This window comes from Lissotriton vulgaris, chromosome 4_1, assembly GCF_964263255.1.
Source record: "Lissotriton vulgaris chromosome 4_1, aLisVul1.2, whole genome shotgun sequence".
NCBI classification, from domain to species: Eukaryota; Metazoa; Chordata; class Amphibia; order Caudata; family Salamandridae; genus Lissotriton; species Lissotriton vulgaris.
In genome coordinates, this window is record NC_141691.1 from 548,168,370 (window position 1) to 549,321,802 (window position 1,153,433).

The 1,153,433-nt window shown below is 44.4% G+C and overlaps 2 protein-coding genes across 3 annotated transcripts; one reads left to right on the forward strand and one right to left on the reverse strand.

The window, feature by feature from the left end:
• Positions 1 to 361,374: 361,374 nt before the first annotated feature.
• Positions 361,375 to 889,848, forward strand: SUSD5 (sushi domain containing 5). 2 transcript variants are annotated; one of them, XR_015309865.1, is made up of 6 exons: positions 361,375 to 361,661; positions 483,142 to 483,319; positions 633,412 to 633,530; positions 800,154 to 800,342; positions 886,834 to 888,528; positions 888,627 to 889,848. XR_015309865.1 is itself a non-coding variant. In XM_086964685.1 (5 exons), exons 1-5 carry the CDS (start codon positions 361,583 to 361,585, stop codon positions 888,078 to 888,080), a joined length of 1,812 nt encoding a protein of 603 aa, XP_086820811.1. In that variant the 5' UTR covers positions 361,444 to 361,582; the 3' UTR covers positions 888,081 to 888,970. The 2 variants fall into 2 exon arrangements, 1 of the variants encoding a protein (XP_086820811.1); XM_086964685.1 differs by having other exon boundaries at positions 361,444 to 361,661; positions 886,834 to 888,970.
• A 93,370-nt stretch (positions 889,849 to 983,218) lies between these two features.
• CRTAP (cartilage associated protein) lies at positions 983,219 to 1,149,693 on the reverse strand. Its single transcript, XM_086964686.1, has 7 exons — positions 1,148,966 to 1,149,693; positions 1,091,648 to 1,091,797; positions 1,076,188 to 1,076,359; positions 1,045,042 to 1,045,170; positions 1,020,764 to 1,020,909; positions 1,020,325 to 1,020,408; positions 983,219 to 984,290 (listed from the first exon to the last, which is right to left on the reverse strand). Exons 1-7 carry the CDS (start codon positions 1,149,623 to 1,149,625, stop codon positions 984,237 to 984,239), a joined length of 1,395 nt encoding a protein of 464 aa, XP_086820812.1. The 5' UTR covers positions 1,149,626 to 1,149,693; the 3' UTR covers positions 983,219 to 984,236.
• Between the last annotated feature and the right edge of the window lie 3,740 nt (positions 1,149,694 to 1,153,433).

Here is a 1,153,433-nt window from a genome sequence, read left to right on the forward strand (position 1 = left end):
TTTAAAATGTATGCTGAGGAACTTAGGAACTCCAACATGGTTCCTCACTCTGAGCTGTGCCGAGTATGGCTGGGAAGACTTACTTGAATTTCTACAAGAGGCAAATGGAAATATTGAAAACATTGAATTCAAGACACCTGGAGAACTGTGTTCTTTGGATCCAGTGAATGTATGCAGGTACTTCAATCATAGATTTGAAGCTATGATGTCTTTCATCACAAATAAAAAGAATCCACCTCTTGGAGAGGTGTTGGATTTCTTCTGGAGAAAGGAGTACCAAGCAAGAGGTGCCCCTCATATACATATGTTGTTGTGGATCAAGGATGCACCTAAATTTGGAACAGATCCGGATGACTTAGTGATGAATTTCATCGAACAGTATTCTACGTGTGCTGTTCCAAACGCAACGGAGAAGAAAAGTCTAAGAGAACAAGTTCTACGTTTCCAAAGCCATCGTTGTGGAAAGTACTGTCGTCGTAAATTCAGAAACAAGGACAAGTTCTACACCAAATGTCGTTTCAACTTTCCACGACCGGTGATTTCTAAAGGAAGAGTGAACAGTTTGATGTCTTCGCTGCGACATAATGTGACGAGGAAATCACCCAAGAATACATACAATTTGAAAAGGAACGAAGAGTGCAAGTACATCAATGACTACAACCCAGTGATTTTGTCCATGTGGAATGCTAACATGGATATACAGTTTGTGGCTGACAACTGTATGGCTGTGGCTCGGTATGTGACATCTTACATCACCAAAAAAGAAAAGACCGAACTGAAGGATATGTGGGAGGATATTTCTCATGAAAAGAGCCTCAGCAAGAAGTTGTACAGTTTCAGTCTGAAGATGTTGTTGCATCGAGAAATCGGAGCTTACGAATGTTCTGACCGGTTGTCTTCAGCAAGTCTCTATGCCAAATCCAGGAGTCTAGTTTGGGCGAGTCTTGGTCTTGCTGCAACGCGAAATCGAGTTCTAAAACCTGTCCGGGAAATTGAGTATTTGGCAGAAAAGGAACCAAACAGTACCGACATTTTGAAGACCAACATGTTGGATACATATTATCCAAATCGAAGCAGTCACCTTGAGAATGTTTGTCTATATGAGGTTCTCCAAAATTATATATTCAAGAGGAACATCAAAGAAGATATTGAGAAAGGAGTGTATGCTGTAATTGGAAGTGAGGGATGCCTGGTCAAGCAAAGAAAATGCCAATTAGTAAACCATCGAAAATTGAGTGGTGAATCTCCAGAAAAAAAGGAGTTTTTTTATTTAGCACTTTTGCAACTTTTCAAGCCTTGGCGTGCAGAAGAGGAACTGCTTGGAGATTTCCTCTGTTACGAAGACTCTTTCAATGCAGCCAAGGAGTCCATAGAATGTCCTGCTTTTTCTAAATATCAAGAAATGCTAACTTTGGAAATTGAGCAGGAAGCAACGATTGCAGCCGAGATTGCCAGAGACAGTTCTCAGGACAGTCAGAGTTCTGTTTCATTGAGTCAAGATCCACTTGGAGGACCTTTTATCGAAAATGAAGCTGCCACTGCTATGAATGAAGTGGAAAGAGCCATGGCACATGCTCAGGAGGATTCAGTTAACTTAGAAGACTTGGAAAAACAACTCAACGTTGAGCAGAGGAAAATATATGATGAAGTTACCACGGAAATTGAGCACGGATTAAGTCATGAGAAGAACAAGTGCTCATGTACATCGTTGAAGCCTGTCCGACTGTACGTGAGTGGAGAAGCGGGAACTGGAAAAAGTTTCCTCATTAAAGCAATCTCTTGTTATTTGAAGGAAAGGACTGAGTCATCGCTGTCTTGTGTTGTCACCGCTCCTACTGGACTGGCAGCACATAACATTAAAGGTATTACTTTGCATCGTCTACTGATGCTGCCGGTGGAGCATGACAACAAATTACAATACAACAAGTTATCTGGAGATGCTTGCTGTGAAGTTTCAAGAGTCTTGAGGAAAATGAAACTACTTATCATTGACGAAGTAAGCATGGTTTCCAATGTCATGCTTGCCTTTGTGCATTTGAGAATGCAAGAACTACTTAAAACTGAATATGATGTGTTATTTGGTGGGAAACACATCATTGTTTTCGGAGATCTTCTGCAGCTGACACCAGTAAAAGGTCAACCTGTGTTCAAAATACTCACGCATGAAGATACCAGGAAGTGCCTAGGGAGCATTGGCAACGTCAATATATGGTTAAACTTCAATTATGCAGAACTGCATCAAAATATGCGTCAGGCAAAGGATGAAGATTACAAGAATATTCTACAAGATATTAGAATTGGAAAAGTGACTGAGCATGGGAAAGAAGCTTTAAATGCACGATTACTGTCAAATTTATATCCCAAACAAGAGATTGTGCCTGAGAATATTTTTCAGAAAATTACTGAGAAGAAATCCGGGATATGTCTCATGCCAACTCTTGCAGAATGTGCCATCTTCAACAACAAAATGTTGAATTTAGAAAAGCAAGAGATTGTGAAACTTGAAGCTATCGACAAATTAGAGCATATGGGATCAACAATTATTTTGTCAGACAATTTGAAATCAAAATTGGATTCATTAGAGAAGACTATATCTAAAACAGCGGGTTTTGAAAAGACTTTGAATGTGTGTTTAAATTGCCGAATTATTTTGAGAAGGAATTTACATGTAGAAAGAGGTCTGGTAAATGGATCAATGGGTAATGTTGTTGATTTTGAGAAATACAGAAATAGAGATGGAATAGAATTTTTAAGAATTAAATTTGATGGCATTGAGGAAGTACAGCAAATTGGTCGTTGTTCTGCTAGGTTTTTGCTTGTTAAAGATTTATATGTTCGCCGTAAACAGTTTCCTGTTTGCTTGGCATATGCGGTGACAATCCATAAATCGCAAGGTTTAAGTGTAGACTGTGCATTGGTGAATATTGGCAGTTCTGTGTTCAAGGAGGGTATGGCATATGTGGCATTGTCACGAGTTAGAACTTTATCGGGATTGTACTTGATTGACTGTGATGTCACAAACATTTGTGCGGATCTAGATTGTGTTAAGGAATACAATAGGTTAAGAAGAGAGTATGCGCCACATTTGCCTCAATATCCTTTGTTTGAGAAACGTGTGGTAGGCCGCAAACGTAGAAATAGCAGTAATAGTAGGGAGGTTGTTGCAAAAAGACTAAAAGTCAATGAACCGAAAATTGTTAGCAGAAAGAAAGTGGATTCTGTTGAAGATGTTGTCGGTTTTCAATTTGAAAACAGTTCTGGTGTCAACTGCTATGCAAATGTAGTGGTTAATGTTCTCTTTTCACTAGAGAGTTTAAAAGAACAGATTCTGTTGAATTCTGAACAAATTTTATGCTGTTTGTTGAATTCTGTTTTCGAGAAATGTAGCACTGATCGAACAAAAGTAGAAAGTGTGTCTGAAGTTCGTTATCTGTTAGATGAATGTTCAGGTCAAACAGACTTCTCTGAAAATAATCAGCAAGATTGTCAGGAGTTTTTAATGTATATGCTTGATATATTGCAAGTTGAGGGTGTAGATGTAGATCACCTGTTTGGGCTTTCTTATCAATGGCAGCATGACTGCGAGAATTGTATGGTATCAAGTACTACTAGTGTAGACTCAGAAAGATTTATATATTTAACTTTGCCAGACAGTAAATCAGTCTCCTTTAATAAGCTAGTAAATGCAGCGGATCACAACATGGAGTGTAGCCAATGTAAATCTGAAATGATGTCAACATTACTTATACGTAGTTTTGGACAGTATGTCATTTTAATGATCCAACGATGTAGGCCTGATGGATCAAAATTGTCAACTTTAATAAAAAATGTTGTGGCTTCTCAGCTTTCAATATCAGGAAGGACTTTTGTAACTGTAGCAATTATCTATCACGATGGTCCTTCAACAACATCAGGACATTATACAGCTTATTTAAAGTCTCGAAACGGCTGGTCATTCTGCAATGATTCTGTTGTAAGTTTCAAAAAAAAATTGCCGTTTGACCTTAAAAATTCTTACCTGGTGTTTTTAAAACCAAAATTTTAAAGAAAGAATCTCGAGATTTCCTGTGAAGAATTGGAAAAGGTTCATCAAGTTGAGGGAATGTAAGTCTGCAATGCTGTCTAGATTATTGGTCCAAAACTTTTAATTATAATGTTATTTTGTAAAATCCGACTATATAAACCTGATGCAAGTAAGTCTGCTTCATAGTAAGCAGTATCAGTGTCATAGGAAAAGGAGAACATGAGTGACAAAGAAGAGTAAGATATTAGTAGTCCAGGATTGTGAAAATAATCTCAAATGTTTTCTTTTTGCAAGTTGCGAAAATAGAAAATGTCGGGATTTGATTGGAAGAATTACAAGACTTGCGAATCGCGGCAACATGATTTGGCCTAGTGGAAACATGTGATAGAATGAGAGAAGTCTTTTTTTCTATGTAACATATTTTTCGTATCGATGGAGGTTTTCTTTCAGAAAGTGGCGGGCTGAAAATATTAATAGCACAACAGAGTGGATGCTGTTCATAGGAGATCCTTTGACGTCATTGAAAGTAAGTTAATTTTAAGGAGTTTTGAAATCAGATTTCTTAGGTTGTATGGGTTTTTTAAACACAGTCATTTTGATTGTGTTTTTTTTTCCCCGCTGTTACATGATGAATATCTTCAAGTCACTGATTTAAGTGAAATTTGATACATTCTGAGAACAGCAAAAATAAACCATTTAACATGTATAATTAATGTTCTTCTGTTTGTACTTATGATATACATTTAGAAATGTGAGGTAGATATGGAAAAACTGATTCTTTTGTAAGTGTCAATTTTAATGCTTATAGTGCTGTATTTCCGGGTACTGTTTTTTTTAAAAGGAATAGGCCTCACCTCAAAGAAAGCTCTTCAAAGCAGACATCTTATTTGCATCCTAAAACTATCATTTAAAATATTAGAGACAATTTTATGATGGCTTTACATCTTCAACATCAAGATACAGTTTTTTGTAAAATATATATATTTAGGATTGTGTAGGGGACGTAGAGAAGCAGAGACTTCTGTAAATGTCAAAGTTGTTGATAAACTGTTTGTTCTTGAACCTTTTCCCTTGTCTTTTCTAATTTTTAAGTACATGTTTTAATATTTTTGGAAATGTTTGTTCTCTGTTTTACAGATTGAAAGTATGAAAAAATATTTTAAAAAGGTAACAAGAATTATAAGGTAAATGTTTTCTACTCTTTTTACCCGCAATGCACTGCTGATGATGTCACTGACACTATCTCTCATTTACTCTCTATAGCTGTCTTTCTTTTTACATTATTCTCTGTTTACTTCCCTTATACTAACTCTTCTTTTTTTTTAAAAAATATTTTTTTTAGTTCGCTTAAAGTTCGCGAACCGGTCAGCGAACTTGAAGCGAACCAAAAGAAATAGAGTTTGCCAGAGTGATAAACATTCTAGCAATTTTATTTGAAAGGGGAGGTAGTTCTGAAAAGAACTTTTTTTTTTTGTTTTTGTTGTTTTATATATTTTTTTTTTCTGAACATTTTTTGATTTTTTTGTATTTTTAGAACAGTTTTATGTTTTTTTTGTGTTTTTTATGGAGGGGAAACAACAAAAAAACAGGCATTGAAAACGGCTCAACAGGAGCAAAAAAAAAATTACTTCTTGGGTGCATTAGGGCACTTATGGTTTTCGAACACCATATTAATCAAATTGATGCTCATGTTCCCATACGACAACATTGCACCGCAATATATACAAGTCAACCTCATATGTTGGAAATTTGGTTGAATATTTGGCACAGTTTCCTGTGTCTGTCTTCCTGACAAAGACATTGATGAGGTAGATCTGGCCACAGGAGTTGTCGGGGGATTGTCTTGTAGGTCCCTTAACTCAGCCCGGCTGTAGTTCAAGGGATGCCACCTGGTCATATGTCGATGCATATTATAGTTGCCCATACTATATTTCTTCTCTGTGCCTCTTGACAATCTGTAATCACAGATGAGGCAGGTGACATATTTCGCATTCACCTTCTTCTCCCCTGGAGGGATGGAAAAAAACTGCCAGATGAAACTAGTTTTTCTCTTTGAAACACGGGGCAACTCTGGGATAAATTGTTGTTGATGTGGATCCTCTTCTTCTTCTTCCTCCTCTTCCTGCTCTCTGTTGGAGGTAAATTGACTTGGTGGTCCTGTCTTCTTATGAGGAGGTGGAGGTGGTGGTGGGGGTGTACCAGCTGCAGCAAGAATGGAAGCCATTGTTGAACTTCACGTAAATGGTCTTTCTCTCACCAAGATGAAAGTCAGAGTGAGGAAAGAAGGAGGGGTTTACATGATTTGGGAAAAGCAAAAGTTCTGAACCAATGAAAAGTGTTATTTTTAGGTCACATGACCTAGTATTACATCATTAGGAAACCAAAAGTGAAATGAACTAATGAAAAGTGTTATTATCGAGTCACATGACCTGCTGTCTTTACGTTTCGCGCTTTGCGCCACTATCCAATCCGCTTCCGGGTCCCCTAACTTGGCGCGTCGGATAACGTATTACGCGACAACGCAAAACGTCATGATAACGTAACAGTTACGCTTAAGGAACGATTACCGGCTCGCGCACCAAGTCGCGGCTTTGAATTCAGCTAACGGGAAGCTGACCAGTTCGCGGACTAGGAGCGGAACACATTTTTTTTTTTTTAAAATGTATAAAAAACATGTACAATATATTTTATGATTTAAAGAAGAATACATTTTACAGATACAAATATTAGCTTTCAAAAAACCATTGAAATTCAATGAAAAAACCATAGGTTATAGTCCATATATAGTTAGGAATTAGCATTTACAAAACCTTATTTTACTCGCATAAAACCATTGAAATTCCATATATAGTTAGATACGCTAACTATATATCGCGCACCCGCAATCCACTGCTGATGATGTCACATATTACATCATTCATGACATGGTCAGTGACATCACTGATGACATCACTGATCACAACATCCAGTGACTGTATGTTTCTGTAAAGTTAAAATATGTCTTACATATTGAAGAATGAGTGGATGTATAAATGTCTGGATGAAGGATTTAGTAGGTGCATGACTGATTGTATGAGGGAGTGATTAAATGTGTTTCACTGAGTGCATGGGTTAGTGAATAAACTATATTAGTTTGTACATCATTATATCTGTTGTTCTGTAAACTGCTGCATGTGTTGATCAGTAGCTATATGAATAACTTTATGGGTTATTGATTGGTTGCTCAAGTATTTGTATGGGAGACTGAGTATATGTGTGAGTGGCTGGGAGGTGTGTGACTCTGTGCATAGATGTGTGAGCAGTTGATTCACTAGATGTATGGTTTCAAAAGTGCATGTGGAAACAGCTGTATGGGCGGTTGACTGTGTGCATGAGTGTATTGGTGAGTGAATGGATATCTCAGTGCTACATGTCAAAGTAAGTACATATGTAAAACACTGTACATGTGAGAGTTAACATATATAAATAACTGTGCATTAGAGCCAGTGAATGTGTGAATGGCTGTATGGATCATTGTGAACTTTTATTAGGGATTATATAAGAGAGTAAATATGTGTTAGAATATGCTTCAATAAGTAAGGTGTGTATAACTGTATAGTTGAGGAATTGGAGGTGTGATTGATTCTTTGCATGACTGTCTAGGTGTATGAGTAACTCCATGGATGAGTGACAATTTGTGAGTGTCTGTTTTCACTGAGTGTATCTAAGGATATATCAGAGTCTGTAGAGGTTCATCTTATTAACACATGAATGATGTCATCTGTGATGTTGTCAGTGATGTCATTTGAGTTGTCATCAGTGATGTCATCAGTGATGTCATTTGAGATGTCATCAGTGATGTCATTTGAGTTATCATCAGTGATGTCATCAGTGATGTCATTTGAGATGTCATCAGTGATGTCATTTGAGTTGTCATCAGTGATGTCATCAGTGATGTCACTGACCATGTCATGAATGATGTAATATGTGACATCATCAGCAGTGGATTGCGGGTGCGCGATATATAGTTAGCGCATCTAACTATATATGGAATTTCAATGGTTTTATGCGAGTAAAATAAGGTTTTGTAAATGCTAATTCCTAACTATATATGGACTATAACCTATGGTTTTTTCATTGAATATATATATATACATATATATACATATACATATATATATATATATATATATATATATATATATGTATATATATACATATATATATATATCCAACATTGAAAAAGAAAAAAAACTATATATATATATATATATATATATATATATATATATATATATATATATATATATATATATATATATATATATATTACAAAACGCAAAATCCCAAACTGTGGGTTTTAGGAAATGAGAGCACTCGAAGCCAATACGGCGTAGGTTCGCCAAGTCTTTTATTATTCAAAGACCTCCTCAGCAGTCAGTTTGCAAACGCGTTTCGGCGTTGCCGCCTTCGTCAGTGTAAACTGACATTATTTACACATTACATTTAAATCAAAGACCGTGATCATCATCAGTCACATGGTCTACCGTCATGAAAGTAAACATAGAAAACGGTACATAAGGCAATTCATTCATTGTTATTGCGGCGGCCATCTTTTAACGGATAGTTTACTATCTTACATATATACAATTGTGAGAGAAATAAGATAACTAATTCATTGTTAAGAAAAATCAAAACATGAAATCACATTTTATACAATATTGGTTCTCACTTGTTGACCATAGGTCTAGATGGTATTTATGCCGCAAGTACCTAAGTCTGCGATTTCCACTTATGATTTTTAGTGAAAATCACATCAGTTCACATAATTACAAGTTACCAAACTGGTGTTGCAGTTGAATTATTAGCAATTTAGCCCTGAATGGGCAATGGCATTGTTAACAGTCTAGCCCTGGATGGGCGTTTCTGTTCATGAGTAGCTAATATGTTTTACCCAATTCTTTACTGCACTGCATCAAAATTTACCAAATTAATTAAATAATACAAAAAACATTTGTGGTAACAGGTCACACTACTCTGTCTATGGAAGAAACTATGTACATGTCTATATTCCTGATTCTGTAGAAAGGAGGTAAGGAAAGAACAGGAGGAATGTTCAGATGTGAGTCCACATCTCTTCTTCATTATTCATCCCTCCCGGGGTCTTGGTCTGCAGCTGGATAATGAATCTTGATTCTAATGTTCTCAGTTTCCTTATCCAGTTGCCCCCTCTTTCTGTTCTGACTAGTTGGTCCAGAATTAAATAGGTCAATAGATTGCTATTGCTGTCATGCCTCTGCTCAAAATGGCGGGCTACTGGGTAGTTTGGATCCTTTGACGAGATGGCCCTCATATGTTCTAGGACCCTGAGTTTAGTTTGTTTCACTGTACTCCCTATATACCTCTTCCCACAGGGGCATGTTAGACAATAGACTGTGTAGTCAGAATTACAGTTCACCAGTTTAGTTATTCTGCCTTTCCTCTTTCTACCAGGAATATAGTATTCCTTGACTTTCTGAGAATTCTTACAGGCCTTGCACTTCATACAAGGAAAGAAGCCTGAAACAGTAACTTTTCTCTTTTTTCTTTTTTCATAGTGGCTATTTACAAGATGGTCTTTGAAAGACTTCCCCTTTCTGTAGGTAATCAGTGGATAGTCAGACAATGACTTCCCGATTATAGAATCAGATTTAAGAATCTTCCAGTTCTTGCGCATTATATTGAAGATTTCTGGAGATTTCTCAGAGAAGTCAGTGATTAGTCTAATCTTGTTATCTAAGGGCCTGACTTTGTCAGTCAATAGGTCTTTTCTTTCCACCAAATTGCTTCTCACTTCAGCTTGTTTGAGAATCCCCTTTCCATAGCCTCTTTGAGAGAATCTGGTTTTGGACTGTTCCCTGGAATTTACAAACTCTTTTGCGGTCGAGCAGTTGCGTTTAATTCGCAAAAACTCTCCCAAAGGGATATTGTTGACAACGCTACGGGGATGGTAACTTCCTGAGTGTAATATAGTATTACCCGCCGTAGGTTTTCTGTAAACAGCGGTTTGTATTTTATTGTCTTCCACAAAGACCAGAAGGTCTAGGTAGAAAACCTCACTCTGACTCATGTTGCTGGTAAAGCTGAGATTTAAGTTGTTCCTGTTCAAATCTGAGATGTATTTCTCAGCCTCGTTCTGTGAGCCCCGCCACACCAAAAACAAGTCATCGATGTAGCGGGTCCACAGGACAATGTTGTCCATCCACCTTTCGTTGTCCCCCGCCCAGGCCACGTGCTTCTCCCACCAGCCCACGAAAAGGTTCGCGTAGCTGGGGGCGAAGCACGTGCCCATCGCGGTCCCTTGCAGTTGTAAATACAGTTTACCTGCAAATAGGAAAATGTTATTTCTGAGAAAGAAGTCTGTGAGTTCCAATAACATCATGTTATGGCTACGATACTTGATAGGTCTTAATTCAAGGAAGTTTTTCATTGCCATGAGGCCATCTTCGTGTTTGATGGATGTGTATAAGCTGGCAATGTCCAAAGTTATAAGGATCATATCCTCTTCCCATACCACATCCAGTATAATTCTCAAGAAGTCCTTCGTATCCTTGAGATACGAGCTGAGATCCTTCACGAAAGGGGCAATGAAGCTATCGATGTAGCTTGATGTTTTTTCCAATAAGCTGTCTTTAGCAGACACGATAGGTCTGCCTGGAGGCCAAATTTTACTCTTGTGCACCTTTGGCAGGTGATAGAATGTCGCAATCTGTGGGAAATCGCACTTCAAATTTTTCCAGTCTTTGAAATCAAGGATACCTTTGTCCTTCCAATTGTCAATTAGGTCATTAAATGCTTTGATACTTTCAGTATATTTTGTTCGTTTTATCTCCACATAGTGTTCCTTATTGTTTAGTTGGGATAGGGCCTCGTCCTCATATTGTCCTCGTTTCAAAATGACAATATTACCCCCTTTATCACTGGGTTTTATAATTATGTTGTCCTCCTCTTTAAGGTTCTGAATCACCGCCCATTCCTCTTTGCTCAGATTTTTCTTGCTGGAGTTAAAACTTTCCATTTGGAGATACTTTAATTCCTCAATGACAATTTCCTGGAAAGTGTCTATTCCATCATGCGGTGTTCTTGGATTCGTCTTTGATTTGATAGTCATTCCACTTTTGCAACCGTGTTGAATGATACCACAGTCCTCCAAAGCCTGTGTAGGTTGAGTCTCCAATCTTGGGAATGACTTGTTCCAATCAGTGTTTGTGCTACCGCAATGGCCTCAAGATCTTTGCCTGTTATTATTGTTAAGGGATCTCTCCCTTCAATGTTAGTTCCATCAGCTGCTTTCGGGTTGAGAGTATGTAGTTTCTGCAGTTTTAATTTTCTGATAAATCTAAAAAGATCTATCCTTGTCTGCGTGTAATTGAATGCAGGAGTCGGACAAAAAGTGAGTCCAAGTTTCAACAGCGCTTCCTCTTTCGAGGTTAGTATTCGGTCCGTAAGATTAATTATTGTGTTTTCTGTCAGATTCATCATGGTCCTTTCCAGGTCCTCCCTCGGGTACTCCTTGTTACTACCGGAGTGGATCTTCCTTGGGCGCCCCCGCCTCCCCCTCCTCGTTTTCCTTTTGGTGTTTTTGGAGGGTGTGTAGTTGCTGCGCGTCGCTCTCTGAGTCCTCTGATGACTTCGTACTCCTCGAAAAAAGGATCGTCTTCAGTTAGGTCTTCTCTTGCTTCACCGCCCTCTGCACCTCTAGATTCCACAGTGCTTCTCGCCCTGACTGACTCGTCTTCTGAGATTTCAGACTCTTCAGTACTGACTGGGGTTCTATTCTTGAGCTTATCTTGTTGTAATTTCCTTCTGGGGGCGTCGTATTTTCGTGCAAATGTCAGTATTCTCCCATTTGCATATTCCATCTCCCTGTTCCAAAAATCAATTTAATATATGGTCCCCAGATAGAGGACGTATCAGATATAAAAAAAAAAAATATATATATATATATATATATATATATATATATATATATATATATATATATATATATATATATATATATATATATATATATATATATATATATATATATATATATATATATATATATATATATATATATATATATATATATATATATATATATATTACCTACTGGCGGTCGCCAGTAGGTATATATAGTTAGGATTTTTTCCCTATGGGATTTCTGAAAATTCTATGTCTAATAACTTTGGCGTATGTGGATGGAATTGGCTGAAATTGTCTGGAAAATGGCACATTTTGTTTCTGAGCAGCTCCTGGAAATTTGGGGGGTGTTCGGCAAGGGGGGGCTCAGATAAAAGGGGGGTCCCAAAACGCGTTTTTCCCATGTTAATTTCCATAGGGCGGTTGGCCTCACTTTTAGCCCGAACGGCTGAATGGATTTCCACCAAACTTGGCAAAATTGTAGGGACTGTTAGCCTGATGTGCCTTTGCTAGGTCTCAATATATGTGCTTCGGTGGATTTTGAGAAATTAACGTTTAAAACAAGATATATATCTGTAACAGCGCTCCGGGCTGCGATCCGGTTAGCGAACTTTTCGCGTATCGGAACTTTGCGAAGCGAAGCTGATTGGCTCTCCGGTGTCTGTCAACATTCTAAACAGTCTGGAGCGGCTGCCATCTTGTCTCTCGGTAGGATCGAGAGACAAGAGGAGGCCAAAACAAAGGGGGAAATTACCATAAGGGGGCATAGTAGATCCCCGTTGACCCCCTAGGTTTTATGTGGAGGTTTTAAAAGGGCCCAGGAGGGTAAAAAAAAAAATTTTTTTTTTTTGCGTGGTAAGCGCCAAGTTCGCGAACCGGAAAGCGTTCTGGGCAGCGTACTATAAGGATAAAAGAATGATAGACTTTTCTAATACTGTATGTTAATTATTTGTTGTTTTTCTTGGTTTTTTTTGTTTTCTTTATTTTATATATTTTTTTTATTTTGATTGTGTGTCATAATTCATTACACTTTTAACATTCAATAAACATATAAAAATAAATAATGTGTCAAACAATTTTTGAATTAAGAAATTAAAATGTATTTTTCATTTTGTTTTTCAAAATTTAAAAGAAAATCTAAAAAATCGTGATCATTTTTTTCTTCATTTTTTAGTAGAAAATCTACTGCATCTACGCATTGGACAAGTTCATTATTTATTGTGTCGTCGTAGAAATCCATGTCATCTTGTGTCTGAATTTTTTCTTCTGTTTCAGTTTTCATGTTGTTTTGTTGTTCTTCCATTTTCAATTCTGAAAAATGAATTTTTAAAAAATATATCAGTACAGAAAGGGCATTGTTGGGTTTCAGTACAGATTGGCAGTTTGGTTATTTATATAGTGTTTTTTTCACAAAGAAAGGTGTCGCCTGCAATTAAGGTCTATTGCAGGGGGCCCCCTCCTTGGGCCCCCATGGATGGTGTCAGGAGGTATAGGGGAGGGAGAAGGAGACGCTCCCTCAATTGCAAGGAGACCATTCACAGGCACTGAGGGGGCCCATTGTCCAGCATTTTTGCGCACCCACAGTTTTAACTTTTAGACCACAATCAATTCTCACACCTATGAAGGTGTGAGATATGCGTGTGGATTTAAAGTTAAAACTGTGGGGGCGTCAAAATGCTGGACAATGGGGCCCCCTCAGTGCCTGTGAATGGTCTCCTTGCAAGGGGCCACTTATGTAAATTGGAGGGGGCTTCGCACACGTTCCTTTTTAGCCTATGGTCTTGCAAATTCTTGGAATGGCTCTGCCATAACTAAAACAGAGTAGTCTATTTTTTTCTATAAGTATTACAGAGTGATAGAATATAATTCTCAGAAAATGTTTTTCTAATTAGGTTTCAGTACAGAACATACTTAAGTTTTATAAATAATATCTTACCTTTCAAATATAAGTTGAAGTTATCAGTTGATTTTTTGTTGTGCACTTCACGAAGTAGCAGTCAAAATGGCTGTGTTTCCTTCTCTTCCTTTATATATATTCAGGTATATAACCAATCAAATGTCAGGTAATAAAAGTAGAAAATGAAAGTAACATTTTCATTGGTTGTCAATTCCAACACTTCAGATGTGTTTTGTGAAGTAATTTACCTCATGGTACTTAGAGAGGTCTACAGGCTAAATGGCTAAATGAAATTTCAATCAAATTTGTGAAAATGAAAGGGATTGTTATGTAGTATGAGCTAATCTATATTTGGTGAGAGTGTCTCTAGTCGTTTTTCTGTAAATTACTTTCCCACCTTTTTTTAGGACCGCTTCCCGGAAAGCGGCTCGGTTAGCGAACCTTAAGCGTCACGGGAGTCCACCATTTTGTGTTTCGGTCGCATTAAGATACAAGATGGAGGGCAAATAATGTTTAGAATGGGTAGAAGGGGTCATGGTAGACTTATCTTGACCCCCTAGGTTTTCTGAGGGTGGCTGAGGAGGCTTATATGTGCGGAAAAAAAACATTTTTAAAAAAAATTCCGCGAGGTTAGCTTTCGGTTAGCGAACCGGATAGCGCCCCGGGGAGCGTATTTTGTGGAAAATTAGTGAAAAAATTAAAAAAAATAATAATTGTGAGTGATCAGATGAAGGGTAGCTCTGAGAAGAGCTTTTGGGTTTATGGTACATTTTGGTACTTATAAGTAGGTACCAATGCACAGTCTTAAATTCAGAATGAAAATTCTGTTGCCCTCATCTGAGAAGTGAACTCCATCTCCTCTGTAGATATCTTGCATGTAGTAACGCAAGTTATTGTTGTACAAGGAGCCCATTCCATGGTTTCTCATGAAAGCTGAAACAGATTTGTTTACATGCTTCCTCGCTTTCTCAATTTGTGGACAAAATTGGTTGGACCACCTCCATTTCTGTCTTTGGCATATATTGGAATATACCAAGGCAGTTTGAGGGAAAAGTGCCATTAATTGCTCAAAGGTGTCCTTTAAAAGCATTTCCAGACCTACCCCAGTCAAAGTGCCCAAATCATTACCTCCACAGTGCACAATTAACAGGTCAGGTTTTGGCAAATGCATAAAGGTTTTCACCAATGGTATCAATTGGTGACATTTTAATCCTCTTTGGCCCAACCACTTAATTTCCACATCTTGTAAATTGAGATTAGGTAAATTTCTGTTCTCAGCATACCTTTGAGCCCAGTGGATGTAACTATGTCCAACAATCCAGACATTAAACATGGTGGGAGAAGGTTGTGCTGCAGTCAGATGAAGTGTGGTAATGAAAGGGCAGTTGAAACAGTAGGAGTTTGTAAAGAAAAAAAACTGTGGATTTCCAATGCTAATGATTCCTTAGCAGTGATTGGTGCATTTCCATTTCTGAAAACAGAAAGTTAGGGTGCATGGATGTGTTCTTTGAAAGATGTAATTTGAATGGTCAAGGAAGAAACATTTAATGAAAGATTGCACTGGATACGCAGGTGCACTGAGAGTTCAGAGTTCAATTGAAACATTGTTGTGTGAATTTGCAAACATGAGAGGTCTTCCAGGAGGTGGTTGCTATGGAAAAAAGGCAGAGAGGGCAGAGGGGGGAAGTGTTTTGATTTGAAAAAAGTGAGGGAAGAGTTATGATTGGCTAATATGAGAGATATGTGAAATGAATATCTGTATTTCTGTGCTTTCAATAGCTGCAGCCTCTGGAGTGCATCCTTTTTCTTCTGCTGAAGACAATTTGGTGTATTTCTGAGACTGTTTTCAAAACTCAAAAAGTATTTGCTAAGGTGAGAAAAGATTTATTTAATTTAGATAGAGAATAGTATGATTTAAGGAGAAAATGATGAAGAAAGCTGTGTTTTTAAAATGTGGCTTTGTCTCTAGTGATATACAAATAGATTTTGTTTCTTTGAGAAATTGTAATTGCATATTCGGTGTAGCATTCTGGCATGCAGTAACACAAGTTATTGTTGTACATGGAGCCCATTCCATGGTCTCCTATGTAAGCTGAAACAGATATGTTGTTTTTAAAAACGATTTTTGAAATCAATTACATTTCTGGATATGTACTGCTAGAGCTTCATAGGTTGTTTTGGGTCATATTTATTAAGGCATTTGAGTGTCTTTGATGTTATTTTTTCCTTTTTAAATGGAAAGCATTCCTCATGGGGCAAGTGTCATGTAAATACGCTCCCACCTGCGCTTGGCAAATTTAGATTTTGATTATGGGAGTTACATAGCCATGTTAATAATGTCCAAAAAATGGTGATAGGGCATTCCAGAAAACGCTTTCATGTGTCTCAAGGACATTTTCAGTCATTTCCTCTTGAATGCAGGTATACAATTGATTTATATGCTGTGTTTAAAAACGATTTTTTGAAATCAATTACATTTCTGGATATGTACTGCTAGAGCTTCATAGGTTGTTTTGGGTCATATTTATAAGGCATATGAGTGTCTATGATGTTATTTTTCCTTTTTAAATGGAAAGCGTTCTTCATGGTGCAAGTTTCTTGTAAATACGCTCCCACCTGTGCTTGGCAAATTTAGATTTTGATTATGGGAGTTACATAGCCATGTTAATAATGTCCAAAAAATGGTGCTAGGGCATTCCAGAAAACGCTTTCAAGTGTCTCAAGGACATTTTCAGTCATTTCCTCTTGAATGCAGGTATACGATTGATTTATATGCTGTGTTTAAAAACGATTTTTTGAAATCAATTACATTTCTGGATATGTACTGTTAGAGCTTCATAGGTTGTTTTGGGTCATATTTATAAGGCATATGAGTGTCTATGATGTTATTTTTCCTTTTTAAATGGAAAGCGTTCTTCATGGTGCAAGTTTCTTGTAAATACGCTCCCACTTGCGCTTGGCAAATTTAGATTTTGATTATGGGAGTTACATAGGCATGTTAATAATGTCCCAAAAATGGTGTACGGGCATAATCAAAATTATCAATAAACATCTAAAATATATTTTGGGATTTAAAGAAGAATACATTTTACAGCTACAGATGTTAGCTTTTAAAAAACCAATTAAATTCACAGTAAAAACCATAGGTTATAGACCATATATTGTTAGGAATTTGCATTTACAAAACCTTGAAAATTCACTGAAAAAACCATAGGTTATAGACCATATATAGTTAGGGATTAGCATTTACAAAACCTTATTTTACTCGCATAAAACCATTGAAATTTCATATATAGTTAGTTGCGCTAACTATATATCGCGCACCCGCAATCCACTGCTGATGATGTCACATATTACATCATTCATGACATGGTCAGTGACATCACTGATGACAACACCCAGTGACTGTATGTTTCTGTAAAGTTAAAATATGTCTTACATATTGAAGAATGAGTGGATGTATAAGTGTCTGGATGAAGGATTTAGTAGGTGCATGACTGACTGTATGAGTGAGTGATTTAATGTGTCTCACTGAGTGCATGGGTTAGTGACTAAACTGTCTTAATTTGTGCATCATTATGTCTGTTGTTCTGTAAACTGCTGCATGTGTTGATCAGTAGCTATATGAGTAACTATATGGGTTATTGATTGGTTGCCCAAGTATTTGTATGGGAGACTGAGTGTGTGTGTGGGTGGCTGGGAGGTGTGTGACTCTGTGCATAGATGTGTGAGCAGTTGATTCACTAGATGCATGGGTTCAAAAGTGCATGTGGAAACAGCTGTATGGGTGGTTGACTGTCTGCATGAGTGTATTGGTGAGTGAATGGATATCTCAGTGCTAAATGTCAAAGTAAGTACATATGTAAAACACAGTACATGTGAGAGTTGACATCTATAAATAACTGTGCATAAGAGCCAGTGAATGTGTAAGTGGCTGTATGGATCATTGTGAACATGTATCAGGGATTGTATAAGAGAGTAAAGTAAATATGTGTTAGTATATGTTTGAATAAGTAAGGTGTGTATAACTGTATAGTTGAGAAAATGGAGGTGTGATTGATTTTTGGCATAACTGACTAGGTGTGTGAGTAACTCCATGGATGAGTGACAGTCTGTGACTGTCTGTTTACACTGATTGTATCTAAGGTTATATTAGAGTCTGAAGAGGTTCATGGTATTATCACATGAATGATATCATCAGTGATGTGATCAGTCATGTCAAATGAGATGTTATCAGTGATTTTATCAGTGATGTCATTTGAGATGTCATCAGTGATGTCATCAGTGATGTCACTAACCATGTCATGAATGATGTAATATGTGACATCATCAGCAGTGGATTGCGGGTGCGCGATATATAGTTAGCGCATCTAACTATATATGGAATTTCAATGGTTTTATGCGAGTAAAATAAGGTTTTGTAAATGCAAATCCCTAACTATATATGGCCTAAAACCAATGTTTTTTTCATTGAATTTTCAAGGTTTTGTAAATGCAAATTCCTAACTATATATCGACTATAACCTATGGTTTTTTCAGTGAATTTCAATAGTTTTTTAATAGCAAATATGAAAAGCTTTAAAATGTCAAGTACGTGATAGATAAAAACATTTTCGTATTTATGCACGCTGATGTGCTTTGAACGCTGCACCCCCCCTCCCCTCTTTTCTCTTAGTAGTACTCTCTCTTTGCAGATAGTGAACGGTAGTTAACGCAGACCTTTGCCCCCGTTGTAATCCGTCGTGCCTGCTTGTCTCTCCATTTGATTGATTGTTATCCAAGCATTTACTGTTTTAGAATTGGTTCTCTTTGGATCATTCTCTATTTACAAACAAGCACAAAGTCGCAATACTCTGTTTAGTCTTTGCAGATAGTGAAAAATCGTGTAAAAAAATAAAAGTAATCGAGCAAAATCAGTAGGCCACTAATTGGATCTCTTTTTGACCTCGCTAAAATAGAAATATTAGGAACAATCCTTCATGAGAAATATGAAAATAGTGAGATTAACTAAGCTCCACACCATGAGGGCTGCAAGACAGCTCGACTCCGTCACCCACCCCGCCCAAAATAACGACAAACCCTATGCAAATATTAAAAATATAGACAACACACCAGCAAAGAAACAGGGTAAAACATTTTATTAAATAACTATTTACATAACTATTTTATACTTTTTATTGCCCGATCCGGCTAGCTCAATCGATCTAGCATGAAACTCATGCACTCTGATAGCAAGCGTTGCTACTGATGCTATGCAGACCAAAACTGGTTTTCAGTTTGTACATTTTTCTAGATTTTTCCATCCAAGGTTGGTTGACTTTGTAGAACGATGGCTTCAGATTTTCAACATACGGTGTGGTGGCGCGGACTGGGAGGGGGCGCTTCGCTCCTGCCCCCTCCCCAAGTAAGATTTTCATACGGGAAAGTACGTTAATGGTTTTGGTCCCTGAGTTGCTTCAATGTCACTGCCATTCTCAAATGGCATAAGTTCTGGATGTTGGGTGCCATAGTTCAGAGTTCTGAGCAGCGCTTGTAACACTGTCTGAAGCTTATTTCCACCTACTGCAGCTTCACTATTCTCAAAGTAAGTGAGTGTCGTTTGTGGACCTGACTGCATTTGAAAACAATGTGATATGGTACCTCCCTAAACCGCTTGACGGAGGCCCCCGAGGGGCGGTGTGATGGCACGGACTCGGAGAAGACGCTTGGCTCCGACCCCCTCCCCAAGTCTTATAGCACTGGTGTAGCCTGAGATCGCCCCCGACATAGGCGGCCGGCTCCCGGGGTCCGGCGGAACTTTTTGCCTTTTGATGACTCTTCTATTCTGGACCTTGTCCCACAATCCGTTTGACCTGAAGACACGCTGTAGTGGGGCGCCCCTTTACCGTTTTAGTTGCCATTCCGCTCGCTTTTGCTACACTGTGCCTCTTCCGCCATTCAGCTGTTTACCGCCCGCTCTTGCGACTACAGCGTCTCGCTCACCATGTAGTTGAGTTGCTCCCGCTCTTGCGATGCAACGATAAGCTACTGCCACAGGACTCTCAAAATGGCGGCCGGCTCTTCAGATTTGGGCGTGGTCCACTAAAATGGCCCTGGGACACCTTGGAACTCGGACGCTTCCCTGATAGGGCTTGGGTCCCATTCTCGAAAGCGTTCCCTCAGCCGTGAAGATTCTACAAAAGTCTTGGGGGCCCCCGACTCCCGCAGGCTTCTGGTGGGGAGCGGCTGCCATGTTTGCTCGTGGAATGGCCACGACGGACCTACGAGATGGTAGTGCTCTCATGCTGACGCCAGCTTTAGTCTGAAACATCCAGAAACACTGTAGACTACCAATTCGATCAGTTCCGGTAGCGCCCCAACATGACCCGGTAGAGAAGAACTTGCCCTCCCCTCTTTGACTGATGGTTCTTGTTGCCTGTCCCCTCTGTTGTCATTTTACAGAACTTTTTTGACTGCTGAAAGGGGTTGTGTTCCGAACGCTGGTTGGTGGAGACATTTTGACTATATTCTTGACCTACGTTGTCGTGTAATGCATTATATGACACGCCGCGTTAGCGCACCCGGAAGTAATCCGGGGCGCGGCGCGCAGCGCGCAACGTAAGCATAACAGGTCATATGACTTGTTAATAAAAAATTTTATTGGTTCATTTTACTTTTGTTATTTTAATAATGAAAACCTTGGTCATATGACCTAAAAAATACGCTTTTTATTGATTTCGAACTTTTTTTTAAAAACATATATGTTATAATATTCCAGGCTAATGTACTTTCCCGGAAAATTTACAACTGTCCTGCAAGTAAAATATATTCCTTTTTCGAGAAAAAGGGCGTTTCTTCGTTCCATGACGGAGCCGTTGAGTAAAAGAGACTCGGCCTGCTGTCTTAGTCGCCGATACGCCTGATTATCAGATTCTTATCAATCACTTTATGTTGCAGAAGTGGAAAACACAACTGCCCTTGACCATTTATCTTTACTGCGTTCCTACATATTATACCTTTTATCCATCATGTAATTGGACTAGTTTATTTCACTTGCCTTTTACTGATTCGAAAACAGTGACTAAAAGTAAAAACTTTACCAATGTAAATACTACTACCATGTTTTGTTTTAAAAACCTTTATTGTGAAAATGTCAGTATACAAATACGGGCCTATAACCACGTGGGCCGGCCACGGAGCAAACTGGAATCGTATATGATGAGGAGACATTTACATTATAGAGGAACGTAACGAACGAGCCATTAGGTTGCAAGAACTAAGGTGTCTAACAGTTGCGGAATCGGTGGACGTACATTTTGTAATTAAAATACGACAGGGCCACTTACAAAAAAGTTATCTAGATATACATTTGCGTGCAAGTACCATGGGTGACGTTAATTCGAACTTTCAATAGTACAGTAATCAATAACACATCAGAACTTAATATCAATAAGGATGTCGAAATATTCAATCAATTCTCGTCCCCGCCCGCCATGAGCATCAAAACTGCATTCATATCTTGTGATATCAAGGTTGTTCAACTAGTACACAACAATGAGTTACGAGTCCCATTTATACCGGCGCCATTTTGGGCGAGGCCGGGCAGGTCCAAGATATAGTCAAAATGTCTCCACCAACCATCGGCCAGACCAGAACCCCTTTCGGCCCTTTATGCTACAAGATGGTGTCTTCCATTCTGAAAATATTGTTGGCAGCATTTTGAAAGGAAACATAAACAGCCGTTCTCCTAGTGAGTCTCACATTGTTACATTTAGGAAGAATGTTGAAGAGTAGTATGTGGAAAATCTGAAGCCATTTTTCTACAAACTCTCAATCAGCCTTGGATGGAAAAAAAAATCCTGAAGAATGTACAAACTGAAAACCAATTTTTGTCTGCATAGCATCAACAGCAACTCTTGAGTCAGCTTTGTGTCAAGCCGCCATTTTCATTCAATCAATAGCGTCCCCCTGCACACATTCAGGGACCTGGTCGTGTCTTCAGATGAAACGGATTGTAGGACAAGAAGCAGAAAGGAAAAGGAAAAAAGTTCCGCCGGACCTCGGGAGCCGGCCGCCTATGTCATGTGCGACCTTTGGCCACACCAGGGCAATAGTGAAGCTGCAGCAGGTGCAAATAAGCTTCAGACAGTCTTACAAGCACTGCTCAGAACTCTCAACTATGGCACTCAACATCCAGGACTTGCCATTCGGATCTTGGCGCCTTGTGCTGGTTCCGACCTATTTACACATCGGTCCACTACTGACATCACCTCATAAGCCAACGGGGCACCCCACGCCGACTTTCGGCGCAGCATTGTAGGATGGCCACACCAGTGCGGCAACTTGCTGGACACCACCTCGGTGCCATCCGGATCTCGGCGCGTTCGAGTCACTGTGCCGGAAGAGTGACCGGAACTCAGCTGGACACGCCGTCTTTCGGCGCAGCATTGTAGGATGGCCACACCAGTGCGGCAACTTGCTGGACACCACCTCGGTGCCATCCGGATCTCGGCGCGTTCGAGTCACTGTACCGCAAGAGTGACCGCAACTCAGCTGGACACGCCGTCTTTCGGCGCAGCATTGTAGGATGGCCACACCAGTGCGGCAATTTGCTGGACACCACCTCGGTGCCATCCGGATCTCGGCGCGTTGTGCTGCCTTCGGCCTACTGTAGCCGCAAGTGCGGACGCAACTCAGTTGGACGGCGAGTGAAACGCTAAGGGGCGCCGCACTGCAGCCGAGGAGCCTCCATCTTGGGGGAGACGCACAGCCCCCACTGACTGACGCGACCTCACAGGCCAACGGGGCGCCCCACGCTGACTTTCGACGCAGCATTGTAGGATAGCCACACCAGTGCAGCAACTTGCTGGACACTAACTCGGTGCCATCCGGATCTCGGCGCGTTGTGCTGCCTTCGGCCTATTCGCACATCGGTCCGCTACTGACGCCGCCTCACGTGCCAACGGATTTTCTACACTTTTTGTAGCCCTATGCCGCATAACAGGTCATGTGACTTGTTTATAAAACTTTTCATTGGTTCATTTTACTTTTGGTTTCCTAAAGATAGAAGGCTTGGTCATATGACCTAAGAATAACACTTTTCATTGGTTTAGAACATTTTTTTTTCCCAAACGATGAAAGCCCCACCTTGTTTCTGGATGATTCAGACTGAAGCTGGCGTCAGCATGAGAGCACCACCATCTCGTGGCTCCGTCGTGGTCATTCCGCGAGCAATCATGGCAGCCGCTCCCCACCGGAAGCCTGCAGGAGTCGAGGGCCCCCAAGACTTTTGTAGAATCTTCACGGCTGAGGGGACGCTTTTCGAGAATGGAGCCCAAGTCCTAACAGGCAAGCGTCCGAGTTCCAAGGTGTCCCAGGGCCATTTTAGTGGACCAGGCCCAAAACCGAAGAGCCGGCCGCCATTTTAAGAGTCATGTGGCAGCCGCCTATCGCTGCACTGCAAGAGTGGGAGCAACTCAACAACATGGTGAGCGAGACGCTGTAGCCGCAAGAGCGGGCGCAACTCAGCTGGATGGCCGCCACCTGGGGAGGCCCGTTCACGCCGCCTCCCCCACGCCCCCCCCCCCCCCCGGGCCGCCCCACGCCAATTTTCGGAGCAGCATTGTAGGATACCAAAACCAGTGCGGCAGTTTACTGGACATCACCTGGGTGCCATCAACATCTCAGCGCGTTCTGCTGCCTTGGGACTATTCGCACAACAGACCGCTACTGACGAGGCCTCCCTCCGCACCACCCTGGACGCCCCACGCTGTTTTTCTTTGCTGCATTGTAGGATCCCAAAAACCAGTGCGGCACCCAGGTGACATCACCTGGGTGCCGTCCAGAACTCAGCACGTTGTGCTGCCTTGGGACTATTCGCACAGCTTCTGACCATTGTTGCTTTTTTTTGTGAAAAATGTTTAAATGTTTTTACAGTTTTTGTTCCGTTCGTTATATTTAAAAGTTAATAAAGTTTTATAATCCTACTTTGTTGGAGTGTTTTTTTAAAAAAAAAAACGGGTGAATGGGGCCTTGAATCGGGTTATCATGTGTGGGCTTTGCAAGTGTACTGCTACAGGATCGAACATTTCAAACTCAAATGCACGTTCTTTTTCTTACCTTTCCGAAGCATGGAGCGCAATAGCAGGCAGAGAAAGGGTGATGCAAGTGTTGAACACTGCCTGGAAGTTGCTGGCAGTGCCCCCCCCCCGCCCGCTCCTGAAGGAGGACACACACACCGCCGCCCCGAGTACTTCACAGATCTTTAAAAGACCATGCGCTTGTTCATGAGGCTTAAATGGTTTATCACCCCTTCTAGAACCCCTGCATCGACCCTATGACGTTTCCTGGGAGAATTACCACGTAACACAATACCAAGCCCTGTCAGCTGAAACCCCCGAGGAATCATGGGGCATATTATCAAGGGGGTTTATCTCCGCTTTTTTGGCTTTAAAAGCCAAGAAAGCGGAGATAAAATTATCTCCCTATTACCAAGCTGTCGCTAACACCAGTTTGTGATAGCTAAAAGGAGATAGCGACCATCTTGGGCCCCGCTTTGCATGTCAGTGATACTTATCACTAATGACATGCAAAGTGGGTGTGCCAAGATGTTAGCGACTGGAAACAGTCCCTAACATCGCTATCTCCTATTACCAACTTTTGGAGATATTCGCGCTAAGCGCGAATATCTCCAAAAGCTAACACCTGACCTGAGCAGTTCTTAGCCATGTTATCCAATGGGAGGTGGATAACATGGCTAAGAGCATTTGCTCGATAATACATGAATATCGCTGACTTTTCTGCGATATTCATGCATTGCGGCCGTTTTTTATCGCATTTGCGATAAACCTTGCTAATAGCAAGATTTATCTGCGATAAAAATCGCCGATGTGCGGCGATAATTTTTGTCTCTAAACAAGTTAGAGACAAAAATTAACGCTAGTTGTTGGTAATATGCCCCCGGGTTTTTGCTTGCAGAAATCGGGAGGCGGGAGACTAGCACTGAAATCAGTAGTCTCACGCCTGAATCGGGAGGGTTGGCATGTCTGGATTCTCTACAGCTGGGGCCATAAACTACATCCGCAGGGGTAGGTGATAGCCTGGGACCAGCCTGGCATCTAAAATGGCTGCCGGGCACGACAAAATTGTGGCATTGGAAAAAAGGAAAGATGGCGCAGACAATGTTTATCAATAAGGATTCATTTATAACAAAATATTTTATCGCAGTGACAAATTGGCGGTCAACACTTCCTGATTTCCATCGAATCGAACGTTAACAGACGTCACGCAGCAAAAAAAAAAAAAAGCTCACGCACAGCCGCTGGAAGAGATTTATCAACATATATGAGCCTCCTCAGCCACCCTCAGGAAACATAGGGGATTAGGATACGTCTCCTGCACCCCCTTATACCTAGTAATTTAATTAAAACGAAGCACAAAATGGTGAATTCCCGTTTCGCTACCAGTTTGCGGCCCAGTTCGCGGCCCGTGAAGCGCTTCTACCGTGAAAAATCATTTTTTTTTTATTTTCCCCACGGGACCCTTTAATAACCCCAACAACATTCCTAGGGGGTCAAGAGGAGTATACCTTGCCCCCTTTCATTAAATTTCCCCTTCATTTTTCACCTCTTCTTCTCTCTCGATCCTACCGAGAGATAAGATGGCGGCCGCTCCGGACTGTTTAGAATGTTGACAGACACCGGAGAGCCAATCAGCTTTCTGCGCGCAAAGTTCCGTTTCGCGAAAAGTAAGCGAACCGGACCGCAGCCCGGAGCGCTGTTACAGATATATATCTTGTTTGAACGTTAATTTCTCAAAAACTACTGGAGCACATATATTGAGACCTAGCAAAGGCACATCGGGCTAACAGTCCCTACAATTTTGCCAAGTTTCGTGCAAATCCATTCAGCCGTTCGAGCTAAAAGTGAGTCCAACCGCCCTATGGAAATTAACATGGGAAAAACGCGTTTTGGGACCCCCCTTTTTTCTCAGCCCCCCCTTGACAAAACCCCCCAAATTTTCAAGGGCTGCTCAGAAACAAAATGTGCCATTTTCCTGAAAATTTCAGCCGATTCCGTCCACAAACGCCAAAGTTATTAGACAGAGAATTTTCAAAAATCCCATAGGGAAAAAATCCTAACTATATATACCTACTGGCGATAGCCAGTAGGTAATATATATATATATATATATATATGGGTCAATCTCTGCTTCACAGGCTGCAACCACAGAAAAATACGGACCACCACATGGCTTCTGAGTGTTTACAGCGAAGGTTTATTATCCATTGGCAGTTAAGGTAGGCATGACGCGTTTCGGGCAGAAACTGCCCTTGATCACATATATATCCACCATCGAAAAAGTATGCTTGCACTCGCCCAGATTTGTAAATAATGTGAAAAATGTGAATTCAATAAAGCCACTGTCAGTAGCAGCACTCTCCTCCACCTACGCGTTTCGACCGGCAGGTCTTGGTCACAGTATAAAACATTTGTCCTACTTCTGTTTCAATATTTATACCAGTAAAGCCTATTAGCACGATATGATGCATTATGGGTCTGGTAGTTTAAAAGCATTTCATGAACATTTTTCCTTTCACAGATACATTATTTCATAACGGCTCAGAGAGTATTGTAATTTGTAGCATATACAATTAATATTATACACTTAGCGACACTTTTTCAAATTAAGGCAATCATTTTCAGCTCAATGTTATACATATCGCCTCGGTCAGTAGTTACTTGTAGGATCGTCCGATTTAGCATCCTATAAAGCAACATAGTTCATTTTGATGGAATGTCCATTCATGAACTTGACGGGAGTTCAGATTCAATTGGCTGGTATTACGGAATGAGTGCCCCTTTCTATTTCATCAAGCCGGGTTTTTTGTCACGTACGTGCAGAATTAGATCTCTATTTACACATCTTTCCAAGCAATACACTTCTCTTGCAATTTGTCGAGTTCAGAGTCTCTCTCACATTGTTTTAAAGATGTATATACAGTTCCTCATCTCTGTTCAGACCCTGCGGGGTTTTGGTTTTAAAACAAATAATAAACCTTGACTCTAGGCGTCTCAGCATGAGGATTCTGTTACCCCCCCTTTCTTTGATTGGCACAGTGGCCAGTCCACTGTAAGTTATGTCTTGCCACGTTTTCTTTTCAAGAGTCAGAATGTGTTTGGCTATAGCATACATTTGATCTTTGTTCTGTATGGCCCGTATATGTTCTAGTATCCTCTTGCTAAGCGGGCAGATGGTGCTACAATTATATCTCTTGCCGCAAAAACATTCCAAAATATAAACAACATGCGTTGTTTTACAATTGATAACATTCTCAATGTTGAAGAGTTTTCCATTCGGATCTTTGATAGACTTTATTGATTTGCCAATTTTACAGGCCTTACATTGGCTACATTTGTTGAAGCCCTTTTGTCTATCTGATAGCCAAGTTCCCAATGTTTTGATTTGAAAGTGGCTTCTGACCAATTTGTCAGACAAAGATGGTGCCTTCCTGTACGTCATTTGTGGGTGATCACCCAAGTCTTTGCCAATGTCTGGATCTTTCATTAATATGTTCCAATATTTATTCAATATTGTACGTATTTTGTAACTCTCTTTGCTGTACGTTAGTACCATTCTGATTGGTTCCTTTGTTGTATCATCCACCGTGTGATCTTTTTTATTTATCAAGCGTTCGGCTCTCATTTTTCCTCTCGCCCTCGATTCTCCACGTCTCACATCATTATATTTATATCCTCTTTTCAAAAATTGTTCCGTTTTGTCCTTGAACTTTTTGTTAATTTCACCTTTATTTGAACAATTCCATTTCATCCGGAGGAATTCCCCATAGGAGATGTTTTTCTTAAAAATTTCCGGATGAAAGCTCTTCCCATGTAGCACGCTGTTAGTTGCTGTGGTCTTTCTATGGACAGTTGTTTCAAGTTGGCTATTTTTAACATACACTTTATTATCCAAGAATACAATCTCACTAGAACTGATTGAGTGAGTAAATTATAGACCAACATCATTGTTGTTCAATACATCAAGAAAATCCAAGAATCCAGGCTCCATTCCATTCCACATTAGGAAGAGATTGTCTATAAAACGCAGCCAAAGTATCACCTTGGCTACTGATAGTAATTTTCTTCTCTCCAAGCTGCCATCTTTCCCCACCAACCCATTACTAGGTTGGCCTTGCTTGGAGAGAAGGAAACTCCCATAGCTGTGCCACAACACTGAGAGTAGTAAGTTTTGTTGAAAAGAAAAATATTATTTCTGAGACACAGCTCTATCATTTCCAATATAATTTTACAATGTTGGACTTGTCCTATCTGTTTTTGTTTCAGGAAATATTCTATTGCTGTTAATCTGAGATCATGATTTATGGACATGTAGAGGGATATGGTTACCAGCCGGTAATGATTACTCCATCCGATGTTCATTAGATGTCTTAAGAATGATATAAGATGTTAATGTTGGCACTAAAGGAGCTAGAAAGTCATCCACATATGTGGAAATATTCTCATACAAAGATCCACAACTAGAGAAAATCTGTCTTCCCGGTGGTTTTTTTCAAGGTCTTATGCACTTTCGGGAGAAAGTATATTGTCGGTGTAATCGGGTCCCTATTACTGAGGAATTGTACTTCTTGTTTGCACAATAGACCAGATTCATGCCATTTATTCAATCGTTTGTCCAAATCCATGATTAGATCATTTATTGGGTTATTTTTCAATTTTTTGTAATTGTTGGTATCGCATAATTGGCGCTTAGCTTCCTTTATATAGACTTTCTTGTTTAGTATCACTATGTTACCACCTTTGTCAGGGGGTTTTATCTCAATAGATTAATTCTTCATTAGTGATTCTAGGGCAGCTCGGTCTTCAACTGTAAGATTTTCTTTTTTTGAGCCCTGTTTAACATTGGTCATTTTATCCAGGTCCCCACTAACTAAATCGTAGAAAGTGTCGATCTTGTTTCCTGGATATAATATGGGACAACATTTCGATTGTTTTCTGAATTTAGTAAACAGGTGTTCATCTGTTCTTTGTCCCATTTCATTTAAGACTTGTGTATCTGGGATATGTTCCTCACTGATTTAATTTGCTAGACCAAAAGCAGTTCTTAATGCTGGAATTTCTCCAATATTCATTTGCTGAGTTTGGCTCACAGTAGTGACATGTGCAGTTTCATCTGGATGTTCATTTTGCCTTCCTTGTTTTTTAAAGAATTTAGCCAGCTTTATTTTCCGCAAATATTTGTAAAGATCTATCTTGGTTTCTACTATGTCAAGATGTTTTGTAGGACAAAACGTTAGTCCTTTGTTGAGTAAACTTTCCTCAGCTCTCATCAGTACATGCGTTTTATAGACGATCTCTTCCTAATTTGGAATGGGATAGAGCCTGAATTCTTGGATTTTCTTGATGTATTGAACAACAATAATGTTGGTCTAAAATGTACTCACTCAATCAGTTCTAGTGAGATTGTATGGTATACGCTCAAAATATTGAGTTTTAAATATCGAGTTACATTAATATCAAATGAAAAATATAGAATGGACACAATATCGAATGGACATAATATAGACTACAAAAATATCGAATAGCATAGCATTAATATCGAATCCAAAATATAGAATGAACAAATTATCGAATGGACAGAATATAGACAACAAAAATATAGAATGGACAGAATATAGACAATAAAAATATAGATTGGACAGAATATAAACAACAAAAATATCGAATTTGAGGTAAGTAAGTTAATATAAATTTTTTTAAGTGTTTTTTATGTTACTATAAGTGTGAAAAGTGTATATTTATTTTATAATTTATTTTAATTAATTAATTATATGGTATTTAATTTTTGCATAGTATAATTCTGTAGCAGGTTGTGGGTTTATAGGGGAATAGGGTGGGTAGTAATTTATTTATAATTAATTAAATATGTTAATTTATTTATTGGTATTTATTTTGAATTCATTGTTAATTCATTATTAATTGGTAATTATTTAAAATATAATTGTTAATTAATTTTAATTAATTGATAATTATGTTAATTATATTATTGTATTTTCTGTAGCGGGTTGTGGGTTTATAGGGTAATAGGGTGGGAAGTAATTTAATTGTAATTAATTAAATATGTTAATTTATTTATTGGTATTTATTTTGAATTAATTGTTAATTAAATATTAATTGGTAATTATTCAAAATATATTTGGTAATTAATTTTAATTAATTGATTAATTGATAATTATGTTAATTATATTAATGTATTTTCTGTAGCGGGTTGTGGGTTTTTAGGGGATTAGGTTGGGAAGTAATTTATGTATAATTAATTAAATATGTTAATTTATTTGTTGATATTTGTTTTGAATTAATTGTTAATTATTAATTGATAATTTAAAATACATTTGCTAATTAATTTTAATTAATTGATTAATTGATAATTATGTTAATTATATTATTGTATTTTCTGGAGTGGGTTGTGGGTTTATAGGGGAATAGGATGGGAAGTAATTTAATTATAATTAATTTAATATGTTAATTTATTTATTGGTATTTATTTTGAATTAATTGTTAATTAATAATTGGTAAATAATTAAAATATAATTGGTAATAATTTAAATAATTGATTAATTGATAGTTATGTTAATTATATTAATTTCTTTTCAGTAGTGGGTTGTGGGTTTATCGGGGATTTGGGTGGGAAGTAATTGAATTTTAAATAATTAAACTTTTAAATTATATTATTGGTTATTTTTGTTGTAATTTTTTATTATTTTTTACTTGGTAATTAATTTATTGTTAATTAGTAAATAATTTGTATTAGTAGGTAAATGTTTATAAAATTAATTTTCATTTGTATTTGTAATTGATTAATATATTATATACATTTGTTAATTATTTTAAAATATTTGTAATTGCCATTAATAATTGATTTATTTTTATTCATATATGAAGTATTTACTTTCCCTACTGTTGGCCTCTCTGGAGTGGGAATAGTCATTTTTACCCCTACGCTATCCAACGCTTTCCCTACTGTTGCACTCATTGGAGTGAGAATAGTAATTTTAACCCCTACGCTATCCAATGCTTTCCTCACTGTTGCACTTACTGGAGTGGGAATAGTAATTTTAACCCCTACGCTATCCAACGCTTTCCGTACTGTTGCACTCACTGGAGTGGGAATAGTAATTTTTACCCCCACGCTATCCAATGCTTTCCCTACTGTTGCACTCTCTAGAGTGAGAATAGTAATTTTTACCCCCACTCTATCCAAAGCTTTCACTACTGTTGCACTCATTGGAGTGGGAATAATTTTTTTTACCCCTACGCTATCCAATGCTTTCTCTACTGTTGCACTCTCTGAAGTGGGAATAGTAATTTTTACTCTCCCGCTATCCAACGCTTTCCCTACTGTTGCACTCATTGGAGTGGGAATAGTAATTTTTACCACTACGCTATCCAATGCTCTCCCTACTGTTGCACTCACTGGAGTGGGAATAGTAATTTGTACCTCTATGCTATCCAACGCTTTCCCTACTGTTGCATTCTCTGGAGTGGGAATAGTAATTTTTTCCCTCCCGCTATCCAACGCTTTCCCTACTGTTGCACTCGATGGAGTGGGAATAGTCAATGTTATGCCTACGCTATCCAAAGGTTTCCCTACTGTTGCGCTCTCTGGAGTGGGAATAGTAATTTTAACCCCTACACTATTAAACGCTTTCCCTACTGTTGCCCTCACTGGCCTAGAAATAGTAATTTGTACCCCTACGCTATCCAACGCTTTCCCTACTGTTGCACTCTCTCCAGTGGGAATAGTAATTTTCACCTCTAAGCTATCCAATGCTTTCCCTATTGTTGCACTCTCTGGAGTGGGAATAGGAATGTTTACCCTCCCGCTATCCAATGTTTTCCCTACTGTTACACTCACTGGAGTGGGAATAGTATATTTTATGCGTACGCTATCCAACGCTTTCCCTACTGTTGTACTCTCTGGAGTGGGAATAGTAATTTTTACCCCTACGCTATCCAATGTTTTCCCTACTGTTGCACTCATTTGAGTGGGAATAGTAATTTTTACCCCTACGCTATCCAACGCTGTCCCTACTGTTGCACTCTCTGGAGTGGGAATAGTAATTTTTACCCCTACGCTATCCAATGTTTTCTCTACTGTTGCACTCACTGGAGTGGTAATAGTAAATTTAACCCTCTCGCTATCCTACAGTAAAAATATTGTATATTTTTTGTTAATATTATGTTTATATATATATCTATATATATGTATTAAATGTTTTTTTTTAACTTATATTAATTATTTATTAATTTTAAGGTTATTTAAGTATTTCAAGTATGTTTAAGTCAATTATATTTATTAGTATATTAATTTTAAATTACTTTTAAGATATTTAAAAAAATAGATTTTTTGACTATCTATATTTTTTACAATGATATTTGGTATTCGATATTTTTGTACTTACCTGTGTGGAGATAGGGACTCAATATTTTTGTATTCTATATTTTTTACTCAATATGTTTGTATTTCTATATTTTTGACATCGATATTATGTCAGTGATCCAGTTTGTATTCTTGGATACTAAAGTGTATGTAAAAATAGCCAACTTGAAACAACTGTCCATAGAAAGACCACAGCAACTAACAGAGTGCTGCATGGAAAGAGCTTTCATCCGGAACTTTTGAAGAAAAACATCTCCTATGGGGAATTCATCCGGATGAAATGGAATTGTTCAAATAAATGTGAAATGAACAAAAAGTTCAAGGCACAACGGAACAATTTTTAAAAAGAGGATATAAATATAATGATGTGAGACTTGAGAATTGAGGGCGAGAGGAAAAGCGAGAGCCAATACCTTGATAAATAAAAAAGATCACACTGTGGATGATGCACCAAAGGAACCAATCAGAATGGTACTAACGTACAGCAAATAGAGCTACAAAATACGTAAAATATTGAAACAATATTGGAACATTTTAATGAAAGATGCAGACATTGGCAAAGACTTGGGGGATTACCCACAAATGATGTACAGGAAGGCAACATCTTTGTCTGACAAATTGGTCAGAAGCCACTTTCAAATCAAAACATCGAGAACTTGGCTATCAGATAGACAAAAGGGCTTCAACAAATGTAGCCAATGTAAGGCCTGTAAAATTGGAAAATCAATAAAGTCTATCAAAGATCCGAATGGAAAACTCTTCAACATTGAGAATGTTATCAATTGTAAAACAACGCATGTTGTTTATATGTTGGAATGCTTTTGCAGCAAGAGATATATTGGTAGCACTATCTGCCCGCTTAGCAAGAGGATCCTAGAACATATATGGGCCATACAGAACACAGATCAAACGTATGCTTTAGCCAAGCACATGCTGACTCATGGAAAGAAAACGTGGCAGGACATAACTTACAGTGGACTGGCCACTGTGCCAATCAAAGAAAGCGGGGGTAACAGAATCCTTATGCTGATACATCTAGAGTCAATGCTTATCATTCATTTTAAAACCAAAACCCGGCAGGGTCTGAACAGAGATGAGGAACTGTATATACACCTTTAAAACAATATGAGAGAGACTTTGAACTCGACACATTGCAAGAGAAGTGTATTGCTTGGAAAGATGTGTAAAAAGAGATGTAATTGTGCACGTACGTGACAAAAAACATGGCTTGATGAAATAGAAAGGGGCACTGAGTCTGTAATACCAGCCAATTGTATCCGAACTCCCATCAAGTTCATGAAGGAACATTCCATCAAAATGAACTATGTTGCTTTATAGGCATTTCCACTGAGGATGCTAAAGTAACAAGTAACTACTGACCGGGGAGATATGTAAAACATTGAGCTGAAAATGATTGCCTTGATTTGAAAAAGTGTCGCTAAGTGTATAATATTAATTACATATGCTACAAATTACAATACTCTCTGAGCCGTTATGCAATAATGTATCTGTGAAAAGAAAAATGTTAATAACATTCTTTTAAACTACCAGACCCATAATGCATCATAATGTGCTAATAGGCTTTACTGGTATAAATATTGAAACAGAAGTAGAACAAATGTGTAATACTGTGACCAAGACCTGCCGGTCGATGCGCGCAGGTGGAGGAGAGTGCTGTTACTGGTAGTGGCTTTTTTGAATTAAACCTGTTATTCACAAATCTGGGCGAGTGCAAGCATAATTTTTCGATGGTGGATATATATATATATATATAATTCACTGAAAAAACCATAGGTTATAGACCATATATAGTTAGGAATTAGCATTTACAAAACCTTGAAAATTCACTGAAAAAAACATAGGTTATAGACCATATATAGTTAGGGATTAGCATTTACAAAACCTTAATTTACTCGCACAAAACCATTGAAATTCGCATATATAGTTAGTTGCACTAACTATATATCGCGCACCCGCAATCCACTGCTGATGATGTCACATATTACATCATTCATGACATGGTCCGTGACATCACTGATGACATCTCAAATGACATCACTGATGACATCTCAAATAACATTACTGATCACATCACTGATGATATCATTTATGTGATAATACAATGAACATCTTCAGACTCTAATATAACCTTAGAAACAATCAGTTTAAACAGACACTCACAGACTGTCACTTATCCATGGAGTTACTCTTACACCTAGTCAGTCATGCAAAGAATCAATCACACCTCCACTTTCTCAACTATACAGTTATACACACCTTACTTATTCAAACATATACTAACACATATTTACTCTCTTATACAATCCCTGATACATGTTCACAATGATCCATACAGCCACTCACAGATTCACTGGCTCTTATGCACAGTTATTTATATATGTCAACTCTCACATGTACTGTGTTTTACATATTTACTTACTTTGACATGTAGCACTGAGAAATCCATTCACTCACCAATACACTCATGCAGACAGTCAACAGCCCATACAGCTGTTTCCACATGCACTTTTGAACCCATACATATAGTGAATCAACTACTCACACATCTATGCACAGAGTCACACACCTCCCAACCACCCACACACATACTCAGTCTCCCATACAAATACTTGGGCAACCAATCAATAACCCATATAGTTACTCATATAGCTACTGATCAACACATGCAGCAGTTTACAGAACAACAGACATAATGATGCACACATTAAGACAGTTTAGTCACTAACCCATGCACTCAGTGAGACACATTAAATCACTCACTCATACAGTCAGTCATGCACCTACTAAATCCTTCATCCAGACACTTATACATCCACTCATTCTTCAATATGTATGACATATTTTTACTTTACAGAAACATACAGTCACTGGGTTACAGTGACCTCGGAGAGGTGGTAACGACCAATGGTCGTGGAGTGTGGTATTTTTTGCATTTACACCACTGAAAACCTTCACTTGATTATGAAAAGAAAGATTGTCTTAACTCACGTGTAAATAAAGCCAATAGGGTCACCTCTCACCGTAAGTCACTTGATTAAGTATATTGATTACTTTATGTCTCTGTATTTAAATGGATATATCTTTCTCTCTACTTCTTCCTTAGGCAATTAGAGGCTAAATAACGTTAAGGCATTAATTGAATGTCCTGATGATGGTCCCCATGATTAAGTAGGGGGACCGAACCGCCGTCGACCTGTCTAGCACCCTATACAAAACTTGATTTCTATGTAATGTAATGGCGCTTTATTGATACTTCTGTACAACTGAATTTTAAACAGAAAACGTTTGTTTGCCTTAAAAAGCCCTTCTATGTTCGTATTTTACCTTCTGTATTTGATCTGTTAGTGTTTGGGCACAGGCTTGTGTACCACACTGGTGAATAGTTGAAGGTATTCTTTCTATATAGATCATTTGTTCATTGAGTAAACTTAAAGACCTCTGTCCGGCTGGACATGTCGCTCCAAATATAGATTTGATTCTGTCTATATTTATTGTCTCATATACTCTTGAATGCATGGGACCGCTGTTGTTCTGAAAAGTATGTTCCCCGAGGTCCCCTGCTGACTGAATTGGGGTCCCTTGTTGTTGTTAATATAACTGTGCGCAATCGACTGATTGCAAGGGCCTTGCCTTCCTTCCACTTCTTCCGAATGGTCACTTGCCTCCCTACCTTGGCACGAGCGGGTCTTTACATTTCCTCACCCACTGTCTTTTTTCCCCCTCCAGCTTTTTTTCTCTCACGCCAGGTTATAAACTGTAATGTCTGATTCAGCCCCCTTATACTCAATCGAATACATTAAAAAGATTTGCGCAGGACCTTCCTTGTTTACTGACCAAGAAGAACCCAATACAACTAGGAGTTCTAGTCTGTCTGAGGACCTAGAAAAACAAAAGAAAAAACATGCACGACTTGAACTAATGACTCTTATGCTCACCCAATATTTGAAATCCAATACTATCCCCCTGGGCTTACAAGTCAGAAATATCCCTGGGGTGTTTACCGACAATCCGAAGTACATCACAGGTTTCAGTAGCATTGGAACCACCTGCTCGAGGCATTGGCTAGTCTTAGGAAGAGAAACTGCAGATGAAGAACTCAAAAAACTGGATGATATTATCAAAGACCTTGAGAAACAAATAACTGATGATAAAATGGTTACTGACGCTAAGGCCCTAATTGAAAAAATTGAAAAAACAGTCTTAGAATTCCATAGTATTGAACAAAACAAAAAGTCCAATAAGGTAAAGAAAGATATTAAAGCCTTTACCCTTGAACAAACTTACTCCTATCTACAGAAAGACTTTTATACGAATCGCAATTTCAATTCTCACCAACAAACCCCAAGAGCTTGGGGACGTTTCAATAGAAGAAAGACTGTGGTGGGATTCACCGATTCATCTGCCGAATCATCTGATAGTTCAGACCCTGGCGAGGGACCAAGTGGCCCGACACGCAACCAGAGCCATTTTTTAGCCAGAGGCAACTCCGAACCCCCAAAGAAAGGGAGAGTAAACGGCAACAGAGATGGCACAACCCTCTGGGAGAACGCCAGACCAGACACAAGTTTTACCAATGGTAACAAGTAGTACCAACTTAGACACTATCCCTATCTTTAATATATCTAATCACACCCTTTCTAGTCATGAGTCATCCATCTTAAGTAAAGGTTTATCCTTTGTCCCAATGACCTACCCAAACTTCCTGGATCTCCAGTCCGAATTAATGGGCTTTTTCCATAGGTTGAGACTTCGGGCCTTTTTTTAACTCAATCCCTTGGAGCCTAAAACTGTAGTCACACAGTTAAGGCCCCCATCGACTTTCTCACCCACCTCTAATATGATCCCTAAAGAGATCGTCACTTTTGAAAAGGTTATCCTAAAAGACATTTCCCACTTGGAAAGATCACACCTTTTCATACCATACAATATCTCGCTGGACGAAAAATCTGCTATCACCACTCTAAAAAATAATACCAATCTGATTATTAAACCCGCAGATAAGGGTGGAGGAATAGTGCTACAAGATATTGGAAACTACAAAGATGAACTCCAGCATCAAGTCTCTAATACGGACCATTATTGCAAACTACCTTGCAATCCTACTAAAGATATACAAACCTTAATTAAACAACTGACCACGGAAGCGTTGGATAATGGTTTTTTAAGCAAGCATGAGTACAACTTTCTTAACATCACTAACCCAAGAACCCTGGTCTTCTACACGCTGCCCAAGATCCACAAAAGATTGGATAATCCCCCGGGTAGACCAATTGTGTCTGGTTGTGGTTCAGTTCTGGAACCGTTGGGCCATTATGTCAATTTCTTCTTGAAGGACTTTGTGCCAGTAACCGAATGCTACATTCGAGATAGCATGCATATGATTAATCTCATCGAAAATCATCCCTACAACCATGAAAACGAGACTCTATGTACACTAGACGTGGAGTCTCTTTATACAAATATACCTCAGAGAGACTCACTCCTCGTCATGGAAAGCATATTAAACACCAGATCACATCTCCATAGGGTTCCTACTTTGTTTATAGTACAACTCCTTGAGATTTGTCTCACCCAGAACTTCTTTATGTATGACTCACAATACTACCAGCAGGTGCGAGGCACTTCTATGGGTGCTATTTTTTCCCCAACTCTGGCGATCCTGTATATGGACTGGCTAGAGTGTACCACGATTCTCTCCAACAGCAACCCATTCCATCAGGGGTTGCACACCTGGAAACGCTACATAGACAATATTTTCCTCATCTGGGGTGGGTCCACTGATGATTTCCCGGGACTCCTACACTGGCTCAATAACAATTGCAACGGCCTCACATTCACTCTAACCCATAGTAAGACTAGCATTTCCTTCCTAGATCTCACTATCCAACATCAAGATGGGGTATTGTATATATCCCTTTTCCGCAAACCGACGGAAAGGAACACCCTGCTTAGTTATGGCAGCTGTCACCCCAGGGCTCTGAGGGACGGCCTGCCATACTCTCAATTTCTTAGATTAAGGAGAAATTGCTTTAAGAAGGAGGACTATTTCAGTGAGGCGAATACCCTATTTGATAAACTCAGAACTAGAGGCTATCCAAGGCGCCTAATTAAAAACTCTATGAAAAGGGCCTGGTATTGCCCCCGTGAGACCCTTTTGGAGCCGAAACCAAAACAAACCTCCAAAAAAATGGTATGTGTCACTAACTTTTCTACCATCTCCAATCGTGTCAAACAAAGTATAAAAAGGAATTGGCACATACTGAACTCAGGCCCACTTAACTGGGAAACTCCCCTCTTTGTGTTTAGAAAAAGCAAAAATCTTAAAGATCAGCTGGTTAGGGCAGCCCTACCAACTGTAAATGCAAAAAATACCACACTTCACGACCATTGGTCGTTACCACCCCTCCGAGATCACTCTACGTGCGGATCATGTGTTGTGTGTGATTTTTCAATAGACTGCAAAGAGTTTGTATACAAAGAAGTGAAGAATGAATTAAGAACCTTTACTAACTGTAATAGTTGCAACATCATCTATGCTATCTTTTGTCCCTGCAACTTAATTTATGTGGGCCAGACCAAGCAGAAAATCGAGCTGCGAATATCTCAACATCGAAGTCGGATCCGGTGAAAAACACCTAATGCTCCTTTGGCCGAACATTTTGTCAACAAAGGGCACACGGAAAATGAAGTCCGCTGGACTGTGATTACTCAAGTCATCATCCCACCCAGGGGCGGTGACTTGACTCGAATGCTCAACAGAGAAGAGCTTAAATGGATATTGAAAACAGACAGTTTGAACTCTGGATTGAACCTTCAAGAGGAATGGACTGCCCTAATTTAAAATCTGAATTGCAATCTTGAACCTGAAAATCCTGACCTGGTTTGAATAGTCGCTTACATTGTTTTTCCTGTGTAACTTTTTCTCGAAACTTAAGGTATTGTGTTTTTAAACTTAAATTTTAACATTAAGTCACTTTCACCGTGCACCACCGCCTAGTTTAAGTGCACTCTGCCTCCCCCAGTATGGCCGCTTAGTTACCTGTCCGCCATTTATTTTTATGCTCCGGCACGCCCCATGACCATAGACCAATCGGCTTCCCTCCACTCACTTTTCACTCCTCTCCTCCTTCAACCGAGCACGCCAGGGAACAGACTGAACTATCGACTGACCCGGTAAGTTCCAAGCAGCCCATAGCTCTCCAACATCCTCCTTGCTTAAGCCGCATTATTCTGATGGCTTTTGCTTTCTGACAGGTAGTATCCTGGCGCCGTCGGATTACGCTGTTGTAACGCGGTCTAAACGCGCCTGATTCTGGTAAGAAGTATCTCACGGCCACCCGCATTCACTCAACCCCATTTTTTGGTCCACCCTCCTCTAACAACCTTCCCAATTTACAGGGCTGCCGAACTGAATACAGGCTACACTTCCTTGCTGGTCACGTACCAGTGCACTGCCCTGGTAAGCCTGGTTTTAATTTTCACAAAGCACTCCTCGCAACGAGGTTAATCACTTCTTGTAAACTACCCGCACTTGCCGCTCTGGCGTTCGTTAAGCGCTCTTGGTATCACTCTAATAGCCAGTCTCGCTGCGCCTCCCACCATATAGGCACGGTCTAGTAATTCTCACCTCTCACAGCATCGCGATTCAATGCTCGCACTAGCCGTTCGTGTTCTCGTCATCAACTGAAGAGCTAGCACCACTGTAGAGGAATGACAGAGGAAGATCGTCTTCGTTCTGCCTGAACACTGGCACTTGTAATAAATCCATTCCTTGCTTGTTCACCACATCGGCACCACTTCGGCCTCCTTGCACAATTTCGGATCAATCGAAGCCACTTTTTAAAGCGACACCACCACTGAAAACCTTCACTTGATTATGAAAAGAAAGATTGTCTTAACTGTAAATAAGCCAATAGGGTCACCTCTCACCGTAAGTCACTTGATTAAGTATATTGATTACTTTATGTCTCTGTATTTAAATGTATATATCTTTCTCTCTATCTCTTCCTTAGGCAATTAGAGGCTAAGTAACGTTAAGGCATTAATTGAATGTCCTGATGATGGTCCCCATGATTAAGTAGGGGGACCGAAACGCCGTCGACCTGTCTAGCACCCTATACAAAACTTGATTTCTATGTAATGTAATGGTGCTTTATTGATACTTCTGTACAACTGGATTTTAAACAGAAAACGTTTGTTTGCCTTAAAAAGCCCTTCTATGTTCGTAATTTACCTTCAGTATTTGATCTGTTAGTGTTTGGGCACAGGCTTGTGTACCACACTGGTGAATAGTTGAAGGTATTCTTTCTGTATGGATCATTTGTTCATTGAGTAAACTTAAAAACCTCTGTCCGGCTGGACATGTCGCTCCAAATATAGATTTGATTCTGTCTATATTTATTGTCTCATATACTCTTGAATGTATGGGACCGCTGTTGTTCTGAAAAGTATGTTCCCCGAGGTCCCCTGCTGACTGAATTGGGGTCCCTTGTTGTTGGTAATAGGACAGAGCATTTGAGCAAATCAAACACTCACCCCCAGTCAATTAATATGGGTTTAATCCATCACCATTCTTTAGCTCACTCCACCACCCCAGTTCAGACATGGCCATATGCAGATCAGTCTGACCCTGTGCCTCACTGGAACAGTCCAGCCCGAGCTGCCAAGCCATGTCTTCTCTGGACCGGAAACAAGCATCTTGGGACCGGTTTGGCGTTTATAACCCTCATCAGCCAGGCTATCTTGAATCCAGTGGAAAAAGTGAGCAAGGGGCCAACGTCTGGGCCTACCCTTCCAACTTAGGGCGAACAAAGCGATACCAAAGGGGATGATGGACGGAGCGTTTGAGCACATCAAACACTCACCTTTCAGTCAACTGATACCTCACCATTCTTTAGCTCACTTCACCAACCCAGTTCAGATATGGCCATATGCAAATCAGTCTGACCCTGTGCCTCATGGGAACAGTCCAGTCCGATCTGCCAAGCCATGTCTTCCCTGGACTGAAAACAAGTATCCTGGGACCGGTTTCATGTTCATAACCCTCATCAGCCAGGCTACCTTGAATCCAGTGGCAAAGTGAGCAAGGGACCCACGTCTGGGCATACCCTGCCAACTTAGGGCGAACAAAGCGATACCAAAGGGGATGATAGACTGAGCGTTTGAGCAAATCAAGCACTCACCCCCAGTCAACTGATCTGGGTTTAACCCATCACCATTCTTTAGTCACTCCACCACCCCAGTTTAGTCATGGCCATATGCAAATCAGTCTGACCCTGTGCCTCATGGGAACAGTCCAGCCCGAACTGCCAAGCCATGTCTTCCCTGGACCGGAAACAAGCTTTCCCTAATATCTGCAGGCAGGGAAAGAGATGACACCTCTGCTTCCTGTGAGGGGGAGCACTTTAACAGCTCCCGCCAGCTGGAAATGGAATGTTTGCTTTAGCTTGGCAGGAGTTGTGAGCTCCTGCCAAGCTAAAGCAAACAGCTATGTCCCGGGGGGGATGGGGGAGCGGGGGTAATACTGTCATAAGATCGATTTTTTTTTATTATCGACTTACAGTAATATCGAGTTTTAAATATCGTAGGGCCAGAATATTGATGTCAGGAATATCGGTGACCAGAATATCGACCTTAAGGTAAGTAATATCTTTTTTGTATATCGAAGTAAGTAATATAAAAGTAAGTAATATCGGTAGCAACAATATTGTTGTTAATAATATTGATATGTATATTAGTATTATGTATTTTAGAATGTATTTTATATGTATGTGGTTAACATTTTTTGCACAGTTTTTAAATTATTTTTAGATATATGTGTTAGATGTTTAGAAATTAGTAATTTTTTTTAAGTAAATTTTGCGTTTTAGTATCAGAGCGGGCTGTGGGTTTATAGGGGAATAGGGTGGGAAGTCATTAAATTATAATAATTAATTCCTTTTTTTTGTATTGATTATTCATTTATCGTTAAATAATTATGAATTGCTAATTAATTTCTATTAATTGATTAATTCATAATTATATTAATGATACATTTTTATTTATTTTATTGATTGCTATTGTTAAATAATGTGATGATTAAATATTAATTGGTAATTAATTTATATTAAGTGATTCATTCATAATTAAATTGAATGTGTTATTTTTTATGTGTAGCGGGTTGTGGGTTTATAGGGGAGTAGGGTGGGAAGTAATTTAATTATAATTAATGAAACAATGTTTTTGTATTTTTTATGATTATTAATTTATTGTTATTTCATTATTAATTGGTAATTATTTTTCTGAATTGATTAATGTATAATTATATTCGTTATAATTAATGTAATAATACTTTCTATTTATTGCTACTGTTAAATAATTTAATGTTCATTAATTATTAATTGGTAATAAATGTGTATTAATTGATTAATTGCTATTTAAATTAATTGTGTTCTTGTATTATGTGTTGTGTGTTGTGGATTTAAAGGGGAATAGGGTGGGAAGGAATTTATTATAATTAAATACATTTTATATTTTATTAATTTGTATTGATTATTAATGTATTGGTATTTAATTATTAATTGGCAATTCATTTTTATTAATTGATAATTTAATGAACTGTGCTATTTTGTATGTGTAATGGCTAGTGTGTTTATAGGGGAATAGGGTGGGAAGTAATTTAATGTTATTTAAGTAAATATTTAGTTAATTTTATTGGTATTCATTATTAATATTTTTGTTAATTAATTATTTATATGTAATTTGAAAAAATATTTAATGAGTACGTCTGTTCATTTAACTCCTATGCTAGCCTACATTTTCCACGCTGTTACACTCACTGGAGCTGGAATAGTAATTTTGAACCTAACGCTATCCAACACTTTCCCTGATGTTGCACTGACTTGAGGAGGAATAGTAATTTTAACCTCTACGCTATCCAACATTTTCCACTACTGTTGCACTCACTAAAGTAGGAATAGTAATTTTAACGTCTACGCTATCCAACACTTTCTCTACTGTTGGACTCACTGGAGTGGGAATAGTAATTTTTACACATAAGGTATCCAACACTTTCCCTACTGTTGCACTCACTGGAGTGGGAATAGCAATTTTTACCCCTACGCTATCCACCACTTTCCCTAATGTTGCACTGACTGGACTGGGAATAGTAATTTTCACCTCTACGCTAACACTTTCCCTACTGTTGCACTCACTGGAGTGGGAATAGTAATTTTTACCCCTACCCTATCCAAAACTTTCCCTTCTGTTGCACTCATGTGAGTGGGAATTTTAATTCTTACCTCTACGCTATCCAACACTTTCCCTAATGTTGCACTGACTGGAGTGGTAATAGTAATCTTCACCTCTATGCTATCTGACACTTTCCCTACTGGTACACTTTATGGAGTAGGAATAGTAATTTTTACCCCTACACTATCCAACACTTTCCCTACTGTTGCACTCATTGTAGTGGGAATGTCATTTTCACCTCTACGCTATCCAACACTTTCCCTAATGTTGCATTGAATGGAGTGGGAATAGTAATTTTCACCTCAACGCTATCTAACACTTTCCCTACTGTTGCACTCACTGAAGTAGGAATAGTAATTTTAACCTCTACGCTATCCAATACTTTCTCTACTGTTGCACTCACCGGAGTGGGAATAGTAATTTTTACCCCTACAGTATCCAACACTTTCCCTACTGTTGCACTCACTGCAGTGGGAATAGTAACTTTTACCCCTACGCTATCCAACACTTACTCTACTGTTGTACTCAATGGAGTAGGAATAGTAATTTTTACCCCAACACTATTCAACAATTTCTCTACTGTTGCACTCATTCGAGTGGGAATAGTAATTTTTACCTCTACGCTATCCAACACTTTCCCTAATGTTGCACTGACTGGAGTGGGAATAGTAGTTTATACTCTACGCTATCTAACACTTTCCCTACTGTTGCACTCACTGCAGTGGGAATAGTAATTTTTACCCCTACGCTATCCAACATTTACTCTACTATTGTACTCAATGGAGTAGGAATAGTAATTTTTACCCCAACACTATTCAACAATTTCTCTACTGTTGCACTCATTCGAGTGGGAATAGTAATTTTTACCTCTACGCTATCCAACACTTTCCCTAATGTTGCACTGACTGGAGTGGGAATAGTAATTTATACTCTACGCTATCTAACACTTTCCCTACTGTTGCACTCACTGGAGTAGGAATAGTAATTTTAACCTCTACGCTATCCAACACTTTCTCTACTGTTGCACTCACTGGAGTGGGAATAGTACTTTTTACCCCTACGCTATCCAACACTTTCCCTACTGTTGCACTCACCAGTGACAAAAAACCCGGATTGATAAATAGAAAGGGGCACTGAGTCCGTAATACCAGCCAATTGAATCTGAACTCCCATCAAGTTCATGAATGGACATTCCATCAAAATGAACTATATTGCTTTATAGGCATTTCCTCTGAGGATGCTAAATAGGACTATCCTACAAGTAACTACTGACCAAGGAGATATGTATAACATTGAGCTGAAAATGATTGCCTTGATTTGAAATAGTGTCGCTAACTGTATAATATTAATTGCATATGCTACAAACTACAATACTCTCTGAGCCGTTATGAAATAATGTATCTGTGAAAGGAAAAATGTTAATGAAATGCTTTTAAACTACCAGACCCATAATGCATCATAACGTGCTAATAGGCTTTACTGGTATAAATATTGAAACAGAAGTAGGACAAATGTTTTATACTGTGACCAAGACCTGCCGGTCGAAACGCGTAGGTGGAGGAGAGTGCTGTTACTGGCAGTGGCTTTATTGAATTCAACCTGTTATTTACAAATCTGGGCGAGTGCAAGCATAATTTTTCGATGGTGGATATATATATACATATATATATATATATTCACTGAAAAAACCATAGGTTTGACACTAGTCATAGTTAGCTGGAAATTTTAGTGACATAAAACCATTGAAATTCCCACGTTATGGTTAGTTGGACTCACTATAACTTGCGCGCCTGCAATGCACTGCTGATGACGTCACATATTACATCACTCATGACATGGTCAGTGACATCACTCATGACATCACTGATGACACCATCCAGTGAATGTGAGTCTTTCTGAAAAATAAATATGTTTTATATATGTATTTGTAAAGGACGATAAAAGAATAAATGGTTAAATAAGTGTTTAAATGGATGTTTTTTCTAAAAAAGAATTGATTGGTTAACTGCCTTATTAAGTGTATCTTAGTTAATACATATATTAGCGAGTAACTTTTAAATATTGTAATATATGTATCAGTGTTTCACTTTGTGTATAAGTGGCTGCATGGGTTGGTGACCGACTCACTGTTTGTATGTGTTTTGAAGACAGCTAGTATATGTGAGTATTGATGTATATAATTGCGTATATGTGAGAGTGAGAGATTGAAAGAGTTCCTGTTTAAATAAGTATGTCTTTCTATAAGTGATTGTTTAAGAGAGTAAGTATGTGTAAGTTTCTTTAGAAGTAAGGTGGTAGTGGGTGTATAGCTGTATATGCAAATAAATGGATGTTCAATAGTTTATTTGCATGTGTGAGTAACTTTTGGATGACTGTCGGTGTATAACAGGATGTATAGGTGTATCACTACATATGATGAGTGAGTATATGTATGAGTGACTATATTGAACTGTTGGTGAATGAGTGGATGTGTATATAGATGGTGGAATCACTGAATTGGTTGTTGTAACTGGTATGGGTATCTCCATTTTTTTGAAAATGTTAGTTTCTATTTTTGAATATGTGTTTCAAGGGCTACATTACACTGAAAGGAGGTCTGTCACTCTGTCACAAGGATGGTGTCATCAGTGATGTCATGAGTGATGTCACTGACCATGTCATGAGTGATGTAATATGTGACGTCATCAGCAGTGCATTGCAGGCGCGCAAGTTATAGTGAGTCCAACTAACTATAACGTGGAAATTTCAATGGTTTTATGTCACTAAAATTTCCAGCTAACTATAACTGGTGTCAAACCTATAGTTTTTTCAGTGAATTTAATAGGTTTTTTAAATGCAAATTCCTAACTATAACTGGTGTGAAACCTATGGTTTTTTCAGTGAATTTCATAGGTTTTTTAAATGCTAATTCCTTTCTATATCGAGTTTGTAACCTACGATTTTTTTTTAATTTGCTGTTTTGTGTGAGTATTAATTAGTATTATTTTTTTTTATAAAATTTAAAAAAAAAAAAAATGTAATCATTTTTTCTTGGGGCGCTCTGGGTCCGCGCACCGGTAAGCTCTCCGGAAAGCGCACCCAGAGCGCTACTTCCATTTGTGTAAAAAAATATGAATGAAAAGTAAATAATAACGCTAAACATTTAGTACCATACATATAAAAGCAGTTTTTTTGAATAATGAAATGAAAATAATTTAGCATTTCCGTGAAACTATGAAAACGTCACTTTGGCGCGCCGCGTAAGCGCCCCCGGAAGCGCATACGTTCGCACCGCGTATGCGCCCTGGGGAGCTCCTAAGTTCGCGCCGCGTATGCGCCCCTGGAAGCACTCCGGTGCGCGCAGCGTCAGCGCATCAAGTCATGTGACCTTAAAATAACACTTTTCATTGGTTGCTAACAGTTTTTTTTTTTACAAAGAATGAAATCCCCACCCATTTCCTTCACTTCTTCTTTCACTTTTGTGACTGAAAGACCTGCTTTTTTGCTCTTGGATCTTTCTTGCATAATCAAGGCTGCCAGACAATCCAGCAGTGAAGATGAGCCTGAATTCATTGATAAAGAGCCTCCTCAACCAAAGGTAAAAGAGCATTTCATCTGGAATTTTTTTTCCATACCAGATGACCAGAAGAAGGTGAATGCTCCAAAAGTGGAGTGCAGGATCTGCCACAGAGTTCTGTCACAGGGTGACCCCACAAAGAAATATTCTTTTGGGAACTCCACAATGCTTCGCCATGTGGAGAGGAGGCACCCCCAGAATTTTGCCTGGGAAAGTGTCAGGGCTCTGGCACAAGAGGTTCCCAGTGATGGGGCCTCTACATCCACCGGAGGAGCAACGACTTTAGTGAGGGGGCAATCGCAGGAGCTGTTTCCAAACATTCAGCCTGGATTCAACAAAGGCGTCCTGAAATGCACATACTGCGATCAACTACTTACCTTTGGGGAGCAAAGTGTTCTGCTCATGGTTCGAGCATTGGAGAACCATCGCTGCCGTTCCCAGCCCTAATTTTGTTTTTTTTTTTGCTCCTGTTGAGCAGTTTCCATTCCCTGTTTTTGTTTTTGTTCTAAAAAAAGAAAAAAGAAGAAAAAAAAGTTATTTTCAGAACTACCTCCAATTCTCATCAAAGAGCTATATTCTTAAAAAAATGAAAAAGAGTAAGTAAAGTGGAGTGCATTGATAATGGAAAGGAAAATGAGTAAGAAAGAACAGAAAGGTATGAGAGGAGAAAGGAAGTGAAGTAGGGGGACTGAAAGAAGGTGAGTGTTGGGAAGGAAAGTAAGGAGAAGGAGAGTGAACATGGGGAATGGAACTAATATATATATATATATTACCTACTGGCAGTCGCCAGTAGGTATATATAGTTAGGATTTTTTCTCTATGGGATTTTTGAAAATTCTATGTCTAATAACTTTGGTGTTTGTGGACGGAATTGGCTGAAATTTTCAGGAAAATGGCACATTTTGTTTCTGAGCAGCTCCTGAAAATTTGGGGGGGTTCGTCAAGGGGGGGCCGAGAAAAAAGGGGGGTCCCAAAACGCGTTTTTCCCATGTTAATTTCCATAGGGCGGTTGGCCTCACTTTTAGCTCGAACGGCTGAATGGATTTGCATGAAACTTGGCAAAATTGTAGGGACTGATAGCCCGATGTGCCTTTGCTAGGTCTCAATATATGTGCTCCAGTGGATTTTGATAAATTAACGTATCAAAAAATATATATATCTGTGACAGCGTCCCGGGTAGCACTCCGGTTCGCGTACTTTTCGAGTAACGGAACTTTGCGAAGCGAAGCTGATTGGCTCTTCGGTGTCTGTCAACATTCTAAACAGTCCGGAGCGGCCGCCATCTTGTCTCTCGGTAGGATCGAGAGACAAGAGGAGGCCAAAACAAAGGGGGAAATGACCATAAGGGGGCATAGTAGATCCTCCCTGACCCCCTATTGCGTTATCAATAGTGTTGTCCGTATTCCCAGTCAGTACCCTTCCCCGCCCGCCATGTGCACAAAGACCGCATACATCCCCCATAACGTCAAGGCTAAGTAACTAGAACGTCATAAGGAGTTGCAAGTCGCTCCCATACTGGCGCCATTTTGGTCGAGGTCAGGCAGGTTCAGAGTATAGTTCAATGTCTCCAATAAGTAGCGGCAGGACCAGAATCCCTTTCGGCAGTTTTGGCTTCGTCATTACGAGCACTAGAAAACAAGACATTCTGGGCAGTATCACCCTTGACGCAACCCTTTATTGTACAAGATGGTGTCTTTCAAAAGCCAGGGGTATAGGAGTATGTAACAAGCGAGCCATTTAATTGAAAAAACTAAACGTGACAAACAGTTGTAGGATCAGTGAAGGTTGATTTTTTAATTGAAAGTATAACAGAATCAGTTACAATAAAATCCTTCATACGCACACCATGGGCGAGTATCATGGGTAACATTACTTCGAAGCTTTATTAATACAATAATCAATAATGAAAAATCGACATTAATAGGGTTGTCCATATTCCCAGTCAGTACCCTTCCCCGCCCGCCATGTGCACAAAGACCGCATGCATCCCCCATAACGTCAAGGCTAAGTAACTAGAACGTCATAAGGAGTTGCAAGTCGCTCCCATACTGGCGCCATTTTGGTCGAGGCCAGGCAGGTTCAGAGTATAGTTCAATGTCTCCAGTAAGTAGCGGCAGGACCAGAATCCTTTTCGTCAGTTCTGGCTTCGTCATTACGAACACTAGAAAACAAGACATTCTGGGCAATACCACCCTTGGGGCAGCCCTTTATTGTACAAGATGGTGTCTTTCAAAAGCCAGGGGTATAGGAGTATGTAACAAGCGAGCCATTTAATTGAAAAAACTAAACGTGACAAACGGTTGTAGGATCAGTGAAGGTTGATTTTTTAATTGAAAGTATAACAGGATCAGTTACAATAAAATCGTCTATACGCACACCATGGGCGAGTATCATGGGTAACATTACTTCGAAGCTTTATTAATACAATAATTAATAATGAAAAATCGACATCAATAGGTTTGTCCGTATTCCCAGTCAGTACCCTTCCCCGCCCGCCATGTGCACAAAGACCGCATACATCCCCCATAACGTCAAGGCTAAGTAACTAGAACGTCATAAGGAGTTGCAAGTCGCTCCCATACTGGCGCCATTTTGGTCGAGGCCAGGCAGGTCCAGAGTATAGTTCAATGTCTCCAGTAAGTAGCGGCAGGACCAGAATCCTTTTCGGCAGTTCTGGCTTCGTCATTACGAGCACTAGAAAACAAGACATTCTGGGCAATACCACCCTTGACGCAGCCTTTTATGTTACAAGATGGTGTCTTCCATTCAGAAAATATTGTTGGCAGCATTTTGAAAGGAAAGATAAACAGCCGTTCTCCTAGTGAGTCTCACATTGTTACATTTATGAAGAATGTTGAAGAGTAGTATGTTGAAAATCTGAAGCCATCGTTCTACAAACTCTCAACCAGCCTTGGATGGAAAAATCCTGAAGAATGTACAAACTGAAAACCAGTTTTTGTTTGCATAGCATCAGCAGCAACACTTGAGTCAGCTTTGTGTGAAGCCGCCATCTTGATCCAATCAATACCGTCCCCTTGCACACATTCAGGGACCAGGCCGCAGGACGTGTCTTCAGGTCAAACGGATTGTGGGACAAGGTCCAGAATGGAAGAGTCACCAAAAGGCAAAAAGTTCCGCCGGACCCCGGGAGCCGGCCGCCTATGTCGGGGGCGATCTCAGGCCACACCAGGGCAACAAGACTTGGGGAGGGGGCAGGAGCCAAGCGCCCCCTCCCAGTCCGCGCCACCACACCGCCTCTTGGGGGCCTTCGTCAAGCGGTTTAGGGAGGCACCGCATCACATTGCTTTCCAATGCAGTCAGGTCCTCAAACAGCCCCCACTTACACTCACCTATGAAAATCTTACTATTGATGCTTGACTGAGACCAAGGAGATCAGAGTGCATGTCTGTGTAAGGTGATGTACCTCTGGGGAGACAAGGTCCAGAATGGAAGAGTCGCTGTATCGCAAGAGTGGGTGAAATTTAGCTGGATGGCGGGTGAGATGCTGTAATAGCAAGAGCAGGCGCAACTCAGCTGGCCAAGAGAGACTTGGGGAGGGGGCAGGAGCCAAGCGCCCCCTCCCAGTCCGCACCACCACACCGCCCCTGTGGGGCCTCCGTCAAGCGGTTCAGGGAGGCACCGCAGGCAGCCGTTCTTCAGATCAGTGGCTCTCACCGGCAAGGCTCCCCTCCTTTAGCAGCGATCGTTGGCGCTGTGGTTGCGGCCGGAGGCTCCGCCTAGTCAACGCCCCGGCCTCTCCATGTCGTAGGCCGCAAGAGTAATCGCAACTCAGCTGGCCGAGAGAGACTTGGGGAGGAGGCAGGAGCTAAGCGCCCCCTCCCAGTCCGCGCCACCACACCGCCCCTGGGGGGCCTCCGTCAAGCGGTTCAGGGAGGCACCGCAGGCAGCCGTTCTTCAGATCAGTGGCTCTCACTGGCAAGGCTCCCCTCCTTTAGCAGCGATCGTGGCGCTGTGGTTGCGGCCGGAGGCCCCGCCTAGTCAACGCCCCGGACTCTCCATGTCGTAGGCCACAAGAGTGGGCGCAACTCTGCTGGCCGAGCGAGTAATACCGTCCCCCTGCACACATTCAGGGACCAGGCCGCATTGCGAGGGCACCGCAGGACGTGTCTTCAGGTCAAACGGATTGTGGGACAAGGTCCAGAATGGAAGAGTCGCTGTATCGCAAGAGTGGGTGAAATTTAACCGGATGGCGGGTGAGATGCTGTAATAGCAAGAGCAGGCGCAACTCAGCTGGCCGAGAGAGACTTGGGGAGGGGGCAGGAGCTAAGCGCCCCCTCCTAGTCCGAACCAATGAAAAGTGTTATTTTTAGGTCACATGATCTAGCCTTACATCATTAGGAACCCAAAAGTGAAATGAACCAATGAAAAGTTTTATTAACAAGTCACATGACCTGTTATGCTTACGTTACGCGCTCCGCGCCGCGCCCCGGATCGCTTCCGGGTAGCTGCTTTTCGCGCCTCGCGCACCGGAGCACTTCCGGGTGCTCTAACGCGGCGCGTCATATGACAGAAGGGACAGGCAACAAGAACCATCAGTCAAAGAGGGGAGGGCAAGTTCTTCTCTACCGGGTCACGTTGGGGCTCCACCGGAAGTGATCAAATTGGTAGTCTACAGTGTTTCTGGATGTTTCAGACTGAAGCTGGCGTCAGCATGAGAGCACCACCATCTCGTGACTCCGTCGTGACCATTCCGCAAGCAATCATGGCAGTCGCTCCCCACCGTAAGTCTGCGGGAGTCGGGGGCCCCGGTGACTCTTGTAGAATCTTCAAGGCTGAGGGGACACTTTTGGGAATGGGGCCCATGCCCTAGCAGTCAAGCGTCCGAGTTCCAGGGTTGCCCAGAGCCATCCTTGCAGGCCAGGCCCAAGTCTGTGGAGTCGACCGCCATTTCCTGAGCTCCGTGGCAGCCACCTCTCGCTGTACTGCAAGAGTGGGTGCAATTCATCCGGATGGCGGGTGAGACGCTGTAATAACAAGAGCAGGCACAATTCAGCTGGCCGAGCGAGGCCCTGTGCCGCAGGAGCGGGCGCAACTCAGGTGGCCGAGTGAAGCGCTGGGGTATAGCTGATAAACCTCCACCTGGGGAGGTGGGGGAGGCTCGTTCGTGCCGCCTCTCCCTTTCAGTGCACCCCATGCCGTCAAGCGTCCGAGTTCCAGGGTTGCCCAGAGCCATCCTTGCAGGCCAGGCCCAATTCTGTGGAGCCGACCGCCATTTCCTGAGCTCCGTGGCAGCCGCTTGTCGCTGTACTGCATGAGTGGGTGTAATTCATCCGGATGGCGATAACAAGAGCAGGCACAATTCAGCTGGCCGAGCGAGGCCCTGTGCCGCAGGAGCGGGCGCAACTCAGGTGGCCGAGTGAAGGCTGGGGTGTAGCTGAGAAACCTCCACCTGGGGAGGTGGGGGAGGCTCGTTCGCACCACCTCTCCCTTTCAGTGCATCCCACGCCGTGTCCTGGCGCAGGTATATGTGATGGTTGGACCAGGGCACCGCAGGACGTGTCTTCAGGTCAAACGGATTGTGGGACAAGGTCCAGAATGGAAGAGTCACCAAAAGGCAACAAGTTCCGCCTGACCCTGGGAGCCGACCGCCTATGTCGGGGGCGATCTCAGGCCACACCAGGGCAACAAGACTTGGGGAGGGGGCAGGAGTCAAGCGCCCCCTCCGAGTCCGCGCCACCACACCGCCCCTCAGGGGCCTCCGTCAAGCGGCTCAGGGAAGCATCGCAAGCAGCGGTTCTTCGGGTCAGTGGCTGTTAGCAGCGATCGTTGGCGCTGTGGTTGCGGCCGGAGGCCCCGCCTAGTCAACGCCCCGGCCTCTCCATCTCGTAGGCCGCAGAGTAGTCGGGGAGAAACCCCGGGAACGGCGGCATGCATTTGGATCGATGTTGCAGCAGGCTGCCATGTAAATAGTTATTTAATAAAACGTTTTACCCTGTTACTTTGCTGGTGTGTTGTATATATTTATAATATTTGAATAGGGTTTGTCGTTGTTTTGGGCGGGGTGGGCGGCGGAGCCGAGCTGTCTTGCAGCCATCATGGCGTCGAGCTCAGTTCCTCTCACTAGTTTCATATTTCTCATGAGGGGTTGTTCCTAATGTTTCTATTTTAGCGAGGTCAAAAAGAGATCCCATTAGTGGCCTACTGATTTTGCTTGATTCCTTTTGTTGTTCCTAACGATTTTTAACTATCTGCAAAGACTAAACAGAGTATTGCGACTCTGTGCTTGTTTGTAAATAGAGAATGAACCAAAGAGAACCAATTCTAAAACAGTAAATGCTTGGATAACAATAAATCAAATGGAGAGGGAAGCAGGCACGACGGATTACAACGGGGGCAAAGGCCTGCGTTACCTACCCTTCACTATCTGCAAAGAGAGAATACTCCTAAAAGAAAAGAGGGGGGAGGGAGGGGGGGGCAGCGTTCAAAGCACATCAGCGTGCATAGACACGAAAATGTTTTTACCTACCACGTACTTGACATTTTAAAGCTTTTGATATTTGCTATTAAAAAACCATTGAAATTCACTGAAAAAACCATAGGTTATAGACCATATATAGTTAGGAATTAGCATTTACAAAACCTTGAAAATTCACTGAAAAAACCATGGGTTATAGACCATATATAGTTAGGAATTAGCATTTACAAAACCTTATTTTACTCACACAAAACCATTGAAATTCCATATATAGTTAGTTGCACTAACTATATATCGCGCACCCGCAATCCACTGCTGATGATGTCACATATTACATCATTCATGACATGGTCAGGGACATCACTGATGACATCACTGATGACAACTCAAATGACATCACTGACAACATCACTAATAATATCATTCATGTGATAATACAATGAACCTTTTCGGACTCTAATATAACCTTAGATACAATCACAGATTGTTTACAGTGTTGGGCACTGAGGAAGGCAATCATGCCAAAATGCATCCGCCGCCGCTGGGACTTTCAATAAAGGTGTTTCCTGCTTCGAATTCCCCTTGTGGCCTCCGATCTTTTCTTGCTAAGGATTTTCAGTCATATGTTCTGCGCTTCCTGGCTACGCAGTACGGAAGGCCCTGCAGCATTAAGAGACTCAGGATCTTGGTGGCATCCCGCTGCTTGCAGCGTTTTTCGCAACCGAGGAATCGATATTCTTGAAGTCCGCTAGGAGCTGCAGGCGGTTGTGAGTGGGCTGAGGTATTTTATCTTGACGGGGGCGCGGTGTCTTCATTTTGACTGCCCCTACTCATATACTATCCTGCAGGGACTGGTGCAGCAGATCGAGGGGACCCAAGGCAGTTTTTAACCCACCGACTCACCTGGAATACTTGCACCGACCCTTTGGTTCTCCCAACTCCCCCATGCCACCAACTCGGCAACGCCAATACAGTGCCTGCTGGGACATGTGGTTTGCAACAATCAACACAAACTTTTTATTGGTGAGCAGACAGCGTTAGGGGGAGGGGACCCAGGTGCATGTAGGTATTTTACTCAGGAGGAGAACATTAGGGAGGAGACCTTTACAGTGTTGGGCGCTGAGGAATCCAAGGAGGGATTACTTGCAGGCACAGACCACAACAGAAATGTCTTCAAGAAGGTATGTGAGCTGGTTTTAGGGTTCCAAAGTACAGTTTATTCTTCACCCAAATTGAACAGACAAGTGTCCGCCAATAATCTGACACATAGGTGCCGATTCCGATCTCACTCAGAATGGCTCCGAACGCGATCTGGGTGGGAAAACTATGAGCCGCACGTGTGTTTTCTGACCGACTCGTACACCTGTACGAGCGAACAAGTATAATGCGGGAAACATGAAATCGCCAACCGAGACGTTTCCGGGTCGAGATCACTCCGTACGTGTTGGCTGTAAGTGAACCGTGCCGTGGAATAGAGGTGATTTCCGACCGAGCACGATTCGGATAGTGGATCGAGATGGAGTTCCCGACATGTAAAAGCTCCGGGAAGCGGACTTCCAGGGGTCTGTGCCAGACCCCCTTTACCCATAGCCTTATGAGTCAGTCACAGGGGTACCCAAGGGTCCCCCAACACGTGCATGTACGGTGCGGGTGCCACAGACCCGTCCCCACTTCAGGGGCCGCTCTTTTGCACAATGTACCTTTTTTGTCAATGACAGCCTATGTATGCATCATACAACAGGCTCCCATTGACTTCAATGGGGCTCCGAGCGACCTGTGTCTGTAAGCGTGTGTTCGTATCATAATCTGACACTGCGTAGCCCCCCTTCCCTTGGCCGATTTTTGCTCCGGGTACCCCATCCCCGGGACCTGCCCTTTATTTATTTTAATGGAAGTGGGGCCACAAGGCCCCCCTCCTGAGGCCAATTTCAGCCCTGGGCACCTTACCCATAGGGGCCAGGCCTTTATTAATGTTTTAAAAAAATAGGAAGGTGAATTAGCACTGGGGGGGTGGTCATCCCTGGGGCAGTGGTGGCCGTGAGGCCCCCTGCATTTCAGTGAATAAGCCTGGGATGGTGGCAGTCCCTGGCTGAGTGGGGGTGCTGGAGCCCCCTCACCCATTAATATTTAATATAGCCCCGGGGAGTTGGCAGACCCTGGGGCTGCAGGGGAGCCATGTACCCCCCCCCACATTTCTTTTCACATCAGCCCCGGGAAGGTGGCAATCCCTGGGGCTGAAGGGGTTCCACATGGGGCCCCATCATTTTTAAAAATTTGAATTGCCACCGGGAACTGGCCCTCCCTGGGGCCTAAATTAAAGGAAGTACGGGAGCCCGAACTTTGTTGTTTTTTTTAAATGTAAGAAATGCTTTTTTTGGCACTGGGGGGTCAACAGGCCTAAGGGGACAGGATTTTTTACCTTGCCCCCTTTTCTTTTTTTTTGTAGCCTTTTTTCTTGTGACTCAGTTCAATTGAGACACAAAATAGCTGCCAACACCTCCTGATTTGAATTGTTGGCAGCGAATCAGATCTCAAGCACGAGACCGGTACAGCGGTCACAGTTTTATATCTGAGAAATCTTACACCATTTAACAAAAAGAGTGCTTTCTGGCCCACTAGCTACCTTTCTGCCAAATCTGGTGCAATTCCGTTCAGCAGTTCTGGCAGTAGCCGTGTCTAAAGTTCCCTATGGACCCTCCCATTTTGTTGAGGCCCCACTTGACAATTTACCCCGAAATTTTCAAAACAGAAGCTGAAGCAACTTCACTGATAGTTTTGAAAATGTTATTGGCAAATCAAAAAACGCTCTTCTTATGGAAACTGCATCCTATTTGATTTGCCTATAATCGTTTGACAAACCTTCGCAATAATATATATATAAATTTGTCTGGAAAAAAAGACATACCCCTAGCAAATATAAAAGTGGTGGCATAAACATATTTCATGGAAGGTAACTAAAACTATTTTAGAGCATATTTTCCCATAAAGTTAAGAAGAATGTAAAAAGGATATATAATGATTAGGGGAGAAGAAGCCATCCTACCTACAATCTTACTGGAAGGATATCTATAGGCTTTTTATAAAAATAATTTGCTGAAATTCTGACAAGTTGTTTCAGCTAAGCCAGATTTGAGTATTGATGAAGATAGAAACTGAATTCATTTAAATGTTACAATCAAATGCTGAATTTAATACATCAGAAATCAATTAAGATCTACACATGTTACAGTGGAACAATTAAATTAAACTGGAGGGAAAAAGAGGGATTTGTCTCAATTAGAAGGGAAGGCATTCTTTCAATTAAAGGCTAATCCCCCAGTGTGTTATTATATGTTTTATAAAGGCAAACAGTTCTTTAGCATTGGGCTGATAGTCCAATCATGCCACTACAGGTAAGGGGTAAACCCAATACAAGTTTGTGGACCTGGGTACAGTTCGGTATAGAAAAGGTGGTCCTCAAACCAATCACTCATCAGAGTAAACATAAATTACATTAATTGTTAATTTAAGAGCTACATGAATATCATGCTCTTTTTAGGTAAAACATAATTTTCACAAGCAAAAAATGAGGATGTGCAGCAGCCAATAGGCAATGAAATACAGTATCTTTGTGTCTTCCAACCAGAGCCTATTGTCTTTGGGAATGCTTGCTGTTTTTTTTATATTTCACCTTAACTGTAAAAACAGAATTTATTGATACATTTAGATATTTTTGTTTCTATTTAGACAAGTGAAAGCCAGATGGGTAAGGAAGTATATGGCTATAATAACTGTTTTTGTACTTTTAATTTTATCTTTTTCAATAAATTCTGGCAATAGTCTTATTAAATATTCCTCACTACTAACAGTTTCTAAATGTTCCCAGTTAGTAAAAGAAGGAGGGGGGAGGTAATGTACATATGAGGCTTTGTCCAGGATTACATAACTTGTTTAAGTGTAGAAGCCACAATTTAAGTGAGGATCCCGGTAGTATTGCCAACAATAAGGCTGTCGCTTTTGTTGTAGCAGGAGGGAGAGCGGAAATCACCTGTGATGGTTAAAGAGAAGTGATGAAAAGAGATGCGAACCAGAGCTTATATGAGGATTCGATGGTTTGTGGTTATGTGAGAGCAAGTGAGAGCAAGTAATGTGGTCGGAGAGGGAAAGCACCCAAGGGCTGGAGGCTAGAGGATGAGGGGAGGACAGTATGTGGTGAGTGAGGAGACAGTGTGAGTAGGAGAGTCTTTGATGAGTGGGAAGATATAATGATCAGGAAGAGACAGGGAAAAGAGTAGGAGATGGTAAACGTGGAGACGCAGTGACGAGAAGAAAGTTGGGTTGTTTCCGCAAAAGGAGGAGAAAGGATGAGAATGAGAGGAAGGAAAGAGCGAGGGAAGAGTAAAGAGGTAACTAGTGTGGGAGTATGTAATGAAGAGGGACTGAGAGCCCTGGGGGAAGGGGGAATGAGAGGAGGGAATGAGAGTCCGTGAGGAGGAAATGACAGTCTGTGAGGAGAGAATAACAGTCTGCGAGGAGAAAATGAGAGCAGTCTGTGAGGAAGGCACAGACTGAGTGCCCATGATGAAGCGAGAATGAGAGTCTGCAAAGAAGAGAGACTGAGTGTCCGTAAGAAAGAGATAATGGGAGTCTGGGAGGAAGAGAGAATGAGAGCTTGTGAGGAAGAAAGACAGTAGGCTGCGATAAATGAAGGGGAAGATGTGTTGATATTTTTTCCATCTTATTGCCAAGTATTTAAAGTGGGCATTACAGGCTGGCTGTGCCAGGGGATGGGCATCCGGGCTGCACCAGTAGAGGGACACGCCGGGGACAGCGCAGGGAACGCGATGCTAGCAGCGTAAAGCTTCCGATGCAGCCTCCAGCTTTCACTTTGGATCATTACTTCTCTGTAACTGAAATATTCAGTTTCCTCTGCACCTCCCCTCAAAGTACAAGAACCTGAATAAACAGATGGCCCGGTCAGCTCTTTCCAAGCACTTGTGCTTGTGGCGGCATCCACCTTGCTGAAGCGAGCAGATGCACGCGTGGGCATGCTAATTGGATACAGATGGCCCCTGCGCGCCGCTGCTCGCTCCCGCAAGGTGGATGCCGCCACAATCACGAGTCCTTGAAAAGAGCTGACCAATTCCAAAAGGTCATCTCCTAGCGCAGTGAATGCGCGCTGCCTAGGCGAGATCTAAAAAAACTGCAACAATGAGCTTTGGAAAAACCTGCTACACACAACTGTTACGTTAATGGTAGAAAATTAAAGAGGTGTATGAATTTCCCTGTTTGGGTGTGGTCCTAATATAAAAAATCATTTGGTTAGCCCATACAAAAAAACACCATTTGTTAAGGTTATGTAAATTCCACAAGGCAATAAAACATCACCTCTATGGCTGAGAGGTACAGTTGTTAGCATTGTTCGCTCAGGAACAGACTTGTGCACATGATTTGAAAAATAACAAATATGTATGGTAATCTAAATAATTGGTTAAGATCTTATATTCATTGTTGTGTATTTAGCTTGGTTAGAAACTAAGGGGGCTATTACAATGTTGGGCGGATCGCCACCTCCCGCATGGCTGTGACGATCCGCCCAACATTATCTCCCGCCCACCTCCAATTTCCCCCGCCGTCATAATATGATGGCGGGGAGGGTTGAACATGGTGGTGGTGTCTGCTATACATTGCCATCCATATTACAATGCACGGGGTAAGCAGCCTTTCCGTGGCAGCAAAAGGCATGCGTTTTTTGCAGTTGGGGGGGCCGTTGTGGGCCCCCAGGATGTTGGGGGGTGGTGGGGGCACATGGGGGATTTACATGCACAACATGGCAGGCACCGCGCGGGGCCTGCCATGTTGTGCATGCAAATGTACATGCCTTTTTGGCATTGCGGCTAGTGCTGCTGACATGTAATTTTACCGATTCGTTAATATAATGCCCCCTACATACCTGTCACCCATTTACCGATCGGTAATGGCCAAAATTGGCCGTTACCGCTCGGTAAATGGCCTCAAACGGCCACCTACATCTGGCCCTGTGAATCTGGACTTCATGACAGAAGCTATACATAACATAAAGGATTACAGGTGGGTAACAGTGAATGATGTGGAGAATTTTTCATTGAATAGACAAAAAGTGTTAGGCTCACGTTATCCATGTCACTCAGAACCTGGAAGGAAAAAAATACTTGTAATTCTCTTTTTAATCTTCTATAATTTTACGTCATATATGGACCCAAAAATCATCTGCCCCGGCTTCAACTGCTATATAAAGGCAGAGGAATAACAGTGGAGCTATACATAACATTGAGGGGGATATTTACCAAGATTTTATGCTGCGTTTGCATCACATAAGTGACGCAAACCAGCGCAAAATCTTTTTGGGGGGGATTTACTTCCCAGTGCTAAAAGCGCAGAAAATATCGTGAAAGTAACTCAAAGCGGTGCATAGTGCTGCTTGCCATTACTTAGCGCCAAAGGGGCGTACCATGAGCAGAGCATGGGCATCCTCATGCAACCACCCAAGGTTTCTAACGCTAAACTCAATTTGCTAAACAACATAGATAGAGTTTAGCATTCGAAACTGTGCCCTTTCAAAGTAGGCACAAGGAAGGAGAAATGTTTTAATTTCTGGTTCCTTTTCCGACTTTGCACATGTGCTGCACTTTACAGAACACTCGTCAGAAAAGAGTTGAAGTTAGTCTATGCATGGTATTTTGTACTGGAAGGATGCCCTTCCAGTACAAAACCTATGCTGGACTCACAGAGACACCCTTGCACTTTGGCGCAATGGTTTTTCCATGGTGTAGGGCAGCTCATTTCAGCACCGGCACTAGGGAGAGGGGAGGAGAGTGCCATATTTCAGTAAATGTGGCACTCTCCTGCTCTCTCCTCACGCAGCTCAACATTTATGGTTGCTGCACTTTGCTGAGTGAGAACATAGTAAATCATAGTAAATCTGTCCCTGAGCCTCCTCTCATTTTCAAATATAAAAGAAATAGCTGGCCTCCTGCCACCCACTCCATACTGTGCCTCACATTCCCTGTCCTAGGTTCTCACAGAGCCCAGCCAGAGCAGCCTGGAATTGCTTAAAAACATAGCTACAGTGGGTATGAACATTTGTTACCCAATGTTGCTGCATTGTAGTAGGTCATTATTGGATTTAGAATCCAGTTATTCATGAAAATGGCTCTCTATGAGAGCCATATGTAACACATACAATTATTAATGGTTAAAATTGAAAAACGAGGATGTTTTTCACTGAAGGGTTCTAAGTGATATCAAATTAAGAACGAGACAGAAAAACATTCTCATTATTCACTTTTTCACCATCTATAATTTTATGTTATGTATTGTCCTTAAAATCATCTGACTCTGCCTTCAACTGCTACCAGGAGCAGAGGAGTAATGGTGGCCCATAAATAACATGATCTACCAGTGCCAAAAAAAGCAAGCATTGGCAAAGCCAATAAGTATGGTGTTGGCTACCAGTATTTTAGCAATTCTTGTTTTGTTCTAGAGTGTTTTTTGCAAAACTTTACTGTTGAGAAGCTGCTGGGCTCTCGTCAATCTAAAAAGAAAATTGGTTAAGGGCAAAAATGCATCCATCGCCATAGTAAACTGTGGCACTAAGGGGAGCTGCTTTGTTTTTGTATCTGCTCCTTGTAAGAAAGCAGACAGCCATCACTCACAGTGAACTTAGCCAATAACCTCAAAGAGCTGACTGATTGCCCTTAGGCTAACACCAGATCCTGTTTCTCTGCTCTTTTTCGTTGCTATGCAAAAACACAGCACTCAGCAGTCTTCTGTCACAAAGTGGAAACACAGATTGACTACATGAACAGTGAAACAAATGCAATCTATGAAAATTCCGCTCCACCTTGGTGGTCAACACATTTCAGTATCATAACTACTGGTTGCCTAAAACAGCGTGCAAAACATACGCCTCACCACTGATCTCGTCGTAGTGCACTGCGCTCTCCATAGAAAAACGTTGCGCAACTTAGCAAACATTTTTTCTTGTCATTGGATTTCACACTCTATGTATAGCTACGATGAAAGCAAGGTATAAGGCACAACACCAAATACAACCAAGTTCTGGAACACATATCTCCGTGTCACCAACTGAATCTACGATTAGTTCATTCACACCTCATTCAGACACCAGAGAATGAAGAACACCCTGGAAACACTGATACCGCCCACATTTGTACATGTCTGGGTAAATGCCAACTAACACACGTGTGCCAACCGCACGCAATCGCGCCCAGGCAAATGGGCCAAGGCTTATGCTCTGTTCTACCACCAGGAACTGCAAGTCTGAAAGCATGACTCAGCAACACCAGTCTAGAACATGTCCAGTAACTTCCACTGCACCAACCTTAACAAAAAATGCCAAAGATAAGCCCCCAAACAAAACTGAATCTCACCTTTAAGGCTGTAAAACTCATGACTACCTGAACTTTTCAGGGCAACATTAAGATGGGGCCACACCGTCCACCTTTGCCACAGTAAGAGGTCTATTACGATGGCGGGCAGACTTTGTCCGCCTGCCATCGCCCCGAGAAATGGGAACATCCGCTATGTGTGAGGCTGTCCCGCATGTACAATTAGGATGCGCCCGCCACATTGGCAGGCGCATTCTGCATTTTTTGCATTGCGGCGGGCTGTGCTGTCAGCAGCACCTGCCGCAATGCAAAAAAGGCATCTATGCATTTGCATGCACAACGTGGCAGGCACCGTGCAGTGTCTGCCACACCATCCATGCAAATGCAGGAGGGTACCATAGGTACACCCCATGTCCCCCCCAACATCCTGGGGGCCTGCAACGGGCCCCCAACTGAGGAATCCGTATGCCTTTCCGTGGCATTCCACACTAGAGAGGTTTTGCTTACTTCTGTGTGTCTGGTTCTAATTCGTCAATGTGTAATTAACGTTTTGTGAACGTAATCTCCAATTAGATTGATATTGTACTGGATAGATTACACGGCCATGGGAATCCTTATAATTGTTCCATGTAGCAGGAGTACAATTTAGGGTTGTGGTTGTTTAAAAGCATTCTGAGCAGTGGTAAAGGAATTGTAGCATTTAGATGATTTATAAAACAGTAATGTATTTATTTTGCATAATAAACTCTGCGTTTCGAAGGCAAAACAATTGTATCCCTGCCTTTGGATATTATCTTCACACAGTCTTGATTAGCATCTGTTATTTATTTACTTTTACTTATCTATATTTTGTCCCTTACACCCAAGCCTTACCTTCACACTTGCTCAGTTTGCGTCTGTATGATTCTTTCATATGGCGTCACTCACATATGGGTGCTAACAATACAAGGTGTCATTTTCTATATTACTGCTTGTAGACTGTCGTTAAATGCTTGTCTATGATTTTTCTGTTAAACCTTTGTTCATTCTATATCAACATCATATCTCTGAGCCAAATAAGATAATTTCTCATGAGCCTGTCTCGCTTTCCTAGTGACATCTCAACTCATGAATAACAGTTTATTCTATTGGCAGGTATCTGTTTGATTAAGCTACAACTCCTACTTATCATTTGATCCAATTCAGTTTTCAATTTAACCACATTTCATCCAATTCAGTTTTCAATTTAACCACATCAACGCTACCTTTACAAATGATTTTATAGTTCCACGGTTCACCTCTGCACTCCGATTTTCATTTGAATTATTATTATTATGCTATTGCAACCATTGCTCTAAATCCCGGGCATCAAATAGATGGTGACTCTCACAAGTTCTTTTTAGGTTTCACCTGCCCAGCGCTTGTGCTGTGCTAGTGAAATCTCCTGTATTTAATATATCTTGAAAGGAAGTTCTTACAAGTTTCTGCTACCGAATTACGGTATACATTCACTTTTGTGTGGAACTTTATTTTGTTTACTTCCTCTGGCTTCGTGCATTTACAATATTTCTACTAAAGCTGTTCACACTGTTTAAGCTGCACTCACTGTAATGTTAAGATCTCTTCCCATGAAAATGGCAGACAGCTTCTAACAGTATTCCGGAATGCTTTCTTTTTATTACTTAGTTGTGTAAAGCAGATGCTTTAGCCTTAGAACATTTGTGTCATTTCCTATTCATTCCTCAGTACGTTTTTTGGCACTTTGTATGCATTATCGGATAGATTTTTTCAACTTAATCTGTTTGGTCATTATGATCAAATCCTACATGTTGTAATAAACATTGCACGTTAATAATAAAGTTGATATACAAGAGCTATGCTATATTTTACTACTAAACAGGCAGCCACAAGTGCACTTACCTTGCAAACATCATGGTCATGATTTGAGTGGTGCAGCAGGTGCAGTGGCACCAAGCCCAAAAGTTGTCAAAACTCCTCTAAACGCCTAATATTGCTACATTTTACTACTATACAGGCAGTCACAATTACAGTTACCTGCAGTTAAAAGGAGATTGTTTTAAATGGTGCAGCAGGTGCAATAGCATCAGGGCCAAAAGTTGTCATAACTCCACTAAATACCAAATATTGCTATATTTTACAACTAAACAGGCAGTCACAAGTGCAGTTATCTTCTAGGCACTAGGGTCAGATTTGAATGGTGCAGCAGGTGCAGTGGCATCGGGGCGAAAAGTTCCAGGGACCCCACTAAACCCAGATTATTGCTAAAATGTTAACCTAAACAGGCAGTCATGATTTCAATGGTGCAGCAGGTGCAGTGACACCAGGACAAAAAGCTCTAGGTACCCCAATAAACACCTAATATTGCTATATTTTACTACTAAACAGACAGTCACAAGTTCACTTACCTTGCAGACAACAGGGTCATGATTTGAGTGGTGCAGCAGGTGCAGTGGCACCAAGCTCAAAAGTTGTCAAAACTCCTCTAAAACCTAATATTGCTACATTTTGCTACTATACAGGCAGTCACAATTACAATTACCTGCAGTGAAAATGAGCTTGATTTAAATGGTGCAACAGGTGCAGTCGCATCAGGCCATAAGTTGTCATAACACCACCAAACACCATATCTTTCTAAATTTTAAAACTAAACCGGCAGTCACAAGTGCAGTTATCTAGCAAGCTCTGAGGGTCATGATTTCAATAGTGCAGCAGGTGAGTGGCACTGTGACCAAAAGCTTCAGGCACCCCACTAAAGACCGATTTTTGCTATATTTTATAACTAAATAGGCAGTCAATAGTGCAGTTATCTTTCAGGCATTAGGGTCATTATTTGAATGGGGCAGCAGGTCCAATGGCTCCGGGACCAAAAGTTGTCAGAACTCCTCTAAACCACTCATATTGCTATATTATACAATTAATCAGGCAGTCATAAGTGCAGTCATCTAGCAGCACTAGGGTCATGACTTCGATATTGCAGCAAGCACAGTGGCACTGGTACCAAAAGCTCCAGGCACCCCATGAAACACCTAATAATGCTATATTTTATTCCTAAACAGGCAACCACAAGTGCAGTTACCTTACAGACAACAGGGTCATGATTTTAATGGTGCAGCAGGTGCAGTAGCACTGCCCCCAAAAGTTGTTAGAACTCCTCTAAACAGATAATATTGCTAAAATTGACTACTAAACAGGCAGTCACAATTGCAGATACCTTCTTGTTAAAAGGGACTTGATTTGAATGGTAGAGCAGATGCAGTGGCACCAGAACCAAAAATTCCGCAGGTGAAGTGGCACTGGGGCCAAAAGTTGTCATAACTCCTCTAAACAAACTATATTGTATTACATCAATTAATTTTTTTATTTCTCTCTTTCATTTTTCTAAATTTTGCTATAACTTACCCACACTATACCACTAGTAACAGCACAATATCTCACCTTTTTGTACATAAACAAGTCATAACACTTTAACAAATTTTCTGTAACTTTTATTGAACAACTACTTAGCAAGCTACAACTTACAACAACAAAAACAGCTTATTAATAATCACATAGGTGAAACTTAATGCATTTACCAAAGTATTGCTTTCTTGGGACATACTATTTCATACATTCGGGAGAGTTTGCCATGCCAATGAATCCATACCTGCCAGTCGAGGAAAAGACCCTATAGGTCTAAATCCATTCTGTACTACAGAAGGGTCTGCACTCGCTGCACACAGTGAGCTTGCATTCATTGGGCCCAATGGGACATATTGCATCCTCTGCTTATCTGCTCCTCTTTCTGGTACCCTCGCTTCTCTAGAAGTAGGCACTCTCTGACTTTCATTCACAACAGGACCAGATGCGTACACAGTTTGTTTACACCTACACATTCTAATCTATTAACCACACAATGGGACACATTTTGTTAACTTCCCCTGTCACATCTGAAACATATTTTTATTGTTTTTCTTAGACACAGGACACATGTAACAATTATAACACTTTGTTGTAACGTTCAGCATACTTAATATTTGCAGCATTAGGTAGACCTTATTGAATGGCTGTTCGGAGGCCTTATGGGCTGGCGATCTTTATGGTTAAAATTCAGAGGGCTTGTTGTCCTAGGTTCTTTGCCTAGTTATAACATAAAACATAGAACATATAATATACACGCGTCTGGCAGCTGGTTGTGGAATGACCGCCAACCACTGTGGTTGAGTTCAGCTGTGTTGCTTTACTCGAAGTCGTCTAGGGTGGTTTGTACGGATCTAGGAAGCTGTCTAGAGATGACCACATCCCCCTGTGGGGTTTTCTCCAAGGTGTGTATTTTAGTGCAGTGGTGTTGGCTGCTCCTAGGAATGTCACCCAGTTCAGCCACCCTTTGAAAGTGGCCTTGGTGGTATTTTTCCACTTTGTCAGCACTGTTTTTGTCGCACTAGTTAGGAGGAGGGGGAGGAGGTTTCTGTCGTGTTTTGAGGTGACGTCGGTGTAGAAGTGTGCTGTGGCTATGGTGCTGAATTCTTGTTTAAGTGTGCAGCCTAGGACCTTGTTAGTGAAGTCAAAAACCTTCCCCCAGAATCTGCTGACCTTGCTGCAGTAGAAGATGAGGTGGGCTAGGTCCCCTTTTTCTTTCTCGCAGTTCCAGCAGCTGTTGTTCTCTCTCCCAGTTTCTCTAATCGTGCTGGTGTCCAGTATACCTGGTGCAGTAGCCAGAATTTCGTCTGGGCCAGCACTGGTGATATCATGTTTTGTGTTGGGGACTTCCACATAGTTTGTAGTTCTTGTTCTGTCAGTTTTGAACCTATCTGTGTTTCCCAGTAGCTTGTACTTTTGGTGTTGATTTTTGAGTGTGCTGGGCGGAGGAGTTTGTACAGGTGAGCGACTTGGTGGCCGGATTTGTTTATGTTTTCCATGTATTGGAATATTGTGGGAGTGAGCCTGTTTAGGGTCACTTTTGTAACGGCCGATTTGATAGCCAGGAAGTTGTAAAGTTCTATGTCAGGAAGGGTGTGCCTATCCCTCAAGTTGGTGAACGAGAGGGGTGTGCCTCCTTCCTCCAGCTGAGCTGGGTGTGAGAGGCCTAATTGTTTCCATGTTGTTAAGTCTAGGGTTCTGCCCCTGAATTTGATTTTTGGGTTGTTCAAGAGTGCTACCCACTGTGAGTTTTTGATGCTTATCTCTAGTTTTTGATCTACTTTAAGAAGGGCCTGTTTCGTTATCTTGAAGATCGGGTTCCCTTTTAGTGCCTGTTTGTTGGTGGTGAGGAGGGTTAGTGGGTTTGTGTTGTTAAGGATGGTTCTCTCTAGTAGTAGCCATGTGGGAGTGTATTGCTGATTTGGGAGAACCCATTGCATCCCCTGCCTGGCCACAAAAGCGGTCTGAAAGGTCTGAAAGGTTCTCATGTCCGCTAGGTTGAGGCCTCCTTGTTCTTTCCTCAATCTTAGTTTCGGGAGGCCTAGTCTCAGCTTTTTGTCTCTCCAGATAAATTTGTTGAGTATTTGGTCTATTTTCTTGTGGAAGTCCTCAGTTAGTGCTAGGGGGAGCATGCTGACTATGTAGTTAACTATTGGGGTGATCATCATTTTAACTGTTTCTATTCTTCCCCAACAGGTAATAAACTTGGGCGACCAGTTCTCCAGCAGCCCTTTGATCTTGTCTAGGGTGTTCTTCTCATTTAGTTCGAGAGTGGGTCTTAAGTTCCTCCCGAACTTGATTCCTAGGTATTTGACAGATCCTTTATTAATCATGTTCTATACACAAATTCTTCAGGTGGAGTACTTTAAATATGCAATACTCCATTCTCCTTAGTAACATTAATCACACAGCATATATTCGAGTGCTGACTACTTATGATTATGATGCACTCCTACAGTATCTCAGATGGGATCAAGATTACACTTCTCCAATAATAATAATGGAATCTACAAATTTTTAAGCTTTCCCAAAAAACTCATAAAATGTATTAAGAATTACATAAAACTTTTAATTTTACCCAAAACAGGTGATACCTTAGGAGAAACTACAGACATTTTTCTAGGATCGGCAAGAATGTGATTGTCTTATGTTTTTTTAAATGGTGCGTTCAACGTGCTCGTAATGATAAAAGGTCTCCATACTAAATATTTGCACCCCATACAAATGCTACATAAAATGTTTGGATGCCATTTGTTTTTCATTTACATGTACTTATTGGGCCATTTTGGAAGTATGGCATTGCGGTGTAACATTTGTTTGCTTTTAAACCCTTGCTTCTGAGAATGCTGTTCCTAAATGTAGTCTTGATTTTGAACATTTATATCCCATGAGGCCAGATATTTTCACAAATAAATTGTAGGATAGCTATATTGTCATAGGCTTGGGTGGGTAAGATCAGTGTAAAATGAGAGACAGCAATGTTGTCAGAATCCTGAGATAGAAGAATGAAGACATTTTTAGCCATCATATCAAGAATTTCAATTAAATTAAGGACACAGAGGCATAGGATTATGCTCCTCTTTCTTTACTGAAAAATTCAGAGCTGCAAATCAAACAGTAAAACATTAAAAAAAAAATTCCCATGACACCTTTCTACGAGTCACTGTCCATTGCACTAAGCACTAGGGGCCATATGTATGAAACTTTGGTTTTGCGATTCTCAAATAACGATTTTTAGAGACTTACCTTTTGAGAATCGCAAAACGGTATGTAAGTAGGATTTGCTAATAATTTTGCTATTCCTTAATTGCAAATCACAAATTGCAATTTGCAATTAAAGAATACCTTCTCATTCAGTCCTATGGGTGCTTCTTACATTGTGCATTTAAGGAATCGCAATTTGTGATTCCTTAAAATGCAATCACAAAATGACGAATCGCAAATTTTGCGATTCCTTATTTTGCGAGGCAGTTTTTATTTCATACATACCACTGAGCCAAATTTCGATCGCAAACGCCGAAATTCGTTTGCTATCGCAATTTGGAATGATACATATAGCCCTATTTATTTATTTTATTTGCGAGTTTGTACCGCGCTAGACTCGACTCCAGAAGGAGTATCACCGCGCCTTCAAATAGCCTTGGACATCATCTTAGTGACTCTTTTTATGGGGCTAAAATGCTTAATTAGTTGAGTCCAACTGTAACTGTTCATCAACTCAATTGCAAACAGTATCAAATCATTGTGAAGAACTCGATTTGAAGTTATCACCCACAGCCCGCACATCAAACTGCACTTGTAGGATCCAGCACCACATCTTTCCTATAGAACTTCTCTTAAGATTACTGCAAGTATTTGAACCAACTACACTGACGCAGTAGTTTCCAATGTCCCTCATCATCCTTGAGTCTCTAGTTGTTTCTGCTATGAACCTGAAAACAGAAAGGCACCATAATACCCACTGCATAATTTATAACAATCAATTATAGGGTGGGTTATTAGAAATTAAAATACAAAAATAACATGCATCAATGTATTCATCCTTAGGTGGGATAATACCCATCTCTGTGCCCTTAATAAAATTTAAAGTTCTTTAATTATTCTATTTCAGGACTGGAGGCTCTGATTATGCCTGTTGATAGCTTTTCCACCACAACATGAGCAATGTCAGTTATTTGTTTACAATAAAATCTTTTAAATGTTGAAAACATAAGCCAGTCAGTGGCCCTCATTTTTGCTCCTAATGCATACTCAATTTTTGTCTGCACATACTAAATTCTGTTTGCTGTACTTGCGCTGCTCCTATGACGGAAGCTGAAGATACTAATTTAATTTATAGGTTCTAGTTTAAAATTCTTTTACAGAGCACTTTAAAACTTTTAATGTTTATTAATGTGCTAATAATATTTCATTTTCCAAGGAGTCGCCGGCCAGCTGAGTAGGTGTAGTGAACCCCTAGGGATTCCCCGACCACAAGTTGAAAGCCACTGCTCTAGTACTATCTTCATAGGCTTTTAAGCATTGAAAATACACAACTTATCCAGAAAAGTGAGATACAACACACATAAAGAAATTGTTTTAGTACATCTGGAAATAGTAAGAGATACTCACTCAGAAGAATAGGTCCTACCTGCTAGATCCAGAACTGGCACATCTAACACTCTTTGGCATAACACCTGACACGAGTACATAGTCAATTTGTCAGCTTTGTTCTTTTTATCCCTAGCAAGATCCATATCAACCGGCACCTTGCAGACATTTAGGAATAATATTCAGATTTCACAACTTTGAACAACAAGGTAATGGTGGATTGTCAAGTCTTATTCCTTGCATCACTTTAGTTACCAAAGGATGCTTGCCAATTGGTACACGGTCTATTCGTTAATGCCCTGTAGAAATCGCAAACAAAATTATTTACTGACCTGTATTCTATTCTGTTAGAAGCCTGTTCAGGTAGACAGTTAATCACATATTGTAATGGCCCAACCAGATTCTGGTTCGTAGCACTATCAAACCAATCTCTTCCAAGAAGAAAAATATGATTTGTAGATGGTGCTTGACCAAGATTGTCTGATAAATGATTCAGACTGTTGTGATAAGCCTGGCAGGTGCAATGACACCTGACGCCACCCAGGCCATTAGGTTGAGCTTTTCCTGTGGGACCGCAGGATGCTCAAGTTCCTCCAGGTTTACCAACATCCCTGGAAAACACGGCAGCTCCACAGGAGAATAGCATGATATCTCTAGAATAGCCAGGAACCATATAGGAGTCACCAAAAATCACATCCACATCTTGATTCCTTGCTTGAGCTGCTACTCGAGGAATCACAAATGGGGCAAATGTGTAATGGAGATATCTGTTCCAATCCTGAAGGAACACATCCGTGGCTATTGCTATCGGTTCAGATCTCCAACTGAAGAATTTGTCCACTTGCTTATTCCAGCAGGAGTCAAAAAGTCCATGTCGCAAAGACCCTACCTGACCTGAAGTCTCTAAACTATCCATGGGCTGAATCTCCAATCAGTAGCATCCCAGAGATACCTGGAGTTTTCATCCGGCACCACATTGCTCTGACCCAGCAGATATTCTGCAAACACTGAAAGCCTGTTCTGCTGTCAAAAGTGCCAGAAGTCTTTCGCTATTGCTGCTAACATTCTGGATTTTGCTCTTCCTAGTTTATATAACGAACGACTGAGAAGAAGGATTCAACAATTTTTCTTCCAAGGGGATAAAATCTTTACGGTGAAGGCCACCACAAGTTCCAGAAACATTATGTGGAGACATAACTTGAACTCAGACCACCAGCCCCCAGTAAAAACAGAACTGCATCTGGCTCCCCAACCCCAATGGCTGGCGTCTGACTCTATGACCACCTCCGGTCGGGAGTCAAATATGGCCCTGCTGTTACATGCTGTTATGTGCTCCAACCACCATCACAGCTCAACTTTAACTTCCAGGAACAATCGTACCTGTTCAGCCCCTTGTGCAGATGCTGAATCCTTAGCCTCTGCAATGCTCTGTGATAGAGAGGACCTATGAATATTGCTTGGAGGAAAGCGGCTAAGAGCCCCACAATCTTGGCTAGTACTCATAGTGAAATAACCTACTTTCTCATGACTGTTCTCAACTCTTTTTTCACAGTTTTCATCTTCAGGAGTGGTAATAATTGCAAGGTCATCAAGTTTATCTGGACTTCTAAGAACACTTTGCTTTGGGCTGGAATCAATACCAGGAGTTTGATGGAGAGAGAATTAGGGACTGTCTTGCACTGGTCTTCGACTGGTTCCAACGGAATAGTCTGAGGGCCAACTCAAGCAAGTCTGAGGTTCTATTCTTTGGTTGCGTCGCCGATCCGGAGTGGCAGCAATGGTGGCCGTCCGACATGAGCACTCCTGCACAGTCCACCTTGGTGGCTAAAAATTTGGGTGTCAAGCTGGACAACCAGCTGTCGCTGAGAACACATATTCTTGGTCTGGCTGGCACCTGTTACGGAATCTTGAAAATGCTCCGCAAATTCCTGCCCCTGCTGTCTGAGGAGCACAGGCGGATTACTGTTCAGGCTCTTGTTGGCTCAAGGCTAGACTATGCTAATGCCCTCTTTCTTGGCCTCCCTGATTACCTGGTACAGCGCCTACAGGTGGTACAGAACTCTGCCGCCCGGGCTATTTTTGGCCTGCGCAGACGAGCCCTAGCTTCCGGGCTGCTACAGGCGCTACACTGGCTGCCCATCCGGAAGCGGATTCAGTTCAAATCCCTGACTTTGATGCACAAAGCCCTGTGTGGATCAGGGGCTGGATATTTGCGGCGGAGACTGGCTTTCTATCGACCAGTCCGCTCCTTGCGTTCGGAATCCCTCTATAAAGCGGTGGTCCTGCGGGTGAGGAAGGCCCACGTGGGAGGGCGTTCTTTCAGCTGCAGAGCTCCCCAGCTGTGGAATTCGCTTCCTCTTTCGCTCCGCAGCATTGTCAATTTGTTCGAGTTCAGGAAGAGCCTGAAAACCTGGCTTTTTAATCTTTAGGCTGTTCTTACTGTTTTCTTTTTGGTTCTTCTCTCATTTTCGCTGTGTTGTGTTATTTTTACTCTGAGTTGCAGGTGGAAAGCGCCGGGACACTCCTCTCGAGTAGCCGTGCGCTATATAAAAGTCTCATAACATAACATAACATAACATATGGACTTCTTCTTAATCACCATAAAACACAATTCTTGTAGAATATGTATTATTCAAGACAAATGGCTCATAAAGTGTGCCTTGTCGTGTGCCATTAGAAGAATACTGTCTAGACAAACAATCAAACGTATTCCTCTCATGTGAAGGTAACCTATTATCGGCTTCATGATCTTGGTGAAACATAAAGGGGCGGACACTAGTCTAAAAGGGAGGTTTGTGATTTCATACCACTGATCATTCCATCTTAACCATTAAAACTTCCTGTGTGGCAGGAAAATGGTATTGCAAGATACGCATCTGAGAACAAGACGGGCCACCTAATCGTTGTTTTGAAATAGGTATTTGAGCAAATGGATGCCATTCATCTTGAAATGTAGGTTGAGAACCCAACCATTGAACTCTTTCCGATTCAGCACTAACTGGCACCTCCACCCTTCTTTCTCCGAAGAAAAATATTGCTTCAAAAACTTGTTTTATAAGGCAGAGTTAGACACATAGATTTTGTCTGTAGCAAATGTTTAATCTCTACCTTTATAAAATTATGTTGTTGATGGGAAAAAGTGAGCTGAAGGGGAATCACATGTTGACACATGATGACTTGAAACCCTGTATAGTTTCTAACACCCATGCATTGTTGTCAATGGATTTTAGCTTTGAAAGAACAGCCACATACTGCCCATCAAAGCCACCTGCGCTACTTGAATAACATTAGCCTTCATTATTGGGTCCTGCTTTGAACTGTCTGGCCCTGTAGTATCCCCCTTGACCATATCTGTCTTGGCTATCACAGGACCGAAGGGGGAAGAATGCTTCTCTGATAGAGTCAAACCAACTGCCTCATCTGCGGTATGTGGACCCTCTCTGAGGACCTTGGTAAAAGGAATGTCCTGAAGATCATCTTCTAGATCGTCTGGCCCTTCCAAAAACTTTCTTCAAAGAGGCCTGGGTTTTATCTAGGACCATAAGTGTATTCACAAATTTCTACTAGTCCTTTACAAATAATTTGCAGAATGGGAGCCCATTAGCCACCAGTCCGGCCTCTACAGTGGTAAGCTTGGTCAGCTTTCAGATCTATCTGCATAAGAATTAATCTTCAGCGCTCTATAGACAACGGACAGATGGTATTTACAAGATGCATCTATTGGTGCACCAGAATCTTTGGAGTAAACTTGTGGACAGTGGGCCACGAAGGTCTTAGACCTAATCTTGACAGGCCCTCCAGAACCTGTTGATTTCTTTTTTAGTATCCCTAGAGATATTTTTAAAGAATGTTGCCATATTAGGACCCAGTTTTTGCGTTACTGACACTTTGTTGAGTAGATCAGGCCAACAGTATTCGGCCCTAAGAGTGCTGCGTACTTCCATGTCATAACCTTTACGCAATTCCGAGTGAACATATAAGGGATCGCAATCAGATGAGCATGGATAGATGTTGTTTGGGCTAAATGAAAGACAGTTCAAATAATCTGGATATGTCGCCTTAGACATAGCCACTTTCGTACAGGATAGACCCATTTCCCATCTTTTGGGATTAGTTGTGGAGTACGCTTGGGAATCCTTCGAGTGGGAGGAATGATTCAACAAAATGTCTGAATCATTGTCATCCTGGTGTGGTACGAAGTTGGCCCATTAGTTGATGGTTCCAGGGATGAGAATTCATGGCCCACACTGTAGATTTTTAGAAGTTTTTCCAGTGCAGTCGAATTCAGTCATATTTGATTTTGTTTTGCCTTTACATTTTTTAGGTTCTATCCTAGTGGGTTGAGCTTCGGGGATCGCGAAAACGTCATTCAAGGGAATGTTCTGCACATACCTTCTCAACAGCCTGGTAAAGGTTTAGAATGCATCCGCCAAGGCCTTATTTACAGACTGGAGCTGAGAATTGTCTTGTGGCTCCACCAGGCTTGTCTCCATGTAGTAATAATTTTCACCGAATTCCTCATAGGCATCTGCCCCAAAAAGGACTGGACTCTACCATTATTCACATTGAGATGCCAATATAAATTCAAATAAATGAAAGGAATCACACCCCGTTGGTCCATTGGGTAATTCAATAATGGGAAGTACTGAAGTACTCAATAGGGGGAGCTACTCTAGGCAATAAATCAGAAATCAACAAATGATGTTACAGGAGTTCAGTTATATGCTTGATCCTCAGGTCAAATCTGTATTCTTTCATTATACACCCTCAGGAATCCTACTACAACATACGGAATATTTAATCCCACGGGCTTGTGTAATTAACACCACATGGCAAGACTGCTTGGATTGCTTTGGTGGCATGTGAGCAGCGTGATTTGGGATCTGGCCATAGAGAGAGTTGTGCGATTCAGCGTGGAAACAGAGGACTAAGTATGCTGGTCTGACCTGTGTTTACCTGCAATACAAGCATGCAAAATACGTTAATCACCCTTCCAAAATTTCTATAAACTGTCACAATCGCTTAACACCACATATAACATACATAGGAAGAAGGGAGAGTGACATAACTTATCTTTGGCTTTCAACAGCAAAGAAAGAGTGTAGGAAAGTGCCCTTTTGGTATGATCACCCCGTCCCACTTTTTGCTCCACATGCTGATGGCTATGACTCTGGTAGTGGACTGGAGTTAGCTTCCCAAACCCCAGTGCCCTCTCCTAAAAGTTATGTCCAACTTGGTAATCCCAAATTCAGCTTTACCCCCTCACATGTCCTTAGCATATGGCACCAGGGGTACCCAAGGCATGGGTGGTAAAGGGGACCCCAGGGCTGCAGCATGGTTTTATGCCACCATGAGTGACCCAAGTAAACTAGTGGCAGCAGGCCTGCAATTGCCGACTTCAGGAGCAGTGCAAACTGCTTGTACTCGACTGTGCCTTCACCATGTATGGCACAGTCAACTACACTATATCTAATATATGCATTATAATAAAGTCTATATGTCCCTATAGTGGTGTTCACCCATTGGAAAGCACTATACGTGTCAGCCGTCCATAGGATAGCATGGGCTGCCACCCAGCATTCTCGAGATTGCAGCTCCCTTATGGTACTTCTGAAATATGTCATGTTTGGTAAAAAGCAGTGTGCCTTCTCACCCCTGACATAAATCTTGTGCCCTGGATAATGTGACATGCACCCAGGTGGCTACCTTAAATGTTGCCCACTTGGTTGCTCCAACTTCTCAATGATCTGGCTGGTAAGCCCGCATTTCCAGCGCCTGCTGCCACCAAGACAAGATTCTGACCTCCTGCCAGGCACTGTGAACAACTCCCAGGAACCAGGAACAAAGATGTCGGCAGGAAGGAAGTCACACCTTCCTCCTCCCAAGCAGGCTGGTAAAGTGGCACATCAAGGCAGTGAGCTTCAAAGGCAACACAGCTCCTAATATGCATCAGGGCTGACTCCCAGAGGAGGAAACATTTGCATCTGGCACATATACACCCAGGCAGGTGGTAAATTAGTTAGTCAAGGAAGTGTTTACTCCCTGATGGCTAGCCACACCTCCAGGGTAAGCAGTCTGGGTTGTACACTAAATTTAGATTTCTACCATGTTTAAAAGTGGCAGAATAGATGGCTCTGGGTAGAAAAGGTGACCTACACTCCCCAGATGTGGCCACCTCAGAGGGCGAACTAGCTGTAGGGACAAGCTACCCATTGGCTACTAGCTCCCACAGCCCTAACTATGCCAAATCTAGGATTTAAGGGACCACTCTGACACCTGAACATCAGATCTGAACAACTTGCAACAAGGAAGGACCAACAAGAGATCTGTCACAGCGACAACAGGACTTTGCCCACAGCGCCAAAGCAAAGGAGCGATACTTTGTATCTGTGGCAACAGACATAGAACTGAGTGATCGAGCCTCGTCCTTAGCTAAAACTTGTCATTCCCTGACAGAGGGACCCATGTGGAAGAATAAAGCACCTCAGACTCCCCTTTTCCCCTGCAAACTGCAGGTAAAACAACACTCTGGATCCTAAGATGCTCTGGCCATCGGCCTCTCTGAGGGATCGCCCAAATCCAGATGATCTAATGCATTCTAGGAACTGTAGTCCAGTGTTCCACAAAGTTGCAGGAAGCTACTGTATTCCCCCTGGATCACCAGAGTTACTTTCTGCTCCATTAACCACTGCCAAGGCTTGTTGGTCACCAGTCTGCTAATTGACCCCTTTACTTGGCTCTGCATTAAGAGGGAATTCCATCTGACCTTCCACCGACTTCACCTACCTCACCATTGTCTTTTTATACCTTTATCCTCGCAGCACCTTTACAGTGGGAAAAGCAGCTCCCGTTTAGCATCAGGGACAGCCAGGAGAACACTGCACCTGGGCTCTACGGGCCAGGTAAAACTCAAAGGGCTGTTGTGGCTTGGTCCTGGGACCCGCATCACCTTTACGCTGCAAGGGTACAACACAACTCAACCTGCAAATGATTGATTGTCACAACAGTTTTTTCCCATTGACCACAATGTTACATTTTCGCTGTATTAGTTTGCGTTGATTTTCCATTACTTCTAAAATCAATAACTCTGGTTGTATGAGTGCAATTCCATTCAATTTGGAGTCTAAATGAAGATAAAAATACACTTTATTTTTATAAATTGGTGTTGGATTTCTGTCAAGTCAGGTCAATTACTTATTGTTCATGTTCGTATTCTGAAAAGCTTTACACATGTCCCTCTAGCAAAGTCTGACTGCTCGACCAGGACTGAAAAGGATTTATCAGTGTGAATTCAAGGACCATCTTTGGGGTATCCTTATAGTATTATATGGTGAGGACTACTCCCCATGCCACATAATGCCCCACTTTCCCAAAAAGAGGCACTAAGATTGTTTTAAAGTCTGTTTCATGGGGAAGTGATATGGTGAATGGTGCAATGGACAGTGACTCATACAAACGTGTCATGGGAAATGTAGTTTTTGTGTTTTACTGTTTGATTGGCTGCTGTGAATTTTACAATAAAGAAAAAGCAGCATCAACAAAGCCTCCGATCCTATTTTAATTTAATTTACATTTGCACATAGCTCCGTGAACCCTTCCTTCTAAGTCTAAACATTTTGGACAGAGGAACCCAAATATGTTGATGCTCAGCTACCCATGAATCTTTAAGATGGCTCACCAATTGCCTCACCTTGGTATAAAGTACCTGCCATAGATTACAGGCTGAGTGCATTTCCGCTTCCACCTGTATGGCAAACTGTGCTTAGTGATCATGAAGCTGTGAAGACCATGAAGGCAAAATGATGTCCATGATAGACATTTTTGCCTCCAGAAATATTGCCTCTGAGTGGGCATAAGCAAAAGCAGGAACACAACCTGGCAGGATTCCTCTCACATTTTTCACTACCCCTCTAGTCTTTGAAGCCATCCAGACAGGCACTATAAGATAAGGATGTCCTCATTTGGCCATCTGTGCTGATTCAACAGTCACAGATGTAGCAGGGTTCCATTTTCTGGATAATTCTTCCAGAACATGGCCTGGGAATAGGCTTTATAGACCCCCTGGCAATAAGGGCTTTGTCAATGTACCAACCAGAGACAGTAAGCCAGTTGGAAAGCAACCAAACAACAATCAGTACTATGCACATGGTATGTGCTTCTGGTAACAATCATTTCATGAGATATCACAAGAACAGTTTGTGGATTCCAAACTATTTTTCCATATGAAAAGGCACACTGAAGACCACTAGGAAATCAGGGACATATTTTAAAGATGTATTTTAAAATTAAAACTCTGACCCCGCGCACACAATATGAATAGTATTACAAAATTCTAAAATATAGTGACGGACAAATTAACTTATAGAAATAACACCAAATTCTAGTATAACATAGTGGTAAAACAGTAAGAATCTGGTCCATTGAAAGTGCTAGGCCCATCCTCATCCCTTTGGCTAACTAAACTCTCTATAGCACCAAAGTGAAAAGCCTAATTCTGAGTTTCAAAGAGGGTTCATACCAGCATACCTCCTCTGAAAAATTAAGCCAATGTTCAGTGAAATATCAATGGCTGCTATTTTAGTCTGTGTTTAAAGGAAGACCGAAAAGCCCACAGAGTGAAGGTTATGTGTACCTCCCAGTACCCTTCAGCAAAGGAAGATGATCAAATTATGTATGGCCACTGTCCAGAGTCACTGGCATGAAGTCACGGCTCTCTTTCCATACCCTGTTCTTATTTTATATAAATTGTCTATTTATTGTTGAATGCTTCAGAATAAACAATTAGCAGAAGAAGGATTTGACATCATTTCACTAACTTATATTTTATGAAACTGGACTTTTGTACCATTGAAAACAATCACTAGAACAATAGATTTGGTTCATATGAAAAAAAACATGAACATATCCAATCTGAGTTAATTATCACACGGCAATGAATAGTAGAATGAATAAATGTGCATTTTATGTTTCCACATTTGTATCTCATAACCAGAAATCTAATTAAAAAACTGGTAACACGTAAAAGGAAAAAACATGATAATCATAACAGCTGAACTCTTTTCTTCCCAGCGCTGGAGAGCTTGGTGGATGGAGAAATGTTGAGAAAGCAGTCATTAGCATGGTTTATTATGCATTCATCCTACTGTTCTTTGTAAAGAAAGGGAAAATAAAAGGACTATATTTTGTACATAAAAGGGATGACCACACAATAACATAGAACATTTTAGGAAAAAACATCAGTACAAATTGTTTCCCTTATCTGAGTCATTATCTCAGGGGGATAGAGTTCAATGACTTATACATTGGCAGAGTGACACTCTTCACATATTGTGAGACCACACACAGCTCAAACAAGATTTTGGTATGACGATGATCTTTCCACAAAAACATAGGGCCTGATTTGGATCTTGGCGGACAGGTTACTCCATCACAATAGTGACAGATATCCCGTCTGCCATAATATAAATTCCATAGGATATAATGGCATTTATTTTTCGGCGGACAAGATGCAACCCGTCCGCCAAGATGTAAATCAGGACTAAAGTCTTTTAATACCATGGGAAATAAGTACATGACAAAATGGAAAAATTAAGTAATAAACAGAATGGGCTTTAAGGAGTGTGCCAGTCTGTGGGAATTGTTCGTCTTTTGTTTATTTTTCTCATGGTCGCTGTCACCTGTACGCATGTGAAGGGTCCAGGATCATTTAAACATCATCTCATCCTTATGTCCATGGAGCAGTTTAAAAATGTTTTAAAATGCCATTGCTGCATCCTATCACTTTACAGTCATTATGAACATTTTATTTTGTAATAAACACTGTCCATGGAAATTTCATATTCTATGTCTACACCATGTCTACGATCATATATTTGGCCTTAAATGGCTTTTTAGGGCCACCTATATCATGGTTTTAACTGTTTGCGAAGGCCACGTCATTATTTTTGTAATAGCTGATTCATTTTTTGTAATTATTGAGAAACAATGTACTTAACAAGCAATACATTTAATACCCATTTTAATTGTATGGTTCTAGTTCATATATTCATCCATTCATCTGAACAGAAGATACTTGGGAGGAAGCAGTACAGCTTTAGATATTCACAAGTGTGCAAGGGAATACTCCTATTATTTCTCTCATCTTACATAACGATAATACAATTTATTTTTCTCAAATTAAGCGCCCAGAATGATATCCCTTACTGTCACAGCCCTCTCAGTGAGAGACATCAGGACTTTGATAACATTCAATCTAGCAGATCAGCATGGTTCCGAGGTGAGCCATACAAGAAAATCTAAGGTTGCTTGTGTCATAACATTATTTCCCAGCAGAGACTTAACTAAGCATTTATTTACAAACAACTCTACAAAGTGAACAAACATAGATGAAGAACAAACATGAATGGATATCAACTCTATTGAAATAATGACCCTCGTTATGGCATTCATTTGATGCTATAGGGTCAGGGATAGGGATTCTAAAATTGCACCATATGTAATATGTTACTGTTATAATCTCCCACCTTAGTTGTATTTCATCTAGGTGAGTTCTTCTAAGTCACGTCCAATGGTATATTCTGTCCTCCCTGTGTTTTTGGGACATTGGTTCTTCTTTAGAACCCCAGGGAGTGCGCCTTAGAATGTTGAACAGTGTGGCTGAAGGAAGTTGGACATGGCTGTTGGGAATCTATGCTGTACAAAATAAACCCACGTTTGAACTTCGTGAATTCTTTTGGTTACTGTTTACTTCAATTGGCGACGATTGAGGACTGCAGTGCAGGGGGCAGCCAGGAATCCCACCCCTGTTAATTTCTGCCTGTCCATTACCCCCTACCCTCTGGTGTACTGGAACTGCTATCCAGAGTACTTCGACATGACATGCTCCTGGTATCTTACCTTCAAGAGCGTTTAGAGAGATTCCTGTGCTTTTCTTCAGTCTTATTTCTCTCATCACTGCTACTTGCTTCGGGAGTCTGTTCAAGCAGCTGTGTATTCTCTTTCTGTTCCAGTGTTGTCTTCGTCAGCTGATGTGAAATGCAGTTCTGCTTGACGAGAGTGGCTGAGGAGAGAGGTGGCTGCAGGTTTTTCCTTGGTTCCAGTGTCGTCTACATCGGCTAAGGTGAGATGTGGCTGCACTTCTCCAGAGAGGTGTCTGTAGCAAATATGAACCAAACTTCACCATTCTTGAATGAAGAAGGTGAACCTGATATTCCTTGGGATAGATGAGGTAAAATATTCTATTCTTATTTAATTGTTATTGCGGGTGAAAAATTTCCCTCTGTAAGAAACCAACACATTTTGTTACATAATTTGGGGATCCAAGGAAGGAAAGTTTATGAAGATCTATCTAACAATTAGTTGGGGGAAGGAGAAGGGGAGGAGGGTGTATTCACTACTACTGCAAAAAACAATGTGGTGCACATTTAAAGGATAGGGTAAACGGGGTACTAGAAAGGCACACTTCTTTTTGAAGGATGCAAGGAAAGAATGAACAAGTTACCTCATATGTAGCTGCTTTGAGAGGGTTATAAGCAACATGTGAGTTTGGAGTCTTAACGGATTCTTTGATTAGGGATTAATTAGTTTGTTGTACCAATGACCACAAGGTACAAGAAAGATCATTAACTCAAAATCCTGACCAACAGTAAGCAGTAATGATAGCATACAGCTTTTTGTGTAAAAGAAATAAAAGTAAATAAGGAGGGCAATAGTGAAGAGTAGGATGTAAGTGTTTTAAATGATGATAACAAAGTTCTTAGAGTGCCAAATACTCAGCTATGGGTTAAATCCAAGTCAGGGAAGGAGAATGTTAAATGTTATAGATGCGGGAATATTAATCATCTGGCTAATTTACCCTAAGTGTCCTTCTAGAGGGGGTAATTGTAGAAAGGGCAACAGAACAGGACATTTTGCTAAAATGTATAAGTCAAAAGATTTTGGAAAAGAAGTACATGTTGTTCAGGCAGAATCTGATTTAGTTTCTAAAGAAACAAATTCATTTTTCAAGTACACAGTCGAGGAGGAAGAAATGGTCAAATATCCTGTTTGTGAAATTCAACTGGATGAAAGGAATGTAAGTGCTTTTGCAGCTTCATGTTCTCCATACACTCTAATTGACAAGGAAACATTTCGTGAAATGATCAGTGAGAATAAGTGTACTTTGGAGGAGCCAGACATACATCCAGGGGGATATAACAAGGATCCTATTCCTTTGAGTGGTATGGCAAGTATGCGTATCACATTCAAAGACAGACATACCACAAGTAATATTTATATTACAGAGAAGAGGTGTAATTTACTAGGATGAAAACACCTGAGAGGTTTAGGTATTACTTTAGACCCCAATAATGAGGTACAAGGTTTGCTTATAGACAGGACCTTAGTGGGGGTGGATGTGTGTGAATAATTTCCTGAAGTGTTCACTGAGAAGATAGGAATTTTAAAAAACGATGTAAATAAGAATGAACTCAAAACTGATGCGGTTTCGGTAGTACATAAAACAAGATCCATAACTTTACTTATGCAGGAACCATTGAAAAAGGAGCTTGAGAAATTGGAGGGTCAATGTATAATTAAAGCTGTAGAATGATCACAATGCTGACTATTATACATGGTGCTAAATACTTTTCGACATTGGACCTTTCTTCCGCATATCATCAGGTTGCTCTATATCCGGACTCACAGGTACTCACAGCTTTTACCACTCCATTTTGCACATACAAGTGCTTAAGGATGCCGTTTGGTCTTGCTTCTGCTGTAGCAGCATTCCAGAGAATTATGCAACATGTCTTGAAGGGAGTGGATAAGACCATGTTTCCAAGATGATATTCTTATTTATGGGTCCAATGAGGAGGAACACAATAGCAACTTGAGGAGAGTGTGTGAAAAACTCAAGGAGGCGGATCTTACCATAAAGAAAATTAAATGTGAAATAGGTTTAGCAACTGTAGATTTTCTAGGACACACACTTTCCAGTGAAGGGATAAAACCAAAAATGGATTTCATAGAATCGGTTATTAAAGGCCCTATTCCCAAAATAAAGATGAGATCAAATCATTTTTGGGCTTAGGCGAATACATGCCAAAAATGTATCAGGAATTATTCTGCATTAGTAGAACCTATTAGATATCTATGGGAAGAAAAACACACAGTTTGAATGGTTACGTGCCCATACCCTTACATTTAATGAAATTAAGAAAGTCATTGCAGCAGCAGCTGTATTGGCAATTTTGATAGTGCTAGAGATACATTCCTTACTACAGATGCAAGTAACAATAGCCTAGGAGCCACTTTGTCCCAAGTGGAAGGAGGGAAAGAAAGGATTATACCTTTCTCCTCCAGGACATTGAAGGGAGCAGAATTTAACTATTCCACCATCGAAAAGGAGGCCCTTTATGTTTTTGGGCCACTAATCACTTTAAATATTTTTTGTGGGGTGTACCTTTTGTGCAAAGGACAGATCATAAACCCCTTCTAGCACTATTTTCTACAAAAGATATTGAGAAAACTACACCCAGAATAAGTAAAAGGCTAATATATTTGCAACGTTTTAATTTCAAGGTTGAGTATGTACCAGGCATCAAAAATCATGTGCTTGATTTTCTCTCCCATCTTCTCATTGATAAACAGAAGGAAGACATAGAACAATATGCTGTTTTGCAAGTTGCCATTTTGAAAGAGGATTGGGAAAGCCACATGTCAGATGATGTATCATTAAAGTTGGTCAGAGAAAAGTTTTATAAGGGGTAGCCCAAGGGATGTGGAGACCTCCCTGTGGAGATAAAACCATACTGGAATGTGAGAGAAGAGCTGTCCATAGAAGGTAATAATATTTTTAAATCAAAGTTATTCCCCCAGAAAAACTGAGAAGACACATTTGTGAGATAGCTCATAAGGGCCATTTAGGTAGGAACCTTACTAAAAGCAAACTTCGTTCTGGATATTGGTTCCCATACATGGATACTATGGTAGAATAGTTAGTGAAAGACGGTCATGCTTGTGGGACAAGTCTAAAAGCATGAGGAAAACACCATTGGAACCTGTGGAAATTCCCATCAAAGCCTGGCATAAGCTATGTTTTGATATAATTGGGTCTTTACAAATATCTGGTTTGCATGAGAGATTTTATTTTAGTTTTGGTTGATTACTTTTCTAAATGGACTACTGTTAAATTTGTTAATAAGGTGGACACAAAAACAATCACATGTTTTCTTTTTCACCAATGAAGGAATTTCCCGAACTCTTATTACAAACAATGGAGTCCAACTAGTGCCATAAGAAATGAAGGACTTTCTAGTCAGTCTGGCCATCAAGTATATTTCTACTCCTCTATATTGCCCCCGTGCAAATGGTTTAGTGGAGTGTTGTAACAGAATGATCATGACGCTTTGCAATTGGCCATGGTCTCTTCTAAGCCGATAATTCAGTTGATTAAAGATATGCTGTGGTCTTATCACATCACACCTAACAGTGTGACAGGTCAATCAATCAATCAATCAAACACATTTATAGAGCGCACTACTTACCCGTAGGGTCTCAAGGCGCTGGGGGGAGGGGGGTGCCGCTACTGCTCGAACAGCCAGGTCTTCAGCTTCTTCCTGAAGGAGAGGTGGTCTTGGGTCAGGCGCAGGTCGGTCGGGAGGGAGTTCCAGGTCTTGGCGGCCAGGTAGGAGAAGGACCTTCCTCCTGTAGTCGCTCTTCGGATGCGGGGGACAGCGGCGAGGGCGTGGTTGGCTGATCGGAGGTGGCGTTTGGGAGCGTAGAAGTTGATTCGGTTGTTGAGGTAGCTCGGGCCTTGGTCGTGTAGGGCTTTGTGTGCGTGGGTGAGGAGGCGGAAGGTGATTCCTTTGTTGACGGGGAGCCAATGCAGGTCTCTCAGATGTCCGGAGATGTGGCTGGTTCGTGGGGTTTGTCGAGGATGAGTCTGGCTGAGGCGTTCTGGATCCGCTGGAGTCTCTTCTGGAGCTTGGCGGTGGTACCGGCGTAGAGGGCGTTGCCGTAGTCCAGTCGACTAGTGACGAGGGCCTGGGTGACGGTCTTCCTGGTCTCGGTGGGGATCCACCAGAAGATCTTCCGTAGCATGCGTAGGATGTTGAAGCACGCCGAGGAGACGTTGTTGACTTGCCTGGTCATGGAGAGGGAGGAGTCCAGGATGAAGCCCAGGTTGCGTGCGTGGTCTGTCGGTTTGGGTGCGGTGTGCGGTGCCCAGGGCGGGAAGCCACCAGGAGTCGTCCCAGGCAGAGGGTGAAGAGACCAGGATGAGGACCTCCGTCTTGTCTGAGTTCAGTTTTAGGCGGCTGGTCGTCATCCACTCGGCTACCTCTTTCATCCCTTCGTGCAGGTTGGCTCTGGCGGCGGCGGGGTCGTTGGTCAGGGAGAGGATCAGCTGGGTGTCGTCGGCGTAGGAGATTATGCTGAGGTTGTGTTGGCGTGCGATGGCCGCGAGGGGGCTCATGTAGACGTTGAAGAGGGTGGGGCTCAGCGAGGATCCTTGAGGGACGCCGCAGATGACTTCGGTGGCCTCTGACTTGTACGGTGGTAGGCGGACTCTCTGTGTTCTTCCGTCGAGGAAGGAGATGATCCATTCCAGAGCCTTCTCCTGGATTCCGACGTTGCTGAGGCGCTGTACTAGGGTGCGGTGGCAGACAGTGTCGAATGCCGCGGAGAGGTCTAGGAGGATGAGGGCCGCTGTTTCTCCGTTGTCCATCAGGGCTCGGATGTCATCGGTGGCGGCGATGAGGGCGGTCTCGGTGCTGTGGTTGGCTCGGAAGCCAGACTGTGAGGGGTCGAGGGATCCATTCGTCTCAAGGAAGGCGGCCAGCTGCTTGTTGACGGTCTTCTCGATGACTTTGGCTGGAAACGGGAGGAGCGAGATGGGGCGGTAATTCTTGAGTTCGGTGGGGTCCGCTGTGGGTTTCTTGAGTAGAGCGCTGAGTTCGGCGTGCTTCCAGCTCTCAGGGAAGGTGGCGGTGTCGAAGGATGTGTTGATGATGTCTCGCAGGTGGGGTGCGATGACAGCGTCGGCCTTGTTGAAGACGTGGTGAGGGCAGGGGTCGGTCGGAGATCCGGAGTGGATGGAGTTCATCGTGCGGATGGTGTCTTCGGTGCTGATCGGAGTCCAGGCGTGGAGGGTGGGGGTGGGGGGTGGTTGTTCGGTCGTGGTGTGTGTTGGTTGGTTGTTGAAGCTGTTGTGTATGTCCGCGATCTTGTTGTGGAAGTATGAGGCGAGGGAGTTGCAGAGGTCTTGCGATGGGGTGATGTCGTTGTTTCCTGCGCTGGGGTTGGATAGCTCTTTCACGATGTTGAAGAGTTCCTTGCAGTTGTGTGCGTTGTTGTCCAGCCGGTCCTTGAATGCAGTTTTCTTGGCGGCGCGGATCAGCTGGTGGTGCTTCCGGGTGGCAAGCTTGAAGGTGGTCATGTTGTCCGGTGTTGGTTCCCTTCTCCAGACTTTCTCGAGGGCTCGGCAGTTCTTCTTGGAGCTCTTGAGTTCGTCGGTGAACCATGGGGCTTTCTTGCTGCCGGGTCTGCTGGGCGGGGTCCTCAGCGGGGCGAGCTCGTCCGCGCAGTTGCTGATCCACTTCGTGAGGTTGTCGGCGGCCTGGCTGGGGTTCGCTGAGCTGGCAGGAGGGTGCTGGCTCAGGGAGGTGGCGAGCTGGTCGGCTGTGATCTTGTTCCAGCTTCTGCGGGCAGCCTGTTGCTGGTGGTGGTGGGTCGTCGTTCTTTTGAAGGTGAAGTGGACGCAGCTGTGGTCCGTCCATTGAAGCTCTGTGGTGTGGCTGAAGTCGATGTCTGTGCTGGATGAGAAGACTGCGTCGAGTGTGTGTCCGGCGAGGTGGGTGGGGGTGGACACCAGCTGCTTGAGTCCAAGATTGGCGAGGTTGTCGAGCAGGGTGCTGGTGTTGCGGTCGTTGTTGTTCTCCAGGTGGAAGTTGAGGTCCCCCAGGAGGATGTAGTCAGCGGAGGGGAGGGCATGCGGGCTGACGAAGTCGGCGATGTCCTCGCTGAATTGGGTGCGTGGTCCCGGAGGTCGGTAGATCAGGGTGCCTCTGAGGGTGGTCTTCGGGTCGGTGTGGATCTGGAAATGCAGGTGTTCGGCGGTGGTCAGGGTGTTGTCGGTGCTGGTCGTGAGACGGATGGTGTTCCTGTGGATGATGGCGATGCCTCCTCCCATCTGGTTGGCGGTGCGATCCCTCCGGGTGATCTTGTAGCCCTCTGGGATGGCGATGGCGATGTCGGGAGCTGAAGAGGCGTTCATCCAGGTCTCCGTGAGGAAGGCAACGTCTGGAGCTGTTGTGTCGAGGAGGTTCCAGAGTTCGATGGCGTGTCTGTGGACGGAGCGGGTGTTGAGCAGGATGCACTTGAGGTGGGTGCTGCTGGTGTTCGACTTGGCGGGTGCTGGTGCGAGGCAGGTCCGGATGCAGGTGAACTTGCAGGCGTGGCAGCTGAAGGGTCCGTGGGTGCGTCGTAGTGTGGCTTTGTAGCATCCTGGGGGTCGACCGGCGTTGAGTGCGCTGAGGTTGGCGGCGGTGTACGTCATGCGGGTCGGTCGGGGTCCTCGTGGGCCAGGGGTCCTGGCGCTGGGCGCGGTCCGGTCGCGGACGTGCGCAGACGGGCTTACCTTTGGCGCGCCTTCGGCGCACAATCGGCGCGCCCGCAGCGCGTGACCGCTGCGCGTTCGCACGGTCGCCATATATGGCGAAGTGCGCAGGGGGGCGGAGCAGCTGGGAGGCTGGAGCGGGGAGGGTACAGAAGGAAAAAAGGGCCGGGGTTAGCGGCGGTGGCGGGAAGCGGGGAGCGGGGAGGGAAGGCGAAGGCTAGTCGCAGGCAGCAAAAACACGAGATACAGAAGTCAAAAACACAACTATACAAACAATTCTAAGCAATAAGACAGCAGGGGCACAGGGAGAGAAGCGGACCACGCTGCTCGAAGGAGGGGACGTGGCCACGCGGCGGCAGCCGGGCAACGAGGCACAAATGCGGGGAGGCACACGCAGCAGCTGGTGGCCGTGCGGCGCGGGGGTGTCCTAGAACTAGGTCACACTCACCTGCGTCGCACGGTCGCCATATATGGCCAAGTGCGCGGGGGGGCGGAGCAGCTGGGAGGCGGGAGGGGGGAGGGTACAGAAGGAAAAAAGGGGCTGGGTTAGCGGCGGTGTCGGGAAGCGGGGAGGGGGAGGGAAGGCGAAGGCTAGTCGCAGGCAGCAAAAACACGAGATACAGAAGTCAAAAACACAACTATACAAACAATTCTAAGCAATAAGACAGCAGGGGCACAGGGAGAGAAGCGGACCACGCTGCTCGAAGGAGGGGGCGTGGCCACGCGGCGGCAGCCGGGCAACGAGGCACAAATGCGGGGAGGCACACGCAGCAGCTGGTGGCCGTGCGGCGCGGGGGTGTCCTAGAACTAGGTCACACTCACCTGCGTCGCACGGTCGCCATATATGGCCAAGTGCGCGGGGGGCGGGCTGGGAGGCGGGAGCGGGGAGGGTACAGAAGGGAAAAAGGGGCGGGGTTAGCGGCCGTGGCGGGAAGCGGGGAGCGGGGAGGGAAGGCGAAGGCTAGTCGCAGGCAGCAAAAACACGAGATACAGAAGTCAAAAACACAACTATACAAACAATTCTAAGCAATAAGACAGCAGGGGCACAGGGAGAGAAGCGGACCACGCTGCTCGAAGGAGGGGGCGTGGCCACGCGGCGGCAGCCGGGCAACGAGGCACAAATGCGGGGAGGCACACGCAGCAGCTGGTGGCGGTGCGGCACGGGGGTGTCCTAGAACTAGGTGATTCACCATTGTGTTTATTAAGAGGTCGCAAGCCAGGTTCCAAATTATCTCCGAATTGGCTGTTTGAAAATACCTTATTGAAGTGGAAAAGGCAAGAGGCCGGAGAGAAAATTTGGGCGCATTAAAAGAAATACAAGCAAGACTATGATGACAGATGGGGTGTCAAACAACGTCAATGGAGGGTGGGAGAATGGGTCTTAATAAATAAATCTAGCGCAAACCAGAACAAGTGCAATAAAAACTATGTTGCGGAGTTGGGAAAAACATAGTAATAATGGCAGATGGACGCATGTGGAGCATGGATAGATGGGTTCCTCATTTTGGACAAGACAATCACTTCAAGAGTGGCTGCAATGTTATTGTTCAGCCCACCACTGGTGATGTCAAACACGGTAGAGGAAAATATGTTCTCCTAAGTGGCACAAACACTTTGTAATGAATTAAGCCTTCTTTTCATGTCCTCTGTGCTTCCCCTATGTTCTTATTGTTCACAGCTGAAACAAGGAATTTGGTAAACTATATCATTCCTTTTCTGTTTTTGTTCCCCAATTATTTTTATATATTTTTATTTTTTCCCCTCAATTTGTTTGATAAGGTAGATGTGTTATAATATCCTACCTTAGTTGTATTTCATCTAATTGAGCTCTTCTATGTCTATACAATGGTATATTCCGGCATCCCTGTGTTTTTGGGACATTGCTTCTTCTTTAGAACCCCAGGAAGTATGCCTTAGAATGTTGAACAGTGTGGCTGAGGGAAGGTGGATATGGCTGTTGAGAATCTATGCTGTACAAAATAAACCTACGTTTGAAGTTCGTGAATTCTTTTGGTTATTATTTACTTCAGCTACTGATTTTAATAAAATTTAAATGTAATGCTTACACTGTTATTTTTTTCAATTAATTTCTGTGAATATTTTGATTCATTCATTCTGCACTGCAACTGGCCTAAAATAAAGTATTTAAAAATAACAGTGTGTGTTTCGTGTGCATGAACTTGGGTGAAAATGATAGCAGAATTCTCAATAATAAATAAAAATGCCTGATTGCCTACATCATTATATGCCAAATGTGCATTATCTCCATTTAAGTTGATGAAGAGGTGTAGGTCATAACTCACCTGTTTCCAGAGCCCACAATTGATAGGTTGGTCCATACCTGTGCTTGCCTAAGAGCCACAAGGGATCTAATGTGTTGTATTTACATATTTATTTGTAAAAATGTAACACTGGCTTTGTGCTTAAGCCAGGATAAAGATGTGTTCTTTAAGGATCCATATCCTTTCTGCACAGATTTGCAATGAAGTTACTCCTGTCAATAATCACATATTGTCAACTTTCCTGTTTTCAGTTTCTATTTTTGTTCAATTCTGGTGGAGTTTTTTCAGTGTTTTCAAGTGATTTCAATGCCTTAAAAAATCTTTGGTTATCAGTGGTTACACATTTTCGCGCCATTAAAAAAACAGAAACAGTGTTTTTCCTGTGTTTATGGAACTTTTTGCTTTTATTATTGCTTGCTTTCTGCACTGATAGTGCATGGTATATAGACAGTGTATGTACAATGTAAATGAGTTCCAAATACATTTTTACAAATCTAACTTATCTTAGTACACCATACAATACATCTTCAGTGAGTCTTTGGTCATGCACGCTCGCTCTTTCCTTCCCCTGTAAACTTTTATGTGTGAAAATGCCCTCTCGACATTGGCACCAACGCCAAAATAGCCAGTATACAATTTGCTAACTCTCTCCACTGACATAGCTATCCTTGGCAATACTGGTGCACCTGAAGATTGCGATTCTCTGGAACGGGTTCTGCAACATATGCATTGAACTGGGCGCATATGCCGTCAGAGTTATTGAAGCGGTCAAAAATGAGGCGGCCCTTTAGAAACTCTGGAGAAAATTTCCCTTTAAGGAAGGGATCTATAAATTATGCAGAGTACCACAGTGAGGCTCCAATTACTTCAAATGCCATGGTTGGTGAAGGGCTATTTCTTATAGCTTGAAAAATAAAAGTTCCTGAATTGCTCCTCAACATTTCTTTGCTTCGCAAGTGGAAAGCACTCTAACATGGAATATGTGGCAGTGCCAAAGTCACTAAACGTGTCGCCCAGCCTACTCTTTTTTTTTTTTTTTTTTTTATATCCTCATTTGCCGTCTTGCCGCCCATTCTTCTTACTGATCCACCTCTGGGCTGTTTTTATCTCTTAGGCTGGATTAGAATAATGGGGCATAGACAACACATATTTTTGGGCCTGGCCTTCCTCTAAACTATCCTTCTTGACCACCTGACCCAACATGTGTGTCCTCCACCATCTCTATTTATCGTCCTGGGATGGTTCATATACCAGCGAGACAGGCACGGGCTTAATCATTGGACTTAAACATAAATATAACTTTAACCAAAATTTAGCAGGAAGGGTATCCAAAATCCTCTATTTCTTTTAGATCGGTCTAACATATCAAGTTTAGCCATGTACCTCATAGCTAAAATCCAGTCTAATAAAGTGGGACTAAGTGGTGAGACCCATAATTTACATATCTCTTGACGTGCCAGCAACATAGCATAAAAAATAAGTCTAACATTGTTATTCAAAAATCTATTTTGTAAATCATATCTCCCAGTAGTAATTAATTCAGGGCTTACCTCAATAGATTGGTTCAGGGATTTGGAGAGAGAATTACTCACGTCAATCCAGAATTCCTTGATATTTGGGCAGGACACAAACATGTGTAAGTCATCAACATTTGGAGCTTTACATTTTGGACATCGAACAATCCCTCCATCTTTAAATTTAGAAAGCCTATACGGAGACCAGTATGCCCTGTGAATGGTAAATAAAAGGTTTCGCCTTAGGTTTGCAGGTTTGACAATTCTATATAGCATGCACATAGTTACTTGCCATTGACCTTCTGTCGCGATCCTTGGCAAGCTGTCCTTCCACAAGGTCTCTGGTAGGTCAAATGCTCCATCTTCCACATCTAGTATTCGCCAATACCAGAAAGCTACCTCCTTCTTGAAGGCCCCTGTCTCCAACTTTGACTCGAAGTCATTTTCCACTCCAATCTCTGATTCCAGATGGTTTGCCCAGCTTTGAATCTGTAAGTATTTATATTTTGAAAAAACTGGGCCCTACTTTTGCTGGCAAATACCCCAAGAAATTAAATTGCCGTCTTGAAACAAGTGTTTCCACCTTTGCAAATCAGGTTCCTTTTTCAAGTTTAAAGCTAGCGCATCTCTTGTCCAGGATGGGGCTCCAGGAGAATCCCATATTGGGCCATTATAACTAAAATACGGGAGCTTTGATAGTTTCCTGATCTTATACCATATCTCAGCCAAGTCTCTCAGAGTCTTGAGTCTCACCTTTTTAAAAAACTTAGGGTCTGCAAACTTATACAAAAAACCAAACTCATAATATCCTGATCTCTTCAGCATTATCTCAAAAAGTCCTCCGATCTGAGAATTAACAGGGGTACCCAACAACATCCTACAGTTTTTTAAACAAAAAGCCCATGCATATATTCGTATATCCGGAGCCGCCAATCCTCCTTTCTCTATTTTCCTCCTTATTTTCTTCCATGAGATTCGAGAGGTCTTTGACGCCCAGATAAACGATGTTATCATGCTTTGTATCTTCGCCAGCCATTCCTTTTTAAAGCCCAATGGAATAGTCTCAAACAAAAAAGTGATTTTAGGTACAATCACCATCTTTACAAGATTAGATCTACCATATATTGACAGGGGTAGATTCATCCAGCCTTTTAACGTATCCCCCACCTCTTTCTTAACTCTGTCGAGATTAGTTTTTGCCAAGTCTTCAATTTTCTGAGTAATCCTAACTCCCAGGTACCTCATTTCTTTTGTAGTTTTTACCCCTTCAGTATTAAGATTCCAAGTCATTATTTCAGTTTTATCTTGGTTTAACTGATATCCAGAAATCTTACCAAACTCCTTTGTTGTCTTCACTAAATTTTCCAAAGATCCGACTAAATTAGTAGAATAAACAATAATATCGTCCGCATATAACCCAAGTTTCTTCGACCAGTCCATCACAACAAAGGGGGGTATCCCTGCTAAAGCTCTAATTTTGCATGCAAGAGGCTCTATATATATATTGAAGAGCAGGGGTGATAGGGGGCATCCTTGTCGGGTGCCCCGCATAACTCTAATAGGAGACGTAAGAGTTCCATTTACCAGTACTCTTGATGTTGGTGCACAATACAAAGAGAAGATGGATTGTGTAAACTTATCACCTAAATTGAGATAGTGCAAAAGAGTTCTTAAATATGCAAAATTTACTCGATCAAAAGCCTTGGCAGCGTCTAGCGCGATCACTGCCAAGGGATATTCATATTTAGAGGCTAAATCTATCATACCTATCAATGAAAAGGTGAGATCTTTTAAGTATCTCTTCTTAATAAAACCTCTTTGATCTTCATGAATCAATTTATGGATGATTTTACCAAGCCTGTCAGCTAAGATTTTGGAGAAGAATTTGTAATCACAATTTAACAGTGAAATCGGCCTGTACGCATCCATACTTTTTGGAGATTTCCCTGGTTTAAGTATTAACACAATAGTTGCCTCATTCCATTAGCTTGGGATTGCCACTTCCCCTCTAAAAAATTTATTATACAAATGACACAAAGTGGGGACCACCGTATCTCCTAGAGCTTTGTATACTTCCACAGGTAGGCGTCTGGCCCCGGGGCTTTCCCTCTTTTACCTTCCTTAATAACTTTCCTCAGCTCTTCTTGGGTTATTTCCTTTTTTAAATCCAACATATCCTCAGCTGCAAGTGGTTGTATTAGAGGCAACCAGGTCTCAATCTCCCCCTTATCTGGACAAAGGTCTTCTGTATAGACATCTGCAAAATATTGCTGAAACGCTTCTAGAATCTGTTTGTTTTCTGAAATAATTTGATCCGTGCCCGGTTTCTTAATCTCCCTAATTTGATTCCGTGTAACATCCTTCTTGGCTTTCCACGCTAGTAACTTGCCACATCCCTCTCCATATGAGAAATGTGCCAACTGACTAGCTTCCCATCTCTCTTTTACTCTTTGGGTGAGTGTTGCAGTGAGTTGGACCTTTAAATCTAAAAGTTTTTTCTCGCATAGACCATCTGAGATAGTAGATACTTGGGAGATTCGAGTGAATTCACACTCTCGAATCTGTTTTTCTAAATTAGAGACTTGACTGTAATGCAATCTTCGTTTTTTTGCACCTAGAGCTCCCATTCTACCTCTCATAAATGCTTTGCATGTTTCCCACACTATGTCTTCTCTAGCTGAACCCACATTTATCTCTAGAAAAATTTGTATCTCTTCTTTGAGATTTCCTAAAACATCTACATCAGCTAAAATTGTGCGATCTAGTCTCCAGACCGAGCTCGTCTCTTCTAATTCCAAACTTAGATTTAAACTAACAGCAGAATGATCTGATAGATGTGCCCCTATATGGTCTACCTTAATAACTCGCTCTTTCAACCTAGTGTCTATCAGAAAGAAGTCAATCCTTGAATTATGTTTGTATTTTTTATTATAGAACGTGTAACCTGGCTGCTGTGCTGCTTTAAGTCGCCAAATATCACACAATCCTAGCTGAACCATCACTGACTTTACCTTAGCCGTCATTTTACTATTCACTATCGCCCTAGCATTACCAGTTCTATCCAGCTTGCCATCTAAGACTGTATTAAAATCTCCCGCCATGATAATTTTACCTGAGAATTCCAATAATTCCAATTCAATTTTCTCTAAGATTGTAGGATCATCTGTATTTGGACCATAGTACCCAACTACCACTAGCACTTCACCTGACACTCGTAGTTTACAAATCGCCCATCTTCCTCTACTGTCTACTAAACTATTTTCGACTACTATATCAGAACCTTTTCTAATCAAAATAGCCACTCCCTTTGTAACCAAGTCTTGGGATGTAAAAATAGCATTTCCAATCCACTTTTGAGTACTAAATATCTCATTACATTCCTTTTGTGTTAAGTGTGTTTCTTGCAAGATAATAACCTGTGCTGGTGAATCCTCTAAGTATTTCAAAATTAGTAATCTTCTTGATTTGACTCGAAGCCCATTAACATTCCAAGTGAGGAACCTTAGCTCCTTTTTATTAACCCTGCTCATCATACTTATTATGTACTGCCCAGATTTCCCTTCTAATTAGAACACAGCAAGATAGCTCATGAGGAATATTTTTTTTTTCTCCCTAAACCCACTCCCTCCCCTCCCCTCGCTCTCAATTCCCTCCCCGGAAAACCCGACCATTACTCCCATGGCCTAGGCCAGTGGATGTCTCAGTGGTGATGTCACTTATTCGTTTTTTACATATACCTTGGTCAGTAATCTATTTCTATGCTACTTGAGTAACATCCAGAAAGGCATCAACTGTACGAAATGTGTACATCTTGTTATGCCACATGACTTTTAGAAAGGCAGGGAATTTTAACTGGGCTGTAGCTCCTATCTCCCTTAAGGGTGTCAATCGCTTCCCCATCTCCCATTGCCTATTCGCTGTAGCTGGTGACAAATCCGACCTGATGTCTACTGATACTCCATCTATCAAAATAGACTTTTTCTTTAAAGCAAGTTGCAACATTTTTTCCTTTAGTGAATATGTTGCAAAATTAATCAGAATTTTTCTTGGCTTTACACGGTCTGGATTCAGCCTAAAGGGGTCACGATGTACTCGTTGAATATCTTGAGCCAACATCTCCTCGGTTTCAACTAGTGATAGCTCTTTCTTTAGCATCTGTACAACAAAAGTCTTTATATCTGTCCCCTCTTTCCCTTCTGGAAGTTTAAGAATTTTGAGGTTGTTGCGTCTTTGCATATTTTCCAATCTCTCTACCCTTTCATCTAATTCTCTATCCTTAGAATATAATGTCTCTATCTCTTTGCGGTTGTCCAAAACTCTTCCCTGCATCATTTTCATCTCGGATTCCATCTGTCCCGCACGTATAGTTAATTTATCGATCTTGTCCTCTAACAGAGTACATGTGGCACTAATACGCTCTTGATTCTTTTTAGAGGCTTCAAAACCTAGATGAATATCCTGCTCCAATTTCCTTAACAGTTCCATAACAGACAGATCTGCCGAAGCAGATCCCACTTGCAGAATTGGACCAGTTTCTTCAGAGGAAAAAAAAGTTTTTTTCCTTTCAACCGATGTTTCATCTTTCTTTGTAAATATGCCCTCTCCCGCATTTTCTCCCCACTCAGCAGGGACAGGATTTGAACTTTCAATTAATAAGTCTGATGTAGTCGATTGAAATATCTGGTTGATAGATGGCTCTGATGGCTCTACGTCAAGACTAATAGCATTTTCTACCTCCATCTCTGTGTCCAAAACCTGAAAGGGGTTGGGCGTTAAGAGGGTTGACCAGTCCTGTTCGGCTTCATCGGCTACCTCTTCAGTCCCAAGATGAGACTGAGAAGTGGACCCAGGTTTTAACACCAAAACTTTAGGGACAGGCTTAAAGTAAGAATTAAGCGAAGGAGTTATTGGGGTCCTAAATCCAGCCTTTTCTTTTTTTTGCCTCTTTTTTCTCTCTTTCTTTGCAGGAGAAGCCTTAGATTTATAGAAAGTGGGCTTAGAAAATAGTTCACCTTTTATCCCCTCACTTTCAGCACCCTTCTCACACTCTACTGAAAGAGAGGATGGACCCCCTTGTGTTTTGTCAGAGTTATTCACCCCCACCAGTCTACCCTGTTTCTCTGGTCTATTGCTCCTCAGCTGGTATCTTGTTGTATTTCTGCCCTCATTCACCCCCTTGCTTACTTGCTTCTCGCCGACGGGCTTAACATTCAGTTTGGCTCCTTCAGCGCTGATACTGCCACCCTGCTGCGGGGGGCTGATTGTAAGAGCCTCCACTCCTCTTCCCCTGCCTCCACTCGTCGGTGTCCCAATCTTTGCCAGCACTCGCCGCCCTCTGCTGACTCCTAGTGCCGCTCTTCCCCAGCTCCCAGCCGGCGAATGGCGTGACTCCGCCCCCTCACTCTCGGCGGTTTGCAGCGCCAAGCTCTCCGCCATCCGCTTTTGGTCCTCCAAATCCAGGCGACAAACGGCTTCCAAAATTAACCGGTAGCACGCCGTGTTGTCCGCAGCGTCTCCGCACACAGCCAGGTACGTGCAACCTCGAAATTCAGTGAAAAACTGACCGCTCCTCTCAAGCCGACATCACCACTTCCTCAGACACCCGCGACCCGCTTCCTAGCCGGCCGCCATGTTTCCCCCCCCAGCCTACTCTGGGTTAGATATGAAACATCTCCCAGCCTACTCTTAAGGAGATGTTTCATATCTAACCCAATTATGCTGAACACTTGGTAGACAAGGGTGTTTTCAGACTCTAGTTTTTTATCATGTCTATTATAGCAGTCATGCTGTCCTGTAAAAATCTAAGAATGCAGTAGATTGTACTTTTTTCAAAACACTATCAATATGTGACAAAAGATCCTCACATTTCTTGCCTTTGGCATCATCACTGGGCAAAAGTTCTGTAAAGGGTTGCCACATGGATAATATAGCATTCATGGCCTCTAGGACTGCGAACCAACATCTAAGTTACACAATTGGGACGACTCTTTCTTTGATGCCACATAAAGCACAAAATCATATACGTAGCTGAATCACTGCAAACACAAACAAAATCACTCCAATCTTTATTGAACTTGGTAAGAACTTTTTCCAGCAGCCTTCCAAGTGGCACTGCATTCCATGTTTTCCAAAAGTCTGTTGTCATATTTTCACCAGTAACCCAGATGCTTTGTGACTGCACTTATTTCACTAATACATGTCACTATACCTTGCTTTGAATGTTTAAAGCCTGGGGTGTTTGGCAATTGACCTATTTTCAATACTGACTCACTAGAAAAAGGGGCTGGTGTATCAAGGGTTTTACCCATTCTCTGTGGGTAAATGTGATGTTACATACTTGGAAAGAATATTATGACACCTACATTTTTCCTATCAGTGAAAGTCTCAAATGTAGCCAAAAAATCAAATATGATTTTGATGTTTCCTGATTTTCTACAGTTTATAAAATAAACAAACAGCACCTGAAATATGCTTCTAGCCCCTGTATCTGTAGACCTAAGACCACAAAACTGAAAAAAGGAAAAAAAAACAATATTTTAATGGCATCCCTAAGCAACAAACCCCAAGCAGAATAATTTTAGCCCAGTCTTTCTTACTGCTACCTTACATAACAAAGTTACATTGTATTGGCCCCTTCAGGAAGAAATAAAAAATACTCTTTCTCTCTCCTTTTCCTTTCTTTGAATGGCATTTAGTTTGTGATTGTGCAGGTTTTTTTCAGTGTGTATATGTTTATACTGGTGAGGGCTATTTCCCTTCCGGTGGGGTTTTATCAGTTATTATAGGTTTAAACCTAAAACCGGACAGCCTAAACATATTAAAGCTCTGTATTTTTTATTTATGGCATTTTGGCTTTCAATATTGAATATTTTGTTCAAAGGTTTCCTGGTGTGATTGGGAAAATGCTTCCAGGGATTTCTTCCTGTTTGAGCTGGCAATGTCGACTTGTTGTAATTTACTCTTTCTTTTCTTCTGACTAAGTCAGTAAAGTCTCAGGTGCTCTATGTTCAGTAGTTTGTCAGGGGAAACAGTGGCAGTGAGTATTGAGAGCCTTTTGAGCTTCTTTTCTGCTCCAAAGTTTCTTCATTCTGGTATTCAATTATGGTCAATAACTCTCCTTGGCACTTGATATCTCAAAACATTCTGGCTTTCGTAATTTTTGAGCAGACACATTTTCTGTTATATTACACTCATAATTTCCCCACAACAAGGAAACTTGAGGCTGGATTGAGATTAGTGAGCAACATTGAATAATTAGGTTTTCTGAGGCAACTGAGTGTGAGTTTTAATCTTTGACTGCATAGCCTGAATTTCCATCTTCCTCATAGCATCTTTTCTCTAAACTCCCCCCACAGGACTTCGGTAGGGATATCCTATTTTTCCATTGCTTTGGGATTTGCATTTGTTGCTTCAGTTGGAGCCATCTGCTGGATCCCCTTTCCTTGAGACGATGCTGCCTAGGATCTCTTGCCTACCCATATCCATCAAACTTTGGATCCTAGACTCATCATCATCATCAAATAACTTTATTTTCAATCACATAGATTTTACAAAGTGCATGGTAAAGTGCAGACTAAAACAACATAAACATAAAAATCAATTAACAGATAGATTGCATATCACTAATTGAAACAACTTAGGAATAAAACTCTTGGTTCAAGAGTAGACAAAAGACTTTCATATAGTTAAAGAAAGGTGCAAAAGACATTTAATGTAATATATTTAAAACATTTGATCCATAATGCATACCAAAATCTGACCAAACCAAAGACTATCACCCTGTGCATATCAGTGGGTAAAATTCTCAAAACCTCAAGGTAATGGCCAGGTCCGATTAATTAACACAGCGGAACAATCCACTTGATCCTCAAGCTTCTGTGATAGGGCAAAAGAATAACAAGTGAACTATGGATTCAGGGCTAGCCTGACATGCTGGACACTGATCTTTAGAGGGAGCCTCGCTACACCACTTTATACTAAACAGATTAGTGGGGAGACTCTTGTATCGAAATTGTATAAAATAATTGATGTGCCATGAGTGGAACAATTTTATTGATTGTTTCCTCATAAAATGGGACCATTTTAAAACTCATAAAATCCTTTGTCTGTGTACCCACCGGTTTAGCCTTCTCCATTGTGGTTTCCCAATAAATCCTTTTAACCCTGCACTTTGGTATAAGGGACAGTCTTTCAGGGGTGGACCAGCACTCCTCCATCCCAAGTCTCTTAAGTTGCTTTTTCAGGGAGCGAAACCATGGAATGGAATTTACCTGAGGTCGCTTCAGCAGATCAATTGTCACTGCTCGGTAAGGGGCGAGCTCTTTAATAGACCACAAATTATGCCAAAACATTAGCAGCCTGTAGTCCAGCTTACGTGCCAGTTGTTTATGGGCCAAATACAAAAACATAGGAACCAGGGGGGTACTAATGGGATAATTAAAAAGTGATCTTAGAAAGGGGTTTTCTATTGACGTAAGAGAGTTTGAGTTTCCCAATGCCCTAGTATCCTAGACTCACTCATACCTAGGATTGAAAAAAACATATTATTGGGTGGGAAAAGACTTCCATACCCTTCTGATCACCACAACTCTCCCCCTTACTGGCTTCTATTTGCTAGATGTGTGTAGTAATTGTGTTAAGTCTGAAAGGTTACTAAAATCAGAATAATGGTGGATTTAAGATGCCACTCTTTGTGCAGGGTACATCACTCAGTTGATGTGCATTTGTTTAGAAAACTGCTGTAATTTTCATTTGGGCTTATGGTGGCTTTAGGGATTTTTGTAAGTGAGATCTTGCTTCTTTCCCTGGTGCTGATTGGAGTTTTTTCTATGCCAACTTTCAGAACTGTAATTCCTTGAACTGCTTTTTGGAGTGAAATGGCCTTAATCTGTTAAACTTCACCTGACTTTCTCTGTTGTCTGTCCACACATTTACCAATCAAAACCAGAACATCTATCAGGAATAGCAATCCCCAGACTAGGTCCTCATGCTTGGTCCTTCTATGTGATGATTTGTATGCAATGATAGAATGGGACCAGAGTATTATGGTGTTTTCAATCAAACGTTTGACTCAGTTATCAGCAGTTGTCACTTTGAGTTCTGCTGTTTTTTTTATAAATCAGTGTTTTTCCTTTTTTACATGTTAGCCTCCTTTCCCTGTGGGGTGCACCTATGGGAGGTTTGATGGAAGTCCGCACCTGGGGTTTAGGTAGGACTATCAATGAGGTGGTGGACTTATCTTGGAATAGGGCATCACTCATATCCTCACCCACTTGCACGTCTCCTGCTTAGTATATCTCGCACATTCCTCCTCATATCACTTCCCAGTCTCTCACAACGCATTCACATCCCAGGCAATGAAGATGACTGAGGCAGTTTGCTGCACAGCGGGACACCTGAGCGGTCATTTTCTTAAGCGAAAATGTGTCTCCCCTGATAGCATGAAATCTACAACAAAACATTCCGCTGGTCCTGTGTATAACAGTCCGGAACCACTGTGCCCATCAAGAGCATGGTTCATTCTTCTTCAACAGATGGTGCAAAAAATGTTTGCCACATGTCATACATGACAGAGCGTTGGAATGGCACAAAGCTCCTGAGTTACTTCAAATATTTTGCCTGCCAAATTGAATCCAGGAGGAAGTAGATATTGATTTATTTGGTCCTTTGTGCACCGGCAAACATTTGTTAGCTGCCATGAATAAGGGCGCCTAATTCACTGAAGTGGTGAGAATGCCAAGTAGAATTGCTGATGGTGTGATGCCTGCAGTAAACAGAATATTCTCCAAGATGGGTATTATAACTTTTGAGAAATGTGACAACTGATTCCCCTTTAAAGGTGAAGGGGTTTCATGATTTTGTTCAGTGCATGGGCGTCTAACATTGTATAATTACTCTGCAGTGTCCTCAGTCAAATGTCACAGTGGGCATTAGATGCTAACTTTCAAGAGGGCCACACAAGCTGCCATGCTCACCAAAACTCCCATATCCTGCCTTCTATGTCAAAAATTGAGATGCCATTAGGAAACTCCCAGCAATTTTGTTTTCCAAAGAGCACACATTTTCAAATATCATCTTCAAGTCCTCAAGATAATGCAAAAGTAGTACAGAGAGATCCACTAAAGATGCAGGATATTAAAGATCATGTAGACAAAAGTAGCTCACCAGGGCCATCTCTATTCTGTCAAATTGACACGGTCTAGGTTTGATGTAAATGGTCACATAAGACATCCTTTTAATTCACAGGTCGTGAGTCGTGTCATCTGATGAAGGCAACTCAGACTGTGGGGCTCTGCCAGCTGAACTTGAGTCCATGGATAATTTTGTCTACCTCACAGTCCAACAATATCACCACCACTGAGCTCAAATATTCGTGAGGCCAAGTTCACAACTCCATCACCATTGTTAACATATCAGAGGCCTAGTCTAAACAATTAACTGTTGCGGGCGCCACCTCTCGTTCCTCTTCACCTGCTTCAAGGGCAGGAAGCACCCGCCTCCACATAACGAATCACAGCGCTGCAATGCTGCGTTGTGATTGGTCTCAGCGCCATGGTTCGGTGCTCAGCCAGGGAATGGCCAGATGGTTTGGCCGCCCTAAGACGGCCAACCAAAACGTCTTGCACACTTGGAGTGGGCAAACTACTCTGCCCTGCTCTGTGAGCAGAGCAGCCCCGCCTCACCGTGGCCCTACCCAGCTGAGCAAGGACGGAAAATAAAATGATAATAACAACGAGTTACTATCATTTTCTTTTTTTTTTGGCCTGCTCAGTGGGGCAATGCTCCTCTGCCCACTGGGCCCAACACAGCACTCAACAAACAAGACAGAGAGGAGGATGGATGAGCTGGCTCAGCTCCCTTGATGATGTTTCTCAGCTTACAACTTGGTTTGTGTACATAGGTAATTAATAAAGGTTTGCTCACCGCTGTGGGCATGTGGGTTAGTGCTACCTTGAGATGATCTTCCCGGCGAGTGTTCAATACTCCTTTTATTCATCTACTCGCATACATCTGCTTGAGTGGGCCCGCCCTATCAAGTACCACACAGAGGTTAGATATCGAATTTTAGTCTTGGTGTACACTTAACAGCACTAAAATATGATAGCTCCCTGACACACTGTGGAGATCATGTGGTGCTCCGACAGCTGCAAAATACACAAAATGATGGACGGAATGTTGCATAATGGCAAAACATTCACCCCCAGTGATAGATCCGGGTTAAATCCATCGTTATTTTGCTCACCAAGCCACCCAAGTTCAGACATGGCGATATGCAAATCAGCTCTGACCCTGTGCCTCATGGGAACAGTCCAGCTCGAACTGCCAAGCCATGTCTTCCCTGGACCGGAATCAAGCATCCTAGGACCGGTTTCTGGCTATCAGCCGTTTTCAGCCAGGATAGCTTGACTCCAGTGGCCTAGTGAGCACGGGATCCACGTCTGGGCATACCCTTCCCACATAGGGTGAACAGCAAAATACACAAGATGATGGACGGAATGTTGCACAATGGCAAAACATTCACCTTCAGTCACAGATCAGGGTTAAATCCATCGTTATTTTGCTCACCAAGCCACCCCAGTTCAGACATGGCGATATGCAAATCAGTCTTGACCCTGTGCCTCATGGGAACAGTCCAGCCCGAACTGCCAAGCCATGTCTTCCCAGGACCGGAATCAAGCATCCTAGGACCGGTTTCTGGCTATCAGCCGTTTTCAGCCAGGATAGCTTGACTCCAGTGTAGCTCCAACAGCTGCTCCCGTACATGGGGTACACACAGCCGCTGAGCACTCGGCATTGTCTGCCAACCCCTATTACAATAGCTTGACAGCCAGCCTAGGATACTCAGTGCTATGGTGACTCCGTCTTATTTTCAGTTTAGGCTACATTGTATTTGTTTCCATCTGCCAGACGTCAGTGCCATGCAGTAAACAAATGGTGCTCTCTCTGCCCCTGCCTCTCTGAGACACATGTGTGACATGAGACAGGCTGCTGGATCCATTACCTTTGGCCGAGTCCTACACCCTGCTCGTCTATGAGGTCATGATCCTTAGACTACAGCCCTAAACGGTCAGCCGACAGCACAGATGGTGGCACAGTGGAGATAGGCTTTGTTCAGGTATAGAGAGCCGAGTGTTACCAGAAACAGGAAGGATTCCTCAACAGGATGGCTGAATACTTGGCTGTTGGCTCAGATGCTGGGATATTGAAGGTGCTGGGCTCAGGCACATTTGGTGATCACAGTGAGCTGGCTAATGGACAGAGAGCAATCACTGTGTTTACTGCAGGTATTGTGGTCTTAGACACATACTAATAATGTAATTTATTTCTGTAGGTATTTCACAGAAATTCCCTGATTGAATTACCAGAATGAGAAGGTCTCAGTCTTAGCTCTTTCGCTGGACGCAGCGCTTCGCGCTGCTAACACCAAAACACCAGCTCGACCTAAAAAATGTGTCATTTACAATACCAATAGCTCAAACTTTCCTAATGCGAGATCAATTGGCAAAATAAATATCAGTTGTGAGTAGAAAGAGGCAAGATAAAGATGAGAAGCGAGCAGAAGGAGGCAGAATAAAAGTCAGAAACATGCAAAAAGAGGCAGAATAACGGTCAGCAATGAACAGAAAGAGGCAATATAAAGGTCAGCAAAGAGGAGAAAGAAGCAAAATAATAGTGAGAAACGAACCGAAATAAGCAGAATAAAGGTTCGAGATGAACAGAAAGATGCAGAATAAAGGTCAGAAATCAGCAGAAAGAAGCAAAACAGAGGCCAGCAATGAGCAGAACAAGGCAAAACAGAGATCAATAAACAAACAGAAAAAGACAAAATAAATGTCAGCAATGAGCAGAAAAGGAGAGATAAAGGTAAGACACAAGTAGAAAGAGGCAGAATAAAGATGTGAAACAAGAAGAGGGAAATAAAGGTCAGCAACGAAAAGAAAGACGGAAATAAAGGTCAGCAACAAGCAGAAGAGGCAAACTAGAGGCGAGCAATAAGCAGAGAGAGACAAAATATATTTCAGCAATGAGCAGAAAGAGACAAAATAGAGATCAGAAACTAGCAGAAAGAGGCATGATATAAATCAGAAACTAGCAGAAAGAGATAAAATAGAGCTCAGAAATTAGTAGAAAGAGGCAAAATAGTGGCCAGCAACAAGCAGAAAGAGGCAAAACGGAGATCAGAAATGAGCAGAAAGAGGTCAGGATCTAGGAGAAATAAAGGTCAGCAACTAGCAGTTATGGTTAGAAATAACCAGAAAAAGGCAGAATACAGGTTAGAAAAGAGCGGAAAGAGGTAAAATAAAGGTCAAAATTTAGCAGAAGAGGAACAATAAAGGCCAGCTAAGAGCAGAAAGAGACAAAATAAAGGTCAGCAATTGGCAGAAAGAAGCAAAATAGAGATCAGAAGTGTGCAGAAAAATGGCAGAAAATGAGCAGAGAACTAGCAGAATCCATTCAAGCACTTATGCACCGACTCAAAAAATAAATCAGAGCCTCTCACACTCATAGACCAAGTCAGACACCCATGCACCCACTTAACAGAATCACTCATTCTTCTCTCACCCACTCACAGATCTACTCAGAGACACACGCCCGACTCACAGACCCACTTAGAGACTCATGCTCCCACTCACAGACACACTCAGACACTCATACAGTCACAGACTGAATGACACTCATAGAGGCACTCACCTATTCAGACCCCCTCACACCCAAACTCAGACACTCAAAAACCCACTCACAGACCCACTTGAGACTCATGCTCCCACTCATAAACCCACTCAGATACCCACACACCGACTCACACACTCAGTGAGAAACTCACACACCCATTCACTAACTTATTTATACAGATGCACTCACTCAGAGACTGACTCAAGCATGCATGGAGACACTCACACCCACTACACAATATGAGAGACACTTATGCAGCCACTCCCAGGCCCACTCAAACACTCACACACCACCCACACACATTGAGACACTCACACACTCACTGAGAAACTCATGCATTCAGTCACACACTCACTCTAGAAGGTTACAGTTTACCGTTACGAAATAAAATTAAAAAGCTCAAGAAATTCATTTAAAAAGACAAAGGGTCAATTTTTCGATTGCAAACAATGTGATTTACAGAAATCGTCAATTTGCAATCGCAAAATGGCTGGTTTCAATGCATGAAAGTTTTTTTTCATCTGCAATTTAGGGAATCACAATTTTTTGATCTTTTCATCTCTTCCCTGCCCGCATGTCTGCAAAGCGATACCAAAGGGGATGATGGACGGAGCGTTTGAGCAAATCAAAACACTCACCCCCAGTCAATTAATATGGGGATAATCCATCACCATTCTTTAGCTCACTCCACCACCCCAGTTCAGACATGGCCATATGCAGATCAGTCTGACCCTGTGCCTCACGGGAACAGTCCAGCTGAGCTGCCAAGCCATGTCTTCCCTGGACCGGAAACAATCATCCTGGGACCGGTTTGGGGTTTATAACCCTCATCAGCCAGGCTATCTTGAATCCAGTGGCAAAGTGAGCAAGGGACCCACGTCTGGGCCTACCTTTCCAACTTAGGGCGGACAAAGCGATACCAAAGGGGATGATGGACAGAGCGTTTGAGCACATCAACCACTCACCTTTCAGTCAACTGATCTGGGTTTAATCCATCACCATTCTTTAGCTCACTCCACCAACCCAGTTCAGATATGGCCATATGCAAATCAGTCTGACCCTGTGCCTCATGGGAACAGTCCAGTTCTAACTGCCAAGCCATGTCTTCCCTGGACTGGAAACAAGCATCCTGGGACCCGTTTTGGGTTCATAACCCTCTTCAGCCAGGCTATCTTGAATCCAGTGGCAAAGTGAGCAAGGGACCCACGTCTGGGCATAACCTGCCAACTTAGGGCAAACAAAGCAATACCAAAGGGGATGACAGACTGAGCGTTTGAGCAAATCAAACACTCACCCCCAGTCAACTGATATGGGTTTAATCCATCACCATTCTTTAGCTCACTCCACCACCCCAGTTCAGACATGGAAATATGCAAATCAGTCTGACCCTGTGCCTCAGGGAACAGTCCAGCCCGAACTGCCAAGCCATGTCTTCCCTAGACCGGAAACAAGCATCCTGGGACCGGTTTTGAGTTCATAACCCTCATCAGCTAGGCTATCTTGAATCCAGGCAAAGTGAGCAAGGGATCCACGTCCGGGCATACCCTGCCAACTTAGGGCGAACAAAGCGATACCAAAGGGGATGATGGACGGAGCGTTTGAGCAAATCAAACACTCACCCCCAGTCAACTGATCTGGGTTTAATCCATCACCATTCTTTAGTCACTCCACCACCCCAGTTTAGTCATGGCCATATGCAAATCAGTCTGACCCTGTGCCTCATGGGAACAGTCCAGCCCGAACTGCCAAGCCATGTCTTCCCAAGACCGGAAACAAGCTTTCCCTAATATCGCAGGCAGGGAAAGAGATGTCACCTCTGCTTCCAGTGAGGAGGAGCACTTTAATAGCTCCCGCCAGCTGGAAATGGAATGTTTGCTTTAGCTTGGCAGGAGTTGTGAGCTCCTGCCAAGCTAAAGCAAACAGCTATGTCCCGGGGAGGATGGGGAGGGGGGTAATGCAGTCATAAGATCGATTTTTGTTTTATTATCGACTTACAGTAATATCGTGTTTTAAATATCGTAGGGACAGAATATTGATGTCTGGAATATCGGTGACCAGAATATCGACCTTAAGGTAAGTAATATCTTTTTTGTATATCGAAGTAAGTAATATAAAAGTAAGTAATATCGGTAGCAACAATATTGTTGTTAATAATATTGATATGTATATTAGTATTATGTATTTTAGAATGTATTTTATATGTACGTGTTTAACATTTTTTGCACAGTTTTTAAATTATTTTTAGATATATGTGTTAAATGTTTAGAAATTAGTAATTTTTTTAAAGTAAATTTTGCATTTTAGTATCAGAGCGGGTTGTGGGTTTATAGGGAAATAGGGTGGAAGTCATTAAATTATAATTAATTCATTCTTTTTTTGTATTGATTATTCATTTATCGTTAAATAATTATGAATTGCTAATTAATTTGTATTAATTGATTAATTCATAGTTATATTAATGATACGTTTTTATTTATTTTATTGATTGCTATTGTTAAATAATGTGATGATTAAATATTGATTGGTAATTAATTTATATTAGGTGATTCATTCATAATTAAATTGAATGTGTTATTTTTTATGTGTAGCGGGTTGTGGGTTTATAGGGGAGTAGGGTGGGAAATAATTTAATTATAATTAATGAAACAATGTTTTTGTATTTTTCATGATTATTAATTTATTGTTATTTCATTATTAATTGGTAATAATTTTTCTGAATTGATTAATGTATAATTATATTCATTATAATTATTGTAATAATACTTTCTATTTATTGCTACTGTTAAATAATTTATTGTTAATTAAATATTAATTGGTAATACATTTGTATTAATTGATTAATTGCTATTTAAATTAATTGTGTTCTTGTATTATGTGTTGTCGGTTGTGGATTTAAAGGGGAATAGGGTGGGAAGTAATTTATTATAATTAAATACATTTTATTTTTTATTAATTTGTATTGATTATTAATGTTTTGGTATTTAATTATTAATTGGCAATTACTTTTTATTAATTGATAATTTAATTAATTGTGTTATTTTGTATGTGTAATGGCTAGTGCATTTATAGTGGAATATGGTGGGAAGTACTTTAATGTTATTTAAGTAAATATTTAGTTAATTTTATTGGTATTTATTATTAATATTTTTGTTAATTAATTATTTATATGTTATTTGAAAAAATATTTAATGAATACGTCTGTTAATTTAACTCCTGTGCTAGCCTACATTTTCCACGCTGTTACACTCACTGGAGCTGGAATAGTAATTTTGAACCTAACGCTATCCAACACTTTCCCTAATGTTGCACTGACTTGAGGAGGAATAGTAATTTTAACCTCTACGCTATCCAACATTTTCCACTACTGTTGCACTCACTGAAGTAGAAATAGTAATTTTAACCTCTACTCACTGGAGTGGGAATAGTAATTTTTACACATAAGCTATCCAACACTTTCCCTACTGTTGCACTCACTGGAGTGGGAATAACAATTTTAACCTCTACACTATCCAACACTTTCCCTATTGTTGCACTCACTGGAGTGGGAATAGTATTTTTCACCTCCACGCTATCTAACAGTTTCCCTGCTGTTGCACTCACTGGAGTGGGATTAGTAATTTTTACCCCTACGCTATCCAACACTTTCCCTACTGTTGCACTCATTGCAGTGGGAATAGTAATTTTTACCACTACGCTTTCCAACACTTTCCCTACTGTTGCACTCATTGAAGTGAGAATAGTAATTATTACCTCTACGCTATCCAACAGTTTCCCTAATGTTGCACTGACTGGAGTGGGAAAGTAATTTTCACCTCTACGCTATCTAACACTTTCCCTACTGTTGCACTCACTGGAGTAGGAATAGTAATTTTAACCTCTACACTCTCCAATACTTTCTCTTCTGTCGCACTCACTGGAGTGCGAATGGCAATTTTTACACATATGCTATCCAATACTTTCCCTACTGTTGCACTCACTGGAGTGGGAATAGTAATTTTAACCTCTACACTATCAAACACTTTCCCTACTGTTGCACTCACTGGAGTGGGAATAGTAATTTTAACCTCTACACTATCAAACACTTTCCCTACTATTGCATTCACTGGAGTAGGAATAGTATTTTTTACCCCAACACTATCTCTACTGTTGCACTCATTCGAGTCGGAATAGTAATTTTTACCTCCATGCTATTCAACACTTTCCCTAATGTTGCACTGACTGGAGTGGGAATAGTAATTTATACTCTACGCTATCTAACACTTTCCCTACTGTTGCACTCACTGGAGTAGGAATAGTCATTTTAACTTCTACGCTATCCAACACTTTCTCTACTGTTGCACTCACTGGAGTGGGAATAGTAATTTTTACCCCTACGCTATCCAACACTTTCCCTACTGTTGCACTCACTGCAGTGGGAATAGTAATTTCTACCCCTACGCTATCCAACACTTTCCCTACTGTTGCACTCATTGGAGTGGGAATAGTAATTATTACCTCTACGCTATCCAACAGTTTCCCTAATGTTGCACTGACTGGAGTGGGAAAGTAATTTTCACCTCTATGCTATCTAACACTTTCCCTACTGTTGCACTCACTGGAGTAGGAATAGTCATTTTAACCTCTACACTATCCAATACTTTCTCTACTGTTGCACTCACTGGAGTGGGAATGGTAATTTTTACACATATGCTAATCAACACTTTCCCTACTGTTGCACTCACTGGAGTCGGAATAGTAATTTTAACCTCTACACTATCCAACACTTTCCCTACTGTTGCATTCACTGGAGTGGGAATAGTAATGTTTACCCCTATGCTATCCAACACTTACTCTACTGTTGCACTCAATGGAGTAGGAATAGTAATTTTTACCCCAACACTATCCAACACATTTCCTACTGTTGCGCTCATTGGAGTGGGAATTGTAATTTTTACCTCTACGCTATCTAGCACTTTCCCTAATGTTGCACTGTTTGGAGTGGGAATAGAAATTTATACTCTACGCTATCTAACGCTTTCACTACTGTTGCACTCACTGGAGTAGGAATAGTAATTTTAACCCCTACGCTATCCAACACTTTCTCTACTGTTGCACTCACTGGAGTGGGAATAGTAATTTTAACCTCTACACTATCCAACACTTACCCTACTGTTGCACTCACTGGAGTGGGAATAGTAATTTTTACCTCTTTGCTATCCTACACGTTCTCTAATGTTGCACTCACTGGAGTAGGAATAGTAATTTTATCCTCTACGCTATCCAACACTTTCTCTACTGTTGCACTCACTGGAGTGGGAATAGTGATTTTTACCCCTACGCTATGCAACACTTTCCCTAATGTTGCACTCACTGGAGTGGGAATAGTAATTTTTACCTCTTTGCTATCCAACACTTTCCCTACTGTTGCACTCACCGGAATAGGAATTTTTACCCCTACGCTATCCAACACTTCCCCTAATGTTGCACTCACTGGAGTGGGAATAGTATTTTTTACACCTACGCTATCCAACACTTTCCCTACTGTTGCACTCACTGGAGTGGGAATAGTACTTTTAACCTCTACGCTATCCAACACTTTCTCTACTGTTGCACTCACTGGAGTGGGAATAGTAAATTTTACCCCTACGCTATCCAATAGTTTCCCTACTGTTGCACTGTTTAGAGTTGGAATAGTAATTTTATTCCCTCTGCTATCTAATATATTTTGTAATTTTTTAGTTAATGTAATATATAATTAATTTGAAAAATATTAAAAATAATTGTAAGTTTTTTTACTTTGGTATATATATTTTTAATTTGTATTTATATTATTGTTTTATGTGTAGAATTGTATTTGTTATTTATAAGATATTTTAACAGTTTTTAACAGTTTATAAGTTATCAAAATAATTATTAAAAATTATTATCAAGTAAGTATATATGTAAGTATATATACATATATCACATATTATATGTATATGTTTAATTAATTTTTACATTATGTATTAGTTATGATTTTTATACATTTTAAAATATGTTTAACTATGTTTATTTTAATTATATGTATTATTTACTTTATTTTACAATATTTTTGTAACTTTAAAAAAATGATATTTTTAACAACAATATTTTTTACATCGATATTATTTTTTCGATATTTTTGTACTTACCATAATGTTGATAGGATGCCGATATTCTTGACTTTGATATTTTTGTTTCGATATTACTGTAGGTCGGTTTTCTGTCTCTCAATATTCTGTTGATTCGTCCCGGGGGTGGACAACCAGGGACATAGCAGGAGTCCGCCCTGGAGAGTGGAGATATCAGGGCCATGTATGAATAAAAGATGGGGGCCATATACGGCTCGGGGACCACCACCTCCCCAGTACTGGCCCATGCAGATCGAAAGACAGGGACCTTGAGGCCCCTTCGTGGTCCCAAACATGTACACAGGGTACCCTGGGTGAACACCAGGGCATTCAGGGAGACACAGCCTGGTCCCAGAGGATTGGGTCCCCAGGGCCAAAATTGGCCCAAGGAGGGGGGGCCGCTCGGCACCCTCCCTGTTTTTCTTAGTAGTATGCAAAGTTCTTCCAGCCTTTTCCCACGTTGATGGACAGCTTAAAACAAGGCCCCGAGTTTGTTTCCATCCGATTTTGGTGACACGTTATTGATGCAGAGGAATAAGAGGACATCTCAAACAAACAATGAAGCACTTACTTCATGTGTTTACGGGGAAGTACCCCTGTTCGGTAGAGGTTCACCTCTTTGTAGTCTCATCATCTTCTCTTGATGAGGATTCACGTTATCATATAATTGTGCATGAAGACGCTTGAGGAAGAATCACATTGCTGAAATTAAATGCACACAAGGTCACTGGGAACATTACCTCCTGGTCCTTTATGCAGCTGTAGTGCAGAATATGCACATGACAATTATCCAACGAGATAGCACTTACTAATTAACCAGATGAAAGTGCTCTAGTTGGGTAGATGTTTTCAGAAAAACTGGGGACTCTTCTTGGAAAAAATTAGGTTCCATTCAGGGCCTGGAGCGCCTTTCACAGAAATTAAACCTCAACATGAAGCACTTACAAATACAAACATAGCAGGTGTCTCAGTGGACGCTTCACTTCAGTAACAGCACAAAGGATCCTAACTTCTTGGCGATAGCAAAGCAAGTGTGTTTCCTCTCATATTCCATGTTGAAAAATGATCTGACATTCTTAATGCATTGTTGACCTATTGGAGCGCAATTTGAAGTGACAGTGACAAGTGATTTCTTTCTCGTCTTCTCCTGGTTTGAGCAGAGTCCATGATTCCCCCTTCTTGCAAATGCCCAAAATGTATAGCACCATTCACACACCCTCTCACACACATACACAAGAACTCACACACCAATGCACAGACCCACACAGACACTCACAGACCCACCCACAAAGCCACACAGGCACTCACTCACACACCCACCCAGACACTCACACAGGCATTCACAGACCCACTCACAGACCCATACAGGCACTCACACACCTACTAAGACACTTATTTTTTTATTTTTTTATTTAGTGTATTTTATATAGCGCGCAGCGACCCCAACGGGGTGTCCCGGCGCTCCTGGCAATTCATAAGCTAAGCTAAATTTTAGAGGAAAATTTAAAAGAAAAGAAAATTTTTTAAGGCTTTCCGAAAGGAGGGTTCTTCCTGCATCATCCGGATGGAAATGGGTAGCTTGTTCCAGAGGGTAGAGGCACATACTTGGAAGGTTCTAAAGCCGGAGCGTGTTTTTTTGAATCTGGGAGTGGTAAGAAGGTTTTTCGAAGAAGAACAAAGAAGCCTGACATTGCTGTAGGGGGAGAGGCAGGTGGAAAGGTAGGCAGAGCCCTTTCCCCTCACTGCGCGTTGGGCCAGTAAAAGTGCTTTGAATTCTGCCCTTTTTTTTTTACTCTCAAAGGTACTCACACACACTCACAGAACCACACATTCATCAATTGGAACTTTTGTTGCCTCAACTGCCCTCTTCTCACCTAGCCTAGACGACTTTGCATTAACAGGTAGTATTGCCCGGAGCGGGCCTAGTTGGTGGGAGTAATTGATTGGGCTAAGGAATGCTTCAGAGAGCAATCGGAAGTGCATCAAGAGACTGCATGATCCCCATGTGCTTTTTAGAACTGGGTTGGTGCCGGAAGGCGCAATGTTGAATATGCTGATTGAACTGTTATTGCCTTCAGCCCGCTTCTGCTCTGCATACTGTGGGTGAATTTCCTTAGTAGTGGCCAAACCTCTATTTGTCGACAGTCGACTAATTTGCCCTGCTGCCTATCCCCACCTTCTTCCATGACTAAGTATGACTCAGTCGACGATCAGGTCAGTATAAGGGGGAAGATTTTCTTTATCTCTAGCCTTTGGGTGACGGGTAGTCAGGGTTAACTGAATGGTGATGGAGGGCTTAGGCCATGGGGTCTACATGTGCATTATCCACTGACCTGCTGGATATCAGTTACACCGCATTACTGTGGTGTGTGCGTGTGTGTGAAAGTGTGCTCCAAGTGGATCTGTCTGATATCCGTGTCTCTGCGTATTGGTGCTGAGTGAGTGTGTGGGAGTGACTGCCTTTCATTAATTACACCGCACAGTAGTGTTTATTTATTTATTTATTTATTTTGTGTACTTGTAAAGCGCAGTCCTGTCACCCAAAGGGCATCCTGGCGCTTTGAACTTGAGCGGTTGCACTTTCGCTACTCAAACAATTTTAGGAAACAAATGCATTTTTAACGCTTTCCTGAACGGAAAGTAGTCCCTGTGGCTTCTCAAAGAGAGTGGCAGGGAGTTCCAAAGTTTGGCCGCTGCAACACTAAATGAGCGGCCACCCATCCTAACTCTCTGAAACCTCGGGACTACCAGCAAGTGCGCCGAAGAGGAACGGAGAAGTCGCGGGGCAGAATACCAGGTGAACATATTCTGCAGAGGTACTGGGCCCAGTTGATGTACTGCCTTAAACACCATACACGCGGCTTTATACAGCACTTTCAGGTGTACCGGGAGCCAGTGTAGATCTCTCAAAGCTAGAGTAGAAGAGCTAGACCTAGGGCGGGAGAGAGCCAACTTGGCGGCCATATTCTGCACCCGTTGTAACTTCCCCACCAGATTTTTTGGGGCCTCTAGAAGTAGCGCATTACAATAGTCTAAACGACTTAGTATGGTACCGCGAACTACTTCCGGCCTAGCTTGGGCGGGGAGAAGGGGCAAAACTTTATGCAGCATGCGTAACAGCATCATGCACGTAGAGGTGGTTTTATTGACGTGCATGTCAAGCTGTAGATTTGGGCCGAAGATCACCCCCAAGTTGCGGGCAGATTCCGCCACCGACACAGGCTCGGGAAAGGTGGCAGGCCAGAAATTCTCTGGAAGTACCCGCGAGATCCGATCTGTGGAACAGTAGAGCACCTTAGTCTTTGAGCTGTTAAATTGTAAGGAGTTGGCCCATAACCAGTCCGCTGTGGCTGCCATGCAGCGATGAAATGTCTCCAGCGAGACCGCATTATTTCCTTCCAGGGAAAAGACCAGCTGGGTGTCATCGGCGTAGTTAAAAGCCGAGACACCAAAAGATTTTATAAGCTGGACCAAGGGGTGGAGGTACAGATTAAAAAGTATAGGGCTGATGGCCGAGCCCTGTGGGACCTCCTGCCCTACTTTCCTTGGCTCAGAACGAAATGGAGGGAGCGAGACCAACTGTTGCCGACTGCCAAGATAGGATATCAGCCAGTCTCTTGCATCCTCTGTGACCCCACACTCCTCCAGTCTCCTGATAAGGGTCCGGTGGCAGACCGTATCAAACGCGGCCGACATGTCGAGCAGCACTAAAAAGGCTGCCCGACCACTGTCGACACGCGAACGAAGGTTGTCCAATACGGTTACCAGCGCGGACTCCATCCCGTGCCCGGGGCGGAAGCCAAACTGTGCCTCGTCGAACCATCCGATATTCTCCAGGAAGCCTGAGAGCGAGCGATCCACCCATTTTTCCATGATCTTAATATGAAAAGGGAGCAAGGAAATTGGCCTATAGTTGGAGAGACAGGTCGGGTCCAGCGTAGGTTTCTTGAGCAGAGGTGACACTACTGCTAGCTTCAAGCACTCGGGGACAGATGCCAACTCCAAAGACTGGAGGCAGATGGAATACAAAGGTTGGAAGAGTTCCACCTGAAAAACCTTCCAAAATTTGGGAGGCAATGGGTCAAGCGGAGAGCCAGAGGACACCGTATTTGCCAGACTGCAGAATTCCTCAAAGGAGGGACGGGGAAAAAGTTTTAGTTGGGGTCGACTGGAAAAAATGTCCGGAGCTCCCAAGCTAGAAACTGGGACGCTCGGCTGGGGTCGACTGGGCAGGCCAACCGGAGCTCCCAAATCGAGGGCTCCTAATAAGAGAGCAGAGTCAGTCGGCTGGGGTCGACTGGATAACCCGTTCGGAGCTCCCAAGCCAAGGCTAAGACCAACTTGCCGGGGTCGACTGAGCGGGCTAACCGGAGCTCCCAAGTCGAGAGCAGCGGGCAGGGTTTTTTTTAGGCCCTCTAAGATCTTAGCAGTCTTCTCTTCAAAAGCACCCACCAGGGAGTCGCACAGGGCCTGCGACGCGGGGACCGTGTTAGCCACACACACAGGGTGGGACATGTCCTTGACAATTTTAAACAGGGCTTGAGATTTATTAGGCGCCTGATTCAAGGTGGATTCCAAAAAAGCCGCCTTAGCCAGCTTAATCTGCGCCTTGTAGCCCTGCAGTGCGAGACTGAACGAGGCCTTTGCTGAGGGTGAATACTGCTTCCTCCAAGCTCTCTCAGCACGTTTACAGCTCAACTTCAACTGTCGAAGCTCTTCCGTATACCAGGGAAAGGCCCGGTTCACTCTCCCTCGAGACTTACGAAGGGGAGCAACCTTGTCTAGCGTGTCGGTAATAGACCGGCACAGAGTCAAATAGCTTTCCTCCACCGAGTTACTCAGACAAAAATTGTCTGGGAGCAAAGAAGGCAAAGGAGATAAACTGAGTAGTCGAGACCAAGGTCTACCCAGTTTCGACAGTCCTACCCCGGCTGCCTCAGAGGAATAATCCCCTATGCAGAGGGAGAAAGCCACAAGTGCATGGTCGGTCCAGCATTGGCATAAAATATCGTTGATCACTACTGATTGAGCGTCAGCGAAAATCAAGTCCAAGACATGACCTCCCCTGTGAGTCGCTGAACAGACCAATTGCTGCAACTGAATGTCCCCAAAGGCTTGGCAAAGTGTCGTAAACGCCCCATCCAGTGGACCCCCCTGCCATAAGTTGAAGTCCCCCAGGACCAACAGCTTAGAGTGAGTGTTGGATAAATCATATATTAGGTCAAGGAAATCTGATAGGGAGGGTGCCGAGCCCGGTGGTCGATAGCAAAGCACACCTGTAAGCAATGTTCTCCCCAGATCTTTAATAGAGAACCCCATCAGTTCAAAACCCAAAACCTCACCGATTATAAGCTGAAAAAGACCCAGCTTTTCTCTATAAATGATGCCTATTCCACCACCTCTGTTCTTCGGCCGAGGGGTGTGAATGATTTTAAAGCCTGGGGGGCAAGCAAGTCCCAATTCAACTAGACAGTCCTCCCGAGTCCAAGTTTCGGTTAGAAACAACACATCCAACCCTGAGGATTCAATCAAGAAGGCAATCTTTGTGTGGTGCTTACAAAGCGACCGAACATTAAGCAGACCGCAAGACAGGGATTGAGACGGGAGAGAAGCAGTAGCCTTCTGAGTCCGGGGCGCCTGAATCGGTCTTAGTTCCAAAAGGGCAGCCCGAGAATAAACTAGGCGGGGAGATTGCAAAAGTCCAAAGGAAGCGGCCCTATGCGCGCCCGTTGCGCGAACGGGTGCAAACGGGCTTACCTCTGGCGCGCCTACGACGCGCTCGCTGCGTGTGACCGCTGCGCGCTTGGTCCACCATTCCTTTATGGTATTGGACCGAGCGGAAGTCCGCCTCCTGCGTCCCTTGACCTTCTCAAGATGGTGCCCGGAGTGCTCACAAGCTTCACCCCCACCCAAGATGGCGGACGGACCCGGTAAACTAACTATATCCCGCCAAATATGGGTGAAAGCAAGTTTTAAAGTGCAGGTAAGCCTGTCAAAATTCCCCGGCCTACGGAGCCGACACCAGGAAGACAGCGCAATATAAACGAGCTCTAGAAGCTCTAGGCGCGATGACCAGCAGCGCAAGTAATTTAAGCTAGAGTAAGCACAGTTAAAAATATTGCAGCAGCAAAGAGCGCGCAGGCCAATAGTTCTGACCTGTCTGTGCACTCGGCGGCTTAAATAAGCACACCAAGTGCGGAAGTCCGCCTCCTGCGTCCCTTGACCTTCTCAAGATGGTGCCCGAGTGCTCACAAGCTTCACCCCCACCCAAGATGGCAGACGGACCCGGTAAACTAACTATATCCCGCCAAATACGGGTGAAAGCAAGTTTTAAAGTGCAGGTAAGCCTGTCAAAATTCCCCGGCCTACGGAGCCGACACCAGGAAGACAGCGCAATATAAACGAGCTCTAGAAGCTCTAGGCGCGATGACCAGCAGCGCAAGTAATTTAAAATAGAGTAAGCACAGTTAAAAATATTGCAGCAGCAAAGAGCGCGCAGGCCAATAGTTCTGTACATGTTGATTCCTTGACAAAAGAATACTACTTTTGACATTGGTTTTTACCCGTGCTGCCTTGGCCCACGGTGCTGTTTAAAAGTGTTGTAAATATCTGTGTGTATACATTTCTGATGTTGTTGTGTTCTGGGGTGCCCCCTTTAACTGTGTGGTATTGAATTATAATAATTGCCATGGTGGGCCTAGTTCTGACAATGTTTTGCACCGCGTAAGGGTGCTGGGGCGGTAAAGTAGGATCTTACGCAAGTGTGCATATTCCTTATGTCATTTTAACATGATTGGGCCTTGTACTGCTGGTGATATATCTAGATGTGATTTATGTCCAGAAATACAGGACACTCATGTTGTGTTAATTAATGTGTGTGTTGATACAAACTTCATTTACATACAACATGTGTGAAGTCTCTTTTGTGGTGCCCAGTGTATTTCTTGTGCAAGAGTGCTGTGCTAATGCTTTATACATTGCCTCTGTGATAAACCTGACTGCTCAGTGCCAAGTTACCCAAGGGTGAGCGCAGGTTATACAGTGATTTTAATCATCACCCATCCCTAACAGGAGTGGTAGGTTGTGCCTGTATAAGGACCTCATCTCAGCCAGTTAGAATGTGTCAGTTCCAACACTTTGCATTTGCTGTAAATATAAAAACGTTTCAGAGCATTACCAATGTTTTTTGTCATAGTAGAATATCACTATGTACCAGAGCATCTCTCAGTGATCTACTCCTATGATGTGGGATAGTAGGTTTATCACCCATAATTTCTCCTATGACATTGTCACATTTAAGCAAGTTACAGTTTTTGGTCAAACTTCTCCGCACTGAGCTGGACTTCAGGTTGTTTGTATGTGGTGATCAACCTGAGAAACACTTTACACTGAATTTATCTTCCCTACTAGGGCCAATAAAATTAGATTTATGGATTATACAATCACTCCGTGCATAGACTAATTCAGTACCCATTTTGGGTGTTCCTGTTGCAAAACCATTTCTATCTTTTTCTCCTGTTCTTTCAAGAAATCATCTTCATGGCTACAATTCCTATTGGCTCAAATTAACTCGCCATATGGTATGCTCCATTTCAGTGAATTCAGATGGCTGTCAAGGGCATGGAGTAGGCTATTACCAGCCCATTTGGACACCAGTATATTGCCTGATACCTCCACAGTCACACCTTAGAAAACAATAGGTTCTCTGCACATATTGCATGTCAATTCAAGATTCAAGTTATTTTCATTCAAGCTTTCAACAAAGTTCTTGACATCCTCCTCACTGCCCTGCCAGATGAGAAACAGCTCATTGATTAATCTGACCCATAACAATGCCTTTGCCATATCGTAGAAAAAACTGGTGCCCTGGACCTGCTCATTTACAACAGCAAACATTAACTAGCAGGCAGTTCATGTTTGGCGTCTTTGGAATTGTACTAAACTAATGGTGGAGTCGGATTATAAATTACAATGTTGGAAATGCCTCTTTCACAAAGTTGGCATTTTCCTGCCTTAGCCATTTAGTGCCTGTAGCCTATCTCCGGGTCACATGACTAGGTGTAACTGACAGTTACGTTTTGTGTATTCCTCCTAGAAAGCCACACACAATAGGAAGTTTAGGTGTGCCTGAGTGAGCCATCACTGGCAGGATGTGAGGGAGGAGTTGGGCACAGCCTCACTTACTCTTGAATAAGCTGAGGCCTGCCTTCACACGAAGGACTGCAAACCCTATGTAGTTAATCTTGAGCCAGCACACGGAAGGCTGGATTCCTGGGGACTTAAAAGGGACACCTCTAGAAACATCTCCCCAAATTGAAAGGCACAACTGGAAATAAATACTGGAACTCAGACACCAACTCTTCACTTCTGGATCTGTGGATACTCTGCCAGGAAGAAGGGCTGCTGCGCTGTTGAAGGACTGCCACTCTGCTGGACTGCTGACCTGCTGATCTACTGCCTTGCTGGACTGCCGCCTTGCTGTGCATAACTGCTGCCTGCTGCCATCTTGCTTGGGTGAGAATTATTGGGCATACATATCTTGAACACAGAACCCCAGAGTGACCCAAGGGCTATTGGGATGGCCTCCTGATCTGAATCCTCAGGGGCACATTGGCTTACAACAAACTTTCACCTGCACCTGGACTCTTCCATCTGTGAGTCTACCCTGCCAAGTGGTGGACTCCAATCCTGGACCCTTAGAAGTGGGTGTAAGGTCCTTTGCCAGCCTCTGAGAATCCAGCAGAACTGACACCTCTGCTCTATGGCATAACCCCCAGTAGAACCTACTCATCTCCGCTACTGAAAAGATTGGAGCCCCTGCAAAGACCTGCATCACACCGCAGCCTTTTGTCTCATTGGAACCGCTGCAGCGCGATGCATCCTCAGCAAAGGGCCTCACATTTCTTGTCAACGGTAGTCTCGACGATGGTGGTGGACTTGGCCTCACAGATCCTTGGAAACACTACACTGCCCCAGACTGCACTACAAATCCTTGATGCCATACTTCCCATGGTCGAGGATCCCATCGATGAGGCAGGACCTCTCACGGCATCCTTGCCGCAAATCGAAACAGACGCACCGCTTTGGCTTTGCAACACCTCTTTGATGCGGATCCTTGCAACACAAACCAGGATTTAAGGTACTCTGTTAAGCAGGCCTAACTGGTTCCCTGTTGCTGACCAAAATCCATAGTGGTTGGCCCGAAAGTGTGACTTTGTGCCGGTCTGGTGTGACCAGTTATCAACAGTTTCCACTTTACACCTTTTGGCACTATTTCTACTATAACCTTTGAAATTGAATATCTCCAGTACTACTGATTGGATTTTTGTGACTTTGGTATTGTATAATTATTTATTTATTATTATTAACATACCTGAATGTTGAGAACAGGTTAAGCTAGGACTGCTTGTGACTTCAACATTCAACATCACTGAGTTCTATGGTGCGCAAGTTATAGATCTGAACTAACTGTGAATTATTACTATATATATATATATATATATATTCACTGAAAAAAACATAGGTTTCACACCAGTTATAGTTAGCTGGAAATTTTACTGACATAAAGCCAATGAAATTTCACGTTATAGTTAGTTGGACTCACTATAACTTGCGCGCCTGCAATGCACTGCTGATGACGTCACATATTACATCACTCATGACATGGTCAGTGACATCACTCATGACATCACTGATGACCATCCAGTGAATGTGTGTCTTTCTGAAAAATAAATATGTTTTATATATGTATATGTAAAGGTCGATGGAAAAATAAATGTTGAAATAAGTGTTTAATGTATGTTTTTTTATATGTGTGTGTTAGTGAGTGAATGACTGTCTCAATAGTGTCTTTATCAGTAACTACATATGTTTTAATCTAGTATATGTGAGTATTGATGTATATAAGTGAGTATTTGTGAGAGTGAGATATTGAAAGAGTTCCTGTTTAAATAAGTATGTGTTTCTATAAGTGATTGTTTAAGAGAGTAAGTATGTGTAAGTTTCTTTAGAAGTAAGGTGGTAGTGTGTGTATAGTTGTATATGCAAATAAATGAATGTTCAATACTTTATTTGCATGTGTGAGTATGTGTGTGAGTAACTTGTGGATGACTGTCGGTGTGTAAAAGGATGTATAGGTGTTTCACTACATATGATGAGTGAGTATATGTATGAGTGACTATATTGAACTGTTGGTGAATGAGTGGATGTGTATATAGATGGTGGTATTACTGAATTGGTTGTTGTAACTGGTATGGGTATCTCCACTTTTTTGAAAATGTTAGTTTCTATTTTTGAATATGTGTTTCAAGGGTTACTTTACAGTGAAAGGAGGTTTGTCACTCTGTCACAAGGATGGTGTCATCAGTGATGTCATGAGTGATGTCACGGACCATGTCATGAGTAATGTAATATGTGACGTCATCAGCAGTGCATTGCAGGCGCGCAAGTTATAGTGAGTCCAACTAACTATAACGTGGAATTTCATTGGTTTTATGTCAGTAAAATTTCCAGCTAACTATAACTGGTGTGAAACCTATGGTTTTTTTCAGTGAATTTAATAGGTTTTTTTAAATGCTAATTCCTAACTATAACTGGTGTGAAACCTGTGGTTTTTTTCAGTGAATTTCTTAGGTTTTTTAAATGCAAATTCCTAACTATAACTGGTGTGAAACCTGTGGTTTTTTCAGTGAATTTCTAAGGTTTTTTTAATGCTAATTCCTAACTATAAGTCTCACTTTGTAAGTAAGACTTTTAGCGCTCTAGTTGTTCTTTAGAACACTCTGGTACATTCTGTCATTGGGCTATAGTTGGGCTACATCTGGCTGATATTTGGGCTACATTTGTATTTTTTTTGTCTCTGGTGGCCATCTTTGGGCTACATTGGGCTACATTGGGCTACATTTGGGCTACATTTGGGCTCTAACATATATATAGCCCAATGTAGCCCAATATATATATTTTTTAAAGTTAATTTTCCTAAAAACAACTGGAGCATATATCTTGAGACATAGCAAAGGCACATCGGGCTACCAGTCCTTACAATTTTTCCAATTTTTTTTATATTATTATTATTATTATTTTTTTGCCCTGGAGCGCTCCCGGTGTGCGCCCCGGTGAGCGCCCCGGAAAGCGAAGTATTTTGAAGCGCCCAGGTGCGCGAACCGGGAAGCGTCCCGTTAGCGCCAATGTCCCGATCGAAAACATCGTGACGCGTCGCGTAGCCGCTCGATGTGTCTTATGACGCGCTGCGTAAACGCACCCGTAAGCGCGGCCCGGTGCGCGTAACATAAGCGCATCGGGTCATGTGACTTGAAAATAACACTTTTCATTGGTTCTCATCATTTTTTTTCTCCAAATAATGAAAGCCCCCTCCTTTTTTCCTCATTCTTACTTTCTTCATTGAGAGAGCAAGAGCTATTTTTGAGCAAACAATGGCATCACTTGTTGCTGTAGCTGGTGCACCCCCACCACCAACCCCACCACCAAGAAAAGAAGGTCCACCACCACAGTTTCTTGGAGGAGAAGAAGAAGAGGAGGAAGAAGAGGAGGAGGATGAACAACCAAGGCACTTCCTGCCTGAAGAACCAAGACAAAGGCACGTTAAAGTGCACTTTCTTTGGCAATTCTTTTCTTTTCCTGAAGACCAGAAAAAGGTGAACGCCCCCAAAGTCACCTGTCTTATTTGTGACAAAGTTCTCTCCAGGGGCAATCCCAAAAAGAAATATTCTTTTGGTAATTTTACCATGATCCGCCACATGGAGAGGTGGCATCCCAATAACTTAGCCCAGGCTGAAGTTCAGGAACTTCGAAACAACCCACCCCCTGTGGCCAGCACTTCCTCTACTGTTCCCTCACTTTCTGGTCCTGAAGAACGCCAAATGGTGCCAAATATTCAGCAAAAATTTGGCAACCTCAAATTTGTTTGCATTTTCTGTGGCAAAACATTATGTTATGGTGAACTTAGTGTCACCTTAATAAATAATGCTGTAGACAACCACCAATGCAGCAAGAAAATAAAGCAGTAATTCTTTTCTTTTTTTTGCTCCTATTGAGCCATTTCCAATTCCCTGTTTTTTGTTTGTTCCCTTAAAAAAACCCCCAAAAATATAAAATTGTTCAAAAATACAAACAAACAAAAATGTTCAGAAAAATAATAAAAAAAATATAAAACAATAAAAAGAATAAAAAAAGTTCTTTTCAGAACTACCTCCCATTTATAAAATATTGCTAAAAATTTTAAACTCTGGCATTCTTTTTTCTCTTTTGTGCGCTTCCCAGTGCGCTCCCCGGTGCGCGTACCGGGCGCTCCCTCCGCGACAATCGAAGCAAGGCCCTTTTATAGTCCCCACATCAAACCTAGGGGGTCAGGGTGGGTCTACCCTGCCCCCTTATGGTCATTTCCCCCTTTGTTTTGGCCACCTCTTGTGTCTCGATCCTACCGAGACAGAAGATGGCGGACGCGTTTTTCCCATGTTAATTTCCAGAGGGCGGTTGGCCTCACTTTTAGCTCGAATGGCTGAATGGATTTGCACGAAACTTGGCAAAACTGTAGGGACTGTTAGCCCGATGTGCCTTTGCTAGGTCTCAATATATGTGCTCCAGTGGATTTTGAGTAATTTAGGTTCAAAAAAAGATATATATCTGGGCGGAGCCTAACCACACATCTGATCTGATTGGCTGTCAGCACTTCATCCAAGAAGTGTTGGCAGCCATCTTGGGACCAATATACATGATAGCACCTCATTAAAAAGCATTGTAGTTAATAGAGGGTTTTAGGACTTTAGTTACATTATAAATCATTTGTTGATGGTACCATACTCGTTTTAGGAATTGTGGTGGGTTCTAAGGTGATTTTACCATGTGAAAAAACCTTCTGCTGTGATATCATGAATATTGTTTGAAAGAAAACTAATATCTCATGATTTTCCCACAGTGGTTTGGAAGGGGATCTATAAGCTAAACTGAAAGCATATTTTCTGTAAATTCACATTATCTTTCTCAGTCATGTGAAAATGAAGTCTGACATTCTCAGTAAAACATGTACATCCAACAAGGACTGAGGCTGTCAGTTGATTCCTTTGTGTTCTACTGCAGCCTCCTAGAGTGTTCTAAAGAACAACTAGAGCGCTAACAGTCCTACTTATTACAAAGGTATGGCACACCTGAAGCCATCTTGATTGGAATAAAGTGGTAACTCTTAAAACATTTAATTTAAAAAGAAACAACATGAGGGGGTATATTTTGCCATAGAAAGTATGATTAGTGCTGCAGAATGAAAAATTAGGGCACATTTTGAGTGACTTCTCAAATCCTTTTCTATTTCATTAAAACATTCTGACATGCAGTCTCCCAAAATGGCCACCAGAGACAAAAGAGCCCAAATGTAGCCCAAATATCACCCAGATGTAGCCCAAGTATAGCCCAATGACAGAATGTCCCAGAGTGTTCTAAAGAACAACTAGAGCACTAACAGTCCTACTTATTACAAAGGTATGGCACACCTGAAGCCATCTTGATTGGAATAAAGTGGTAACTCTTAAAACATTTAATTTAAAAAGAAACAACATGAGGGGGTATATTTTGCCATAGAAAGTATGATTAGTGCTGCAGAATGAAAAATTAGGGCACATTTTGAGTGACTTCTCAAATCCTTTTCTATTTCATTAAAACATTCTGACATGCAGTCTCCCAAAATGGCCACCAGAGACAAAAGAGCCCAAATGTAGCCCAAATATCACCCAGATGTAGCCCAAGTATAGCCCGATGACAGAATGTCCCAGAGTGTTCTAAAGAACAACTAGAGCGCTAACAGTCCTACTTATTACAAAGGTATAGCACACCTGGAGCCATCGTGATGGGAATAAAGTGGTAACTCTTAAAACATTTAATTTAAAAAGGAACAAAATGAGGGGGTATATTATGCAATAGAAGGTATTATTAGTGCTGCAGAAAGAAAAATTAGGGCACATTTTGAGTGACTTTTCAAATCCTCTTCTATTTCATTAAAAAGTTCTGACATGCAGTCTCCCAAAATGGCCACCAGAGACAAAAGAGCCCAAATGTAGCCCAAATATCACCCAGATGTAGCCCAAGTATTGCCCAATGACAGAATGTCCCAGAGTGTTCTAAAGAACAACTAGAGCGCTAACAGTCCTACTTATGACAAAAGTATGGCACACCAGAAGCCATCTTGATTGGAATGAAGTGGCAAGTCTGAAAACACTCAATTTAAAAAGGAACAACATGAGGGGGTTAATTTTGCCATAGAAAGTATGATTAGTGCTTCAGAAAGAAAAATTAGGGATCATTTTGAGTGACTTCTCAAATCCTCTTCTATTTCATTAAAAAAATTCTGACATGAAGACTGAAACATGCACTTTGAATACCAGCAGCAGACGTCCCTGGTGAGCAGTAGCTTTACTACAGTGATCTAATGTGCAACTAGAGTGCTAACATTCAGAATTTATGGCAAATGTGTGACACATCTGAATGCCTTCTTGATGGAACCAAAGTAAACAAGCATTGAAAATGCAATAGATCTCGCCCTCGTTTAAGTTAAAGCCATTCTGTTTGTAATGAGGTGGCTTTTTAGCTTTGCTTTTATTAGTGTTTTTTCAACTTTCATGTAAATAACATGCATCTGTATGCATAAAGTATATGTATGCATGCATTTATGTTTGTATTTATATAGATATACAGATGATATATGTTTATATATGTATGTATATATATATATTCACTGAAAAAACCATAGGTTATAGACCATATATAGTTAGGAATTAGCATTTACAAAACCTTGAAAATTCACTGAAAAAACCATAGGTTATAGACCATATATAGTTAGGAATTAGCATTTACAAAACCTTGAAAATTCACTGAAAAAACCATAGGTTATAGACCATATATAGTTAGGAATTCGCATTTACAAAACCTTATTTTACTCACACAAAACCATTGCCATTCCATATATAGTTAGTTGCACTAACTCTATATCGCGCACCCGCAATCCACTGCTGATGATGTCACATATTACATCATTCATGACATGGTCAGTGACATCACTGATGACATCTCAAATGACATCACTGATGACAACATCCAGTGACTGTATGTTTCTGTAAAGTTAAAATATGTCTTACATATTGAAGAATGAGTGGATGTATAAGTGTCTGGATGAAGGATTTAGTAGGTGCTTGACTGACTGTATGAGTGAGTGATTAAATGTGTCTCACTGAGTGCATGGGTTAGTGACTAAACTGTCTTAATTTGTGCATCATTATGTCTGTTGTTCTGTAAACTGTTGCATGTGTTGATAAGTAGCTATATGAGTAACTATATGGGTTATTGATTGGTTGCCCAAGTATTTGTATGGGAGACTGAGTGTGTGTGTGGGTGGCTGGGAGGTGTATGACTCTGTGCATAGATGTGTGAGCAGTTGATTCACTAGATGTATGGTTTCAAAAGTGCATGTGGAAACAGCTGTATGGGCGGTTGACTGTGTGCATGAGTGTATTGGTGAGTGAAGGGATATCTCAGTGCTACATGTCAAAGTAAGTACATATGTAAAACACAGTACATGTGAGAGTTGACATATATAAATAACTGTGCATAAGAGCCAGTGAATGTGTGAGTGGCTGTATGGATCATTGTGAACTTGTATCAGGGATTGTATAAGAGAGTAAATATGTGTTAGTATATGTTTGAATAAGTAAAGTTTGTATAACTGTATAGTTGAGGAAATGGAGGTGTGATTGATTCTTTGCATGACTGACTAGGTGTGTGAGTAACTCCATGGATGAGTGACAGTATGTGAGTATCTGTTTACACTGATTGTATCTAAGGTTACATTAGAGTCTGAAGAGGTTCATCGTATTATCACATGAATGATATCATCAGTGATGTGATCAGTAATGTCAAATGAGATGTCATCAGTGATGTCATCAGTGATGTCATTTGAGATGTCATCAGTGATGTCATTTGAGATGTCATCAGTGATGTCATCTGTGATGTCACTGACCATGTCATGAATGATGTAATATGTGACATCATCAGCAGTGGATTGCGGGTGCGCGATATATAGTTAGTGCAACTAACTATATATGGAATTTCAATGGTTTTGTGTGAGTAAAATAAGGTTTTGTAAATGCGAATTCCTAACTATATATGGTCTATAACCTATGGTTTTTTCAGTGAATATATATATATATATATATATTACCTACTGGCGTCTCGGCAGTAGGTATATATAGTTAGGATTTTTTGTCTATGGGACTTTTGAAAATTCTATGTCTAATAACTTTGGCGTTTGTGGACGGAATCGGCTGAAATTTTCAGGAGAATGGCACATATTGTTTCTGAGCAGCCCCTGAAAATTTGGGGGGGTTTCGTCAAGGGGGGGCCGAGAAAAAAGGGGGGTCCCAAAACACGTTTTTCCCATTTTAATTTTTATAGGGCCTTTGGCCTCACTTTTAGCTCGAACGGCTGAATGGATTTGCACGAAACTTGGCAAAATTGTAGGGACTGTTAGCCCGATGTGCCTTTGCTAGGTCTCAATATATGTGCTCCAGTGGATTTTGAGAAATTAACATTCAAAACAAGATATATATCTGTAACAGCGCTCCGGGCTGCGCTCCGGTCCGCTTACTTTTCGCGAAACGGAACTTTGCGATGCGAAGCTGATTGGCTCCCCGGTGTCTGTCAACATTCTAAACAGTCCGGAGCGGCCGCCATCTTATCTCTCGGTAGGATCGAGAGAGAAGAAGAGGTGAAAAACGAAGGGGGCATTTAATGAAAGGGGGCAAGGTATACCCCTCTTGACCTCCTAGGAATGTTGGTGGGGTTATTAAAGGGTCCCGTGGGGAAAATAAAAAAATATATATTTTTCACGGTAGAAGCGCTTCACGGGCCACGAACTGGGCCGCAAACTGGTAGCGAAACGGGAATTCGCCATTTTGTGCTTCGTTTTAATTAAATTTCTAGGTATAAGGGGGTGCGGAAGACGTATCCTAATCCCTTATGTTTTCTGAGGGTGGCTGAGGAGGTTCATATATGTTGATACATGTCTTACAGCGGCTGTGCGTGAGCTTTTTTTTTTTTTGCTGCGTGACGTCTGTTAACATTCGATTCGATGGAAATCAGGAAGTGTTGACCGCCAATTTGTCAGTGCGATAAAATATTTTGTTATAAATGAATCCTTATTGATAAACATTGTCTGCGCCATCTTGCCTTTTTACCAATGCCACAATTTTGTCGTGCACGGCAGCCATTTTAGATGCCAGGCCGGTCCCAAGCTATCACCTAGCCCTGCGGATGTAGTTTATGGCCCCAGCTGTAGAGAATCCAGACATGCCAACCCTCCCGATTCAGGCGTGAGACTACTGATTTCAGTGCTAGTCTCCCGCCTCCCGATTTCTGTAAGCAAAAACCCGGGGGCATATTACCAACAACTAGCGATAATTTTTGTCTCTAACTTGTTTAGAGACAAAAATTATCGCCGCACATCGGCGATTTTTATCGCAGATAAACCTTGCTATTAGCAAGATTTATCGCAAATGCGATAAAAAAACGGCCGCAATGCATGAATATCGCTGAAAAGTCAGCGATATTCATGCATTATCGAGCAAATGCTCTTAGCCATGTTATCCACCTCCCATTGGATAACATGGCTAAGAACTGCTCAGGGCAGGCGTTAGCTTTTGGAGATATTCGCGCTTAGCGCGAATATCTCCAAAAGTTGGTAATAGGAGATAGCGATGTTAGGGACTGTTTCCAGTCGCTAACATCTTGGCACCCCCACTTTGCATGTCATTAGTGATAAATATCACTGACATGCAAAGCGGGGCCCAAGATGGTCGCTATCTCCTTTTAGCTGTCACTAACTGGTGTTAGCGACAGCTTGGTAATAGGGAGATAATTTTATCTCCGCTTTCTTGGCTTTTAAAGCCAAAAAAGCGGAGATAAACCCCCTTGATAATATGCCCCACGATTCCTCGGGGGTTTCAGCTGACAAGGCTTGGTATTGTGTTACGTGGTAATTCTTCCAGGAAACGTCAGAGGGTCGATGCAGGGGTTCTAGAAGGGGTGATAAACCATTTAAGCCTCATAAACAAGCGCATGGTCTTTTAAAGATCTGTGAAGTACTCGGGGCAGCGGTGTGTGTGTGTCCTCTTTCAGGAGCGGGCGGGGGGGGGGGGGGGGGGGTCCACTGCCAGCAACTTGCCAGGCCAGGCAGTGTTCAACACTTGCATCACCCTTTCTCTGCCTGCTATTGCGCTCCATGCTTCGGAAAGGAAAGAAAAAGAACGTGCATTTGAGTTTGAAATGTCCGATCCTGTAGCAGTACACTTGCAAAGCCCACACATGACAATAACCCGATTCAAGGCCCCATTCACCCGATTTTTAAAAAATATATAGCACTCCAACAAAGTAGGATTATAAAACTTTATTAACTTTTAAATATAACAAACGGAACAAAAACTGTAAAAACATTTAACCATTTTTGACAAAAAAAAGCAACAATGGTCAGAAGCTGTCTTTTGTGCGAATAGTCCCAAGGCAGCACAACGTGCTGAGTTCTGGACGGCACCCAGGTGATGTCACCTGGGTGCCGCACTGGTTTTTGGGATCCTACAATGCAGCTCAGAAAAACAGCGTGGGGCGTCCCTGGTGGTGCGGGGGGAGGCCTCGTCAGTAGCGGTCTGTTGTGCGAATAGTCCCAAGGCAGCAGAACGCGCTGAGATGTGGATGGCACCCAGGTGATGTCCAGTAAACTGCCGCACTGGTTTTGGTATCCTACAATGCTGCTCCGAAAATTGGCGTGGGGCGGCCCGGGGGGGGGGCGTGGGGGAGGCGGCGTGAACGGGCCTCCCCAGGTGGCGGCCATCCAGCTGAGTTGCGCCCGCTCTTGCGGCTACAGCGTCTCGCTCACCATGTAGTTGAGTTGCTCCCACTCTTGCAGTGCAGCGATAGGCGGCTGCCACAGGACTCTTAAAATGGCGGCCGGCTCTTCGGTTTTGGGCCTGGTCCACTAAAATGGCCCTGGGACACCTTGGAACTCGGACGCTTGCCTGCTAGGGCTTGGGCTCCATTCTCGAAAGCGTCCCCTCAGCCGTGAAGATTCTACAAAAGTCTTGGGGGCCCTCGACTCCTGCAGGCTTCCGGTGGGGAGCGGCTGCCATGATTGCTCGCGGAATGACCACGACGGAGCCATGAGATGGTGGTGCTCTCATGCTGACGCCAGCTTCAGTCTGAAACATCCAGAAACAAGGTGGGGCTTTCATCGTTTGGGAAAAAAAATGTTCTAAACCAATGAAAAGTGTTATTTTTAGGTCATATGACCAAGCCTTCCATCTTTAGGAAACCAAAAGTAAAATGAACCAATGAAAAGTTTTATAAACAAGTCACATGACCTGTTATACGGCATGGGGCTACAAAAAGCGTAGAAAATCCGTTGGCACGTGAGGCGGCGTCAGTAGCGGACCGATGTGCGAATAGGCCGAAGGCAGCACAACGCGCCGAGATCCGGATGGCACCGAGGTGGTGTCCAGCAAGTTGCTGCACTGGTGTGGCCATCCTACAATGCTGCGCCGAAAGACGGTGTGTCCAGCTGAGTTTCTCCCGCTCTTGCGGTACAGTGACTCGAACGCGCCGAGATCCGGATGGCACCGAGGGGGTCTCCAGCAAATTGCCGCACTGGTGTGGCCATCCTACAATGCTGCACCGAAAGTCGGCGTGGGGTGCCCCGTTGGCTTATGAGGTGATGTCAGTAGTGGTCCGATGTGTGAATAGGTCGGAACCAGCACAAGGCGCCAAGATCCGGATGGCAAGTCCTGGATGTTGAGTGCCATAGTTGAGAGTTCTGAGCAGTGCTTGTAAGACTATCTGAAGCTTATTTGCACCTGCTGCAGCTTCACTATTGCCCGAGGTGGTGTCCAGCAAATTGCCGCACTGGTGTGGCCATCCTACAATGCTGCGCCGAAAGACGGCGTGTCCAGCTGAGTTCCGGTCACTCTTGCGGTACAGTGACTCAAACGCGCTGAGATCCGGATGGCACCGAGGTTGTGTCCAGCAAGTTGCCGCACTGGTGTGGCCATCCTACAATGCTGCGCCGAAAGTCGGTGTGGGGTGCCCCGTTGGCTTATGAGGTGATGTCAGTAGTGGACCGATGTGTGAATAGGTCGGAACCAGCACAAGGCGCCAAGATCCGAATGGCAAGTCCTGGATGTTGAGTGCCATAGTTGAGAGTTCTGAGCAGTGCTTGTAAGACTGTCTGAAGCTTATTTGCACCTGCTGCAGCTTCACTATTGCCCTGGTGTGGCCAAAGGTTGCACATGACATAGGCGGCCGGCTCCCGAGGTCCGGCGGAACTTTTTTCCTTTTCCTTTTTGCTTCTTGTCCCACAATCCCTTTCATCTGAAGACACGACCAGGTCCCTGAATGTGTGCAGGGGGACGTTATTGATTGAATCAAAATGGCGGCTTGACACAAAGCTGACTCAAGCGTTGCTGTTGATGCTATACAGACAAAAATTGGTTTTCAGTTTGTACATTCTTCAGGATTTTTTTTCTCCATCCAAGGCTGATTGAGAGTTTGTAGAAAAATGGCTTCAGATTTTCCACATACTACTCTTCAACATTCTTCCTAAATGTAACAATGTGAGACTCACTAGGAGAACGGCTGTTTATCTTTCCTTTCAAAATGCTGCCAACAATATTTTCTGAATGGAAGACACCATCTTGTAGCATAAAGGGCCGAAAGGGGTTCTGGTCTGGCCGATGGTTGGTGGAGACATTTTGACTATATCTTGGACCTGCCCGGCCTCGCCCAAAATGGCGCCGGTATAAATGGGACTCGTAACTCCTTGTTGTGTACTGGTTGAACAACCTTGATATCACGAGATATGAATGCAGTTTTGATGCTCATGGCGGGCGGGGACGAGAATTGATTGAATATTTCGACATCCCTATTGATATTAAGTTCTGATGTGTTATTGATTACTGTACTATTGAAAGTTCGAATTAACGTCACCCATGGTACTTTCACGCAAATGTATATCTAGATAACTTTTTTGTAAGTGGCCCTGTCGTATTTTAATTACAAAATGTACGTCCACCGATTCCGCAACTGTTAGACACCTTAGTCCTTGCAACCTAATGGCTCGCTCGTTACGTTCCTCTATAATGTAAATGTCTCCTCATCATATACGATTTCAGTTTGCTCCGTGGCCGGCCCACGTGGTTATAGGCCCGTATTTGTATACTGACATTTTCACAATAAAGGTTTTTAAAACAAAACATGGTAGTAGTATTTACATTGGTATAGTTTTTACTTTTAGTCACTGTTTTCGAATCAGTAAAAGGCAAGTGAAATAAAGCAGTACAATTACATGACGGATAAAAGGTATAATATGTAGGAACGCAGTAAAGATAAATGGTCAAGGGCAGTTGTGTTTTCCACTCCTGCAACATAAAGTGATCGATAAGAATCTGATAATCAGGCGTATCGGCGACTAAGACAGCAGGCCGAGTCTCTTTTACTCAACGGCTCCGTCATGGAACGAAGAAACACCCTTTTTCTCGAAAAAGGAATATATTTTACTTGCAGGACAGTTGTAAATTTTCCGGGAAAGTACATTAGCCTGGAATATTATAACATATATGTTTTAAAAAAAAAAGTTCGAAATCAATAAAAAGCGTATTTTTTAGGTCATATGACCAAGCTTTTCATTATTAAAATAACAAAAGTAAAATGAACCAATAAAAAGTTTTATTAACAAGTCACATGACCTGTTATGCTTACGTTACGCGCTGCGCGCCGCGCCCCGGATCACCTCCGGGTGCGCTAACGCGGCGTGTCATATTTTTTTTTTTTTTTTTTTTTTTTTTTTGGTTTTTGTATAGCGCGTAGTCACCCTTGAGTATCCCAGCGCTGAAACCTCGAACTCCTAACGGGGGGCACAGGAAACATGTGGAGCGGATCAGGGAAAAAGGAGGGTTTTGAGGGATTTTCTAAATCGAAAGAGGTTTGGCTCGGCTCTGAGGTTTGAGGGGAGAGCGTTCCATTTTCTGGCCGTGTTCACCGAGAATCTGCGGCCGCCTATGCGGGATTTCTTCACCCTGGGGACAACAATCAGGTTTCCTTGTTCGGACCGAAGCGCTCTCGAAGGTCTGTATGGAGTGATCCAGGTGCTCAGAATGGGGGGACCCGAATTGTTCAGGACCTTGTGTGCCAAACAGAGGGCTTTAAAAGCGACTCTTTCCCTTACGGGGAGCCAATGAAGTTTTTTCAAGGCAGGTTTGGCCGAAGTTCTTGCTGGGGTGTTTGTGAGCAGGCGGGCTGCGGCATTTTGAGTTTTTTGTAGTGTTTGCAAGGTGGCCTCCGGCGACCCGAGGTAAATTGCGTTACTGTAATCCAGCCTTGCTAGCACTAAGCCTTGAATTAATAGAAGGCGGGACTGGAATGGGAGTAGGGGGAGGACTTTCCTACATGATCTCAGGAGCCCATAGCAGATGCCGGCTGTTTTCCTGGCCTGTGTCCGGAAGGTGAGATCTGTCTCTAGCCACACTCCCAGACTCTTGACCTCTGTTTTAGGGGAGGGGGGGTCACCCATACATGCGGGCCAGATGTTAGGCGGGAGACTCGGGGTTTTGTGTCCGAGAAGCAAGATCTCTGTCTTTGACCCGTTCAACTTTAGGTCGGAGTCGCCCATCCATTGATGGACAGTGGACAGGCAGTCATGCAGGTTGGAAGGCTGTATCTTGGGGTGGGAGAGGGTCACCACCAATTGAGTGTCGTCAGCGTAGCTGACGATCGTGACTCCAAAAGGGGCGACCAGCTCCTCCAGAGGGGCCATATATACGTTAAAAAGTGTGGGGCTTAATGAGGAGCCCTGGGGTACTCCACATCGGAGGGGGATTGCGGGAGACCGACTTTCTCCTTCCCAGACTTGAAAGGAGCGTCGGGAGAGAAAGGATGTGAGCCATCTCAGCGCACTGTCTTGTACGCCAGTGCTCTCTAGGCGTTGGACTAGGACCTGATGGTTGACAGTGTCGAATGCTGCGCTGAGGTCCAGGAGGACCACTGCCACTGATCCTCCTGTATCCATGATTTCCCTCGCTTTTTCTACGGCCGCCAGGAGGGCGGTGTCTGTGCCCTGACCTGGTCTAAAACCAGTTTGGGAGTTCTTTAGGCGGTGGTTTGCTTCCAAGAAGTGGGACAATTTTTTGTTTGCGAGCTTCTCCGCGACCTTACCTAACCAGGGGAGGAGCGAGATGGGTCGGTAGTTAGATAGGTCCGTGGGGTCTAATGACGGCTTCTTCAGCAGACCTTTAACAACGGCCTCCTTCCAGCTTTGTGGGACTATTCCTTGGGAAAAGGAGATGTTGATGAGGGCCGTGAGTCTGGCTGTGATGGTTCGTGATATGTTTTTCATGAACCGTACGGGAACTGAATCACTGGGGGCTCCGCTTTTCGTGGCTGCTAGAGTGGTTGCCACTTCTTCTTCTGAAACTGGTCCGAATGCGGTTAAACAAGGGGATACCGGTTTGTCCATGGGGTTTCCAGACGTAGGGGTGCAGTCCTTAGCGATTCCCGGGGTGGTCTGATTAGTGGCAGGTAGAGAGGAGAGGATTTTCTTGATTTTACTATCAAAGAAATTAGCCAGGTTAACACATTTCTCCTCGGCTGCTTTGGGGTCCAGGGGTGTCTGCGGGGGTGCTGGGACATGGAGAAGTTCCTTAAGTATGGAGAAAGTCTCTTTTGCAGAGCACGAAGAATTTTGTATTCTTACCTCAAAGAAAGAGCTTTTCGCGCTGAGGAGGGCTTGTTTATACGCCTTCATGGCAGATTGATAGGTGTTTTTGTCTGTCGCTGTTTTATTTTTCCTCCATGTTCGTTCCGTCTTTTTACACTCTTTTCTAAGAATATTCAAGGCTGGGGTATACCAGGGAGCATGATTAATCCTCTTTACATGTTTCAGTGAGGGTGTTAATGGAATAAGGCTGTCTAGGGGGTTGGTGAGCCAGCTGTTAAATTCCCTATCAGCGATGTTAGGGTCAGCTGCAAGGGGGCCATCGGAATCCCTGAGCTTCGCTTCCCATTTTTCTGGATTTAACTTGTGCCAGCGTCGGGTTAGAATCCTGGTTTTCTGTTTGGGGACACAGGCGGGTTGATAGGACCAGTGCATAGGGACCAGAAAGTGGTCAGTCCATGGGAGGGGGGAGGGGTCTTGGGTTTGGAGATTCCTGATATTGGTGAAGACTGGGTCTAGGAGATGACCTTTCTCGTGGGTGGGTTTTGCGTTCAGGATCTGGAGGTCAGCTGACGCGAGGTCTGCTAGAAGATTCGCGGCGGTGTGATCTGCCGGATCTAGGAAGTGAAGGTTCAAGTCTCCTAGCAGAAGAAAGTTAGGTGTCGATATTGTTTTTAAAAGGATGTGATCCATCAGAGTGTTTGAGAAATCACCTATTGAGCCTGGTGGTCTGTAAACCAGAAGACCCGATAGTGAAGTGGTAGGCGAGATCTGAAGGGTGAAATTACAATTTTCACAATCCTTGACCGTACCGTCGGTGATCCTGCAGCTAAAATGATCTTTATAGAGAATGGCGAGCCCGCCACCTCTTCCCACTGGTCTGTTAAGACAGCAGATTTGGTAGCCTGGGGGGGTTGCATTGACCAAATCTGAGCCGTTGTTGGAGGTCAGCCATGTTTCGGTCAGAAATAGGGCATCTAGCGAGAGGGTTAGGGTGAGGAGATTTACCTCATGTGAGTGCTTTACTAGTGATCTGCAATTCAGAAGGCCCAGTTGAAGCGTGCTGCTAGGTTTCGTAGTTTCAGGGGTATTGCAGAGGGGACATCCTGTGAACGGGGTGTCAACCTTCAGGATGAAGTCACACTGTGGGTTTTTCTTTGTATTCCAGAGACGGAGGGTGTCTGGGGGGTAGGATAGAAGGGGCTGTGCATCGGGCATAGTGACAGGTCCTAGGGCCGTCTGGGCCCGGACGGGCCCAGACGGGCTTGCCTTCGGCGCGCTGACGGCGCGCCCGCTGCGCCCGTCCGCTGCGCGTCCGGTAATTGCACATTTTTGAGGAGTGGAAAATGGGCGGGTGGGCGTGGCCTCAAAGTGGGCGTGGCCTCTCTCCCTCGCCGAGAATGGCGGCAGAAATGTTTGTTGCTGTTTTTAAAGTTGCAGCGAAGGGGTCGCTGTTTCGGCGCTTCTTGGCCCGCTCCAGTGGTGGTAGACGGGTGAGTGCTGGTTAAAATTACAGAGAGTTAAGCGTGACACAGAAATGCAATAATAAGTTTTAAAAAAGTGCTTTCTAGTCTCCCGGCTTCCGCCTCAGGAGTTTTGAGATTCTGGTGAGGGGCGCTGGCGGCAGCGTTTATATACCGTGGGCGGCGGGTGGGCGTGGCCTCAAAGTGGGCGTGGCCTCTCTCCCTCGCCGAGAATGGCGGCAGAAATGTTTGTTGCTGTTTTTAAAGTTGCAGCGAAGGGGTCGCTGTTTCGGCGCTTCTTGGCCCGCTCCAGTGGTGGTAGACGGGTGAGTGCTGGTTAAAATTACAGAGAGTTAAGCGTGACACAGAAATGCAATAATAAGTTTTAAAAAAGTGCTTTCTAGTCTCCCGGCTTCCGCCTCAGGAGTTTTGAGATTCTGGTGAGGGGCGCTGGCGGCAGCGTTTATATACCGTGGGCGGCGGGTGGGCGTGGCCTCAAAGTGGGCGTGGCCTCTCTCCCTCGCCGAGAATGGCGGCAGAAATGTTTGTTGCTGTTTTTAAAGTTGCAGCGAAGGGGTCGCTGTTTCGGCGCTTCTTGGCCCGCTCCAGTGGTGGTAGACGGGTGAGTGCTGGTTAAAATTACAGAGAGTTAAGCGTGACACAGAAATGCAATAATAAGTTTTAAAAAAGTGCTTTCTAGTCTCCCGGCTTCCGCCTCAGGAGTTTTGAGATTCTGGTGAGGGGCGCTGGCGGCAGCGTTTATATACCGTGGGCGGCGGGTGGGCGTGGCCTCAAAGTGGGCGTGGCCTCTCTCCCTCGCCGAGAATGGCGGCAGAAATGTTTGTTGCTGTTTTTAAAGTTGCAGCGAAGGGGTCGCTGTTTCGGCGCTTCTTGGCCCGCTCCAGTGGTGGTAGACGGGTGAGTGCTGGTTAAAATTACAGAGAGTTAAGCGTGACACAGAAATGCAATAATAAGTTTTAAAAAAGTGCTTTCTAGTCTCCCGGCTTCCGCCTCAGGAGTTTTGAGATTCTGGTGAGGGGCGCTGGCGGCAGCGTTTATATACCGTGGGCGGCGGGTGGGCGTGGCCTCAAAGTGGGCGTGGCCTCTCTCCCTCGCCGAGAATGGCGGCAGAAATGTTTGTTGCTGTTTTTAAAGTTGCAGCGAAGGGGTCGCTGTTTCGGCGCTTCTTGGCCCGCTCCAGTGGTGGTAGACGGGTGAGTGCTGGTTAAAATTACAGAGAGTAACACATAACGCACATATAACGCATTACGCGACAACGTAGGTCAAGAATATAGTCAAAATGTCTCCACCAACCAGCGTTCGGAACACAACCCCTTTCAGCAGGCCAAAAAGTTCTGTAAAATGACAACAGAGGGGACAGGCAACAAGAACCATCAGTCAAAGAGGGGAGGGCAAGTTCTTCTCTACCGGGTCATGTTGGGGCGCTACCGGAACTGATCGAATTGGTAGTCTACAGTGTTTCTGGATGTGTCAGACTAAAGCTGGCTTCAGCATGAGAGCACTACCATCTCGTAGGTCCGTCGTGGCCATTCCACGAGTAAACATGGCAGCCGCTCCCCACCAGAAGCCTGCGGGGGTCGGGGCCCCCAAGACTTTTGTAGAATCTTCACGGCTGAGGGGACGCTTTCGAGAATGGGACCCAAGCCCTATCAGGGAAGCGTCCGAGTTCCATGGTGTCCCAGGGCCATTTTAGTGGACCACGCCCAAATCTGAAGAGCCGGCCGCCATTTTGAGAGTCCTGTGGCAGTCGCTTATCGTTGCATCGCAAGAGCGGGAGCAACTCAACTACATGGTGAGCGAGACGCTGTAGTCGCAAGAGCGGGCGGTAAACAGCTGAATGGCGGAAGAGGCACAGTGTAGCAAAAGCGGCCGGAATGGCAACTAAAATGGTTAAGGGGCGCCCCACTACAGCGTGTCTTCAGGTCAAACGGATTGTGGGACAAGGTCCAGAATAGAAGAGTCATCAAAAGGCAAAAAGTTCCGCCGGACCCTGGGAGCCGGCCGCCTATGTCGGGGGCGATCTCAGGCTAAACCGGTGCTATAAGACTTGGGGAGGGGGTCGGCGCCAAGCGTCTTCTCCGAGTCTGTGCCATCACACCGCCCCTCGGGGGCTTCCGTCAAGCGGTTTAGGGAGGTACCATATCACATTGTTTTCAAATGCAGTCAGGTCCACAAACGACACTCACTTACTTTGAGAATAGTGATGCTGCAGTAGGTGGAAATAAGCTTCAGACAGTGTTACAAGCGCTGCTCAGAACTCTGAACTATGGCACCCAACATCCAGAACTTATGCCATTTGAGAATGGCAGTGACATTGAAGCAACTCAGGGACCAAAACCATTAACGTACTTTCACGTATGAAAATCTTACTTGGGGAGGGGGCAGGAGCGAAGCGCCCCCTCCCAGTCCGCGCCACCACACCGTATGTTGAAAATCTGAAGCCATCGTTCTACAAACTCAACCAACCTTGGATGGAAAAATCTAGAAAAATGTACAAACTGAAAACCAGTTTTGGTCTGCATAGCATCAGTAGCAACGCTTGCTATCAGAGTGCATGAGTTTCATGCTCGATCGATTGAGCTAGCCGGATCGGGCAATAAAAAATATAAAATAGTTATGTAAATAGTTATTTAATAAAATGTTTTACCCTGTTTCTTTGCTGGTGTGTTGTATATATTTTTAATATTTGCATAGGGTTTGTCGTTATTTTGGGCGGGGTGGGTGACGGAGCCGAACTGTCTTGCAGCCCTCATGGTGTGGAGCTCAGTTCATCTCACTATTTTCGTATTTCTCATGAAGGGTTGTTCCTAATATTTCTATTTTAGCGAGGTCAAAAAGAGATCCAATTAGTGGCCTACTGATTTTGCTCGATTAATTGTATTTTTTTACACGATTTTTCACGATTTTTCACTATCTGCAAAGACTAAACAGAGTATTGCGACTTTGTGCTTGTTTGTAAATAGAGAATGAACCAAAGAGAATCAATTGTAAAACAGTAAATGCTTGGATAACAATCAATCAAATGGAGAGACAAGCAGGCACGACGGATTACAACAGGGGTAAAGGCCTGCGTTAACTACTCTTCACTATCTGCAAAGAGAGAGTACTACTAAGAGAAAAGAGGGGAGGGGGGCAGCGTTCAAAGCACATCAGCGTGCATAAACACGAAAAAGTTTTTACCTATCACGTACTTGACATTTTACAGCTTTTGATATTTGCTATTAAAAAACCAATGAAATTCACTGAAAAAACCATAGGTTATAGGCCATATATAGTTAGGAATTTGCATTTACAAAACCTTGAAAATTCACTGAAAAAACCATTGGTTATAGACCATATATAGTTAGGGATTAGCCTTTTCAAAACCTTATTTTACTCACACAAAACCATTGAAATTTCATATATAGTTAGTTCCACTAACTATATATCGCGCACCCGCAATCCACTGCTGATGATGTCACATATTACATCATTCATTACATGGTTAGTGACATCACTGATGACATCACTGATGACATCTCAAATGACATCACTGATGACATCTCAAATGACATCACTGATGACATCTCAAATGACATCACTGATAAAATCACTGATAACATCTCATTTGACATGACTGATCACATCACTGATGATATCATTCATGTGATAATACCATGAACCTCTTCAGACTCTAATATAACCTTAGATACAACCAGTGTAAACAGACAGTCACAGACTGTCACTCATCCATGGAGTTACTCACACACCTAGACAGTTATGCAAAAAATCAATCACACCTCCATTTTCTCAACTATACAGTTATACACACCTTACTTATTCAAACATATACTAACACATATTTACTTTACTCTCTTATACAATCCCTGATACATGTTCACAATGATCCATACAGCCACTCACACATTCACTGGCTCTTATGCACAGTTATTTATATATGTCAACTCTCACATGTACTGTGTTTTACATATGTACTTACTTTGACATGTAGCACTGAGATATCCATTCACTCACTAATACACTCATGCACAGTCAACCGCCCATACAGCTGTTTCCACATGCACTTTTGAACCCATACATATAGTGAATCAACTACTCACACATCTATGTACAGAGTCACACACCTCCCAGCCACCCATACACACACACTCAGTTTCCCATACAAATACTTGGACAACCAATGAATAACCCATACAGTTACTCATATAGCTACTGATCAACATATGCAGCAGTTTGTAGAACAACAGATATAATGATGCACAAATTAAAACAGTTTAGTCACTAACCCATGCACTCAGTGAGACACATTTAATCACTCACTCATACAGTCAGTCATGCACCTACTAAATCCTTCATCCAGACACTTATACATCCACTCATTCTTCAATATGTAAGACATATTTTAACTTTACAGAAACATACAGTCACTGAATGTTGTCATCAGTGATGTCATTTGAGATGTCATCAGTGATGTCATCAGTGATGTCACTAACCATGTCATGAATGATGTAATATGTGACATCATCAGCAGTGGATTGCGGGTGCGCGATATATAGTTAGTGGAACTAACTATATATGAAATTTCAATGGTTTTGTGTGAGTAAAATAAGGTTTTGAAAAGGCTAATCCCTAACTATATATGGTCTATAACCAATGGTTTTTTCAGTGAATATATATATATATATATATATATATATATATATATATATATATATATATATATATATATATATATATATATATATATATATATATATATATTCAATGAAAAAACCATAGGTTATACTCCATATATAGTTAGGAATTAGCATTTACAAAACCTTATTTTACTCGCATAAAACCATTGAAATTCCATATATAGTTAGATGCGCTAACTATATATCGCGCACCCGCAATCCACTGCTGATGATGTCACATATTACATCATTCATGACATGGTCAGTGACATCACTGATGACATCACTGATGACAACATCCAGTGACTGTATGTTTCTGTAAAGTTAAAATATGTCTTACATATTGAAGAATGAGTGGATGTATAAGTGTCTGGATGAAGGATTTAGTAGGTGCATGACTGACTGTATGAGTGAGTGATTAAATGTGTCTCACTGAGTGCATGGGTTAGTGACTAAACTGTCTTAATTTGCGCATCATTATGTCTGTTGTTCTGTAAACTGTTGCATGTGTTGATAAGTAGCTATATGAGTAACTATATGGGTTATTGATTGGTTGCCCAAGTATTTGTATGGGAGACTGAGTGTGTGTGTGGGTGGCTGGGAGGTGTATGACTCTGTGCATAGATGTGTGAGCAGTTGATTCACTAGATGTATGGTTTCAAAAGTGCATGTGGAAACAGCTGTATGGGCGGTTGACTGTGTGCATGAGTGTATTGGTGAGTGAATGGATATCTCAGTGCTACATGTCAAAGTAAGTACATATGTAAAACACAGTACATGTGAGAGTTGACATATATAAATAACTGTGCATAAGAGCCAGTGAATGTGTGAGTGGCTGTATGGATCATTGTGAACTTGTATCAGGGATTGTATAAGAGAGTAAATATGTGTTAGTATATGTTTGAATAAGTAAAGTTCGTATAACTGTATAGTTGAGGAAATGGAGGTGTGATTGATTCTTTGCATAACTGTCTAGGTGTGTGAGTAACTCCATGGATGAGTGACAGTCTGTGAGTGTCTGTTTACACTGATTGTATCTAAGGTTATATTAGAGTCTGAAGAGGTTCATCGTATTATCACATGAATGATATCATCAGTGATGTCATCAGTCATGTCAAATGAGATGTCATCAGTGATGTCATCAGTGATGTCATTTGAGATGTCATCAGTGATGTCATTTGAGATGTCATTTGAGATGTCATCAGTGATGTCATCAGTGATGTCACTGACCATGTCATGAATGATGTAATATGTGACATCATCAGCAGTGGATTGAGGGTGCGCGATATATAGTTAGCGCATCTAACTATATATGGAATTTCAATGGTTTTATGCGAGTAAAATAAGGTTTTGTAAATGCTAATTCCTAACTATGTATGGAGTATAACCTATGGTTTTTTCATTGAATTTCAATGGTTTTTTGAAAGCTAATATTTCGATCTCTAAAATGTATTTTTCTTTAAATCATAAAATATATTGTACATTTTTTTTATACAATTTTTTTTTTTTTAAATTGTTCCGCTCCTAGTCCGCGAACTAGTCAGCTTCCCGTTAGCTGAATTCAAAGCCGCGACTTGGTGCGCGAGCCGGTAATCGCTCCTTAAGCGTGACTGTTACGTTATCATGATGTTTTGCGTTGTCGCGTAATACGTTATCCGACGCGCCAAGTTAGCGGACTCGAAAGCGGATTGGATAGCGGCGCAAAGCGCGAAACGTAAAGACAGCAGGTCATGTGACTCGATAATAACACTTTTCATTAGTTCATTTCACTTTTGGTTTCCTAATGATGTAATACTAGGTCATGTGATCTAAAATTAACACTTTTCATTGGTTTAGAACTTTGGCTTTTCCCAAATGATGAAAACCCCTCCTTCTTTCCTCACTCTGACTTTCATCTTGATGAGAGAAAGACCTTTGTACAATCCAGGGAAATGGCTTCTGTTGTAGCTTCTGGTAGTGTTCCCCCACCACCACCTCCACCTCCTCATGGAAAGAAAGGACCACCAACTCAACCAATCTTTCAAGAAGAGGAAGAGCGGGAAGAGGAGGAAGAGTCTGAATATTTGCCTGAGGAGCCCAGGAGATACAACAGGAAGGAAAATTTCATTTGGCAATTTTTCAAATTTCCACCAGGGCAAAAGAAAGTGAACGCCAGGTATGTCTTTTGCCGAATCTGTGACGAACGTCTTTCTAGAGGCACGGATAAAAAATATAGTTATGGGAATTTCACTATGCACAGACACATGAGCAGGTGGCACCCAAATAACTACAGTGCAGCTCAGCTTCGAGACGAACAACAGAATTCACCAGCAATAGCCAGAAGATCGGTTGTGCCAGAAATAACGGGACCTGAAGCAAGGGAGCTGATCCCAAATATTCAAATGGACATGGGGGAAGTCAAACAAGTTTGTATGAGGTGCAATCAAACATTATGCTACCGCGAAAGTAGTATAACTCTTATCATTAGAGCCATCAAAAATCATGTATGTCCAAAACGCCCCCAAAAATAAATTCTTCTTTTTTTTGTTGCTCCTGTTGAGCCCTCTTCGATGAATCATTTTTGTTTCCCCCCCCTCCCCCCAAAAAATAAAAAAAAATACAAAATGTTCAGAAAAAAACAAAAAAATATAAAAAATGTTCAGAAAACTAATAAAAAAAAAATTTAAAACAACAAAAACAAAAAAAAAGTTCTTTTCAGAACTACCTCCCCATTATTAAAAAAAATTGGTAGAATTCTTTGAACTCTGCCAAGCTCTATTTCTATTAGTTCGCTCCCAGTTCGCTATCCGGTACGCGAACTTTGAGCGCACCAAAAAAATTTTTTTTAAAAAAGGAACAGTAAGTATAAGGAAAGAAAACAGACAGCTATGTTACTATAAAGATAGCTATAGGGAGTAAAGAAAAGATACTGTGACCCGCAATTCACTTCTGATCATGTCATATATTACACTATTTTTCACATAGTCAGTGACATCATCAGCAGTGGATTGCGAGTAACAGTTTTTTTTGTTTACGTCCTATAGCTGTCTTTTTTGTAACATAACTGTCTGTTTCCTATCCTTAAACTTACTGTTCGTTTTTTTAACGAGATAACAGATATGCCCAATTATTACATCATTCATAACATAGTCAGTGACATCATCAGCAGTGGAATGCAGGTTAAAAAAGTAGAAAACATTTACCTTATAATTCTTGTTAATTTTTAACGAAAATTTTTCATACATTCAATCTGTAAAAGAGAGAACAAACATTTCCAAAAATATTAAAACATGTATTTAAAAATTAGAAAAAAGAAGGGAAAAGGTTCAAGAAGAAACACTTTTTAAACAACTTTGACACTTATATAAACCTCTACTTCTCTACGACCCCTACACAATCCTAAATATATTTATTTTCAACAAACAGTATCTTCATGCTGATGAAATGAGGCCTATTTTGAAATATGATGCTTCTTTTGCATTGCTTATGTCTCACAATAGTGATGCCATAACAGCGCAAAAGAGATGTGAAACCATCATAAAATTGTGTCTAACATTTAAAATGATTATTTTAGGATGCAAATAAGATGTGTGCTTTCAAGAGCTTTCTTTGAGGTGAGGCCTCTTTTCTTTTTTTTAAAAAAAACAGTACCCAGAAGTACAGCACTATAAGTATTAAAATTGACACTTACAGAAGACTCAGCTTACCCATATGTACCTCACATTTCTAAATGTATATCATAAGTACAAAAACGATAACATTAATTATACATGTTAAATGGTTTATTTTTGCTGTTCTCAGAATGTATCAAATTTCACTTAAATCAGTGACTTGAAGGTATTCATCATATAACAGCGGGGAAAAAAAACACAATCAAAATGACTGTGTTTAAAAAACCCATACAACCTAAGAAATCTGATTTCAAAACTCCTTAAAATTGACTTACTTTCAATGACGTCGAATGATCTCCTATAAACAGCATCCACTCTGTTGTGCTATAAATATTTTCAGCCCGCTACTTTCTGAAAGAAAACCTCCATCGATACGTAAAATATGTTACATAGAAAAAAAAACTTCTCTCATTCTATCACATGTTTCCACTAGGCCAAATCATGTTGCCGCGATTCGCAAGTCTTATATTTCTTCCAATCAAATCCCGACATTTTCTATTTACGCAACTTTCAAAAATAAAATATTTGAGATTATTTTCACAATCCTGGACTACTAATATCTTACTCTTCTTTGTCACTCATGTTCTCCTTTTCCTATGACACTGATACTGCTTACTATGAAGCAGACCTACTTGCATCAGGTTTATATAGTTGGATTTTTAATCTAGACAGCATTGCAGACTTACATTCCCTCTACTTAAAATTTTGGTTTTAAAAACACCAGGTAAGAATTTTTAAGGTCAAACGGCAATTTTTTTTTTAAAGTTACAACGGAATCATTACAGAATGACCAGCCGTTTCCAGACTTTAAGTAAGCTGTATAATGTCCTGATGTTGTTGATGGACCTTCATGATAGATAATTGCTACAGTTACAAAAGTCCTCCCTGATATTGACAGCTGAGAAGCCACAAATTTTTTTATTAAAGTTGACAATTTTGATCCATCAGGCCTACATCGTTGGATCATTAAAATGACATACTGGCTATATCTACGTATAAATAATGTTGACATCATATCACATTTACATTGGCTACACTCCATGTTGTGATCCGCTGCATTTACTAGCTTATTAAAGGAGACTGATTTACTGTCTGGCAAAGTTAAATATATAAATCTTTCTGAGTCTACACTAGTAGTACTTGATACCATACAGTTCTCGCAGTCATGCTGCCATTGATAAGAAAGCCCAAACAGGTGATCTACATCTACACCCTCATCTTGCAATACATCAAGCATATACATTAAAAACTCCTGAGAATCTTGCTGATTATTTTCAGAGAAGTCTGTTTGACCTGAACATTCATCTAACAGATAACGAACTTCAGACACACTTTCTACTTTTGTTCGATCAGTGCTACATTTCTCTAACACAGAATTCAACAAGCAGCATAAACTTTGCTCCGAATTGAACACAATCTGTTCTTTTAAACTCTCTAGTGAAAAGAGAACATTAACCACTACATTTGCATAGCAGTTGACACCAGAACTGTTTTCAAATTGAAAACCGACAACATCTTCAACAGAATCCACTTTCTTTCTGCTAACAACTTTCGGTTCATTGACTTTTAGTCTTTTTGCAACAACCTCCCTACTATTACTGATATTTCTACGTTTCTGGCCTACCACACGTTTCTCAAACAAAGGATATTGAGGCAAATGTGGCGCATACTCTCTTCTTAACCTATTGTATTCCTTAACACAATCTAGATCCGCACAAATGTTTGTGACATCACAGTCAATCAAGTACAATCCCGATAAAGTTCTAACTCGTGACAATGCCACATATGCCATACCCTCCTTGAACACAGAACTGCCAATATTCACCAATGCACAGTCTACACTTAAACCTTGCGATTTATGGATTGTCACCGCATATGCCAAGCAAACAGGAAACTGTTTACGGCGAACATATAAGTCTTTAACAAGCAAAAACCTAGCAGAACAACGACCAATTTGCTGTACTTCCTCAATGCCATCAAATTTAATTCTTAAAAATTCGATTCCATCTCTATTTTTGTATTTCTCCAAATCAACAACATTACCCATTGATCCATTTACTAGACCTCTTTCTACATGTAAATTCCTTCTCAAAATGATTCGGCAATTTAAACACACATTCAAAGTCTTTTCAAAACCCGCTGTTTTAGATATAGTCTTCTCTAATGAATCCAATTTTGATTTTAAATTGTCTGACAAAATAATTGTTGATCCCATGTGCTCTAATTTGTCGATAGCTTCAAGTTTCACAATCTCTTGCTCTTCTAAATTCAACATTTTATTGTTGAAGATGGCACATTCTGCAAGAGTTGGCATGAGACATATCCCGGACTTCTTCTCAGTAATTTTCTGTAAAATATTCTCAGGCTCAATCTCTTGTTTGGGATATAAATTTGACAGTAATCGTGCATTTAAAGCTTCTCTCCCATGCTCGGTCACTTTTCCAATTCTAATATCTTGTAGAATATTCTTGTAATCTTCATCCTTTGCCTGACGCATATTTTCATGCAGTTCTGCATAATTGAAGTTTAACCATATATTGACGTTGCCAATGCTCCCTAGGCACTTCCTGGTATCTTCATGTGTGAGTATTTTGAACACAGGTTGACCTTTTACTGGTGTCAGCTGCAGAAGATCTCCGAAAACAATGATGTGTTTGCCACCAAATAACACATCATATTCAGTTTTAAGTACTTCTTGCATTCTCAAATGCACAAAGGCAGGCATGACATTGGAAACCATGCTTACTTCGTCAATGATAAGTAGTTTCATTTTCCTCAAGACTCTTGAAACTTCACAGCAAGCATCCCCAGATAACTTGTTGTATTGTAATTTGTTGTCATGCTCCACCGGCAGCATCAGTAGACGATGCAAAGTAATACCTTTAATGTTATGTGCTGCCAGCCCAGTAGGAGCGGTGACAACACAAGACAGCGATGACTTAGTCCTTTCCTGCAAATAACAAGAAATTGCTTTAATGAGGAAACTCTTTCCAGTTCCCGCTTCTCCACTCACGTACAGTCGGACAGGCTTCAACGACGTACATGAGCACTCTTTCTTCTCATGACTTAATCCATGATCAATTTGCTTGGTAACTTCATCATATATTTTCCTCTGCTCAACGTTGAGTTGTTTTTCCAAGTCTTCTAAGTAAACTGAATCCTCCTGAGCATGTGCCATGGCTCTTTCCACTTCATTCATAGCAGTGGCAGCTTCATTTTCGATAATAGGTCCTCCAAGTAGATCTTGACTCAATGAAACAGAACTCTGACTGTCCTGAGAACTGTCTCTGGCAATCTCGGCTGCAATCGTTGCTTCCTGCTCAATTTCCAAAGTTAGCATTTCTTGATATTTAGGAAAAGCAGGACATTCTATGGACTCCTTGGCTGCATTAAAAGAGTCTTCGTAACAGAGGAAATCTCCAAGCAGTTCCTCTTCTGCACGCCAAGGCTTGAAAAGTTGCAAAAGTGCTAAATAGAAAAACTCCTTTCTTTCTGGAGATTCACCACTCAATTTTCGATGGTTTACTAATTGGCATTTTCTTTGCTTGACCAGGCATCCCTCACTTCCAATTACAGCATACACTCCTTTCTCAATATCTTCTTTGATGTTCCTCTTGAATATATAATTTTGGAGAACCTCATATAGACAAACATTCTCAAGGTGACTGCTTCGATTTGGATAATATGTATCCAACATGTTGGTCTTCAAAATGTCGGTACTGTTTGGCTCCTTTTCCGCCAAATACTCAATTTCCCGGACAGGTTTTAGAACTCGATTTCGCGTTGCAGCAAGACCAAGACTCGCCCAAACGATACTCCTAGATTTGGCATAGAGACTTGCTGAAGACAATCGATCTGAACATTCGTAAGCTCCGATTTCTCGATGCGACAACATCTTCAGACTGAAACTATACAACTTCTTGCTGAGGCTCTTTTCATGGGATATGTCCTCCCACATATCCTTCAGTTCTGTCTTTTCTTTTTTGGTGATGTAAGATGTCACATACCGAGCCACAGCAATGCAGTTGTCACCCACAAACTGTATATCCATGTTAGCATTCCACATGGACAAAATCACTGGGTTGTAGTCATTGATGTACTTGGACTCTTCGTTCCTTTTCAAATTGTATGTATTTTTGGGTGATTTCCTCGTCACATTATGTCGTAGTGAAGACATCAAACTGTTCACTTTTCCTTTAGAAATCACCGGCCGTGGAAAGTTGAAACGACATTTGGTGTAGAACTTGTCCTTGTTTCTGAATTTACGACGACAGTACTTTCCACAACGATGGCTTTGGAAACGTAGAACTTGTTCTCTTAGGCTTTTCTTCTCCGTTGCATTTGGAACAGCACACGTAGAATACTGTTCTATGAAATTCATCACTAAGTCATCGGGATCTGTTCCAAATTTAGGAGCATCCTTGATCCACAACAACATATGTATATGAGGAGCACCTCTTGCTTGGTACTCCTTTCTCCAAAAGAAATCCAACACCTCTCCAAGAGGTGGATTCTTCTTATTTGTGATGAAAGACATCATAGCTTCAAATTTATGATTGAAGTACCTGCATACATTCACAGGATCCAAAGAACACAGTTCTCCAGGTGTCTTGAATTCAATGTTTTCAATATTTCCATTTGCTTCTCGTAGAAATTCAAGTAAGTCTTCCCAGCCATACTCGGCACAGCTCAGAGTGAGGAACCATGTCGGAGTTCCTAAGTTCCTCAGCATACATTTTAAATCACCATGACGACGATACCAATACTCATTAGTACCACGCTGACACGCCATGAGATTAATTAAGTGAGAATCCAAAATACTATCTTGGACATTAACTTTATGCATAAAGTCTCTTGCCGAGATATTTCGCATCTGTATACCACTTTTCAAGATGTGGTTCACTGCATATGACAGTCCAGACAGATCGCTTTCAAACAGGAGATGAAACAAATAGGGAATGCATTGACGAAACCTAGGATCTTCTCCATACAAACGTAAAGTCCGGTATTCAGACGCAGGAATTTGATGAGATCGCTCATCATATCTTCCTCCTCGACCTGTGGGAAATAGCTGTGGGAAACACCGAGCTTCCAAACTTTCCTCCCAAACACTAATGGGACTCCCTTTGGCTTGTTTCATTTGAAACAACTCAATAGCATTCCCCATGACTTCCTTGGAATGTAATGGATGAACACTATAATGTTCATATATTTCTTCACTTTTAGAGGCCTCTACTTTCTCAATTTGCCCAGCACACAAATCGCTATCCTCTTCATCACTTACTTCCTCTTCTGCAACATACACATTCTTATAATACTTATTATTTTTCTTCAAATACACTGTTGCCTTTTTGACTTTCCTAACATCCACTAAATCTTGCCATATTTTCTTATTCTTTGTCGGAACTCCATTAACCAAGATAACCAGAGGTTCCTCTTCCACTTCTTCTACTCCAATTGTGTTAATGTTTTTATTCAAATCTAAAGGCAAATAAACAACTCTTCCCTTTAATCCTCTCTGTAAATCTGCTGGAGGCAACTTCCCTGTCTTTGGTTCCATTCTTACAATAGCCTGAAAGGGATGAATACTTTGAATCAAAATAGATTCATAAGTATTTAAATCCTTCAATTCAGAAGGAATCTCAACCAATTCAAGATTATTATGAACTGCCCTAGCAGGCATCTGGTTTTGGTTTAATTTATTACAACAATAAGTACACACACGTTGATCCGATCCCAAATCAAAATAATTTTCTACCATCAAATATGTGGCAAAATCCTTCCATTCACTATTATTTTCCCTTTCACTTTTTGCATATAAATCCACTACCTTAGTCTGATTCTTATAATAAGTACGTCGACAACAAACACAAGTGAAATTAGGCCTCTTACTTGATTTCATCTGAAACGTGGCAATTTCCTTCTGAAAATTATCTGTACTGTAAACCTGTACATTATCTTCCACATTACTCTCTACTTCAGGGTCAATTTGAACATTCTCATCTTTACTACTAAAGTAACAAAACTCAATTTCTTCACAAATATTCTTCACATCTATTTCAGAACCATGCAAAAGAGCAGCACATAATTGTTTAAGCATAATTGCTGGACTCTTTGCATAATACAACATTCTCACTAATTTTCTCAATTTATTATGATGCACTGCTAGCATCCTGAAATGATGAAAAACACTCTGGCATACTCTCCTGGAAAGACAAGCCAGTGAATGACCACGCAAACCTGTTATTTGTCTCACTCTGCAAGGATCTAAATCTTGCAACAACTTCATTTTCTGCTTCAAACTTTTCTTATTAAATGTCCGTATAAAATCACAAAGCAAATTGATGGAAACCTGTCGCACACTGCAAATAGAACTACACTTCCAAATGTACACAGGAGCCTTAGGACGTCTTCCTAAAACCTCATCACTTAGCGCCTCTTCTGTCTCTGTTGTCACAAGTTTTTCTTTTTCAACTGGACAACCATCCTTCACTTCATAAGCTCGACCACTGGTGTCAACTGCAAACATCAAATCATTATCCTGAAAATAACTCTCCTCATTAAAAAATGCCTCAGAACTTGAACTATGCATCCATTCTCCGGAAAAAACTTCACAAAAGTTGCTACGATTTACTACTCTCTTCCATCTACTGTTTGTTTTAAAATCAGAAATTACCTTGCTTAGTTTCCTAATTCTATTGATTACCAAAATAAACAACTTTCGCTTAATTTCAAAAGCATGATCAATAATTTTCTCGACATTTTTCTTCTTCTTATAAAATGCCGCTTTCTGTTTGCATTTCTTAATATTTCTTAATAAATTAACTATTATCCGATTACGGAACATTCGTTGTCGAATGTCCCTAAACTGTTCTTTCCTTCTACTATCATGCACAGAGTTATCTCTTCCTCTACCAGTAACATTTTTCATGGGTCTTTTCTTTCCATTTAAATTACTCTTCTTTTTCTGAACTGAAACATTTGGGCGAGAAATACTTTTTTTACTACAAATATTTTTTAAGAAAGACTTGGTGCTCTTACCCGGAGCTTTCTTGGTGTTTTGATAAGTATTTAGGGAAGAGGACTGGTGCAATAAAACATCACCGTACTGTCTTTGACGTTTTCGAGCCTTTATAATTCTATTTTTGGTAGGCATTTTCCAAACTATGAAAGAATCTGCAGTTGAATCTGTTGAAAAATATAATAAAAAATGTTAATAACCACTATTACCAAACAGTAAATGAATAACAGTCATCAAAAACTTAATGCCCTTCTTATTATTTAACATAGCAAATCAAGGCATATGACTGAGTATGATGTTATTTTTCTTTTTTAAATGGAAAGCGTTCTTCATGGTGCAAGTTTCTTGTAAATACGCTCCCACCTGCGAAAAGGAACTTAGCAATGCAAAGCTGCTTGGGTCCCCAGTGTCTGTCAACATTCTAAACAGTCCGGAGCGGCCGCCATCTTATCTCTCGGTAGGATCGAGAGAGAAGAAAAGGTGAAAAACGAAGGGGAAATTTAATAAAATGGGGTAAAGTATACCCCAGTTGACCCCCTAGGAATGTTGTTGGAATTTTTTAAAGGGTCCCCTGAGGAAAATAAAGAAATATATATTTTTCACGATAGAACCGCTTCCCAAACACCGAACTGGTCCGCAAACTGCACGAGAATACGCCATTTTGTGCGTCGTTTTAATTAAATTACTAGGAATAAGGAGGTGCGGGAGACGTATCCTATTTCCTTATATTTTCTGAGAGTGGCTGAGGAGTCTCATATATGTTGATACATGTGTTCCAGCGGCTGTGCGTGAGCTTTTTTTAAATTCTTGCTGCGTGACGTCTGTTAACGTTCGATTCGAAGGAAATCAGGAACTGTTGACCACCAATTTCTCAGTACGATAAAATCTTTTGAGATATATTATCAAGCCTGTGCGCTAAAATTATCGCCGATAAAACGGCGACAATGGGCTTGATAATATACTCTGTGAAATTCCAATCGAAGCCCATTTTAGATGTCTTCACATCTAGCATGTACTTCGATTGGAAATCCATAGAGCATATTATCAAGCCCATTATCGCCACTTTATCGGTCGTTTTCGGCTGATAAAGCGGCGATAATTGAAGCGCACAGGCTTGATAAAATACCACATTGTTATAAATGAATCCTTATTGAGACACAATGTCTGCGCCAATTTGCCTTTTTTACAATGCCACAATTTTGTCGTGCACGGCAGCCATTTTACATGCCAGGCTGGTCTCAGCCTATCACCTAGCCCTGCGAATGTAGGGAAATATTATCAAACCTGTACACTAAAATCTATTTCTATATCACTACAGACAAAGCCACAATTTAAAAACACAGCTTTCTTCATCATTTTCTCCTTAGCAATAAAAAGCGGTAGCAATGCATGAATATCACGCTGAAAAGTCAGCGATATTCATGCATTATCCTGCAAATGCTCTTAGCCATGTTATCCACCTCCTATTGGATAACATGGCTAAGAACTGCTCGCAAATGCGAAAAAAAACGGTCGCAATGCATGAATATCACGCTGAAAAGTCAGCGATATTCATGCATTATCCTGCAAATGCTCTTAGCCATGTTATCCACCACCCATTGAATAACATGACTAAATACTGCTCAGAGCCCCATGAGGAACGCTTTCCATTTAAAAGAGAAAACATATCATCATAGAAAAGAATCGTTTTTAAACACAGCATATAAATCAATTGTATACCTGCATTCAAGAGGAAATGACTGAAAATGTCCTTGAGACACACGAAAGCGTTTTCTGGAATACCCTAGCACCATTTTTCCGACATTATTAACATGGCTATGTAACTCCCATAATCAAAATCTAAATTTGCCAAGCGCAGGTGAGAACGTATTTACAAGACACTTGCCCCATGAGGAATGCTTTCCATTTAAAAATGAAAAAATAACATCAAAGACACTCAAATGCCTTATAAATATGACCCAAAACAACCTATGAAACTCTAACAGTACATATCCAAAATTTAATTGTTTTCAAAATGGTTTTTAAAAACAACATATCTGTTTCAGCTTACATAAAAGACCATGGAATGCGCTTCATATACAACAATACCTTGAGTTACTACATGCCGGAATCCTACACCGAATCTGCAAATACAATTTCTCAAAGAAACAAAATCTATTTCTATATCACTATAGACAAAGCCACAGTTTTAAAAACACAGCTTTCTTCATCATTTTCTCCTTAAATCATTCTATTCTATATCTAAAATAAATAAATCTTTTCTCACCTTAGCAAATACTTTTTGAGTTTTGAAAACAGTCTCATAAATACACCAAATTGTCTTCAGCAGAAGAAAAAGGATGCACTCCAGAGGCTGCAGCTATTGAAAGCACAGAAATACAGATATTCATTTCACATATCTCTCATATTAGCCAATCATAACTCTTCCCTCACTTTTTTCAAATCAAAACCCTTCCCCCCCTCTGCCCTCTCTGCCTTTTTTTTGCTTAGCAACGACCTCCTGAAAGACCTCTCATGTTTGCAAGTTCACACAACAATGTTTCAATTGAACTCTGAACTCTCAGTGCACCTGCGTATCCAGTGCAATCTTTCATTAAAAGTTTCTTCCTTGACCATTGAAATTACATGTTTCAAGAACACATCCATGCACCCTAACTTTCTGTTTTCAGAAATGGAAATGCGCCAATCACTGCTAATGAATAATTAGCATTGGAAATCCACAGTTTTTTTTCTTTACAAACTCCTACTGTTTCAACTGCCCTTTCATTACCACACTTCATCTGACTGCAGCCCAACCTTCTCCCACCATGTTTAACGTCTGGATTGTTGGACATAGTTACATCCACTGGGCTCAAAGGTATGCTGACAACAGAAATTTACACAACCTCAATTTACAGGATGTGGAAATTAAATGGTTGGGCCAAAGAGGATTAAAATGTCACCAATTGATACCATTGGTGAAAACCTTTATGCATTTGCCAAAACCTGACCTCTTAATAGTGCACTGTGGAGGAAATGATTTAGGCACTATGACTGGGGTTGGTCTGGAAATGCTTTTAAAGGACACCTTTGAGCAATTAATGGCACTTTTTCCTCAAACTGCCTTGGTATATTCCAATATATGCCAAAGACAGAAATGGAGGTGGTCCAACCAATTTGGTCCACAAATTGAGAAAGCGAGGAAGCATGTAAACAAATCTGTTTCAGCTTTCATGAGAGACCATGGAATGGGCTCCCTGTACAATAATAACTTGCGTTACTACATGCAAGGTATCTACAGAGGAGATGGAGTTCACTTCTCAGATGAGGGCAACAGAATTTTCATTCTGAATTTAAGACTGTGCATTGGTACCTACTTATAAGTACCTAAATGGAACATAAACCCAAAAGCTCTTCTCAGAGCTACCCTTCATCTGATCACTCACAATTAATACTTTTCTCTAACTTATTTCTGTAATTTTCAACAAACTACGCTCAAAGAGCGCTACCCGGTACGCGAACTGGAAGCTAACCACCCAAAATTATTTAAAAAATGTTTTTTCTCCGCACATATGGTCCTCCTCAGCCACCCTCAGAAAACCTGGGGGGTCAAAATACTTGTACCGTGTCCCCTTCTACCCTTTCTGAACATTATTTAACCTCCATTTTATATGTTAATTCGACCGAAACACAAAATGGTGGACTCCCGTTACGCTTCTAGTTCGCGGACTAAACTGCTTCCCGGGAAGCGGCCCAAAGAAAAGGTGGGAAAGTAATTCAAAGAAAAAGGACTGGAGACACTCTCACCAAATATAGATTAACTCATACTACATAACAATCCCTTTCATTTTCACAAATTTGATTGAAATTCCATTTAGCCATTAAGCCTGTAGACCTCTCTAAATACCTTGAGGTAAATTACTTCACAAAACACATCTGAAGTGTTGGAATTGACAACCAATAAAAATCTTACTTTCATTTTCTACTTTTATTACCTGATATTTGATTGGTTATATACCTGAATATATATAAAGGAAGAGAAGAAAACACAGCCATTTTGACTGCTACTTCTTGTTGTACATCACATTTCAATACTTACCTAAGACTTCAACTTGTTTCTGAAGGTAAGTTGTATATTGAACACTATAACTTGATATGGTAGACTTTTTCTGATACATATACACTATCCCTCTGTAGTAGTTATGGATTTAGATAGACTTCTCTGTTATAGTTAGGAATGGAGTTAGGCTTCTCTTCGTTAAATTACATACACTTTTTTTATAGTCCTATTTCCACTCTGATACTATACACTGCCAAAAGAAAAATTCACTGATAAAAACTACCTATCTAAAATTAATCCCAACAGTGCCCAATCTCTACTAATATATATTTTCTTATTCAAAATTTCAGGCAAAATGGAAGGCGAACAACAAGTTTCATTTTCGATTGAACTGAAGGAGAGCAGCCAAGACAAACTTGATGACTTTATGGATGACAGTAGAGACCACGAACTTCTACAATGTGTTGAAGCAGTAGACAACTTGCTTCCAAATGAAAAACAATTACACCCTATAATAAATTATGACATTTCTGACAATGAAATGTTAGAAAATTTAATAAAGTATGAAACACAATCATAATAAAAAAAATAAATAAATAAAGAAAACAAAAAAAAACTAACAAAAACAACAAATATTTAACATACAGTATTAAAAAAATCTATCATTCTTTTATCCTTATAGTACGCTGCCCAGAGCGCTACCCGGTTCGCGTACTAGGAGCTCACCACGCATAAATATATATATATATTTTTTTTTTTTTCCCCTGCAGAAACCTTTTACAACCTCCACATAAAACCTAGGGGGTCAGGGAGGATCTACTAGGCCCCCTTATCGAAATTTCCCCCTTTGTTTTGGCCTCCTCTTATCTCTCGATCCTACCGAGAGACAAGATGGCGGCCGCACCGGACTGTTTAGAATGTTGACAGACACCGGAGAGCCAATCAGCTTCGCATCGCAAAGTTCCGATAAGCGAAAAGTACGCGAACCGGATCGCTGCCCGGAGCGCTGTTACAGATATATATCTTGATTTAAACGTTAATTTCTCAAAATCCACTGAAGCACATATATTGAGACCTAGCAAAGGCACATCGGGCTAACAGTCCCTACAATTTTGCCAAGTTTCGTGCAAATCCATTCAGCCGTTCGAGCTAAAAGTGAGGCCAACCGCCCTATGGAAATTAACATGGGAAAAACGTGTTTTGGGACCCCCCTTTTTTCTCAGCCCCCCCTTGACGAAACCCCCCCAAATTTTCAGGGGCTGCTCAGAAACAAAATGTGCCATTTTCCTGAAAATTTCAGCCAATTCCGTCCACAAACGCCAAAGTTATTAGACATAGAATTTTCAGAAATCCCATAGGGAAAAAATCCTAACTATATATACCTACTGGCGACCGCCAGTAGGTAATATATATATATATATATATATATATAGGTTCAAGATATGTAGGCCGAAATTTTGTTTTTTGATCCTGCTAGAGTTTCATGCTCTTTCTATGGAAAAAATAGACCTAACCATAACTACCTAGGTAACACACACACACACACATATACAGTTATCATAGGAAAATGACAACATACTACTCCCAATAACTTTGGTGCCGATTGACGAATCTTCACAAAATTTTCAAAACTAATTTGTTGAGATCAGCTCCTATGTTGAAACTTTGTGGGTGATTGGTCAAGGGTGGGCTGAGAAAAAAGGGGGGTCCCAAAACGTGTTTTTTCGATGTTGCTTTCCATAGGAAACTTTAGACAAGGCTACAGATCGAACAGGTTAACGGAATTACCCCAAATTTGGCAAGGAGAAGGGTCTTGGTCTAGAAAGCATGCTTTCTTTTATTTGGTGTTAATCCGTTCAGTAGTTTTTGAGAAATATCGAAATTTACAGTTCTCGATATTTTGGAATTCTGACATCTGATTGGCTGAGGCGTTATGAGCACAAGCTTGCTGCTCGGTGCGAGCGGTTGCAACTAGGAAGCGTTGGCGGCCATTTTGTGATTCCGTTAAAGCAAGTAAGGGGAAAAAAGGGAGAAAAAGTGGGAAAGAGGAGGGTAGCAGCACTGTGAGGTTTGTAGGGTGGGTAGGATGTCCTATAGAGGTAGTGTGAAGCGAAGTATTAACCCCTACTGGTGTGAAAGTGCTGTTTTGCCCACTGTGAGATGGTGCTGAGGTGAGGTGCCGGTACACTCTGGGATGAAACCAGGTGCTTAAACTGTGAGCTGAGTGGTCTGTAGCATACTGACAGAACCAAAGTAGTTACCCTTACCGTTGTGAAAGTGCTGTTTTGTGTAGAGTGAGATGGTGCAGAGATGAAGTACCGCTAAACTTGGAGATTAGACAGTGTGCCTAAACTGTGAGCTGAGTGCTGTAAACTGATGTGCTGTAGGCGGTGTAGCATACTGGCCGAAGTGAAGTATTTACCACTACCGATGTAAAAGTGCTGTTTTGCCCAGTGTGAGATGGTGCGGAGGTGAGGTGCCGGTACACTCTGGGATGAAAGTGTGTGCCTAAGCTGTGAGTCGAGTGCTCTGTAGTATACTGGCAGAAGCGAAGTATTTACCCAACCGGGTGTGAAAGTGCTGTTTTGTCTAGAGTGAGATGGTGCAGAGGTGAGGTACCGCTAAACTCTCGGATGAAACTGTACGTCTAAACTGTGAGCTGAGTGCTGTAAAGTGATGTGCTCTGGGCGCTGTAGCATAGTAGGTGCTGTAGCATATCTGTGCAGATGGTGTTAGTATGCGTTTAGTGTATAGCGGGAGTGGGAGGCAAAGTACTTAGTGGTACCAGTAATGAAGACTCGGGGATGAAACTGTGAGTGTAAGTTGTGAGTTTATTGCTGTGAAGTGATGTGCTGTGGGCGCAGTAGGATACTGGCCGCTGTAGCATACCTGTGTAAGTAGTGTTAGTGTGTGTTTATTCTATACAGGGAGTGTGAAACGAACTACTCATCCCTATTGGTCTGAAGAGTCGAATGTAGTGTTTTAGGAAGCGAATAAAGGAATAATTATTAAGAATTTAATACAGAATGTTGCAAGGCCAGAGAAGGAAAATGGTAAAATGAGTTGTGTCTAAGAAAGTGGTTGTGTGTAATAAAGGGATGGAGTTTGAAAATTATATAGAAATTGTCTTTATTTAAGTGCCATAATTGGAACCACTGGTGCAAGAGCTAAGGTATCCAGCTGATGCAAAGTTGAACCACTTCTGCTGTATTCAAATGTAAGCTCCGGCATCGGTGAATTGTATATAACATGTTACAGTTGCATGTGAAATAAATAATAGCTATTACACTTGAATGACTCTACATTCTATAAAGAAAATAAAGGTTGGATACGATTACCACATGTATCGTTTAAGAAAAGAAATAAATAAAAATTAAATTGCAAAATGTAGTCATCAAACTTTTTATATACCATGGCAGTGCTTTTTTGTAACAGAAAATTATCAACAGTAGAATAGTTAACAATCTGTTGTACAGTAGATTCAATGCGGTGCGTGTCAGAATTGGTACTAGTTCATTAGAACTTTGAGGATGAATACAAACATTTCGCTTCTGAGAAGCATATTCAGTACCTTTGTAGTCAAACTGTACATTATTGTTTTCAGCTGTTTCAAAAAAACAATCTTGTGTAGAGAGCTAAGGCATCGAGCTTAGACAAACTCCAATCGCTTCTGCTGTAGTCAATCAAAGCTCCTGCATCAGTGAAATGCATATTATATGTTGCAGTTCTATGTGACCTACAGAAAAGCTATTAGACATGAATAAATACATTGTATAATGAAAATAAAGGTAGTTTACGATTACCACACTGTGCCAACCAGTTCCTAAACAAAGTCGTTTTTTTACATTTTTATCGTGAGGTTCTGAGCAGAGGCTGACTTTCAGTAAAATTGTGTGGAAGGGCTTTGTGAATAACAGGCAGGCAGAGAGATGTATGCACAAAGAATAAACGTGCTTTCCAAATGGGTGTCGGGTTTAGGTTAAATTTGGAAGTAAATAGCTTATTTACATAGGCCATACATCACTGATTCCTGGTTAGACTGGATATGTAAGGGGCAATAATGAGGATAGAGTTCAAATGTCTAAGTATACTTAGAAAGTTATTATATCAAAGTAGTAGGATTGAAGTGTATTATAAACAATTTAAAGGAAAAAGTAAAAAAAGATGGAAAAAAATCTATTCAAGAATAATGTGAGTTTCTTACAAGTCTTAGAGATTCCAGTCCTGAAGTTCTCCAGCGGCTTGAGGTGCGTAATGTTCCAAGAGGCTATTGTTGCCATTGTGTGAGAAAAGGGAAGTGATCAAATTCATACCCTTGAAGGGACTGTAATTTTCCTCGAATGTTGGAGCGGTCATTTGAATGGGCAGGCAATCTGCAATGTTGTGAAAGGTCGCACATTGCAGGAGATCTTTTGTGGCTTCGCAAGAATCCCATTCCGCTGCGATTCCTTCTTACATTGCACTTGCCATTGCTCCACTGCCAGAACAATCCCGTTCATGGTTTTCAAGATACTCCATTACCTGCTGGATATCTGGAGCGATTGTTGAGATGTTGGCAAGGCATACATCCATTCCATTCATAAATGTTATGTTGTAGCTAGCTCCGATAATAGATAGAGGCAGGTAGCCGAAAGGTTTTTCTGTTTTTTTACTGTATTGATGTAGCTTGGCTTAGAGTCGTATTTTGTCTGACGTAGTTGTTGCCATGGAGAGCGTAGCCATTTCTAGAAGTAGAATTAGTAGTAGGATGGCCGCAAAGAGGGCGGGAATTATGGGCACTGTTCCTGTTATTCCAGAGATGATCGAAAGAATGTCTGAATGTAGTCTGGTATTAAAAGAAGAACAGTTTGCCAGCTCACATTCCGTAGGAGTGTATGTTATTGAGAAGCAGATAACTGTTGTTAGAAAGCTGTGTGAATGTTGGTGTGATTGTGAGAGTTGCTGTCCTTTTAAGAAAGGACGCAAGATTGGCGGTTGTAAGCTTAGAAGCACCGTGTTGTTGGACATTCTTGGATTGTAATGAATGACTGCCATTGTGGTTGCACTATTTATCTGTGAGAAAAACTTTTGTATGCTCTTTAAGACAGCGATATGTAAATGGAATAAACCACTGCTGGTGAATAAACGCACTACCTTATATAATGACATTCAACATGACAAACAACATGTGCACGTAGCAGACAGAATGACACTACATACTGTGGGAACCGTGGCTAGCCATGTATACAAACTAAACATGGCATGGCACCTCTGCCTCACTATGCAGAATGTGGGGAGAAATGAGAGCAAAGTATGGGCGAAGGTGGCAAGTAATTCTCGATTATAAAAGTATATAATGCAAAGTCTTGAGTGGATGTGCCATGTCAACATACACTGATAGTCTATTTAGTGAAGTGGACAGTGGACGCAACCATGATAGTACAGTCAGTAGGGAAGATTACGGAATGGTAGCGCGTACGTCCCTCCCCACAAATGTTTAGGGAAGTGTGCTGGCCGGGCATATGCTAAGCTAGATTAGGGGTATGAATAAAAGGCATGTTTCTTTGGGTGTGGTTCTCTTCCAGATTGGCGAACGTGTATGTCAGGTCAGCGCAGCTTACACGGCCATGCTGCTGATGCTGTGAGCGAAGGTGGCTGCGTGAATGATGCTCTCAGCGTGCTGGTACATAGAAACCATCATGGCCGCTGCAACGCATATATGCCCCACAGTTCACCTTTCAACACTGCTGTTTGTGAAAGAGGGCCCACCCACGTGCTGGTGGAAGGTCCTGGGCCTAGGTCTGCGAGCTCGGAAGGCTTCTGAGATTAGCCCTGGCTACAGCGATAAAGGCACACAGCGCCCAGCCTGAGGCCCAGGAGCGTGGAGTGCTCTGTATATTAGTAACACAGTAGTCCGACAGTGGAACAGTGTTTTTGATACCATAGTGGGCGATGCTAGAACTGTATCTGAGAGTGGAGATGAAGATACTCCTTTCGACCAGGTGCAAACAACTCTGGGTCCCAACCGTGGAAAGTGTCTCTTGATCCCACAATGGACGATCTTAGAACTGCATCTGAGAGTGGAGATGAAGGTACTCCCTTCGGCCAGCTGCAACCAACTCTGGAACGGTGTCTTGATTCCATAGTGGATGATGTCCGATAATACCTGCTGCTTGCTTTTCAAAGAACTCCCTCCGTTGAGGTGCATCACACTCTGAGCTTCGGTAGCTAACTGCTGTAGTTCATTATTGGGCTTTGTTGACTGTAGTTTGCTGGACTATAGCGTTGTACAGCAGGTCCAAACAATGAAACGGGGTCTTGATTCTATGATTGAGGATGTCAGAAGTTAAAGTCTGTGATGATTTCGGTGTACCCCCTCTGATCAGGTGCAACCAACTCTAGGTCAGAACAGTGGAACAGTGTCTTGATACCACAATAAACGATGTTAGAACTGAATCTGAGAGTGGAGATGGAGGTACTCCCTTTGACCAGCTGCAACCAACTCTGGGTCCCAACAGTGGAACAGTGTCTTGATCCCATAACCGATGATGTTAGAACTGCATCTGTGAGTGGAGATGAAGGTACTCCCTTTGATAAGGTAGAACCAACTCTAGCTTCCAACAGTGGAACAGTGTCTTGATTCCACAATGGAGGATGTCCGATATTATATTCTGCTTGATTTTTACAGAACTCCTTCCGTTGAGGTGGATTAGACTCTGTGCTTCTGTAGTTAACTGCTGCACATGATTATTAGGTGTGGTTTATTGCAGTTGCTGGAGTACACAGCGGTACAGCATGTTCGAATAGTGAAACGAGGTCTTAATTCTATGATTGAGGATGTCAGAAGTTAAAGTGTGTGATGATTTTTGTGTATAGCTTCTGATGAGGCGCAACCAACTCTAGGTCCCAACAGTGGAACGGTGTCTTGAACACACAATGGACGATGTCCAATATTACCTGTTGCTGGTTTTTCACAGAACTCCGTCTGTTGAGGTTCATCAGATTCTCTGCTTCTGTAGTTAAGTGCTGCACATGGTTATTGGGCTTAGTTGACTGGTATTGCTGGAATACACAGCAATAGAGCAGGTCCAAACTGTGAAATGGGGTCTTAAATATATGATTGAGGATGTTAGAAGTTAAAGTCTGTGATGATTTCTGTGTACTCCCTCTGATGAGGTGCAAGCAACTCTAGGTCCAAACAGTGGTGTGTTGATCCCACAATGGATGATGTTAGAAGTGTATCTGAGAGTGGAGATGGAGGTATTCCCTTCTACCAGCTGCAACCAACTCTAGGTTTCAAAAGTAGAACGGTATGTTGACTCCACAATGGACGATGTTAGAACTGCATTTGAGAGTGGAGATGAAGGTACTCTCTTCGATCAGGTTAATCCAACTCTAGGTCCCAACTGTGGAACGGTGTCTTGATCCCACAATGGATGATGTCCGATATTACCTGCTGCTTGCTTTTCTCTGAAGTTCGTGTGTTGAGGTGCATTACAGTCTGTGCTTCCATAGGTAAATGCTGCACATGATTATTGGGCTTGGTTGACAGTAGTCGGTGAAGTATACTGTGGTACTGCAGGTGCAAACAGTGAAATGGGGTCTTGATTCTATGATTGAGGATGTCATAAGTTAAAGTCTGTGATGATTTTTGTGTACACCCTCTGATTAGGTGCAACCAACTCTGTGCTTCCGAATCCAACGGTATGTAGCTGTGAGTTGTGAATGACCACTGGATTTGGTGTAGACTGAGGCTCGCAGGGTTCACAATTTAGATTGCGTGGTGACTGTTTAGTTACAGAATCCAATAGTTAAGTAAATAGAACGTCTATTGAAACATAAACTAGTATACTTGCTTCAAGAAGTTTTTTATATCAGTTATAGGTTTAGTGAAATGACCAAATTCATCTTGCAAGGCAAAAGGAGCAGTGAATAGTGTAGACTGTGGAGAGATGAAATCCCAATTCGAATTGTTTTGATGTATTCATTGTAGAGTTCTCCGTAATTTATGTTGTTTTATTTTGTAAAGAGGGAGTGAGAAAAAGCATTGATGGTTGTATGTATGAGTACTGCTTTTAATTCAGATCAAGTTGCTGTTGTAGATGATGCAGTCCTGTAAGAGAAGAGATTGCTGTGGTGTGCTCTGTCTGTAACACTTATACGCATCATTGCAGGCTTCGCACACCTTTTCTTTGCTTTGTGAATTGCAAAATGTAGAGCTCAAGTCAATGCCACATGGCTGTGTGCCCTTGCTGAACGCTCTCTCTGGCCTATACTGTAGACTTCAGTGTTCACATTTGACATTGAGACGGTATTGTAGATGTGGCAGTCATGTCGGAAAAGACATTGCTTCAGTGTGCTCTGTCTGCACCACTCATACGCATCATTGCGGGCTCTGCACACTTTTTGTTTGCTTTGTGTATTGCAAAATGTAGAGTTCAAGTCAATGCCACTTGGCTGTGGGCCCTTGCTGAATGCTCTCTCTGGCCTATACTGTAGGTTTCAGTGTCCACATTTGACATTGAGTTGGTGTTATAGCTGTCCTGTAGGAAAAGACATTGCTCCAGTGCGCTCTGTCTGCACCACTGATATGCATCATTGCAGGATCTGCACATGTTTTTTTTTTCTTGTATTGCAAACTGTAGAGCTCAAGTTAATGCCAGGTGGCTGTGGGCTCTTGCTGACTGCTCTCTCTGGCCTACACTGTAGACAGCAGTGTTCACAATTCAGATGGAGTCGCTATTGTAGATTAGGTAGTTCTGTAGGAAAAGACGTTGCTCCAGTGTGCTCTGTTTGCACCACTCATACGCATCATTGTAGGCTCTGTACACGTTTTTTTTGCTTCATGTATTGCAAACTATAGAGCTCAAGTCAGTGCCACAGGGCTGTGGGCTCTTGCTGACTGCTCTCTCTGGCCTACATTGCAGACAGCAGTGTTCACAATTCAGATGGAGTCGCCATTGTAGATTAGGTAGTTCTGTAGGAAAAGATATTGCTCCAGTGTGCTCTGTCTGTACCATTCATACACATCATTGTAGGCTCTGTACACCTTTTTTGATTCGTGTATTGCAAACTGTTGAGCTCAAGTCAATGCCACATGGCTGTGGGCCCTTGCTGAACGCTCTCTCTGCCCTATACTGCCGACTTCTGTGCCCACATTTGACATTAAGTCGGTATTGTAGATAATGCAGTCCTGTAGGAAAAGACATTGCTCCAGTGCGCTCTGTCTGCACCACTCATATGCATCATTGCAGGCTCTGCACACTTTTATTTTGGTTTGTGTATTGCAAACTGTAGAGCTCAAGTGAATGTCAAGTGGCTTTGGGCCCTTGTGACCGCTGACTCTGGCCTACACTACAGACAGCAGTGTTCATAATTCAGATTGAGTCGATATTGCAGATGATGCAGTGTTGATGGCAACAGATATTGCTCCTAATACGGCCTGTCTACAGCACACAATATTGGTTGCTGTTCACATGCTGAATGCTTTTGATGTGGTTATGTGAGTGCACTAGAACTGATGGAGGGTTTATGATATCATCTTTTTGTGTATTACTTCAGATCTATTGATTGTGTGTCAGTATACCACAAGGTGTTGTTCTTTTACCTTGGAATTATTTCTGTATTATTTCACATCCACCGTCCCTACCTTACTGCAGCATAAATTATTGATTATTTTAATATTGAATCTCTGTGTGTGATCCAATGATTACTGTTGTAGTTGATGCTACCAGCAACCATTCCCTTAAGTCTGGTTTACAATTACGGCACACAAATCCAGCACAGACGTCACTGGATATGTCACCATGGTAATAACAAGCATTGGAAATGCAATAGGTCTCGCAGCATTAGAGTTAGTGCTTTTAGAATTGTTTATGGTTTTTTTTTGTAAATCTTTATCAATGCTAAAGAATTACAAATAAAAAAGCCATAAACAATTCTAAAAGCTGTAACTCAAATGCTCTGAGACCTATTGCACTGTGTGAGGGTGAGGGGTTGAGGGGTTGAGGGTGAGTGAGGGTGAGGGTGTGTGAGGGTGAGTGAGGGTGAGTGAGGGTGAGTGAGGGGTTGAGGGTGAGTGAGGGGTTGAGGGTGAGTGAGAGTGAGGGTGAGTGAGGGTGAAGGTGAGTGAGGGTGAGTGTGAGTTAGGGTGAGGGTTTGTGGGTGGGTGAGGGTGAGGGTGAGGGTTTGAGGGTGAGTGAGGATGAGTGAGTGTGAGTGAGGGGTTGAGGGTGAGTGAGGGTGAGTGAGGGTGAGTGAGGGTGAGTGAGGGTGAGTGAGGGTGAGTGAGAGTGAGGGTGAGTGAGGGGTTGAGGGTGAGGCGTTGAGGGTGAGTGAGTGAGGGTGAGGTGTTGAGGGTGAGGTATTGAGGGTGAGGGGTTGAGGGTGAGGTGGTGAGGGGTTGAGGATGAGGTGTTGAGGGTGAGTGAGGTTGAGGGTGGTTGAGTGAGGATGAGTGAGAGTGAGGGTGAGTGACGTGTTGAGGGTGAGGTGTTGAGGGTGAGTGAGTGAGGGTGAGGGTTTGAGGGTGAGTGAGGGCGAGTGAGTGTGAGGTGTTGAGGGTGAGCGAGGCTGAGTGAGAGTGAGGGTGTCGAGAGAGAGAGAGAGAGAGAGAGAGAGAGAGAGAGAGAGAGAGAGAGAGAGAGAGAGAACAAAAAACACAAGTGATAAAAAAAAGTAAGCCATGCACGAGTGATTAACGAATGCTGATATTTTTAAGCCCACAGCACATGTTACTTTGCCTAATGGGAGTATATAAAAAATTGACAGAGTGCGCAAACCACAGAGTTAATGGCCAATAAAAATAAATCCAAGAGCGAGCCGTGCACGAGTGAATAAGTACTGCTGATATTTTTAAGCACACATCTAATGGTACTTTGCCCAGTGGTAGAATAAAAAACAAATTGACAGAGTGTGCAAACCACAGTGTCAATGGGCAATAAGAAAGCAGGAGCAAAACTCCGAACTGTACTCTATTACCTGTCAGCCTCCTAAACACAATGTTTTGTGCGCAAATGATTCTGGAGGGATGTATGGTAATTAGCATTTCCTGTTCACGGCTGGGGCAAAAATTCCTGTAGATGATCGATTCTTGCTCTACACATTTTCTTCTCATTTAATACATAAAAAAAAAGAGAGAGAAGTCCACTGTGTCGTAGCCCATCACCCCCCAAAAAATGAACAGCAAACAATAACTACCAGATGGGAGAATTAATATATTCGTCCAGGCCACAAGCAGCAAGGAATCCAGGCGCCTGAGCTGAGTGTGCACCACGTATGTTCCTCGCTTGCATCACCCACCAGAAGGATTTCACAAGTGCTGCAAAACCAGTAGGCATAGAAACAAATGGAGAGGGAGGGGGTGGGCTGCCTACTGATGCGTGTGGCAAGAGATGGAGAGTGAGAGCAATTAGGGGGGAGGAGAAGTGAGGCCAGAGCGAGGCTGATGCCTTTGATGATGGAATGCGAGCTCCCAGAAGCTGTGCTAATGGAATTAACGTCTAGACTAATGGTACATTAGTACAACTGTAACAAGCGCTATTTAAAATGGAATTCTTTTTAATAAGGCAGAGTTATGTACGTAGCACATACATAATGTTTAGCAACTATTCTGTCTGCATCAAGAACGGATGGTGAGGCAGACGTAACGTAGAGTTACTTGTGCATGTGCTTAAACTGGTGGTTTCTTTTATCCTCTCCTGATTTGTCAAAAGTAACCTGAAGCAGCTGACAACTCCCTGCGGCGCTGTCGGAGGAAATGCAGTCGCATCACAGACCAGCGAACAGTCTGTGTACTTAGCAGGCAGTGTTGTGGGAGCAGTTGCAGAGGTGGGTGATGGTGCGGCGCTAGGCTAACTGTAGTGGCTAGAAGAAAAATATGCATGAAGGGCTGGGGAGGGCGGCCATCTGCACGCTGCGTCCCATCAAAGAGGAATGTACCATATAACATGGGCCGTACCAATGCAAGGGGGAGCTCCCGCGCTACCAGATCCGCACTTACATTGAGCTAATTAAGTTAACCCCATAGTAGTTAGTATCGTGGCCCCCAGTTCCTCTTCTTTCGACCATGTCCGCGCGGGAGTTGCAATTGCTGCCAACTTGCTATTATCCAGGTGTCCGCCTTAAAACCGGTCCTCGATTGTGACTTTAAGACTGGAGAATTGCATTGTGGGAGCTGTAGTCTAGTCGCACTTCCATTAGACCGATTCCGCAGAATGCAATGCTCTTTAGTGGAAAATCCCCGGGCTAGACACGTAGCTCCCAGATCCTGTCTGGCAGTGTTTGGTACAGCAGAGCGCCTCAATGCCGTTTGGTGTAGGCGCTTGACAAGCACATTAAACTCTACATGGGAGTGGCTGTGCCAGATTATTTTGCACTGTTTGAGAGTTTGCCGAGGGGCATCTCCCGTGCCTTTATATGACAGCCCACTGATCCCACATTAGTAGAGGGCACACCAAGGTCTGACTTCAGTCCTTGCTAGGGCATTGGGAATGTGTGTTTTATACGTGTTTGCTGATTGGAAGAGAAGAACGCGCGCGCACAATGGGCACGTGACGATTTTTTGGTGGTTGGTGACAAGCGCGAGTGCCTAGAAGCGCTTTTAGCTGCATGTGGTGCTTTAAACAGAAAATACAAACTTTACAGGAAAAACAGGGTAGGACCAGGCAGGGGGGATTTATTATCACAAAGATTAGCCACTACCTAGGTTTACCCAATTCCCTCATCATCAACTTCATGCATGCAGATGATCCTAATTGCTGCTCCGATCGGAGGGGGTGGCCCACTGCTACGTTTGTTTGGTGGAGGCGAGGGACAGAAAATAAAAATGTTAAACAAGTGAAAGGATCGGAGACACGGCGACACGGCGGGTAAAATAAACAACAAAAAACAAGACGGAGGGAAGAGAGGGGAGGGGGGAGGAGAAATGCGACACGGCGGGAAGGGGAGGGGGCGGAGCGGGTCAAATAAACAAACAAGCCGGAGGGAAGAGAGGGGAGGGGGGAGGAGAAATGCGGCACGGCGGGAAGGGGAGGGGGCGGAGCGGGTAAACAAAGACGGACGTGCACGCGCTTTTAAGCTCAATGCGCATGCGCATTGAGCTTAAAAGTCACGGGCACTGCAAGGAATCGCCACGATTCCTTGCAGTGTGGATAAAGAGTGGATAAGTCCCAATACTCTCGCCTTGCTCGATGCGCATGCGCATCGACAGGCGAGACCTAAAAAGGAGTTGAGCATACGTGCCCGTATCCACTTCCACTATCTACCTGTGTCCGTGTGTTCATTATGTATGCCTGATACTGTCTCTGGGATGTACTATATTACAAACTGTTCTTCAATACCTGTGGTATTGAAGAACAGTTTGGTAATGTAACTTTTAGGTGTATGGGTATCATAGGTGGAAGGCTACTTTACAGAGAATTAATATTGATGAAAATGATGGTTGCATGTTGTGTGTAGTGTAAGATATGTGTATATTGCAAAATGTTTTGAACAAAGCTCTCTAAGCAGAAGAGGTGTGTCTCATGAAATGCAGTACAGATATTGACAAAATGGGTGTCGTTTTGGAACTGTTACAATGGGAAATGTTATAAACTAATGAAAGGCTTTTTTTTAATGGTTACATATCTCCATAGAGCAAGCGCTGTTTACAAAACCCAGTTTTCTACTGGTATCAACTTAATTTCTCAATGTATGTTCGGTGAGTGTCAGGGGGTTGATACAGATAAAAGCTGTCTGTAGCAGGGCATATGTTTAGGAACTGGCATTTACTATTTTGGATATCTTTGAACAGTTGTATAGAGATTGAACACCTTACTTAATTATGGTTCCCCTTTTATCTGTTGGCTATTGTTAATGTGCTAGGCAACATGTAAAGGGCATAGTACAGGGTAAATGTTGCACATAATGCTTGCTTTCTACACCTAATGGAGTTGTATCTGTGTAGACACTAATGTTGTCTGATATCCTCCTGTGCTATTTTGTACTTATCATCAGGCCTCTAATGCCTTAGTAATTTAAAAAGAAATGTGCTGGGAAAATGAACCTTGGATGATGTCATCAGTGATATCTTCCCTACCGACTCCATCACTGGAGCCCGGAACTATATTTAATTGGGAGCCGGCACGCTGCCCCACTCACCAGGCTGATTTTGGCCCTGGGGATTTCATCCCTTGGTGGCCCAGCACCTTTTTAAATGGGGGAAAGAGGCACACAGTCTACCTCTCTGGGCCAATATCACCCCCAAGAACTCTTTTACCTGTGGCCCCAGCTAATTACTAAAGAGGGAGGGGGGCACACAGCCCCCCGAACCAATTTCGGTCCTGGGGACCCCACTCTGCAGGCCCACACAACAAATGGTGGGTGGCCTGGTGAGTGGCTACCCACCATGTCCTTTCGGAACGCAGGGGTTCCCCAAGGCCCCAACCGACTCCGTACATCCAGCGGAGTTGGCATTGTTCCAACCCGCATAGCAGCTACAAATACTGATCCTTATGGGTGGAAGCAATATGCAGATCCTGAGTCCCAAGATGGCCGCCACTTACTGAACAGATTTACACCAAAATACAACAAGAAATCTTTCTGGACCAATATGTAGCTTTTTGCCAAATTTGGTTTAATTCCATTGGTTTCGATACCCCTGCCATGCAGTGTTGTCATCAATGATGTTGCATTGATGTTATTAATGGTTTCATAGAATATGTCATGACTGATATAATATGTGGGGTAATTAGCAATTCATGGTGAGGGCGAGAGTTTCAGTTAACTTAGGGCAGAGGTCTTCAAACTTTTTGATTCCGAGACCCCCTTGTAAAACCTTTTTAGGCGTAAGGACCCCCTTACGACAAAAGTTTCTAGAAACTGGTACTCCTCATCATCAACTTTTGACAACCATAAATGCGCCTGTTAGACCTCATCACATCCCTCCATCATTCATCCACCCACACTTTCACACATCCATCCATCCACCCTTTCATCCTTCCATCCATACATCCATCCTTCATCCATCCACCCTTTCATCCTTCCATCCATACATCCATCCTTTACCCATCCACCCTTTCTTCCATCCACCCATCATTCATCCACCCACCTTTTCACACATCCATCATCATTCATCCATGCAACCTTTTATCCATTCATACATCCATCCACCCTTTCATCTTCCCATCCATACATCCATCCTTCATCCATCCACTCTTTCATCCTCCCATCCATCATCCATCCACCCTTTGATCCATACATCCATCCACCCACCCTTTCATCCATCCATCTACCCATCATTCATCCCCCCACCTTTTCACACATCCGTCCATCCATACATCCGTCATCCCTTTCATCCTTCCATCCATACATCTATCCTTCATCCATCCACCCTTTCATCCATCCATTCACCCATCTTTTTACACATCCTCCCATCCATCATTCATCCATCCACCCTTTCATTCATCCATTCACTCATCATTCATCCACCCATAATTCATCCACCCACCTTTTCACACATCCATCCATACACCCATCCTTTACCCATCCACCCTTCCTTCCATCCACCCATCATTCATCCACCCACCTTTTCACACATCCATCATTCATCCAAGCCTTTTATCCATTCATACATCCAGGGCTCGAGTTGGGATACCACGCAGGGTGGATGGCGTCCCCCCACTTATTTTACCGGGAGCTCGATAACTGGAGAAAATGGAGCCACACATTCACTCTTTGGACTCTCTGGGGCGAGATCGGAGCTCATTCAGAACGCTGCTCACGCGCTGGCTTCTCTGATGTAATCGCATCTAAGGGGTGAGCGAGGGGAGGCAATGAGTCTGATTGTGCAAGCCACCTTTCGTGACATCACTTCCTGTCGTGACGTCAGCGTCCCCCACTTCTTTTTTTTTTTAGGACTTGTGACCTGCATACATTCATCCACCCTTCCATCCTCCGATCCATACATCCATCCTTCATCCATCCACCCTTTCATCCTTCCATCCATACATCCATCATTCATCCATCCACCCTTTCATCCATCCATTCACCCATCATTCATCCATCTTTTTACACATGCATCCATCATTCATCCATCCACCCTTTCATCCGTCCATCCTTCATCCGCCCATCCTTCATCCGTCCATCCTTCATCCGTCCAATCTTCATCCGTCCACCCTTTCATTCTTCCATCCATACATCTATCCTTCACCAATCTACCCTTCATCCATCCACCCTTTCATCCTTCCATCCATACATCCATCATTCATCCATCCACCCTTTCATCCATCCATTCACCCTTCATTCATCCACCCATCTTTTTACACATCCATCCATCCATCCATCTATCAATCATTCATCCATCCACCCTTTCATCCATCCATCCTTCATCCGTCCACCCTTTCATTCTTCCTTCCATCCATACATCTATCCTTCACCAATCTATCCTTCATCCATCCACCCTTTCATCCTACCATCCATACATCCATCATTCATCCATTCACCCTTTCATTCATCCATCCACTCCTCATTCATCCACCCACCTTTTCACACATCCATCCATCCTTCAGCCTTTCATCCATCCACATCCATCCATCCACATCCATCCATCCTTCAGCCTTACATCCATCCATCCACCCATCATTCATCCACCCACCTTTTCTGTGCCTCTCATAGGGGGGCGGGGGATCAGTATCTCTCTGCGTCGTCGTCCTTCTTTCCCGCTCACGGGAGGGCATCTCTGTGCCTCCCTGCTGGGGGCGGGGGACGTGTCACGGGACCCACAGATCCAGGTGCGCAACATCCATTGAACTCAAAGGGCTACACTACAGCCACTCCCCCAGCCCCCCCCCCTGCCCAGCTCCCCCCAGCTCGTGTATGTGAGCCCGCCTGTAACAGCTTCAGGGACACACACACAGTCACACCCAAGTACTTGAAAGGTCTTTAAAAGACCTTTTTACTTGTTAATGAGGCGTTGATGTTTTTCACACCTCAGTGCAAATTAGTCCTCCGCTGTGAGCACCCTCAGCCCAATGCCAGGAACTCTGCAGAATCTGCGACCCCCTTCCCAGGACTCCACGACCCCCCTGGGGGTCGCGCCCCAGAGATTGAAGACCGCTGACTTAGGGTATGAGTTATAGTTACTTCCTATAATGGTGAATTTCAGATAAAAACGACATGTTTCAACAGACATTTTCACCTAACTATAATGTTCTTTTAATCTTTGTTTTTCTCAGTGAATTTCTCAGTTTTTTTAATGCAAATAAATATATTATTACCATACCTAATTATGATGCCACTTTAACCTTTGTTTTTTTCACTAAATTTCTAGTTTTTTTAAACATAAAGTAATATTTTATTATAATCTGGTCCTGAGCTGTCAAATTATTGAATTGATAGAAAACTGTAAAAAAATCTGATATTTCTTACACTCCTGTTTTTCTATAAAACTGAATCTCAGCTCAGGAGCCTGAGCAAATGCTACCCCAAAATATGGAAGTAGCCAGGCCTTATGACCTTTATATTTAGCTTGCTGGACTAGTGATGCTTGCCCAAAGTGAAACGTATCCTGCTTCAAGATTCCAGTGGCTATTTTGCAGGATTGAAGCGCACATCAAAAACACACATGGAAGTCATGTTTCTTGCCAACCTTCACTGACTTGATTTCTGTGGCTCTACATTATGCGATATTGTTGACTGTCTGAATGTCCACAAAAATTACTTGTGGCTGTGAGCTTTCCTTGGCATGTAAAGTGGAATGCTGTGAGTACAGGACACTGTTGGGTCTCCCTGAAAATCTGGGCGTATGCAGTGAGTGATTAATTTTATAATCAATTTATTTTAGCCCTATTATTTTTCTCTTGCTCAGGAATGCCCACTAAGTACAGGTCTGAGTGATTAGAATGATTTTCTAGGTCTTCTTCTTGGTTGGCTTCAAATAATGTGTTCCTGTAGTGCAAGATTCCAACATAGCATTGATGTTCTCCTTTTTCTGAACCTGTAGCCACTCTTAATTTAATAATTATGTTCCCTTGTATGCCTTATTAGAACAAGTTCCTTCCTTTGAAGAATGAAATATTTAGATGCCATGCCATTTTTAATAACAAAATGGGCACTGATTAATTTGGAACTCAAAACCACTTGTTAAGAATACCATGCACCCAGTGTGCATTTCAAGTCACTCACTTGCACCCACACAGCCGGCTAGCTACAAATTCTATACTCATTTGTATCCACTGTTATAAGAGCAGCGAATAAATTCAAAGATGTCTCCATTAGACACACCCCTGAAGACCATGTTGTGGATCTGTATTATTGTATGAAATATGGACAATACACAGAAGACTGAAGAATAACCAAAATTTAGTTAACTCCTCACTCATTCTCCAAACTATAAACCTCAACAATAACATACATTTTGTGATATAAGAGAAACAAGACAATATAACCACTTTGGAATGCTCTCAACACAGACTGATCTGTCCAAAAATGATGACTTGTGCTACGAACACCTTTTCCCTGTGTACATGCACACAATCACCAACTGGTCTGACCCAGTACTTACTGTATACCACTGCCACATACAGCACTCCAATCTACAGACATCTCAAGTACTTCACTGTCCGAGTGAATATGATTCTAGAACACAGCATACTAATAGCCTTCTGGAGACAAAAATGAGGCCCAGTAATACTAAGGTACATTCAAGGGCTTGACTAGCTGGAGAATGACTTATTTCTTCATTATGGCAGACCTATTAATATCCACCAATGAATTAAAGCCCCTCACTTGTTTGCCAGCTTGAGAGCTTCATTCCACTAGCTCTGCAGAGGCCCTCTCCTCTACTCTGAGGCATCACCTTATCATGAGCCAAGATCAACCTCTTTGCATTATCAGAAGACGACTTTGATGAGAAATAAAGCATCCTCCCTACCAGCCTGTACAACAAGTGGCATATGTACAAGGACTTATCACCGCCAAACATCACTTTTTAAGACAACTGGTAGCATTAAGTCCTTCAGCTTATTTACGTGGCTTAACGCTGCCTTATAAAAAAGGCCCCTTTTCATGCTACGCTTAACGTAAAAGGGGCGGGCAATGGGTGTTTCGGTGGGCATTCCGTTGCAACGCCCATTGATTTTGACTTTGCCCTTTATTTACAAGGTGGCACAAATATGGGGCAGTGCCAAAATTAAGACCAAAAATAGCCTGGTTTTAACATGGCAAAACCAGGAGACATGATTAATTTGTTCTCGTTTTTGCAGTTTCTACATGTGCTGCATTGTGCGGCACACATAGAAACAGCAAATCGCCATGAACGATTGATTATGTACAGGAAGGTGTCCCTTCCTGCAAATAAACATGCATTTCAAAAATGACGAATTACAACTTCTATGTGAGCTGCACAATGAAACACACTTAGGAGTTACAAATCCCCATTCTGGATTGTTAATGTGCAGGAAGGAACACCTTCCTGCACATAAACAATCATTTCCCCCAACGCAGACACCCCTCCACTATGGCACAAGGATGACTGTATTGGCGCAAGGCAGCTTAATTTAGTGCCAACAATAGAGGAAATGCAGGAGTGCACCATATCATTGTACATACAGAGCATCCATGAGTTTTTATGCAGACGGAGTATAGCTTCAACAATTTAGAGGTAACCCGCGCTCCGCCAGTTCATTGTGCATATGCCTCCAAGTACTGTTATGGAAAAGAAAACCATACCGTGCTTGCATTTTCTCCGCTCATACTTATTAATCCTCTTCTTTCTATGATACCAAAATCCACCTGCTCATTGTGACCCTATCCAAAACATTGACATCATTGTTATGTTATGTTATGTAAAACAATTTATACCGCGCACGTACACCGAGACGGTTTCTTGGCGCTCAAAACAGACATAACAAACTGAGGCAGGGAGCATTACTCAAAGGCCAGCTTAAAAAGGTGAGTTTTCAGGGTTTTACGGAACAAATCATAAGTGGGGCAGTGACGAAAGAGCACAGGAAGGGAATTCCAAAAGGTGGGGCCAAGAAAGGAGAACCGGAGGCCACCGTGTTTTTTCGGCGAATCGGTGGAATGCAAAGAAGATTGTCAGCAGATGATCGAAGGTTACGGGATGGAAGGTATCGCCTGAGTTTGGAGGAAATGAACTCGAGGGCGTGATTGTGAAGGGACTTGAATACGGTGCAGCCAAGTTTAAAGGAGCACCGTTTGGCCACAGGGAGACAATGAAGATTCTTCAGGAGAGGGGAAACATGCTGGTGTTTAGGTTGACGATACACCAGGCGGGCCGCCTGGTTCTGGATTAGCTGAAGTTTTTGAAGCTGGTAGGCGGGGATACCCGCATACAAGATATTAGAAAAGTCTAACCGGGAAATAACCAGGGCCAAGATGGTGAGAATGAGTGCCTCTCTGGTTAAGAATCTACAGATCTTGCGAAACCTGCGCAGCTGGAAGAAGCAGGATGATGTGACTGCGGAGATCTGAGATTTCATGGATAAATCCTCCGAGATTATCACTCCGAGACTTTTCACGGTACTGACTGGACGGGGGGGGGGCGCCAAGGGAAGATGGCCAAAAGTTGTCATTCCAGGGGTTAGTGGAGCCGCCCACCAGAACGAGTTCCGTTTTGGACGGATTCAACTTAAGTTGGCTGTGAGCCATCCAATCAGAAATATGTAACATTGTAGTTTGGATGTTAAGGCCGGAGGTAGGGGAAGTGTCCAGGGGAAAGATCAATTGCAGATCATCTGAATAATTGTAAATGGTGGCGGGGGAGTGACGGAGGGACGCCAGAAGTGGTTGCATATATAAATTAAAGAGAAGCGGGGAGAGGGCTGAACCTTGGGGGACACCACAGGTGAGGGGAGAGAAAGGGGCGGAAAAAGTAGAGAGGTGAACAGCCTGGGAGCGGCCGTGTAGGAAAGAGCGAACCCACTCAAGGGCGGTCCCACGGATGCCGGCGTTGTTGACACGGTCGATCAAGATGGTGTGATCGACCGTGTCAAAAGCCGCCGACAGATCTAGCAAGACAAGAGCCTGGGGGATGTTATTGTCGGCGCCAGTTCTAAGAGTGTCCATCACTGCAGCAATCACCATCTCTGTGGAATGTAGTGGGCGAAAGCCAGCCTGATGAGGATCCAAGAAAGAGGAAGTTTCCATAAAGGAGCTGAGGCACTTGGTAACATATGTCTCCAAGATCTTTCCCAAAAAGGGGAGGAGAGAGATAGGTCGGTAGTTACTCATCACAAGAGGGTCTGCGCTAGGCTTCTTCAGGATGGGTAACACAATGGCCTGCTTAAAAGCCTCAGGAACAACCCCTGATGTCAGCGAAGAGTTGAGAAGAGCCAGAGCAGGATCAGGGCAACGCCCAAAGATTTCTTTAAAGATGTGAGGAGGGCAGCAATCCCTGGGGGAGCCAGAGCTAACTTTGTGGAGGAGGCTATGAAATTCCGTGGTAGAAATGGGAGGGAAGGTATTGAAGATCTGAGCATTCTCAGAAGGGAGAGGGAAAGAGTTGGGGGAAGAAGGCGGGAGAATGTTATTTTTAATAGTAGAAATCTTGTCTAGAAAAAATGAGTTGAGCTCATCGCACAGAGCCTGGGTGGGAGCAGGCGGGAGGGTGATACGATCAGGGAGGGAGAGCTCATTGACGATAGAGAAGATATCCTTAACTTTTGAAGCCGACTCCAGGATCCTGCATGAAAAGTAGGAGGTCTTGGCCTCAAGGATAGAAGATTTGTATTTATTTAATAGAGTAATGAATTCGATCTTGAGTACGGGGTCGTACTTCTGGCGCCAGCGGCGTTCAGCCTGGCGAAGGGCCAGCTTATCAAGTTTGAGCTGGTCCGAAAACCAACGCTGGGCGTCGTGGGGGCGAGAGATTTTAATGGGCTTTGAAGGGGCTACAACATCAACAGCTGCCTTCAGCCAACGTTCGAGAGTAGAAGCTTGGAGGGAGACAGATTCAAGAACAGGAGGGGTTGAAGCTGCCAGGAGCGAATGGAGAGTAGTCATGTTGGCATTCTTCCAATTACGGGCCATGGTGCCAGCAGGGCGCAGAGGATGATGAAAACTGGGCAGGTTGACCGAAAAGGAAACAAGATAATGATCGGACCAGGTGCAGGGGGTAACCAGGGGGGGCGAAGAGTCAAGGTTGGCCAACCAGACCTGGTCAAGTATGTGGCCCTTGCAATGAGTGGGAGTGAAGATCAGCTGCTGATAATTGAGGCTGGTAAGAGTTTCTGTAAACAGTTCTGACAGTCGGCTCTCTTGGGGATCAGAGGGCCAATAATTAAAATCACCCAAAATAAGAATTTTTGAGTGGTTTATGAGGAGCTGGGAAAGGAGTTCCCCAACTGACAAAGCAAAGGAAGGCATATAAGTGGGGGGTCTGTACATGACAACACAGGCAAGAGAGGTGGAGGGTGAACGAAGTAAAATGACAAGGGTTTGGGAGTGAGGGATAGGGGTGCAATCTAGCATAGAAAAGGCGTGTTCTTTGCGGATGATAGCAGCAACCCCGACACCAGCTTGCCCTCCAGGGCGATTGACATGCAGGATGTAGTAGCCGATGGGGAGAGCGGCGAGAATATTGGGTACAGAGTCTTCCGTCAGCCAGGTCTCTGACAGGAAGAGAATGTCTGCCTTAGTGTCATCTAATAGGTGGAAAATCTCGAGTTGGTGTTTCACCATAGAGCGCGTATTAAGGTAAAGGATATTGAGGGTAGTGATAGAGGGAGTGGGGGAAAGGAAATCAGAAGAAGCGGGAACAGGCGAGGAAGGCGGGGAAGGAAGCGCCGAGCAGGGAGAGTTAGAGATACTGCAGTCATCAGCCCTCCTGACGGCCTCAGGGGGCAGCGGAACAGGGTGTTGTAGAGAGCATAGGTCCGCTGAAGAGTAGCGGAGCGTGGGGGCAGAGTGACATACCGCTGGGCGCGACCCGGCGCGGACGGGCGCAGACGGGCGCAGACGGGCGCAGACGGGCGCAGACGGGCAGGACTTAGGCTTGACTTCGGCGCGACGTCGGCGCTCCCGCTGCGCTCGTCCGCTGCGCTTCCGCCATTCCGGCATTATATGTGGGCGGGGCGTTTAACCACTAGCCCGCTGACCTGCACTGTGTAAGGCAGGGCGGAAGTGGGGAAATGAGGCGGGTCAAAGGCGCTCTGCAAGCGACCCTCCGCACAAGCGGCACTCAGCCGAGGCGGACCGGGGTCTGGAGCGTGATTAAATCAGGTAGGCAGCACTCGCTAAGCGCGAGAATGGTGAAGCACTGAAGCGTGGTAGAATTACAAAACACAATTTTAAAACACACGAAGCAAATGTAAAAAAAGCGGAGAGCCGCTTTGAAAGCTCTTAGTCAGCTTAGCAAGTTTAATAAAATGAGGCGAGTAGTCTGCACAGCCTGGGTCGCTGTGCCTGTCATTCTTAGCTATTTATATACAACTACTTTTACTTTTTGGACACAGTGCTGAAGTCTTTGTCCATTAACCGGCAAGCTATTCACCCCCTTCAATTTCCTCCTCAGATCAAATAATTTTTTGTCATTCACTTTCATCCCCACTCCAGGAACTAGTACATGATAACTATAACAACCTCATCAAAAACTGAGAACAGTGGTAAGGGGTGGAGTTAATTCAGCTTAAGAAGTCATTTACCTCTAACTAAAATATACCATTGTACTTACACCACCATTTCTATGTGTGGGTGTCCACCATGTTCTCAAGAAATGCATGCGACATTTCTATTGGTCCTCGTGACCTGGTCCAGGACTTTCTCCCACACTGAAAGTACTAGCTCTTTCCATTTGCCATGAACAACTTGGCTGATGCAGCCATGAATTCTCTTACCAAACCACTGGCATAAAAAACTTTGCTTGAGATAAACATCCTTTATGCCATTGATGAATGGCCTACTATTCTGTGACGTTTGATACCTTATCATCTCTGACCGCTTGGGTGAACTGACTTTACATGGCCACCTGCACACATGAATCGCTTGCTGATGCTTACGGTGCGATCATTACAGGGAGAATAGAGGCAGAAAAGCCTGGTGTACGGTAGGGTAATCCCCACGAGTAGAATAAAAAAATGTTAAATTGCGCCCGCCAGCACAAGGGAGAACCTTCAGTGTCAATGCGCTTTACCAAACCAAATGGATCAAAACTAAAGTAAACTAAACTACTGTTTAAATGAACTGCGACCACCAAAATACCATGATAGCTGCTGACACATAAGAGATAGAAATAGCATGTAAAAAGGGCACTGGCAGAGTGGAGTGACAAAAGTAGTGACTGGAAAAAAGGAGGTAATCTAGCAGGTGGAACGCAAAGTTGGGAGAATTACAATGGGCACACACCAAGTTAGAAAAGGAAAAATGTATCTCAAGAGGACAAAACTCAATAAAGCAAGCTCTTTGGCGAGGGTGATGAAACATGACATACCCACTGTGAATTCACCCAAAACTCTCTCTAGGAACCTCTTTGGTGGTGGCAACACGTTTTCATAAACTTATATATGCACATAGTCACCTTGGGAAAGAGTGGCCGAATGCGGTCTAGGAGCCTGGGCAATATCCATGCCAAAGGCCTTAACATATTCATAGCAATTGATCCCACCTGAACTCTTCAGTCATTCTAGCACTCATTTAAATACATAATCGACCTTCATCCAAGGCAAGACCGTCACTCTATTATATCCCTTTGTCCAATAATCTTGGTGCACTCAAAGGTTCAACAGCATCATTGTAGATTTTGAAACTTCAAGGAGACATAAAAAAACATGCTCACTGTCGAAGGGCGGTTTTTACACCAGCTTAATTTGAGCAGGGGTGCTCTATCTAAAATAAGGAAATAAACGTGTGAGAGGCAGGAACTGAATCAGGATTGTTTACAATGTATTTGAAGACACAATTCTAAACGATAATGTCAAGAGACACTTAATTATAAAGCTACTTGGTTTTAGCAAAGACCAAGTGGTAAAGACATATTTTAAAATGGTGAGCAAAACCATGCAATTGCAATGAGGCTTAAAATCATAATAATGCAAAGATAGAAATATGTAATGAAATACAATGAATAATGTGCAACCTTAAACAAGAATTCTAAATATGAGAACAACGGATAACCAGGGATCACACAGCACGTGAATCAAGTAGTTTCACGGTGCAAGGTGGTCCGTTAAGGGGACTGTGGGCAGCTCTTTTATATAGATTTAATGAGGAAGAGCTTGACAAGTCTGTCACATGACAGGTGTTTGATGTCAATCATACCACAATTTTTACATTTATCAGAACTGATATATGTCACTTTTTTATAAGAAAGTGGAAGATTACAAAGGGTTATAGGTCATGTTCTCACGCCAAGTTGCTTGTCTTTAGTTACTTGAAGCTAGCAAAAATACAACAATATTGAAGAAATTGAAACATTGCACCTGGCCCCCACCTCAGTGCACCACGTGTGTTCCTCTTAGCTCGAGATGTTCCCTGTTTTTGTGGTCAGTGAGAAAAGAACAGCCCTCCGGGTACAACAAAGGAGTGGGGGCTCGGTGAGTTTGTTTACCAAGAAGATGGAGGTGGGGCTGCTGTCCTTTGCAGAAGAGATGTGTTGTGATTTTATCAGAGAGGCATAGGGCCAACTGTGTTTAGACAATAATTGAAAACAGTACGGTCAATTTAACAGATTCTTATATGCTGGCTGGTGGAGCCATATGAGGGTCTCATGCTTCAGGTGTGGGGCAGTATTGGCCTAAGGCATTTTATATGGTAAAACAGGACCCTGCTTCATCACCCATGCTGAGGGTCTGTAGGTGGGGATCTGGGTCTGGAGCAGCTGTTAAAGAAACAGCAACAAAGTGCCATTGCAGCCACTGCATGAGCCCAGCTCCCACAGATGCTCCTTGGCCTGGTCAATTGCCAGACATGTGCCAAGACCCCAACAGCAGACCTGTTTTTGTCTGCTTGAGATGCAGTGTGCTCCTTTGCAACTCATCTGCCAGAAGCTCGCACTTATGTTTAAATGAGAGGGGCGTGGTGTGTGAACTGGGAGAGTAAAAATTAAACAACCGTAAAAAAAAGTGGACATGTGAGTAGCACCTGGCTTGATAAACATTATGCCTCGTGATCAAGTGTCATTTTAAAAGCCGTGGACTTCAGCAAAACTTTTGCATTTGTTAAGTTAGCAATGTCGGTTTCTATTTCATTTTTGTTTTGATAATGAAACACAATATGCAAGTTACAAAATGCCATAAATTGCTTGAGGGCTGGTGATTAGGTGAAAAAATAAAGCCGTTCTTCAAAGGAAATGAAGCAACAGGGTTGGTGGGAGGAGACCGAGTGCATGAAAACACACGCACTCATGACAAAGAAAAAGGTAACTCCTAAAACAAGAGCAGTGGATGGACACAAGTAATTTACCATGCTCTGGAGGTGGGCCAAACACTGGAAGCGATATGACGCATTCACGCGATGGACACACGGAATCGAAGGATACGAGAGCGGTGATGGGGTGAACACATGGTAAGCCTATTGGCGGGCTGAAACCCACTGAATTGTAAACAGCATGCACTGTCTAGCAGAGACCTAAAAAAACACCTTGAGATCCTGTTAAACTTTGGTGAATTTTCCAAAAAATGATGTCAAACAGAAAGAGGGTTGTTTACTAACGATTCGCACGTGCCCTTGTGTGGGTGGCGAAGCAAAATAAAAGCATTGTGTCAATTTATTTAGCATTAAAAAGTCCTGTCAGCGCGGCACCACACAAGCGGCTGCGCGCCCTCACAAATCCAGGCCGCAGTGTCTTATATGGGTCATAACAGTTGTTCTAAGACTGAGGTATGTTTAAGAGACCCCTTCACCAGATTTTGATTCATATTTACACAGTACTTCACAATTTCCTACTTCGTGGACCGTATTAACCGGCCCTCGGTGTTTTGACTGGAGTCTTCTTACATCAGCTGCTATTCCCACTAGCCTATTTATAAACGCATTGTGACTAATACAGGAAATCTTTCGACCACCGCTGTTTCTAGTCTATGCTTTCCTTTATATTCTCCGTCTGCCATTGGCCTTCACTTAGAAAGTTATTTGACATCACACACAGACACCTACCATCATCCTACTTAGTGGTTTGCCCTCAGTTTAGAAAAATGTTCAGGTTTAATTTAGAGCGAATGTGAAATCAATTACACGAGGGGAGCCTTTATGTCAAATATTTATTTAGCATCTCAGCACTGAGCTCTCTTGCCAATCAGATAGAATTAGTTCCTGAATTCTTCCGCGCTCACATCATATTCTTCCCTGCGGGTGCATTTATAGACTGGGAAGTACCATACGTTCTCTGGCCTCTCGTGAACAGTGGTGACAGATCAAAATGTTAGGGTGCAGCTCAGTGTTTTCCAAATATCGGTCGAATCAGTCTTTAATGTGAAGGAAAGGCGCCTCAGTTGCGTCCTAAAACTGGTTGTTTTCATTTTTTGTTTTATTAATGTGCTTCAAGTGAAAGTGCCACTCCGGATTGCCCACATTTTTCTGAGCCTGAGTTTAACAGATTTTGATCACGGGCCAACTGTGATAAAAGCTGAACCGGGGCTAGATGAGCGGAAATTAAGAGCCCATCTACCTCAATTTACACCAAGCATATCCCCTAAAACCTGTCGAAACATTCCATAAAAAGGAGAAACTACCATGCTGCTGTATGCTGACGAATCTAGCCTTTCTGTCAGAAAAACTGACAAACGTCATCTTCTAATTATTAAGTTAGTGATGTTCTGCACAGACAACTCAACTAAAATAAACAAATGGAAATCAAAAATACATCCATGGAAGATCGGGAAGACTGAGGCAAATAATATCCTTTCTCGAAAGCAAAAGGCTTAATAAGTGAACAGGTTTTTCATTTGAGGATAACTTTATGTTTTTTTTTGTTTCTATGGTGTTTTTTTTTCCACACAGCAAATCACCCACATGTTTCCTTGCACTAGATTATCAACTTCAAGCATGCCTGGAAGTTAATGGAAGATCACTGTCTAAGCAAATATTAAAGTCTTCGACTTCTTCCTGAAGGTAAACACTTTGTGCTGTGGCGTTAATAGAGCGCTGGCTCACCTGCTCGTTTTACCATACTCACCTGGGCCCATAAACACATTCAGTCTTTGAACAGGTAAACCTACGCTCAATCAGAATGTTTCCAAATAAACCATTTAGGACCTATACCATTTGTCTTACCAATCCTTGTCACCGGTACCTAGAGTCCTAAGGGATCTAGGGTGTTAGCATAATAGGTAGGAAACAAACATTTGCACTGATAAAATAACCACAGACCGGGGAAAGATTTCAACACTTTGTCTATGTAAATTCTTAAGTGTCAGAGTCCATACCAATTCAATTAAAGCGCATTCAATTAGAAAGTATATAATTAAGGCAAGATGATGTGAAAATATTATGAGAGTTTCATTAAGCATTGGAACATAGGAAGTGTAAGAAAAGAGAAACAATACAATGACATACCCACATAATTTTATATATACTTAGAAGGGTGTGAAGACCAACCTTGGCCACAGGCTGAGATAAAGGATAGATCTCCCGATAGTTCAGGTGCCAAGAGGACAGGATAGGTGCAGACCCGAATCAGGACAAGTACGGACCACATTGGATCAGGACAGGACCACCGCAGGTCAGGACTGACACCCACAGCTAAAGTGCAACGCCAGCGTCGCAACCCTCTCTGCAGCTAACAGTCGAACCCGGATTGGGTAATCGAACTCCTTCCCAGAACCCTGATTGGGTTATCGAATCTTCTGACAGAGTGCCCGGCCAGCACCTCTGCTCTCGATCACCTATTGAGTGAGTTGGGTCAGTGACAGGTCAGCTATTTGGACAAGTTGAACAAACTAACTAGCTAAGCCTACCTTAGTTATACCATTTTCCAGGGCAGTGTACCACCCCCCAATGTTGCAAATGTGTGTATTCCCTCAATTTGATTGGTCAAATTACGAGGAGAGATCATCACACCATACCAGTTATGAGGTCACTTGATTCAATAATGCAAATTATCTTTCCTGCCCATAACTTTATTTTCCCATGCATTTTATTCCACCCAACAATGGATGTTCTAATAGTAAATACAATGTTAAACAATTAATCAAATTGTCTTCCTCTTGGAGGTTCATAAGGTCGGGTTCCCAGGCGCATCACAGGCAAGACTGTCATTGGCAGAGTTTCAATGCCATGACTTGTGGACTCTTGAGCTTCTTCTGCGCAGTCGCAGGATTTCAAGATGGAGTGCAGCAAGATTACATCAGGCCCAAATACGAACTAATAGCAAAGTCAAAGAGAAACAGTTTTAGAACAAATACTAAATGAATGCACTGTATACCACTTATCACTTCTCTATTCCCATTACTTTATTTTAACTACAGCATTAGGAGTTAAGCAGAACGAACAATTTAGTAAAAGCAGAAATGCAAGCGTTAGCACATGAAAACATAGAGCAGCCATCTTTAGTTCTAGTGCGCAGAAGCAAAGATTTCCCACCAAGCAAAGAATACGTCACGTGAGTGTGACAGAAGCATGCGCAGAAAAGTTATCGCGTTGCGGCGGCCATTTTAGGTCACTTTAGTTACTGTTAGTAAAAACACATACTCAAGCTTCCCCTTGATGCTAGAAATGTCGTGTGGTGCGTTATTAGTAAACCGAAACATGTTTATTAGAGTATTATATATTATTTCGAGAGGGTTGAATCCAAGCAAGTCTCTTTACGAGTGAAACCTTGCACCATCTTACCCCTCTTTGATGAAATTTTATATCACCACAAATTACAGAAACAGATGCCAACTTTTCAACATTTACTCATTTCTATTTCTACAAACACTCTTTTAGGTTTTTCACCAATATTCATGTTGAAGTTTTTCATCTTTTTATACAAATCCCCATTTAATTCTTCAAGCTCAATTTCACTGAAGTTTCTTTTCTTCCCTTTCTTATTTACTGTATATGTCTTTTTATGTTTGCGATATTTGCAACAAATTATTATCCCTAAAATCAGTAGTGCTTTGGCATCAGTATTTTACCTACAATACTCTTTCCTACGTTAGAGAACCAACTACCTATTGACCTATTGAAGAGAGACCACTAATTAGTTTCTTTCATGCACTGTCAACCTCCAGTGGTTTCAATTCTTCTCTCAAATGTGTAATATTTTTCGCGTACTTCTTAATTTCTTCGCTTTTGTCTGGAATGTAAGTGCAACAATGTTGCGCCTTCAACATTCTACAGACTCCACCCTCTTTTGCCAATAATATATCAAGAGCAAGTCGATTTTGTAAAACCATAGATCTTACCGCACCTAATTCGGTATTGATCATCAAAAATCCACTAGAAGTCAGTCGATAAGCGATCCACTACTGTTGACAATTTACAAATTCTTTGAGTGTTCAGAACCACTCCCACTGAAGGTATAATTGCACTAAATATGTCACCTACTATTTCAGCAAATGATTCTCTTTTACTACGAGTTAATCCATTAGTTTCTTCATTGCTTCCAGTGATTTTCTCCACATGGTACACCTTTGGGAATATTATTCCAAAATAGCAACTCCCATACCAATGATCAGGCAATTTAAAATAGGCCTAGTTGCCGCAAATGTAATAAATTCCAGGATAAACTGGTTCAGTTCCATCTTTGAAACTCCAATCCCCAATAACTTTGAAATTATGTTTGCATTCACTGGAACCAATGAATATATTGTTATAATAATCTGTTTTCTCTCTATGGAGACAGGGTTTCCCTTTCTTTTCGAAATCCAACAACATAGCAGCTTGAGTCTTGCCATTAGAGGTAAACTCTTTATTTTCAGCCCATTTAGGAATCTTTCGTTTATGATCAGATGATTTCTTATGGAAATCCTGTCTCCTTCTTTCTACTAAAACTAGAAAAATGTTTTCTTTCTCCTGTAATGTACATGTTAGATTGTTTTTGTGTGCTTCAGCTATGTCTATTGATCCTACTGTTAGAAAATAATCTTCCATAAAGTTTGTAGAATCTCTAGTGCTTGAAATACGATTCAAATTTCTACATAAAGGAACTTCAGAAAAGACTACATCAAAATTAGAATAATAATACTGCAATTTTCCAGTTCTATAAAATAAACTAGCTAAAATGCTACATGAAATACCATAGGTCAGAGGTAAGTGATGTTAAGTGGCCCCTTCAGCTACTGATGTGGGCAACTTCATTCACACGTAGCAATCAATGATTTCCATAGCTTCTACATAATGTACTAACAAATTAGCAAATATATTTAAATTACTTCTATTTCTAGCTCTTCTATAATGTAAGTTTCCCTCATCTGGTGCTTCTAAACCTACTCCAGGTTGCTTAAGACTAACTGCTTTCTCAAGTGTATGTGTATCTACTTTCATAGGTGAATCTACTTGCTCAGGTATATTAGTGTTATTCTGCATTTCTTTGCTCATTAGGTAAAGTATAGCTAATGTCAATCCAAACCATACTATAACAACTATTAATATACTACATGTGCATATTCTACAACATGTCTTCAGACAATTTCTTTTCGGTCTTCTGACTAAGGAGACTTTATCCCCTCTTTGTAACTTTTCTACAGACTTTAACCTGTGAATTTTCTCAAGTTGATCCCACTTCTTTGTCTGTCTGATCAACAATCAGTTCATCATCACTTAGTTCCGGATTTTCAAAATCTTCAAGTTTGACGTAGGTCCACTCAAGTCCTTTGAACTTATTATTCAGTCTTTTCAAACGTGGACTTCTCCTTTTTGGTTGCTCTGTGGATAGTCCAGCTTGACTTGATATTTCATTTACTTGTTCTGACTCCTCATTTATTGTTTTAAGGTGAAATTTTAATCTTTTGACAAACCTAGGCCACTTATCTCCCTTTGTGAGCCTTTTAGCTGGCAGTGTGCTTTGACTTTCTTCAGTTGTTCTTTTATTTTTGTTTAGTTGTGGCACTACTTGTTCTTCGTCAGCTTCAGAATTCCTCTCTATCTGACTTTTTCCATGGCTTAATTTCAGTTCTTCTTCCTGAATACTAATCTGGCCTTGTTCAGGAATTTGCTGTATTTGACTTTGAGTCTGAATTTTAGTTTGACTTTGTTCGCCTTCCTTTTCCTGAACACGTTTGGTCTACACCTATCTGGTCCTGCTCAGGTCTGTGTATTTCTTGATTTTCTTCTGCCTGAGCCTCCGCCCTAATACCTATCTGTCCCTCCTCAGACTCAGCAGTTCTTGCTGGAGTTTCAAATGTCTCAGTATATTGATCTTTCCGTATCTGGTCCTCCTCAGAATTACTATTGGCTTGAATTTCTGTAATCTGAGTACCTTCTTCTATTCCTGACTCATCCTCACTATCACCATGTCTATCTAAATAAGTTGGACTTCTGGTTCTCACAAAATCTGCAGGTATGTTGACTACTGGAATCCATTCATCCTGACTGGTGCTTGGTTGCTCTTCATCAACTACTTTGGGATCAACTTCTCGAGACCCTTCAGCTGCACAACATTCAGCTCCTACCTCATCAGGTTCAGTCACCCTCTTTGTATGACTCGTGTGGATCCAGTGTGGAATTCCCCTGCACTTTACAGCTGTGGTGGTAACCAATATCACCTGATATGGCTCTCCCCACCTTGGTGCTAGGCAAGATTCTCGAGTATGTTCTTTTATCACTACCCAGTCACCTGGATTCAGGTCATGTGCTGGAGTTGATTGTCTGGCGACAGCGTCTTCCCCAACCTGGTGAGAGATAGAACGCACTTGGTCAGCCAGGTCTTTGCAGTACTCGACTACTAAATCATCAGATATATTTATCAGTTTGTGTCCTGGTACCCATGCTTGCCTCATTGCTCTTCCCATGAGTATTTCATGGGGACACAAGCCTGTGTGTCTGTCTAGAAGGCTTCAGAGTTCCATCAGAACAAGAGGTACAGCATCAGGCCACTCCAATCGGATAGATTCATACATCTTTCCCAATCGTGACTTGATTGTGCAATTCAGTTGTTCTACCACTCCAGAAGCCTCTGGGCGGTATGCACAGTGCAGCCTTTACTCAATTTGTTTCTTTAATAATTCTTTTTATTGAAATAAGGCATCAGCAAAAAGACACAATACAGAGGTTCGTTCAAAGTTGCAGATTCTACAAAGGGGGGAATACAGGATAAACAATAACTACAAATGAAAGGGAACTTTACGGGGAGGGAGGGCATCAAGTGCAACATTTCTCCTCTGTAGCGATTCCAGGGCCCCCAGACCAGCGACCACTTCCGAGGGCATCCCCTTGCGAGATAAGATGTTTTCTCCCTAAACATACACCAGTCTAAATTGTTTGCCCACGCTTCCAAGGTGGGAGGTTACTCTGCACCCCACAACTGGGCTATATTCTTTTTGGCTAACATGAAACCCAGAGTGGCCCATTGTGTCTGTGAGCAGTTTAAATCAGTGGGCTCCCAAATGTTCAAGAGGCACCTCCTCGCCTCCGGTGTCAGGGAAACCCCCAGTATTGTGTGTAGGGTGTCATGTATTTTGCGCCAGTAAGTGGTATTGTGCGTACACTCCCAGATGATATGCATGAAGGTACCTGCAAGACCACATAATCGTTTGCATAGCCCCATATCTGACAGTCCCATGCGTACCAGTCGGGGTACCGTTATGTAGACCCTGTGCAGAATCTTAAGCTGAACTAATCGCAGGCGGGCAGGGATGGCAACTTCTCTTGGGGATGACACTGCAATCTGCCAATCTTCATCATTCAGCTCTATCCCCTCATGTATCTATTTCTCCCTTAATGCCTCAAGGGGATCAGCTTTGTGGTTGATTGGTTTTTTATATATCAAGGAGATCGTTTTTTCGGGAAGGTGACCATCCAGTATTTTATCCTCCAGAGGGGAGGCCTCTGGGGGCTCCACACTTCCAGTTAATACTGAGAGAAGCAAGTGCCGAACCTTAGCATAGCGGAAGTATTCGGCATTTGCTATTTCGTATTCCTCCTGCAATTCCACGAAGGATTTAACCCTCCCCTTCCCCCAGATATCCTTGACAATGGAGATTCCTATAAGGGCCCACTTATCAAAACCTTTTGTCATCCAGAGCTTACCTAATCTCTCGGAGTCCCAGAGCGGGGTGGCCATGGTCACTTTCTCCCTCCAACCCAGGGAACCCATGGCGTTATGCCAGATCTGAACTGCATGTTTCGTTGGCCCTGTTGATGCCAGTTTCTTCGGACGGCAATACAAAGCCCTGCTTTACCTGCCCCCGTGGAGAAGCCATTTATCCATGGCATATTCGGGATCGTCAACTCGACCATATGTACCGTGATTAATCGCAGCCAGCTGAGAGTCGCAGTAGTATCTTCTGATATCCGGGAGGCTGATGCCCCCATCATACCAAGTGAGTGTTAGTTTGTTCAGAGCAATGCGGGGCCTGCCATCCCACAGCAGACTCAGCTGAAGGCTTTCAATCATGCGGAAATAGCCAGCTGGCACAACATCCAAGGTATTCTGCAAGGAATAGAGAAAACGAGGTAGCACCATCATTTTAAAGAGGGCTGCCCTACCCAACAACAAAAGAGGAAGCCTCCTCCAGTTGGCAATGTCACTCTTAAGCCTCTGCAGTGGGGAAGGAGATTCTGGGCAAATCTAATTGAGAGATCCAAAGATACAAAGACTCCCAAATATTTGAACCCTTCTGTGTTGACCTGTATAGGACAGTTTTGCGGAGGGACAGGGGGATCTCTCCTCAATACAAACAGCAAGGATTTCTCCCAATTGATTGAGAGTCCCGAATATTTTCCAAAGGAGGCCCCAACCAAGCAAGAACGGAGTTGAGACTCTGTTGTTTACCACTACTTGAACGAGTGGTTCAGAGTATAACAGACACACCCACCCGATGAATTCGGGGCAGAATCCAAATTTTCACAAGACCGCTCACAAATAGGGCCATTCAATCGTGTCGAAGGCCATTGTTGCGTCGAGCGACGAGATTATGGCAGGCTCCCACAGAGTGTGGACCCTGTCTATTACTCCGTGCAGAAAACACAAGTTTAGGGCCATATTCCAATGGGGCATAAAGCCTGATTGATCGGGGTGTATCAGACTGCTGATCACTTTCACTAATCTATTTGCAAGGAGCTTGGCCAGGATCTTTGGTTCAGCATTTAAAAGAGAAATAGGTCTGTACGATGCGCAGTCCGTTTTAGTTTTGCCTTCCTTATGAATAACGACCACAATAGCCACTCTCTGTTCCCTTGGCAATACTCCTTCATCTCTAGATTCCACAAACATTGCTTTCAGATATGGTGCCAGCTTATCCGGTTTGAGTTTGTAGAGTTCGATAGGAAGCCCGTTGGGGCCTATTGCCTCACCAGAATTTATTGAACGGATTGCTTGGGCAATCTCGTCCGCTGCTAGTGGGCTATCCATACAGTCCCGGTCTTCAGGGGAAAGACATGGGAGCTGTATGTCTCAGAGTAGTACCTGGGAATCAGTTTCTGAGTGAGGGGATACCAATTTGTAAACCATCTGAAAATGGTCTGCAAACTTATATACTATGTCCTGTGGTTCGGTAAGTGATAGTCCTTCCCTCGTTAGGAGCTCTGGAACAAGACGACTAGCCCATTCTTTCTTGTCCAGTCATGCGATAAGCTTTCCAGCCTAATCCCCTAGGTCATAGAGCCTGCCCTGCTGTTCCCTACTAAGAGCCTTAGCCCTGTCAGAGACCAGTTCCTTGTAGTCATGTTGTTTTAGTCTCAACAGGTGAAGTTTTGCCTCCGTTCCCCCGGCTCCAACTTACCATCCAACCTACTAATTTCAGTCTCCAGCTCCCTCTGTTTCTCCCTTTTAGACCCCGCTATCAAGGACAGAGCCTGACCCCAGATAACAGTTTTGAAGGCCTCCCACAAGGACCGGGAGGAGGATACCGACCCCACATTATTTGTGAAGAATTCAAACAGCGTTGCAGGAAGGTCTTTTCGAATTTTGGGATTACGCAGATACCAAGGATTAATGGGGGCCACCCTCCCTGCAGTGCCCGGAGTTAGGACTATGTGTACCCACAGTGGAGAGTGATCTGAGATGCCTGTGGCCAAGTGTGTGGCTTCTGTTATGTAGGAGGCACATCATTAAGAACAATATTCAACCTCCCGCCACTTAATTTGTCCATAGCAGAGTTCAAGTCCATTAATTTCCCCCAAAGCAAATAAAATTTTTGGGCAATCACATCCATGATATTGGCCAGCATCAATTCAGACGATTCTGTTGCAGTCCCTGTTGGTGTAATTCCCCCAACACTGCCCGTATCAGCTTCATCACGCCTGGACTCAGGAATGACGTCTGTCTGAGTAGCAACCAAGTTTGTACTGACAGTCTCATAAACATTTATACTACTGGTAGGTGAATCACTATTAGAGTTTTTAGGTTTAGGTTTAGATTTGGGTTTGGGGGTGACGACATTTTCTTCCTTTTGATTGATTGGACAACTGGTTTTGTGTTTCTATGTAACTCTGCTGCTTGTCCCTGGGTATTGGTGCAGGGTGCACCTGAGGTGGACATGTTGGGAGAGTCCAGCGATAGCAAAGGTAAGGTAGGGGTGGCAGAATCAACCCTCACTGGTGATGTATTAACTGAGTTTGAACCTATTATGTTAGGGGCAACTGGACCCCCCCAGCAACGGGTGTGACTGTAATATGGCTGGATCTAAGGACAACCGTCTCTACGTCAATTCAATCTCATGCGTGAGCAGTGACTAGCCTCACAATTAAGGCATCCAAAGTCCCATCTACCCCTCTCTGTTTACTCATTCTGGTTTAATAGTAGGCACTTATCCAGCGAATAGCCCCGCCAACCAATAAAACAAGGTCAGATGCAGTCAATGGCTAACAGAAAACTTCACGTTACCTTATGGCGGGGTAATCTCGGGATGGGTCTCCACACAGGACAACAAACCGGCAGCAAGGACACTTCCACAGCCAAAAATCCAAATAACGTGGCCCAGCCCGGCCTCCTAAGGCCTCTGATGGCCTCAGACGGGCCTGCCCTTAGCCCGGGTTTTGCCCTGCGCGTCCTGCAATGCGGGAGCCCAATGATCCTTTTGAGCGCCTCCTGGCGCTTGGTTGATGCTGTGGTGGTGTGCGTACCGCAAGTGTTGCCGGGAGTTGCAGTCCGCGGTGACTCACTGGCGGTGGCGGCCCCCCAGACCCCGGTGGACGCAGGCAGATAGCAGGCGGTAACACAGGACAACACAGGTCAGTGACCCAAACAGCGGCAAAAGCACTCGCTCTGCCGAAGCCCGATGATCCTTTTGAGTGCCTCCTGGTGCTTAGTTGAAGTGGTGGCGGCATGCGCGCCGCCAGTGTTGCCGGGAGTTGCAGTCCACGGTGACTCACTGGCGGTGGCGTACCCCAGACCCCGGTGGGCGCAGGCAGATAGCAGGTGGCAGCACAGGACAACACAAATCGACACAGGTCAGTGACCCAAACAGCGGAAAAAGCACCCTCTCTGCCGTAGCCAGTTGATCCTTTTGAGCGCCTCCTGGCACTTGGTTGACGTGGTGGCTGCATGCTCGCCGTGAGTGTTGCCGGAAGTTGCAGTCCGCGGTGACTCACTGGTGGTGGTGGCCCCCCCAGACCCCGGTTGGCGCAGGCAGATAGCAGGCCACAGCACAGGACAACACAGGTTGACACAGGTCAGTGACCCAAACAGCGGTAAAAGCACTTTTGGTAATTGAATTGCTTCCAACAAGTCTTTTACATAATGTCCATTTTTATTAGGAGTACCCGAAGAAGTCAGAATCTCCCTTTGCATCCAAAGTTGGCCAAAGTCATACAGAACTCCGTAACCATACTGACTGTCAGTATACATGGTTAGTTTCAAATTTTTTCCCAAATTTGCAGGCTCTTGTTAATGCAACTAATTCGGCTACTTGAGCAGACTTGACTCCAGGTAAATAGGATGCTTCAACCAGACCCCACAAAGTACACACAGCATAAGCAGCACTCAATCCTCCTTCCTCATGTCTCATGCATGAGCCATCCACAAACAGCTCATATTCAAAAGTTAACATTGGCTCTTCTTTTATATCTGGACGGGGCTTAGTACTGTATTCTGTGAGGTTGATGCAATCATTCTCGACTTCCCCTTTCACTTCTTCGAAGTGTGAATTAGGCAACAGTTGGCTGGATTTAAGACAGTGCATCTAGCAATGGTCACATTTCCTCACCTAAAATAATTCGCTCATACTTAGTCAGCGGACTAGGAGTCAAATACTGAGTACGTGTTCTGGTTAACAGAATCACCACTGAGTGTGGGACATAAACAGTTACAGGGTGTCCCATAATGATTGATTTACTTTGCTTAAGACTCATACAGGTTGCAGCTACTGCTTTCAAACATCCCGGCAATGCAGATGCCACTGGATCGAGTGTGGATAAAAAATATGCCACAGGACGTCTCATTAAATCATGAGTTTGGGTCAGAACAGACAATGCACAATTGTCACGTGCATCACAGAATAATGCAAATTCTTTTGAATAATCAGGCATCCCTAAGGCTGGAGCTGAGCAAAGACAGTCTTGCGGCTTCAAGAAGGCAGTCATGCTTTCATCAACCCCCTCTACTGGGTCTTTTGCTCTTTTCGTTGTCATTTGTATCAGGGGTTTAGCTAGGACTACAAATCCCACAGTCCACTGCCTGCAGTAACCTAAGACTCCAAGAAACATTCTGATTTCTTTCTGTGTCTGAGGTAAATTCATGTTTCTGATTATTTTGATTCTTTCAGAAGTAACTCTTCTGACACCTCTTTCTATCTGGTGCCCCAGATACTTTACCGATGTGGTACAGAATCTTGACTTTTCAGGTGACACTTTATGCCCTCCTTCAGCCAAATGATTCAGTAATGCAATGGTATCAACAACACAGTAATTTCGAGTTTTAGACGCTACCAACAGATCGTCTATATACTGCACCAGGACAGACTGTCCGGGCAAGACCAGAGATTCAAGACATTTTTTCAATATCTGATTGAAAATCGATAGACTCTCTGTGTACCCCTGAGGGACACGATTCCAAATGTAAACATGGTCGTTGAATTTGAATGAGAAAAGAAATTTGCTATCTGGATGTAATGATATGGAGAAAAATGGAAGGCACAAATCAATCACCGTGAACCATCCAGCTCCCCACGGTATCTGATACAGAATCACTGCAGGATTTGGGACACTGGACAACATGGGACAGCAATTTTATTAACCTTGTGGAGGTCTTGCATGACCCTATATTTCCCGCTCGGTTTCTTTATTTCAATTATTGGTGAATTACAGGGACTGCTCATTATTTCTTGTAAAATGCCTTGCTTAACCAAACGCTTTATTTCTGCTGCAACACCTGCTTTTATTTCTGGGCTCATTTTGTATTGTCGAATGTTTGGGTGAACTGCACCTTCTTTCACTGTCACTTTAACTGGGTCAACATTTGCCATTAATCCTACATCTTTCCCAGTGAAATCCCACACTTCAGGATTCACCGTATGCAGTCATTCTTTTGGGAGATCTTCCACTAGCATCTTTTAATTTTCAGGTTCTTGTTAGGCTAACAGTAATTTATAAACTCCATCTTCATCTGGGGTTTGTATTTCAACACAACTTGGGGTACAAAAGATTGTGCAATTCATTTTGCACAGTAAGTCCCTACCTAATAGGTTCACTGGACTGGAGTTGCACACTACAAACTTGTGCATTTCTTTAAAATTACCTATTCTGATTTCCATAGCGTCTTTAACAGGGGTACTAATTTGTTTATTAGAAATGCCCACTACTTGGATCTCTTCTCCCGAGAGTGGTAGGTTTGGGATGTCTGCTGTTCTCACAGTAGAACGGGTATTGCCAGTATCCAACAAAAGGTAACATCATTTCCCTCAATGTATGGACCTGAGTGATCTACCAGCAAGGATGCGCCAAGCACGCACAATCAGTAACTATCTTCCTCAAAAAATTAATCACTCAAAAGAAATTGTGATGTCACTGCGTCTCTCCTTCCACTTCCCTCCCAATTTGTGGTATCCACTTTGCAATTTGCTTGGCTTCCAGAATCTGGCAGAGGTACAAGTTGTAACTGGTTCTGTATCACCTGTTGCTGTGGCTTCCTTGACACCCCTTTCTGCGTCTGTGGATTCAAATTGTCGTTTTGCACATTGTTACTCAATACAGCCTTACAATCATTGCTCCGATGCCCAATTTTTCCGCACCCATGACAAGGAAACTTTTTCTTGGCCTCTTCTCTGGTCAGTCTACCTCTTGGTTTACCCCCATTTCCATCTCCTTGATTCTGGTTATTTTTCAGTTGATTTAACTGGAGTTCCTGCTGCTCTGCTAATTTTACCTGTGCCCACATTACTTTTTCTTCTAAATTCTTTCGTTTATTGTCAATTTCAACCCCACAATATTTTGCATACTTAAGTATTTCATCTACCGGCTTGGCCTGCCAGCAGATTTTATGATCTTAATCACATTTCTGGCTTTAACCCTGTCTCAAACTGATAAATACAATGTGTCATGCCCTTCGTATCAATGCTTTCGAACCCACAGTACTGCTTGAATACCTGTAAAAGGCGTTCATAATATGTGTGTACTGATTCATCTTTATTTTGGGTAGTTCTTCTATTCTTGTCCAATCTGTTTCTTTCGGGGGTACTTTTCCTTTCAGAAATGTTATGACATGATGATACTTTTTCATCACGTCATCTGATGGTGCTCCTGTCTTTGGGTCTCTGGGGTATTCGTCACTGGGCCAGTCAATAGTAATTTTAAATTCTGTCCATAAATCTGCAGGTACTACAATGTCAAACAACCCGTCTAAATCCTTCAACAGTACTTTTGAAACTTTTACAAATCTTTTGACTTGTCTGTACCACTCTACAGGTTTCTCCCTGAGTTTTGGGAAATCTTGGATATGCGACCAGAGCTTCGTTCCATTGGTGCCAGATATGGCCTTTTCCATCCTTGCCTTTTCAGAGTTACTCACAACAACAAAATGACGACCTATGAGGATCCTGTTCGCCTCCAGAGCTTCCTGAACTCAAGCGTCCGATATGGATTTATCTAGTTCCTCATCAGCTTTTCCTCCATGACTTTCATGAGTTGTTCTGTTCTCTTAATTAGTCTGCACAATTAATGTTTACTGTTTCTATGTTCGTATTTATCATGTTGTTCCACCCCTTTTTTTTATATGATCATTTTTGCTTCTCATTTGTTCCCTTATGTCTCTACAATGTAGTCATATGTTTCCTACTATTGTCTGCCATTTTATTACTCAATTTCTTGATGTTTTCTTCTTCTCAAGTTTTTTGTTCTTTCTTCTCTCCCACAGGTTTTACAACTTACAGTGTGTTTCCCCCTCGGTCTGGTGGTTCGCTTACGTTGGATGCTTTGCCTCCTCCATTTGGTGCTCCCCCCTCAGTTTTTTCTTCTCGTCTCCTCTCCCTAGTGAGCGTCCTTCCCCAGTTCCTCCCTCCGTAAGTATGTTCTCCTCCCTTCCCTTGTTGTTTGCTACCTCCTTTTTATCCTTTATCCTATTTTTTTCCCTAGTTCTCCTTTGTTCACAGGTGTCTTCCTTTTCTTGCTTTCAACAGCTTTTATGTTCCTACTTTTTTCATACCTTTTTCTCTCTCTCTTACATTCCTCTACTTTGTTTCCTCATTCAACTGGTTTTTATCACCACTTTTTTACTCCATATTCCTCTTCTTTATTTATTTTTTCGATCTCACATTACCTTACTTCTTCTTGACTCTCATCCTTTTTGCTAATTTTTTTCTTCTGGGCACTTATTATATTCCTTTTTTTCTTGTTGACATGTTCTTTCTCACTTCCATGTTATGTCGTTAAAAATAGTTACATGGAATGTTAAGGGCGTTAATTCTCCCATCAAACGACAGAGAATTTTGTCGCACCTTGCACGTTTAAATGTTGATATTGCTTTTTTGCAAGAAACTCATTTGTCTGCTGAAGAATCTGTTAAACTGAAGAGAGGTTGGGTGGGTGATGTTTACTACTCTCCAGGGGATGGCAAGTGTAATGGAGTAGCCATTTTATGTCACAAAACTCTTTCTCACTCTTTGCTTGCTCAGGAATCAGACGATGGTGGTCGCTGGACATATGTTAAGCTCTCTATTAAGAATGTTCCAATTTCCCTTCTAAATGTCTATGCCCCCACTGCTGGCGATCCTACTTTCTGGCATACATTTTCCCGTCATATTACCAGATTTATTGATGACAACTTTATTTTAGCAGGAGATTGTAATCAGCCCCTTGACCCCTTTTTGGATAGAAATCCCAAGGCTCACTTTGTTCCTAATAAGTCACAAAAATCCTTCTCTCAAGCTATCTCTCAACATAAGCTCACTGATGCTTGGCGCTTATGTAATTCAGAGCTGCAGGAATTCACTTTTTACTCTCCCTGTCATCACTCCCAATCCCGGATTGATTACATTTTTGTTACTCACAACATTGTCCAAACCCTTACTCATGCAGAGATTGGTCCGATTTTACTTTCAGACCATGCCCTCACTTTGGTTCAACTTGACATCCTCCCTAAATCAGTTGGGCCCAAGTGATGGCGCTTTAATAATTCCCTTCTCTTGGATCCCAAGTTCACTGCATCCTTCACTGAATTTTCAGATGATTTTTTTTTACTTAATGACACTCCCTCCATTCCCAAGCACACCATTTGGGATGCCTTCAAGGCCGCAGCAAGGGATTTTATAATTGGCTTTGTGGCGAAAAAACGGAGAGCTGCTCGCAGTTTTACAGCTTCTATCCTTCTTGATATTAAAAAATTGGAGCATTCTTATTTTACTTCCCGATCGCAGGAAAGTTTAACAGCCCTGATCAATGCTAAAATGAAATTTAACAAAAAGTCCACGGATGATGCGTCTTTATATTTATTGAAATCGAGTGCAAAGTTTTATGGGGGCAAAAATAAGGCTGGGAAGGTTTTAGCTAATTATCTGAAAGTAAAGCACAACAAATTAAATATTGAATCAATCTATGACACACACTCTGTTCTCAAACATAGGGATACAGACATTCTTTCTGAATTTTCTGCCTTTTACAAAACTTTATACTCTTCCGAAACCCAACCCTCCTCTCAATCCTTAGACCACTTTTTCTCCAACATCCAAAAGCCAGCTCACTTCCCGCTTGACCTTTCTCATTTAGAGCTTAATATCTCCCAACAAGAGTTACTCACAGCAATCCAGAATCTCCAAAAAGATAAAACTCCTGGGCTGGATGGCTTTACTGTTGAATTTTTCCTTCACTTTTCAAAACTTCTCATCCCAAAACTACACTCCCTCATTGATGCTTTCCTCACCTTGGGATCTTCCTCAGGTTCTTTCTCTGATGCCCACATTTGTCTCATACCCAAGGAGGGGAAAGATCCTCAACATTGTAAAAATTATAGACCAATCTCCTTGGTTAACATTGATTATAAAATATTTGCGAAGTCTCTTGCAGCACGTCTTGATCTTCTTCTCCCGGATCTTCTGTGTGAGGAACAGTTGGGCTTTGTCAAGAGCCGTTTCATCACTGACAACACTAGACTGCTATTTAATGTCTTATCTAAGTCCCGTCATTTACCCCATTCCCTTGCGGCCATTGCCCTTGATGCTGAAAAGGCGTTTGATAGAGTTGAATGGACCTATCTTTTTCACACCCTTCATTGGTTTGGTTTTGGTCCTAAATTTATTTCTCTGATTTCCTTACTTTACTCCTATCCACGTGCAGCTGTTTGTGCTAATGGTCAAATATCCTCCGTTTTTGATTTGAAAAGAGGCGTCCATCAAGGGTGCCCCCTATCTCCTTTTCTCTTTAACTTGGCCTTAGAACCCTTTCTGTCTAAACTCCGTCAGAACCCTACCATTCAGGGCTTTCAGATATCAGATTCCCAAATTAAGCTAGCCGCAAACGCGGACGACATCCTTCTTTTTATCTCTAACCCCACTGATTCGATTCCCGCCTTCCTTGCTGAAGTGAATGATTATTTCCAAATATCTGGTTATAAACTTAACAATGATGAATGTGAGATCCTACCCTTGACGAAATTCACATTTGAGCCTGATTTCGCTGCATCTAACTTTACATGGAAATCTTCCCATATTAAATACCTCGGCTTGCATAATACTCCTACCATCCCAGATACTGTTTCCCTCTGTTTGTCCAAATGCATCCAAAAATGTGTGGATTTAACGTCCAAGTGGCATCCTCTTTACCTGTCCTGGTGGGGCCGCCTTGATACTATTTAAATGATGTTGTCTCCTATAGTCCTCTATACTATTTCTAACATTCCAAGATCCATTCCTTCCAAATTTAAAAAAAAAATGAACTCCATTCTAATGTCCTTTCTTTGGAATAAGAAGAGGCCTCGAATGTCTCTCGCTCGACTGATTCGTCCTAAGACGGAGGGTGGAGTTAACTTCCCAGACTTCCCTGCTTACCATAAAGCGTTTCAATTATGACAAGCCTCCTTCTGGTTGCAAGATCCCAGCACTCTTTGTCCTTTATGGACTAAATTTGAGCGCCTTCTTCTTTCTCCTTTTTCCTTTGCTGAATATCTTTCCTTCTCCCGTAAACCCTCTTCCATTTCCACTCCCATTCACTAATTTACTACTAAATTGCTCCTATCTTCTTCCCATTTCCTTCCCACGACCATTGCTGATTTCCTTTCCTCCACCATTTGGCATAACACTGCCCTACTTATCCGTAACAAACCCTTCTTTTGGAAAGCATGGCATCACAAGGGGCTGACATGGGTCTCCCAACTCTGTTCTCAATCCTCTTTCTTACCTTTCACCACTCTTCGTTCCCTTTATGACTTACCTACCTCCTTTACTCGTAACTATCACTTACTTAGAGAGGCTGCATTGACAACTTATAATCGGCTCTCTCAGTTATGTCCCTCTCCTGCTTCTCCCACTCCCATCTCATTGCTTCAATCCTTTCTACGCAACACCCCAAAGGCTTCCGCCATTTACAAATACCTTCACACTACTGACTTTATTAGACCTAAATCCAAAGTGGAGGAATGTTGGGAGCATGACCTTTCCACGTCCTGGCCAATTTCACTAGGGGACAAAGTTTGGATCAAGATCCGTAAATCCTCGAGAGCGGCAACCTTGACACAGCCTTTGTTCTTCATTTATAATAGACTTCTTTATACACCCTTTGATCTCCATAAACGCTTTCCAAACACTTCTCATACATGCTGGTCTTGCTCATCCCCACAAGCAACTTTGTTTCACATGTTATTCTTATGTACCTCTCTTCATGATTTTTGGTTACAGGTTTGGGCTCAAATTAATCTGATCTTTCACACATGTATCCCCTTTTCTCATATAAACATTTTCTTAGACAGCCTTTCCCCTTGCTGGGATAATGTTGAGCTAAAGCCTCAGATTATTGATTTGCTACTGGCTGCTGCGTTCCAGCAGATAACGGTAAATTGGAAGGACTTCTCCAATATCTCCTTTAAGGCGTGGTGGTTTAATGTTTGCCATAACCATAGACTTGACACTGCTTTTGTTTTTCCGGCTCACATGGCTGCAAAGCGTATGGACTTATGGCTCCCTGTCACGCTTTACTTGGACACTTGTGCTAATCGTTTGTTTCGTCCACTGCCTTCGCAACAAGAAGTCCTCAAACCTCCTTAAATGCTCACTGCATTCCATTTTTCTTTTCTTCATTGTATCATCTTTATATTCCTTTCAGGTATTTTCATGCTTTTTATGATTAATGTTTCAAATGCTTTTTCCTTTTTTCATTCCATTGCCCAGATTTCCCTTTTGATACTATTTACAACCTTATGCTTGTTTTATTTATCATAGTTTTCAACGTTTTATATTTCCATTGTACTTTGTATTGACACCTTGCTTTTCTCTTGTCATTATCAAATAAAATTTTCTTGAACTTAAAAAAATAAACCCATGTCTATCTCCCACTACAGGTGTGAAGACCATCGGAGTGTTATTTGATTCGAGAATGTAGGGCGATTTAGAGGAAATGCTGGGAGAAGGCTTCTCTCCTTCTAATGTTGCTTGAATCCCTGCCAAAATGTCTAGTCAGTTTTGGTTTGAGATATGTTTACCGCAGGAGGTATTCACTGCTTGTTTTACCCAACAAATTGCTGTACAGCTCCCTTTAACGTTAATTCCTTGTTTTAGTGCATGGTTCTCTATACATAGGCCAAAGGAAGGATGTCTTTAAAAGGCAGCCGCCTTTCCTCAGAATTTCTTATTCTTTAATGTTTTCTCTTTTGAGACTCTCACTCCATTTAGGTGCTAATGCTGTTAAATGTACATTGTAAAGTTGGACAGAAAAGTTTGAATCCTTCAGTAATTGTGTGGGTACTGAAGGATTAGCTTTCTGTAGTGCAAGTAACATGGAATGTACAATTGTAAGTGGTGCAGCGGAATCACCTAAAACTTTAGTGTGTGTGTAATTCCTTGAGGTTATCACCTTCAAAAAATTCGCTGAACTGCAACACAAACTGTGGAGTATTTCTGTTTAATGCCACTCATCAGCTTTGCAGAACCACAATCCATGCCGAAAATGCTTTTCTATGTTTGTATGGATATAATATTACGAATTTGTGAGTATTCATAAATATTTATAAATATTAGCATTTTGAATGCATTGCACACATTCTTGCCTGTACAATATGGGATCATATTTGAACTTAACATCAACAGCGTTTAAAAAAGAGACACACTGCACCACAGAATTTTCTCTGTGGAAGTGGTGTTCTTCAACTGTCAAATGTGATGTGTTCACTAGTAATGTTTGTTTGACCTTCAACTAAAAAACTACATGCTTGTAGCCTGAAGTGATCGGAACCATCCTAAATACGAGGTCTGTTTTATTATTTCCGGCCGGTAAAATGTTGTCTTCAAAATGCTTTTAGTTTATGTGAGTTATCAGAGTGCATTTCTGTCCAAAGTGGAAAGTGAAAGAAATTAAATAGTTGAAAGGCTTCATTCACTGGCTCAATATAATGCTGCAAGTAAGTGTTCTTGAATTTATGAAATCTCACCAGGGCTTTTTGTTTTTAACTTATGTAGAGGGTGTGAGATGGCACACTTCTGCACAAAGTCCGGTGCCAGGCCACTACATTGGCTGGATAAGCCGCATCCAAGAGAAATTATATTTAAATATGCAATTTTGGATATTTTATGTTCGTTTTGTAACTGTGTGTGGGTAGTAGTGCCACTGTCCTGTCCACCCTGGTCAGGTGCTTAGAAAAGCCTAGCATCTGTGATGCCAATGCCGTTAATGTAAGGTAGCGCCCCGGGATGGATCTTCCTGTGAGATCCTCATTATTCTTACTGAAAACAAACCAGAGCTATTTTTATAGCCCAGAGGCAATCTTGTATTAGAGTGTAAAATACTGAGACCTATTTGAAATACAAAGCGGTCAGAGACTGGGTTTCAGGTGCTATGTTTTACCTAAAAACCCCACTGGAAATCTCCAGGGTTGTTTTATATTTGTTCTCACTAGGTTCAATATCAATGCTATGTTATGAGCACTTAAACAGAATGCATACATGTATGTGTGTTTGCGTTTCTACAGTCTGCTACTGTTCTACATGATCTGTCAGGTTTTGAAACCCGAAGCTGGGGAGTGTTCATTGTAGTACTGCAAGATATATAATGCTTTAATATTGTAGCTGGTTTCAAATAGCTTTTATGTTGTGTTTAGTTTCTGGTTTTAAACGATATTGAGCCAACACTTGGGCCTCACTCCTTAATGGAATGTGATGTGCAACCAGAGTTATATGTCCCCCAGGAAGCGTGGGACTTTACAAGCTTATTTGCTGATCCCAATGTGCCAACCTCTCCAGAAAGCAGGCTGGTAGGGGCTTTGCTTCCTACCGCAGAATTAACTTATTCCTTGGATCAATGGTCTTTTCCCCTAAAAGAAACAAAGGTAGCTATGCTCTCTTTGAAATCAGGAAAGGTTCCGGGACCATATAAGATCTCAGGCGACCAATGCTGGTCTAAACCCACCATTTGGGTCCCCTGTGTTAACATTCTATCTAATGCTACAACTGCAGGTGAAGAGATTCCTGGATCCTAGAAGGGGGCACATTTCGTTCTCATCCACACACAGGGGAGTAAAGCTAATCTGCAAATTACAGGCCTGTACGCCTAGTTGCCAATTTGCAGGGAATCATCCGCAAAATAAGTGCTATTCAAATTAAATGATTGGATGGATGTAAATCATATTTTGACAGACTTATAGGCAGATTTCTGGGAAAGAGTAAGTACAATTGACCGGATCTTACGCTTCATGGCACTATGCTGGAAATACTTTCTTCTCAGGCCGAACCATCTTTATATAGCTTTTGTAGATATGACATGGCTTGGCAGTTCAGGCTGGATTGTTCCCATGAGGCACAGGGTCAAGGCTGATTTGCATATGGCAATGTCTGAACTGGGATGGTGTGGAGTGCAAAAAAACGATGGATTTAGGCCCAGATCTCTGTACTGTGGTGAATGTATGACATTGTTCTGCATTCTGTCCATCAACTGTTGTTTTTGCATTTGTCACCCCGAGTGGGATGGGTATGCTCAGACGGGAGTCCCATGCTCTCCACACCACTGGAGTCAAGCCATCCTAGCTGAAAACGGCTGATAGCCAGAAACCGGTCCTAAGATGCTTGATTCCGGTCCAGGAAAGACATGGCTTGGCAGTTCGGGCCGGACTATTCCCATGATGCACAGGACAAGGCTGATTTGCATATGGCCATGTCTGAACTAGGGTGCTGTGGAGTGCAAAAAAACGATGGATTTAGGCCCAGATCTCTGTACTGGAGTAAATGTATGACATTGTTCTGCATTCTGTCCATCAACTGTTGTTTTTGCATTTGCCGATATGAAAGCTGCTATCCACCTAGTTCCCAGAAAATTACTTTGGGAAGCTTTGAAATATTATGGTATTCCTGAGACCCTTTTGGGAATCTTCATCAAATGTCATACAGGAACAAATGCCCAAGTAAGGTGGTGGAACCAAGGGAAGCTCATTAGAAAGATTCCTGTCGCCCAGGATTTCAGGGAGGGATGTCATTTGGCCCTTACTTTAGTAAGGATTTATATCATGTGATGGTAGATTAAATGAACATATGTCTGAATGATGTATCTAATTCATGGAATCTTAGCATCCCTGCATTTATGATTGCTGATGGTACCCTGCTATTATCAAGGACAATAAAGGGCTTACAAGTACTCATAAATCAATTTCCACATTGTGGCACTTTCCAAAGGCTTGAGATCAATGCTGAAAAATGAAAATGAAATACACGGTGATATGCCCCACCGTTCATACAAAGGTGGGATAGTACTAGATGGAAGCTCAACTGAGAGAGTAAAGAGTTTTGACTACCTCGGACTTAAACTTGCAGATACCTTATCTTGGGTACCGCTAATAAACAAAAGCAAGCTTATATTACAGCACAGATCAAAAAGTACAATGCCACATCATTCAGGCCATTATCTGTACCTTTAGAGGTATGTGGGGCTAAATCATTAGGGAGCGCAATATGGGGCCAACATATGGGGCTATGGGATTTGGTGCCTTTAAGAGTAAGTGAAAACTCTCTTAGAAGATCACTGTTTAAGCTTCCTAACAGTGCTCCATTGATCCTGTTGCGTTTTAGTTTGGCCTGGAATGGGGTAGATCACATAGGGGATCTTAGACCACTGCTGTGTTGGATCAGAATTTGGTCTGTGCATGAACTGGAACCATATAGAGCTTTGCTATGAGATCAGATTTGTTTGGCAAATATTCTACTGAGTTAATATTGTACTCAGTTTACATTACATTTTAGCTACTGAGGTTGAACCTTGGGAAATTATGGGAAAATCCTGGCATTATCAATAATTAACAAAATCAAGGGTAAAGTATTGTTACAGCAGTACATCTGTGACATTCTGGCCCAAACAGAGTGATGGAGGTCTATTTGATAATTTTGTATCCATTCATGAATAGAACTTTACTGTATAGTGCAAAAAACGTGTACATGAAATTCAGGATGGATATTCTGCCTGTGCACTCCTTTACTGCCAAATGGTCAAAACACTGTGGCAAATAATACTTGTCCACTATACCCCACATTAAAGGAAACTGAACAGCACGTCTTATTTTTCTGTCCCGCATACAGAACCCCAAGAAAAATATTGATTATTCCCTTATGTCGACACTTGGGTGTGAGAAACATTTACATTTATTAGGTGATAAGGAATCTGAAATCTGATACCACAGAAGAGATCGCTTTTGGACTTTGTCAAAGTTCTCATGCTGGGCTGGTCAATACGCTTGCGTAAAATAAGATCTTGAAATAAAGTATTGTACTATTGTTTATGAAGCCTAAACTGGTTCTGTCCAAAGGATATATAGAGAGATATTTATTAAACTTAAATTTCTGATTTTAAAATATGGTATTTGTTTTAGCCACAATTATTATTTCATTGCTTTTAAGATTGTATGAATTGTTGCAAATAATATGGGGATTTACCCCTAAATAAACAAATTTGATGGTGATGATAAAATGTGGAACTGAATTTTTATCCTATCCCATTTAGTTTCTATACAAGACTGAAGCTTATTTAAAGCCCACTCATGTGCACATTTTCCCCTGAGCTCTTTAGGTATCAAGGAGGAAAATACCTGCATTTTTGCCTCCTCACTTTGAGGTGCATTGCTTATAAAGACTGGAGGTCTGCAAGATTTTTGTGTGGTACGTCCCCCTCATTCTGCATATGCTTTTTAGTTAGAGTTACCACCAGATGCTCTTATAAGAGTCTGATGACTGTGAAGTAGTGTGGCTCACTGGTTAGAGGCGGCAGACCCGAGAGCAGAGGACGGCCCGGGACCAGGGTTCGATTCCCGACGCGGCAGGTTTCTGGACCAGGGTCAGCGGACTCGATAATTCTCTCGCCTCGGTGCCCACTCTGATCAGCGATCACACTCGGCAACTCTGGCCATTAGCTTGCCTAATCTTCACTAACGGCCCCACCAGACCGCCGGGGATGCCTGGTCTCACCCTGGAGATACCCATTAAGGGACCATCTCTCAGGGAAGCCAGGAAGGGTTTTGCAGCGGTCGAAGCGCGGAGATACTCCTCCGGGAGTCGATCCTAGCGCTATATAAACCTGCAATTAATTAATTTAATTAATGAACTGTTGTCACTTCTGATTTGCTGGGCAGAAACGATATTTATGGAATTATTATATATAATATCTATATATCTATATATAAATATATATAAAAACCAGGCCAAACTTTTCATCAAAAGAAGGCGCTGACTCCGTGAATAATCTCAATGTAAGATTATTTTATTCCACTGCAACAGCCCAAACCCGTTTAAACGGTGTTCACCACCTTGCTCACTACAGCTGTTCTCACACAATTGTCAACTATATACTTACAAGGCTAACAAGTTAAAACTGGCTGGTTGTCATGGCAACCTAGTGACACCACTTTAAACAACATTGAAGAGTTAGCTCTTTTTCATACATTGTGTTTCAGTCCCAAACCATGATGCATTGTATTTATCAAGCACAGATAACTCAAGTGACATCTCAATTCAACCATTGCTATCTGTTACATCACACTTTACACAATGTAAACCGTATTTTGATTAATCTATTTACACTGATTGATTCAGTATATACATTTGTCCTAAAATTCGTGAGTGTTGTCAACAAACCTTTATTAAGGTAACCCTGTGTGTTACTGTGTTCCTTTTGTTAACATGTACGCGCCACACACCGGCAGAAAGATCATATTATGCTGACCCTCCATCAGATTTATGTCTTGTGACTCAGGTGTGCGCTGCTGTGTATCGGCGTTCTCCCATCGGCTTCTCACGTGTATGTTCCTAATGTGTTCCAATACCCCCTGCCATTCATGTCCCTCCATCACACGCTAGTGCTGTAATGTGGTCTGCGGGGACTCTTGGTTAGGATATAAATCAGTGTTGGACCTTACTGCTAGCTGACAGTTAAGACCTCAGTGGGTTGGGGTTTGCGTTCTTGTCAGAATGCATATAACTTCTGCTTGTGGGGTGGTCGGCGCATATATGTACTTACAAGTGGATGTGACAGGAGTGGTTCATATATACAGTGAATAAACAAAAATCATGTGTTGTTTGAGTGAAAAAATTGTGTTTCCAGAGGTCAGTCATAATTCTTAACATTCAAGTAGGTGAGAACTAGATGTTACGGAGGGGTTAAGGTCAGCAGGCCAAGCGGCTGAGGAATAGAGGTGCACATTGAGCCTCGTCTGCATTTAACCCATTGGGGATTTTTGAGTCTAGCGTGATTATATATCTTGACTCAAGTCTTCTTAAAGCCTTTTGCCTATTGCCACCCCTGATGTTTTTGGGTATGCTGTCAATCACAAAGAACGTCAAGTCTTGTGCTTTCCCTGCATGATGTAAGTTGATATGTCGTGCCACAGGGTATGCCTGGTCGTCATTCGCAATTGCCCTGAGGTGCTGCAGCATCCTGACGTGTGCTTGGTGTACAGTGCTGCCTATGTATCTCTTGCCACATGTGCAGTCTAGCACGTAGACTGCGTACTCCATTTTGCATGTATAACTTCCTCTGATCATGTATGGTGTGTGTCTAAATGGAAGTTTTACTGAGTTGGTATTAATACCATGTCTACACGCTTTGCACTTAAAGCACCTCCGGAACCCCCTTTGGGCTTGGAGCCACGTGGAACCTTTGATATTGGTGGGGGCATTGCACACTAGTTCATTTCTCATTGATTTTGCCTTCCTGAATGTGACTAACGGATATTTATCACAAGAAGGCCCCAAACTCAGGTCATTTCGTTCCAATGGCCAGTGTCTGTTGAGTATCTTACGTAGGTTGGCATGATACGTGTTGTAGCCTGTGATAAGTCTAGGGGTGTAGTTTGAGACTGTTTTAGTGGGGTGTGTGTTCCTATCCTTTTCTGGAGATAGGAGATTTTTCCTGTTTTTGTATGCACACTTTTTCTCTGCATTCGCTAGTGTGAGGTTGTTATAGCCCCTGTTTCTCATGAAGAGTTCCTCCTTTGACTCCTTCAGATCTCGCTCCCTGCTACAGTTTTGGGTCATCCTTAAACATTCAGCGTATGGTATGGATTCTTTGAGTTTGGTGGGGTGGAAACTATGGGCGTGCAATATTGTGTTGCCAGCTGTGAGCTTTCTGAATGTGCGAGTCTGTATTTTGTTATTCGCCACAAAGAGTTCAAGGTCTAAGAACTGGATGGATGTGGTGCTTGTGGTGCAGGTGAAGGTGAAGTTTAGGCTGTTGTTGTTCATTTCAGACGCAAATGCTGTCACACTCTCACTTGACCCTTTCCCTAAGATAAAGATATCATCAATTAACCTATTGTATATCATTACATTCTCCATCATTGCTTTCTGTTGTGTTACCAAGAGTACTTGCTCCTCCCACCAGCCCATATGCAGATTAGCATAACTGAGGGAGATGCAAGTACCCATGGCTGAACGTTGTATTTGTTTTTAGTGTAGCCTATTGAAAATGAAGGTGTTATTTGTAAGGCACCATTCTGTCATTTCTAACAGCATACATGTGTGTTGATATAGTGATATTGGTTTCTTGCCTAGGTAATATTGCCCTCATACCATCTGTGTGTCTGATGCTCGTATATAATGATTGCACATCAAGTGTCATGAATACTTAGTTCTCACTCCAATCATAGTCATATATCTTAGTTAGAAAGTCTTCATCTTGGTTCAAAGTTATCAGGTCTCTTATTAGGCTCATGTCTGTTGTGGTTAGGGAGCCCTCTTGTACTGTGTCGATATGTGTTTCCACATTTTTCTTGCTTTTATTGATAAAATGCTTTTGTAATTTTAATTCACGCAATAATTGGAACAGGTCAATTCTTGTCTGGGCGTAGTCGAAATTAGTCTCTGTACAAACTGTGAGTCCAAGCAATAAAATGTATTTTTCTTTCGAGCTAAGTTCATTGTCGGTTAGGTTGATAACTGTGTTGTCCATATTAATTTTTCGCTTTATCTGCATCTGTTTCTTCTGTATTGTGGTTTTGTCGTTTTTGGTCATGTGGTTTCCCCAGCGTCTGTCCTTTCTGCGTCTGTTTTATGTTGTTTTTGATTTTGCTGTCTGCCTTTTGCCCATTCCTGGCTCAGTGGCCGCGGGTGTAGGCTCATCATCCGCTCCATGCATAAAAAAACAAACTCCTGCACAGGTGCTGGTGCCTTACGCATTGGGTTCCCACTGGCATTGCTTTCCAAGCCTGATTCAATTTCAGAACTCCATTCGGATTCACTTTGTTCCACAGTTTTGTTTGAATTACCTGCTGCTGCAGATAGTATTGGTGTCTTATACTTTCAAATTTCCTTGAGAATGTATATATCCTGCCATTCAGATAATCATTTGTATCTCTTTGGAATCTTATTGCTTTTCTCTCATTTATGCCTTCTTCATATTTTGTTAGTCGTGTTTGAATTTCTTTCATTCTCTTTTGGATTTCTTCCTGATTTTCACGCGATTCTAATTCTTTCAGAACTTCTGATATTCGTTCTAGGATTTTCTCCCTGTCACTTGCAGCATATTTGATTAGGATATTCAACATGTTCTAGGAGGACTGCGCGCTGTTATCTGCCCAGTCCTGCAGTGTTGCTGGATCTGGGTTTTAATAAGTGGGTGCCACCAGAATCCTGAGTCCCCTTGGCACCCGACCCACATCCAGATACAGTTTTAGAGATTTACACTCTCACGTTTTTATGGAGTTTTTCCAGTTCATGTAGTAATTTCTTAACATCACTTTAAGCAGGTTCAGCATTCTGGTTTGTAGACTTTGATGCGGCAGATGAGGTTGTGTCAGCATCACTGAAAATGTCCAGAGCCGCCTATTCAAGCTCCTTAACCCACTCCTCGGCCATTGTTGGAATATTACGATTTCACTTTGATATTCACTGCCCGAATTCACTTAGTTTCGGGACTACCTCTCCCATAAGCCACTGCTATGTTGTGGCATGCACAAGTTAGGCAGAACTGTAAAAGTCATTTGTAGGACCTATTGTCTAAGTCTCCTTTAGAAAGACACTACTTAATTCAGTAAGCATGTTACTTTATAATTTGTACTTTTGTATGTCAGGATATGGTGTACTTCCAGCAGACACGGGCCAGGTGACCCTGTCAATATTTAGTGTATTTCTTTACAGTTGCTACTATGGGCACACATTCTAGCATTTTGTGTGTGGGGTATATTACCTCCAAACAATGCCTTGTGTTCTTGTTCGGTCAGAAGGACGCTTAGGACATGGCAGCGTGCATAATTCGAACCTGTGAAGGTCTGTATGTTCAAGTCTCCTGGTGTTGAGATCTTGACATCAAACTCCACTCACTCATGGGTCGAGTAAAACATTTCATAGAGGTATGGAGTGTGCTACTTCTCTACATGTATTAGGGACACCACTGGCAAAGAAATAGTGTGTGTGTCGTACCCTGAAATTAACTCCTATCACAACAAGAGTTGCTTGTGCCATTTAAACAAACAGATTCAATAAACATAAGAGTCAAAAATTAAAAAATCAAAATGGGGGATAACCTTTCATAAGTCAAGCACCTGACAAACCAACAGTAAACAGGGATTTCCTATTTAAATTGATGGCAGGGACCAATATTACAATGGATACCTACTTATTTTGTAATAATTGTTCTCATGAGTGGAAATCAAAAACTACTCAAAGGTCCAAAAGAATATGGACTATACACTTTTTTTCCTTTTCCCTAACAGGTAACCTTCTGGTCTTGTGACTGGCTATTCTTGGTCTCCTGATGCCTGCGACCTTTCCTTTCCCATCTTACTTAGCTATCTTCCAGAGCCTCCAGCCCAGGAGTCCACATAAATGGTGGAAAGGTTAAGAGGTTCTTTGTGTGGCGGCTTCCTTACTTGATTCTATTAGAGTGCAAGAACCCGTGTATTTTGATTTCATGTCACATCTATAAACTGCCCTAAACCACTGCACTCCTTCAATTTAGTCTACCCTACTAATCATTCTTCCCATGTCACTAGTCTTCTATGGATACCCACATGTTGCTGCCAACAGGCTCCTAGTATTGACTCCATGTAGTTGCTTTGCAGAGTGTCTGTATGCAGTGAATGTCCATGAAAAGTTCTCCTCTCGCTAATAGATTGATCCTATTGCATACTTATTCAAGTCTGTGTAATCAGCATTTGCTTTTAGATTGCTCATTAGTGACTACATAATCAACCCTATTAACCAAAGTATGGCTTTCCCCCTTCTGATGGACCCCAGCAGACACCTGAAACTGCCCGTTACTGCTACTTTCCATGACAAGATGGTAAGTATTGTTGTTCGAGATTCACTGCTCCTTCAGTTGGTAACTTGTCCTTTACTCCTATAACCATACTGGGACCTTTTTGATTAGAGTAGACAATCTACAGCACATCCATTTACGACAGAGGCAGCAATCTGATAAATCTTTCTCCGCCGATAGGAGGGGTGGAAATTAGGGTGACCAAACACCACGTTAGCTGTCAATGAAGACCATTAATTGACAGCCAACTCACAAATTTGAGATCAAAATTTAGGCATACCACACGTAAAACCATACTGTAGAAATAAAGAATAGCAAGGGAAGACACAACCTCCTAAAGAAGTTAAGTCGAGTTAGGATTATACAGACCAAAAGCTCTGCAACCTCAACGCGAAACAAAAGAAGTAACACGATGTTCTGTCAGACTTCGCTGATTATCCCTGCAACAAATCTACATCATTAGTATACAGCACCGTTTGAATGGAAGAACCAATAGTACTCAATAATAGACTCAGACAGAATTTCATTAATTTGGTTATTGTATTGAACATTCAAAGTTACAAAGTCCCACCACCATTAAGGCAGTAGGATAGTTAGTTGTCTAACAGCTCAAGTCCTAGGAAAGATGGGGAAAGGGTTCATTAAGGGGTTGTCCATTAGCATGAACAAAGAAATAAAAGGAATGAAAAAAATAGAAATGGTTCTGCAAAGAAGGTTAAGTCCATCAGCTACCTCCTGTAATTTCAGCAAGGCAGTCTAAAATAAGAGAAAAGTTGATGAAAAATCGATCAGCGTACCATCTGGGTCTCGGAGTAGGAAAAATCAGAATGGTGTTGCCCCCCCTTTGGGTTTCTTCTTTGATAAAATCTCTAGCATTTTCCAGTGATGTGGCATCACACCACCATCAGAAGTCTGACGTATGATCAAATTCACATAATGTCACCTAGGACACCTGCAACAGTGAGATGGTTTTCCAATGCTAGTCACGAGAAACAAACGATTGAGAGCCCACATGGGCTAAATATTGGTAAAAAAGGATACAAAGTAATCATCCCGGCAATAGGTGAAATTCGATTCCCACAGGAATATTTCACTGTGAACTTCGAAGAAACATTCAGGAATATCGCGATGTACACATGTACAGGACAAATAAAGCAACATTTCAATAGTGGAAGATAAACCGTTATATTAAGTCTGGGGAAAGGTCAGCATTAGAAAGTGCTTTAAGTTAGCATCACACATCTTTTATGAAATAAGCTCTAAACCAACATCAAATATAATGTAGTTAAATCAATTCAAATAGAGACTATATAGAACTTTCACAAATCATTATTACATGAAAATAGCTAACGTTACAAATACCCTACCATCACACATTTTCTCAACATTCATATATGTGTATAATTTTCTAAATTCATATCACAAATTATGTCGCTTCTCTCCCTGTTGGCTATACCATGGCAAGATTAGATAGAACTGGGGGCAGAGGTGGCGGGGTAGCCTTCATTTCTAAACAGCCACTCTGCTGTCAACTTGAACCTCTTGCTATTGCTGACAGTGAGACAGGAGCCTTCTCCATTAAGGTCAACGCTAGCAACACACTGAAGGGCTTCCTTGTCTATCGCCCCCCTGGCCCTTTTACCAACTTCACTATCAGCCTCACTGAAGGCTTAACAGAAGCTGCTCTACGTAGGGACAAGTTTATGCTTCTAGGTGACTTAAACATCCATTTGGATGACTAACTTGAAAAAGGAGCTACCGATTTTTCTCAACAACTACTATCCCTCCTATTACACATTAGATCTAATGCCCCTACCCACCAAAAGGGCCATTTATTGGACCCTATTTTTGCCAATTGGGAAGGCATTGAAGTTAAGGCTCCCGTCCCTATTCCTTGGTCTGACCACTTGTTAATACCCTTCACTATAAATATTTCTGCTGGCAATACTCAAAAACGCACTAACTCTAAATATATGAGCCGCAAATGGTCTGCATTTTCCAAATCAAAGTGCCAGACTGCATTGACTAAAGGCGACAGACCTGGAGGTCAGATAGACTAGAAGGCTGCATTAATAATGCCTTAGATGAAATAGCCCCTCTCTGTCAGAAAAACCTCGGCAGCAGACCCCAGAAATCCGCCCCCTGGTTCAGTGATGAGCTTCGCTAAGCGAAATCGCAATGCAAGAAGTTAGAAAGACAGTGGCGGGTGGCATACCTCGACCAAACTAAACAGAGGTACTTAGACAAATGCAGAGAATATCATAACTCCATCAGGCGTGCTAAAACAGCTTACTTCTCAGGTAGGATAGGAGAAGCCAAGAACTCAACCAAGGAGCTGTTTAAAATCTATAAAGAGATCTCTTTCTGCGTCTCATTAGCTGACCCGTCCTTGGTCTCGGAGGAATCCTGTAACCGCATCGCTGCTTTCTTCTCTGACAAAGTGGCTACCATCTATTCTACTTTCTCCGGGGAAAGAAAAAGGGAATTGAGTTCAGAGAAAACACACTGGAGGTTGGGGGGGGGGTCAACAGGTTCGACCATTTTTCCACTCCATCCCCGACAGGCTCCAGCAGATATGCCGCTCCATTAAGTCGGGATCCCCCTGTGATCCGGCATCACCTAAACTTCTTGGAGAAAGTATTGAGATCCTTGAACCCTACATTAGGGATGGTCTGGATCTTTCCTTTAAATCCAATACTGTACCTAAAAACTGGAAGCAGGCGGTAGTCCTCCGTCTTAAAAAAAACCCAATCTTAGTTGGGACAGGCTAGATAATTTACGCCCCATTTCACTCCTCCCGTACCTGGCCAAAGTGGCAAAAAAGGTGGCAAACCTCCAGCTTATGGCATTTGTTGAGCAAACTAACCTGCTTCATCCTACTCAGTTTGGCTTCCGGTCCCGCCATTCCATGGAATCTGCGCTGCTTATGGCCACTGAGACCATCAGGCAAGGGGTATATGAGGGTCAAACTATGGCCCTCATTTTACTTGACCTAAGCGCAGCGTTTGACACTGTAGCACATTATACTCTGCTACAGTGTCTAAACAAAGGTGGAGTCACGGGGTCAGCTTTGAGATGGATTCAATCTTTCCTCACCGACCGGGGTTTTCAGGTCAGACAAGGTGAACATTACTCGCGTATGTTCAATCTTGATCAAGGGGTGCCTCAGGGCTCGGCCCTGAGTCCCACCCTATTTAACCTTTATGCTTCCCCGGTGGCTATCATTTTGGAAAGATATGGAATCCAACTAGTGTCATATGCCGATGACGCACAACTGGTCATCTCACTGTCACGGGCACCGGATGTTGCAGCAGTCAGCTTCAGTGCTTGCATGCAGGAGCTTGCATCCTGGATGTCTGACAACTGCCTGAAGCTGAATGGGTCCAAAACTGAAGTGCTCGTGGTAGGGGGTGGTCCGGATGTGTGGTCCTCGGCATGGTGGTCTGCTTGCCTGGGCTCCACTCCAGTGCCTTGCCAACAGGGGTAATGTTTGACTCCGCCCTGACATTTGCTCCCCAGATAGATCGTGTAGTCGGGATGTGCTTCGGTATACTCAAGAGTCTACGAAAGATCCTGGACCTACTTCCTGTCGGTGCCAGACAGACTCTTGTGCACGCCTTGGTTACATCAAGACTGGATTACTCCAACCTCCTCTATCTGGGAATAACAGCAAAAAGCCTCAATCGCCTCCAGGTACTTCAAAATGCCACAGCCCGGCTGGTGCTGAGGCTCCCAAGAAGAACTGCCTCTAGAATTGCTTTGAAATCCCTCTATTGGCTTCCGGTAAAGGAGAGGATTACTTTTAAAGCACTATGCGTCTGTCACCGTATCATCAATGGCAAGGCACCTAACCCCATACAATGCCTTATCACTCCCTATAGTCCAGGACGTAGGCTTAGATCCTATGGTACCGGGCTACTGGTAGTCCCCAAAATTCATAAAGCCCGAATGGAAGGTAGATCCTTCAGGCTACTGGCGGCCAAGAGCTGGAATATGCTTCTGATGGAGATACGTCTCGAACCTTCTGAAGCAAAGTTCTGCAGAGCTCTTAAAACACATCTTTTTCGCTCAGTTCTGATGTAATCTCCCTGTTTTTGCCTCCTCACTCTCTCTCTCAGCGCGGGGACACGCCGGTGCGCGTAGTGCCAGGCGCTTTATAAAACTCCAAAATAAATAATAAATAATAATAAATAAAATTAATTTTGCATTTCTCATAAACTATAAAAGCTCTACTATTACCAGACGAAATTTTAAGATCATGTCATGTTTCTACGCGTTTAGCATCACATTTTTTAAATGGTGCATTCTCAACAGAAAGAATTAGAAACCCTGGCCCATTTTAATTGCATCAATAACCGTTAATAAACAACATTTTCATAATAAACTCTTATTAATGCAACCCGTTTTATGTATTAGTATTGCCTTTTATGCATGCTTTCTTCACCTCATTATAAAGCACGCTTTTACACTGCTTCTGCTACACTAATCTCATTTTCATGTGTTATTGTGTCTAATGTGTGCAAAGTTTACTTTCAGCTCTTCATGTCTTCAATTAGCAAGTGTGTCATGTTTTGTGATTTTTGAAATCATGCGACATTACACACAAGACACATACTCATACCAACCCATCCACACGCACTCTGCAAGACAACATGGCTAAACCACATTGACAAAGCCAATAGCTCTCATATTGCTGAGACCTTTGGCTTGGCCAATGGCTGTTTTTCTTATGGAGGATGGGGTCAGGGGCAATGCACACAACAGGAGGGTAGGGGATGGGAGGGAAGAAGCAACATAGACAACAGCAGGGTGGAGGTAATAGCTCTAGATAAACATGCTCACATGAACATTGCCCAAAGGCTTGTGAAGTGCACAGTACTCCATGTTTAAAGCACACATGAGTAGGATGCTCCCCTGGTAGTTTATTTACCTTGGTTTTCTGCTAATATCATTTCTTATTGGTCCCATGTGATGCTCCTGAATTTCTGAAATTGTGCTGTTAGATTAATAGGAGAAGGGTAGGAGCACAGAACTCCCACGTTTCCTTTGTTACTGCTGGAGTAGTTTATCCAGTACAGGATTTTGTTTTTACTTTGCATTGTGAGACTTGTATTTCACTCTTCATTCAGTTATAAAATGAGGACTACAAGCATCAGACTGGAAAGAGAAATTAAGCTGGGCTGTATTAATTACTCACACATGGATCAGTGAAAGTTGAGAACTTTGTGTGCAAACAGTGAGCCTGATCACAATTGGTTAACCTGAACCAGGTGCTCAAGCAAATAAGCCGGTAGTGAAGGAAGGGGTCCCAGTAGCATAGGAACAAATAGACGGAAAAATGCAAATAAGTCAACCAAACAATAATTTAGTCCACATTGTTTTAATCACAATGGGAATGTATAATGGATATACAATTTATCAGAACAATAAATTGATAGTTTTCACAGTGCCCCAAAACAGGAAAAAGGGGGGGGGGGTGGTGAGTGATCGTGTGAGGATGTCGTGACAGAGAGAAGGAAAATTCTTAAGTGACAGTAGAATCAACAAATCGAACTCATTTGTTAATGTTACAAATTATGTACAAAACACAGGACCGTAAGGTTCATACACTCATTTTGAACAGAAAATCATACTCCATGTAATTCAATAAATGAAAACAGTGAGGGATGGAGTTGATATTTAAAAGCAGATGGTTGTCAACGTTTCGACCCTCTTATATGCAGATAGTAGTGCTAATCTTGCTGCGGGGTCTTCATCAGGACTAGGAGGTGGGGACACATAACCACGGTTGTGGTATATTCAAGACCCGATGTAGCATACATTCAAGGTCGGGCAGACCGATATTGCGGAATGATCTTAATTTAAAACATACGTTGGTTATAATAGCTCAGGAGCCGGTCGAAGTCCGGTATTTGAACGATAGTGTTTAATCCAACAGCCGTGGAGAAACCACGTTCGGCGAGAGTCGAGTACAATTTTAATCAGGACGGGAAATTAATCTCAGATGGCCGCGTACGGAGTGAATCACGATCTCGATCAACGCCCCAAGTCGAACTGGCCAGTTGTAGTATGCTACATCGGGTCTTGAATATACCACAACCGTGGTTATGTGTCCCCACCTCCTAGTCCTGATGAAGACCCCGCAGCAAGATTAGCACTACTATCTGCATATAAGAGGGTCGAAACGTCGACAACCATCTGCTTTTAAATATCAACTCTATCCCTCACTGTTTTCATTCATTGAATTACATGGAGTATGATTTTCTGTTCAAAATGAGTGCATGAACCTTACGGTCCTGTGTTTTGTACATAATTTGTAACATTAACAAATGAGTTCGATTTGTTGATTCTACTGTCACTTAAGAATTTTCCTTCTCTCTGTCACGACATCCTCACACGATCACTCACCCCCCCCCCCTTTTCCTGTTTTGGGGCACTGTGAAAACTATCAATTTATTGTTCTGATAAATTGTATATCCATTATACATTCCCATTGTGATTAAAACAATGTGGACTAAATTATTGTTTGGTTGACTTATTTGCATTTTTCCGTCTATTTGTTCCTATGCTACTGGGACCCCTTCCTTCACTACTGAGATAGCCCAGGTCCCAGTGACTCCAACTGGGTATAACCCCCCTATTAATAACCCAAGCAAATAAGCCAGCGAAACAAACTAAGAAAAGAAGGAACATGAATGAGAAAGAAAAGAGCAACGAACCGGAAAAGGGGGCGTCAAAATAAAACAAAGATTTTTTCCAGAGCTGTTTGTGTTTCCCCTTGTTGTCTCCATGCTCGGTGGCTCTTGTATTTACACTTTGCACTTTTGGGTCGCAGGCCTTCTCTGAAAGGCAGAAGGGCAAATAGCCATTGGGATCAAGTGTCGGAAGTGTCTCCCCCTTCAATACTCGGCAGCTTCATGGAGGAGGCTGCTGATTGTTGCATGATGTTGCCCTGTAGTAACTCCTCATACAGTTTGGTAGTAAATCTTCTTTATTCACATAACATGCAGGTACATACAAAGGGTGCTGCCAGCTACATGTACCACAGAGATCTGCCGGCTCACCAAGAATGCAGAATAGAATACACATACATAGGCTTCTACATTCTACAGGCTACATTCTAAACTTCACAGCCTACCAGTTACCACACATCTCCCTTCCAAAATAAAAAAATAATGATAATAATAATATGAAGTATTAGCATAACAGTCTAACATTACTTACAAACAAACTCTTGTAAAAATCTAGGTGTAATAACTTGTCTTCCACTCCGGGTGACAACTTGTTGTTCTGCATTTGCAACATCAGCAGAATTCTCTATAACAGAACCATGTAAAGACTGATCAGAACTAACTTCACAACTCCGGTTCTCAGGAGCATCTATACCTGAAGCACTTCCATTTAAAATGACATTTTCATGAAAATGATCATTTAACGGTTGAACACAACTTCCCTCCAAAGTTTTAACTGGACTCAACCACCAGAAATCATCCAAATCACCACAACTCACAGACCCATCCTCCTCTTTGAAATTGTCTTGTGATGCCCTGGCCAAAGCAATCTTACTCATGTGATGTACACAGTCCCATCATCTAACATGACTGTATTGCGCATTACTTTAGCGATCAGTCTGGGATCAGAACATTTTGGTTGAAGTTTACCAACTTTCTTTGATAACTTGACTCTCACTAATTGACCAATTTCAACTTGTGTTTCCTTGGTTCCATGTTTCATGTCATAATATCTATTGTTCCTATTTTGGGATTTTGCAATATTTTCCTTTACATTCTTTGCATTCCAACTATACTTCCTACTTCTGCCCATCCACACTGGGTTTATTTTGCAATAAGGAAATCTGCCTCTCATTAACCCAAACGGACTCTCACCACATGTATCACTAACAGTTATTCTGTACGACCACAACATTTTATCTAACTCACAACGCCAATCCTTTCCAGATTTGTTGGCCAATTGTAGCGTTCCTTTCACAACTCTGTTTACTCTCCTTTGGCTTGATACCTCCATCACATGACCAAGATATGTGACAGATTTTTCCCAGAATTTACATTTACTCAACTCTGCAACCAAACCATTTTCCGAAAGAATCCTAAGAACCTCTCTAAGTATCGAGTCGTAATGAGATTTGCTCTTCCCCATTATTAAAATGTCATCTTGAAAGAAAATTACCTCTTGCAAATGACCAAACAATCAAGACATTAACCTCTGAAATACGGCCACCGCTGATGCTAAGCCGAAAGGCATCCTTTTAAACCTGAAGCAGCCAAACGGTGTGCAAAATGTAGTCAGGTGTCTGCTGTCAGGATCTAGAACTATCTGGTGATATGCCGCCGATAGGTCCAAGGTAGAAAACCACTTTGTTTCTCTAGTTAAAGATAACATCTCGTCTATGCGGGGAAGAGGATATTGGTCAACTAGTATTTGACTGTTCAAATATCTGAAATCCACACACTTCTACATTCTACTTCTACAGGCTACCTAGGGCCTACGTTAGTGGTGGGAGTTTAGTGCTTGGTAAAGGTTTTAAAATGTCAAGTCGAAGTGGCAGTAACTGCAAACACAGGCCAATCAGTGGCAGATCTGAGACAGGTTTGAAAGGCTACTTGTGTGGGTGGGTGTCACAGTTAGTGTTGCAGGTCCACTGGTAGCATTTCATTTACAAGCCCTGGGTAAATGTTACACCACTTTAAAAGGGACTTACAAGTAAATTAAATGTGCCAAACAGATAAAAACAGTTATACCATGTTTAGGGAGAGAGCACATGCACTTTAGCACTGGTCAGCGGTGGTAAAGTGATGAGAGTCCTTAAGCTGACAAAAACAACGTCTGAAAAGGAGAGGAGTAAGGCAAAATGTTTGGGGTGGCCCTTCGGGAAAGGCCATTTTTCAACACACATCATGAAAAAAGGCACAATTTAAGCACAAAGAGCATAAGGAAACAACCTTTCTCTTCCAAATAGTCCTAACATGAAAGCAGTCTGCAATGGAGATCTCAGAGGTATGGTAAAATATTTATAGTCAGAAAAAATAACGAAGGTTTGAATAAAAAAAGCACTTAGAGAAATTAAAAAAAACTTTTAGACAGTAAAAGCTGTGCAGGACACCAACAAATACACTCCAAGCATGCGGAAATTTGCAAAAGCAAGGAACAGCAGAGAAAAACCACTGCCAAAATAATTGTTCCCCTCTTTCCTATGTAGTTGTAGCCATTGCAAACCAGATAGCTCTTAAAATAAATCAATCAATCCGTGTTTGTTAAGCGTGACTACAAACTCACAAGGGTCTCAAGGCACTGGGGGATGAGGGCTGCAGGTCCTGCTGGGCGCTGAGGTTCCGTTGAAGAGCCAGGTCTTCAGATCCTTCCTGAATTGGGTCAGCGACGGGAATAGCCTAAGGTGGAGAGGCAGGGTTTTCCAGGTTTTGGTGGCGAGGTATGAAAAGGATCTTCCTCCGGTCCTGGTTTTGCGGATCTGAGGGATGGTGGCAAGGGTCAATTCGGTGGAGCAGAGGTGTCTGGTGGGTACATGGAATGAAAGGCGGTGGTTCAGGTATGCTGGTCCAGCGTTCTTGAGGTCTTTGTAGGCATGTGTGAGGAGCTTGAACACAGCCGTGGTCCATGCAGGTAACAATGGTGGGGCAGTGGAGCTGCGTGAGGGGGGATTTTGAGGGGCAATGCAGAGTGAAAATTGATTATTTATTTAATTTTCACTCTGCATCGTCCCTCGAAATCCCCCCTCACGCAGCCCCACCCCTGTTACCTGCACTGACCGCGGCTGCTTACACATGACTCTTTTGTTGACTGGAACCCAGTGGAGTTCTCACAGCTGTCTGGAGATGTGGCTGCAGGGGGGATGTTGAGGACCTGTCCTGCCGTGGCATTCTGAACATTCTGTAGTTTCCTGAGTATTTTCTGGGTGATGCATGCGTAGAATGCATTGCGGTAGTCAAGTCTGCTGCTGGTGAATGACTGTATTTCTGGCCTCAGTGGGGATCCATCTAAAGGTCTTTTGAAGCAGGTGAAGAGTGTGGATGCATGATGAGGAGACGGTGTTGATCAGTGGTTCTCCTTGAGTGAGTAGTCCAGTATGATGCAGAGGTTTTGTGCGTGGTATGTGGGTATGAGGGGTTCCTAATGCGGTGGGCCATCAGGAGTTTTCCCACTCAGAGTTGAGCCCCAGGATGAGGACTTCTGTCTTGTCTGAATTGAGCTTGAGGCAGCTGTCTCTCATCCAGGTGGTGAATGCCTTCATCCCGTCGTGGAAGTTGTTTCTCGCAATTGTGGACTCATTGGTGAGGGAGAAGATCAACTGGATGTCATCAGCATAGGAGACGATGTTGAATCCAAGGTTCCTGACTATGGCTGTGAGCGGCGCGATGTAGACGTTGAAAAGGGCAGGGCTCAGGGAGGTACCCTGGTGTACTCCACAGCTGATCTCTGTGGGTTCTGAGAGAACGTTGTGGTGGGACTTGCTCTTTTCTACCGGTGAGGAAGGAATGGATCCAGTCCAGGGCTTTGCTGCAGATGCCTGAGTCATGGAGTCTCGTGCTTAGGGTGCGGTGGGAGACAGTGTCGAAGGCAGCAGAGAGGTCCAGGAGTATGAGGGCTGCTGTTTGTCCTTGGTAGAGGAGGGAGCTGATGTCATCGGTGGCGGTGAGAAGGGTGATTTTGGTGCTGTGGTCACTGTGAAGCCAGATTGAGAGGAGTCCAGGACGTGGTTGACTTCTATGAACTCAGAGAGTTGTGCGTAGATGGCCTTCTCAATTACCCTCGCTGGGAAGGGAAGCAGGGAGATGGGTTTGAAACTCTTGAGGACCGCCGGGTCGGCGGAAGGTTTCTTTACAGGGGTTTATTTATTTGCAAAGTTTTATATAGCGCTGGCTAGACCCGGAGGTATCAGAGCCATTTACATGAGGATCAACAAGTTACCGGAAACATAGTTACATAGCGAGTTACAGGTTACATAGCCAAGTATAGACATAGGAGAAAAAAAAAACATTAGATTACACAATAATGTGAGTTATTAGCGCTTACACTTGTCTTATGCAGAGGGAAAAGGTAGGGGGGAATGGTGAACAGGGGTAAGGGAAGCAGGTAGGAAGCACAGAGGGGAGGCGAGGAAAACAGTGTACGATGTCCGGCTGGGTAGGTGACGTATGAGGGATGAACCAAAGCCAAACTCCTCTTTAGCTGCATAGATCACAGCTCCACCAGGCATCGGCCAAGGTTACTCGGGCACCGAGGTAAGTACAGACAGTTAGGTTTCCGTCCAAGGGGCATCGTCAAAGTTCCATCAGGAGCACCGGTCACGGTGTTGCTGGGGAGCTCCCGCTTCACCCTCCTGCTCTCCCACAGGTCAAGGGTCACATAGTGATGCATCAACCCGGACAGAGGTCAGCTGCCGTTAAGGCCTCCTTGCCTTCAACTGTCAATAAAAAACATCAACTCAGACAACTGTCATCCTTGCCTTTGCCCAACACAGAAAACTTAGTCGCTAAACTAGACACTCCCAATGGAACACTTGCACTATTGCTATTGTACCGCCCACCTCAAACTATGGCCACATTTCCATCTACCCTAGCTGAGTTATTGGCCCCGTTGGTCACCGACCATCCTAAACTACTTTTGGTCGGGGACTTAAATTCTTGGTTTGACAATATAACGCTAGACCCCCAAGCCGCAGAGATGAAAGAACTTCTTGATGACCTCAACCTGACACAATATATCCACACCGAGACCCATCAGAAAGGTCATAGCCTCAACCAAATCTGGTCCTCGAACTTACCAATATCCTCGATAGACATAAAACCATGTTGTTGGTCTGACCACTACAGCATAAGTTTCTCTTTCCAGCTAGACAAGACTATCCAATTTAAGCTACAAACCAGTAAGACCACCAGGAAATGGACTTCCATGGATATGTCTGCCTTCTTAAATTTTTTAAATACCTCCCTTCCCCTAGAGAGTACCAATGTGGAGGAGGCTGATCTCCGGTTTAAAGAATGGCTTACTTCAGCGATCAATATCTATGCTCCTCCCACATGCCTTTGCAGCTCTAGGAGCCCGGACGCACACAAATGGTTCACACCTGAGCTCAAAAAAATAAAACTGGAAGTGAGGCAACAGGAAAGGGCATGGCGCTCTCAGTATTGCCCTTTAGCCAGGGCTACGTATTGCCTAGCAAGGAAGGCATATCAAAAAATGCTACATAACCATAAGACCGCCTATTTTTCATCCAAAATCTTAAACTCGACTAATAAGTCGAAAGAAATCTTCAGGATAGTGAACGACCTATGCAATGATGACAGAACCTCTCCTCCTGTAGTTCCTACACAAGCACTATGCAACTCCCTGAATGACTTCTTCAGTGAAAAGATTCTACTGATTAAACAGAACATCTCCACACTTCCAACTTGTGCCCCTGTGGACGATATCTTTTTTAATCCCCTAACCTTACACTCTTTTCCCCCTATTGATTTGAAAGTCTTTTCAGAGTTACTAGCTAGAGTCAAATCAGGCTCCCCTATGGATGTCTGTCCCCCTCAAATTATGAAGGAAATCGGCCGAGCCATTCCCAACAGCATGATCCCCCTGCTTAACAACTCTCTCACTTCAGGGATAGTCCCCAGCAGCTTCAAGCAGGCTTTATTGATACCCCTTACGAAGAAACCTGGTATTGATCCATCGGACCTCACAAATTATCGGCCCATATCCCTGCTGCCCTTTTTGTCCAAAATGTTGGAGGCTCACGTCACCAACTGCCTCTCAAACTTTGTGGAGGAATCGGGCTATCTTCAACCTAACCAAGCAGGTTTTCGGCCTGGTCATTCTATTGAGGCAGTAATACTGGCCGTCCAGAACACCTTGAGGTCCAACGCTGACAAAAATCTTCACCAAGCCCTGGTGCTCCTTGATTTGTCCGCGGCATTCGACACGGTTGACTATTCCATTCTGGTCAACCGTGTCGAACAGGCAGGCCTTAGAGACTCTGCCTTGGCCTGGCTAAAACCGTTCATATTCGAACACACCCAGTCTGTCTGCCTAGGATCTTTCTCAGCTCCTAAAATCAATTCCTTCTGTGGGGTCCCCCAAGGCTCTTCTTTGTCCCCCTTATTATTTAATTTGTATATGCGGCCCCTTCTTTTTGCTTTAAGTAAACACAAAGTCACTGTATATAATTATGCAGATGACTTGCAGCTAGTCTTTGCACTCAACTCCCCTAATGCTGTGGAGGAGTTTCAAGCAACCATGACCCTTATCCAGAGCTGGATGTCTTTAAATTACCTTAAATTAAACCCGGGGAAAACGGAGCTGATTTTGCCCGGCAAGAGCGAAATCAGTTGGAGCCCTAATTTCTGGCCTGCTGACATGGGGCTCCCCCCAAAGAAATCACAAACTGTAAAAAGTTTGGGGGTAACCATCAATGAGGACCTCACTTTAAAATCCCAGATCGGTACCGTGGTCTCCTCTGGCTTTTTTCAACTGAGGAAAATCAGGAAAATTGCACACCTCCTCACCCATACTGCCCTAATCCAGGTGGTCATGGCCCTAATCCTCTCCCACATTGATTTTTCAAACAGCCTCTATCTTGGCTTACCCCTAGGCCAACTTAGAAGATTGCAGTACCTACAGAACCAAGCTGCCAGACTGATCTGCAATGTTCCCAAATGGGTCTCGATTAAACCTGGCTTAGAGGCCTTGCACTGGCTAGCTGTGGCCCAAAGAGCCGAATTTAAAGCCGGGTGCATCATTTTTAAGGCATTACAAGGCAAGGGCCCTTTTTTATCAAACAGCTGATTGGCAGATACGTCCCCTCACGCCGCTTGAGATCAGCCCACAAAGACCTACTTGAGGTACCTCGTTTTAAAAAGAAACGACAGGGAGGCAGCAGTTTTCATTTTTTAGCAGCTACCCTGTGGAACTCTTTGCTGCTAGCCCTTAGACAGAGCAAGGATCTCCTTGCCTTTAGAAAGGCATTCAAGACTCACTTATTCACACAGGCATATTTGAAATAGAGACTTTCGCTGATCCACCCCTTGTTATGTTCTTTTTTTTATCTCTTTCCAGTGCCAAGAAGCCCCTGGGCGTATGTGCGCTTTATAAGTTTTAAATAACATAACATAACAGGAACTGGGGTCTCAGAGCTCTCAGAGGACGGAGGTGGAGATCGCTGGTGGTGGCATAGGAGAAATACCCTGATGGTGGTTGGTAAGGGGTCATATCTCTCATACAGAGGGATGGTGTGCAGCTGCTGCAAATGTCCCAGTCACTGACTCTGTCCCTGATGAAAGGCTTCGTCTCGGGGGACTATTTTGGGTCTGAGTGATGGGCGCCATTTTGGGGACAGTCATTGTTCAAATAAAGATCGCTGTGGCGATGAAGTCGGCCTTATGCTGAAGGGATCCTTGTTATCAAACAGGCACTGCATCAGCAAAAATCAGTGCCAAGCAAGAAATAGTTGCAGGCAAACAAATCATTTGTTAAATGCGCCAAGTTTTAATAAAAGGGGCGCCATCTTGAGGTCAGGCTCTGTATTCATGAGAATCACAGTGCTAATATCAGCTTAGCACGGAATTGAGCTCTAGGCCACTATGAGGCAGTTCAAATGATCCTTCTCTGTGGGGGAGTATTTGCGGATGAAGATCTGACCTCGGAGTGCCATTGCCAATATAAGGCACACTGTCTGAAGGCATCCGGGGCATAAGCAGCCTACCTGTGTCTGTGTGTGGGCTCGATCCCGGAGTAACGCAGAAGGACCGATGCGGAGTCTATGTGACAGCGGGGCGCTCGGCCGCACCCGCTTTGTAATGCTACCATTGCACCCGCGATCCCGCGGGCTTGATGTGAGGACTGAGGGGGCCGCTCACCACTAGTCTGGTGCCCTCGCCGGTCATGTCCATAGCCGAGATCCGATGGGGTAAGGGCCGCAACCCGGGTCTCAGTCGCACTGTCTCGCGTCCCTGAGACTGCGGTTTTCTCCGAAGGGCACTGAAGGTTTGCTTGGCTCCCGGATCACGTCCCGCAAAAATTTCACAGGCCACTGGCACGTTTTTCGGCAGCTAGAAGGCAGGATATTTGGCACTCGTGGCGGAACCGAGTGACAGTCTCAATGGAACAGTTGATGGTGTGGAAAAGTACGGGGGCGATGGCAACTCTGTGGAAGATGTGGTGCGGGCAGTAGTCTGAGGGGGCTCTGGAGTGAATGCTTTTCATGACCTTGAGGGTGTCGTCCGTGGTGAGCCAGGCCCAGTTGAGCAGGATCCGTTGGGGGGCATAGTCATTGCATGTGGTGGTGGCAATATTAATGGGTGGGTCTTGGGTGTTGAAGTTGTCGTAGATCTGCTTGATCTTATGGTGGAAGAAGGTGTTGAGCTTGTTGCAGAGGTCTAGGGAGGATGAGACTTCTGTGGTCTCGCTGTTAGGTTTGACGAACTCCTTGACGATGGTAAAGAGTTATTTGCTTTTCTGTGCGTTGGCGTAATATGCCATTTACTTCCTACTTCCTTCCTAAAGCTTGGCCTCTTATTCTACCTCAACTATCTAATTTTTATAAAATTCATTTGTTATGACCTGAAATTGAGTTAAAATTAGTTGTACTCCTACTGCAGATGAACATTCTGATGAATTGCATGAGTAAAAACAAGAAACTGGCTACGGACAGATGTGGGCAAATATTAAATGTGCTAGATGACAAGGAGGGATCGTATCAAACCGGATGTTTGTCTCATAACGCACATTGACCACTGAGTTTAAGGAAGTGAGCCATGGGGTAAGCATGAGGAGAGATGAGGTCTCCCAAACCATAAGTGTTTTGCCCCTTTGAAGGCACGCTTTGCAGCAGACACATAGTTCTAGCCCAGCACACAGTTCCAGATTTCTTTGGCCACAGTGCCTCTGTACTGCATACCAGATGTGATGTAATTTGGCCGTTTATATTCTGTTCTTAGACATGACCAATAGACGGTACATTCGTTTTTTTTCTGTCAAAGCCCATATTTGGTTCCCTGAGTCCGTTCTATACTTATCTGGGCTGCATGCATTAATCATACAAAAGCAGGGAGCTGGAAAGGCCCAGTAGTTGGGTGAACTGCTGTTTTACAAAGTGCCCTGTTAAGTGATCCTCACTGGCAGACCAGGGCCTGTAAATAAAACACACAGCATGAAGGTCAGAGGTTGCTTGTTTTACCACATCTGGACACACAGAGAACAGACCATTGCAGACATGCTGTCTGGGAAGGAGGAAGAAAGTGAGAGAATCTGGCTGGGAGCTGCGGGCATTTTTTTTCTTTTTTTGACATTCCATTTGCAACCACATTTAAGGGGCAGCTGAATGTTACAGCATTAGTTTTACAGTGTCATATGCTAGAGGCATAACGTGAGTCTCACAGAAGCATATGGGATGAACTTCGAACGTCTTTTCTGCATGCTTCCAGTGCACCTATGCGGTTCAAGGTGAGGTCCCCAAAAGATGCCTATCTCCTTGCTTCTGGGGCCACCTGGTGGAGAGGAGACAAGCCACTGTCTCCTTGGGCAAGCTGCGAGTTTAGCCACTCTCACATCCTTCATGGGCTCTCTATGACTTCCCGGCAGTCCTGAGACTGTGAGGTTTCTTGATTGAAAGAATGCGAAAATGGTAGATGAATGGATGAGCGATTGGATATATGGGTGTTGGATGTTTGGATGCATATACGAATGGGGGATTGCCTATGTGGATAGGTGCTAGGATTGTTTTAATAATCCGAAGAGTCATCAGTAAAAATAACAGCCCTGCAAACTATAAACCTGCCCAATGCCTGATTGGCTATAGCCCAGTCTGACCTTTCAGTAGGTGAAATCATGCAAATGAAGACCCGCAAACACCGCATGGTCTCTGGCCTCTGACACCGCATTTCTGGCGGTATTCTCCTCACTCTGCCGGCTAACGAATTATGCAGGAGAAATAGCATATTAACACATGTTCAGAGTAGGAAACATCAAGCTATGCTCGGAATATGGGCATAGAAGCAACTTTGTCGAGGGCAATAATGGTAGTGCTAACTTCATGATCAAGCATAGCCGAAGAAACGTATGCATGCTTAGAGGAGGAACTTAAAAACTCTTGAGCGTTTGCAGATCATTTCAATCTTTGTTACGTGCAGGCTTTCTTATGATGCCTGCTTCTGTGATCAGTACCCCTATGCTGCTCATGCACCTTTACTTCTGGCATGCATCCATGACATTAAGGCATTGAAGAACTAGAGGTGGGCGAGAACACACATTTACAGGGAGAGCCGAGCCAAAGGGGTAATCGTATTTTAGAGCCAGTGCACGAGCCGCACCCTGTATGTTTGTTCTGTAAATCACACACCAAATATCACATCAAATGTGATCAGGTCGCTTCAAAACTAAAAACGTGTATTTCTTTTACATGTGAAGCTTTCGTATTAATACCTCACATTGTAGCACTGCAATGAGAGGTACTCATTACAAGTGTTAGTTTGAAACATAAACAATTATTGCATTAAAACGCAAGACAATTGTCATGTAAACTTTGTATGTGGCCCTTATTGTTAAAAAGGTACATTCTATTATATTAAATCAAGCACAACAGGTTTTTTGTCCAACTGGTACTCTGGACTCACACATTTAAAAGTACTTAAACGATAAAGAAGAAAAAAAAAGTTTTGGTGAAATAAAAAACGTCCCTAACATCACATAACTTAAGCAGTGCACATGAAAGCTTGGCTTATTATGGGTTCGAGGTTCCAACAGGACCTGGAGCTGAGTCAGGCATCAGGCTCGAGCCAGGCTTGAGCTTTCAGTGGCTCGCTCACCTCTATAAAGAACAGAGAAAATGCAGGAAAAGAGGAACCTGGGTACACAATATAGCAATAGCAACAAAGGGCTCCTGATTGAAGAGTATCTCACAAACATTGAAGAGGGGACACACTATGACACAATGGCCAATATGAATATATTACACCATGAATAAACGGTCCAGTGTTCAGTGAAGGTAGACAACAACATCAGATAATAGTGTGTAATTTATTATGGAAATTCTGATTTGGCCCTGGAAAAATATAACAGGGTAAACATTGGCAGAGCCAATATGCCTGGTGTCGGTCGCCAGCCTTTTTGCATTTCTTCTTTTGTTTTATCATGGCTTTTGCTGAACTTTATTGTTTAGTAAGCTTCCGGACATTTGCCAATCTGAAGAAACATTGACTAAGGGTAAAAACGTTTTAGTCTCAAAAACCACACATTGCCCTATTACTCCCTGGCACTGAAGAGAACTACTGTTAGAGGGTGTGCTCCTTGTGAAAGGGCACCAGACCATAACCCATTGAAAAGCCAGCCAATGACTGAAGGGGGGTGAAGCATTGCCCCATGATGCATACCTGAGTGGGGTGGAGATAAATGTGAATGACACAACCATAGGCACCAATAAAACAGAGAATGAAAGAAAAAGATAAAAAGAAAAAAAAAGAAAAGAGAGAACGAAAACAAGAATGAAAGTGGCTAAAAAAGAAGAAGGAAAAGAAGGAATAAAAGCAAAATAGATTGAATGAAAGCAAGAATGAACATAAGAAGGAATGAAAGAAAAAATCAAGAAAGAAGGAAGTAAAAAATTAAAGAAAAAAAGGAATACAAGAAAGAATGAGAGAAAAACAAAAGAAACTCGCAGTGATACGTGATTTAGGTTTCACCTATGTGATTAATAATACGCTGTTTTTTGTTGTAAGTTGTACCTTGCTCAGTAGTTATACAATATTAGTTACATAATGTCTGTTAAAGTGTTACGACTTGTTTATGCACATTAAGGCAATATATTGTGCTTTTACTAATAGTATAGTGGGGTAAGTAATAGCAAAATGTTGAAAGCTGAAATGAAAGAGGGAAATAATAGAATTAATTGATGTAATAGCAATATTATGTGTTTAGAGGAGTTCTGACAACTTTTGGGCCTGCTGCCACTGCACCTGCTGCTCCACTCAAATCATGCCCCTAGTGCCTGCAGGATAACTGCATTTGTCACTGCCTGTTCAGTAGTTCAATATAGCAATATTTGGTGTTGAGTGAGGTCCCTAGAGCTTTTGGCCTCAGTGCCACTGCACTTACTGCACCATTCAAATCAAGCCTCTTTTAACTGCAAGATAACTGCAATTGTGTCTGCCTATTTAGGGGTTGATGCCGATCTTGCTTGGATGACTCTCCTGGAGCCTTACCTTCTGACCAACTCATTCCGGGAGCCGGTCTGTCCAAGCGAGGAAGTACGATGCGCGAATGTGTCGAGTGACACACGCTCCAAATCCAGTGACATTTTCCGTACGAGCCGTCTTCGTAAACGCTGAATGGACTCGCTGAATGGACTCGCCCGGAACCATTTCTAACGCAGTTTCCGTCCGGGCAAGTACGATGCATACTTCCTCCGCACCGAATAGGCCGCCACCTCCAGCACAACATTATATCTGGAACAGCTCTGATTCACACCACAGCATGATCCCCACGTACGAGACAAAGCAGCCATGTATGCAATCGTGCATGTCCTCCCTTTACTGCACACCCATGGTCGAATCAACAACCGGAACCGACTTGTACGTCATAGACGGTAAGTCAGACACCTATGACACACAAAAACGTCACAATACCGCAAAAGGCAACACATCCATAGTCGGTGGATGTCTATCCTTACCAGCAGTGTCCACCCCATAGGGGGTGGATGTCTATCCTCCTGCAATGTCCACCCCATAGTGGGTACATGTCCATTCCCCCAGCAATGTCCACCCCATAGAGGGTGGAGGGCAAACACTCTCCTACTACTGTCATGCCAAAATTGTGTATTGTGTGCAAACTGCCTGAAATAGTGACACATAAAGAAAACAAATACAGAAACCTTCATCACTGTAGTGACCAAAAGCTGATTGTGGAGTTCAAACACCCAGCATCATCAGGCACATAGGGGACATGGGACATAACCCCCCCATCAGTGTTGTGACCAAAAGGTGATTGTGGGGTTCAAGCCCCCAGCATTGCCAAGCACTTAGGGGACATGGGGTATAACCCCCCCATCAGTGTAGTGATCAAAAGGTGAGTTTGGGGTTCAAACTCCCAGCATGTGCTAACAATCAAGTATGATTTTTAGGTCTAAAACCACAAGTGACAAAGTAGTGGTTGTGTGCCAAACAAACAAAGATGTGTGGAGGCAAATATTGATGTGCCTTAAAAAATACCCCCTTCCATGTGGAGCAAATCATTGCCATTGTGGGCTAACACTGCCACCAATGTTCAATTGGACAATGTAAGAAGTGACCATCAAAATACAGAAACACACATTTGTTCACAAACAGACACACATACAAAGGAAATCCTTCCGATACCACAGTTTTGATGAGATCCTGTTCCACACTGTGGCAGCAATGGCAAATTCAAAACATGATGAATGTGCAGATTGAGGATGTAGGAGTCCCAGGGACATTAGATAAAAAAAACTCAAACACACATTCACTCAATGCCCCTCAAAGCCAGCCAGTAGAAATACATGGTTGAAGATGCACTAAGACAACTAGCCAGTCACACACTGTAGAACAAACACAACATGTGTGTGTGTGTCGCTAGGCTATGCCAACACACACAAAGGTGCGCTTAACTCCACTAAGACATATGCGTGTTGAGATTAATCCAGAAGTATCTCCAAAATTGTGTTACTGAATGTTGGCAATCTGGCATTGTTTGATAAGCAGGTTCACAACAGTCCCTTGTGGAACAAGTTTGGTGGAGCAACAAACAATATATCAAGACACTGACTCTACCGCAGTACCCTCAAAGCCGCTACACTGTGGTGACCTTATCCTGTCTGATGACTCTCTGTGATGATCAATTAAGATGTGGCCCATACTTTGGAGCTCACTCACTCTTGAGAACTGTGTGATGTTTCTTGCCAGAACATCTTTCATCACATATACCCAAACATTACTCACAGGGCATGGCCTGTAATGTAAGGCCACAATGTAGGTAGGGGCCTTGCCAAGAGACATATCACATTTGGCCAGTCTAAACATCACACACCTTTATCAGCAGCAATGTGCATCAGCTCAGCCTACATTGACTGGTGACATTCCACATGCACCCATGACAATCCAGGGTGGTGGTTGGATCTGTCTTTTACAAACACAATATACATTGCTAGTCATTACACCTGGTGAAATTTGTCACACCGTTTATGATGGAATACATGTGCATAACGTGAAATGTATCAGACACATTGGGAAATTTAACACTGTCCCAGAACAAGGAAACACTCAAGGAGACCTATAAATAAGACATGTTTCCATCAGGTGACAGGGAAGGGTAGATTCTGCTGAGTGTGAGCAGCCATACACACATACAAGTGCCAAACTCCCAAAAACAGATTGAAAACACACTGATGTTGGTAGCACAGATGTGATTCGGGAAATCCAAAATATGTCAAATGTGAGTTTGCCTACAGTGCAGGCACCTATATCAACCCAAATGGGGATGACACCATAATGACTCAATTTGGCCCATGCACCCACATCCCAGACACTCAAAATCAAATAGGTTGACAGCACTGGACAAATCTGCAAGATTCGCAAACAGTAACATGTCAAGTCAAAGAATTTTTATAGCGCACTACATACCCAGAGGGTCTCAAGGCGCTTAGGGAGGGGAGGAGGATTACATGTCAAATATCCACGTTTTAAGTTGCTTTCTGAATGCTAGGTGGTTCTGGGTAAGGCGAAGGTAAGTGGGGAGTGAGTTCCATGTTTTAGCAGCCAGGTATGAGAAGGATCTGCCTCCCATGGTGGTCTTGTTGATGCGAGGTACAGTGGCGAGGGCTTGGCTGGAAGAACGTAGTTGGCGGGAGGGGGTGTAGAAGGACAGTCGTGAGTAGAGGGACTCTGGTCCGATGTCGTAGAGTGATTTGTGTGCGTGGGTTAGCAGTCGGAAAGTGATCCTCTTATTGACGGGTAGCCAGTGGAGGTCTTTCAGGTGGCCAGAGATGTGTTCGTTGCGCGGGATGTCTAATATGATCCTGGCTGAGGCGTTTTGGATTCGTTGGAGTTTCTTCTGGAGTTTAGCGGTAGTACCTGCGTAGAGGGTGTTTCCGTAGTCCAGTCGGCTCGTGACCAGAGCATGGGTGACTGTTTTTCTGGTTTCGGTGGGGATCCAGCGAAATGTTTTTTTGAGCATGCGGAGAATGTTGAAGCAGGATGAGGATACGGCGCTGACTTGTCTGTTCATTGAGAGTGAAGAATCCAGGATAACGCCTAGGTTCCGTGTGTGGTCTGTCGGGATGGGTGCTTTTCCAAGGGCTTCCGGCCACCAAGAGTCGTCCCATGCAGAGGGGGATGTACCTAAGATGAGGACTTCTGTTTTATCTGAGTTCAGTTTCAGACGGCTGTGTTTCATCCATTCTGCAACTTCTTTCATTCCTTCGTGTAGGTTAGTTTTGGCGGTGCTGTGGTCATTGGTGAGAGAAAGGATCAGTTGAGTGTCATCCGCGTAAGAGATGATGTTGAGGTTGTGTTGGCGGGCGATGGCCGCGAGGGGGCTCATGTATACGTTGAAGAGGGTGGGACTAAGTGAAGATCCTTGTGGTACGCCACAGATGACTTCAGTGGCCTCGGACTTGAATGGTGGAAGGCGGACTCTCTGGGTTCTTCCGGTGAGGAACGAGGTGATCCATTCAAGTGCTTTTCCTTGTATTCCGATGTTTCTGAGGCGCTGTAGAAGGGTGCTATGACAGACTGTGTCAAAGGCTGCGGAGAGGTCGAGGAGGATGAGGGCGACTGTGTCTCCATTGTCCAGTAGAGTTCGAATGTCGTCTGTTGCTGCGATGAGGGCGGTCTCCGTGCTGTGTTTTGCTCGGAAGCCAGATTGAGAGGAGTCGAGGGATTTGTTGGCTTCGAGGAAAGCGGCGAGCTGGTTGTTGACAGCTTTCTCGATTACTTTGGCCGGGAATGGAAGGAGCGAAATGGGGCGGTAATTTTTGAGTTCGGTGGGGTCCGCTGTGGGTTTTTTCAGAAGGGCGGTGAGTTCAGCGTGTTTCCAGCTTTCCGGGAAGGTGGCGGAGTTGAAGGAGCAGTTGATGACGTCTCGGAGGTGCGGTGCTATGATGGAGTCTGCTTTGTTGAAGATGTGGTGAGGGCATGGGTCTGTGGGGGATCCTGAGTGGATGGAGTTCATCAGGCGGATGGTGTCCTCAGTGGAGATTGGGTTCCAGTCGTTAAGGGTGTTCAAGGGGGGAGAATGTTCATCATATGGTTGGGTGGGTTGGTCTCCGGGTTGGTTGTCGAAGCTGTTGTGGATGTCAGCAATTTTGTTGTGGAAGAATGAGGCTAGGGAGTCGCAGAGGGCTTGAGAGGGGGTGATGTCGTTGGAGTTGGCCGAGGGATTGGTAAATTCCTTGACGATGTTGAAAAGTTCCTTGCTGTTGTGGGCGTTGTTGTGAAGTCGATCCTTGAATTCTGTTTTCTTGGCTTTTCGGATTAGTTGGTGGTGTGTGCGGGTGGCGTTTTTGAAGGCGTCCTTGGTGCTGGTGGTTGGGTCTTTTTTCCAGGCCTTTTCAAGGGAGCGGCAGAGTTTCTTGGATTTCTTAAGATCAACGTTGAACCATGAGGCCTTCTTGCTGCCAGGTTTGCTTTGACGTTTTTTCAGTGGTGCTAAGGAGTCGGCGGTGTTGGATAACCATAGGGTGAGGTTGGCGGCGGCTTGGTCTGGGTTAGAAGAGTGGGCTGGGGTGTTTAGAAGGCGCGATGAGGAGATCTGGTCGATGGTGATTTTGTTCCAGTTTCTTTGCAGAGTTGGTTGGAGGTGGTTGATGGCTTTTGGCTTGTTGTAGGTGAAGTGAACGCAGCTGTGGTCAGTCCAGAGGAGATCCGTAGTGTGGCTGAAGGAGACATGATTGCTGGAGGTGAAGATGGGGTCGAGTGTGTGACCTGCGATGTGGGTGGGGGAAGTGACCAGTTGTTTAAGTCCGAGGTTGGCGAGGTTGTCCAAGAGGGTGGTGGTGTTGCGGTCGTTGATCTTTTCAAGGTGAAAGTTGAGGTCTCCCAGAAGGATGTAGTCTTTGGAGGGGAGCGCGTGTGGAGTGATGAAGTCCGTGATGTCTTCACTGAATTTTGCGCGGGGTCCTGGTGGTCTGTAGAGGAGGGTGCCTCTGAGTGTGGTCTTGGGGTCGATGTGGATCTGAAAGTGAAGGTGTTCGGAGTTGGCGAGGTTGGCGTCAGAGCTGGTTGAGATGCGGATTGATTTTTTATGGACGATAGCGATTCCTCCTCCTGTGTGGCCGGTACGGTCCTTGCGTGTGATCTTATAATCTTCAGGGATGGCAATGGTGATGTCTGGGGCGGAGGAAGCGTTCATCCATGTTTCTGTTAGGAAGGCGACGTCTGGAGAGATGGTGTCAAGTAGATTCCATAGGTCAATGGCGTGCCTGTGGACCGATCGGGTGTTGAGCAAGATGCATTGTAGGTGATTGGGGCCGGGAGACTGTGGTGTGGTCGTAGCTGAGATGTTGTCGGTGCCGATGAATTTGCAGGAGTAGCATGAGAAAGGACCATGGGTGTGTCCAGGAGCGGCTTGGACGCAGTTGGGGGCGCGACCGGGGTTAAGGGCTAGGAGGGTGGCGGCATCGTAGGTGATGCGGGAGGGCAGCGCAGCGCGAGGGGCAGGGGGTCTGGCACTGGGCGCGGTCCAGGCGCGGACGGGCGTAGACGGGCTTACCTTTGGCGCACCTTCGGCGCGGATTGGGCGCGGTCGCTGCGCGTGAACGCTGCGCGCGGGGGCAGTGGTCATAAATGGATGGTGGAGGGGGCGGAGCGTGGGAGGGGCAGCAGCTGGGAGGCGGTGTCGGGAGGAGGGTCGTAACAGGGGAAAACAAACACACAAAATGGAGGGTCAAAGGCGAGCACAGCCAGGGGCAGTAACAGCACAGCGTGTGATGTGAGGAGCCTAAAGTGCACAAGTCTGCATCGGATTAGCGGTAAAAACACAGTAACAGGTCGCACTACGATTTAAATAAATAAATTAAGCCACAGTGCAGCGCTAGTAAATCAGGCAATAGAGTGACAGTGTAGCGCTATATTTAAATAAATGGAAGCGTTAAGCGCTGGGCGAGTAGAGAGCAGCAGAGCAGGAGATCATAAACGATACCAGCGTTATTGAGATCAGGAGCGTGGAGGAGCAACCGGGCTGAAGGAGGGTCCAGGCGGGGACTTACGATGGCGCCGGCAAGCTGCCAGCGCCATCCTAAAATAGTTACTAAGTTAACTTCAACAGGAAGCTCTAATAGATAAAATAAAGCAGGTGCTCGATTTTATCTAATAGAGCTTCCTGTTGAAGCTAATTTAGTAACTATTTTAGGATGGCGCTGGCAGCTTGCCGGTGTTCTATGATCCGCTGCCCCCCGTGAGGCAGTGGACCCCCCTGCTTTGCGCAAGCACACGCATGCGCACATTGCGGCCCGATGACGTGCGATGACGTGCCATCACGCCCACCATCATTCCATGTACCCCCTAATATTTGTCATTTGCGCATGCTCTGTTGAGACATGGCTAGTGTCTCGGGCAGAAAGCGCCCGCGGGGTCCTTGTGCCGACCGCGTTCATAAGGTTGGAGTCGCCAGCCCTGTATTTTAACTCCAATTATAAAACGATTACTGTCCCTGACGAGGCGCTTTAGGCGGGGCAGTGCTGCTCTGGAGGCAATAAACAATGAACTGGCCTTGGGTTCCCGGAGCAGCACTGCCCCGCCTAAAGCGCTTCGTCAGGGACGGTAAGCGTTTTATAATTGGAGTTAAAATAAAGGGGTGGCCAGTGTTTAATATATGCTCTTACAATACGTTTTATAACTGCACTTACAATACAACTCAGCCTCGTACACTGCCTCGGGCTGCTGGCGGCTCGAGGCTGTGAACGCGGTCGGCACAAGGACCCCGCGGGCGCTCTCTGCCCCTTTGTCTCTCAATATGTCTAAATCTGCACCCCGTGACGTTGGGGGGGCAGCCACTCATGGGGATACAATGATTCTCAGAACATCGGCGCCATCGTAAAATAGTTACAACAGGCCAGGCTGGTGTGCTTTTTTTCCCAAATGTACCGTGGAAAATCAGCTGTGATGCTGGATAGAGGCTTTTGCATCCTTGACTTTCACGAGCGCAATACCCATGCTGTTCCTGTGACCAGGAGCTTTTTCTCTTCATCTGCTGAACTGATCTTTCTCTGACCTTTTATGCACACAAGAGGCATGTGAACTCGCATGGAAGCCCCGCACGTTTGGCCCCGCGCACACACTCGCGGTTTGCACCGTCTTCCCGCCATTCACCCACTATGATGGACAGCTCACTCAAGGGACCTCTGCGCCCTTCGGGGCGATTGCATAGTAACACACACATGGTCACATGGTCTCCGTTGTTAAAAAATTGACTGGTGCAAACTCTACTCCTCCTCCACCGACACTTGATGTCACCCAGTGTCAGTCCTTAGCAGATTACTTTATAAATAAAGTTGATCTTATCTACGCCCATTTTACTATACTTCCAGGGACTACTTCTACTGCCCCTGACATGGTCCTGGAACCGGAAAATACCACCATGGATGCAGTAATTACTACCTGGCAGCCTTTAGATGCCACTTCCTTTGTCTCCTGTCTAAATAGTGTGCGATCGGGCTCCCCACGGGACGCTCTTCCGGCCAAAATACTAAAACAATTAGATCCCCTCACTCACCCCATCATTATCAAATTGCTAAACGCTTCTCTGAGTGAGGCCCATGTCCCCCAACCTTGGAAACACGCCATGGTTGTACCATTACTGAAAAAATTGGGTGCAGATTCTTCCAACCCTGCCAATTTTCGCCCTATATCTCTGTTGCCAATCTTCTCGAAGATTCTGGAGAGACATATAAATTCCCAACTTTCTAAACTGGTCGAAAACACTGCTTTTCTCCATCCTTCTCAGTCGGGCTTTCGGCCTAGGCACTCAACCGAGACAGCCCTCCTGGGGGTAACAGAGAGTCTTAGGCACGGTGTCGATCAGGGAAACACCATGGCGCTCATCCTGCTGGACCTGAGCGCAGCCTTCGACACCGTGTCGCATTCCATCCTCATAGACTCTCTGAAATCTCTAGGTGTGGCAGGCCAGGCCTTGGCCTGGCTGGTGTCTTTTCTCAACGACCGAAGCTTTCAAGTGTTTTCTTCTAAAGCAGCTTCCACCATCTGCCCATCGACCCGCGGCGTTCCCCAGGGCTCAATCCTTAGCCCTCTATTATTTAACATTTACGTTAAACCCTTGGCAACCATAGTTGAACAGGCTGGGCTAACCCTGTTCTCCTACGCAGACGACACCCAGATTGTCTTCTCCTTATCAGGGAGAGACGAGAACAATATCTCCGCACTCAAGGCGGGCCTCACTCTTGTGGCCGATTGGATGCGGAGAAACTGTCTCAAGCTGAATGAGGAGAAGACCGAGGTGGTCATTCTGGGACGGAATAAACATCTATGGGGTCCCCGCCATTGGCCCACCGAACTGGGAAATGCACCTACACCATCTACTGCAGTTCGTAACCTGGGTGTCATTATTGACGACAGGCTAACTATGAGGCAACAGGCTACTAAGGTTGCAGCCACTTGCTTCTCAACGCTGCGATGGCTTTATAAGATTCTGTGGATGCTCCCCCTCTCCTCCCTCAGAACCGTAGTCCAGGCACTTGTAACATCACGCCTGGACTATGGCAACATTCTCTACTTGGGCGCAGATAAAGCCACCATACATGTGCTGCAGGTGGTGCAAAATGTGGCTGCGCGCCTGCTAAAGAACGTCCCTAGACGTACTTCAGCCACTGCCGCCTTGCGTGACCGTCACTGGCTGAGCATCGCTGAACGTGTTAAATTCAAGGCACTCTGTTACATGTTCAAGACCAAGCAGGGTAGCGCCCCAGCATATATTCAAGGGCTGGTAAAACCCTACAGACCCCTGCGCTCACTAAGATCATCGGACACTGGTAACTTCACAGTGCCAAGATGGAAGCTGACAAAAATGGGAGGCCGCTCCTTTTCTACTTTGGGTCCTAAATACTGGAACTCCCTCCCATTGGCACTAAAATCAGAGACCAACCTACTCCGCTTTTGTAAGGCTCTGAAGACTCTGCTTTTTACTAAGCGTGACCAATAGTCGGCTGTGGCCTCAAGTCAGGTAGTACTCCCTCCTTTCTTCTATAGTCTATCCCTGGCGCCGGGAAACCCATTGTGGGTAGCTGTGCGCGATATAAGCTTAAATAAATAAAAATAAATAAATGGTCGCTCGAACTAGTTGATGCTCAAATTCAGTGACTCATTCATTAGCCCAAAAACAATCGTGAGCATCGTCGAGGCTGGACAGGTGTGCCTTTTTTCCCAACTCTACCGTGGAAAATCAGCTGTGATGCTGTATAGAGGCCTTTGCATCCTTAACTTTCACGAGCGCAATACCCGTGCTGTTCCTGTGACCAGGAGCTTTTTCTCTTCATCTGCTGAACTGATCTTTCTCTGACCTTTTATGCACACAAGAGGCATGTGAACTCGCATGGAAGCCCCGCACGTTTGGCCCCGCGCACACACTCGCGGTTTGCACCGTCTTCCCGCCATTCACCCACTATGATGGACAGCTCACTCAAGGGACCCCTGCGCCCTTCGGGGCGATTGCATAGTAACACACACATGGTCGCTCGAACTAGTTGATGCTCAAATTTAGTGACTCATTCATTAGCCCAAAAACAATCGTGAGCGTCGTCGAGGCTGGACAGGTGTGCCTTTTTTCCCAACTCTACCGTGGAAAATCAGCTGTGATGCTGTATAGAGGCCTTTGCATCCTTGACTTTCACAAGCACAATACCCGTGCTGTTCTTGTGACCAGGGGCGTCTTTCTCTTCATCTGCTGAACTGATCTTTCTCTGACCTTTTATGCACACAAGAGGCATGTGCACTCGCATGGAAGCCCCGCCCCAAATCCGCGGATCCGCAAATCCGCAAAATCCACGGATTTTGCGGATCCACGATCCGCAAATCCTCAAAATCCGCGGATCGTGGATCCGCAAAATCCGCCCATGCTTAGTATACATGTTGGATTGAGGGGGTTGTGGCTCCACTGCAGTGGACATATTGGACTGAGGGGGGCTCCAATGCAGTGCCCATGTCAGATTGAGGAGGTGGGGGATCCACTGCAGTGGACAGAGCAGATTGGGGGCCAGGGTCTCCACTGCAGTGTCTGGAACTGACTGAGGGTGTGGTCTGTGAGTAGAAGTGCTTGTGGTAGGGGGAGAGGCTTGTGATGTGTGACCTTTGGGAGGGTGGCTTTGACTTTGGAGGATGTAGATTTTGTGGTGGAAGTGTGGGATGGTGGTGGGGTTTTGCTTTTCTTTGTCCTGGGGGATGTACGGGTGGGGGGCTCAGAATTCCTACTCTTAGAAGAGAGTGTGCAAAGTCACAGAAGAAGAGCCTCTGAAAAGGGGGAGGAGGTAGCAGGAGAGTCCAGGATAGGGCGTTTCGAGGGAGAGGTAGCTGAGGAATGCGGAATGGTTGTGGATGGGTGTGTGTGTTTTGTTGCCCTTTCCCTGTGTGTGTGATGTCAGTCCCCTGAGTGTGCGTGGATGTTTGTTTAGACTCTGTTTTAGGTTGCTATGTGCTGCTTCTGTCTGTTGGGATGTGTGCATGTGCCTGTGTGAGTGTGCTTTGCTCAGGTAGGTTATTGTGGACTGTGGATGGGGCAGAGGTAGGAGGGTGAGAGCCTGTCGTAGGAGGGACGCTGCTGCCGTCAACGAGGAGGACTTGGACTGATTTGTCTTCTCTAGGGCAGACATGTCTGATGACATGCCCTCTAAATTCAAATTCAAATTCAAAAAGCTTTATTTCGATATACAAAGTAATATCATAAAAGCATACATTGTTAAAAACAAATATGAGTCGCAAAGTGCCAGTGCGTTTCCATTATGGATACACCATATATTTTAGAAACAGGGGTATTATCACAAAGTGGCAAGTGCATTTAAAAAGCAAGAAATAAGATTAAAACAGTCATTAACATTCAATGGGTTTAAAAAGCTCTAAGATACATAAATACATATGATATGTTACATCGAGTTCCTGAACTTTACCAAAAGTTTCAGAAATGTAGCTAGGGTGTGGACCACTTCCATATTTTCTAGCCGTTGTAGTCTAAGGAAAGCATTTCTACAAGACCGGAGACCCCACTCCTTAAAAATTGGTTTAAGTAGGATCTTTCTTGGAACCTGATCAAATTTACAAAATAAAATACAGTGGATATTAGTTTGGGGGGCGAGATCCTCACAGGGGCAGGGCGATAAATCTCTCGACCAGTCATTACAGGCTGGGAAAGTAATTAAACGGTAAAAAGATCCCAATCTAAACCTTGTGAGAAGCATTCTAGTGTAACAACTAAGGTCACTTGCAAGGTACAATTGCAGTCCCTGTTCTATAGTAATTTGCTGATAAGCTAAAACAGATTTTTAAAGATTTTCCATGGACCATCTTTTATTCGCTAGATGGTCCATTACCAATTTACGCAGGGCTTTCCTCGGCATCGTTTCCATACTAAATGGGTTCTTAAAAAACTCGGGGTGGCCAATCTCGGTCAACATTGCTTCCACAAAAGACAGCCATTTAATTTGCCTTATACCATCAAGGTCTAGGCAGTCAGATATTAAATTGCGATTAAAGGCTGTCTCTAGAGTTAGCCACAGCTTATGCCATAGCAAAATAGGCTTAGTCATTATGATATCAGAGATATAGGGGAGACCCAGTTCTATGTGTACAAAATAACTAGCTGTGGATTTAGGGACCCCCAGGAGGTATCTGAGAAAACAGTTTTCGGATTGTTGAATTGAAATTGAAGTATCAATCCCCCAGATACCAGAGCCATAAGTGGCCGTGGATACACATTTAGCCTTGTATACTACAATCAGCTCTTTGACGGGTCTACCCCTAATTTTAGCCGCAAAATTCTGCAAAGCTCCAATCGCCCTAGAAAATGCAAATTTTCTAGCTTTAATTGCTGTGTGCCAGGAGCACTTCCTGTAAAAAGAAATCCCAAGATAGGGAAATCGATCTGTAGTCTCTATCCTTCTACCCTCGATGAAAATGGGACAAGGTACTTTCTTTGTTCCATGTCGACAGGACATGGAAAAGGTTTTTGATATATTAACCTTAAGTCCCTTTTCCCTCATAAAAAGTGTGAACTTTGAGACAGCCCTCTGTAGGCCCAGCCTGGTTTGGGACATGATGGCAGCGTCGCCCGCATACAAAAGGATGGGGACGGGATGGCCCTGGACTGAGGGGTAATCATATGAAAAACTTTTAAGGTGGTCGCCAATAGAGTTAATATAGAGGGAGAAGAGATGGGGCGCTAAAATGCACCCCTGTCTCATCCCCCTCTTGATGGAAAATCTTGACGAGCACTCCCCTCGTTGTCCAAAGCGCACCCTCGCCGAGCATCCCCGTATAATTTTTTGATGAAATTAAGGATTGAAGGTTCCATACCCAGGTCCTCAAGTGTGGACCATAACTGACTATGGTCAACACAATCGAAGGCTGAGCTCAAATCAATAAAAGTAATAAAAAGGTTCCCTTTCTTAGCTTGGGTATACTTAGAGATTATGTAGGCTCTGCTCAACCGTTCCCATACCAGGGCGAAAGCCATACTGAAAAATCAATAAAATGTTGGCATCCTCAGTCCATTGTTGCACACGCTTTAAAATAATGCGGCCAGCTACCTTCATTAAGGCGTCAAGGAGGGAAATCTGACGATAGCAAGATGGATCATGCCTGTCCCCCTTTTTAAATATAGGGACAACTATCGCTTCTGACCACGTTGCGATAAGTCCATGGATGTTAGCACAATTCATCACGATGGTTAGTAATGGGGCCCAGAGATCAATTTCAGCTTTAAAAACATCAATAGGGGGCGTGGCCAAGATGGCGGGGTAGAAGGACGTATCGGCTAGAGCTCCCGACCCCATCGGAGGCCCGAGCCCTTAACTCGGCAGCGTGTTCCCCCCGGAGCTGCGCAGACTGGCTCCGCTGATAGAGGAACGAGCGACGGCCTGATTGCCGCTTCCAGCGCACGATTTGGTGCTCAATTTACCGTGTTCCCGGAGCCGTGCCCGGGATCGGCTGGAACCAAGGCTGCAACAGTGCCCCGGCCCGGACGGAACAGCAAGGCGTCGGACAGCCCAGAGGCGCGGTGCGAACTCGCCGCCGACGTGGGTGAGGCTCCCTGGCTCCGACGGGCTGCACAGCTGAGCGTCGCGGAGCGGAGTGGTGAGGTGTCCGGGAAGAGTCCGCTGCCCCCCGGCGCCCTAAGATGGCGGCGAGCGACGATGATGGACCCCCGCCCGGGCCCGCTGGAGGGCCACAAACTGCACAGTGAGTCGACTGCCCGGGGCGGGCCACCCCCGCTGTCCGGCGGACACCACCGTCAGTGCGGTAAGCAGTGCGCCTGGCCCGGACGCTTTCCCAGCCGGGACCTGGAGGTCTCCATGCCCCGAGGTGCTGAGGGGACCGGGGAAGGAACTACGCGAGCGCCCGGCTTAGAGGCCTAGCTGGGCAGCGGGGGAGTCCGTGCACGGCACTTGGCGGCGCGGCCCCCTAGCGGAAGCAGGCTGCGACCGACGATCCATAAGCACCCCCCAGGCACGCAGCGCCCCAGGACCACCGGCAACACTCCGCCCGTGCGTTATAGCACCCTCGTGGCCCATGGTGCTTGGACTGCGTACCGTGAAGCACACTGTTGGCGGTGGAGCGGCCCAGAGGAGTGGTAGATCGCGTAGAGCGCCTGGAGCGATTGTATCGCCGGCTGGGTCCTGGAGTACACCGCACACCGAAGTACTGGCTGGACAGTGAAGGGGGCTACGCGAGCGCCCGGCTCGGAGGCCGGCAGGGCCGCAGATAGGTCCTAAGGCAGTGCTCGACGGGGTGGCTCCCTAACTGAGGTGGTCTGCCACCGACTGGACACGGTCACCCCCCCAGACGAGCGGCACCCCCGTTGCCTCGGCTACCTTTTGCACGCACGACGGAGCACCCACGAGGCCCCAGGGGCTCGGGCTGGGTTGCCCCTGGAAGATCCATGGGCTGCACGGACACCTAGAACAGCCAGAGGTGGACTGGAATGAGCGACCGGAACCCACAGTATCGAAGGGACGTAACGACTGGGGTCGAGGACGGCCACTCCTGGGCCGGAACGGCAGCTACGGGACCCCCGTGGGGACGACCACAGCTCCCCCCCTCTTCAGCCTGAGGAGGAGCTTCTGACCGGGACCGGTGGGGTTCTTTTGAGCGGACGCGCATCGTCGCCGGCACCGAGCTGAGACCAGGCTCCCTGAGGCCCGGATTCCACGTGCAGGAAGGCACAGACTGGCGAGGAGGCCGGATCATGGCGGGCCAGAGAGGAGGGAAACGCAATGATCGCACCGACCGCACACTCCCGGAGATGCTCAACAGACAGCAGACCAAGGGGGATAGAACTTCTTCTTCGCCTGGAGCAGCTGGGAGCTCGCAGTCTGGTGCAGCAGCGGAACCCCCGGTAACTAGATCCTTTTTGGAATCTCTCTTTGGAACGCTGAGGGAAGACTTCCAAGCCCTCAAACAAGAAGTAGCGGGTGAGGTGCGTGAGGTCCGAAGGGAGGTGGAGGGCCTAATCGAGAGAGTGGAAACTGTGGAGACCTCCACGCACAGGCAGGCCGAAGAGATCACTCTTCTCCAGCAGGAAGTTCTGACCCTTCGAGAACAACACCTAGACCTACAATTGCACAACGAAGACCTAGAAAACAGGTCACGAAGAAATAACATTAGAGTCCGGGGTGTACCATCCTCGGAAGAGAACCCAGACATTGTTCAATACCTGCAAGAACTCTTCCGCATGGTCTTGGGAGAGGGGGATGACTTCCCCATTAGAATTGACAGAGCGCACAGGGTGGGTCCCACCAGACGATCTAATGGCCCCCCTCCAGACATCCTAGCGTTCCTCCCGGATTTCCCGCTGAAAGAAAAGATCATGGCGGAGGCTCGAAAGGTACGCTCTCTCACTTTCCGGGATCACCCAGTCACCTTATATCAAGACCTGTCCACAATCACGCTGCAGAAGCGCAAGTCGTTCAAGATTGTGACAGACTTTCTTAAACAGCATGAGACACCCTACTCATGGGGGCACCCCTTTCGTATTATCTTTAAGTGGCAGGGAGAGACGCACCATGTACGAAACCTCCAGGACGCCTGCGAAATCTTGAGCATCACCACAGAGGAGGAGGACTCCCAGACGCCTGGACGGAGGCGCACAACTGACGATGGCTGGCGTCGAGCCACGAGCAGGAGAAGAAGGACAGCGGAACCAGCACGGAGGCCAGGGTCTCCAACGATTAGAGCGGAACAAGAAGCTGCGGTCCGGACTGCGTCCACGGTGCTAGAAGGTCCATCAGAGGTGGCACTGACCGCTTAACTACGTTCCGGGGGGGAACTCACAGTAGCAGTATTTCCATGGCGGGCTTTGATTGATGGGGGGGGAGTGAAGGTTTGACTACGTGTGGCTGGACGTCCACTAAGGTAACATTCCACGGACTGGTCCGTTTGGGCTTGTCCGGGACTATTTCAAGTAGTTTTGGGTGCACTGGTGCGGGGGGGCAGCATGACCCGGGGGGTGCTGCTGAGGGTGGTGAGAAGGGATCTGGGGGAGTTATGGTGGGTGTTGAGAGTAATGGGAGGGAAGGTTTGTTCAAAGTTGGGGATGGGGGAAGTTGGGGAGGGAGAGTTGGAAGTTACCTTGTCCAGTGCTTCTACGGTATCTGTGAATGCTAGTGTAGACATTCGTATGTGCTTAGCGGTCGTCCTGTTCTCACACACTCTGGTTCGCACACATAAGCAGAATAATCCAATCCATCCATGGCAGAATTGAAGATACTGACCCTGAATGTTAAGGGGTTAAACAACCCCACGAAAAGAAGGGCCATCCTATCTTTATTAGAAAACTCTCGGGCGGACATCTGTCTGCTCCAGGAGACCCACTTGTTAGCTAATGATTGCCACAGAATGAGGTCCCTTCATTTCCCTACACAGTTCTTTTCCTCCAATACGACCAAAACTGCAGGGGTGGCTATTCTTCTGTCCAAATCGTTTAAAGGTGAGGTGCTGCACAAATTTGTAGAACAAAAAGGTAGACTTCTTGCCTACAGACTTAAAGTGGGTACTCTCACGTTCACTGTAGGCACCGTTTACGCCCCGAATGAACAGCAAGATAGATTTCTACGCGGGGCTCTAGAGGAGGTCACGGCTTCACCGTACACGCACATTATGCTAGGGGGGGACATTAATTTGGTCTTTGACTCCGCGAAAGATAGATCGGCGCAGCGATCTCCACAAACTGGGGAACTCTCACAGGCAATCAAGGCCCAGTTAGTTAAATCCGATCTGCATGATCTCTGGCGCGAACTCCACCCTACTGACACAGATTTCTCCTACTATTCGCATGCACACAAAACTTATGCCAGACTTGATTATCTACTGGTCTCTGGCCCTGTTCGTGGCCTTGCCACGGCCTCAGAAATGGGTGTTATATCTCTGTCGGATCATGCACCGGTCTCGGGGACCCTACATCTCCAACCGAGCTCAGCCCGGAGGGGGGTTTGAAGGCTTCGGGACACCCTCCTACATAGGAAGGAAGTGGTGCAAAGCATTACTGATTCGATCAAGGACTATCAGCTGCACAACTCCAACGCTGATACTTCCCTGTCGACTCAGTGGGGGGCTCTCAAGGCAGTGCTACGGGGAGAATTTATTGCGATCTCAGCGGCAGATAACCGTGAGAGGAAACGGAAACGGGACGAACTCACCCAGAAAGTCAGGGAATTAGAGACCGTGCACCGCCGCACTGGGGCTCCAAGAGTCTGGAAACAGCTGAAAGCTACGAGGAAACTCTTGTCCTCATTGGACCTTGATAGGGCGGAATATGCAGCATTGCGCCTCAAACACGCATATTATACTGGGGGGGACCGATGTGGCCGCCTGCTGGCAGCCAAACTGAGAGTGGCCCATCAGAGTCGCCAGGTGAAGGAACTGGCAGGAATTGCGGGACAGGGGATCACGGGTGACGCTGAAATTGCCGAGACCTTTCGCCGCTTCTATGCTGATCTATATAGAGCGGACGCCACCAATATGGAGGACGCGGAGGATTACCTGGATTCGGTGACCCTACCGTCACTGACCCAAGAGCAGGCAGCTTATCTAGAGAGAGAGATTAAGATCGAGGAGGTGATTGCGGCGATCTCTAGGCTCAAACTAGGGAAGGCCCCTGGCCCAGATGGCTATACAGCCCTCTTTTATAGAACGTTCTGCGGGACAATAAGCCCTATCTTGACCACACTATTTAACTCCTTCTCTGACCCTGGAACTATCTCTCCGGATCTGCTACAAGCGACAGTGTCTGTCATTCCCAAGCCAGGGAAGGACAGGAAGCAGTGCGGCTCGTACAGGCCAATCTCCTTGCTAAATTTAGACCTGAAACTCTACACCGGAATTCTTGCGGCGAGACTGGCGCAGCACCTCCCTGGCCTCATTGAACCGGATCAAGCCGGTTTCGTGCCCGGACGGCAGACTGTGGACAACACTAAACGTATAGTTCACGTCTTGGAAAAGGCCTCACGTATTCCAGGGGAACGTATGCTCCTCTCAGTCGATGCGGAAAAGGCATTCGACCGGGTGCACTGGCCCTACCTCGAACGAGTCATGGCGAAGCTGGGGATGGGGGAAAAGTTCCGAACCATGGTCTTTAATTGCTACAAATCCCCCTCTGCTGCAGTGCGCGTGAATGGATGCGGCTCGCGACGGTTTGATATCGAACGCGGCACGAGACAGGGTTGTCCCCTCTCCCCCCTTCTCTTCGCGCTCTACATGGAGCCCTTTGCCCAGCGAGTGCGGCAAAACGTGGCCGTAACCGGAGTACGAATGGGGGGTTTCACCCATGTAATAAGCCTTTACGCAGACGACGTTATTTTCGCGCTGGAAAGCCCGAGGCAGGCCCTACCCGCCTGTATGGCGGAACTCAAAGCTTTTGAGAAGGTAGCCGGCTTTCGGATGAATGTGGAGAAATCCACAGCCCTGGACCTCTCCTTGACTCTGTCAACGAGGAACGACCTACAAAGGCTCTTCCCATTGCGGTGGTCGGAAGATCAGGTGCAATATCTAGGGATTACGTTAGCTCCCACGTTGCAGGCCATGGTTTCCCTTAACTATGAGGCGGTTGGCAAAAAGGTGAGAGACGAACTAGGGAGATGGAACAAAGGCACGCTTTCCTGGCTTGGTAGAGTGGCGGCGATCAAAATGACGGTCTTACCCCAAATTCTGTATCTATTCCGGGCACTGCCCTTGCAACCACCTAAGGGCTGGATTCCACAAATGCAAACTGACGTGTCCCGATTTGTGTGGCAAGGCCGTAAACCCCGAATGCGCCGCACTCTCACGACATTGACACCGGAAACTGGAGGACTGGGAGTTCCCGACCTCCGCAAATATTTCCAGGCGGCCCAATTAAGATATCTGGTGGAATGGAGCAGGTGGGAGTCCGATAAACACTGGCTCTTCCAGGATCAGGCGGTGGCCGGACGCCCTTTACAAGAAATACCCTTCCTCCGCCGCCCACACCGCCCCCCGAATCTCTATGCTTCTTAATTTAATTTAATTTAATTGTGGGTTTATATAGCGCTAGGATAGACTCCCGGAGGAGTATCTCCGCGCTTCGACCGCTGCGAAACCCTTCCTGGCTTCCCTGAGAGATGGTCCCTTAATGGGTATCTCCAGGGTGAGACCAGGCATCCCCGGCGGTCTGGTGGGGCCGTTAGTGCAGATGAGGCAAGCTTATGCCCAGAGTTGCCGAGTGTGATTGCTGATCAGAGTGGGCACCGAGGCGAGAGAATTATCGAGTCCGCTGACCCTGGTCCAGAAACCTGCCGCGCCGGGAATCGAACCCTGGTCCCGGGCCGTCCTCTGCTCTCGGGTCTGCCGCCTCTAACCAGTGAGCCACACTACTGCACTTACATAACGCGGGTCCCGTTGAAAGTATGGGACGCCACGAATCGCACATTTGACCTCACCACGTTTCCCTCGCCTTTCACACCAATTGTAGACAATCCCGACTTCACACCGGGGATGGAACAAGGGGCCTTCTCACATTGGAGGGACAAGGGCTGTAGGGCACTCTTCCATATGTATGCGGCGGATGGAATTATCCCCTTTCACAGCTTTAAAGATACTTATCAGTTAACCGAATCTGACCGCATGAGATACTGGCAGGTACGACACTGGGCCTTGCAGCCGAGTGTGAGGGAATCTGCAGACAGGAGGCTCCTCCCATAGGAGCGATGGCTAATTACCCGCACCTCAGACTCCAAACTTATCACTGACCTATACAAACTGCTTCAGCTCCCGTCTTCCCACTTCTACATTCCCGGTAGGGAGCGATGGAATAGAGAACTGGGGAGAACGCTTAGCCTTAAAGAATGGGAACGTATTTCATACAGAGCACGACACTCAGCCTACCACGTGGGCCTCACAGAAACCTTCACAAAAATATCCACCTACTGGTATCACACCCCAGAAAGACTACACGAAATGAACAGGCTTCTTAGCGACAGATGCTGGCGAGAGTGCGGGCAGGTTGGCACACTGACACACATCCTCTGGGACTGCCCAGTACTGCAAGCCTACTGGTCGACAGTGATAGACGAGATTGATAAATGCTTCGAGATTGAACTGCCCCGTTTTCCAGCGTATACCCTACTGGGTCTACCAAATGACTTAATGTATCCACTAAAATCTAAGAGGGGGAGGCAGATTGCCATTATGCTGGGTTCTGCGGTACAAAACATACTGATTAATTGGTGCACAACTACCACTCCCTCACGCACGGGTTGGCTGCACAGGCTGTGGCATGTTCTGGGGATGGAAAGAATGTCTCTCACGCTAGCAGGAGATGTGACTGGTTTTGAGGAACTGTGGCAACCCTTTCACTCACTGCTGGCTTCAGAATTCACCGAAATCACATGCCCCAGGTACCTCAGGTTACTGCGGCTTACACCCCCTTTGTGAGGCATGGTTTCATTTGGGAAGAGACTGCCAGGGACTCACGGGCGTATGCGGGGTGGGTGAGAAGAAGGATGATTGATTGCTTTCATGCTACACAGCACTGGACGGGGAGGGTGGGGAGGGGGAAGTTTGTTGGGGCATGTTGTTCTATTAATAGAGGTACAAGCCCATAGGGCAAGGCTTTTTTCTTGTTCTCTTTTTTTTTATCTTTCCTTGTATATGCCTCTGTGCGAAGAGCAGGACATTGAAACAGCCCTGGGGCTGGGTCATTAGCATTTCTGATCTTGAGTTGCCTCTTACAGTACCCATTGCATGTTTGTAAACTGCTTTCTATATGAGCTGTACCTTTCTAATAGAATGCTTTAAACATAAAAACATCAATAGGTATCGCATCCGGGCCCGGTGCCTTACTTGAAGGACTCTCCCTTATGGCCAGAGTGACCTCCTCACAAGTAAAAACAATATCCAACGGGAGGGTTCCCAGGCAGAGTCTACTATTGTCGTAAGGTGTAATAAGAGCCCTCTATGTATGACACCAATTGTGTCAATAGACTGGTGTGTGCATGAGGACACTCAGCATGGATGTCTGTCCTACAAGTATCTGTTTGAGCGAGTTCACAGTCTCCACACTCAGGGGGTGACAGATGCAGGAGGTGCAGTGTCTGGACCAAAGGATACATGCTCCCTAACACAGAAGTGTCCACGGATCTTTGGAATGGGAGCAGCTGGGAGTATAGAGATTGCCTTGGTGGTGTCAGGGACAGACTCTGCTCTGGTAACACCCACCACCACAGGGGAGTCATTAGTGGAGCTGGATTGGTCCTCACCTGATGTTGATGTTTCTGAGTTGCCCTCAGTGTGGCTCTCCTGACCCTCTGTCCCACTGGGTACCTCCTCCTCCACAGTAGACCCTGTCTGGATAGCTGCTTCCTCTTGGTCCGTGGAACTGTCTCCTCCAGCCGCCGTAGATGATGCTGTGAACAAGGAGGAGAAACAGATTCACATAAGTCATCTGCATATACTTGACACATGAGTTTTTTCACAACACATCACAGAGCAAGCCCTTGCATAATGTTCATGACACTTTTCATATTCATTACACATATGTGAACATGCCACTTGTCATTCTGCCAATGAATCATGGTTACCAAACACATAATGGCAATGGAACCATCTGTCAGATGTATCTCTAATTAAACTGAATACATTGCCAGAAACGCACTGTTTTGCCTGTTGTCCGATCTGTAATGCTCCTGAGTGTCAGGGCTTGTTACAAACATGTCTCATCTCATGCAAGGAAGTCTGGAAGCGGCACAGCAAATGGGATGGACAAATTCATAAGTTGATGTGATGAACATACTTCCAACCCCAGTCACCATGATGGACCTATGTCTATGTCAATGCTACAATGGTCTGCATGCAGGACAACAGACAAGTACAAATACTGCATCCTCAAGATTTTTCAAGAGGCACACTTTGCCACAGGCCTATGTGGCTAAACAATCTGTACTGACTCTTGTTACAGGGGCAGTGAATCCCGACTTTACAGTCAGCACTGTGTCACACTCATGTATTCACTGTTAAAGCAACATCTCTAGTGGTCAAGTATGCATGTCCCCTAAGTGCTACACACAATTTAAACATTTTTACATGCTCACTTTGTTCTACTGAGACATTGCAGTATAGTAAGTAACAAATCTGTGTACATGAACATTTTGCAAGCTCCCAAGAACAAAGTGATGCCGCATACACATATATGTTGAAGCCACCTGTTAGAAATGGGATCTCTGGTTGGCTAAGGCTTGCACCAAAGGCAGACAGAGACCACCACTCTAGTCAGGGCAAGGGAGTTACACGCCAAGATAACCCCTTCTCACCCCCTTGGTAGCTTGGCACGAGCAGTCAGGCTTATCCCTGAGGCAATGTGTCAGGCTCAGTCTTCCTGTGTCTTCGGGATTTTGCTGAAGTTAAAGGGTTCCACCTCCTGACGTCCCCGGTGTCTGAGGTTGTATGTACAGATCACCAGGATAGTCAAGCGAGGGAGGGAAAGGAAGGGGACAGCAGGGAGGGAGATCTGCAACAACAATAGGTATACTCAGTATACATACTACGAGGCTGAGTATAGGCCAAATGAATTCTCTTCCTTTACCGCTAACTACAGCTAAAACACATTCTACCTGAAAAGGAAAATACTGTAGCCTTGCAAGTAAGAAGAGATAAGGAGACACCAGGAGATTTTAGACCTACTAGGAAGAGACAACAAACATTAAAGAACACGCCATTCGTGGCAATAGAACGTTAAGTAATACGATTCATAACATACCAACACGCTTCATGTACTGTTCTCAGGTCTGTAATTCCCTGTGAATCCCCTGTAACTCTCTCTTCTGTGTAGAGACAAAAATAAAAGGTTGCGGAGAAAAGAAATCAGGCAGGGAAAACAGGTGACAGTAATACTCCTTCAGCGTATCAGAATTCCTGCAAAGTACTCCACTCAGTGTACTCTTTCTACATTAACAGAGGATTGACATGAATTTCTGTAATCCGATGAACCAACGGTGAGTCCCAGCTTGAACCCCCAATCCAGGTAGCAACAATAGCACAATGCACACAATGTCTCGTGTTTACTCCACACGAATAATGCCTGTACTGCAAGTCAAAGCCCAGTGTTAGAATGCCAAGTTTCATGTTTACTCCACACGAATAAAGCCTGTAATGCAAGTCAAAGCCCAGTGTTTAGAACGCAGTCTCGTTCCATTGGTAACAAATAGAGACGCTCCCGATCTCGGGAGTCAACAACCAGTTCTGGTATCAGGATCAGCAAAACACGAAGAAGAGCGTTCACATAACGCTTTCTGTTTGCAGAGCTCAAAGCAGCAGATTACAAAAGTACCCAACCCAACACGGGGTACAAGGGAGTCACTGCAGCCTGGATAAGCTCTAACCCCGTTTCCGTTTTCTTTCCTCTCACCAGAATCCATAGGCCAGAATATTCGGCAGTGCCGGCTCCCGCTGGTACCTCTTTATTTCCTGGTTGTACGCGGATGCGTATCACGCCGCCGACATCCCGGCATGATGGGAATTGTAGTTCCATGCCCTAGAACTTAGAAGATCGGGACAAACGAGGTCAGCGTTATTGATGCCAGAACTGTGACACAATGTGTAAAACGGTTGTGTAACACACACACAACAGCAGCAACACACTAGGCACACCACAAAAAGGAACTCCACACAAGGTTATATGAAAAATAGCCTTTGTATTATCATAAAACACATTAGATGGTAATCACACAATATACACTGTGCCAACTGGCACTGGGCAGTATTTACAGGGGATTACATACACCTGACAGGGCCAATTGGGCCACTGTCAGAACCATCACAAAGTGAAATTAGCAAATGTAGAACATATACTAACTGTAGCACAAATTATAGATGTAGAGCACAACCAGTAAACAAAAATAGCACACAACCAGTTGCTACTGGTAAAGATCTGACCTCAGCATTATCACATTAGCATTAGGTATAAATGATATCCTGCATAAACCTCAGGGCATAAATACATTATGCATAAGCACCATAGCATCACATTAGGCATCACAAGCGTAAACACCTTATGCAATAAATTAGCATAAAAACAGTGTGCCCCAATCGAGGGCACAACGCACTGAACCTGGCCCCAGGCCAACTGGCCTCTCACAGGGGCTCAAATGCCCTGTGTCCCAAAAGTCAGGGCGTGCTGCCAAAGCAGGGAAAGTCAAGGGTGTGCAATCTGCGCAGACCTAAATGTTGCAGCTGGCATGAAGTGCTGCGCAGCTGTGAGTGTCAGGGGCAAAGGAGTGTATCTCGCTCCTACCTCAACATGCTCCTGGAAGAAATAATAGCCTAAACGGTGCAGCTGCCCACTACTTGCTGGGGAGCTGTAAATATCGAATGAGGCTTGGGCTCTCAATGTGCCCTTGGAACAAATGCCAACGTTGGAGCGGCCCTCTGGCAGCCGGGGCCGCTCAAGGAAGAAGTACTGTCACCAACTGTGCCCTGAAAACAAGGGTGGTCAAAACGTTGCAGCTGCCCTCTGTCTGGTGGGGCAGCTGAATACCTAAAAATGAAGCCTGGCACTGCGTTGCTCTCCGGCCCCACCGGGACCTTTCTAATAACTTGCCCCAGGATGGAGCACACTGGCAATTTAAATAACAATGCCTCCGAAGGAGCCACGCACAGGATCTAAAAATAAACAACTGTGCCCCGTGTAGGAGCGGCCTGCAATGGCGAGGCCACTCAGGCACATCTCGCTCCCATTGGAGCAGCCCTCTGACAAGCGGGGCTGCTCTGAAGAGAGGCACCGGTGTGGTGCCTCAACTTTGCTTCCCCCCAGCCGGCTTGGCTCTTCCTGGTGGGGACTACTCTTCGCCCGGTCCCTCTTCTGGGACCGGGACTTCAATGGGGAGCCGGCGAGGCTCCAGGCAGTGTCCTGGGGAGGCGGGGTGGGCTCCAGTTCTCCTCCACACCTGCAGCAACGCTTCCCCCTTGCTTCCCAGCGTCTTCACTGCACCAGAGCGTGGGGTGGGCTCACGTGTGCTCCCAGCCTCTTCTCTTGTTCCAGGAGCACGCGGTAGGCTACTGTCTGCTTCCTGCTTGGCTTGCAGCCCCGCCCACGTCCCAACACCGGTTGCCTGGCTGCCTGACTGGGCTGCGGCGGTGATTTCGGGCGCAATACGGGGTATGCTCCCTCTCAAAATTAAAAATATAGAGTGTGGTGGGCACCCGCGTTTGAGTTAAAGAAAAGCGGGGTGGGCACCTATAATTTTTTAATATACAAATAAGCGGGGTAGGCACCCGCGATTGCAGAAACACGCGGGGTGACCACCAGCAATCAAGACATTACCGGGGAATCCCTATCCTGGGGATTCCCTCAAAGGCGATCTCAGCCCAGTGCTGCCAAGGCAATGCACAGAGGCCCTTCCTTGCAATAAAGGGGCAAATTAAGACACAGCGCTCCCAAGCGCTAGGGAAAATTGACAGTCAAAGCAATCCCAGGCTCCTGAAGTCACAATCCAGGCGCTTTAGTCTCAAAGTCCAGGGAATAGTTCTTTAGAAGGAAGGGGGCAAGGGCTGGGTCCAGGCAGGCCAGCTCACAGGGCCCTCCAGCAGGGAGGCAGTCCCTAGTGGCGGTTCCTCCTGGAGCCCAGCAGCAGCAACAGGCCCCCCTCAAGTTAGAACAGCCCACCAGAGAACTTTCATGGGATCAAAGCCCCTTCTTTTATACACATATCCCTTTTGTGGCATAGCTCAGGGTTTAGGGATACCAGTTAGAACTGGTATAGGGGAGCTTTGCAGCACATTGATGCACTCAGCTCCTCGCTCCTTTATCAGGTGGGGGCTAGGTGCTCAGATGCACCATAGGGGGCAGAGCCAGCATTGTGGAGGGAAGTCACTGCCCTATTCAGGTCCCAGGTGCAACTCTTCCCTCCCATCTACATGCAGATCTCCCTATTCACCACTGGGCAGACTTATCCTGGCTCCTGGAGCCAACCACACCATCCAGCACCTGTCAATTACAAGCCAGACATGCAATTCACATCACGCAGGCAGACACACAGTACACAGAAATGCCAACTTCTAAAAGTGGTATTTCTCCACCAGTCACCATACATCTGCGCACACCATTGCGCAGCATTTATTCTCACGAGGTCACACATACTAAACTCGACGCTATACTCCTCTCACACCAGCAATTACCATGGACACACATATCCCCATCCTTTCCTATGGGAGGGCAGGCCAATCTCACTACACACACTCAGAGAGCATACGCACTTTACACTGGGCCACAGTGCTAAAGTGCGCAGAGGCCAAAAACTACTAATATTGGGTCACAAAAAAAGGCAAAAAGTTTAGAGGTAAACCTGCCAAAAAGGTCAAGTCCAACACCACCCTTATCCACAGTCAAGGGATAACACACACAAGTTTAGTCCTGTGTATCTGAGCCAATTTCCATACATTAGATGTCTGTCTATATTCAATATATTTGTCACATGTGTAATTTTAAAAGTTCTACCTGTACACACTGACACAGAGTTTCCACATGAATTTAAATTTTGCAATGGTTAAAGTATTGACTGCCACACAAAAATGGGATGTGACAGTGTCTCAGGTGGCCTGAGTTGGCATACCGTTCCTTGGTCCCAGTGAAACATGAGATTAGCTGGAGCACTAGGCAGGTGACTAGGCATTTTGAACGCTTATCCATTTCATTTGTCTGAAGTATCAACATTGGTCTTACCTGCTGCACAGGTGTGTAGTATTATTCTCACAAACCTGTGTTGACCCAGATCAGCAATTCGAACATTTATGTGTATACCATACAGAGTACAGGTCATATTTCTGTTAATGTGATCACAAATGTCAGACAATCACCTCACTCATGATGGTCAAATCAATGCACCTATTGCATATGGTGTTGTTCACATTAACCTTGGACCACAGCAAATACACAGGACCCAAGTGACACATGTCACAGATGGAAAGGGACACACCTGAGCATCAGATGAGAATGGGGCATCATTACATTTTGCCACATAAGTGTTGTCTCAGCAGACAGACGAACGGTGAGATTGTTACCAGGCTGAGGGAGTGCAACATGCATGTCAGATATAGTTCATCAAAATGGCACAAACTCACCCCCTCCTTGCTGCCGTCTGGCCTTCAACTGCCCATCCAGGTCAGGGAAGACCATTGTCAGTATCCGGAGCATGTGGGGTGTAAGAGTCTGTAGTACACCCCTTTTGCGAGGAGGTGACAGCTTCAGCTGGACTCTTGCAGTCCTCTGGGTCAAGCCACAGAGGTCCTGCCACCTGTTCTGGCAGTGGCCGATGCGGAATTTGAAGACCCCAACAGATCTCAAAGCCCGACTATGGTCAGCCAAATTTCCTGCTTCTGATGGGGGTCGAACTGTAAGGATGACATAGTGACACACCATTACTACACATGCTACATGTTCGGTCATCACACACTTGGACATAAAGGTCATTGTTAGAAGGGCATATAATGTATAAAGGTTGTACAAGTATCAGCAGGGGCAGTCCTGTGTGCAAGGCTGCCTTAACAACATGAGAACAGTGCATGAAAATCAATTCCACAAAATACACTTTTACATCACTGTACCTGTCCATAACATGAATCCACACACTGTGAGACTTACAATAACTATGTGAGCATGCTTGCCCATGGGGGATCACAATGCTAGTAGTGTCTGTTATAAAACATGCGTTAAGAAAAGCCATGTGGGGAGCGCTTCAACACCGCTCCACTCCCGGACGCACAGCATATTTGTGGATATCGAATCCATCCAATTTATCATCCTTTAACGCCTTTATTATGTTTGTCCTTTTTTCACCATTGTATTGCCATTCTTTTTCTTTTTTTCGAAATTTATCCACATGTTAAACAAATTGTATTTAGGAAACTTTGCGTATTCACATGTGCCCATCCAGGCCTCCTTGGAAATACGATCCCATACAAACAATAGTTCAGAGGCAGCGAATCTTTATTTCAACCCAATGCATTTCGGGCTATTTATAGCCCTTCGTCGGGGGTAATTAAAACATCGCCTTATTCTTTTTACTCAGCATTAACTTCTGGTTCTTCTTTGTCCAAGGAGGCCTGGATGGGCACATGTGAATACGCGAAGTTTCCTAAATACAATGTGTTTAACATGTGGATACATTTCGAAAAAAAGAAAAAGAATGGCAATATAATGGTGAAAAAAGGACAAACATAATAAAGGCGTTAAAGGATGATAAATTGGATGGATTCGATATCCACAAATATGCTGTGCGTCCGGGAGTGGAGCGGTGTTGAAGCGCTCCCCACATGGCTTTTCTTAACGAATGTGCTTTGAGGGCAAAGCAAATCCCAGTTTCGCACGCAGATCGGCAAGGATGAATAAAGACTTTATGGACTAAATATGGACTATAACGGTGTGCAGGCCACCACTTCCATTGTTATAAAACATGGTCAATTGAAAAGCCAGTGCAATCAACACTCACCTGCTCCCCTGGTTTCCCATACATCTTGCTGTACTGTGGAAGGAAAAATAACACAAATGGGGTGACCCTGTGTCCCTCAGAACCTGGGTATACAATCATAAACAAAGAATGGTTCAGTCGGGTTCTGATAGGTTACTTTTCGGCGCACTATGTGTCACATACCGAATATACACATTTTGGTATGAATCTCACACACGCCTGAGCACAGTAGTTCTGTTCAAAATAAAGACCATAAAGCAGTGCATACGTATCTACTGTTCATGTTTATCAGAATTAGGTCATTCATGTATATTCACATCTGCAGTAGATCAAGGCTGTCTACAATAAGTTTAAATATTTACATATACAATGTGACATATGTGCTTAGTGATAAACAATTGTGCAGTATATACAAAGTGGTTAGGACTTTTGCACAAGGGAAAGAGAAAAGAACAGATTGCCAGACATAGAACCAATGACCCTTTGGCTAATGATGCTCCTTTTGGTCTACAGAGCCTTGGTCAATCTGAGCCTTGTATTGTCGTCGACGTTTCAACCCGTGTTGTGCTCCCTTCGGTAGTCACTTAGGGTCTTCATCAGGACAGAGTGGGGGGGGGGGTTGTTGTGCCAGCCTAGTGCACGCCAGATGGAGTCCTGGCTGCATGTGTCTCTTTATGGCGCCTGGCGTCAAAGTAAATTGTATGCCCGGGTCCGCACCATAGCCCATTGTCAGCCATCTTGGCAGTACTTTTCCAGTCCCTGTGAGATGAGCATAGTTCAAGGTGGGCTTGATGGGCAAGGTGGGAGGAGAAATGTTATCTGTGACTAAGACTCCCATCATGCTTTCAGCTATACCTACCTTTCCAGCAGTACCAACCTCCCTTCCTGTGACTCAGCTTTCCTGGGAGTGAATGTGTGCAAACAAGATGACTGCTGGATGTGACTGGTGTTTGGATCGCATTGCCTTGGTGTGAGTTAGTGCGACGTTTGTAAATATTTTTACATGGTGTGCTTGTAGGTGTGTTGTTGGTTATAATCTAAATGTAATCACATATCCCATCATGAACTGGTGCAACTCACACCAGGGCCCAGTGTCAGGAATCTTTGGATTAGATTTACCTTAATTCTCAGGATGTGCATAGTCCCAGGAGTGGTGTTTGGTGTTGGTGGGAGGTGTGTATGTGTGACAGGACCTACTGGTAGATGTAGTCAGAGATAGCACTCATCCTCCATCACAGACCAGATAGGCCACCATGAACCATGCTTCCATGACAGTGAGTCAAACTTTACATTCAAGGTGTCAGACAACGGGGCCTGGTGTTTGTTTGTGCACAACTCCCAACAGGGCCTTGTGCTCCCCACACCAGAGGCCAGTGTCAGCCATCTTAGCAGTACTTTTCCACTCCCTATAAGATGAGCATAGTCCAAGGTGGGCTTGATGGGCCACGTGGAAGGAGAATTGTTAGCTGTGACTACGACTCCCATCATGCTTTTGGCTCCACCCACCTTCCCAGCAATCCCAACCTTCCTTCCAGTGACTCAGATTCCCTGGGAGTGAGTGGAACAGTGCTGGCAAGATGTCTGACAGTGGTGGCCTGGTGTTTGTTTGAGCACTACTCCCAACAGGGTCTTGTGCTCCCCACACCAGAGGCCAGTGTCAGCCATCTTGGCAGGACCTTTCCACCCCATGTGAGATGAGCATGGTTAAAGGTGAGATTTTTGGGCCATGTGGGAGGAGGACTGTTGGCTGTGACTACGACTCTCATCATGCTTTCAGCTACACTCACCTTACCAGTCATCTCAACCTTCCTTTCTGTGACTCAGCTTCCCTGGGAGTGTGTGGAACAGTGCTGGCAAGATGGCGGCCAGTGGTGGATGGTGTTTTGAGGCCAAAGCCTTGCTGTGTTTCTTAGTAAGTTTGTACATGTTATGAAATAATTGCATATGACTCTGAGATTGCTCGTAGTTTGTTTCTGTGTGTGACATACATATTATAGGATCATTTGCATAATGTTGATATGGCTTTGCTAACAGTGATTGGTATCACTGTCCCCTTGACAGTGATGTCTGTGGGTGTGTATTGGCTCACAATATTCGCTAGTTGGTTATGTACTCACCAGGCTCTGGTACTCCTGATAATCCAGGGATGCCCTCCAGTGGAAGGATGGCCTGCACCTTCTCCTCCCTGGAAGTGAAGTGCATAGGTTTTGCAGGAGGGCCACGGCTAGTCCGCTGGCTCAGGGCATGCATGGTCTCTGCCAATCAGCTTCTTGACTCTCGTTACACATCATAGTACCTGTTCCTGATATCGTCCATTGTGCGCAGGCAAGTTGCTTGTGCGTTCCCCTTGTTGACAATCCTCTCCATATCTTGGTTTTCTGGGACGGGGCGTCTGTTGGACCATTGTGCCAAATAACTGTGGCTCTACTCTGAGAATTTCGTCTACCATGGCTTCCAACTCACTGTCTGTGAACTTTGGATTCTTCTTTGGGGGCATGGTGATGGGTGGTGGTGGAGATGGATGTGTGGGTGAGTGTGAAAGTGAGGGTGAGTGAGTATGAGTAAAGGTGTGTGTTCGTGAGTGTGGTATTTGACAGGTGCTAGTGGTGTACAGGTTGTGTGATGGGTGGGTTGTGAGTGTATTTCTCAGTGCAGTGTAGTGGTAGTATCTGCTGGCAGGTCTGCTGAATTTGTAAAGGATCATGGTAAGGATTTTGGCCCTTTATATAGGTGGAGTTGTGGGTGTGTCTTACATATTTATTTATTTTAAACTTGTTTGCCTTTGACAATGCTTGTTTGGACTTTTTCTGTCTGTTGCTGTTGTGTTTATTTGAGCATGACGGAGACATTCAGTTGACCGCAACAGATGCTTTTTAAGCATTTGCCGGGTAGTCCGAGTCTGTCCCATTCACGTTACGCTATGTTGCAGCGTTTGCATACGAGTCGGACGCGTCGGGCTCTTTTCTTTTTAACTGCAAGGTAACTACAATTGCAACTACCTTTTGATTAGTCAAGTAAAGCAATATTATGTGTTTAGAGGAGTTCTGACAACTTTTGGGCCCAGTGTTACTGCACCTTGCACACCATTCAATGACAACCCTGTTGTCTGCAAGATAACTGCATTTGTGGCTGCCTGTTTAGTAGTAAAATATAGTATAGCTCTTGTATATCAACTTTACTTTTAACGTGCAATGTTTATTACAACATTTTGAATTTGATCATAATGACCAAATAGATTAAGTTGGAAACGTCAATCTGATATGCCTACAAAGTGCAAAGAAAGGTACAGAGGCATGAATAGGAAATGCCACAAACATTCTAAGGGTAAGGTATCTGCTTTACACTACTAAGTAATAAAAAGTCAGTCAGTAAAAACTTTATTTCGGCCGTTTAGGCCATAAAAGTGCATAGCAATAGGTTGATCTGCAAATATTTACACAAATAATTCAATAATTACACTTCCATGATTTGTGCACAGTTAAAACCACTGTCAGATGCATGACAGATTCAAAGTTTTAAAAACAATCATTACAGTACACAGAAAGTTGGAAAAGAAATCCTCCAAATAGTCTTCCCCTATAGTTTCTTTAAAAGTCCTCTAAAAATGTGCCACATGGCATTTAAAAAACGAGATACTGCAAATACAATTGGAGGGTCAGTATCATATTTTAGAACTCTAAAAGCCTCTGCGCAACGGACAAACCCAAGGTTTTTACATATTTGGATTATCCAGCGCTTGCGAGGCGACACATAAGCAGGGCAGAAAAACAGCGCATGAATTTCAGATTCAGATTTTGAATTGCAAGTTGGGCACCCACTTGAATTCTCGGGAGCCCATGAACTGGTGTGCACTGCCAGTGGTAAATTCCCCAATCTGAATTGCATGTATAGTTACCTGGCCATAGGAGGGTAAATTACATCCAAGAAGGGTTCCTTCCTATACACCTCTTTTACTTGTAGGAACTCCATTGTCAATCTACCCTCTTTAGCACTTTCCTGGAGCGACAACAAATTGTATTGCCTGTAATGTTTATTAAGATCCGACCTGGAAATAAAAGCACAGGATAGCTCTGGTAATGACCATAGTTCTGTCCTCCCAAGCCTGGTCAAGACACTCCTGATATGGGCTAACCACTGTATTTTACTGATGACAAGTCTGGGAAGGAGCTTCATTAACTCATCCTTGTAGGGGGATAGCTCGGGGTCACCCATAGCCATCGCCAAAATGTCAAGGGCCTAAGAGCAATCTCTTCATCAATTGGCCTCAAGCCCATGTCCATACGGAGAGGAACTAATGGGGTGCTGCGTGGAAGCCCTATAAGCTGTCTCAAAAACGTATTTTCTAGCTTAACAAGGTCCACAGTGGAACTATGCCCCCAAAGCTCCGTTCCATATAGTGTAGCCCCTCTAGCTTGGGCCTTAAATATCTCCACCAATGGAGCTGCTGGCTTGTAAGCAGATGTGCTGTGTAGTTTCATTATCCCCCCTCCCCCCCGTTAACTGGGTGAACCTCAACCGTGCTATATCCATCCGCAGGTCCCACCCAAATTGTTCAGTTAGTGTAATGCCCAGCTAGTCAAATATCCTTACTTTGTCGAGAGGGGTGCCGCTGAGGGAGGGGTTTAGGCACATACTCTTTGGAGGGTTGAAGACCATAAATTTGGTCTTAGACAAGTTAATTTCCAACCCGCTTGTGTTGCAGAACTGTGCAAACCCATCCAGGATGCATTGGATACCTAGATGAGTTTGCACAGTTCTGCAACACGAGAGGGTTGGAGATTATGTAATAATAAGAAAGCATTCTAGGCTACTGTACCACAGGCAGAGATCTTATCTTGACAGTGAATAGGGCTTAAACCGTATTAACAGCTTTATTAGAAGTATCGTGAATGCGTGCAGTCAGCGGAAGTTAACAAAAAAAAGTTCCACACAAAAGCAAATGAACACAGTCATTCGGTTATGGGAACTGATAATAGCCCCCTTCAAAGATGTATTTTATACAAACATTCTAAAAGCACAGCCCAAGTGCTGTGCAGGCAAAACCTAAAAAGGAAACCAGGAAATATGGAAACAAGAAAAAAGTGTTACAAGTGCTGCACATTAAACAAGATAAAGGTTGCTTTTCTTCCTGGCCAAAGTTTATTAAAGAACCATTGGTGACATTGAGGTCAGATTATATGTGTTCTGAAGAGTTGTCTACATATGAACTGAAGAGCTATCTGCTTATACGCTCAAATGCATAATATTCAAGCTTTTGACAACTTAATGCAGCACAGTTTCAAATGGACACAATCTGTTATGCTGTGAAATACCAGTCTTTAGATAAAGGACACTCCAAAAGGAATTTACAACAGCATTGTCTGGAGACAGTAACTGATAAATTGTGGAATGTACCCTGCTGTCATATGAGACGCTAAACACAATGAGCACATCAGTAATAAAGTAATAAATTCAAAACAAAAACTTTAGCACCAAAGGGAACCTGCTTGTTTGTGGATGCGCTTCTAGTGAAAGAGAAAAATGCAGTCACTTAAAGTGAATTTATTCAGTGGCTGAAGTAGGCTGATGCACTACCTCATGCTTTATGATGTAGTGGATGGATCAAAATGTGAATGGCACCAACAGACCAATGGATGAAGAAAGCTGGCTGAAGCCCTTTCAAATACGTATATTGTACATATATTTTGTTTAAATTCAAAAGATATTGGGTAACGCCAAAATTAAAAATAATGACATTTGACTCATGGTGCACAGTGTGTCACACAAGAAATAAGGAGAAAAAGACGTACTCTGTATGGCTCTGTAATAGGCTCCCTTATTCCCCACGTTTCTGAGCTATATTGTTTGTGTGCTGCAAGTAGCTGGAATGCCAGAAACCGGTCCTTGGAAGCTTGTTTCCGGTCCAGGGAAGACATGGCTTGGCAGTTCGGGCTGGACTGTTCCCATGAGGCACAGGGTCAGACTGATTTGCATTTAGCCATGTCTGAACTGGGGTGGCAGAGTGGGCTAAAGAATGGTGATGGATTAAACCCAGATCTTTTGACTGGGTGTGAGTGTTTGATTGATTCAGATGCTCCGTCCATCACCACCCCCTTTTGTACCGCTTTTGGCCGCCATAAGTGTGGCAGGGTATGCTCAGACGTGAGTCCCTTGCTCACTTTGCCACTGGATTCAAGCAAGCCGGGCTGAAGATGGCTGGAATGCCAGAAACCGGTCCTCGGAAGCTTGTTTCCGGTACAGGGAAGACCTGGCTTGGCAGTTCGGGCTGGACTGTTACCATGAGGCACAGGGTCAGACTGATTTACATATAGCCATGTCTGAACTGGAGTGGCAGAGTGGGCTAAAGAACGGTGATGGATTAAACCCAGATCTTTTGACTGGGTGTGAGTGTTTGATTGATTCAGATGCTCCGTCCACCACCACCCCCTTTTGTACCGCAAGTAGCATTTTAGCATAGGCTCCTTTTGCAAGCCATATTCAGTAAGTGCACCCTTGGAGGCGACCTGACCGTGCATCACCTCTATGTGGTACACCCTCAGTGCACCTCCTGATGGCCTCTTTGTCTCTGTACCTGCACCTGTAATATAGTGCAGGGTGTACAGGCAAATTATTTCCTTATTTCCATGGGCCTATGGCTGATAAATGTGAACATGCCACCCCTGGGATTACGTAACGTTGGTGTGATCCACATCACAGAAGGGGCTGAACAAGCAACTACAACCTTATCCTTTCATAGCGTCCAGGAGTACAAAAAGCAGGCATTAACAACCATCGAGTCCCCAGGATTCTATGTTTAATACAGTCCTAGGAGGAGGAATAGGTCAGGACAAGGTTTGGCCTGAGATCTGCAGGACCTGCCAATATTTGTTTGTTTGCTATGTACTACCAACCATAAGGAATGCACCAGTATCTACCAACCTTGGCATCAGCGTACTCAGCAGGAAACGCGTTTTTTAGAGTTTCATCTGACCGCTCATGATATTATGTAAGTGCTTTAAATGCCCTTCTCCCTGAAGGGTTTTTAAATGCTTGGACATCCAGAAAACATTACGGACAAATAGACGGGCTTGAAAATGGAGTTAAATATTTTGGAAATTGTGAGGTAAGAAAGTTTACATTTTTTTGCAAAAGTATGTTTTATTCCTAACAATAGATTTAAAAACTGCTGTGGGCTTGATCCCAATTTGGGGGGATGTGTTGCTGATGGGACTGATATTTCCTTGCTCAATTGCAGCCGTTTAGACTTTATTTTGTTGCTGCTGAATTTCATTAGCATTTCTCCCCATGAAGACTGCTTACACCATCCGCGGGAGGCAGCCCCAAAAAAACAGCTCTGGATAAGGAGAAAACATTTTTGGTATAATAATTCGTAATCATTTAACTGTGACTAGCCCAGGTTGAGCACACGCGCACAGCACTAGGACTGACAGGAATCCGACCTGGAGTAACCACCAGTGGCTCAGAATAACTCAAGCATCTATCCATCAGCTTTTTGCTATCTTCTAACATCATAAAAAAAATGGTAGAACTAAATGTGTGGTGAGTTTGGGTGTCATGCATTAGTGACCAAAGCGGTGTTCTTATTTTTTCTCGAGTCACAGCACTTAACAATGTGGTGGTAGAGAGAAGTGTGAGAGTGTAAGCCCAAACAGTTTACACTGTCTAGACCCCTCTAGGAGGCACTTTTAAAGCAGTGTATAGAAAATATGAAAGTCCCTTTGTCCAATGCAAGATAAGAGAGCTATTCGATGAGCAGACCAGAAAGTGAAATGAAGCATGAGGTTTATTCCATATACCTCAGCCACAGCATACCAACTGCCAATTCTGGAATGCACAGGCTTCTCATTCTACATTCTATAACTTTGTGACCGCAAGCTTCCACTGTCCTAGTCTATTCTACAATGTTCTGGTATTTTGTACAGTGCCAGCGATATTGGTGACAGACAGATACCACACCCATCCAGAAACAACCATTAGGGCAGTGTTATTCAACCAGTGAATAGGTAATATAGTTAAGCGAAATGTGTATAACCCCTCATTGAATGGATTAGGTAACTAACACTCTCAACAAATCATTAATAATTAAATATCACAATAATGTACTGTGTTGGAGAGTTTTCAGTAACTATGCTAACAAATATGATCACTGTATTTAGGGATATCTGCATTAAAACAATTCGACCTCTATGTGACCTACTACCTGCATGCAAACAAATATTCCTCTTGCTTACGTTTGCACATAGTCCAAACTGTTTTGCTGTAATCCAGTCAACGCTTGATTATACATAGAGCCTAACATATGTATGATGGATTAGCAGTTTCGGAGATGCCAACCAGCCAGAGCATTACAGTTGACCCAACCATCTGCTGGCCATATCAAAGCTCAGAAAAGCAAGGATTGGGGAGATTGCTGTTACGCTCCAAGAATGGAGTGATTTACTCTTGCGCATGGTACCTGACTGACTGGATACATGCCCTTGTGGCTTCTCAAAGACATCATCCTTCATATTTCTCAGCGGTGGTACAGATTGAAAAGACTTTCAGAGACACCAGAAAGGGATATGACTGACTGGGCTGCACATGCCGGCCCCTCAGATGAGACACTAGCTTGTGGCTGGCTTTACCACTAGATTCAAAGCTTCACATCTTTGCCTGCCATGTTGTGACTGAACTCAAAGGTGAGAATAGTATGCAGTTAGTCTGTTCTAGACTCATTAGTCTTTAAGAGGACCTTCTGAAAGCATCTAAATGTGCTTCTTTTTACCCCTTAGTCTCACATTCGCCTATGTGTGCAATGTATGACTATTCTATGGAGGAACTTTACAGCAAAATAATGTTCCTTTGCTCATATAAAACGAAATCTTTTTGGAGACATGGAATATTATTTGATTAGGATCACCATATAAAAAATGGACTATGCATTCTTTTTTTCAGTATATCATTGCATGGGGGTGGGGGTGGGGCATACAGGGGGGAAAGTCTGACTCTTACATTACACCAGGCCTGGCTAGTTGGAATTCTTTGGTATAAACCGCAGGGGCTCTTGGGAACAAAGAAGGGTTGTTGAAGAAAATGTGTGCACAATTATTTTTGAGCCTCATTTGCACACGGCCTCATATGCAAACGGCCTGATGAAGAGTTATATTATATATATAAACTTTCAAGACAGGAGCCCACCAGAGCGCCCCATTAGTTTTGAAAGATATTGGCAAGTCATAAAACGCTGTTCCTATGGAAACTAGGTCCTAACTATAACTGCATACCGGCGAGCGCCAGTAGGTAATATATATGTATATATATCCATATATATATTCACTGAAAAACCATAGGTTTCAGGGGCGTTATAGTTAGCTGGATATTTCACTCGTACAAAACCATTGAAATTCCCCCGTCATAGTTAGTTCAGCTAACTATAACTCGGGCTGATGACGTCACATATTACATCACTCATGACATGATCAGTGACATCACTCATGACATCAGTGATAATATCTCAAATATCATCACTGATGACATCATCCAGTGAATGTGTATTTTTCTGAAAATTAAATATGTTTTATGTTTGTATATCTCAAGGTCGATGGAAGAATAAATGGGTATATAAGTGTCAAAATGGATGATTTTGTTTGTAAAATTGATTGTATAACGTACTGATTAAGTTTATCTTAGTGAATACATGGGTTAGTGAGTAATGTTTAAATATGTAAATATCTATATTAGTCTCTCACTTTGTATAAGTGACTGCATGGGTTGGTGAGTAGGTACATGAGTGTCTATATGGGTTATTACTTGGTTTTTCGAGTATCAGTATGAGTGTCTCTATGGTTCAGTGGGGGGTATTACTTAGTGCATAGATGCATTAATGAGTGAGTCACTGTTTGTATATGTTGAAGACAGTATGTGTGCAGGACTGTATGGGTGGATGAGTGTGTGTATGGGTGTGTTAGTGAGTGAATGACTGTTTCAATAGTGTCTTTATAAGTAAATACATATATTTTAAACTAGTATATGTGAGTATTGGTGTATATAAGTGAGTATATATGAGAATGAGAGATTGGAAGAGTTCCTGTATGAATAAGTATGTGTTTTTATAAGTGATTGTTTAAAGAGTAAGTATGTGTAAGTTTCTGTAGAAGTAAGTGTGGTGGTGTGTGTATAACTGTATATGCAAGTAAATGGATGTTTGATTCTTTATTAGCATGAGTGACTATGTGTTTGAGTAACTTTATGAATGAGTGGCGGTGTGTAACAGGATGTATAGGTGTATGAGTACATATGATGAGTGTGCACATGTATGAGTGACTGTATAGGACTGTTGGTGAATGAGTGGCTGTGTATGTAGATCTTGGAATTACTGAATAGGTTGTTGTAACTGTTATTGGTATGTCCATTTTTTTAAAAATATTAGTTTCTATTTTTGAATGTGTGTATCTAAGGTTACATTAGGGTGAGAGGAGGTCTGCCACTCTATCACAAGAATGATGTCATTCATGATGTCATCAGTGATGTCATTTGAGATGTCATCAGTGATGTCACTGACCATTTCATGAGATGATGGAATATGTGACGTCATCAGCAGTGCATTGTGGGCCCGCAAGATATAGTTAGCTGAACTAACTATAAAGGGGGAATTTCAATGGTTTTGTATGAGTGAAATGTCCAGCTAACTATAATGCCCCTGAAACCTATGGTTTTTTTCAGCGAATTTCTAAGGTTTTTAAAATGCTAATTCCTAACTATAATGTGCCTGAAACCTATGGTTTTTTCAGTGAATTTCAAAGGTTTTTTAAATGCTAATTTCTAACTTTAAAATGACTGAAACCTATGGTTTTTTAAGTGAATTTCAAAGGTTTTTTAAATGCTAGTTTCTAACTATTCCTACAGAGGTAGGACATGTGAAGAAATCAGAAAAAACGCACAGAAAGAAAAACAAAAAATGCAGAAAGAAGCAACAGAAGTCCTCAAATATGAAGAAAAGTGCAGGAAGAAGGAAAACATGCAGAATGAACAAACAGAGGAGCAGAAAGAAGCCTTGTTGCAAAATCATCCTGTTCCCTCAACTTTTTCAGACGGGTACTGGTGGTCTGACTAACCAGTCCTAGAGCCAGTGCTATGTTAAAAGACACTTAGAATACAGTGAAAACACCTACATACACTAGGGAACGCTATGCGTTGCGGTACCCCTGTGATTACCATGTCCTCCTCTGTAAGACCCTAGTACATAATAGGGCAGGGGGATTAAAACTACCTCTTAAAACACACCACAGGGCATGTTTGCAGACTGGTGAAGGGAGAGGGGTGCCCGAGGTGACATGTGTGCAAACATGCCCTGTGGTCGTTTTAAATTGGGGGATAAAGTCCCCTTGAGTCCTGAGAGTCCCTAGGGTCAAACTAGCCCACTAAGTACCTCCAGTAAGCGCTGTTGCAGAGAGGTGTAAAAAAGGGCACGGCCTGGACCACCTCTCTGCAACGCAGCACAGTGGCGCTTACTGGAACCACCTGGTGGGCTAGTCGGCCCCCAGGGACCCTCAGGATTGAAGGGTAATTATTTCCCCAACTTAAAATGCACCACAGGGCGTGTTTGCACACGTCACCACAGGCCCCATCCACTCACTTCCCCACTGTGTAAACACGCCCTGTGGCCATTTTAAGATGGGAGATTAAGTCCCCTTGAATCCTGAGAGTCCCTAGGGTCAAACTAGCCCACTATGTACCTCCAGTAAGTGCCGTTGCAGAGAGGTGTAAAAGTGGCACGGCCTGGACCACGTCTCTGCAACACAGCGCAGTGGTGCTTACTGGAAGCACCTGGTGGGCTAGTTGGCCCCCAAGGGCCCTCAGGATTGAAGGGGAATTATTTCCCCAATGTAAAACACACCACAGGGTGTGTATGCACATGTCACCTCGGGCCCCGTCCCCTCCCTTCCCCACTGTGTAAACGCGCATTGTGGCAGTTTTAAGTTGGGAAATTAAGTCCCCTTGAATCCTAGGGTCAAACTAGCCCACTAGGTAACTCCAGTAAGCACCACAGAGCTGCGTTGCAGAGAGGTGTAAAAAGGGGCGTGGCCTCTGAACACCTCTCTGCAACGCAGCTCCCTGGCGCATACTGGAGGTACCTGGTGGGCTTTTTGGCCCTCGAGGACCCTCAGTATTGGAGGGAAATTAATTCCTCAACACACAACTCACCAGGGGGCACGTTTGCACAATGTTGAAGGAAGGGGGCGGGGCCTGAGATGACATGTCTGCAAACAAGCTCTGTGACGTGTTTTAAGTTGGGGAATTAATTCCTCTTCAATCCTGAGGGTCCCTGGGGGCCAACTAGCCCACCAGGTACCTCCAGTATCGGCCATGGAGCTACTTTGCAGAGAGGTGTAAAAAGGGGCATGTCCTCAGAACACCTTTCTGCAACGCAGCTCCCTGGTGCATACTAGAGGTACCTGGTGGGCTAGTTGGCCCCCAGGGACCCCCAGTATTCAAGGGGAATTAGTTCCCTATCTCCAACCGCGCCAGGGGGCGCGTTTGCAGAGTGCTGCAGGGTGGGGGCGGGTTCCTCCGGCGCAATGCCAGTCTTTTATTTTTTAAGAAGGGGGCTGTGTGGTCCCCCTTCTTTTCCTAATTTATTGACCCTGGGGACCCCGTCCCCCAGGATCTGTTCCCCATTTTAAAAAAAAAGAAAAATTTGGAGTTGGGTCGCGTGGCCCCCTCCCGAGGCCTTAATTGGCCCTGGGGACCCCATCCCCCGGGGCATGGCCTTTTTTTAAAATGTAATTTAATTTGAGGGGGTCTGCGTGGCCCCCCCGCCACAGGCCATTTATGGCCCCGGGGACCCCATTCTCCAGGGCCGGCCATTCCTTTTTAAAAAATATATATTTATAATTGGGAAGGGGGCCCTGTGGCCCCCCTCCCGGGCCACTAATAGCCCTGGGGACCCCATCCTGCAGGGCTGGCCCTCTCCGTTGGGGACCGTTGAGGGTCCCCAATCCCCCACGGTCCCGCCGGCTCCCCGGCTCCTGCGGGAGCCAGCATTGCTTTTCCACACGGGGAGCTGCTAAGATGCAGCTCCCTATGTGGAAAAGCAATCTGCTTTGGTATTTGGAAGAAAGAACAGGTTTCCTGCTCTCTCTTCCAAATATTAAAGCAGGGTTTGCTATGGCAGGGCGGGAGCCGTGAGGCTCCCACCCTGCCATAGCAAACTGCAGTGTCCCCGGGATGGGCACCCCAGGACACTGCAGGAGCTGGCCCTCAGGTGTGGCGGTCCACAGGGCCATGACAAGGCTCCAGAAGGGGGGCTGCGCCGCCCCTTCCCACCATTTACAAAGCCCCGGGGGATGGTGGTCCCCAGGGCTTGGGTGTCCGTCACGGACCCCCTAATTTTAATATTTAGCGCCCGGGGTAGTTGCAGTCCCTGGGGCATGTGGGGGGGTTCAAGCCCCCCCACACAGGTTTTAAAAAAAAAAAGAAAAAACAATCCCCGGAGGGTGGAGGTCCCTGGGGCCGCGGGGGGCTGTGAGCCCCGCAAATATTTTAGATAAGCCCCAGGGGGTGGAGATCCCTGGGTCTTGGGGGGGGGCTTTGAGCACCCCTCACCCATTTAACTCAAAACCCCCAGGGGTGGCAGTCCCCGGGGCTGGAGGGGGCTGTAAACCCCCGCAAATATGTTTAAAAAGCCCCGGGGGTTGCAGTCCCCGGGGCTGTGTGGCCCCTTTGTGCCCACAATTACAAAATAAAAGATTGCCCCCGGGATTTGGCCCACCCGGGGGCTAAATATTAACAAAGCGCCAGAGCCCGTGCTTCGTTGTTTTTTTTTTGCGGCCGGAACCTCCGATCCTCTGCTGATTTTGCCGATTTAAAACAAATAATAATAATTTGGGGGGCTCTGTGGGACCCCTAAGCAGTCCTAGGGAGTCAGGGTGTTTCTACGCTGCCCCCGTTTCGTGTTTTGCACATTTGTTTTCCTGATTTTCTGTGCCTAGGTAGAGGTCTTCAAACTTTTGGAAGCCGAGACCCCCTGTCAACATTTACAGGCGTAAGGACCCCCTCCTGACAAAAATTTCTAAACCTCTAGGCAGGGCTACTGGAATTATGAGGCAGGTGAGTACCAAATTATGCGACAGGCTTGACTAAATTGTGTGAGTAGAAAATTTAAATAATGTTCTGTTATGCTGCATATTTTGGGATAGCATTGCTTTATTATTTTGAAATTTTTTAAACACAGTAACACTGAGGAAAGATTTCACCCCATCAGTACCAGTTTATAACCAAAATACAGCAATTAACATCAGAAAGATGTCTAGTCAACCTTTGTGAAGGGCCTCCCGCTCCGCAGGAATACGCGCTGCCACATTAGATGCTCACCTGGCCATGGCCGGGAGCAGCAAGGGTCCCTTGAAACCCGGGCGGTCTTGTGCAGAGTTAAGCAGTTTACCCATGCCCCTTTACTCTCACCCCTTCCTTCCATCCCTCTCTTCTCTCCTCTCCCAAACCCGGATCCCTCTCTCACATTGCAGACAGATGCTTATTAGCCCCAGGACACCTTTTGGTGACAGTAGCGCACTACAAATGTAAATAATAATGGGCAGAAGCAGGGGATCCACTAGACCCACACTTCAGGGGGGGTTTAACACTCCCAGCCAGGGCTGGCCCTAGCACTGGTCGCACATGGTGCAACAGTCTTTCCACCTTCTCCATGAATTCCCTCACTACCACTCACCAACAATAACCTCATCTCTCTATAGCACCTGTCTGACAAAATACTAATAGTTTACTCACACTCACTTCTGTGAGGTGAATGGTACATCTTCTGTGTACCAGGTACTTTAAACTTCTGCACTGTGTGGGTGACAAGAGAGCCCATGTGACTGCACGAAGAGTAATGCAACAGTGTGAGAGTAGGGTAAAAGGAGTGACTACAGGTTGAGTGAGGTGACCATATGAATTTGGGTTCGGCTGTAAGTACAGAGTGGGACAAATTAATGCATGGTTAGTGATGGCCTTGTTTGAGTGAGCTACAGATTGAGCAGTGAGGGAGGGACAGTGAGTCAAGTGTCACATGAGTGCAGGATGAGAAGTGTGCTCGTGTGACTGCAGGGTGAGGTACAGAGTGAACAATGCAAGCACATTTTTAGTGCAGAGTGATCACTGTAAGAGCAGGGTGAGCGGGTGAATGTTGTGAGTGCATGGTGATCAGTGTGAGTGCATTGTGATCACTGTGAGTGCAGGGTGAGTGGGTGAATGTTGTGAGTGCATGGTGATCAGTGTGAGTGCATTGTGATCGCTGTGAGTGCAGGGTGAGCGGGTAAATGTTGTGAGTGGATTGTGATCAGTGTGAGCGCATTGTGATCACTGTGAGTGCAGGGTGAGCGGGTGAATGGTGTGAGTGCATGGTGATCAGTGTGAGTGCATGGTGATCAGTGTGAGTGCATGGTGATCAGTGTGAGTGCACGGTGATCAGTGTGAATGCACAGTGATCAGTGTGAGTGCAGGGTGAGTGGGGGAATAGTGTGAGTGCATGGTGATCAGTGTGAGTGTATGGTGATCAGTGTGAATGCCTTGTGATCAGTGTGTGCATTGTGATCAGTGTGAGTGCATTGTGATCAGTATGAGTGCATTGTGATCGCTGTGAGTGCATGGCGATCGCTGTGAGTGCATAGCGATCGTTGTGAGTGCATGGCGATCAGTGTGAGTGCATGGCGATCAGTGTGAGTGCATGTCGATCAGTGTGAGTGCATTGTGATCGCTATGAGTGCATGGTGATCAGTGTGAGTGCATTGTGATCGCTGCGAGTGCTGGGTGAGCGTGAAAGTGTAGGCGAGAATGAGAAGTGAGTTGTCTGAAAGCAGGGTGCATTCCCAGAAACTTGAAGTGTAGGGTTTCAGATATACATTAAACTATTGCTATAATGGCATTAATCAAGGATTGAGGATGGAGGAAATAAATAATGTGCTGATACTGCAACAAACTTCCAGTCTAATGATTAGGGTTACCAGCTAATTATTTTGATGGCCCAGAAATAAGCAGTCACCTAAAGCTGTATTTTTAGCACTTATCTGTGAATACTTAGAACAGAAAATATAAAGAGAAAGCACTTTTAATTGTGTCACTTTTAATTGTGTTCTGGGACTGCCTCAATGATCCATGACTGAAAATTAAAGAGAACAAAGACAGAAAAGTCAAATAACTAATTAATACATACTTTTTTATTTATAACTCTATTTAGTGTCAAGAGCAGGCATTTTTCTTTTGGCAACCCAACTTTATATTCCTTTTCATTAAATGCATTCTCACACTACAGCAAGAAGTTTAAAAATACAAAGGTAAAGAATAGGCAGAGTGGGGGCCCAGGGGGTACTGGGACCATAAAAAACATTAAGCCTCTGTAACCAGTTTACAAAGGCATGTAAAGATGCTAATGGTCTTTAAAGACCTGTGAAAAACTCGGGCATACCGGAGATAAGACTCCAGACACTGCCCAGCCGAGCCCCCAGCAGCTCGAGTTTCATTGCAGCAGCCCCGGCTGAGACAGAGGACGGGGGAAGAGGGGGGCTGAAGCCCTAGAGGCCAGGGCAGACTGTGACTGTGAATGGGCGACCCCCTTCACACCACTCCACGGCCCCCCTGGGCGTCGCGCCCCACAGTTTGAAGACCCCTGGCCTAGGTTCTACCGAGGCACAAAATGGCTGCCAACACTTCCTGGTTTGGAGTGTTATCCAATTAGCATAAAGTTTGTGATCGGGATCCGCGTCCCTAGATAGCACAATTTTTTTTATTTGATTTTCTCAGCAACTACTGAATGGATTTACACCATTTAACAACAAGAGTTCTTTCTGAACCAAGGGCTACCTTTTTGCCAAATTTTGGTTTAATTCCATTCAGCAGTTCGGGCTGTAGCCGCAGCTAAGGTTTCCTATGGAAAATTGCATGGAGAAAACACGTTTTGGGACCCCCCTTTTTTCTCGTCCCCCTCTTGATGAATCACCCCAAAACTTTTAGGATAGGAGCTGATCGGAGCGGGCCACGAGTTTTTAAAATTTTGTGTAGATTCGTCAACCGGCGCCTAAGTTATTGGGAATAGAATGTTGTGATTTTCCTAAGGATAATAGGTCCTAACTATAACTATCTACTGGCGACCCCCAGTAGATAATATATATAAATATATATTACCTACTGGCGGTTTGCCAGTAGGAAGTTATAGTTAGGACCTCGTTTCTATTCAAAAAGCATTTTTTCTTTTCCCAATAACTTTGGCGCCGGTTGATGAATCTTCGCTAATTTTTTTAAACTAGTGGCCCGATCCGGTTAGCTCCTGTCTTGAAGGTTTTGGGGTGATTTGATTTGGCAAGCGGGGGCTGAGGACCTCAGGACACAAGTAGACTTCATCCTTTGAGCAGTAGCGCACCAGAAGCCCCGTTTTCAGCGTGGTGTAAATAGGGGCGTGGTTTCGGAACACCTCTCTGCAGTCCAGCTCTGTGTCGCTTACTGGAGGTACCTGGTGGGCTAGTTGGCCCCCAGAGACCATGAGGATTCAAAGGGACTTAATCCCTTAACTTACAACGCCAGGGGTTGCGTTTGCACAGTGGTGCAAGGAGGGGGCGGGCCTGATAGAACAAGTTAGCAATCTTGCTGTGTGGGACTTACTGGAGGTAATAAAAGGGGTTGTTGGCCCCCAAGGTTTACATTGGGGGCTAACAACCCCTCCTGTTACCTCCAGTAAATCCCACACAGTGGGATTGCTAAAAGGTGTTTGGAGGCCAACCACATCTTTCTCCACCACTCTGAAAACGAGACTGCGATGTTTTAGTTAGAAATTAGCATTTAAAAAACCTTTAAAATTCACTGAAAAAACCATAGGTTTCAGGGTCATTGTATTTAGAAATTAGCATTTCAAAAACCATTGAAAGTCACTAAAAAAACCATAGGTTTCAGGTACATTATAGTTAGAAATGAGCCTTTAAAAAACCTCAGAAATTCCAATGCACTGCTGATGGCGTCACATATTACATCATTCAGGAATTATGTAGAGTGGGATTATGTGTTAGGGAGAGTAATTATGTGGTATGGTAGGCTGTGCTGTGGAGTGGTAACCTCTGGTTTGGTCCTCCTTGTTTCCATATAAGCTAAACTGATTGATTGAAACAAGCTTTATTTCGATATATTGTACATATCTTAAAAAGCATTTACAAAAAGAACATGTATATATTAAAACTCAATACAGCCTAAAAACATTCCATTTCATAAGTTAAATTACCTGCAGCCGATGTGGGCATTAAAGCGGGATATGCAACTGGCTATTGGGGTACTATTTATAGTCTGAGGGATCGGATCCGCCATGCCCAAGATAAAAATGTAGCTATACAGAAAGCAAACAGAGGGCGGGGGTCAGATCTTAAGATTCGTAGAGCCTCAAGATAGGATCTAGTTCCGAGACTCCTACACAAAGGCTTTAGCCAAGTGCGGCGCGGGGCAATATAAGCTGGGCACTCGAAAAGTAGGTGGGGCACAGACTCTGGCCTACTGTTACAAAAAGGACAAAATAAAGATGAATGCAACGATGCCCTCCTGCTGGCTATCAATCTACCCACTGGCAATAACCCCAACCTGAATTTAATATAAAGTGCCCTGTCCCAGGGTTTGCTAATCAGGTCTAAATATGGTTCACAATGAGGGACATCCTTGAACAAGAGAAATTCGACGGAAGTTCTACAGAGGGTGGAATTGCAGTTTCTGTTGACCGTCACCCATGACCAGTATAGCGTCTTTAGTGTCTGTTTAGGCGGGCAGATCTATTAGCCCACGCATCCTCAAGGCCCAATTCAGTAAATAGACGCTTGACTTCCTTAAGCAAACGGATTTTGGACCAGCCTGGTGTTGAAAGCAGTTCCTTTAGCCCATCAGCATAGCTAGACAGTTCTAGTACCCTCCAGGTGCGTGCCCAGAGGAGAAGAGGGCGCAACCTCGCCTGATCTCCTATTGGACGGGTACCTGCGTCTAGAAGAATTGGAAGGGCAGGATTGCTATACGGCAGTCCCATAAGGTCTCTGTGAAATTTATTTTCAACTCTGGTCAAAAGGTCTGTGTTCTGGATGCCCCATAGTTCGGATCCATAAAGGGCTGCACTCACCCCCCTTGCCCTGTAAATATCCAATACAGGGCCAATGGGTTTGAGAACTGAGGCCCGTTGTTTTTTCAAAAGTGCCCCTACCACCTTCTTGTGGTCCAGCAATGCCTTTTGTTGGTGGGGTTGCCAGCTCATTGAATCGCTGAGGCGGATGCCCAAATAATCAAACTCCTTTACTCTTTCGAGTGGGACAGAATCCAAAGACGATGGAATGACAGATTTCTTCTGGTCATTCAGGACCAGGAACTTGGTTTTGTTCACGTTTATTGATAGACCCCTCGCATCACAGAAGTCCTTAAAGCCGGTAAGTATGCGTTGCAGACCTGCTGGCGTTTTTGAGATCAGGAGGGTGTCGTCTGCGAAGAGGAGAGTAGGGATTTTCCTGTCAGCAGGATGTTTAAGAAGATGCTCCACCACTCCATTAACGTATAAAGAAAATAGGGTGGGGGCAAGCACGCAACCCTGGTGGACTCCCCTATTCACAGGGATACGAGATGTTTTTTGGCACTGGTTTCCCCACCTGATCTGAGCAAAATTGTCCTCATGTAGTTTAATGAGCATGTTTAATAAGTACTGGGGAATGCCCATTGAGTCCAGTACGCGCCACAGTTGATCTCGTGGAACTAGGTCAAACGCGGTGCGTAGATCTATGAAGGCAAGGTACAAACTGCCCTTGCCCAGGACAACCACTTTCCAGAGGATCATTAAGAGCCGAAATGTTTGCTCGATGGTGCCAGTACCTGATCTGAACCCCGCCGGGTAGTCCAAAAGGATATATGCATCTTCCATCCACTGTTGAATCCTTCCTAGGACTACTTTGCCCGCTATCTTCTGCGTGGAATCGAGCAAACTGATTGGGCGATAATTTGCGGGGTCATCCCGAGTCCCTTTTTTATAAATAGGGACGACCTCCGCTCCCTTCCATGAATCCGGGAGTGACCCACCCGTCAGAGCAGCATTCAGAAGTGCAGCTATTAGACTGCTCCATTCCCGCGTGTTGACCTTTAAAAGATCGCCTAGGATTCCATCCGGCCCCGCAGCCTTGTTCTGGACCAGACACTTGATTGCCCCCTCCACTTCTTTAATAGTGAAATAATCAGCGCTGATGAGAACTGTGCTATTGGAGTGGGAACGATCGCCAGGCGGTTGGATCGTGGGGCTGGATGTGGTGCCCCCAATTTCGGAATAGAGCTGGGAAAAATGAGCAAACCACACCTCCCCAGTAATGTTGCAGGTCATAAGGGAGTCATCAGGCTTGTTCTTCAATCTCACCAGATCCCAAAAGCCCTTCGAGTCTTTCCTGGAGCTCGCCTCTTTTAGATCAATCCAGAATTGGGTTTCGTGCTCAACCCTAGCCGTAGATAGTGCCTTCCGATAGCTTTTCCTGGCTAGTTTTATAAGGTTGGCATCCTTGGATTTCACTGCTCTGATAAGTGCACATTTTGCAGAGCGACAGGCAGGGGTGAACCAGGATGCTCCACCTTTTGGAGTGTTTTTTCCCTTGCGTCTCCCATCTGCGGGGATGATAGTGAACAAATCCCCCAAAGCTTTGGTTGTTTCAACAAAAAGGAGTAGAACATCCACATTGCCGGGGCTCGTAGGGTCAAGTTCCGCTTTGACGGTGGACATTATGGAGTTAGCGAAGGACATTTTCCCTTCGTCCGCAGCAACTTTTCTCCATTTAAGCCTCCTCCCACAGTTTGAGGGGCACACATCATGTATTGACTTCCATAGATGAGGGGGAGGGTTTAGCTTCGAAACCCTCCAAAGGAAAGACAGAGTCAATGCTAGTTGGTTGTGATCGCTATCCGTTGTTGTTAGGACCTCCATGTCGAGCAGGTGAGCCCAAAGCTTTTAGTTGAGGAGGATGTAGTCGATCCGAGAGGTGTGACCAACCCTATTGTAAGTATGTGCCCCATTGGTATCGGAATTGGATCTGCCATTGGTTGCCCTTAAGCCAAATTCCATGCAGAGGGCATTAAGATCTATAGCCCCCTGCGTCCATTTTTTAATAGGGTTGAGAGTCAATAAGGGAATGCCTCTCCTAGTGTCCTCCTCCCAAGTGTCTAGAATGTCCTCGCTGGAAAGAGGCTCAAAAGAACAGTTAAAATCCCCTGCCAATAGGACAAGAGAATTGGCATTGCAAGTTCCCAGTTCTTCCTCTATACCTGTCAGTGGCAGCGTAGAGACACCACCCCTTGCCCCCCTTAGGTAGATGTTAAGTATTTCCAAATTTTTCCCCCCCCGGACCTTTAATTGATAGTCTCTGTAGATCGGGGGATTTTGTGTGTAAGTGCCTAATAGAGAGACCTAAAGAAATTCCAACCCAAATTAAGAGGCCGCCCGAAGGACGCCCTTTGGTTCCAGGTGGTTGTACTGCAGGAACAAAGTAGGTGGTATAACCCACCTTGTGGCGAGGTTCTAAGCACCAAGTTTCCTGCAATATACAAATCTCAAAGGATTCAAGAAGGGTATCCCAGTCGGGGATGGTAAGGTTGCGTGCAAGGCCTGCTACATTCCAACTCAGGATTCGGAGCACAGTACCCGGTACTGTGCTCCCAGTTGCCCTCGTTCCCGATATTGAAACATTTACAAGTGGATTATGCTCAAGGCCCAGGCTCCTATCTGCAGGTGGCGACATAGCATCCACTATAAGATTATCCACTATGAGATGAGACCCCACCCCAGCTAAAGGTTTGCCTACCGTGGGTGCAGGTGCAAGAACTACCTTGTCACAATAAATAGGTGTGAGTAAGGATGACCATGATGATGGATTAGACTGGGGCGAGATAGCTAGTGGCTGGGCTACCTTGTGGATGGCATTACTCATCGGCACCATATCAGTTTCAGCATCTGGGATTGGGTAGTCGGGTGGGTGGCAAATGGGAAGATGGGAAATTGGGGTGCTGGGCGGTGACCTAGCGGGCTTCTCTAATAGGCGCAAAGCAAGGCTGCACCCAGGTGGGCTACTCTCAGAAATAGGGGAAGCCAAGGTTGCTTGTGGCGATTTGGTCTTAGATTCATAGGATAGAGTAAGAGGCAGAGAGAGTCAGTCTACCTCTTCTAAGCAGCCAAATCTATTAACAGTTGGTGCTCCAAGCCACCTACTATTGGGACCTAGCCAATCTCCTCTCGCCCCTCCACGAACCGGATAGCGAGGGTGTGACCAATCACCTCCATAGTTTCTAGCAGGACGCGGGGGGTAGAAGAAGGTTAGGGGTTTTGCAGCAATGGGTGATTTGTCCTCTCCAGTATTCCATGAACAAATATGTTGTGCTGTCTGTGAGTCCTCAAAAGAGTCTACAATACAGTCGCCTTGGATTGTTTTACGTGAGGGACCTATCCAGGGAACTCTCCGCACCATTAGGACTTTGCTTCTCAGGTGCCTTGGGAGCTGCCTATTAGTATTCAACCAGTAGATGACCTTGTTTTTGAGGGACCAATAGTTTTCTTGGTTGGAGCTCCCTAGTTCTGGAACACCCGTTAATACTACCACATAGGGCCTTGCATCCGGGGGTAAGTCTATATATCCCCCACGGAAATTTTCAACATTAGGTGGGCCCTGCTTGGTAGTTTGGTTAAATTTGGAGTCCTTCACCCTTTGGGCAACTGCTTATTTATTGGGTTTGGTTGACTGTTGTGAGGACTGCGAGGGTGGCTTGACAGGGGGATTGGTGAAGTTCAAAGCCCTTTGTGCGTGGTTTGGGTATTGGTTTGCTGGAGGACAAAGCAGTAGGCATAATGGTGGGTGAGTCCTCTTTGACTATGTCGGGCCCTTTGTTATTTTGGAAGCTAAGGCTCGCTAAAGTTAAAATGCTTTTTTCCACCTCTAAAAGGTGGTTTTCGATGCGGGAGACCCTAAGGTCTAGCAGGGTAAGGAGCTTTTTTAGAGAGTTCCAGACTATTTTTAGGAACTCCTCATCACTTCCCCCAACTTCTCTTGGTTCCACCCCAGTGTTCGCCTGTGTGATAGCAATGTCAATAGGGTCCACGCTTGGGCAAATCTCAGCAACACTTGGGGGGACTAGGTCTTGGACAACGGAACTAACTACTACTCCCTGTTTAGGTGGATTGGCATTGGTTGAGCAGTGTACCCTAGCTAATTTAGCCTTCTTCCGCGAGTATGCAGACCTTGCAGTGCGCTTCCTTTTGTGGACTGTTCCCTTTTGGTGGGAACCCTGGGGATTAACATACTCCTCATTGGTGCTGGGAGAGATCGAGATAGGGGCTATGTCAGTATGGATAGCAAGGACTGGGTCACTTAGATGCAAAGGGGACGTTTGTCTATTCTGTAGTTGTAAGAGACTTGCGGTCATGGACAACCCGGGCGATAGGGATGGGGTTTGATGGACCTCAGCCTGCGTTGTAATTAGTCGAGGATTTAGTTGGTGCTCAGGGCTTTTGACTGTTGCTATATGACCTAAGGAAGATTTCTTGGACATTGCGATGGTTTGAGACAGTCTTCTAGCTGCTTCGAGGTCAAGAGAGACACGTTTGTGCATTTTAGAAATTTTGTGGTCGATAGCAATGTTAGTTCTAGTAATAAAGTCATCCAGCGTTCCATTTACCATCTTCCCACCCTTAACAGTTTTACTGCGGGTAGCCCATGTACACATAGTGCTAGATTGGGTCTAGTGTGAGTTTCTCAACAAAGATGAGATGTGAATGGAAAGTTTGATAGCAGAAAGACTGAAAATCCAAAGGGATGGGGTCCAGTCCAGTCTCTGCGGTCCTTGAACGGCCTCAAACGGCCCGCTTTTTGCCTGGTCTTCGCCCCGAGCTCCGCCCCGCGCGTGTCCCGTGGTGCGCGTGACCAGGGCCGCTTATGGTTGACAGGGAGGCATGGCACTGTAACGCGGCGCGGCTCGGGCGGGAAGAGGAACCAGCTGTTGATGACAGCAGGAATGCTGGTCCTCGCAGTCCCGCTCGCCGCGCCTCTCGCCTCCTCTGTGGCCAGGAAAGTTAGTCACTCCGCCCAGGGGTCCAGGAGAAAGCAGGGACCGTGAAAAGCTACTCCTGTAGCAAGGAACAAGTTTCAATTGGCAGAGTCTCTCTCGAGCGGCTCCCGCGAAGCGGGGGCCTCGAGAGGTGAAGAGCAATCAGGCGGGAGGCATGGCACTGGGAGGGGGCGCGGCTCGGGCGGGAAGAGGAACCAGCTGTTGATGACAGCAGGAATGCTGGTCCTCGCAGTCCCGCTCGCCGCGCCTCTCACCTCCTCTGCGGCCAGGAAAGTTAGTCACTCCGCCCAGGGGTCCAGGAGAAAGCAGGGACCGTGAAAAGCTACTCCTGTAGCAAGGAACAAGTTTCAATTGGCAGAGTCTCTCTCGAGCGGCTCCCGCGAAGCGGGGGCCGCGAGAGGTGAAGAGCAATCAGGCGGGAGGCGTGGCACTGGGAGGGGGCGCGGCGCGGGCGGGAAGAGGAACCAGCTGTTGATGACAGCAGGAATACTGGTCCTCGCAGTCCCGCTCGCCGCGCCTCTCGCCTCCTCTGCGGCCAGGAAAGTTAGTCACTGCGATCAGGGGTCCAGGAGAAAGCAGGGACCGTGAAAAGCTACTCCTGTAGCAAGGAACAAGTTTCAATTGGCAGAGTCTCTCTCGAGCGGCGCCCGCGAAGCGGGGGCCCCGAGAGGTGAAGAGCAATCAGGCGGGAGGCGTGGCACTGGGAGGGGGCGCGGCTCGGGCGGGAAGAGGAACCAGCTGTTGATGACAGCAGGAATGCTGGTCCTCGCAGTCCCGCTCGCCGCGCCTCTCGCCACCTCTGCGGCCAGGAAAGTTAGTCACTCCACCCAGGGGTCCAGGAGAAAGCAGGGACCGTGAAAAGCTACTCCTGTAGCAAGGAACAAGTTTCAATTGGCAAAGTCTCTCTCGAGTGGCGCCCGCGAAGGGCCGCGAGAGGTGAAGAGCAATCAGGCGGGAGGCGTGGCACTGGGAGGGGGCGCGGCTCGGGCAGGAAGAGGAACCAGCTGTTGATGACAGCAGGAATGCTGGTCCTCGCAGTCCCGCTCGCCGCGCCTCTCACCTCCTCTGCGGCCAGGAAAGTTAGTCACTCCGCCCAGGGGTCCAGGAGAAAGCAGGGACCGTGAAAAGCTACTCCTGTAGCAAAGAACAAGTTTCAATTGGCAGAGTCTCTCTCGAGCGGCACCCGCTAAACTATAAACTCAATGAGACAAAAAACAAGGAACCACTGAGGAGCACTTCTGGACCTAGTTGGAGGTATGAACTGGGCCACTGGAATTATGCGACTGTTTGGCTGCACCAATTTTCACATAATTATACAATTCGCGCATTTGCCACATAATCCATCACTTGCTGCATAATCCGCAGATTAAAAAAAACTTGTTTCTAGCTCAAAGTGCTAAAATGCAGCAACATTGTAATTCTATTGTATTGTAATTGCATTTATATAGCGCTTCCTACCCCTGACGAGGCGTCAAAGTATTTTTTCAGCGAGCAGCACGCTACTCCGGGACCCATAAAGGTTTAGTGTTGAATTAGTATAGTGAAATATGAGAGCAATTAAAGTGGTGGATAGGTTAGTCACTTATTTGGATTCGGAAGGATAGCGGAAGGGTAGAAGAGGATGAAAAGGTTTGTATTTATATAGCGCTTGTAACCCCTGATGGGGTTTTGAAGCGCATTTTTTGAGTTTGGGCTGGCAGTAGCACGCTACTCCGGAAACTCATAAAGGATTAGTGGTGAATTAGTATGGTGAAATATGAAAGAAATTTGAGTGGTGGATATTAGTCAGTTATTTGGAGTGAGAAGGATAGTGGAGGGATAGAAGGGGGAGAAAGGTTTTCATTCAAATAATGCTTGTTACCCCAGAAGGGGTTTTGAAGCGCTTTTCTGGTGAGTAGCATGCTACTCTGAATTAGTGTTGAAAATTAGTATAGTGAAATATGAGGTAATTTGAGTGGTGGATATGTTATTCGGTTATTTAGATAGAGAATGGTGGCGGTAGGATAGAAGAGGGGAAGAGGTTTGTATTGATATAGCTCTAAGATGTTTGTATTTATATAGCTCTTGCTACCCCTGATGGGGTTTTGAGCGCTTTAGTTATTTATTTGTTTGGTGAGTGGCACGCTACTCTGGAACCCATAAGGATTAGTGTAGAGTATATTAATATCTGAAAGTAAATTGAGTGGGGAATATGTTAGTCAGTTGTTTGGATTGAGGAGGGTTGGGGAGGGATAGAAAAGGGAAAAGACTTGCATTTATATAGCGCTTGCAACCCTGAAGGGGTGTTGAAGACCTTTACTTGCGGGTAGCACGCTACTCCGGAACCCATAAAGGATTAGTGTTGAAAATTAGTATAGTGAATTATAAAAATAGTTTGAGTGGGGATGTGTTTTTCAGTTGGATAGAGAAAGGGAGCAGAGGGATAGAAGAGGGAAAAAGGTTTGCATTTATATAATGCGTGCTTACTTCTGATGAGGTATTGAAGCACTTTTTTGACGAGTAGCATGCTACTCTGGGACCCACACAGGATTAGTGGTGAATTAGTATAGTGGAATATGAAATTTGAGAAGTGAACATGTTAGTCTGTTATTTTGATTAAAAAGAATAGTGGAGGGATAGGAAAGTGAAGGATTTGGATTTTCTTTTTTTGGAAGGTCATAGCAGTAGGAGGAGCCTTTTGGATGAGTACAAAGGGGTTGTGAGGGGAAGAGTTTAGAAACGTATGTTTTGGGGATCAGTATAGTAAAAGAGGTGTCAGATGATGCAAGGATGGGTAGAGTAAGGGAGAGTCTATAAAGGGTTATTTTGGGGATCATAGTAGTGGTATGGGGCTTGGGATAAATGAGAGAGTGGGTTTAGAGGATATATTGATAGATGTATATGGTGAGAAATGGGGTAGTGTATTGGAAAGAGTACTAGAAAGAATTTTGAGATGAGTCAGAAAGTTGGATTAAAAGATATATTGAGAGAAGTATAGGGTGAGAAATAGGGTAGTGCATTGGATATGCTGAATTAGAAAAAAGTGATAAATATATAGATCCATAAGTACATTGAAAATATAGAGTTGCGTAAGGGGGTAGGTATATGTATATTAAAAACATTGATAGAGGTACAGGATGAGGAATCGGGTAGTGCATTGGATATGCTTTTCAGGAGGAAAGTAACAAACACACAGATCTAAGTACATGGACGGTGCATAGATGCACAATGGAAGAAGTACATGTAGACCAAAGATGCAGCAGATAAACTCTGGTTTTCGTGTTTCATTGTACTTTAATTTTTTTATTTTTTGTTAACATAATTATTATACATGTTTATACAAAGCAATACACAAAGATAGGTACATATTTATAGAAAAGAATATATTATTAACTACAGAAGGATATGCTGTAAATTTAAGTTTGCGTATGGTGCTAACGTGGAGAAGAGCCAATTCTTGAGCAGTTTTCTGTTCTGAAGATAAGGTGGCTCTCTGTGGATCTTATGTTGGGGGTAAAGAGTTCCATTCCTTGTATATTGGGATTTTGAGACAAGGTGCCATTTTAGAGAGGAGGTTCCTTTGTTGAATTTGTTTGGTGATTTTATTTCTGATGAAGAACGTTCCCATTCCATGTATTGCTTTGTGGGTGATACAAAGCAGCTTGAACGTGGATCTTCTGCAACCGGTAACCAATGCAGGGCTTTTCAAGGCAGGTGAGATGTGGTCTCATGGTTTGATATGCAAGAGTAGTCTGGCAGCCGAGTTCTGAATCTGTTGTAGTCTTTTCATCGTCATTAAAGGTGATCCATGGTAGAGGTGATTGGCGTAATCGAGTTTGGACAGAACAAGGAAGATGGTAGCTTGGACCCTGTGTGGAAATCCCAAATGAGAGAAAGTTTGTTGCAGCGTTTTTATTGTGACAAAGCTTGATCTTGCCAGTTTGTCCACTTGGGCATTGAACCACAGCTTGGAGCCCATGGTCATTCTAAGGTTTCTTACTTCCTCTGATACTTTAGGTGGTGATCCCAGCTCATCTGGCCAGGTGACAAGCAGGTCATAATGTTTTCAATCACCACACGTGAGTATTTCTGATTTGCAAGCATTCCATTTGAGGTGGCTCCAAGTCATCCACTGATCCACAGCTCTGAGACAACTGAAAATTGGGGAGTTTCCCATATCTTTGGGGCATTCAAGTTGAAGGAGTATTTGTGTGTCATCTGCATAGTTATAGCCCATGAGGTGAAATTGATTGATCAGTACCAGTAATGTCTTCATGTAAAAATTGATACTTGTATAGCGCACTACTCACCCGCAAGGGTCTCAAGGCGCTTGTACGAATACCGCTGTGGAACCCATCCTGGGTTTCCCTGTGAGGCATCCACTCCTGGGCACCCCCAAGGTGGAGGCCAGGCATCCTTAGTGTTGTGGGGGCCGTTGTGGAGATTAAGCAAGCTATTGCCCAGAGTTGCAGAGTGGGACTCCATGATTGGAATAGGCACTCTGGCGAGAATGATCAGGTCCATGGAATTTTGAGCCCAAGACCCGCCGAGGCGGGGAATTGAACCCTGGTCCCAGGCTAGACCTCTGCATCAGGGTCTGCCGCTCTAATCATTGAGCCATACTTCTCCACTCCATGTAGATGTTGAAAAGCATGGGTGAGATGATAGAGCCTTGAGGGACCCCTGCTTTTGTAGAGTATGGTTTGGATAAGAAAGGTGGGGTATGTATGACATTAGTTCTGTTTTGAAGGTAGGACGTGATCCAGTCTAGAGCAGTCGCCTCTATGCCGGCTTCATAGAGTTTTTGTTTCAGAGTGTCATGGTCAACCATGTCAAAGGCAGCCGAGAGGTCCAAGAAGAGAAGTGCAGGAACCCCGTTGTGGTCTACCGTGTTCTTCAGGTCATCCCAGACGGCAAGGAGGGCAGATTCTGTGCCTCTTCCCGGATGGAAACCTGTTTGGAAGTCTGAAAGTATGTCATTCTCTTCAATGAATTGCGACATCTAGGCGTACGCTGCTCTTTCTATCAGTTTGCCCAGGAAAGGTCCATTTGTAATGGGTCTGTAGTTGTCAGGGTTGATGGGTCCAAGTTTGTTTTCTTCAGTAAAGGGCGTATGTATGACTTTTGAGTTTTTCTGGAAATATTCCAGTAGTTAAGGAATCGTTGAGAATTCTTCTTACTGGAGTGGCAGCAGAGATTGTTAAAAGAATTGCCTTGAAAGTTTGTGGTGGACACTGGTCAGAAGGGCTGCTGGAAGGCCTGCCTAATTTGACCAGGGCCATAAATTCATCGTGTGAGATTTGTTGGAAGGAACGGAGAGGCTGGGTTAGAGTATTCTTGGATGGTTGTTTTGTCAAAGGGTTAGTGCTGGTGCTTTGTCTCTGTTTTCAGTACGAGTCTGTGAAATCTTGAGTAACAGGATGAGTACCTTCTAGGCAATTTGGTTTGCGAAATTCATTGAGTATTTTATAAAATTCTTTAAGTGCACATTTAGCATTTTGAATTCTGTCTGAATAGTACCTTTTCTTAGCTTTTTTGATAGCTGACTTGTATAATCTGTTAATTTTCTGTAGGTGAAGTTTGTCTTGTTTGGCGTTTGTTTTGAGCCAGGTATGTTGCTGCTTTCTAATTTGTTCTTTTATGTCTTTTATCTCTATGTTTCTCCAAGGTGCTTTTTTTTGTTCTGTTGTGTGGTTTTGAGTGGTATCAGGATGTCAAAAGCTTCCTGTAACCACTCATATCGTTTTTGAACAGAATTTATTGTTTCCAGATTCATACTGGATGTTAGTTGTGTTTCTAAGTGTTCCAAATTGAGTATGTTCCACAGTCGATAGGTGGATGGATATAAGGTAGTTTTAAGTGAGTCGCTTAGTGTTGTTGTATGTTGGAAAGCCAACAAGTGGTGGTCTGACCATGTGACTGGAGGTATAGTTTAAAAGGTAACTAGTTCGGTATTAGCAAAAATTACATCTAAAATATATCCAGCGATGTGTGTGCGTTTGTGAACAATCTGATGCAGACTTGGTGCGTCTAGGCCAGTGATTATTGTTTTTGGATGGATCATATTGGGTTTGTCAAAGCAAATGTTGAGCTCACACAGAACACATAGGTTGGAGTGTATTTTTATCAGGTTTCAAAGTGTGTCTGGGAAAGTAGCCTTGCTAGGTGGAGGTCTGTAAAGGAGCAGGAAGGTACAAGAGGAAGACGGTGTAGGATTGAATCTGTTGACAAGAACCTCACAATTCTTTATGGTGATGTCGTCAACTTTAGTGATATGTAATGTTTGCCTGAACACAACAGCTAGACCACCTCCTTTTTTGCCTATACGATTTTGGGTGATCGTTTGATAGCCTAGAGGAATGGCTTCATTCACGACTGGAGCCATATCATCTCCCAACCATGATTCAGTTACGAATAGTACGTCTGGTGTTGCATCAGTGGGAAGGTGTTTGTACTGTGTTATAATGTGATGGAAGGCCCTTTGGTCACCTCTTACTTATTGCTAAATGTGGGTGTTAAATTGGTACTAATGGTGTGCAGACCGCTCTTGCTTGTTTCTGAGCCTCTCTTGCCTCCTTGCATTCCTCTTGCTTCTTTTTGCACCTTTCTTATTTTTTCTGTACTTCTCTTGCCTCTTTCTGCACATCTCTTCTGCTTTCTGCACCTACTGTCTTTCTGCACTTCTCTTGCCTCTTTCTGCACCTCACTCTCTTATTTCTGTAACCTTCTTGCATCTTTCTGCACCTCTTTTGCCTCTTTCTGCACCTTTCTTGCCTCTTTCTGTACCTCATCTGCCTCTTTTGTGCCTCTATTGCTTCTTTCTGGTCTTCTTTTGCCTCTTTCTTAACCTCACTCTCTTCTTTCCGCACCTCTCTTGCCTCTTTTTGCACTTCTCTTGCTCCTTTGAGCACTTTTCTTGCTTCTTTCTGTACCTCTCTTTCCTCTTACTGCACTTTTCTTCACCCCTCTTGCCTCTTTCTGCACCTCTTTTGCTTCTTTCTGCACCTCTTTTGCAAATGTTTGCACCCCTCTTGCCTCTTTCTGTACCCCTCTTCCTTCTTTCTGCACCTCTCATGCCTCTGTCTACACCCTGTTCCCTCTTTCTGTACCTCTTTTGGCTGTTTTTGCAACTCTCTTGCTTCTTTCTGAACTTCTCTCACCTTTTTCTGTACTCAAATGAGAAGCGCAAGCTGTCAAGTTTAAAGGTCTGTGTGCTCCTGTGACTGAGGTATGTGTCTACATGTGCATGTATTTTCACATGTGTTATACATCTGAAGATGGTAGCTTAAAATGTGGTTAGCTTCTCCTATAGGTGGTCAAATCTTCTCTGTTCTATTCTGTCATTTGGTTGCACTGGCAGGCATGTCAACTAATACCAACATTTGTAAAGTGTGAAGCTATCTCAGATTAAGTGTCCCGGGGCTAGGGGCCATCAGGAAGATTAAGCAAGCTATTGCCCAGAGTCTGAAAGTGCTAGGCTAACATGCCACAGGCACCGGGGATTGAATCGTGGGCCCCGTCGTCCGGAATCAGCCACCCTGGCTGCTGCACCACACCTCTTCTACCTCTTTCATGTATATAGGTGTTATTGAGCCCATGTGCCCTGTATTATGAGCAGAAAGAAATGCATACACCTTTTTGTACACAAATTTACATTTAAAACACAGGTATTCAAGTATTTGTATGTTTATTTTTATGTAACATGTCACTAGGTAAAAGCAGACACGCATGCATACCTTCACAAACTTGGGCAGACTTACAACAGTGCTATGCTTAAGATTGCTGTTATATATTCGGTAGATCTACCAGTCTGAGCAGTCAATTAATAGTGAACTTTCAAGAGAAAGGTGAGGTTTAAGATATCTTAGGAGAAGGATTAGTGATTAGGCTACTTTGTATGAGTCTGTTGTAAGGTACAGTGAAAGTAGGCCTCTTTCTGCATCTCTGTTGGTTCTTTCTTCACATCCCTTGCTTCTTTCTCTGCCTTTTATGACTCTTTCTGCACATGTCCTACTTATGTAGGCATAGTTAGAAATTAGCATTAAAAAACCTTAGAAATTCAAAAATAAAATGCAGAAGTTTCAGAGACATTATAGTTAGGCTGACATTTCACTCATACAAAACCAGAGAAATTTGGCTGTTATAGTAAGCTGAGCTAACTATAACTCGCACTCCTGCAATGCATTGCTGATGGCGTCACATTTGACATCACTCATGACATGGTCAGGGACATCACTGATTACATCATTGGTGGCACCTCAAATGACATCATCCACTTTATATCCGATGCACCTCTTCACACCCTAATATAATCATTGATACACCCACTCTAAAATATACGCTACCATTCTCAAAACCATAGGCACACCAATACCAGTTAGTACATACCCACTCACTGATTCATAGGTGCACACACAACGACTCACTCACCCATACAGTCCATCATTCACACAGTCACTCATATATACAGCCACTGATATATGCAATCATATACCCATACAGACACTCACACACTGACACTCACCCATAGTTACTCACACACCGAGTCAGTCAAGCACAGAATCAATCACATTGCCATTTACTCACCTATACAGTTATACACACCACCTCACTTATTCGTACAAATACTAACACATACATATTCTCTTATACAATCTTTATTTATTTATTTTATTTGCAGAGTTTAATATAGCGCTGGCTCGACCCGGAGGTATCAGATCACTTTACATGAGGATCAGTGAGTTACAGGTTACAAAAAATATATCAGTTACAGGATCCAAGTAGAGTTGTCGGACAAAACTGTGAGATTACACAATAATATAAGTTATTGGCACGTAGCATAGCCAAGGCACATGACATTATGGGGAGTGGAAGGTAGAGGGGGAAAGTTACACAGTGGAAAGGAATGCAGATAGGGTCAGGCAGACCGGCAGGGGGGAAAAGTACTTCAGCGGGAACAAAGCAGTCAAAGAAGTTAAAGTGAGAGACAGACAAAACCGTGAAAAACAATGTCCGATGTCTGGTTGGGTAGGTGACGGCCATAGGGATGAACCAGAGTCAAACTCCTCTATAACTGCATAGGACAGCTCCACCGGAAATTCCGGAAATTCCATCCCTCTCAGGCAAGAGGGTGATTGGCCCAGGAACCCCGCAAGGCTCGGCGCCTTGCAGGGAGAAATTTGGGAGCCCGCTTGGGCGTAGGCACTTGCCTGCTCCTCAACAACCCCAGTTTGGGTCCAGGCGACTGCCCCTCCAGGGAACTCCAGATTGATCCCAGGGCGTTCTATACAGTTGGCGGGGGCCGCTCTCCACCGCAGCACGCTGGCACCTCCTCTCTAGTTGTTGCTGGCATCAGGCGCCATGTTAGGGCCAGGCAAGGGCCCTCAATCTGCTCAGCAAGCCCTGATGAACTGCCCTCTGCCCCTGTAGGCAGACCGACAACAAAGAGCCTGCCCAGCCATTTTCTCTCACCCTCTGTTACCCATCAAAGACTAACCATCTGGTTGGGGGTCGCCGGGAGGGCAGTCCTCCCCCTCGGACTGTAAATTCCCCAGTGCGCACCGCAGGTCTCACCACGACCCAGGATCGGTCTCGACTTAGCAGTGGCGTACTTAGAAATACCAACTCCGGGTGGCAGCATCTCATGAGAGGCCCCAACCGCCACCACGGATGGCAGGGGAGAAGCTGGTTCTGCGCCTAGCAGCCTCAGGGTGCCATCACCATTTTGGCCTCACTCCTCGGATTCATCTCGGTCTGAGTACAGAGTGCGCTCTCTCTCCATCCTGTGTAAATCCCAGCCGTGTCCACTTATGTTTGCGCGCTGATCACTGGTATCCTATATATTTTTACCGGGTGCTGCGCGGTATAGAGGACCAACTCACGGGACTCCTTGCCGAGCCGGTCGGAGTCAAGTCCTCGCGGCCATAAAGCCCCACCCACAATCACTGACAGAAGCACACAATCACCCATATAGCCACACTGTGAGTGTTGGAGTATATAAGTGACTCTATGTGTGAGAGACTCACTCTCTCACACATAGAGTCACTTATATACTCCAACACTCAAATATACTGACTTTCACATATGCAGTTACTCACCCATATACCACTGAGACATCGATACACCCACCAAAAAAGAAAAAAGCCATACACATACTCACTCAACCATACCATCTCTCGCAGACGCACTCATGAACCCATGCACCCAGGGATTCACCCACTCATACATCCATGCAAGGAGTCACACAGCTCCTCACCCAACCACACAGACACTCAGGCACCCATACAGGTACATACAACTAATAAATAACCCATATAGACACTTGTATACCTACTCATTAACCCATGCAGCCACTTACACACCAACTGCGAGGCTGTGCTGCGTTGCGTGACAGGAAGGGAACAGGACAGCGCCATATTTTCAAAGATATTGCTCTCTTCTCTCCTTTCTCTGGAGCTGATTTCAGCTGCAGAGCCCCACACACACACCTTAGCCCTAAAGTGCTAGGGTGTATTTTTGAGTCTAGCATAGGTTTTGTACACAAAGGGTACCCTTGCTTTACCAAATACTATGCCTAGACACGAGGAAAAGCTTATCCTACTTTGAATGCGTGCTGCACAGTGCAACATGCATGCAAAGTCGGAAAAGGAAGGAGAAATTAAAGCATTTCTCCATCTTACTCCTAGTTTCAAATGGTGCAGTTTTCTCACGCTAAACCCAATCTACTGTATTTAATAAATTGGGTTTAGCATGAGAAACCTTGGGTGGTTGCATGGGAATGCCCATACACGACCCTTGGTACTCCCCCGTGGTGCAAAGTAATGCACAGCAACACCACGTGCTGCTTCGCATTACTTTTACGTTATTGCCAGCGCTAATTAGCGCTGGAAAGTAAATTAGGAAAAAATGATTTTGCAGCGTTTTGCTTGACTTCTGTGACTCAAACACAGCACAAAATCTTAGAAAATCTCCCCCTTTGTAAGCAAATGGCAATGCTAAAACTAACAGAGTGATTAGAGACTATGAATATTTAAATGCACTGCTTCGTTTAGAGACTAATTAGCTGTAAGCAAGTACATGAGATTGAAAGTAGGCCTCCCATTGGATCAAAAACATTCTTCACAGGACTTAAGTAAAAATTGGGCTCATTCTCGGATTCCTGTTTAATGAATGCCATATTTGAAAGGAATTATGTCATATCCTTCTGTGAAATGACACCATGTCCCTGTGAAATGTGGGTTTTGAAATTACTGCTTTGTGTGCAATAAAAGCAGAACAGCATCCAACCATGTATTAGATACAAAAAGACCAGATTTACGTGCTTCAAAATTACTTTTCCATTCTTATGTGGCAGGCCCATGCTCCCTTAGTTAAATAATAATCACCGTTCTCCTTTTACCCCAGAGGTTTTGGCGGTTAACACAAACAGAAATAGGACAGTGTATTGCTCATAACATCACACAGAGTGCAAAAGGTTGCTGGGACCAGAGCCCAGATGTTTTTGTTCATAACTTTCAATCTCGCCAGGATCTGTGTTCAAAACCTTCACTTGAAGAGGCGTCCGGAAATGCACAGTGTCCAAGCCCCTATGGGTACCAAGGTTGACATGTATTCTCCATTTACATATTTTTTCTTTTAAAATGTCAGCATTGTGTACATCTATTAACAGAAAATGGAGGCAGAAAGATACCTCAGAAGTATTTAATCTGTCCATTTTAACAGCCTACTCTAGAATTAACAGTAACATGTGGATACAGCTGCTATGGGTTTATTTCAACAGATATTTCACCTGTTAAAGCAAGGCAAAAAGTGTGGGTGAAAACAGACCAGGTAATGGGGAATAACATGTGGTATCTGGTTCAGAAACTTTAGTTTCCGGATGTTTTTCTTAATTTCTCAGGGGTTCACCCATAATGACCTGATGGTCCTGTGACCCAGAAGTGCAGATAGCAGCATTAATTGTGCTTCTGCATGCCCAAATACAGATGTGGGGTTCGTACTTCAGTCATAATTGGGCCCTTTAACTCCTGACCTGTATTTGCTTTCACACTATTATTAGTCTCTTGGTCTGCCTTTCCTCTCAAACAAACAACGTAGGGCTAAACATAGATCGGCTCATTCCAAGACCCATTGACTGTGTGTGTATGTGTGTGGTGAAATCACCCAAGAGAAGGAAGAATATTACAATACCAGGACGTTTTAACTTTTCTTTCTATTGGCCTCTACTCTATTTCCCAGGTCAGTGGAGTGACATACTCTGCTGTCGTGGTACAGTACAGCCCGCTTTATTTAGAGAGCTTCTCCAGTCAGAGTGAGATATCACGCCCTAGCAGCTCCACTGAAGGCACTGAAGATTTGTCATGTCCAATGTGCCTGTGCTGCAGAGTTTTTGTTTTTTCAACTTTATTTGAAAAACGAAAAGTTATTGGCCCTTATGTGCTGGGATTTTTTTCCCAGTTCGTATGGCCATTAATCTAATTTCATGTTCAGGACTCCCAGGTTTGCCGTGAGGGTCCCAAACAGAAAAAAGTGCCAATCCGCCCTCAAAAGGGTAAAAAGTTTGATGCCTATCGACTGTCGGACCAATGTCCTCTGTGCCACTGGTCACATTTTTCAGTTGGCAGAGTGAGCATAGGCAGTTCCCCAAACTCTAAATAGAGCGCTGGAACCGAAAGTTTGATGGACAAGGGTACTCTGGCACATTTTTGGCAGAGGTCCCTGTCTGCCAAACTTTAAACAAGCATTTACAATGCAATGGTTTCGCCTTTGGAAAAGTTAGAGCTATTGGCATTGCTCATGACATTTCTTTTTTTTTTTAAACTTATAAATAAATGGCATTGTTATTTACATTGCCAACAGCTCTCCCAGCCCACACAGCTCTCTCAGCCCACACAGCCCTCAATTTTCCAAACTATTGTGTTAATATTAGAGGTCTAATAGGACCCCTATTGTGTCATGCCAAGATATGATTCATGCTGCTGTAGATCAATATACAATAAGAACCTGTGGAAAATATAATGCTGTTACTTGTAAGCATGCTGTATGTTGAGCGTGCAATGATGGTGAACGTTTGTCTAACACTATTTTAATACACCCAGTGTCTAAAACAGTGAACAGTTGCTTTTTAATGAACCCATCCTATCTTAGAGGGTCCCACTGAACGTAGGAACCCAGTGATGCCAATGATGTAACCTATCAAAGTTCCAAAAAGTGAATCAATTTCTTTCAGGAACACTGCCCTGCCAGTATAATCAATCCAAATACACATGCTCTTACCTCTGTGAGATTCCAATGTTTAAACGTGAGAGCATCCTCACACGTGAACACAAATATAAACACGCACAAACACATATGTATGAAAACAAGCGTGTTGACAGATGCTGCCGTGCGCAAATGCATCACACACACGTATGCAGATGGCGCACGCGCACACACATAAACATGAGATCTTCCTCACACGACACGTGCAAACAAACATAAACATGCAGATGCCAACACATACACACACAGACACACATACATGAACACAAACATATATTGTCAGATGTGGGCATGCAGACATTCAGCACGCACACGTACACAAATGCACACCGATGGAAGCAGGCGACCACACACACACACACACACATAACCATGAGCATCGTCACACGTGCCTACACACAAACACGCAGATACAAACACATACGTGCATGAACACAAACATGTAGTCGGATATAGGCATGCGCACATGCACATACACACATGCACACATGCATACGGACATAAAGATGTACTCCCAGGTGCGAGTTAAGCACAGAGGCGCGCGCAGTTACAGCAGCCAGGCCTGAGCGCGCCCCCTCTGCTGTGCAGAGCGTGGGCGGCTGCCGTTCCCAATGCCATTAGCACAGCTTGTATCCAAATCTGCTTGAAGCATTAACAGCGCGAGACTATAACTTCCAGGTATGCAAAGCAGTTAACCTCAAGTGCTTTTATTGGCAATGACATTGTGCAGAAGCAAAATGAGAATAAATATGCTTTGAGTCTGAACCATAACGCTTCTAAAAAAATAACAATAACATAGCTAAGATATGTTTTCTATGATTAAGGGCGGGGGGGGCGGGAACGGGCACAGGACAGCGGGAGGGGGGGGGGGGCCGGGAACGGGCACAGGACAAAATACGGAAACTTACAAAGTGAAAACACATTTATAAACAAAATGCTCCTTACCTGATTGCCTCGTGGGAACTCGAATCTTGCAGCCAACTCCAACAACAAACACTTGTAAAATGAAGAAAACAGTCCGACTCAAAAAAAAAAAATAACACACACCCACTGCCTCGATGACGATCAGAAGTGGGTGGAGAGGGAAAAAATCGCGGGAACGCCCCCGAATCTGGTCCGGCCTTGACGGACAGATCCGGCTCCCAATGGCTAGCCTCCATTTATGGAGCTAGCCAATGGGAGCCGGGGGACGTTTCTGAAGTACATATGGTAAACAAAAGATTTCACCTGCGCCGAAAAGCTGCGCACAAGTGCGCAGCCTTCGGCCAGGCGAAATTTAAAAATGAAACCTTCAGACAGCCATCAGTTCTTTATTACTTCTATGGCGGTAACCGGAAGGATATGATTCTAGTGCTGCCTTATCTTAATTGCACAATAATCAATAGTTTCAACTCGCTTCAGTTCGCATGTACTTCAATATTCATTGCAAAAGCCTTTCACAACTGTGCCACTGTTTGTGGTATAGTGAATAAAATCAACAGTAAAATACTTTAAACAGTTACAGTTTGACATGCAGCGCCAGTGTTACTGGTAAACTCCACCCCTGGAGCCTGCAGTGCAGAGGGTACCTCAGAAGACACAGTTTGACATGCAGCGCCAGTGTTACTGGTAATCTTCACCCCCGTGGCCTGCAGTGCGGAGTGTACCTCCCCACCAGGCCCCCGCTATTTTCTTCCCTTCCAACGGCACGCCTGCGCCAGGCCCTCCCAGCAGTCGTCCTCATCTACTCACTGTGTCATCCGCAGAACACCAGTCACAGGCCAGGGAACCGCAGAGCCCGGACATTTTTCATTCCGGTCCCTGGGGTCCTGGCAGTCCCAGAATGGGATCTGAGCATCGCTAACAATGGCACACCGAGACAGACGCTTCGGGCCCGACCTTTAAATAGTGTAGCCCCAGGGGAGGTCAAAATCTAGTACTCGCTGGACAGTGGTGTGCCCTTGCAGCCAGACACACAGAAAACCTCTCCTGCGACATCATACCCAAGGGCACCAATGCAGCTTGGAATTCTCTTTCCCCACTGGCTCTCTCTTACTTCTCTCTATCTCCCCCTCTTCCTTAACTCTCATTCCCCGGATGTCAACTCATCAACTGATTCTGAATCCCTCCAAAACTGAATTCCTCCTTTTCTCCTCCTCACTCTCTCCTCCCCCGGTTCAAGCATGGATGGATCAGATGAATCTACTAAACAATAAACCCATCATTGTCGACAGCGCAAAATCCCTTGGAGTCATTCTAGACAAAAAACTCCCCACATCAACTCTATTGCAAAATCTGCTCGTTACCAACTGCGCCTTCTTTGGGGAATCCGACGCTTCTTCCCGGAGCAGGACCTTATAACCCTGGTGCAATCGCTGGTCCTCTCCAGACTTGACTACTGCAACTCTCTTCTTACTGGCCTCCCCAAATCTCACCTGTCCCCACTTAAGTCTGTTTTCCATTCAGCAGCTCGCTTCATTTATGGGGCCAAAAGAAGCGATCACATCACACCGATGTTATCCACCCTCCGCTGGCTTCCCTTCGAGGCTAGAGCTATCTACAAGACCGCGTGCATCACCCACAAAGCCTTGCACTCCTCCTCTCCTCGCTACCTGGCGAATAAACTGAAACTCTCTGGAGGCTCTAGACCTTCACGCAATGCAGAGAATCTACTACTTGAACCTCCCACTTTCAAGAAGGAGAGAACAATGGCCCAATCCTTTTCAGGCAACGCAGTGAGAATCTGGAACTCCCTGCCGCCTCAGCTCCGGACCACCGCCTCCTCCCAGGCCTTCAAAAGGGACCTCAAAATTCTCCTCCTCCAGAGGCACCTCCAAAAGTAATTCACGTCCTCTTGTTAGTTGGAGGAAGACTTCCCACTACTGATAATTTCTACTTTCCATGACCATGGAAGTGCCTTCCCAGTGTATTCCTGGGGTTGGAGTGTCTGCCTTCTTGCAGTATTTTCCTTGTACTTGTGTTTGGTGCCCGTTTGTAACATGCTCACACCACTTTGCCCTTGTAACACAAGGTTTGCTACCTCTTACATGTTTTTACCTTTGATACTTGCACAAGTGCCACCTTTGCCTACATTACGCTTGTTCTTGTGCCTGAGTGTCTAGCACCTACTGCAGTGTTATACCTCAAATTATACTTTGTTTTCTCTTGTAACTGCACACTTGTCTCTTTTTCCTCTTGTGCACTTTTTACTACCTCATGTATTTTTGGTTGCTCACAATTTTTACTACCTCATGTAATTTGTTTGCTCACAATTGTCACTATTACCTTTACTACCTCATGTATTTTTGGTTGCACACAATTTTTACTACCTCATGTATTTTGTTTGCTCACAAAAGTCACCATTACCTTATGTAACGTAACGTATGCTTTTGTAATCTGTTCTTTTGTAATGTTTCTCATTATGTTTCATTTCTGTTTCCTTATGTGAAGCGCTCTGACACCTTCGGGTAAAGTCCGCGCTATATAAAAATGCATAAATAATAATAAATAATAATAATAATAAATCCGTGTCCCCTTTCACTCCAAGTCTTCCACTGCCCCCCTTTCTTCCTCCTCCTCATCTTGGGGTGTCAGGGAGCCCCGTGGCCCTCCCTGGAAATGCGAGCTGGGGTGACTTCAAGTGTGAAAGCACCAAGGTGTGAACCGTTCAAAGAAGCCGGGGAGGGGGTGGGCGGCAGGTAGAGGGTCAAAGGGCTCACGGAGAGGTGAGAAGGGGTGGAGAGCCCTCTGAGGACAAAAAGCAAGAGGCAGACGCTCCGTGGGGGGCCTGGTGTAAACTGAGGAAACGCACACATCTAAGCACTACAAAGCAGCCTAGGGGCGCATGTCACTAGAGCCAAACAACAACCCCATCACCAACAAACCATCAACCACTGGACAAACCAGCGACGATCAAAACAACAAAGGACAGAGACAGATGACTGCCGCCGAACCTGGAAGTGCAACTTATACATTTAACAAAAGGCAATTCCGGATGCAAGCACCATTCTATTTGTCTTTCTACCTGTGCAAAGAAGAAACGGGGAAGAGGGGGGAAGGGGGGGGGGGATACAAGACGGACGAATTGGGTCAAAGAAAGCCATCTAAGAAGAAGTAAGCAACTGACAGTGCCAATAAATGCAACCCCTGGTAAGCAATGGGTGCTCTGTAAGACCCTATAGATTCTTGTAATAAATCATTTGCCATCACACAGCTTGTGCTACCTGGTAGGCTCGACCTAAAAAAGCCCAGACCTTCAGAAGAGCATTAAATCTAAACAAATGGGGAAGGAGGCAGAGGTTAAGGGGCTGGACGGCGTGTCACAACATACAGACAACCTGGAATAAAGTCGTGAAAGCAGGAACTATGTGTACACCATGCACCATTGTAGGAGGAAATGGGAGTCTGCTTTGTGTATTTTGCAAATTATCATTCACAAATGCAGTTTGTTTTATGTGTTGGGTAGAACGATCAGCAAAAGAAACTAATCCTTTTCATGAAAACAGAATTTATGTAACATGAAAGACATTTATAACAGGAGGAGCAGCAACAGACCAGGCGTTGTTCCACACGTACGTGGCAGGGGTAAAGCATGAGCGCAGCCATGCAAGCGCCTTACACACACTTGCACGCTCCCCTCGCACACAGAGTGCAGATAAGGTCTTTAGCACTGCACGCTTCCCTCGCACGCAGGGTGCAGATAAGGTCACACACAGTGCAGATAAGGCCAGCAGCGCTGCACACCACACTTACACACTCAGTGCAGGTAAGGCCGGCAGCGCTGCACACTTCCCTTGCACACACAGTGCAGGTCGGGCCTGCAGCGCTGCACACTGCACTTGCACACACAGTGCAAGTAAGGCCGGCAGCGCTGCACACTGCACTTGCATACACAGTGCAGGTCCGGCCTGCAGCGCTGCACACTGCACTTGCACACACAGTGCAGGTCGGGTCAGCAGCACTGCACACTTTCTTCACACAGAACAATTGCTCCACAGAACTGCAACCTTCCAGCACACACCTGCATGTACAACAAAAGCGTTGCGGTGCAAGAAAAGTTACAGAGCAAGCTTCCTTAACAAACATAACTTGGGTTGCAGTTGCAGCAATACAACGCTAACATGCAGCCTTATACAACAGAGTGACCTGAAGTACCAACCACCCACCTACTAAATAGCCCTGATGCCCAGCGCCTTCCCACATAGGGCGCAATATATCCAGCCCCCGCTCCCTTTCATGTTGCCAGGGCCGCTGCATAGCGCCACAGCGAGTGGCCTGCACCCTCCTTATAAACTTCCACCTCACAATGCCCATTCTGATGCTCCCTGGACCGTGCCAAGCGCCGTCTTTGCCAAGTCCACTCTTCTGCTTAGCGCTATGTGCGTGGACCCGTGTCCCCCCAGCTCTCGGCGCTATGTTCACAGGTACCGAGGATTGGACGGCTCTTGTTGCTGAAGTGAGGCATGATTGTTTCAATGTCTGATTTTAATCGCCACAGGTCTAAGACCAGGAAGAACCCGCCCCACTTCAAGCCTGTCCCGTCCACTGAAGCCCCAGCCTAAGGCCCATCCCATAATGGCCACGCGGCCTAGTGCTGCTTCCCCGTACCCTCCTCGAGCCTCATCCCGTGATGAGGCCTGTGGCTCCTGCCCGAAAGCCCCACCCGACCCTGATGAACCAGCCTGAGGCTCCTTCACCAAGGTATAGCGGCACAGTGCTCCCGGAGCGCTGCCAACTCACACGGTGAAACTTGTTGAAGTTTGTGTGCTTCTGCCCCCCTCGCCCGTGTGCTTGATCCCGCAGTGACTCCAGGGGCTAACCTGTCAATGGTGCGGAAGGTGCAGGGGGGCTGGGGCCGAGGGAATCGTTGTTTCTGTAGTTTTCACCCATCCAGCGGCCCGAGTCATTTATTTCCCTTTCTTGCACGAGGGACCAAAGTACCCCTACTACGCCACTGGATGACCTGGCCTAGCGCTCCTGCCCACTCCTCACCCCCCCTGGATCTGAATCACCCGTCTCCAGGGGACCCATCCTCGCTGCCCCCTGAGCTCCACCACGCTCCTAAGGATCCTTGTATTTAGATGTTGCTCCACTTTCATACGAGCTCCACCCGTGCCCTCCCTTCCGTCTCCGCCCCACCACTTTCTGACAACTAGACCCAAAGGCTCTGCTTCAGCATCCAGGCATGGCATCGCCCCCGAGACGGGAATTCCCCGCGATAACTGCAACGAGGGTAGTGTGTCCACCTCGACAGACGACCCTAGGACACAACCGCAAGAGCTCCCTTGTTCACCAGAGCGATCCCCAAACACTTCCTGCCAAGCACAATTTGAGCCGTGGCGCGTGGTGGCCTCACCCCCTGCAGTGCGGTGCACACCTGATTTTATTTCTTCGCCACCACGTTAGAGGGAGGTGTGCTGATCAGAGCCAGGACAGCATTTACAAAGCACAACTACATATGAAAATATTGGACGGCTCTTGTTGCTGAAGTGAGGCATGATTGTTTCAATGTCTGATTTTAATCGCCACAGGTCTAAGACCAGGAAGAACCCGCCCCACTTCAAGCCTGTCCCGTCCACTGAAGCCCCAGCCTAAGGCCCATCCCATAATGGCCACGCGGCCTAGTGCTGCTTCCCAGTACCCTCCTCGAGCCTCATCCCGTGATGAGGCCTGTGGCTCCTGCCCGAAAGCCCCACCCGACCCTGATGAACCAGCCTGAGGCTCCTTCACCAAGGTATAGCGGCACAGTGCTCCTAGAGCGCTGCCAACTCACACGGTGAAACTTGTTGAAGTTTGTGTGCTTCTGCCCCCCTCGCCCGTGTGCTTGATCCCGCAGTGACTCCAGGGGCTAACCTGTCAATGGTGCGGAAGGTCCAGGGGGGCTGGGGCCGAGGGAATCGTTGTTTCTGTAGTTTTCACCCATCCAGCGGCCCGAGTCATTTATTTCCCTTTCTTGCACGAGGGACCAAAGTACCCCTACTACGCCACTGGATCACCTGGCCTAGCACTCCTGCCCACTCCTCACCCCCCCTGGATCTGAATCACCCATCTCCAGGGGACCCATCCTCGCTGGCCCCTGAGCATACCTTTGAAAAACCGAGACGTACCTTGGGGTTAATTTTTGCGAAGGCGGGTGCACAGCGGCTCTTTCTTAAAGGGCGAGGCGGCGTCCGGGGCTCCCGAAGCTTCACGGAGTCTGGTCTCTGGGTCCGGTGTGGACGTCAGGAGGGAGCGCAGGCTACGGAGAGTACCAGGGGCGCCCAGGGGACAAAGAGCAGTGCGAGCCTCGCTGGAAGCGCGGCTCGTACCGCAGCTGTACTCACACGCTGCGGGGCTCATGGGGAGGGGCTGCAGCTGGGCAAGGGCGATGCGAGCCTCGCTGGCAGGGCGGCTCGGGTCGCGGCTTACAGGGCAGGCCGAGTAACTCCATTGTCTGCCGTGAGCCGGGTGACTGTGCCTGCAGCAGCCCGGGTTAGGAGAGCCAGTGTGAGGAGAGGGTGGCGGGGTGGAGGGAGCAGGGCAGGCCGAGCAACTCCATTGTCTGCCGTGAGCCGGGTGACTAATCTTCCGTCGTGGGACCTGTAGCGCTCTAGTGCTCCGAGGGTCTCAGGTTGAGCCCCGGAAGCACTCCGCACAATGTATCACTTTCTGGCCAGGCGTGGCCAGAAAGCTTTAAATAAAGGGACCGAAGTGGCTCGGCACTTCCGGTCCACACCAGTACAGTACAGTGTGTGTGTCCCCTCATTGCGCTCCACTAGCGTTGCAGCGCCGCGGGCCTAGCCCAACTCTCAGGCCCCCACACTGGCGACGAGGGTGGGATCCGCAAAAGATAACACCAGCAACTCTCACCTGCCTGCTCACCAGCTGACTCGGCTGCCCAGCCGCAGCGCCGGAGAAAGACGTCAGCGACGACGGCCACCGCCACCAAGAGCAGATGCTACATCCCAGAAGAGACACACACCGGTAAGCAGCGTGAGCGAGGAGCTGCGGGTGGCACCGGCGGCAGCGACGGCAGGGAGGCCCAAGGCGAAGACACGCGCCGAGAGAAGCAGCCCGGCGACAGGCCCAGCGGTGCGCGCATGCGCAGAACGCGAGGCGCCGCCAACAGAGGAAGGAACCCGAGAAGAGCGCGAAGCGGCGAGGGCGCTTCCGGCAAATCGAGCACGAGGCCTCGTGGGCACAGAGAAGGCCCGGCAAGGCCAACCACACCACGAGGTAACGCAGCAAAACCCCAAGCGAGCACAAGCAGCCACCATCAAGCAGTGGCCAAGGCAACAAGGCGGATCGCGCTACCCAGCGACAACAAGCACAAGCAAATCCAAGCAGCCACTAAGCGCCCACCAGGACACACAGACACAAACAAGCACGGGCAAACGCAACCAAACGCGCAATAAAAAGAAGCCCAAAAGACCACCACCCAGTCACCGGCCAACGTCAAAATGACCACCAACCCTGGGGGGGCATCTGGGGGAGCCGGCCAAGCTCAGCAAGTGGCCCCACCAGCAGTAAACCTCGGCCCCCAACCACCGACGCCGTCAGCCCACTCGCAAATCCAGGCGCTACCGCCGTTCAGCGAGCTGATAGACCCCGGGACAGCGGCCCCCAGATGGGCTGTGTGGCTAGGGCAACTCAACAACTATTTCACGGCCACCAGGGAGAAAGATGACGAAGTGAAGAGGTCCCTGTTGCTACACTTTGGGGGCACAGAACTGTATAAGCTATTCAAACATCTCCCCGACACAGGAGATGACAAAGACTATGACGCTGCAGTCAATGCGTTGAACGCCCATTTCGACCCCCAGCTGAACCCCCACTATGAGCGGTTCAAATTTCGCCAATCCCGGCAAAGGGAAGGAGAGTCCATGGATGCGTTCCACGCACGGCTGAGGGATCTCATAAGCACGTGCACGGACGACGACGAAAAGGAGGTGACCGCGCAACTCATTCAGGGCTGCCGCAACAAACACCAAAGGACACTCATTCTACGGCAGCCACGTATAACCCTTGAAGAAATATTGATCCTAGCCAGGTCCCACGAACTGTCAGACGCACGCGCAACAGCGATGGAAGCAGCTTTGAACCCACGGGCAGAAGCAGGAACCGTGGTGAAAACTGAAAGAGTGGATGCAGTTCGCAACACCAGCCGAGAAGGCAGAGGAAGATGGCCGACCAGGACGCCACGCCGAGCGTCGTGTGGATACTGTGGCCGAGATGAGCACAACCAAGATGGCTGCCCAGCACGTGGCAAGACATGCTCAAAATGCGGAATACCCAACCCCTTCGCAAGTGTGTGCAGGGGTGGCTTCCGAGGAAGAGGGGCGTCAGGAAGAAGACCAATTGCAGGAGCAGTAAAACAACTATCGCTTGACGATGCAACGTCGTCTCAACCACACGGACCGACGAGGCGGCCCCAGTTTGATGACTCTCCCTCAGAAGATGAAGATGAATGCTACTACGTGTCATTCGTAAGCGAACTGAAGAAGCGACGGAGACCACAACCCAAGTGCCAAATACACATCGACGGGTCCCCACCCCAGCATGTGGCGTCATCGACACGGGAGCCACCATAAACGTCATGGGAATCCAACACTATAAAGCACTGAACCCAAGACCCAAGCTAGTACCTTCAAAGGCACGCATACTAACGTACGGTAGCCAGACACCCCTCCCACTGCGAGGGAAGATGACGGTCCAAGTAAAAGCGGAAGACAACGAAGTAACAACAACGTTCCACGTAATAGACAAAGAAGCGGACTTGCTTGTAAGCAGCAACACGGCAGAAGACCTCCGCCTCATTGCGTTCGCAAACGCAGTCAAAGCGCTACAAACAGAAGACATCCTGGAAATGTTCCCCACGCTATTTAAGGGTCTTGGCACAATCAAACGACCACCAATCAAGCTGCACATTGACCCCGCAATCCAGCCAACAGCCCTAAGACACCGAAGAATACCATTCCACTTACGCACAGCCGTGGAAAAGGAACTCAATCAACTTGAAGAACAAGGGGTAATTGAGAAAGTATCGGGGCCGACGCCGTGGGTATCCCCAATGGTGATAGCCGAGAAGCCGCGCCAGCCAGGCAAAATCCGCATCTGCATAGACATGAGGATGCCAAACAAAGCCATCAGACGGGAGCGCCACCTCACCCCGACGGTGGATGACATCCTCACGGATCTAAATGGGGCCCAATGGTTCTCCAAGTTGGACCTTAATGCAGGATATCACCAGCTCAGGCTAGCGGAAGAGAGCCGCTACATTACAACATTTTCGACACACCTAGGGCTAAGACGGTACAAGCGATTAAATTTTGGCATTTCATCCGCAGCCGAAATCTTCCAAAACACAATAAAAGAGATCCTAACAGGACTCGATGGAGTCCTGAACGTCAGTGACGATATCCTAATTCACGCCAAGACCAGCGAAGAGCACCACCGAAGACTGAGAGCCACGCTACAAAGGCTCGCGCAGTACGGCGTCACCCTGCACAAGGACAAATGCCAGTTCTTCAAGAAGTCAATAGAGTTTTTCGGATACGTATTCGACTCAGACGGAGTAAGGGTAGATCCCCGCAAATCACACGCCATCAAGAATGCTCCGGCACCATCAACTGCTTCCGAAGTAAGAAGCTTCCTGGGCATGGCGCAATACTGTGCCAGGTTCATACCCAATCTGGCCACAATAGCAGAGCCTCTGAGAAGCCTAACAAAGAAATACAGCCCGTGGAAATGGACAGCGACGGAGGACAAAGCATTCCAGCGGGTCAAAGAGGCCTTACTAGACAGCACAACGATGGCGTACTTCGACACAGCAAGACCTACCGAAGTACTAGTGGACGCCAGCCCAGTAGGCCTAGGAGCCCTCCTGTCACAAGAATCCGAACCCGGGGTGTGGGCCCGCTAGCCTTCGCAAGCAAAGCCCTGACGGCCACAGAGTCCCGGTACTCGCAAATTGAGAGGGAGGCGCTGGCCGTAAAATGGGCATGCGCCCATTTTCATCTCTACATCTCCGGCCACCCTTTCAGAATGGTGACAGACCACCAGCCGCTGATTCCGTTGTTCCGTGGAACGGCTCCACACCCCCCGCCAAGGACGGAACGCTGGGCAATCCAGGTTCAACAATACCAAATGGACCTAGTGTACCGGCCTGGGGCGAAAAACCCGGCGGACTTCCTGTCGCGCCACCCCCCCGCAGAAGAGTCTAGCAACACAGACCCTGAGGTCCAGACTGAGGAGTTCATCAACATGCTTGCAAGAGGTGCGTGCCCCTGTGCATTGACCGCCGACACCATCATCTCCCACTATGATAACGACGCAGTAGTCGGGAGGGTGAAAGAGGCCATACAAGCGGGAACGTGGACGAACTTCCTGAAAGACACCACCGGGTGGAACGAAGCAGACAGAACGCGCCTACAACAGTACTGGAAGGTGCACGACGACCTCAGCTGCGCTGACAATGGCCTCCTACTGAGAGGGACTCGTGTGGTCATTCCCAAAACACTACAAGAGAGAGCAACTACCCTGGCACACGAGGGCCATCAAGGCACCCGCAGAATGAAGGCGAGGATGCGAGAGAAGATATGGTTCCCAAACATGGAGGAGAACATTGATGCCTGCGTACGAGAGTGTCGGGCATGCCAAATCACAAGCAGCCCCGAAGCGCCAGCACCTATAATCACAGAGGAACACGCCCCGTCACCGTGGGCATGGCTAAGCATGGACTTTGGCAGCTTCCCGGACGGAAGAGTCACTGTAGTACTGGTAGACAACTACACTAAATACCCCATCGTGGAAACAGCAGCATCAACCAGCTTTGCAAACATTCGCCCCATCCTCACCAAAACCTTTGCTCTATTTGGCATCCCAATGGTCATCAAAACGGACAATGGGCCCCCGTTCCAGGGGAGTGAGTTCAAAGAGTTCCTAGACAACCTTGGCATAAAGCATCACCGAATCACCCCGCAATGGCCACAAGCCAACGGTGAGGTAGAACGCTTCATGAGGACAATAAACAAAATACTAAGAATAGCCTCAGCAGAAGGAAGTGACCCGGAGGAAACACTGCAGGCATTCCTGAGGGAGTACCGCAGCACGCCGCACAGCACCACTTTGCAATCGCCATGGGCACTGATGCTGACCGGTCCCAGAAGAGATCTGCTACCCATGGCTGACGGTTGGACTCCCACACCATACTCCCCAACAAACGCTCAAGAAAGGAGAAGGCGGACAAACGAGAAAGCAAGTCGCAAGAGAAGAGCCCAAGAAAAGACCCTAAGCCCAGGAGAGACAGTGCTCATCCGGACAAGAAGGCCCGGGGGGAAGTTCAAGACCCCTTTCGAACCAGAGCCCTAGGTCATTAAGGAAACCCACGGAACAGCTGTCACTGTCAGGCGAGACGGAGAAGTGACTCGCAACGTATCGTGGTTCAAGCCGATACCTGCCCCGAAAGGACCAAGCCCAAGTGGGGTTACACCTGTAACGAGGGAAGAAAGAGAGAATACAGCCACCGATGACAATTCGTGCCTGGCCCCGGACACCGCAGAACGTCCATCCCTGCCATCACCGGGACCTCCTCAGGACCAGATCCCTCCGAGAGGCAAGTGGCAGTATAATCTCAGATCCAATCCACGACCCAATCAAAGGCTGGCAGATTTTGCATGTTGAACTGACTGTTATAATTTATTTTTAAAATCTAAGTTGGGAAGGGATGTAGCGCTCTAGTGCTCCGAGGGTCTCAGGTTGAGCCCCGGAAGCACTCCGCACAATGTATCACTTTCTGGCCAGGCGTGGCCAGAAAGCTTTAAATAAAGGGACCGAAGTGGCTCGGCACTTCCGGTCCACACCAGTACAGTACAGTGTGTGTGTCCCCTCATTGCGCTCCACTAGCGTTGCAGCGCCGCGGGCCTAGCCCAACTCTCAGGCCCCCACAGGACCCAAAAAAAATGGCGGCCGGCAACTCCTGAATTTTTTCAGATTCGGGGGCGTGTTTACAGCGGGAGGGGGGCGGGAACGGCGCACAGACAGCGGGAGGATTTATACATGTATTTTTTTTTAAATTATGCTGCAAAGACAATGGGACACAAGGGTTGTTTTGCTTCTGTGGGAGGGGACGGGGACACGGACGGCCGGCGGGAGGGAGGCAGGAATGCAAAGGACAGCGAGGAGGGGGGAGGGGGGACGGCGGGAGGAGGGACACAGAGTAAGGCAGGACAGCAGCAAGCACGGCCCGGCCGGACCAGATTCGGGGGCGTTCCCGGCTTTTGGCTGACGTCGCATGACGTAGCCAAAAGCCAAAAATTCTCGGGAACGCCCCCGAATCTGGTCCAGCCATGACGGACGCCTCTCTGTTCCAATGGCTAGCCTCCATTTATGGAGCTAGCCAATGAAACAGAGGGGCATATTCAAGGCACCCATACTAGAAACTACAGATTTCTCTGGAGGCGAAGCTTACGCTCCGTTCCCCAGCGAAACCTAAAAAGCACACAGCACAGTGTAGGATTAATTTCACTAAATGGTACAACTACACCTTTTCCTTTGTTTCACTCTGTTTTCTTAACAAACATTCCTCCAGATACTACCTGAATTTTCACAGGGAAAAATCATGCATTTTTGCACAAGTTTCTTACAAATCAGGCTCCAAATTCAGCCACAAACAATTCATGACTAGAGCAAGTTTTACTGATGACCTTAGACTGAGGGGCATAGTGGCACAGAAGAGCAGTACCAGAACATGTGCACTACACTATCCATCTTGGCACATTAAATCTTAAAAATGAACACCAAGAATTTCTCAGTCAAGACATGTAGGAAAGTGCCCCTTTTTGCAAGGTTACCCCCGCATGTTGCCTGCTATCTGATGCACTTTGACTGAATGTGCATTGGTCCCTGTCAATCAGGTTCCTAGTGCCTGTGTTCTTTCCTAAAAACTGTATCTTTGTTTCCACAATTGGCACACCTCTGGTCCACATATATCGCCCTTGTTAAAGGTACCCCAGGTACCAAGGGTGCAGCATGTATTGTGCAACCCTCCTCAGCTCCTCACCTAACACATATTCCCTGACATTGCAGACTGTGTGTGTGGGTGCAGACAAAGCTCAAGAGTCGACATGTCGCACATTCCGGTGTGCTATGCCCACAGAACACTGCCTATGGCATAGGTAGGTCATCCCTCTAGTAGGCAGGGTGTACTATACCACAGGTGAGGGCAGAGCTGCATAAGCAATATGCCCTTACAGTGTCTAAGTGCATTCTTAGACACTGTAAGTGCGATGAAACCATATTGAGTACATGGGCTGAGAGTTTGTCATTATGAACTCCACAGCTCCATGATGGCTTTACTGAATGCTAAGAAGTTTTGTATCAAGCTTCTCAGCATAAAAAACCCACACTGATGTCAGTGCTGGATTTATCATAAAATGCACTCAGAGGGCTCCGTGAAAAATGAACAACTCCCTCGTGTCCTGCTGACTGGTCTGCACAAGCCTACCACACAGACATGTTTCTGACCCCCTAAGGTTGGAGCCAATGTGTTCTCATGGGTAAGGGACAAAGGTTGCTTGGCACCTACCCTCCAGCAGGAACAGCATTCTGGGCAGTGAACGTCAAAGGCTTCCTGCCCTTTGATATGCTAGTCAGGCCCTCTCCAGCTAGTGGAGAGATGCCCCCCTCTCCCCACCCCTAGCCAAGTCCCACTTTTGTTGGGAGGATCAGCGGGAAAATTAATAGTCAGAAGAAGTGTATCCCCTCTCAGACAGGACCAACCCTAAGGTGTCATTAGTTGAATTGATACTCTCCTTAGAAAATCCTCCATGTTCGATGGATGGATTTTAGCCAGCCAGGTTAGGGGATGCCCCCTCCCCGAAGGGAGGGGACATACAAAGGGTACAGTCACCTCACATGCTAGTAGCCCATTGGCTACCTTCTGCCAGTACCTGTAACTTCCTTAAATGCATTATTTAGGAGCACCCCTGAACCTCAACACTTAACCTGCGAAGAAGGACGAAGAAGCCTCTGTGCAGCAAAGCCTGAAGACTACTACTAACTTGGCCTCAGCCCTACCAGCCTACCTCCATCTTAAAGAACCTGCGAAGACGACAACACATGTACTGTGGCCAGTGACTTCCAGAAACCCAAGGAAGACTGCCACACTTAGATCACCCAAGGACAGCTTCCCTGTCCAGAAGAATCCAAATACAAGGATTGCGGATCAAGCTGGATACGCATCTCATGCCCACTCTGCACCCGACGGCCATAACCTGAGTCTGCTTGGCTCACCTGTTCAGTTAAGTTTCCCTAGCAATCTTGTCCTCAACTCCATTGGTGGCTAACCTCTCCTGAACTCCACAAAGACGCCTGCAGCCTCACCACGAAGGGTCCCCCTGACCATGATCAGCTCCAGTAAAGAAAATCAGACACCTAAGGTAACCCCTGCATCCCCCGCCCCCGACTTTGGGGTGCACTGTGGGTAGTACCCAGGTTTTTACTGACACCTCTACTTACTTGCTCGGCTGTTGGTCACCTTCATCCAGCCTCCTGGTCCGAGCCTACATCCTCTTTGTGCGACCAATATTGCGATTTGCTAGCTTTGAGGGACCACCACTGATTTGCACCTGGCTACCCATGTGCCGCAGGTGATGTATGGTTGGTGTTGCCTTGAGCCCCCATGCTTGCTTTAAGCCCCAGGGCCTGTGCTCTTAACCTGCGGGTAGTTAACTGCAACCAGCACCTCTTGTGGGTGTCCCTAGTCTCCATGAACTAACATTGGGCCTAGGGACCTTTACACCCGGCCGTCTTAGTGTCACTGGTGGTGCAGTACCCACCTTGATCTGACCCTTACCCAGTGTTGGTCTAAACCTCTGAAGACTAGATGTGTAAGTCGAGTACTTACTGGTAAATGTACGTAACTGTTTTCCTTCTATAGGATTGCATTGCATTTCTGCCTAGTGCATTAAATGTCTGTCTCTTACATTTGCTAAGTTTGCTACTGTTTTATTAATATTACCAAAGTGTTCTGAATACCCCTTTAAAGTACTTCTGTGCCTTTACAACAAAATACCTACTGTACTCGAAAAGTATTGTATAGTTGAAACTGTTACTTACCTGCAACTGAGTTCCTCTTCATCTAAAAATAAAATAACAAAGAGATAACTTTTTATACAAAACTATTGGTCTTGGATTCCGTCTTTCGGTGTGTGGAATCATGTGTTTTCTGCATGCGTGCAACAAATGCTTAACAAACTCTTCTGATAAGCCTAACTGCTCAACCACACTACCCAAAATTGAACTTTTAGTATTATCTACTCAAACCTCTTTAAATTTCTGGGGTTCAACTATACTCTGCAAACTATACCTAACTTTGGTATAGTATATACAGACGAAACTTCCTAAAAGACACTAGTGTTTCACACCACCAAAGCAGGGTGTAGTAACTTTGTCAATTCTTTTTTGGATATGCAAGACCTATTGCATTAGCACCCACACACAGAGTAAGTAGGAGAGTAGTAGAGTGAGTAGTTGATAGTGAGTAGGAGAGAGTTATTAGTAAAGAGAGTATTAGAGAGCGAGTAGTACAAAGTGAAAGAGTGAGTAGTATATAGTGTGAGTGAGTAGTAAAGGGTCCTAGAGCCAAACACATTTACATGCACACACACAGAGCCCCCCCCACACACACAATGAGCCCCACACACACAGAGCCCCCCCACACACACAGAGCCCCCTCACACAGACAGACACCCACACAGAGCCACCTACAAAAATAACTACCCACACAGAGCTCCCCCACACAGAGCCTGACACAAACACACAGAGGGCCCCCCACACACAGAGCCCCCCCCCCCCACACACACAGCACCCCCCCACACACACAGAGCCCCCCAACACACACCCACACAGAGCCACAAACATGGAACAGAGGCAATCAAGCACAAACAGGGAACAGAGGGCAGAAAAACAGATCACAACGAGCAATGATGCTGCTTGTGCTGTTCCAGCAGTGTGTGAGTGAAGATTGCAATGATGCTGCTTGTGCTGCTGCAGTAGTGTGTGTGTGAAGCTTGTGATGATGTTGCTTGTGCTGTTCCTGTAGTGTGTGAGTGAGAGAAGCTTGTGGAAATGCTGCATTTTACTTCACCTGTCGTGTGTGCGTGCAGCTTGTGATGCTGCTGCTTGTGCCATTCCAGTAGTGTGTGAGTGAAGCTTGCAATGCTGCTGCTTGTGCCATTCCCGCAGTGTGTGAATGAAGCTTGCGGTGATGCTGCTTGAGCTGTTTGATTAGTGTGTGAGTGAAGCTTGCGGTGATGCTGCTTGTGCTGTTCCAGTAGTGTGTGAGGGAAGCTTGTGGTGATGCTGCTTGAGCTGTTCGATTAGTGTGTAGGTTAAGTTTGCAATGATGCTGCTTGTCTGTTCCAGAAGTGTGTGAGTGAAGATTGAGGAGATGCTGCTTGTGCTGCTACAGTAGTGTGTGAGTGAAGCTTGCAGTGATGCTGCTTGTGCTGTTCCAGTAGTGTGTGAGTGAATCTTGCGGTGATGCTGCTTGTGCTGTTTCAGTAGTGTGTGAGGGAAGCTTGTGCTGTTCCAGTAGTGTCTGAGAGAAGCTTGCGGTGATGCTGCTTGAGCTGTTCGATTAGTGTGTAGGTTAAGTTTGCAATGATGCTGTTTGTCTGTTCCAGAAGTGTGTGAGTGAAGCTTGCGGTGATGCTGCTTGTGCTGCTACAGTAGTGTGTGAGTGAATCTTGCAGTGATGCTGCTTGTGCTGTTCCAGTAGTGTGTGAGTGAAGCTTGTGGTGATGCTGTGTGTGCTGTTCCAGTAGTGTGTGAGGGAAGCTTGTGCTGTTCCAGTAGTGTGTGAGAAAAGCTTGTGGTGATGCTACTTGAGCTGTTCGGTAGTGTGTAGGTTAAGTTTGCAATGATGCTGCTTGTCTGTTCCAGAAGTGTGTGAGGGAAGCTTGCGGTGATGCTGCTTGTGCTGCTACAATAGTGTTTGAGTGAGAGAAGCTTGTGGTTATGCTGCTTTTACTTCACCTGCAGTGTGTGAGGGAAGCTTGCAGTGATGCTGATGGTGTTCCTGCAGTGTGTCAGGGAAGCTTGCAGTGATGCTGACTGTGTTCCTGCAGTGTGTCAGGGAAGCTTGCAGTGATGCTGATGGTGTTCCTGCAGTGTGTCAGGGAAGCTTTCAGTGATGCTGATGGTGCTCTGGGTGCAGTCAGTAAGGGGAGCTGGGAGCGGTGCTTTTTGGCGCTATATGTGGTAAGGAAGCGAGTAGTAGAGTTGTGTATGCCGTTCCTGCTCCTATCCCCGTGCAGTGAGTCCCCTCGTTTGTCCCCTGGCAGGCCGCACGCGCTGCTGCATAGTGGTGCTCCGCGCACGCGTCTCTTTTGACTGCATTTGCGACACCGCTTCCTCTTGCCTTTTCCAGGTCTCTGCCCTCCTGGCTCGGACGGCGGGCGCGTCCTTATCGGCCCAGGCAAGGCGTCAGTCCGCGCTTATCAGCCCTAGCCAGCTTTACACACGAGCATCCTCTCTTCCAGGGAGGAGGGACCCATGGCCGTGAGGGGAGGGGAGGGGCATGACGGGCGGGCGCAGGGGGCGTGATGCATCTTTCCATCATGAAACCAGTGCGCACGAGGCTCGTTGGCGACAGAGGCAGGGCCACCGTGCATTCCGTCGGCGTCAAGGTGCTATAGAGACAGACGCTTGAAAACGCGCCTCCTAGGGGCGGCAGGCCGCCAGGACGTCCTCCAGAAGGGAAGCGTGCAGAGTTACACAACATTTGTAGGGGCCAGGACCAGAGGCGACACAACCGGTCCCAGAGACCCCAGCCGCCTGCTTCAGGGAGCTAGAGTCCCCCTGCTTTAACAGATGGTCCGCTGGAACAGAGCCTTCTTGCCCCAAGACGTCATCACGCTCTAGTAAGAGGCTGCAGAGGGGTGAGACCGGAGCAGGGGCTCCTCTGGATCACATGCACTCCAGCAGCGGTGCACCTGGCTGAGGTTCCGAAGGCCCCTGGAGAAGAGGGGGCTCCCTCCTGGCACACTCACTGTCCGAGGGGGCTTGCGGGTCTTTACCTGCCATCCCCTGAAACCTCTCCTTCCTTCCCCGCCTCTGGAGGCCTGACGCTTCACCTGCCACCACGTAGCGCCTAGAAGAGGCGCCTCTGGAGCAGCCGACCATGGGCAGATGAGGCGCCCCCGCAGGTGCCGCTGAGCTCGTGTAAGGCCTACTCTGTGTGTCCGTCTTCTTCTCGCCTCACACTAGCGCCTGTACTTGCTGGGTCTGCGCTCTGCGCTAGGCGCAAACAACAGAACCACCGCAGAACGCTGCTCAGGTGCAAGAACATGTTCTTTTTGTCTAAATCACACAAACTAACGCTCAGAACAGCGAAACACCCAGCGAAAGCTTCTTACTTCGAAAAAAAACACTTTGTGAGGTTTCACCCCCGGCTCTACTTATTCAATCCATACATGTATAATGGCGTAGGTGTCAGAGCCTCCACAGTTCTCTTTCGACCAATTCCGCTTCGTCCCTATTGGCTTTAAAAAAAGGAACAAGCGCCCCACACCGCAGCACTTAAGGAGACAGCAGCACCAGCAGGGCCAACCGTCTTTCTCCAAGGCGAAGAAGAAATGCCTCGAAGAAACACACAGCCATTTTCGGATTTGGGAGCGTGTTCTGGCGTCTGAGTGACGGATGACGTCACAGTCGAAAGAACGCAAAAAAACACGCCCCTGAATCCGAAAGAGACGGGGCTTGAACTGAGTGATGCCCCTCTCATCCAATGGCTGGCCTCCGTTTAGGAAGCCAGCCAATAGGGGAGAGAGGCGGGTTCAAGCCCCCCTAACTCCAAAACATAAAATCTTCCGGACTCCCCCCACTGCTTCGCAGTGCGACGGCCCCTCGACCTAAAAAGTGTGTGCTGATAATGTAGTAGTTTACCTTTCACACTTAAGACATCATTCCCAAAATACGAACATTTTATAACTCCCCACATACATTATGTTCAATCTAAAATGCCTGGATGAAACAGGGAATATATCGCAAAAGCACAGTCATTACATAGTTCAAATATTCAAAGGAAGAGCTTTCATATAAAAATAAACATTTTGAGAGTGGTTTATGGGGCCATTCTAATTGTAGAACTGAGCAAATTACAAATGAATGTTCAGCTTAATTAAGAGAACCTTTATAACTTAAATACTTGGCATCTTCGTTACAGCTGAAGGAAGACTAATTAATGATGAAGGCAAAACTGCACACTCTGAATGAATATATCATTTAATGTACGGAGACTTTTTTTGCCACCGCTAGGCATATAGAAAGATCAGAAACAAGAACCAGAATTTATGGTTGGCTGCTAGGTCATTAATGCTGCAGACTCAACAATCCTATTGGCTTTATCAAATTGTTTTTAGCCATGTAGTAAAGCAGTGCCACTGCGATGTGGCTATAGGTAACTAAAAAAAATTACAAGTACTACGACACAGTTTCCGGTGACAGTCTAACATGTTTTTTCTGCTGTTTTTTTTCTTTCACAGGCTACGCAGCTGCCATGCTGCTGTACAACATGACTTTGTCAATATTTCTTTTTGTGATGGGATGAGAGGGACAAGCAAGCAATGCAGGGCAGGAGGGCTAGAGGGAGCATGCAACAACGTGGCAGGGCACCGTAGTTTAACTAAAAATAAATTTAAAAAAAGGTGAAAAAAAGCACTTTTCATTGTTATGTCGATTGGGGCAGGCCAACACGTACAGCGGGACGAGGTCAGGAATGGCAAACAGTTGGAGGAGGGTGGAAGGGGGCAGCAAGATGACATATAGCAACAACGATGGACGGCGGGGTAGGGTGGAGACGGCCTGCAAACACAAGCACTGTTATGGAGTACATTTACTAAATGAAACAAGCACAACGAACGAGGGGGCGGGGCAGGAGAGCAAGCACAAGCAACGAGGGGGCAGGGGCAGGAGAGCAAGCACAAGCAACGAGGGGGCGGGGGCAGGACAGCAAGCACAACCAATGAAGGGGCAGGGGCAGGAGAGCAAGCACAAGCAACGAGGGGGCAGGAGAGCAAGCACAGCGAACGAGGTGGCAGGGGCATTAGAGCAAGCACAAGCAACGAGGGGAAAGGGGCAGGAGAGCAAGCACAAGCAACAGGGAGCAGGGGCAGGAGAGCAAGCACAAGCAACGAGGGGGCAGGGGCAGGAGAGCAAGCACAAGCAACGAGGGGGCAGGGGCATTAGAGCAAGCACAAGCAACGAGGGGAAAGGGGCAGCAGAGCAAGCACAAGCAACAGGGAGCAGGGGCAGGAGAGCAAGCACAAGCAACGAGGGGGCAGGGGCAGGAGAGCAAGCACAAGCAACGAGGGGGCAGGGGCAGGAGAGCAAGCACAAGCAACGAGGGGGCAGGGGCATTAGAGCAAGCACAAGCAACGAGGGGAAAGGGGCAGGAGAGCAAGCACAAGCAACAGGGAGCAGGGGCAGGAGAGCAAGCACAAGCAACGAGGGGGCAGGGGCAGGAGAGCAAGCACAAGCAACGAGGGGGCAGTAGAGCAATAACAAGCAACGAGGGTGCAGGGGCAGGAGAGCAAGCACAAGCAACGAGCGGTCAGGGGCAGGAGAGCAAGCACAAGCAACGAGGGGGCAGGAGAGCAATCACAAGGAACAAGGGGGCAGGGGAGCAAGCCCAGCCAGGGGAGCAAGCACAGGCAGGGGAACAAGCACAGCCAGGGGGCAGAGGAGCAAGCACAGCCAGGGGGCAGGGGACCAAGCATAGCCAGGGGGGAAAGCACAGCAAGGGGAGCAAGCACAGTCAGGGGAGCAAGCACAGTCAGGGGAGCAAGCCACATTTACACGCTAATCCTGACCAGTATCTGTTGGCCTGCTTTAAAATACTCAAATTGTCTAGGACTGCTGTGAAGTACACCTCTTGTCAGGCGCGGGAGAGTCATGGCTTTGTCTTTTTTACGGCAGTTAGCTTTAATGCGGATACTTTTTAATTGTATTAACTGGAGTCGCCATGTGGCTGCCTTGAATTCTCAGCAGATTTCTCCATCATTCAAAGCCGAAAACAATGGCTATCCCGGTGAGTGTGTGAAAAGTTCAAGCATAGGCGGTGCGTCTTTGTAGTCTGACTGCTCATCTTAATAATATTTTTTATAAAGGGCGGCACGCCAAGCTTGTGCATTTTTGTTGGCACTGCACTGTTTCCTGATGGTGCCTATTCCGTCCACAGTCTTCTAACACCCTCCAGATTTGCAGCTTAACCCCACCGCCTCTCTAATCACTGCTTGACCTTTCCTTGAAGCATTTGCAATGCAATAGGTCTCGCATTAATGAAAGTTTAAAGCTATTGGCATTTCAAATAATAATGCAACACAAATAGCTCAAACTTTCAGTACTGTGAGACCTATATTATTGCAAATGCTTATTTATTGTCTGGCCAAGGTCCAGTTTGAGTTAACCCTCTTCATCCATTGATCTGTTCAACTGTCAGTTACATGTTGCTTCCGCCCACCACGGCATGCACCTTTATGCAAATGCGCCAACCTACTTCAGCTACTGGCTCTCCACCCTTCAATTCAGTCAGTACAACTTCTTCCCCAACCCATTTTGATCTGCATTTAACCCCATACCATCTTCCCACGACAAAGTGACCGGACAGCTCGACTGCAACCACAGCCTCCACATTACTGAAAAACAGTCCACTGAATCAGATGCACTACTTTGTTAACTGGGTGTACCTACTGTAGTACCTGCTTGTACCAATAGTGGTTACTTGTTTAAATGTTGGCCCCAATAATGAAGTGCATTCTCCCCTGTGGGAGATGTGTGGGGGGGGTAAAGCAATTGGGTACAAGATGTCGCCTGGTACTCATTCACACCGATCTTACACACTTCGCGTTAGTTACTCCCCATATTCTCCGGACGTGTTCCTGAATACCAGTTTTATGCTACATCTACCCGTGGCAGAAAAACTGCTAATCTGTCTTGGGAGAGCTCAAGGTAGCCAGCGGCTAACCTGTGATACCCTTCTCTTTGCCACATGCAATGTTGACGGTCTCCTAGCAGAGTAAGGGAGTTCACAGAACTATGTTTCATTCCCGACACCAAAACTGAGAAGTGCTTGTTAGTGGAGCATGGGAATGCAGGTTACTCTGGGGTACGGACGGAACTCCTTCGGACTTCCGAGAGTGCACCGACCTGTTCGTTCGCCGGACAATTAGACCCTATGCCTCACCTCTGATGGAGCTGCGCTAGCCCCCCTCGCCCCCTGGCAGACCGTCTCCGGCGGCTGCAGGGTATACAACACCCTCGTAGTTCCTTCTGGGGAAGGGGGGGGTGTTCGTACTCACTGTACTTGGCTAAAGCTGCTCCAGGAGGTGCACCGGCTGATCCTAAACCTGAGAGACTGGGGGCGCTTGGAGTGCCCAAATGCCACTCTCTAACACCCGTTGCCCCACAATGGACCTCTCTGCCGCACCGACAGCACCTGGTCCGAGAGAGCCTGCCACCGCGCCGGAGGAGCTGCATGACCCCCTTCCCCTCCGGCGGACACCAGCCCAAATACGGCCATGGGGTGCCAGTAGGAGAGTGGGGGGGGAGGTGTGCAGACTCACCGTGATAGCATCTCCGGCCAGCAATGTCCCGACGGCCGATTTTGATGCTGTGGAGACTCTGGGGGACGCAGAGCACGGTGTGGAGGACTACGCTTCCCTGCTGGCTGCTATCTCGAGCTCTCTGCTGTTCCGCAGCTGTGTGGTTTGTGCCTCTCAGCAGGAAGAAGGGAGCCGTAAGGATGCCGCCAAAGACAGGAAGCAAGGGGGTGAGAGTACGTCGAGCGGTATCGGGCCCTGAGGACACAGTGAAACCAGCTACTCTAACTGCCAGTGCGAGTAATTCAGCTGGAGGCGACCCCGGGGTTACAAGCCCCCGCCCTGTAGCAGAGAAGAGCAAAGTAGGTGATCAGCAGCAAAATTCAAGGACCCGAGCGCTCTGCTTTCACATAAAAAATGGCGGCCGCAAACAACCTGAAAAAAAAAAAAAGGAAACACCCACTATGGCCCACCTCTGCATGACGAAACAAAGGGGGCGGGGCTTAAAAAACACAGAAACGCCCACGAATCTGCTCCAAGAATGATTGACACATCTCTCTTCCAATGGCTAGCCTCCATTTATGGAGCTAGCCAATAGAAGTGAGAGGCGGGTTAAAGCCCCAGTACTGGAAATCAAAAAATCTCGGCTGCGGGACACTGCTGCGCAGTGTACGCTAGGCCGACCCCTAAAAAGGAAAGGAAAATAGGAAGCCTGCTTGCTCCATGCCGCAAAACCCTAATACTGCCTCTCCAATCTCAAACTCAGACCACGGGCCTGCCACTTCTGCCCCTGGGACTTCTCACTATGGATTTCCTCATGAGAGTCCAAATGTCAGTGCTTCAAGGTACTTGTCAGTAATGTGGCCTTTGTTTTGTGGTAGTGATGCGAGACTGTCTTTCCCTCCAAGCTACATATATATTTAGCAACCCAGACATACCTAGACAATTTTAAATAAACCAAAAGGGCATTAATTTCCCCAAAATAACAAACTATCATGACATTAATTTCCATAAAATAACACACTGAAATGGTTCAGAGCTAAAGACTGGCAGAAAAGGAGTATAGGTCACTTTTTCTACACATTTTTGAATGTGTATAGCTTTATACATTTACATATTCTTTCATAGCATGGTTATGGACTAATAATTTGGATTTTGTAAAGGTTTTATTTTAATTGCAGCCAAATTAATCACCTCATTCATCAACAGAGAATATTTGTATTTTGTAATACCTTAATTGTGACCCTTTCCTTGGTAATTCACTAACTAATTTCGAATAGCACCTTCTGGACCAATTTTGTTGTTTCCTAATCTTGTGAATAGGAGGTGTTGCTGTTGCACACGAGTTTTAATTCTGACATGGCCAACTCAGCCTTTCATTCTTTAAGTGTCTATAAATTAAGGGCCACATGTATCAACATTTGCAATAGTGATTACCTAATTGCAATTTACAGCTTATCGCAATTAGCTAATCACTATTATAATTGTATGAAAGTCCAAGAGTTTCATATAGCGATTCTCAGGGGGTCGCAATTCAACCTACCTGGGGAACATCCATTACCACGCGGTGTTTACACCGCACTACCATTACAAATTAGAACAGTTAAATATTTTGAAATAGTGGCCAAAAAATTAAATGAAACAGTACAAGGACGTGAAAAACCAACGGCACTGGGACAAAGGTAGCCTTCTCAAACGACCCTTAATAAAACTATAAAGACTGCTGAGCGAAAATTAATTAAACAAGGGGAACAGAGATCCTGCAATTGCCTTATAACTACAAGAACTACAACTAATAATAGCAGTGATCAATAGGAAGACCCACTAACTGATCACAGACTCTTTGAGATTTTATTAATGTGCAACATCCTTTTCGTTAGGAAAAGTTTTACATAGTCAAAAGACTTTTAATTTTATTTTAATCTTTGTGTAAAAGTGTGAGTTTTTATTAACTGTGCAATAAACAAATTCAAACCATTACAACGCTGGTTTTACAACGAAAGTCGTTACTACGACTTGCGCTGGAGGGCGCTCTAGGCTAAGGAATAGTAGATTTACTATTTCAACACCTTCCCTACTGTACGTAGGCTGGTGTTGGAATAGTAAATTGTACTATTCCTAAGCCCAGCACCCTACAGCGTGGTAACGACTTGCTTTGTAAAACCAGCGTTGTAATGGTAGTGCGGTGTAAACACTGCGTTGTATTGACATACAACCACCTACCTCATTAAAAGTACAGAGGTAGATCACAATTTGCGACGTCCTATGAAGCGCTATTTTCACGGGGATGGAGGACTGCTAAGGTCAGAGACAAACATCTCCATTATTGCATTTAAATGAAGCAATTTTTTTTTTAAATGCAGCCCATTTTCCTTAACCGCATCGCTGCTGCGGCGATTTTTGCGCTGCGCGGCTTTTTTCACTTTTCCGCGTTACATGACGAGCTCAGCTTGTCATCAGCACACGCCACCCGTGGGTGATGACGAGCTGAGCTCGTCATCAGCATCGAAGGGGTTAAAGAAAAGCGGGTTCCTTTTAGAAAAACAAAAGAAAATAGTTCACTTTTCATTTTTTAAGAGCAGTTGGTGGTCCGTGGGACCCCTGCATGCTCTTCAAAAAAGTTTTTGCCTACATTCACAATGGGACATCTTCCCGTTTGCAAATGAGTTACCACCAGCTTGAAAAATAAGAATGTTTTACGGCCACATTCACAGTCACAAAACATTCATACATACTGCAGCGATTCGGAATTTGTAAGGGACACCCTAAACATGCCCCTTCCAAATACCGAATCGCAAACCCACTTTGCTATTCGATAACAGGTTACCGAAGCGGCCCTAAGAGGCACATTTAAATCAGTAACAGTTAAACGTGTTGATGACAGTGCTCACGAACATCAGTAGTGAAGTACAACTCGCTGTATTAAAAGCAAGAGAGAGCATTTCTAGATGAATGAATGGATGAATTTGACTGTGGTGGTTTTAGTAAGCTTGTTTGTGGCATTGCGGGTTACAGAGCAAGATCAGTGCTGATATGCCTTCTTAATTTTTTGTTTTTTGATTTCAGCCTGGCCCACCCACCGTGTTTCATCAGTTTACATAAGGCAGAAGAAATCGATACCAACACCTCAATGATTTCAACCTCCCTCATATACTGCTGATCTAGGCTCCACATTTGTTTACAATGGCCACTCTGTTTAACTCTCCCTGGAAACATTGCAATCATTTTCCTAAATGTGTTTGGAATCGTTGTAAACCTTACTCAAAGGCTGGTGGGAAAAACAAACGGTATTGGAAATTGAAAGGTCACACCTTAAGCTGTATTGCTGTTGTTTAATGAGCACCACAGTTATAGCAGTAAAGCTGCAGTTTAAATAATTGCTCGCCCATTTAACTTTGTCATCAATTTCGTCAGAATTCTGATTTAGATTTGACTGAGACTCCACACCACCATACGACTGTATACAACCACAACTTTTAACTAGCTCTCACCACTTCACATTTCACCACACTAATTAGGCTCAGAAATCATAAAGCCACCCAACATATCATACTTAGAGCCCACCTCACAAACAGAAAAGCAAGCACCACCAACACAGTATGCCACATTGCTCCACACACCACAATACAGCGATTCTCCTGCAAAACACACCATTAATACACCTAGCTGTTTTAGTCAAGAAAGAAGGTCACTTTACAACCACACTGGTAATCTGTAGACTACTGCCTGCCACACCACATTATGACCACAGAGTCACGTAATACACCACACCATAATCCTCACCAAAAAACACATTATATTTGACTTACTCAGTACAGTACCCCACTAAATAATGCCCCCATACATCTTCTTATATAGCACATCAACAGCAAAAAAATACCACCAAAAAACCCAACAACTTAACACCAACACACACATCTGCTACACAATGTGGGTGCGTGGCCAGGCCAGCCAGGATAGTGGATGAAAGTCTGCAGTGCTGCGACCAATGGCCCGCACATCTGTCTTCATCCAGGTTGGAATCCCAGCATCGCGGCTGCCAGAGGCGCCAGGAGGCCCCTGGAGCCTGATGCACTGCAGCCCTGATGTCTTGATGCTGCTGTAGGACCCCAGAGGAGCCATGCACTCGGGCCTCGCGGTCCTGGGCCGTTAGGCGCAGGGCTGCGAGCTCTGAACCAGCTGCCGTGTGGGTGAGGCCCTTGCTGCCCCCGTAGCAGGCCCGGGTCCGACCCAGTCCCCGCTCTGGTCCTGGGACTCGGCTTGTGGCAAGTGATCCTGCTGGCTAACTTTACACGGTTGGCCCCTGTGCAGTAATGGAAGGGGGCCGCAGTGCGATGCCAGGCCGACACTGAGAGGGCCCAATCCAGGGGCATTCTGCAGGACCTGGTCGAGTGCCTGGTAGCATACGTGTGCCTCCGCTCTCTGCCACCCCACTTCGGTGCCTCGATTGGCATATTTATAGGGAATGGTTCAGTATGACCAATAGGCCACTCGACTTCTAGCAGCGCCTCCTATTGAGCCCTCTGGTTCACATGGTGTAGGGAAATAAGGTTTACCAAACCCCTATATTCACGTATTGTTCAAAAGTCACACATCCTCTCTCTTTTATGTGTTGCATGGCATCAATTCGATGGCTGTATTACGCTGTTATATTGGCTTGTTATATACCTTACAGGCTGTTTTATTTTTCTTGATCAACTTTTGTTTTCTGAGAGTAGAGGTAGATGACACTAGTCTTGGTCTGTATCTAATTTTCACTGCAATTCTTTTCGCAATTTCTTTTCTCTCCTCTTTGGGCAGAGGTTCTTTGTTTTAGTAATTTGTAATTTTGTAATTTGTAGGGGTATTTGTAGATCGCAACGGTCGCTCCAGAAGGAGCATCTTGGCGCTGATATCCAGGTAGACTATCAAATTACTTCCAAAGGTTAAGAATTACATTATTCCTTTCTCGTACACCATTGTTTATATATAGCCCAGTACACTTGTTCTAAGTAGTGATGTTTGTCTTATGCCACAGGTTTTCCTTGTGACCTGTGACCGGTTTGCCTCTCCCTCAATTGGATTTTGTTCCATTCATTCCATTTGTCGTCCTGAAGAAGGTTGACCTCAGACTGAGGCCTTTACCGAAACGTGCGCTGGCGCTTTGGTTAAGATCATTCAGACCGGGACCACAACTGCAATTGTGCCCTATTTGATGTAGGAAGTGTGGGCCCCCTACAGTTATAAACTACAAATAATATGGAGCCATCTGTGTATTTATTTTTTCTTCTCTGGTCCACTGACAATGATTCTGTTGTTCATTTTATGTAAGTATTTTATTTTTGCCTGAATTATTGAAGTCTGGGTTTGTTTTGGGATGCTTGGTTTGAGTATATGCAAGTTTGCGTGAGATTCTTTTTGGGGGAATGCTTCCTGACTTATTATGAATTCTGGCATCCGGGATGTGTATTTCAAAGTATTTTTCTATTTATCTGTGTATTTATATGTTGTGTTGTCTATTGGGCTGTATTATTGATTTCAGAGCTTTAGCTTTTGTTTATTAGTACCCCTGTCCCCTGGTCCTGCTAGTATTTCTGTTCTCTGGGGCCCTCTGCTTTTAGTTCTATTGTTCTTCTGAAGAACTTTTCCACCTGCCCCCCAAGTCGGAGCTTATATTGAGGATCCTGGGAGGTAATACATTACGGAGGGGGCAGCGCGGAACATTGTGGGGCACCTGATGGGCTCTGGGATCCTGTGAGATTCCTGTGGCTGCCACAGCCCTTCCCCACCCTCTCTCTAGAAACGTTCCTAAGAGCGAAGAGCCCCCCCCCGGCGGTGGCACCGACGAGGGTGTCATTTCTCTCCCACCCACCCCACGAGGATCGCTGGCCCTCATGTTTCTGACTGGCTGCCCACTCAGGCATTGATCCATACCTACTATCTGGATGCATAGCAGCACAGATAATGGGCAGACTGTGCTCCACTGCTCCCGCATCGGCGACTGTGGATCCGCCCCCCCCCCATACTAGGTACACTGTTACTCAGCGATACCCCATCGCTCTCAACTTTGGACAAGGTGGACAGGGTGTTGGTTGCCATAGAGAACCCAGGGCCTACATGGAGACCAGGCTTACACAGCTCTGCTAGCCTTTTCATTTTTTTGCCATAACTATAGTAATTAAATCTTGGTCTTTTGGACCGTGGACAGGCTCCGGGTGGAGACATTGTTAGAGCTCTGTATGCCAAACCGGGAAGATTCATACTGTCGGGTCCGACGGCGCATGCAGTGCACGTCTGGCATGCGGCTACCAAAGGTTTGAGATGGGAAGGGAAAATGACGATGGCCACTCCCCTGTTTAACTCGGAGAAGCTTGGGAGCCTATGGAGGACTAAAGGGGACCTTATCGGAATTAGAAGGATCAAGGACGTATGGGGGAAGGGCTGTGTGCAGACTTTCGAGTCTCTCCAAAAACAATACAGCCTACATGACAATAAACACTTCCGATATCGGCAGATTAGACATGCCCTTCTCGCTCACATACCTCTAGGCACAGAACCTCCGGAGGCCTCCCCCCTTGAGTACCGAGTGCTTGACGGTCACCTCCCAGAAAAAACTGTTTCCCTGATCTATAAGAAGCTAATTAATAATATGGAAGATCCACTTGGGAGCATTAGAACAGCGTGGGGAGCAGATGGATTGGAGTTGGATGATGAAGATTGGGTGGAGGCGGTCTCCTCCCCCAAAGTGGTTGCGGTGCAGATGAGGCTTAGATTGGTAAAACTTAAAATCCTACATAGAACATATGTCACAGGGCCTAGACTGGTGAACATGGGGAGAGCGATGACTGTAGGAGGGGTTGTGGTGAATTGGACACTTTCATGCATATCCTATGGCACTGTGATGAGATACAAAATTATTGGATGAAAATACACGATGTGATTAAAGACCTGCTGGGGGAGGAGATGCTACTGGAGGCCCGCAGATGTATATTGAATGTAAGGGAACCCACGGACTTGAATGGATATCAGAAACAGTGGGGGACGTTGGCGTGTATGTTGGCCAAGCGTAACATTGCTCAATTATGGGAAGCCAGCCAGTCACCTCAGCCCACCAAGTGGGCCCAGGATTTAGACTGGTGTATGTTTAGGGAGAGGGCAGTGTATGTGGCTAGGGGTTGTCCGGAGAAGTGGTGGAAGATTTGAAAGGCCTGGAATAGTCACTGTGGCGATTTGTGTACACCCCCGACGGGACAGATAGAAGTTGAAACACTGGAATCCCTGTGATCCCGAAAACTTTGTATACTGTATTTACGATTCTGTACGAATGACAGTTCTAACCTTGCAATGATGTCATATTTGCTCACCTGATGCTCTTAATTTTTTTTGTTTGTTTATTATTTAATAAAAAGATATTTTTAAAAAAAATCTTGGTCTTTCTCCGATCTTGATACTCTTCTCACTTTTCTCACTGAATTTATTTGTGGAGGTAAGAGGAAAATAGTAGCTTTAAGTAAACATCAAAAGCCATTGAATATGGGAGGGTTAGATGGGACAAATTATGAAGTGCATTTTTGGGCATCACAATTGCAATGGCCAAATACATGGTTGAGGGGAACTGCAGACAAAGTGGGCAAAGAGCTGCGTGTCAAACCGAGGAACTATACCTATTGGAGACCTTGTTGGGTGCAAACAGTTTGTTTAGGGCTATGCCTGGGGCGATTGATGTAGCAAGGCCCTGCTGGGGCAGATATTTTACATGGCTGGACAAGTGCTCCTCACTAGTCCTTTTGTGGTGTCTCCTGAACTACTGACATATTGGAAAAGTGAGGGAAGTTTGCCCATGGACCAAGGTGGGACAGGGAATCCTGGGATACCTTTATGACTGTAGTGTGATATACCCATTTGACCAATACAGAGCTCTCTCCAGTCAGGACCCAGTTTAGTTTATAACATATGAAGTAGTAATACGAGCAGGGAGTCTTACACTGGAGGCTGAAGCAGGCGAACCTTGTGCATTGCATCAGTAGGACATAACCAGGAGCCCCAGACTGCTGTGCCTGAAGGGATCGAGCTGAAGCAAATTTCAATCATTTACATTGAAACTGTCCAGCCATTGTACAGCTTTGGGGTGAGGCAACAGCTATGTTATTGCCTGGACATGACTAATACAAAGCAGACAACCGAACTTACATTGCCTCTGTTAGGCGAGATAAGTGAATCTAAAAAAGCTAACATGGGAAATAGGCTCCTGGACCTTGACTTTGTGTTGGCGAAATGAAGGATAGCGATGAACTGGAAATTGAGGATGGCATCGCGAAGCAATATGTGTCTGCAGACTTCAAAAGACGGGGAAGCTGAGGCAGCAGCTATTATGGCACAGAAAAGGGGAGCAGGTAAGGATGCCTTGGGCGCTGAAAGGGATGCTAAGGTTGCACTTTTAGGAGCAAAGCTGGATGGTCACTCATTCTGAAGAGAGTTTTTATGCCCTACCCATTTGGAAGTGGATACTGGGTTTTCCCTGCTGTAAATTGGTTATCTACATGAGTATAAGAAGAAGGGGGAACGAGAAACATGCAAAATGATACCAATCTGAAAGAATATATGCGAGTCTGAGACAGATGTGGAGGCGGTTGACATATGGTGCCTGGGTGGGGAGGTACATGAAGCAGACACCATTGTGCAGTTAATAACTACTTTGTGCCTCCAATGTTGGGTTGAGTAGAAAAACAAAATGTACAAGTCATAACATGTTAATATGTTTTGTTAAATTGTTTAAATTACATGTAATAACATGCTCTGAAACTGTCTAATCAATTCAGGTAAGTATTAACGTTAAAGGTTATATACCCTGATGCACTATTTGTTTACAATGATGTTGGAAAATATACAAAATCAATAAAAAGCAATTAAAAAACATTTAAAACACAGCAGAAATTAATTTTTCATTATTTTGTGCATAAAACTACTAACAAGGTCGGAAATTAGAAAAAAGCAGAATTTACATCGTTGCTGGCCTTTCGAACCCCACTCTGACAGAGAAATTGTTTGTGCTTCACGGTGCAAATAGGAAAGACTGCACAGTCATATTCTCCCTCTACCTCTATTGAGAATCATTGTGGAGAATCATATTAAAAGACACAGGAATTTGGTAGGAACAGACACAAAGAATGACCGCTTGGAACCAGGGAAGAGGAAGTGGAAAACTTCAATCACTTCTAAGGGAGGTCTATAGAAACGTCACCTATTTCAAAAAAAGCACCCTGTATAAAAATAGGACCCTGAGACCCACTCTTCGGTTCACTTTCTGGACCTGTGGAAGGACTCTCAGAGGACTTCCGCCTTCTGTGGCCTGCTGTGTTTTCCACAAGACTGCTTTGCTGAACCCGGAAGGACTACTTTGCTGCCAGGAGCCCATCTTGAACCCTCAGTGGGCTTCCCTGCTGAGTGACTGCAAGGGCTTATTGGCTGGCCCCCTGATCAGAGCCTCAGCAAGAGAAAAGGCTCCAACCACCTTGAACCTGCACCTGGACCCAGCCTCAGTAAGTCCTATTTGACCAAATGGTGCCCCTCCAATTCACTGACCCTTGGTGGTGGTACCTAGAACTACCAAGATAGCCAAAACTTTGGATGTAGAAATATTTTGCCTAAAAAGTGCATTGAAAACCGAGGGAAGACCGGGTCCAACCAGTCTGTCTATTCACCCAAGGTGCATTGCCGTACGGCCTGACTTTGTGGCCGCTCCAGCTAATTTCTTCTCCCCAGCAGCAAATCCTGTTCAGTGGTCCTTTGTCAAAGGGGCTATCCAGCCTTGTGGAGCCCACACATCGACTATAGCCTTCATCGTCGTCCCCCTGGAGATTTTCAACTTCCAAAATAGAGACTATGTCCAAATTAATAAATCTTCCCCGCGACTTCGTTCAGAGTCTCCCTGGCGATGGTTCTTCCTCCTCAGACACTTCCAGCAGCCATGGCCCGCTGTACTTCTACCTTCTCTGAGATTTTTTGTCAAAATGTCTTCTAAAGCCGATGGTAAGCACCAACAGGGCCCAATACACTTTTTGTATTTGACTCTCGCTCCATCGCATTCAGCCATATTTTTCGACTTTGACACAGTCCTGCCGGACTAGGGGCTAGATTACGATCTCGTTAGGAAGGTCTCCTGGCGGGTACCGGAATGTGCAAATCCAATGTGGCACCTATGTTTCCGACCGAGTCGTCACACTCTCCACACAATCAAGTACGATGCGAAGATCTTGTCTGCATCAACTGAATCGTTTCCAGGACCCAATCCTGTCCAACCGACACAAATCATGCCACGCAATGGAGCCGGATTCTGACCGAGTGAGTACGATGCACAATTCAGTCAGCTGTATCGCCTCAGTGAGATGAAACGACGTCGGAGTCAGACTTCGGGAGCCTTAGCAGGCCACCCTTCACGGGGAGCCCTTTGAATCGGTCACGGGGGCCTATGGTTCCCCCCAATCTATGCCTACACAATGTGATGGGCAACATGGGGTGCCCGCCACAGGGTGTACGCTTTTGCCCACCCACCATTTTTTGCTATGGGAGCCTGTGTACGTGTCGGTACATGGGCTCCCATAGAGTTATATGTCTGGCCGAGCGAACCGAGTCCGTCAGCATAAGGCTGCATCGTACTCATTCAGTCGGACTCGCACAGCGCAATTCACTTTGAAAGCCCTATGGATTAGAGTCGAATGGAGGGCTTTCTTAGCGGGATCGTAATCTGGCCCTAGATGTCCACAGTTAGCGTTTTGATCTTTTAGGTGCTTTTTTTTACCTTAAATAAAAAAGATCCATAGCTTCAGTTCTGCTAATTGGATTTTTTAATTTTTAAGTATTGAATAATGTATTAAAACTTGCTATATTTTTCCAAATTAGTGTGGGATTTTTCTTATGTTGTATTGTCATAGTATTGCTGTTTGTGTGCTACATAAATGCTTTAACCATTGCCTCTCTGTTAAGCAAGGCTGCTGCTGAGCCAAGCTACCAGAGGGTTAAGCAGAGGTTAATTTAGTAACTTTTGTGGTTCACCCTGACAGGGATTGTGGCTGTAGCCTAAGCAGGGTTAGCACCCCACTCAACCAACAACAACATTTCTTTCAGTAGGAATGTGTGATGTAAACTTCTTTGGGTTTATCTATTGTTCATTCTATTTTATATATTGGCTGCTAAGATTACCATAATGATTTCCATCATTCTGATATATACAATTATGTGCTACTTGTGCATATAAATCACCTATTACTGTATTACATCAATAGGTATGTGTGTCTTTCTTCTGTTTCTAGGGGCCAGGATAAGGGTTCTCTTATACATATAACCCCTGAAAATAAGTGCTTCTCTGGCAGTCTTGTTTTATACATAACATTCTGAATCTGGAAGAACCTACCTCGTCATAGAGAAGAGTGAGAGACACTTGTCTATTTTTTTTCTCTAAAGAGAGTTTATTATCCCCTTTGGGCTAAGGAGATCTAACTGGGTAATTAATATAAAAATATGCTTTACAACATATGTAGTGATGTATGTGTTAATAATTACCTTTAATGAAATATATATTAAGCAGTACTTATGAATGTATTTCATTATTAAATATTACTATTTTTAAATATTTTTAACAATTTGATATACAATATTTATAAATTGTACAAAATGTATCTTTCAAAAAGAGTTTTTCCAATTACTTATGAAGTTATTTTCAAGGTAACGTTTCACCACTATTTTCTTTTTATGGCTAACTGTGGTTTCTCATTTTTTCTTCTTCCACGGTATACAGCAGAGGTTGGCATGAATAGCTGTACCGGGAATGAGTCTTTGTGTTTCAGGTAAGCGCATTTCTTTCAGGAATATTATTTTATAGTAGCAGGTTGAGGAGGTGAAAAGTAGGGTTAGTGTTTGTTAGTTTGCTTAGTTAAAATGATTTGGTTAGTCAGGTTGAGAATTATCATATCAATCAATCAAAGACTATATTGTGGAGCACAGAACCATATACACAGTAAAAGCACAGAAATACACACAAAGGACATGGCAAATTACAGTACACAGTTCATTGCAATTCAGATAAGTGGAAATAACTCAAAAATAAGTTACATCCACTAACAACAATGTAGATTCGATAGAGTGCCTCCTACTAAGACAATTGCCACAAAGGCAAAAACCTCAAGAAGAGCCCTTAAGTAAGCTCTAAGTGGGTCCGCTATGCCATCCGGCAGTCTAAGTTAATAGCTAGTCAAAGGTAGCGCAAAATCACCGGCTGTCACAGGTGGATTTAAAGTGTACACTGCATTTAATCCCGAAAAGTAAAAAAGTATAACCATTAAACACTAAAAACAGTGGAATGTGCTATTAAGATGAATCATTGTTCCCAATTGCTCTTGATCTAATGTGCCAGATTGGACATAAATAGTTTGAAATTCAGTATACCATACTGCTCTTTTTGTATGACTTGCAGACTCTTAGGGCATTATGTTGATCTTCAATCCCAAGAAGCGTACAAAGAGGAATAATCCAACGTGCACGCTGTTTTGCAAAAAAAAATAGTAAATGTTCCTAATTTTCCTCAGTGTAACACCCCATGGGGCATAAGTTAGTAATGATGTTATTTCTATTCCATGAGCAGGTAAAGAATGCAATAGGCACAATACCTAATCTAAATTTGATCAAAAGGGATCTTCGGAATGTGACATTTATATAGTCCATAAATTTTTCAAACTTGCCCGCATTTGAATGACAAATAAGAGTATGAGAGATTACCGGATGATACAGCAGAGATTTTAGTACAAAGGGCAACATTCCAATAACATTATCATAGTACGGCGATAAAACTGAGGTGTTAATACTGGGCCGGCAACATGACTTTTGGTCTTCTAAACATTGGCCCACTGAAATGGGCTCGCTCCCTTGTCCATCAGATCATGTACGTAACCTAGGCTTTGTGATTGATAAAGCTTTGATAATGCAAAACCAAGTCAACAAGGTCTCAGCCACATGTTTTTTCACATTGCGTTGGCTAAAGAAAATTCTGTGGATGTTGCCTGAAGACTCTCAAAAAGCCGTAGTCCATGCTCTTATAACCTCACGTTTAGACTACGGTAACATTCTTTTCTTAGGGGCAAAGAAAGATGTAATAGGGCGATTGCAATTGGTACAAAATGCAGCAGCGAGATTGCTGTGCAAACTTCCTCGCTCTAGCCATATTTCAGGTCCTTTACGTAGTCTTCATTGGCTCAAAATAGATAGCCGTATTAAATTTAAGACACTTACCTACATGTTTAAAATTAAAGCTGACCTGGCCCCCCATTCCCTTAAGTCCCTTGTTCACATTCATGTACCCTCCCCGAATCTGAGATCTGCCCATATGGCCTATTTTGTAGTGCCTAAAATTAGGTTAACCAGAATGGGAGGAAGATCTTTCGCCCTGTTAGGTCCTACTTTGTGGAATTCCCTGCCATTTCACATACGAACTGAAACAAATTTTGTGAAATTTCACAGAGCTACTAAAACTTGCCTTTTTAATCAGTAACTCTTTTGCAGTTGAAACGGAGATTTAATAGAACCTGCCTGTTCAGCGCCGGGAAACCCTTTTTGGGTAGCTGTCGCGCTTAATAAATTTAAATATTAAATAAATAAACTAAATTCCTCTAGCATTTGTTGCTAATGAAGTGGGAGGCAGCCAATATTCAGACAATGCTAGCTAGAACAGCCAGGAATTTACATGAAGTAACCATGGGTGTATGCATGGTGATCAGCCACTATCTCCATTAAGCAATCTTTGTATGGAGTCAGTTCCTCTGTCATCTAGAGCCTGACTCAATATAAGATAGGTCTAAGACAAACTATATATTATTTTTGTCTAAGATTTAAATCAAGCCTTATTGGGTGGATGGGGGCACTTTTTGGTAACCTCAATAGGGATTTAATGAAAGAATTTTCACTTTTGTCAAATGGGCCGAGATTGCATTGACCCTACAGATTCTCCCCAAACAGGGCTGCCGTGCATGCTTCGGCCATATATAACTCCAGTTCAGGTTAAATGGAGTAAGAAGAAGCCATGTTAGTGAACTTGAGAGTAGACCATGCTCTGTGATTAAGAATATTTGTGCTTTTTTTCGATTTAGGCGTACCAGCTGTTGGAACCATGTTGTCACACCCCTAGATAATCACATTTACGGACCCTATCTAGGCCTGCTCCCTCCAAAACCACTTTCCCCCTAACATTTTTCCAATAGCTAAATACCATATATTTAGTTTTGCTGTTATTAATTTCTAGGCTGTGGTTTTTGCAGACTAGGCTGAACTTCCCCAAGAGGGTATTTAAACCTGGGGAAGTGTGTCTTCTGTAAATAGCAGACCGGGCACTTTAAACCTTGCCATTCTAGGGGAGTCATTCACACAATCATGTGGCTTTGCCCCCCTGTGCCTCATCTGACTCTAGCTAAATAGTCTGTATACAGTTGCTGGATAAGTAGCAATATACTAGGCGGGACAGCAATGTTTTCAAGTATCTCCTATAGTTTTGTCCTGGGGGCAAGATTGAATGTAGCCTGGAACTCTACAAATCAAAAACGACCCCTGTGCATGTTGTTTTCCATTGTATGGTCATTATTTTATTATGATTATTAAAGCTAGGTTAGGAAGTGTGTTAGGACCAAGCGTTTTGTGTTTTGCCTTTCTAGAAGGACTATTCTCTCTATACTATATAGGATCTTTAAAGATATTGTGTATTTTACTTTGGGAATTTTTTCTTTGTGGGTATGTGTATGTTTTTATTATAAGGTACGGCCAGCTTCCTCGAAGAAGGTTTTCAATAAAGTTTGTGTTTTTTTTCATTTTACCCAACAAATGGATTGGATTTTTTTATATCAACAGTTTAACATTCTCTTTCGTGTTTTAGTTTTGTTTTCCTGGAATTTCTATTTTTTAAAATATATCTTTTAGGGTTTTGAAGGGTTTAAAAAGATTTTATAAGGATGTTTTTGAAGGGTATTTTTTAATATGAAGTACATATTTATATTTTGTTTAGCAGGATTTTGTTTACTTGGTATTTCTACTTGTGTATTTAATTTACTGCCTGAGGATCTTCTCTACAAAATTATGAGCACTCTTTAATTATTTTATTTAAAATGCTATATTGGGTGGGATATAGTTAAAGTATAAAATGAAGGTACCTGTGTAGATGTGTGTTTTTGTCTATGTGGTTAGTGTATAGCAGATTTGACTATTGCAATATATTTTCATATTGTCTTCTAAAGTAATGATGGCATATTTTTATTATGGTATTATTGTTTGATATGATTTAAAGAGTTGGTAAGATTTAGCTATGTTTCTGAATGTTCTAAAAATATTAATGGCTTGATTTAAAGTTCAGCTGACAGGTACTGCACCACAAATGTGGCGATGTACCTGTCATCTAAACTGACTGTTAGTTCACTCTGTTTCGACTCAGGCAGACCATAATGTTTCTGACTATTGTGCCCCTCTGACTCCATGACTCAACACTGACCGCACAACAGGGTTGGGGCCTTTGGTGGGAGTGCATGTGATTGTCAAGCCTATTTAGAGCCCACACTCTGAAGTACTTTTTTTCAGTCCGGAACTGCCAGGAAAATACGGTTGGTCACTAACAGGAAAAAAAAGATAAAAATGGCCCTCACACAATGAGAGAAAACTCCCATGGAAAAGTGCCATTCATTTTTGTTCCTCAAAACAAATTCCCTCTTTGGTAGGTTATTTTTGAAAAACAAAAATGTTTGCTGAGCAGCCTCAACCATGGAGCATCTCTGCAAACTTTCAGTGCCTTCAGAGAAGCCGTCATGATGTGGTAGACAGGTCATTCACAATGTCTGTGATGGATTATACCATCTGTGAAATGCTAAATAATGTCCATAGTCTTTTTACAGTGCTCCTCTTGTTGCTGGAAAGCCATTGCTAGTATGTATTTGGGTTTGCACCCAGTTTCAAACTATAATAGGGGGATGATTATGTTCTTCTATGTCATTCTCATCAGTGTCATTATTGATAGCTACTCGACCATAACAGCTGTTAGACAAGTACCCTGTGCACTTCTAGTGCCTTTTTAGGTCTTGCTTAGGCAGGCCATGCACTGTCTAGTAGACTGTTCTACTTTATAGGCTTACAGCACGAACATCTGGTTTGATTCGGTCCTTCATGTGCCTTTCGAAATTCCTTTGTGTTCATTGGTGGATAGTTTACATTTGTCCCTCTTTTTGCTATTTCAGTCACACCTTGGAGACTGGCCCTGACATGGATCACTTCACTATCGGCCATATAGGTTAGTTTTGGTGCCCTAATTTTTCTTTTGCCTTGGCTTGTTGTGGATTTTCCTGCAAATCATGTACTTATCTTGTTTTCCACTGTCTTTGGTATCACCAGTGTTTATTATCCTATAACATTTTTAATTTCATTAGCTCAAATGTCCGAACCTTATATAATATACTTGCTTAATGAAAGTGTAGTTTAAGAAGACAGCTGAAAGTAAGATAAAACTGTTTACATTGTTCTTTTGACAGTGTGATTATTTGGATAAGAGGTAAAGATGCTGCTATTGGTCCATTTTATGAAAATGGAAGCAGCTTTAATTTGCTTTCTTTCAACTTTTGATGCTTTCTTTTATATTTCAATCATTGGTAAAACCAATATCAAGAGGTGCCTTCTTGTGCTCTGTAATGGCATGTAACGTGAGGTTACTTAACAATACAACCTGCAAGTAGACAGCACAACATCACCTGAGCACCACGGCAGCAACGCCTCAGCATCAGCACAGTACCACTTTAACATGAGTCAGCATCACTCAGCACCACTTCAGCAGCACCACCGCAGCACCGCCTGAGAATCACTCAGAAGCACCTAAGCACCAGCACAGCACCATCTCAGCACCAGCGTATCACATCAGCACCAGCACAGCACCACCTCAGCACCAGTGCAGCACCACCTCACTGCCAGTGTAACAGTACCTCAGTATCAGTGTAGCATCACCGCATCAGCGCAGCACCAGCACCGCATGACTCAGCACCACCAAAGCATCCCTTAGCACCACCTCAGCACCAGCACAGCATCTCCTGGGCATCCCTAAACACCAAAAACACAAGGGGGAGGTAGAGCAATTAGGGATTGGATTCCTGCTCCACAGGAGTACTTTAATAAACAAGGAGAATCCAACACAGAAGTGGGGTGAAGTGTTCAACAAATGTTGAAGCACTCAGTGTTTTGTAAAATACCCCTCACACACCAAAAGGCCCCTTGGTTTCATGCTTCATCATCGGGGTCTTCGCACCCCTTTAACGGGATGCGGCGTGCTGCGACCAACGACTACGCGGGAGCACTTATAGTTAATGACTAGGGGCCCGATGTAGGTAGGGCTTTACCGATCGGTATTGGCCGAAAATACCGATTTTTGGCCCTTACCGATCGGTAAACAGCCATCGAGATGTAGGGAACCAAAAACAGAACAAATCGGATAGAAAACCGATTCGGAATGAGTACCGAATGGGAAAGAATCCGATACGTACATACCGAAAATCGGATATGTAACGAATCGGAAAAACACCGAATCGGTTACAAAGACCGAATCGGTCCTTGTACCGATTCGTTAGTGACACCGAATCGGAAAATCACCGAATCGGTCCTTGTACCGATTCGTTAGTGACACCGAATCGGAAAATCACCGATTCGGTCCTTGTACCGATTCGTTAGTGACACCGAATCGGAAAATCACCGATTCGGTCCAAGAACCGATTCGTTAGTGACACCGAATCGGAAAATCACCGATTCGGTCCAAGAACCGAATCGTAAGTGACACCGAATCGGAAAATCACCGATTCGGTCCATGTACCGAATCGGAAAAAATACCGAATCGGACATGATCCGAATCGGAAAACATGCCGATTCGTATGAATCTCCGATCGGGAAATTCCCCGATTCCGACAGTTGGGGAGATGTAGGGAGGCACAGAAACACCGAAATCGGCTCAAAATCGGTAGAATTCACTCGGTATTTACCATGGATTGCAATCAGGTGGTAACCAACTCCAACCCATATAAACAGTCCCAAAATGCATTGCAACTTGCAGGATGGCAGCTTTCTATGTCATTGCGAGGCGGCTACGGCTACAGCAGGAAGGACAGAGGGAATGGCTAAGAAATGAACAGGTCTACAGACAGAGGATAACCCTGTTCATGCTCACTGAGGCTGAGATCCTACAGAGATACAGGCTGGACTCCGACACCATACTTGAGCTCATCAGGGACCTTAAGCCATACTTGGACCACCACACCCCAAGGGCACACGCCATCCCTGCGCACGTCCAGGTGCTATGCAGCCTACACCTGGTAGCGTCTGGCAGCTATCAAAGTGGAGTAGCAGCAGCAGGAGGGGTGAGCCAGAGCAGCCTGTCAAGGTTCTTCCACATATTCCTTGACGCCATGATAGACAGCATGGACCAATACATCTCATTCCCTGCAACCCACGCAGAACTGCTACAAACCAAAGCGGACTTCTACCAGATGGCACACTTTCCCCAAATCATCGGTTGCATAGATGGCACGCATATTCCAATTTGCCCACCAGCGGACACCGAATACATATACCGCAATCGGAAATCTACACACACCATCAACGTGCAGGTGATCTGCAATGCCAAGTGCACCATCACAGACCTGGTAGCAAAATTTCCAGGAAGTACCCATGACTCCTATATATTCCAACAGAGCGGCATATATGCACGGCTGATGGCTGGCGATTTTGGAGAAGGATACCTCCTAGGTGAGCCACATAATCAGACCCCCATAACACATAGTAGGTAGGTGGAATACATGTATGCATGTGTCTAATGTGACCCCTTTCTCTTCCAGGCGACAGTGCATATGCCCTCCGCTCATTCATACTCACCCCCTACCTCAACCCCTCCACACCCAGCCAAAGGAGGTATAACCGGGCCCACATACGCACCAGGAATGTTGTTGAACGGACCTTTGGCATCTGGAAAAGTAGATTCAGATGCCTGCACAAGAGTGGAGGTGCAAGGCAGTATACCCCCATCACCTGCTGCAAGATCATAGCTGTATGTGCAATGTTACACAACCTTGCGGTCAAGAAGGGCACTGAGGTGGAGTTGTCTGACTACGAGGACTATGACGACGACGAAGCTGTGCCACTGACACAGCCAGCTGGGGTGTGTACGCCATGTGATGGCAGATACAGACGTGAGGAGATCACTGAGAACTATTTCTGACTGAGTACAGATGCAAAGACAGCTAAATGTTGCTTGGAAAATAAAAATTTTAATAGTGATGCACCACAGTTACAGCACTGAAGTGCATAAAAAAATGGAGTCTGTTAAATCAAATAAAGTCCAGGGTACTGGTTTGCTCATCCCCCCTTGTCAGGCTATTTTTTGGCCCGCTTGGCAGACCCACTGGGGTGTCCCTCGGCCCCCTCCGAATGGCCAGCAGCATCAGCGGATCGCCTGGTGCTCCTCCGCGGTTCAGATGCAGCGCTGGCCGGGCTGCTGCGGCTGCTGCTGTCTCCAGCATCACCCAGGTCCAGGGCAGGATTGGAGGCGGCGTTTGATATTAACATGGCCTCCATGGCCGTGGTGATCCTGGCCATCCCCCTGGTGAGCTCAGCCGTGTGCTGACTGAGCACGGATTCCTGATTTGAGCTTCGATGGCACAGCTGTGCGGTTGCCGCTGCAAGGCGGGCCATGGCCCGGTTGAGCACCCGGGCATCCCTCCTGCGCGCAACCTCATGCTCCTCCTGCCTGGCAGATGAGTGGGTGATGGCAGTGGTCAGCCTGCCCAACCCTGCTGCCACCTCCTTGTTGCTGTCCACAACAGCCTGGAAACCCTTCACCAACTCCCCCATCTGCATGTTGTGCTGCAGGAGCTGGCGTTGGCAGGCCATGGTGGATCTGGCCTGTTGGCGCTGGATTTTGACCATTTGGCCCTCCAGGCCCAGGAACACACTGCCCTCCCGTGCTGGTGCAGCAGTGGTGGTGGTGGTGGCACGGCGTTGGGCACTGCTGCTTCCGGCCTGCTGACTGGGCTGGGGTGCCACTGGTGGGGGTGTGGTGCTGGCAGGTCCCTGAGCCCCTGCTCCCAGGACCGGTTGGACAGGTGGCAAGGCCACGATTGTGGCAGGAGCTGGTGTAGGCGGAATGATCTGCCTTGTAGGGGAGTTTTCGGGTGAAAATTGCAAGGGGGGTGTGCTGGACAGTACTGGGTAGTGCACTGGTTGGAAATCAATCACCAGGACTCCCTCCATTCCAAGCCCTGGGGTGTCTCCTTCCTCATCCTCATCCTCCTCCTCCTGGCCAGCCTGGCTGTTGCTTGGCCCTGCGACTGCAGTGTTTGACGTTGATGCTCCCTCTGCTGTCACAGTGGTGCCGCCTGATGGTGCCCCTAGGTACAAAGAAGCATTTGTAAACTGAGTGCTGATGTATTACAGTCAGTACAATTATGGCATTCCACATGTCCTTGCATCTCCTTACACCGTGTCACACTGTTTCCTGTCTTGTGATTCTGCACTGACATATTTGGCTAACTTCTGCTGACTACATGTACCATGATGCTTGTCTCTTGTATGTTGGTGACAGTACAGTGCTGGTGTTTGCCTATGCATTGTGTCTAATGGGGAGGTGTCTGGTAGGGTGTGTCATGATGCGCATGCTTCTTACCTGTAGCTGTGGCTCTCGCAGTGCTGTCCAGGGTCCCGATTCCTACAATGCTCTCCCTCTCGATGGTGCTGAAGACAATTTCCTCCAGCTCGGTGAGGGGTGGCGCCGGGTTCTTGCCTCCTCCGGTGTGTCCAGCCTGCCTTTGAAGGTCAGCCAGCTTCCTCTTGGTGAGGCTGCGGAGGTCGTAAAACCTTTTCTTCAGTTCCTCAATGGACCTGGGGGTGACACCAGCAGCATTGACCTTCTGGGCGATGTCGGCCCACAATCTCCTCTTGGTGCTGTCTGGCACGTTGAGGGACAGCTTGCCAAAGAGCTGGCGGTGCACCCTCACCACCTCCTCAACCAGCACCTGAAGTTCGGTGGTGGTGAACTTGGGCTTCCTCTTTTGGGAGGACTTCTGGCTTCCTGCCTGATCTGCCATTTTCTCCTGCTCAGTTTGCAACCTCCTTCTCCCACTGCTGCTAACTGTGTGTGTTGGGCTCAGGCAGGCTTTCCAGAAAGTTCTAGAAACTTCTTAATTGGCTGCACCTGCCAGGGTTGCCACTCCCTGTTTGGGTGGGGGAGGGGGAGCCACCTCATTGGCTGAATCGCCTATTGCCGATTCGGCTTTTACCGATTCGGTAATATCCGATTCGGTAAAATCCGATTCGGTATTATCCGATTCGGTAAAAGCCGAATCGGTTCATGCAATGCATTCCTATGGGCTTTTTCGCCATGGGTCTATGATTGCCGATTCGGTTTTTACCGAATCGGCTTTTACCGAATCGGTATTCGCCGAATCGGAAATATCCGATTCGGTGGTAGCCGATTCGGTGTTTTCCGATTCGTTGTTGGCCGATTCGGTAATTTCCGATTCGGACCGAGCTGAATCGGAACGTACCGAATCTCATTACCGATGCCGACCGAATCGGTATTCAATCGGTAATTTTTTCCTACATCTCGTTTTCCGATTTCAGAATACCGATTCGGCCCGCCTCGGTATTTTGAAATCGGAAAATCGCGTTTACCTACATCGGGCCCTAGGAGTTACTGGCAATAGTTGTCATACTTATGAAGCTTGCTTGCTTGCTTCATGAGCAATAGGAACGTCAGGGGTGTTGCTTGTTTGCAATCTGTAGTGAGGAATGATGAAGGTGTAAAAATAAATTCTCACTTACTTAGGAAATAGGTTCAAATGGCCGTTTCAGGTTCTATACTCACAGGATCGGGACACAGTAATCACCGTCTTACCCCCACACGCTGCTCCGCTGGTTTGAGGTGATCGCAGGGTTTGCGCTATTTATACCCTGTATTTAATTGGGCGGAAATGTTAACATGACCGAACATGGGTGTTCCGCTATTTGTAGTTAATTACATGCCCATGTTTGGAGCGTCCGATCTTTAACCATACATATTGCAGCTTGTGTGTCAGAACAGACTTGCGATGGACCAGCGTCGCTGCGCGTGAGTGTTCGGCTAGTGCGCATGCGCATTGTTCAGGTCCAGCGCGCATGCGTATTGCAGTTCAGCGATCCCTCCCGGTGGCAATGGTTTTTAGCGCATGCGTACCGGCAGACAGTGCGTTGTTCGGGACGCAGTGTCATATTTTGATTCCTAGGCATATCTCAAGGAATATATAAACACTGGTGCAGTGAGCTAAAAAACGGTGATGGATCAAGCCCTGATCTTTGGACTGGGTAAGAGTGGTCTTAAAATCGGAGGCATGATTGAAGAAGGCTTGGCACACGATTGGTTGAGCAAGAAGGAAGGGGAATACGCATGCGCGCTGGACCTGAACAATGCGCATGCGCACTAGTTCTGACACGCAAGCTGCAATGTGTATGGTTAAAGATCGGACGCTCCAAACATGGGCATGTAATTAACTACAAATAGCGGAACACCCATGTTCGGTCATGTTAACATTTCCGCCCAATTAAATACAGGGTATAAATAGCGCAAACCCTGCGATCACCTCAAACCAGCGGAGCAGCGTGTGGAGGTAAGACGGTGATTACTGTGTCCCGATCCTGTGAGTATAGAACCTCAAACGACCATTTGAACCTATTTCCTAAGTAAGTGAGAATGTATTTTTACACCTTCATCATTCCTCACTACAGATTGCAAACAAGCAACACCCCTGACGTTCCTATTGCTCATGAAGCAAGCAAGCAAGCTTCATAAGTATGACAACTATTGCCAGTAACTCCTAGTGTTTATGTGTTCTGTGTTGTATGTGATGTCAGTACCCTTTCTTTTACAGGGCTTATTACAAGCAAATGGTGAGGTTCCAGGTGACTGCACCTGCTTGAACTACCCGTTACATGGGTAACCATTAGTTTCATTTTTCTTTTTGTCTTTCTACAGGTCATTGTGCTTGTAGCAGACCGCTGTAGGCACACTTAGCCTAATACTTCACTTTTTTTGTAAATACATTGTGATATTTATTTAGAAATACGTGAGTAAGGTGGGGAAGTTGTGCCCCCGTCCTGAAGAAGGAGCTTGCCTCCGAAACATGTCGACGCACACCAGAGGTCCTGTTCTCTAATACAACAGATCCGACGTCACACTGCACCCTTTTAATAGTACCAGCCAGAGTTCAGAATACATTTTTTTTCCCTTATACTCATGTGCCAGGTACTTTTTAAATCTTCACCACATCCCACCACTCACTTGTAAATACACCCCACACACATACACCACACATAGTCATTAACTATAAGTGCTCCCGCGTAGTCGTTGGTGGCAGCACGCCGCATCCCGTTAAAGGGGTGCGAAGACCCCGATGATGAAGCATGACACCAAGGGGCCTTTTGGTGTGTGAGGGGTATTTTACAAAACACTGAGTGCTTCAACATCCCTCAACACCACCACAGCACCACCTCATCATCATCACAGCACCACCTCTTCATCAGTACACCACCACCTGCGCAGCACCAAATCAGCACCAGTCCAGCACCACCTCAGCCTACAATTCAGTACCAACGCCACACCACTTCAGCATTAGCGCAGCACCACTTCAGCACCAGTGCAGCATCATCTCAGCAGCAGTGCAGCACCAATCCAGCACCATTTGAGCACAGCACCAGCAGAGTACTACCAAAGCATCACTCAGCCCTACCTCAGCATCACTCAGCACCACTTCAGTTTCACTGATGAGGGAAAATTAAATAAATAATTAATTTACCCTTGTCGTTGTCTGTCGAAATCTTCCCTCACCCGGCCTCACTGCCCTACTGCTCTTACCTGGATGAGCCGCTGCTGGCAGCACCTACTCAGCTTCAGAGCAGCACCATCTCAGGATCAGCATAGCACCACCTCTGTATCCGTGCACCACTACCAGCACTTCCCACCTCAACACCAGCGCAATCACAGCTCAGTGCCAGCACAGCCCCACCTCAGCAGCAATTTAGCACCAATGCAACACCACTTCAGCATCATTGCAGAATCACCTCAGCATCTGCACAGCATTACCTCCCCACAGCACCAAATCAGCATCACTCTGCACCACCTGAGCACCAGTAAACCACCTCCACCTCAGCATAACTTAGCATCACAGCATCACTCAGCATCACCTCAGCACCACTTCAGTATCACTAAGCATTTCCTGAGCATCACCTCTGCAACAGCACATCACCACCTCAGCACCTCCTCAGAATTGCTCAGCACCACCCGAGTACCGTTCAGCATCACCTAAGCATCACCGCCGCAACAGCACACCAGAAACTCAGCACCACCTCAACATCACTCAGCACCACCACAGTCTACCCTCGGAATCTGGCATCTGTTGGTTGTCCCCGAGTGTCCATCTGCTGTTTGTGTTTTAATTCAGGTACTATTTCCCAATCTCCACCCTCCCGTTGTTTATGTTCCCCCGCCCATAACATAAAAAAAGCTATAACAAGCAAGTATTAGAACAGGCATTAAGATGCTGCCAGCATTATGAGGACAAACAAACTAGAAGACATTTTTAATGTTAATTCTTTTTTTTAATAGGGTTGTTCAGTTGTAAATTATGTATTCTTGGTTAAATATGAGGTAACAAAAATGCTTATAACACTTTTTTAATTCAATTCAATTCAATATGTCTTTATTTCGATAAAAAATCATAAAAGACGTTTACATTTAAAACATAATTGTCTAAATCATTTTCACAGGTTAGAACATGTACATGTTTGTACATTAAAACGATGATCAAAAAAGGAAAGTAGATCCATGATGATAAAGTGCCTAGGGTTATAATAAATAATTAAAATTAATAAAACTAATAAAACTTCTGACAATTGTGCCGCAATATACAGGAGCAGTAATCTCAGCTAATAAATATATCTGCCCAGGTAAGTACACTTAAAAAAAAGGTTAGCATAGCCTCATCTTCTTTGCGCGTATGATCGACATCCAACTGAAAAATTTGGCAACTGCAATTACTATGGGTTCATCGATATTTGTTTTTAAAATCCTGAATGCTTTGTTGCCAGATCTAATGCCCAGAGACAGACAAATTGGTTTGAGCCATTTGTGCCTAGGATTTTTATAAACAGGGCAAATAAATAAGATATGTACCAAAGATTCATTCTGAGTTGGACAGAAAGGGCATTTACTATGATTCTGGGCGTGCCATTTACTAACAAACAAATTAATTGGGAGTGAGCCCACTCTGAATTGATGATAGAGTTTCCAATCATTAAAAACAGTAATACAATCCCAATATCCTTCATACTCTGTGTTGTGTTTGTGCTCTAAAAACTCCCTTGTTAAGGACGGCCTTGTTAAAGAGGAAAAGCGCTCCATTTTGACCATGTTCCAATACACCGCCTTAAATTCCTTCTTTGAAGGGAAGAGATTGTCAACAGGATTTTCCCACAGTCTACTCATCCCCATTTCGCTCAATATATCTTTTGCCTGTCTCAACCAGGTGATTTTACACAATCGATCTGCCTCCCTGACTTCAAGAAGAGCCTGGACATACAGAGACAATTCTGGAGTAACCCAAAGCCTTCTCCATTAGGCCCATTAGGCCACTGCTCTAAATCGCGCCGTATCCACAAAGGAATAACAACCCAGGTCTAAAAAGAGGGGCAGTAATGGTGTTGATTGGGAAGACCAGTTATGGCCCTAATAAATTTATTTTGGGCTGTAGCCAGAGGGGCTAGGTTGTCAAAACCCTATTATTCAGCCCCGTATAGAACCGAGGCGCTAATTTTAGAGTTATATATTTTTAGAACAGGCGCAACAGGCTTGGTGTGGGAGAGATGCTGTTCCAGGGCTCCGGACATTTGGGCGTGTTTAAGGACCAATTGGTCAATATGGGGCTTTAGAATTGAGTTCCCTTCTTAAAGTAACCCCCAAATATGTAAAAACGTCGGTCTGCTCTAAGATGGCTTCATTCATGGCTACTCTGCCTTTTATAACCTTATGTTTATGTAGAACCATAAATTTGGTTTTATCCACATTAAATAAGAGGTCATGGTCCCGACAAAACTCCTCAAATCTAAGGATAGCTGACTGGAGTCCTTTTTGTGTCTTGGAAATTATCAAAGTATCATCCACAAACTTAAGCAAAGGGATCTTCATGCCTGCTAGGGTAGCAGCGTCAGTGGGATGATTTTGGAAATACTGCACTACCCTATTGATATTGAGAGAAAAGAGGTTTGGTGCTAGAACGCACGCCTGTAGAACCCCCTTTGCAATAGGAAACCTATTGGTAACACTCCCCTGCTGTCCCCAGCGTACCTGTGTGTAGTTAGAATTGTGTAATGTAACTAAAATGGCCAGTAGATCCAATGGCATGCCCTGTTCCATAAATGTTCTCCACATTTTAGTTTGTGGTACAAGATCGAATGCTGCCTTAAGGTCAATAAAAGCTGCATACATGGTACCCCCTCCTATGATGACCACGCGCCAATAGATTAAAATAAACCTAAAAACCTGGTCAATAGTGCTGGTATGTGAACGGAACCCTGCCTGCAATGGAGATAAGATGTCAAATTCCTCTATCTAGGCCTGGATTCGACTTAATACCAGCCTGGCTGTAACTTTTTTAATACAATCAATGAGGCTTATAGGCCTGTAGTTGCCTGGTTGGAGCGGTCCCATTTCTTGAAGATTGGGAGGATTTCTGCTCCTGACCATGTATCTGGCATGGGAGCACCACTGCCGATAGCATTCGCAAGTAACTGGATATATGTTACCCAGTTTGTTTTGTCATGCAGAAACAAATTTGCTGGGATGCCGTCCCAGGCGCTCTACCTCTCCGATCTGAGTTTAACGCTGTTTCTACCTCTTTCTTTGTAAAGTGCAGAGAGGATTTAAATGAGGGCATTTTAAACTGCACTAGGTCGTGGTCCGCAGTAGCAAACTGGGCCTTATAATTGTGATACCCACAGCTCCGGGGCTACATGGTTAACTGGAGCTTGGCTTGGATTGCCACTTCCCCATTTCACGAGATGCCAAAAAATGACCATGCTTCTCCCTTTGCCAGCCTCGAGCAACTCACCCCAATGCTGCTCAACCCAATCCCTTTTGGCTTTCTGTTGGACTTGCTTATATCCAGCCTTCACCCTTTTGATGTCTCCCATGATCTTTGATCTAATTGCCCTGGATAGGATTCTATAATCCTCTCTACAGGATTTCCCGTACCATGCGACCACCTTAAGGCCACAATTTTTCTGTGGGTTTTTAATCTTTGTAATAAAAAAAGCCTTTAAGCTTACTAAACAATTCATTGTGGACCTGTAAAATCATTGAATTAACTTCCTCTTGCGTAGCACAATTTTGAAGGGTTGCTGTTGCACTTTCCACCAGCTCCCTCATCTGCTCCAAGTGCTCTTTATCTCTTTATTATTAATGCATTTAGCCCATTTAACTCTCCTAGTGTCATTACAGAGCTGCACTTCTACAAAGGCGCTATCTGGTACCAGACAATCATTGACAGAGAATCCCTTAAGCTGCATGGATAGTACTAGGGGGTTATGACCGCTTTCGGTCCGCTCCTGAACTACCATATCTATTAGGGAGGGCCAGAGTTCCTTATTGAGAAAAATAAGGTCTATGCGACTGCTTCTCAACCAATTATTGTATGTTTGCGAGCCCTGCCTATCAGAGGCGAACCTTCCGTTAACATCCCTGACCCCCCGTTCCAAACATAGCGCTTTTAACTGGAGCGCAGCTCCGGTCCATTTTTTAATTGCCGTGAGGTCCAGTGACGGAATGTTTCACTGACCATCCTCCTCTAAGCTAAGGTTGGTGTCATTGTTGTCTAATGGTTCAAAGGAACAATTGAAGTCTCCAGCAATTATCAGGTTACATGCGCCTTTAAACTGGTGTAGGAAAGTGTCTAAGTGAGCAATGGTTCCAGGAAGCTTTTCCACCTGGCAGAACTCTCGCATATACATTGATGATCAACAGATCAGGAACGTTGATCATCTGTAGTTTAATTATTAAAATATCCCTGCTGTCAATATAAAATTCCTCTGTCCTATAGCAATCTGACTGTCTTATCCAGGTGGTGAGACCCCCCAGGGGTCCTCCCCTCAAGCCCCCCTGCCCTGTTTTTGAAAAGTTTAAGAAGCCCTGTCGATGCACATGATCCAAGGACCAGGTTTCCTGAAAGGTCATAACATCGTGGCCTTCAATAAATGTGGACCATTCTACTGAGGGTATTTTTGAAGTTAGCCCTGCTATATTCCAGGATAGTAACAGCAGGTTCGATTTAAGGGAACTCATGTTTGTGCTGTGTGGGATAGGCTGTTCGTTGGTTACATTGACATGACTCTGGTCTCCCTCACAAGAAATAACATTAGTCTGAGTGAGCCTGCTGTCCCTAACTTCCCCCACAGTAAAGTTGACTCCTCTGAGCGGTTAACTTTAGAGGTTGCGATATTCCTAACTCATGAAGAACTACTCCAGGGTCGACTGCACCTATCTCCCTCTGTACATGTGTACTGGAGTTGAGTTCAAGTCAATCGATATCATCCAGTGGAGCAAATTCTTCAAATCTATTATAAGAAGGGACTGCGTAGTTATATGGGCCCAAATTAATAACAGGTTCCCTCAATATTCCCCTTCCGTGGTTAGCACCTGTTTGATAAAAAAAACAACGGAAGTATATTAATATCTTCCTTACTTAGGCGACAAAACCCTGCCCTATCCAATATTAACTGGACCAGACCCGCAGACCTAAATCTTAGCACCACGCAGTCTCCGCTCAAAGCCTTGTGGGATTTACTGATCCAAGGTATTCTTCGTACCATCTTAAATTCTGAAAAGAGATGGTTCCTTACTCCAGTCCTAGTACTCAACAGGTGTAGTGCCTTGTTCTTTAAGGAAGACCAATGTTCCTGAGCATTGGTTGGGAGTTTTGGAACATTGGCCAGTACTATAGTGTATGGTGTTGCTTCTGGTGGGAGGTGGAGGGACATATGGGAATTCGTATCTTCACCCATACTTAGCAGTGGACCCGAGGACCCAATATCCCTGCTATGTGAGCCGATGTAGCACTTTGAGGGGGATTTACCAGAGAGGTGGCCGTAGAAACAACTACCCTGGAAGGGGGAGGGCTTGCTGCTAAATTGGTATGTAATATATTATCAAGTTTGCTCTCCTGTCGGGTACTAGCCATTCCTTCCTGTCAATCCCCACAAGAAGGTTGAGAAGCTTTGAAAATATGCTGTTCTATTTTGGCTAATCTAGTATCTATTGCAGACAGTTTCAACATCAGTGGATCGATCAGAGCTAGAGGCTTCTCTTCAACTTTGTTTAGAAAATCAACCTCAATAGTACAGGATGGCTGTTCCTCTGTAACAATAGTGTTAATGTGACCAGCACCCAAATTTGTAGGAATAGATGCTGATTTCAAACCTCCCTCACTTCCTGTTGTGGCGAGCTTTCGTTTCACCATTTTGGGGGCCTGATAACTGGTCTTTGGTAAGCCATGTGCTTTCCTCTTTTTTTGTACGGGTTTGCCACCATGAACCTGTGTACACCTTTGCCGCCTGGTAAGTACTTTGGCTGGGGAGGCAGGCGGGGTAGAAGTGATACTGTTTGTACTAGGTACTATAGGTAGCCCAGATTGCAAGTATACCAGAGCTGTGTGACTTAGCTGGGGGGTACAGTCAGCTGTTGTGTTGTGCTCGGGTACCAGGGTGAGTGCCATTCCTGTGAGGGGTTGTAGGGGTTCTAACGAGAGTCTGCGTTCTGTAAGTTGGATCTGGTGCAGTAACGCAGATTCTGCGTGACTAAGGAATGCATCCAAAGTTCCCTCTACTCCTGGACCCCCGCCCCCTTTACGTTTGTTTTTACTCGTTGCCCCCTGGCTTAAGAAACGGGAGAACAAAACACAAATGCAAAGTTACACAGACTACTTGTCGGCTTACACAGTTAGTGCGGTGTCAGGCGGTGGCCCAGCCAAGTCTCCTTCGGTCTCTGGCGGGCTCAGATGGGCCCGCCCTTAGCCCGGGCGTCGACCGGCACGTCCCGCGCTGCGGGGTAGAGGCTGCGCTTTATGCGCGGAGATGTTCCGGTGCCTCTCCCTCTTCAGCAACACATTGGAAGTGACTCACGTTGCACCCTGGATGTTGAAGTTATCAGCAGGGTTTTAGATGCGGGCAACTATAGCGCTGGGAGCAGAAAGATACCCTGGGACAGCGGTCCCACCAGGGTAGGGCATCAGCAGCAGGGAAAAGAGTGTCCAAAAGGAGCGTGAGCTACCGTAACAGAAACCCACACTACGGGGGGAGAGGCTGCGCTGTATGCGCAGAGATGCTCCGGTGCCTCCCCCTCGTCAGCAACACCTGAAGCGACTTTGTTGCACCCTAGATGTTGAAGTTCCCAACAGGGTGTTAGATGCTGGCAACAACAGCGCTGGGAGGAGAAAGATACCCTGGGACAGCGGTCCCACCAGGGTAGGGCATCAGCAGCAGGGAAAAGAGTGTTCAAAAGGAGCGTGAGCCACCGCAACAGAAACCCGCTTTTTTAATAACTTTTCAACATGCTGCACAGAAGCCTCAGTGCTCTATAACATACCTCAAAGACATTGTCAGAGCCAATAGCTCTGGCTAAACACATAAGGTCTCAAAGGTGAGACCTATTGGCTATGCCAATGCTTGTTGTTTTGGTAGTGTTCTCTTTGATATGTGTATAAATCATCTGGTTTAGTTGTTGCTTCCCTTTCTGTGACACTATTTACTTAACTGTATTGGACTTTTTGGTTTCTGTGAAGGAGATGAGAATAAAAATGCAATGCATTTTAATTCCTTAATTATGTAGGGTTACAATGTAAAGACTAAGGGGCTCATTATGAAATTGGGTGGACGTACGTCTGCCCGACACCGTCGCGATCTGGAACTCCCCGACAGTAAGTCGGCAGTTCCAACTTCAGTTTAAGGTATTAGGGCAGTCTGAAACATCCATTTTACTATGGAAGCTTGTGCAGTGGGCGGAAAAGGCCCGCAGCACAAGCTGCCATAGTAAAATGGATGTTTGAATGTTTGGGAGGACCCCATAGGTGCCTCACAGCCCCATATCAGAGGGCCAGGGGGGACGAGGGCCCTTCTAAGGGCATCCAAAGAGACTTTCCATGTCAGAGAGGCCGACGTGAAAAGGCTGTTGGAAAGTGCCATCATAATGCCCATGGTGGAGACGAGCATGGCTCTACCGTCATTAGGGGTTTTCTGATGCACTGAAGGACTCCTTGAGCCCGTTGGAAGCACCTCAGACAGTCCCTCCGCCCACCGCATCGTAATGTAGCAGGTGGACCCCATACATAAATGTTAGTGGGACCAAACCCGACGGCATGTCTGTGTCGGTCTCATGGAAATCATAATGAGGCCCATAATAACAATGTGTAACAATTTGCATTTTACACTTACAATCTTCTTTTTTTAATTGTTCTTGGTTTGTGCAGAATTTCTCATGTTTTCCCTTTTCTAAGAGCTGTTTTCCTGCTTTTGCATATTTTGCATTTGGAATATATAAAAGAAAGAATATACATTTTATTTGCTTTGCTTATAATTATGCTTAGAAACTGTGCTTTAGGTTATGGTTTTTAGTGGTAGAGAGCTGGTAAACTTACACTTTTTGCAAGATACACTTTGTTTCCTCTGATTGAGTAATGGTGTAAGTGCTGGAAGGCTTCAAGTCTGGATGTGTGACGATCACTTTTGTTGTGGACTGGCTGTGCAGCAGTCTGTGTGATTTTCTTGTACATCTTTATGCTTTTTTTTACAATAGTTCTGTTTTACTATTTGTTAATCATCTAATTAGATGTTCTTTTTTTAGATATTACAATGTATGCAAGACACTATTTAAAGTGATATTTTTATGTGCTGTATTCATTACTCACAAGGTAAATGCATATTTTGTTTTTTGCTGTAGCACGTTATTTTTTGTTTTTAAATAATGTTTTAAATATTTATAATGATACTACCAGAGTCAATATATTTGTTAACAATATTTTTACTGGTAGGACATTAGTTTTAGTGTTTTATTGCTATTTTGATATTCTATATCTTTATTTTCAATATTATTGGTTTTCGAATGTTTTCAAAGAAGATTTTTTTTGTTGATACTTATGGTATTTTTATGGTGTTTTAAGAAATGCACTATTATGGTTCTCAATGTTTTTCTCACAGTATTTGGTTAGCACAATATTTTCTACTCAAAATTGTGTTATACATTCCTTTTCTAGAGCACCATGGAGCTCAACTGAGAAAGGACAAGCTGAGATGTATACTTCATCAGCGCATACATTTAGGGAGATACCAGGGGACAAGACAGAAATGGCAGAGTTCCAAAGGAGCAAGTTGGCAAAAGAGACACAAGAGGAGACAAAGGAGAATGCAAGTAGCCTGAATCCCAAGAAAACAGTAGCAGAACATATTCCTCTTGTGAAGAATTACAAAGTAGTGGCTGGGTAACTCTTGAAAAGCACCAACTAGTTCAGTATTCTCCAAGTAAGTGGCTCAAGGGAACAAGGGAAAAACGGCCACTTACGTCCCCAAAAAAATCCTCTGTGAAACTGAGAATATAATGAAAAGGATAAATTGTCCCCGAGCACAAACAAACAATTTCTAGTAGTTAAGAGAAAAGATGAACCAAATCAAATTCTTTCTTTTGCAGAGTTCATTAAATCAGTTCTTTTTATTTTCTTTCTCTTTTCTTTTCTCTTCACACATCAAATGATCTTCATCATATTCTCAATCTTCATAATCCATAGAATTCATACAAGATTTAGCCAACAGAACAGAAACCAATGCCAACACGTGTTTCGTCACGGGTAATAGTCACCCAATGACTTCTTCAGGGCTACAATAAAAATTAAAAGGGGTATATAATATATACAATTCTCTAGAAATACATGAAACCACACCATCACCAATAATTGTAAAGACACACCTAACACCATTATAGTTTAGTCAAAAAAGACAGAATAGAGAAGTGCATGATAGAAAGAAGGTCACATAAGTGCCAATCGGTAGTTTGACGTAACAAAGGCAGGAGGCAAAACCAGACGATATTGTTCATCATTAGATCCATTGCCATACAGAGAAGAAAAGGCAGAAGGCATGAGATAACTCGAGGTTGAATAGGTATCAAATAAATTGATCACCCAAGCTATAAACAAAAACCTTATACCCAAGATATTAACAGAACAAGAAACGAGAAATGAAACGAGATCGCATAGTTGCCAAGTCTAGATGTTCGCCCAAAGCATACTAAACGGCCTTAGTATTGAAATTAAGTCAAACGATGTCATTTGCGACTTTTGTAAAAAGAGACGACTACTCTCTGAAACGCGTCATCAATCCGAAATTCAGACAGTTTACTCACCAAAGATATTTATCTTCAGAGACACGATAGCCAATTCCAAGGAGCAAATATTTCTTGTGTGATAGTATAAACTAAACTAGAAACAAAATATTAATTAGGGCCATATTCAACTTAGTATTCATAATCCAACTGCTAATTCAACTCATCAAGTCCTATTAAGCCTCTAATATTGTGTATGTATACCAGGATTTATCCTTCATCGACTGTAAACATACAAAAATGGCGAGAGATAAAGTAAGTGAGCCTAATAGATGTTTCACCAACAATGGCCGTCATCGTTATATTATTGTTAATGCGGGTCCTTTTAATAGAGGCAAAGTGCAGGGGAACCGCCCCCATTTATACAAGAAAAGTTACCTCTATCTGTTTTCACAAATCAGAGTTGTTCAGGTAGAATAATAAAATCATTATATCTGCAGAAAAAGAGAAGTAAAACGATATATATATCAAACAATCGTATCGCTATATCCTAACGTTTTAATCTTACCTATAAATACAATTTCTCAATATGCTACGGACACAATAAATACTCAGGGATAAGACCAAAGCTCATTGAGGGTCATGGGGATCAAATAAGGTCCCAAACATTTATTAATATTTCCAAGTATTTAAAACCCCAAATCGCAAACTCATTAGAGCTGTATACCATGATATTTGTCATAATCGGCATATTCTAAAGACCACCCAGATATCCTAATCTCCCACTATATTATCGGGGATTGGCAGGAAAAATACAAGCCTAGTCTTGGAAACATTTTAAAACATTATCTCCATTGCGACGTGACATATCTAACAATTATGGTCTAAAAAAAAGGGTAAAAGGTGATATAAACCCAAGACGATTCATTCCATAGAGCGGAAACACAGGCAAGAGCCTATCTGTGTATGCCTCAATGTAATCTAAATTCAAATGCATAAAGTCCCGTTAAACTCCTATATCGGCCATTCTCAGATAATATGCATACTATAAAGTAACCCATATCCTCCTCTATGCACTTACCTGGGAGAATACTCCCTTCGACATCAAGTGGGTTCCAAATCCATAATCAACCGGGACCGCCATGATCTGGCGTTTAAATACCCGATCGCGCCACACTTCTCAGTGGGCTCAGAAATAAACATAGGACATCATCAAACTATCCCGTATTACCAAAGGCCGCCATCTTAGAGTTATAAAATAACATTATTAAAGTTAGATTTGTTGAAATCTCACTCACAATTCGAAGAACCCTTTGTTGAAAATGCCAAGTTTAGTCACACAATCGTCCAAATTTTTCACGGATAGGCGAGTATTAATATACTAGCGTACACGTATTAAAAGGACACCATTGTTGTATCCCGTATTAAAAATAAATGACGGACCAGTCAAACATCGCACGATGGAATCCAAATCACGTCATCTACAGGTCTCTGATTATTTATCAGTTATTCTAAAATCGGAAAAATTCCAAAGCCCAAATTCAAATCCGAACTGGAGAATCAACATTAAAGAGTAATTGTAATACAAATTGTAAGAGGTGAGAAACGAGTTAGAAAGAGAGCATGCAAAAGAAAAGAGAGGCACCCCAAAGGTAAAGGTGATAAGCACAGACAATTTCCATACATATTAGCAAATTGAAGCCTCAATTCACAACAAGGGGCATATTACTGTCACTGTCACATCTTATAGGAAACACCAGCACGTATAATTATAAATTAAAAAAATTATACATCAAAAATGTGTAAAGCTTGACAGGCATTAAATACAGATGGGCAATAAACATCCTTAAATCAAAGAAAATAATGCAGTTCTTGATCAACATTAATTCCGCTTTCCACCGCACGAAGTTTAAGGATCCATCTAGCCTCACACTGTCTTAATTTCTGTTCCTTGTCACCGCCCCTTAGGTCACTGTATATGGCCTCTATACCATGGAATTGAAATCCCAAACTTTTCTTATACTCAGCACAATTAGCTGCATGGCAACCAATTGGATATCTCTGGTCCATATTTTTAAGGGCACTGAAATGTTCTGTCATTCTTTCTTTGAGTGGGCGCATAGTACTTCCCTCTTTTGCTCTTGGGACTACTGTAAAGTTTTGGATGTGCGGTTATTTTTCAGAGAGGGACACCCCAGTTCCAGCTAAGTGTAAATCTCCACTGGGAAATTCTGAAAAGCAAACAAAGAGGAGATTTGCAACTAGGAGTAGGACTAGATTTACTTATGAGCAGATCTACTCACTTCAGTGTTTTTGTGTGAATTATTCCCCTACTGTTTTATATTACTCTGCCTCTGTATTTGTGTCCTCTACTGCTGGCTGTCCATCTCACTAAAGTGTCTTGAAAATTTTGAGGCTGATTCACAAACTGCATTTTTAAATACGTTTACACTTTTGAGCAAGATAATTACTTTTTAGTATACACAAACTGCATTTTTGTAGTAACTTTCACATTAGTAATAAGTCCAGCACTGCACGTGACCAGCCACTGGTACTGTAACAATTTCCTATACAAAATAATAGAAGTAGGAGCTTAAAATAAAACTCAATACGGAATAATATTAAATGAATTTAAATAATTGGAAATTGGTTAAGATGAAAATAAATATACACTAATGTTAAAAAAGACATACAAATAGTATGTATTTATTATTTAATTATGAAATATGTGAATACCTATTTGAATTAAAAAACTAAAGTGACAATAAATTGCATTTAAAAATAATTGCATCAATTTTAAAGAATTCTAATTTTAATAATAAAATTATTTTTTATGAATTCTACAAACCAGTTTTAATATTTGTGAATGCATATTATGGGATTTCATTTTTCATTTAGATTTAAATTCTAGAAAGATATTTTTTATGTAATTTCTTTCAATTAATTGTATTTTATTTCTAAATTAATTGTAATAGGAATGTAGCATTTTTATTTTTTGTTCTATATTTAAAGTAAATATATAAAATGAATTTCCATTAATATTGAAGGCTCTTTCTGTGTATTTGGAACTGATAGAGGAGGTTGCAGCCCATTGTGATATGGCATTATATATAACTTCCCCAAAGATTTGTCCCAGTTCTTCCTTCCACTAGGCCTTACAATTGTCCACAAGCTCAGGTTCTCCATCCAAAGCCTGATAAAGATGGGAGATATGATTTTCGAGTAGAGTCATGTTCAAGTATAATTTTTAGCGTGGTTAGTTCACAGCCGCTCTTGGCTCACTTCATAGCCATGCCCACCCTATGCAAAGCTTGTAACATTTTGAACCTTTTTCTTCTCTGGAGAGATAACTGGCCTTGCAATATTCAATGTTACCATTTTTAAAAAAAATTGCATAGTCTACGGGGCCTTTCATGAAGCACAGGGTCAGACTGATTTGCATATGGCCATGTCTGAACTGGAGTTGCAGAGTGAGCTAAAGATGGTGATGGATTAAAACCAGATCAGTTGACTGGGGGTGAGTGTTTGATTTGCTCAAACACTCCGTCCATCATCCCCTTTTCTATCGCTTTGTTCGCCCTAAGTTGCAGGGTATGCTCAAACGTGAGTCCCTTGCTCACTTTGCCACTGGATTCAAGATAGCCTGGCTGATGAGGATTATGAATCCGAAACCGGTCCCAGGATGCTTGTTTCCTGTCCAGGGAAGACATGGCTTGGCAGTTCGGGCTGGACTGTTCCCATGAGGCACAGGGTCAGACTGATATGCATATGGCCATGTCTGAACTGGGGTGGCAGAGTGAGCTAAAGAATGGTGATGGTTTAAACCCAGATCAGTTGACTGGGGGTGAGTGTTTGATTTGCTCAAACGCTCCGTCCATCCTCCCCTTTTGTATCGCTTTGTTCGCCCTAAGTTGGCAGGGTATGCTCAGACGTGAGTCCCTTGCTCACTTTGCCACTGGATTCAAGATAGCCTGGCTGATGAGGATTATGAATCCGAAACCGGTCCCAAGATACTTGTTTCCGGACCAGGGAAGACATGGCTTGGCAGTTCGGGCTGGACTGTTCCCATGAGGCACAGTGTCATACTGATTTGCATATGGCCATGTCTGAACTGGGGTGGCAGAGTGAGCTAAAGAATGGTGATGGATTAAACCCAGATCAGTTGACTGGGGGTGAGTGTTTGATTTGCTCAAACGCTCCGTCCATCATCCCCTTTTGTATCGCTTTGTTCGCCCTAAGTTGGCAGGGTATGCTCAGACGTGAGTCCCTTGCTCACTTTGCCACTGGATTCAAGATAGCCTGGCTGATGAGGATTATGAATCCGAAACCGGTCCCAGGATGCTTGTTTCCCTTCCAGGGAAGACATGGCTTGGCAGTTAGGGCTGGACTGTTCCCATGAGGCACAGGGTCAGACTGATTTGCATATCACCATGTCTGAACTGGGGTGGCAGAGTGAGCTAAAGAATGGTGATGGATTAAACCCATATCAGTTGACTGAGGGTGAGTGTTTGATTTGCTCAAACGCTCTGTCCATCATCCCCTTTTGTATCGCTTTGTTCGCCTTAAGTTGGCAGGGTATGCTCAGACATGAGTCCCTTGCTCACTTTGCCACTGGATTCAAGATAGCCTGGCTGATGAGGATTATGAATCCGAAACCGGTCCCAGGATGCTTGTTTCCGGTCCAGGGAAGACATGGCTTGGCAGTTCGGGCTGGACTGTTCCCATGAGGCACAGGGTCAGACTGATTTGCATATGGCCATGTCTGAACTGGGGTGGCAGAGTTAGCTAAAGAATGGTGATGGATTAAACTCAGATCAGTTGACTGGGGGTGAGTGTTTGATTTGCTCAAATGCTCCGCCCTTTTGCACTGGGCCTTTCACATCATGTTGCAAGAAAGGTGAGTTGTGCTGACCTGGATGAAAGGCTAGAGTGTAGTGAAGTCAAAGGAGATGAAAAGGGCGTGCCCCAGTTGGTGCAAACCAGGCCCTCCTAGTAATGCGCGTACAGTGTATGGATATGCAGCTTTGCATGGTTTGCGAAATGGAGGAAGCCAAAGTAGATGCTGCCTTAGAATGGAGGAGAGTCCTCCCTACTATTACCTAGGATTTCATCCTCTCTGTCCACATCCACTTTATAACTTGCTGATTTGGGCTGCTATTCGTAACGGGACACCTCTGGGAGATCAACTCCTCCCCTGGCTTGATACTTGTATAGAGTTGCCCTCATTATCTTCTGCAATCTACCTTCACAGGTGAAGGATAAAAGACAGGAATGGGTCTCTTTTAAGCTCACTACTATCCCCTGACCCAGTCCCTCGTACCTCCAGAGGACGTTGTCTGCATTAACATAAATAATCAAGTCGGGTAAGGAGAGCATTCACCCCCTAAAGACAGGAGACAGCATCTGGGTCAAACCAGCCTTGGGCCAAGGACCACTCAAGGTGCCATAACAAGGGGGAGCCCTTGCAACAAACTTCAGCAACAAAGGAAATGGGGTTATCTGAATGGAGCAAGAATGAGCCATCAAGAAGAAACGGGGGATCCAGAGAGAACTGTCTAACCTTGCCCGATATTAGGGACTAAAGGATAAGTGACCCACATGCCAGGAAGTGAGGAGCATTCTGGCAAAGTCAGTGAATCAATCATTGTCTGATGGCACTAGACATCCATGAGCTTCTCTTCAAGCACTGGGGATTAGGGATTTCATCCACAGTCTCTGGCTGAATCGTTTATTTGGTACATCAGCAGGCCCAAAGGTGGCGACAAACCAGGTGTTCCTTAACTCCGCTGGTGAAGAACAGGTTTAGGTGGTACCTCCACCTATTGGGGTTGATTTCTGGCATAAAGTAGAGGTAATGTCATTTAAGATTTTGCATTTTATCAGGGTGACTGTGGACAGATCCTGAAATTAGGAGATTGAGCTACCCACAAACGTGAAAGAGTCGAATTGTTTTGTTGTATGATCTATGTGGGTCTGGTACCGAAAATGTTCTTGATCTGGTGGCTGACTGATGAGTATATGGATTTTGTGTAAAGGAGGGTATAAGAGTTGTCTTTAAGGGTTGTCATTAGGCTGTTTTTTCAGAATGGCCAATTACAGGTGTATAGCAAATGATGGCCTGTATTGTATTATTGGGTGGAAAGTGTTGATGAAGATGTATTGATAGCCTTTGTCAAGACATGACTTAGGTAAGCCAGTTGTAAGTAGGCCTGGTTAGAGCTCATGGAGTTCTGCTACACGGAACTCTGTGTAGTGCTGAAAAACTCTGATGTGCCCCGTGGAGTTCCTGAAGCCGTGGAGTTCGAAAAGAAGCGCAGATTTTTAGCACCTGGAGTTTGTCCCTCGCTATATAATCAGTGTGAACAGCACCACACGCACTGCAGGAGGGCGCTGCTTCTTTCTACCGCTCGAGTAGGCGTTCTTCTCGAGCGGCAGGTTTCTCAACTCAAGTGTTAGTGACCACCCTCGTTGAGAAATCTCGCGGGGAGGTGATCTAGGGTATGATTTCCCTTGCTCAAGTGCTCAAGCGCACCAACTTAACGTTGGTGAGACGCGCAAGAAGAAAAACTCAGGTCTGCACCCTTCGCACAGTTTTTCAGCAAAAAACTGCAAACTCCACTGGCTGAGTGGAGTTGTCCGCCCACTTAAATACTTAGGCTGGTGGTATTTCCATATTTCAACCCTAGCCAAAAGGCAGCAGAGTGCTGTACATGCTCAAATTAGTCTTTATTTTCTGTCATGTTATTTACTTCTCTTCCTCACTCAATTGGTCTCCACTTGCTGTAGCAGGCTAATTGAAAACCTAAAGTGCCGTGGGGCCTACGAAATGTGAAAGTTGAGCTCTATAAGTAGTGCATCATAGAATTCTGCAGTTGTCACGTCCGTGTGTGTTTACTTTTTGGAGTTGTGAAGGCTGTGGGAATTTTTGGGAACACAAACATTATGAATATGATACAGTGATCACATTTGAAGCCAATTGATGGTCCTGTCTCTGCGAAGGGCTCCTGGGTTCTCTGCAGATCTGAACTGAATGTGTGGGAAATGGGTTTAGAGTACTAAATATTCAGATTTCCGCCACCGAGAAGGCACTTACAGGCAAACACTTTGTTTTAAGGCATGTTTTCCCTTGTGTGCTGTGACGTGCTTGGCTTTACAGGAGGGTCCAGCTTATTTTAGCTGCGGGCTTTTTACTTGCTTTCTAGCACAACCTCAAAAAGCTAACCTTTACAGGCCAATTGAGTATGATGAAAGTTTGCAAACAAACAAATTCATCGTCCATGTTGACTATGGTAGTCAATTTATGATACATAGAGTGTCTGGCGCAGTGGGGTGTGCCGCAACCCGTGATCTTGGACACTTCCCTTTGCTCCTGTTGCCCGTTAGTTCTGAGCCAGGCGATTCACCCTTAATAGGTGTGTTTGAGGAAAGAGTAAACAGTGCGGAGGTTGTTTTTTTGCAGGCTGAGTGGGCGCCCCTCCTGCCGCTGCTGCGGGCATGCAGTTGGCCTGTGGTTGCTGGGAGGCTGACTGATGCAGGGTGGACTTGGAGTTCGGTCAGAGCTGCTCTGCTCTCACCCTCCCGTGCAGCTCACTTCGCTCTGAGCCTCACCTTCACCAGCGGAAGATTAAGAAGCGCAGGATTTGAGCGACACCTTCCTGGCTGACAGCAGAATCCTCCCGGTACAAGGAGCTGCGCCCGCGCCTCGAGGGGTACAGGCGGTGCGCAGTGACATGTCTCCTGGGACCAGCCCCCAGAGATGCCCTTGCCGCTTGGCTCTGCCTCCTGTCACCGGTACCTGGAGCTCAGCGGCTCTCCCCGCCTCCCCCTCGTCGCCCTTTCCCGTCTGCTCCGACCTGACCCAGCAGCAGGCATTCAGTAACGGAGCGATGTGACTTTTCACACCAGCTGCCCATCTGCGCTGTCCGGCCCGGATAAAGCGGCTCCCAGGCTCCCGCCCGCACTGCTCCTGGTCCCTCTCCGGGAGTTCACGCGCACTTCCCACCGCCCCGTGCCCGCTGTGTCTCAGCCCCGTCCTGCCCTCCCTCAGCGAACCCCTGCCCAGGAGCACCTCACCCCCGGCCGGACCCTCAGGGCAGCGCACGATGGGTCGGCGGGACTGGCCCTGGGGGAGTCTGGCGGCCGCCGTCCTGCTGCTGAACCTCGCGGTGGTGCAGGCTGATGGTAAGCACCCCTCACTGCTCTCTGAGATGTAACGGAGCCACTGTATTATTGGGAAGGTACCAGTGGGAAGGATGTCACGCGCTTTACATACAGACAGGTGCTGAATGAAGAGACTCTGGGGCAGATTTACAAACCCCTTGCGCCACTTTTGCGTCACGTTTCCCATGTTAAAAGTGACGCAAGGGGCTTGTAAATCTGCCCCTCTATGCTTAATTTCTGTTAGTCTTCTAAGTGGTGCTTTACTGTGCACCCAAGTCTCAAATATGCCACCCCGCGAGTGCCCGCCACTGCTGCGGAAGTGTGTGAGACACTGCTGTGGGCACTCACAGTCTTGCTCTCCGCAGGGCCGGTATTCATCCTGGGGGAGTGGGCTAAAGCCAAGGGGGGAGTAGTTGCGACCAGAGAGAATGTCAGCCTGGTGCTAGAATTTGAATAAACCGGTGTTTTGAGGCAAATTAGAACGAATGACAATTGCACAGCTGCTATTTTGGTGTTGGTTCTCTTTTGCACTGATTACATTTGAAATGGATGCTGGTACATATGTAGTGAACATGCTCGTGCTCGGAGGCTGCACCAGACGGGGCGGATGGGGCTCTTGCTCCTGGTCGCGTGGTACCTTAGGGAGCTGGAGCATCGAAGGGGGCCCCGGAGCGCGCGCATCCGCCTCTCACAACCTCTGGAGGACGTTGCACATGTATCGTGATCTTAGGCGCATCCTAGACTCCACACTCACGGACACAGGACACGAAGCCCCCGAAAGTATCAATATAGTCCGTTAGATGCACATTCAGCATTTCAGTCGAAGTGAAAATCCCAGTTTACTGGTTGGTTACAAAGGGTTTTTATTTCACAGAAAAAGGCAAATATTCACCTTGAGCAAGAAGATTTGAGAAACTTAAACAATAAGATGCTCATGATTATGTGACCCCAGGCTTGGACTAATTACAGTGGTTTATTTGTAAGAAAACATAAGTGCCGGGGCTGTCGTCGGGAGGCAATTTGCACCAGTCCATTTCTCTTGTTGGCGCCGCCTAAAACAGAAACAGCTGGTAGCTATCCTTGAAAGTGGGGAGAGGATGCGGCGTAATTGGCAGATTGAACCTGAATATCGTGTGTTGTCGTTGTAATAACTTTTAAATTAAATGTCCTGCCTGGGAAAAGTGTTTTCTGCTGCATCTATTTACTCCTCATGGGTTTTGGGCATTAGATTACATATAGCCAGAAATGGGAGAACAAGAAATTGGACTGGTTAGAAAAATAAACTGAAGTTGATAAAGAAAACTAGACACCAATAATCAATTATTAATAATAACATTATAGGCCAGTTTGAGGAAGCAGCTAGAATCAACTAAAGCAGAGCATCCCAAACCTTTTGGAACCACGACCTAATTTCTAGAATGACAAATGTTCGTGGAACCACCTACCTTTACTGGACATGAGGCGGGCAGTTTCTTTAATGCAACTAAAGCATTGTGTGGTAGCGCACTGTCATTTATAGACAACACATTTTCCATTGAAATGGCCTCTAAAGTTTTCACAGACATAGAGCTTTACCGATTTAACTATATTGCAGACAAATGATGTGTGGAAATCGGATTTTAGTGTATATTTATCATTTGTGCATCATCAAGCCAAACGTCTTGATTTGTTTTGATTCTATTTAAATCTTTATTTCTACCAAACTTCAAAATTATAGAAAAAAATGCTTCATTTTTGCTTTCCTAAATGCTGAATGTGCACAGTTCATTTACAGGTATTTCATTTTGTTGTGTGTTAAGAAAACATGACAGCCTACTGCCTCTCCTGTCACACTCACTGTACCCTGGCAAGATTTTCACATAATTCACTTTACTTTTCTTTATCTTACTACATAGTGCGAGGAGTTTGTAAGCACCAATCGCCATGTTGAAAAAATAAGCAGCAATTTGTCAGTGGATATAGCCTTGCATTTGACCTCTGTCTTTGAAGCATAGCAACTGTGGCAAGATAAATATAGATGTTATAGGCATCTCTTTTGCTTGGACTTTCATGACCCACCAAAAATCAGCTGAGTCGCGACCCACAATTTGAGAAACACTGAACTATGGTTTAGTCCATATAGGACCATCTTCCTGTCTCCTGTCTATATGTGTGCTCGCATGAGTTGAGGACAAAGACCACTGCAGCAACCCAATGTAAGAAAATATAAACAGGGGACAATTTACTGGTGTTACCTTAAAAACATTGAAAAGATGACTACATATGTTGCAGCGAAGCTGCAGTTGACCGGTCTCTTAGCTGATGAGAAGTGCAGATGTGTGCTATATCAAGACCTCAGTGCCTGCCATCTATGTAGCCCACTTGCATAGTCCAGCTCCAAAGCAGCCAAAATACCACATCTATGCACCACATGCTTAGATTAACTATCATCAAATGCAAGTATATTTGATTGTATAGCCCCTCAATTATCAGAGGGTGCAGAAAAAGCAATCTCTTTACCACTGTTGGACTTGGCCCTTTTTGCAGGGTTATCCCCAAACTTTTTGCTTCTTCCTCCTATTTTTTCCTGATCTGTTGTTGTTGGTTTTATGACACTAGCCACTTTACCACTGCTGATCAGTGCTAAAGTGCATATGCTCTCTGTGTAAATTGTTATTATGATTGGTTGTCCCTGATTGGCATATTTGATTTACTGGTCGGTCCCCAGTAAAGTGCAGTAAAGTGCACTGAGTGTGCTGGGGCTGCGGCTGTTTGGCTTGGTGAATTTTGTCGCAACAGGTATTTTGCAAGAAATCATGCATCCATAGTTTTCTATGGATTCTGTTGCTAAAAAAATGTGAAAGTAATTTTTCTTAATACTTGTATGTTGAATTTTTATCGTTCTGGTCTTGTTAAGTTTAGATTACGATACTTTATTTTTTTAAACCAGACGGGTGTCCATTTGTGGTGTTATCACTGTGTTACTGTGATTGTTGGTATAAATACTTTAGGAATTGCCTTTGGTATAAGCCTGTCTGCTCGTGCCAAGCTACCAAGGGGGTGAGCAGGGGTTATCTAGAGTGTGTATCCCGTTTTCTCTGACTAGAAACAAGGGAAACTATTTAGACAAAGGTACCTACCTCTGCCAACAAAATACCCCCATTTCTAACAACCACTTACTCTCACTCTGAATTTTTCCAACTAGTCCCTTTTGCAATGGTCTGTTTCATTTTTGGCCTCTGGTAGACATCTAATACCGCAATACAAAAAAATATTAAAAATCCTTAAAAAACAAAAATAGAAGCACCATATTCATGGGCTGGATAGGATGCCTTCCTGCTCTGGGAGGTTGATTGCATGTGCAATTTAAATGGATTTTTTAATCATCAGAGGAGCCTTAGCCTTACACCATAATTCCAAGAGCCCTGTACTTCTGGGAACTTATCTGCCTCCAAAAAGCAGGGGGAAATATGCATGGAAAGTGGTTTGAAATCAGAAAGATCATGTGGAAAATGGTGTTATAATTCTACTTTCAACAATTTGTTTCCCATTTCAGATGTGAAGGCTCAGAGTTGCTTGGTAAAGATGGTGCCATCCCATGTGCAGTATTAGCAGCCTTAAGAATTGGCTACTGGTAATCAGGACCTTAGGGGCATATTAGCAAGAACCTCGTTAAAATTATCACTGTTTTAGCGGCAGGAAACTGCTGCTAAAACGGCGATAATCGGCTTGCTAATATGCATTATAGAATTCCAATCGAAGCCCAGGTTAGATGTGCAGGACATCTAACCTGTGCTTCTATTAGAAGTAGCAAAACAGCGATAATTTTAACGAGGTTCTGTCTAATATGCCCCTTAGTTTTTAGGTCTCGGCCTGGGGTGAGCAGCGCATGCGCTGCTCTCGCCATGGCGAGAGACTTTTGAAATCAATACAGATTCCAGGCTTGTACGCGGTGGGACAGAAGATGTGCACGCGGGGATTGGATGCTTTACTGGTGGCATGATACTCAGGGGACTTTTTTTTTGCTGCCACTAAAGCATCCAGTCCCTGCATGCACATCTTCTGTCCGCCCTGTAAAGAGATGTACACGAGCACGCGCATGGCGGCCTGCGTACGGACAAGAGATGTGCACGTATGCACATGGCGGCGTGTTTTCGCTTTCCCTCCCTCCCCCCAGGCCTGCGTGCACAGAACCGCTCCTGATGGTGCAAACAAAGAGTATTCTTTTTGGGAGCTATTTTTAGATCAGTCACACAAAATGGCCCTCAGGTCTATCAAAGGAATGAGAGAGAAATGAAGAGGCTGACCAGAAGGAGAGGGGGATTTCCCTTTAAAGGACAGTTTCCCTCACCCACCAGAGGTGGCATGCTTCATCATCGGGAATCCACCTTGCACCATGACGCCTAGTCATGGTGCGGGCTACGACCCCCTCACTGTGAGGGAGGAGCTCAGGGATGTTTTAGTTTTCAGAGGGGTAATTACTAAAACCCGATGTGAGATACCAAGGTGTAGTGAGTGGTGCAGTGCTAGTGGTGGAGTGTGTAAACTAACTACAAGGTTTACCACATTGCTTTATACTGGCTGCTTTGTGCTAGTAATAAAAACAGCAAGAGGAAGAATGTATGGCTAGAACCATTAGTTTGTCACACTGTCTGGCAATGTGTAATAATAAATAAATAATATTAAATAAAACAGTATTGGCAAAGGGTGTAGGTTAGGGTATTGTAATGTTGAGAGCCCCGGGCCTATACAAGTCAAGTCAAGTCATAGAATTTATATAGCGCACTACATACCCAGAGGGTCTCAAGGCGCATAAGGAGGGGTGGGGAATCACTTGTCAAATATCCACGTTTTAAGTTGCTTTCTGAATGCTAGGTGGTTCTGGGTAAGGCGAAGGTGGGTGGGAAGTGAGTTCCAGGTTTTAGCTGCTAGGTAGGAGAAGGATCTACCTCCCATGGTGGTCTTGTTGATGCGAGGTACAGTGGCAAGGGCTTGGTTGGAAGATCGAAGCTGGCGGGAGGGGGTGTAGAAGGACAGTCGTGTGTTGAGGCATTCTGGTCCGATTTCGTATAGTGCTTTGTGTGCGTGGGTAAGGAGCCGGAAAGTGATCCTCTTATTGACGGGAAGCCAGTGGAGGTTTTTCAGGTGATCAGAGATATGTTCTTTACGCGGGATGTCTAATATGAGCCTGGCTGAGGCGTTTTGGATTCGCTGGAGTTTTTTCTGGAGTTTGGCGGTAGTCCCGGCGTAGAGGGTGTTTCCATAGTCCAGTCGGCTCGTGACCAGAGCGTGGGTGATCGTTTTCCTAGTTTCGGTGAGGATCCAACGAAATGTTTTTTTGAGCATGCGAAGAATGTTGAAGCAGGATGAGGAGACGGTGTTGACTTGTCTGTTCATTGAAAGTGAGGAGTCCAGGATGACGCCCAGCTTTTGTAGGCCGCAACTGCTTTATTGTCTTCAATGAAGTTCTCCACATTACATAGTTCTAACCTAGATTAAGGATATATCCTGATTGTATTTAATTAAATCTTAGAAAACTGGAAAATCCAACCCCTTTACAGATGTGAGAGATTGTGATGTAGAGCTTTCTGGCTCTCATCTCTGCAGCCATCTGATTAGTGCACTGTTGAAAATAATTGTGTTTTGCTATGGATATAATCATATTAGAAATAATGGAACTTTCATCACAGTAGTCATAGAGATATGTAGACACCTGCGAGCGTTTGCTCTTTTGAGGCATTTGGAGATGTGTGTATATATGCGCATTTTTATAGTGCGGACCTAGCAAATGGAAGTAGAGTGCTTTACAGGGTGATTTAATAAGTAATTGGAGCGAATGCTGATATCTGAGAATGGGGGCTGTTTGTTGTGGTGTAGTGTTATTTTAAAAGTTGTATTTCCATCTCTTTCCTAAATTGTCCTAATGGATACAGAGATGTTGTTCCCGATTCTTGCTGAATAAATGCAAAATTTCTTTTGCCTCGTTTTTTTCTTTTCTGCACTTCGCCTCTATTGTAATGGTGCCCGGCTGATGGTGGGCCAATACCCACCAGAGATAGTGAGTTTGTTAGCTGTAAAGGATAGTGGTGCCAGTTTTTTGGGCATTGTAAATGATACAAATTCTCAAGGGGGCAAGATGAGTTCCATCAAGGTGTGTTATAAGACAGTTGCGGACCATAATGTGCATGAGTTGTGCGCGGCACACACATGCGCACTCACTTTCACCAATCCACTCACAAAAGCACATACATACTCACACCCATCCACATGCATACACACTCACACTCATTCACAAGTGTATGCACATGCACTCACCATTCACAAGCCCACACCCATGCACAGCATGCATGTTTAGATACACATACATAGACATATGCATGCAACATTCAACAAGCACTTACTGGGCTGCAGCATTGACCTCAGGTGGTGGGAAGGAGAAGAAGAAAGTCCTCAGTAGTTCCTGGAGTCTTCAGGGAATGAAGGGACAAATGGAATATCCCACCGCCACCTCTCATTGGCTGACCATCTCATGTGTCTGCCAAAGAGAGAAGGATCTTCTCTAAATCCTCTTAGAATCGTGTGGGATCAGTGACACCTACTGATCCCACCCACTATGTAATCAAGCGTCATTAACAGACAGTCAGTCCTAGGCACTTCAGGGGTTAAACCAGAAGCACCCAGGTCTGATTCTATCACTGACGCTCCCCTATGTCATAAGGGGGAGGACTTCACAGGGCTTTGCTGGGCTGATCAGGTCGCTCGCTCAGGGCTGTGAAATCTTCAGCCTGGCAAAGCTACTAGTCTAAGGCTTCCAGATGCCTGTGTATTGCTACATACGATGTGCTTGCTGATGTGGTGAGGGCCTGCCAGGTTGACCTTTGCTCAGTCTGACAAACATTCATCATGCTTTGGAAAAGAGGAGGACGAAATCCTGGAGCCCTTAATGACAGCCCCCCTCCCCCCCCCAGCGTGAGATCTTCCATTAGATTCCCTTAATTAGATGACACAACCTCCAGCATTTCTCAGTGGTGTTCTCAGTGAGCTGATCGTGGTAACGCAATATAAACTGATTTAACAGGATCTGTAATTCAAAGATAGGTGTACAGCTCCAAATGAGGGTCCTCTGGGACCACTGCTTTTTAGGTCTCGGTAATATCCGGTCTGCCGAAGGCAGACCGGAAGTCCGAGAATTAATGTCAGTAAGAGGGCTGCTTTATCCCTCCCTCTTTTTGGCTCTCCCTCCATTGGCTGGCTTCCTAAACGGAGGCCAGTCATTGGAGGAGAGAGCCATCCCTCCGAATAGGCTCCGTCTTTTTCCGATTTGGGGGCGTCATTTTTGCTGTTCTTTAGCTCGTGACGTAGCCCGTCACTCAGGACAGCAAAACCACGCCCCCAAATCCGAAAAATATCGTAAGCTTATGGGCGCCATTTTCTCTGCACAGTAAGATGAGGTAGGTTGCCTGCTCCCACTGTTTGTAGCTCCCGCCCCCTCCCGGTGTTCGTGGTTCCCGCTGTCCCCCCTCCCGCTGTTCTTGCCTACCGCTGCCCCCCCTCCAGCCCCCTCCCGCTGTTCGTGGCTCCCGCTGTCCCCCCTCCCGCTGTTGTAGTCACGTGCTCTTTGTTCTTTAAACCGGGCAATGTCATGTCCTGTCGTGGCTAGACTACATTCCGAGCCTTGCACTTTGGTTCCAATCGTTTGCACACGATCACACATTCCATGAGCATCTATGAAGATTTGCACTGTGTTGCACCGCACGCGCTTTAGCAGCGGATCATCGGGGTACGGTGGGGAGGCATGGAATCCGAATCGTCTGCACGTGCGATGACTCGGTGCAGGTACTGACTGCATAAGGTGTCGTCCCGCTGGGTTGCCTCCTTCAGCCTTTGACTTCCGTCGCTTCAGAACCTTCAGCGACCTGTCTGTGACACTGTCACTAACACCTCGGCTCAGCCGCGACGAGCCTTTCAGTCTCACTCTATTCCTACTGGCGGACTTCTTTCAGTGCATCATTTTCGGATGCTTTTAGCAGTGCCTTCGCCTCAGTATAGAATCTGGCATGGACCACGCTAGTAGCATGCAGCCCCAGTGTGAAACCTATTCTTTATGTACTTCATGGGAGCGTATGTCTTCTTGCCCCCCCCCCCCTCCCCAACATTTCCATTGCTTTCTGCATCCCTCCTCCACGGCCTGGGTTTTTTAAGCACCCAATACCTCATCGGCAGCGCTATCACAAATTTAATTTTCCCGTTTTTTTTAAGGGCCCGGCAGCCATAATGCATCTGTAGGCTTCACTGTTCTCATTAGGGTGGTCCCTGTTCGTGGCTCCCGCTGTCCCCCCTTGTGGTAGGTCGCCTGCTCCCGCTGTTTGAAGCTCCTGCCCCCTCCCGCTGTTCGTGGCTGCCGCTGTCCCCCCTCCCGCTGTTCTTGCCTACCGCTGTCCCCCCTCCCGCCCCCTCCCGCTGTTCGTGGCTCCCGCTGTCCCTCCTCCCGCTGTTCGTGGCTCCCGCTGTGGTAGTCACGTGCTCTTTGTTCTTTAAACCGGGCAATGTCATGTCCTGTCATGGCTAGACTACATTCTGAGCCTTGCACTTTGGTTCCAATCATTTGCACACGATCACACATTCCATGAGTATCTATGAAGATTTGCACTGTGTTGCACCGCATGCGGCTTTAGCAGCGGATCATCGGGGTACGGTGGGGAGGCATGGAATCCGAATCGTCTGCATGTGCGATGACTCGGTGCAGGTACTGACTGCATAAGGTGTCGTCCCGCTGGGTTGCCTCCTTCAGCCTTTGACTTCCGTCGCTTCAGAACCTTCAGCGACCTGTCTGTGACACTGTCACTAACACCTCGGCTCAGCCGTGACGAGCCTTTCAGTCTCACTCTATTCCTACTGGCGGACTTCTTTCAGTGCATCATTTTCGGATGCTTTTAGCAGTGCCTTCGCCTCAGTATAGAAACTGGCATGGACCACGCTAATAGCATGCAGCACCAGTGTGAAACCCATTCTTTATGTACTTCGTGGGAGCGTATGTCTTCTTGCCCCCCCCCTCCCCAACATTTCCATTGCTTTCTGCATCCCTCCTCCACGGCCTGGGTTTTTTAAGCACCCAATACCTCATCGGCAGCGCTATCACAAATTTAATTTTCCGTTTTTTTTAAGGGCCCGGCAGCCATAATGCATCTGTAGGCTTCACTGTTCTCATTAGGGTGCTCCAAGATTAGCAATAAATAAAACAGAAAAACATGGCTGCACCATCGTGACCCGCATAGGTGATGACACAGGCGCCTGCATACACGATGGTGCTGTTGGCGGTGGGAGGTGGGGGCAGGGTTGTTAGCAGATGCTGCTCAACAACAGCAAAATAACCAACAACAGCAAAATAATGTAATTTTTTATTTTGCTGATGCGAAACTGCATTGAAAACAAAACACTGGCGAAAGCAAAAGGCAAGACCTGTTGACTTTGCTAACGCTTGTTTGTGTCTAGCTACATACAAAGAGCTTTAGGCGTCTGTAGACTGTAGCCATGCTTAATGACTTTCCCACAGCGCCTGTCCCTGGGCCCATTTTTAGGTCTCGGTAATATCCGGTCTGCCGAAGGCAGACCGCTTCGGCAGACCGGAAGTCCGAGAATTAATGTCAGTAAGAGGGCTGCTTTATCCCTCCATCTTTTTGGCTCTCCTTCCATTGGCTGGCTTCCTAAATGGAAGCCAGTCATTGGAGGAGAGAGCCGTCCCTCCGAATAGGCTCCGTCTTTTTCGGATTTGGGGGCTTCATTTTTGCTGTTCTTTAGCTCGTGACGTAGCCCGTCACTCAGGACAGCAAAACCACGCCCCCAAATCCGAAAAATATCGGAAGCTTATGGGCACCATTTTTCTGCACAGTAAGATGAGGTAGGTCGCCTGCTCCCGCTGTTCGTAGCTCCCGCCCCCTCCCGCTGTTCGTGGCTCCCGCTGTCCCCCCTCCCGCTGTTCTTGTCTACCTCTGTCCCCCCTCCCGCACCCTCCTGCTGTTCGTGGCTCCCGCTGTCCTTCCTCCCGCCCCCCTCCCACTGTTCGTGTATCCGATTCTTCACCAGGTGGCAACTTTGCCATGGCAACAGTAATCTGGAGCCTTCCCGTCCTCCATGTAAGAGTTGGACAATGCCAGCAGATAGCATATTGAATGACTAAACACGGGTCCCTCTTTTTTAAGTGCTCCAACAAAACATGACGTGCACCAATAGCTCCGAGTACTTTAAACACAGACGAGGTACTTAAGAATCCACAGTAGACCACAGTAGATATGTTCTTCTAGTTCTGATCGTGAACAATTGATCTGTAGTCGCTGAAAAAATACGGGAACAATAGATTGTGTTGGTAAGCATTATCAGCTCGGATTTATTACAACACCTTCTTAAAACAATAATTTACTATCTGAGTTTACAGTAGTTTGATATAGTTTGCGTCCTAAGCAGTAGTCCTCTTCACCGGAAGTTAAAAAAACTCACGTTGCAGTTAAAACGAAAAAGTTATGCCCTGTACAGCGTTCTATACTCCAAATGTCTAACTATTAACAACTTTAATGATATGGTGGTGAACAAAATGTCCGCAGTGATGCGCAATATGGCACATAAGGGAATATGCTAATGAAACTCGAAACCATAATGTGTGCTTAGATTCACATACTATCATGAATCATAGAATGCAGATCCATATATGTTTCTAATAGTCACAATTATTTTGCTTTAATATAAAATGAGCATTTTAATGGAGTGACAACTCTAACATTGCTCTCATAAAGGTTTGGATGTTGTTTTGTGTGGCTCGTTAAGGTGAGCAGCCCTGAGAGGCGCAGCCATGTCCCCCTTGTTGGGGCCCAGTGGCGCGCGGTGCTCCGAGCAGGATGGTGTGTCATTGTACACTGGTGCAGTCGCTGCACTGCTCACTGCTCTCCGAGGGTGACGTGCATTGAGACCGCCTATTACTGTCAGTGTTTGTTCTATTTAGCATCCACAATGAACACCTACTATGATTTGCATTTTCGATCGGAGTTTCAGAATTAGCAAAGAGTTGGTCCCATTGCGATTGCCATCCGGATCTGGTATGCACTCACACATTTTGCTTACTGCTATAGCTTCTGGTAGCTCGTTCGTACTCGTCAGACTCTTAGTATACGTTACAGGGATAGGTTTGGGAGTTTCCCGTCTGAATCAGGATTGGTTTATTCATCTCTATGTGCCCTAGTACTCGGTTACCATCGTTGAAGCCTTTTCTAGAAATTCAACACAAAATGGGATAGATTTGATTGGTTTCTGGAAAGTCTGGAAAGACTTGTGATTTCTTTCTCTCGTGTCCTGCTTCAATGCTCCCCTCCTCTAAACACACACCGCACCCATGCACTCCTTGTTACTCCCTCATCTTTCCCCCCAACTTCGTCCATTGCTTCCCGCCATCTATTCCCCGACTATTCTAACTCACTTTCACTCCCTTTCACTACCTCACTCTCTCTCTATCTCACTACATCACAACCTCACTCTCTGTTTCTATCTCACTACCTCAGAACATCCCTCTCCCTCACTACCTCACTCTTTCACTGCCTGACTCTCTCGGTCTCTCACTACCTCACTCTCTATCTACATCACTCTCTATCTACCTCACTCTCTATCTATCTCACTCTCTATCTACCTCACTCTCTATCTACCTCACTCTCTATCTACCTCACTCTCTCTCTCACTACCTCACTCTCTCTCTATTTCACCACCTCAGTCTCTCTCTGCTAATGCAATAGGTCTCGCATATGCAAGCAATTAAGCTATTGCCAATATAAATGACAATGCCATTTATTTAGGGATACAAAAAAAAATAAAAAATAATGAGCAATGCCAATAGCTCTACCTATAATATTGCCGAGACCATTGCATTGTAAATGCTTGTTTGTGTTTACTTCACTTTCTTCCTCAAATTAGCAGACAACTCTTTTGTGACATTTAATTACTGTTGAGTGAATTATCACATTTGTGACACAATGCTTTTACTCTGCTAGGACCTGAATGTGTTGAGTGCAATTGACTCCTGTGTATCAGCCTCTGTGTTGTCTTTAAGAAAACCCTTGATGTCTGATGATCAGATGTAGCTATCAACGGAGTATGAGTCACCTTAAAAATCATATCTTTTATCTCTTTATGCTTAAAGGTCTATCATGGCAATTATTGTAAGGGTGCTCAGTCCTTTCAATTACATATTAAATGCCTCTGCATCCCAGTCTAAGATGGAGGTTTGTTTGGTTCATGTAATCATGAAAAAGGGAAACGTGTCTCTTAAAACAACCAGAGGTACTTAGGGTGAAGCAAGATCAAGGTAGTGCGTCTTCCCAGTTAGGGACAGACCCTTAAGTAATAGATGTGGTACACCTTCCTTCCATCAGAGAACTGATACAAGCCACTAACATTGCAACTCTGGCCTCTCATCGCACTCGTTTGTGCTCCGTCTTCTTTTCACATTCACACATATTTCACCAATGGCTGCACTTGACATGTGACATCAGTTGTTCCAGCAATGAGTTACCAATCCCCAGAGGAGAGTATTATTTCAATGTGGGCGTGTCTAGCTATGCTATTTGCCCACAGCTGTGCAAGCCTGTGGCATGCACCCCGCTCCCAAAGGTTTTAACCACAGCTACTTATCATGTTACACATCCCCACTTTGAAAATACATGCTCCCCTGACAATTGTTAGCGACCCTGACATTCTGTGTTAAACGATTTAAGAATTTGCTATCATTTCCTAAACAAAAAATACTACTGCAACTGAAAAGTAATTGGTGCTCATAAACCGCCTGCAATCATATTAAACCGATGCAATGTAAACTATGCAATGTGTGAGAACATGTGACACTGATAGAGCTCTTCCTAATAGCTGGAAAGAAGTGTTACAAATGACTCTAATCTAGGTTAATGTTGTGATATGTTTTATTATTCTCTTGCATAGCATAAGTACCACCCTCAGAGAGTATTCTCCGAAAATATTGTTTAAACAATTGTCCTCCAAAAATATTTTAGCCGTAATATTGAATATAACAATATCGTGAAGGTAAGTATCAATTTACTATTCATAACTCCACATACCTATGGAGGGAGTATGGAGGGAATTTGTTTATTTGGACTTTATTCCATTTAAGCAAGCCTTATTTAAACATATCACAACTTCTTATTAACAAAATATTTATGCAAAATTATAAATAAAATACATATAATACATTCATAAAATCCTACAAATTATTAACCATCATAAAGCTGAGTGTCTTAGTAAACCTATTTATGAATAAAACAACTTTTTATTCATAAAATATCTGTTCTAAAAAATCCCTTAAAATATATGATACAGTCATGTAGAATAAATATAGGAAACGAAGAGTATAGTATGAGTCTCAATAAACATATTCATAAAATACTTTTGCAATAGCCACCCAATTGGGAACAGATAGACATTTGAAGTTTGAGGTCTCTGAACTTACAATTTAAAAGTACATCATTTGGTGAAGATGGTTTTTAAATTGCATGTTTCAAAATGCCTCTTTTAAAAAGTGGCCATTTTCTTGTTTAACCATTTTGTGCTTCTGCCTGTCTGTAGAATCCACGTCTGGGTTTAGATGACAGTTGGGTTCTTTTGCATTAACTCTAGATAGTCACACAATGGGAGCTGAGGTGTGCCTTGCATATCCTGATGGCTCATCAACATCACTAGGCTGATGGGCCTTCCTGAGCTAGAGTGGTGGGAGGAGTTGTCCCTGACACTTGAATAGGGCTGTACCTGTACTCACACAAAGCTGTCTCCACCCCCTTGTAGTGTGTCTAGTGCCAGGTCAGGGAAAGGCAGGGTCTTGTGCACTACAAAGACTTTCCTTTGAAGTTTGCCTACTTCAAAGGCAGAAAGGCATATAAGTATTGGACCTCTGACACTCTCACAACGGAACACTTCTTGACTAAAGGACATTCTGCCAGGAAGAAGAGCTGGATGCTGTAGGAGGAACGGACGCTCTGCCTGTTGCTTTGTTGTGCTGGCCTGCTGCTTGTTGCCTCTGTACTGGGAGTGAAAGGACTGGAATTTGCTTTCTGTATCCTGCTTCCTAGGTTTTCCAAGGGCTTGTGTGTGCATGATTTCTGTTAAGAAGTCTCAGGGCCATCCAAGACTTCAGCTACCAGTGCCTGGGCTCTTCTGCTGAGAGTCCTGACTTTCCAGGCAGAGCCAAATCCAGTTCCTGGGCCCTTGGATATAGAATCTGGTCAACTGAAGGAGAAAATCCATGCATCAACTCCTAGCATCTGTTTTTATCAATGCATCAATGCAAACTTCTTCTGCCAGCACTGGGGCGTGTTTCCGATCGGTGCATCGACCACAGCTCTCACTGCAGGTCTCAGCTTTCTGCCGTAACGCATCAGAAGTACTGCAACAGTTCTTGGCACACTGCTGCAACTTTGACTCAGCGTCAGATTCGCGGCTGTGGAATCAACACAGCGCATCTGGATTTTGACGTATCGTCCTTGGGTGCTGATTTCTTCATCGATGTTGCTGAGCAGTAAGGAACCAAAGCTGCGTGTCCGGAGATTGGCCCCCCCTGGAAGTAAGAAACCAGCACATCACCTCCCCTGCATTGAAGGAGCCAACGCATCATCTCCCCTGGGAGTAAGGAACCGATGCATCACCTCCCCGGGAGTAAGGAACTGAAGCATTGCTTTGCTTTTCCGGTGCCTCACCTACCCTGCGCCTTGCATCATCTTTGAGTATTGACGCATCCAAGGTACTTTGTGCTAAAAGAATTGCATCCATTGATTTCAATGGATTGAACTTATTTAACTATTAAAAAGTGATATCTTTACTTGTGTATGTTGGACTTTTGTCATTTTGGTCTTGTTTTATTCAGATAAATATTGCCTATTTTTTTAAACTCCTGACTAGAGTGAGAGTTTCTTCTTGGACAGGGTGCAAACCACTGCCAGCTAGGGACCCCATTTATCACTCCCTATTTATTCCATTTCCTTACAGCTGCTAAAAAACAGCCTATAGACTGGGCAACATCTAAAAAACGAATCTCATACAATGTTTTTCTGCTATCTAGCCTCCTTCTTATAATGTGTTTAATCAACAGGACATATACACTGTTGCCTAGAATTAACAAAATCTAGACAGTCTATTAAAATATGCATAATGGAGCTTTTTGTGTTCCACCCTCACTCGTAGAGATGTTCGGCATCCATCATTCTCCCAATATCCAGGAAATAGCAAAACCTAAGATTTAACTCAACCCGGCACTTCAAGATCTCTGCGCCATATAGGATTTGGGAGTTCTGAGAGATATGGGAAGGCTGTGTCTTCCTGCCAAGAATTACGTAGACACCATGTCCAGTTTTTTGTGTTAAGACAGCTTAGATCCTTAGTTCTGGACTCTATGATGGCCTTTTCCTTTAGTTCCTTTTTGCTGTAGTTATTTAACTTCTCAATATGAAAATTCTGTACGTTTAGCGAGAGAGCCACATCTTGTAGCCTACGCCTAGTATCTCTTGCACAGTGTAATTCACTGCTACAGATTTCTACCATCCAGAACAATGATACTTTCTCTAATGAGGATGCTTGCAATCTTTGCCAAACCATGTTGTAATGTTAGTTGAGATATTATTCCAAGCGATTAAAACAAGGTCTGCACAATGGCTTGTATCATCGAGGATGGAGGAAGGCATAAGAGATTTTTTAAACACCTGCCTTCCATTTCATTCCAATCTTATCGTAGACAGAGACTTAAAACCTCTGGACCATAGAGCATTTGGAGGGGCACTATAGCTTTATAAACCACATTCACAGGGATTAAGGATGGACCATCAAATTCTCTCTTAAACTTCTTTAAAGCCCCCACAGATGTACAAGCTCTAGCTTTGAGAGAGTCTAAATGAGCCTTCCACTGCAGAATTTTTGAGAACATCATACCCAGGTTTTCGGAGGTCTCTTCTACTAACATATCTCTGATATACCATTTATATGTATTGGTTTTCCTCCCTATTGCTAATACATTTGTTTTATCTCTGTACATTATCAGGTTGTTTGATTTACAATAAATATTAAAAGTTGGCAGGTTCCTATGAAAACCCACCTGGGTTACATCTAGAATAATATGGTCATCAGCAAATTGTAGGCATGGAATATGATGACTGCCCATCTTTGGAGAAAAAGAGTGTCTCATATTTAAACAAGCAGGCAGATCGGTCAATGTTAGGAGGTGGTTCTGACCATCTGAACCACCCGGATTTTTCGCTTTTTGAACCCCTAATTTTTTAGCTTTTACAGCGGGAGAGCCTCATAAGCTGAGACTCACCCACAGTGAACTCATGATGAAACAGACTGCATGTGGAGTGCACCAGTGTCCCCCTTGTGAGAGAAGGCCGCTGCGCTGCAGCCGGGGTAAGGGGCATTGGGCTGGTTACATGTAGACACGTGTGCACACACACATGTGCACATGTGCAAGGGCTGTGCGGGGGAGATTCCTGTCGTGTGCAGCCCAGGAGTACGTACAAATAGAATGGTGTGTCAGGAATTATGCAGAGTTGGGTGGTGATATGAAATAGGCTTTATAGTATGGGAAGACACGTGAGGGAAAGTCAGTGTGCTTTACTGTTTTCACTGTAGGAACACTCGAGTACTCTCCTATGAAGATGGGGACCACATGGGGGTAGTTTCACTTCCCTAGGGCCTACAAATTCCAGACACGCACCAAAGTACACTGTAAGTTGTGTAAATCGAAGTATTCTACTGAGTCCAGAGCCATATATGTACTGCTTATGGGTCATCCAGAAATGTCATATTCCACTGACTCAGCTCATAACCAGAGCCTGGCTGGGTGTGACCCTGCCAAGCTGGATTAATTACGTTCCTCCCCAAGGAAGTAGCATCAGAGGCCTAGACCTTCACTGCAAGCATTCCAAGGGTGAAGGTCTCCTCTCCTGAGAGATAAGGGTGGAGCTAAAGGTTTTGCATCAGCAGCTGTCACCCGGTGCCAGTCACCAGGTCTGCGGCCATGAAGGCAGCAAGAGGGGAAGGGGGCTTTTCAGAGACAATATGGCATGAGACCCCGGGAGGACGCCATTTTGAACTACTCGGTCTCACAAATGAAAACGCCGGTTGCCATTTTCAGCCCGGTTTTAAGAAACAGGCAACAGCGAAATCAGAAAAGCTGCTGAACCATACACATTGCTCGGTTGAAAATAATCGATAATATGTACGATAACTTGGAGACAAGGCTAGTTAACAGATCAGTAAACACGGACATTTTTTATTCGAAACCTAAAGAAGGTATCATCTTTATAATTTGGTGTGGTGGTCATTGTACCACACTACGACATATAAGATTATCAGATCAGTTATTCGTGAGATTACAAAGTAATGGTAGTTGGAATTTTCTCTAAAACATCAAAAAATCGAGAACTGGATCTACCAAAAAATTAGTGTCAGTCCTTCATCAATAAGAACTGTCTTTACTACACATTTTTTAAATCATTGTGTGGCTATTCCTGAAGAAGTCGTTGGATATGCCGAAACGCGTGTCAAGAACGTTTTAAGATATTGCCACTTTTTAACCGTTTAACTTTGTTTATGTATATGGTATTATACATTTGTATGGATTGCATATTGTGTTGAATTACGCAATTTTTATAAATAGGAATTTTTTAACTAACAATCATTAAAGATAGAATCTATTTTGCACATTTTCTCTTTTCTATTTTGTTACTCCTTATATTACACTGTTTACATTATATTGACTATATATGTTGCTTGAATTATTCTGGTTGCCTAGGAGTGATTTTTCTCATACTGCCATTTTGAACTACCCCAGAGGCCTGTGCAGGAAGGAGGGAGCAGGGGCAGAGAGGTGATGTGTCACTGCAGGATAGGGCAGAAGAGCCCTCCTGCCTGCCCCCTCCATATTCTTTTGAAAGGTCTTGCACAGGAAGAGGAGCTCTCTCTGGGGTGTGGTCTGCTGAGGAAGACTGGTGGTGAAGCCTGGCGCTATGGGCAGTTGGAAGAATGAACCCCCTGACCAGTGAGGAGAAGTCTGGGCCTCTGCGCAAGGAGAAGAGAAGCCCAAAAGGAGAGCCAGGTGAAAGGCTGGTGCAGGGAGCCAGTGAACACAGGTTCTTGCTGAGCCCTCCCTCCTGGAGGCCAGGATGGTGGTGAAAAATACTCCAGGTGGCTAGGGCTGGCCACCAGGGGCAAGAAGAAGCCAAATTGGTGCAAATCGATCCCCTGGGAGCTGAGATATGCCCCCCAGAATGTAGACACCCTTAGACCTCTGCCCTGACTGACGACCAAGAGTGTGGGGCTCCCCCGCCAGTCTTGGATGTGCCCCAGGGGCTACCCCAGAAGGAAGTAAAGTAGGGGAGCGCCGTTGCGCTCCCCTTGAAATTGCCCCAAGGGGGGTGCCAAGAGCTCAACCTGGCCCCCGACAACACCGTAGGTCAGGGAGCACTGTCACGCCCCCCAGCAGAATATCTGGGGCCTAGGATCCCCAACTCCGGCCCCTTATGACTGAGGTGAGGAGGAGGGGGGAGTGCTGTCACACTTCCGCCATGGCGGGAGAAGACAAGGGATCCCTCGGCCGGATGACAGGTGTTTCAGCGGGTCAGGAGACCATAGCAAAGTGCATAGAGTCCCGACCTAATGGCAGGAGATCCTGGGAGTTTGTCCCCTGTAGATAGGAGTACGAACTGAGAGGAAACACCTCTCACACATAGAGCACCTTAGCGTGTGCCACACATTCAGGGTACTGAATCATATATATCCCTGTAAATACACCCACACATAAAAGGTCCTGATGAAAGCCAGTTTAAATAGAAGACCTGGCTGAAACTAGTCAACCACACTGGACGTGGGAGACCATAAGTCTACCCAAACACGTCCTTAGCCTTTGTTTTTATTTTCTGCCTGGGGCCCACCAATAAACTTACTGCTTTGGGACCCCAAGGATAGCATTTTAAACCTCACGCAGCACATCAGCACAGCACACTCACGTTCCAAAAACCCGCTCCGCAGGAGCCTGGCGTCGCAGCACACCTGAGGTGCACTCAGTGCCTCGGGTGGGGCCGATGATGAAGCAAGCCACCAACTAGACTGGTGGGTGAGGGCCTTCTTAACAAACGAAATGGTTTCCCATACTAAACACATAGTACGCAAACACTACCCTAATAGCTAGCTCTTGTTGTGTACGCAAGCAAAGTATCAACATGTGTTGGCTTGACTGATGGGAGTATGAGACAGATGTCTAACATGCATTCTTCTCTGCATAGCAGGCATCGTAGAACAGGTAAGATGCAATCTTGCCAGGTTGGTCTGAATGACATAAACCATGTGGTATTTAATTCTCTTAAACAAGTTAATCCCAAAATTTGGACTATGCGCTTACGACACTTCATCGCCAGTAGAGTATTTTTCACGGTGATCTAGGTGTCTCCTGAGGATTGGCTTGCCATATCGAAGCAGTAGGAGCAAAAATAGTATCCCTGCAGCGAGTCCCAAAATGAGAGGCAATCTGCCAAACACAGAGTGCACGAAATTTGGAAATATGCCTAGGACTGCTTTAAAAGGTGCTAACAGTCCAGAAAAAACTGTCTTAAATACATGTACAATACCACTCATATCAGACATGTTTAAGATATGACCTAACATTTCTGAGAAATGTACAGGGCAATTTGTAGTTAATAGGGTGTGTATCTCTGCAGAAGTCCTTGCGACTTGCAGATCATAGGTCTTTTTGACCGAGGTCAGTGGCACAGTTTTCTGTAAAAGAATGGCTTTCATTCTGCTTAAAGTATCAATTCATATAGAAGAGATGTCCAGTGAAGGCCATAAAAGCGCCACCAGGTCTGTCTTGGTGTTTGGAAACAATACTTGCATACAGCAAGTGACCCTGGCTGACACAGTTACGAGATAGGCTAAACCTGGCAACATGCCACAGCAGCTGTGATCATTCAACATAGTGTACCTTCCATTAGAAAGTTGCCTAAAAACTAGATCAATCACTGCAGCTGGTGAACCTTGCAGGTGGCAGGATAAATTGTTAGAGGAACCATCGCAGGCCCCGTGTAAATGAATACCCTGACAAAGGAGAGAACCGCTTAGTGCGTTTTCACAATTTTTACCACTAAGAAACACTTCTTTCCCCCACTCCAAAATTTGTGTGTGTATGGTAATTCCCAGGATGTCTTGATGTATTCTTTACCCAACCTTTCATATATGCCTAATTGTATATGTTTTAGGCAATACTGAAAATGGAAAATTTTAATGGGCAGAGGGATTGTTCCGTGTATATCCATTCAATGGCTGGTTTTTCAGCAACAGTAAATGGCAATCTTTCCAGTTTTTCAATGCTCAACACCGTATAGTCTGCTCCCATCTGTACCAGTTTGATCTGTTTATCAGTGAGATAGAATTCTGAAAACAGTGACGTAGTGTTGATTATACGCCAAAGCCCATAGCCTGAACGAAGGTTTTGTAACGTCCAGCCTATTAGCATTATAGAACGTAATTGCGTCTGACCATGTTGCAACATGACCAAGTCCTGTTCCATTATGTCTATGGCAGAGGATACTATGCTATCCAAAGAATATATCCTGGATGACAGAGTCGTTGACCCATTGTCACCTACAGAGAGAGATTTCTCTAAATGAATACATTCAATTTCTCACATTCGTTCTGCAGTCTCTGCTTGCATAATCTTCAATGCTTCATTATAAGCAGCATAGATACCGGCGTATATAAAACGTTTATGACGCGGTTTATTAGGTCATTGTAAGAAGTCCCTCAGATCAGCGCCATCTTTAAGTAAAGATAAGTGTTGTTTTACTTCCTTTAGTGTGGGCTTGTGTAGCCATTCAAGGCACATTTCCCTACACTGTATGTTGTTACTGGATGCTGTCTCTGAACATATCTTGGATCTGGCCTAGTGTATGTGAACCCTTGTCTCTTATTCAGGAATCTATCTTGACAGTTGTTTGTGTCTGTTGAACAGATTAACCATTTTTTCCAATCTGGATCTGTTCTGTTGTGGAGCAAAATAGTATGTACGTTGACCTCCCCCTCTGAAGTGTTATTGATATCAGGTGTAGGTGTAGGTATGGACGGTTTGTTTAACTTCTTGATCTTGGCTAACCCAAGAAAAGATGTCTGTTGGATAGTGTCATTCAAAAACGTTATTTGTTCTGGGATGATGCAGGCTCTAAATAAGGCGTCCAATCCCTGCACCTGCCAGCTTTTTGTGCCCCAGACAGTTTTTGTCTCAATGTTGTTTTTCCAAAAGCCGAAACCTAATGAAGACAGCTGAGCATAAAAGGCCGCAGATTACATTTGCTTGGTGTTTGTCAACATACTTTTCATTCGTGTCCTATTAACATTTTTAAAGTAAAAGTAAAATGATTCTGGATTTGAAACATTAAAACCTGAAAAGTATGGAAATTTGCCATAAAATGTTTTTGCGCTACCCTTTGGTGGCGTAGGACAATGTTCCCATTAGTTATATTTAAGTATATTTCTAGGATTTGCAGATCTGTGCAAGAAATGATGACCATAGTGGGTATAACAATACATTTGTTCATAATCTGATGAACCTTCTAAGTATTCATGATTTGTGAATTTTGCAGACATTTCTAAGTCTGACATCATATTATTAAAAGTCTCGAAGTCCCAATCATCGGAAAAGGTACTAGATGAAACAAAGTCATTCAATGAAATCTTGAACTGGTATGGAATCTTCAACAGCTCTGCCGGACCGAAAATGTGATAATCAGTTCTGTCCCAAGCTATACCACTGGGTATAGGAACGGCTGTGATGTTCACTGATGACAGGTGTCTTTGTTCATGATGAGATGATTTGTGTGGCTTGAGGAGTAAGTTGATGTTCTTACTTGCTGTGTCTTTTTTAACATATCTTCCATTTATCAGCATTCCCAAAGTTATTACAAGAGTCAACCAAAGTAGAAGAAAAAGTACACCAACACAATCCAAAGTTCAATCCATGGTGAAACCAGAAGAGTCTTTTCCAGGTGATGAAAAAGTTCTGTTGCTTGTTCTTTCAAAGTTCTTTTTACTTGCGTCGTTTCAGGTTCGCTGGGATCCTCGGAAAACGTGTCAAAGTTAATGAAATAGCCAGAGGCAGTTCTGTCAATTGTAGGGATTGCTTCAGGATTCGTTGAAATCGCTGGAACCACTTGATCACTTGTTACATTTGTATAGTCAGATGCTATTTCATTGTAGACAGGCGTTTCTTGAGGAGCTGTTATTTGGGTCTCAAGAGGTACAAGTTCCATGGCTTTGTTGTATAGTCCTTCTTTTCGCACTGCAGATTCTTCAAAGATGATGAGTCTCTCAGTTTGAACCTCTTGGATAGTAGCCAGATTAGGGCGTCTGCTACATCTTTGGAGTCCACTTGGCCTACTGCTTATGATCGGCCACATGATGTTCTTTGAGCAGGTTAATGGACACAAACCTGTTCTTCTTTTTACCAGCAAGGGGCGACAGTAATACTGTTCTTGATCCGTGGATTGCTAGGACAGATACTGGTTGTCTGTAAGAAGGCCCAAATTCCTTCTTGTCCGCGATCTTTTCTCTGACTAGATCCCCAATTTTTGGAACCCAGACAGGTCTTGCTGGGACGTTGGTTTTTCTTCAGGGATCGTTGGCTTCAGGCTTTTTCTTATTTCATTTAAGTCCTGCAAAACAGCCAAACGGTCTTTGATATCAAAGGATTTTTGTTCTACCACTGAAGTCTGACAACCGAGATCCGAAATAATCATTCTTGTTCACAAAAGGATTTCATATGGAGTGATACCCCCTAGAGAACTTCTTGGCAGATTGTTAAGACTATGTTGGACACTTATTAGATGTTTGACCCACCATCCCCTGAGCCTAATACCCTAGCTGTTATAGATTGCTTTATGTCCCGTTTTTTTCTCTCCACTACTGAATTTCCCTCAGGATGGAATGGAATAGAGTTCCGCAATGCAATACCCAATTTGGCCATGGCCTCCTTGTAAGCTCGAGAGCTAAACGCAGGACCCTGGTCAGAATGTAGCGTGCCGACAGTGTATGTGCCGATAAAGACTCGCAAATCTTTTATAACAGTTTGAGTGTCAGCTGAGCGCTGAGGCCACATTCAAATGAACCTTGAGCCCGAATCCACTACGACCATGATATATTTATAGTTACCATCCCTCTGTAAGGGACCACAGTGATCCTGGTAAACACAAGATAATGGTCTGTCTGAAATTATTAGGGGCGTCTGCACTGGACGTTTCACTGTAGACATTTTTATCTTCTGGCAGATTTCATATTCCAAAACATAGTTTCTGGTCTGTTTCCTCATGCGCAGCCATCAGTAACACTGTAGCAGAAACACCTGTGTGTGCAGAGGCAAGCCCTTCATGTGCTGCTAAGATAAGTCCTAATCTATGTTCCATGTTTGGAATTACTCTATCCCCCACTCCATGGATTCGAGCAAACAGAGTATTATTTGCATCAGATATGTATGAGTATTTGAGTGGAACGGCTTTTGGTAATGTTTTACCACTGTCTTTGCTTGAAGCATTGACAGCTAGCATTATTTTGCCGTCTATTTTCGTTTTTGAACGAGTGATTGCAGCTACAGAAGCTGTTTGCACAGCTGCCTCCTCGGCTTCATCAGCCAATGAATTCCCTGCAACGTGAACTCCATCACGTTGATGACTTAGTGTATGTATCACGCGAGCCTTTTGTAGTTCTTGTCGTAACTGAACTACTTGTTCCCAAAGCAATTTATGCTTGATTGTGCCACCTTTTGCATCTTGGTTACCGCTTTGAATCCAGTTCTGCAAGTATTCATTGTAAGATTGAACACAATAATACGAATCGCACACTTTGAGTGTGGGGAACTCGCAATCAGTATTTTTTAACGCCATCTTGAATGCTTGTAGTTCAGCTTACTGAGCTGCACAATCTCCTAGAGATTGTGTTTTAGTAACCATAGGTCAGAATTTGCCATCTCGCCAGCGACCTTTATTGATCGCGCACGAAGAACTATAAGCTTGTTTAACCGCCGTAGCGGGTTCGGCTGATCCGTCAGTATAAATTATACATACATACTGTTATAGAGGCAGAATCTCAGTAAGCAGAGGACATTCTTGTTCATATTGTGGAAATGCTTGTGTTTTCAAATAAGGGTCAAAAACGTATTCAACGTCTGTTGCAGCAAGAGAATTAACCCATTGTATAAATCTCTGATGTAAAGCTTTAGCATTCAGAAAGCTTGCTTTTGTCACTGACTCTAAGGCAGGTACAGGAGTAACGACCATTATGTGGTTACCCTGTGCGAGGTCTCTCCTCTTTTTTACTACTGCAATTTGAACTGCTGTCAGAACGTTTTCTGTTTAAGTGAATTTCATTTCTGTTTGTGTGTACAATTGTGATTTTTAAGCTATTGGTACTTTTTAATCCTTCGGTAAGGGTTAAGTATGTGAATCTGCATTGTCCTGGAATGATTCGGATCACTAAGTTGCGTACGTTTACGCATGTTTGTAAATGTTTTGTTGCTAACATGTCTGTTTGCAATGAACACAAAATTTCCATGTATTTTTGAGTCCAATGAACTGTTTTGAAATCAGGTTTGATTAATTTGTAAAGAGGTTTAATCCTTTCTGCATAGTTAAGAATGTAGGTTCTTCCGAAATTCAGGAAACCTAGAATCGACTTTAAGTTTTTTAACGTTTTTGGAGTTTGGAGCAGCTCACATTTCTCTAGAAAGTTTGCTGCCAGGCTTTTGCCTTCACTTGATAATTCATATCCTAAAAATAGGATGTTTAAATGGGCAATTCTCGATTTCTTAAAATTGAATTGATACCCTTCAGAGGCGAAGCCAAGTATGATGGTTTTCACCCTGTTCAAGTGCCTATCCAAGTCATTGTCTGTTAGATAGATGTCATCGACATATGATAATGCTTCATCATCATAGGTTTGTAGTATCTCTGTTACTATGGTTGAAAATAACCCTGGACTATTCTTGAATCCCTGTGGGAGACAACAGAAGTGACGCTGTGTCCCCATAATTGTGAAAGCGGTCAAGTACCTACTTTCTGGTGCAATGTTTTGACAGAAGAAACCGTTAGAAATATCTAATGTGGTTTTATATTTTTTACGCACAATGTTATTTATTAATGCTGCACTGTGTGCATTTTGTACTGCAAAAGTTTTGGAACAAGAGTTTAAATGTCTGTAATCCAATACTAGAAGATATTTATTGTCTGGTTTGGAGACAGGAAACTAAGGATTGTTCATTGACGAGGTGCATGTTTCAATCACCCCTTGGTATTCAAGCTGATCTAATATCTCCCTGACCTGGTTTTTAGCTTCTTGCTTAACTGGGTACTACCTTTGTGCAGTTGGTTGATTTCTTAACTGGATTTTATGGTGAGGAGAATCCTCATCCCATCCTACATGATTTTTATATAATGCAGGAGCCTGGGCTACTGCCCATTTCCTGGCATTGGTATATTTTAAATAAATTAGAATGTCTTCGCCATGTGGGCACTCCCTGACAAATTCAGGTGGCCAGTCTTATTCAGCTAGAAGAATGTCATAACCCTGAGAGAGCCTCTCCCAAAAGAGTGCTCTCATTTTTCTAGTTATGTCCCCCTCCATCCGAAGTGTTACTTCATATAACTTATGTGGGACACTAACCCTGGTATCTGCAGTTTCAACTTAAATGAACTCATTCAAGTCCACTGACTCCAGATGATCCTTCAAGTTCTTGCGAACTATGGTGACTTCTGCTGCGCTGTCCAACATCGTTAGAGCCCATTCCCCGTTCTTGAGTTGTGTTCTCAAGATCCTCGGCATGTCTGATTTTTAGACCTGCTACCTTCTTTTTGGTGAATTGAGTTTTCTTATTTTTCTGAACGTGTTGATCGTCTTTGGACTTCACGCGTTCTTCCTTTTGTTCTGACCGTCCTCTTCTTTCGGATTTCTGTGACAAAGTCTGAAAGGTACGAGAGAAACATGTATCAGTATCTAGATATCTATCAGGTTTTCTCAAATTATCCCTATTCCTGAGGTTATACCTCCTTTAAGAGGGCTCCTTTTGATGAGACCTTCCTCTGGATTGAGAACGCTTCTCTTTAGAAGTGTGTTTAGTGTTCTCCCACTTCTTTTTAGGAGGGGCAGGAGTGTTTTTAATAAAGACTTCTAACTATATGATTCAAATGAATTTTGAATATTACTAAGTAATTCATCATCTGACATTGCTTCAATGTCAGGGGTATACAGTCAAAATATCGAGTTTTTATTATCGATTTGCATTAATATCGATTAAAAAATATAGAATGAACACAATATCGACTGGACAGAATATAGACTACAAAAATATCGAATAGGATAGCATTAATATCGAATTAAAAAATATAGAATGGACATAATAGCGAATGGACAGAATATAGACTGCAAAAATATAGAATGGATATAATATAGACTACAAAAATATAGAATGGACAGAATATAGACTACAAAAATATAGAATGGACATAATATATACTACAAAAATATCGAATTTGAGGTAAGTAAGTTAATATCAATTTTTAAAGTGTTTTTCATGTTAGTATATGTTTGAAAAAAGTATATTAATTTTATTATTTATATTAATTAATTATTTTTATGGTACTTAATTTTTGCGTAATATAATTCTGTAGCGGGTTGTGGTTTTATAGGGGGGGAAGTAATTTAATTATAATTAAATAAATATGTTAATTTATTTATTGGTATTTATTTTGAATTAATTGTTAAATAATTATTAATTGGTAATTAATTAAAATAAAATTGTTATTTATTTTTAATTAATTGATAATTATGGTAATTTTAGTAATTTATTTTCTGTAGCGGGTTGTGGGTTTATAGGGGAATAGGGTGGGAAGTAATTTACTTATAATTAAATATGTTAATTTATTTATTGGTATTTATTTTGAATTAATTATGAATTCATTTTTATTTGGTAATTAATTAAAAGATAATTTGTAATTAATTAAAATTAATAGATTAATTGATAAATATGTTAATTTTAGTAATTTATTTTCAGTGGCGGGTTGTGGGTTTATAGGGGAATAGGGTGAGAAGTTATTTAAGTATAAATAATTAAATATGTTAATTTATTTATTGTGAAATAATTGTTAATTAATTGTTAATTAATTATTAATTGGTAAATAATTAAAATATAATGGGTAACTAATTCTAACTAATGTATTAATTGATAATTATGTTAATTTTATTAATTAAGTTTCTGTAGTGGGTTGTGGGTTTATAGGGGAATAGGTTGGGGAGTAATTTAATTGTAAGTAATTCTATTTTAAAATTATTTTTTTAATCTTATCAAATGTTTAATTATTTTCTAATTGTTAATTATTTTTTTTATTGGTAAATAATTTGTATTAGTAGGTAATTATTTTTATTAATTAACTTTTATTTGCATTTTTAATTGATTAATATATTATATAAAAGTGTTAAGTATTTTAATTAATTTGTAATTGGTATTATTATTTATTTTATTTTTATTTATATATGAAGTATTTACTTTCCCTACTGTTGCACTCACTGGAGTGGGAATAGTAATTTTTACCCTCCTGCTATCCAATGCTTTCCCTACTGTTGCACTCACTGGAGTGGGAATAGTAATTTTTACCCCTACGCTATACAACGCTTTCCCTACTGTTGCACTCTCTGGAGTGGGAATAGTAATTTTTATCCCTACGCAATCCAACGCTTTCCCTACTGTTGCACTCTCTGGAGTGGGAATAGTAATTTTTACCCCTACGCTGTCCAACGCTTTCCCTACTGTTGCACTCTCTGGAGTGGGAATAGTAATTTTTACCCCTACGCTATCCAACGCTTTCCCTACTGTTGCACTCTGTGGAGTGGGAATAGTAATTTTTACTCATACGCTATCCAGCGCTTTCCCTACTGTTGCACTCTCTGGAGTTGGAATAGTAATTTTTACCCCTACGCTATCCAACGCTTTCCCTACTGTTGCACTCTCTGGAGTGGGAATAGTAATGTTTACCCCTATGCTATCCAACGCTTTCCCTACTGTTGCACTCTCTGGAGTGGGAATAGTAATTTTTACCTCTACGCTATCCAACGCTTTCCCTACTGTTGCACTCTCTGGAGTGGGAATAGTAATTTTTACCCCTACGCTATCCAACGCTTTCCCTAATGTCGCACTCTCTGGAGTTGGAATAGTAATTTTTACCCCTACGCTATTCAACGCTTTCCCTAGTGTTGCACTCTCTGGAGTTGGAATAGTAATTTTTACCACTACGCTTTCTAACGCTTTCCCTACTGTTGCACTCTGTGGAGTGGGAATAGTAATTTTTACCCCTACGCTATCCAGCGCTTTCTGTACTGTTGCACTCTTTGGAGTTGAAATAGTAATTTTTACACCTACGCTATCCAACGCTTTCCCTACTGTTGCACTCTCTGGAGTCAGAATAGTAATATTTACCTCTACGCTATCCAACGCTTTCCCTACTGTTGCACTCTCTGGAGATGGAATAGTAATTTTTACCACAACGCTATCCAACGCTTTCCCTACTGTTGCACTCTCTTGAGTTGGAATAGTAATTTTTACCCCTACGCTATCCAACGCTTTCCCTACTGTTGCACTCTCTAGAGTGGGAATAGTAATTTTTACCCTATGCTATTCAACACTTTCCCTACTGTTGCACTCTCTGGAGTGGGAATAGTAATTTTTATCCCTACGCAATCCAACGCTTTCCCTACTGTTGCACTCTCTGGAGTGGGAATAGTAATTTTTACCCCTACGCTGTCCAACGCTTTCCCTACTGTTGCACTCTCTGGAGTGGGAATTGTAATTGTTACCCCTACGCTATCCAAAGCTTTCCCTACTGTTGCACTCTGTGGAGTGGTAATAGTAATTTTTACCCCTACGCTATCCAGCGCTTTCCCTACTGTTGCACTCTCTGGAGTTGGAATAGTAATTTTTACCCCTACGCTATCCAACGCTTTCCCTACTGTTGCACTCTCTGGAGTGGGAATAGTAATGTTTACCCCTACGCTATCCAATGCTTTCCCTACTGTTGCACTCCCTGGAGTGGGAATAGTAATTTTTACCTCTACGCTATCCAACGCTTTACATACTGTTGCACTCTCTGGAGAGGGAATAGTCATTTTTACCCCTACGCTATCCAACGCTTTCCCTACTGTTGCACTCTCTGGAGTGGGAATAGTAATTTTTACCTCTACGCTATCCAACGCTTTCCCTACTGTTGCACTCTTTGGAGTGAGAATAGTAATATTTACCTCTACGCTATCCAACGCTTTCCCTACTGTTGCACTCTCTGGAGATGGAATAGTAATTTTTACCACTACGCTATCCAACGCTTTCCCTACTGTTGCACTCTCTGGAGATGGAATAGTAATTTTACCACTACGCTATCCAACGCTTTCCCTACTGTTGCACTCTCTGGAGATGGAATAGTAATTTTACCACTACGCTATCCAACGCTTTCCCTACTGTTGCACTCATTGGAGTGGGAATAGTAATTTATGCCCCTACGCTATCCAAAGCTTTCCCTACTGTTGCACTCGCTGGAGTGGGAATAGTAATTTTTACCACTACGCTATCCAACGCTTTCCCTTCTGTTGCACTCTCTGGAGTTGGAATAGTAATTTTTACCCCTACGCTATCCAACGCTTTCCCTACTGTTGCACTCTCTGGAGATGGAATAGTATTTTTACCACTACGCTATCCAACGCTTTCCCTACTTTTGCACTCTCTGGAGTTGGAATAGTAATTTTTACCCCTACGCTATCCAAGGCTTTCCCTACTGTTGCACTCTTTGGAGTTGAAATAGTAATTTTTACACCTACGCTATCCAACGCTTTCCCTACTGTTGCACTCTCTGGAGTGAGAATAGTAATATTTACCTCTATGCTATCCAACGCATTCCCTACTGTTGCACTCTCTGGAGATGGAATAGTAATTTTTACCACTACGCTATCCAACGCTTTCCCTACTGTTGCACTCTCTGGAGATGGAATAGTAATTTTTACCACTACCCTATCCAACGCTTTCCCTACTGTTGCACTCCCTGGAGTGAGAATAGTAATTTTTACCCCTACGCTATCCAGCGCTTTCCCTACTGTTGCACTTTCTGGAGTTGGAATAGTATTTTTTACCCATACGCTATCCAACGCTTTCCCTACTGTTGCACTCTCTGGAGTGGGCATAGTAATTTTTACCCCCACGCTATCCAACGCTTTACCTACTGTTGCACTCACTGGAGTGGTAATAGTAAATTTTACCCTTTCCGCTATCCTACGGTAAAAATATTGTAAATATTTTATTAATATTACGTTTATATATATATATATGTATTAAAAAATCAATTTGTATGTTCTTTTTTTACTTACATTAAATATTTATTAATTTTAAGATTATTTAAGTATGTTAAGTATGTTTAAGTTTATTATATTATTATTTAATTAATTTTTAATTAATTTAAAGCATTTTAAAAAATTCGATATTTTGACTAACTATATTTTTTACATCAATATTTTTGATTCGATATTTTTGTACTTACCTGTTTGGAGATAGAAGGTCGATATTTTGGCATTCTATATTTTTACCTAGATATTTTTGTAGGTCGATATTTTGGCATTCTATATTATGTCAGTGATCCAATGTCAGGGTCAGGTCTGTAGTTGGCTAAAGCTAGCCATGTTGCTTCTGGTCCACCTAGTGGCCGAGCCTGGTAATGTGATGTATATGTTTTAGGGCGCCTTTAAACCAGAATGCATGCTCTTGGTATGTTAGTGGAATTTCAATATCCTCAAAAGGAATGTATTCCTCTGGTGGTTCATCTTCTTTATAGAAGTGAAACACTTTTGTTCTTGGATCTGCTTCAGGGAAGACTATCCATGAATAGAATACCTCTGTCTGGTGATATTCATGTGCCTCTATCACAAAAACTACCCTACCACCTCTTGCTGATAGGCCATTTTGTAGGAGTTTTATAGTGATGGCTTTCTTAAATTTTCTGGAATGCTTATAGCATCCTCGTCGGTCTCTTGGAGACTTGTAATGTTTAAAGTTTGTACGGTGTTCTCGCCTGTAGCTCCACCGGTCTCGGTGTTGTTGCCGTCCGGCATTTTGTCGACTGAAAGTTTGCGGGGCAAGTTTCACGAAACAAAGATAAGGTGCACAATATTTTGGACACTGTATCCTTCAACATTGAAAAACAAAAAACTAATACATAGGATTTTTGTCCTACTCAGCTATGGCGGATGTTATCCCTTTACCCACTCCAGACATCTATTGGAGTATTACGGAAATAGGGGTCTCTGAGAAAAGCATGACTGAGTTACTTTAGTATCTAGCGTTAAATTAGTGCCTTACCAAACGTTGGGCACCATGTAGTGTAGTTCCTATATTCCCAATAGGCTCTGCGCATTGGAATATTATATTCTATAGATTAGACTTAGGACTGAGGTCAACTAGGTCTCTATCGAATATACTAAACTTAATTGTGCGTGTGCCTTCTAACTCAGAGGCCACTAGAAACTTTCTCGAATACACAAGAAGGGATTAGTTTCTGACACCTGCATAAACATGACAACTTTGTTTCCCAAGAATAAGAATATATCTTTCAGAATTGCGGAAACAATGCATAAGTATTTCACTCAGTCAATCGTGCATGCTCTGTTTCTACAGAGTTGCAGAGAAATAGTGAGACGGGCGTTTTCAATAAAAAGGGTTTATTGAACACCCTTATTTCTCATGCAAGACAGGTGAACTGCTACAATTGTTATGCAGACTGCAAAGTATAATGCATACAGCTTAAACAGTAATATGAAATAATACTGTAAGAGCATTGTATGGTTTCTAAGCCATATAAAAATACATACATAAATAACATAGACTAAAATACTCAACTGGTGCTTCTAAAATAAGCCTACCCCAATGTACCTAACCTAAGTCTAGTACGAGGGAAGAAGTAAGTATTGTGTAGCATAGGTTTAGTTTTTGCCAAGAATCTACCAAAGGTTTCTCTACGTTCTAATCAGTTCCATACCTTGGTTAGAATGAAGGAGTTCTGGTATCTCTGTCTCAGGACTCGATTTCCCAACACCCCGCAAGGGGAGCTGGAAACACAGGAGCTGGAATCTTGGCAGGAGAAGGGCAGCTTCCTGATCAGTGTGTCAGCTGGAGAGTCGTCTTCCTTCTGCACTTGCTGTAGCGAGCTGCGTCGGGCAAGTAGGTCTTCGAACTGCTCCGAACCACCGTATTTTGCTAGAGCAAGTGAAGGTATATTTAGACCTTGAAGGTGTTTAGGAATCCTATAGTTTGACGTAAAGTAGGGCATATGAACGTCAGGAAAGAACCTCTAGGGAATAATTGTTCTTTGTAAAGTAACTGAGTTCTTGGACAAATCAATATTCAAGGAAGGAAGAGGAAGTCCCTACTGCTTAAGCTGGGTTTCCAAGAAGTTGTTGTGACGTTTGGTATGGGTGGAATTAGCCATGCCTGTATTTGGGTAGCATAGGCTATGCCTAAATAAGGGCTTGATTTCTATGCCTATATAAGGGCAATGTGAATTGTACCTATATAAGGGCATGAATCGGGAAAATTCACTTGAAGCTTAAAACGCCAAACAACAATGCCTCCACATGCATTCTTGCTACTGCGTTAGGTGAAGAGCAACTCAGACTGTTAGCCACTAAGATGTAGAGGTGTATATTGTATGGTCAGTATGACATGTTTAGTCAGGGTTATGTGTCACCATGGCAGGTGTTCTCATTTTAAATGCTTGATGGATGTGGTACTGGGGAGGGCCGCCCCTGGGATGGTGCCAGTGGGAGGAGCCCTCGCTCCGGGTTATGGCTAACTTACTGCATTTAGGTGCAAGATGAAGTGCATGCATGGGAGTGGTGGTACTAGACCCTCCTTTTTTTGGGAGGGGTGAGAATGTTATGCAAAGTCACAAAGTAATTCCAACAGCTTATGTATATTTGTAAATTGTTGCATGGTATTGAGTAGTGTGTGTGTTTAATAAATGTACTCTTCCTTTTATAAAGCAAAGTACATACTGAATCAATTATTGAGTGTTATTCCTGAGAACTGGTAAATGGCGACTACTAGCCCACACCACCTCCATTGAGTAAGCCTTAGAGTGCTCTGCAATGCTACCCTCTGAGAGTCAAGCGCTACAATGGGGTGTGTGGTTCCCAGTGAAGGACAAATGTAGACATGTTCTTTGTGCAGGCCTCACAAATACTGCCTTGTTTTACAACAGTCAAATAAAGGGAAAACAGCGTAGGAGCTAAGACAAATCCCTTCTGAAGCCCATTTTAAATAGGTGTTTTCCATGAAAGGGTCCCATTAATGTCTAACTCCAAACTTGCCCAATTGTCACAATATAATTATTTTAATGCAACAAGAAGACACTTAGACATGCCCACCCCTGTCAGTTTGTGTCAAAGCTGATTCCTATTAATAGATCAAAGATCAAGCAAAAATAAACAAAACAGGTTACCTCTTGTTTCTATCGCTTTTTGACCCATGGCCCAAAGACTGAGACAATGATCTATAGTGGAGTGCTCCTTCTTAAATCCACCTCGTTCAATTGAGAACATGCTAATATCCTCAATCCAGTCCTTCAGTTACAGGAGGATTTGTTTAGCAAATACTTTGGCCCCTACAATAATTAAACACATCTGATTACAGTATTTAGGGTCATTTGGAGATATTATGTTTATTGGCTTTATTATAGCACCCTTTGAACTCTCTGGAAATGTCCCCGTCTTAAATATATCCATTAAAGGCAGTATGAAAGAAGTTGGCTCACTAGTCTGGATTAGATTTAACTATAATTGCCAGAATGTTGTCTAGGCCTGTAGCCGTAGTAAGATAAGATTCATAGCTACTATCATCTTTTATATTGCAGACAGGGAAGTATGGTATAGAACATGGTCATCCAGGTAAACCAATTCTCCAAAATATATCTCACTTTTAGCCTTATACAACTCCACCAAATAGTCAGCCAGGCTTCCTCCAAAATATTAAGGCTCAAAACATTTTTAGTTTTATTTATATTTCCTTCACCAACTCCCAGAATTTCTTTGTTTTCTTTGATGCAATTAGAGTTAGCATCCAATCCCATTTCATTTTATAATATTCCATCGTCCTTCCGTTAATTAATTTAGCCTACTTTCTTTCTTTTCTGAATCATTTCCTACCCCCTTGTATTTCTTTACTTTTCTTAATTGTTTTTTCAACTCCTGGCATTTTGAATCAAACCAACAAGAGCATGGCATCTTATTATTAAATGCTCGCAGATTTAGGGAGACCCCCAGGCATTCAGCCAAATTGCTTAATACCATATTATGCCAATTCAGTTTATCTTTACTTGCAGCTTTAAGGTTTCCTAGATCAATAGACAGTTGTAAATTAAATAATAAAGCAAGTTGTGACTCATTTATATGGGTAGTCAACCTTCTTGGATACTCAATTCACAAAGAGAACACTTGATCCCTATTCAAGATCCCTAGTTACAACCTCTTGTGTAGGGGACAGTGGTCATTCCTTTTTACCCTCAAAATCTGAAAATTGGCACAAAGATCTTAAAACCATGCCTGGATAAACAGATAATCAAAGGCCTTACAAATTGCCTGTTGGGAAGGGTTTACTGGCCGGTTTATCAGCCGGAGATCTCTCATTTAGACAAATAAACCCAATTCTGCTGGTATCTTTTTTGTCACGTTCCAAGAAAGACAGATTGGAAAGTTAGCTAACGGAATATTGTACACCTCCAGCATATCTGCCTGATTTGCACATGTCCCAGTTGGATTTAGACACATATTGAACTCCCTGTGATCACAATCAGAGATTGTTTCTTAACTGCACAGAGATGGCTGATATCTTCCCAAAACCGAGTTACGTATTTCCGGCCTAAATGCTTTCCAACTCAGTCAACATATACAGTTATTACGTTTAATCATGGTTTACAATATTGGCACAAGAATATATTGTATTGTATTGTAATTGTACTTTTTAGCGCTTACTACCCCCGACGAGACATCTAAGCGCTATTTCGCCGTGTAGGGAAGAGGGAAGGGTCTAGAATACTTTTTATGGGGAGTTTAGAGCTCTAGGATGGAGTTTGGGGTGAGTAAAGGGGAGGTGGAAGGGAGTTAGAATATGGAAATATGAAATTAATTTGAGTGGTGGACATGTTATTGTGTTTTTTCGATTGAAAAGGAATAGTGGAGGGATAGAAGAGGGAAAGAGGAATAGAAAAGAGAAAGTTCTAGTATCTCTTTTTTGTTGAGTTTATAGCAGTGGGAATGGGGTTTGGGATTATTAACAGAGAGGTGGAGAAGGAAGAGTCTCAGCTACGGGTTTAGAAAGGCTTGTTTGGGAGATCTGAATAGTAAAAGAGGTATGAGATGATGCAAAGAGGGGTAGAGGAGGGAAGAATCTAGAAAGGGTTATTTTAGGGATCATAGTAGGGGTATGGGGTTTGGGATGAAAGAGTGAGTGAAGGTAGAGGATATATTGGTAGAGGTATAGGGTGAGAAATAGAGTAGGGCATTGGAATGAGTTGTAGAATGAGGTTTGAGATGAGTCAGAGATGTGAGGTAGAGGATATATTGAGAGAGGTATAGGGAGAGAAATAGGGTAGTGCTTTGGATATGCTGAATTAGAAGAACATGATAAACATATAGATACATGGAAGGTATATATATATATATATATATATATATATATATATATATATGCATAAGTAAGGTAGTATATGTAGATTAAAGTTGCATTTAATAAACTCTGGCTTTCAAGTGTTGTACTTTAAATTAATGTATTTGTTTTATTTTTATTTTTTGTAATACAATAACAAAGCAAGTGTATATAAATAGTTATGATAAAAGATTTACTTATGTATGGAGTCACTTATATACATGTTAACAACATAGAATAATGTAACTATCAGTAATATGTACATTTGTTAAGCAGAACTAATGATTATCTATATTTTTAAAAACATAATTAATATACACATTTGTACAAATCAATACACATATATAGGTACATATCTATAGTCCAAATAAATGCTTATATACAGAGGGATATGCTGTATATTTCTGTTTGTGTATGGTGGTTATGTGGGGAAGAGCAAATTCTTGAGTAGTTTTCTGAAGATAAGGTGGTTATCCGTGGATTTTATGTTAGGGGTAATGAGTTCCATAGTTCGGCTGTTTGAACAGAGAAGGATGTGTCACCCATGGCTTTGTTCTTGTACATTGGGATATTAAGTCGAGGTGCCACTGTAGAGCAGAGGTTCATTTGTAGACTGTGTTTGGTGATTTTTATTCCTGATGAGAGCGGTCCGTTGCCATGTATTGCTTTGTGGGTGATACAAATCATCTTAAACGTGGATCTCCTGGAGACCGGTAACCAATTCTGGACATTCAAGGCAGGGGAGATATGGTCTGGCAGCTGAGTTTTGAATCCTTTGTAGTCTATTCAAAGACATTAATGGTGATCCGTGGTAGAGGCTATTGGTGTAATTGAGTTTGGACTGAACAAGAGAGATGGTAGCCTGGACCCTCTGTGGAAATCCCAGATGGGGGAAGATTTGTCACAGAGATTTCATAGTAACAAAGCTTGATCTTGCTAGTTTATCCACTTTGGGCATTCATTGATAGCTTAGAGTCCATGGTCATTCTGAGGTTTCTTCCTTCCTTTGATACTTTAGGTGGTGTTCCCATATCATCAGGCCAGGCGGCAAGGGGTTCATAGTTTTTCCATTCGCCACATGTGAGTATTTCTGTTTTGGAAGCATTCAATTTGAGATGGCTCCACGTCATCCATTGATCCACGGCTATGAGACAACTGAAAATTGGTGACTTTCTAATGTCTTTGGGGCATTCCAGTTGAAGGAGTATTTGTGTGTCATCTGTGTAGTTGTAGCACATGAGGTGAAATTGATTGATCAGTGGCCTTCATGACTTCTTGTAGATGTTTAAAAGCATGGGCGAGGTGATAGAGCCTTAAGGGACCCCTGCTTTCGTGAAGTATGGTTTAGACAAGAAAGGGGGCACGGGGAATGGATGACATTAGTTCTGTTGCAAAGGGAAAGTAAGTGATCCAGTCTAGAGCAGTCTCCTGTATGCTGGATTTTAAGAGACTTTGTATACAAGTGTCATAGTCAACCATGTCAAAGGCAGCTGAGAGGGCGAAGAGAAGTAGTGCAGCAATCCCGTTCCGGTCAATTGTATTCTTCAGGTCATCCCAGATGGCAACGAAGACAGATTCTGTGCCTCTTCCTGGATGTAATCCTGTTTGGAAGTCTGAAGGTATGGCATTATCGTAAATGACTTGTGACATCTGGGTGGAAGCTGCTCTTTCTATCAGTTTGCCCAGGAAAGGTCCATTTGTAATAGGACTGTGGTTGTAAGGGGTCTGAGGGTCCTAGTTTATTTTCATTAGTAATGGGCATATGTATGAGTTTTTGAGTTCTTCTGGAAATATCCTAGTAGTTAAGGAATTGTTAATGATTCTTCTTACTGATGTGGCAGCAGAGGTTGCTAGAAGAATTATTTCGAAGGTTTGCGGTGGACACGGGAAAGAAGGGCTGCCGACAGGCCTGCTTGCTTTGACAAAGTCCATAAATTCATTGTGTGAAATGTGATGGAAGGAACGAAGAGGCTGTGTTAAAGTATTCTTAGATTTGTTTTGGAAAAAAGTTGGCGCTGGTGTTTTGTCTTTGTTTTAAATATATGAGTCCAACATGTCTGTTTTGGCCGTGTAATGATTTGCCACTTTGTCTGTGAAATCTTGAGTAACAGGATGAGCTCCTTCTAGGGAATTTTGTTTACGAAAGTCATTGAGAATTTTATAGAATTCTTTATTTGCGCATTTAGCATATTGAACTCTGTCTGATTAGTACCTTTTCTTAGCTTTTTGATAGCTGACTTGTGTAAACTGTAAAGTTACTGTAGGCATAGTTTCTCATGATTGGTATTTGTTTTGAGCCAGGCACTGTTTAGCTTTCTAATTTGTTGTTTTATCTTTTTTATCTCTGTATTTCTCCACTGTGCTTGTTTTCTTTTGTTCTGTTTTGTTGTTTTGAGTGGTATTAGACTATCAAAAGCTTCCTGTAGCCACTTATATAGTTTTTTAACTGAATTTATTGAGTCTAGATTGGTACTGTTTCTAAGTGTTCCAAATTGTGTTTGTTCCGACGTCGATAGGTGGATGCATGTAAGGTGGTTTTAGGTGTGTCGCTTTGTGTTGTTTTATGTTGGAAATATATGATCATCTCTTGCAACCATTCTCATTTAGGTTTTACCCTTGTGATTTATTTACAATTTTTAGGAATACCAAAGTTAGTAGGCCCCCATCGGACACCATGGGTCTGAATGTCGAGCCTTAAAAACATTCTGCAAAACACCATTGAAGTGAGGAATATTCCCAGATTTCCAAGTCTTCTGCAAACATTATAGTATTTTCTTGTAACATTTTGCTCCTGCAATCCATATCCATCAGTCTCCCAAGACTATGAATATTTCATGAAATTATCCCTAGGCTATCTGGAAAGCACCTTCTATAGTCATTAACCCTGAAATAAGAAGTGCGTTCCATACACTGACTTTCAAGTCAAGACAATCTATTACTCAGCCTACAACTGTGAACTGGACTTTTATTAATTCTATGTGGATTACTAACTTTTTATACTACCTTTGTGGAGATCTATTATCTTTCATTGGACAACACTCTGGCTGCTCACATAAGATGTGTGGAAATGAAAACTACCTAACCCAGCATGATGGTTAAGAAAGGCAATACCCTTATCAGAACTTATTTCTTCCATTTTCACTATTGTGATGCCCTGTACATTCAATCCAACTCAGAATCCAATATCAATATTTGTATCACTTTTGAATAGAAAACTACTTTAGATATCTCCTTCCCTACCATAGGGTTTATAAATCCAACCTGCTTCATATCATTAGAAGCGAGCGATGTTGGAGACCACACCATTATTAAACACCTGCAGGAGATTTAATCTATAGAGTGGTTTTAATTTGTTATTTCTTAAAGAATAGGGCAGGGTCACTACTCCATACAGTATTTCCCTTGCAGATTGTTATCTTTTAATCTTGGAGTGTCTGTCCTAAGCATTCCATTTGGTATCACTGACCTCTCAAACTGAGATAAGTGGGCTGTCTTTTGTTTTTTGTTTGGCAATAGAGCAGCCCTCACATGTATTTCAGGCATTCCTGACAAAATCTCTGGAGTTTTCCTCTTACTCTTCCTTCATGTTTCATTTAGCTGGCTAGTACCTATAATTTTATCTATTTTGTTTTCTTTTTTGCTCTCTTCCTGTTTCCTCTAGTCCTTCGTTCCCATATTTCTTGAGTCTAAATTGCTACGTTTTCCTGCAATACTCTTACCTATTACTTGCCCTACCTTCCTCCAATTCTCATTGGGTAAAATATAGGGTCCCTAATTCTCTTAACCAGCATAGATCTCCCAGATATAAACACAGCGGTCTGACTAACAGGTTTTAACCTCGGCATCTTCTCTAACTATTTCTTGAGTGGCTATTCTAATGACCTTACTAGAGCTGGCATAATCTCATTTATTGCCAGCATGACTTTTGCAATGGAATTTACAAGTAATGTTTGTGATTTTAACCCCACATTGTTCACAATCATTGCTTTAAATATACCTTGTAATGTCTTTTGCATAAGCAATATGACTTTAAGTAACGTTGAGGAGGATACGCTGGTTGGATCAGTCATTGTTGAGTCATGATTCTATTTTCCAAAGTTATCGATGGCTTCTATTTTCCAATGTTATTGCATGTTCCATCACCCACATATCATTACAAATTGAGGAAAAGGCCATGTCCTCATCTATTCTTTAATATGAGATGATATGTTATTGGAGATAGAGGCACCACTTTCACAATCATTGACTGTGACTCCGGCTGCATAAGACACAGTCTTTAAGGTAAACAAAGGATGATCCAGGTGATGAGAATGGAATTGACAAGGGTAAGAACACAAGCGTGGTTCTGGAAATTCTGCCAGAGGACCAGAGGCCAAATCCAGTAGACTGCATGCTCCAATTGCATTGGAGCATGCATTACGGCATCCCAAAGTATCCAACTGATAAACTATCCTGGCCAGGGGCAGTTGGTCCTTTTTTTGTTTAAAATGTTTTCCATAAACTCCTTTACTGATGTAGCTAGATTTACACTCAGCTAGAGTTCATTGGTGTTTAAGGTACTATTAATAGAGTAAAGCATTAGACCATCTCCTGAATGTCACCCCAACATCTCCTTACTTAGGGTCCTTCCCCTTTCTGCATAATTTATTTTCCTTCTCATGTTATCATTCACAGTATTATCCACTATGCCCCTGTCCCCCATCTTCAGATTGGGCATATAAATTGGGATACAGTTAATATAGTGAAAAGGGTAACAAAACACCTACCTCCTCCATAAAGTCAATATGCTGCTGCCCCAACCCTCTAAATATAATGGCTGAATAAATGTAAACTCCCTTATTGCAGGGTAGATCCCTTACAAAAGTCTTGTGCTAAAGCTCAACCTCACTGCCTCATGTCGATCCCCCTCAATACCTAGGAGGTGGAGTGCACAGTTGAGGATAGGCTGTTTAGCACACTCGGTGCCAGATTACAACTTTGGCAGTGCTGCCCGGGGTCTACCCTGCTGCCACACAGCCAAAGCCATGGTTGGGCCACCCACAAGATTAGAAGTTTCTTCCTGTCTGGCGGACTTTTTTTTGGTGGTGCCTCTAAAAACGGCACTACAGTGGGAATGCCTAAAACAGTTTCTCAACGCCATAGACTGAAAAGTCTATGTTGTGCAGGAACTGGATTGCATGTTCCCCCGCTGTGTGCATCCACAGAGTGCCGAGGCACCAGGGGGCCCTGTAGGGCCAGCTCTGTTTCCTCACGGCAGGTTTTCCTTGGAGGAGGAACCACCATGAAAACCCTGGTGGAGAGGAAACCCCTAATATGCTTAGCAGGACCTCAGCAGTCCCATGAAACATATGGATGCCATTATACCACTGCAACACCACCAGGGAATGGCGGTTCCTTGACAGCTGCGACAGAGCTGTGCCGGTCCAATCGCCCATCTAAGAATAGGGCAATCAGAAGACCCCCACCGCCGCGTCCCCGCGAGTATAGACCATCAAACTCGTAAACAGGCCCTTAGTATCTTGCAGAGGTCATTCATTGAACAGATAACTAGTTACACTAGTTTTATATAGCGCTGGCTAGACCCAGAGGTATCAGAGCGCTTTATATAAGGATCCACAAAATAAAAAAAATACATCCGTTACAAATTACATCAGTTACAAGAAAACATTTCAAGAGCGTCAGAAGATGAAATAAATGGAACTTAGAAGGGCAAGGGGGTGGGGTAAAGGTGTAGGAGGGAGAAAGGATGGAGATAGGATGGATGGAGAGACGAAGGAGAGTCAGCCTAATGCCCGGCTGGGTAGGTGACGGCTGAGGGGGAAGTCCACAGCCCATCTCCTCTTTAGCTATCAGGTAGCTCCACCGGGCATCAGTCAAGCAGCTAGGTCTCAATGGGAAAACAATTTGATAGCAAAGAGGAGGGATAAATGGAGCATAAAGGAGAAAGTTGGTAGGTAAAGGGGTATTAGGGAGAGTACGACGGAGAGACGAAGTAAGGTCTGCCCAATGTCCGGCTGGGTAGGTGACGGCCGAAGGGGTAGTCCACAGCCCATCTCCTCTATAGCTATCAAGTAGCTCCACCCTGCATCGACCAAAAAGCTAGGTCTCCACGGTCAGAGGTAGGTTCACCACTTCGGTATCCTGTAGGATAGACCAGATGGGGGATGTGTTCGAGGTCTGGTCTAAGTCCGGTTTTTTCTCAGAGTAGCCCAACGTGGTAGGGAACACTGTGGCAGCCATCTTGGGGTCAGGCAAGAGATTAACAGGTAGTAACAGGGAGGGTTTAAAAAACAAAACATCATGGTGGCCCTCATGCCCCTCATTACAGACCTGACCTTGGGGAGCATTCATAGAAAACCAAAAGTATGTAGCAGCAGCTCAGCCTGTGAAACACGGACACGCTCAAAATATGTAAATTAGATGGGAGCTATCGCCATTTCAAGATCAGCAATTATGGAGTGGCAACCTCCACACTGGTGAACACAGACACATACCGGCACATCAGAGAAAGTGCGGCATCTCAATGACGCGGCCAGGGATCCTGCCTCACCACCCAGTTGGGATGCCTTTCTCAGACTGCGTCAGGATCGGGACCGATCATTTGAAGAATAAGATGCCTCTGCTGCCGGTGAACGAACAGCTGATGCTGCACCACTCTAGCCTCAACACTTAGCGGTTCATTTTCTCCTCGTGCACCGCAACGTTCTCAGAAAGTCTGTGCAGGAGCCTTGGATGGCACAGCCTCCGACCTACGGTCTCAGACAGAAGTCTCGGCTTGCTTCATGCGCCATCCTGGGTCATGGGCACTCGAAATTGTTGCAGCTCATTCCTCGGCTCTCTGCCATCCCAGTACAGCGGAGCAGAGTCCCAGAAAGGCTGCAGGTGTTCCGGCCGTGGAATTCGCTCTCCAGGTGGGTCTTTGATGCGGAGAAACAGCGCTACGGATGTTGAAGCGTGGGTTCTCCATGGAGCATCGGCTTCAAACGGCCATCATGGCCGTTGGCTCCTCCTCCTCGTAAAAGCCAGTAAATGCAAGAAATCCCTGGGACTACATGCTGCGGGTGCAATAGTCAGTGATAGCACTGCACACTCCAGGTCCAAAAGCTCAGGTGCCCCAAACAACCTTAGGGCAGTCTCAAAGACCTGCGAGGTATTTGATCAGCAGTCCACAGAATCTGCACAGTTGGCCACACTCTCCATGTCTCTGTCAGGTAACCAGCAGTCTGCAGTAGTTAACTGTTCATCCCGGTTTTCTGACGAGTGAGAATCGGCAGGAGGCAGGCACATGGGCAATCAGGCAGGCATGAGCATGGCAGCTGTGCAAAACCGAGCATTACATGTGTTTACTCTTAAGCATCTCAGTCAGCAACAGGAGGAGGATCCCTTCACATACGTAAATATTCAGGGTATATAAATCTGATTTAAGAAGAGTAAACCTATACAGGCCCATATATAGTTACCTTCATGATATTTGGGTCCTCTATATTCTGCACATATTTTTATAAGATAATATGTATTCCTGCTTTGGGATATTACATCCCAAAATGTTTCCTGCTAAGAGACAAAGGGGCATATTTACAAGGATCTAACACCACCGCAGAATCACCTTTTTGATTCTGTGGCATTTTTTTAGTTCCATAATTACAAAGTGATGATAGAGCCCCTTAGCGTCACTTTTTCCACTTCTAGCGCCTATTTGTTTAAAAGCCAAATCTGCTAGTGAAATTCTGGTAATAATCTGCAAGGTAGGCGTTCCCTCTGACAAATCCATCGCAAAACTGACACTTCCATAAGTACAAGGATTTTCGGAAACAACACTACTTTTTAAAAACAGGCGCTCAGCCCCATTAGCGTCAGTTTTATATAGCTAAGGAAAAGCTGGTCTTAAAATTGACACTAGCACACTAGTATAAAAGCAGAACATACCCAAATCATTTTGGCAATCTCAACTACTCCATGTATCTACTACTATTGCAGCTTGGAGCACCAAGGAGACCACAACCGCCACAGAGGCAGCGCAGGAGAAGGGAGTTGACATACCCCCAGAGGATAACTCCCATTGACCTCATGGAGGAGGAGGAGGAGGTTGTTGCCTATTAGAGGCTTTGGAGGGAGTTCATTGTCCACCTCCTGCACCAGATTCCCCCAAGGTTGCAGCCAACATCGCAGCACTACACCAACATCCCTTCGCAGGCCAAGTTACTGACTGTGTTGCACATGCTGGCACCTGGAACTTTCCTACCCAACACAGCCAGAGTGGCAGACGTATCCCAGGCATCATACTCTAGGTTCCTCCCCATTGTCCTGGATTCCATCATAAGCCTCACGCCCCAGTACCTCTGTTTACCCAACACAGCATAGCAACAACAGTAGAACAAGCAAGGTTGTTATGCCATTGCAGGATTCCCACATGTGTTGGGGAAATGGACTGCACACATGTGCAACTTGTACCTCCAGTGGCAACATAACAACTCTACTGCAACAGGCAGCACACCTTTTCCTTGAATGTCCAGGCAATCCTTGTCCATCTGGGCCTCTTCATCAATGTTCATGCGAGGAACCCAGGCAGGGCTCATGATTTATTCATCTTCCTGCATTCCGCCATCAAAGAGGGCTTCCAGAATTGGACCTATGGGAATGGCCTAATGGTTGGTAAGTACGTCTCGAGCACATTACAGATCACATAGCAGTCAATTATGTAGGTTTATGTTTACATATGAGCCTTGGGTTAAATGAAACAGTGCAAATGTAGTTGATGTGGGTCTACATACTTGCGCCATACTACATCGCATATGCGCAACACAATTCTACAAGTCACAGATGTCGAGACTGCCTTTGTTACTGTGGGGCACAAGTATGAGTGAACGGTGCTGATGGACTATCACTATTCATGATGCACTGGTGGAGCAGCTTCCCAAATCATATCAATGTGGCAATGAAAAGTCTCTCTGCATGACATTGCATGGCCTCATTAGTATGCGGTAAAGCAAGCCACACCAGAGTGCAGCATTCATTCACCCTACGTTAAGGATGTCTACCATGGGCCTTGCAGTGGCCTTTCCCATCCAACACCAATGAAGATCTTGCACATTTGCACATAACCTATGTTCAGGGACCCTGGGACAGTGTACAAATAGTGTGACCCCAAGAAGAGGTGACATTAGGCATATTTACATGTCTCTGTCATGTCCAAATACTATGTGTCCAGCATTTCACATGACACTTAGAAGGAGGGAATTGCATAGATTGTGTGTTATTGGTGCTGGAATGTGTCCCTTAAAGCATGGCGTCATATGAAGACACTAAGCTGACACATGTGCACCATGGTGCAAGGGGTGGTGGTGTTAGTGATTAGTGAAAGTGTTAGACTTGCCATCTTTTGGCATGTTTCCCCCGAGTTTTTGGTTTCTGCCCTCCCGGTTTTGACTATGTTTTTGCTGGTATAACGTTTCTGCGCACTTTTCGCACTGCTAATCAGTGGTAAAGCGCTGGTGCTCCTGTGGTAAATTGTGTTTTGATTGGATGTGGGACTTACTTGTCAGTCCCCAGTAAAGGGCACTGCGGGTACTGGGGCTTGTGAGTCAACCGGTACTCGGGGGCCTGCAGCACGAATTGTGCCACCCACATACGTAGCTCGAAAAAGGTATAAGTGAAGGAAGTTTGGTATGCCTGAACTCAGTGTCTAAAGATGCAGCCTTTAGCGAGGGCGCCCTTTTCATTCTGAGTCCATAGAGGCCACTTTTAGAAAGTGTGTATTATTTTGCGCGGTCTTCCCCTGTGCCTCTGTTGGAATGTGGATTGCCTGTCTGGTTTTTGGACAACAGATGGCTAGGAAGCAGGGTGGCTCCAGATATTGTATGTAGGTGAGGAAAGGGCTAAATAGACCTGGGTTACGATGGGGGAAGAGGGAGGAGATTTCTTGCACCTCAAAGGGCCTGGTTTCCCTCTGACAAAGCTGTCTCCACCTCCTGCCAGGAATTCACGCCAAAGAAGGCCCAACTGGTTCTGGCCGGACACCGACACCCTCTGCCTGGATAATCAAAGGGTTTTTGTGTACAAATACTGGGTGCAAGACCCCTGAACTTTAGAACTCATCTGGATCAAGAAGACTGCACAGAAGAAGAGCCGGAGAAGCTGCTAAAAGGAACGACTGCTTTGCTGCATGCTTTGCTGGGCTGACCTGCAGTGGCTGCTTCTGTCTTGGGCAGTAAAAGGCCTGGACTGGACTTTCTGCAACCAAATTTTGTGAGACTCTCCAAGAGCTTGAGGTAGAGCTTGCCCCTTTTTCACGAAGTCTCAGGAACAGCAAAGACTTCAGGTTCTTCAACCCGCAGCACTGGGGACTGTTTGTTTTGTGCTGCACCCACAATGAACGCCCCTCAATGATGTCTACGACGACCCGGCCGAACCCGTGTCCTGAAGGCCCCGCAGAGGGCACTGCCGCAATCCCGCACGGGACCCTGGTCTCACCGACGACACCTGATGACACCATCGCTGGGCCGTTGCTGGCACCGCGACCTGTGGGCATCGCACTCCGCACCACCTTGCTTCACGCCAAAGCTTTGGCACCGCAGAGGGCACCGCGTCACGCCGCACCAAGACCCTGGTCTCACCGATGATGCCTGCTGACGCCATCACCAAGCCGCTGCTCGCACCGCGACCTGTGGGCCTGCACTCTGCACAGCCGCGCTACACGACTACGCCGTGGCCTTCCTGACGCTGCCACTTCCTGATGAAATCGACGCCGCTGCTTGCACTGTGGTTCGGGGGGACTGCTCGTAAGTTTACACGACACACCGCCCTCATCCCACACCATAGCCTTGGCCCACCGACGCCAGTGTCATCAACTTTAGTTCGTCAGCCGACGACAGCGCTTCAGCAACGACAATGTCGCTGCTTGCACCGTGACCTGATAGCACCGTGAAGAGCACCGCCTCCTTCCCGAACCGCGACCCTGGTCTTACCGATGATGCCATCTGATGCTGCCAATGAGCCGCTGCTCGCACTGCGACCTGGGGGCACCGCATGCCGCACCGCTGCGCTTCACACCGCAGCACCCAACACCTGTTGGTGCCAGCGCTCCAGATCCCATCAGAAAGGAGCTCAACTTGCAAAGCAAGTGACTTCAAGGGGCCCATCGCCATGCATCTCTGAAAGGTACTGTTTGCGGGTCTTCCCGAAATCCGTAGTTGGCCTGCGACCCCACGGTCAGCCAGAACTGTTTTTGGATTTGAGTGCTCACGATGCTGTGGAAGCCCGGACGGGACTATCCACAGAAGGAACTCTTTTTAATCAACCTATTTTTGAACTGTGAACTTTTAAGTATAGTATTGTGGATTTTCATTGTTTTTGGTCTTGTTTTAATTATATAAAAATATTGGATATTTTTCTAAACCGATGTGGTGTCCTTTTGTGGTGTGTACACTGGTTATGGGCAAATGCTTTACACACTGCCTCTAAGATAAGCCTGGCTGCTCGTGCCAAGCTACCAAGGGGTGAGCAGGAGTTATTTTAGACGTGTAACTCCCTTATCCTGACTAGAGTGGTGGTTTTTGCCTGGCTTTGGCCTGCTTCCTAGCCTACCAAAAATCCAATTTCTAACATATAGTGGTTAGTTACTATCATTTGATGTTGCGTATGTGGACAAACCGTGGATGACCTGAATGTAAACTGATGCTTGTTTCCGGTCCAGAGAAGACCTGGTTTGGCAGTTCGGGCTGGACTGTTTCCATGAGGCACAGGGTCAAGACTGATTTGATTTGCATGGAGCTGGGCTGTACTGGAGTGGCAAAGTTAGCTAAAGAACGATGATAAATTCAACCCAGATCTGTGACTGGGTGGTGAGTGTCTGAAAAGTTTCAGCACTCCGTCCATCATCTCCTTGTGTTTACTTTGTCAACTGAAAGGCACATTACACCACTTTATGCAGGCAAGCTCATCCATTTTATATCTATTGTTGCCCAGTGGCAACAACTGCTACATGAGGCCCTGTGTGTACATTCAATAGTGTCAAAAGCCCTCACAAATGCAATATCTAGTAAAATGATGCCTCCAAGCAACCTGTTGAAGCAAGGCAATCCGTGTCTCTAGTCTGTCTGTCCCTGGCTTCTTATCCTGGATGGTAGTGGGGTTGCCAGGGTTGTTGTCCTGTGCTGTGCTCATTCCTGGCTGCTCCATTGCTACTTTCAGGCAAGTTAAACTTTTTTTGGCAAGTAGCAGCGTTTTTGTGGGAGTTTTTTCCACTAGGCCAGAAAAGTGAAGGTAGGACGGCTAGTGTGTATTTTCTAGATGCTAATTTGCCAAGCATCACTTTTTGTACCATAGCGTGAATTTTTTTCACCGACTTCACGCACACTTCAGCATCAGTTTTCTCAGTTGCTAGCTCTTCCTTGGAGAGCTGTATTGTAAATATGGCACTAACATGACATTAGGATCTGTCATACCGCAGCTGTAACATTTTTAACGCTCTGCTGTGGCTAAACAGCAGAGTACCTCCTCTTGTAAATATACCCCAAAGTACCTTTTTGCAGTGCAGCCAGGGGTGTAGCTCTCAATGGTACAGAAGGTGCAGTTGTACCTGGACCCAGGAGTTTCAGGGGTCCACTAAACCCTATTGCTGTTTTTTGCTACCCAGCCAGCGGTGTGAGTGCCCATTTTCGTTGGTTGTGCTAGAGCGCATAGCACACTTGGTACACCACTGAGTGCAGCTGTAGAGGGTGAAATTCACTGGAAGTCTGATTATGGATTCTGTACTAGGAATATTATATGCATGTGTGGCAACAGACTTTGCATTAATATACTTTTATTAAGTGAGTCAATTTAAAGAATCATTATTCAAAACAATATTGGTAGAATATGAAAGTAATAATACAACTGTACATTGTCACTAAGGACATTAACTGTCAGTTCACGTTCTTTTCAAAGTACAATTATTTTAATATTTATTTATTTATTTATTAATGACATTTGATAGAGCGCGAACAATTGCCCGTGGGCGTCTCGGCGCTGTTACTTCTGCAAACTTCTCCCCTACTGAGTTTCTGTTGATTACTGATTAAACAACCACGTTTTCAGTTTCTTTCGACATGACATGAGAGAGTGGCTGGTCCTGATGGATTGGGGTAGTGTGTTCCATAGTTTTGGGGCCGCAACCAGAAAGCGGCGATCTCCCCAAGAGACAGACTTTGTACGTGGCACCACCAATTCGTTAAGAGTGGAGGAGCGGAGTGGTCTTGAGGGGCAATACGGTGTTAACTTATCTCTCAGAAACTGAGGTGCTTGTTGGTGCAGTGATTTGTAGACTATGCATAGTGTCTTGAATTTAATGCGGTTTCCGATGGGGAGCCAATGGTAGCTTCTGATAGTATCGGCTATGGGTTTGTGCCTGGGAATTCCAGAAAGAAGTCTGGCTGCCGCATTCTGTACAGTCTGCATTTTCTTAATGACCCTGATCTGGGCATTGGCAAACAGGCCATTGCAATAGTCCAAAGAGGATAAGACTAGGGAGCTAACCAAAGTTTTGCCTACACTCTTCGGTAGAAAAGGAAGAATTTTTTTCACCAATCGTAATTTATGGAATGCTGTGGCAGCAGTCTGATTGGCATGGGCAACAAAATTAAGTTCGTTATCGAAGACAACTCCCAGGTTCCTAACCTTAGAAGCTGGTTTTGGTAAGGTTCCAAAAGAAGTTGGCCACCAGACGGGGGACCAACTAGGAGCTCGTTGTCCAAAGGTTACAACTTCCGTTTTATCGGAGTTAAGTTTTAGACAGTTTGCGGACATCCACTGTCAAATTGCCAGCATGCCTGCTTTGAATCTCTCGGCCACTTTTTGTCCATCATTTTTGATGGCCAGAACCAACTGTGTGTCATCTGCGTATGAGGTAAGGTTCATCCCGTGTGCTTTGATGGTTTTAGCTAGGTCCGACACATAGATGTTAAAGAGTGTCGGACTAAGGGTTGAACCTTGTGGTACCCCACATGGCAGGGTCAAGTTAGCCGATTGGAACGGTCCCAGTGTCACCGCCTGAGATCTATCGTTCAGAAAAGAGGCCAATAGGTTCTTGGCTGTCCCTTGAATACCCATTTTTTCGACACGGTCGACCAGAATGTGATGGTGGACCGTGTCGAAGGCTGCAGAGAGATCCAGTAGCACCAGTAGTGCTGAGCCTCCTTGGTCTTCGATGACTCTAATGTCATCAGCAGCCTTAATCAGGGCGGTCTCTGTTCCGTGGAACTTGCGGAACCCAAATTGGGTCTCGTCAAGTTTGTGATGTTCCTCAGTAAAAGTTGCTAGCTGGGTATTCATTGCCTTTTCTACAACCTTTGCTAGAAATGGGAGATTGGCAATAGGCCTGTAGTTTTTCAGCTCCAATTTGTCTAGGCATGGTTTTTTAAAAAGGGGCTTCAGGAGGTTTTTTTTAACAAGCTTGGATAGATTCCTGAGCTGAACATTGAGTTGCAGATTTGTGTGATAACCGGAATCAAAGAGTCCATGATCGGGAAAGGGTTTTCAATGGACATGGATCCAGAGCTGATCCAGATTTGATAGTGCTTACAATTTCTCTGGTTTGGGCCTCTGTGATATCAGTAAACTGAGTAAGTACGATGCTAGATGAAGAAAGGTGTGCAATGTTTGTACTGTGACTAGCATTGGAGGAGAAGGCTGAGTAGATGTCATTCACATTTTGCTCAAATGAGTTCGCAAAAGCCGAATTTCGGCATTTGCGAACCCATTTGAGCTTCATACATCTAGTCACTTCCCTTCTCTATTCATCCCACTCCAGCACTTTCCTGTGAAGTCTCTTGCAATGTTGGAAATGTAAGCCATCCCCCCCCCATCTTTCTAAAATCCCCATCTGTATATCTTGCACTTTTTGTACAATTATGATTGGCACATATGTGATGCACGATAAAAAACGAGAGAAACATCACAAAAAATGGAAATACTCTAGGCAATGCATAATGAAGTAAAATGTATGCACAGCTACTAAAAGATAAAGGAGTAATCTCCGTTTTTTTCTTTAAAGTTGCAGAAAATAACTTTTCATGGTGGCCTGAAAGCGCGGTGGTCGAGGGTTCTAATGGAAGGACTGCGCGTGAAGCAGTCGGAAGTGAAATGTTTCACCGGTAGTGTAGGGGTGACTAGGGGTGTGTGGTTGGGAGGTAGTAGGGTTCGACTGCTGTGTATCAGGATAGACATTCTGTGAGTTAATTTGAAGCCACACAGTTTATTGCAGTGGAAACAAGAGTCAAAAGCGTTTATAAAGCCCAGTTCTTAGTAAGGCGCCTGCCGACTCGGTGCCGGGATGCTGACTCAGGGGAATAATAATAATACAGAACTTGGGCAGCAAATCTTATGCCCTTGTTTGGTGCACCGCAGGAGTATTGTTGAAGGGCGGCTATAAGACTATTGCAATAGTCTAGTGTGCTGCGTCCTAGTGAGCAGATTAATGCTTGGGAAGGGTTGAATGGTATTTGAGTTCGTACTCACATATAAGTAATTAGAAATGTGCTGCACTAGATGTGCTGATACTAAAGAAGGCATTAGAATACCCTACGATTTGTGGTTTAGAAGGCGAATGTCAGAGAGACAGTGGATGGTGCTCTTGAAGAGGTAAAGTACATGTCCTAGGGCCTGAGCCTGATGTATTAGAGACAGGTCGTAATTTGTGCCTGCTAGTTGCAGACTTGCTTTCTGCATATATGCCTGTCTATAGTATGCATCTCAAAATTGCATTCAGAGAGGGTTGGAAAAGATCTGCCTAATCAATATGAGGCTGGACACAGCGGCCCCTCGCGATTGGCTACAAACACAAGGATGGTGGTCTGCAAGGGGAACTGACCTTCATTGATGTGTTCACATTCTCAAATGAAAAAACTTGCTTTTAAAGCAGTAGTAGCCCTTAAAGTAAGGTGTCCAATCTTTTTAAGTGGAATATTTGGAGGTTAGGTTTTTATCGGTCGCCAGTGGGCGAAACGAGTCAAGTTTAGGGCGTCTCCCATCCATAAATTGTGAAATTATGCATCCAGGTGATGTGCTTCCTCTTTTTTATTAAACACTCAAAAAATCGTAGAATACTGATGGGGCACTGTGTAATTTAAAACTGACTTGCTTTCTGAGTGCTCTGTTATGTGTCAATATTGGAATACAACTGTTTTACGTACATTTTCTGGCTTGACTGCCCGCAGTGCCCTAGCCCACTGAGCCTCCACGCATGTGTTTATTCTTCAGTGAACTGAGTTCAAAAGAAAATTTAAGTAGATTGTGGACACCTGTGATTTCTGGGTTAGTCACGGTTCTCAACGATTAGAATGATCAGCGGGCCGCACTTGTTGGGTCAGTGGCCAAGTTCCAAAGGCAACTTGGACTCAAGCGTGCACAGCTATGTGGATTATTCGGATCACTGACATAATATAGAATGCCAAAATGTTGACCTACCAAAATATCGAGGTAAAAATATAGAATGCCCAAATATCGACCTCCTATCTCCAAACAGGTAAGTACAAAAATATTGAATAAAAAATATCAAAGTAAAAAATATAGTTAGTCAAAATATCGATTTTTTTTAAATGCTTTAAATTAATTAAAAATTAATGAAATAATAAATATAATGAACTTAAACATACTTAAAATACTTAAATAACCTCAAAATTAATAAATAATTAATGTTAGTAAAAAAAATACCCTACAAATTGATTTGTTAATACATATATATATATATATATATATATATATATATATATATATATATATATATATATATATATATATATATATATATATTGTCAAACGCTTCGTAACAACTTATACCACGCTCTCAGGCACTCAAAAAACGCCAGACATCAGCAGGTTCCAAGGGTGTTTAATGACTTGTAAGGGGTCATTAAACACCCTTGGAACCTGCTGATGTCTGGCGTTTTTTGAGTGCCTGAGAGCGTGGTATAAGTTGTTACGAAGCGTTTGACAATTGGATTTACCGGCTGGCTCTACCGGCGCCCACGCCACTTCCCGCGGGGCCGACCGCAACCTTTTGGAGCAACCGAGGGATTGAATATATATATATATATATATATATATATATATATATATATATATATACATAATATTAATAACAAAAATTACAATATTTTTACCGTAGGATAGCAGAAAGGGTACAATTTAATATTACCACTCCAGTGAGTGCAACAGTAGGGAAAGCGTTGGATAGCGTAGGGTTAAAATTACTATTCCCACTCCAGAGAGTGCAACAGTAGGGAAAGCGTTGGATAGCGTAGGGGTAAAAAATACTATTCCAACTCCACAGAGTGCAACAGTAGGGAAAGCGCTGGATAGCGTAGGGGTAAAAATTACTATTCCCACTCCAGCGAGTGCAACAGTAGGGAAAGTGTTGAATAGTGTAGAGGTAAAAATTACTATTTCCACTCCAGAGAGTGCAACCGTAGGGAAAGCGTTGGATAGAGTAGGTGTAAAAATTACTATTAGTCAAAAAGGGAGATCCCTGGGGTCGAATAGTCGACTAATAACTATTGGCCTTTCCTATTTGGGGAGAAAAGGTCACAGAATACAATAGGTATTTAAACTAACACAAGAATAGGTTTTCCACACTGAGATAGAATCGTTTACAGTCTATATTTATTAAAATTACAATCAATTAAACAATAAAAAACAAAGTAAATTCATATACTTTTTGCAACACAGTTTAAAATCCAAGTGAAAAGGTACCTTGGAGGGTTAAAAGTAAACATAAATGTTCCACAATGTTACACAAACACAATATAACGATACACGATAAATAAGGACACAATTAAAGCATATTCACGATAAATGGACAACAAACTGCACATAATCACAAAAACCCCCAATTCTTATGTGGCCAACCAAATATCTATGCCACTGTATTTTACCCGATCCAATGGCCTGAATCAGTTTTGTTGTTATAAAGCTCTAGTGGAAGAATGAAATGCCCATCTAAAGTTTTATACGGCCCTCACTGGATTCTATTAGAAAAAACAAACAGTGCGTCGACGCGTTTCGGTGCTGTACTCTGGATTTGGTTGCACCTTCCTCAGGACTTCTTTTTTTCTGGGGTTTCGGGGAACGGATGGTTACACCATATCTGTGGATATATTAGGAAAGATGTGCGAAATCAATTATCGTGCAAAATAGCTGTTCTCTCCTTCTCTTTAGAGGGTGGGTGTCTAGTTTATGGCTCCCCCACCCTACGTTTCACTGCCGTTCTTATCTCACATTTTCGTTTATCTGACGCTTATACATCTATTCAATAAATACCCATTTAGTCTTAGTGCCTTCACCGGTACATACAACTCAGTTTTCTACATATTGTCCACTGCTATTACTTTAGGACACTTATACATTTGTTCAATAAATACCCATTTGGTATTGTTGTTTTCACCAGTACATATAACAACTCAGTTTTCTATACATTGTCCACTACTTATACTTAAGGACAATTCCATTTGCCATGAAGCAATAAGGCAGCCCACACCTTAATCCCTCCGAGTCTTTTTTCAATGTGGAAGACCTTTCGGTTCAGGGGGGACATGGGTACCTAAGGGGGATAGAAAGATATGAATTCTCACCCTTTGAGTCGTGTGGGGGACGTTTCAGGATATGGTCAGCTGTAAATTTCAATTAACTTCTGGGGATAATGAAGTCTTCTGTCAAATAACCAAAGACTTATATTAAGGATAAGTTGGAATCTCCTGTGCCCTGACTGCTAAACGGGTCTCTGAGTTCACATCATTACCTCTCTCCTACGGTAGGAGCTCCTTGTCTTGGGTTTCCTTGCTTCGAAGTTGTCAGGCGTATTTTCAAGTTTCGTGCATCTATGGTATAATACACATTTTCACTTTACTATGTCTTGGGGCCACCTAGGTCTAGTCTAGTAACCTATCGGTAAGGATGTCTTACCTGGTAAAATTTTAAAACGCTCTTAGAACGGGCATGCAATTTCTTTGGTCTTCTCCAGAACTGGATATGTTCTGTTAAATAGAAACAGGTGTGAAGCAGTCATATGTTTCTTGTGTTTTAAATACTGCAAGATGGTCTGCTCTTAATTCTGTTCTTACTTTGTAGGTAACCAAGAAATTTAAATGACACCTTTCTTTCTTTATACTCTCTTATGTTTACTGCTATTGTGTACCCTCTATCTTCATTTATACCCCTAATACACACATCCCTATTTGTTGCCCCTGTTTTCTAGTGTTAGGAGGAGCCACATCATTGTACTAGTAATTGGCTTGCCCCATACCACTAAGGTTAAAGTCTGTGGCTCAGGGTACCCACTAAGGATCCAGAACGAGTTAAAGAAGTTTTACCTGCTCTATGCTATAAGATGGTGTGGAGCTAGGTTCGTCCCCTGTTTAAATTACCTACAGGAAAAAATTCCCTGTTGTTTAAAAATAGCATTTAAGTGGGATCCCCTCCTTAGAGAACATATGGGCTTTGTCTGCTCTTACCGGATTAGCGCTACGTCTGTGCTTCTGCCTCGTTCGTCCACTCGCTCTAATGTGTGGTGTTGGGTGCGTGCATTTATATCTCACCATGATTGCTAAAGTGATTGCACCTGGCTGTGGTAGCGCTAATATCACGCTTCCGAAACCGCTGTTAGCGTGGGCGCCATCTTTGAACGGGGTTGGATGCCTCACTGTGTGCCATAAGATCAGCCTGTATAATACTTATGTGTGTCTTCGCTCGATCCTAGATGTATCTACACCTATCTCCTGACTATTCCGAAAATCTAAGCCGCCATCGCGTGTTTAAAATGCCCAAGCTGGTCTGATCGGCATATGGTGGCGTTTTTGGGTACAAATATACTGCCTCCCACGGAAAGGTCTCATATTGGTTTCCGTTTCCCAATGTGTTATAAACACGGCTAAAATGGTATTATCGTGACACGACTAGATGGTCCAGGTCTCGCAATGAGTGTTATTATTTGGACCAATGGGCCGCCCCGCTGTGTCCCCTCGCTACGGGCGCCATCTTGGACTAGTGTATCATATGCCTTTTGTTTGCGCTTTTTGAGTCAGATTTGAGTGCTCGTCAGTTGCACTTTCCCTATGTATGATACCTTTATTCCCGGTCACCCATATGTGTATATGAAAGGTGATCCTCATTGGTTCAGGTTTTATTAATTTCAGAACTTGCTTTAGTCGAATGTAAGACTATTTGTTCATGCTTCAGGTAGTGGAAAGGTGGTATCAAGGTGAGATTGGCTACCTAGATGAGAGCCTCCCACTCTTCCCTGGAATTTAATCCTTTCCTGATGGTATTGAATTTCACCATATACCATTGTTCCTGTAGTTTTCGTCTCTTTGTGCTATCTCCTGATCTTGTGAGTTCTCTAACTCTTTCTAAGATGACCCATCTGAGGTCCTTGGTAGTGTGTCCATTTTCTTTCCAATGAGACACAAGTGGGGCCTTTTCTTTGTTGTTATTTATCGCAGACTTGTGTTCCCCTATCCTGAGCCTCACTTCTCTGCCGGTTTCACCTATATATGCCTGGTTGCATGGGCATAAAATCATATATACCACATTTTTTGTCTTGCAATTGTTCAGAGTGGTGATTGTGTGTGTGGCACCATTATGTGCCACTGTTTTGGTCACTATGCATAACTCGCAGATACAGCAGTTTCCACACCTATTATTGCCTGTTGCTTTCTGTCCACTCAGGGTGGTTTGGGTCTCTATTCTGTCCTCTCTGTATGTATGCACAAGATTTGACCTCAGGTTCTTGTTCTTCCTGTATGCGTACAGGGGACGTTCCAGAGGAGTAACATCTGGACCGTTGTTTAAAATTTTCCAATTGTGATTAATGATGTTCTTGATTTGGTTGGCTATAACTGAGTGTTGGCTCACCATCACTATTTTGTCCTGCGTCTTCTTATTATCTGCTTTTTTAATGAGGCAGTCCCTATTGTAGCATTGTGCTCTCTTAAGTGAATGATTAAAATAACTATTCCAACTCCAGAGAGTGCAACAGTAGGGAAAGCGTTGGATAGCGTAGAGGTAAAAATTACTATTCCCACTCCAGAGAGTGCAACAGTAGGGAAAGCGCTGGATAGCGTAGGGGTAAAAATTACTATTCCCATTCCAGACAGTGCAACTGTAGGGAAAGCGTTGGATAGCGTAGGGGTAAAAATTACTATTCCAACTCCAGAGAGTGCAAAAGTAGGGAAAGCATTGGATAGCGTAGGGGTAAAAAATTACTATTCCAACTCCAGAGAGTGCAACAGTAGGGAAAGCGCTGGATAGCGTACGGGTAAAAATTACTATTCCCACTCCACAGAGTGCAACAGTAGGGAAAGCGTTGGATAGCGTAGGGGTAAACATTACTATTCCCACTCCAGAGAGTGCAACAGTAGGGAAAGAGTTGGATAGCGTAGGGGTAAAAATTACTATTCCCACTCCAGAGAGTGCAACAGTAGGGAAAGCGCTGGATTGCATAGGGGTAAAAATTACTATTCTCACTCCAGTGAGTGCAACAGTAGGGAAAGCATTGGATAGCAGGAGGGTAAAAATTACTATTCCCACTCCAGTGAGTGCAACAGTAGGGAAAGTAAATACTTCATATATAAATAAAAATAAAATAAATAATAATACCAAAATTAATAAAAACAATTACCTACTAATACAAATTATTTACCAATTAACAATAAATTAATTAACAATTAGAAAATAATAAAACATTTGATAAAATACAAAAAATTAAAAAAAGAGAATTACTTACAATTAAATTACTCCCCACCCTATTCCCTTATAAACCCACAACCCACTACATAAACTAAATTAATAAAATTAACATAATTATCAATTAATAAATTAGTTACAATACATTACCCATTATATTTTAATTAATTACCAATTAATAATTAATTAACTATTATTTCACAATAAATACAAATAAATAAATTAACATATTTAATTAATAATAAACTTCCCACCCTATTTACCTATAAACCAACAACCCGCTACTGAAAATAAATTACTAAAATTAACATATTTAGCAATTAATCTATTAATTTTAATTATTACCAATTATATTTTAATTAATTACAAATTAATAATTAATTAATAATTCATGCAAAATAAATACCAATTAATAAATTAACATATTTAATTAATTATAATTAAATTACTTCCCACCCTATTCCCCTATAAACCCACAACCCGCTACAGAAAATAATTTACTAAAATTAACATAATTATCAATTAATCAATTAATTAAAGATAAGTAACAATTATATTTTAATTAATTACCAATTAATAATTACGTAACAATTAATTCAAAATAAATACCAATAAATAAATTAACATATTTAATTAATTATAATTAAATTACTTTCCACCCTATTCCCCTATAAACCCACAACCCGCTACAGAATTATATTACGCAAAAATTAAATACCATAAAAAGAATTAATTAATATAAATAATAAAATAAATATACACTTTTCAAACATATACTAACTTAAAAAACACTTTAGAAATTGATATTAACTTACTTACCTCAAATTCGATATCTTTGTTGTCTATATTCTGTCCATTCTATATTTTTGTAGTCTATATTCTGTTCATTTTATATTTTTGTAGTCAATATTCTGTCCATTCTATATTTTTGTAGTCTATATTCTGTCCATTCGATATTATGTCCATTCTATATTTTTTAATTCGATATTAATGCTATCCTTTTCAATATTTTTGTAGTCTGTATTCTGTCCAGTCGATATTCTGTCCATTCTATATTTTTTAATCAATATTAATGCAAATCGATAATAAAAACTCGATATTTTGACTGTATACCGGATCATTCATCACAAATAATTGATTTAAAACAATCTTTTCTTCTTTTTCTCAAGAATATATTTATTCTTGTTCTTATATGTTATTCATAGGATGTTCAAATAAATTCTAATCATACAGTACATATCATGTTTTATAATTACATTTTCATAACAGTATTCACAAAGTAAATTGACAATCATTAAGTGATGAAAGCACGACTGTCTCTTCGTCAGGGGAAAACCTGTTGAAAATAAACAATAATCGACTAATGTACATCAGTGGTTCAAAACTTTTTTTTAAGCCAGTGTTTTCACACCTCATGGAATGCTATTTAGTAAAAGCAATCAACTGTGACAATTTTAGCACATGCCACCTTTGCTGCGCGAACTTGGCCACTAACACTTATATTTCGCATGCCAAGCAGGCACCCAATCACAGGTTGCACAAGCTACTTCAATTTTTTTCTTTTGAACTCACTCTGCTTTACTTGAGATTGTAGCAAGCAAATGGAAAATGTCTTTAGAATCAATTGCAAACATAACGGACAACAGAGATAAAACGAAGGTGTACACCCCGGAGCAGGCAAAATAAATATACAGCTTGATCAAGAAACAAAATAATTTGATGTACAAAGTGGTTCGATAACACAACAATTAAAACAATTGGAATTTTTATTACGGAGAGAGCTCAACCAGCAGTTACATGCTTCTACTCTCATACAATACCATAAAGTGAAGTGGATACCCCGTGGCTTAAGATTAGCTATAAAACCAATGCTCTACAGACTTCAACACAATCATCTATTCATGGAAAAATGGTATGCAATTTTAAATTAATGCTCCATTAATCTAATTCTATTGTCGATAGAGGAACTATCTAAAACTATCCGTGAGCTTTCAGAAAGAATGGATAAAGGATCTTGGAAACAGCACCTGGAAGATCTGAACGCTAAACTAGAGACATATGGTAAAGAGTTGCAGGAAACAAAATTGAGAAAATTCAAACGTGACACAATGGATTATAAGTTGAATGAGGCTTACACATAGGCAGAGGGCACCATTGAAAGTATTAACATCTGGCATGGAATTGACCACTAGTGGACCAATCAGCAAGGAAGGTAGTGAACGTGCACAAACGAGCTCCTTTTCCATTTCTTTTTTAGCCCAGTCTTCAGATCTAAGGCAACCACTGGACTCACTACAATAGAAACTCGGAAAGAGATTGAGAGAGAGGATTTGTTACAGCAAAAAACCTAAGAAGTTGACGAACAGAATGGTGTTTGTATCCAGATTCTCCACAGTATTTAGGGAGATGAAGACAAGCATATGTAAACGCTGGGAACTTTTAGAGGAAGAGTTGGACTTTCACGGACTGTTCACTGAGAAACCACTTTTCGCTTACACAAGATCACGCAACCTTTAGGAATTCCTATCATGCAATAGGACAAAGACACCATCGGGGAAAGCAGGGAGGAAGAAATGCTACAGCTGCATTCACTGTAACAATGTCATAGCAGGAGATGCATTACTTCATCCTAAAACAGGAGAACGGATCAATCTAACACACTCCACAGATTGTAATACAAACAATGTAGTTTATGCCATAAAATGTCCATGGGGCTATTATATATAGGCAAAACTGAAAGGAAAATGAAAATTCGTCTTATGGAGCACAAAATCAAAATCAGGAACAAGAACATTAATTCAAGCTTGCCAACACACTGGAATCAGAGCCGGCATACTATTGCACAATTGAAAGTACCCATCCTCCAAGGAACAGACAACTCCAAAAGACTATTGCAACGAGAAGCTTTGCTTTTTGGATTAAAAAACTGAATGCTCTAATGCCGCAAGGGCTTAATGACAAATTTGAAATGGCATGCGTCTTATGACAGTGGAATAGTATCATTAGTCATCCTGCAACTCAAACCCTACTAGACACAAAGGTTCCTATCAGTGGAGATAGAACACACCTCTAAAGTAACCAGTTCATACACATACATTGCACATTAATATATTGGTGACTTGAATAGCTTCCACACCAAGTTTGTGAAACTAAAAAAAAAACATTTTAAAATATTGATAAGTTTTAATGCTGAGGAATCTCTTGTCAATTATGAGATTATATATGTCAGTTGGCTTATATATGTAAAAAGATTACACTTCATGATGTACACAATTTTTTAATCATCCATTTGAATGTTATGCATTTGCAATGTTGTAATCATTCAATACAGTAGATACAGTCAGAATGGAAAGACTGCACTAGTCAATTGGTACCATTATCAGGCAGCGTGGTCGATGAGATGTCTAAACAATTAGTGAAATTATGCCACACTGAGGTTTGGGATACACTGGTAGGACACTGGAGATCTATGTGAACTTTTGTAGTTTTAGTCCACTCTTATATGGTGCTCATGCGGCGGGTCGTTATTTGGTTATCTTCGACACTGCATTTCAATATGGCTGCCGCGCAGGTATGTGTGGAGTGAGGGGTCAATTTGTGGTCCAGCCTCCGATAGAGGTGGATCGATTTAAAGAAACTCGTTTATCAAGGGGGATTAAACTACGCCGGAGAAGCAATCCAGGTGATTAGCTGAGCTTGTTGTAAGAATCTACAGGAGTTTGACTACATTGCAATATGTTGCTCAAACTGGTAACTCGCAAAACATTGCGAGATCACGATGTGTTTCAGCACTCTGTGTTTGCGAGTGCCTTTGTTACTAGGAAGTGTATTGGTGGTAGAGAGCGTCGGGAAGGAGGTAAGGCTCTAGTACACCCGGAAACACAGCTGACTATGTTTCAGGTGTGTTTTTTAATGTTGGTTTTTTGATTCTTTGTTCTGCTAGAACATAGTGGAACAGTCGTGCTGTACTTTGTAGAACAAAGCTGAGCGGTGGATTGTAGGCTGCCAGGCAACGTGAAGAGGTATGAAGATCATTCTAGCGTGTTCTTGTCTATGGTATTGAGGGATACTATCGTGTGTGACTTTGTAGGTTTCGGTTTCTTTTGGTGCAAAGTGGCAATCCCATAAGGAGACCCATGATTATAAGTAGTGACATATTAAATACATATTGTTGGCATGAGCACAGGGTCTCATAAACATCAATGGGTAATCAAGCCGCAAAGTTGGCATGTGCTAAAACTGTCACAGAAGGTTGATTACTATTACTAAATATAATTTCCATGAGATGTGAAAACACTGTCTTAAAGAAAGTCTTGAACCACTGATGTACATTAGTTGATTATGGTTTATTTTCAACAGGTTTGCCCCTAATAAAGGGACAGTCATCCCGAAATACATCGGGCGCTATTTCTTCTCATTTTTTCCTCACTTAATGATTGTCAATTTACTTTGTGTATGGTGTTATGAAAATTTCATTATGAAATCTGACATGTACTGTATGAATAGAATTTATTTGAACAATCTATGAATAACATTTAAGAACAAGAATAAATATATTCTTGAGTGTTAGATCTGGAGGTCTCTAGTTGGCAAGGGTTATCACTTTTGTCCAAATAGGGACCCTTACTTCTAAGTCAGGATACGGGGATTATTACACTCCTTAATAACCCCTGCTCACCCCCTTGGTAGCTTGGCACGAGCAGACAGGCTTATCTCAGAGGTAGTGTGTTAAGCATTTGTGAATATACACAGTAATACAGTGATAACACTACAGATGGACACAACACAGGTTTTATAAAAATAAGTATTCTTTATATAGACTTAAACACAAGACCACAAACGACAATAATCCACAATACTACACTTAAGATTACTTAAAAGAAGATTAAAGTCTCTTAGTTCAAGTAGTTGGTAAATGCGACAAAGTTCTCAACAAAGTACCTGGATGCTCAACGCAAAGTGAACAAAAGGCTCGCAAAATTGGAGATGCGTCGGTTCTGCAATCCGGGGGAATGATTGCGTCCTTCCTCAATGCTTGCGCAGAGTAGGGGACTCGTCGTGAGCCTTACCGGTGCGGATGTGATGCTTAGATTCTCTGCCTGCGGGCCCGTTGCGGTGCGCAAGATGCCGCCTTGATGCGAAGCGACGATCCGGTTGCGATGCGAGAAGATGGCGCCCTTGATGCGGCGATGCGATGATGATGCGATGCGCCCTGGCAGCCTCGCGATGACTCTGTACTTTAGAGCCGCAACAGGCCCTGCAACGCGCTTTTCTGGTGATGTGATGGCGGATCTCTCAATGTCGTCAAGCTCCTCCGGTGTTGCAACAGCAGGCAGCTTCGATGAAAACACGCTTCCAGGGAGATGCGGCGAAGGCTAGCTTCTCCGGCGTTGCAATGATTTCAGCTGCGGCAGTGACATGCTTCCTCTCGATGCGTTGCGCTTCCAGCTCCCAGCGGCACGCAAGTGACAAGAGTCAGAATTCCAGCAAGGAAATTCATGAGGGAGCTGGAGGTGAAGACTTTTGTCCCTGAGACTTCAGCAGGAGGCAAGCACAGTTCAAGCCCTTGGAGAATATTCTGTAGATGAAAGTCCTTACAAAGTTTCTTCTCCTTTCCCTTGGCAATGAAGCAACCACTGCAGGCTAACCCAGCAAACAGCACACTGGCAGAGGGGCAGTCCAAAGTCCTGCAGCTTCTTTGGTTCTTCTCCTGGCAGAAAGGTTTCTTGTTCCAGAAGTGATCTAATTTCTTGGGATCAGGGTCCCAATATTTATACCCCAAAATCCTTTGTTCTCTGAAGGCAGAGTTTTACATGTCCTGGTAGTGAAAAACTCTAAATTTGTTTTTCACTACTGCAGCCTCTCCCATGGGCTAACATTGGAATTACTTTTTAGGAGGTCAGATAATTGGGTGTAGCTGATAGTTCGGCTTTGTGTATTCCTCCTAGACTTCCACACACAATAGAGAGCTTAGGTGTGCCTGGATGGGCCATCACTGGCAGGATGGGAGGGCGGAGCTGGGCACATCCCTACTTACACTTGAAAAAACTGTTGCCTGCCTCCACACTAAGGGCTCCATACCATCTGTAGTTAGTTTGAAGCCAGGACAGGGAAGGCAGGATGCCAAGGGGCTTCAAAGGGAAACCTCTAGAAGCTTCTCCCACTGCAGAGAAAGGACCAGGTATACATATTGGACCCCCAAACCCCAACTCTTACAGCTAGCTTTACAATCCATAGGTATCAGTCACAACTTCTATCTTAAAAGCCTCAGTCAGATAAGAATGATTGATTGATTGTAAGATTTATATAGTGCACAAATGCCCGTGGGCTTCTAGGCGCTTATGTGGAGGAAAATGCCAGAGTTCCAGCTGAGGATGATTTATATTAATTTGAGAAAAGCCGGGTCTTTATTAGCTTTCTGAATCCGAGCAGAGTTTGGCAACTTTTAATGTTTATCGCAAGCGAGTTCCATAGGTTCACTGTGCCCAGGACGAAGCTTGGTTTGTTAGTTGTTGGTCTACAGGTTAGAGAGTCTTGTTACAGGACTGACAAACTCCAGCATTATTCCTTTTCCCACAAATCTGACTTTTCATTTACCCTCCTCTCCGATGTCTTGCCCCACATTTTTACATAGTTCCAATCAGTAATGTGTTCCTCATCCACCATCTTCTTTGTACATGGACACTGGCTCAAGAGCACAAGCATCTTTGCACTGAATCACTGTGTTGTGAACATCACCATAATCAGTGACCAAGGCAGCTCGCACTTATTCAACCATTTCCAACTGGTTAAACAGGGTATTTTGCAATGCATTGTGCAAGCAAACTTCCCCTTGTATACTTGAATGAAACCTTTGGCTTTACAAACAGATACAAGATGGACACCCTGAAATAACCCTCTACATAAATGTGTTCTACACGTCCTAAAAATAAATATCCATTTGTGTGCAACTACCTGTCAGTACTGGATGGAAAGTAAAAATGGGCAATGCAAACCCTCTGCCAGAAATTAACGTTAATTATAAATTCGGAGCCAGGTACAATACATTTCTATCACTGTTCCTGTGCTGGTGAATATCATGTCAGATTGACTGTGCAGAAAATAAAATACACGCGCACTGCTGCCACTGTAAAATGTGGTGATGGAGGTTTTTGACAATGTAACGACAGATAGATGCACTCATCATACAAGTATTGTCAATCAGTATATTCTTGAAATCAGTACAATATATTCACAGACTTTAATTCTTTTAACAACAGCTTACAGACACGTAACTTGCGATTCCATAATTAATATGGGCAATAACGCGCTATGAGTTCACAGTATTTCTTTCTGTGGCAGTGACTTCGGATATCCCGTTCACCGAAATATAAATCCCAAAATATCCCATGGGATTTAGATTTCGGGAGACGGGTTAGACGTCACCATTGTCACAAAATACCCCGCCCCCCACACCCGATATCTAAATTGAAAATCATTGAATTCTCTGGTCTTCTTACTGTATATGCTGAAGTGCTGTCAACTATTCCAGAGTGTTGGTGATAATGTCAGGCAGCTTTTCTACATAAAATGGTGGTCAAGTAACCTCAGTTTTCTGCACAGTATGCCGCACAGAGGCATAGCGGTAATATTCTGCTCACCATGCCAATGCACAGCTCAAATTGCCAGGATATTGCTTAATATGCCCGGTGCTTTTCAACATGATCAGCAAGCCACAATGCTACCTAGAATGTGGCAGTGCTGTTCAGCATGCTTTGATACATCTCAGTATACGGCAGTGCTCCCCGAATGTGACAGTGCTGTTCAGCATGCCTCAGTGCTGCTCCACAGTCCTGTGTAGAATGCTTTGATTATGCTCACTATGCTCGTGTTATACCCAATAGGATCCTCTTCACCCTTTACTGGGGGTCTGCAATTGTGGTGTACTGTGGAGCTGAAACATGGTACTGTGACTACTGCTTGAGGAGAGGACGACAGCACCACCTTCCACTCCTCCTACTGTCACAGCTGCATCTAGTGTCGCATGGCAACATGTCCTTGCAGTTTCCATCTCCTGTTCCATCCCTAAGATCCAGTGCAGCTCACTGGAGGTTTGTTAGGTGGTAAGTGTAAAAAAACTGCTTTTCCAAAACACAGAGGGGCATATTCTCAAGAACGTGTGATAACCATTGCAAAAGTAACTTAACGCAACCTTGAACAAAGCAGTCTATCGCGGGAAAATGATGCTGTGTTAACTAAGTATTCACAACAGGGCGGTACCAGACGATAGTCTCCAGATAACGCGTCAAATTACTTAGTTAAAATCAACGCGAAGCCGCAAAAATGCTAAACACGAACGCAAGAAAATTTGCAATGAGGCCATAGATGATACAAAAAGCTGCGATAACCAGAGGAACGCCTGCAAATCCCACGCATATAGCGTGAAAATGCACTATAAAAGCTAAAAAAACAACACCACATCAGAAACAATTCAATATGCGTAGCAACATGGATGCACCCTGACCAAGCGCAGAGGCCAAGCCGAACCCCACAAGCCAAACAGACCACCAGCAAGGAACAACGGGGTTGGGGAAGGCCAAGGAGAAGAGGGAGAGGAAGAAGGGGTGCAGTCCACAGGAAAACCAGATCAGCGTCACGGAGATGACAGAACACTACCATCAACTAACCCACAATTAGACTACAGTGAATGCAGTTGGAGTGTCAAGGAGGCCAATGGAGGAGTCCAAGAGGCGCTGGCATGATCTGAAAATTCAAACCAGGCACAAAGCTATTGCCAACAGGAAGGCAGCAATGGTGACAGGAGGTGGGAGTCCTGCGCCACAGGAGGAGCTGGAAGAAACAGAGGCCACAGTCATCAGTGTGAAGACGGTGCAAGGAGTTGGAGTCAGGACACAGCTCGGGTGGACCTGACACAGCATCAACAGTGAACCGACTAGGGGGACGGGGGAGATGGGCACAATGGCACACATGCACAATGACGTGTAGCAAACTGTACACCCACAATTACCCTAGATCATGTCCCTGATTCCCGTGGCACACTGCAGCACACACACATAGCAATAACAGCACATCCACATTGAAGGCAATGTGGTAAAATGGCAAACCTGACACTGCTGAACAGAGGACACAACTCGCTCCGCACACACGCAAGAAACAGGCCTACTACATCTGACCGAGCTGGAAACTGTGAAATGGAAATGTACTCGTACAACCTCACATCCGTCATGCAGTCCAAATGTCCACTGTCTTGCATCTAATTCCAGCACTTCCAAAACAGTCACAATGTACATTGTTATACAACCGGCATGTAAACAAGAACAATGAGCAAAACTACATGTCAACACAGTGTCAACATGCATCTCCCTTTCACATTGCAAATGGACACACAACACCTCCACCAGAGTAGAGAAGACCACTCTTCAGTGATGCCAGAGAGGACCTCCACATCTTCAACACCGATGTCCCATAACAGCCCATGGACATTCCATGCAACCCACCACCAGGACCAGGGCAGCCAAGCTACATAGAGGAGAACACAGCCCCTGCAACAGATCACACAGCAGGAAGCTCCCACAAGCATGGCTGACTCCCAACACTTCACCGACCCACACATGGCATCCCAACGCCAGGTGTCAGAATGCCAAAAGGAGGTGGCCCTACAGTTGTGGGTGGGGTCCGAACCCATGGAATGTGAACTAGATCACGTACGTGGGCGTCTAATACTCTTCAAGTACCACCTACACCCCACAAAGGAGACCCACAGTGCCACAGAGACACATGCAGATGCACATTCCCAGTACAGAACCACGCCCAGGGGGACGTAAAAATCAGTCACACACCCACGTTGGCTCTGCGTAGGACAGTCCAGTCGACTCCTCTTATGTATTGAGTGGGTGATGACAAAGCTACAAGTCCAAGCTCTAACCCGCTGCCTGCGATGACATGTCTGCATCCGCTGTACACAGCACAATGTAATGTCGTAGGGCCCAGGGCCCTCATGCGTACATCATGACCACACGGACACACGCAGATAGTATGTTGAAATGGTTACGGGCACGTGCGCCCGGCCCCTTTATTGGCAGGGTCACATGTACAGTGACGCCTGTGCTGGATGTGTATGGGGTGAGTGTAAGCCAGCCCTCATCGAGTGGTTGGTGCTGGCAACAACTTGAACAGTGATCAATATCAAAACGGAAACGGAACACACCAGCATTAGAGAAACTACAGCGAAGCATCATGGTGGTAGCCGGAGCAAGCACAGAGGACACACAATAAACAAACAGAAGTGTCCGTGAGTTGCTGAGCACTGAGGTTGGGGCACAGGAGCTGAGCATGCTTATGTGAATGAATTATCTAGGATTGTGTCCCTTCTGGATATTCCTGATGCAGATGCAGTGTGGTGTGTTAGACCTGCATCATCTTCCTAATCAATGTCCCAGGTCTCCCAAACTGCCTGAGGTGACATTGCTGCGCAACCTCTCCACAGCACAAAATTCAATAAGTAACGGTCCATGTGTTGCGGTGCACTCAGTCAGTGGCACCTGGAGTGCTGAGCAGGGTATCAGGCAGAGGATGGCATCCACGACAGGTGTGAGCAACTCTGTTAGTCTGCCAGTATCACTGTTTTGACTCTGGCAGGTGGCGGTTGGAGGTGGTCCTAGCTATGGTGGTGTGTGCCTCCTGTGGGGATGCCACGTCCAGGCTGGTCGGGACTCGATTAGATGTGTGAGCCCTGGTGGACCGCAGTTGAGGCCATAGGTAGCGGACAGTGCAGGGCCACAGACACATGGCGTTGACGACCCCAAGGCCATCGTCTCAGAGGTCATCCAATATTCAATCAGACAGGGTCCCTGACTTGAGCTGCACAGAGTTAGTGGCCCCCGAAGCACAGCAGCCGGCACGGGCTCACCGCCATGGGACGGTGACTTGCGGTCCACTGAGGTAGGGCCACGCAGACTAAGCAGGTCCTCGACGATGTCTAAGGGGACTGTTGCTGAGGGTCATGGGAGACATTGGAAGGTGTCCTCCAGGGCATGATGCAGAGGGCAGTATCCGTCCGGAAGCAGCAAATGGAGGAGTGTAATGCTACGGCCTCATTTCCACCACCAATTCGGTATCAGCTACATGAGGATGAAAACTACCCCCTAGTCCATAGACACAGACACCACCAAAGTTCGACCAGAGAGTGTCAATGAATGTCAGGGAACAGACTTAGTGGCACCGGGGCTGAGAGGGGATGCAGTCTGCGATGATGCTGGTACACTGATATGAACTCCGCCATTGCTAAATCGAGACTCAGTGACCGACTGGACCTGAGTGTAGGCAGGAGGCAGCAGTCAGCAGTAGCCCACTGCCACGTGTCGTAGGCTTGCGGTGACACCAGGGCAGTTTTCAATAGTGTACGATCACCTCCGTAACGATGATCCTTTTTTCCTCCTGACTGTAATGCGTCATCCTCTTACGCCTCTCCTTGTTTGCAATGATATGTACTCTGCCTTTGAAAAATCGATGCTCAGTTCCAATTGTATGACCTACTTGAGCGCAGCGTAAGCCGAGGGCAGTAGTCAGCGTGGTCCCACATGCATGTGTGGTTGTGATGCTATGCACAGGCCTGGTGTCACCACATCGAAGAGAGTATAGTGACATAAACTCAGCCATAATTAATGTTCTCCGCCATGGTGTAATCAAGACTTAGTTCTAAATGTGTGACCTACCTGTCCACTGTGTCTCTCCGAAGAGTCCATCAACGAGAAAGGAGTACTGCAGGCCTGTGTCGTGGAAGCCATGATGGTCTTAGGAGGCTGCCAAGGTTGCTGCCCTTTGGCTTGGAGATTGCACCGGCACGTGGTGGGCCCTCTTTGACACACGCTGGTTTCGGCAGGTAGTCATTGAGGCCTGGGTGTGTAGGGGCAAGCAGGACTGGTTCGGGAACCATCATCCCAGGGTGCAGCAGGTGCACAGTATCGCAGGCAACACCCCTGCACAGTGAAAGAGTCGGCCTCGTGGCAGGGCAGGGTGAGAGGCGCCGCCCTGGCAGAGATGTTTGGCATTCCAGAAGAGGACCACACCCAGAGTAACATGCCTTTTATTCACAACCCTATGCTGGCCTGGCGTGTGCTGGGCTAGCCCACTCCACTCACGGGGAGGACATAACAAGCTACATTTCCGCTTTCTTCCCCACTGGCTGGGGTGACATGGCTGCATCCACTACACTCCAAACACCAGCGGTGTGTGTTGACGTGGATATGTGTGAGGTCTGCCTACTGCTGTCTTGCCCTCACATCCACACCACACTCTGCATTGTGTACATTTTCATTCATGGGTCACTTGCCTCCTTCGCACATACCTGGTCCCCACCTCTTTCCACATTCTGCTATTGTGTGGTTGAGGTGCCATGCCATTGAGGGCTATTGTACATGGCTGGCCCAGGTTCCCACAGTAAGTTGTGCTGTCGTGTCTGGTGGGTGTGCATGTTGTTCGGCAATTTGTATGTGAGCTTGTAACGTGTGTTTTTCCAGTGTTGTGAGATGCATGATTGTGGAGTTGAGGTGTGTGGTGTATTCATTTGGTTTTTGCCAACGAGCAGTGCATTTACGTCGGTGCCATCCTGGTAGGGCAGGTTGATGATGGACTGTCGAAAGGTGTAGGGATCATGAACACTGCCTGGGTGGTTAGCGATGACGTTGGTGGAGATTCCCCTGTGGTCCAATATTGCCTGGACATTGATGGGATATGTGCACTTTCAGTTGCGCTTATTATGTGCAGTGTTGCCAGGGGGCACAAGTGGGAAATGTGTGCAGTAAATTGCCCTTGACACGTGTGGTAAGCCAGCTGTGATGTAGACGCATTGCTTGGTCTACAGCTGTTCCTGCGCAGTGTGGGGGAAGTATAGATAGTGGGGTACCAAGCTGATGGTGTCATACATGACCGTTGTGGGGGACTTGGATTGGGCTGGCTGTGTGACTCCTCCGTCTCAGGCGGTTGTTGTTTGGAGGGTACCAGATGCCAACACGTGCAGCACAGCCAGCAGCTTTGTCTGAGGTGGGATGTTGGTTATCCGCTGTGTTGGTACCATCAGCCTGTGGACACTGGTGGTCAGGATGCAGAGGATCGTTGTCCCTTTGAGCATTTAGTGGGCAATGACATTCTCTGTTGTTGGGTCTGTGAGGTTGGTGGATTTTCTGAGGGTCGCTGTCTTTGTCTGAGCTGCCTCAGTGTTGGTGCCTGGGTGTGGTGGCGGTGGGTGTTGTGGCCCTGTTGGGGCTCCGCGCTGCATGCTCGTTGACTCCATGGCATCTGTTGCCCTTCAGGTGTGGCTCTGGCCTGGACTCTCTTTTGTGGTGCTGGCTGTCATCCGACTTTACACCTGGTCAGAGCAGGTATTAATTTCCTGCTGCAAACGCGCCTTACCGCATGTTTTGCAATCTTATCACCTATCTGGCTGGTCGTTGAGAATGTTGCAGAGTGGTGTTGTTGCACCTTTCGGCACGGGAACGCCTACTCTGCATCTCATTAGCGATAGTTGCGGGGTCATCTGTGGCAATGTTTTTTGCGGCTGCTATCGCAGGTAAACTGGTGATATGGGCTGTTAACACCAGCTTGTGAATGGGGCGATACATTTATCGTCACTTTGGCTGTGACAAAGTGCTGTTAACTCTGTGATAAGTCCTTGAGAATATGCCCAGAAGTAGGCATTTAAAAGCACCAAGTGCTCTCTAACTACCAGCAGTCAGAACGCATATCTGTTGAAAAGGAGGTCGTGCAGTCAGGCAGATGTCTTTAGGGGAAAGAGTTTGCATATCTTCAAGGCCCGCCATCTCAAGATAAGCAACCTGAAACACTTCATACCCTTGCCTCTGTAGTTGGCTTTCTGCGCCTTGACACTTCAACATATGCTGCCCACCTAGTCACAAGATTTTATTGTTTTTTTTACACTTTCCTATCTGCCAAACCTGTCCTAAAATATCTAAAACACTCTTGGGTAAGTGAGGCAGCTGAGCTCAGCTGGTTGTGTACCGCCCCAGGTACTCTTCCCACATTTTCTATTAAAATGCAGTTTTGCCGTTTTCAACATGCACGTTCTCTTTAATTGATAACATGACTTATTAATAAAAATCCTTGTAAATCAATACTAATCACATTGATCCGTAGAAATTTCTCTTCAAGAGGATGCCTCTTAATAAATATTTGCCTTTTACATCTCCAGTAATGTGTAAGGAAAGAAACATGAAAAAGAGGTGGGAAATGTATTAAAGCTGCATCACCACAAAGTCATACAAAGTAATGCAAAGCAATGCAAAGCAGCACACCATGTTAATAAAGTATTTACCTTCCAGCGCAAATCTTTTTTTTGTGCTGGAAAATTGCCCTTAACGTAATGCAAATAGCAGGGCATTCCATGATGGTTCTTCCCACACTACCACCCTTGGTTTTTGATACAAAGACATTTTTTAAAAAATAGCGCCTTCTTGAAATAAGTGTTAAGTAGGAGGAAATCCAAACATTTTGATTATTGGTGTGTGCTGCACTGCACAACCCGCATCCAATCTGTGAAATGTGTGTACATTTAGGATTTTGTCCTGGAAGGGAAACTTTCTGCTACAAAAGCTGTGTGAGTAAGCATGCAGGCACTTTTCCATAATGTTGTGTGGCCCTAGCCCACCTGTTTGTGCTCCAACAATTGGAAAGAGGGCGGCAGCAGGCCACATTTAGTAACCACTGTGTTGCCATGCTCTTTCCCCCTTGCGCAATGCACAACAGCAACTTTGGTAATAGGGCTGCATTGTACTATTTTTAGATCTCGCCTACTAGACAGCACAAGCTATCTGTTGACAAAAAAACCTATTGTCTGCTTACCTTTGGTTAGCTTTATTATCACTCTCATTTCTTGCTTTTTATTCATTAGCGTGTGTGGGCTTTACTTCTTTTCGTGTTTCTCCCTCCCCTTGAGAATGGATGCATTACTTGTGTCCTTCCACTGCTCACTTATGAAGCACTACTTTTTTTTCTTGGCGTTTAAGCACTTCATGAGAGTACACAGTGGCGGTTCTTACATGGGGGCGTTTGGGCGCCGCCCCCCCTGCTTTCTCGCCCTGCGAGAAGGCAGAACAAATGCTAGTTATCATATTATATAAGTTATATAATATGATAACTAGCATTTGTTTGTGCCTTCTCGCACGGCGAGAAAGCAGAACAGTTTCCGTGTTTACAGTGGGAGTGTTACTCGAGGGCAGGGGGAGTGGCTTGGGGGAGTGGCTTGCCCACTATTGTTAATACTGACTGTTTGGACAGCCTGAGGCCGGTGCCCAAACAGACAGTATTAACTACAGTGGGAAAGCCACTCCCCCAAGCCACCCCCCCCTGGCCTCAACTCTCCCTGTTCTCTGTATGCTGCAGCAGCAGCATACGACAGAAAACTACGTCACCTGGGGCAGCCGGCCGCACCAATCAATCTGCGGCAGTGGAGAGGGAGGCTGCCTGTCGCGCCGCCTTCCTGATGACGTGCTGCAGCAGGACAGGACTTCAAAACGAGGACGGCGGGAATCGGGACGGAGTCTCTGGTAAGTTTATTATACGATTTTATTTAAAATATATTGGTTGTCCCTCATTTCCAATCCCCCCAACCCCCACCCCGTAATGCCGGCGAATTAGAGCCCGCCATTAAAGGCTGTTCACCCAGGTTAAGACTAGAAACGGAGTTTTGAGTGATTCGGGAATCGGCCGCATTTTCTTTTCAATCCTGCATGCTCGCAGCAGTATATTTATAGATAGATTTCTGGCACGGAACCGCTTTTCTCCCTCATCTGATGGCAATATCCGAGGCCCTGGTGCCTCGGGCTCTGTAGTGTGGCCGGCAGGTTGGAGCAGCCAAGTGGAAGCATCGTCTGCAGAGTTGCAGATGGTAAAAGATTTTATGACAGGCCCAAGCATGAGGTCAAGCCAGCTTCCTTTCCAGCTAGAGAAATTCTTCATAAAACAGAATGTTGCCAGGGTGACGGAGCGACGTGCCATGCTGGGACATGAACATAAAGGACTGCAGGTGTTGGTAGTTCAGCGGGATAACACACCCGCTGCAGAGAGATCTGCGTGTTACTAAAAATCACTAGTAGGAAAGAGGTTCACTCGGATTGTCATCGTCTGAGGTTAGTTAAACGTTTATAGCTGCAATCGGCACGTTATTTATATTAAGCTACAGGTCCGAGTAACACATACATCCTGTGCTTGAAATGGAAAAATAGAAGTGCAGGTACTCTGTACCAGAGTACCTGCTAGTTTTTGAATAGTGCCAGCACTCTTCAATTAAAAGCATTACGTGTCTCTGGGGATTGCCTGTACTCTCCCATTGAAAGTATTACATCTGCCTTGATACACACGTATTAACCTCTTTCTACACATCTGCAAAGGGCTTCTAGTAACACAGCACACCCAGAGAGGAGAGAGAAAGTTGGAGGGGGGAGAGGGCGAGTCAGGGGAACAGGTTCTTCTTTGATGGAATACCAGATGAAAATAAAGCGCATTTAGATTTTAGCCCATTACTACCTTTTGGAGACAAGTTCATGGGGAGCCAGGAAACTTATTTGTCGATGTTTGTTTTGGTTTACCTGGCTCTAACAGATCGTGGTTGAATGATGTCAGTCTTCGGGGCGCAAACACGGCTGGGGGCAATTGCTGAACGTCTTCGCATGCAGTGACTAACAGCCTACAACTACAATAACGCCAGTGTCTGTGGGGAGGTTGCTTGCATTCTCGGGTCTGTGCTAAGCACCCCCACCTGCTCAGAGGCCCCAGCAGACGTGGTATTATCTACTGTAGTCTGTCACCAGGCAATGCCAGGCCTAGACAGGCTGTAATAAAGGAAACCTATTGAGTGCAGTGCAGTGAAGGGTGAGTGATGTCTGTGTGAGTGCAGGGTGAGTGATGTGTGTGTGAGTGCTGGGTGAGCAGTGTGCCTGTGTGAGTCCAGGGTGAGTGATGCCTGTGTGAGTGCAGGGTGAGTGATGTCTGTGTGAGTGCAGGGTGAGCAGTGTGCCTGTGTGAGTCCAGGGTGAGTGATGCCTGTGTGAGTCCAGGGTGAGTGATGCCTGTGTGAGTCCAGGGTGAGTGATGTCTTTGTGAGTGCAGGGTGAGTGATGTCTGTGTGAGTGCAGGGTGAGCAGTGTGCCTGTGTGAGTGCAAGGTGAGTGATGTCTGTGTGAGTGCAGGGTGAGCAGTGTGCCTGTGTGAATCCAGGGTGAGTGATGTCTGTGTGAGTGCAGGGTGAGCAGTGTACCTGTGTGAGCCCAGAGTGAGTGATGTGGATGGGTGATTGCTGGCTTAGTAATGTGTCAGGGAAGGGTGAGTAATGGGTCTATGAGTGCAGGGTGACTGTGCCTATGTGAATGCAGGGAGAGAGATGTATCTGTGCAAAGAGACTTGTCTGGCTACTCCCAGAGATGTATTCGCCAAGCCACCTCTTTCTCAAATGTGCTTGAGAATACACCATTTGCCCACCCTTTTTTCAAAATGTTCTCGTGGGAGAACCCCCGAACCCCCCATAGGTGGTTCGGCCTTGCTTGCTGCACTCGCTCGCCACAGTGCAGTATTTACGCCCCACCACTTTCAAATGTCACCAGCCGCCACTGAGAGTACATGTGTTTTCAGTTGTCTCCTTCGTGTACTGCTCTTCTCCCTCTGCTCTGTTCCATGTTGCTCTCTCTCACCCGTATGCTGTTCCCTGCCCCTCCATGCTGTACTCACCCTGGTGTGATTCTCCCCTGCATTGATTTATCACTGATGAGCTTCCCTGAACAGCTACACATTCCTTTCTTTAGTCCATGCCCTTCTCTTACCCCTGCCCAATCTTCCTCTTTCTCTCCTGTTTTGTTCAACCCATTGCTTCCCACACTCGCAGCCTTCATGTCGCTTCTGCCCCCCATTCTTCATGTTCCTTCTGCACCTGTGTTGCTTAACCCCGAGTACTGCAATCTTTCCCACCTGTGCACTCAGTGTTGCTTACCCCCCACCCAGCCCCTCTCGCTGCTTCCCTCACCAGCACCTAAAAAAGTAAAAAAAAATACCTTTGCGCCTTTTTTGAAAAAAGTTTATTTACTAATGCAAATTGTATCAATTTATAAAAAGGAGAAAAGCATCAGTGTGATTCTGTAGGCATGAATGAGTGTTGTGTGTGTCTGCAAAAAGAGGCAGATGGATGTGTCATAACGCCTTTTTTGTTGTTTATTCTTTAGCTATGTTACAAAGCATCGGCGATGTCTACAGCATCACTAAAACTAATTGGCAAAACAGTAGGTCCCAAAGGCGAGCCTTCTGGGTTTTGCTTATGCTTGTTTAATGCATCTATCACTAGATGCCATCTTCACTAAGCCATGGCTCTCTTGCATACTGTAGAACCAGTGGCCCACGTTCATGGAAAAAATAGGAATGAATGTAAAAATAACTGCTAAAGTCAACAGAAATATTTCTCCTTTTAGCTTGCCACTATTAATATCTTGCAATAGCTTTCAAGCTAGCAGCACATTTGAAGCTAAACATGGTAACATAGCGGAGGCCTTTCATGCATTCGAAAGCAATATAAGCACACGCACAGAATCATATCATTTGATAAAAACTATTGGCTGATATGGACTTCATGTATCATTATAAATTAACATCCGTCTTTTGCAAGACTATGTGACCATAATCGCTACCATATTCTGAAAGTCGAATTATTTTGTAAACGTCCAAAATCAAAACAGATAACTAATTTTGGAAGTTATTCACAAAGGTGTCAAATATACATCTATTGCCAAAAATACCTCTTTTCTACCTGCCAGAAATTCACAAAGGGATTCCTGACAGGGGTAAGTGCATTTATTATATTGTACTTCTCGCCACCCATAACGAAGAAATCTACACCAGTGCATCCAATGCAGGGGTTGGGAAGAGTGTATTCCGATGCGTTGTTTGCTTTGGAAGTTTGAAAATGGCCACAATCATAAAGGTGTTCTGGCATTCCCAAACTTCTCTCCTTCTGCTTTCTGCTCTGTAAATAGTGCAATATTTAACCCCAGTCAATGGCTGAAGTAACTCCCCTTTTAGGATGTGAAGGGGAAAGGATCATCTCCAGATTTGGTGGGGTGTAGAGGAAGAGCTTTCTCCAAGGGAAAAACATTTGCCTCTGTGGAAAAAAATCCCAAAAAATGCAATTGCACAGGGGGCTCCACACTCTCTGTGCTGATGTAGAATTCTAACCTGCGGGAACAGGAACCTAAAGGAATTGTCATATGCCATTTCTGAAGACCTGTGACCGGCACCACATTTCTGGAAATGCTGGGGAATTCTAAAAAACATTACGCAATGCACAACAGCAAAGTACGTCTAGGCATAGCTCTAAATCGCTATTCAGACTTTACATTTTGATATCAGTGTATCAGGTCCATAGTTTTGTAGATTAAGATTCGTTACCAAAGGATGAATAGTCAATACTTGTTGGAACACAAAACCTTTGTCCAAGTCGTCTCAGAAATCGTAAACGTATTGCACTCAGAAAAATATATTTCTACTAAAGTGGTTGCTGGGCATGACTCTCCCTTTTTTATCTCTATTCAAAGACAAAAGTCTTACCTTCTTCTCCTATCAGGATCCATTCCTACAACTTCCTGTTCACTGATCATGCAGTGGTGTAGGGGGCGGGGCGGCACGAGTTTTGGAGCGGCGGCCTTCAACTCCTCCCCTCACTCTTACCTGCACAAAAATAATTGTTTCTATTGTGAAGGTAGCAAAAGTTATTTCAGAAAAGCACCACGGATGTTGCCCGGCATTGTTACACGTTTGGACAGGTTATTAAGTGACCTTGCAGTGCATATTGCTGTACTCACGTGCTAAAATTATTTTGAGTTTAATATTTCGCTCAGACCATCATAATGTGTGTTAAAAAGATAAAATCCCAGAATAATATTGCCACAAAATGTGCCCCGTTGTACTGCATGTTTTGTCTTTTCTTGCCATATAATTAGGCTAACCTGTTTTCAGGTTCTATTTTTGGTAAATTCTGGTGGTTTTTCTTCACTGTTTTCAAGTGATTTCAGTACCTTTAAAAATAGTGGTTATCAGTGGTTACACATTTTCAGGCCATTAAAAAAAACAAAAACGGTGTTTTCCGATGTTTATGGAATGTATTGCTTTTATTTTTGCTTGCTTTCTGCACTGATAGTGCATGGTATACAGAGAGTGTACGTACAGTGTATATGAGGTCAAAATACATTTTGACAAATCAAATCTATTGTAGTATACCATACAATACTTCTTCAGTGAGTCTTTAGTCAAACACGTTCACTCTTTCCTTCCCATGTACATTTTTACCTGTGAAAAGGCTCTCTCAAGATTGGCACTAAAGAAGGGCAAAGCCAAAAAAGCCAGTACACAATTTATTAACTCTGGCCACTGACATAGCTTTCCAATCCAATACTGGTGCACCTAAAGATTGTGATTCTCTGGGACAGTTTCTGCAGCAAATGCTTTGAACTGGGTGAATATTGCCTGAGAGTTATTGAAGCGGCTAAAAATGAAGCAGCATTTTCGAAAGTCTAGAGAAATTTCCCCCTTATGGAAGGGATCCTGAACTTGTGCAGATCCTCACAGTGACCCTGCTCCTCCAGAAGTCCTAATGCAGGCAAGTACAGCCACTTTGCCTGTCATCCGGGATCTTCTAAATACCTCTATATCCGCATGCTCAGTCCCCACAGCCTGGAAACAGGCCATGGTGAGGGCGCTGCTGAAGAAGCCCAGCCTGGACCCAGACGACTACTCCAGCTACCGTCCCATCTCTCTTCTTCCTTGGGCCAGCAAGGTGTTAGAGAAGCACATAAACATGCAGCTGGTCCAGTTCCTGGAGGACCACTCTCTACTACACACATCCCAGACGGGCTTCAGACCAAAGCATGGTACTGAAACCGCCTTGCTGGCCGTCACCGAAGAAACTCGAAGGATACTGGATCAGGGAGGATCAGTGGCAGTGATCCTCCTTGATCTAAGTGCTGCCTTCGATACGGTCAGCCACACCACCTTGCTGGACCGTCTCCATAACATCGGAGTCTCAGGTGACGCCTTAAGGTGGTTCGACTCCTTCCTGTCTGGGAGGTCGTTCCAGATCTTTGACGGAGAGATGGTGTCCTCGAGTAAACCCCTGAGCTGCGGAGTACCACAGGGCTCCTCTCTGAACCCTGTACTGTTCAACGTATACATGAGGCCGCTGGCGGGTGTTGTCGAACCATATGGCATTAAAATTGTGTCATATGCCGACGACACCCAGCTTGTGGTCTCGTTGGCCACAAAGAACAGTAGGCATTCCGCAGCCGACCTCCTAAATTGCCTAGTGGATGTCAAGGGATGGATGACCAACTCCTCCCTAAAACTAAACGGTGATAAGACGGAGCTTATGCTCCTAGGCCCCACCTCTCCCGTACCATTCACTTCACTGTGGCCCAGTGCCTTGGGCCCCCCTCCCACCCCTAAGGACAGCGTCAAAAGCTTGGGGATATGGCTTGATAACAAACTCTCCTTTTCTACTCAGGCCAAAAAACTGTCTTCCACCTGTTTTGGCCTACTTAGAATCTTGAGGAAGGTCCTCCCGCTACTCCCCCTAGAGGCCAAAAAGGTGGCGGTACAAGGCCTTATCCAGTCTCGCCTGGATTCTAACAATGCCTTGTATCTAGGGGCACCAGAGATGACCCTCCGGAAATTACAGGTCGTCCAAAACTGTGCAGCCCGCACCTTGCTGGAACTCTCGCGCACTCAATCAGCCAGACCTGCTCTGAAAACTCTCCACTGGTTGCCAGTGAGGCAGAGGGTGACCTTCAAGGCTCTGTGCTTGGTGCACCGCGCCTTTTGGAAAACAGCCCCAGCCATCAATACTGACATTATCATTCCTTACCAACCTAACAGGAACCTCCGGTCGACAGAGGCGTTCCTCGCTGTTGTTCCCAGAGTGAAGCGAGCCAGGTCTGGGGGCAGGATGTTCTCCTTGAACACCGCCAAGCTCTGGAATGCTCTTCCCATCTCACTTCGGTCCAACCCAGACCTCCTCTCATTCCGTAAAAGTCTAAAGACCCTGCTGTTCGCTAAATCCGACTCCCCCTAGATCCCCTCCAGGTACTCCCTGCTTCTACTCAGCGCTTGGACGCTTTCGGGCAGCAACGCGCTCTACAAGTACTTTTACAATTACAATTACAATTACAGTGAGACTTTATTGACTTTAGATGCCATGTGTCATGCCCCCCCAAATAGGACAGGAGCCGGAGAGTAGTCTTCAACACTTCTTTATTCTTTCAAGCCCTACTCGTAACTGCCCCTCGGTCTTGTGTCCCTCCCATTCCTGTTCCTGGTTCCCGGCTCCGCCCCCCAACCACTAGACTGCATCACGACGTGACATCTCCCCCCTTTTTAACAAACAAAGTTGATTCCCGAAACTTCTATAGTATCTTGATCAGCTGCACAGGGCGGCGACCCGCCTGTTTGAGTCATGAGACACGTCTCCATCACAAACTCAAACTCGGTCTGTTTCTCAGGTGTCAGCAGGGTGCAGTCTGTTGGGGACACTTCATTGTGTCTTTCCGGCTGCCTTGACAGGAGTATCGCTTCTTGTGATGTGGCTGTCGATGGCTCCACTAGATGTCGGCTGTCCGTATTCTTTTGTAGTTCTTGTTTGAGCGGCAATTGATCGCTTGCACGTGTGTCCGTTGTTTTAGTTTTCTTCCGAGCGCCTGCATGCACTTCTATTTCTCGTTGTCTTATTCGGTCAGAGGCAACACTGTCCTCCTGTCCTTGGACAGGCATGCCAGACAACACAGGTGCGCGCTTCCCTTCTAACTGATGATGATGACCTCTCTTTCCCAACGTGTTGGCCCCTCTGGGTAAGGTGACTGGGTGGTCCCTTTCCGCCCAGCGGGTGCAGTCACCTGCATCTGTGCTTTTTCTGTGCCCTTTTTGCGTAAGTCTTGCTGACCCCTTCAATGGTGACGGTATATTCTTCACATCATGGTGTTCCTGGGGCTGACATGGCATGTTGCCTTGTGGGGAGTTCAGACATTGCAGGTTGTTGGCCTGAGGTGTGTTGCTTTGGACAGGGAGGATGGCCTTTGCTTCCACTGTGTTTTCAAGTGGTGGACACCGTGACCGTTGTCGGTACCAGGACTCTATTGACTTAAGTGATCGTCCGGATATGCTTTCTGAGTCGGTCGACGACGCACTCCTGGAGTCGACGCTATCGAGGAGACACTCCTCTGGGTGCATCTTTTGAAATGTCTTTTGTGTTGTTGCTATGACGGGGTTGTTTGCTAGCCACGTATTTGCTTCCTTGGTTTGGTCTTGAGATGTTCGACTCTTCTCTGTTTTCTCCTGATCACAGATGACTTGAGCGTATGCGTCTTGAGTTGTTCGAGGGTTGTTTGCTGGCCACGTGTTTACTTCCTTGGTTTGGTCCTGGAGTATTTGACTCTTCTCTGTTTTCTCCAGATCACAAATGGCTTGAGCGTATGCATCTTGAGTTGTTCAAGTGTATGTGTGTATCGGTTTCTGGGGATGGCGTGGCTTGTCCCCTCGCCGGTGTTTGGTCCTTTCCTCACAACCGTTGAGTTGACTGTCGTCAGTCTCCTCTGTGTGGTCTGTGTCTCTGCTTGATGGTTCTCCGGAGTAGTCTGTGTGGTCTGTGTCTCTGCTTGATGGTTCTCCGGAGTAGTATGTTAGTTTCCGAATATAACGTGACTTGTCTCCTCGCCGGTGTTTGTAGTTTTCGTTATGACCATTGAGTAGACTGTCTTCGGCCTCCTCTGTGTGGTCTGTGTCACTGCTTGATATGTCTCCAGAGTAGTGTGTTGAGTGGCTTCTCGGCGTTATGTCAACCTGGTTGTTATCCATTGTCCTTTGTGTTGGTGACTTAGGGAGTTCCCTGTCACTTCGTCTTTCATGGTATCTTACTTCAAGTCCGCCTTCGCCCTCCCTCTCTCGGGTTTTGTGTGACTCCTGGGCTTTCCTCGCGGACATGGGGAATGTCTACTTTCTTCTCTTTTTGTTTCCTGCTTCCTTGTCACTTTGTCTCTCATAGTATCTTGCCTCTAGTCCGCTTTCGCCCTCCCTCTCTCGGGTTTTGTTTGACTCCTGAGCTTTCCTCGCGGACATGGGGAATGTCTCCTGTCTTCTCTTTTTGTTTCCTGCTTCCCTGTCACTTTGTCTCTCATGGTATCGTGCCTCTAGTCCGCTTTCGCCCTCCCTCTCTCGGGTTTTGTTTGACTTCTGGGCTTTCCTCGCGGACATGGGGAATGTCTCCTTTCTTCTCTTTTTGTCTCCAGCGTCCTGGTGGAATTCTTCGGACACTTCCCTCGCTGTGACCCGCTCTCCAATTTCGGCTCTCCTGATGATCTCTTTTAGCGAGAACCGCCCTTGAATGATCTTGCGCTTGGTGTCGGGTTTTGAACAGCCTTCAATCACCCGCAGTCGGATTGCATCTTCATTTGTGAAGGTGTCGAAGTGGCAACCTTTCACTAGACGTTGCAGCCGGGTAATAAAGCTTGGTAAGGATTCTAATGGTTCCTGCCGTGCTGCGTTGAAAGCAATGCGTTCATGATCCACGTCTTCCTTCCCGTAGAAGTGAGCAAGCAGCGTCTCTCTGAGTCCCCTATATATCTCTGTGTCTTTTGCTAAATTTGTTTTGATTAAACGTCGGCCTTCGTGACCCACCAGCTGAAGCAGTAGTAGTCGACGTCTGCTATCCCTCCACTCACCGATCGTTGCGAGGAATTCGTCCAATGACTCCAGCCACTTTGACCATTCAGGACCTAAACGGTGAGCGCTGGTCTGTGTCACTGGAGGAGGCACTCCAATGCAGGGATTGGGTTTGTGCGTGTCTTTCCTCACAGGCATGATGGTGTAGTACGCAAGCTTCAGGTAGACGGACTTGATTTCTTGAGATCAGCTTGGTCTCCACTCAGCCGTTGGCGGTATGATTCTTTGTTCGTGGTTGTTGCATTCACCAGGGCTCGTTCTCTTGTGTTTGTCTCACCAAGGCTTGTTCTCTTGTGTTTGCCAATGCATGTTGTGGTTTCCTCTAGTCTTCACCGCTGTTTGTTTCCTGCGGTCACTTGTGCTTGTTTCCTTATTCTATCTCTTGTATTTACGCAGTCTTGTTTTATTACTTGTTTGTCGTGCATTCATCAATGCTTGTTGTATGTGTGTCAGTCTTGTTTCGTCACTTGCATCTTGCTTATTTTCCTTCTCGCACTTGCCTGTGCTTGTTTCTTTGTTAAGCCTCTTGCCTTTGCTTATGCTTTTTTTGTTGATTTCAAGGGTTGTATTTTCTCACTTTTGTTGGCAGGTTTCACAATTGCCTGGCTCTAACATGGCTGACACATACAATTCAATGGGGGCCTATGGCTGGCGCCTGACTTTAAGATGGCCGCCGCTCGAGACAGACTGTGTTTATAGTCATTCGAGATTTACTTTGTATGAGTGCCAAATGTAAGGTCTCTGGCTTGCTGGCTCATCATTTGGGAGCGTGAACACTCAGGACTCACCCCACGCCTCTTTGGTGCCATCGGCAGGCGGTCCCGAGTCCGGTCTTCGCTTTCTCTCTTTCTTCGCTTTTTTTCCTTTCAGTGCTTCTCTGCGCCTTGGCTGCAGCCTGATCTTGCCTCCCCACTTCCCTCCGAGGATCCCTCGTGTTAGCAGGCAGTTTCTTTACTGGGGTGAGTGGCGGCTTTCAGCAGCTTTACCTTGGCTCAATGGTGCTTTCGATTTTCGCGCTCTTTCCGAGCATCGCATCGGGACCCCTGCAGGCTCTCGGGTGTCAGGCCACCCTCCGGAGGCACACAGGTCGGCGGGCAATACCTCCGCTATGTTAATCAGGATGTCAGGGCACGGGCAGTAACTTCTTTGAAACAGCGCTGATTCTCGCGCTTTGGCAGCATTCAGGCACAACGTGTGGAGCATTCCGTTTCGCGCTCCTTACGTGCTGCGCTGACACGGGCTGCAGGCTCTCTGTTTTCCTGGCCGTCCACGGGCGGCAGGGGTCTTGGGCAATGTGGGCTTCAGTTGTCATCCCACCCTCGTCGCCATTGTCATGCCCCCCCAAATAGGACAGGAGCCGGAGAGTAGTCTTCAACACTTCTTTATTCTTTCATGCCCTACTCGTAACTGCCCCTCGGTCTTGTGTCCCTCCCATTCCTGTTCCTGGTTCCCGGCTCCGCCCCCCAACCACTAGACTGCATCACGACGTGACACCATGGATGGTGAATGGACATTTCTATGCATCATTGCAAACCATTCTTCATACATTGTAAAATACAACATTTTTTTGCTTACCAAGTGACATGCACTCTAACATGGAACATGTTGCAGTACCAAAGTCACTAAAAGTGTCGCCCAGCCGCCTCTACTCCAAATATGCTGAACACTTGGTAGACAATGGTGTTTTTAGACTCTAGTTTGTTTTTATTATGTCCACTACAGCAGTCATGTTTGTCTGTAAAAATCTAGGAATGCAGTATCTTTATCAATATGCGACCGAAGATCCTCATATTTCTTGCCTTTGGCATCATCACTCAGCAAAAATTCTGTAAACGGTTGCCACATGGATAATATAGCATTCACAGCCTCTAGGACTGAGAACCACCAGCTAAATGGCACAGATGGGATGACTCTTTGATGCCACATGAAGCACAAAATGAGATATACTTTCGTTTTAGTTCTTACGCATAACAAAACAGTGCACCAGAATGGACTAACAGGTCAACAGCATTCTTCATTAACTCTGAAGATTGTAAAGATGCTTGCAGCATACCATATAGCAAGGGTGCAGAGCAGGAATATCGACGGAGAAATATCGTGGGCCATTAATATTGCCGCAAAAATATCGTGGGGAAGAAATATCGACAACAAAAATATAGTTGACAAGAATATCGACTGACAGGTAAGTAATATCGATGACAAAAATATTGTCTTAATAAATATTGTTTACAAAAATATAGGTGACAAAAATATCAATTTATTAATATTGTTTTGTATTTTAGGGTTTTAATGAGAATTGTTTGTCAGTTTATTATATGTTTTAGAATTTTACTGGTTATTAATTTATTTGAAGTTGAATTCTGCGTTTTTAGTTCCGTATCAGGTTCTGGGTTTATAGGGGATTAGGGTGGGAAGTAATTTAAATATATAGATTTAAATAATAATTTATAATGGTTAATTTTGGTTTTTTTAATTCAAAATTTGCGTTTTTAGTTCTGTAGCGGGTTGTGGGTTTATAGGGGAATAGGGTAGGAAGTAATTTAATTATATAACATTAATTGAATAATTAATGTGTACATTTATTATTTAATAATAGTTTAATAATTTGTTGTTAATTTCAATTAATCAATTAATAATTAATTATGTTAATTGTTTAAATAAATGTAGGTGTGTAATTTTTACCCTTAAGCTATCCAGCGCTTTCCCTACTGTTGCACTCACTGGAGTGGGAATAGTACATTTTACCGCTCCACTATCCAGCGCTTTCTCTACTGTTGCACTCATTGGAGTGGGAATAGTAATTTTTACCCCTACGCTATCCAACGCTTTCCCTTCTGTTGTACTCACCGGAGTGGGAATAGTAATTTTTACCCCAACTCTATCCATCACTTTCCCTACTGTTGCACTCACTGGAGTGAGAATAGTAAATTTTACCGCTCTGCTATCCAGAGCTTTCTCTACTGTTGCACTCATTGGAATGGGAATAGTAATTTTTACCCCAACGCTATCCAGCGCTTTCCCTACTGTTGCACTCACTGGAGTGGAAATAGTAAATTTTACCCCCCTGCTATGCAACTACTAATGTTTTTATTTTGTTATTAAATGTATGTATTATTTTTTTTTAAATAGTTTAATGTCTTAATTAAATATAGAATTTTTAATTTTATTTTAAAGTATGTATATATGTGTTTATTTTATTTTTATATAATTCAAAAGGTTTATAAATTAAGTAAAGATAATAGTTAATGAAATGTATTTAAGTAAATATATGTATATGTGCACATTTTTTGTTTATATTTATTGCATTAAGTTTATTTGTTATAATTAGTTAAAATATATATTAAATGTAATTTATTTTGTTAATAATCTTAAAATTATTTAATTATTTTATTTAATGTTATGTTATTTTTTAAAGTTGATATTTTTTACATCTATATTTTTGAGTCGATATTATTGTTCTTACCTGTTTAAGTAATGGGAGTCGATGTTTTTGTAATCGATATTTTTACATCAATATTTTTTTCAACTATATTTTTCACCAACAGATCTATTGGGAATAAGTAGTCACACTCTATCACCATCAACAGCATGGTTGATTTATGAGAATGTAAACATTTTACAGCATTGAATTCAGTTCAGGTTTTTGCTATTTTCGCAGGATTGAGTCCCTGACGAAGGACACCACCTGAAATACATTGGGCATATTCATGTTATGGCTATATGAGTTTCAATGAAATCAATTAAAAAGATTATGAACACTGCAAAGTAAAAACAAATGTTATAACGGAAAGAAAATTTAAAAAAATCTTGCATATACTTCAAACACATTTTAAACAAATTATTTTGAATTTGCATTTTGAGTGTGGATTGGGGACGCACTCCATTCATTGGGGACATCGCATTTATTGTTGATGTACTGTACCTCACATTTACCAACTGGCACTATTAAAAGGGACTAACTGATTATTAAGGTTACAAGTGAGTGTGTGGGTCTTACCACAAGTTTGGCTGTGCTTTGATCAGGAGGCTTGCCAACCAGCTTTATAGTCACTCTGGTGGTCTTGGATTCAAGATGCAGGTCCAGTCTTTTCACTCAGACAGCAGGGCAGCAGGGCAGCAGGGCAGCAGGGCAGCAGAGTATCAGTCCTTCTTGCAGAGCCACACAGCAGTCTTTTTGAGTCTTCCAGAGGTACAAAGGTGTACTAAAGGTTTGGGTCTGAGGGTCCATTATTTATACTTGGTGCTCAGTTTGAAGTAGGAGAAGCTTCTGGAGGTTTCCAACCCAGGGGTGATTGGAATATCCTGCATCCCTGCCCTGGGGCCAGCTTGTCTGGGGTCACAAAAGTCTAGTGGATAACCCTTTGCGAGTGTGCTCAGGCAGAAGATTTGGGATGTGCAAATGTGGTAGGTGACAGCTCCTCCACTTCATCAAATCAGAGATGGCCCATCCTGCCAACACATATTATCCTTTGTCTCAGTGTATTGGAGCAATATACAAAGTCCAACTGCTAGCTTCTCCTAGTCATGTGACCCAGGAGCAGGCTGCAGTCACCAAGCAGTTAGGAGAAGCAAATGCCAAGAATTGTGACTTAAAAGCCAAGAATTTAAGATGGTTTTAAATGATAATTCTTTAGACACCAAGCCAACCGTCCTATATGCTCCCAATTATATGTTTGCCCTGATTAACTGTAATAAAGTAACCCAATGTTATCCAATGAGACAGGTAGGTCTTGTAGTAGTGAAAATCGAATTTAAGAATTTTTTTACTACTAGGACATGTGAAAGTTAAAAGTGCATGTCCAACTTTGTAAATACACTGCCTACCCTGTAGGCCTGGAAAGAGGATAATCTTGCTAGGTCAAAATGGCAGTGTAAAATTGCACACACAGGCTGCCATGGCAGGCCTGAGCATGTTTAAAAAGCTACTTAAGTGGGTGGGACAAGCAGCGCTGCAGGCCCACTAGTAGCTTTTAGTTTACAGGCCTTGGGTACATGGAGTACCACTTTACCAGGAAACTACAAGTAAGTTAAATGTACCAGTTGGGTGTAAGCCAATGCTACCATATTTAAAGGAGAGAGACCAAGCACTTTTGCACGGTTTAGCTGTGGAAAAGTGTGCATAGTCCTAAAGGCAGCAAAAACAGGAGGATGGAAGACAAAAAGGTGGGGGAAAACCACACCAAGGATGTCAGGTCCATCACCTGTGATTTGGGGTAACAGTTATGGAAATTAACACCACCACCATCCACCAGCAAGAGAATCCTAATCTCCCTGGAAAGAGCCAACTCTTCACTGGGGCCTTTGGTATTCCTGTATCTATAAGAGCATTACTAATTTCAAACTAATTTAAAGTAATATCTTAAATTTGTGATCCAAAATGTAGTTAGTCTCTTCTATTGAAGTTCAGTATTCATCCTCCCCTACCTTTATGCTTAAAAGCAGTGGGAATGGTCTACACTATACCTGGCTTGGTTCTCACAATACACCAGCCTTTCATTAAACTGCTGATTAATAAGGTGACATCAATTTGGTATGGGGGCTTTTTTTATTGTAGCGGGAGAAGTATTCTCTTGCCAATTTACGCCTATGTCTCAAACCATCAGCTGAAGTCTGAAAGGAACTGCTTAATAGTTTCCTGATAAATATTTGAAATTGAGAGTTACTCAATAATGGGAATGTGAAATGAAACCTTGTCTCAGTGTCTAGAAGTCTATTATGGAGGGTTTTTAATTGGAAAAAAAACTGTAACTTGTCACTTCGGGTACCTGAAGGCAAAGAGAAAATTTGAAATCCAAATTGATACCCATATTACAAACTGTAGAAGAAAAGGAAGGGCGAGGGCAAAGAAAGGTATTTCAAATTTGACGACTTGAAAGGAATAATTAAAAATTCAGTTTTAGTAGGATTCAAATGAACACATATATTTAAAAAGGGAGTGCTTAGGAAGTCCCCAAACATATTTTATCTGAAATCCAAATTTAAATTAATGCGATACGATGTCAGTCCAAATTCTTATTTCAATCATGCAACTTCTTTCAAGGCCAGCAAATGCACACAATCTGCCTGGGAAGCCTAGTAAGTATTAGTCCAAATTTGGCTTGATGTAGCAGAGAATCTTCTCATAGATTTTAATATAGCACAGGAGCTAAGGCATGATATTTCAAAGCAAACGTATTCTTTACTCTTTACAAAATCCGGTTTAATTATTCTCTATATCACTTTCAATAATAATTCATGCACATTATTTTTTTTAGGATTGTCTTTTAATTTAAACTACAGAAAAATAAATGCACCTTAATGTAACATATTTTAGTTAATTAAAGTTTTTATTCAAAATAAATATCATAGTGTTGTTGTAAGGATCAAAGAGCAGTTTCGGCAGGAGTGCCAGGAACCAAAGTCTAACCCAACCCATCCCCCTTGCACCTATTGCGTCTATCAAACACTAGAACGCAATGGTGATATGGAGGGAAAGGAGGGAACAAAACAAGGAAAGATGGGGAAGAAAAACTGGACTTCTTGAGCAGATCTCCCTCAAGGTGGAAGCTGGCGCTAAAAGGAAGGGAAAATTAGTAGAACAACAATCAACAAGGATTCATATAATATATACATAGACTGTCTATTACCTGGTTAGTACAAGGTGGGACCTGGGATTCTATAGATCCCTCTGCAATCCTAAATGTTCAATGTGTCTAGATACCACAGAATGCCTGCTGTGAATAAAAGCATTTGTATGTCTAAGGTATTTAAATACCAATGAGTAATGCTAGGGATCTGTACCTGTCTTACCAAAAGAGTAACGGGCTGTACTGCGTGGCAGAATAGGAGAATATATAGGGTCGCAGATAGAGTGTGTCTAAAGGAACAGCAAATATATGCATAAGAAACTATGTAACCCTTACAGATGAAACAATAATGATAATGGTGTGCTATAAGCGCTTTACCAGGTCTTCTTCCCCTGTACTGTGACGAATGCCAGCATCCAGGAAATACTGCAAACTTCAAATGATAAAGAAACAAGCATTTGCAATGCAATAGGTCTTGTATTAGGAACGTTTGAGCTATTGGTATTGTAAATGACACATTTTTTATTTAGGTTTTGTTTTTGAAAATAGCGAAATTAATAGCTTTGTCATTTACCATGCCAATAGTTATAACTTTCGCAAATGTGACACCTATAGCATTTGTAATGCAATATGTGTTGTATTTACGTGACTTACATGTATTGATATTACAAATAACAATGGTTTATAATTTTTTTTAATAATTAATACTTAAATAAAAGTTATTGTAATTTATAATGGCAATAGCTTAAACTTTTGTACATAACATTTGTGAAGATTATGTTCAGTGTATTTTATTGTGACGAAAATCCAGGAACATATGTCAAATATTAACATCTTTTTCTTACATTTGTAATAAAGCTTGAAACATTGAGATAACATATTTGAAACAGTTGTTGTTGAATGGTTGCACAGATTGATGCTGTGGTGGAGCTCAGTGATGTTGTGGTGCCACACAGTGATGGTGTGGTGGTGCTGAGTGATGCTGTATGCTATGCTATGTTTTGTTTTGCTATCCTACGTTTTGTTTTGTTATGCTATGCTATGCTGTTTTGGTATGCTATGCTATGTTTTGTTATGCTATGCTATGCTATGTTTTGAAATGCTATGCTATGTTATGCTATGCTATGTTTTGTTATGCTATGCTATGCTTTGTTATGCTATGCTATGTGTTGCTCTGCTATGCTTTGTTATGCTATGCTATGTTGTGTTGTGTTTTATTATCCTATGCTTTATTTTGCTATGCTATGATTTGTTATGCTATGCTATGTGTTGCTGTGTTTGGTATGCTATGCTGTGTTTTGCTATGCTATTATATGTTTTGTTATGTTTTGTTAAGCCATGCTATGTTTTGTTGTGTTTTGTTATGCTATGCTATGTTTTGTTGTGTTTTGCTAGGCTATGCTTTATTATGGGATGTTTTGTTATGCTATGCTTTGTTATGCTATGTTTTGTTATGCTATGCTTTGTTATGCTATGTAGAGCTTTGTTTTGTTATGCTATGCTATGTTATGTTTTGTTATGCTATGCTATGCTTTGTTGTGTTTTGTTATGCTATGCTATGTTTTGTTATGTATGCTATGGTTTGTTGTGTTTTGCTATGTTTTGTTTTGCTACGTTTTGTTATGCTATGCTTTGTTACGCTATGCTTTGTTATGCTATGCTTTGTTGTGTTTTGCTATGTTTGTTTTGCAATGCTATGCTTTGTTATACTATTCTATGTTTTGCTATGCTTTGTTTTGTTATGCTATGTTTTGTTATGCTATGGTATGTTTTGTTGTGTTTTGTTATGCTATGCTTTGTTATGCTATGCTATGTTTTCCTATCCTATGCTTTGTTTTGTTATGCTATGCTGGTGAGGGTGAGTGAGGGTGAGTGAGGGTGGGTGTGTGAGGGTGCCTGAGTGGGTGTGGGTGGGTGAGTGAGTGAGGGTGGGTGAGTGAGGGTGGGTGAGTGAGTGAGTGAGGGTGGGTGGGTGAGGGCGGGTGGGTGAGTGAGGGTGAGTGTGTTAGAGCTAGGGTGAGAGGGTGAGGGTGAGAGGGTGAGAGGGTTGTGAGGTTGTATATCCTATGCTTTTTTTGTTATGCCATTCTATGTTTTGTTATGCTATGCTGATGAGGGTGTATGAGGGTGAGTGAGTAAGGGTGAGTGAGGGTGTGTGGGGGGGGGTGTGAGGGTGAGGGCGAGGGTGTGATGATGTGTGAGGGTGAGAGGGTTGGGAGGGTGAGGGGGTGTGAGGGTGAGGGTGTGAGGGTGAGTGAGGGTGTGTGAGGGTGAGAGTGTGTGCGCGTGAGGGGGGTGAGGGTGAGTGAGGGTGTGTGAGGGTGAGGGTGTGTGCGGGTGAGGGGGTGTGAGGGTGAGGGTGTGTGCTGGTGAGAGGGTGTGAGGGTGAGGGGGTGAGGGGTGAGGGTAAGGGTGTGTGAGGGTGTGAGGGTGAGGGTGTGAGGTTGAGTGAGGGTGTGAGTGAGGGTGTGAGGATGTGAGGGTGTGTGATGGTGAGGAGGTGTGAGGGTGAATGAGGGGGGTGAGGGTGTGTTAGGGTGGATGAGGGTGTGTGAGGGTGAGAGGGTGTGAGGATGTGTGAGGGTGAGAGGATGTGTGAGGGTGAGAGGGTGAGTGAGGGTGAATGAGGGTATGTGAGGGTGAGTGAGGATGGGTGAGGGTGAGTGAGGATGGGTGAGGGTGAATGAGGGTGTGTGAGGGTGAGGGTGTGTGAGGGGTGAAGGTGAATGAGGCTGTGAGGGTGAGTGAGGGTGAAAGGGTGTGTGAGGTGAGAGGGTGTGTGAGGGGGTGTGATGGTGAGTGAGGGTGTGTGAGGGGGTGTGATGGTGAGTGAGGGTGTGAGGGGTGAGGGTTGTGCGGGTGTGAGGGTGTGTGAGGATGAGGGGTTGAGGGTGTGAGGGTGAGGGGGTGTGAAGGTGGGTGAGGGGCTGTGAAGGTGAGTGAGGATGTGAGGGTGGGTGAGGGTGAGGGTGTGAGTGAGGATGTGAGGGTGTGTGATGGTGAGGGTGAGGGTGGGTGAGGGTGTGAGGGTGGGTGAGGGTGTGAGAGGGTGAGAGTGTGTGAGGATGTGTGAGGGTGAGTGAGGGTGGGTGAGGGGGTGAGTGAGGGTGGGTGAAGGTGTTTGAGGGGTGAAGGTGAGGATGAGGGGGTGAGGGTGTGAGGGTGAGGGTCTGTGAGGGTGTTAAGGTGAGTGAGGGTGTGTGAGGATGTGACGGTGGGTGAGGGTGAGGGTGAGGGTGTGAGGGTGGGTGAGGGTGAGTGAGGGTGGGTGAGGGTGTGAGGGTGAGTGAGGGTGAGAGGGTGTGTGAGGGTGGGTGAGGGTGTGTGCGGGTGAGGGGGTGTGAGGGTGAGTGAGGGTGTGTGAGGGTGAGGGTGTGTGCGGGTGAGGGGGTGTGAGGGTGAAGGGGGTGAGGGTGTGAGGGTAAGGGTGTGTGAGGGTGAGGGTGTGAGGTTGAGTGAGGGTGCGTGAGGGTGTGAGTGAGGGTGTGAGGATGTGAGGGTGTGTGATGGTGAGGAGGCGTGAGGGTGAGTGAGGGGGGTGAGGGTGTGTTAGGGTGGATGAGGGTGTGTGAGGGTGAGAGGGTGTGAGGATGTGTGAGGGTAAGAGGGTGTGAGGATGTGTGAGGGTGAGAGGGTGAGTGAGGGTGAGTGAGGGTGTGTGAGGGTGAGTGAGGATGGGTGAGGGTGAGTGAGGGTGTGTGAGGGTGAGGGTGTGTGAGGGGTGAAGGTGAGTGAGGGTGTGAGGGTGAGTGAGGGTGTGTGAGGGTGAAAGGGTGTGTGAGGTGATAGGGTGTGTGAGGGGGTGTGATGGTGAGTGAGGGTGTGTGAGGGGGTGTGATGGTGAGTGAGGGTGTGAGGGGTGAGGGTTGTGAGGGTGGTGCGGGTGTGAGGGTGTGTGAGGATGAGGGGTTGAGGGTATGAGGGTGTGAGGGTGGGTGAGGGTGAGGGTGTGAGGATGTGAGGGTGTGTGATGGTGAGGGTGGGTGAGGGTGAGTGAGGGTGGGTGAGGGTGTGAGGATGGGTGAGGGTGTGAGAGGGTGTGAGGATGTGTGAGGGTGAGTGAGGATGGGTGAGGGGGTGAGTGAGGGTGGGTGAAGGTGTGTGAGGGGTGAAGGTGAGTGAGGGTGAGTGAGGGTGAGAGGGTGTGTGAGGGTGAGTGAGGGTTGGTGAGGGTGTGAGGGTGAGTGATGTGTGTGAGGTTGAGGGTGTGAGAGTGAGTGAGGTCGTGTGAGGGTGAGGGTGTGTGAGGGGTGAAGGTGAGTGAGGGTGAGTGCGGTGTGAGGGTGTGTGAGGGTGAGGGGGTGTGAGGGTGTGAAGGTGAGTGATGGTGTGTGAGGGTGGGTGAGGGTGTGAGGGTGGGCAAGGGTGTAGTCCTATTGGTTCTCCTTTTACTTTTGGCACAGTGGGATTTGAGTGCTTCTATGAGGAAATATTTCCTTTGTATTTCAACTATAGGGCATGAAATAGCAGTACAAATTACATTTTGTTTCTCTATATCAATACTGATTGCAAGGATAGGGTCAGCGGTGCTCCACTGTGAGGGCTGGGTCAGCAGCGCCCCTTGTGGTCAGTGAAAATATGGACAATGAAAACATGTTACTAAATAAAAACATTTTTAAAAGATATCAAGATATCACAAATCTTCAAAATGTCCAACTTGTGATACGTCATTTACATGATAGCATGATTTTAAGCTCTAAGACAGCAAAGCTCAATGGTTCACAGTCAGACCCACTCATTGGGATCTCCTCAATATCCCCAGCTAAGGTTTGTACAGAGCACTGCTATTTAGAACTGGCCTATCAGTTAAAGCTTCCTCTGAGGATGAGACCACGGTGGCTTCAACAGATTGCTCCTGGGAGGCGGACTGAAGGTAGGCGTCCAACACGCATTCCTGGATGGAGGGAGTTGAATAGTTCATGTTGCGATGTAGGCGAGCACGAGAGACTTCATAGCTCGATCCTTGTCAGAACTCCAACATCACTTTTTCACCCATCTGATCAGGCAAGAGGTACAGGTCTGCGGAACTGGACACAAAACTTTTCCAACAGCACTCTTGCTAAGGTCATATTCAACTAGGCTGTCTTGTCCTGTTGAGACCTTCCTAACCTTGCCAGAAATCAAGTTAAGGATTCAAAATGATAAATAACACATCATGTGGACAGTGTGAGGTAGCTTGCACTGCCTTGAAAGAGGTCTGCTCCCTAGCACCATGCACAGCCTCGGAATACATGTATTTGTGGCCTAGAAACACCAGAATAACACTGTTGCCTAATGTAACCGCAGGGTCCATGGTGCAGACAAAATGTAGACCACACACATTCCAAAAGTATTCCCTTCGCTGGAACAGGTGTTCTTGGCTGTTGCTCACTAGTCTAGAGCTCTCACAGGTTTCAAAAGTAAGGAGAGGATTCTTTCATTTTAACACCCATACGGGTGCAGTAAAAATGGATATCAAACCTATTGTGGGCATTACGGACACCTAAATGCACCCCTCCTGCCCCCCACTCTCCCTATTTTGTTATCTCATGATACAAATTCAACAAGATCACTTTAACACTATGGAACAACTAATCATATACTAGTGCAGGAGTTTGGTAATCAGGCCCCCAATAAGCCACCGAGCCGGACCTGCAAGAGGCCTCACTGTTGCTATGAGAATGTTGAGTCAAAACAGGAAACATTTACCATTTACACAAGTACACGATGGAGGAGTGAAGTAAACAGTACCCAGAACTTAGTGGAATCCCAAAACGATGGTGCAGAAAGGGTAAAAATACAGAGACTTTATTTAAGAGATTACGGATATGTGCAATGCCCGACATCAACATACAGTTCTTAGCCGGACATACATTTCTCACTTGCCTCACTGAATATAAACAAATTAGGGCCTAATTTAGGTTTAGGGGAACAGGAATTAATTATGGAAAAATTGGTAGATGTTCAAATGTGTCCGAATGAGATTTTACAAAAGGTAGATAGATCGACAACGAAGGACGACATGTAACAACACGATACGACACCAGACTGTCAGCAAAAGCTGGAACAACTAATCAGACCGCAAAACAATATATGCTGAGTCGTCCTATTTAATTCATAGCAAACCAGAACAACATGCTGCATGACTCTAAATATATACTGGATACAACAGGTCTGTCTGCCAACAGACAACTAAATCAGTCAGTAAGCGAGACCTAAAATATATATCTTTTAAAATGGTAAGTGGGAATCTTTTCAAGTCACAACTGTGCAAGCCCCTACTTCTTTTATAGTTAAATAGGCTACACAGGTAATCACAAACCAACCAACTTTACTCAACTATGCCAAATTATAACAAGCAGCATCTATGCCCATCACGCTAAATGTTTTGTTTAATAGGGAAGTAATTGGGTAAAAGAGAATAGCTAGGTCTATGCACTGTTTGCCAGGACTTACAGACAGAAAGTGCTTGTGCACATTACATAATTCTGTCTATCCATAAAACCATGTTTAAGACAGCCCCTCAAACACCTGACCAATGGGCGCCTTTGGAAAACAGAAAATGCAAAAGAGGGGGCACATCGCTGGACACTTCGCCGCAGGTAGCGTGTAACCGCGGGCAGGGTGTAACTTCTAAAACAGGTGTGTGCTCAATGATATTAACGCTATCCCAGCAAACTTTTGTTTAATAAGCAGTATGTAGGTGAAAAAAATACCATAAGTGTGTGCGCTTTCTGCAGGAGTTACACAGAGAAGGAGCGTATGCACATTGTCTGATTGCACCATTTTCAAACAGAATGGTATCCTTTTTTCCACCACTGTGGTACTATGGTACTTTTTGTTTGCTTTATAGTTAAGGTTTAGCTGTGCATTGGGCCCTGCGATGTTCTGGACGCTTTTAGAATACAGAGAAGAGAGCAGAGGACGCCCAATGTAAGACACATAGCAGCAGGCACCGTCTAGGGACAGCCTGTAAACTCTTTCATCCTCCCTAACACCAACCTGCTACCTCTTCCAACACATACTTCTTACGGGAAAGACGCGTGCCCTCCAGCATTTGTTTACTGTCTGATAACCAAGCGTTTGCCATTTGTTAGTAATGAATTAACAGTCACTGCACACAGCACCACACCAACAGAGCCCTCAGATCCAACGTCCTCCAGCAGCAAATGTACGAAAGTACCAGCATCCGTTCGTCACTCCCTATATTAGCGATCAAAGCACGATTTCTAAACTTACAACTATTCATATTTTCTTTTATTTCCAGATCTACTTATAATGCCATCTGAACATATCTCTTATGTCATGTTGTGTTAGGCTAGGCTGTCTTATGTTGTGTTAGGCTAGGCTGTGTTATGTTGTGTTAGGCTAGACTGTGTTATGTCGTGTTAGGCTAGGCTGTATTATGTTGTGTTAGGCTAGGCTGTGTTATGTTTCGTTAGGCTAGGCTGTATTATGTTGTGTTAGGCTAGGCTGTGTTATGTTATGTTGTGTTAGGCTAGGCTGTATTATGTTGTGTTAGGCTAGGCTGTGTTATGTTGTGTTAGGCTAGGCTGTATTATGTTGTGTTAGGCTAGGCTGTATTATGTTGTGTTAGTCTAGGTTGTGTCATGTTGTGCTGTGTTTTGTTATGGTATGTTTTACTGCTGAAATGATATCAGCCTGGGTTTTGTTCTTTTATGTTTTGGGATCCAGGTAAGGTGGGCAGCGAATGAGACTCACCAGATGAGAATGTGTTCAGAGTATCTGGCTGACATGTAAGCTTTCAAACTCTCACTCTGTACTGGGTAGTTTGAGGTGTGCTCCGGGTTTTGTTGGTTGCTTTATTTCACAAATAGTTAGTTACCTTCCAGAAGGAGCAGTGGTGGGTGGGGTTTATTGAACTCTGCGTATTTTCTTTGCCTCACCAGGTGTATCGCAAAGATTGCTATATATTTATAATGTTTGCCCTGAGTCTTTGTCATTCACTCTCCAGTTAGTCATTGCAAATATTAATCTTGCTCTGGTTGGTTAGAACAAACGCTGCTGCAAAACTGCCCTGCTGTAGTGCAAATGTAACTAATCCTGCCCCTCAGTTCAATTATTACCAGAGAGGTCGTTGACCGACCAGGAGGGCATGGCAGCCTGCCAGATACGAGTATTCTGTACCTGGGAGCCTCTGGGGTCGGACCTCCACTCTCCCTGGAAAGGATGCACTCGGTTAAAGTTTGCCTTCGACACAGAGAGAGGTTTCAGGGAAGAGGTTAGAGTTTCACACTTGGCAACACCAGGGCAGAGCCGGTGCGTGTTTATTGGGGAACCAGGGGAATTCACTGGAGCTTGTCCCCATGGCCCCACTGCAATTAGGAAATCTTTGATGTGGGATGGGAAAGGAACGGGTGGGGTGGGGTGGCCGCATCAAGGAGGAGGGACAGGGGTGGAGAGGACGGGAGGCTGTGATCGTTCTACAATGAATTCCACTATATATATGTTTGTGTGTTTTAAGACATGACACTATTTATAGAACCCAAATAATTAACAAAACACTGGTAAGGCATACAAAACAAGCATTAGCGGCAGCATTAGAAATGAAAATCGGCTGCAAAATGAAACAAGAAGAAAAAAACACAAAAGAAGCTCTCGGCATTGCAGGGGGCGTGGCAGCGGAACCCGAACCCTTTGAAGTAGCCAGGCTGAAAAAAAAAGCAATTAGGACGGCCTGCGGCCGTGAATAAGTGACGGCGGCGGGCGGGGACAGAGGAACAGATGGCTGTGAAGGGAGAAAGGCTGCTGGCAGGGGGAAGGCTCGTGCATGAGAGCAGGTCATGTGATTGAGATTCACGTGAACTGTTGAAAATCCTCATCATAAAAGTCATCTTTGTGGATGGGCGGCATTAGGTCTCTCTACGAGACCTAAAAAGGGGAATTGCACCGCCAAGCGGACCACGACACCCACAATTCCTCAGTAGCCACCAAAACCCACACCCCTCAAGTCCAGCCATTCTACGGGACCGTAGTCCAGCCAAAAGGCGGAACCGCAAGAGCCTAGGTATGATGTCCCCTAAGGGAACGGAGAGAAGACAGCCTGCACTGGAGAATACAATTAAGGAAACACAAAGGGGAAAACTCAGAACCTTCCGCAAAAAGAAACAGGCGGAACACCGAGTGAAAGCCTCCAACACTGAGGCACAGGGAAGCACAACTGTACTCCAGACTTAGCGAAACAGACAGCTAAGCATCAATGGTCGAGGTAGAAAAACGCTGAGATGCGGATCCCAAATCACGGTCCACAACAGGAAACAAACTGAGCAATACGGAGAGTGGCAAGGCGGAAGAGACGTGCTGCAAGAGCAACAAGAAACTAGAGCGCGAAGCTCAGAGTAGCGGGGAGGTCAGGCTATAGTTTCCTGTCCGATCCCCTCGCGCATGCGCAGTGTCGCGTGGCCATCTTGGATTGACCTCGCGTTGTCTGAGTGTTCTCTGGAGAGCTGGCAGGCGTGAATGTTGTAGCATGTTTGTATTTTGTTATAGTGTTTAAAGTTCATAAATAAAATGAATTTACATTCATATTGAACAAAAAATATTTAATTTCGTTTTTAAGTAAATAAACTTTTATTTTCCCAATACTTTGCCATGCGGAGTTCCCCAACTGACATCGGAATCTCCATATGGCAAAATATGGGGACATTTTAATGTATTTAACTCAAAACTAAATATTGTTACGTTAAAACGTAATGTAATGTATACTCTATATGCGCTTTAAATGTAGACCCAAATATAAAAATGCTACAGCACTTTGTAATTACTTTTGAAATAAAACATGAATCAATGGAAACTTTTTCTGATGTTTAAATGAATACAATAGATTCCCACCTAAAGATTTTGTGATGTGCAATAATAATGATTAAAACGGATGCATAAATATAATTAGAATTACTGTAATTCTTTTTTAGTAAAATGTATTGTTACATTATATTTAAATTTCAAAATGGGTTATTGAAATATTTTATAACAGCTGTTTACTACTTTTATATAGTTTTAATATTCATTTATATATGTATTTACATTGTTATTATTATTATTATTATTGGTAGGCTTCTAAAGCCCAATGATTACTCCAACCGGAGTGTCCCCGCGCTAGGACAAACAGAACCCTAACAGCCCTCCCCAGCTGCCCCAAACACGAGCATCCAAACTAGGTGGAACCCGACCACTACATTTTCCATGGGAAGAACGGAAGAGCCATGTTTTCAATTTTTTACGAAACAAAGACTCCGACTCAGTTGTCCTAAGATCCACTGGAAGCTCATTCCAGGCCTTAGCTGCCAGGAAGCCAAATGATCTTCTGCCCGGCCACGCCTTATGCACCCTGGGCTCAATCACTCTTGCGCTACCCAATGATCTTAGATAGCGAGCAGGCTGGTGAGCTTTCAGGAGAGGCCATAAGAAGAGTGGTCCCCTCTCCCCAAGAATCCTGTGACTAAGGCATAGAGCCTTTAAGGTAACTCTAGCCTGAAAAGGAAGCCAATGCAGTACTTTTAGGGCTTCTCCCACCGATGCCCTCCTCGAAATATTCAGGATGAGCCGGGCTGCAGCTTTTTTGACTTTCTGCAGGATGTTAAGATTCTTAGCCGTTACTCCCATATACAGGACATTGCAGTAGTCAAGGCGAGATGTAACCAACACCTGTACAATCGACCTTTTAGCATTTAGGGGGAGAAAGTCCAAGATCTTACGTATCACCCTCAAAATGCCAAAACACGTCCCAGCCACAGCTGATATCTGTGAGGAGAATGAGAGACCATCGTCGAACCACACTCCCAGATTTTTCACCTTGGCTTTCGGCACTGGACAAGTTCCCAGTGCTTCAGGCCACCAGAGCTGTGTCCAGAGAGAGGGCTGTGTGTTTTCCAACCACCATCACCTCTGTCTTCCCCGCGTTTAGCTGAAGACAGCTTAGTCTCATCCAGTCCATAAGTTCAGCCAAACAGGTTCTATAATTGGCAGCTCTTTCGGGTTCCTTCTGTTCCACAATCACAACTAGCTGAGTGTCATCAGCATATGACACCAGCTGAATTCCATATTTCAGGATATCTGCAAGTAGGCGCATATAAATATTAAAAAGGGTTGGGCTGAGAACCGAACCCTGCGGCACCCCCTGGTTTAAAGGACAAATTCTGGAACTGAAAGGATGTTGCAAAATCTGGAAAGATCTATTTGCCAGAAAATTCTTCACCCAAGTCCATGTTAACTATTTTAAATAATTTGTGAAAAGACAGAAGGTAGTTAAGGGCCACTGTGCCGCACCAACTGTGAGTCCCACAAAATGTGTTCACTTGCTGCCCACCTCTATAGGTTAGCTACTAAATAACTCAACACAAAAGTAATTTTTGTACATTAGAGAGGCAACACACAAAGTTAAGTATACAAATAATCAGATTTGCAACATTTACCAAAAGATTTCTTATTATTTAAATTCTTAAGCCCTCCTTATACACGCACAAGAGTACAGCCAACATGTTTCACCTGAAATAGAGCTCTATCAGGGCTACAACATAAAAACACAGTAACTTCTTTTTTGTATACTTTAATATGTTTCAACTTATAACTAATACTGTTATGTTTTGGGCTCTGGTTGTATCTATTTAAACCTACTTGGTAATTTAAATTCGGATCTCATTATTAGGATATGAGTGTTAGTTAATACTTGAAAACAGTTTGGATCTCATTTATTTTGCCAACTAGTTAGTTACTCAGATGGTAGCGATTATGTGACTTATGTGTAGTGGCATTATATGTAGACAGTGTCTAGTGAACCCTGATTGTGAGGTTTCACGTTATACTTTTGCTCTTTATCTGTATTCTTTATTGTAGCACAGTTGGTCAGGTAACAACGCTGAATATATGTTAACTTGTATGTTTATGCCTGTCTGAATGCTACTGCATTATGCAGCATTTTAAAAAAGAAGTTACTGTATGTGGTGCAGCCCTAATGAAGCTTTATTGCTGGTTAAATGCTTTGGCTGTGCTCTTGTTCTCGTATGAAGTACAATAAAGAATTTAAACAATAAGAAATGTTCTGATCAACATTGCAAATCTGATTATTTGTATGCTTACTTTGTGTGTTGCCTCTCTAATGTTCCAAAAATTACCTTTGTGTTCGGTTATTTGGTAGCTATCCTAAAGGGGTGGGTAGCAAGTGAACATACTAGCCTCATAGTTGACCCTCCCACAGCTTATGGCCCAATCTAATGTAGCGGCCCCGGCAAAATTGGGCAGGTGTCGAGTAACCTATTTTTAGTGGGGCTGCAGCACAGACACACTTTCATAATTGATAACTGGGTATTGTAGTCATATGATGTCATTTATAACTTAATTCGTCGACGTTGATTTTGAGACATTTTAGCCCATGTTGAGAATCCGATTTTCTAATATTTTATACACTTGTTTTTAAGCATGTTTTTCAGTTGTTTTTAAAGTGCATTTTAAGATTGTTTGCCTTGGGTTATTGGGATAGTGGGTTTGTACTGTTTTCAATCATGATATTGATGATTAAGAAACTCCAGTTCTCTTTAGTGCATCATAGCTGACCCGCCCGCAGTCTCTTTTTTTTTTCAATGATGCCATTTTAGTGGCAGAAGATTACTATCCCACTAATGCAGCAGCCCTGACATATTGGGTGGTCTATTTAAATATGACCGCAGCTGCCAGAATGCATGGAATCTGTGCGCATTATACTATAGGAATTGGAAAGGCCGATGTGCTGCTTTAAGGGAGGAACATTCATGTCATCGGTTTTTGTAAGACTGTAGACGAAGACCGCTACCCACCCTGTTTGCCAGGGCTGCCTATTTCCTTTCTACCCTTCATTTACACAGCCTTCACTAGTTTTGAACTTTAAAGTTGTTTACAAAGCACTGGTTTTCACATGGTGGATCAAACGCAGTTCTGAACTCAAGTAGTATTTATGTCTGCTCTTTTCCTGTACAAAGTCTTAATACACTCAGTGCGCTTTTTGTAAACATGTTTATTGCCAATTTATCCTCGTCAAATGAAAATGTAATGAATTTATGTTGTAGAGTTACACCTGGAAGAAATATTGAAATGGTTACTGAGTTACTAAGGCTGACGTTATGTTAACAAAGTTGTGGATTGAGACGCAAACAGCAATCTCAGAAGTAGTGTATGGCTGTTTTTCGAACCCGATTCTAATATTCCAACTTCTCAGCAATAGTGATTAATGCGTGAAAACGGCCTTTCGATTGATTTGACCAATGTATTCCCTGTTTTCACACTGTTTTGCATGCCCAATTTCTGCTAGGTTGCAATAAGAGAAATTAGACAGGGTAAAAACTGGAAGTGAACACAATCTGTGGCAAAATCATAACGGGCATCTATGCACCACCACACTCTACTCTGAAACAATCTACTCTACACCACTGCACTCGGCATCACTGCACTCAGCCCCACTCCACTCTACTCTGCACCACTCTACGCCACTGCACTCTATGTTAATGCACTCTACATCACTTTACTCAAAACCAATGTATTCAACGCCAATCTACTCTGCACCACTACACTTTACTACACTATAATCTATGCCACTGCACTGTACACCATTTTACTCAGTCACTGCACTCTATGCCACCCTATTCTACTCTGCATCAATGTACTTCATGCCACTGCTCTCGATGTCACTCTACTTTGCGCCACTGCACTCTAGGCCAATGCATTCCTCGCCACTCTACTATACACCACTGCACACTACGAAAGTATACTATGCAACACTGCGCTCTCTGCCACTCTACTTTTTGCCACTCTAATCTATGCCACTGCAGTCTACAACACTGAACTCTATGCCACTTTATTCTGCATCACTGCGTTCTACGTCACTGCACTCTATGCCTATCCACTTTAAGCCACTCTGATCTACTCTAAGCCACTGCACTCTACAGATCTCTTCTCTGGACCACTGCACTACACTCTACTCCACTTTACTCTACTCTGAAAAAGTCTACTCTATGTTGCTGCACTTTACACCACTCTATTCCACTCTGCATCACTCCACTCCACACCACTCCACACTATGCCACTCTATTCTACACCGCTGTACTCTATGCCACTGCTTGCTACACTAATGTTCACCACATCACTTTACTCAAAATTAATACACTCTACACCAATGCACTCAATGCCACTCTACTCTACACCACTGCACTCTACTCCGCAGCACTGCAGTCTCTACCACTGAACTTTGTCACTGAACTCTATGCCACTAAACTCCATGCCACTCTACTCTATGCCACTCTACTCTATACAACTCTACTTTATACCACTCTGCTTTATGCCACTTTATTCTATGCCACTTCTCTCTTCTCTGCACCACTCTATGCCACTCTACTGCACTTTTCACCAATGCACTCTATGCCCCTAGACTCTACGCCACTCTAATCTACTGTGCACCGCTGCACTCTGACACTGCACTCAATACCACTTAACTCTATGCCCCTCTACCCTACTCTGCACCACTCTACTCTATGCCAGTGCACTCTACCCCACTCTACTATGCACTACAGCACTCTTCACCACTACACTCTACACCACTCCAGTTTCGGCCACCCCACTCTGCACAACTCCACTCTACGCCACTGCATTCTGCAACTCTGCACTCTATGCCAATGCTCTGTAACACACTACTCTATACCACTGCACTCTACCCTGCAGCACTCCACTCTACCCAACTTTACTCTACTCTGAAACAATCTACTCAACGTGACTGCACTCTGTGCCACTGCACTCTACACCACTATAATCCACTTTGTTTCACTCCACTCTATGCTACTGCATTCTACACTGCACCACTCTATGCCACTGCAATCTACGCAATGCCACTCTACTCTAAACCACTGCGCTACACTAATTCACTCTACACCCCTTCACTCAAAACCAATGCACCCTACCCCAACTACTTTGCACCAATGCACTTCACGCCACTATACTATACAACATTCTACTCTATACCACTGCACTCTGCGGCACTGCAAGCTATGTCACTCTACACCATTATGCTCTATGTCACTACACTCTCCGCCACCCTATTCTACTCTGAAGCACTCTATTCTATTCTGCGCCTCTGTACTCTACGTCACTGCTCTTTGCGTCACTCTACTCTGCACGAGTAGCGGCTGCTGTGCGGGCGTAATGTTGGGTTGGCGGATGGGGGCGATGATGGGTAGGTGGGGGGAGTGAGGGGAATAGATAACAAATATTTAAAAAGAAAAAGAACATACCTTTCGCCTGCCACCCAACGCTCTTCCACATGACCTCTCCTCGCTGCAGCAGAGGCTCCCAGCCTTACTGCGGCAAATTTGGAAAGCAGCATAAGGATTGGCCTGAGCGCTGGGGCTTTATGCTCCCAGGGAGAATGGGAGCCTTTGCTTTGTTGTCTCTAACCCAGCAATGCAGCTGTGCTGGAGACAGCTCAGTGCGCGTGTGGGTTTGGCCGCCCTCAGATGGCGGCCAAATCAGCATGCGCACTGATGGCAGTGCTGCCCACCACTCCCTTTCCTGACTGACCTATCCCAGGATGCAGCACGTACAAGTTGAAAAATAAAACAGTAATAAACTTGTTTTGTTATTGTTTTGTTTTTCAACTTTTGAGAGTGGCAAGGGGGGCGATGCTCCTCCGCCACAGCAGAGGAGCTGCAACTGCTCTGCCAAACTATACACCAGAGCGCTTTATGCCACTGCACTCCATGCCACTGCACTCTATGACAGTGCACTTTATGCCACTGCTCTCTATGCCACTGCTTTCTACGTCATGCAATCTATGCCACTTCACTCTACACAACTGCAGTCTATGCCACTGCACTCTACACCACTACACTCTATGCCACTACACTCTGACACTCTGCTCTTCATGACTGCACTATATGCCAATCCACTCTATGCCACTGCCCTCTACTCTGCACCACTCAACTCTATGCCACTCTACTGTACTCTATGCCACTCGACACTGCTTTGATCCACTCTACGCCACTGCACTCTACACCAATCCACCCTAACATACTCTGCACTTCTGCACTCTACAGCACTCTATATCACTACACCATATGTCACTTCACTGTTCTCTGAAACTATCTACTCTATGCCACTACAGTCTAAGCTAAGATATTCCACTCAGCGCACTCCACTCTATGCCACTATATTCTATTCTGCTGCACTCTACTTTATTGCACTGTACACCAATGCCCTCCACACCACTTAACTCAAAAACAGTACACTCTACACCATTGCACTGTATGACAGTGTACCCTGCACTACTGCACTGTATGCCACAATACTCTACTCTACACCAAACCATTGCACTCTATCACATTCTACTCTGCAGCACTGCATTCTCAGCCACCAAACTCTATGCCACTCTACGCTATGCCACTCTACTCAGTGCCAATTTACTCTATGACACTTCACTCTACTCTGCACCACTCTATGCCTCTCTACTACCCTCTAAGCCAATGCACTCTACTCCACTACACTCTATGCCACTATACTCTATGCCACACTAATCTACTGTGCACCACTGCCCTCTATGACACTGTACTCTATGCCTCTTCACTCTATGCCTCTCTACTCTACTCAGCACCACTCTACTGTATGCCAGTGCACTCAACCCTACTTAACTGTGCAGCACCGCACTCTTCGCCATTGTCCTCTACATCACTCTAGTCGAGGCCTCTACACTCTGCACCACTCCACTCTGTGCAACTCCAGTCTGCAATGCTGCACTCTATGCCATTGCACTCTACGCCACTACTCTATACCACTCCACTCTGCCCTGCATCACTCCACTCTGCCCTACACCACTCCACCCCATGCCACCTCACTCTACTCCGAAACAATATACTCATGCTGCTGCATGCTAGGATATGCCACTGTACTCTAAACTACTGCATTCTACACCAGTGCACTCGACATCATTTTACTCAAAACCAATGCACCCTATGCCACTACTTTGCACCATTGCACTTCATGTGACTATACTCTACAACATTCTACTCTCTGCTACTGCACTCAACAACACGGCATGCTATGTCACTCTACACCCTTGTACTCTACATCACTGCACTCTACACCACTCTACTCTGCACCACTCTTTGCCCCTGCACTCTTTAGGCCGGTACTTTATGTCCCTGCACTCTACTCTGCACCACTCCGCTATACACCACTTTACTGCATTCTACACAACTGCACTCTATGCCACTCCACTCTATGCCACTCCACTCTGCACCACTCTACTCTATGCCGCTGAACTGTATGCCACTACTCTATGCCACTGCAATGTACTCTTTGCTACTGTACTCTATGCTGCACCACTCCAATCCACTGTACTCTTAAACAATCTACTCTATGCCACTTCACTCTATGCAACTGCACTCTATGCCACTGCACTCTACACCACTCTACTCCACTTTCTGCCACTGCACTCTATGCTGTGCCATGCTATGCCTCTGCACTCTAGGCTATGCCATTGTACTCTAAACTATTTTACTCTAGACCAGTGCACTCTACATCACTTTACTCAAAACCAATGCACCCTATGCCACTACTTTGCACCACTGCACTTTATGTGACTATACTCTACACCATTCTACTCTGTGCCACTGCACTCAACACCACTCCATGCTATGTCATTCTACACCCTTGCACTCTACATCACTGCACTCTACACCACTCTACTCTGCACCACTCTTTCCCTTTGCACTCTTAGCCCCTGCACTCTTTAGGCCTGTACTCTACGTCCCTGCACTCTACTCTGCACCACTCCACTATATACCACTTTACTGCATTCTACACCACTGCGCTCTATGCCACTACACTCAATGCCACTACACTCTATGCCACTCCATTCTATGGCACTCTGCACCACTCTACTCTACGCCATTACACCACTGAAATCTACTCTGCACCACTATACTCTATGGCACTACACTCTACATCATTGCCTTCTCTGCCAATGCATTCTACACCACTTTACTCAAATTCAATGCACTCTATGCCAGTCTACTCTGCACCACTGTACTTTAAACCACTTCACTCTAGGCCACTCTACTCTACTATACTCCACTCTACAACACTCCACTCAACGATATTCCACTCTATGATGCTGTACTCCATTAAACGCTGCCCCACGGACACTCTACTCCACTCTATACCACTCAACTCTACAGCAATCTACTCCACTGTATGCATGCGACACTACTCCATTCCACCATGCTCTACAAAACTTCCTTTATGCCACTCCATGCCACTGTACTCCACTATTTCCTATGACACACTACTCCAGTCTACTCCACTGCACTCTATGCCACTTCACTTTGACAGTACGCTCTATTACACTCTATGCCACTCCACTATGCCACTCTACTCCACTCTACGCAACACCCTATACTCCACTCTGCTCCACACCACTCCACAACACTCTATGCCACTCCACTCTATGACACTCAACTCTATTGCCCTTCCACTCTATTACACTTTACTCCCTCCACAACACTCTACAACACTGTACGCTAGTCCATAACACCCAACATCACTGTTCTCAATGCCACTCAACTCCACTGTACTCCATTTTATGACACTCGACTCCACTCCACTCTCCTTTACCCCACTAACGTTCAGCCATGCTGAACAGCAGTCACTTAGGTTTACAACATTGCTTAGACATATTCGCAAAGACAATAGCGCTTGCATAGGCGAAACCTATTGCCTTTGCCAATGTTCGTCATCCATTGGCCTTTTCATCTGCCATTCACATTTTGCCCATATAGCTAGAAATAACCATACTTCGGTGCCATGGCTGGCTGATGAGACCTTATTTTACTTTGTCAATGCTTTTTTAATTTGTTATTCTTTTTTGTTTTGCTGTCACCTTTCATGTGCATAAATAATGTCTTCTGGTTGGAAATTTAAAGCCAACGATGCCTTTTATTTGAGTCAATAAGAATCATATCATTTTGTCGTACACTAAAACTTAAAAAACGTTTCTATACCTCAATTCAGTTCGTGACTTAAATTAAAATCATCACGAATTTTAAAATCATGTAATCAGCAAGCAGGAGATTATATACTGTAAATCAACAAGGATCATAGGGCCAGATGTATCATAATCACCATTTGCAATTTCTAAATAGCGATTTTTAAGGAATCGCTATTTAGAAATCGCAAAATGGTATGTATGTAGAAAATCGCTATTTTTTAGCGATTTCCAATTATTCCTTATTTGCGAATTCGCAATTTGCGAATTCGCAAATAAGGAATAATTTCCCATTCATTTCAGAAATGACTGTGAAATAATTCTCAATTTGCAAATTCGCAATTTGCTAATCGCAATTTGAGAATTATTTCAAGGGTGCAGGGGTGTCTCAAGGACACCCTGCTGCACCCCTGAAAATTACATGTGTGTGCATATAGCGCACATACATGCCCAATGGGCATGTATGTGCGTCATATGCCACCCTCACAAATGTACAATTGTGCATATTTACAAGAAATCGCAAATTACCACCAACTACAAGTTGGTGGTAATTCGCGATTTCTAAACCTGAATTCGCAATTTTAAAAAGCTTCATACATAGCATTTAAGGAATCGCAAAATTGTAATTCCTTAAATGCTTAAGCAAAATAAGGAATCGCAATTTTTTCCGATTCCTTATTTTGCTAATTTTTCATACATTTCATAAGAGGAAAAAAGGCCGTTTGCGATTCTCTAAGGCCGAAATTTTGCGAATTTTGGCCGTAACGAATCGCAAAAGGCTTGATACATATGGCCCTAAGTCTCGTTACAGAAACTAAAAATATTAATTAATCATGAGCCAAATGTGCATATCGTTTTAAAATGGACAATAAGAACACAATACAGACTTATGGGTCTAATTTCCTATGTATTTCATAAACTTTAGAAATCAACTAGTTACAAGGGGATTATTTGCTTTTGAACATAAAATATGTTTCTTTCCAGGTTCTAAAACCTAGCTTGAGATTTGCTAGCCAGTTATTCAAATAATTCATGACAGGACATAAACAGATAATTGGGCCCATTCACAATCTGCATTTTGTAGTATGTCTTATAGAACTGCAAATCTTCCTACTAAAATGCTAAACACAAACCTATGTGAAGAGTTTTTTCCTCTCCTTCTCCTATTTTTCCTGTTTGGAGATCTCCGCCTGAGTGCGGCGTCTTCGCTCAAGTAAGTATACACTTTAGTAGTAAATGTAGGATGGGCAGAGTGGAATGGCTGGAAAATGGGGAATACTTACTACGAACGAGGAGGGGAATACGAAGCAGTAAGAGGGGATACAATACGATCGGGCAAGATGTCCACCCACCCACAAAAGAGTAAGCCTATTACTATTCACCAATTACACTTCTAAAGTTACTGCAGGCAAAAAGGGACCCAAAAAAGGTAGAAAATTACTCCAGCTCAGAGATGGAATATGTCAGCACCACATATGAGTAGCCACTTACACTGCAGCATCCTCCTGTAGAAATCAATGGAATTAAAAACGTGATAGTTCTACGTTTATTTTTGGCTATGTAGCACTCATACACTTCAAATAACAGGTATAATGGGCGGTTAAATAATTTGTAATCTTTTTATTTATGCCAAGCAGATCGCTGCCACATACCTCATCTTAAGTTTGTTCCTCTTTTCATTTTTGTGTTGTATACTTGTGTTGTGGGCAACTGCAGTGCTTACTCATATGTATAGCATGCCATACGGCATAGGGTGTGTGGTTGGAAAGATGTTGTTATTGTTTTCAGTCCATATGAGAAGTGTTTATCTGTCATGCATGATGACAGCTGAGGTGCCGTTATCTTGCTAAGGGATGCTGCCCCTGGTAATGTGTTGGGTGAGGTCAGACCCAATTCAGGGGATGGGGGTACGGGCAAGCAGGGGCTATTGGCCATGGGAGCTTAAGGCATTTGCCTCTGATGTCCCAGTACCCATCCTACTATGGCTCTGCAGACTGGGGCTAAGGTAAACCTTTTTGCATTTAACTCTCAGTGGTAGCAATGGCAAGCAATCACAGGCTGTGGGGGTACCACAGGCCTAAAACGCACCAGACACCAGGCACTGTAATAATGTGATTGACCAGTCCAGTGCTTTTCTTTGTAAAAAGAGAAGTACTTTAATACACAATAAAAATCAGTATTAAAAGTCCTACACAAAAGTATCCAGTACTTAGAGTCTCTGGTGCAGGACTATTGCTTCATGGGTATACTGTGACAAGTGCCTCAAGCAGCAGATCACTTACAGAAGTGTAGCTCTCACAGGCATATGTGGGGACAAGCGCCATGGGGCTAGCCATGCACAGGTCTGTTCGGGCATACTTTAGGCAAGGACCCTTGGCTGCAACAGTGAAGTCAGTTCTGGCACATTTGGCAAGACCCATGATTTAGTAGTGGTTTCTACTTCAACATCACAGACCATTTGGGCACACTTACGGGAAAGCGCCACAGCTGTACCAGCAACGTTGGTGGGGAAATCTTCTTGGGCACACTTTGGCAGTGCTAGGAATCCTCTACTATGGCAATGGTGACTGGCTCAACAGTGGTGCACACAAACTATACTTCCACTAGTCTCTGTCAGACGGATCCACAGCACTGTGGTCATCTGTAGCTGCCCACACCACTAGTCTGCTCCTCTTGAAGAGTTGGCTCACTCCTTCCCTCTTATAAGGCAGAATCCTTCAGTGTTAGTGTTCTAGGAAATGAAATAGCTATTCCTTCTGGTCAGATACCAGGTGTAACCCCCTTACGTCTCTGGCGATGGCATCAGGCAGTCACCCAATCTGGTTGTGTAGTTGTCCTTTGGGTACTCTCTGGACCCCCTCCTTAATCAAAGAGAACTTGAAACAGGAACAAGTAGGTCAACAGTTCTCTCTCTTATAAAAGTACACCACACAGGGGATGTGTATTCTCTATCTCCACTTCCAGAACCAGTTTTGGTTGGTTCTTCTTTCATGTGTCCTTCTCAAGCTGTTTTCTAGAAACAACCTTTTTCTAGACTAGAGGGATGCTCCTCACAACAGAATCATCTCCAGACTGGAGCTACCACAAAAGATGCAGAAAGAGATTTGGGCATTCTGCAACTGGCTATCACAGCCACACTTGACGATGATGAGAGATACAAAAGACTTCCCCCTTTCTAGAGCGACTTTTCACTCTGACAAAAGGAATTTCAGCCCCACCCTTCACCCCTTCCATCCACCAAATGGTAGTATTCAGGGATAGTAAGCAACAGCTCTCTGCAGCATAAGGACATCATTGAATTTCGAAGGAGAGATTCTATCCTCTTCCCCACTTCAGAATCTGAGGGCCTGATTACGACTTTGGGGTAGTGGCGCTGGGGCAAGGCCACCTCAGCTGCACCACAGCTGTACAAGCCCTTCAAACCATATTACGAGTTGAAAATGTGCAAATCGTAATACGTTGCGGTCCTTTGGCGGCTGCCATGGCCAATCCTTGAAAACAGGCACCGCAATGGGAATGGCCAAAAAGTTCTAGCACGGCATGGATGGTGACGCCCATGCTGTGCTGAAACTGGGGGGAGTACAGACGGCGGCACATGTTGTGCCCCCCTGAATGTATCCCCATGTGTGGGGAACCTGGGGGTCCAGAAGGGCCCCCTTTGTTCTTGCACCACCAGCTTTTTCATGGAGAGGCTCCACCATGAAAAGGCTGGCGTGCACGAGCTCAAAATATGCTGAGCAGCACTGTGTCAATCGCAGCTCAGCATAATAATAATAATAATAATAATAATAGGCACATTTATAAAGCGCAATGGTTACACTATGACCAGTGTCTCCCCGCGCTGCGGTAATGTTGCCGAGATTCTGCTACCCTCCACCGCCACTCTACATATCACGGGGGAAGAGGTACGTTTTTAAGTTTTTCCTGAAGCAGTTCTCCTGGACCTCCATCCGGAGACCCACTGGGAGCGCATTCCATTACTTAGCAGCCAGTAAGCGGAAGGACCGTCCACCCATCCTAGCTCTCTTGACAACGGGTACACACACCAGACCCACCCCACCCGAACTCAGCTGACGTGTGGGGACATAGGGGGTCAATAGATCAGACAGGTATGATGGAGCACTCCCCTGCAGGATCTGGTGACAGACAAGAGGGCCTTGAATATGACTCTTTCCTTTATCAGGAGCCAGTGTAGCGCCGCCCGAGCTGCCCTTGCAGACGACCTTCTTGGGTGCCTCAGCATTAAGCGGGCTGCCGCATTCTGTACTCCCTGAAGACAGAGCATACCTTTAGTTGTCGCACCTAGATAGAGAATGTTGCCATAATCCAGGCACAAAGTCACCAAGGCATGGACCATGGTCTTGCTGGCCGCCGTGGGCAATAGGTCCAAAGTTTTCCGCAGGACCTTCAGGGCCCCAAAGAAGGCGCCCGCCACCCGCCTGATGTGATAGTCAAAAGAGAGGTTAGTGTCTAGCCATACTCCCAAATTTCTTGCCTGCACACAGGGCGTGGGTGTCATCCCCAGATTCTGGGGCCACCCTGCCGAGGACCACACCATCGGTGCCCTACCCACCACAAACACCTCCGTCTTGTTACCATTCAACTTCAGGCAGTTCTTTGCCATCCATGCAGCCAGTTCTTGCAGGCATGCAGTGAAGCTGGAGGCAGCCGTCTCAGATGCCTGGGTCAAGGAGACCACCAGCTGAGTGTCATCGGCATAGGATACAACCCTGATCCCAAACCCATCCACAATCTCTGCTACGGGAGCTACATAGAGATTGAACAAGGTTGGGGATAGGGTTGATCCCTGTGGCACTCCCTGACTCAGTTTGATGACTCTAGAGTAGTGATCACCCTGTCTCACCTGGAAGCAGCGCCCAAACAAAAAAGATTTTAGCCAGCTCAGGCCGCCACCTGACACCCCTCCATTCCTCAGGCATTGCACCAGTGTGTGGTGATCCACAGTGTCAAAGGTGGCACTTAGATCCAGCAGGATCAAGGCCGCCATTTCACCAGGGTCCACAAATTGTCTGATGGATTCGGTGGCGAAGAGCAGAGCAGATTCAGTAGAGTACCGTGCTCGAAAACCAGACTGGGTGGGGTGAAGGAGACCACATTCTGTATGCCGTCAGTTGATCATTCACCACTTTTTCGGCCAACTTGGCAAAGTACGGCAAAAGTGAGATTGGTCGTAAATTGTCTAGTTGGTCTAGACCAATATGCGGTTTCTTAGGGAGCGGCAGGTCCACAGCTTCCGTCCAGCAGCTGGGTACTCTACAAGTCCTAAAAGGTGTCTCTACCAGACGTCTTATATAGGGCTCCAGGCACTCTAAACTCCCTCTCAGCTTTTTCGGTGATGCCCAGTCCCTGGGGGATCTGGACTTGATGCTGCAGCAGATTTTAATTAGCTGTTCCAGGAGGGGCATCAAAAATTTCTTCAGCCCCTATCCCTCCTCCGCAAGTTCTCTCTCCTCCGTCCCTTCCTCTCTCACTCTGGCTGATTCAGGGAAGGTGGAGTACATTTTCTCCACTTTATCGGAGAAGAACTCGGCTATCCGATTATAAAGCTCCTCTGAGCTCACAGCCAGTGCAGCTAAAGTAGTAAGGAAGGATATCTCCATATAGACCTTAAATAGCTCCCGAGTAGAGTTGCTGGCTGAGTCGATTCTCTCCAGATAGTGAGCAGCTTTGGCCCTTCTAATTAGTCTATTGTACTTTCTAAGTGCCTCTTTGTATTGCCCTTTCCCCTGTTCTGATAAATCTGCCCTCCAATGCCTTTCCAATCGTTTGCACCCAGCTTTCGCTGCTCTCAAGGCGTCTGAGTACCACAGGGCAGATTTCTGAGCTCTGCCCTGTTTCCTCTGTGCCCAGGGGGCAGTGCAGTCCAGAGCCTCCGTAATCCTTCCCTCCAAGTTCTTACATGCCGCTTCGGCATCTGTACCACCAGGAGGGCCCCCCTGAACCAGGGCATTACTAAAAAGTCCCTGCGAAAAGCCCCCCCATCTCCGACAAACTATTGTCTTATTACCACCTTAATCGTAAAGGACCCCGCCTCACTGTCAACCAGGTTGATATCTTCCAGAGTGCATTGAATGGGGTGTTTATAAATAATCGCTATGGCGCCCCCCTACTGACCCTTCTATCTATTCGGCTAATCGCATAGCCCTTAGGAACCGCCTCTAAAATGTCAGGGGCCGAATCCTCATCCAGCCAGGTCTCAGTGAGAAACACTAAATCAAACTGACCGTCTACCAGCTGGTCATAGACTTCCAGTCTATGTTTCCTAAGGGACCGGCAGTTCAGTAAACAACAGGTGAGCTTACTAGTAACTTCCTCCTCCTCCCTCACTCCTCCTAAAGTAAATGGGCAAAATCTACAGCCCCCCCTTTTGCTGTTACCCGCAATACTGTGTTTGGAGCCGTCCTTGGTATGGGGGCTAAGATTATAAAGTTCCTGATGACCATAATGGTATTCGACTCTGCCACGACCAGAGGTTCTGGCCCCAGGCCCCGTTCGGCCGCGGTCGCTGGGACATCTCAAGAAATAGCTGCTTGTTCCAACAGCTAGACCGCTAACCGCCCCCCCCCCCCCGGAAGTGCCTGGCTCTCCCTACCCCGCCCTCCGCGCAATGGTACTGGTTACCGCGTCGGACCAGGGCGGGTAGGAGTGACGATTGAGCCCAGGACACAAGCCACCAGGTAAGATTGCCCCCAAACTGAAATTTAAAATAAAGTTTTAAAAAACTCGGTGCCAGAGCTAAGCACCGCTATGTTAGCACAGTCTCCAATCCACAAGTCAAAAACAGTAAAGTGAACTGGCCGGTAGCATGATCAGCGGCAACAGGGCTCTGCCACCGCCCTACTCACCGCATCGCACCCTCGGCTCCACCTTCCTTTATGCCTGCCTGCTCCAACAGCTAGACCGCTAACCGGTTCCCCGGAAGTGCCTGGCTCTCCCTACCCCGCCCTTTGCGCAACGGTACTGGTTACCGCGTCAGACCAGGGTGGGTAGGAGTGACGATTGAGCCCAGGACACAAGTCTCCAGGTAAGATTGCCCCCAAACTGAAATTTAAAATAAAGTTGAAAAAAAACTCTGTGCCAGAGCTAAGCACAGCTATGTTAGCACAGTCTCTAATCCACAAGTTAAAAACAGTTAAGTGAACTAGCCAGTAGCGTGATCAGTGGCAACAGGGCTCTGCCACGGCCCTACTCACCGCATGCATTGTGGAGATCCTGCACCACTGCCAGGGAAGGACTGTTCCCTCGTGCAGCAGGTAATCTGGAAAACAGCGGACCGCCATTTCTGCGCAACGGCGAGTCTGGCGATTCCAAGATCGCCAGACTCGTATTCAGGCCCTAAGACTTCTCTCCCAGGAATGTCAGCAATAGACTTCCCCTCTCTGGGATATGAACCTCACATCCATCTAGTGCACATAGCAGGCCAGGATCTTCCGAAATGGAACTGTAGACCTACTTCACTTTGGGTTACTCAGATATGCATAGTATGGGTAACACACAATCTGTACACATACATATATGTAGACATATGCTCTGGATATCAGCACAGCACATTGGATTCACATTTAGCAGCAGAAATAAACGCAAGACGGTCAGTGGGCCATCAGTCCATGACACAAATAAAAAAAGGCCTGGTCACACTAGGATCCCTAAAAAATCTGTAAGCTGCCATCTTTGCTCTACACGCTTTAACCCGTGACATGGACAGTGGTCCCTGTAACTATGGAAAGCCCACTTAGTGGGCTCCTCCCGGGGCAGGAAAGGTACAAAAACAGACTCCTGTCAAACAATAAGCTATGCACTTCATACAGTAGATGTTCGTCTTCACATAGTAGGGGTAAACCCTCAGGCTTTGTAGCCAAGACCCTGAGTACTAACATCAACAGGGGGCCCATGGCTATGTGCAGCAGAGGGTGGGGTGCAGGGTATGGCCTCTAGCAAGTCACTCTAGCCTATCTATAAGTCTTTAACATCTACACTGGATGGTCTTTGATTGTCTGCAGTGGGGTGAGATTAGCAATCTCAAATTTGTATACTCTGTCGGCGGGGTGCAGGGTCTGAACTCTGGCCAGATGTGTGTCCCATCCTCCATGGTAGTTTAACCTCCATTGTTGACAAATTTCTGCCATGCGAGGCAAGGGGGGGGGTTGCAGGACTTGGCATCTTGTCAAGCCTTGCACCCCACCCTATTCAGGCATCTAACCTCCATTAGGCACGGCCTTCAAATGTGCACAGAGGGGGTCAGCAGCAGAGTCATGCGCATCCAGTCCTCTTAAGTTTGCTCCAGTGTTGGTATGCTGAGTTGGTGGCAGCTTGGTAGCACTGGATTGTATTGTGACTCCAGGCTGTGTGCAGCCTGGCAATACTAGACTCTCAGGAGCTGGGCCCTTTGAATGACTGAAGCTTGTACCTGGTGGTGGTGTACAGGCTGGGTAATATTAGCCTCTCCAGATTTGGGCCTCTTGGGTGCATGGAGCTTGAGTCCAGTGGTGGTAAACCGTGTGAAAGGTACTAGCCCTTCAGGAGATATGCCTTTTAAGTCAACGAGCCTTGCACCCATTGGTGTTGTACTAGGCTGGGCCCTTTGGATCTGTGATAGTCATGGTGTACCTGATCGGTGGTACTAGCCCCACTGGAGCCAGGCCCATTGAGTTTTTGAAGCTGTTAAGATTTCACCTAGTGGTGGTGTGCTAGCTGGTGGCATTAGTGCCTCTGGAGTTAGGTCCCTTGAGCCTGTGAAGCTTGCACCTAGTGGTGGTCTACAGGGAGGTGGTACAAGCACCTCTGCAGCTGAAAAGCTTGAGCCCATGAAGCTGACATCCAATGGTGGTGCACCATGTAGAAGCCACTAGAGACTAAGCAGCTGGGCCTATTGTGGACGTGAAGCTTTCCCTGGGTGGTGGTGTAACAGGCAGGTGGTATTAGCACCTCTGGAGCCGGGTCCCTTAAGTCCATCAAGATTGTGGCAGCCAAGCAGATCATGATCTCAACCGTCCAATAGGGGAGAAAATGTCCATTGGACAGTCGTTTTGTTTCTTTTTTTTATTTTTGGGATTCAAGGATACCCTCAACTGTCAAGATATATCTCAAACTTTTCCTTAAATGTAACACTTTTGTGCCCAACCTTAGCCTTGCTCTAACATATTTACACAAATTCAGCCAAAGTACAAACCTTGAGTAAAGTTCAGACTGTGTGCCAGGGTGCCAAGTTTGGTGTAATTCTGTTCAGCTGTTCAGAGGGAAAAACTTCCTATGAGAATCAAAATGAGAAGTCACACTTCTTGGTACACCCCTTTTTCCCATCTTGATGGCTCATCATAAACCTTTCCATGAAGGAACCAAAGTGGGTGAACTTTGTTTGGAAAGGTTTGACAAGATTTATCTAACTGTGCCAAAGTTATTAAGAAAGGAATAAATGCCTGTCCTATGGAAACTCTGACCTAATCTGGTACGACTACACTGGCACTGTTGACACTATTGTACCAGGTATATTTAGTAGCATATCAATACAGTACTTGTAGTTTCATAATAAAAAAAAATCCTTGTGCTGCTACATGGATAAGAAGAGAAGCTTTTCCACAACAACCAATGAGTTATTGTAAGAAGCATATTTGGTCATTATGACAATTCCCCACAAATATAGTTTAATCAGCCCAATTTTGTGAAGCTGGATTTCTTTGTTTTTCAAATTTGCTTTAATAGATTTGAGTTGAGACACAATTTGGGGAGAGTGAGACAAATACAGGACAGATAGTTAATCCTAGATGCAGGAAATAGGAACATGCAGTAACAAAATCAGTGAGAAGAGGCCACAAGGTTCAAGGGATATAGACATGGGTGCAAGCAGAGAAACAGACATAGGGAAACACAGGCAAGAGAATAGGAAGACTCATGGACAGAGATCACGGACGGGGAAAAGGAGAGGGTGATGGGGAAGGAGTAATAAAGACAGTAGGCTCAAAGGCAACAGGGGATCACGGAAGCAATGAAAGGGGACACAAAACACTGACATAAATCAAAACATGAAAGTAAAGGGCCATGGGATTCAACACTAGCACAGAAACATGTAGCACATACAGGAAAAATGAACACTGAGGAAAGTAGATACACACTGACTCCATTATAAGGGAGCATAGACTCAGGAATAGGGCCACATATACTCAGCGATAAGCAAACTCTGAACAGAGACAATCGTGTAAGTAAGCTCAAGCACTATCTGGGCCTAGAGCTCCTGTGGCTGACCCGAAGTACATAGAGGGCCAGAGACTGAAGAAGGTGATAGAATATAGAAATATGTGGCCCGCTTGGAGGAAAACCGAGACAACCGTTACAACTGGGTGCCTGATCCTCTGGAAGTCTACTCTGTACTTTGTGAGTGGATGAAGTCCTGTGAACAATGCAAGCAGTTGCTGCTGCAAAGAAATCACAAGGAACCAGTTGGTACTGGATGTTTTGATGTTGACCAGAATTGCAGTGGGAACCACTCCGCACCTTGCACCAATAAAATGGTTGCTGCTGAATTACCCCTCAATGGTTGGAGACTGTTGGTGTCAAGAAATTTGCTCCATAAACTCTTAGGTATATGAAAGGAATACTTGGGTGCACAAAATAAATGCTGTAAAATGAGTGGGGACTATATGTTTTGTAGAGATACTACGATTGAGTTACTAAATACACTGAAGTTCTGTTACAGAATTTTTTCTCTCTTCTCGCACTGGACCCAAACATCAATCTATACTTACTTTATGTTATTTGTTCTCCTTCTATTATAAACAACGAAGGAGTGACTCAAGTGCAAAACAAAAAGTGATAATCGCAATGGATTCATGAAATAGTGCTTCGCTGTATACTGCACGCGTGATCAATGCTCACACGCGTGCAGAAAATACAGTGGGGCAGTCTTAGAAATCCCTAAGGGGGCCCGGACGACCGTCTTCAAACGGAAGAAAGTCAGGGCGTTTGCTAGTCACCATCTAGTGGGTAGAGGGAAAAGACCTAAGTTCTTAGAAGGACCCTCACTCACCACTAGTTGGTGACATGCTTCATCATCGGGTCCCCGCTGGGGTGACCGAATGTCTCCCCAGCGTGCTACGACGCCTGATTACAGCGTTTGAAGACGGTCGTCCGGGCCCCCTTAGGGATTTCTAAGACTACCCCACTGTATTTTCTGCACGCGTGTGAGCATTGATCACGTATACAGCGAAGCGTTATTTCATGAATCCATTGCGATTATCACTTTTTGTTTTGCACTTGAGTCACTCCTTCGTTGTTTATAATATATATGATTGGGGTACAGGAGTGTCTACACCCTACCTCTCTTGTTGTTATTGAATTGAATTTGTTCTCCTTCACCTGGTCCTCCGATAGATCTCATACATCACATTAAGAGGTGAACAACTCTAGGGTGTCAATGTTGGCTACCTACTAGGACCAGGAATTAGTACCCAACTTATAAATTTGGAATCAGGTTCAAATAAATTACCTTCAGTACAATACTGTAAATATTGATGGCGACAGGGAGTCCGAATCTCTTAAAGAAGTTCAAGTGGGTTAGGATCACACAGGCTAATAACTCTGCTGCTGCAATGCAAAACAGTGATAACAGAACCTGATGTTCTGTAAACAGTTTATGAATATTTCTGCTATGCATTTAGAAATGTATTATCTCAAGGATAGTTCTTGTGGAAAGAACAGATAGGCAACTCATGAGACTTGGTCATTTAAATGTTTCAATTAAAGTTTATAAATTTAGTAAATGTAATCGATGCATCAAACAATCATTAAGAAGTTAGTTGATTAATTCAAATAAGGCAATTGCAGGTGTAGTGTGAAACTACAGGTAAAAACAGTCTAAACGTAAAGTTCTCAATGTCCATAGTAATAGATAAATTAAGAAAAAATCTCTAATTTGGCAAATTTAAAAAGGAAGATGGACACGACATATTGGGATATAGTTCAGCCAGGAGTCCAAAGGAAGTCTGGTAAGCAGGAGGTTCCTGCCTTTTATGGGGCAAGACTGAGTCTGTAAAGTTCTCTGTAGTCTCAAGCGAGTCAGCCAGCAAGCCAGCAGACAAACTATCCCAAAAGCAGCAAATTAAGGGTAAGACCAGAGAGCCTGGGATCAAGCCGGTCAAAGAGCCCCCTTATCCTGGGTGTATTTCCATTTTATAGTTCATTAGTCCGGATGTAACATTCATTGTCATACTGCATCATCCAGCATCCATGAGGTAATCTTTTGCTCATGAGGTGTAAAAGTGGCAACATGTAGGTATTTTCCCATACCAAGCATGGGAAATGACAGTCATGGTCAAAACACAAAAAGCGATTCACTACTAAATATTTCTCGTGTGCTTGTCACAAATTTCCAGTTCTCATAAGAGTATCAATATATTTAATACATTATGTATCAAGTCTCTTTATGTCTCGTGAGAAAGTACAGGAATGTTACGAGTGAAAAAGAGAACAAATATCTCCTCATGAGAAGGTGTAGGCCTAAAGAACGAAGTCAAGTTACTTCTCATAAAAATTTCAATAATTAAATCTCCTATACAGTTAAATGTCCATAAAAAGCTTGTTAAATGGAAAATTCAGCCTGCTGCTATATATATTTGAAAATACATATGTGTAACACATATGCATACATTTAGTAATCAATTTCGCTTTAGGAAATATGAGACTCCTCTTGTATAAAGAACATGTCTGCAAAGTTTCAGCTTTCTAACTCTAAGCATAGCAGATTTGCACCATATTTTCAAAGTCCAATAGTGCACTTCCGAAAGACTAGAAGAATAGTTTTTCAAGCATCTCATAAAAATTCGTCATGTAAATCATTATTTTTGTAACTAATCCTTGTAAAGTTTCATAACTATATATTCATGCATTTCTTCTTCTCAATTATTACATTTAGAAAGATTCAGTTTGATGAGTAAATGCATAGCTGTTTAGAATGTTTAGCATGATTCAAAACGTTTACGAAAATTAGCTGTTAAACATATTTAGAAACACATCATATATTTTCCATCAATTCTAAAATCTAAGCACTCTTTAACGGTGCGCATCAAAGCTATTCGAACCAGATGACCGCATGAGATACGAGCCGCAAAATGTTGCTGATTCAGTTTTCCTGGCCCCTGTGCAACAAAGCTGATATTATGCAACTGTTGTAATATACAGACAAATTTCAAATTTACTGGGTTCAATTTATTAAGAACAATTCTATGAATCCAGACTACTTAGTGTTTAAGCCCTGAAGAAGTTTGATGGCGGACGAAACGCGTTGGCTATTCCGTTCACAAGAACTTGAATAAAGAATACATTTTAAACTTCAAAAGCTTTGATCGGCTTCATTTGGGAAAACAACTGTGCAGTGTAAATCATTTGCAACGTGTACTTGGTTAAATGAGATGTAAAGAAATTAACATTTGTTTTTTTTTTTATATTTGAACCTCTTGAAGAGTGCGGAGCTATTTTGTGTGTATTCAAGGTGCACATTGAGTTAATATGTCTGTTGTTGTTCTATTACAATTTCGTGGAAAGGATGAACAGTTTTTACACCGCATCAACCCCACATGTAAAGGATGAACAGTGTTTACACTGCATCACTTCAGTTTGTGTTACCAAATATGTAATAATGCTATAAATTGAAGGCTGCTAGTGAAGGTAAAACGAATTTCTTTTGTGTTTTTTCTTAAGGAAAGCTTTTCACTGTGGAATCAAAGAACGGCTCCCAAGGACTGGACCTGGCTGGAGCTCAAAGTTCATGTGGAGCCCAAGGATCTCGACTGGCCACTGCTCAGGAGCTGAGGCGGGCAGTGCAAGAATGCCCATTTACTGTGTGCACCAGGGGCTGGCTGGCAGACGCCACTATTGGGTAAGAAGAATGAAAGTGCAGTAACACATCATTGTGTAGGATTCGAGGTTATTTCTGTCTAGTTCCTTCTTTATTATGCCTTCATCCGATGGTAAGTTTCCAACAATCTCTGCTAGGATGGTTTTCGGGGCTGTGGATGCATATCTAATTAAGAGGACTATGTGACGTTGGTCTTATATTTTGGGGAGAAAGATCATTGGATAACAAAATCTTTAGATAAAAAAGGGTGTTAAAAACGCTGAAAGAAACAGTTATGATGTAGAGTACATTGAATTATTATGAATAATGCTAAGAATTTGGGTTACAGTTAAGAAGAGGTAAAGGTGTGGTTCACGAAAGAGAGGTATGAAGCATCTTGTTGTATCCAAAGAAGACAGATCCAGTCCAATAGGTTAAGAAGATTTATTCTTAAAGACAAGTACTGCTCTCAAACTGCCAGAGTGTCTCTCTATCAAGCTCCAGTCTCAAGTGACCAGCAAGAGCCTAAGCATTCTAGTATTGCTAAGCAACGATGACATAGAAGGAGAGGCTTAAAGGAGAGGCATAAGATTAACAACCATTCAAAAGAAAACACAATATGTACAAAATGGGTATAAAGATGAAGAGGAGTAAAACAAGGGATATAACACACCTCCTCACCTGTAAAACAAAAAGTTAAGTCACACCTGTAAAACAAAAAGTTAAGTCACATAATCATCAAGATACTTTGGAGTAGCTCTCAGCCTTTGACCTGACTCTAATAGAAGGATCAGAGACAAACCCAGGACCTTCCAAAGCATCATCAGGAACAGTTAAATCATTATTTACAGAAAAGCCAGTATCAGAAGAACAGAAAGGAACACCCGAAACAGAATTGTAAGAATCCTCAACAGGGTGTAACGACAGACCAGAATCGGAAGAAGTTGCAGACTTATTACCAACAATTCTAGCAACACGTCTGTTGCTCCACCATTTCCCACCTGAAACCATGACAGAATGTTTACCAACTTTGATAATGGTACTTTCAGGATAAAATCTTGATCCTTTGACTTTACCTGGTCTCCTTATTCTAACTTTATCTCCAACAGAAAAACATTGGTTCTTAACATGTTTACTGTCGTCATATCTGATCTTGGACCGGATTTGAGAATTCTCAACCCTGTCCTTTACTACATTCAAATCAAGAGAAGTTCCACCAGATTTGGTTTTTGTAACCACCCATTCAGGGGAAAATTCATTAAAGGATTCCCTACCACGTAACATGGCAAACGGAGTGATCCCCGTGGTGGAGTGAGGAGTATTATTATATGACCACACTCTGTCACTGACAACATCCTGTACACTTTGTCCAGAAGAGATAGCAAGCTGAACAGAATCTTTTAAAATGCGGTTCACCCTTTCCACTAAACCATTACCCTGTGGGCCGTACAAGGCAGTGGTTAGATGTTTTACTCCATAATTGTTCAAAAAATCTCTCAAGTTGTGTGAAACAAATTGCACACCATTATCTGAAACAATAAAGCCAGGGATTCCTTCTGACCTAAACAACTTAGACAAAAAACAAATCACATTTTCTGTATTGGGATCCTTCATGAATTTGAAAGACACCCATTTCGAGTGATAATCCACAACAGTTAAAATAAACCTAAAACCTTGGTTCAAACCGCCAATTGGTCCCAAAACATCTATACCTAATTTCACCCAAGGATTTTCAGGAAACTTTACTGGAGACAAAGGAGAATTGACCCTGCGTAAAGATTTTTCGGCATGAGAACATTCAAAACAGTTGTTCAGAAATGTTTCAACAGAAACATCCATGCCTGGCCACCAGTAATGTAATCTTAGTCTTTTCTTCGTACTGGTAATTCCTCCATGACCCTTGTGGGCCAAAGCAATTACTTTGTCTCTGATAGATATAGGGGGAACAAGTAAAGATCCTCTCATAACAAGATCGTCTTCAAGGCTCAATTTGTCCTTAATTTTAGCAAAAGGTCAATTTGACTTTCTCTTGGCCAACCATCAGATATCCACTTTTTCAAGAGAATCTGAGAATTGTCACATTCTGACGCTCGTAGCCAGTCAGATTTAGAAATGACCCCTTCAGTTAACTTTAAGCCATCAACCAAACTTATTACCACCTCCTTATCGTCAAGGATGGATTCAACCTCCGAAGAATTCACAGGACATCTTGATAAAAAATCTGCCTTAAAATTTTTCCCTCCGGGAAAATGTCTCATTGAAAAATTAAAGTCATATAACTTAGAAAATAAACGGACTAATCTAGGACTTGCATTTCTCAACCCTTTATCATTCCATATGAAAATGAGAGGTTTGTGATCAGAAACAAGTACAAACTCTTTGCCCCATTCATAAGTAGAAAAATGTTTGACACCCCAGACACAAGCAAGGGCTTCCTTTTCTATAGTGCTATAGTTTTTTTCTGAGGACGAAAGTTGTCTAGAAGCAAAGGCAATCAAATTTTCATTCCCGTTGTCTAACTGACTAAGTATGGCACCTAGACCCGTGTTACTGGCATCAACAGTAATGTAAGATGTGAAAGCCTCATTGAAAGGTTTAAGTGCAGGAGCAGAAATGATCAGATCTTTTAATTTCTCAAAAGCAGAACTTTGCTCATTACCCCACACAAATTTAACTTTGTTCTTAGTTAATAGTCTTAAAGGTTCACTGATCAAAGCAAAGTTCTGTACAAACCTGGAATAAAATTCACTCAACCCTAAAAATGACCTCAATTGATCCTTATTGGATGGCTGAGCACATTCTCGGATAGCCTTAAGCAGGTCTTGTTTGGGACTAATGCCTTCATGAGAAATGACATGACCCAAATACTCCACCTTATTAACTACAAATTTACACTTCTGTTTTTTTACAGTCATACCATGTTTGTTCAAGATACCTAAAAACTTGGTCTATCTTAGCCAGATGTTCTTGAACAGTATTGGTGGAAATAAGTATATCGTCTTGGTAAGCTAAAACATCCTTTACATTACCAAAAAGTTGTGACATTAATTTCTGAAAGACTGAGGCCGCTGACGCTAGGCCAAAGGGTAGTCTTAGAAATATAAAAGGACCAAATGGAGTGTTGAAAGCGGTGAGATCCTTAGACTCATTGTTCAGCTGGATTTGATGGTATGCCGCTCTTAAATCTATTGTAGAGAATACTTTTGTACCTTTAAGTTGAGCAAGCATGTCCTGAATGCGAGGCAAAGGAAAGCAGTCAATCTGACTATTCTTATTTAAGGACCTAAGGTCAATGCAGAGCCTAATTTCATCACAATTCTTTTTAAGAGCAACGACAATTGGAGAAATCCACAATGAAGAATCAATCTGCTCAATTACACCTTTATTACATAATTGATCAAGATGGGTTTTGAGTCTATCTCTAATACTTAAAGGAACATGTCTGACCTTATGAACTACAGGAATAGCATCTGGTTTTAGGATTATCTTGTGTTCATAGCCTATGACTGAACCCAACTTATCAGAAAAGACACCCTGATGTTTATTAATTATGGTGTCTAATGAAGAATGATCAATAGTAACAGAATTGATATTTTCAGAACGAGCCAAGGAAATAGGACTATCAGTACCTGGTCTCAAAATCATTTTAAATTTTCCCTGGTCCTTCCAACCTAGGATTTTATAACCTTTTTTAGAAACATACATTTTAGTATCAATAGTTCTATCTTCAAAAGTAATGTTATCTAGAAAATATCCCATCATTTCAATTTCAATATCATTGAAAGCAACAGTGTGTATATCAGTTGGTAATAAATCAATCCCAGCCCATTCTTTGAAGAAAAATACATCAGGAATAATAGTAACTGGAGAACCAGAATCAACTGTAACTTTGAGAGAAACTTTTCCTATAATGATATCAAATACAGGATCACCACTATCTGAATCTTCTTGTGAATTAATCATTTCCACAGATAGTAATATTTTGTTTACATATTTGTCCTTAGTTATTAAATTTACTTCAGTGGTGGGACTGTCTGTTATAACACACATGGTTTTAGCTTTAAACTTGCAAACTGAATTCAAGTGACCAATTTTCTTACAATTAGTGCATTGTTTTTTTAAAGCTGGACAAGTTGGAGAATTAGCAAGATGAGATTTCGAACCACATCTAAAACATTGAAGAGACTTATCAGTTTTTTTCCATTCAGTCTTAATAGGAACCTTATCTTTTTCTCGTTGTGAAGTAGGTTGTGAGACTTGTTGGGAAATTTTATTAACTGATTCTGAAATAGAGGGTTTGGTATTGACAAGTTCTTTGGAAGCTGAAACCGATCTTTCAATACCTCTTGCAATTTCTAAAGTCTCAGTGAGTGAAGGATTTCTACAACAGAGGATTCTTTTTTGAACTTCGTTAGAATGACAATTGACAACTAGTTGATCTCTCAAATATTGGTCAATAGGACCTTCAAATTCACAAGAAGCTGCTAATACTCTCAATTCTGCTAAAAAGGTATCAATATTCTCATGTTCCCTTTGTTTCCGAGTGTAAAATTTGTGTCTTTCAACAATAATGCTTGGTTCATCAATAAAATGTTTTTCTAACCTGAGAACTGCTTCAGTGTATTCATTCCAATCATCAGAGGGCGGGCGAATAATTTTGGGTTGATGGTCAAAAATTCTCTGACCTTCTGCACCTAAAGCATTGTATAACATAGCATTTTTGCGTACAGGAGGAAATTTGATGCCATCAATAGATATAATGTAACTATTGAAAGACTTATACCACTGGGTCCATTTTATTTTGGGACAACCTGGTTCAGGAAGAAAAGGAGGAGGAAGAATAGCAGTTTGCATAGCCATAATAATTAATATAAAGGCTATGAAAGGTAAATAAAATAAATGTGAAGAAATAAAGAGTAGAAATGAGTAAAACAGAAGAAAAGTTCACAAGATAATATAGGTAAAATAGTAAAGAGAATTATGACTTAGCTGTGCCTATCAGTGTGAAGGCAACGAAGGAAGGATTGATGAAAATGAAGCTGTGCACATCAGCGAGTGCACTGTGAAGTAAGTATGTCAATGAGAGTGAAATTGAAGTAACCATTGAAGAAAGGCAGCTGTGCACGTCAGCGAGTGCAGGGAAATTGAAGTAATCGTTGAAGTAAAGCAGCTGTGCACGTCAGCGAGTGCAGGAAACGGAAGAAAGTTGTAAAAGAAATACGCGGTACAGTGTTGACGGTGGTTGCCAGGTAACTGTCAAGATGGCGGAGACGTTACGCAACGTAGCGACATTGCGCGATGACATGTATTCGTGAAGAGAAGAGGTGAGGAGAATGGTCGCGCAGGGAGACTCCGAAGATGCTGGCAAGGGCGTCAGGAGGTTCCGAAGAAAGCCAGTAAGCCGGTAAGCGTTGATTGAAGAAATTTTAAAAGTCGCTCCGAGGTCTGAAGGAGAGCGAGCACGAGTGAAGTAAACAAAATCAGGATAATAACTGGGCAAAATGAAAAAATAAAACAATTTCAGATATGCTCACAATAAAATTCAATGAAAGTCACTGGTTTAGCAAGAGTCACTGGTTTTGAAGAAATCTTCAATGAAAGACACTCGTTTTGTTTATCCTTAAGCAAAAGGTAATATTTTCTAAGAAAATCGTCATGAACAACGAGCTGTCAAGTAACAGTAGCAGAAGGAGTGTTTAATTCATTCAAAAATATTTGAGCTCAATTAAGTCCTTCTTTCAAAATGAAGTATACGCTAGGTATAGTCAAGATGAGGCGTATAAATTGACTATGTTGTAATTGGAGCATAAAATAAGTCAGAGTTTGAATAAAGTTCAATAGATAAGTAAGACTATCAAGTTGTATTTTTGAGAATGGAGAGATCAATGCAGAAAATGCAGAAAAGGCTCTCAAAGGAAGGAGAAAGATAACTTATCTTGAAGACTTATCTTAGTTGAATCTTGAATTTCATTATGTTGATTGAGTTGTCATTTTTGATCAGGTCAGATGAAGAAATTCAAAGAAGACACTGTAGTCTGGCAGTTGTTGATGAAAGTTGAAGAAAGTAGAAAGTCTTTAGTCAGACTGGGTCCATAGAGGGCTGGCTTGACCACCTAATCGCCAAATTTATGTTGTATCCAAAGAAGACAGATCCAGTCCAATAGGATAAGAAGATTTATTCTTAAAGACAAGTACAGCTCTCAAACTGCCAGAGTGTCTCTCTATCAAGCTCCAGTCTCAAGTGAGCAGCAAGAGCCTAAGCATTCTAGTAATGCTAAGCAACGATGACATAGAAGGAGAGGCTTAAAGGAAAGGCATAGGATTAACAACCATTCAAAAGAAAACACAATATGTACAAAATGGGTATAAAGATGAAGAGGAGTAAAACAAGGGATATAACACATCTCCACACTTAAATAAAAAAGAATAAACATCATTTACCTCAGCTTTCTCTGTATAAGGTCCGAGCGTGATACAGAAACAATCATAGGTGTAGGGCCCCAAGATGACTCACCAGTGACTTATAACGAAGTGAATAATTGTCCTGCACTAATACCATGGAACCGATTCAACATTTCCGATGTCTGTTTTATTCAAGTATGAACAGCAGTAACTGTATGTTTGTGAGGTCCATGTAAAACCTTTTTCTTCAAGTAAATGATGTCTCTAATATAACAGAGCTTGTTCTGAAGGGCGGTTGCTATTGGATTACAAGAAGCAATCTAGGCTTATATCACCCAAATTGTCTCCCAATCTCAATAAACTGCTTGGTACTTTATGTAGAAGAGCCATGTATAAATCCTAGAGAGAAGGCAATTCAGAGTAATTACCACTTGAGGGGGTTTCAGCCTTCTGTCATCCAACTAACTCTACTTTACATTTCCTTTCCTCACCGACCACAGATATGCTACCTCATCTTTCAGAAATTTAAAATGTGTCTCACCACTTTCCACAGATATATTTTCAAGAATTCTCACCGTGGCAGTGTTTTCATCGTTGTGACTCCTTTCCTCCTATTGCCCTTATTACGAACCCTTGTGCTAGCCTAGCCTGTTTACCACAGCGGGAGATAAGGCAGTTTACTTGTGTTTTTTGCTTTAGGTAGCGATATTATATTGCAGTCCCATCACTCCAGAACGCTTTTAGAACTTGAAAAAGAGGAAAATGGACGGATGATGGTAGATGTTAAAATGGGGAGCATAGGGAGAGGCGGCGGGCTAGATAGAACTTTGATGCTCAAGTAGGTAAAGGGAGAGAAAGAGGAAGAGATAGTTCACATCTCATAGACAGGATGGCGGTAGAAGGGAGGGGATTAGAAGTCATTGAAAGATCAAATGTGGAGCTTTGGAAAAGAGAAAGGGGAGCGGTATAAGATAAGGGCGCAGAAAGTTCAAGTTCAAGTTCAGTAATTTGTATAGCGCACTACTCACCCAGAGGGTCTCAAGGCGCTTGCGTGAGGGTGGGTGCATTAATTGAGGGTGGGTGCATTATTTATCGAATAGCCAGGTTTTTAACTGTTTTCTGAAGAAGAGGTGGTTCTGTGTGAGGCGGAGGTGAGTGGGGAGAGAGTTCCAGGTTTTGGCCGCTGAGTAGGAGAAAGATCTACCTCCCATGGTGGATCTATTGTTGCGCGGGATTGTGGCGAGGGCTTGATTGGATGAGCGTAGTTGGCGGGTGGGTGTGTAGAAGGACAGTCGTTTGCTAAGGCATTCAGGTCCTAGGTCGTAGAGGGCCTTGTGTGCGTGGGTTAGGAGACGGAACGTTATTCTTTTGTTGATGGGAAGCCAGTGGAGATCTTTCAGGTGATCGGAAATGTGAGCTTGATGGGGGATGTCCAGTATGAGTCTGGCTGAGGCGTTTTGGATGCGTTGGAGGTTTTTCTGTAGTTTGGCTGTGGTTCCGGCGTAGAGGGTGTTTCCATAATCTAGTCGGCTAGTAACTAGTGCATGGGTGACTGTCTTTCTTGTATTGGTGGGGATCTACCGGAAGATTTTTTTGAGCATGCGTAGGATGTTGAAGCAAGATGATGAAACGGCGTTGACTTGTCTGGCCATCGAAAGGGAGGAGTCTAGGATGAAGCCCAGGTTACGTGCGTGATCTGTGGGTATGGGTGCTGCGCCAAGGGCCGGTGGCCACCATGTGTTGTCCCATGCAGAGGGGGATGATCCTAAGATGAGGACTTCTGAAGGACTGGGTTCTTTTGGACCCAGCGGTGCCAGGGCACAACACCTGAAACCTTCGTGGGTAACCTGCTCCGGCGTACAAGTCACAGAGACACGGGACACTTCCTTCGGCGTCAAAGAGTCAAGGTTTATTTACTGCAGGGAACACAGAAGTCACGACAAGTACACCACGTGCAACTTGGGGAGACTGCTTCAAATTGGTTTTGTGGATCGCTCCTTTTATACAGTTTTTTACCCATAGGCTAACATTGAACACAAAGGTTTACAACTCAGTTCCCACATCTAGCTCCCAGAGGGGTCGCTTTGGTCGCTTTGAGACATACAAGGTCCGGAACATAAGTGCGGAAACATTTGGCGGTTCCCAACTGTAAAAACCCATCTTCCCACCATTAGCAAATTCCAATCAGCAGTAAAGTAGATTGAAACAGGAACGAAGACAGGTGCAGAGGAAGACGGAGACAGTGGGGAGATCGGAAAGGGTGTAAAAGGGGAGGTGTCGGGAAGCACGAGATACAGGCATCAAAGGGACGTGCCTAATGAGATGCACGGCTGAGACAATAAGTCCGTGCGGCAAGATGAGCCTCGAGCGGCGCCACCTGCCTTACAGTAGCAACCCCCTCATCATAAAGACACTTTCAAAGGACATGTGTCTTCCGCAAATATCTTGGGAGTCCCAGGGTCGCGAAGCGGACAGCGTCCGTTCGCTGACTACTTGAGGGCAAGAGACAAAATGGATGCCGTATCTAAGATGGAACCCGTGGGTACAGATGAGAAGCCCACATAACAAACGAACGGTTTAAGTTAGCACAGCGAAATTGCGCACACTTACTAAACTCGTCATTTGCGGTTCATAGATACTAGACTCGACCATATTCGTGCGAGTCGAAAACACCACTTACGATTGTCACGGAACCTCAGACGCTCCTTTTGCCCTCATGTAGGCAAGCACTAGTCGGAATCATATTCAATATTCATCAGACCATCAAGATGTCGTTGTAGCATAGCTCTGTCCGACCGAGTCCCCTTGGTAACAGGTGGTTGTCTCATACACGTTGTAGCACAGAGGCCACATAAGGCAGGACCACACTGCACACAAAGGCAACACGTGAACAGGAACACTACCACAACCCCGATGATCATCAGAATCTTCCAACCCCAAGTCGATACCAGGCCCCAAAACCAACCGAGTAACGTCCAATCCCCTACATCCACGTGTATGGATTCGGAGATCTTATGCAACTTCGAGATGGCTTGATAGACAGTAGGAGCATTATCAGGTATGAAAATGCAACAGCTCGAATGGATCACTTTACATACCCCACCGCGATCTGCCAAGACGACATCTAAAACCATACGGTTTTGCAACGTCATAAGTCTCTCCGCCTGAAGTTCTGTGGTGATATTACCAAGGGCACTGGCAGTAACATTAGCTGTCGATTCTACCACTCGAGTCAAATGTCTCAGGTTCCTACTATTAACCATAGGTCCCCAAAACGGGAGGAAACCCTTGAAAAAGTCTCCTGCCTCTTGACCGGCAGTATCCTCTTCGCTAATTACGCCTTGTACAACTCTAGTCTTATGGTAATCAGCATCTACAGTGAACGTCGGAGGCAACAGATTTGCAACAAAACATGAGCCCATGAAGTCTGAGGGCAACCATGTATATGCACGATCATGACAGATGAAGTACGTACCCTTGGCAGCCAGAAACACAGGGGTCGGGGACATTGGCAGAAGGTAACTTTCAGTGCAAGCACTTACTCCAAGTGAGGCTTGCGAACCACGACCCACGAGACAAAGATTACCAGTGTGGGGTACGACCCATATTGGAGGCGAGCTTTGAAGCTGCTTTTCATTAGTGAACATACTATATTCCCCTCTACTCGGGGCCCTATAGGCTTGTACCTCTTCTTTAGGGATGAGAAAAGCATCATGGATCTCATCTTCCAAATCCTGTATTGCCATCGATAGCACCCACTGATACGAGGTAGGACCAGGTTTGGGGGAACGTTGTTCTGGAGTGGGGTGGAAACCTAGTGCGCTTCGAAGCATTGTTTGGTATGCTCGAGCTGACCCTTGGGAACTATACGGTAACACCAGATATGGGATTCCCTTACCCGTAGTATGTGGCATCAACCCACACACCCAACAATTAGTAGTGTTAACCACTAACTGATGCTGATGGAGGAGCTGGATAAAGGAATTGTTGCGGAATTCTACACGTCTAGCCTGTTCGTGTTCCGGTAAAATATGAAAGGAATGGGGAGAAGCAGTAGTAGCAGTAGAAGTAAGGTTAGGGTAAGAAGTAGGAGTAGGGGTAGGAAGTAAAAAGTAAGACATAGCATAATACACCCCACCCGCCAAGAATGCAGAAGCAGTTAAAAACAGTACAAACAATTGGAATACAACACATTTAGTACGACTGAGTTTCTGCAGTTTGACTCTGTACGCCTGAGCTCCTTCCAAATCGTTCAGCTTCGAAAATGCCATTTCCCTACGACCGTCCGCAACGTTTCTTGACGCACTTCGTTCTGTGCAGCAATAGTCAATTCCCAGGAGTTCCTAGGAACCGACGGCCTTTAACCTAGCGTCAAGACCTACTGTCCAGAAGGAAGTACGCGCGCGGCCCTACGGCCCTCAATACACAATATGTATTTTATTTAGCACAAGTAGTTCAGCTGTGGAAGGAAAAAGATACAAGAAAAAAATCTTAATACATGTACAAAACAAGTGTCAATGATACGAATTGTTCAAAGTTGATCAGGGGAAACGAAGATATTGCAGTTATCAGTTTCAGCAAAGCAAGAAAACAATTTTATTTGTCCTTAGTATGAGAACGCAAAGAATATCGATGTTTCCCGGGACGTGTCTGCTCGTCGAACAAAGGATCCGTTGAGGAGACAGCGTCCTGTTGATCAACTGGTTGATTTGATCTTGAGTCTTTTGCTGACAATTGTTCAACAGTGGCTTTCTGCTGCGCTGAGTGTTCACCAACAAGCTGTGCGTCGCTAAAAGGTACAAACGCCGGCAATGTCTCTGCTTCTGTTGATGCAATGCCTTTCCTCACCCACGGGTCTGCCGGCAAAGGAATAGGGACTCGTTTACAATGGGTAGCATGTACCCAATTCTTCCGCCCCTCGAGACGAACGGCAGTCCTCGTGGCCAGGAGCACCTGGTAAGGTCCAACAAAACGGGGGTCCAGATTCTTCTTGCGTGAGAAGTTACGGGTGACTACCCAATCACCCGGCTGGAGCTGGTGGCCTGGACCCTCCGTCTGCGTCGGCAAGGCGTCGTAAACCTGTTGATGAATTAATCTCAGTTTAGCAGTCAAGTCATGTAAGTAGTCAATCAACATCGGATACTCAAGATCCACAAATATTCCTGGCCTAGGAACCCCCCACACATTCGCAGGACGGCCGAACACTATTTCATAGGGACTAAGCCCTAGTCGGGAGTGTACAGTCGCCCTAGTTGACAGTAATGCTAGAGGCAAAGCGTCAGGCCACGAAAGTCCAGTCGTAGCCTGAATCTTCGCTAGTTTTAGTTTAAGGGTACCATTGTAACCTTCAACCAATCCAGCTGACTGGGGATGATTGGCGCTGTGGAATTTTTGATTAATTCCAAGGCCCTTACACACACTCTTCATCACACTTCCAACAAACTCACTTCCGTTATCTGACCACACGACTCTAGGCATTCCATATCGAGGAAAGTATTCCTTCAGTAGGATTTTCGCAGTAGACAAAGCAGTATTATCTTTGAGGGGATAGGCCTCGATCCATCGGGAGAATGCGCAAACCACAACCAAAACGTATTTCAGGTTATTGCATCGCTCCATATGGATGAAGTCCAATTGGATCACCTCAAAGGGATACGAAGGAGGAGCAAAACTGCCAGGGGGAGTTGGGGTTCCTTTGCCAGGATTGTACATTATACACACCATACAATTCTTCACCAAGCGTTCAGCACACTTCGTAATACCATCATTCTTCCACACATCAGCCAACAACTTGCAAATACCTTTCGCGCTAATATGTGCTAACCCATGTGCCATTGTCACAACGGCTAGTACATACGCATCCGGTAACATCCATCTTTTCTGATCCGACAAATCAATCCAGCAACCATTCGCATCCAACCTTCCCGTACTTTCTTTCCACTTCGTCTTTTCAGTATCAGTGGCCTCATTCTGAATTGCTTTCACGCTCTCTATAGTATTCTCACACATACTTGATTCTGTAGGCCACCTAACCGAACTCGTCACATACATTCGAGTGCTAAGGTTCCGGGCAGTCTCCTTAGCAATCTCATCTGCAAACGCGTTACCACGACCAACATCATCCGTCACCTTACGATGCGCACTACACTTAACAATTGCAACTTGAGCAGGCAAAGTCAATGCATCCAAAAGATCGTTCACGAGCTGGCCATGCTGTATTTTCGTGCCATGCGACGTGAAGAAACCACGCTCTCGCCACAACCGTCCAAAGTTATGCGCTACACCGAAAGCATACTGGCTATCGGTGTACACATTCACACGTTTACCTTTTGCTAATACACATGCTCTAGTAAGAGCAATCAGCTCTGCGGCTTGGGCAGAATTCTGATTCAATCTCGCAGTCTCAACAACAGTATTCAACGTCACAACAGCATAAGCAGTAGTCACATCACCATTCGGTAATTTAAAACATGACCCATCCACATACAGGGTGCCGTCAGGGTCTTCCAATGGGGTGTTTTTAAGGTCCACTCGACCTTTTGTTTCCTCCTCTGTACGCAAGTAGCAGTCATGTTCTGCTACTTCATCTGACTCTGCACTAATCGGTAACAAAGTTGCCGGATTTAGGACATTACAACGTTTTATCTGAATGTGGCTTGCCAAGAGCGTCAATTCGTACCCAGATAACCTCGCACTCGTCAAGTGCTGAGTTTTCGTTCGATTCAAAAGAGTATCAACTGCATGCGGAACCATCACCGTAAGCATATTATCCATGACCAATCCTGCTGATTGTCGGATGGAGACCGCAGCTGCCGCAGTTGCTCTCAAACAACTCGGCAATGCTCTAGCTACTGGGTCTAAGGTCGAGGAAAAATATGCACATGGACGTTGCTTACCACCAAAAGGTTGCGTTAAGACACTCAACGCACAACCTTCCCTCTCGTGAACATATAACGTGAACGGCTTGCTGTAATCAGGGGTACCTAACACAGGAGCCGAACACAACGAATCACGTAATTCAGAAAAACTTTTCTGACATTCTTCCGTCCATGGTAAAGGAGTTGAAACATCCTTGCACGTAAGAGCCACCAATGGTTTCGCTAGCAACGAAAAATTAGGAATCCACTGCCTGCAGTACGACGTGATACCTAGAAAGGCACGCACATCTCTCTGGGTTTGTGGCACCGCCATTCGCGCAATCGCTGCAATTCTCTCTGGGGTCAATCTCCTTCCCTCCTTTGACAATAAGTGACCTAGATAGGTTACTTCTTGACAACAATATTGGAGTTTAGAAGGTGACACCTTGTGATTTAACTCACAGAGATGTTGCAGCAACGATACCGTAGCAATCTTGCAAATGTCCTGAGTATCAGCAGCCACCAATAAGTCGTCGACGTATTGGATTAAAGCCGCACCAACCGGCAACCTAAACGCATCTAGTTGACCCTTCAAAGCTTGACTGTAAATCGATGGACTTTCACAGTAGCCTTGAGGAGCGCGTTTGAACCGGAAGCTACGTCCACCAAGAGAGAAACCGAAAAGGTCCCTGCTCTCTTCGGCAATCGGGATGCTGAAAAACGCATTTTTCAAATCAATCACCGAAAACCACGAAGCAGTAGCTGGAATCAGAGTCAGTAGCGCCGTGATGTCAGGCACAACAGGGAATTGAGGAACCACAATTTTATTTACCTCCCGTAAATCGATGACAAAACGATAAACAGGCGGTTTGGTAGGATCAGTGCGTTTAAGAATGGGCAGTACAGGGCTGTTGCACACGTTTCCCCGTGTCTCCTCAATAACATCTTTCTCGATCAAATCATAGATGATCGCTAACAAAGCTCGTTCACCATCCAGGGAGATACGATATTGGGGAATACGTGGCAATCGCACATTAGATTTCAACTGAACAACATAAGGGGAAATATCAAGTAGGCCCACATCATTTGGACCCGTCGCCCACAAAGACGCAGGAAGAGAATCCAATTCCGGTGGAAGCTTATCGAGGGACAAATACATGGGAGAGACTATCCTTTCTCCGAACGTAAGCTTTACACCCGCAGGAGAACAATACAAAGTTGCATACAAACGTTTAAGCAAATCCAGACCCAAAAGATTTTCACCACAACCAGTGGTTAGAATCAACGGAGCTTCGAGCTCACGAGGCCCAATTTTAAGGGGCAAAGGGCATGAAACTGGATTGCTAACGGGGGCGCCAGAGAATCCAACGGATACATTTGTTAAGCCAGACAAAGGTGCGCCAGGGAGTTTCGAATGCATGATAGAACTTTTCGCTGCACCAGTGTCCAACAGAAAAGGCTCAACGACGCCCGATGTAGCAACTGCGACGTAAGGCCCTCTCTGATCAACCGGAACTGATACCACTCCCTCTCCTTGTCTTTGGCTGTCCTAGTAATTACTATCGTCAGTTCCCTGATCGACGTAATAATCGTCTACATTGTACTGCGCCGATCGTCCTTGTGATGATCCACGTTGATCGAAACAGTTATTAGAATTTGATGAATTGTCAGAACGGTCGTTCTGAGCACCACGACCTCTACCACGTGATGCGTTCTGTGAACCACCACGGCCTCCTCTAGACGAATTACCACTATGACGATCATTTAAAGCAGGACAATCAAATTTAATGTGTCCCTCCTGTCTACAATAAGCACATTGATTGTACCCTAATGAAGATCTGTTGAAAGAGGAATCATTACGCGACTGCGATCGATTCGATTGCGACTGTGATCTATTCTGATGAGAAGCATTCTGATTAGAACGCGGCGGATATGCTTGTTGCAACAACACTTTAGTTTTCAGCTCTTTTGTCTTTTTATCAGCACGGTCAGTTTCCTCTTTTTCTCTATTTTCGTAATATTGTGCCGTAGCCAGAATCTGAGCTGAGGTAGAAACGGCCCACGCACTTTCTGAATTCTTCAATTTATTGCACAAGTCGGGCAATAAGTTCGATACAAATTTATCCACAAACAGCCGTTGTCCACCCTCAGTACCCATATCCTGTCCACTATGATCAACGAATGTTTCCTCAAACCTCGTAAAGAAGTCTGAAACACTCTCATCTTTCTTCTGCTTACAGGCTGACAACTTGTCCCAATTTACCCTCATAGCTGGCATAAGCGTTTTCATTAACGTAATGATCCGCTGGGGAAGAAGGTCAATCAACTGATCGGGTTTAGTAGCAGCCGCTTGTCCAGCGTCTGCCGCTGTAATAGCAGCCCAGTCACCACCTAACTCATTTGTGTGATCTTGGTGACGAATCTTGGCCCATACCGGTTGCGGTACGACATTGCCAAACAACATGTCGATATCGGCAAGATTCATTACCGTAGCATCTACGAGCTGCGATAATTCCTTATAATACCCTGCAGGATTCTTGCGAGGATCGGGCAAAGTTTGTTTCACCTGAAGCACTTCCGATCGTTTCCATGGGAGGTGTATCCACACTCTCTGGAAATGTGCCGCTATTGGGTTATTAACATCGGTATTATCAGCGGGTACCCAAACCGGCGGAACTTCACGCATAGGATATTGGCCAGACTCAGCTTGTTGGCGTTCAAGATCCTCTACAAACAGTGCGTGAGGAATAGGAGCTAGACGAAAAGACAGCAACTGCTCGATAGCACGTCGGACATTAGTGTCGACTATCAGTCCAGTAGCGAACTGAAGCCGAAGATTAGACAGGGCGGTCAGCACCTCGTCAGGCGCAACGGCCGCTATCTGATCATGTAAAAGTTTACACATTTCGTCAAACACATATCTCTGAGTCGGTATGTTGAATTGACTAAATGTTTCAAGAACAACTCGGGGTGGATTTCTCTGTGGATTGTCCATCCAACCCATCGCCATATTGTACAGCGCAGCGCGTTCCCTATTACCAGGAAGCTGACTACGCCTCTGCGGTGGGCCATCAGAACCAGCGGACCCAAAAACAGGTCCGAGCGACTGAAAGAAGCTAGCCGCAATGGGAGAATTACGGTTACGAGTAGAGGGACAAGAATAAGACACAGGACTAACAAGAGAAGGAGTAGAAACATTAGCAACAACAGGGGTTAACAACACAGGAGCAGTAGCGTGAGTAGGAGTATGTGGAAGCGGAGGAGCAGTAGGAATAGAAACAGGCACAGGAGCAGGAACAGTCGGAAGAGCGGGTGCAGGTTGAGGAACTGGTGGAGGAACAACAGGTGGAAGAACAGGTACGGCAGGGACCACAGGAGCTGCGGTACCCTGTACGTACGGAGGTGGCGACTTCATAAGATAGGACATTAAAGGATCCTCAACTGCCTCTTCCTTCTTATCCGACTCCGTAGGCAAAGCAGGATAGCATTTATCTATGGTCATACGCTGCAGCCTCTCAAACACTTCCTTATCCTTATCCTCCTTATCACGCTGAAACTGCTCAGCTTTCTTCACAATAGTAGCAACATTATCTCGCTCACTACGTTTATTCTGTCTGATCTCTTTCTGTCGGGCTTCTTTGCGCCACAACCGAAAGGCATCAAACATGGCCGGCCTAGATTTGCGTTCGAACAACTTCATTTCCAAATTATCTAAGATCGACGCTTCGAAGCTACCATGAGGTGGCCAACGAAGATCGCCGTCTTTCTTTGTATATTTTATCCAGTAATCATTAAAAGCAATCGGGCCTAGCCCATGTTTGCTATATAAGTCATAAGTAGGAGTTCCAACCGGAGGTATCGGACACGAGTCCTCCAGCAGGGAATCCGCACCACAAGGTCTAAAGCAACTGAACAAAGTACTGCGACCAGGCATCTTGCACGCTAGCCGAGTTTCACAAACTTCAAGGGTTACGGGATTTACCAAGTCCCAGCAAGAACAAAACCCTCGGTCTTTGGCGGCTGCAGTCGTCAAACAAATACAACAACAAAGTACGCTTAGCAAAGTGTCACCGACAAAAACACTCACACAGCGTGTACAACAACAACAAACACTAGTGTTTACAACAAAGACACTCGCTAAAGTGTCTACAACAAAAACACTCGCTAAAGTGTTTACAACCAAGGATTCTGGGAGCGACCCACAAATACTTAACTCAAAGATCAATGGCGTCCTCAGGAAGGCCCGTCAATCGTCTCGCTATACCAAGGTCTACGCCAGGCGCCAAAACAGGTCTACAGTCAGGGCAGCAGTCCGTCGCAGCCGTTAGGAGGCGGGAATCTTCGCGGGAAAAGTCTTCGGGCCACTTATTTCGACAACAGGATCGATGAAGCGGGGTGCACCTTCCCTCGGAGATTTCACACGAAGTTCCTCACGATCGTCGGGCTTGGACCGGTACCACTGATGCAGCCCCACGTTGGGCGCCAACTGAAGGACTGGGTTCTTTTGGACCCAGCGGTGCCAGGGCACAACACCTGAAACCTTCGTGGGTAACCTGCTCCGGCGTACAAGTCACAGAGACACGGGACACTTCCTTCGGCGTCAAAGAGTCAAGGTTTATTTACTGCAGGGAACACAGAAGTCACGACAAGTACACCACGTGCAACTTGGGGAGACTGCTTCAAATTGGTTTTGTGGATCGCTCCTTTTATACAGTTTTTTACCCATAGGCTAACATTGAACACAAAGGTTTACAACTCAGTTCCCACATCTAGCTCCCAGAGGGGTCGCTTTGGTCGCTTTGAGACATACAAGGTCCGGAACATAAGTGCGGAAACATTTGGCGGTTCCCAACTGTAAAAACCCATCTTCCCACCATTAGCAAATTCCAATCAGCAGTAAAGTAGATTGAAACAGGAACGAAGACAGGTGCAGAGGAAGACGGAGACAGTGGGGAGATCGGAAAGGGTGTAAAAGGGGAGGTGTCGGGAAGCACGAGATACAGGCATCAAAGGGACGTGCCTAATGAGATGCACGGCTGAGACAATAAGTCCGTGCGGCAAGATGAGCCTCGAGCGGCGCCACCTGCCTTACAGTAGCAACCCCCTCATCATAAAGACACTTTCAAAGGACATGTGTCTTCCGCAAATATCTTGGGAGTCCCAGGGTCGCGAAGCGGACAGCGTCCGTTCGCTGACTACTTGAGGGCAAGAGACAAAATGGATGCCGTATCTAAGATGGAACCCGTGGGTACAGATGAGAAGCCCACATAACAAACGAACGGTTTAAGTTAGCACAGCGAAATTGCGCACACTTACTAAACTCGTCATTTGCGGTTCATAGATACTAGACTCGACCATATTCGTGCGAGTCGAAAACACCACTTACGATTGTCACGGAACCTCACTTCCGTTTTGTCCGAGTTAAGTTTTAAACGACTGTTCTTCATCCATTCGGCTACTTCTTTCATTCCTTCGTGTAGATTGGTTTTGGCGGTGTTAGGGTCTTTGGTGAGGGAGAGGATCAGCTGGGTGTCGTCAGCGTAAGAGATGATGTTGAGGTTGAGTTGTCGCGCAATGGATGCGAGGGGACTCATGTACACATTGAAGAGGGTGGGACTGAGTGATGATCCTTGTGGTACGCCGCAGATGACTTCGGTTGCCTCTGATTTGAATGGGGGGAGGCGGACTCTCTGGGTTCTTCTGGCGAGGAACGAGATGATCCAGTCCAACGCTTTTCCTTGTATTCCGACGTTGTTGAGGCGGTGAATAAGGGTTTTATAACAGACTGTGTCGAAGGCGGCGGAGAGGTCAAATAGGATGAGGGCAACTGTTTCTCCGTTGTCCAGTAGTGTTCGGATGTTGTCTGTAGCAGCGATGAGGGCGGTTTCGGTGCTGTGTTTGGCTCGGAAGCCGGACTGTGAGGGGTCAAGTGAATTGTTGGATTCAAGGAAGGCGGCGAGCTGACTATTGACGGCTTTCTCAATGACTTTGCCCAGGAAGGGGAGGAGTGAGATGGGGCGGTAGTTCTTAAGTTCAGATGGGTCTGCTGTGGGTTTCTTCAGAAGGGCGGTGAGTTCGGCATGTTTCCAGCTTTCTGGGAAGGTAGCGGAGTTGAAGGAGCAGTTGATGACATCGCTGAGATGGGGTGCGATGATGGAGTCTGCTTTGTTGAAAATGTGGTGGGGACATGGGTCGGTTGGCGATCCTGAGTGGATGGAGTTCATCAGGCGGATGGTGTCTTCAGTCGAGATTGGTTTCCAGGTGCAGAGGTTGTGAGAGTGCTGTTTTGGTTCGGAGTTGGGTTGAATGGGTTGTTCTTCGGACAGGTTTCCAAAGCTGTTATGAATGTCGGCGATTTTGTTGTGGAAGAAAGAGGATAGAGAGTCGCAAAGGTCTTGTGAGGGAGTGATGTCCTTGGTGCCGGCGGTGGGGTTGGTAAATTCTCTGACGATGTTGAATAATTCTTTACTGTTGTGGGTGTTGTTGTTGAGTCGATCCTTGAATGCTGAATTCTTGGTGGATCGGATCAATTGGTGGTGTTTGCGGGTGGCGTCCTTGAAGGTGGTCAGGTTGTTAGTGGTTGGGTTTTTTCTCCAGGTTTTCTCGAGGGTACTACATAGCTTCTTGGATTTCTTAAGGTCATCGTTGAACCAGGGGGCCTTTTTGCTGTTTGATGTGGTGGTTTTTCAAGGGCACTAATTTGCCAGCGCTGTGGGTGATCCATTGTGTGAGTTTGGTGGCAGCTTGGTTTGGGTCCGATGATGTGGCGGGGGGGGTTTGGTTAAGCGATGTGAAGAGTTGGTCGGTGGTGATTTTGTTCCAGTTTCTTCAAGGAATTGGTTGTGGTGGGATGTGGGTCGTGGTCTTTTTGTAGCTGAAGTGAACGCAGCTGTGGTCCGTCCAATGGAGAGCTGTGGTGTGATCGAAGGATATGTGTTTGCTGGAGGTGAAGATAGGGTCGAGCGTGTGTCCGGCTAAGTGGGTGGGGGTGTCAACAAGTTGTTTGAGTCAGAGATTGGCCAGGTTGTCCAGAAGGGTGGTGGTGTTGCTGTCGTTATTCTTTTCCAGGTGGAAGTTGAGGTCTCCCAGTAGAATGTAGTTCTCGGAGGTGAGGGCATGAGGGCTGATGAAGTCAGTGATGTCTTCATTAAATTGTATGCGGGTTCCTGGTGGTCTGTAGATGAGGGTGCCTCTGAGTGTGGTCCTGGGGGTCGGTGTGGATCTGGAAGTGAAGGTGTTCGGCGGTCGTGAGTTTATCGTCGGAATTGGTCGTGATTCGGATGGAGTTCTTGTGGGCGATGGCGATGCCTCCTCCTGTTTGGTTGGAGCGGTCTTTTCGGATGATCTTGTAGGCGTTCGGGATGGCTATGGCGATGTCGGGCGCTGATGATGCGTTCATCCATGTTTCTGTAAGGAAGGCGACGTCCGGTGATGTGGTGTCGAGTAGGTCCCAGAGTTCAGTGGTGTGTTTGTGGACCGAGCGGGTGTTCAGCAGGATGCACTTTAGGTGGTTAGGGTCGGTGCTGTGTTTGGAGGAGGAGGATTTGGTGTGGGTCCTGATGCAGGTGAACTTGCAGGTGTGGCATGCGAATGGTCCGTGGGTGTGTCCTGGGGTAGTTACGCAGCATTGTGGGTCGCGTCCGGGGTTAAGGGCAAGGAGAGTTGCGGCGTCATATGTTAAGCGAGTGGGGAGGGTATTGCGGGGACCAGGGGGTCTGGCGCTGGGAGCGGTCCAGGCGCGGACGGGCGTAGACGGGCTTACCTTTGGCGCACCTTCGGCGCGCATGGGGCGCGACCGCTGTGCGTGAACGCTGCGCGGAAAGGCATCTGTCATATATGGATGGTGGAGGGGGCGGGACGAGGGAGGAGCAGCTGGGAGGGGTTAGCGGGGCGGGGAGGCTGTCCACGAGGCACAACAAACAAAATGGTTGCGAGAAAAAAGGAAAAAGTGGCAGGTTGGCGGATTAAGGGGACAATGCAAAGGAAGGAACAAATGTGAAGTTAAATTAGTGCTTGTGACACTTAGACCACTAAATGCCTTGTCTGCAGGCACAGCCCAAAGGAAAGGGCCAGGCAAGCAATCAATTAATAACAGACACCCTGTTAATATTTGTTAAAGAATTTGCAATTTACTGGCAAATGTCCGGTCAGGTTCAAATAATTTTTGGCAGCATCACATCTGTGCGATTTTACATAGTAAGGTAACATGTTGAGGTATGACTATTTGGAGGAACATTAAAACATTTCAGCTATTCAAACAGCCAGGTATAGAATATAACTCGCCCGTCACTTTAATCTATGAATACATTTATGTAAGGAAGAAATTCCAAGACCAGCACAGCAGCAGTGCCTTCCCCACCATGTTTCCTTTGTGCCTAGATGTTTCCCTGGATTTTTGATTTGTGGAATTTTTTGTGGGCCTCGAATCCCTGTGGACCCTTAATACTACATATCTGGATATTCTCAGAGATAACCTTTATGTACCATGAGAACAGGGAGATTTCCATTAGTTATGCGCACATGATGGTCTCAAGTGAGACATGATAGTCTCAAACAGAGACAAAAACCCGCAAATCGAAGACTGGCTCAAAGCCTTAGACGCCCTTAATGGTGCTCTCACGCCAACAGACTCTGTGAAATCCCTAGGGATTACCCTCGACTCCAAACTGGACATGAAAAAACACATCTTAAAAGCCGCAAAATCCGCATTCCTAAACCTGAAGCTCCAGTACAGAATTAAACCCTTCCTACCTCCTAAAGATCTCAAACAGGCCACACAGGCGTTGGTGCTTTCCAGAATCGATTATGGAATCGCAACCTTGACCGGTTCAGCAAGTTCTCACTTAGGTCCCCCGTCCACGACCCTCAATGCAGCAGCAAGAATGGTCACAGGAACGAAAAAGTTTGAGCACATCTCTCCGGCACTTAGGGAACTGAAGTGGCTTCCTATTGACCAACGAGCCAGCTTTCACACAGCCTGTCTCATCCATAAAGCCCTGCACACAGGCAAACCGGAATATCTGGCCGCCAAACTCAAAAGGGCCGGTCAGTGCAGGAACCTCAGAAGCTCCCACACGGTTCTACCCATCCCACTAAGAGCTCGGAAACAAAAAACCGGAACAAAATCCTTTGCGGGTAATGCGCCCAAAATTTGGAACTCCATCCCTCCCCACATCAGACTGACCCCCTCCTTCCCGAAATTCAAGATACTGCTAAAAGCCCTCCTCCTAGAGCGCTCTCGACCATAAAGAGGAACCCAGAAAGGACTGAAGAAGGCTTCTATTGATATCCCACCACTGGGAGTCACACTCCGTTACTGTTGTCATTCTGACGCAGATTTATTTAACCAAAGATGCTTTGTCTGTATTTTCTTCTTTGCTCCTATTTTCCGTTCAGATCTTGTTTGCACACAATTTGTACATGCTGTGAAGTGCTCTGATACCTCCGGGTCCAGCTAGCGCTATACAAAACTTCAATAAATAAATAAATAAATAAATAAATAAATACCCTTTATGTACCATGAGAACAGGGAGAAGTTCCATTAGTTATGCGCACATGATGGTCTCAAGTGAGTAGCTGCCCTTAATCCCCTCTGTGCACGCCCTGCCTGGCAACAGCTGAGCATAGTGTTTGATGTCCCTGGGTGCATACAAGGGAGTGGACTTCTGGTCTTTCCATGCAAATAGAAGTCCAGAGCTTTTGGCAGGTGTTGCCCACTTTGTGTTTATTTCTTTCTAATAAATGTAATGATAGCAAACAGTAGGGACAGTCATTGTTGATATACAGCCAGATTCATCATTGTCCCGTTTTGCGAGTCCTTAATAGCGATTATTAAGGAATCGCTATTAAGGACTTGCAAAACGAGATTCATGTAGAAATCGCAAAATAAATTGCGATTCCTACAGCTTCCTTATTTGCGATTAGCAATTTGCTAATCGCAAATAAGGATGCGATTTCAAGGGTGCCAGGGGTGTCCAAAGGACACCCTGTAGCACCCCTGAAATGAAAATGTAGACTGATGTTGCGCACACACATGTCCAAAGGACATGTGTGTGTGTATCATACAACTTAGAAAAATGCACTAAAGTGCATTTTTCTAAGTTTCCCTATTTACCACAAAGTCAGACTTTGCAGTAAATAGCGGCCAAAAATTGCGAATTCGCAAATAAAAAATGGTTAATGAATTGCATTTAAGGAATCTCAAATAGAGATTCCTTAAATGCAATTCCTCGCAATTTAGCGATTTTGCTATTAGCGATTATTGCATTTGAGATGATGAATCCCAAATGCAAAAATTGCGCTCGCAAAGGGCCAGATTCTCCGAATCTGGCCCTTTGCGAGCGCAATTTTCAATGATGAATCTGGCTGATAATTCTTTGTGAACATTAGAATTAGTGAGTTGTGGTGAATAGTTTCATGAGAATTTCTGGTGCCACTGTCCTTAATGTGACATACAAATGTTTGCAAACAATTAACTTAGTGAAAGAATTACATTTCCAAGAGGGAGAATGAATGCTGCCAACAGACAACTTCTGCTGCTTTCAGTTTTTGCTACTGGACTGCAATGCGTGTGGGATGCTTACCTGCCCATGCTCCCCTTTGAAGAGTTAAACTTGTGCCCAGCCTGACTGATTGTCCTTTGAAATTGTGAGAGGCACTGGACACTGATTCGCATCAGTCATCTGTCCATTTTGGTAGCTTTTTTGGAATATAAGCTGGAGACTCCTTGCAACTCAGTGATCATATTTTGGAATTGGATCTACTTGGGTGCTATTGCTCTTGGTGTATCTAGAGTGAGAATTTGTGGGTCACCCAATCCCTCTTAGCTTGGACTAATTCTGAAAGTCTGGCTGAATCTCTGCTGGACTGCCTTTCTGCTCTTGATGCTTTGCCTGCATGTAAGCTCTCAGCAAGCCTAATAAATAGAGAGCACCAACCTAGCACTATGAAGCCCACACTACGATTCATTATAGGATCAGATATAGGCTTCTGAAGAAAATACCTTCATGGCTTTTGGTTTCTGCAGAGCTAATCTAAGAAATGTAACCCCTTCGCTGTGAGGGGTAATTCCCCCGCTGTGCTGGGGGGTGGGGGCGCGCACAGTGCCCCAATGCTCATGACGAGTTCAGCTTGTCATGAGGCACGGTGCTCCGGTGCTCATGACGAGCTGAGCTCGTCACAGCTGCACCCGTTCCTGTGGAACGCTCAGCACAGCAGGAGAATTATCCCCGCGTGTGAGCTTTCCACGGCTCATGGCGAGCTGAGCTCGTCGTGAGTACCGGAGCACCGTGCCTCATGACGAGCTCAGCTCGACATGAGCATGGAAGGTGTTAAAACTTTCAGACGACAATACGAGGAGCTGTCTGAGTGATTACTACATGTGTGCTGGCCCCCACCCTATTCTCATTATATGCTAATGATATTCCTAATTATGTTTTGGGCTGCAAACATGATTCTCCCAAACTAGGGGGATGCCAGTACCGGCACTCTTATTTGCTGACAACATGATTTTAATATCCCAAAGTTTAATAAATACCTTTGGGATATATTGCGAAGCTAGGGGCCTGGAAATAAATTCTAGTAAAACAAAATATATGGCAGTTAATCCACATGAAACTTTAAAAAAATGTAACTGTCAATAATCAAAAGATAGAATACGTGCATCATTTAAATTTTTTAGGTATTACTTTTGACAGTAAAATGACTTTGGGACCACAGTTGGGGAAAAGTAAAATTATTTTACTCTAAAACTCTCTCCCAATAATGAGAAAACATGAAAGTAGTTTGTCTAAAGCAGTATCTCCTGCTCTTGAGATATATAAATACAGGGCGCAATCGGCATCCTTATACGGGACAGAACTGTGGGGCCCCTCGACTAATAATACTTTTATGGTGGGCGAAAATAAGTTTTTTTAGAAAATTACTAAGTCTTCCTATGCGCACACCGTTAATACCAACCAATTGTAATGGACCTAAATATACGCCGTACAGATGAACAGGCAATTATGCGGCCATTATTGTTTTGGGTCCGGCTGTGGTCTACAAATGAACTTGCCCATTATAGAGAAGGGCTAGAGGAAATCCTAAGACTCAAAAATGGTACTGGGTTGCCATGGTTGAAGCATGTCCATGATTGGTTTTATTGGGAGGACCCTCTTGGATTGTCCATGGCTTAAAAAAAGTTGTTGAAGCAAACTTTTTGGGCCTTTACTCAGGATACATTGTCCCATTATTCAGATTTAGGTACATTGTCAACCTGGTTCCTTCTAATGAAACAAACCAAATTTGAATTTTGAGCCATTACTGGATGAAATACAACAACAGTTAGCTAAATCTCTATACCTGAAATTTCGTTATCGTGTTTTACAGATAAATTCAAACACAGAAAAATGGGTCCATAGGCATGGGGATGCAAATGCAGGAAGTTGCGTTGTATGCCACACAGGTGCAGAAGAAAATGATTTACATTTACTATTCTTGTGTCCAGCATAGTTACAATACAGGAGGAAATGGATCAAACCCATTTGCTGGTTAATAGGTATTAGATCCTGCCATGAGGCAGAAAGAATATTGCGAACAAATACCACACAATCAGTAATGTTTAATGTTAGCAGGTACCTGTTTGGTGTAAGTTTAATAAGAAAAAGAGAAGGCTTTAAATTTTAGGCTTATACGTTTGAAATACAATGGTTTTGTACTTGCACTTTATGATACATGGACTTTACAACTAGCTTTATACTAGTTTTGCATTATACTAGAGGAAAGGTGCTTACCTATATTTTATATCTGTATATGCTTTGAATAACGTATATTTTTAATAGACTTTTAATAGAGTAGATTTTTTGAGTTGTAATTTATGAAGCTCATCTTATGGATGTCTGAAGTGAAATGCTCCTTAATTTTTTTTAACAAATTTACCAAACTGTTGGATTTTATGTATATTCATTTTTTTAATGCTTAAGAAAGGTCTTGTATTGGAATTTTTAATTCCCAATAAGTGTGCATTGGTCTGGCGGTGCCTTTTTGAAATGTTATGATATGATGTTTTGATTGTGATGTGTATTAACTAAATGTAAATCTTTTATTGTTTTTTAAACCAAAATAAAGATTATTTGACTTTGACTATGATTACTACACGTGCACCTGTAATACAAACTTAATATTATTAAAAAAATATATTTATACACAAATATCATCTAAAAAATATTGGGATGATAAGAATATCATGGGAATGAATAGTGCATGTAAGAATATCTTTTTAAGGTGTTTAAAGCCATAATATTAACATTTGTTGTATACATTTTTATGATGTTTTATTAGTTTGTGTTCATCAATTATTTATATTTAATTGTTAATTATTTGCAATTTTTTCAGTAGCGTTTAACATTTTGATTTGGCGATACATATTAGAAAATGATTTTTATTTAATTTAATTTATTTTTTATTTCTGATCTGTTGAAGTTGTAGAGGAGGAGGTGAGAAGTATTTATAAGATATATATTATAGAAGGGTGTTTATTCATTTTGTAACCAATAATTTGTTAATTAGATTATTATTTGTGTACATTATTTAGTTGTTTAGATTAATTGTTTTGTTTTGGATTAATATATTTTGTTTGAGGTTTTTTGACATAGTTAGTATTTTTATTATATTTTAAATTGCTGTGATTTGCTTACGTTTTGTTTAATTATTAATTTATTTTTTTGTGAGTTATTGGGTAGTACTTTTGGCGCTTAGCGAGCAAGTACCCTGCGATGATGCATGGTCCAGGGGAGTCGCGCTCGAATCAATGTCTATTGAATTCTGCCTCAATAACGTCATGTGGCAATGACTTACGGTGCACTGAGTTAGTAGTACCTGTGGCGCTCAGCTTGTATTACCTTTAGTTGTAGTTCTCATTTGTGATGATTTTTTTGTGTGAAAGCTATTTCTGGAAAACTGGGGATAGGGGCTGTTTTCACTAGGTTCATAATGAAGTGATAATTTAAAATCACTGAAAAAACTATAGGTTTAAAGAAGATTATAATTAGAAATTAGCATTTAAAAAACCACTGAAATTCACTGAAAAAAACATAGGTTTCAGGAACAAAACCATAGAAATTCCGCCGTTATAGTTAGTTGAGCTAACTATAACTCGCGCCCCCGTAATGCACTGCTGATGACGACACATTTTACATTATTCATGACATGGTCAGTGACATCACTGATGACATCACTGATGACATCTCAAATGACATCACTAATGACATTACTGATGACATCATCCATGTGAAAATCTGATGCACCTCCTCATATGTTAATTAAATCTTTGATACACCCACTCTAAAATACAGACTACCATTTTTAAAAGAATAGAGACACCAATACCAGTTACTACATATGCACTCATGGATTCCTAGGTCTACACACACATCCTCTCATTCATTCATACTGTCACTCATAGATGCAGTGACTCATCAATACAACCCTATAATAGGCACTCATACACCTATACAAACACACACACACCACCACTCATCCAGAGGTACTAAAACACCTAGCCAGTCATGCAAATAGTCAATCACACTTCTATTTGCTCACCTATATAGTTATACACACACAACCTCATGTATTCATACAGATACTAACATATACTTACTCTTTTATGCAATCACTGTTATAAGTACAGACTGATCAAATACAGCCACTCTCACAATTCCTGGTTCTCATGTATAGTCATTTATGTACTCCAACTCTCACATGCATTGTTTTTTTACATATGTAGTTACTTGGACATGTAGCACTCAGATATGAATTCACTCACCAACACACCCATACACACACTCACCCACTCATACAGCTGTTTCCACATGCACTCTTGAACCCATATACCCAGTGAATGAAACACTTACACATCTATGCACAGAGTCATGCACCTTCCATCCACCAGCAGACACACTCAGGCAGCCATACAAATACTCACGCAACCAATCAATAATCTATATAGACACCACTCATATGGCTACTCACCAACCAACACAGCAGCTTACACAGTAATAGATAGACTGATACAGACATTCACACACTTTGCTCACTAACGCTTGCATTCAGTAAAATACATTTAATCACTCACTTGTACAGTCAGTCATGCACCTACTAAATCCTCCATCCAGACACTTATACACCCAATCATTCTTTAATACATCTTGGCATATATATAAATATATATATATATATACGCGGGATACCTGCATCGTTTGGTCAGAGCACTGTCTGCAAACGTGTCGCCCCCCCGGTGCTACTGATTTCCACATGGAGGTAACTGGCACATGGGGAGAGAGGAGGCAATATCGAATTGCCTGAGAAGGGAGACTGGAAGTGTCTTAGAACCCCCCCAAGCAACGGCGGGGTGTGGGGGAAGCTTCCAGCTTGGTTTGGGACATCACTTGGTGTGCTGAGAAGTCCCCGTTACTGAATGGGCTCTCACAGAGGACTCCAACACCCACAATGCAGCAGCTTGGAGGGAGGAGCGCGAAGTGCCTACTAGTCCCTAAAGATGGAGGAGGGGCAAGAAATCACCTGATGGGAAGTAGTCATAAGCAAACATCTATAAATCCACTGACCCCCCAAGAAAATGAAAATCCACAGAAACAGGCACCGATGAAGCTAAATAGAAAGCAGAAACGTGTCTGCCGAGCGTTTCTTTGGACTTTGCACTTAGAGCATTTTAATTTCAATAAAGCCATTTCCAGTTTATCCCGGAGCTGTGTCGTACTCTGTTCTTACCTGAAGGGAGCCTGGTCTGCATGTTTTGCCAGCCTGCAGGTGATGGCTAAGCGACACGCCCTCTCGGTTTGGAGCTACGCGGGATACCTGCATCGTTTGGTCGGAGCACTGTCTGCAAACGTGTCGCCCCCCGGTGCTACTGATTTCCACAAGGAGGTAACTGGCACATGGGGAGGGAGGAGGCAATATCGAATTGCCTGAGAAGGGAGACTGGAAGTGGCTTAGAACCCTCCCCAAGCAACGGTGGGGTGTGGGGGAAGCTGCCAGCTTGGTTTGGGACATCAATTGGTGTGCTGAGAGGTCCCCGTCACTGAATGGGCTCTCACAGAGGACTCCAACACCCACAATGTAGCAGCTTGGAGGGAGGATGGTGAAGTGCCTAGTAGTCCCTAAAGATGGAGGAGGGGCAAGAAATCACCTGATGGGAAGCGGTCATAAGCAAACATCTATAAATCCACTGACCCCCCAAGAAAATGAAAATCCACAGAAACAGGCACTGAGGAAGCTAAATAGAAAGCAGAAACGCGTCTGCCGAGCGTTTCTTTGGACTTTGCACTTAGAGCGTTTTAATTTCAATAAAGCCATTTCCAGTTTATCCCGGACCTGTGTCGCACTCTGTTCTTACCTGAAGGGAGCCTGGTCTGCATATATATATATATATATATCACCTACTGGCGATCACCAGTAGGTATATATAGCTAGGACCTAGTTTCAATAGGAAATCTGCAACATTCTATTGAGAATAACTTTGGCGCCGGTTGTTGAATCTTTGCAAATTTCTCAAAGAAGATGGCCTGTTCTGCCCTGCTTCTTCCCTGAAAGTCTCGGGTAGATTCCTCAAGCGGGGGCCGAGAAAAAAGGGGGGTCCCAAAACATGTTTTCCCCATGTTAATTTCCATAGGACCTTTAGACACGACTACAGCCCAAACCGCTGAACGGAATTACACCAAATTTGGCAAAATGGTAGAGTCTAATTCGTAGATCACGCTTTTGCTTAAATGGTGTAAATCCCTCCAGTAGTTCCAGAGAAAATCAAAAGAGAAAAAATATATATATCTATAAGCGCGCAACGTGCGCGCACCTTCCCGTGCATGAGCTGTATTATTATTATTATTATTATATTCTTATATAGCGCCAGATTCGACCCCCGAAGGGGTATCTCCGCGCTTGCCTTGGGAACCCGTCCTGGCTTTTCCCTGTGAGATAGCCCCTACAGGGCATCCCCAAGGTGAAAGCCAGGCATCCCGCCGCGGGGGGCCGTTGTGGAGATTAAGCAAGTTTAATGCCCAGAGTTGCAGAGTGTGAACCCATGATTAGGTCAGGCACCGAAGCGAGAATTATCGAGTCCATGGACATTTGAGCTCAAGACCCTGCCGCGTCAGGAATTGAACCCTGGTCCCGGGTCTGACCTCTGCTTCAGGGTCTGCCTGCTCTAACCAGTGAGCCACACTTCTCTATGCTAATTGGCTGCCACTGTCTGTGAACACTCCAAAACAGAAATTGATGGCAGCCATCTTGTGCCTTGGTAGACTGAGGCACAAGAAAGCAGAAAAACAAACGTGTAGAACACCAAAAGGGGGCAAGGTAGAAACACCCTGACCCCCAAGGTCCAATTTTTTTTTTTACCGTTTTTTTTTTTTATTGTCCCCCAGGGGGACAAATCGTGGAGGCATAGTGATAAAGAAGTGTGGGGGGGCCCCAATCCCCCCTACACTGCCCCGGGGACCGCCCCCCCGGGGAAAAGCAACGCAGCCCCTGGCGCATAATGGAGGATCATGGTGGGCTAGTTGGCCCCCAGGGACCCCCAGTATGCAAGGGAACTTAATCCCCTAATTTAGAACACTCTACAGGGCACGTTTGCACAGTTTAAGTTGGGGAATTAATTCCTGTTCAATTCAGAGGTCCCCTAGAGGGAACTAGTTCAATAGGTATCTCCAGTAAGCGCCATGGAGCTGCGCTGCAGAGTGTTGTAAAAAGGGGGCATGCCCTCTGAACACCTGCCTGCAAAAATGTAGTAAATCAGTATAAAAAAATAACAATTAATACATTTAAAAATTGTCATTTGAAAAACCTTCGAAATTCAATGAAAAAACCATAGGTTTCAGGCCTGATATAGGGGCCGATTATGATAGCCGATAATCCGTATCCTCCGGGCCGTGGGAAGCCACCGCTGGCCCGGAGGATGCGGATTAACTGCTGCGGACTGAGAAAAGACCCCCGCCAGATTAGGATGGCTGGGGCATCTTTTTTCTGCCACGGTCACCTTCCGACCGCGGCAGAAAAGCTCTAACATGGCTGGCGGTGTCTATCAGACACCACCAGCCATATTAGGATGGCGGCGCTCCTATGCCTTTCCATGGCGGCATTTCCGCCGTGGAAAGGCATACAGTGTTTTCTTTGGGGGCCCGTTGCGGGCCCCCAGGGGTGAAGAGGGGGTGGGGGTGCACATGGGGGGTACCTATGGTACCCCCCTGCCTTTGCGTGCACGAAGCGGCAGGCACCACGCGGTGCCTGCCGCTTCGTGCATGCAAAGGTAAACATGCATTTTTTAACATTGCGGCATGTGCTGCTTCAATGTTAAAAATACAGGATGTGACCGCCAGGGTGGCGGTCACATCCTAATTCGCACGGAGGGACTGCCACTGCCCCTGCGGACGGTCCCTCCTCCTCGGGGGTGGCGGACGGACGCAGGTCCATCCGCCATCCTAATAGGTCCCATAGTTAGGAATTAGCATTTAAAAAACCATTGAAATTACTGAAAAAAACATAGGTTTCAGGCCTTATATAGTTAGGAATTAGTATTTAAAAAACCTTTGAAATTCAATGAAAAAACCATCGTTTTCAGGCCCTATATAGTTAGGAATTAGCATTTAAAAACCCTTTGAAATTCTTTGAAAAAACCATAGGTTTCAGGCCTTATATAGTTAGGAATTAGCATTTAAAAAACCTTTGAGATTCACTCAAAAAACTATAAGTTTTAGGGGTGTTATAGTTAGCTGGACATTTCACTCATACAAACCAATGAAATTGCTCCTATATAGTTAGTTGTACTAACTATATTTCGCGCACCCGCACTCCACTGCTGATGATGTCACATATTACATCATTCATGACATGGTCAGTGACATCACTGATGACATCTCAAATGACCTCACTGATGACTTCACTGATGATCAGTGATGTCATTTGAGATGTCATCAGTGATGTCACTAAAACCTATTTTTTTTCAGTCAATATATATATATTCCAAATGGAAATCCTTTTTTTGTCTTTTTTTTTCCTAATTTTGAAAACCTTTATTTATTGTCACGACATCTCGTCCACAGCTTAGTCCCTACATCCCTATGAGGGCTGGCATAGCAATATGATGTATGAAAAAGTTGAAATTAGGAGGGGTTACACAGCAAACTGCCTACAACCCCACCGGGCCGGTCGTGTCTATAGGTACAGGGGGTCTTAAAAAACAATACATTTGTCTATTAGCTCATGACCTTAAGTAACAACGTATTAATAACAGAAGAAATATTCCCACTTTTGCATTGTGTGTGCCTTGAACGTGCTTGTATATGTTGGCGCATTTCTATTCTTCAGATCAGGAGTGGTGTTAAATGGTGACCCATCTACTCCTGTGTATAGCGTGTTTTGTACAGGGTGGGAGAGTCCTCCGCGATAGTTTCTTTCACTCCATGGAGGTATGGCGGGGGGAGTCATGGAGGCTGTGTCGGGGGCGTGTTCTAGGAACTAGGTGTGATGGGGTGCCCATATATCCCGTGGTCGGGAGGAAGTGAGTAAGAGTTCCGCATAGTTGTGCAATTGTTATTGGTAATAGATAAGGTCCTGGAGCCAATCTTTAAATTTTGGTGCTCTTCCTCTTCCTCACCTACAAGCGACCCTTCTCTTCGCAAGGAGGAGCGCGAGGGATGTGTATTTGCAGATTTTGGCATTTATAGGTTCAGTGTAACCTAAGAGGGCAGTCAGAGGGTCAGAGGGAACATGTAGTCCTGTCATGTGGTCCAAAGCCGTGAGCACCTCCATCCAGAAACGACGGATGTGCGGACAGTCCCAGGCGATGTGGTTTGTTGTAGGAGGTCATACAAGGGGGACATGATGGGTGTTTCTGTGGGAAGCAGGGCATCAGGGTTTTAAAGTCTGGGCATAGAAGAAGCGCTCTAGGGGGGAGGGAAATACAGAGCCGAAGAATTCCTCGCATGTTCGAAATTTATCCCCAGTGTAGAGATGTCCCCAGGATTGTATTGATAGTTTGCTGAGGAGTTTGTGACATCCGCCCTCTTGTGTAACTGGGATATCCTGTTTACTGGACAAGGGCAGAAGGGTGGAATACAACAGAGTGCATTGTGTGAGGTTCGCTAGGTCTTGCCATGCGCTGATGGTGCATTGTACAGTGGTGGAGGCGAGACGCCGCGGGACTGCAGGGCTGCTTAAGTAGGCAGTGCAAGGGGTCGGGCCATATATCCGCCTTCGATTGCTAAGTGCGACATGTAGGGAGGGGAGTTTATCCAATATAAGGCAAAATGGGCTTGGGCGCAGCTAAAAAATAACTCCAGGTCTGGCATTTTGAACCCGCCTTCTCAGAAGGGACGCTTGAGAGTGGTCCAGCGAAGTCTGGCTTTTTTTCCTCCCCAAGGGATTTTTATGAGTTGGCTTTTAAGGGATGAGAAGAAGTGCTGGCTGGCGAATGTAGGAATTATTAACAAACAAGTATAATAGTTTGGCAATTTTACCATTTTTATAAGAGCTGTTCTGCCGGCCATGGACAGGGGGAGCGGGACCCACTGCGCTATTGTTTCCGTGATTGAGTCTAATGTGCGACCATAATTGGCCCTCATGAGTTCCTCTCGTTTACAGGAGATGACTATCCCAAGGTAGGTGAGCGTGTCCTGTACCATTTTAAGGGATAGTCCGGTTCGAATCTGGGAGTGGAGTCGGTGAGGGGGTAGATTTGGGATTTACCCCAATTGATATTGACTCAGGAAAGTCTTCCAAACAGGATAAAGAGTCTGAGAATGGGATTCAGGCTTTTATCCGGGTTACGTAAATATAGGGTGATATTGTCCGCGTATAGAGAAATTAGTATTTGCCTTTCTGGGTAGAGGATGGCATGGTCGCGGAAATGCTGGCGGACCTTGGCAGCGAGGGGTTCAATGGCTAAGGTGAACAGGAGGAGAGACAGGGGGCATCCCTGGCTGGTGCCTCAACCTATGGTGAAGGTGGGTGAGCATTTACCGTTGATCAGCACTGTGGCATGCAGGCCTGTGTAAAGTAGATTTACCCAGGCCAGGAATGGGAGAGGGAAACCCATGTGATTTAGTACAAAGGCTAGATAGTCCCATTCCAGGGAGTCAAACGCCTTAGTGGCATCTAAAAAAATAGTGTTGGGGTCAATATCGTGAAGAATCACGAAGAGGGTGGGCAGGTTACGGGAGGTGCCGCTGGTTGACACAAACCCCGACTGGTCGGGGAGTACCAGAAGAGGCATTAGAGGGCTGATGTGGTTTGCTATCAGTTTAGCTAAAATCTTGGCGTCAACGTTTATAAGGGATAAGGGTCTATACAAATCCACCTGTGTGTTCGGCTTCCCCGGCTTATGTAGGGAAATAATCAATGCTTCGCGCATCGATTGAGGCAAGATGTCTGATTCGTGAGCCTCTTCAAAAACATGTCGTAGAATAGGGCTATTTAGCAAAGACAAGGGTGCCTGGTCTCGAATTTATATGCTGTTTTTATTTTTCAGCAATCTGAAGCTTCAAATTAATTAGAAGACTTCTATGTGTTATCAAAATATTACCTCTTTTTTCAACGTTTTATAGTGGTACGAGGTTTCAACACAACCTTAACATAGAATTTTTACACATTTGGTGACGAAAATTATACACATATAATACAACATATTACATGCAAAATAAATTAAGTGCTCATTTCTTTCACAATGTAAGAATCTCAAATTGGTAAGGTACACCAGAAACAATTGTAACAGTCCTATTTGCCTATTTCTTTAGCTATTTAGGACTGAGTTCACCATGGGCTTTTTATTTAACATAAATTGTGTCCAACAGCCTGGGACTGATGTTTTGTGCCTTTGGTGAAAAAGAAAGGGATGAATCCTTTGGGAAAGCCGACGCGTTTCCAAACCTGGTCCTAAGTGTGCGGGTTTTTCCTCAGGGCGGCCTGGGTACCTATGGTGTTAAAAATAAAAAATAAGCTTCTTTTAGTGCCTACTCCTTTAGTTGGACTACACTTTGCGCTATGGTGAATATAGGATTACCTTTTTGTTCCAGCGCTGTGGTGTCTTCAAAGATTTTTTCGAGCCTGTATTTATAAAAAGAGACACTGTTTGACCCTATTTACAGAACGGAGGGCATTTCTTATCGTTACGCAAGTGTTGTTAATCACCACTTACTTGGGAAATGGCTTGTGCTGCAGCCCGAATACACTGAGTCGTCTTTCTTGAAATTTACACCGCCTATTTGAAAAAAGGCTGGTTTTACTTGTCTGTGGGTTAGAATAGAGTTAAGCAGATGTCGAAGCATTTTATAAAATTCATCCGGGAGGCCATCCGGCCCCGGAGACTTGCCAGATTTTAGTTGCATTATGGCCGACATAATCTCCTCGTCCTTGTGTTGTGCAAGAAGAAACTCTCTCTGGCCGTCACCTAGCCATGTGATGGCTGTGTCTTCAAAGAATGGGATCAAATCTACCGGATGTCGTCTGTGTGTTTTGTATAGGTGTTTATAAAATGTTCTGAAAATATTTACTATGTCTGAGATGTCTCTGTATGTCTGGTCATCGTCATCCTCTATTTCGAGTATAGTGTTGGCGAAGCAGGGTGGTGAATTGTAGAAGCAGGTGCTTTACCAGACCTTTCTCCCTCACCATATTTGCGTGCCTGATGGTATTTCTCTCTATATTTGCACTCCCTGTCAGCTGTTTCTTGGTAGTCAGTGACTAGGTCACGTAAGCGCACCTTCAGTTCAGGGGTGGGCATGGTTCAAATATTTAGTCCCACCAGTTTGATATCAAGTTCAAGCTTCCGCAGCGTGGCACAAATATCTTTTAGGATCCCTTCGCTTATACCACGCATGATAACCTTGAAGGCTTCTCATATTGTGGAGTAATGCGGAACCGAGTCTTCATTTAAAGTGTACAACGTTTTAGGGATCACCTGTAGGATGGAGTGCAGAGGGCGACCAGTCTCTCCTTGCCATGCGAGGGTGCGAGGGTGATGATTTGTAGTTTCATCTTGTCACTTTGACTGTTACGATTCTGTAGTGAAGAAGGTCTTGTTGATGAAGCGCCACGGATTGTGCATATTGAGGCAGGCGGCATTTGCAGGCGGTCTTGTTGATGAAGCACCACGGATTGTGCATATTGATACAGGCAGCATTTTCCGCTTGTAAATAGGTTAACGTAAGCCAAACATAAAGGGCAGACCTTATTCCCCTGCCAGCTATGGGTATGTTCGGAGGGAAGCAAGAGTAGTTTGCGGGGTGCTGATATGGAGAAAAACCTAATGACAGGTGTCACCTCATCTCAAATGCTATCCCCTAGCACTTCCCTCCAGGCCTTAACATGAGATGCTTTTCCTATATCCTGAGCACGTTCCAGTCCATGCCGTATGGGCAGGGCATAATCAATAATTTTTATTCTTTCTATGTTTCCTTAATGCTGAGGTTGCTGGCAAAGATTTGCTTTGTCTCTGTTCAGTTCCAGCGTCAGTCTTTACAGGATAATTCGACGTTGGATGTGCCACCATCTTTACCAAGGCAATGGGCGGGGGACAGCTGGCCTGCAGGGTGTTTGGGTAGGGTTCTGAGGAAGTCTTGGGCGTGTTGTGGGTTAGTGAAATAATGCTGTTTCCCATGATGCGTTACTTTGATAGATAGATTGATATCTCCGACTCCTCATGTTGTCCTTTTTCTCTAAAGAGGCGAGGGAAGTGTCCCTATCCCGATAATTTAGTAACTTGGCTATAATGGGTCGAGGAGGGGTCCCGGGTGCTGGTCGGTTAGCAAATAATCAGTGTGTGCTCGTTTGACAACCAGGATCAGCGATATGGCCTCTCTGCCAAATAGGGTTATAAGGAGACGTTCCACATATTCTTCCATCTTGCCAGTGGCCATCGATTCCAGCACTCCAAGGATTCGTAGATTGTTCCTTCTCGAACGCGATTCTAAATCCTTGTTTTTGGCGGATATCACTTTCAGGACCCTCTCCATCTCCTGTGTGCGGCTTATGGTGGTGTTGGATGTGTCCTAAATGTCCGAAATTCATTGTTCCGCTTCGGTTAGGTGATCGTCGTGCTTTTCCACCCTGTACATGAGGCCATCCAGCCTGGCGTTCATAGATTCCATTTTTGATTCAATAGATGTCAGGCTCTACTGCATCACTAGTAAGAGCTCCTTTAGATCAGCGGTGCTTCAGATTGGTCTTTGCCAGGTTCTGTTTGGGAGCGTGAAGACTTGCGGGTATCAAAATTGAGTTTTGCTTGCCTTCCATCTGACTTCCCCATATCTGCCAAGCGAGGAGGGTGGTAGCGCAGTCTCTCCCAGGGCGGGTCCGCTGTGTGCCAAGATCCAGTGAGCCCAGTGTCCGGCGGCAGCGGCAAAGGGGGCTGGGAAAGACGTAGACAGGCGCTGCACAATATTCACCACACGCAAACAAACTAAATTGTTAATAATTGCGATTGTGTGTAGGCCACAGAGGAGTTCTCAGTCGCTCTCCTGGGGCTCAATCCTATATTGTGTCCGCCCAGGTCACGGGGGGTAATGAAGGATAGTTGCGGGGACGGAGCAGGTGTCAGGGGGAAGTCCGTGCAGCGCAGCTGAAGACAAGCGCAGGTTTGCGCCCTGGGCTAGACCTTTAGTGGGGGAGAGTTAAGATGGCGCCTCACCGTTCCCCCCCGTCTCTCATCCAGGGTTAGGGTTATTAACCTCTCGGTATAGCGGTCCCCGGGTGCAGCCTGTAGTGTGCCGCAGTTGGGCAGTGATCAGGGTGGTACATCAGGGGAAATGCAGCAGGGAAGCGTTTACCTCTCCTTCTATGGACCTCTGTGCTCTGGGGGGTTAACATCTCAGGGAGGAGGTGGGCAGGCACACTCTAGCTGTGGGAGGCACAATGATGCTGGGAGGGGAGCCCAGTATTGTTGCTTGCTGAGTTGTAGCGTTGCTCATTTAAGGTGGCAGATTGCTTTCCCCCCCACATTCTGGCAGAGGAGCAGGCCCAGGTGCTCGTTGCGTCTATCCCGCAATGGTCGCTGCAGAAATTATGCACGGCTGGAAGTGTTCATGTCCTACCCGCAGTTTGCATCAAGGCTGCAATGGTGTGTCACAGCCTCCGTGTAGGCTGTCCGCGCAGTGTCCAAGCCTCCGCCCCAGCAGGCCAGGGGTCGGGAGCGAGACTATTAACGTGCGGCCGAGTCGGCAGCCCCACTGCGGCGGAGGCACTTCAATGGCCATGGGGGTAGCAGGCGAGTGCGTCTTTCCCTCAACGCTAGTTTTGACAGTCGCTCCCCTCGACCTCATTGGCCCCACGCGACCCAGCGCCTCCACGGGGTCTCGGCCTGGTCAGCAGCTACGGCGCACCACGGGGTTCCGTCAGATGCCGGAAGGTCCGATTTCAGTGAGCCGGCCCTCCAGTCTCTGAAGAACCGGGTTTTCAAGTACCCAGCGGCGTCAGGGACATGCCCAGAGTCCTCTAGGTTCTCTTGCCTTGGTATACAGAGACACAGAATACTTCTAGGTGGCGTCAGAGATCAAATTTATTAGCTGCAGCTAGTAGCAGAAATCCCAGCAATACAACACGGTGTACAACTCAAGAAACTGCTCAATTTTACTAAGGCGAGACATCCCTATCTATACACAAAAAGGTACATTTAAAATGCACACCCCTGCACCAAAATTCAACCAATAGAAAGTACATGACATAACACAGCATCATACAGTAAAGCTCATTTTACAGTTTCCCAACCCACAAGTTAATATTTAGGCATATCTAAATAATAATCTGGAAGGCCCGCACAAACCCTTAATTGAAAGCATAACCCATGAAATTGAGAAATAGTCAGAAAAAGTAGTTTCAGATAATGTGCCAGATAACAAATACGTAAAGAAACTTTAAAAGTTAACAAATGTCTTGAATAGTGATTGGAAAAGGTAAATAACGATCTTGCAGGGAAATTGGCTTGGCAGGGTCAATTCCTAGGTGAAAGGCCAGCTTCTAAAATTAACTCCAGCGCACGAAGAAATCCCTGGTTAATGTGTATATGTGATTCACAACAGGTCAGACTGCTTTGCTCACAAACTAACTTCTGAAACCTACATAAAAAGTAACACTAGATGGCAGTCACGACACATAGCAAAAAACCAAGTTTCAGAAAAGAAAGTCTTTAAGGAAAGAAACCATTTAGATGTTGTTTAAGATAACATATGCGCAAGGAAACTAATGGTTAACAAGGTCCTGAACAGTGATTGAAAAACTCAGACAACGATCAGCTAGCGAAACTGGTTTTGCAAAAGGTCAGTTTCAGGTGAAAAGGATTACTCTCTCTGCAGTTCATTCAGAGTCAGAGAAACCCAAATTAATATATGCACGAAAAGCCACTTGTTCGTTGGGCCCTCAGCACTGGCCTACGTGAAGGCAAGATTAAAATGCAGACAGGTTTGAGAATTTCAGAACCACAGGCCCTCCTTTTGCCATTACGTAGGCAATAACCTAAACTCATGTCAATCTGAATCTAGATATATATATTTTCTCATCAAGTCATCAAGGTGTTGCTGTAAAATCATCTTATTATCCTTCACTTCTCTCGGAACTGGTCTTCTCACACAGATCATAGCACAAAGATTACAAATGGCGGGAACACACTGGATGCATAAACAACACGAGAAAAGGATAGCTAACGCCATACCAAGGAACGTCAGAATCTTCCATCACCATTTGGACAACGACTCCCATAACCATCCCATCAACGACCAGTCTCCTTCGTCCACATGAATAGACTCAGAGATCTTATGTAGTCTAGAGATGGCTTGGTACACTGTCGGGGCATTATCTGGTATGAAAACGCAGCAACTAGATCTAATCAATTTGCATACCCCATCTCTATCTGCAAGTATAATATCCAAAACAAAACGGTTCTGTAATGTCATAAGACGATCCGCTTGAAGCTCAGCTGTAATATTGCTAAGGGCACCTGCAGTCTCATTTATAGTGGCCTCAACCACTCTCGTAAGCTGACGAATATTCCTACTATTAGCCATAGGACCCCAAAAGGGCAGGAAACCCTTAAAGAAGTCTCCAGCTTCTTGTGCGACAGTATCTTTCGCATCGATTACACCTCTACCATATCTTGTCTTATGGTAATCAAAACAGCAGTGTATGTAGGGGGAAGCAAAAATGCCACACAACATGTGCCAGAAAAATCAGATGGCAACCATGTGTATGCTCTATCGTGACAAACAAAATACGTGCCTTTAGCTGGCACGAACGGAGGAGATTTCTGGGACGTATAAACACATGTGTGAACACACACACTCTTACCAAGCTGAGCTCTCGGATTCTGACAATTACCTTACAAACAAAGTTGACCTCGGTGTGGTACAATCCAAATAGGAGGAGACCTTCGCTGTCTTTCTTTCTCCGTCAAGCTAGCACTATATGTCGTCTTATTCCAACCAACATATGCTCGTACCTCATCTCTAGGGATAGCGTTATACGCATCAATATCTCTAATCATATCAACTATTCCCTGTATCAAGGCATTATTAGTTGCATTGTCTTTGACGGAACGTACAGGAGAGGCTTCATTTGCATAGATAAACATTGATTGGAGTGCCCAAACCGACCCGTTAGGCGAAAAAGACAAAACCAAATATGGCATTCCCTTATCTGTAGTATGTGGCATAAGACCACTCACCCAACAATTCATGGTATTTATAACTAGCTGATGCTGATGCAAAATCTGTATAAACGAATTGTTCACAAATTCTGATCTTCGTGTCGGTTCATGTTCAGGTAACGTATGAAACTCATGTGAAGAAATAGTAGAAAAAGAAAGAGTAGGTTGAGAAGTTGGTGCAGACGTCAATTGTGTAGGAGAAACAAACCAGAATATAGTAGCTAATAGAATACATAAAAGTATTAAAATAGATAAAGCTATACCACACTTAGAGAACAACATTCTATAATATCGGTTTTTCATCTCTTGCTTTTTATCGTCATTCTTCAATACAATCTCCATTTTCTAATGTCGCTCACGCAATCTTGACAGAGTACTTCAGCTGTGATTATTAGCAGGTCGTTGGGACACTGCATGTCCTGCAGACCTACTGCCACTACTCAGGTCACAAACTGAACCGTTGGTACTCCTACGTGACCCTGCAACTGGCAAATGGTAACCAATCAAAAATTTAACAGAAAACCATAATATAATTTCAGAAAAAGCAAGAGAAAAAGAAAAACAAAAGTCAAATGCAAAATACTTGAAGAAATTGTCTCTTTTTGATCTTAGTGTGGAAAAAATAATGTTCAAACCGCCCGATTCATCAAAGAAAATAGCGCTCGCAAAGGGCCAGATTCTGAGAATCTGGCCCTTTGCGAGAGCGATTTTTGCATTTGGGATTCAGCATCCCAAATGTAAAAATCGCTAATTGCGATCTCGCAATTTTGCGAGGAATTGCATTTAAGGAATCTCTATTTGAGATTCCTTAAATGCAATTCAACATCCAATTTCATTTTGCGAATTCGCAATTTCTTGCCGCAATTTACCGCGAGGTCAGACCTCGTGGTAAATTGCGAAAACTCAGAAAAATGCATTTAAATGCATTTTTCTGAGTTGCATGTTACACACACACATGTCCTTTGGACATGTGTGTGTGCAACACCTGTGTAAAATTTCATTTGAGGGGTGCTACAGGGTGTCCTTTGGACACCCCTGGCACCCTTCAAATCGCTATCTTATTTGCGATTAGCAAATTGCTTATCGCAAATAAGGAATACTCCCCATTCATTCCTATGGGCCTTTTGGCCCATAGGAATGAATGGCGAGTTATTCCTTATTTGCGATTAGCAATTTGCTAATCGCAAATAAGGAATATGTAGGAATCGCATTTCTTCATGCAATTTCTACATGAATCCCGTTTTGCGAGTCCTTAATAGCGATTCGCTATGAATCGCTATTAGGGCCTCGCAAAACGGGAGTATGATGAATCAGGCTGAAAGTCCCTTTATTTATTCCGAGATCGGAGGTTGTAACGTGATTTAGTCGGCACAGTTTGGTCCGTAAACAAAAGTTCTGGATTAGTGGGTTCAATCTTTAGATGAGGAGGCACAGCAGCTTGCAGAACATCATCATCCTCGCGTTCTGACCGTGTCCATGTCAAATGAGCATCACTAAAAGGCACAAATGTGGGGACTCGCTCGCAATCTGTATCAGCTATACCATCCCTCACCCACTGATCATACGGTAAAGGCAAAGGAACTTTTTTCATATGGGTGGCATGCACCCAGTTTTTCTTGCCAGCTACTCTAACAGCAGTTCGAGTCACTAACAAAACTAAATGTGGTCCAGTCCACCTCGGCTCCAAATTCTTGGTACGATGGAAATTCTTGATGAGGACGTATTGACCAGGTTGGATTGAATGTCCTGGATCTGTAGTAGCTGTCGGCAAACTGTCATGGACCTGTTGGTGGAGAACACGTAATTTAGCAGTCAAGTCATGTAAGTAATCCACCAACATAGGGTACTCGATACTGCTGTATTCTTTAGGACGAGGCACACCCCAAACATTTGCAGGACAACCAAACACAATTTCATACGGACTAAGTCCCACTCGAGAATGCACAGTCGTCCTTGTTGACAAAAGAGCCAACGGCAAGGCATCCGGCCATGTAAGGCCAGTGCTCGCTTGTACCTTAGCTAATTTCAGCTTCAAGGTACCATTGTAACATTCAACAAGTCCAGCAGACTGGGGGTGATTTGCTGCATGGAACTTCTGATTTATTCCCAATCCAGCACACACTTTCTTCATGATTTGACCCACAAATTCACTCCCATTGTCCGACCATACGATTCTCGGCAAACCATACCTAGGGAAGTACTCTCTCAGCAAAACCTTGGCTGTAGACAAGGCAGTATTATCCTTTAGGGGATAGGCCTCTATACACCTGGAAAAGGCACAAACAACCACAAGAACATACTTCAAATTGTTGCATCTCTCCATATGTATAAAATCTAGCTGTATCACCTCAAACGGATACGTCGGAGGAGCAAAATGACCAGCTGGAGTTGGAGTTCCCTTACCAGGATTATGCTTTAGACAAATCATACATTGTTTCACCACGTTCTCTGCACATTTCGGAATTGCAGCATTCTGCCAAACTGGAGCCAACAACTTGCATATTCCCTTCGAACTTATGTGAGCCGTTCCATGAGTCATTGTAACCACTGGGAGCACATACGCATCTGGCAACAGCCATCGCTGGTGTTCTGACAACTCAACCCAACAACCTGCCGAATCCAACATACCCGTAGTTTCTCTCCAAACACTCACTTCTTTCTCAGTCGCTTCAGCCTGAATCATTTTCACACTTTCTATTGTGTCTTCACACATTCCACCAGCCATAACCCAATTAGCTGGGCCTGCAACATACATACGGCTCATCATATCTTTCGCCGTTTTCTTCGCAACTTCATCCGCAAACGCATTCCCTCGACCACCATCGTCCACAACTTTCTTATGCGCACTACACTTCATAATTGCAATCTGCTTTGGGAGAGTGAGAGATTCCAAAAGTTCATTCACCAACTGCCCATGTTGAATCTTACTTCCGTGCGAAGTAAGAAACCCACGCTCTCTCCACAAACGCCCAAAACTATGGGCAACTCCAAACGCATACTGGCTGTCGGTGTAAACATTCACTCGCTTTCCTTCTGACAATACACACGCTCTAGCCAGTGCAATCAATTCTGCTGCTTGGCAGAATTCTGTGGTATGCGTGCTGTCTCAACAACTGTATGTAAAGTTGTAATAGCATATGCTGCAGTCGTTTCACCATTCGGAAGCTTAAAACACGAACCATCTACCCATAGGGTACCATCAACATTCGCAAGGGGAGTATCCCTGAGGTCAACTCTAGCTTTCGTTTCTTCCACTGTACGAAGAAAACAATCATGCTGTTCCTGAGGATCTGTCTCTGTAGAGATCGGTAACCACGTAGCTGGATTCAGCACATTACATCTTTTAATGTGAACATGACTAGCCAACAGTGTCAACTCATAACCTGACAGACGTGCACTAGTAAGGTGCTGTGTCTTAGTCCTGTTTAATAAGGTATCCACTGCATGCGGGACCATCACGATCAACGTGTTGTCCAATACCAAACCAGCAGACTGTCGGATAGAAACAGCTGCTGCAGCTGTAGCTCTCAGACAACTCGGCAACGCCTTAGCAACTGGGTCTAACGTAGAGGACAAATACGCACATGAACGCTGCTTGTCCCCAAATGGTTGTGTCAACACTGACAACGCACAACCTTCTCTCTTGTGCACGTACAACGTGAAAGGCTTACTATAGTCTGGGGTACCCAACACAGGAGCCGAACACAATGCATCGCGTAGTTCAGAAAAACTTTTCTGACATTCATCAGACCAAGGAAGAGGATGTGGAGTATCTTTCAAAGTCAATGCTAACAAAGGTTTAGCCAACAGTGAAAAATTGAGGGTCCAGTGTCTACAATATGATGTAATACCTAAAAAGGCCCGCACTTCTCTCTGTGTGGATGGTACATTCATTTGCACAATTGCTTGAATTTGTTCTGGGGTCAATCTCCTTCCCTCCTTCGACAAGAGATGACCTAAGTAGGTCACTTCTTGGCGACAATATTGCAGCTTTGAAGGTGACACTTTATGATGAAGGTCAGACAAATACCGCAACAAAGAAAGAGTAGCCTCTTTACAAATCCTTTCATCATCAGCAGTAATCAACAAGTCATCAACGTACTGAATAAGAGTAGCACCAACAGGTAACACAAAAATGGTCAAGCTGAGTTTTCAACGCCTGACTATAGATGGAGGGACTTTCACAATAACCTTGGGGAGCTCTCTTAAACCGGAAGCTTCGGCCTCCTAATGAGAAGCCAAAAATATCCCTGCTCTCCTCAGCAATAGGAATACTGAAGAAAGCATTCTTCAAATCGATGACAGAAAACCAAGCTGCCGAAGCAGGAATCAAAGTCAACAAAGCAGTGATATCAGGTACCACAGGAAACTGTGGCACGACTATCTTGTTTACCTCTCGAAGGTCGATCACAAACCGGTACACAGGTGGCTGAGAAGCATCAGTACGTTTAAGGATAGGTAAAACAGGACTATTACAAACATTACCTCTCGTTTCCTCAACGACACCCTTCTCAACTAGATCATAAACAATCGCTAAAAGAGCTCTCTCGCCATCGCTCGAGATCTTGTATTGTGGAATACGAGGTAGCCTAGCATTTGACTTAAGCGTGACAACATAAGGTGGAATCTGCAAAAGACCAACATCATTTGGACCTGTAGCCCAAAGTGTATCAGGAAGCGAACGCAATTCCAGTGGCAAACAATCCTTAGACAAATACATTGGGGAAATCCCTTTCTTACCAAGGGTAAGTTGTACTCCTGAAGGAGAACAATGTAATGTTGCATACAATCTTTTCAGCAAGTCCAAACCCAACAGATTCTCACCACAACCAGTCGTTAAAATAAGTGGAGCTTCCAATTCACAAGGGCCAATCGAAAGGGACAAAGGACTAGAAACCGGATTACGAACTGGGGCGCCTGAAAATCCTACTGAAACATTGGTCAAGCCAGACAAAGGTGCGCCAGGAAGTTTAGAGTGCATAATAGAACTCTTCTTCGCACCAGTATCCAAAAGAAAAGGTTCTACCACACCTGATGTATTCACTTCAACATAAGGTCCACTCTGGTCTACTGGAACTGACACTACTCCCTCACTTTGTCCTTGGCTGTCCTAGCTATCATTAGAACCAGAACTCTCGCCCTCGACATAGTAATCCTCAACATAATACTGGGCAGACTGACCACTTGGCACATTCTGTCTGTCAAAATAATTCGCAGAATTCTGTAGGGAAGAGGAACGCTCATTCTGGGGGAAACACACCATGTCCCCTACCCCTAGGAGCTTGCTGAAAACTACCACGACCTCTCTGACCAGATACACCATTTGCACGCTGTAACAAAGCCGGGCAATTATTCTTGTAATGACCTTCCTCTCTGCAATAAGCACACTGATTAGGGCCAGGAAAGAATCGCTGAACATAAGGCTCGGGCTTCTGTAACAATCTCTGAAATTGTGGAGGTTGCTGAAACTGAGGCTGATTCTGACGAGGCGGATAAGCTTGCTGCAAAAGAACTTTCGTCTTTAACTCTTTAGTTTTCTTCTCCACTTTATCCTTCTCATCTTTATCCCTATTCTCGTAATATTGTGCAGTTGCCAATATCTGGGCCGACGAAGAGACAGCCCATGAACTCTCAGAGTCCTTTAACTTATTAGAAAGTTCGGGAAGCAAATTAAAGACAAATTTATCCACAAACAACCTTTGACCACCCTCCGTACTCATATCCTGGCCACTATGATCAATAAACGTTTCTTCAAACCTAGTGAAGAAATCAGATACACTCTCGTCTTTCTTCTGCTTACATGCTGCTAACTTATCCCAATTCACTCGTAAAGCGGGCATCATCGTTTTCATCAGATTAATAATTCTACCTGGTAATTCTGAAACTAGAGGTTCAGGTTTAGCACCTCCCTCCTGTCTACCATCTGCAGCAACAATATTCGCCCAGGTATCACCTAATTCAGCAGCATGATTCTCATGACGAATCTTCGCCCACAAGGGTTGAGGGACTACATTACCCATCAACATATCGATGTCAGCTAAATACATAATACACGCTTCAACTGTCTGGGACAACTCCTTGTAATAACCAGCAGGATTCTTACGAGGGTCAGGTAAGGTCTGCTTAAGAGCCAAGACCTCTGCTCTCTTCCAAGGGACATGTACCCATACTCGCTAAAAATGAGCCGGAGCGGCCTGAATACCCAGATTTACATTAGCCTGAACTGCTTCCTTCCATACAGGAGGAACTTCTCTCATAGGGTACTGTTTCACTTTCCTCTTAACAAAAGAATCAGGTTCATACAATGTCTGAGGCGAAAGCCTAGATCTGAAAGCAAGTATCGTCTCTACGGCATCTGTAACATCAGATTCCACTGCCATCCCTTTGGCAAAATCTGACTGAACATCAAGCACATCCTGCGGAATCGGACCCAACTCATTATCTTCCCATTCCTGACACAAAAAGGTACACATTACATCAAAAACATACCTTTGCTTACGCGGTTCCCACTGAAAGAAAACATCCAAAACTGCTGGCAAATTATACCTCGAAGCATTTAAAATCCACCTACGAGCCAACAAATCCAACACTGTCCGTTCTTCAGAACTAGGAAGCTGACTACGACTCTGTTTACGTTCCGAAACAGGGGACATATTCAGTGACCCAAACAATGGTGACAACAAATTAGAGACAGTTTCTGTCATTCGTTTTCGAACAGAAGGAGAAGAGGCAGACATAAGAACAGGAGAATAAGTATTCTGAGGCAAGGAAGGCGTAGGGACAAGAACAGTAGAAGTCGAAGATGCAGAAGCAGAAGGCAAAGGAGTTTGAGGCAAAGCTGGTAGCAAGGCTGGCAACCCTAGAATGGGTTGCGCAGGAGAAGGCAAAACCATCTGTGGAGCACCGGGTGGCTGAACAACAGCAGGAGGTTGAACAACAAAGGGTGGGACAACTGGGGGTAATGGAGGCACAGTAGCACCCTGCACATAGGGAGGAGGCAATCTCAGTAAATGAGAGATCAAAGGATCTTTTTCAGGGTCTTCCATCACTTTCGGAGGAGAAGACGGCAAGGCCGGATAACATTTATCTATGGCCATGCAACGCTGTCTATCTAAGACTTCACTCGCACGCTCTTCTCCATCTTCCTTAAACATCTTCTCTCAGTTAGTGACCATGAGGCCTACACATTGGCGTCAATTCTCGTTACTTTATTATTTAGATAACTATTAGGTGAACATTAGTACTCCACACTAGAATGTCATTTTTGTTACTCTCAAAGATTTATTTTTATAAGTAAACATTTTTTTAAAATTCACATACAAATAGTACTGTTAAAAGGGTGCTCTGTTACACTATTAACCACTTTCTAACAATTCCAAATTACGGTATCTATCGCAGAGTCACGCCAGATTAAAAAAATGTTTTTTATATACTTTTATCTGTTCAAATTAAACACACAATGCAAATAATTCATATACATTAAAAAAGTCCCACTGTCGACGCGTTTCGGTGCGTTGGTTACATTTATTGCACCTTTTTAATGTATATGATGCCCAGTCCTTTCTGGTCCCTGGGAAACTCTCTTCTTTTGGAGGCCATTGTAAAACACCATCCTTTTTAGTGTAGCGGACCCATACTTCATTATAAGTAATAGGGCCCACTCCGTGTTTTGAGTAAAGTTCATATGTGAGTTCCAACCGGAGGTATCGGACATGAATCCTCCAATCGGGAATCCCTGTTACTACCACAAACAAACCAATTACCAAATTTACCAAGACCAGGCATCTTGCTCACTAGTCTGATTTCAAACTTCAAAGGGAATAAAAAAAAATAATACACTTGTAAATATACAAGCCCTTCGGATTTGGATACTGCAGCAGCCAAATCAAAACCCAATCAAATCAAAACCAAGGAACCAGACAAAGTCGTGGGAGCGACCCACTTATACTTAACCAAATATCTGTCACGCCACCAGAAGACCGTCTATCGTCTCGCTTTACAAACATCAATTGGAGGGTCCAAGACAAGGCGACAGTCAGGGCAGCAGTCCTTCGCAGCCGTTGGAAAGTGGGAAGCCTCGCAGAAAAGTCCTTTGGTCCACGCCGACATGCAGGGGTCGATGAAATGGGGGCCCTCCTCCAGAATTTCCTCACGTGGCTCCTCGCAATCTTCAGGCTTGGACCGGTACCACTGAAGTCGGCCCGCGTTGGTCATGCCAACTGAAGAACCGGGTTTTCAAGTACCCAGCGGCGTCAGGGACACGCCCAGAGTCCTCTAGGTTCCCTTGCCTTGGTATATGGAGACACGGAATACTTCTAGGTGGCGTCAGAGATCAAATTTATTAGCTGCAGTTTGTTGGCCCCGTTATACAACCCGAGTCTTCTTAAGGGACTGATTGGCCCTACTAAGCATACAGTTACTTTATGGTACAGGGCGCTCACACGGCTGAAGTGGAAGGGGGTCATCACGAAGCTGACCCCACTTTGGGACACCAAGAAATTGGGTTGCCTTAGGTCCAGCAAGGGGTTCACCCAGTGGGATAATATAGGCATTTCAACGGTGGGAGATCTTTGGACGTCCACAGGGGTGCTTCCCTTTTCACAACTGCAACAACAATACGCACTAGGCCCCACTGAAACCTATAGGTACATCCAGATAAGGCACGCTTTGCTGGCGGTACTGGAACCGGGGTCCACCATCCCAGAGTCCTCACCCCTTGAAGACCGGCTTCTTACAGACTTTCTGCAAACACGTGCCACTTCACTCACATATCGCAAACTGTTGAACAATCTCCCGGATCCCCTGCAGAATTTACGAGAGAAATGGGAAAGTGAGTTAGGAGCTATGGACGAGACGGATTGGAATGCTGCTATGGCGTCTCCAAGGGAGGCGGGGGTGTCGGCCAGGTTTAGGCTCATACAACTAAAAATATTACATAGAGTATATTACACAAGGACTACCCTACATAAAATACATAGGGCTGAAACCCCACACTGTCTCAGGGGATGTGGGGAGGACGGTACATTATTGCATACACTGTGGGATTGCCCGTCCATAAGGAGATATTGGCAACAGGTCATGAGGACAATATCCCAGGCTCTTGACACTTCCCTTACGCCGGAGCCACGCCTCTGCCTACTGAATATTTGGGAGGGTACTGACCTTAATCTTAGACAACAGCAGTGGGTTACTATCGGAACAATGGTGGCCAAGCGCGACGTGGCACAGAGATGGGGGGTGGCGGAGGTACCCACGTTTGTATTGTGGTGTAGGACTATGGATAAATTGATGTTAACTGAAAGAACTGTGTATAAAATGAGAGCTAACCCAAAGAAATGGAACAAGGTATGGGAGGCATGGAATAGATACAGAGGAGACATATGTGAACCGCTGCCGGAGGACGAAGACGACGATTCGGAAGATGAGGAGGAACTGGTCGATTGAATCGGGGGGGTATTCCGGGGAGGGACCGGGAATGTTCCTTTGCCAATAGAGATCTCGACTTAGTTTGGTGCTTGAGGGGGGAGGGGTGTCTACCAGGGTAATTGGGATCGGCATACTTCATTGACATCGTTTTTTGCTTTGTGACTATATAACACAGATGAGCCATTGAGTTTGTTCTGTTTACTTTTTTACATAAAAACAAAAAATGGACTAGAAAACGTAAGATTTCATAAATCCAATTATTGTATCCTGATGGCATTCCACATCATTTCCAACATTCGCTGCCGGACCGGAGGGTTGTCGGCTGAATAGCTGTGTGAAAGTACAAACTACTGCATTACCGTACGAAATGTATGACTGACCAGATGTACTGATGTTATTTTGATGGTAACTGTCAATAAAAATCTTACACCAAAAAAAAAAAAAAAATTATTAGCTGCAGCTAGTAGCAGAAATCCCAGCAATACAACACGGTGTACAACTCAAGAAACTGCTCAATTTTACTAAGGCGAGACATCCCTATTTATACACAAAAAGGTAAATTTGAAATGCACACCCCTGCACCAAAATTCAACCAATAGAAAGTTCATGACATCACACAGCATCATACAGTAAAGCTCATTTTACAGTGTCCCAACCAACAAGTTAATATTTAGGCATATCTAAATAATAATCTGGAAGGCCCGCACAAACCCTTAATTGAAAGCATAACCCATGAAATTGAGAAATAGTCAGAAAAAGTAGTTTCAGATAATGTGCCAGATAACAAATACGTAAAGAAACTTTAAAAGTTAACAAATGTCTTGAATAGTGATTGGAAAAGGTAAATAACGATCTTGCAGGGAAATTGGCTTGGCAGGGTCAATTCCTAGGTGAAAGGCCAGCTTCTAAAACTAACTCAAGCGCACAAAGAAATCCCTGGTTAATGTGTATATGTGATTCATTTCATTTCATTTCAATCTTTATTCGGTTTAAAAAACCTTGTAAGATACAATACATTAAAATCACAATACATCATAATAATACATAATAAGTAGCAACAGTGGGTAAAAGTTTATCACCACATCTTGTTTGTGCAAAATTACGCAAAAGTCATCCGCACCGGAATTAGCTAGTTCCTGGTCAGTCCCCTTACTGTACGGAGCACTAACTATATGTACACATAGTTAAAATAATAAATTAGTTATCTGATATATTTAAAAAGTGATATACACCATAACAATAAGACAGGCAGTATTATATTAGCAGACAGTCAGAAACATGGTAAAATAGCCCCTTTATATTTAAATTCTCTGGTTTTTCTTTTTCCTAATCAAGGCAACACATAGGAGGAAACGACTTAGGCTAAACACGATCAGTTGTGCAGTATCACCTTTAAATATTCTCAAACCAACCTTGGTTTGTCTAAGGCCTAGTCTATTACAGATCGGCTTGAGCCATTTTTTCCTTGCTTTAAGGTATGCTGGGCATATAAATAAAACATGGGACTCATCTTCTTTCACCCCCATTTCACATAGCTCACATATGCTGGATCCCGCAACCCCAGTCAGCCCTTTATTACAATTCCAGCCCATTGTTCTATCTTTTAACAGCAAAATGCCATAGCGGAATTTTAGGTATAGGCTTTTAGCCAATGGAGGGTGGATTTCGTCCATGAAGGGCTCTAGTTGCATGCTCATTTTGGTTTCAAAAAATTTTGCAGTTAGAGTCCCTGTTCTGGGATTTGCAAGCACTGAGTCTCTAGTATAGTCCCAGTACCTTTGCTTCAGGATATGTTTTGAACCATTTGTAAGGGAATCAGGGTCAAACCAGAAATCGCTTAACCCTAGCTTTTCAAACCATTTTTTGACGTACTCTAACCATGGTAAAAACGTGGTATTCTTTATTGCCAATATTTCTTGTAAAGCTTCTCTATAGACAGCCAGCTCCTCCGTGGACCATAAACGGACCCAATAGAGTAGTGGGCGAAGAGAAGCATAATCATCAGTACGCCTAAAGTTAAGGTCCCATAATATGGGTGTCATTGGAGTTGACCCGGGTATCCCTAAAAGTTTCCTAATGAAGGAGTTTTCCCTCACTCGGAAAGTATCCTTTAAAGCATAAGCCCAAAGGTCTGCACCATAGAGTGAAGAAGATTGCACTTTATATTTGAATAGTTCAATAGCTGGTGAGACTGCTTTGTAATGACTATTCCTATGTTTCCTTAGGATTGGTGCCTGATTTTGGGTTAGCCTTAGTTTTGAATTCTCTAATTGCGTTTTCCATGTGATATCACTGTCTAAAATAATACCCAGGTATTTAAAATTGGGAACTTCTTCAATAGGTTCGTTATTTATTGTAAAAACCTTATTGAAAACTTTATGGGGGTTGATTGTCATGATTTTGGTTTTTGAGGAGTTAATTTCTAATTCCTTATCATGACAATATAGACTGAATGTGTTTAAAAGGTTTTGGAGCCCCCTAGGTGTCTGAGAAATTAAAATAGTATCGTCTGCAAATAGTAGTGCCGGAACGGCTTGCCCACTCAATTTGGGAGAGTCATGCTCGCAGCCCAAAAGAGTATCAGGGATGTCATTGACATACAGGGAGAATAAGGTGGGTGCCATTACGCACCCTTGCCTTACCCCCTTTGCTATTTTGATTTTCTCAGTGACTTCTCCATTCGGTCCCCATCTTACACATGCATAATTGTTCTCATGGAGTCTAATTAAAATTTGAAGGATATTTCCAGGGACACCCATTTTGTTTAATGTTTTCCAAAGGGCTGCCCTAGGAACCATATCGAAAGCTGCCTTCAAATCAACAAAAGCCACGTATATGTGGGAACTCCTTATAATGGTGTATTTCCAGACTAAACATAAAAATCTAAAAACCTGGTCAACGGTACTTATCTTGCATCTAAAACCTGCCTGATATTTTGTGAAAATAGAGTGCTCTTCAATCCAGGAGGTAAGCCGACCGAGAACCTGTCGTGCAAAGATTTTTTGTAACACGTCAATAAGGCTGATAGGCCGGTAATGCGAGGGATTTGACCTATCACCCTTCTTGAACAGAGCCACAATCTCTGCCCCCTTCCAGGTTTCCGGAATGGCAGCTCCTTGGGCAATTTCGTTGGATAATAAATTAATGTAAGGGGCCCAGATGTGATTTTCGTGTTTCCAAAGATCACCTGTATATGTGATTCACAACAGGCCAGACTGCTTTGCTCACAAACTAACTTCTGAAACCTACATAAAAAGTAACAATAGATGACAGTCACGACACATAGCAAAAACCCAAGTTTCAGAAAAGAAAGTCTTTAAGGAAAGAAACCATTTAGATGTTGTTTAAGATAACATATGCGCAAGGAAACTAATGGTTAACAAGGTCCTGAACAGTGATTGAAAAACTCAGACTACGGTCAGCTAGCGAAACTGGTTTTGCAAAAAGGAGTTTCAGGTGAAAAGTGTTACTCTCTCTGCAGTTCATTCAGAGTCAGAGAAACCCAAATTAATATATGCACGAAAAGCCACTTGTTCGTTGGGTCCACAGCACTGGCCTACGTGAAGGCAAGATTAAAATGCAGACAGGTTTGAGAATTTCAGAACCACATCTCCCAATGGCGTCAGAACGTGTCACAGTTGTGAAGGGTGCGCAAATGTGCTAGCGATTCTCTCGCCCCCGGGGTGGCGGCACTTCTGAGGTGGCGCTATGTTGGCTCATGCTTCCATGTTGTCCGCTGCGCCGAGCGGAGATGCAGGTCGAATATCGCGGGTTCTAGATAGCGATATAATACGCAAAGAGTTGTTTTGGGTGCTCTAAAGCAGCAGTGCTCAAGCAGGGTCATTTAGTGGCTGATTAGCCAAGAGATGATAAGGGTATTTTGCGGATGGGCACCCGAACAGCAAGAACCTCACGCAAGTGCGGCCATCTTGCTTGGCGCCCTCTAGCACCCCACAAATAGAAATCCTTGTTGAGCACTCTCTCCAACATAACAATTTTGTATCGGGTATTTTAATATGGCAGCAGAAACAGACACGTTTCAACCTGACAGTCTTGATTATAAAACCCATTTTTTTAACAATCAGCAACTTTTATACTACGTCACACAGGACATGTTTTCAACAAACATAAACAAAATACTTTTAGAGTAGATTACTTTACTCCCTCCTTAATTCAAATTTGTATAACTTTATCCAACTGACATTACGCATTACGACATTTAAACTTTATACAAACTGTCAAATCAACATTGCTTTACTTCAACAATTACAATATCATATTTTGTATTAATTCCTGTGTGGAAATTATAATGAAAACACTAATTTGTTCAACAAGTATTGCACCATATATTGCTTTTGATTATTGCAATAGTTCATATTTCAATAATGAGTTGCAGCTAAAGGGTATAGTACCCACATTCGATAACCCAGCTTCTTACTAATACTTAAGGATATAAAGGTGTTTCCACATGAGGGTTGCTAGCTTGCTTCTAATATGTACCAAGATTCCACACTGAGTAAAGCAGAAATCCTATTGCCTACTCTCCGAAGTTTTGCTACTGTGTCAATTCCAAAGTACTTTGCCTTTGTCCAATTCCCTTCATGGTATTCTCTGAAGTGTCTCGCTGTGTTATAACTCATGGCCTAGTTTGTGATTGCCCACCAATGTTCTAAAATGCGTTTCTGTAATGGTAATGTCATCAAACCTATGAACCATCTGTTACTGGGACAAGTGATTACATAAATAACGTAGTGAGTCTTGCATGTGATTAGTTTCATAATGTGATGTTTTTTCCTCACTCTCTCTAAGGTGATCTCCTGAACATTTATGCTTTACTTACATGCCTTACAATGTCCACATCTCATAAATAATTTACTTTGTTGGAGCTGAGTCATATTTTTTGCATTCAAATAGCTATGTCCCAACATATCTCTTAAAGATAAGTTCCTTTGGCAAGCAATGTTAGGTGCTTCTCCTCTCTTGGACCTCAACACAGTGCCTTATGTTAGTATTATCCATCTACTCTTTGGATTCTTCTCAGGTTGGTCGCCTAGCTATTAAATGTGATAATAATTCTAATAGGTGCCTCACCTGAACAATTTTGTCTCAGGGGTTTATCCTGTAACAATTCCTCCCTAATTTTTTGATCTGCCTTTGCAGTCGCTTTCAGGAGATTTCTCCTAGGGTATTTCCTTACAATCATGCGTTTCATCATTTCTTGTTTAGTTTTCCTATAACTTTCTTCTGTACTGCTATTTCTCTTAGCCCTTAAACATTTTCTGTAGGCTATACTCCAGCGAAAGCTAGGTGGATGGCAGCTCTCTGCATGCAAGATTGAGTTTCCACAATATCTTTCCTGAAGAGTTCTGTCTGTAGGGGATCACTGAAATAATATCGAGGGACAGAATATCGACCATCCAGAATATCGTTGACAAAATATCGACAGACAAAATATCGAGTTTCTATCTACAAACAGGAAAGTACAAAAATATCGAGTTAAAAATATCGTTTACTAAAATATAGTTTGTAAAAATATCGACTTTACTAAAAACAATGTTAAATTAAATTAATATTAAAAATTAATTACTAACATATACTTAAAAATACTTCAATTAACTTATAAAAATTAAAGAATTAATGAAAGTTAAAAAATATATATGTTAATATTTGTTAAAACATATATATATATAGTAACAAAATATAATTAAATAATAGCCAATATTATTAACGTACAATAATAAAAGTGTAAAAATGACTATTCCCACTCCAAAGAGTGCAACAGTAGGGAAAGCGTTGGATAGCGTAAGGGTAAAAATTACTATTCCCACTCCAAAGAGTGCAACAGTAGGGAAAGCATTGGATAGCGTAGAGGTAAAATTTACTATTCCCAGTCCAGTAGGTGCAACAGTAGGGAAAGCGTTGGATAGCGTAGGGGTTAAAATTACTATTCCCACTCCAGTGAGTGCAACAGTAGGGAAAGCGTTGGATAGCGTAGGGGTTAAAATTACTATTCCCACTCCAGTGGGTGCAACAGTAGGGAAAACGTTGGATAGCGTGTAGAGGTAAAATGTACTATTCCCACTCCAGTGGGTGCAACAGTAGGGAAAGCGTTGGATAGTGTAGGGGTAAAAATTACTATTCCCACTCCAGTGGGTGCAACAGTAGGGAAAGCGTTGAATAGCGTAAGGGTAAAAATTACTATTCCCACTCCAAAGAGTGCAACAGTAGGGAAAGCGTAGGATAGCGTAAGGGTAAAAATTACTATTCTCACTCTAAAGAGTGCAACAGTAGGGAAAGCATTGGATAGCGTAGGGGTAAAAATTACTATTCCCACTCCAGTGGGTGCAACAGTAGGGAAAGCGTTGGATAGCGTAGGGGTTAAAATTACTATTCCAACTCCAAAGAGTGCAACAGTAGGGAAAGCATTGGATAGCGTAGGGGTAAAAATTACTATTCACACTCCAGTGGGTGTAACAGTAGGGAAAGCGTTGGATAGCGTAGGGGTCAAAATTACTATTCCCACTCCAAAGAGTGCAACAGTAGGGAAAGCGTTGGATAGCGTAGGGGTTAAAATTACTATTCCCACTCCAGTGAGTGCAACAGTAGGGAAAGAGTTGGATAGCGTAGGGGTTTAAATTACTATTCCCACTCCAGTGGGTGCAACAATAGGGAAAACGTTGGATAGCGTAGAGGTAAAATTTACTATTCCCACTCCAGAGAATACAACATTAGGGAAAGTAAATACTTCATATATTATTTAAAAATTTAAAAATGAATATCTATTAATAATTAATTAAACATAATAAAAAAATATATAATATAAAAATTAATATCTTAAAATTACTAATTAACAATAATTATTTCAATTGATCACCTATTAATACAAGATATGTTAAAATTAACAATTAATTATTTAATAATTAAACATTAATTAAAAATTATTTCCAATTAAATAAATTTAAATAAATTTAATTATGTGATTAATTATTAATAAATTACTTCCCACCCTATTCCCCTATAAACCCACAACCCGCTACAGAAAATAAATGAGTAAAATTTACCTAATTACCAATTAATCAATTAATTAACATTAATTCCCAATTAAAATGTTATTAATTAACAAATATTAATTAATTAACAATGACTATCAATAAATAAATTTACATATTTAATTAATTATAATTAAATTACTTCCCACCCTATTCCCCTATAAACCCACAACCCGCTACAGAAAATAAATTAGTAAAATTTACATAATTACCTTTTAATCAATTAACTAAAATTAATTCCCAATTAAAATGTAATTAATTAACACATATTAATTAATTAACAATTAATTAACAATTACTATCAATAAATAAAGTTACATATTTAATTAATTATAATTAAATTACTTCCCACCATATTCCCCTGTAAACCCACAACCCGCTACAGAATTTAATTACGCAATAATTATAAAAACAAAATTCATTAATTAAAATTAATTATAACATAAATACACACTTTTCACACATATTATAACATAAAATTACACTATAAAAAATTAGATATTATTAAAAAATCGATATTTTTAACTATCTATATTATATACTTCGATATTTTAACTTTCTATATTTTTAACAGTCGATATTACATCACTTACCTTAAAAATGATATTTTGGTTATCTATATTCTGTCCTGTCGATATTTTGTCCAGTCTATATTTAAAACTCGATATTATGTCCAATCGATATTTTGGAGTCGATATTATGTCTGTGCGCCGTCTGTAGGATACCTTCTTTGCGGGTAAGTCTGATGTCTAGAAAATCGATCCATTCCCTGCTACATTGAATAGTGAACCTCAGGTTTACCTCATTCCTGTTAAGATCCTCATGAAATAATATCAGGTTCTTTTTGCTTCTTTCCCAAACAAAGAAAATAACATCAATGTATCTCAGTCACACACTGAGATCACTGTTCCAGAGGACCTGCTCCTCCCACCAGCCCACCAAAAGTTTGGCATAGCTTGGGACAAAGCAGGTCCCATGGCTATCCCTTGTATTTGCTTATAAAGAGTGGTCTCAAATAGAAATATGTTCTCTTTCAAACATGTCTCAATCATCTCAATTAACATTTGTGTGTGCTGAAGGACGTTGGCACTCCTTGTTTGAAGGCAGTATTTACATGCATTCATGCCATCTTTATGTCTAATACTAGTGAATAGGCTCTCTATATCTAAGCAAACAAGCCAGCGATCATTCTTCCAACATAGGTTATTAATGTTCGGTATAAAGTCTTTTGTATTCCTAATATAGGAATTCAAATTGTGTACAGATTGTGCTAGGGAGTGATCGACAAAGGTGGATGTATTTTCAAAGATACTATTCTTCGAGGAGACAATGGGGTGGCCAGAGGGGGTTGAGGGGATCCTTATGTACCTTAGGTAGCAGGTATAAGGTAGGAATAGTGGATGCGTCATTTTTCAAGAATTGTAATTTATCCCAACTCAACAGTTGTTGTTTGTGCCAAGTCAGCAGTCTGTCTTTTTTGTTGAAAAAACACTTTGTAAGTACTCTCTATCTTAATCCTTCCTTTACATAATTCTCCCTGTCCATTATAACTATGTTTCTTCCTTTGTCAGAGGGTTTTAAAACTATAGTTTGATCTTTCTGTAAAGTTGTTAGAATATTTCATTGTATTTTGCTCAAATTACTGCATTTTGGGAGGGGGGGGTTCTACTCAATTCTAAAATATCATTGGCAACAATGTCTGAGAAGACATCAATGTTGTCCTTAGGGAGTTGGTGGATGGATTTTGACGGTTCTATAAAGTCAGTTGTCTGAGTTACACCTGTGTCGATAACGAAAATAGTGTTGATAGTTTCTAAACTATCCTGGTCAAAGGTATATCTATATAGTTCACATATAAGTGCGTAACATGATGGGTATCGAAGGTAATGTCCAATATTTTGAAATTGAGTCATATATGTTATAATGGAGGTTGAGACTCAAAAGATGACCAACGATTTAACGTTGATCATTTAAGGTCACCTGCACATAAACAACATCTGATTCATCAGTACACACCTACTTGGGTTCTATTTTAGTAATTACACACTCACAATTGCCTGTCATATATGGTTGTTTACTACACACAGTGAAATACATTGATATTAGTAGGTGTTTTCGCCCTGCATTGACTTTGAACTTAATTCTGTATGTTTACTTCTAACATTTGTAATGGAAATTATTACATTTCAAGATGGCTGACGTATGAGCTTGTAAATGTCAGGTTCTTAGCCTGTTTTCTATGTTACTGATGGAGCATGATTTTTCTTGACCAAATCCTGCTCATTATTGTGTGAAATTACTAATGTACTTAAAAGAAAATATGACTTACATTGTGTCTCATTGAATACTGAGAGTTCTAAAAACTGCATCATAAAAACCTGCAGAAGGGTTGCAAACTGGTAAAGATGAGAGATTTACGAGAGAGAAAGAAAAACTACACTTGTTATAATAATATGAAAAATAAAAATTTAGTGATTAATTTCAAGCAGAATACGATCCAAAAAGAGTTCTCTATTGAAATGAGTCTTTGTTATGTTTATTTCAAATGTAAATCTAAAACTGCAAAGAGAAACTGTTTGATTGTTAATGAAATATGATTAGACTATGTATAAAATAGTATAAAGGTAGTTATATTACATTTCTTATGCATTTACATTATGTTCAATTGTTTTAACGTTAACTCTTCAGATTTTCCATGTAGACCGCAAAAATGTAATATGTCTTTCCACTGTAGGCCTTAAAGAAATGTATTTTGTCCTTCATTATTTACTTTTAAACAGAGGAGTAAAATGTTTATTTAGCATGTTTTAGTTACAAATATAATCACGAAAGTTCCACCTTACAGTCTGAATATTCTCTCTTTATGAGTAATTGTGTCAACATTTGTTGCAAGTCAGTTCAGAAGCGAGAACATGGACATGTTGAGTTGCAGATGTATTCCGCACTTCCAAGGTGAAATAAATATTGTATTTTCTTAAAAAATGAGAGATGCTGAATGATTGTATTATGTGTAAGTTCCAGATAAGTTGGGCTGGAGAATGATCATTCCACGATCACACCATGGATCACAACCAACTGAATTTTGAAAACTGTGTAAAAGGCTACATTTGTGGGCTAGAGTTGTGAACATTTCGAGGTATCAACACTTTGTGGGCAAAAGTACGTGCAGCAGCTATTTCCTTGGAATTCTTGGGCGAGACATGCTGTCGGTCCAAACTCTGACTATCCTGAATTGAACTCTCCTGATTTCCCCCGCACTTCCTTGGTTGGTGAAGTTTAGCAGGTTAAACCTTTCGGCTGAAGGATTAATTATTCCAGATTATTGCACGCTGTGCATTAATCCATCTTGCGTCTCGTTTCTGAATATCTACATCTGAACTTTGGTTCGTATTGTTCCTAAATTGCATACTGAATTGCAATGAATGTTTATTTCTCTCCTTTTTCTCCTCACACCAGTCATTTGATTTGATGTGATATGCTTTGAACAGTGATTATATTGTGTATTTACCTGTATTTTCTAATAAACCTATGTACTAAAAGTTCTAATGTATTGTTGTGTCTTGACCATTCATATTCCGAAGTTTAGATAAAAGTGCCTTGATAAATCTACTGAGTGTTTGCTTATTGATGAATATTATTGACAAATATTGATTATTGATTGTTGTTGTTAGATCGGCATTTCTTCATTACAGGTCCTCCTGAAGAAATGTCTTACGTCTCTAATTATCTGAGTCCCTATTATCCCTTACAAGGATCTATCGGAGGATCTCATGAATTGTAAATGATTGTAGAGTGGTTGTAGAGTTTGTATGGGCCCGAACTCATTGTTGTTGTGCATTATATTGCTGAAATGAGAGTTTATGGTGTGGTGGGTAATCTGTGTCTGTGCTCACAAAAATGTACGACGCTTCCGCTGGATCATTACTTACACTAATGGATTTATGTGGGCTGGTACGCCAAAACGTGTAGGGTGTTTTTGTGACACAATGCCTATATATGATTTTTTTATTTTTTTTATTTAGCGGTTTAGTGATTTTAATTGGTAAATATTTTATTAATAGTTTACATTATTAATTTTAAAGTTTAGGTACATATTTTGGATATTATGGGTCCGATTACGACGTCAGTTGGCAAGACGGTTTCAATTCCGACCGGTTCATTATGAACAAGCTGGTCAGATTTGAAACAGAGCGGCTCATTACAATCCGGAGGCCCAGCCGGTTGGAATTAAAGCCGGCTGGACCTCCGGCTGGATTTTGACATGCTCAAAGAGCCCATCAGCCAGTCAGAAGTCAACATGTAATCCATATTGACGGTTCATTTGAACATTTCATGATTTTATGTTTTTTATTGGTATTTTCTTTTCATATTTAGATAGAATGTCTTCTAATTGTTTTTAAATGTATGCTGGGGGATAATAAATCTGAGCAATGTTCCTACAGTTGCTTATTTTGAAGTAGGAATAGTAAATCTGACCCCTCCAAAGTCCAACATTTCCCCTGCTATAGCTCAGGTTGGAGAGGGAATAGTACATTTTCTCCTTCAAAAGTCCAACATTTTCCTTACTGTTGCTCAGTTTGAGGTGGGAATAGTAAATTGGCACCCCCATAATCCTGCACTTTCCCTTCTATTGCTTAGGCTAGAGAGCAAATAGTACATTTAATTCTCCAAAATGTAAAACTTTCTGTGAAGTTTTTTATGTTAACCATGATATATTATTTTTTATTTATGTATTTTTATTAATGTTTCTTTTACTGGAGTTTAATTGTTTGTTCTTTCTTTCACGTTTATTAGTTTAAAGATAGAATTGTAAATAGTGTTTCCTTTTCTTTTTAACCTTGCATTAAAGATTGTGGACGTTTTTATATTAATATTGTTCAATGTTGTCTTTGCTTTAATTTCTTTACTTGTTATTTTGGGGTATTTGTGTAATATTTGTGTGGTTTTCTTTTAAAGTATATTTTTGTTTTAAATGTGTAATTTTACTTTAGTTTCTTGTTTTTAATTTGGATTAATATTAGTAATGTATTTTTAAATTTTCATTTTATTGATTCAATAACTATGTTTTTTAGTTATTTGTCTATATGTATAGCCTTCTTCATAGGAGCTGTGTTTTAAATACCTTTAATTATAAGTATTTATAAATAAGTATATATTTTTAAGATAATTTATTTTTGTATATATATGGTTTTAGTATCTTTGTATGTCTTTATTTACATTTATTTTTAATTACTATATTACTTGCTTAAAAGGTTACATTTGTTTTAACCACTCATCCATCCATTACATTTAGGTAAACAAAAAACAGTTATGTTCTATCTAATACACAGTCAATATTGCAAAAGTAACCTTTTCTGATGGTATTAATAGATTTGTAAAATGTAAAAATTGCAAGGCCTGTAGAGTCAGCAAGAATATATTTAATTTCCAACTTCCAACAGGTAATACCCGAAGATTTTGAACTTGTTGACATGTGGTTCTGAATATTGTGTATATGTGTTAGTATGCCCCTATGAATTTTGCTTTATAGGGAGGACACAGTTCCCTGTTCACAAGATGATACGCAAACACCTACGTGCAGTCAGGAATCAGGATGTAACTATTCAGTGGAAAGACACTTAATGAACAAACATAATAGTCAACCTAAATCTCTTCAATTGTTTTCTATTGATAAGATTCCAGTGATGGCATGAGGAAGAGAGTATGGCTGTGCATTCTTGAATCCCATCTGGTCTCGGAACTTTATACAAAGCATCTGAATGGTTCGAGTAAGGACGAGGAGCTTTTTGTAGGTATGTATTTATTTATTTATTACATTTGTATAGCGCATTATCACCGATTGGTCTCTAAGCGCTTGTACTTGAAAAACGAATCCTTTCAGAGAGCGGACAACCAAGTTATATCACACCCCACGCTTCTCGAAAGAGCACCGTTTTTAATGATCACCTAAAAGGCAATAAATTTGGTTCCTTCCTGAGGCTTGATGGTAGCTTGTTCCAGGCTGCGGGAAGAGTGGTTGAGAAGGCCCGTCCACCAAGGGTGGTCAAACGATAGCGCGGGCTTACCAGAAGAGCGTCTTCAGACGAGCGCAAGGTCCTTCTAGGGGTGTACTGCACCAGTCTGGCTTTAATATAGTTGGGTGCATTGCCGTAAACCGCTTTATGAGCGATGCACAGACCTTTAAATAGAATCCTCTGCCTGATAGGAAGCCAATGTAATTGGCGTAAAAGAGGAGAAGCATGGGTGTTTCTGGATTTTCCGAAGATCAGTCTAGCAGCATCGTTCATCTCTATTTGCAATCTCGAGAGTTGTTGCTGGGGGAGCCCAACATAGAGGGCATTCCCATAGTCGAGACGTCCTAAAATCATTGCGGACACCACCGTCCTTCGCATGGAGAATGAGAGCATTGGAAAGATTTTCTGAAGTTGCCTTAGGAGGCCAACGCATGTGCCAACCACCGACGACACTTGATTTTTCATGGATAGATTACCATCAATGTGGATACCCAGGCTTTTCACCACTCTCGCTGGTGTCAGAGTCCTACCCAGCTCCTGAGGCCAGAGAAGATCGTTCCAGGGGTTGCCCAAGATGGTGATGGGCAATACTTCGGTCTTCTCTGGATTCATCTTCAAGGAGTTGGAAGACATCCAGTTACTCGTGAATTTTAAGATGTTATGTAACCTAGCCTGGGTACCAGATGACTCCTCAATTTGTATGATAATCTGTGTGTCGTCGGCGTAGTTATAAATTTGACATTCCATTTGATTTAGAGCAGAAATCAGTGGCTGTAAGTATATATTATAAAGGAGCGGTGAGCGGTATTGGCTCATAAGCCATGACCGAAGCCTGATTACCAGTTTGGAAATCTTGTAGTGGGCCACCAAGCCAGTGCCCCACTCCAAGACTGCCAAACCCCTAGTCAGTTCACCCACAGGATAGCGAGTTGGAAAGGTACTGCTGTTGGAAAGCAACAGCCTGTTCCTGCATGGACTGAAATGCACAGTGTTGTGCAGGATATATGATGTTACAACGCGGACTTTTACTCCGCATACCGTTACAACGCGGTTTTTACAACGCGGATCATGTAACAACGCATGTATTTACAACGCATTTTTTACAACGCAGGTACCTTTACAACGCAGACCATTACAACGTAAGTATTGGTAAGTATATATTAATAAGAATAATATGATAGTAACTTAATTTTAAAAGTATAATTTAAGTATAATTTAATGTAATTTTAAATAATTTAATTTCCGTTAATTAATTTAAATTTAAATTAATGTGACTTTATTTTTACCATGTACCCCTGTACCCCAGAAACTCTAAACTGACCCTAAACACCCCCAAAAAAATAAAATAATTTTTTAAAATATAATTAAAATTAATTATTGTAAATTAAAAAAATTATAACTGACCCTCAACCCCAAAAATAATGCAAAGTAATTTAATTTAATTTATTTACTATTAAATAATTTAAATTAAAATTAAATTTAATTTATTTTTACCCTGTACCCCAAAAACTAAAAACTGACCCTGAACCCTAAAAATACCCCTTTACCCAAAAACTAAAAACTGACCCTGAACCCTAAAAATACCCCTTTACCCAAAAACTAAAAACTGACCCTGAACCCTAAAAATACCCCTTTACCCAAAAACTAAAAACTGACCCTGAACCCTAAAAATACCCCTTTACCCAAAAACTGAAAACTGACCCTGAACCCTAAAAATACCCCTTTACCCAAAAACTGAAAACTGACCCTGAACCCTAAAAATACCCCTTTACCCAAAAACTAAAAACTGATCCTGAACCCTAAAAATACCCCTTTACCCAAAAACTAAAAACTGACCCTGAACCCTAAAAATACCCCTTTACCCAAAAACTAAAAACTGACCCTGAACCCTAAAAATACCCCTTTACCCAAAAACTAAAAACTGACCCTGAACCCTAAAAATACCCCTTTACCCAAACACTGAAAACTGACCCTGAACCCTAAAAATACCCCTTTACCCAAAAACTAAAAACTGACCCTGAACCCTAAAAATACCCCTTTACCCAAAAACTAAAAACTGACCCTGAACCCTAAAAATACCCCTTTACCCAAAAACTAAAAACTGACCCTGAACCCTAAAAATACCCCTTTACCCTAAAACCCAAAACTGACCCTAACCCCTAAAAATACCCCTTTACCCTAAAACCCAAAACTGACCCTAACCCCTAAAAATACCCCTTAACCCCAAACATATAACATTTAAAATATAACCATATACTTACCAATACTTACGTTGTAATGGTACGCGTTGTAAAGGTACCTGCGTTGTAAAAAAATGCGTTGTAAAAACATGAGTTGTAACAGTATCCGCGTTGTAATGGATGCGTTGTAACAGTAGTGCGTTGTAAAAAATGCGTTGTAACAAGTGCACACCTGTTGTGCATTTCCTTCCATGAAGGAACATGAGGGTGCAAACAGACAGGGGGCATACCATGTGCCCCCGGCATGTACCCCTATGCACAGAGGCACCAGGCAGGGGGGCCTGTAGAGACCCCTTAGTTTCCTCTCACCCATGAAAACTGTAATGGTCACGAAACTCGTAATATTCTTGACGGTACCACAGCAGAACCGCCAGCATATTGCGGCTCCAGACTGCGGCATGACTGCCAAAGGATAAGGAATCCCTGGTGGTAGCAGCAGTCTCATGGTAGTCCAACCTCCAAAATCTTAAACAGTGGTCGTACAATCAGTGTGGCGGTAGCTGCATTGCCACTGTGGATTTGGTGGTCCATCAGGCTGCCAAATTCATATTAATCCCCTGAATGTTCTGCATGCTACATAGGGGACAAAACAAAGAGGATATGTCTTAACTGTGGCTGCATTCTTATTTATATGCTATTATGAATTAAAGTGAGAGTGATTTACTATCAGTATTGTCGCTCAAGTGTAATATTTCATATATTGCCATCTTATACAGTCCTTCTGTGGAGGATACACTTTGTCTGTACTCTATCTAGTCCTCTAGCCCTTTAGTTATAAAGTACTTTGTTAACGCTAATGTGGTGCCAATTAGGGATATGATGGAAAGGGTCTGTCTTCTGAGTATTTAACTAGGAGCGCTGTCTCCCCAGAGTACCTTGCCATCCGCTATATTGTTTTGAGGTTCCAAGAAATATATCTCCTAAACTTTTTACATCCTAGTGTCCACTATATGAGGTAGAAATAGATAGAAAACAGTCAACTACTGGGGTATTATGCTTGGTTATGGCTTTTGATCTATTAGACAGCTTCATCATGAGAATGGCCCTCAGTGTGTGATTATTTGAGATATCGAAGCTCATTACTCTAAAACTGGATTCTGAGGATAAATATGTTTCATGGGTTATTCTCTCAGTGAGTACCCCTATAAGGAGATGCAAGTTAGAAAGTGAATAGGTGAGTAAATCGATAGACTGATAATGGTCTTTTAGATTTGACTGACCAAATTATGGTCTTTCACCCAGAACATGCTGGTTTTACATTGTGACAGCAGTTGGGAGCTATGTTGATTTGTCAGCTATCCCATTGCTAATGTTTATATTTGGTATATCTTGCTATTATAGCAATTAACCTCATTGTTTATCTCCATGATTCTTGGGGATTTACTGACCACAAAAATATACATTTAAAAATTATTGAGGGAAAAATACAGAATACAAAAATATCAACTCCCTATACTAAAAAAAGTAAGTACAAAACTATTGGGAAAAAATATTGTTTACAATAATATTGTTGTATTAAATATCGATTTCAAAATATATACAATTATACAATATTAAAAATATTAAAATTAACATACATTAAATACTAACTTTAATTTATGAAAACATATTAGTAAATGTATATATTTTAACAAACAACAAATAAACTTCCTTTTAAAAATGTAAACACACATATATATATAGATATTAATACATAAATATATAAATTACGACATCAAATACATGATTAAACATTAAAATGTATACATATGCATTTCCCACACGTTTAAAAGAAAACATTTTTATACATGAAATATAACATTACGAAAGACTCCAATTTACTATTCCCACTGCAGTTAACACAACAATAACATTTATAAATAACAAATAAAAAAGTAGTTCCCACTCCAGTCACTGCAACAGTAGGAAAAGCACTGGATTGCGAAGAGGTAAAATTTACTACTCCCACTCCAGTCAGTGCAACAGTAGGGAAAGCACTGGATTGCAGAGGGGTAAACTGTACTATTCCCACTCCATTCAGAGCAATTGTAGGGAAAGTGTTGGATTGCGGGGGGGGTACAATTCACTATTCCCACTCCAGTCACTACAACAGTAGGAAAAGTGTTGGATTGCGAAGGGGTAAAAATTACTATTCCCACTCCAGTATTTGCAACAATAGGGAAATATTGGCTAGCAGAAAGATAACATTTGCTATTCCCACTCCATTCAGAGCAATTGTAGGGAAAGTGTTGGATTGCAGGGGGTACAATACTCTATTCCCACTCCAGTCACTACAACAGTAGGAAAAGTGTTGGATTGCAAAGGGGTAAAAATTACTATTCCCAGTCCAGCATTTGCAACAATAGGGAAAATGTTGGGTAGCAGAAAGATAACATTTGCTATTCCCACTCCAGTCAGTACACCAGTAGGGAAAATGTGGGATTGCAGAGGGGTAAAAATTACCATTCCCACTCCAGTGAGTGCAACAGTAGAGAAAGCATTGGATATCAGAGGTATAACATTTACTATTGCCGCTCCAGTCAGTACAACAGTAGGGAAAGAGTTGGATTGCAGAGGGATCAAATTTACTATTCCAACTCCAATAAATGCAACAGTGGAAAACTGTTGGATAGCGGAGGGGTCAAATTTACTATTCCCACTCCAGTCAGTTCAACATTAAAAACAAATAAAATATCTTCAACAAAATAAAAATATTTTAAAAACAAAATAAATAAAAAATATATAAATCTGTAGAAAATGAATAAAAATATATTTACTACATTCATTCATTCAAAATAATTTATTTCCCACCCTTTACCCCTATAAATCCCACAACCAGCACCTTGAAGAATTACACAATTACCATAATTAATTATCAATTAATTAATTAATATTAATGAACAACTAAATAATTAATTAACATACATTTCTTCCCACCGTCTACCCCATAACCCCACTACCCACACATAACATTTACCCAAAATATTTAAAGCACAATTAACACTTTTAAATATCAATTAAATAAATATAATTAAATAACAAATAATCATTAATTTATTATAATTAAATTACTTCCCACCCTATTCCCCTATAAATCCACAAACTGCTGCGTAACTAAAAGATGCAAAATGTAATTAAATTAATCATAATAACTACTAAAAATGTAACACATATATTAAAACATAAAAACAATACTTATACAAAAAATGACATCAAATACATGTAAAATATATACCAAAATACATAACACTAATTAAAAAATCGATATTTCAAACAACTACATCTTTGCAACCATTAATGACTTCTATATTTTAAAAATCCATAATACTTACCTTAAAATCATTATTCTTGTCCATGGTATTTCTGTCACAATATTTCCAACTCGATAATTTTGTCAGTTGATATTACTGACTCAATATTTTGTCTGAACACTGTTTTAGGATTCTGCTAAATTAAAACTCTCAGGGTAGAAAGCATCAATTCAAGTAATCATCTTCGTTGAATACATTTGAATACGTCCCGATTAGAGAGCTTCGTTCCTCTTCCAAGTCTCTCTTGCAAATCCCACGTTTTAAACGTAAAAAGTGGGGTGGAGCCAATTTCTCTACCTTGGCTCCCACATTCTGGAACTCTCTCCCAGACCACCTTCGTTCTGCCACTCAATATGTCTCTTTCCGCAAAGACCTAAAAACGTTCCTGTTCAAACAGGCCTTCTCCGTGTAACTGACACCTCCTTGCCCTACGACAGGTTCACTTCGCCCTCAGTTGCTGGACCCTCCACTAGCGCCAAGAAACCGTACGGTGAACGTTGCGCTCTACAAATGTTTTAAATTCAAATTCAATACAATCAAACAGATATATTGATTATGGTTGCATGGCCTAAGCATTAACTCCCCAAAAAATCTGGGTAATACAACATTGAGGTTCTTATTTTATATTGTCTTCATGATCTTTTCATGTTGGTGAGAATGATTAATTAACACTGTTGGAATGGTTTATGAATTCAACCAGACAGGTAAGCTGATTGTGCTTACATTGTAGGAATTGGAACTTCTCAAGCTCCTTGTGTAATGTAGTTTGACATGACATTCCTATTGCTGGAGGAATAAGATGATTAAGCTTTCATTAATTGAGTATGCATTTCCCTAGGACTTTGGGTAATGTAACCTTGACATATCAACTGATGTCTCCGCACCTCAGGTATCAATCTAACTTGCAGTGTTATAATTAAGGCACAACATGGCACAACATGGCCTTCTTTCCTTCATTTTCGTTTGTGTACTAGTTCAGAGATGTAATTATGGATCTTTTCAATGTTCACATTTGTATTTCTAAGTTTTTAAATGGAAATAAAACGTGTAATGCAATGGAGTGCTGTCTTGTGGATTTTTTGATCATTTGAGAAATTTGGAAGGGGGCACGCCCTTTACAAGCACCGTTGCTGGTGAGGTGGAGGTAATTACCTATGTGCAGCAGTAACCGATGTACATATATATGTAATGATATATTTTTCCACTACTTATTGTACTTCACATAGTATGTAAAGTCTATGTTTTGCCCTCAGTAATTATGTTGTGGTATTTTTGTATTGCAATATCTCTGAAATCAATATTATGTTATGTAAGCATGCAGGGTAAACAAGTGGTGACTATACTTAGAGAGCATGTCCCTTCCTTGCACAAACCTTTTTTCCTCCTTTGTCCTACGGCATTGTTTTCCAGCATCCAAAAATTAACCTGCTAGCTAGATCTATAGCTACCAACTGGTCTGTTAAGAGTACATTATGCTCTTAGGCTGGTGGCACTCTCTCTGTCTTGAGAACCTCCCTGGTGTCCCTCAACCTACTCACATAATTTCGTTTTTTTAGATATATTTTTTTGATTTTATTCTACAGTACATGCTTATTTTAATTTAGTATTTTAATGTTATTGCTTTATTTTTTGGGAATAACATATTAGTAATGCATTATTTAAATATAATTGTATGCACATTTATTGTTTATTTTTTTTTACATTATGCATGTCTATGTATAACTAATTTAAAATCATTTTGATTATTAGTATTTTTAATTAACTATACATTTTTTGCAAAAATGTCATTTATTACATATTGTTTAATTATATTTTACATAAGATATCTTCTGTTTTATTGTTTTTAAGTATTTGTTATCTTTTACTTTAAAAAAAATGTTTTTATCACACACACACATATATTACAGAGTGGCGGTTTCTTTAGGTTCAATAACTGCATTGATAACGTTACAGATGAACAACACTGCATGGTACAGGCGCAAGTTATAGGTACTTCATAGCACAATTTATAGTTAATTCAGTTAACTAAAACTTGTGGATCTCAGTGCTTTTTTTAGTTCAGAATGTTATTTTGTAAGTGACGTTTTCACCTAACTTTTACAGTGCTCATATATCTATATATATCTTTTTTATGTGTAATATTTTTTAAAGTAAATTACATAAACTGAACTAAATACTTTTAAACGGATATTTTGCCATGATATTTCATAGTACAATCATTTTTAATATTTTTCACCTCAATATTATGTCATAGAAGCATGCAGGTGAAACAGGTGGAGCCTGATTCACAATCGTAATCTCAGACAAAATCGTAACTTTACCACTTTTGGTATTCACAAAGGGCATTTAGGAGTAGTAAAGTTAGGATTTTTCTCAGTTAAACTTAAGTTGTGGTCTCAAGTTAAACTTTAGACCAAAACTTAAACTTAAGACCAAAACTTTGTCTCAGTTAAACTTAAGTTTTGGTCATAAGTTAAACTTAAGACCAAAACTTTTTCTCAGATAAATCTAAGTTTTGGTCTTAAGTTAAACTGAAGATCAAAACTTAAACATAAGATCAAAACTTTGCCTCAGTTAAACCTAAGGTTTGGTCTTAAGTTAAACGTAAGACCAAAACTTCAGTTTAACTGAGACAAAATCCTATATTTACTACTCCTAAATGCGCTTTGTGAATACCGAAAGTCGTAAAGTTAGGATTTTGTCTCTGATTAATTTTGTGAATCGGGCCTGTGATCACTTAACCTAGAAAGAATGACCTCTCCTCCTTGCACGAACTAGGTTTTGCTCCCTTGACCTGCTGGATGTGGTGGTGCAGCATCCAATCACCAACATAATATATGTGCTGTCTAACATTCAACCTTGGCTGGACATTTAGGGCCCGATTCCAATCTCACTCGGAAAGCCCTACAACCGACTCTGTCCTGTAGAGCTTCCTGACTGACTCATGCTCCGGGGCTCCGAGCGACAGAGTACGATGTGCTGCAGCGCTGACGTAAACTCGGATCGCTCGGAACCCTATTGAAATCAATGGAAGCCTGTTGTGCGTTGCGTACATAGGCTCCCATCGTGAAAAAAGTACGTCCTAGAAAAGGGCGGCCCTTGTCGTGTGTTCGCATCAGTGCCTCCCGCAACATAGATGCATGGGTGAGGGGGTGCCTGGGTCCCCCTGCTGTCCGAGTCATAGGGCCCCCGGTGTAGGGGGTCCGGCGCGAACCCCCAAAGTACATGTCCGGAGCTTTTTTGAGCCGGAGGGTCTGACTCGCACTGGCTGCTCACAACGCACACCATACTTGGCCACCCGGAAAATGAACGCATTGCCCCGGACTCAGTAGTGGAGGATGCTGCTAGAAGCCGTTCCGGGCGAGATCGGAATCAGGCCCTTAAACTTTAATGCAACTGGGCTAATTGTGTAATGCTGTATCTGGGCTCACCCCAGACACCTTGCTTGGATTACGCTTTGGCTGCTCTCTGGCATATATGCAGAGAGCTAGGGATTCTTAAGTGATTCTCACTGGTTGCCACGGACCCTGAGCTTTGTTTCTTTAAGGGCACTGAGTGGCCACTCTGAAGACATCCTGAAAGCTTTGTTTGACAATATATTAGTAATCATGCAGAGAAAAATACACATATTTAATTGAAAAATGTAAAATAGCAACAATCATTGGCTAAGCCAATAAGTCTTGCTGATGGGACTGAACAACCGGAGGGCGGGTGGTAGGAGGGAATGGGACAGTAAAAAAAAGTGCTATGAAGCAGCCAGCACTGGCCATGTGATAGCAGGGAGAAAGCAACTCGAGCGGCGGCCACTAGACTCACCAGCAACGCCGCACCAGTCGTCCCTGGGTCCCTGACGCTGCTGGTCTCCCTGCCGCCGCCTGCAACATCCCGCGGCCGCAGATGGGGAGACCACAGCTCCCAGGCAGCACAGTGACTGCCCCACCCACTGCCACGCATCTCGTGTGCCCGGAGGCGCTTAAACACTGGAGGCTCCGACTGAGGAGAGGGGGAGAAAGCAACTCGAGCGGGGGCCACTAGACTCACCAGCAACGCCGCACCAGTCGTTCCTGGGTCCCTGACGCTGCTGGTCTCCCTGCCGCCGCCTGCAACATCCCGCGGCTGCAGAGGGGGAGACCGGAGCTCCCAGGCAGCACAGCGACTGCCCCGCCCACTGCCACGCATCTCGCGCGCCCGGAGGTGCTTAAACACCGGAGGCTCCTACTGAGGAGCGCTGGAGAATGTAACTCGAGTGGGGGCCACTAGACTCACCAGCAACGCCGCACCAGTCGTCCCTGGGTCCCTGACGCTGCTGGTCTCCCTGCCGCTTCCTGCAACATCCCGCGGCCGCAGAGGGGGAGACCACAGCTCCCAGGCAGCACAGCGACTGCCCCGCCCACTGCCACGCATCTCGCGCGCCCGGAGGCGCTTAAACACCGGAGGCACCTTCCACGTCGCAGGACGCGCGCGGGCGGGGCCGGGCTGAGCCCGGGCAGAGGGCGGGCCATCTGTGGCCGTCCGGGGCCAGAGGAGGCCAGGCCGGGCCACCCCTCTAATCTGCAGCTATGGGTAAGCGCAAACAGTTGGGAAACGAGGGACATGGGGTCAAAAACGCTAAAGTACCACGCAAAGCAGACACTATCATTTCCTACCTAACTTCAGTAGTGGGGGCCATTAATCAGAAAATTGCAAACGCTGAAAAAGAGCTTGAACTGGAAAGGGCGACTGAAAGCCCGACTAAAACAATTACCCCAGATCCTCTTTCTGTATCCATAGAGGTCCTGTGCGAGCACATAAATGATAATGCGAAAAAAACTCTGGATACTGCACCTCACATTTCCCTGTTATCATCTGTAGAGGGGCCTAGTTCTGGTGAACCACTAACTTCGGACAGACCAAAGGCTAAGAAATGTGCTCGCAAAGTTAAACACTTGCGAAATGAACAGGACCATGTCATTCTCACACACATGGGGGACAAGATGGAGGAATTGTTCAATTCACGTATAGAACCTTTGCTGGTTGGCATTGGCAAAGATATTGTTGACTGTATGAACACATGTGTAGCTGGTTTACTTAAAAGGTGTGAAAAAAACGACTCTTTTATTAAAGAATACCAGAGCCAAGAGCACAAAGGGCGCCATTCGGCGATTGCCCATAAGATTGCTGAGAATCAAGGCTTAGAGTCTATGGAATGCTCAGGGTTAAATGTGCTACCAGGTAGTTCACTACCTCATGTACCCCATAAACAACTGTCACCTGTCAAAAGTCTGGGGAACACAAGGAACGGCACGGGGAACCCTTTGACACATCCAAGAGTAGCACCCACCAAAATGAATATCCACAAGAATCAAGCACCGCAGCATAATACCACCAACACTGTATCTAGGCCCAGTACCTTTAGGTTGCACCTTCCACCAGATGCTGCCCCATTTGTGGCAGTATTAATGGGGGTTCCGCCTCTAGAACAAAACGGGGGAGTGTCTACTGAGGACCTCTTAGGTAAATCTAGGGAATGGTGCAAACACTACTCAAGCGGGGAGTGTGACATATCGCCTTCTATCATTATGGCCAGAAGGGCGGGGTGGGTAGGTCGAGGACCTAAGACCATCACTGGGGACTGTATTATTGTGAATGTTTGTGTGAGAGATGTTGCTGAAGATTGTTTTGGGATGGGTCTGATCTTACAAACACTGGCATTAGACCATTACCCCTTGGATATTTTTATCCTCCACGGGGTAGTCAGAAAACATGTCTCCCAGGCCCAAGAGTAACAGTAAAAAAGGATACTCCCACCCTAGGACCGTGTGATTTTGCTAGGTACCCCATGAGCGGTGTCTCTGCCATCCCACCTCAGCATCCTCTTTCGCCCCCTGTAGTCTCACAGGTTCTTGAAGACATACAGACTGGGGGCTTGGCTTTGTCAAACCGTTTTTCTCCCTTGCTTCAGCTAGAGGGCTCCGATTGACTACACAACCCATGTGGCATAAAAAACACGACTGCTTCTAACTTATGTTACAAGAATATTTGTAGAATCCTTAGCTGGAACATTGCTGGTAGTAGATCGAAAAGTCAGGATGAGAACTGGGTGGGTTTTGTTACATGCTATGACATAATAGCTCTACGAGAAACCTGGGACACAGCAAACACCCTCTCCTTGGACGGATACGTCCACTTTAGCATTCCTGCTAAATCAAGTCTGGCGGGCAGGGCGAAGGGAGGCTTAGCCCTATTAAATCTCACTAAATATGAAAGGATCAGTAAAAACAGCTAGAGTCAGGTTCTCATAACTGCTTAGTAGTAGAAATGTCAAATGCGAATTCCCCCACTGTGTTACTTATTAAGTTTTATAATTCACCAGACAGTGTCAGTCTAAATCAGAATCTAGAATCCCTTGGGGAGTTTCTAGACAAATACAGAGTGTCACATAATAGTTTTGAGGTCATCCTTATGGGTGATTTCAATATTCATCCATGCAGCTTGGAGTGTACTTTGGAAAATAATGGGGGGCCTTCTTTTTCGCCGCCCATGCACTTCGAACACACGAAACAAGGCGAGGTTTTGGAGAGCCTTTTGGCCTCCTTGAACCTCTACGAATCAGGCTGCTGCGTAGATGGGCCTAGGCCTTTTACATTTAAAGGAAAAGATACAGGAACAGTCATTGATTATATTTTTTTAATCTTCTTTTATTTTGTCTTTGGTTTTAAATTATAGGGTAGAAGACTCTGTCTTCAGCGACCATAACCCCGTGATATTAGAGGTTGCCCGAGGGGGGCTATTGGACTTTAAAGACATACAAGTTTCATGTGCAACGGACCTGTTACAAAAAAATCAGGGCAGGAGATTGAAATGGGCCAAAGTGACCCCGTCACTTTTTTACAAGATGTCTTGGCCAAGGTTGAAGTGGAGGTGGGCATTTGCCTAGACCATGCTGGCCCTAACACCAGGATAGTTGAGGCATTTAATACTATATGCCAACAAGTGAACACCAGGTGGGCAAACAGGAAAAAGATGGTTCGATTCAAACTGCTCCAAGGCACATTCTGCTCTCCTAAAAGCTTTGAAGGAAACACCCAGAAATTGAGCACATAAAGTAACCCTCAGGAAACAATACAAACAGGCCATTCAGGGCTGTAAAACTCAGATTAAGGAAGATGCCTGGACTGACCTGCAATCAGAAGAAGTCCTGCGGGACAGTTCCAAATTTTGGGGGGTTATTAATCAGCCCTATTTTTCTGGGGTGGAGAACCAGGGTGTGGAATGTACAATCCCAGATGAGCAGTGGCTTGCCCACTTTGGAAGCATCTATAGCCAGTCAACTCATGGGTCCACACAGGAGACTTTATCCTTCCACGATGTTGGGCCAGTTTTGGCCTTCAGGGAGGTAGACGTGGAAAAAGCAATAAATGAGACACTTAAGAATAAGGCCCCGGGACCGGACGGGGTTCCCGCGGACCTATATAAGTGTGCTCCGAAATTTTGGGCCAGGATATTGACTAACATTTTTAATGTCTCAAGAGATAACAACTTTCCTGAGTCCTGGGTAAATTCCACCATTATACCAATTTTTTAAAAAGGCCAAAGGGGTGATCCTGCCTGCTATAGGCCTATTTCCCTAATAGACTCTGCCGTTAAAATCTTGGGCAGAGTCATTTTAGGAAGATTGACATCATGGTTAGAAGGTAAAGGAATCCTGTCTAATGCCCAGTATGGCTATAGGGCGAAAAGTAGCACACTAGATCAATGCTTAAACCTTCAACTGCTTATTAGCAAGTATACAACTGCGAGGGAGGGGTCTCTGTACATGGCCTTTATGGACCTTTCCTCAGCATTCGACCTGGTGAATAGGTCGAGGCTCTGGAGGGTCCTTTTGGACATGGGTATTGACCCCCCGCTAGTTAGTTTTTTAGCAGACCTTCATTGTGGCCTACAGGCCTCAGTTAGAGTCACTCGGGAGGGGAGGTGCACCAGCTATTTTAAGTCAGAGAGGGGGGTGCGGCAAGGGTGTATCCTTGCCCCTCTCCTCTTTACACTATATATTAATGCTCTCGAACCTGCCCTGGCCGATTCAACGGTGGACGTTCCGCATGTAGGGGAGACCAAGATTCCGGTCCTCCTATACGGGTACGACGCCGTTCTTTTGGCACGCTCAGGTGTGGCCCTTAACAGACTACTGGCCTCCTTCGAGGACTTCATGGCTTCCCTAGATTTGAAAATTAATACCCCAAAAACTTTTTTTTGTACAGGCAAAGAAGTAAAGAGGGTTCCAATCTTCTCCTATCTGGGGGTCGTCTTTGACGATAGAGGAATGTGGGGTCCCCCAATTAAGTCAAAAAGCAATGCAGTAGCAAGATCGGCTGCAGCCCTGTTGGGCTTTGCTAAAAGGATGGGTGCACGACCAATGGAGGCTATCCTTAAAGTTTATAAGGCCAAATGTCTGGCTATAGCCACCTACGGTTCTGCCATCTGGGGATATACAAACCTTGATAACATCCAGAAGGTAGAAAATACATTTTTAAGATCCCTGCTTTCTGTTCCCCAGTCCACCCCCACCTTTACAATACACTCAGAGTTGGGCATAGGGTCTGTAATAGATATATTAAAGTCCACCCCTGTAATTTGTTGGTTAAAAACCTGGCTCAACCAGGAAATCTCCTTAAACCATCTGATCCTTAGAGACTGCCTTGCCCTTGACAGAGCTCACAGAATATCATGGCTGGTTTACGTTAAACTGATGCTCACGAAAGTGGGGCGACCAGAGCTTTTTCATTTCCCAGAACGTATTAAAAAAGAGGATGTCTTGGAGATTAAATCTGCATTGGTAAATCTGTTCACGGCAGAGCGGGAGGAGACAGAGATGAAAAAAACGCTTGTTAGAAGGAATTATGCAGTTATAACTGTTCCGGGTCTTGAACCCTATCTTGTTTTAGTGACGAGACCGTTTCATCGGTTTCTTTTAACCAGATTCCGTTTTAATTTGATACATTTCATGCTTGGCTCCTAGTTTACTTGAGACACTCCAGAAAACGCAAATACATGTGATTGTGATCACTTTTCCACACAGGATACATTACATTTTATCATGTTTTGTGAACACTATGCACAGATCATAAAAAAAATGTGTTACCTATTTTGCGGGAGGCGGGCTTTTTACAGGTCAGGCCAGCGCTCCTGTTTTTACAACTTTTATCTAGTGCACGTGTAACATTTCATGTAGCTAGTTTCTTAGTCGCGGGTGTTCGTATTAACAGGAAGCGTTTTAATTTACGGCACAGCCATATTACAATTTAATCATGTTAGTGGCTTTGGTGTCCTCTTAATGGAGCTGAGTGTCAAACGGACCTTTTAAAAAATTTTTACTGAACCCATGAGATATGCTCATTTTAACCATGATATGCTATATATATTTATTTCTTATTTTTGTAATTGGATGTACTGTTGTATCGCATTTGTTGGGATTATTCGTATTTTGTGTCTTTTTTTGATTTTTATTAATCGAATAAAAGTGATTAACTGACTGACTGATAGCAATTTTATTTCCTTATGGCGTTTGGGGGAGGGATAATAAGAGGGACCACAAGGGAATGGGAGGGGAATAAACAACCTGGACGAGTGGTGGGAGGGGAAGAAGCTACATGGACTGAGTAGTGTGAAAGGAATAAGCAACACAGGTGTGTGGGAGGGAAATAAGCAACACAGAGGGGGATGGGAGGGGAGTAAGCAAGCAGGGTTGGGGGGGCATTAAGCACCGTCGACAGGGTGGGAGGGGAAGAAGTAACACAGACAGTAGGGCTGGGAAGAGAAGAAGCAACAAGGAGAGATGTGGAAGAAAGAAAATAAAATATAGTCCAGATCAAGCAATCAGTGCTTGGTCCGTGCTCCACCTGAAACAAGAAGAAATAAGCCTGCTTGCCCTGCCCAATTAGAAGGCAGTATGTGTGAGTAACAATGAAGCCCATGAATGGTAGGCAGTGGGTGGACTCCAAGCCCCTTGTTGAACACAATGTCTCTCCCAAGTGACAGCGCTTGCACTGTTGCAGGTGAGACCTAAAAATTATTTATTTACAAATACCACAAAATGCAGTACTAATTAGGATAGGATTTAACCCCAGGTTTTTCTGTTGGCATATCATAGAGTAATGAATTGTACTTCCATTTATATATTGTTTAATACCCCTGACGGGGAGTAATAGCATCTCTGACAATATCTGTAATCAAAACTACTCACAGATAATTTTATTGCAAGACACAAAGGGCCACATGTACAAACCTAATTTGCTTTCTCAAACAGGGTGGTTTGCCGTACCAGCCCATGGGCAAATGCACAAAAAGCTTTTCCTATGTGTCAAACCCTATTTTGTGATTTGAATCGCAAAACGTCTTTGTGATTTGGTATTTGGAGGGGCGGTCCTTCCAAATACCGAATCGCAGCGGTAAGTATAAATATTTTGAGACCATGAATGGATGTTTTGTGACCGTGAATGCAGTCGCAAAACATTTGCATTTTACCACTATTTATTACCATTTTACCCCTTCTCCTTTGGAAATGGTGGCAAAAAAGATTTTTAAGAGGAGGCAGTGGTCTCACTGACCACTGCCTGCTCTTAAAAATTTTAAGGAAAACTTTTTTCTTTTCTTTTAAATGCAACTCATTTTCCTGTAAGGAAAATGAGCTGCATTTAAAGAAATTATTGCTTTAGTGAAGAGAAATAACGGACATTGCCATCTGCTTTTGTTTCCTCATGACCTTTGGGGGAGGCATAATAAGAGGGACAACAAGGGACTGGGAGGGCAATAAACAACATGGATGAGCGGTGGGAGGGGAAGAAGCAACATGGACTGAGTAGTGTGAAGGGAATAGGCAACACCGAAATAAGCAACACGAAGGGGCATAGGAGGGGAGCAAGCAAGCTGGGGTGGGAGGGAATTAGGCACCATAGACAGGGTGGGAGTGAAAGAAGCAACACAGACAGTAGGTCTGGAAGTATAAGAAGCAAGAAGGACTGATGGGGAAGAAGAAAGAAAATAAAAAAAGTACCTCAATTATAGAACCAGTAAAGGAAGGATCCTAATCCAGATGAAGCAATCAGTGCTTGGTCCGTGCTCCACCTGAAACAAGAAGAAATAAACCTGCTCGCTCTGCCCAATTAGAAGGTAGTAAATGAGAGTAACAATGAGGCCCATGAATGGTAAGCAGTAGGTGTACTCCAGGCCCCTTGTTGAACACAATGTCTCTCACAAGTGACAGTGCTTGCACTGTTGCAGGTGAGACCTAAAAATTATCCATTTACAAATACCACAAAATGCAGTACTAAATAGGATAGGATTTAGCCCTAGAATTTGCTGAAGGCATTTCATAATGTATTGTTTTGTAATTGCATTTATATATTGTTTAATACCACTGATGGGGATAATAGTATCTCTGACAATATATGTAATCAGAAGTGAACTACTCACAGATAATTTTATTGAAAGACACATGTACGAACCTAATTTGCTTTCTCAAACAGGCCAATTCGCAGATTGGCCCATTTGCAAATGCAAAAAATGCTTTTTCTATGTGTCAAAGCCTATTTTTTTATTCAAATTGCAAAACGGGTTTGTGATTTAGTATTTGGAGGGGAGGTCCTTCCAAATACCGAATCGCAGCCGTATGTATTAATGTTTTGAGTCCGTGAATTAATGTTTTGTGACCGTGAATGCAGTCGCAAAACATTTGCAGTTTACCACTATTTGCCACCATTTTACCTCTTCTCCCTTGGGAATGGTGGCGAAAAAGTTTTTTAAGAGCAGACAGTGGGCTTACTGACCACTGCCTGCTCTTAAAAAATAAACAAAAAACCTTTTCATTATTTCTTTTAAACGCAATCCATTTTCCTTTAAGGACAATTAGCTGCATTTTTTAAAAATATGAATGCTTTATTGAAGAGCAATCACAGACATTGTGCTCTTCTTTTATTTCCTTATGGCGTTTGGGGGAGGGATGACAAGAGGGACAACAAGGGACTGGGAGGAAATAAACAACATGGATGAGCGATGGGAAAGGAAGAAGCAACATGGACTAAGTAGTGAGAAGGGAATTTATGTATTTATTTATTTATTTATTATTACATTTATAATGCGCTCAGCTACCCAAAAAGGGTTTCCCGGCGCCTGGACGAGGACTAGTAGTAATACCTGGCCTTAGATGAAATGTTATTGATCAAATAACCATGTTTTAAGGTTTTTCCGGAAACGTATGTAATTGGTTTCTGTACGAATGGTAGTTGGGAGTGTATTCCAAATGTGCGGGCCAAGGTAGGAAAATGATCTCCCTCCCATTCCTGAGAGCTTAGCACTGGATATACAGAACTTTCCTGCGGTTTTAGATCTAAGATGACGGTTAGGTACATACGGACGCGCTAATGCTTGGAGATATTTAGGCGCCGTACCTGCTTTTAAGGGAATAAGCAACACAGGTGGGTGGGAGGAAAATAAGCAACACGGAGGGGTATGGGAGGGCAGTAAGCAAGCAGGGGTGGGGGGATTAAGCACCATCGACAGGGTGGAAGGGGAAGAAGCAACACAGACAGTAGGGCTGGGAGGAGAAGAAGCAACGAGGACAGATGGGGAAGAAAAAATACAAATTTTGAAAAAGTACCTCAGTTCTAGCACCAGCATAGCAAGAACCCTAATCCAGATGAATCAGACAGTGCTTCGTCTGTGCTCCACCTGAAACAAGAAGAAATTAACCTGCTCACTCTGCCCAATTAGAAGGCAGTAAATTAGAATAACAATGAAGCCCATGAATGGTAAGCAGTGGGTGGACTCCAAGCCCCTTGTTGAACACAATGTCTCTCACAAGTGACAGAGCTTGCACTGTTGCAGGTGAGACATAAAAAATATCCATTTACAAATACTACAAAATGCAGTACTAAATAGGATAGGATTTAGCCCCAGAATTTGCTGAAGGCATTTCATAATGTATTGTATTGTAATTGCATTTATATATTGTTTAATACCCCTGACGGGGAGTAGTAGCATCTCTTACAATATCTCTAATCAGAAGTGAACTACTCACAGATAATTTTATTGCAAGACACAAAGGGCCACATGTACAAACCTAATTTGCTTTCTCAAACAGGGTGGTTTGCCGTACCAGCCCATGGGCAAATGCACAAAAAGCTTTTCCTATGTGTCAAACCCTATTTTGTGATTTGAATCGCAAAACGTCTTTGTGATTTGGTATTTGGAGGGGCGGTCCTTCCAAATACCGAATCGCAGCGGTAAGTATAAATATTTTGAGACCATGAATGGATGTTTTGTGACCGTGAATGCAGTCGCAAAACATTCGCATTTTACCACTATTTATCACCATTTTACCCCTTCTCCTTTGGAAATGGTGGCAAAAAAGATTTTTAAGAGGAGGCAGTGGTCTCACTGACCACTGCCTGCTCTTAAAAATTTTAAGGAAAACTTTTTTCTTTTCTTTTAAATGCAACTCATTTTCCTGTAAGGAAAATGAGCTGCATTTAAAGAAATGATTGCTTTACTGAAGAGAAATAACGGACATTGCCTGCCATCTGCTTTTGTTTCCTTATGTTTTTTGGGGGAGGGATAATAAGAGGGACAACAAGGGACTGGGAGGTCAATAAACAACATGGACGAGCGGTGGGAGGGGAAGAAGCAACATGGACTGAGTAGGGTGAAGGGAATAGGCAACACCGAAATAAGCAACACGAAGGGGCATAGGAGGGGAGCAAGCAAGCAGGGGTGGGAAGGAATTAAGCACCATAGACAGGGTGGGAGTGAAAGCAGCAACACAGACAGTAGGTCTGGAAGTAGAAGAAGCAAGAAGGACAGGTGGGGAAGAAGAAAGAAAATAAAAAAATAGTACCTCAATTCTAGCACCAGAAAAGGAAGGATCCTAATCCAGATGAAGCAATCAGTGCTTGGTCCGTGCTCCACCTGAAACAAGAAGAAATAAACCTGCTCGCTCTGCCCAATTAGAAGGTAGTAAATGAGAGTAACAATGAGGCCCATGAATGGTAAGCAGTAGGTGTACTCCAGGCCCCTTGTTGAACACATTGTCTCTCACAAGTGACAGTGCTTGCACTGTTGTAGGTGAGACCTAAAAATTATCCATTTACAAATACCACAAAATGCAGTACTAAATAGGATAGGATTTAGCCCCAGAATTTGCTGAAGGCATTTCATAATGTATTGTATTGTAATTGCATTTATATATTGTTTAATACCCCTGACGGGGAGTAATAGCATCTCTTACAATATCTGTAATCAGAAGTGAACTACTCACAGATAATTTTGTTGAAAGACACAAAGGGTCACATGTACGAACGTAATTTGCTTTCTCAAACAGGCCGATCCACTGTATCAGCCCAATTGCAAATGCAAAATAAGATTTTCCTATTTGTCAAACTCAATTTTGGGATTTGAATCGTAAAACGGGATTGTGATTTGGTATTTGGAGGGGCGGTCCTTCTAAATACCGAATAGCAGTGGTAAGTATGAATGTTTTAAGACCATGAATGAATGTTTTTGGACCATGAATGCAGACCCAAAATATTTGCATTTTACCACTATTTATCACCATTTCACGGACTTTCACGGACGCTGCTCTTCAAAAATTAAAAGAAAATTTTTCCTGTTTTTCTTTCAAACGCAACCCATTTTCTTTAAAGGGAAATGGTCTGCATTTAAAAAAAATGATTGCTTTATTGAAAAGCCATTACGGACATTGTGGTCTGCTGACCTTAGCAGGCCACCAACCGCAAGATTTTACCAACTCCTAGGGGGTCGCAAATTGTGACCTACCTCATTTATATTAATGAGGTAGGTTGATTTGGGACCCCCCAAGGAATTGCTAAATGAAACTCTTGGAGTTTAAAGCATTAGGACTAGCAATTGCCTAATTGTGATTCACAAAAAATTGCAATTAAGTAATCGCTATTCCAAATGTTGATACATGTTGCCCCAAAGGCTTCCTTACGAGTTTGACAGTCCGTGAACCACGGCAACGGTGGTCCGACTCTCATGAGCTTGTCTGTCCAACTGCCATATTAATGAATTGCTTTTCAAAAGACCATGGATGAACCACTGACACCCCCAGCACATCTCCGACCGCTGGGGTTGCAGTCGGGGAAAGGCAACTGCCACTGGGTTGTACTGAGGAGCTCCACCGCCATCCGTATAACGAGTTGGCTTTCCAACGAGGTGACCACGGTGGCCCAACAGACGGCAGTAATGAAAGATTTGGGATGTATATTCACCCCGCCGCTGTTCTTTCAGGTAGAATTCAAAAGGACCCCTTTTTCTAGGTCCCCTTTCACAGCAGCATCTTTGGCCCGAGGAATACAACCCTGTTTGAGGCACTCTACAGTTGAGTCCTTTTTGTACCATATACCCATTGTTGACTGGCCATATATGGGCCGTACTCCGGCAATGGGTAGGTGTTATTTTTCCACATGTAATATGCATATGTGTGCACTCGAGACATGTGCAGTCAAAATGTACACACATGATTCGATAGATACGGAAAACCTATGCTAATCACCGCAATACTGCGGCAGCCACACAGCTGGCCCGCGGTCAACTAGTAATACGACGGTCTAAAGTCCGCCAGCGCTTTGGTCTACTGGTGGCTGCGAACATGGTTTTTGGCCGGTCGGACCACCAAAGTTATAATCTAACTTAAAATGTATATTTTCTCAGCACATTATTTGTACTAGCCATCATTTGTCTGAGGCTCCGCTTATCTGAAAACCGTGTTAACTTGAAAGATTGATTTTACTTGAATTATATTTAACTAAGATTTTAGACTAATAGCACTAATTAATACTAATAAAAGATACTTAATGAAGTATTGGCGATGAGAGAGACTCATGCTGGGATTGAATAGACAATCTCAGAATAGTTTAGTTATGAGAATATTACACTTTCTAACTCTTGATTACTTAGGTGTTTTGGGAAATTATAGATATTAATTACCCCCTTCTGCGTTTGTGTGCCGGACCCACAGGCCAGGGCCAATAAAAAGAGAGAGGGAGAAAGTATCTGTTGTTATTGACACACAGCAAATTGCTATTACCATATATATGAGCCAGATCTGTGCCCCTTGAGAAAAATAGTGTTCTCTAAAAGCTGGTCTCTTATGTTCTCTAATTAATTCTCTTCTTAGGTTTAGTTCTGGCTCAGTGGATCTCCTGCTTTGATTCCTTGCATCTGACCTTTGGGGTTGACCGAGAATGTTGAGACACATATTAAGGGTCCTGCTACTACATTAATGGAATCATGCTTATTGATAACTCTCTGCCACTGATCCATACATTTTATTCTGTGTATAATCGTTTCACAAAATCCTAGTTCGACGACAGTAATTGCATTCTTGAGGGCAGTGTCAGCCACTGTATCTCTGTGTAATGTCCACTGGTATGAAGTTTGAAGTTTGAGGCTTGAGCACTTCTATTATGTTTTCTCTCTGCACTGGTTGCTTCTTCGGATGTGTATTTAATTTAATGTGTATTTTATCACGTTCAAGGTACTTGCACTGGAAAACTCGCTACATTTTGCTCAGACGTTGTAGATTGCTGATTGCACGAGGTCTGAGACTAACTAGGAATAAATCTAGTCTATGGCTCAAAGTACCAAAGTGCAGGAGATTATTTCTGCAAGGCTTTTTCTTCTGTGAGCTCCTGTTTTTGAAACTCTCTTTCTTAGCCACTCGAATAATCTCCCATCTCTTGACTTTTCGAAGAATGTAAAAATGTATCTTCTTAGGTTGTGGGTTTGAAGTTAGGTTGTGTGTAGTCTAATGACTGTACAGGTTGAGATGTGTGTTGGGATTGTTTTTAACATGATATTACAGTTTTATTCTGGGGCCCTGTTATATATTTTTTTTATTGATGTATTTTATTTGCTGAGTTTGTGTACAGCAGCCAGTTTCCTTTCAGAGTGAGGGTTGCATTTGAAAATGTATAAAATATATATGTTAACCAATAAATAAACACAGAAAAGAATATTCATTTGCCAAGTTCTGATGCAAAATTGTAATTGATTTACTCAGATATGTTTTGGCTGGTGTGGAAAAGCTTTGGCTACTTTTTTTGCCATATGTTTTAGATGATCAATTCTTAGGAGACTTTATTCAGTAAATCTGCTAGTTGGACAAACATTACCTCTTTGTCCTGTTTATACGATCTATAGTGCATATACGAGACAAAGAGTTATATATAGAACAAGCTTCTTTTGGGTCTCCCTACTATTGGTTCTGAACCTCTGTTTTGTTAAAAGCTCAAGACTTGTTAAAGCAGGTTAGAATTATCTAAAAGGAGAATAGCGAGGCTTTGTAATCAGGAACAGTTTAAGTTCAATTCAACAATAACAGTGGGAATAGTAGTCACATCTCTTACAGTTGTGTGCTGAAATTCAATTTGCATTAGGTACGTGGCAATAGGGCGAAGCTCGTCCCCCTTTGGGCAGGAAATAATGGTACCGTGGGTCAGAAATTGTGTGTTTTGATGCTTGATCCCACTTTGATGAAAGGGGCCATAAATACCAACTGGAAGTCACATTCTGAGGTGGTCCAGGTGGATGGGTGTGTCATGCTTATTATCTAGGGTGGTGCTTACTACTGGGCATTCGTTGGGCTTTATATGATGAATGCAACTAACCGGCTGCTCTGGCATTGAATCCTTTGGCTGAAAACAGACCCTCTGCTGTGCATTTATTTGTGTTTATGAGTGTGTGCATCTGTATATGACTCGCTTCTTAAGGTAATACATCCTGGGGCCATATGTGATTTACTGCTGCAATCTTCTAGGTCTGTTTGAGACTTGTTCCATATCTGGTGTCTCCATCACGGGAAGTGATGGGGGTGTACAGAAGGTACAAGTCTTATGTTGATCTGATAAAAGGTCACTCTGAAACTGTGACAAGGGCTTTATGGTGAAATTGGGTAGCGCAGGTAGAAATTGTTCTGTGGTGTGCTGGACTCCTAAGAGTGGGGCCTTTCTATAAATTGATCCGATGCTAACATTTCCCCCTCTAGTTGAGGTATACACTTATACTCTGGCTGTTTATGTTTATGTCTTGTGCAAGGGGGTTTCCATTTTCTGGCTTGTGGTGAGCATGCTTCCCTTGGCATTAGATGCCCTAACCAGGTGTATTCCCCCTATTTTAAGGGTAGCGTTCTTCACACAGGCACATATTAGTTGAATGGTGCAGAACTGCAAAAGTAATATTACAACCATTGGTAATAAAGCCTTGCATAGGCCTGCGATCCACCTTTGTATCCAGGCAAACAAACCTGTGAACCAAGCTATGTTTGGGGCACCTCCTTCTTTATCATGTCCTGTTGTAGGCACTGCAGTGCTTAGATGGTGATTGACAGTGTGCCAATGTTCAGGCCGTTCATGGGGATGACGTTACAGAAGGCTGCCCTATCTTGGTGCATCCATCCCCTTCCATTGTGGTGATTAATTCCGACACATGCCAGTGCTGCAACACCGTGAGGCACATGGTGTGCATTTCTTCTTTGTTTGTGTTTGTCATGCCCCGAGGTTCCCTACACACTGCCCCTTTATTTAAGACCACTATTTAAGACATCAAGACTCTTGGAGCGACGCTTTACTCCTTGCATCTAGCTCCATTGCTTCTGTTGTTCCGTCCTGTTTCCGGTTGCCTGTCTTCCTGTTTTGCTGTTCTGTTTTCATTTCCGCTGTGGGAGTGTTTCCGCCCCTCGCGCTCACGTGCGAGCTCTGGCTTTCCTTTTCCCCCCACAGAGTCACGGAGATTAACGGACGTCTCTATTCCCTGGCGTCCCCTGGTGTCTCGTTGCGATTGCCCAGTGACGAGTACGCTTTCCATTCCCTGGAGTCCCGCCCGGCGGCTGGGTTCTTCCCCGCCATCCGGCTGGGCTCAACCTTTGTCCTTGTCTTGTGTGTGTTGCTTCGCCCGGCGGCCGGGCTTAGTCTCCGCCGTCCGGCTGGACTTATACTTAGTCCTCCTTGTCCTCCTGTATAGCTTCGCCCGGCGGCCGGGCTTGGTCTCCGCCGTCCGGCTGGGCACACTGGGGCCTCCTAGTTTAGTTAGGTTCCCTCCCTGCTCCGCATCCTTCCTCCTCATTTCAGGTGCTCCGCCCGGTGGCCGGGCCTGTTCTCCGCCATCCGGCTGGGCATTAAATTTCCCTCCATGTCATTCTTCACACTATGCTAATTCCCCATGGAGCATATCGTCATTTTTGCTTATTCTTTGGCAAGCCTCACATGTGTTCTGGGGTTCTTGCGTGGACCAGAGTGGGGTGCAGAATCCAACCTTCACGACTTAGAATCACGGTAACAGCGCAATGCGCTGCCTACATATATGTTGATTAATGTTGTGATCCTAATAGAAACCAGAGTGTGTGTTTTGTTTCATAGATTTCCATGCAACGTTCATTGGTGTTGGCATCAGCTCAGTGTTATCAGAATAATGGATGTTGTCCAGTAGTCTTCTACCACATACAGAGTGAGAAGTTAACAAATCAGATATTTCATATTTATGTGTACGAGGTCAGAAGACAGTGCTTACTGTTGTTTTCTTTGTAACAGCTCAAGACGAATTCCTACCATTATCCCACATATCAGTTCTACGACATAGACAAAACAAATGTGGTATGTAGTAGTCATATACATAAATAGACAGGGTGTATTTGTGTATTGTGTTTGACCTAGATAGATTGTATGTTTACCTTTCCTTACAGCCCACCTGTTGCCAAGTGTACATTCTGAGTTGCCACGCATCCACTCTGAAGACCTCCATCAAGATCTTGTTTTTTCCCCCCACCTTTCCTTGTTTTGTCTCCCTGTTTTCCCCTGGCGAGCCATTTGTTACTCTAGTGTTTGATAGAGTCGGAAGGCCGTAGGGGAAGGCTGTGGAATATTCTTCGGATTCCTGACGCTCCTGCGGAAACTGCTTGGAAATCATTACAGTGTTGAGGCCATCTTCGGTGGTGATCCTATTTTTCAACAGATCTGCAGCCACCGAGATTTGGCCTTGGTTTGCATGGTGAAGAAGGGAATTCAACCTATTTGTGCATCGGTGAAGAGCCAGAACTCTTCAGGAATGTCCTTGAATCTGTCCCAACCAAAGTACTCGGCTGACATTCTTGTGTGTACTTGGTGTAGAAGAACAATGCCTTTGTTTGTGGGGGGGTGATGCAGTGCATAAAAATCATCTCCAGGTATGACCAATGTGGGAGTGTAGAGGATGACCAGTGAGCAGACCCTTCTCCAGTCTACGACGAGCTGGGTGTAGGCGTGCGTGCTGCATTGCCAGCAGTAGTCCATCAAGGTGGAAGTGCCCAACTGCATATCCTTATTATAGGTTGTACTCTTGCTATTGCTGTTCACCACAATTGGTATAGTTCCTCTCCCCTTAAAACACAAGGAATACACTGGTAGCTCCTAACCCTCTATCCATGTGTACTCTCCTACCTCTGAGTTCCAAGTGTCTTGTCATTGCATCACTGTCCTTCAACCAGCCCCCCGGGACCCGTTGTCACTTTTACTCCCATATTTGATGACTCTGCAAGTGAACTGAACATTAGGCTTCCACTTGTTGTTCATCAATATGACTCCAATTACACTAAGGGCTAGTCATGGTCACAGAGTGGTGCTTGTGTGGACACATTATTGCACTGGGCAGAGGGCTTGGTGAGCTCCAAGAAACACGTATTGGGCTGATTTTAGACCCTGGGTTCCAATACCATTTCTGCCCGTTTTTCTTAAGTATGTCTAACTCAGACTGGATGTCATTTTGCTGTGTCAGAATTTAAAGGACTTCGGATTTGATAGTGTACTTGGTTAGGTTCACTGTGACTTCCTGTGGTGCTATAGTGTTGGGTTGGAGTATGGCTTTAATTCAGCATAAGTATAAGTGTATGAGGCATGAGGTTTTGTTGGGTGGTACGTCCTGGGACAGGTATAGTCTATCTGAACCTACTGCAGGGGTCATCAATGAGCAAACATAGCAGGAGTTGGTAGGCATGTGGCTCTCCACTGAGGTCATGTGCTGATGCCAGGTGTTGTGTAATAGATCACTATGTAATACATGTGGGATGCTGTTGTTGTGTGTGGTGGAGTTGTATATTAATGGGTTGGATCCCAGGATTCATTCTGGACCAGTTTAACTGGTGACCTTGGTTGAAACTTAAATTGTTTCTATACTGTGACACAGCTGAAAAAACATCAAATCAAAAGAGAATGCATAGGTGAATATTTCTAATCAGGGTATGAAAGAGTCGATGTAAAGTCCCGGGGGAGCCCAATGGACTCTCCTATCTGCAAAGTGTTTGCAAAGTCCGGGGATGCTACTGTCCCCAAAGTGTTAATAGTTCTTATTGGAAAAGTCTTCCTTGGTGGTGGTGAGAGTGATGAGTGCAAGCAAATATCTGACAAGTGGTACCGAGATCCTTTCCCTTCAACCTTGAAAGCTGTAGAAGGTACAAAGATGGCTTTCAAGGTCCCTTCAAACTTGCTGTCTCCCCACTGGCGATGAAAGTTGCAATTCAGGGCTCAGTTGCTGGGCTGCGGGATGGTGTAGGGTAGGTCCACGAAGGTACGTACCACCTTCCTTTGGCTAACCTGTTTAGTGAGCATATATATATATATATCAATTTCATTACCTAAGGCCTCGGAGCTGCGCTTAGTTTGGTTTTACCCTGAGCTATTGGCATCTGAATTGACCTACCACTGACTAGCTGATGGGGGGTTCAGCTCCTAGTCTCTGCTTGGGGTTTCCTTAGAGAGAACAGGGCCAGGGGCAAGCAATGCAGCCATTTCTTGCCTATGGTAGTGCACAGTTTGCGGGGCTTGTTTTTTAATAAGCCTTTGAGACGTTCCACTTTGCCATAGCTTTGAGGGTGCTATTTTGAGACCAGCTTGTGGGATATGCCCATCAGGTTACAGATGTATTTAAACATTTCATTAATGAAATGTCGCCAGTTGTCTGATTGGATGACCGCATGGACAGCCCACCTGGGTATAACTTCTCAAACCAGAAAGATAGCTGTGGCTTTATTCTCAGTGTGTGCAGGGGCCCATATCTATGCACCTAGAGAAGGATCAGACCACCACGATTAAATTTTGATAAGTGGCACACCTGTCAATCATGTTGATGAAATCTATGTGCAGTGCCTAGAATGGGTCAGAGTATCATGGGACGGATGAGGCTATGACCTTCAGTGTGGGTTTATGTGAGTCCAGCTGGCACACTGTAGCACTTTAGGTACATAGAGATCATTTCTGCCACACGGGGAATAAACTGGTATAGTTGTAGGTGGGTGAGCATGCTCTCTTTATGGGTGTGTGTCGAGAGGTTGAGCTGGTTCACGACAGTGCAAAGTAGTCTTTGGGGCATGACAGGTCTCCCTGTAAATGTATCCATGTAGATGTGATCATGGGAGGTCTGTGTGCATCTTCTAGGTTACCAGAGTTCTCGTTCATGTGGGAGAGCCACTTCATGGATTTCCCCAAGGTATAATCTAGCTGTCTTAGTGTATGGTAGTTCAGAAGGTGGTGAGAAGTCCTGTGAAGGTTGCTTCTCAGCCTCCTGTCCTGGAAACTTGTGGATTGCTCTTGTGGTTCCATAGGCTCCTTTGCGGTCTGATCGGCGAGTGCATTAGCATGGGAGATAAAGTCCTGGCCTCCTGTATGTGTGGTGCACTTGACGACTGATACGTGTTTTGGCAGCGTCACAGCGCTGGTGAGGAGCTCTAATGGATCCCTGTGCATTACTAGCGTGCTGTCAGATTTGAGTCTTCCATCTACTAATACTGGAATGTTAGATCGTTGTAACATAGGCTAAGCCGAAATATACTGTGAAGATGTCCCTTGTATGATGGCCTCAATGAGTGCCACCAATTCAGCTGCTTGTGTAGAGAGGCAAAGGATCAATGTCAGCAGTGCTGTGATTTGCAGTTAATCTGAGGATGTTTGACTACCTCCTGTGTCCATTGCTTACTCTGTGAGTGTAACACCGGTTTCTCAATATATAACAGAGAAGCCACCTATAAATATGACTTTAGTATTGGGTATAGCGTCTTATTCTGCCCAGGAAAATTTGTCCCGGCAGTCATGTCCTGTCCTTCAAGTACTTCATGGGAAATTAAATGGCTGGGTAGGGGTAAAAGAGAGTAGACTGTAGTTTGCTAAATAGACTAAAGGAATCAATTTATAGTCTATGTTGGTGAAATGAATAGCCAATCACATTAAGTTGTTGTTTATTAATTTTTTGACTTTCATTAATTGTCTATTCCAATCTCGAACCCATATCGTAACTCTTGTCTTTGTAAGATAATTTTGTGTATATATCAAAGCGAATCATTGTGTATATACAATCTGGTGTTTGTATGTTTCAAAAATGTTTTGTGTTGTGAATAATTGTTTCTATATGTGAACAAAAAATACGAAGAAGTGCCCTTTTCATACATGAAATAGAAAAAATTGAAAACAAAAAAAGAAAAAGGGTAATAGCACTATACCCAGATGAACCCAGGAGTTTCACTTGGTTTTTTCTCAAAAGAAGAGGATTTAAAATAATTGTGTGGTTGGCATTTTGTTTTTTACTGGGTTGACAATATGGCACAGCACTATGTTGAGCACCGGTCAGGATAACATAAGCTCATATCCTGATACTCATAGTGTGGTCAGGGTGCCTTTCCTGTTCTGTATGATCAGGAACACTGCATGTTCGGTACACAATGTGAGGGGTACCCCATGACAATGGAGGTGTGTTTGTCCACTGCAAAGGCTGCAGCGGCCAGGGCCTGCTTGTAAGGGAAATGTCTCTGCATTACAGAGTTAAGATGACTACTGTAATATGCGATGGGTTTGTGCCCTAAAGGGTACTTCTGGGTGAGAACTGCTATCATCAACCACTCATCGCTATGGCAGAACAGGAAGAACTCCTTGTTATAGTGTGAGGTCCCAAGTACAGGTGTGTTCGTGATTTCTTTTTTTTTTAACAGAACCCAGAAACTTCTGCACAATAAACTTACATCATCATGACTTTGACATGGAAATAGAAAATAGTCCAGAAGAAATGAAAGGAAATGAAAATAGAAGGAAACAAGAAAATAAACCCAACCACCTCCCTCCCGTCACACATAATCCACCCCAGAATAGCACGCTGTGGGCAAAGCCTCCACACCAACATGTAAAGCGTGTTAATACACCTTGATTTTCATTATACAAGTACAGGGAATTTAAACGGAGTTTGGTACACCTTCCGTAGAGACAGGCTCCAACTGCAGACCCGGATAGTTCACCCAGCACTTCCAAATTTTTAAATGTTTTTGCGGGCAACCCTGCACTTTGAAAATTGGTATCTCCAACCCCTTGCAGAAATCCAGGCCATTCTTCCACGCAGACAGGAAGTTGCTATGGATGCTTTAAAAAACTTTGCAATGTCTCTTTTAGTCAAGGTAAAACCCAATACCATAAGATGGCGTTTATATATGTTGCCCCCCACCCCGTCCATGATATGCAAGAGTACCAACTTTGGTGAGCTGGGAAGTTCCCAACCCGATACTTCTGTGACACAGGCCATGACATTTCTCCAAAATCTGGTGAGAGCAGAGCAGTGCCAGACTGTATGTATCAGAGTTCCATCCTCCCGCTCGCACCTAAGGCACACAGGGGAGGCCACCAATCCTACCCTCCACAATCTTACTCTCGTAAAATACACCTGGTGAAGGTACTTGAACTGGATAAAGTGCAGGTGCGCTGCTATTTCAGCCAGCCGCGGGGATGCCAGCGCCTCCGTCCAGTCCTCTTCCTCCAATGAACCAACATCACTCTCCCAGGCCTCTCTGAGCCTCTACAGTGTAGAGGAGCTATGCGTGGCTAGGGATTGATTAATTCTAGAAATTTTGTGGTCCTGGAGATCTCCCATAAATACCTTTGGCTCGATCGTGCTAAACTTGGGAAGGGACTCCAACCCCTCCAAACTAGGGGAGATGGCATGCCGGAACAGAAGGTATCTATAAAAATGGGTCCTCTGCATCTGAAACTCCTGCTGGAGATCCTGGAAGTACCTCAGGACCAGTCCCTGCATTACGTCCCCAGGGTTGAAATCCCTATATTATCCCTGCCACGAAATCCAGACAGAGTAGTCAGCTGTGGAAGTATGATTTCTTCTTTTAATCAGGTGGAGGCACACTGCATGTCAGTTGGGTCAGTTGGGTACCACTTGATTTTACATTCTTCATTGCTGCTAGCAAGGGGGCTCCGAGGATGCTGTAGTCGAAGACCCATTGCCTGACGTAGTGATAGAGCCTGAGGAATTTTTTGCATATCCTTTGTCAAGGGTAGTGTCATTGCTCTATTGTTGTGTGGTCACTCGGGTGTGATCCGTTTTACTAAAGCTTAGATCAGCTGACACAAATAGCTGTTCTCCTGTAGAACGTATTGTACTTTCTATTTGTCCACTTTGTAGCCTCTCTCTGCTAACATAGTGAGGAGGGCTATGCTGTCTTGTCTGTATATAAGTTTAGTGGGGCTGCATATCAGGATATTGTCAGCATATTGTAACAGGGTGCTGTTAAATTGGAAACTGGACAGGTCATGCCTGAGGATCCTATTAAAGATACTTTATGACTCACAGTACCTTTGACCAATAGAAATTAGGGTTGTGAGGAGCACTCCGTTATTTATCCTTATTGTCTTTGATTCCAATGGTGCTCCGATTTATCAGGGTAGTCAATCCTGGTTGTGTTACTGTTGGTTATGACGAGTTTTTAAGCACGTCAAATCGGGCACTGTTCACGTGGCGCTCCGCGCTTTAAATATTCTCAACAACTTTTTCACTTTGTGCTTATGTTTATTTTCGATATCTTTAAATTTTTAACTTGGTTACTTTTTCATTTTTTCTTTCATGAGTTATTCACTTTCATCATAACAAAAAACATTTGATTCAATTCATCATTTTACTTTAGTTCATGATAACATTTTCAGTGATTCTATTTCGTTCTTTATAAGTACTGCAAACGATATACAAACATTTTTTCACAAAAGAGCCCTATGCATTTCGGCGCCTCTGCGGTGCCTTCATCAGGGGCGTGTCTGAAAATAAAACATATGGAAATATGTAAGAATAGTGGTCTGAAGTTGTGTTCAGTGTAGTTCATGGGGGGGAAAGTTGCTAAATATAAAGATGGTACCTGATCTTTAACCTGTCTGAAGATGACTAGACTACGTCTCCCTCGTTGGGTTGGATGTTCAGTCTCAGCTGTTAACAGTGAATGACCAACATTAGTTATGTAATTCCAAAAAAAATGTCTTAGTATTTAAATAATTATTAAGGATACCAGGTTAAAGCATACCTGTGAAAGATGGTCTATGCTCGCTGTGAAAACGAAATGAATTGGATTAGAACCAGTGATATCTATCCTGTATCCCATTGAGTTAATTACAAAATAAGGTGATGCTTTACCTTGTCTTCAAATTGAAACAATCTGTTAGGTAAAAAAACGCGATGGTATTATTACCACGTATACGTTCTACATGTCACAAGTAAGACACATTCTGAAACGTTTCCGTTGATACCTATTCTATGTGTCATAAGATAAATGACAACCAAAGAAAGGGCTTTACCTTGTCTTCAAACGAAAAAATCTGTCGGGCGAAAAAACGCAATGGTTTTAATACCTCATATGCGTTCTACTCGGTATTCAAGAGAGCTACATGAAACCATCTCCTTTCCTACCTTAGCCTCCAAGGATTTCCGCCGTGTAAGGGGTTCCTGTGAATTTCGATCCGTTACCCCGGTTGAATGTCAACACGCCATTTAAAACTCCGTGGCGATGCGGAGTAAGTAAAAATAAACAAAGGACTAGTGTTCAGTCCCATATCCCTTCGATTGAAGGTATGGGCGCCATATTCGAATGGTAAATGATAACCACTAAGTGTGTTATCCATATACAGATGGGTTAATGTGGTGAAATCTGCCCATTCTGATGTTAACCTATCTATCAATCTGTTCTGTTGTGGAACAATATGTGCTGACTCCGTCGGCGCCGTAGCGTTGCGGAGTTACTGAAAATAAATGAAGGACTAGTACTCAATCCCATATCCCTTCAAGTGAAGGTATGGGCGCCATATTCAAAAGGTGAATGGTGATCTCAAGGTGTGATAACCATAGGTTAATGTGGGGAAATCTGCCCATTCTTGTGTTGACATGCTTATCAATCTGTTCAGTTGTGAAACACTATATGCTGATTCCGTCAGCGCCGTAGCGTTGCGGAGTTAATGGAAATGAGGTCATGATCATGTCAGTTCGAGTTAGATGTTATAACAAATATTGCTGTATATAAGAAGGTAAGGTACCCTGTTATTGTAAATAAGTTGCTTCTGACTGTACATCAAAAATGCGTGGTGTGACAAGTACTCATCTACCTGATAATTGCAGGTATGTTTATTAATCGAAAATTATTTCAATCTGTGGGTGTGCTTTAACTGGAGATAAAGTGTGTAGGCGTGTTCATGTGTGTCTTGGAGGAAATAGGTGGTAAAGGTTCAGATTGCGGAGTGCTCGTGCTTTGTATTGACACTGGTTTAGACCTTTGGTGTTAATGTTGGTGTCCACCAATTGTTCAAGCTTACTGAGTCAACAACATATATCTTTTTTCCAGTCAATGTGAAAAAACATATTTCAGATCATGATCAAAACTTTCAATAGAAATACATGAAAAATTCCATCGTTGAACATATCATTATGATCTTGGTTAAATTACAACTTGGTGGTGCCTATAAACATTTTTATATTTTGATGTCTTCTATATCATGATCTGATATGCTAATTTCAAGAAAACCCTAAGCCACTGCTATGTTTATAGATAACATGAGAGATCGTATTTGTCATTTAGACCTGTCGGCACTAGAGTTTTAAAATATTTGATCCAAAAAAGCTCTCTTTGCAGTAATCTCTGTTGATTGTCTACGCCAATCTTTATCTGCACTTTTTCGGGAAAGACAATACAGTTGAAATTAGCATATCAGATCATGATATAGAAGACATCAAAATATAAAAATGTTTATAGGCACCACCAAGTTGTAATTTAACCAAGATCATAATGATATGTTCAACGATGGAACTTTTCATGTATTTCTATTGAAAGTTTTGATCATGATCTGAAATATGTTTTTTCACATTGACTGGAAAAAAGATATATGTTGTTGACTCAGTAAGCGTGAACAATTGATGGACACCAACATTAACACCAAAGGTCTAAACCAGTGTCAATACAAAGCACGAGCACTCCGCAATCTGAACCTTTACCACCTATTTCCTCCAAGACACACATGAACACGCCTACACACTTTATCTCCAGTTAAAGCACACCCACAGATTGAAATAATTTTCGATTAATAAACATACCTGCAATTATCAGGTAGATGAGTACTTGTCACACCACGCATTTTTGATGTACAGTCAGAAGCAACTTATTTACAATAACAGGGTACCTTACCTTCTTATATACAGCAATATTTGTTATAACATCTAACTCGAACTGACATGATCATGACCTCATTTCCATTAACTCCGCAACGCTACGGCGCTGACGGAATCAGCATATAGTGTTTCACAACTGAACAGATTGATAAGCATGTCAACACAAGAATGGGCAGATTTCCCCACATTAACCTATGGTTATCACACCTTGAGATCACCATTCGCCTTTTGAATATGGCGCCCATACCTTCACTTGAAGGGATATGGGATTGAGTACTAGTCCTTCATTTATTTTCAGTAACTCCGCAACGCTACGGCGCCGACGGAGTCAGCACATATTGTTCCACAACAGAACAGATTGATAGATAGGTTAACATCAGAATGGGCAGATTTCACCACATTAACCCATCTGTATATGGATAACACACTTAGTGGTTATCATTTACCATTCGAATATGGCGCCCATACCTTCAATCGAAGGGATATGGGACTGAACACTAGTCCTTTGTTTATTTTTACTTACTCCGCATCGCCACGGAGTTTTAAATGGCGTGTTGACATTCAACCGGGGTAACGGATCGAAATTCACAGGAACCCCTTACACGGCGGAAATCCTTGGAGGCTAAGGTAGGAAAGGAGATGGTTTCATGTAGCTCTCTTGAATACCGAGTAGAACGCATATGAGGTATTAAAACCATTGCGTTTTTTCGCCCGACAGATTTTTTCGTTTGAAGACAAGGTAAAGCCCTTTCTTTGGTTGTCATTTATCTTATGACACATAGAATAGGTATCAACGGAAACGTTTCAGAATGTGTCTTACTTGTGACATGTAGAACGTATACGTGGTAATAATACCATCGCGTTTTTTTACCTAACAGATTGTTTCAATTTGAAGACAAGGTAAAGCATCACCTTATTTTGTAATTAACTCAATGGGATACAGGATAGATATCACTGGTTCTAATCCAATTCATTTCGTTTTCACAGCGAGCATAGATCATCTTTCACAGGTATGCTTTAACCTGGTATCCTTAATAATTATTTAAATACTAAGACATTTTTTTTGGAATTACATAACTAATGTTGGTCATTCACTGTTAACAGCTGAGACTGAACATCCAACCCAACGAGGGAGACGTAGTCTAGTCATCTTCAGACAGGTTAAAGATCAGGTACCATCTTTATATTTAGCAACTTTCCCCCCCATGAACTACACTGAACACAACTTCAGACCACTATTCTTACATATTTCCATATGTTTTATTTTCAGACACGCCCCTGATGAAGGCACCGCAGAGGCGCCGAAATGCATAGGGCTCTTTTGTGAAAAAATGTTTGTATATCGTTTGCAGTACTTATAAAGAACGAGATAGAATCACTGAAAATGTTATCATGAACTAAAGTAAAATGATGAATTGAATCAAATGTTTTTTGTTATGATGAAAGTGAATAACTCATGAAAGAAAAAATGAAAAAGTAACCAAGTTAAAAATTTAAAGATATCGAAAATAAACATAAGCACAAAGTGAAAAAGTTGTTGAGAATATTTAAAGCGCGGAGCGCCACGTGAACAGTGCCCGATTCACAGTACCTTTGAGGCACCTGAGCAGTTGAGCTCCTCTAAATGTGAATGCCATTAGGTGCTGGCTGTCCGGCAGTGGCATAACGAAATATTAGGGGGCTGCCCTGCAAAGTACATGGAGGGGTCCCCCTCCATACTCTTTCAGGACCTTTCAGGCCAGGGTACTGTGCTGGGGCCCCACCTGGAGGTTCCCCCACTCTGGGGACTGCGGGGGCCTTTGTTATGCCACTGATGTCCGGGTAAAGTACGAATGCTGAAGGGGGGGGGTATAAATGTTCTGCGTATGATATTGTTGTGGGTTGCGATTGGGCTGAGGCTGGGTGTTGTATGTGTTCCTTGCCTCCCACCCGTATTTCTGTTGCAAAATAGACATTCTGGTCATGCAATCTCCTACGAGATGTCCCATCTTTACTGCGATACCAAAGGGGATGATGGACGGATTTGCATATGGCCATGTCTGAACTGGGGTGGTGGAGTGAGCTAAAGAATGATGACGGATTAAACCCAGATCAGTTGACTGGGGGGGAGTGTTTGATTTGCTCAAGCGCTCCATCCATCATCCTCTTTGGTATCGCTTTGTTCGCCCTAAGTTGGCAGGGTATGCCAAGACGTGGGTCCCTTGCTCACTTTGTCATTGGATTCAAGAAAGCCTGGCTGATGAGGGTTATGAACCCGAAACTGGTCCTAGGATGCTTGTTTCCAGTCCAGGGAAGACATGGCTTGACAGTTTGGGCTGGATTGTTCCCATGAGGCACAGTGTCAGACTGATTTGCATATGGCCATGTCTGAACTAGGGTGGTGGAGTGAGCTAAAGAATGATGATGGATTAAACCCAGATCAGTTGACTGGGGGTGAGTGTTTGATTTGCTCAAGCGCTCCGTCCATCATCTCCTTTGGTATCGCTTTGTTCGCCCTAAGTTGGCAGGGTATGCCCAGACGTGGTTTCCTTGCTCACTTTGCCACTGGATTCAAGAAAGCCTGGCTGATGAGGGTCATGAACCCGAAACCAGTCCCAGGATGCTTGTTTCCGGTCCAGGAAGGACATGGCTTGGCAGTTTGGGCTGGATTGTTCCCATGAGGCACAGTGTCAGACTGATTTGCATAGGGCCATGTCTGAACTGGGGTGGTGGAGTGAGATAAAGAATGATGATGGATTAAACCCAGATCAGTTGACTGGGGGTGAGTGTTTGATTTGCTCAAGCACTCCGTCCATCATCCCCTTTGGTATCGCTTTGTTCACCCTAAGTTGGCAGGGTATACCCAGACGTGGGTCCCTTGCTCACTTTGCCACTGGATTCAAGAAAGCCTGGCTGATGAGGGTTATGAACCCGAAACCAGTCCCAGGATGCTTGTTTCCGGTCCAGGGAAGTCATGGCTTGGCAGTTCGGGCACGACTGTTCCCATGAGGCACAGTGTCATACTGATTTGCATATGGCTATGTCTGAACTGCGGTGGTGGAGTGAGCTAAAGAATGATGTTGGTTTAAACCCAGATCAGTAGACTGGGGGTAAGTGTTTGATTTGCGTCCATCATCTCCTTTGTTACCATCTTTACTGTAGCAGACAAATCCTCTATTTTTCATGGGGTCTTCCCTTCCTCTTTAATTGGAACCTCCTATTGTCGCTTCGATCTTCTGTTTGGAATCCCTGGAAGTTTTGTGTTTCTCATCCGATGGGGATCGCGGCCTTCTGTGTGGCTGCCGCTACAATTGCTCGCTCCAACGTTGCCTTTTTTAATTTTTGCTGTACCAACTTGGCTGTGTACCTCTGAGCTTGGTACTGCCTGTTTTTGTCTTTTTCTATTTTCCTCTTGTAATAATGTATGATATGGGCCTGTATTTCTACCCATGTTCTGTGTCCAGTCCAACTATGTTGTGTAGTCCTATTTGTACTTCGGTGGGCAGTCCCTTTTTAAGCATATTTAAGAAAAAGGTAAGCTGTGGGCCGTCATTAAGTTCATGGCTGTCCTGTCTCCTGGCCCCATTTTTCCTTCATTCTGCTGAGATAGTCGTTTATCTTTTTGTCAGGACTAATAGTCTGTGCCATCAGTTCCCCTGTGTCTGGGCGGTCTAGCAACATTTCTCTTAGTGCTGTTCAGATCTAATGTCTACGCTGCCTCATCGTTTTGGGTTTCGGTCAGAGTTATTGCTGGTTTGCGGGCTAGGATGAATACGGCGTTAGTCTGGTCACATATCAGGCTACTTAGTAAGATTTTCATATCCTCTATAGCAAGTGTGACACCTGCTGTGTTCTTTTCAAAGCAGGTTATCCACTTCACTGCCCCTTCTAATAGGGATGGAAGCTTAGTCCTAAACCCTTTCTTGTTCGTCTGGACCCAAGGGACATAAATAATCCCTGTGCCCCACTGGAGCAAAGGAAATGTATTTATTGCTAAAGGGGTAGTGGCCCTGTCTTTGACATATTTTTTCTGCTTCGCAAGGCATTGCTGCATGTAGAGGAAGTTCCAATATGGGTTTCCACTGACCTTATGCAATCCTCTGCCATGGCCATGTTTTCTGGCTCAAATTACCCTTCTTGTGGCCATGGCCTAGTGTAGGCTCCCTCGCCCATTGTCCATTGGGCTAGCACACTACAAAAAGGGTTCACATAAAATTCACCTTCTCTAAGTGAAATTATCTCCTTTGGTGTGTAGTTACCCTTTCCAGGTGCCTGTGGCGTGTAATTGGTTGCTTTTTCTGTGGAGGTGCTACATCTCTGTGCTATTACTATCTTATTTATGGAGCATTGGTGTTCAGCAAGGATCAGATGCCATTGTCCCCTGATCTTCTTGTCTGCCCTATGTCTCAGGGATTTGAACATGGTAGTAGTCCACTGCGCGTGACCCGAGGCTGGCGAGTAGCCTCTCATCATCCAAATCTTGCTTCCTTCACTCTCTGCGCCCGGTCTCAATACTCTCTTCCCCTTCCAGAGGGCGGGTAGTTCTCCTCTCCTCCTGAAGTCTCCTACCTATGTCCCTGTGTTCGGATCAGTCTATCTTTCTCCTAGACCTTCCTATGCTTCTACCACTGGGAGTCTCTTCTTCTGTTACTCTTATGCCTCCTACAGCTCTGTGTTTGCCTCCTAACCAAAGGGAGCCAGAGCTTCCTTCATCACCCATGCCTGAGGGTTTGCTATCTAGGCCAGCTAAGAATCGCCCAGATAGGCACCCTGCCTCATCTGACCCTTGAGGGCCGAGGTCCGGCTCTGCTGTGGTGAAATGCGAGATGTTTTCCTAAGTTGGGGGGCCTTGGACTGAGGCAGGCTTAGGCTATGTGGAGCGGTTAGGGGTGAGGGTGATTGGTGATTGGCATTCCCCTATATCAATGGAAACTCCATTTGTACAGGATCCCCTTTTTGTGGGTGGTTCCTCTGCTCCTACTATGGGGGGGGGGGGGGGGGGTTACAGTATACCTAGGCTGGTGTTGCACAGAGAAACCACACACATGTCAGTATATTGAGGGGGTAGGTGCTGAAGCCTCAAGAGTGGGCTGGGCTGTGGGGGCCTTTATTGCCTTTTCATCTAACAGAGTCTAGAGGTGAAAGGTTGCCTTCCCCTGTTCCTTCTAATGTCCTTTGGTTTAGTAATTATGTGGGTTTTTGTATGCTCAGTTATTTTGGGGTTGAATGTTCCCTCCTTAGGCAACGGGTACATATTGAAAACCCTGAGGTGAGCATATGTGATGAAAATTAAACAGGGGATATGAGGTCAATACGCACATGAGAGCAGAGAGTGTGTGTATGACCAGAACTCACATGTGAAGCACTCCAAAGTGTAATGTGCACACAAGAAAATGCCCTTTTTGAGAGTGGTGTGCACAGTAGTACATCAATCAAATTATAAACAATAGTCAATATGTGCAGTGAAACAAAGAGTGAGCATATTACCAGAATTCGCATTTAAAGCACCCACACAGAGTAACATGTAGACCAAAAAAAAATCACATTTTGAGAGCAGGGTGCACAGTAGAAGAACAACCAAATTATGAAGAAGTAGTCAATATGCGCAATAAAACCAAAAGTGTGCATATGACCAGAATTCACATGCAAAGTTCCCTAAAGCCTAACACAAGATAATGCGCATTTTAAGTGCAGGGTGCACAGTAGAAGAACAATCAAATTATGAACAGGTAGTCAATATGCACAGGGAAACGCAGAGTGAGTGTATGAACAGAATTTGCATGTGAATCACCCCAAAAACGAATGCGCACACAAGAAAATGCATATTTGGAGAGCGGGGTGCACAGTAGAACAACAACCAAATCACGAGCATGTAGTTAATACGTGCAAGGAAACAGAGGGCCTCATGTACAAGGTTTTGGCACAGGGCAGTTCTGCAAAGAATCTTGCTGAACTGCCCTGCATCAAAAGAAAAGGGCAGAAATGCGCTGTATCTATGAGATACAGTGCATTTCTGTTCTTTTCCGCTTGCGCTGGCGCACAATGGGCTGCCATGATCTAATGTGGTCACCCTTGTGCCATGGTCCAAGGGTGTCTGCTTTGTAAGGGTGATTGTGTTTCTGCTGGAAGGGACACCCACATCTCCGGGGCACAAATGCAATCACTAAGGGGGTCTTTTGTAGACCACCTGTTCCAACGACCACCACCTCCACTGGGGCATATGTGATCAAAGGAGGGGGGGCCCACGTGGCTCTCCTCCAGGAGCCCTGGATGGCCCTGGGGCCATCAGCCCCCAGGGCAGGCTCCAGCAATGTCCCGGGGTGCACACTCCTGGGACATTGCAGTCTGCTATCTCAAAGCAGAGCACTTAGCTTTTAACGCACAGGGACCTGCATATGAGCAGCTCCCTGTGTGTAAAAAGTCATGCTGGCTCTCACAGGAGATGGGGGGCCAGCTGGGACTGCGGGGGCCTTCAGGCTCCCCTCGCAGGACCAAATGGAGAGGCCTGGCCCCGGGGGTTGGGTTACCCAGGGCTGAAATCGGCCTAGAGAGGGGGGCTATGCTGGCCCCTTCCCTTTTTTCATTACAAAATATGCAAAGGCTGGGCCCCAGGGGATAGTATAGCCCCCCTCCCACATTTGTTATCAAAAAATTAAAAAGGGTCAGGCCCCAGGGGATGGGCTCCCCGGGGCACAACATGATCCAGGGAAAGGAGGCCATGCAGCCCCCCTTTCTAAAAAAGAAAAAAAACAGCAACTCACTAGAGGCTCCACCCCCTTTTTCCACTACTCTGCAAATGTGCCTCCTGCTGTACTCCTGGTTGGGGGATGAAGTCCCCTTCGCTGCTGAGGGTTCTTAGCAGCCAACAATACCTCCTGTTACCTCCAGTAAGCCCCACACTGTGGGATGGCTGACAGGTGGTCGGAGGCCATGCCCCCTTTCCCACCACTCTGCAGACACACCTCTCAGCAGTGTGCTGCTGGTGGGGGGTGAGGTCTCAGGATTGAAGTGGACTTTTTCCCCCAATGATTAGTGCACCAGGAGGCTCGTTTGAAGAGTGGTGGAGAAAGGGGGCATGACCTCCGACCACTTTAGATGCTTGATGCCTCTCTGAAGGAAGGAGCCATAAATACTAACTGGAGGTCCCATTCTGAGGTGGTCCGGTGTATGATAATGTGTTATCTAGGATGACTCTTACTACTAGGTATTGTTTGGTCTTTATCTAATGAATCCAATGTAGGCCCTCTACTGTGCATTTATTTGAGTTTATGAGTGTGTGCATCTGACTTGCTGCTTTAGATATTACATCCTGGGGCATATGTGATTTACTGTTGCAATCTTCTAGATGTGTTTGAGACTTGTTCCATGTTTGGTGTCTCTATCATTGGAAGCACTAGAAGTGAACATAGGGTAACGATGGTATGTTGATCTGATACAGGGTCACCCTCAAAGCGTAACAGGTGTTTTATGGGAATTTGGGTAGTGCAGGCAACAGTTGTTCTGTGGTGTGCAGAGCGGGACCTTACGTAAATGGATCCAATAATAACACATGGATCCTCGCCTTGCCTTAACATTGCCTCGGTATCCATTTTGTTTCTTGAGCTGTGTACAGTTAGCACCAGACACTCCCAGGAGTAGCCGTGCACTTTACAAAACCCTTCATTCTTACATTCATGCAGTCAATTTAAAATGCTTAAAGGTAGAGGGGGTTCTGTTGATTATGGACCATGTTGGGAGTTTTCTGTTTCTGTATGTATATTAGCTAAAGCAAGGTCAGATGAGAAAGAATTGTTGGAGCTATTTGTTTTTTCAGTTTTTTGGACTTTTTTAACTTTATAATTAACTAGTTTGGGCGTATGTTACTCTATTGTTTCGCTTTTATGCCTTTCCTTATGTTTCTATTAAGTACAAACAAACGGTACTAATGATTCCAATGGTTTACAGTATGCAGATGATTATTGTGAGTCCGGAAGCTGTGGTACGGATTTACTTAGGAGGCCAGTTAATTTAAATTGGTTTCTCAAATTATTGTATAATAGAATGCTGTTATCTGCCTGTCCTTAGTGTGTGATTTAAATGTTCCTTATATAAATGTAATAAATCACAAAATAAGTTAAGCATGTCAGTAGCATACATGTTTTTGCACTAGCTGGTATTAGCACCCAGAATAGAACATTAGGTGAAATATTGAGAGCTGGGTAGCCAATCAGAATGTTTCCTTTGTGGACCAGGCCTGGTTGGAAGGCATTCCGCGGTTTCCGCTTCCTCATCCCTCGCTCTGCACCGTCACATTTAGCCTCGCTGTGTGGCTCACACTCAGTATATTTGTGTACCTGCCTCCCGCCAACTTCCATCATGTTGTAGGTGAGAGGGGTGGATCCAGCTTCTCCAGAGTGCAGCACGGTTCGGCTGCCTCTTAAGTGTCATTAGTAACTGAAAAACAACTCAAATGCTCGGCCGCAGCGTGCTGGCTCAACCCTTTCATTGCTGAGAATGAATACGAACCCAGGCATTCATATAAAACAAATCTGTTCTGTTTGTGTATGTTTCCTAGAGCTCTGCGGCTGCCGGGGTCGGTTTCTTCCGAGCTAATGAAGGGACAGAGCCAGCTAAGAGAGACCGCTCCCCGGCTGCCAGGACAGGAGAGACGGCAGGAGCTGCTCTGCTGTGCACTCCGGAGACACCGTTCTTGACGGCCAGCCGCAGTGAGCTGGAGTTGCTTTTTGAAGGGTAGAGTGGGCCAGCCAATTAATTAACAGGGCGAGCCGATCCAGAGCCGAGCCAAAGGCATGTTTGGGTGCCAGGAGCCCGGTGCATGAGCCGAGCTCTGGAAGTATTTGGCATATAGGTCATGCAACAAACATCTTGTAAACGGATGATGAAACCTCTTCAGAATTCAAACCACAACATTTCTTCAATATGTTTAAGTTTCACATTATCACAACAGAAGATATCACTGCAGTGTGAGCCAATTATTAAAAGTGATAATGTTTAAACATTAACTAGAACCATTCATGCCCCCAGCCCTGACCATAATGTCCCTGGTGCACAAAGAGTAGAGATGGGCAAGGCCAATTGCAAAGTGGGCACTGTTACTTTAGAAGAATACATCAAGTTACTTGCTACCACTCAGACAAGCAAACAACAACATTTCAAACTGTAATAAACACAGGCTATGATCAGCTGCTCAGAGTAGAGTAGAACATAAAACAAGCTTTGGCAAAACCAGTGCACCTCGCCCATACAAGAGCTAGTGGCATTGGCAATGTATTTTTGCCATGTTGTACCCGAGTGTTGCTGCTGTTCAGCATGGCTAAAAATTAGTGGTGTGGAGTGTACTAGAGTAGAGTGTTGTAAAGTGGATTAGGGGGAGTACAGTGTCTTAGAGGAGAGGAGAGGTCAGTGGTTCAGTGGCAGAGTGTGTCGTAGAGTGCAGTGTCTTAGAGTACAGTGTGGGGTACATTGGAATGTGGTGGGCTAGATGGATTGGAGTGGGGTGGGATGTGGTGTGGTGGATTGGATTCAGTAGACCTGATTTGACTGGATTGTGGTGGATTGGTTTGGTGTTGGGTGCATTTGATTGGAGTGGGGTGGGTTGGATAGGAGAGGGGTGGTGTGGATTGGATTGAAGTGGGTTGGAATGGATTGGATTGGGGCAGATTGTGTTTGATTGGAGTGAGGCAGATTGCGTTTTGAATTGGAGAGGAGCAGATGGTTTAGGATTGGAGTGGGGCACATTATTTTAGATTGGAGTGGGGCACATTGTTTTGAATTGGAGTGAGGCTGATTGTTTTGGATTGGAGTGGGATAGATTGTTTTGGAATAGAAAGGGGCAGATTATTTTGGATTGGAGTGGAGCAGATTAGAGTATGATGGATTGTACTGGGCCAGGTTGTTTTAGATTGGTGTGGGGCAGATTGGAATGGGCCAGATTGTTTTGTATTGACTGGGGCAGGTTGTTTTGGATTGGAGTCAGACAGACTGTTCTGGATTGGAGTGGGCCAGATTGTTTGGATTGGAGAGGGCAGATTGCTGTGGGGTAGATTGCTTTGAATTTGAGTGGGGGAGATTGTTTTTCATGTGAGTGGGGCAGGTTGTTTTGGATTGGAGTGGGACAGATTGGAGTGGGAGTGGGGTAGATTGTTTTGGATTGGAGTGGGGCATATTGTTTTGGATTTAAGTGTTTTAGATTGGAGTGGGGATGACTGTTTTAGATTGAAGTGGAGCAGACTGTTTTGGATTGGAGTGGGGCTGATTGCTTTGGAATGGAGCGGGCAGGTTGGAGTGGGAAAATTGTTTTGGATTGGAGTGGGGTGGATTTGAATGGGGCAGACAGGGGTGGGGCAGATTGTTTGGAATGGAGTAGGGCAGATTGCTTTGAATCAGAGTGGGGCAGATTGTTTTGGATTGAAGTGGGGCAGATTGTTTTGGATTGGCGTGAGAGAGAATGTTTTTAATTGGAGTGAGACAGATTGTTTTGGATTGGAGTCGGGCAGATTGTTTTGGAGTGGGCACATGGTTTTGGATTGGAGTGGGACAGATTGAAGTGGGGAAGATTGTTTTGGATTGGAGTTGGGTGAACTGGGCTGGGGCAGGTTGGAGTGGTGCACATGTGCAGATTGATGTAGGGTGAGGTGTTTTGGATTGATGTGGATTCGAGTGGGACAGACTGGAGTGGGGTGGATTGTTTCAGATTGGAGTGGGGCATATTGTTTTGGATTGGAGTGGGGCAGATTATTTTTGATGGTAGTGGGGCTCATTGGAGTGTGGTACATTGTTTGGGATTGGAGTGGGAAAGATTAGAGTGGGATGGATTGGAGTGGGGTATATTGTTTTTGATTGGAGTGGGGCATTGGAGTGGGTGGATTGGAGTGTGTAGATTGTTTTTGATTGGAGTGGGGCAGATTGAAGTGGGGCAGACTGGAATGAGGCAGACTTGATTGGAGCATATTGGAGTAGGGCATATTGTTTTAGAACGGAGTGGGACAGATTGTATTTGATTGGAGTGGGGTGAATTGAGGTTGGCCAGTTTGTGTTGGATTCCAGTGGGGCAGATAGGAGTGGTGTAGATTGTTGTGGATTGGAGTGTTCAAGTTCAAGTTCAAGTTCAGGAATTTGTATAGCGCACTACTCACCCAGAGGGTCTCAAGGCGCTTGAGGGAGGGTGTGTGCATTACTTACCGAATAGCCAGGTTTTTAGCTGCTTTCTGAAGGAGAGGTGGTTCTGTGTAAGGCGGAGGTGAGTGGGGAGAGAATTCCAGGTTTTGGCCGCTAAGTAGGAGAAGGATCTTCCTCCCATGGTGGATCTATGGATGCGCGGAATTGCGGCGAGGGCTTGATTGGATGATCGTAGTTGGCGGGTGGGTGTGTAGAAGGACAGTCGTGTGTTGAGGCATTCGGGACCTAGGTCGTAGAGGGCCTTGTGTGCGTGGATGAGGAGACGGAACGTTATTCTCTTGTTGACGGGGAGCCAGTGGAGGTCTTTCAGGTGACCGGAAATGTGAGCTTGACAGGGGATGTCCAATATGAGTCTGGCTGAGGCGTTTTGGATGCGTTGGAGTTTTTTCTGTAGTTTGGCTGTGGTTCCGGCGTAGAGGGTATTTCCATAATCCAGTCGGCTAGTGACCAGTGCGTGGGTGACTGTCTTTCTTGTTTCGGTGGGGATCCAACTGAAGATTTTTTTGAGCATGTGAAGGATGTTGAAGCATGAAGATGAGACGGCGTTGACTTGTCTGGTCATCGAGAGGGAGTAGTACAGGAAGAAGCCCAGGTTACGTGCGTGATCTGTAGGTATGGGTGATGTACCCAAGGCCGGTGGCCACCATGAGTCGTCCCAGGCAGAGGGGGATGATCCTAAGATGAGGACTTCCGTTTTGTCCGAGTTTAGTTTTAAACGGCTGTTCTTCATCCATTCGGCTACTTCTTTCATTCCTTCGTGTAGATTGGTTTTGGCGGTGTTTGGGTCTTTGGTGAGGGAGAGGATCAGCTGGGTGTCGTCTGCGTAGGAGATGATGTTGAGGTTGTGTTGTCGCGCGATGGATGCGAGGGGACTCATGTAAACGTTGATGAGGGTGGGACTGAGTGAAGATCCTTGTGGTACGCCGCAGATGACTTCGGTGGCCTTAGATTTGAATGGGGGGGGCGGACTCTCTGGGTTCTCCCGGCGAGGAACGAGATGATCCAGTCCAGAGCTTTTCCTTCTATTCCGACATTGCTGAGGCGTTGTATGAGGGTGCTATGACAGACTGTGTCGAAGGCGGCGGAGAGGTCAAGTAGGATGAGGGCAACTGTTTCTCCGTTGTCCAGTAGCGTTCGGATGTCATCTGTAGCTGCGATGAGGGTGGTTTTCAGTGCTGTGTTTGGCTCGGAAGCCGGACTGTGAGGGGTCGAGGGAATTGTTGGATTCAAGCTGACTATTGATGGCTTTCTCAATTACTTTGGCAGGGAATGGGAGGAGCGAGATGGGGCGGTAGTTCTTAAGTTCAGACGGGTCTGCTGTGGGTTTCTTCAGAAGGGCGTTGAGTTCGGCATGTTTCCAGCTTTCTGGGAAGGTAGCGGAGTTGAAGGAACAGTTGATGACATCGCGGAGATGGGGTGCGATGATGGAGTCTGCTTTGTTGAAAATGTGGTGGAGACATGGGTCGGTTGGCGATCCTGAGTGGATGGAGTTCATCAGGCGGATGGTGTCTTCAGTAGTGATTGGGTTCCAGGCGCAAAGGTTGTGATGGTGCTGTTTTGGTTCGGAGGTGGGTGGAGTGGACTGTTCTTCGGACTGGTTTTCAAAGCTGTGTGGCAGATTGTTTTGGATTGGAGTGGGGCAGATTATTTTTGATGGTAGTGGGGCTCATTGGAGTGTGGTACATTGTTTTGGATAGGAGTGGGGAAGATTAGAGTGCGATGGATTGAAGTGGGCATATTGTTTTTCATTGGAGTGGGGCAGATTGTAGTGGGTGGATTGTAGTGTGCAGATTATTTTTGATTGGAGTGGGGAAGATTGAAGTGGGGCAGACTGGAATGGGGCAAACTGGAATGGGGCAGAGTTGAGTGGAGCATATTGGAGTGGGGCAGATTGTTTTAGATTGGAGTGGGGCAGATTGGACTGGGACAGATTGTTTTCGATTGGAATGGGGCGGATTGGGGTTGGCCAGTTTGTTTTGGATTTGAGTGGGGCAGATAGGAGTGGTGTAGATTGTTGGGGATTGGAGTGGTGCAGATAGGAGTGGTGTAGATTGTTGGGGATTGGAGTGTGGCAGATTGTTTTGGATTGGATTAGGGCAGATTGTTTTGGATTGGAGTGGGACATATTTAGGCTTTCCTATTTACATTTTCTATTTTTGATAAATTCTGGTAGGGTTTTTTCAGTTTTTTCAATACCTTAAAAAAACAGTGGTTATCAGTGGTTACACATTTTTGCGCCATTAAAAACACCAGACACAGTGTTTTTCTGGTTTTTATAGAATTTGTATTTAATTTTAATATGTGTTTGCCTTCTGCACTGATAGTGCATGTGTACAGATAGCGTGTGCACAGGTTATATGAGGTCCAAATACATTTTTACTGCACCAGAATGGACTACAAAGTCATTAGCATTCTTCATTATCTCTGAAGACTGTAAAGATGCTTTCAGCATACCATCCAGTAAGTGACAAGGATCTCTTTCAGGGAAGCACTTCAGCTCAGGTATCGATTTTGACAGGCCATAATACAACTTTTTCATATACATAGCTGAATTACTGCAAATACAAACAATATAATTCCAAACTTTACAGAACTTGGTAGGAACTTTTTTCAGCAGCATTCCATGTGACACTGCGTTCCATGTTTACCAAACATCTGGGGTCATTTTTTCACCACTGTCTCAGATGCTTGGTGACAACATTCTTTTCACGTATACCTGTCACTACATCTTGCATTGAATGTTTAAAGCCCGGGGAGCTTGGTAGTTCACTTGGAATCAATACTAACTCACTAGAAAAGGGGGCATATGTATCAAATGATTTCACCTATTCTCTGTCTGTGGGTAAATGTGATGATACATATTAGGAAAGATTCTTATGAAACGAGCCACTTCATCTATCAGTGAATGTAGCCAAAATATTAAACAGGATTTGATATTTCCTGATTCTCTACAGTTCACAAAATAACTAAATAAGACCTAAAATATGCAGCTAAACACTACATCTCTAGACCAAAGACCACAAAACTGAAAAAGCAGAAGGAAGAAGAGACAATGTTTTAGTGACATCCATAAACAACAAAGCTCAAACAGAGCTCACTGTTAGCCCAGTCTTTCATGATGTACCTTGTATAACAAAGTTACATTGTATTGGCGCCTTCAGGAAGAAATAAAAATTACTCTTTCACTCACCTTTTCCTTTCTTTAAATGCCACTTAGTTTGTTGTTGTAAAGGTGTTTTTTCATTGTTTATATGTTTACACCAGGGATGGCTATTTTCCTTTCAGTGTGGTATTATCAGTTATTATAGGTTTAAACCTAAAACCAGATAGCCTAGACATATTGTTTTGGATTGGAGTGAAGGTGACTGTTTTGGATTGGAGTGGGGCAGATTGGAGGGGGCAGATTGTTTTGGACTGGAGTGGGGCAGATAATTTTGCATGTGAGAGGGGCAGTTTGTTTTGGATTGTGGTGGTGCAGATTGTTTTGTGTAGTGGGGCAGAGTCTGTTGAATTGGAGTGGGACAGATTGGAGTAAGGCAGATTGTTTTGGATTGGAGTTGGACATATTGGAGTGAAGCAGATTGTTTTGGATTGGATTGGGACAGATTGTTTTGGATTGGAGGTTGGGCAAATTGGAGTGGGGCAGATTGGATTGGGTGGGTTGGGAGGATTAGAATAAGGTGGATGGCAATTTATTGAACTGGGTTGAAGGGTTTGTATTGGTGTGGGATGGGTTGGAATGGTCTGAGATGGATTTAATTGAGTGGGTGGATTGATTTGAGTTGAGGTGGCATGGATTGGAGTGGGACGGACTGGAGTTGGGTGTATTGGGGTGTACTGCATGATTATTTGTTAAAGCATCATTTCAGAAATTACACATAAAATAATCCTTATCTTTTGAGAACAGCACCCACAAGTAAAAACAAAAAATACATGAGTGCAAAGTGAGAAAAGAAGACTTAGCCAAAATAAAAGAAAGTTTAACAATAGAAAATAAATCTTTGTTATTTTATTTGTCCTGCTGGTCACAATTTTGCCAGTCACACGCCATCTGTTTGCCAGACATTAAAAGTTAAAAAGAACAAACCACTACCTCACTCATGTCAGGAGCAGTGGACAGGCACTGATTTACAAGCACTGATTACGTTGATTCAATCAGTGCTTGGTCCCTACCCTACAGAGAGGAACAGAATTATGTTAAACCTGTCTTGACAAATTACAAGGCTGTAGAGCAGAGTGCCACACAAGCCAACAAATGGTAAGCAACGGGTAGGCTTCAAGCCCTTTACTGTTAGTGACAGTGTTTCGCTAACATCCTTCTACTTTGAACTCTATAAGGTGCACAGTTCCCTTAGACAACAGTAATGGAGCATTAACCATGGCACAATTGTGGTGCAGAACCCCCGCAGAAAAGGACTGAGGTGGTGCTGCTGAGTGATTGTGCTACTACAAATTACAGGGATTAAAAAAGACTTTCTCTTTTACAGTCCCCAGGGCATGATACACCTATGTTGATGATTTCTCACCTAGGCCCTGCGCCACAGTCTCATAGAGGCAGCCTGGAATTACTCTGTGTAATCATTCATTTGTATTTTATCCATCTGGTGTCCGTTCCTTCTTTCCAGACACTACTTTCATAATCTTGTAGTCCTTTCATTTAATCTTCCTTTCTTTCTCTTCACCTACATTCTCACTTTTGCCACTGCCCCTTGCCATAGCCTCTCACCTCTAATTTACCACCTGAATAGGGGATTCAGGTGAGGCGAAGGGGAAGATCACCCAAGCTCTAATGCTGGCAAAGCCAGGCCATCATATACTGTCCCTACACTCACATAGCATGAGGTGACTTTATGGTTGAAGCGTTACCTGGAGGCACAATCCCCAAGGGGCACAGACACTGTGTAATTGCAGTGTCTGAAGTCTAATCTCATATTTCCAGAATGGGCAGTGTATGTTGAAGATGCCTTTAATTTAAACATGAAGGAAGCAACTGAAGATGTGCACTATTTTACCCTTTTGTCTTAAGTGTATCCAGTGCCTAATTTGAGATTGGGGTTTCCGGTACCGGTGGTTTCCGGTGCTCAGCACCGGCACTTAATTGCCGGAAGCAGCAATTATGACAGCTGCCACATGGTGTTGCTATTTGTATAATTTAAACATGAGCAGAAAAGCACCTGCTTGTTAATTCAATATACATTAAAACCAACTAATACCGACCACCCAAGCTATACGGAATGGCTTTGTAGCCTTGAACAGTCTGAATTTTCACACTTGTAGCAGTGTGATGGTTAGTAGTTGTGTAAATGCAATGGCAATGGGTGGTACAAACTGCGGTGGTCTCCTGACGAGGGTCCCAGCACCAATCGTTCTACAAATTAAGCACTGAATGTATGTCACATCTGTTGGTGGCAACCAGATGTGAGATACAATTCAAACAAAGGGAAATAGTGTGCAACATATCCATTGTGCTGCTGATGTAATGCAATAACCCAGTACACTTTCTTGCATAGAGAATGAATAGCTGGAAGGTCATTGTGGCAGGAACCAGGCTTGCCTGGTTTTGAAATCTAGTGTCCAAGAGGACCCTGCGCTAAGCCAGAGCCAGGAAAATGGCTTAAACCCCCTCGAGCTTGCAAGGGATTACCTACCTCTGTGGAAGGGTGGGGGTCCTCTTTCAGGGACAGGGCCGGACTGGGAACCAAAACCGACCCTGGCAAAGTGCTCGGTTGGAGGTGCCACCGAGCTCTTTGCTAGGGCCGGTTTTCTGCCGATTTTGTTGCAGGGCCGATTTTGCAGCTATGCTGCAAAAACGGCCCTGTAACAAAATCGGCCCGAGTGGCTCAAACCAGCCCAACCCTTGCAGCGCACCTGGGGATTGCCCGGTGCCCGGTATGGCCAGTCCGGGCCTCAGGGATGATAATAGCATTGTTGGGTTTACCTGAGGGGCAATCTTGGCTGTTAATTCCCCCCTCATTATGGATCCTCACCAGTGGCTCATGGCAATAATTGAATGAGAAGATAATTAACAGCCAATATTGCCTACACTTGCTATAAAGTTAGTGATATAGTAGGGTTTTGGAACAGCATTCGAACGGCTGCATATTGCAGCATGTAGGTCATCTTATCTGCATCAATTATCCTTGCAGTATAAAATATGGCTTGACATGAAGGAGTGGGAGCCTGGGAGTGTGAAAGTGAAGGGTAGAGATATGGAAACTATTTAAAAGTGTTGCTTTGACTGTGGGGCATAGAAGGCCTGAGACATGATTCACAACGATTTTGTGTAAAACTCAAAAATCTAAGCATCACAGTTTTCCATGTAAGACTTGCAAAAACTACAGGGTTTCACAAAGACCTCCTAAATGACCGGAGATTTATGTACGTCAAAAAAATACATCCATGGCTGCGCCTGTTCCTGCATACAACGTGCAGGCATGTCTAACTGTACGTTTGTATCCGTTTCTAAATTGGGTAAATATGTATCTCTGTAATAAAATTCGTTGTACAATGTTTCCATTTCATACTCTGGAAACTCAGGTGTTTTTTTCTCCTTTTCCATGGGTAGATTTAACTGTGTTTCTATGGTTGCAAACAACCTGCTAGATGTTTTTGAATACTCACAACCTTTCTAGTTTGTGGATGTTCAATGTTTATTGCATGCCCAGCTTACCCATGCCATAACACCCATTTTCCTGTCCCTACCGGTAAATTTAGTGCTTCGGACAGTCTAAATTAGTAATGGTTTGTTGCCATACTAAACCACAATTACAGGAGTAAATATCTTTGAGCTTTCGATTCTCTTAAGCACCGAAAACTACCTAGTTAGTTCACTATCCTGCACCATTTAAGTTCATGTCTGGTGCATGATTCAGATTGTGAAAGATGGCTGCATTGTTTGCTTAGCTGTACATTTCGTGGTTACAAAAAAAGTTACGCAGTTCTCGACTTCAGAAGCAGGTATAGTTCATTAAAAGGCAACAAATATTCTTTTAGAAGAAACTGGATGGAGCTGAGTAGAGTACATCAGTAAACAGAATTCCCATAAAATATTAGTTAGTATCTTCTATGGTTACTGGTAAGCTAAGAAGGATGCAGACATTAACGATTGTTATTTTTCTGCAGTCTAAGGAGTCATCTAGGGTTTGACGGAACAAAAGAACATAGGTGGATGTGATAAGAGATAGTGATGAACTCCCACATATCAGGTCCACCAGTTTCAGCCATCTGCAAAGGTGCCCACAGGGTCATAATTGTTTTCTTCAGGAACAAGTTGTCTCTGATAGCAATGAGTAGCTCCTGCTCGGTGCCCACATGCACACTAAGACATGCTGTGCGGGTATGATAGTTCGTAACTTACGATCTTCCTTATCACTTTGAGTGATTATTTATAGTGCGGTACTTCTTTCCGACATTGATACTCAGTGGTGGCAGACCTTGTAGTCACACATTCGTCAATGTGTCATGCCCATCTATTACCTCTTTGGTCCTCCAAGCGCCACAGGTACATGCACAAAGAGTGATAAGGAAGATCGTAAGTGAGTAGATCATAAATAGGTAGTAAGAGCCTTTAGGACATTGGGTCACTGGCTTAGGGGGTGAAACCATACTTAAACAGCAATAACAATTCTTGTTAGGCTGAAACACAAGGAAACTTCAATTTAAATCTGGGCACAACACTGGTAGCTTGGTATAAAAGCAGTGATGCTTAACTCAGAAGCAATGTGTAAAGTATTTATGCAGCACTTTAAACAGTGATAACGTGAAATCAAAGAACAATAAATATCCTACACCAATTTAGAAAAATAGAGTCAAATGTAATGAATTATTTGAGACCAAAACAAAAATCCAAATAGAAGAACCGGAGACATGCCATTTTAACGTTTTTTATGAGAATCAAGTGCTAAGAAGCAAAAAGCGCGATTCATGGTTATCTCGTCATGGTAGACCAGGTCCAAGTCACAATATAGCCAATAGTCTCCATAGCCAACTGCAGTGGAGGGCAGGCCAGGTACTTGACTGAGTCCTGTCTGCTGAGAAAGTACCTTGTGGGCCTGCTGCAAACTCCTTGCATCAAGATGCTTGGTCCGGAATTGGTAAGCCATCAACGAGATACTGCGATGCAAAGTCCACCATCGAAGTGCATCCTGCAGCGGTGGAGTCCATGACCGTCGACAACGTACTGCGATGCAAGGTACTGTGTCGTCATCAAAGATGGCCAGTGGGGCATGCAGAAACATGCGCTGCGATGCTTTGGTACAGGGGTCGAGATGCATTGCACTGGGCTGGTGTCAAAGTCAGGCAGAGAAAATACCTTGTGGGCCCGGGCATTGAAATGAAAAATTCTTGTGCTGAGATGCATGGGCACTAAGTTGCAAGGGTATGCCCAGACGGGGGTCCCTTGCATGCCACTGGAGACAAGCTAGCCTGGCTTATGAAGGGTGTGATGGTGAATCCCTGTCCCAGGATGCTTGTTTCATGTCCAGGAACGTCCTGGCTGGACTGTCCCCACGGGGAGCAGGGTGAAGACTTATGCATATGGCTGAGTCTAAACTGGAATGGCATAGTGTGCAAAAAAACTATGGATTTAGGCCCAGATTTCTGGACTGGGGTCACTGTTTGACATTGTTTCAGCATTCCATCCATCAATTGTTCTTTTTGCATTTGTCGCCTGAAGTAGGAAGGGTATGCCCAGCCTTGGGTCCTGTCCTCACCATGCCAATGGAGTCAAGCTAACCTGACTGATGAAGGGTGACACCCTCAAACTGGTCCCAGGATGCTTGTTTCCGCTTCAGGGAGGTCCTGGCCTGGCAGTTCAGGCTGGACTGTTCCCATGGGAGCAGGTTCAAGAATAATTTGCATATGCCTGGGTCTAAACAGGACCGGCATGGTGTGAAAAAGATGGATTTAGGCCCAGATCTCTGTACTAGGGTCAATGTTTGACATTGTTTCAGCATTCCGTCCATCAATTGTCCTTTTTAGGTCTCGCTGAACCAGCGTGCATGCGTTGTTCTGCGAGAGTATAATAGGCAAAACAAACCCTTGAAACCAGCGAGGATTGTCCCCAATGCATGTGAGGTACTCAAGCGCGATGCTTCCCCAGCGCACGCTTGGCCTCACTTCTCAATCACACCCCATATGGTGTTCCCTCCCACTCGCTCGTACATCAAAGACTTCTGCTCCCCCGCCAATGTGCTCCTGCCCCGCCCCCCCACAGCAATGCCAAGAGCTTGTTTTTTATTGCCACGTGGCGTCAATTTTACAGCCGTGCGGTGCCAATGCCTGTTTTTGTTTGCTTTGTACCTTTTAGTAAGCCTCAAATGCTGCTATTGTAGGTGTGTGTTGGACACAAACATTGTACAGCTGCCTCGTACGCTGCCATTGTACGCCCGTGTTGGACACAAACACTGTACAGCTGTTCGTGGTGCCAATGCTTGTTTTTGTTTGCTTTGTACCTTTTAGTAAGCCTCAAATGTTGCATGTAGGCGTGTGTTGGACACAAACATTGTACAGCTGCCTTGTACACTGCCCTTGTACGCCCGTGTTGGACACAAACACCGTACAGCTGTTCACGGTGCCAATGCTTGTTTTTGTTTGCTTTGTACCTTTTAGTAAGCATCAAATGCTGCTATTGTAGGCGTGTGTTGGATACAAACATTGTACAGCTGCCTCGTACGCTGCCATTGTACGCCCGTGTTGGACACAAACACCGTACAGCTGTTCAGGTGTGCATGTCACACATACACACTGACCAAAGTTACGATCGTTATGTTGGGTTTGTGACAGTTGGAAGGTCTCGTACGCTACTATTATAGGCCAGTGTTGGACATAAACATCATACAGCTGTTCATATGCGCTTATAATCTATAATAATTTAGTTCTGCTCAAATGTGTTGTATATGCCGCTCGGTTTCAATGCCATTAGCTGGCCCGGAGAGCTAATATTACAGGCGTTTTTTTGTTTGCTTTGCACCTCCTTAGTAAGCCTCGTACGCTGCTATTGTAGGTCTGTGTTGGACACAAACATTGTACAGTTCATGTGCGAATGCAATGTGTGATAATTTAGCTCTGCTCAAATCTGTGGTTTATTTCATACATGTGTGAAAGAAATGTTGCATTATTTGTGTGCAGAAAATATGTGTGATATTTGCGTGAGACCAGCCCTCCATTGACTATATTTCACACACTTATACTACTGTGACCAGGCTATTTTGACACCTCTCTTACCAGCCTGCGGCATCTCTTTTATTCCCAGTCATCTTCTGCTAGGAATCACAGCATCACTCAGCACCACCACAGCATCACTCAGCACCACCACAGCACCACTCAGAACCACCACAGCATCACTCAGCGCCACCCCAGCATCACTCAGCACCACCACAGCATCACTCAGCACCACCACAACCTCACTCAACACCACCACATTATCACTCAGCACCACTACAGCACCGCTCAGTACCACCACAGCACCACTCAGCACCACCACAGCATCACTCAGCACCACCACAGCTCCACTCAGCACCACCACAGCACCACCCAGCACCACCACAGCACCACTCAGCACTACCACATTATCACTCAGCACCACCACAGCACCACTCAGCACCACCACTGCATCACTCAGCGCCACCCCAGCATCACTCCGCATCACCACAGCACCACTCAGCACCACCAGCAGCATCACCACAGCACCACTCAGAACCACCACATTATCACTCAGCACCACCACATTATCACTCAGCACCACCACAGCACCACTCAGCACCACCACAGCACCACTCAGCACTACCACATTATCACTCAGCACCAGCACAGAACCACTCAGCACCACCACAGCACCACTCAGCACCACCACAGCACCACTAAGCACCACCACAGCATCACTCAGCGCCACCCCAGCATCACTCAGCACCACCACAGCACCACTCAGCACTACCACAGCACCACTCAGCACCACCAAATTATCACTCAGCACCACCACATTATCACTCAGCACCACCACAGCACCACTTAGCACCACCATAGCATCACTCAGCACCACCACATTATCACTCGGCACCAGCACAGCACCACTCAGCACCACCACAACATCACTCAGCACCACCAGAGCACCACTCAGCACCACCACAGCACCACTCAGCACCACCACAGCACCACTCAGCACCACTACAGCAACACTCAGCACCACTACAGCAACACTCAGCACCACCACAGGATCACTCAGTACCACCACATTATCACTGAGCACCACCACATTAACACTCAGCACTACCACAGCACCACTCAGCACCACCACAGCACCACTCAGCACCACCACATTATCACTCAGCACCACCACAGCACCACTCAGCATCACCACAGCATCACTCAGCGCCACCCCAGCATCACTCAGCACCAACACAGCACCACTCAGCACCACCACAGCACCACTCAGCACCACCACAGCACCACTCAGCACCACCACATTATCACTCTGCACCACCACATTATCACTCAGCACCACCACAGCATCACTTAGTACCACCACAGCACCACTCAGCACCACCAAAGCAACACTCAGCACCACAACAGCATCACTCAGCACCACCACAGCACCACTCAGCACCATGACATTATCACTCAGCACCACCTCATTATCACCCAGCACCACCACAGCACCACTCAGCACCACCACAGCATCACTCAGCACCACCACAGCACCACTCAGCACCACCACATTATCATTCAGCACCACCACATTATCACTCAGCACCAACACAGCACCACTCAGCACCATCACAGCAATACTCAGCACCATCACAGCACCACTTAGCACCACCACAGCACCACTCAGCACCACCACATTATCACTCAGCAGCACCACATTATCACTCAGCACCACCACAGCACCACTCAGGACCACCACCACATCACTCTGCACCACCACAGGACCACTCCGCACGACCACAGCATCACTCAGCAGCAGCACTCGGCACCACCGCAGCACCACCACAGCATCACTCAGCACCACCACAGCACCACTCAGCACCACCACAGCACCACTCAGCACCACCACATTATCACTCTGCACCACCACATTATCACTCAGCACCACCACAGCATCACTTAGCACCACCACAGCACCACTCAGCACCACCACAGCACCACTCAGCACCACCACATTATCACTCTGCACCACCACATTATCACTCAGCACCACAACAGCATCACTCAGCACCACCACAGCACCACTCAGCACCATCACATTATCACTCAGCACCACCTCATTATCACCCAGCACCACCACAGCACCACTCAGCACCACCACAGCATCACTCAGCACCACCACAGCACCACTCAGCACCACCACATTATCATTCAGCACCACCACATTATCACTCAGCACCAACACAGCACCACTCAGCACCATCACAGCAATACTCAGCACCACCACAGCACCACTTAGCACCACCACAGCACCACTCAGCACCACCACATTATCACTCAGCAGCACCACATTATCACTCAGCACCACCACAGCACCACTCAGGACCACCACCACATCACTCTGCACCACCACAGGACCACTCCGCACGACCACAGCATCACTCAGCAGCAGCACTCAGCACCACCGCAGCACCACCACAGCATCACTCAGCACCACCACAGCACCACTCTGCACCACCACAGCATCACTCAGCACCACCACAGCACCACTCAGCACAACCACAGCACCACTCAGCACCACCACAGCACCACTCAGCACCACCACAGCACCACTCAGCACCTCCACAGCATCACTCAGCACCACCACAGCATCACTCAGCACCACCACTATGCGCTACCACAGCATCACTGAACGCCACTGCATCACTCGTCGCCACCACAACATCACTCCACGCCATCACAGCATCAATCTGTGCAACCATTCAACAACAACTGGTTAAAATATGTTCTCTCAATGTTTCAAGCTTTATTAAAAAATTTCACAAAAAGATGTTAATATTTCACTTCTGTTCTTGGATTTTCGTCACAATAAAATACACTGAACATAATCTTCACAAAAGTTATTTACAAAAGTTTAAGCTATTGCCATTATAAATCACAATCACTTTTATTTAAGTATTAATTATTTAATAAAATTAAAATCCATTTTTATTTGTAATATCAATACATCTAAGTCACATAAATACAAAACATGTTGCATTACAAATGCTATAGGTGTCACATTTGCGAAAATTATAACTATTGGCATTGTAAATGACAAAGCTATTAATTTAGCTATTTTCAAAACCAACACATAAATACAATTTTTTTCATATACAAGACCAATAGTTTCCTAATGCGAGACCTATTGCATTGCAAATGCTTGTTGCATTTGTCGCCCTAAGTGGGAACTGTATGCCCAGACGTAGGTCCCGTGCTCACCATACCACTGGAGTCAAACTTGCCTGACTGATACAGTTAAACCAGTCCCAGGCTGCTTTTTCCAGTTCAGGGAGGTCCTGGCCTGGCAGTTCGGGCTGAACTGTACCAATGGGGAGCAGGGTCAAGACTGATTTGCATGTGGCTGGGTCTAAAGTGGAATGGCATAGTGTGCAAAACAATGATGGATTTAGGCCCAGATATCTATACTGGGGGTGAATGTTTGACAGCATTTTAAGCGTCCATCAGTTGTTCTTTTTGCATGAGATTCATGGGCCAGCGTCGAGAAGACATCGACAAGAAATTGCGATGCTAAGTCTGGCATCGAGGTGCATCGTTCAGTGGTGAAGTTGATGACCATCGATGAAGAGCTGCGTTGTGAGGTCATGCATGTTGTCAAGGAAGCCGGTGGGGCTTGTGGAGATTTGTGTTACAGTGCGTCGGCGCAGGGGAAGCGATGCTTTGTACTGGGCTGGTTTCGGCATTAGGCTGTGTCAGCATCAAAGAAGCCACCTGAGCTTGCGAGGTCGTGCGATGAGATGCGTCGAGGAGAAGCTATGTCACACAGGGTTGGAGTCGGTAGCGGACTGTGTCTCATTATGTGGAGATGCATGGAAATGCATCAACTTTGAAGAAACATGTGATGTCCCTGTCCTTTTGAACAATGGGCCAGCTAACTGGCCCTTGGAGATTTACCGGAGTTCTGGGTCCACACAGGCAGGCTGGATTCAGCATGGCAGATCACTGCAATTGAGGAGTCCTGGTGCAGCAACTGCAGGCCTTGGACAGCAAAGCAGTCCTTGGTCAGAAAGCAGGGCAGCAGGGTTGACCACTGCAGGATAGTCCTACTTTCTGGCAGAGTCCACCGATTCAGAAGTGATCTGAAGAGTTTGGTCTGAGGGTCCAATATTTGGTGCCAGCTTTGAAGTAGGAGAAGATTCTAGAGGGTCCTACACTCCATTTGCATTTGGAGTTTCCTTTCCCCCTTCCCCAGTTTCTCTGAGGGCACAAAATATTGATGTAAAACCCTTTGTGAGTGTGCTGAGGCAGTCTTTGTGATCTGCAAGTGTGGTAGGTGACAGCACATCCTGCCAACAGCTAATCCCCCTTTGTCCCACTGTCTGGGAGAAATACACAAAGACCAACTGCCAACCACACCTACTCATGTTACCCATGATCCAGGCTGCTGGCACCAAATGGCTAGGATAGAAAATGCCAACTTTCTAAAACTGCAATTTTCAGAACTGTGACTTAAAATCTGACTTCACCATTAAAGATGGTTTTTAATTACAATCCTTTAGAAACACCAAACTCTATACAAACCTCCTACTTGCTCTTATTTGAAAGTTTAAATGTAACAAGGCAACCCATTGTTATCCTATGGGAGAGGTAGGACTTGGAGTAGTGAACAACAAATATAAGAGTTTCCACTATCACAATTTGTAAAACTTAAAAGAGCATGTCCTACTTTTTAAATACATGGTACCGTGCCCTCTGGACTGTTTAGGGCTGAACTACTCATATTGAAAAGGAAAGTTTACGCCTTACAAAAGGTTTATTTTGCCTGGTCGAAATGACAGTTTAAAGCTGCACACACAGGCTGCAGTGGCACGCCTGAGACGTGCTTGAAAAGGCTCCTTAAGTGGGTGGCACAATCAGTGCTACAGGCACACTAGTAGCATTTACAAGCCCTAGGAACAAGTAGGACCACTTTACCAGGGACTTATGAGTAAATGTAATGTGCCAACTGGGTCTAAGCCAATGTTACCAAGTCTTAGGGACAATGCTCAGGACAGAATGTCAGGCAATGATGCATTCAGGCGCTTTTGGGAGAGAAGGTCTAGAAGTGCACCGTGTACCAGAACCCTAAAATAGAGAAAAGGCAGAAAAGTAAGTATCTTGGAACTTCTGCACAGCCTACGTCCTGAGGAATATCAGTGGACACGAAAATAATACAATAAATTGGACCATAGTTTATCCAAACAACCAAACTTGCATAAAAGAAAAAATAACAAACTAATCATTGGTAAGTTGAGAGAAGAGCAGGCGAAGCTAAAACCTCTGTGAGAATTGAGCCATATCGTGTCCTTTCCAAATAGGAAAGCTGTGCCTGTTTAAGAAGAAATAATGGTAATGAAATGGATCTGGCAGATAGACCTGCGTAATAAAATTCCCAGTTAAGATTAATTGGACTATGAAACAGTTTGGCTGCATAATCTAAATGAATTATAATGCTAGTAAAATATATCTTAAAATCATTAGGGCTGGCATGTAACTGGTTAAAAGTAAATCCAAAACAAATCCTAGCTTCTAACTATTGTTTCTATATTTTTTTGATGAGTGCCTTGTCTTTGATAAGTAATGCTGATCCTGTCTATATTCCCGAAGTTTACTTAAACCGGGCAAGAGGTGAGTGATTTCAACACTTGCCTCACAGGACCTCAAGCTGTTTACAGGACTTACAAATATCAACGTGAATACTAAATGCTATAGAAAAGACTGCATTAATTCTACAGGTGACTTATCTTTGTCCCTTTCCTATCCTCTCTAGAAACTGTGGTATGCTGTCATTTTAATTGAAATATGTATTTAATTATTTTGACCAAAATTGAGACATAAACATGAAATTGGAAAGTTGAATGTGATACAAATTTTGCTTTATAACCCAGCACGCTTAGCTCAACTTTAAACCACAAAGAAGTGAGTATTTCACGTTAGATCGCTTAAGGTCTGCCATAGCAGCACAGCTGTCATATCCTGATACTTGAAATAAGCATAGATGGGGTTGGGTCTCCCTCTTCAATGATGGACTTTGTCAATCAGATCTTGGCTCAGCCCAGATGAGTATTGTTCCTTCACCCAATGTTGTTGGCTCCTTGGGTCTAGCATTTTGCCTCCAATGAAGTGCTCACTTTGGGAATCCTAAAGGACTGCTTTACATACAAAAGGTTCACTGAGCCAGCATCCTTCCAATCACAGTGAGGAAATATAATTTTTGATCGAGTAGTGTTCCCCAGCGAGTACCCCACCGTCTCCATGTACTAGCTTGCAGTGCATGTGATTTCCCTCCTGTGTCTGCTACGAAGACGCAAATACATTTGCGTCCATCTTTAACATGTCCTCTTTCAGATCCGCCATGAACGGATTGTATATTCAGTTCCTATGTATGCTGTGCCACCGTCTTTTTGTGGTACACTTTACACGTTTTTCAGCTCTGGCGAAGTAGGCCCAGATCATGCCATCGAGCTTTTTCGAGCCTTTCTCCTGCTGCTTGACTCCGAGGGCCTCAGCCCAGGCTACCTCTGTACCAGTGACCCCCACCTTACTCCTTGCGCGGCTCCGGCGCATAGCCTAACCTCTGCCTGCCAAGACTGTATTCAACCTTCGAATTATCTGCTCCACTCCTCGAAAACACATTCCTGTCTCGTAGCTCAAGTAAACATCCTTCCAGCTGCAGGAGCAGAGGGCCCGGTTCTTCTGTCTCCGTGCAAGTAATTCATAGACTCCGTTGCCATGGTAGGCCCATGCCCCCTCATCCCGCATGCCGACACGAAGTCGCATATACACGCAGACAGTATAGAGTAGTCTCTGCCCGAGAGACCTTCCTTCCAGACACTACAGTTCTTAAAACATACGATATTAGATACGATATTGGGATCAGGTTGATCTGACATCCCAGACTTATGTCTACACTTGTAGTGCTAAGTGTCAAGTCCCCTTCACCCTCCAGTTACACGTCAGATTCACGTCAATCTGCTGCGCGCGCATCTCTGCCATGAATTTCTGCTGACATTGCAAGATTCTCTTATGTATCCACCCATTTTGTGACCTCATGATTAATGACGTTTCTAGTACACGCCTTCATGCACGCCTATTGTAACGCCTATTATATGACGTTTCCATGTTTTATCTCTTCTTTTCCAACTGTTACGCCTACTACATGCTCATACATTGTAATGCATTGACTATATATATGTACTTCTGTAAACAATATGTTGTCTGTCTGCCCCTTCCTGAACCTGTGTGGTGATGGAATGGTTATGCCACCTTGGCTCGAGCCAATAACCCAATTCCTTTTACAGGAATAAAACCCTTTTGAGTTAACCTCAATATCCCGGATTTTGCCTCTTATTTTTCTGAGTTATTCTTATTGATTATAAATTATGCATAGGTAATCGATTTTACCACAGTTCTGGCGCCCGAACAGGGACCCCTCCCCCACCCCACGCGCCGGAGGTGCGTTGCAGGCCTAGCCCCCTGCCACAGCCGGACGGACAACTACGCGTACCCGCAGGATTTCCTGTATCTCCCTCAGGCCAACGGAGGTGACTGAGGCTGCGATTGACACCCAGACGAGGCGGTGAGGAGTGCGGAGGATCCCGACCTGAGCCTAGCTGAGAGAGCAAGATCCGAGGTATACGGAGGCCCACCAGATTCCGAAGTTCCGAAGTATCTACGTCGCGAGTCGAGTCCGAATCCAGTCCGAGCCCAGTCCAGTCCAGGGTTTCCGAGGCCTTCTGTTTCCGTGCTTCCTGGTGAGTACCGTTGCTAGGGACGCATCCTGACGTGCGCATTAGTTTGTGCCGGTCAAGACAGGTTCGGGTACACGAGCCTGGTCTGCACTGTTTAGCAGTGTATCTATACTGTTTAGCAGTATATCTAGATTGCATCTGTAAGGTGTATCCGTGCCGTTTAGCGGTACATCCTGTTTCACGTGATTGGTAGGTTTTCAACGTAAATGTAACTGTAAATGTATTGATGTCGTGGTATGAGTGAATGTTCGATCTTCATTATTGTGCTTATATGTGTTTTATGTGTAGTGTGTTCATATCTAAGTAAGAACCAAGTAGCCAGATTTCAGAATGCCGTTGTTTTCCAAACTAAGACAAATAAAAACCCGTAAAGGGGTTCTAGAAGAAGCTGTTCCCGTTCCACCTAGGGACACTCCAGGGTACTTTATGTACCATAAGCACGGCCTAGATGCTGTTTTGTTTCTTGACTTATGGGTGGATTATACTAAAGAACTGTCAGAGAATCAGAGATGGCCCGCTGCTGGGACATGGGATGCGGATTGCATCATGAGGGTAGAAGAAGCATTATGGAAAAAGAAAGCCAGACAGTCACAGAAGGATGCCATCGAGTTATGGCGTAAAGAGTCGCATAGACGCACAGAAAAAGCACACAGACTAGAAGAAAAGAGTAAGGAGGAGTCTGACAAGGCCCGAGAAGACGCATTAGTTGAGGAAGGTATCAGAGTAAAATTAGAACAAGTAGACAGACAGCGAAATACACTTATGAATGGCATGTTCCCCATCCTGTCAAAAGGCCTGCCAAAGGCCTCTCCAGAGGTACCGAAGGACCTACCACCCCCATTGCTCCCGACTAAAACACACCAGAAGACAGCAAAGGACGTTTTCCTTTCTTCTTATTTAGACGATGTAGCTCCCACATATGTTAATACCGCATTGCCAGTGCCAGCGCCAGTGCCTGCGCCAAATGGTCAGAATCCTTATGCTCTTCCTCCCCGACAAGCTACTCCTCCCCGGATTCCTCCTGATCTTCCTCCACCCCCTACTTCCCTTGACACGAACCCGACTAAACCTTTCGGAGCCGGCGCCTCCGGAGGCGCGTCCGGAGGGATAGGTTACCAGACTCCGCCACAACTCCATCGCTTGAGTTTTAGAGAAATAGCGCAACAGCGTACACCTAGAACAGATATTGCAATTCTTGGAGATCGCCTTGCAGACTGCAGATATGATCCTGTACCCGGTAGAAAGAATGACGAGAGAATGTTACTCGCGTCAATACGTTTACGGCGAGTCACGAACTTCCTAATGATGTTACCTGGAATGACGGAGCACCTAGATAGAATATATCAGTTTGTTCAGACAGGAGTAGGGCCTGACAGTATCAAAGAGGCCATGGCCTACCAGAAAGTGGATACTAAAGCCAAGATATTGCGGTTTCTTATAAACTGCTTCATTAGAGAAGTAGATAGGCCGGGTATGAACCCGGAAGATGTAAAAGCACTCCATAGATGGGGTCAGAATATAACAGATGGACAGCATGACAAAGAGGCCTGTATAGATAATATGTACCGACGAATCAGAACAGCAATTAATAAGATGCATGAGAGAAGACAGCCCGTACCGGAAGTTGATTCCGACAAACATGAATCCACAGAGGAGGAGCCAGAGGAGGAAGCCGAGACACCAGAACAAATACAGTTGCCAGCTAGAGAAATGATAGCGTATGTAGGTAAAGGAAGACCATATAATAATTCGATGCGCCCAGTGCGCCCAGAAAGTAAAAGAATATATCAGGAAGCCATGTGTAATCCTAGAACTCCTGAACACTTATTCCAAGCCACTGACAGAATACTTCAAGAGCGAATGGGGTACCATGTACTCGATTCTATGGATGAACAAGAATTAGCCAGGTCAGCCGTGCAATGGGCTGACAGCTCTGAGAAATATGGTGATGATGCGTTAGCACATACGTTCTTGAACTTGACACCAAGTGAACAGCGCTTAGCTGGTATGTACATGATACAACATCTGCTCTTATTGTATAAAAGCCAACGTTCTGATCCAGGTCCTCTGCCTGACATACTAATAGAACTGGTCACGAACAGATGGAAAGGTCTAAGTACTGATCTAATTAAAGTAATCCTAGAACACCGTCACAAATATAGTACATTCCTATGTCCGCAGATCAATTCAGCACCCGTTATGGAGCGAAAAACCATGTATTATATGGATAGACAGAATCCGTTGCGAGAAGTGCACCCCGTACAGAATGCAGACCACACGCTTAGACGCGTATTCGTGTATACACCTGTAACTAAAATTGAATTGTTGGAAATGAAGAAATTAGTACCCAGCCACGATAAAGACCCTGCAGGTTTCCACCGCGAAATAAAGGATATGTTATTAATGGGCGATTATACTTATCCCGACCTTATGAAAATACTGAAAGTACTACTACCTCCAGGCATATACGAGAAACTCAAGGAAAAAGAGTGGGAGGTGGGAGACGCAAAGATTGATTGGGCTGCATTACAAGATGAAGAGAATACCCGAGTGCCAGGCCTAGGGCTTGGAGACAAAGTTAAAGCGTTACCAGGTTTATTAGTACAAGTGTTGCCACGTTTATTGAGTACGAAAAAGGAAGATTGGGGTGCTATTTCAGCATGCAAACAGAAACCTGATGAAGACACTAGTGATTTCTATACACGATTCGAGAAATGTTTTGGTATTAATAGCGGTCTGAAAGCAAGTAGCGAGTCATATCCACATCTTTTTGTTACGAAATTAGTCGAGAATTCCTTACCCCAGGTCAAGAATAGAGTACTGAAAGTAGAAAGTACTTGGCAAGCTAATACTCCTTCACAAATGTTACAAATGTTACAGTATCACCAGAATAGACTTAGAGAAGAACAAGAACATGAACAAAGACGTATGAAGGATACAAAAATGAAAATGTTAGTTGCTCAGTCAGCACCCGCCGATGGTCAGAAGAAGGGTGCGAACCAACCCAGCAATTCAACAGTTCCTGTAAAGGGTGTATGTAATTATTGCAAACAGCCAGGTCATTATATAAACGATTGTGCAGTTCTGAAACACAATATCGCCACGGGTAAGACTAAAGAGAGACCGCGTCCTCCTAGACAAGATCAGACCTCACAACAAGTACCCCAGAATATACAACATATTGCACCCATGCCAGCATCTACACAGACCGTAGCGATACCCCAACAACAACCCGTTACTGCAACACAAACCACGACACAGCAAATGTATCAGTATGCACAGAACGATTACCCTGATTACCAGCGATACACATGAAACAGCCTAGAGAGCGAATTCCGCTTGCCTCTTATTGAAGTTCCTGTAGATCAAAATGGTCCTTATGTACATAGTCAAGTATTAGGGAAAGACAGAAAGTTTCTCATTGGCACAGGGGCAAGCAGAACCACGATAAGCCACAATGAAGTACCAGGGGCACCCCTCTCAGGCTCACAGAACGTGTCCCTTGGGTTTTCAGGAAAACCCATTATTAATGAAGTATCACAACCCCTCCCTCTTGCAGTAGGTCCTCTGACACGGACTACAGATTTATTGCTCACGAAATCATGTCCAGAAAACCTGTTAGGTATGAAAACACTGAAGGCTCTAGGAGCTATTATATGCTGTTCTCCGGAGGGAGTACGATTGTTTTTGCGAGATTTCAAAGGCCATTATGTATTGAGAGATATGGATCCCCGGCTACAGAACGTCCCTGCACACTTGTGGGCACAGGGCCCCACTGATGTAGGTTGCATGCACATTACCCCATATCGAGTCACACTCAAGGCAGGAGTGGTATTACCACGAATCCGACAATACAAGTTACCCCCAGATGCTGTAGTGGCTTTACTGAGAATAATTGACGAGCTCATTGCACAAGGAGTGGTTGTGGAGACTGACTCCAATGTGTGTAATTCTCCTATCATTCCTGTACTTAAACGTACTGACCTAAATGCTCCACCTGTTTATCGATTAATTATTGATCTGCGCGAATTGAATAAATGTATCGTACCGCAGTACCCTGTGGTCCCAGATATCTCTTCATTGCTGACTGCTATTGATTCAGAAGCGACGTTCTTTACTGTTATAGACCTCAAGAACGCCTTCTTCAGTGTCCCTATTGATCCAGAGAGCCAATATTTTTTCGGATTCAGTTTAAATGGGCGATCTTTCAAATTTGCCCGTGCACCTCAAGGATTCACAGAAAGCCCCAGCATCTATAGTCAAGCATTGAAAAAGCAAATTGATTGTATCCACATGCCAGTTCACACTGCCCTGCTTCAATATGTCGATGATCTGCTGATCACCGCTCGAAGCGAGCCCGAATGTGAGAGTGCATCACTGATTGTTTTGAACTTCCTGGCCGACAAGGGACACAAGGTGTCTCCTTCGAAGCTACAATTCTGTGTTCAGCAAGTTGTGTACCTGGGTCACTTGCTGTCCAAAGTGGGGAGACAGCTCACACCTGATCGCATTCAGTTAATTGCAAACATGTCACCACCCAGAACACAAAAGGAAGTGCGGGCTTTCATAGGCCTTACCTCATACTGCAGACAATGGATTCCCCAATATGCATTTCTAGCGAAACCACTCATTCAGTTAACGACACAGGAGGCAGCGACTTCGACTGTCCTCCCTTGGACTCAGGAACATACACAAGCTTTTGAAGACTTAAAGAAAGCCTTATGTCAAGCACCTGTCTTAGCAACACCATGTTACAGTAAGCCTTTTACACTTTTTGTCACAGAACGTGAGGGTACTGCCTTGTCAGTCCTCACTCAGGAACAAGCAGGTTCACACAAGCCTTGTGCTTACTTTTCTAGCACATTAGACCCAGTAGCCCAGGCCCTTCCGGCATGTTTGAAATCAGTTGCAGCAACAGCTTTAGCAATCAGACAGAGTGATGCTATTGTGTTAGGGCATCCATTGACAGTACAGGTTCCACATTCTGTAGAAGTCCTTTTAAATCGAACTCAGACCCAACACCTGACCATAGCAAGATTGACAGGTTACGAACTGACATTGTTTCAACCACACATTGAAATCAGACGCTGCAGCACATTAAATCCTGCCACGTTATTGCCAGTAAATGGAGTAGATCCATTGGCACATGATTGTATTGAAGTTATTACTATCACAACAAAACCCAGACAAGACTTGACAGATGTTCCGTTACCAGATCCAGACCTGACACTTTATGTGGATGGTTCATGTATGAGAACAAATACAGGTGAATTAGTGGCAGCCTATGCTGTCACGACAGATACTGAAGTTATTGAAACCAATTGTATTGACACTTTGTCAGCCCAAGCCGCAGAGCTTATTGCTCTGACACGAGCATGTATTCAAGCCCGAAATAAGAAAGTCAACATATATACTGATTCACGTTATGCATTCGGAGTCGTTCACGACTTTGGAGTCCTCTGGCGAGAGAGAGGTTACTTAACTTCTCATGGGGCCAACATCCAGCACGGTCCCCTCATTCAAGCTCTGTTAGATGCAATACATCTACCTACTGCAATCTCTATCATGAAATGTAAGGCACATACCAAGGTTACTGATGTCATTTCCCAGGGTAACGACCTGGCAGACCGAACAGCAAAGCAAACTGCTCAGAACCGAACTCATGTAACTGACCAGACACAAATAGTGGTACCACCACACTGCATGTCAGTTAGGGATCCCGCACATGATGTAATTGACATACAATCACATGCAACACCAGATGAAATTAAGGAATGGACTAAACTAGGAGGGGTCCAAACAGACCAGGGATGGATGACGAAGGGAAGATCTACATGGTTTCTCCCCGACTCTATGGTACAAGTCATCATTAACACAATACATAGTCCCGCACACCTCGGAGAGAAGGCAATGCTAGACAGTATTCAACACATATGGTCCAATAAAAACTTACGGGCAGCAGCCAAACAGAAAGTGCGTACTTGCATGATTTGTGGTCAGTTCAATCCAGGTAAAAGCATCCCCGTAGAGCAAGGTGGATTTCAACCTCCCGATTACCCTTTTGAAATACTCCAGATGGATTATATCCAGATGGAACGTTGCCGAGGATTCAAGTATGTCCTCGTAGTCGTATGTGCTCTTTCCCGATGGATAGAAGCATACCCAGTTCCTGATTACACTGCTCCGACCACTGCCAAGCAGCTGGTTCGTGAATACTTCCCACGGTATGGTTTGCCCCGTATCGTGTACTCAGATAATGGTCAGCCATTCTCATCCGAACTTGTGAAACATATTACACTTCTGTTAGGTTATCAGTGGAAGTTCCATTGTGTTCGGCATCCCGAGGCAGCAGGTCTCGTGGAGCGCCATAATCAGACATTAAAGATCCGACTTTCCAAGATCTGTAGAGAGAAGGGTGTGGACTGGATAGTTGCCCTGCCGGTCGCCCTCTTCTATATGAGGATGGTGGTCCATTCCCGATCTGGGCTATCCCCGTATGAAGTGGTCTTTGGTAGGCCACCGAATATGTGGGGGACGCCTATTCCACGAAAGATAACTGATGTTGATTGTCTTATGCTGACAGATTACCTTGCCTCCTTGATGTCTGCACTACAATCTTGTCGTTCACAGGTAGCTGCAGCCTTTCCCGACAACACCGAGACGAAGCCCCATGAGGTGGTTCCTGGTGACTACGTTTTCGTGAGGAATTTTGATCGGAGAAGTCCATTGGAGCCCCGCTGGCAATCCCCGAAGTTGGTCCTGCTTACGACGAGAACAGCTGTTAAACTAGAGGGCAGGAAGGGATGGCTGCATTCCAGCCACATCAAAAAATTTCACGGACTTCCTTCGGACTTGGTTCCTAAGCCCTGCCCTCCTACACAAACTGACTCAGACTCGAAACTCCCTTTGGTTGAGAAAACTGCTTCAGAAAATTACAGACTGAAATTACGATCTAGCAAGTCAGACAGTTTAATTGTTTAAGTCCTCCCCTAGGTGAATCGGTTAAATTAGTTTCTGACATGTATCCCCTAGATCGAGATAGAGAGAGAGATAGACAAAGACAACATAAAAAGAACGCATATTGCAAATCACTGCGTAGTCGCTGTATAGTGACACTACTTGTTATGTTTTTTCTATGTTTGCTGGTTATTACTGCTAGTATTTTGTTACACATATACTACCCTATATTCAAGCGTGCACAATCTGCTTATAATGCTACTGCTGAACATTCTTTTAGTGAATTACCCCCACACGAGTTATCCTATAGGCTTGCGCTGCGCAACAACACTTTCATTAGTATGTTACATCACTCCCATCAGGTTACCAATGCTACAAACTGTTGGATATGTGGTCGACTCCCTCCCTACCAAGAAAACAAGGGAGTTCTTCCCCTTTTTCCGTACCCGTTCACTCACAATGGCACATGTGGCGCATGGTTTAAAATGCTCAATGCCCTAGTTTCTGATGCTGCTATTTACGAAGGTAACTGGGTTTGGGGAAACCTGAACTCAGCCTTGCTTAAAGTATGTTACCCTGACAAGGAGGGACTCCCCGTTGGTACTGGAACTGATCTAGAAAATGAAGTATATGGATTAGATAATTACACAGTTACATTCATGATCTTATCTGTCGAATCCGAAGCTGCTCCTGTTCTACCTGCTATGGCAGTTTTGCCAGTTACTGGTGAACTATGTGTTCGCAAGAATGGTTCCATACACTTAGGTCATAGTAAATGTACTACTGTGGTCGATTTCAGTGATCATGGTAGATCCACGTTTAGGGCTTTACGTCATTCCTATTTTGTTTGCGGCCATACTGCATATGTCCGTTTGCCTCTAGATTGGGATGGTACCTGTTACATTGCATTCCTTCTGCCACCTGTTTTCCTAGCCCCTCCTGACTATCATAGAAACACTAACCTGATTAAGCATCGATATCAACGAGATCTCCCACTTGTCGATTATACTGAAACCACATGGGAACAATACACTGATTTCAACAAAGGTTTTTTCCCCTACCTAGGTACTGTTTCCAATAGTAAGCTAATCCGTAGATTAACCAGAACCCTCGAAGCAGTGGTGCTTGAGACCACTTCAGCCTTAGGTAACTTAACGGAGGAGCAGTCCGCTATGCGGGTTGTTGTTCTTCAAAATCGTCTTGTTATTGACGTCATCTTGGCAGATAGGGGTGGAGCTTGTAAGGTCATCGGGTCAAGCTGCTGTGTTTTCATCCCAAATAATGCGCCAACCGTGTACAAAGCTATTACTCGTCTCCATAAAATTGCAAGTTTGATACATCAGACTCCAGGCACCTGGACTTGGTCCGGTTGGTTCTGGACAACGCTATCGGCCTGGGGGTGGAAGATCCTATCCCTCCTAGGTATTGGCTTTCTCGTAGTACTCAGTTGTTGCCTGTGTCTCCAATGTGGACCGGCGATTTGCGGCCTGTGTGCCACTTCATGTATTCCACGTCCAAGTTCCCATTCAAAACACGAGAAGCAAGAAGAGCAATTGATGTTAAGTGAACAGATTGATCAATTGATGAGAATTGATGTATCATGAAGGGTCCGTGGGGAACAAGGAGGGAATGAGGAAATATAATTTTTGATCGAGTAGTGTTCCCCAGCGAGTACCCCACCGTCTCCATGTACTAGCTTGCAGTGCATGTGATTTCCCTCCTGTGTCTGCTACGAAGACGCAAATACATTTGCGTCCATCTTTAACATGTCCTCTTTCAGATCCGCCATGAACGGATTGTATATTCAGTTCCTATGTATGCTGTGCCACCGTCTTTTTGTGGTACACTTTACACGTTTTTCAGCTCTGGCGAAGTAGGCCCAGATCATGCCATCGAGCTTTTTCGAGCCTTTCTCCTGCTGCTTGACTCCGAGGGCCTCAGCCCAGGCTACCTCTGTACCAGTGACCCCCACCTTACTCCTTGCGCGGCTCCGGCGCATAGCCTAACCTCTGCCTGCCAAGACTGTATTCAACCTTCGAATTATCTGCTCCACTCCTCGAAAACACATTCCTGTCTCGTAGCTCAAGTAAACATCCTTCCAGCTGCAGGAGCAGAGGGCCCGGTTCTTCTGTCTCCGTGCAAGTAATTCATAGACTCCGTTGCCATGGTAGGCCCATGCCCCCTCATCCCGCATGCCGACACGAAGTCGCATATACACGCAGACAGTATAGAGTAGTCTCTGCCCGAGAGACCTTCCTTCCAGACACTACAGTTCTTAAAACATACGATATTAGATACGATATTGGGATCAGGTTGATCTGACATCCCAGACTTATGTCTACACTTGTAGTGCTAAGTGTCAAGTCCCCTTCACCCTCCAGTTACACGTCAGATTCACGTCAATCTGCTGCGCGCGCATCTCTGCCATGAATTTCTGCTGACATTGCAAGATTCTCTTATGTATCCACCCATTTTGTGACCTCATGATTAATGACGTTTCTAGTACACGCCTTCATGCACGCCTATTGTAACGCCTATTATATGACGTTTCCATGTTTTATCTCTTCTTTTCCAACTGTTACGCCTACTACATGCTCATACATTGTAATGCATTGACTATATATATGTACTTCTGTAAACAATATGTTGTCTGTCTGCCCCTTCCTGAACCTGTGTGGTGATGGAATGGTTATGCCACCTTGGCTCGAGCCAATAACCCAATTCCTTTTACAGGAATAAAACCCTTTTGAGTTAACCTCAATATCCCGGATTTTGCCTCTTATTTTCCTGAGTTATTCTTATTGATTATTGATTATAAATTATGCATAGGTAATCGATTTTACCACAACAGGCGATTCTTTATTCGTACATACCTTGGATTCAGGAAGCAATTTTTTTTTATATCAGCAGGGGACAGTTTAGAAAACTTTCGTCATGACTCACGTGCGAGCCTAAGGCTAACAAAACTTCCTAATTGCTTCGCATTTGGATCTACCATCCTGGGGTCAGGTCTGATGCACTCATACCAGGGCCGGACTGGCCATAGCGGGCACCGGGCAATTCCCCGGTGCGCCGCACGAGTGGGGGCCGGTTTTGGGCCCCTGGGTGCCGTTTTTTGAACAGGGTTGTTTTTGCAGCATAGCTGCTAAATCGGGCCTGTGCCGAAATCGGCAGAAAACAGGCCTCGGTGGCACCTCCAAACCCCCCCCCCCCCCTTCCGGCCCTGACTCATACACAATGTTTTAAAGAAACGGAACAGCTATTTATTTCCCTGTCTTTAGTAGACACAATAGTCCATAAGCAAAATCTACCATTTTTAACATTTTTTTTACAGAAGATGGCTTTTTTCTAGCGTGCCATCTGAGTTTTAGCCAGTGCTTTAAATGGGCCGGTACTCACCGGTACTGAGTACCGGCACTTCTCATGTTTACCGCTCTGAGTACCGGCACTTCTCAGCTACCAAGTTAGAGTACCGGTACTCATCAAAGACAGGCTCATAGTTGCTTTGGATCACGCGGACGAACAAGGCTGTCTGACAGCCAAAGCGCCGCTGTAGCCCAAGTGGAGCCACCTTCAAACTATTTAGCAGGGCGTATCTACATAATGTCCGGTGTTCGCAACCACGCTGTGTTTGACAGAGCAGGGCCCGTTCAGGCCCTGCGCTGTAAATCACATTCACACCATGGTGCGCATTTGTGCACACACTGAATCCAGGCATCCCGCCGACAGCAGCAATAGCAGCAATTAAGAAAGCCACGGGAGACAATGGGTGTAAAATGGCTTTTATCCCACTTGAGTGTTTTGTGTGACTGTCTGTCTGCTTGTGTTTGGAGGCTTTCTTACTATAGTATGCTTTAGTGAGCACGTTTGTTTCGGAAGTTCAAATTACTTTTTAACTATTTTGGGAAAGTTGCCACTGTTTTTGTAAAGCTTGTGTCCCTACTCTTTACTCGTAGGCAAAAACAAGACCATGCAGCCAGCAAACGTGTCCCTTATTTACACCTTTTGAATCTCAATAAAATAAACAAAAGAAACAGAATTGTTAGGCGAAAAGTGCCGGCATTGTTGCCACAAGCCAGACCTGTTTAGCTGTATTTAAGTGCTTTTTAGAAGACTAATAGACTTGTTTACTCCACCACTTTCCCTCAATGAGGTGCAGTTTGCCCCTAAAGTACGTAGTAAAAGGTCTCTCACTGGCTCTCTCTCCCTCTCTTTCATGCACAAGCACACTTTTACCTCACATGCACGTTCCATTATCTCTCTTCCTCCTCTCTCTCACACACACACACATATCTGTTTCTGCCTCCCCCTCACACTAACACACATACACACTTGACCTCTCTTTCTAATCTTCATTGGGCACAAAGTGCAAGTTGTCTCTCTCTATCAAAAGACTGACTATTCTTTCTCTCTAAGGCCCATCACACCTCTCTCAGCCACCGTATATTCTCTCAAGGCAGAGTGCATGCTCTCTTCCTCTCTAAGGTACAAGCCACAGGCTCCCTCTCTTATCTCTCTCGAATACTGGCTCTCTCTGGAGTCCTGTTCCTGGGGCCTCATTTATGAGGCCATGCGTCACACGTTCTCTCTCTCTCTTTAGTTTAGCCACTCGTACTATCTGTGTGTCCCAGTGTCTGTTATTCACATAATACTTCTCCACTGCACACCCTGCCACATAATTCCACTACAAAAATCCACCACACACAATTCCACAACTAACAATTCAAATACAAACCACATAATTCCATTCCACACCACATTCATCCAATACACTAAAAACCAAAACGCCTAAGTAAAAGACATTGTAATTTATGTCAGTAGCTCTAACTCTAAAATGATGAAAGACTTATTGCATTGAAAATGCATTATTTGCTGTAAACTCTCTGGATTCCTTATTTCTGGAGCTCTAATTTCTTGATATTTACCTTATTTGGGGTGTTTGGTGTTTAAGGTTTGCCCTATTGCCTCATGTTGATTTGAGGTTTACCACTGGCCGATCCTGCTTCAATATCATACTAGATCGCAAACATAGCATTGACCACACCTGATGCCAACCTGGGTACCCTCTTAAATACAGTAATGAGACTGCAAACATACAGGTATTAAACAACACTAAGAGCATACTCAATTTAAGAAATCAAGTCTTTTGGTACTGTGTGATTGTCTATCATCCCCGAAGCCCTATCGGTTATGGGCACTGCTGAACAGCTAAAGGGCCTGTATGGACACATGAAATTTTGGATTGGTTATCCCTTTTTCCTTGTCTACTGCTTGTTGCTGTTGTGCGCAATCAAGAATATATAAGTTTTCGGCCACATCGTAGAAGTGCCTTATATGTCTTGTCTTTAGCCCCACCCCTAGCCCCGCCCACTTGCTACACTCATAGCTCGTTTTAAGAGTACCTGCACTTATTTTTTCCCATTTAAAGCACTGGTTTTAGCTTGGTTTTCATTCGATCTTTGTTTAACAAAGAACGAAAAGCAGGACCAACAATGAAGTCACCGTTGCTAGTCGACTCGGAGCCTTCTACATGGTTCTGTGTTTGTTTCTGAGCGAAAAGAAGTTCGCACAGCAAGGGAGCCTTCGTGAACTACTGCGAACGCTTCCGCATCATCCGATCTTTGCTTTAATTGTGCTGCATGTGCGTCTATGCTTTTCACATAGAAACAAACACAGGACTTTAGAAAGGGCCGAACTGCTAAATGGGTCTTCTTAGCCCTGTTTCTCTTTCTTTGTTGGATGAAGATCCGATGAAAAGCCCCCTCAGTCTCTCTGGGCAGTGCGGAGAAGTAATCCTCCGTGCCTGCCAAATATTGGCCTAATGCATTTTGCAAAAGTTCTTGCGCCAGCATCATAACACAAATCAACAGAGCTGACAGCATGTTTCCATTTATGGATTTCAGTCTGTGTGAGAGTCCGACAGTGCAACTCCCCTGCTAGTTGATGGACATGCTGTTGCACCAGGCATCTATTCCATGAGGTGCAAGCAGATCCTGTGTACCTTCCTCCAGTGGCACTAAGTGGCCGCATTCAGTCTGAAAATGGACAAATGCCTGTATTTTGCCTGTATCACGTGCGCAGTCACAGGCACGCGTGAAATGATCTAGCAGGATCTGCATCCGGGCCATACTGTTACTGATTATCAGACGGCATCTGAGAGTGCACTGCACTGAACATGGCAGACGGTCAGTGCTGATCAAAGCTTCGCACAACCAGCATCGTCAGGGGTAGTAAGCGCTATATAAATGCAATTTAAACAATCAGATCCCGGGCCGGAGGTGTGCATCATTTCAAAGCTTTCTGGTTAAAAACGAAGGGGCATATTACCAACAACTAGCGATAATTATCGCTATGTTGGTTAAGCGGCGATATTTTTATCGCCGAGCTGCGGCAAATTTTATCGCTTAGAAACCTTGCTATTATCAAGATTTATCTCCTAAGCGATAAAAATCGGCCGAAATGCATGAATATCGCTGAAAAGTCAGCAATATTCATGCATTGCCGAGCTAATGCTCTTAGCCATGTTATCCACCTACCATTGGCTAACATGGCTAAGAACTGCTCAGGGGCAGGTGTTAGCTTTTGGAGATATTCGCGCTTAGCGCGAATATCTCCAAAAGTTGGTAATAGGAGGTGGCGATGTTGGCGACTGTTTCCAGTCGCTAACATCTTGGCACGCCCACATTGAATGTCATTAGTGATAAATATCACTGACATGCAAAGCGGGGCCCAAGAGGGTCGCTATCTCCTACTAGCTGTCGCTAACTGGTGTTAGCGACAGCTAGGTAATAGGGAGATAATTTTATCTCCGCTTTCTTGGCATTTAAAGCCAAAAAAGCGGAGATAAACCCCCTTGATAATATGCCCCGAAATTCCTAGTTTTCCATCCATCATGCAGGTGCTATTAAATCGTGAACTTCTTGCACACGTGCCTACCGCGTTTACAGTGTTCATGTGATGACAGACACTTCAAATGCACTTCACTGTCACAGACACATGAACAATCCAGAGCCTGACAGGGGCCCCGGTGAGGGCTCACTCGCCAGGTCCCTAGCTCAGTGCTTCCAGCTAAGGGAGGGGGGCTTGCGGCAAATGCGCTCAAACGAGAGCCTTGTGTTGTTGACAAAGGTGGTGGGGTGGGGAGGTTTGATAGAAGGGGACTCAGGCCTTCTGTACGTCCCCCTAAGTGCCTTTCAACTTCCGGCACTAAAAAACTCCCACTAAAACAACTACTGCTGCACACAGGAGGTCCAACGAGTCAAACACAAATCCGTGCTAGTATACTCCTCAAAGGAGGCACGTTTTGTGCTGCATTTGGTCCGAAAGGTACTGCGGGAGCCTTATGGTATGAAAACACATAGAACAAGTCCTTACTAAATGGAAATGTAGCTTTACTCAGCCCCCCCCCCTCCCCCCCACACACACACCCTCACAAGTTTGGTGTGCTACATGGCGTCTTTGAAAAACGTCTTAAAGTAGACACAGACAGGTGTCATGTGACACTTTCAGAGGTTCCCAGCGTTTTAGGGATCAACACTTTGCGTGCTGGATTTTTGGAGCCCTGACTTGCATTAGTAAAACTAGAACTGCAAGTTCCATAATGCAACATAATGTTGTGCAACAAGCCATAGGTAACTGACTAAGGAACATATTATATAACTTGGGCTCATTTGGCAGAGCCCAGATACCCTTAGAGGTGACAGTGAGGAGCTTTACAAATGATGATTGATTGATTGATTGATTGATTGATTGACCCTGGACAGCTGGATGTCTCACACACTGTGACATGCAGCTGTACAAGCACCAAAAATAATATATCATTGAACTCTCTGTAGTGAAGGGAGTCATCCCTTGTCGTCCCTAGGTAGTGGTCCTTGTCTCATGCTATCATGAGAAAACAATAGTGTCAATAAAAATAAATTAGTAGTATATTTGCAGGTCTTTGTCATTAAGTTAAAAATAAGTTAAGTATATGACAATGATCATCAATGTCTAGAATTTCTACGTGTTTATTCTGGGCAACACCACACAGTCTATCTTTGTTTAAAGTGCAATATAAAACATTTTGACAATATAGACCTTCAAAGGGCATAGATATGGATGATAAATATATACATACCTATATATACTTACCTCCACGCTATTTTAGCTCAATATTTCTGCAGTCGATGTTCTGACTTGCAACTTCTACCTCACCATCCAGAGTCAAATCTGGCATTGACATTGATAATAGCATTTTAGACACAAGTAAAATTGATTATTGTACTGCAAAGGTCCTTACATGCAGATCATGCAGTGATGTTACTTTTTCGTAAATCACATGTAGATTTTCAACATATCAATTTTGTAATTGAGTTCAGAAGCGGCTGAAAGGAACACTATTGTTCAACAGACATACATTACCTTTAAACAGCATTTTGAGAGTAAAGAAAATGTGCTGGATGTGTATGGTGCTAATGCATGTTTACTTTCTACTTGTGTTCTTTATGTAGCTTCAATGCACAAAATCACTGCACACTTTTAGTTCATTGGATGATAGAAAGGTTAATGGTGTGAAGGTGGTTATTACTTATCAAATATGACATTTAAAGATAAGCTCCCACTATTCCGATCCCACAAATAAAAGGGATGCTATCAGTGGGATCAGGGAAGGGGGATTAAAAACAACCAACATTCAGTTTACACACATACAATGTTTGCAAATGCAAGCAGCTGCAGTGCTGAGGCACAGGGCAAAACCTTTCAGACGCCTTTGGCCATAGGGAATGAAAACAGAGTCCCCACTCTTAAAATAGCAGGGGGCTTCCATAAACTATGTCCACTCCTACTTATGCCTGGTGTATAAATAAATACCACTCCTGTTTTTAGATCTCGGCTAGACAGCGCATGTGCTCAAAGAGACATGTTGTGTTTCATCTGTGGGCTTCAGCCTACCCTCAGGCTTCCCATTTGCTCGCTTCATCGTCTGTCTCATATGCTTTGTCAATTTAACCAAAAGGTATCCCACCAGAGGTCATGGAGGTTAATGCCTATAATGTACTGGACACGGTGCAGAGGGATTTATCAACCCTAGTGGGTATGCTAGCTCCGCATGACTTGTGCGGGGAAGGAAAAAATTCATTTTTTTATATATAATCCTTACACACTCTAGTAGTGTCAAGTTTCGTCATCGGGTTCACCTTGACTCCTAAAGGTCAGGGTGAACTCGCCCGTATTTCAGGGAGCATGTGGACTGTAATAGTCCTATGCCCCTATTTTTAACTAAAACATAGAGTCATAGGACCATAACAGTCCACATTACCCAAGAGTTATTATTTTGGTCTCCCCACCAGCTCCACTAATAAAGGAATACCTAGGAGAAGGTGAGGGATTTTAATCTCCAGTTAAGCCCCCTGGTCCCTCATCTATTAAGTGGTACCTGAAATACAGTTGAGCCCACCCTGACCTTTAGGAGTCAGGGTCAGCCCGATGGATATCCCATCCGCTAAAATAAAAATTCCATGATACCTTATGGGATTTATACTTCGGGGGACGGGATCCGTCACCGTTGTGACTGAGTAACCCATCCACCAAGATCTAAATCAGGCCCTAATTGATTTGCCAAGACACTAGGATGCTAAGCTGACGCCAAAACTCAAACCCGGTTTCCCAGCTCTATAGTCAAAAGCTCTGGCCACATCGCCAAACTAGCCTCGGCCTCAGTTCCACATTTTGTGATTATGGCCAAATCACATAATCTCTCTGTGGCAGCCTGCATTTGCTATTGGTTGCCAAGCCGCCTACCAGCCATCGCTGCTTGCCACGCGGAACTCTGTTGCACAGATCCCCTCCTCCTCCTCTGCTTTTCACATTTTGTTTGTGCAGTTTAAAATAGTGCCAACACCAACCAAAGGTATTGGAGTGCTTTATATTAATTGTAATTGTAATTGTAATTTATATTTATATAGCGCATTATCACCAACGGTCTCTAAGCGCTTGCTTTGGGAACCCGTCCTGGTTTTTCCCTATGAGATAAACCGATATGGGCACCCCCAAGGTGAAAGCCAGGCATCCCGCCGCAGGGGGCCATAGTGGAGATTAAGCAAGCTAAGACCAGTTACTTTTCACGAGGACACCATAAACTTGAGCAAATCACTTAATCTCCCTGTGGCAGCTCGCATTTACTGTTAGTTGCCCATCCATCCCGCCCTTCACTGCTGGCTCATGTTAAACTCCTATTGCACAGATCCCTTTTCCATCAGATGCCCTCTTACCTCAACCCTGCTTTTCACATTTGCTTTTTGTGTGCAGTTTTATGTAGCGACAACACCACCTGAAGGTATTGGAGGGCTTTACATAAGCACCAAATACTTTTTTTTGTACAGTTTTATACAGCGCCAATACCACCCGAAGGCATTTGAGCACTTAACATTAACACTAGTTACTTTTCACAAGGACACCGTAAATTTCGGCAAATCACTTAATCTCCCTGTGGCAGCCCGCATTTGCTATGGGTTACCCATTCACCTTCTGCCCGTCGCTGATTGCCCACGCTGAACTGCCGTTGCACAGATCCCGAATTTCTAATGGCCCTCAAGACCTGCCTGTTCGAGTAAGCCTTTGTGGCCTGCAGGCGCCTGCATACACTATTAAGTGATTAGCCGCATTTTACAAATCCTGATTGATTGATTGATTGATTGAGCCCCTCTTCCCCCTTGATCCCATCCTCCCCCAACTCTGCTCTTCACATAATTTTTTTCTGTGCAGGTATATGTAATGCCAGCACCACTCAAAGGAATTGGAGCGCTTTACATAAGCACCAGTTACTGTTTTTGTGCAGTTTTATATAGTGCCAAACACCACCCAAATGTATCGGAGCACTTTACATTAGCACCAGTTACTTTACATAGGGACACATTCATTTCTGTAGGCATGTGGAGATTAAGTAATTTGCTCAGAATCAAGGATGTTTAGCCAAAGCAGAAACTCAAACCCAGTTTCCAATCTACATAGTTGGCAGCTCTGGCCCTTGCGCCACATCCTCTCCCAAGAGGTCGCCATTTCGTCACCCTAGCCTCGACCTCAGTTCCACATGTTGTGATTATGAGTAAATCACTTAATCTCCCTGAGACTGTCCACATTTGCTGTTGGTTGTCCGTCCCCCCTTCCCAGTTGCTGCTTGCCCCCACTGAACTCTGTTGCACAGATCCCCCCTCCACAACTTTGTTTTTCACATTTTGTTTGAGCAGTTTTTGTAGAATCAACACCACCGAAGGTACTGGAGAACTTTACATAAGCACCAGTTACTTTTTTGTGCAGCTTTATATAGTGCCAACGCCACCCAAAAGGTATTGGAGCACTTTACATTAGCACCAGTTGTTTTTGTTTGTGCAGTTTCATATAGCGCCAACACCACCTGAAGGTATTTGAGTGCTTTACATTAGCAATGCACGAGTTATTGGCCTTGTCAATGTGAATGTCTTTTAGCCATGTTGTCTAGTAACACATCTGCTGTTCAGCATGACTAAAAGTAACTGAAAGCCCAGAATCACAGGATGTTGAGCCGAAGCCGAGTGTCTTTGGCCCCCATATTGAGTTTATTGTCCTGCCCATCCTAACACAAAAAGCGCTATGACATGGCCAGCTCTGGCTGGATCATAGCGCTTTTTTCAGTGACTTTCAGCCACGCTGAACTGCAGATGTGCTGCTAGACAACATGGCTAAAGGCCTTCCACATTGACAAGGACAATAGCTTGGGCGTTGCAGAGATCTATTGGCTTTGCTAATGCTTGTTGTATTTGGCAAGGATTTCCAGAGCATCTTTCTGACAAGTGGTATGGATAGAGTCCTCAATGATTGCTTGATGTGCTGGTAGGAAGTTGCATCACTCCACTTTCTTTGAGGAAACCTATCCTTAAGTTAATCAGAACCTTTTACACTTGGGTGTCATATAATGACGTCCCCTGATAGTGTAATCAGTGCACACAGTTCAGGAGATGTGGCCTTCAGATGAGGCACCTACTTTAAAAATTGTCTAACATATGAGTTTAAAAAGTGCAGTAACACAAGTTCCTTTTGGTTGCTTGCATCACCTACCACACACACCTGGAACTCCACTGAGTCTCCTCAATTCCACCACATCTTATCCTAAGTCCCTTCATATCCTTACCAATCCACCTTTCACTTACTGGTTTTCATTCAAATGTTCCTTGCTTTTCTTTGTTACTGAATTTCTCCAAATGGCACTACATGTCCCTCGAGGAGACCAATCCGATGACAGACGACACATCTTTGTGTCCAGCAACTTTGCAACATCAGTTATGAAAGAGTTTGAGAAAAATAGACTTAGCAATAAAGCTTGATGCAGTTTATGTATTTCCATATTGTTCTTAGTGTCACCTCAAGAAGAAGCATGCGTTCTCGTCTGTCAATCATTCATTCCATACGCCAGTTTAACACAGATTCCTAATCATATGATACATGGCTGAAGCAGTCACACCTTTCATCCAGGATTAAAACTGTTTTTTTGTGGTGCACTATAGAAAGAGTTTATAATCATCATCATTATTACTATACTTATGATTATTGTACTTGCTGTTGTTATTGTTGTTATCATTGTTGTTGTTGGTGGTGGTATTGTGTTTTAGGTTGTATCCAACAACATCCATTAATGTTTATGAATATAGTTCTATAGTCATGTAAAGAAAAGTCTAATCAGATGTATCTCAAATGAAGATTAGATCACTGGTACAAGCAGGCAGTTGTACATCCGGTAATCCACTGTTTTCCAGTTAGTTTACAATCTAATCCTCAAAAGAAAATTCTATTATTTTCCAACAAATCTGAATTGAATTTAAATTTGAATTTGAATTTGAATTTGAATTTAAAATTATTTATTAAGCGCACGTTCGCCAGCGGCTTCATGGCGCTACCAGCGGCTTCATGCTTCAACAACTAAGATTACAGACGAGGGCCCATATTTTCAAGACACTTCCGCTGCAATTGTGTTACTGTTTGTGACGCAACAGTGGCGCAAATCACAAACTCATATATATATGAAGTCATGCAAAGTCACTTTGCATGGCTTTGAACGAACTTATAAATATGGAGACAGGCAATGCAGCGCAAATCGCTGCGTTGCCTTACTTTTCACTAGGGAAGCATGCCATTGGTGTTGCAGTGGGTGTTTCCATGCAGCACCCATTGAATTTGATGCATCCCCAGATTTACAAGACCATTTAAATGGATGCACCAAAACTTTACACCTCCTCAAGGGAGGAGCAACGAGTAGAAATATCACTATTTCTCCTCGTTTTTTCCTCTCTCTATGCAAATGCTGCATTTTTCAGCCAACATAGAAAAAGAAAAAGACTCCCAGGATTATTTTTGTGCAGGAAGGTGCTTCTTCCTGCACAAAAGCAATCCTGCATGCAACTCAGACACCCTTGCGCCATGACACAAGGGTGCATGAGTTGGTGATAGGCTGTTGAAACGGTGCCAGCACAGTGGGAAAGGACAGAAATGTGTTGTAACAACTGAGTAGTCTGCAAAGAGTGCCAACATTTATCCCCCAACAATTCCTAATTTTCATTCTTCTCCCTTTGTTCCCTTTTTTTACAGCCTTGGCATTCCTTTTTAGGTCTCGCCTAGCGACGCAGTGCATACACTGTCACCTTGGCGAGATCTATTGTCATCGGTTTCTTGGCCGAAGGGGGACAGGAGATATGGCCACTTATGGATAGGAAATGTGGACGCGTATGGGTCATGTGTACACGTGCACATCTCCTGTCGTGAATGGGACATGTGTACGCGTGCACATCTCCTGTCCCTCCCTGTCTCCTTCTCACTGTGCCTGCGCGGACAGGAGTTGTGCATGCGGAGGCAGCTTGTTACTTTTCAATATCAAGTCACTCTAACTGTCAATGTTAATGGCTGATAGTGGTGGCTGCTGTCTCAGGGCTCATGAGCAGCGCCCCTCTCATCGCGACTTGGCTGTTGCAGGTGTGAGGAGAGACTTCCTGTTGCCTCGAGCCGTGCAGCTGATGTGACGTGCTAGCTCGTCACTGCAGAGCAAAATGTGTATTTGCTGTGAGCACGCCGACTCCGCCCCTTAAACCTACACTACAACCAAACTGTCATCTTTTGTGCAGCTCGTGCATTCAGCTGCTTCTAGTGCCCTTGCCTGTCATTGTTCAGGTTTCACTACTTGTGCAGCGAGCTTCCTTCCCAGTGATTTCCAGGTTTGGGTGTGTGTGCGACAGCTGATCGCCGCCCCTCCCCCTGTCACTGTACAGACATGCCCACGTCCTCCCATCAGCTGGGCTGGCAGTGCCAGCACAGAAACGCCCTGTCCGCTGGCTTGGCAGCGTTCCCAGCTCCGGCTCACTCTAATTTTTAGGGGTGAGACTGTGCCTGTTACCACCTGCCTTCCTTGCCCAAGCTGACGAGGCAAAGAGCCTGTATTTCTGCCAGGAAATCCTAGAGTCCCTCGGTTCCCTATGAGAAGATGAGGCTTTGACGTCTGGGTCCATAACTCTGGGACTGGGAAAGATACCACCGGACGTGCACGCCGGAGACCACCGGGCCCTTGGGGTTGTGTCATTTACTCCTTCAGGCTGGAGTGTTAACCGCATGGTACTGTCAAGCTTTGAGTGCCAGTCCTTGGTATTTTTAGGACTTAGCACAGAGACTTGTCTGCAGAACTTGACTCGAGGGAGTACAGGCTTTTCCCAGTAAGACTCTGGAACACTTTAGGAACCTCTTTCCTGTATAGGTATGTGATATTTGTGGAGGTTTTTTGTAGAGGAGGCGTGCTGAACTCACATTTGAAGGTGCTCTCAAATATGATAAGGGATAGTTCTCGCATTTGCTAGAGTTTAAGCTATTGCATTGCCAATAGCTTAAACTCTCGTCAATGTGAGACCTATTGCATTGCAAATGCTTGTTATTTGTTGTTTAAGTCAGCTCCCATATTTTCTATCCTGTCTCCCCTCCCATAGTCTTTCTTTGGAACTTTGCATTTTCCTTCTTTATATTCTGTACCTTTATATTCTATCCACATTCCATCTTCACTTAGTTTCGGTTTTGCTTGTTCCATTTCCTTAAAACCATTTACTGAGCATTTTTTCCTTCATGAACCTTCGTTTTTAGTGCTTTGAACTTTTCTATTCAGCTAATTTTAGGAGTTAGCAGTCCAAAGAGGAAATCTGATGTGTGTGGTAATATTGCATGTGAAGTTACTGCAAACTCTGATGTTTGCCTGTGTATTCTCCGCTGGCAGTTGTTGGAATATGTCTCTCGAATATAGCAGAGTAATAGGGAAATTGTTGTGGTAACAGTGTATTACCCAGTAATTTTTCATTTCACAGAGAATAACTCATAATATGCGAGATAAAGTACTCTCATGTCACACATTATAAGTATATTGCAAGTGACCACAAAGGGAAACAAGGCCTAAAACTGATCTATTTTATAAAGTCATGGAATTCCAGGGTGACTTGCAATATCATTTTAACGTACTGCAAGGGTATTTTATTCCCTAAAGTACATGGCACACCTTCATCCGCACCTTTGTTTACATCCTTGGTGCTACCTTTCTCTTTTATGTTCTTTGCAGAGAAGAAGAATCAAACCAAAATCTGTAGTGTGAAATTAAACACACCAAAATGCATTGAATAATTTCTGTACAACGATACTAGAATTAGTTTAATGTAAGTGAGAATAAAACAAATGCTGTACCTCAGAACGAGTGGAATCATGCAGACATTCTATCTTTTTAGAATGACCTATAATGTGAAAAAGACAAACATATAGAAATAAATATCTGATTTCTGCTGCTTACTTTTTCTTGCTGCTGAGAAATATCTCAGAAGAAGGAAAAACTCATTCCTGCAGTTGTAAGTATGCCGAGCCTCCTGACTTTCACCCTGGTTTCTGCCTCAGGCAGCAGCCATGGCGATGTCATAAGTCAACTATAATAACTTATTATAGCTGAGCATGTACCTCATTTCTTACAGGTGACTAAAGAATTATATTCCATGTATAATGAAATTAGAGAAGGACTTTTATAGACAGATTTCAGCCTCCCACATTGTGATAATTTCAAAAGCCGAAATTACATATCCCTGAAGAATTTGTCATTTTGGGTGCAACAATACTGATGCTGAATTAGTGCAGAACTTAGAATAAGGGATTTCATGATTCCCTTCAACTTGTGTCATTCATAACAATTTTTGTCCTCTTCTTCATCACCCATTCTTGACTCTTCCTTCTCTGGCTTTGCTTTCTTCACTTCTACTACATTAATCCTTCAGTCCTTACTTCCGGAACTTTTAAGAAGTAATATAAGATGTTATCCCTTAATATAATATGAAACAAATCCTTGCAAAATTGTTTTCTATTTATACTTTCGAATTCGGGTGCAATGCTACTCTGTGTATTTATGCCTGATTCACAGGGTTAAAAGTGCACTTCTGTGTAAGGTTACAATTGTTTGCTATTCACAAAGGTGAATTACTTGTAGCATCTTCATGACCGTGGAGTCTCCACAAAAGGGCAAGTTTACCTTTGTGAATCAGGCCCAGTATATTTGCTAAATTACCATAATCACAATTACTCTGCATCATTATACAGAAGGTTCTTATTGGCCTTTTTTGTAATATATTTTTTTCAGGTCAACAGTTTGCACAAACATGGGAAGCGGCCAACATGTTATGAAAGCCATTGATGTCAACATTGAAAATCCATCCTTACCAAGTGACCGTTTTGATGCCTTTTGCATAAAGGATGGAGGTAAGCATTGTACATTATGACCAGAATTATTTTTTCATATCTTTCTTAAAGTGAATATCTGCCTTTGGGGATAAACAGCTTCACAATATTTGTTGAGCAATGCAATGATGCCTCCACTGCCTACCAGCAATGGTGCCTGGGAATTGCATCATGGGTGATAGTGGTTCCACTGATATCTAGAGTGTTGGCAATAATGTTCATTCATAGGGAAATATTTATTGAAATAATGGATTAGAGTAATGGACTCCAATATGGATGCAATACTTACTAGACATCCATATAAAATAAATGTATAATATGGACATAAATAGAAGTAATCAACGACGCCAAAACATCCTGTGATTCTGGGCCAATCCGTTAGGGCCAGATGTAGGCAATCCCAGAATACCGATTCTTAAATGCCGAATCATACTGATTCGGTATTTAGGAATAGGCAAATGGGATGTAGGTAATTTTACCGAAAAAATGACCGTAATTGACATTCATTCCTATGGGCCTGGAGGCCCATAGGAATGAATGTCAATTACCGAATCGGTAAATACCGATTCGGTAATTGGGGGAAACATTGAAGGGTGGCAGGGTGTCACTTTGACACCCTGTTGTACCCCTCAGTTGCGTATGGGTGCACATGTTGCAGACATACATGCCCTAAGGGCATGTATGTCTGCAAACATGGCACTGAAGCAATTTGCATAAAATTGCTTTTTGGGTGTTTTTCTTTATTTTCCACCAAGTTGTAGTTGGTGGTAAATAATGAATTTCAAAAAGGGGAAAGCACTCATTTGAGTGCTCCCTACATTGCAAATTCGGTAATTTACTGATTCGGTATTTTAAGGAATCGGTATTTACTGATTCTATCAGTAAATTACCGAATTAGCAATTTGGGCACCTACATCTCAGTAGCCTAATTCCGGTCGGTAACGGCCGAAATTCGGTAATTTCGGCCGTTACTGACCGGAATTATGCTTCCTACATCTGGCCCTTAATCTTCCTGTGCCTAAAAAATGAATGTGTGTCCTCATGTAACGTAACTGGTGCTATGTAAAGCGCTCTGATACCTGATTCGGTTTGGGTCTAGTTCGCGCTATATAAAACTCTGGAAAAAAAAAAGGCCATTTAGAGTTTTGCCAAAACAAAATTAGTAGGTATCTTCTCCGCCTTATTTAGAGTGTATACATGGGAATATACTGCAAATAAGGCATCTGCCATATTTAGAGTGTATACGTAGGTATACTATCTAAATAGGGCCAAGATGTCCTGCATCTGCCAAACTCTAAACTACCCCTTAAGTCTAACAAATGTAGTAATGAGCCAAAAAATCCCACATCTGTCAAACTCTAAACAACCATAAAAGTCTTGAAAATTTAGCAACAGATATTACACATTTTACGACTGATCAGATATGAAGACATATCAGACAAGGTTGGTTGTAGGGTATGTGGGGTGGAGTCACGCCATAACCCAATGTGGCCACTTTCCCCTGAGTTCCAACACTACAGGGGATAAAACTAGGCCAACACTGCCGCTGCACCCTCCTTGGCCTCATGCTCTGGCACCTCCAAAACGAATTTGAAGGCCACAAGATGCCTACTGTCTGCAACAGCAGCCACTACTGCTCTCAGCCAGGATCAGGTACCATGATACAAGATGCCCTCTCCTGACCGCAGTGCTCGCACCACCTCGTACAATGGAGCCTGCCTCAGACCTGCCTCTTCCTTGATCTTCAACAGGGACCTGGAGTATATTGCGGGCTCCTGTCACTGGCTACAGATTCTCTCTAGAGAGATTGGTTTGGCTCTCCTAGTTTCTGGTGCACATAGCCCAAAACCTCCAACTTGCTATCAATGTCTTCTTTTTGGCTCCAGGGTTCGCGGACAGCGGCCTCCTGCTCCAGAGTAGCCCCTAGCTTCAGAGGTGAGTACGACTGTGATCGGGGAGCTCCTCTCTCTTCCAACCCCTTTAGGAAGCCTTTGTTGGACGAGGCTTTGCATTTCCTAGCCTGTGGGGCCTGACCTGGATTTTTCTTTTTGGGGAGTGCTCATAGACGGCCCCTTCTCCAGCAGCCCATTCCACATTGCTCACATTTACTGCTGGTGAGCCTGTTGGTCTCTCCCTCTCCTTCCTGCTCCCTATGCCCACCCCAGGCTGTTACATATATATCGGAGACTTACTGTCTGGTGACTGATTATAGGTACAATTAGGCATTTCCCAGCCACCTTCCAATACTCCCCCCCACTTTGATCAACTATGGCAACAGATAAACACTCCAGACAGCTCCTCTTCACTGAAGTGGTGAGTGGCAGCAAATACACTTTGGCTTCTGTGCCACCAGCAACCCCTCCATGCAAGACACACCCCTTTGTGCTATTCTCAAAGAAATCACCTCTATTGGTACCAACTATCCGCCATGGACTTGAAAATTACAGATCATACCCAGGATATAAAGAGTATTAAAACTGATATGGGGCTTTTCTATGCAAAGTTGACTCATTGAATGGATGCCTCACTCCTGCGGGGGAAGATCACAAACCTGGGGACTGTCCATCAAGACATCTGGCACATAATCTCATTAACCGGGAGGACCGATCTTGTTGGGACAACATTCGTTTTTACAGACTTCCTGAGCATTTAGGACTCTCTGATACACAAGCATTCTTGCTCAATCTCATCCCAAACTGACTGGATTGTCCTTTGTCTCTCCTCTTGAAATCCAAAGAACACATTGGATACGGGTACGCCGCCCACCTGCGCCCGGAAGCACAAGGCCCGCCTCATCATTGCCTGTATTGTAAGGCATTCCCATATTTGACAGATTCCTATAGAAGCTCACAAACATGGCCCACATGACATGGATGGATACTGTATCAATATTGCAGCTGACTTCTCCCCGGATACCAACACCAAGCGCTTTCTTGCTCTTCTCTCCAAATTATAAAAGTGGGACATCAAGTATGGCCTGTTGGAGCCAACCATCAAGTGGATCACAGTGGGTGGACGCTCAAGAGATTTTCATGATCCACAGGATCTGGCCCAATTTCTGGACTCCCTGAATGAATCCAGCATGGGCACCTCTCACTTCTACATGATATGCAGCATCAACGATGCCAGCAGGACCGGCCTTTCTGGGAGCCTTGGGAACGAAGAAAAGGTGATAATAAGGGAGGAGGAACTGACCCATTCTGATGAAAGAGACAATTGCTGGTCCCCTCTGAAGCTGGAATCCTCTGGGAGTGACGCTTTTGACCTGCTCCTGTGAATTACATATGAGACACACCCTCAACAATTGACGTATTGAACTTCAATTTAGATGAGTAGTTTTTGATGGGAATGTTTATGTTTTGATCCTTCCTACTTCCCTCAATCCCTTCACCCTCCTCCTACCCCACACCATCCCTGATAGCCCTTCCCAGTTCCCCTTCCCTCCTCACTCGCCATCCATCCCACACCTAAGCTGATGCCTCAATGGGCTTTACTACTCCCATATTCTTTTCTACCCTTCCTCGCCCGCTTAGCTGTGACTCAGCACCTTATATACCCACCCATGAACACTGCTCCCTGTGGGCCCTTCTCCCGGACCCCGTACTGCTCCTTCAAGGAGATCAGCACGACAACTAAGGCCACTGCAATTTCTTATTTGTACGCCTTTATCGGTATCTCATATGCATTTCTGCCTGGCTTCGCTTTTCCGTGCCAATTGTATGATATTAGACTGTGCAAACTGAACTCTCTAGTTTGTATCTTGTCTGTTGCATTTTACCAATTGTATTTTCTTGTTTGCATCTGGCCACACCTCCATCTTCTAATGCTCTGGCCTACATTTATATTCAGATACGTATTCGTGTACAATTTTCTCTCCATCGCAATACCCCTTCCCCTCCACCCCCATTCAGTCAAGTTGGCTGCACATTTAATTTTATTCTAGTGTAGTTATCATCTCCCACCAGCACTCCCCATTCCCTTCCGGTGGCCTGTATCCATCGGAGAGCCTAGACCCATCATAGACAGTTTTGTAAGCGGTATCTGCTTTCCCTCTGCACCTGCATTGAGTGCCTTTCACTTAATAATCATATCACCCACTCCCCAATTGGCTTTTGTTCCCATCAGAGTGCACTCCTTGGCCACAATCCACTATCTACTACCCACAGCCTCTTCCTCTCCCTTTTCCTCTCCTTTACCCCGCTCATATTTATCTCTATCTCTCCCCCCTCTCAATCGTTTTTCATCTCGACTACATCACCTCTCCACCTGCCACTCATCTCTACGCCTTCCACCTGTGACTCTGTAATTGGCTACCCCTAACTACTATCTACGGCGCTCCCGAGCATATCACACTCCACCATCCTATGCTCCCAGACATGACGTCCCGGCCTCTCACAATTATTTTGCTCAATGTTAAAGGATTGACAAACTATGTGAAGTGTAAAACCTATCTAGTCTTGCAAAGAGTAGAGATTACCCTTGTTCAAGAAGCCCACCTCTCCCCTAAAGAGGCTGAAAAACTTAAGAGGGACTGGGTAGGGAAGATCATTTTTAGCTGCAAATTGTCCGACATCTCTTCCATGTCATCCTCCCATACATCCCCCAGATGTTCAGGAAAAATGTTGTGGCTATGCTCATACATAAGGCTTTACCTTTCAGTGCTTCAGACTTGGACAGACTATGAGGAATGCTATGCCCTAGCGAAGCTTAAAATTGTCTCTAGGACCCTAAGGATTGGCTCAGTTTATGCCCCCATAGGCTCTGAAGTCTAAACTCTAATTCCTGTCCCATCTTCACCGGCCATTAACTGAGCTCGCCCCCCAAACTTTTCATGGGAGGGGACGAGAATTTGGAGCCAGACCCCATTCTGTACAAGACAGATCCCATAGATAAACCTAATGAAGTAGACAGAGCTCTCATGTGCGATCTCTGAGACAACTAAACCCTTTCTGACATTTGGTGCCTCCTGCACCCGAAGGACAAGGAATATTCCTTCCTTTTTACGGTGCACAATCTCAGCTGGATTACTTTATCTCTCCCATCCAGTCTCCCCCAACATCTCAGACTGTACCATCCTGGGGAGCTCACTGTCAAACCACTCTCCGGTTCGACTGACCATTGACTGTAAAATACAATTTCCAATTCACAAACCCTGCCGTTTTACTGTAGCACACTATAGAACTCCTCAGGAGAAAAAAACTGTTACTATCCCACTTGGCTTCCTATCTTTCTGATAAGTGGGGGACTATCTCCTCTCCCCTGAACCTATGGGGCACTGCCAAGGCTATGCTGTATGGGCAGCTGATAATGGAGGTGACGGTGGCCCACAAACTGCGAGTCCAATGCCAACTGGGACCCGGCAGGGTTACCCTCTTTCCCCTCTACTGTTCATGCTGCACATGGAACCTCTGGGGGCTGCCATATGCCAGTCCCCTCAGATAATGGGCATCTGTATCATGGCAGGTACTGCAAAAATACTCTTATATGCAGATGATATACTGCTTATGCTCACACACCTGAACAGATCTCTACGAACTCTAATGTTCATCCTCACCTCCTTCTTCACAATATCAGGCTGTAGGATCAATTAGGACAAGAGTGAATCACTGACCATGTAGCGCAGCAGTATGAAGGCAGCTGTAGACAAATTCCTGTTTCTGGCTTAAATACCTTGGTATCTTCATCAATACAGACTTAGAAGGCATGGTCTACGATATTCTAGACCCTCTCATAACTAAAAGTACCAGAAGTGGACAAATCTCAATCGCTCTCTTTGGGGGAGAACACTGCCTCTTCTGGTCTGTACCTCCACCCTCCGAGCAATAGACATGAATATCAAATCTTTTATATGGGTAGGGACGTGAGACCTCGCTTGTACTTTTCTAAACTGATAGCACAAAGGAAATATGGTGGCCTGTGGGTGCCTAGTATAGAACACTATTACCAGGTTTTGCATTTGGACCAACTATCGTACAAGTAACCGATATCCCCATATCCCCGTTCTGGGTTAGACTGGAATGTGACATGGCCCATAGTGACCTCAGACTGGATATCCTCTATGGACATAAATCATCGGCATCACTGACCTCTAGTCCTATAGTGCACACAATGGTGAGGCTCTGCAACCATTCTCTTAAACTATTGCGTGGTCCCACCTGACTGCATCTTACAGACTCTGGAACAACGCGGACATCCGGGTTGGTGGTCACCTAATACAGTGAAAGACTAGGACTCTGAGGAATCGGATCCTAAAGGATATCATCCGAGAAGTGGAGCTGAAGCCCTTCGCCTCCCTACAGATGGAATTCCGACTACTCAAGCCACGAAATCCAACTGGAACACTGTCTACATAGTATCCTAGGGCCCAGGTCATGAAACATGCTTGTTTCTACCATTAAACATTAGCTGGTGACTTGGGGTATGTTCCAATGGTAGAATTTGGCACTTTATAACTTCATAATCCAGCACCTTTTCTCCTGCTCCCTACATGTCTCACCTTCGCAAACATTGGTAAGACACTCTGCAAGTGCAATATACTGTCGAGGACTTGGAGGCAGTGGTAGAAAATCTGGATGGAGGGACTCGGGAGACATGAATCAAATTCTGTCTCTTCAGAACAATGCATCCGCTCAAATCTTGTAGCCCTTGGCTTCCTTCATCATTCAGGATACTGGATATGTGCAAAACTGGACTGTGAATCACACATATCTTATGTGACTGACATCTCACATAATTATGCTGCATGATACAGATGACCTATCTGACCTCTCGACCTATGAACGACAACTGTTACTGACAGCCTTGATCACGGCAAAGCTTTGTATTCTGCACAAGTGGTGCTCGCGTCACCTACCCGCACAAGACGGGTGGTTGGCCAAAATGTATAAAGTAGCATCATATGGGAGAGTTGTGTACTGACTCCAGGATAAAGAGGGTGTGTTTGAATCCATCTGCTATCCCTTCCTGAAGCTAGGAGGTGGAAAAGATCAACGCTAATCCAAGAGGAGGATCCATGACTTCTGCACTCAACAGAAAAGAGTGCAAATGGATACGTACTCTGAACTCTGTAACCCATGGACTGAATGAACACAAGGAAATTTCCAAGCAAATGGGCTTACTGTAATTTACTGTAATTCTTTTGGCCCTATCCAGCCCTGAACAATTGTGGACTACACCCTATTACACAGTCTTATACTGTCTGACTGTGTTATTTGCCAACTGACCTGATCTTTGAACAATTTAGCATCAACTGTAAAGCTTGTATAAATTAATTTATTGTCTTATTCCATCCATTCACGCTTCTGTCCTTATCCGGCCCGAACAGTGGTTAAACCCCCCCCCCCCACCATTTACTGTCAATTGTTTAATTTGTATGCATTCACTGTCTGATTTCACTCATTCCTGCTTTTGTTCCAATTAATGTTTCCTCTGGCCTATGCGGTATTCCTATCTCAAACCCTCCCGCCATCACGCTTGATGCATGATACCTGGCACGCGTCCACGCGCTGCTTAGCAACCATCCAGCCTGCCCCCGTCACCGCACGTTAGGCGTAATACAGTAGGCCTCCACTGTGTTGCCCAGCAACGGACGTAATGTACATACAGGAGGGCTTTTCTTAAACGCTCTTACAGTGGTTCCGCATTCATCGCTTGCAGTGATCGTGGTCCGAACCACAGCGCATTCTTCTGCGATTTGCTTCACTTGAACACGGGGTAGGTCCCTATCCGAAACCGCAACTTTCACCGGCGTTAATCCCCACTTCACTCCTCTGGGATTCACGACCTGCTCGACGTTGCGAGCATTTTACACCCGGCGCTTTAATCTGACTCAGAGCTTTTTTAGCACTCACTTCACTTTGAATTTTTTAAAATATCAATTAACCCCCTGTGCTCGACAACGCAATTACCGCCTTGAGTTTGGCAATCTTATCGCGTCTGAACATCGATCGAAGCATGTTGATGGAGGGATCAAACACGACTCCCTGTCACTGCATAATTATCCATTAGTCTCACGAGTCAACCACTCTGATCAGTTTAAAACGATGCTTGAAGCCCTAACATAGAGGGAATGAGCTCATATTTAGTACAATGTCACTTATTAGTCTAACGAGTCAAACAGCCTCACTATAGAGGGAATGTCTCTTAGTTAATATAATAGCAACGGTGCATATCATTTAATTGGAATGTCTGACATAATATCGACAGACAGAATATCGAAATACAAAAATATCGGCACAAAAATATCGACATCAAAAATATCGGAGTCATATCTTCATAAAGGTAAGTACAAAAATATCGAAAAAATAATATCGTAGTACAAAAATATCGAAATTAAAAATATTGTTTTTTTAAATGTATTAATAATAATGTAAAAATAATTTTAAAATACATATAATTTTACAAATATGAAATAAAAATATTAAAACAAAATTAAAACTAATACATATACATTTAAAATAAATAAAACACTTAATAATTTAATGTAATTTTCTTTTTTTTAATTTCATTTAATTGATTTAATGTAATTTTTTTTTATTTTTACCCTGTACGCCTGTACCCCAAAAACCCAAAACTGACCCTGAACCCTAAAAATATCCCTGTACCCCAAAAACCCAAAACTGACCCTGAACCCTAAAAATATTCCTGTACCCCAAAAACCCAAAACTGACCCTGAACCCTAAAAATACCCCTTTACCCAAAAACTGAAAACTGACCCTGAACCCTAAAAATACCCCTTTACCCAAAAACTGAAAAGTGACCCTGAACCCTAAAAATACCCCTTTACCCAAGAACTGAAAAGTGACCCTGAACCCTAAAAATACCCCTTTACCCAAAAACTGAAAACTGACCCTGAACCCTAAAAATACCCCTTTACCCAAAAACTGAAAACTGACCCTGAACCCTAAAAATACCCCTTTACCCAAGAACTGAAAACTGACCCTGAACCCTAAAAATACCCCTTTACCCAAAAACGGAAAACTGACCCTGAACCCTAAAAATACCCCTTTACCCAAAAACTGAAAACTGACCTTGAACCCTAAAAATACCCCTTTACCCAAGAACTGAAAACTGACCCTGAACCCTAAAAATACCCCTTTACCCAAAAACTGAAAACTGACCCTGAACCCTAAAAATACTCCTTTACCCAAAATTAATTAATATAATTTAATTACCAATTAATTATTAATTCACAATCACAATAAAGTAAATATATTAGCACATTAGCTGTAATTATTTAAATCAATAATTAATATTATTTTTCCCAATTAATTAATTAAGAATAACAAAAAATTATATATAAAAAATTACTCCAATTAATGTAATTAACTAATTAATATTAATTAATTACCAACTAATTAATAATTAAAAATATGTACAAAATTATATTAATTAATTAACTAATTAATATAAATTAATTACCAAATAATTATTAATTAAAATATGTACAAACATATATTAATTAATTAATTATTATTAAATTACTTCCCACCCTATTCCCCTATAAACCCATAACCCGCTACAGAACATATTTATCAATTAATCAATTAATTAAAATTAATTAAAACTTAATTCTCAATTAATTAATTAATAATTCCTACTAATTAATAATTAATTTAACATAATTAAATTACTTCCCACCCTATTCCCCTATAAACCCACAACCCGCTACAGTAGTAAAAGACAATATTTAATTAAATTACATTATAAATAAGTAATAAAACATAATAAATACAATATAATATACACTAAATTCATTTAAAAACTTGATATTAGTAACATCGAAGTTATTTATTTCGATATTATTGACATCGATATTTAAAACTTCGATATTACTGATATCATACTAATATCGATATTAAGACTGTCGATATTACTAAAAATACCTCTTTACCCAAGAACTGAAAACTGACCCTGAATCCTAAAAATACCCCTTTACCCAAAAACTGAAAACTGACCCTGAACCCTAAAAATACCCCTTTACCCAAAAACTGAAAACTGACCCTGAACCCTAAAAATACCCCTTTACCCAAGAACTGAAAACTGACCCTGAACCCTAAAAATACCCCTTTACCCAAAAACTGAAAACTGACCCTGAACCCTAAAAATACCCCTTTACCCAAAAACTGAAAACTGACCCTGAACCCTAAAAATAACCATTTACCCAAGAACTGAAAACTGACCCTGAACCCTAAAAATACCCCTTTACCCAAAAACTGAAAACTGACCCTGAACCCTAAAAATACTCCTTTACCCAAAATTAATTAATATTATTTAATTACCAATTAATTATTAATTAACAATCACAATAAAGTAAATATATTAGCACATTAGCTGTAATTAATTAAATTTAATAATTAATATTATTTTTCCCAATTAATTAATTAAGAATAACAAAAAATTATATATAAAAAATTACTCTAATTAATGTAATTAACTAATTCATATTAATTAATTACCAACTAATTAATAATTAAAAATATGTACAAAATTATATTAATTAATTAACTAATTAATATAAATTAATTACCAAATAATTATTAATTAAAATGTGTACAAACATATATTAATTAATTAATTATTATTAAATTACTTCCCACCCTATTCCCCTATAAACCCATAACCCGCTACAGAACATATTTATCAATTAATCAATTAATTAAAATTAATTCTCAATTAATTCTCAATTAATTAATTAATAATTCCTACTAATTAATAATTAATTTAACATAATTAAATTACTTCCCACCCTATTCCCCTATAAACCCACAACCCGCTACAGTAGTAAAAGACAATATTTAATTAAAGTACATTAAAAATAAATAATAAAACATAATAAATACAATATAATATACACTAAATTCATTTAAAAATTGATATTAGTAACATCGAAGTTATTTATTTCGATATTATTGACATCGATATTTAAAACTTCGATATTACTGATATCATACTAATATCGATATTAAGACTGTCGATATTACTTACCTTCGATATTTTGTCCCATCGATATTTAAACTTCGATATAATTGTATATCGAAATTTAAAACTCGATATTTTGCCTGTGTACCATTTAATTGCATCTCGCTCACTTACCACTTCTATAATTTATTTGGGTCACATTTAAGCACTTTAAGACAGACCTTTTTAGTTACTCTGGCATACACAGCCGCTCTGAATTAGCTTTTTTCCCCTCTCTAGGTTTGACCTTTTGGCTACCCACCAGGCTGTGATATCTCCACCTGTTCCCCATGTGAGTAACTCCTGCTCACATACCTAATTTCTGACGTTTTCAATCCCACTCCTCTCTGAAAACCTTCTCCCCTTCTTCCTTTCCAGACTGTCCCTTGTCTTGAGAAAGACCCGCCGCGACCACCAACAGGGGCGCATTAGGGTCGAAACATTGACGGCTTACCACTGGTCCAGACACTCCAGGAGCTTGTATAGTACCCCTTGTCTCCTTGGAGTACTAATTCAACACTCTGGCCATCTTACTTCCCCATGTATATTTTGTATATATGTGTCACTGGATTTAATGCACTGATCACTTTGTTCACCAACAGTCACGTTCATCACATGTTTCCTTAACGGTTTTACCATTTATTGAAACCTGTGGCATCACAGAATGAAGTAATTCTTATGTATCGTGATTGCTTTTTACTAAATATAAAGACTTTATTCCTAGTTGCTTGTTTTCAGAGAGGTTTTTTCAATATGTATTGAGCTGATCTAGCCTTCCTTTAAAGTAATTTCTCACTACCCAACAGAACCATCTTTGTATTTAACCGCGCTTACCCAGGTTCTGAGGGACACAGGGTCACCCCTTTTATGTAAACCAAACTGCAGTACAAAGCTATGCTCACTCGAGCTGGCTGGACAGGGCTTATCGAGCCCATACATAAGTAAATGCTTGGAGGTTTATCAAGTGCCTCCACTTCTACCTCTATCCCGTTAGGGATACCCCCACCTTCTTTTCTCTCTCTCCTCTCCCAACAGGTCCTCAGATGGGTAGTGTAGCTCAATATTATTGGCCCTCCCTCCCTTGTACACTTCCATACCCCTAATGACCCATGAAGGGCATCATTAATGGGGACTGGACCTCACGGAGAACATATACACATTGCCTCCGTATTTCTTCTGACTGCCACTTTGCAGTAATGTACCTCTTGCTACCCTCATAATAATTTAGTTGTACTACCAGTTGTTTTCTCTGATCCTATTGCCAACACATGTTTAGTACAAACGGAATGCACTGTAAGATCCTGACCTTGTGTCTATTGAGCTGGTTATACGATTCGATGGGGCATTTTTTTACAAGGGAATAGCGGAGTGTGGAGTTAAGCACAAAATGCTAATGCCACGCTCCGTCTTTCCGAAAACGCAGAGATGATCCGTATTTACAAAGATACCACACATACCTGTGTTTTCCCTAGTGCTGGCACCAAATTAAGCTGTCTAGCGCCAACACAGGCACCATTGTCTGCGTTGAGGGAATGATTGTTTATGTGCAGGAAGGCATCCCTTCCTGCACATAAACAATCACAAATGGTGATTTGAAACTTCCAAGTGTGCTGCATTGTGCAGCACACATAGAAGTTGCAAATTGTCATTTTTTTAATGATTGGTCATCTGCAGGAAGGGACACCTTCCTGATCATAAACAACCATTCATGGTGTTTTCCTGATTATATGTGTGCTGTACAATGCAGCACACATAGAAACAGCAAAAACAAGGAGAATTTAACAATTTCTTCTTGTCTCGCCATGTTGAAACTAGGGTTTTCCCTGGTCTAAATTTTGGCGCTACCTCCTATTTACGCCCCCCTTGTAAATAGGGGGCAGCGTCAAAATCAATGGGTATTGTTGCGAAACGCCCAATGCAAAACCCATTGCCTCTTCCTTTCACACTGAGTATAGTGTGAAAGTGTGCCTTATTTACAATGCGTTATAACCAACAGGGTCAACACAAATAAGTCACTGGGACCTGGGTATAAAGTTTTGCATAGAAAAGGGGGGTTCCAGACTCGGAGGGATAGAAAAATCAAAGTGAAAAATGCATAAGAAAAATTAAGAAACAATAGCGGGAGTATAGTGTTATTTAATCACACAGTACTCAACCTTATTATTAGTTTCGCAATTGCATACAAAATGTATTCATATTTGGATAAAGTTGTGCCCAAGGAGAAGGAGGGAGGGGGGGGAAGGTGTGCGGTGATGGGATTTGTGTAGGATGAAAAGGAAGATTCTTCTCTTCAGTGCAAGTCAAAGAATACATTGTTCATAAATACATTACTATGCTGGCTTCTAGAAGAGCCAAAGAAACATGCCACAATGGGTCAAATAATTCAAATAACCAGGCTTCAAGATGCTATATTAATCTTGCTGGGGGTAGAAGTTGGTTGTGTGGGGGGTAGGTAGTCTACGTTTCGACCCTAGATGACGTAGGTTAGTTTCCCTTACAATGCGGGTCTTCTTCAGGACAGATGGGGAAGGTTGGGCTGGTTTCCTCACGCAGGAGCAAATCCCACCGTCGAATACTGATGGATCCCATGTTCCGGGTCTCATGGACAAAATGGAGCCCATATTCGAGAAAAAGTCTCTGAATACGTAATGAACTTGCTAGTTAACGTGACGAATTCACTCCATATTAGCCGAACTTATTAAATACGGTACAACATCACCAAAATCGTGACGGAACCATAACCTCACGGGACAAGATAGGATTTACAGAACCTCATTCCTTGTCCACGTTTATTTATGAACCATAACATGTGAAAAACGAAATCTCCATCTTAAACATTGGAACCTTACGTATAGGTTGGTATCATACATTTTTTTAACATATTTTATATTACCAGAGAACAAATTGATAGGGTATCTAATACATTATATGGAGATACATACAATGAACTGGAGGAGCATGGGTTAGCTCCAAATTTGCTAATGCTGGGCTCCGTCAGTTCAAACACGCAGGCATGAGCCGTATTTACAATGATGCAGCACACCTCTGCTTTTCCCCTAGGGCTGGCGCTTAATTAAACTGCCTAGCACCAAAGCAGGTACCCTTGCACCATATTGCACCATAGTACAAGGGTGCCTGCATTGGGGCAATGATTGTTTACGAGCATAAACAATCCAGAATGGCAATTGGTAACTCCTATGTGTGCTGCATAGTGCAGCACTCATAGAAGTTACAAATCGTCATCTTTTCAACAATTGTGTGTGGGAAGGAACACCTTCCTGCACATAAACAATCATTCATGGCGATTTGCTGTTTCTATGTGTACTGCACAATGCAGCACACATAGAAACAGCAGAAACAAGGAGAAATAAAGCATTTCTCCTTGTTTCGCAATATTAAGACCAGGTTGTTCTTTATCTTAATTTCGGCGCTGCACCATATTTATGCCAACCTTGTAAATATGGGGCAGTGCCAAATCCAATGGTTGTTGCAGCGGAACGCCCACAGCAACACCCATTGCCCGCTCCTTTCACATTAATGGTAGCATGAAAGGGGGCCTTAAGTACACTTTGAGTGGCTTAACGCCACTTTGTAAATAAGGCAATGGGCTTAACGCCACCAGAACGTCTTAAAAAGTGAAGTTCTTGTGGCGTTAAGTCCTTGCACATGTAAATATGCCCCTTGTTTCCTGATACAAATGCCACATTATGTTTGTGACAGAATTACAGCAATCATCGATGCTAACGATACAATGTACTCCTTTGAAAATTCAAACGAACTTAGAAAATCCCTGGGTCTCTGAGAGTGGTCTGTAAAGTCATTATGTTGTGGCTGTATCTACTCTTCTGTGATATCTCATGGGAAGCATCCCACTGGGGTCATAGGCTTGTTCTTTGTCAGTTATTGTCAGTGCCTACCAGTTGCCATCTTGAGGGTAGCTGTTATATTTCCACACTCATTATACATTCAATGGTGGGAGGGCCGCTGTCCTTTTCATTCCCATTCATCCTAAACATGATCACTTCCAATGCTGTAGCAAATTCAGGTTTTCCTTTCCCTCTCTTACCCTTCATTTTTAACAATGTTCTTCCACATTCAGACAACTTTGTAATACTTTTTGCTTGCCATTTAGTCAGATTAGGCCCTTCTGTTGCTTTCTAGCTCATTGCAATTTATCTTTTTGCCACTGTTGGAACTATTAATTTATTGGAGACTTTTATTCATTTAGGCGTGTGTAGATTCCCAATCTACATGTTCCAGGTGCAGTAGCGGCTGCTACAGGGAAATAGTGGTGGGCAAGGAGGAAGGTTAAAAAAATAAAAAAATAAAAAATTCACTTACCTCTTCGGTTGACGCAGGAAACTTGAAGCACACAGGCTCCCAGACTCCCTTAGCCAATCCCAACCCTTCTGTCTCCAGCATGACATCAGTGTCCCGATTGGTCTGAGCGCCGTAGTTCGGCGCTCAGACAGGGAGTGGGAGGCTATGCATGTTCCCACCCAAGCTTTGCATGTTCTCCACTCAGGGTGGAGAAATGCTAAGTGCACATGATTGTTTGGTCGGCCCAAGACAGCCAAACAAACTGTCATGCACACTTATTAAGCGCCCACCACTCCTCCCCCTGCTCTGTGAGCAGCCCAGCTCCGCCTGCACCTACAGAGCCAGTAGTGAAAAATAGAATGATAGTAACAATGTGTTATTATCATTTTATTTTTACTGTGGGGTGACGCTCCTCCATCTTAGCGGAGGTGCTGCTGCTGTCTTGTTGTATAGTCTGTGTTTCTGTCAGTGTTTTCATTAATAAAGCAAATGATACTCATCTGAGGACCTATGATGTCAGTACAGTTCCTGATCATGTGATAGAAGACTGCATCTTCTTCTCTACACTAGCAGGCATTTTTCCTCGGTGCACAGGTAATGCCTGCTACTTCTTTGTATATATTATAAGTTCTATAAATGTAGTTAAAATGCATTAAGCTGAATCGAATGTTTCTTGAAAGTCTTGGGCGTTATTTAATATGCGACCCCACACATTTTCGTTAATAGTCTTATAAATGTCTGTCACCTATTGGTGAAGGAGTGCGAGCAGAGGAGTGTTTCTGCCTTATTTCTCCCATTGGTTTTACATATCATGCTGGGCCCTTATGTAGGGGCAGTTAGTTTTGTCCTGCGTTCCAAGTCTTCGGAGTTCTAGCACTAATTGCACCATGTAATAAGAAATGTCCTTCAAGCATGTCAGAGTCCCTGATCAATTCTCAGGAGTCTTTTAGGGCCCTTCCCTTGAATCAGGATGGCTCCATAAATGACATTTATTTTTAGGTCACGCTTATGCAGCGTTCATGCACTGCATAGGAAAAAGACCTTTAGAAATCGATTCAGTTTTGCAATCAAAAACGTGCACGCATTACATTGCTTTGAATGGCAATGTGTGGACGTTTAGCGATTCCCATGTGGGAGCGAGCTTTCTAACCATCTGTTTGTAATTAACAGATGGTTCCTGCTCGCTCCCGCAAGGAAAACAGGTGCAGGCCCCCTTCTCTCTCCCCTCCCCCTGCTGCCTCTCGTCAAACTTTTTTTTTTTACTTTGAGCGCGCGGCGCGCATGCTTGTTTTTTCCTGCAGCGGCAGGCACAACCGTGCTTGCGGGCGCACTACTTCCGGGCTTCTCTTTCAAAGGACAGGCCGGGTCCACCATGTTTGTTTTCACAATCCTCTTGCGGCTCCAAACTGGCTTCCAAGCAGGCCTAGCTCCTCGTCAGTAAATCATTTTTCCAGAGCTGCCCACGCTAAAGCCCGACCCTGCCCTTCCCACAAGCTCCCTTCATAATCTTCCACAGGTCATGCTGAGCGGCTTTCAATGCCCTTTCGGCCACACTTCCGCCTTCAACAGACAACCCATTCTGAACCACTGCCAGGCGGCTCAGCAATCCTGCCTCCGCTAATGTTAGGACAGCTCTTTATTCGGGTTTCACTGGCTCCATACTTTTGGGCTATATCGGATGGCTCGTTTCCGTGCCGGGTTGTGCTTGTCAGGCCTTCTTCTGTGCTCTGTGAACAGAGAGGTAATTATGCATCCTCTTCCCAGGAGACATAAAATTTCAATTGATGACTCCTTTTACTTCAAATAGTCCAATCAGTGTATCTGTGAGCGGCCTCTCTGAGTTTTATATGCATTGCGATCACGCGTTCACACAAACATATCTTGACATAACTTTTGTACTGTGCATATATTGTCCTTGTGTTTGTTGCCATATTGACGTGCATTTGTTTTTGATCTAGCTCTATGTTTATGTATGTAAGGGAAAGTTCATTGCGCATAACGTCTTCTTTGTTACCCGTATACAGATGTATGTTTGTTTTCATGGCTGTGATCTCACAGCTGATCACACAAACTCACTCCCATGACCCAACCCTCCCTGGGGAAAACATACAGTGCCTCAGAAGTAGCTTCAAGCTTAGATCCTGTGGTACAAACACAACCAGGCGCGCACTGCACTTTTTTTATATTTCTATTTTTTTAAATATTTCTCACTTTGTGAAAAGGCTTTTCCCACCCTAATATCTTTGGCCTGACAACTGGCAACAGGACTGGGGCAGACCCCAAATGGTTGGCGAGTGATTCCTCCCAGCCGTACTGGATCCTGCCACAGCCGTACCAGCCTGTCAGAGACGTGGCCTGACTGGGAGGCTCCAGGTACTTCCATAGGGCAATGCGCCAAAGGTCATGGTCTGGCTCAGAGGTCACCCATTGGCTACACAGGGTTTGAAGAGATTAATTCAAGCACTTTGTGTTGTCGTAATTCCTTCATAAACCCATTATTCAGCTCCATGCAGACCCTCTGCCAGTCTCCAGGGCCTCGTTATCCTGAGAGGGCCTAATGGGCTTGTAGGCATGTTTCAAACAGGTATGGAAGGAAACACTGCACTCTGCATGATAGGGCTCTGGAGATGCCATCAGAAAGGGGTGGGAGGCCCACTTTAGGGCATTTGGTACCAACCATATTCCTCTGTTTCTTTGACTGTCATTTCTTCAGAGAACTTCTCATGAGTTGCAACAGACCCTTGACGTACATGTATTTATTTAAAGTGATATACAATTCTGCATGATATCTGTAGATGACTTCAGAACCCTAAAGGTATAATGAAAATACAGTTTGATGAAAGAGGTGGGGAGGAGATGGGAGTCCAACCACATAGGTTGAGCACCTGTGATCAGGTTTTCAGGCGCTTCCTGAATAGCTTGTATTGGGGCTCAGTTTGAGGTAGGGGTTTTAGGTACCATTATAAAAAGGAAGAGCCAGGTGTGTTTTACCACCACAACCTACCAAACAGATCTACTTACCTCAGCTTCCCCTAGTCCCTGCATGGGTTTCCACTGTTGATGCAGTGCTGAGTTCATTGTGTCCATCCCTCTGGAGCAGTTCTGAACATCAGTGAGACTGCACACTCAGAAATGGGGCTCCACCATAATATGCACTTACATGTTTACCATACTTTTCATTAATGGTCCTGCTAAATATTTAAAAACCAGCTCTGTTACTGCTTGGGGTGGGGGTTGTTAGAATATATGTGTTACAGTATACAGGACACTCTAAAAACAATTTACAGATAAATGATAACATAACTAAGATCATAAACACCAGGGCTAGGCACTCTCCTTTACCTGAGGCAAAAAAACAATATATGTGTGTGTAACCTGATGACCAGCTTCACATGAGACTACCATCTACTGCTTAATTTGTAAAAAACATAAGTGCCAGGCCCTTGTTATGAGATCACTTCTGCTCGCACCGCTCATACCACCTGCCAGTACTACCAACGACAATACAAACACAACTACTAACTATCACACTCCTACAAGGGTGACAATTCCAGCCCCCCAAACATATCAGAGAGCACAGCACTTCTCCCCTGCTCCGTCCAGCCCCACCCTGCCCCGCCACTAACTGCAATAGGGAAAATAAAATGATAATAACAATAAGTTATTATCGTTTCCCTTTCCTATATATTAATTTATCTCCCTTTCGCACTTCCTCTGTCTCCCTTTCTTTTCTTCTTGCTCTGCTCCTCTGTTTATATCTTTTCACTCTTCCGCTCATCATTTTCCCTTGTCTCTTTGATGCTCTTTTTTTATCTCTGTATCTAGATTTCTGCAGTTTCTCTTTCTGTCTTGCCATCACCCGGGCCCTCATCCTCTATTTATTTTCATCCCTCCTGTGGTCACTCTCTGCGTAACATGCACTATCTGTTCCCGTCTCTCAGTTTCACTCCTTCTCTCTCTCGCTTCCTCTATCTCTCACACACACACAATTTCTTTCCAAAAATCTCTGGCTAAACACTTATAAGGTGCCAAAGACGAGACCTATTAGCTACACCAATGCTTGTCTTCTTTGAAACTTTTCATTAATAACCATATGATTCTAGCAGCTGATCAAAACCTGCTGGAACTGTACAATCATGATAGTCAAACACATGCATAAGCTGTCTGTAATGAAGCTCCATGTGTTACCTATTTGTAGTGTCTCTTTGTGTCACTGTCTATGCCACCAGGGCTTATTCTTCAGTACAACTGGTGACCTACTACAGTGTGAAACAAAGTCCCCTCACTCACAAATAATATGTGCGAGATGCCAGAGGACCAGTTGAAGAGCTACACAGCTTGAGCACCATAAATAATAAAGTTTTAGAGGCCCCTAATTACTTGTCTATTCATAGACTGCCAACATCCACGTTCGCGCAAGAAATCATTGTCCACCTCTTTCTTTTAGGAGCAAAAAAGGCCACTTTATTTTAGGACAGGTGCATCATCATTTCACGAAACACATTTCATTATTTATTTATTTACAAATTCCAACTGTACAATGATCTTGCAAAACTGAATCCCAAAACCCAGAACGAAAACTCCTACCTACTACCCCTAACCTACCCACGCTACCCTTCAGGATGGCCAACCCGCTCCAGGCTGCCCACCCCCCTACAAAAACCCCGCCTCTAGTTAGCACACCTGCACCCATCCTAACTGTGGCAAACTAAGGAAAGGAGCAGCACCTAAAGTACCGCAAAAGAAGAAAAAAGGACCCCCACCCAAATGTAAAAGAAAAAGAGGGAGGGTGGGTGGGGCAAAACAAACCTCCCTGATAGCCACCCGCTACGCAGTTCCCAACCGTCAGCCTGACCCCTTTATATCTGTTCCCTAATCAGTCCCACCTGATTTCCTGATTCTCGCGCGAACCTACCCAGGAAGAGACCGGCTCGTGCCTGGCTCTCCCTGGGTCCCCCCTCGCGCAAGAAATCATTGTCCACCTCTTTCTTTTAGGAGCAAAAAAGGCCACTTTATTTTAGGACAGGTGCATCATCATTTCACGAAACACATTTCATTATTTATTTATTTACAAATTCCAACTGTACAATGATCTTGCGAAACTGAATCCCAAAACCCAGAACGAAAACTCCTACCTACTACCCCTAACCTACCCACGCTACCCTTCAGGATGGCCAACCCGCTCCAGGCTGCCCACCCCCCTACAAAAACCCCGCCACCCAGGAAAACCTTTAGTGTTTTCCTGCCCCACCAAAAGAACAGGAAGGGGCACACCATAACTGAACTTGAAGAACTTTACTAATCAAATCCCTGAGCTCCAACAGGTAAAAAGAAAGACCCAAAGCTGAAAGATGCACTCCGTCCTCACAAAATAAATGATGTTCCGAGACCTGTAAATGGTAATGATTCAAACAATATATACCCAAATTATGACAAAAAGGTCGCATCGTCCGGTTCACTTTTCTCCGGGCCTTTTCGAGAGCAGAATGGTTCCTGGCTCCACGCCATTGTAGACGAGGTACAAATTCAGTCCATATCAACACGGTGTTCACCCATGTGGTTCTTATAATTTCCAGGTCTTGCTTCATGAGTTTCAACAAAGTCAACCCCGATAAAGTAACCAGGTCATTCTCTCCCAGATGTAACACCAGGAGATCCGGAGGGCCCCCCAAACACTGGGAAACCAAAGCTGCCAAGGCGGGAAAAAGCCCGCCCCAGCGCATGCCCCCAGTTCCATACCAGGAGACCTCGTGTGACATGCTGTTGAGACCCAACGATCTCCCACAGAGCTGATTGGCAGCGGCTAAAGCTGCACGTTTAATAAAAGAGTGCCCCAGTATCAACACCCGCCGTTTGCCTCCGGCGACCGACGGCCAAGGACCTAGGAGAAAAAGAAATGTTAGACAAGCCAAAAATGCACTACTTTCGTACATATTTCTCACAGCATTTGGAACGCCAGCGCCCAATGCGCCGGATCTGGGACCAGTCCCACCCCAAACGAGCGGCCTCCGTTGCCGCACCAATTCTAAAGGAATGTGTACCAAACAGAACCGGGTCCTTCCCCAGGCGCAACAACACCTTGCGCAAGACAGCCAACAATTGGGATGCCACAATGGGACTCCCATCCACGTGACAAAATATAGACCCTTGTACAAAATGCGGAGAGGAGACAAACCCTTCCCATTCCCCAACCGGGCAACATGCAGAAACTCCACTCCTGCCAAGGAACACCCACTTACCCCGGCCCAACTGATCAGTTTTGGAGGCCCGCAGCCACAGCCGCAACCGCTCACTTTCCAACACCACCTCACTACTAGTCATGCCTACCCTACCCCGTAACCCCAACAATTCAGATGCCCGGAATGCCCCAAAGAACAACCAAATGAAACACAAACGGAATTTGGCACACTCAAAGGCATCATGACAACACGCCTCCAACCCTGGTAACAACAACTGAAGCAGCTCAAAAGTAACAGGCTGCCGGAGCTGGGGACCACCAGCCCGAAGCCTGGCCAAACCTTTCAACATTTTACGAACCAACACCCCCCCAACCGGATCCCTTCCCCACCAAAGCTGCCCATAAAAAGAAATCCCAGCCAATTTGCCCGAAATGGTAGTGGGCGATAAACCTTTGTCAGCCAAATGCAACACAAACTGCAAGATGCCCTGTTCGTCAGACCAAACAGCCCCAGGTGATCCCACCCAATCCTTACCGAACTGCAGAAATTCACTCCAAGCCTTCACATACCCCCGCCTCGTGGAGGCAGCCACCGACTGTTCGACCAGTTGGTGAACCCTCAATCCCCCAGGTCCCATACGTACTGTGGGATCGCTGTCGGTTCCAGGTCCGCCCCAGGAGCTAACTTGCGGAACTCTGCCCACTGAAATCGAGACAAAGAGTCAGCGATGCAGTTAGAGGTACCGGGAACATGCCGTGCTTTAAACACAATATTCAATTGCAGACACCGTAACATGAATGCGCGCAGTAAGCGCAACACCCTTAAATCACGAGCCTTCTGGTGATTGACAAGATGTACAACTGCCAAGTTGTCCACATGAAACAGAACTGATCTATTCCGGAACTCATCCCCCCACAGATACAATGCAACCAGTAGTGGGAAGAGCTCCAGAAAGGCGATGCTACGGCCTTGTTCCTGCCAGTGTGCCGGCCATCCGGCCGCACACCACCGACCGTCCCAAAAGATCCCGAAGCCGTGAGCCCCAGAAGCATCAGTGAACAACTGTACTTGCCACACCATGTCCTCATCCGCAAAAAACAAGGACACGCCATTGAAATCCTGCAGAAACTGAAGCCAAACTGTCAGATCGGAACGGACAGCGGCGGTAATGCGAACCCGATGATGGGGAAGGGTCGCACCGGACATGGACAACCCCAGACGCCTGCAGAAAGTCCTACCCGCCCGCACAACCCGACAAGCAAAATTGAGGTAACCCAACAGCTTTTGTACCATTTTCAAAGCAACTTTCCGTTCCCCCAAGACCAGTTGTATGAAATCTGACATTTCTTGCACTTTAGGGGCAGGCAATCTCGCCATCATAGATAGCGTATCAATTTCAATCCCCAAGAAAACCAGGGACGTACAGGGGCCTTCAGTCTTGTCAGGCGCCAAAGGAACGCCCTATTCCTCCGCCAGTGCCTGAAAGCTGTTCAACGCCGACTGACACTGCCCGGAGCGACCTTCCCCAATGAAAAGAAAATCATCCAAGTAATGACAGACCAGGGAGTGGCCAGTGACAAAAGTGAATCTCCACTGCAAGAAAGTACTGAAAGCTGCAAAAAGGGAGCAGGACACGGAACAGCCCATTGGTAATACTCGATCCACGTAGAAACAACCCTCAAACTGCATTCCCAAAAGACTGAAATCCCAAGGATGGATGGGCAGTAGCCGAAAAGCCGACTGAATGTCGCTCTTGGCCAGCAACGCCCCAACACCTGCCAGGCGCACGAGCCGTAAGGCATCGTCCACTGAGGCATAAGTAACGGTTGAGTCAGCTGGATCGATGAAGTCATTAATGGAGGTACCCTCTGGCCAGGATAGATGATGGATAAGACGAAACTCCCCTGCCGCCTTTTTGGGCACCACGCCCAGGGGCGAAACAATCAAATCAGGCAGAGGACACGACACAAAAGGACCAGCAATTCGACCAGCCGCAAGTTCGGCGTCCAGCTTTTTTCTCACCACCTGTGGACTCTCCTTCACAGACTTCAAATTGTCCGACCACCTACCCACCCTGGGCCCCTGGTATCCGATCCGAAAACCCAGTTTGAAACCCCAAGACAAAATCTTAGCGGCTTCAAAATCCGGATAATCCACTAGCCAGAGATCGAGAACCGTCTGTCTAATAGGAGTAGGAGCCCTTGTGAAAAGACTGCTGCGGCTGGCCCCTACCCCCTGAACCTCGTCCCTGGTCGCCCACTCTTTGTCCAGGAAAACAGTGGGTGAGGGGGTGCTTCCCTCCACACTGAGAACACTCATGCTTGTACCGACAAGCTGGCCTGTTGCAGGAACCCCGGTTAAAGTGCCAGCAAGTGCCAGTGGCGGCTGATTGACCTCTACCCCAAACCCCCGCCCCAGACTGAGCGGGGCGAGCTGGAAAGGGCCGATAATACACTGGCTGTCCGCTAGCCGTGTGGGTCGTAGCAGACGGATTAGCCGATGCCATCCACTGTAACCATAGTTCAGAATCAACCTCACCCCATGAACGCTCGGGAAAGGCGCTCATGCGGGCCCTGAATTCATCATCATAAGACAACCAGGCAAAACCACCAAAATAACTGTGGGCCTTGCGGACAATATCAGCATATTTAAACATATCAATAGCTTTGTCAGGATGATGTTGACAATAAACACTGGCATAAATCAAAAAGGCTGAAGTCCAGTTCTCTATAGATTTCGGAACCCGAGGCCTCCGAGCCAGTTCCAACTCTTCCTCCTTCTACCCCTCTTTTGCCTGAACATCTCTATGGAGGAGACGAAAAACATCCACAAAAGCCCCAGACCAAATCAGATTCTTCGTTTTTTCGGACAAATGAGATCCCAAAGGCATCCCCACCCCAGAATAAGGTAACTTTTTCGGTAGGATACTATCCTCCGCAACCTGTGTGGCAACCTTTCCCCCAGTCCCCCCAGTAGAAACTTCATTGGCAACTTGCCCCACAGGAAAATTTGAAATTACCGGCCGCTCAAGCCTTGGTGCCAGAGCGACTGGCTCAACCACAACCCCATCCCCAGTAGAAACATTCGAAAATACCGGCCGCTCAAGCCTTGGTGCCAGAGCGACTCGCTCAACCACAACCCCATCAGCAGCATTCAAAAATACCGGCCGCTCAAGCCTCTGTGCCAGAGCGACTCGCTCAGCCGTAGCCCCAACCCCAGTAGAAACATTCGAAAATACCGGCCTCTCAGGCCTTGATTCCAGAGCGACTCGCTCAGCCATAACCCCAACCCCAGTAGAAACATTCGAAAATACCGGCCTCTCAGGCCTTGATTCCAGAGCGACTCGCTCAGCCATAACCCCAACCCCAGTAGAAACATTCGAAAATACCGGCCTCTCAGGCCTTGATTCCAGAGCGACTCGCTCAACAACCCCAACTTCCGTACCAACAGACCTTGTACTTTTCACAGGGAGACTCTCCCTAGGTTGCCACACAGACCACCACCCATCCTTACCTTTGGGCAACTGCTCGGACGGCAGCGTGACAGCCCCACGATCTTTCTGCGAAGGTCCAGACCTCACTGCCCCTCGTACACCTGCATGGTCCGCTCGAGACACCTGCAAAACACGAGAAACAGTGGGTTGCCCCATCCCACCCCCTTGGGCCCGTGCTGCCAAAAGCCCACAAGTTGAGTCTCTCAATTCCCCCTCCTCCAAATCCTCAGCATGAAAATTCCCGCAGAAAGCTTGATCAGAAAAGAAAACTTGGTCACTGCCACTGGGCATAGCCCCATCACCAATACCCCCGTCATAACTCTGCCAATCAATAGGCTGAAAGCTGTTTACATTGAAAGCTGTAGAAGAGCTATCCGCTCCAGACAGCCCCCCGTGAAGCCCACCACTGGAAACAGCCGTGTGGACAGTTCCCGGGCCCGCAGATACAGCCGACAGCCGCCCAGCCGACGGCGCAGCATGAAAACCGCGGCCGCTCAAGCCAGACAAAGAAGAAGATCCCGTAACCTGGTCCCCGAAAACGAAGACGCCATCCTCCCCCGAGGAACGAACCCCCGACGCCAAACCATGATGACCCATCGACCCATACTCAAGGCCACCCGCACTGGCACCCGGCCGACCCCTGGGGACCGGGAACAGGGAGGGACCCGCGCCTGTGTGCGCCCCCCGGGGCAACGGACCCCCCCCACGCGGAGCCGAGGGGGTGGAAACGGCGGGTCCCAGGTCAGACACCCCGGAGTCCAAGGACTGGGCCGCCGGGGGTGGCAGCCCGAAAACTGCAGCACCCGCAGCATGAACAACTTCAGCAGGGGGCGGGTCGTCATTTAAGGAGCAAGCCGGCAACTCGCCCGACAGGAACCGGGCATCAGCCCCACCCTGGGGAGTGGGGACAAAAGAGGGGTGGGGGGCAGTACCGGGCCCTGGGACAGCGGGAGAGAGCAGGAAACATTGACCGTTCAGCCACAGGTAAGGCGAGGCCCCGGCCGACAATTGGGGAACCTCAGAGGCGGGGGCGGGGGGTACCCCCAAAGGGGGGGGAAAAGGCACACGCCCAGGCACATCCAAGCTCCGCCCACGCTTGGGCTTGGGGCCCGCCTGAGGCTTCCCCGACTTCCCTCGTACCAGCCCGCTGGGGCTCGGAGCCTGCCGGCCCGCCGAGCGACCCCTCCTCCCCCCGGGCGCCCCACGTGTGCCAGCACTAAAATATGGTAACGCACATACCTGCTGGGAGGCGCCCGGGGCATCCGGCGGGGGTTCCACATCAACGGCGGGCAATACTAGCCCAGGCCCGTCAGCCGGCATAACCGCATCTCCGTCGTCCTCCTCCTCACCCAGGTCCTGCGATAAACAAGCCTCCACCGCCCGGGATACACCCTCAGAAGCCTTGCGAGGTGGGCGAGCCATGCCGACCCACGCCTCCGCCGGGACACCCGGCCGCAGCAAGTCTTCACGCCCTGCCTCACAAAGGATTTGCACCGCCCTCCGGACCTCAGCCGCTGCCTCCATGACCCAGGATACAAGGGAAACCACGAGCGTCGCAAAACAAACCTCCCTGATAGCCACCCGCTACGCAGTTCCCAACCGTCAGCCTGACCCCTTTATATCTGTTCCCTAATCAGTCCCACCTGATTTCCTGATTCTCGCGCGAACCTACCCAGGAAGAGACCGGCTCGTGCCTGGCTCTCCCTGGGTCCCCCCTAATGGAGGGACAGAGATCCTATCCCTGTTGTCCACCAAAATGGGAGGGGAGTATATAAGTGTTGATGAATGGAGCAGGGTCGTAGTCAATGCACACTATTGGCTAATACAACCCTGCAGGCATTGCTCCATCCCATTAACTCCAACATGGCGCCATTGAAATCTAGGCCTGTGAGAATTAGGGATGCACCTTAATGTGTGCCCATCACATCCTTGGCCATGGCACATAGCACACATTTTTTGACACGACCAGACAGCATGCATAAGTGGTAAGTTGTGCAGACATATGCGGGCCGTGTGACTTCAGCCACAAACTAAGTGCACGTTATTTCTTAACTGTGTTGTCATTTTCGTATGCGGTTCAAAAACATGTTTTAACCTCTCATACAAAAGCTAAAGGTTTTACAGTTTTGCCGTATATTGTTTGTTGTCTGCTGCTCCTCTGAGTACAGAGCAGTCATTATTAGTGTTTCGTGACTTCCCTTTGAGTGCCAGCAAAGTGCTCAACGTAGACTATTAAGGAAAAGCTAAATGAGCAGTAATGTTTTTGCAAGATGATTGCACATCCAATTAAATACCGGCTGCTACGGAGACGACCCCAGAGCACTAAATTGTACCGGTTGCAGGCGCAGCAGTGGAAACTCCCTTCAGAAGGGGGTTACCTGGCTTTACAATTCACCCATTGTAGCGCTGAAGTGGAGGGGAAGGATGCAGGCAGAGGGGTGCGATGGCTGCACGCTTAGAGCTCAGGGCAAGCACGCATTCCATTCTGAAGCCCCTTGGCAGGGTGAGAGATGAAGAGAGAGACAGCTTGGCACAGAGATCCAAGCTCCTGGGATCCATTACTCAAATTTTCTAAACAAACAATGTTCTAATAAAAAGTTGGTTGTGTTACCCCGCAAGGAGTAAAAATAGATTCATCGTTTTTTTCCTTGTCAGCGTCTAGGAGAGTCGTGTTTGAAAAATATTCCTCTTTAAACAACATTTTCTTGGGAGTTGTCTTTTGCCCACTGTTGTAGATGTCTCTCTTATGCCACTGGCTCAGGGTACGAATAAAGATAGGACACGCTAGTATGTGGTGTCAGTACACTGGGGGCTTTCAAGTTGGGTAGAAAAAGTTAAATTATGCTCATATGTTTAGCACCCATTTCTTATTTTTTGTGTCTTTTATGGTATTAGAGCAAATAGCACGCATTCCTGATTTTTGCTTACACAATTTACTATCTGGGAGAAATTGTGAAAACAAAACAGTGTTGTAAGGGTAATACCATGTGCAACAAGCATTGGCATAGCAAATAGGTCTCACCTATGAAAGAGCTATTGGCTTCCGCTTCCACTGCTGCATTATCCTGACTATACTTCGCCCTCTTAGCGCCCCATTGCTCCCACTGCCTGTGCCCCAATCAGCGTTTGTTGTTGTTGCTGCCATTTTGTTTGTTATCCCTGGCCCTTCCTCCACCTCGCTCCCGCCTCCCAGCTGCCCCTCCCACCCCCTGAAGCTGCAGGCCGTCCTCACACTCACGAAGAGCTGTGACCGTCCAGTCCTGGACACGAGCGGTCGCTCCCCTCGCCTCCTCCTCTCCTGATACTTGTGGTATTGTAGCGCTTGACTCTGCATTTGAAATTAATATCGTAGCGCTTGACTGCACATTCTCTATTCATATTGTAGTGCTTGACTGCACATTCTTTATTCATATCGTAGTGCTTGACTTCAGATTGGTATTTTGTATCGCTAGCGCGCACTTCTGGGCATTATCTTTGGCGGTGTATGTTGTATTATTTTTGCATATTCTCATAGCGCTTCTGCTTCCACTGCTGCATTATCCTGACTATACTTCGCCCTCTTAGCGCCCCATTGCTCCCACTGCCTGTGCCCCAATCAGCGTTTGTTGTTGTTGCTGCCATTTTGTTTGTTATCCCTGGCCCTTCCTCCACCTCGCTCCCGCCTCCCAGCTGCCCCTCCCACCCACTGAAGCTGCAGGCCGTCCTCACACGCACGAAGAGCTGTGACCGTCCTGACCTGGACACGAGCGGTCGCTCCCCTCGCCTCCTCCTCTCCTGATACTTGTGGTATTGTAGCACTTGACTCTGCATTTGAAATTAATATCGTAGCGCTTGACTGCACATTCTCTATTCATATCGTAGCGCTTGACTGCACATTCTTTATTCATATCGTAGCGCTTGACTTCAGATTGGTATTTTGTATCGCTAGCGCGCACCTCTGGGCATTATCTTTGGCGGTGTATGTTGTATTATTTTTGCATATTCTCATAGCGCTTCCGCTTCCACTGCTGCATTATCCTGACTATACTTCGCCCTCTTAGCGCCCCATTGCTCCCACTGCCTGTGCCCCTATCAGCGTTTGTTGTTGTTGCTGCCATTTTGTTTGTTATCCCTGGCCCTTCCTCCACCTGGCTCCTGCCTCCCAGCTGCCCCTCCCACGCTCCGCCCCCTCCACTCACCATTTAGGACAGATGTCCCAACGTGCAGCGTCCACGCGCTGCGGCCGCGCCGAAGGTGCGCCAAAGGTAAGCCCGTCTACGCCCGTCCGCGCCTGGACCGCGCCCAGCGCCAGACCCCTGGTCCCCGCATCACCCACTCCTCCCGCATTACATACGACGCCCCCACCCTCCTAGCACTTAACCCCAGCCGACTCCCTAACTGTGCCCAAGCTGCACCGGGACACACCCATGGACCCTTCACCTGCCACTCTGGCAAATTCAACTGCATCAAGACCCACACCAAATCCACAAACACCAAACAGAGACCCAACACCAACCACCTTAAATGCATCCTTCTCAACACCCGCTCGGTTCACAAACACACCATCGACCTTTGGAACCTACTCGACACCATTTCCCCGGACATCGCCTTCCTAACAGAAACCTGGATGAATGCCTCATCAGCTCCAGACATCACCATAGCCATCCCGGACGGCTACAAGATCATCCGTAAGGACCGCACCAATCAGACAGGAGGAGGCATTGCCATCGTCCATAAGAACACCATCCGCGTCTCAACCAGCTCAGAAGACAAACTCGCTACTGCCGAACACCTCCACTTCCAGATCCACATCGACCCCAAGACCACACTCAGAGGCACCCTCCTCTATAGACCCCCAGGACCCCGTACACAATTCAGAGAAGACATCACTGACTTCATCACCCCACACGCCCTCCCCTCAGAAGAATACATTCTACTGGAAGACCTCAATTTCCATCTGGAAAAGAGCAACGGCAGGAACACTACCACCCTCCTGGACAATCTCGACAATCTCAGACTCAAACAACTTGTTAACACCCCCACCCACTACGCAGGACACACACTCGACCCTATCTTCACCTCCAGCAAGCATATCTCCTTCACTCACACCACAACCCTCCACTGGACGGACCACAGTTGCATCCACTTCATTTACAATAAGACCACAATCCACAACCACCCTCAACCAACTCTGCGAAGAAATTGGAACAAAATCACCATCGACCAGATCTCCACATCACTTCTTCAGAAACCCCCTGCCTATTCGACAAACCCTAACCAAGCCGCCATCAACCTCACACAATGGTTAACCCAAACTGCCGACAAACTTGCACCCTTGAAAAAACATCAAATCAAGCAAGGAAGCAAGAACGCCCCCTGGTTCAATGATGACCTTAAGAAATCCAAGAAGCTCTGTCGCTCCCTTGAGAAAACTTGGAAAAAAGACCCAAACACTATCACCCAAGCCGCCTTCAAAAACGCCACCCGCAAACACCACCAACTAATCCTGACAGCCAAGAAATCCGCTCTCAAAGACCGACTAGACAACAACGCCCACAACAGCAAGGAACCTTTCAACATCATCAAAGAATTCACCAACCCCACCGCCAGCTCCAACGACATCACCCCCTCTCAAGTCCTCTGCGACTCTCTCGCCTCATTCTTCCATGACAAAATTGCCGACATTCATAACAGCTTTGACAACCAACCCATAAACCAGTCCACCCCTCTCACCTCCGAACCTGTACCTCCTCCGAATAACCTTCTCGACTGGAACCCAATCACCACAGAAGACACCATTCGCCTAATGAACTCCATCCACTCAGGATCCCCTACAGACCCATACCCCCATCACATCTTCAACAAAGCAGACTCCATTATCGCATCTCATCTCCGAGATGTCATCAACTGCTCCCTCAACTCCGGCACATTCCCACAAAGATGGAAACACGCCGAACTCAGCGCCCTTCTGAAGAAACCCACAGCTGACCCCACCAAACTCAAAAACTACCGCCCCATCTCGCTCCTCCCATTCCCTGCCAAAGTCATTGAGAAAGCCGTCAACAATCAGCTCGCTGCCTTCCTCAAAACCAACAAATCACTCGACTCCTCACAGTCTGGCTTCCGAGCCAAACACAGCACCGAGACCGCCCTCATCGCAGCAATAGACGACATTCGAACACTACTGGACAACGGAGATACCTCATCCTCCTCGACCTTTCCGCAGCCTTCGACGCAGTCTGTCATAGCAACCGAATACAACGCCTCAGCAACATCGGAATTCAAGGAAAAGCATTGGACTGGATCATCTCGTTCCTCGCTGGAAGAACTCAGAGAGTCCGCCTCCCCCCTTTTAAGTCAGAGGCCACCGAAGTCATCTGCGGCGTTCCACAAGGATCTTCTCTCAGCGCTACCCTCTTCAACGTATACATGAGCCCACTCGCAACCATCGCACGTCAACACAACCTCAACATCATCTCCTACGCTGATGACACTCAGCTGCTCCTCTCACTCACCAAAGACCCAATCACCGCCAAAACCAACCTACATGAAGGGATGAAAGAAGTAGCCGAGTGGATGAAGCACAGCCGTCTGAAACTGAACTCGGATACAACGGAAGTCCTCATCTTAGGTGCATCCCTTTCCGCCTGGGACGACTCTTGGTGGCCAACGAGCCTAGGAAAAGCTCCCATACCGACGGACCACGCACGGAACCTGGGCATCATCCTGGACTCCTCTCTCTCGATGACCAGACAAGTCAATGCCGTCTCATCTTCATGCTTCAACATCCTACGCATGCTCAAAAAACATTTCGCTGGATCCCCACCGACACAAGAAAAACGGTCACCCACGCACTGGTTACAAGCCGTCTGGACAATGGAAACACCCTTTACGCCGGCACCACCGCAAAACTGCAGAAAAAACTCCAACGCATTCAAAACGCCTCAGTCAGAATCATACTAGACATCTCCCGCACAGACCACATTTATGGTCACCTTAAAGACCTCCACTGGCTCCCCGTCAACAAAAGGATAAGGTTTCGTCTCCTCACCCACGCACACAAAGCCCTCTAGGAACTTGGACCTGACTGTCTCAACACGCGCCTCTCCTTCTACACTCCCACCCGCCAACTGCGTTCGTCCAACCAAGCCCTCGCCGCTGTTCCGCGCATCCACAAAGCCACCATGGGGGGAAGATCCTTCTCCTACTTAGCGGCCAAAACCTGGAATTCCCTTCCCATCCACCTCCGCCTTACCCAAAACCACCTAGCCTTCAGAAAACAGCTTAAAACCTGGATATTCGATAAGTAAACCCCCCCCCCCTTCCTCAAGCACCTTGAGACCCTCTGGGTATGTAGTGCGCTATATAAATTTTGACTTGACTTGACTTGGCTTAGCCAATATGTTTTAGCAGGGCTGTACACCAGAGTGGCTGCTGTTCAGCATGGTTGAAAATTAGTGGGGTAAAGGAGAGTGGCATGAAGTGGAGTGTAAATGGAGTAGAGTGGAGTGTTATGGAGTGGCGCAGAGTGGTGTGGAGTGGCGTACAATTGAGTTGAGTGGTGTGGAGTGGAGTGTTGTGGAGGGAGTACAGTGTTGTAGAGTGTAAGGGCCGTAGGGTTGAGGGGTGTAGACTGGACTACAGTGTCATAGCTGAGTAGACTGTCATAGAGGGGAGTAGCATAGAGTGTCGTGGATTGGTGTAGAGAAGAGAGGAGTGTTGTATAGGGTGTTGAGTAGAGTGGAGTAGAGTGTTGCTGAGTAGAGTGGTGAAGAACGCAGTAGATTGTCATAGAATGGAATAACATAAAGTGGAGTAGAGTGTTGTAGAAATGAGTGGCATCGAGTGGAGTGACATAGTGTGTCATAGAGCGTAGTGGCACAGAGTGTCGGAGTGGAATGGCATGGAGTGGAGTAGAGTGGAGTAGTGTGTCATAGAATACAGTGAAGTAAAGTGGCATAGAGGGAGTTGCATAGAGTATGGTAAAGTGGAGTAGCGTTGTAGAATGGCATAAAGTTGAGTAGAGTGCTGTAGAGTAGAGGGGCATATAATAGAGTTGAGTTTCAGTGGAGTAGAGTTTAATGGAGTAGAGCATCAAGAGTATTGTGGAGTGCAGTATCGTAGAGTGTAGTATTGTGCCCTAGAGTAAAGTGATGTAAAGTACAGTGATACAGAGGATATTGGCGCAAAGTGCAGTGGAGTAAAGTGTATTGGTTTTTAGTGAAGTGGTGCAGAGTTCATTGGCGTAGAGTGCAGTGATGTTGAATGCAGTGGCATGGAGTAGAGTGGTGCACACTGATTGCAGAGGTGTAGAGTGCAATGGCATAGAGTATAGTGATGCAGAGTGGTGTAGAGTAAAGTGGCATAGATTGGAATGGTGCATGGTAGAGTGGAGTAGTGCAGGATACAGTGCAGAGGTGTAGACTAGAGTGGCGTAGAGGAGAGTGGTTTAGGCTGCAAAAGCATAGCGTGTAGAGGCATACAGTCTAGTGGCGTAGAGTGCAGTGGTGTAGTGTGCAGTAGAGTGGCATAGAGTGGAGTGGCGCAGAGTACAGTGTGGGGTCATTGAGTGGAGTTCATATTTTGATATGGACTTAGCTATTGTTATTGTGGGGGTTACATCTGAAACCCAGAACTTAAAGTGCATGTGCCTGGTGACATGCCTGATTCGAGTGTATGGTCCTTTTCTGCAATAACGAGTTACGCTCAAACGTGATTGACTTTACACTGAAGGAAAGGCTGTTTACATCAGGCTCAACACTGCTGCTGCCAAAGCAAGTTTAGAAACGTGGCATGTGAGAGTGAGACTGGGATGCCAGCAGATTATAGGCATGTTGCGCATCAGTTCAAGTTGACAGGTACATTAAACAAGGGTATTTTTTTAGGCACTAGGAGATTACCCTATTTACCCAGAACTACAGGATGTTGAGCAGATGCCGAGACTCGAACCTCGCCACATCTCCCCAACTGCTTTGCACCACTCCCCGCTTGAACTGTATATTTAACTTGCTACGCCACTACTTTTTAAAAGCACTATCCACTACTGGTACCATTAGCAACTTAGTTGAATGGCTGGCTCTTCAGAAAAGAATTTAGGGAACAACCATTAGCAGATACTTCCACTAGGTAGAACATACCTGAATCTTGACTACTGTAACAGAGTTGGATGCTGGAAGGAAACCGCCCCGGACAAAGAAGATGACCACCTACATGTCCCCTACATGTCATCTAATGTTTCTTTTCCTTTAATATCTTTTGAACTTGCTCCTCCAGTGGATCCCCAAACAGCTTTTCCCCATTAGATGTAATCATCAGCACTGGAGTTATCTGTCCCATGAACGTACACGAGCACAGCAGATCATTCCGTTGTTTTACCACAATGACATTTCTAGACACCAAAGCTGAGACTCTGATGCAATTTATGCCATGTGAGAAATTACACAAATGTTCTCATGTTTTAACATGTGCACCGACAATTACAAAAGAAAAGTAGGTGCTACACGAAATACACTTAAATGTGTCTTTGTGAAACTTCATTACCATGTAATTTATTTATGTATTTGTTGAATAACATATAACCGACAAAAGATTAATATTCTTTTTCGTATATGAATAATGATGATGCTTACAATTTGTTTTATGAGTACCCTATACTTACATGTATTAATTATGATCAGATTGCAATGTTAATTTATGTATTCTGAAGTTATAAGCTAGCTTTCTTATTAATGTGCGATTCGCAGTTTAACACAGTCATTGTCATTTCATTTAGGACTCATATTTTACTTGCCCTTCTTTCTGTGAAGTCATGTGCTGAATATTCTAAAGCGTATGAGAATATTCAGTGAACTAGCAATTTGTATTGAAATGATAACTGTTTCTTTGATATCCGCCATATTGGGGGAAGTTGGTTGGCACGCTAGTGTTTTGCGTCAGGCGACCTTAAAGGTCGAACTTTTCCGCCGCCTTGCTCAGATCTGTTCCTGAGGCTCAGCCGGGAACCTGCACACACGCACACTTATTTTTAAAATGTATGCTTTATTTTGCTGTCTGCAACTAGCGTGACTCAATACTGCTACTTGCCTGTTTTAACTTGTGGCTTGTGTGTTTAGACTGTAGCCTCTACTGACTTTGGGCATTTTCTGCATAGCGCCTGTTCATTGAAGGTATTTCAGTGTGTGAGAGGCATTGTTTACCTACCTGACTCCACACTCGATCTCGGACGCTGCTCCTAAGCGCCGCCGCCATATTGGGGGAAGTTGGTTGGCACGCTAGTGTTTTGCGTCAGGCGACCTGCCTTCGCCCTATAAATCCAGTATGCCTACAAGGACGTGCAGCGAGCGAGTGCAGCGGGCGCGCCTTATGCGCGCCGGAGGTGCGCCTGAGGTAAGCCCGTCTGCGCCCGTCCGCGTCCCGGAGGCGCCCGGCACGGCAGTAGACCGCGCTCATTTTAACTGCACTGATGAGAGGGTAATTTCCTTTGATCGTGACACGCTACTTAGACTGGGGAACACCTCTTACTTGGGCTGCATTAAACACCTATGTAACCCTGTTAAGGATAAGCATGTCTGTGAGACCTGTGCATGGTCTTCTTCTACTTCGCTTCTCTCACCGATAACTTTGGGCTCAAACGACACTACTGAAGTGACTTTTGTGAAGGCCCCCGTGTATCCATGCATGCTTTTAAACACTCGATCTCTCTGTAAGCATGCTCTAGACCTTTTTAACCTACTTTCAGAACAGAAGCCGTCATGTCTTTTTCTTACGGAGACATGGCTAGGCGACTCCTCCAGTCCTGATATTGCTATTGCCCTTCCCCCTAACTATTATATAGTCAGGAAAGACCGAGAACTGGGTAGAGGAGGAGGAGTCGCAATGGTAGTAGACAAACGTTACACCTGCTCTGTACTTGAAATTGACAACATCCCGGGGGTGGATTCATTAGGCTTCTGCCTATCTTTCTCCCCGCAGCATTCCTGTGCTGGCCTTTTAGTCTATCGCCCACCAGGCCACCTGGGCCCATTTTGTGACAAACTTCACCAAACCTTAGCCCCTCTTGCAACAAAATACAAGCATCTTCTTCTCCTTGGAGATTTTAATATTCACATGGACGAACCTGAGTCCAGTGACTCTGTTAAATTAAATGACACCATTAGCATGTTTAATCTTCTACCGTATTTTTTTGCAGCTACTCATAACAAAGGTCATTTGTTAGACCAAGTTTTTTCTTCTCTGTCTATTCAACCCTATCCACCACTTCCGGTGATTTGGTCAGACCACCTCCTATTAAATTGTGATATTGTGGGCCCCTCTAAAGTCTCCTGCACGGAAAATACCACTCAATCAAAGGCATTTCGACCATTCCATCGTGTCACCACTGACATGCTGGAGAAGTCCTTAGCACTCTATCCATGCCCACGGACTGGTAACCTGGAACAGGACCTCTCTAGCTTTCAGTCCCGGCTCGTACAACGTTTTGATGAATTGGCACCCATGCCTACCAGATCCTCAAAGTCCCAACGTATCTCAGCCCCCTGGTTTACCACCGAACTTTATGAAACTAGGAAAAATTACAAGACAGCCGAACGGTTATGGCGCAAAAATTATGATGTCCTGCTTAAAATAAGGTTTAAAAATCTCATTAAGGCCTATCACAAAGAAATTACACTAGCAAAAAAGGCTTTTTTTGCTAAAAGAATTGACTCAGCCTGTAACATCAGCAAGGAAATATTTAATATCGTTAGGGATTTCACCTCCCCCCCTGCTCTAAACCCCAAATTCTCTCCCTCTGAACTCTGGGTCAATCAAATGGCTAGCTTTTTTCACAATAAAATTCTGAACATCCAGGCATCTTTTCCGCCTGTTGTCCCCGCCATCGATCCTGTTCCCTCTTTCTTTACTTTGAACACATCACAGGGCACCCATATTCTGTCTGATTTTCCTCCCCTGTCGCTGGAGGCCTCGCTTGACCTGTTGCTAAAACTGACATCGGGCTCCCCCTCAGATCCTTGCCCCGACAAAATCCTCTCAAAAATGGCCCCCGTTCTTAATTCTCTGATTAATCCTCTCCTTAATGCCTCCTTTATCTCGGGCGAGGTCCCAAAGGCTTGGAAAAAGGCTCATGTCATCCCTCTCATAAAAAAATCTAATTTGAACCCGTTGGAGCACTCCAATTACAGGCCTATATCTCTGCTCCCTGCCCTCGCCAAACTCGCCAAAAAGCATGTTCATTCCACCTTGTCACAATTCATAGAGGCCCATGACATTCTCCATCAGACGCAGTCAGGCTTCCGCTCTAACCTCAGTACAGAAACAGCATTACTGGAGGTAACGGAGACCATAAAGGGAGTGACTGACCGCGGTGGGAAGGCAATGCTGGTACTATTAGACCTCTCAGCGGCCTTTGACACCGTCCCTCACAACCGGCTCCTTTCCAGACTGCAGGAGATCGGGATTAGAGGGACGGTGCTCAATTGGCTTAAGTCCTTTCTCTCTGAACGCCAACAATTGATCTGGTCACCCCCTTTCTCAGCAACAGTTCCATCTCTTGATGTGGGAGTGCCACAGGGATCAGTCCTTAGTCCCACTTTATTTAACGTTTACCTCTCCCCTTTGGCTGAATTAGTGGAGACCTTTGGCGCGCGTATCGTGTCCTATGCGGACGATACGCAGCTGCTATTTATTTACCTGTGACAAGAACTCTGATTTCGCGGGTGACTCTATTAAAAGCTGCTTAGAGGCAGTTTTTTCCTGGTTTCAGTTGAACCAGCTTAAATGTAATTCAGACAAGTCTGAAATTATATTTTTTGGCTGCTCTCCTGATACTCAATGGAAATCTTTGTGGCCGGCAGATATGCATCCTCCTTCCTCTCCTACTGCGGTCGCTAAGAACCTGGGCGTCAAATTTGACAATGGTCTTACCTTCAAACCCCAGATCCTTGCTTTGGTTGGCCAATGCTTTGGCCAGCTACGTATACTTAGGAAATTTCTTCCTCTATTGTCTCTGGCTCACATGAGAATCACTGTTCAAGCAATGATTGGATCCAGGCTTGACTATGCCAATGTGCTCTATTTAGGGCTTCCAGAATACCTCCTATCTCGCTTACAGTCTGTCCAAAACTCCGCTGCAAGGGCCATTTTCGGATTAAGCCGCAGATCTCATACCTCGTCCCTCCTTGAGGCACTCCACTGGCTTCCGGTAAGGAAACGTATCATCTTCAAGACTTTGACCTTGACCTTTAAGTCCTTACACGGTACCGGCGCAGTTTACCTCAGGAAACATGTTCGGTTCTACCATCCCACCAGATCGCTCCGTTCAGCCACACAAGCCCTTGCTGTCGTTCCATCTGTAAAGCATTCACGCATTGGAGGTCGCTCTTACAGAGCCTGTGCCCCGCAGCTTTGGAACAAGCTCCCCCTCTCGCTGAGGAAAACTGACAACCTCCTGTCCTTCAGGAAAGGCCTAAAGACCTGGCTTTTCAGCCTCTAGTGCGCCTGTTCTCCGCTCTACGTCTCTCCACAGATCTGCACAGCGCCGGGACACTCTGCTTGAGTAGCCGCGCGCTATACAAACCACATATTAACAACATAACAACATATCCTTTGGACTGAATAGTGTAATTGCAACAATTCTGCCACAGTCTATAACAGCTGCTTTAGAAAGTGGCATTGGTGAACTTTGAACTTCCCTTTCTAAATGTCCTATTGTTCGACGCATCCTATGCCCACATGACTTAAGGAAGCCATGTCTTCGGTTTCCTTAATTTTCTCATTGTATTTTCTTTTCTGCTATATTACCCTCACCTCACTCTGGACTGACCTATGGAACTGAGTTATCTGACATTTTTGGTTATGTTATGTTATGTTGACCTCGAAATATAGCGTGCACGGCTACTCAGAAGTGTCCCGGCGCGAAAGCCAAATGGAAGGAGGAGAGATGGACAGGTCAGACTAATAGCTTACTAAACAGCATTGTTTTCAGGTGTTTTTTGAACAGTCTGAGGTCGCCGATGTTCCTTAGTTCAAAGGGCAGGGCATTCCAGGCCACAGCTGCTCTGACAGAGAGCTGCCTCCCATTCTAGCCAGTGATACCCAGGGACCACGGCCAAGAATTGGCCAGAAGAGCGTAGCTGTCGGGGCAGCACGTAGAACGTGAACCAACTTCAAAAGATACTGAGGGCCAGACTTGTAAAGTGCTCCATGGACCAACGTAGGAGCCTTAAACAGTATCCATTGGTCGACCGGAAGCCAGTGCAAATCCCGAAGAAGCTGCCTCGTACTGGACCTTCCCGGCGTACCCAGTAAAGCTCTGGCTGCCGCATTCTGAACAATCTGTAGCTTTCTTAACTGATATGCCGGTAGGCCAATATATAAGGTATTAGCATGGTCCAGGCGAGAGAGAATGAGAGCATGGGTCACCACTTCTTTCGCCATTCTAGGCAAAAGTGGAAGAAACTTTTTCAGGCGCTTCTGTGTGCCAAAACACACACCGGCCAACCTGTTGATCTGGGGCAAAAATCTCAATTCTTCGCTAAACCATACCCCCAAATTTTTTGCTGGGCTCCCCATTGATTTAGGCAAGGGGTAGCCTACCGGCCAAATGTCTTCTCTAAAATGGGGGGGGGGGGGGATTCGTAAAGAAGCACCTCTGATTTTTCTTCATTACGTTTTAATTGGGCCTGGGCTAGCCACTGAAACACTCCCGCCAAACAGTTTTTGGCCATCACTGAGGAGAGATCTGTTTTCTTCCACGTAAAGAGGAGCTAGGTGTCATCAGCATAAGCTGTGATCTTGGCCTCCAGCTCCTCCGTCAAATAGACAGGGGGTGTCATATAAACATTGAACAGGAGAGAGCTCAATGTTGAGCCCTGAGGAACCCCTGTAGCCAAGCTTCGCAAGGATGAGGCGAAGGGTGGCCGACAAAGTTGCTGCATTCTATTGGTCAATAAAGATTTAATCCATTCCCACACCTGTCCAGAGATGCCAATATGAGACAACCGTGCCAAAAGTTGGCGGTGTGGAATGGTGTCAAATGCAGCAGAGAGGTCTAGAAGAATCAGAACTGCTCTCTTGCCAGCATCCAGACACTCTCTAATAGCCTCAGACACCTCAACTAGCGCTGTCTCAGTGTAATGGGAGGCTCTAAAGATCGACTGGGCAGGGTGAAGGGGGCCCGAGCCTTCAACAAACTCCGAGAGCTGTTAATGCACAGCCTTTTCACACACCTTAGCTACCGCCGCGAGGAGTGAAATAGGGCAGTAGCTGGCCCGGATAACAGGGTTCAGTGAGGGCTTTTTCACCAAAGGGAGGAGTTTAGCATGTTTCCACTCAGGAGGGACAGTGGCTTCCCTAAGGGACAAATTAAAAATTTGATTGACTTCGGGATTGACTACCTCAGCCCCCGCTGCCAATAATCTAGCTCGGCAAGGATCAGAGGGAGAGCCTGACGTAAGCGATTGCAATATGGTCAAAGTGTCTGACAGCGAAATGGAATAAACAAAAGTCAGACAGGGACGAGCTAAATCAGAGTCTACTGTCGTTGGAGGCAAGAAGGTCACATGGCGATGGGTGACAGTCTCAAACCTATCCTGTATAGCTTGGATTTTATCAATAAAAAAATCCAAGAGCTGCTCGCACCAGTCATTAGAGCCAGGAGAGGCCATCTGTTCTGCACATGTGTACGTGTCACCCCAAAAACTGATGGAGTATCATTTCTCACATTTTGGATCATTTCTCACATTTTGGATCAGCAGTGTGCAGTGATGGCTTTGGACAGCGGAGGACAGAAGAAATTTATGATGTTACGTTGCAATTTACTTCCGACTGGTTTGCTAAGGCAGATTGAACCTTTTCAGCTGGAGGGTTCATGTCATGTTACTGTGACCTTGTTGTTGCAGAGACAGACTGAGACAATTGCTGTCTTGACAAAATGAAACTGACTACTTGGAACTTTGCTGAACTTCCCTGAGGGTCTTTATAAGGCTCACCTGGTTTCCTATCTCCTATTGACACCTACGTAGTATGAGCCCCAATCTAACTTGGCTGAGTAAGATTTCCTTATCATTCATTATTGTTCTGAATCTCAGAGACTTGGTATATTTTATTAAATCCCTTTACTAATTTAATATTAGTATTGTATGTTATCTTAAATAAATGCTAAAGTTCTTTTCCTATAATGAAACAATTAACTTTGAAATTGTAATTAATTCTGTCTCATCTTTCCTTGTGGGTAAAGTTTTATGTTTGAGTTACTTAAAATTTGAGAGAAATTCTTGACTTTAATAACAATTGAGTTCGTAGATAACAATTCTCTTATTCCTGGTCCTCATTGGATAATTGTGCAAAGATCCGGTAGAGGACCAACCAAGTGAAATAGGTAGCAAGAGGTTAAGGATATGCTGAGAGTTAAAACTTAATGCTACATTTTATTTGGGGCCCAGTAAACGCTATAACATGTGATAACTGCCCTCTGTTAGAGCAGAAAAACAGCGCTGCACTGAAATGCCTCCTGAGAGTCCTGTCAATGTGAATTCCATGTGACATCATAATAGCAAGAAATTAACTTGTGTTTTTCAACCTGTTCGTATCGGTGAATAACCAGTTTAAGATTCCAGAATGCATGCAATGGCACTGCTTCAGGTCACAATTTTCTTATCAAAAATATCACCTGACATAAATATTGTAGTCTGAATATAGTCTACAAAAACATCGTTTTGCTAATGGTAGATTTTCAATTACTAACTGCAATGAGATGTTATTTTTTACAACAATACTTAGAACACAATATTTTTTCCAGAGTATAATTGCGTTCTGATATTCAGTGACTGACTCATATAACATCAATATTTTTGCAATGGAGAACTGCATTCATAAATAAACTGTGCACCATTTCCAGAACCTTGCACCTGGAGAGCCACACCTCAGCGTTGCCAAAGAAGCAGACAGAGGCTGCATCACTATTGCAAATGTTTGCCAAGTGACAGAACATGAGAATCATAACCGTTTTCATACATGAGCTGAGCCAAGCATCTGCTGTCTACAAAGATGAAATATTATCTGGTAGATGCAGGCTAGAAATATTTTAGTTTGAGTCTCACACATATCACAAAGACTCCGTGTGGCGCCATGATACATTTAGTGAGCTATAAACTCTCACTGTCGCAGAAGACCACCTCATATATTCGATTGGTAATTAACAAGCAGCAATTCATGCAAGGAAGAAGATCAAGCCGTAAATAAAAAATGTATCACTTAATTACAGGCATAAGACAGGATATGCAAACATTTAATCCCAACGACAAGGGTGTTTCCTCCTTTGTGGCCCAAGAGCAGAAGGTCTTCATAAAGTTCAAATTAAGGTGTAACTGTGTTAAAAAAGAATTTCAAATTCTTAATATCTGTTTTCCAAACGGGTTCAAGTCATATATATCTTCTTCGTTTCAGTACTTAAAATAGTCTACCAATCCCTCATGTCTTTTGAATTTTAGCCTTTGAAAGAGGAGTTGGCATGGTTAAATGACACTGTGCAGAATGGCATTGGGGTGTTTTAAAAAAAAAGAAAGGGTGCAGGAGGGGGAAATGGATAAAATGTTTAAGGAAATGTGTATTTTGTCGGTAAGATGTAAACTGAGGGAAAGTAAAGTTGCTCCTTCAGTGAGACCATATGTAAAAATGTGAATGAGCTGTCGGTCTGTGGGGGAAGTGTATTGATGAGAGGTGACAGATTTGTTCCACCCAAGAATTTAATGTATGGTCTTACTGAAGGAACAACTATATTCTCCCTTTCCCCAGCTCTAACCTACTGAGGCGGAGTGTAATGAGAGCGAAAAGAGACTGAATCAGCTGCCCCAGCTGAGGTCAATTTATGGAGCTGATCAAATACTGCACAGTTTGTTCAGTATTTTGCTGTAAAGACTGGAGACTTGAAAACATTATCCACATCTCCACATTTCCACATATACACATTAGCTGAAGTGAAGAACCACAAAGCGTTTTGATTTCATTAAAAAAAAAATATGTTCAGCAGGAATTTGTGTTCCTTTTGATATCAAGTTGAGTACCTTTCTTACAGTGGAGGCCAGTGCCACAGAAAATGTGTTGTTTTGTCACAACTGCATAATGGCATGGAGAAAACAATTGCTTTCACATTCATTGATAGATACAGAGAAAAACTATTCTGTCATTGACCGTGAAGCTTTGGCAGCAGGTTGGTGTGCTGTATACTTCCAAACTTACTTGTGGGGAGTGAGTTTTAGATAGAGGACAGACCACAAACCTCTAGTTAAAGTTCTGACACTGGGAGGGGCTGGAAAGGGCGTATCGAGATTGGCCAGGTAGCAGTCCGACTGCAAGATTACCAGTACATTATTGAATATATTCTGGGGTGGTGAAATGTACAAACTGATGGTCTTTCCTGTTTGGCGATAGATTGGAAGTTTGTAGACATGGGGGTAGTTTTAAACAAAGAGAAAGTGAGATAAGAGGCATGGTTAGATGATGCTGTGCAGAGTTGTGTAGGTTTTTTTTCGAAAGAAGAATGCGTTCATGAGATGGAAATGGATGAAATCTTGAAGAAAGTATGCAATATGATGGTAACAGGTGGACAAAGGGAGAGTACGTTGTTCCTTCAGTAAAACCATACGTCAAACGTTTCGATGAGTTGTCGGTCTCTCGTAAGAGTGTATTGGTGAGGGGTGACAGATTTGTTCCACCCGAGAATTTGAGGAGGATAATTATCCAACTAGCACATGAGAGGCATTTAGGTCAGATTATGACACAGAGAAGGATAAAAGAAATCCTGTGGTTGCCAGGTATTGACGTCCAAACTACTCAATGGGTAGAGAGATGTGTGGCGTATAAGGAGAGTGAAAAGACACTCACAATGGGTTTGCAGTCTGGGAAGACTCTCATCCAAGATCCTAAAGAAGCATGGCATAGTGTATGTATGGACTTTATGAGCCCATTAGCAGGAGGGGAAGGGATTTAAGATTTGCCTTAGTGTTAGTAATTTTGTTTCTAAATGGGTAGAAGTCAGATTAATAAATGGAATTTCTACTAAAGATACAATTTTAATCTTGCAAAAGATCTTTAGGACGGAGCCTTTTCCCAATACTTTGATCACAGACAATGGCACTCACCTTACTTCAAGAGAGATAAATGGATTTTTGGATGATAATGGCATTAAAAATCATTGTACAGCACTCTACAACCCGCAAGCCAATGGTATTCCAGAACGGATGAATCGCATGGTGAAGGGTGCAATTCAGTTGGCAGTGCAGAGTGGTTCGGATGTGCATTGTGCTGTAAACAAATTGGTATGGGCACATCGCACTACAGTAAAGAAGGTGCTTTTGTGTTAACCTTTTGAGATAATGAGAGGGCAAAAACCCGAGACCAAGTTAGTACCAAGTTGGTTGAAGGATAGCAATGAACTTAAATATCTTGATTGAAGTGCCCAAATCGTCTAACATCCATGCAGGTGATTGAGTGAAGGTGAAGGATGGAAGCATAAGGAGGGGCTTGGTAAAGTTTAGAGGTACCTTTAAGGTCAAGCAAGCACATTACTGGTATGTGACATCGGCAAATGGAGAAAAATGGAACAAACACAGTGTGGCTTTGCATCAGAAAGGAGGAGAGAGTGAAATGGCTGATGAAGTAAGGAGTGAGAGGTGTTGATGTAAATATATAATTTACCGTCTTAATTTCTATGCAGGTAAGTACTTAATCAATAATAACTCAAATCGGAAAGAAAAAACCAGAGTCCATGGTGTTAGAGTTCTTAGGGGTTTTATTCCTTAAAAAGGAATGGTCAAGGCCTGGATATCATGTTCTTCCCACCACAGGGGTGGAAGAAGGGATAGAGCGCTACATTTTATTGACAGTACATAGCTTATATACTTAATTTACATCATAGAAAGCAATATAGTAGGCGTAACAGCTGAGAGAAGACAAGATAACAGCATCCACGTGTTACTAGTACGTAATCAGAAGGCGTGGACTAGGCGTGAACTGGAGGTGTGTGCTAGAAACGTCACAGATAGGTGTCACAAAAGGGGTGGCACTAAGCAGAAAGTTGCAATGTCAGCAGAAATCGGAAGCTTGGATGCGCGCGCAGCTGCATGACGTGTGATTGACGTGGAAACTGGAGGGTGCAGGGGACTTGACATTTACACTGACGGAAAGAGACAGAAGTCTGGCATGTCAGATCAACTCGTACTTCTATCATATCTGATATCTGATGTTTGGGAACCATATTATCTGAGCGGAAAGGTCTCTGGGGCAGAAGCTATTCTATACTGACTGTGAGTGCGTGCATGTGCGCCTAAGTGTCTACATGAGAAGCGTGGGGGCACGGGCCTTTCATGGGAGCATGGTAACAGAGGCTATGAATTACTTGCACGGAGACAGGCCGGCCCTTTGGCTCTGCAGCTGGGGAATGTTTACTGAAGCTAGTAGGCAGGAATGTATTTTCGAGGAGCGGAACAGATAACCCGAAGGTTGTAGTCAGTCTTGGCAGGCAGCAGGCTGAGCTGAGCGCGGTGGGCCGCGCTGGAAGTAAGTCAGAGTTCACGGGTACAGAGGCAGCCTGGGCTGAGGCTTTCAGAGTCAGAAGCCAGAAAAAAGGCTCGATGGCAGAAATTCAGGGCCTACTTTGCCAGAGCAGAAAAACATGTAAAGTACACTACAAAAAGACGGTGGCATAGCATACTTAGGAACGGACTAATTAACCCATTCAGGATGGGTCTGAAAGAGGACATGTTGACGTTGGACGCAAATGTATTTGCGTCTTCATAGCTGGCGCAGGAGGGAAGTTACATGCACTTTGAGCTGGTACATGGAGACGGTGGGGTACGCGCTAGGGAACACAACTTGACCATAAAATTTATATTTCCTCATTCCCTCCTTGTTCCCTAGGGACCCTTCATGATATATCGATCCTCATGAACCGATCAGTTTGTTCTTGTAACATCATTTGTTCTTCTTTCTTTCTTTTACGTTTTGATAGGAAACTGGAATGTTCAATGCATGAAGTGGCACACAGTCCACAAATCGCTGGCCCACACTGCAGGCACAGGCAGCAACTGAATACTAGGACTAGGCCAATGCCTAGGAAGGATAGGATCTTCCATCCCCAAGCGGTTAACGTTGTCCAGAACCAACCGGACCAAGTCCAGGTGCCTGGATTCTGATGTATCAGATTAGCAATTTTATGAAGACGTGTAATAGCTTTGTATACAGATGGCGCGTTTTCTGGAATGAAAACACAGCAACTTGACCCGATGACCTTACAGGCTCCACCTCTATCTGCCAAGATGACGTCAATAACAAGACGATTCTGAAGGACAACAACCCGCATGGCGGACTGCTCTTCTGTTAAGTTACCTAAGGCGGAGGCAGTTTCATTTACTACGGCTTCAAGTGTTCTAGTTAATCTGCGTATTAGTTTACTATTTTGGACAGGGCCTAAAAAGAAAAAGAATCCTTTATTAAAATCGGTGTACTGTTCCCATGCCGTTTCTGTGTAGTCGACAAGTGCGATATCTCTTCTGAGTCTATTCTTTACTAGATTTGTATTTCTGTGATAATCAGGAGGGGCTAGAAAAACAGGTGGCAGAAGGAATGCAATATAACAGGTACCATCCCAGTCTGGAGGTAGGCGTATATATGCGGTATGACCACAAACAAAATAGGAATGACGGATAGCTTTAAAGGACGATTTACCATGATCCCTGAATTCGACCACAGTAGTACATTTACTATGACCTAAGTGTACTGAACCTTTCTTCCTGACACATAATTCACCAGTGACGGGTAATACTGACATAGCGGGCAGAACTGGTGCAGCTTCGGACTCAACAGTAAGAATCATGAGGTTAATTGTGTAATTGCTTAATCCATATACTTCATTTTCTAGATCAGTTCCTATTCTAATGGGGAGTCCCTCCTTATCAGGGTAACAGACGTCGAGGAGGACCAAGTTCAGGTTTCCCCAAACCCAGCCCCCGTCGAAAACAGCAATATCAGGATCTAAAGAGTTAATTATTTTAAACCATGCACCACAGGAGCCATTGTGAGTGAACGGGTACGGAAAGAGGGGCAGAGCTCCCTTGTAATTCTGGTAGGGAGGGAGTCGGCCACATATCCAGCAGTTTGTAGCATTGTTAGTCTGATGGGAATGATGTAGCATACTAATGAAAGTGTTGTTGTGCAGCGCAAGTCTGTAGGAGAGTTCATGTGGAGGTAACTCGCTAAAAGAATGTTCAGCAGAAACATTCTAAGCAGATTGTTCACGCTTGAAAATAGGGTAATAGATAGGGAGAAGTATACTTGCAACTATTATCAGAAGACTTAGAAAAAACATTATTAACAATGTCACTATACAGTGACTACGCAGTGATTTGCAGTATGTACGTTTCTTGAATTGTCTCTCTCTCTCTCTATCTCGATCTAGGGGATACATGTCAGAAACTATTTAACCGATTCACCTAGGGGAGGACTTAAACAATTAAACTGTCTGACTTGCTAGATCGAAGCTTGAGTCGGTACTCCTCTTGGGGAGTTTTCTCTCGTTCGGAAACTTTAAAGTCACTGGGCTCGATACAGTCTTTGGAAGGGGTGGATGAGCCTGGGTCGGATTTCAGTTCATTACACAGTTTGACATGGCTCATGTGGATCCACCCCTTCCTGCCCTCAACTTTCACCGCTGTCCTCGTAGTAAGTAGAACGGTCTTCGGCGATTTCCAGCGGGGCTCCAGCGGACTTTTCCGGTCAAAATTTCTTATAAGAATCAGATCGCCTGGACGGACATCATGCGGCTTTACATCGGTGTTGTCAGGGAAGGCTGCGGCAACCTGTGAACGACATGATTGGAGTGCAGACATCAAGGAGGCAAGGTAATCTGTCAGCATATTGCAATCAACATCAGTAATTTTCTTAGGAATGGGCGTCCCCCACATATTCGGTGGTCTGCCAAAGACCACCTCGTACGGAGATAGTCCTGATCTCGAATGGGCAACCATTCTCATATAGAACAGTGCCACTGGCAGGGCGACTATCCAGTCGACCCCTTTCTCTTGACATATTTTAGCAAGGCGTGTCTTTAGTGTCTGATTATGCCTCTCTACAAGGCCTGCGGCTTCGGGATGTCGGACACAATGGAATTTCCATTGATATCCTAGCAGTAAGGAAACCTGCTTCATCAATTCGGAGGAGAATGGCTGACCGTTATCTGAATACACGACACGAGGCATGCCGTACCGTGTGAAGAATTCACGAACCAACTGCCTGGCAGTGGTCGGAGCAGTGTAATCTGGGACTGGATATGCTTCGGTCCAACGGGACAGTGCACAAACAATTACGAGGACATATTTGAATCCTCGACAACGGTCCATCTGGATATAATCCATCTGGAGGACTTCAAAAGGGTGATCAGGAGGATGAAATCCACCTTGCTCTACAGGGACGCTTTTACCTGGATTGAACTGACAACAGATCATGCAAGTACGCACTTTCTGTTTTGCTGCTGCTCGTAAGTGTTTATTGCTCCAAAGATTTTGTAAACTGTCTAACATCGCTTTTTCTCCTAGATGTGCTGGACTATGTGCTGTATTAATCATAACTTGAACCATAGAGTCAGGGAGAAACCATGTAGATTTTCCCTTCGTCATCCATCCTTGATCTGTCTGGATCCCTCCTAGTTCAATCCATTTCTTTATTTCATCTGGGGTAGCATGTGTCTGAATATCGATAACATCTAGTGTGGGATCCCTGACTGTCATGCAATTTGTCGGTCCTATTGTCTTTATCATGTCAGTTGTCTGAGTGTGAGTCAATGCTGTATGTTTTGCTGTCTGGTCTGCCAGGTCGTTACCCTGGGAAACAGAATCTGTAACTTTAGTATGTGCTTTACACTTCATGACGGATATGCCTGAAGGCAGATGTATTGCTTCTAACAGTGCTTGAATGAGGGGACCGTGTTGGATCTTGGCACCATGAGAGGTCAGGAAACCTCGTTCTTGCCATAACATGCCGAAGTCGTGTACAACTCCGAACGCATAACGGGAATCAGTGTATATGTTGACATTTCTGTTCTTGGCTAGAATACAGGCTCGGGTCAGAGCAATAAGCTCTGCCGCTTGAGCAGACAGTGTGTCAATACGATGTGTTTCTTTTACTTCGGTTTCAGTGGTCACGGCATATGCGGCCACTAATTCTCCTGTACCTGTTCGCATACATGAACCATCCACATAAAGTGTCAGGTCTGAATTTGTCAATGGAACATCTGTTAAGTCTCGTCGGGGCTTTGTTACTGCATTAATGATCTCTATGCAATCATGCGGGGCTGGATCTGTCCTAGTTTTAGGTAACAGTGTTGCTGGGTTCAGAATGCTGCAGCGTCTTATTTCTATGTGTGGCTGGAATAGCGTTAATTCGTAACCTGTCAGTCGTGCTATGGTCAAGTGCTGAGTCTGGGTTCTGTTTAAAAGAACCTCTACTGAATGTGGAACTTGTACTGTTAACTGATGTCCTAAAACAATTGAATCGCTCTGTCTTATTGCTAACGCTGTTGCTGCTACTGACTTTAAGCACGCAGGGAGTGCCTGGGCTACTGAATCCAATGTACTTGAAAAATAAGCGCAAGGCTTATGTGAACCTGCTTGGTCTTGAGTGAGGACAGACAATGCTGTACCATCGCGTTCTGTAACAAAAAGTGTAAACGGTTTGCTGTAGCATGGTGTCGCTAAAACTGGTGCTTGACATAATGCTTTCTTTAATTCCTCAAAGGCTTGTGTGTGTTCTTGAGTCCAAGGGAGGACAGTCGGAGTCGCTGCCTCCTGTGTCGTTAACTGGATGAGTGGTTTAGCTATAAATGCATATTGAGGAATCCATTGTCTGCAGTACGAGGTGAGGCCTATGAAGGCCCGCACTTCCTTTTGTGTCTGGGGTCGTGGCATATTTACAATTAACTGAATGCGATCGGGAGTGAGCTGTCTCCCCACTTTGGACAGCAAGTGACCCAAGTACACAACTTGCTGAACACAGAATTGAAGCTTCGAAGGAGACACCTTGTGTCCCTTGTCGGCCAGAAAATGCAAAACTGTCAATGATGCTTGTTCACATTCGGGCTCACTTCGTGCGGTGATCAATAGATCATCGACGTATTGCAGTAAAGCGGTGTTAACTGGCATTTGAATACAGTCTAGTTGTCTTTTCAGTGCTTGACTATAGATGCTGGGGCTTTCTGTGAATCCTTGAGGTGCGCGGGAAAATTTGAAACTTCGTCCATTTAAACTGAATCCGAAGAGATATTGGCTCTCCGGATCAATAGGTATACTGAAGAAAGCATTCTTGAGATCAATTACAGTAAAGAACGTTGCTTCTGAATCAATAGCAGTCAATAGGGAAGAGATATCAGGGACCACAGGGTACTGTGGTACAATACATTTATTCAGCTCTCGAAGATCAATCACCAGCCGATATACTGGCGGTGCATTGGGATCAGTACGTTTAAGAATTGGAATGATGGGTGAATTACAGATATTGGAGTCGGTCTCTACGACCACTCCTTGGGCTATGAGCTCTTCAATGATTTCCAGTAAAGCCACTACAGCATCGGGGGGTAACTTGTATTGTCTGATTCGTGGTAGAACAACTCCTGTCTTGAGTGTAACACGGTATGGTGTGATATGCATACAACCTACATCAGTTGGGCCTTTTGCCCACAAGTGATCTGGTACATTTTTCAATCTGACATCGAATTCACGCAACACATAATGACCCTTGAAATCCCGCAGAAAGAGTCTAACCCCCTCCGGGGAACAGCAGATTATAGCTCCTAGAGCCTTCAATGTTTTAATTCCTAACAGATTTTCTGGACATGATTTTGTAAGTAACAAGTCTGTAATTCGTGATAATGGACCCACAGCCAAGGGTACTGGTTCTGATACTTCATTTACAATGGGCTGTCCTGAAAAACCAAGGGAAACATTTTGTGAGCCTGAGAGGGGTGCCCCTGGGACTTCATTATGGCTGATTGTTGTGCGGCTTGCCCCTGTGTCAATTAAAAACTTTCTGTCTTTTCCCAATACTTGACTGTGCACATAAGGACCTTCTTGATCTACAGGAATTTCAATAAGAGGCAAGCCAAATTCCCTCTCTAGGCTGTTTCATGTGTATCGCTGATACTCGGGGTAAGCGGACTGGGCATACTGGTACATCTGCTGTGAAACTTGCTGAGTTGCGGCAAGAGGCTGTGGCTGTGACACCGCTACTGTCTGTGCTGTATGGGATGAAGCATGTATAGGCTGTGTGTTCTGCATGGGCTGTACATTCTGTGAGGTCTGTTGCTGGGCCTGATCTTGTCTTGGTGGATGCGGTCTCTGTTTAGTTTTACCTGTTGCTATGTTATGTTTCAGAACTGGACATTCATGTACGTAGTGACCTGGCTGCTTGCAATAATTGCATGTCCCTTTAAGGGGAGCTGCGGCGTGACCTGTCTGGGTCGTACCCTTTCTGTTTCCGTCGGTATGGACTGACTGGGCTACTAACATTTTCATTTTTGTGTCTTTCATACGTTTCTGTTCCTGATCTTGTTCTTCTCTAATTCTGTTCTGATGGTATTGTAACATTTGTAACATCTGGGATGGCGTATTTGCTTGCCATGTACTCTCAACCTTGTATACACGATTCTTGACTGCTAACAGTGAATTCTCAACTAACTTGGATACAAAAAGGTGCGGGTACGACTCGCTACTTGGTTTAAGACCACTATTAATAATAAAACATTTCTCGAATCTTGAATAAAAGTCACTAGTATCTTCGTCGGGTTTCTGTTTACATGCTGAAATTGCATCCCAGTCTTCTTTTCTAGTTGTCAATAATCTTGGCAGAACCTGTACTATCAAACCTGGTAATGCTTTAGTTTTGTCCCCAAGGCCTACCCCCGGGACACGTTTGCTCTCTTCGTCTTCTATTTCTGCCCATACAATCTTTTTCTCTCCCACCTCCCATTCCTTTTCCTTCAGTTTCTCGTAGATGCCCGTGGGCAGCAGTACCTTCAACATTTTCATGATATCCTCATAGGTATAATCCCCCATCAGTAACATGTCTTTAAGCTCTCTGTGAAAACCTACAGGGTCCTTATCATGGCTCGGGACTAGTTTCTTCATTTCTAACAGTTCTAACTTAGTCAGTGGCGTGTGCACATATACACGTTTCAAGAGATGATCCTCACCCATAACTGGGTGCACTTCTCGTAAGGGGTTCTGACTTTCAATGCCACTCAGGCGTTGCATGTGATACATTTTCCTTTCTGGGGGCGGAGCGGGAACATATTCAGGGCTTATGAAAGCGTTATATCTATGTCGTTGTTCTAGAATTATTTGTATTAACTTGGTACTGAGACCTCTCCATCTATCCATGAGTAGTGCTTCTAATGTTTCATGTAAGGGACCTGGATCAGAATGTTGGTCTCTGTATTTCGTGAGGAGGTGCTGAATCATGTATACACCTGCTAATTTCTGCTCGTCTGGGGAGAGGTTCAGAAATGTCTGCGCTACTGTGTCATCATTATACATATCCGGATTTTCAGCCCATAATATGGCTGACCGGGCTAGTTCTTGTTCATCCATTGAATTGAGTATGTGGTACCCCACTCGGTCTCGGAGTCTTTTATCAGTCTCCTGGAACTGATGTTCAGAAGAATTCGGGTTTGTTAGGGCAGAGAGAAAAACTCTCTTGCTTTCTGGGCGGATACCTTTCCTAAGGTAAGCTCCCTTACCTACATACGCTATAGTATCTGTAGTCTTTTCTTGTTCTTCAAGTTCTTCTTCCTCCTCCTCGGAAGCCTTTTCTTTCTCTTTTTGGTGTATTTCTATCACTGCTTTTCTAATTTTCTTGTACATACTGGCTATGCAAGTCCCCTTATCATGTTTTCCTTCAGATATATTTTGACCCCACTTGTTTAGTGCATCTAATTCACTCTGATCTGTCCCAGGCCTGTCTCGTTCTCTTATTAGGCAATTTATGAAAAAACGTAGTATCTGTGCTTGAACGTCAACTTTCTGACGCTCCATGGCCTCCTGAATACTGTCAGGGTCTTTCCCCGTCTGAACAAACTCATATATTCTATCTAGGCGCTCCTTCATTCCTGCATAGCACAGCAGGAAATCAGTAGCAGATCTTAACCGTAGTGATGCCATCATCATTATATTGTCTTTACCGGGTACTGGATCATATCTGCAAACTGAAAGGTTTTCCTTGAATGCGTCAAGGCGGGGTGACTTGAACGTAAAAGGGTTCCGCAAATCCCCGAGCTGTAACCTGCGTGTTAACGGCGGTGTTTGAAGACCCCCTCCTGCACCCCCTGAGGCAGAAGCTTGGGCATTATCTCTCGGCGGAGTCTGTATCTGAGCTTGAATTTGTCTTTTAGTAGGATCAGGTAGAAGTGGTTTCGGTAGATCAACTTTAGGTGCGGGAAGTGGTGGGGGTGGTGGAGCAGGAGCATTCTGTTGTGGTGCTGGCGGAATATGATTTTGGGGCGGGTTACCACCCCGTCCCTGTCGTTAGGCAGGGCGCGGACAGGCAGGTTGGTGTAAGCGGGTGCTACATCCTCTAGATAGGAATTCAGGAATATGTCTTTAGTAGTCTTATGCATTACTTTAATTGGAACTAATGGTGGCGGCAGATTTTTCGGTATTTCAGAAATGGCCTCAGGCGAACCCTCGGCCGCGAGATACATACCGTTTACGAGGTTATTTCGTGCGCGGTCTACTTGCTCTGATTTTACTCGGATCCCTTCGGTAACTAACTCGTTTTCTTGGGCCTTGTCTGATTCTTTAAGTCTGTTTTCCCTACGTAGTGCTTTTTCAGCACGCTTGTGTGATTCCTTACGCCAAAACTCTATGGCGTCTTTCTGAGATTGTCTGGCTTTCTTTTTCCATAGTGCTTCCTCTACCTTCATGATGCACTCGGCATCCCATGTTCCGGTAACAGGCCATCTGTGTCTTTCGTCTAGATGCTTAGTATAGTCGGCCCATAAATCTAGATATAATATGGCATCTATGCCATGCTTGTGGTACATAAAGTTTCCTGGAGTGTCCCTAGGGGGGATAGGAATTTCTTCCTCTAGTATCCCTTTCCTAGTTCCTATCTGTTTTAACTTGTTGAAAAACGGCATCTTGTTTACTTGGTACTGAATGCTCAATCCTAACTACTTAATACTGGATACAGCTAGTTTATACAAGAACACAATAATGCACATTAAAAACGGTCACATTCATACCACGACATTAATCACATGAAAAGACATTTGAGACATATATGACTACCCCCTATACTGGATGTACTGCTAAACAGTACAGATACACTGGTGAAACAGTGCAGAAATTCAGAATACTAGATATACTGCTAAACAGTACAGATACACTGTCTAAAAACAGTGCAAACCGGACTTGTGTACCCAAACCCGTCTAGATACGACCCAGCAATGGTACTCACCGGGAAGCACGGAAACAGAAGGCCTCGGAAAACTCGACTGGACTGGACTCGACTCGACGCGACACGTGGAACTTCGGAAAACTTCGGAAAACTTCGGAAAACTGGTGGGCCTCTTGACACCTCGGACCTTGCTTCTTTCGGCTAGGCTCTGGTCGGTATCCTCCGCACTCCTCACCGCCTCGTCTGGGTACTGATCGCAGTCTTCGTCACCTCCGTGGGCCAGAGGGAGATGCAGGAAATCCTGCCGGTACGCGTAAGTTCCTTCTAGCTGATGGCAGGGGACAGAGCTTGCAATGCACCTACCGGCGCCTGAGGTGGGGGAGGGGTCCCTGTTCGGGCGCCAAAATGATGTAAATATATAATTTACCGTCTTAATTTCTATGCAGGTAAGTACTTAATCAATAATAACTCAAATCGGAAAGAAAAAACCAGAGTCCGTGGTGTTAGAGTTCTTAGGGGTTTTATTCCTTAAAAAGGAATGGTCAAGGCCTGGATATCATGTTCTTCCCACCACAGGGGTGGAAGAAGGGATAGAGCGCTACATTTTATTGACAGTACATAGCTTATATACTTAATTTACATCATAGAAAGCAATATAGTAGGCGTAACAGCTGAGAGAAGACAAGATAACAGCATCCACGTGTTACTAGTACGTAATCAGAAGGCGTGGACTAGGCGTGAACTGGAGGTGTGTGCTAGAAACGTCACAGATAGGTGTCACAAAAGGGGTGGCACTAAGCAGAAAGTTGCAATGTCAGCAGAAATCGGAAGCTTGGATGCGCGCGCAGCTGCATGACGTGTGATTGACGTGGAAACTGGAGGGTGCAGGGGACTTGACATTTACACTGACGGAAAGAGACAGAAGTCTGGCATGTCAGATCAACTCGTACTTCTATCATATCTGATATCTGATGTTTGGGAACCATATTATCTGAGCGGAAAGGTCTCTGGGGCAGAAGCTATTCTATACTGACTGTGAGTGCGTGCATGTGCGCCTAAGTGTCTACATGAGAAGCGTGGGGGCACGGGCCTTTCATGGGAGCATGGTAACAGAGGCTATGAATTACTTGCACGGAGACAGGCCGGCCCTTTGGCTCTGCAGCTGGGGAATGTTTACTGAAGCTAGTAGGCAGGAATGTATTTTCGAGGAGCGGAACAGATAACCCGAAGGTTGTAGTCAGTCTTGGCAGGCAGCAGGCTGAGCTGAGCGCGGTGGGCCGCGCTGGAAGTAAGTCAGAGTTCACGGGTACAGAGGCAGCCTGGGCTGAGGCTTTCAGAGTCAGAAGCCAGAAAAAAGGCTCGATGGCAGAAATTCAGGGCCTACTTTGCCAGAGCAGAAAAACATGTAAAGTACACTACAAAAAGACGGTGGCATAGCATACTTAGGAACGGACTAATTAACCCATTCAGGGTGGGTCTGAAAGAGGACATGTTGACGTTGGACGCAAATGTATTTGCGTCTTCATAGCTGGCGCAGGAGGGAAGTTACATGCACTTTGAGCTGGTACATGGAGACGGTGGGGTACGCGCTAGGGAACACAACTTGACCATAACATTTATATTTCCTCAGTGTAGTGGTATTATGTTAATGGGAGATGATGAATTATGTGGGAGTTCCAGACACACTATCAATTTTGATAGGAATCAGGCATCTATTTCAGGAGTAGAAGATTGTAGAAGTGATGTAAGGAATGGGAGTGCTGCAGATGGAGAGAGGAGAGGGAATCGTGCAAGGAGAGAAAGGAGACCTCCCACTTATCTGGAGAATTATGTTCAGACTTTGTGTCATAATTGTGGGACTTTTAATCTTTACATGCAATTTACAGTGTTTTTGTATCTATTTTTAAATTAATTTTGTTCACTATGACGGTTAATAGATTATGAGGTATTTTGTTCTGTATTTCCTGATGTGTTAATTTTACATGTTTTTCTTTATTTTCTTACATGTGTAGATATCATGTTTTACTTCAACTTTGATATCTAGTTTTTATGTTTTAGAGATAACGTTTTGTGTTTTATTATCTTCTATGCACTGTTAGATTTTGGGTTCATGGTGAAAGGGAAATCATGTATCGTATTCATGACATATGTGAAACATTGGGTGTTAGGTTCCAGTAGGAATGTTTGTTGGGGGGATTCTTTTGTGTTCAGTTGAGAGTTGGGGCTGGCGAGGAGAAGTCACATCATGGCAGGCTGAATACATCTTCTACTAAGAATTATATGAATGGTCTGGACGAGCCTTCTTTACAATAGGAGGCTATTGCTGCAACCCATTGCTGGGGTAGGGTCCAGCTCTTCCTCTGGAAGCCACCTATGTGAGTCGTTGACATGATTAGACCTAGATATGCCTTTGAAGAAGACTTGTGTGGTAGGAGAATTTCAGATGAGATGAGGGCAGAAGCTGACAATGGCTGGTTCCTTTAAGTGCAAAGAACTTATTAGGGCATTGAACTTAATCACTAGCGGGCATGTAAAATGTCAAGTTTCTGCTGTTTGTGTGTGCAGTCATGCTGCAAACTATTGAAGCTAGAAGTGCAGAGGAGACAGTAGTGCTTCTTGATGTTTTGGCTCAGTCTTCTGTCAGTGTGTGCTCTCATTGCTCCATCTTGGTAGGAGTGTTTGTACACAGGTCCCATGATAGTTACTCTATGCCAAGCATGTGAAAGATTGGGCCTTTGTAGTGTGGACAGTCACTAGCTGTAGAGACTGGATGGCTAACAAGTATCTAGAAACTTGGAGCAGGTAGATTTTGTTTGATATGCTCCTGATGGCTTTGTTGTATAATAGGGTTTAGGTTCCAAGTGCTCATGACCCAGAAAAAAGTGTGCCAGGTAAAAATCGAAGTTATAAAATACAAGGGTGGAATGGTCTATCTCTGAAATTGTGTAGGATGTTATGCTAAAGATAGTATAAAAATACACTGAAGCCTTCATTCAAGTTTCTACCTCATTCTAATACTCTTCTCATGATCTTGTACAATATTTCGAGGAGAAAAAGATGATGGAAGCTCGAAGTATCCCACCCAAGTTTCAATAAAGTCTGACTGAGACTCTGGTATAGGATTTATTTGGTGGCAGTGAGAGCATGGGTGTCTTTGCTTCAGAAAACTGGTGTCCCTCAGGAGAGGCAACACCGTGGCACTAACAAAAGCATAAGAAAGTGGGGCTTGCATTAAATGTGTTTATATGAGAGGTGATATAAAAGTGATATGGAGAGTCTTATAGGATTTATCTACCCACATTAATGTCTTACTATGTTTTGCTGGATACTTCTAAGCAGTTTCTTCTTGGGATGTAACATGTTGATTGCCTTTGGTCCAGACAGCCTTATATACCTTCTATGTCAGTTGATGATACCTTGCTGATAAATTAGTCTTCTCTTTAGAACAGGGGTCTCCAAACCGGTCCTGGAGGGCCGGATCCATGCCAGATTTTTTGGATATCCTCTTTGAGATACATGTAGTAATTTTAAAAATCTGGCATGGATCCGGCCCTCCAGGACCGTTTGGAGACCCTTGCTTTAGAAGTTTTATGTTTGTTCATGTGTGTAGCAATGGACTATTCCACATATGTGAGATGTACATTCCAGACGCTGCTGAAAGAATTTTACAACAACAAACTAAATCATAACATTTTCTTTTAGTCTTATAAATTTCATACTCATTGCATAATAATCAAATCAATTAGCAATACAATTCAAAACATGAGATTTTTATCCTACATTATTCTAACACGTATACATGAGTAAAAATAGTATTTCATGATCAATAGTCATGACTATATTAATTAAACATACATTATGTCTCAAATCTATATGCTTTTGGCGAGGGGTTTTTAGAGAAGCAGGATAGTGGTGCTCGGGCAGGTTAACATAATGGTACAGTGAGTAAATGAGGAGCAAAAGTTTCTACGGTGCAACCGGGTCAGGGGTAAACCCGTAATCCTTGTTTACAGTGTGGGCCACAAAACCCACACTAATACAATTCAAAAACCAAGTCCTGTTCACACGTGTGGGGGTACAGTTATTACAGTTGTGCTTTTAAATCTGTACAGAAAGTAAAAAGATCAACATCGGTGGTCCCATGTATTGAGAGATGTTTATGCAAGTATAGTAGTTCATCAAAAAAATAAAACGTGTTTCGTCAACATGTATTTGCCTGTGACTCTTCAGGGCTGGGAACAATACAAAATCAATAGTCACATCTAAGGTCAAGAATCTCTAAAGAGAGTGTGACACAGTGGAATCTGTGGGGTGACTTCACATGACACCCTATTAACAGTGGTAACCCTGCATGAAAGTTCTAAAGGGACAAAAACAAGGTATCCTGGAAAACAAGAAAGAGAATAGGAATGCTTGGTGGCTAGAATAATAAATTATGCATAGGCAATGCGTTCAACCAGAGGTCCATAATTTGCGGTGTGCATAAAAAAAAACTAGAATAACAAAGTGACTGGTGCTGGCTGATCTCTTTATTTTCTGTACTGATTTAAAAGCACAGCTGTATTAACTGTACCCCCACACCTGTGCCCAGGACTTGGTTTTTGAATTATGTCTCAGATCTATATTTTCCTCTGCATGCTTTCCGATGCAGTAGCTGAATTATATTTATATGTCATTTTCAAAAATGTGTAACTCAACACACTTTGGTCATCATTTGTGTAACTGTTGTCATAATCATCTCTTTTTATTAGTAAAATCATTTGATGTAATCTCTGCTCTATCAATTCCCCTTTGATGGCGAATCAAGTCATCATAAATGTATCATATTCTTCTTTGATGTCACGATTATAGTGCTGTAGTTTTCAATAGTTTAAGTCTCGATTGTTCAAGAGCTTTCCACTTTGCCTTTCCTCTTTCCACTTTGCCCTTCCTCTATCCTCTCTGCCTGTCCTCTAGTCAAATTTATTTTTCCTTTCTTTTCACTCCCCTTGATTTTTTGCTATTATGCGTTTGTAAATTTAAAAATAATAAATTATTATTAGTATGCAAACAGCAATGGTTAGTATTGGCGTTAATATTTTTCCCACTAAACTCCCTCCCAGGTTTGTGTTCCATTTTCACACAGAAGATAAACCCTTACCAAATAATTCCCATGCACCATCAGCTTCAAGTTCACTAAAATCCTTTTCCAAGTGTGTAATGTTGGTAATATACCCCTGCAAATCCTTGCTTTTATCAGGAATATATGCGCAACATTGTTGAACTTTCAGCATCTGGCAGACCTCTCCTTCTTTTGCAAGAAGGACATCTGATGCAAGACAAATTTGTAACACCATGGATCTGATAGCAACTATCTCATTACCTATGGCAAGAAATCCACCTGCTGTTTTCGAATTTTGTGAGAGTTTAGAATGCCTACTACTGATGGGATCATTGCATCAAATATGTCCCCAATTACTGCAGCAGAATTAGCACCTCTTCTTAAGTGTGTGTGTTTACATTTATTGGTTCCATCTGTTGTTCCATATGATCCTTTTTTGGAAATACTATTCCCATATAGCAGCATCCATACCAGTGTTTTGGTAACCTATAATAGGCATTTTGTCCCGCAGGTATAGTATATTTCAGGAAATACAGGATCCAATCCTTTAAGGTACAACCCCCATCCTCCCACAATTTGGAAGGTGTGTTCACATTCACTAGAAACAACCAATTTGTTATTAAATTAATGCAATATGCAAAGCTTTCTTTTGTATTGCAAAGCTAGAGCCATTGCAGCTTGTGCATCACCCCTTTCAATTTCAGTTTCTCTGTGTGCCCACTGTGGGATTTTTGAATGACCTTTAGCCTTTTTCTTTTTCTGCTCATCTGTTTTCAACAGAATTAATTACATCTTTTTCTACATTATGTAAGAGGCAGGTTAAATTGTGTTAATGTGCATAAACACTGTCTATACTTTGTGTGGGTTGGAAAAGTTCTCCCATCATTTCAGCAGTTTGTGTGTCTGGCACAATAGTCATATTTTTCCTAATAGGCACTACAGAAAAAACTAAATCATAGTTAAAATAATTATATTGAAATTTTCCCTGACAATAAAACAAACTTGCTATTGCACTACAAGAAATTCCATAGGTAACAGGTAATTGATGCTAAGTCACCCCCTCTAAAACAGAAGTGGCTAATTGCAAACATACATAACAATGTTTGTGCATCCATTGTATCCACATACTCATAAAGCAATTTAGTAAAAACATTGAAAGAAAAATCACTAATACGTTTTTCTACATGTAGAGCTTTATCAGTTAACATGTCAGAATCAACCTCATTCGTTTTCCCTTCCAATAACTTAGGGCCCGATGTAGGTCGGTCGGTAACGGCCGAAAATCGGTATTTTCGGCCGTTACCGATCGGTATACATGATTTGACATGTAGGTGCACTATTTTACCGAATCGGTAACTTTACCGAATCGGTAAAGTTACCGATTCTGTAAAATACAGAATCGGTAACTTTACCGATTCGGTAAAGTTACCGATTCGGTAAAATACCGATTCGGTAATTTTACCGATTCGGAGCCACCCATATGTAGGTGGGACTCTTCAGAGTCCAAGGAGCCTTAACGAATCGGTATTTTACCATCAAATCCTATTTGATGGTAAAATACCGATTCCGGTGTGCATGCACATGTGTGCATGCACACCTATGTCATGTGACAGGCAGACCTGCCCTTAGGGCAGGTATGCCTGCCACATGGCACCTGTGCCTGTTTTGGGGGTGCCAGAGGGTGTCAAAGTGACACCCCCTGCACCCTTGGAAATTCGGTATTTACCGATTCGGTAAATACCGAATCGGTAATGCCCATTCATTCCTATGGGCTTCAAAGCCCATAGGAATGAATAGGCATTACCGATTCGGTATTTACCGAATCGGTAAATACCGAATTCATCCGATTCGGTATTCCAGCACATCTGGAATACCTACATATCGGACCCATTGATTTACCGATTTTAAATTACCGAATCGGAAAAATTCGGTATTTTAAAATCGGTAAATCAATTTTACCTACATCGGGCCCTTGGTAACAGTTGTAGATTTAATATTTTATACATAGAAGTGATGAGGAAGATTTAATATATTGAGGAACACATTAATTACTATAATAAAAGCAGCAAGTAAACATGTGCATATAGGTTTACGCTGTATTGATACTCGCTTTAAATTATCGACTACTCCAGAACTAGACTACATGACTCTTGTTCAATTTTGTAGAAGATGTTAACATAGAGTATTGCAGCAATTATTTATTATTAAGCTTTCAAGTGGTTTTTCGTTTCTCTCATTATCATAGTTCACAGGTTTCACAGCTTCAGATTTTATCGATTTTATGGCATAGATCAGTGTAGTTTTGTCTCTTTAAACTTTTCAGACCTTTCTTTGCTTTGATGTCTTTAACCGATTATAACAGTTCCTCAAGGTGATTAATGTGAGCTGGTATCTTTGAAGTAAAAAGTATGATATGCTTTCTCCCAGTCATTGGTTGCTGCCAAGTAAGTCTATTCAGGTGCAGCGTATTTTCGTATTGGTATCTTGGCTCATTTTGACCTCCTTACTGACAGTCCATCATCATCAGTGTTGCTCTGTTCAGATTGACGTAAGACTTTGAAATCAGTTGGGGGTACTCTGTCTTTTGTCAGAATTGGTTTCAATCTGTCTGTTCTTTTGGGCCAACGGTCTCCATTTACTACTCACATTTCATTTGCGCTGTTCGCATCAACTGGGTCAACAACTCACCTAGTCAGCTATTCCTCTCTGTGACCCTCAGTACCTACAAGAGCTAACTCTCTCGGACCCCTACTAGAACCAATACTTTGAGACACTGTATCTGGAACCCCTTCTACTGTTTGACTGACCTGAGTCGGGTGCCCTTCTGTAACCACCAGTACATCTGCTACAGGTACTGCATCTTCAAGGGGTCATGGCATTAGGTGAGTATGGGCAGCATGTGCCCAATTAGGGAGGCCACCACATTTGACAGCAGTGGTGGTTACCAGTATCCCTTAGTATGGCCCACGCCAGTGATGTTTCTAACATGACTTGGGTATGTGTTTCTTTACCAGGACCCAGTCAGTGGGACTACGGTCCTGGCACTGCTCATGTTGTGGCACATTTGCTGCTTCCCCAATCTGCTGAGATACAGAAGGCACCACATCAGCCAATCATTCACAATAATTGTGTACCAAATCATCAGTAATGTTCACCAATTGATTTGCAGGAACTGCAGACTGTCTCATAGCCCTCCCCATAATAATTGCATGTGTGGATTGTCCAGTTCTTCTGCCTGGGATACTTCTAAACTCCAAAACAATAGGGGAAGTGCAGAGGTATTGATAGAATCACCCTCCAAACTGATATACATAAACAAAAAGATTCTATCAATGTGTGGACATATATTTTATTTGTTGGTTTTACAGTGATGAAATATAGTGAAAATACTCTCTCTTAGGGTGGTAAAGATGAGAGCGCTATGTGCTTTTTAAAATACCCCTCACACACTAAAAAAATCCAGTAGTGTCAATGACCAGGTTGTAGCGATCGGCTCAACCCCAAAACCCCCTTCTTAACGTCCCCAGCTAGAGAAGTGAATAAATTGTTTTTTTCTACTAGCCAGAGGATTTTTAATTTTTGTACTCACACACATTGTTAGGTCCCTACACGTTCACTGACACCACCCACCTTGCACCATCACATAGTCCTGTCACCACTTCAGTGCTCCCGCGTAGTCGGTCAGGTCGTAGCACGCCCCGCCCCGTAGAGGGACGGGAAGACCCCAATGATGAAGCATGACACTACTGGATTTTTTTAGTGTGTGAGGGGTATTTTAAAAAGCACATAGCGCTCTCATCTTTACCACCCTAAGAGAGAGTATTTTCACTATATTTCATCACTGTAAAACCAACAAATAAAATATATGTCCACACATTGATAGAATACTTCTAAACTCATCAACATCAGAGGCAAAGCATCAGGCCATTTCAGAGACATGGACACGCATACTTTCACCAATCTGGATTTTATTGTTTCGTTAACTGGTTTAACCACTGTAGATGTGTCTTGTCGATAAGCACATTGTAGCTTTTGCCCAACCTGTAATGCTGCACACAACATCTTCGAAACCTCATTATTAAAATTAGTCCCTCTATTCGATTCTAAGGAAGTCAGAAATCCAAATGCGGTATGAGTTCTCAAAGAAGTAGTTTTGTTACAATTAGACTGTCATTTCACCTAGTTGGATAGGCCTCCATCCAACAAGAAACCAAACACCCAATTACCAAACTGTATTTCAAACCATTACAAGGAGGCATCTCAATAAAATTGAGTTGCATCCGGTTAAATGGTCCTCCAGATCTTCCTACATGACTCATGGGCCCTTATTTATGAGGCCTTGCGTCAGTTTTGCGCCGCCGGTGCGTCACTTTTTGTGACGCACCAGCGGCGTAAAATATGCGCCTTGTTGCGCCATATTTAAAAAGTGACGCATCTAGGTAGATGCGTCACTTTTTAAACCCCTGCGCCACATTATACCTGCGTCAGGTATAATGTATGCAGAGGGGGCGTTCCCCCGTAAAAAGCCTCGTAATAGTGACACAGTGAAATCTATGAGATTTCACTGCGTCACTTTTAGGATGCTGTTGCGTCAAAATCTTGCGCCTGCCTCACAGCAGGCATAAGACTGACGCAAGCCCTTTCACATGGGGCTTTGCCCATGTGAAAGGACGCATTGCTGGAGTTGCGTCACTTTTGTGACACACTCCAGCAATGCGTCACTTTTGCGCTTACAGATACGTCAGAAATACTGACGTATCTGTAAGTCCTTGCGACATGATGCGTCATACATTAAATATGACGCATCATTGGTGTCACAAGGAGTGCGCAGTGAAAAGTGACGCATTGCTGTTTTCACGCAGCAATGCGTCACTTTTCATAAATGAGGCCCCTGGTAACTAATGTTTTCTTTCCCACATTTTATTGATGACACACCATGCATCTTTGACACAGCACTTCTACTCAGGTTCAGGTTCAATAAGTCTTTATTTCGAAATAAAATTCATAAAAGACAAGTATACAATACATGAAATATTAATGAGTCATCATATCAGAAGAACATTAAAAAAGTTATTAAACAATTGATAAAAGACTTTACAATAAAAATGCCTTCGGACATTGTCTATTATAAACTAGCATCAATATATAAAACCATCATAAAATGTTCAAATTCCTAGTACGAATAATCCATGCCCAACCTAGGAACTTGGCCACACCAACCACAATAAACTCAGACAGGTTAGTACGAAAAATCCTCAGGGCATCAAGATGCCCCTTACTATCCAGTCTACAACGTAAGGGTTTAATCCATTTTAGGCGTGGGGCACGATAGGCTGGGCAGGCAAAAAAAAAAGTGACCAATGCTCTCTAAATGATCCGGACACCAAGGACAGCTGTTATTTGAATTCACAGCCCACTTAGCAGTAAAGGAATTATTAGGGAGCGTCCCGACACGGAATTGATGATATAATTTCCGGTCAAGGGTTTTACAAATCACATCCCAATATGGCTCAAGGGAAGGTGTCAGTTTGTAAGTCAGAAAGAGACCTGTTAAGTTGGTATCTTCCGATTGGGTGACTGCAGTTAACTTAACAGATGCCCAAAACTGGTCTTTAAAATCTTGTTTGGAGGGAAAGATGGAACCCCCGGGATTAATCCAGAGCTGATGGAGACCCATTTCTAACAAAACCTGTTTCACTTCCCTAAGCCATGGGATTCTAGAAGCTCCCCACAAAGATTTGACCTCGTCTAATTCTTTGGCAAATAGGCTGAGCTCCGGAGTCGTCCAGATCCTTCGCCATAATGCCACCAAACGGAACCGGGCCATCTCATTTAGGGGTTTACAACCTAAGTCTAGCAACAATGGCTTGGTAGGTGTAGACTGGGGAAGGCCTACCAAATTTCGCAAAAACTTATTCTGTGCTTTGACCAGGAGAGATAAATCCTTAAAACCCCAAATATCCGTACCATACAAAGTGGCTGCATTTGTCTTAGCTTCATAGATTTTTAGTACAGGGGCAATTCGTTTAGTCAGGGATTTCTTTTGTTCCAGAAGCAAACAACCCGTGAGACGTACGAATTTGAGATATAATGCCTCATTCTGGGGTTTCCAATTTAGATGATAATCCAGAGTCACACCCAGATAAGTCATTACCTTCACCTGTTCAATCAGAACACCATTCAAGCTAACGGAGCTAGTGATTGGATTTTTATTACTGAAGACCATAAATTTGGTTTTATCAACATTAATCTGTAGGTCATTTACCCTGCAAAACTCTGCAAACCTATTCAGGGCTGTTTGTAACCCACTACGAGTTTTATAGAGAAGCAGGGTGTCATCAGCAAAAATTAACATCGGGTACTTAGACCCGCCCAAAGATGGTGCATCTGTCTGAGATTTGGAAAAAAAATTGACTACCTGGTTGATGAACAGGAGAAAAAGAGTAGGGGCCAACACACATCCCTGGCGCACCCCACGTGTTACCGGGAAACTGTCAGTCACCTGTCCTTGTTTACCCCACCTCACTCTGGCAAAGTTATCCTCATGTAATCTCATAACTATGTCCAGAAGTTCTACGGGTAGGCCCATAAGTCTCAGTGAGTCCCACAATTTTGCTCTTGGAACAAAGTCGAAAGCCGACTTCAGGTCCACAAAGGCGGCATAGATAACCCCTCCACCCAGTAGAACCACCTTCCAATATAACATAGTAAGTCTGAAGACCTGATCTATGGTGCTAGTGCCCAGTCTAAACCCAGCCTGCATGGGGGACAATATGTTTTCCTGCTCGATCCACCCCTGTATTCTTGCCAGTAGCATCCTAGCAACTATTTTTTGAAGTGAATCTATCAGACTTATAGGGTGGTAATTTCCTGGGAGTGAGCGGTCCCCTTTTTTAAAAACAGGTAAGATCTCTGCCCCTTTCCAAGAGTCGGGGATCCTAGCCCCTGCTGCAATGGCATTGGCCAACTTGGTTATATACGGAACCCAAACATCAAGATTCAATTTAAAAAGATCTGCTGGGATTGCATCCAATCCAGGTGCTTTCCCTGACTGTACTGTACAGAGGGCATGCTCTGTATCAGTACATGAGAAGGTAAGCACGGCCCCATCAAAAAAAGTCAGATCTATTGTAGGCACCTGCTGGGTTTCATGTATTGCACGCGTATCTTTAAATTGAGCAGAGTAGAAGACCACCTAGTCTACTGCAGAAACATGGTTCACAGGTATTTGAGAATCCGAATTCCTGCCCCACTTGACGGTCTCCCAAAACTTCGTTTGGTTGGATGATTGACACGCCAAGAGGAGTTCTGACCAATATTTGTCATCCCACTCCCTCTTAGCTGCCCACAATACTTGTTTATATGATATCCGGGCAATTTTAATGTCATTAATGTCCCTAGATTTGACTACTGAAATTAGTTTACAGTGTGCTGCCCTACAACTCTTATTATACCACCTTTTGTGAGCATTATCTTTCTTTGACCTCAGTGGCTTAGTGAGCAAAATTTGTAGTTCCATGAAGCATTTCTCATGTAAATCGATTATTTGAGAGTTAACACCAGCGTGAGATGGAAGATCCGCCATGACACCCATTGTTTTCATTACTACCTCCTCTATGTCTTTGATAAGCAAAGGGTCTGCAATGACCTTGGGCCATTTTACCCGTCTTCTGTCATTACACAGATTGACATCAGATGTTAGACATGCTGTTGCAAAGGGTCCAACCCCCGCACCGGGTATCCTAAGGCCCAATGAGAGAGGGTTATGATCACTCTCTGGCCGTACCACAACCTCCATATCAACCACGAAAGACTAAAAGTCTACTTTAACTAGTACATAGTCAATCCGACTCATACTAATCCCATTATTAAAGGTAGGTTGACCAGACTTATCAGAAGGTGTACGCCCATTCACTGCCCTCAACCCCCACTCCAAACAAAATCCCATCCAAAGCAGTGCCGCCTCGGTTCCCCTGACACCCTTGCTTATGGACAATGGCGGGAGGTTCCAAACAGTATCCTCATCGGCTCCCACATTCTCAACTAAACTAAGAACAGGTTCAAATGAACAATTTAAATCCCCTGCCACTAGGATAAAATTGTCGCTGCCTAATTCCCTCAAAAGCAGATCAATGTCATTCAAGACTGGTTGCTTACGACCTCCTTGGCAGCCCGGGCATAAATATTTATTAACACGATGCTCCGATCATTTCCCCTACTGAGTTTGATACATAAGAGGTCTGGGTTTGTCCACCAAAATTACAGAGGGTCGGTACCCCAGAGAGTGTCTAATCCACACCACCAATCCTCCAGAGGCTCTTCCCTTTAGGCCCTGGATAGCAGGTTTATAGTAGTTTAAGTATCCTGCTCTAAATAACGGGGCTGTTGCCCAACTCTCCTGCAGCACAACAATGTCAAAGGTGTCGATGAATTCAGCCCAATCTTCGTTATCCAAACGACCCCTTAACCCTGCTATGTTCCAGGAGACCACTTTGAGCAACCCCACTTGACTACAGGCAGGATTAGCCTCTAGTAAGCTAGCATCCGCCACCCTGGTCTCAGTGATCTTCAGGACAGGACTCAAACTCAGACTCAGACTGGGACCTTCAGGCAAACATGCACTGTCTTCACATTGTTCAAGTGAAATAGAGACAGTACTCACAGAAAGGGCTATATGTTCAGGGTCATAAGCAGATGCCTTTATCCTCGTGAGTCAATCGACCTCATCTAAACATCCATACCGATTAAAAGTTGGGGCCCCTTCCCAACGACCATTGCGGCCTTGCCATCCATCCCTTCGGCCGCCCCGCACTGAGTTTCGAGCTAGTGACCAATTCCCCTCTGGATTTGAACTTGGCCGTGGGGGGCAGAAGAAGGTAAGTGGCCTAACAACAATTGTTGAGTTTTCACCTCGTGCATCCCATGAGCATAGATGTTGTGCCGTGTGAGGGTCTGCAAAGGAGACAACAATGCAGTCGCCTGGGATGGATTTAGATGTAGGGCCTATCCAAGGGACCCTTCGTACCATTAGGACTTCTTAAATGATTAGGTAATTGCCTGTTTGTATTAAGCCAATAAATTACCTTATTTTTTAATGACCAGAAGTTCTCCTGGGATTGTGTCTCCAATACAGGCACTCCAGCCAACACCACAACATAGGGCCTAGCATCTGGGGGTAGATCTATAAAACCCCCACGAAAATTATGTACATTTGGGGATCCCTGTGGGTATGTACGATGGGTCGCAGTGTTATTTGGTCTCGGGGCAGCGGCCTGTTTAGTAAGTGGCATACTTTGTACAGGGCGGGGAGCGGGGGCAATAGTTTGGGAAGTAGTGGCTATGGGATTTTAAGCCTTTGTACGTGGTTTGGGTATTGGTTTAGGCGGGGACTGAACAGGTGTAGCTGCTACTAGTACCTGCGCAGTATTCTCTACTCCCAGTAAAATTTTTGGTTCCATTTGCTTTAGGCTACGGCTAGTTAGTGTGACAATAATCTTGTCCATCTCTAGCAGATGATTTTCTATGCGTGAGAGTCTGAGTTCAAGGGGGGATAAGAGCTTTTTCAGGGTCGCCCATACTATTTTTAGAAAGTCTTCATCACTCCCCTCTAACTCGCACGCGGGTCCACCAATAATTCCCGCGACGAGATGTGAACGAGCCTCATTGACTAATATATCTAATTCAACTTTGTCTGTGCTTGTACAGGGCTCCTCGTCACTTAGACGTGGGTCAGCTTGGGGCACATCTCCTTCCACCCTGCTTAATACAGGGGGTCTTCTATTATTAAAGAATTGTGCCCTAGCGATTTTGGCCTTCTTTCTAGCATAGGCTGATCTTGCAATGTGTTTTCTTTTTTGAATAACAACCCTATGATGATTAGCACTCACAATCACATTATTCATCTCAGAATTTTTGGGGATATTTAAGTCTAGTACAGGGGGATTTATCGAGGACTTCTGCTCAGGCTTAGGAGAAGCCGGCACTGGGGTAATAGCTTGCACAGATGGTGAAGTGACTGTAGAGTGATGAATGACCGCCTCTGTTATTATTAACTGGCGCTCGGGGGTTTTGGCGGAGGCAATATTACCTAAGGATGACCTTTTTGACAAGGCTAGGTCCTGGGATAGTCTTCTAGCCGCGTCTAACTCTATGGAAACTCTATGTTGCATTTTGGTGATTTCATTGTCAATAGCCGTGTTGGTCTTTGTTATGAAATCATCGAGAGTCCTGTTCAACATTTTCCCTCCCTTTGCGGTCTTACTGCGACTTCCTCGTGAACACATGGTTTGTCTCTGGCCGAGGTGCAAACAAGGTATAATGGGCAACGAGAAAAGTAACAAGGGAAATGGCCCAGTCCAGTCCTTACCGTCCTCGAACGGCCTCAAACGGCCCGCTCTTTGCCCGGTCTCCGCCCGATCTGTGTCCTAAGTTATGGGGGTGGTCACGGGCAGAGGGTGGAGCAACAGGGAGAGCGGACCGGAAGATGGCTGTCGGTCAGGCAGGGACTCCTGGGTAATGGAGTCCCTGCAACGCTCGCAGCCCCGTTGCCTGCCTCTACCCAGGACCAATAGTTCAAAACTCCCTCAATGTATGTCCGGCTGCCTCTATCTCCACAAGGCGAAGCGGCACCCGCGAAGCGGGTGCGGCGAGGTCTGTTGTGCAAAATTAGCAAGTTCTCCTCCCTTCAGCGATAACTCTCCACAGGTAGGGTCTTTAGAGGTGCGCCCGCCAAATAAGAACAAGCAGGGGATTTAAAACTCTTCAGGTGGCCAGAGGGCGGAGCAACAGGGAGAGCGGACCGGAAGATGGCTGTCGGTCAGGCAGGGACTCCTGGGTAATGGAGTCCCTGCAACGCTCGCAGCCCCGTTGCCTGCCTCTACCCAGGACCAATAGTTCAAAACTCCCTCGATGTATGTCCGGCTGCCTCTGTCTCCACAAGGCGTGGTCCGTTGTGCAAAATAAACAAGTACTCCTCCCTTCAGCGATAACTCTCCACAGGTAGGGTCTTTAGAGGTGCGCCCGCCAAATAAGAACAAGCAGGGGATTTAAAACTCCTCAGGTGGCCAAAGGGCGGAGCAACAGGGAGAGCGGACCTGAAGATGGCTGTCGGTCAGGCAGGGACTCCTGGGTAATGGAGTCCCTGCAACGCTCGCAGCCCCGTTGCCTGCCTCTACCCAGGACCAATAGTTCAAAACTCCCTCGATGTATGTCCGGCTGCCTCTGTCTCCACAAGGAGAAGCGGCACCCGTGAAGCAGGTGCGGTGAGGTCCGTTGTGCAAAATAAGCAAGTTCTCCTCCCTCCAGCGATAACTCTCCACAGGTAGGGTCTTTAGAGGTGCGCCCGCTTCTACTCTAAATCAGGGACTAAACTGTGTGTAATGAAAGAGACGCATCATGGCATCTCTTTAACATGTGCCGGGCCATGATAAAGCCTTGCCATAGGCGATAATGAGATATCCAGCAAAACTGGCCTTCCATCTGTGTATACCCAGACCTCATCGCCCTGTCTCTGTGTGCACCATGCTTTGATCCAACCCTGTTTCTCGTGTCTGATTCCTCATCTTGCAACTTTTATCTCTTCTCATGTTTCCACCGTTGACACCATCAGCCTACATTCGGTGACATCAGTTCTTTCTTTCAAGGGATCTCCATTGAAGATGTAAGAGTTTAGGGCGCAATAGCACGCAGTCTCATCTGCATAGAGGTTACCAACTAGCATAATCATTTCCCTGTTGTTGGGCAGGACACTTGACCACTGTAATTTGGGTGGGCATTTATAATGACAGCAACAGATTTCTCACATTCTCACCATTTTGAATGGGCGACCCTGATTAGGTCATAAACCCACGCTGTGACCACAATTACCCGAAGTCATGAACAATCCCAAAGCTTTATTGACTGTCAGTAAAAATGGTAACTCCTAATTGTTCAGTAATGCTGCAAGCTCTTGTCAAGTCTACCAGCTCTGCAACTTGCGCAGAATACAGCTCTTGCAACCAAGGTGCTTCCACCACTCCCTCTACTTTACCGATGGCAGTGCAGCTCTCAGATTTCCTCCTGAATCTCGCAAACATGATCCATACACAAACAGCTCATGCTCTGATTCAGTCAATGGAACATCCACAATGCTTTCACACTGTTCCAGACTCACACATGTAGCAGCAATGGCTTTTAGACATCCAGATAAAGCTGTGGCTACATGATCTAGAATAGCCACAAAATATGCAACAGGCATATATCAGTATTATGCGTTTGCATAAATACTGACAAGGCTCAGCCTTCACTCTCACTGCAGAACAGAGTGAAGCTGTATTTAAAGTTGGGCATGCATTCAACATTCCAAGTGACTGGATCTGACACATCTTTGTCTGTAAGCCTCTAAAGTGGTTTGGCTGTCAACAAGAAATTTGGAATCCACTGTCGACAATAGCCAACCATTCCCAGGAACATTCGAACTTCCTTTTGTGTGCTTGGTGGATTCATTTGCAATATTGCAATAATCCGGTCCTGTGACACTTTCTTGGCACTTTTTTCAAAGTATAGGACCCCTCTCCTGCATAACTGTAACTTAGCCAGTGACACTTTATGTCAATTTTCTGCCAAATGATTTAAGAATGCGATGGTGTCACGTATGCAAGCTTCTTGAGTACCTGACACTATCAACAAGTCGTCAATGTACTGGACCAACACAGAGTGATTTGGCATCGCTAATGATTCTAGATTCATTTTCAAAATCTGGTTGAAGATAAAAGGACTTTCCGTATACCCCTGTGGAACTCAGCACCATGCCAAGACATGATTTCCGAACTGGTAAGCAAAAACAAATTGGCTATCCGGGTGCAAGGGAATGAAAAAGAAAGCTTGACACCGATGAGTGACAGAAATCCATTCAGCTTTGCATAGGATCTGTTATTGTATCACAGCTGGATTTGGTCACCTTACAATACTCAAACACCAGTAGGGATTCCCACTTACAGTGTAGGCAAGTTATGCCAATGATGGCTAGAAGACTGTAGTCTGACAGCTGTGAAGGAACATTTTACTTCCATTAATGAAAATATGGATTTTTCTGACTGTCTTCTGGGACCACATCTTCAAAGAAATAAAATATTCCTTGCCACACAAATATATGCCATCTACAAATAATTAAATAAATATTCTAAAATTAAGCCACAGAAAGAATTCGGCAAATTGATCAAGAAAACATTCAAACAGTTTTTAAAGTTATTGATAATGGAATTAACACGCTTTCTAAAAGAGCATACTCATTACACTACACTCTGTCTGCCTTAGACCTCATGAAAGGGGATCTGAATTTGTTACAACAGGGACAGGCTCAGTTTAGAGCAATTATATAAGTAAATTGTGCATTACAAACACATATATCAGGTTTCATGCCTTGACAACTTCTAATGAAACAGCCTTATTTTAACCATTTAATGTGACATTCACCCAAAAAACAATGGCCAAGGAAGAATGCACATATATTCTATTAAGTATAGAACAAGTTGAAGATGCTCTATTTACAGCCAGTGTCACGTCACCTGTTACCTAGTTAATAATTGGTATTATTCCTTTATCCATAATAACCTTTAATTTTCATGACTATCATTAATATAAATCTATTGGTTGGTATGAAATTATGCACAATTCCATTCCTGGAGAGACTCTAGCATACTACATGGGACATGCTTGGCCATCTGAACTCAGCAAGCAAAGAATGTTCACCTTTCGCCTAGTAAATGGTACAAAAGTAAAGCCTGTGTTCTGGTGCATAAGTTGCTCGACTGACATCCTCTTGGACTTACGTCTGGAGCAGCCCCCAGTGGCATATCTAGACATGGAGCTGATCTTGCAAACTCTGTAGGAGCACCAGAAATAATGCCGAGCAATGCTTTCTACAGGATGCCACCTGTGACAGAGCAGTATCACAAGGGGTACTTGATGAATAGGTTGACTCGTTGTTCTTTGAGCCTCCTGGAGAAGAACCACAACCAGCATCAAGTGTCCCAGATGAGCAACCAATTGCTAGACCATTCAGCACACCAACAGTCAACTGCAAACATATTCTGTATGTTTGCCGCAAAAACCACACGTATGCTGAGTGTGCACCTGACGATATCGACATGTCCTCTGCCGAGGAGTAAACTCAACAAGTAAGTTGACCTCCGAATCATGACCTGCATTCCTCACATATACATCAAAGCCTATACAAACTGAAAAGAAAATCTTTCTTTTTCCTTTTAGTGGACTCTTTTTATGTTTTGTTTTTTATGCCACTTATTTTTTATCATGCCTTTCCATATTATCACTGGTATGTTTTTCTCTGGATAGATTATGAAATATGATTTATTATCATTAGCTTTAGCTCAAGGATTAAAACTATTCATGCTTCACTATATGAACTATATATTATCACATATGTTTTATTTAGCTTTTATATCTGTAATATATGATTACACTACAAGTATATTACATACACGTGCTTTAGGCATATATCTTGTCCGAGATAATTATAGACAGTAACTTGAGAGCATGAAGTTCTCTACACATTAGTCCAAATCCTATTGGTTTGGCACCCCTATGACCTAACATTCAGAAGTACAAGCCGAGAATGACATAAAGCCCGTAAGGTTCAACTCTGTCATATGTTGGCCCGACTCCATCTAAGTCCATGGAGGTCGCCCTCATCCTCAATTTACACAGTGGACACCACCATATTCCCTGATAAATGCAGAATCATTGTCATGTCTGTCTTTTAACCTTCATCATGTCAAGGTTAACTAAGAACACATACAGAGATATAACCAAAATATAGTCTGAATTGACATCCTTTGGCCTTATATGTTGATAAGGAAACACCAGGCACGCATACCTTGATGTACAACCTCACCATCCTCATTGACCTCCTGATGGAGATTTTGCTGCAAGGCATGGTACTGCCATGCATTCAATCTGTCCTGTCCAACCATGCCCAAATACTGTTTCTTGTACTTCTTGGCTCAAAAAAGACTTGTCTCCACTTATTTTTTAATATTTACTTCCACCCCTTTCCCAACTGATTTGATGTTTTGGGCTCAAAGCGCTGCTGTTTGCTGACAACACACAAACCTTCATTAGACTAGACCAGTGAGCTTTGAATTATATGATCAAAATTAAAGACAGTCTGATTGTGATTAGCAATGAATGACATTTGACATAAGGAATTAGTGCTACCTTGATTGTCCACATCTAAAGCTTATTTTTTTTTAATTTATTTGTTTTCTATAGCGCGAACTAGACCCTTGGGTATCAGAGCGCTTAACATCGCATGGTATATTATGAACACAGTAGAGTATATAGCAAGCAGTAGATTGAAAACATTAGTTAGTAATACTTCCAAACCTAATCTAAAGTTGGATAAAATACTGAAACGAGAGAAGACTGCTCCAGTAGACATGATAAAACTGTTCTGAGGTAGTAACTGACTGTTTTCTCCCATCCCCTGGTTTGTCTCTTGCCTTCCGCCAGGTTCTCTACCAAGGGTCATATTCTATATATTTGCCACATTGTTATCTAGTAAGCCCTCACTGAAATACTCCATCTTTGTCCATGTAGGTCACCATCTTCCTCAAGTTAGATAATGGACACCACCATATTCCCTGATTAATGCAGAATCCTTATCATGCCTGCCTTTTAACGCAGGTGTCGCCATGACCATATCTTTTTGATTAATGACATAGATACAACATCCAATGTGACATTCTTCTGGATCAAATGTCTCTTCCTCATCATGTCAAGGTTAACTAAGAACACATACGGACATATATCCAAAATAATGTAGTCTGAATTGACGTCCTTTGGCCTTATATGTTCATAAGGAAACATCTGGGATGAATACCTTGATGCACATAATATATGTCAGACATTCCTAAACCTATGTCTGAAATTCTAATTTCTGATAAGATTCAGGACATAAGGAATGCTACTTATCCACGTGTCAAGGAGAGGTCCTTCGTCCAGATTATTTCTGCCAGAGACTATCTTACCTACTGCCAGTGCACTTCACACTTAAGGGACGCTGTATCTCACCTGAAGCTGGTAAAGCTTAATCCCGGAGGAAGACCGACTGACTTTCACTGCAGTGGGTGTTTGCCCTTCATAGGGAACACTGTCTTCATACCTCCGCTGACAAAGACAGCCTTTGCTGTCCACAAGGTATGCAACACGTCTCTCCACCTTAAAAAACTCTAGACTGCATGTTTCTCTGCCTTTTTTGCTCTCATAATGCACTGCAAAGAAGTAGGTATTAGGGTGTTAAGCTTTAGATGACATATTTAACAAAATTTAAAAAATGCTAGAAATGTTCATTCTATTCTCGTGACTTATAACGTGTCTCTTTGCTATTTTGTATAATATTCTGTCAAGTTGTTTTAGATATACTGAGAAATAGATTGTCCCTGTAGTAATACATACATTTAATGTAAAAGTGTTCATTCTTCTTAGTACAGTGTGTGATTCTGTGAATAATGAAATAACGAGTGTTGCTGTTTCCACAGTGCCCCTGATCCGTTTACCGAAAAGCAAGACTTCTATGTCAGACATATATTGATGAGTATTTTGCAGGGCTACAATACTTGCCTTTCACATTCATCGCTGGTGCATTGAACCAAGTTCACCTGTGTCAACCATTGGTAGAAAGACACCCCTTGTAGAGTTACGCCAAAGTCGTAACTTACACATAAATTACACATGGTTAAAGAAATCATAACTTTTATTCCAGCACTCAGTAATGATATCTGCTTTTATTCTATCCTGGTTAGACTGTTCCAATATCCTCTATATGGGGATTCTCTGGAACCTACTGACCAAACTTCAGTTCATCCAAAATTGCAATGTATTCACTGAATGGTAATACAAATGCATCTCTAATTAATGCTGCACACTACACTGGTTGCTTGGTAGAGCAAGGCATACAATTTAAGGCCCTTTGTATTGCTCACAGAGTTTTTTTCAAACACAAATGTTCTGACACAACGCATCTCTTTACCTGGTACTACCCCAATTCACTCTATTACTTAAAGCACCCTGTTTGAACAAGAGATACATCTGAGGATGCTCCTTCAAATACTTAATCCCTAAGCATTGGCATGTCAGACCTCTGAGCATTTGAGCCTTGACCAATTACCTACCTTTACGATAATAATAATAATAATAATAATAATAATAATAATAATAATCATCATCATCATCATCATTATTTGTATTAAGTGCTAGAATGGCAAACAGATAGACTGGGGCAATTATATGTCAAAAGGCCAATGGATGGCCTCCAAAAGATCCAAGCAATGACGCCTTCTAAGACACCCATATTGGTGCACTGACCCGCAGAGATGTACACTATCTAGTTAGCAATCTCAGTCATGCCAACAACTGATTTTCCAATTTCTTCGTCTGTCTAGTATCACAGAGCAGTGGAAACAGCTACATTGCCTGTTTCAGAGTGCTGTGGAAAGGTGGCAGGCCAAATCACTGGAATCAAATAATGAGTCAGCAAAGCAAGTGCAAAGTCACATTTATGAGTTTATTTTCCAAACAAATTCTGAGGGGTTTCTTCTCAATGTTTAAATCCAAGAGGAATGTGAAGCCTTAGACAAACTTGAGGTGCTGTTGTTCTGGCACAGATCCTTCCGAGTGGTAAGGTTTGTGTGAATGGCAGTTTTTGTCCTGCATTCACCCCTGGTTGTATTTTTTGTGTAGGATCCAATTCTAACAAAGGTTTCTTATTTCGCTGAATGCGTTTGTAATCTATGTAGTAGACCTCCTTCTCCAGAGTCATCACCAACGGCATTCCGCAAAACCACAATGAACTTTCTATTTTATCGTTGTTGATTTTACACCTTCCTATTTTTTGTTTTTTTGTGGCATGACTAAAATCTGGGGAGTACACTTTTTGATGAAATTGCAGGTGCATTTGTAATGAGCTGGAACCCTCTCAAGCTGCTTTCCAAGGGCACTTCCGTTACAAATGGTGCTTTAGTTGTTGCTCTAGTGGTTGTATAGCAGAACAAAAAGCAGGTATTTATTGCAGCAGTTAGACAGATGTTGCTAATATTTTATATTCATCAGGGTGTGAAGGCTAATCTGTGTGGAACCATGTATCAATGTTTCAATATTGATATGCGCTAGTCAAACCAAGACTCAAACAACTTTGTATTTATTTCATTTTGGCATTGATTCTTTGGAATGATCTCGCTGCCTTCCTTATTTGGAATCTAACTAAAAACGAAGTCATTATATGTTTTTCTTCATTTTGCCCACACCAGAAACACACAGCCTTCATCCTATTGTATTTTGTATGCTGCCACAATATCTACCGCGAACAGTGGTTTCTGATGATTTAAATCAGGAAATGTTATTGTTTAAGTCAGATAAATTAGAAGTCCAGCAATATATTCACTTTATTCAAACCAATCTTTCGTAGAAAGGTTAATACACTAGTATTTCATTGGAAGGGTATGCCATTGCTGCAATTTCCGCTCTCAAACATGTTTCATTCTCCCACGTAAAGACCTAGCAGCCTTTCTTTACCTATATACCGTGCATGTAATTCTCATGAAAATAATAAATATTTCAGTATCTTTCATCAGACAACATGCAAGATAAAAGTGCCTATGCATCGTTTTGTGGAATAACTGAATTGATGTTCTTTTTGCGTCTTTGGGAGGTCTGAACTCTCCTTAGTTTCTCACTATACTTGCACACCTCTGTGAATGAATAAGTAAGTATCTCTCTGGTGAAGAAATAACACGTTCAACTCTGTGTTGTTCTAAGGAAATATGGGACATATCATCAAGACAATTGTCGCCGCTTTATCGGCCGGAAAGCGGCGATAATTGTATTGCTCTATCGCGTGAATCCTTGCCTTAGCGCCCTGTCCCTGAACTCCCAGCATTGCAACTCTAATAAAATGAAAGTGGGTGTTCCATCCCAAAATACCGTGAGAAATGTCGCTAAGCGACATTTCTTCTATTTACAAGCTGCACGCTAAAGAGCATAGCGATTAGAAAAGTAGCGCTAACCTTGGTTATCGGAGGTTTTCTTACGCCTGCTCTCAGGTTGACTTAGCCATAATATCCAATGGAAGGTGGATATTATGGCTAAGTATGGCATGCCCTATCATCAAGGTATCGCCGCTCCCTGTGCGATAATCACACAGTTTTGTGGCTAACGCTTGGATTTCTATTGCATTGGAGGTAAGCGTTGCTGATAGCACGCTATCTCCGCGATAGAAACCAGCGGTAGTCGGCGATAATTATCCTAGCGCTAAGTGTGCTTAGCGATAATTATTGCCGGTTGTTGATGATATGCCCCTTATGTTTTGCAGAAGAGATTAACCTTCTACAGGGCAGGTGAAATTGTTACATTGATGTTGTAAAAATGTTTTGAAGTATTTAGCACCTGATACAATCCTTATTCCAATCTTATTTCATTTGCAGGAGATATTTTAGAAGGTCCTATTGTCCTATACTTATATCCATAGCATCTTACATTACACTGATTGCATTGGTCCAACAAATAATTAGGGTTAATATCACTGCCAGATATAAACTCTTGAGGACAAAGTGTTTCTTAACTATAAAATTGATTCCAGGTTTTTGTGATTATTTGTTGACTGCCATGCTTGAACAGTATCCTCTAGTAACTCAGGGCCCAATTCTCGAAGATACTTAGATGTAGTAAAGTTACACTCAGGCCAGGGTGGAGGCTTCACACTCGGCCGAAATCTCACACTTGGGGTGGAATCACCGCACAGTTCTCAGTGCGGAAATTCCACCCTAAGTGCAGAGATTCCAATCTGCTGCAAAGACTCCGCACTCATATTTTTACTGGATGTTAGTACCTTTGTGATTCAGACCCTCAGATTCATGCGGAATGTTTTCTGTATTTATTTTATCAAGCAAAAAAGGGGCCAAATGAAAAATCAAATAAGAAGGCAGAAACCACAGATGAACAAATATGTTATGTTATGTTATGTTATCGATATTTGTTATGCGCACAGCTGCTCCAGCTAAGGAGCGTCCTGGCGCATTGACAATGTGGGACACAACATAACAGGAACTAAAACAGAAGACCTTTAAGATGACTGGCTAAAACAGGAAGGTTTTAATAGCTTTTCGAAAAAGCGTAAGGTCCTCCAGCAGGCGGATTTCAACCGGAAGAGAGTTCCAAAGGGTTGCAGCTTTGACGCTAAATATAATATATAGGAAAAAAACAAAAAGAAACTGCCTGTTGGTTTCAATTAGTGGAATATCGCATTCTCATCATTTAGCAAGGATACTTACCAAGTCATAGTGTACATGTCTATATGTTCACTGTTTCTAATAAATTGTTGCTTAAAGTCTCAATTATCCTAACAATAAAAATCTTGTTGTCAAGAAATGCGCCAATGTGCGTTTCTGTGAAGACCCACACCTGGTCACACCTTTTTCAAGGCGCTAACATAATCTATAATCGGGAGACAAGGAGTACATTCTGTGCAGTATTTGGCTAATAGTAAATACCGGTTTCAGTGGCAGACATAGCTCCTTGGACTCAGCTTCATTCTTTGCATCATCTTATTAGTGAGCCGCTCCTTTTATTTGGAGCTTTCTACTATTAGCCAGATACCAGACAGGATGTACCCCTTGTCTCCCTGCTTAGATTATATTAGCACCCTGAAGAAGGTGTGACCAGGTGTGCGTCTTCACCGAAACAGGCGTCGGCGCATTTCTTGACAACAAGACTTTTATTGTTAGGATATCTGAGATTTTCAGCAACGCTTTTAAAGAAACAATGCATTTTACATTTGTATGAAAAATAATTCAATATTGATATATAGTTTCTCTCACTTTTTTGTTACTTACGTTGTGTATAGTGTTGTGTTGGTATTAGTCTTTGAAGTATTGATGTCTTGCTTTTTTGTGGGTTTCTTCTCTATTGATGGATGCCTGCTGTATGAATGTGGTGTGAAGTGTATGGGTGACGTATCCGAGCAATTGTTAGGAGTGTCTCTATATTTCTTAATGGTATGGTATATTTGTTACCCTGTGATATATGGAATTTTCGAATATTTTGTATTGTGTTATGTATAGATATATTTATACCTATATGATAATGATTATAATAAACAATCACATTTTGATAATAAAATCTTTGAATTACGACATTGATGATTGTCTTTATGTCAGATTATCTGTATTGCTGAACATATGGACATATATCCTATGACTCCAAGATGATTTGGTAAGCATCCTTTCTAATATGGTGAGATTTTCCGCCAATTGAATTCAACAGGTAGTTTCTTTTTTGTTTTTGCCTATCTATTCATTTTATGCCAGTGTGACTTGGGATGCACAAAAAATGCTTAAACTACACATGGAATGTTCCAAAACGTAATCTGTCAATAAACTAAGCTCCATGAAAAACTCAACCCTTTTTCCTGAGCGGATGCAGCAAAACATATATTTTAGGAACGTCAAAGAAAGAAATAAGGGACTAGATTTCTCTGTTGCACCTTTTAAGATGCTATGACTGTGGCCGCCTACTATAATGGTGAGGAAATTGAGGTTAAATAGTGGCAAAAACACATAGGCTATTAGGAATGTACCTACTCGTGCGTTAAATTCGAGGCAAGGCATTTAAGCCTGGAATTAGGAGCTCTGTTTAAAGAGTAACAGTCTGTGAGATTGGCAGATCTCGTTTGCTCTATAGAATCCTGCTTGGAAAATAAGGCACAATGAATGCAGTAATGAACATGCATTTATTAGGAAAGTTATAGTATTGAGGTTTTGAAGCCCTGTGTAATTATGTTCTCCTAAAAGTAACTGTTTACATGTTTGAATTCAGTGTGGGCAATATTTGAAGCACATAAAATGCCACATTTGAAAATGCCATTTCAGAAAAATATTTCTAAAAATATGAAATAAAATTCTTATTGAAATATAAAACCTAAAACAATTATTGTGTGTCTTGTCATGAGAAAAGAGGTGCCTGCTAATTATGCGACATGAAATGTCCACTAGTGCAGAACCCCTTGTTAAAAGTGGACGGATTAAATTAAAGCCAGTAATATGGAATGTGCAATAGTGGTGATATTAGAAAGGCCCCATCTTTACTTCTTGATGCCTGTGCTAGAAGAAAGAAGCCAACCAGCCTTTAGCTGTCCCTTTTAGGCCAGGTTTCTGAACTATCTAGCCTTATTTCATTCGTCCATGCAATGCTTTGCAAATCAATGCATCAATTGGATTAGTAGTTGGCGGGGCGTGAGCCCTCATCAAGTAATAATGTCCCAGATCTATACTAGGCCCAGCTAGGTCTCAATAATTTAAACCTAAGCTCAATCCTTGGGAGCTGTGTCACATAGCAGATCAAACAGGCTTCAGTTAATGTGTAAAGCATTTATCACTACCAAACAGTTAAAAAGTAGAAAACTCGGGGGCGTGGCCATCTGCCGAGCATGGCGGCAGCTTGAAGCGGGAGCTCCTCCAGGCACAACGGCCCGCGTTACTTATCCGGACATTAATCCGACTTCTTGCCCGCTCGAAGGAGCGACATCGGCTCGGGGACCCGAGCGGCGCTACTTGCTCCAACCCCGGTGGATCTCTGACACCAGGAACTGCTCCGTCCTGTGACGGCGATCCGAAGGGCCTGCACCTGCCCAACAGCACCGGCCTGTAGTAGCCGTGGAACCCGGGCGGAAATCGACCATCCCCGGCCCGGGCGCTGAGACGCTGACCGGCCGCTTCAGCCTTCTTACCGCGAGAGGTACGGGACGACGCCGCTTCTCCGACACATTCCCCCTGTGTGGTCCGAGTGAGCAGTCCAGGCCGGGGCTGCCACAGGCGCTGTCTGGAGGCACAAAGCACATCGGCGAGGACCGAAAGATATCCCTGGACTCCGGCAGGCGCCATATTGGAGGCAACGAGCGACCGGACCCGCCGCTCCTGCACCAGGGTAAGGAGATACGAGCCCGGGCTCCTGCCACCTCCCCACACTGCTGACAGTAAGAGACTCACCCCACTTCGGCGGAGGGGCACGTCCTGGCCCCAACATCCTGACGCAGAGGCGGCTTTATGTGAGAGAAGCCACGGTGACCCGCGTGGGGCCCTGTTGGTCTACACGATCCTGCGTTGGCGCTGCTACCACAGTGCACAGAAGAGATCAGGCGCACTGCACGGGGGACCCCCGAAAAGAACCCACTAAAGCGACGCTACAAAGCCGCGGTTGGCAGCGCTATAATACACGCTGGATACCGGGACAGTCCCGCCGCAGACCACATTTGCGGTCCTCAGAGACCGACGTCCTGACCGTCGCGACCACTAGATGCGCTGCATCTCAGCCCTGGGAGGACCACAGTGAACCCCTTGAACCGGGTGGAGCACACTCAGGACGACCCGACAACAAGGGGGATCCGCGGCTCATAGACCAAGAACTACCCAGTACCCAAGTGCGCATCACTCCTCCATCACCGCGACAACATGGCTGGAAAAGGTACTCGGAGCACGACGACACAGGCGAAGCTTGACAAATTCGCATACGGCCAACATAGCCAATCACAGAATGGTGGCCGCCATTCAGCTGGCGCGACCCCGGAACCGAGTGGCACTCCGAAGGTGACCTTAGAAGACGTCATGAAAACTCTCAACGAGGTCCGGACGACAGTGGGTTCCATCTCCACCGAGGTTACCCTGCTACGGGCAGACTTCCAGAAAATGACGGAGAGAGTGTCACAAGTGGAGGTAGTCACAAAATCACTCATCAAGGATACCTCGGACCTACAAGTGGCGATGGAGCGCATGGAAAGAATCACTAAGCAGTTACAAGAGAAGCTCGACGATCAGGAAGGGCGTTCCAGGAGAAACAACGTCCGCATCCTTGGCCTGCCAGAGACGGAGGGTAAAGCTGCGATGGACTTATACATCGAGGACCTAATCAAAAACCAGCTAAAACCTAAAGGCCTCTCGCACTTCTTTTCTGTTGAAAGAGCGCACCGAGTTCCTGGAGGAGCGGCCAAGCCGGGTGCCACTCCACGACCTGTGCTGGCCAGGCTCTTCAATTTTAGAGACAGAGACGCGATCCTTCAGGCGGCAAGAGTCTCCCCACCTGTGCGGAAACAGAACTCAACCTTAGCATTCTTTCCTGACTATACAGCAGAAGTGGCTAGGCGCAGAAAATCGTTCACGGAAGTGAAAAAGGCCCTGCGAGACAAAGGCCTGCCATACTCCATGCTCTTTCCCGCCAAGTTGCGCATAGTGGCCGAAGGAAAAACTTGGTTCTTTGACACACCAGAGGTGGCTAGAGAATGGCTGGATGGCTGGAGGCAGGTGGGCCAACCCCAGCGACCGCACAGAGACCGACAGCGCCAGCGCAGCGGAAAATCGACGGGTCACCCATCAAGAGACCCCCCCCGAATGAAGAAGGTGTGACAACGCTGGATTCAGATCTTGAGAGGGACCCACTTGACTCTGGACAACCTGTTAGGGGCTGATCAAACTGGGCTGTATGAGAAACTGCAGGTTGACAGCCCTTGGGGACTTGACGCTGATGGAGCTGAGTAGGGCGGGCATTGGCCGGTGCCTGTAGGGGTCTCACCAACCCCACGAGCAAGTAAGATGGACGGGGAGGGACTTAAGCACTCTGCCAAGTTGGGGATGCGGGCGGGTTTTAGTCCGTGGTGCAGGGGAGCAGGGAGGGGGTTGGGAGGGGAAGTTGTACTGTTATGGTTATGGTTATTGTTCTCAGTCATCACCACTTCAATGGGGATCGCGGTCACACTACAGACCATACACTCCTGTTACCCTAGCACGAGTCATCGCATAGGTATTGCGCTCCACTTCCACATATCAGCAACGCCACTCATGAACCCGAATGGCCCAACAGGCTCGAAACACGCCCGCTGATGGCGGCACACCAATGGTACTGATTTCCCCCTTAAAACTGCTCTCATGGAATGTCAGAGGCCTAGGGGATAAAATTAAAAGGGGGTTGGTCCTTCAAACAGTCAAACGTCACGGGCCTGATTTGGTGATGTTGCAAGAAACACACCTGGCTGGGTCTACCTGCAAAGCACTTGATAGACGTGGGTACGCCATGGCGGTACATGCGGAGTTCACAACAGGGTCTAGGGGAACTGGGATACTCCTTAAGAAAAACTCCTCTTTTATGGTTGATAGCCGTAGAACGGACGATCAGGGTCAGTTTGCGGCGCTGTGTGGCCAGTGGGAAGGGAGACCCCTCAACGTGGTATCCGTATACATCCCCCCAGCACTACATTCAACGGCGCTACCGGCGCTGGGTCAATTTCTTGTTGACCTTCCGGAGGGCGACATGATCATTGGGGGAGACTTTAATGCCATATCAGACCCACTGTTAGACACCTTTCCCGTACGGGAGCGCCAGAGAGGGACCTCCACGCTTCCTAGTTTTCTGACCGCACTGGGCCTCACAGATGTTTGGCGTCAACTGAATCCCACAGCAACTCAATACACGCACTACTCCTCTACGTACAACAGTCTCTCCCGTATTGACTACCTCTTCTTTTTGGGAGTGGGACTGGGATCAGTAGACAAATTAGAGATCCTGCCCAGAGGTATATCTGATCACTCCCCAGTGTCCCTCCACCTCACACATAAAGAGAAGAAACGCGCAAGGCTCTATCCGATATACCCCAACTATTTGCAAGTCCCTGGTGTCAGGAAAAAGCTCAAACTGGCAACGACACACTACTTTACAGACAATGTAGGATCGGTATCCTCTCCTTCGATACTCTGGGAGGCATATAAAACAGTCCTGCGCGGCGCAGCTATAGCGGCTATCACGGGACACAAGAGAGACTCCAGAAGTGAACTCGCCCAACTAGAACTAGCGTTACACACCACGAACACCGCCCACATGTCGGACCCCACCCCTGACACCACACATGAGCTACACCTCAAACAGCAGCAACACCTGGCCCATCTCACGACGGTTACCAAAGGACACTTGGCGAACACCGCACACAGGGTGTATGATGTAGGGGATAAGGCCGGGAAAATGCTGGCCTGGTTGGACAAAAGGGGGGGTTGTAACAGAGGTATTCAGAGATTGTGTACACAGGACGGCCAGCTACTGACGCACCCTGAACAAATAGTAGACACCTTGGCACGCCACTATCAGGGAATTTACACACCAGACCGGACGGTCACAGACCGGGAGGCGTTAGCGTCGCTCGACCACATTACTTTCCCCGCGCTTTCGCAAGAAGCGCAACAGGAACTGGACACTGACTTAACAGACACCGAAGTCCAATTAGCGATACAGTCGTTGCAATCTGGCAAGGCGCTGGGTCCTAACGGAATACCCGTGGAATGGTATAAAACATCGGCCTCCTTGCTGAGCAGACCCCTGCTAGATATGTATAAAGAAAGTCTAGACAAAGCTGAACTCCCTCTGGACCAACTCACGGCCACGATAGTGGCCATTCCTAAGCCAGACAAACCGCCGACACTATGTACCTCATACCGACCCATCTCCCTGCTTAACGTAGAAGCAAAGATCCTGGCTAAACTCCTGGCTAGTCGCCTGACCAACCACCTACACACCCTAATACACCCCGACCAATCAGGTTTCATGCCGCACAGAAGCACTGCTCTGAATCTACGGAGGGTGCACGGGGTCATGGCACGAGCACATCTCCTTTCAGAACAAGCTGTCATCTTATCCCTGGATGCCAAAATGGCTTTTGATCTGGTCGAATGGGAATATCTATTTGCGGTCCTCGCACGTATGGGCTTCGGCCCGAAATATATAGCATGGGTACGGTTGCTGTATGAGTCACCAATGGCGCAAGTAGTGGCCAACGACCACATCTCACGGACTTTTCCCCTGGGGCGCGGCACCAGACAAGGATGCCCGCTCTCGCCCCTACTCTTCGCGTTGGTATTGGAGCCATTGCCTATCCTGCTCAGAGCAACACCGCTGTTTCGGGGCATCACATGGGAAGGCGGATGGGAAGATAAGGTCTCCCTGTATGCAGACGATATGCTGATCTACATGACCAATCCGAATGAGGGTATTCCTGCCCTATTGACATTATGCGATGAGCACGGGAAAGCATCAGGTTACACCCTGAATTGGTCAAAATCTATAATATTCGTACTCAAGGGCCCGGAGCCGCTCCTACAAACTGACTGCCCCCTGCAATTGGCATCTGACTCATTTAAATACCTGGGCATTCACATCACCACTACTGCAGCGGACTTTTACACCGCGAACTTGGTGCCACCTTTGGCACGGCTACGCGCGGACGTCAAATACTGGGCCACCCTACCACTAACCCTACTGGGACGGGCAGCATTATATAAAATGATGGATCTCCCTCGATTTCTCTATGTGTTAGAAAACACCCCTCATGTGGTGGCTCCGCGCTACTTTCAACAAGTCGCTGCATTGGTATCTGCTCTGTTATGGGGCAATGGCCCAGCCCGTATAGCACAGGACAAACTAGTGAAAAGCTGGTATGAGGGAGGGATTGCGCTACCCAGTCTCCAGTTGTATTATTGGGCCTCCCAACTGAAGGTCATTAATCATTGGATCCACATCTCGCGGGATGACCCCGCATATAAGGCAGACTGGTCGCAGTTAGGGACAGACGGCATGCTCTCCGTATTATATAATCACTCACAGGTTCGGAAGTTGTTTGGACCGACGTTTCATACGGCGACTTTATGGCATGCAGCACAATCTCGACTGGGGTGGAAAGAGAAAATCACCAGAATGACACCGTTATGGGACGCTAAATCATTGGGAAACGTAAGATCCAGCAAGGGCTTTACACACTGGGATCAGATAGGGATTTCGGTAGTAGGCGACCTTTGGGATAAGGGCTCGGTGGTTCCCTTCTCACAGCTACAGCAACAGTATGGTATGGGACCCAATGAAACATTCAGATATGTGCAAATCCGGCATGCCCTTCTGCGCGCAATTCCACCTGACACCACGCTCCCGGAATCATCCCCACTAGAGGACAGGTTACTAACAGACTTTATGGAGCAGAAGGCAACATCTCTCACATACAAAAAACTGGTTAATAACCTAGCAGACCCCACGCAGAGGCTTAGGGAGAGGTGGGTCGGGGAACTGGGAGACATGGATGACACAGAATGGAATGAGGCGCTTGCGTCACCAAAAGAAGTGGGCATCTCGGCTAGGTTCAGGTTGGTCCAACTCAAGATCCTCCACCGCACCTACTACACCAGAACACTTCTACACAAGATACACCGGGCACCACACCCCTTCTGTCTTAGAGGATGCGGGGAGGAGGGAACTTTACTGCACACCATATGGGATTGTCCTTTGATACAGGAATTCTGGCGACAAATTATGCGCACAGTCTCCCTAACAGTTGAGGTGTCGCTCCTGCCTGAGCCCCGCAAGTGCCTGCTGAACATTTGGGATCCCACCGACCTGGGTAGATATGGACAACTGTGGGTCACGTTGGCTGTGACGGTGGCCAAAAGAGACATTGCACAAAAGTGGGGTGCTCAAGATTTACCTACAGTAGCTGGCTGGATTAGAAATATGGACCTGCTAATGGTGAAAGAAAGGGCGGTATACGTAATGCGGGCCTGTCCCCATAAATGGAATAACGTCTGGATGCCGTGGAATAAATATAGGGGCGAACCATGTGCGGCCCTACCTGAGGATGAGGACCTAGACTCAGAGGAGGATGAGGATTAGGAAGTGAGGGCGGGAATATGTTACTCTGGTTTGTAAAGGGATGGAGCGTGAACACAACATTACCTCTGAACATTGTACGGGATGTATACAATGGATAACAACTGTTTATGAAAGGGTACGAAAATTTATTGAAGTGATGGGATTAGTTAGGTTATTTTTCTTATTTTGTAGAATTAGTTTTCTCTTTGTTAGTCGCAATTATTGGCAACCAACTGCTGTACTATACGAGGGCATACTGCGAAATGGGGGAGAGTATGGAATATTGCTCAGTGAGATTCTATGCGAAATAGTCGCGATTACTTTTTCCTTGTACTTATTGTGAGAATGAACTCAGACAACGGACTGTACTGTGCTTTAGGAATCTCTGGGGACAACTTTGTGATAAAAGTGCAGCAGATGAGAGACAATGATGATGTGAATAACTTCTTTGCCTATTTGACAATAAAGTTTAAAAAAAAAAAAAAAAAGTAGAAAACTCAACACAAGAATCCCACTCCAATTTATAAAAAGATAGAAAAGGTTAATGAACAAATAGACACAAAAACAACAACAATCTGAAGTAGGGAACTGGAGATCTGATTTTCAAAATTTTAGATGTTTTTCGCAACCAAAAAGCACAAAGCAGTATCGCGGGTATCTGGTTGCGCTAGACAACAGTCAAAGTCAATGTCGGCCACTATGGAGTGCAGGACGGATACAGGGCCCAGGTGCGTCCCGATGGAAATTTTACCTTTTGACTTAGTTGTTTTTCTGGGGAATTTCATTGCTGATGAGGTCGCCAGCTGGTTGTGATGCCAACAGGATCATTTAAAAAAATTAGGGATGATCATGCAAAGAGGTATTTTCTTACAGCAATGTTGCCACCAAAGAAGACAAGTCATAAATGAAAATAATACGTTCCTTGACTGTTCTAAAGGTTATGGTTGTGAAATTATAACCTGACTTTGAAGTTGTGCAACTCGAGGCAATCCTATTGGAAGACAGGAGCATAACAAGGTTGATGGGATATTATTCCAATATTCATGCCCTCTGAAACATTGACTAATGCTAATAGAGCATGCTGTCACAGGAAGAGATTTTGTTAATTAATTCTTTCTTAGATTTAAATTAACTATGTGATTTTCCTAATGTGCTCCAGAGGTAAGGTTGGTGGACATTGTTTGTCACTTCTAGTCGAATTCTAATCCCCCTTTTCTGTGTGAATATAATGCGTATCTTGAGAGTAACTAAGAACAAAGCAACAACATTGACAGAAACATCCATGAGATTTTCACTTTCATTGGATGATGGACTATTATTTCAACACAAGGTTCAGATATACAGAAAGAAGGCCTTTATTATAACTTAAAGATCTTATTGTGAATGTATTGGTTGGTCACTGAAATAAAGGTGAAAGGCGATGAAGGTAAAAAAATCTTTAATGTATGAGCAGTGTCTTGAAGAACATCTAACAGGCACCAGCATCATGCTCCAACTGTTGCTAATTCTTTGACATCTCGTAGGGTCGGCATGAGCTGCCTTGAATTACAAAAAAGTGGTATGGTTAGGGAGGAAGAGCATACATGTGTACACAAGAAAAAAAGGGAAAATAATGCGCAAATAGGACATTGATTACAATGCAGATAACATGAAAGTCCCAGATACAATACTTCCCATTTTCAACATATCTTCTCCTGCCTTACATCTCAGATCTCGTTTACAAAATTTCTCATAATATCTTTGGACATCATTTGTTTGGTAGCTACTCTAGTATCCCTATCAAATTTCTCTACCCTGGGTGCCACTTAGGTAATAGAAAGCAGCAGCTGAATTGTCTGGAACTTGTGACAGAATTGAATTGGTTCCTATATAAAACAATCTATCCCCAGCAAAATCTATTGAAGGAAACCTACTGTCACTAGCCATGCAGGCACTTACCTTAAGGTAACAATTTAATTGTTCTACCTGACCATTACATCGGAGGTCGTTCAGAGCAGAAGTGATGTGGAAAATATATGACTTGTTAAAGAACTCAGGTATAGATTTAGAAGTTGATTTGAGTCCATTGTCCATCACAATCGCATCAGAGAAAGCTTCCTCCCAGAGAAATGTAATCACTGATTTAGTGGTGGCTCTCTCAACAAACATGAGTTAAGGACATATATACATATTCCTTGCTGTGCATATCTCACATTATGCAATCCACCCATCTGCTAGAGAATCCATTCTGGGCCACCAAAACATGCCCTAAACAGATTTTACAAAGCAGAAATTTGCCCTCGAGACCCACATTTGGTGATTGTCTTGCGAATAGCCTCAGGAGGAATAAACTTGTCCTATCTCATACGTATAGCATGAACTTCAGTAAACTCACGAGATACCTAAATTAAGGATTTCATTGCCATTCAAAACCTTTACCAGATGGCAAACCATCAGTAACATACTCAAGTCAAAATTATGTCTTTTGACTTGGTTGTAGCTCAATCTTACTGTTCGTCTTTCAATACTTTGTGAAATAACTTCATGTACAGATCCCATAATGTCACGTTCACCCTCATTCTCTGTGTTAGAAACAGCATAATGTAGTAAAAGTGAAAAACAGTCTGCTGTACTATTTTTTGCCAATATCAGTTACCACTTCAATACAATATTCTTGTGCTTAAAACTCAATATGGCATTAGGGCTCCCACCTAGTAATAAAATGCCCACCTTGGGTTTGCGATTTATTTTATTTATGTTCTTATATAGCGCCTGAATCAATCCCGGCAGGGTTATCTCTGCGCTTGCGCTCCTATCAGAAAGGCTCAATCATGATCATATACTATTAGCAGAGTGTTTCTTAAGACTGAGTGAATAGATAAGTTTTGAGATTTTTCCTGAAGGATTCTAGGTTGGTAATTTGCTTCAGCGTGGGGGGACGTGAATTCCATAGGACAGGGCCTTTATAGATGAGGCCACGGCCACCTTGTCTAGTTCTTCTAAACCTTGGGACCTGAAGTAATTGGTAACTGCTGGAGCGCAAAGTGCGTCCAGGGGTGTATGGTACAAACTTTTCCTTCAAATATCTGGGTCCCGAGCCAAACAGACATTTGTGTATTGTACAACACGTCTTAAATTCTATGCGTTGCCTTATCGGCAACCAATGGAGCTGGTGTAGAAGAGGACGAGAGGGGGTCCTGGGTTGAGCATTGAGGACCAGCCTTGCCGCAGTATTCTGGACCACTTGCAATTTTTTTAGTTGTTCCTCATTGGCTGCAATAAGCAGACCATTGCAGTAGTCCATCCTACTGATCACTAACATCTGGACTAATGTTTTCCTATAGTTATCAGGCAAGAATGAAAAAACACGCCGTAGCATCCTGATAACACGGAAACACGCTCCTGTAACTTGGTTGGTGTGTTCTTTGAACAGGAGTGCTTGGTCCAGACGTACTCCAAGATTTTTGACAACTTGTTTCGGGCTGGGGACAGGTCCCAGCTCCAAGGGCCACCAATCTTGGGACCATAGGCGAGTAGCCCCACCAAACAACATGACTTCCGTCTTAGCCACATTACATTGGAGGCAATTTCTTGCCATCCAATCTGACACTGCTCTCATCCCGTCTGCAAAAGATTTTTGAATTGTGGGCGTGAGGATCTGAAAGGGGAATAAGAGTTGGGTGTCGTCGGCATACGACACCGGGGTGAACCCGTATTTTCTTACAATGTCCACCAAGGGGGCCACGTACACGTTAAAAAGCGTGGGGCTTACACATGAGCCCTGTGGCACTCCCTTGGTGAGCTCCCTTAGAATGGAATTATGGGAGCCCAATTTGACTCCTTGTAAACGACCCGAAAGAAAGCTTTCCAGCCAGGACAGAGCCGCGCCTCCTATGCCCACCTCCCTCAAACGACCGAGAAGTATTTCATGTGACACCGTGTCGAAGGCAGCGGATAAATCTAACAGCACCAGAATCGTTGATCCTCCTCCATCCAGTGACATCCTGATGTTATCGGTCACTGAGATGAGGACCGACTCAGTGCTGTGATTGGGTCTGAATCCAGATTGGGAGTAGTCCAGGCCCTCCGCTGCCTCGATGTAGTTTGACAGATGGGTGTTCACATGCCTCTCGGTCATTTTGCTAAGGTATGGCAGGAGGGAGATGGGTCGGAGGTTGGAAAGGTCCGTCCATGGAAGTTCGGCATTCTTCCGGATAGGGTTCACCACCGCTTTTTTCCATTCCCTGGGCATTTGTCCTTCCCTGAGAGAGTGATTTATTATATCCTGGATTTGTGGTCCAAGAAGAGTACTCAGGGGGGCCATCATTTCGGCTGGTAGGAAGTCGTCAGGGGAACCTGACTTTATGTGGCTGATGAGGAAGGGAAGATTTGATTCACCGACTGGTGGAAAAGTTGTCAATGAGACGTTTCTTTGTATAGATGAAGAGGTGGAAGCACAAATACTACTTTGATTGCCGGGAGCCTTCAAAATTTTCTCATAAATCAAGTTGATTTAGGTCTTAACAAGTAATTTACTCACAGAAAGCGAGATAAATGGTTGATGGACATTTTTATGCAAGAAGTTATTCTTGCATTAAATTATAATTTAACTAGGGATCTTAGAAGCAAAAGCTATATTCCACTCATATTGTCACTACTTTTAGGAGAGGACTGCCCCAAGCAGCAAATCTGATATGCACACTGTACACTAGCATGTACAGTTATAATGCCGGCCTTATCAAGACAAAAATGCTACAGGGTTGGAGAAGAAATAATGTATGCTTTCCCCAATGAGTAGGCATTTTTGTTTACTAATACAACTCCTTGAAACAATTTTTCACCTCCAACCTTTGCCAAATGAGGGACTTAGAACCTCACTTCGAGTTTGGAAGGAACAGTAAATCCTTCAATTTTGGGACGAAATCCTAAATAAGGAGCAGAATCCACGGGCTGAATTTTCTATACAATGCCATCCAGGAAATTTAGTCATCAGATTCTAGTCCATATTATGAGTTTCCTCCTTAACCACATGGCTGCTGGGCGTTTTCCCCCCCCTGTGCTGGAAAATGCCATTTTAGTGGCACCATGACGAGCTCAGCTCGTCATCAGCACACGACACCCGTGGGTGATGACGAGCTGAGCTCGTCATCAGCATCGAAAGGGTTAAAATGGAGGCTTGCAGTACCCTCCAAACACTAATATAGCCACATATGTGTCAAAGGAGTCACATAGTATGTGGTTTAATTTTTCTGGAGGATAGGGCTCGTAATCTTGCGACCTGTAGTCTATGATGAATTTAAAGCACTTTATATGTGGCATGAGGACAGACAGAGTTTAAATATCTACATTAGTGGGAAGCATAGTAGCGTGACATGGTTAAACACATTTTTAAGTATTATTGTCACCCTTTTCGCTTTTGTAATCTCCTTCAGTTCTAAAAGTTCGGAAATGGAGGAGAAGGGGATAAAATACTCGTAAAACTATGTTTACAGTTTAACTACATCTCTGTGATAAATAAGCGAGTCTCTGGGTCTAGTCACAAAGGCATTCTTTCTAGTTCATACAGTAGCACTCCAGTAGTACTCTTTTACATACTTTTGTGAATATGCCTAAAACTTCGAACATGGGAATAAAATTGGAATATTGAGATAATATTCCTATTCACTTGGTACAAATGTGAAGGGCTGTGTTCTCTGTTTACTTTTACTAATAGAGTTGGACGTTTCAGATTTACAATGGCTCCAAAGAGTATGGAAGGAGTCCTCCTGTAGTACTGCTTCCCATACTCAATAATGCTTTTGTGACTCAGTCTATGTGTTAATCCAGGAAAAAATGCTGAATGTCTAATGAACACAAAATAGCTCAATGGACATTTATAAAATCACATAGAATGCAAGACTGGGTGAAACATTTATAGAGCGTCTGTCACAAATTTCAAGAATAGGGTCTGAAGAGAATGCGTTATTTGCGAATGTCTCCCTTAGATAAAGATATTGGCAGCAAAGCAAGCCAAAATAGCTGATGGCAAAATCTGCCCCAATACTCTAACACAAGTTTTAACTTCTTCACTGGCACACGATTCATGCATATATCAAACTATCCACCAGTATTTACTACATAGTCGTTGGCTTGGTAGAGGCTGGTGAAATTCAACAAATAAGAATGAACAATTGCCACTCCATGTCACTTCATTTTTCTCTACACCACTCCACGCCACTGTACTACACTCTGCACCACTTCACTTTACACCACTCTACAACACTGCACTCTACACCACTGCACTCTATGCCTATCTTCCATACTCTGAACCACTCTACTCTATGCCAATACACTCATTGTCATTGCACTCTACGGCACTCCAGTCTAGGCCACTCTGTCTACTCTGCACAACTGCACTCTACACCACTCTACTCAATTCCAGTCTGCAACAGTGCACTCAGTGCCAATGTACTCTATACCAATGCACTCCTTGCCAATGCACTTTAATCTCTAACACTCAACTTCATGCCCCTGCACTCTATGCCAATCCACTGCACGTCACTCTAATCTACTCCGCACCACTGCACTCTATGCCACTGCACTCTTCACCACTTTCTTCTATGCCACTCTACTCTACGATACTGCACTCCACTCTACGCCACTTCACTCTACTCTGAAACAATCTACTCTATGTCACTGCGCTCTATGCCACTGCACTCTATGCCACTCTACTCCACTCTACACCAATGCACTCTAAGACACTACACTCTACACCACTGCACTCTATTCCACTGCACTCTATGCCCATGCACTATATGCAACTGGCTTTATTCCACTGCACTCTATTACACTCTACTCTGCATTACTGCACTCTATCCCAATGCACTCTATGCCACTGTACTCTGCATCACTGCACTCTCCGCCACTCTACTCTGCACCACTCTACGCCACTGCACTCTCTGCCACCCTGCTGTACACCACTGCACTCTACCCTACTGCACTCTACTATTCACCACTCTAATCTTCGCCACTGCTTTCAACGATGCTTCATTTTACCCTCCTGAAATCTATGGTGCCGCACTCTACACCACCTCACTATATGTCACTATACTCTGCAACACTCCAAACCACACCATATCACTCTACTCTACTCTGCAGCACTCTACTCTATGCCACTGCATGCTGTGCCACTGCACTCTACACCACTTCACTCTACTCTGCACCACTGTACTCAAGGCCACTGAACTCAACACCACTCTACTCTATGTTACTACACTCTATGCCAATGCACCCTATGCCAATGCTCTCTATGCCACTCTACACCACTGCACTCTACAACACTCTACTCTGCAACACTGCACTCTATGCCACTGAACTCTACATCACTCTACTTTTCACTACTGCATTATATGCCAATGTACTCTATACCACTTGCACTCTACGCCACTCTACTCTGATCACTCCGCTCTACCCCAACGAACTCTGCAGCCCGCCACGCTGACCCATAACGGTTGATGGACAGTGACTGGCTATACAAATTATTTTCCGGAATGGTGTAGCAATTCCACTGTGTAATATTCGGCACATTCCACAGTGAGATATGTACACAGCTCCTTTGGCTACACTATTAAATTCAATGGCAAGTGAGACAATCTGTTTAACCAACTAACTGTGTGATTTATAGTGTGAAAGTGGACCCCGCGGCTTGCAGCTGCAGCCCCAGAGGTGAGCTGCCAGAGGTCAGGAGGCTACTGAATTCTCACATGGAGCGTCTAGCCTGGAGACGACTCCAGAACATCTGTCTGTGACATTAGGAAAATGCATTTGTTTAGCAAAATATTTCCAAAAACCTCTGCTTCTCTAAAATCTTAAACGGGTACTTTCAAGGTACATTTATCTGAGAATTATTTATTGCTACATGTGAGGCCACATTCATCATTTTCCGTCACAATTTGTGTTTATTGTGTTTTTTTTTGGCTCCTCTGAGTCTAGACTGCCATTGCCACAGGGAGTTATGGGCTGTCAGTGAGCGCTCACGCTATACTTATCATTGTATCATATTGTTTTGTAGAATGTATATAGTGCTTCATACCACTGACGAAGCCACAAAGCACTCCATTCACCTGAGATTATTGGGGCCCCTTTTGGAGTATCTATTTTTACAGGAACATACTTTGGCCTGTATAGGTGATATTATATCTAATACATGAGACATGCTTCGGTCAAGGGCGAAATGAACCGGTAGCTGTGCATTTTGTATGAGGTTTTCGTATCTTCTTGTTTGTCTTATGATCCTGTTGCCTACTCTAGACCACTTACACTAAACTAGAACACAGATACTACCGTAGAACACAGGCATAAAAAGCACAGTTTTATTCCACAAGAAGGCAACACAACAACACTGAATTAAGGTCACAGTATAACTTCTAATATAACTTCTACACAGGGCAATGCCCTCCAGAGTCACAAGCCCAGATTCTGAAAGGTAACTTTTTTTAACGCTAACCTGACGCTAAACCCGTTTTGGGATTCGCAAATAAATCTTTGCACTGGTATGTATGGAAAAGTAACACAAAAGCAGCGTGAAACGCTGCTTTGTATTCATTTACATTAAAGGTTTGTTACATGGGTGATACATGAGCGTTCCCATGCAGCCTCCTGCCTTGCATTTTGATGCTAAAACCGATTTACTGACAGTGAAAAGGGTTAGCACCAAAAATTAACATCGCTAAAAAAGCAGGCATTAAACGGAGAAATGTTTACCGTTTACACTCCGAGCCTTTTGTGCTGCACTGTGCAGTACATATGCAAAGTAGGAAATCCTTTTGGACATGTCTATGCATAGTATTGTATACAGAAAGGGTGCCCTTCCTGTACAAAACCTATGCTAGACTCAGGCATGCAGCCTAGAGCTTTGGCGATAAGGTGTGTGCCTGGCACACAGCAGCTGAAATCAGCGGTGGCACTAGGAAGAGGGGAGGAGAGTGCCATTTCTCTATGAATATGAAGTTCTCCTGCTTTCTTCCTCTCACGCAATGCAGCACACCCTCTTAGGAGGCTGCACTGTGTTGCATGAGAGTGTTCAGAATCTGGGCCAAAGCATGAAAAAGTCCAGACTCCTAGTTAGCGATAAATATTCTTTACATAAGTGATGCTGATGCCGCCATCCGCCCAGGCACCATTCCTTGGCAATTGTCGGAAACACAAAGCACCCTCTTATATGTCACAAAGCATAATTTAAAACACCCATAAAAATATAAAAACAAGAATGAGAGAGTGATAGCAACTCAAAATAATATTCCTCAGCACTGTAGTCCAGAAGTTGTTAGATTATGTAATAAACAAATGTTCAGAAAACTCAGCTAATAAAAGTTTGTAATGTTATTCTCACTCAAATGCCAGGATAGATTAGCATCTAGGGGCCGTCCCATGGGGTTGTACATGTGCGTTCCCACGCTACCACGAAATTCTTTATGCTAACCCTATTACCTAAAATGGTAGAGATATGGCATTCAGACAAAAAATAATGCTTCCCCAAAGCAGGCACTAACAAGAACAAATGTTTGTATTTCTGGTACATTTTCACACATTGTATGTGTGCAACTCTACAGCACACACACACAATGTGGGAAATGTTTTTAACATATGTATAAGCATAATATTTGTCCTGGAAAGTTACCCTTCTCATACATAACCTACACTGTACATCAAGCACACACTTTTGCACTGTGGTGCAAAGGTTCATGTGTGATACACGGCAATCCAAAAGAGGATAATAGTAGATATGGCGCGGTCCTGCTCTCTCCCCTAGTCAGCGCAGTGCAGCAACTTTGGTTACTGCTCTGCATTGTAGTGTAAATTAGTCAATCTCTCCCTTATTATCTACAATTTGGTGCAAACTGTAGTATTGGTTCTAGTTCCATCATCACTGTTTGGTATGCTTCAGTGTGACAACCTAAGTGGGACAGGTTCGCCCAGATGTGGGCCCTGTGCACACTGTGCCACTGGAACCAAGCTATACCTGACTGATGAGCCCTAATAAGGGTAAAACCACTCCTGGGTTGCTTGTGTTCCAGTTTAGGGAATAAATGAATGAATGAATGAATGATCGACTTGTATAGCGCAAACATATGCCCAAGGATGTCAAGGCGCTGATAGCGGAAGCCCGGTCAGGAGGAGGGAAGTATCAATACTTTGAAAGATTAGAGGGAAAAACCCCTGGTCTTTAATGATTTAAGAAAGAGAGGGCGTGACTCTAGACAAGAGATTGATGTGTGTATAGTGTTCCATAGTTTGGATGCCGCCACTGCAAATGTTCTTCCTCCCCACTTTGCCTTCCTGAACCTGGGCACTACCCGCCAGTTTTTGTTGGCAAAATGCAGCTGTCTAGCAGGGACATTGCGTTGGAAAATGTGTTTTATGCCTTCCGGGTCGGAGTTAAAAAGTGCCCTATGAACAATACATAGGGCCTTAAGCAAAATTTGCTTTTTGGCAGAAAGCCAATGCAGTTTTTCAAATTGTAGGATCTAGCCTGACATTTCAGTCTGAACTGAGGTGTCATGGTGTGCAAAATAGCAATGGATTGTGAATTGGCCACGAGTAATTACCAGTGGCGGAGATAAATCCAAGAATTTCATCCATCACTTTTTTGTATACTTCAGTGTGAACTCTGTGTGGGCTATTAGGGTAAGGAGAAGGTATAGACCGTCTCACTGGCTAAGAGGTCTCTGGCTATTGGATGCGATCTCCAGGGAAGGTGGGAAGGTATTCCTGAGATGATGCTAGAAGGGAGAAAGAAATGTATTAGTCTAATGAGTCTAAAGTTTCTATTTGTGTTCTAGGGTTTTGGCCATGGCATCTGTGGGATGTTCATAACAGGATCAACTTATTACATGCAGCCAGTGGGATACCCTAAGGAGACTCTTTGCATCAGGGACCTCCCATTTCCTGTGAATTAAACCCAGTGTATAACACCCAGCCATCACAGTTCTTTGATGGGAATAATATGCTTTACATATTCTGGGGACCTGAACTGAAAATACCAGGTGGAGACATAGGGCCTCATTTACAAGTCCATTGTCACTCCGATGAGTCACTTTTTCAGATGCACCAGCGGGGCAGTGTGCCTTCCCGTGTTTACAAGGCCACGTAATGCATGACTGCATGACTTTTCATGGCCTTGTAACTATGGGCCCCTTTGATGCATTACTGAAGGGGCGCTCTAGGGATTTTGCTGTGGGTGTTCCCACACAACATTCATGGAACCTGACACATTCCCAGATTTACATAGTGTCATAATCCTGGGAATGTGTCAGATTCTTCTGCCTCCCCAGGGAAGGTGTAGGAGTGGCACATCGAGGAGAAATACTTTACTGTCTCCTCTTTTTTTGCTCTTTCTCTGTGTGCCGCATTCTGCAGCACACTTAGAAGGAGCAAAATGCAATATATTATTGTTTTTGTAAAGGAAGGTGTCCCTTCTTGTACAACAACACTCATACTTGCCTCGCAAGCACCCTTGGACCATGACGCAAAGGTTTCTGCGTTGGCGAATGGCTGCTGTTAGTGCACTGGCGCAGGGGAGAAGGACAGGAATGCACTCTATTTTGTAGATACAGGGCATTCCTGCTCTTTTATTTGGATGCACAGCAGCACAGCAGGAAGGCTTGCTGCGCTGCAGTGCATTAAAATATAGTAAATGAGGCCCATAGTTTATACAGTGAGCTGTGGTGTGCGTTGAAACGTATCACAGGTGGTGGGGGCTAAGATTACCTACTATTGGACTTTATTGGACTGCTCATCATATATCATATATCATACATTCTGAAACGGATCGAGAAACACCTCATGGGGCCTTCATTGAGAGCATACACATAACGATGCTGTGGATTCATAAGTAATAAACCAAAACCATATGGATACTAGATACATAAACAATATACAGGTTCACAAGGCCCTAAAGCAGGATGTTTTTTTATACCTAAACACGCACTTTGGAGCAATTCGGAGATGCTTAGAGTAGATAGCAATTTTTAGTGGAAAGCATACTCAGATGCAGGTCTAACACACATTCAGCAAGTCATGAAGGACGGAAACTTTGAAACTTCTGCGACCTGCAGGAAGAATGTAACCTTGGAGATAATCAAAAATGTAAATATATTCAATTGAAGCATTGTCTACGCACGAAACTGGGGTACCCATCTTAGACTATATCAAACTTCACAATAAATGATTATTTGGGGAGCAGGGGCAAATACAAGAAATTGATTTAGGGACCATACAGTACACTCATCAGAGATCTGAAGTCTAAATTAATGAGATAGCATCTTTAAAACTTGTGGTCAGTGAGGGTTCAGAAGGAATATCTAGATGAAGAAAGAGTAGACCTTCTGAACATTCATGATAAAGGTGTACACGTAGCTTGATTAAATGTTTAGGTATTTCAAAAGCCAGCATGACTTGGCACTAGTCTAAATACAGATTGCATAAGGTCAACCCAGAGGAGATGTGGTCCATTTTCTGTGATCATGTCACAAAATAACTATTGTTTGAAATAAAATATGGAGAACCATGAAAGAAACAGCTAAGATGCATATTCAGCCCTCTATGGAGTTGAGGTATGCCATGGCACTGTTAATGCTTTTTTTTCAAACAAAATTATTAGGGAAGGATCAAAATGCACCACAGATGGCATACGGATATCAGGTTATAAAAGAAGGAAAAGAAAGGACACATTGTTACAATACAATGCTTCGGGCCCACAGAATCTCCTACCAGAACCCAGGATTATCTGCACACAACCCCCACAGCCAGAAACAGTATAAGCTTCATATTAGACCCCTCGGGAAAAGCAGCCCCCAAGCATTACATAGCCCAACCCCCTCTCAATTGCAAAGCAGCAGAATCAAGTTCATAGTAATGCCTCATAGTAATTAACCATTTATCGAAAGTAGGTCAAAGTTTATTTCTCTATCCATGCAGAAAGCAAATCCTGGCAGCGACAATAGAGAAAATTAAAGCTGGCCTACAGGTCCACTGCACAATCAGTCCTTAGGAGAGCATGATATTCAAAGTATCAAATTATACCCGAAATCCAAGTTTCTGAGAGATCCAATGGCAAATACCCACCCAATAGCCTTGAATTTGAGGGCAGCTTGCTAAGATATGAATGATATCAGCCGCGGGCTCCCCACACTTAGAACAGCTAACGACCCAACCGTTGTGTCCCCACCCCACCCACTTAGACACTTGCTCAAGTGTACAATAAAGAAGGGCGATAGTCTTGTATTGTTGCAGCTTAAGCCTAGCCGATATCAAATGAGTGGAAGATAGGGCAAAGGCCTGGACTATCATGGTGGCATCAATCACTTGCCCCAAGGAACCAGGCCATATTATTGCAAGTATCTCCAGGGAATGCTCCCTGAATTGATTAAAGCAAATATATAACCTTCGAGTACCAATGGGATCTGCACCTTTTTAGATTGAGGGCCTGATTTAGATCTTGGCGGTGTAGTGTAGTTCCTATTTTCCCTATAGGCCCTGTGCATTGGAATAACATAAACAGCAGTGTAGACGTAGGACTGAGGTCTTCTAGGTCTCTACTGACTATGTTAGACTTAATTTAGGTTTGCGCCAGCTACATCAGAGGCCACTGGAAACTTTCTTGACTGAATAGGAAGTGATCAGCTTCCCTGGCTCAGACAAGAAGGGATTCAGCTTCCGACAACCGCATAAACATGACAACTTTGCTCCCTCAGAACAAGAGTCAATCTCTAGAGTCGTGCCTAGCCTATAGAGCTCTGTCGGAAAGTTCCTCTGATCCCTTGGGCGGTCTGCTGACTCGCTATTTGCCAGGTAGATCTCTTAGATCTGCAGAGCTAAATCTACTGGTTGTACCTCGTGCCAAAAAGGCACGCTGGGGAAATAGAGCATTTTCCAAAGTGGCCCCTAAACTGTAGAATTCGCTTCCCCTAGAGATCAAGACTCAGCCCTCTCTGTCCTTTTTTAAAAAGGCGTTAAAAACCTGGTGCTTCGTCAAGGCCTACCCACAGTAGGAGTACTCTTGAATAGCTGATACCTTTTGGTTATGCGCCTTGACGCCCACTGGGCTTAGTTGCGCTATAAAAATTGTGTTTCATTTCATTTCATTTCTTTCATTTCATTTCGTGTGAAAACAATAGACAATTATTTCACTCAGTCAGATGTGCGTTCTTAGTTTCACCAGAGTGCAGAGAAGAGAGAGACGGGTGTTTTCAATAAAAGATATGATTTATTGAACAGTCTTCCTTCTCATGCAAGAGAAATGAATTGCCACAATTGCAAGAATTGTTATGATAAAAAGTGCGTACAGTAGAAGGAGTATTACGAAATAATACTTTAAAAGCATTGATATGGTTTCATAGCCATAAGTTAGTTAAAATGAATAAAATATATACAATATATACATTCATATATACATTGGCTACCGACCTCAACTGGTGCTTCTAACTACGCCTACCCCGGTGTACCTGACCTAAGCCTAATACGTGGGAGGGAGTAAGTAAGTAGCAGTTTAAGTTAAGTAGGTTTTGCCAAGAGTCTGATTCAAGAATTCTCTCTAAGGGTTTAGTCAGCACCGTACTCCTGGAATAGAATGTAGGAGGTCTGGTATCTCCCTCTCAGGACCCGATATCCCAGTCACCCGCAAGGGTAGGCTGGAAACGCCGGAGCTGGATTTTCTCGGCAGGAGAAAAGACAGCGTCTTTCTCAGCGCATCAAAGAGGAGGGGCAGTGTCCGTGGGCTTCTCGCGTCTGCTGGGCTTTCTGCAAGGGGACAGCTGTTCTGCTCCAGAATTCACCACCACCGTGTGTTTGCTTAAGGCAACGTGGGTATATTTATACCTGAAAGGTGCCGAGTTTGACGTAAGTTTTGGACATAACACGTCAATAATGATGTTCCTAAGAACTGGTCGTTCTTACAGTGCTCGCAGGAGTTCCATTACAAATCAAAACAAAGCAAGCGGGGCTTTCCCAGGTTGCTGGAGGTTTGGTGTGTCGAAAGAACTCGGTGTGTTCTCTAGGAATCCAAGGAAGTAGCTTTTGCCGAGCCTTGGACTGCAAGGGCGATTTACAGAAATATGGATCTGATTATTATGCCATTATAGGGATATTATTGATTATAGCCGTATAGGGGCATAATGTCACAATATTGAATCGGGTTCCTAGATAAAATACATCACCCACTCCATGGTTTTATGTCCATCAATTACTAAAAACGTAAGCAATAAAGATGCCTGTGTATTCCAACCCACCCCAAAATACATTTTGTATTTGAATTGGTGTATACGAAATACATGAAAATGATAATAGGTACTGTACGTTTTAAGCAGTGTAATCATTCAAAAAAAGTTTTGCATATATATTCAGTTGAACGATTTGCAAAAAATTACACATGAAATGTCTCTCAATACAGAAAAGAAGGGCGAGGCTATTTCATCACATATAAATACAGTTGCTGTAAAATGTGCTAGAGGCTGAAGTAATATTTTGTCTCTAGATCTACTAAAAATAGAAGCTCTGTTCTTTATAAATAGTTCTACTTTAAGCAAAGTACGTGTGCCAGAAAAAAGGTAAATATTTTGGAATTTTTGGAAAAAAATAATTTCATGATGAGCGGGGCAAAAAATAGTGCCAAACGTTTTTCAGTAGCTTTGTTTATCAAAGCCGAAGGCCGAATTCAGAGTTCATGGGAACGCTGTGTGCCGGATTGTTTTCCAAAAAGTTATTGTTTCTGTTCAGGGGAGAACATCATTTCAGACAGACTCGCATAAAATTGGTCTACATATTCAGGTGACAGTTCGACCAAGTTTGATAATGCTGTAGCCTGGCAGTCGTGAGAATGATTGCTATCATCGATGTTGGGATTAGCAATGCTCACAGAAGGTCGTATCTGGGCGATGTTGCTTTCATTTCTTGCTTCACTGCCACCCCCTAATCGTAGCGCAGGAGTCTCAACGAATGCCGTCATCAGGATTGGTAACTGCTGGGGACAACACGATACATGAGCCGTTACTGTACCTAGCAAAGTATTGATATCCATTGGTACTGCTGATTGTAGTACAAGACAGGTGTCTAACACGCATTACTCTCCGTATAGCATACATCGAAGCACAGGTAAGATGCAGTTCTGCCATATAGGTCTGAATGAAAGAAACCAGGTCATATTCAGATCTCTTAGCCGGGCTAGTCCAAGGACTTTAGTTATGCGGTCCCGGTAGCGTATTGCTAGGATCGTTTCTTCCATTGTCGCTGGAGCCATGTCTGTGTTTTGGCTTGCCATATCGGAGCAGAAGGGTCAAAAATAAAATACCTGCTACGAGTCCCAAAAGTAGTGGTAGGCCGCCAAAGACCGAATGGACAAAATTGGGAAAGATGCCCAGGACTGCTTCGAAGGGTGTTAACAGTCCCGAAAAAATTGTATTAAATACATTAGAGATACCACTGGCATTCGACATATTTAGGATTTGGCTTAACATTTCTACGAAATGTACGGGGCAATTTGTTGATAAAAGTGTATGTATCTCTGCCGTTGTCCTTGCAACTTGGAGATCATACGTCTCTTTTGATGACGTGATGGGCACTGTTGTCTATAAAAGCACAGACTTAATTCTGCTTAAAGTATCAATTCGTATAGAAGAGATATTCAACGGAGGCCAATCGGAGCCTCTGAGTCTCCAGGGCCATTTGGATACAATGCTTGCATACAGCAAGTGACCATGGAACTGACGCTTAAGAGATATGCTTTCCCTGGCACCAAGCCACAACAGCTGTGATCCGTTATTAGAACGTAACTCCCGTTAGAAAGTTGTCTAAAGAATGGCTCTATCTGTGTTGCAGGTGTGCCATGCTGGTGGCATGAAAGGTTATTTGAAGTCCCCTCACAGGCCCCATGAAAGTTAATACCTTGGCACAAAAGTATACCCCTTAGTGATTGTTTAGACTCATTACCACTAAGAAATACATTTTTGTTATTGTCACTATAACATGTGTGTGTATAAGGTAATTTCCATGATGACTTAATGTATCCTTTACCCAACCTTTCATACTGGCCTGCTGGTATATACCTTAGGCAATTTTTAAATTGGAAAGTTGTTATCGGAATTGTGATTATTCCGTGTATTATCCATTCAATGACAGGTCTTTCTGACATTGTCAATGGTAATCTCTCAAGTTTTTCAATGCTCAGGATTGTATAGTCTGCTACTTTCTGTGCCAAACTGATTTGTTTATCAGTAAGGTTAAAGATAGAAAACAATGACATTGTGTTGATTAAACGCCATGGCACTTAGCCTGAATGCAGGTTTTGCAACGTCCAGCCTAGCTGTAAAATAGAACGTAATTGGGACTGGCCATGTTGTAACATTAGCAAGTCCTGGTCTATTATATCGATAGCAGATGATACAATACTGTCCAGTGAATATATTCTGGAGGACAGAGTCATTAACCCATTGTCCACAACAGAAAGTGATTTTTCCAAAGTAATACGATCAATTTCTCGTATTTTCTCTGCTGTCTCAATTTGAGTACCTTTCCATGCCTCGTTGTAAGCAGCGTATATACTGGCCGCTGTGAAACGTTTTTGACGCTGTTTGCGTGGTCCCATTATGAAATCGCGCAAGTCAGCACCATATTTAAGTAAAGACAAGTGTTGCTTAATTTGTGCCAGTGTGGATGTTTGTAACCATTCAAGGCATAGTTTCCCTACACTGTATGTTGTTACTATCCCTGGATGTTGTCTCTGGGAGTATCTAGGGTGTGGTCTGGTCATTTGTAACCCCTGTATTTTGTTCAGGAATCTGTCTTGACAGTTATTTGTGTCTGTAGGCCAGATTAACCACTTTTTCCAATCAGGATGTGTTCTGTTTTCATGTAAAATTTGGGATACGTCTACCTCAATATCTGTGGTTGCATTATCAGGTATTGGCTTTGGAATAGACGGTTTGTTAAGGTCTTTAATCTTGGCTAGGCCAAGACAGGTCGTTTGTTGAATTGTGTCATTCAAGAAATTTATTTGTTCTGGGATCATGCAGGCTCGAAATAATGCTTCTAGGCCTTGTACCTGCCAATCTTTTGTACCCCAGATGGTTTTTGTTTCAATGTTGTTCTTCCAGAAATCAAAACCAAATATAATCATTTTTTCATAAAATGTTTCTGAATATATCAATTTAGTATTTGTCAGCCTTGTTTTTGTCCCTGTTTTATCTAACAGTTTATAATAAAAATGTTTCTGCATCACTTGTGTTAAACCCTGAGAAGTATTGGAATTTCTCATAGAATGTTTTTGAACTGCTTTTAGGTGGAGTAGCACAATGTTCCCATTGTTATATTTAAAAACATTTCTAGGTTGAGCAGATTTATGCAAATAGTGGTCTGCATAATGAGTAAAACAGTACATCCGTTCATAATTCGATGAACCTTGCAAATAATCATGTTCTGTAAATTTTGCTGACAAAACTAAATCCAACATCATATTATTTATGCTTTCAAAGTCCCAATCATCAGAGAATGTACTTGGTTTTACGAAGTCACTTAATGAAACCTTAATCTGATGAGGATATTTCAAGAGTTCGACCAGGCCATATATTTCGTAATCTGTTTTGTCCCAAACTACCCCGCCGGGTATTGGAATGGCTGTGACATTCACTGATGATAGTTCTCTTTTCTCGATGTGAGATGATTTGTGTGGCTTCAGAACTAAGTTGATGTTCTGACTTGCTGTGTCCATTGTACTGTAATACATTTTCCTAAAATTAGGCATAGTAGGAGTATAAGTACCCCTGATACAATCCAATGTTCAATAAATGGTGTATTTAGATATGCTTTTTTGAGTTGATGAAAGAGTTCTGTTGCTTTTTCTTTAAAAGTCTTTGTTGCTGGCGTCACTTCAGTGTCGTTTTGATCTTCAGAAAAGTTATCGAAATTGATGAAGTAGCCAGATGCAGTTCTGTCAATTGTTGGAATTGTTTTCTCAATTTGCCTTTCATTACCACATTCTGATGCTACATCATTGTAGACTGGTGTTTCATGACGAACTGTTTCAATTTGGGTTTCAAGAGGTACAAGTTCCATGGCATTTCTGCATAGTCCTTTTTTTTTCACTGCAGGTTTATCAAATGTGATTAGTCTTTCAGTCTGAACCTCTTGGATACTAGCACATTTTGGTATTCTGTTACTTCTTGGGAGTCCACTGGGCCTACTATTTATTATAGGCCACATGATTGTGGTTTTACCAGGTCGATTGATACAACTCGGTTCTCCTTTTTACCAGCAAGGGGCGGTAGTACAACTGATCTTGTTCCGTTGATTGCTAAGACAGGTACTGCTTTTCTGTAAGAAGGCCCAAATTCCTTCTTAACCGCTATTTTCTCTCTGACCAGATCCCCAATCTTTGGAATCCAGACAGGTCTTGCTGGGACAGGTGGTGTGTCTTCAGTGGTTGTTGGCTGTTTTTTTAACTTTATGTTGCTCAGGGCTTTTCTTGTTTCATTTAAGTCCTGTAAAACAGCCAAACAATCTTTGATGTCAAAGCATTTTTCCTTATTTTCTACCACTGAAGCATGACTATCTAAGTCCTGAACATACATTCTAGTTCCGAACAATAGTTCGTACGGGCTGAAACCTTTTAGAGAATTTCTTGGCAAGTTAATAAGACTACGTTGGACACTTGTTAAATGCTGGACCCACCCATCACCCGAACCTAATACCTTTGCCGTTATAGATTGCTTTATGTCTCGGTTTTTTCTTTCCACAACCCCGTTTCCCTCAGGATGGAAGGGACAAGAGAACCGCAACCCAATGCCCATGCTGGTCATGGCCTCCTTATAAGCTCGAGAGCTAAAAGCAGGACCCTGGTCAGAATGAAGCATGGCTATTGCGTATGTGCCGATAAAGACTCGCAAATCTTTTATAACAGTTCTGGCGTCAGCCGAGCGCTGGTGTCTACATTTTTTAGTGTATTCAGTCTTAAATTTTTTTTAATAGGACGCTGAATTTCACTTATAGATAGCTTCATGCTAACTATAAGACTGGCCATGGCATTACTCCGGTAGATTCACTGCTGCAATCTCTGCTGCAGTCTTTACAGCTCTTTACAAATTTGTAATGTTGTATGCTCATTCCCGGCCACCAGTACTCTGATTGTAATTCTTTCAGAGAATTTTTCATCTGGTTGTGCCTTGCACCCAATCCCATGTGTGCGTCTGCTATTAAAAAGATTATACGATTCATGTTTGGAATTACCCTATCCCCCACTCCAGGGATTCGAGCAAAAGGAACGGAGTTTGCGTCAATTACGTATGTATAATTGAGTGGATAGTTCACGGGTAGTGCTGCACAGTTGCCCTTAGAAGATGTTTTTACCGCCAGCATGGTTTCCCCGTCTATGTATTTTTCCGAACGCTTTTCTGTGGCTACGGAAGCCGGTTTAGTTGCTTCCGCTGTGGCTTTATTAGCCAATGAATTCCCTGCAACGTGAACGCCATCACGTTGATGACTCAGAGTGTGTATCACGTGAATCTTTTGTAGTTCCTTCTGTAAAAGAACTACTTGTTTCCAAAGCATTTTATGCTTGATAGTGGCACCTGTGTCATCTTTGTAATCGTTTTGAACCCAGCTCTGCAAGTCATTATTGTAAGATTTCATGCAGAAAAGCAAATCGCACACTATTTTGTAACCCTATGCTGCGAACCCAAGTATTATGGTGTTCACTCTTTTCAAGTGAGTATCCAAGTCGTGGTCTGTGAGATAGATGTCATCGACATAAGATAATGCCTCATCATCATACATTTGTAGTAGCTCTGTTACTAATAATCCTGGACTGTTCTTGAATCCCTGTGGGAGCCTACAGAAATTTTTCTGTGACCCCATTATTGAGAAAGCGGTCAAGTACCTGCTTTCTGGTGCAATATTTTGACAAAAGAACCCATTAGATATGTCTAATGTTGTTTTGTATTTTTTGCGAACTATGTTATTCATTAGTGCCGCACTGTGCGAATTTTGTACCGCAAATGTTTTGCAACATGAGTTAAGGTGTCTGTAGTCCAAGACTAGACGATATGAATCGCCTGGTTTGGAGACAGGAAACAAAGGATTGTTCATTTGAAAGGTGCATGTTTCAATCACCCCTTGGTATTCAAGTTGATCTAAAATCTCCCTGACCTGTTTTTTAGCTTCTTGCTTAATCGGATACTGCCTTTCTGCAGTAGGTTGACATTTTAACTGGATTTTGTGAGGAGAAGAATCCTACATGATTCTTATATAGTGCAGGTGCTTGAGCTACTGCCCATTTCCTTGCATATATATATTTAGTATGAATTGGAATATGATTTGAGAAGGCAGGCATAATCATTTCTTCGCCATGAGGGCACTCCCTGACAAACTCTGGGGGCCAATCTTTCTCGGCTAACAGGATGTCATAGCCTTTTGAGAGGTTATCCCAAAATAGACCCCTTATTTTCCTAGTCTTATCTCCCTCTGTACGCAGTGTTTTTTCATATATCTTATGAGGTTCGCTAACTCTGGTATCTGCAGTTTCCACTTGAATGTATTCATTCGTGTCCACTGTCTCCAGATGACTCATCAGGAACTTGCGAGCTATGCTGATTTCCGCTGCGCTGTCTAGTATTGTCTGTGCCCACTCTCCGTTTTTCAGTTGTGTCCTCAGTATTCTCGCCATGTTCGATTACTCTAATACTGGCTACTTTCTTTCTTGGAAATTGTAATTTTTTACTTTGAGCAGGTTCCTTGTCTTTGGACTTGGTGTGCTCTTCCCTTGGTTCTGATCATCCTCTTCTTTCCGATTTCTGCGAAAAAGATCGAGAGGGACGTGTATCAACACTTTGATATCTATCAAGTTTTTTCAAGTTATCCCTATTTCTAAGGTTATATCTTTTCTCAGAGGGCTCCCTCTGGGGAGACTGGTGTTCTCGATTCGGAGTTCTTTCCCTCCGCCGAAGAGACCTTCCTCTGGACTGGAAACATTTTTCTTTGGGAGTGGATTGTTTATTTCCATCCCAGCTCTTTTTAGGAGTGTTTAGATTATTTTTAATAAATAATTTTTCAGGATTTTCAAGTAGTTGGGGTTTTACTGGTTTCCCATCCAAACTATCTCTACCCAATTCTTCATAGCATTTTCCTATGATTCTGGCAAGTTCAATTGGTTGATCTGTTATATCTGTTTCTTTCAATTTCTGGCGGATCGCCACAGATGCCGCTTCTCCTTTTATGTTGGCTAATAATATAGCCGAGACCTGCTTGAAGTCTTTCATTAATTTCATACCAAGAGTTAAAGCAGGTTCTGGACCGTATTCATTCTGAATTTGTTTTAGCACATCTGGTATTACCGCCATGGACGGAACACCATGTGTTTTTGTGTAAATGGAAGCAAAGACTGTACCCCAAGTGTCACAGTCCTCCATATGTGGTGCGACTCCCATTGGAAGGCAGATAGTCAGAATTCTGTGTTTCTCAGTAGGGGTAGTATTCGGGAATACTGCCTCTATTTGAGTTATTTTCTGTGCTAAACAGAAAGGTATTTGTTCCCGTTTTGCGGGTGTTTTTCCAAGACATGATTGTATGTTCTGTGGTGTGATTTTATTTGTGTTCCCCTGATGAGGGGTTAGCTGTGGAATATTAACAGCTGTTTGGACTGTTGCAGTCCGCATTACATATTGGACTAACTGTCTGTGAATTTTAATCAGTAATTTTAGCTGTGCTAAAAGTTCTTCGCGAGACATTTTATCAATGTCTGGATGTGGTGTGTAGTTGGCTAGAACCGGCCATGTTGCTCCTGGTCTACCTAGTGGACCGAGCCTGGTGATGTGATCATTATGTTTTAGGGCGCCTTTAAACTAGAGCAGGTGCTCTTGGTATTTTAATGGGATTTCAATCTCCTCGAAAGGAGCGTATTCTTCCGGTGGTTCCTCTATTTTGTAATAGTGGAATTTGTGTGTTGTAGCGTTTGCCGCTGAAAAGTTTATCCATGAATAGAATACCTCTGTCTGCCGATATTCGTGTGCCTCTATCACGAAAATGACTGTACCACCTCGTGCTGTCAGTCCGTTTTCTATAAGTTTTAAAGTTATAGTTTTTCTTATGTTGACCAGAATGAGGATAGCTTTCCGGTCATTCTGTAGGAGACTTGTGTTGTCCTCTAGGAGTTTATTTGCTAATATAGCACCATCCCTTTCCTCATCACTGTCTGGCATTTTACTGTCAGAAAGGTTTTTGTTGCAGATCAGGTTTCAAGGAAACAAAAGATTAGGTGCACAATATTTTGGAACACTGTATCCTTCAACGTTGACTAAACCAGAAACTCTACATAGGAATCTCTTCCTACTAAGTTCTGGCGGATTTTAACCTTTCACCCACTCCAGACGTCTATTGGAGTATTTATGGGAGAAAGGGCCTGTGTGAAAAGGCACGACTGAGTTACTCTAACGTCTTGCGTTAGTTTTATCGCCTTACCAAACGTTGGGCACCATATAGTGTAGTTCCTATTTACCCTATAGGCCCTGCGCATTGGAATAACATAAACAGCAGTGTAGACGTAGGACTGAGGACTTCTAGGTCTCTACTGACTATGTGAGACTTAATTTAGGTTTACGCCAGCTAGCTCAGAGGTCACTGGAAACTTTCTTGACTGAATAGGAAGTGATCAGCTTCCCTGGCTCAGACAAGAAGGGATTCAGCTTCCGACAACCGCATAAACATGACAACTTTTCTCCCTCAGAATAAGAGTCAATCTCTAGAGTCGTGTGAAAACAATAGACAATTATTTCACTCAGTCAGATGTGCATTCTTAGTTTCACCAGAGTGCAGAGAAGAGAGAGACGGGCGTTTTCAATAAAATATATAATTTATTGAACAGTCTTCCTTCTCATGCAAGAGAAATGAATTGCCACAATTGCAAGACTTGTTATGATAAAAAGTGCGTACAGTAGAAGGAGTATTACGAAATAATACTGTAAAAGCATTGATATGGTTTCTTAGCCATAATTTAGTTAAAATGAATAAAATATATACAATATATACATTCATATATACATTGGCTACCGACCTCAACTGGTGCTTCTAACTATGCCTACCCCGGTGTACCTGACCTAAGCCTAATACGTGGGAGGGAGTAAGTAAGTAGCAGTTTAAGTTAAGTAGGTTTTGCCAAGAGTCTGATTCAAGAATTCTCTCTAAGGGTTTAGTCAGCACCGTACCTCTGGAATAGAATGTAGGAGGTCTGGTATCTCCCTCTCAGGACCCGATATCCCAGTCACCCGCAAGGGTAGGCTGGAAACGCCAGAGCTGGATTTTCTCGGCAGGAGAAAAGACAGCGTCTTTCTCAGTGCGTCAAAGAGGAGGGGCAGCGTCCGTGGGCTTCTCGCGTATGCTGGGCTTTCTGCAAGGGGACAGCTATTCTGCTCCAGAATTCACCACCACTGTGTGTTTGCTTAAGGCAACGTGGGTATATTTATACCTGAAAGGTGCCGAGTTTGACGTACGTTTTGGACATAAGACATCAATAAAGATGTCACTAAGAACTGGTCGTTCTTACAGTGCTCGCAGGAGTTCTATGACAAATCAAAACAAAGCATGCAGGGCTTTCCCAGGTTGCTGGGGGTTTGGTGTGTCGAAAGAACTCGGTGTGCTCTCTAGGAATCTAAGGAAGTAGCTTCTGCTGTGTCATGAACTGCAGAGGCGAGTTACTGAAATATGGCTCTGATTATTATGCCATTATATGGATATTCATTGATTATAGCCGTATAGGGGCATAAGGTCACAATATTGATCGGGTTCCTAGATAAAACACATCAGCGGGACTACCGTTATCCCTCCATGGTTGAGGTTATAAGTACTCTGTTGAGCTGACGGAGTCTCGGCCGCCATATTTAGATGTGGGTTGGGTGAACCTCCGTCTCCATCAACAGACTGTTTACCATTGTGTAAGCGGTGGACTCCTCTGCTGGCTGAGAATACTCTGTCGTGGCCAGGCTGGCAGGCTTTTGCTGAGCCTATTTAGATTAACCTGTTGTCTGCCATTGTCCTAGAAGCTAATTCCTGGTGGAGTGGGTCCCTGGTGGAGTGGAGACTGGTAAGTACTACTGATTAATGTTTAAATACACATATATGTGGTGTTTGCTTCTAAAATATATGTAGGTAATGTGGTATGCTCCTTTTTTACATATGGCATTGTACACAAACAACACTCACACACAATTGAATGCAAACACAGGCACCGCAAGCACAACACCCACAACCACCACAACAACATATATTTTTTTAATGTCAATAAATGTGTGCTGATTTCACCAAAATAAGTAGTAAGATGAACACTAATGCATTACACATGACAAAATTGCATGTAAGAGCAATGTAAAAATACACAAGGCCAAACAAATTGTCAAAACACAATTCATAGTAAGAAAAGTGTAAAAGTGACTTACTGTAGATCCCAGCAACAATGGAGTTGATCACTTGTCCAAACGGAAGTGGGAAACATACAAAAGTTATGTTTCTACCTCATTTCCTTCAATTCCACCAACTTAATGTAGGAGGTATCACAGCCACAGTTTCCACTACGGAAAAGCAGATTGTGATTGGCTAGGTGGTAATCTTGGCTGGACTCCTGCCGGCAGCCTATGATGGAGTTGACACAGGTGATAATTCCTGGCGGAGTCTGTGGCACTCGGACGGTCTTTCGTCCATAGAACTCACAAACATCTAAATAGAGCGGGTAGACCAACAAGTAGGCAGGCAGTGGAATTGACGATAAAGTGACGGCGAGACCAGATCTGTCAAGATATAGATTAGGCCCTGAGTCTAATCATTTGTGTTCACCAGAAATACAAATAGCCCGCAAATAGAAATAATCCTTTACCCGAATGTACTTAAAAAAGCATTTGGGAAGGAGAGAATGCTCCTCCCATAGATCAGCAAATGTGCGAATTGAGCAATCTTCAAACAACTGCCCCATCATTTAAGGTCTATCAAGTCACATAGTAGGAATACAGACTCCTGGAAGATAGACAGAAAAACATTATTTCTGTATACCTGTACATGTGAATTAATTTTCTCAAATTACACTTTTAACCCCAATTTGTCTAGATGAGCCAGGATTCCTTGATTACCTTTAATCCGACCTTCTTCAAATAGTTGGGATTGAATCTAAAAAACAGGCATGAGTTTCGGACCCTAGGACAATTTCATATATAAATAGAAGATTGCAATCATCCCCATCCGAGACCAAACAGCAAATATGTTCTCCCAAGGCAGCCCAGAAATACTGTTGAAAAACTGGTACGGACCAGCCTCCTGCTTCCTGCGAAGTTTTAACCATTTTATAGCATGTCTAATGGGTTTTTGGTACTACCAGAAAAAGCAACTAATAGAGGAGTCCAGTTGCTTGAAAAAGGAATTGGGGATATAACGTGAAATAACACTCATCTTAATAATACTACATTGCCCAATAGTAGATCAGGGTAGTCAATTCCAGAGTCTTAATGAGGCGATAGTTTTTGAGTCTTATAGTTGAGTTTAAGAAGTTCTTACATATTGGCTGAGATTTCAGTGCCCACCTAAGTCGCAGAGGGAGTGACACAAAAATCATTAAAGGCATTGGGATAACTCAATATAAGCTGTGTCTTGATTTTATTCAGCTTGTATCCAGACACCTTACCAAATTTGAGTGCCTCCTGTTCAATAATTAAACAACAGGGGGTGGTGATGGACAGAGTTTCTGAATTAAGCAGAATACTCTCACCCAGTCAAGAGATCAGGGCTTAATCCAACACCGTTTTTTAGCTCACTGCACCATCCCAGCTCAGAACCTGGCTATATGCAAATTAGTCTGTCCCTGGCCCAGTGTATCATGGGAACAGGGCAAACCAAACTACCAAGCCAATTCTTTCACTGGGAAGGAAACAAGCTACCGGGGACCGGTTTCTGGCATTTCGGCCGTCTTCGGCCCGGCTTGCTTGAATCCTGATGGTGCAATGAGCTAGGGACTCATGTCTGAGTATACCCTTCCACCCTTATGGTGGACAAAATAATTAAACAACAGAGGGTGGTGATGGACAGAGTTTCTGAATTAAGCAGAATACTCTCACCCAGTCAAGAGATCAGGGCTTAATCCAACACCGTTTTTTAGCTCACTGCACCATCCCAGCTCAGAACCTGGCTATATGCAAATTAGTCTGTCCCTGGCCCAGTGTATCATGGGAACAGGGCAAACCAAACTACCAAGCCAATTCTTTCACTGGGAAGGAAACAAGCTACCGGGGACCGGTTTCTGGCATTTCAGCCGTCTTCAGCCCGGCCCCGGTAGCTTGTTTCCTTCCCAGTGAAAGAATTGGCTTGGTAGTTTGGTTTGCCCTGTTCCCATGATACACTGGGCCAGGGTCAGACTAATTTGCATATAGCCAGGTCTTCTGCATAAGCCGTCACCTGTAGCTTAGCATCATCAATGGTAAAAGGTGACAGAAGCTCATGGTTAACAACATGGGATAAGAAAGGGTCCTAAATATTTTTAGGTCTCGCCTGTCGATGTGCATGCGCATCGAGCTTGCGAGACTATGGGGGCTTAAACAGTCTTTAACCAACTTGCAAGGAATCGTGGCGATTCCTTGCAGTGCCCGTGAAATTCAAGCTCAATGCGCATGCGCATTGAGCTCAAAAGCGCGTGCACATGCCCCCAGCCGCCTGCCTTGCATGTATTTTCCCTCAGGCGCACTCCTCCCACACCCCCGCTCCGCCCCATCCCCTGCCTTCCGTGTCGCATTTCTTCAGTTCCCTCAGCCGCACTCCAGGCCCCTGCTGCTTTCACATCCTCTCCCCGCTCCGCCCACTCCCCTGCCCGCTGTGTCGCATTTCTCCTCCCCCCTCCCCTTCTCTGCCTTCCATCCGTCTTGTCTCTTTTGGTCTTATTCTTGGATGTCACCGGATGATCTGTAGACTGTACCTGAGCTGGAACAACAACCTCCAGCAACAGTCCGTGCGTGACTCTCTTGTGACGCTCTTGTTTAGTGGTTTTATTATCTTTTGTCGATTGTTTATTGTATATTGTCTGTTGTATGTTAACATTTGTTTTTACTGTCAGCCTTTGGCAGTTTTCAGCAGAATGGTGCTTGTGCTAATGACCATCTCGCTGCTAGATATTCACAGCCCTTTGCACCAGCTCCTTGCCTGCTCAGATTGACACCTAGAACCGCCGGATAAATCCAGATATCTGTATTTATGCATTGCTTACTTTCTCAGCTGTGTATTGAGCCCTTCTTTATTAGTTCTAGTCTCCGCTAGCGCAAAGCGAGGACTTTTGTAGGGGCTGCAGAAAATGCTCCCAAAGGCTTTGGAATACGGCTCGGCTGGCGGAGAAGCCCACAACTACAGCTTTTGCCACCAGCCACTTCATGCGCGCCCCACTCCCCCTACTCCTCCCACAAATTAAGACAAGAACATCAAAGCGACCGCAGCCGCTTTGAGGTTAGCAGACGCGGTCGCTTTGTTTTTGTAGGCACGCAGCTATTACTTTTTTCTCCTTTCATTGTAGTCTTCCTTTAAAGTGTTGAGTGCGTCATGGTGGAATTGGTTTTCCCTCACTTTAATCGGCCTGCTCTCTTCCTCTTGTTGTATTTCTCCTCCTGTCTTTCACCCCCTCTTCTCTCCTATTACACATCTGCTCTCAGAGCTCACACCTTAGTGCAGGACCTCTTCCCGGAAGCTGCTCTGATAATGTGTGCCTTACTCTTCCTGGTGCACTCACGCACTACAGATCTCACTCATGCAGACTTCTCTCCACGGCCACCTCCTGCCTCTGCCGAAGACTAGAGAGCACATGTCCTGCCCCCGTGCCGCATCTCTACTACCCCCTGCACTCCCCTGCCCCGATCTCACCACTGTTCCTTTACCTATGATTCCCCGGCGCCCCTAATGGTGCACTTGTGTCCACGTGCACCTGGCTGGACTGCGCCCCGCCCCGCCCCCCAGCCCTTCGATCTCACCAATGTTTTATTACCCATGATTCCCCTGTGTCCCTTTGGCCTGTGTCCCCTTGTGCCCACACCCACGTCTAGCCAGATCTGCACTGCTCTTCCCCCCGCCCCCAGATCTCACCACTGTTCCTTTACACATGATACGCCTGTGCACATCTATAAGCCGCTCCCTTTTCCATGCCTACCTCTTTCTAGCCAGGGCTGTGCTGCCCACCTTTCTCATGTGTTCACATCTCTCCCCTCTTGTGTCCTGCCTTTGTGGGGAGTGCTCTACAGTATCTTAATCGCCCTTCCTTTACACTCCTCTCGTCTCCATTTCTTCCCTTGTTCTACCTTGCCATGAGTGTCCGTGTGAGCACAAACTCGTCTTCACTATACAAAATCCACAGCTATTGGCTTTGACCATGCTCGGCAAACTTTTATTATTTTCTCCTTCTTAAGCAAATATTTCCAGTTAGCGCTTTGATAGGTGGCGGAAGTAAATCTGCCTTGCCTATTCTTTTACTATCTTTTCGCCTCTGGGCTGTTTACACAGGTCTCCGCTACTTCTGTAGTCTGCAGGGGGTACAGTGCTGCGAGCCATTGTGGGATTAACCATTGCTTTATGCAGTCCTGCGATACAATGCAGGGCGGTGCTAACTCCGCCCCTTCTAGTCGCTTATCTTTAAAAGCCTCCAGTTTCATGATAGCACACGGAGCTCCGCTTGTGTGCACAGCCCGTCTGTTACAGGTTTGTGCGAGCACACAGAGCTCCGCTTGTGTGCATGGGCCGTCTATTACAGGTTCTCGCTAGCACACGGAGCACCGCTTGTGTGCACAGCCGGTCTGTGTTCCAGGTTTGTGCTAGCACACGGAACACCGCTTGTGTGCACGGCAGGTCTGTGTTCCAGGTTTGTGCTAGCACACGGAGCTCCGCTTGTGTGCACGGCCGTTCTGTGTGTTCGTCTGTTCAGGCTCGAGAGCATGTGCACAAATCTGGGTTTTGATTGGAGGTGGCCACCAGGGCCCGTCCCATCGAGGTGCACGCCAGTTTGCAGCTGTGTGAAGTTTTCCCACTTCAGTTAGTCTGGGTTGAGAATTGGTGACGCTGCTGTAGCATTTTGATGTACTGAGGTTCAATAGGACAGCCTGGGTCTTCATGTCCAGGTGAGCTGTGAGACATGTAACACAATTACACATTGCTTCCTTCTTTACTACGGACAGCCCAGGCCCCGACACCATCAACACTCAGCGCCGCACCACCATCACTCGGCAACACCACAGCAACAATCAGCAACACCACAGCAGCACTCTCTGCCACAACAGCATCACTAAGCACCACCACAACAACACTAAGCACCACCACAGCGACAATGAACACAAGCACAGCACCACTCAACAACACACAAAATTACCACAAAAACACTCTCCACCAACAAAATATTAATAAAAACAATAACAGATTAAATATGCAACAACACTGCGCCACTAAAAAAAAACACAGCATCATTAACAACCACCACAGCACAACTCAGCACCACCACAATAACATTCAGCAACACTTATAAATTCACCATCCAAATCCCAAAAAAAAAAAAATGCGAAATCAGAACTCACCACAAAAAAAAAAGTCAACCCACAAACAAAAAATTAACAAACAATCGGACACAACACTCAAAATGCAGCCTCAAAATAAAATCTCAAATTACTACCTCAAAATGCAATGCACCACTACAAAATAACACGCAAAATATAAACTCAAACACCAGCATCAAAATTTACGCTCACTCAATATATCGCCATACACAAAAACATAACACTAATACAACGCCCTCTCTATAACACTATATCAACATCTAGCTATCGCCCTCTATCTATCTATCTATCTATCTATCTATCTATCTATCTATCTATCTATCTATCTATCTATCTATCTATCTATCTATCTATCTATCTATCTATCTATCTATCTATCTATCTATCTATCTATCTATCTCCCTCACTCTATCTATCGCCCCTCACTCTTTCGCCCCTCACTATATCCATGGCACCTCACTCTATCAATCTATCGCCCTCACTCTATCAATGTATCTATCACCCCTCACTCTATCAATCTATCGATCTTTCGCCCTCACTCTATCTATCACCCTCACTCTATCTATCACACTCACTCTACCTATCGACCTCACTCTATCTATCTATCACCCTCACAACATCACTCAATGCAACCATTCAACAACAACTGGTTCAAATATGTTCGATCAATGTTTAAAGCTTTATTACAAATGTCACAAAAATATGTTAATATTTCACCTCTGTTCTTGGATTTTCGTCACAATAAAATACACTGAACATATTCTTCAGAAAAGTTATTTAAAATAGTTTTAGATATTGCTATTATAAATTACAATCTTTTTTATTTCAGTCTTAATTAATTAAAATGTTTTAAAACCATTTGTATTTGCTAGATGAATACATCTAAGTCACGTACATACAAAACATGTTGCATTAGAAATGCTATAAGTGTCGCATTTGAAAAAGTTTAAAGTATTGGCATTGTAAATGAAAAAAAAATAATTTGCTATTTTCAATACCCACACATTAAAAAAAAATGTCATTTACAAAACCAATAGCTCCAACTTTTCTAATGCGAGACCTATTGCATTTCCAATGCTTGTTTTAAAGTGGCAGTGAAAGAGGACAGCCCTGTTGGGTACCTTGTTGGATCATAAATGGCTTGGGAATTTGCTTCATTAATAGTTACCATAGTATCGTATTTCTGATACAGAGTACGAACACGATGCAAGAATTTTGCCCCAATGTCCATTTTCACCATAACTTCGCAGCGATAAGACTAGGAAACCTTATCAAATGCCTTCTCTGCATCTACGAGGATCATACTGGAGAGTGAAAAGATTATTTGGTGCATCAAAAAAGGATAATGCCATGTTAGTATGAATAGTAGTATCCCTGCCTGGGACAAATCCTTGCTGGTGCATGTTTACCAATGATTAAATAACCCTGCCCAATTAAAGGGCGAGTACGCGTAGAATACATTTTTGCATGGACAATAATCAATGAGATCGGCTGGTATGAGCCTCGCTCCTCAGGGTGCTTGCCTTTTTTAAGAAATACAGCTATGATGACGGACTGCCATGATTCAGGATTTCCCTGCCCTGAATTAGGGCAAGAAGTGGGACCAAAGGTTCTGTAATGAGTTTATCAAATTCAATCGTTTTAAGTGTAAGTCAAAAGTCCACCAGCCCATGTACTCTCATCAATGCAACAATTGCTTGACACACTTTATTAATTCAGGGAGTTGCTCTGACATTTGTCGTATTGATTTTAAAATCAAGCACACAGTTGAAGTCCCAAAATACTGACAGCCTGACCTGGACCAGGTCAGGTCAGGAGCTCCAGGTCCTCCAGGAAGCTCCAGCTCTGGATTTTGATGCAATTATCAAAATCCCCGAGATCATCTTGATTCGGGCCATATACAAAACAAATCATTAGACAGGTGAAGTTTGCCTCAATCTGTGTAATCACCCAAAGCCCATGACTGTGTTCTGCCATTCTATTTATCTTCAGGCTGCTGGAGGGACTTAAGAGATAAGCTGAACCCCTAATTGAAACCAGCTGGGTAGTTATCCCTCCCAGTCGAAAGCCCAACTGGCTTAAGATTGACCGATCATTAAAAGCAACATACGTCACAGTAAGGCACAGAATTTGAGGTTTGAAAAGAGTTACAGTCTCTTTTACCAGCCATCTATTAAGAGGGCTATTTAGGCCTCTAGCATTCCAACATAAATTTATTTTGCCGTCTTCAGGAAAGATAAAGAGAAATACATCCTACCATACCAGACGAGAGCCACTGATTGAGCCTAAGCGTGCTCTCTAGAAAGCTGAAGAGATACAGGTCCTCCCATCTATACAGTCTGTATAAAAAAATTAGAGTGATCCTCCTCTTTTGATTTGTACCCTTAGCAACAACCCACCCCTACCCTATGTTTAGCCCAACGCCAACCACCCCACACACAGTGTGGCCCTCTCGATCCAAGAGAGGTTCCACCCTAGTGGAAATCAACCCTCCGTTAGCCATTGTTGAAGAATGACCGTAAGCCGCCACTCTCACATCCCAGAAAAGACAGACTGCAGAAGCCAAAGACAGTAAAAGAATGATAAAAGAGAGGACAGAGTAATCATCACCACAAGTGAACCATAAAATGAGCTCCTCGAACCGTTGTAGGGGGCATCCCCCCGCTTAGCCCATAATCATCCACAGAATCCAGCACAAATGTATGACCAATAAAATAGGTTACGACAGCCTAGAAGGATACATAACTCTCTTTACTACGTAAACATCTAAGTTGCATCAGGCACCCTCCAAATAGAGAAACTATAGAGCTGGGCTTTAGGGTAATATCATAAATTTTAGACCTCACTCGCCTCTTGGCTTCTACAATAGATCCGGAGTTCTTTTCCGGCCCATCAGTAGGCCCCTCAGATCTGGCCTGCTGCTCGCTTAGCCTAGAGAGGAGGCCTAGAGAGGAGGCCTAGAGAGGTGAATAGGGATTTTCTCCTTCAACTTAGATCTTCTTGACCACCCTCCTCATGATAGACATAGGTATTACCATATCAGATCACCTTAAGGTGAGCAGGTTCCTGAAGAAACACCTGCAACCCTACGTCTCTCAAGGGTAAGATTAAGCTCTGAAATTTCCAATGGCGTTGAGCAGTGGAGGAATGAAAGTCAGATCTAACAAAAAAATTGACCGAGTCAACCGTTATCAGAGTGAAGGGTTTAGCTCTAGAGTATATCTCTTGTCGCAGAATGATATTTCCACGTAGATTAGACTCAGATGAGGATATTTTGAAAATGGCCAGCATTATCCCTCTGTGTCGGTAAAAGATGAGCCCGATGAATTTGAGAGCCCCAGTCCTAGCCTGAAAGGTCAAGGAAGGCCTTCAGGAAGCGCTCCATGATAAATTGCCTTGTATCTCTGCCCTCGAGGTTCTCCTAAAGCCCCAGAATGTACAAATTATCATGGTGTTGTCTATTTTCAAGATCCTCAACGTTAGCGCATTTCTGTTTCACAACCCGCCAGCTGAATCACTGAATCCTCATTCCCAGTCGTCCTCTGCTCAAGCTCTGTAATGCGTTCAGCAATTTGGCTAATGTCTCATGATATTTGATTAACTGATGCCTGCATCTTAGCACTAGAATTTTTTATCTTGGTATTTTGATTCTGGTGCGCTGACTTTTTTTTTTTGTTTAAATATCTTTATTAGCATTTTCAGTGCAAAACAATAGAACAGGCATGTCATTATTCCTCCAAAGTCCCAAACCCAGAGCCCCCCCACGACCCGCCAGCACCCCAAATCCCTGTTCATAAAGGAATAACACAGTCAATGTGGATTCTACGTTAGTCCCGCAGGCCAAAAATGCAATATGGTAACCTTCGATTCAGGACCCTCGTGTTCCCCCGATCCTTAGCACAGCAGCATTCTCAGAGACCGCCATCCAGCCCATGGTACTGGCACCATTTCCCCCATACTCTTTCAAATTTTTTGGGGCACCCCCGTGCTTTATAAGTAACCCTCTCTGCGGACATATACAAGTCCAGGCCACCGCGCCAATCCTCCAGCCTCGGGCAGTCTGGGGCTCCCCACTTCCTGCCCACATCCCTCTTGGCCACCACTAAGGCCAGCACCAGGAAGATCAATTGTGGGCGGCTCACATTAACATCATTTGTCATTCCTAATAGGACCAACTTAGGGTCTGGCTGAAGGGTGGGCTCCAGCACCGCTCCCAATTCACGGAGTACTTCACCTCAGAAAACCTGGATGTTCGGGTATGACCAGATAGTGTGGAAAAAATCTCCCCTCTCAAACCCACAGTGCAAACAACGGGAGTCAGGCACCCTCCCGATTTTATACAATCTCATCCTGTCAAAATACGTTCTGTGGAGCACCTTGAATTGTATCAATCGTAAGCGAGATTTAATCGCTACTTCACGTGGATGCATTAGCACCGTTCCCCAATCTACCTCATCCATATCCTTCACATCTCTCTCCCAAATCTCCTGCAATTTCACTAGCCCATTAGGCATATTATTCATTAACGTCCTGTATATGAGGGAGACCGCCTTGTGCGGGATCTGTTCCTGTAGGAGGCGACCCTCCAGCGGAGCATATTTCGGGAGTGGGTCCGCCAATACCGCCTCTGCCCTCCAGGCGTGCCTCAATTGTGTGTACCTACAAGCCTGTGTGGGACCAAGATCATACTCCCTCCTCAGCTCCGTAAAAGATTGCAGCTCTCTCCTCTTCATCACATCTCCCAGAGTAGTGATACCTATGGCATCCCAGGCCCCAAAGCCCTTCAGTTTATTCAGTTCCTTGAGCCAGGCACACCTCCACAGGGGAGTCTGACTAGTGGATTTGCCCTGCCACCCCGTAGCCCTTGTTGCCTTAGCCCACACCCCCAGAGTGACCCGCGTGGCCAGAAGCAGCCTATCCCTACCCCTGCCCCCATACAAGAACTGCATAAATGTACGTGTGCCCATCGAATGCCATTCCAGGGCATAAGTGGGGTGATGTGCAGGTGCATGTATCCATTTGTTTATTGGGGTCAAATGTTCTGCCCAATAGTAGGCTTCTAGGTTGGGCAGAGATATACCTCCATCATATTGATGCCTCTGCAAAGTAGACAATGCTACTCGGGGCTGCTTCCCCAGCCACAGAAATGCACGCACTTCCACGTGCAGGTCCCGGAAAACTTGTCTCGGAAGGGGGAAAAATTCATTCTGGAGGGCATATAAAAATTTTGGTAAAGTGATCATTTTAAACATGGCCGCTCGGCCCAAGAGCGTCAACAAGAGCAGTCTCCACTGTGCAGCGTCGGCCGAGAAGCTGGTCAACACTATCTTGATATTCCTAGCATAGGAGAGGGCACCGTCTGTGGTCACAAATATCCCTAAATACTTAAAGCCCTCCCTTGTCTTTGGGGCGCAGACTTGAGCTCCTGTAGGAGAACTAAGATATGCTTGAGCGAAAGCTCAAATCCGGCTGCTGGGACAGCGTTTGTAATGAGGATGGGGCAGAATTTAGGAGGGAGAGGCTGCTGAGGGCAGGGCTCCTGAATATTACTACTTAGAGATACCCCATGCTGCAGAAAAGATTGAAAAAACAGGATCAAGTGCTCATGACAAGTAATGGTCGAATCATGTGGGGTGCTACTATCAGGGCTCTTGACTTCACACCCCTTCAGACACCAGGTATCAGGGCCACCACTTTTCTTTGCCATCAATCTGTCCATTTTCCACAAAAATAATGTGGTGCTCCCTACTGAAGAAGGACAACTATCCTGAAGCAATTCTCTAGAGATGCACAGCACTGGCTGCACCAACAAGGGTGAAAAACTAAAGTCTGTCACCAAAATAAGTGTTATCATGCACTACATTTACTATGATGCATCAGGGCAAACTGAGTGCTGGGATGTGAGGCAGTGTGCGCCCACTCTCCTCCTGTCCATTTTCCCTGACTTGGATCAAGTGGCCTTTGATGGGTTAAGAACTTTGCTGGAGGGGGGTGACGTGGTTTCCGGGGGGGCCATGTGCATCAGTGGGAGCGCTGGGCTAACCAAGTCTCAATCCTTGTCTGCCTTGGAAATGAAATAATTCTGAGGGCTACTTCCTCCAACTCTCACCAGCCCACTGTACATGCCAGCAATCTACCAACCCCCCTGGGCTCCTTGTTCAGGGCAGACAAAAATCTATCTCCCCTGCTGCAATTTCGAGATGTCGCTAGGGCCCCTTAATTCAGGTGGTCCAAGGAGGCTGCCACAACTTCCGCTGGGACATCTCCCACCTCCCTCGAGCAAGCTGAAATATTTGAAAAGGTGAGAGTGGAGGTAATGGCAGCAAATTCAGGCACTTAATTCTCCTCCACTGCCTTATGAAAGTCTCAACTACCTGCACCTTCAGTGCCGATTTATCCACTTCCGGTTTGACTGCTAAGTTCCCCCTCAGAACAGCCCAGAGCACCATTGTCGAAGGGAATCCAGACAGGTCGGATGACTTGTGATAATGCTGCTGGCACCTCCCTGGCCCAACGCCACCTCGTGGGAGTTTGCTGTGTAGGAAGCAACATGCCTTGCCATGATCTCTCGGGCAGCCCAAGCCCCACACCAATCCTGCCATTTTCCTGGCACAGGACAGATGACATTCCATCGTTCACTCAATTTTTCCCCATAGCAATGACTTTCTAGTAGCCCTAGCAGCACTAGTGGGGAGTACCGTGCGGGTGGGCATGCCTTTCCTGCCAGCCTCCATGCATGCTAGATCATGAAGTAGCAGATCGGGAGCCCTGCTCATGGTGTGTAACCACCACGATGCCCGATGACCTGCATCTAGGTGAGTAAAAAAAAGACTGGAATCTGGGCAAATTAAGCAGCATAAAGGACACTTGAGAGGAGTGAGCAGCCATCCGGTAGAAATTGGGGGTTTCTCCATTGTAATATTGAAGCATAATTAGAGCCGCTGGTGGCGTCTTAGCCAGGGCGAAAGGAGCAGCAGTGAGCAGCTCAGCAATGGACTGCCATTTTCCCTAGGTCAATGCTTTTAACAAATACATTTAAAAGAGTTGAGACACATGATTATGGCCAGGAGAGTCTCAAACGATGACAGCCCTGTGCCAATCAAGAAAACCTTCAAAGGACAAAATTCAAAGTCAAAACCAAAAAAGGTTTATTCAAATTCTAGAATCATTCCAGAAGGTAAAAAATGCAATTAGTTTGATACAAATCAGTATAAATAATGTACAAAATGTGAATTGCGAGAGGCATCAAAATACTGTCTATATCTAAAGCAAGTAAATAGCTAGAGCTAAAGTATCGATCAGCATAAAGAATTAATAAGAATGCTCAATTCATAAGGCAAAAACATCTAAGTCCACACAGTTCTAAAAGCAAGAAAGGTCTAAGAATAAATCAAATAGACAGACTAACGCAGCACCAGCCTTCTTGAAAGTGAGCCCCAAATAGGGCTTATTATTTAGCTTTCAGACAGTGAAAAAGAAACTCTCGACATGGTGAGATGTCATCATAAGGCTGTACTAATAATTTTTCATTGACACAAACCAATAGTGAAACAAGAAAATATGATGCATCCAATAAAAATATTTAGGAACACCAACTTTCTTTTTTTATCTTTTAATTTTATTGATAAAGCAAACAAGTACATAACACATGAGTACATAGTAAAGGACATAACAGTCCCTTGTGTAGAAGTATTGTAACATGTGGCCGAGTGCCCTCGCTCAGATCAGAATACTGATCCATGGTAGCTACACATTCAATCAGGGGTTTACATCGCGCGCAACTCACCCGTGAGGGTCTCAAGACGCTGCACATTGCACATTGCTGTGACTTAGTACCCTATTTCCGTTCCCCTAGGAGCACCTACAGTCATACATAATTGTGAAAAGGCGTACATAGGAAATTAGGAAAGAAAGTGATTTTTGTGCGACAAGTTAAAATAATACACAGTGCATCAGCTTAGAGCACACTAGGGCAAAGAGCAGTGAATATGTTGCAAATACAGGAACATTCAATATGTCTTCCTTCTCAAGGAAGACAAATTAATACATTTCTGCTTCAGCAAAATAAACAACACCACGCAATGCATTCTATTTCACTAATTTTACGAAATTGAAAAACATGGAAGAGAAACTTGCAGGAAGGAAACTTATTCATGTAGTTTTAAAAGCACATTTTCTTGCTGCTTCAAAAACAATGTCAAAGCAGGTTGCCTTTGGCCTTGTCATGGCAATTGAAGGCTGGATATGATAACTACACTCATTTAAATCAAACATAATATTCTATTTATTATAAATCTGCTAACAATATAAGTGATATCAATGGTATTAATCATAGAAAAGGTGGTTAGACTCCTCTGTGGCAACAGCAAAAATGTTCATACCCAGCAAGTAGAAATCGTGCCACTTTCTGGGAATGATCTACAAACTGGATGGCCAATTACAATTGTACGACAAGATTTGTGGTGCTACCTTTCTTCAGCCAGCTTAATCAATATTCTTATCAAAAGTACCATGTTATGGCACTTATGAAAACCAAAAACTATTAAAAACTATACACATCATATATGTCACTGTTTGATCTCAGAATGTTGAGCAACTTACTGTTTCTAATGTCATTGACCACCCGCAAGCATAACAAACTTTAGCACTGAGTCCAAAAGTTGACCTTACTCTTTGAAGAGCTATCTTACTGTTATCAGTGTAAATTTTCAGGGATACTTATTACTGGCAACTTATGATCCCTAAACAATTCTCTTTCTAACTGCATCTTTCTGAATATCTCTTCTTCTTTACTTAATTTTTTCCGCTTTACCCATTATTTACACTCAAATTATGAAAGTATGTCAGAGGTATAATGTTACAAAAAATATCAACAGCATTTACTTCTATCATCTCTGTTGAATTTTAACACCGACTGTGTTTTCGAACGTAGTTTACTTTACAGTTAAACCCAAAGAAACAAATATTTAAATAGAGACACATCAGGGTGACCTGTGAGGTGTTGTTACTTTGTAACCTGTGAATCAGGATGTGCAACTGCTCCTGTATAAGATGACATGGAGTATGTGCCTGAGAGGAGAAGAAAACTAGGACAACATACCATTAGTTGATTAGAAGTGTAATAATATTGCTTTTACAATATGATAATAAAAGTAACCCGTCAAAGATTAAGCACTATCCTCTTCTCTTTCCCTGTCTTCTGCCTTCCTCCTTTTCTTTTCTCCTTTTCACTCCTTTCCTTTCTTCTTTCTCCTTTCTATCTTTACATGCCTTTCTTTTCTCTATATAAATTTCTGTAGATTGATGTCTTTCAATTATTATTACACTCATATGTACTTTTTCCTAATTTTTCATGACATGTTTCTTGTATCATTGTTTTAATGCTTAATAAAAATTTCTTAAACAAAAAAAAAAAAAAGATTAAGCACTATGGCAGGCAGTCACAGATGTGCCCTGAAGCCCCAAAGTACCTCCCCTTCCCAACACAACCACTTCAATGAGAAATGCCCTGGCCAGTTCGCTTTTGGGATAGGGGTCGTGACCCCTGACCCCCTGACCGTGTTTATTAAACATTTGCACAAACATAATTTTCATAACATTATTGCAAAGTAACCCACATTAATTACGTTCTTATTTGCATAGTTGAGACCTAGCCTTAACAGAGACGCTAGTACATGGGAGTTATATAACCATAAACTAAGTTTGTTCATGAGCAACCAAGAGAAAACATAAGCATTCCGAGTCAGACCTCTTAGAACCACCGATCCAAAAACAATGGATGGGTCCCTCCTTAAGGGAGGATCCCACTAACTTCCAGACTGGGAGTTCCTGTGCAGGGGCCCGGGTGCCCTCAGGATTCCCACTTCTGACACCCTCTACACCCACATTCCTTGTTCTAGCCAAGGGCCTGTATCAGCTTATACCAATTGTGCCTGATCGGGTGGTTGCAAAGAAAGGACTGCATGCCAACGCCCGCCTAATCCCCGCCACCTTTTGAATTGCTGCCAGGACCCCATGGAGGGTCACGTGAAACCACTGCTAACTTTGGTCTAAAAGAATGCCGTCCATGGACCCTAAATGTCCCCACCAATCATGACCTCACCCACCACAGACCAGCAACGTTCAACAACTATCTGGAGCCCCCAACCTGACCATGGATGTTGTACTCTCCAGCACTGTTCCTTCTAAGGTGCCCGCCTGGGTGGTGGCGGACACAGAAATCAATATCCGCGCAGAGGGAACTCTGTAGTGCATATCAAAAGAGACACCTTAAAGGTCTAAGTGGAGAAATCTGGCAGACAAGAAACAAAAACAAACTAGGCTACTTAAACCTGAAAAGCAATCATTTGTATCTGTGTATGGGTTAATCCCCATTGTGTTTGACAGTATTTAATTGTTATTGCCAACAGATCAGAATACTGACAAACGCTGCATAATAGGAGGTAGATCACCTCATTCACAGATGTAAATGATTGATTTTAAATATTTTCACGGCTGGGTTCTTGCAGGGGCTCACCCCGTTAATTTGTTAGCTCGCTGCCTTTTCCTTTTCCATACTTTGTCTTTGTGTTCAAATCTGTTGGCAATAAAAGTTAAAGTATGACGTTTTTGGAAAAGACGGCTGCAAGATTCCTCACTTTATACACAGAGAGGTCTGCCGAAATTTGTCGATTCCTTTCAACTTCCACAATCTTTTTTTTTTAGGTCGAGCTGGACTAGCATCCGTAGGATGCTCCAGTCCAGTTCGACAACTATAGTCATCGACTTCGGGGGGATTAGGACAAGAGGGTGCCACGCGCTTTAGCCTGTGGATTTGACCTCGTGCACGCGCACGTCGGCTCCGTCCACATTCACCGTGCACATCCCCACACATACACACATGCATGCGCATACACACAGACAGACACTCGCTCGCTCACACACACTCTCCCCCCCCCCGCAGTCATCACACACGCATACACACACGCATACACACAGACTCCAAGACACATACACACACGCACGCTCACACACATACAGAGCCCCCCGCCGCCCCGCGCACACACACATGTCCCCCGCCCTCGCAGCTCAGCAAAGGCCCCCACTCACCGGTACTCGTCTCCAGGCGAGGGCTCGTTGCAGGCGGCGGCGGTCTCATCCTTCTGTGCGTGAGAGGCTCTCACCTCACGGGAGCCCGCCCGGGCTTCCGGTGTGTCGTCACGTTCCGCCCCTGGCCTGCCTGACTTCCGCCCGGGACATAATAACAACTACGTTTGAAGGAGAGCGCTTTAATGATTCATCCACTGCTCCGTAGGCGTAGATGTGTTTTATTTATTTTCAAGATGATGACTCGCAGGTACCTATATTGTCCCTCTTTTCTGCCCACTGTCCAGGTTCCTAGGATAGCCAGTCTCTTTCCCAGGATGGCTGTCTCACCGCCATTTGCCTCCATTCAGACCGCGTCCCTGCTCGGCTCCCATCCCTTTGAAGCAGCCATGTTAGGGGTGGCGGGGGCAATGTACTATCTGTGTGAAAGAGCTTATTCCAGCAGGCGGACGCCCCCCAAGGTTTGCCTCTCTCAAGCCTACACTGGTTTCAGAAGAGATATCTCTGTCCGCACACCCCTAGCAGTCCCCAGTACTCAATCTGTGGTACTGGGACGGTACCTCACAGCTTGGGTTAGCACTGTCTGTACCTTTGATTGGTAATGTTCTTTGAATCGGATAGGGTTTGTGAGGAGAGCATTGGTAAGTGAGAGTGATTTTTGAATCCAATCGCCTGAGGCAGAACGTGAAATCAGATTTAAAAGGACAGCAAACTCACCATGCAACGTTTTTGACAGGAGTCGAGTGTAATTTTTTGCGTTTTGTTTTCCTTATATACTTTGATGGAAGCCAAGGCTCCCTCCATTTTGCTAGTGCCATATTATCCTCCCTCGCTGCTCTTCAGACATTACCCTAAGTAAAAATCACGGTTGGGTTTGAGGAAGCAAAACGCAGTGACATAATGTTTGCACAACATGCAAACCTGCATTAGGTTATTAACTATAAAATAAACTATACTTAAGGCCCTGAAAGATTCCTAGAGCTTTAACAACACTCCTTTTCTCTATAGTGGCGTTTTTACTGCTAGCCTTCCCTTTGGAAAGACCTCAATTTATTATTCACTGAAACTACGACCCTCCCCCCAGCCCCGTACTTGCAGGATTCTTAACGGTACCACCCCATCATCAGTGCTATTTAACCCTGTGCATGACATCTCTGTGAGCTTTCACCTCACTGTCACCTCTCACTGTGTTGTAGTTCACTATTTGTGTGGATTACACCCATCTGTTATTAATTGCCTCTTTGCAGGCCTGCCTCACAAGAATACACCAGTGGATTTCTTCTGCTTTTCAGAAACTAGAATTCCCTCACTTAAACCGTGGCTCATTGGTGCTTCTTCTAGTGCCCCAAGCCACTCTAAATCTCAGCCTCCGTGTCCAGAGTGGCATAGTAAAGCTGCATTAAATATGCTTTTTGGAAAAAACAAGAAAGATTAATGTTTTCATACCACAGAATAGGTTTTGTTTGCCATGTCATGCATGCATTAGTACTTTCAGACATTAGTGGGGACAGTACTAATATCTAGTTATTTCACCTCTTATTTTGCTTAAAGGCCATCGCACTTCATTATCATTAGGGTAAAGGAAATCTGACAGCATTACCCTTTGGCTGGCCACATGCTTATCCCATGGCTACCAACAATGATCATATAATGTACTACCTATGTTGCACCACATTCAAACGGCTCATATGCATATAAGAACATCTTAAAATAGCCCCTGGGTCCGCATTTACCCAATTTACCTCGCCCTCCCTCTATCTATCTATCTATCGCCCTCCCTCTATCTATCTATCGCCCTCCCTCTATCTATCTATCGCCCTCCCTCTATCTATCTATCGCCCTCACTCTCTCTATCTATCGCCCTCCCTCTATCTATCTATCGCCCTCCCTCTATCTATCGCCCTCCCTCTATCTATCGCCCTCCCTCTATCTATCGCCCTCCCTCTACTTTTATTTAAGTATTAATTATTTAAAAAAATTAAAAGCCATTGTTATTTGTAATATCAATACATCTAAGTCACGTAAATACAACACATATTGCATTACAAATGCTATAGGTGTCACATTTGCAAAAGTTAAAAGTATTGGCATTGTAAATGACAAAGGTATTAATTTCGCGACTTTCAAAACCAACACATAAATAAAAAAATTGTCATTTACAATACCAATAGCTCAAACTTTCCTAATGCGAGACCTATTGCATTGCAAATGCTTGTTTTAAATCATTATGGGATGTGTTATTAAATTCCAAAGTTTTGTATAGTTGGGCATGCTAACAAATTAATTGAGAGAGCATGTTCAAGAGCCACTCCCTGAAAATATTTAACAGGGAAACTCTACATCAAACATCGCGTAAATATGATAAAATCTCTACAAAATTCAAAAAGTTTATTTCTTTAACATGTGGAAGCTTTGACATTAATACATCACATGATAGCACTGCATTGAGAAGTACTTTATTTAAACATGAACCTTGAGTGAACTAAGAGCCAGGACAATGTTCATGTAAACCCTGTATGTGGCCCAGGTTATTATAAAGCAATATTATTGTTTATTAAATCAAATATGGGTTTTTGTACAACTGGAATTCTGAACTCACATATTTGAAAGTGCTTTCTTATGCGATAACAAAATAAAAATAAAAAAGTTCTAAAATAAAATATTTGCCTAAAATCACATAATTTAAGCTGGGTAGTCACGATGCATCCCTTCCTGCTGTCACTTTGTACAAATCAGACAGTAAATGTGTATCTACTTCTCTTTCCTTATGTTAAAGCTTTCTGTTTACCTCTTTGTGCAATTTTCTACAGTTTTTACATAGCACAAGCACGACCCAAAGGTATTGGAGCAAATTAAATGGGCACCAGTTATATTACACATGGTCACCATTCATTGTTTATAGGCATGGGGAGACATAGTGATTTGCTCAGAATCACAGAAGGTTGAGTTTAATCCGAAAGCCTGGTTCCCTTGCTCCAAAGTCGACAATTCTGGTTGTAACTCAACATCCAGGGTACAGTGAGGGAGGCAGGCAGTAGTCACATGAAAACTTGCCCCCTTAAGGGCATGAGGTTCAAAAATACCTCAAGCTTTAGCCAGAGCCTTGCTTCATACTCTAGCCTGGTTTGAGCTTTCAGTGGCTGGCCCACCTCTAATGTTTTGTAAACATTTAAATACAATGGACGCTACTATTCTTAATTTAACTACTTCATAAACACTATATATGTATATATCTCAAAATAAATATTATTTAAAGATGGATACAGGTAAACACTTGATTGTCAAGTTAAGGGGAAGAAAATGTTATATAAAAGTGTGTGTGTGTGTGTGTGTATATATATATATATTTATATATATATACATATCAACTGAAATAACATAGGTTTTAGGGGTGTTATAGTTAGCTGGACATTTCACTCATACAAAACCATTGAAATTCCTATGTTATAGTTAGTTGTACTAACTGTAACTCGCGCGCCCACAATCCACTACTGATGATGTCACATATTACATCATTCATGACATGGTCAGTGATATCACTGATGACATCTCAAATGCAGTGAATGTGGTTTGGTTGGATATTTAAATATGTAATATAAATAGCAATCGGCATTGAAGAATGAGTGGATGTGTAAGTGTCTGGATAGAGGATTTAGTAACACTGATTGACTGTCTAAGTGACTAATTTAAAGTGTCTAACTAAATATATGGGATAGTGATTAAACTGTGTGAATATCTGTATCACTTTATCTCTTGTTTTGTAAACTACTGCATAAGTTGGTTACTATCTATGGGAAAGTCTATATTAGTTATTAATTAGTTAAGTGAGTATTTTTATGGGATAGTGAATGTGTGTGTGGTTGGGTGGGAGGTGTGTGACTGTCTAAAGATGTGTAAATAGTTGATCTAGTAGGTATATGAAGTTAAGAGTGTATGTGGAAACAGTTGTTTGGGTGAGTAAATCTCTTTATGGGTGTGGTGATGAGTGTGTGGCTCACGAGAAATGCGCATGCGCGGGCGGCCGCGCATGCGCATTAGTATCCAAGATGGCGGCGCGGTTACCAGAGGGAGCCCCGGAGACGCAGCCGACAAGGTAAGTGGTGTTTATTCTTTTTAAAAACATTATTTAAGTATTTAGGGAGGGCGGTAGGGAGGGCGGGAGGGAGGCGGGTAGTATTTAGCGAGGGCGGGAGGGAGGCGGGTGGCGCGTAGTGGGGCTACGCGAAGTGCGTGGGTGGACGTAGTTTCTGTCCCACTTCGCGTAGCTTCGCGTAGCCCCACTACGCCTACTACGCCCAGGGTTAATTCTAAGTTGAGAGATTAAGTCCCCTTGAATCCTAAGAGTCCAGAGGGTCAAACTAGCCCACTAGGTACCTCCAAATAGCGCCACAGAGCTGTGTTGCAGAGAGGTATAAAAAGGGGCGTGGCCTCTGAACACCTATCTGCAATGCAGCTCCCTGGCACATACTGGAGATAACTGTTGGGTTATATGGCCCTCAGGAACCCTCAGTATTGAAAGAGAATTCATTCCCCAACTTAAAACGTGCCACGGGGCGCGTTTGCACAGTGGTGAAGGAAGGGGACATGGCCTGAGGAGACATGTCTGCAAACACGCCCTGTGGCACGTTTTAAGTTAGAGAATTAATTCCTCCTCAATCCTGTGGGTCCCTGGGGGCCAACTAGCCCACCAGGAACCTCCAGTATGCGCCAGGGAGCTGCGTTGCAGAGAAGTGTTCAGATGCCACGTCCCTTTTAACAGCACTCTGCAAAGCAGCTCCGAGGCGCTTATTGGAGGTACCTGGTGGGCTAGTTGGCCCCCAGGAACCCTCAGGATTGACAAGGGATTAATTTCCAACTTAAACAGCGTCACAGGGTGTGTTTGCACACATGTGAACTCAGGCCCCGCCCCCCCTTCACCACTGTGCAAACTTGCCCCATGGTGCGTTTTAGGTTGGGGAATTAATTCTCTTTCAATACTGAGGGTTCCTCGGGTGCAACTAGCCCACCAGCTACCTCCAGTAAACGCCACAGAGCTGCGTTGCAGAGAGGTGTAAAACGGGGCATGGCCTCAGAACACCTCTCTGCAACGCAGCTCCCTGGTGCATCCTGGAGGGCTAGTTGGTCCCCAGGGAACCCCAGTATTCAAGGGGAATTTGTTCCCACTCTGCAAACGCGCCAGGGGGAACATTTGCAGAGGGATGAAAGGAGGGGGCAAGGCCTCCGGCGCAATGCCGGTCTTTTTTTTAATTAATTTTTTTAAGAAGGGGGCTCTGCAGCCCCCCTTCTTTTTCTATTTTTTTTGTCCCTGGGGAACCCATCCCCCAGGGTCTGCCCCCTATTTGTTTTTTTATTAAAATAAAATGTGGAAAGGAACCACGTGTCCCCCCTCCTGAGGCCTTAATCGGCCCCGGGGACCCCATCCCCTGGGGCATGGCCTTTTCTTTTTTCTTTTTTCACTTCTGTGGAGGGGGGCTGTGTGGCCCCCCTCCCGGGCCACTTGTAACCCCGGGGACCCCATACTCCGGGGCTTGCCCTCTCTGTTGGGGATCGTGGGGGGGTCCCTAATCCCCCCAGGGTCCCAGCCGGCTCCCCGTGTCCTGTGGGAGCCGGCATTGCTTTTCCACATGGGGAGCAGCTAACATGCTGCTCCCCATGTAGAAAAGCAATCTGCTTCATTGAAGCGAGAGCAGGCTTCCCTGCTCTCGCTTCAATGAAGCAAAGCAGTTTGCAATGACACCTGCCCCCTCCCCCGGGGGCTGAGCCCACGGGGATGGGCACCCTGGGACACTGCAGGAGCCAGACCTGGGGGGTGGTAGTCCCCAGGACCACAATAAGGCTCGAGGAGGGGGGCTGTGCGGCCTCCTCCTACATTTTACAAAGCCCCGGGGGTGGTGGTCCCTGGGGGGGTCCATCATGGACCCCCCCCAATTCGAATCTTTAGTGCGCCGGGGAGTTGGCAGTCCCAGGGGCGAATGGGGGGGCTTGAGCCCCCCACACAGGGTTTTTATTCATAAAAAAGCTCCGAGGGTGGCAGTCCCCGGGCCTGAGGGGGGTCCTTAGAGGCCCCCCAACATTAAACTATTAAGCCCCGGGGATGGAGGTCCTCAGGGCTGCGGGGGGCCATGTGCCCCTCGCAATTATTCACACTTTGCCCCAGGGGGGTGGCGGTCCCTGGGGCAGTGTGGGGGCCCCCCTCCCGGGCCCCTTGTAGACCCGGGACCCCATCCTCTGGGGCTGGCCATCTCCTTTGGGGATCATGGGGGGGTCCCTAATCCCCCCAGGGTCCCAGCCGGCTCCCTTGTCCTGCGGGAGCCGGCATTGCTTTTACTCAAGGGGAGCAGCTAGCATGCCGATCTCTTTTTTTTTTTTTTTTAGACAAATTAAGAAATTTTCTGATTTTGTTTGCAACTCCGTTTTCCCACCCTACCCTCCCTGAGCTCAACCCGAGCCCACCCACCCCCTCCGACCCCCCCAGACTATCGGGGCAGAGGGACTTACTAGTCCCTCGCATTGATGATGTGATAGGCGCTAAGTAGCTCACGTCACGTGGCTCTACTCCATGATTATTGTTCCATACCAAATCAAAATCAACCCAGATCCAGTATCCGGACTACAAATTAGAAACAAAGAATGAAAGACCAGCTTAAGAATCAGCCAAAATCAAACATTTGAAGATACTGGTTAGAGCAATAAGCGCAAGTACAAACAGAAAAGTTTCTATTTTCTCCACCCCTTGTAACATAGAAAGGTACTTGCACTATATTGCACTATATTGCAAATATTGGAACATTAAACTTGAAGAACCGCTGTAGTCCACACTTAATCCCATTTTATTTTTTTTATGGAGAACAGTAACCTTTTCAAAACGAGGCTAAGAGCTCTTTAGCTGCTCCCTCTGAAGTTAGAAAGTAAGAGCGCTCTTTATGAATTATTTTGAGTTTAGCAGGATTTAAAAGAAATGCCTGTGCTCCTTTGGCCTGAAATAAGGGAATAAGCTGGCGAAGCTGGCGATGCTGCCAGCGCAGCTGAACTGTGACATGGCAATAGTCAGGGCGCACAAAAAATTCGACACCTTTGCCCTTGCGCTTTCTATTAGGCCTAGCCAAATCATAGAGGGCTTCTCTAGCCAAGATGTTATTTAAAGAGATCAGGATAGCTCGTGGTTTGAGAGCTGAATCTTGTCGATTTTTTTGAAACAGGAATCTATGAGCCCTCTGTATTTCAGTTTCCCATCTCCAATGATTTAACTCCGGGAAGGCCTCTGAGAATAGTTCCGTTACATATTGTCGAGGATTTGACCCTTCGTTCCCTTCCGGAACGCCTAGGACTCGAAGGTTGTTCCGGCGTGATCTATTTTCTAAATCGGCAAGTTTCCAATTAATTTCTTCCTTCAATCCCTCCATTGCTTTTATTTGAGAGTTTTGCTGAACCATTGAGTCTTCTATTTGTGAAATCCTAGTTTCTGTCTCTGTTACTCTCGCAACTGTGTCATCAGATACTTTCATCACCTTTCTTAAATTATTTTGCAGTTTCCGTACTGCCCCCTGAGTGCGTAGGTTTTCTGCTTTTGTCTCTTCTCTATGGTGAAGCATAACTTGATAGAGAACTTCTAATGTTATCTCCGGTGTTTCAGACCCTCCTAAGGTTAATTTGGTTACTTCAGGTGTGATAGATACAGAAGGAGGGGTAGGTCCGTTAGCACCTTGCATAGTGGTGTTTAAGTTCTCTTCTCCCCCCACTCTGGTCTATTAGGAGACTCTTCAGGATCTGAATCTTCCAGATTACTTAGATCATCTTGCCCAGGGTCAGAGAACGATTTTTCATGGTCTTGTAGGGATTGGAGCCCCCCTGCTCCCTCCAGATCTTCCGTACCATCCGAGTCTAAGGCTTGAGAAAGAGCGGTCATGGAATAAAAATTGCCAGCAGAGCCTATAGAATCCGTATCTTCAACTGGGATCAGTGGTGCCGAAGCCGACAGCTCCGGTACTCCAGAATTTTGATCAATTACCATAGTGGTTAAGTCATTCGCAGAGCATACAGTAGCGTGTAACTGTTTATCCTGAATTATGTTTTGATTATCTGGACTTTTAGAAGGATTAGATGTAATAGCCGTTTTTTTCATAAACATCACTGGTATTTTTGGAATGGCGCCCTGCCTACATCCCCCAGAATTCACCAAGTTCAAATCTTCTATATTGGATGTGGCAGAGACTGTTACAGGAGGTACAGTAGGAGCTAAAGGAGTATTTTCAGTCAAAGTAGGATGTGTAGTTTCAGTATTTTTTGAGTTAGTTGTACTCACAATGTCGGAAGAAGAGACTGCTGTTAGCCCCGTTGACTGGATCGATTCCTGTGCTGCCACTGTGACCGCCCTTGTTTTCGGCTTTTGTTGTCTTTGCACTCCTGATGTCAGGTTTTTCGGTGCCATTGGTGCCATTGGTGCGATAAGACTAACCGATTCAGAAGTTGGATGATTCTGTTGCTCCTTTCGAACACGCAGGTAACGCTGATTTCCCCGCTCAATCAACTCCGAGCGTGTATGCTGGTGTCGGAGATTCCGCCGCGAGGCAGGGGTAATCGGATCAGGTGTGTCCCTAGGAGAGGAAGGAAGAGTTGGGCGTATCCACGCCGAGCGAAGTGAACGCGAGTAACTCTTCCAGAGGTCTAGCCGCATATCAGCCTTCGAGTCCGCAAATTTCGTGTTCAATGCCTTTTAAAGAAATCCGTGAAATCTTACTCCTTCACCAAAGGTAAGATCTTTTCTCGAAAATCAGCGGTACACAGTCGGTATGCTAGGTAGCATAGCACGGGTTAGAGCCGGATGGGAGCTCCATTTCAGCGCTGCTCACTTGAACGCTGCTGCGTCCGCCATCTTTCCCCAATCTTTATGAACTGTTCCCTGCTCTCGCTTCAATGAAGCAAAGCAGTTTGCAATGACACCCGCCCCTTCCCCCGGTGGGTAAGCCCCCGGGGGTGGGTACCCTGGGACACTGCAGGAGCCGGCCCTGGGGGGTGGCAGTCCCCATGGCCACAACAAGGCTCCAGGAGGGGGGCCGTGCGGCCCCTCCCACATTTTACAAAGCCCCAGGGTGGTGGTCCCCGGGGCTCGGGGTCCGTCACGGACCCCCCAATTTTAATCTTTAGTGCCCCGGGGAGTTGGTGGTCCCAGGGGCATGTGGGGGGCTTGAGCCCCCCCACACAGGGTATTTCTTCATAAATAAAAGCTCCGGGGGTGGCGGTCCCCGGGGCTGTGGGGGGACCTTAGAGGCCCCCCAACATTAAACTATTAAACCTCAGGGCTGCGGGGGGGCCATGTGCCCCCCGCAATTATTCACACTTTGCCCTGGTGGGTGGCGGTCCCTGGGGCAGTGTGGGGGGGATTGGGGCCCCTGCACTTTGTTTTCCTCATGCCCCGGGTACTTGGCCCTCGGGGGCTAATTAGCATCGAAGCGCGGCCGACCGCGCTTCATCTTTTTTTTTTATTGGCAGGATCCGCACACCCAGTGTGGATTTTGCCGATTTAAAAAAAATAATTGGGGCGGGGGCTTTGGGGGTTCTTGTGGGACCCCCTGAGCAGGCCTAGAGGGTCAGGGTGTTTCTACTCTTCCCCCTTTTTGCATTTTTCGCATTTGTTTGTTTGTTAGATTTCTTGTGCCTCGATTCTACCAAGGCACAAGATGGCTGCCAACACTGCCTGATTTCGAGTGTTAATAGCCAATTAGCATACAGCTCGTGCTTGGCAGGTGCGCGGATGCTGCGCGATCATAGATATATATGTGATTTTAATTGTGATTTTCTCAGGAACTACTGAACAGATTTAAACCATTTAAGCAAAAGGCACGACTCTGAACCAAGGTCTACCGTTCTGCCAAATTTGGTGTAATTCCGTTCAGCAGTTCGGGCTGTAGTTGCGATTAACAGTCCCTATGGAAAATTGCATGGGGAAAACACGTTTTGGGACCCCCTTTTCCTCAGCCCCCGCATGACGAAGGACCCCGAGACTTTCAGGATAGGAGAGGACCGGAGCGCGCCACCAGTTTTGAAAATTTTGGGAAGATTCTTCAACTGGCGCCAAAGTTATTCCAAATAGAATGTTGCAGATTTCCTATGGAAAGTAGGTCCTAACTATAACTACCTACTGGCGACCGCCAGTAGATAATATATATATATGTTATGTTATGTTAAATTAAATGTATTAAGCGCACGTACGCCCGTAGGCTTCATGGCGCTGTGGAAGACTGGCAAAACATAACATGTGATAGAAAGAAAGAAAATTAACTAAGGATAAGCTTGCTTAAAGAGCCAAGTTTTAAAAGCCTGTCTAAAGGTCAACAGATCTTCGTGGAGTCTTATATATGATGTTGTATATGAATTTAGGACCCTAGTGTAATTTTCCTGATTCATGCCCATATATAGGTATAAATCATCCTATCCTTACACATCCTATACTCACAATTAAGTCTAATATATTCGATAGAGACCTAGTCAACCTTAGTCATACGTCTAAACTATAGTATATATTATTCCAATGCGCAGAGCCTATTGGGAATATAGGGACTACATTACAATGGTGCACACACACATGTGCACACACGCACATAACATTTTCTTTCCCTTCCCTTCTCATGACAGTTGGTTACCTGGATTCAGCTTAAAGTATTGCTTTTTATCTTGATGTTATCTCCTTTTTGTCAATATTGTATATTTCTATTTGATTTTTGCCAGCCTCTTTGTGAAGCACTATGATGCCTCTTGGGCCTTGTGTATGCTACACAACACCACAAAAATAAAAACATGCACTTTTTTGCACCAAACAAAAAAATCATTCTCATTTTTACAACTGATGGAGCTGTGAATTCTAGGGGCCTCATTTATGAGAAATGACGCATCGCTGCGTGAAAGCAGGGATGCATCACTTCTCAGTACGCACTCCTTGCGACATTCCTGATGCATCATATTTACAGTATGACGCATCATGTCGCAAGGAGTTACAGATACGTCAGTATTTCTGACGTATCTGTAAGCGCAAAAGTGACGCTTTGCTGCAGTGTGTTATTATCTCCTATGTAGAGTTGTTCCTTGCGATTTGTTTGTCTATTGATGATTTGTCTTGAAAACATACTGTGAGCATTGCCTGAGCCTCCCCCTTTTTGTCTCCCCAAATGTATGTTTCTATGTGTCTGTAGTAGGACTCAGGCTTGTGTCCCACCTTCAGGATCCTTGTCCGCACATTACCCAAAGATATGTTGACTAAATAAATATTGAACCACTGTCCGGCTGGACAAGTTCGACAAATACAGCACTGATTTGGTCTGTATTCATTGCTTTCCGCTCATTCTCTCTTAGGGACCATTGTTGTGTTAAATAGTCGATTCCCAAGGACCTTGGCTGACTTTAATTGGGTCACCCCTGTTGTCTAAAAGAGGATTTAATTTATTTGAGCAAAAAAACTTACTGTTCTGTGCACATACATCTCAGAAAAGTTTGCACAAAGACATTGCATTGCCTCTCACCCAAAAAAATTATTAGAGGGAACATTGCTCACAACACCAACAAAATCTCAAGAAACATCGCATTACCTTCCTTTGACAAATAGACTCCATCCTTTAAGAAAAAACAATCTCCTTTGATGCACTCATGCGGTATAGATGACAACCTAGCAGACCTGAACAACTTACCAATCTTGCTGTTAAACCACCTAACTGAGTTATTGAGGGCCCTGACAGACTTTCCACCCCTCCACTTCAATTTGGGCACCATGGTGGACCATGCAATTACAATCTCCAAGAACCGTTTGCAAGCCACCCAACCTATGAAATAATTAGTTCAAATAAGTCCTTCCTTCCAAGTTCAGCCAGATCGTTGCTAACCAGGTGAACCATAATGACCCTGAGACCATAAACTCTCAGAGCAAGAGTCTGTCCGAGGCCACCGTCAAATTAGCCAAGCGTAGTCCTCCTTGACCACAGAAAGCGAGCTGAAATCCTGATTCCTTTGCCCAGGCTGCATAGCCACCTGCAAAGTGGAATGATTTTGCCCATCTCACGAATGAGTGGCCTAACACCAAAACTTCTGTAGCGTTCCTCGTTCCCACGAGGACAGGAGGCGATGACGGTACCAGTGGCTGCCTCCACTCTAGATAGTTTCCATATGCGTCAACAGAAGAATACAGAGAAAAGTGGAAGAGATTAGTAACGTAGCATAAAAAAGGTTCAATCTCATGTAGCACTTGTAACAGTCAGACTTCCACGTGCCAATTCTTTGTACCATGTGCCCCACTAATAGCATATCCACTGCAGCAGTGGCTGCCCTTATTCTGAAAGAATGGAAAGTGAACTCCATGGGATCCAATCCTCAGTGCACTGCTAAGGACTCTTGAAAACTGAAACCTAGTTAGTGGTGTTGCGTCCACATGAACCAAAAGAGAGACCTATGTTCCCTGTAGCCGGTGGGCCAAGAAAGCTTCCAAACTCATTAGGGACAACACACATTTCCCAGAGCCCTGTGAGGTAACATATTGTCACCCTTATCCATCTATCCAGTATTTAAACAAGCAATTGGGACCGCCAGGGAGCCATTAGGCCAATGAATATCTGGCCAGTGGACCACCACTCCTATTCCTTTTGTTCTTGGCCACCAGCTCCCCCACACAAAAGGCTGTGTAGATTGCCAAGGACAAGGCTGCCCTGAACAGACAAACCTCACCTTGTGATCTACAAATGCCATTCAAGCTGGCCATGATGGCTGCCAACTTTCCCACATCCAAACACTGCCACTCCTTCAGAGCCTCCCAGCATTTTAGCAAAGAATGGAACAGCCGCAATGTGGCGCTTGGTATAAGACACTGCTTGCACTTTCCCCTTCAAGGACCCCAGTAACGCCATCACTGAACCAGGTGAAAACCACCGCTTGACCCCAGCACATGCATGAAACTTGCTATATGATTCAAATGCCCTCTCATATAACCGCATTGTTCCTGGCACTAAACTGGTTGCCATGAGGTCTGGTAAGCTGGGGAACCAAGCCGCCACAGATGCTCCGGGAATGGCGTCAGGAACTCTGCTTCTTCCGGGTGATAGGGCCTGTAGGCAAGCAAATTAAAGCTAGACAAAGCAAATGCTGCATTGGTCATTTAAACTCAAGCACAAGAGCGCAATCTCTTTTAGGATCCTCATGATCATACTGCTCTTGTCTGCCTGCTGGTTAATACACTTAACCATCATCATGTAATCCAAATAGAGCACTTCCGACGGATTGTAGAACTGCTCAAGCCAGTTTGTGACAGCCACAAGTATGGGAAAAAGCTTGAGGAAACCAGTATTAGCTACCAAAGCATATTCTACCCATTCATCAGGTCAATTCTGAGCACTCCAGGAGGCACCAAAATTACATCAAAACCCGAACTGCCTGGAAGGTCTTTTAAGAGCCCTATCTCCTCATTATTCTTGGCCGGGCTAGGCCACACCATTGTACCACTGTAATCCCTTAAAAATGCCTCCCAGATTCTTATATCCTGGTAGATGTTGCTCTATAGCCTAGTATGGTGGTGCCTCTGCTTCAGCCCAGACATGGCCTGATTCATTGAACGTGAAAATGGGTGGCCCAGAGGAATGATGCTGAGAGCAAATTCAGCTGCCCCACCATCACCTACAAATGTTGCAAGGTCCTCTTCTTGGCTGCCAGGCAGTGTCTCAATACCTGCAAAAACGCATTGACTTTTTCATGGGGGAGCTGTCAGAATCCTGCCAGGGAGTCCAATTCAATCCCCAGGAACTCAATAGTTATAGCTGGGCCACAGGTCTTGGTGCACACCAGTAGTACCCCAAAGATCCCATCAATTCCTAGAAAGACTGGCAAGCCCCTTGCACTCCGTCATACCAGGAGCACCCAGAAAAAGGAAGTCATTCAAATAGTGCAACACCCACTGGTACCCTGACATCTATCTGAATAGCCACTCAAGGAAAGTGTTTAAGTGCTTGAAATAAGCACAGGAAACAGAACAACCCATGGAAATGCACTTATCAAAGTAGAAAGAGCCCTCAAACTGGAAACCCAAAAGATGGGAATCGTCGGGTGGACAAGTAGCAGCTGAAAAGCGTATTCAATATCTGCCTTTGCTAGCAATGTCCCTGGGTCCAATTCCTGCAGCATCAGGATCGCCTGATACAGAGAGGCATATATAACGGAGCACACTGCTCCATCAATAGCTTTGTTAACAGATTGACCCCTAGGTGCTGAGTGGTTGGGGATCAAGCAGGGTACTTTTTCGGGACCACCCCTAATGGGAAACAGATACAATTATCAAGTGGGACTGACTCAAAGAGGCCTGCCACCCTCCCCAGGTTCTTTTCCTTCAATATCTTAGCCCTGGTGATGCTATGGTTAGCCTTAAGGGACTGCTGGTTCTTGCAGCAGTCCAGCCAGCGTCCACCAGCTGACCACCCCCATAGGTGTGCCTGCAGGCTGTGCTTGACCACCCTGCCCCCCTATACCTTCAAGGTGGCCCACCAGCCTCCTGTCCCTTTCCACAATGTCACCTTCAGCTACACCAGCTAAACTGCCCCCTCCTCAAAGATGCAGAGAACATCTCTACCTTGGAAAGCCAAGACAAAACACTGGCTAAATGTGTGCCCAAATCTGACTGCACAGTGCCCCTGGCAGGTGTGACTCCAATCGCCATAGAGCTATTGCTATTCTGCATAATGCTATTACTAGCCGTCGGGACCATCAAAGCAGAAACACCAGCCTGTGCCCTTCTATACCACTCACAGGCGGAGCGTTCAATGCAACCCCTTTCATAGTACCCCCTTCCTTCTTAGGTCCCTGTCCCCGAGCACACTTCTTTACCGGGGGAACTTCCGCCCAGGGGTGCCACCATTGATCTCCTTGACCTCTCCGCAGGCACCACTGGCTTCCTAGACTGCCTCCGCTTGAGGGGCCTTCAAGGGCAGCAAGGCCAGGATCTCATCAATCACATCCATTCTATGCACCAAAGCCTCTAAATAAACCTCCTTATGAGCACGCTAGGGACACCTCTTCGCACCCCCACACACCCTGACTATGGAAGCAAAAGCGGCCCCAAAAACAAGAAAATCAGAAAGCACACTGTCAACGTGGCCCTGCCGCACAGGACACTCAACCACTTCCTGGGACCAGGGAGCAAGCAGGAACATCCCAACCAGAAAAAGCACTAGAGGCAGATGAACTGTTGACGACTAAAGTTTGTAAAATGCCACCCTCTGCCATGTGTAACTGCAATAAATGATGGATGGAATGCTGCTAGCTTGAATGCAGTGGTACAGTGAGCAAGGGACCCACATCTTGGCATAACCGTCCCACTTAGGGCAAAAAGTGTAACTGCAACAAATGATGAGCTGTAGGCTTCAGATATTCTTCCCCAGTCAAGAGATCACGGGAACAGTCCAGAGCGAACTGCCAAGCCAGGTCCTCCCTGGACAGGAAACAAGCATCCTGTGACCGGTTTCAGTGTATGTCACCCTTCATCAGCCAGGCTAGCTTGAATCCAGTGGCACAGGGAGCAAGGGACCCATGTCTGGGCATACCCATCCCACTTAGGGCAAAAATTGTAACTGCAACAAATGATGGACGGAATGCTGAATGATTCAAACATTCTCCCCCAGTCAAGAGATCTGGGTTAAATCCATTGTTCTTTTGCCCACTACGCCACCCAGCGATATGCAAATCAGTCTTGACCCTGTGCCTCATGGGAACAGTCCAGACCAAACTGCCAAACCAGTTCCTCCATGGACTGAAAACAAGCATCCTGGGACCTGTTTCAGGGTGTGTCTCCCTTCATCATCCAGGCTAGCTTCAATCAAGTGGCACAGTGAGCAAGGGACCCACGTCTGGGCATACCCGTCCTACTGAGGGCAAAAAGTGTAACTGCAACAAATGATGGACGGAATGCTGAATGATTCAAACATTCTCCCCCAGTCTTGAGATCTGGGGTAAATTTATTGTTCTTTTGCCCACTACTCCACCCCAGTTTGGACCCAGCCAAATGCAAATCAGTCTTGACCCTGTGCCTTATGGGAACAATCCAATCCGAACTGCCAAAGCCAGATCCTTCCTTGACCGGAAACAAGCATCCTTGGACCAATTATAGGGTATGTCACCCTTCATCAACCAGGCTACCTTGAATCCAGGGGCACAGTGAGCAAGGGACCCACGTCTACCCTGCACACACAAAAATGATGTGCCAGTCCCCGGGCCAAGAACTATATTGCCAGGCCACCAAACATAAAGGCTCCCCTATGCCACTACAGACATAAACACCCAAAATTGAGTCCCATAGGACCTCAGTCCTACTGCTGCTGATCAGGGCAAAAATACTCCCACCGCTCCAAAAACCTCCTTAGAACTGAATGCCCAAAAACCAAGAAAGGCCCCAACTCGGCCCGCCGCTGTGTGCGCCACCTTTTAAGGAGCTGCCCAACCTCTCACATTTGTCGCGACTCGGGAAGCACAGTAGTGCTTCAAGAGGTCACACCCTGCCATCCCACCCAACCCGGCCGACCTCAGAGCCAGAGACACTTCTTCGCTATGAACCCCGAATGTGGGCCACGGCTCCCGGCCATAGCAGGAAGCTCCTCGAGTTGGTGGAGTCTCCGTAATCTGTCAGCAAACTGGATATTATCTAGCAGGCATGGGTTCTGGGGTGTCAGTGATGAGTCAGTTTCTGTTGAACCACATAATCTAATATCTAGGCAAGCAAATCAAATATGCCTCTAGCCTGTAGCTAGCAAATGTTATGTTATGTTAAAGTTTATAAAGTGCTCACATCACCCTGGGGCATCACAGCGCTATCCAGGCAGACGTACACCTTTGGAGAAGGCGTAGAATGTAGACCAGCCATATTTCTAGAACAGGTATGCTTTCAGCTGTTTCCTCAAGACGTTATAACTTGTGATTTTTCGTAATTCTTGCGGGAGTTGGTTCCAGTACCTCAGCATCACGAATGAGAATGCTCTATCTCCTGTACGGACCAACCGAATTTGGGGAATCTGTAAAAGGTCATGCTCCCTAGATCTAAGATTCCTACACGGAATGTATTTGTGCAGTTTTTTCCGTAAGTACAGGCGGCCTCTTTCCTTGACCGCCTTGTGCGTTAAACAGCAGATCTTAAAGAAGGATCTTTTCTTTACTGCTAACCAATGCAGTTCCTTCAGGAGGGGCGCTGAAGGTGAACCTGCCAGTTGATTCAGGATCATTCTGGCTGCTGTGTTCTGCCCTACCTGAAGTTTGACTGATAATTAGGAAACTACCACTCAATTAATTGTGGACAAATTTCCAACACATATGTTTTTATTAACCCGTCCTTAGTGATCATTAGAATAAAGTTAATTTTGATACACTACGGACTACTTTTTAACCATCCACCACTCACTAGTTTTCTTTGCACAACACTGCCTGAACTCACCAACCCGCTCCGCAGTAAATCTGGCGTTGCAGCACACCAAAGAGACACTCGGTCTCTTTGGTGGGGCCCGATGAAGAAGCATGTCATCACTAGGTGGTGAGTGAGAGCTTTCTTTAACGCCTTAAGTGAAGATGTTTACTTGCTCCGAATACTACCATTGGACACTCTTTTCTTGTTTATTGACTATTACCGGGGAATAAGAGTGTCACACTACTCTCTTTGCCTCTCTTTTTGTTTGGACCTACCTGAAGTTTGGCCAGAAATGTCTCTCCAACTTCCGCCAATAATGCGTTCCCATAATCCAGACGACTGGTAACCATTGCTTGTACTAGTGTTCTCCGATGTGGGACTGGAATATAAGGTAAAATTTTCCTCAAAAGTCAGAGGGTATAGTAACACGAACTTGTCGTGGCCAAGACATGATCTTTCATATTCAGGGCCAGGTCAAGCTTTAACCCCAAGTTTTTTACTGTCCCTTTAGGAGATGGAGCTGGTCCCAACTCAGTCGGCCACCAATTTCCTAACCAAACCTCTGTTGCTTTTCCCAGCAACATCAACTCGGTTATCTCCGGGTTCAACTGGAGATAGTTTGCTGTCATCCAGTCCGAGATGGCAAGCATACCTGTGGCAAAGAGGGCTTTGTCGAGTGTGGAATTCGATCCGATGGTAAAAATGAGCTGTGTATCGCCTGCATACGAGACGATCTCGAAGCCCAGTTGCTCGACGATCCTTGCCAAAGGGGCCATATACAAGCTAAAAAGAGTAGGGCTTAAACAAGAACCCTGGGGGACGCCTCTGCCCAGATGTCTTTTTTTTAGATGCAAGGTCCCAGCATCACCATTTGGGTTCTCTCTGACAGAAAGTCGTTAAGCCACTTGAGTGCCATCCCCTCACTACCCATGGCAACAAATTTCTCCGCCAACCTAGAGTGCGAGATGGTATCAAAGGCTGCGGAGAGATCGAGGAGGATCAGGATTGCTGAGCGAGTCTGTAACTGCCAAGATTTCCATCTCAGTACTAAAGCCTTGCCTGAACCCTGACTGTGACGGATATAGGAGATGATTGTCTTCCAGGTAAGTAGTAAGTTGTCCGTTAATGATACCTTCCAAGATTTTGCTCAACAATGGTTGCAAGGAAATAGGTCGATAATTACCGAGAATGGCAGAGGCCGCCATGGGCTTTTTCAGAATAGGGCGCACAAATGCCTCCTTCCATATCGCTGGAATAATACCAGTGTGGATTGACTGATTAAAAATATCTCTAATCATTTGGGCACAGCTGGTTGCTAGGAGTGCCATTGTCTTCGGTGGGCAAAGATCTGAGGGTGACACTGATTTGGCCGTTGCCAAACCTTTCATGACCTTCTCAGTCGTAATTGTTGTAAAGCTACTCAGTGAGTAAGATACATACGCATTCTGCTTCTCTAGCATGTTAGATATCACTGTGTCGTAAGGGGCTGGTGGAGGAAAGTCCTCATAAATTTTTGAGATTTTATTATAAAAAAAAGTACACATAATTCCTGTGATTCCACAGGATCTTGACTGCACCCTTTCGGGGTTACAAACTCCCTTACTATCCCAAACAGTGCTTTTGAGGCGTTACTGGCATTTTCAATATGGGTGATTAAAAGGTCTTTGAAAGCTGGAGGCTATATGTTGTGTATTGATGCAAAGGGAATCCTACAGTAATGAGAAAAAAATCCTACCGGATAAAATTATTTCAATTACAGTTGTTGGCTGTTAAAAATGAATCATCAAGTGGAAAACAATCTAACACCCGCTCAACATTTATACAGAATTATATTCTTCTCACATTTGCCACATTCTTTAAAAATACCAGTATTGTTTTAAGGTGCTCCCTTTTCTTCTACTAGAAGCATCAATGGAAATTGTATAAAACGTATTTTTATGGTTAAAAAAATTACAGTATACTTCTCTAAAATGCTATTCAACCATGCAATATTGCTAAATCGCTCATTCTACCAGCTCACAATCATATTATCATATTGCACAAGCTGCAAAATACTTCGGGAATTTTCGTGCATTTATAAAATTGTGCATTATTAACAATGGGCAAAACATGGATCTACACACAGATTTACATGTGCACATTTATATGATGTTATTGCTTTTGAACCACATTTGCTATTACATGTGAAAGACCTCACTGTACGGCAATAATTCACAATAGTTACTGTTGTTTTGTAAGTAGATGTTCTGCCTTTTCCGTATGACATTAGCATTGAGTGGACTAACTCAATATTCATGACGTGGAATAGTGCTTAGATGGTAATGTGACATGACACTCTAATTTACTGTGATCTGATTTGTCAAGATTGCATTTATTTGCTCTCATCATGAGGAGAATAAGAATAGTTATATTCTATGAGAAGATTTCCTCTATAAACACTCACATTTGAGGGTGAGCCAGGAGACTTTTCAATGCTACTACAGATGCTTGAAACTAACTTCAAGACAAAATGGTAGGTGAAAGTAGCTTTCTTCAATTAAGTTACAACAAACAAAGTGGGATCCGCTGGCATTCCCCCAACTGCCATTGCTCTCCCCAGTCTCTCCCCCCTCGAGCCAGAAAATGCTGCCACAACATTCACCATAGAATGTGGAACAGCGTTCTCTTACAAGTAAAATATAACACATTTCCCTTATTCAAAGAAACACAAAATGAAAGAAAATTAGGAACATATGGCAATACAATACTAAATTTTAAATCTAGAAATAAATACCCAGCCTACTAAATTCAAACTTCACACTGAAATCACTGAACAACTTGGGAACATACCTGGTCCTATCTCGTCCAGTACCAACACACTAAGGCAAACATTCTGCTTTGGCTTTTTTATCTCAATCAACTTTGCCATCCTTCAGTAAACACTTTGCCACTTTCAACTCCTTCTTGTGATTCCACACATTTCCATCACTCAGCAGTACAGTGTAAGGATTCACCTTTCTCATTTGAAGAGACATTGAAAACCTTGACAACCCTTTTCTTCTCCCCAACCCTTCTTTACATGCACCCAATCTCCTGCTGCAATATTTCCATGACATCTCCTTCTAGATTTGAAACTACTCATGTGCTTCCTTTCCACATCCTTGGACAGTAACACTCTAGCTTTCCTTACTCTCATGACATCAAAAGGTACATTATCCATGGCATTATTAGGCGTTGTGCGATAAGCTTAAACCAATTTTGTCACAGCACTCCTCCTCTGATCACCTTGACTCAAAGCCAATTGTAATCCATCTTTGAGTGTCCTATTCCACCTCTAGACCAAACGGTTTATTTGTGGATAATAAACAGAAGACCTTATATGTTCAGCTCCATTCACCTTCGTGAAATCCTTCACAGCTTGGGACACAAACTGTGCTCCATTATTTGTCATTGTAGTTTTCGGTAACCCCTCTCTCTCCCACAACTCCTCCAGAAATTTGATGATATCTTGAGTAGTCACCTGATCCCTGAATTTAACCTCAAGCCACCTCGAGTCGTAATCAACGACCACTATGGCATACTTGGAGTGCTACTCTCTGTTGGCGGATGCTTCGTCATTCTCTGAGATTTACCACTCCACGCACAAGGCACACAATCTCTCACCTCTCTTCCCACATCCTGATCTAACCCTGTCCACAAATATTCAACCCTCACTCTCCACTTGCCATTCCATTGTGCCACTCATGAGCTAACTTTAGAATGTGACTTCTCAACACCTCTGGCACAACCAACAACTCTCCCCTCAACAATATCTCACCCACTACGGACAATTCTGCACTTACGTTCCAAAATTATTCAATTCCCTTACCTGGCCACCAACCAATATGTACTCCATGACCTCCTGGAACATTTTATCTTCTTTCAATGCCTATACCCATTCATCATGTGATATGCGCTCTTCAGTTAGCACAGACTCATTTGCCACAAGCCTCTCAGCCTCACCCTTTCCACCTTCTTCCTGAATTTCTGCAGGCAACCTTGACAGACAATATGCCACAACATCCTTTTTTCCAGGAACATACTCCATCTTATAGGTAAATTCCAACATTCTTAAAACCCAACGCAAAAGTCTCGAAGAAGCTTGGCAGGTGCCTTTGTTGGTGAAAACATACACCAAGGGACCATGATGAGTGAAAACCACAGAATTGCTCCCCTACACAAAACTTCTATAGTGATTTACCCCCACCAGCATGCCTATGCTTATCTTTCAGCCAGTTTGACACCTCTCAATTGTCTCAAAGCTTAAGCAATGGTGACTTCCTAACCATCTACCACACCTAAACCTGTACCACTAGCATCAGTGCATATAATGATTGTATCCAGCATATCCAAAGGTTTCAGAGTGGGGGCAGATGCTATATACTTCTTCAACTGTTCGAATTCTTTCTCACACTCTGCACACAATTCAAATGTAATAGTTTTTGACATTAAATTATGCATACATTCTGTTTTATTTGAAATATTAATAAACCTTGAATAATGTTCTGTCAATCCTAAAAATGACCTCAACTGATCCTTGTTCTGTGGTGATGGATTATCTTCAATGGCCTTTACCAACTTCAACTTTGGTAATGTACCATTTTCATCCAGATAATGCCCTAGCTACTCAACTCACTTCACACCAATTTTACACTGGTCCAACTTGAAGGTCAACACACTTTTCTGTGAAATTTTCAATACTGAAAACAACCTTTCATCATGCTTTTCCTCTCTCTCTCTGGAAACCAAAATATCATACTGAAAATGTATCACATTGCTTTGCTTTTTGAATAGCTGGTGCATTGCCCTCTGAAACACAGGCAGAGGTGATGTCAGACCAAATGGCATATGTTTGAACTGGTAAGCCCATTCAGGAGTTACAAAAGACATAAGAGGTCTGGATCCAGGTTTCAAAGCAGGTTGATGATATGCTGACGACAAATCCAAAGCAGAAAAAACCTGGCTGCTTTGATTGTTGTCAGCATATCACATATGTTGGGCAGCAGATGCCCATCCACCCAAATGGCTTTGTTGAAAACATGCATATCTACACACATCTGAAAATCTCCATCTGGCTACTTTGCTAGGACCACTGGAGCAAACCACTTAGAAGCCTTGATTTCTTCAATGATATATTTCTCACAAAAATCTCTGCAATTCTTCCCACTCTGGCTCTCTCATGACTAAAGGTACACTACGTGGCTTGTGCACCTTGGGATAAATTCCTCCCTTCAACACAATCCTGTGTGTAAAGCCTTTGTGTAACCCAAATAACTTTAAACACTGTTGCAGTGATTCTCCTGGGAAGCAAAAGTGTGCCTTGGGGTAACAGGATGTCAGAATGTAGGGACTGAGTCTCTCTACCACGTCAGTACCTGCAGGTTTACATCCAACTAGCTTACAGTGCCTCAACCGAACTCCTATCCTTTCCAGAGCAGTGGGTGATTTTGTCAAACCTAGAATATGAACCTTTAGTCCAATTTAGTCCTCAAGGGAACAGTGGACAGAGATCCTCACTTCCGTTTCTCACTCATGCATGTCCATAGTAAACAAAAGAAAGACACAAAATTGTTTCCGATATATTTATTGAAACTATCATATTCAATTTTGAAGCAGATGTGCTGTGATAAATAAACAATACATTTGAGCAACGTAATCAGCATTACTTTATACAATGAACAACCCAACCATGGCAAATAATATATCTGTCTAGGAATACCCTCACTATGTGAGTACTAGGACATAATAGTGATCTCTGAGATTAGCAAAGACCCCATACCTGGTATGTTTTGTTAGGTGGTTCGTATCATAAGTGGGATATTATAGTAATCTCTGAGATTAGCAAAATACCCCATACCTAGTGTCTGTAATGAGGTCTGCATCATCGGTGGGCTGGTCTCCATGCCGGAATTCTCCTCTCTGCCTCCCAAGGTGGCGAGACATGGTTTATTTGACAAAAACAACTGTTTTAAAAAACTGCAGCTGTGCTACCGTGTTATGCCTATAAACATTAGGAAATGTTACTGACCGGCACAAGAAAACAGTACTCCATGTTGTTTGGCCTAGTTCGAAACTTTCAGACTAAATCCCAAGAAGAGTCACTGAATAATTAATAGTATGTACAGCTATTTCTAAAAACCATCATGTCACATAACAAATACATTAACAGGCACATGCATCAAAGGATTTTGCGATCGCAAACAGTGCGAATCGCAAAAATCGGCCGTTTGCGTTCGCAAAATCTGCTTTTGGAATGCATGATAGGTGAAGGCCCTCGCAATTTGAGAATTCGCAAATATTTGCGAATTCTCAAATTGCGATTGCATTTAAGGAATTGCATTTTGCGATTCCTTAAATGCAATGCATGAAACTTTAAAAATTGCGATTTCGCAATTAGGGGGAGCAAATTACCATGAGGTTGAACCTCATGGTAATTTGCGGATACTTTGAAAAATGCACTTTTGTGCATTTTTCAAAGTTTCATGTTGTGCACACACATACCCTTAGGGCATGTGTGCGCACAACATATGTGCACAGATTGATGTCAGGGGTGCAACAGGGTGTCCTTTGGACACCCCTGCACCCTTGAAATCGCATTCTCAATTTGTGATTCGCTAATTGCTAATTGCAAATTGAGAATGTCTTCCCATTCATTCCTAAGGGTCTCTAGGCCCATAGGAATGAATGGGGAGGTATTCCTTAACTGCGACTCCAATTTGCGATTTGCAATTAAGGAATATTAAGAAATCGCAATCTATTTAGTGATTTCTTGATGCATTGCCTTTTGCAATTCCTTAATTGCGATTCCTTATTTTTGGCAATTAAGGAATCGCAAAAAGCAATATTGATGCATGTGCCTGTAAGTGTGTCTGTGCAAAGCAGCTGCAGCTTAAATCTTACAATATGCGCAACTAAGGGAGAACCAAAGTGGGCTCAAAAGGGAAATCACTACAACATTTGCGGAAACTTTTCCTGCCAGTCCGCACTGCTTAGCATATTTACATTAGACAATACTCCCAACAACTAATCGAGATGATTGGGATCTAATTTTATCATCAAGTCTCTTTGTTGCGGCCACCGCAGCAAACCAGGCCCATCCTTGGTTATTTATACTTTGGAATTTTTTTTAACACCTTGAAACTCCAAAGAACCCTCAAAACACCCCACCACCTCAATCGGTGTGTTCTGATGTGCCACCAGTTTAATATCAGGGTCACTCAGTTTGTGACCGGAAAATGAATCAAACTACACTTCTCCCATAAATGTACAATGAGCACCCGAATAGAACATCGCCCGTACTTCTACTCCATCAATCCTTATGTTGCTTAAATGATGATCATTATCTCTGGATACCCCAACTTCACAGGCCTGTAATAAAAATTCTTCTATTCGATTCTCTGCATTAACCTCACTAAACACATTGACAGACCCCCTTGACCTAGAAGTTATTTTACCATTCCCTTTACATGCTTTAGCAAAGCATCCTTTCATTTAGAATCTTCTGCACATTTGACCAATGGCAGGGCAACCGGGCTCAGTGGCTATGTGCCCCTTTAGTCCACATTTATAACACAAGAGATTTTTTTCATCTATAAGACTGCTATTCCGTGCAGCAACTGACGTTCCCTTTTAATCCTTTTTGCTTGTACTACATCCACTTTTCCCAAATTGATGGATGCCTTTTCTCTTAGTCCTTCATCAGCATTTTCTGCCCTTTTTTCAATGTCTATGGCTATATGCAAAGCTAGGTTTTCTGTGTTTACATTTTTTTCCTGCGTGCATTTGTCACAATTTTTTTTACTAGTTGATCATGCAACATCGCTTCCACAAAATGTTTAAAGGTGCAAGTAGATGCCAACAATCGTAAAGCCACAATAAAGTTCTCAACAGATTCTCCCTTTAGTTGTGCTCTTCTTAAAAAATGTCATCTTCCCACTAATTTATTCCATCACTTGCCATTTTTCAAAACCAGTTTCCGTATTGCTATTTCGCAATTATCACTGTCTGCTTCTTCGTCATCCATCTCTGGTGAAAGATGTCTAAAAACTCACTGTCTTTCAGCCCCTAAACAATGTTTAAGTTTAAGCATAGCAAGCTTATGGGAAGCCGTGACTAAGTCGCCACCTACAGCCTCTACATAAGCCTATAAACCCTCCTATCACTCCTACGATGCTGTGATGGGCTCTCCAGGAGCAATCAAGAAAGGTACTGGTTCAATCGTGTCCTCCAAAACAAAGGATGTGTAAAATATAAGCTCCTGTAACAGTGGACAGTAATTGTCTTAACTAAAATTGCCAGGTGTTTCTAGCCACTGATTTTAGATAGTTATATGTTTATTGATTTATTATATATTTTTTCTTTAGAAACAACCAAAACAATGCAAGGATGTTACTCCTACAACGTAGCTGCTTCCTTGCAGTTCATTGGGTGCGCACACTAGTGGTTTGGAGCCTTTGTTCCATTACTAGGCAACGCATACCGCACACTGTCCATGTACTAGTGGTTTGGTACTAGTGGTAGATGCTTCCTTGCAGTTCATCAGGTGTGCAAACTAGTAGTTTGAAGGCTTCGTTCAGTTGCTAGGTAATGCATCCTGCACACTGTGGACGTACTAGTTGTTTGGGACCTCCATTCAGTTGCTTGGCAATGTGTCCTGCGCACATAACACGTTGTGCAATTTACACATGCCTGCACATGAGCCGCATAGCTGAATTAACTGCATCAGCATGCATGCTTAGGTGTACTGCTCCCAAAATTATATTTTCTCCTGGCCCAGTGAGATCCACATAATTAAAAGAAACAGCATCCTGAACATTCACAAGAACTGTGTGGTCATCCATGACCTTCGAAGAGCAAAGATTCCTCCCACTACTTTTAGGTCGCGCCTAGTGGTAGCGCACATGTGCTGCTCGCTCTGTGAACCTGCTGTAGTAGAGTATGGGAGAGAAGCTGCGCCCACTCTCCGCTCATATTTTTCATTGGCTTCTGCCATTGTCTTTCGTAAATGCTGCCTTCGGAGTCGTTAATAGGCTTGTTAGTCCCTCCTTAGTACTGCCTTTTCTTCATTTGTAACCTCCCATGGCTACTGGCCCCTTTACTTCAGTTATTACACTGGACCTGTTATTTAGTCTGTAAGCACTATTTACTTTATTGGGTTTCTCTTACTACAGGCCGGACATGCGCTGCATCAGTGTTTCTTTAAGCAGCACGGCCGACCCCGTAACACGGTAACCCGCTTTCAATCACTTTAACCTGGCATTTTCTCATGTCTGTTTCAACCCCCCTCCCCCAAGTTAAATGGATTTAGAAATGATTAAGTCATGTGAATTCCAGGTAGTACATATTTGTATGCTAATGGGCTGAAGCTGACAACAGCACATCTGTGTTACATGTCATCTGCACTAAGTCACCTGAGGTTTGTTTTCAAAAGTCAGTTTCATTAACAACAACACCACCACCACTAATACCACATCCAATAACACCACCAATACCATCACCACTAATACCACCACCACCAATACCACCACCACCACCAATACCACATCCAATAACACCACCAATACCAATTCCATCACCACTAATACCACAACCACCAATACCACCACCACCACCAATACCACCACAACCACCAATACCACTTCCACCAGCATCAACACCACATATACCACCACCAACAATCTCACCAAGAATACCACAACCACCACCAATACCATCACCTATACCACCACCAATACCACCAACACCAATAACCCTTCACCACCAATATCACCACCACCAGTACTACCACCAATACCACCCCAACATCACCACTCCCAATTCCACCACTACCTCCAATACCACCAAAACCAATACCACCACGTCGACCAATACCACTAATACCACCACCACCAATCTAATACCACCACCACCGATACCAACCACAGCCAATACCATCCCCACCAATACCACCACCATCACCAATACCACCACCACCACCAATACCTCCACCAATACCATCACCAATACCTCCACCACCAATACCAATACCCCGCCAATACCAATATCACCACCACCAATACCAATAACCCTGCCAATACCAACATCAACACCAACACCACCATGACCAACACCACCCATACCACCACCACCAATCCAATACCACCAATACCAAGCCACCACCACCAATACCACCACCACCACCAATATCACCACCACCAATACCACCAACACCAATAACACCACCACCAATACCAACACCAACAATACCAGCACCAACAATACCATCACCAAAGCCAATGCCACCATCACCTCTAATACCACCAATACCACCACCAATGCCACTGCCACCATTACTACCATTACTGTCATACCACCACCACCACCAATACCACCACCACCAATACAACCACCACTAACAATACCACTACCACCTCCAATCCAATACCACCACCACCAATACCACTGCCAATACTACCACCACAACACCAATACCACCACCACCAATACCAACAACACCACCAATACCACCACCATCAATACCACCACCAATACAACCACCACCACCACCAACAATACCACCATCACAAACACCACCACCAATACCACTGTACTATCACCAATACCACCAATACTACCACCGCCAATACCACCACCACCAAAACCACCACCTCCAATACCAGCACCAATACTACCACCACCACCAATACCACCACCACCACCAATACCAACACCACCAATATCACCACCACCAATACCACCACCAATACCAATAAAACCACCAATACCACCACCACCGCCAATACCACATCCAATAACACCACCAATACCAAATCCATCACCACCAATACCACCACCAATAACACCACCACCACCAATACCACCACCAATCCCACCATCACCACAAATACCACCACCAATGCCACCACCACCATTACCACCAACACCATCAATACCACCACCACAAATACCACCAATACCACCACCAATACCAATACCACCACCACCACCAATCCAATAAAACCACCACCAATACCAATACCACCAGCAATACCACCACCACCACACCAATACCGCCACTACCAATACCACCACCAATACCACCACCACCAATACCACCAACCCCATCAATACCACCAACACCAATACCAATACAAAGACCACCAATACGACCACCACCACCACCACAAATACCACCAACTCCACCAATACCACCACCGCCAATAACCCCACCACCAATGCCACCACCACCAATACCACCACAAATACTATCACCACCACCACCACCAATGCCACACCATCAACAGTACCACCAAGACCAATACCACCAGTACCATCACCAATACCACCAATACTAATACCACCAATACCACTTCCAATACCACCACCACCAGAAACCACCACCGCCAATACTACCACCACTAATGCCAACAGTAACATCACCAATACCATTAATACTATCACCACCAATACCACCACCACCACCAATACCACCACTAACACCACCACCAATACCACCTCCACCAGTAATATCACCACCACCACTCCCACCACCAATCTCACTACTACCAATCCCACCACCACCAATACCACGACCAGCCCAAATAACACCACCAGCAATGCCACCACCACAAATATCACCACCACCAATGCCAATACGAAGACCACCAATACCACCACCACAAATACCACCATCTCCACCAATACCACCACTGCCAATAACCCCACCACCAATGCCACCACCAATACCACCACAAATACTACCACCACCACCATTACCACCAATACCACCACCACAAACAATACCACCACCACCAATACCACCAGTACCATCACCAACACCACCAATACTACCACCACCAATACCACCACCACCAATACTACCACAACTAATGCCACCAGTACCATCAACAATACCACCAGTACTATCACCAACAATACCACCACAACCAATACCACCACCACCACTAATATCACCATCACCACTCCCACCACCAATCTCACCACTACCAATCCCACCACCACCAATACCACCACCAGACCCAATAACACCACCACCAATGCCACCACCACAAATATCACCACCACCAATACAACCACCACCAACAATACCACCAGGACCAATCCCACCACCAATACCAACACCAATACCACCACCACCACCAATACCACCACCAACAACACCATCATCACCAAAACCACCAATACCACCATACCATCACCAGTACCACCAATACGTCCAATACCACCACCACCTCCAGTATCACCAAAACCAATACCACCACCAATACCAATACCACGAACAATACCACCAATACCACCACCACCAATCCAATACCACCACCCCAATACCACCACCACCAATACGACCACCACCTCCACCAATACCACCACCACCACCAATACCATCACCACCAACAATACCACCAAAAATACCACCACCAATACCACCACCACCACCACCAATACCAACACCAATACCACCAGCACCATCACTGTTGCCACCACCAATACCACAAGCAATACCACCATCAATACCACCGTACCATCACCAATACCCCCAATACTTCCACCGCCAATACCACCACCACCAATACCACCCCCTCCAATACCACCACCACCAATACCACCATCACCACCAATACCACCACCATCAAACCAATACCACCACCATCAATACCAATACCACTCCCAATACCACCACCACCAATCCCACCACCACCAGTACTACCACCAATACCACCACCACCAATACAACCACAAATACGACCACCACCAATAGCACCACAATACCACCACCACCTCCAATACCACCAAAACCAATACCACCACCAATACCACCATACCACCACCAATACCACCACCACCAATACCACCAGTACCAATACCACGACCAATTCCACCACCAATATCTCCACCAATAACACCACCAATACCACCACCAGCAACAATACCACCATCACCAATGCCACCAATACCACCATACCATCATCAGTACTGCCAATACTTCCAATACTACCACCACCAATACCACCACCTCCAATACCACCACCAATACTACCACCACCAGTACTACCACTACCACCAATACCACAACCAATACCACCACCACCAATAGCGCCACAATACCACCACCACCTCCAATATCATCAAAACCAATAACACCACCAATACCACCAATAACACCACCACCCCAATACCACCACCACCAACACCACCAATACCACCACCACCGATACCAATACCACCACCACCAAAACCACCACCGCCACCACCAATATGACCACCACCTCCACCAATATCTCCACCACCACCAATACCCTCACAACCAATGCCACCACCACCAATACCACCACAAATACCACCACCAATACCAACACCAATACCACCACCGCCACTAATACCACCACCACCACCAATACCACCAGTACCATCACCGATACCCCCACAAATACCACCACCACCAGCAATACCACCACCTATACCACCGTACAATAACCAATACCCCCAATACTTCCACTACCACCACCACCACCACCACCAATGCTACCACCACCAGTACCACCAGTACCATCACTAATACACCCAATACTACCACTGCCAATATCACCACCACCAATACCACCATACCACCACCAATACCACCAATAATAGCACCACTAATACCACCACAACCAATACCACCACCATCACTAATACCACCACCACCAATACAACCACCACCCCAATTATCACCACCACCAATGCAACCACTACCACCAATACCACCACCACCAATACCACCACCACCACCAATACCACCACCATCACAAATATCACCACCACCAATACAACCACCACCACCAATACCACCATCACCACCAAACTCTTACTCTGATATTTACAATCTAACAAGCAGTCGAGAAGGCCCTTTATTGCTTGCAATAGGTCTTGCATTTGCTAGAGTTTAAGATTTCAGTATTGTAAATGACAATACCTTTTATTTATGTTTTAAAACCAAAAACATAAATAAAAGGCATTGTCATTTACAATGCCAATAGCTCAAAATCGTGTGAATGCAAGACCTATTGCATTGCAATTGCTTGTTTTCTCAGCTACCGGCTCCACACAGATGCTCTACTCTTTGCCTCTTCCTCCTCGCCAGAGAAACAAACTCCAGCACAAAATGATTGGTGAAAGTAGGTATCTTCATTTAAGTTTTAACGAACAAAGAGGGAGTCATTGGCATTGCCCAACTGCCATTGCTCTCCCCAGTCCCCCCCACACCCCCTCGAGCCAGAGAATGCTGCCACAACATTCCTAGAGAAGGTTGAGCAGTGTTCTCTTACAGGTAAAATATAACAATACTGTCCAATTTCTTACAGATTTTGGTTTTATTGGGACTTAAAATGTTTCTTGATTTTGCCTATCATTCTTTATTGCCCTTTTACTGAAAGCCTTCATGGCAATGGCTTCTTGCATTTGGACTTAATATTTTTATATTGCACCTTTCGTATAATCTCTTAAATGTTTCTAATTCTGCCTCAGAACTCACTTATTGGGTGTGCCTTCACTTTATTGACTGTATTTTGATGTGCTGTGTTGTGCATTCACTTGAGGACACATTGCCTCATGAAACTGAGGTTTAACATCATCCCCCATTCATCCACACATAAGCATGTTGTTGAGGTGTCTTTTGAGGTGTGTAATTTTATGGGATTCCTGCACCCAAAATACAATCTATTCCTTTTTGCAGTGGATCATTGATTAATCTATAGCTTTTTATTAGTATCAATGAGATTTTCAAAATTACAGAAATACTGGTTACAGGGCTTTTTGGAGACTCATTTCTCAGCATTCCGCATTGTAAGGCTTTCTAAACTTAGGGGCAGATTTATGATGCCCTTGCGCCTCTTTGCGCCGCAATTGCGTCACTTTATTTGACGCAACGGCGGCGCAAACAATGCGCCCTATTTACAACGTGATGCATCTAGGAGATGCGTCACGTTGTAAAGCCCTGCGCCATAAGGAGGCGTTCCTGCGCAGGGGGGGGGCGTTCCTGCGCAGGAACGCCTCCTGAAAGTGGCTGAGTGAAATCTATGAGATTTCACTCAGTCACTTTCAGGCCAATGCTGCGTCAAAACCCTGCGCCTGCTTGAAGCAGGCGTAGGTCTTGACGCAGCATTGTGAAGATGGGGCACCCCCGAGCCTTGCTGGAGCTGCGTCGGGCTTGCGACACAACTCCAGCAATGCGCCACCTTTCCGGCACAGATGCGTCACGCATCTGTGCCGTTTTTGCACCATGGTGCGCCGCATTATAAATGCGGCGCACCATGGGTGGCGGAGCTGTGGCGCACTATGGCGACATTAACTTGCGCATCCCTGGGGATGCGCCAGTTAACATAAATCTGCCCCTTAATTCTTATGCCATCAACAGGACGTTCCAGAAAAGATAACTGCTCACAATCCTAATGGCAGTCAGTGTAGGAAGAAGCATCTTATCACAATCCAGATGGTAATGCTGCTACGCAGATTTATTAATGGTCTCCACTACAACATGGGGCTGATTAAACTTTGACGTTCTTCCTCGTTCATTAGAATGTCACCTTCAAATGTACCCAAAAAACTTGAATGAAGGGCATAGTTCTTTAATGCCTCATTTGGGCTCCCTTTCTCTCTGAACCACAATATTGTCTCTGTACCTCAACATTGTCGATTACGACCAAGCCAATGTAACATATCTTCTTTTACCCAGCTTACATGTATCTGTTTTTATCTTTTATACCCTTCATTCAAGCAATCATAATGAATAGCTGGCACTTATGACCACGGCTGTTGCTCTCTTTCCAGCATCCACTGTAACTTTGTTCAGTTCATTGACGGGGAATCCACAGTTGTTGCCTGTTTTAGCATTAGGGAGTATGACAAGATGTTCAAGGTAAATAAAGGTAATCTTGACCATGAGAGAAACCTGTGTCGGAAATTTGTGTTAAGCTTACCTGGTTTGTATCTGATAGAGTATGATTAAATGTCTGCACTCTCTACTGTTCTCAGTCTTACACCGTTTATTTACCTAGAAAAAAGAAATTATGATTTGCAAAATAGGAACATTAATAGAAAAGTAGAAGCTTTCCCTGTAGGAAACTGGAGGGAGGTTCACCCCTCTGTCAAAACACACCAAAAATCTGAATTTGTTCTATGATGTGTATAACCAGTGCACACGGTTATATAAACGGTCCACTGGTTCTCCTTGCTCCCTATAAAATGTCAATATAAACATTTACTCGGTCATGCTATACTGAAGTTCCTTTCCCCTACCCCCTCTTAGAGGTCTGTGATAAACGAAAAGCTACCAGAAGACAGGGAAAGCATACATTGTGCTAACTCTGCTGAGTCCGCCACATATTATGCAAATAAGCAGTGATAAATCTGTCGAATTATCTAATTTATGTATGATGAATATGTAAAGCTAAACAAGTTGAATATTAAGAGGTGGAATTTGGTTTAACATGTTTCGGCGTTGTCAAATGGTCATGATCATGTCCTGGAAAACACAAAAGTACTAACATCAATAGCAATGAGGATTTTGATCTCTTCACTTAGTGTGCCATGTTATGTAGGGACACTACCACATCACATATCACACCTGTTAACTAGAAATATATCTGTAGTGTTTAACATATTGGTGGAAAATCTGCTTGTGGACTTGCTTACATTTGAAGCATTTTTTTCAGATGAAGTTATTCTGCTTTCATGCCAAGTGCCACACAGTCAGATATGAAAGTGACTTATTTAGACATTTATGCCACTGTGATCTGCCATCAGGAATTACTCTAGTAAACACTGAAATTATCCCTCTACTGAAAATGTTTGCTGCCACAGCTGGCTTCACTTATTATATGGATCTGAGGTGTGGTGTCCAAATCATTGCACAAATGAACAGTACCAGTATCCCTATTTCCAGTGATGGAGCTACTTGTATTTTGCGCCATGGCATGATCCATAGTGAATTACACGTCAAACACAAGTTAAGGGCACTTCCTCACACTAAATGGGCCATGTGTGTACAGTACGTATGGGGTATATAACTGGACATGGATTTGGGCTTTTGTAATGTATTTTACTATATTTAATGGAGTACACTTCAGAGATGAGCCTGCCAAAATATTGGTCGGTTTTCCTCTCCTATATAATGAGTTTCTTACCACAATTTTTCACAGATTTGCCACTCCTTTTAGGTTATCATAACATTACGCTTGAGAAAGGGTCGAGGTAGTATCAATATTTATAAATTTTAACACATAATACACCACAGCAATATTTCTTGATTTGTTCGCCAAGAGCATGGATTTATTCTACTGAATTCGTTAGATGCTTTTCAATTCATAAATGTTGTTTCATGTATTCACATTAAATGCTTTTCAAATCAAAACATTTGCCTTACTACATGTATACACTTAATATACTCCGAATACCTGTGATATTTACAGTGCTCACAGTGTGATAGAAGGAAGGTTTGATGGAGAATGGGAGTGATTGGATAGGTGAGGGACAGGGTAAAGGTGTTGTGACAAACACAATAACAATTATGTACAATAAAACCTTTAAGGCCTTTGAAAGGTCCTCAGTTCTCCTAGTATCATAACGCATAGGACATAATTAATTTATTTTTGTCTATTCCCATGTGTTTGACGATATGTAGAAGTCTACGTTCGACCCCTATGTGATGAAGGGCTATTATTTCCTCATGATGGGGTCTTCGCCAGGACAGGCGATTGTGTGGAGCACCTGAAAATAATTAATTCGATTTAGTCTACGAATTGTCATGTGGTGGAGTAAAAGGGCAAGGTAGGTAACAAATGGTACCTACTTGAAAGAAAATCTGTCAATGAACCTTCCTTATGTGGCAGCGAACCGCTCCTTGGGATCTGTAAAGAGATGTGCAATCTCTTTAATATAGAGAAGACATTGCATTTTATGTGCTCGATAGACTAGGTTAGGAGGGAGGGAGACTCACTGTATTGGGCGTGGGTAAGTGAATTTCCCACGGCGTGATGTCCACCGGGCAGAGTCATAAATCACTGCCATGATGTCCACGCTATGCTGTGTCAAAAACAGATTGTTTTAATGTGTACCACCCACGATTCGATGTGCAGCCGTACAGAATCATCCATCCTATAAGTTTCCCTGTGACACACAACTAGGCACCCCCTTCCATGAGACCGTCTGAGCCATGCTCACGTTCCATTGTCACACCATTCAATGTCCCCCGGAGCAACCACAGTGAACGATTGACCACAATATATACATTGTAGTGGGCCTCCCAACGCTAATCACAGAATACATAATTGTTATTGTGCTTGTCACAACACCTTTACCCTGTCCCTCACCTATCCAATCACTCCCATTCTCCCCATCAAACCTTCCTTCTATCACACTGTGAGCACTGTAAATATCACACGTATTCGGAGTATATTAAGTATATACATGAAGTAAGGCAAATGTTTTGATTTGAAAATCATTTAATGTATGTACACACAAATGAAATATATCCGAGTGAATACATGAAACAACATTTATGTTTTGAATTGAAAAGCATCTAACGAATTCAGTAGAATAAATCCATGCTCTTGGCGAACAAATCAAGAAATATTGCTGTGGTGTATTATGTGTTAACATTTATAAATATTGATACTACCTCGACCCTTTCTCAAACGTAATGCTATGATAACCCAGGTGGGGTAGTTTTATTTGGGTTAATCCCGTTAAAACGTAACACCCCTTTTGGGTTAAGCATGGTCAGATGCCACTGTTTCTATACGTTTAAATTCCAGGCCATCATTTTCGAATCGTAGCTCTTTTTTTGGTGGATTTTCAGTAATTGCCCTCCCCTAAATCCTGCCCAAAATCACTAAGGACGTTTTAAAATATAATGATATTGTCTATTGAGCGAATCATCCTAGATTGAAAAGTAACTCCGTGTAAAACGGTTATAGACTTCTTTTCTGCTTTTACAAACAGTGAGGGCAACTTGTTCATTCCTGCCCGAGGACTAAACATCAACACAGTTCCATCTGGTCTTAGATGAACGCCGGAAGTCGGTCACAGAGTCTGAAATTAATAGATGCAATCACAAGGAGGTTAAATGCGCGCACTATTTTCATTTGTAATCTTGTTCTTTCACACTGGTCTTTTCATGAGAAGCAATTACCACTGTGGTAAGCCAGACTGAGTTCTTGAAATATATTACTATTCTCTGGGTATGGTTCTTGTCCGGCGTAGCCTCGATATTTTGCGTGGGATAACTTGGTGGGAACACAGAGACTCCTTGTTGTAATCTTAATTGCCCGCCGCTTGAAACAACAGGGAAAAGTGAATACATGTCTGTCGCACTACTGTTCTTCATTAATTGAACCCTGTTGTCTTTTTTATTTTTTTTATTTCTACAGGCAAGCTCTGTGGTGACCCGCCATCCTTTCCTCATACGATACTGCATGGGCACTCCGAGTTCGAGATGGGGGACGAGCTGCTGTACGTTTGCGCCCAGGGCTATGTCATGGGCAACAGGCAGGCAGCCTTCACCCTGCTGTGCGACAGCTGCGGGGAGTGGTATGGGCAGGTCCAAGCCTGTGTCAAAGGTACGCATATCTTATCCCTTTTAAATAGTACTTCCACTGCCGAATCCCACTGCGAACTATGTCAACAAAATAAGACTGAGGGGCGGCGTCTTGCTTATTTACACCATGGTAGTTACAAAGGAACCCCCAATCGTTTCCAAATTGATCAGAACTTGGATTACTTTAGCAAGAGCGATGCATTTTCAGCAACTTGCATGTGTAAACTATAGTACACACTTTCTGTTTACAATGGTGAAAGCAAGGGTACTTGCTTAGAGAGTTACAGCTGTATGGTGGCAGTGGTATGTGGTGAGATAACAACTGTACACCAGCCTGGAAGAGAGAGAAAAATGCACATAAAGATAAGCCGCTTTCGGTATGGAGGTATCCAGAGAGAAAGCCACGCACATCATGCAGGGTTCACTGATGGAGATGCAGATGTTTTTGCCATGTATGAAATGTGCTACTATTCTTTTGAAAAATGCAGCAGATACATATCCATGCACAGCCAAAGTTGGAGAGGGATAATTAGACCATAAAACAGACATGAAGCCTTCCGTTGGGCCTGTTTTGCCTCTATTCAATAAACCATCTAAACAATCTTTGACACATATTACTCAACAGTTATTGCATTTATATTCATATTAAAACAGTTATGCAATCTATTTACATAGTTTACTGTGTCTTTTATTTAAATTTGATTATTCATAAAGTAAATGTATTCACCGATGTATTATACCCTATACCCTCGCATCATTCATTCATATACTCATTCACACCCTATCATACTCTGTATAAAAGTGAAGGTTGCTGGACATCACATGCAGCCTGACCCAAGATCTAGTGTTCTATAACTATTTATATATACCAGAAATAGTAGTGACTCACCGGTGAGCCCGGACAAGAGCAGTCTGAAAACATCAGCTGCTCCAGATATGTATAACATTGTGATCAAATAAGGCCTGAAAGGTGGAATGGCTGAAAAAAAAACTTTTACAACCGCTCACTGTGCAGTAACACTCCTTTCTCAGTCTTGTTTCCTGATCATTACACCAATGTATCAGAAGTGTACTGATTTACTCCATCTCCAAATTCATTTTAAGTAAGAAAACCACTCCTGTCATCATCTCTGTTGCAATTATATTGGACTTTCTCTCATGAATGTACAATTATGTGGAAATTACTTGGGCACAAATTGCATGCCCACGATCTACTCACATTTTCTTGTTAGAATTTTGGGCTACCTACATCACAGTGAAATTTGAACAGCCACCAACTACTCTGTATCGGTGTGGGTACCTCTTAGGCTTCTTCCAACAGGTAAAATGCACTTATACTCTCATAGATAATTTATGATCCTTCAATGTCAATCAGGACACTTTTCAGAGCCCCTGTCCAAGTTATTGGAAACATGTTTGATATTACAATGCTTGGGCGAAGAATTTGCGAAATAGACTTAAACCCTCAATTTTCAAATCATAGATGGATTTATGCGGAATCCCATCTGAATTGTGGTCATGAATGATTTATCTCTGTTGGTTATGGTCTGATTTCTATTATTTGAAAACCATTGTGTGTTCACACTACAACCCTAAAATTAGGTTTTGTGATAAGTGTGTAGAAAGCTTGAATCAAAGTTGAAAGATCGAAATTAAAAGTTTGAAAAGTCAGAAGTTTGAAAGAGAAATTGAGAAATCTACTGGTCAACATCAATGTAGTGCAATCCGTTTGAAAGGTAAAAGTCCTTTTTTCGGTTTTACAAAATGTGGTTGTTGCTAAGAGTACTAGCCCATGCTGTGTGCTGCCTAATACCAACCCTAATTCCATGACTTCCCTCCCACTTGATGCAAAGTTCCCTAACCCATGTACATAACATACCCTTCACATAACCCGTAACTTTACCTAACTCTAAAGAAAAGCCTAGCCCTAATTCCTAGCCCTATTTCGAAGCCTAGCACTAACTTTAACAACTTTATCATCAAAGTTGCACTTACTATAAATCTAACATTTTGCCTAACTCTAACCCTAACCCTTAACTTTACTATAACCCTTTAGCATTTTTCATATCTTAAACTAAACCCTTTCAATAACTTAAACTAAACATTCTGTAAGGTAAATATATTCGATCTTATTCGTACTCTATTGAGACATTCATTTGTGTACACTTTTTCTTTTCAAATGAAGTGTTTTTCAATACCTTAATTTAAACGTTTGCTCCTTCTAACTGTTGGAAATGGCCCTTTCTGCAGGGCCACCTTACAAACCTTTTCCCTTCCTCTTCCCACGTTTTGCAGAATTTTTGTTTGTTGGCTTTAGGAATCTGTGCACTTTACCTGTGCTAAAGTGCTTGTGCTCTATCCCCTAAACATGGTAATTTTGGCTCATTCCCAATGGGCATTTTTGATTTACTTATAAGTCCCTGGTAAAGTGCATTACATGTGCCCAGGGCCCTTAAACTAAATGCTTTTAGTGGGCCTGCAGCACTTATTGTGACACCCACTTAAGTAGCCCTGGAACTATGGGTCAGGCAGAGCCTGTGTACAGTTTGATTGCCATTTCGACCTGGCAAGATAAACCATTCACCAGGACCAAACCGTCCATTTTTATACATTCTGTTCCCCCTCCCCTCCCTCCTCTCCCCCCTTCCTCCCTCAGCCCACTGACCTTATGAGATAGGGATCTTTAGCGCTGGGATACCTCCGGGTGACTACGCGCTCTATAAAAATGTATAATAATAATAATACATATACATCAACCATAAGGTAGGCCGGGACAGCCCAGAGGGCAGAGTATAATATATTTAAAATGTGGGACACATACATGTAAGTTTTATATGTGCTGGTAGTGAAAAACTCTTGAATTCACTTTTCACTACTGTAAGACCTATATCTCCAATAGGATAAAATTGGGATTACCTTATTACATTTTACAAGTGTAATTTCCAAATGAGAAGAAATGACTGATTCAAATTTGATGTCTCTGGAATCCTAATTTAAAATCCTAACTTATGGTGAAGACGGATTTTAAATTACAATTCTGAAAATGCCACTTTTAGAAAGTGATAAATAACAATACAGTTGCCAATGCTGACTCTTACTCATGAGTGATACCTTAATCCGGAATGAAACTGAATTGATGTGATCACCATTTATTTTAAAACGTTTTTATAGACAAATCTTCATCACAAATTCCCACAATTTACATTATTTTCAGCAAATACTCAAATTATTAATCATACACAGCACATACATAACACAATTGACATATGACTGACACACCAATGTATCATGATGTACCCCAGCATTACACATACAATGACATAACAGATCAATATATTAAAAAGCATAAATCGGCAACAAAAAGGTCCACGTCTTATTTGTTCTGAGTCCCGAGGAGAATACCAAAAAATTTAGAAGGGTTCGAAATGCTTCAGCATTATTTCAACAAACAAGTGTATTTGAAACAAGAGATATTGAGGCTCAGTGTAGCAACTGATCAAAGGATTGTAATAGAATACTAGTCTGAGCCTACATTGTAACACTGGTTATTCTTTTGCCCAATTTGAGGAGCGCTAAATTCATGGTGCAATATTTAGGCTCCTGTTAGGCTTATTAAATTTAGGACATGGGCACATAAGTTGTTGATTTATATTTGTTAATATATTCATCTGTTATGTCATTTCATGTGTAACGTTGGGGTACATCCAGATACATTGATGTGTCAGTCACATGTCAATTGTGTGATGTATGTGCTGTGTTGAATAATAATTTGATTAGTTGCTGAAAATAATGTAAAATTGTGGCAATTTATGAAGAAGATTTGTCTATAAAAAAAGCTTTAAAATAAATGCTAATCACATCAATTCAGTTGTGTGACCACAAATTAAGGTATCATTGGTGAGTTAGAGTCAGTATTGGCAACTGTATTGTTTATTTACATATATTAGTGGCCCAGCCACACTGACTAAGGGGCCAACCCTTGAAGTTTTTGTTTAACTTTCAGAAAGTTGGCATTTTCTTACTTTAAGCAATTTGGTGCCTGCTGTCTGTCTCTGATACATGACTAGGGAGGGTGACAACTGGGCTTTGTGTATTCCCCCTCGACAGCCACACACAATAGGAGCTTAGGTGTACATTGATGGGCCCTACTGGCAGTATGGGAGGGAGGAACTGGACCCAGTCTCCCTTATACCTGATTATGATGTGTCCTCTCCCCACACAAAGGGCTGCATACCCTCTTGTAGTGAGTCTGGAGCTAGGGCAGGAAGGGAGAACCTTGGTACATTTCAAATGCCTTTCCCTTAAGTCTCCCCCAGGTTCAAAGACCCAACTGGGTATAACTACCGGACCTCTGACACCACCACTTCAGTACACTTGTGGAACTGTGAAGACTTTGCCATGAAGAAGGACTGCTGTGCTGCTTAAGGACTGCCACTCTGCTGGAATGCTCTTTTGCTGGACTCCTGCCTGGTCTGCTGTTCCCCTGCCTGGGTAAGAAAGACTGGACCTGCATCACTTGTACCCAGAGTGACTCCAAGGGCTAGCTGGCTGGCCTCCTGATCTGAAGTCTCAGGGACATAAAATACTTCCAAACTATCTTCTTCTACACTTTTACTCTGCCATCTGTGAGTGTGCACCGCCAAGTGATGCAGACCCAGTCCTAGACTCTTGGAAGTGGGCCAAAGGTGCTTGTTTCAACAAAACCAATGCATCCTCCTTCGAACCGGCACATCACCACCGTTCCGTGGATCAGAACCCAGGCATCACCCCTGTTGCATGGATCAGAATAGTCACATCGCTCCTGGTGCTTGGATCACAACCAGTGCATTGCACCTGTTGTGTGGATTAGAACCTGTGCATCATCTCTGCTGGGTGGATTGTACCTGACATATGGTCTTAGGAACCACCACAGCACAAGGTCGCTGTATCTCTGTCGACAGCATCGTTGATGATGAATCTCCGCATCACAGCTTTTCGCTCATCAGAGCTGACGCATCACCGCTGCTGTGCAGATCAGGACTGATGCACCACTACCACTGTGTGGATCGACACCGACACATTGCATCAGCTGTAACACGCATCTTCGATAGCGACACAGCCAGGATCAAGGTACTTTTGCTCAGCTGGCCTCACTGGGTCCCTGTATCTGACCTACATTCCAACGCTGTTGGCATGAACTTGCGACTTTGTCCCTGTCAGAATGACCAGATATCCCAAGTAAGTGCTTATTTTTTACCTGGTGTGAAATCTTGTTCAACTATAGACAATTTCTGGTGAGTTGCTGGTCTGCCCAAGCCCAAGCAAGGGATAATTGCTCACCGGATCAGTAGCAGGCACAGGGATGGCCAGAGTTCTGTCTTCGACACCAATGTGGTGTGCCCCAGTGCACTGAGCCAGGCCTCCTACTAGGCCATTGATGTGAGAGCCAGGGAGCACACTTACACCAGTGGTCTCAGTCTGGGTGTGGCCGCAAGCGGTCCATGCCTCCTTTATTTAACTCCTCTGCCGCTTCAAGCTTTGAAGTGCATAGTGCGTGTCCATGTGCAGGTTGAGCATAGAGGCTGTGTGGCACTCTGGACCTACTATGAAAACATGAACACATTTTCCAAATGTAGCCAAAACAAAATCCCATAACAGGCAGCACCAAACATTCTTCTGCTTTCTCTGTATCCCTGTCTGTCCTGTCCTCTGTTTTCACAAGACCCCCTTCTTCTATCTCATCATTTCTTTCCTGTTCCCTGCAAACCCCTCTTTCTTCACATTTCCTGTTCACTAAAGAAGGCCTCACTCTATGTCTCCATCTCTCTCTTTACACCCTCCGTATAGCTCAATTATTCTCTCCAAGGCCCTTTTGGTCTCAAGACTCTATTATCTTTTACTACACCTGCTTCTAGGTATTCACACTGGATACCTTCAAATCCCCTCATACTCTCTGCCCCCCACTGCACTCCCTTCCTCTGTCTCTGTCAAGTGTCTCCTCAGTATCCCCACATCACTCTCAGTACTGTCTGCCATTATGCATGCCATTGCTCTCCCACTATCAACATATTCTCCATCCCTGTGCTCTTTATCACCTCCTTTCTCTATTTTGTTCTCTCTTACACGAATAACTACTTGACCCTCCGTCTATATTCTCCCTGTCTCTATGCTCTCCCCTTTTCTCTCAATCACCCTCTCCTCTCTACTTTCTCTGGTCATTTCCCTGTGTTTCACAGGTTCCCATGCTGCCACTTTCAAGAGCTGGGTAGCCAAGTCCTTCCAGCCCCTGGGTGTGATTAGGAAAGTAGGGATCTATTTGGCGCATACCAGGTTTCTTTCTGATTTCTTCCATGATGTGATCTTGGCCCTACAACAAATGGGAGAAAGACGTCCTCTGCCACGTCTGCTTGGAAAGAACCCTTATATATCTTGGTGCCACCGCACCGTTATGTAATAATTATATGTGTTAGGCCTGTCATATTTGGTGTGTTTTTCCCCTGTGTTTTTGCTTCTGACCTCCTGTTTTTGACTGTGCTGCATTTTGTTGTTGCTGGTTTTAGAACTCTGGGTACTTTACCTCTGCTGTTCAGCGCTAAAGTGCAAGTGTTCCCCGTGTAAAATGTTATTGTAATTGGTTATCCATGATTGGCATATTTGATTTATTGGCAAGCCCCTGGTAAAATGCTCTGGGTGTGCCCAGGGCCTGTAACTTAAATGCTACTAGTGGGCCTGCAGCACTTATTGTGCCACCCACATAAGTATCCCTGCAATCATGTCTCAGACCTGCCACACCAGTGTCTGTGAGTCCAGTTTTAAACTGCCATGCGTATGAATGCATGTGTGTAAATGAAGGTGTAATATACACATGATGTGTGATCTGTTGAATAACAGGTGCAACTGTTAAATGGCCATGACTGACAATACATTATGAACTAAAATAGAGCTAAATCGATTTGCAGATGTTTGTCTGTCATTTGCATTGAGGTAACAGGCACACTATCCCAGCAAAAAGTGCAGTGACAGGCACACCATTGAGAATTTATTTAGGTATGGTGTCATGCACACTTGAAAATGTTTTATTAATCAAATCAGTGGGAAACATTTTTATTTTTTTAAAGTTGTTTCCTGTTTTTTTACCCTTATGGATATAGTTTGCTGATTCTTCAGTGTTGTTTTCCTGTAATTCTCTGGTTGCCACTGTATAGAATTTGACAAGCAAAAAATATTTTAGTGATGGGCTAGAGATCTTAAAGAGAGTCCATAAGTATTTAGCACATTCTGTGTCTTTGTATATAGTGTGTAACAATGTGGAGTGTCACAGACCCACCATGCTTTCTGTCACATGCTAGGGAGACCTCTGTTAAATGGGCATAATTCAAACTCGTATTTTTGATCTATGCTCATGCCTGCACAGTGACCATGGCCATGGAATAAAAATTGTAACTTCTAACACATTGTTAGGGTCAGTGGTGGCTGGTGACATTTGAAATTGGTGAGGAATAAACATTGGGCATGATTTTTATATAGCAAGCGATGTGAACAAGTTCTATGGACAAACTTGGAGCCCAGGGGAAGTCTCTTTCCTGAGAAAAAAATGAAGAAAAAAAATTGGCAAATGGTGCATTTTAAAGCAAATGGATGTAGCGATAAAGCAAGGCTTATTAAGCAGTGGGAATGTATAGTCTTGAAATATTAAATACATTAAAAACTGCCCCAAATCTTCTTGCATTAATTTGTTCAACAGTTACTGTAATGTGTAAATTGTTCTGCATGACAACTTTAGCCCTTTAAAATGTATGCTTGCCCAGTGTCTTGCACTGCATGCAGCAGTAACTTTAGAAAAATATGATCCAACCAGAGTTCGAGAAGCACCCACAGATGCTAGCTGTAAACAGTCATATAGAAATATATGCAGACAGGTCTTTAAGCGAGATGAAAAAAATGGGTGCTCTCTATAAAGGGACATGCTAAATACATTTCTGTGATTCCCATAGTGTGATTTCAAACCGGTATTTTGGTTTCTCTCTGAGATGTAATTTTATCCAGATAAATGGCACAGTAAGTGACATACACCGAAAGCCTGTCAGTATGATTGGTTTTGTTACTGGGTGTTAGATGTTCAAGAAAAATGAGTAACAACTATGATTTCTTATAAATAACTAACATTGGAAATGTTTAAATTCTGAAATAGTGAGTCTCTGAATTAAATATCATTGAGGCCTGTGGAAGGAGTTAAGGCCTTCAATTCTGTGTGCTTTATGTAGACAGGTATCCTCTTTTTCTCTGCATATCTTGTCCATCTGCACATCTTCAACAACCTCTCTTTCCTCTTCAGCATCCTCTTTTCACTCTTCCCTGAATGCCCTTCCTCACATCTCTGTCACTTCACCGCCCCCAACATGCACTGCACTTCCTCAAATGTAAGCACTTTAACTTCTCTTACTTTTGCCTTGCAAATATTTTGACATCAGTGTACCCCTTCACACACATATCCACCAAATTGTAGTTGCAAATGGAATACACAAACATTGTTCTGTGTGCTCTGCAGAGAGGCAAACTCACTGACAGGCACTTTGCTTGGCTTTAGCCTTAGCGCCTGGGCGCTCAATCAAAGCCCATCATAAACACCTGGCATTGCTCAAGCTTCAAAGTATGCACATAAAAAATACAGATAAACAACAACATAATAAAATAGCTTACTCATGGGGAATGCAAGATTGAGTAAAGCATGTCAAGTAAGAGAGGAACTAAATCGTTGAAATGCATTCCCCCCCCGACGTTTTTAACATTCATTGTTTGCAAGTCAATCCATGTTTTTAGCATCAGTGTTAACTTAGGGGCATGTACACAGGGTCGGTTTTAATGCTATACATCAGAGAACTGGCCACTGTAAGCACAAATTACACAGTAAGCACATATCTCGCAATTTGGGCCTTAGTCGGATATTTGGATCCACTTCACAAGGGAACAAGAGCAAACCCTGCTCCTTATTTGGATCCATTTCCCAAGGGAGAAAATGTCGCAGCTCCACTTCTAAAGGAGCGCGTAATGTGCAGTGAGGGCCTGGGGTGTTACAGTGGGGGAAGTTAGAGTGATGAGGGGTCTCGGCACAATGTATAAAACATAACATCCCTCGAGTTTTCAGAGAAGAGTGGCTGAAGAAACTTCAGTCAAAAATAAGTAGCTTTATATGGGCATCTAAAGGGATACGAATTTCCTGGAATAAACTTCATAGGAACAAAAACAAGGGAGGGCTGTGTTTGCCGGATTTAGTTTTCTATGCATGGGATTTCCTCATGAAGGCAGTGAAATGCTTTTGAACGAGCTGGATGGTTCAAAGATTGGGAAAATGTTGAAGGTGATGCTGTTAGATCTGAAGGGAGGGGACCAAGGTTTTATATATAAATTTGGAGATCCCAGATATTTTAAAAAGGTACGCCTCAAGCTTTTGCAAGGGCTAGTTTCCACGAGGTACAAAATCGGGAAGGCATTAAAAATCAACTACTACAGTGCATTGGCACCTATATGGGATACCCCTGGTTCCCCATAATGGACTAAAGACTGCTTTCTTGGGATGACTTGTGGAGCATCAAGGGTAATAATTTGTCCAAATTCAAGTATCTGCAAATGAAAAGTTGGCACCAAGCAGTCGGAACAACTGTTGGTATATCCAATGATTTGGAGTCCGCCTTAAGGAGGAAAGTCGGGAGGAAAAAGGAGGTGCCAAACTTATATTGCCTCCTGATCGATCTGGTGGAGGTCAATTTTGAACTTCCTTTGGAGCTGTGGGGAAAGAGCTTGCCTGGGATCCATCTAGAAGAATTATGGCAAGTATCATGTAACACTTTGTATTCCACAGTCCAAGCTGCAAACCTAAGGAGAAAGCACATATTTTGTCTCCACATTGTATACTCTTCTCCTTTAAAGCTCTCCAGATATGGGAAGGGAGCCACTCCGAAATGCTCAAAATGCTTTCCAGAAAAAACAGACGTAGTGCACATGTTTATGAACTGCCAAATGTTACAACATTTCTGGGCCGTTGTAAGTAAAGACTTCTCTGCTACACTAGAGGTAGGCCCACAGGTAAGAATAAGGCTTGTATTTGTTGGGGTCATGGTAAATCAAGAATCTATGCCCTTAGAGAAATATAAACTTTTGTTTTATGTGATTTTATTTTCATGAAGGGGAATTTGTAAAAACTGGATCGAAAATGTACCCCGGATATTTTAGATTGGATCAATTCTGTATAATATACAATGAAGATAGATAGGGCATCCCTGAATAAGAGAAGCAAGAAGAAAGACTTCTGGCTACCCTGCATAAATTGGTTGGAAAATGGGGTGAACACAGTCCAATGATTATGCCTCTACACCAAGATACTTCACTATTCCAGTTGTTCTATGGGTAACTCAGAGAGAGGGTCAGAATAGATCAACCATGAAAGGGAAATGTTCTGTGTAAAGTGCATCTATTTGAATAGAGAGGTCTCTGGTTGGCGCCAATCAAGAGGGAGGCCTCAGAGGAACCCAAAATAACTCTGTTTATATCCAATGGCAAATGAGGACAAATAAAAAATGGAACACAGCATCACTTACCATTACCGAGAACAAGGCACTGGATCAGAAGTGCTTGTATGTTATGTTATGTTATGTTATTGGGTGTTTTATAGAGTGCTCAGCTACTCAGGCAGAGTGTCCCGGTGCTATACAGATCAACAGAGAAGTGTCCAGGAAAGCGCATGCAAACTATTGTCCAAACAGCCATGTCTTAAGCCCTTTCCTAAAAGACTTATATTCTAAAACAACAAGGGACCCCAAGTCAAGTGGGCACAGGACCTCGGGGAGCAATTATTATAAAAACAACAATGGTCCCATGCAAGATAGAATAAAGCTTACCAATGAATACAGACACAATGGACTCTGTATTAAAGTGACTTGTCCAGCCGGACAGAGGTCAGAGTGTATTTAATTAAAGCGACAAAATAAAGAGAGAATATCCTTCGACAGTCTCACGTTGTGGGGCACAAGCCTGTACCTCATTTAAACACAAAACACAACTTTCCTAAAAGACAGCAAGTTATCTAGTTTTCTAAGAGCAAAGGGCAGTTTGTTCCAGAGTTGAGGGGCCAGCTGCCTACATGAGCGACCTCCAATGCATGCTCGTTTGGTTGCAGGCACGATGGCCAGTGCTTGCGAGGCGGAACGGAGAGATCTAGAAGGAAAGTAGAACCGTACTCATTTCCTTAAGTAAACGGCACCAATGCTGTGTAAGTACTTAAAGGCCATGATCAGAGTCTTGAAATGAATCAGTTTCCACACCGGCAACCAGTGGAGCGAGTTCAGAAGAGCCGATGTATGGGCCCTACGGCTAAGGCCAAAAATGGCCCTTGCCGCCGCATTCTGTACTGATTGGAGGCGCGTGAGAAGATATTCCGGCAGGCCCAGATATAGTACGTTGGCATAATCCAACCTGGAGCCAATCAATGCCTGTACCGTAATCCTCCTATGGCTGAGGGAAAGAAAAGAAAGAAATTTCCTAAGAGTTCGTAACAAGCCAAAACAGTGGCCAACTACATTGAGAATCTGGGGTTTGAGGGTTAGGCCATTATCGATTTTAACACCCAGATTCTTTGCCAGAGGTGCAGCCGAAGATGGGTGGTACATATTGGAGGGCCACCATGATTTCCAATGGCCGTCTGGAGGGCAGCCAAAAAACAAGATCTCGGACTTGTCCGAATTGCATCTCAGCTGATTTACCTGAAACCACGGCCTCAAGGCAGCTCCTGATGGTATCACCTGCGAAGTCCATGTTCTTATCGCAGGTGAAAAGAAGCTGGGTGTCATCAGCGTAGGACACAATCCGTGCACCGTGAGATTCTACCAGATCGGCCAAGGGAGACAAATAAATATTAAAAAGAGTGGGGCTCAATACTAACCCCTGTGGCACTCTCACGTTTAGCGGTGGAACAGTGGCGGTGAAAGGGGGGGCCCATATCGATTGATGGCGATCTGACAGGAAAGACTCGAACCAATTGAATACCGTCCCTCTCAGTCCAATCTCCTGGAGTCTTGCAAGAAGACGCCCGTGAGGGACGGTATCAAAGGCCGCCGACAAATCGAGTAGGACCAACATCGCCTTTCCTCCATTATCCAGGACTTCCTTTATTGACTCTGTGACTTCTGTGTATCCACTATCACGTATGATGAAAGGGTGGGAACTACTTCTTTGAATGATGGACGTCTGAAATCACGCAGGGATGAAATCTCCTACGCCCAAAACCGTGACGCTTATTGCGACACTGGCCTACAGTGTGCATACAACCAAAGACCCCAATGGCAATGAAGTGCTTTAAACAGAAAGCACTGCATCGTGCGTCATATTAAGAAAGTTGATTTACTGCCTGTCTTCTGTCTCCTGCTTCAGAGCGAGGCGGGCCAGGCAGCCTGAAACAGACAACCCAGACTTAAATACATCAATTTATTTACAGATACAATTGTTTCTCTAAATGAATCGATCTATTTTTTTTAATGTAAATTTGTGGGGATTTTCAGAGGGGCGCAGCCCCACAGGCCTAATGGACAACCGCCTCTGGTTAGGGTACAAAAGGGCAGAAGGTGTTAGAAATCGTGTCAGACGTGGGAACTTATAAGGCAACAGGGCTGAATGAGTTAGAGATATGTTTTAATTTAATTTGCAGATGCTGGCAACAAGACAGCTTTCTGCCCTTCTGGGAAGATTTGTGAATGACTCCCTGGAGTACTGTTAGAGTTGGCACCTTTGGCGTAGTTTCCCCTGACTTTTTGCCTCTAGCGCCTGTATTTTTGATGCTATGCTGGATTTGAATGTTGCTGGCTTACATGATTTGGACACTTTGCCACTGCTAATCAATGTCAAAGTGCAAGTGCTCCCTGTATGAATTACTATTGTGATTGGTTATCCATGACTGACATAATTGATTTAATGGTAAGCCCCTAGTAAAGTGCACTGAGTGTGCCAGGGCCTGTACATCAAATGCTACTAGTGGGCTTGCAGCACTGATTGTGCCACCCATATGAGTAGCCCTGTAAAGGTATCTTAGACCTGCCCCTGCAGTGTCTGCGCACAGTTTTGAACTGCCATATCAACCTGGCAAGTGCACCCACTTGCCAGGCCCTAACCTTTCCTTTTCTTACAGGTAAGACACCTCTCAGGTAAGCCCAAGGTACCCCAATGGGCAAGGTGCAGTGAAGATGAAAGGTAGGACATGCACTGGTGTGTGTGACATGTCCTGATACTGAAATACTGCCAATTTCGTTTTTCGCTATTGAAAGACTATCTCTCCCGTAGGATAGCATAGGAGATACTTTGTAACATCTTATAAATATAACTTCCCATTGGGACAAGATCCAGGAATAAAGTTTTGGCTCTCTGAACTCAGAATTTAATAACACATCTGCAGTTATCGGCCTTCCCGATGCCAGGGCTCGCACCGACTCTGTCAACGCCAGTGCCTTCATCCAGTTATCGCAGTGCCGATAACCTCCAAAGTTGACTCCACAAACTTGCCGACTTTGCATTGCCTCACCAGAACCGACGCCTCACTGCTGACACAACCGACTTCCCATGTCCCAGATTTGAAATGTCACCTCCTCGCGGACCGAAGCCTCTCTTCCCCGTGGCAGCCTGGGAGCCAGCCTCGACCTTAGCACCGACACCTCACCTCCATGACGCCGTGCATTGTCATAGACTTTGTTTTCCAAGGTACTGTTTGTTTGGGAGTCCACCTTGAGGTCAGCGCCCTACTATGAATTTATTACTGTCACAACATCGTAATAGACCCAGGTGGAGCTATTTGTTTTCTACAAGCTTTATTTTGGAAACAACCGTTTTTAAGTGCTATTTTTCTGCATGTATGTTGGATTTTTGACTTTTTGGTCTTGTTGAGTTTAGATAAAGATACTTATTATTCTAAACTTCTGTAGTGTCCATTTGTGGTGTTTTCACTGTGTTATTGTGTATTTCAAGTACACATGCTTTACACATTGCCTTTAGGATAAGCATGTCTGCCCGTGCCAAGCTCCCAAAGTGTGAGCAGGGGTTATCTACAGAGTGTATCCCCCTTACCCTGACTAGAAGCAAGGGTACCTACTTGGACAAAAGTACCTAACTCGGCCAACTAGAGACCCCCAGTTCTAACAAGTACAAACAATAGTGGGCTGATGCTGAAGAGGTGCCACCTCTCCCTGGCAGGAAATCATGTGGGGTGGGAACACAAAAGGCGAGCATCAAAGGGGAAGCCTCCTTTGTAGGGCAAATGGTGAACATACATGGGAGGAGCACTCTTTTGTTGAGGTAGGCAGGTTGGTGTTGGGACAGAGAGAATGGACCAGTTGCCTAACCATTTTTCCTGTGTGCCTGTGGCCCTCCAATTGCTACACCTCTAGGTTGGGCTACCAAGTACTGCCATCATGGTGACTGGGCAGAATAGTGCACTTCTGGATAGCTAGATGTCACATATAGCAGGGCCACAAAATCTGAAGAAGTCCATTCTGGTCAGTCAGTAGCTACAATCGCCTGATCTCCACTGACTGGCAAACTGTAGCCCGTACAACCAAATCCTGATGCTCAAAAGCTGCAACTGAGTCTGCTGGACCGTGGAGAGCAGTGGGAGTGCAGTTTGGGTGCTCATTTCAGACATTGGCGTTCACCAAAGAGAACCGCTGGTTTTGCTGTGACCAGAGACCAGTAGTTCAGTGGTTACTGGAAATTTTCTGGACCAAAGAAAACTTCGAGGGACATTGATCTCTGTTGCCAAAGTCACCCCACCTGAGCTGTGGACCAAGGAATATCCCCAGAATGACCCCTTTGTAAACCTCGCAGCATCCTCAGCATCTTCAGCATTCTGTATCCCTTGCATCAGGACCACTTCATTGAAGCCTAACGTGTTTTGCCCATAGAGCCTTGAACTGGACCTGAGACTGCTTTGGGTCAAAGGTAACCATTGTACTGCACCTCATTAGCTCCCCCAACCTTCTCTCTGCCATAGTTGGTCACCCAATGCAGGCTGGAGCATTCAAACACAACTCTTTAAAAGTTTTACAAGGTTTCCAAACTTTTTAGTGCAAAGCTGGGATTTACATTTTAATAAAAAGTCATAAAAATATAATCTATTTTTAGGTTGAGCTTCGACAGTGCATCATCCCCTTTTGTATCGCTTTGTTCGCCCTAAGTTGGCAGGGTATGCTCAGACGTGAGTCCCTTGCTCACTTGGCCACTGGATTTAAGATAGCCTAGCTGATGAGGATTATGAATCCGAAACCGGTCCAAGGATGCTTGTTTCCGGTCCAGGGAAGACATGGCTTGGCAGTTCGGACTGGACTGTTCCCATGAGGCACAGGGTCAGACTGATTTGCATATGGCCATGTCTGAACTGGGGTGGCTGAGTGAGCTAAAGAATGGTGATGGATTAAACCCAGATCAGTTGACTGGGGGTGAGTGTTTGATTTGCTCAAACGCTCCGTCCATCATCCCCTTTTGTATCGCTTTGTTCCCCCACAATGCAGCACACACACATAGCAACCACAGGACATCACCAATGACGGCAATGTGGGACAAAGTGCAACATGTACACGGCAGGACAGAGGACACAACAGGTTCCGCTTCTGCTTAGTAACTGGCCACTCACATCTGGCATTGACTGAAACTGTGTGATGACAATACACGGGTACTACCAACTCACATCCGTCATGTACTCAGAAACCCCACTGTCTGCCATAAAATAGCCAGCTCCACCAAAACAGTCACAATGTGCATAGTCATGCAGTCTGCATGTAAACATCTGAAAAGCAGCAACATACATGGGAACCTTTGTTAACATACATCTCCCCTTAACATTGCAGGGGGACAAACAACACTTACTGCAGAGCAGACCACAAATCCATCAGTGATGATGAAGAGGACAACCTGCACATCTGTTCAGACACCCTCAAACGGCTAATGGACAGCCTCCACACCCCACCTCCAGGAACAGGCTAGCCCAGCTGCCTCAAGGTGATCCCACCACCTGCACAGACCACACAGCAGGAAACACACACCACCACGGCTGTCTCCCAGGACCCCCACATACAACACATAGAATTCCAAAGCCATGTGTTGGGTTGCCAGGTGGAGTTGGCTGATCAGCTGTGGGTGGGTTTCGAGCTTGTGGCAGCCAAATTCGATGCTATATGTGGCTCCCATCAGGGACCACTTACAGTCCCTAACCGACACACACTGTCCGCACCATGCTCCACGACAAGCCTTGCCTGACATTGCTAGGGCCATCTCTCGGATACAAGAACTGTCTAGTCAGACAGGCACCGGCGATGACAGCACAGAGTTGACACAGTTGTGCAGGACAATTGAGACCATGGAGCAGATGCAGGCTGGAAGTATGACTGCCACGGCTGAACACCAGCTGGGATCTTCCATGCCTTGCAGTTCATCATCCTGCCATTACTGCCACTGAGCCGGTCCCAGATTACTGCAGCGGGAACTGCTACACACACATCTCCCACCCCATATCTGTCAGTGGCACACCTTGATGCAGCCCTATCACCATCGCACCCTGATGTGTCAGTGGCACCCAGTGATGCAGCCTTTACCCCGCCACACACACCGGACACATCGGACACTGAGGAAGTATCTGAGGACTAAGATGTGGATGATAATTACTATGTGAGGAAGGAGGTAGTAGCATCCATCACCGCTATATGACCTGTCCCTGCCTGGTTCTGCCCTTTGCATGAAGCCCTGGGACAACACCATCCACTGAACCCCAGAACATACACCTGGACCCCGACATGGACTGGCATATCTTCACTGGTTGACAATAACACAGCAATCCTGCAGCGGACTTGTTGGACTTGGCCCTTTTTCCCAAATGTATTCGCTTTTCACCCCCCTATTTGAGGATATCTCCCCCGTGCTAGAGAAATGTATGGGCCATGTGTGGTGTGAGATGCCATAGTACATGCTGCGCAATGGCGTGCGCAGACTGATTTTCCCTATTTAGACATGTCATGTTGATGAATGGGAAATACAAGTGTTAAATGTGATGCAATGGTGTACGCACCTGTAATTTCCCCCCTTGTAAAAATGCACCTTGGTAAAATGCTACTTTTAAAATGGATGCCATGGCAGTGTGTTGTGCCACCTGACTGAGGTGGGTTACCAGTCTAGTTGTTGTTTTCCAGCAACCCCAGCTTTTGGAGGAAAGCCTGTCACCCAGGGTGCTCTACTCTTCCCCCTAGACCAGTTAGAACCAGTTTCCCCAGACGCTTCTAGAAGCTTCTGGCACTGTCTGGTAGGTGAGGTGAGGGGTGTATAAATAGGGGGGCTGTGCCACCATGTGCTCATTCAGAGCGTGGACTTGAACGTGCGGGGACCTGCTGCCAGGAGGTACCGCAACATGGTCCTGTGTGCAGGCTCCTGTGCCAAACTGTAACCCCTTTGCTGTCCACAGGGCTAGTGAGAGCCCCACTGCCGGAGTCGAGGCTGATGTATCAGGAGGAGTGCCACGTTACAGAGGAGGATGGTTCCTAGGACCTACAGCCCTGTCCTGATGAGTGCCCACTGACTGCTGCCCTTGCCCAATAGTGCCTGCTGCTCTGCTACCTAGTGCCTGGAAAAGGAGAGCGCTGTATCTGTGCTGCCCAGGAGAAGAAAGGAACGCTGAACTGGACTGGACTGTGCATCCCTGCCTGCTATCTAGCGCTGGGTGAGGGAGGCGCTCCATATTCATGACCCAAAAGAGGTGAGGAGTTGACCCCGGCAGCGCTGTGCTACAATAGCCCTATGTTTTAAGTGACTGGGCTCTGCTTGTGAGTGCTGCGAGCCCTGCTGCCTAGCGCCTGTCCAGCCCCATTCTTCATGACCCAAAGGAGGTGAGCCTGGGAGAGCTGAGTGAAGATAGAGCGGGAGCCCACTCCGCGTCTTGCCCCTACCGCGCCTGGTGCTCTTTGCTAATTGGAAACCCAGCGGCGCCTTGAAAACGGCGATCGGGAGCCTACCCTGCGTGTGCCTGGAAATGCGGGTGCCCACCCAGCTTCATGGTTAGAACGTAACGGGGGCCTACCCAATACGTGTCTCTTCGCAAGTGCCTACCCCACAAATGTTTTCAATTGAAGGTGGGAGCCTACCCAGCACTTCAAAACTGCCCCGAAATCACCTCCGCAACCCGGGTTGCAGGGAGGAGCAGGGCCTCAGCGCTGCCCGCGGTGACCCGGAAGAAGTCGGGACCTCACCCGAGCTGGCCAAAAGTAGGCGGGGGCTCTCTGTAAGCGGTGGAGAGCCAGAGAAGAAGCAGGATCTTCCCTGAAGCCCCGGGTCCCAGGAGGGGGCCCGTGTGAAGTGCGGCGAGGTGGTGACAGAGGCGGGGCTCCCGTGGTACAGAGGGAAGCCCCACGCCTGCCGCCAGGGACACAGAGCCGGCAGGAGTGGTCCTGGGAGGGCAGGGGACAGTCGAGGCACATGCCGGTGCCTGTCCCCTGCTATGAGTCTGCCCGCGAAGAGTCCTGGTGAGTGGGGCTCTGGGAAAGCATCTCGGGTGCTCGGAGGGTCCCAGGAGGGCCCGCGCTGGTCTCCCCACACAGGTGCCTGCTGTAGCTGCGACTTGCGCATTTTTTGTGTAGTTTGAGTCCCACTGGGGACTCCATCTTGGCTAGTGTTTCCTTGATTGGCTCTACTCAGCTGCCCCGCTGGACAGGGGGCAGCTGAAATGGTTCTGGCCAGACTGCAACTGGGGGCACATTTTGAGTAGAGGGGGAGGCCCCACATACATAAAAGCTGTTACCTGAAGGTGGTTGTGCCTACTTTGAATCTAGGTGTGCCTAGGAAGTGACACTGGTAGTGACTGGACACCTGCAATCGCACTGCCACCTGGATGGCCTACCAGAAGGGGCCTTGTTACAGATTTTGCCTACCGAAGTGAGCCTGATTACCTATATGGAATATATGTCCAAGAGAGCCAAGTTGCCCTTACTGACTGCATACCTGCCAAAACGTGGTTCCTTGGGATGCATACTTGAATGAGTGTATTACGAGCACTGCATAGGACACGTTACCTGCATTGGCCTGAGATTACCGGTTACCCTTTAACCTGCATACTGTAAGAATCTAACGTTACCTGCTGTTTTGCCCAGGTAGTTCCATGCGTGATCTATGTAGGCCTACCGCTATCCGGATCGCTGCGGGAAGTACTTGCACTAATGATAATGTTTTATCCCTAAGGCCTACATTGTTGGAGATCTGCATGACAGGGACTTCAGCCTATTACTGCAAAAGCGATTGTGCCCTACGCTAAAAGGAGTAGGCCTGGTGTTGTGTTATGTGGGTGATGCCCACAAGGTTATCTGTTGCATATGAATATGCCTCAGGTGCAGGCCTAATGCAGGATGTGATTTATGCCCCATGTACTTAGGTTGCTCCGGATATGAAGCATAATATGTTATATTCCTAGGGTGGGCATACCCTGATTTATGCTGTTGATTATATGCCTCATGCGAATGTACATGCCTGACCCGAAGGTGATGATGCTGTATTTGTCTGCCTAATGGGGCCTAATGTGATGTTCACCTGATTTATGCTTATGTTTATGCCTCTTGCTTACGCTTTTAGGCCTATGGGGCCAATGTTAATGTATTTACAGGCCTCCTTCTAATGCGATGACGTTTCGGTTCATTCCTAGTGCTTGGTTCCTACTATGTTTATGCCCACAGGTGGAGGCCTAATGTTTTCCTCTTAAAGCTTTCCTGCCTCAGGGGTTATTCATGTTGTTTATGCATATTGAAAGGCCTAATAGGATACTTTAAATTACACATGCTCTCAGAGGTTACTGCATTTACGCTTATGGTGATGTCATGATGTTTTCATTGCAGATGTTCCGGTCTAAAGCCCTATGTTAATGATAAGGTTTCTTTTCTCCTAAGACTAAGACTGATGGACTCATCCTTATTCTTTGTCCATTGCAATGGTTCTGGCAGCGGCCCGATTGGCCCTGCCATGTATATAATCCCCCTGTAAATATTGCCTTGGCGCCAGTTGGCGCAGTGTAGAGATTACTGCGATTATTATCTTGTGTTTTACACAATTCAAACGTTATTCTTACACAACCTTGTGTAGCGTCTCTTTTTGGAGTGTGCCTTGTGTGTCGCCTGTGTGTACTGCGTGGATGCTTTGCACATGTCCTCTGGAGTGTGGCCCGCCTGCTCTGCACCACGCCACCCATTTCTAACAGTACTGCACTCTCCCTCTCTCAAATAACTTACCAATCCCCAGAGGACTCTGGTTGACCCACCACTGGGTCAACCAAGCCCATGTAATGTGGGCTTGGCATGGCCATGTATAGCTCCAGCTCCTGAATGCACCTGAATGTGCACCTGCACCCCCCACCACCACCACCACCCTCCGTGCCTGGACCCCGATCAACACAGAAGAAACCCGACGCACGATGAACTCCATCCACTCCGGATCTCCAACCGACCCCTGCCCTCACCACGTCTTTCACAAGGCCGACGCTGTCATCGCACCCCACCTGCGGGACATCATCAACACCTCTTTCGACACCGCTACCTTCCCGGAGAGCTGGAAGCACGCCGAACTCAGCGCTCTACTGAAAAAACCATCAGCGGACCCCACCGAACTCAAAAACTACCGCCCCATCTCGCTCCTCCCGTTTCCGGCCAAAGTCATCGAGAAGACCGTCAACAAGCAGCTGGCCGCCTTCCTCGAGACGAATGGATCCCTCGACCTCTTGCAGTCTGGCTTCCGGGCCAACCACAGCACCGAGACCGCCCTCATCGCAGCCACCGACGACATCCGAGCCCTGCTTGACAATGGGGAAACTGCGGCCTTCATCCTCCTGGACCTTTCCGAGGCATTCAACACTGTCTGCCACCGCACCCTAGTGCAGCGCCTCAGCAACGTCGGAATCCAAGAGAAGGCACTAGAATGGATCATCTCCTTCCTCGCCGGAAGGACACAGAGAGTCCGCCTCCCTCCATTCAGATCCGAGGCCACCGAAGTCATCTGCGACGTACCACAAGGATCATCACTCAGCCCCACCCTCTTCAACGTCTACATGAGCCCCCTTGCGGCCATCGCACGCCAACACAACCTCAACATCATCTCTTACGCCGACGACACCCAGCTGATCCTCTCCCTCACCAACTACCCCGCCACCGCCAGAGCCAACCTACACGAAGGGATGACAGACGTAGCCGAGTGGATGATGAACAGCCGCCTGAAACTGAACTCAGACAAGACGGAAGTCCTCATCCTGGGCTCTTCACCCTCCGCCTGGGACGACTCCTGGTGGCCCCCCGCCCTGGGCGGTGCACCCAAACCAACAGACCACGCACACAACCTGGGCTTCATTCTGGACTCCTCCCTCTCCATGACCAGACAAGTCAACGCCGTCTCCTCGTCGTGCTTCAACATCCTGCGCATGCTACGTAAGATCTTCTGGTGGATCCCCACCGAGACCAGGAAGACGGTCACCCAGGCCCTCGTGACCAGCCGACTGGACTACGGCAACTCCCTCTACGCCAGAACCACTGCCAAACTCCAGAAGAGACTCCAGCGGATCCAGAACGCCGCAGCAAGACTCATCCTCGACATCCCCGATGCAGCCACATTTCCGGCACCTGAGAGACCTGCACTGGCTCCCGGTCAACAAGAGAATCACCTTCCGTCTCCTCACCCACGCACACAAAGCCCTACACAACCAAGGCCCAAGATACCTCAACAGCCGCCTCAACTTCTACACTCCCTCACGCCAGCTTCGATCGACCAGCCACGCCCTCGCCGCCGTCCCCCGCATCCGAAGAGCCACCACAGGAGGAAGGTCCTTCTCCTACCTGGCCGCCAAGACTTGGAACTCCCTCCCGACCCACCTCCGCCTGACCCAAGACCACCTCGCCTTCAGGAAGCAGCTCAAGACCTGGCTTTTCGAGCAGTAGCGGACCCACCCTCCCCAAGCGCCTTGAGACCCTCCGGGTGAGTAGTGCGCTATATAAATGCATTGATTGATTGATTGATTGATTAAAAACATTCGAAGTCACGCAGATGTGTCATGACTACGTTCACTCAAGTGTGAAAGAATGTATGTATGTATGGACAATGATTGCATCAAGAAGGTACACCCTTGTAAATGACATCAATGCGCATGTTGAACCCCGAGCCTCATGGCCAGTTGAATGTCTGTGAAGGTGAGTACTAGCTGTGGCCTTGTTGCGCATTACTGACAATCTTGCAACCCCCCAACATAGGCACACGTCCATGTATTGAATAGGGCTGTGTGTAGGAATGACCAAATCAGTAGCAGACCAGAAGTGGTGTCCTACCTCACATGTGACACCAGAAGTTCACGTCGCATACCTACTCACACACATCTGTGTGGACACATTCTGTTGTGATTCATAGCATTGATCGACATGGTCTGAGGTTGGACACCATACTCACATTGCTGGAAACATCTAAGTGCACAGTCCTGCCAGCAACTATCCTAAACACAGTGTTTGGCTCACAGAGGTGGAGCAGTCAAAAGGGACCCGCCCCCATTGTACAGGCATCACTCAGTCCCTCCCTGTGTAGGGACGATGCTCATTGTGGCACACGATTCGTATATCTAATCAGCACTCATGACAGTAGTGAAGTTGCAGAGACGTTATTGGCATGTGCGTGACAGTACGGACAAGGCAAGGGTCACAACATGCAGGGACATGCTTGAGACACTTACATGCAGCATGGGAACATGTTGAGGTGCAAGACATGGCGGTGCAAAATGTACACAAATCATTATGGATGGCAACAGTCTCAGCCCACCTTGCCTTGCTGGACGAGTCTCGTGATATTTGGCATCTGCCCATTGCCCCGTATAAGGGGACACGACTCATAGCCCATGGGGTTTGCATAGTGCTGTGCCACCGGACTGCGCTGACTGTCTGCTCTGCTGACAGTGATGAGGTGGAAGGGGCCGACAACATCACATGTCATGCTACATTGCCATGTGTACTCCCCCCAGCAGTATGTCCGATTTGGGAACGTTGCCAAACGACGCTGTGCTGCTCCGAACATGGAAGTGCCTCTTCTTGCACAGGTGTGTGTACACACGCGTAGTTTCACGCAGATGCATTCTGAGTCCAGACGAGGCAGACATGTCCACTGTTGTAGTGGGAGATGTGAGCATTCCCCACGATGTAACAAGGTATTGGAACCTGTGCTGTGGGTGAAAATCCAATGTGGCTGCAGGAACGTAGTTACTCGTCCATGAATACCAGCTCAGCTTCATGGGCAATGTGTTTTCCAATAGTACATTGTTATCGGGTTCAAGGAACACCAGGGTGACCCAATCCATTAACTGGTCTGGGAAGATATGCTCAGTCCACGTGTTTTCCCCAATCCGTAACACAGCCCAATAGGGTAGCGCCTCGATGTAGTCACTGCACATGAGGAGTTGTGCAATCTCCCATGCACATACTCCAAAGATCAGTGCATCCCATGCACGGCTATCCCGACGTCACTCCTGTTTGTGGGCCAACAGGGGGCGCACTGTCAGGTCACAATCCAATTCAGCTACTGTTGCATTGGATAGGCAGACCTCCATGGGGCACTCGAATGTGCATGATCGACAGTGGAACTAGGGCTGGACGCAGGTGATGTAGGCAAGACGGAAACTCAGACAGTAACTAATTTGCAACACTGCCATTGGCACAGATCCCAACAGATGCAGCATTCGTGCACAGTACAGTTCCAAGTGACAGGGGTTGCGCATGTGCCCGGGAATGTCAGCCATTGCGTTTGTTGGTCTCGTAGAACCGGCACTCCTCAGACCGGCGGCAGTTCTGTGGACGATATGCCGTAGCTCAGGGCAATGAGTCATATGTGTGTGCAACGTTTGGACGTATGGATAGTTTTGACCAATGTGTCAAGGACATCCGTTGCAGGTGTAGGTCGTTCAGGGACAAGCGTGTGTGGGGTGTGGGCATGTTGTTTTTTCATTAGCGCTGTTTGTGGTTTAGGAGTCGTCAGAGGCTGGTTTGATATCTCATGCAGTGTGTGCCAGCCGCATTCGGGACCAAGGTCAGAGGGTTGGTTGGCCTTCCGCCTTGTGTGTAGGGACAAAGGAGCTTTGATTCCTAATTTTAGTCTGACTACTGCTTGCATTTCAGAGATGTGATGTGGCCTTCGCGCTGACTTTGATGCCAGGCCTGTGATTTGGGGTGCACGAATTTCGAGACACACGCAGCTGTTGGCATGTTTGCATAAGCCAAGGGCCCGATTGGCATTGCTCTCCTTGTTCAGTCTCTCTCTTTCTCTCTCTCCCTGTCCTTTGCTGAGTGCCTGACACACCTTCTTATCTTGGATATTGTCTTACAGGCTGTGACTCACAGATTGTCCAGGGATGCCCCGTCATGACTCTTCACAATAGTTGTTTGGATACAAATTAGTATGTGAAATTTTGTTTGGTCTTTCAATGGCGCATGAATGACTTAGGATTTCTGTACTCACATGTGTGTTTGCTGCAATTGTGCGACATCAGGCAAGTGCTTTTTTCAATGTTTTTGGGCCATTGATGTGCAGTGTCTTGGTCCGACGGTGGTGGGGTGTGCCCAGGGTGGGTGTTCCTGGGGTTGGTGGCGGTGGGTGTTGTGGCCCTTCTGGGTGTCCAGCCCGCATGATCAGTGGCTCCATGGCATCTGTTGTTCTTCAGGTGTGGCTGTGGGCTTTGCTCCCTTTTGTGGTGCAGGCTGTGGTCCGACTTTGCACCAGGTCAGAGCAGGTGTTAGTTTCCTGCTGCTAACATGCCTTATGGCATGTTTTGTGTTCTTATCGCCGATCTGGCTGGTCGTTGAGAATGCTGGGGAGTGTTGTCACAGCTTTTGGCATGGAAACGCCTACTCTGCATCTCATTGGCGATGTTTTTTGCGGCTGCTATCACAGGTAAACTGGTGCTATGGGTTGTTAGCACCAGCTTGTGAATGGGGTGATACATTTATCGCGACTTTGGCTGCGATAAAGTGCTGCTAACTCGGCGATGACTCCTTAAGAATATGCCCTGTGGTGTCTTAGGTGGAATCCTGGCCTATATAATGTTGAGTAGTTAGTGTTCTATGGTTGTCAGTTGGAGGCGAGTTATTTCTGACTGGTGGTGGCTGAGGTTTATGTTAATAATTCTCCACCATATAGTATACCTGTTGTGTGTCATCATCATTTTGCACTGTCATGTTGATGTGTCCTTAATGCCTCTAACGAAAGAGGTATTATTTCGAAGAATCAGCAGATGAAATTAAGCTTCTTGACTTTTCCTAATTGTATACAACATTGTATACAACATTTAAAACTCGGGGATTGCTCACAGCGCTGGAGAATTTATTTTCCTGCTGCTGATGGGAGTTAAATTAACTGTTTGTGCTTAAAACAAGATGACAGGGCCCGCTTTCCAAGTGGGCGCCCAGGAGGAGTGTTCAGAAACCTTGAGGGGCAGCCAAGTACATGGCTTACCAGAGGCGGCCGCCTCCGAGGCGTGAATGCAGGGTTTGTGCTTCTCGGTTCATGTTTATTTTCAATCCGAGCCGCAAAGCGGAGGCAGGGGGCTATTGGGCTCAAAATGCCACCCGCTGTAGACAATGAACAAAGAAAGCAGAAAGACGCAGCAAAGCTCTCACCGAATTGGGGGACAGGCAACGCTCACTTGAAAAACAGAAAGAGAGGTAGTTTTAGGTGTCTGAAACACGTTGGAGCTCTCCATTCTAATTGGAGCTATTTGTTCCAGCTGTTCGCACTTTGCTCTGCTTGATTGATATGTTAACATGCTTTTCTAACAGCGCGCAGAAAAGTTGAGCACTTTAAACAAGCTTTGTCAAGTCAAAAATGTTGCGTTTTTTTTTCAGGTTCACGTTTGCGTTATACACACAGGTATATCGATGCTGAGTTACAGAAGGGCACATGAATGGTACTGCTGCACGTGTCGTGCCCACTGTGGTGTTGAATCTTGCACTACTGCTCCCCGTGCTCTGTGTCATGTGTAAGTGAACGATGCGGTTGGAAGAGTGTAGGGAACAATTGTGTGGAAAGGGGAGGTATACTGGTGTGAGAAGAGAAGGGCATATTCCACCGGGGTGTATAGAGTGCAAAGGGGTGTAAAGTGCAGGGTGCATGGATCTGGGATTGTGTGAAGCTTGGGAGTTGGGAGTGCCCGTGTGAGGGGAGCTCAGTGTACAAGGAGAGAGGGTGGAGTGGGAGAGGAGAGTACTACGTACAAAGGGGATTCATTCATTCGTTCGTGCAATCGGAAGTGCAGAAAGCACAGCTTTGATTTCAGAGTGGAAGCAGGGTATGGGGAACGCAGTTTGCAAGGGCTGAAGAATGCAAGGTGTATGCAGGGCGAGCAGGACTCCAGGTGCAAGTCGACGCAGTCCACAGGTGCAAGGAAGTGTGGGGCGCAAAGTAGTGGAAAGTGCAAGGTCCGAGGGGCTTGGGAGCGCAAGGTACAATGAGCGGGGAGCCCAGAGTAGAAGGAGGTAGGGGGGAGTGGAAGATGCAAAGGTTGGGAATCTACATTTCAAGGAGATGAGGAGCACAGGGTGCAAGGTTGTGGGAATGCAAAGGGGCGTTGGGTGCAGGGTGCAGCGGTATGGCGAGCTGAGAGCTACGGGAGTAGGTTTTTCAGGTGGCAAATGACTCAAGAAGGTTAGGGTGCAGAGTGTAAAGTGCAAGTGAATGGAGAGCGCAAGGCCCCAGGGCAGGGTGTGTGTAGTGCAGGGTACAAGAGGTTGGAGGGCGGATATTGCACTCTAGAGTACTCCTAAAGTCAACTCAGTAAAATTAACAGTAAAACTAGAAATGGATGACGATGATCTAACCTCTGCTCACCCTTGTTTAACAATGATACTCCAAAGGTACTAAGGGGCAGATTTACAAGCCCCTTTGTGATGCAGCGGCGGCGCAAAAGATGCGCCATGCTGCGGGGCATTTACAACGTGACGCATCTGGGAGATGCGTCACGTTGTAAAGCCCTGCGCCGGAAGTAGCTGTTCCTGCAGAGGGGGCGGGGGGGGCGTTCCGGCGCAGGATCGCCTTCCAAAAGTGGCTGAGTGAAATCTACAAGATTTCACTCAGTCACTTTTGAGCCCATGCTGCGTCAAAACCCTGAGCCTGCTTGAAGCAGGCGTAAGGATTGACGCAGCATTGCAAAGATAGGGCCCCACAGAGCATTGCTGGAGCTGCGTCACGCTTGCAACGCAACTCAAGCAATGCGTCGCTTTTATCGCACAGATGCGTGACGCATCTGTGCCATTTTTGCCCCCTGGTGCGCCGCATTGCAAATGTGGCGCATCCATGGTGGCGGAGCCGTGGCGCACAATAACTGGTGCATCCCTACTGATATGCAGAGATGCGCCAGTTATTGTAAATCTGCCCCTAATTGTTTAATCTCGAATTATTGCTGTGATTTAATTTACTTATTTTCGATAGTAATACACCGTCATATCGGATTGATACCTTTGAAATTTGAATGTATATACCAGAGTAGTTAAAACTCTGATTCGTTATACTTTGCCTGGTGAATTGTTTTGTACATTTGTCACATGCACTTTATAATTGTCAGTATTACTCCCTACTTCTGATCGTTACAGTGACTCATATGAAGTTAACCCCTTACCAATTAGTGGCTACTATAGATTGTATTGTATTTTATAATGTTTTAGGCCATAACTGGCTATGTTTTTATCTTTTTTATATAATTGTACGTGTCTGGCTTTTTATACTAATTTGTAAGGAAATTAAATGTGTGCTATTTTATCTGTGCTTTTATGGTCAAATCGGCCGAAATAAAGCTATTATTGAACTGAATTGAATTGAATTGATATTGCAAGCTCATGGGGAGTTCAGGGTGTGTGTGTGTCGGAGGAGCACAACATGCAAGGTGGTAGGGATCCCTGGGTAGGCTAAGGTGCAAGGGAGTGAGGAGTGGGGAGTGCAAACTGTAAGGAGTTGGGGAGTTTAGAGTTCAGGGACATGAAGTGAAGAGGGGTCAAATGAGTAAACATTGAAACAGGTGGGGAAGTCATGGTGGAAGTGGATGGAGAGTGCAGTGTGCCGGGGAGTGCAGGGTGGAGTCAGGTGGGGAACATAAATTGCAAGAAAATGGGGAGTGCAGGGTGCAATGGGGTGACGAACACAAGCTACATGGTGGTTGAGATTGCACTGTGCAATGGTTTGAGAGTGCCTGGTGAATTGGGTTTAGAGTACAGGTTACAAGGGGTTGGGCAGCACAAGGTGAATGCTTGGGGAGTTTGAGGGAACTAAAGAACTCAGGATGCATGGGGTGCGGAATGTAACATGCATACAATTAGTAACTGAGAGTAACAGGGCACACCAAGGGGTAGATAGTACAGGTTATTATATGGGTTGAGAGTATAGAGTGCAAGCAGTTTGGAGCAGAGGGAGAAAGGGGATGGGTGCACCAGGCGCAATGGTTGGGATGAGTGAGGCGCATATTGTTGGGATAACAGAGTGCAAAGTGGTTGTGTATTTAGGATTTAATGGGTGGGGAAAACAAAATATGAGTGTTCCACAGTGTTGGGTTCAAAGAGGAAAATAGTGCTAGGTGCATTTTGGGAATACAGAGTGCAAGGGTAGTGCAAGAGGAAGGGTAGGGACTAGACAGTGTCCAAAAACAGGGCTGCTTGGTAGTCACAAAAAAAAACAAAGAAGTAGGAACATGGAAAATTACAAGATAGCCTTAAGTGGCAAACATTATGTGCTTGTAAAACTGCCTTCACCCACAATTTTGTGGCATGCTTCATCATAGTGCTTGCTACAACATCCCTGCGCAGACCAACGCCTGGGGTGGAGCACTAGTGAGGGGGAACACAATACAAACATATAATTGTAGGGATTAACGAAGAAAGATAAGTGCAGAATATAAAGTCTAAAACTAGCTCAGATGTCCACCATAATACTTAATTCCCAGACTTCCCAGTCAGGGTTAAAAGAGAATATAGGATGGTGGTGATAGAGCTGATTAATGGCCCCTCACCTCTCCTGTCTGCATATCTGTCAACATGTTTCAGCCATTTCCTGTGCCTTTACAGCTTTCGTCAGGACCGAAAAGATCCCCTATAATAACCCTTGTTGCCTACCTTACTTTTGTGGTTCTAGGACAGACCCTCTCTGGTCTAAAGGTGCTTAGTCACACGCCAGAAGAAACTGTGGGTGAAAACACAATCTGCTTCCCGTCATGTGATCGCAAGTTGCGGTCACGTGATCGGGACCCCCTTTCGAGCTAGTCCACGAGATACATGGTATCCTGTCCTTCTCCTTCCTCTATGATGCAAGAATATCTCTAATGGCGGGCTTGATATCAACTTGGTATGAATTTCCAAAAGAACAAACTTTTACTTCACATCTGTCGATGTGCATTCCGATTTTTGACACACTTGATCAGGCCATATTAATCTGTAGCGTATGATATTCCTCCCTGACATATTATCATGGAACTTTAGAGTGGTGAAATATTAATTAGAAAGTAAATCTTTTGAGACAAAAGTTGCATTTTAACCCAAATCTTTGGAATAGTCATTAATATAACTGTGTGAATGGTTACATTAATGCATTTCTCATCCCATTTTTATCATGATTGAATTGTAATCCATAAGTACACTTCCTCTACTAGAAGAGCAATGGACTCAATACCACATATCCCTATCTAGCAACCCAGGGCATTCTGGGTACCTAAATTCTAAATAACCCTTTGGGAGTTCTTTCAGTGGTTTGTGGTTGATATGTAGATGGACTAATGTGTGTTCACAACCTATTCAGTGAGTTCCACCGTATTTTATAATTTAGAACAATTTTGTGGCTCCGGATCCTATAAATGCACCTCTGTTCCCTCAGCAGCAGAATGTTTTTGATGTCTCCTGCTCTACTCGGGATGGTAGGTTTGTCCAGAACTGTCCAGTGGATGTCAACCACTGAGTGTTTCCGCTCTAGATAGTGTGTGGTGAATTTAGTCATAGCTTTTTGGCGCCTGATGTTGCTCCTATGCTCCTTAATACTTATCTTAACTTTATGTGTTGTTATTCCTATGTAAAGTAGCCGACACAGGCATTTTATTAGGTAAATTGTGTTCTCTGAGTTAGAGTTACTATGTTTTCCCTGTATCCATGGGTACTTTAATCCTACATTAATACTCTTAGTGTCTTCTGTCAGGTTGCAGACATCGCATGTTCCACATCTAGTGTGGCCAGCTACTGGTGGCAGATCCCAGAGTTTCAGTGGTTGTTCTTGTATAGCTTGATGGGGCCAGGTGTCTACTAGTAAATCCCTCATGTTTGCCCCTCTCTTGAAAGAGAATAGGGGTTTCTCTAGATTCAGGCCATTGGAATTCAGAATGCGGCAATTTCTTAATACATTAGGTTACATGCTGTTTGATGCAGTGCTAAATGTGGTGAAGCAAACTGCATTCGTAGCCTGAGGTTTTTCTATTTTTTCCAAGAGGGCATCTGTGTTGCAATTAGACGCTCTTTTTTTGTGCTTTTCTTATGACCTTGTCTGGGTAGTTTCTGTTTTGAAGTTTGTCTGATAATTCATTTGATTCCTTTTTGAAAATCTCCTGTATCTGACAAATTCCTCCATTGGGGGAGAAATTGGCTCACCGCGAGGTTCTCCCTCAGGGATTTAGGGTGGAAACTATTAAACAGTAAAAGGCCATTTCTGTCTGTTGGTTTATGAAAAACCTTTGTTGAGAGCTTTCCATCCTTTGGAACAATGACCAGGTCTAGGAATGGAAGTTTTTCCTTTGTGATAGTGAATGTAAAATGAAGTAAGGGATTGGAGCTGTTAAGCCAATGTAGGAAGTCATTGAGGGATAACTCCCCTCCCCTCCCCTCAAGATTAGCAGAACATCGTCGATAAACTGAAGCAACAGTCTAAAAGGATTTACCCAGAGACTTTCCTGATTGAAGATGTGTTTTTGCTCAAAGGATGCACATGTAAGCCGGCTAGGCTCAGGGCGAAGGCGCTTCCCATGGAAGTACCATGTGTTTGAAAGTAAAAGGTTCCCTGGAATTCAAAAACATTTCTTGTCAATGCAATTTGAGCCAGATTCAGTTTAAATGCCCTCTAGGTACAGTATGCCCAATCCTGTGTATTCAATAGATCTTCTACCACTCTTAATGTTTCCCTTTGAGGGATGTTTGTATAGAGTGATTCCATGTCCAGCCCTACTAAGAACTCCTTGGTGGGGTCAAATTCCATGCCTCTTACAAGGTTTAGTACATCTCGAGTGTCTTCTAGGTATGACTCCATTTTCTGTACCAGTGGTTTAAAATAAAAGTTAAAAAATTGCGATAAAGGTTCCAATATTGAACCAATCCCCCGATAGTATAGGCCTACCCGGAGGGGATTAGGTAGCTTTATGTATCTTTGGCAGTGTGTAGAAGTAGGGGGTGACTGGGTTTTGCTTACAGAGGAAGAGCCCTTCCTGTTCTCAAATCCAATCTTTGTTCATGGCTTCCTCCACTCACCACTTGGTAGTGTGCAATGTGGTGCAAAAGCATTGGAGGTGGATGAATGACCTGTTCAGCTGTAATTCCAGATGGAGTGCAGTGTCTAGATAAACATCTGAAAACAGAAGGGGACGTGTAGTTGAATTTTGAAGCACTTTGTAAATTTTGCTTCCAATAAGTGCAGGAAGAAATCTCTAAAGGTGGCCTGCAGCTAGTATGAATTAACTTTTCTTGGGGCAGTTTTGCTTACTTTAACTATATTGAGAGGGTGATTCTTGGGGTAGTGTCGGGGATAAGTACTAGGCGTCCGATTCACAAAGATTGGGCTGAGAAAGTGTGACTGACTCTTGTGATTGATTTGAAATCTGTGATAGGGAGTTAAAATTTGCAGTAATATCAATATTACTTTCTAAGTGGGTGCAACCATGTTATTGACCTACCATATGTTACAGGTAGACCTGAGCTTAACTAATTCCATAAGTTGTAATTCTGCTGCAGTATATCTGTGGGGTCTTGTTTCAAAATAATATTACCAGTGGTAAATGAACCACTTCACAGGCATGACTACTTCACCAGGAGTTCTACTGGAATGGTAGGTGTTTTACAGTTAGTGGTGTTACCCCTTTAATACTAGTGGTAAGCGGAGCACCCTTTTCTGAATGAAGACTATGGTGTCTTGGAAATAAATATTTACTATCGGTCTCCAATTGTAATAGATGCCGCTCTTTTTTCAATAGCATATATTTGTCTGGACAATATACAATCTTTTTTTGTATAGTGCACAGCTACCCATTCAGGCCTCCCAGTGCTGAAACAGACACACACCTGCTGGTTTGCTTCATGTACTTATAGGTTGTGGCATGCACTAAAATTAGAAGATATGCATCTTCAAAAGATATTTGAAGTTGGTTTCTGGTTGATCCAGTCTGAGATCATTCCATAGCCTTGGGACAAAATATGTGAAGGAGCTTCCGCCATATCTCGCCTTGCTGACCATGGGTACTGTCAGCAAATGTAAGTTTCCAGACTGTAAAGGCCTCCTGGGAATATAGGGAATGAGAAGTTGCCGAATGAGGGGAGGACCTTTTCGGTGTATTGCCCAATGGGCCATGCACAGAGCCTTGAAATAGATACATTTTTGCAACAGAAGCCAGTGCCCGGCAGCCGAGCCTTGGAAGTCTATGAAGAATGTGTGCAGCAGCATTCTGGACGACCTGCAGTCTTCTTGTAACATACTTGGGACTTACCAAGAAGTGGGAGTTTCCACAGTCGAGATGAGAGTTGATCAATCCCTGTATGACCACTCTCCTCAATGTTGGTGGAAGCTTAGAGTTCTCAACAGTCCAAAGCATGTTGCTGACAATTTCTTGTCTTGAGTTTCCATTGACAGTTTGTTGTCTAATCAAAAACCTAAACCATTTTCTGCCTGGCTGGGATGTGGACGCTTTCCAAGGTATTCTGGCCACGCTAGTTCCTTGCACCTTGAGAGGGTATTGCCAACAACTAACACCTCCATTTGTTCGCCATTGAGCTGAAGGCTACTGTCTAACATCCAGTCTGTGACCTGTTTTAGGCATGAATTTAATTGTGAGAATGTCTGCCCTGTTTCTAGAGTGAGAGCTATAATTAATTGCATGTCGTCAGCGTGTGAGACAAGTGCAAGGCCATGTGCCTGCATTATTTTTCCCAAGGGGAGCACATATAAATAAAAAAGTGTGGTGCTTGGGGAAGAGTTCTCTGGGATGCAGCAGCTGATGGGGTAAGTGCCAGAAAGGAAGGATTCTTCACAGACCTGGAAGCTTCTCTTTTCTAGGAAAGCTGCATGCCAGTTATGAGAGGCAACTATAATTCTGGTTTCTTTGAATGAGAATAGGATGTGAAACAGTATCAAAGACCGTACTGAGATTTAGCATAATCATGGCTGCTGAGCTGCCCGGTCTAAAATGGACCGGAGTTCCTCTGTGGCTATTAATAGAGCGGTTTCAGTGCAGCTTCCTCGTCTGAAGCCCATTTGTGTGGGATGGGGAACTGAATGCTTTTCTAAAAAGCTGGAAAGGGATGTGGCCAAGTAGACCAAGATGGCAGGTGAGCTTTAATACAGCTCCTATCGCTGGACTGCAATTGCTTTCACTGTTGCCTGTCAGCGCCCATTGTGAGCCCATTTTGAGCCTCCCTGCTGGCCCCCCTGTGAAGGGAACGACCCCCTCTATCAGCCCTGGACTCTCAGGGCACCAGAGAGAGGTAGTGGGGCCACGCTAGTGGACTGACAGGAAACCGGGAGCTGGCTCAAGATGGCAGCCGCTGATGAGACGCCGAGGCCCTGACGATCTTGAGGCAGCACCCACTACCCCCAATGGGGCTGCTGCTGCGACTGACTGGATGCCTCGGTGTGCGAGTTGAGGTAACTGCATGGCCGAAACCCCAGCTTCTTATATCAAGTGGCTGGCGCAAAGGACGGTCTGGGATCTGCAGCACAGTCACCTGCTGGGATTGGCGGCATGGGCCTTGAGGTAGGCCGAGGAGGCATGCTCTCCCCTGGGCAACTGCTGCATCCAACCCTGTGTCCCATTGCCCCCACAGGGTGGGGGGCGGAATTCCACTTTCCTGCTCCGAGCCTGCCCAGGGGAGTGACAGTAATATTCTCACCCCCTCCTCATTCTTCCTTCCCGGCAACTGCGGTGGGGCACTTGCCAGGGGGAGGCCTCCATGGGGATTGGCGGACAGATACTTACAGATGCTTTGGGTGATGGGTCCCGCCCTCTGGCACTGCTCTGACTTCTGGGGGCCCTGTGTGGTGCGGCGCTTGGCTAGAGCCACTGGTGCCTTGCTGGCAGAGCACAGCTGAGACCATGCCTAAGTGTGAATCTCCTTCCAGGGACGGAGATATCACTATGGTGGTTTGAATATTCCATAAAAGACCTGTGAACACTGCTGGGTTACCGGTGGCTGAGACGGTGGCCTGACTCTTGCCTCGAGTGGCTCCCTGATGAGACCCTCCTTTGAGGGCACCATCCCCCCATCCTTCACTGACTCCTTTTATTGCTGAGGAGTAGGGCTCTAGCTGCAGACTGGGCCGCTGCACCTTGCTGTGCCCTCCTACCCCCCCCCCCTGCTGTTGTGGGTGATGCCTGGCCCACTGGCAGAAAAGACCACTGCCCACGATGAACCAGCCTTAGCCTCCTATGCTTCTACTGCTGCGGACTGTGGGCCACTGACGCCACTGGTCCCACATCACCTGGCAGTGCTGGACTGGTGTGTAAATCATTTCTTCCATCCCACACCAGGTGCCCTGACTTCACGTGCTGCCCCTAAGGGGGCAGTCCCGCCGGTGGAGGCAAGGCAGGGCGAAGGAGGTTCACTGACTTCAACCATTTTTGCATGGTGTTTGTAAAGCTAGATGACACAAGGTAATTCAGCACCAATGCTCATGCTCTCGCTGTTTTAATATTTACCTGAGCCTTGTCTGGGTAGCCTCATTTTAAAGAACTGCAGTGGTTGCCGTGGCAGCTCCTCCATTAAGGTGGAGGAGCTCCGCCACACTGCTTGCAGCAGTGAAATAAAGTAAACCTAAAATGATAATAACTCGATGTTATTATTATTTTATGTTTTCCTGCTGTGGCAGCTTTGCGGGTGGTGCGGGTCTGGGCTGCGCACACAGGAGCAGGAGGAGGGGTTTGCCGACTCTGCCCAGCGCGACAGTAAGGAAGCGCGCTCGTAGGGCCCGGCCCCCCGGTTCCCGCCCCTCCCCTCAGAAGTCTTTGGGCGGGCGGATCGCTGCGAGGCCTCCGGCCGCCCAAGTCCTTCCGGGTCACGGCATGACACACTTCCGGTGGGGGTGGAGGGGGGCGGAGACTAAGGCCTATTTAGGGGCCGGGGTCAGTGACCTCGGTCTCTTTGTCCCCCTTCTCCCCACCGGACTGCTGGCTCGCCCGTGACCTGCTCCTCCTCCACCCTAGCCCTAGCGTAATTTAAACTCCCACCCACCCGTCCCTGTGATTAGTGGTTTGAGGGTGGAGTTGCGGTAAAGAGACCTGCGAACATTGACATTTACTCACACGATGGATGGGAGTCCGCCCTGCATACTCCCTAGGCCAGCATTGAGGGGGGGGAGACGGTAAGCTCTCCGCTGGGAGAAAGGTGACCACCGGCTGGGGAGGCTAGGGCGACAGGTTTCGAGCCTCCTGGGTTTCTGGGCAGCCAGGTGATCGGGGGTGGGCCCCGGAATGGCAGACAAGGATCGGAAGTGGGGGCCACCACCTTAGGGCGCAGGTGGGGTGCACCTTGCGCAGGTTGACTCTCCCCCCCCCTTAGGGCTGGGGGTTAGTGATAATTTGGAATGTCGATTATTAAAATGTGTTTTAAATTTTGCTAATTATGCAATGTAACTTCTTGTCATGTTTATGTGGTATGTTGATTAAACATGGCCGTTTTAAACCCACACAAATCTCTGTCATTGATAAGTATGTGGGTTATGGGGTTGTGGGCCAGGGGCGGGGACATTCTGGGGGATCCGGGTCCTACTAGTGCGCATGAAGGTTTGGCCGGGCATTTTGGACAGGCCAAACATTCATGCTCACTGTGTGTGTTCTCCACCCAGGCGGCATTACAGCCTGGGTGGAGAACATGCCCAGGCTTCCACTGCCTGTCTCAGCTCCAAACTACGGCGCTGCTTCCTGCTTCCTATTCTGGCTAGGAGAGATGCCAGAGTGATTACGGGAGAGGGACGTGGCAATAAGGTAAGTTTTTTCCTCTTTCTTTTGACACACCTCCGACCCCTTGTGCCCGATAGGTGCCGGACGCCACTGAGTGTTTGGATGTGTATTTTTCTTACACGGTTAAGTTAGAGGTAATGCCCCCATTTATAAACCCCAAGTAAAGCTATCACCCACAAAAGTAGGATTTAGCATGTGGGTGAGTCTCAACTCTCCTCTTGCCAGCTTTGTTCTCCAGTGCAATTTGAGCTTTGTATTCTTGTTTTTTTATTCTCATTTCTACAGTCATATAATTCTCATATTTCCTTTTCTCACTCACAACTCCCGTTCCTGGTTAGTTTTCTTTTTCTCTCAATTCCCTTTTCCCAGTGATGGTTTTGATTTCTTGTCCTTCTCTCTGTATTGTCTCTTCTCCTTTTTTATGTACCCCTTACTCCCATCTCATTTCTTCCATCTCTCTCTTTCTCTTCCTCACTGTGTACCCATTCTATACTTTCTCTTCTCTGTCCCTCTTAGCTTCGTTTGATTATCTTGTCTTTTTCCTCCTTTCTCTCTTCCCTCCTTTTTTGATCCATTGTCTCCTCTTTCTCTCATTTTCTCAATCCATGTCACCAATTCTTTACTCACCTTTCATCTGTCCATTCCGTTTACCTATCCCGTCTTCTCTCTTACAGCGAAGTCTTTACAATATTTTTCTTTTCTCTCAATCTATCTTGTCTTCTCTCCTCCGTTTCTCCTCACATGCGTTACTGTATTCACACACTCCTCTCTTACCTTTCTCTAAACTTCTGCCTCCATCCCCACACTATTACTTATTTTGTTTCCCCTTTTTCTCTTCTTTAACATTTCTCTTCTCTCTTTCTTTCATCTCTCTTTTAGCCGCCTCCTCTATCTTGTGTTCTTTCTCTTGATTGTTTTCTCACTTCATTGTCAAGCCCCCTCGATTCTGTGGCCATTCCTGTGTTCTCTTTCCCAAGGTGCACTTCCACTGCTAACCCTTCTCCAGCGGCGGAGGTTGGTTGGGAGGGTGGAGATGTGCGGGTGGGGGGGGGGGGGGGGGGGGCTTAGAAATAAACAATTTTTCTAAAACATACCTTTTGTCATTCACTGCATCCTCTCCTCTTCCTGGGTCCCAGCAGCCCCTGGGACCCAGACTCCCATCCAATCCCTGTGGTGCAGAGCAGCACCGGGACTGGTCCGAGCAGGCAGGAAAGATGCCCTGCACAGACCAGGGAGTCTGCGGGGTTTCTCCTGCCCGGCTGCTCAGTGCAGCTGGGCTGGAGAAAACCTAAGTGCGCATGTGTGTTTTAGTTGACCTGAGATGGTGAACAAAATGCATAGGTGCACTGAGGGGGTGGAGTGCATGTAGCACTTCCCCTCCCCCTCCCATGCCTAAGCCCCACCACCCTCAACACCACTGGCTAAGAGCCAGCAAAAGCAAAAATAAAATGATGCAAGAAGATTGTTTTATTTTACATTTGCTGGCTCTGAGCTAGGCCTTGGGGCGACGTTCCTCCTCCTTGGCAGAGGAGCCACCACTGCCCGTCTCCCTCTGTTTCTAAACATACTGCATACATACATGCACACCAGGCGCGCAACACCCATTGAACTCACCGGGCTTCAGCCCCCCCGTCGTGTGTGGCAGCCCGGGATGAGACAGATCCCGGGCACACACAGAGCCACACCCGAACGTTTAACAGGTCTTTAAAAGACCATTTCAATGTTAATTAGGCCTTGCTGTTGTTTCACCCCTTGTTGGAGGCCCTGCAGCTCCACTCTGCCTACTGAACAAAGGTTCAGCCCCCCCCCGAAATTTTTTCTTAGCCCCCCCCCCCCCCGCCCCCCCCCCCCCCGAAATTTGGCTCTAGTTGCGCCTCTGATGCACACACACAATGCAAAGCGCTTCACAGATGCTAAACATGGACCTAGCATTGTATCCAAGGATCACGTAGGGTTATGTTATGAATTCATATTTGCTAGGTGCTAACCTTCTTTCTTCACGCACACAGCACCTTTTCTGTTTTGGTCTCTTTCGTGCAGTATTGGGTAGTCTAGCAACTGAACCGAGGAATGTAGTGTGCGCTATGATTTCATATGTTATGTGTATGGTATGTTAGCTCCAGTACTGGGTTCTTCTTTAGTGACTAGAGGGCTATTGAAAATGCACATGCATTGATAATTAGTTACCATATGTGGTGTGTTCTAATCATATACAGATATTGGGATACCTGTAATGATAATTCGACTTCCCTACTTTCACACACTATGTGCCCTCGGTACTGTCTGCTGCGCTCACCTTGAAATCCTGTTCCCTTTACCCTTCCTCCAACTACACCCCTGGCATCTCCTTAATTGATACCTTATCACGCTCCTCGTCTGACCTCTGTCTTTGGAAGCTCCCTCAGCGGGATCCATCTGGCGTTAGATATCTTTTTGTCTCCAATCGCGATTCTGGTTCACCTGCCTCATATTATTGCATCCACCTGTCCTCCCCTGGCACTCATGCCCCCTCTTCCACTGTACCCCTGGGCCCCAGACACCAGGGTAGCATGGGCTGCCAACGCCCAAGGCAAGGCAAGTATATTTTAAAATGTTGCGCCCCTAAGAATGCCCCTGAGAATTTTGCACCCTGGGCAACTGCCCCAGTGGCCCTGCCAATGCTATGCCACTGCACCCACCCGACCTTCATTCTTGTGGAGCTCGTATGAGTTCTGAGTGCATGATGTGGCCGGGGTGCGCTTGTGTGGGTGCTGGGGTGCGTGTGTATGAGTGCAGGGGGATTGGTGTGTGGGTGCAAGGTAGGCGGTGTTTGAATGCAGGGTGAGACGTCTCCTCATGTGAGCGCAGTATATGAGGTGTGCCTGTGTTAGTGCATAGTGAGACACAGGCCCATGTGCGCGTAGGGTGAACAATGAGCCTGTGTGAGGGCATGGTGAAACATTTTACTGTGAGTAGAAGGAGAGAGGTGTGTGCGTTGTGCGTGAATGAGGGTGGAGAAATGAGCCCATGTGGTCTGTCTGCGCATGAGTAGCATGCTCAAGTGAGCACGGGGGGAAAGGTGTACCTTTGTCAGGAAAGGGTGCAGCATTTTACATCTAGACCTATTGGTTAATGCTTGTTTCATCATTTTGATTCAAAACAAAACGAATATCAACACCAGAGGGAAAAAGAATGAGAAAGAGAAAAATAGGAAAAAAGTAACAAAGACAGAGAGCAGTGATGAAAAAGAGACTGCAATCGTGAGATAAGTAGACATGAAGCAGAGCTGGATTTAGGGCAGTGCGACCTGTGCAGCAGCATCTGGCACTGAGCTCAAAGGGTGCTGTGTTTAGGAATAATGTGTGTGTTTAAGAGCACCTACTACAAAGTTCCTGGCATGTCCAACAGATTTCAGACAACAATACAAATGCCAAGATAACTCTGGTGATTATTGTTCCTGCTGGAGAGAGATTGGAGTTTTGTCTTGCTGCAAAGAACATGTGCCATGCAGACCACAGAACTATATTTCATGTGGATAGCTCAGTGGGTTACTGCTATTGTCACAGAGAACATTTTGTTACTTTTAGTTCATAAGGTACAATCCCAATATAGAACAATGACCCAGTGCTTAATTTGTTTTTTAAAAAATCATACGTGTTGGGGCTGTCATCAGGAGACCCCTGCACTATGCACCACAGGTGAACCTTTTTCAATGCCACTGTACTAACACAACTACTAACCATCACACTGCTACACGTGTTACAATACAGAATGTTCGAGGCTGCCAAAGCTTTAAGAAAAGCTTGGGTGGCAGGTAATAGTTGCTTTGAATGTATATTGACTTAGCAAACAACAGTTTATCTCCTCCTCTTTAAATTGCACAAACAGCACCACCATGTGGCATTTGCTTTAAGTGCAAGTTCCAGCAATTAAGTGCAGGTGTCGAAACCACTGGCTCAAAATAAGCACTGCAGTGACGTACAAACTGTCATCAAAGAGCTGCATGCAAACTGCATGGTATAGGTTAGAATTTTATGCTTTTCCCCCAGTCTTTCATTACCCTAATGTTACTAAAAATGGTTCATTTGGCTAGAAATACATTCTTATTAGTAAAGCCAACCCCGACCACTGTGGTATATTTTAAATCCAGAGTTTGTGCTTCTTTAGGCCAAACACTCCTAAAATGTACTGCCTACTCGCATGAACGACGTGATTCCTCGTTGTCTTATGTGACATTTCCAATAGACTAATTTACAAACGTCTGATTCACAGCCTCTGTATAACATGTGTGATGTGAAGTGCTCTGAGACCCTACACTGGCATGCGTAGGGATATAAAACAAATGGATTTCGAGAGAGAAAGGGGCTATTGAAAGATAAGGAGGATGGTAGTTAGGGAATCCATAAAGAAAGAGGCCATTGAGGGGCACCCAAAAAGATTGCACACCGGGTGGCACCAGCGCTAAAGTCGGACATAAAGTGGAGGGGGTGCACCAAAGAAGCTCAAGGGGGGATCAAGACTAGACTGCCTTGGTATTCGGCAACTCAGGCTTTGGCAGCACGCTCTAAAATACTTTCAGCCTCTGCACTTATTTTGTTACAAATTAAGGCCCACATGCATCAAGCATTTTTGGAGTCGCAAACGGTGCGATTCCTTAAAATCGGCCGTTTGCAATTACAAAAATGCTTTTTGAGATGCATCATGCTATTTTAGAAATTGCATCTTTTTTGTGATTTCTAAAATTGCGATAGCATTTCAGAAATCACAATTTTGCAATTTCTGAAATGCTATGCACCATTTGATTTCAAATTGCGAAATTTGAAATTGCAAGTGCAAGTTACCACGAAGTTGAACCTCGTGGTAATTTGCGAAATTGTTTAAAAATGCACAAAAATGCATTTTTTAAACTGTTAATTTACATACACACATGTCCTTAGGACATGTGTGTATGTAAATTATACTTAAAAGTAAATTTCATGGGTGCAGGGGGGGTCACTTGGACCCCCCTCTCCACCCTTGAAATGCTCTGATGAATTGCGATTTCAAATTGCGAATTCGCAATTCCCATTCATTCCTATGGGCATTTTAGCCCATAGGAATGAATGGGGATTGCGAAATCGCAATTGAAAAATCGCATTTTTTGTGCGATTCGGTAAAAATAGCGATTTTTACCGAATTGCAAAAAAAAAGCGAAAAAAATCATGCATATGCTTTTGCGATTTCTAATTTGCGATTCCCTAATTTTCGCAAATTAGAAATCGCAAAAGCCCATATTGATGCATGTGGGCCATAGTCTTCGAGTGTGAGCAGGATGAATGAATGTCCATAAAAGCAGTGTGATATAGAGCTGGTACCCAGTGCTGCACACCTTTGGTCTTTCGCTCTGCTAATATGTATCCTTTGTCATTTAATTATTAGCACAGCATCGCATGGAGAGATACATTTAGTTACAGTGTTGCTTGTCTATAGTTCAAGCAGGAAGTACACAAGGGCATTGACAGTACACTACAAGGATGACGTCAGCCTGTCATATGCTAATATTAAGTTCTCGCTGCTGAGTCATGCGGAAAGCAAGAGCTAGGAGCATGTCATAGGTGTTGAGATGATAGAGTTTTTCCAAGGAACTTTCTGTCTGGGAACTGGCCAGTCACGAGTTGCGCTGCCTTTGAAGCTTGTCCCACCTTCGTGAGAAAAGGTCCTTCACACTTAGCATCAGTTTATAGTCCTCGCTCATGAAGTTCTGCGGGACTTTCAACTCTAAAGAGGGTGTGATGTAAATATTGGTTCACAAGGCCGGGCTAGAAGCTAAAATCAGCATTGGAAAATGTTGTAATACCTGCATCATACTGGTCTTTGAAGGCAGCAAGAAAGGCCAGTGCTCTCCAGGGAGTCGTGTGGCGGTTGTTCATACAAGAATGTTTCTAAAAAATGTGGCCTCGTAATTTGTCTTAAAGCACAATTTTTTAACCGCATTAAAAAAAAATAATAATGGAGTTTTCAGGCAGCCCTGAAACAAAATTCTGTAAATATTCTAATAGACCAGGGGGCATATTATCAAGGGGGTTTATCTCCGTTTTTTTGGCTTTAAAAGCCAAGAAAGCGGAGATAAAATTATCTCCCTATTACCAAGCTGTCGCTAACACCAGTTAGTGACAGCTAATAGGAGATAGCGACCATCTTGGGCCTTGCTTTGCATGTCAGTGATATTTATCACTAATGACATGCAAAGTGGGCGTGCCAAGATGTTAGCGACTGGAAACAGTCCCTAACATCGCTATCTCCTATTACCAACTTTTGGAGATATTCGCACTAAGCGCGAATATCTCCAAAAGCTAACACCTGCCCTGAGCAGTTCTTAGCCATGTTATCCAATGGGAGGTGGATAACATGGCTAAGAGCATTTGCTCGATAATGCATGAATATCGCTGACTTTTCAGCGATATTCATGCATTTCGGCCGTTTTTTATCGCATTTGCGATAAACCTTGTTAATAGCAAGGTTTATCTGCGATAAAAATCGCCGATGTGCGGCGATAATTTTTGTCTCTAAACAAGTTAGAGACAAAAATTATCGCTAGTTGTTGGTAATATGCCCCCAGGTTTCTAGAAAAGTGCCAAAGAACATAGGGGCATATTATCAAGGGGGTTTATCTCAGCTTTTTTGGCTTTAAAAGCCAAGAAAGCGGAGATAAAATTATCTCCCTATTACCAAGCTGTCGCTAACACCAGTTAGTGACAGCTAATAGGAGATAGCGACCATCTTGGGCCCCGCTTTGCATGTCAGTGATATTTATCACTAATGACATGCAAAGTGGGCGTGCCAAGATGTTAGCTACTGGAAACAGGGGCATATTATCAAGGGGGTTTATCTCCGCTTTTTTGGCTTTAAAAGCCAAGAAAGCGGAGATAAAATTATCTCCCTATTACCAAGCTGTCGCTAACACCAGTTAGTGACAGCAAGTAGGAGATAGCGACCATCTTGGGCCCCACTTTGCATGTCAGTGATATTTATCACTAATGAGATGCAAAGTGGGCGTGCCAAGATGTTAGAGACTGAAAACAGTCGCTAACATCGCTATCTCCTATTACCAACTTTTGGAGATATTCACGCTAAGCGGGAATATCTCCAAAAGCTAACACCTGCCCTGAGCAGTTCTTAGCCATGTTATCCAATGGGAGGTGGATAACATGGCTAAGAGCATTTGCTCGATAATGCATGAATATCGCTGACTTTTCAGCGATATTCATGCATTTCGGCCGTTTTTTATCGCATTTGCGATAAACCTTGTTAATAGCAAGGTTTATCTGCGATAAAAATCGCCGATGTGCGGCGATAATTTTTGTCTCTAAACAAGTTAGAGACAAAAATTATCGCTAGTTGTTGGTAATATGCCCCACAGTTCCTAACATCGCTATCTCCTATTACCAACATTTGGAGATATTCGCGCTAAGCGCGAATATCTCCAAAAGCTAACACCTGCCCTGAGCAGTTTTTAGCCATGTTATCCAATGGGAGGTGGATAACATGGCTAAGAGCATTTGCTCGATAATGCATGAATATCGCTGACTTTTCAGCGATATTCATGCATTTCGGCCGTTTTTTATCGCATTTGCGATAAACCTTGTTAATAGCAAGGTTTATCTGCGATAAAAATCGCCGATGTGCGGCGATAATTTTTGTCTCTAAACAAGTTAGAGACAAAAATTATCGCTAGTTGTTGGTAATATGCCCCACAGTTCCTAACATCGCTATCTCCTATTACCAACATTTGGAGATATTCGCGCTAAGCGCGAATATCTCCAAAAGCTAACACCTGCGCTGAGCAGTTTTTAGCCATGTTATCCAATGGGAGGTGGATAACATGGCTAAGAGCATTTGCTCGATAATGCATGAATATCGCTGACTTTTCAGCGATATTCATGCATTTCGGCCGTTTTTTATCGCATTTGCGATAAACCTTGTTAATAGCAAGGTTTATCTGCGATAAAAATCGCCGATGTGCGGCGATAATTTTTGTCTCTAAACAAGTTAGAGACAAAAATTATCGCTAGTTGTTGGTAATATGCCCCACAGTTCCTAACATCGCTATCTCCTATTACCAACATTTGGAGATATTCGCGCTAAGCGCGAATATCTCCAAAAGCTAACACCTGCCCTGAGCAGTTTTTAGCCATGTTATCCAATGGGAGGTGGATAACATGGCTAAGAGCATTTGCTCGATAATGCATGAATATCGCTGACTTTTCAGCGATATTCATGCATTGCGGCCGTTTTTTATCGCATTTGCGATAAACTTTGCTAATAGCAAGGTTTATCTGCGATAAAAATCGCCGATGTGCGGCGATAATTTTTGTCTCTAAACAAGTTAGAGACAAAAATTATCGCTAGTTGTTAGTAATATGCCCAATATTTCCCAGCAGAATGGGGCTTTGCTACGTTGGCCAAGATAGGGGGCGAATAGCTCCACTACCTATGCCCCAACTATCCTAATGTTATCCATTCACCCTTAAAGGCAGTGTCACAATGCGTTAACGGACACCAACGTGCCATTCTGTGCCGGCAGCTGTGTTCCGGTGAACTCTGCTGAGTGGTAGATATTGCAGCATCAATCAGCCATTGGGGGAGTGGCGAGGCCTGTCACTGGGAGCAATGATATCATCAGCGCCGCTGGTCTTGTGGCTGCTGGCCTCTCTACAGACCCACAAGAAGAACGTTGGATATCCTGACTGAGGATTGCTGGGCCTGTGTGCTGCGGAGAAGCGCAGGTGAATTGCGGGCCACGGCGGCCTGGCAGGGTGGCCTGTTGACGAGGATGGAGCATCACTGCTTGCTGTTCCCCACCGCAGGACCCGTTACAGGTGAGTGGCATTGGTGCCCCTGCTCCTAGCAGACCAAGCACAATTCTCCCATGGCAGTATTGAATATGAAACTGCTTGAAATTGTGTTGTATGCGCTGAACGCCCCTCCCCATCTCTATAGTTGTTCCTGCTTTCCCCGTTGAACCATGGGCAGTGCGCACAGCAGCTCTAAGTGCCTTCCGTTTTCGGCACAGGGATGCACTTGACTTGAGCTATATTGCTGTCCCACTTCTTGCCAGCATCAATAGGCTCTTGGAGAGGCGATGGGCAGCTAGTCCTTGAATTGCTGTGGATGGGGGTCCTTTGTGGCTGTTATTGAGGTTGGTGATCTTACCCCGCCCGAACTCTCGTGGTGCCCCTTTAAGACATCACAGAGCCATGTGACCCCTAATGTTGGAAGCTGAGCTACTGCCGACACTCCCTACTTCATTTTATGTATTTGCGCAGCGAAAGGAGGGCTGGCTGAGGGGCACATGGATGGGCCCGACATGCCCTAATGGTCTGCATTACACTTCAGTTAAACCCTAAGTGATTTGTGCGACCTACAGGAATAAAGTTCCCTTGCATTGGGCATATTGCTGAACATTCAGAGGGTCACCCTCCAGTGTCTGCTTTGCCTACCCGTCCATCATATCCTGCTTTCATCACTGCCAAAAAGCTCACAAGTTTTGACAGTACACTGCACTCCACTGTTGTGGCTGGGCCTCTAGCAAACATTACGGGCCTGATTACAAGTGGGTAGTTATTTTCCGACCCCTGTGTAAACCTCTGTTTGTGCAAGGTTTGGAATTACCAGTTGAGTGTTATTTAAAGCATCTGTTAATTATCGGATGTGTTAAATACCATAACTTTCGATAATTTCCAATAGAACTGACCTGCCGAAATTAAATGTGGGAAAAGCATATAGTATTTACTGTATCATGGGGATGTTGGTGTGTTAAGCACCAGATTCTGCATGGTATTCCTCAGAAACCTGTAATAGGTGCTATTTATGGCACCGGATAAATAACCTACCCTGTGTTATCTTTTTTTATCAGGTGCGATATATAGCACCTATACTCAGAATCGGGTCCTTATTGTAGAAACTCTTCTTTTGGGTGTGACCATCAGTCTTGCTGATTGAATACTGCCCACCTGCTCCCTCACCTTACCCCCGTGAGAAGGCAAACCAATGAGGGCTATGTTTTTCATCAAAAAATTAGTTATCAATAGAGCTTTGAATTCACAGTGTTCCAGCATACCAGGCTGCTCATGCTTTGGAGGACGTTCATCCCCCTTAGGTGCTGCACAATCCCGGTATTAGAAGACACAGTGTGCTACAAGGGATTCGTTTTTAGAAACAATAAATCCTAGTTATGAGTCGTACTTATGTAACAGACTCAAGTGTATCAACAGAGTATCACATTAAATCAATAAGTAGAATTAATCGAAGGAAGGAAAAACACACGGAGATAGTGAGTTATATATCTGGAACATTTTTATATATATTTGACGATGAAACAATCAATTGACATCTTGGGAGACGGATATAAAGTAATAAATCTAAGCAAAAAACTGAGAACAGAGGTATAGATGATAATGACACTTCAGTTCACAGCTAAAACATCAACTCCTGATAGGTATGACAAACAACCCAATATAATTAATAAACAAAGGTCGTAGGTTGGTGACAGTGCAACGTTTTGGAGATGATGGAGGTGCACAATCCCGGTAAGCATGCCTGCACCTCTACATACTAAACAGATACATACACTGCTGTGACGGTTGCCTATCTGTTCCCTTGCATTGCACAATCAAAAATAGGCAACGTCCACTCTGCCATGACTTCCTGGCTGCCTAATGTGTCATGGGGCCCCTCTGGATTGATACCTACCATGACGTCCACTGCTGCTCCTACTCCTTTGGTGGCATCTGATAAACTGGACTCTATTGTAATGGTCATTGAAATAATGTACTCTTCCTTTGTGAACAAAATTGATGCCATGGCTATTGAGGTTAACCTTCTGCATGATGATCACAGAAAGCTGGCTGACCACATGTCTCATATTGAGCGTGCACACCAGGATATGCAACGTAAGTATTTGATGCACTAAAGGCACTTGTTAGACTTTTTGGACAGAGTGCGCTTTCTGGAATGCAAAGCCTAGGATGCTGAGGGATGTGCCCACAGGTGCAACTTGAGAATAGTGGGTTTGGCGGAGGACGAGAAGGGTCAGGACCCGGTAACTTACTTGGAAACATGGGACATGAGTTTTATGCTGCTGCATAGGCTCACTCCTTAACTTTCTATGGAGAGGGTTCATAGGGTCCCAGCGCATCGACCTCCACAAGGATCAACAGACCACCCAATGGTTGCCAAGCTGCTCCACTAAAAGAACAGTGATCAGTCACTACAAGTAGCAGGGGATCTGTCTCAATAGAAATAGATAACAAGCACATAATGCTCTTCTTTTATTGCACCATAGCGGTCCAACATCAGTCTGCCTTTTCCACTAGGGTGACGCATAAATTATGAGAGGTGGGTCTACAATATTGTCTGATCTTCCCTCAAAAACTTAAAATAGTGGTCAATCACAAACCCCACTTCTTTGACACCTCCTCCAGTGCTTGGGACTGAGTGCAGTGACATCCACCCGCCGCCTGTTTGAGGTCGGCATGCTGCTGGGAATGACCAGCTCGCAAACACAACTGAAATCGCTCCAGGCATAGACCGGCTAAAGCTGCGAGCATTGGCCTGGCCCCTGGAATGAGGAAGCCAAGAATGACATAAATTTGACGATGAAAACTGTAGCTTCATCCAACAAACCCTGCATGACTGTGAACACTGACCATAGTGACTCTTGGAGGGAAGCTGACTCCGCCTCCCCCTAATTTGTCTATATGCCTGTTGGAAGCCCCTCCAGAAGGGGCCCCTCCAAACGGCAGATTAATTGATCTAAATCTTATAAATAATTGCCGATCATACTATGATTCACATTGCCTAACTATATAACTATAACACATTGCCAAAGACCATGCGGCGCGGGGGTAGGGTTGCCGTGAGGGGTTCTGTGTAAGGTGTGGCCGCAGGACAGGTTCTGCATCCAACCCTATGCAAGACACAGCAATGAACTGCTTGTCTTTACAATTAAAAAAACCATATAAAGTCAATGGGAAAAGCAGAATCTAAAGTGACTTTATAGTTAGGTCTGGTAATAAGATGTTACTTTAACATTTAAAAAAACCTTATTAATTCACTGAACAACACAAAGGATAAAAGGCTGTTATAGTTAGGTGAAAATGTGAGCTAAAACATACAATTGCAAATTAAGAAAAACACTGGAAATCACCAGTTACAGTTATCTCAAGTAACTATAACTTGTCCTCTAAAGTGACCATAACTCGTGCCCAGTGTTTCCCTCAATGATGTAATTTCAGATGTTGCAGTGTCGCTTTTAATGGTGTCATAGAAAATGTAATAAGTTTAATTAATATAGTAGATAATTATCAGTGCATGAGTTATAGTTACTTTAGGACACGAGTTATAATAACGTGAGATAACTACAACTGTTGAATTTCAGCTCAACCCCCCACAGCTGCCCTAAACCCCGAAGTGCAGGGCCTTAAGCTGTGCGCAGCAGGGAGTTGGATGCAAGGCTGGCCATAAGTAGTGCTGGTCAGATGCAGGCCCTGCACCCTACCCCTGTACTGCCACACCCTGCGCCCATCCCCGCTGGCATTGCTGACTATGGTTAACAATATTAAAATGTGATTTTAAGTAAAACTGACATAATGCACGCATTGCAATGTTCAATAAAAGTTATTGACAATAAATATTTTGAATAAAGCCTTTTTTTTAAACATGCCTGCAAATCTTTTTTTTATAATTTTCAAGGCACAAAGTGAAACCATTGAGGTTCCTAACCAAGGCTAAACAACCATATATGTCCCATTACGCCAGGTAAAAAAAGCATAAAGCTTCAGTTTGGAGTGCATTTAAAAAATATGATAAGCTCCCCTGGGGTCAATCATTTAATGACTCAGGAGACTAAGGGGCCTGATTTAGATCTTGGTGGATCTGGTCCCTCCGTCACTTTTTCTACTGATTCACTGCCCGCCTACTTGGTTGCCTGCCCGCTCTATATAGATGTTAGCAGGTCTCTGGACGAAAGAACGTCCAAATGCCGCCATCTCCACCGGACTTTCTCTCCAACGTGGACAGCCACATACACATAGGCAAAAGCGAATGTCGGGGGGAGTCCAGACAATATTATCGCCGGGCCAATCTCATTGCACCTATCTGTCGAGTAAATTCTGGCAGTGATACTTCCTACTTTGAGTTGGGGGAATCGAAGGAAATGAGGTAGATACTAACCAGTTTTAGGTCTCGCTAAAGCATTGCTTTAGCAATGCTTGTTTGGCGAGATTATAGTAAGGCTTTCAAAAGTCTACCCAAACTGCGGATTAGGTACAGTTCATGTGAGCCAGGCGCATGCACATCGCCAGCCACATCACACTCCATACCATTTGTCTGAGCCTCGGCATCAGACTTCAAAGGAAACCGCTCCCCCACCCCCCATCAGACTTCAAAGGAATGTGCGCCCCCGCCACAGCAATGCCGAGAGCTTGTTCCTAACGCGTCCTGACAGATCAGCACACACTGACTTGACAGGCAACAAGCACCCATACCGCTCCCCCCCCCCGCCACGCAATGCCGAGAGCTTGTTATGTTCTGTATCACTGACATCCTATTGTCGGTAGTGCTTTATGTTCTGTACAACTAGACTGCCTAATGCTAGTGGTGTGCGATGTCGCGTACAAACACAAGCCCTAATGTTTATGGTGTTTGTTGTTCCATATGTGTGAGTGACCTGTGGTTAGTAGAGTGCAGTATTGGGATCTTTGTCCTTGTCAAGATTTAATTGAAACTTTGTGTTATTTTTTTATTTAACTTCAGACCGTTTTAGAACTAAGCATTAGCAGTATTTCTGTTTAAAACCGATTTTAAGGTTATTTGACCATTTTCTGGGGGGTCATTTTACCTGGTGGTCAAGGGTATGCTTGGAAAATGTTTTCAAACTTCACAGGATTTACATTTTAGTCAAAAGTAATTTTTGTTTTTTCATTCACCACCACTTCAAACGTGGTCATTTTGTGCGGGGGGGGGAAGCTCGCCCTTGAAGTTTCTTTTACCATTCGGTTCAACGCCTACGTCACCAGGGCAGGCTTCGGAGCGCTTGATCGCTTGATTGTATGTCACAGCCTCTAACAGACCAGGAATTACTGCTGTCTCTGCGCTGCTGCCGCTGAACAAAGGCATCCGGTCTACAATATTTCCATGTTTGATTCACAACCTGTCAGCTGCCCCAGGTTTCCAGTGGTAAACAGCTCCCACCTTGGCACCCGCGGGTTCATGCACACAGGGCAGTCACGTGGGCGCTGAGGCTTGCATGCAGGGACGTTGGGGACATGTGTGTTACACTACGGACGCATGCATCATCCTCAGCAGCTTCCCTACACATCCCCTACAATCTCAGGATCCAGACCTCCTGCTCAACAACTGCCCCCCCTAGCATCCCCTACTCCAGGGCTTTAAGTGGGATGAAAAAAATGAAGGGTCTCGCAAAGGGGTGTGGCTCATGTAATTAAGGGCATGGCTTAAAAACATGTAAGCTAAAAATCTGTCCTTAGCATAGTGTGCCACCCGGCTTGTATTTTGCTGTTTCTGTCATTGCATCTAGATATAGGATGCAACAAGTAACACCATACCTACAACAAGTCAGGGCTATTAGCTTTGTCAATGGTTGTTAGTTGCATAAGATAAATAAGCAGCAACTATGGCTTGTATATAGTTTTGAAAAAGCTTCCACTTAAAGCCCTGGTGTTTCAAAAAGTGAAGGGAAATCCAGAGAGAAAATTACTCTCTTTAACACCTTGGCTGCTAGGTGTTTTCCCCTCCTGTGCTGACTTTTGATTATTTCCATTCTTTCATGACGAGCTCAGCTCGTCACCAGCACAGCTCAACCGTGCATCATGACGAGCTGAGCTCGTCATGACCATGGAAAGGGTTAAAGGCTTTTGTCTTCCCCTACAACGCTCACCTGGCATGACGTCATACCGTACCATCTCCATTTTTTCTCTGGATCCAGACTTTCTGCTCAGCAGCTACCCTCTCACTCTCCAAAATCCCTAATCTTTCTGGATCCAGGCCTCAAGCCCAGCAGCTGCCCGACCCAGCTCTCAACATCTCCCTACTCTCTCTGGATCCAGACCTCCTGCTCATCAGCCACTCACATCTCCTCCTCCCCGAGCTGTATGGGGTGAGAGGGGTCCACACTAGCCTCTCATCCACAAGAGCCTGAAGGCTGATGCATATCTCTGTGGCTGGGAGGCGCCTGGAACGGAGGCTCAAGAGGAACTGTAATCCTGTTTCTGGTGGATCTCACTGCAGATGCCTCACCTGAGAACACTCCCAGGTGCCACTCTATCTATCTATCTATCGCCCTCACTCTATCTATCTATCACCCTCACTCTATCTATCTATCGCCCTCACTCTATCTATCTATCTATCTATCTATCTATCTATCTATCTATCTATCTATCTATCTATCTATCTATCTATCTATCTATCTATTTATCGCCCTCACTCTATCTATCTATCCATCTATCTCCCTCACTCTATCTATCCATCGCCCTCACTCTATCTATCTATCGCCTTCACTCTATCTATCTATCGCCCTCACTCGATCTATCTATCGCACCCACTCTATCTATTGCCATCACTCTATCTATCTATCGATCGCCCTCACTCTATCTATCTGTATCTATCTACCGCCATCACTCTATCTATCTATCTATCTAACTATCTATCTATCTATCTATCTATCTATCTATCTATCTATCTATCTATCTATCTATCTATCTATCTATCTATCTATCTATCTATCTATCGCCCTCACTCTCTCTATCACCATCCCTCTATCTATCTATCGCCCTCCCTCTATCTATCTATCGCCCTCCTCCCTCTATCTATCTATCTATCTATCTATCTATCTATCTATCTATCTATCTATCTATCTATCTATCTATCTATCTATCTATCTATCTATCGCCCTCCCTCTATCTATCTAACGCCCTCCCTCCGATGGTCCTGAAACAGGTTCCCGCCACCAGACTCGCATGTTCCTTTAGTAACAGTGCCCGATCTAGCCGTACCCCCAGATTTTTCACTGTCTGCTTAGGGAGAGGAGCAGATCCTAGATCCGGGGGCCACCACTCAGGTGACCACAAGAGAGGGGCTTCTCCAAAGAGCACGACCTCCGTCTTGCTTACATTGCATTGCAAGCAATTGGAGGCCATCCAGTCAGATACTGCTCTCATACCGGTGGCAAATGCCTGTTTAGTTGCCGGTGTCAGGGTATGGAAGGGAAACAAAAGCTGAGTATCGTCAGCATACGATATTGGAGTGAACCCATATTCTCTCACAATTTCCGCCAAGGGGGCCACATACACATTAAAAAGTGTGGGGCTTAGGCATGAGCCCTGTGGAACCCCCTTAGTGAGCTCCCTAGAGATTGATTTATTTACAAAAGTTTAACCTATTGCCATTTTAAATTACAATAGCTTTTATTTAAGTATTAATTATTTAAAAAAATGTAAGGCCCTTGTTATTTGTAATATCAATACATCTAAATCATGTAAAAACAACACATATTGCATTACAAATGCTATAGGTGTCACATTTGCGAAAGTTAAAACTATTGGCATTGTAAATGACAAAGCTATTAATTTCGCTATTTTCAAAACCAACACATAAATAAAAAATGTGTCATTTACAATACCAATAGCTCAAACTTTCCTAATGCGAGACCTATTGCATTGCAAATGCTTGTTTCTGTTTCCCACTTCTGTTTCCATCTTTAACCCCATTGTCCAGGTCCTTCATTTGCTGCCTCTACTTGAGCATGACACTAATCAACTTTTTGTCTCCCGGATCTAGGGTATATTCTGTAACACTTGTCTCACTATAAATAGTGTGTTGACGATTGCTTTAGCCTCATTTATTCTTACATTGCTCATATATGCAAATTTGTTCTTATATGTAATGCATTGGTGTTTATTTTACAACTTATCAAGGTAAAATGAACACACCTGGATTTACATTTAAAAAACAACTATGTTGTTGTTGTGGTTCAATAGTGTGTGTATGTGTTTTGGTTGTATGCTGTGCAATATGTTAAGCAAAAGGGGCATTACATATTACTTACATAAATTGATGAAAGAAACCCATTATATATCTGTATTGACGCATTAATAAGTAGTAGTTACCAGTCTCCACTCCACCAGGGACTCACTTCTTCAACAAACATCCTTTATGGCAATGCCAGAGCGACATGGAACTTTACATAGGTTTGGCACAAACCTGCCGATCTGGCGGAGTATTGTTAGGCAGCAGAGGAGTCTGCCGCCTGAGGAAGGTGCGCTGCTTACATTTAAACAGTCTGTTGCAGATGGCAGTTCAGTCAGACGTATCTAAATACAGTGGACGAGATACCATCAGCTTGGTGTCCCGGTGCCCACTGAGGACACCCACATCTTTAATTTTCATTGGGGACAGCAGGTGGGAGCACCAGGGCCCACCTGGCCCAAGATGACTCCCATGGCTATGCTGGTGGGTGCCTACCTATGGTACTCAGAACATCTTGTTGTTTGAGACAGAAGGGGAACTCCAAGGTCCCTGCAGCCCTTGCTTGCTCCCCAGCCAGCACCCAGCTGGCTGGAGCTGGCACCATTCCTTTGGTCCTGTCCAGACAGGAGCAGCAATTTTCACTACTTCTTGTCCAAGAGAGTGCAGGCAAGGTTCTTTCACACTCCCCCAAGCAGAGAACCACAGTGTCCTAAGGGTTGGAGTCCCCATGGATCACTGAGAACGTGCTTCAAGGAATTGAATGCCAAAACTAACAGGGGGGCACATGCATGCCCTCTCCCCTTATTAAATGATTTGTCACCAGGGAATGTGGTTCCAAAGCATAACATAGTAACTGATTCGGCCCCCAGGGGATGGGGTCCATGGGGCCTGAAGAGGCTTGAGAAGGGGGCTGCATGCCCCATCCCCTAATAATGAAACTTCACAGCACCCCAGAACCTGGCCAACTCGGGAGTTATTTTAAAATGTACAGGAGCCCCTGCTTCATTAGTTTTTTTAAATATTTTTGCCTTAGATTCTCTGTGAATTCACAACAGAATTAAAAAGATATGTATGATTTTGACCCCAGATGGAGGTTCCTCTAGGACCTTCCCCCCACCACCAGGTCCGAAGGGCAGGGTATACCTACCCTGCCTCCTATATGTTTGTTTAACTTTTTTCTCAGGACAAGGGACTAAGTCCCCGAGTCCGAACATCACTGTCGCCACATCTTAGTTTATGTGATGGCAGCGACTCTGATCTAATCTTGAGATCTGTTGGGTTCGCAGATCCTCCGTGGCTTGCATTATCTATAATTATTTTACTATAATTTTTCTGAAACTACCGAATGGAATTACACCAAATCACATAAAACACTTTCTGCACCAAGATAAAGCTTTCTGCCAGATTTGGTGTAATTCCATTCAAATGTTTTTGCTGTGGCTGTGTCTAATTTTCCTATGGAGAAATGAATGAGGAAAACATGTTTTGGGAACCACCTTTTCAATATCCCCGCGTTAAGGCTCACCAGAAAAACTTATCAGGAAGGAGCTTTGTAGTGAGGATTGTTTTAATAAGAAATTATTTTTTGTGTGTTGCTAATACCTTTAGCACACTTTGACAAATCTCCACAAATCATTCCAAAAGAGTGCTACTTTTTGACTAGCTTGAACATGGAAAGCTTTGGGGTGATCCATCAAGTGGAGGGGGCTGTAAAAAAAGGGGGGGTACCAAAACCCTTTTCCCGCCATTCATTTTTCCACAGAAACTTTAGATAACGCTCCATGCCAAACCTCTGAATAAATTTACACCAAATTTGGAAGAAAAGTAGATCTTGGTCGAGAAAGAGTGCTTTTTAGGTCAAGCCTAGGCAGCACATGCGCTGTCTCCTCAAGACATGCTTTATACATTTTGTGGGCTTACGGCCCACCCATTGCCTTTTTATTTGTTACTTCGATTGTCCTTTAAAAAGGCTTGCTTGCTAGTGGGTAATCTTTGCTCTTTGTCCCTTCTTTTTCTGATTTCATTTTCCCACAGAGCTCCGCCTAGCTACTGAAATCATTACATTTTGGTGCTTATCTGTGCATTTTCCTAATTTTTTCATTTAATTGTTTCCTGCTCGTTTATGGCGAAACTTCCTTTTTGGTGGGTTCATCATTTGGAGCCCTCATGTTTTCACTTGCTACAGCACAGTTTTAAACAGGGATGTAAAACATGTTCTTATCTCATCAATTTTGCAGAGCATTCAAAGACTGAGATCAAATGTCAGATGCTGTTTTCACAGTGCGCCTGTTCTGTGCCCCAAACCCCTCCCTCATCACTGCTTGCCACCTCTGGTAAATCATTGCTCACTGCAGCCACTCGGCTGAGAATGCTTGCCTGGATCACCCTGTCCTTGGCAGACTTGACTCTCTGGGGGGAAGCTCTCCTGCCATGGACTATACTGAATCACAGAGGGTAAAATGCCTTTCTGATGGTTCTCCATGTAATACGAACCGTTTGATCTTTGCGCTCACGCTATGATGTCAACAGAGGCACAGAGTGTACTAAGAGTGCCACAGATGAAGCATTTTCATACTGCATTGTAGTACGCATCTCATGCATCTTGCCTTTTGTCTGCGGCATTTAACACAACTAAACAGAAAAAGTGTATGGTACTGTAAATGTAATTAACCATGGCGCATCCAGCTTCCTACATGCGATATGCGTGATCATGCCACTTGTTCAAGCATCATGTGATATATAGTTTTGGGGATGCCGGCGCCACTCAGGGAGAGGTTGATTTGGATTTTTGAGTGGCTGTTTTCAAATACACCATGTCCTCCGCTCACTGATAGTATTCAGAAGACAATCTCACTTGCTAAAATATAACTTGCAGCACTTGTGCAAAATACGAATGTAACAATTGATTGCGTTAACACCCTCCATTGCATTATCTGCTTGAATAAAATCTAAATTTGTAATACCAAGAGCTATCCAACTACATTGTCATTATCGATTGTATCCTATTATCACACCATTCCTGATCTTTCAGTTTTGACTTTCACCTCTCTTCTTCAGAGCGTTTCTGTTTAACTTTGATTCGGCCTCTATAGGTTGCCTCCTTATTGCGTCTCATTTAGTGTCCTCGATTATGGTAATTTCACAGTTTACTGTGGCTTTTAAACGGTCTGCGCTTTTGGAATCGACAAGTAAGTAGCTACTCTGTCATGCATTGTTGTAAGAATGTTGGAGGAGATGCCGCTTATAAGTGGCCATGTTTGGGAGTATTACTTTTGGATGAGGTTGCCTTTCATGTCACCACAGGCATGTTGCAGCACTTTATTGCATGAGGTGAGGCTCCAAAGAATGTGAGAGAAAAGTTCACTGTCTGTATAAACAGACCATTAATCCTTTTCAGTTGAGGCCCATTGAAATGTTGTTTTAGGGAACAGCCAGATCTTAATTTTATTATTCTTACATTCTCGGTGATTGCTTATCATCTATTTTTCTGTAGATTGATCCAGAGGTTCCGATTCTCTGTAGTATACCTGGATGTTTAGGGTGAGACACAACACCACACAATTTCACATCACACAATTCACTGCCACAAAATTCAACACCACCCAACATAATTGCACTACACATAATACCACTCAACGCAACATGATTCAACTCTACTATGCTTGTTGTGATTTGTTGTAAATCTGTTCATTCGTTTTTGAGTAATCGATACTTCAAAACGTAAATCTATGGACGTGGACCATCCATGCATCCAATAGATCTGCTGAGATCGCATTCTTAGGACTCGGAATTTTGGTCTTGAGTCCTAAACAAATGCAACAAAAAAGACATAGGGATCAGGGTAGGGATACCCCGACACCATAGACCTGATGTTGGGTTCCCAGTGGGGCCAAACATATTTCTCTTGTAAACTTTTGCCATGAATTGACAGAGGATCCACAAACATTTGATTTTATCTTGGGGAGGGGGGAGAATGGGCCCCTGCCCAAGTCTCTGAGAGACTCCAGGAACCTTATTACCCCGAGGCTGAGGTGAAAAAGAAGGGAGGGGGCGAGCTGCACCCCTCCTGGGGCCTATTTAGGCCCCAGGTACCCCACCCCCGTGGGTGAAATGCATTCAAAAGAGAAGGGGCCTTAGCGGCCCCCTATCCAAGCCTAAAATTGCCTTGGGGACCCCACTCCCCGGAGCTGAGTAATTAAATAAAGGGGAGGGGTCTGCGGCTCCCTTCATACCCCCGGACCGAAAAGTTGAAAAAAAGGGAGGAGGTGAGCATGGCCCACCCTCCCTAAGTGTTAAAAAGGCCCAGATGATCCAATGCCCCGGAGCCGTGATACTAATTTAAAAAGAGGGTGGTGCATGGCCCCCCAACCTGAGCCTTTAAAAGCCCCATTGTTCCCCATCTCCTAGAGCTAGCTCGGTTACTGTGTCCCCGAGAGCCCCCCCCACCCCCACCCCCCCTCTGGACACAGTCGTTTTTCGTCCCACAGTACAGCGGACAGGGAAACATATGTTTGCCTTTGCCTGGCGGGAGTATTTTTAAATCTCCCATCAAATAAGAGCAAACACGAGGTCTGCTCCCAGCCAGCGGGAGATTTAAACATGCTCCTGCTGGCTGGAAGCAGACCCCTGTTCTGTCTTCCTGCCCACACTCCTGCGGGCAGAGAAAGAGAACACATATTGCTCCCGCCCGGAAGGAGCATGCAGAAAACAGCTGTTTGCTTCAGGTGGGAGCAATGTTGGCTACTGCACTATGCAGGGAGCTGGCTGGGAATGCAGAGACCCTCTGGCTCACCCCATGGTTCCCAACGTGGTACTTGGTGGGTTCCCCGGGTGGGTACCGGTGCACCCATCTATAGTTAAGGCAGACCCCAGAGTAGGGGGTCCCTGGGACCCTAATAGGCTCGGGGAGTGTGGCCCAGTGCCCTTTTTTCTGCAACTAAGCCTCAAGGAATGGGGGACTGTGGGACCTGATGATGACCAGAGAGGGGTGCTACACACCCTCCCCCCTGAAAATTAAGCTCTGTGGGATGGGGTTCTTGAGGAAGGTGTGCGTTCCTTCCCTTTTTTGTTGAGTTTGGCAAAGGGAGCTGCATGTTTGCAGCTCCCCTTGTCCAAAAACAATGCCAGCTCCTGCAGGAGGCAGGGAGCGCGCTGGGACCGCCGGGGCATTGGGGCTCACGCCGCGGTCCCCAACATAAGGCAAGGCCCTGTCGGATGGGTTCCCCCGTCCATAATTTGCCTCAGGAGGAAGGTCCCATGGCCCGCCCTCCCAAAAAAAAAGGAAAGGCTGGCCATGCCCTGGGTGAAGGGGACACAGGGCCAATAGTGGCCTCAGTAGGGGAACCGCGCGGCCCCTCTCCTCAAAGATAAATGTATTATTAAAAAAGAAATGTGTGACCATGCCCCAGGGGATGGGGTCCTCGGACAGCAAACTGCCTCGGGAGGGGTGCCGCTTGGCCCCCTTCCTGTTTTTTTAAACCACTAAATGGCTCAGGCCCTGTGGAGGTACCTGGTGAGCTAGTTGGCCCCCACGGACCCTCAGGATTCAAGGGGACTAAGAACACGCAAGGAGGTGCGTTTGCAGAGTGGTGGAGAAAGGGGGTGTGGCCTGTGTCCACCTGTCAGCAATTCCACTATCTGGGGAATACTGGAGGTATCAGGTAGGCTAATTGGCCCCTAAGAATCCGCAGCAGCGAAGGGGACTTTAATCCCCATCTAAGAGCATGCCAGGGAGTGCTTTTGCAGAGTAGTGGGGAAAGGGGGCCTTACCTCCATTGACAATTTAGCAATCCCGCTGTGTGTGACTCAGAGGGGTAGTTGGCCCCCAAGGTTGACCTTGGGGTCCAATTACCAACTCCTGCTACCTCTAGTAAGTCCCACACAGTGGGATGCTAAGAGGTCTTCGCAGGCCACGCTCACCTTTCTTTACCACTCTGCAAACGCGCCTCCTGGGACAGTATTAGTCGGGGGATGAAGTCCACTTTACTCCTGAGGGACCGTGGCAGGCAAGCAGCCCACCTGATAAATCCTGTAAGTCCTACGCTGTGGAATTCCTGAGCGCACCTGTGGGCACCTTTCTGCACCACTCTGCAAACACGACTGCTACCTTATAGTTAGAAATTCACTGAAAAAAACATAGGTTTCTGGAAAGGTATAGTTAAAAATTTGCATTTAAAAATGCTTGAAAACTCACTGAAAAAACACAGGTTTCAGGGACAATATAGTTGGATATTTTATTTGTACAAAACTAAAGAAATTCGGCCATTATAGTTAGTTGAGCTAATTAAAACTCGCGCTCCTGTGTTTTTCCTCGCCGTGTGCTTCCTGAAATTAACTGAATATATATATATATATATGTATATATATATATATATATATATATATATAGTCACTGAAAAAAACACAGGTTTCACGGCCATCTTTCCCAAAGGACAAACACTCCCTGGGTAGTGGGTGGGGATTTTAATTGTAGCTTAGATGTGTCCTTGGATCGATTGCGACCACCACCCCCACTGCAGGCACTAGCATCACACTATGCTAGACACTTGGCATACTGGCTAAAACATTGAAATAAAATAGATCTCTGGCATAATCACCATGCTAATGCTAGGTTTAACTCTTTTTATTCCCCCCTGCACAAACTTCATGTCAGGCTTAACTGCATACTCTGTTCCTCTTCTATATGCTTCTTATTCTCACACATAATCTACCTGGGCCACACCATCTCTGACCATGATCCTCTTCAGACCTTCTTATTCCAACTGGCTTATGCAGCCCACCTTATTGGAAGAACCTGGGTTTCAAGCCACTCTGCGTGATAAAGTGGCTGAATACTTCAACATTTCCCATAACACAGCTTCCTCTACTACTATGGAATCAGAAGCATTTAAAGTCGCAATTAGGGAGCATTAGGATAATGCTGTAAGGAAAACTTTAGATGAAGATCTGTAAACACTCGAAAGTTTGTTACTCCTACTCGAGAACAAGGCCATTGCTTGCTCCTCCTACACACCCTCTCTTGTAGCACCCCACACTAAACATGCTACCCTACTCGAGCAGCCGTGGTGTGGAAATGATGCTGCTCATGCAACGAAAATGCATGCAGCACAAGACAAAACAGAGCATTGCATCGCTACATCCCTGCCAGAACCTTAAGATTGGCCTCCCAGGCTGACTTGGTTGTTCCCAAGTTTAAATTAGCTACCTGGGGAGGCAGGAGCATTGCAATGGCCACTGCCAAACTCTGGAATACAATGCCACTAACACTTAAAACTTTAAAAAATGTCTACACATTTCTGAAAGCTCTTAAAACTTGGTTATTCAACCACTAGTTCATTACGCTTTTCCACCTCTCTTGCTTCACTAGGGCTGTAGTTATTCTCTACTCGAACCCACCCTGTTTTGGTAGTCAGTGCCTAGACACCTGCGGGTAGTAGTGCGCTTTAGAAATCATAATTTCATTTCATTTTATTACTGGCTTGGCTTATCAGACACAAGCTTGCACATAGCCCCCACTCTTCAATCCAACTTGCACTTAATGCTTTTGTACTTTTTTAAAATTAAAAATGCCTTATTCTAACCAGGCCCAGACTGGCCATAGCGGGCACCGGGCAATCCCCCGGTTCGCCGCACGGGTCTGGGCCCGTTTTGGTGCCCCGGGGGCCGTTTTTGTTACAGGGCCGATTTTGCCGCAAAATCGGCCCTGTAACAAAATCGGCCGAAAACCGGCCTGGCAAAGTGCTCGGCCGCCTCCCCCCTTTGCCCCCACATCCAAGTGGGGAGGGGGGGACGGCCGAGCACTTTGCCAGGGCCAGTTATGGTTCCCAGTCCGGCCCTGATTCTAACACTATAAGGCTGTATAACACTTCCCCAGAAATGCTCTCCTGATGGTATCGCTGATTTCCTCGATGACATACCATTGCCACAGATTTTCCCAGAACAACACTAGGACCTAGATGCTCCCATTATCAAAGCTGAAATCAAAGAAGTGATACGGTCAGTAGCCATGGGAAAAAACCCTGGCCCTATAGGCTCCTATTGGAATTTTACCAGGCCTACCCTTGCCTACTTATCATTCTCCTGATAACAGAATAGATTATGTTTCTCTCTACACTGATGATATGTTGCTGTATCTAAAAGATGTGACCACAGTACAGGTACATATCACACATGTCCTTCACACTTTCAATAAGGTGCCTGGCCTAAAGGTTAATTGCAAAAGTCCTGTTGATTTCCCCTTCTACCCACTTCTCCGGAGACCGAGACATACTTTGGTGGGGGTCCATTACAGTGGCAACATAAAATGGTTTGATAGCTTGGAGTACGAATTTATCACAATGATCATTACTTACTAGATAGCAACATAACCAGGGCCATGTCAGAGCTCCAAAGCCAGGTCGTCTTTAGGGGTACCTCTCTCTAACATGGTTATGCTCCCTGGCCTCCTATAGCTCTCCCTTCTCTAATTTAACAACATACTTATGCAGGAAGTTCTTCTTCACTCTGGACCACCTGATCTGGTGCCACAGCAAGCGGTTTGGAGAATCCGAGCTTTGAACAGCATTATCTTGCCCCGCAGCTACAGTGGGTTTGGCTCTGACTGTCAGATTTTCATCCTGAATAAAACACAGCCATAATGCTAGAACCACTAAGTATGGAGAAAGTGCTAACCCTCAGGACAATCTGTCCCTCCGCACTCTCACTTGTTGCGAGTACCCTACTCTTGCATAGAGGCTTGGGACTTACTGTTCAGACCCTCGTCTTATGTGCCTGCTATCCCCCTCTTGAACTTAGCAGGTACTGTGAGCATCCTAACTGTAGTTGCATTCTGCTTATCTAGTGAGCACGGACAACCTCTTTCAAGAGGGCCACCTCTTGTCCTTCATTGAGAATATGGAACAATTCAATATCCACAGAGGCCATTTTTTAACTTGTAATGCTCAAATCCGCTCACTTCCATTGGGTTGGAGCATTGCTTTCGAAGAGCCGTCCACACATGCCGTCAAGCAAAACATTCCCACCATGGGTAATGGCAGATGTCTCATCAGCTGACTAGCCAAACAATTTGGTGATCACGCTCAGATTTCCCTAGTAGCAATAAATGCGAAGCAGAATTGGAGAAGTCCTTAATTAGAAAAGAATGGGATAGAATACTGGCTTACCCCCCTATTGTTTCCAGAAATGCCAGATTTCTATATTGTGCACAGACCCTACCTACACCTAGGAAAATTGATGGGTTTTTTTGTGCAAGATCTAGCTCCCCTGCTGCCAGTTGCCCAGTGAAAACATGTTACATATGTTATGGCTGTCCCTTTTTTTCCCAATTTTGGCTAGTAGTCACTTCACATCTTAGCCAGGGTACCACACACTACGCACTTGGGAGGTTTTTGCCTTACGGTTACTAAAAACCACCAAGGAAAACAAGCCCAAAGTCCATTTCCTGGATCTTGCTTGGCTGCTTACAAAGCCCACCATGATGCGCTATTGGAAGGCATGCGCTCCCCCACCACAGATTCCCGTGTGGCACCAGTCGCTAGGAACGTGGGCAGAATCTGAAACTACAGCACTCAGAAGGGAGGACTCCAGGCATCTGAAGAAATCGCAAGGATGGGATGACTTGCTCATAGCATTTCGGACAGGAATCAAGGATTGCACCTTTCCACCTTAAATGTACTATCAAGCAGAGCAGAATTGTGCTTTAATTTAGATACCACTTGCTGGGACTCCATTTTCCCCTGCTCAGTTGATTGATTATACACACTGATGTACACTCTGTGGCGAGAGAGGAAGAATGGTTTTGCTTCTGTTCTGGCTCCCTACTCATCCCTAGGTGCTTGACCTGTTGCCGATGGTGGATTTTTAATGTCTCTCTCACATGTCCCGTTATGGAGCAGCATAGTCGAACGGTTTTACGCCGGCGCGCATTTCCTAACACCCTCAAGCAAAATCCATGTTATATGCTGGCTACCATTGCCAAGGCTCCCTGGCAACCGCTCAGACATTGCTGTACACCGCAGGCAAGCACTGTATCATTCTGTTGTACTAATTATTACTTTTTATTCCTGTTTTATGTTAGAGTAAACAGACTAAACTACTTGGCAAATTGCAGCCGGTAATGCTAGCAAACTTGAGTAAATGTGTAAATGTTCACCATCCAATTCACTTGACAGGTGTATAATGCTGTGACAAACTGAAGGCGGCATTGTAATGACAAGATTTCTCTAAAAAAACAAAAACAAAATTCTCAATAAAAATATGTTACAAAAGGAAAATATATTCTAGCAGCAGGCACTCCTGTATGTGCTTGCAATGTATGCCTGTATGACTCCTGCAACTAGCATAAACCGATGGAAGGAATGCTGGATTTAATTAAAGCCACTAGCTGTCCTATTAGGTTGCATTCCAATCCACAGCGTTTGCTCATTCTGATCCTTAGACAGAAACCAGCCATATGTAAGTCAGCCCTGGACCACCGCAGACCCGGTATTCACTGTGCCAGAGGGCTCAAGATGCACCTCACCGATGAGGCTCAAGTAGGCAGACACCGGCCTGTGATTGCTTGTGTTGCCAAGCGGAGAGGATCTGACCACACTGTTCGGATGGACTCTTCCTGTCGGGCATGCTCAAGTCTGGCTTGTGTATAGCTGGTCTTTGTCTAGGTTGGCACAGTCAGTGCAAGACTAAAGAATGGAGTACAGCCCAGCCGATCGCCTGTGACTGAGATTAATGCAAGCATTCCTTCCATCACTTTGTTGTTTGTTGCAACAAACACAATTGCATTATAGACAATACCTTTGACCATTAATAAAATCATCTCTTGTTTTTATAAAGTGCTTCATATCGCACTGTAAATAACACATATTCTTATTAACTAATTTATGTTACTCAATTTACCAACCTTTGGAAAGCTGGAAGGCTGTGTTAGCTTTCCAAGCATTCAAAACCATAACCTCCCACTCACTTCCTATTTCACAGTCAAACGTTCAACTCACTTAGACATTCGTCTGTTGCTGCATTACTTAACAGGATGATGATAGGAACCCCTGTCATCACCTGACTGTGGTATGTAATGGTAAAATCTGTTGCCTATGTGACATGCATCCTGGCGCTGAAGAAGGAGTGTACCAATTGTGGGAGAACCAACAAGTGGGAAAACGAAGAGCATTGTGAGCTTGAAGACGGATAGTATGTGAACATGTCCTTGACATAAGAGGGTCAATATTGTTTAGGGCTTAAATTATGTGGCTTGAAAATTTAAAGCCAAAGGGCCCGATTCAAAGATGTAATCTGAGATGAAAGTCTAACTATATGACTGTCTGTATAAACAAATGGCATTTACGAGTAGTAAAGTTTGACTTTTGGTCTAAGTTTCGACCAAAAGTTTAACATAGACCAAAAGTCTAACTTTAGTAGTAATACAGTTAAACTTTTGGTCTAAGTTAGACTTTTGTTCTAAACTTGGACCAAAAGTCTAACTTTACTCATAAATGCCCTTTGTGAACACCAAAAGTCGTAAAGTTAGACTTTCGTTTCAGATTACTTCTGTGAATCAGGCCCAATGAGTGTAGTTAGAGGGAGCCGATGCAGCTTCTTTAGTTAGGGCGAACAAAATTTGGAGGCGTTAGTCCTAAAATAATATGGGACGCTGAGTTCTGAACCGTTCGAAGGCAATTAATAAGATATTTAGGGCACCTTAATTATAAGGAGTTGTCGTATTCCAAGTGTGAGTTATTAAGGTATGGATGACTGTTTTGCACACATGCAGGAGAAAAACATAATCTGTTTTTAAAATCTCGTTGAACGTAAAACCGCTCCAACCAGGTTAATTTGTGCTGCAAATGACAATTTGTGGTAAAAATAAAAAGCTGAGGTTTTTGGTGCAAGGAACGGAAAGTAGAAGGTCCAGGTTTGAGGGCTACAATGTAGATGGCCCAGTAGAAGGTTGCCAAATAAGATGCTTTTGATTTCTCCTTTGTTTAGTTTGAAGCAGTTAGTGGTCATTCAGTCTGCCACTGAGGTTAAGCAGGATCTGAAAGCTGATCCCATGGCACCAGGGTTATTACTGGCATATGACGCAATATCCAAACTAAATAAACAGACTAGTAGGGCTACTAGGGAGGTGCACACATGATTTGTACTGGAGATTGTGCCTCTTGTCAAATCTCACACAAGACATTATTTGCGTGCACTAGAGTATCATAATTATTAGCACAAGTGTGCTCGATAATGACATCAGCACACAATTTATGAACGGCGCTATGCACTTTTCTCCATTTCACATCACTCCGCAGTGCTTATTTTTATACTGTGCTCCATTTTGATAAGCAGAGCACTCCCTTACCTGATTTTTAGAAAATCAGGGATTTAGTGTATACAGTCAGATGACATAAAAAGCAGGCAAACTATTATTTCAGAGACTTAAAGTGACAAGCCACAAAAACGTTTACAATGAACTGAATTTACTAGAATAATTTTGAAAAATGTATTTGAATTTCTGAACTTGCTCATTTATTACTAGTTTAATATAGATGAATATGTGCATTACTCTCAACTCACTTCAGAGACACACATTCAAACACGCACATCTCAAACTATTCGACCTTATCAAAGCCAAAACTAAGAGCCTAACTAATGTCCTCAACGCCAGCCCACTCCTTCTACCCAAATGTGATGAATTTGCTTCCTTCTTCGCTTCTAAGACAGAATCCATTAAATCTGATCTACACAAGGACCTAATATCCTTCTCAGATTCGAAAAAGAGCCCATCACTGTCTCTGGCTGGTTCCCCAGCTAATGACCTCCCATTATTTAAACTAAAAAACAACGCAACTTGGTCCCATTTCGACACTTACGGTGAAGACTCCTTATTAAACACGTTAAAGAAGTTGAAGCCCTCCAATCACTTCAATGACCCACTCCCTGCGAACTACCTAAAAGACTTCATTCCTCTCTTACTACCCAGCTGGACCAAGATCATCAACCTCCAAGGCTCCATTCCAGACATCCTGAAAACTGGACAGGTCTCACCTATCCTAAAGAAAATCACAGCAGACCCCTTGGACCCATAAAACTATTGTCTGATATTTAACATCCCTATGTTACCCAAACTCCTGGAAAAATGTGTTAACATGCAGCTGAATAGTCACATTGATCCATTCAACTTGTTGAACTAATTTCAATCAGGCTTCAGAGCAGGTCACAGCACTGAATCAGCCATGACACATGTGTTAGACAATGCTCTCAATATTCTAGATCAAAATGAAGCATGTCTACTAATCCTACTCGACCTGTCATCAGCTTTTGACACCGTCAAACATGACAACTTGCTTGATCTCCTGAAACACAGAATGGGAATGTCTGGAAATGTTTTTAACTGGTTCGCCTCTTTCATCCATAATAGATCCCAAAGATTCAAGGTCAACCAATCCCTGCCCAACCCCATGCCAGTCACATTAGGAGTCCCACAAGGCTCCTCCCTTTCACCCACCTTGTTCAACCTGTTCATGGAACCTCTTACTGAGCTTCTCAGCCTCACCAAGATACACTTCCACATATATGCAGACGACACCCAAATATACATAAAGATACACTCACTTGAGGACATCAAATCGCTCAACACCCCACTTCAAAAAACCCAAACGTGGCTGGCCGAAAACCATCTGAAACTTAACTCCCTCAAAACGGAATTCCTTTAATCGCCCCCCCTGAACAAAACTCACACTATCTTAGACTGGATGAAGCACCTAACAGCTCTCAAAGGACAACCGCTCATAGTAGACTCAGCAATTTCAAACTAGCAGTTCAAGCCCTAGTAATTCCCCGCGTGGAATATGCAGCACTAACACTATGCGGCCTCCCAAGGTCATCGACAGCCCCGCTAGGAGCTACGATCAACTATACTGCAAGACTCATCACAGGTTCCAAGAGAAATGCTCACATTTCCCAAGACCTGAGAGCCCTCCACAGGCTACCATTCGAAGCCAGAATTCAGCTAGAAATCGCTTGTATGTCACACAAGGCCCTCTACCACAACGCTCCACAATACATAGCTCAGAAACTGATGCTCTCAGCAGGCAGCAGAGCCTCTAGGAGTGCCAAGACTCTTCTCCTACAATCTCAACGATATGCCAAAAAAAAACTTATAACCGGTCCTTTTCTGGTATGGATCCAAGGATTTGGAACGCCTTACCCAGTGAAACAAGAATTATCCCTTCCATTGCCTCCTTCAAAAGAGAAGTGAAAGCTATCCTTGTGGCTAAATTCACTTGAACTCTATATATATTCATTGTATTTGTTTTTGTATTGTTGTTCTTTGTATACTATTTCTTGCATTCTAATTATGACCTGTAAAGCACTCTTATACTCGCAAGAGTCTTGTTCACGCTATATAAAACCTTCAAAATAAAATACAAAAATTTAATTATTCCTAACAATTAGTTAGCCGTCTCTTCAAACACCAATCAGTTCATGTCTTTTCCTCTTTTTGATAATGCACTCTCTTACCATCACTCAACCCATAAGCCCATTCGCATCCACATGCTTATCATATTACCATGCAAGATCTACAAAAGGTGTAGTAAAACTAGTACAGCATGTAGGATGCATACAGGAATTACTTATAATCACATGGAAGGAAGAGCATTTTCCTGTCAAAGCAGAACAGGCACCAATCCTAAACATACTCATCTACTCCTTCCCTTCCTGCATGCTCTCACCATCACTCATTCGCATATGAAACACACATGAGTAATTCTCTTATGCACCACCTGTTATGCACACAGAATATCAACAGGTTCCATTTGATCCTTCCTACCCATTATCATCCAGCTTTCTCTATCATTCACACGCACACTCTGCAAGCACCATAGAGGCATATGTATCAAAATCTGTTATTGTGATTCTCAAATAGCGACTTTTTAAGACTTGCTATTTGAGAAAAACTGGATGTTTTTAAAAATTCGCAAATATTTTGCGATTTCTTAGTATTCCTTAATTGAGATTAGCAAATTGTGAAATTGAAATTAAGGAATACCTTCCCATTCATTCCTATGGGCCAGGAGGCCTATAGGAATGAATTGCGATTCCCAATTAGAGAATCGCAAATTGAGAATAATTTCAAGGGTGCAAGGGTGTCATAAGGACACCCTGATGCACCCCTGAAATGACCATGTGTGTGCATATGGTGCACATACATGCCCTAAGGGCATGAATGTGTGCCACATGGCACTTTGAAAAATGCCAAAAAGAAAGGGCATTTTTCAAAGAAATCGCAAATTACCACCAACTTGAAGTTGGTGGTAATTTGCAATTTCTTAAGGAGAAATCGCACAACTTGGGTGCTTGTTACATTAGCATTTAAGGAATCGCAATTTGCGATTCCTTAAATGCATACGCAAAATTAAGGAACCGCAAAATTAGCGATTCCTTAATAATGCATTGCGAAAAAGGCTCATACATCGCCTTTTGCGATTTTGTATTTGCAAACGCTGTTTTTTTGCGAATCACAGCGTTTGCGAATAAGAAATCGTTTGATACATAAGCCCCCTAGTCTCTCACACTTGAAGTCCCCATTTCTCACTGTCTTCTCCTCTTTATTTATTGTAAAGTTTTCTATAGAGCATACCAACCAAAATGGGTACTGAGCCACATTATATTTCATACAGGATAGAGTGAATTCATTTAATTTTATGATTCAAAATTAATATTTCTAATATTAACCGACTACAAGGTGGTAATGGGTGGAGATTTTAACTGCCACTTCGAGCCCTTAGAGGGCTTGAGGGAAGGGGCCCTTACGGCAGAAGACGACTTCTGGGGCATTCCAGTGTGTCAATCGCCCACCCCAGATCCTGGTCCCCACTTGCGGTCCAAATTATGTCACTGACCCTTAATTTTGCGCTAAGAGCCTGTAATGGACGTACACCCTCAGACACCCCCTCAAAATGTACATTTAATAGGAAAAATCATGAGTCACGACTAGACTATATCTTTGTAGAAACCAGTCTCTGGTCAAAGGTAGAGGATTTTAAAATAATCCCCCGCACAGATAGCGACCACAATGCTCTCCTACTTTCCTTGGCCCATCTCCCAACATATCCCGGCACGCTACCACTTGAGGATAGAGATGATCGGGGTAATCTGGTACTAACCTCCAATAGGCGTAGGGTGAGATGGCAGAAATTTTCCAAGTCAGAAGAAAATATTGGGAAAGTTTACGATCTGGTGCTGCCTAAACTCGAGGCCCTGGGTGAACTAGTTAGCCAATCCAGTTCCCAGGATTTCCATAAAACTCTAGCTCTTATTCATGAAGACCTAGTGGGAGTCCTAGGTGAGGTTCTTTACCCTGAGGTCCCAAAGTTCAAGCAAAAGACCAGAACCTCCTCCTGGTGTAACTCCGAATGCAGAAAGGCCAAATCTGACCTTATCACCGCAGTCAAAGATGGTGCCGTTCGGACCAGGGTGGCCGACCTGCGGCGCCAGTATAAGGCCACAATGGCCCGCGCGAGGTCAGACTGGGACTGGGATAGATGGCAAGATCTTTCAGCAGCCCTAACAACCACGGACTTAAGAAGATTCTGGTCATTAGTCATCACTGGCTCAGGGGAACCCAAAGCTGCAGTTGAACCCAATATTGCAGCACATATATGGGAAGATCACTTCAGCAAACTTCATGCAGATACCCTCGAGAATACTGATGGCGCTGTTGCAGCACTCCTATCCCTTCCTGGAGATACCTTGGAGTTTACGCTAGGGGAAGTGGTCAGTGCAATAGATGGTCTTGCGTTGGGAAAGGCCCCGGGCCTTGATAAATTACCAGGTGACCTTTTCAGGTCCCAACCAGAGATCTGGGCGCCTTACTTTCATATTCTTTTCAATTCAATTGCACGTGGAATGGCGATCCCCTGTACTTGGCTGGGGGCAGAGATAGTCCTTATCTTCAAGAAGGGCTGCCCTCTGCTCCCATCCAACTACAGGCCGATCAGCCTCATAGATGTCCCCCAAAAGCTTTATTCCCGACTTCTACTGGACCAACTCCTGGATTGGATGGAAGAAAATGAAATCTTAAGCCCCCTCCAGGCTGGCTTCAGGAAAAATACGTCCACCATGGATCAAATCTTCCGCCTCGTCCTCCTTTATTGGAAATCGGTGTCCATTGAGGGAGGGAGATTGTACATGGTGTTCGTAGACCTGAAGTCAGCATTTGACTTGGTACCATGGAAAAAACTCTGGGAGGTCCTGAAGGAGATGGGAGTGCCCACTAACCTACTACAGGCTATAATAAGACTCCATCAGGGTAACTTCGCCCAGGTACGATGTGGGCGGGGTGGAGCTTTGTCAAAAAGGTTTCCTGTTTCCAGGGGGGTTAGGCAGGGATGCGTCCTTGCCCCTACCCTCTTTTGTCTCTACATGAATAGTGTCATCACACACTTAGTTAACGTTAGGGACAATGACGCCCCGGTTTTGGCTGGCAGGAGGGTGCCGGCAATTATGTTTGCTGATGACACCCTCCTGCTCTCCAAATTCCCTATGGGAATTCAGCGAATCCTAGATGGATTTGGTCTTTTCTGCAGGCAGCATGGCCTTGAGATCAACGCAGGGAAGATCAAATTCATGATTTTGAACCCCTCTCCCACAACCAGACCAAACCCATCCCTAAATTCCACGGTACTGGAGAGGGTCAAAACATTTCAGTACCTGGGCGTAACCCTACACGAGAATCTATCCTGGGGACCACAGATCTCAAGTTCGCAAATAAGGCTTTCTCAACTCTCTGGGGCTATCTTAAGGGTTATGAACACCTCAACCTACAAACCCATAGCTCCTGCAGTTGAGATGTACAAAACACAAGCGAAATCAGCTGCACTTTACGGTAGTGAACTATGGGGACATCAAGCTGCAACTGAGTTGGTGCGTGTCGAAAACAACTTTCTGAGGCGTCTTTTGGCCCTCCCCACTGCAACTCCTCTCTTCCCCTTACGCCTAGATTTGGGCTTACCGTCCATTAGGGAGGACCTTGAATCCAAACCCCTAAGGTTCTGGCACAGACTTTGGTCAACAAATGAGCTCAGACATTATAGGCAAGATCTTGTGCATGTTATGAATTTAAACCACAGTGATAAGATCCCTTGGCTTTCCTTTGTCAAGCAAGAACTGTTCCGGCTCGGCTTTAACGAGCTGTGGGAGGCCCCAGAAACAGGCTGTAATAGGGTCCCCCGGAAAAGACTTGTGGAAGCTTACAAGGAACAAAATCATGCCTCTCATGTGATTGCACCCCGCACCGGCACTCTAACTCATCGTTTTACTGAATTCAAAAATTCTTATAAGTTTGAAACCTTCATGGATTTTATTTACCCGATTTTGGCAAGGAAGCTATTTATACAGTTGCGGTTTGGTACCCTACCTATCAAATCCTTTACTAGCAAATGGACCAATGGAGGGGACAAAATATGCCCTGGCTGTAATTCCTGCGATGAGGAGGAAATTCATGTCCTGTTTTTCTGCCCTTCCTACAAGTCACCTAGGAAATATTGGCTTGTACCCCTATGTAGGAATGTGGCAATAAGGAACTGTGTAACATCTTTCAGAATACTGAAAACTGATTCCTCCCCCCACATTGTTTTCGCAGTTGCAAAATATCTTTTGGCCATGTGGCGCATTAGGTCCAAGTTGATCAAGGCAAAACCACCATAGGAGGTATGCCTACACCACTGTGTCATTGTAACCACTGGCTCTCGCTGACAACGTCTTCTATCACATTTTGTCTATTCCATTCCCAATGATATGAAATGTTGTTGCTTGTTCCTTTTATGCACTTTATATACCCAATTTTAATGTTATGAAATGCTGCTACTTGCTTCCTATATGCATTTTATATGTTTGGATTTTAAATGTATGTATGTCTTTTATGCATCTTTTATGGCCTAAATGGCCGAAATAAAGAATTTTTGGATTGGATTGGATTGGCATACCAACCAAAATGGGTACTGAGCCACATTATATTTCATACATAGGTACAGGATAGAGTGAATTCATTTAATTTTATGATACAAAATTAATATTTCTAATATTAGAATGAATGTTGTACTTATTAGATTATTTTTAACTTTACTTATAATTAGATTATATGTGTATGTATGTAGCTATGTGTTGGTATTTGTAGATAGCCATCCCACTGATCAAAGGATTTCCCCGGTCCGATATAATCATTGGGAGAAGGTCAGGGATAGACTGACAAGTCAGGGTTACTGCTCCTTGAAGAGGTGAGCCTTCAGGTTTTTCTGAACTGCAGTAGAGTCAATGCTGATCTAATGTCTAAGGAATGCTGTATCAGGCCCTGGTAGCATAAAAAAGAAGACTTCCTTTCTAGTTTTTTCCATCTTGCAATATCTTGTCTCCAACCTGGAGAAATCCAAGCTCCTGTTTGTAACTTGTCATAGAGATCCAGCTAGTTTATTTTTCGGGTAAGCTGAAGCTGTTGAGTGCTTTATACGTGTTGCAGCAGACCTTGAAGAAGACTTCAGAAGGTGCCAATGTAGGTCTTTTAACATGGGGGTGATGTGGTTGAATTTCTTTGAAATTCTTGATGAGCTGTGCTGAAGCATGAACGATACCTTTCCAGACTGCTAGGGTAGTGTCAGGGAAACCACAGAGCAGGATATTGACTCCATCCAAATAGGAGAGGGTTAAAGCTTGTACAGTTTTTCTGAAGTTATATTTCAGAAGAAACAACTTAATTGTATTCAAGAGGGAAAGTTAAAACCAAGCTGTCTTTGTCTTCTTACAATGTGTTGCTTGAATGAGAGGTCTGTGTCGAGGATGACTGCCAGAGATTTTGCATGACTTTACAGACTGGTGAAGCACTGTAGGTTCCTGTTGGAAAGATTGGCTTGAGTCTGGGGTTGTTTGGGGAAAGTGGCAAACAGGAGGAATTCAGAATTTGTGGGGTTTAGCTTTAGGAAGCTAGCTGGCATCCAACATTGGTTAAGTATGAGGCAGGATTTCAGTCTCTGTATGTTGTTGGTTGAAGATGCATATTGATGGACATGGAAGTTGCTGTTTACAAGAATGGTTCAAAGGGATTTCATGTAGAGTTTCAAGATGATGGAAGAGAGGATGGAGCCCTGGTATACTCCACGAGAGACCCAAAATACTCATGATCTTTTGGAGCCTATTTGTATTAGCAAGCAAAGGTTGGTGAGATATGATGTGAACCATTTCATTATAGTAAGTGAAGATGCCATGCAGGTGTTAAGGGTGTTGATTTGACATAAATGTTCAACTGTGTCAAAGGCTGTAGATGTCAAGTAGGACAAGAAGGTGGGGAGATGTTCCTGTCATTGAGGAGGACAGCATTGTTGAGTACTTGATGTATGGCTGTCTCAGTGCTGCAGTGTTGTCTGAAGCCTAATTGGTAGTCCTGTAGAACGATAGTTCTTGCTGATGTATTCTGTAGCAGTGTGGTGAAGGCTTTCTCGATGATTTTCCGTATGAATGAAAGGTGGGTAATAGGGTGGGTGTTGGGGAGGTCAGCTGGGTCCGGAAATGGTTTCTTTGGCAGGGCAAGAATCGGCCTTGTTTTAAGGGTGTCTGGTAATGTTTCTTGGCTTAGGGAGGCTTTTACAATTTGAAGCAAAATAGCGAGGGGTTCTTCTTAGGACAATTTGATGATGGAGAGTGGAAGTGTGATATTCATGGAAGGTTGCTTTGAAAGTGTTCAGGATATTGGCAGGGCCAGGCTAGGGGACCAAATACATCCCTGTCAAAAATGCTCAAAGCAGCCCTCCTCCCTTCCTCTCCTAATGCAACCTCTCTCTTTCTACCCATCCATTCTATGTCTCTTGCCTTCTCTCCTCTTTTTTCTTCCAGTCTGATGCCTTTCTCTCTATCTTCCCCTTTCAACCCTTGCTTTCTCTTCAAGCATCCCGGTGCCTGCTGCGACTAACCTCAGTGAGCTCAGTAAAGTGACAGTGGCACAGGAAGTGGCCTTCGGATTTCAGACCAGCCTCCGAGGGCTCCAGCTAACCTGTAAATGCCCGATGGAATAAGCAGCCCTACATGCCCTGAATAATTGATAGAGCCATATATGAGTCTGGTTTGAAGGCAGTCCATTTGATGGTGCGTCGGTGGCTGGAAGCGAGGAGGCTGTGGAAGGGGAACTATGGTGGGTCTGATATTGCAGATCTTCTCAAAGAAGGAAAGATTGATGCTGTTGATGACCGAGTATTGTGGCTTCACTTAAAAGTCTTGAGTATGGCTTTGCTTTGGTTGGTTGCCTCAATTATGGGAGTCTTGAAGAAAGAGGGTTTCGCTATAATAATGAGGGATCGGCAATGAGAGTGTTATGAGTAGAGTAATGTCATCCAGGAGTTGTGATCTTCTCAATTCTTCTTCTGTTTTAATATAGTACTTTTATTTGTGTTAAGCTCTTGAGTGTGCCAGTGTGCTGAAGCTTGGGTCTGATGGATCAGTGGAGCGTTCAATGTGAGTTTTCAGAATGGTGTTGTAGATGGTAGGAGAGTATTGATATTTGTGGTAGGCTTGAAGTGTTCTGGCAAGTTGTTTAATTCTTTAGTGGATTTTTTCCAGATGGTTGTCTTTAATGGAGTTGTAGGTTATTTCCCCCCTTTTCTGTTGTCATTGAGACTGAGGTGTAGTATATGCAATGGTGAAAGGGATGGTGAAGTGGTCAATCTTGTACAGGATAATAGGTATGTGGTTGTGGCTGTTAGAGGACACTTTTTACACGAGTTTCAGTCTTTTGTATTGAATTATGGATGAGTTGGTTTTTTTCCAGTGTGCCACAAAGTATGTAGAAGGATTTCTTCATGCTTTCATTAGGGTTTTCAGCTAGGTTGAATCCTCAGAGAAATGTGGGGTGGTTGTGTTGTATGGGGTAGAGATGATGAGGTCCCGGGATTTCTTCTAGGGAGTGCTTGTGGTCCAGGTGGCCTGTAGATCAGATGTAAGGAGGTTGTTTTGGAGATTTAGAGGGGAAATAAAAAAAAAGAGAAACATTAATGACTTAAGAGTGGTAGAGTTACTAAGAGTGTAAGGCCAGGACACTGTATGACTGTAATAATGCAAGTCCCCCTCCTGATGTAATTGTGTGTTCTGTGTATTGGATGCTAAAACTATCAGGATGAGATTTCAGTGATGAAGATTACATCTAGGTTACGTTAGGTGATTTTGTTGGAGATGTGTGGCAAAAAAAAAGGTAAAAAACACACAAAAGAGCAGACCAGGTCTACAAACGGTGTGTAACTGCAATAGCGACCGTGAGGCACTAGTGGTGAGTGTATGAGACAAAGGTTTGTAAAAAATGGAGACTATTAGTCACAAAAAGGCTAAAGTAACTCCCATCAGACCACCCATGTGGTGGAGTTTGCGTCATATGGGAATCACTAATCTTCCCATCCCAAGTTCGACCATATAGTGTCGATGCGGGAAAGGTTGTCAAGAACATAGTCTTGTTGTGACACCCTGAGGTGATGTGAATGAAAAAAGTGCAGTGCTCAAAAAATATTAAATAAAATTGACTACCAGGACTCCGAGGAACGTTACAATAGAAGTCCAAGTGTCAAAGATTAAAAACACGCCAAGTAGTAAGACTACTCAATGGCGCTGTGCAGTACGGTTGACATGTTTCAGCTTTAAGAGCAACTAGCCCAGCTTTCTTCAGGACCTTTGACAGAAAAATAGCTACTGCAACTACATATGATGTGTTTAAGTGAAGGATAATATAAATGTACTGATACAGAGTTACATATATACCAGGAACTTGTATACTTAAATGTCCACTGGAAGGAAAGAAAAGTGTCTTCTTCCTATCAAGAGAAAAAGAACACAAAGACAGTATGTCAAACAACACAAAATCTCACACGTCCACCCACCGTACACACACAGAGACCGTGCAGACACACCTGCAGAAATAGTTTACATTCTGCATTCAAAAAAGCATATTAGCTTAATCACTTAGAGGCATTTCCTCTCAGTGATACTCACCCAGCTTTGTGTGGGTGATGACCTCACCTCACCAGGCAACCGCTCGGGAGTATGAGGCCCCGCTCTATAGTGTAGAAATAAAAGACACAGTAAGCACACAACTTTACAATGCCCTACCCAATGGTTCTACACATATAACCCAACAGACGTGTGATAGTAAACAAGATGTCACACCCAGCACTGACCACCACAAAGATCCCTAGGGGATACATAGAAATCGCACATCCTGCGATCCTTAACATCACCCAGTTAACTGGTATCTATGTGTGTCTCTAGGTGACTCCTTTGAAAAATAATATATACCCTAAACCAATACACAAAATATTTCATATTTTTGAGTGTGTAGAGATGGGGGAAGCTCAAGACCTATTGGGGACTCCAGCACTTCTGCATGAGTGGGGGTTACTGGGAAACGCCCCTGAGTGGCTACCTGGGCCACCCATATTCATGGGCTTCTAACCTCTATAGACATATCAAAAGGCAGAATACCCTGGCCCTAACTGAGATTGAAAGGTAGGGGCCATGCCGGGTCCTACTGAACTGGCTGCTACAATGGGGAATGGTTATTCCAGTATCCCAAACAGGACTTCACTTAACTCAAGTGCGAGCACTCTGTGACTCACCTGTCCGTCGGTGCCTTCGCTACAAACACGAGCGAAAGTGGAGGTTAAAGTGATCCCGCCCTTCCTCCTTATAAAGCTTTCGTTAATTGGGTGATAAGTTCACCGTGGAGTCAAGATTGAACATAATCACGGCAGATCGCGTCGAGGAAGCCGCTACTTTTTCGCGCATGCGTGGAGGCTGTTAACCATTACTCTCTAACGCATGCGCAATCCCTAGGTCTCGCCAAACAGCGGAAATAAATATCCCCGGTTAAAACCTTAGAGAGCGAGTATTCTTGTATTGGACAACTGCAGCTCCTATGGGGGCCGGATCGATAATTTGTATGGCGACAGTTTCATTGTGCTCAGAGGATCCCGATTGCATAACCACACGGGAGACAAAGTTTCCACAATGCCAGACCGGCGAATATCATCAAGCCGGGCTCCTGTAATGTAGATCAACAATGACTGATGGAGTGAAGAGTGTTGCTCCATTATTACCATAAAGTGTGATTGTTTTTAGTTTGGAAACAACTATCCCAGATAAAGAGTTTCGTCAGCAAGGGTCTCCAGGTGTATGATGTGCGATGGGACATACTTATAGAGTGGTCCTCGGCTTGCTGAGTATACGGAGGAAAAAGGACGGTGTCTGAGGCGGAATCAACACTTATTAATTAGATTAAAGGGCATACATGCCATCATAGGTCACTGTGTAATAACAGAGTGACAAGACCCCATGAGGACTGTTAATATCTTTGAGTGTCAGTGAGGGAAGACAAAAAGGCAACACACACAATTAAGTTGGGTGAGCTATGAGGTGCAAACGATGTTTGCACCCTAATCAAAACGACCCGCAACTAAAAAGCTGCACTAAATACTAAAAAAAAAAAACAGGTGTGTGGAGGGTCGGGGGGAAATATTTAATGACCTTTCTGCTCGCTCCCCTATAACAAGGTAAAAAACACACAAAAGAGCAGACCAGGTCTACAAACGGTGTGTAACTGCAATAGCGACCATGAGGCACTAGTGGTGAGTGTATGAGACAAAGATTTGTAAAAAATGGAGACTATTAGTCACAAAAAGGCTAAAGCAACTCCCATCAGACCACCCATGTGGTGGAGTTTGCGTCATATGGGAATCACTAATCTTCCCATCCCAAGTTCGACCATATAGTGTCGATGCGGGAAAGGTTGTCAAGAACATAGTCTTGTTGTGACACCCTGAGGTGATGTGAATGAAAAAAGTGCAGTGCTCAAAAAATATTAAATAAAATTGACTACCAGGACTCCGAGGAACGTTACAATAGAAGTCCAAGTGTCAAAGATTAAAAACACGCCAAGTAGTAAGACTACTCAATGGCGAAGGGCCCTCAGAGCTCCCTATTTGACCCTCCTCTTCCTGGCTTGGTGTCCCCTTCACAGGAAAGACCAGACCGCGTAGGGCTTCTTCCTGCGGTCTAGTCGCGGGAGCCGTCGCGGGCGCCATCTTGGAAGTCCCGCTCGTGTAGAGCGCGGGACTACACAGACAACATGATCCACATTAAAAATCTTACAGTAGTGCAGATAATACATTTCGAATGTTTCCATTGGTTGTGTCATACTAAATTATCTATAAACAGTAAAGCATGCAGCATTTTCCCATCAGAGGTAGAATACAAGGCCCATTCTCACCTGGTACATTTTATCTAGACAGGTAAGTATTAATACTGAAGACTGGATTGACCAATGTACTTCCTAAGTATATAGTATATGTTAACCTAGAACAACTGGTTATTCCTCAAATTGTTACTGCTTTCTACCAAAGTTTAACAATAATTATTTTCCTTTCAGCTGTTCAAATTTAAAAAAAAATTATTTTGTATAAAATAGCTTGAATACATTTTTATGGCTGCAGATGATGTTTTGAAAAGATAATGCAACTTCTAACCGGGCAGATGCTGGAAAAACTTCCATCACATGACTTGTTAAATGACAACAGACCAACACAGCCTAAATTCTAATGTGGTCACAAAATAATAATTTGTACATCACAATTATGACGAATACTCCTACTCTATCTGGCTTACTCGTGTTTTACAATATTAATTACGCAATGGATGGATAAAAAAAAGAATTTACTATCCGAGTACAGAAAAAATATTTCAATATTAATCAATACTTATTTTCTGGTAAACCTATATCCCTGACAGAAAGCCCCACATCAAAGTTTTGTTTATAGTTATATATCAAATATTAAAAGCAGAGTCCCTGTTGCACTCCACAGGTCCCAATGGTAAGGAAGAATTCAACTGTATTTTGTTATGTTCATTTGTAGAGTGCACTAACCACCAATGAGGATATCCAGGCACTTGAGCAGGTGAGTGAGTGTATGATTCCCCTGGAGTTATTCGAAGGGCCAGGTCTTTAGCTTCTTGCGGAATTCAATAAGTGAGAAGGAGGCCTGATATGCTGGGGACGTTTGTTCCATGTTTTGGGTGCAATCGTTGAGAACAAGCACCCTTCTACTTTGTTTTTATGGGGGAAGTGTATGCAAATGAGAGATTAGATCATCATAATTTGCATCCATTAAGAGTTTATTTAGATAAATGTTATGTAATGCCTTCTGTGGAGAAGAAATGCTATCTATTCCTGTTTTGGTTTGTTTTTTAACATGTGGCCAAATTCAACTTTTCTTGTTTTAAGGAAGCCATTAACATCTACTTATTTTGCAGAGTTTTTTTTGTTAGTTTAATTAGCTGCCTAGCACCATGATGCTGTTTTCAGAGAACGTTGCGCTTAACACAAAAATTAATAAATGAAATACTATTTTCATCTGTTATAACTAGGACAAGAGTCTATCCCATTCTCACTCAGACAGAAGACAGAAATACATCCTCTTAATCAACAAAAGCAGTATTCATTACAACAAAGCAGATGTGGCTTATTTTCATGCACCAGCGACTGCTTTTTAGTTGCCACCCCACAGATGATGCTAGGACATGTGTGCTGCTGTTGAGGGCCAGACTGCTTGCTTTCATGTTCTTAGAGTCAGGAGCTGGCCCATACCAGATGGAAATCTCACTTTTCCGGTTTGTCTTTCTTTTAATTGTGTATATAGGGCCAGATGTAGGTAGCCCTTTACCGATCGGAATCGGCCGAAAATACCGATTTTCGGCCGTTTCCGATCGGTAAAGGGCTATTGAGATGTAGGGGCACATTTTCGGTAATTTTACCGAATCGGTATCATTACCGAATCGGTAAATTTACCGATTCGGTAATATGTACCGAATCGGTAAAATAATTACCGATTCGGTAATATTTACCGATTCGGTAAAATTACCGAAAATGCAATGTAGGTAGGCAATGTACCTTCTGCACATGGCTTACAGAATCGGTATTTTACCATGGAATACAAATCCATGGTAAAATACCGATTCCGGTGTGCATGCACATGTGTGCATGCACACCTATGTCATGTGACAGGCAGACCTGCCCTTAGGGCAGGTATGCCTGCCACATGGCACCCAAGCCTGTTTTGGGGGTGCCAGGGGGTGTCAATGTGACACCCCCTGCACCCTTGTGAATTCGGTATTTACCGATTCGGTAAATACCGAATCGGTAATGCCCATTCATTCCTATGGGCTTCAAAGCCCATAGAAATGAATGGGCATTACCGATTCGGTATTTACCGACTCGGTAAATACCGAATTCATCCGATTCGGTATTCCAGCACATCTGGAATACCTACATATCGGACCCATAGATTTACCGAATTTAAATTACCGAATCGGTAAAATTCGGTAATTTAAATTCGGTAAATCTTTTCTACCTACATCTAGCCCATAATGTGTTCCATTGTGCACATTTATATTTTTACCATACTGCATGCAGTGCTTCACCATTTGCCAATGGTGTTGTACAGTGTAGTTGTTAATCAAGGCCAAAATTGGATCCAAGACCAGACCCACAGTGTGCCGTACAAGTCAGAGAATTTGAAACTCCTCTGTGTGTTTGGGAAAGACTCCCTCACCTCTCAGCAAGAACATTTTAGAAAAAATGGGTCCACAAGGTACGTGTTACTTACAGACGCACTTCTAATGGTGGACCATAGCTCCTCATCCAGCCGTTAAAGCAGGAACTAGCCTAAACCATCATGAAATGTCTGAGCTTCAGCCGAGCAGGAAATGCCAGAATGCTTTTTTTTTGAGCGAGACACAATTTATTGAGTAATATTTCTCTGCTTGTCCTGCATCACTGTGCATGTGGATGATTGCACTTAATACTAACCAGGAATCCTCATTACTCCAAGCCCTAGTCCTCGTCACAATCACAGTTGCCCAACCTGCTGTTCTCTTAAAGATTTTCAGATAAAGTAGCCCTTTGTCCTAGCTTTCATCCCTTTCCAAGGTTTCATCAGTGTTCAATTGTCCACATGATTTGTTTTATCAAGTTTACTACACCTCTCCCTCTTCTAGATGTCCACAAAGTATTTTCTCAATATCTTCAGACAACAGCATCTAGTCATAGAACACATTTTCTTTTTTTAACATTTGGCCTATCAGACCTGGGGAAACATCCTACTTTGGCTACATTTTGCAAACTGATCTGATTTGCTATTTCGTAACTGTCAGCTTATTTTGTCAAGGGTTTCTTCTTACAGTCCAACATACAAGGTCGATCTACCTCAGGTATGGCCACCTCTCTGGTGATTTTTAAAAGGTCTTCTTTAGGGGACATTTAACACCTTCACTGCGGCGGCTATTCCGCCGCAGTGCTAAGGGGGGAGGGCGGCAGAGCGGCGGGCGCATGCTGGTGACGGAACCGCTCCGTCACCAGCGGCGGTTGCGCTGTGCTCATGACGGAGCGGTTCCGTCACGGCCCCGCCTGCTCAATAGAACATGCCGCGCAGGCGCGAAATCAGCGCCGCGCAGGCACGGCGGCAGGGCCATGACGGAACCGCTCCGTCATCAGCACAAATCCACCGCAGATGATGAAGGAGCGTTTCCATCATCAGCAGGGGACGGGTTAAATGACAGACACGGGCAACACCGCACAGAGTCGCAACTCACAGTGGAATCTCAATCTGGAGGGCTAACAACTCAGGGCACAATAATTTGTGAGGCTCTGCACCTGGCTGTCATCAGCCTTTTAGAGTAGCACCTATGGGAAATGCTAAAGGGGCAAGACTTCCTAAAGGACACACTACATAATACTACAGATTCTGCTGACTCATTTCACATATTGTATGTGGCTCAGGAGACAGATGGTCATCGTGTGTGGCATAAAGAGCACACTTGGTGCTCACTTCCTGACTACAGAAGCCAACTCTAAGTCTCTAAAACATACACAATGCCTGGCCTCAAAAAGCATTCAGGATGCTGGGCAAAAACAAAGGTAGGATATCAGATAGTGTGTAGTCAGGCCACTTAGAGTGGGGTGCGTGCTTGTTTCACCATGCAGGAACATTCCCATCCCAACGTCCAGGGCCGGACTGGGAGCCACAACTGGCCCTGGCAAAGTGCTTGGCCGCGCCCCTCCCCCCCTGTTGGAGGTGCCGCCGAGCTCTTTACCGGGGCCGGTTTTCGGCCGATTTTGGTACAGGGCTGATTTTGCAGCGATGCTGCAAAAGCGGCCCTGTAACAAACACGGCCCCCAGGGGCCCAAAACCGACCCCCACCCGTGCAGCGCAACGGGGGATCGCCCAGTGCCCTCTATGGCCAGTCCGGCCCTGCCAACGTCCTTAGTGAAACATGTTTACCCCTGTGGATGCAAATGTTTGAACATTGTTGAAGCTCAGCTCCAGCTCACTCAAGACTTGAGACTTTGTTGCCTGTAGCCAGGCAGTTTAAATCGAGACAATAGTCTATTTACCTAAAAATGGTAGCTGACACTTCACTTGAGCGTCACTACCGATATATCTAAGTATATCTGAGAGTGCATAACCCACAATGTAGCTGGGACCTTAATATTGCGCCGCTCCTCGCTATGCCAGGCTGGAGTCCTTGAATGGGCTACCCTGCCACTCTCTGTTTCTAGAGCAGAAGGTAAACACTGTCTTTTCCATTTTACACTGCAAAGGTTAACAAAATATATTTCCCTTTCCACATCAATGGATTCACTGAATTCAGCTTGTTTTAGGAATTAGAGAACGAAATTGAATTTCCATACCATGTCGAACTCTTATTCACTACTTGTATCTCCTTATACTTTGAAATCATATTTATTATTCTTATAATACAAGTGAGCCTGCAATGACTATATAAAAGCCGTTCTCTAATTTTCTTTTTACCGGTGACTTGTGATGCTCCTAGTCACCTGTAATAAAATATTTACATAGCCACTCAATTGTAATAACGTATTACAGTTGAGTTCTGACATCAACGCGCCTGCAGTCTAGGGGAAAGGCAGTTCACAGAGCATAGTTAAAGCTGCAGTGTCACAAATGAAAATGAAACATGGCTTTTCCTTCTTCTGCTCTGTTGTTCTAGAGATGAACAGTGACAAGCTGAAAGTAGATATTTATGGCAACATATGTATTTTTCTATGATTTAGGTAATTTTAGGAAACATAGAATCTCTCTGTATGTTTCTATAAATTCTGTGCTACTTTTAAATCTGATTTGTATTAAACTGATTCTAATATCTTTTTGCAACAAATATCGAACTTCTTTTTGGTGTTTTCAATTTTCCACTAAAGATTCTATTTTTATTCTTCATTTCTTCATATTTACAAACATCTTATCTCATTCACATAAAAGAACAACACAACAGGAATTTAAACATTTTGTGGGAAGAGTGATGGTGTATCCATGTAATATAAAGAATAAAGTACCCCATGATGCACATTATAATGAAAATCTTAAGTCAGCTCGGGGTTCCATACCATAGAAAGGAACTTGGCCTTTTTAGGTCTCGCCTGTCGATGTTGATGCGCATCGAGCTTGCGAGACTATGGGGGCTTAACCACTCTTTAACTGACTTGCAAGGAATCGTGGCGATTCCTTGCAGTGCCCGCGACTTTTAAGCTCAATGCGCATGCGCATTGAGCTTAAAAGCGCGTGCACATCAGTTCCCTCAGCCGCATTCCAGGCCCCCGCTCCGCCCCCTCCCCGCTGTGTCGCATTTCTCCTCCCCTTATCTGCCTTCCCTCCGTCTGTTCCCTCTCCCCGCTCCGCCCCCTCCCCTGCCCGCCGTGTCGTGCTTTACATTTCGCACATTCTCTCTGCCCGCAGTTTGCAGACATTGCCTCAAACCCCCTGGAAATGTGTTTTTTTTTAAAGTTCTGGACAGATTGGGTTGTTTTGATTCAGCCAATCCTTTCAAAGCTTTTTGAAATATAATAATGCATAACACCGCAGTAGCACAAGCGCTAAACGTTACACACGCTGGGGTCACTATAAGTATAATTACACTTTCACTACTTGGTAAAAAGTAGAATTCCCCCTGGTTTAGTAAAAAAAGCTGCAATTCGACGAAATCTCACACCCGTGAATTAGTGCGCACACTGCACAGGCGTGACATCATTCTCTTCGGACACAGATTTCTAAACACTTTCTGTCTCTTTGGGGAACGGCCAACCCGATTAAAGTGGTCCTTATATAAATAAATAAATTCCTAATTTGGATTATACACTAAAGCGATTTCCAAAGGCGCAAAATGAGCTTAGAATACCTATAAATGTAAATATGCAGATTTTAAATAGCTGAATGCCAGCTTTGCGCTTATTTCGGACGTACACAAATCTGCTAAACTGGGTCCTTTGGTAGATAATTGTTCGATCTAAAGTAAACTGATGGACGATCACACACGATCCAGTGGGGAAGCTGGGATTGTCCTCGGATATCCCCGTCCCTAGAGTCACTGCTCAGCTAAATGCCCATCTCACGCTGGGCTCGTGTTTCTGGTGTCATTGCTGTGCGCTGACACATGTTTGCACATTGTTGGGGACTTGTGACACATTATTTAAGAGGTGTCCCCGTACACCGCGAGTTTATCACCCTGCACGGCGGTTCACAGGGATGCTTCACACGCAACTCAGCATGAGGTTTAGCAAATCGCATGAAAAAAATCCGAAATAAAGTGCTTTCCTCCAAAATAAGCAACAACCGACAGACAGTTGTCTCGGTTAAAATCACTTATTTTTTTTAACATTGAGAAACAGTGGCCGAGCCCTGGTGTCCTCGGCATCAAAGACAGAAGAAAAGCGTAAAATTACCACAAATAACAAGAGCTTTTTAAAAATTCCATTATCGGCCATCTTTTGGACACAATAATAATGCCCTCCCGCTATCCAAAAGATACTGCGAGGGAGAGCCCATTGCCATTAAAGTGCGCCACTTAATTCATTTACTCTCTTTTGTAATTTAATGTATTTCTCGTGTTCTGTCTGCCTTACGAAGCGCTGCCGTTGTCGGAGACTGCTTCAAAGCGCTTCGGCAACTATAAGAATGAAAAATAACAGTCCGCGGTAACGTGTGGTGCAATAAGAGCACTTTGTTTAGGCAGCAAGAGCCAAGTGCCGTGTGGTGTATTATGTACACAAGGGTCATTTACTAACAGGTTCTATTCCTATGCTCGAAATTATTCTCATTCTTAGAAGCAATGGCAGACATCGGTATTAATAACATTTATGTCAGCAACGCCAACAATTACGAGTAGATGGGACATCCCTTGCAGTCCTCTAGGTCCAGAATTACAATTAATTTGTCTTGTTTTAAAATAAAATATTATAATATTATATATATATATATATATATATATATATATATATATATATATATATATATATATATATATATATATATATATATATATATATATATATATATATATATATATATATATATATATATATATATATGTATATATATATATATATATATATATATATATGTATATATATATATATTTTTCATTCATTCCCCAGGGCTAGATAGATACTCTTTCTCTTTGGCAGGAATCTGCTGACATTTTAAGACTTGGAAACAATGATCCTGTGAAAGGGATTTCCACATACACTCGTAGAAGCCACCCCTGCTAACATTAAAAGTTCAAAAGAGTGGTACTCCGTAGTCCTTATGTACTGTAACTGGTGCCAATGTAAATGTAAAGCGCTCTAACACCTTCGGGTAAAGTTCGCGCTATAAAAAAAAAAAATAATAATAAATACTTGCGACCCAGAAAGGCAGGCTCCAGCCCCTTGCTTCCACTCTCCGTTAGAAGCGCACAAAGACGCATTATTAATCAGAATACATTTCACATAACATTTCAGTTACTGAATGCAGAGTCTCTTCATAAAACAGATCTGCCAGCCAACACACATTGCATTACAAATGCTATAGGTGTCACATTTGCGAAAGTTAAAACTATTGACATTGTAACTGACAAAGCTATTACTTTTGCTAGTTACAAAACCAACACATAAATAAAAAAAGTGTCATTTACAATACCAATTGCTCAAACTTTCCTAATGCGAGACCTATTGCATTTCCAGTGCTTGTTCCTCTATATGGTTCCAAAACTTTAGTGACTTGCAATATCCTTTATAATGTATAGACTGGGGTACTTTATCTCGTACCTTAAAATAATCACTAAATACATTTTAAGAATGCAAATGAATTTTGATTGTATTTTAGTCATATCAATACATAATATATTTTTAAAGGAATGTTTTCCTGGCTATTAAAACAAGGTACTATTTTTGTTACAGATGACGCACTGCCACATATCGACTACGAGGACAAGTTTCCAGATGACAGAACTATGTCACTCACAGAACCTGTTGAGGATGATGGTGAGGAAGATGGAGAAGTAGAGGAATTCCCATTCAGCAAAGAAATGGAAACTGGCCAGGAAGAAGCTCAGGGAATTTTTGATTTGATTGAAACTGAAAGCAAAGCACCTACTGAATCTCCGGTGTCATTGCTGAGCCAAAAGCACTTGTTTTGGTTCCCTCCTGAGGTATTTAATGAACCAGAAGGAGAGAGGGAACATGAAGGTGGCACAAAAAAATACTTCTCAAATGGCAACAACCACATCGGAGTGAAAACGGACTTCAGTGAACCTGGAGCTAAAATAGTCTCTGTTAATGAGGAATTTCCTATTGGACACTCTGTGGTGACTAAAGATACCAAGACAAAAGAACTGGTAGCCAGCACTGATGAGTCTTGGCTTGATGGTTATCCAGTGACACTGGATGCTGTGGAGGAAGGAGAAAAAAGGGTTGGGTCAATGGAACTTGATGAAGTTACACTTTTGGCAACTGATCAACCAAATTACGGTGAGGAGAAAAAAACAGTTGTCACCACACCCATTGCAGAGAGAGATCTAAACCATATTGTGGTTTCTCCAACAAAATTTCTGAATTATGGTATTAAACGTGCACAGGTTCCCCTGACCCCAGTGATTGCCCCAGAAAATGGAACTACCGGTAAAAGGAATGATGACATGGGCAAGTACATTCCAACAACAGAAGGGTTTTTTACAACAAAAGAGCCCACTACCGCTGAAGAATTGTTTGAACTCCCGGGGACACCACCGACCGCCGATTTGGAAACTTATGTGACAGTGAGGCCCATTGATCACATTCCAGCTCCTACTGAGGCAGGGGAAACTACAACGTACCTCCCCCCAGAAGATGCCAAAACTAGGCCTGAACAAGCCACAGTTGGTTCCACTGATACCTCAACTTTAGAAGGAGCCTCGGAAGGACGAACTGTAAAATACGAGCTTGGGGGAGAACGCCTCGCTACTTCTGAGCCGTGTTCTAAGGACTGTCAAGGCTCCAGCCATGGTCTACTGATTGCAGTGGTTGTAACTGTTCTGTGCTTACTACTGTTAACCACTGTATTGGCAGTGTGGTGCTACAAAAAACGGCAACAGAAGAGCTCTGTCTATAAGCTGAATGGCAAAGGCCAGACTAGACACCCCCAACACATTGAAATGCAGAAAGTATAATCTTTTCTTCAACCTCAAGTCGTTAACAAAAAATATGCTGATTCGTCCGATGGCAAGGCACAGCTAGCGAGCTCTGTGGCACTGTAAAGGTCCATTGTTTTTGGCCCTGACCTAACAAGTGAAATATTTCAATGTTTTTTAAATATAAACTGCATTCTTGCTGCAAGGACTTCAAGACTTCTCTGTCGAGGTGCAGAATGCATGCAGTTGTTTTCAAGGAGAATCTACAAGTGTTGGGCTCGTTAGGTGGTATCGGACATGTAACTGCTGTGGTTGTGCTTGGTTAATGTTCCATGACTACTGACTCAAAAATACGAATCTGCGATTTTTGTCTGCAACCAACAAGGGTCAAAACAATGATGATAGCCATTACCATTGAGGTGCTCCATTTTATATAGATTTTTTTAATGATTTGTAAAAGCACACTTGGTTCACAGGCACACTGAATGTTAACCGCATCGCTGGGGCGGCATTTCCCGCTGTGTGCGGCAAAATTCAAAGTGCCGTTTTACATGACGAGCTGAGCTCGTCATCAGCAGCGAAGAGGTTAATATTCATCTAAACTATGCCGAGCAAAAATGATCATGATTTTATTTAAGGAATTTTAGCAAAAACCCCTATAAATTCAATCCTATGAAATTAGCGGACAAGCACCAAACAGGAATTCCAAACATGACCCTCTTCTCTTTAGGAGGTAGTAGCTGTTTTCCCTTGTAATTATTTCTTTTATGTAATCCAGACTGTCTCTCCGGTTGCGAGGCAGAGTTTGAAAGGCTTGGATTTCTAAAATAGAACAAAGAAAAACACAGTAATTCAGTGCAGACATTTTAAAATAAACGCGAAATATAATGTGATTTTCCAACAACTTAGCTACAATAATAAAGTAAAACGGAAGCAACCCTGGCCTAAAGTGGCAGCTATTTGTGCCTTTAGAGTGGAGGCAACTCAGTCCAGTGCAAGGCCTTGCTGCTTGGAGAAGGTGGATTGATTGAGACATTCACAGAGAATGGACACTATTGGCTGGAAACGGCCTGTTTGCAGTATCCTGCCGCTCTTTGCACCCAGGAGCCAGATTTTTCAAAAGTGCCTTTGAAGGAAGCTTATTTCGCAAATTTGACTGCATGGCCGAGATGTGCAAAACGTTTGCTTAATGTGTGCCTTACAGTACTACTTCCTTACCGTTTATATTTTATCATACCATATTGCACATTGTAAACAAAATATTATGCCTGCCACACACACACACAAACAGCATATACTTAAATGCAAAGTTAATAGGCTATTACATAGTCCTTGATAGTATAGAGATAGTTATTTTCAATTGTAAGATGTAAACTGGGGGTTAGTAAGCAGTGATTTCTCAGGTTAGTTTGACGGTGCTATGGTTACAGTGAATTTATCCTCTGCGCTGTATAGTAGACAGTCATGAGAAATATTACATACTGGTTCTTTCTGAACTGAGTTGGGAGGGGGTAGGGCAGTGGTGAAATAACACTATAAGCTTAGTAATAAAATAACAATGAGGACCGGGAAGCGAATGTGCATAAAACACAGGTACATCAAAAATAAATCAAAAAGGAGCAAAGGGGCTAAGAACGATTTGACGATACCCCTATAAAAAAGAGGATTACTATTCCCCAAGCTAGATAGGTAATGCAAAGCAAGGAAAAATTCGTACGAGACATCTCCCTCTCCACTGTTAGAAACAGATCGGAAAGACCCACTTGTCACCGAAAATGGTGAAGAAAACCAAACAAAGAAAACAAAAGATGGTTTGTAGTAACAACAACGAAAATACAAAGAATTCTTCCCATACAGTAGGTTAAATCGCAATGCATTAGTCACACGTATCTCTATACCTATTACTTAACTTCATATTCATACTTTGTTTTCTATCCTGGATCAGAAATAATCAACAGTGGAATACAGTATAATATTTTGAGAAACATATAATCTAACTATTAACAGCATCGTTTATAACATAAAGCCAACCACCAACTACACATAGCTTCTCCTTGTTGTGCAGCAATCAACATCGATCGTAAGATCAAACTGTCTAAAATTTCTCGAAAGTGCCTCAACTTAAGATTCATCTATTTAGCAAGAAGGAAGGTGATTTTTCATGGACACCTACTCCAAAGACAGAGCATCATCACTGACTTCAACTTGTGATTATTTATCATCAACAAAATGAAGGAGGGAACAAGCATAGTGGTTTTCCATGATTGCTTTCTCCCAATCAAGAAATTTATAGTCAAACAGGCAACCAGGATGTAAGGGTTATTGACAAAGAACATACTTCCATTCAGGGGTACCTTAATGTCTCATTTGGATCTCATAAAAATGTAAGACAAACCCTCCCACCAACCTAGGTGGAATGCTTCATCACCGGGTTTGCCTTATCTGTCCAAAATTCTTATAGGCTTCCTGTTATTAGATGGTGCCTTATTTTGCAAGTAAAAGTGACTCCTTTTGTTTATGGTGGGAATCCAACAACTTAGGGGCCGATTACGATGGTGGACGGCATTGAGTCCTTCCGCCATCGTCACGGTAATTGGGACCGTCCGCCTATATATGCCGGTGGTCCTGCCCATGGAATTACAATGCGATCGCCACGGTGGCAGTCGCATTGGGTATGTTTACCATTGCGGCGGGTGCTGCTGCACCCACCGCAATGGTAAAATTGCAGGGTTTGCATTTCCCTGCACTACGTGCCAGCCACCATGCGGTGCCTGTCACATAGTACAGGGAAATGTATGGGGGCACCATAGGTGGCCCCAAAGTGCAGAAAGAAAGTGCCCCTGCTGAAGGGGGGCCTGCAATGGGCCCCTGAAGTCAATTTCCGTCAGCCTTTGAATGGCGGGTGAACCGCCATTCAAGGCTGGCGGAGATGAAGCATCCTAATATGGTGGACTGTGCCCGTTAGGCACCGCCACCATTCTATGTATGCTTCCGGGTCCACCAGGCAATTGGAACGATTGCCTGTGGTGGACCCATAGCGGACGGACTTCCCGTCCACCAGCAAACTGCCTACCATCATAATTTGGCTGACAGAGAATGGCTGCAAGTTGGCGGTGAATCCGCCACCGGCAGCCTGCTGGTGGTAGACTCACCGCTATCGTAATGAGCCCCTTAGGTCAAACATCCCTATAGATAATCCAAAACAATATTTTATGGCAGATTCTAAGGGGATATTACAAAATAGAAAATATAGAGGGATGTTAGGGATAGCTATTGGTCCCACTTCCCAGTAGATCAACATGTTTCACCCGTGCTATTGGCCCCATCCGTATTCCTCAACTTTCTTTCGGGACGGTCTCCCCATTCTCGAAATTATCTGCAAGGTTATGGTATTCAGATGGAATACTAACAATTATCCACAGTACTAGCAGACACATTCATTAATGCATTATGCACATTATCCTCACATCATTGGTCGAATCTCCATGAGGAAATCCCTAGTCAGGTTGTTTGCATGGCCCATGGAGGGAGGTGGGTTCATGTGATGCCCTTTGTAGTCACACAGTCATCAAAGGAACGTCCTGCTGTGTCATCTAGTGAATGTGCTGCCTCTAAATGGGAGGATTTCTAAGTTCACTTGTTTGATCTCCACCATAAACAATAGGAATTATTTCTACCACAGAATCAAAGCACCCTCTGAAAACAGGGAGCCCATCCGTGCCTTCAAGAATTTCAGACGGAAGAAGCAACCACGATCATGAAGCATGCCACCTAGGTCAATGGGTGCGGGTGTGCCTTACACTTTTATGGGATCCACAGGTGAGAGATTGGGGTACCTCTGAATTTGAGTATATACTTTGGCAATAACTCTTATGCCCTGGTTGCCTGTTTGATTATAATAAACGTTCGATGTCCAAACTGAACTAGCCCCACATATGTAAAGAAAAGTTGTGAATGTATTAAGTGTTTATGAATATTGGGGCGCTTGGTATGCGAAAGGATTCATGGAGGCGCAGGAGCTAATATAAGTTCCAAATAAGTCAATCAAATGTTTTCTTCAGCATCCCGTTGTTGGCATAGTGGTATTTTGCACTTTTATAGAAATGCTTTAGGGAAAACTTAAGTTAATTTCAGTTGCATTTTGAAATACATTCTGGTTTCAGCTGGTATTTTGACTATACAAGTAGAATTTGCTTTACTTCTTCAGCTACACATAGGTGGTGAGTTACCCAAAAAGCTATGGCTGCAACTCTATCGATGAGGAACCATTTGCAAATGGTTAAGTAGAATTTCAAACAAAGTGACCTTTGCCCAGGGCTCAGCCATTTGGGTCAAAGATGAGTTTGTGAGGCCTGAGTAGCATGGACATGAGAAGGAGTTCACAAGTTCCACTGCATTCCGAACAGAAAAGGGCAGAAGATGTAAAGGTAGGGATACTTTGCTCTTGCCCATCCAGTGTTTGCATCTCCAAAGAGATTAAAACAATGCCTATTTTCATGTTTGGTGTTAATAGAATGCATAATTTTTGACAGGGGCGGCATTCACCAACACTCTATCACTGCTGTGACATATCAGAGGTTTGGTTATACAAGAGTCAGCGGTCTGTTGTTTCTAAGCTAGGAATGTCTTTTTAATGTTTCAATTTAAGCTAATTAGAAATCCCTAAATTTCTCAGAATGTGTTTTTTTAGGCTTCCTTTCTTTAGTGAATGCTCTAAAACATGTCCCCTAATATTAACGTTTGCTGTGTATGAGAGGAATGCTTTCTCAGATGATATTGCTGACGGTCTCTAACAAACGTGGGTTGCATAATGGGATTCATATTGTACAGCCTGTGTGTGTTTGTGTTGGTGCGAGCCCACAATGGTGTTTTTTTTTCAATTATCTTAACTTTTACTACTGATTCTGCCTGCTGTAGTGAAGATGAAAAACACAATAACAAAGATCAAGAAATATAGGGTACAATGTACTGATGTGCTCACAAAGCAATCTATATTTTTTTGCACGCTGACTGCACCTTCTTTTTGTGCTGTAGCACACCATCACAACGCAAAATGCTCATTCACTCGGATTCACAGAATCCTTTAATAAATATTAGTGAGGGCGGGACAGGCTGCAAATCCTATGAATGCCTGTGAATGCAGGAATGGAGGCCTGTGAGGTACATCGGACCTCCATCTCTGCATTCCCAACATAAAGGGACACTGGCTACATTCAGGAAGAGAAAGATAGCATGCTGCGAGAGCACATGGTGGGAGCATGATGTGGTCCTCAGGGCCACTGTCTGCTATCCTTGATACCCGTAACTGTCATCATGGAAATGCACGCCGCGGCACATGACAGACAGTTTCCACTCAGCAAATATACTCCTCCTGCTTTGGCAGGTTGGTATCTGAGAAATAGTTTGTGTCCTCAATTGTGGTTGCAAGCCATTGATAAACGGCATTGCATATCAGAACAACCTTTCACACCACTTTCACCTTCCAAATTGCAATGAGGAAAGGCATTTCAGACTCCCATTTTTTCAGTGGCGGCTGGCACGGATCAGAGGTGGTGAGCGGAGCGTAGGGGTAAGGGGTAAAAAAAAAAGGCTTACCTCCTTGCCGTGTCCTGTCTCTCCTCCATCATCTCTCCTCGTTGTCCCTCTGCTGGGCCGGAACAGAAAGCACTCAGGGTCCCCGGCCAATCACAAATCTGTAATGCAGTGTTGTGATTGGTCTGAGCACAGTGGTTCGGCGCTCAGCCAGGGAATGGGAGCCTGGGAATGTTCTCCACCCAGGCTGTAATGCAGCCTGGGTGGAGAACATGCAAAGTGTGCATGACTGTTTGGTGGGGCAGAGAAGGCTGCACTTACAGAGTGCCCACCACCACCAGAGTCGCACTTACAGAGTACATTTCCCCTGAGGGATGTGTATTTCGGAATAAGAACAATGTACATGAAAGAAATGTGATTCGTGCCAAGAAAGAAAGATATGAATAAATCATAAACATTGTGAAGCAACAATGGAATTGATCAAATTAAAGATAAACATTTGAATTAGAAGAAGATAAAACAAGTTTTTGTATTATCCTTATTTTCACAAGTGGAATTAAATGTGTAAACTATCGTGAGACTACGTCTCCTAAGGAGTGCCAGTCAGGAATACTGTTATTAAGTTAACATTGCATCTCCGCTATTTCAAGTCCAACTCCCAAGGGTCAGAGGGAGCTACCCACTGGCACCCAGAAACACAATTAAATTAAAGCAACACGTTAATAAGAAGCAAACCACAGAGGCACATAGTGTGCCACACACCACGTACCAAGCACTTACAGAGTGCCCATGACTCCTCCCTCCTGCTGAGAGCAGAGCATCCTGCCCTGCCCCGCAAAGACGCTGCAGCAGGAACAAATAAACTAATAACAACGAGTTATTATCATTTTTTTTTTCCTTCATTTACACTGCTGAAAGCAGTGGGACGATACTCCTCTGCCTTAGCGGAGGAGCTGCCACCAGGAAAATGCAAGTCGCACTAAAAGCATGATTCAGCAACACTGGTCTAGAACATGTCTGGTAACTCACACAGCATCAAACTTAACACAAAATACCAAAGATAAGCCCCAAAACAAAACTGAATCTCACCTTCAAGGATGTAACACTCATGGCTACCTGAACCTTTCAGGGCAATATTAAAATGGGGCCACCCCATCCAACTTTACCACAGTAATTTGCCAAAGCAAGCTGTACGAATCACATTACACTGGCGGCACATTGATTCCTCACAAAGAACCTCTCCATTGCCTGTACAGTAGCTCGCTGTCCAGCACACCAAGGCTAGGCCAGAAGAGGCCCAAACCAGTTGCGGCCATCCTGGCTGGTCGGTCGGAGGGGTGGATGCAGAGGTCGCAAGGGGGTGAGGGTGGGGTCGCGATCGCCGAAGGGAGCTGAACAAATTTTTTTTTTAAAAGAACTTACCTTTCTGCCGGTCCCGCATCTTCTCTGCTGCTGCTCTCCTGCTTCTGACTTCAGGAACAGGGAGCAGGCAGCCAGGCTCCCTGCCCTAAGCCAATCCCAATGCTGCAGTGCAGCGTTGTGATTGGTCTGATCACTGTGACACAGCGCTCAGCCAAATGCGCATGACTGGTTTGGGCAGTCCGAGATGGCCCACCAAACAGTCACTGCGCACTTAGGAGTGGGCAAACCACTCCTGCCTAGCTCCGTGACCAGAGCAACCCCTCCCTCCCTCCCGCAAAGCAACAGGATACATAACATGATAATAACTGAAAGTTATTATCATTTGATGTTTTTGTTTTCTGCACTGCTTGAAAGCAGTGTGGCGACGCTCCTCCGCCATAGCAGAGGAACCGCCACCGCCTTTTGTATGTCGCATCTTTGGGTTTGCCGCCACAAAGTCTGCGATTTCATGAATTGAAAGGCTTGGGAGCACAAAATCCATTTATATATTTGGGTCACTGTAAAATGTCATGGCCCCATTGCCTGTTAAATAGTTTCCATATGACTTTTGTTCCAGATTACTCATGAATTTTCAGGAGTAAGTTACACCTGTTCATGGAAAAAGTTTGTCAATATAGATACCTGTGAGGGCTACAGAAACTCAGTGCCTAGAATAAACTCTAAAATGTAATACAAAGGAAGAAGGTAGCATTCTACCAAAATGCCATGGCAAACTACTTTATGTTAAAAAGTATGGTTACATTAGGTAGTTTGCCCATGTGCATAAATGTGGTTATTGTTCACATTCGATCTTTCTGTCCCAGAAGAAATAATACCTGTATGCTGCTTTGTTGTCAGCTCGTGCAGTCAGTTTGAACTTGGAACCAACCACTAGGCTGAAAAGAGAACACTTGAATCCCTAAAAAACACTCCTTTAATTGAAGAAAATATAGATGTGTTTTATTAAATAAACCAATAATTCCACCGAAATACTTTTGATTGCAAAACTCTTTCATTTGAAAAAGTAAATCGTGCCAACTGCAAACACTTAAACACGTTTGAAACGACAAAATCCTGTTTAGTAAATGCCAATGCAATATGTCTTACCTATAAATGGCTCTACAAGCGGTCACATGACAATGAAGAGGGTTCAAGTATGTGAGATACTGCCATGTGGACGCTTTTGTGTATATCGCCCCAGGTATGCCTCTTCGGCCTTCGCCTGTAGAAAAAAAAGGGCCACTGATCAGAAAGCAACAGCATTACCAACAAGCATTGCCATAGCCAATAGGCATCGTCTTTGGGACCTTACAAGCGTTTAGCCATGCAACAGTTGATGCTGTTGCACAAAGGATATTGTGCCTGATAACTAAACACTTATAAGATCCCAAAGGTGAGACCTATTGGCTATGCCACTGCTTGTTAAGTGATAGCCTGTAAGCAGCAATACAGTGTTCTCTGCAGACGATGTCCAGCCCTGGGCACTCTGGAATAATGATATATATGTAGCATTTGAATGTAGCACCTTTATCGTTCTAGTAATAGCATACGACATACTTATGTTTTCCACATCATTAAATTTATGTGGAACACCGTGCCTCAAGTAGAAACTGGTGCGAGAAGTAAAAAGGATGCAAATGAAATGTTCACACCTCTTAGCAATTATACCGATTTAGACATGAGAGAAAATAGCGTTCACTCATACTTTAAACTCACTCTTACTGCCAACTACTTTGGCTGGTGAGCACAAAACAGCAAGCATTCAGTAATAACACGCTCAAAATATTTGCCTACGATTTACCCCATTTTTTTAGCTACTCTGTAAATCAGATGCACTAATATTAGTTTTGGCATACGATATTAGCAGCAGTTTGTAATAACCCCATATACAGCTATTTCCGATATTTTACTTCACAAATCATTAGTGTCAGGATACTACAATTCCCAGAATGCATTGATGTAAAAAGTGAAAGCGCTGGGTCAAAAATATGATGCCAGCATACAGAGAGAAATATAGCAAACCAACTACTATGCAGTATACCAAAATTACGTTTACCGGGTTTCCTTCACTCCTAAACAATACTCGCACTTGGTGTTCCACTTATGTTTTTTTATCTGCCTCCAAAGCTAATAAACAGTTTCGTAACTAAACAACTATAGTAGATAAAGTAAAAAGCAAACACTACCACATTCTTTGTAATTATGTTACTCTGCTGGTTTATCAAACCTTTTCATAAACAAATGTTTACATTTCTTTGCAGGCTTTGGGTCATAAGTAATACATCCTTCTAATGCGACAAGGAATGTAAAAAATAATCTTCTTGAAACTGATGGCTTGTTACCATCAATAAAAGCGCAGTGATATGCATATATGCAAATAGGCTTCTATCAAAGTAAAGGCCCACTTTACAAGTAGTTGCGTAAAGACAGATCTCCATTTCTAACAGTGCAATTCGCATCAATTAAACAGCATATGCCACATTCGCATGAAGATTAGCTTGTGGAAATAGTGAGTACAGAAACAGAAAATGTCTGTAGTAAAAGACGCATAACATCAATAAAAGAATAAGAGATAAACTAGTTTCCTAAAGCTTGATTCTTGCACACCTTCTTCTGAATTAATAGAAATCTGGTAATTACGCTTGCCGCACCTCAACATCTAATATTTGTATCTCCTCAACGTTTTTCATGGATGAATGGCACACACATAACTCTTTAAGCCAAAACTAAAAATGTTCCAGTCTAATATAGACAACAAGCCTGTAGGAGTGTGCTATTTTAGTCTCAAGTAATACAATAATGCCACCTGCTGCACACAACTGATATGACAAATGGAGAGTTTACCCAGCAAAAGCAACAAGTGCGGCCACGCTAATTACTAACTGACGGCCCCTCTCCGCCGCTGCTTGCTCCCGCAAGGTGGATGCCATGACATGCACGAATTTGTGAAAAGTGCAGACCGATTCCAAAAGGTAATCTCTTAGAGAAGCGCATGCGCACTGTACTAGGCTCGACCTACAAATCAGTGGGCCCACACTCCCTAAACTAGCAGTTTTGTCTGTTTTTTTATTGGCAGCAGCAGCAAGCTCTGTGTGGTTGTGTATGGCTGGTGCAACGGATGCTTGAGTGTGAGGTAAGGCCAGTTGTTTAAGTTAGAGACATATTTAATTATGTGGTGACGAAGGATAAAATTGTGTGGGCAAAATGAGAACATGGAATTGGCAAACTTAGTACCGACAGGAAAGTAATGTCAAATACACATTGTGCTGCAACTTAATATTGTAAGACTCTAGTGGTCTGAGGCTCATAAGAGGTAGTCATAGAGCCATTTTCGCACTGTGCTGCGACCAGTTTCTCCCTTTGTGGTGCGAGGAATGCAGAATGGAACCAGATTACAATTCCATGTGAAAGTAGCACATGCTGAGGTGGAGACTTGCAAGGAAAGCAGACCTCCTGTCCATCGTTCATATTTGTAACATGGTTGTATTGTGCACCCCATCAAAACTGAGGCACTCATAAATGTGACCTCGGCTAGACCATAGAATACTTCATGAGACCACTGGTACCTTACATTTTGTGAATGGTTTCCTCCTGCCTGCCGAGCAGCTGTTAACTATCCAATGCTTGTGACAGCAATAATGGTTTGCAAAGCATGTGTGCATTCCACAAGGGTGAATAACTGCACATACCTAACATTGAGTATTACCAACTGCACCACAGCAAAATATGCTACACGAAAAAATTGGAAGCTGAAATCTAATCAATTTTGTAAATAATGTATGCGAGTTTTGGGTATTGCTTAGTTATTGTGTTGTACAGAACTGTAAATATTATGTTTTGCCTTGCTACATAATGACCTACCCCCATTGTTATAGCTTTGTAGTCCCCAAAATAAAATGTTTACTTTTTTGTTGACAGTTTAAAGCTGAAGCTAATTCATTAAATAGAATGCCAAAGAGTGTTAACTTGAAGCCACTCACACTTTTAGAATGGTAAACTCACTTCATCCCACCAGTTTATTGCACCTGGTCTATGAGTTAACACAGCACCAGTTTTAGGACCCCCAAAACATCTTGCACCCCAGTGTTCTGAACACTGATCGGCTCAGAGTTGTGTTGGCCTCGTTCCTTTGAGGGGTCGTCGGGAACAAGGTTGTCTGGAACCACATGGCCTAGAAATAAGAAACTTCTTGGATGAATGGGCTCTACTCTTAGGTAATGGTTCTAATTCCTGGTGCCACCATCCAAAACAAAGGTTATGGATTAAAAAAATGCCTCCTGCCAATAAAAATTCTTAATACAAATCTCCAGTCGTGCTCCTTCAATCACCAGTTTTCCCACTATATTGAACATGTCCTGCCAGTGGCTTAATATTTATTCTTGAAGATCTGAGGAGGAGCCACTTACCTTTGAAATTCTTCCGAAGGAGCTTGAGTGCTTCCATGTTGAAAGTGGAACTTCCTGGATGGATCTGTCATGCACCTTATGAAAGCTTCAGCCAATAATTGTATCTGAGGCAGTGACTTTAACTTCTGATCTGTGGCCAACATAGCAGCCCAGGCCTGCGGTAGAGGGTGTTCCAAAAATACTTTACAGCAAATAGAAACAGGAAAATGTCACAGTGGTTTGACAAACCAGTGAAAACCGTGTTTTTACTTGAGTTCAGCTTAGTACTAATTTCAAATCAGTGTTATTTAAAAATATTAGGGTCATCTAAATCACATCTTTCGAACTGCAGTATTTTCCTGAAAATTACTAAATCTGATGCTTGAATCTGTATGTTTCAACACAGAAGGTTCAATAAATGTAACACTTGGTAATTTGTAATCGTTTAAAGTGCTAAGCTAGGTCAAGCATCACGTGACTGCCATAATGCGGCTTCCAGCTAATTCTGAAGGATGCATGGTTTTTAGGGGATCATCACTGATGTAAACTATCCTGGTGGGCTGAGGAAACCAGTCCTTGCAGAGATGAGTGAAGGGAGGCAAGCATTTCATTCACACACTGCACAGTTCATATGAGGCAGGCATTTATTGTGGTATTGCTGCAAACAAAGTACGTTTATAACTAACACACTGTTTTACAACTGAAAATAAAGGATACTAAAGAAAACGGAATACGTTTCATTATTTCAATGATTTCGATGTACGTGGTACTAACAAGAGTGGGGAACATTTCCACTGTCTGACTTTCACTGCAGATTCTACAAAAGTGGGCATTGGCATATCATTTTGCATTCATGCAGTAAGTTGGTGGACGCAAGAAACTGCACGCTGCACTGGTCACAGGAGCATCAAACATGGCACCTTTGCCAGGGGACAGGGCCATTTTTCCTAAAGCTCCTACAGTGCTTGCCCCGGCAATGTATGCTAGCGCGAAGATTTAAAATTGTTTGGTGGCTAGTGTTATTGCCATGAGGTCACGCTGATTTCTCCAGAGACAAGGGGCCTCATTTACAAGCCCATTGCGCCGCCGGTGCGTCACTGTTTTTGAGGCACCGGCGGCGCAGTGTTCCTGCCCATTTTTACAAGGCTACATGAAGTCACCCTGCGTGACTTTACACGGCCTTGTAAATATGGGCCCCTTTCACGTGGAATGTGAATTCTCTGCGTGAAAGGGACATTCCATTTGTGTTGCTGAGGGCGTTCTCACGCAACATCCATGGAACCAGACACAAACCTGGGAATGCGTCAGAATCCTACGTCTCCCAAGGGGAGGCGAGGCCTAGGAGTGGCTCAACAAAGAAAAATGCTTTTATTTCTCTACATATTTTCCTCTTTTGATGCGTGCTGCATTTTGCACTAGATTCAAGCAAGCCGGGCTGAAGACGGCTGGAATGCCAAAAACCGGTCCTTGGTAGCTTGTTTCCGGTCCAGGGAAGACATGGCTTGGCAGTTCGGGCTGGACTGTTCCCATGAGGCACAGGGTCAGACTGATTTGCATATAGCCAGTCTGAACTGGGGTGGCAGAGTGGGCTAAAGAACGGTGATGGATTAAACCAAGATCTTTTGACTGGGTGTGAGTGTTTGATTGGTTCAGATGCTCCGTCCATCACCACCCCCTAATGTACCGCATTTACAATGCGGCGCACCATGGCGCAAGAATAGACAGATGCGTGATGCATCTGATGCCGTAAAGTTGACGCAGTGCTGGAGTTGTGTCACAAGGGTGACGCAACTCCAGCACTGCTCGGGGGGCCCTATACTAGCTGTGCTGCGTCACTACTTACGCCTGCTACATGCAGGTGTAAAGTTTTGACGCAGCGGGGTCGGAAAAGTGACTGAGTGAAGTCTTGTAGATTTCACTCAGCCACTTTTCCGAGGTGTTCCTGCACCGGAACGCCCCCTCCTGCGCCAGAACACCCACATGAAACCTGACGCAGTTTTCATGTGGCGCAGGACTTTACAACGTGGCGCATCTCCCTAGATGCGTCACGTTGTAAATACCCTGCAGCATGGCGCTAGCTTTGCGCCGCCGCTGCATCACAAAAGTGACGCAACGGTGGCGCAAAAGTGGCGTACGGGGCTTGTAAATCTGCCCCTATGTTCCCATGAAATAACCCCTAAAATACCTTTTTACTTCTAGAGGAACCCCTGTCGACAAAAACGTTTGCAAACCAAAAAATGTGATAGACGGAAGGCAAATGTAGTTACACCTAAAATGCTGTCCACGAAATGTATTTGCAAAGAGATGCTATGTCAACTTACAATTGTGAAGAAAAATTGAACAATTTTTCCTGTCTTTATGCGTGACTTAATTTTAATCTTTTTAAATATCAAAAACCAAATCAAAATAAAGTTACTTTTTTTTATTTACTCTTTATTGAATTTTGAGTTAGCAATTTTACAGTATACGGAGAGACTCATTTAGCCAAATCGTAAAAAGGCATTGTAAGCATTTCTCGAGTACTGACATGGACGAGTGTATCTAAAGTTAGAACCCCCAAACAGCACACACAGCTCTAGAATCATCGTCAGAAACATTTCAGTATAAATGAACGGCATTAAGTCAGCCAAGGTACTACTCACACTAACTACTATCAATCAATACACTTTATTTCGAGTGTGGAGCAACACATAAAGAGTACAGATAATTTAAAAAGAACGACACGGACAACTAACTCCAAAACTATGTGTGTTTACCGTTATGTTACAAGCAAATAAAAGCTAGCAATTACTTTCATATTCGCATCGTCATTGCGATTCCACTAATGATATTTGCAGTGAAGCCCAAATAAATGGTCATTTTCAGTTTAAGTTGCCATATAAAAGAACACTTTTCCCAATCAAAGGACTCGTGTGCCTGGTTACATACGGCCGGACAAATAAATGAGACACCAATTAAGCAAGTAAATGTTGCCCACAGAATTCTAACTCCATTTCCTATTAATAATTTATTTCTCTAGGATTTGGTCCATATGCTGAAATTCCAGCAATAATTGTGCCCACCATGCAAGAATTATCAAAGCAACATTCAGAAAGAGAACAGAAGTTGCAGCCCAGAAAATGAATTAAAAGACCTACGCCAGGCTGCCTCAGCCAAGATCTATTGCATATCAGTTTATTGACCAAGCAGTATACAAAGTGTGTGATTATGCTTTCTTTAAGGCCTACAAGTTGCTATTTAGAGAGGTCTTATAAGTTACGATGCTAGGAAGTCATGCAGTTTAGGAGCCTGAGAAGGTCAGTACCCTCTGTAAGAATAAAACCAAAGAATACATTAATATTTTAGAAAAGCCATCCTGAAGTATCCAATTACATTGGTACAATAGCTTGAGGGGTATTCGCATAAGAATTACAGTCCCAGATCAAGCGTAATGATGTTCAGTGGTATTTAGATGCACAGGGCAATTATCATCCATGACAGTAAGTTTATATTTATTTCTAGGTTTGGTGAAGCGCAACAGCTACCCCAGCAATGGGGCGTCCCGGCGCTGAGAAGAACAAACACACACCTACTGGCAGGGTAAAGAAAAGCCTTAGAGAGCAGGGAAGAGGAGGGTTTTGATAGCCTTACGGAAGACTGGGAGGCAGTCTATGGAACGTATGCTAAGCGGAAGATCGTTCCATAGTTTGGGTCAGAGAACGCTAAAGGAGCGACCTCCAGTGCGACAGAGCTTGGTTCTGGGTACTTTCAGGAGAAGTTGGTTGGAGGAACGAAGTTCTCGAGCAGGGACATAGGGTCGGGCCAGGTTTCGTAGCAGAGGGGGGTTTCCCTGTTTAACAATTTTAAAGATAGTGATGAGAGCTTTGAATTTAACTCTGTGCTCCACGGGCAGCCAGTGGAGTTTGCGGATGGTGGCTCTGGCTGAGCTCCTGCGTGGGAGACCGACCAGTGTTCTCGCTGCCGCATTCTGGATTCGTTGGAACCTGGCCGTTTCTGCTTTGTTTGCTCCCAGTAGGAGGACATTCGCATAGTCCAGGCGTGACAGGATGGTTGCCTGGACAATTAGCTGGCGAGTCTTTGCGTCAAAGAAACCGAGTATAGGCCTGAGGTTCCTGAGGAGACCTATACAGGTGGCTGCCACCTTTTTGGTGTGTGACTGGAAACTAAGGTTAGCATCCATCCAGACTCCCAGGTTTTTTACGCAGTTTTTAGGGAGTGGGGTGGCACCGAGGGATGACGGCCACCAGTGCTCATTCCATAGGCTGGTGTTTCGGCCAAGGAGGAGCACCTCGGTTTTCCCGGCATTAAGTTGGAGGTAGTTGTCCGTCATCCATTGTGCCACCGCAGCCATGCCCTCCCTGAATTTAGAAGCCGCGATGGACGGGCTTTCAGTGAGGGTGACGACCAACTGGGTGTCGTCGGCGTATGAAACCAGCGTGAGCCCCCACTCTTTGGCCACATCCGCAAGCGGCTGGACATATAAGTTAAAGAGGGATGGGCTCAACGCTGAGCCCTGCGGGACTCCTTGTGCAATGGGATGAGATTTAGAGAGAAATGGGGGGGCTGATACCTTGAAGGATCTGTCCTTAAGAAAGGATTGGAACCATGCAAAAGCAAGGCCAGTCACACCGGCCATCTCCAGACGTTTCAGAAGGATGTCGTGGGATACCGTGTCAAAGGCTGCGCTGAGATCTAAAAGGATCAGCGCAGCACTTTGACCGGAATCTAAAATCGTCCGGAGATGTTCGGTGGTGGCCAGTAGGGCAGATTCGGTGCTATGACCCGCTCGGAAGCCATTTTGAGATGGATCCAGTATTAGGTTAAGATCCATATGTTTAGAAAGGATGCCATTGACATGGGCTTCTGCTATTTTAGATATCCACGGAAGGAGAGATATTGGCCGGAAATTTTCCGGTTTAGAAGGGTCCAGGGTAGGTTTTTTGATTATCGGTGATACCCACGCTTGCTTCCAGGCTGTGGGTACAGAAGCGGAAGTGAAGGAGAGATTAAGGATGTCAAGCATGGGGGGTAAGAAGAAGTCAATCGAATCCAGGAAGTGAGAGGGGCTCATAGGGTCAGCCGGAGAGCCAGATTTCACTTTCTTGCAGAGTTTGGTCAAGTCAGCAGCAGTGATGGCAGGGATTTGGGTAAGAGGGGTGCTGATGGGGGCTGATGTCTTAAATTCCCCAGCATGTGGAGGGTTCTGTAGAAAGGTAGCATAGATTTTTTGGACCTTTTCAACGAAGTATGTGGCCAGCTGCTCGCATTGTTTGTTAGAAGAAATTTTGGGAGAGGGCGACCGAGGGTTTTGTAGTTCTTTGACCAGTTTAAAGATTACTTTAGAAGGGTTCGGGTTGGACCTAATTTTATCAGCATAAAAAGTAGCGCGGGTAGTGCTAATGGCTTTGTGGTAGGCTTTAAGCTTGAATAAGTAGTTAGCCTTGTCCTGATCGTCAAAGTTTTTCCTCCATTGACGCTCTGCTCTTTTACAGTCCTTGCGCATTGCTTTAAGGGTATCATCGTACCACGGATTAGAAGGTGTGATACGCCCTTTAGTTAGCTTGGCTGGAATGAGAGTGTCAAGCCCATTGGTAATCCAGGTAGTGAACGAGGTATAAGTCGTATCTATCTCTTGATTGGCTTCGCAGTGGAATTCTCCAAGGGTCTCATGAAGAGTGGGGGTGGAGAGTTTGTGCCAAGGTCTTTTTAAGCGACGATTGGACTCAGTTTTATACTGACGTTTGGGTGCTGGGACCATTATTTTAATGAGGTAGTGGTCCGTCCATCCCATAGGGATGGGGATCTCTGTGGCTGCCTCTTGGATGTTGGTAAAAACTGGATCTAGGGTATGACCGGCTGTATGGGTAGGAGCATGGATAAGAGAGTTTAGCTGCAGTGCCGAGAGATCTGTGAGAAGATTAGCAATTGTGTGGTCATTGATTAAATCAAAATGAAGGTTAAGGTCACCTAGAATCGTGAAATTGGCGGATTTGGTGGTGAGCGCCGTAGATATTTCGAGGAGGGCGTCAATGAACCTAGCGGCTGGGCCTGGTGGGCGGTATATGTATAGACCAGATATCGTAAACTGAGGGCTAATGCTAATTTTAAATTGGGCGCTTTCACAGTCAGGGAGAGATTCTTTAGTAAAGGAGCAGGTAAGGTGTTTTTTATAAATGACCGCGATACCGCCACCTCGGGTTTCACGGTTTATAGTGGCCAGGTGAAACTCCTCTGGGAGCGCAAGGTTAGGGATGGTAGAGACGCCGTCTCGTAGCCATGTTTCGCAGAGAAAGAGGATGTCTGGATTTTCATCCAGTAAGAGTGAGTTTACCTCTAGATAGTGTTTAGAGAGGGATCTGACATTGAGCTGCAGTATCGTCAGAGGCGGGGTTGTGGTTGTGGTACTGGCACGGCATCCCCACACACGGGTAGGCATGCCGGTGGAAAAATGGCAATGATTGCAATAGAGTTGCGAGTGGCCCAGGGTGCCAGTAGTATTAGAGCATCTTTGGTTAAGGTTCATATAGACGTGATAACTCAGTTTTAATGGACTACAAATATGGTGATGGTCTTCTATCCTCACTTTCTCTCGAGCAAACTTTGCTCGTTTCACTGCAGGTGTATATTTTAAAGGTTAAAGTTGATAAGATTCTTATATGTTGGTTATGTTCAATTTTTAAGCATCTGTAGGAGGGTCCTTCGACTTCATTCAAAGATACAGCCCTGAAGATGGTCTCACCGAGGTGCAACAACCAAGACCAAAACGTTGGCTCATAACCTAACTATCTTTTAGACATTGTTAACATCTACTAAGCGTCTTGTATCTCCCAAAAAATCTCTAGTTGTAAGTCAGAAAGTGGGCGTAAAGTGCATCGACATATGTTATGTAGGTCTTGAAATACACTGTAACGAACATTGTCAATGTACGATGAGATTTATGTTCTGAGCCCCTGTGGTTGTTTTTATTAAGATCTTCTTTAATATAAATTTTAAAATACATACAACTGCATCTTAGACTGATTTCTTCTGTTTAAACTACGCTACACAGGTTAAACAGCCATTGATTTTAGATGTAATTTCTAGATATCACTAATGAATGATAAATCTATTTAAAATACTGTTTTTAAGTGAATGGCTTGTTGGCATTCTTATCTACCTGTTCCTGGAAGAGGAGGCATCAAATACTAGCCTTAAATAAAGTGAAATTACCCCAAGTAATCTGGCATAATTAAAATTTCAGCCAGGCCTAATCTAAACTTGACATGAAGCCAGTAAAAGATGCCACCCACTTCCTTAGTGCCCAAAGACCACTGGATCGTCAGCATAGAACAATGTCGGAGTAAAGGATCCTTTAATCAAGGGAGAATCAGACCAACATTTCAACAAATGAGAACTAATATTATTTAGATATAAAATAAATAGTAGTGAGGCCTATCCTTGTCAAATTCCTTGTTTTAGCCAGAAGGATTTGGTTGGCTCCTTTTTTTGTACATACCTCACCTTCACCATTAAATTATAGTGGGAAGTGACAAGAAAAGTGCAGAGTACTGCCTATATCCATTAAAAGTGGCCTCAACTTTGAGCGGTTTACCCTGTTGAAGACACTAGAGAGGTTCATAAATTCTAAGTGTAGTGGATAGCGCATGGCAAAGGTGTACTTGCCAAATAGTAAATTGCTCCCTGAATTCTTTCTAAAACAATGCTACCAGTTGTCAAGATATTCTTAGAGGTGACCCACTCCCAGAGTCTATTAAAATACCTCTGTTTGAAATCTTCATGGAGGAGTCGATAAGTAAGATTGACCTATAGCAGGTTGGTCCAGGTACATTTCCTTTTTTTAAAAGGGTCTATAATTGATGTAGACCAGGACAGGGGTATTTTTGTGAGACAACAATTGATGAAAATATTTGCTAAAAGAGGAGCCCATATGTCCGGATTGCATTTAAAAAGGTGCACAAGGACACCGTCAGGCCCAGAGACTCTTCCAGATGAGCTCTGACAGATAGCCATTGCACCTCATCGATACTGAAAGATAAAATTGAATCTGTTGCAGAACTATGTGAAACAACAGTACTGCCTGGAATTGTGGTACCCAATGTGTGCCTTTAATGACGGCACTCATTATAGATAGGGTTCTATCATTATTTTCAAGAGAGTTGACTGTCTGCCAAAAACGTTTAAGGTTACATTGTTGCAGCTGCCTCAATGAGTTATAGTGTATGACGGGATAAGACCTCTTCTCTGCACCTGGGTTTAATAGCCAGGGGCTCTCATAAGCACCCGTTGGCCAAAAAAACAAGGAATTTCAGACCAGCTTGGATGAAAGGATGATGATTGTACTTGAAGTTTTAAGAGAGCATTGTTAATAAAACCACAAAAATTAATAAAGGGCTCCTTGACACGATAAGAGTCAGACAGGCAGGTCATTGAGATGCCAAAATTTAACTTTATCACACGTTCTAAAAATGAAGTTGGGTTAGGAAGATTCCAAGCTAATCTCAGCTCATTATTCCTGCAAACTGGCTGATGTGTATAGACTTCCTGTAACTACAGGAAATTGAGAGGATGAAAATGATATGATAAGCGGGTTAAGGTCACCGTAGTTAGCATCTAAAATGTCACAACATAAAAATTGTTATAAAAGTCCTCGCAACATAAAAATATAATAGATGGTGAAAGTGCAACCCCGACCACAATAAGTAGGTAAATCAGTTGTTTTAGCAAGACCTTTTTCATGTGCATTGATTAATCACAAATCAACATAAAATTACCCAATATTTCACCCCTGGGATCTGTGCGCACACTCGACATTGGAACATGTGCTTAGTTAGCAAGTAAACTCACATTGAATGTCTTGACGCATACTTTGGTATTAAAATCACCATAAATTTACAGACTAGGAGAGTTATTATGTAGAAACAAATCATCCATGAACATTGAACAACATTGTAAAATTTGAGTTTGTTAGAAATACAAAATTATTATAAAACATAATTATATAAAAATCAAATTAATTTGAAATGCTCAAGGGCATGGAGTGATTTAGATTTATACTCAAAAGGGACAATATTTATGTTCAAGGATATTTGAAACCAAATTGTAAGGAGTCCCTTGGCTCTGGCCGAGGTTGATGTTATGGCCAATGTGGAATAACATAAAAAGCTGTCACCAAGTACAGGAATAATGCACCAAGTTTGATGTAAGAGGATTATATCAGAATTATTCCTCAGTGGAAGTCCCTCGGGTCGTGTTACTTTTGAATGTATTCCCAGTTGAAGGTTTCTGCCTAAGACTGCCTTTAATCTATCCTACTTTGATGGCCAAGAAATGGCTAAATCAAGACAGGCTAAGAGCATGTGTGGTGCCAGTCAATCCACTTCAATCATGTTTTAAAGTACAGAGAATCTGATATGATATATGTGAAAGTGGGTTATTGGTAGGAGTAAGTATGCACCCACCACTAGTAATAAGGCCACCAACATGGTACAGTGTCCAGTAAAGGTCTCACTAAATTATCCCCTTGCTCAACCCTTGGTAGCTGACAACGAGCAGACAGGCCTAATTTAGGTGACAGGAGTGTAAAGCATTTAAAAACAACAATACATCAAATAAGTAAGACCAAACACACAAAATAAATCCCACACCAATTTACAAAAACAAGAGATATTGTTATGAATAAATAGACACCAAAGTGATAAAAATCCAATGTAGGGAATCAGAGATATGAATTTGTAAAGATTAACCAGTTTATAGTGCTTAAAAACATAAAGCAAAAACAACAAGTGATGGACCGAATGTGGATCAATGTCACACATTCCCCCAGTCAAAAGATCTGGGCCCGAATCCATCGTTTTTTTGCACTCCACACCACCCTGGGGTAGACAATGGCGATATGCAAATCAGCTCTGACCCTGTTGCCCCATGGGAACAGTCCAGTCCGAACTACAAAAGCCATGTCCTTCCCAGAACGGAATCAAGCATCCGAGGACCGGACCGGTTTCGAGGTAACACCTCTCATCAGCCCGGCTAGCTTGACTCCAAGTGGTGTGGAGTGATAAAAATCCAATGTAGGGAATCAGAGATATGAATTTGTAAAGATTAACCAGTTTATAGTGCTTAAAACATAAAGCGCCACTCTGGGACATCTGTTCACACTTGACCGGGACAAAGTCAAAGTTTGAGGCCAACCGCAATGGAGCCCTGGTCGGGAACACTTAGCAGGAGCATAACTAACTAAGAGGAACTAACATTGACATATATTCAAGTTCAAGTTTTTTTTTCAAGTTCAAAAGCTTTATTCGAAGTGTAAAAACAATTCATAAAAGCATGTGTTATACAATCACAATTTTTAAAATTCATAACAATTACACTTTTGATTAAAAAAACCAATATTGGAATTCAGTTTAAAAATTCCTAGGAACAGACAAAAATTTCAGAGGGTGCATTTAAGTTAAAATAACGGTTAAAAATTAATTCATCGTTACAAGCTACGGCTATTCAATTATAATGGTCCTTCTCAATCTCAATATTGCTCTCAGATACGTGGTTATGGTATTAATGGTCTAGTAATCATCCAATGTCCTTAATTTATTATATGCTTCTCTTGACTTTCTTACTCCCCAGGATAACAAAAGAGGTCTCAACATTTGTCGCCTCGGAAGGGAGTAAAAGGTGCAATAAAGGATACAATGAATGTTTGATTGAAATGACACCTCATCACATGGGCAGGTTATTTTTTCTCTAGACCAGTCGTTACATCTCGGCAGGGTTATTAGTCTATAAAAAGTTTCCAAGCGGAAACATGTTAAAAGCCTACGAAAGAAAAAAGGTTGGTCTACTACAAGATAAAGCTGAATGTTTCTATGCAATGTAACGTCATCATGGTTGGTGAATGATATCTTGGTCCTTTCCTTATTCCATCTTTTCATTTCAAGATGTTCCAATAGGGTTTTTTTTTAGAACAGATCTTGAAACGAGGTCCATGGTAGTTGGGTTTGAGAAGTATTCCGGGTGACCAATTTCGGATACAATATTTTTTATGTAAGAGAACCATGGAATATTTTTTACCCCTTCGCATAGCAAGCAGTCCTCTATAATGGTTCTGTTTAGGTCTGTGGCAGGGTTAGTCCAAATATTTTGCCAGAGTAGAATCGGCGCCATTTTTATAATATCCAAAATATGTTGTAGAGCAAGTTCGGCGTGGAGCACATATGTAGATGTGCTCTTTGGAGCTGCCAATGGGTATCGGAGGAATTTATTCTCTATGCGTTGAATTGCTTCCATAGACTGCGAACCCCATAAACCCGCTCCGTAGGTTCCAATTGAAACGCATTTAGCTTTAAAAAATTGGAGAAGCTCCCTAGGTGGCCTAGACCCTATCTTTTTGGCAAAGTTTAGGAGTGCTCCAGTTGCTTTGTTAAAAGCTAGAGCCCTCGCACCTACAGCGGGTTTCCAGGTGCCTCGTCTATCAAAATGCACTCCCAAATAACAGAATATGTCCGCTAACTCCACACGCCTATCTTCTAGGATAATCATACAAGGTGCTCTAGCTTTGAAAGTAATCCTCAACAAGACTCCTGTCGCCCCCAAGAACCTTTCCCCGACTATGCATTAGAACCTAGGCAGTGGAATGCCTGAATAATGTATTTCATTAGTGCTATGTTATATTTTAACAAATCCTATTTGGCTGTGATGGCCATTAAAATGTTTTCCCAATCATTGGTGGTGACCCTTAAGCCACATTTCGGCATTCAAGTGCTGCAAGTGCTGCCAACTCAGCCATACTCTTATTTTTCCATGACATTAAGCTATTTTTTGGTGTTTGGGGTAGCATTTGCCTTCAACACATCGCTATATTTCTTTTGTCAATCACAAGTGCTAAATAAATAACCAGATTTGCTTCATGCCCCTGGTTCTATGCATGTGTCTCAGTAGACAATTTGATGGAATAGGCTCTAGTCTTCTGCCTGTCACTACCACTATAAGCGTGATAACTTCCTCCCATAACTATTGGATCATAGCAAAATCCCAAACCATGTGGTAGAGGTCTGCTTGCATATTATGACATCTAGGGCAGCCATCAGACACACCTTGTTACATACACATCAACAGAAAAGGATATAGGTAAGTTTGGTGTACGTAAATGAACTTGGTAAATTGAAGCAAGAGTTTCACTTTGTGTATTCTAGTGCTTGTGCCCACTCCCTGTCTGCGAGTGCTTTGCCTAAGTTTCCGGCCCATTTCTCCTTCAGCACCGAGCCATCAGGGTAAAAAAGCTGGTGTTAGTGATGCATGTAAAATAGTCACAGCATGCCTGCATTTCCCACAGGTTAAAAATATCGTAGGCGCCTCCGACCTAGGGGGCTCATTCTCTACCTCCCCCCAAGGCTTTCTTGCAGGTCTTGGTAGAGCGATATGTCATGAATTGCCCGGCCAAACTCAAAACCCATGGAACCAAGTGTGTGTATTGTTCTGTTAGAGTACAAGTTTCTTATGTAGCAAAATTTCCTATCTGGCAATGGTTGTTTAATATGGACTTTGGCAACATCTCTAAACTTCTGGGACCATGACAGTGGGATCTATGGAACCTATAACCCAAGTACATCAGGTCTCCCCCTGTACTATTGCCAACAGCACCTCACAGTATGTAGTGCTGTTGGGTGTACCCTAGTCAATGTCATGTCCCTAACAGTGCACCCAGTTAGAAGTCCCCTCCAAGACATGCTATAGCTGCGGCACCCTCCGGGTCAGCCTCAGCAGCCAACCACCTCATTGGCCATAACAAGCAAGCAGACAAATAATCTCTAAATTAGGAAAACCCAAGCCACCCCCTCTGGTGGGCACACAGCTTTCTCTATGGTGAATCTTTTCCTGGTTTTCTCCCATACCAATCCTGACAAACGTTTTTTAAAGTCCTTAAACAATTCCTTTTAACTATCATAGGAATTGTCACAAAGTATTAGAAAAGTCTGGGACGTATTACCATTTTGGCAACTGCAACCATACCTACTGGGGAAAGAGGCAATTTACACCAATAGAGAATTATTTATTATTTAATTGCAGTCACTGTTTTTGCAAGGTTATTACATTAAATACCCTGTCATCATGGTGTATTTGGACACCTAAATATTTAAGGGCATATTTGTTAAAAAATCACGCAGCGCAGCAAGCTACCTTGCCGTGCTGCGCTGAGTAATTGGGAAAGGGCAGGAATGTGCCGTACTTAACATTACACGGCCCATTCCTGTTATTTCCCAGCGCTGGCACACAATGTGCTGCCTAGCTCCAACACAGTCATGTTAAACACACATAACAAACATCACAAGCTTCTTACACACAGGTAGTTGTTGATGGACAGACACATTGATTCTTAACATGCAAATTGTCATGCTCATAACAGGTAACACGTCGTGAGAGTATATAGTGAATTATTTTCTCTCCCACTAGCACATCCCAGCAACCTTCTCTAGCAATCTTCATACACATTACACTTTTGCAACAAAGACAGCCCAACTCAGGCACCCCAATGCCCCTTCCTCTTGAACCCCCACCCCACCCCGTGCCCACATGAGGCAGGCTCACTCAAGACTAGAGCATGCCTGATGGAGGAGTGACCGGATCACTGATTAAGTCACCACCAATCCGACAAAGAGCAAAATTTAAAATATGCTGCCTGATCCATAAGTGCTTGAATGGACAGGGGCCGATCTATCTTGAGCGGAGATTTGTTCCTTATGTTCCAGCACGATCCCTCAGATCAAGTAACGATCTCCTCCTCGTGGTCCCCCATGTTAAAAAGGTCCGACACGGAGGTAGAGCCCTGTCTACTACTGGCCCCAAGCTATGGAATAAACTTCCCCTGGCTTTAAGACAATGCAAAGAGCACATAACATTCCGTAAACTCCTAAAAACTGTTCTGTTTAAAAATTAAATCTAATTCCATCCTCATACCATGTCTGCTGTTTTACTGGTTCAAAAAGCGCAGAGATACTTCTGTCGGAGTGGATTCAAGCGCTATATAAACCTACAAATAAATAAATAAATAAACAATCTCATACTAAGTGAGTGCTCCACATCACCTTCTTGACACTCCTCCCATGGTGTGAAGGACATTCATTTTTGCATTTTAAAAAATAAAGTTTCACTTTCGGTTTATGTTTTTGAAAATACAAAAACATGTGAAATGTAAATTTGACGGAACAGTCCATCAAACTTTTAATACAACGACAGGGTTCCTGTCAGTGTTAAGAGATGTCTGTTGGGCATCTCTAGATACGACAGATGGAGGACCCTCAGTATGGGGACGTAAAATACTCTGCCATACTGACATTTTTCCTGTCAATAAGGGGCGGTGAAAACTGGCCATTCGATCTCCCACTCTAAATCAGGTGGAGGTCGAATGACCAAACCTCTGACTGACCTTACTTTTTATAGGGCCGTCTGGGTATATCAGTAGTCTCCATCACTGACATTTAAGGTCCACCTGAGGTTCCGTGACGATTTGAACCCGTGTTTTCAACATTGTCGTAAATACATAATTTTGGTATCAGTGAACCGCAAATGATCCATTTAGCATATCCTGGTGTTTTCGCTATGCTACGAGCAAGAGCACTCCTGTTATGAACACATTTCTGATCTACCCATGGCATCCATCTTAGATCACGGAAGCCATTTTGTGTTTCTTGCCCTCACGTAGACAATGGACACGCAGTGACCCCTTTCACCTAAGGACACGTAAGCTTTAGCCGGAGATTCACCTTGCTAGTGACACGTGCACCTTAGAACAGAACACGCCATGGCTGCATGACTCGACAAAAGCTGCCTCCTCTGCCCGAGGCCAGTCCTGCTATACTGGTTCTCGTGTTCGTTGGCCTGCTCATGATTAGGCGGCCGAAGCTGGTAGCCTTGCCCATTTACGACCCACAAACATCTCTTATCCTGCCTTTCAATCTTCTGCACCTGGCTCTGCTCCTTTCCTTCTGGGCCTTTATTAGGGGGAGGTAACGAAATTTACGATGAGGCGGTCCGGGTCTTGAATGAAAAGTTGACATGGGATTATGATGGAACAGTGGGAACCCCTCGTTCATAATGTTTTGACATCAGATATTGTTGACGATTCCTGTGCAACGCCAAATATTTATTGTTTAGGACACAAAGGTTTGGGAATGTACTAACATGTAAAGAATTTGCCTCAAGCCCAATATTTAGTATATAAGGAGCAACCCTCTTTGTACAATTCGAACAGGCTCCTAGATTCTGCCCGTGTGTAGTTTCTGTGACTTCTGTGTCCCTGCAGTAATAAACCTTTGGTCTTTGACGCCACCATTGAGAAGCCCGTGTTTCTGTTTATTTGTGCACCGAGACAGGTAGAACTCCAGGGTCTTCGGGTGTTATCCCTGACACCTCTGGACGGAACCAAAAAGTCCAGAACTCCAATTGGCGCCCAACCTGGGGCGACATCATTCGGTACCGGTCCAAAAGCCTGAAGAGTTCGAGAAGCTTCGTGTGAAGATTCCTGAGGGAGGCGCCCCACTTCATCGATCCCGGCATATCGCAAAAGTGGCCCGACGTTCTCTTCCACGAGGGTTCCCGTTCAGGACGGCTGCAGTGGTCCGTTGCCTTGACCGTCGCCCTGTCTTGGACCCGAGGTGCAGTCCTTAGTACGGCGAGACGTGACGGGTTTCTCCTTGGTGACGTCTTCAGTGCCTCAGTTAAGTATTAAGTGGTTGCTAGTTGGTTACTTCATAAGGGTTGTTCCTGTTTGGATAAAATCCTTTTTAGTTCTTGGTTTGGTTTGGTTTCGTAAGATTATCACTGGTTGTTCTAGTTACGATAATCTATTGGTTTAGTTTGGGTATCGATACATTTGTTCGCTTTGGTAGGCCTAAGTTCTTGGTTCAAGCGCGCACCTTCGTTTGTGTTTTGTCTGTTCTGTGTTCCGGATTATAAAATGGTAAGTCGGAAAAATTGTATGTTGTCGTGTTTTGGTTGCAACAGTGATTCCCGGTTGGAAGACTCATGTCTGGTTCCTCCGATCGGAACTCCTCTTTATGATCTATATTGTAAGTTTGGAGTGGGTCCTATATCTTATAATGAGGTATGGGTCCGTTATACAGAGAAAGACGGTGTCCTTAGTTGGCCACTGCATGGTAGTTTTGAACCCCAAGTTATTGATAATTTAGAAACGAAATTGTTCAAGAAGAAAGCCCGGCCGGCAATGCTTGATTCTCTTCGTTATTGGCGAAAAGAATCTAAACAGAGAGAAATTAAAAAGCTGAAGAAAGAACAGAAAGAGCAAGAGTTGACTTTAGAGCAGTCTGCCAAGCAGCTGCAAGTCAACGAATCCGAGAAAGCAATGGAGGTGGCCAACAGAGAGCGTAATTTAGCGATAGACAAGTGCTATCCTGCCTTGCCATCGAGTACAGCTAAGATAGTAGAGGACCCCGAAAATGATCCTCTGTTGTCTTACTTGTTACGGTCGCCCCCACCGTATGCACAAGGTGCTACGGTTCCACCTTTACCGGTTGCTGGACAACCTGGTATTCCTGCTCCTACTCCCCAGAATCAAGCTCCTGTACCTCCTGTGGTCAATGTTAATGTTCCTTCGGCACCCCCTCTTCCAGGGTTGCCGGTTTCTTTGCCTATACCTGTATCACTTACACCTGCTAGTTCACAGGCTACTTTGCCTGATACTCCTACTGTTTCTGTCCTATCCGTTCCAACTGCTACTGTGTTTTCTACTTCTGCTAGTATTATGACTCCACTTTCTGTTCGTCGGAGAATCACTGATTCTGTCTCGAATATTCTATCTCCCTTCTATAAAACTCTGATTAAGACTCCTACTTCTGACTCTGTACAGAGACGTAGTCAGCTTCCAAGTACTGAAGAACGGGGAATATTAGATTCCACAGCTCTTAGATGGATTTCGAAGAGTAGGAGATATAGTACTAGAGATGTATTAGATACATTTATGCAATGGAATGAACCAACACAAAGATATGTGTTCGACGAAATGTGCTCCCTTCTACGTGAGGAATTAGAAGAAGATGACTCTGAATCAAATTTAGAAGAATTAATTAGTGTTCAGAAAGAGTTTGCTGCTGGTACGATAGTTGGTCAGAATATAAAAGAAGCGATGGAACTAATTTTAAGTTATAGGAATGATCCATCCCTTCGTTCACCGAGGGAGTTAGAGAAACATAGTACGAAACAGAATCGCCAATATCCTATGAGGGAAGTTCCTCCAATTTGGCGCGAAGCTGTGCAAGCTGATGCGGTCCATGGTATTGCTGCCGCTCCGGCGCAATTCCAGAGAGTGTGGAAACACATTCCGTGGAAGCGAGCTGAAGTATTAGCAGTAAAGCAGGCCTTGCCAGATCCGCGTAAAAATCCAGCCGGATATTATAAGGAGTTAGCACAGACAGTTGAGGCTTGTGTGATGAATCTAGCGGACATTGACATGTTATTTGGGAATGTAGTTCCGCAACCAATTTGGGCTAAAATTCGTAAAGAGAATCATCCAGTTGCTCTAGGTGGTGATTGGGCAGCTATAATTGCGGCAGATGGTAAGCAAACAGGTGGTTCCAAACCCGAACCTCTAATTGCTAATTTGCCCGGTAGAATAATTGACTTAATGAAGACTCTGATGCCAGCATTGCGAGTTAACTGGGACAAGTTGTCCGCATGCAGGCAAAAGAAAGACGAAAGTGTTTCTGACTTTTTCACAAGGTTCGAAGAGACTTTCGTAGATCACAGTGGTCAGGATATGAGCACAGAAGGAGGACAGAGACTATTCGTTGATAAATTTGTACACAATTTGTTGCCAGAACTTAGTAATAAATTGAAAGATTCCGAAAGTGCGTGGGCTGTCTCTACGACTGCGCAAATTCTGGCGACTGCCCAGTACTATGAAAATAGGGATAAAGAGGAGAAGGAAAAGTCAGAGAAGAAGACGAAAGATTTAAAAACTAAAGTTCTTTTACAGCAAGCATATCCGCCTCGCACAAATCAGACCAATACACAGCAAGGGTCATATCAAAGGACAGATTATGGTTCTCAGAGACCGCAATACCAATGGAATCAATGTGCGTATTGTAAGAAAGAAGGTCATTATAAAAATGAGTGTCCTGTCTTAGCGCAGAATAACGCTGCAGCAGCTCAGAGAGGTCGTGGTGGTTTTGTGCAAAATTCTAGGGGTCGAGGACGAGGTGCTATGCCTCCACAGACGAATGATCGCCCTTCTAATCATTTTGATCAGCGAAATGGACAGTCTGCTCAACAAAATAGATCTCAACAGTATCATGTTGAGGACTATTGTGAAGTTGATGAAGGATTTCAGCAAACGGAATACTAGGACAGCCATGGACAAAGAGAGGGAGTAGTATCAGTTCCAGTGGATCAGAGTGGGCCTTATGTCGCAGTAGCAACATCAGGTGTAGTCGAACCGTTTCTGTTGGATACTGGTGCAGCAAAAAGTTCTATCATACATGAGAAACTCCCTGGCGCACCTTTGTCTGGCTTAACAAATGTTTCTGTAGGTTTTTCAGGCGCCTCTGTTTACAACCCTGTATCTGGTCCTTTGTCTATTTCTGTTGGACTCCGTCAATTGAAAGCACCTTTGATTTTGACGACAGGTTGTAATGAAAATCTGCTTGGTTTAGACTTGTTAAAACGACTATATGCGACATTGTACTGTTCTCCGGAAGGAGTACAGCTTACGTTGGGTAAAAGAATCACCTCTCCAATGTACTTGTCGATGGATGCGCTCCCACCAGAGCTGCGTTCTCTCCCTGATACTCTTTGGGCGACTGGTCCTAACGATGTAGGTCTTTTAGAAATTCCACCATATGTAGTTACTTTGAAAGCGAATGTCAAATTTCCACGAATCCCACAATACAAAATCTCTAGTGAAGGTGAACGTGCACTTTTATTGATTGTGCAAGATTTGATTAAGAAAGGCGTGGTTGAAGAAACTAGAGGAAATGTCTGTAACAGCCCTGTATTGCCAATTCTGAAACGTACTGATCCTTCAAAACCTCCAGTATATAGGTTTGTAATAGATCTTAGGGAGGTTAACAAGATTGTGATTCCACAGTTTCCTGTGGTTCCAGACATCACTGCATTGTTAACGTTGATTCCTGCAACAGCCACATGGTTTTCAGTTATCGACTTGAAGAATGCCTTTTTCAGCATTCCGATAGCCGAGGAAAGCAGAGATATTTTCGGCTTCACTTTAGGAGGTCGAAGCTTCAGGTTTAAACGTGCTCCACAAGGGTATTGTGAGAGTCCGTCCATTTACAGTCAGGCATTAAAAAGTCAGTTAGATTCCTTTGTACTTCCTCCTGGTTCTGCTTTAGTGCAGTATGTAGATGATCTTCTAGTGGCTGCCGATGACAAGGAAACTTGCAAAGCAGCTACAATTTCGTTATTGCATCATTTGTCTAATCTGAATCACAAGGTGTCACCTTCGAAAATGCAATACTGTTGCCAAGAAGTGACCTACCTAGGTCATCTCTTGTCAAAGGAGGGAAGGAAGTTGACCCCAGAGAGAATAAAAGCAATTACGCAGATGGATGTTCCCCGCACACAGAGAGAAGTACGTGCCTTTTTAGGTATTACCACTTACTGTAGGCAGTGGATCCCAAATTTTTCTCTTTTAGCAAAACCGTTGGTAGCTTTGACTGGAAAAATGTTCCGAGTCCGGTGCCATGGTCTGCTGAATGTCAGGAGAGTTTTTCTGAGTTACGAAATGCACTATGTTCAGCTCCTGTATTGAGTACACCCGATTACAGTAAACCATTCACGCTCTATGTTCACGAGAGAGAAGGTTGCGCGTTGAGTGTCCTGACACAGAGATTTGGTGATACACAACGCCCTTGTGCGTATTTTTCATCAACATTAGATCCGGTAGCTAGAGCGTTGCCTAGTTGTCTGAGAGCTACAGCAGCAGCTGCGGCTTCCATTCGACAATCTGCTGGTTTGGTGATGAATAACATGCTAGTGGTCATGGTTCCTCATGCTGTGGATACACTCATGAATCGAACCAAGACGCAACACCTTACCAGTGCTAGATTATCTGGCTACGAGCTGACACTGTTAGCGAGTCATATACAGATCAAAAGATGCAATGTATTGAATCCAGCAACATTGTTGCCGACTAATCAGGAGTCGAGTGATTCTGAACCCCATGATTGTTGTTTCAGAACCGAGGAAGAGACAAAAGGACGAATTGATTTAAAAGACACTCCGTTGTCAGATCCAGATGGCACGTTGTATGTTGATATGTCTTGCTTTAAATTGGAGATTGGTGATGTGACTGCTGCCTATGCAGTAACGACTTTGAGTACGATTGTGGAGACTGCAAGAGTGAGTCAGAATTCTGCCCAAGCTGCGGAATTAATTGCGCTAACGAGAGCGTGTGTTTTAGCTAAGGGAAAGAGAGTGAATGTGTTCACAGATAGTCAGTACGCGTTCGGCGTGGCCCATAGTTTTGGCCGTTTGTGGAAAGAGAGAGGTTTCATTACGTCCCATGGGACTAAGATTCAACATGGTCAGCTAGTTAACGACTTGTTGGAATCTCTAACCTTGCCGACTGAAGTTGCGATTGTGAAATGCAGCGCTCATAGAGCAATCACGGATGATGTTGGTCGTGGGAATGCTTTTGCTGATGAGACCGCTAAACAGACAGCTAGAAATATGATGAGTAGAATGTATGTTGCTACGTCTGCAAGATGGATTTCTGAGTCTGGAATGTGTGAGGACACAGTGGAAAGCGTGAAAGAAATTCAGAAGGAGGCGACTGAGGAGGAAAAGCTTGCATGGAAAGAGAGTACGGGTAAATTGGACTCGAGTGGGTGTTGGATTGATTTGTCGGAACAACAGCGTTGGATGTTGCCTGATGCGTATGTGCTTGCAGTAGAAACATTGGCACATGGAGCAGCGCATATTAGTTCTAAAGGGATTTGTAAGATGTTGGCTCCAGTCTGGAAGAATGATGGGATTAGTAAGTGTGCAGAGAGAGTGGTGAAAAATTGCATGGTATGCCTGATGCATAATCCTGGCAAGGGAATCCCCACACCCGCTGGTCACTTCGCTCCTCCTTCTTGCCCCTTTGAAGTGATCCAGTTAGACTTCATTCACATGGATCGTTGCAACAATCTAAAATACGTCCTAGTGGTAGTTTGTGCTTTCTCCAGATGGATCGAAGCATATCCACTGAAGGACAATACTGCCTTGTCCACTGCCAAAATTCTTCTCAAGGAATACTTCCCTAGGTATGGAATGCCACGGATTGTATGGTCAGATAACGGAAGTGAGTTCGTAGGGAAAGTTATGCAGAGTGTGTGTGCTGGTTTAGGGATTAAACAAAAGTTCCACAGTGCGAACCATCCTCAGTCTGCTGGTTTAGTTGAGGGTTACAATGGCACCCTCAAACTAAAACTTGCTAAAATACAGGCATCCACGGGTTTGCCCTGGCCAGATGCACTGCCTTTGGCTCTGTTATCCACAAGAGCGACTGTACATTCCCGAGTAGGGCTTAGTCCTTATGAGATTGTATTCGGTCGTCCTGCCAATGTTTGGGGGGTGCCTAGGCCAAAAGAATTTAGACAGCTGGAATATCCAATGTTAATTGATTACCTTTTCGACTTGACTGCTAAATTGAGTCTTATTTACCAACAGGTTTTTGATGCATTGCCAAAGCCACCGGAGAGTCCAGGTCATCAGCTGAAACCTGGGGATCAAGTCGTCATTAGAAATTTTGCAAGGACGAAAAATCTTCAGCCAAGATTCGTTGGCTCCTTCCAGGTGTTATTAGCGACGAGAACTGCTATTCGTGTGGCCGGACGGAAGAATTGGATACACACGACACACGTCAAACGTGTGCCCCTGCCACTTCCTTACGACAACTGGGTGAAGAAGGGAATTGGTACCTCTGAAGCAGAACAAATACCCAGGTTTCTCCCTTTCACCGATGCAGAACTAATCACTGATACATCGAACTCTGACTCTCCTCCTGAAACTACTCCTTTGAACTCTGAACATTTGCCAACTGCGAACCTGAACATTGCAACGTCTGCTGAAAATACACTGTTTCCAGATCAAACAGCTCCTGCAAAACTGAGATACAATTTACGATCTCGCAATATGGACAAATAAAGCAGGAAACTGCCTATTTTATGCATTTGAATACCGTACATTGCCTCCAGCCAGGAAGTTTGCTATTGTTTTGTTGTTTTAAAAATTGCCTTGCCGTCTGGGTAGCCGTAGGGTCGTGGCTGTGTGCCTAGTTGAATCTGCGGGGGTCAGACACAAGGTCGATCTTTCTGTTAGTTCTGGGAACTCCCAGGGCTGATAGAGGCATTTTCATCTACGTACACATCATCAGTGGTCGCGAGCGGATTGTAGAAGATGGAGCTTCCTGAGCTGCAACGAGAAAATGTAATTTATGTTCGCAGAAATAGACTGTACAGAATTCTTCACAGCAAATGCTTTCTAATGCAATGTGCAGTTAAGTTTTTAATTGTTTTGATAACGTTGGTGGGTGGAATCGTCTTTGGTGTGCATTTGATTTTTATGCCGGTAACTACAGTACCTCCCCTTGATCCTGCTACTTCTACTGTTTCTTCTATGCATTCTTTTCACTCGTTTCCTGAACACGAACAAGCTCGACGCTCAGAATTCATTAACAACACATTTGTACAGCTTCTGCACCAACACCAACTGGTAGTTAACACTACAGACTGCTGGGTGTGTGGCTTGATACCCCACACTATGGATAAAGGCATTCCCTATCTGGTTTTGCCTTTTAGCTATAATGGATCATTTCAGGCCCTTCAGACCATTTTTGCCTATGCCCTTGAGACCTATCCTCCGCGTCCACCACGTTCCACTAAATACAACTCTGCCAACAAAGCTTTAGTCCAGGGAATTATTGACATGATTAAGGACGTCAATAATACTCCATCTTACCCTAGAGATGAATTACGGGTATATTTGAGTTGGAATTCTACAGAGTATCGCCTTAGTTTGGGAGAAAGCAAGCGTAAAAGCTCCACTCCAGTCTGGGTCGTGCCTCACCGAGGTCAGGTCTGTTTGCAAGGAAATGGGAGAAATCCGAGAGCTCAGCTAGGGAGGAGTGAGTGCGTTGAGACTTACGTGTTACCGTCTAACTCTTCCCCTGCCTTCCTTACTGCTAGGGGTACCTACTTCATCTGTCAAGACAGAGCATATACATGGCTGCCTGCTGACTTTTCAGGTTCATGTTATATTGCTCGACTGTTGCCTCCAACGTACACTGCTTCTTCAGACTATCACAAGACCAGAGTAGCAAGAGGTGTTTTCAGCAAGGAAGATACCGCTGGTCAGGAAGCTGGAGACTTCTTCAAAGGTTTCCTTCCGTTCTGGGGGCCTATGGCCAATAGTAGAAATATACGTCAGCTAACACGGGTAGTTGAATCTACTATTACCGAAACTGCTGGTGCCCTTAGCAACTTGACAGCTGAGCTTCAGGCGGATCGACTCATGACGTTGCAGAACCGTATGGTTCTAGACGTAATACTTGCAGATCGAGGTGGGGTATGCAGAATGATCCAATCGAGCTGCTGTGTTTTTATTCCCAATAACGCTCCAACTGTCTATGAGGCGATCTCTAAGCTACACAAGATTTCCGACTCTATACACGTAGACAAGGGAAACTGGTCCTTCATGGAGTGGTTCTGGACTCTGATATCAGCGTGGGGATGGAAGGTTCTGATGGTCATCGGTGTCATCCTAGTATTTCTATTCTCATGCTGCCTGATTATCCAGTGTGGTCCCGCTTTGTGTAGTCTCTGTGCTGCAACATGTTTCAGAAAACCACCTGCGTTTGGAGAAAAGGCGCGAGAAAGAATGATGATGCAGCAACATGTCACTGACCTGATGAGCATAGAGATAGACTCGGACATAGAGTAATTGCCTACGTTAGGGCAAAAGGAGGGTCTGAGGTTCCGTGACGATTTGAACCCGTGTTTTCAACATTGTCGTAAATACATAATTTTGGTATCAGTGAACCGCAAATGATCCATTTAGCATATCCTGGTGTTTTCGCTATGCTACGAGCAAGAGCACTCCTGTTATGAACACATTTCTGATCTACCCATGGCATCCATCTTAGATCACGGAAGCCATTTTGTGTTTCTTGCCCTCACGTAGACAATGGACACGCAGTGACCCCTTTCACCTAAGGACACGTAAGCTTTAGCCGGAGATTCACCTTGCTAGTGACACGTGCACCTTAGAACAGAACACGCCATGGCTGCATGACTCGACAGAAGCTGCCTCCTCTGCCCGAGGCCAGTCCTGCTATACTGGTTCTCGTGTTCGTTGGCCTGATCATGATTAGGCGGCCGAAGCTGGTAGCCTTGCCCATTTACGACCCACAAACATCTCTTATCCTGCCTTTCTATCTTCTGCACCTGGCTCTGCTCCTTTCCTTCTGGGCCTTTATTAGGGGGAGGTAACGAAATTTACGATGAGGCAGTCCGGGTCTTGAATGAAAAGTTGACATGGGATTATGATGGAACAGTGGGAACCCCTCGTTCGTAATGTTTTGACATCAGATATTGTTGACGATTCCTGTGCAACGCCAAATATTTATTGTTTAGGACACAAAGGTTTGGGAATGTACTAACATGTAAAGAATTTGCCTCAAGCCCAATATTTAGTATATAAGGAGCAACCCTCTTTGTACAATTCGAACAGGCTCCTAGATTCTGCCCGTGTGTAGTTTCTGTGACTTCTGTGTCCCTGCAGTAATAAACCTTTGGTCTTTGACGCCACCATCGAGAAGCCCGTGTTTCTGTTTATTTGTGCACCGAGACAGGTAGAACTCCGGGGTCTTCGGGTGTTATCCCTGACACCTCTGGACGGAACCAAAAAGTCCAGAACTCCACACCCATCTGTAAATCAAGCGGACGGATCTTGGGTTTCGTACAGAGGACACTCTGTAGTCATTGCTGCAGAATTTGGCACAGTCTCATACCCTCATCAGGCACCTGCGAGACAGTGGCTTCCAAGGACCCGGTCTCTGCTGGATCTGCTCCTTTATAACAGATAGAACACAATCTGTCAGCCTGGCACCTACATCCTGGGAAGCCCACCTAGTCATCTACGGAGTGTCTCAAAGTTTATACCGCAGCCCCAGCCTTTTCAACTCATTCTCATCTCATACATTCCTTCTCAGACAAGACCCCCAACACAAGAAACAAGTTCACCACCTGAATGACTGAAGTGGCTTGCTGGATAAAAGCCAACTGTCTCAAGCTCAAAAAAGAGAGGACACAAGTAGTGATCTTCTGCAAGAACACCTTATCATGGGACTCCAACTGGTGGTGGGCCAAACTTTGAAACACTCCCAGGACCATACCAGGAACCTCGGATTAATCATCAACAGCAAACTGGATATGACTGCATGAGTCAACGTGGTCACTGCATCCAGATTCCTCACCCTGAAGGTAAATCTTCAAATGGCTCACAAGAATTTGCAATGCAATTGACCTTGCAAAACTGAAAGTTTGAACTATTGGCGTTGCATTATTATTTGCAATGCCAATAGGTCAAATTTCAGTAATGCGAGACCTACTGCATTGCAAATGCTTGTTTAAACTTGATCTTACCTCTGGGATCCAATGACATTCTTCAATAGCAGTACAAAAGGGGGTGGTGATAGATGGAGCATCTGAATCAATCAAAAACTCACACCCAGTCAAAAGATCTGAGTTTAAATCATCACCATTCTTTAGCCCACTCTGCCACCCCAGTGCAGACATGGCTGTATGCAAATCAGTCTGACCCTGTGCCTCATGGGAACAGTCCAGCCCGAACTGCCAAGCAATGTCCTCCCTGGACCAGAAACAAGCTTCCGAGGACCGGTTTCTGGCATTCCAGCCGTCTTCAGCCCGACTTTCTTGAATCCAGTGGCAAAGTGAGCAAGGGACTCACGTCTGAGCATACCCTGCCACACTTATGGTGGCCAAAAGCGGTACAAAAGGGGGTGGTGATGGACGGAGCATCTGAATCAATCAAACACTCACACCCAGTCAAAAGATCTGGGTTTAATCCATCACCGTTCTTTAGCCCACTCTGCCACCTCAGTTCAGACATGGCTATATGCAAATCAGTCTGACCCTGTGCCTCATGGGAACAGTCCAGCCCGAACTGCCAAGCCATGTCTTCCCTGGACCGGAAACAAGCTTCCGAGGACCGGTTTCTGGCATTCCAGCCGTCTTCAGCCCGGCTTGCTTGAATCCAGTGGCAAAGTGAGCAAGGGACTCACGTCTGAGCATACCCTGCCACACTTATGGTGGCCAAAAGCAGTACAAAAGGGGGTGGTGATGGACAGAGCATCTGAATCAATCAAACACTCACACCCAGTCAAAAGATCTGGGTTTAATCCATCTCCGTTCTTTAGCCCACTCTCCCACCCCAGTTCAGACATGGCTATATGCAAATCAGTCTGACCCTGTGCCTCATGGGAACAGTCCAGCCTGAACTGCCAAGCCATGTCTGCCCTGGACCGGAAACAAGCTTCCGAGAACCGGTTTCTGGCATTCCAGCCGTCTTCAGCCCGGCTTGCTTGAATCCAGTGGCAAAGTGAGCAAGGGACTCACGTCTGAGCATACCCTGCCACACTTATGGGGGCCAAAAGCGGTTTTGGTGCATTGGTCTCCATATTGCCTTCCCCTCTCTTCTCCGATCCCGGTTTCCCCTCAGATCAGGTCTTCTCTGGGTTGGTGGCTGGTTCGGGGTCATTTGCTGAAGGGTGTCTCTCTCTCTCCTCCGGCTCCGGTTGTGGTGACCACCGATCCCAGCCTCTCGGGATGGGGGGGCCTGGCTGAGGGTTCATCAGTCCAGGGGCTTCCGGTCTCCCGCTCAGAGCGGGACGTCGTCGAACTGGAGCGAGTTGGAGGCTGTCCGTTTGGCTCTGTTGGCCTTCTCCCAGTTTCTGCAGGGTTCTGTGGTCCTGGTCGGGACGGACAACATCACTGCCATGGCTTACGTCAACAGGCAGGGGGGGACGAGGTCCTCTTCTCTAGCCCTAGTAGCGAGGCGGTTGTTTGTTTGGGCGGAATCTCATCTGTTGCCGCTCTTGGCGATCCATATTCGGGGGGTGTCCAATTCCCGGGCGGATGCCCTCAGCAGGGCCATTCCGTCGTCTGTGGATTTCTGCCTTCGTCAGGAGTTGTTCGTGGCTCTGACGTTGCGTTGGGGTGTTCCGGTGGTGGACCTCTTTGCGGATGTGGGAAATGCCTTGGTGTCCCGGTTTGTCTCCCGCTGTCGGGAGGGGTCGGACTGGGTGGTGGATGCTCTCTCCTGCCCTTGGCCCCGCGGGCTTCTGTATGCGTTTCCTCCTTTCCCCCTTCTTCTCCGCTTCCTGCTGCGGGTCCGGTCCTCGGGGGCTTCTGTGATTCTGGTGACTCCGGCGTGGCCTCGTGCCTCCTGGTTTCCTCTCCTGGTGGAGTTGAGGTCGGAGGTGGAGTGGTTACTGCCTCTGTCTCCTCCCCCTTTGGTCTTTCCAGCGTTTCAACAGGATGTTCTGGGCCGGATGCGCTTGGCGGCTTGGAGGTTGAACGCTTAGGTCTTCTGCAACGAGGTGTTCCGGCTGGTTTGACCTCTACTCTGCAGGCTGCTAGGCGCGCTTCGACCAACAAGTCTTACCTGCGGCACTGGCGTTCTTTCAGTCGGTGGGGTCTTGTCTAAGGTTTGGACACCACTTCCTCTTCTTTGTTTGAGGTGATGCTGTTTCTTCAGGAGGGTGCTTCCTTGGGCTTGAAGGTGTCTTCCCTTTGTTTGCAGTGGGCTGCGATAAAGGTGTTTAGGAGCTCTTGGTGCAATCTCTCGGATTCTGAGGGGTTGGGCAGTCGCCTTTTTAAGGGTTTGGGTAATGTTCTTCCTACCCCTCGGAGGCAATTTCCGACCTGGGATCTATCTCTGGTCTTGGACGCCTTGTTGTCATCTCCCTTTGAGCCGTTGCTTTCTGTGGATCTGCGCATGTTGTCCTTCAAGACTTTCTTTTTGGTGGCCATTTCGTCTGCTCGCCGCCTGAGTGAACTGGGTGCTCTTTCTTCCAAACACCCTTTTTGTCGGGTTTTTGATGACAGGATCGTGTTGCGGCCGATTCTTTCCTTTCGTCCTAAGGTGGACTCTCAGTTCCACAGGGATCAGGAGTTGGTTCTTCCTTCATTTTTTGATTCCCCGTCCTCGGAGTCTGAGGTGCGGCTTCACTCTTTGGATGTTAGGAGGGCTCTTCTGGTCTATTTGGAGCGGGTCGCTCCTTTCTGTCTCTCAGATTCCCTTTTTGTTAATTTTGGTCCTGTGAATCGGGATTTGCGTCCTTCTACTCAATCCTTGAGTCGTTGGGTTCGTTCACTGATTTCTTTGGCATACAAAGAGGGGGGGCACCTTTCTCCTTTGGGGGTTCAGGGTTGTTCCACTCGCTCCATGGCTGCTTCCTGTGCGGAGGACCAAGGGGCTTCCATTTCGGAGATTTGCCGGGCTGCCACCTGGGCTTCCCCGCTGACCTTTGCCTCTCATTACAGGATTGGATAGGAGGTTGACTGTGCTGATGTCTTTGGACACAGGGTTCTTTCCACAATGATTCCTGAATAGTGGTTTTTCCCTGGTCTTCTGTGTTTTTTAATAAACCTGTTTTTTGCATACCTTCTTTGGTTGTCCTGTTTGGCTTTGTACATCTCAATTTTGTAAGGATGGGAAGCAAGGGAGGGACGATGAGGTAATGCTTCAATTACTTACCGGTAATTGCATTACTCTGAGTCCTACTCCCTCGCTTCCCTTACTTACATCCCTCCCTCCCTCATGGTCCAGGCCAACCTTTTGGTATGGTTTCGATCTATGTGGTATTACAGGAGGTATGAGGGGGCTGAGGGCTATATATAGTCCCCACGTGACAAATCACGTGGGTACGGGTGTCTGGTGAGGCAGGGATGCCTCAATTTTGTAAGGACGGGAAGCGAGGGAGTAGGACTCAGAGAAATGCAATTACCGATAAGTAATTGAAGCATTATGGTTTCTTGTGTGAGACGTAAATCGTCAAATAAAATGGGGGGGGGGGGGTTGCATGGAATTCACCAGCATGTAACATTCAACCAGAAGAGTGTTTTGTATGCATGATCCGTACACCGGAATAAAGAGTGATTTAAATATTTCCTCATAAAACAAGCAATCAGACAAAAACGGTTTCCTCAGTCAAAACCCGTTCCTCCGTGTAAATGAGCAGAAAAATACAGCCCATTTTCATCGATGAATATTCAAATTCTTTTTAAAAACTAGGCTATTTAGCCTTTCTTTTTTTCTGTGTTTGCCTCGATTTAAATTTCGCATCAACTTTCCACACTAGGTCATTCAGTCCTGACTCCGAGGAAAAAGGCCGCTGCTGTTTTAAGCGTGGCAGCCTCCCAAGCGCCCAGACAGCTGCTCTGAGGGATTGGCTGTGCGTTTTTCTCACTGACCTGCTACAAACGGCATCAAGGCTCCATGTTCAAACATTATTAAATGCGAATGTTTTCACTGGCACGGGACGCTTTTCCCCCACAGTCTAAGTATCGATTTTTTTTTCTTTTTTTTAAACTGAAGTAGCTTTGGTTTGCAGCCGACATTAGATCTTTAAAACATATTTTCATAGTCGTTGGCGGGTAACTGTTTACTCTCACCAGCAGCCATAATAAACACTTGGACATTCGTCATCCAGTAACTCGTTGTCTGTTCGTAGCACAACATGTGCGGAACAGCCCTATAAACGTGTTGCTGGGAGCATTTAAGCGCGCTTTCCTTATGGCAAATGAAATACTAACATGAGTTGTTTGCTTGTTCTGACAAACAAACGAAAAGAGAACCCACTCAGGAACAGCGGAGCACAGAAATATGATGGGGAATAAACATGATTCAACGTGTATCCAAATATAATAGTTTGCAGTCGCTCGCCTCATATCAAGCACCACAGGTAAGGCATCCTAACAGGAAATCAGGTACTTTACTATTGGCTATTTCAGCTTGTAACTTCTCCAATGAATGTAATTGTAATCGGTATGTAACTTCCGAGGAAGCCGAGTCAGGATAGGTGGATGGCAACTGCCCGGAAGGGGCTAGTATTTCTTCCATGCCTACCTGGCCGGAAGGGGGCAATCACAAGGGGCAGCAGATCTCGCCTCCCCCAGGGACGACGCATTTCCGGTAGCACAAGGGTATTTAGGTGGGCAGCTCACCTGGGCACACCCTCTTTTCCGGCATAGGCAGCAGAAGAATGTTGCCACTCACACCCAGCAAGGGATCCGAACAAAACAGCACTCAAATACTGCCAAACAGCGTCGCAAGCAGAGTTACAGGGTGATCTTTATGCAAAAAAGGCGAGCTATACCCCGAGGGGCGATGGGGCCGCCAATATGAAATGTTATCCTCAGGCCATAGTGAGCCATGAGAAGAACGCGCCGGCAACCCATTCATCGCGTAAGGCACAGCTTTCCAAACTTTTCATGTTGGTGACACACCTTTTTGTGAAAAAAAACTTCAGGGACACGGTAACGCGAGGAAGCCCAGCGAGCGAGCCCGAACCGCCTATGGTTGGTTCAGGCTCCACACCCCACACACACATACCCCACCCCACACACACCCCACACACCCCCCCACACACACACACATACCCTAAACCCCCCCAAAGAAACACACCCCACACAACCCCCCCACACCCCCCACACACACCCCACACAACCCCATACATACCACCCCACAGACACATCACCCCACACATACACACCCACACAACCCCCCCACGCACACCCACACCCCCACCCCCACACACACCCCACATGCACCCCTACACCCCCCACACCTTACCCACACACATCCCACACAACCCACCCCCTCAATCAACCGTATGGTGGGTTCAGGCCCCACACCCCACACACACATACCCCACCCCACACACAACCCCACAGACACACCATCGCACACACCCCACACAACCCCCCCCACACACACAATCACACACACCCCCACTCACACCCCACCCCCCCACACCCCCCACACACACCGCCCCACACAACCCCCCACATCGCCCACACACACCACACACACAACCCCAATCATACCACCCCACAAACACCCCACACACAACCCCACATATACCACCCCACAGACACACCACCCCACGCACACACACCCCACACAACCCCCCCCCCCCACACACACACACCCACACACACCCCACTACACCCCCCACACCCCACCCACAGACACCCCACACAACCCACCCCACACCCCCAATCAACCCTGCACAGGGCAAGGGGGAGTTGTAAAGTTATCATTGTACCACAGATTATATGGTGCGTGGACTATGAGTGTAGCAGCAGCACACAATGCACTCTGTAGGAAACCACCAGAAGGACTGCGCTAGAATACAAGCAGATTTATGACAATTGTGTTCATCTTGGCTAAAAATTCCCCAAGAGCGGCACTCAAACTGCTCCGTAGATAGGACTAACACTACAACAAAGCCAGGAAGTTACCATCTGATCACCCCATCTTCAAGGGATATACTTGGTTTGGTTACCTTTTAGGTAGCACAATTTCATATTACATTATAAAATAAACATGAATTAGAAAGCAGAAGATGAACACTGTTTTCAGTTGGTGATAAACAGACCTACTGGAATTAGGAGATTTTACGACCGGGCGTATTTTTCAAAATTATAAATTTGCAGTTACCATAAAACGTGGCAACACGTGTTGCAACACAGTGGAAAGTCTTTCGCAAAGGTGGACTCGTCACCTGCCTGTTGCTTATTGCTGCTGTTCAGTATTAAACTGGTACTAATGACGTATAACCTTTGCCACAATAGCGTTAATGTGTAAAAAAAAAGACAAAATTATTAAAAAGTAGTACTATCACAAACTGTGCTGTATTATGCCACCTAATTTGCCTTTTCTTGCAGTATCATTTAGTCAACCCTGTTGCATATTTTGGACCATCCCTTCAGCATAATTCCAGTGGCTCAAGTGATCTAATATAATCATTACAAGTAAATAGTCTGCAACGATGCAAACGATAAAGGTTTTAAAGCACATCATTGGTAAGTGTTCTTAATCGTGCAATGAAACCCTTTTATACCGTCTCCACTCCTCTTTCGATACCGACTGTCCATGCACTTGGGTTATAAAAACCCCAGAATGAAATCTAACTACATGCAGCCTTTTGAGCAGTATGTAAAGACAAGAACATTTACGATATCGAGCTGAAAAAGGCCAGCAAACTGTGAAAGTACAAAAGATCTTGTACATACAAAGGCGGCAACAAAGTAATACAGTTACTGTATTGATCAAAGCAAGAGGATAATATTAAAGAGAAAAAAAACATAAACAGCAGGGTAGTGATATAAGGTCAATACAATAGGCAGGCAAATATACCGAAATCCACACACTGCAGCTACAGAAATGGAATGTGGCTGGGGTGACAGCTTCAAACGACAGTGGTCATGAGTGCCCGGAGGGTTGCCTTCTACGGGAGATGAGGTGGGCATCAAAGGGTTTCAGCCCCCACCCCATTAGCATCAGAGGGCTTCAGCCCCCACTCATCTCCCCCCCACCCCCGTCGCGTGTGGCAGATATATAGACGACATTTTTTTCATTTGGAGGGGGAATGAAGAGGAGTTTGAGAGTTTTGTTATATATCTGAATACGATTCAAACACATTTGACCTTCACATCTACCATACAGAAAGATACCATCCCATTCCTTGATTTAAATATCCAACATGATGAGAACAAACTATATACATCTCTTCATAGAAAACCTACCGAAAAAAATGCTTTACTATCATATAGAAGCCAACATCCTAGGGAATTGAGAGATGGATTGCCCTTTGGACAATTCCTAAGGATTCGTCGTAACTGTGCCCGTAGAAATGACTATCTGAAAGAAGCAGAAATATTGAAAAATAAATTACTAAAAAGAGGATACCCCAATAAAATAGTGAAACAATCACTTAAACGTGCCTGGTATTGCCCCCGCGAAGAACTTTTGATCACCAGACCGAAAGCCAAAATGGAGAAAATAGTGTGTGTGACCACTTTCGGAACTCATACCAACAAGATCCGGAAGAATATTATAAAAAATTGGGACATTATACAAAGCATTGATCCCTTAATTGAGGTGCCTTTGTTTGCATACAAAAGAGGAAAAAACTTGAAGGATCACCTAGTTAGATCTTCCAATGAAAGGATCACTAAGACAGGGGGCACATTAGAAACACTTTGGAATCTTCCACCGATTCTTGGCCACCATCCCTGTGGTAATTGTGTGATCTGTCCATTAACACAAAAGACAAATATTTTCAAATTTGGGAACTTTGAACACACACTTAAGTTTTTCTCCAATTGCAATACACGCAATGTCGTGTACTGCATTTGGTGCCCTTGTGGTCTGCCCTATATTGGACAGACGCAACAACCAGTTAAGGCGAGAATAGGACAGCATCGAAGTCGCATACGAAGGGCAGTTCTGACAGCTCCATTGGTATGCCACTTTCAAGAGAAAAACCACTCTGCAGATCAGTTGAAATGGCAAGTCAAAGACATTGCAACAGTACCCGAGAGAGGAGGTGACATCTCACAAATATTACAACGACGCGAGTGTCATTGGATTGATAGAGTTAATTCCATCAACGAGGGGCTTAACTCCGCTGATGAATGGAGAGGATTTGTCTCCACTTTGACAAACTGATTGCAGTAATTTCTTTATCTGTACATTTCAGTACCAATAAGAGGCGTAACTAATTATTGGATTGTGTTGATATGCATGTATAATATGATTCATTGATCCTATAAAAGTATAACAATACAATTTGTATAATGTGTTCCTGAGATTCCTATAAGATATGCTAGTTGAAATTGTAGCGAAGTAAATCTTGTTAAACTCTTTATGATTTGTGGTTATGGTTGCAATAAGACATATGTAACTTTCTATTGTAGCTCAATTATGTTTTGACTAAGATGCGCAAAGTACCGATTTAGATATCAACTAAATCATGGTTTTTACAGAAAGATGTTAAATTAATTGTTGCAAACTCGCATACCGGCACAGAACACTATTTATTCTGTATACATATCTTAATATCTAAATAAGCGGGACATAACACATGCAGACAACATGAGCATTGCTCTTCGATTTGACAGCGCTAAACACCCGCCTTCCGTACAGAATGCGCGCGCACACATCAGGTAAATGACGCGATGACACAACACCCGCCCTCCCGTATAGGATGCGCGCGCATATATCACGTTAAATACGTGATGACGCACTAAACCCGGAACTCCGCTGTTACCCTACAGACGACCGGGAATCAGCGATTGAGCTAGTCCGTGTCACACGAGTAGGTAAGCTCTGAGACGCCCTGCCCCATACCATTACTAACTTCTTCCGCGGTACAGCACCATGTTAATTGCAAGTCCCCTTGTCACCAGGTATTATCCTGTTTCTCTGCTGCTACGTGTGTGAAACTCGTCTCCATTACCACAAGCACCACGATAACCAGAGTGGTAAGTGGTTCTTTCTACACCATCACTGACCCAATTGGAGCGTTTTTCTATAGCACGTGCTATTTTTTAACAACTGTTCTAGCTTGTTTCCCAACAGTGCCCGGCTGGGTACACTGTAAGTCCAATTTAATTAATTCATCACGCATGGGTTGCGTTGAGTTTAGACACCACGAGGTAATAATTCCCCACTTTTGGTCCACACATAATTAATTATTACAGCAACCACACATATTAATATCACTTTCACCTTTCCCCTAGATGTCCCACACTGGTTAGTCCTGACGAGACCTCCATCAAGCAGGTCGAAACGCTGTTGACGCTATAGGGAAGGAACCCTTTAAGCACAGTGATCTATGATTGTAGATAGTCACTGTTAGCAACTATTGTATTATATTGCTTGGTCATTTCCTTTGTAGATATTCATAACGCAAAACTGTATATATCACTTATTATTTGTGTTTGTTCTGTTTTTTGCTCACGAAATCACTTGGGACGCACTGCAATTTTTGTACATATAACTTTTTGTATATGTGTTGCTGTTGTAAATATGGACACTTTCATGAGTTGAAATATAACAAGTCTTTCTTATAAAATTTGCATACGTGTGCTTCTTTCCTTGCCATACCCTCATCTGTTACAAGTTAATACTGCTTATTTAAGCTGTTTTACATTGTATATCGTACAAATTGTTATGCCACAGGAACCATTGTTATTTGGATAAACACATTGCCCTGGTTCCGTTGTGAGTAGGGTCCCCTTGTTTCCCCTTTTTCGCATTTTCGTGCGGTGGCCTCACCGCAAGGGTCTATCCACGTGTTGGATTTTTCCCTGCCCTATACAATTATAGGGTTGTTTGTACAGAGTTGGGTATGGCAGAGAAAGACGCACCCTTATATACAGAGGAATATATTACGAAATTAACGAGTGGACCTTCTTTGTTCTCTAATTTACCTGTGAATACTACCAGCCCGAGACAGGCACTTATTGAGAAATTGGAAAAAGCAAAAAAGAAACACGTGCGTACAGAACTGCATGCCCGCATGCTCACTGACTACCTACGTGCAGGTATAATTCCACAGGGGCTTCAGATACGAAACGTACCAGGCATCTTTAGAGACGACCCGAAATTTAAAGGCAGCTTTTGTGGTATTTCAGTGACGTGCTCTCGACACTGGATGGTTCTTGGTGTCGAAACTGCCTTGGAACATGCAAAGGCTGAACTTAAAGAAATAGAAGAATTAGAAAAAGAACCGCTAGGCGACGACGGAGTTGCCGAAGCTAAAGTACTCCTAGACAAATTAAATAAAACCATAGATGACTTTAATTCTTTTGAATTAAAAAAGAAAGCTGACAAAGTAACAAAGGACATTAAATTCTATAGCAAAGAGAGAGCCTTCCCGTATTTAAAGGAAGATTATTTCTCAACCTTCCCAAATCAAAATAGACAAAATACTTGGGGTCGGTTCAGAAAAAATCAATCTGTAACATTTTCTGAATCATCAGGTGGTTCCAGTGACTCTGACTGTCAACCAGGTCCGAGTAATTTTAACCATCAGGGCCAACCTTTTTTAGACAGAGGAGGGAAGACAAAGAAAACAAGAGTCTGGAACCAATATCCAGGGGAACGCCAGACAAGAAACAAGCATTATCAATGGGCCCCCCAACCTTACTAGATCCCAGACTCAATCCGACAGACGATATGGATACTATACCCATATTTAATTTGTCTAAACACACACTGTCATCTACCGAAGTTTCTTTGTTGAGCAAAGGTCTATCTTTTGTTATTACAGAGAGGAGTAACTATTTCAACCTGAAATCTGAGTTGTTCCAGTTTTTCAGGAAAATTCGTCTAAATATATTCTTTAAAGATCGCGAAGTCACTAGTTACCAATCAACGACTGGGTTGAAATTGCCATCTACTTTTTATCCAACAAACAGTATGATGCCACCTGAGCTGCTCACTTTTGAGAAATTGATTCTAGAAGGGGTTGATAGACTAAAAAACTGTAAACAATTTACACCTTACAATATTTCTCTGCTAGAACGTCGAGCACTTGAGAATTTGAAAAAGGATACCTCAATAATATTCAAACCAGCTGACAAGGGGGGAGGTATAGTAATACAAGAAAGAACTGATTGCGAGGCTGAAGTGAATGAACAAATCTCTGAAGAAAGGCATTATAAAAAAACTCCACCATAACCCTATAAGTGAAATCCGTGAGAAAATTGTGTCCATCACTAAAGAAGGATTGGAGCAAGGGTTTCTTACCAAAAAAGAATTTGAATTTCTAAATTCCGCAAACCCTAGAACTCCTGTCCTCTATACTCTCCCCAAAGTACACAAAAGTATAACACAACCGCCTGGGAGACTGATTCTATCAGGATGTGGCTCGATTTTAGAGCCTATTGGTAAATATATTGATTTTTTTATAAGAGACTACGTTCCCCTACAAGCAAGCTATTCTCGTGACACAATGCATATGATAAATCTAATAGAAGATCTAGCTTTTGATAAAGACACTGATTGGCTAGCAACTCTAGATATATCATCACTCTATACTAACATTCCTCAAAAAGAAAGTATTGTATGCATACAAGAACTACTTGACACTAGACAACGACCATTTGATGTACCCACTTCCTTTATAATTTCTCTATTGGAAGTAGCACTTCAGAGAAACTATTTTGTTTCTAATGGGCAATATTACGAGCAATGTGGGGGCACGAGCATGGGAGCAGTTTTTGCTCCAAATTTGGCAAATATTTACATGAACAAGGTGGAAAATGATTTTGTACTATGTGATAGGAACCCTTTCTATGCCAGCATTAATTGCTGGTATAGATATATAGACGACATTTTTTTCATTTGGAGGGGGAATGAAGAGGAGTTTGAGAGTTTTGTTATATATCTGAATACGATTCAAACACATTTGACCTTCACATCTACCATACAGAAATATACCATCCCATTCCTTGATTTAAATATCCAACATGATGAGAACAAACTATATACATCTCTTCATAGAAAACCTACCGAAAAAAATACTTTACTATCATATAGAAGCCAACATCCTAGGGCATTGAGAGATGGATTGCCCTTTGGACAATTCCTAAGGATTCGTCGTAACTGTGCCCGTAGAAATGACTATCTGAAAGAAGCAGAAATATTGAAAAAAAAATTACTAAAAAGAGGATACCCCAATAAAATAGTGAAACAATCACTTAAACATGCCTGGTATTGCCCCCGCGAAGAACTTTTGATCACCAGACCGAAAGCCAAAATGGAGAAAATAGTGTTTGTGACCACTTTCGGAACTCATACCAACAAGATCCGGAAGAATATTATAAAAAATTGGGACATTATACAAAGCATTGATCCCTTAATTGAGGTGCCTTTGTTTGCATACACAAGAGGAAAAAACTTGAAGGATCACCTAGTTAGATCTTCCAATGAAAGGATCACTAAGACAGGGGGCACATTAGAAACACTTTGGAATCTTCCACCGATTCTTGGCCACCATCCCTGTGGTAATTGTGTGATCTGTCCATTAACACAAAAGACGAATATTTTCAAATTTGGGAACTTTGAACACACACTTAAGTTTTTCTCCAATTGCAATACACGCAATGTCGTGTACTGCATTTGGTGCCCTTGTGGTCTGCCCTATATTGGACAGACGCAACAACCAGTTAAGGCGAGAATAGGACAGCATCGAAGTCGCATACGAAGGGCAGTTCTGACAGCTCCATTGGTATGCCACTTTCAAGAGAAAAATCACTCTGCAGATCAGTTGAAATGGCAAGTCATAGACATTGCAAAAGTACCCGAGAGAGGAGGTGACATCTCACAAATATTACAACAATGCGAGTGTCATTGGATTGATAGAGTTAATTCCATCAACGAGGAGCTTAACTCCGCTGATGAATGGAGAGGATTTGTCTCCACTTTGACAAACTGATTGCAGTAATTTCTTTGTCTGTACATTTCAGTACCAATAAGAGGCGTAACTAATTATTGGATTGTGTTGATATGCATGTATAATATGATTCATTGATCCTATAAAAGTATAACAATACAATTTGTATAATGTGTTCCTGAGATTCCTATAAGATATGCTAGTTGAAATTGTAGCGAAGTAAATCTTGTTAAACTCTTTATGATTTGTGGTTATGGTTGCAATAAGACATATGTAACTTTCTATTGTAGCTCAATTATGTTTTGACTAAGATGCGCAAAGTACCGATTTAGATATCAACTAAATCATGGTTTTTACAGAAAGATGTTAAATTAATTGTTGCAAACTCGCATACCGGCACAGAACACTATTTATTCTGTATACATGTCTTAATATCTAAATAAGCGGGACATAACACATGCAGACAACATGACCATTGCTCTTCGATTTGACAGCGCTAAACACCCACCTTCCGTACAGAATGCGCGCGCACACATCAGGTAAATGACGCGATGACACTACACCCGCCCTCCCGTATAGGATGCGCGCGCATACATCACGTTAAATACGTGATGACGCACTAAACCCGGAACGCCGCTGTTACCATACAGACGACCGGGAATCTGCGATTGAACTAGTCCGTGTCACACGAGTAGGTAAGCTCTGAGACGCCCTGCCCCATACCATTACTAACTTCTTCCGCGGTACAGCACCATGTTAATTGCAAGTCCCCTTGTCACCAGGTATTATCCTGTTTCTCTGCTGCTACGTGTGTGAAACTCGTCTCCATTACCACGAGCACCACGATAACCAGAGTGGTAAGTGGTTCTTTCTACACCATCACTGACCCAATTGGAGCGTTTTTCTATAGCACGTGCTATTTTTTAACAACTGTTCTATCTTGTTTCCCAACAGTGCCCGGCTGGGTACACTGTAAGTCCAATTTAATTAATTCATCACGCATGGGTTGCGTTGAGTTTAGACACCACGAGGTAATAACTCCCCACTTTTGGTCCACACATAATTAATTATTACAGCAACCACACATATTAATATCACTTTCACCTTTCCCCTAGATGTCCCACACAGGTTAGTCCTGACGAGACCTCCATCAAGCAGGTCGAAACGCCGTTGACGCTATAGGGAAGGAACCCTTTAAGCACAGTGATCTATGATTGTAGATAGTCACTGTTAGCAACTATTGTATTATATTGCTTGGTCATTCCCTTTGTAGATATTCATAACGCAAAACTGTATATATCACTTATTATTTGTGTTTGTTCTGTTTTTTGCTCACGAAATCACTTGGGACGCACTGCACTTTTTGTACATATAACTTTTTGTATATGTGTTGCTGTTGTAAATATGGACACTTTAATGAGTTGAAATATAAGAAGTCTTTCTTATAAAATTTGCATACGTGTGCTTCTTTCCTTGCCATACCCTCATCTGTTGCAAGTTAATACTGCTTATTTAAGCTGTTTTACATTGTATATCGTACAAATTGTTATGCCACAGGAACCATTGTTCTTTGGATAAACACATTGCCCTGGTTCCGTTGTGAGTAGGGTCCCCTTGTTTCCCCTTTTTCGCAACCGCACCCGAGCACTTCACAGGTCGTTAAAAACCTTGTGGATGTTAATAGGGCTTTGTTGTTGTTTCACCCCTTCTAAGAGCCCCTGCAGCTCGACTCTGCCAATTCCCGGCAGAAGTCATCTCATTGCGCGACACACCTACGGTTGGGGCGCGACATAGTAATGTTTTGCGCCACACAGTTTGGAAAGCTGTGGCACAAGGGGAGGTTGCTTTCTTGACAGCTGGGGGTTGGCCTTCCCTCGCTCCGTGGTGGCACAGGTGCGGCCAACATTTAATAAAAAAGCATTGGGCAGCAGCTCGAATACAGAAGATACGTCACAGGTTAAAGAATAAGATGGCTGGATATTGTTTCAGGAGAGGTGTCAGCAGTTAGTCCTTAACAGCGATGCACTCGGATAATCACCCATGTGATAACCCTTCCTGTGTTTATACATGCATAGCAAAAATGAAAATAAACTTGCAACAGTTTTCCCACAAGACAAGGGTATTGGTGTGTTTTGTTCATAATGCAACTGTATAGCTGTGTTTTTTCTCCAAGTTTTGATCCCTATAACGTACGTGATATAACAAGGCTAGAGGTGGGAATGCTAGGTGATCCGCCACATTTCAGCTAGGCCACCCATACATTCTTAGCGTGGGGCTCTGCTCCAACTGGTAGGAGTCAAACTGCTACCTTAATTGGGTCGGTTTTTAGTCTCACTTTTGAGGGTACCCAGATAGATTACTCTGTGGTTGGTCAGCTGTTATTCTTCTCCACACAAGATTACAATCACTGTGTAGGGTAGATTAGGAGGTATAGGCCCTGATGAATTGCCACCAGATCCATGTGACGAGTGCATGAAACACGTTGACTCACCAGCAATCATAGATCATCATTTCTGATGTTAGCGACCACGCTTTTAATTTAGGAAAGTGGACTCGCTCATTAAAAGTTTTTAAAGGACTGCTTTAACTATTTTAAACTTGCAAATACTTTAATTCACCCACACACTAATTACACCAATCTACACCTTTAGCCCTGCACCTAGGCTTCATATATAGCTCAAAGAAAAGATCTCCGGTAAAGAGCCCCCTTTTGGCTGCTTGTCGGGCATCGCTGAGCCGGCCAGCTGCGGGGCACGTCCAATGATGAAGCAGGTCACCCATCTGGGTGTGTGAAGGCTCTTACACCTAAGAAGTCACGCTGCCCGCCGACTCCGCTGGATACCACCGACCTGTTATTCATTTCGCCAATTAATCTTTACCAGGAACTGCATACCTTTTCTCTTGCATTCAATTAGTTTAGGAGCATGAATGCTGAACCTTTAAGCGCTCCTGTTCCCTCTCTTTGATGTAATGTCATTGTAATGCAGCAGGCTCAACCTAGTCTACAAAGTTGAATATTAGTAGCATAACGTTTTGGTGGATTATAGAAGCCTGAAGATAAATATTCAAATTGATCCTCTGTATCAAATTTTGTCAAGCAATTTTGCAGCCGTGGTCCGTGCAGGTAACAGTGGTGGGGCGGTGGGGCCGGGTTAGGGGAGACTTCGAGGGACAATGCTGAGGGAAAATTAATTAGTTAATTTTCCATCTGCATTGGCCCTCGAAATCCCCCCCAACGGGGCTCCACCACCCCACCGTTGTTACCTGCACAGACCGCAGCTGCAATTTTGTGTTCTTTTTCTTAGCTTGTACAGACTGTCAGCCCATGCCAACATTGGGCCTGATTTTGCTTTCATTCTTCAGAGAATTTGTATAGCGCCCACCCAAATGCAAGGCCACGTTAGAGCGCCACTGTGGAAGGAGCAGATGGATAGAGTCGCTGTTTACTGCAGCATTGACCTTAAGCACCCTAGGAGGTTGGCAAATGAAGAGACCTCTTAAGTTGCCATCCTGTTACATTGCCAGCTGCATGTGAGTGCAGAGGGAACCAAAGAACTGAGTAGTACTTTGCCCTATTTCGGAAACCTGAGACAGAGTAACAAGGTAAGGCTAAGAGCCAATACAGTCATATATAAGTTGAATGTTATGATACAATTATGTTGTGGTCCACAGTGTTGATGTTTGATGATTTTAAGAATCAGCAGAGCTTCATCTGGTAAGAGCAAATGGGTCTGTAGGATTCAATCCCCAAGTGTCAGCCCTTTGATTCCAAAGTATTCCTATAGACTCGAGGATGAATGGGGACATCATGTACACCAAGTGATTGAGCAAGATCCGCGTCAGGCATGCCTCTGAGTGATGCCATCTCTTCTGGTACGTTCATTATGGTACTGTTGGGGTGGGCAGAAACCACACTGATGATTAGTGATGTGTCGTTTGGGTCCAGTGCGCAGAGGGCTGAGAGTGGCTGCAGAGTTGAGGGCCTTGCTATGCCTGGGAGGCCTGAAATAGGTTAATAGTTTGTAAGGGTCTGCACCAGGGTTCTCCAGGAGAAGTCAGATCGCATACTTAGGATTGTGTCCGGCAACTGCTCCATGTAGACGGACAACGATGATTCGAGTGATGAGGCAAACAAGGAGAGGCAGGCCAGACTTGGCAACTTTAGTGATGTAAACTTTGGAGGGGTACTATGAGGCTTTTATGAATTTTAGATGTCTATGGAGAACTTTGAGTCTGGAAACAGAGTGCGGCATGTTTTCAGCCCACACCGCAGATGAGGCACACTGTCCAATCTGCATGAGAGTTAGTTTTACATCAGCATTTTTAGAGACTGTCCCTTTCACAAAGACAACAATCTACCATCATCCATCACAACATAGCTCACCGTCTATTCACCATGGTTAATGCCTCCCTCAGCTGGGGAAGATTTCTGGAGTCATCTGAAAGCAGATAGACTGTTCCTCTGTAAAAATAGAATATTCTCTTGGGACCCATCCAATGACACCATCCTATGCACTATCACCCCCTACTATCACCCCCTACCTTCCAAGTTCTACTCACCTCTCACCATTGGATCACCCCCTACTATCACCCCCTACCTTCCAAGTTCTACTCACCTCTCACCATTGGATCAGAAGTACAAGCATTATATTGTACAAGACTACCAATCCAGCTCCAGATGCCTTCCTCAGCAGTGATAATAATGACCCTTGCCTCCTGATCCCGTGTGCACTCTCTGCAACCTTCAACAGACTTAACCACTAACAAATCACCAACACACTCAAAAAGAAACCATGGATATCTCGGAGACTGCCATATAATGGTTTAGATCTTTCTTGGCCAACCCCCATCAGCTTATCTAGGTGGCATGAATAAGATCCTAAAAATTGTTCACCTCCTGCAGAGTTTCCCCAGAGTTCCATCCTCTTACATCTTCCGATTGAATCTTGTAGAACTATATTTTCATATAAAAATAATCATGCCTTAGTTAGCATGAGTAAGCCGCATTAGGTTGCATTTAAATGAGTGCACATTTATTTTGCTGGGCACAATCCATGCACGTTCATGTTTTCATTCTCTTTCAGAACATCGTTAAAATCGAAATGCAAGTCATGGTCAGTGCTTGCGGAGTCTGTTTAATAACAATTTTCTAGCTTCCGAGCTAACTGTAGAAAATGAAATTGTACATGGTTATGTCCATTGTTATGATCATGTATGAGCAGCTCTTTGCTGAAATTTTCCCTTCATATTTCTTTCTTTAGTGCAGCTTAATCGTGTAGACATTTATGCCATTAATCATTTGAAAGTAGTCAATGGGTGGGTTTTACCCACAATTTTATAGTTTCATTGGTTGGGATGCATAGTAGCATTTAAGTACAGCCCAGTCACGCAATATCATGCTCTGAATGTGTACATGGGCGTCCGCAGACTTTTTTCTAGGTGGGGGCAAAATGTTAACGTCATCACCATCCTCCGACATGATGTGTGCCAGGTGGGGCACAAGAAACACTGGGGCCCAGAACTGGGATAGACTCAATTAAATGACAGGAATCCAGGACATGTGACTGATCCTGTCCCAGGCCAACTAACACCGCCGGTAGGGAAAATGCTAAACTTTCTGACAAGCTGCTTTATCTCTGTCTGCTAGGTGTGCAGACTTCCGGGTCCTCGATCCAACCCCAATCAAGGCTGTCTTCAGCACCGAATACTTTAAAACAGCCTATGATTAAAGCCCCAGATTAAATATACTGTATGCACAGTGTATGTTAGGGATTATTTGTAGCGCACATATTTACCAATATTGGCTTCTTGGCACTAGAATTCATGATAAATGTTATCCAAAGTTAAAGCACAACGTCAAAGTCAGTAATAAATAATACAGCACTCACACACACTAGTGATTCACCAAGGGGTGCTCCCTTTACTAGAATTCCCCGGGCATTGCAAAATTTACACACATTCAATTAACTTATACAAAATAAAATGTATAGGTCCAAATGTTAGCTATATTTTTGAAAAGAAACCTAGAGTTCCTCTACGTGTAGTCAATGTCAAACTGACAACGTGCACATGTTTAGGGATACAATAATGGCCAGCTCCCTTATGCGGAAACCCTGTACCGTAAATGTGGCACATGCGGCGCCCGCAGCGGCGGCACATCACAGGTCCAGGGATGCTGAGTCTTACACAGTGGTCGAAGTGGGGGAAAAAAGTAGGAGAACAGTGGACGGAGAATCAGAGGGCGGGAATATCCCAAGGATTGGATCTGTGGGTGGAGCCAGAGGTGTGACCAGAATGTGCAGACATCCCAATTTTTTGTATTTGTTTGGCATTTCACTGCCCAGTTTAATCAACCAATGGATACATATGATTATTTAAGGTTATAATGAGTTATTGACATTAAAATATAGTCACAAAGTGGGATATGCTTCTAATCACAGAATGTACCAAATACAATAAAATGTGGAAACACAAGCCATTTGTCTCCGAGCCATGGAGTTTCTGTCATCAGCACTTCTCCCTTTTTCCACAACAGCAGTTCAAACATGAATGGCAAAATATCCTAGTTTGCAAATGTTTTCTCTAAAATTATCGCTCTGCCATAGTTGGCTCATAATGCATGATCTGATCATTTAAACTAATAAATTGTTTGTAGCTCAAACATATCAAAAGTTAGTAAAAAATGTGACTTGTGTTGCTGCGGAGTGGATGGCCTATTGCAAAGGTTGACTGGTCACCTTTCTCACTGCTGCGTTTGTATGTTACACTGGTACTAATAAGGCAAAATCTTTCCAGAGACTGTTAGCATGTGTACACTCGTCAAAATAATAAAATATCTGAAAATATACTTCATTACGCTGCAGCCTTATTTTTAATGCATAATTTAGTCAACACTACGGCATCATTTTGTCATCCTTTGCTGCATAATTAATTCCAGTGGCCCCACAGCAGGCAGCACATGTTAAAAGTGATTGTAAATGAAGCAGGGAGACTGTGAAGTTTGTTAACTTAGTTTGGTGTGCGTGCAAATCCTGCATTGTCAATCCCAGGTGAGTTACAGCTACTACTGCTGAAACAAGGCCAATGGAGGTACCTATGGGTGAGGCAGACTGGCCTCAAAGGCAGGGCCAGCCATAGCACTGGTGGTGTCCTGTGCAATAATGTTTGTTAGTGCCCCCCAATGACCATCTCTGCCATGGATTCCCTCACTACCACCCTTTAACTGTGCCCCCCAAGTCTCCATAACCACTCTCTCTCAGATGCATTTAATTTGATTTACAGCGCCACTCATACCATTGTAGGGTGTCAGAGCACTTTACATCACACACATTACACAGAGACAATCAATATGTGTGTAAATCACTGTATAGAAAATGTTACATAAGACTAAGGACTACAAGGTGTAGGAGTCACATGACAACCATACTAGTAGCCCGTATAGTTTTATAAAGATTGGGGTAGAGAAACACAATACCCGGAATTTAAAACATAATACCATGGTTGGGGGTTCTCCTTAATAATCAGAATTGATTTCTGTCCAAAAGAACACTTTTTGGGACATTAGGATAATCAAAGACGGGGGGGGGGGCATAACGCTCTCATTTATACCTTGCAGTTTGTATGCAGCTCTTAGATGACCGTTAATACCTCACTGTTGTAAGATAGGATTTTAACTTATAAACTGCAAGTAACAATATGATCTCTCTGACAAAAGCAGTACCCACTGACCTATTTACATTATGTGCACTTTGTGATCTGCATGGCACATGTTCTTTGCAGCCGGTACATTAACCCTCTGAGCTACCTTCCCATGAGTCAAAACTTCCACTAGACACAATTCTGATCTCTCTCTAGGAAGAACATTAATCACCAGAGTCATCATGACATTTTTATGGTTTCCAAAAATTGCTGGAGGCCAGGAAGGAGGCAGCAAGCGTTTTTTAAAACCATAATATACTTGCAAACATGATGCCACCACCTAAAGTCAGCACCCGGTGCGGTCACACTGGTTGCACCCCCCTATAGCTGGCCCTTCTCAAGGGTTCTGTGACATCAGTGACAGAGTCACTATTGTTCTAGGGCGTGCTGCTTCAAAGTTCTGCTCGTAAGACTGGAGGTGAACTTCAGAATGGATAGTGGTGGACAAGCCTTGAAGGTTAACCTACACTTGTCATGCTGGGGTCCACCTTCTGGTGCGAAGACACCAGGGCTTCTAAGGTGTTGCGAAGCCTTCTAAGGTCTAGCATGTGATTGTGCTCTCGCAGGAGAGTGGTCTGGTGGACTGGTTATTAAGGCTGAATCTGGTTCCCAGTTCTAAATTCAGCAGCTCTGACCATAGTGCCACATCCTCTCCCCCTCTGAACACTGTACTGCCCCACTGAGAAAAACTCCCACTGTCTTCAACTACAACCCAATTGTTGCCCACTATAAACACTTGGATGCGGCTCAATTTAAATAACGCACTAGACAAGAGCAATATGCGGCCTACAAAAAAAAAAGTAACAACATCCTGGAAAAAGCAAACACTTCTAAGGAATGCAACATTTAGCAAACCATGGGAAATATAAGCAGGAACAACATGGTTACCTTAATGCTTTTACACTCACTATTCAGAAATCAGTGAGTGCTTTTGCCTGAAAAGTTAAGGACACGACTACAGGGCCCTGAATAGACCCATTTCAATGGCCATTGCTTATATCTTTACAAAACATAAGCAGTATGGTAAAAATACCACATCCCTGGACGCAGAGCCGCAGCACACATTTTGTTTTCCAATCCACACATTGCAGTACCTCCAGGATTGGTGCACTAGTTCCAAGTCCAGAGAAAACAAAGACAAGAAAACAAAAATAGGGCTTCACTGGCAAACTCTGTAAAAGTGGCGCTAATGTGTTTCATTGTGAATAAAATCAGTTTGGGCAGTTTGTCTTACTTTATTTAGTTATTTATCTATTTTTAATATTTTTAGCCTTTTATTCCCAATGCTGCACTTTGGAATTAAAATGTCAGAAAAATACGACATTTCCAGCAAAAGCGTCTTTCTTTTTTGGATCCATTCCCCGCGGACGCCCATGAATGTGTATGCTTCTATTGTCCAAGATTTTTAAGAAAACATGCTTTTTGGGAGAGTAACACTTTTGAAGGATATCCTAGCAGGGCAGATCGTTTGATTATTTTGTTTGAGGCTTAAATAGGACTATGTTTTTTTAGGGTGCTTAATTATACTAATTCCCTTAATTACTAATCTCTTGTTTCTGTAATGAGTACTTTCAGTATTGAATACATCTTTAGGCGAGATTAGTGTCTCAGACTTCCTCAATGCTATGGTTTGTTGGCCAATGACTTGTACCCAAAAAACTTTCCCTTTCCAGCCATCTGACCACCCTCACCCCCAGGATTAATTAATCTGGGAGTGTCAACTGCTTTAGTGGAGAATGGAGGAAGATAGCGAATTAGTGTTATTTAGTACTAATTAAGAAGCAAATTATTCATAATTAGATCCCCTTGGAGCGTTATCAAGATTTTCGGTTCAGGAAATTTATGAAGTTGGAACATTCTGGATGGCCTAAACAGAATTAATAGGGAAAAATGTGTTACACTTTGACTTTTTAATGAGTGATGTAATTTGGAACGGATGGTTATGTTGTATTTTTTATGATTTTGTTATGGTATTGCTTTTGCATTCAGAATACTGTTCATGTATTTCAAGAACGATACACATTGAGATATTGTTGTGATTTTGTTGACATGATAATATTTTCTGTAGAGGTTTTGGATTTAAAGAGGACTTGTAAAGTCAGGTAATATGTGTTTGTCGAAGATTACAGAGGTGTGGCACCCAGATTTTGAATTTATGATTTCCTAAATCGTCTAGTTGTGAATGTACTAATCAAGAGTGGAATAGTAGTGGTTATTCTGTGCACAAGGATAGACTACACTAATTCTAAGGCTAGGTCGTCACTGTTCAAAAGCCAATCTCAGAGTGTGATTGTGTGTGCTGTGAAATGCTACTTACCATGGTAAGCTTGATTTCCATCCATTCTTGGGACACTAACACATGCTTATTTGTTTTGTCGAGGCATTAATAATATTAAAGAGATTGGGTATTGTTTAAAACAGTGTTTTGAATGTTGTAAGGGGGGGGCGAGTCTGGTCCAATTGACTAACTCAAGAATAGTATACACCACCAGTTTTAGGTCCAGCCTATGAGATGATGGTGAATTGAGGCACGCATCTGTTTTTGCGGCTTTAACACGTTATGAAACTACTGAAAAGGACAAATTCTCATTTCCTGAAAGTGGTACCTTTGAAGTAAACAACATTTTATATTTGAGACACTGTTTGTGAGAAATGCCTTAGTTCTGATGAAGCCGGCAGCTGTATGGTGAGGCTTTTCAGCACTTTGTGTCGGTTCGGCTGAGGCTGGCAGTTGTGCAGCGAGGCTTTGGGGGGGCTTTGCATCAATTCCGATAAGGCTGGCATCTGTGCTATGAGGTTTTGCGGGGCTTTGCATCGCTTCGCATTGGTTCAGATGGGGAGCACAGCTTGGCTTCACGGAGCACCTTCAGGCCCACGTCCAAGGGTCCAGGACTGGGGGGGGCACCACTTGAGAGGACAGGACTCGCAGAGCGCAGGTGCTAGGATTGACGGTTGTTGGAACCTTGCTGTGTCCCCAAGGCTTCTGATCAGGAGGCCAGCCAACTAACCCTTGGAGTCACACTAGGGTTCTGGGTTCCGAGTTGCAGGACCCGTCCTTCTCTCCCAGTGAAGAAGACAGCAGGTCAGCACAGCAGGGAAGCAGACCATCAGAGCAGTAGTCCTTTCAGCAGAATAGCAGTCCTACTTCCTGTCGGACTATCCGTAGGTCCAGAAACGTGCTTAAGAGGTGATGTCTGAGATCCAATATTTTGTACCGGGTGCCCTTCCTCTGGAAAGCAGGAGAAGCCTCTGGAACTCCCTTTGAAGTCCCCAAATTTCCTGCCTACCTTGCTCTGGCTCCAGACTAACTGCAGGGGGTATTCAGACCTTTGTGTGGAGGCAGGACACAGCCTATTCAAGTGCAAGTAGCACTGTTCCCAGTTCAACCCTCCCATCCTGCCAGAGATGGCCCATACAGGCCCATCTACGCTCTCTGTTGTGTTTGACTGTCTAGGTGGAATACACAAAGCCCAACTGCCTACTACAATAAGTCATGTCATGCAGAGACAGGCTGCTGGCACTAAATTGATAAGGCAGGAAAATGCCAGGTTCCTAAAAGTGACATTTTCAAAATTGCAATTCAAAGTCGGACTGCCCCATTTTTCATTATAATTCCCAAGACACCAAACATGGATTGGTGACCTGTTCGCATTTGTAAATTACAGCTTATTAAATGTAATATTATACCTCCAATGTTATCCTATTGCAGACCTATGCCTTGGAATGGTGAAAAACAAATTGAAGGTTTTTCACTACCAGGACATGTAAAACTAAAACGTAAATGCCACACTTTTTAAATACACTGCACTCTGCCCTCTGGGCTGTCCAGGGCCTACCTACTTACATGTATTAGAAGGGAAGATTTGGGCCTGGCAAAAGTTTCATTTTGCAAGGTAGAAATGGCAGTTTAAAATTGCACACATAAGCTGCAATTGGCTGATACATGTTTAAAGTGGTACTTCAGTGAGTGGCACAATCAGTGCTGTAGGACCACTAGTAGCATTTAATTTACAGACCCTGGGCACAGATAGTGCCACTTTACCACAGACTTACAAGTAAATAAAATCGGGCAATTGAGTGTAAGCCAATTCTACCATGTTTTAAGAGTAGAGCACAAGCACGTTACTAATAGTTCGTAGTGGTAAAGCTCACAGAGTCCTAAAAAGACAACAAAAATGGGTTCAGGAAACAGAACGGTGAAGGCAAAAAGTTTGGGGATGACTTTGCATAAAGGGACAACACTGTTTATTGGATACTAATCTGCAACCGAGACTTCCATAGTTTGAAGCATTGAACAAATGCGATATGAGAGTCCATCAGAAAGTGCAATAGAAGATGTTGAAAAAGTCAGGTTAGCAAAGCTGTGACAGATTGGATGGATGTGACGTTACGTATGAGAAAGATGGCACAGTGTACTGAAGTGCCTGTTCTTATGGGTGCATTTTCTGTGATCAGTGAAGACAAAATTAGAAATTAAAAAAATGAGGAGAAAAAAATGCAATGTTGAGGAGGATGAATTTTTGGATGAATTGTTAACTAGTGTAAAAAGAGAGATGGCTCCACAAGCGATGGGGTCAGGGCTCAGTAACAAAGAATTACGTTTCGGCCACCCCTCAATCATCCCAGAGGCCAAATCTAGTACCACAACAATATAGGAGAGATACAACAAGATGTATTGCTATTGTTCTTAAAAATGCATTACAATATGTGTGCACACAGATTTTAAGCTGTCACCATCAATTAAAATACAAATAAAAAAAGATTTCCTCAAAAGTCAAAGAAATGTTGAAACTAATCAGGGATTGGGAGAATGTAGACTGGACTATGAAGCCATTGAAGAATTAAACAAAAGCAGGACTGATTCAGAATGTGATGTCTTTGAAAGAGCATCCCATTGAGTGAAGTACTTGGTATTTATGATCCAACGTTCATGTTCCTTGGTCCAGGCATGATTTGTGGACTTTTACAAAAGAGTTTCCAAAGCTTAGAAATAAGCCTGAAAAATGGTATGCAGACAGAACTCTTAGGGCCCGATGTAGGTAAATGGGTTTTTCCGATTTCAAAATACCGAGGCGGGCCGAATCGGTATTCAGAATTCGGAAAACGAGATGTAGGAAAAAAACACCGAAAAAATATCGATTCGGTCGGCATCGGTAGTGTGATTCGATACGTACCGAATCGGCACGGACCGGTCGGAAAGTACCGAATCGGCTACCACCGAATCGGAAATTACCGAATCGGCTACCACCGAATCGGAAATTACCGAATCGGCAAAATCCGATTCGGCAATTACCGATTCGGAGGTCGGAATACACCCCCATGGCCAAAAAGCCCATAGGAATGCATTGAACGATCCGATTCGGTAAAATCCGAATCGGTAAAAACCGAATCGGTAAAATCCGATTCGGGAAAATCCGATACAGCCAATGAGGTGGATCCACCCTCCCCCACCCAAGCAGGGAGTGGCAACCCAGGCAGGTGCAGCTCATTAAGAACATTCTGGAGAGCCAGCCTGAGCTGAACACTCACAGTGAGCAGCAGTGGGAGCAGGAGGCAGAGAACTGTGGAGAGCAAGATGGCAAACACCAGTGAGAGCCAGAAGGCTGGCCAGAAGAGAAAGCCAAAGTTCAGTAGCATGGAGCTGCAGGTGTTGGTGGAGGAGGTGGTAAGGGTGCACAGGCAGCTCTTCGGGAGGCTGTCCCTCACTGTGCCGGACAGCACGAAGAGGAGGCTCTGGAGTGAGATAGCAGAAAAGGTCAACGCAGTAGGTGTCACCCCCAGGTCCCTTGATGACCTTAAAAAACGCTTCTATGACATTCGCAGCCTGACCAAACGAAAGATGGCTGAGATCCAGAGGCAAGCAGGACTGACAGGTGGGGGCAGGAACCCGGCGCCACCCCTCACTGAGCTGGAGGAACTGGTGTCCAGCACCATCGAGAGGGAGTGTGTGACAGGGATCGGGACCCTGGATAGCTCAGCCAGAGCTACAGCTACAGGTAAGAAGCATGCGCATCATGACACACCCTACCAGACACCTCCCCTTTAGACACAATGCACAGGCAAACCCCAGCCCAGTACTGTAACCAACATACAAGAGAAAAGCATCATGGTATATGTAGTCAGCAGAAGTTTGCAAAATATGGCAGTGCAGAACCACAAGATAGAAAAAAGTGGAACACATTCAAAGGAGATGCAAGGACATGTGCAATGCTTTAATTGTAGTGACTGTAATACATCGGCACTCAATTAACAAATGCTTCTTTATACCTAGGGGCACCATCAGGCGGAGGACCACAAGCTTCAGAGGCACCAGCACCAACTACCAGTGCGGTGGCAGGGCCTAGTACGAGTCAGGCTGCCGAGGAGGAGGAGGAGGACAACAGCATTGACCAGGGTAATTAGGGAGACCTGGTAATCGACTATACATTTCTACACTCCCCACAAATGCCAGGCACACCCCCTTGCTGTTCTCCCCTGAGAACTCTCCGACAAGGGCCCACCCTGCACCTAACACCACCTCCTGCCACGAGTATGGCTGTGGCTCCAGTCAACCCTATCCAGGGAGCAGCGGGTCAGGCCCCGCCCACCACCACACCCACACCAGTGGCACCCCAGCCCACACAGCAGGGCGGCAGCAGCAGTACCCGGAGGCGTGCCATTTCAAGCACTGCAGCGCCGGCACCGGAGGGCAGTGTCTTCCAGGGCCTTGAAGGCAGCATGGTAAAAATCCAACGGCAGTAGGCAAAGTCCATCATGGCCTGCCAGCGCCAGCTCCACCAGCACAACCTGCAGATGGGCGAGATGGTGAAAGGTTTCAAGGCATTTGTAGACACTAACAAGGAGGTTGCTGCAGGTCTTGGCAGGCTGACCACAGCCATAACACAGTTATGCGGAAGACTTGAGGAGCATGAGCACTCGCGCAGGCGGGATGCCCGCGTGCAAAACCGCTCCATTAGCCGCCTTGCTGCTGCGACCGCGCAACTGTGTCAGCGTGGTGCCAATATGGAGGCAAGTCTCACTCAAAACACCGCCGAGGTCACCAGGGGAATGGCCCGCATCACTACAGCCATGGAGGCAATGATAATCTCCAACACTGCCGCCAATCCAGCCCTGGACCTGGGGGATGCTGGGGACAGCAGCAGCCGCAGCAGCCCGGCCAGCGCTGCGTCAGAGCCGCGCAGGAGCACCAGGCGCTCCGCAGAAGCCGCAGGACATGCGGAAGGGGGTGAGGCACACCCCAGTGGGGCTGCCAAGCGCTCCAAGAAGTAGGCTTGCCAGGGCGGGTGAGGCAACCCGGACCTTGGACATTTGTTTTCTTTACTTTTACATATTATTTTGTTGCACATCAGTGCAGTAACGGTGTTGCAACATTATTAAAATTTGCTTTTCCCCACAACCGTTTACCTGTCTGTGCATCTGTACTCACTCAGAAATAGTTTTCTGTAATCGCCTCACGTCTGTATCTGCCATCACTTGGCGTAGACACCCCAGCAGGCTGTGTTAGTGGCACAGCATCGTCGTCGTCATGGTCCTTGTAGTCAGACAACTCCACCTCAGTGCCCTTCTTCACCGCAAGGTTGTGCAACATTGCACAGACAGCTATGATCTTGCAGCAGGTGATGGGGGTATACTGCCTTGCACCTCCACTCTTGTGCAGGCATCTGAATCGACTTTTCCAGATGCCAAAGGTCCGTTCAACTACATTCCTTGTGCTTTTGTGGGCCCGGTTATACCTCCTTTGGCTGGGTGTGGAGGGGTTGAGGTAGGGGGTGAGTATGAAAGAGCGGAGGGCATATGCACGGTCACCTGGAAGGAAAAGGGGTAACATTACTCACATGCATACATGTATCACACCTAGCTACTTTGTGTTATGGGGGTCTGATGATGTTCTCACCTAGGAGGTATCCTTCACCAAATTCGCCAGCCATCAGCCGTGCATAGATGCCGCTCTGTTGAAAAATGTAGGAGTCGTGGGTACTCCCTGGGAATTTTGATACCAGGTCTGTGATGGTGCACTTCGCATTGCAGATCACCTGCACGTTGATGGTGTGCGTAGACTTCCGATTGCGGTATATGTATTCTGTGTCAGCTGGGGGGCAAATCGGAATGTGCGTGCCATCTATGCAGCCAATGATTTGGGGAAATTGTGCCATCTGGTAGAAGTCAGCTTTAGCTTGTAGCAGTTCTGCGTGGGTTGCAGGGAAAGAGATGTATTGGTCCATCCTGTGTATCATGGCGTCAAGGAATGTGTGGAAGAACCTTGACAGGCTGCTCTGGGTCACCCCTCCTACCGCCGCAACTCCACTTTGATAGCTGCCAGATGCAAGCATGTGTAAGCTGCATAGCACCTGGACGTGTGCTGGGATGGCGTGTGCCCTTGGGGTGGGGTGGTCCAACAGTGGTTTGAGGTCCCTGATGAGCTCCAGAATGGTGTCTGAGTCCAGCCTGTACCTCTGTAGGATCTCTGCCTCTGTGAGCATGAACAGGGTGATCCTCTGTCTGTAGACCTGTTCCTCTCTTTGCCATTCCCTCTGTCCTTCCTGCTGTAGCCGTAGCCGCCTCGCAATGACATAAAAAGCTGCCATCCTGCAAGTTGCAATGCATTTTGGGTCTGTTTTTATGTGTTGGAGTTGGTTACCACCTGATTGTAATCCATGGTAAATACCGAGTGAATAACACCGAATTTGAGCCGAAATCGGTGTTTCTGTGCTTCCCTACATCTCCCCATCTGTCCGAATCGGGGACTTTCCCGATCGGTGATTCTACCGATTCGGTAGGTTATCCGATTCGGCTTATGTCCGATTCGGTGTCACTACCGAATCGGTACATGGACCGAATCGGTTTATGTCCGATTCGGTGTCACTACCGAATCGGTACATGGACCGGTTCGGTTTATGTCCGATTCGGTGTCACTACCGAATCGGTACATGGACCAAATCGGTATTTTAATCCGATTCGGTGTGTTACCGATTCGTTACATATCCGATTTTCGTTATGTACGTATCGGATTATTTCCGATTCGGTACTCATTCCGATTCGGTTTTTGGACCGATTTGGACTTTTTTCTTTGCCCTACATCTCGATGGCAGCATACCGATCGGTAAGGGCCCAAAATCGGTATTTTCGGCCGTTACCGATCGGTAACGGCCTACCTACATCGGGCCCTAAGTGTTTAAAGTACTGTGGGACAATTTGAAAGCATTGTTTTCAATTCCAATGCCAAAGGATTTGTATATTGATTGCAAATCAGCAGTGAAGTTGACAGATTAGGAACCGCATACTAGCAGTCTAGGTTTTGAGCCTCTGAACGTAGTTCTGGATAAATATTCTGCTATTATTAATCATTTGAAAGGAAAGGTTCCAGCAAAAGAACTTCATTTGTCAAAAATCATGAGAACTATGCAGAATACATGTCGGTACATGTATTCTATGTGAGACTGATGCTGGTTTTCAGACAATATAGTAGAATGGAGGAGCAAACAAGGGTGATTTGGGGTCTAACTTAGTTTTGCAACCAGAGTCGAGTTCACATCTTAAGCAAAGTGTGATGTGTTGGCAGGTGAAATTGTTGGATGAAATTATGGCTTATGCAAAATATTGTAATGATAACTGTGAAGCTAAGAATTTGACAATAGAAAAATTAATGTTGGCCTTTAGTGACTCTAAGGAGGTGGTGGACAGTCATGATTCTTCAAGGGGTAGAGGTGGTTTGCGAGGCAGAGGCAGTGGTTTTAATAACAGTACTAAAAATGGTAAGAAGAGATCTGGTGCTTGTCACATTTGTGGTAAAGAAGGGCATTGGAAGAGAAATTATAGATTTAATGTGACACTACTGAATCTCAAGTGGTGTCCCAAAGTTATCATATGTAAAATAATATTAATCCAATGACAGAATAGGGTTGCACTGTCTGTGGCTCCTGCTCCACCGGCCTCAAAGCAGAATGTGCAAAATATGAGGTAGTTCTACAGAACTATGCCTTCTTCTCTAGTTAAGCAACCTCCAAAGCGAAACAGTGAAGTAGGATTTCCTCAGTGTTAGACCTGGCACCTTGGCGTGAGTCTCCCTTCCACTTTTTGCTGATGTGCCTCATATGTTTTGCAGGTGTTAGCTGCTCAGAGCACTGTGCCACTGCCAATCAGAGCCACAGTGCCAGTGCTCCCTATGAAAAGTGTATATGTGATTGGATTCCATGATTGGCTTATTTGGGTTACTGTCAGACCCCAGTAAAGTGCACAAGGAGTGCCAGGGCTTGTAACTCCAAATGCTGCTAGTGGGCCTGCAGCACTGGTTGTGCCACCCACAGAAGCAGTCTTGTAAAATGTGTCTAGGTCTGCCATTGCAGAACCTGCCTGCAGTCTGGTACTGTCATGCTGGCTGGACAAGTGCACCCACTTGCCAGCCCTAAACCTCCCCTTTACTTCATGTGAGTCACCCCTATGTTCGGCCCAAGGGCAGGGTGCATTGTAAGCATAAGGTAGGACATGCCCTGATGTGTGTGGCATGTCCGAATAGTGAATTACAGCCATTTTCGTTTTTCACTATTGTAAGGCTACCTGTTCTCTCAGACCAGAATGGGCTGCTGGAATTATTACACCCTATAATCCCAGCAGGCTCAGGGAACATGATAGAAATTCGAGTTTGGTATGCCTGAACTCAGAATAATAAAAATCTTTTGGCACAGTTTATTTAAATGTTCTGTGTTTGCAAATACCACTTTTAGAAAGTTGGTATTTGCTTGCCTAACCATTTCAGCATGCCTCTGCTCTTATGTGTATCTGCTGTCTGGTTTCTGTGTGTGATAGGGCTGGGGAATTCCAGGAGACAGGCTGGGGCTGCCAGGTGGTGAATAGAAAGATTACACCAGGATGGGTGGGAGGAGTGCCCCTTGACTCTGAATAGGGCTGTGCTCTGCCACCACGATGCTGGCCCCACCTCCTATGGAGCGTCTGATGTCTCTGCCCTGCACACTGAAAAGACAAGCCAGAGTCACCACAACAAAGTGCTCCAGAACCGGACTGAACAAGGCACAGGCCCCCTGGCCTGAAAGAACTAAAGATTTGCTGTATAAATGTAGGAGCCCTGCTCCTAAGAAATCCGATCCTGTTTAAGCCAAGAAGAACCTCTGCCCAACGAGAAGGACTTGGAAAAGCTGCATGGAGGAGTACTGTCTCTGACCTGGGAGATTGACCTGTGGTGGGTGCCTTGCTGCAAGAAGGAGAGGAAAAGACTGAAGTGACTTTTATCAACTTGTGCATTTTTTTAAAACAATCTCCAAGGGCTTGCGTGTGAGCCTGCCCCCTGAACAGAGCCCCAGGACCATTGGGCTCTACCTCCCTGGAGAGAAGCTGCTGAGTGTGCTGCATTTTCCCCACAGTACTGACAGAGAAAGCGGAGTGCTCCGTGAAAACCCGCTGCGCACTCTGAGGAGCCCTGTGCACACTTGTCCCGCCGAACAATGCGACTTCTGCCTGTCGAGTCGCAGCTCGCAACGTAAGGACCAGCCACGCCTGGCCCAAGCGCCGTGACTGCTCACTGTCCGAGCCGTAGCTCGCAACGCGAGAAAGGACCCGTCCGGTCCAAGCACTGCATCTACATGGCCCCGAGCCGTAGCTCGCATCGCAAAGACCGGCCTTCGCCTTGTGCCCGCTTTCCCCCTGTGTATCGTCCTGCTGGGAGCGCCCCTCCACTGTTGTGAACGGCTGCGGCGCGTAGCGCGGCTGGGTACATCTCGTACCCTTCGAATCGTACAGCCACCTCGCACAGCGCTCAAGCGCCTGCCCCCTCTCCAGGATCGGCGCGTATGCCGCAACGAAGAGCCTGTCTTCTCAACGAATCGTCCCCTCAACGTAAAGTGACTATTGAGCCCTACAAGCCGTAGCTCGCACCACAAGAGGAGGGCACCACTGCGTGGGACTTCTGGTTTGCCATGTACGCTTTGCACCGTGTGTGCAGCGCCTCGGACTGAAGTGTCCGCGGGGCACGTGAGACTCTGTGACGCATTTGTTTAACCGTGCACGAGTCGAATAGAAGGAATACCACTCACACAACCTTTTTAAATCACGCATCTTGAAGAACTGATTATTGCTAAATAGTATGGTGGATATTTTTAAGTGTTATTGAGACTTGTGGTAAACCTGATAAAGAATATTATAATTTTACATAAAGCTAGTCTTGTGTCCATTTTTAGTGTGTCACTTAATCACTGTATGTTATCACAAATGCTTAACCCATAACGCCCTGAAGGTTAGCCTTGTCTGCTCGCGCCACACTGCCTAGAGGGTGAGCAGTGGTTATTTTTAGGACTAAGTCCCTTGCCCTGACTAGAGGAGAGGGTCCTTGTTTGTCACAAGCACTCACCTGTGCCAACCAGAGACCCCCAATTCTAACATTGGAAGCAGCGGTGAGGATCCCGAATTTGCATTTGTGATATCTGTACAGTGATTGTGGAGCATTACGTAGTGAGTTCAGTTCAATAACACCGCCACATACTTTAGATTTTTCTTCTTTGCTAACAGAGCTCCATTTTTTTGGGGAAGTCATGCCTGATTCAGTCCTCGTGGAGAAACCAGCCTCTGTAGTCTCTGACACTGAAGAAGTAGCATGGGAAGAGGAGACTAGACAGCTACAAAAAGTCCCAGCTGAAGAGCTTTTGCAGAAAGTTCAAAGTTCCCCATGCAGGATGCAAAGTCAAGGCAGACCTACACAGGGCACTGAAAGCCTGGATTGAATCAAGGAGGCCACCTGGGGATGTTGTGGAAGTTGAACTAGCAGAAAGCGTCCATGATTTTGGCAGAGTTCTGTTGCAGGAGGAGCTGGCAGACAGGAAGGAAGCCAGGGCACACGAAATGGAATTAGCAAAACTGAAAATCAATGGGCAATTGGAGCTAGAGAGCAAAAGGAAGGCTATGGAAGAAAGAAGAATTCAAATAGAGCATGAAGTAAAATTGAGGGAGATGAAGCTGAAAGCTAATAGTATGGAACATACTCCCTCTGGTAGCAGCGCATCGCCAGTGCAGGTAGAGTCAAGGGTGTACATCCCAAAGGAGGTGGTCAAGGAATTTTTTTTAAATTATGACATAGGGCACTGGTTCAAGGCCTATGAGGTAGCCATGTCTTTCCACCGGGTCCCTGGGAGAGATTGGGTAGAGGGGTTGTGGGGGTGGTTCCTTAGTGAGGGGCGGGACACACTGTTAGATTTGCCCTCTGAAGTTCATAATTCCTACCCACACATGAAGGAGGCTTTGATGACCAGGTATGGGTTAACTCTTGAATTGTACAGACAGGTACAGGGGTTGTACAAAGATTCCTGGGAGTACCTATGTTGAATATGTAACCTTTTTCTGCAGAGCACTGCATGGTTGGGTGATGGGTAGCAAAGTGAATGATTTTTTAAGGACTCTTTGATTTAATTGGATGGGGGCACTTGTCTAGTAATTGTTTTCCTGAGCTACGCCAGCACCTGATTGATGGCAAGCTGACTAACCCTAGGAAGCTTGCTGAGGAGGCAGACCGCTGGGTCAGCACCAGGGTCCACAATGGTCAAGTGGGAGACTCAGTCAAGGGTGGGCAGGGTCCCCAGCAGAAGAGTGGGTGGGACAAGGGCAAACAGAGGGAGTTCCAGAAGCGGCCCCAAAGTAATCCCCAAGGGAACCAAGGGAAAGGATCTCAGTCTCCCCCATCCCCAAGACCGAGTGGGGCCCCGACAGGTACCCCTGTTCAAAGAGGGCCCCCAACATGTTATAAATGTGGTGAGCTGGGTCATTTTGCCAATGACCCCAAGTGTCGCCAGTTTGTGAAATCTGCACCCCCTGGCAGATGGCTAGTGTAGCCCTGGGTGAGGAATGAGTTGTCCAAGGAGGGAGGGTCCTGCAGAGATGTCCCTTGTCTCATTAGGAGACTGTGAGGTGGTCCCAGCAAGCCACCTGCCCAAGAACACTAAAAAATATGGGCAGTGGGTGACCATCAATGGCAAGAAGGTGGGAGCTCTTAGAGATACAGGAGCCAGTGTGACCAGCATCAAGCATCACCTGGTGTCTCAAGAGCAGGTTGTCCCGCATGCATTTGGCCGAGTTGTGAACGCAGACTACACTGAGACTCAGTGTCACATGGCTCAAGTTCCCTTTGAGTGGGAGGGGGTCTCTGGTACTCTTCAGGTCGCTGTAAGGACTGCCATGCCTGTTGACTGTTTGTTGGGGAATGATTTGGAGAGCTCACCTCGGGAGACGTGGAGAAAAGTACTCACCTGAGGATGGTGGGACTGCCTGAGTGGGCGTGCGTGACCACCCGGTCAATGACAGTCAGTAGGGGTGCTCAAGAGGTCCTGGAGCCTGAGGGAGAGGCCCAGGAACTGGCCTTAGAGAGGAGGCGCCGGGGGCGCGGGAAACCGGCCCCTGTAGTTCCCACGGTCCAGGAGGAAGCAGACCTTGAGGGGGATGCCCTGGAACCGCTAGAAATAGCTGAACTGGGGGACATGCCTGAGCTGACCCATTGGCAGCAAGAAAGAGGCCCCTCCAGGGAGGAATTCTGCAGAGCGCAGAAAGAATGCCCTTCTCTCGAGGGTCTGCGGCAGCAGGCTGCAGCCCAGGCCAACCGTGATCAGTCTGGATCACATCTCATTTATTGGGAGAATGACCTCCTGTATTCAGAGCCTAAGGTTGCTGAGCCTGGGTCAGCCTGTGTGCTGGTGGTACCCCAGAGATTCAGAGCGTTCCTACTGGGGCTGGCTCACGATGTGCCATTGGTAGGACATTTGGGGCAGGACAAGACCTTTGAAAGGCTTGTCACCCACTTTCATTGGTCCCTAATGCGCAAGAGCTCAGATGTTCATTGCAGGACCTGCCAGACTTGCCAGGCAAGTGGAAAGAGTGGTAGGAAGCAGAAGGCTCCTCTCCAGCCATTCCCTGTAGTCAGTACCCCATTCAGGGAGTGGGAATTGACATTGTGGGGTCACTGGACCCCAGGACAGCCATGGGCAACAGGTTTATCTGGGTCCTGGTGGACCATGCCACCCGGTACCCTGAAGCCATCCCTCTGAGGACAGTGTCGGCCCCCGTGGTGGGACGGGCACTGATGGGAATTTTTTCCAGAGTGGGATTCCCTCTAGAGGTGATGTCTGACAGGGGTACCAATTTCATATCCAAGTATATGAAATCCCTTTGGCAAGAGTGTGGTGTTACCTACAATTTCACCACACCTTACCAACCCCAAGGAAATGGGTTGGTTGAGAGATTCAACCGTACCCTCAAGGGCATGATTATGGGTCTGGAAGAACCCATGAGGCGTAAGTGGGACGTCCTCTTGCCATGCCTTCTCTTTGCTTACCGCGAGGTGCCACAGAAGTCCCTAGGGTTCAGCCCCTTTGAACTCCTGTACGGCCACCCCGTGAGAGGACCTCTAAGTCTGGTCAAGGAAGGCTGGGAGCAATCTCCCAGGAAACCTCCCCAGAATGTATATAGCTACATGCTGGCCTTCAGGAATCAGACTAGGTGTTTCAGGTAACTTGCTGAGGCAAATCTGGAAGCCAGTCAGGAAGAAATGAAGCGGTGGTATGACCAGAATGCCACTCTGGTAGAGCTTCAGCCTGGTCAGAAGGTGTGGGTCTTGGCCCCCGTGGAGCCTTGTGCGCTCCAGGACAAGTGGACCGGGCCATTTGAGGTTGTGGAGCGCGAGAGTCCTGTAACTTATTTGGTGGACTTGCAGTCTCCCAGGAACCCCTTGAGGGTCCTGCATGTCAACCGCCTGAAGCCCCACTTAGAGAGGTCTGAAGTGGGTATGCCTTTGGCAACAGATGATGGAATGGAGGAGGAGACTGAGGATCTTCCTGACCTCTTGGTAGCCACAGAGCGAGATGGGTCAGTGGATGGAGTTAACCTCTCTCCCACCCTGACCCCTGTGCAACAGAATGACTGTCACCAGCTGATGGGGCAGTTTTCAGACATGTTCTCCCTGATTCCTAGTGTCACAGATTGGTGTGTCCATGATGTAGATACAGGAGACAGCTTACCTGTGAGGCACAAGGCTTGCAGAGTAACTGACAGGGTCAGGGCCTGCATCAAAGAGAAGATCTCAAAGATGCTTGCTCTTGGGATGATTGAGTCCTCCAGCAGTCCTTGGGCCAGCCCAGTGGTCTTGGTCCCGAAGGCTGCAGCGCCGGGAGCCACACCTGAACTTCGGTTCTGTGTGGACTACAGAGGACTCAATTCAATCACCAAGACTGACGCGTACCCCATCCCCAGAGCTGACGAGCTCATTGATCGGTTAGGGGCTGCACGGTACCTCAGCACGTTTGACTTGACGTCTGGGTACTGGCAGATCACCTTGACTGATGGGGCCAAAGAGAGGTCAGCATTCTCCACACCAGATGGGCATTTCCAGTTCCGGGTTATGCCATTTGGGATGAAGAATGCCCCGGCCACCTTTCAGAGGTTGGTCAACCAGGTGTTGTTTGGGCTTGATGAGTTCAGTGCCGCCTACCTGGATGACATCGCAGTGTTCAGTGTCACATGGGAAGAACATCTGCGCCACCTCTGGGAAGTGTTGATGGCACTGCGCAAGGCAGGCCTCACGATCAAGGCGAGCAAGACACCAAGTTGGGAGCGGCCAGGTGGCACCCCTTCAGCCCAAGATTGAAACCATCCTGGCTTGGGAACCCCCCAAAACCCAGTCAGAGGTGAGAGCCTTCCTAGGTCTCACAGGGTACTACAGGAGGTTTGTCAAGGGATATGGCAACATTGTTGCGCCCTTGACAGAGCTGACGCCCAAGAAGCAGCCCAAGAAAGTGATCTGGACTGACACCTGTCAGAAAGCATTTGACACCCTGAAGACTGCCATGTGCATGGCGCCCGTGCTCCTGGCACCCAACTTCTCCAAAGAGTTTCTTGTACAGACAGACGCTTCAGAGCATGGTGTAGGGGAAGTTCTTTCACAGGTGACTGAGGAGGGCTTTGACCAACCTGCAGCCTTCATCAGTAGGAGGTTACTTCCCCGGGAACAAAGGTGGAGTGCAATTGTGCGAGAAGCATTTGCTGTGGTCTGGGCGCTGAAGAAGCTAAGACCCTACCTGTTCGGGACTCACTTCCGGGTTCAGACAGACCACAGGCCCCTCAGATGGTTGATGCAAATGAGGGGTGAGAACCCAAAGCTGTTGAGGTGGTCCATCTCCCTACAGGGTATGGACTTTACGGTGGAACATCGCCCAGGCACAGATCACGCCAGTGCTGATGGTCTGTCCAGATTTTACCGCCTTAGTAATGAGGAACTCCCTGGGGTAGGTTAGTTCTCCCCTCATTTCAGCTGGAGGGGACACGTGTCAAAGCAGAATGTGCAAAATATGAGGTAGTTCTACAGAACTATGCCTTCTTCTCTAGTTCAGCAACCTCCAATGCGAAACAGTGAAGTAGGATTTCCTCAGTGTTGGACCTGGCATCTTGGCGTGAGTCTCCCTTCCACTTTTTGCTGATGCGCCTCATATGTTTTGCTGGTGTTAGCTGCTCAGAGCACTGTGCCACTGCCAATCAGTGCCACAGTGCACGTGCTCCCTATGAAAAGTGTATATGTGATTGGATTCCATGATTGGCTTATTTGGGTTACTGTCAGACCCCAGTAAAGTGTACCAGGAGTGCCAGGGCTTGTAACTCCAAATGCTGCTAGTGGGCCTGCAGCACTGGTTGTGCCACCCACAGAAGCAACCTTGTAAAATGTGTCTAGGTCTGCCATTGCAGAACCTGCGTGCAGTCTGCTGGCTCAACAAGTGCACCCACTTGCCAGCCCTAAACCTACCCTTTACTTCATGCGAGTCACCCCTATGGTAGGCCCAAGGGCAGGGTGCATTGTAAGCATAAGGTAGGACATGCCCTGATGTGTGTGGCATGTCCTAATAGTGAATTACAGCTATTTTCGTTTTTCACTATTGTAAGGCTACCTGTTCTCATAGGCCAGAATGGGCTGCTGGAAATATTACACCCAATAATCCCAGCAGGCTCAAAGAACATGGTAGAAATTCGAGTTTGGTATGCCTGAACTCAGAATAATAAAATACATCTTTTGGCACAGTTTATTTTAATGTTCTGTGTTTGCAAATACCACTTTTAGAAAGTTGGTATTTGCTTGCCTCTGCTCTTATGCGTATCTGCTGTCTGGTTTCTGTGTGTGACAGGGCTGGGGAATTCCAGGAGACAGTCTGGGGCTGCCAGGTGGTGAATAGAAAGATAACACCAGGCTGGGTGGGAGGAGTGCTCCTTGACTCTGAATAGGGCTGTGCTCTGCCACCACAATGCTGGCTCCACCTCCTGTGGAGCGTCTGATGTCTCTGCCCTGCACACTGAAAAGACAAGCCAGAGTCACCACAACAAAGCGCTCCAGAACCGGACTGAACAAGGCACAGGCCCCGTGGCTGAAAGAACAAAAGATTTGCTGTATAAATGTAGGAGCCATGCTCCTAAGAAATAAGATCCTGTTTAAGCCAAGAAGAACCTCTGCCCGACGAGAAGGACCTGGAAAAGTTGCATGGAGGAGTACTGTCTCTGACCTGGGAGATTGGCCTGTGGTGGGTGCCTTGCTGCAAGAAGGAGAGGAAAAGACTGAAGGGACTTATCAACTTGTGCAATTTTTTAAAACAATCTCCAAGGGCTTGCATGTGAGCCTGCCCCCTGAACAGAGCCCCAGGACCATTGGACTCTACCTCCCTGGAGAGAAGCTGCTGAGTGTGCTGCATTTTTCCCGCGGTACTGACAGAGTAAGCTGAGTGCGCCGTGAAAACCCGCCGCGCACTCTGAGGAGCCCTGTGCACACTTGTCCCGCCGAGCAACGTGACTGCTGCCTGTCCGAACCGTAGCTCGCAACGCAAGAAAGGACCCGTCCGGTCCAAGCACTGCATCTACCTGGCCCCTAGTCGTAGCTCGCATCGCAAAGACCGGCCTTCGCCTTGTGCCCGCTTTCCCCCTGTGTATCGTCCTGCTGGGAGCGCCCCACCCCTGTTGTGAATGGCTGCGGCATGTAGCGCGGCTGGGTACGTCTCGTACCCTTCTAATCGTACCGCTGCCTCGCACTGCACTCAAGCACCTGCCCCCTCTCCAGGATCGGCGCCTACCCCGCAACGAAGAGCCTGTCTCCACAACGCATCGTCCCCTCAACGTAAAGTGACTATTGAGCCCTACGAGCGTAGCTCGCACCACAAGAGGAGGGCACCGCTGCGTGGGACGTCTGGTTTGCCATCGCACCGTCCGCGTCGAAATTCATAAGCAAAGGTACTGTGTACGTTTCGCACCGTGTGTGCAGCGCCGCGGACGGAAGTGTCCACGGGGCACGTGAGACTCTGTGAGGCATTTGTTTAACCCCGCACGAGTTGCATAGAAGGAATATTACTCACACAACCTTTTTAAATCACGCATCTTGAAGAACTGATTATTGCTAAATAGTATGGTGGATATTTATTTATTTATTTATTTATTTATTTTTTGAAAACCTTTATTGTGCATAAATGAAAGAACAAATACGGGCCTACAACCATCAGGCCGGCCACGATACTTAGTCAGCACAGGTGCAAGCAATACGGGTCCCCAGCTACTACAGGCAAAATATCGACAATCAATGAGCGTTACACTGGAAAGAATCCTGTCGCCGGGGAAAAGGAGAATTGAAGGTTAATTTTAAAGTTTTTTATGTGTTTTCCATCATAAGAGAAATCAGTGAAGAAGAAAAACTTAGGAGATTAGGGTCCGCACATTAACTTCACAACATGAGCAAGCGGCACTATGGCTGGAAACATCCACGAAAGTTACCACAGCGAGCAATTTGGTGGTGCAAAATCACAGTAAGATCATCATCCAGCTTTTATGCACCCCAATCGGTGCCACTCCCTCCCTACCCACCCGAACCTTAGACCCAGAGTCGAACCAGATTGAGAAAGCGCAGAAAACAGAAAAAAATAAGGCCCATAGAACTAATAAAGAAACCTAAAATCTTACCCCCCACCCTACACCAATGCGGAGGCTACGGCCTACCCCCCCCCCAGCAAAGTGCCTGTCGCCCTTTAAAATACCCGAAATGTAGACAAGAGAGAAGAAGAAAGAGAAATGAAAAAGAGAAAAAGAAATCTTAACACTTGTATTATAGGGAGAGAGAAAAGAATGAACTAGTCTAATCTCCCAGAAAAAGGAAGGTGGGGAGGAGCCCAGTCGATACCAAGTCACCCGGAGTCCCCAGCCCTACACAGCCTCCACACCATGTCCAATAACAAATTCGGGAGACATAGAACCCAGGATAGGAACAAGGTCAGTCACACCCCGGTCTCCGGGTCAGCACATAACACGTAATCCCATCAGGTGGGCTAAACCCCCCCCCCAGAGCGTAGCAAATCTTATCATAAGCGGGGTAAAGCAGCACAGTAAACAATCAGCGTTGCAAAAATATTGGTAAGCACATGTCAGGAAGTCTCTGATGCACAGTGTGGACCCAGTAGCATGTCTCCCGAATTCAATAGCTTTAAAGTACCCCCCATCCCCAACATAACACCTGAATCAGATCTTCATATACAATATAGGGGAGGGAGGGATATCGTAGGACAGTGCAGTACACATTAAAGAAGCGTCTCCCCCCGGGTCCCTGCCCGCCCAGCATTCACGTTGCATAAGAATGCGGACCGTCCTAGCCCTGGCCAGATTTTAAGCGTCCCCCTGAACCCGTCTCCGGAAAGGGACCCGCCCCAGCCAGAACAAAGGAGTAAGATGGCCGCCCTCGGCGAGAAGGTCCCAAAACACAAGATGGATACTTAGGGTCAAACAAAGTGGTAGCGATACAAAGGAGAGTCACTATCAGGTCCGCCTGGTGTTGCATAGGCCCCTGGATCGAAGTCTCCCCGTACACAACGTAGCCAGTAATGGAAAGTAGTGGCATTGTCAGCAGCGCCGTAAACAAGGACAGTGCAACAATGTCTGAAGATGAAGGCGTCTTCAGGGTGGGAGACAAAGTATCAGCAGCGCTAGGGGCGAGCAACGAATCCGTAGGATCTCCACTGTGAGAGTGCTGCTTCGATGCACAATCACGGAGCAACAATGTCTCAAGTGTAGTATCAGGGGGAGCCCGGTCAACGCGGCAAAGGGAGCTGTCCGTCGATGCACCCTCCGAGCCGAGAGCGGTTACCTCCAACTTCGCGCCGAGTGCGCTAGAACACTCACGCCATTCCTTCATCAGGTTTGCAAGCGCCTCAACAACGGAGGCAAGGGTGTAAGCAGGCGGGCGGTCCACGATACCCACGGCCCGGGGTCCACCCGGGTATTCCATGCGCCTTCCGGGACAATGCAGGGCGTCCCAGTCAGGGGTCGATGTGGAGCCCACCGATAATGCAGGAGGAATGGGCGCCATGTTACAGTGCGGGGGGCACCGGCCACCCAAACAAGTTTCGCAGTGGGGAGTGAGGGTATAGCCTCCCAGCAGAATCAGGGCTCCCCAAGTGCGCTTAGTAGGCAACAAAAGTCCCCCTTGTGCCAGCCCAAGCAGGAGAAGTCCCAAAGGCGAGCCGCAGCGGCTAAGACCGCACCGACAGGAAAGAAGACAGCGCGGCTCACCTCGGCGTCACTCGAAGCAGGATTAGCGGTACGGACCCGCAATCGGTCGTGCCGCAGTTACACAGAGGGAATCCGAGCTGGGGCGTCAGCAAGTTGCAGGCAGGCAGAGGATGGCAGGCACACCGGGCATGGGGCAGGCAACAGGAGCTTCGGCCGGAATCGGCCGTGCGCAGCCAGACGGGGTCCGGGTCCGGGGCTCTGCTCCGTGCAGCAGGCGATCACTCCAGGGTCCAGAAACACCTCACAGCGGGCAGGCAGGGACACCGGAAACGCATCTCCGGCAGCAGCGCGTTTCCCTCGTCTTTCTGCACAAATAATACAGCAGGCTGGAGATCAGGATATTAGTGCAAAAGTTACAGGCTCAGGGAGCCGGGCGACTACACGTCCGTCTCAGCCGCCATCTTGGCTCCTCCTTCATGGTGGATATTTTTAAGTGTTATTGAGACTTGTGGTAAACCTGATATAAAGAATATTATATTTTTACATAAAGCTAGACTTGTGTCTATTTGTAGTGTGTCACTTAATCACTGTATGTTATCACAAATGCTTAACCCATAACACCCTGAAGGTTAGCCTTGTCTGCTCGCGCCTCACTGCCTAGAGGGTGAGCAGGGGTATTTTTAGGAGTAAGTCCCTTGCCCTGACTAGAGGAGAGGGTCCCTGTTTGACAGAATTTCCAATTTCAGCAAAATACAGTTCATCCTCAAGTAAAGCCATCAGTGATTAATAATTAATTTCCACAGCTTGCAGCTATTCTTGGAACTCTGCAAGGACTGAATCAGGTCAAATGACTGTGCCTGAGGGGGGAAGTGTTAGACCAGAATGGCCCATTTGTAGAAGAAGTCAATGGCCATCCTGTGTCTTTTTTTGTGGATACTGGTTGTAAGAATTTCGGTTATTGGTTGAGTGGGGGAGGAAGTCCCACTCAGGCAACAACCATAATCCTTGTCAGGGTAAACCACAAATGTCACTAAATTAACCTGTGCTTAACGCTCTGGTAGCTTGGCTCAAAAGCAGTAAGGCTTAACTTAGAGGCAATGTGTGAAGTATTTATGCAGCACACAAACAGTAATAAATTGAAGACACAACACAAGAAATACCCCAAACCAATTTAGAAAAAGAGTACATTTTAATAAATAATGACAGCAGAACAACAATTCAATCAGTAGACCCAAAGATATCCCATTTTAAAGTTTTAAGTAAATATAGAACTGATAAGGCAAAGCCCCAGCTTTTTATTATCTGGTCACGCGGACTGGGACAAAGTCAGAAGTTCAGGTCGACCGTGATGCAGCGGGGGCTGCATTCAGGGACATGGTGTAATGAATGTGCTATTTTTGTGGATAAATAGCTTGATAATGACGGTCGCCCATCACCATTTTAGCCTTATTTAGCATATTTCAGCATAATATAGTGATGTGTAAGCCTGCCTAGTAAGAATAAAATACAAAGCAGGGCTTGATTATTCCCTTTCTGTTTCTGACTTTATCTTGCTTAACAGCAGTGCTTGCTGTTGGCTTGGCATAATCTTATGTCGACTTGCATACTAATGTTGCTCTTTTGCGGGAATAGAGGCCTATGCTTGTGCGACTCCATTTTCTAAGCTGTCGCCATCTTCTGAGCCTCTCTAGGTGATAAGGCATGTTTTACTCTTCACTTGTTTTTCGCACTTCATAGACTGGTAGGAACTGGTTCTTGTCAGAGGTATTTGCTCACTCTGCTCTGAAGCCATAACAGATGCCTGGCCAGCTGAAGCTGTGGCCTTGGTGCGGAGTGGTACAGACTCTGATGGGAAAAGGGGCGAGGCCACAGGAGCTTCGTCTTATGTTTCCACTTGTACTAAAGGAGGTGTCTGGGTTCTGCTTGTCGGAAATCCAGCACAGGGCAGACATGCAGCTGTGGCGGTGGGACGAATTGTGTCACGCTGTCTCCTGGTTCGGCTGGAGACACGGGCTCCCCTCCGGCGAAGTGGAAACAGGATGAAAAGACAGTGGGTGAGGTGTTCTACTAATCTCTGATTTTCCTGCTATACTTGCTATCTCCTTCTGTTTTCAGGTTCCATACATTTATCTATATATTTAAAAACAAATGTATGTCTGTCTGTTTGTCCTTTATGCATTACTACACCATTCATCCGATCGGCATGAAACTTTGGGAAGTTGAGTACGCTCCCGCGAGGGTTTCTGGCAAAAAAATTAATAAATAAATACATTTAAAAAAAAAAATTTCTTAAAGTGTTAAAAGTTGTTGAGTGCACTCCCGCGAAGGTTTCTGGCAAAAAAAAAACAACAAATTGTTAAATATCATCCCCCTGGTCCCCCAGGGCCCTCATAATCTTTCCAAAACTGAACGTTTACAGTTTCCGGTGTTACTCGCTTTTGCAATGACCATCAACAAGCACAAGGACAATCGCTGCAAGTGTGTGGACTAGATTTGGAGAATCCGTGCTTATCACATGGACAACTGTATGTGGCCAGCTCACGCGTCGGAAAATCTTCTGATTTATTTGTGTACGCCCCAGACGGAAAAACAAAAAATACTGTGTATCCACAAGCACTCGAATAAATAAACAGAATTAAAACAACACTTTAACCCGTTAACCGCGACGGTAATTCCGCCGCGGTGCGGGCGTTTCTGTGCGTGGGTGGAATGCCGTCGGCCAATGGCCGACGGCAGCACTGGGGAGGTAGCATTGCCGTCTGCTATTGGCCGACGGCAGCGCCTAAGGGGTTAAAATGTTTTCCATATTAAAATGAATAAGTTTCAATAAATATGACACAATGTAAATTGAATGTTATCATAACAAGTTTCCTTAAATTTACTTTCTTCTGAGATCGCAGTAACGCGCAACGGGTAAGCTAGTATACATATAAGTTCTACATATGTTTTCCTGATTGCGTTTAGTGATCGCATATTTGCTAGTTGGTTGTTGGCTATAAGTGGTACAAATTGGCCTACTGTGTATCATGTACTAATAAATATATATCAATATCCCAGATATACTAATTAGCCTTTTTCCTTGTGGCAGAGGTGTGGGCTCTTCTTGGCCAAATGCTCGTTGTAGAAGGATGGATGAATTCCCTTCTGGCAAGTAATTGTGTTATAGGAAGTTGCCCTACTCTTGGCAAGTGATGTGCAAATTATAATTATATACATATGTCCGTGTAATACCAATTCGCCTTTTCCTTTGTGGTGGGGGCGTGGACGCTTCTTGGCCAAATGCTTATGTTGTAGAAGGATGTGTGAATTCCCTTCTAGCAGGTAATTGTGTTATAGGTAGCTGTCCTACTCCCAGCAAGGGATGTTCACAATTCTAAGTAGTCCACCCCAAGATACACAAAGAGATTACTTTGCCTTGTGGTGGGAGGTTTGGCTTTTCCTAGGTGAGTATTCTGTGGCAGAGAGGATCGGCTAATTGCCTCTTGCACAGCGCTTGTGGCCAGGAAATTGTTGTTGCATTTGTCCTCTCAGCAAGTGACAAAGTATTCGTGTTAGTTTTGATTTCCAGCCTTAGGTAAGTATTGTAGAGTGTAGTATTGTGTCATATTTTTTGGGGTTCCAATGGGGACCCGACTATTGGCAGAAATCGGGTCATTACACATGGTTAGTCCCGCTAAGAGTTGGAGCTAATGTCCTTGAAGCAAGGGCTTGAGTTGCTCGATGTTGGTTCCAATCAGGAGCTGAGCAGTGATAGAGTTGTATATAGTTGTGTGTGCGTTGCGTTAGTTCCAATAAGTGGCTGCAAGGGATGCAATGCAAGGTCCTGCATTGAGTTGCATCGCGTTACATTGGATCCAATGAGGTCACCAAGCAGGAACTGCGAAGGACTGAGATTTGACATTCTGCATTGAGTTGCATCACATTGCGTTCATTTTGATGAGCCACCCATCTGGAGCTGCAATGGATTGCAATGCAAGGTCCTGCATTGAGCGATGTTGGATTCAATGGAACATGCAGTTTGTAAGGGAGGAGTACACTTTGATGCCACCCAAGGGTCCAGGACCTGGGGGGGGCACTTCTTGGTGGTTAGTCCTTCCCTCTCCTACCCGCACATCATTCTCTGCAATATTCTTCCCCTAACAAGGCTCCAAACTTTCTGATGTGACAAAAGACTCAGCAGGTCTGGTGTCAGTTTTTTAAATAAACAACTCTACATTACCAAACATAGGAAGGCAGGTGTGTGTGGATTACTTGTATGTAATAAAAAGGAATGTTTAGGCCTGGCAAAAAGGTGTATTTTGCCAGGTCAAAGTGCCAGTTTAAAATGTCACTCTAGGTTGCAGTGGCAGGTTTGACACATTTTAAAATGCTACTTTAGTAGGTGGTACAAGGAGCGCTGCAGGCCAACTAGTAACATTTAATTTATTGACCTTTGGTATAGGTAGTATCATTTACTAGGGACTTAAAAGTAAATTAAATCTGCATTTAGGGATAGACCAAGTTTACCATGTTTTAAAGGAGAGAGCCAAAGCACTTTAGCACTGGTTACAAGTATGAAAGTGCACAGAGGTCTGAAGCCAACAAAACAGATTCAGCAAAAGAGGAGAGGTAAAGGCAAAAAGTTTGGGGGAATACCACACCAAGGATATCAAGCCTAAGACTGGTGCTACCCTTTCCTCAGTGAAACCAGCGGAAGTTCCTAACCTTCCACTTTCAGGAAAATAAGTCCAAGTTGTAAGCATTTCAAACAAACAAGGAAGTTGTCAGCTTATGTTCCAGTGAGAATAGGTTCAGGTTATGAAAGAACTCAAATTTAAGATTAGTGATTCTAGACCAGTAAATGTATTAGGTCATGATCTATTACATAAACTTAATTATTCACTCTTTTATGCCGGGATGGCATTTTTTTTGTTCAGACGAAGATGCTGGTGCAGGATTCAACCTGAAGTCACAGAAAGCGAAAAGGGGTATATTTCCAGTTGTCACAGAAGACAACATACTTCCAAATTTTAAACAGACGGTGAAAAGAGAGTTGTTGGGATTTTACTGGAGAAGATATTAGGCTTATTAAAAGTGTGTAGCCAGTTCAAATTACTGTAAAATCAAATGCAAACTTCCATGCTGTCCCCAATTTACATTTTTCTGTAAAGCGGAGAAATGGATTGCACATGTGATTCAAAAGATTTTGGAGCAGAGCATTTGAAAGGAGGTTTTAAAAAGCCCATGTAATTCCCTGATAATGGGTTTTTGCAAACCATATTAGAAATGGACAATAATTCAAAATTTGAGAAAACATAATGAGATAGTAATTACATGTTCTGTGGTACCAAACCCGGCAGTGCTTTCATTTCAGCTTCCAAATGATGCAGAGTGGATTACAGTGTTCTACATTTTGTTTCATTCTTCTACATGAGGATAGGCAATATATTTTTGCATTTAATCTTCTCTTAAGTTCTTAAATAAGCTTACATTTTGGTGCAATACATTGATGATTTGATGGTATCAGCAAATAAATAAAACTGCAGTACTGTCATACAGAAGTTACTTAACTGGAAAATCAAATTCAGAAAGGAAGGAGGAAGATGTCCAAATATTGAATCTCTGCAATTCAGAGAATTTCTCACTACAGTAGCCATTAGTGAGAGTGTCCTTAGGAAGAGTTAGCTACAGTCGTTAAAGCCATTACAGAGATTGACTCAGGGCAATATCAAGCATCCATTTACATGGAACGATGACTGTATGAAAGTCTTCCTGGAGTTAAGACAAGCTTTGTGTTCTGACCCACTTTGGGTATGCCGGACTATGAAAAATAGTTGTATTTATTCGGTCATGAAAAAGAAGAATACTCACTTTCCATTCTTGCGCAACAGCATGGCACTGGTGATAATCCATTTTTATAATTTACTAAATTGCTTTAAGCAGTCACCGCTACTCTATGCAATTGCTTGGGATTGGTTGCTGCACCTTGAATTGCGATTACTCTAAACGTTTCCACTGTCATGGGTCACACTCAAAGGGTGTCAGTGAGAACAGTTTAAACCTGTCAAAGACTGCATATATGGCCAATATGAGATTGACAAAATATGAATAGGTGATAGTTGCAGCATCAAATATATCAATTAAAAGGCGCAATATTTTAAATGATGCTACTCTTTTGCCAGTTCTAGATGATTTTAAAGATGAGAATAATGAACAAAATTATTATGAGCACAATTGTTTGATGTGACTGAATTATGCACCAAACCAAGAATTGATTGTCATAATATACCATTTAGAATTGGCTGATTTTATTTTATTTGTGCCAAGTTCATGCTTAAGAGTCAATCAAGGAATTTAGCAAGCAGCATATGGAGGTTGCACATTGACATGTATAATAGAGGCATCATACGTGGGCAATGTGACACCCACACAGGTAGCTGAATTGATTTCTATTACCAGAGCTTTCTCCATAGCCAATAAATTGAATGTTACAATTTACAGTGATTGTCAGTATTTTTTTGGTGTGATCCATGATTTTGGCCAATTGTGACCACAGCGTGGTTTATGTTTTCAGCAGGCATCCCAATACGCAATGGACTGCCATTCTTAGATTGTTGTATGCATTGAAATGACTATCAATGTACATCTGTTTAGTGCACACCTCATGCATGATAGTAACACAGTAATGAGAAGTAATAACTTTATGGATCAGGTTGCAAGATTTTATACAACAGTTTGCATTACAATGTTAATTGAGACAAATGCGCAATCAGACAACAGAAACTGTTCTTACCTGTGTATCAATGTAAACTGTCAATGAACTAAAAGATTTACAAAATGAAACATCAGTTGAGAAGAAAAAGTGGGAAAGGGAAGAATTCAAGAAAGATCAGGATGATTTGTGGAAAATCTTGATGAGATGTATTTTGGTCTTTGATTATTTTCAAAATGGATTGAGGCATATACAACAAGATGGTGTGATGCACTAACAGTTGTAAAATTATTACACTGGGAATTGATTCCTAAAGTGGAATGCACAGTGCAAGAGAATTAGAAGAGGGAACATACTTCAAAATGTAATTAGGAGTCCTCTTGTGTGCTGCTCTAAACGTTGACAAGACATTCCATTATTGTTATCATCCACAAGCAACTGGAGTGGTACAAAGACTTAATGGTGTAATAAAAAAAACCAAACAGGCAACCAGTTTGTGCCTCGACTTCATTAAAATTACCAAATGCCTTTCCTTTGGTATTGCTACGCATTAGGTGTGCCCCTCAAAAGTCCAAAGATATGAGTTCTCATAAAGTACTTGTGGGAAGACCTGTCAGACTTCCAGGTGTTCCATCAGCAGCTTTGATAAAATGTACTGGTTAATTGATCTTGGATTACTGCAAAAGTGTAGCTGATACAGTACGCTCTTTCACCAGGGGAAACTTGCTATACCGTCTACAATTTCTTAACTATATCATGACTTGGAAGCAGAAGACTAGGTATTAGTGAAAAAAGCAAGAAAGAAAATCCTGCTTTGAAGATAGATTTCACACCCGTATTTGATATCAAAATCACTTGATGGTGGTGTTAAGTGTGGAGGTTTGCCATATTGATATACGCCATCTAACATAAAGAGAGTGTGTACTCCAAAAGAACAGTGAAATAAGCTTGTGGTTCCCAAAGCAAAGTTGAAGTTTGTTACATGGATCCAAAGGGGTGAGAGAAAGAGGAAAAAAAGGACAAAATAAAGGAAAACAGAATCAAGAAAAGTAAAAAGAAAAACAGAGTTCAACTTCAGAAAATAAAATGGAAAGCCCAAGGCTAAACAAGGATCATGTAAACCACTACAGTAGAACAAGTAACTGAAGAGGATGAACGTTTGAATCAGGTTCTCCGCCTTGAAAGTCTGAGAGAAGAAAGCAGAGTGCTACTAAGAAGTCCTCAACAGAGATTAGAGAAATCAGCTAGAGCAGTATTTAGAGAGGATGCAGCTGAACTGTTTGAAATACGTGCTGGAAAATCACCTAGGAGCAACAAGCAATGCAACAGGATCAAAAAGAGAAAGTGTTCTAGTTAAGAAGTACACAGCTCCTGAATGTGTGCATCTGGTAAAGATTGAAACAGATCAAAAAGACATCTGATTTAAAAAGTCTCCAATTTTTGTTTGGAAATTCACAAGAGCCACCATGAAATGAAATACCGAGACTATGAATTGATAAATAGGTTTTCCTGAACAAAGAATACAGGTGTTAATCTGAATTTTGACTGAATTTACTACTACTTTTAACAACTCTTGATTCTTTTTTGAATTTTGCTATTTTTGCCTATAGACCGAAGAGTGCTATCAAAGAAGTAGAAGATGCCTTTAGAGAAGGGAATTTATATGGCTTTACAATTAATTGTTATAGTTTCTATTTTGGTTGTATTTAATCGATATTTTAGAGTACACATTTCCTCCTGGTGAATATTTCCCAATCACTAAAGATAGTTCAATTAATATTTATAAGATTTTGAAAACTACTACAGAGATTGATCATATAGAACACAGAAATGATTATTACGAATGATTTGAAGAAAACTATTCTATCAATGAGTTGAAGAATTATAGACAAATAATGATTCTGTCCGATTGCTACATTAGTACTCATTTACCTACTTCAGTTTAGAGGGTTTGACATAGGTTCAGTAATCATTGTCCTATAGCCTATCTTGTTCAGTGTACTATTTGTTAGTAATCAGGATTATTTAGAAGAAAGTCACATAGTTTAGGTTTTCTTAAATCATTCCCCAAATAATAGAGGTCTTGAAAGATCAGATTTTGTTTTAACACCTTTAATGCTTAACAGAATTAACATTTGAAATACTAACATGGAGTGTTTGCAGACTCAATGAAGTGGAGTTTAATTTCATTAAAGAACATAACAAGAGGTCAAAATATATATTACTAAAAGGTTCAGGAGAAATGTGTGTGAGCTTCAGAAGATGAAACTTTGATTAAGAAGTCACAAATACATCCAGGTCTTAAAATTTGGAAAGAACAAGAAAGAAGTGTATGTATAATGCAAGTTGGAAGTATTGAGTATGACAAACCAAATGTATCGGGGAACAGTGTATGTAATGTGCCTATATTATAGGTAGGTTTTAGATAAAAGGTTCTGATTGTGTAGAAACAGCTTACTGTGCAAAGCTTAGTTTCATATTTATTTTCCCACTGCAGATAATTCATATAGACCTGTGGTTCTTAACCTTTTGACTTCTGTGGACCCCATCTTAATCAGTACAGGAATCTGGGGACCGTAACGGAGTCATTATTGTAAGCTGAGGACACCCAGCCTAAGCCATGTCTATGAGTTGGACCTAAAAATAATACATAAAGTGCAAGTATACACCAAACAAATGTTTAAGGATTTAAATATTTTGTGTAATTTGCAATCAAATTTAAAATAAGTTTTCAGATTTTCAATTTTGCTTATTAAATAGTAAATAGTTTATTCACTTTGATTAATGTTAATATTATTTAAATCTGTAAAACAGTTGCGGGTACCCTGAGTAGGCCTTGAAGACTTCCAGTGGTCCTCGGATCACCGCACCACTGGTATAGATATTAACAATCATTTGGAAGTTAGTGATAGCTGGGTGTTATGAAAACTATTTCATAGTATGAAAGGTGGCTGTGCAAAGTAACATTTAAGTACAGCCCATTTATGTAATATGTAATGAATTTGTGTATTTCTATTGTCCAAAAACCGACGTGCTTTTCGAGGGAGAAAGACATTTTTTTTCTTACCAGGAAAGAACCTTCTCTTTACTTTGTTTGACACTTCGAGAGTACTGTGTTCCTTACGACTTTTGACTATCCCATTTCCATTAATTAACTAACTATTGCATCTGTAATGATTACTTTGGTTATTTAATAAGTGTTTAAATGAGGTTAGTGCCTCAAGCTTTTCTGACTTGACTTAATATTATGGTTAATTGGCTCTCCCTATCCCGCAATCTGACCACCCAGGATTAATTAATCTGGGTGTGCCAACAATTTCTATATATGGAGCCGCATGGATCCATTGTCCTAGAAAACAAAATCATGATAAAAAAATCAAGACATATAGGTGACCGACAAGTCTTCCTACAAATATCATTTTTTCACCACATTCAACAACTCAAAAAACACCTTCAGCTATTCCAGAGCTTATACCTAAATCCCAAAAAACAGACTTCCTTCTGCTTATAAACAGCTTGACTGACTGAAATTAACCTAGACTGCTTCTCCCACCCCAGTGATGATTATAGCAAAATAATTTAGATCTGCAATTGACATAGACCTCTGCTTTCATCACAGTGCCAAGAAATGCAAGACAGCATGGTTCCAGATCACCCTGTTGAGAAAAGTCAAACACCTCCTACATTTGTTTTATACCCAGCCCTTTGAGGGGTGCTTGATCGCAGGATCATAGTTTTATTTTAATTACATTAAGGCTCGGGTTAAATTTTAAATCTACTTACTTGTACATTAAGAGGTGTCTGGTCCTTCCTTTTACTAACTATTCTTCCTTATTTAGTCATCCTTTCTTTGGAATTTTCTATTTTGTTGCCCTGTTTTGCCTGGTCTTGTCCTGTTTGAATGGGCATTTCTTCCTGCTTGGTAGTTGGCGGGCTGACCTACAGCTTTAAAACAGTGGTCACTACCTGGACATGCACATAATGTATGTAGCAGAAGCATACTGTGGCTGCTACCTACCTGATAACTAATGGCACATGGGAAAAGGTAATACCACTCTCTCGGATATAACTGCTCTCTGCTATCCTAAATAGATTCACAGAGAAAAAGCTGGAGCAGCAAAGTATAAATCATTTTCAGACCATTTCATTTTGCTCAATTAAGTCACACATACAAAAAACAAAACAAAGTCTCTGTGTTCAAAGTTATTTTTCTTAAAACTGACTCAGCAGAACAAACATTCTTTAAAAAGGGCCTCTTAGTTGACGAACACTCATAATTACTGTTCACTATCTGGACAGTGAGTGGAAGGAATCAATACAGAGGATTCGCGTTATAAACTCACGCAGCATAACTGTGAGGATCAGGAGCGCACATTTACATTTTTAACAAATAATATTGAGGTGTCACCAGAGTTGTATTGCAATGCACTATAGGAACATCTATATAGCACTTCTTAACCAGCTTGACTATATCGTTTCGTAGAATGTTGTTCAGTGGAATCATGTGAATGGAAGTGTGTGCAAATGCCTTATGCCATTTTTGGGTATTGTTTCGATTGTGTGTATGGTAGAGACTGGTAATGCCATGTCGCAAAGAACATGTAGCTTCACATTAACCATTTCTAGACATCAGGGGGGGTCATTAGGATGACGGGCGGACTAGTCCGCCTGCCATCCTACCCGCCACAAAGCTAAAAATGTATGTATGCATTTGCATACACAAAGCGGCAGGCACCACGCGGTATCTTCCGCATTGCGTATGCAAATGCAGGGGGTTACCACAGGTACCCCCCATGTGCACACCCACTTCGGCTTCAACATGGGGGCCCGCAGGGGGCCCCTGAAGTGAAGACCGCCTGCCTTTCCGTGGCAGCATTGCCGCCACGGAAAGGCATCCGTTTTGGCCCATGGTAATATGGCTGGCGGTGTCTGATAGACACCGCCACCATATTAAACCTTTTCCGCCCCAGTCGCCTTGCGACCGGAGCGGAAAAGCGGCGGACGGTCTTTCCGTCCGCCGCGGTCCCCCCGCCATAGTAATATGGCGGGGGAAATGGGTGGCAGGCAGGTAAGGATGTCTGGCGGATCGCCACCGCCAGACATCCTAATGGGACCCCAAGTGTACAAACAGACAGTCACACATATGGATACCTACTATTTGTGGATTTGTCTCAAAGTTTAAACCACATTCACTCTGAGCAGAGGAAAACTGACAAAAAGTCAGTTATTACTCCTGGTGGGTGCAATCTTCGATCAACTACAGTATATGCTCTGTGGAGCATAGTCAGAGACTACATAGGAACAGCTCGTTGGACTGCAACTTATACAACCATCCATGGTATATGCTCCAAAGTGTATATTCAGATATGGTAGGAAGAAACCCACAGGAATAGGAATTACACAACGAGTCAAGAGATGTGTCCTGAGGAGTCCACCCAGGAGCTGCAGGGAGCAACACATTGGCTGGGCATTATACACACATACACACACACCCACACCCACACACACACACACACACACAGATATACAGCTTATGCTATGGAGAGTCCAGCCAGGAGTGGAAAGAAGCAACCCAAAATAGTGTTTTTTCTTATAGCTAGCCAAAGTATATGATCTAAGGAGGCAACCCAGGAGAGGCAAAGGAGCAGCCCCTATGCCATCAACCATAGTACATTCCAAGGGAATCCATACGTGTGGTGCTGGACCAGGAATGGGCATTATATAAAAGATTCATGGAAGGTTGGCAGAGAGGAGGAACAACCCTCAATGGCACATATACACACAGCCATGATGTATGACCCGAGGGTCCAGCCAGGAGCAGCATGGAGTAAACACATAGGTACGGACATGTAAGAAACCATACCAAATGCTCCCAGCAATCCACCTAAGAGGCTGTGGTGAAACCCATAAGAAAAGGTAATATATTTCTAGCCTTTGTATTTGGTCCCAAGGTCTACCAAGGAGCGGCAGTAATGGCAAACTGAAAAGGGAAGTAGAAACAACCAAAGTATGTGTTTTGCAATGTTCGTCTATTAGCGGCAGAGGAGCAGTTCTTATGCAACTGGCCATAGCACAGACTCTATGAAGTCTACCCAGGAGCAACATGGATCAAGCCAATGGGAAATACAACCTGTCAACAATATATGCTTTGAGGACTCTGAAACTGAAATGATAAGGAGTCCTCTCAGGAGCAGCAGAGGATCAACCCATGGGAATGGGCACTGGGCAACTAGCAATAGCACAAGTTCTGAGAAGTCAACCCAGGAGTGGCACAGGGAAAACTCAAAAGAAATGGCAGTATCCATCCAGCCATGGGTTGCACAGGAGGATGAGATGTGGCCTTGTGGTTAGAGCTGCCGACTTTGGAACTAGGGAACCAGGATCAAATCAATCCCAACCTCAGCTCAACATTCAGTGATTCTGGACAAATCACTTAACGTCCCCATGACTAAATAAAAAACATTTAAAAAATGTGTAACGTATGATTCTCATGTAAACATCATCTGGTTCTTATGTAAAGTGCTCTCCTGCCCTTGGGCCACGTTAGCACTATATAAAACAGCAACATTTAAAAAAACGAATGCACTCAGAGGAACCATCAAAGGGGGGAAAGCTCAGAAACCCAAAGGAATGGGCATTATTCAACAAGCAATAGTTGGTGCTATAAGTAGTGAAGTGGAGGATATAAGGTGGGAAAGAGGAGAGACGAAATATCCATCAGAAAATTAGTGGTGCATCTCTAAGAGGGGGAAGCAGAAGGATAATAATTGGGTCTAAGGATCCAACAAGGAATGTCCAGGTGATCTTCACAGGGGCAAGACCCATTAGAAGTGAGGGGGGTATGGTTCCTAATTCTGTGGAAGAATTAAGTTGGGTCAGGTTAGGGGGGAGATGAGGAAGTCAAGGGAAATTATAGGGAAAAATAGGACAGGAGTTCAGTCCCTATGCTTTTCCATCCCCAGAAGGGGGTTTCTATTGGAAGCTACCCTTAACCTCTCCTCAAACACGTGTTTTTGATCTGTGAGGGAAGAAACACAAAACAATTGCAAAAAGTATATAAAAAATGGTTTGCATACGTTTTCTGTGAAATTTGGTTGACAGCAAACCTCACAATACTCCTGTGACTGACCTCATAACTGTTGTGAAAGTGGAAGAGTTAGGTCTGAACTACTGTAGTATCATGGAATTGTATCCACTAATGGCATTCTAGGGGTGTAAAGAAGCAATTAAGTATTTTTCTTTAAACACAGTTTCACAAACAGTTTTCTTTGAGTTGAAGAGGAGAGGTACAGAACGGTGTTGCATCTGTGAAGAATATACTCGGTAACTGCCCAGACACTGTACTCCTGCGTGAAGCATTTTCTCAAAAGTTGCAACCAGTCAGCCTGTTCATATGGGCCTCACAAGTTTAAATCTGCTGCTAACTCTACATCACCTGCTTTGAGGTGCACATCTGCATTGAATTAAAATTGTTTATGGGAAGAAAAATGCTGTGGACTCCTTAGGGCTGACATGGGGACATGACTCTGGAACAGTAGACGCGAAGGGACAGATTATTTTTATGTACGCCTCAACATGAGTCAGTAGAAACCTGCATATTTCCTGCAATTTCAGGAGAAGCTAAAACAGCCCTTTCCATTTAACAATTCTGTATATGAATTCTGCATTTTTTAACAGGAATGCTTTCCAATACCAAAGCTGCATAAACTGCTGCCAACTTTGGACACGTTAAATAGCTTAGACCACCCTAAGCTTTGCACCACAGTCGTGGAATAATCACTGAGAAGGTAAATCATATGTGTCCAGGTCTGTCAGGGTTTACTACTCAGGAGATTTGAGTTTGCAAATAGTTCAAACACTCAACTGCACTAGGGATCTAATACAATGTAGAGTTTTCAGACTAGGGACTGTATTAAACATAGTGCCCCCGGGGCACAAAGAGCATGTACACCCGCTCTGTGTACCCCTGGGGCTCAATGGTGTTACAGAAGAGGGTGCAGACACTTCTACAGCCCCTTTTGGTATACGGATAGCGCTTGAGCACATGTAGCACCAGCACTATTGTGAGAGGGCCACTGCTTCTGCACAAATGCCATACTACCAACGTGGGTTCAAATATGCGCTTATGAGGCGCGCTGATTGCCCCACAAAAACATATATACACATTTAAGGGATTTCGGTATAGGGTTGGGTAAGGGTATAGGATAGGTAGGGGGGTAGGGATGGGTAGTGTATTTTTAGGGTTTAGGGGTGGGTAAGGGTATTGAGTAGTAATGGTGTTTTAAGGGCTTAGACGTAGGTAGGGGAATTGGGTGGTAGGGATCTTTTTAGGGTTTAGAGGTGGGTAAGTGTATTGGGTGGCAATGGCTTTTTTAGGGTCTAGGCGTGGATAGGGTTATTGGGTGGTAAGGATCTTTAGGGTTTAGGGGTGGGTAATGGTATAGGGTGGTAAAGATATTTAGGGTTATGGGGTGGGTAAGGGTATTGGGTGGTAAGGATCTTTAGTATTGAGTGGTAAGGGTATTTTTAGGGTTTAGGGGTGCGTAAGGGTATTGGGTGGTAAGGGTGTTTATGGTTTAGGGGTGTGTAGGGGAATTGGATGGCAAGGGTATTTTTAGGGGTTAGGGTAGGTAAAGGTATTGGGGGTAAAGGTATTTTTAGGGTTTAGGGGTGTGTGACAGTATTGTGAATTTGATTTAGAAAACACAAACTCTTGCCCGAGTACGTCTTGGCGCTGTGGAAATGGTTAAGGCTGCAGAGCGGATGATAGTTCTTGCAGATACACCGGTATCTCCAAGTCCTGTGAGAAGAGCTAGGTCTTCAAGGCCTTTCTAAAAGCGAGTAAAGAGGGAGTAGCTTTTAGTGTCAGTGGTAGGCTGTTCCAGAGCACAGCTGTGGTCCTGAAGTAGTATTGGGTGGGACGGGTAATTAAAAAAAACAAAAACGGGGGCTTGGGGGGCATATGTGTGGTAAAAAATGTGTGGTAAAGGCATGCGTGGTAAGTGGCAGCATTGTAATGTCATACAACCGTATTGGTTTGTCATTGATTGTTAAGGCAAGACCACTGAATCCTAGTTCCAGCATTGTTTATGTCCCATAAACTTCAAACCCTTTACCCTTGCTCATTCATTTCCTCTTCATTTTCCTTATACATATTTTACTTAAACTTGGTGTGAAACGTATTGCATAGAAAACCTGAAACCCCGTCCATCCCTTAGTTATTGTGAAGTTGAAAGTGGTTTAAAGAATAACACGAGAAGCAATAGTGGTCTATGGGCCCTAGCCCTTTTAGCCCATAACTAGCCAGAAACATTCCTGGATGCGAGCTAGATTCATTGTTTTAGGAGTGTTAGCGATTTATGTAAATTTGACAACAACGTATATGTCTAATAGCATATATTCTGCAGGCTTTATGGAAAAAATAAACTGTTACATCATTAAACAGCTCATGGGTAAATCTTAATTTCAAAGTGGAACAAAGGTTTATTGAAAGGGCACTAAACATAAGCCAGGACTGCTTTACACTCCCAGCCTGAATAACACCAATTCTCCCAGAGTAAACACTGCGAATACTGACAATATTGCACAAACCTAAAATATACATTTTAAAACGTCGGAATTGAATTATTTTTAGCTCAGAACTTAAAAACAGCATGGTTAAGAGTGTGTTCTTTATAGAAGCAAAATACATTCTTTGGATGGTCTAGGCTCCCTGCCACAGATTCCCATCAGCAACAGAAGTCTTCCTGTAGTTTTTAAGAGAGGGAGGGTTTGCATACCATTGTACACTTATACAAAATACACAAATTGACAAAGTGTAGGAAACGGAGTATTCAATGTTTGCAGGAACTTATATAATTATGGTGAGCACAAAATGCCTGCGTATACTAAAGAACAACTGATCAGTGCAATAAATAATACATTATCCTGGTGTTTGGTGGAACTGCTTCTAATGGAGATGAAGTTGAGTTTCCAAGTCGATTCATTAAATACCTTCTCTATGGAGACGCTCATGGGGATAACAAGCAGGTTAGTTGATGATTTCGTCATATTTCTCCCACAGTGAACTACCATGTGGACTCTGACCAAGAGGACCTTCCATGCACTACATAATACAGCTTGAGTCCAGATCAAATAATGAATGGAGGAGAAAACACTTTGCAAAAATTCATTCTGTAAGACCCAGGATGGATGAGCAAAAACATAACACATCTATGGCAACCACTGGCAAAAGAATACTAACAGGATGGTACTTTCATGAACAAAGAATGGATCAGGATAAAATCCAAAGTGTAGTGTGAGATCCACCAGTTAACTTCGAAAGCACACTGGAGGAACTTCGGTGCAGTTTGTTTGTGTCCTCTCACAAAGAGTCTGGTTGTGCTTTAGGCTGGTAGAATTCTTCGACAATTAAATATGCAAGAACAGATGCCTCAATAAAAAATGTGCCCCCCACACAGTTTTTTGTCGTATCCATCCATTTAACCAATTTCTTCTGAATCCAAGAAATCATCAAGGTATTCCACAACTTCCATCTGAAAAAAATAAAACTATTCAATCATCCGAAGTTCACGTTACATTAGAATACAACTCTACTTTGAAGCAAGAAAATATGGTTGTCTGATAGACCACTGAAGTCAAAAATATCAAGTGGACAGAATATTGTGTCAAAAATATCAAGGACAAAATATCGAGAAGGTAAGTGCAAATAGGTAATCCACGCACCCTCATGATATTTTTGTCTTCGATATTCTTGGCGCGTTATTTTGTCCACGTGATATTTTTTCGAGCATATTTTGATCAAACATGCAAAAACTTGTTATTTCATTGCCCATTTTCATCTCCCAATGGGTGAACCCGTTTTCAGTTTAATGGTAACCTTAGTGAGAACCATGATTGGCAGTGTCAATTGATTTGTCTCTAAGGTGCTAAGAAGAGTCAAAACGGCAGCTAGAGCACTTATCATATGGTTATCAGCAGTGCAAGCCGCTGTCACAGACAGAGGGCTGGGAGACCATGGGAGTCAGCAATGTAAGCCTCATTCATACATGCAGAGCAAGTAAATGGTCATCCGCACACACACAAGATGTAGTACAGATACAGCAGCGGTGCAAGCTGCCATTGAGCACAGAGAACAGGCATAGCATGTCCAGAAGTGCAAGACATACACACACACACACACACTTATATAGACCAGAGAGGTTTTTCTAGAGATAGCACACGCAGAAACACCAAGCAGAGATGCAACCTACATAGAGACACACACACCTGCAGATATCACATAGAGGGCAGGCAAGATCCCACGGGATTGACAGACACACTGGGCAGGCAGAAACACTCACAGAACAGTGAAATAGGCACCGATAAGGCATACATAAAGGAAAAATAGTTAAAACAGCTCCAAGTTCCTGTGAGTTTTGAAGGTGGCATTGCTGGAGATTTGCTAGTTTTGTAAATCAGGAGCACAATGGGGCAATTCACAAGAGCCTCAGGAGGATAAAGGAAAAAAGTGGCAAGGACAGAGCGCATGATGACATAGCCCTCGATTCAATCACAGACCCAGCCACGTCTGATGTAGCTACAAAGATAAAACAGCACCAGCTACATACTTAGCAGCTCCAGTTTTGCCGATCGCCAACAGCCCACCAGGACCCACAGATGGAGAGGCAGCAACAGAGACAATGAGGAGTGAGGTAGGACTGGGTGAGCCTTTGAATAAGACTACTTTTCACTCAAGACTTCCAAACTGAATCGCACCAGTCGTGGAGCGCCAGGCATTTGTTGGGGGCAAACTTAAAGCCTTTCATAGTTGGTGGCATAGGACAGATTCCACAGAGTCCAACTGTCCTTGCGAAGGCACTGGCCTGGTATTACAACAAACACTACAGCAGTCCTACCTGGCTTTATAGGCACCAGACTGACACGCTGCCACTCAGTCATTGGCTGGAAACAGAATTAATCCAGTCTCTGCCCTATGATTGTTTCAGGTGCCTCAGTTGATTTGTGACTGACTTTATATGAGACAGAGTACTGCAGATGTGGAGTCAATGTGGGGCACTCGTTGGGTCTTAACATGGATTTGTTGGGGTTCCCAAGGTCAAGCAATGTAGGTGTGACTTAGGGAATAGAATTCTAGGGGGGGGGTCTGTTGGATTTGAGTGGCATCTAAAGAACCTGTATCGTCCTGCTTTGCTTCTTAAAGAAAGAATTACCTAGAACCGTGTATTTTTAACACTCCATTCTGTATGGTTGTAATAGCCAGTCCATGCCCCTACTCTCCCCTCATTTGCCAGATAGAAACGGGGGAGGTGAGCAGCCAGTAGAAGTTTGCGGATCAAGATCGGCCGCAAAAGAGGCAGGAAAACCACACAGAGCTCAGTCTTCTACAGATGGCCACTGTTAGACTGCTCCAACCAAGAGCGAGAGGATCCAGGGAAGGTGTGGGGCAGAGGCGAGGTTGTGAATTAGACAAGGAGGACTGGGACATTATCCTTTGTAGCAAAATGGGTTATGATTATGATAATATGGTTCAATGTATTTCGGAATTAGGACTCAACATATAGAATTAATGTTGATGTAAAAGTTAAAAAAAATAAAAAATTTCAGGAACAATAACACAGAAAAAGAAAATTATAGTATATTATCATTGTGATGGAGCGAAGCATTATGCGGACTGCGATGAAATATGCTTGCCAGAAGATGGCGACTTGAAAGGAAATGAGTAGTTGCAATGAATTACACAATTTAATGAACAGAGCAAGAACGTTGTGCCTATTTAAATGGAGCCCTCTAGGGGGTACACTGTGTGCTACTTCTCTCTAGCACCATTCGTTTGCCTCCCTTCTAAGAGCCCCTTTGCCCATGTCACTAAATATGGCACACATACATCGGTGCCCCCACAACCCGCCAAGCAAATGAGAAAAAAAACGTGCCACCACACAGGTGAGAAAAAAAGTTTCTAGGCTCGCCTTTTTATTCAGCAAATCGGAAATCATTAATTAGTATGGGATATAAGTGTTTAAATCAAAACAAGCTGGATGAAGCTCCTCGTTTAGCGATAAAATGGACTTCCATATTAGGATTCAATGTGACAAACTCAGAATATTACAGCCGCTTTAGTAAACATTAATAAAGTGACTCATTCATCCAGTCTAATGCTCCAATCGTACAGAACAATATCTCACTTATATTATACACCACTGAGAATTTCCAAATGGGCACAAAACAATCTGAGCAGTGACCGTACTAAATGCCCTAAGTGTGGGCTGGTGGCTGCAGATATTGTACATATGATATATACGTGTCCGGTATTAACAGGGTATTGGTCGGTAATAGAAAGCATTTTACATAAACAAAAACGGATTAGTTTTGCATTATCAACAGCCTCAATTTTACTTGCTATATATCCATCTAGCACAACCAAAATAGATTTGTTAAACATTCTCCTGACCAGTGCTAGATTGGTTATTGCAAGAGCTTGGATCTCCCCGAACCCTCCTCATACAATGGAATGGTGGGCGTTAGTTAATGAAATCTATACGATGGAGGGCTCAATTGCAAGGAACCGGGGAATAAAAGCAACCGGGAAGTTTGTTAAAATATGGGGCACCTTTTTAGAATAGTACATGACTACAGAAGATACTAATAGTAGTAGGCCTTAGGGTATGTACCTGTGTTTTTCCATTTTTTTATCGTTGATACAGGACTATACATCATTTATCCATTTGCTTTCTGTTTTGTCTTATGGCTACATTTGATGTGTAATGCAAAGAGTCTGGCGTTACTTTATTTGTATGTTGATCTGTACCGTTATTTTATATTATATGTTCTGTAAAAAATGTATTTGTTGATCACCTTGACCCGCTTGTCAATAAAAAATTTAAAAAAAAAAAAAAGGATATTATAGAAGTGTCTGTGGCCCCTTCTCTGACACAGGAGTGCTTAACCTCTGCTGCTATTATACCACCTGTCCCTCACTGTGTGAAGGCAATCTTCTCAACACATTATATTTAATTAAATGTTACAATACACTCGCTCGCTGCCTTTAATTTAGCAGGCACACATTATATAAATAAGGGATGACAGCACGAGCATGATCGTCGAGGTTATACTCCCCAGCTGAAGAGCATGATTGTAATTAATCCCAAGAAGCTAGGACTGGAGTACATCATAGCGCCATGTGATAATAGATGGCATGCTACTCCGACCCATTGGCACACTCTTGAGAAGAGCACCATCCCTGGTGCGGAATGCACCCTAGAAGAGACGGCGCACTGCAGTGCTGAAGTCAGCAAACATGTCCTTGCTAATCGGAGCAAACATGACTCAACCCCGTTGTAGCAATGCGAGTTTATCTTCATTGTTCACTTTACACGCCCAGTGTGTTCTGTTACAAGGGTATTCTAATGCTCCACTCCACGAGCTTACAGTTCCTCTTATTCTACGCCTGCTCGTGGGGTGTTATGGTTCAAAGGCCATTCTAAGTTCTGATTTGGTGACTGGGATTTCGAGTGGTCTGTCCAGCGCGTGGGTGCCAATAAATGGACTTGAGAAACGCATCGAACTTATACCCAATTTATCTACTACACCCATCTAAGAGTTAAGGCTAAAACTCAGAAGTATTCAAAGTTGTGATGATATTTAAAGGTCTAACCAACACTAGATGTTAAAGTGTACCAGTGCATTAAGTGATTCACTGAACACATGCTTTTACAACTAAACACGTGTGGGCAAGGGTCATGCGAACTGCCATAACTAAAAGTTTCACTGTCATGATTCAGAGTGTGTCGAATAGGCTTACAATAATCGAACAAAACATATTGCAGCAGATATGCAACCATAACCCTGCTCTAATAGGAAGGTAGAGTTTGAGAGCAACTGCAGACGCCTACACATAGCACTGTAGTGTTAAAACACTCATTGTGGCTTCCTGTTCATGAAAAGGCACCACATGGAAGGCTGGCGAGGAAGTCTTAGATTTCATAGTTTTCAAGTACAGTTCTCCACGGTTTGGCACATACAATCCTCAGCATATTTTGCGATGAAATGTCAAAATCATTTAGCGGTTTGTACCAAAATATATTAACAAACCCCTATCAAATGCAGAGGAGTAAGGAGAGGATGAATGTGTAGCACGGGGTCTCAGTGGCAGTACATCAACGAAATCGGGTGTGGACTTGGCTGACGGGCTGTTTTCCCAACATACAGAGCTGATCACCAATATGAGGGTCTACGAGCCACAGGGCCTGGCCTGCGGCCAGGTCCTGATGCCAATCCCAAGCAGCGCACGGTCGCAGAGCGATAGCCACAGGTTCTGTGGCCACAGGGGCGGCTCTAGGCTCATGGTGGCCCTGGGCAGGGAGCGTCGGTAGGGGGCCCGGATGAGGGGTTCCGGGTTGGGCGGAGCCCCCCCCCTCCCGCCTGAGCTCAGGAAGGTGTTTGGAAGTGGAACAGAGCCGGAGGCCGCCAAATCACTGGCAGGGGCCACCACGCAAATATGTATCCATCCTCAGAGGATTATTATATTAAGGATATATATTGGTGTGGTGGCCCCTGGAGTTTGGTGGCCCTGTGCAGGTGCACAGCTTGCACATGCCTAAGGCCGGCCCTGGTGGCCAACCCGGCATGCAACCAACCCTGCACCACACACGGCCAGGGGGTTGGTTTGTGGCCAGGCCAGGCCCTGTGGGCAGACCCCAAAAGGCAGTCAACCCATAAGCACACTCCCCATGCCGGTTTTGGCCCGGAGGACGCCATTCCCCCTGGGGACAGGCACATTTCTTAGGGGGCACAAGGCTCCCCTCCCCGGACTGCTTTTGGCCCCAAGGGCCCTATACCCCTGGGCCCCGGAACTATAGCTAATGGGGAGGGAGCCTGCATCCCCACACCACAGGCCGATTTCAGGGCCTGGGACATTTTGCGGGGGAGTGAGGGCACATGGCACACTCCCTGTGCTGATTTTGGTCCTGTAAACCCCATCCCCTGGGGCCCACCAATGTATTTATGGAGGACGGGACACACAGCCTCCCTCTCCAGACCAATTTGGGCCCGGGGACTCCCTCTCCCGGGGACCGGACGTATTGTAAAGGGGGAGGGAACCCCACCATAACCTGGTTGAAGGCCACAGGGGAGCTTCAAGGCCCCCACGGCCACATCCCGCTCTCCACATCCAGCAGGAGCCAGCACTGCTCCCACCCTCAGGGAGCAGCTATAAACGATGCTCCCTGAGGGCAGAATCAATAACTAGATCTTTTTCTCGGCTGGCGGGAGCATTTTTTAAAGCTCCTGCCAGCTGGGAGAAGACTTTGTGTTTGCTCTAGGTTGGCGGGAGCTTTGAAACTGCTCCCACTAAGCCAGAGCGAACACAGGTTTACTTGCCTACGATAGTGCAGGCAGGGAAACCGCCATGTCCTGGGGGTCGGCACCCAGGGACATAAGAGGAGTCGGACCTGGGGAAACCGGTTCCCAGGACCATTAGTGGGTCTGGAAGGGGAGCTGTGCTTACCCCTCCCCTCCGTTATTGGGGTTGGTCCCCAGGGTCGAAATGTGCCTGGGGAGGGGAGCTGAATGCCCCCTTCCCCTTTCTAACTTTAGTCAGGCGGGATAGGGCCCACGAATCCAAAAATCAGCCTGGGAGGTGGGTCGCATGCCCATCACCTTCTTAATATCGGCCAAGCCCCGGGGGATGTGGTACCCGGAGCCAAAATAGCTCTGGAGAGGGGGTTTTGGAGCCTCATGCGCCTCTCCCCCATAATAATATAATCAATTTCCCAGGACCTGGCCCATCCAGGGGGCTTAAAAAAAAAGCCAGGAGACCTCGCTTGTTTTTTTAACTTTTGATATGGATCAGTGGATGCTACCACCAGGCCTATGGGGTCAGGGTATTCCTACCCTGCCTCCTCCTGTGTTTTGGTTTACATTTTTCGTGGGACTCAGGCAAAGTCTTGAGTCCCAAGATGGCTGCCACCACTTCCAGGTTGTAGCGGTTGTAGCCAATAAGATCTCATCATTAGATCTGTTGGATCTGCGAGAAATTGCATGGGGAAAATGTGTTTTGGGACTGGTCCCCCTTCATTTCTCAGTCCCTGTTTGATGAATTACCCTGACCCTGAAGATTCGTCAAATGGCATCTAAGTTATAAGAAAAACAAAAAAAGCTCTTCCAATGGAAACATACTCCTAACTATAGCTACCTACTGGCAACCGCCAGTAGGATATGGATATATATTACCTTCCGGCGGTCTCCAGTAGGAAGTTATAGATAGGACTATGTTTCCATACAAAAATATTTTTCTGACTTGCCTACTTCTTTGAAGCAATGTGACAAATCTTCATGAAAATTTACAGAAAAAGCGTGACAGTCATTCTAGTTGTGTATGGAAAGTTTCAGGATGATCCTTCAAGCGGGGGCTGAGAAAAGGGGGTTAAAAAGGGTATTTTTCATGTTAATTCCCATAGGACCTTTAGCCACGGCTGCAGCCCGAACCGCTGGACAGAATTACACCAAATTTGGCAGAAAGGTAGCTTTTAGTACACAGATTGTTCTTTTTGTTATTTGGTGTAAATCAGTTTAGTAGTCGCTGAGAAATTTAAGGAAATCCAAATAAGCATATCTGCAATTGCAGCTAGTTCGCGAATAATGACTAGCTCGTGCAGGGAAATACAGAGTTGGAATTGGCTGCCAACACTTTAACCAGGGAGAGTTAGCAGCCATCAGAAAAGAGAACTCAGTAGGACGCCAGAAGCACTTGGTGGACTTTAGAACTGTACAGTAGAGATTTTCCAGCTGTTAGCCCTAATTCAAGAGCATTTAATGAGAATCCTTCTAAATCTTCACTCTAATCGACACTGGTGCTGGGGTATTGCAGGTATAGTGACATACTCGCCTTTGCGAGATTAGACATAAGATTGTGCAGATCACCTCTGATATGATGCGGACAGGCTCAGCTAATGGAGAGGTGGATAGTGCATTCCTAAACACTGCCCACTGGGGGTGTAGAATATATTCCTATAAAAAGGAGCCACTTATGTTTTTTAGGGCTTTAAGCTTTTTGTCATCACGCTACAGCGATACAGATATATTAAGCTAAATATCTGAGCGATGTTGCTTGCAATCTTTATTATGATTTAATGATTAGCACGGCTAGGGCATTACTGTCCGTCATATGGGAAATACTAGAAAATATATTTTAAATCGCCGTATGCCTGTGAAATATAATTGTGTATTCGGATGTTTCTTCCACCAATCCGTATATTTCGTGACTAGCATCTAGGGGTACATAATCAATCGCATTTTTTCTCACAGACGATTGTGCTTGCAATCTTTGTAATACGGCCTCCCACTGTCTCGGTCTTACCTACGACTAGTCCGACACCCCACTTAGATTTGACTGTCCGTCATAACGTAATGGCGAGAAACTGCATTTTGTAATGTTTGAAACTGGTATTGTACAATTTGGATCAACCTTGAATATGCAGCGATATCTGTCGCCCATGTGTAATGTTGGCGGGTTCCTATTATGCTTAATGATGAACTGTCACTTATTTAATTTAACTTACGATCATTTAGACAGCCCACTTGGGCTTGATTGTCCGGCATGCAGGAATAGAGAGCATTTGGATTCTTTTGAAATGTTGCCTTACACTTGAAATACTTTAAAGGTTGGTGGTTACTCTCAGTCTGTGGCGAAATTACAACCTCTGGGACAGCCCACTCGGGCTTGATGTTAAGGCATGCATAGGAATGGTAATAATCTGCATGCACCGATGCTGCAGCAAATGGGATTGACATTAAATTAGATGCTTCTCAAATGGACACAGTTAGGTTGATGAGGATTAACCTTAAGAAATAAGCAATATTTGTAAAGGGGCATCTTTAATCAAAGCTGCATTATTTGGGGCACAATGTTGAGTTATGAGTTGAGGAAGTGGCGTAACGGCCAGAGACGCCAACTTTGGAGCTGGGAAACCAGGTTCGAGTCTTAGCGTTGGCTCAACATCCTGTGATTCTGAGCAATCAGTTAATTTCCCTGTGCCACCAAAAAATAAAAATGAATGTGTCCTTGTGTAATCTAACTGGTGCTCATGTAAAGCGCTCCCATATCTTTGGATCAGGTCTGCGCTATATGACACTGCAACAAATAAAAATGCATGTATAGACAATACCTGGTATGTTCAATATGTCTGCCATCGTATGATATACTGGGAACCTGCTTGTCTGTTTTTATGTTGTTGCACTTTTTTCTCTGGTTAAAAACATGCAAAGTAACCCAGCTATCCACCTGTGACCAAGGTTTCGAGAACCCTGCAATGCGCTGGGTGTTTTCATATCCACATATGCTGGAGCTGCACATCACGCAATAAAACTCCTTTATTATACTCTGCTGTGAGTACATGCTTTTTGTCTCCCCATAAAACTTGTGCTGAGAGAAGTGTTGAAAAATATAATATAAATAAATAATATATATATATATATATATATATATATATATATATATATATATATATATATATATATATATATATATATATGCACTGATTTTTGGAAACAATTGCTAACGGCATGCACTATGTGTTTCCTGATTAATTCTGGTCTTTGAGTGAGGATTGATTTGTTGGTTTGGTTATCCACTTTGTGTAATGGATTTTTGAATCCGGCTATTACAGCAAGTTCTAGGCACGGACATGTACATTGAGGGGTTAACTGCCATCTAAGTATAGTTCAGAGGATGGTTTTATTTATTAAACAGGAAACCGAAACACTGACGTGTTTTCACTACCTGCCACGTAAACTCTGACTACTTTCATCCGCAGATTCCTTTCCCAGGCGATTACTGGACTTTGACTGGGCAGGAGTGTACCACCATTCAAATGTCCTCTATGAAAGGAACTGTGCCTTAAAGAACTTTATGGAGGGTCCTTTGAGCGCTGTGAGCTAGACAACCACTTTGCCATCTTATGTTTTGATAACTTTTGTGATCAAGGATATTTGTTTTTACCTGTTCATAACAAGCAAATCATATCTATTTTACATATACGCCTCTGGATATATTTCCCTTTATTCAATGGAGTTTCGACATGATGATGGCAATGAAATTAATGAGTTAGGATGGTTTAAATCTTTCTTAAATGGTTGATTGCATGTTCTTTTGAATGAACCCATTGTTTGCATCCTTTTATGGTAGCTGTGCACTCAGACCCTAGCTCACAAGGCTGCCCTTTACTTTTCTTTCTCCATTTATATATCAGAGTCAAGGCTGTGTAGTGAACAATATTCAATTATGGAGACGGGGATACTGATCCAGGAAGAGTGAAACTCGCCATGAGGGATGGTCAAACTGTTTACGTATCTATGTATGCCCCAAGCAACTACAGAGTTTTTTCATCATGTTCATTTCCCCTATTTACTCGCTAGTTGGGTTTGAGTCACATTAAATAAAGGTCCAAATTACTTTGTAAGCTGGGAGCAAAGCTCTGGATGATCGCAGGAGAGTTTGCTGGATAACCTAATATGGGCGACGGACCCTTTTCTTTATTAGTTGTGAAAAAGCTAACTGTGGAGTCTCTCATCTTACAGGATGTAAACCAAAATAAATGGGAGAGGTGTTCTCTGAACTGGACCGTTTAGGATTATGGAGAGCACTGCTCTGAGAGAAACGAAAATTCGTATTCCAAGCCATGCTGCACAATTCTTATAAACAAACGATGTGTGGGTGTGTAGAAAAAAAAATCTACCAATTAAAAACAATTGCAGAATAAAAGTGTGTAAAGGGTAACAGGAGAGAGATTGTGTTAGACCTAGCATCCTTGGCGGGGTTTCCACCTAACCTTTTGCTTTCAGACCTCCTGTTTTTGATGACTTCATTTTCCTGGGCTTAGGACTCTGACTACTTTGCCAATATTAACCAGTGCTAACGTGATTGTGCACTCGCCTTAAAACATGGGAACATTGGCTTACACAAAATTGGCACGTTTAACTTACTTATAAGTCCCCTAATACTACCTTGGCACTACATGTCCCCAGGGCATGTAAATTAATTACTACTAGTGGGACTAAAGCACTGATTGTCCAACTCACATAAGTAGCGCTTGAAAACATGTCTCAGGCCCTTAAATTGCAGCCTGTGTGCGCAGTTTTAAACTGCCATTTAAACCTGGCAAAATAACCTTTTGCCAGGCCCACACCTTCCTTTTTAATACATACAAGTCGCCACTAGGGTAAGCACTAGGCAGCCCGGAGAGCAGGGTGCAATTTACTTAAAAGGTAGGATATGTACTTTTATACTTTACATGCCCTGTTAGTGAAAAAAACTTGTCACCTTGTTTTTCACTACTGCAAGGCCTAGCTCTCACATAGGATAACACTGGAATTATCTTACTACGTTGTAGAAGTGTAATTTCCAAATGTAGCTACAACGCAGAACCAGGTGGCAGGGATTATTGCCGCACTAACTAACAGTTTTAAAACAGTTACTTGGTTCTAGCAACCATACACACTATTGCCAACCTCCTAAAACCAGCCACCTATGTTAATTTCCAAATGTAACAGGTAACCCTTCGTGTCTGGTGTTTCTTGAATTACAATTTAAAATCCTAACTTATGGTAAAGTAGGATTTTAAATTGCAATTCTGAAAATGCCACTTTTAGAAAGTTGGTATTTTCTCGCCTTAGCCATTTGGTGACTGCAGCCTGCCTTTGGTCACATCACTGAGTGTAGCTGACAGTTGGGCTTTATGTATTCATCCAAGACAGCCACACACAATGGGGAGCTAAGGTGTAACTGGATGGGCCATCACTGGCAGGGTGGATGGGAGCAGTTTGGCCCAGTCCCATTTACACGTGTATAGGGTGTGTCATGTTGCCACACAAAGGGCTGCATACCCCCTGTAGTTAGCCTGGAGTCAGTGCCAGGAAGACAAGTCATCTGTGCACTTCAAAGACCTGCCTCTAGCAGCTTCTTCCCACTTTAAAGGCACAACTGTGCATAAATACTGACCTCCAGACACCACCACCTCAGTACACTTCTGAACTTGTGAATACTCTGCAGGAAGAAAGACTGCTGTGCTGCTACACGGATTGCCAATCTGCTCTACTGCTGCTCTAAAAGAGCATCTGCCCTGCTTCCTGTTACTCTCTTGCCTGGGGAAGATCAGAACAAGCAACTTCATCTTGAACCCAGGACCCCAGAATGACTCCAAGGGCTCGTCTGCTAGCCTCCTGGTCTGAGCAACAGGTTTCTGACCCCCAAGGGTGCATCTTAGGTCCTGGTCCCTTGGTGTGGCTCACAGGGGCTGAAATCAAGTCTTTGGGCTCTTTGCAACTGCAAACGGGCCTGTTCACACTCAGACCACACTGCTCGCACCAGAAATCGGCATGAGCCGCCACCAAGCCCGTCTCTTTATTCTCCAGCGTTGACAGCTTGTGGGGGACCACCAATGCGAAGCACCAGTTCACCCGTCCGTGATGCCTGGCCTGCTCTTCACTCCACCCAGACAGCCTACCACAATGCTCTTCTTGTGACCCTCTCCAACCCCAACAGGACTCTTGGCACAAAACTTGAGAACTTCAGGTGGACTAATTTGGGACTGTATCCAACCCGTGCTCCATCGCAGTCAGCCTGAACTTATGACTTTGACCCAGTCCAGCATGACTATATAGCCCTGATTGGTAATTTATGCTTTAGGCACTATTTTACACTTTGTTCTTAAAAATGAATAACCGTTTTGTATTTTTTAGTACATTTTCAGCTATTTTTCTGACCTGGATGATCATTTTTAGGTCTTGCCTAGCAGCGCGCATGCGCTGCTTGGAAAAAGACCTTTAGCCATTGATGCAGCTTTTGCCCTAAAAATGTGCACGCGTTCTATTGCCTTCAATGGCAACGCGTGCACGTCTGGCGATTCCCTGGCGGGAGGGAGCTTGACACCATATGTTTGTAATTAACTTACAAACACATGGTGCCCCTGGCTCGCTCCCGCAAGGGAAACACTTTGTGTGCTCTTGCACTCCCTCCACCCCCTCCCAATTGTAGCGTGAGGTGCGCGCTTGCTTACTCTTTCGATCGTGTTCTTTAGAGGTGTCGACGGCTTCCAGCTCTCTTGGGAACCATCAAGCAAACGAAAGCCCTACACACAAGCGTATGCTTTACCACTGCAAGGATCAGACCCGCCCCTTGATATGTACACATGTCTGCTTGCTCCCTTAGTGAGAAGAAGCTAGGACCATGCACTCACAGTGAGCCATGAACATTGGCGAGCAATGAACGATCCTTATGCGTCAAGCATCCATTGGTGCGTTTCTGCTTGCAATGCCACTGTGTCCTGCTGATGGTGCGGACTTCCATTACTGCCCCTTCTAGAGACTTCTGTGGCCCACGGTTCACCTCTGGGTGGACAGCTAAGACCAATGTTCCAGGCATGTTGGGGTGTCTGGTGGCCGGAACATTGCTGAGAGTCCAGCGGAAGCAGGATTGTAGGAGGATTGGAGGGCGGGGCTTGTAGATCCAACAGTGACAAGTGCTGAGGGCACAACCGACTTAGACACCCAGATACTGTCTGCACTCCAGCACAGCCACAATAAGAACCACTAAGGAGGCCCCCATTGCACTGCTGTTGGCAGGGTGGCTTGTGATGGTAGTGGGTTCACACCCAGCTGTGTGCCCAGACACAGCAGAGCCACAACCAGAACCACTAATGAGGCGTCCATCGCACTGCTATTGTCAGGGTGCCTTGTGATAGCTGTGGGTTCACACGCATCTCTGGGCTTACAGGGAGCTGGAGTTTCACTTTCCCATACACACGTTCGTTTGCAGGTCACAGCGTGCTCAGTCCAGTGGGCTGTACACTAGGACTAGGTAGCTAACCAGCACCAGAGGCATAAACCCTGTGGGCTTTTCCACAGCTGGGCAGCCATTGACAGACTTGACACAAGCAGTAACGGGACCAAAACTCACATCAGGCCAAAAGACTGAATGGTTAAATATCAGCGTCACTAATAAGTGACAGCAGGCCAAGGTTGAACTGCACTGGAAAAAAAACACCTAAGCAAACCCTGATCGCAACTCACTGCGCGAAAATACAAAGACTACAATTCCCAGAGTGCACCAGGATGTTAAATGCAAGCCCAGCACTGAAAGCATGGTGCTGGGTCAACATGGGGCGATCTGGCCACACCCGAGTGGCAGAGGCCAGCATTCTCATCACTTCCCCGCATGCCTCTCATGGGGTGAAGTAGCTTTTGAGCACACTCAGGTAATGTCATTGACTTTGTGGATGAAGCCGGAAGTGAGCTGGGATGCTGCACAGAGGAGGGAAGAGTTCAAATGTGATTATGCAGCTTCACAGCTGATGGGGAGCAAAGAAAGGAACAGAGCCAGACGGAGAGAAAGAAATGTATGAGCGGTGGGGACTGCAGGGGGGACCCCAGGGGCACCACATTAGAACAACTAGAGCCGCTTACAAATAACATTATAGATGTGGCCCTGGAGCGCCCTTGAAACTGTTGGGAAAATCCATATTCCTGTTGCCAATGCTTGTGTCCCTGGCCCCCCCTCCCTCCCGCCTGCTCCCCTTGCACACCCCTGCGACGGGCACCGGTTTCACGTTTTCTCACCATGGCGGTCTCTTCTCTCGCTTCACTGCTGCTTAAAAGAACTTCATTTTTTTAACTGAACTACCAAGTTTTCCACAAACACCCTGTAAAACCATTCTCTATATCTAGATTTTCTCATGAAAAATCGTATAATATGCTCACAGTGCCTATGAATTTCAGTAACACAAGTCACTTGTCTATTGCACGGCAGCATAGCATTCTTTTTGTTGTGGTTTATGAATTCAGGCCACAAGGCGAACCGTCTTCTCAGAGCGATTGAAAAATCCCCAGACTTGGGTTACAAAGGGGCGGGGGAGGGGCACGTTCTCGTTTCTGCTCCTTTTCACGAACCCCTCAAGCTTTGCAGCTGCAAAAGAGACTAGAAATATGTCCCTCCCACGAGTGACACCGCAGGTCCTAACTCCTTATCTTAGACATTCCTATTCTTTTATTTTTCATTCAAGAAAAGCTTATTGCAGTCCTAGAGGGACAGTTACTGTGTCTTTTAACTTTCACTATAAACCATCTATGCGCTGCACTTCTCCTGTGTTCACACAGGTGCTGCGTCATGTTTGACTCCTGTGTTCTTTATAGGTCTCACTGGATCAGCGCATGCGCTCGTCTTTAGGTCTCGCTAGAGCCAGTGCATGCGCTGGGCTGGCGAGACATTTAGTAAGCGGGTTTTTAAAGTGCTACCAAAGGTGGCCACCAGCTTGCTAATATCCGCACAAGCGCGCGCGCCTCGCTCCGCCTCTCTATGTAATCCTTTCAAGTCCCGGTTTGGTTCTTCTTCTTCTCTCACCTTTACTGCTGCTCTGGTTTTTAAAGTGCTACCAAAGGCGGCCACAAGCTTGCTATTACGCGCAAAAGCGCTCTTGCCTCGCTCCGCCTCTCCATGCAATCCTCTCAAGTCCCGGTTCGGTTCTTCTTCTCCTCTCATCCTTACTACTGCTCTTCCCTCCGGTTTGGGCTTGTGATGCTGGAAATCCTGGCTGCTCTCACTTCTCTTTAGCTAACCCCTCCCCCTCACTAGCTTCCCTTTCCTGCTCCCACATTCGTGTTGTTTCATCAATGTGGGCTTCCGGTCTCTTCCTGGCATTACCCACTTTATATAGCACAGTTCGGCACACACGCGACTGCCCCGCACAAACCCTTGCTCTCTCCCCAGCCCCCCTCTCATTAAGATCCACTGACCCAGCAGTGGTTACTGCTCTCTGTTCTTCCCTTCCCTCCTCCTCCGTCTTGGTTTCACTCTTCTCTGCTACCCCAATAGTATGTGGCGCACTACTATCTCTGCACCTACTGCCTCCTTTCTGCTCTGTTTTAAAAGCCCCTCAACCCGCTCCTTGTTTCTCCTGTTTGATAGGTTTGCTGTGCATCTTGAGGGCTATAGGAAATAATACCATCTGTTATTTAGAGTGCTTAGAAAGAGGAAACGTGCTGTATCTAGCGCTATAAAAGTACATGTTTCTATCGCACTATTCATGCTCCTAATCTGTGCCTTGGAAATGAGTTGTTTAACTCTATCAGTGACCACATCCTTTTCTCTAAACATTGGAACTTCTGAGGCCTGAAGCCTTTGAGAACAGCTGGCGGTGACCCGGGCCTGACCCTTTCGGAATTATATGTCTGTTTTCCATAAACAGATGACTAATCATATCAGCCTGAAACGCAGCGCTCATAGCTGCCTTTTCAGTAGAAGTTTAAATGCAGGATACTTTATGTACTCTGCATCTCATGTCTTCCTGACCAGCCTCTGCAATGCTGAGGAGCAGTCAGTCACACTGTGCTGCCCAGGCGCGCAACGCCCACTGGACTCAAAGGGCTTCACCCCCCCCCCCCCCCAACCCCCGTTGTCGTCGTGTGTGGCAGCCCGGGATGAGACAGCTTCCCGGGCGCACACACAGCCACACCCGAGCACTTCACAGGTCTTTTAAAGACGTTTTGCTTGTTACTGAGGCTTTGATGGTTTTCACCCCTTCTTAGGGCCCCTGCAGCTCCACTCTGCCTTTTGCTTGAATATGTGTAATAGCGTTGGAGTTTAAACGCTATTAATTGAATTCCTATATTCACCTAGATGGGCGAGGTTAAGTCCCTTATGTCGCGATTTATGTTCTTCTATTAAAACTGCCAGACCTTTATTAACATTGTATGTGGGTGAGCTAAAATGTTTTTTGCTGGTGTTTCCGACCACAGGATTAAAACAAGCATTGGCATAGCCAAGAGGCAGGGACGGACTGGCCATAGCGGGCACCGGGCGTTTCCCCGGTAGACCGCTAGAGTGGGGGGCGGTCTTGGGCCCCTGGGAGGCCATTTTTGTTGCCGGTGGTCGGCAATGTCGGCCCTCGGTAACAAAATCGGCCGAAACCGGCCGAGGCAAACTGTTCACCAGCACTCCCCCTGACCCCAGAGGGGGCCAGCTGAGCAGTTTGCCGGGGCCGGTTTCTGTTCCCAGTCCAGCCCTGCCAAGAGGTCTCGCCTTTGGGACCTTATACGTTTTTAGCCATGCAACAGTTGATGTTATTACACCAAGGATATTGTGCTGCATAACTAAATACTTAAAAGGTCCCAAAAGCGAGGCCTATTGGCTATGGCAATGCTTGTTGTTTGTGCTGTGTTTTCACTGTTTTACCTTTTGAAGTGTTGCACAAATACTTTACACATTGCCACTAGGTTAAGCATGACTGCTCTGCGCCAAGCTGTAAGTGGAAAAAGGATAGATTAATTTGGGGTTTGCTTGTACCTTACACTGACAGGGATTGTGGCTGCTGCTTGACTCGGGTTCACAACCCAGTCAACGAACAACCAAAATTTTCAGAGTGAAAATATCATTTATTTCATGGATTCATTATCAAAAGGTAGTCAATCAAGAAATAAGTCTCTTCTCTAGATAAACAGATATGCCATATACGCAAGTAGAAAGAAATGAAAGGAGAGGTGAGGTGATAAAACCAACTGCTTAATCAGTTAATTCATCACTGCTCCAACCCATGGAACAGCATTTTTTGTTTATCTATTCGCTGCCGGAAATAAGCAGTCCAATCTAAAAGTTTCCCAGATCTTATAGTGCCTCTTCAAACTGGCTCTAGGCTGTGATAAACTATAACCCACTTCTGAAAAGGAAGGTGGATTCCAGGTTGCTACCAGTTTCCTTCCAACAGATACTGCATAAAGTGTCACAGGGATTGCACTGTCCCCAAAGAGAACTGTGCAGGGATGTACACAATAAACCTTCCTCATCAACTGACTCACAACAGATAATAGTAAATTCCCCCAGTGTACCGGCAAGTTTACCCAAAGTAAAGTCTCTCACCTTATGGATCAAAGCAGCAAGGACATAATCCTTGATTGTCAGTGTTCCATTTAGTATTCTTAGCCAATCTACGAAGTGCATTTCACGGCCCATCTAGAAAGTTAGCCTGGTCTTTCTTTCACTAAAATGTTCTAGAAAGCAGATACAATTGCAGGTGTTTGGTCTTGATGGGATCAATACTGCCTGACCTCGCATTAACTCTGTCCACATGTCATATTACTGGTACAGCCAGGTGGCAGTAAGCAGTAATTGAAGTATAACTCTACGATTAGTGCCAAGGGGGAAAAGTATGCATTGAGCATTAAGTGGATAATGTAATGATCTTTGCAGGACAATCAAAATTGCCGTCAAATAGCTGCAAACTGCTGTGCCAATCCAGCATCTTTTAGCTCTGACCCGTGAGAAGTTCCAAATTCTTTTTAGGAGCTTTTAGATGTTTTTCTTTCTCTCTGTTCTCTAGTGAGTGCATTATTTACTGTCCATCGCATTGTATCACATGCTTATGGGAGTCCAGCAAGTTTAGGACTAAAGGTTGCTTTTCCTGGGGGGGGAGGGGGAGTGCCTCTAGTAGTCTCCGATAAGCATCAAGACTGATTATTTTCCTCTTTCCTGCCTGTATCCAGATTGACTAAGAGAGCAAAGGCCATTGGCCTCCATGAACTCTAGAAAATGGCAAGTAACCGCGAACACTATAATCTTTCTGCGCAAGGAGAGATTTCTCATCAACCTCAAGGTAGCTTGGAACTTAGGAGATGCTAAAGCCATGCTTGTCGTAAGGGCGTAGTCATGATCAAGACGAAGCTCAGAAACAGTGTTTTAAAGCACTTTCTGATTCACACCGACCTGCGTGGTTTGACTGAAAGGCGCAATGATGGAATCCTGTTGATTAGGTCAACCATCTTAACTGGTCTCATAGGTAAGGGGGAGATCCATGCAGTGGTGAGTGTTGATATTGACAAAACAGAGTTTGAAGGTAGAAATAATCAATTCCCAGACGTTAGCTATTTTTTAGATCAAATCATAGATGCGGATTTAACTTCTGTTCAGACTCCTTGTAAGGGGACAAAGCCTGGTTGAAAAGCATGGAGGAAATATGATGATGGTCCTGAAGAACGAGAGGAAAGGCATTTTAGAGGATGCAACAAAGCTGAAATAAATTTTGAATCTAGAGACAATGCAACACATTTTGCCTCAACTACTGCCCAAGGTCGCAGCAGCAAAGGAAAGAGCTGAAGCACACAAAGGTCTTGCATACCTTAAACTTCTACTTCAAGGTAAAGGTTTCAGCTAAACCGTGTAAACAAACTTGGGTGAAAGAACACGGTGTTACGATGAGAGAGAAGAGGACACCAGTGTGGAATTTCTTATATCGACACCTTGCAAGTTAACCGTATATTTAAATCTTGGATTGTTTTCCTGCATATTCAGAGTTACAGGAAGTGAGGATTTATCAGGTCTCACTCAAACCCCATAATGATACCACAAAAGAGCATGGTGGAGATAAAACCCAGGAGCTTTGAGTGGCATTGTGCATAAGTTTTTGAAGTTCTGAGTTTATCTGCAATATATGAAATTACACATGCAATACTAATAACATTAACTGCAAAAAAAAAACGATGTACATTTTTCTTTGTCCTTTTTATTGAATACTAAATTGAAACCTTAAGAAAAATACACCTTCAAATAGCAGACAAAAAGGCTTGTGCAGTATAAGGTCAAGTCAAATGACGTGAATGTTGAAGAAATCACAAGACAATAGTCAGGACAACCTTTCGCCCGAGAAACCTATTCGTAAAGATTTTCAAATGCAACTTCCTTCCTCACGCCATCCCTTCCATGACCATGTTATTTTATTTATTTATTTATGTAAGGAGTTTTCTATAGCACTGACCAGACCCGGGGTATGGGAGCACTTTACAAGAGGAGGAAAAGAAATCATATACAGTTTGAGAGGAGGATCAACATGTTCATAACTGTGCCAAAGATTACAATTGTGATGAGCGTCCAAGGTGTGCCGTGGAGGTGGAGAAATCTAGGGGTCCAAGGTGTGCCATTGAGGTAGACCGGGTTAGAGGTAATCTCGATGCATGGACAGTTTTGAGAGGAGGATAAAACATGTTCATAAGTGCTCAAAAGATTACAATTGTTATGAACGTCTGAGGTGCGCCATTGAGGTCGAGAAGTCTGGGGGTCCAAGGTGTGCTGTTGAGGTAGAGAGGGTTAGAGGTCATCTCTATACATGGACAAAGATTAAGGCTGAGAGATTTCTACGAGCGACGATGGAGCAAGGTGAACGGGTTGGGGAGTGGGGGTGAGGTAGACAGTGGATGCGCATTACCAGATGACTGGTGACTGGAGGCTTGAGAGTCACAGATTTCAGTTTGGGAAGGCACGGTTGAGGTAGAGGACTTTTAGGAAGCTTTTGAATTTAGTAAAGGAGGGGATAGTTCTGATGGGCACAGAGATGGAGTTCCAGATTTTGGGTGCGTTTCCTGCAAAGGAGCTGGCTGTGTTTTTTTGTTTGCGCGTTTTCAAAGGGATGAGTAGGAGGGAGTTGGAACTCCTGAGACTTCTAGACTGGCTGGCTTTCTTAAGTTAGGAATTCTGGTTTCCTTGTGTGCAAGGCTTTGTGCGTGAGAGGTATGCCGTTCTGAAGCTGGCATGCAATTCCACTGGGAGCCATTTTAGCTCTCTGAGAGCTGGAGAAATGTGGTCGTATTTTTTGACTCCGGTGACCAATCTGGCAGCTGCATTGAGGGTTGTTTTCAGTGGAGCTAGGTGGGGGAGAGCTGTCCCGGAGTGGACTGCGTTCCCGTAGTCGAGTCTGGACAACACAAGTAATTGGGTGGCTTGTTTGAGGTCCAAGGGTGGAATGTGGGGTTTTATTTTGTTGAGAAGCTTCAGGTTGAGGAAGGCACTTTTGGCGGAGTTCTTGATGTGGTTGGTCATGGTTAGCTTGTGATCAAGGGTGATTACAAGTGATTTTACAGAGCTTGCCTAGGTGAGGTTACCGTTGAGAGCATAGATTGCTTTCAGCCATTCAACAATTTGCGGATTTTCTTCCTTGTTGGAGATGAGGAGGAATTTGGTTTTCCCCTGATTGAGTTTAAGGTGGTTGGCTGATAACCATTCTTGAACTTCTCTGAGAGTATTGTTGAGTCTTAGAATGTCATTGAAGGAGGAGGTTTCCATGTAGATCTGAGTGTCATCTGCATATAGATGGAAGGGGATGTTGTTGTTTTTTAGAATGGTGATGAGGGGTTCCATATAAATGTTGAACAATTGAGGGGAGAGAACGGATCGTTGGGGAACACCTCTGTTGACGGGTAGAAGGTCAGATGAAAAGGATTGGATTTTTACCCTTTGGGAGCGATTTTGATAGGAGGAGAACCATTGAAGGACCACCTCATCTGCACCTACACGGTCCTTGAGAGCCTTGATGAGAAGGCTGTGATCCACTGTGTCAAAGGCCGCTGATAGTCCAGGAGGATGAGGAGGCAGCAATGATCCGAGTCAAGGGAGTTGAGGATGTCGGCCACGATGTTAAGGATTGCAGCTTCGGTGCTGCAGCCTTTTCTAATGTCTGATTTGTGTTGGTCTAGCAGATTAATATTGTTGATATGTTGGTTCAGTTGTCAGAGAACGCATTTTTCGAGGATTTTGTCTAGGAAGGGAAGATTGGAGACAGGTCTGAAGTTGTTCAAGTCATTAGTGCCTAGGCCTGCTTTCTTCAGGAGAGGTGTGACTTGGCCAACTTTGAGGCAGTCTGGTATGATGCCTGTTTTTAGGGAGCGGTTTATGATTTCGCACCAGAGTTGTGCTAGGGAGAGATTCAGTTTTTTGGCCATATGCGAGGGTAAAGGATCGAGGATGTTGGATGAGGGCTTGGAGGAGGAGATTAAATTAAGAATCTTGACTTCCGGTATAGGGTCGAAGTAACTCTAGGTACTTTTGTGTTGTTCGCTCAAGATGGTTTTGATTGCTGGGGACCAGTGTTTGCCGGCAGGATGGAGGTTGATAACAAGAGAGAGTTCGATCTTGGTGATTTTTTTCGTTAAAGAAGTTGGTAAAACTGTCACATGAGTCTTTGGAGGCCTGGACGCGAGTAGTGGAATGTAGTAGTGGAATGCTTGGATGTTTGTTTTTTGATGATGTTAAAGAGCTCTCTTGGCCTGTTTTTTGCCTTGTCCAGCGTATTGGAGAAAAAGTTAGTTTTTTCATTATTGATATGTTTCTTGTACTGTCTTCTTGCCGTTTTGAGTTCTTCGCAGAGGGTGGAGAAGGGGGGTTTTCTCCAGAGACCTTCTGTTGTCTCCTTTCGTCGTTGATGTCCTTGTTGAACCAGGATCTGGAGGGGATGTTCCTGGGTTTTTTCAGGGTCATTGGAGCTAGATGGTCTAAGATGGGGGACATGGTTATAGTGGGATGTGAGTTCTGTAGTCGAGAGGCCATCCGGGGAGATGGGCAGGAGGGTGTTCATTTTTTCTTCTAAGTCAGCTGTGTTGATCTGCGTTAGGTTTCTAGACCATGTCGGGAGATCTTTGATGGGAGGTTGACACATGATCGGTTGTGGGATGTGGAATAGGATTAGGTGGTGATCTGACCAGTCGACCGGAAGGATGTGTTCTATGGTAATTGCATCAGGTTGGGAGATGATGGCATCTAGGATTGCCCCTTTGTTATGAGTTTCTTTTGAGCAGTGCAGGATAAGATTGTTGGAGTGTAATAGCTCGTTCAGGGTTTGTACTGGAGCGCTGTTTTTATCATTCCAGTCGAGGTTGAAGTCTCCGACAATTAGGTTGTTGTGGTCTCGGAGAGAGCAGTGGGCGATCAGGTCTGATAGGTGTTCCGTGAACGAGGTGGTGTTGCCTGGGGGTGGTACAGGAGGTGGCAGTGTAATAGATTGTTGTTAGAGGTTTTAATGTTGGCGGTTAGGCATTCAAAGGAGTTGTAGTTGAAGGTATCAACTTCGGACACCGACAGGTTGTTATTGTGAATAATTGCAAGGCCTCCGCTTTTTCGGTCTTTTCTATCTTTGTTGATGATAGAGAAACCTGGGGGTGTGAGCATGTCCATGATAGGAGGAGAAGAGTCGTTGAGCCAGGTCTCGGTGATGAAGGCTATATCTATGTTGTGGCTCAGGGTGGATTCTGCTAGCTCAGTGGCATGTTTTTTAGGCACATCTGCAGTTTATGAGCATGCAGTTAGTGCGGGGGTTCTCTTTTACGTTCCGTTGTTAGGGAAGCATTCGGGATGTTGATGAGGGAAGCTGGGGGTCTGGGGGGTCAATCATATCTGACAAATACCTATATATATAAATATGTTATAGGCCAGGGCAGACTGAGGTTCAAGCACTGCTTACAAGCTTGGAGACAGCAGATTTCACAAGCTCAAGTCAGCACAATGGCTGCTGGGGGTGCTTAGTTTTTGTTGTTTTTTTTATAACAACTTCCATGCTACATATAGAAGCAGAGAAAAAAAACATTAAAAAAGTAACAAAAAATGCTGAACTCTTCCATCGTTTAGTACAGGTCAAGCCCAGTGGGATGAGGTAAGCATCTTAAAACCTTCTGTGGGATTCTGTTTCACAGGGCACAACGAGATTAAAACATAACAAATATCTGCAGGGTACCAGAGGGGTAAAATATTGAGTCTCTCGATTGAGAACAATAAAGGAGGGGACTGATCAATCTTTTGATAATAGATATTAAACTGCATATTACAACATAGGGCTGCATTAATCATTCCTTTTTTGTTCTGCACTAATCGTTTTCTAGAACCAGTTTTAGAGTTATAACCACATTCTTGTCTTTATTTTTGCTCAAAGATTCATACAAACATGCGTTTTCTGATGCATGTGCCAGCTTTCTCTGCAAGTGCCACAATTATATTTTCTTTCTAGGGAGTGTGAGTATTTTTTATTTTATTTTATTTGCTTAGAGAGTTTAGTGATTTCAGGAACAGCACTGAAGTGGATGTCATTAGCATTTCTTAACCACAGCAAAGCGATCAAAACTGGGTCCATCTAGTTCCCCATACGGTCAGTCCTTCACTGATTCCAAGCAAGGTTTTAATATTTACCTTTTCTGCGGATACAGTTCCTTAAACAAAAACAGTCACAATTTCGCTGTCTTTAGGCCCAGGTTCAAATTAGATTACACTGACGTAAAATGTATAAATTCTTGTTGCACGAAATTCCTAAAAATTATACCATTACACAAGGTTGCATAATTTCACATCTATTTTTGGCAAAATAATAGCATGGAAGTGCAGAACAATGCAGCAACCGGGAAACGAGCAGCTACTTTCGCTGATATTATTTTTCCCCCCCAGTTTTCTACCACGAAATGCAGTAATGCGTAAAAAACAAAATTAAAAAAAAATCTCTGCAAAAAAATGACAGATTTGCAATTGCATACGTTTAAGGGAATTTTGCGTATTTAGGCAAAAGCAATTTAAATGCATTTCACACACCTGTAGTTAGCTTACGATGACCATGGTTCTATGAATGTGACTAGAGACCAGAACAGGTTAACAAAAGGTCTGTTCCACATGCACAATCGATGTCTGGAAGCTTCTGCCTGCTTTCAGTGAATCCAGGGTGGAATTGCTGGTTCAGCGCAGTGATCAAGCAGCCAGGCTGGCATGCATACTGAGGAATCACAATTAGGCTCGGATTGGCAAGGCAGGCAATCGGACATGGGCCGATGGGCCTGTTGCGGAGGCCAGTTGAAGGACCGTTTTTTGGGTGGACTAAGCAGTCCATTCAGCCAGGGCCATCCCTGTCTCCACTGTAAGTGCACAACATAAAAGGCTGTTATTACAGCCTTTGCATACATATAATAATCATGATTATTCAGGGCGGCTCATTGTCAGAGGCAGAGTGACAACGGACTGCTCCTTCTGTCACAGCAGGAGGTGTCCCTGCCCCCTAGCTCCCTCCAGATGCGACAGAGCCGGCTAGGAGTTGCTGATCGGAAGCCATTAGGCTCTCGCTTTGCATAGGACCAGGGTAGGGAGGAAGACTGGAACGTTAGGGTAGTGGGGAGCTGGTTAGGGCCTGCGAGGGAGCTACTCCTGTTCAATCAATCAATCAGGGAATTGTGAGCGTGCCACTCACCCACGTGGGTCTCAAGGCACGGGGGAGGGTTCAGCAGCCTTCCTGAAGGTGTTCTGGGACGGGGTGCATCTGATGTCATTCGGGAGCTCGTTCCAGGTCTTGGCTGCGATGTGGAAGAAGGATCCTCCCTCTGCTTTGGCTCTGTGGAAGCTAGGAGTTTCGGCGTGGACGAGGTGGGCGGATCGGAGGTTTCTTTTGGGTACGTGGAGGGTGATTCTGTTGTTTAGGTATTGGGGTCCGGTATTGTGTAGGCATTTGTAGGCTTGGATGAGTATCTTGTAGGTGACTCTTCTCGACGGGTAGCCAGTGGAGCTTTCGTAGGTGTTGGCTGATGTGCCTGTGTCGAGGGATACCGAGGACTAGTCTGGCGGCATGGTTCCGTATCGTCTGGAGCTGGCGGAGTAGATACTAGTTTATGCTGGTGTAGAGGGTGCTTCTGTAGTCCAACCTGCTAGTGATGAGTGTGTGGGTGACTGTCTTCCTTGACCCGAGGGGGGACCCATTTGAAGGTATTACAGAGGATGTGGAGGGTGTTTAAGCAGCTGAGGCGACAGCGTTAACCTGTCGTTTCATGGAAAGGGAGGGGTCTAGTATGATGCTAAGGTTTCTAGCGTGGTCTGTGGGGTCTGGGTAGTGCCGAGAGCGGTGGGCCACCATGAGTTGTTCCATGCCGAAGAGGTGGTTCCGATGACAAAGACTTCTGCCTTCTCCGAGTTGAGCTTTAGGCAGCTGTTACTCATCCAGGATGCAATGTCCTGCATTCCTTCCTGGAAGCAGAGTCTGGTGGTGGCAGGGTCCTTGGTGAGGGAGGAGAGGAGCTGGGTGTCGTATGCATAGAATACTATGTTAGGGCCGTGCTGAGGGACGATGGCGGCGAGGGGGCCATGTAGATGTTGAAGAGGGTTGGGCTGAGCAAAGATCCCTGTGGGACTCTGCAGTTGATTTCCATGGTTTCAGAGAGGAAGGGTGGCAGTCCGATCCTTTGGCTTCTGCTGGTGCGGAACGATCAGATCCAGTCAAGGGCGGTTCCTTGTATGCCGGTGTTGTGTAGTCTGGCTGTGAGTGTGAGTGGGAGACTGTGCAATGCTGCTGACAGTTCGAGTAGAATCAGGGCTGTGGTGTGGCCTTGGTCGAGGAGGGTGCGGATGCCATCTGTGGAGGTGAGGAGGGTGGTCTTGGTGCTGTGATTGCTGAGAACCCAGACTGGGAAGGGTCGAGGATGGCGTTGTCTTCAATGAACCTAGTTAGTTCTGCGTCGACGGTCTTCTCCGTGACTTTCATCGCAAAAAGGAGGAGCGGAATGGGCCCGTAGTCCCTTAAAGTCCGATTGGTCTGCTGAGGGCTTTTTGAGCAGGGGCCTGACTTCTGCGTGTTTCCAGTCGTCGGGAAAGGTGCCGGTCTTGAAAGTGGTTTTGATGGTGCGTTGCAGTTCGGGTGCGATGGTGGTGGTGGATCTGTGGTAGATGTGTGATGGGCAGGCTGTACTCTGAGCGGGATGTTGATGCAGTGAAAGTAATGCCAGTTTGGACACTAGCTGTGAGCAACCCACAGCTAGTGTCTGCAGGACCCACCCCTACTTTCCCCAAACAGCCCTCATTTATACTATCTTCTTGATGCCCTGCTGAAAGTTGCACATGTTGCCTTTTCAATTATAAAAACAGACAATAAGACGTCATACACCTCCTCTAAATGAGGCAATTAAGAGTATTCACCTGTGTATGCAAACATATTCTGAGGTGGCCATGACCTGGCATCCGGTGTTACAAAAAGACCCCAAATACATACATTTCTTACCAGCTGTTTGGTCTCCAAGTTTCTTAAACCTTTTTCAATTCATTAATGAGAACTTATTTTTTATTGACTACAGACAGTTGTTCTTTCTTCACAGGGTCTTTCACCGCCCACTGGATTCAAAGCACATCATGAATCTATTGTTAACCTTCATATAAATGCATCTACCCATGTCCCGTTGGTGTGAAATAGTTTTGGGTGGATGGCATGGATCCCTTTGCAAGTTTTCCATTGTTTTCCTTACAAAAATTATATCTCTTTCATGTTGTGAGTAGCATCAAGGCCAAGATTCTATGATTGACTCTGAGTGGGAGAGGTGTGGCGCTGCGGCTAGGGCGACTAACTCCAGAAGCTGGGGATCACGGTTCGATCCCCGGCACCGGATTACCCCAGCACCATGAGACTTTGGGCAATAGCTTGCTTAATGCTCCCGACGGCCCCCAGCGCCTAGAGACCCTGGTGGGTGATTGTGCGCTTTACAAATGTGGATTATTATTATTATTATTATTATGATGATGATGTGGGGACTAATGCATTACACACCCATAGGGCATGGTGTGGGCAGGGCTGCCAGAGGATGCAGAGGGATCTTAATGGGAATGGGCAGATGCAACTCTGCTGAGTTTTGACTTAATAATGGCCTTGTCACTGCGTGCAGTGCTTAATTAGATGCTATGCACCAGCACCTAATTGCCAGCACCTGGTCTTATGATGGTCGGCCACATGGTGGCACTGTCTGGCTAATTTAGGGATGAGCAAAACAGCTGTTTATTTGGTCAATAGACATTTTCAATGACTAATACCTCCCCCTCAAGCCTTTCTTATAGCTTTGGGGGCCTGGAATACTATGAATTGTCACACTCGTAAGAGTGTGATGGTTAGTAGCTGTGTTTGCAGGGGGCTCTTCCACTAAGGCGGAGGAACGTCTCCCGACTGTTCTCCGAGCAGTGAAAACAATTAAAATAAAATGCTAATAAAGCAACGTTATCATTTTATTTTTTCCTACTGCAGTGGCTCAGTGGTTTCCTGCGGGCAGGGCTGAGCTCTGTGGCGCCAGAGCACAGCAGAGGGTGGAGTGGTGGTACTTTCCAAGTGGCATGACAGTTTGGCCAGCCGTCATAACGGCACTTGGCATGTTCTCCACCCTGGCTGCATTACAGCCTGGATGGAGGACATGGCCTGGCTCCCAGCCCCTGCCTGAGCGCCAAACCATGGCACTCAGACCAATCACAACGGTGCACTGCAGTGGTCTGATTGGCTTAGGGGAGTCTGGGAGCCCGGGTGCTTCCTGCTTGCGGTACAGCAAACAGGAAGAAGACAAGTAGAAGAAGAGAACGGAGGAGAGTCGGCAGCCGGCCGTAGCCACAGAAGTGTTTTATTTGTTTATCCTTTTCATTCAACCCACCCACCCCCCACTTCACCACCCTTGTTCGGTAGCAGTTACTACTGTGCGTTTGTACTGTCACTGGCCAGCATGGCAGGGCCAATGTGTGGTGCAAGCAGCAGTGGTCTCCTGATTGAGCCTTGGCACTTATTTTTTTTACAAATTAAGCACTGCTTGTGTGTTGTCAAATGTAAATGTAAATGTAAATGTGCTGGACTTGTAAAGCGCACAGCTGCCCGTAAGCGTCCCGGCGCTTGCTTAGGGAACCCGTCCTGGTATTCCCCCTGTGAGAAACCACGGCAGGGTGTCCACAAGGTGAAAGCCAGGCATCCCGCCGCGAGGGGCCGTAGTGGAGATTAAGCAAGCTATTGCCCAGAGTCGCAGAGTGTGACCCCGTGAGTTGAGTAGGCACCAGAGCGAGAATTGTCGAGTCCGTGGAATTTTGAGCCCGAGACCCGCCGAGGCGGGGAATCGAACCCTGGTCCACGGTCGATCTCAGCTTCCGGGTCTGCCGCCTCTAACCACTGAGCCACGCTTCTCCGTGTCAAACAGAGCCAGACACTTGGGGTACTGGCAGTGAGCCAACCTCTGCTGTTGCTGCCGGTTGTAATGATTATTTTGTAGATCTGCAGTGGTTTCGTGTGTGAGGTCCAGTAAATAAAAGGACATTGCCCTGGTAGAATCTGAGATTCGACAGGTGTGTGCTTTGGGAACTTGCAGTTGAATAGGTGCTTTGGAAGAGCTGTTCCTCGATATTATTATACAGCTTTATTGTGATCCACAGGCTTTATGGCCAATGGATGCTCAGAGATGTATTTACAGTGAACCCAGCAACTGTATCGAGAGCTTACAGGAAAGTACATACATAGATTTATAACAACTAATTGCCAAAATCTGTCTCGCAGAACTGAAGAGATCCTTCAACAAGAGCTCTTTAGAACCTCCACGAATAAGGCAACCACTTCAAAAGCCGTACCACATCCCATCTGTTAATTTACTTCCTTGTTCCACTGAGAAGGATACACGTGTACATCCACGCTAGTAACCCCATACATGCACAAAGCTTCAAACCGCAAGGGGCACATTTACACACTTCACCCTCAACTTCTAAACAAATCCCCAGAAGCCCAGCCCACACAAATCACAGGCTTTGTTGCTACTGCCGGTAATCCACAAAGAAATAGAGCATACAAAAATAACACCACTGGCAAGTTACATACAGTGCGAGATGCAATCGTCTCACACGGGGGTCTTCGGGGGCTCCTAATTTGAAAGTGGAAGATACACCGTGGATCGTGGATGATGTCATTCTTCTTCTCTGATTGATTCTCAATCTGCATGCGCATTGGGCCCTAAGTGCGCGTGACTGGCAAGCAGCAGGAGGATCAGAGGTGAGGCGACACGTGTTGACCACCGGTTGGGTTGGGGTCCACCATAATTTAATTTTATTCCCCTGCCTACAGCGCATGGAGCTTGGCGCTGGCCGCCACCATGACCGTGACCGACGTAGACCCCCCCCCCCCCTCCCGTCTAGCAGCAGGACAGGTGAGTCAGTGAGTTTCTCCGGACCGGTCTTCGTGTACCAACTGTGGCAAGCGCTGTAGCAGTCAAGATGCCAATATTTTACTAAGAATTTTTACATTGACATTGGGCATCAACAGTGGGATGATCGAATGTCACCTCTGAATCATTCTTAACTGGTTTGTGCAACATAACAATGAGCGGCAACCTTACAGAGGCTGGAGGACTCCCCCTCCGTATCCTTCATTGTGAATCTCTAGCAAGCAGTCTGCCATTCCCACACCCTGGGTTGGTAAATTTCAGCCGGCAGGCCATCCCCTCTTGGGGCCTTAACTATATTCAATGCCCTTATCACTAACACTATTTATTCTCTGGTTATGTGAGCGTCCAAACTTTCTCTCTCTTATCTCAATAAAGAGGCCTTCTGCAAATCAGTCAGGTACGACTACGCACACCCCCAACTGAGCTCTGTCACGCAGCACGTGTAAACCCTCTGCAGGTGCGCTGCACAGACTTCCATTATGCCTTTTTCATACAGACCATCTGCCCCCGGCCGTCCCGAACCCCCACCATGGGAGGGCTATGTGAAAGAGGATTTCTTTGGTCTGAAATGGGTTGTGACTTGTGAGGTGAGCAGCGAGATCGATGTCAGCTTTCTACATAGTTCCTTTGGTGATTCTGGACTGTCCCTGGAGCGGCTATTTTACTTTCTTTTTGCCCACTGCCTTTAATGGGTTGTAGTTCTTGCTGGAAATCAATGTCGTATTTTTCTGACATTTAATTCCAAAATGCAGCATCGGGAATAAAAGTTAAAAAATATGAAAAATAATTAACTAAATAAAGTAAGACAGACTAGTGGTATCAAACTGGCAAGAATGACTTTATTCACACCCAAATACATTTAGCGCCACTTTTACAGAGTTTGCTAGTGAAGCGCTATTTTTGTTGTCTTGGCATTGTTTTCCCTGGGCTTGGAACTAGTGCACCAATCCTGGAGGTACTGCAATGTGAGGATTCAAGAACAAAATTTGTACTGCTGCTCTGCATCTAGAGATGTTGTCTTTTTTACCATAGATACTGCTTACGTTTTGTTAGGATATAAGCAATGGCCATTGAAATGGGTCCATTCAGGGCTCCGAGTCATGTCCTTAACTTTTCAGGCAAAAGCACTCATTTCTGAACACTGAGTGTAAAAGCGTTAAGGTAATCATGTTGTTCCTGCTTACATTTCACATGGTTTGCAACATTTTGCATTCCCTTTGATTGTTTGCTTTTTCCAGGATGCTGTCACTTTTTTTTTGTAGGCCACATATTGCTCTTCTTGCCTAGTGCGTAATTGAGCCGCATCCAGGTGTTTGTAGCGCAGTGGCAACAATTGGGTTGTAGTTGAAGGCAGTCTGAGTTTTTCTCAGTGGGGCACTGCAGTATGGTGTTAAGTAGGGGAGAGGATGTGGCACTATGGGCAGAGGAGCTGCTGAATTTGGAACTGGGGAACCAAGTTCAGCCAGCCTTAATAACCAGTGCCTTCTCCCTGCCCTCTAGCAATTTTCGGTAACAACAAAAATGTCATGATGACTCTGGTGTTTAATGTTCTTCCTAGAGAGAGATCGGAATTTTGTCTAATGGAAGATTTGACTCATGGAAAGGTAGCTCAGAGGGTTAATGTACCTGCTGCAAAGAACATGTGCCATGCAGATCACAAAGTGCACATAATCATGAAATAGGCCAGTGGGTGGTGGGCTACCGCTTTTGTCAGAGCGATCCTTTTGTTACTTGCAGTTTATACGTTAAAATCCTAGCATAGAACATTGAGCTATGCCATCTACTCCGCAGCAACACAAGTCACATTTTTTCTTAACTTTTGATACGTTTGAGCTACAAACAGTTTATTATTTGAAATGGTCGCATCATGCTGCAGATCTTGCATCATGAGGCAAATATGGATGAGTCATTATTATTTAGAAAACTTTTGCAAACTAGCATATTTAGCCATTCATGTTTGAACAAGGGAGAAGTGCTGAATGATGACAGAAACTCCATGGCTCGGAGAGAAATGGCTTGTGCTTCCACATTTTATCGTATTTGGGGACAATCTGCTATTAGAAGCATATCCCACGGCCACTTTCTGAATACATTTTACTGTCAATAACTCATTATAACCTTAAATCAATCTAATATGTGTTGAAAAATGCTTTGTTTTTGACCTTTCTGTCTCCCAAATTTTCTTGGGAGGGGAGAAGTTCAACCCCCAATACTCCCCCTAGTAGTGGTTGCTCACTGCGCTTGCTCGCTACACACCATGTGGGGGCTGGTCTCACTTTTACTTTGTTCTTTCTCTGATTCACTACTTGTGTCTATTTTTGGTGCTCTCTGAAAGAATGTCTATGAGTACATATAACTGGGTGGGTAACCTGATGTTCTTTAAGGTCATCATCTACTATTTGCTGTGCTTTGAAAGTTGATACAATTTTAATATGTAATGAAAAATGTGCTGTAAAATTCACTATCATGGGACCTGGCACTGGCAGCCATCTGTAATTTGAAATGTGAAGACGACACAAGAGGTGAATCTGTGGCGCTATCATTTTTCAGACCATTTACTTCTGTCACTCCCATCACAGTACAGGAAGGGGGGCAGGGGCTACATTTGTCTGTCCTTTATTGGGCATTTATGTGCTATTGAACTGAGGCCTTTATTTAGAATAGCTTGTAGGAGCAGCTCCCCCTGATGTCCAAGCCTGGGTGGGAGGCTCAACTACGGTGTCATTGTCACACGACTCCACCATGGTGGAGAGCTGCCTGGCAGAAACGCATCCACCAGTTAAATCTGGTTAAACCGCCAGGTTCGCCATGAAATGAGGGGGAAGCCGTCTCCTCTGGGCTAGCAGGGTTGCCCCCTCCTCATGAGCAATGATTATAGACTTCGCTATCCCATCAAATAGGGGTGTGACAAATTAAATTTACAAACGTTACTAAGGATTCTATATGGTCCCGTTATTTGCCAACTGTGTCCACTGGCAGGCTCGGAGCGGAGGAGGTCCATGCGGTAAGTCGTGATGGGGTGACACCAACCCTAGTGACGCCACTGAAAGGAAGGCTTGGTGGCAAAATGTCCAAACCGCCCTGCGCAGAGACACCAGGAGAAAGGCTTAATCGACTCGAACACAAGGTAATACTTTTTGTTTAATACGCATAGAGAGTAAACATTTCCCCCAAATTTCTTGCGTACGGTTCATTGGAACGGAATGCAATGAAGCGCAAAACCACCAGCTAGTAAAGTCATATTGACCCTAGATGGGGAAGTGACACGGCACCAGAGATGAAACATGGCGCCAATATATGGATTTATGTGTAGAAGAAGAAAGGGCGATGTGTGTGTAATTTGTTCCTGTCTGAATGGGTAAGCCACAGTGAAGTTGGTGATTATGTGATATCCAGAAGTCGGGAGCAATAAATTAATACAAATCGGTATTCAACTGCTACCCGCGAGGCAATGTGCCATCCTCGCATTTTTTCCAGAAATGAAAGGGCCTGAAATGTGTAGCTACAGATTACCCAATAATGGCTTAAGAAGTGTGTACCCAGTCTCAAGGTGCCAGCCAACGCATTTTGGCAATTATTAGCACATTTAGTAACAGGCGATGGTGGTTCTCAATCTGTGCGCCATCAAAAGTAGCCAGGGCATCGCAAACAGTTTGGGAACCACTGACTGAAACACAATAATAGTAATACTTGCGGTGAAGGGAAGGATGCTTCAGACACTGATTTGTGTTTGTGGCAGTTTTGTTTATTCTTTCAATAATGCAATTCAGGAGCTGGGAATTTGGAGTTCAGAAGAAAGTTAAGAAATTCCAGACAAAAACGTGTAAGCACTGCACCAGCGTGATTAGGAGTTCAGGCAGAGCCATTCACGGGAGGAGGATGGGGCCTACGTGGGGCACACAAGGTCAGCAAGTTGGTAGACAGGACTGCCAGGAATTAGGTTAGAGGTGTTACTTAAGAACAGTGTTTAATGTGTAAAACATTAAGTCCTGGTGCTCAAAAACGGCATTAGTGGCGCCCTTGATTTTACCATTGTAAATGTACTGGGAGCTATCACCAACACTTAAAAGCTGAAAGCTGCAATATCTAAGCAGACACAATTTGCGCCCAGCTCACACACACTACCATTACTGTTTTGTGCCCATTTGTATTCTATCACCGAGGCAGGCGACAGGAATGCACATTTGTTAACTTCTGCAAGAGAAGCCTGTGAAATATGAATGTGAACTTGTGAAAACTAGAGTGGATATCCGTTGTGAGAGGAACCAAGACTGTACACTGCGGAGTGGAGGACTGTGGGGTTATAAGCGGCACCTCATATCTCCTCAGACAGGTAAAACTAGGCCCTGTGCAGACAATGGGAAGCAGAAGGGGCACACTTCAATTGCACGAGGAGGCCATACGCTGGCGCGTTCATGCAGCCAGGCCTCTCGGTGCCAGCAGGCAGTCTAGCGCAGCCACCAGTCTGATGGAATCCCCCACCTGCTCCTAGTAACCGTCATCCGACTGGGAGCCAGTACTGGAACACATGCAGCAGCTGGCACCGGGGTGATGCTGAGCTTGCTGGAGTGAGTAGAAAAAATGCATAGTTCCCGCCCTATAAATTAAGTGCCGGTGCTGAGCACCGGAAACCAGTAGCACAAATTAAGCGCTGCTTAAGAAGAAAATAAAATTTCCTGTGGCAATCAAAGCGAAACAAAACATTTGCAGACAACCTGCTTTTACACATAACGCACCTTGAAAAATAATAATTCACAGCGCTGGGGAGCCCTCTCTCATGCAGCAGCTGCACTCTTACACCTAGCGATCATGCAAAAGGTGCCAATGAGAATATGTTTTTTCATCCCTCGCCCATCTCCCCACATTTGGTTCCCAAGAGTGAGCCCCACATCAACCATTATAATACCTTTGTCGGCTTCATCCCAATTATTTTCAGGGAGAAAAAATGGAAGGCTGGGTTTACATCCACCCATCGCCCAAAGAAAGTAACATATTGGGGAGCCGCAGCCAACGGTCAATAAGGCAAGGGAGTCGTAGGTTGAAATAGTTTGGGAACCACTGGGATTAAACTGCTCGTCCAATAAGAGGATATTAACTGGCATTAAATTCATGTGTTCTGCTGCTTTCAATGATGTGATGGCACTACATCAGCCAGCCGCAGTGTGAATCCCAGCGTTGCTGCTACATTTCTCACCTGGATCATGTACTTCGGTCACAGCACACAACTACAAACCAGCATTATTCAGAACAACACAGCTGTTCGCTTTTTAAATACACAGTGGAACAGTTTACCTCACCCTTCCTACTCAGAATAAGAGTTTTCTGACATTATTATTGAACGTGCGGCATTACCCTTAGATTACTGGCCTTTACGCTCATTAACACGCCTGGTCTTCAGCTCTGAAGTCATACCATGGCAGGATGGCAACTGTATGACGTGCAAGGGCTAGTAAATGTTGATTCAGGATATAATACAATCCAAATACATCATCACTCTGTGGCCTACATGGCTCCTGATTAAACACCCACAGGATATTTAGTAAGAAAAGGACAGAATACCGCAGCCTCAGCAACGCGTGCCCGAACAACGCGAGCGCTACCACGCTTGCCATGTGCGTTGTTAAGGCAAATGCACGGTCTAGAATTGTGGAATGTGCAGGCCCAGGAAGAGGAAGCATCGCGAGAGGACGCAGTGAGGTAAGTGGGGGTGAGGCCGGGTTATAGGGGCGTGGGGCGTAGTTTTTAACGCAGTGGGGTTCAGAGGAGGTTTTTTAGGGATAGAGGGGTCAGGGTATTTTTTAGGGCTGGGGCGACAGGGAAGTGTTGGTTTTCAGGAGGGAGGGGGTAGTTTTAGGTCTCAGGGCGAGGAGGAAGGGGTATTGTTTGGGCCTCTGGCAGTTTTAGGACCAAGTGCAGGGGCCAGGGATTGGATTAGTTCTTTAAGTTGCAGGGTTCAGGGCGTGGGGGGTGGGGGGAGAGGGGGGGGGCTGTGTTCAGATTAAATTTTTGCCCTGGGGGCGTTTTAGGGATTAGAGTGAGATGCAAGGGTTTTAAGTTTTAACCATGCATATGTCCATGCCATACATATTTTAGCGACACATTTCGTTTTAACTGCATGCATGGTAAAGGCATATACGTGGTTAAGACTGGAGTGGTTAAGACTGTGTGGAATTGGCATGTGTGGTTCCATCACACAACCATATTTAGTATGGCTCGTCTAGGAAACATCTGACTAGTAAACTAACTTTCGCTTTAGGAGCTCGCTCCCACCAGACTGCATGATCGTTTTAGCTGCTCATACCATTTAAGGTCACTATTCTGGGAAGGGCTTCCTATTGGTCAAGTAACTAACTTTTCTTTGATGGAGGTGTAATTCCGCCTGGTCCAGTTTGCATGTTCAGAAGTAACAAAGGGGTCTTACTATACAGATGCCACACCCAAGACCACGTGCATGCACCATATGATCTGACTCCTTAGTGAACTTTGTAGGCTAAAATAACCACAATTGGATGCAGGGGGTTGAATCTGCAGATAATCATGGTTCCGAGCAGCTTACCGGGTATCCGCGAGATACTCGGAGGAACAACAGCTGAAATGTGCACTACTGGCCAAACTGGGAAACAACTGTGGCTGGAAGGGTTCATAACATAGGCTGATCACACACTATGTATGGCCCAGCAAAAGATGGGCCATACATAGTATGTGATCAGCCCATGTTAGGAACCCTTCCAGCTACACTTCTGCCCTACGATTGCATCAATAATAAGAAGCCATGATTACATGCCCAGCTCCAGCGGATTCAAAACCTACCTCATCGTCATCCGTGAGGTTCTGCTTTGAAAACTCATACAGTTCCTTCTGCTGGGTGGTGATGTTATAGTAAAGAACTGCATCCTAGAAAACAAAAGAAATGCACACATATGTACACATGAGCGGCGCAAAGATTAAATGACATATAAACATACAGACTAACCTTCGGACACAGACTTCTAAAAGTATAATTTTTGGATTGAAATTTAAACGTATACTCAACTGCAACACAAAATCTTTCTCCCTTAAAAGTGTGCGGATTGTGTGGTGTGTAGTGGGGATGGTGTGTAGGAGGAAAAGCCCTCTCTTAAATGCCTGAAACTCCAAGGCACGAACGCAACAAGCTGAAAGAATGTAGACTTTCTATAAACATTGAATATAGATAAGTATGTATATACAATGTTACATAAACAAAAGCATTACACAGTACTTCACTTACCGCCCTCGGCAGAAAATCCTCGTCTGTTAGTCCCCATTTATCTCTATGGTACTGGTAATAGACCAGGTTCTGTTTCATCACTTGGTCTTCCTGGTCGAAGAGCAGATAGCTGGCCACGCAGGGGGCGGCGTTCTTCAGGTCATTCACTGAGTGGATAAAAGGCATGCAGAGAAAGGAGAATAAAAAAAAAAAGAGTAAACTCTTATTTCAAGTTAATATCACATCGAAAAGTACTGCTACATCAATTCATGGATTATCCCATCCATCTAATATAAGATGTATGGGATGGTTACATGTGTGAAACTTTACAAAAAATTGCGCAGCTCTGCACCTTGTGTTTGGTCTGGTTTTCTGTGGTATGCACCTGTTACAACGCATTTTTTACAACGCGATACTGTTACAACGCATCTATTACAACACAGATACTGTTACAACTCATGTTTTTACAACGCATTTTTTTACAACGCAGGTACCTTTACAACGCATACCATTACAACGTAAGTATTGGTAAGTATATAATTATATTTTAAATGTTATATGTTTGGCGTAAAGGGGTATTTTTAGGGTTCAGGGTCAGTTTTGGGTTTTAGGGTAAAGGGGTATTTTTAGGGTTCAGGGTCAGTTTTTAGTTTTTGGGTAAAGGGGTATTTTTAGGGTTCAGGGTCAGTTTTCAGTTTATGGGTAAAGGGGTATTTTTAGGGTTCAGGGTCAGTTTTCAGTTTTTGGGTAAAGGGGTATTTTTAGGGTTCAGGGTCAGTTTTCAGTTTATGGGTAAAGGGGTATTTTTAGGGTTCAGGGTCAGTTTTCAGTTTTTGGGTAAAGGGGTATTTTTAGGGTTCAGGGTCAGTTTTTAGTTTTTGGGTAAAGGGGTATTTTTAGGGTTCAGGGTCAGTTTTCAGTTTTTGGGTAAAGGGGTATTTTTAGGGTTCAGGGTCAGTTTTCAGTTTTTGGGTAAAGGGGTATTTTTAGGGTTCAGGGTCAGTTTTCAGTTTTTGGGTAAAGGGGTATTTTTAGGGTTCAGGGTCAGTTTTTAGTTTTTGGGCAAAGGGGTATTTTTAGGGTTCAGGGTCAGTTTTCAGTTTTTGGGAAAAGGGATATTTTTAGGGTTCAGGGTCAGTTTTTAGTTTTTGGGTAAAGGGGTATTTTTAGGGTTCAGGGTCAGTTTTTAGTTTTTGGGTAAAGGGGTATTTTTAGGGTTCAGGGTCAGTTTTTAGTTTTTGGGGTACAGGGTAAAAATAATTTTAAATTAATTTTAAATTTAATTAATTAATTGTAATTAAATTAAATTAAATTACATTAAATTATTTTTGGGGTTGAGGGTCAGTTTTGAGTTTTTGGGGTACAGGGTAAAAATAAAGTAAAATTAATTTTAATTTATTAAAATATTTAATTAAATTAATTAATTGGAATTATATTAAATTAAATTAGTTTAATTTATTTTTGGGGTTAAGGGTCAGTTTTGAGTTTTTGGGGTACAGGGGTACAGGGTAAAAATAAAGTAAAATTAATTTTAAATTAAATTATTTAATTGAAATTAAATTAAATTACATTAAATTATATTTTAGAAAATTAATTTACGATTACAATATTAATATTAATATGTACTTACCAATACTTACGTTGTAATGGTATGCGTTGTAAAGGTACCTGCGTTGTAAAAAAATGCGTTGTAAATACATGAGTTGTAACAGTATCCGCGTTGTAAAAGATGCGTTGTAACGGTATGCGTTGTTACAGTCCGCGTTGTAACATCATATATCCGTTTTCTGTGCACTAGAAGGGAACACCTCAATCCTCTGCCAGGGTGCAATGCAAACACTGCAAATATGGGACGACTGACCAAACTGTTGCACTGTCAATATATAGGTGACTCACTGTTGCAGCCAAAGAGAGTCACTACCTCCGGTCCTATCGGAAATGTAAGCGGCACAGTAAGAGGTTAATTCTCCAAAGGCATTCTGGTAGATTTAGTCAAAAGTGGCCCTCCCCGCTGTAAAGATGGTCAAAGCAGTAGTTATAGGAGTTACTTTATTTAAGTAAGTAACATATACAGGTGAGTGCCAGGGAGCAGCTGCAATGAAAGACCGCTCCTGTATAACTGACCTTCACACAAAAGATGCAAAGCCTACATTCCATGAACAATGCATTCTAACTAGCATCATAACATTCTAACAAGAACCTGAGCTCAAGTCTTCAAGGTACAAAGAAGAAGCAACATAACACATCCCCCTCCTTCCAATGAAACAACAAAGAAGAGGAGGAACCAAAAAAAAATTTTTAAAAAGAAAAAAAAACAATAATTGAAGGAAAGAAGGGAAATAAATAAAACTAACAAAACTAAAAAAAAACATAACTAAATGTCATAGTTCATTTAGTAACATAGTCCTTAAGCCAAGAAGGCAAAACACTTGTCCTTTTACCATGTCCTCGCTCAACAACACTGGAATAACAACAGTCATCATTTAAGTCATTGTAAACATTAGTACGAACAACCCCTCCTTCCCCTTCACAGAAGGATTGATCAACAGGAGCAAGATCAATGACTCCACTAGAGTCCCTTCCAATTCCATCCTCGTCGCTAATTGTAAAGATGGTCGAAGCAATAGTTATAGGAGTTTCTTTATTTAAGTAAGTAACATATACAGGTGAGTGCCAGGGAGCAGCTGCAATGAAAGACCGCTCCTGTATAACTGACCTTCACACAAAAGATGCAAAGCCTACATTCCATGAACAATGCAATACATTTACATTTAACTAGCATCATAACATTCTAACAAGAACCTGAGCTCAAGTCTTAAAGGTACAAAGAAGAAGCAACATAACACCCGCCTCCTCCCGATATATCTGGTCCCATGCCTCCTCACCTGAAATTTCACCTTGGTTAATCCTGGAAACGGAGGGTTTGTCATGTGTGGCTTTAAAGGAGCAATTTAATTACCTAAAGTAATTCGATCTTTGAAATACACATACAACTAAAATGCTAACAACCAGAAAATAGCATTCTTGTCTGTTTGAAATTGGGTAGTTACAGAATTTACCTGATGAGTGAGGAAAACACTAATAATGTACTATGAAGCTAGAAACACAACCTGGATGTTGAAGGGGTTTGAAAGCAGCTACATTACAATGACGATTTTAAATTCTTGATCGTTTCCTCAACGCACATTTATTTCCAATTGACGAGTTTCCAGTGCCTGCCACAAGGTGGCGGGATTGTCAAAAACTTGCGATTCGGAAATCGATAGAGTGCAACTGAATTGAAAACAGAATTAACTCCGTGAGACTATGTAGTCGCCTCTTTCAGGGAAAGGCTGCGAGTTCACTGCGCCACATCTAAAGAACATCTCGATAGACAGGGGTGGTTTAAGAGTAGCCACATGGATCGCACATACGCGTGACCTCTGTCGTGATAGACTGAAGCAAACTATGACGCTGACGACAATCCATAGTACACGTGTACATTTTTAGGACTACACAATTTTCATACTCAGCTGGGCAACTGAAACGCTGCCCAAAGAAAAATAAAAGGAAGGCTCGGTCGCAAACTTTCAAAACTGCCGTGTGCGGAGACTTCAGGGGAAAGGCCTAATTGATTCACATAAGTTAATAGTTTTTGTTTTATACACGTACAAAACATAATTTACATAAACAAAAACAAGTCTCAGCGTACGGTTGAATTGAATGCAGTGATGCGCGAAACTAGTCCGCAAGAGGGACATTGCCCCTAAATGGGGAAGTGACTCAGCACCACAGACGAATACTGTGCACTCTATCCTAGTCTGCACCTTATAAAAAACGGCGTGGAGTAAATTTTTAGTCCCACTATTGAGGAAAATCTGTCTCCGTACTTACATTGATAGTTTTAATTTTTGCACACATTGGCTACCCCCGATATCTGCATCGCGGTGACCAATTATATAAAAGTTTCTATGGCTATTTGGAAAACGCTATGAGTAAGAGTTCCTGTACAACAGAGGTCTTCAAACTTTTGTAGGTTGAGCCCCCCCAGCAGAATTGTTTTCGATGTTGGGCCCCCCCACCACTTGACAGAAATTTCTGGAATCTAGTACACTACATAATCGACCGTACATATCAGGGGCCATATCTATTAACTAAACTGTAGTTATCAATTACATCTTTTTAAACACTTATCCGCTGCTGCCGTGAATAGATTGCTGTTACAGTTTTTTTTAGCTATGGGACTAGGTTTGTGTAGTACTAGTAGTAGGGCAGAAAAGTACCACGCCACGGAAGAACACTATCACAGCATGGGGGATTTTAGTTTAGGATGGGCGCACCACCTTATGCTTTGGGAGGCCTACAGTCAGGAGCCACAAGTGATGACAAGAACACCATGCTGGCATGGCTGACCTGCAGGCATGATGTATTTTTTACTCATGTATGTATGTGTCTGTTTAACAGAAGACAACATCTCTGGTAAATTATTTCAGTCTGACTCACACAATTAATTTAGTTTCAAATCTGCAGGCCTGGCCGCAGGGCTGCTCGGTCTCCTCATCCTTATCATGGCCGCCCTGACTAACTAGATTTATCTTCACAGACTACGGTTGACAGTTTTACCAGCACACTCTCCCTGCTCTCTTCGCACTGGGGCCCGCCTGGGGGAGGGGGAGGAAAGGAAGGGGGTCAGTTATGGCTCACGTCATCATCATCATTCTTAAGATGCCCACTGTCCGCTCTCATTTGTTGTAATATCATTATTTCACAGCGTGGAGCGCACCACGCATTGCAAATGATTGAGATGAGATAAGATGATAATAAACTAAGATACAGAAATCTGCAGGCGCAGGGCCGCTCCTCATCCTTCAGGTTTACATCTGCAAGAGATCTCGGGTTTAATTTAATTCTGCCGACAGTAATCTCGCAGGCCGTGGTACTTCACTTGAGGCTCAGGTATTTTCTTTAAACTACGGGTGCCGGTGTGTGATTTGCCACTAGTGTCCTTCCATTTCTGGTGCTCTACAGCAGTTTCAAGAAGTTTTGGAGTTTTTTGTTCAAATGGCTGCAATTTCCGATATTTGAAAGTTTCCTTCGTGTTCATTGAATGATTTTTGTTCACGAGCAAGTGTGACTCATAGAAGTTGGAATTTCACACATAGCAATCTGAAACCTTGGCAGCTATGTCAGCGCTACCTATTAACCCCCTCCTGGGATGGTTAACAGTTAGCACTTCGCAAACTAAAGCATGGGCGCGTCATGCCCAATGATTTCCCCTCCCTCCCCCCTTCAACCCTCTGTCACCTGGAGTTCTTTAATGACGGAAATTCCCATTTGAAATGGGTGAAGACTTGTGATGCAGAGGACAACAAAGGTAAGATTTTAGTGCCGAGTGCGCGTCGCGCCCCCCCCTGGGATGGTGTCGCGCCCCCCAGTTTGAAGAACTCTGCTGTACAACAAACGGCTACCCCTTCAGCGCTGATGACAAAGCCAGCTGGTCATGGGCGTTACCTGCGCTACGCGCATGACGAGCTGGCTTTGTCACGTAACGCGCGATTTTCGAATTTTCAGCGCGCAGCGGGAAAACCGCTAGCGCGCATGCGGTTAAGTTATGCTGTCGAAAACTGTTTATTGTATATTTAGAATGATATGCCTTTGGAAATGTATGAACTGTAGTACATCATGTTCACTGTGAAGACCTTGCTTCAGATGGTCCAACATGCAGCCGCCCGCCTAGTGCTGGGATGCCCTAGGAAGTCGTCGGCCTCTGCAACACCCAATGACCTTCACTGGCTGCCAATACATAAGCGCATTCTGTTTAAAATATTGGTCATCACATTTAGGGCCTTTCATTGCCAAGGGCCTAAATACCTTCAGAATGGGTTTAGACGCTACTCCCCATCACGCAATCTTAGATCTTCAAACTGGAATCTGCTGATGATCCCAAAGTTTAGGCTGGTCACCAAGGGAGGATTATCTCTTGGAGTGATCGGGTCTAGGGCGTGGAATAAATTCCCGCCACCAAGTTCGTCAAATTCCCTCTGAAAGTCAGTTCAGGAAATCACTCAAAACCTGGATATACAATCTCACGGACTCAGCAAGCAAAGCGCTGGTTTAATGTGTTCAGACCCCCGGATGAGAGCAGAAAGACCAGCATGTGCCACCCGGCTTAGTTTAAGTGCCAAGATACTCCTTGGAGTAATCGGTGCGCTATAGAAATGTCCATTACATTACATTACATGCTGCCACAATCTAATTACTGTGTGTTAATAATTTTATATTCTTGGAGTTTTATGAATTGTTTTTAAACCTGTTGATTGTAATGGTTTTACAAACGGTGACAATTTTATTGTAAACTTTAATGGTTCTTGGCAACCTAAATAAAGTTATTCTTGCTGATGAATAATGGGGCCAATATATGGATTTGTGTATTGAAGTAGTAAAGGGTTTTAGTGTACTAACAATTATCAAGGTGGTGAGAATGTCCTCGCATGATGTTATGAATCAGAGTTGATCCTGGAATGTGATGGGCACATTCCAGTGGGTCCTGCTATAGCGAGGACAGGGGGAAAAAAGGGAGGGAGGGGCGGGTCGTCCATGCAATGCCAGGCTTGGACGTATACTACAATAAGACAAAAGAGAGGAAACCTGGCTGTCGGTTTCAGGGCGGCTATTTTTTTATGCGGGCTCGAGCTGAGACTAAACAGTTCTTAAGCTCTGAATGTCAATAATCACATTCTTTTAACCCCTTCCATGCTGATGACAGAACGGTTCCGTCATCAGCGACAGTTGAGCTGTGCTGATGACGGAACCGTTCCGTCATGACTCCGCCCGCGCAAGGCGGAGTCAGCATGGGCGGGGAATTCGCGCCGCTCGGAAGCGGTTAAACACTTACAACATTTTCATCATGTCCGAGTTAGGTACATTTCAATTCACAGGACTTTGTAATCAAAACTTGTGGGGTTTTAAAAAAAATAAAATACTAAAAAATGTAAATAAAAATCAAAACTTTAGACAATATACGTTACATTCAAGACTATTGATCATACAATGCAATTCCTAAAAAGCCCTATAGCTTGGCCTGTGTCAAGGAACTGCTACCACACTGAATAAATATTTCTCTATGGGGTAAATTAATTTTGGAAACCCTCCTCAGAGCTTAGTAGTGTCTCTATATGTCTTTTGTGGCGTGAGAGATGGAAAATGCTGACTCTTTTCCAATCCCAGTGTTCAATCAGGGATTTTCATCAGGGCTACATGCACGGTGTAACCTGGAATTGAAATTAAATAAAAAGAAATTATCTACATTGAATGACCCCCTATCTCTTCGTAGCATATTATGACAAAAGTCACCTGAAACTGATATTACCAGAGTTCTTATAGGCAACTTTTAGTGTTTCTTTCATATAAAAATAGTCTGTGTCCAGGACCTGTATAACCAGGGCAGTCGAGTGTGAACAAAATTGTTTATATTGTTTTATGTTGTCCAGATATCAAAATAGGCGTTGACTTCACTTACGAACTATTTTTAAATGGAGAGTGTAGAAGGGAAGGGTTTCCTGTCGATCCACCTTTTGTTTCCTCAATTATTTTATGCAGTGCTGATACTGCGTGTAACTGCAACCTAAGGAAATGTATGCACATCTAGTTACGGATACTGATTGTTTCCGTTCTAGTCGAGTAACAGAGAATTTTTCATATGTGAAGTGTTTAAACATCCACTTACTTAATTGCGTGACTGCCCGAAGGCGCTACTCTCTCAGCCTAGCGTTCCCAAAAGGCGGGGGCCATAGATCTAAAAAATTAAAGAAAGCGAGACACTTTTAGTGTCCTGCCAGGACACAGTCTAGTTGTTCCCAAGTGTAACCCTACACTGAACACCCACCCACCACAGACGTTACTGGGTCAGGTGACTGTTAATAAAAGAGGCCGAGCGCACGTGCTCGTGGCCAGAGTTACCATCCCCAACTGGTAACCCGTGTCACACTTATTTCTATCATTCGGGCCTAGGGCCCCATCTTTACAATGGCGACGAGGCGGTAACGCGATGCCACGCGTGCCAGCTACAAGAGATAAACATCGAGGGGAAAAGGAAAGGGGAGCTGCCAGCAGCGAAGGCACACCCCCTAAGGAATGAGCCGGCCGCTGAGAGGCCCGAGCCCCGGGCCTGGGGAAGAAGGAGGAGGTGATCGGGAACCCACCCAGCACCCCTCCAGCCTGCTGAATGCCGCGGTGCCCCCAAGAGGATAAGCAGACCGGCCTGAGCCCACCGGTACCGGCCGCAAGTGAGCCTGAAGACAAGCGGACCGACCGGAGTCGGCCGCCACTGACCCTCGCCACGGAGAGTCCAAGCGGTGCCCGCCCAGATCAGCCGCGACGGAGTGCCCCGGAAAGCGGAGACCCCTGCGGAGCCCACCCGCGGGGTTGAACAAGGCCCGAAGGCCGGGGGTGAGCCCGGGCGATATACTGCTTGGCGGGCCGCGCAAGCCTGGAGCGACCCCTCTTGTGACTGATCGAAAGCGGAGCCCACCTGCTTTAAATATTTGAATGAGCCCCCAAACGCGAGTTGCGCCGGACACTGTCCCTACATTAAAGCAGGACCAGCGGAGCCCACCCGCGGCCTGCCTGCAGCGTCTCCAGCCCCCCCCGCAGCGCAGCATGTGTGGAGCGCGGCTGCCGCTGCAAGGGTGAGAGAGCGTGAAAGAAAAGCCAAGCGGAGCCCACCCGCGGCCTGCCAGCCTTGTACCCCTGTAATGCGATGCTCAACCTGTCATCTCAGTTTCTCCTTTTCATTATTAAAAAAAAAGAGAGATGATGTAATGTGATGCTCAGCCTGGAACGTTGGGAATTGGAATGTGAGTAAGCTTTGAGTCAGTTGGTTTAATGGCTGAGCGACATTCAGACTGCTCTTGGTGGGGTTCCCTATTTATGTACTTAATTTCCTGTAACTTCTATCTTCATATGAATTTATTGAAGTTACCTACAACGAATGGACTATTATTCATAATTTTACACCCCCCGCCGCGCAGCGTGTGTTAAGTGCAGCGGCGGGGTGAATAAACATTACATGAGAGCCGCCAGGCGCTGTGTATTGCTGCGGAGCCCACCCACGCACCAAGAGAAGACCTGCCCCAGCAGCAGCAGCACTGGCTCTCCCCCGCCCAGCACAGCCTGAGAATTAAGGAGGGCAAGAGCGGCGCAGCCTAATACGACATTCCACCGGCGCTAAGGAGCCCCTTCATGGCAGACGGCTAATGCTAACCGCCCCCTGCCCGCAAGCCACGAGTGAAAAGGGAGGCTGTTTGCAGAAAGAGGACAGAGAAATGTGACTGCGCCTGGCCAGCACACAACTGCGGCGGTAAAAGTTAATTTGCACAAGGGGGCGGGCCAAAACAGTGACTCAAAGTGAGGCGGCAGCAAAGGGCACGGCGAGTGGTTTCTGCCGCACTTACTCCACGAGACCATGTAACCCTGTGGGCCCCTAACCCCCCCCCCCCCCCCCCCCCTGCCCCCCTCTCATTAAATAAAGCAGACTAACCGAATCCTCCCAGTCCTGCCCAGGTGAGAAGCCCATGACGATCCTAACCACAGCAAAGAGGCATGACTCACCGACGGCAATATTAGAGGCACAGAGGCGCCTGCAGCCAAAGGGACATCTGAGGAAAAGCCCATAGTAACCAAGACACGGAGTTGCATAGGAGCAAAGTAAACAACTGCAAAAGTGCGTCAGGAAACCTGCAGCGCCACCTAGTGGCCATTCTGAGCAACTGCGCCCCAGCAATAAAGAAACCAACACAAAACTGGCGCAGCGACGCCACACGGCACCAAGGAAGCAAGAGGAGGATCTAGAGTGAAACAGGGCCAGGAGCTGCGCAAGAGAAGAAGAAAGTAACGTAAGCACACGACAGTGCAGGGACATTGCGGTGAGCACATCTACAGGGAGGAAGATCTGCGCAGAATACTTTCCCTCACAGATTACGACGCCACGTCAGTAAACAACCTCCTGAGGACAAAAGGAGACTGCGCAGGAACGCGCCAGAAACGCAGAAACACGCCACAGGGCGCAAAAACGCGCCAGGAGTACAAGAACTCCACACCCGCACCGCGCAGCACTGCGCCGGAACGTGCCAAGAGCGCCAGAGTGACGCTGCACAGCGACACGCCAACGCCACGGGACAGCGCACAAAGGTCCCCAAGAGAGACAGCGACGTCTCACAGCAACCAGAGCGCCATCATCAGCACGTATAGCAGCATGCACCAGAGATGCACCAGGAGCGGTGACGCAACCCTCCTCCGCGCAGACAAAGCGCGCCAACACCAAAACACTGTGACAGTGAATAGCGACCACGAAGAAGATAGCACAGCATGACAACTCATGCCGAAGATGAAAGCCGACCACCCAGTCTGGTCGCCAATGAAAGAAAAGAAGCAACAGAGAAGATCGCGACAAACGGTTCAGTCAAAGAAGAGAAAAACACCATGCCGCAGAGCTATGCCCAGACCAGAGAGAAACAGGTGGAGTGCACGCTGCCTGGGGAAGACTGGTCGGGAAGGCCAACTACAGCAAGAGGACCAGACCACGTCGCAAGAAGGAACATGGAAAGGAAGGGCACAACATCATAAAGAAAAGGAAGGAGGAACAGTAGAGCCAAAGGAACCCGACGAGACAGGAGAGTCACAATGGAATTGACCAAGGAAGGGTATCCTGAATTGAAGGCAACAGAAGGAAGATACGACGACAGGTCTAGTCAACAAGCCAGGGGAAGACAGTGTCCTACCACATGGACAAGACCAAGGGGACGACATGTAGAGGGCCCGCTACATGGAGAAGCCTGGTTAGCATGAGCAAGCAAGAAAGAAGACCTGACCGCGTCGGGAAAGAGAACGAAGAGGAAGAATGGAGTAACACAACATCACTCCACAGAGGAAGAGAGAGAACCACAGTCAGCACACAGGAACATCAGTGCTGTCCAAGGAGCATCGCAACAGTCAGCAAACAGGAACATCGGTGCTGTCCAAGGAACATCGCAACATCCGTGTGGATCTCAGTAATCCCGACAACTTGCACCTGAGGAGACCAACCACTGAAGAACCGCATGGGTGCCCCGGGAACCTGAAGCTTGCCGAAGCAGAGCATACCCGAGCACTAGACAATCCACCCTTGTGGACTACACAAGACTCAACTGTGGCCCTGTCCGAAGTTCCGCAGCGACCCGCACAGCCCACACGGTCACGTAGCATTCCAGGGGACGAGGGCCTCGGCCGGATGTCCAGTGAGAGAGGAATCCGGATGGGAGAGGTGCAGTAGCGGCAGCTCCACGACAGGCATCAGGAAGCACGAAGGCCCCAGGGGGAACACCTGGCACCGAGAAACGGTCTGAAGAAGGCACTGAACCCATGTCCTAACGGCAAGACCATCCTGGCGGATGACATCAACAGCCCCGAGGACATCATGAGAGACTTGGCGGCGAGTCCATTGGCAGTTCCTCAGCGATACTTTTGCGCGGCTCATGCGAAGCCCCGCACGGTCCACCTGGTCTCATCGTGTCCGGCAAGAGGGTCCTCCCAGCGTCTCTAGTGAGAGAAGAGTCCAAGCAGGAGAGGCCAGTCTTCGAGGCTCCAGTGAGAGAGGAGTCCGGCAAGAAAGGCAAGTCGGAAGTTACTTGTCCGGACAGAAGTGTGAAGGCATCAAGATCAGCAAATCCAAAGAAAGACCTCTCGTGCCGCAGTCGTCTCCAACAACCAACAAGCGTGTCATCCACTGGACTAGGAACACCTGCGACACCCCTCAAGGGTCACACCCATTCTGCTCCTGCTGCTCCAAGTGATGAACACTGTATATAAGCATCAACACAGCAAGACAAGGATGATCTGAAGTACACCGCTGAGGTGAAGCTCATCGGATTGACTTTGCAGTCCAGAACTTTTGACATCTCCCAGCCGGCCGCCTGAAGAGAATCCGTTGGGGGCTGTAAATTTCTGGTATTCTGTTTTCCTTGCAGATTGGACATTCGCTTTTCCTTTCCTTAAATTTTGGGAGCGATGTAGTGTCCTGCCAGGACACAGTCTAGTTGTTCCTAAGTGTAACCCTACACTGAACACCCACCCACCACAGACGTCACTGGGTCAGTTGACTCTGTTAATAAAAGAGGCCGAGCGCAAGTGCTCGTGGCCAGAGTTACCATCCCCAACTGGTGTCCCGTGTCACACTTATTTCTATCATGCGGCTCTAGGGCCCCATCTTTACAACACTGACTAGTGTTTCTATCGCTTCGCGTATTGCAAACGGCGTTCTACAACCTTTGCACTTACTTGGTGCGGTCCTGCCACCCGTGTATAGGAACTCCGTTTGGGAAAATCCAACTGTCTCCTAAATCAATTGGAGGCGGCCCGTGTGGTTTGAATTCACTATATACTGTTGGGCAGGAAGTGTATAATGCTACCTCAGTAGTGCATTCTGGGATTGGCAGTTCTTTAGTGAGACGGTAATGAAAGCTCTGATTTTGTCTATTCAAATGAATGTGCCTCATGCTTCTAAGGCTGAGGGAATGTCAATAAACTTTATTGCTAGGAGTAATCAGATTTTCCAATTGTCATACACTAGAGGAGAATTAATATTCTTGAACTATTGTTCCTAACGAACACCGTTGATTTTTTCAAAGGATGGGGCAATATGAGATCAACAATTCTTTTCGTGTAGATTATAAAAAAGCACAATATTGTCTGAAAAATCTGAGTGCCTCATCTAGGTGGATCGAATTTTTTTTTAGATGTCATTGTGAAGTAGTAACAATTCTTTGACTGTTATTCACTCTGCTCGTGATATCTGCAATATTTACAAGGGAATGAAAAGGTAACTGTAGGTGTGCGCAATTGGTTTGTGATAGTTCTCCAAAGCTATTCATAATGATTGAAATATTTACAAAGGACTTTAGCGTAGAATTTGGTGTAGTTCCGACATCTCATTTAAGCCTTCCATGACGCAGTTGTATTTCATGATCAGACAGGCCTTTCTTTTTTTAAGGAATGTTTCGGTATCACCACCTCTGGGTGATTGTTTTATTCCCGACAAAACTGTCCACACAAAGTCTTTTTCCGTATTTGCTTTTTCAACAAAATGGGACACCATGGGTGCTGTTAGCACCTTCTGCTTTATTCTGGAGCGATGTTGGACAATCCGTTGATTGTTTTGTTGTGTTGTTTTACCGATGTACAGCTTTGGGCAAGGGCATGTGATGGCATACACAATATTTTTAGGTCTCGGCCTGCGTAGGCTGCGCTTGCGCAGTCTCGCTGGTGAGAAATTATGTCTTCTAGTAGGGAGGTAAACGAGCCAGCTCTTCTCCATTGGCTGGCTTCCTAAACGGCGGCCTGCCATTGGAGAAGAGCTCTGTCTGTCCCTTTAAGCCCCGTCCATTTCGGATAGAGGGGCGTGTTTTTGCTGTCCTGTCTCTCTGTGACGTCATCTGTCACTCAATAAAAAACACGCCCCCAGTCTGAAAAGGACGGGGCTTACAGACTCCTGCTGCTAAACACGCGGTAATTTGTTGCTGCTTTTACACTAAAAAGGGGCTGGTATTTAATTGTAACAATGAAAACTTGCTAAGCCACTGATCTATCAAACACGTATTAAATAAACACATCTGTGTCTGTAAATAAACACATTAGTCAATAACACCCATGGGCATAGACTGGAAGCACGCAAAACTGAAGGGGAAAAGTCTCTTGGCTACCTAGGATGCAAGTAGATTGGCCTGTAGGTGTTCCGAAGCCTCATCTATAGGATTAGCGAGTCATCCGTTTGTAAGCATTGTGCTAGGAGTACCGTCTCATGTACCTGACTCTAATGTGGATGTCTCTGAAGACTTGCCGCGCTCTCACTTTTGCGCAGTCTCAGTTCGGCTGGCGGACCCTGATAGTAGTCGACGGAATGAAGAGGCTACGGTTCTCCGTGATCGGGGCTCTCTCCGCCTTGGGGCCATGCCGTGCCGCTAGCACCACGGCCCCTGCCCCGCATGCCCCCTGGGGTCCTTCTCGGCCACGCACTCTGACCCTGCAAAGCATGAACCACTGTGTGTGCGCGCTGTGGAGTACGCGGTTCGGGGTCCCATCGTCTGCCGAGCCGGGGAGCTGCAATGGGAGCTGCTTGGGGTGAGTATGGAGTGCCCCCCCCCTATCTAAACCAGTAATTTCATAGCTGAACACATATCGCTCACCCCTGTTCATGCTGGTGTAGGGCCAGAGAGCTGGCCGTGTAATGAATGGTGTGTGCTCGCCTTCATTCATTCATTCTTCGTCAGCTGCTTATCTCTCCCTGGGTACTTCCTCCGCACGGATAAATAAATAAGATTTGAAAGGCGAATTCAAAATAAAATTCGATGTACATTTTCCCTTCAGCTTTTACTTATCACACCAGCACTAGTACTAGTTCACACACGTTAGTTGTGGCTGAAGGGGCGTGCCAGTATGGGGAGGGTCCTGAAAGTTGTGCGCTTTGTATGGCCTGAGCACGGAATTGCTGTCACACGCTGTGGTGGTTTCATCATCCAGGCCTCTCTTTCGCATCCCTTGCTGAGCGTAGGTCTCTGGTGGTTTGCAGGCACTGTAGCTTTCCCCCATGAGGCTTTGTAAAGGAGGAAGTTAAACACTTATCAGTTCATCCACATTTTAAGAATGTAAGCGTGATCTATGTCCACAGTGTGCGATCGCTAGCCCTGAGCATTCTGTCAATTTTATGTATAGGTAAACTGACTTTATGAAACTGTCGCACATTGTACTAGGTAAGCTTTTCCCAGGCAGATCTGAATCCTTTACAGGGAATTAATTGCATGACGGTGCAGACTAGCTCCATCTCTACCGCTATATTTTTGCAGGTTATTATTAATCTAGTTAAAGTTGCGATTGCCAAAGTCGTTGTTCAAAATATATAACTGTCTCGTACTTGATGGGTTGATATCATGAGAGAGGGTATCCACAGCCTACCCTTGGATGTGGTACAAGGAGCAGGAATCCATTTTCAAGTATATCTAGGCGACAGATTTTGACATTAACCCTTTCGGTGCGGATGACGGCTCCCATCCGTCATGAGTCATGGTGAGCGTGTGCGGATGACGGCTGGGAGCCGCCATGACCACGCCCGCGATCGGAATGTCCAGCACCGGCGCGGAAATCCAGCCGCGGCCAAGGTGATAATTAGGCAGAATTGGTGTGACATACCAGGAAGTGACATCACAACCCATGACCTCACAGGAAGGGACATCACATTTTAAGACCTCACATATGTTGAGCAGGTCAATCATGAGTATATTTTACGCATTTCAATATTTAACAAATTAGATTTTGCACTAGGGTTGTGCCAACATATTGTCACAACCCCATTGCAAAATCTGGGCCTCAATTAATATATATATATTTTTTTTAAACGCCACAATGAAATTAAAATGTTATGACATTTGTGAGATTGGGTACTAAATGATACATGATTTGAATAGTTTCCGTTGGGATCAACCTTGTTCTGTACCAAGTATCACGCAGGTCCTGCGGCCTACTGGGTTAACCAATTGTTTTGTTACAATGAAATTGGCTACAAGGAGAAACGTAGCTGTTAATCTGTTCTGCTTAATTAGTTACCCAATTGTGCTCTCTGTAAAAGGCAGTGTCCTAGCACACCATGCTTAAGTCATACACTTTGGAAAATGGCCTCCCCACTCGCCCACCATTCTCCTGTCCAATCCTTTCTCTCTTCCCCTCGCCTCTCCCTCTACTACTCAATCACTCTCTAGTGCTCACTCTACTCATCTACTACGCACTCTCTACTACTCACTATTACTCGCTCTACTACTAGGTCTCGCATTTGTGAGAGATTAAGCTATTGGCATTGTAAATGACAATGCTATTTATTTATCTGTTTTCAAAACCAACAAATAAATAAAAATTGTCATTAACAATGCCAATAGCACTAACGTTTGCAAAGGCGAGACCGTTGCATTGTAAATGCTTGTTTGTTTTGCAGTTTGTAAACTCCTTATGGACCCACTTGATGGAGTTATATGTAAATTCTGTGCCTTCAACAATATTACAGCAGACAGAACAAGTGCTACATTTGTGGTGTCCTTCTACTGGTTTTAAGTTCACATTGTTCTTAAATCTGTCTTTACTTTCGTGCTTCCAAGGTCTGCACGTATTATTTGCTTACGAATGTTTTTGTTTTTCTCAACGCAAAGAGAGGTTTTTCCAGAGGGCAATCTAGGCCTGTGAGCAGGGGTCAGTTGTTCAAAATCGCTTTTTGAAATTTATGGGTGTGTGGTCTATACGTAGATGCACATACTAGTTCATTGAGAGGTTTCTTGCTTTTCTTGATCAATAACTTTTCTGGGTTTGTACCATGCTTTCTTAGTTGCATGCTTCAGCATCTTATTAGGGTATCCTCTTACTTTGAGTTCTTCACACAAGACGTCTGCATGTATCAAAAAATCTTCTTTGCGCGCACAATTGCGCCTGATCCTTAGTAGCTGGCTGTATGGGAAGTTATCTTTAAGACTACTAGTGTGAAACCTCAGATAGTGTAGGACGGTGTTTTTATTAGTCGATTTTCGGTGTAAGGTAGTAGTTAACTTCTGTTACCTCTACGTCCAAAAACGTTAAGCGGGTCCTGTCCTTTGTCATACTGAATTAATATTGGCATGTCTGTTATTTAACCACGCAAAAAAGGTTGACAGTGATTCTTCTGTACCTTCCCAAAGGCACCAGACATTATCGATATAACAATACCATGATAAGATGTTTACAGCAAATGGGTTATTGTTGAAAATTAAACGGTCCTCATACAATGCCATGAAGAGCACCGCCATCTCTGGAGCATAAGGACACCCCATGGCGGTGGCCTTGACCTGCATGAAGAACGTGACCTTAAATGTAAAATGATTTCTTTTGAGCGCAATACTCACTAGATCAACTATGTAATCAGTTGGCACCCTTTGTGGTTTCCGCCGTGTTTCAAGAAAATACTCAATAGCTTCTAGACCTTCGTCCTGTGGGATCTGAGTATATAAGGAATTCACATCAAGTGAAACCATCCATTGTTTTTCTGGATTAAACAGGTGGTCCTCAATCTTTGTAATAAAATCTGTGGTGTCTCTAAGTTATGATTGTACGTGGTCCATAAAGGGCTTGAGAAAGACATCAACGTATTTGGCGATCGGTTCCAGTACCGAATCACACCCAAAAATATCGGTCTCCCCGGTAGTTGTTCTAAATTCTTATGTATTTTGGGAAGAAAATATATTACGGGGATTCTCTGATGTTTCTTCTTGAGGAATTCAAATTCTTTGGGTCCTAAAATGCCTTGTTCGAATCCCCATTTGAGTTTACTCCCCATTTCATTTTCAATCTGTTTCGTCGGATCTTCTGTTAATCTTCTGTACCTCTCGGTGTTCAATATTTGGCTGTTTGCTTCTGCTCAATATCTGTCTTTGGACCACCGAACAAGGGCTCCCCCTTTGTCTGCAGGTTTTCCTACTATGGTGTCATCATTATGTAAAGCTTTGAGCGCCTCCTATTCTTGCTTAGTAATGTTGCTTTTAAAAAACGCCTTCTTCTTTTCTAGTTGTGTAAGCGATGACAGAACTGCCTGTTCATAGGCAATTATTTCTTTGGGGATGCTCTGTGTGGGTGGAATAAAACTGGATTTTGTCTTCAATGCTGATGGTTCTGGGTGCTTTTGGGTTGTCTTTGTTATGGAAGAATGCCTTTCACCTAATTTTGCGACAAAATTCTAATGCTTCTATTTTGAGGTTCACGAATCAATGGAGGCAGTTGTCATGAATTTGGTTCCTAATTCTAGCACAGTCTCTTCATGTTTGGTTAATTGTTTTAGAGACAAATTGACAATCATTGTTTCTTTGAACTTTTGTAGAAGTTTTTCCGGGTTCGCACTTCCCCTGGTTGTGGCTGCGGTTTGAATCCGACACGGTTTCTGGGCACGTCTTTTTCTAAAATAGAACTTTGTCTTTTTGATGTTCTTTCACGGGGGTCCGATTCTCCCGTCTTTAGCCAAAGACAGGAAATATGGAAGAACTTGGTGAGGTTGAGATGAAAAAGGGTCAAAATCCTCCTGCTGACACCAGATACAGAATCGCTTCCATTTTAAACGGTATGTCTTGTTAGTAGAAGGAGCTCTGGCCTGAGAGAGAACCTCCTTAATCTCCTCAGAGAGATCTAGCCCAAGAAACTCTCGCGGCTCAGGAGCCATGCTGATAGGTGTAAGGAGCGAGGGTCCGGATGCCAGACCTGGCCCTGGGACATCGTGAGAAGGCCTGGAACCGTCCGTAGCGGCTGTGGAGGGACCAGGGAGAAGAGGTGAAGTTCCGTGAACCAGAACTGCCTCGGCCAAGATGGAGCTATCAAGACCATCCTGCACGGCTCCGTCTTGATCTTCCTGAGTTTTCTGGGTATCAATGGAATGGAGGTAAAGCGTATACAAATGCGCCTGATCAGGCTATCAAAAGAGTATTTCCCAGCGATCCGTGATGGTGTAGCTTGCTGGCGTAAAACTGGCAATTTTTGTTCTCCGGGGTGGCAAAGAGGTCTATTGAGGGTCTGCCCGACCGGTGAAAAATTTCCTCCGAGATAGTCTGGTTTAGTTCCCATTCATGGCTGACTGACGACAGCCTGCTGAGCATGTCCGCCTTTTCGTTTAGTACTCCTGGAAGATGTTCCGCCTTCAGTGATATCCTATGAAGGATAGCCTACTCCCAGATCTTCTGGGCTTCCTATGGCAACGGACGAGATCTGGTACCCCCTTCTTTGTTTATATAGTACATGGCCATGGTGTTGTCCATGTAGACCAGAACCTCAGATCCCTAAAGCCATGGAAGAAAGGCCCGTAGTGCCAGACAAATCGCCCTGAGTTCCAGGAGATTGATATGGACAAGGCCATGCTGTGACAACCAATGTCTGCTTACATGTAAGTCCTGTAGCACCGCGCCTCAGCCTTCCAGCGAGGCATCTGTAGTCACTACCTGAGGAGCTGGATTGATTACGAAGGATAGAACTTGGGATATATTCTCTTCCTTCATCAACCACAAAGCGGCGTGTTTCATAGCCGGAGTGATCACCAACTTGTCGTTGAAGAATCTGTCCACTTGTCGCCATTGCAGCTCGAGCTGCTCCTGAAGTGAACACATCCGCAACCTGCAGTGAGGTATTAAAGGAATGCAAGAGAAAGTTGCTCCTAGGAGGGATTTGTAACGGCAAACTGAAAGATACTTTCTTCTTCGCAACAGTTGAGCCATGGACATCAGCTTCTCTTGCCTTTCGAGGGATGGAGAAGCCTAGTTGAGAGACGTGTCCAGGATTGCCCCTAGGAATCACGCTTCCCTGGACGGACAGAGAGATGACTTCTCCCGGTTGAGAGTCAGGCCCAGTTTGCTGAACAAACGCGTGCATGCATCGACTGTTTCTTCCACTGCAAGTCTGGTCGGGGTCTTCAGCAACCAATCGTCCAGGTAGAGGAAGATCTGAAAATGCTGCTTCCTGAGGAAGGCTGCCACTGGCGCCAGCACTTTGGTAAAGATCCTTAGAGCAGACTGAAGTCCAAAAGGTAGAACTTTGAACTGGAAGTGGCTCTTGGCTACTGTAAACCATAGAAACCTCCTGTGGGCTGGATGAATGGGTATGTGAAAATACGCATCCTCGAGATCGAGAGTGGCCATCAAGTCCCCAGGTTTGATGAGACGTAAAATGTCCTGGAGAGACACCATCCAAAAGGATTGTCTTATGAGATAGATGTTAAGCTCCCTGAGATCTAAAATGGGGCGCCACTTCTCCAGCGTTGTCTTGACCAGAAAAAAATCTGTAGTAGAAACCCTCTCCATTCTGAGAAAAGGGGACCGGCTTTACAACTCCCTTGAGGAGCATCTGATGAACTTCGAGCCGCAGAAGACGCAGATGTTTAAAAGGCATGGCGGCAGGGGGCTTGGAAGGTGGAAGATGAACAAACTCCAGCTTATGGCCACATTGAATGATGTTGAGTACCCAACGGTCTGATGTTATCCGCTGCCAGTTGTGGAGGTATGGAGATACCCTGCCTCCCACAGATGTTGTCAGGGAGGGGGGTACAGCAGGAAGAGCCAGTATGCCGCTATTGTCGCTTAGTGGTGTCACGCCCCTGGCGATTCGGTTTACCTCTAGAGTTAGACCTAGAGAAAGAAGAGGTCTGCCCTTGTCTTTGATGGTAAGATGGATGATTAGACTGAGGCGTTGAACTATAAGAAGGATATCGTTGTTGCTGGTATGAACCCCTGTAGATTGTAGTACTTCTTCCTCTGGCTCCACGGAAAGGAAGCTTTTGTTACTTTAGGGTTACCAAGGGTCGTTTTTTGATGTCTTGGAGGGCATCATCAATAGGTTTACCAAATAATGTCTCCCCATCAAACAGAAGGTCCAGGATTTTGTTTTGGACCTCCGGCCAGAACCATGTCGTCCTTAGCCATCAGAATCAACTGAATCCGGTGCCGAAGAAGCTGGGTTCGGCATCACATAATCATCCCACTCCGCACACTGGTCCAGCCTGCTGGTACAGCGGTGATTCTCGTTCGAGGAATAAACCTGCTCCTCTGGAAACACCAGAGGTATAACTGGGCTGGTAACTTGTGGCTGTGACACCATCTGGGACGGTGGCCTTGGCGAAGCCACAGAAGAAGCTGGTGGAGCAGACACAGCCTGCGCCAAAGGAATGGGAGAAGGAGGAGGCTGGGAGAATCTTCTCCTATAGTCCAGCAACATGCCTTGAAGATCCGCCAAGAGGGAAGAAGGAACTGAAATCATCTCCTGGCTAGTGTCCTCCTGACGGTGAAAAGAGTGATGATATGAGTGCCCATGAAGGTATTCACCTTCAGAATCAGTGTCCTGTCACTTGACTAGAAGCTATGAGGGGCTATTGGCATAGCCAAAAAGATTATCCTCTCCCTCAGAATCTTCTTCCTCATCCAGCAACAGCCCGCTAGGCAGAAGGGCATCCCTCCTTGGTGTAGTCATGTCAGGCGTGATTCTAGTTAAAGAATTGGTGATGTTCTCCGTCGACGAAGATGTCATGGATGGTACAGTTGACGGTGGACAAGAAAAGGAAATCATCGTCAACGAGGTCATCGACGGAAGACCCTATGACGAGGGGCAGGTCGTCAACGATGAGATAGGCGGCGTCGACAAGGTCGTCGGCGTGATCGTCAACAGTCCCGCTGTCTTCTTTGTTGAAGCCCTCATCGACGCCACAGTTGTTGCAGCTACAGTCGTCGACACCCTCGTCGACATCTTCGTTTACGTTGAAGTAGTTGGTATAGTCGTCGACGAGCCAGTCGACACCAGCGTCGGCAGATGGAGACTCGAAGGCAGCGTTGACGAGCCCGTCGACGGTGGTACCATTTTAACCAGCACTTTCGCAGCATCGTCGACGATTGACTATCCTTGTCAGACTTCTCAGATGTCAGAGAAGAAGGCTTTTAAAAAGGTATAGCAGACTTTGCCACTACTGCTGAAGGTAGTCCTTCCGTCTCCTTTTCACCATGGTAAGGAGATTTGCTAGGACTCCAGCTCTCAGACTCACGGGGATCTTTTTTTAGGCCTTTGCGTGACGGTCTGTAGATGGCGAAGGGGAAGCCCTACCTCTTTTCACTGACCTTCTGGACGAAGTGGCAGATGACGAATCTTCGCTGTCACTTGCGGTGTTTCCTTTCTCGACTTCAGCTTATGGAACCAGGTGAGAAGGCGACCCTAAAGGTCCGGGAGAGTCTTTGTTTAAAAGGTGCAGCAGATTTTGCAGTCCTCTGCCTTGTGGTCCGGATACAGGCAGTAGATGCAGTCTTTATGCCTGTCCTCCACATACAACCTTTTCTTGCCACAGGTGGAACAAGCCTTAAAAAGGGCTTTTTTTCTCTTTGTTAGACATTCCAAGAAGAAATATCAAGCAATCCTGAAGAAAAAACTGCTGAAAACAGTAGAACAGAGTTTAAGTGAGCAGAGCTCAAAAGAGACTTCCTTATCACAACGTGCAGTAGAAAATCTGAGGCTCTGAGGTTCTCTCAGGTATGTTCTATATGGTGAGCCTAATCTGATCGGTTGTTGCATTATTTTGGTCCCTCTTACAAAAAAGAGGTAGATATGCTACAAAATGAGATGAGGCCTGGACCTTTTCTTTCTCTTTTGTACCTACTGCTATGTTATTTTTTATTTACAGAGACTCCCATTCTGACGACGGGGAATGATACAAGCTAGGGGAATCTATGAACGTTCCAATACTGGAGTAAGTAAAAGGGTGCTGGTAGTGTGATAACAGTTGTATGCGTTAAAAAGTGTAGTACAAAATCCTGAGATAACTACAAGAGAAAGTATCATAAAAGAAGGATTGTAAGAGGAGCTGTCTAGTAAAAAAGGTTAAAAAAAAAAAGGAGAGCAGTAGTATCTGGTATGAAAAATATGAAAGGAGTTAGCTTTGAAAGCTCTTCGAATGGTCTTGTTCTTCTGTAAGATATGTAACAATTCTAGGTGGTCAGAGTCTGAATATAGGGGATGCCTTTGATTAACTGTATTGTTTAAAGGATATGTCTGACTTGCCCTTGCTCATAGCAAGGAGAGTTGATTAATGTTGCTGCACCGGAATGTAATTCGCATCAGTACCCTTGAGTTCTGCACCCAGTGGTGCTTGTTGTTCCAGTTACTGGTTAAAGTAACATGACTGGTTCTGGCATGTTTTTCTGTGGTCACTGGCTAGCAACTTTTGTTGCCTCCATTATGGTTAAGTAGTATGTAGTAACCTGGCTCATTGCCCAAACAAGACGGAAGGTCTGGTCTCAGCAACAAATTTAAGTCTTCCCGAGACACCAGTAGATGCATGTTTGCTAGTTTCTGTAGGGGTGATGTGGGGGTGGAGGGTGGGGAGGTTCGGGAAGGGCTTCTTAGTCCCAGTTGGAAGGCTTTCCCATCTATCTCATTTTCCACCCTAGTCTTGCATTTACGTCACCCAAGAGCATTTTGGTCTCAGTATTCTGAATGGATGCCCTTTCACTGCTGATGATAAGTCTTGCATTGCAGTATATATAAGAGACTAATTTTTCTCTTTATCTCTACCTCTAATAATAAAAAACTCCCACCGGGGCTCGTTTGCCCCCTCATGCTCAGAGTGCCACCAGCACCGTACCGGCAGGCAGAAATCTTTGAATGTTATTGAACACTGGGAAATTCTCTTCAAGGATAAGAAAATTCATTCAAAGATGACCGTCGAGCATGTGCACATGCAGTGGCCATCTAGGAAAAAAGCATTGCCAAAAGGTTTCACAGGAGAGAGAAATTGCCCTTGCCAATGATTGTATAAAGACTGGACTTCAGAGTCTTAGCTAAAAGTCGGATCTGCTAAACATAGGAGTGAGTAGACGATCACCAGAATGCAACTGGTTTTTCTTGAAGTCAGCCAATACAATCCGGGCCCTGAACTCTCAAATTGCAAAGATCACCATTCAGTCTCTTGTTGTAGATTCATGCCAAAATGCATTCTGGGTGAAAACTAGTTTATCCTGGAGAGAGTCAGTTGCAACGGTATAAAGCAACGGCCACTATTCTGAAACGGTTACTTTCGCTTTCACTATAGCCCACTCATACTTCATTTCCGAAGTATTGTTAGCCAAGAACTGCTAAAAGCTTTTTATATCCTTCATTACATAGTTCATTTGCCCCACTTCTTTTTCCTAAAGTTTAGTTTTATCTAAAAGACCAGCCTGTGCATATTTACCACACTCAACCGTGACACCATATTTAATTACCTTTTTCAAACATAGTTTTAGACATTTTGTTTGCATCCGAATGCTTCTCATCAGACTGTGTGTCAATGCATTTATGAACTTTAGGAGCACATTCATTAAGCACATTCATTAGGAGCACCTTTCTATAGTAACCCCACCTAATCCTGCATCACAGCAAAACAAAGCACATTTTAATAACATTTGGACGATTTCCTATTACCACTAAATTATCAAGCGCACCTTATGCACCTGCTTCTGACAATTATTTAGCTAGTCGAGTCATACCCTGCAGATTGGCATTCACGCAGGGAGTGTGTCGAAATTCTTGGGTCACAATTTAGTCGAACAATTAACTGTTTTCTTTGTTCCATCTTGCCACTTTATCCAAAAGATTCATTCAGTGTCAACTGAGGTGACCACAAGGCAGATTGTGTGCCTCCTTTTAGACTATCATCCAATGCCCAGCCTCAGCACTGGCATTGCAGATGCATCACCTACACACTCACCCAACACTGCCACAGAACCACTTACATTTATAATAGGCGTACTGCAGATAGTGGTACATGGTTGCCACAAACTTCTCCACAACATAGCCTCCTACGACGGGGGTGAGATCACCTTCGCACTTCAATTTGCAAGCAAGAACCTCGATGTAGTGATCTGCAAGAAAGCAAAAGAAATTTCATTTTCTAGTGTCCAGATTCTTAGAACAGTCTAGTCTTCCAGGTGAACAGAAATACACCAAACATTGCATTCGGAACCCGACAACCTGCATCAGTTTTACAACCCCATACAGAAGTAATGCAGAACTAATCAGTAAAACCATTTAAGTGGTAAACTAATTTCGAGGACCGCATTTAATGGTAAACTAAACAGACGTCACTTGCCAGACACTTACCTTAACTACTGACCAACAAGTAATTGGGTTGGAATTTGAGAGACCTGGAGCAAAGTTAATATAGATGAAGCCACCACAATTAGAAGTAAGCATTGCGTTTTCTCTTCCACGTCAAACCCATTTTAGATGCATTTCCAATTAAGTAATTTGCAAGGTCTGACTAAGTTGTGATGCCTCGTCAGTCGCAAAGAGAAGTGGATATGGGCCCCAGTCCCGCCGACCTACAATAAAATTCACATTTACCACTGCTTCATCAGCTTGATTTGCGTTCAGCTCATGGATTGACTTTACCAGGTGTTTTAAATTCTCCCTTCCAAATTTCAGCATTGAATAAAGCAATGATGCATTCCCAAAGTTCTTTCTTGCTCCATACTTTGCATTAGTGCTGCATGCTGATATGACACTCTACGTATAACTGCAATATGTGCATAAGTGTCATCAGTTGTTATAGCCCCATGGCACTGAAATGTAACCTGTACACACAGGTGACATCTACCGACAAATTATTTGATGCAAAGTACAAATCAACGTCCCCCTCGGGATCTGGATCTTCAGCATTAACATACAGGAGATCCGAATCTGGACGCGGAGGAGCAGTGTGTGGAAAAGCTTTGGCGTGATTAGTTATGGAGAGTTGTTTCTTTCCTGAGCATGTCCATCATGCAATTATGACAATGTTGTTGTAGTGCGGACATCGCAACTAGTCTTCATCCACTTAGGAATGACAAAAAGCATGAACCTTCATCCTCCTTAAAAGTGTGTGTGTTTTTTTAAAAAGTGAAATCACTTTCAAGCTTCATGGGGATAAAACTGGTACTGCTGCTCCAAGCCCAGCCTTCTGGCTTGGACTCATGTGGTCATTTATGAGACTTGGGTCTCGCCTTATCATCTTGAGGGATTTGGTGAGCGCTTAAAGCCAGCTCATTTTCACTTTGAACTGGTGACATGGAAGGATCTTGGACTTCATGTTGATTTGCAAGTGCAGTGTGTGTCCAATCAAGGTCGCTCTTTGGACTGTGATCACTGCAACATTTTTTAGGCCTATGGCACCGATAAATAGAGGTGTTTCAAGGCTGAAGGCAGTCTTTTGAATCCAGCTCTATGAGGGCTTCTTTCTAAGGTGAACGCTTGGTCAGGCCTTTCAGTAAAGCCTTCCTTCACAGCCAAGTCACACTGAGCCCAGTTCCACCGAATAATATTCATGTTGTAACTAAAAGCTGGGTACTCTAGACACAACTAGACAATTACAGTTCTTGTGATTCTGGGCATAATGTATTTTCGTCGAAATGACATAGCTGCTCAACTGTATTAAGTTATCACAGTCGAGTCGTGAGGCCATAATGCTTACATCCAGGAGCCAAGGTGAAAGGCAGGCCACTGAGCATCATTGCAGCTTTAGTTTAAACAACGGAAATGAGAACGGACTTAATTCAGTGGATTTGTTTTTTTTCTATAATGAACAGCGATCAGGAGAAAGGAGATATTCATGGCAACATGTTTACTTTTAGGAAAGATAGGAACTCTCTATGTTTGCACACATTTTGACCTACAACATTTTCTCTAAATATGCGTTGCATTAAAAGGATTTTAATATAGATTTTGTATTTTTTTATCGTTTTCAACAAATTACGAACTGCTTCTTGGTGTATTTACACCTTCATTCTTCATGCCTGCAACCATACAAATGCTTTTATATAAAGGAGTACGACACCAAGAATTTAAGAGGTTTGTGTGAATGTATGTATTAGAAGGAATATTTTACACTCTGCTGTACATTAAAGGGATTTTGCAAGTCACCTCAGAGTTCAATGACTTTATAGGAAACCTGACCTCCAGTCTTTTTCCTCGATATGGTCACGGAACTCCTCGGTGACTTGCATTAATTTTAAATATACAACAGGGGGTGGTTTATCCCATATTTATATTTAGATATTACACACTAACAGCCAGTGTGTAGTTCTGATTAGATCAGAGGTTCCATTGTAAAGGCATCTTTTTGTTTTCTTAATTACTTTTGTTTCTTCCCAGTTTTGTCCAAATAGGTCAGGATATGGTGGAGGATAGCTGGGGAGGGGGCAAAAAAAGTGGTGATGGTGTTCGCAACAGCAACATTTTTCCATTTTAAATCCCATATGATTCTGCTTCTTAATACAGAAAAATAGCTTTAACAAACTGTGCCAAACTTAGCAGAAAGTAAAGGTTTAGTAAAGGAGGGCATTTGTCTAGTTTGGTAAACATCTGTTCATTGGTTTTCAAGAAATGGGCATCTAAAAAGAGGTTTCCGTCTGGACATGAAGAGGTGTAATCTTAGAGATATCTGGACGTTACTCAGCATATCTTGTCCAGATTGTAAATACACAGAGAATGCACGAACCACAGTAAAAGTGTAAGATAATTTTTATTGTCACACTGCCCACTGGCACCCATGAACTTTGAAGGGTCTGAAAAACCAGGGTTATTGGACACAACGTAGTCATATGCCGAAGGTTGTAGGATAGCAAATGTCATTAACCAAATGTTGATGGGCTGACATTCAATATCATTATTATTAAATGACTAATCAAAATGGTCATACTTCCTGGGGATGGAAGCAGGCCAGACTACGATGGGACACACTCACGCGCCCATTCTGTGCAGGTGGGTTCGGCATACTAGACATTGAGCTATAATTCAACTGTGCACAAACCCACTTTGCTGCATACTGGATGAATCCTCCCCCTATCATTTATTTTATTTTTATTTATGGTTACATGGCCCCTACCCCCTGTACCGCATATCTCAGCGCCCCCGCAGTCCTGCAGCGCCTCGCCTTCACTACTGTCCGATGCACCACCAGTGCCTGGCCCTCCTAGCTAAGTCTACACAATGCAAACTGATGTACTCCCTGCTCCTGCCCCTCCCAGGATGTCAGGATATCTCGGTCACCGTAGGCTCCTCCATAAAAGGTCCATACACAACTGGGGACAACTCTATACAAGAGGAAAATTCTGCAGAAGCGTCGAATTTTTTAGCGAAACAAATCCCACCCCCCTAGAGCGATTTTATTATATCAGACTGCGCCAGAATGTGAAGGCCATCACACCAGAATTCCCACAAGAGCACCTCATCATGCCCCCACTGCACGCACGTCTGCAGCAAACTGCCCCACACATGTGCTCTCACTGTTGTACCGCAGGGTGCAATCCAACAGAGAGTATTACCCCTCTTTGGCCCGGCGTCAATGGGAGGAGGAATTGGGGCACCCCCTTACTGAGGAACAGTGGACATTCTGCTGCAAGCAAACGGGAGATATATCCGCCAGCAGCAGATTTAGAATTATACACTATAAATACGTACATCGCCTATATTAAACGCCAGTACGGCTACACCGTTCACGACTTCGAGATAATGATAAATGTGACCGCTGGGGAGGCGGGGGTGCGGATTTTAAACACATAGCCTGTGACTGCCTGCCCATCCAACGTTTTTGGTGGGAGATACTAATGGCACTGGATCACATGACTGGGTTACACATTCCTAAGGACCCCCTGACCGCACTACCAGGATACACTGAACCCTTTGCGGCCAAGGTGCGGAAATACACCTCTCTTTCGCTCCTTCTCGCTAAGAGGCGGATTGCCTGTAGGTGGGGGAAGAGGGAGGCCGCCGAAATTCAAGGACTTGTTACAAGACATTATCTACTGCCAGGAGCAACTACATACATACGCTGATTTCCAATCCCCTTCATCCCATCCAAAGGACATATGGGACCCATTGCAAACATCTACTGGAGCATACTACCGGCACAAACCCTGTGACACCCTAGCCGTCATACGACGTGATGAAAAGGTAACCCCACCCTTCCCCACACCCACCATTTACTGGAGAACACAGGGAACCACGGGACACCGCCCTACACCCTATGGACGGGAGTACGCCAGTGCATCAGATATACCTACTTTAAGCGCAGTGTATTAGAGGAAACGTACATTTCTCTTTTTTCTTTCACAGTTAATATTTGTTCTTATATGATTACTGATATTTCATTGTCTTCACAGCTCACTACTCCAAATAACACGGCAGACCCAGTGTGGTTGTAGGCGGCTTACTGTGTATTCCCCTACCCTACAGATATTTTATCTCCACACGTGACGCAATGCAATGCCGGCCCTAATGGGGATGCAGGCAATATGCTGTGATTCATACCCTTTTCACCCTAAATAAAGGTTTTTCAAACAAAAACAAAAAAAAGTTATACTGATGATGTTTGTGGTTATGTAAATCAGCCAGTGGTTGTCACTTATTGGACCCTATTTTGTCCAATTTTCCACACATACATTGTTTTCCCGCTCTACCTTTACATTGGACTGATCATTTTCTATCTAAATTTAGTTTGGTCATCCCTGATGCCCCCACTCCTTCTATTAAGACTCTTAGGACTGGGAAGAGAGATTGGAAAAAGCTTGATATGAATCTCCTAAATAAAGCCCTGGACTGCAAACCTCTGGGTGTTGTCCTTGATTCAGACGATATGGAAATAGTGTCACTCAAGGTAAACAGGTGGCTAAAGGAGGCGATTGATTCTGGTCTTCCTCTATTACACAAGAAAGTCACTGTCCATAAATCTCCTGTGTTATGGTTCAATGAATCACTTAAAGTAGAGAAATCCAAATGCAAAAGACTGGAACGCATTTGGAGGAAAGACTACTCTTTAGAAGCAGGGCTCACTTAGATAAGGAAGGAACTTAAGAAATATCACAAGGCCTGTGCAACAACTAGGGCGCGCTATGTTACCACGACTATTTCTGAGGCAAAAAATAATTCGAAAATACTATTTAACCTAGTCAAAGAACTTGCTGGTGCCCAAACAACCGCCAGTCCACTGCCTTTGAGTAGTGATCAATGTGAGTAACTTGCCTGTTTCTTCACAAAGAAGATTGATACTATCTACTTGGATATAGCAAATCAGCACCAGGTGTCCGATGACAATATTATTGATGATACTGGCAATATTGATCTGGCCACTGCCCCTCAACCTTGCTGGACGTATGAGCCCCTTACTTCTTGGCCTGAGATTACTGTGCAAGGCCTAAAATATATTTTAGGTAAATTAAAATCCGGATCACCGGCTGATCCACTTCCAATCTCGGTACTTAAAATTTTGGACACTCCGCAGCTCTCCGAGATCTGTAGAGCCCTTAATCAATCGCTATTAAATGCTAATGTTCCCGCTATGTGGAAACATGCTATGGTAAAACCATTGCTGAAAAAACCATCAGCCGATCTGAAGATTTTGGCTAATTTTAGACCCATCTCCCTTTTGCCTGCTTTTTCTAAGGTGTTGGAGCGGCATGTTCACTATCATCTCACCCAGTTTACAGAGGCAAATGCTTTACTTCATCTATCCCAATCAGGTTTCCGCCCAGGGTTCTCTACAGAGACCACATTGTGGGGCGTTACTGAGAATCTACGCCTTATGTTGGACAGAGGGGACACAGCTGCGCTGATACATCTTGATCTCAGCGCAGAATTTGACACCATTTCTCATACTATACTATTAAAATCTCTCTCTGCAATGGGCATTTGCGGACCTGCCTTGGACTGGATCGCATCTTTTCTCACTCTGCGAACATTTCAAATCTTCTCACACTCGGCCTCCTCTAATACTCATCTGTCTCCTTATGGGGTACCTCAAGGTTCGGTACTCAGTCCTCTGCTTTTTAACTTACATGTAACACCTCTTGCACAGATTGCTGAACTGGAAGGTTTGACTATGTTCATGTATGCAGATGATTCGCAAATTATGTTTTCGCTGTCTAATTCTGATCAAGCGTCTCCTTCCCTCCTTCAATCCAGTCTCCGGACAATTGCCAAGTGGATGAGTGATAATCTGCTCAAACTGAATGGCGGGAAAACTGAGGTCCTTATATTGGGTCCTAAGCAGGACTTTTGGAGTCCTAGACACTGGCCGTTTGAAATGGGAGCCCTCCCCATTCCTTCCGACCAGGTGCTAAATTTGGAGATGACTATTGATAAAGGCCTGACTATGCAGCCCCAGGTTAGGAAGTTAACTGCCTTATGTTTCATCATTTTACGCTGGCTAAAGAAAATAATTTGGATGTTGCCAGAAGACTCCCAGAAGTCAGTAGTCAATGCCCTGATCACTTCTAGGTTAGATTATGGCAACGTCCTCTACCTAGGGGCGTCACAGGTGGTCATCAGACGCCTTCAGCTCGTCCAAAATGCTGCTGCTTGGCTGCTATGTAAATGTCATAGAAGGGAACAAATGTCAGGTCATCTCCGTTCTTTACATTGGCTAAGAGTCGAGAGCAGAGTTAAGTTCAAAACTCTCAGCTATATGCACAAAATAAAATGGGGTATGGCCCGAGATATCTACAATCTTTGGTGCATGTGTATACTCCTGCTCGCTGCTTACGTTCTTCATCTCTTGGCCTTTTTAGCTTGCCCAAGAATCGCCTTTCCAGAATGGGAGGCAGGTCCTTTTCTTTACTGGGTCCAAAGCTGTGGAATTCTCTGCCGTTAACTATCCGAAGGGAACCCAGTTATGTTTGCTTTTGCAGAGACATTAAGACCTGGCTGTTAGATCAATAACTCCCTCTGATTTTACATTATAGTAATTTTCTAGCTGTCTAGCCCACTGCCTCGTTAGCGCCGGGAAACCCTTCTTGGGTAGCTGTCGCGCTCTACAAGCTTAATAAATAAAATAAATATGGCAAGTTTGCCAGATTTTCTTTGCAAACCTTCCAACAACCAGTAAAGGTAGGCAGTCTTGGAGTGTCAAATCTTTATAAATAATAAATTGCTGACCAGTTGTTACATGTAAAATGCAGGAAGGGATTGGACGATAAAAGAAATCAAGTAGGTAGAACAGACATTTTTGGAATTGGCAAAGCACATTACCATCTAGTTTGATCGTAAAGCTTTTAATTAAAAAACAATTTCTAATAGTGAATTAAAGGCCAACTGCCAATAACCAAAATAGGTGTCTATTTTTTCTTTTTTTGCAAAGACTTTAGTTTTGAGAGCAGAAGAGTGTGAGGTCTCGTCTATGCAGCGCATGAGTGCGGTCTCTTCGAGACATGTATCTACAATATGGACTTCAAGCACCGCCAATCTTTTTCATTGGTTCCTCTTACTGTCCTTTGTAAATGCTGGCTTTTGTTTGGTGAATAGGCCTAGTAGTCCCTCCTTTTGGACTTTTGCATCCACTTGTGAGGATTGCCCGTTACATGTGCTCTTATTCTTCAGGTTATTTAGAATACTTTGAAAGCACTGTTCTTTGTTGGCCTGCATTCACACAGCTGCTCCCCATGCTTTTCGATTTCCAGCATGACTGAAAACAGGCCTGTAAATCTTGTCATGGCGCTGCTTTCAGGTTTCATTTTATTAGTTTCCTAATTATGGCACCCTAAAGGCATATTTCTAATGTGAGTATTTCGCGAGCCCATTTTTTTTTTAATTTAAAGATGGAAGCATGTGTAGCATGTTTGAATTGCACACACTTTATTTATATGATTTTGGATACTACGCAGCCTTTACTTTACAGCACTGTGCCCGCTTCAGTGGCCCCACATTTCAGGTTGTCATCTTCTTTCCTCACAGGTGCTGGTGGGGCGGGGGGGTCGGATGGCTGCTTAGTTTACATTCCTACTCGCCACGGCGAGGAGCAGCCTCAGGAGGCACCACCGCCTCTGCCTTTCGTAAGGGAGTGCTGCCTCAGCTTAGGTAACTGCAGAAAAGGTTCATGTCAGGCGGCACAGGGAAAGCGACAACATGGGGGTTTGTCCCCTGGGGATTTATCCCCCGTTTGTTTCACTGTGCCTCCATTTGTTCTCTGTTGCTGCCCTGGCTCCATTTGTTACAATGTGACGCACACTTTGGCTGCACATTTTTTTTTTTGCGTGGCGCCTCTTCACAGCCTCTGCGCTTTATCTTTCATGAAGTGTTGATAACAGAAAAGCGCACGGCCGCCGCACTTCTTTCACAGGGGCCGAGTTAATAATAGAAAGGCGCACAGTTGCTGCGCTCCTTTCACGGGCGCCTTGTTGATAATAGAAAGGAGCACAGGCACTGTATTTCTTCTTTCAGCACGGCGTACGTCTTCCTTTTCTCATCACAGCACCCCTCTGCAGCCTATATCACCAGTATTGAAAGCAATTCACTCCTCATCACTCTGTACAAAGTCTCCTATACAGTGTCTCCTGCAGCGTCTCTGCTGTCTGCATCACGCATAACCCGAGCTTCGCCTATGATGCACGCCCGTGCCACCAGGGAGCCACATGCAGGGGAAGCCTTGACACCAACTCTATCCCCTTTTCATCCCAGACAGATGCCTGGAAACAGCTGAGCTGTAGTCATAGCTAGTTTAGATGGAAGAAATCCCAAAAATGCAAAACGCCTCTGCTACTTCCCCACAGGTAGTCTGTCTCTTCAAGGAGCACCCTCCCTTTATAGATCAATAAACAAGCTCGCATTTCTGCCTGGCCATGGGCTCTTTGCAGAATATTCATGTTTCCACTATTAGAGATGCAGAGCCCTGTTCCAATCGCTGCTGCTAAACATGTTTACAAAGATACCTACAGCAAAGCTTCTGGAGAGAACAACCTGTGCAAGATCAAACTTGCTACCAAGCAACTGATGCTGCTGCTTACAAATGCCATTATATGTCCTCAGTGTTGCTGCCGCTTACAAATGCCATTATATGTCCTCAGTGAGAATATAGAAAACGTAAAAAGCCCCTTCATATGGAAGTCCCTATTCCTATTAGGAGTGAAAGCGTCCCATAGAACTCAAAATACATAACAATTCAAAGACTGAGAACTAATTTCAGCCGTTGTTTCACCAAGGGGCGCCTTTTTCCTTTTCTTCTTTCTCTGACTTCAGAGTGAGAGACCACCCCCACCGCTGCTTGTCCTGGGTGGACTTCTACCAATACAGCACGCCCATCGGGTTAAGCTTTATTGTGAATGGGAGGAGTCCAGCAGAATTCCAGTGCGAGCTGCTAGACTAGCACTTATAACATTCTGAAAATATTCATACAACAAAAGGTGAGCTGTGGAAAAAGGGCATTGTGGGTTGATTGGGTGTTTAGTAGCATAGGACAAATCCAACAACCCCCCCTCTCCATCCTCTGATCCTACAGCCTGGATAAACCAGCCCAGGAGGGCTTGGTACCCTAAATCGCACTTCTCATCAGTTCTGGAGTGTGTGCTTCCTGCTGGCACTTGGAGAGTTGGCAGGTACAGGTGGTTGCACGTCTAGGTACACAGCACAGTGCTGTAATGCCAACACCCAATGCAGGCAGCTCAGATAGTACATTTCACTTCAAAGATAGCTGTGGACATTTCTCTATATATTTCCGCTTTAAGACATAACCACCATGGAGCTGCAGGCATATAATGTGCATGCTAGACTTTCAGCAGCCTGTTAAACAATGCGGTGTATAATTGTTTAAAATCGAGGTTTTACAATTTATTTGCCGGCAACATTGCCAGAATAAATTGTGAGCTGCTGTACATTAAGGTTGGATCGCATGGCATGCATATTCTTCTTCACTTCCCTCCATGTCAAGATGTCCAAACCAGTAGGCATCTCTTCTTTTGCCTAGAGATCTTAGATTTAAAAAGTGCATGAACGCCCGACCTTGGGTGTGTGTGGCCATTCACTAGTGGCACGTGAAGTAACAGTAGATGTTGTAACACCCAGGATAATGTGTTGCATTGCTAAAGACTTATAAGGTCCCAAACACGAGACCTAGTGGCTATGCCAATGCTTGTTTTACTACTGTACCACTGAGGAGTCCAGAAAGTGGTATACATTGGTCTTAAAAGAGTTATACTCATTTCAGGCATTTATATTAATGACCCTGGCCTATAAAGCGGCATTATTAGAAATATATAGAAGTGTTTTGTAACTGCAGAATTATCACAAACTTGATGTAAACATGCCACTAGGTGGAGAGGTACCGTATTTTCCGGCGTATAAGACGACCTTTTAACCCCTTAAAATTTTCTGGAAAGTCGGGGGTCGTCTTATACGCCAGGTACAAAATGTTATGGTATGTTTTCATGCGCTTTTTCATAGCGAGGACTTCACTCGAAGGTGTCAGACCGCTTCACAATAGGAAATAACAAGAAACAACACACCTTATGTTAAAAAATACAGCCACCGACACTGGCAACGTCCACACCCAGCCCCCGCGCCATGAATTGTGCAAGTATCGAAAGCGAGCGTTTTTTTTTCATAGCGAGGACTTCACTCGAAGGTGTCAGACCGCTTCACAATAGGAAATACCGTATGTAACAAGAAACAACACACCTTATGTTAAAAAATACAGCCACCGGCCCTGGCAACGTCCACAACCAGGCCCCGCGCCATGAAGTATCGAAAGCGAGCGTTTTTTTCATAGCAAGGACTTCACTCGAAGGTGTCAAACCGCTTCACAAGCGAGCAAATGGCGCCATGAGTCTTACCTCGACTGCCGCTGCCGCTGTACACGCGCCTCCAACCGCTTGCACATCCCCAGGCAGACGATGCAGCAGGACGAGGCAGCAGGACGTCCGAAATACGGTATATGGTAACGGGCAGCCAGCGCCGAAGATGGCAGCGCCCGGTGTGTTGACACGTTTGGCACGTTTGGCACGTTTTGGCACGCGCCCCTCTCTCCTTGACATGGGCGTGGGCATAGAAAGGGGACTGTAGAATGTTCCCGAATGTTACCGAAGGCAGTAGAGCACTTGCCGTGATTGGCTGGTTGTTGCGAAGAGGAAAGGCAGTCTGGTGACCAGATACCGTATTTGCCGTACCGTACGTGTGGTGTTGAAGACAGTCTCTGCACCTGTTCATACTGTACAGCACCAGTACATCCAGTGCAAATGGCTGACAGTCAAGAACCCGGCAAGGCTCCAGCAGCACATCCAGTGCAAATGGCAGACAGTGAAGAACCCGGCAAGGCTCCAGCAGCGCATCCAGTGCAAATGGCTGGCAGTCAAGAACCCAGCAAGGCTCCAGGAGTGGCAAGAAGAAGGAAATATGAAGCCAGTTACAAACTTAAAGTTGTGGATTTTGCCACGGAACATAATAACTGTGCTGCTGCAAGACAATATGGAGTGACAGAAAAGATGGTTCGGGCCTGGAGAGCAAATGAGAAAGCATTACGGAGTATGCCAAGGGGCAAGTGTGCATTAAGAAGAGGCACCCCACAATGGCCAGAACTCGAAAAGCATGTAGCAGACATGGTGGCCGAGCATCGGCAAAACGGTTATGTCGTGACCCGAAATAAAATCCGATTGGTTGCACTTCAGTGGGCCAAATCTAATCCAGATCTCAGCCACAGATTTAAGGCCACTGTATCCTGGTGTACCAGATTCATGGGAAGGCATAATCTGGTATTGCGGCAAAAGACAAAAATTGCCCAGAAATTACCTGCGGATCTTGATGCCAAAACCATTGCTACGTTATTAGGCTGCGCAATAACCATGGCTATGCGCTAAGTAGCATCGGAAATATGGATGAAACTCCAATGAATTTCGATATGATTGCCAACAAAACTGTCCATCAAAAAGGCGAAAAGACAATTTTAATAAAAACAACAGGACATGAGAAGTCCAGTTTCACAGTGGTACTAGCATGCACAGCTGATGGCGCAAAGCTGAGACCAATGGTTATTTTCAAAAGAAAAACAATGCCGAAACTCAAGTTCCCTGTTGGTTGTTTTGTGCATGTGAATGAGAAAGGATGGATGGATGGATGAAGAAGGGGTAAAGCTATGGCTTGATAATGTATGGAGCAGGCGACCAGGTGGACTTCTACAAAGACGTAGTCTACTGGTGTGGGATATGTTCAGGGCTCATTTAACTCCGAGCACCAAGCAAAGGCTGGCAAGAATAAAAACAGATGCTGCAGTTATACCTGGAGGATTGACATCGTTGGTGCAGCCACTGGATGTGTGCCTAAACAAGCCATTTAAAGATCGCATCCGAGAACAGTGGAATGAGTGGATGGTTAGCGGTGAAAAAACATTCACAAAAGGAGGAAACATGCGTGCTCCACAGTTGGATGTTTTGTGCACCTTTGTTATAAAGGCCTGGAACGACATTGATGCAGAAACTGTAATAAAGTCTTTCAAGAAGTGTGGCATATCAAATTCATTAGATGGTATGGAGGACGACTATCTGTGGGAAGGTGAAGAGGATGCCGAAGAAGAGACCACATCATCTGATACGGAATTGGTACCAGATCCATACGATGACTGCCTTACAGATGTACCACAAGATCTCATTGACTTACTTATGAGATCAGATGACGAAGAGGAGGATTTTGAAGGCTTTTAAAGGGAACGTTGTAAATCCTGTAGAAATCCCTTGGATTTATGGAAAGTTATGGGAAGTTTAATCCACTTGCACTGTTTCATGCCCTTATTTATGTTTACCGTACCGTACCGGTATATTCAGAAGTGACAGTTTTTCATATGGTTCTAAATAAAAATATTGCGAGTAAAGCAAGATTGTTTATACAACCAATTTGTTTGAGTTCAGTCTTTGAGTTTGTAAAATAAACGCTTAGGTAACACTGTCCACTGATAAAGCCTTACTGCTCACCCACAGGGAGGAGGACTAGACTAATACGGTAAGTTCAAAATACCGGTACCGTACATTCTCGGAATGGCTATGCAGGACTGCGTTGGACTGCGCTGGAAGTGGGGGTCGTCTTATACGGCGAGTATAGCACAAAACCTAAAATTTTTCTGGCAAAGTAGGGGGTCGTCTTATACGCCGGGTCGTCTTATATGCCGGAAAATACGGTAATTACTGAAAGAAATAGAATGCTGAATGGAAAGGCATTCTAACCGAGGGAATGAATGGTAGCTACAAAAGAGGTGGACGAACCACTGACTGCTCGAGCTAGGCTCAAGCCAGATGTCTAGTTGGAAGGGCCCTGAAATTGTTTTGGTCTACAAATCGCCCCATTAGTCTTTTAGATAACTTACAAAAGATCTTTTGTAAGCATGTGCTTGCAAAGATATTAGAGCGGATGGCAGATACTAATATCTGTACACACTTGCAAGCAGGTTTTAGATCAAAGACTAATAAAAGTAGAACAAGTCTTTCCTTTTTTGGTGATTAGTCGACTTCAGTGATAGTAACCTTTTTGTTGCTTTCATTGATCTTTGTGCCCCATTTGATTCAGTTCCAAGAGCGAAGATCTGGGAAGTGCTGGCTAGTATGGGTGCTCCTAGCAACCTCCTAATTTGTATAATAAACTTCCATTCTATGCCTCTACACTCTACTGCAACTACAGCCAGATACACTGGGGATCCAGTGGCGAACTCACAGAGAACATCAATGTCAAGAGCGGAGTTCTCCAGGGTTGTGTCCTGGCTCCAACTCTCTTACTTTTGTTTATTAACAGCTGTATAGACTTTCTGCTGCACTGCGTGGATGACTTTCCAGTTCTAGCAGGTCAAAAGGAGCCGGCACTATTATTTGCGGACAATACCCTTTTAATCAAAACATCGACAATCAGGTTTATGGCCTATAACAAACCGACGAACCTTAAGGGGATCATGTGGCTGGGAACTAATAACTTGGAGAGAGTAAAATAATTTGAATATTTAGGGATGAGACTGTCCAACATATATTCACGGTCATCCCAATCTATCCTGAGCTGCTCTCGGATTAAACAAAAGGCTTCGGCTCTAGCCAGGTTTGCCAAAAAGGTCGCCCCCTATCATATCTTGCCTGAATTTGAGATTAAGAATCCACTGATTGATAGTGTTGCATTGTATAATGAGGACTTGTGGGGCCATTTTAATACATCAAGTTTGGGGGTAGGCGAAAATACCTTCATCCGGTTGCTTCTAAACTCTGACCCCTCTACTGCCGTTCAGATTCGTTCTCACTTTAAAATCAATATTGGAACATGCTAAGAAACGCTCGATTCTGCACTGGATTCGAATATGGAGCACTACAGAGCTGACACCATGCAGAGATGCCCTTGCAGACATCAACAATTGCTGTAATAGTCAGAGGATCCCTTTGATGGCTTATGTCAAACATGTTCTGCTTGACCAACGATTCATAGAGTTTTGGCATAACCGGCCATCGATCTGTGCGTCCCAGAAGGCTGTTGCACAGAATAGATTTTGGGCCAAATTCATAGAGCTAAGTCATAAGCCACCTTGGCCAGATGGTCCAAATCTTTTCTTCTTTACATAAACATATTTAGGGTCAAGGAATTCTAGACGTCATCAATTCCACACTAGCGAGGTTGTACTTCTTGAAGTTTAGATATGGTAATTTAATTTGCCTACTGCGGCCGTTACTTCATTTCAGACATCATCTATGAGCAACTCTAAATTGCGCCAGTTATGCAATTACTCTGTGGAGACAGATGAACATTTATTGTTTTTTTGCTTGGCGTATTATTCTAAATCCATATCTCATTGGATTACATCTTTGTGTCAATTATTGGACTAACACATTGGGTAAATGCACAACAAATCTGCAAAAGCAATTCTAGCTTGCTTGTGGTAACTGCTGTATCTAAATGTTCGTGCTCAGCGGGCTCATTCGATTGCACACACTGCACTTCCCTCCCTCCCAGCATTCTTCTTGTAACTCTAAAGTCGATAAAAAATGGCAATTAGATTTAAAGACTGGATTTTAAAATGTTACTGGTTTTATCTTGATTTTGTAGTTTTGTACATAAACTATTTATTAACCACTGCCCTTTTTGATATTAACATATTGTGCTGTAGGTTTTTTTAATGATCTCACTGAATTTTCAATGTTGCTATATATGTTTGTGTGCTGATGAATTTTTATATTCGATATGACAAATAAAATGAAAATGAAATGACAATATGAAACCAGAAAATCTGAGATATATCCCAGCTCTCCATTTTGACCCAATTTTGCAATTGTGGGGAAATATTTTTTTGCACCGGATTTCCTTTGTCCTCATTATTGCATTTGAGAGCACGTTTCAATACGTGCATTTATTTATGTTCTTGTATAGCGCAGGACTCGACCCCCGAAGGGGTATCTCCGCTCTTTTGCTTTACCAAAAGAACCTAAACCTAGTCATGAACTGTGAAGGAATCAAAGTGATGATATCTTTACAGGCAGAAAATAAAAAAGTTTTTAAGGTCTTCCTAAAAGACTGAAAATTGGTGGTATTTTTTAGGGTTGGGGAGAGTGAATTCCATAGAATGGGGCCTTTGTTGGAGAGGGCTCGACCTCCCTGCCTAGCTTTTTTAATCCTAGGAACCTGGAGCAGTTGCTGACTGCTAGAGCGCAGGGTGCGACCAGGGTTATAGGGAAGGAATTTTTCTTTTAGGTATTTAGGTCCATTTCCAAACAGACATTTGTGTATTGTGCAGCAGATTTTAAATTTTATACGCTGCCTAATTGACAACCAATGAAGTTTGTCCAGGAGGGGACGTGAAGCAGTCCTTGGCTGAGCATTGAGTACATGTCTCGCTGCGGTGTTCTCGACCACATGTAGTCTCTGTAGTTGTTCCTCATTGGCCGAGATAAACAAGCCGTTACAGTAGTCTAGTCTACGGATTACCAACGTCTGGACAAGTGTTTTCCTATAGGTGTCAGATAGGAATGGGAAGACGCGTCGTAGCAGTCCGATGACCCGAAAGCAGGATCCTGCTACTTGATTTGTGTGCTCTTTAAGCAAAAGTGTCTTGTCTAGCCGCACACCAAGATTTTTTACGGTCTGTTTGGGACTTGGTGCTGGTCCCAAATCCGGGGGCCACCATTCAGGAGACCACAGAAGGGTGGCCTCCCCGAACAGCATGACCTCGGTCTTGCCTACATTACACTGGAGGCAATTTATGGCCATCCAGTCCGATATTGCCCTCATTCCGTTCGCAAAAGATTTTTGTATTTCGGGCGTCAGGGTCTGAAAGGGGAACAAAAGCGGAGTGTCGTCAGCATACGACACAGGGGTGAACCCATGAGCTCTTACAATGTCTGCCAAGGGGGCCATATACACATTGAAAAGTGTTGGGCTTAGGCATGAGCACTGTGGCACTCCCTTGGTGAGCTCCCTTAAGATGGAATGATGGGAGCCCAATCTGACCCCTTGTAGGCGGTCCGAGAGGAAGCTCTCCAACCAGGACAGAGCCACGCCTCCTATGCCCATCTCCCTCAAACGACCGAGAAGTATCTCATGAGACACCGTGTCGAAGGCAGCGGATAAATCTAACAGCACCAGAATCATAGAGCCCCCTCCATCCAGTGACATCCTGATGTTATCAGTCACTGAGAGGAGGGCAGATTCCGTGCTGTGATTGGGCCTAAACCCAGATTGAGAAAAATCTAGGCCCTCCGCTGCCTCCATGTACTTAGACAAGTGAGTGTTTACATGTCTCTCGGTCATTTTGCTAAGGTGAGGGAGATGGGTCGGAGGTTTGAAAGGTCCGTCCATGGAAGTGCCGCATTCTTGCGGATAGGGTTCACCAACACTTTTTTCCACTCTGTGGGCACATATCCTTCCCTGAGAGAATGGTTAATCACTGCTTGGATTTGAGGTCCAAGCAAAGTACGCAGGGAGGCAACTATTTTGGCCGACAGAAAATGATCTGGAGACCCTGATTTTATATGACTCATGAGGGAGGAGAGATCTGAATCACTGACTGCTGGAAATGCCATGAGTGAAGTATCTCTCCATGTGGGCAGAGTAAAAGAAAAAGGAGTGTTACTCTTTTGGCTAGAGGCCCTCATGATTTTTTCATAAATCAAATTGATTTTATTTTCGAAGAACATAGAGATTATCACATAATATTTGAGAGAAATCATCTGGGCTTTCGCATGCAACTGGTTTTACAAACTCCTTGAGAATTTTAAATAATTCCTTAGAACAATTACCCGCTTCTGCAAGTTGCTGAGAGAGGCTGTTCCTCCGTGCAAGTTTAATATTTTTATAGTAGTTAGTCTGGGCCTCATGATGTGCTTTCTTGCTTTCCTCTGTTCGCATTTACCTCCATTTCTTTTCTATCTTCCTACATCTCTGCTTCTTTATTCTGAGTGCCTCAGTATACCATGCTTCCTGTTTGGAAGCAGGGTATTGTTTGTGTAGCTTCAGAGGGGCTAGTTTATCAATTGCTTCTGTAAGAGAGTTGTTAAATTTGGCCAGTGCGGACTCCACACTGTCCATCTCTGAAGGAATAGGCTGCTTCCATACCCTTTGCAATTCCTCTACCATAACTTTGTGCCACTGTCGACGCCAAACAGGTGGGAGGGTGTTTTTTTGAAAGGGTGTATCCACCCCAGATAGAGAAAATTCCACGAGAAAGTGGTCAGACCAATTTGTTTGAACAGTGGGTAGACATCGTACTTTAGGGCAATTAGAGAAGAGCAAATCTAGGAAATGACCTGCTATATGAGTGGGTCCGCTATTCTGCAGATCTAGACCAAGAGTGAATAGATCAGAAAACAGAGAAATAGTTTCTGGGTGCACAGAAATATCAGCGTGAATATTGAAATCACCAAGAAGAATGAAATCTTCCTTTGCTTTAAAATGTGGAGCTAAAAGTTCCAGAAGGGCAAGAGAGAAGCCCGCACTGGATCCCGGAGGGCGATAAACTAAGGCTCCTTTCCAGAATCTGTTAGTGGCAAAGTTAATTTTAAAAATCATTATTTCAAAATGTGGGCAGTACTTTTGTTCTAGTATAGTAATCTTCAGGTGTGCTTTGTATATAATGGCTAAGCCACCACCTGTTTTCTCAGGGCGATCAAAATGGACAAACTTATAACCCAGGGGAACCCCCACAGCTATAGCAGGGACAGTATGGGGCTTTAATCAGGTTTCCGTTAAGAAACACAAGTCTGGTTGCATTGTATGTACCAGGTCCCATACCTCTAGTTTGTGTTTAGGTAGGGAGCGGACATTTAAGAGAAAGCACTTTGTCCCTTTTTGTGATGCATCTTTCGCTTTATAATCCTCAGTACTGGATTTAGTGTAGGATGCTTGAAAATGGCAGTTGATGCAAGAAAAAGGCCCTCGGGCATGGCCAGTAGTCTCTACTACATACTTTATGAGGGGATGTCCTTAAGTGTAATAGAGTATGCGCAGTATACCTAATATAGGGAATCCCTGCAGATGGATTATCCAGAGATGTCGGCCCCATGGCCCCTAGTCCCGTCCAGTCGCGGACGGGCGCAGATGGGCAGCTCTTTGGCTGCTCTTAGGCGTGTCTTCAGCTGCGCGTGACCGCTGCGCGCTCGAGGGGGGGCAAGGGCTAAATAGCCCCAGAAGTGCAAGCGCTAACCGCTCCAATGCTACCGGAAGTGTCTTGCTCTCACCTGACCACCCTCAGCATAACGGTAATAGTTACCCTGTCAGACCGGGGCAGTCAGGAAGGAAGTAGAGCCTCGACTTGTTGCTGTCCCAAGACAAATAAAGAAAGAGCTGCTTCCCCTCCTATTAAATCAGGTAGGGAGAGCGGAAAATAGCAATGTTAAAATGCCGATTCTGGCGTGATTGTATTCAGCAGGCACAAAATTTAGGCTGTGTTCTATAAAAACACCTGTACTGTGTCAGATTTAAATGGACTAAAACGTTGTTCCATGCAAAAACCTAGCCAACATAGAGGATGCCTGCAAATGGCCTGCAGTTTGAAAACTACTATATGTAAGTATATAATATAATATTTAGTATAATGTAAAAATATTGGCTGATGCCATACCTAATACATGCACACTACTAAACTAGGCAGTTTTTTCTCTTATTGCCTATTGCAGATTTACGAATCTGACACATTGTGATTGTCTGTCCTAAAGAAAAAAATGATGTTACAAAAGCCATTACCCAACACACAGTGCACTTTCTTGTCGGGAAAAATAAACATAAAAAGGGCATAAGGGCGTAAATTGGTCTACCCTGACTGCCAGGCTCACGTGGGGGCTTACCAAAGAGATTCCAAGCATTAGAACACCAAACGTTATCTCCAACAGCTTGGACAGTGTCAGGACTCCCTGGAAAACCCAGGAATTTCAACAGAAGCTTCAAACTTCTCTCAACAGGCTGGGGCCCAGGCATTTCATAAGCCGCTGGAGCCACTTGGTCAGTGTGGCCTAGCGGTAGCTGGGCCAAGGTGCCGATCTGCTTTCTGCAGATGCGCCTTGCATTCAACTTGCTAATTTATTAGCCTCTTTAGTCACTCAATGTATCACTTCTAAGAGTGTCAACACAGATCAGTCAGCCATTTCTGTACAGCACGGAGATGGAAGACATTTGGGAGAACACCCATTCATTGTATGAATTAACAAAAGCAAGTACATTTTTAAAATACTTCGGTGCCCAAGTACAACCAGTTATGGGATGTTCATTTGGTTTTCAATGTATTCAAGGGTTGGACTGGCAATGCAGCTTTATCTTCAAAATGCAATCAGCTAAACTAACTTATTATTGAATTTGGTTTCCATTAATCGCTCATCATTTTAAAGCCTTGCACGTTTTTTCCAGAGATTATACTCCAGTTGGGGTTTGAATGTCAGATGAAGTTCTAAAACGCATGTTTATGTATCCATAGTTTTGTAATGAACCAAAGTTATCTGTAGGTAACTATCTTAAGATTTATGGATAGAAAACAGAACATCTGAAAACGTCCTGTTTTCTTCAATTGGTAAACTTTCTCAGGAAACCTCATACACCGGTTGTATTTCCTATGTTAGCCTGTTCGGTAAGATGGGTCATGTAGAGACAAGTTCCTCATGGGGCGCATTCTGCTCGAGGTGTTAAGGCTTCGAAGGCCTTTGGGTGTTTGAAGCTATGAGCCCGCTCTCAGATCGTCAGACAGATCTAATAATACAACGTTTCCTACATTCTATTGTAAACCAGTTTCAAATGTGTCTACAACTGTGACTTGCGTGCTTTAAGCCAGCATAAGAGGTGCCTCTTGCCTTGCCAATAAAATGCAGATTTTCATTGGATTTTAGTGAAGAAAAGTCTTGGCTTTATTAAAGACATGAACGTTTTGCATTCCGTAAAAAAACCTACTTATCCAACTAGAAGACAAATTAATGGAATACTTTTAAGGGATATATGGTGAGGGATGTTATTTGTGCGTTTGAAATGGTGTTGACAATGTTTGTTATTATAGAAAGATTACAATCATGTGCCTCAGTGCTTTAAATGGAACAAGCATTTACAATGCAATGGTCTCGGCATTATTAAAAGTAGAGCTATTGGCATTGCCTATGACTTTTTTTTTTAAATATAAATAAATGGTATTGTCATTTACAATGGCAATAGCTGTGCAGGCCTCAGTTCTCTGGCAGCAGGGGGGGTGAGATGCACTGATAGAGCTATATATGTGTCATTTCTCGGGCAGAAGGAAAGTTGACATGCACTGAGGGGTGTGCAGGCCTCAGTCTTAGTTTTGTGGCAGCAGGGGGTGAGATACACCGACATGATAAGGCCGCAGTCTCTGGCAGCAGAGGGTGAGATGCACTGAGAGAGGTGTGTTAGCCTCAGTTTCTGACAGTCGGATGCTTGAGATACACTGACAGATGATAAGGCCTCAGTGCTGTAGCGGGGGGAGATGAGATGCACTGAGAGTGGTATAGACATCAATGCTCTATGGGGGGAGATGAGATGCACTGAGAGGAGTGTAGACCCCACAGAATGATGATGTTTATACCACTTCCCGCTCACGGACACCAAAGCTCCCACCCTTCCAGCAGGCCTCAGACACACACCTAGTGGGGGGGGGGGGGGGGGGGGGCCGCGGCTTGGGGCACTTACCTTTGACTTGGCTCTCGTACTCCGCCAGCACCCCTCGCTCCTTCCGCAGCTTCCCGTGTGACGTCATCCTCAGCCCTTGAAACTCCCCTTACTCCACAAATGAAAAGTTCCTCTCTGCTCAGTGCCCCGCAGCGGGCTCCTCTGGCATTGGGGGCTCCTGCCCACCGTAGGTAGGGGCAGGGCAGTGGTGCCGAGTTCAAGGGCAGTCCCAAAGGGCAGATGTTTAAGGCAGAGTGCGGAGTCTGCTCCGGAGGAGGGCAGGCATAGCTCCTCCCAGCAGCACCGACAGGCAGGGCGAGGACACGTAGGGGTTAATCACGAGATGCAGCAAACACTGCAGCTTTCAGCATGAATAGGGTCAGGCGCTGGGAGTCTGCGGGGGGGGGAGGAGGTATGGGCAAGGTGATGCAGGCAGTAGGAGGTACGATGGGAAGGAAGCGAGTGGATGGTGAGAGCGTGCAGGCGCGTGACAGGTGAGGGATACCACTGTGAGGGTGAAGCGAGGGAGAGGGCGACGCGAGGCTGGGAGGTGTAACAGGATGGGTGACGGAGGAGTGGGAGATGTGAGGTGGGGGGCTGCACACGGTGAGGATGTAAGGGTGGAGAAATGCAAGGAAGGGGTGTCGGTGGGCAGACGGTTCGTGGTGATGCAGGGTGAACACTGTGGGGGGATGGGGGCTGAGAGGAAGAGGGCGTGAGGAGGATGGGAAGAGACACTGCAGAGAGTGAAAGCAGTATTTTAATGCAGGGGGTGGGGTTGTGAGGGTGAGAGGTGAGAGAGGGGTGGGACTGTGAGGGTGAGAGGTGAGAGAGGGGTGGGACTGTGAGGGTGCGAGGTGTGGGACTGTGACTGAGGGTGAGGTGACAGAGGGGTGGAAGTGATAGAGGGGTGAGGGTGCAAGATGACAGGGGAGGGGCTGTGAGGGTGAGAGGTGACAGAGGGGTGGGACTGAGGGTGAGAGGGGTGGGACTGTTAGAGGTGACAGAGGGGTGGGACAGTGAGGGTGCGAGGGGTGAGACAGTGAGGTTGCGAGGGGTGGGACAGTGAGGGTGTGAGGTGACAGAGGAGTAGGACTGTGAGGGTGGGCGGCGACGGGGGGGGGGAACTGTGAGGGTGCGCAGAGACAGAGGGGTGGAAGTGGTGGAGGGATGGGGGTGCAAGATGACAGAGGGGAGGGACTGTGCGGGTGAGGTGAGAGAGGGGGAGCCCACACTGCGAGGCCCAGGGTAGGCTGAGGCGAGATGTGCTGCAGGGACAGAGGCTGTGAGGGTCACGCACATAGAATTAAAAACAAAGCATAAACAGTTGATGTTAAAAACGAAAGACGGAGGTAGCCACCTAATAGGTGAATTGCATAATGAGAAACTAAAAATCCTGGCTCCACGTGTGACCAAACTGTGTGATCCTGACTCGAATCGTGCTCTGAGAGTCCAGCTCGAGTCTGGCTCGACTCTCCATGTTACTTGTTGCCTCGCCCACCTCTCCCTCCAGCCATGCTCTCCTGTGTGCAGACACAGTTGTCACTTCCAGGCCATCACCCCGCCATATCGCGTTGCTTTCTCCGACTAATGAAGTCGCTCTGCGCAAGCCTGTTTATTAACCTTTCATTACAAGATTGCAGAGTGTGCCCTAATTACACGATACATGTCACTGACTGGCGACGCAAATGGCCATGCCGACCTCTGAGCAGACTGCTGGGTAGCGCCTGGAGCCGGGCTTCGGCCGCTGAGCTGGTGTTTGCTGACCTTGAGCCGAATGCAATTAACCGAAGAGAGGGGGGCTGTGAACTCCCCGGGTCTTAGGTCCCCTACAACTGCCCGTCATCCACCCCTAAAGCGACAGCCGGGTATCATGGCGGGAAATCGGCGTTGCCATGGCGACACTGCTTCTACTGGTGTGTGGTACAAGGGCCCCGTGCCAAGAGGAGCAGGGGACACTTGGAAGCGCATACCTGGCTTCTACCAGAGCAGGCTGAGTGTGGATTAATCTGTTCCGGTCAGAGAGCGCTCCTGTCGTGAGGAATGTTCTTAACGACAAGGAACACCTGTCCACGGGGGTCTGTGGTGTGCGCCTCGAGAAAGAATCAGCTACGCCGTCCTGGATAATCCCTGTCACATTTTTGAGCAAAACAGAATGGAGCCCAAATGCGTTTACCATTTGTGCAAATATGCATAACAATACGATTTACTTTTTGTGTAGCGCCTACACCAAAACGGCTTTACAGCGCTCTGCGGGGAGTAAGGGACGGGTGCGCGGAGGTCATGGCCGCTGTACCTCAGTCGGTGGAGTCTCTTCTGATAGCCGACACTGGCTGTTCGGCTGGTGAAGGAGCAAGGTTTGCGGTGTGGCAACAGCCCGAGCCGGCCTCCGGAGAGCAACTACCGCCCCAGCAGCAGCCCGAGCAAGCCACACAACCCACAGCTGTTGATTCTACCCGCACCTTGAAATAAAAAACACGGACATACAACACGAGAGGGAGGGTTCCGAGTTGGCGGAGATATGGCTAAACAGACAACAGTTAGGAACCTTACCTGGGGGCAGAAGGCAAGAACGGGAAGCCAGAGTTTGTGTCTCCGACGCCTGGAGCTCGGAACGGGAGGAGGGAGAGCGCAGGGCGACGAGAAAAAATGGCGCCCCCAGCTTCTGTATTTTTCGTATTTGGGGGCGTGGTTTTGTGGTTCTGAGTGACAGGCAACGTCACTGTCTAAAGAACGCAAAAAATCACGCCCCCAAATCCGAAAAAGACGGGGCTTGTTTGAAGTGACCGTTCTCTCCTCCAATGGCTGGCCTCCGTTTAGGAAGCCAGCCAATGAAGGAGAGAGAGGGCAGGGATGCGGAACCTTCTGCGCTACTAAGAATCATTAAATCTCATGCCTAAGACTGCGCAAGCGCAGCCTTTTAGGCCTTCGACCTAAAAAGAAAAGTGCTGGTACTCGACAAATTCATTGAGGGTCTGGTAGGGGCGTGCGCCTGGGGGCGTGGCTTCGAGACAGGTATTTAACAAAAGTATCATTTTCTTATTCAATGCAAAGCCCCCTAGTGTCCTTGTGTTTTTAGCAGTTTTATGTAGTGCGAACTTGGCAAAAGGTCATTAAAGCTTTTAAATTGTCAAGTCTAGTCAAGTCAAAAGGATTTATATAGCGCACTACATACCCAGAGGGTCTCAAGGCGCTGGAGGAAGGGTGGGGGGATTACTTGTCAAATATCCAAGTTTTAAGTTGCTTTCTGAATGCTAGATGGTTCTGAGTGAGACGAAGGTGAGTGGGGAGTGAGTTCCAGGTTTTAGCAGCCAGGTAGGAGAAGGATCTACCTCCCATGGTGGTTTTATTGATGCGAGGCACGGTAGCAAGGGCTTGGCTGGAGGAACGTAGCTGGCGGGGGGGGGGGTGTAGAAGGAAAGTCGAGTGTTGAGGCAATCGTGTCCGAGTTCGTAAAGTGATTTGTGTGCGTGGGTTAGGAGGCGGAAAGTAATCCTCTTATTGACGGGGAGCCAGTGGAGTTTTTTCAGGTGACTGGAGATGTGGTCTTTACGTGGGATGTCAAGTATGAGTCTGGCTGATGCGTTGGAGTTTTTTCTGGAGTTTTGCGGTGGTGCCGGCGTATAGGGCGTTTCCGTAGTCCAGGCGGCTTGTAACCAGTGCATGGGTGACCGTTTTTCTGTTTTCGGTGGGGATCCAGCGAAATGTTTTTTTGAGCATGCGAAGAATGTTGAAGCAAGATGATGAAACGGCGCTGACCTGTCTGGACATCGAGAGTGAGGAGTCTAAAATGACGCCCAGGTTCCGTGCGTGATCCGTCGAGATGGGTGCTTTTCCAAGAGCCTCTGGCCACCAGGAGTCATCCCAGGTGGAGGGGGAGGTTCCTAAGATAAGGACTTCTGTTTTATCTGAGTTAAGTTTTAGACGGCTATGCTTCATCCATTCGGCTACTTCTTTCATTCCTTCATGAAGGTTGGTTTTGGCGGTATTAGGGTCTTTGGTGAGTGAGAGGATCAGTTGGGTGTCATCTGCGTAGGAGAGGATGTTGAGGTTGTGTTGGCGTGCGATGGCCGCGAGGGGGCTCATGTATACGTTGAAGAGGGTGGGGCTGAGTGAGGATCCTTGCGGTACGCCGCAGATGACTTCAGTGGCCTCTGAATTGAATGGTGGGAGGCGGACTCTCTGGGTTCTTCCGGTGAGGAACGAAGTGATCCATTCCAGTGCTTTTCCTTGGATTCCGATGTTTCTGAGGCGCTGTAGAAGGATGCTATGGCAGACTGTGTTGAAGGCTGCGGAGAGGTCGAGGAGGATGAGGGCGACTGTGTCTCCATTGTCCAGTAGAGTTCGAATGTCGTCTGTTGCGGCGATGAGGGCGGTCTCCGTGCTGTGTTTGGCTCGGAAGCCGGACTGTGAAGGGTCGAGGGATTTGTTGGTTTCGAGGAAGGCGGCGAGCTGGTTGTTGACGGCTTTTTCGATGACTTTGGCCGGGAATGGTAGGAGCGAGATGGGTCAGTAGTTTTTGAGTTCGGTGGGGTCAGCTGTGGGTTTTTTCAGAAGGGCGCTGAGTTCGGCGTGTTTCCAGATTTCTGGGAAGGTGCCGGAGTTGAGGGAGCAGTTGATGACGTCTCAGAGGTGTGGTGCTATGATGGAGTCTGCTTTGTTGAAGATGTGGTGAGGGCATGGGTCTGTTGGGGATCCTGAGTGGATGGAGTTCATCAGATGGATGGTGTCCTCAGTGGAGATTGGGTTCCAGTCATTAAGGATGTTCAAGGGGGGTGAAGGTACGGCAGAAGGTTGGGTGGGTTGGTCTCCGGGTTGGTTGTCGAAGCTGTTGTGGATGTCTGCGATTTTGTCGCGGAAGAACGAAGCTAGGGAGTCGCAAAGGGTTTGCGAGGGAGTGATGTCGTTGGAGTTGGCGGAGGGGTTGGTAAATTCTTTGACGATGTTGAATAATTCCTTGCTGTTGTGGGCGTTGTTATCTAGTCGGTCTTTCAATGCGGCTTTCTTGGCAGTCCGGATAAGTTGGTGGTGTATGCGGGTGGCGTTTTTGAAGGCGTCCCTGGTGTTGGGGTCTTTTTTCCAGGCATTCTCGAGGGAGCGACAGAGTTTCTTAGATTTCTTAAGATCATCGTTGAACCAGGGGGCGTTTTTGCTGCCTAGTTTGGTTTGACGTTTTTTCAACGGTGCTAGGATGTCGGCGTTGTTGGATAGCCATTGGGTGAAGTTAATGGCTGCTTGGTCGGGGTTTGAGGTGTGGACAAGGGGGTTTTGAAGCAGAGATGAGGAGATCTGGTCGATGGTGATTTTGTTCCAGTTTCTTCGTAGAGTAGGTTGAGGGAGGTTGTGAGTTGTGGTTTTATTGTAGGTGAAGTGAACGCAGCTGTGGTCCGTCCAGTGTAGAGTTGTGGTGTGACTGAAGGAGATATATGTTTGCTGGAGGTGAAGATGGGGTCGAGTGTGTGACCAGCGATGTGGGTGGGGGTATTAACAATTTGTTTGAGTCTGAGGTTGTCGAGATTGTCCAGGAGGGTGGTGGTGTTGCAGTCGAAGCTCTTTTCCAGGTGAAAGTTGAGGTCTCCAAGTAGAATGTATTCCTCGGAGGGGAGGGCGTGAGGGGTGATAAAGTCGGTGATGTCGTCACTGAATTGTGCGCGGGATCCTGGAGGTCGGTAGAGGAGGGTGCCTCTGAGTGTGGTCTTGGGGTCGGTGTGGATCTGGAAGTGAAGGTGTTCGACGCTGTCAAGGTTGACGTCTGAGCTGGTAGAGATGCGGATGGAGTTCTTATGAACGATGGCGATGCCTCCTCCAGTTTGGTCGGTGCGGTCCTTACGGATGATCTTGTATCCTTCCGGGTTGGCAATGGTGATGTCTGGGGCTGAGGAGGCGTTCATCCATGTTTCTGTAAGGAAGGCGACGTCCGGGGAGATGGTGTCTAGTAGATTCCAGAGGTCGATGGCGTGTCTGTGGACCAATCGGGTGTTGAGTAGGATGCATTTAAGGTGGTAGTGTCGGAGCTCTGTTTGGTGTTCGAGGATGAGGAGTTGGTCTTGGTGCCGTCGAACTTGCAGGAATTGCAAGAGAAGGGTCCATGGGTGTGTCCAGGGGCGGCTTGGGCGCAGTTGGAGAGTCGTCCGGGGTTAAGGGCTAGGAGGGTGGAGGCGGCGTAAGTAATGCGGGAGGGCTGGGCATTGCGAGGACCAGGGGGTCTGGCGCTGGGCGCGGGCCAGGCACGGACGGGCGTAGACGGGCTTACCTTTGGCGCACCTTCGGCGCGACTGGGGCGCGTGGACGCTGCGCGTGGGGGCATTGGTCATAAATGGATGGTGGAGGGGGCAGAGCGTGGGAGGGGCAGCAGCTGGGAGGCGGTGGCGGGAGGAGGGGCGGACCAGGGGAAAACAACACAAAATGGAGGGTCAAAGGCGAACACAGACAGGGGCAGCAAATGCGCAGAGTGTGCAGGAAAAAGAAACTTAAGCACACCAACCAGCCTCAGTGTAGCGCTAATAAATCTTACAGCCTCAGCAGGTCGCGCTATTAAATAAATAAATAAATACGATAGAGCAGCGCTACGCGAGCAAAGCGCTGCAGTGATGCGAGGGTCAGGTACACAGAGCTGAAAGTAGGAGAGAAAACAATACTACTGAGTCGGCAGAGGTGGCAGCTGCAGGTCAGCAGGAGCGTGGGGGAGCAACCGATCTGAAGGAGGGTCCAGGCGAAGCATAAGTTTTACATAAAACATTTTTTTTGTTTTTATGGCTCGGGGAGATAGCCCAGAATAACAGGATTGGATTTTAACTCCGTGACATAAAAACAAAATAAAGTATGCTTTCGTGTAGAACTTACACTTCTCATTTAAAGTGCTTTATTACCCTCCTGCCAAGTGTGCGCTATATATAACAACTGCAAACAAAGTACAAATTGCGCACTGTATACACGAGCCGAACTTGGCCAAAGGCGTTGGGCGCTCTGACAGTCAGTTGCGAGTGTATTCCAGCGATGTAGCCTTACATTAACTGACAGCGCAAACGTTCCAAAGTGAGGAGCTCTGTCCGTCAGGCCACATCTCCTTACTCCTGTCACGCTGTCAGTTAAGAGTGTAAGGCGGCAGGCGGCAGCAGCAGCAACCCAGCACAGAAATACACTCACTGTTGACTTTCAGAGCACCTCACAGACACGCTCCCTCAGAATGTATTTAGCAGCACCTGTACTGCATGAAATTCCATGCCCGTGAGCCTGACCCCAACATGCCTCTAGGCAGGGTTGGATTGGGATTAGAAATCGACCCAGGCACGCTAAAAAAAGTGGCCCACATTTGCATATTGCCTTTACAAAACACTGCTTCAGCAAAGTTTTATCAAAATAATGCGCGGATTAGTTTACACCGATGAAACACACCAGAATACAAGTGAGGCCACTTTTGCCCCCGGCCCTCTGCCCCGCTCAATATGCATATGTTAATGGGCCAGCCCCACAAAAGAAAGGGAGTGACACCTTTGCTCTTTGATAAAAGGGAGGTATTTGAGGCCCATCTGCCTCCAGAAAGACCACTCAGGCACCCATTGGGCCACTGGCGGCATCCGAGCAATGCAGAAACCACCAAATCGCCCCCAGACTGCTCAAAAAAGCAGTCCACTGCTGGAACTGGACACCGGCCCCCTGGGGCATTGCCAGAGTTCCCGCGTTGCCAATCCGATGCTGCCTCTAGGAGTAAAGCTACTCTCTAGACACAAGGAGAAGTTCCGGTATGCTAGGGGAGAAAATTGAGAAGAGCCGGTACTCAGTACCAATGAGTACCGGTCCATTTAAAGCACTGAATTGAGCCTCCATTAACCTGTGAGCATAGGTTTTAGTAAGATTCCCACTTACACGTCTGACTGAGTTTATTAAATGAAACAATTTTTTCTACAGAATGACTCGAGGGAAAGCGCTCTGGCATGGCTTTGTTAGAGGATGTTAAGGGGAGCAGAGGCGGATCCTCTATGGGGGCGTTTGGGCGCCGCCCCACTGCTTTCTCGCCGTGCGAGAAGGCAGAAACAAATTGTAGAGAACTACCATTTGTTTCTGCCTTCTCGCACAGCGAGAAAGATAAAGTTCCTCCTGGTTGCGAGAGTGGGAGGGGTTACTCGAGGGCAGGGGGGAGTGGCTTTCCCACTGTTGTAAATACTGTCTGTTTGGGCAGCCTCACAGAGGCTGTCCAAACAGACAGTATTAACTGTATTAAGAAAGCCGCTCCCCCCTGCCCTCGAGTAACCCCTCCCACTCTCCCTGTTCTCTGTATGCTGCAGCATACAGAGAAATCACGTGGTGTTGGGGCAGCTGGCCGAACCAATCACAGCGCCGTGCTGTGGTGGAGGCAGCCTGCCTGCAGCCTTCCTGCGTGACGACGAGGAATTCGAAAGTAAGAACTGGACGGCGTCGGCGGGAATCTGGTGGAGTCTCGGAGTCGGTGAAGGCGGGAAGAAGGTAAGTTTGACTTTTAAATTGTATTTATTTTATTTATCCCGCTTCCCCACCACCCGTAATGCCGGCCGTGCCCTCATGTCTTGTGTAATGTTTTGGTGACGTTTGGGGGCTGCAGGGCAGTCTCCTCGAGGGAGTAAATAGATTGATATATTCGCTAGGTATTTAAATGACATGCAATAAGCACATTATGAATTGCAGCTCTGTTGCCGAAAGATATGTAATCAGTCCGTTTTATCTTCTCGCCTCATCTATTTCTGCCTTATTTATGTTGTATGATTAAGAACGTATGCGAGTGAATCTCTAACTAGCTGCTGTGCTCTATTGCACCCTATTCCTTTTGATCACATCCTTCCTCCCTTCTAGTTCCCCCTTTTTTGTGCTGTGAAGCTAGACTTTTCTAATATTTGTTACATAATAAATAAATCCATTTAAATACAAACACAAATTGTGGAAATATAGGTAATGTTGCAAGGGCATGAAAATGGGTATCTGTTAGAGTTGGCAAGTGAAAGTGTGTTTGCTGGTCTCGGAAGGATGAATGAAGTATTATCTTTCTGCTTGGGAGAGCAGGTGACGGTGTTCATTGCCCTGATAGACTACACTTAATCATGCTTGAGGCTGTTGGATAAAGCAGTCTGGCAGCACCAAATGTATACGCTGTATTTCTGATTGTAAATATATTCTATCAGCCTCATTGCCTTTGTCTGAATATTACTACTTTTCGCATGGTTTATAATTCTGAGGCTGTGATTTAAATAAACGCACGGAGAGAGCTCAGTTTGTTTAATATTATGAACTTGTCTGCGCTTTCCTTTATGATGGTGGTTTAACAGCAGCACTGACCATATGTCCACTCGATTTTCAATTTTTTCAGGGGGGGGGGTTCGGGCACGTGTGCTACGCCCCGCCACTTTCAAATGTCACAAGCCGCCACTGAAGGGGAGTCTGTGCTGGAATACTAGAGTAAGCCTATTATATTCCGATAAGTTATTAAGAGAAAACCGTGAACAGTGCGAGGCCACGAGTAAGCGGATTGTAAGCAATGCTCAAGAGGACTAGCATGAGAGATCTGGTAAGGGGATGGAGGTATTTTCAGCATTTCAAATCTTATTTAACCCCTTGTATGCTGATGACGAACCCCAGCCGTCATGCACTACGGTGCTCGTGTGCTGATGACGGCTGGGGTTCGTCATGGCCCGCCCCTGTTTGTTTGTTTACCGCACAGCGGCAGAAACGGGCCAGCAGCGAAGGGGTTAATGACTAAACAATATAAGCACACTATAATACTTCAGAAACCCCTGCTCTGACTGAGCTCTCGAGTGATTGTGCTCTCCATTGGGTGGATATGCGAGTCATAGCTTGAGAGGAGGCAGAACTTTAATTATGTTTATACTTATGTGTCATTAACTAGAGAGGACGATTGATCCTAATATGCCTTAGAAAGAGAATGGAATTCATATTTTACCTAGGCACTATGAAGTAATGTTTCTTTTCACCTCATAACGTGGTGTTTTTTTCTTGGCTTGAAGCCGCTTCGCAGTGATATGGCGTACTACACGGACACACCAACTTACCTGCTATTGACAAATAAAAGTCTTTGAAATGGGTTATTTCACGAGCGCCTTCACAGGCTGCAAGGCATTCCTTATAGACCCGGAAGTAATCTGGTAGCGCCAGCTCCATGTCCGAGATGGAGGTCCGCCAGTTCTCTCCATTGTACGCTCTCACTGCCCTGATAAAAAGAACCTACAGGAAGAGATATGATAAAGGACAAGTCAGTTGTCGTTAGGGTTCTGCATGCTTATTTTCAACAAATAAACATTAGGTAGACAGAGTTTTACAGTCAAAATGTGCAGCAGAACACACACTGAACAAGCATACAGAGGGTGTGCCAAAAGCCAAGATTTACCGACCAATTTGCCCTCAATGGCAGCACTTGTTAACATAGCAAGACAATGCAGGCATTGCCAAAGCTAATAGGTCTCGCCTATGCGACAGCTATTGGCTTTGACAATTTGTTTTTAGCATGTTGTACACCAGCGTGGCTGCTGTTCAGCCTGGCTAAAAGTAAGTGGGATGGGGTGGAGTGGGAGAATTGGGGTAGAGTGGAGTGGGGTAGATTTGGGTGGAGTGGGGTACTTTTTAATGGAGTAGATTTGGGTACAAATGAGTGGGTAAATTGGAGAAGAGTGGTAGGGTAGACTGGGGTGGGGTGGAGTAGAGTAGATTGGGGTGGGGTAGATTTTGGTACATTGGAGTGGGGTAGATTGGATTGGATTGGGGTAGGCTGCAGTGGAGTAGGATAGATTGAGTGGGTTAGATTGGAGTAGACGGAGTGAAGTGGGGTAGATGGCAGCAGACTGGAGTAGACTGGTGTGCAGTGGGGTAGATTGGAGGGGGTAAAAGTGGTGTGGGGAGCACAGAGTAGAATTGAGTGGTGTGTCGTAGAGTGGTGTGTCGTAGAGTGTCTTAGAGTGAAGGGGGCAGGCTGGAGTGCTGGGCCATGTCCTTTAGTAGATTGTCATGGAGCGAAGTGGCTCGTTGTAGAGTGGAGTGGAATGGCATAGCATGGAGGAGCGTAGAGTGGAGGAACAGAACGTGGAGTAGAGTGTTGTAGAGTGGAGTGGTGTAGTGTAGAGTATGCATGGGGTGGGAGCTCACTGTGATTATAGACTGCACATTTTCAATTGATATGACCATCCCATTAGCACAGACCTAGTTTTACAGCACACAAACGATAATATGTGGAAATGGCATCACCTAGTGTATTGATGTGTTTTGATTGAATTCAAATATTTGTTTCCAGTGCACTGTGAGCTACGAAAAAAGTATTTTTTTTCACAGCAAGATTCTCATATAAAATCTCACTTTGAAGACAGAAAAAAACATAAACACTAAAATTCCTGTGAAGACAGTGTGGAGACAGAGCGTGACATTGGACCTCTGCCTTAGAACGCACTTCAAATCTGACATGATTTAAAAGGCCTGGTTACAGAAAGCAAGTTTGAGGAAGAATAAAGTAAGCAGGGTATGGTCAGCGGAAGGAACAATCTCAAGCTGGACAGCCTAAAGCAAATAAAGCAAGCAAACAAAACGCAAGCAACTGTGAGTTACAACCACAAAGTCAATGGTAAGGAAGTTGTTAGCAAAGCTCAGGCAAAGGCAACAGATCTGGTTTCCGTTTTCTATGGAAAGCAATATGTGTAGAAAGGGCACTTCCATCATAAGTGGAATTCACAGCCGGAGCATGTGCATTGAGAAAGTTGCGTGACCATTCACCATCTGTGGATTTGAGGAACTCACAAGCGACGTGCTGATGTGTATCTGGGAGTCCTATTCTAAAAGCAGGCTGCTCTGGGGTTGAGGCCGGTGTAAAACCTGCAACAGGGTAGAGGTGACCTAGGCCGCAGAGTGGGGCCTACCTAACATTGCAGTACAAACAGACACTGAGACTGGCAACAGGTTAGGAGCTGAAGAACCTCGAGCGGTCTCGCGCCCATCTATTTATACCCGAGGGCTACTCCGCCCCCAGGCTGTGTGCGTGCGTAAGTGGACGGGCCGTGTGGCTCCGCCAGTACATCCCTCCAAACTCACAGATGAATAGTCCAGTCTTATTTAGGGTTCTTTGCAGTGCGTAGTCTCCAGGCATAGCCCTGGAGCCGCTGACTGGGAGTCGGGTTTGGTCGTAGGTTGTATCTCCGGCTTCACTGCCCTTTGACCTCGGGTGCACTTGCCGGTTCTGCTGTTTCACTCTCAGAACCTGGCAGGACGATGTTTAATCCTGCTTCCCCTCGAGCTGGTGATGGTTCTTCGTCCCGAGGGGTGGCGGCTGCCTCAGGGGTAGCCGGCTGGTCCTCTTCAATCTCCATGTCTTCCGACCTTTGTTCCTGTGTTGCTTCATTTATCGGCACTCGCTTGAACCATGACACGTTTCGTTTCACCGCCCTTGACCCGTGGGACGCTGATACCATGGTACCGTGGATGTTCACCACCTCCCATATCTCGGGCTCAAACGTTGTCTGATACTTCCATTGATGGTGGCGCGTCTTGAGGACCACACGATCGCCTACGGCCAGTGGCCGGACTCCGGCTCTTCTTGTTCGGCTTGCTCTCTCATTCGTGTTTCGTCTCCTGTCTTGTGTCGCTACATGATCTAATTTAGGTGCTTGCCATGCTGGGCTCACTGGCACACAGTCTCGTGGAGGTCTCTTGAACATGACGTGCGCTGGGGCGCACTTGGTGGTACAGTGTGGTGTCTGTCTGTAGGCATTCAGGAACTGCGACAGACATTCCTCGGCTACTTCACCCTTCTCTACACCGATCTTTAAAGCTCGGTTCATTGTTCTCATAAATCTCTCGACCTCTCCATTGGCCTGCAGCACTGGGGTGTAATCCTCCGATGACGTATCCCTCGTCTGGTTAGGTATGCTTTGAAATCAGAGCCCTGAAACGGCGGTCTATTGTCTGATCGTACTTCATCCGGGAAGCCTAGCATTGCGAATGCCCTATCCAGGGCTGGCTTAACATGGCTGAACGCGGTGGACGGGATCACCTCCACCACTGGAAATCGGGAGCATGAGTCGATCAGTACCATGGCTTGGCGCCCATCCGGGAAAGACCCAAAGTCAATGCTTGTTTTGGACCAGGGAATGTCACATGAGTCTTCCGTGATGAGGTTCCTGACTCATGATGACACGAGTGGCAGTTGCGGATCTACTCCTCTACCGCGCTGCCAATGCCGGGAACCACACTCTGCCCCGCAGCCGAGCCTTTGTCTTTGCTATGCCTTGATGTCCTTGATGAGCGAGGCGTACTACTTCCCTCTGCAGACTTGAGGGTATGACAATTGTGGCTCCTCGCAAAACTACCCCATGAGGTCCTGTGCTTAGTTCACTTTGTGCACGCCACATCTGTTGACGAAACGTCTGCTCCACTGTCGTAAGGGCGCTGGCACCATCCAAGAAGTGTTTCCAGCTACGGTCCTTCAGGGTGTGCTTCACCCTCAGAAGAACCTCATCCTGGTCGGTGGCAGTACCGATCTCTTCTAGCGTGAGGGCCTTGGGGCAGGCATCTTGAGACAGGATTCTGACAAACTCTTCCACCTCCTTCAGGTCCTGGTGTTCAACTGTTTTGGAATCGTGCTCTGGGTGGTGTGAGAGGTAATCCACGGGGTTGTCCGCTCCGGGGCGGAAGATGACCTCGAACCTGTACGTCTGGAGCTGGACGGCCCACCTTACGATTCTGGGTGATGCAAGTCTGGCAATCCCCGCAAACAGCGGAACCAATGGTTTGTGGTCTGTCACGACCGTGAACTCATGTCCGAAAAGGTACAGGTGAAAGTATTGGCATGCCCACTTTATGGCGAGGGCCTCTCTCTGAATCTGTGCGTAGCGCATTTCCGTGGCCGTCAGCGCCCGGCTGGCGTATGCCGTGGGTACCCATATGTGATCTTCCCTCTTCTGCAACAGGACCGCCCCTAGCCCCACCGGGCTGGCGTCCACGACGAGCTCCGTCTGTCGATGTGGCCTGAAGTACGCCATGACCTTGTCATCTATCATCCTCCTTCACAGACCACGTCCATTGCTGTCCCGCCTTGGTGAGTGCGCACAGGGGTTCCGATAGGGACGCCAGGTTGGGAATGAACCGGCCACAATATGTGGCCATCCCTAGGAAGCTGCGGACATCGGTTGCAGACGTCGGCTTCGGTGCTGACCGGATGGCCTCAGCTTTCTTTGGGTCCACTAGCAGCCCGTCGCGAGAAAAGATGTAGCCAAAGAACTCGACTGATTCATTGTAGAATGAACACTTTTCTCGATGCAACGTGAGTCCGTGGTCTGCTAGGCGCTGGAGAGCAGCTCTCAGATGGCCATGGTGCTCCTCTGGGGTCTTGGAGAAGACTAGAATGTCATCGCTTAGATTGATGACTCCGGACAACGTCTCCCTGATCGCATTTTGGAATACTTCGGCGGCCGAGGACACGCCGAAGCTCAGGCGATTGAATCTGTGGAGGCCGACATGTGTTGAAAATGTCGTGATGTTACAGCTGTCCGGATGGAGCTCTAGCTGGTGGTAACCTGCGTTTAATTCCAATTTAGAGAACCATTTGGCCCCGTTCAAATCAGCTACAATGTCGTCCATAGTGGGCGTGAGATGACGTTCCCTTTTGACTGCCTTGTTTGGGAGGCGCATGTCCACACACAGTCTTATTGCGCCAAGCTGTTTAGGCTTGGGTGCCACAACAAGGGGTGATACTCACGGGGTGGGCCCTAAAACCTTCTCGATCACACCCAATTTCTCGAGCTTCTTTAGCTCCTCTTCCACTTGCGGGCGCAGGTGGAACGGCACCCTCCGGTGGCGCAGTGCAGTTGGTCTCACTGTGCGATCAAAGTGTAGCTTAAATACTTTTCCTTTGAGGCAGCCCAGGCCTCGGAAGAGCGATGGAAGTCTCTCAGCATAGCATCAGCGTGTCGTTCGTGGACTTGGTTGGCGAAGAACACCAGCTGAAGGTCCTCCGCGGTGTGGCAACTGAGCAGCGTGCCCCGTTTACCCCCGGTCACATGAAACTTTGTGCTCACCGTTTGGTCGTTGCATGACACCGTCACGTCGATCCCTCCGCGCAGCGGCAGGGGTTCATCGCTGTCATATGTGTAAATTCTGGCTTTTGAGGGTAGGAGCGGTGGGCGAGGGTGCAACTGTTCATACTGCGTGCTGTCCATTACATTCACCGACGCCCCTGTGTCTATCAGTGCCTTCACTGGGGAACCCCCAATCTCGACTTCACACATCGGCAGCGGCCTCTTCCTGGATCCGTCTTGCCCAACAAAGGAAAGAAGAAAACGTCTTAGTCTTCGTCCGCTTCCAGCCGAAATGCTGTCTGATGCGTGTCTCCGCATGGCTCCGGGTCCACTAGAGAGAGTTGACGTACTCCTTGGGCGGCGCTTCTTCCCGCAGGGCCGGTGTGGCGGCTGCTGCGGCACACTTTTGCGAAGTGGTTCATCTTGCCACAGTTGGAGCATGCCTTCCCACGTGCAAAACACCGTCCGTTCTGGGGATGATCCATCCCGCAGTTACTGCATGCGGATCGAGAGGTTGCTGCCGGTTGACCCTTTTGAGTAAAGGCGGGAGGCCTTCTCCGGACCACATCCACGTGGTCTTCCTTCATAGTCACGTGTTTCGCCGGTGCCACCGGTTCGTCAAGTGCGGCCTGCATCGCTTCCGCTCTTGCGTTAGAGAGCTCATGTGACCTCGCCAGCACGAGGATTTCGTCCAAGCTGATCCGTGGCTGCCGCAAGATTAGGCGTCGCAGTTGGACCGACTGACATTCTTGTATTAGTTGTGCTCTGATCTCCAGCGTCCTGTCCGGTAGCTCGCATGACGTCGCCAGCTTGTGCAGCCTCGCATAGAAAACGTCGATCGACTCCCCCTCCGCCTGGCGGGCTTGGCGTAGCTTGAACCACTCAAAATCTGCGTTGGCGCGGGGGTCAAAATGGCGATTGAGGGCCGTGACTGCGGCCGCGTAGTCGTTGTCGTCCCCTCTGTTCGGCAGCATCTCGAAGAACTCATAGAGCTCGTCACCCCCATAACACATCAGGAGCGAGCGCTTGACTTTGCTGTCGGTTTCCCTGACACCCACAAAGAACTGTTCTAGGCGACCAAGCCAGAGGCGCCATCGCGTGGCCGCTTTGGTAGGTTCCGATAGTTCGCCGAACGGCGGAATTGGGGCCGCCATGGCGTGACCTTGCGTGGTGGGTGTGGTGTTGTTGGCCGGGGCTTGAGGAGGTGGCCTCGCTTCTACTGGCCCAGCATTCTGTGGCGGTCGAGGTGGCGGGGTGGGAGGCCGCTGGGCCGGTCCTGTGGGCGCTGTCCCTCCCGATGCTAGCTGGCTCATGTTGGACGCGTAGACTGCGTACTAGCAGTGAAGTTGCGACTGTGGCACTACGGGACTCGCTGTGGTGGTGCGACACTGGACTCCGATCTACCTGCTGGTGCAGCTCTGCGTTGTGAGGTGCATGGCCTTGCTTCTGCTGACCACCCGGGATCCTTCCACGAGATGCGTGAGTAACCGCAGGGTGTGTTGAGGGCCGAACCAGTCCCCCCGATGCGTGCCGCACGCGATTCTCCTCCCACGCACTAGCACGCCAGAGCGCTGGGATGTCGGCAAGGCAGGTTTGGGCCTTCACGGCGAGGGCGCAGCAGCGCAGGGCCCAAATCCGATACGGTAATCCTTTCTGGAGGAGGGCTCACCTCTCGCTCTGCGACAGGCGCGAAACACCGGCAACCGGTAGGGCCAGTTATGCCGGCACAGCGGGTTGGCACCCGCAATGGATCTCATCGCCGGCCGCAGGCTCCAGCGCAGGCAGCGCGAGCGCAGCTCAGGCGGCACCGCGGAATACGGCAGGCGCGTCCGCGGGGGCGAGGCGTGGGCAAAAGACCCGCCTCGTCGCCAGTGTAAAACCTGCAACAGGGTAGAGGTGACCTAGACCGCAGAGTGGGGCCTACCTATCATTGCAGTACAAACAGACATTGAGACTGGCTACAGGTTAGGGGCCGAAGAACCTCGAGCGGTCTCGCGCCCATTCATTTATACCCAAGGGCTACTCCGCCCCCAGGCTGTGTGCGTGCGTGCGTAAGTGGACGGGCCGTGTGGCTCCACCAGTACAGTCGGCACTTTGGGTCATGCAGATTTCTCTTAACCACATTTTAAATCAAACTCCTGAAGACAGAAATCTTAGTGGTAGATTTCTATTGAACATTGGCAACAACTGGGGAAAAATAAAGGAATACTGGACAGGGCTTTCATACCTAGAATTCAGTTCGGATTTTCTATCGGCTCTGGCTTCTGATGAACAATTAAGTACAGTTTTTTTCACTCACACAGCACACTGATCACCAGGTGATCTCAAAGCTTTATAAAATCCAGTAAAATTAATAGGTATAATAAAAGGTTGGATGGAGCTACACTACTTTCTAAGCATTTATTGATCATGCAGGCATGGTCTTTGGCCACTCCTCTGCAATACTCTGGAAAACCTTGGCAGGCGAGAGGTCTGCGAGGGAGATGTAGACATGCCGGTCATTCTAAAAGCCTTAAGTTATACCCATCATTACAAAAGATACATTTGCAAAACTGGTAAAAGTCAGGGATGATCGGTTCAAGGGGGAACTGTAGGGTTCGTGTGGAGCCTATAAAGAGAAGTTCTTTTTTTCAACAAAGAAGGTTTAGAGATGGTTGCTGAGATGTTGAGAAGGAGGAGGTTGAGGGACTGAGCAGTTGGGTTTGTATGAGATTAGACAGATTTTGAAGTGAGATGAGCCAGTCTATTCTGCTGATTTGACTGTGTGGTAGTTAAACTGAACTCTTAACAAAAGTACTCTGACTTTTCAGGCCTTGCTATCAAAATCCCCAGCTAAGCCTATTCTCATCAGCTCAGATTTTCTCCATCTCTGTTCCAGGCACTTAACTTGGACTAGTTAAGCTTCTCTTTGGCATAAGTGAAGCTAGCCAAAACAGAACCCGTTTTTCAGTCTAGTGCTTTTGTTTACTTGGTTCAAGGAAAGAGACTGCTATTTCAAACTGGTACAGATCCTAGCTTGCACAGTAGTTTTCTGGAAGGGGCTCATTGCACATTGCACAGAACACATGCTGTCGTGCAGGGTCCACAATGCATTTTCAACCAGTTACTAAGCTCAAGAGCCAGAAAAGACATGAAAGTCTCTTCCAGAGAACATATGGGTTGCATTCCGTGAACACAAATTTCATATTGAATCTACTTTTAAAATCAATATGTGCACACCAGAAAGCTGTAAATCCTCCTTCCCCATGCCAGTTTGCCCCCAAACTGGGCATTTTTAGAGGTTCAAGTATCCTGCAAAATCTCGAATATATTCGAAATTACTATTCAAAAATATCATAAATATTAGGTTGGTAAAATATAGTAATACAGTTGGGTAATCAGAGAATCAAGATCAACTAGAAATGTAACATCAGCAATTAATGCAATATCTGAAGTGAGAGACCCATTTTTAGGTTTTGCCTGCACAATGCTTGCGATGTGCTTGCAAAATCTCTTGTAATAATAATTTAAAAAACATAAAAGGGGCTTAGACCTCGCCCATTACTTACCTTTACCTACTATTGATTGACTCCACGTAATTCTATATTCCAGCCTTCCTATTGGTCAACGGCTCCTCCTAGGCTTTGAGTCGAGCCTTCCTCCATAGAGCTTGGACAAAGTACTCCTTTCTGTGGCCAGTGTCCTTCAACTGGCCACTGGCTCATGTTTTGCCTGCACAGCGCTTGCGAAATCAGTTGTAAATGTATATATATTTTTTAAGTCTTTATAGCCCTTCTATTACTTACCTTTACCTACCATTGGTTGGCTCCCACTTCACTCTCCATTCCGGTCTTTCTATTGGTCGACCACTCCTCCTGGGCTTCAAGTCGAGTCTTCGTCCTTGGAGCTTGGACCAAGTACTCCTTTCTGTGACCAGTGTCCTTTCACTGGCCACAAGCTACTGCAGGTACTCTTTTTTACTTTTCGGCTTGGTTACTGTTGGAATGAGTTTTGCCTGTAACACTTGGACCAGTGGAGAGAAGCTTGAACTGATGACTTTGTTCCTTGGGTTTTTTAGCGCCACTGCGGTCTCATTACCTCTCCTTTTCAGTACTTCCTTATGGGCAGTGAAAGAACCCCTACTATCTATTATAATGCCTAGGTATTTGTGTTCGTGAACGGTTTCCAGCTGTTATTTTGCCAGGTACCAGCGATGTGCTCCTTTTGCCTTTCTTTGATTTACGTGCATGACCTTGGTCTTGTACAGGTTGATGCTCAAGCTGTTCTTCAGCTGAATAGCTTTGTAAAGTGTCTAATAAGTGCTGAAGGCCTGCCGAAGTTCGGCTGATGAGTACTAGGTTGTCTGCATATTGTAGACTTGAGAGGACAAAACCATGCATCTTTGGGGAATGACAGTTGCACATGTCCAGCCTTGATGATAGATCTGACATGAAAAGATTGAACAGGGTTGGGGCGAAGACGCAACCCTGTTTAAGCCCATTGGTGGTTGGGATCCTTCTTGACAGATGGTTTCTGGTCCCCAGTTTTACTTGTACCCAGGTGTCTGTATGCAAAAGTATTAGTTGATCCAAGAGGGCAGATGGGATCTTCCATTTGGTAAGTTCACGCCACAGTTTGCCTCTGTCAATATGATCGAAAACGGATCTGTAATCAATGAAATATACATAGAGTGGTAGTTTGGCTGCTATTGTGGCGTCAATGTGTAAAGAGAGAGTTAAAATATTGGTGAAGTTTGCATAGACTTACTGAAACTGGTTTGGTTAAGAGGAATAACTGAGTTTTCGGAAGCCCAAGATGTCAGTTCCTCTAGGATAGGCCAATCTAGTATTTGGCGTCATTATCTATTAGGGTTACCAATACATAATTTTTTGCCTCGTTCTTATCGTTTATACATTGGGGAGATGATCGAGCCCCTCCACGAAGCCGGGACTGTCTCTGTTCATATTTCTTTAAAGACTGGCTTTAGAGATTCCGCCAAATAACCAGGGTCTAGTTTGAATAAGACTGGGGGTATGCCATTTGGGCCTGGTGCTCACTCTCTTCTCCCTTTGCCTATCCTCTTGGAAATTTGTTTAGCCGAGATTAAGATAGTATGTGTTGCCAGATTATTGTGTGTTTCAGGAGTTCTCTTCTTCTGTTGGGCGTATGATGGCTTCCGAATTTGAGTTGCTATTGAGGTTGCTGTTCAAGTAATCCCAAAGGAAGCCCGCCCAAGCTTCTTCCGTCAAATGTGAGCTAACTCCATGAACTTTAGGGTTTTGTAACAAGTTGATTATACGTCAGAATCATGCACTGTTGTGGCTCTTTATGTCATAAAGAAGCTAGGCCCATAACATATCTTCTAACTTTTTTTTTAGTTGCCAATTTTGCTTTTTCTGTGTTCCTTTTAATTGCCTCAGCTTCCTTTGCACATTGACATTCGGTCCATGTAGGTGAAGGTTCCGTTATGTTTTATTTATTGCCTTCTTAAACAACCTGATTTGAGCATTCTGCGAGTTAGAGGCCCACCCATGACAAAGCTCTCCTGTTATCCTTTGTCTTGACTCCTATTTTGTTGAATGAACTTTCCCTAGTGCTTTTGTGAAGATTTCCCAGCCAGCTATGGCATTCATTCTAGCGGTTTGATTTTCTTGCAGGAGGATCTTTGCAAAGGCCAGCAGATTTTCTGGGTGTTGAGTAATACATTTAATCCCTTTGTTATTTTCTGTTTTTTAAGGAACTATCCACTTGCTGGACTGGTATTATAACTTATGCATTTAGTGTAATTACTTGTGGGAGATGATCTCTGTTGTCCTTTGCTACCAGATTCAAGTCAGCAATTTTGCAGAACAGAGGAACGGTTGCAAAGGTGTACTCTATTGTTGTGCTAGTTATCGCAGTGTGGAAAGTGGCAGCAGGGGAACGGTCTGCCGGAACAGGCAGCTTAGTGCATGAAAGTTAAGATGTTCAAGATCCTCCAGTAGTTTCTTTGTCAGCTTGGTTTGCCTTCCCCATTTGCTTCGTTCTTGTGGTGGAATATGCCATACAGGTGATTGGTTTCCCAGAAAGTGGTCATCTGTTGTACCTAACATGTGCAGGATTAAATCACCAGTTATTATGAAGTTTGGTGTTTGCTCCTCTGATAATAGCCTGCTTAGCTCACCTCCCAGCAGATTGACACCCATGGCCTTAACAGGGATGAAGATATATATGTTTATTAACACCAACTACAGATCTTTAATAGTGCTTTTGACTGTCACTTTGACAGCCTTTGTTGCATTTGTCAATGTTAATTTAGAAACCAGCTCTTCGACCGCACTGATACTTGTTATAGAAGTATATATTGAAAGTCTTTCTTTGAGGTGACCATATTTGGTGCTTTTAGTGGCTGGAAGATGGTGTAATTTAATGCCTTGAAAATTAAATGGTTGACCCAGCCAGGTCTACTGTAAGAGGACGAGGTCAAAGGATTGTAACTAGAGCAATACCTGATGTTTTGTTTCTCAGACCATTTATATTCCAAGAACACAAAGGTAAGGTGTTTTTGGGAGTTGGTGGGGGATTCTTGTTAAGTCAGTGGTTGCTGCTCCAGCGTTTATTGGACTTGCTAGCCAACCCCAGTCTTGAGGTGCTGGAGTTCCAGTCACAGTCTGAATGCCCCCCACCGGCAGACTGCTTTCTCCTTGTGCTTTGGAGATGTGATCTGCACCCACTTTAATACAGAATATGTGTGCGCTGTCGAACGCTCATGACGGGGTCCTGGATGATCATTGTGTCTCGCTAACGCAGGAACGGATAGCCTGGTTTTTGGTAAGGTATCGGCTTTATTCCCCCGATATTTAACTGTTCTTGTTCCTACAGAAACCTCCTGGCTATGCCAGGCGATGCCCAGATCGCTTTTGTTGCCTCATTCCCTAGATGGCTATTATGTTCTACAAATTCTATGGATATCAGGTCTGATGAATTTAAATCCACAGTCTGCTAATGGTGGTTAACAGCTGTAAGGCGTTCCCCTTGTTTGGAGAGTCAGCACAACCTTTGCACTTATATTCTGGTAAAAACAGAGTAGTGAACGTTTCTGACTGCATCTGTAGCCTATTGAATGCATTGGTTTATTGAGTGTTTTCCCCGTGTTCTGGAAGGTTCAGTGAGACTATCTGTTTGAGTCAATTAGGTACAGGTTCTGACCCATTTCCGTGACTTAGGTCTGGCTCCTCTTGAGGGACAGCCTCCTACCCCAGGAAGCAATGCCTGGCTTTAGTATCTAAGGTAGCTGATTCTTGAGAGGTTCCTCCCACCCAAGCGCTGCTCCACCTTCATTTGATGCACTACCCATTAACTCTACTCAACTCGGACACTGTACTCTATGCCACTCAACTGTATGCCCATCCACTCTACACCCTCTACCACACTGTGCGCTACTCTATGACAAGCATTGGCAAAGCCAATAGGTCTCACCTATGAAAGAGCTTTCGGCTTTGCCAATATGTTTTAGCAATTTTGTACAACAGATTGGCTGCTGTTCAGCATGGCTAAAGATTAGTAGGGCAAAGAAAAGTTGCGTGGAGTGTCGTAAAGTGAAGTAGAGTGCCGTACAGTAGAGTTGAGTGGCATGGAGAGGAGTGAAGTGGAACCTTTAGGTTATTTCTATAGACCATCTATACTCCCACAGGTCATTGGCAAAGAACCTGTTCTATGCTCTGCCACATCAAGCCTCAGGTTCAATATTCCCATATCTAAAAAAAAACCTCCTTGGGATGTTAATAGTTTTGCATCAGTATGGGATCCATGCAATCTGTTTTGGGCCATAAAGTTGCTTTTTTAATAGCCTGACAAGTGGGGGGGCGCAGGATGGAGGAAGCAGTGTGGCCATGGAACAGTGAGGGGAAATGGAAAGCAAATTGTAATAAAGAAGTGAGGACAGACCCACAGAGTCAGAGACCGAGAGGAGTGGAAGGCTGAAGGAGAGAGACTACAGTCACATGCACTCTCAGTGAAAGCGCAAAAGTAGATTAAAAAAAAATAAAAATCGTACCTGCTAGCCAGGGAAAGGACACTGGCCACCGAAAGCAGTACTTGGTCCAAGCTTCACAGCATGGATGAAGAATCGAAGAAACCGAAGTTTAGGAGGAAGTTGGAGGCCAGGAGGAACTTCTGGCAAACAGGAAGCAAAGAAATGAGAACCATCTGGGAGCCAGTCAACGGTAAGTGAGGTGGGAGCCATTATGGGCCGCTTACATTTTTTTTTTTTATTTATGTATTCATTTTTTAAATAAAATAAGATTTCGTCAAGCCTAAAAAGGTTTTCTGCAAGGATTTTCCTAAGTGGAAGGATGTTCCAAAGTCCTGCTGCTAACATTGAAGAAAGACAATGGATCTATACATGTATGATACTAGCAAGACAGACCTTTATGAAATGAAATTGTAATTCTGACAGGGTCAAGCGGACGACATCCGCTTGACATAAGATAGGATCCTGGCTGTTATTATGGCACCATATCCAGAATCTCTTCCACTTCATGCATAACATGTTCTTATGAAAAGGTGTTTAATTTCCTATAGAAACTCCATGTAAACAGGAGGTAGTTTCAAATTACCATGCTGTCTGACTTCATAAGCAATGCTGCCAAATTCAACAATGTTAAATTCAGATGGTGAATTTGCTCCTGAAATGTGGTAAGGTATATTCGGTTTGCATGCTAATCTCTTGTGACGTCCGATTGACATATGAATGAGGTTCGGGTACCACCACTGCCAAAGTCAGTTTGGATCGGAATCATCATCTTCGAACGAGTTTTGCACAGCTTCAACAGCACTGTTAGAATGAGTGGAATTGGTGAAAATATGGAGAAAAATGTATATGACCAGTCTAATAAAAGAGCCTCCCCCACCGATTTAATTTCTGGAATCCTGGCAGCAAAGTCCCAGCAACTTTTGTCACGAACAGCTCTCTGGATGGTGTTCCCCATTGCGTGAAGATTTCTTCAACATTTACGTTGTCTAGGATCTATTTCTGGTTGTGCTTTTAAAACTGACTGAGAAAATCAGCTTGATGATTAAGTGTGCTGCCGATTGGGTATTGCCAACAGTGTCAGATCCTACAATGCAGAACAAACCTTAAATTTAAGTTATGGTTTCCTTAACGCCTAAACCTATGTTAAAAGAAACAAAACTCACCAATATACCTAAAGACCACAGTTAAAGTACAGTTATGGTTACTAACTAAAGAGCACTGAAATTTGCAAGTTATGGTTAGGTGCACAATGTATGCTTGGTGAACACGGTTTGCTAATGGTGAACGCAACATAAAGTTTTCTGTGATAGCCACCCAAGCAAAGCTTGACGTATTAGTAAATAGTCAATGGATGATGGAAGAAAAAGCTCCCTAGTCCAACAATGTGCCTTTATGTATTTTTTACATTGGATTTGCAAATCAATGGCTCTAAAATGTAGCCTCGTTTTACAAAGATGGTATTACTTTTTAAATGCTAATTTTTCAAAAACAACTTAACCGGTTTTTACCAAACAAACTATAGGCACTTCCTTGAGTAAGGGTCTATGCATAATACAAGTTTGGGGTAATTCCATTCAGCAATTTGTTTCAGTGTAGAGGAGCAAATAATTCTATTGAGTTAAAGTGGGAATTTTCGCTTTAGGCTCCGGCTCAACGATCTGTATGAAACTTGCAGTGAAGAACCCAAAGTGGATGTGCTTTTCTCCTGAACATTTTCATGCAGATTTGTCAAACTGCACAAACGTCAGTAAGGAAACAAAGAAAAAGCCTTTTTCCCTAAAAGACGGACTTAACCATAACTACGAAGGCACTATCTCGGCCTCTTTATTTATGTCCCAGTTTCTGGCCCAACATATCCAATTTATTACTCAATTGAGAATTACAAGGGTGATCATTTTATTTTTTATTGTGTTGCATAAGCTTTGTAATTTCATGGCAATATTAAAGAACACAATAAATAACTTAGAAAAGTAATTTACTAAGGTCAGAACCAATACTGCATATTTAACAGTACGAGTAGGATCATCAAATGGAAATCTAAAATGGTACCATGCCCTTTATACCGACTATCTCAGGTCAGCGACGTATGATAACATCACTACTATTGTAAGAAATAAGAACACAAGTCTATACAAGTCTATTCCACTCCAGCTGAGAGCAAAATGTTATGCTGGATTCGATTTTGAGTAATATGGCCAAAGGAGAAACCGAGCATAGTAGAAGGCGCTGGCCTGGTAATGTTTGAACGGTTCACACTTGGCGAATAAGTGACAGGAGAAACATATTTACCTGGATAATGTGAACACTGTTTATTTAAAGCTCTTGGTAACAGGCGTTTTGTTGGCGGTGCATAAGACTGACATTAAGTGGATTAAACAATTCTTAAACAAATGTAAATAAAAAAACTGTTAAGTGCAATATAAAAAAAAGTTAATTTCTGTACTGCTAATATTTGAAAGTGCATACCTCATATGACTTGGTCTCCAGGTCTTTAATGTAGTCCTCTGAATCAGGCATGCTTTTGTAGTACGCCATGTTCCGCTTCATCATTTCATCATCCGGGTGCTTGAGCATGAATGTGTGAGCTGCTGCAATAGCCTTTGGTAAGTTATTGGTCTAAGGGAGAAAAGTGAATTGTCAGGGAAACCAAAATGTTGAAAAGACGTAGAATTTTAGCCAGATGTCAATCGCCTACCCATTCAATATTGGTTCAGAGATTACACAGGAGACACATTCTTCACAGTATTATATACCCCTGCTTTTTAGGTCGAGAATTCGAGACCCTTTGTATATACTTAGTATATAATATACAAATATGTGTATGTATTTTGTGGGCTCTGGAGATCAGCTCTAGGACTCGTCTGCTTCCGCTCAGGGACTTTTTTTCTGTTAAATTGCCTCTATTTAACTGTCTTGATCAAAAACGACCAGTAGAAGTCAGTAAAATACCAGAATCACTTTAGCATTCTCTAGATTCCAGTCCATAGAATTTATCTTCCACAAGCACCCGTAGACAATATTTTTTTCAAATCTGGTATTTTCAGTGATAAGACCACCGAAGGCCCTGATTTTATATTAAAAACAGAGCTTTGGACTATACCATTTCCTGCTGAAAGGCAATATGTCACGCAGTTTGGTGCTCACTTTCCCTCCATGTTAAAGAACAGTAGATTTTTCCGCACCCAGGCTAATGTTCTGCATAGCAAAATACACAGAAGGTCCCAAAGGCAAGACCGATTGCATTGCAAATGCTTGTTAATTGTTTATGGCAGGAGAATCTCAGTTTTAATTCCTCTTCAATTCCATTACCAGCGCTGTCATTTTATGCTCTTACTTTAGTTGGAGTATGTTGCGTTGTGATGCCTCAAGACTATTAATTTATTTTATTTTTCCATTTTAATTCCCATTGCACTCAAATATAAATAAAATATGACCTGAAGTAACAAAGGCATCATAAAACAAGAACATTCAACAGAGGCGAAAATTCAAAGATTCTCTAAAACAAAGTATTTACACTGTGCCGGATTCCTTCAATAACAGCATTTTATTTTGAGGTAGATCGAGCACATATTTTTTTTTTTATATTTGATCTATTCAATCGGCCAACAACTTTATTTTCTGAATAATTCATTTATTTGACAATGTAGTAGTTACTTCAGGGAGAAAATAGGCCTTGGGTCAGACATGTTTTGCTCTGGTATACAAAAATCAGCCAATTCTATTGAAAAGACAGCACAAAAGGTACTAATGTATTGGAACACCAAAAACATACGTCAGAACGAAACTGAGATGATGGTGCCAGCAGACACGCTAGCAGGAGAGAGTACTGAGAACATTTTATACAAACTTTGTATACTAAAGAGCAAGGCAACATTTAGCATTGTAGGTGTATTTCATTTTCCAAACCACCAGGCTGTACATATAGATCAAAGGTACCTGCGAGAGTTACATATGAACACAGCAGCGGTGCAGACAAAGTATCAGTTGGGGTTTCAAGTGCGTTGAAGAAAAGGACATGCAACACAATAGAGTCCAAGAATGTGTAAGTCCTGTGAGTCAGCGAGCAGCAAGAAGTTGCCATTGAATACCTTTAGGATAGCATTCGTGGGGGAGGTGGTGATACTTAAGACTCCTCAGAGACTTCAAAACTGGGTACCTGTCTTGTTACAGTGGCGTGTAGCCATGTGTGATGAAGACCTAGTCTATGGTGATGAGAAAGTTAAAAAACAGACTGGCATTGGAGCCCATAGGAGTACTTACAGTTCTGAAGGAATTATCGTGAAAAATTGCCGGCCAGTCCACTCAACATCTTAGGGTCAGACATAAGGAAGCATTGCACGGAAACTGACAGAAGTTTTTTAGCGAGCAAACCAAGCTCAAGTAAGCTGTCACATTATGATCTCTACAAGCGGAGCCATTTCCGTTTAAATGCAAACAATATATCTGCTCTTAAGCAAGCATTGGCATAGCCAATAGGTCTCACCTTTGGGATCTTATAAGTATTTACTTATGCAGCACAATATTCTTGGTGCAACAACATCAACTGTTGCATGGCTAAACACTTATAGGATCCCGAAGGCGAGACCTATTGGCTATGCCAATGCTTGGGTTTCTAAAACAACTAAGCAACTAATCCCTCTACAAAGGAAGGTGAGACCACCACTTCTGAGTGTGATATGTGATTAGTAATTACAGTACCATATTTAGAAGCATGCTTTAGTAAACGTCAGGCTGGTGTGGGCTCAAGAAGCAAATAAATAGGTCTGAGTTTGAGCAGCAGATCCTATATTAATTTTTCAGGAACGTGAGTAAGATATAAAGAAGAGTCAAGAATCAAGCCAGAGACAGCATACGATGCACTTAACATAGCTGGACAGTTGGCAGATGCACCAGGCTATGTCTTTGTAAAACAACAAAAAAATCGAAAAAGATTATTAATAAAGAGTTACTAGCACTGCAGAAACTTGATCCGATTGCAACAGCGGGAATACCGTCAATGGACGTGGCCGTAGAACTGATCAGTTTGAAAATAGATCAGGCTAATTACTCAGATCCGTTAACTGCTAGTGGAAAGATTTTTATTCTATATCTGTTTTACCCTAGGATTGCCTTGTTTTATCAATGAATGAATGTGAAAAACTCTATTGATGACAAGATGTACTAATCAGTGTCATGTTGTTCTTCAGTTTAGTCATGTTAGAGAATATAGCAAGGAGCGAATGCCCAGCAGTGATGGAGATAATGAACTCTTAAGACAAAAGGAAGAAAAAACAAGATTACTTTTTAAACCCCACACCGTTTGACTTTTTAGCTTTGGGGAACATGATCACGGATAGCAAAAGAGTGGGTGGTAAAGTCACATATTAAATTTTCAAGGTTATGTGACACAAGAATATAGTCAATGACAGTATTGTGGCCAAGACCATTAAAGTAGGATGAAATGGGACTGAAGAAATACACAATTCATTGGCAAGGTCAAACGTGATCAATAAATCTAACGGTTTCATTCCTTGCACGCTGTGACTAAACTGGGTTTGGTCATCGTCATTAGTGTCCACCCTGCCACAAGCCCTTTGTGGTGGGGGGGGGGGGGGCATCAATTAGGGTTAAAATCCCCTTCAATACAAGGGAAACTATCGAAATCGTGCTCAATCTGGGTTAGCACAGTAGTGACATCAAATAGCAAGGCATTACTGTACAAATTAACAATTATAAAGTGACAGTTGTGCAAAATTTTACAAACAATAATCAAATATTAAAGTGAGTTGGATTCGATCTGAAACGTAGGGTAAGGCACTGTTTTACAAAGACAGCAAACCCACCATTAGATCTATCAGCTTTAGATGGAACAGTGGGTTGGTAAAATGTTTTCAAACCATTAATGTGATTAGGGTCAGGGGCCAAAATCTACTCGAAAAAGAGAAAATTAAATTCCTTAAGAAACTCAGCCCAATAAATAAGTGACAACTTGGAACGTAGAATTGCCACGTTCCAGAATATAAACTTGCAGAATCGAAAAGTTACTGGTTAATAGGCAAGGGCCATAGCTTGGTCTGACAAACCACACTGGGCAGAGAAGAAAGTAAGAAAGCAGCAGAATCAGGCACATCCAAAGAACTAGTCATCATAAAGGAAAGGGACCCGGGTCGTGTAGACATAGAATCAACCAGAGAATAAGACTTCACCTTAATGGTTGCCTGTCAATCATGATTATTCAACTCCACCAATGGGAGGACATGAAGTGGATCCCAGAAGCTCACTGGAGGAGGCAATACAAGCCCCTACATCGTTCTGAGCGGACAAGGAGCGTGTAGTGCCAGAACCCTACAGAAGGCAGCACAAAGTGAAAGAGGGTGGGGGCCTGCTTGCATGAGCGAGAGGCGGCATGTTAGTGACTGGGGGAATACGAACGAGATATAGGACAGCAGGGTGTGCAGACGTGTTTTGAAGACAAGACAAATATAAGAAGTGGGGCTACAAAGCACACCCGCCGGTGGCTTGAGTATGGGAGAAACAGCCGGGTGCTAATTGTTGTAAGCCGACTGTGGGGTTTACTCCCAAGAGAGTGTAGGTATCACGCAGCCAGGAAATGTTGAATAGATGGAGGTTAATTAGTACGGTAATCAGGACAGCAGAGGACACTCCCTCGCAGCTGCTCCCAGCTCCAACTGCTGGACCCTCTATGCCATGTTCCACAGGAGTGTTTGAAAATTAACAACCTAAGCAATTAGTTCTAGCTTGTCATATATAATAATAAAGAGGATAAAACTTAATTATAAATCGGATTCTACAGTTTATTAACACATTCAATTAAAACATTATTTTTTTTTAAAAAATTTAATATGTTGCATCAGTCATTTTTATTAATTATATTAAAAATTCGCAAGTTCAGTGATCAAATCACATCGGTAACAATCGAAACAAATTTACAAAATTGCACAAACAAATTGGTTTAAAAATTAAAAAATGGCACAAATAATAATATCATATTATTTTTGCCACTTTTTAATTTTTAAACCAATTTGTTTATGTGCAATTTTGTAAATTTGTTTCGATTGTTACCGATGTAATTTGATACACTGAACTTGCGAATTTTTAATATAATTAATAAAAATTACTGATGCAACATAAAAAAAAAATGTTTTTAATTGAATGTGTTAATAAACTGTAAAATCCGATTTATAATTACGTTTTTTCCTCTTTATTATTATATATGACAAGCTAGAACTAATTGCCTAGGTTGTTCATTTTCAAACGTTGTTTTATCCCTGACCTAGGAATTACTAGAATTAATTCTCAGGGGGTCCTTGATACATATGCGAATGTTCCACAGGAGTTCCATAAAGGAACAAAGTACCTAACATGTAAACATAAAGTAAACCGAACACTGACATACTTTAAGGGTCATGTACGGAGACCGCAGAATCCCTGTGTGGCCATGCGCGTCAGTGGTGTCCATGCTGTAGCAAGTGGCGACTGCATATGAGCTCGAATATACAGGCTAGCTGGGGTACAGGATGGTCTTGCCGGAATGCCTGCATACAGGACACACACGGGTTTGGTACAGTGGCTATCACTGCAAGGAGAGACAGTTCAAAATAGACAGCTAGGTATTTAGTTTCCACACACGTTAGATGAATGTACTGCACACACGGTGTGACAAAATAAACAAGCATTGGCTGCAGGCCGTGAAAGCGAAAGTGATCGTGATCAGTAGTCAGCATTTCAAGTGACACGCTGCTGCCTTCCGTGTCGATAGCCACAAGCCATCTCCTGAAGCATTTACAGCCCTGTAAGAGGTGTCATGCTGGGACACGGAGCGCGGGGACCCTAAATCGGGCGCCATACTCCAAAATAAAGTAAGCTAGCACTGAAAACGGGTCGGGTAGCGGTGTGGAGGACGACAGGGGGGGGATAAGGGGAGAAATAAAAGCGTGTTCATAAATACGGAGTAACATACATTAAAGATGCAATGAACACAGCCCCCTTAAAAAAAATTAAAAAAAAATAAGAAGAACGTATTGGAAAACGGGGAACCTTATGGAAGACGTCAATACACCCAACTTTTCAGATTAATCTGAACGCTCGTCTGCCACGCTGGGAAGTAAAAAACGAGACAGCTGAGTACGTTTGAACGGACTGAAACCTTTCCTAAATTTAACTTGAGCTGCGCCAGTAGAATAAACAGGCACTGAAGGACCCCAGCAGCAGAAACATATTTGTAAATATAAATGCAGCACCCTAGAGAGAAGCAAGAATGACTAAAAGAGGAGCAGGGCTGGTTGTCAAGTCTGACAACTAGGTACGTGATATGCTTCCATAGCAGCCAGGAGTTGGGCTGCGCGACCACATAATCGTTATAAGTGACTGATTCTTGCATGAATGCATAAATTGTCCCATGTACAAAAGTAAAATTCGTCGACCGGCTGGATTTCGCACGACCTAGGAAGAAAGCGAACCAGGCTGCGTTATTCGACAAACTTGAACAAAAGGCGCCATCCACTCACGGTCTCTGGCGTGTGGTGTTTGCCTTTCCGCAGCCTGAAATGGCTTCAGCCCTCTCGTTAACCAGAGACATATGACCATCGCATCATAAATGTTAACCCCCTACTTATCTCCCAGGACTCTGCCCGCACCATCTTCTACCCAAACCCAGTGTCCCAACACCACCTCTCACTATCATAGTGTTCTGCTCACCATTTTCTACCCCTGTACCCTTGGCGCGCCAGTTACACGCTGCTGCTTCGATGGCGGCCACAGAAGGAAAAGGAAGTACTTGGCACTCTGCTGGACATGGAGTCATATTTTGCAATTTCAAAACAAACAGATTACAGTGTAAAGTTAATGAGTCAACAGTTGTACCACAAGCTGCCTCCGCCGCCTTACCTGAGAGCGCTGTTCGCCTGCAAAGCTAAGGGTAGGGGGGATCTATAGGTCGGTGGTTCCTGAAGTGCTCGGTAAAGGAATTTGGAACAAAAATAAGACACTTGTGGTCATATCATTGGTTTTGGACATGGAGTCATATTTAGCAATTCCAAAACAAACAGATTACAGTGTAACAGATTACAAGCTGCCTCTGCCGCCAGCAAAGCTTTGGGGAGGGGGGGGGGGGGGGGATCTGTAGGTAGGTGGTTCCTGAAGCGCTCGGTAAAGAAACTTAGAAAAAGTAAGGCACGATGCTTGGGGACAAAGCTGCTTCAGTGCCCCGGGGCTTGTTAGCGCAAAAAAGTGAAGAAAAAAGTGCACACCGCCTAATGAAGGACTGTGTGTGCTGCCGCCGGTAAGAGATCCAATCCTGGTGGGTGTGCCGAAATGGAGACAGGATGGAAACAATTAGGAATTGGCATGCCTTCAGTGCAATCATTGCACTGCCTTTTGCATAATTCGTGACGCTAAACGACGCGCACAAATCAAAACTTAAGGTGGAGCTTGGACGAGGCTTTTGGAATCGTATTGATTCCAAAAAGCCTCTTATGACGAGGCAGCGCATGCGCTGCTTACATCAGGCCGAGACCTAATAAACGAGGTATCCATGCTAAATGGAGCGGGAAGATGGCAATATTTGACGACCTGGGGTTCTTGAGGGAGGGGAACGGAGAGTGGGAGGGAGAGGGGAGAAGAGTGAAGGGGTGGGTAAGGAGCCAGTGAAGGGAGACAGATTGGAGCGATAAGAAACTGCTAATTAAAACAAGGAATGCAACAGGCACAATGTGCGCCGCTGCTCGCTCCTGACACCAAAATGCTGTGGGAGTGAAGATTTAGAGAAAAGGTGGGGTATGCACCCAACTTTGGCCATTTTTGAAAGCTAGACGCAAAGGCCAATAGAATGTGTGGAAGTTGAAAAACCACACTGACAAAGTCTGGAGTGATTCCAAGAGGCCTCCCCATAGAGCAGCGCATGCGCGCTGCGCTAGGATCGACCTAAAAGAAAAGGTATGAAAATGGAATTACACACACTCACACAAAATTGTCAATTCCTCAAGAGCTTGGCTATCACGATTCAACAAGTGGTTGGAATGCTGAATGAGGACAAACAAAACCGGCACTAGCAAAACCAAAAGGACTGGCTTTGGCTGCTGACCTTTTAGCTTTACCACTGCATAATGTCTAAAAGTCTATAAATAATGTAAAAGCAAGCTCTGCCCCATTAGTCTTGGTCACTAAAAAAGACTACTGTTATACGGATGTACACCTTGTGCAAGATCACAATGCCATCACTCACAGTCACATATGCTGCATCTGTAACCTCTGTGGGCGGAAGCAGAATGTGTATGGCACTGCAGCAGACCAACAAATGAAGGCGGATGACTGAAATCCCTTTAATTATATGTAATATATAGACTTTTATTGAAAACAAAAGTTCTTGGCTGATGCCAGACCCATAAATGCATGCATCATTCTTGATTCTCGCATAATTCTATGGCAGGACTGGAGGCTTCAGATTATGTTTTGGCACCTTCGGGTTAAGTGCGCTTTATAAAATCCTTTTCATTTATTTCATTAATGCATTCTCCTTCTTGCTTTTTATTAACAATAGTCACTGTGGGAAAACACTGGACCAAATATGTGCAAAAAACATGGACTACAAAAACCCATGGTTATTTAACACCTTGGCTGCTAGGCGTTTTCCCCCTCCTGTGCTGAAAATTGCCATTTTGCTGGTGTCATGACGAGCTCAGCTCGTCATCAGCACAGCTCAACTGTGCATCATGACGAGCTGAGCTCGTCATGAGCATCGAAAGCCTCCCAAGAAGGGGAGAGACCATTCACACATTACAGTCCAATATAACAAACACTCTTTACCATCGTAGAACCATCTCTTTTTTGCCGCTCAAGCCAACCATGAAATGTACTGCTTTTCAGTTAATTTTCCAATATTATGAAAGCATGGACTTTATTGTTATCATTGTTCTAGTCAAGAACAGGCAACACTCTGCCTCACGTTGGCGACAGAGATACCTCAATAGTATTGTTGTAGCAGTGGTACCAAGCAAATTCTGCACTAATTCTTGATGCTCCCCCCCCCTTCCTTCCTCTAACATAAGGGCGCCGTTTTACCTCCTGAGATTCAGAAACTCTTCTACCTTGGACTTCTAAAGCACATTAATCCATCCTCTGTGCTTCTTTAAGAAGGCGTCTGCTAACTCGCCTCAGCACACCCAATTAGCTCTAATAGGGCCTTCAGACTCCTGCTCCATTAGCCCGCCCACCAATCCACCCAATACACATCATCAGGAACGCTTCATCTCCTCCACCTTATTAATCAAGCCAATACGAGGGGCGTAAGGTAGCCTTTGACTTTCATAAATGAACACTTAATTTTTTTTTTCTGGATCAATTAAAGCCCGCCTCAGTAGAATGTGCTGGGTTGAAACAACTGTTGAGTAGGTTTTTGCAACATAACAGAGATATCTATACATACATACATTTTATATTTATTTCTACCAATAACCGGTGTCACACTCACTGAGGATTTCCCTCCTCCCATAGCACACCTACTGGTGGTCAGTACAGTGCCCTACATCTTGGAAGGTGTAGTTGTGACAGGGACTTTAACTGACACTGCCACAATTTTTCCCATTCTGGGAAGATGCTGCAAGGTAATCCGAGCAATTCAATTGATCACACTCCAGATGGAGAAGAGCAATACTTATTTAATACAAAGAAGTCAAATCTAGACCAGTCCATTCAAAACTACATACAGGGTCTTCCTCCTTTTGCCATTTGACTCAAAAACTGAAAAACACCTATTCGCTTCTGCCAGTCCCTGAGACTCATGCCCTCTTGGCTTTTGACACTGAGGTCCCTCCTTTGAGGAGTGAAGTTTCTCCAAATCCAAAAAAAGCTTCTATGGTGGCTACCATAGACAACCTTAAAAAGGCATATTTAGATCCCTGGTCTACAAACGCACCAAACAATACTGATAATGTGTATTTTAATGAATGAGCAGATTTAGACAAGGGTGACTCTGGTGACTTCGAAGGGGACCTGAAATACCAGTGGAAGTCTCTACACAAACATAAAATTGGAGGAGGATGCTTAGGAAACGCTCTTTCATCAGATCTTTTTCTGAACATATCTGACCGGAGGAAATTGTATCCTCATGTTTCTTGGTTGGGACCCCATCTGCTAAAACAGATGCCTGCATGAAGCCTAGAATTTTCCCAGACGGTTTGCAGCCGCCTAAATGTAGAATTCCCTTACCCTTCTCTTGGAAGGCTAAGTGGCTAAAACTCTTTTGGTCGAGTCAATTTTGTCCTCGCCATCGCGGAAAGTATGTCAAAGACCCAAGAAGGGTATTGACCGGTCCTGGCGGGCCTATTAAGATAAACGTTTGGACTTTTCAGGCCCCCTATCAAAAGATTTGGAATTTGGCCTTCTCAGTCAAGGAGGCCGGTACTCCTAGTGAGCTTGTGTCGTGTAGTTCTTATAGTACCCATGGATTCCAACTGGTAGCCGGGTGCGTGTATGGAACTACGGCTAACCTCATGTGGCTCTGTTGAACTTGTGCTTGTGTAACCGGACTGATCTGATCTGATCATTTAGTATCCTGTGAGATACGTATTAATGGCCAAATAATTAATCCACCACCGGAAGTCAGGATAATCCGTAAATGGGCAGAGGTTGATTTGAGAACCCTGACCAAGGCGCTTCCGCCTAGGGACTGTCCTCCGAGCTCAGACCATAGTCTGGACCAGCAATACGCGGATTTAACGCGGAGCTTGACTCTAGCTATTGACCAGATAGCACCCAAGAGAACGAAGCTGATAAAAGGACCTGGTAAGGAGGCCCCATGGTTTACGCCATCGCTGAGGGACCACAAAAGGAAACTCAGAGCCCTGGAAAGAGGTTGGAGGAAAACTAAACAGGACTCAGCCAGGAACCTCTACCGAACCTCCCTTAATGCATATAAAAAACATATCACTCTTGCCAAAGCCGAATATTATGAATCCCGCCTAAGTAAGGCAGCCAACGTGCAGAAAGAGACCTTCAAGATCCTGTCGGAGTTGACTAAAAAACCAGACAGCTTCCAGTCCCCCATAAACTGTAATTCGTTTCAGGGATACTTTCTGGAGAAAGTAAGAACCATTAATCAGGAGATAAAAAGTGGTATGTCAAATGGGATGGTTACACCTACAGCCCCTCATAAATTAGTTGACTGCTCCATCACACTGTTTCCAGAGATTGACACTCTGAGTCTGCAACAGCTGATGGATAGAATCAAGTCTGGATCTCCAGCGGACCCGTGTCCACCTAAAGTCTTTCAGGCAGCCCGTCCCTTATTGGAGGAGCTGGTCATCTCCCTCCTAAATAGGTCCTTGGAGATAGGGCAATTACCAGCAGAACTTAAAGAAGCGCGTGTAAGACCTTTGCTGAAAAAGCCAGGCGCAGACCCCGCAGTACTAAAAAACTACAGGCCGATCTCTCAGTTACCATTCCTCTCTAAAGTACTGGAACAACACGTACTAAAATCCCTGTCCATGTATCTGGAGTCTCATCATCTACTTCATGAACGACAGGCAGGGTTCCGAGCGCATCATAGCACCGAGTTGGTGATGCTCTCGATGCTGGATGAATTGAGAGGCCTGGCTGACGGTAAAAAACCGAGCGCCCTGATCTTGCTAGACCTTTCAGCGGCGTTCGATACCGTCAGCCATGCTCTGCTGCTGGAAAGAATGAGTGACTTTGGCATCAAAGGCCTGGCCTTCAGATGGTTGCAGTCCTCTCTGTTAGGAAGGACCCAAAGAATACAACTTGGGGATGAAACTTCCGCAGTGGGGAAATTAGAATGTGGGGTGCCCCAGGGCTCGGCCCTGTCCCCACTTCTATTTAACCTATACCTGCAACCTCTGATTGCTTCTCTGGCGCGCATGGGCTGCACAGTATTTAACTACGCGGACGACACGCAGCTGTTGCTGAGTGTCGACAACACAAGTGCTGCACAACTCCAAACTCAGAACATTTTGAGGTACACGGTCCAATGGATGACAGAAAATCTTCTAAAAATCAACCCAGACAAGACTGAGGTATTGGTGATTCCATCCGCCACCTCACCATGGTGTGACCTCTACTGGCCCGCAGAGTTAGGCCCGGCTCCAAAACCCAGCCTGAACGTGAAGAGCCTGGGGATTAAATTAGATTGTGACCTATCAATGGTCAACCAGATCTCTTCAGTGGTGGGTAGCTGCACCAACATTAACAGACAGCTACGGAAGCTAGTACCCGTCATCTCCCAATCCATGTTACGCTCTATTGTCGCAGCCACCGTGATCTCAAGGATAGACTACGGAAATGCCCTCTACCTTGGCCTGCCAAAAATCTTGACAAATAGGCTACAGGTTGTGATGAATGATGGTGCTCGTCTCATTTTTAGACTGCCAAGACGAACCAAAGCATCTCCCCTGTTACAGAGCCTCCATTGGCTCCCTATTAAGGAGCGAGTGGAATTTAAAAGTTTGTGTATAGCCCACAAAGTCATCTATGGCATGGCGCCCACATACATCAAAGACCGTGTGGCGGTGTACAGTCCAATGAGAACTCTTAGATCTTCAGACTCTCAATTATTGGTCTGCCCTCGGTACAAACTTGTCACCAAGGGAGGAAGAGCCTTCTCGGTGTTAGTTCCTCAGCTATGGAACACACTACCTGAGTCGCTGCGCAGGGAAGAGAACCTCCTACGCTTTAGAAAGGGGTTAAAAACGCTGCTGTTTAGGAGGTCCTTGAGTGCCAACTAGGCTAGTGGATGCCTTCTCTGTATTGCTAAAGTTGTTGTTTGAACCATCGATTTCCGAGCGCTTAGAGGCCTGCAGGTGATTGGGCGCGTTACAAATCAAAAATAACAATAACAATAACAACAACAATCTGGTGCAACATTTATCATTGGGCACTGGGCGTTGTGCATCATTTCCACGGAGGTACAGAATTGCAACTCTTCTTTGTGTGTCTGACTGGAATTGCCTGGTGCAACCAAATGTGCACCATTATGCCTCATTTCCAGGGAGGAGCAGAATTTGCAACTCCTCATGTTTGAAATCTTTAGTGCCTGGTGAGACTCATCCCTAAGCGCACCAGACGCAGTTGACTGGATTGTCTGGGCACGACCCGGATCATTGTGTAATGATCGTGTCGCCACACCCTATCGAGAGGTTTCCTTATGTTTCTGCACATTCATCAGTTGTTCCCTTGTTGACCCTCATCACAGCGGACTAACTGCTCTCTCCACACCTGGCCCCTCCGGAAGACATCTTGGCGCCAGGTAGTAGCGAGAGAGTGACCGGGTTGAAGAAACGCTTCTGAGAGAGTTCAGAAGTGGCTTAAGACACTGTGTGACTCCTTTGTGTTTTGAGACCTGTGGGTGAACTTCCAGAGTGGCTGCTAACCTCTCCCTCGTTTACATCGCGTGTAGACCGCCTGTGATTCACGCCACCGGACAGCGTTGCCGCATTATACGTTTACTGTTGCCAAAAGCACAATACAGTTTGACATTGGGTTTTTCTGTGTGGCTCTGCCTCGCAGTCCTGCTAAAAAGTGTTCTATTTTCAAATATGTGCATAATTTTAATATTGTGCACCACATAAGGATGCTCTCTCTCAACTGAGGGGGTTGATTAGGAATCATCCACAGTGTGCATCATATGGATATCATAACAATACAAGTGGTCTTAGTACTGCTTGTAAGATTTCCAAATGTGTTTCATGCCCAAAAGTATATGATGGTCATAGTATAATGACTGAATGTGTTTGTTGAATATAAACGTTATTACATATAACCTATGTGAAGTTTCTTTTGTGACGCTCAGTGTATTTGTCGCAAGTGGCTGTTGCACCTTTGCTTAACACATTGCCTCTGTAGTAAGCTGGACTGCTCAGTGCCAAACTACCCAAGGGTGAGCACAGTTACACAGAGAGTGTAATCACCTACCCTTGACAGGAGCAGTAGTTCTGTCTGGCTAGGGGCATCTATTCAGCCAACCAGACACTGCCGGTTCCAACAATGACCTACCAGAATCCTTTGTTAACAGCTGGGGGCAGATCCACTAACCCTAGAAATGGAAGCTTTTCTCCATGAGTGTTCAGGACTCAATCATGACTGCCCCCCCCACCGGCCCCCCCACCTTCACTATGATTCCCATAGTAACTTTCCACATTAGGAGACAAGCATCAGAGAGCATTTTGATAGCTCCATTATGAAGGGCATTGCCTTCATTCGTAATCCTGCTAGATTTATCATGCAATCATCATCTTCCTCATTATGGATCTGCTCCTGGGCCCTCTTGGGCAATGCATCCCTTTGTCCTACACAACCAACTCCAACTGGTAGATTGGAATCTTTGAGGTCTCACTTGTAAAGGCCAGACGCTCTCTTTTACATGGACAAGGCCTGCTCAGATTCCACCCACAGACGCTATTGATCAGTGTGGGATACATGGACATGTTGATGCTCTCAGCAGGATTTGGACCCCATGAGGGCTGATGTCACTTCTGGAGTCAATTTCCTGACTATTCTCATGCCCGTAGGTCTTCCATACAGAGGAGAGTCCATTCGGATCGGTCATTTTTGCAGGAACACTTCGTTGATGGACCACCCAGTAGGTGTACATTCCTTAGTTTACAAACTGGCTAGGGGGTTCAATTTGGCAAGTCTGAGCGGATCTTCTGAGGAAATGCTGCTGAGGATAAGATTATAATCTCAAGCTTGCCACTTAAATGCTGGAGGGGCCGGAGGAGGGACTGGCTCATTCTCAGTCTATGGTGGAAAACCTGACCCTGCTCTGTACCAGTGAACGATCTACAGCCCTAAAAACAATTTTCACGTGGTTCATGGTTGAATGCTTTAATTTCTGCCTGATGTTGAGGATCACTAAACTGAGAAAGAACCTCTCTTTTAGTTTTGGTATTAATTTGAACCCGGGAAGTTGACACCACAGCCAGAGACTGAACAAGTTTGGGAAATTTGGGGGGGGGGGGGTTCTGCGTGTTAGCCTAGAAGATGGCCACCTGAGCGACTCGCTCCGATCCGCCAACGCACAATTCATCAATTTTCCTGCAGCTGACTAAAGCGTACAACCTCCAGAGACCCTCAACGGAGGTCAGACGGCTCGGTGAATCGACTGAGCTCTCTGAAGCACCCTGCACCCAGAGAGCAGCGATGCAACCAAGCCTGGACTGATGCGGCCTTGCAGGAGGAGCTGAGCCGCGGTCTGTAGTGGAGGCGGTAGAGCAGACTGTCGCTTCGCGGAAACGGATCTCCTGACCAGGCTGGGTGGAGCCCTCGTCTTAGCGGGCGAGCCGTTAGCAGACGGAGGGGAGATGGGCCGATTTCCCGGGGCGAATCTGATGCAGGGATCCCTGTCGCCCACCGACACGGCGGCGTGCCTGCCAGAGCGTTGCTTTGCAGGCATATTCGGTAGAACTCCTGAAGCCCGGTCATGATCATTCCGGTCCTTCCCCAGGTGATCGGCGGGAGGCGCAGCGTGGCTGGTGGTGCCTTTCACCCACCTTCCTTTTCTACAGCACACGCATAAGGAGGTCACCTGAGGGGGACAGCTGCGACGCAGTAAGTTGCCTGCTGAGTGGGGGAGGCTATAGAAACTGAGGCAGGCGCATTTTCAGACCCAATCCTTCCTGGACGGTGTGAAGGTATACTGACTGCGGTAAAGGCCCTTGAAGCGGTTGGAGGCGGGTTGCCCCATAATGGTCACGAAAACCAAGGCAGAGAGACGCGGCCTGCTGGCGCCTTGCCCCTGACCGACCCTGGTGGGACCTGAATGCCTTCCTCCATTTTAGGCTGCCATTCAGAGCGGATGGTGAGATACTGGTACCCTGCTGTCCCCGTTCTGTGGCAGCCAGCCCAGGAGGGTCCATGCATAGTGGTGACCCGAGTTGATGGGAGCTGGATTCCCCGTGTGTCTTACTGGACCTATGAAATACTTTCAGCAAAGTGGGATACAGCGCAGCCCCTAGCCCCATAGTGGTGCCCCTGATTGTGCCTCAAGACCTGCTGTGGCCGCTAGCCGGTCATTGGGCCACGACAGACAGAGAATAAACATGAGGTGCTGTCTGCACGTTGGGAGGGACTGGGACACTAATTTGGCGACACCGGCGAGGGTCGGGGCTCTGACACTCGAGTAGACACGGCGCCATGAAGAAGCTACACAGAAGACTTGAGCTGGATCATGCGCTGCCTGTTGGGGGGAACCTGCGGTTAAGGTGGCACACTCGTGTGGGCAGTTGATTGTTGTTGCCTTTACCGACATTAGTGACCTCCATGAACAGACTGCTTTTTGGTTCCGTGCAAGATGGGGAGAGTCGAAAAAACCCAGTCCAAACTCACGTTTGAACAAAGAAAAGCGAAGCCGGGGGACAACACCTCTGAAGATGGTGATACCTCGCATGACCAGTCACCGGAGGATTCGAAAGGGGACAGCCGCTCAATGCTAGCAGTTATGGAGAAGGGCCTTCAGAGAAGCCTCTTGGTCTTGGGTGCTAAGATGGACTCACTGTGGTACAGGATGGACAGGATGTCGGAGAGACTCGATAAGCAGGCCAAAAGGCTGAGCATGACAGAACAGAGAATGACATAAGTGGAGGAAGCACAGACAACAAGCAGCTGGGGAAGGTGCTACAGGTGCTACAAGATAAAGCGGAGGACTTAGAAGAGTGTTCCCGACGCAATAATCTGAGAATTACGGGCCTGCCGGAGTCGACACAGACTGGCAAGATGGAAAAATTTGTGGAGAAACTTCTAGTTGCCCTCCTTGGCGAGAAGATCTTCTCACCCATGTTTGTAGTAGAAAGCGTGCACCGTTCCCTGGGCCTTCGCCCTAGCCATGGTGCCCCTCCATGACGCTGTCGGCAGCCAGAGAACAAAAATCACTTCAATACGAAGGTTCTAACATTCGTTATACCAGGATTTCACACCTCTGGTTCAGGAAGTCTGTAGACAATTTTCTCCGTTGAAGAGTAAGTTAAGAGATAAGCAAATTGACTACGCATGCTCTACCTGGCCCGTTTGCAGGTGAACAGCCTCGGGCACTCCTGAATCTTCACAGAACCAAAATGATTACAAAAGGCCTTGAAGGAATTGGCTAAAGAGCTGCGGAGTAGCCCAGACTCCAGCGTCTTGGAGGGAGCAGTTGTTGGACAAATGGATGAGCAAGACGGATTCCCTGTCTGTCCGAGATCCCGATCAGGTTTGTTGTGGCTCTAGCGACCGTCAGCAGAGGTATGGCTCCCTACATGGAACCCCCAAGGAGACTAGAAGTTTAAGGTCTTAGTTGCATAGAGGGGACTCCACAATTTGTCTTATTGTTGATCTGTAATAAGTGAAATGGGCTCACTAAGTGCAGGGGGGGGGGCTATATATTCAAGCTAGCCTGGTACAAGATACAAGAAAGGACTGACAGAGATGTCCTATAGGTCAGCAGTGCCATTGTGGAAAGTTGGCTGAAAGAACAAAATAGAGATTAGTTGGTGCGTATTGCCCAAATAGGTGAGGAACGTCCGTCCATGTGTGCCTAGCACTGTTTGGGGATTGTGTTGGGGGTAGGAGGGAGGGAGATTTCGAATTACAGTTATGTAGTTCAGGACTGCAATTCAAATGTTCTGTTCAGGGGGGTTTGGGTATATTTTGTCGGGTCGCAGTTGGGGATGACCTGATGTGGGTGGGGGTTGGGGGGAGCATGAGACTCCGCTTTTCAAACCTATCCTGTGTTACACATTCGACCACACACAAACATTCTGAATCATACTTGCACCACAGCCAGATCTGGTACGACAACCTAGACTCACCTCATAATGCCTCCAATGGAGTCTGAGTAGCTCTCGAACATGCTAAAATCATTCCACTATTAAAGAAGCCCTCACTTGACCCGGACGACCCTGGTAACTATCGCCCCATCTCCCAACTTCCATTTATGGCGAAGGTTGTGGAAGCACATGTTAATACCATCTTGTCTAGATATATAGATGAACACAATATCTTTGATCCTTCCCAACACGGGTTTCGCCCTTGCCACAGCACCGAATCAGCTCTTCTCGCTGTTACGGAGACTATCCGAAGTCGGTTGGATGAAGGCGACTCTGCGGCCTTGGTCCTGCTGGATCTAAGTGCCGCGTTTGATACGGTATCCCATACGATCCTTCTCCAACGGCTTTGGACAATCGGAGTCATGGGTGAGGCTTTGGTCTGGATTCGATCTTTTCTGGAAGAGCGATCATTTCAAGTATCTGTGCCACCTTTCCACTCGCCGGACCAGGTCCTGTGTAGAGGGGTACCCCAAGGCTCTATTTTAAGCCCACTTCTATTCAACCTGTACGTGGGACCCTTAGCGGAGGTGGCCAGAGGCAGGGGTCTGTCCCTAGTGTCGCATGCGGATGACACCCAGCTGGTCATTGCTTTTTCTAAAAAGAGTCGCGCCAACCTGGAGTCCTTCAAAGAGGATCTGGCGATTATCTCGGACTGGATGAAAGCTAATTGCGTTCAACTAAATGCCAGCAAGTCCGAGATTCTTCTCTTGAGAAGGACTAGGAGCTCTGGTCCGAGCAGTAGTGGCCTGAACATCTGAAACCTGCCCCGCTTCCGAAGGAGATGGTAAAGAACCTGGGTGTCTGGTTCGACTCCGGTTTAACATTTGAGAAGCAGACAAGAGCTGTTGCTGTGGTTTGCTTTGACCTCCTGAGAGGTATGAGGCCTTTGCTTGGTATCTTTCCGCCCAGCGTTCGCCAAACCATCATGCACGCCTCCATTCTTGTGAGGCTTGACTATGGCAACGCCCTATATTTAGGGGTCAATAAGGCAAGTATCAAACGCCTGCAGAGGGTCCAAAATGCAGAAGCCCGCTAGTTAGTGGGACTCCAAAGATCCCAATCTGTTGCACGAGTGCTTCTGAAACTGCATTGGTTACCGATCGAAGCCCGTATTCAGTTCAAGGTGCTGTGCATTGCGCACAAAATCCTGAGACAGCAAGCCCCTACTGGGCTATCTGGCCTGCTGAAGTCCTATTTGCCCAGGCGCACCTTGCGCTCCGCACACCACGGTTTGGTCTGTGTCCCTAGAGTGAGGAGTTCAAGGACCGGGGGTCGCTCTTTCTGTTTCATGGCAGCCAAGCTTTGGAATTCTCTGCCAGTTAGCATTCGATCGACCCCCAATCTTTTGCCATTTCGGAAATCATTAAAAAACATGGTTGGTCCCCACTCTAATCTTCCATGTTTGTAGGCCCCCTGTTCTCGCTGCCGGTTCTGGTTGCGCTGGGACGCCTCGTCGCTGGGGCAGCCATGCGCATTACAAATCTTGTATAAATAAAAATAAATAAATAAACAAACACAAAAGAGGACACTCTCAGAGCACTCACCTGGAACGTTAGAGGGTTTAATGACTACAGGAAGCTATGTAAGGTCCCTACATACCTTACGAGACAGGACATAGATGTGGCCCTGCTACAAGTCAAGTCAAGTCAAGTCATAACATTTATATAGCGCACTACATACCCAGAGGGTTTCAAGGCGCTTAGGAAGGGGAGGAGGATTATTTGTCAAATATCCATGTTTTAAGCTGCTTTCTGAACGCTAGGTGATTCTGGGTGAGGCGAAGGTAATCAGGGAGAGAGTTCCATGTTTTGGCAGCCAGGTATGAGAAGGATCTGCCTCCCATGGTGGTCTTGTTGATGCGAGGTACAGTGGCGAAGGCTTGGCTGGAGGAGCGAAGTTGGCGGGAGGGGGTATAAAAGGACAGTCGAGAGTTGAGGCACTCTGGTCCGATGTCGTAGAGTGATTTGTGTGCGTGGGTAAGCAGTCTGAAAGTGATCCTCTTATTGACGGGTAGCCAGTGGAGGTCTTTAAGGTGACCAGAGATGTGTTCGTTGCGTGGGATGTCTAATATGAGCCTGGCTGAGGCGTTTTGGATTCGTTGTAGTTTCTTCTGGAGTTTTGCGGTAGTACCTGCGTAGAGGGTGTTTCCGTAGTCCAGTCGGCTCGTGACCAGAGCGTGGGTGACTGTTTTCCTTGTTTCGGAGGGGATCCAGCGAAATGTTTTTCTGAGCATGCGAAGAATGTTAAAGCAGGAAGAGGATACGGAGCTGACGTGTCTGTTCATAGAGAGTGAAGAATCCAGGATGACGCCTAGGTTCCGTGCGTGGTCTGTCGGGATGGGTGCTTTTCCGAGGGCTTCCGGCCACCAAGAGTCGTCCCATGCAGAGGGGGATTTACCTAAGATGAGGACTTCTGTTTTGTCTGAGTTCAGTTTCAGACGGCTTTGTTTCATCCATTCAGCGACTTCTTTCATTCCCTCGTGTAGGTTAGTTTTGGCGGTGCTGGGGTCCTTGGTGAGGGATAGGATCAGTTGAGTATCATCCGCGTAAGAGATGATGTTGAGGTTGTGTTGGCGAGCGATGGCCGCAAGGGGGCTCATGTATACGTTGAAGAGGGTGGGGCTGAGTGAGGATCCTTGTGGTACGCCGCAGATGATTTCAGAGGCCTCGGACTTGAATGGTGGGAGGCGAACTCTCTGGGTTCTTCCGGTGAGGAACGAGGTGATCCATTCCAGTGCCTTTCCTTGGATTCCGATATTTCTGAGGCGTTGTAGGAGGGTGCTGTGGCAGACTGTGTCGAAGGCTGCAGAGAGGTCGAGGAGGATGAGGGCGACTGTGTCTCCATTGTCCAATAGAGTTCGAATGTCGTCTGTTGCTGCGATGAGGGCGGTCTCAGTGCTGTGATTGGCTCGGAAGCCAGATTGTGAGGGGTCGAGTGATTTGTTGGCTTCGAGGAAGGCGGCGAGCTGGATGTTGACAGCTTTCTCGATGACTTTGGCCGGGAATGGAAGAAGCGAGATGGGGCGGTAGTTTTTGAGTTCGGTGGGGTCTGCTGTTGGTTTTTTCAGAAGGGCGGTGAGTTCAGCGTGTTTCCAGTCTTCTGGGAAGGTAGCGGAGTTGAAGGAGCAGTTGATGACGTCTCGGAGGTGCGGAGCTATGATGGAGTCTGCTTTGTTAAAGATGTGGTGAGGGCATGGGTCTGTGGGGGAACCAGAGTGGATGGAATTCATCAGGCGGATGGTGTCCTCAGTGGAGATTGGGTTCCAGGCGTTAAGGGTGTTAGCGGGGGGAAGATGGTCAGCTGATGGTAGGGTGGGTTGGCTTCCGGGTTGGTTGTCAAAGCTATTGTGGATGTCAGCAATCTTGTTGTGGAAAAAAGAGGCTAGGGAATCGCAGAGGGTTTGAGAGGGGGTGATGTCGTTGGAGTTGGCCGAGGGGTTGGAAAATTCCTTGACGATGTTGAAAAGTTCCTTGCTGTTGTGGGCGTTGTTGTCAAGTCGATCTTTGAATGCTGTTTTCTTGGCTTTTCGGATCAGTTGGTGGTGAGTACGGATGGCGCTTTTGAAGGCGTCCTTGTTGCTGGTGGATGGGTCTTTTTTCCAGGTCTTTTCAAGGGAGCGGCACAGTTTCTTGGACTTCTTGAGGTCGTCGTTGAACCATGAGGCCTTTTTGATGCCAGGTTTGTGTTGACGTTTTTTCAGTGGTGCTAAGTTGTCGGCGGTGTTGGATAACCAAAGGGTGAGGTTGGAGGCGGCTTCATTGGCGTTAGAAGAGAGGGCTGGGGAGGTTTGAAGGAGCGATGTGGAGATCTGTTCTGTGGTGATTTTGTTCCAGTTTCTTTGTAGAGTTGGTTGGAGGTGGATGGTGGGTTTCGGCTTGTTGTAGGTGAAATGAACGCAGCTGTGGTCAGTCCAGAGGAGATCCGTAGTGTGGCTGAAGGAGACATGGTTGCTGGAGGTGAAGATGGGGTCGAGAGTGTGACCTGCGATGTGGGTGGGGGAAGTGACCAGTTGTTTAAGTCCGAGGTTGGCGAGGTTGTCCAAGAGGGTGGCGGTGTTGCGGTCGTTGCTCTTTTCAAGGTGGAAGTTGAGGTCTCCCAGAAGGATGTAGTCTTTGGAGGGGAGCGCGTGTGGAGTGATGAAGTCCGTGATGTCTTCACTGAATTTTGCGCGCGGTCCTGGTGGTCTGTAGAGGAGGGTGCCTCTGAGTGTGGTCTTGGGGTCGATGTGGATCTGGAAGTGAAGGTGTTCGGAGTTGGCGAGGTTGGCGTCAGAGCTGGTTGAGATGCGGATAGTTTTCTTATGGACGATGGCGATACCACCTCCTGTATGGTCAGTGCGGTCCTTGCGTGTGATCTTATAGTCATCAGGGATAGTGATGGCGATGTCAGGGGCGGAGGAAGCGTTCATCCATGTTTCCGTTAGGAAGGCGACGTCAGGAGAGATGGTGTCAAGTAGGTTCCAGAGGTCAATGGCGTGCCTGTGGATCGAGCGGGTGTTGAGAAGGATGCATTCTAGGTGGTTGGGGTCGGGAATCTGTGTTGTGGTCGTAGCGGAGATGTTGTCGGTGCCGCTAAATTTGCAGGAGGGGCAGGAGAACGGTCCATGGGTGCGACCAGGAGCGGCTTGGAAGCAGTTGGGGGCGCGGCCGGGGTTAAGGGCTAGGAGGGTGGTGGCATCGTAGGTAATGCGGGAGGGCTGGGCAGCGCGAGGGGCAGGGGGTCTGGCGCTGGGCGCGGTCCAGGCGCGGACGGGCGTAGACGGGCTTACCTTTGGCGCACCTTCGGCGCGGGTTGGGCGCGGACGCTGCGCGTGAACGCTGCGCGCGGGAACTACTGTCATATATGGATGGTGGAAGGGGAGGGGCGAGGGCGTCTCAGCTGGGAGGCGGGGCGGGCTTCTGACGACGACAGACAACAAACAAAATGGAGGCGGAGGGGGGGAGTACAGCCAAACACGCAAGGCACAGTTAAACAATTCCTAAAATGCACTTTAACAATGCAGGCAAGCGGAGCGCCGATCTGGCAGGTAGCAAGCACAGACAATGTTGAAATTTGACAAACAAAGCGGCACAGCGCGCAAAACAGTCCCAATTCGTCATCTCAACTCATCTCCCACCCAACTGCCCTATGATGCGTAGCAGAGGTTTGCATGGCAACACTCAAAGAGCAGGATTTGCTACTCATGCGCGGGGGTACTTACTTGGGTCATACCTAAGTCGGCCCTCACTCTCGAACTAGTCGACACGGACAGAAATGGTAAATTACACAATTTCTAGGTGCACAGGGTTGGGTATGGACCTGCTCATTGTTAACATCTACGGCCCCAACTTCGACAACCCTGAGTTTTTTACGGTTCTGGCAGGCAGAATAGGCCGAGAAAGAGATGGACTGCAGCTTTGGGGAGGTGACCTCAACATGGTCAGGGACCCAAGTCTCAATAGATCGGGGGGGCCGGAGATACACATTACGGCGGCTGCTAGAGTAGTAGAGAGCGCAATGGTTCGGTTCGATTTAGGCGATGTATGACGCCAGAGACACCCAAACATAGGAGGCTTTACACACTACTCAGCATACCATAATCTACATACCCGTGTTGATTATTGGCTGGGAGCTAGGGCCCTCGATGAGAGGGTTCGCTCTAGCAGCGTACTTCCCTGCACATTTTCAGACCATTCCCGATCCTATTGGTAATTGACACACCCCGCAGGACCATTACTCCTTTCACTTGGAGGTTCACACCATACTCCTTGCTTTATCCAGTTTTTAAGGAAGAATTAGCTGAAGCCATTGAAACGTTTTTTGAAAAGAACGTGGGTTTCGGTTGAAAGCTACCAAGTCGTCTGGTAGACGTTCAAAGTCCATATCCGCGGGGTCACAATATCTAAACACTCTGGGGTCCTCAGAGCCATTCAGAAACGTCTGATGGAATTAGAGGAAAAACTAAAGATTTTGGAACAAAGTCACCTGTTGAGTCCGTGTGATACCATCAAGCGGGAACTCACAGGCCTGCTTCAGCAAGATCATGCGACGGCAGATGACGAAGTGAAACACCTTGGTAAATATGCCACAGCGCATGCATATGGAGAGAGCGAAAGACCAGGGGCAGTACTGGCCCAATTGCTTAAGAAACGCCGGAAGAAAACACTAGTAGCCGAAATCAGGTCAGCAGAAGGAGAGATCCTGACTGAAGAGACAGAAGTGGCAGAAAGATTCAGTCGATATTATTCTGAGCTCTATACTTCCTGTAGTGGCTGCACAGAGGAGGAAATCACAGATTACCTAACGCACATAAAACTGCCATGGATCACTAACACTCACAGGGAATTCCTCATGAGACCTATTGTAAGAGAAGAAATCTTAGCCCTATCCAACATGAAAGCGGGGAGCGCCCCAGGGTCAGACGGCCTCTAAGTTTCCTTTTATGAGGCCTTCTTGGACCTCCTACTTCCCCAGCTGCCTCCACTCTTTGACGGTATGTGCGTTGCTGGATCTATGCCACCTTCAATGAGAGAAGCTGTGATTGTGGCTATCCTGAAACTGGGCAAGTCACCAGATGAATGTGCCTCTTACCGCCCTCTCTCACTACTCAATGCAGATCCGAAAATATTCGCAAAATTCTCGTGAATCAATTAATCCCCCTAGTCCCGGCTGTAGTTGCACCGGAACAGGTAGGCTTTGTGCCTGGCAGGATTTGGACTTACAATTTGAGCAGTCTTTCGCACTGAGAGAATACCATGGGTACAGAGGTATTAGATTCCCGAGCTATCAGCGTATATTCTCCACATGCGCAGATGGCACCCTACTATATGTTCGAGATCCGGAAACCAACCTTCCCCCGGTCCTGCGCGAAGTGGATTACTTTGGCGCTCTGTCAGGCCTACGCATGAACTGGCCGAAATCCATTATATTCCCACTCAAACCTACCACACCTCAACTTGAACCGGACTCTACCCTTTGCAGTGGTCTACGGACGCGGTAAGATACCTGGGTATAGGAGTGCATACAGATTCGGAGGTTGTGTTCAGGGAAAACTATGGTGCGGCCCTCAGCAAACTGGAAGATGATTTGGAAGGTTGGATCAAATTCCCTCTGTCCTTGCTAGGCAGAATTTCCATCATGAAGATGGTGCGGTTGCCACGCCTTTTATTTCTATTCTCAGATATTCCCATGGTTCTCCCATGCTCTTTTTTCCGCCGACTTACTAACCGGATGGTGAAGTTGGCTTGGGCAGATAAGCAGGCGCACGTCAAGTGGCAGAATCTAACCCTACCATACTACATGGGTGGTCTAGGTGCCCCAGACTTTGATTTATACTACAGAGCTGTGCAGTGTGCACACGCATACTGTTAGATGCATGGTTCTCCAGACATCCCGCCTCTCCACATAGAAACAGCTGTGGTGGCTCCATGGCCACTGCCGGCGTTGATGATTCTAGCTGCCGATTGTAGAACGGGTATTCTACACTCAATCAACGCAACGACACACGCGTGGCACCACCTATTTCAACAACAGGCAGGAACGATTCTCTACTCACCATATTCCCCTGCTTGATTGGTGCCGCTGGCTGCCCCGTGCAGAGATAAAGGGGTTACACGAGCACTCAACATACTAGGAATACAGACTGTGGGCGAGTTATTCAAAGGTGGTGAAGCCAAGACTTGGGGGAAGTTTCACTCCGGTGACCCGCTACCCACAATGCTCACACGTTTTCAGTTCCACAGAGCATGACATGCTCTACTGAATATTTTAGGGGGTGACTTACTCGAACTGATGGAACTTTCGGCATTAACCCACACCATACAGGCGAAATCACTGTTGAGGATAGTCTCCACAATTTATAAATTGTCTATGTCCTATAGAGAAAATCACTATACCAAGGCCCGGCTGGCCTGGCAGCGAGATTTGAATAGAGACACTGATGACACAATGTTGACTTACTGCTGCACCAGCACCCGGCATGTCTCTCTGAACGGTAGGCACAGACTATTACACTGTAAATTCCTCAATAGGATATACTATAACCCAGAGAGATTGCACAGATTTGGTGTGCGGGAGGAGCCAGCATGCGAGCATTGCACTACACGACCTGCTGATTTTCTCCATTTGGCCTGGTCTTGCCCTGCGATTTCGTTCTTCTGGGATCTGGTCTTCAAGGAGCTGGGACAGATTACTGAAATGTCTCTCGCACCAGAACCGGCACTGGCCTTACCTAGCTATTCTAAACTGTTACTTGTTAGACTGGTAGACTGGTAGACATGGGACTCCAAATAGCCAGGCGTAGGGTGTCTATCTGCTGGTCGCGCGGACCTGTTCCCACGATGGCACAGTGGTCACGAGACACAATATACTGTAGCACTCAGACGCAACTATTAAGTGAACTCCTGCCTCCACGGAGTAGACCAAAGAACCTCTGGGAATTGAACAGCACTTACCTAGCCACTAAGACGAGCCGTGATGGGGTAGTGGCAGACGTGACGCAAGACCCGACTGATCAATTAACGACATCCCCTGGTCACGACGCTGAGAGCAACACTCCCTGACTTTTAGTTTGACGCTGATATTGTACGGAAGCTGCTTTGAGAGGAACACTTAGGAATTGGGAGTAACAATAAGGACTATTGTGTTTATACAGCTGTAATAAGATGATCTTTCTGTTGTAATGGTGCCATGATTACATTTTCCTGGACATTGTGAAACTTTGTGAATTTCCCCCGGACTACCTGGCCCCTAGACCCAAAATCTGGGCTTGGTCTCCTGCTACGCGGGGTTCCATTTCCGTTTTTCTCAGCCGGGATCTGAATCTATACTCACCATCACCAAAAGGGAAGGCAACATATTCTAGACTGGTTTTGCCACCAGCAGTGCTTACCATTTTCAGGTCCAATGAAGCCACACTGGTCTGCCCAGACCAGTGAGACAAGTAAAAATGTATTTTAGTCCAGGAGGGTTCCAGTTTTAAATAGGAGCTGCAACCTATCCTGCATCAAAAATACATAATTGGCACCAATTCGCTGCAGAGTACAATTTTACAGCACACTCCACCACCAGTGAGCAAGTGCATCAATGACCGCCACCAGAGTACGTATTCCTTATTCTACGATTATTCTTGGGTGAAGGGGAAGAGAAATTAAGGTCTTCAGCACAGTTCCCAGGATCTGTACTTTATTTCCACCAGGCTCCATTTCACTAATGTGCAAAAATATGCACTTGCTGGAGAGTATTGACCCTGTTCGCAGTTTCGCTTGTGTATATCTAACCTGTTTTTCCTCACCATAGGGGATATTAAAGTACCTCTTGAGCAGAACACTCTACAGAGGGTGGTAGGTCTTACAGGGCATTTGGGCTGCCATTATTGTTCACACCGCTCGACAGTTGTGGTGCTATACACAGGTGTGATCAATACTTTCTGGAGCTGCCACCCACTTGCCGTTTTCTCTCCCTCTCGCAGGACAACCAATGTCTATCTTAGGGCGGGGATTCATGGCTAGCTCAACACACCTGGAGGCACCTTGGTACACCAACACAATTCCAGCAATAGAGGGCACAGAGGCCTCTCTAGTTTCACAACACCAAGGTACTGCCAGTCACAAGGGCACCTGTTATATTATAGGTCACTTCACAGTGCATATTGCAGGCCTGCCAATTCCCATGATGCCACCATGTGTCACACAATGTTGGCTCTCTTCTTATGGATACCTAGTGAGGAGCTGAAATCACATGGTGGCAGGAAAGACTGGAAACCACTACACAAAGTGGTTTTTAAGCTTGTCTTTGGAGGCAGTAAGCAGCTGATGTCCATTAAGGGTGTGAAAACACTCCAGGACATCGGCAACAGCCTCAGCATACCTTCGTGTTTTTAAATGGGGGGCGAGGGGTGGTGGGTTTGGTGAGGGGCAGAGTGCCTCGTGGGTAATTCCCGGAACACTGCTCCACCCCTCCTCACATGGTGAATTTTATTTGCAAGTTGGCAGGTCTGATATTGTGCCAATACACTAGTAAACACAGGAATAGTAAACAGTGCACAAAAACCTGCAAGGAATATAGACTAAACATATTCCCTTGCCCATTTATACTTACTCATAATCGGAAAACATAAACCAACCCAAACAGAGGCCAAAACAAGTCGATTCAAAAAGCGTAGTGAGGGTCAGGTTTTTCTGATTTCAACGCACAAAAGAATCACACACATCCTTAAAATGGGTGTTGTAAGAGAGAACCCAGCACCAGCAGTTGGGATCCGGTTGCAAAGACTTCATAACAACACAATAAATGGGCTCTATTCCAAAAGGAAGTAGACCAAGTAGGATTCAGCCCCACTCTTTGGGGCGTAAAAATCCTTTTTCATAAGTGGTCACATCTCCACACAGTAGCAGTACCAAAAGACGGATTCTGATAATTGGCTGCAAACCTGCCTTGATATGCAACTGTTAGATCCCGGAGTCTTTAATTGGCAACGGTATACACCTTTGTCAAGTAGGGACCTTTCGTCTACGTCAGGGCAAGGGAGTTTACACACTGTAGATAACCCCTGCTCACTCCCTTGGTAGCTTGGCATGAGCTGACAGGTTTTTCTCAGAGGCAGTGTGTTAAGCATTTGTGAGCACATACAGTAATATAGATGAACCCCTACAAACGGACACCACACCGGGGTGCATCAAAAAATAAGTATGCTTTATATAATCAACACAAGACCTTAACGACAAAAATCCACAGTACGAATATGCTTTATGGTTACTCAAAAATAGGTTCTCAGTTTCAAGTGTCTCTGGCAACAGATAACCCCAACGGGAGTTATTCGTTCAACGCACAAAAGAGTTATCAGGGGTACAGTCTGCATGCGAGGAGCGCAGCATTGGGGCCGGTGTCACAACTAGACTCTCTCAGGACAGTACCTTCAAGAAAACAAACAAAGGCTCTACTCGGCGTCAGGGAGCTGTGATGCAGTGTGGCACGTTGGTCGCGTTGGTTCCTTGCTTCGGGGGAAAGCGATGCGGCGGGACCCTGGCGGCGGATGCAGGCAAGGGGCGGCTTCAGTCCTTACCGGAGAGGAAGTGACGTTACAGCAGCACCAGCACCATAGGTCATTGCTGGTGTTATTGAGTCAGTGAGTGCTTGGTCACTCTCGTCGATGATCGGCTCCGCCTGTTGCGTGTTTATCTAGGTTCCTGATCGATACTGTGACCTTATGCCCCTATTCGGCTATAAATCCATTTATTCCCTATATTGGCATAACCGTTCAAGTGCGATTTTCTGAAAAGTCATCTCTGGCCTCACACGAACAGAGCCACATTCCAGCATAGTTCCCTCTGCCACTTCCTTTGCGACCAATTAGTGCAATGACAGAGCAATAGTCACTATCTGATATTCCTAGATAACACTCCGAGTTCTTCAACAAGATAAATACTCAGCAAACCTGGAAATCCCCGCTTGCTATGTTTTGATTAGTAATAGAACTCTAATGAGCAACTGATAACTATCACTTCCTAGTGACATCTTTAATTGACGTCTTATGTCCAGCAAACTTGCGTCAAACCCGGCACCTGTCAGGTATAAATATTACCAACGTTGCCTTAAGCAATGCCTGTTGTACGAGCTACTGAAGCCAGCTGCCTGCACGACCCCGTGTTGGTAAATCTAGCACTCTGTCGCTGCAGCCTGCTATCCTGTGGTGGTGAAGCTGCTGATACCATTATCGCCGCTAAAGCGCAAACTATGGTGCAGTACGCTTAAGGAGCTGAACAGCCGTCCCTCTGCGAAGACATCCAGCAGATTCCAGCTGCCCGCGGACGCTGTCCCCCTCCTTCCTCGACGCGCTGAAGAGACCCGCTGCCTTTCTCGTGCAGAGAAATCCAGCTACGGCGTTTCCGGTTTACCCTCGCGGGTGACTGGGATATCGAGAGAGACCCCTGAAGGAGATACCAATCCTCCATCATTCTATTCAGAGGTATGGTGTTGACTAAACCCTTAGACGAGAATTCTTGAAACAAACCTTGGCAAAACCAACTTAACTTAAAGCTACTTACTTACTCCCCTTCCACGTGTTAGGCTTAGGTCAGGCACACTGGGGTAGGCTTAGTTAGAAGCACCAGTTGAGTATGTTAGCCTAATGTATATATGACTGAATATATGTTTTATTACTTTTAAACCATTGTATGGCTAAGAAACCATATCAATGCTTTTACAGTTCTATTTCGCAATACTTATCTTACTGTACGTACTTTTTATAATAACAATTATTGCAATTGTGGCAATACATTTCTCTTGTACGAGAAGAAAGACTGTTCAATAAATGTTAACCCTTTATTGACAAACGCCCGTCTCTCTATTCTCTACATCTCGTGAAAGTAAACTGCACTAGACTGACTGAGTGAAATACATGTCTATTGTTTCACACGACCCTAGAGATTGACTCTTGATCTGAGGAGCAAAGTTGTCATGTTGCACGGTTGTTGGAAAGCTGAATCCCTTCTTGTCTGTGCCAAGGAAGCTGATCACTTCCTATGCAGAGAAGAAAGTTTCCAGTGACCTCTGAGCTAGTTGGTAACACAACCCAATTAAGTTTAGCATAGTCAGTGGAGGCCTGGAATATCCGCAGTTCCACGTCGATACTACTGTTTATGTTATTCCAATGCGCAGGGCCTAGTGGGAAACTAGGAACTACACTACATGGCGCCCAAACGTTTGGTAAGGCGATAAACTAACGCAAGACTTTTAGAGTAACTCAGTCGTGCATATTTCACACCCCTTTCTCCCGTAAATACTCCAATAGACGTCTGGAGTGGGTGAAAGGTTAAAATCCGCCCGACCTTAGTAGGAAGAGATTCCTATGTAAAGCTCTGGTTTATTCAACGTTGAAGGATACAGTGTTCCAAAATATTGTGCACCTAATCTTTGTCTCCTTGGAGACCTACTCTGCAAAGCCTGCATTTCTAAAAAAATGACAGACAGTGAAGAAGAAAGGGAAGCAGTTAGACTGGCATCCCTGCTAATAGAGGAAGACACGAGTCTCCTATAAACAGATCCGGATGCTATTATCATCCCGGTCCAATTAAGAAAATCTATAACGTTAAAACTTATAGAAAACGGACTGACACCTCAAGGTGGTACAGTAATTTTCGTGATAGAGGCTCACGAGTATCGGCAGACAGAGGTATTCTATTCATGGATAAACTTTCCAGCGGTAAACGCTATAACAAAAGAGTTTCACTATTACAAAATAGAGAAACCTCCGGAAGGGTACGCTCCTTTCGAGGAGATTGAAATTCCACTTAAATTTCAAGAGCACTTGCTCTGGTTTAATGGCGCCCTAAACCACAATGATCACATTACCAGGCTCGGTCCACTAGGTAGACCAGGAGCCACGTGGCCGGTTCTAGCCAGCTACACACCACATCCTGACATTGTAAAAATGTCTAGAGAAGAGCTGTTAGTACAGCTAAACACATTAATAAAAATACATAGGCAATTAGTCCAATATGTAATGCGGACTGCAACAGTCCAGCCAGCTGTTAATACACCACAGCTGACCCCTCATCAGGGGAACACAAATAAAATTACACCACAGAACATACAGTCATGTCTTGGTAAAACACCCGTAAAACGGGAACAAATTCCTTTCTGGTTAGCCCAGAAAATCACTCAAATAGAGGCAGTATTTCCTGATACTACCCCTATTGAGAAACACAGAATCTTGACCATCTGCCTTCCTATGGGAATCGCACCACACGTGGAGGACTGTGACACTTGGGGTACAGTCTTTGCTTCCATTTACACAAAAACACACGGTGTTCCGTCTATGGCGGTAATACCAGAAGTGCTAAAACAGATTCAAAATGAATTCGGTCCAGAGCCCGCTTTAAATCTAGGTATGAAATTACTGAAAGACTTCAAGCAGGTCATGGCTATATTATTAGCCAACATAAGAGGAGAAGCAGCATCTGTGGCGATCCGCCAGAAGTTGAAGGAAACAGATATAAAAGATCCTGTTGAGCTTGCCAAAATCATAGAAAAATGCTATGAAGAATTAGGTAGAGACAGCTTGGGTGGGAAACCGGTAAAACCCCAACTGCTCGAAAATCCTGAAAAATTATTTATTAAAAATAATTTAAACACTCCTAAAAAGAGCTGGGATGGAAATAAACAATCCACTCCCAAGGAAAAAGTTTTCCAGTCCAGAGGAAGGTCTCCTCGACGGAGGGAAAGAACTCAGACTCGAGAACGCCAGTCTCCCCAGAGGGAGCCCTCTGAGAAAAGATATAACCTTAGAAATAGGGATAATCTGAAAAAACCTGATAGATATCAAAGTATTGATACACGTCCCTCTCGATCTTTTCCACAGAATTCGGAAAGAAGAGGACAGTCAGACCCAGGAGAGCACACCAAGTCCAAAGACAAGGAACCTGCTCAAAATAAGAAATCTCAATTTCAGAAAAAGAAGGTAGCCAGTATTAGGGTAATCAACCATGCCGAGAATACTGAGGACACAGTTGAAAAACGGGGAGTGGGCATTGACAATGTTGGACAGTGCAGCAGAAATCAGTATAGCGCGCAAGATCTTGATGAGTCATCTGGAGACAGTGGACACGAATGAATACATTCAGGTTGAAACTGCCGACACCAGACTTAGCGAGCCCCATAAAATATACGAAATAACATTGCGTATGGAGGGTGATAAGACTAGGAAAATTAAGGGTCTATTTTGGGATAAGCTCTCAAAAGGCTATGATATTCTGTTAGCTGAAAAAGATTGGCCCCCAGAGTTTGTCAGGGAGTGCCCTCGTGGCGAAGAAGTGATTATGCCTGCCTTCTCGAATCACATTCCGATTTACAAAAAATACACATATGCAGGGAAATGGGCAGTGGCCCAAGCACCTGCATTGTATAAAAATCATGTAGGATGGGATGAGGATTCACCGCCTCACAAAATCCAATTAAAAAGTGAACCAACTGCCCAACGGCAGTATCCCATAAAGCAAGAAGCTAAAAAACAAGTCAGGGAGATCTTAGATCAACTTGAGTACCAGGGGGTGATTGAAACATGCACCTCTCAAATGAACAATCCTTTGTTTCCTGTCTCCAAGCCAGACAATTCATATCGTCTAGTTTTGGACTACAGACATCTTAATACATGTTGCAAAACTTTTGCAGTACAAAACTCGCATAGTGCAGCCCTAATGAATAACATAGTTAGGAAAAAATACAAAACGACATTAGACATTTCTAATGGTTTCTTTTGTCAAAACATTGCACCAGAAAGCAGATATTTGACCGCTTTCTCCGCATTTGGGTCACAGAAAAAATTCTGTCGACTCCCACAGGGGTTCAAGAACAGCCCAGGACTATTCTCAGCTAGGGTAACAGAGTTACTACAAATCTATGATGATGAAGCATTATCTTACGTAGATGATATTTATCTCACAGACGACGACTTGGATACTCACTTGAAAAGAGTGAACACCATTATACTTGGGTTCGCAGCAGAGGGTTACAAATTCAACTTTAAAAAGTCCCGAATTGCTCATCTGACGGTACTGTTCTTAGGGTACGAATTATCAAGTGAAGGGAAAAGCCTAGCGGACAACTTCTTAGAAAAGTGCGCTGTACTCCAAGCTCCAAAAACGCTGAAGAATTTACAATCCATTCTAGGTTTTCTGAATTTCGGAAGAACTTACATTCTAAATTACGCAGAGAGGGTTAAACCTCTCTACGAACTAATTAAACCTGATTTTAAACAAATCAATTGGACTCAAAAACACACAGAAATTTTGAGATTACTGCAAACAGACATGTTAGCAAAAACAAAATTAGATACACGTGACAACACACGTGATCTTGTAATCCGAGTCATCCCAGGAAGATGCGGATTCACGTACCTGACCTCTAATGAGGGAGAAAAGGTACCTATTTCAATTAAATCTCACTTGTACACACAAGCAGAAAAAACATTCAGTCACACAGAAAGAACTGTGAAAGCAGTGCAAATCGCATTAGCAAATGAACGAGAACTAGCACACGGCAAACAGATTAATATCCTTAAAGCGGAATCCGCCTTCGAGGCGCTATTCAGCCCAGTAAACCAGCCTACAGTGTCACTGGATCCGAAATGGATACAGTGCATAGAGTCTCTAGGAGCGGAAGACGTGAAATACTATTTCGCACCGCAATTTGAAGAACTGAATGATTTAGAATATGAAGAAGAATATCCTCTGCCAATCGAAATTCTGCCTCTCCCACAATACGTCTGTATAATCTATACAGATAGCTTCGTACAGCATTTCAACGTAGAGAGAAAATCCTACAATGCAGCATGTGCGATCATTAAAGGTCGTTGGCTGTGCGGTAAATTCAGACCGAAAGTAACAAAAACTGAATCTGTAAGAAACTGTTCGGTTCAAAGAACTGAAATCAGATCTTTAAAGATGGCGCTCGAAAATGCAGAACGTGAATTCCCGACACTTATAGTGTGCGATTCTCATTTTTGCGTCAACTCTTACAACAATAAACTGCAAAGTTGGATCAAAAACGACTACAAAGATGACACAGGTGCCACAATAAAGCATAAATTGCTCTGGAACGAGGTAGCTCTTTTACACAAAGAACTACAACAGACTCACGTGATTCACGCACAGAGTCTTCAACGTGATGGCGTTCACGTTGCAGGGAATTCATTGGCTAATACAGCCAAAGCGGAAGCAACTAAACCGGCTTCCGTAGCCACAAAAAAGCGTACAGATAAGTACATAGATGGGGAAACCATGCTGGCAGTAAAAACGACCGTAAAAGGCGACTGTGCAGCACTACCCGTAAACTATCCACTCAATTATGCATACATAATCGATGCAAACTCCGTTCCTTTTGCTCGAATCCCTGGAGTGGGGGACAGAGTAATTCCAAACAGGAACAGGAGAATATTTTTAATAGCAGACGCACACATGGGTTTGGGTCTAAGGCACAGAGAGATCAAGGAATCACTGACTGAATTACAATCAGTATTCTGGTGGCCGGGAATGAGTGTAGAACACCAAATATATGCAAACAACTGTGAAAACTGCAATAGGGATCGCAGTGGCGAACCTGGTTACCGGCTACCAATCAGAAAGAGCGTAACGCTGCCTACACCCCATCCTGCGTCCTATTAATAGTTAAGACGAAAAGCACTTAAAAAATGAGGCCTCCAGCGCTCGGCTGACGCTAGAACGGTTATAAAAGATTTGCGAGTCAATATCGGCACATACGCAATTACCACGTTCCATTCTGACCAGGGTCCTGCTTTCAGCTCTCAAGCCTATAAGGAGGCCATGGCTAGCATGGGAATTGGGTTGCGGTATTCTTGTCCATCATACCCCGGAAGGGAACAGTGTGGTAGAAAGAAAAAACCGTGACATAAAGCAATCTATAACAGCGAAGGTATTAGGTTCAGGCGCTGGGTGGGTCAAACATTTAATAAGTGTCCAGACTAGTCTTAACAACATGCCAAGAAATTCTCTAAAAGGTTTCAGCCCATACGAACTATTGTTCGGAATTAGAATGCGAGTTCAGGACCTCGATAGTCAGATGTCAGTGGTACAAGAAGAAACAACGCACTTTGATGTAAAAGATCGTTTGGCTGTCTTACAGGAACTGAATGAAACAAGAAAATCATTAAGCAACATAAAGTTAAAGCAACAGCCAAGTACCACTGACGAGGCACCACCCGCAACAGCCCCAGCAAGGCCTGTCTGGATTCCAAAGATTAGGGATCTAGTCAGAGAAAAGATCGCGGTGAAGAAGGAATTTGGGCCTTCTTACAGAAAAGCAGTACCTGTCTTGGCAGTCACCGGAACAAGATCAGTTGTGCTACCGCCCCTTGCTGGTAAAAAGGAGAACAGAGTTGTGTCTATCGATCTGGTAAAACCACAAGCATGTGGCCTATAATCAACAGTAGGCCCAGTGGACTCCCAAGAAACAACAGAATACCCAAACTTGCAACAATCCAAGAGGTTCAAACTGAAAGACTAATCACATTCGATCAGCCTGCAGTGCACAATGAAGGACTATGCAATAATGCCATGGAACTCGTGCCTCTTGAAACACAGATTGAAACAGTTCGTCAAGAAACAACACCAGTCTACAATGATGTGGCATCAGAAAGTGCTACCGAAAGACAGATTGAAAGAACAATCCCATCAATTGACAGAACTGCCTCTGGTTATTTCATCAACTTCGACAACTTCTCTGAAGATTTAAATGACCCCGAAGTGATGCCAGAAACAAAAAAGTATTCTAAAGAAAATACAACAGGACTCCTTCAACAAATCAAAGAACTATATCTGGATTCACCGTTGATTGAGCATTGGATTATCTCAGGAGTTTTCATACTCCTACTATGCCTAATTTTAGTTTTAATTTTAGGGAAGTTCATTACAATTGAATGGACACAGCAAGTCAGAACATCAACCTAGTCCTGAAACCACACAGATCATCCCATGTGAAGAAAAGAGAACTGTCAACAGTAAATGTCACAGCAATTCCAATACCTGGTGGGGTAGTATGGGAGAAAACAGACTATGAGATATATGGTCCGGTCGAAATCCTGAAGTATCCTCATCAACTAAAGGTTTCCTTAAGTGACTTTGTGACACCAAGTACATTCTCTGATGATTGGGACTTTAACAGTATTAATGACATGATGTCTGATTTAGTAATGTCAGCTAGATTCACAGATCATGATTATTTACAAGGTTCATCTAGTTATGAGCAGTTATTCTGTTACACCCACTATGGGGATCATTACTTGCATAAATCTGCACAGCCTAGAAATGTTTTTATGTATAATCAATGGGAACATTGTTCTACACCACCTAAAAGCAGTTCTAAAGCATTTTTTGAGAAATTCAAATACTTCTCAGGGTTTAACACCAGTGATGCAGAAACGTTTTATTATAAACTGTTAGATAAAACAGGAATGAAAACAATGCTGACAAATTCTAAATTGATATATTCAGAAGCATTTTATGACAAAATGATGACATTTGGTTTTGATTATTGGAAAAATAATATTGAAACGAAAACAATTTGGGGTACAAAAGATTGGCAGGTGCAAGGCATAGAAGCACTATTTAGAACCTGCATGATACCAGAACAAATGTTATTTTTAAATGACACAATACACCAAACATCTTGTCTTGGCCTAGCTAAGATCAAAGACCTTAAAACACCTTCTATTCCGAAGCCAATACCTGAAAATACAACCACAGATATTGAGTTAGACGTGTCACAAATTTTACATTTCAACAGAACACATCCTGATTGGAAAAAGTGGTTAATCTGGCCTACAGACACAAATAGCTGTCAAGATAGATTCCTGAATAAAACACAGGGGTTAAAAATGACCAGATTAGACCCTAGATATTCCCAGAGACAACATCCAGGGATTATAACAACATACAGTGTAGGGAAACTCTGCCTTGAATGGCTAAAATCATCCACACTGGCTGAAATTAAGCAACACTTGTCTTTACTAAAAGATGGTGCTGATTTGCGCGATTTCATTCTTGGACCACGCAAACAGCGTCAAAAGCGTTTCATAGCGACCAGTATCTATGCTGCTTACAACGAGGCTTGGAAAGTAAAGCAAATTGAAACTGCTGAAAAAATACGAGAAATTGATCGTATTAATTTGGAGAATTCACTTTCTGTGGTAGACAATGGGTTAACGACTCTGTCTTCCAGAATATATTCGTTGGACAGTATTGTATCCTCTGCCTTTGATGTGATAGACAGAGATTTGCTAATGTCACCTCCATACATAATGTTACAACATGGCCAGTCTCAATTACGCTCTATTATAGAATTAGGCTGGACGCTGCAAAATCTTCGTTCAGGCTATGTGCCTTGGCGTTTAATCAACACGACGTCATTATTTTCCAGTTTTAACCTTACTGATAAACAGATCAGTTTGGCACAGAAAGGAGCAGACTATACAATCCTGAGCATCGAAAAACTCGAGAGATTACCATTGACAATGTCAGAGAGTCCTGTCATTGAATGGATAATACACGGAATTATCACAATTCCGATAACAACTTTCCGATTTAAAAAGTGCCTTGAGTACATACCTGCTGGCCAGTATGAACAATTGGGTAAAGGATATGTAAAATCCGAATGGAAATTACCATACACTCATTCTTGCTATAGTGACAGTGACAAAAATGTATTTCTTAGTGGTGAAAATTGTAAACATTCACTAAGCGGTATACTTTTGTGTCAGGGTATTAATTTACACGGAGCATGTGATGGAAATTCAAACAACCTTTCATGCCACCAGCTAGTCACACCTGCAACTCAGATAGAGCCCTTCTTTATGCAACTTTCGAACAGGAGTTACATTCTTAGAACGGATCACAGATGTTGTGGCCTCACGCCAGGGAAAAGTTATCTAATAGAAGTAACGTCCATGGTCAAATGTTGTATGCAAGCATTGTTTCCGAGTGGGCCTCCAGACATAGTGACTCCCATCTGGCCTCGTCTGAATCTCTATTCTATACGAATTGATACATTAAGCAAAATGAAATCTGTACTTTTACAGACAACAGTGCCTATAACGTCATCTAAAGAGACGTATGATCTTCTAGTTGCAAGGACAGCTACTGAAATTCATGACCTTTTATCAACAAATTGCCCCGTGCATTTCGTAGAAATGTTCAGCCAACTCCTTAACATGTCTAGTGCAACAAGCATCCCAGGCATATTTAAGACAGTCTTTACGGGACTGCTAACACCCTTCCAGGCAATTTTGGGAATCTTTCCTAATTTTGTACACTCCATTTTTGGCGGCATACCATTATTTTTGGGACTCGTCGCAGGGATTCTATTTTTGACCCTCCTGCTACGTTATGGCAAGCCTCGGCTTAGACATAGCTCCCATGGGAATGGAAGAGACAATCCTAGCAATGCGCTACCGGGACAGGATAACTAACGTCCTTGGATTGGCCAGGCTGAGAGATCTAAACATGACCTGGTTCCTTTCATTCAGACCGATATGGCAAAATTGCATTTTACCTGTGCTACGGTGTATGCTTTGCGGCGATGAATGCGTGTTGGACATCTGTCTTTCACTTCCATCAGCAGTACCAATGGACGTCGATACTTTGCTCAGTCCAATAACGGCTCACGCATTGTGTTGTCCCCAGCGGCTACCAATCCTGATGACGGCATTCGTGGAGACTCCTGTGCTACAGCCAAGTGGTAACAGTGGAGCGAGTGACAAAAGCAACATCATCCAGGTACAACGTTCTGTGAGCATTGCTGGTCCTGCCTTCGATGACAGCAATCATTCTCACACCTGCCAAGTTACAGCGCTATCTAATTTGGTTGAACTATCACCTGAATTTGTAGACCAATTCTTTGAGAGCCTGTCTGATACGATGTTCTCACCCGTAGAGAAACAATAACTTTTAAGAAGCTTTCCGACACACAGTGTTCCCATGAACTCTGAATTCGGCCTTCAGTTTTGATCAACAAAAACTGCTAGAAGCTTTGGAACTCTATGTTTCCCCGTTCAAGCATTAACATTTTTTTTTTGATTTGGACAATTTTTCTAATATTGACCATTTTTGGCACGAACAATTCTTTGCTTAACGTAAAAACTATTCTTAGAGAACAGAAGCTTCACACTTCTATTTCTAAACACATCTAGAGACATAACAACATTACACCAGCCTCTAGCGCACATGTTATTACAATACATTTTTATGTGATGATTTATCTCGCTTTTCTTCTGTCAGAGATACTTCATGTGTAATTCCTTTTGCATAATCGTTCATTGATTTCATTTGCAATAATTTTTTGAATGATTACTATGCTTAAAAAAATGTACAGTACCTAAATTCATGTATTACAAGTACGCCTATTTCGAATGCATTTATGTATTTTGGGGTGGGCAATGTTACACATGCATCTAATTGCTTTAGTTTTAGTAATTTTGATGGACATTAACCCGTGGAGTGGGTGTTGCGTGTTTATCTAGGTTCCTGATCGATACTGTGACCTTATGCCCCTATTCGGCTATAAATCCATTTATTCCCATTATTGGCATAACCGTTCAAGTGCGATTTTCTGAAAAGTCATCTCTGGCCTCACACGAACAGAGCCACATTCCAGCATAGTTCCCTCTGCCACTTCCTTTGCGACCAATTAGTGCAATGACAGAGCAATAGTCACTATCTGATATTCCTAGATAACACTCCGAGTTCTTCAACAAGATAAAAACTCAGCAAACCTGGAAATCCCCGCTTGCTATGTTTTGATTAGTAATAGAACTCTAATGAGCAACTGATAACTATCACTTCCTAGTGACATCTCTAATTGACGTCTTATGTCCAGCAAACTTGCGTCAAACCCGGCACCTGTCAGGTATAAATATTACCAACGTTGCCTTAAGCAATGCCTGTTGTACGAGCTACTGAAGCCAGCTGCCTGCACGACCCCGTGTTGGTAAATCTAGCACTCTGTCGCTGCAGCCTGCTATCCTGTGGTGGTGAAGCTGCTGATACCATTATCGCCGCTAAAGCGCGAACTATGGTGCAGTACGCTTAAGGAGCTGAACAGCCGTCCCTCTGCGAAGACATCCAGCAGATTCCAGCTGCCCGCGGACGCTGTCCCCCTCCTTCCTCGACGCGCTGAAGAGACCCGCTGCCTTTCTCGTGCAGAGAAATCCAGCCACGGCGTTTCCGGTTTACCCTCGCGGGTGACTGGGATATCGAGAGAGACCCCTGAAGGAGATAACAATCCTCCATCATTCTATTCAGAGGTATGGTGTTGACTAAACCCTTAGACGAGAATTCTTGAAACAAACCTTGGCAAAACCAACTTAACTTAAAGCTACTTACTTACTCCCCTTCCACGTGTTAGGCTTAGGTCAGGCACACTGGGGTAGGCTTAGTTAGAAGCACCAGTTGAGTATGTTAGCCTAATGTATATATGACTGTATATATGTTTTATTACTTTTAAACCATTGTATGGCTAAGAAACCATATCAATGCTTTTACAGTTCTATTTCGCAATACTTATCTTACTGTACGTACTTTTTATAATAACAATTATTGCAATTGTGGCAATACATTTCTCTTGTACGAGAAGAAAGACTGTTCAATAAATGTTAACCCTTTATTGACAAACGCCCGTCTCTCTATTCTCTACATCTCGTGAAAGTAAACTGCACTAGACTGACTGAGTGAAATACATGTCTATTGTTTCACACGACCCTAGAGATTGACTCTTGATCTGAGGAGCAAAGTTGTCATGTTGCACGGTTGTTGGAAAGCTGAATCCCTTCTTGTATGTGCCAAGGAAGCTGATCACTTCCTATGCAGAGAAGAAAGTTTCCAGTGACCTCTGAGCTAGTTGGTAACACAACCCAATTAAGTTTAGCATAGTCAGTGGAGGCCTGGAATATCCGCAGTTCCACGTCGATACTACTGTTTATGTTATTCCAATGCGCAGGGCCTAGTGGGAAACTAGGAACTACACTACACGCCCAGATGGCAATCTCGGAGCCGGTTGCAGCACAGCGGCAGGCATCTGTCTACGGTGCGGGTCTGAGCTGCGCTCGCAGTCTCGTGGCAGATGGCGGCGACGTTAGCTGGCTTGAGTGGCAGAGTTCCTCTGTAGCGGCTGAATCAGCAATTCCAGCTTCGCTCAAACAGAAGAGGTGAAGTCGTAGGTATCCCTGCGTCTTCAAACAGGAGGCTAGCTCAATTCTAGCCCTTGGGGAATAATCGGCAGGATGATGAAAGTTTCTTCCTTGGTCCTTTCTACCTCTCCTTGGCACGAGAGACACCACCACAGGCCAACCCACTACAGCGCTCTGGCAGAGGGGCAGTACAACTCCTCCAGGTGCTCTTCCTCGGCAGAGAGTCGTCTTGTTCGTTCCAGAGTGATTCCAAAGTTCTGGGGTCTGGGTCCCAGTACTTATACACATAAATCCTTTGTCCTCTGAAGGCAGAGGGTCCTTTGACTGGTCAAAACCAGTTTCGGGTGCATTCTACCAGTGCGTATCTTCTTCCTTTGACAAGGTGGGCATGGTCTTCAGACTCACCATAGGAAGTGGAGCCAACGTTGTGGGAGTTGGCCCAGCTCTATTCAGACGCAGGTGCCTACTCCTCACACCACTCTCAGGACCATCAGCCTAGTGCAGTCGCACCCTACCTCCTGGAGTCCCCCCAGCTATGTCACTTGTAAAACCCAGACACACAATACACATGCTAGCAGAAGCAGGCTGGATGGTCAGGAAAGAAAATACCATCTTTCTAAAAGTGGCATTTTCAAACACAGAATGTTAAACCAACTTTACTACAAGATGCATCTTATCATTCTGAGTTCAGGCATACTAAACTCTATTCTCTACCTGGTTCCCCGAGTCAGTTGGGATTATAGGATGCTATAACCAAACTGCCCATTCTGGCCTGCGGGGAACAGGTAGCCTTGCAATAGTGAAAAACGTGCTCGGAGGTAATTCACTACCAGAACATGCCACACATTCCAGGGCATGACCTGCCTCCTATATAGAACGTACCCTGCCCGCAGGCCTTCTGTAGGGGGTGACCAACATGTAGTAAAGGGTAGGTTCACAGACCGGCAAGTGGTTGCTCTCGCAGAGTCACACAGCAGCCCCACGCTTCGTACGGTGCTCTCAGGTAGCAGGCCCGAGTCATACTTTACGAGCTGCTCCGGTGGGTGGCACAATCGGTGATGCAAGCCCACCAGCAGCATTTGATTTACAAGCCCTGGGCACCCCTGTGCACAATACTAAGGCCTGATAGTTAATCAAATATTCCAATCATTAAATCTCCAATTAAACACCATTTTAATCCAGGGAGCACTTGCACTACAGTACTGAATGGCAGTGGCGCAGTGCCAAAGGCGTCTAAACCAGCAAACATCAAAAATAGAGGAGGCAATCTGTCAAAAAGAGGAAGGGAGACCCACGCCAATGGTACCAGGTCTAACAGCAACTACAAAAAGAACATAAAAGATAATAGGTCTAAGTGGCATCAAATAGAAGACTAAAACGAAGCTCGAACTCGGAGGAGAGTACAGAACAAAGATTTACCTGCAAAAAGTTTTTGTTTTACTGCAGGGCAAGCATTTTCGATTGTCTCCAGGGTGTGCCAGCAACAACGGTGTGCGGACTAAAACGACGAATATAGTAAGGAGCAAAATAGATTCAACAAAAGAAATATAGTTCTCTCCTTGTCAGCCGTGCCTCTTCCGTTGGGCTGAAAAGGCTTTAGCCCCAGAGTCAGGTTCGCTGGGCTGGTGTGGCTGGGGCCGATAGCCTGACCTTCAGCCACAACATTTACCACGCATACCTTTACTACGAGATACGTAGTAAAGGCATGTGTGGTAAAGGCTATCATTAAAAATGGGGGCTGGGGGGGGGGGTCCCCCCCCCCAAAAGTGTGAAAAGCAAAGGGGGGTTGGGGGGGTCTCCCCCCCCAAAATAAACACACCGTGTTTTAAATAAGCAAGGATTGTATTTAAAGATGTGGGCATAACGTAGAAAGTGACAGAATATTGAAGCATTTTGAAGCGCGTCTTGGCTGCAAGCCACCCGGCGCTGCCGTCACTACGTGCCTCAATCTTGTGACTGGAAGGGAATTACACTAGAGTACTGGAAAAAATATAACTACATTACAACAAGCGAGATGAAAAAAAGAATCCACATGAACTATAAGTAACCGGTAAAATCGCGGAGCATGTGTGGGTACTCAATGTAAAAAATATTTTTAAAAAGGGGACGGAAATGACCTTTAGCAGGAATATGCCCTTATCGTGAATACATTTACAAAGAAAATCGTTGTAAAACTATGCGTGGTAAGGGAATATTTGTGGTAAAGGATATGCGAGGTAAGGGCATTCGCGTTGTAATGCATGCGTGGTAAAGGCATGCGTTACAACGGAATGCGTTGTAATATCATACATTCCTACAGAACTTGATGCACCAGCAGTGTGCGCCATTAGATGTCGCATTAGTGTATAATAGTGTTACTAAACGTTTCGTCTATGCTCGACTTCAAAGAACCCACTGCACTGCAGTCACTGACAATCCAAATAATAACAAATGAGAAGGAGCATACAATTATGAAATCAGTATAACTCAAATTAACATCATAATGATGTCTCATGCGGTGCTCAATCCACATATATTCGTAGTTAGATGTGCAATCAAATTCCTCAGGAGCCTTATGCATGCGTTCCAGTCCTCTTTATTGAAGTGTATTTATTGTAACAATTGCACTTCACCCCAGCCAAAGGGTTTTGTCCATATGGACTTCATCCGGGTTGGGTAGATACTCAAATCATATAGTTGAACAAAGTGAAGGAAATGTCAAATAACTGACGTCCAGTCTAAATTCAATGTAGTAAATTGGGTGGTATAGTACCCCCGTTCAATCTCATTCATCTGAGTCAAAGTTAGGACAGTGCCAAGTAAAGAAAGGGACAAACAGTGGGTGTCAGAAGGGGCGAAAGGGAGGAGTTTCTGGGTTGACAGGGAAAAGAATCAGATAGTGGCAGTGCTTTGTAAATCATGGTACACTATTAAATCAATGCTACGGCAGGTCAGTGTCCCACTAAGGCAGGAAACTGCTCAGCCACTCTGCACTATCTAAAGGCTGGCCTCTCATGTACCTCTTCCTAATAGTAACATTTCACTGTGTGCCCACTGCTAAAGGTGGAGTTTAAGAGGAATAACTGAGATACGGGGAGGGCAGAGAGGGCATCAAGGTTAGAGATTTGGTCTCTTTACAGTTATACAAAGGGAGTGGGAGAAAATGGGCTACGTTAAGAGGATAAGCAATGCTCCGTAGTAATGTTTACACAATTTTTGCTCTTAAATGTTTTGACTTGGCACACATGACTGCTGTTAGAAGCCAGCCTACCATTGTTTTATAAATGCAATTTAGGCTTCTACTGAACATTACTTCAATACGTCATATTTCATGATTCTTTTGCCCCACAGAAGGATTTCAATTAAATATATGCAAAATCTTTAAAACATTAAGTTAAATTCCACAGATATAAAATTTTAAGTTGTAGAATTTTTTCGCCATGAACTATCAAGACATATTTCTAGAAAGTATTATTCGAAACTCTCCTGATAATATTCATGTATGAGATACATGCTTAGGTATTGATTCGGTGCTGCCATGGAATTCAAATGCCAAAGTGGAAGAGACACCGAATACTCTTTCACCACAAATGGCAAATTCACGGTTGAACCCGTCATCCACCTGGAGTTCCTCAACAGATTCCCACTGACTCCTCAGAGTCTAGCTAGAAGAAAAGGAGTGTGAACCCAAGAACTTTTGAACTAGGGTTATTTTCTGATCCTGCCACTGTATTGATGGGTCCCAAAACGAGACGTTGGGAGGACAGGGTCATGTTAGGAAACGGCCTAACAAGGTTTACCCGTTTATATCCTATTGAAGTCTGATTTGTGTTGTTAGAGGCACCATTGATAAACCACACTTTATGCTCATTTTTTTCACTCCATGTGTTATAAACACCAAAAACGTTCCAAATGATAGACGCATTTCGGGTAAACGTTCTAGCCAAATGTATCAAAGCAATGAATGCACAATGAGAGATGGAATACATGATTACCATGCATTACAACTGAATGTAAGTTAACTAATTTGTGAGTTCCAGTCTTGGGTATAAGGCATCCTTGTAAGGGACAGCAAGAGGGTGGTTGCTTCTAATAAACTTATATTCTAATGTAAACCTACTGTTTGCTGAGAAATATGCTACGAACGGAACAATGACAAAACAAATGCATTTAAACTGCACCATTTGCTACAAATTTTGAAAAACATCCTTTGTGGAAGTATGCCTAAATATCTTGTATTTTTTTAAGTCCAATATGTTTAGACAAATTCATCTGGCCCAGTGAATTTTGTAATGCAGCATCTGCCATTTATTGTTCCTGAAATTGCACATTCGACTTGGTCTACTGACCCAATGTGCATTTAAATTTAGCATTCACCGTTCATTCTGCTAAAAGTCATTGAAGCAGAATCCCACTATAGGATATTAAATTGCGGCCAACTTTATTGCCTGAATAGGCTTCGGTTAGAACTGGGGGTCTCTAATTGGCAATGGTATACACTTTTGTCCAAATAGGGACCCTTGCTTCTAAGTCAGGATAAGGGGATTAAATTCCTAGATAACCCCTGCTCACCCCCTTAGTATCTTGGCGTAAGCAGACAGGCTTATCTCAGAGGCAGTGTGTTAAGCATTTGTGAATACACACTTTAATACAGTGAAAACACTACAGATGGACACCACACAGGTTTTATAAAAATAAGAATTCTTTATATAGACTTAACACAAGACCACAAATGACAAAAATCCCCAATACTGTACTTAAAGTGGACTTAAAAGATGGTAGAAGTTGCTGAATTCAAGTTGATGATAAATGCGGCAAAGTTCTCACAAAAATACCTGGATACGTAACGTAAAACAAACAAAAGGTTTGCAGGAATGGAGATGCGTCGGTGTGAGAAAGTGCCATCTTTCTTGCATTGGTAGTCCCCACTTTTTGCTGATGTGCTTTGACTGAGTGTGCCATGGGCTCCTGCCAAGCAGGTGCCCAGGGCCTATGTTCCTTCCCTAAAACTGTATTTAAGCTGAAACCCAATTGGCATCTCTGGCCACATGCCAGCCCCTGGTAAATGGTACCCTAGGTACCCAGGGCATTGTGACCAGAGAAGACCCCTAAGGGCTGCTGCACTTATTGTGCCACCCTTAGGGGCCCTGCACCCTGACACCCACACACTGCCTTTGCAGACCGAGTGCCCACACACCCACTGCCCTGGCATGCATCAGTCACCCCTCGAGCTGGGTGCCCTTTGCCAGCTGTGTGGGCACTAGTGCATGTGCCCGGTGCCCCTATAGTACCCAGGGCCATTCCTGGACACTGTAAGTGCAGTGATGCCATTAAGAGTATATGGTGCTGGGAGGTTGTCATTACGAACTCCACAGCACCACAATGGCTACACTGAAGACTGACAAGTTTGATATCAAACTTCTCAGCACATTAAACCCACACTGATGCCAGTGTGGGATTTAATGTAAAATGCCCTACAGAGAACATCTTAGAGATGCCCCCTGAAACCTAACCTACCAGTTCTGACCCCCACTCTGGCAGGAAGACTGGCGGGAAAACCTACGCTAGGAAAGGGGGGGTGCCAGCTCCACCCCTCTGGTGGGAGAGGCAAGGTGAAGCAAAACTCTGGGCTCCAGCCATCTTGAAGATGGGGAGCCCGGCCCAATTAGAGATAGGCTCCTGCCCCCCTCCCACAGGAGAGGAGCAGGATAGGGGGGTCACATGACAGGGACCTATTGGCCCCTGCCCTTCCTCTACCTGTAACTCCCCTGAATGTAGTATTTAGGGGCACCCTGAACCTTCCTTCCTCAGATCCCGATTTCAAAACAAGAAAGAAGACCTAGATGAAGGAGTGCTGTGCAGCTGTTAACCAGAGGACGACACCAACTGACTTGACCCCGGCCCTACGGGCATGTTGATCCTTGAACCTGCTCCTGCTAAATCCAGGCATCTCCTGCAGACAGCAAACTCAAGAACCCCGGAGGATCTGCCTGCCTTGACCCGCTTAGAGAATAGGACTCCCACAAGCAGGGGCTCTGCAAATACCTCTGGTGCTAGCCAGGAACCGCGAATCCAGCCCACTCTGCACCCGCCGAGCCCGGCCTAGGCCCAAGTGGACAAAGACCCTGAGGAAGTCCCCCGACTATTCTGACCTGGAATCCAGTGCCCAAGGACCCTCCTCGACGACCCAGACAACGCCTGCAGACTCAGAATTAGGGACCCCTCTTACCGCGACCAGCAGAGGGTAAGATTTCCCAATGTCCAAAGACATCCCTGCACCCGGGGCCCCCGAGCCTCCTGTGCCCAACTCTGGGGTGCCTACCTACCCTCCAAGATCCTAACTTACCCCTCAAAGTGTTTGTCGCTCCAGAAGATCCACCGTCCCTGAGCCTGCAGCCTTGTTCACTTTTCAAGATCTCCAATAAATAACATTGAGCACCCAACGGCTCAAAAGCACCCAGCCGCCCGAGTGCCCCTGGCAGTACAACCTGTGTCCTATCCTACTTCCCCCATTTGCCCTGAGCAAGTGACCATGAACCGAGCTCCCACAGACGCGTAGCCTGCTAGCCAGCAGCCACCAACCGAAGGCCCCCTGCCTCTCATTGGATAACACTGGGCCTAACTACCTCTGCACCCGGCTGCCGCTGTGCCGCTGAGGATGTACCAACTGTACCTACCTGACCCTAGGGGACCACTGAGTCTAAGCCCAGAACCTTAACTCTGCCAGTCGAGTACTTACCTAAAAGCTGATAACTCACTTTTCTTCCATAGGCTAACATTGACTAGTTTCACTTGGAAATTCTTCTAAGTTTGGAGTTTTGGAACTTTAAAATATTCACCTAAAATCAGCCAAGCAACAAATTCTGATTTACACACCTGTTATCAAGAAACACCTCAGTGCTGCAACTTTTAGCCCAGCACAAACCCTGAAAAGTAATTTTAACCGTACTTACCAGTAACCTGAGTTTTCTTCCATAGGAAACCATTGACTGTTTTTCTGTGAGATTTCTTTTAAGTGTCGATTTTTGCAAACTACAAATATTCTTTAAAAATCGTACCAACTACCAAAACGTAATTACTTACCTGTTTTAGATAGAGGTCCCAGTGCTGAACCTAGGAGTCCAGTACTGGATTACAAAAGTAACGCGAACATACTTTGCCTGCAATTTAAATTTCCTTCCATAGGATAACATTGGTAATTTCAACTGAAAAAGCTTTTGTCAACTTTTAAAATACAATAATATTCCTTAAAAATCACTACTGTAACCAAAACGCTTTTACTTAACTGTTTACAGCTCATGTAGCGGGACTGAATCTAGGATCCAGTCCTGTGGTTAGAAATTAATCTACAAAGTAACTAATTGCATTAAACTAGAAATTCCCATTGAGCTCATTGCTGCATTGTGTTTGAAATTGTGTTGCCAATTGCAACAAACTAACTATTGCATTCAAAAAGTCTATTGCCTATTTGAAAAGTATTTACCTAAAGTAACTCATCCTGAGAAAGTATATTTTGCTACTTTGTTGGTTCCAAAATAAAACTACTATATCTTTTGATACAAAACAATTGGCCTAGAGTTCAGTTCTTGAGTGTGTGAGACCATTTGCTGAGTCAGTGTGTACAACAAATGCTTTCTGTCCTCTGACACTGCCTTGCTGCTCAACCAAGCTACCACTTTGGAGAGTAGGGTTATATCTAACTTTAGCCTCTGCCAAACCTCTGGGGACTGGGGACTTTATACCCTCTGTACCTTACTTTGGTCCAGTATATATAGAGGCACTTTCCTACAGTCAGTTCCTTGGTTCGGGTGAGACGATGTGTCGCGCCTCAATGCTTGCGCAGAGTAGGGGATAAGTCTTGGTCCTTCCGGAGAGGAGGTGATGCATAGATTTACGTGATGCATTCCGGTTGCGATGCAGCAAGATGGCGCTTCGATGTGATGCGACGATCCGGTGCGATGCGACAGGATTGCGCCCTTGATGCGACAACGTGAAGACGATGCGTGCAGGCCCTGATGGCCGTGCGGCGAACTCTGTACTTTGGAGCCGCGACAGGCCCTGCGACACGCTTCTCTGGTGATGCGACGGTGACCTTCACTGTGACAACCCGCTTCTCTGGTGTAGCGACGGCAAACAACTGCGACAAAGACACGCTTCTCTGGAGATGCGGTGGCGGCGCGCTTCTCCGGCAATGCAACGACGACAGCTGCGGCGGCGACACGCTTCTTCTCATCGAGTCGCACTTCCAGCTCCCAGCGATATGCAGGCTTCTGCATATTAATTCCCAGTAAGGAAATTCAGGGGGGAGCTGGTGGTGAAGTCTTGTAGCCCTGAGACTTCAGCAAGAGGCAAGCACAAGTTCAAGCCCTTGCAGAAATATTCTGCAAGATGATGAAGTTCTTTAAAAGTTCCTTCTCCTTTCCTTGGCAATGAAGAGACCACTGCAGGCCAACCCAGCAAACAGCACACTGGCAGAGGGGCAGTCCAAACTCTTGCAGCTTTCTTGTTCTTCTCCTTGGCAAAAGGTGTGTCTTGTTCTCAGAAGTGATCTAAAGTTCTTGGGTCTGGGTCCCAATATTTATACTACTTTTCTCTTTGTTCTCTGAAGTCAGAGAGGCCTCTGCCTAGCCTAAACCAGTTCTGGTCAGTCCTGGGGCACCTTGATGACAAGACTCCTTCTTTCCTTTCACAGTGTAGGCCAGGGACATCAGACACACCACATGAGATGGAGACAGCATTGTGGAGGGAAGGCACAGCCCTATTCAGGTCCCAGGTGCAACTCCTCCCTCCCATCTAGATGCAGATCTCTCTATTCAGCACTGTGTTGACTCACCCTTTCTCCTAGAATTCCCCAGCCCTTGTCACTCAAACTTCAGACAAGGAATACACAAACTAGCAAAAGCAGGCTTGGATAGTTAGGCAAGAAACTAGCTACTTTCTAAAAGTGGTATTTTCAAACACAGAATGTTAAAACTAACTTCACAAAAATATCTATTTTATCATTCTGAGTTCAGGCATACTACACTCAAATGTCTACCATGTTCCCTGAGTCAGTTAGGATTATAAGATGTAATAATCAAACTGCCCATTCTGGCCTATGGGGAGCAGGTAGCCTGCAATAGTGAAAAACGAAAATGGCTGTAATTCACTATTAGGACATGCCACACACATCAGGGCATGTCCTACCTGATCCTTACAAGGCACCGTGCCCTTGGGCCTCCATAGGGGTATCTGATATGAAGAAAAGAGAAGGTTTAGGGACTGGCAAGTGGGTGCACTTGCCAAGTCGACATGGCAGTCACAGACTGCACACAGGTTCTGCAATGGCAGACCTGAGACACACTTTACAAGTTGCTTCTGTGGGTGGCACAACCAGTGCTGCAAACCCACCATCACATTTGATTTACAAGCCCTGGGCACACATGGTGCACTGTACTAGGCTCTGACAAGTAAATCAAATAACCAAATCATGGAGTCAGTAATTAGTACAACAATTTAACATAGGGAGCACTTGCACTGTGGCACTGAATAGCAGTGGCACAGTGCTCAAAGCATCTAACCAGCAAAACATTAAAAAAAAGAGGAGGCAATCAGTAACAAGAAATTTGCAAAACGTCAATGATAGAATAACTTAAGGTTAAAACTCCAGACCTTGACTTGTAAAACTGCTGATTGAGAGCAGGAATCTAAACCTTGTTTGACGTGATACCAGCAGCGCTGTCTTCACTATCTGCTGGTACTTTTGAAAGTAGGGCTGTCTGTGACTTCTATGACCATGCGTCAACATGACTGTGTCAACCCCACACTCAGTTGGCCCACTCTCACAGTACTGCATCCTGATTCTATAATATGGAGTCAACAATTGGACCCTAGCTTGCTTTCTTGTGACACAGCCTGAAATGCCTTAAATCGTAACCTGCAGCCAATGCACTGCATCCATCTTGTCGCTGAGGGGCCACGCTACCGTATGCATGAAATAGTTGTGTCTGGAGCATCAGGTGCGTGAGCGCGAGGTTCCGCAGCCTCGACATGTAGGTGCTTAGGCATGCGGCACCGGAGCAGGTACAGCCGGCTGCTGTAATGAGCACAGGCCTCCCTGTTGAGGTTGGATCCCCAAGTGCACGGAGCATGTAATGGACTGTGTGGCACCGTTAAGGAGAAGGGAAAAACGCAGCTTAAGTGGTTGGAAAGTTAGGCCTACTCTGTAGCGCTGTGAGATTGTTGACATCTGCTGGGGTGGGAGAGCTCAGTAAGCAGGAAATGGGGTGTCACTCTGAGTGGTAGTTTACCATTATCCTGGCATCCTAATGAAGTGTCTGCGGTGCACAGAGCTTCTGTATGGCATCTTAACGCATGGCTAAGCAGAAGCACTTCTCTCCTTGTCACTGTCATCCATCTGCCTGCACCCTACTGCAGCCAATGGGATGGAACCATGCTACAATGTGCTACACGCCGTTTAGAGTCTCGCATTGCATAATCAGCCCCCATCAAATATGTAAAAGAATTACTATTATTGGTTATGTCTCTAAAACTCTGGCACCTGGAGTTTTGCACATTAAGTTCAACTTTTCTAAGTGTTATGTTCCCCATTAATTCTTCAAATATTATTGTTACATGTGATTTAGGGACGCAGCGAATCTTGTCTTTCAAATTGCTAATGGATTCTGGGATTTCTATGCATATTCATTGCATTCGCTCCTCAATATCACATTTAGTAAATTCATCTGATTTAAAACAAGGTCGGAAGGGTGGCAACCAAAATAATAACAAGTCAGGTCCCGGGCCGGCAGCCAATCACAGCACGGCCCGGGGAATGACGTCACGGGGGTGTCCCGGGCCGGCAGCCAGTCACAGCGCGGCCCGGGACACACGGCAACAAGGGGCGGGACTTGAAAAAAGAGTCAGAAACTCCCACGATTCGCGTTCTGACCGGGAAAAAGTGATTGACAACGATGTCTTCCAATGGCTAGCCTCCATTTATGGAGCTAGCCAATGGAAGAAGTCCCCACTACTGTTCTAACATTAGATTTCGCCCTGCGCCAGCACTGCTGCGCAGTGCTACCGCCAGGGCGAAACCTAAAAAATGGAAGGGAGACTCACGCCAATCATACCAGGTTTAACAGCTTCAAAATGCACCTATAGCCACATATTGTCCAGAAAAATGCTACCCATATTATTCACCATACAACAAAAGTAAAGTGGGCCCCTACATGACATTTTGACCCAGGTTCTGCATATGCCCCCCGCCCCCACTGTTCAAAGTGTTAGCCCCACCAATGCTAACCCACCCAATGTTTGAAACTAGTTTCACCCCTGCTGTTTGTGCTATGCTAATTTCCACATGAATTCCAGTCAGTCTGTTCAAATTATCATGGAATGCATGCATGACTGAACCCTGTATATATAACTTTATTTGAGAGTCCGGATTACATAAGCACCCAGCCTCCTAGCGCTGCACGAACAGTATGCGATACAGTTCGCCAGGGAAGTGGAGTAATACAAAATGACGCCCCTACCCTGCTAAATAGGATGAGGACACCTGAATTATTACAGATATGTATTGGTTTTGGCTGAATAGGGGGGCCCTGTAGGGTTGCCCCCCTCTGCAAGGATGCATTACACCCCTGTGATTGGGCCATACAATTCCAGCTATGAGTCACAATGCTCCTGTGGGTAAAGTAACAGTATTATTTAGGGTGACCAACCGTTTGTAAATTTCATGGACCGTCCGTGATTTGGACGTCACATGATGATCCCTTTTACGGAAGCCATTTGTCTGTAACTTTGGGCATTGTGGGGAGCATCGCTGTTCCCATGCGAGAAGCCTCAATTACCTGATGGTGCCGCCTCACACTCATCCTCTGAGCAAAAGAGCAGCCCCACCCTGCCTATTGTCATTCTGTATGCCGGGTGATTGTCACATACAAAATGACAATGAGCCAATCTGGGCTGTTACTACATGTGGTGGGCCTCCTCCTGCTTCGGGCAAGGGCCGGGCATTCTGTCAGATTGCAGAAATGTACAAAAATGCCCATGCTGCTAAGTGAGAATTCAGTTCATGAAGAAAAGCTAGTGAAAGATGCTACTTTTTTATTTTAAGCATTTAACAACTATTGCCAATAGTTCTGGCTTGTTGTAGGTGTAACATTACTGATTGTATTATATATCTGGATGCAATGACAGAATAAGCAAATACCAGTCGGGCGACACACTATACTGAGCACAGATTTATAGCGGAGGTGTTTTAAGCCAAGCCTGTAATTACAATCGAACACCCCCTCTGGACCCCCTAGTATTTTCATCCCACTTGAAGCCCTGGAAAAAACACCATGTCACAGTCACCTCACGTCCTGGCACTGTGCATCGTTGCATGATTCATGACTTACACTTTTTCAGATTGCCTATGTGCAGGTGCATAGTGTACTTTCCCCTGCCCCACCCCTTGCTCTAGGAACTACAGCGAGGTTGGAGTTCTTTGAAGAGTCTGCTCATCTCATAATGTGAAAAGGTGGGCGAGTGAGTAAGCGAACACATGGTTGGATGGCTGGATGGATTAGTGAAAGTGGGAATGGATGAATGGAAGAGTAAAGGCATGGATAATGAGAGTAAGGATGGATGAGTGAGTGAGTGGAAGGATGGATGAGAGAAAAGGTAAATAGATGGGTAAACAGTTGGATGGGTGAGCGAAAGGATGGATGAGTGAAAGGGTGGATGCATTGAAGATTTGATAAGTGAAAGGGAGAATGGATCAGTGAATGTAAGGATTTATGAGAGGGGAAGGTAGTTGGACAAAAGGATGGATTAATGAGTAAAGAAGTGATGGATGGGAAAAAGGATGGATGAGTGAAAGGATGGATAAGTGATGAGTCCAATGAATGGATGAGCAGATGGATGGGTTTGTGGATGGATGGAAGAATGGATGGATGCACAGATGGATGGGTTTGTGGATGGATGGAAGTATGGATGGCTAAGTGAAAGGGGATGGAGAGAGAAAGGGAGGATGGATGACTGAAAGGGTGAAGGGATGAGTGACTGGGTGGATAAATGAGTAAGTGAAAGGATGGCTGGATGGGTAAAAGGGTAAATGGCTGGATGGATCAATGGATGGGTGGAAGCGTGGAAAGAGGAGTGTACAGATATGGTGAAACAGTGGGTGGGTGGAAGAGTGGAAAGAGGAGTGTACAGATATGGTGAAACAGTGGATGGATGGATGGATGGAAGAGAGAATGGGTGGATGGAGGGATGAATGAGTGAAATGATGGATGGAAGGATACATGATGGATAGGTTTGCAAATGGTTGAATATGTTTGGATATGGATGGGCACACGGAAGGACAGAATGAATGGTGAAAGACTGAACGAAAAAAATGATTACACCTTGAAGCCCCCATTATCTTAAGTAACATTTCCTATACACTGACTTACACAGGTAAGATTAATTGTCTCTGTATGTGTGTGTGATGTAATGTGCTCTGACATCTTATACTGTCCGAGAAGGGCTATAAAACAAATGAAATGCATGTGAGAGGGGCTGTGGAGAGATGAGGGCACTGTTGGCGATAGTGAGGAAATCATTGAAGAGCCCCATCAAAGGTTTGCGTATCCTGGTGCACAGTAAAGTCATTATTTACTATATTTTAGAATACAATTGATATATAATGACAAATGTGTTGTGAACGCACCTTGTTTTCCCAAATTTTCTTGGGGGTGGGAAAAAAAGGCTGTAAGCTGTCAGTGTGTTTGTAACACACAACAACTTTTAAATATGTGTAAATAAACTGCAAATGTTTCACAACATATCAGCAGTTAGGAAACCACGAATTAACTACTTGTTCGTTATTCCGAATTTTGCTGGAAACAGAGTTTTAATAGGATCAAAACAATCAAGACACTTTACTTGGTCATGTTCAAATGATACATATTTGCTGAAAACTCATTTCCACACATCATTCTTTATGCGCCATACAGATTTATCAGTAAAACTGCTTGATTGCATTTTGCTTCCATTTTAATAAAAAATGTTCTGTATGTAAAAAGACAAAGCCACCTTCTGCCCTACAATAATGGCTTAACAATGTATACAGTTTCTAGTCTGCAGCACACTTCTGTGCATCAATGAGAGTCTGCAGTTTAAAGCTCACAGAAATGAAAGGGCCCAATCAGTATACTATTACCAATATACAGCTAAATTGAGGAGGGCTGATATATGGCTAGCCAAGACACGATATAGTAATGTCAACTCCTATCTAACCTCTCAGACCCACGATAACACCAAAGCACTAGGCGGTGCAGACAATTATAGCTCATGCAGGCTAGTTAATAACTTCCTTTTCCTGCTTAATGTTCTTACCCTCACGCAAGACCGGTCCGCTATGGGTCTTATCCATTACTCAGTACTGTACCAGCCCTTATGCCAGTCATCACCAGCTGAACAGAAATGGAATGCTTGAAACGATCTGACACATAAAGCCAGCCACTTGGAGGACTGCACTCTAGTCCAGAACTGCAGGTCCCTATTAACTGCATCCTATACGTACCGCTTGGCATCTCACAATGTCTATCCGAGCAGATCTTCCCAACTATTTCTCTCGCCAAACAGGTCTGCTCCCGTGCAGTAACCATATAAAAAGATTATCAAATGAAATACCACAAAAAGACCTGCACTGTTGCTCAAAGCTGCGCGCGTACTGAAAAACTGAAGTGCACGATTGTCTCAACCTATTAAAAACTTATTTTGACTTGTACTTAAGTGGTTGTCCTTATACTTACTTGTATATTATTGTGCGACCTCCTATGATGTGTCTGTAAAACTTACCTTTTGTCCCGAAGTTTTGTCCTCAATTTTGACACTCCTGTCCTGAACTTTAACACTTTGTCTTTAATTTTTGCACTACCCGTCCTGAATTTGCACCCATGCCAGTTGGTCACCCTAGTGTTATTACCTCCGTTTCATTCCTGAAATGCTGACCTCCCTGGTAAATAGTACTCGCACGGAGAGAGGACACCGCATGGGCTGTGCCAGAGCGGGGGACGTGGCACGGCTAGACGCTGCACTGATGTGATGCGCGAGCCACAATGGAGGGGAGAGCCCCGCAGCACTCGTCAGCCTCCACGTGGCCCACTCCCACAACCCTGTGCGTGGCCAGGAACACCCGACTTTAACATGAATATAATCTACAGCATTATAGAAAATGTCCCAGAAAAATATTACAACACAAATCTCACTAGAAGTGATGTTTTTTCCATTATACCGCAGTGTATTGGGTGAGAAGGTTGTGTGCAAGGATGACAGACTCGTGCATCACTGCTCCTCTTGCAGTGTACAACACAAAGAAAATGTAGGTTATCGCTTATGATGGAACATCTAGATTTTCCAGTGGGTTAATGCTTGCATCATTTAGGACTTTCGGTTATTCTCCCCGAGGCACGCGGAGACACCTGGGAAGCAGATGTTCTGCAAGATCCAATAGGATGCAGAATCCCCATGCAAATAGACAGGTTTTGCGGGAAAGTATCTTTTGAGTAGGTTTTCCAAACATAAGCAGACTTGCTAAGGAAATGTCAGCTTTTGTCAATGGGGGATTTGGAGCGGTCTTTTAAACGAGAGTAATCCCCACCACTACTATGGCAGCCTGTTTGGTACCCTACAGCAAGCAAGAGAGAGGAGAAACAGTGATGGTTATCGACTATGTCAACTTCCAAAAGGACTCACCATCTCACTCCGTCTCCCCTCCCTTCCACCTACTAGTGGCAACCTATATTAGTTACTACGTCACTTCCTATAATATCGATGAACATTTGCCTATACATATTCACATTTACGTATTTTTTAAAAAACTGTTGCTTTTAATTGGCTTCATTCAGACATATTTTTCGGTGTTTTTTCTAGATATATGTAAAAATGTGTCATTGTTCATATCTGACAGACACTAACCCTGTATATATGGTAAAGTTGGTACTTAATAGTGTTTCTCGGTCTTTTGATAATTACTTAGCTCGAGACACTACACGGACTGAACTGAAAGCAGGCTGCCACTTCAAAGACGCTCTACTGACCTGGAGACATCTCACTTTTCTATCTTTTCAGTGGACCGCCTAGTTATCCATCTGCGATATGGAACTCCAACACGCCAATCAAAAAGTGGCTTCTACAGCCACCTTCTACGACCTTAAGTAATGTAACTGTTCATCTCTGGGGCGTGTCACATTCCACGCCAGCTCCTTGAAGCCACAGCCCACTTTAGCAATCACACAACGTGAGATGAAAGTTTGAGGCGGACAAGGAAGGGAGATTTAAGCGTTGTTTGCTTGAGGGCTGTTTCCTCACCTTGAAGTATGCGTACTGCAGAAACTTGTAGGGCTCCCGGTCCAGAAACTCGTCCAGGGTCTGTCGGGAGGGCTGGGACTGCCTGAAGACGGGCAGCCCCTGCTTGCAGCGCTTCAGGCACTGCGTCCTTTGCAGCAGGTCCCCGAAGACCCGAAGCTCGGGGAATCCTGCAAAGCGGTCTGCGGGTTCCCCCGGCCCCTGGGTGGGCTGCCCCCGGTCCTCTCGCGGCCTCTTTGCGGACTGCTCCTCGTCCTCCCGCGGCCCCTCGGGCTCGTTGGGCACCTCCGGCGGCGGCCCCTCGGGCTCGGCCAGGCGGGCGGTGCTGCAGTTGAGGTTACAGAAGGCCTCGCTGTCCCGCAGCAGGCGGTGCAGCCGCAGGCTCACCTCCAGGTAGTGCACGCTCTCCTGCCAGTTCTCGTTGGTGTACTGGTCCAGCCCGTACTTGTAGGCCGAGTCCAGTGGCATCAGCTCGTCCCGCGGGAAGCTCCTGAAGCTGTAGCGCTCGTACTGGGCGCCGCTCTCGCCGGCCAGCAGCAGCACGAGGAGCAGGGGGCTCATGGCGGCCAGCAGCGTCCGCAGCCTGGAGCGGAGAGGCATGGCGGGTGGGTGCACGGAGGCTGCCGGTGCGCTGGGACCACCCGTCCACGTACCCACAATCATGGACACGAAGGAGGCGGGGACTCGAAAACTTTCTACTCGGCTCCAGTCAGGCTCCCGTGCCAGCCCTAGCCCCGGGCTCCCCCGCCCTCATAGGATCAGCAGGGAAGGGGAGGAGAGAGGGGCGACACAGCCCCCAGGACAACTTTCATAGCAGCGATGCGGTCAGACCGCCTGTCTCCCAAAATCAATTATGTGTGTTTGTTTGTATTTTTCAAAAGCTTTGGTGTGTAAATCATATAAAGATTCTTGTAAAAATTGCACCAATAGTGTGGATTTGCATTGTACTACAGTTGTAATATTAAACACGGGATACCAGGGGAGCCAACTTTTAAATTAACTTGAGCTCTGTGACATAAGCTGAAGTGATGTCACTCACTGTACGTGATGCCATCGATTGTTAAAGTGCATATAGGAAGCCACTGGACAGTTCAACTTCCAGGTTCTAGAAAGGGATGCTGAGCAAATGTTCCCTCTAAACTTGTTACTTTGTGTGTGGCAATGAATGACCTCTGTGCACCAGGGGCGTAACTAGACCCTAACTTCTGGAGGTGGGTAATGAGGAGAGGGGGGACACTCCCAGCTAGTGCTGGCACTAGCACTGGTCGCACAAGGTGCAACAAGTCTTTTTTTAGCGCCTCCTCCCCCATTTCCTCCTTCTCTATGAATTTACTCACCAACTATGCACCTATCCCTCTATAGCACCTTTGACAAACATTTCATTTTTTTATAGCGCTACTCATAGTTTACTCACACTCAGTTCTGTGAACTGCATCGTACACTTTCTTTGCAGCAGGCCAGGGCTCGAGTCGGGGTACCACGCGGGTGGACTGCGTCCCCCCACGCACCCCCTGCCAAACTGCTGGACTTAACATTTTTGGCTTTTCTGGGACGAGATCGGAGCCACCATTCGTGATGTCACTTCCTGCTGTGACGTCACTTCCGGTGACAGCGTCCCCCACTTCATTTTTTGGGACTTGTGCCCTGCAGCAGGCACATTGACCCTCTGCGCTGCGTGGGTGGCAGGAGTGCCCATGTGAGTGCATGGTGAGCGATGCAACAGTGTGAGAGTAGGGTAAGAGAAGTGACTGCAGGGTGGGTGAGGTGACCATATGAATTTGAGTGCGGATGTAAGTGTAGAGTGTGACCAGTGAATGCATGGTTAGTGATGGGCTTGTTTGAGTGAGATTGCAGATTGAGCAGTGAGCGGGGCAGGTGAGCGAAGTGTCACATGAGTACAGGATGAGTCTTGTGCTCGTGTGACTGCAGGGTGAGGAACAGAGTGAGCAGCAGAGTGATCACTGTGAGTGCAGGATGAGCGGGTGAATGGTGTGAGTGCATGGTGATCAGTGTGAGTGCATTGTGATCGCTGTGAGTGCAGGGTGAGCGTGAATGTGAAGGGCGAGAATGAGAAGTGAGTTGTCTGAATGCAGGGTGCATTCCCAGACACTTGCAGTAACTCAGCATGTTACTGACGGCGGCATAGGGTTTCAGATGTAAGTTAAACTATTGCTAATATGACATTAGTCAGGACTCGAGGGTGGAGGAAATAAATAATGTGCTGATCCTGCAACAAACGTATGGTCAGGGTTGCCAGCGTATTATTTTGATGTCCCAGACGGTACAAAAATAAACGGTCCCCTAAAGCGTATTTTCAGCACTTATCTGTGCATGCTTTGAACAGCAAATAGAAATAGAAAGCACTTTTAATTGTGTTCTAGGGCTGCCTGAATGATCCATGACTGATATTTAAAGTGAACAAAGACAGAAAAGTAATATATAAATCAATAAACATTTTTTAGGTCTCGCCTCTCGATGCAGCGCATAGCGCTGCTCGCGAAGCAAGTCTTATTGTCACTGTGTAGGCTGCGAAGTGGGACAATAGATGTGCACAAGCTTAAAAACGTGTTGCAGACAATGGGTGTGAATGCGCGCTTTAGCAGACATGGGTGGTGAACGAGCACAGCTGTTGCAGAATCAAGCTGCCCGCCTGATTTTCCGCCAGCCCAAACATCAGCACGTCACTCCCCTCCTCCGCAGTCTGCACTGGCTCCCTGTCTCCAAACGCTGCACCTTCAAACTGGCATGTTCAACTTTCAAGGCCCTCTCGGATGCAGCCCCCGCGTTCATCTCTTCGGTCTTGACTCGTCACATCCCTTCTAGAGCTCTTCGCTCAGCATCTCTTAATCTCCTTGAGGTCCCCAAATTCAAAAGGAAAAAGCATGGTGGTTTGAGCTTCTCTGTTCAGGCCCCCTCCACTTGGAACTCCCTGCCACCCTCACTTCATCTATGCCCAAAGTACGACTGCTTCCGCAGACTATTAAAAACCCTGCTCTTCCAATCTGCCTATGACTAACTCCCTCGCCCTGGATCACTGTACCTGTCAACTAGCGCCAAGAAACCGTTGGTGATAGTGCGCGATCCAAATATTTTTAACGTAACGTTCTCGCGCTCTCCCACGCTTTCACCTTCGCGAGGGAGTGCTCGAGCCGCAGACCATGACGGTATTGTAGAGGTTAGTTAGCTCACTGTCAATCAATCATACAAATTTGTAAAGCGCACTACTCACCCGCTAGGGTCTCAAGGCGCTGGGAGGGGGGGGGGGCAGTCTCTACTGATCGAACATCCAGGTCTTGAGTTGTTTACTCAAGGAGAGGTGGTACTGGGTCAGCCGTAGGTGGGTGGGGAGAGAGTTCCATGGCTTGGCCGCCCGGTAGGAGAAGGATCTTCCTGCGGTGGTTCTGCGAATTCATGGGACGGAGGCGAGGGCGAGGCTGGCCGAGCGGAGCTGGCGGGTGGGTGTGTAGAATGTGAGGTGGTTCTTGAGGTATTTGGGGCCCATGTCGTGGAGAGCCTTGTGTGTGTGGGTGAGGAATCTGAACGTGATCCTCTTGCTGACGGGAAGCCAGTGTAGGTCTTTCAGATGGGCAGAGATGAGGCTGTGACGGGGTATGTGCAGGATGAGTCGTGCCGAGGCGTTCTGTATGCGCTGGAGTCTTTTCTGGAGTTTGGCTGTGGTTCCAGCGTAGAGGGTGTTTCCGTAGTCCAGACGGCTGGTGACGAGGGCCTGGGTGACCGTCTTCCTGGTTTCGGTGGGGATCCACCGGAAGATCTTTCGGAGCATGCGCAGGATGTTGAAGCAGGATGATGAGACGGCATTGAGTTGCTTGGTCATCGTGAGGGAGGAGTCCAGGATGAAGCCCAGGTTGCGTGCGTGGTCCGTTGGCTTGGGGGCGGTGCCCACAGCCGGGGGCAACCAGGAGTCGTCCCAGGCAGAGGGGGATGGTCTCAGGATGAGGACTTCCGTCTTGTCTGAGTTCAGTTTCAGACGGCTGAGCTTCATCCATTCCGCGACGTCTTTCATTCCTTCCTGGAGGCTGGTTCTGGCAGTGGTGGAGTCGGTGAGGGAGAGGGTCAGCTGGGTGTCGTCTGCGTAGGAGATGATGTTGAGGTTGTGTTGGCGTGCGATGGCTGCGAGGGGGCTCATGTAGACGTTGAAGAGGGTGGGGCTGAGCGAGGATCCTTGCGTAAGATGACTTCGGTGGCCGCGGATCGGAATGGGGGGAGGCAGACTCTCTGGGTTCTTCCGGCGAGGAACGAGATGATCCATTCCAAGGCCGATCCTTGGATACCGCTGTTGCTGAGGCGCTGTATCAGGGTGCGGTGGCATACAGTGTCGAAGGCTGCTGAGAGGTCCAGGAGGATGAGGGCAGCTGTTTCCCCGTTGTCGAGCAGGGACCTGATGTTGTCGGTAGCTGCGATGAGTGCGGTCTCGGTGCTGTGGTTGGCTCGGAAACCGGACTGCGAGGAG

Excerpts from the sequence above, each read along its gene's own strand:
- SUSD5 (XM_086964685.1), top strand. The coding sequence starts at position 361,583 with ATGGGTCGGCGGGACTGGCCCTGGGGGAGTCTGGCGGCCGCCGTCCTG. Across the intron at positions 483,320-633,411 it reads CTGGCAGACGCCACTATTGG|GTCAACAGTTTGCACAAACA; the intron begins GTAAGAAGAATG and ends TATTTTTTTCAG. Across the intron at positions 633,531-800,153 it reads CTTTTGCATAAAGGATGGAG|GCAAGCTCTGTGGTGACCCG; the intron begins GTAAGCATTGTA and ends TTATTTCTACAG.
- CRTAP (XM_086964686.1), bottom strand. The coding sequence starts at position 1,149,625 with ATGATTGTGGGTACGTGGACGGGTGGTCCCAGCGCACCGGCAGCCTCC. Across the intron at positions 1,045,171-1,076,187 it reads CTTTTATTTGTCAATAGCAG|ATCACTACATCGAGGTTCTT; the intron begins GTAAGTTGGTGT and ends GCTTTCTTGCAG. Across the intron at positions 1,020,910-1,045,041 it reads GCAGTACGCCTATTATAAAT|TGAATGACCTGAAGAACGCC; the intron begins GTAAGTGGTTCT and ends TTATCCACTCAG.